Source organism: Bufo gargarizans, chromosome 2 (assembly GCF_014858855.1).
Source record: "Bufo gargarizans isolate SCDJY-AF-19 chromosome 2, ASM1485885v1, whole genome shotgun sequence".
NCBI classification, from domain to species: domain Eukaryota; kingdom Metazoa; phylum Chordata; class Amphibia; order Anura; family Bufonidae; genus Bufo; species Bufo gargarizans.
This window is the reverse complement of record NC_058081.1, coordinates 352,625,632-353,744,185: the sequence shown is the minus strand read 5'-3', so window position 1 is coordinate 353,744,185 and position 1,118,554 is coordinate 352,625,632. Positions and strand designations below refer to the sequence as shown.

The 1,118,554-nt window shown below is 42.6% G+C and overlaps 2 protein-coding genes across 2 annotated transcripts; one reads left to right on the top strand and one right to left on the bottom strand.

The window, feature by feature from the left end:
- The first annotated feature begins 278,315 nt into the window (after nucleotides 1-278,315).
- HTR4 (5-hydroxytryptamine receptor 4) lies at nucleotides 278,316-854,923 on the top strand. The gene is made up of 7 exons (XM_044277452.1): nucleotides 278,316-278,534; nucleotides 506,598-506,679; nucleotides 583,355-583,480; nucleotides 596,987-597,187; nucleotides 652,542-652,695; nucleotides 672,898-673,466; nucleotides 854,767-854,923. The coding sequence occupies exons 2-7, from the start codon at nucleotides 506,654-506,656 to the stop codon at nucleotides 854,852-854,854; spliced, it is 1,164 nt and encodes a 387-aa protein (XP_044133387.1). The 5' UTR covers nucleotides 278,316-278,534; nucleotides 506,598-506,653; the 3' UTR covers nucleotides 854,855-854,923.
- A 166,692-nt stretch (nucleotides 854,924-1,021,615) lies between these two features.
- On the bottom strand, nucleotides 1,021,616-1,117,908 carry FBXO38 (F-box protein 38). The gene is made up of 22 exons (XM_044280703.1): nucleotides 1,117,818-1,117,908; nucleotides 1,116,576-1,116,733; nucleotides 1,114,278-1,114,411; nucleotides 1,108,482-1,108,645; nucleotides 1,107,800-1,107,965; nucleotides 1,107,221-1,107,358; nucleotides 1,103,747-1,103,884; nucleotides 1,103,059-1,103,152; nucleotides 1,101,548-1,101,678; nucleotides 1,100,764-1,100,934; nucleotides 1,096,028-1,096,170; nucleotides 1,088,753-1,088,996; nucleotides 1,086,701-1,086,817; nucleotides 1,083,690-1,083,872; nucleotides 1,076,733-1,077,380; nucleotides 1,076,539-1,076,636; nucleotides 1,040,264-1,040,366; nucleotides 1,038,381-1,038,547; nucleotides 1,029,579-1,029,724; nucleotides 1,025,729-1,025,832; nucleotides 1,025,225-1,025,338; nucleotides 1,021,616-1,023,203 (listed from the first exon to the last, which is right to left on the bottom strand). Exons 2-22 carry the CDS (start codon nucleotides 1,116,701-1,116,703, stop codon nucleotides 1,023,025-1,023,027), a joined length of 3,510 nt encoding a protein of 1,169 aa, XP_044136638.1. The 5' UTR covers nucleotides 1,116,704-1,116,733; nucleotides 1,117,818-1,117,908; the 3' UTR covers nucleotides 1,021,616-1,023,024.
- Between the last annotated feature and the right edge of the window lie 646 nt (nucleotides 1,117,909-1,118,554).

Here is a 1,118,554-nt window from a genome sequence, read left to right as displayed (position 1 = left end):
GGACTAGCAAAATGGTGCAATACCAGAATGTCCTTGTGGAAAAATTGCTCCAAAAATTTCCAGCTGACAATGCTGGAAGCAGAGTACGTAGTTCCTTGGGCAACCGAGTAGGGGAGACGAGGGGAACACACAGCAGTTCCCACAGAGGCAGGGCAACAATCTCCAAGGCCTGGGACAGTTTTATGACACCCAGCCAGCACCCCCACCCTGATGCGCAGCCTAGTGTCACAAAGAGGGAAACGTTTTGGAAGATGGTGAAGGAGTAAGTAGCAGGCCGTGTCAGCGTCCTCAGTGATCCTTCTGTGCCTTACAACTATTGGATGTCCAAGCTGGACACGTGGCACGAAGTTGCGCTCTACGCCTTAGATGTGCTGGCCTGCCCTGCTGCGAGCATTTTGTAAGAGCGGGTATTTAATGCTGCTGGGGGCATCCGCCTGTCATCTCAAAATGCTGACAGTTTGACTGTTATCAAAATGAACAAGGCCTGTATTGCCCCTGACTTCTCTACTCCATCAGAGAAAAGCGGCTGAACATAAAGGCACTTTAAATGTGGCTTTTATGGTGTATTAAACACACTGTATTCCCATGCATCCCTTCCACCACAAAAAAGGGTAAATGGTTCAATCTTCCTTTTCCCGTCGTCCTCCTTCATATCAACATGCTTATTAGGCAGCCCTCACCTCTAATGTTTTAGAGGGTCACCAGCAGGCCCTCACCCATAATGTTTTAGATGGTCAGCTCAGCAGCATACCGTCACCCCTAATGTTTTAGATGGTCAGATCAGCAGCAGACCCACGCCACTAATGTTTTAGATGGTCAGATCAGCAGTAGGCACTCGCCCCTAATGTTTTAGAGGGTCAGCTCAGCAGCAAACCCTCACCCTTAATGTTTTAGATGGTCAGATCAGCAGCAGGCCCTCGCCTCTAATGTTTTAGAGGGTCAGATCAGCAGCAGGCTCTCACCCATAATGTTTTAGATGGTTAGCTCAGCAGCAGACCCTCACCCCTAATGTTTTAGATGGTAAGCTCAGTAACAGACCCTCACCCCTAATGTTTTAGATGGTCAGATCAGCAGCAGGCCCTCGTCCCTAATCCTTTAAATGGTCAGATCAGCAGCTGGCCCTCGCCCCTAATGTTTTAGATGGTCAGATCAGCAGCAGGCCCTCGCCCCTAATGTTTTAGAGGGTCAGCTCAGCAGCAGACCCTCACCCCAAATGTTTTAGATCAGGCATCCTCAAACTGCGGCCCTCCAGCTGTTGTAAAACTACAACTCCCACATTGCCCTGCTGCAGGCTGATACCTGTAGGCTGTTCGGCCATGCTGGGAGTGTAGTTTTGCAACAGCTGGAGGGCTGAAGTTTGAGGATGCCTGTTTTAGGCCTCTTTCACACTTGCGTTGTCCGGATCCGGCGTGTACTCCACTTGCCGAAATTGCACGCCGGATCCGGAAAAACGCAAGTGTACTGAAAGCATTTGAAGACGGATCCGTCTTCAAAATGCTTTTGGTGTTACTATGGCACCCAGGACGCTATTAAAGTCCTGGTTGCCATAGTAGGAGCGGGGAGCGGGGGAGCAGTATACTAACAGTCCGCGCGGCTCCCGGGGCGCTCCAGAGTGACATCAGAGCGCCCCATGCGCATGGATGACGTGCCATGCGATCACGTCATCCATGCGCCTGGGGCGCCCTGACGTCACTCTGGAGCGCCCCGGGAGCCGCAAGGATGGTAAGTACGCTGCTCCCCCTCTCCCCGCTACACTTTACCATGGCTGCCAGGACTTTAGCGTCCCGGCAGCCATGGTAACCACTCTAAAAAAGCTAAACGTCGGATCCGGCAATGCGCCGAAACAACGTTTAGCTTAAGGCCGGATCCGGATCAATGCCTTTCAATGGGCATTAATTCCGGATCCGGCCTTGCGGCAAGTCTTCAGTTTTTCTGGCCGGAGCAAAAAGCGCAGCATGCTGCAGTATTTTCTCCGGCCAAAAAACGTTCCGTTCCGGAACTGAAGACATCCTGATGCATCCTGAACGGATTTCACTCCATTCAGAATGTATTAGGATAATCCTGATCAGGATTCTTCCGGCATAGAGCCCCGACGACAGAACTCTATGCCGGAAGACAATAACGCAGGTGTGAAAGAGCCCTTAGATAGTCAGATCAACAGCAGGCCCTCGCCCCTAATGTTTTAGAGGGTCAGCTCAGCAGCAGACCCTCACCCCTAATGTTTAGAGGGTCAGATCAGCAACAGGCCCTCGCCCCTAATGTTTTAGAGGGTCAGCTCAGCAGCAGACCCTCACCCCTAATGTTTTAGAGGGTCAGCTCAGCAACAGACCCTCACCCCTAACGTTTTAGAGGGTCACCAGTAGGCCCTCGCCCATAATGTTTTAGATGGTCAGCTCAGCAGCAGACCCTGACCCCTAATGTTTTAGAGGGTCAGCTCAGCAGCAGACCCAAACCCCTAATGTTTTAGATGGTCAGATAAGCAGCAGGCCCTCACCCCTAATGTTTTAGAGCGTTACCAGCAGGCCCTTGCTCCTAATGTTTTTGAGGGTCACCAGCAGGCCATCAATCATAATTTTTCAAGGCTGTGTATGATGCCCTCCTTTATGTGTAATAAAGGGTGTATTGTAGTGACTGTTCCTTGTAATTTTTGGCAACCCTTTCACTTAGTGTATAGGCTTTATGAGTCTAGGAGTCCCACTACCTGAACAATTGTACCACAATGTGAATGAGGCCCTCCTTTATTTAATATACACGTTGTATTGGAGTGCCTCTTCCTTGCAATTTTTCGCAGAGCTTGCATTTTATATACAAGTAAATATACAGGAAAGAATGTTTCCTAACAATTTTTCCTCTAAAATCTATTTTATCTTTGGTTTTGTGCGTATTATTGTCAGTCATTCCCAGCAGTGACCTGGGAGTCCAATATTCATCCAGACATCCTCCCCATGTTGCTCCCGAACCATTTCAGTGGTGTTTCCATCAATTTCTGACCTTTTCCTGTGAACCGGACACCCTCCCTTCTTCAAAACAGGGGGTGCCTGGTTTAATGCTCGGGTTCTCCCATTGACTTCCATTGTGCTCGGGTGCTCTGTAGAGTGTTCTACTCGAGCACCCAGGCACCTGAGCAGCATAGGCAATATTTGTTTTTGCGATATTTTGAAAAAATTTGGCCTAATATTTGCCATAAATTCACAAATACTAGAATTCATGATTTCCAGTCATTATTTTCTTGATTGTGAAAATCGGTAATGTAATATGCGCGTATTGCGCATGCAATACAGGCGTGGCTCACTTTTGCTGCATTTTTCAAGCTGCTAGAAGTTTCCTGAGACTGAAGAAACTTTTGCGACTGTTAGGAAGAATTCCTGATCACTGTAATTCATTTAACATTACAGCACTGTTTTTGATTACATTTTGCATGCATGACAGAACAATAGCTTTATATGCAGATATATAATCCAATATATTCGCGATTGCGCAAATCGGCACTATTGATGCGCATATTTTTTTGACGCAATACATGATCAGCAAAAAAATATTTTTACAGCAAAAAAAACTATACAAACAAAATAAAGTGGTACTTTGGGATGACTTTATTGGGTTTGGTACAAAGGGGCAAAAGTCTAATAAAATATGGAAAATGACTTTTTTTTTTAAAGACAAAAGACAAAGACACTAATCCCTATCACAGCACAGGAATCCCTATCTCAGCACAGAAATATAGACAGCAAATTACTTTTTTTTTCAAAGACAAAAGACAAAAACACTAATCCCTATCACAGCACAGTAATTCCTATCACACTACCTAACACCCTGCACTGGAATCAGCTACACTATATCACTATCTAACCTATATTGACTATCTCTCACTAACTATCTGTATTATATAAATGAGCTAACGAACTGTCTAATGTAATTGAATAAGGATCCAGATGACTCAGCAAAGCATAGAGCACAGTAATGACACTGCTCTCTCTCAGAACTGCAAAAAAACAGCAGAAAATGGCTGCTGGGGATTTTACTACATAGTAGGGGGTAGGCAACTTTCCTATTGGTTGCTAGGGATGTTGCAGCCTTCTCATTGGCCCACAAACAAAAAGCAGTGGGGGTACTGATGAAAAAATATCTAACAATTACGAAGATATAGCACTATATTCTAGATCTTCGCGAATTCTCGAAGTGCCGATATTTGCAATAAAAATTTGCAATTAGAATATTCGTGATCCACACTAACTGTGACAACAACGTGAGGTACAAACCTCATCTGAAAAGAGACTGATATTAGGACACTAGAATAGCTGTATCTTTAATGGTCAAGAGCTTTTGCTTACCAAAAGAAATGTATTCTCAAAGTGTTTTAAGTATGGGCAGATACAATATCAGCTGATTTGACAGAAAATACATTCTGAATGGCAGCAATGACCCGGGGCTTTGTCCCAGGCCCTGAATGTACTGCCTGCCAGATAGATCCAACTGTATTGCCATCCTTAGGATGGCAATACACTTGAATCAAGAGCTTAAGGACCTGATGACATCACAGTCCATGTGATCAGTTCTAAAAGCAGTAGCTGAAAAGGATCTGCGATGATGTCACCATCATGTGACCAGTGCAGGAGAGGACGGCTCAGCAGCGAAGAGAAGTCCTGGGAAGAAGCTGTGGTGAGGTCTGCTACATGAGGAGAGGTAAGTGAAGGGGTAGATTACTCAGTGTGAAAGGCAGAGCAATGTTGGGAGTTGTAGTTATTTAACTGGGACTGTATGTTAGGGCTGAAGTTATTTACGTGGGACAGTGGGGTAGAGTGATGTTATTTACATGGGACTGAATATTGAGGGGTGATGTTATTTACATGGGACAGTATGTTGAAGGTGTCTGGGCCTGTATATTGGAGGAGGCTAGAGAGATGGTGTGATGGTATTTACATAGGACTCTATGGCGTAGGAGGGAAATAATATTATTTACATGGAACTGTATGGTGGAGGGGCTGAGGAATTTTAATTTCTGAGGACAGTAAACGGAGGAATATAACTACAGGGGGCACTGCATGGGGCATTATAAATACTTGGGGCGCTTCAAGGCGAGCATTATAACAGTAGGGGGCAATATAAATACTGGGGGCACTGTGTTGGCATTATAACAGTAGGGGGGCGATATAAATACTGGGGCACTTCAGGGTGAGCATTATAACAGTAGGGGATATTATAAATACTGGGGGCACTGTGGGGACATTTTAAATCCAGGGGACATTAAGCATTCCTATTACTACTGGGGGCTCTATAGGAGGGACTTATAGTTCCACATTATTTCTAATAAGAGCGATATGGGGGGCTTATTACTACTGAGGGGTCTGTAGAGAGCTTTATTACCACTGGGATAACAAAAGGGGGGCCTTATTTCTACTAGGGACTCTTTAAGGACATGATTAATACCGGAGGGCTCTTCTACTAATGGAGGCACTCTTGTGGAGCACTATAACTGTTGGGGCAATGTAGGGGGCAGTATTACTAATGAGGGTATTCTAGAAGGGAATTACTATTGGTGGGACTATGATGAGTACTATTACTATGGGGGGCACTCATTTTTATTCAGGATAGTATTTGGGGGTAGAGAAAAGTGAGGAAACTAAGATGTCTGTGTTTCACACTCTGCAGAGACAAAGCGCGGCTGAGAGAAGTTGTCCGGACCGAATGGAGAAGATGATGACAGAGAAGATCCACATCAGAGGAGATGTCACCTGGGAGGCACTGGATATGAAAGGTTTGTGCTGCTGTATAGCTGTATAGCAAGTACAGTAAAATGTCTTCAGTGCTAGTGTTTGCAGGGGGAGGGGTTGGGGAGGGGGCGATTGGTTGACTTCAGAGAATTGGGCAATATTCATTGGGGCTTGGGCCCCGGATCTTTTGAGATCCTAGCAACTCCCCTGCCAATGACTAATAAATGCCATTGATAACTGAGGAGGCATTTGTTCTTTCACTGAAAATGAATGTATTGCAATGGCAAGGTGAAATTGCTCATGAAAATACAGCCATCAACTTTTTAGCTATTTTTTAGGGACAGTACTATAGAAAAAATGAACATATATCCTTGGAAATATTTATTCAGATATAATACTGTATGAAACGCAGCATTTATAATTGCAAGTGTGGCAAACAAACTTAAAAAGGTTTTCCTCACAATAGGTCATCAATTTCTGATCAGTGGAGATCCAACACCCGGGATCCCCACCGATCAGCTGTCTGAGAAGGCATCGGAACTCCTGTGAGCGTCGCCTCCAACTCGCTGCTTACCAAGCACAGTGTCGTACATTGTATAGCAGCTGAGCTTGGTATCGTGCTCAGCCCCATTCACTTTAATGGGGATGAGCTGCTTCTAGGCTAGGTGAAACATGAACGTGTTGTTACTGGCCTAGGAAAAGCAGAGAGAAGGCCGGGGTGCTCAAAGGAGCGCAGGTACCTTCTCAAACAGCTGAACGGCGGTGGTCCCGGGTGTCAGACCTCCCACGATCAGATACTGATGACCTATCCTGAGGATAGGTCATCAGTATAAAAATCTCGGGGAAAAAACATTTAAGTCCATGTATATCATTATTTGGAGACTAAAGATATGACAAAAATAGCATATGTGAATGGAGCAGTATATTCAACATGCAATGGTCTTTACTGGGCTATTGTATTGGCAATATAAAATGCCACCTAACCAGTCAGTCAGCATGTCACTGGTAAAACTCCTGCATTACGGAATCGCCTACAATGATTGGCTTTCTAATAGCACTTCCTTGAGTTACAATATAGCCCTGCATCTTTTGTACAGCTTTCTACCTGGCCCAGAGTCAGCAACTCCTTTGGACACTAGGCGAAAGCAGCTCTACGTTACCTTCTGATACACTGGGGAAGATTTACTATCCTAACAGTATCCTAATACTATCTTATGTACTAATCCTAAAGATGGTGTAAGCTTAGACAGATTGTCTAGACCTATGTTAGATTTATCACACAGGCTCAGGATGGATTATAGTGCTAGACAGACACTTTTGCCTATCTTGACTAGTTTTCCCTAGAGTTGTGGTCTCAAGTTACAAGCAATGGTTGCAAAACATACCCCAAACAATATGTAGGTATACACAGGGGCTTAACATAATGGTTAAAGGGGTTGTCCAGGATTGGTGATATTTGCTTAAGTGCACTGTAGTCACCTTAATTGTACATACATGCCTGCATTATCTTTATTTTCCTTTTCTGATGCCCCGTATTCTAATCCAAATTTGGAGCCGGAAGTGCGGTTTCTCTACAAGTTAGTGACGTACCGGGCCCCTCAGTGGAGAGCAAAGCCTCTTCTTCCGCTTTGCAAGGAGCCCGGTGACGTCACCGGCACCCACGAACATTATTCAGAGCGCAGAGAGGGCGGGTAGTAGGTGGCAACAGGCTGCGCTAAGTAACGGTCCGGTGACGTCACCGGCACCCACAAACATTATTCAGAGCGCAGAGAGGGCGGGTAGTAGGTGGAAACAGGCTGCGCTAAGTAACGGCGCAGGGAGGGAGGTTTGTAGGAGGTAACTTCAGGGCTATGTAACGCCCCTCTGGTCCGGTGACATCACAGGGCATTGTGCAGCCTTAGCTATGAAGATAGAGAGGAGGTATATGCGGGCAGGAGGCGGAATACAAATGAGAGGGGAGGATGCGCGGAGGAGTGGAGACTGATCTGACTGACAGCCCGGATGCCGCTATGCTGCGCTGCCTTGTGGGACCCACAAGGCAGTGCGTCAGGAAGTTACCACAGATGTACACAAACATGTCAATATTCAGTGGGGGACCGTGGAAGCACTGGAGGAGTGCTAAAAATACAGGAACACAACAGGAGGACCTTAAATCAGCTAGACATGGTAAAATATCATGTTTTTAAAAATCTCCTTTAAGCCCCTGCTGCAGGTTAATACCAACACACTCCCTAACTACCTGTAACAAATGCCATTCTGCTGGTTTGCCTCAACTTATTTCCAGAACCGTTGGGTAGATTTAGAAACATTGCTTGTTAAACTTGGAAAATTATGGAGGAAAGATCTCTGCACAGGTTCTCAAAACCCATTAAATAATGGATGCATCCAAACTGAACCTGAAACTTTTTATACAGGGGCCCTTCAGTACTTACAAAGGCTCAGTAATTCTTATACATGCATTGTACATGGTTTAAAGGCTAAGATCTTGAACTACCATACATTTTCACAAAGTCCAGTGAATTATTAGATGTAAAATCCAGTTCAAGTACCTTTGTGTTATTCCTGAAACAACAGTTTTCTATGCAGCATAAAAACATTCCACTAGAGGGCATGCAAACTCTAAGAAAGATTAAGTACATTTAACATTATTATCAAAGCTGTGTGGTGAAGAAATATGATGAAGGCATATAAGGTTTATATCTACTGTGTTTTTAAGATTATATACTTGTCTTAAAAGGCTAATGATAATAATAGTAGGTAATGATCAGTAATGACAGTAATAGGTAATCACAGTAATGATAAAGATAGTATTAGGTAATGATCAGTTTAATTACTAGTTTTAGGGTATATTCAGGTATGGCAGGCTTGTTGCACGTGTTTGCAACTGAAAAATATGTACAATTCGTGTAAATAGTCAATTACAGCAAGTTTCTTTTTCTTATAATTCCCACTCAGATATACCAGAGCTTTTTTAAGTCACAGACTTTTCTGCAACAAATAACTATAAAAACACTTACAACCCTAATCAAAAAATGGGTCGAGAAGCAGGAGATTACTGTAGGGGCTAAATGAAAAAGGGGCTGACCTACGGTGTTGGGCATATATCATAAGGGCAAACCAAATGTACTTCTATAGGCATTGAGAGCAATAAGTACGAAGACACATATATCAAATAACTTATCAATATCTGATATACAGTATAGAGGTCTGACGCCTGGAACCCCCACTGATCATATTTTTGAAGAAGCAATGTGCTCTGGAGAGTGCCGCAACCTCTTCCTAGGACAGTGGCATCACGTTTATCAGTCACATGGCCTTTCCTGTGAATGGGCCTAGGTCATATCAAGCACAGACACTATACAATACTATGCTTGGTGAGCTGTGAGGAGGCAGCACAGCAGCCACTTCAAACAGCTGATCATCAGATATTGATGACCTATTGTGACGATCAAGTGCCTCTCTGCTCCCCCCATATGCCAGTATCATAGTGCCATCTCCCCCCCATGTGCCAGTATCAAGTGCCTCTCTCCTTCCCACCCCCATGTGCCAGTATCATAGTGCCAAGCCCCCATGTCCCAGTATCATAGTGCCACCCCCCCAAAATAAAGTGCCAGTATCAAGTGCCTCCCCCCATGTGCCAGTATCATAGTGCCATCTCCCCCCAAAAAGTGCCAGTATCAAGTGCCTCTCTCCTTCCCACCCTCCATGTGCCAGTATTAAGTGCCAAACCCCCCATGTGCCAGTATCATAGTGCCATTTCCCCCACAAAAGTGCCAGTATCAAGTGCCTCTCTCTTTCCCACCCCCCATGTGCCAGTATCATAGTGCCACCCCCCAAAAAAAAGTGCCAGTATCAAGTGCCTCTCTCCTTCCCACCCCCCATGTGCTAGTATCATAGTGCCAAACCCCCCCATGTACCAGTATCAAGTGCCTCTCTCTCCCCCCCATGTGCCAGTATCATAGTGCCATCTCCCCCCCAAAAAGTGCCAGTATCAAGTGCCTCTCTCCTTCCCACCCCCTGTGCCAGTATCATAGTGCCAAACCCCCCTTCATGTCCCAGTATCATAGTGCCATCTCCCCCCCCAAAATAAAGTGCCAGTATCAAGTGCCTCCCCCCAATGTGCCAGTATCATAGTACCATCTCCCCCAAAAAAGTGCCAGTATCAAGTGCCTCTCTCTTTCCCACCCCCATGTGCCAGTATTAAGTGCCAAACCCCCCCATGTGCCAGTATCACAGTGCCATCTCCCCCCCCACAAAGGGCCAGTATCAAGTGCCTCTCTCCTTCCTACCCTCCATGTGCCAGTATCATAGTGCCAACCCCCCCCCCATGAGCTAGTATCAGGTGCCTCTCTTCTTCCCCCCATGTGCCAGTATCATAGTGCCAACCCCCCATGTGCCAGTATCAGGTGCCTCTCTTCTTCCCCCCCATGTGCCAGTATCATAGTGCCAACCCCCCCCCCCCCCCATGCGCCAGTATCAGGTGCCTCTCTTTTTCCCCCCATGTGCCAGTATCATAGTGCCAACCCCCCATGTGCCAGTATCATAGTGCCAACCCCCCATGTGCCAGTATCAGGTGCCAGCCCCCCATGTGCCAGTATCAGGTGCCTCTCTCCTTCCTCCCCCATGTGCCAGTATCGGGTGCCAACCCCCTCCCCATGTGCCAGTATCAAGTGCCTCCTGCTCCCCCATGGCAGTAACAGTCGGGTATTTAAAAAAAAAAAAACACTTATACCTCCATGTCAGCGATGCAATGCCTCTTCCTGTATGTCCATGTATGTCGTCAGTGCTTGTGTATTCAAATTTAGCCTGTATTTCAGAAAAGTTTCTGCTGGGATTCGAACCCACGATCTCCTGTAACAGAGGCAAAGCACTTACCCACACAGCCATAAGAGGTGCATTGCCACAAATTGAAAAAATATGAGAATTCTACTGTTATAGCTGGCTAAGTCTACATCTATACACATGACAGCTGCCCTAACACACCCAGCACTGCTATATCTCTATATGACAGCTGTCCCAGCACACTCAGCTCTGCTATATCTCTATATATGAGGTACACTTAGCCAGCTATAACAGTAGAAGTCTCATATTTTTTCAATCAGTGGCAATGCAGCTCTTATGGCTGTGTGGGTAAGTGCTTTGGCTCTGATACAGAAGGTCGTGGGTTTGAATCCCAGCAGAAACTTTTCTGAAATACAAAGATACAAAAGGTCGTGGGTTCGAATCCCAGACACATCCTCTCCTGAGATGACTATGCCTGGGATTCGTAAATGAGAGGTGTGCAAGTTGCCGGCCCTGCTGGTGTCACCCAGTGCGACCCGCACCCCCCTTGCAACGCCACTGAACGGAGGCAAACTGATGCATTTTGAGCGGATCCTTTTTCATTCAGAATGCATTAGGGCAAAACGAATCCGTTTTGGACCTCTTGTGAGAGCCCTGAATGGAAAGCCAAAACGCGAGTGTGAAAGTGGACTTATCTGAAAACAGACAATTCCGTTAGTGTTGGGTCAGCTAGATGCAGTAATCTGCATGCTGACATTTTGCATGATCTTAACAACATATTTAATATAATCTGTTCTTTACAGAAACAAATTAAGACTCAACAGTCATCTTAATATCAACTGAGTTATTTTAAAGTCACCTACTTTTAAAGGATTGATTCCAGTAGGGAAAGCAGCATAAGCTACTAGTAGAGGTCAGGCAATAATCTATTGTTTGTTTAATGCAATGCATCCCACAATAAAAGGCTCTTGTGTTAATTGAATCAATCGCGTGAGTAGTGAAGACTGAAATTTAAAAGAAACCAGGGATCAGCATGTGGGATCTTTTTTGTTTAAACTGTAATTGTTTTCCAGTTTCCCACCAGTGCTTACCCTCATTGAATTAGTCTCATACAATTTGTCAAGTTGACCGCTGTTAACACCTAATTTGCAACCTTAAATTAAATTAGATAGCACTACACAGTCAGGGCAGAAGGAAAGAGAATGGATTTGAGAATGGATTTGAAGTACTCAATCAAAATACGTAAATGCCAGGGACTTGCAACAGACTTTATTATTTAAGACAAAAACACTGAAATATAGTGGAAAATCTGGGGGAGCTGCTCTGGGTGTGGCTTACAGTCTGGCTTTGTTCACATTGCACTAGTTGTCCTGCTAGGCGGTTGTGTGGAAGCTTGGCTGTGAGCTGGATTACATCACCTTCAGACCTTGTTCACACCATAGGTAGCGTAGTGGTAGGACCCCTTGCCATGCTGAGAGCCGTGACGTGGTGCATGTGGGCTCCGATATCTTCCTGACAGGAATATATTGGCAAAAGTCTCAGCTTTTAATATCTGCATTTATGACTAGCCAGTATAGTCAGTGGCATATCCGTTTGGTGCCTTTCTTCTGTGATATAAGACTTTATTATTTAGCCTAAAGTTCCCCTGGAAACATAGGTCGAATACAGTAACATGTAACATATCAGTCAGATCAATAATCTGAGCAATTACACAGGGCTCCAAATTCCTCAGGAGATCCTTAGGACAGTAGCAAGCTAAAAAAAAAAGCACTGTAAAATAGTAGTGATTAATGTAAAAAATTTAAATCAGACATCATATCTGTAGTACCTGTACATGACAATGACAATTTATTTTTAACAAAGCTGTAAGCAGCCTTCTACTTCACATGGATCCAAAATGTTCTCCATGTATTGCTCCCATTGCTCTGCTAATTTATTTCAAGCCGGCAGCTCAGGGGGTGCATCCTTTCTCAGGGGTCATATCCTTTCTGAGGGTGCATGTCCTTTTTTTCTGCAGTTCTCTCCTTGTAGCTGTCACAGCTTCTAAAGGAAGATCTGTCTGGTTTCAGTTGAAGGCTGGAACTGAGCATTTACGTCCACCTCAGAGATGCTGATGGGGTAGAGCAAGAAATAAGACAAAGAAGAAATAGCAAGTGTTTCTATACAGAAAGATGTTATAGAATAACTCAGTGGTTATGCTACATTTTTACTTACACGCATTTTCAAAAGTATTCCGATCCGGTTTCTGTTTTAAAACATGCAGAATATTTTTTGTGGGACAACCCTTTAAATTATAAGAGAAAAACTATCTAAAAATGGCAGGCATGGGAGACCTACTATGCTTGTTGTCTGTTTCTAGGGGTCTCTCTCTCTTACCATCTTCAAGGGGCGGACTGGCCATAGACCCTACTGGGAAATTTCTAGGTGTGCCGATGCCCAGGGGGCAATCAGAGCCCTCCTCATGGCTGCCTACTGGGTACATAATGATCTGATGCTCTAAGCATTAATTAATGCTAGGAGAATTAGGTACTTATGCACCTGGCCAACAGTCTCAGGAGCCCTCCTGAACTGCAAGGTTAACTGTGTTATTTGGTTCTGCTGGGAAGATATTTTGTGCTGCAATGTGCTATTTGGTTCTGCTGGGGAGGTATTTTGTGCTACACTACAATATTGCAGGTTCCAACTACTTCTGTTGTCCAAGCCTACTTGTGTTGCCCCGCCTTCTATCAATTAGGAACGCCTACAACATGGGGCCACTTTTAGTTTTTTTCCCAGGGCCACTTTAAGTTTCCACTCCACACTTGATGCCATCCTTCACTTGCTGCTCTCTCAACTACAGTGGCCGTGAAGGTCCAGGATGGACTAAAACGTTGGCCATAAATGACATATGTGTACTCTAAGGATGGAATAAAATATCATTATATTTGCAAAATAAATATCCTGTCATAGATTCATAGAAGCTATTTAAACATGGGCTTCGCCCCATCACTGAGCACCTGACTATGTATTCAAGTGGAGCACCAACCAGTTGTTATTTCTCCAAGTCCACACTTGACTGTCTTACTAAAGCTCATGCATATCTGTAAAGAATAAATCAAGGCAACTGGACGTACTGTAGATTTCTTGAAAACGTTTCACTCGTTCTTCCAACGAGCTTTCTCAATTCTGAGTGACTGTACAAGAATTCTCTGGGAATAAATATGTAACTGAATCAACATCTGCCAATTATACCCAGCATGGGGTCAGAGGTCATTATACCCAGCATGGGGTCAAAGGTGTTGATTCCATTATCCCAATTGGAGTCAGTAGGTGATAAAGACTTCCCAGAAAAAGGTGTCAAAGGTGTCAAGACAGCATTGTATGTGGCAGACAATAGATGTCTAACCCCCCCCCCCCCCCCCCCCCCCGCCTCTATTCAAGCTTGGCTTCTCCATTTTTACGTAGATGGCCTCCTTCACACTTTGTTTGTACCTCCTTATCCATAACACATACTTGACTGTCTTCAAAGGTGTGACCTGTTTCTTTTAGATGTAAGTACACAGCTGAATCTTGACCAGAGGTTTTGGCTCTTCTATGCTGAGCCATACGCTGATGTAGTTGTTGTTTTGTTTAGCCGATATTCAAGAAATCTACAGTAAGTCCAGTTGCCTTGATTTATTCTTTACAGATATACCATGACCTGGATAAATGAGAACATTCACAGACATAAAGTTCATGCAGCCTGAATATCAGGTAAGACAACTACACACACCAGTGTCAACCATGAGTGAAACCATGAGTTATGAGATTTCACAGAGATTTCATATGGACTTCCAACATCTATGTGATCCATTGCAGCCATATTAACCAAATCATCTTCTACACCCGTGATGCCCAAACTGTGGCCCTCCAGCTGCTGCAAAACTACTACAATGACCGAGTCAGGGGTGCAATGTGTGAGTGCTGTGGCCTGATGGGTGTAGTAGTTGGTGATCAAAGAACAGGGAAACAATTTTCACTTTCATGATCAGTCAACTGAATTGATGATGGATGTCCACGTGCATCCAGTAGCCAATTGCAATGGCTAAAGAGGGCCTGTCACCACTAAATGGAATGCAATCTGAAAGCTCCATTGTTGACCCAGCTTCCCGTACCTCCAATTCTGTCCCCACACACAGGTACACACTTCGGGCTTCCTCACTTCTCCCTGCTTCTGCACACTGTGCTGACAGGCGCAGGAGCTGTGGTCTGCACCCTGCCACCAGCATCTTCTTCCTGGCTCGGAGCAGAGCAGAGTTCCTTGTGTGCATTTAGGGTAAGTGCAGGCGTGTCTCTCCTCCTTATGTGAGACAGCATGTCCATGACTCCTATATTCACCATCCGATGAGTGGTCTGCAGGAGGTATTTAGAGGTGCCTCCTTCTACAGGAAGGCACAGGAGCAACTTTGATTCCTAGCCGTGTCTAGTTCCTGTAAGCGAAGGTGTTTCTGTGAGTTCTGTAATTTCTGTGTTTCAGACCCTGCATCTTGCCTTACTGCCACCTGCTCTAAACTTGTATCTTGTCTTACGGACTTGAGTATCTTGCTGCCTGCCCTGACCTCGGACCTCGTTTACATTATTTTCGTGATAACGAATATTTTCGTTATTGATTCCCCTCTGAGGAGGTTGGTCATTTGGGACAGTGGTACGCACCCGTTGACTATTACAATAATGTTATAGAGGAGGAGATAAGCAGATTGATACATATTTTTGTGGGAAAACATTTAGTAAAACATGTAATTTATACATTTAAAGGGGTTGTCTCACTTCAGCAAGTGGCATTTATCATGTAGAGAAAGTTCATACAAGCCACTTACTAATGTATTGTTATTATCCATATTGCTTCCTTTGCTGGCTTGATTCGTTTTTTTCCATCACATTATACTTTGCCCATTTCCATAGTTATGGCCACCCTGCAATCCATCAGTGGTGGTTGTCCTTGCACACTGTAGGGTAAAGCTCTGGCTTCTCTGGTGGCTGTGTGAAAGATAGTTTTTTTTAAATAACATTTTATTTATTTTCTGATAGAAGTATTTCAGAAGCAAAGTATGATTTTACACTGTGCTTAGGTACAAGAGAAGAGTCAAAATAATGACATAAAATTTCACTGGTATAACTGATATATGGTATACGTTCCACCTATCAAAATCAAAGTGTGGAGTGTGGTGTGGGGATAAATCAATGTTCATATGTATCTGCTTTGCGCTCACACTGCAGTTGAGGTCTGCGGTTCTCAGCCCTCTGCAGTTAGATGAGCAACAGCAATCCAGATCTGTCTGTTTCACCCAGCTTAGCTTAGATCCAGTGATTCGTGTCTGCAGGGCCGATTCTTAGACATCCGTTTCACATGAACGGATGGATTCAATTGAGATCGGCTTCTGCAGGCAGATGTTTATCACTGGATTAGTCTATCCATAACTTTAGTCGAGGGATCCATGAGCTGGTAGTGATTCAGAGCACACTGACCGCGCCTTAGTGCTTACTTCTGTGGAATCAATTAGCACGGCCCCATGGCCCTCTGCTTTCACTTGCAGTATAGCACTAGCCTGCGGCATTTCTAGTGACCCCATCCGCAGCTGCATTTACCGTGTATGCGGCTTATAGGTCCTCATATCGACCCTACACTGGATGGATGGTGTCCTAGAATTTTAATATAGGTTAGTCCCCCTTCCCTTTTGTTTTTCTGATTAATAAAGTAACAGTTTTAACAGAAATGTAGCGTTCCAAACGACAGTGATTTGAAAATAATGACATACTTTCAAATCAATCAATCCTGTACAGAAGAAGAGTAAGCACATCTTACTTCATATAACATTAATCTCCTCTTATAGCATAGACCTTAATCTCCCCAATCCCTCCCCTTTCTGGTTGTGTACCCATCCCAACTGAGAGTGTTCAGTTCCTAAAAACTGGAGAGATAGGTTTTATTTCTCTATATACATGTACCGCATTTTTGTCCACTAGATGGCCGCAAACCAGATGCGTGAGCCTTGTGTGCAGTTCTTTGTCTTAAGGATACTGGGGGAGGGGGAGGGGGAAGGGGGAATTAGGTTGCCATTTTCAAATCTACCTATGAACTCAGAGTTGAAGTTGCTGAAACCACTCCCATCAAGTTAAGGAGCCAATAATCTTTTCTTAACCCTGTATGGACCGGGCTCATTTTCACCTTAAGGACCAGGCCATTTTTTGCAAATCTGACCAGTGTCACTTTATGTGTGAATAACTTTAAAACGCTTTTACTTATCTAGGCCATTCTGTTTTTTTGTCACATATTGTACTTCATGACACTGGTAAAATGGAGTAAATAAAATTCATTTTTATTTATAAAAAAATACAAATTTACCAAAAATTTTGAAAGATTTGCACATTTCCAAGTTTCGATTTCTCTACTTCTATAATACATAGTAATACCTCCAAAAATAGTTATTACTTCACATTCCCCATATGTCTACTTCATGTTTGGATCATTTGGGGAATTAGAAGTTTAGAAGCAAATCTTGAAATGTTTCAGAAATTTTCAAAAACCCACTTTTTAAGGACCAGTTCAGGTCTGAAGTCACTTTGTGAGGCTTACATAATAGAAACCACCCAAAAATGACCCCATTCTAGAAACTATACCCCTCAACGTATTAAAAACTGATTTTGCAAATGTTGTTAACCTTTTAGGTGTTCCACAAGAGTTAATGGCAAATGGAGCTAAAATTTCAGAATTTCCATTTGCAAATTTTCCATTTTAATCCATTTTTTTCCAGTAACAAAGCAAGAGTTAACAGCCAAACAAAAATCAATATTTATTGCCCTGATTCTGTAGTTTGCAGAAACACACCATATGTGGTCGTAAACTACTGTACGGGCACACAGCAGGGCGTAAAAGGAAAGGAGCACCGTGTGGTTTTTGGAAGGCAGATTTTGCTGGACTGGTTTATTTACACCATGTCCCGCTTGAAGCCCCTCTGATACACCCCTAGAGTAGAAACGCCATAAAAGTGACCCCATTTTGGAAACTACGGGATAAGGTGGCAGTTTTGTTGGGACTATTTTTAGGGTACATATGATTTTTGGTTGCTCTATATTACATTTTTGTGAGGCAATGTTACCAAAAATAGAAATTCTGAAATTCCATCTCCATTTGCCATAAACTGTTGAGGAACACCTAAAGGGTTAATAAAGTTAGTAAAATTAGTTTTAAATACTTTGAGGGGTGTAGTTTCTTAGATGGGGTAACTTTTATGGAGTTTCTACTCTAGTGGTGCATCAGGGGTTCTTCAAATTGGACATGGTGCCATCAAAATCTGCCTTCCAGAAACCATATGGCATTCCTTTCCTTCTGCACCCTGCCGTTTGCTCATACAGCAGTTTACGACCACATATGGGGTGTTTTTGTAAACTGCAGAATCAGGGTAATAAATATTAAGCTTTGTTTGGCTGTTAACCCTTGCTTTAATTCTGGAAAAAATTGATAAAAATTCAAAATTTGCCCAAGAAATTGCTGTTTTGGCACCGTTTTTATTATTATTTTTTGACCGTGTTCATCTGAGGGGTTAGGTCATGAAGTATTTTTATAGAGCAGATTCTGACGGACGCGAAGATACCTAATATGTCTACTTTTTAAAAATGTATTTAGGTTTTACACTATATTATCCTTTTTTAAACAAAAAAAAAAAAACATTTTAGTATCTCCATAGTCTAAGGGTAATTGTCTTAGGTAAGGGCTAATTTTTTTCAGGATGAGAGGACGGTTTTATTGGCACTATTTTGGGGGGGCATATGACTTTTTGATCGCTTGCTATTACACCTTTTGTGATGTAAGGTGACAAAAAATACCTTCTTTTGCCCAGTTTTTATTTTATTTTTTTGACCGTGTTCATCTGAGGGGTTAGTTCATGGGGTATTTTTATAAAGTAGATTCTGACAGACACGGAGATACCTAATATGTCAACTTTTTATATTTATTTTAGTTTTACAAAATAATATTTTTGAAAGTAACATTTGTTTTGTATTAGTGTCCCAATTCTGAGAACCCCAGTTTTTTTTCGATTGTCAGTGGCTAAATGGAATTAAAATTGGGGAAGGGGATTATAAATTTAGTACTCCATGGAAGTGTGGTACTTGCTGAAGCCCGGGTGATCGGGGCACGTGTCACACTGAGTGGTGGTGTTCTTACGTATCCCCCTCCTGTGACTCACTCTGCACTTTTTTGGGGTCTGTCCCTTCTTTCCAGTATGGGGGACCACACCTGGAAAGTGTTGTCCAGGGACGATCCGGGCGCCTCCAGTTCCCGAGGTACTCCGGCCTGCTCTTTCCCGGTCAGAAAAGATCAGGGCCTTGAGGACTACCTCATAGAACTGGAGACATTTCCCTGTGTTGCCAGCGCCCAGGGACAGCACAAAAGAGTTGTACAAGGCAACCTGCACCAAGTAGACTGCAACTTTTTTGTACCATGCCAGAGGTTTTGCGCATGGCGTTATATGGCTTGAGGACTTGATCAGAGAAATCAACTCCTCCCATATACCGATTGTAGCCGACGATACAATCGGGCTTGAGGACCGTTGCCGCGGTACCTCACACCGGGACAGGGGTGATGCAGTTACCGTGAATTGTGGACAGTACAAGGACATCCCTCTTGTCCTTATATCTGACCAGCATCAGGTTTCCACTGATAAGGGCATGGGTCTCACCCCTGGGGACAGGTACCTGCAGGGGGTGGTTAGGGAGGCTGCATTGCTTTTTACGCACGGTCCAACAAGGACGTGGATCTGACGGTGAGGGACTGAGACAAGGGGATACTAGTATAAAAGTTATCCACGTACAGGTGGTAACCCTTATCTAGCAGTAGGTGCATAAGGTCCTAAACAAGTTTCCCGCTAACACCCAGAGTGGGGGGACATTCTGGGGCTTCAATACGGGAATCTCGCCTCTCGTACACACGAAACTTGTAAGTGTACCCTGATGTACTCTCACAAAGTTTGTACAGCTTCATGCCATACCTCGCCCGCTTAGAGGGAACATACTGGCAGAAAATGAGTCTTCCCTTGAAAGCAATGAGAGACTCATCAACCGCGACCTCCCTTCCAGGTACATTGGCCTCCAAAAATTTGTCCCCGAAGTGATCGATGACCGGCCTGATTTTGTACAGGCGGTCATAGGTAGGATCACCTAGGGGGGGAACATGCTGCATTATCTGCATAATGCAGGCATTTCCGAATGTCCTCAAACCGGGTACGTGTCATGGCCATACTTTATAGTGGGGTCTGGTAAAGAATATCCCCAATCCAGTAATGCCTGGCACTGGGTTTTTTGACTAGGCCCATTTGCAGCACAAGGCTCCCAAACATCCTCATCTCGGCTGCACTGACCGAAGTCGTCCAGCCACTGGCCCTAGCCAAAATGAGCCCGGGTGTTGGTTGTACAAGTTCGTTTGCTCCACCATCAGATTCACAAAGTGGTCACTGAAAGAAAGACTAAAAAAGTCATATTCAGTGAAGCCCACTGTAGGAATCTGGATTCCTGGTTGGCCAAAAAAGTCAGGAATCAGGGGCTCAAAATCCCCAGACAAGTTCACTGGTAGGGGGCTCAGGTGGACTTATCTGGTGGGCTGGAAAACTAGTACGAGCCCCAGAGCTGCTCGTACTAGTGTGGGCCACAGGGTCCCTGGCATGGCGGTCCCCTTGCTCTGCCCGGCGGCGTCTCCGCTGCCTTGGGGGCTCATCATCATCACTAGATGATGAGGACGCGGATGACAAGAGGAAAGTGGGGTCATCCTCATCCTCACTGGGGCTCTCGGAGTCGGAGGCAAGGCAGGCCATAGGGAAGTGTGTGTTTGTGTGCGTGCGTGGAAAGCTTTATTCAGTGTGTGTGTGTGTGTGATGGGTGTTCGCATACTTTGCCCTACACCTAACAGAAAACAAACTAACCAAAAAAATAAAAAGCCCCAAAAAAAAACGATTTAAACGCCCTGATCAGCTGTACAAAGCTGATCAGCGGTGGGGTGGGCGATGCGCTTAACAGTTGCCGGACGCTAAGAGTGCCAGCCACAGTCAGCGCATGCAAAAAAAAAAACAACACTTGCGCCCCAAAAAATGTGTGTGTGGGGGCGGAGAGGCAAGCTGCAGCACCCCTGGGGGTTCTAGGGTCACACAGCTGAGTGCTGTGGACCCTAGACACCTGATCTGGGGGCTAAACTGCAATAAAAAAAAACTTTTTTTTCCCCTAACTCTCCCTCATTATCCCTGTCTAATCTACCACTCCCTACCTTTCCCTCACTGTCGCTAATATGCTGTTTCGTGCCTGATGGCACAAAAAAACTACTTTGTGTGCTCTGCAGCCAGAGGTTCCTCTCTCTCCCCGCTCCACGGACATGCATGAGCAGGAGAGGAGCTTCAGCAATTTAAATCTGGCGCTTTGCCCGCCCACCTGCCAGCCAATCAGAAGCGATCCTGAGAGGTGGCATGACCGCCACCTCTCAGGATCACAGGATGGTGATTGGTGGTATTATTACACCACCAATCACCGTCCTATTCCGGGTTATCGGGTCACCAAAGACCCGAATAACCCGGAAACGCAGCAAACTGCAGGTCTGAATTGTCCTGCGGTTTTCTGCGATCGCCGACATGGGGGGGTCCTACTGAATGATTTGAGCATGCACCATGTTCCAATCACCGCCCACCGCACAGCGGTGATCGGAACTACACAGGACGTACAGGTATGTCCTGTGTCCTTAAGTACCAGGACATCAGGTCGTACCTGTACGCCCTGTGTCCTTAAAAGGTTAAGGAACACCCCTTTTGTGACGTTATGTCTGCTATTTAAGTGAATGTAACTTGAATAAAGCTCTTGTTCTGGCTCAGGGGGATGAGAAGATGCTTTCATGAAACCAACTTGTGTTTCTGGTCTTATTATAAAAGCAGTATGGAGCGCTCATACTTATACGGATGGAGTAGATTTAACACTCCTGTTTTCTGAGATTTCTGAGTTGTGTTATCTAATCTAAGCAAACACCTTCAATTGCTTTTCAATGGCTTTTGTCTCAAGATAACTCAATGAGTTAATAAATTTGAGTTAAGAGCTGGAGTGCTAACCCTACTACATCTGTACTTGTAATTGATTTGGCAACACACAAAGAAGATGAGAATCGCATGAATTGCGATAACGATTTGGCGTCCCTGGGTGGGCAGACAGCTTGCGTAACTATCAATTCAAACGCCACGAGAGCAACTTAAACGGAACCATTAGACGAGATCACACGCTAGTGAGGTGAGAAAGATTTATTTCTTATGAGTCTCCTCTGAAGTTTCTGATTTTGTGGGTTCTCAAGAGTTGAATTGGTGTTATCACGATAGAAGTGTTCAAATTATAGCAATCTGTCCTTTAGAACGAAAGAACACATTTCAATGTTGAATATTCCTTCTTTGTGTGGTAGGACATGCTGGAACAAACCGGGAATTGATAGATAGCTGAGTCGGATATCCGTGACATAGAATTGGACCCAAGCCAAGCTCTGATGAGAGTTTTGGAGATTCATGAGTAGTGACCAAGGGTCCTCATGATGAAATTGAGAAGGATTAACGCTGATTACGGGCCGTGATTAAGATTTTGTATCCCTACAGAGGTGAATAGGATCAAGGGTCTTCATCAAAGGAATTGTGGGTTCAGTAGTGATTAGATAATCGTTTGATCTGTGTGTAACCACAAAACGGGGCAATGCTAATGTTACAGGATATAATGAGCAGTGATGAGCGGCAAGGGCAATATTCGAATTTGCAATATTTCGGGAATATTAGGTATAATATTTGTAATATATTTGTGAATTTGAGATTATTTTCTTGATCGTGAAAAATCGGCAATGTAATATTCGCGAAATACAAGTGTGGGTCACTATAGCTAAATTTTTCAAGATGCTAGAAGTTTCCTGAGACTGGAGAAAATCGTTGGCACAGTGTAATGGGGGGCCGAAGGCGCACTCGGTCTCCCATCAGCCGCAGACCTGCTGCGTAGCATCGGGAGCGAGGATCTGTGTTTGACCTCGTTCTCAGGGCGGCTTTGCTAGCTGGTAGGCTCCCTGCTCCTAGGTCTGCCTTGAGCGCAGAGCTGATCACTCGGTGCTCAACTGGTCGGTCTGTCGGTCATGAGACGCTGGCCACGTCACATGACCCTCACTCCCCACTATAAATACAGGCAGCCTGCTGGCCACAGGTTGCCTGTTAATTTGGGGACGGGAGCGGCTCTCCGGCGCAGTACGGCAGTGCACGGCGAAAGGCCGCCGGACTAAAAGTCTTGCATGTCCGACTTGTTAGTCCGGCGGTCTCTGACCGCGAACTGCCTTACTGCGCCGGAGCGCCGCCCCCACCCCCATTATAGTCAATAGGGACGGAGCGGCGGTCCGGCGAAACAGCGGAAGGACGGATCCAAGAGGGAGACCAGCCTGCCGTATCCGTCCTGCCGCAAGTGTGAAAGTAGCCTTAAGGCAAGGTTCTTCCACTCCTCAGGCCTCCAGTCCGCATTTTGAGCCCCAGATTAAGCTCCCAGAACCCTTTTCTGGAGACTGGAAGAAGTTTCTCCCTTTTAAGGAGAGTTGCAGACTTTACTTCCGTTTGTGCCCCGGGTCCTCTGGCCTCGAGAGTCAACACGTGGGCATTATCATTTCCCGACTACAGGGTGATCCCCAGGACTGGGCGTTCTCTTTACCTGCTGGCGCCAGTTGTTTAACTTCTGTGGAGGGGTTCTTTCAGGCCCTGGGTACCCTCTTTGATGAACCAGACAGGGCTCTGGTAGCCGAAACGGCTCTAAAGGCATTGGTTCAGGGCAATCTACCTGTGGAGGATTATTGCACCCAATTCAGAAGGTGGTGTGTCCCCTCAGGATGGAATGAACCAGCCCTGAAGAGTCAGTTCAGGTCAGGTCTGTCTAATACTTTGTAATTTAAAGGATCTTCTGGTCAGTTATCAACTTCCAGAGACCTTAGAGGAGATGATGACCCTTGTTGTCCGACTTGACCGACGTGTTAGAGAGAGACGACAGGAACGACAGTTCTCTTCTCAGATGGTGGTCCAGTCGGAGGCCTATCCCAAAGACAACGCTGAGGTCTCCACCGAGGAACCCATGCTGGTTGGCATGACCCGAGGGAATCTTCGCCTCAGACGTGGAGAATGCAATGAAAATAAAGAAAACTCTTTGAATGAGAAGGTGTGTCCAAACTTTTGGTATGTTCTGTACATACATACAGCACTATGTATGTAGCATGTACTGTATGTATGGACAGCAGAATCAGCTACTCTATATCACTATCTAGCCTACACTGACTATCTCCCACTAACTATCTGTAATATATATATATATATATATATATATATATATATAAAAGCTAACTAACTATCTAATGTAATGACACAGGAAAGCAGAGAGCACAGCAATAACACTGCTGTCTCTCAGATCTGCAAAATACTGCATACAAGGGGAGGTTGTTATATAGTAAGGAGTAGGCAACTTTCCTATTGGTTGCTAGGGATGTTGCTAAGCTCATACAAAGACATTGCAGCCTTCTCATTGGCCCACAAGCAAGAAAGGAGGTTACTGATGAAAAAAAAATCTAGAATATTTGAAAAATATATATATTACTATATTCTAAATATTCGTAAATTCTCGAAGTGGTGATATTCATGATTAATATTCGCTATTCGAATATTCGCGCCCCAACACTAATGATAAGGAGATGTTAACAGCAGCTCAGCTAATGCAAGAAAGAAAGGAAAAGTTTCAGTTAGAAATTTGAAAGCATTTTTTTGTGATACTGTGTAGTAGAGATATCCGGTATTGTCAGGAAATGCGCAGTATTGTGTAAGAGTTCCTCCTAGAGGCTGCAAGTGCAGTAGGAGATAGATTAAATGAAAGTTTGTGGATAAGTGTATTAAAGGAAAAGGAATGTTGATTAAAGGGTAATAGGCTGGTGCAAGTTGAGGTATAGTGGAAATTGTCTATAGAAGTGACTGAAAGTTGAAGTAAGTTGGAGAAATGGAATGAGCAGCATTTCTATTGCTAAATAGATGATTTGAATCCCATAGAGAACAAAAAAAACATGTGATCTCTCCAGAGGGAACCCCTCCCATCGTGTATTCTGCTCCTTTCTTTCCATCCCCCTATTGTGCTCTAGTGAATCCCCCCCCCCCCCTCAGGAATTCAACCCCACTTATGGTGGGGGTGGTAATTGGTAATAGATCTGCAGACTGTGAAGATACTAACATGTGTGTTATCTATAGATCTTCCAGACAGGGCTCCATTCATGTTATGGGTCCCAGCATTGGATTAGATTCAATGATGTTTACAAATAACCTTTCCCAATTGTATGTTCCACTATTTTAAAATGTGCCTGCAGAGATTATTCCTATGAAGCCAACTGGAAGTATCCCTGACTAATCTAGTCAATCTAAGGTTGCACCCATTCTAAGTCCTTGTTCAGATATGGGTGGATTTCAGTCACAGGAGGCTGTGAGATTTCTGGCATCATTTTGTGATGTATGGGGTCTGCTGCACCCAGTATCCCCAATAGTAACATCAATTTTACCCCGATGAGTGCAATGCCTAATTCAGAGGACTTACCTATGCTTTTTTCTAGAGAATTTGTTAAAATATGGAGAGTTTTCTCATGTTGTTAGTGAGATTTAGAAGATTTAGTCCAATGTAGAGCTGGGGATTCTTTCTCTCAAGATTGTAGCTTCAACAGTGGGTGGGGGAGAAAGCATTTAGGTGATTATCCTGTCACATTGTCTGAATATGCGTCAGGACAGGGCAGAGAGTGTGGAGAAAGTTTTCACTAGACTCCAGGATAGTTGGGTGGGTTTGGGCTTTGAGCGCACCTTAGATATGCATGAGGTCTGCCTTTGTGGATGGTCTTAAGGATCATCTGGAAAGGTCTAGTGTGTGTGAAAGGTCTAAGTCTGAGTGAAGTTCACAATAGCCCTCCATTTTGTCACTCCATTTTGTTGAAGTTGAATTGAACAAAGCGAAATTTGGAATAATGGTCACCTTTAATAATTAACTTTTAATAATATTTATATTAAAATAGTTGCCCTAAGATAAAGTGCAGAAAAACGAAAGAGCAGAAATCCACCCTACTCGTGGTGAATGTACAATATCCCTAGGGAGGGAGGGAGGAAAGGGGGAAAGGGGGGTGCTGGGTCTCAGCCCCTATTATTACCCAATTCATCTAGGGAAATAAGATCTTGTTCTCTGGCTTCCCTTAGTATTAGATGAAGTTGTGTTTGATATTTTTGGGTTGGGTTATTCTTCACTTTTTCATAGGTTTCACGATCCGACAAAAGTGTCTAGGACCACGATATTGCCCCCCTTGTCAGAGGGCTTTATCGTCACACATTTATCTTTCTCGAGACTCCTAAGTGCAAGGTGTTCTTCCCTAGTGCAGTTGTACTTCCTGCAGGATATCGTCAGATGATCAAGGTCAGCAAGGACCTGATGCAGGAACACTTCCACGCAATTGGGGTCACCAATTGGTGGCATCTTGGTGCTTTTGTTTTTTAGCACAGTAAAGGGACCTTTTCCATCCACTGGAGTACTATCAGAGAGGCTAAAAAGGAGATGAACGTCCTGCAAGATGTCTAGCGGAACGCCTAATTCCCTACTTTCACATTTGTTAATTAGGGAAAAGTGTTTTGACCAACGTAATTTTCTAACAAAAAGATGAAGATCTTTAACCCAGTTAGGGGGGCTAGCGACTGTGACTTATACATTGTAAGCACACCCGTATACCATAATAACCCCCCTGTCAACTTCTCCCCATCTTACTATGGTCGCAGGACCTGCGACCACATGACGCCCCACGTGACCATGACGTTGCAGTCACGTGATGGGTCACCTGATGGGGATGATGGGCGGAGCACAGATGACGCAGACGGCTTAAATGGTGCAGCGGTGCCGGCGTCTCTTGCTGCACTGCCACATGTGGGATCCAGCATACAGACTGGGGAGGAACTGGAACCAGTCTGCATCGTAGGAACAGGTCCACTGACCCGTCACTCCTGACGAGCTAAGAAGTATTCCTTCCACCCCCACTTGGGATTGCGGCTTATGCTATACTGCCACACTATGGGAGATGTATGAAGGAGACATGATACATATCAGCTGTTAATAACCATTGCTGAGTACAGTTTAGTTGTAATCTGGTGACCTGTCCCAACCAGAGGGCAGGCCGCCACTACTGTTGCTGATATCCATTCCTTTGGGCCCCTGACAAACTGTAACATAACAGAGAAACGCGTCGGGCCATCCTATGGATACTGAGCATTTCAGCACAATATTGTATATGTGTGGGGTGATCAACCTGTGACACCCACACACACACCATTCTCTCAGGACACTGATCTTTACAGGTCTAGTGTACCAATTACAGTCGCTACCAGGGACCTGGGAGCGTATCTGTAGGTGGTGTACCTCATTTGCTTCTAGGGAATTCCTCCCCCCTCACCTGTCCCCTTTCAGGATGAAGCTGGGCAGTCAGAGCACTGCTTAGGGACAACTGAGGGCTTTTGTTAGGAGGTTGCGAAGTGTAGGAATAGGGCCCTTTATCAGGGTAATAATAGGGGCTGAGACCCAGCACCCCCCTTTCCCCCTTTCCTCCCTCCCTCCCTAGGGATATTGTACATTCACCACGAGTAGGGTGGATTTCTACCCTGCTCTTTCGTTTTTCTGCACTTTATCTTAGGGCAACTATTTTAATATAAATATTATTAAAAGTTAATTATTAAAGGTGACCATTATTCCAAATTTCGCTTTACATAATCACTAGGTACCTTATACCCCAACGGCTCATTAATTGTTTAGTCTAGTCCGTTGAATTGAACAAAGGCCTAGGGTGGGCGTGGCTGCCTATCAGTCCTCCCCACAAGAAGGAAGAAGGAAGACTTTGTATGTACTTGCCCACTTCTTCACCTGTTGGATGAGCTACAAATGTTCAGCCCTTCAAGTGCAACGCCCTTAGGGAATTAACAATCCAGAATCAAATGCTGGATCCCTATTACCTATACAATACTTAGGATCTAATTCCATTGCCTCATAGCAACTATGTTCCATAATCTCTCATAGATAAGGGTAGTATCACATGTGTATGAGTAGATAGTAATTCAGTTCCTACTCCTTTCACCAACTGTTCACCACCTTAAAAGGATTCTGTCACCAAGTTTTAGGCTATGGAGCTGCGGACATAGCCTAAATCGCCGCTAGCATGTCTGCAATATATCTGTCCTATAGGGCTGTGTGGCTTTAATTTCTTTAAAAAAAGGATTTTATAGATATGTAAATGAGTCTTGTATGTATCCAAGGGGCTGTACTAACCTTCCTGGAGCCCAGCCGTGCCTAACCACGCCCGCCTGTGAAGGAGCCCAGCACCGCCTATGTCCTCTGAATCTCCTCCTTTCATCAACTATAGATTGCCATAATCTCGCGCTGCGCGAACTCGCACATGCGCAGTGCTGGTAGAGTGTTCCTTCCCTGTGCTGGCATCAGCCTCAGGGAAAAAAACGTGCATGCGTGAGCTCGCGCATCTTAAGATTGCGGCAATCTATAGTTGATGAAAGGAGGAAATTCGGAGGACATAGGCGGTGCTGGGCTCCTTCACAGGCGGGCATGGCTGGGCACGGCTGGGCTCCAGGAAGGTTAGTACAGCCCCTTGGACACATACAAGACTCATTTACATATCTATAAAATCCTTTTTTAAAGAAATTAAAACCACACAGCCCTATAAGACAGATATATTGCAGACATTCTAGCGGCGATCTAGCCATGCATGTCCGCAGCTCTATAGCCCAAAACTTGGTGACAGAATCCCTTTAAAGGTTCACAAATTTAGATCCGACTACTCTGCTGCTTCTGGAGGGGGGAGGGAGTAGTAGTGCCTTCCCACATCTAAAAATAAAAATTCAAATTCTCATGACTGTCTCCAATTAATAACCACATTTTTGAGTTTCTGGTAGATAATTTCAGGTTCTTGGAAGATGGATCATCTCTGACAGTATATGCTGTTCCTTCTTAACCTGATGTTGTCAAGAAAGAACCACTCCCTTCATGTTAGTGCAGGAGACAGAACTGAAGACACTCGCTGAAGTTTGTAAGATGGCTGAGGGTAAGACTACTAACATCCAGGTATGCCTTCGGTATCACTCATTATTATGGTCTAATCTGGTGAAGCAGAGATTTTGTTTCATCCATGGGTATGCACAACAATAATAAATGCTGAGCGTATGAAAGATGTTTGATGCCCTGATGCTGCCTGAGAAGGTAAAGGCTAAACTATTACCTGAAGTTTACGGCAAGTGGAAGTCTGTGTGATATGGGATGGCTTAGGACCAGTAGACCTCCAAAAAGTTTGTCTTTTTCAGATACAGGCTACAGAGGCTGAAAATAAACATCAAAGGATAAAGGTAGAAGTGATGATTAAGAATAAACTATGGAGGGTTGGTAAGAAACTTTTCCTTCAGAGGGCACTCTACCTAAAGAGGATGGATTTAGAACATGGGCAAATCAAGAGAGAGAAGGTGTGATTGGGTTCTGAGGTGGATGGCTCCTGGGTTCAACAATGCTGCCACTAGGTTAGTTGAAGGTGAATGCTGTAATAATTACGGGAGAACTATGGGAATTCCAGGAGGGCATATGCCAAGGTCATCATACCCATTTCAGAGATTGCGGATTGACTACATTCAGAATAAAGGTGGAACAGTGTGAATATGTCTGTGTCTGTATTGATCTCTTTCCAGGATATTCAGAGATTCACCTGTAGCAAAGGCTACAGCTAATAGATACTGACAGAGGTAAGAGTACCTACCTTTTCTCCATCCGGTACATACCTAACCGGAAGATAGGCCTAAGTCCTTATAAAGTACTCTTTAGGAATGCCCCTAGATTAGGTCTCTATTTCTCCAACAGCTCCAGATGCAGCATAGTAGTTTTTCAAATTATGTTGTCTATTGCACAAATTAATTGTCTAATGTGTATCTCCAAGTTTTAGTTGTTTTCTAGAATCCAGACTGTATAGAAGCAATTCATTCTTTAGTATTAGGAGATTGGGTAGTTGTGAAACGAGAGATGTGCGGAAAGTCCTAGAGCTACGGTTTGAAGATCTACATCAAGTCCTGATAACCACCGCCACTGCTGTCGAATTGGAAGGGGAGCCTGATTGGTTCTTTGTGTCATATTGCAATCAAGTGCCAGGACTATAAGAGCGATAATGTTTTTGCATGTAATATTGTTTGTTTCATGTTGTACAAGGGGGAAATCACAGTCAAATCAAATTCCAACTGTGCTATATTATCAAGATGAGTCAGGAACAACTAAGTTGACTTTTTCAGTATAGTGGACTGTAAGAGTCCATTCACACGTCCTCGAATGTATCCGCATCTGTTCCGCAAATTGTGGAACGGGTGCTGACCCATTCATTCTCGATCTTCTGGTCCGCGGCTCCAGGAAAAAATATAACATGTCCTATTCTTGTCTGCAATTGTGGACAAGAATAGGCAGCTCTATAGGGGTGCGGGCCGGGTGTATTACGGATCCTCAATTCACTACAGACGTGTGAATGAACCCTAAGACAAATGACAGGTAGAACACTTGGTTTTGGTCTGATAAGTACATCTGTGTGACTGGAACTGACCTAGTCTATGATATTTGTGTTTAGATATGACCATACCAACTGTAGATATTGGAGATTAATAAAATGGAACACTAGTCTGAAGTGTTGGGAATGTAAACCAGTGGAAACTACTTCTAGAGTCAGTAAATGTGAAGGTTTGTAGCAAAGGATGACTGTCCTGAAGGGAACACCACCAAACAGTTGTAAACATAATGAGTGTAATCCTCTGTTCCTGTCCACTAGAACACCCTTTTTTGGGTCTGCATCAGAGCCGCAGTTTTTGCGGCTCGGGTGCGGACCCATTCACTTCAATGGGGCCGCAAAAGATGCGGACAGCACTCGGTGTGCTGTCCACATCCGTTGCACCACTCCGTGGCCCCGCAAAAAAAAAATATAGCATGTCCTATTCTTGTCCGTTATGCGGACAAGAATAGGCATTTCTACAATGGGCCGCCGGTTCCGTTCCGCAAATTGCGGAAAGACCACGGGTGGCTTCCGTTTTTTGCTGATCTGCGGTTTGCGGACCGCAAAATACGTAACGGTCGTGTGCATGAGGCTTTGGGAGCATGTGTAAGTGACAAAGATCCCCTAGGTGAATTTAGAATATTGGTAAGGGAAAAACCTCAAAGTTCAGTTACATCTGTGGCTCCTACATTCTTACCTATAATTGGCATTAAATATTTGGGCAATTTAAAAATATGAACACAAGCTGGCCTTAGAGACAGGATTTTATACAGGAAAGCCCTTTGGTATTTTCCCTCCAGGAAATTGTTCTTACATAATTCAGCTGAATAAGACAAGTCAGGGCTGTTTCTTGGACTGGGCGGGCCGGGTGGCCGTCCGGGGCGCTCTCAGAAGAGGGGCGCCGGAAGGGCACAGCAGGAGATGAGCGCTGAGCTTCCATTGTGGAAGCGCTCACTCATCTCTATCGCCGTCCTGAGGACGACGATACAAATGTCTGTGCTGCGGCAGGGTAGGGAGAGGTGTGTCCCCTCCCTGTTCCTCTGATAGGCTGCCAGCGTTGCATCCTGGAGGAGGTAAGTATAAGTACAAATTACAATACTGGCACATAAGGGGGGCAGCTGGCACATAAGGGGGCTACTGCCACATGATAGGGGGACTATTGGTACATAAGTGGGGCTACTGGTACATGATAGGAGGACTACTGGCACATAATAGGGGGCTACTGGCACATAAGGGGGGCTACTGGCACATAAGGGGGGTTTCTGGCACATAAGAGGCTTCTGGCACATAAGGGGGACTACTGGCACATAGGGGGCTACTGGCACATGATGGGGCTGCTGGCACATAAGGGGGGACTACTGGCACATAAGGGGGGCTATTGGCACATAAGGGGGACTACTGGCACATAAGGGGGGTTGCTGGCACATAAGGGGGGCTTCTGGCACATAAGGGGGACTAATGGCACATAAGGGGGACTAATGGCACATAAGGGGGCTGCTGGCACAAAAGGGGGGCTGCTAGCACATGATAGGGGGACAACTGGTACATAAGGGGGCTACTGGTACATAATAGGGGGACTACTGGCACATAATATGGGGTGGCTACTGGCACATAAGAGGGCTACTGGCACATAAGGGGGTTTCTGGCACATAAGGGGGCTTCTGGCACATAAGGGGGACTACTGGCACATAAGGGGGGCTGCTGGCACATAAGGGGGGCTGCTGGCACATAAGGGGGGCTGTTGGCACATGATAAGGGGACTACTGGTACATAAGGGGGACTACTGGCACATAAGGGGAGCTACTGGCACATAAGGGGGCTACTGGCATATAAGGGAGGCTACTGGCACATGATAGGAGGCTACTGGCTTACAGGGAGTGCAGAATTATTAGGCAAATGAGTATTTTGACCACATCATCCTCTTTATGCATGTTGTCTTACTCCAAGCTGTATAGGCTCAAAAGCCTACTACCAATTAAGCATATTAGGTGATGTGCATCTCTGTAATGAGAAGGGGTGTGGTCTAATGACATCAACACCCTATATCAGGTGTGCATAATTATTAGGCAACTTCCTTTCCTTTGGCAAAATGGGTCAAAAGAAGGACTTGACAGGCTCAGAAAAGGCAAAAATAGTGAGATATCTTGCAGAGGGATGCAGCACTATTAAAATTGCAAAGCTTCTGAAGCGTGATCATCGAACAATCAAGCGTTCCATTCAAAATAGTCAACAGGGTCGCAAGAAGCGTGTGGAAAGAGCAAGGCGCAAAATAACTGCCCATGAACTGAGAAAAGTCAAGCGTGCAGCTGCCAAGATGCCACTTGCCACCAGTTTGGCCATATTTCAGAGCTACAACATCACTGGAGTGCCCAAAAGCACAAGGTGTGCAATACTCAGAGACATGGCCAAGGTAAGAAAGGCTGAAAGACGACCACCACTGCACAAGACACACAAGCTGAAACGTCAAGACTGGGCCAAGAAATATCTCAAGACTGATTTTTCTAAGGTTTTATGGACTGATGAAATGAGAGTGAGTCTTGATGGGCCAGTGGCTGGATTGGTAAAGGGCAGAGAGCTCCAGTCCGACTCAGACGCCAGCAAGGTGGAGGTGGAGTACTGGTTTGGGCTGGTATCATCAAAGATGAGCTTGTGGGGCCTTTTCGGGTTGAGGATGGAGTCAAGCTCAACTCCCAGTCCTACTGCCAGTTTCTGGAAATCACCTTCTTCAAGCAGTGGTACAGGAAGAAGTCTGCATCCTTCAAGAAAAACATGATTTTCATGCAGGACAATGCTCCATCACACGCGTCCAAGTACTCCACAGCGTAGCTGGCAAGAAAGGGTATAAAAGAAGAAAATCTAATGACATGGCCTCCTTGTTCACCTGATCTGAACCCCATTGAGAACCTGTGGTCCATCATCAAATGTGAGATTTACAAGGAGGGAAAACAGTACACCTCTCTGAACAGTGTCTGGGAGGCTGTGGTTGCTGCTGCACGCAATGTTGATGGTGAACAGATCAAAACACTGACAGAATCCATGGATGGCAGGCTTTTGAGTGTCCTTGCAAAGAAAGGTGGCTATATTGGTCACTGATTTGTTTTTGTTTTGTTTTTGAATGTCAGAAATGTATATTTGTGAATGTTGAGATGTTATATTGGTTTCACTGGTAAAAATAAATAATTGAAATGGGTATATATTAGTTTTTTGTTAAGTTGCCTAATAATTATGCACAGAAATAGTCACCTGCACACACAGATATCCCCCTAAAATAGCTAAAACTAAAAACAAACTAAAAACTACTTCCAAAAATATTCAGCTTTGATATTAATGAGTTTTTTGGGTTCATTGAGAACATGGTTGTTGTTCAATAATAAAATTAATCCTCAAAAATACAACTTGCCTAATAATTCTGCACTCCCTGTATAAGGGGGGCCACTGGCACATAAGGGAGGCTACTGGCACATAAGGGGGGCTACTGGTGCATAAGGGATAAGGGGGACTACTGGCACTTGATAGGGGGGCTACTGGCACATGATAGGGGGGAGACTGGCACATAAGGGGGAGCTACTGGCACATAAGGGGGAGCTACTGGCACTTGATAGGGGGGCGACTGGCACATAAGGGGGCTACTGGCACATGATAGGGGGCACTCTTGCTACTGGCACATGATGGTGGGGGGGCTCTTATTACTGGTACATGATTGGGGGGCATCTATGGGGGCTCTTATTACTGGCACATGATTGGGGGCATCTATGGGGGCACATCTTACTGGCACATGATTAGGGGGCATGTATAGGGGCACATCTTACTGCCACATTATTGGGTGGCACTATAGGGGCATCTACTGAGGCTAAAAAGAAGGGGTATTTTATATGGGGGGCTCTGTATAGTGGCATTTTATACTGGGACAAATTATGGTGGGTACTATGGGGAAGGGGGGAGAGGAGCACTATGGGGTCATCTACGGGGGCACTAAAAAGGGGTATTTTATATTGGCACATTATGGGAACATTAGCTCAACTGGGGGCATTACAAGGGGGTATGTTTTGCACATTATAAGGAGAATTATGGTGGGCTTTATTACTCCCCCAATGTATGACCCCCTAGTAGCAGCACCAGCCTCTCCCTGCTCTGCTATCCCTATGCCCCTTCTCCAAATCCTTATTATGAAATATTTATCATTAGCATAAAGCACAACATCAGCTCCACCGAGCCCCCAGCCAAAGTGTTGAAGTGGTGTCCGAGATCCCCAAGGGCCAAGCCAAGTAATTGTAAGTTTTCATGTGGAGTATGTTTATGCTATACACAATTAGCCTACACTGTGCCACACAATATACAGTATACCTCTACACTGTGTAGGGTTATACTGTTTATTGTACAGCATGGCACAGAGGTTATATTGTCCGGCATGGTTTAACTTCCATACATTTTATGTACAGTATACAGTAATCCGCCTTGCCATCTATGCTTTGAATCTGGTTTTATATGTTACTTGGTTTTTGTACATTTACTTGCGTGTGCTAGTTGAGACCTGCTGTGATTAAGTTTTAGTTAGTTATTAAATGCTAACATGACAGTTTTTTGGTTTTGCACATTATTGATGATTGTATTTCATGACTACTCTTCTAAGAATATTGCCTTCCTTTATACTGCAGTTCTCCTGTACCACTCTGCCTGCGACTTTTAGCAGTTTAAGCAGTCATTTATGATTTTCTTTTGCTCGCAATAAATCTTGTGTTGAGCATTAAAAAAATATATATAAAAAAAATATGGTGAGACGGTTGCAAGTACTCTTCTGATATGATTTCATCGAGCAGTTTTGATGGGGGGGGTTTGACACTCGCCATGAGAGAAATTTTACCTAGAAACTGCACAAGATAAGTAGTGACTCTAATAGTTCCTGACAGTTTATCAAACAAAATGATCAAAACACTGATATCTGGTAATTGTGTGGAGATTTGAAATTCTGACCCAGGATGCAGGTGGAATGAAGTGGCCAATGTACCCTGATTACTGTTGCACTGATGCCATTTGTTCTATTCTCACTTCCTAAGTGAGATCAAATCAGTAAGCAAAACAATGTCACGACTAAGGAGGACACTCCCTACATCCTTTGACTCATATGTATACATGGATGCCATAGGAGTCTGTAGAAGAGTTTATGACATATTTAAAGCTAAAAGTCAGATAGCTGCAGGATTTGAGTCATTAATTCCCACAATTAGTAGTAATAAAAAAGAAAAATGTAGATTACATTAACATCTCTATTGTCATCAACAAAGATTTGTGAATTATACCTGTGATGCTGCAAAGGGAATGGCGGAAACAACTGAGCTCTTTTTCGATGATGATACTACAGAACCGACTGGTCCTTGACAGCAGAAAAAGGAGGGCTCTACAAGATCGTTGGAAGTTCCTGCTGCATCTATATTCCGGACAACACTGCCCCTAATGGAAGGATCCCCAAGGATCTAAAGAAACTGATGGACTTTATCAAATGAATTGACGGGAAAAATTCTGAAATGAATCACATCATCGCCTGAACAATATGTTAGGAACTGGTTCAGTGACTATAGTGTTTTTAGCATTTGTCTTTAACAGGCTGTTATATATTTCTCCTTTTTAGAAAAATTGTTTTTAAAAATGTTTAATACATCCATGCCCACTCTATGTATATGTGCTGTGCCCCTGTCAAAGACAAAGATTATTCCATCCTGAAGTAAATAAAACCTTGTTGATGGTTGCGGGGTAAATAGGACAAGGTGAAGGCAAACCCAAAAGGGAGTTGAGGGGACCTGGTGAAGCAATAAGGAAAGTCCAGCTCTTCATTGTTTAAGGCGTTGGGAGAGTACCTCACTTTGCCTGTTCACCTTTGATCTATTTCCCACAAAAGGAGAGATTTGTGAGAGATAGGTTTTATTTCTCTCTATATATGTACTGTAGTACACATTTTTGTCCACTGGCAGCAAACCAGATGTGTGAGCCTCGTGTGCATTTCTTTGTCATAAGGACACTGGGGGAGGGGGAGGGGGAAGGGGGAATTAGGTTGCCATTTTCAAATCTACCTATGAACTCCGAGTTTAAGTTGCTCCCATCAAGGTAAGGAGCCAATAGTCTTTTCTTAAGGAGCACCCCTTTTGTGATGTCATGTCTGCTATTTAAGTGAATGTAACTTGAATAAAGCTCTTGTTCTGGCTCAGGGGGATAAGAAGATGCTTTCATTAAACCAACTTGTGTGTCTAATCTCATTAGGAAAGCAGTATGGAGCGCCCATACTTATACCTCTAATTGATTTGGCACCACACAAAGAAGATGAGAATCGCATGTATTGCAATAACAGCTAGGACTGTGGGAGCGCACAAAGACTAATGCCTTCTCCTATAGTGTCGAAGCATGGCCACCACTGCTGGATTACAGGGTGGTTATAACTATGGAAATGATCAGTGTATAATGTCATAGAAAAAAAGAGTCAAGCAATATGGATAATAAAAATACATTAGTAAGTGGCTTGTATTAGCTTCCTGTACATGATAAATGTTATTTTCTGAAGTGAGACAACTCCTTTAAATCTGTACTTTCTACACTTTCTGTGAAGAACTATTGGTACAGTAGTTGTTATCAGTGACTGATAGCACTGTGTGTATAAGTGTGCCTACTGTGATAGCTGTCAGTCACTGATAACCTTTCCCTTTACTGGTTCACAGAAAGTGGAAAAAGCTAAGATGTAAATGTATACATTTGCAAGAAAAAGTATGTGAACCCTTTGGAATGATATGGATTTCTGCACAAATTGGTCATAAAATGTAATCTGATCTTCATCTAAGTCACAACAATAGACAATCACAGTCTGCTTAAACTAATAACACACAAAGAATTAAATGTTACCATGATTTTATTGAACACACCATGTAAACATTCACAGTGCAGGTGGAAAAAGTATGTGAACCCTTGGATTTAATAACTGTTGAACCTCCTTTGGCAGCAATAACTTCAACCAGACGTTTCCTGTAGTTGCAGATCAGACGTGCACAATGGTCAGTAGTAATTCTTGACCATTACTCTTTACAGAACTGTTTTAGTTCAGCAATATTCTTGGGATGTCTGGTGTGAATCGCTTTCTTGAGGTCATGCCACAGCATCTTAATCGGGTTGAGGTCAGGACTCTGACTGGGCCACTGCAGAAGGCATATTTTCTTCTGTTTTAAGCCATTCTGTTGTTGATTTACTTCTTCTTTGGGTCGTTGTCCTGTTGCAACATCCATCTTCCGTTGAGCTTTAGCTGGTGGACAGATGGCCTTAACCACTTCAGCCCCGCTAGCTGAAACCCCCTTCATGACCAGAGCACTTTTTACACTTTGGCACTACACTCGTTTCACCGTTTATCGCTCGGTCATGCAACTTACCACCCAAATGAATTTTACCTCCTTTTCTTCTCACTAATGGAGCTTTCATTTGGTGGTATTTTATTGCTGCTGACATTTTTACTTTTTTTGTTATTAATCAAAATGTAACGATTTTTTTGCAAAAAAATGACATTTTTCACTTTCAGCTGTAAAATTTTGCAAAAAAAACGACATCCATATATAAATTTTTCGCCAAATTTATTGTTCTACATGTCTTTGATAAAAAAAAATGTTTGGGCAAAAAAAAAAAATGGTTTGGGTAAAAGTTATAGCGTTTACAAACTATGGTACAAAAATGTGAATTTCCGCTTTTTGAAACAGCTCTGATTTTCTGAGCACCTGTCATGTTTCCTGAGGTTCTACAATGCCCAAACAGTAGAAAAACCCCACAAGTGACCCCATTTTGGAAAGAAGACACCCCAAGGTATTCCGTGAGGGGCACTGCGAGTTCCTAGAATTTATTTATTTTTGTCACAAGTTAGCGGAAAATGATGATTTTTTTTTTTTCTCTTTTTTCCTTACAAAGTCTCATATTTCACTAACTTGTGACAAAAAATAAAAAATTCTAGGAACTCGCCATGCCCCTCACGGAATACCTTAGGGTGTCTTCTTTCCAAAATGGGGTCACTTTTGGCGTAGTTATACTGCCCTGGCAATTTAGGGGCCCAAATGTGTGAGAAGTACCTTGCAATCAAAATGTGTAAAAAATGGCCTGCGAAATCCGAAAGGTGCACTTTGGAATATGTGCCCCTTTGCCCACCTAGGCTGCAAAAAAGTGTCACACATCTGGTATCGCCGTACTCAGGAGAAGTTGGGGAATGTGTTTTGGGGTGTCATTTTACATATACCCATGCTGGGTGAGAGAAATATCTTGGCAAAAGACAACTTTTCCCATTTTTTTTATACAAAGTTGGCATTTGACCAAGATATTTCTCTCACCCAGTATGGGTATATGTAAAATGACACCCCAAAACACATTCCCCAACTTCTCCTGAGTACGGCGATACCAGATGTGTGACACTTTTTTGCAGCCTAGATGCGCAAAGCAGCCCAAATTCCTTTTAGGAGGGCATTTTTAGACATTTGGATCCCAGACTTCTTCTCACGCTTTAGGGCCCCTAAAAAGCCAGGGCAGTATAAATACCCTACATGTGACCCCACTTTGGAAAGAAGACACCCCAAGGTATTCAATGAGGGGCCTGGCGAGTTCATAGAATTTTTTTTTTTTTGCATAAGTTAGCGGAAATTGATTTTTTTTTGTTTTTTTCTCACAAAGTCTCACTTTCCGCTAACTTAGGACAAAAATTTCAATCTTTCATGGACTCAATATGCCCCTCAGCGAATACCTTGGGGTGTCTTCTTTCCGAAATGGGGTCACATGTGGGGTATTTATACTGCCCTGGCTTTTTAGGGGCCCTAAAGCGTGAGAAGAAGTCTGGAATATAAATGTCTAAAAATGTTTACGCATTTGGATTCCGTGAGGGGTATGGTGAGTTCATGTGAGATTTTATTTTTTGACACAAGTTAGTGGAATATGAGACTTTGTAAGAAAAAACAAACAAAAAAAATATATATTTCCGCTAACTTGAGCCAAAAAAATGTCTGAATGGAGCCTTACAGGGGGGGGGGTGATCAATGACAGGGGGGTGATCAATGACAGGGGGGTGATCACCCATATAGACTCCCTGATCACCTCCATCATTGATCACCCCCCTGTAAGGCTCCATTCAGACGTCCGTATGATTTTTACGGATCCATGGATACATGGATCGGATCCGCAAAACACATGCGGACGTCTGAATGGAGCCTTACAGGGGGGTGATCAATGACAGGGGGTGATCAGGGAGTGTATATGGGTGATCACCCCCTGTCATTGATCACCCCCCTGGTAAGGCTCCATTCAGACGTCCGTATGATTTTTACGGATCCATGGATACATGGATCGGATCCACAAAACACATGCGGACGTCTGAATGGAGCCTTACAGGGGGGTGATCAATGACAGGGGGTGATCAGAGAATCTATATGGGTGATCACCCGCCTGTCATTGATCACCCCCCTGTAAGGCTCCATTCAGACGTCCGTATGTGTTTTGCGGATCCGATCCATGTATCTGTGGATCCGTAAAAATCATACGGACGTCTGAACGGAGCCTGACAGGGGGGTGATCAATGACAGGGGGGTGATCAATGACAGGGGGGGTGATCAGGGAGTTTATATGGGGTGATCAGGGGTTTATAAGGGGTTAATAAGTGACGGGGGGGGTGTAGTGTTTGGTGCGACTTTACTGACCTACCTGTGTCCTCTGGTGGTCGATCCTAACAAAAGGGACCACCAGAGGACCAGGTAGTAGGTATATTAGACGCTGTTATCAAAACAGCGTCTAATATACCTTTAGGGGTTAAAAAAAATCACATCTCCAGCCTGCCAGCGAACGAATCGCCGCTGGCAGGCTGGAGATCCACTCGCTTACCTTCTGTTCCTGTGAGCGCGCGCGCCTGCGTGCGATATGACGCGTCGATGCGTCCAGGAGGAACAAATCAACCACCTCCTGGACGCATCGGCGCGTTAGGCGGTCGGGAGGTGGATAAAGAAATGTTTATTCTTGTCCGCAAAATGGACAAGAATAGGACATGATCTATAATTTTTGCTGAGCCATGGAACAGAGCAACGGATGCGGACAGCACACAGAGTGCTATCCGCATCTTTTGCGGCACCATTGAAGTGAATGGGTCAACACCCGAGCCGCAAAAAATGCGGCTCGGATGGGGACCAAAACCACGGTCGTGTGAATGAGCCCTAAGGGAAATATCTGCGCCTGTTCTGTGTTTAGAGCCGCACCTGGCGGCACTAATGAAAATCACTGACCGAAAGCCGACTGTGTGAATAAGGCATTAGGCTGGGTTCAAGCGAAAAAAACCAAAAAAAACACCTTTTTGGTTGTGGAAAAGCCAGCAGATTTCATCCTCTTCATTGAGAAGGATGAATTCTGCAAGCGAAATCCACTGTATAAATTTAAATGCCGCAGATTTCAAATCTACAATACTGCAGCTTTTTTCTGCTTTTTTTATGCAGTGTGTGGATACTGTACAACACTGTGGACTTGCCACATGAAAATACATGGCAGCAAATCCACAGCATTTCAGTCACATACCCTAAAACTGTATTTTATGTATATATACATAGAAGAAAAAAAGGGATAGATAGATTGCCATTTATTGAAAAAAAAAGAATGAAAGAAAGAAATGTGTTACAGTAAGTGTTCTGTACATACCAGTCTCCCTCGCTAGCAGGCTGTGAGGAGAGGGAGATGATAGTAAGTTATTGTTTACTCACAAACTTCTGCATAATTACTGTGACTGGATGTCACAGTAATCACATGTCCTGGAGACCATGCTGATTCTGGAGGCAGCAGGAGTCACAGAGGTACTATGGGGCTATTGCAATCTCCCTCAGCCCTCCCTCCCAAACAGCTGAGTGCTGTAACTGGATACTACCGAGCTCACATGTCCTGGAGACCATGCTGATTGGTCTCCAGGTGAAATCAGCTGCTGGGGGGATCGCTGCTGCAGTGTAAGTGTACCGATCTCCCTCTCCTGCCAGCAATAATGAGAGGGAGACAGTACAAGCATGTCAGAGTGCTGTAACTGGCAATTACAGCGCTCACATGCCCAGGAGACCATACTGATCGGTCTCCAGGTGAAAGCAGCTGCTGGGGGGATCGCTGCTGCAGTGTAAATGTACCGATCTCCCTCTCCTGCCAGCACTAATGAGAGGGAGACGGTATAAGCATTTCAGAGCGCTGTAACTGAAATTTACAGCGCTCACATGCCCAGGAGACCATGCTGATCGGTCTCCAGGGCTTAAAGTTTAACATTAACATTGCAATAATTAGTTTAAATACCGATCTCCCTCTCTGACCGGCAGTACTGAGAGGGAGATGGTAGATGCATTTGTGATCGCTCTGACTGCTTGTCAGAGCGATCAAAAGAACAGAGACCAGGAACAAAGGTCTCAGGGTAAAGCTCCATGTTCTTGGCTGTCAGGAGGCAGCTGAGTCACGGAGTTTCTGTGTACAGGGGCGGAGCACAGGGGGGAAAGCTGCAGGACGTTTTAAAACGTGCTGTCAGAAATAGAGATCCACCTCCTGGACGTTTATAGTCAATGGGCAGACGGGAGGTGGTTAAGTTCTCCTGCAAAATGTCTTGATAAACTTGGGAATTCATTTTTCGTTTGATGATAGCAATCCGTCCAGGCCCTGACGCAGCAAAGCAGCCCCAAACCATGAAGCCCCCACCACCACACTTCACACTTGGGATGAGGTTTTGATGTTGGTGTGCTGTGCCTCTTTTTCTCCACACATAGTGTTGTGTGTTTCTTCCAAACAACTCAACTTTGGTTTCAACTGTCCACAGAATATTTTGCCAGTACTGCTGTGGAACATCTAGGTGCTCTTGTGCAAACTGTAAACGTGCAGTAATGTATTTTTTTGGACAGCAGTGGCTTCCTCTGTGGTATCCTCTCATGAAATCGATTCTTGTTTAGTGTTTTACGTATCGTAGATTTGCTAACAGGGATGTTAACAGGGGTCATGGCCTGACCGAGCTTGATGGCGGCTGCTTGAGAACGGAGCTCCCGCCGCTAGATCCCGATTCAGCTCATTTCTAAGCACTACCCGACTAAAGGGATGAAGATTCAACCTAAAGATTTGTCGAGAATCCCCACTGAGCAGAAGAGAGACTTACCGCAGCACTCAGACATGGAGAAGTTCCTCCAGAAACCGGCTCCTCAGATACCCGCGCGCACAACTAAGATGGCGCTGAAGCGGCATGGGGAAGACGAAGCTGCTGTGGACACTGGCTGTGAAGCGGCATATGACGAGTCGAGAGAGGTGAGCAGATCGCATATGGGGGACGAATCAGCAGCACTCACCCGCGACTTTTTGGAAAGTGCCCTTCACAAGGCTTTACCCCTGATTGCAGCAGATCTAGCCACTATAAAGGCGGAGGTCCACCATATTGGGGACAGAGTGGAATCCCTAGAGCAAGTACAAGATGCCATGCTCTCCTTCAATACGGCGGTCAAAAGCTCACTAGGCTCACACACCAGAGCCATGAATAGCTTATTACTATAAATGGAGGACCAGGAAAATAGGAATCGGCGGCGCAACATAAGAGTAAGGGGTCTCCCTGAAGCGGAAGACAGTGAGAATCGGTTTAATGTTATGGACACACTATTCACATCTTTACTAGGCCCAGATAGAGCCAAGGGATCACGATCGAGAGAGTGCACTGAGCATTACAACCCAAGCCTGGAGCCTCTAAAAAAAAAAAAAAAAACAAGGGACATTATCTGTGGCGTATTAAGTTACAGGGACACAGAGGAAGTACTACAAAAAGTGAGGGAGAGGGGAGAATTGTCCCTGCAAGGCAGAAGCATACAAATATTTCAAGTCCTGGCGGCCTCAACACTTCAAAAGAGGAGAATGCTGAAGCCACTGACAGATCTCCTACACACCTCAAAGATTCCATATAGGTGGTTATTCCCATTTGGTATACTGATTACTGCAGGGAACCGCCGGTTCACCATCCGTACTCCTTCAGACCTGACACCCGTCTGGGAAATGCTGGACTTAACACCTGTGGAGGTCCCCTCATGGCTGCCTATACACTCTGAAGAGAAGCTACCACCGCTACCAAAGATTTCGCCATGGATAAAACCGAAGCAGCAACGGACCGGGCGTAACAGAAAAGCAGCAAGTACAGAGCTGGACACTTGACTCCCTGATCGACAAGTTGATGAGTACAGTCATATATGCATTTAGGGACATTTAACCTCAGGGCAGAATAACCAGCTTAGCTAACTTTTGATACCACACTTCTAACTTACTGTTTAGCCTTTTGTTGCGTTATCACAGTTGGGCTTTAAGGTTCTGGAGTTACCAGTTATTATTTTCACATATCACATAATTGATTTGCATAGGGTATGAATATACAGGTCCTTCTAAAAAAATTAGCATATTGTGATAACGTTCATTATTTTCTGTAATGTACTGATAAACATTAGACTTTCATATATTTTAGATTCATTACACACCAACTGAAGTAGTTCAAGCCTTTTATTGTTTTAATATTGATGATTTTGGCATACAGCTCATGAAACCCCAAATTTCCTATCTCGAAAAATTTGCATATTTCATCCGACCAATAAAAGAAAAGTGTTTTTAATACAAAAAAAGTCAACCTTCAAATAATTATGTTCAGTTATGCACTCAATACTTGGTCGGGAATCCTTTTGCAGAAATGACTGCTTCAATGCGGCGTGGCATGGAGGCAATCAGCCTGTGGCACTGCTGAGGTGTTATGGAGGCCCAGGATGCTTCGATAGCGGCCTTAAGCTCATCCAGAGTGTTGGGTCTTGCGTCTCTCAACTTTCTCTTCCCAATATCCCACAGATTCTCTATGGGGTTCAGGTCAGGAGAGTTGGCAGGCCAATTGAGCACAGTAATACCATGGTCATTAAACCATTTACCAGTGGTTTTGGCACTGTGAGCAGGTGCCAGGTCGTGCTGAAAAAGGAAATCTTCATCTCCATAAAGCTTTTCAGCAGATGGAAGCATGAAGTGCTCCAAAATCTCCTGATAGCTAGCGGCATTGACCCTGCCCTTGATAAAACACAGTGGACCAACACCAGCAGCTGACATGGCACCCCAGACCATCACTGACTGTGGGTACTTGACACTGGACTTCAGGCATTTTGGCATTTCCCTCTCCCCAGTCTTCCTCCAGACTCTGGCACCTTGATTTCCGAATGACATGCAACAGTCCAGTGCTGCTTCTCTGTAGCCCAGGTCAGGCGCTGTTTCTGGTTCAAAAGTGGCTTGACCTGGGGAATGCGGCACCTGTAGCCCATTTCCTGCACACGCCTGTACACGGTGGCTCTGGATGTTTCTACTCCAGACTCAGTCCACTGCTTCCGCAGGTCCCCCAAGGTCTGGAATCGGTCCTTCTCCACAATCTTCCTCAGGGTCCGGTCACCTCTTCACGTTGTGCAGCGTTTTCTGACACACTTTTTCCTTCCCACAGACTTCCCACTGAGGTGCCTTGATACAGCACTCTGGGAACAGCCTATTCGTTCAGAAATGTCTTTCTGTGTCTTACCCTCTTGCTTGAGGGTGTCAATGATGGCCTTCTGGACAGCAGTCAGGTCGGCAGTCTTACCCATGATTGCGGTTTTGAGTAATGAACCAGGCTGGGAGTTTTTAAAAGCCTCAGGAATCTTTTGCAGGTGTTTAGAGTTAATTAGTTGATTCAGATGATTAGGTTAATAGCTCGTTTAGAGAACCTTTTCATGATATGCTAATTTTTTTAGATAGGAATTTTGGGTTTTCATGAGCTGTATGCCAAAATCATCAATATTAAAACAATAAAAGTCTTGAACTACTTCAGTTGGTGTGTAATGAATCTAAAATATATGAAAGTCTAATGTTTATCAGTACATTACAGAAAATAATGAACTTTATCACAATATGCTAATTTTTTTAGAAGGACCTGTAGATAGAAAATGGGTGGTTATTTGCCATTCGCAGTCTATCCAAATGGGCTGATGGAGGGATCTGGGCAGATCAGGATATACTGTTGACAACTGATCACCCCCCACTACTGAAAGGAATTGCATCTATGACCCAGATGTTCCTGCAATATCATGCAGTTCCTATTTGGGTTTATGTTGTTTTTTTTAAGTATCTAATGTTTTATACTCCATTTTCTGGTCATATATATTACGTTCATAGCAGCTTTCTTTATATGACACATGAATGGCGCCACTAGTACTTAATATAGCAACCTTTAATGTACATGGCTGCAAAGGCCCCGTTAAACGGAGCCGTATGTTCCGAACAATTAATAATGCAGCAGTAGATATAATCATGCTACAAACAAACACATTTTACATCTCGCTGTATACGTAACCTAGGCAACTCTTCATTCCACTGTTGGTTCCATTCATGCTTAGCTAAATCTGCTTCCAAGGGACTTAGTATTGGGCTGAAAAGGCATCTCCTTCACACTACACTCTCAGTTAATAGATCCAGAGGGCAGATACCTCCTGTTAAATTTTGAAATAGGCCATACGAATGTCACCTTGTGCAACCTATATGCCCCGAATGTTCAGCCGGTACAGTGGCTTTTGGAGACTCTGGACAAGATAGCTGCTTTCACTTTTGTTTGGATGATTATAGGAGGAGATATCAACCTGACCTTGAATCCATTACTAGATTGTTCATCCCAGAAGTTGGCTATTTCCTTCAGGGCACTAAAGTCCTTACAGACGTGTTTAAGGGACTTACATGTTATAGATGTCTGGCGATCAGTCCATGGTGAAAGAAGGGATTACACCTTTTATTCAAACCCACATACGTCTTATCAAAGATTAGATTACCTTCTGATTCCTGAACACAACTTAACCTTAGTCAAGTCTGCTACCATAGACAACTTAACAATTTCTGATCATGCCATGGTGTGTTGCGCCATTCAGATTCCTAATCTAATTGGGAGAGAGTGGTCGTGGAGACTAAACCATACATTGCTGGATACACAAACACATGTAGACACTATCTCGAAGAAATTAAAGGAATACTTTGACCTCAATGTAAATACTGCCACGGCACCCACTATTACATGGGAGGCGCATAAGGCTGTGATACGGGGGGAGTTTATAGCGCTTGGAACACATATTAAAAAAGAACGAACAAAGCGGATGACGGAATTATTAGCCAGAATCTCTCAGCTAGAAAGATCGCACAAGAAATCGTTAGCACTGAAGGATTTTGAGTCACTGGTTGCACTTAGACAAGATCTCAAGTCACTACTTAACATTAAAACTGCTAAAGCGTATTTTAGAGTTAAACAGAAGCACTATATTCATGGGAATAGAGGCAGCAAAATCTTATCGGCGATGATCAAAAAGCGAACAGAGCAATCTTACATCAAACAAATGATGACATCAGACGGTATGTTAACTACAGATGCCAGTGAGATATCTAAAGTGTTCACAACATACTATCAAGATCTATATAACATAAGAAAAGATGAACCCAGCGAAGCAGTACAGGATAGGAAAGAAAGGACGTTGTCCTATTTACAAAAGCTCACTTTACCAATGCTATCAGAAGCAGACAAGGAAGCACTAGTAGCCCTCATAACACTAGAAGAAGTAGGGAAAGTCCTAAAATCTACCCCCAAAGGCAAGAGCCCAGGACCTGATGGTTTAACAGTAGCTTATTACAAAAAATTTCTTTCCACATTAGGTCCCCAACTAGTATCCCTCTTTAATTCCCTATTGAGCGGTGTACCATTGCCCAAACAATCACTTGAAGCACATATTACGGTGTTACCCAAGCCAGGCAAGGACCCAACTCTACCAGGCAGTTACAGGCCGATATCGCTGCTTAATGCAGACGTTAAACTTTGGGCTAAAATCTTAGCCTTTAGAGTTGCATCCTTGCTTAAAGGATTAATCTCCAAAGAACAATCCGGGTTTGTGGGAGGCAGAGAGTGCAGAGACAGTACATTTCGGGTGATACAAGTTCAGCAGTATGCCTTGTCTTATAGTCGAAGACTTACTTTTCTGAGCACAGACGCCGAAAAGGCATTCGATAGGGTGGATTGGCAATACACGGAGGCCACTTTGTACAAATTTGGCTTTCCCCGCTGTGCTGTCTCTGTACTCACCCACAGGGAAAATACGCATAAATGGAAATCTCACACCTCATTTCGATATACGGAATGGGACCCGGCAAGGATGCCTGTTGTCGCCAACTCTATTCATCTTATGCCTGGAAACCTTTCTACAAGCCAGGGAGATACAAGGGCTTTGCATCGGCTCTCAGACACATACAGTAGCGGCATTTGCGGATGACATGCTTCTGTTGTTATCTGACCCAATAGTAGCATTCCCAGCGCTTCTGCAACAATTAGATAAATTCGGGAATTTGTCCAATTTCAAAATAAACTTAGCCAAATGTGTAACACTAGGAATTAATACTCATCAGACCACTATAGCCCACCTTAAGGCAAATTACCCCTTTCAATGGAGGACTGATAGTATAGGCTATCTGGGTGTCCACATAACCAGAGACCCAAACCAACTGTTTTCGCAAAATTATCCCAAATTACTAGACAACATTAAACTTCAACTAAGGGAACTAAAAATACAATTTTTGACTTGGTTAGAGAGGAAGAATGTGTTGAAAACATATATTCTCCCTAAATTGCTGTACTTGATGCAGACTTTACCAGTAATATTACCTACTCACTATTTAGCTCAAATACGGAAAACATTCTCCGCATTTGTTTGGAACCAAACTAAACCCAGATTAGCCTACAAGAGATAAATTTTACCTAAACATAAAGGAGGTTTTGGGTTACCAGATGTAAGCGGGTACTATGGAGCAATCCAAATAAGACTACATTCAGAGATAAACCCCAAGGTCAATAAGTTGGGATGTCAAATCGCAAGGAAAATATTAGGGCAGAGAACCTTAGCCATGCTATTGGATACCCGCAAAAAGCCTCCTCACAGAGAAACCTACCTAGATCTTTACAAGGTATGGTAGACTATTGGTTTAAACTGCCAAAACACCTACATCCCTCCAGTTGTCTTTTGCCTTTCACACCTATTAGGCACCTCTCTTACTTGTATAACGCAGATTTTAAAGATGACATGGGACTATGGGCAGCATAAGGAGAAGTAGCAGTAGGCGATATTTTAGAAAACCGACTGGTCCCCACTATACAAACTTTGAAGGCTCGGTTCAGGCACATTCCATGGACCTTAACCCATTACTCACAGTTCAACAAGATTTGTACACAGTATTTAACGAATACCTAGAGTAATTATACCCCCACTTGGTACGATGCAATATGGAACCAGCCCATACACAAAAAAGGTATAGTCTCACAACTTTACAATACAATTTTGGGGATGGAATCTGATACCAAACCATTATTTATTGAACAATGGGGGAAGGAGATTGGTCAATCTATAGATGGTGACACAATGGAGAGAATACTTGCCCATTCTCATGGATACTCAAGATGTATTAAGATACAGGAGAACTCCTTTAAAATAGTCACCAGATGGTATAAGACACCTGACAAATTGCACACTGTTACTCCTTCATACTCTGCAGAATGCTGGAGATGTGGTAAAGCTAGAGGCACCATGTATCACATATGGTGGTCATGTCCACAAATTACAAAATATTGGGATTCAATATCTGAAAAGGTCCAAAAGATATGCGCGATTGACTCCCCTATCACTCCACTAGTAGCACTCCTCAATCTACCCGATAGTCATTATAAACTTACTAAATAGTGATGAGCGGCAGGGGCAATATTCGAATTCGTAATATTAAGTGAATATTCGGGCGAATATTCGCCATATATTCGAGAATTCGCGAATTCTTAATCTCCAGGCATTATTTTCTTGATTGCGAAAATTCGCATAAAATTCGCATAAAATGTTCGCATAAAAATTTGCATGAACTGGTATTTTCAAAAAAATTGAATATTCGCAATTACAAATATATTTCGCGATTAAAATTTGCAATTCAAATATTCGTGATCAACACTATTACTGTCACGGCTGTAAATGAGCAACAAGAGTGTACATAGAGAATAACAACTGACGGACCCACTCTAGGGAGGAATAAGGGTGACCCCTGCCAGACCCAAAAAGCTCTCCCTAAGCTGCTATGCGCATGTCCGGATCCGAATGGTAGATCGAGACATGCCCGCGTACCTAAGGCTGAAGACCACTGAAACCCCTACAATAGTGGAAGGGGCACGGCCACCGGTGCCCTGCTCAGTATATGGACGGAACCGGGGTCGCCTAGGATCCAGTCAGCAAAGAACAGATAAATACAATGTCTGTACACTTAACTGAGGTGCTGCAGCCGCAGTGCAAACAGATCCGAAGTCAGCAGACGATATCTGAAGTACTCGCATCAGCAGGACACAGATCCAGTGAAGAGAAGTAACACAGGTGAAGACATTCAAGCGAGAGATACAGCTCAAAATGAAGAGTATAATCCGCACCTCTACAAAGGAGGAGGGGTGATTTAAAGGCAGCGAAATCAAACACAGGAGAAACAGCTTGGAGAAAAGGAAATCAAAAGTAAAGACCTCATCACAGAGGCGGAGAAACAGGGAAGAGAACTCCTCCTAGCTCTAGTAGTGACATCATCACAGGGGAGTGGAAACAGAGCTATGAGAACGTCTCAAAGCTCTGGTAGTGACAATTACTAAACACTCCTTACCCACACAACTGATTGCTGCTGCAAAGCTACTTATCCAAAAATACTGTCTGTCCAAAGAAATACCTAGTCTAAGAGAATGGATTTGCAAAGTTCAGGAGATATGCCAGTTGGAAGAATTGACTAGTTAAGAATCATTGTCACATGACAGATTTCTTTTAGTCTGGGGAAAATGGTCTGAATGGTATAGGAGCCATGTCAGATAAGTTACTTGTATAAATGTATATTTCTATAAGATCTTCTTATTGGGTTTGGGTACACTCCTCAAACTCGCATTCTACACATGATAAGCGAGAACATACATCTAACTACTAGTAATCGTAGGTATGGCCTAGACAGCTACTGAACACATTTCCAAGCCACATCCAAACCTACCCTAATTAGACTAGCACGCCATATATGTGTCGTTTCATCAAATTAACTCAATTTATGCATCATTACCTGTAGAAATGATAATTATGACTATGTGGTCATTTGTGATTTGGAGTATTTTGTTATTATTTGTTTTTACTGGTTTTTCACTTTCAATTGTCATGTCCTTTGATGAAACAATTGTCAAAATAAAATAAAGATTTGACAAAAAAATAAAACATGTTAGCATATGCCAGAGACCTTGTAAGTCTTTAGCTGACACTCTGGGAATCTTCTTCACCTCATTGGAGCAGTCTGCGCTGTGCTCTTGCAGTCATCTTTACAGAACGGCCACTCCTAGGGAGATTGGCAGCAATGGTGAACTTTCTCCATTTATAGACAATTTGTCTTACCGTAGACAGCAAGGCTTTTGGAGATACTTTTATAACCCTTTCCAGCTTTATGCAAGTCAACAATTCTTAATTGTAGGTCTTCTGAGAGCTCTTTTGTGCGAGGCATCATTCACATTAGGGAATGCTTCTTGTGAAAAGCAAACCCAGAACAGGTGTGTGTGTTTTTATAGGGCAGGGCAGCTGCAACCAACACATCCAATCTCATCTCATTGATTGGACTCCAGTTGGCTGACACCTCACTCCAATTAGCTCTTGGAGATGTCATTAGTCTAGGGGTTCACATACTTTTTCCATCTGCACTGTGAATGTTTACATGGTGTGTTCAATAAAAACATGGTAACATTTAATTCTTTGTGTGTTATTAGTTTAAGCAGATTGTGATTGTCTATTGTGACTTAGATGAAGATCAGATCACATTTTATGACCAATTTGAGCAAAAATCCATATCATTCTAAAGGGTTCGCATACTTTTTCTTGCAACTGTATATTACAGATTTCACTGAATCTTTTCCCACAAAACTATAAATCAATCTGCTTGGCTTCTCCTGCTTACATGATGTCTGCAGATTGCATTACATTTTCTGGTGACAGGTCCTCTTTAACTCTGACATATGGCTTTAGGTGAAGCTATTTCAGTATATGTTGACATGTTTTGCTGATGTTCGTCTGCTGGGATAATTTTCGTGTCAATTTCCTCAGACTTCTCATAATCTTCTCTTGGATGTCTGCAACAATAATGGGTGTCCGAACAAATGGATGTAAATGTAATTTTTTTTCTTGCCATGGTTCCCGTGTTACACCACTTCTTCACCAAACCATGTATACTGCTTTTTACTTTGACAGGAAAGTGACCAGGAAAACAGGTCTGTGTTTCTTTTAATGAGACTGTATACATAGGCCCCCATTCTGTGTAAGTTAGGTAGTGTTGTATCTGTGTGCACACACATACACTACAACTCTTCACAAGAGTACCACTCAACTCAAAGAAGATGATGATTGGAACAAGCTTCCAGCAGATTTGCTTGGAAAATCCATAGTAAATGTTCTGTCTTCCTACACGTTCACACAGTGTGCAGTCTGACATAAACCATTCCTGTCTGCCAAATAAGAGAACTGTTCTTTGTAGTCCAACTTGTTTATTGATCAACAGGTCATGCATATGTGATTGATTGATTATATACAATTGATTGATTGGTAAAACCGGACTGTTTGGTAAAACTACAAGAATACAAATAGCATGTATAAGTATAAAGTATAAATAGCATGTACTATAACATTTGCATTAACACTGAAGCATATGGTAAAATGGCTTTCTGTACATGCGATTACATGTCTAGCTAACAGTAGTAACAACTCCCTGAGTAACAATAACAACTAGCTGAACAGTTCTACATAACACAATATCTCTGAAAGAAAGATAGATCTCTCACCAGATATGTTTTTACAAGGATGGGGAAGTTTAAGAAGGAGATATGCAAAAGGACAGCTCTGCTGATGTGTCCTGGAGACTGGAGGCTTCTCTTTCCCAGGATGCTTTTCACTCCCACAATGCAGTATTCATTGTAACAGAAAACCAAATTGTAATACAACTTAACACCGCTAGATGGTGCTATAACCACACTAACCACTTGAGAAATACCACGACTCTGGCAGAATGAACTTGAATCATTTTCTAACCCTGATGGGCAGAACAGTAAATGAACATAAGATGTCTAGGATAAATATATATACAGTACAGATCAAAAGTTTGGACACACCTTCTCATTCAAAGAGTTTTCTTTATTTTCATGACTATGAAAATTGTAGATTCACACTGAAGGCATCAAAACTATGAATTAACACATGTGGAATTGTATACATAACAAAAAAGTGTGAAACAACTGAAAATTCATATTCTAGGTTCTTCAAAGTAGCCACCTTTTGCTTTGATTACTGCTTTGCACACTTTTGGCATTCTCTTGATGAGCTTCTAGAGGTAGTCACCTGAAATGGTCTTCCAACAGTCTTGAAGGAGTTCCCAGAGATGCTTAGCACTTGTTGGCCCTTTTGCCTTCACTCTGCGGTCCAGCTCACCCCAAACCATCTCGATTGGGTTCAGGTCCGGTGACTGTGGAGGCCAGGTCATCTGGCGCAACACCCCATCACTCTCCTTCATGGTCAAATAGCCCTTACACAGCCTGGAGGTGTGTTTGGGGTCATTATCCTGTTGAAAAATAAATGATGGTCCAACTAAACGCAAACCGGATGGAATAGCATGCCGCTGCAAGATGCTGTGGTAGCCATGCTGGTTCAGTATGCCTTCAATTTTGAATAAATCCCCAACAGTGTCACCAGCAAAGCACCCCCACACCATCACACCTCCTCCTTCATCCAGATTTCCACTGGTCTAATGTCCATTCCTTGTGTTCTTTAGCCCAAACAAGTCTCTTCTGCTTGTTGCCTGTCCTTAGCAGTGGTTTCCTACCAGATATTCTACCATGAAGGCCTGATTCACACAGTATCCTCTTAACAGTTGTTCTAGAGATGTGTCTGCTGCTAGAACTCTGTGTGGCATTGACCTGGTCTCTAATCTGAGCTGCTGTTAACCTGCGATTTCTGAGGCTGGTGACTCGGATGAACTTATCCTCCACAGCAGAGGTGACTCTTGGTCTTCCTTTCCTGGGGCGGTCCGCATGTGAGACAGTTTCTTTGTAGCGTTTGATGGCTTTTGTGACTGCACTTGGGGACACTTTCAAAGTTTTCCCAATTTTTCAGACTGACTAACCTTCATTTCTTAAAGTAATGATGGCCACTTGTTTTTCTTTACTTAGCTGCTTTTTTCTTGCCATAATACAAATTCTAACAGTCTATTCAGTAGGACTATCAGCTGTGTATCCACCTGACTTCTCCACAACGCAACTGATGGTCCCAACCCCATTTATAGGGCAAGAAATCCCACTTATTAAACTTGACAGGGCACACGTGTGAAGTGAAAACCATTTCAGGTGACTACCTCTTGAAGCTCATCAAGAGAATGCCAAGAGTGTGCAAAGCAGTAATCAAAGCAAAAGGTGGCTACTTTGAAGAACCTAGAATATGACATTTTCAGTTGTTTCACACTTTTTGTTATGTATATAATTCCACATGTGTTAATTCATAGTTTTGATGGCTTCAGTGTGAATCTACAATTTTCATAGTCATGAAAATAAAGAAAACTCTTTGAATGAGGTGTGTCCAAACTTTTAGTCTGCACTGTATAATAATATATATATATATATATATATATATATATATATATCCTAAGTGGGCAAAACGCAACTTTTTAAGGTTCGGATTCAGCATTCGGGTTCTTGTGGAATTCCGTTATCACGGAATATAACGGAATTCTATGATGGAATGCAAAACAGAAGCCTTTAAGAGGCATTCCGTCATAATAGGAGTCTATGGGAATCATAACGTTATGCAGGACGTCCTGCATAACGGAAACAAGACAGATCCGTTATGCTGCCCATAGACTTCTATTATGACGGAATGCCTCTTAAATGCTTCCATCTTCCTTTGTAACGGAATCCATAACACCATTTCACCAGAACCCGAACACGTCGGGTCTGCGATATAGATATAGATATATTTTTATATATATTATACACATACACACACACCCCAGACAAAGCAGTTGACAAAAAGGGCGTCAAGTATGGTGGATGAATGAGCCTTGCTATTGCACTTGCTATCTTGGAGTTTGGATTCATGCCCTGTTATATATTATCTTCGGCACTTATATGTGTTGCCATTCAATTCATTCTATCTCTGGGATTAAATGAACATTATTAGCAGGCTCTCTCTCTTTCTGTCTTTTTCTTTATCTGTATTTTATGTAGCGTTACTATATTTTAATATGTATTTTCAATAAAGTTGGTAGCTTCATTATGCAACTTTTGGTCTTGTTCTTTTTTGGTGTTAATAAATAATATAAAGGTGAACTAGATAGACCAAATGGCGTTTTTCTGCCATCATCTTCTATGTTTCTATGACTGATAGGGAAGGAATTAAAACAGTTTTACTGTAAGATTATTTTCACACTAGGCTGTTCTGGAGAGAGGAAGTGCCTGCCAGGGTTCGTTGACCCTGGCATAGCTGGAAACTGCTGGAGCACCACTGAGGCCCAGTGACTATAATCCAGCTTGTTTCCGGCATTAGTGCCAGTATTCGGACGAACAAAAACGATGCTTGTTTTAGTCTAAGAGAATCCGGACACTAATGTCGGAAACATACTCATACTTACTAACACTTTAGTTGGTAAAATTGGGGCATATGAGCACCGTCCCAGAAACACCCTACATCCGGGCAGAAACACTTTATCGTGGGTGTGGCTTGCATTATTGGCCCAGGACCGCACAAATTTGCCAGGACTGTTTCTGAAAATCAGGGACAGTCCTGGCAAAGTATTATGCCAACAGATTATCTGACGGATTTTCTGACCAATAATTGGTCAGATAGCCAATTACACACAGCTCTTTTGTTATACACAACAACTATTGGTCTGATTGGACAGATATTGGTCAGATAATCTGTTGGTGTAATACAGCCATAAGATAGTTTTGATGAATGAGGCCCGATGAACATTATCCTGTGCAAACCACACAAGGGAAGCAAGGTTCTGTTTTATATGTGCACCCTGTATACATACCATACTGTTTCTAAATATATAACTATAATCAATTGATTAAAGCAATACAATATTGCATTCCATATAAATAATGATGCATCTTATTTTATCATTTTAAAGCCTATAATAAAAGTGAATATTATCACTGTATTTTCACCAGTAGCTAAATAGAATATTAGGTCTGTGGTACTGCCTGACAAAGATAAGCAGCTTTTGGGCTGTCAGTAGCATAAGGGAAAATGGAAAGCTGACACAGATCTATATGAAGAGATATACAGTCAGATCCATAAATATTGGGACATCAACACAATTCTAACATTTTTGGCTCTATAAACCACCACAATGGATTTGAAATGAAACGAACGAGATGTGCTTTGACTGCAGACTGTCAGCTTTAATTTGAGGGTATTTATATCCAAATCAGGTGAACAGTGTAGGAATTAGAACAGTTTGCATATGTGCCTCCCACTTGTTAAGGAACCAAAAGTAATGGGACAATTGGCTTTTAAGCTGTTCCATGGCCAGGTGTGTGTTATTCCCTCATTATCCCAATTACAATGAACAGATTAAAGGTCCAGAGTTCATTTCAAGTGTGCAATTTGCATTTGGAATCTGTTGCTGTCAACTCTTAAGATGAGATCCAAAGAGCTGTCACTATCAGTGAAGCAAGCCATCATTAGGCTGAAAAAACAAAACAAACCCATCAGAGAGATAGCAAAAACATTAGGTGTGGCCAAAACAACAGTTTGGAACATTCTTAAAATGTAGGAACGCATCGGTGACCTCAGCAACACCAAAAGACCTGGAAGACCACGGAAAACCACTGTGGTGTATGACCGAATAATTATTTTCCTGGTGAAGAAAACACCTTTCACAACAGTTGGCCAGATCAAGAACACTCTCCAGGAGGTAGGTGCATGTGTGTCAAAGTCAACAATCAAGAGAAGACTTCAGAGTTAATACAGAGGGTTCGCCACAAGATGTAAACCATTGGTGAGCCTCAAAAACAGGAAGGCCATATTAGAGTTTGCCAAACGACATCTAAAAAAGCCTTCACAGTTCTGTAACAACATCCTATGGACAGATGAGACCAAGATCTACTTGTACCAGAGAGATGGGAAGAGAAGGGTATGGAGAAGGAAAGGAACTGCTCATGATCCTAAGCATACCACCTCATCAATGAAGCATGGTGGTGGTAGTGTCATGGCATGGGCATGTATGGCTGCCAATGGAACTGGTTCTCTTGTAGTTATTGATGTGACTGCTGACAAAAGCAGCAGGATGAATTCTGAAATGTTTCAGGCCATATTATCTGCTCATATTCACCCAAATGCTTCAGAACTCATTGGACGGCGCTTCACAGTGCAGATGGACAATGACTCAAAGCATACTGCAAAAGCAACCAAAGAGTTTTTTAAGGGAAAGAAGTGGAATGTTGTTGAATGGCCAAGTCAATCACCTGACCTGAATCCGACTGAGCATGCATTTCGACTTGCTGAAGACAAAAATGAAAGGAAAATACCCCAAGAACACGCAGGAACTGAAGACAGTTGCAGTAGAGGCCTGGCAGAGCATCACCAGGGATGAAACCCAGCGTCTGGTGATGTCTATGCATTCCAGACTTCATGCTGTAATTGACTGCAAAGGATTTGCAACCAAGTATTAAAAAGTGAAAGTTTGATTTATGATTATTATTATGTCCCATTACATTTGGTCCCTTAACAAGTGGGAGGCACATGTGCAAACTGTTGTAATTCCTACACCGTTAGATGTAAATACCCTCAAATTCAAGCTGACAGTCTGCAGTTAAAGCACATCTTGTTCGTTTAATTTCAAATCCATTGTGGTGGTGTATAGAGCCAAAAGTTTTACAATTATGTCGATGTCCCAATATTTATGGACCTGACTGTAGTTGTCGATAGCAAGGGAGGACTAGCAATATCACTGTCCGTTTTCAGCCCAAGAGTCGGGGGGTGATTTATGAAACTGGTGTAAAGGAAAATGGACTTAGTTTCCCCTAGAAACCAATCAGATTTCACCTTTAATTTTCCAAAGGAGCTCTGAAAAATGAAAGGTGAAATCTGATTCGTTGTTAGGGGCAACTAAACCAATGTTCCTTTACACCAGTTTTGATAAATCTCCCCCCATGTGCTCTGTTATATACACTCTCTCATGCTGTGAAGGGAGGTTGGTGAAAAGCTCCATGGAGAACTGTTTCCAAGTAGATAATATTGTCCACTGCTAAATAAATGAATATAAATTGACCAAACAAAAAATGTATTTTTGATACTGTGTGATACTGACAAATTTTGAGGTCAACATAGAGAGATTGAATGTGCTGCCTGCAGCCTCACAAGCCAAGCTGCAAGCATATGTATTTTTTATCTGTGTGCTATCTGTATTTTTTGGCAGATATCACATTGACTCATTAATTTCTATGGGGCCATGAACAAATCCATATTGTTTATGCAGATCTGTGTGGCCGTTCGGCAAATTATAGAGCATTTCCCATTGCTATACGTATTGAGGATGGGAATAGTCCTTTCTGTTGATGGGAGTAAGAAATATGCAGTATGCACATGGAAGATATCCATATTTTTCAGATACATTGTTTGTGAACTGAAATACGGGCACGGCTGTGTGCATAAAGCTTACTTATGAGATTGTCCGTGTTGGTAAAAGGAACAATAAGAAATCTTTTACGAAAAGGTGATCTTGGACTTAAAGGGGTTTTCTAATCTCAGACAATGGGGACATATCACTATGGTATGCCACCATTGTCTTATAGGTGTGGGTAACCACCACTGGGACCAAGCACCTATATCAGGAACGGGGCCCCGCAAAGTGGTCTGACCACCACAAGTACTCTCCCGATAGAAGTGAATAGGAGCGCACCACGCCACCGCTGCCATTCACTTCTATGGGACAGACAGAAATAGACAAGCCAGCGCACGGCTATTTTTCGGTGGCCCAATAGAAATGTATTGAAGGAGGGCGGCTGCGCATGCTCAGTGCATCCTCCACCACTTTCGGGGGTTTCTTTCTCGATAAAGTCCTAGCGCAGGGATCAGCAACCTTCGGCACCCCAGATGTTGTGAAACTACAATTCTCAGCATGCTCCATTTATTTCTGTAAGAATTCTGAGAAGAGAAGAGGAAGTATGCATGCTGGGAGTTGTAGTTTCAGAACAGCTGGAGTGCCGCAGGTTGCCTACCCCTGTCCTAGCGATATGCCCCATTGTCTGAGATGAGACAACCCCTTTAACGTTTGCTGTTACTGACAACGATATGAAGCAGTTTTGGACTGACACAAAACGTATTAACAGCTGCTGTTATTCACACACCGGGATGTGGCTAAATGCATATGTGCGTCTACAAGAACTCTGCTTACATCAGCACAGACGGCAGACAGCTGCTTTCTGTTGTGCCTACAGGGGGCACCAATCACATATTTAAAATGTTCAGCTGACGGCTGCTGTAACAACTTTTATAATGTCAAATTTGGAAACTACAAAACCCATTTATGGTACCTTTATAGTCTTACAATCATGTACTTCCATCAGAGAAAAGCCTAATTGTATCTGATACGGATATTGACGTCAAAGAAGCTCAAGCTAAAGGATTATTATCATGGGAGAGAATTTGTCTCTGCTGCTATGCTTTCTTGTATGACAGCATTCTATCTAATCGCCCATACGCAGTTCACCAGTGAATATAAAAATACATTATATTAGTGATGCCAATGTTTTGCAAGATTCATCAAAGGGCATCTGTCAGCAGATTTGTACCTATGACACTGGCTGACCTGGTACATGTGCACTTGGCAGCTAAAGGCATCTGTGTTGGTCCGATGTTTATATGTTCCCGCATTGCTGAAAAGAATGATGATTTATTATATGCGTATGAGCCTTTAGGAGCAACAGGGCTGCCATTGCACTTTGATTGAAAGGATCAGGTGTGATAGCGTTTGAACTGCCTGGCCCTGTCCATCAAAGTGCAGAGGGTGTGGTAGTTGCTGAGAGAACAGAGCCTCTAAGTGTAATGGTAATGCCCCCATTAGTCCTAGAGACTCATTTGCATAGGTTAAAGCATAATTTCCTCAGCAATGCCAGCACATATGAACATGGGACCAACACAAATGCCTTCAGCTGCCAAGTGCAGAATAATAATCATAAATCAAACTTTCACTTTTTAATACTTGGTCGCAAATCCTTTGCAGTCAATTACAGCCTGAAGTCTGGAACGCATAGACATCACCAGACGCTGGGTTTCATCCCTGGTGATGCTCTGCCAGGCCTCTACTGCAACTGTCTTCAGTTCCTGCTTGTTCTTTGGGGTATTTTCCCTTCAGTTTTGTCTTCAGCAAGTGAAATGCATGCTCAATCGGATTCAGGTGATTGACTTGGCCATTCCACAACATTCCACTTCATTCCCTTAAAAAACTCTTTGGTTGCTTTTGCAGTATGCTTTGAGTCATTGTCCATCTGCACTGTGAAGCGCCGTCCAATGAGTTCTGAAGCATTTGGCTGAATATGAGCAGATAATATTGCCCAAAACACTTCAGAATTCATCCTGCTGCTTTTGTCAGCAGTCACATCATCAATAAATACAAGAGAACCAGTTCCATTGGCAGTCATACATGCCCACACCATGACACTACCACCACCATGCTTCACTGATGAGGTGGTTTGCTTAGGATCATGAGTAGTTCCTTTCCTTCTCCACACTCTTCTCTTCCCATTACTCTGGTACAAGTTGATCATGGTCTCATCTGTCCATAGGATGTTGTTCCAGAACTGTGAAGGTTTTTTTAGATGTCGCTTGGCAAACTCTAATCTGGCCTTCCTGTTTTTGAGGCTCACCAATGGTTTACATCCTGTGGTGAAGTCTTCTCTTCTCTTGATTGTTGACTTTGACACACATACATCTACCTCCTGGAGAGTGTTCTTAATCTGGCCAACTGTTGTGAAGGGTGTTTTCTTCACCAGGGAAAGAGTTCTTTGGTCATCCACCACAGTTGTTTTCCGTGGTCTTCCGGGTCTTTTGGTGTTGCTGAGCTCACCGGTGCATTCCTTCTTTTTAAGAATGTTCCAAACAGTTATTTGCTACGCCTAATGTTTTTGCTATCTCTCTATGGGTCTGTTGTGTTTTTTCAGCCTAATGATGGCTTTCTTGACTGATAGTGACAGCTCTTTGGATCTCATCTTGAGAGTTGACAGCAACAGATTCCAAATGCAAATAGCTCTCTTGAAATTAACTCTGGACCTTTTATCTGCTCATTGCAATTGGGATAATGAGGGAATAACACACACCTGGCCATGGAACAGCTGAGAAGCCAATTGTCCCATTACTTTTGGTCCCTTAAAAAGTGGGAGGCACAAATGCAAACTGTTGTAATTTCAACATTGTTTACCGGATTTGGATGTAAATACCCTCAAATTAAAGCTAACAGTCTGCAGTTAAAGCACATCTTGTTTGTTTAATTTCAAATCCATTGTGGTGGTGTATAGAGCCAAAACTGTTAGAATTGTGTCGATGTCCCAATATTTATGGACTTGACTGTAACTCCAGCTGTTTGTTCTTTGAGAGGAACAGACTACAAGACTTTTTGTATCTGGCATAGCCAGATACCGCTGCACACCACTGGATCCTCATTTACTAAAATGGGATCTGATGAGATCCTGCAGCTTTTATGCATAAATGCCAGCTTTCGTCATGCAGTGATATTTGTCCGGCAGAAAGCCGGCATATATGTTGGAAAACCTCTGCATCCAGGTTGTCAGGGTTTGTCAGTCTAGGGTTTAGGTGCGAGGAATGGTTGGGGTCGCCATTCAAACAGCAAGTGCTCTGCTATTCCAGAGTTATGGCAACAATCAGCGTGCAGCATCATCACATAAGACTAGGAAAATGAGTAGATGCAAGACAAGTACTTGTCATACACAACCTGCTTTAAGCATTTTTATTCCGATGGAACAATTATTGTTTTAATGAAATCAAATAAAAATGATTGGGGTCATTTATCAAACTGGCGTAAAATAGAACTGGCTTAGTTTCCATAGCAACCAATTGGATTCCAAAGGAGCTGTCAAAAATGAAAGGTGGAATCTGATTGGTTGCTACGGGCAACTAAGCCAGTTCTACTTTACACCAGTTTGATAAATGACCTCATATGTTTTAATATTCCCCCAATAATTTTCCATGTATCTGAACCAAGGACTAGTTTCAATCCTGGACGGCTATTTTGTTTCAGGTCGTTTTTGTAGTATTTGTTTCGAACCTGTGGTGCCCAGAGGTGTGCGGTGGTATGCCAGATACAGTAACTCTAGTAGTGGTGTAGTTCTTTTTTAATAAATTTTTTTGTCCATTTTTTTATCTTATGATTTTTTCCCCCATAATGTAGCATTTAAGTATTTTCTTTATTTTATTGCTTCTTTTTTCTCCTGTACCTGGAACTGACATATTAGCTCCAGTTACAGGGGGAATACAGCCTCCTGGCATGCACTTCAGAGCTAATCTGGTTGTGTCTGTAGCTTTTTGCAGTTATCCAGGACCGAAGCATGAAGTACCACTGTTGCTTCCTGATCTGTATACACAGTACTCATTGAACGATGGAGAGGGTAGAGACATTAAAGAAAAACACATCTCTGCCTTCTCTATGCGGAGTCTAGCTGTCACTGACAACTGGCTCTCCACTCCTGTAGCTTGTGTTTCCCGACATAACTCAAATGGTGCCTCTGATGGATGGAAGAAAAAAAGTTATAGCAATTTATACAAGCCTAACAGAAGCCAATTGGATAGTCTTATGGCCTCTGACAGGTAAACGAGGCATATTGTATTGATGCGTTTGCCTGGAGCTTTCCTGGTCCTTACTGCAATCATACATTGCAAAAATGCACGGAGAAAGCAGTCTAACAAAGGGGCCATTGAACTAGGTAAATCTCACTTCTCTTAGTAGGGTCTGATAGGAAGCAATGCTATTTCAAAGTAGAAATAAAGGTTCCATCAAACATTGGTAAAGATCTAAACCAGGGATTAGCAACCTCCAGCACTCCAGCTTTTCTGAAACTACAACTCTCAGCATGCTCTATTCATGCTCCATTCAGTTAGAAGAACAGCCAAGCAAGTGTGCATGCAGGGATTTGCAGTTTCTAAGCAGCTGGGGTCCCGAAAGTTGCTGACCCCGATCTAAACAATTAAAAATAGTACTGGATTTACATCATAGGCACGAATGGGGAATTTCCTTTATGAAACTGCCTCCTCCATTAAAACATGGTGCACTCAACTCCCAACATCCAGAACCTTGGCATACTCACTGCATTTCAATGAAGGAGATATGATGACGTGCTTGGTCACATGTCCCTCCATGTGCAGCTATTGTATGGATGGGAGGACATTAGGTTGGCCTAGTGTGTGGCGGGGAACATAGCTTCAAAAATATTGGAAACTGCACAGAAGACTTAATAAATTAGTAGAAGTATTAGGAAGTATCGTATAGTCATATTCATAGGAATTGTCATGGTCTTACCTTCTTGCTGTTCTCCTTCGTTTGACATGTGCTGGCGGCCATCTTGGTTTCTGGGTTTCTTGTAGCCTCCCACCCTGCGGCTCCTCCTTCCCACTGGGAGGAGCTGGATGCCTAGCTCATATATATAGGAGGTCTGTAGCTTCAGTTCCTTGCTTGGTCCTCCTGTGTTCACATGCTTCTAAGACTGCTGCTGCTTCTGGTTCCTGATCCTGGCTTCGTCTGACTACCCTGCTGGTTCCTGATCCAGGCTTCGTCTGACTACCCTGCTGGTTCCTGATCCAGGCTTCGTCTGACTACCCTTCTGGTTCCTGACCTCTGGCTTCGCAAGACCCTGCTTCGGTTTAGCCATCCGTTTGGACTTTTGCCTTACGGCTTGATTTTCAATAAAGCCTTCTTATTTCCACTTATCTCTTGTTGTACGTCTGGTTCATGGTTCCATGACAGGAATATAGTTGAAATAAAAATAAAGTGGTCAACCCTATAGTTTTCCCAATTCTTCTACAAAAGACACGTGGGAAATGTTCTGCAAATTGGTGGCTCTTAGGCAATCAACAACTGCTTTAACCCTTCACGAGCTTCCTAAATACGTGCCTAAGGACCACAGCACTGTCTCATACTGTACGTTTGCTACTTTACAACGGTATTCCAGCATTTGGACTAGAAAGAAAAAAAAAAAGAAGGTTGCAGCATCATTACCCACATAAAAACAGTACAACAATAATACTACATCCTAAATGTTGATGACTGGGCTAAGCATTAGCAGCAGCCCTTGTAGGTATCAGACTACAGTTCCCATCATTCATTGCTGGCATCTATTTCAGGCTTTTCTCCTACCCCTATATACTCCTGACTGCTGAAGTCTCCTCTCTTTTGTGTATGTTATATTGTGCTCCCTCGCTGCTGAGCCTCTCACATTAGTGCAGTGTCCCACTACGTGATAGTGGGCACCGCAAACGTCTTTTAATTATGTATTAATGTAATGTAATATGCCTGCATTTTGTATTTTATCTCCTGTCAGGGAGCACTACACTTGTTTCTCCACAAGATGTAGCAGTGACAGTGTTTTTTCGCCCTATAAGACGCACCGGCCCATAAGACACACCTAGGTTTTTGAGGAGGAAAAAAAGAAAAAATATATTTTGAACCAATAGGTGTGCTTTTGGTGGGTTTTGAACTAATTGTGGTCTGTGGATGGCACACTGTTATGGGGGATCTGTGGATGGCGAACTGTTATGGGGGATCTGTGGGTGATGCACTGTTATGGGGGATCTGTGGGTGACGCACTGTTATGGGGGATCTGTGGGTGACACTTATGGGGGATCTGTGGGTGACACTTATGGGGGATCTGTGGGTGGCTCTTATTGGGGTCTCTGGAAGGCACTGTTATGGGGATCTGTGGATGACCCCTCCATAACAGTGTCCCTGTAGTGAATGACCCTCAATACAAGGGGTGGGGGTCGCATCTGCTTTTATAATGACAGCGGGGCCCGTGCAGTGACTGTATTCTACTACACCAGCCTGTATAATCGTATCTGTATTCTGTAATAGTTAATTGTGTATATACCGGTAATCGCATAATCAGCGCTACTTACAACTACAAGCGCTCGGTAGGTAGCAGAGAGGAGGGAGGAGGCAGGCCGGGAGGACGGGAGCTGGCAGCGTGAGTCACTACGTCATGCGCCCACGCCGCCCGCTTCATTCATAAAGTGGGCGGCGCAGGCGCATGACGTAGTGAGTGACGCGCCGCCCGCCCGTCCTTCCGGCCTGCCTCCTCCCTCCTCTCTGCTACCTACCGAGTGCTTGTAGTTGTAAGTAGCGCTGATTATGCGATTACCGGTATATACACAATTAACTATTACAGAATACAGATACTATTATACAGTGAACTGGGCCCGTGTAGTAGAATAGTCACTGCATGGGCCCCGCTGTCATTATAAATGCAGATGCTGGCCCCCAGCCCCTCCTCCCTCACAGCTGATACGGCGGGTGTATCATTGAAAATACGGCAAAATCAGCAGCATTCGCCCCATAAGACGCACTGCTATTTTCCCAACACTTTTGGGGGGGTGCGTCTTTTAGGGCGAAAAATACGGTATATATAGCTTAGCTCAGACCTAAGTTAGGCGGTTGTTCAGTTGAGCTCAGGTCAATCCAGTTTAGAGTTCAGTTCAAAGCAGTTCTCTCATGAGCTTAGTCAGAAAGCAACAGTAATGTAGCTGAATACCTGGAGCGAGGCCTATTCCTAGCCTCTCTGCTCTGTCCCTGTCGGCTCCACAGCCCAGGAGTAAAGCCTGCAACTATTCTACCTAGAGGTGAGCAATCCACTCCTATAGATCGCTCTTCCAGGGTGACCAATGTCCAAACTGCATGCAGCCGAGTACTTAAGGAATTATCACGTTTTTATGCAAGACAAAGGATTAGCAAGATAGTCATTACCTGAGGACTTAAGGCACCTTTGCAGTAGGTGTAGGAGACAGCATAATGCATCCACACCTCCAGTTCAAACTCTGAGGACAGGTAGGCCAACTGTCAGAACAACATTGGAATAAAAGTTCCAGGATTTAGAAAAGCACCTTCAACCAAGGTTAGGATAAGGCTGGAGTTTTGACCAGTGTAAGACTTTCATATTTTATAAGCCTAGTCTGAGCAGTAGCTTTCTTATCGATTACAAGAGCCTGTATTTCATTGAGGACTTGCATTTTCCCTTCCCCCATATGTATAGGAGACTGTGCTTAATGCCGGGCTGTTTCAAGAGACTGTTTAATACTTTGGATGTACTGGTATCAGGAGTTATCTTCAGTAAAGTTCCACCCTGGATTTCATCCAACTTGTCTTAGTCTCAAGTTCCTCCATTAACACTACAGTAAATGGTTGTACCTCTATACAAAAGGTACTGGCATCACGACTACAAGGGACCTTGCCACTGGCACATTAATGCAGACCACCAAGGGCACCTCGAATCTGCCCCAGAGAAACCTTGTGCCGTTCTCCTCTTCACTTATGCGAGCCTGCCCAGGGACGACACAACCGTGAGTAACCAGAACTGTATTTACCTCGGCCCACCTATTGCTCACACCGTGACCTCATGCATAATTCCCCTGCAAGGTATGGCATACTGCATTAGTTCCTACTTACACCCCGCTGGAGCTGGGCATGCTCGACAGGTCATAACCCTTGGCAGTGTGCAATAAATATCACATTTTGGGATAGTAAGTGGTGAGTGGTTATGGGCAAAATTACAAAATTATTGTATATTGAGGATTTCTACTTTGTATTGCATAGTTTTGAGAGTCACATTTTCTATACTGGGACTCATCTTTAATGCTTGATAATTATCAATAGCTATCTAGTAAAAGTTGTGAACTTCCTATTTACAATCGTTTTGCTGCCAAAACATTTTTTACAAGCCCCCAAATTTCTATAGAAAGCCCTGCACATCACCCAAGCATCACGGACAAGATACAACTAAAGGGAGTGCAGAATTATTAGGCAAATGAGTATTTTGACCACATCATCCTCTTTATGCATGTTGTCTTACTCCAAGCTGTATAAGCTCGAAAGCCTACTACCAATTAAGCATATTAGGTGATGTGCATCTCTGTAATGAGAAGGGGTGTGGTCTAATGACATCAACACCCTATATCAGGTGTGCATAATTATTAGGCAACTTCCTTTCCTTTGGCAAAATGGGTCAAAAGAAGGACTTGACAGGCTCAGAAAAGTCAAAAATAGTGAGATATCTTGCAGAGGGATGCAGCACTCTTAAAATTGCAAAGCTTCTGAAGTGTGATCATCGAACAATCAAGCGTTTCATTCAAAATAGTCAACAGGGTTGCAAGAAGCGTGTGGAAAAACCAAGGCGCAAAATAACTGCCCATGAACTGAGAAAAGTCAAGCGTGCAGCTGCCAAGATGCCACTTGCCACCAGTTTGGCCATATTTCAGAGCTGCAACATCACTGGAGTGCCCAAAAGCACAAGGTGTGCAATACTCAGAGACATGGCCAAGGTAAGAAAGGCTGAAAGACGACCACCACTGAACAAGACACACAAGCTGAAACGTCAAGACTGGGCCAAGAAATATCTCAAGACTGATTTTTCTAAGGTTTTATGGACTGATGAAATGAGAGTGAGTCTTGATGGGCCAGATGGATGGGCCCGTGGCTGGATTGGTAAAGGGCAGAGAGCTCCAGTCCGACTCAGATGCCAGCAAGGTGGAGGTGGAGTACTGGTTTGGGCTGGTATCATCAAAGATGAGCTTGTGGGGCCTTTTCGGGTTGAGGATGGAGTCAAGCTCAACTCCCAGTCCTACTGCCAGTTTCTGGAAGACACCTTCTTCAAGCAGTGGTACAGGAAGAAGTCTGCATCCTTCAAGAAAAACATGATTTTCATGCAGGACAATGCTCCATCACACGCGTCCAAGTACTCCACAGCGTGGCTGGCAAGAAAGGGTATAAAAGAAGAAAATCTAATGACATGGCCTCCTTGTTCACCTGATCTGAACCCCATTGAGAACCTGTGGTCCATCATCAAATGTGAGATTTACAAGGAGGGAAAACAGTACACCTCTCTGAACAGTGTCTGGGAGGCTGTGGTTGCTGCTGCACGCAATGTTGATGGTGAACAGATCAAAACACTGACAGAATCCATGGATGGCAGGCTTTTGAGTGTCCTTGCAAAGAAAGGTGGCTATATTGGTCACTGATTTGTTTTTGTTTTGTTTTTGAATGTCAGAAATGTATATTGAGATGTTATATTGGTAAAAATAAATAATTGAAATGGGTATATATTTGTTTTTTGTTAAGTTGCCTAATAATTATGCACAGTAATAGTCACCTGCACACACAGATATCCCCCTAAAATAGCTAAAACTAAAAACAAACTAAAAACTACTTCCAAAAATATTCAGCTTTGATATTAATGAGTTTTTTGGGTTCATTGAGAACATGGTTGTTGTTCAATAATAAAATTAATCCTCAAAAATACAACTTGCCTAATAATTCTGCACTCCCTGTAGTACAAAACCCTTTGAACGGTATCCACGGCAACAGCCCAGCATGAAATGAAGGATTTTCTAAAAGCTTCTCGAGTGATTACCATATTTTGATCTATTCATCCAAAAGGAAATAGCAGATCAAAGAAGCTGTCTTTCAGTGGCCTGGCTGGCCCCGGCACCATCCCTAAGATAGACCTTTCTCTCACAACAGGTGCCATGGAATTTCACCACCTACATAGGATGCTGACAGATTAGAAACAAATTTGGCTATTTTAGGATAATATATTGGGGGAGGGGGTAAACTCTGTCAGTGAGGGATCACATATGATAAATTCGTACATCGCTTTTAGGACAATTATTACCTAAGATTTAGGATGAAAGAACACGTGCAGCTTATACTCTTTCTATGAGGAAAACATGTACATTTGCATGTACAGTATAGTGAAATCTGCAGGGAAACCAAAATGTACACATTTTGCTGCAGATTTCCCTTTTGCAGGAAAAAAAAATGTATTGTCACCAATCAATACTCTGGTGCTCCCATGGTGAAACTCTCATGTAATATTTTCTGCTTCCATTAATGACGTTTCGACCCATGGTTGGTCAACATCACATGTAATGTCTGAAGGCTGGGAGGCCAGCAGAGGGACCATGAAAAAATCAACATTTCCAACATATGTAGATGTACCTAGACATAGAAAAATCTCTGTAAGGGAGAGTTCACATCTCTGTTTCATTTTCAGTTCATCTGATCCGTCAGAAGAACAGAAAAAAAAAAACATATCCTGTTGCATCAGGGCTCGTGCACACGAGTGTTTGTGCCCAATGCCTGTAAAGCATACTGTAAACAGCGGGTCCACAATATACGGACACCAGCCGTGTGCACTCCATATTAAGTGAAAGGGTCCGCAATCCTCAAGACGCAGAGTGGTGCGGAGTGGAGGCACGGATCAGAAGCCCACGGAAGAACTACGAAGCAATTCTGTAGGATTTCGGTTCCTGCCTCCACACCACAAAAATACAGAATGTGTCCTATTTTTTTGTGGTGCAGACCGTCTCTTGTCGATCGTGGACCTATTCAAGTCAATGGGTCTGCATCAGCAGTGTCCCACTCAGTGATGGTCATGGGGCCCTGTATAACTTTGGGCATATGCATTATACCATGTCAATGTATTGCTGTGTGAATTGTAATTCCTTATAACCGGCTGTTTTAGATGTGCATGTCATTACATCCAATCACCCCTAGGTAGTGCTGGCACCACAAAAATATAAATATATATATATATATCTTAGGGTGTGTCAAGGTAGAGAGAGAAGGGAGGAAGTCAGTGGAGGAGTGAGGAGCAGAGCAGGATAAGTCCAGTATGTAGCTGTAAGCCGTGTACCGGGGTGGGCTCCCCAGGATACAGCAAGTCACGAACGAGAAAAGCAACTCTGACACCAGCTTTTGTAAAACAGACTTTTTTCTGTAACGGATCATCAAACACAACCCCAAATGCAGTGAACATAAGTTTAGATTACATACACTCAGCCCGGAAGCTGAGACCCCTGTGTCGCACAGCATGGCACCCTCTGATGGTAGCTGGGAACACTTGAGCAATTTATCTACTACGAGCAGAGCTAACTCTGCCTCGCCATACCTGTTATTACCTTAAAGAAAATGCGAATAACTTCTTGGGTGCGTAGGACGGGTTAGCCTGCGGTGCAACAAGAGCTTACAATCTTGCAACATTACCCAGAATTCCCTTTGCCTTAACTGATAACTTAGCACGTGCCTAAGAATCACTCCTGGGCAAACACATTAAACTGGCTGGAGTGGGATGAATGATAACAACACTTTTGGCCTGACACAAGATAGAGGCCCTAACTAGCTAACTACAGGCTGTAACTCCGTCTCTAGGCAGCAAAACTTCTATGAGGTGCGTGCACATATTTACTGACCCGGTTCTGTACTGTATCCGCTGGTGGCTCCTGACCAAACAAGTCCCTGCCACAACACGCGATCCTGCAGTTTGTAACTTTGCTCCTCCATTCTCATCAGCTTCCTGAAATAGATGCTCTTTTCTTGGAACAAACAGTGAGGTCATTCAACTGCAGCTCCGATCGCTCCAGACCTGGATGCAGACAGATCATCTTTCTCCGGATGGACTCTGGGACTTGGACTGTGATCAGCCTCCTTCAGCTGCAACTCCGGCCACTCCAGGACTCCATGATGCCTGGGTGCGACCGGATTCTGTTCTCCAGCCCCTGCCTCTTTCCTAAGATGTCTGCTGCTCTGCTTCCTGCTTCTTCTGCAGACCGACAGAGTCTCCACCTCCAATTGAATATTCAAATACTTACACAATGTTAGCTGTGTTAAGAAACAGCGGCATCTAGTGGCCAAAACACAGTCCGATATTTTATTACACACAGACAGTGAACAGTGAGAGCTGTTTCACAATCTCACATAGCTGCCATCTTAGCCCGTTGGCCCTGGCCAAGCTGAGAGAGTGGGAGGCACCTACTTACAGCTACCTAGTACAGACCAGAGTAAACTCTGGCTATAGAAAAAGTCTAGTGGAGATAGGAGCAGCATTAGCTTATGGACGCCACAGCACCAGTGACCGGGAGAAGCCTAAAAGCACCTGGACACAGCCGGACGACTAGGCACAAGGTTGTCCATTACCACATACCTCTATGGACATTGTGGACCACTGCTTCTGAAAGCAACCAGTGCAAATAATGGCGCAGAGGATTCATACCTGATGTTAGGGAGACTGCCCTGTGGGTTACTAATTGCAAGTAAGAACTTATTATATACAGTATCTGGCAGCTAGAGTGTGGACACATCGTAGACAGATGTAAGAAGGAAACTCCGCAAGCTACATTTGCCAAGCCTGTTACAGGGATTACAGCTGAGTCAATATTTGGATTATTACTTTTGCTATACAGATGAACTGTGCTGACTACCCTGAAACAATTGATCAAATAAAAGTTCAGTTGTTTACAAGCATTGACTCCTCATCCTTTCTATCACCCTCCTTTGCACCTAATGGTGCTGGTGTCATGAACAACAGCGCCCCTGCCTCCAGGGACGGTGCAAGGATTTTTGCACACACACGCGAAGCTACATTTTGGCGCGCCCCCATAACTCGGTGGGGGTGATGTAAAAAGGAGGGCGTGATGTGACATGGAGGGGAATGAGAAATGTGACATGGAGGGGGTTGAAATGTGACATGGAGGGGGATGAGAAATGTGACATGGAGGGGGATGAGAAATGTGACATGGAGGGGGTTGAAATGTGACATGGAGGAGGTTGAAATATGACATGGAGGGGGTTGAAATGTGACATGGAGGGGGATGAGAAATGTTACAAGGAGGGGGATGAGAAATGTTACATGAAGGGGGATAAGAAATGTGACATGGAGGGGGTTGAAATGTGACATGAAGGGGGTTGAAATGTGACATGGAGGGGGGAGAAATGTGACAAGGAGGGGGTTGAAATGTGACATGAAGGGGGATGAGAAATGTGGCATGGAGGGGGTTGAAATGTGACATGGAGGGGGGAGAAATGTGACATAGGGGGGTGATGTGACATCGAGGGGTAGAAATGTGACATAGGGGGGTGATGTGACATGGAGAGAGAGAAATGTGACATTTCTCCCCCTCCATGTCACATTTCTCCCCCTCCATGTCACATCAACCCCTGCTTTTTACATCACCCCCTTTGTGTCACATTTCTCCCCCCCATGTCACATTTCAACCCCCTCCATGTCACATCACCCCCCCTCCATGTCACATCACCCTCCCTCCATGTCACATTTCTCCCCCTCCATGGCACATTTCTCCCCCTCCATGGCACATTTCTCCCCCCCCATGTCACATCACCCCCCCTCCATGGCACATTTCCCCCCTCTATTAATGTTGTGTTGTTGTGTAAAAAAAAATAAAAAATGATGCTCCTCACCTGGGCCTGTTCCCATCTGCAACAGCTCCCCTTCTACTCTGTGTGTCAGCGGGAAATCACTGCCCTGACACGTGACACAGCTGCGGCCACTGATTGGCAGAGTGGGAAAGGTCCTCAAACAACTTGTCAGCACTCGGGAGCCCAGAGAGAACATATGAGGACCACCACACAGAGGAGAACAGCCGCAGGAGGGCGGCGGCATGCAAGTGATTAATGAAAAAAAAAAATAATAATTACATTTTTCGCCCCCCCTCTTCTCAGCGCCCTAAAGCGGCCGCTTTGTCTGCCTTATTATAGCATCGGGCCTGCCTGCCTCCACAGCACCTAAAAAACCATACTACCAAGGGCAACTGAACCACCATCTGGTGGTAATCCTTGTACACCAGAGTGTGCCCCGAAGTAACTGCTGCTAACCTTCCCTACACTGCATGCTGGCCCAGGGAGCGCTACAGAACTGCGAGTAAAACTACTACTACCCCCATCGGCCCACCGTAGCTTACATCCTGCCCCTGCGGCCCGGTCGCTGCACATCCGGAAACGGCATGCAAGTGGGCATTGCCCGGGCACCTATCCAGAGGACAGCTTATCAGTATTAAAATCTCTGAACCCCTTTAACAACCAGTCCACTGGTTAGGATTTTCATTTGAAGACCTGGCTTTAAAGGATTTGTTCTGGCTTTTTCTATTGATGCCGTCCTCATGATAGGTCATCAATATCGGATGGGCGGGGGTCTGACAGTCGCACCCCCGATCAGCTGTATGAGTAGACGGTCCACGCAGTGCGCACGTGTCATCTCCCTTCTCTTTTCCTGGCCGCTGCTGCTGTCCCATAGACATACAGCGGAGAGCAGGAAGAGAGAGGAGAGAGGGAAGACGGCACGTGCGCACTACGCTCGCCGTCTCCTCATACAGCTGATTGGCGGGTTGCCGGGTGTCGGACCCCCGCCCATCTTAAATTGATCATCTATCTGGATGATAAGTCACCAATAGAAAAAGCCCAGATGCCTTTGAAGCCAGGTCTTCAGATGAAAATCCTAAACAGGGGATTGGTTGTTAAAGGAGTTTGGAGATTTTAATACTGATGACGTGTCCTCTGGGTAGGTCATCATTATCTGATCGGTGGGGGGCCAACACCTGGTTCAGCTGTTTGAGAAGGTACCATCGATGTGGCCTTGTTGCAACTTGACAAGGACTGTGCTGTACATAGTTTAGTGGATGTGCTTTGTATCGCACTCAGCCCTGGGGCAGAGCTGCGCCTAGGCCACGTAACCAAAGCTGGGAGAAGGCTGTGGTGCTTACAAGAGTGCCTTCTTAAACAGCTGATCAGCGGTGGTCCCAGGTGTCGAACTACCACCGATCAGATACTGATGTTCTATCCTTTTTGGGCTCATGCGCACAAACGTGTGTGCCCCGTGCCTCTGCTGCAGACCACAATGCACAGACACCAGCCGTGTGGCCGCCGTTTGTGGATGCGGACCCATTCACTTGAATGGGTCCTCGATCCTCAAGATTCAGTCCGCACCACAAAAAAATTGAATGTGTTCTATGTTTTTTGAAGTGCGAAGACACTGACCGAAATCCCACAGAAGTGCTTCATAGTGTGCGTAGTCTTCCGCTCTGTACCTCAGCTCTGTGCCACTCAGTATCTTGTAGATTGTGGACCCATTCAAGTGAGCGGATCTGCATCCGTGATAAATAGAACACATAGCTGGTGTCCGTATATTGCGGACCCGTTGTTTGGGGGCCACAATACAGACACGGTCACACACGTCCGTGTGCATGAGTCCTTAAGCGCATGCATCTATTTGAAGTGCAGAGTTTTATTTAAACACTAAAATTACAATTTAACATATGTAGGAATTAATAAAATCCATGGCCTTTCTCTTAATATTAGTAAAGGGGTTCCACTGAAGTGAACATAAATCTGCTCTTAGCCTATAGAATATACATCTGCCATTTACCATGATACAAAAAAAATAGACATACAGTCAGGTCCATAAATATTGGGACTTCGACACAATGCTAAATTTTTTGGCTCTATACACCACCACATTTCATTTGAAATGAAACGAACGAGATGTGCTTTAACTGCAGACTGTCAGCTTTAATTTGAGGGTATTTACATGCAAATCAGGTAAACGGTGTAGGAATTACAACAGTTTGCATATGTGCCCCCCACTTGTTAAGTGACCAAATGTAATGGGACCGAATAATAATCATAAATCAAACTTTCACTTTTTAATACTTGGTTGCAAATCCTTTGCAGTCAATTACAGCCTGAAGTCTGGAACACATAGACATCACCAGACGCTGGGTTTCATCCCTGGTGATGCTCTGCCAGGCCTCTACTGCAACTGTCTTCAGTTCCTGCTTGTTCTTGGGGTATTTTCCCTTCAGTTTTGTCTTCAGCAAGTGAAATTCATGCTCAATCAGATTCAGGTCAGGTGATTGACTTCGCCATTGCATAACATTCCACTTCTTTCCCTTAAAAAACTCTTTGGTTGCTTTTGCAGTATGCTTTTGGTCATTGTCCATCTGCACTGTGAAGCGCCGTCCAATGAGTGGTGGTAGTGTCATGGCTGCCAATGGAACTAGTTCTCTCGTATTTATTTATGTGACTGCTGACAAAAGCAGCAGCAGGATGAATTCTGAAGTGTTTCGGGCAATATTATCTGCTCATTATTATTCTGTCCCATTGGCTGAATATGAGCAGATAATATTGCCTGAAACCCTTCAGAATTCATCCTGCTGCTGTTGTCAGCAGTCACATAAATAAATACAAGAGAACTAGTTCCATTGGCAGCCATGACACTACCATCACCATGCTTCACTAATGAGGTAATATGCTTAGGATCAAGAGCAGTTCCTTTCCTTCTCCATACTCTTCTCTTCCCATCACTCTGGTACAAGTTGATCTTGGTCTCATCTGTCCATAGGATGTTGTTCCAGAACTGTGAAGGCTTCTTTAGATGTTGTTTGGCTAACTCTAATCTGGCCTTCCTGTTTTTTAGGCTCACCAATGGTTTACATCTTGTGGTGAACCCTCTGTATTCATTCACTGGTGAAGTCTTCTCTTGATTGTTGACTTTGACACACATACACCTACCTCCTGGAGAGTGTTCTTGATCTGACCAACTGTTGTAAAGGGTGTTTTCTTCACCAGGGAAATAATTCTTTGGTTATCCACCACAGTTGTTTTCCGTGGTCTTCCGGGTCTTTTGGTGTTGCTGAGCTCACCGGTGCGTTCCTTCTTTTTAAGAATGTTCAAAACAGTTGTTTGTCACTCCTAATGTTTTTGCTATCTCTCTGACGGGTTTGTTTTGTTTTTTTCAGCCTAATGATGGCTTGCTTGACTGATAGTAACAGCTCTTTGGATTTTATTTTGAGAGTTGACAGCAACAGATTCCAAATGCAAATAGCACATTTGTAATGAACTCTGGACCTTTTATCTGCTCGTTGTAATTGGGATAATGAGGGAATAACACACACCTGGCCATGAAACAGCTGAGAAACCAATTGTTCCATTACTTTTGGTCCCTTAACAAGTGGGAGGCACATATGCAAACTGTTGTAATTCCTACACCATTCACCTGATTTGGATGTAAATGTCCCAAATTAAAGCTGACAGTCTGCAGTTAAAGCACATCTTGTTTGTTTCATTTCAAATCAACTGTGGTGGTGTATAGAGCCCAAACTGTTAGAATTGTGTCGATGTCCCAATATTTATGGACCTGACTGTATCCTCCTGGCTTTGGCTCAAAATGTGTATCAAAAGTGCACCCAAAGCTGCATGTCTCTAACCATTCAGACGTATATGTTACAGTGAGGAACAGAAGTATTTGAACAACTGTAATTTTGCAAGTTCTCCCACTTAGAAATCATTGAGGGGTCTGAAATTCACATTGTAGGTGCATTACCACTCTGAGAGACAGAATAAAAAATAAATAAATTCAGGAAATCACATTGTATGATTTTTAGAGAATTTGTTTGTCTTGCACTGCTGAACATAAGTATTTGAGAAAATCAGTGTTAATATTTTGTACAGAAGCCTTTGTTTGCATTTACAGAGGACAAACGTTTCCTGTAGTTCTTGACCAGGTTTGCACACACTGCAACAGGGATTTTGGCCCACTCCTCCACACAGATCTCTAGATCTGTCAGGTTTCAGGGCTGTCGCAGAGCAACATGGAGTTTCAGCTCCCTCCAAAGATGTTCTATTGGATTTAGGTCTGGAGACTGGCTAGGCCACTTCCGAACCTTGATATGCTCCTTATGGAGCTACTCCTTGGTTATCCTGGCTGTGTGCTTTGGGTCGTTGTCATGTTGGAAGACCCAGCCACGACCCATCTTCAATGCTCTGACTGGGTGTTCAAATATTTCTGTTCCTCACTGTAGGTAAGAAAAATGAAAACGCAAAAACTAAAGAAAGAAAAAACCTCTGGTGGCCTAAGGGTTAAAAAGGTACTTCAGACTGATGTTGAGCGTTTGAGATTTGTGTATATGGACTTTTAAATTAGATCCCACCAATACTCCCTGTATAGAAGGGTCTGCTATTGTGACATTAGTCAAGGACTCCATGAATAGGATATGAGAGATATTTGGCACACATTATACAGTTTGTCAGATCCGTGCCAGGCTCATGGCTCAAAGAAATATGGGTTAGGAATGCTTGGGATGGAAAGTGAGACCTTTGAGAGATTGATTTAAAAGCTGCAAAGAAGGCAATGAAATATGGACCAGAAGCAACATGTTATGTTCAAATGAACCACAGAGATTTAGCTCTAGAAGCACTCACCAATCCTGCTATGTCTACTGCAGATAATGGAAATTCTTCCACAATGAAATAGAGTGGACTGAACTGTAATTAGGTTAGTCTATTTTCCTCTACATATCCATATAGGTCATGCCATAAAATAGCACTACATATAAAGTAATCAGTATTAATCCATATGCAGGGCCGGTTTTAGACAAAGTGTGGCCCTGGGCAAAATTTGAAGTGGGGCCCAAAAAGAAATATTGCACAAACAACACATTCACACATTTTCTAAAATAGAAAAAAAGGTTTTCCGTTACGTTGTTCTTGACTTAATACTTGGCGCTGCTGATCTCCGTGTAAAGTGGGTTCTATTCACATTAATCCTCAGTTTCTCTGCAAAGGTGATCGCGCTGCCGTACTCAACAAATGCATCAGAAAATCATCAGACTATTGCAGCTTCTTTGATGCAGCCAAACATCAGAGTATCCAACCGGGATAGTCTTTCTCAAAATGATCCCTCTGTGAAAGTTAGAGGTTTGCGCACATAGTGAAATACCACCTTATATATGGTCCTAAAAGGGTTTATTATACTCACAAAGGAAGTATGTCAACAAGCATTGAAATAAAATACATCCAGCCGTATAGATCTGCCCGACCTATGTTTTGCCTATTTGCTTCTTCATGTGCGAATGTTCAAAGGGTGTATATTTTATAGAGGTAGGACTTAACAGCTCCTCCCTTCATCGCCACCCACTGCAATCCCACATTTAAAGCATTACAGATATACCTAAAACTTATAAAACATAAATACATAAAAATACATAGGGAGCACTCTTTCTCTCCTTTTCTATGTATTCCTACAAATCCTGCTTGTCTTCGTAATCCGAATACTTAGAACTAATGACAATTCCCTCATTCATTCTTTTCCATTCATAAAACCAACACATGATACGAGTCAACCAATAAAGATCTACGCTGGAGAGGAATCCACCTTTACTCCCTTTCAATTGCTACTCCAATCATAAATTGGTTGTGTGATCTATCTCGCTCAATTCAAACTCACTTATCCAGAGGTTGCAGACTATATTACTCTCTTTCAATTCCTGCTTTAGATAGCTCATAGCAACTTCCATGTCTAATGGTTTGCAACCTCAATTTTGCTATCATCTCATCTATTAAGCAGGGTTTTAAATTAAAGTCGATGTTCAGCCCTTGTGGCTGCAGGGTCCCCAATTTATCAAATCCATTCCACCTCCCGACGGTTAATGTTTGCTATCGGATCCTCACCACGCCAGTTCCTATCTACTTTCTCGATACGGACAAACTTTAACCATGCACTTTTTTTAAATGTGCGGACACACTATGACTTTTAAGGCCCCTCACACATTTACACATAGCCTGTCTGCACTAATTGCGGATTGCACATGGTTTTTCCATGAAGATTCTCGTGCAGAGAAACTGCAGTGTAATACAGTACCAGCCAGGTGTGTAAGATTGTATTTGGGATAGGTCATCAATATCAGATAAACTGTTGGGAGGCTAGTGATGTCACTATATATCAGTCACATGGCCTAGTTGCAGTTCAGTCCCATTCAAGTGAAAGGAGATGACCTGCATTACCAAGCATCGCTGCTGTCTAATGTACGGCGCTGTGCATGGTGAACAATAAAGAGAACGCAGTGCTCACTTGAGCTCTGGTAAGCGCCATGGCCTCTTCAAACAGCTGATCGGCGGGGTGTCAGGAGTTGGATCACCACTGATCTGGTACTGATGACCTATCCTGAGGATAGACCATCCATATCAAATTCCCAGGTAAACCTTTTAACTGAAAAAAAACAAGAAGCAGGTTGGAAAGACAAATAAATACTGTATAGCCTTTAAAGTTTAACTCTCCTTTAAAAACACTATCTACATGTTATAGTGACCACAAACCTCTTACATCCAGGGACATGGATTATGTAGACCTTCTCTTTCCTCTTCTCCTCCGTTTCACCCAGACCGCCATGACAAATTCTTTCAGCCGAATCTCGTCTCTACATAGTTTGTAACACAGACACGTTAGGTCTCTCAATTTTGCCAGTGTAATCCTGTTGCCACTCCCAATACTGTGCCCGTGGAGCTCCCCAATGTCCCAGGTACTATCCTGCTGAAAAAATAGTGACCCTAATAGACATAATTGGGGTCATTTATCAAACTGGTGTAAAGTAGAACTGGATTTCCAAAAGAGCTGTGAAAAATAAAAGGTGCGATCTGATTGGTTGCTATGGGGAATTAAGCCAGTTCTACTTTACACCAGTTTGATAAATTACCCCAAATGTCCCAGCAGCTATAATGTCCCCTAGAGTGCCCCCCAGTAATAATAACACCTATATTGTGCTCCAGGTAATAATCCTGTATAGTGTCCCCATAAATAATAGAATTGTCCCTACAGTGCCTCCCCAATAGCAAGCCCCCCCACGCTACTCCATATAGTAATCCCCCATAGTAATTTGCCACCACACACAGTAATTTCCCCCACATGGTACTTTGAGTAATTTGCCCCACACTGTCCCACACAGTAATTTCCACTACACTACCCCATATAGTAGTTTGCACCCACACAGTAGTTTACCCCACATTGTGCCCACACAGTAGTTTACCCCACACTGCCCCCAGTTTACCCCATACTGCCCCTACACAGTAGTTTACCCCACACTGCCCCACACAGTAATTTACCCAACACTGCCCACACACAGTAGTTTACCTCACACTGCCCCCACATAGTAGTTTACCTCACAATGCCCCCACACAGTAGTTTACACCACACTGTCCCAACATAGTAGTTTACCCCACACTGCCCCACACAATAATTTACCCCACACAGCACCCACATAGTAGTTTCCTCCACACTGCCCCCACACATTAGTTTCCCTCACATTGCCCCATATAGTAATTTGCCCCCACATATTAACTCCTCCCAAAAAATTTGCCCCCACATATTAATCCCTTCCATAATAATTTCCCCACACACAGTAATCCCACCATAATATTTTTCCCCCACATAGTAATTTGTCCCCATACTGCAATTTCCCCCCAATGTACTGTCTCTTCACATGTCCTCCTGTGTGTCCCCCCCATGTCCCCCAAAGTTGGCACATAAAATAAAAAAAATTAATAAAAAAGCCCTAAAAGCTAAACACTCATCTATGTGGTAGGCGCGCAATGGCAGGTGCGCACACTTCACTGTACTGCATCCCAGCACAGGTGCGCGCGATGACTTCATCACGAACGCCTGCGCCGGAATTTCACTACCACATAGGCCTCAGGCCTACTAGGTCTGAAGTCTATGGCAGTGATTGGCGGCGGAGCAGGTAACTATGCGCTCCCGTGCCCCACCGCATTATGTGGGCGTTCGGGTCGGCGTTGGGCCTGGGGCTGCCAACCCGAACGTTATTCGCCACTGACTGGAAGGGGGCCCCTTTGGTGACGGGGGCCCAAGGCAATTGCTCAGTTTGCCCCCCCAATGCCGGCCCTGTTCATATGATAATCAATCACAATAATAAAGGAAAAGAAAAAAGCAACAAACCTAGTACACATAAGCTCAAGATGTCCAGGTTTTGATACAAATAACAGCACATGCATACAATATGTACACAGTCTAAAATATGAACTATAGTATTGAACATCAGGAGAGTAGGCCGATGACATGCACCAAGACCAAACCCTAATAAAAAAGATTTACTGTGTCGACTCTAATAGCATTCAGTGTTTTCACAGAGCATATTATTGATTCACTGCTGAAAAGTACAGATTTTCTATCTAGAAACAATATAAATTTTGTTGGCCAGCAAAATAAATTGAGCCAACTTAAAAGTGCAATTGGACATGCCTATGGGGTTGTCACTCAAAGGGCCTACAGCTGGCAGTTTGGGATATTGAAAACCCGTCACCTCCTCAATCAGATGAATAATACGAGACCAATAGGTGGCAATAAAATGGGTACATAGTATCTCTAAACTGGCAACCTCTAAAAAAAGAAGGTGGAGCTGATGGATAAATGGCATGTAGCCTAACAGGCACAGTATACCATTTGTGGAGAATATTTAAGATACATTTACACTGGGCCGATGAGCAGGCAATTATAGGAAAGGAAGCGTTTCTTTCCGATATTTGCCTGTTCATCAGTGGAGGTGAAGAGCTGCATTTACATGTAGCAATCACCTCCACTGTGTGGGGATGAGGGATCACTACTGCTATCACTCATCCTCATACAGCTGCATTGGTTCTGGGCAGCATTATGTCAGTATACAATACATTTCAGAACTCTAAGGCCCCTTTCACACGAGCGAGTATTCCGCGCGGGTGTGATGCGTGAGTTGAATGCATTGCACCCGCACTGAATCCTGACCCATTCATTTCTATGGGGCTGTTCACATGAGCGGTGATTTTCACGCATCACTTATGCGTTGCGTGAAAATCGCAGCATGCTCTATATTGTGCGCTGCAGTGCGATAATCCACGCAACGCAGACCCATAGAAGTGAATGGGGTTGCGTGAAAATCGCAAGCATCTGCAAGCAAGTGCGGATGCGGTGCGATTTTCACGCATGGGTTCTAGGTGACAGTCTATTCACTGTATTATTTTCCCTTATAACATGGTTATAAGGGAAAATAATAGCATTCTGACTACAGAATGCATAGTATAATAGTGCTGGAAGGGTTAAAAAAATAAAAAAGTTAACTCACCTTATCCTCTTGTTCGCGTAGTTCGTTCCCGGTCTGTTCTTTGCTAGCTGTGGGCTTGGGCTAAAGGACCTGTGGTGATGTCAGATCACATGCTCCATCACCATGGTGATGGACCATGTGATTGGAGCATGTGATCTGACGTCACCACAGGTCATTCAGCTCAAGCCCACAGCCTTCAAAGAACAGACCGGGAACGAACTACGCAAACAAGAGGATAAGGTGAGTTAACTTTTTTAATTTTTTAACCCTTCCAGCACTATTATACTATGCATTCTGTAGTCAGGTTTGGGTACCAAACATGTGCGATTTTTCTCACACGAGTGCAAAACGCATGACAATGTTTTGCACTCGCGCGGAAAAATCGCGCATTTTCCCGCAACGTACCCGGCTCTTATCCGGGCAAAAAAACTGACGCCCGTGTGAAAGAGGCCTAAGGCCCCTTTCACACGAGCGTGACGGATTAGGATGCGTTCAGGGTGCGTTCAGTGAAACTCGCACTATTTTGCAAGCAAGTTCAGTCAGTTTTGTCTGCGATTGCGTTCAGTTGTTCAGTTTTTTCCTTGCAGGTGCAATGCGTTTTGATGCGTTTTTCACGCGCATGATAAAAAACGGAAGGTTTACAAACAACGTCTCCTAGCAACCATCAGTAAAAAACGCATTGCACCCGCACTTGCTTGCGGATGCAATGCGTTTTTCACGCAGCCCCATTCTCTTCTATGGGGCCAGGTCTGCGTGAAAAACGCAGAATATAGAACATGCTGCGATTTTCACGCAACGCAGAACTCATGCGTGAAAAACAACGCTCATGTACACAGACCCATTGAAATGAATGGGTCAGGATTCAGTGCGGGTGCTATGCGTTCACGTCATGCAATGCACCCGCGCAGAAAACTGTGTGAAAGGGGCCTAAGGCCTTTTAAGGCCGCTTTCACACGGGCGTAATTTTTTTTGCCCGGATAAGAGCCGGGTGCGTTGCGGGAAAATGCGCGATTTTTCCGCGCGAGTGCAAAACATTGTCATGCGTTGCACTCGTGTGAGAAAAATCGCGCATGTTTGGTACCCAAACCCGAACTTCTTCACAGAAGTTCGGGCTTGGGATTGATGTTCTGAAGATTGTATTATTTTCCCTTATAACATGGTTATAAGGGAAAATAATAGCATTCTGAATACAGAATGCATAGTAAAACAGCGCTAGAGGGGTTAAAAAAAAATAATAAATAATTTAACTCACCTTAGTCCACTTGATCGCAAAGCCGGCATCTCCTTGTGTCTCCTCTGCGCTGAACAGGACCTGGGGTGAGCTGCTGCATTAAATACCGGTTAAGGACCTTTGATGACGTCACTCCGGTCATCACATGGTACGTCACATGATCTTTTACCATGGTGATTCACCATGGTAAAAGACCATGTAATGACCGGAGTGACGTCATCAAAGGTCCTTAACCAGTATTTAATGCAGCAGCTCACCCCAGGTCCTGTTCAGCAGAGGAGACACAAGGAGATGCCGGCTTCGCGATCAAGTGAACTAAGGTGAGTTAAATTATTTTTATTTTTTTTAACCCCTCTAGCGCTGTTTTACTATGCATTCTGTATTCAGAATGCTATTATTTTCCCTTATAACCATGTTATAAGGGAAAATAATAAAATCTACACAACCTTGAACCCAAACCTGAACTTCTGTGAAGAAGTTCGGGTCTGGGTACCACATTCAGTTTTTTATCATGCGCGTGCAAAACGCATTGCACCCGCGTGATAAAAACTGAACAACGGAACGCAATCGCAGTCAAAACTGACTGCAATTGTGTACCTACTCGCGCGGGTTTGCCGCAAGGCATCCGGACCTTATCCGGACACGCTAGTGTTAGGCCCCTTTCACATGGGCGAGTTTTCCGTGCGGGTGCGATGCGTGCGGTGAACGTATTGCACCCGCACTGAATCCTGACCCATTAATTTCTATGGGGCTGTGCACATGAGTGGTGATTTTCACGCATCACTTGTGCGTTGAGTGAAAATCGCAGCATGCTCTATATTGTCCGATTTTCACGCGACGCAGGCCCCATAGAAGTGAATGGGAAGTGTGAAAATCGCATAGCATCCGCAAGCAAGTACGGATGCGGTGCGATTTTCACGCACGGTTGCTAGGAGACGATCGGGATGGAGACCTGATCATTATTATTTTCCCTTATAACATGGTTATAAGGGAAAATAATAGCATTCTGAATACAGAATGCTAAGTAAAATAAGGCTGGAGGGGTTAAAAAAAATATTAAAAAATGTACTCACCTTAATCCACTTGTTTGCGCAGCCGTCATCTCTTCTGTCTTGTTCTGTGAGGAATAGGACCTTTGATGACGCCACTACGCTCATCACATGGTCCGTCACATGATCCATCACCATGGTAAAAGATCATGTGTTGAGCGTAGTGACATCATCAAAGGTCCTATTCCTCACAGAACAAGACAGAAGAGATTCCGGCTGCGCGAACAAGTGGATTAAGGTGAGTTAAACAATTTTTTATTTTTTTTTAACCCCTCTAGCCCTATTGTACTGTGCATTCTGTATTCAGAATGCAATTATTTTCCCTTATAACCATGTTATAAGGGAAAATAATAAAGATCGGGTCCCCATCTCGATCATCTCCTAGCAACTGTGCGTGAAAATTGCACCGCATCCGCACTTGCTTGCGAATGCTTGCGATTTTCACGCAGCCCCATTCACTTCTATGGGGCCTGCGTTACGTGAAAAACGCACAAAGAGGAGCATGCTGCGATTTTCACGCAACGCACAAGTGATGCGTGAAAATCACTGCTCATGTGCACAGCCCCATAGAAATGAATGGGTCCGGATTCAGTGCAGGTGCAATCCGTTCACCTCACGCATTGCACCCGCGCGGAAATCTCGCCCGTGTGAAAGGGGCCTAAGGCCTGTTTTACACAGGCGAGTCCATTGCGAGAATTACGCTCCGTGTGTGAGTGTGTTCCTCTGCTCTGGACTTGCAAGACCGCAGGGCATTATCATGATTTATAATGCTATGTGTCTCTGCATGGCCTTTTTTCCACATAATTATAGTGACATAAAGCTGTCAGTATTATTCAGCAGAGGCACATAGCATTATAAATCATGATAATGCCGTGCGCTCCTGCAAGTCCAGAGCAGAGGATCACACACACGGAGCGTGATTCCCACAATGGACTCGCTGGTGTGAAACAGCCCTAAGGCCCCTTTCACACGAGGCGAGTTTTCCGCGCGGGTGCAATGCGTGACGTGAACGTTTCCTGTTGGGTGGCAGGCAGGTCACCGAAAGTTGTGTCTTTCCATACCAGGTGTCATTGAATTGGGCAGCCCCTGAACACTGCTGAGGTTGCCAGTCCTGGCTTTGTTAAACAGCTGATACAACCTGCTCTTAGGAAAGAGGTACTTGAACAGTTTCACACAGTCTAGAAGATGTCATTAAATTCCATATAAAAAACTCAGTTCATAGTTGTAAACTCAGCCCATGTCAGAAAAAGCCTTATCTCAGCCAAATGAATCAAACAAAGCAAACAAGCAAAAGTCCTTATAGCTTTTGTCGGTCCAATACTGTGTTTGAATAAGGAGTTCACACGGGCGAGATTTCCACACGGGTGCAATGCGGGAGTTGAACGCATTGCACCCGCACTGAATCCGGACCCATTAATTTCTATGTGGCTGGGCACATGAGCTGTGATTTTCATGCATCAATTATGCGTTGCGTGAAAATCGCAGCATGCTCTATATTGTGCGTTTATCACGCAACGCAGGTTCCATAGAAGTGAATGGGGCTGAGTAAAAATTGCAAGCATCCACAATCAAGTGCGGAAGCGGTACGATTTTCACGCATGGTTGCTAAGATGACAGTCTATTCACTGTATTATTTTCCCTTATAACACGGGTGTCAAACACAAGGCCCGCGGGCCGAATCCGGCCCGCCAGACCTCGTCATGTGGCCCGTGTAGCCACCGCCGGCCGCCAGCCTTCACCTTTTATTATCACTTCCTGCAGGCGGCCCCCGCTCCTCCCGGCTCCTGTATCGGGTGTATCGCATAAGGAGCGCTGTGTATTACCGGTACTTACAACTACAAGCGCTCGCCGAGAGGAGGGAGGAGGCAGGCTGGGAGGATGGGCGCTGGCAGTGTGAGTCATACGTCACGCGCCTGCGCCGCCCACTTTATGAATGAAGCAGGCGGCGTGGGCGCATGACGTATGACTCACGTCCTGTCCTCCCGGCCTGCCTCCTGCCTCCTCCCTCCTCTCGGCGAGCGCTTGTAGTTGTAAGTACCGGTAATACACAGCGCTCCTTATGCGATTATATACATACGGTAACCATTAACTATTAGAGATACGATTATACAGTGAGCGGGGCCCGTGTAGTATAATAGTCACTGCACGGGCCCCGCTGTCATTATAAAAGCAGATGCCGGCCCCTAGCCCGTGTATTGAGGGTCATTAACTACAGGGACACTTATGAAGGGGATCTGTGGATGACACATGGCATAAGATGCTATATATGTGTCATCCACAGATCCCCCCCCATAACTGTCATACACAGATCCCCCATAAGAGCCACCCACAGATCCCCCATAAGTGTCACCCACAGATCCCCCATAAGTGTCACCCACAGATCCCCCATAAGTGTCACCCACAGATCCCCCATAAGTGTCACCCACAGATCCCCCATAACAGTGCGTCACCCACAGATCCCCCATAACAGTGCCATCCACAAATCCCCCATAACAGTGCCACCCACAGACCACAATAAGTTCAAAACCCACCAAAACAGTAATAATTGAATGCAGTGACAATAATTTATGATAATAAAGAGTGGACACATAGTCCTACAGATACAACCGGCCCTTTGAGGGTGACTAAACTGCTGATGCGGCCCCCGATGAATTTGAGTTTGACACCCCTGCCTTATAACATGGTTCTAAGGGAAAATAATAGCATTCCTTAATACAGAATGCTTAGTAGGTGGTCAATTGAGGGTTAAAAAATAAAAAATAATTAAGGCTAATTAAGGCTACTTTCACACCTGCGTTTAGGTGCGGATCCGTCTGGTATCTGCACTGACGAATCCGCACCTATAATGCAAACGCTTAGATCCGTTCAGAACGGATCCGTTTGCATTACCATGATAATGCAAACGGATCCGTTTTGACTTTACATTAAAAGTCAATGGGGGACGGATCCGTTTGAAAATTGAGCCATATTGTGTCAACTTCAAACGGATCCGTCCCCATTGACTTACAGTGTAAGTCTGGACGGATCCGTTTGCCTCCGCATGGCCAGGCGGACACCCGAACGCTGCAAGTGTCCGCCTGCTGAGCGGAGCGGAGGCCAAACGCTGCCAGACTGATGCATTCTGAGAGAATCCGCATCCACTCAGAATGCATTGGGGCTGTACGGATCCGTTCGGGGCCGCTTGTGAGAGCCTTCAAACGGAACTCACAAGCGGAACCCCGAACGCTAGTGTGAAAGTAGCCTAACTCACCTACTCCTCTTGATCGCGTAGCTGCCGGTCTCTTCTTACTTCTTTAATCATGAGCTGCCGGCTAAAGGACATGTGGTGACATCACATCACATGGTCCAATCACATGACCACCTACTAAGCATTCTGTATTAAAGAATGCTATTATTTTCCCTTATAACCATGTAATAAGGGAAAATAACAACATCTACACAACACTGAACCCAAACCGGAACTTCAGTGAAGAAGTTCGGGTCTGGGTACCACAGTCAGTTTTTTATCACCAGCGTGTAAAATGCATTGCAATTGGGTACTTACTCACGCGGGTTTGCCGCAACGCATCCGGACCTTATCCGGACACGCTCGTGTGAACTCAGCCTAACAGCTTTCCAATGGTACCATGGAGGTCCTCTGCTAAAGCAAAATAAACTTGGCTAAACCCTACACCTCATCTAAGTAATAGAGATCCTCTTATTCACTCTTCAACACATTAGATAAACAATAGCAATTATGGATTAGGCTACTTTCACACTAGCATTTTTGCTGGATCCGGCAGGGTTCAGCAAAAACGGTTCCATTACTGATAAAACAACCATCTGCATCCATTATGAACGGATCTGGTTGTATTATCTTTAACATACCCAAGACGGATCCATCATGAACTCCATTGAAAGTCAAAGGGGGACGGATCCGTTTTCTATTGTGGCAGATTGTGGCAGAGAAAACGGATCCGTCCCCATTGACTTGCATTGTGGGTCATTCTGGATCCGTCTTGCTCCGCATCTCAGGACGGAAAGCAAACTACAACATGTTGCGGTTTGCTCTCCGGTATGGGAACGCAACTTAACGGAACGGAATACATTTTGGAGCATTCTGTTCTGTTCTGTTCAGTTTTGTCCCTATTGTCAATGAATGGGGACAAAACTGAAGCGTTTTTTTTCCGGTATTGAGCCCCTATGACTGATCTCAATACCGGAAAACTAAAACGCTAGTGTGAAAGTAGCCTTAGATGTTCAAGTGTTTTCGATGGCAAGATAACACTTATCAAATCACATTGTGATGTAAAATGAAAAAACATACATTTGTTGTAATATGTCTTAACTTTCTCAATGTAACCTTATTTTACTACCAGCCATAAAACAGGACACAATTAATATAAGTTTTATTCAGGAACTTTCTAAAGTACTCAGTATTGCAATCTTATATTACACCTAATGTGGTTTTGTGGTTTAGGGCTCATGCACACGACCGTATGTATTTTGCGGTCCGCAAAAAAACGGATCCACAAAAAATGCGGATGACATCCGTGTGCATTCCGTATTTTGCAGAACGGAACAGCTGGCCCTTCATAGAACAGTACTATCCTTGTCCATAATGCGGACAATAATAGGACATGTTCTATTTTTTTGCAGAACGGAAATACGGACATACGGAAATGGAATGCACATGGCGTAACTTCCATTTTTTGGGGCGGACCCATTGAAGTGAATGGTTCCGCATATGGTCCGCAAAAAAAACGGAACGGACACGGAAAGAAAATACGTTTGTGTGCATAAGCCCTTACTCTGCACTTAACTTACTCTTTGGCATTTTGGTTTGCAGATGTACCCAGCTTTTCTTAAATTAAAAAAGAATAGACTTTAAATGAAGGCATACACCAGAACACAGGACTTTTTTTCATAGGGGGGGCTTGTAATTAGGGAATGAGCAAAAGGTCTACCCTATCCTCCTCCCTCATCTTTAGGTCATCCAAGTACACCCCTTCCTGTCGGACACCCCTTTCAGTCAGTTTGCTATCAACTGTTCATGAGGACAGATCTCTGGTGTTATCAGAACATTTGACAATATTTATCCCATACCTCATAGTGAATGCTGTAAAAAAAACTAAAACAAAAAAAAACACAAAACATAAAACTCCTTCTTCCAATTCTACCCCATTTGAATTTTTTTCCTGCTACCCACTACAATTGTATGCAACCATAAATAGTGCCATTAGAAAGCAACTTTTCCCTCAAAAAGTAAGTCTACATAAACGGCAAAATGAAAAAGTTATGACTCTAGGATGGTGGAGATTGAAAAATGCAAAAAAGGAAAATCGTCTGGTCCTCTAAGGGTAAAGAAGCACAGACCTCTTAATTTGTCAAACCTTTGCCATTCTTTATCATGAAAGTTCGGCCTTGGAAATATTGCATTATTGATATGTTAGAGTTAGCAAATGTGAGCAATCTATATCAATATTTAATTATTTCAGAAAGTTATATCATTCCTTAATATAATTAGTGATTAATAAAATAAGGGGAAAAAGAGAAAGTTCAAGGTGTCTTGTGTCTTGTTTCTATGAATTGTATGTGGGTTTAAATGTGATTGTATTTTACAGGATTGTTTTATACATGTCATTATCATTAAAATTGCTTAGAAACTTAGTAACATAGTACATAAGGCCGAAAAAAGACATTTGTCCATCCAGTTCGGCCTGTCATCCTGCAAGTTGATCCAGAAGCCAATTTTCCCCACTTCCCGACTCCAATCAGGCAATCAGAATAACTCCCTGGATCAACAATCCCTCTCTAGAAGCTATAGCCTGTAATATTATTACACTCCAGCAATACCTCCAGGCCCCTATTGAACTCTTTTAGTGAACTCACCATCACCACCTCCTCAGGCAGAGAGTTCTATAGTCTCACTGCTCTTACCGTAAAGAATCCTCTTCTATGTTTGTATACAAACCTTCTTTCCTCCAGACGCAAAGGATGTCCCCTCGTCAGAGTCCTGAGGATAATTAGATGCTGGGAGAGATATATTTATACATAGTTATTAGATCTCCCCTCAGATGTCTTTTTTCTAAAGTGAATACCCCTAATTTGTATAATCTTTCAGGGTACTGTAGTTCCCTCATTCCAGTTATTACTTTAGTTGCCCTCCTCTGAACCCTCTCCAGCTCTGCTATGTCTGCCTTGTTCACAGGAGCCCTGAAGTGTACACAGTACTCCATCTGTGGTATTACTATGATTTGTAAAGTGGTAAGACTATGTTCTCATCACGGGCATCTATGCCCCATTTGATGCAACCCATTATCTTATTGGCCTTGGCAGCAACTGCCTGACATTGGTTTCTACAGCTTAGTATGCTGTTCACTAAAAATCCTAGGACCTTTTCCATGTTAATGTTACCCAGTGTTTTACCATATAGTATGTACGGGTGACTTGCTTTATTCCTTCCCATGTGCATAACCTTACATTTGTCAGTGTTAAACCTTATCTGCCACTTCACTGCCCAAGCCTCCAATTGATCCAGATCAATCTATAGCAGTATACTGTCCTTTTCCGAGTTAATTACTTTACACAGTTTAGTGTCATCTGCAAAAATTTATATTTTACTGTGCAAGCCTTCTACAAGATCATTAATAAATATATTGTAAAGAATAGGGCCCAATACTGACCCCTGAGGTACTCCACTAGTGACCCAATCTGAGTGTGTATCATTAATAACCACCCTCTGTTTTCTATCACTGAGACAGTTACTTACCCACATATAGACATTTTCTCCCAGTCCGAGCATTCTCATTTTATATACTAACCTTTCATGCAGTATAGTGTCAAATGCTTTGGAGAAGTACAGATATATGACATCCATTGATTCGCTGCTGTCAAGTCTAGAACTTACCTCCTCATAGAAACTGATTAAATTAATTTTACATGATCAGTCACTCAAGAAGCCATGCTGATATGGCAGTATTTGCTTAATTTCATTGAGGTACTCCAAAATAGCATCTCTTAGAAAACCTTCAGTTTACCCACAACAGATGTTAAACTTAGATAGAAAAAGCTAATGCTGCCCTCTTGTGTTGATTTGAGAAACATCCATTACAAAAATACATTTTAATCTGTGCTTTTATTTTAAGACATTTTAACCCCTTAAATGGGGTTGTCCCACAAAACACACATCCTCTTTTCATAGAGAAGGAAATGTGTCTGATTTCCAAGGGGTCCAACCACTTGGTCCTCTTTTGGTCACGAGAACTCATGTCCACTGCCATTACATTAAATTCTTAGACCCTGAGTCGCACTGTAGATCCCTGCAATGAGGTTAGGAGCAGGAGACGATATATTCATCCCAGATGTGGATGAACAGGAGTCTTCACTGACCTAGCTACAAGGAAAGGGACAGCCAGTGAACAGCCACTGGATCAGCAGGTAAGAGCCCAGAAACAACATGCACTTACCTGCCGCGGCCACAACAACCACTGGACCCCCATGCAGACAGGCAGCATAGCGGCCCCATGCAGAGCTGCTCACCGATTTGTGGTTCCCCCTCCGGGGAACCCTGACACCCCCTTCCAGAGGTAATGCGACTCACAGGGGAACTGTCTAGCAAACATGCTGGAACACTGACACTCACATGCCAGACATGTAACGACAACTAGACATACAGTGGGATGCGAAAGTTTGGGCAACCTTGTTAATCTTCATGATTTTCCTGTATAAATCGTTGGTTGTTACGATAAAAAATGTCAGTTAAATATATCCTATAGGAGACACACACAGTGATATTTGAGAAGTGAAATGAAGTTTATCGTATTTACAGAAAGTGTGCTATAATTGTTTAAACAAAATTAGGCAGGTGCATAAATTTGGGCACCACAAAAAAGAAATGAAATCAATATTTAGTAGATCCTCCTTTTGTAGAAATTACAGCCTCTAAACGCTTCCTGTAGGTTCCAATGAGAGTCTGGATTCTGGTTGAAGGTATTTTGGACCATTCCTCTTTACAAAACATCTTTAGTTCATTCAGGTTTGATGGCTTCCGAGCATGGACATCTCTCTTTAAGTCACACCACAGATTTTCAATTATATTCAGGTCTGGGGACTGAGGTGGCCATTCCAGAACGTTGTACTTGTTCCTCTACATAAATGCCTTAGTGGATTTTGAGCAGTGTTTACGGTCGTTGTCTTGTTGAAAGTTCCAGCCCCGGCGCAGCTTCAGCTTTGTCACTGATTCCTGGACATTGGTCTCCAGAATCTGCTGATACTGAGTGGAATCCATGCGTCCCTCAACTTTGACAAGATTCCCAGTCCCTGCACTGGCCACACAGCCCCACAGCATGATGGAACAACCACCATATTTTACTGTAGGTAGCAGGTGTTTTTCTTGGAATGCTGTGTTCTTTTTCCTCCATGCATAACGCCCCTTGTTATGGCCAAATAACTCAATTTTAGTTTCATCAGTCCACAGCACCTTATTCCAAAATGAAGCTGGCTTGTCCAAATGTGCTTTAGCCCACCTCAAGCCGCACTTTTTGTGCTGTGGGCGGAGAAAAGGCTTCCTCTGCATCACTCTCGCATACAGCATCTCCTTGTGTAAAGTGCGCTGAATGGTTGAACGATGCACAGTGACTCCATCTGCAGTAAGATGATGTTGTAGGTCTTTGGTGCTGGTCTGTGGGTTGACTCTGACTGTTCTCACTTCTGTCTATCTGAGATTTTTCTTGGTCTGCCTTAACTTGAACTGAGCCTGTGGTCTTCTATTTCCTCAATATGTTCCTAACTGTGGAAACAGACAGCTGAAATCTCTGAGACAGCTTTCTGTATCCTTCCACTAAACCATGATGGTGAACAATCTTTGTCTTCAGGTCATTTGAGAGTTGTTTTGAGAGCCCCATGTTGCTACTCTTCAGAGAAACTTAAAAGAAGAGGGAAACTTAAATTGATCCCCTTAAATACTCTTTCTCATAATTGGATTCACCTGTGTATGTAGGTCAGGGGTCACTGAGCTTACCAAGCCAATTTGAGTTCCAAGAATTAGTTCTAAAGTTTGGAATCAATAAAATGACAACAGTGCCCAAATTTATGCCCCTGCCTAATTTTGTTTAAACAATTATAGCACACTTTCTGTAAATCCAATAAACTTCATTTCACTTCTCAAATATCACTGTGTGTGTCTCCTATATGATATATTTAACTGACATTTTTTATCATAACAACCAACAATTTATACAGGAAAATCATGACGATTAACAAGGTTGCCCAAACTTTCGCATCCCACTGTACAACAGACGCCGCACATAACCCATACCAAACATAGATGCAAGGGATGGTAAAGACATAGGGAACATAGGGGAGACATCAATGTGACTTTGATGTCTAGCTAGGAGGCGCTCCCACTGGACAGATGGTATATCCAGTATAGGAGCAGTACTCCAGCTCTCACAAAGGCTGAAGGGCCACTGACCTCAAACTCACAACACAACATATAAAGAGCCAAGAGGCTACACCCAAGACACAACTAAATCCACACCAGCCGGATAATTAACCCCTCCGGCACTAGCCAGGGAAGGACCCAGAGGAAAGGAGAAGCTGCAACGCGTTGATGCAGGCAACAGCATGCACCGCAACCGTCGCACACAACAGAGGCCATGACAGCAGCCTTCTTATTGCCAGCTAGACCTCTCTCTGCCTGTAGGTAACATAGCTCCTCCACAGGCTCTTAAAGGAAAAGCACACACACCCTATTCTTACCCAATGACTGGTTATCCTGGGGTACTTAAGGTACCTGAGCAATAGCTTCTAGCAACAGGTTCTAATAGGTTCTGTTTTTCCCATTTGACCCTTCACTGTCTGACCTCTGCCTGATCTCTGTTCTGTCCCTGAGCTGTCAACCCTGACCTCAGACTGTTTGTCGGATTGCATAAACGCTATGTGCCCTGACCTTGGCCTATCTCTGATTACAGTTTTACCTGCTCCCTCAGCGCTCTGCCATTAGAGAAATTATTGTGTACAATATCAGTGTACCCTGTAGTACGTTGGTAACCTGCTGGTTTTCCATACACAACATTTGTGGGTGTGAATCCTGGAATAACTCCAGAAGTCTACTTTAGGTAGTATTCACCAAAATATAATAGAGCAAGATAAATTACCATATACATATTGTTGTATATATGTATTATAAGGTGGCAGCAGGTAAAGTGTTAAATGGCTTATATATTGCACTTAGGTTTCTCACCTATACATGGTGAGAGGCTCTGTTTCTAGCCCTGGAACAACTTACTCTGCAGCCACCTGATTAATGCAGCTGGGCTGAGGACTACTTAAAAAGAGCCAGGCTGCATTATGTGAGAGAAAGCCAAACAGGGTAGTTGCTTCTGTGTGAGCAGAAGGTACAGGTTGCTGTTACTCTGTGTTATTTAGGACAGCCAGGTACGTTACTGTCTAGTTAGTGCTCGGATCAGCAGGAGTTTCTTTATGTTATGTTTTCTTTTTGAGGGTGCATCCTGTGCATGTGCTGCCTGTTTACGCTGACAATAAATGCCGGAAAGGACCGCGCTTTGAAACCTTAAAGTTTGTCTAGGTCTCTATAGCATTGAACTTGCTCAGACCAGTGAGATAACTAGAAAACTTCACATATGGTGGAGGATGCAGGCAAATCCTTAAAGAGACAGCACTCTTAAAGAGACAGCGCACCTGTTCCTGGTGTAAACCTGGAGGAACTTATAAAGCAGCTGGTTCAGGCTAATGTCAGCCTTCAGCAGAACCAGGCCACTCAGCAACAAGCCAATGCTCTTCATCGACAGATGCATGAGATGGCTATGAAGCCCAGAGTGAGACTAATTGTCTTTTGGCTCAAGCGCACCAAGCCTCAGTGAAAGAACAACAGCAGGTGAACCAATCTCTACAGAAGCAGATCCAAGCCTTGTTGGAGAGACCTAAGGTATCTCAAGGAACCCAGCCTGCACCTCGGCAGTTGGTGCAGAGTGCCCTGAGAAAGATGGTGAAGGAGGATGATATAGAAGCCTACCTGGGCATCTTTGAAAGGATTGCAGAGAGAGAAAGGCTTCCAGGCGACCAGTAGGCAGATGTGCTGGCCCCCTTCCTAACAGGCGAACCCCAAAAAGCTTACTTTGACCTGAGGATACAAGATGCTAAGGTGTATGCTAAACTGAAGGCTGAAATCCTAGCCCGTCTGGGGGTTACTCTAGAGGTCTAGGCACAGAGGGTCTATGCCTGGGTATATGATCATGAAAAGCCAGCTAGATCTCAAATGTATGATCTCTTCCACCTCACCAATAAATGGTTGCTGCCAGAGGAACTTACTTCAGTCCAAATTGTGGAGTAAATCATGTCACCGTTTTATATGGGCCCTCCCTCTGAAGATACAACGATGCATTGGATACACCGATCCAAAAAGTGTGGATGAGCTTGCGTCCATGGTGGAGCGATACACGGCTACAGAGGAATACCTCCAGGATCTACATCCTACCGGGGTGGCTCCTAGGAGCAAGAGAGGTCCATCTGTAGGTAAGACTCCTCCATTTTCTAAAGGGGTGAGACTGTATCCTAAGGAAGAGGGTGGTACACATGCAGAGGACCAAGGTGTAAGGGCCCCAAGTCCAAAAAGGGACACTGGACCAAGAGCCCGGGGCCCGATAGTTCTATTGGCGGTGCCAAGGGTTGGGACATGTTGCAGCTAACTGCCCACTAGCTTGTGAGCCTATGGAATGGGACTTGGGAAGGCATATGTCTTACTTTGCTAAACCATCCTGTACAGCTCATGCGGACAGTAGAACCGACAGGCAAGTGTGTAAAGTCAAAATCGAGAGACACCCTGTAATGGCATTTCTGGACTCTAGTACACGCCTGGTGACCCTAGTACACGCCAGTCTTGTCGTCTCTGAGAGGCTACAGTCCCATCGGTTAGGGGTGGTATGTGTCCATGGTGACACAAAAGACTATCCCACTGCGGTGCTAACCGTGGAAACCGCCTGTGCGTCAGTGGCACATGAAGTGGGTGTGGTTAAAAACCTGTTACACTGTGCTGTTATTGGTTGTGAATTTCCTTAGCTGTGGGATTTATGGAAAAATAAGCAATCTAAGGTGGGGGATAACTTGCATAATATATGTGATGTTTCTGTGGCACCTGATAATGCAGTAACTCTGGGGCTTGGGGAGCCTGATAAATTCCCAATAGAGGTTCTGGCAGGGGACCCAGAGGAATCTCCTCCAGAGACAGAGTTTTCAAACTTACAAGTCTTGGCTAGGGATGAGCGAACTCGAACTGTATAGTTCGGGTTCGTACCGAATTTTGGGGTGTCCGTGACACGGACCCGAACCCGGACATTTTCGTAAAAGTCCGGGTTCGGGTTCGGTGTTCGTCGCTTTCTTGGCGCTTTTGTGACGCTTTCTTGGCGCTTTTTGAAAGGCTGCAAAGCAGCCAATCAACAAGCGTCATACTACTTGCCCCAAGAGGCCATCACAGCCATGCCTACTATTGGCATGGCTGTGATTGGCCAGAGCACCATGTGACCCAGCCTCTATTTAAGCTGGAGTCACATAGCGCCGCCCGTCACTCTGCTCTGATTAGCGTAGGGAGAGGTTGCGGCTGCGACAGTAGGGCGAGATTAGGCAGATTAACTCCTCCAAAGGACTTGATTAACTGATCGATCTGCAGCTGTGGATCATTGAGCTGCTGATCCTCAATTGCTCACTGTTTTTAGGCTGCCCAGACCGTTTGTCAGTCACATTTTTCTGGGGTGATCGGCGGCCATTTTGTGTCTTGTGGTGCGCCAGCACAAGCTGCGACCAAGTGCATTTAACCCTCAATGGTGTGGTTGTTTTTTGGCTAAAGCCTACATCAGGGTGAAGCTGTCACACCAAGTGCATTTAACCAGCAATAGTCTGTTCATTTTTTGGCCATATACAAAATCAGGGGCAAGCTGCGCCTGTCACCAAGTGCATTTAACCCTCAATGGTGTGGTTGTTTTTTGGCTAAAGCCTACATCAGGGTGAAGCTGTCACACCAAGTGCATTTAACCAGCAATAGTCTGTTCATTTTTTGGCCATATACAAAATCAGGGGCAAGCTGCGCCTGTCACCAAGTGCATTTAACCCTCAATGGTGTGGTTGTTTTTTGGCTAAAGCCTACATCAGGGTGAAGCTGTCACACCAAGTGCATTTAACCAGCAATAGTCTGTTCATTTTTTGGCCATATACAAAATCAGGGGCAAGCTGCGCCTGTCACCAAGTGCATTTAACCCTCAATGGTGTGGTTGTTTTTTGGCTAAAGCCTACATCAGGGTGAAGCTGTCACACCAAGTGCATTTAACCAGCAATAGTCTGTTCATTTTTTGGCCATATACAAAATCAGGGGCAAGCTGCGCCTGTCACCAAGTGCATTTAACCCTCAATGGTGTGGTTGTTTTCTGGCTAAAGCCTACATCAGGGTGAAGCTGTCACACCAAGTGCATTTAACCAGCAATAGTCTGTTTATTTTTTGGCCATATACTACATCAGGGGCAAGCTGCGCCCGTCACCAAGTGCATTTAACCCTCAGTAGTGTGGTTGGTCAAGCTGTGACACCAAGTGCATTTAACCAGCAATAGTCTGTTCATTTTTTGGCCATATACTACATCAGGGGCAAGCTGCGCCCGTCACCAAGTGCATTTAACCAGCAATAGTGTGGTTATTTTTTGGCCATATCCCAGTCTAATTCTGTCACTAAATCCATACCGGTCACCCAGCGCCTAAATACTAGGCCTCAAATTTATATCCCGCTAAATCTCTCGTTACCGCTGTCCTGTTGTAGCTGGGAAAGTTATTTAGTGTCCGTCAAAGCACATTTTTTGTTCTGGGTTGAAGTACAATTCCCAATTTAGCAATTTCATAATTTAGTGGTTTCTGCTATATCAGAGCTATTTGAAATCTATCCCTAAAAGGGTATATAATATTCAAGGTGCACATTGGGTCATTCAGAATAACTTCACACACACCCGCTACTGTGTATTTTCAAGTCTAATTCTGTCACTAAACCCATACCTGTCACCCAGCGCCTAAATACTAGGCCTCAAATTTATATCCTGCTAAATCTCTCGTTACCGCTGTCCTGTTGTAGCTGGGAAAGTTATTTAGTGTCCGTCAAAGCACATTTTTTGTTCTGGGTTGAAGTACAATTCCCAATTTAGCAATTTCATAATTTAGTGGTTTCTGCTATATCAGAGCTATTTGAAATCTATCCCTAAAAGGGTATATAATATTCAAGGTGCACATTGGGTCATTCAGAATAACTTCACACACACCCGCTACTGTGTATTTTCAAGTCTAATTCTGTCACTAAACCCATACCTGTCACCCAGCGCCTAAATACTAGGCCTCAAATTTATATCCTGCTAAATCTCTCGTTACCGCTGTCCTGTTGTAGCTGGGAAAGTTATTTAGTGTCCGTCAAAGCACATTTTTTGTTCTGGGTTGAAGTACAATTCCCAATTTAGCAATTTCATAATTTAGTGGTTTCTGCTATATCAGAGCTATTTGAAATCTATCCCTAAAAGGGTATATAATATTCAAGGTGCACATTGGGTCATTCAGAATAACTTCACACACACCCGCTACTGTGTATTTTCAAGTCTAATTCTGTCACTAAACCCATACCTGTCACCCAGCGCCTAAATACTAGGCCTCAAATTTATATCCTGCTAAATCTCTCGTTACCGCTGTCCTGTTGTAGCTGGGAAAGTTATTTAGTGTCCGTCAAAGCACATTTTTTGTTCTGGGTTGAAATACAATTCCCAATTTAGCAATTTCATAATTTAGTGGTTTCTGCTATATCAGAGCTATTTGAAATCTATCCCTAAAAGGGTAGATCATATTGAAGGTGCACATAGGGTCATTCAGAATAACTTCACACACACCCGCTACTGTGTATTTCCAAGTCTAATTCTGTCACTAAACCCATACCTGTCACCCAGCGCCTAAATACTAGGCCTCAAATTTATATCCCGCTAAATCTCTCGTTACCGCTGTCCTGTTGTAGCTGGGAAAGTTATTTAGTGTCCGTCAAAGCACATTTTTTGTTCTGGGTTGAAGTACAATTCCCAATTTAGCAATTTCATAATTTAGTGGTTTCTGCTATATCAGAGCTATTTGAAATCTATCCCTAAAAGGGTATATAATATTCAAGGTGCACATTGGGTCATTCAGAATAACTTCACACACACCCGCTACTGTGTATTTCCAAGTCTAATTCTGTCACTAAACCCATACCTGTCACCCAGCGCCTAAATACTAGGCCTCAAATTTATATCCTGCTAAATCTCTCGTTACCGCTGTACTGTTGTTGCTTGGAAAGATATTTAGTGTCCGTCAAAGCACATTTTTTGTTCTGGGTTGAAGTACAATTCCCAATTTAGCAATTTCATAATTTAGTGGTTTCTGCTATATCAGAGCTATTTGAAATCTATCCCTAAAAGGGTATATAATATTCAAGGTGCACATTGGGTCATTCAGAATAACTTCACACACACCCGCTACTGTGTATTTTCAAGTCTAATTCTGTCACTAAACCCATACCTGTCACCCAGCGCCTAAATACTAGGCCTCAAATTTATATCCTGCTAAATCTCTCGTTACCGCTGTCCTGTTGTAGCTGGGAAAGTTATTTAGTGTCCGTCAAAGCACATTTTTTCTTCTGGGTTGAAATACAATTCCCAATTTAGCAATTTCATAATTTAGTGGTTTCTGCTATATCAGAGCTATTTGAAATCTATCCCTAAAAGGGTAGATCATATTGAAGGTGCACATAGGGTCATTCAGAATAACTTCACACACACCCGCTACTGTGTATTTCCAAGTCTAATTCTGTCACTAAACCCATACCTGTCACCCAGCGCCTAAATACTAGGCCTCAAATTTATATCCCGCTAAATCTCTCGTTACCGCTGTCCTGTTGTAGCTGGGAAAGTTATTTAGTGTCCGTCAAAGCACATTTTTTGTTCTGGGTTGAAGTACAATTCCCAATTTAGCAATTTCATAATTTAGTGGTTTCTGCTATATCAGAGCTATTTGAAATCTATCCCTAAAAGGGTATATAATATTCAAGGTGCACATTGGGTCATTCAGAATAACTTCACACACACCCGCTACTGTGTATTTCCAAGTCTAATTCTGTCACTAAACCCATACCTGTCACCCAGCGCCTAAATACTAGGCCTCAAATTTATATCCTGCTAAATCTCTCGTTACCGCTGTACTGTTGTTGCTTGGAAAGATATTTAGTGTCCGTCAAAGCACATTTTTTGTTCTGGGTTGAAGTACAATTCCCAATTTAGCAATTTCATAATTTAGTGGTTTCTGCTATATCAGAGCTATTTGAAATCTATCCCTAAAAGGGTATATAATATTCAAGGTGCACATTGGGTCATTCAGAATAACTTCACACACACCCGCTACTGTGTATTTTCAAGTCTAATTCTGTCACTAAACCCATACCTGTCACCCAGCGCCTAAATACTAGGCCTCAAATTTATATCCTGCTAAATCTCTCGTTACCGCTGTACTGTTGTTGCTGGGCAAGATATTTAGTGTCCGTCAAAGCACATTTTTTGTTCTGGGTTGAAATACAATTCCCAATTTAGCAATTTCATAATTTAGTGGTTTCTGCTATATCAGAGCTATTTGAAATCTATCCCTAAAAGGGTATATAATATTCAAGGTGCACATTGGGTCATTCAGAATAACTTCACACACACCCGCTACTGTGTATTTCCAAGTCTAATTCTGTCACTAAACCCATACCTGTCACCCAGCGCCTAAATACTAGGCCTCAAATTTATATCCTGCTAAATCTCTCGTTACCGCTGTACTGTTGTTGCTGGGCAAGATATTTAGTGTCCGTCAAAGCACATTTTTTGTTCTGGGTTGAAATACAATTCCCAATTTAGCAATTTCATAATTTAGTGGTTTCTGCTATATCAGAGCTATTTGAAATCTATCCCTAAAAGGGTATATAATATTCAAGGTGCACATTGGGTCATTCAGAATAACTTCACACACACCCGCTACTGTGTATTTCCAAGTCTAATTCTGTCACTAAACCCATACCTGTCACCCAGCGCCTAAATACTAGGCCTCAAATTTATATCCTGCTAAATCTCTCGTTACCGCTGTACTGTTGTTGCTGGGCAAGATATTTAGTGTCCGTCAAAGCACATTTTTTGTTCTGGGTTGAAATACAATTCCCAATTTAGCAATTTCATAATTTAGTGGTTTCTGCTATATCAGAGCTATTTGAAATCTATCCCTAAAAGGGTATATAATATTCAAGGTGCACATTGGGTCATTCAGAATAACTTCACACACACCCGCTACTGTGTATTTCCAAGTCTAATTCTGTCACTAAACCCATACCTGTCACCCAGCGCCTAAATACTAGGCCTCAAATTTATATCCTGCTAAATCTCTCGTTACCGCTGTACTGTTGTTGCTGGGCAAGATATTTAGTGTCCGTCAAAGCACATTTTTTGTTCTGGGTTGAAATACAATTCCCAATTTAGCAATTTCATAATTTAGTGGTTCCTGCTATATCAGAGCTATTTGAAATCTATCCCAAAAAGGGTATATAATATTCAAGGTGCACATAGGGTCATTCAGAATAACTTCACACACACGCTTCTGTGCATTTCCAAGTCTAATTCTGTCACTAAATCCATACCGGTCACCCAGCGCCTAAATACTAGGCCTCAAATTTATATCCCGCTGAATTTGAATACAATACATTGGGCCAAATAATATATTTGTTGTTGTGGTGAACCATAACAATGAGAAAAACATCTAGTAAGGGACGCGGACGTGGACATGGTCGTGGTGGTGTTAGTGGACCCTCTGGTGCTGGGAGAGGACGTGGCCGTTCTGCCACATCCACACGTCCTAGTGTACCAACTACCTCAGGTCCCAGTAGCCGCCAGAATTTACAGCGATATATGGTGGGGCCCAATGCCGTTCTAAGGATGGTAAGGCCTGAGCAGGTACAGGCATTAGTCAATTGGGTGGCCGACAGTGGATCCAGCACGTTCACATTATCTCCCACCCAGTCTTCTGCAGAAAGCGCACAGATGGCGCCTGAAAACCAACCCCATCAGTCTGTCACATCACCCCCATGCATACCAGGGAAACTGTCTCAGCCTCAAGTTATGCAGCAGTCTCTTATGCTGTTTGAAGACTCCGCTGGCAGGGTTTCCCAAGGGCATCCACCTAGCCCTTCCCCAGCGGTGAAAGACATAGAATGCACTGACGCACAACCACTTATGTTTCCTGATGATGAGGACATGGGAATACCACCTCAGCATGTCTCTGATGATGACGAAACACAGGTGCCAACTGCTGCGTCTTTCTGCAGTGTGCAGACTGAACAGGAGGTCAGGGATCAAGACTGGGTGGAAGACGATGCAGGGGACGATGAGGTCCTAGACCCCACATGGAATGAAGGTCGTGCCACTGACTTTCACAGTTCGGAGGAAGAGGCAGTGGTGAGACCGAGCCAACAGCGTAGCAAAAGAGGGAGCAGTGGGCAAAAGCAGAACACCCGCCGCCAAGAGACTCCGCCTGCTACTGACCGCCGCCATCTGGGACCGAGCACCCCAAAGGCAGCTTCAAGGAGTTCCCTGGCATGGCACTTCTTCAAACAATGTGCTGACGACAAGACCCGAGTGGTTTGCACGCTGTGCCATCAGAGCCTGAAGCGAGGCATTAACGTTCTGAACCTGAGCACAACCTGCATGACCAGGCACCTGCATGCAAAGCATGAACTGCAGTGGAGTAAACACCTTAAAACCAAGGAAGTCACTCAGGCTCCCCCTGCTACCTCTTCTGCTGCTGCCGCCTCGGCCTATTCTGCTGCTGCCGCCTCGGCCTCTTCCTCCGCCTCTGGAGGAACGTTGGCACCTGCCGCCCAGCAAACAGGGGATGTACCACCAACACCACCACCACCACCTCCGTCACCAAGCGTCTCAACCATGTCACACGCCAGCGTTCAGCTCTCCATCTCACAAACATTTGATAGAAAGCGTAAATTCCCACCTAGCCACCCTCGATCCCTGGCCCTGAATGCCAGCATTTCTAAACTACTGGCCTATGAAATGCTGTCATTTAGGCTGGTGGACACAGACAGCTTCAAACAGCTCATGTCGCTTGCTGTCCCACAGTATGTTGTTCCCAGCCGGCACTACTTCTCCAAGAGAGCCGTGCCTTCCCTGCACAACCAAGTATCCGATAAAATCAAGTGTGCACTGCGCAACGCCATCTGTAGCAAGGTCCACCTAACCACAGATACGTGGACCAGTAAGCACGGCCAGGGACGCTATATCTCCCTAACTGCACACTGGGTAAATGTAGTGGCAGCTGGGCCCCAGGCGGAGAGCTGTTTGGCGCACGTCCTTCCGCCGCCAAGGATCGCAGGGCAACATTCTTTGCCTCCTGTTGCCACCTCCTCCTTCTCGGCTTCCTCCTCCTCTTCTTCCACCTGCTCATCCAGTCAGCCACACACCTTCACCACCAACTTCAGCACAGCCCGGGGTAAACGTCAGCAGGCCATTCTGAAACTCATATGTTTGGGGGACAGGCCCCACACCGCACAGGAGTTGTGGCGGGGTATTGAACAACAGACCGACGAGTGGTTGCTGCCGGTGAGCCTCAAGCCCGGCCTGGTGGTGTGTGATAATGGGCGAAATCTCGTTGCAGCTCTGGGACTAGCCAATTTGACGCACATCCCTTGCTTGGCGCATGTGCTGAATTTGGTGGTGCAGAAGTTCATTCACAACTACCCCGACATGTCAGAGCTGCTGCATAAAGTGCGGGCCGTCTGTTCGCGCTTCCGGCGTTCACATCCTGCCGCTGCTCGCCTGTCTGCGCTACAGCGTAACTTCGGCCTTCCCGCTCACCGCCTCATATGCGACGTGCCCACCAGGTGGAACTCCACCTTGCACATGCTGGACAGACTGTGCGAGCAGCAGCAGGCCATAGTGGAGTTTCAGCTGCAGCACGCACGGGTCAGTCGCACTACAGAACAGCACCACTTCACCACCAATGACTGGGCCTCCATGCGAGACCTGTGTGCCCTGTTGCGCTGTTTCGAGTACTCCACCAACATGGCCAGTGGCGATGACACCGTTATCAGCGTTACAATACCACTTCTATGTCTCCTTGAGAAAACACTTAGGGCGATGATGGAAGAGGAGGTGGCCCAGGAGGAGGAGGAGGAGGAGGAAGAGGGGTCATTTTTAGCACTTTCAGGCCAGTCTCTTCGAAGTGACTCAGAGGGAGGTTTTTGGCAACAGCAGAGGCCAGGTACAAATGTGGCCAGCCAGGGCCCACTACTGGAGGACGAGGAGGACGAGGATGAGGAGGAGGTGGAGGAGGATGAGGATGAAGCATGGTCACAGCGGGGTGGCACCCAACGCAGCTCGGGTCCATCACTGGTGCGTGGCTGGGGGGAAAGGCAGGACGATGACGATACGCCTCCCACAGAGGACAGCTTGTCCTTACCCCTGGGCAGCCTGGCACACATGAGCGACTACATGCTGCAGTGCCTGCGCAACGACAGCAGAGTTGCCCACATTTTAACCTGTGCGGACTACTGGGTTGCCACCCTGCTGGATCCACGCTACAAAGACAATGTGCCCACCTTACTTCCTGCACTGGAGCGTGATAGGAAGATGCGCGAGTACAAGCGCACGTTGGTAGACGCGCTACTGAGAGCATTCCCAAATGTCACAGGGGAACAAGTGGAAGCCCAAGGCCAAGGCAGAGGAGGAGCAAGAGGTCGCCAAGGCAGCTGTGTCACGGCCAGCTCCTCTGAGGGCAGGGTTAGCATGGCAGAGATGTGGAAAACTTTTGTCAACACGCCACAGCTAACTGCACCACCACCTGATACGCAACGTGTTAGCAGGAGGCAACATTTCACTAACATGGTGGAACAGTACGTGTGCACACCCCTCCACGTACTGACTGATGGTTCGGCCCCATTCAACTTCTGGGTCTCTAAATTGTCCACGTGGCCAGAGCTAGCCTTTTATGCCTTGGAGGTGCTGGCCTGCCCGGCAGCCAGCGTTTTGTCTGAACGTGTATTCAGCACGGCAGGGGGCGTCATTACAGACAAACGCAGCCGCCTGTCTACAGCCAATGTGGACAAGCTGACGTTCATAAAAATGAACCAGGCATGGATCCCACAGGACCTGTCCGTCCCTTGTCCAGATTAGACATTAACTACCTCCCCATAACCATATATTATTGGACTCCAGGGCACTTCCTCATTCAATCCTATTTTTATTTTCATTTTACCATTATATTGCAAGGCTACCCAAAGTTGAATGAACCTCTCCTCTGCCTGTGTGCTAGGCCTAAATATATGCCAATGGATTGTTGCAGTGGTGGCTGACGTGAAGCCTCATTCTCTGCTATGACATGCAGACTGATTCTCTGGTGACATGAAGCCAGATTGTCTGTTACGGGACCTCTCTCCTCTGCCTGGGTGCTGGGCCTGAATTTATGACAATGGACTGTTGCAGTGGTGGCTGACGTGAAGCCTGATTCTCTGCTATGACATGCAGACTGATTCTCTGCTGACATGAAGCCAGATCCTCTGTTGCGGGACCTCTCTCCTCTGCCTGGGTGCTGGGCCTAAATTTATGAAAATGGACTGTTGCAGTGGTGGGTGACGTGAAGCCTCATTCTCTGCTATGACATGCAGACTGATTCTCTGCTGACATGAAGCCAGATCGTCTGTTACGGGACCTCTCTCCTCTGCCTGGGTGCTGGGCCTAAATTTATGAAAATGGACTCTTACAGTGGTGGGTGACGTGAAGCCTGATTCTCTGCTATGACATGAAGACTGATTCTCTGCTGACATGAAGCCAGATCCTCTGTTACGGGACCTCTCTCCTCTGCCTGGGTGCTGGGCCTAAATATCTGACAATGGACTGTTGCATTGGTGGCTGACGTGAAGCCTGATTCTCTGCTATGATATGAAGACTGATTCTCTGCTGACATGAAGCCAGATTGTCTGTTACGGGACCTCTCTCCTCTGCCTGTGTGCTAGGCCTAAATATATGCCAATGGATTGTTGCAGTGGTGGCTGACGTGAAGCCTGATTCTCTGCTATGACATGCAGACTGATTCTCTGGTGACATGAAGCCAGATCCTCTGTTACGGGACCTCTCTCCTCTGCCTGGGTGCTGGGCCTAAATTTATGAAAATGGACTGTTGCAGTGGTGGGTGACGTGAAGCCTGATTCTCTGCTATGACATGCAGACTGATTCTCTGGTGACATGAAGCCAGATCCTCTGTTACGGGACCTCTCTCCTCTGCCTGGGTGCTGGGCCTAAATTTATGAAAATGGACTGTTGCAGTGGTGGGTGACGTGAAGCCTCATTCTCTGCTATGACATGCAGACTGATTCTCTGCTGACATGAAGCCAGATTGTCTGTTACGGGACCTCTCTCCTCTGCCTGGGTGCTGGGCCTGAATTTATGACAATGGACTGTTGCAGTGGTGGCTGACGTGAAGCCTGATTCTCTGCTATGATATGAAGACTGATTCTCTGCTGACATGAAGCCAGATTGTCTGTTACGGGACCTCTCTCCTCTGCCTGGGTGCCGGGGCCTAAATATCTGAGAATGGACTGTTCCAGTGGTGGGTAACGGGAAGCCAGATTCTCTGCTATGATATGAAGACTGATTCTCTGCTGACATGAAGCCACATTGTCTGTTACGGGACCTCTCTCCTCTGCCTGGGTGCTGGGCCTAAATTTATGAAAATGGACTCTTACAGTGGTGGGTGACGTGAAGCCTGATTCTCTGCTATGACATGAAGACTGATTCTCTGCTGACATGAAGCCAGATTGTCTGTTACGGGACCTCTCTCCTCTGCCTGGGTGCCGGGGCCTAAATATCTGAGAATGGACTGTTCCAGTGGTGGGTGACGGGAAGCCAGATTCTCTGCTATGGAACCTCTCTCCAATTGATTTTGGTTAATTTTTATTTATTTAATTTTTATTTTAATTAATTTCCCTATCCACATTTGTTTGCAGGGGATTTACCTACATGTTGCTGCCTTTTGCAGCCCTCTAGCCCTTTCCTGGGCTGTTTTACAGCCGTTTTAGTGCCGAAAAGTTCGGGTCCCCATTGACTTCAATGGGGTTCGGGTTCGGGACGAAGTTCGGATCGGGTTCGGATCCCGAACCCGAACATTTCCGGGATGTTCGGCCGAACTTCTCGAACCCGAACATCCAGGTGTTCGCTCAACTCTAGTCTTGGCCGCTTTGGTACTGAACAAATGAGGGATTCCAGTCTAGCGAGTGCCTGGAAAAATGTGAAAGTAATTAATGGGGTACCCCAGGACCCAGGTATGAGTTTGGTGTACCCCCACTTCACTGTACATAATGATTTACTTTACAGGGTTAAGAAAACACAAACAGAGGTTGTAGAGCAACTGGTTGTACCCAAGTCCTATGTCCATATGGTATTGGAACTAGCTAATTCCCATATTCTGGGAGGGCATTTAGGGGCGGAAAAAACAAAAGAGCGCATTGAATGGAACTTTTTATGGCCCGATATTTATAAGGCTAGGTGGATTTCTACAATTCATCCCCTAAATGTCAAATTAACACCCCTAGGCCGCATTTTCGTAACCCCCTAATACCGCTGCCTATAATTGAGGTTCTTTTTGAGTGCCTTGCTATGGATTTATACGACCAACTTCCTAAGTCTGCCAGAGGTCACCAGAATATCTTGGTTGTACTAGACTATGCCACCCGTTATCCCAAAGCCATACCTCTCAGGAACACATCCGCTAAGGTCATAGCAAAAGAACTGTTCCAAATGTTCACCCGTACAGGTATCCCAACAGAAATTCTAACAGACCAGGGAACACCTTTTTGTCCAACGTTACTAAGGAAATATGTCGGCTGTTAAAAATTACGCATTTACGTACCTCAGTATATCACCCCCAGACTGATGGTCTGGTTAAAAGGTTCAATAGAACACTTAAAGGTATGCTTAAAAAGGTGGTTGATAAAGATGGAAAGGACTGGGATTGCCTGTTGCCCTATCTCATGTTTTCCATGTGGGAGGGGCCACAGGCGTCAACAGGGTTTTTTACCGTTTGAGCTCCTATATGATAGACATCCTCGAGGGCTTTTGGACATAGCCAACGAGACCTGGGAACAAGAACATACCCCCCACAAAAGGGTTATTGAATATATTGCTCAGATGCAGGACAGAATTGCGGCAGTTATGCCGATTGTTGGAGAGCATATGCAGGAGGCCCAGGAAGCACAAGCCCGGGTTTACAATAGGTCGGCCAAGGCCAGGATATTGTGTGTTAGTACTAATACCCACGGTAGAAAGTAAGTTTCTGGCCAAGTGGCAAAGTCCCTATGCGATCCGTAATAAGGTAAATTAAGTAAATTACAGGGTTTATCAACTGGGGAAACAAAAACCCCTTCAAATATATCACATAAATCTAATTAAACCCTGGAAGGATCGGGGGGTTCTTATAGCTAGAAATCAGCCAAGGAAGGGTTCTAGGAATGATATACCAGAGGTTCGTATTGCAGAAACCCTGTCAGCAGTTCAAACTCAAGAGGCTAGGGAGTTTTTGCAAAGAAATAGAAATACTTTTTTTTAGAATTACCAGGCCGAACCCTTGTCATAAAGCATGACATTGTGACTGAGCCTGGACAAAAGGTAAGACAGAAGCCATATCAGGTACCAGAGGCTCAGAGGCAGGCCATATCAGAGGAAGTAAACAAAAATGTTGTCTCTAGGGGTGATAGAGAAATCACAAAGTGGCTGCTCAAGCCCCATAGTTCTCATTTCCAAACCTGATGGTAGTCTAAGATTTTGTAATGACTTCCGAAAGTTAAATGAAATATGAAAATTCGATGCCTATCCTATGCCAAGGGTCGACGAGTTGATTGAGAGGTTATGGCCTGCCAGATATATAACAACTCTTGATCTCACTAAAGGTTATTGGCAGGTTCCCCTTACTGAAAAGGCCAAGGAAAAAACTGTGTTTTCCTCACCCAATGGCCATTTCCAGTATGTTGTCCTCCCATTTGGCTTACATGGTTCCCCAGCCACTTTCCAGAGGCTGATGGACCTTATTTTACAGCCTCACCAAGCGTATGCAGCTGCATATTTAGATGATGTTGTTGTTTTCAGCTCAGACTGGGAGTCCCATCTGTGGCGAAAGCAACCTCACCACTGGGTGCTGGAGAAGCCTGGTTGCCCGCCTCCTTCCTTTAGACTATGGCCCCATGTTGAAACACTTGATTTTCCCCTGCAAAGACTATGTGAAAGAATTTGGCTCCATGCAATTGAACTGTATTCGTGTAGTCTAAGTGCAATTCACCTAATAATTGAATGCACTCGGACCTAAGCTATCTGGGGATATACAGGTCCTTCTAAAAAAATTAGCGTATTGTGATAAAGTTGATTATTTTCTGTAATGTACTGATAAACATTAGACTTTCATATATTTTAGATTCATTACACGCAACTGAAGTAGTTCAAGCCTTTTATTGTTTTAATATTGATGATTTTGGCATACAGCTCATGAAAACCCAAAATTCCTATCTAAAAAAATTAGCATATTTCATCCGACCAATAAAAGAAAAGTGTTTTTAATACAAAAAAAGTCAACCTTCAAATAATTATGTTCAGTTATGCACTCAATACTTGGTTGGGAATCCTTTTGCAGAAATGACTGCTTCAATGCGGCATGGCATGGAGGCAATCAGCCTGTGGCACTGCTGAGATGTTATGGAGGCCCAGGATGCTTCGATAGCGGCCTTAAGCTCATCCAGAGTGTTGGGTCTTGCGTCTCTCAACTTTCTCTTCCCAATATCCCACAGATTCTCTATGGGGTTCAGGTCAGGAGAGTTGGCAGGCCAATTGAGCACAGTAATACCATGGTCAGTAAACCATTTACCAGTGGTTTTGGCACTGTGAGCAGGTGCCAGGTCGTGCTGAAAAATGAAATCTTCATCTCTATAAAGCTTTTCAGCAGATGGAAGCATGAAGTGCTCCAAAATCTTCTGATAGCTAGCTGCATTGACCCTGCCCTTGATAAAACACAGTGGACCAACACCAGCAGCTGACATGGCACCCCAGACCATCACTGACTGTGGGTACTTGACACTGGACTTCAGGCATTTTGGCATTTCCCTCTCCCCAGTCTTCCAAAGTACTTTCATCCGAAAAAAGTACTTTGGACCACTGAGCAACAGTCCAGTGCTGCTTCTCTGTAGCCCAGGTCAGGCGCTTCTGCCGCTGTTTCTGGTTCAAAAGTGGCTTGACCTGGGGAATGCGGCACCTGTAGCCCATTTCCTGCACACGCCTGCACACGGTGGCTCTGGATGTTTCTACTCCAGACTCAGTCCACTGCTTCCGCAGGTCCCCCAAGGTCTGTAATCGGTCCTTCTCCACAATCTTCCTCAGGGTCCGGTCACCTCTTCTCGTTGTGCAGTGTTTTCTGCCACACTTTTTCCTTCCCACAGACTTCCCACTGAGGTGCCTTGATACAGCACTCTGGGAACAGCCTATTCGTTCAGAAATTTCTTTCTGTGTCTTACCCTCTTGCTTGAGGGTGTCAATGATGGCCTTCTGGACAGCAGTCAGGTCACCAGTCTTACCCATGATTGCGGTTTTGAGTAATGAACCAGGCTGGGAGTTTTTAAAAGCCTCAGGAATCTTTTGCAGGTGTTTAGAGTTAATTAGTTGATTCAGATGATTAGGTTAATAGCTCGTTTAGAGAACCTTTTCATGATATGCTAATTTTTTTAGATAGGAATTTTGGGTTTTCATGAGCTGTATGCCAAAATCATCAATATTAAAACAATAAAAGGCTTGAACTACTTCAGTTGTGTTTAATGAATCTAAAATATATGAAAATCTAATATTTATCAGTACATTACAGAAAATAATGAACTTTATCACAATATGCTAATTTTTTAGAAGGACCTGTATTAAATGTCTATGTTTTATGCAATAGCTGCACAGTTAAATATTCTTATGTCTTTTATTGTCTTTTGCTACCATGTGGCTAATGGAGTTTTGCCTCTGCCCTTGGAGATACATTGGATTACTTCCCAATTGTCTCCAGGACAGAAGACATTCTATAAAACTGTGTATTCCCCTGCCTGTGATAATTACATTAACCCATTGTGTAAGGTAATTGTATCACAGGCAGAGGGGAGGATTTTGTGTGGGAGTGTCTGAGTGTATTGTACGGGGTTACTGGTTGTTTTTCAAAACCTTGTGGGTGATACTAATGTGTAAGAATGTGTATATAAGAACAATAAACACACAGCTCTTGCTGTCCACTGCTTTACCCTGAACACAGAGCTTGGTCTCATTCTTGGGAGGATTGTATCTTGTTCTAGTTCGACTGCTAGGAGTGTAAACCTTTCATATGGTTTTTCCTATTCGGCTGTATGCAGCATTCATATGGTTTCCAGTTCGGGAGATTGGCGTCTTTAGTAGCTGCCTTTGCATCTGGAAAGGGAATATCTCTTAAACGGCTTTTACCCCTTTTATGCTCGGGGTGCCGTAACACCATCTAGAAAAATTCCAAGCGGTTCTGGACTCAATTTCGGAAGCTGGTTTAACCGCGAATCCCAAAAAATGTACCTTAGGCCCAGAAGAAGCTCGTTACCAAGGCTACAACCTTGGGCGAGGCATCATCAAGCCTCAAATTGACAAAATTGAGGCTATTAAAAACTGTCCTCGGCCGGTGTCCAAAAAGCAGGTCAAAGCCTTCTTAGGGATAGCTGGATATTATAGAAGGTTTGTACCAAATATTGCCACATTTGCAGCTTCTTTCACTGATCTTACCAAGGGGTCCAAATCCACCATGGTAAAATGGAGTGAGACGGCAGAGCAAGTGTTTCAAAGGTTGAAAGAGGTCTTGTGTAAAAGGCCAGTGTTAATCGCTCCCAACTTCAGCAATTTTTTTTGGTTCAAGCAGATGCCTCAGATGTTTGGTTAGGAGCCGTCCTTTCTCAGGTGGTTAATGGTGAGGAACATTCCATCATGTACCTCCGCAGAAAATAATTATGCAATAATAGAAAGGGAATGCTTAACCCTTAAGTGGGCCATTGAGTCCCTTAGGTACTATCTTCTGGGGAGACAATTTAGGCTGATCACTGATTATTCTCGATTAAAATGGATGGCACAAAATAAAGGGAAGAATGCAAGAGTGACTTGGTGGTTTTTGGCTTTGCAAGACTTCAAATTTTTGGTTGAGCATCGCTCAGGCTCAGAGCAAGGCAATGCAGACTCGTTGTCACGCGCCCACTGTCTAGGGCACATGGTGCTCTTCCCCACAGGTCTGAGCAGAGGGGGAGGGTATGTAAGGTGGCAGCAGGTAAAGTGCTAAATGGTGTATATATTCCACCTAGGTTTCTCACCTATACATGGTGAGAGGCTCTGTCCCTAGCCCTGGAACAACTTACTCTGCAGCCACCTGATTAATGCAGCTGGGCCTATTTAAAAAGAGCCAGGCTGCATTATGTGAGAGAGAGCCAAACAGGGTAGTTGCTCTGTGTGAGTAGAAGGTACAGGTTGCTGTTACTCTGTGTTATTTGGGACAGTCAGGTACGTTACTGTCTAGTTAGTGCTCGGACGAGCAGGAATTTCTTTATGTTATGTTTTCTTTTGGAACCGTGCATCCTGTGCATGTGCTGCCTGTTTACGCTGACAATAAATGCCGGAAAGGACCGCGATTTGAAACCTCAAAGTTTGTCTGGGTCTCTATAGCATTGGACTTGCTCGGACCACTGAGCTAACTCAAAGTCCACAGTAAATAGATTTTTAAAGAAAGATAGCTAAAAAAATTAAATTATGTATTTATTTAGAATTTATTTTGCTCCATTACATTTTTGTGATTATTACATAAAATAGGCTTATATTGTTATCCCAATGCCCTTGTACACAGAGATGTATCTGTAGATACCGGTGAATTGTACATTCAATCTAAGGAAGGTTTTTAGCTAGGGAAATTCTTCCCATACACAACAGTGTGCTTTGTAGCACAAGTGGTAAGGCCTCTGTCTCTCAAGCAGGAGTTTGTGAGTTAGAACCTCTCAGTTTAGAAGTAGAAAAATGTTAAATATACAGTACAGGGGTACCCTCATACATTGTCAGAATGCTAACAGTGTTTGGGGCTACCCAAAGGGTGACTCTATATAAGCAGAGCAGGAGTGGATACAGTGTTCTCAGTAAAAGAAAACATATGCATATAAAAGACAGTCAGCCGACTGTCTGCCTGAACTATGTATTACTTTAAATTGTCACTTCAGCACTATGTAAGTGATATTGTAAGATCAAGAAAACAAATACGGTCCACAGCGCGAAATACCGTCAACCAGTCACCAGGATCAAGAAAGGATTAATTTATTGCAGCGATACAACGCGTTTCGGCTGCAGCTTTTTTGTACCTGATGAAGGGGAGCGATTCCCCGAAACGCGTTGTATCGCTGCAATAAAAAAATCCTTTCTTGATCCTGGTGACTGGTTGACGGTATTTTGCGCTGTGGACCGTATTTGTTTTTCTTGTGCCAATCATCTTCTTGGGGACTCCAGGCGTCTCCACTAAGAAGATCCTCTGTGATCCCGTGGCTGCAGACCGCCATATCCTGTCGTCCAGGCTTTCCTGACAAACTCTCATTAGTGTTGTGCCTACATTTGCACAACCACGTAAGGTGAGCCTTGCAAGTTATTTCCGCTTACAACATTGTACTCACAGAATTACCCTATGGTGCGCACATGTGTTTTTTTACAGTTTAATCAAGCCTGTCATATCGCATTGTAAGATCAAGGTCATTATAGAGTTAATATTGCAGTATGCACCCTGAAAGAAATAAAATTGTTTAATTACAAATTTGTAAGATTTACAAAGGATGACTCACATTCTTGGCTGAAGAAGTATTCAAGACATTACAGAAAACATCACAGAGTGCTCCAGAGATGTGACATGATATATCCAGGATCAGCATTTTCACAGAACATGCATTTTCAGTCTTCGGTCTAATATCATCATTTTATAGTTACACTACAGGATGCGATCCATACAGCTAGGGTCTGACATGTGTCGTGTTACATTGTTTGTCTTTGTCATGTTTGTTTGACTCATCTGTGCTGAACTTTGTTGGTCTGGTTTCTATATTTTTAAACAATATAAAAAAGGAATGCAACATTTGAGCCTCTTATAAAATCTGGCAAGAAATTATACATCCATATAAAATAAAATAGCTTAATTTGTGTTTATCTAGGGAAGCTCAGTTTAGCCGTGGCCACACATGTTCACACCAGTGGCATACATAGGGCACCAAAGCAAGGATCAAACCAGCCCCCCTGCCCCTCCCCCCTCCCACACACACACACACACACAGGACAGAAGGGTTACTGCCTAAACTCTAGGGTTGAGCGAACTTTGCGAGTTTGGGTACCCAGACCCGAACCTAGACTATTTCACTGACGTTCGGTGTTCGGGTTATTTAAATTTTTTCCGTTATAACATGGTTATAACGAAAAATAATGCCATTCTTAAGACAGAATGCTAGATAAAATGTCTATTGAGGGGAAAAAAAAACAAAAAAAAAAACTTACCTCATCCACTTGATCGCGCAGCCAGTATCTTCTTTTCTTCAGGACCTGCAAAAGGACCTGCGGTGATGTCATTGTGCTCACCATGTGGTGAGCATGGTGATGTCACCCGCAGGTCCTGCTAAATAAAGATTGAAGGACCGTCTATCTTCATTGAGCGCGGTGACGTCACCGCAGGTCCTTTTGCAGGTCCTGAAGAAAAGAAGATACCGGCTGAACGATCAAGTGGATGAGGTGAGTTTGTTTGTTTTTTATTTTTAACCCCTCAATAGACATTTTGTTTAGCATTCTGTTTTAAAAATGCTATTATTTTCCGTTATAACCATGTTATAACGAAAAATAATAAAGTGAAGTTCAGGTCCCCATTGACTTAAATGAGGTCCGGGTTCGGGGTGAAGTTCGGGTCCCAAACCCGAACTTTGGCCTGAATTTTGGCCGAACCCGCTGAACTGGAACTTCCTCTGGTTCGCTCAATCCTACTAAACTCTTTTCATTGACCCTTGGGCCATTGTTTCTACTGCCTCATTTGCTAAAAGTTGTTCCTTTAGATGGCAAAGTCCTGACCAAGTTTTCACCTCCAGTAGAAGAGGAGATGATCCCATCTGGGCCCCCTCTTGTCCTGGGACCCATAGCAGTCGCATGGTCTGCCACTATGGTATTTATGCCCCTGGTTCACATAATATAATTTTGAAACTGAGACATGCAAAGCTGATACAGAACTGATTTCAACAGAAATCAGCCTCTAAAATCCAGGTGCTTTTTTGGTATATTCCTTTTTCAGCGGCATTTTCAACTGCCCATTTTTTTTTTCACGTGTCCCTTATCAGCAAATAGAAACTCGTAAGCCTTATTCTCCAAGTACACATAGTTTTACACCAGGTTTCCATAACAACCCTGCAAAAGGACCTGCGGTGATGTCACCGTGCTCAATGAAGATAGAAGGTCCTTCTATCTTTATTTAGCAAGACCTGCGGTGACATCACCGTGCTCACCCCATGGTGAGCACAAGGTTTTACACCGGGTCTCATCTCTCTAGCACGTAATGTTCCTGAAATATTCCCCATAAATATAGCCAATAGAAGTCTGCCATACACATGGTCACATGTCCCTCATCAGCCAATAGAAACTCGTAAGCCTTAATCTTCACGTACACACAGTTTTACACCAGGTTTCCATAACAACCCAGCCATTTTTCTTCACTGCTGTAGTTAAGATTTAAAGGCACAGGGGGCTGTGGATGACACTGTTAAGGGAGCGGAGTGCTGTGGAGGTCACAGTTCAGGGGGCAGATAGGGTGACCATTTAGGCCACCCTCAATAGACGTACTTAAAAACCCCGGCCCCAGGCCCTACTAAGCCAAGCCTCCATCCCGGTTAGGCCACACCCACTTGCAGCCAACAGGGATTGAAAAAATGAAGGTAAAAATCAACTTCTGTCAGTTGCAGGGGTGGGAGTGAGGGTGACTTTCTCCCTGCCGCTCACGCCCAGACAGTACAGTTCTGCTGTCTGAGAGTGAGCTGTTCAAAAGGACATTCCTGAGTCCGTCCAGGCCCTGCACCGGACATAGGACAGGGAGTCTGAAAGCCGGACTATCTGGCCTAAAACTGGACCTCTGGCCACCCTAGTGGCAGGCTGCTGTGAAGGTTACAGTTAAGGGGACAGTCCGCTATGGAGGATAGTGCTAAGGGGCAGATTGCTGTAGAGGCCACTGTTAAGGGGGCGGGGTGTTGCGGAAATCACTGTTATGGAGACGGCGTACTGTGGAGGTCACTAATAAAAGGGTGGCCGCTGTGGAGGTCACTTTTTAAAGGGGTGGGATGCTGTGGAGGTTACTGTTAGGGGGCGGGATGCTGTGGAGGTCACTGTTAAAGGGGTGGGCTCTGTGGAGGTATCTGTTAAGGGGGCAGGGAATGGTGGAGGTCACAGTTAGGGGGACGGTCCACTATGAAAGTCAGTATTAAGGGGTGGAGTGCTGTAGAGGCCACTGTTAAGGGGGAGGGGTGTTGTGGAGGTCGCATTTTAAGGGAACGGAGCTCTGTGAAGGTCACTGTTAAGGGGGAGAGTTAATGTGGAAATCACTGCTAAGGAGATGGGGTACTCTGGAGGTCACTAATAAAGGGGCGGATGCTGTGGAGGTCAATGTTAAAGGGGAGGGCGCTGTGAATGTTACTGTTAAGGGAGTAGGTCACTGTGGAGGTCACTGTTAAAGGGGTGGGCACTGTGGAGGTCACTGTTAAGGGAGGAGGGGACTGTGGAGGCCACTATTAAAGGGGCAGCGGGGTAATGTGAGGTGACTGTTAACCACCTCAGCTCCACTAGCTTAAACCCCCTTAATGACCAGACCACTTTTTACAATTCTGCACTACACTACTTTCACGATTTATTGCTCGGTCATACAACTTACCACCCAAATGAATTTTACCTCCTTTTCTTCTCACTAATAGAGCTTTCATTTGGTGGTATTTCATTGCTGCTGACATTTTTACTTTTTTTGATCGAAATTTACTGAAATTTTTGCAAAAAAATTACATTTTTCACTTTTGGTTGTAAAAGTTTTCAAATAAAACTACACTTCTATATAAATTTTTCTCTAAATTTATTGTTCTACATGTCTTTAATTAAAAAAATGCAATAAGTGTATATTTATTGGTTTGGGTAAAAGTTATAGCATTTACAAACTATGGTACAAAAATGTGAATTTCCGCAATTTGTAGCAGCTCTGACTTTCTGAGCACCTGTCATGTTTCCTGAGGTTCTACAATGCCCAGACAGTAGAAACACCCCACAAATGACCCCATTTCGGAAAGTAGACACCTTAAGGTATTCGCTGATGGGCATAGTGAGTTCATGGAAGTTTTTATTTTTTGTCACAAGTTAGCGGAAATTTATTTATTTATTTTTTATTTATTTTTTCTTACGTCTCATATTCCACTAACTTGTGACAAAAAATTTAATTTTACATTAACTCACCATACCCCTCACGGAATACCTTGGGGTGTCTTCTTTCCAAAATGGGGTCACTTGTGGGGTAGTTATACTGCCCTGGCAATTTAGGGGACCTAAAGCATGAGAAGTAGTTTGGAATCCAAACGTGTAAAAAATGCCCTGTGAAATCGTAAAGATACTCTTTAGAATTTGGGCCCCTTTGTGCACATTGGCTGCAAAAAAGTGTCACACATGTGGTATTGCCGTACTCAGAAGAAGTAGGGCAATGTGGTTTGGGGTGTATTTTTACATATACCCATGCTGGGTGAGAGAAATATCTCTCTAAATGACAACTTTTCCCATTTTTTTATATTCAATATTTATGGCCCTGATTCTGTCGTTTACAGGAACACCCCATATGTGGTCGTAAACAGCCGTACGGGCACACGGCAGGGTGCAGAAGGAAAGGAATGCCATACGGTTTTTAGAAGGCAGGTTTTTTTGACACCATGTCCCATTTGAAGCCCCCCTGATGCACCCCTAGAGTAGAAGCTCCAAAAAAGTGGCCCCATTTTAGAAACTACTGGATTGGGTGGCAGTATTGTTGGTACTAGTTTAGGGTACATATGATTTTTGGTTGCTCTATATTACACTTTTTTTGAGGCAAGGTAACAAGAAATAGCTGTTTTGGCACCGTTTTTATTTTTTGTTATTTACAACATTCATCTGACAGGTTAGATCATGTAATATTTTTATAGACCAGGTTGTCACGGATGCGGCGATACCTAATATGTATACTTTTTTTTATTTATGTAAGTTTTACACAATGATTTCATTTTTGTTGCAAAAAAAAACAACATGTTTTAGTGTTTCCATAGTCTGAGAGCCATATGTTTTCAGTTTTTGGGCGATTACCTTGGGTAGGGTATGATTTTTGCGGGATGAGATGACGGTTTTATTGGCACTATTTTGGGGGTGCGTGTGACTTTTTGATCGCTACTATTACACTTTTTGTGATGTAAGATGCCAAAAAATGGTTTATTTAGCACAGTTTTTATTTTATATTTTTTATGGTGTTCATCTGAGAGGTTAGGTCATGTGATATTTTTATAGAGCTGGTCGATACGAACACGGCGATACCAAATATGTATACTTTTTTTTATTTATGTAAGTTTTACACAGTAACAGCTTTTTTCAAACAAAAAAAATGATGTTTTAGTGTCTCCATATTCTGAGCCATATTTTTTTTTATTTTTTGGGCGATTGTCTCAGGTAGGGGCTCATTTTTTGAGGGATGAGGTGACGGTTTTATTGGTACTATTTTGGTGGGCGAACGCCTTTTTGATCTCTTGCCGTGGTACTTTTTGTGATGTAAGGTGACAAAAAATGGTTTATTGAGCACGTTTTTTTTTTTTTTACGGTGTTCATATGAGGGGTTAGGTCATGTGATATGTTTATAGAGCCGGTCGATACGGACGCAGCGATACCTAATATGTATACTTTCCCCCCCCCCCCCTATTTTTTACCAATTTTTTTGTACTTTATTTGGGGAAAATTACGTGTGTTTATTTTTACTTGAAACTTTTAATTTTTTGGGGGGGGGGAACTTTATTTTTTCCACTTTTTTTTCCACTTAATTTTTTGGCCCACTTTGGGACTTGAACTTTTGGGGGTATATTCCTTTACAATGCAGTCCAATACTTCTGTATTGGAATGCATTGGCTGTATGAGTAATACTGTGTGTATTACTCATACAGCTTCCAGGGCCTGTGAGATCCAGGGTGCTGGATCTCACAGGCTCTTCACCGGAAGGCAGCGCAGATGCCTCAGGAAGGCATCGCGCTGCCTTCCATGCCATCGGGTCCCCCCCACAGCCCCATGAGGACCCAATGGCACCGCCACCACACCAGGTAAAAGCCGCAAACCGCAGGTCTGAATTGACCTGCAGTTTGCGGCGATCGCATTTAGCCGAGGTGCCTGCTCAATGATTTGAGCAGGCACCTTGTTCCGATCACCGCCCGCCAGGCGGCGGGGATCGGAACAACACATTAAATACCTGTACGTCATGTGTCCTTAAGGACTCGGGAAACATGCTGTACCGGTACATCATGTGTCCCTAAGGGGTTAAGTTCCCACTAAGGAGATATTCCATTATGACTCTTTTTACTTTAAAGGGGCTCTATAAGAGAAAAAACAGTACTCCTCTTGTACATTAACTGTGTCTATTATTGCAGCCAGGGGCAGTCTGGCCATAGACCCTACAGCGAATTTTCCTGGGCGTCGATGTCCAAGGGCTGTCTGAGCCTTCCTCACAGCTGTCAGCTGGGTATATAACAATCTGATGCTCTTAACATTTATCAATGCTAGGAGCATCAGGCACTTAGGCAGAGCAGGCGCAGGTGCCCTCCTGCATTCAACTATATCGCCATACTCAGGATGGCAATACAGTTGCATACTGTGGCAATGGCAGCAGTATTATACAATGCACTGTGATATTTGGTTCTACAGGAGTGGTATTTTGTGCTGCATTATGGTCCATTCACACGTCCGTGGTGTATTGCGGATCCGCGAATTGCGGATCCACAATACACCGGGCCGCACATGGCCGGCACTAAATAGAGAAGTCCTATTCTTGTCCGCAGCTGGAGACAAGAATAGGGCGTGCTCTATTTTGTTGCGGAGCTGCGGAACGGAAGATTGGGGCCACGCTCGGGAAATGCGTATGCGGAGAGCACATAGAGTGCTGTCCGCACCGGTTCTGCACAATTGCGGAACGGATGCGGGCCCCACTTGCGGACGTGTGAATGGAGCCTTGCGGTTTTCCTGCCCTGCCTACTTCTCTTTTTTCCACCTACTTGTGTTATCCCACCTTCTATCATTTTAAATTCACCTACAACATGGGGCCACCTTTATTTTTTTTTCCACAGCCACTTAAAGTTCCTAATCTACCCCTGATTGCAGCTTCGCCCCATAAATTTGGTGATGTCCCTAGATTATACATCCCTTGTAATTATTTGGTTTCTAAAACACAGGATTTAAATCAAGATAGTGTTAGATAACAACTAGAAAAAATATATCTATCCATCTAGTTCGGCCTGTTATCCTGCAAGTTGATCCAGAGGGCCGGATCCGACATTAATGCATTTCAATGTGGCAAGTGTCCCGGAATTTTGGACAGAGAAAATACCGAAGCATGCTGCAGTATTTTCTCCTTCCAAAAACCGTACACTGAACGTATGTCTCTCCATTCAGAATGCATTAGGATGAAACGGATCAGTTTTTTTCCGGTATTGAGCCCCTAGAACGGAACTCAATACCGGAAAAGAAAAACGCTAGTGTGAAAGTACCCTTAGTGTCATCTGCAAAAATTTATATTTTACTGTGCAAGCCTTCTACAAGATCATTAGTAAATATATTGAAAAGAATAAGGTCCAATACTGACCCCTGAGGTACCCCACTAGTGACAGTGACCCAATCTGAGTGTGTACCATTAATAACCACCCTCTGTTTTTCACTCAGCCAGTTACTTACCAATATACAGACATTTTCTCCCAGTCCGAGCATTCTCATTTTATAGACTAACCTTTTATGCAGTATAGTGTCAAATGCTTTGGAGAAGTCCAGATATACGACATCCATTGATTCACTGCTGTCAAGTCTAGAACTTACCTCCTCATAGAAACAGATTAAATTAGTTTGACATGACCGATCCCTCACAAAGCCATGCTGATATGGCGCTATTTGGTTATTTTCATTGAGGTACTCCAAGATAGCATCTCTTAGAAAACCATCAAACAGTTTTCCCAAGACAGATGTTAAACTTACCGGCCTTGCTTTTTTGAAGTTTGCTATTTTTTTTCCTCCCTGTAGAAACGCTCTTTTGAATGACAATTGGAGGGTTATTACTTTATGGTCACTATTTCCCAGCTGTCCCACGAGCTGCACATCTGTTGTTCTGTCACGTCTATTGGTTAATACTAAGTCCAGAATGGCCGTCCCTCTAGTCGGGTCCTGAACCAGTTGGGAAAGGTAATTGTCTTTGGGTTTTGACAAGAACCTGTTTCTTTTATGAGATATAAAAGTTTCAGTTTCCCAGTCTATATCTGGGTAGTTGAAGTCCCCCATAATAACCACCTCATAATAATTTGCTGCCTCGTCTATCTCGTTAAGTAGTAGATTTTCTGTGGACTCTGGTATATTAGGTGGTTTATAACAAACTCCTATTAATATTTTACTATTGTTTTTGCAATATCTTCCCATCCTATAACGTAATTACCCTCCCCCAGTCCCTAGTTTAAACACTCCTCCAACCTTCTAGCCATCTTTTCCCCCAATACAGCTTCCCCTTCCCCATTGAGGTGCATCCCATCCCTACGATAGAGCCTGTAGCCGACAGAGAAGTTGGCCTAGTTCTCCAGGAACCCAAACCCCTCCTTCCTACACCAGTTCTTGAGCCACTTGTTAACCTCCCTAATCTCCCACTGCCTTTCTTGTGTGCCTCGTGGTACAGGTAGTATTTTGGAAAACACTACCTTTAAGGTCCTTGACCTAAGCTTGTGACCTAAATCCGATATGGACCATGACTGCTGGATCTTCTCCCGCCCCTCCCAGTAATCTGTCAACCTGATTTGCGATGTGCCGAACTCGAGCACCAGGAAGACAACACAACGTTCGACGATCCTGGTCTTTGTGACAGATCGCCCTATCTGTACCCCTAATAATTGAGTCTCCCACTACCAGCACCTGTCTGGCCTGCCCTGCTCTCCTGGTCCCCTGCTTACTGGAGCTGACATTCCCCTGACTGGCAGAGGAAGTGTCTGGCTGCAGAAGTGCTCTCCCTGAACCGACATCCCCCTCATCTGCCAACCTTGCAAACTTGTTGGGGTGTGTCAGATCAGGGCTAGCCTCCCTGGCACTCTTCCCTCTACCCCACTTTCCATCTGTTACCCAGCTAGCTCACTCACTTTCCTCCGCCTCCTTGCTACTACCCTCCCCCACATCTACCACATAGAGTGCTTGCTCAGTGAGCAACAAACTCTTTTCCAAATTGTCAATGCCTCTCAGTGTTGAAATTTGCCCATTTAGATACTCAATGTGCGATTCCAAACTGGCAATTTGCTCACATTTTGAACAAAGATATGCACCCTTAAATGGCTGTTCCAGGACTGCATACATTAGACAAGATGTGTACTGGACTGCATTGTCAAAATTGAAACACATACTAAATGGGGATTATGCAAGAAAAGAGGAAAATATGATATGGTGCAGTGATAAGTATATAACTTACTGGCAGCAAAAGCAAGTCAGTGTTTAAACTACTGCAGATAACACTGCTCTTACTTGGTATATAGTACAATTAAGTCAGGCACACTCAATGCACAGCTCAGCAATGCACACAAATAATTTAGCTCTCACAGATACTCCCTCGTGTAATCTAAAGTCACACACTTGCTAACAAACACCCGTACGCTCACAAACCCGCATTGTTTGTCAGCTTGCATAAGTGCAGCTCTCAAACCAGATTCCTTTTTTTTTCTCTGGGTTCAAAGGGATCAACCAATTATGCTTGAACAAAATGATCAATACGTACATGTCCTAAAGAATGTAAAAGAAAAAGCATTACAAATGTTATATTAAGAATTGGGTGCTCTATTTCCTTACATTGCAAGATGTGAATATAGCTTTCTTGAAGTGTTGTTGGCATCACTTACTTTCAGCAGGTGTTATGAAAGATGTTTAGTCCTAGATGTGGGAGTAGATTTTACAACAAAATTCTATTACAAGTGACAGTTGTACTCCTCTGCAGTGTGCCAAAGAGTGTATGGGTGGATGATTGGATCAGAACAATAATAACAAATCTGGCTACATACATATAATTGTATGAAGTTATTCAAAATTATCATTTACTGTTCAACAATAAATATGGTTATGTGACACTTTTCTGACTTCTAAACGTTTTTCTCCCCTTTACGCAGCTACAGAGCCACTTCTGAGCCACTTATTCTCTCTCCTCTGCATCCAGCACTTATCATTCACCCTTGATTCACTTCTAAATACATAGTTACAGAGGGATGTCCATAGAAATCTATGGAGAGGGGTTGGGGAACGAGCAAGCAGCTGCAGAATGAGAGAGAGGTACAGAGACATAGAGATACTGCTGAATACTCATATAAGTACTCTATATCATAGTATATGATCAGTGGGGTACTGATGCCCTGAACAATATACTGGAAGCTCCTTTTGGTTTTCCCTATACAGTGCAAACAAACCAATAAGGTAGTTTGTGGGGAAAAAAATGCAAAATAGCTCTATTTAAGTGGAAAAATAAGTTTTGCAAATCTGATACTGCGCTAGGTTGGACCTCCTTCAATCAGGTTGGTACATAAGACATTGACAGTAATGTCATTCTACTTTTTACCTTTTAAAAAAGAGCTTGCTATATGCATTTGACCTGGTGTTGGTGGAGTGAATCTTCTGAAGAGTTGTTCTTTTATTACTGTGCATGCACTAGATGCCACTTGAAATGGCTTGTGATGATGTGCCTATCCTGTGGGACCTCAATCAATCTAGGAGGGGGGCTGGATAGTATCACTCCTACTAGCAGTGGTTCCACCTATCGTTTGCTCCTTACAAGTCATTTGAATATAGTATGTGCCATGTTCAAAGTCGCTCCACAATCAGTGTGTTCAGACAATGATAACCTTATCTAATGTGTATGGGGGCCATAATTCCTGCTGAAAGATTTCCTTCAGAATAATCCAGGTTCACCTGCTGTTTTATGTACAGTTCACATTGCCATTATAATACTGTCATGAGTCAGGATGCAGAGAATGTTACCTACTGTAGATTCAAATTGTAATGATTTTTTTCAGGCACCACTCCAATATCTCAGTGGCACACTTTAATCTCCTACAAGAACTGTTTATATTCAGCCATCTGTACTTTTTCTTATTATGTCAATCAGCTATATCAGCTATATATATTTGTAACTGACACTGGATCTCTGGTGGCTGTCTTTAATATGTAATTTATTCACATCAGAGTCCATTCAAAACACTCAACAGCCATCCATTCTTGAAAGCGCTGGAGATTCGATGGTTAAGAATTATAAGTATGTGTCTGCGTCGAGGCCGCTTAGCGTTTCATCCTGCTTTCCTTTACTGTTGAAAATATCCCTCATTGCATATTTTACGTAATTTTATTTTAGAGGGATTTAAATATGATATACTGTATATAGTGCATCTATTTTTTCTGATATATTGCATGTAGTTTATCTTTAAGAGTTTGTCTCATCTAAGTAATCAGCATTTAATCACTTCATTGTAGTCCTAGGATCCTTTCTTCCATGTACTTCATTTTTCAATTATACCTCTGTCGCCTTGTCTTCTTCTTCAAACAGCCCCAAATTTCATGCTCGTTTCTAAGGGTTACGGGACACCGCTGTAATGTTCTCAGCAGTGGCTGCACAGTAACACTATCAGCAGCTCGGCCGGCTGATCTCGTGGCCAGGTTTCACAGGAGCGAGTGCGCACATATTCTTGTACATGCACAGTCACTCCCCACCCGGCCACCTCATCAGTGCTCAGCTCTGCCCCAGCAAGCAGGGAATCGAGGCCCTGAGAGCCACGATGGAGTTAGAAAATAACATGGTGAGACAACCCCTTTAAAGGATTGTGATTTCTATATCTAAATCAACATCAAACTATCTTAACAATTTTACATTGCACAGTATCATGGACTCATTTACCCACATGTACTAAGCAGTTCATGACCATTTGTTACATTAGCTGTACCAAAAGAACTTTGCTAAGAGATTGTACTGCTGATTTGCCTTGTTATTTTTGGGTCTTGCATTTATGTTGGGGTCGAATATGGGGTTTGTATTTATTCTAGAGTATATATTGAATTAAACTAATCAGATTTGTTATGAACTTTGCAAACATTTGTCTGTCAAATACAAAGTTTTGGCAATATGCTTTGGACGAATCACGCAAAAATATTGGCCAACGCCATTTCACAGTGGAAATTGGTGGAAAAAGAGGAGAGAGGATGGGAGGAAAAAGAGGAGGAAGGATCACACGACACTGGGAGAAAGGGGGAGAGTGCTTGCCCTGATTGGCTCAGAGGCCGACTGCCAACAAAGGGGCAGGATTCTGGCAGATTTATGGTTTTATCAGAGAAAGCACAGAGACTTAGAGAGTGAGGGATTAGTCACACAGAGTTGTGTTTTTTTTTTTAAATACAGCCTTCTGCACTACAAAATCCTGCAACAAACTCATTTTTTTCTGCATAAAAACTGCCAGCCAGCTATAGAGACATGAGTTCTTTTTTTTTTTTTTTACCCAAAGTTTCTACAGTTCATAGGCTTATTGCCTACATCCCAATAACATATACACTGCAGCAAACACTGAGCAATTCCCCCCTTGTTTTCAATGTACCTGCTGTTTGTAAATGGTCATTTTAGCGCATTTCAGTCCATCAATATACCCATTTTAGTGAATGTGTTGTATTATTTCAAGATACCATGTAGTTACTGCAAAAGCATTTTACTGCAGAAACTGCATTATTATACTAATTTTAGGGAACGTGTTGTATTATATCAAGGTATCATGTAATTAAAGCAAAAACATTTTACTGCAAAGACTGCATTAAGATACTCATGTTGATAAATGCGTTTTAGTGCAAAACCTGAAAAACTATACCCCTTTTAGTGAACATGCTATATTATTTCCAGATATTGAGTAGTTAGAGCATAAACATTTTACTGCAAAAACTGTGTTGCTGTTAATATTACCACTGTAAAGGGTTTGGACATTTAATTGTGCCTCTGTCTTTAAATTACAAAAAAATTATTTGCAATTTTTCTAGTATCGTTTAAAGGGTATCTGTCTGCAAATTTGTATCTATTGAACTGGCTGACCTATTGCATGTGTGCATATGTGCTTGCATTGCTGAGAAAAAATGATATTTTAATATATGTAAATGAGCCTCTAGGAGCAACAGCCCAGTTCTCACTGCCACTGCTGTGCCCTCTCCACTCTGATTGACAGGTCCAGGCAGTGAAAACTAGTGTTGAGCGCGAATATTCTAATCACTAATTTTCATTGCGAATATCGGCACTTCGAGAATTTGCAAAGATCTAGAATATAATGCTGTATCTTCGTAACTGCAAATATTCTAGATTATTTTAAATCCTTATTATGCTATCTACAAATTCTTTTTTTTATAGTTATTATTTTACCTATCATTAATACATTTTTACAAACCGGATTCCCAAAAAGTTGGGACACTATACAAATCGCGAATAAAAACTGAATGCAATGATGTGGAGGTGCCAACTTCTAATATTTTATTCAGAATAGAACATAAATCACGGAACAAAAGTTTAAACTGAGAAAATGTACCATTTTAAGGGAAAAATATGTTGAATCAGAATTTCATGGTGTGAACAAATCCCCAAAAAGTTGGGACAAGGCCATTTTCACCACTGTGTGGCATCTCCCCTTCTTCTTACAACACTCAACAGACGTCTGGGGACCGAGGAGACCAGTTTCTCAAGTTTAGAAATAGGAATGCTCTCCCATTCTTGTCTACTACAGGCCTCTAACTGTTCTATCGTCTTGGGCCTTCTTTGTTGCACCTTCCTCTTTATGATGTGCCAAATGTTCTCTATAGGTGAAAGATCTGGACTGCAGACTGGCCATTTCAGTACCCGGATCCTTCTCCTACGCAGCCATGATGTTGTGATTGATGCAGAATGTGGTCTGGCATTATCTTGTTGAAAAATGCAGGGTCTTCCCTGAAAGAGAGACGCCTGGATGGGAGCATATGTTGTTCTAGAACCTGAATATATTTTTCTGCATTGATGGTGCCTTTCCAGACATGCAAGCTGCCCATGCCACAGGCACTCATGCAACCCCATACCATCAGAGATGCATGCTTCTGAACTGAGCGTTGATAACAACTTGGGTTGTCCTTGTCCTCTTTCGTCCGGATGACATGGTATCCCATATTTCCAAAAAGAACTTTGAATCGTGACTAGGGATGAGCGAACTCGAACTGTATAGTTCGGGTTCGTACCGAATTTTGGGGTGTCCGTGACACGGACCCGAACCCGGACATTTTCGTAAAAGTCCGGGTTCGGGTTCGGTGTTCGTCGCTTTCTTGGCGCTTTTGTGACGCTTTCTTGGCGCTTTTTGAAAGGCTGCAAAGCAGCCAATCAACAAGCGTCATACTACTTGCCCCAAGAGGCCATCACAGCCATGCCTACTATTGGCATGGCTGTGATTGGCCAGAGCACCATGTGACCCAGCCTCTATTTAAGCTGGAGTCACATAGCGCCGCCCGTCACTCTGCTCTGATTAGCGTAGGGAGAGGTTGCGGCTGCGACAGTAGGGCGAGATTAGGCAGATTAACTCCTCCAAAGGACTTGATTAACTGATCGATCTGCAGCTGTGGATCATTGAGCTGCTGATCCTCAATTGCTCACTGTTTTTAGGCTGCCCAGACCGTTTGTCAGTCACATTTTTCTGGGGTGATCGGCGGCCATTTTGTGTCTTGTGGTGCGCCAGCACAAGCTGCGACCAAGTGCATTTAACCCTCAATGGTGTGGTTGTTTTTTGGCTAAAGCCTACATCAGGGTGAAGCTGTCACACCAAGTGCATTTAACCAGCAATAGTCTGTTCATTTTTTGGCCATATACAAAATCAGGGGCAAGCTGCGCCTGTCACCAAGTGCATTTAACCCTCAATGGTGTGGTTGTTTTTTGGCTAAAGCCTACATCAGGGTGAAGCTGTCACACCAAGTGCATTTAACCAGCAATAGTCTGTTCATTTTTTGGGCATATACAAAATCAGGGGCAAGCTGCGCCTGTCACCAAGTGCATTTAACCCTCAATGGTGTGGTTGTTTTTTGGCTAAAGCCTACATCAGGGTGAAGCTGTCACACCAAGTGCATTTAACCAGCAATAGTCTGTTCATTTTTTGGCCATATACAAAATCAGGGGCAAGCTGCGCCTGTCACCAAGTGCATTTAACCCTCAATGGTGTGGTTGTTTTTTGGCTAAAGCCTACATCAGGGTGAAGCTGTCACACCAAGTGCATTTAACCAGCAATAGTCTGTTCATTTTTTGGCCATATACAAAATCAGGGGCAAGCTGCGCCTGTCACCAAGTGCATTTAACCCTCAATGGTGTGGTTGTTTTCTGGCTAAAGCCTACATCAGGGTGAAGCTGTCACACCAAGTGCATTTAACCAGCAATAGTCTGTTTATTTTTTGGCCATATACTACATCAGGGGCAAGCTGCGCCCGTCACCAAGTGCATTTAACCCTCAGTAGTGTGGTTGGTCAAGCTGTGACACCAAGTGCATTTAACCAGCAATAGTCTGTTCATTTTTTGGCCATATACTACATCAGGGGCAAGCTGCGCCCGTCACCAAGTGCATTTAACCAGCAATAGTGTGGTTATTTTTTGGCCATATCCCAGTCTAATTCTGTCACTAAATCCATACCGGTCACCCAGCGCCTAAATACTAGGCCTCAAATTTATATCCCGCTAAATCTCTCGTTACCGCTGTCCTGTTGTAGCTGGGAAAGTTATTTAGTGTCCGTCAAAGCACATTTTTTGTTCTGGGTTGAAGTACAATTCCCAATTTAGCAATTTCATAATTTAGTGGTTTCTGCTATATCAGAGCTATTTGAAATCTATCCCTAAAAGGGTATATAATATTCAAGGTGCACATTGGGTCATTCAGAATAACTTCACACACACCCGCTACTGTGTATTTTCAAGTCTAATTCTGTCACTAAACCCATACCTGTCACCCAGCGCCTAAATACTAGGCCTCAAATTTATATCCTGCTAAATCTCTCGTTACCGCTGTCCTGTTGTAGCTGGGAAAGTTATTTAGTGTCCGTCAAAGCACATTTTTTGTTCTGGGTTGAAGTACAATTCCCAATTTAGCAATTTCATAATTTAGTGGTTTCTGCTATATCAGAGCTATTTGAAATCTATCCCTAAAAGGGTATATAATATTCAAGGTGCACATTGGGTCATTCAGAATAACTTCACACACACCCGCTACTGTGTATTTTCAAGTCTAATTCTGTCACTAAACCCATACCTGTCACCCAGCGCCTAAATACTAGGCCTCAAATTTATATCCTGCTAAATCTCTCGTTACCGCTGTCCTGTTGTAGCTGGGAAAGTTATTTAGTGTCCGTCAAAGCACATTTTTTGTTCTGGGTTGAAATACAATTCCCAATTTAGCAATTTCATAATTTAGTGGTTTCTGCTATATCAGAGCTATTTGAAATCTATCCCTAAAAGGGTAGATCATATTGAAGGTGCACATAGGGTCATTCAGAATAACTTCACACACACCCGCTACTGTGTATTTCCAAGTCTAATTCTGTCACTAAACCCATACCTGTCACCCAGCGCCTAAATACTAGGCCTCAAATTTATATCCCGCTAAATCTCTCGTTACCGCTGTCCTGTTGTAGCTGGGAAAGTTATTTAGTGTCCGTCAAAGCACATTTTTTGTTCTGGGTTGAAGTACAATTCCCAATTTAGCAATTTCATAATTTAGTGGTTTCTGCTATATCAGAGCTATTTGAAATCTATCCCTAAAAGGGTATATAATATTCAAGGTGCACATTGGGTCATTCAGAATAACTTCACACACACCCGCTACTGTGTATTTCCAAGTCTAATTCTGTCACTAAACCCATACCTGTCACCCAGCGCCTAAATACTAGGCCTCAAATTTATATCCTGCTAAATCTCTCGTTACCGCTGTACTGTTGTTGCTTGGAAAGATATTTAGTGTCCGTCAAAGCACATTTTTTGTTCTGGGTTGAAGTACAATTCCCAATTTAGCAATTTCATAATTTAGTGGTTTCTGCTATATCAGAGCTATTTGAAATCTATCCCTAAAAGGGTATATAATATTCAAGGTGCACATTGGGTCATTCAGAATAACTTCACACACACCCGCTACTGTGTATTTTCAAGTCTAATTCTGTCACTAAACCCATACCTGTCACCCAGCGCCTAAATACTAGGCCTCAAATTTATATCCCGCTAAATCTCTCGTTACCGCTGTCCTGTTGTAGCTGGGAAAGTTATTTAGTGTCCGTCAAAGCACATTTTTTGTTCTGGGTTGAAGTACAATTCCCAATTTAGCAATTTCATAATTTAGTGGTTTCTGCTATATCAGAGCTATTTGAAATCTATCCCTAAAAGGGTATATAATATTCAAGGTGCACATTGGGTCATTCAGAATAACTTCACACACACCCGCTACTGTGTATTTCCAAGTCTAATTCTGTCACTAAACCCATACCTGTCACCCAGCGCCTAAATACTAGGCCTCAAATTTATATCCTGCTAAATCTCTCGTTACCGCTGTACTGTTGTTGCTTGGAAAGATATTTAGTGTCCGTCAAAGCACATTTTTTGTTCTGGGTTGAAGTACAATTCCCAATTTAGCAATTTCATAATTTAGTGGTTTCTGCTATATCAGAGCTATTTGAAATCTATCCCTAAAAGGGTATATAATATTCAAGGTGCACATTGGGTCATTCAGAATAACTTCACACACACCCGCTACTGTGTATTTTCAAGTCTAATTCTGTCACTAAACCCATACCTGTCACCCAGCGCCTAAATACTAGGCCTCAAATTTATATCCTGCTAAATCTCTCGTTACCGCTGTACTGTTGTTGCTGGGCAACATATTTAGTGTCCGTCAAAGCACATTTTTTGTTCTGGGTTGAAATACAATTCCCAATTTAGCAATTTCATAATTTAGTGGTTTCTGCTATATCAGAGCTATTTGAAATCTATCCCTAAAAGGGTATATAATATTCAAGGTGCACATTGGGTCATTCAGAATAACTTCACACACACCCGCTACTGTGTATTTCCAAGTCTAATTCTGTCACTAAACCCATACCTGTCACCCAGCGCCTAAATACTAGGCCTCAAATTTATATCCTGCTAAATCTCTCGTTACCGCTGTACTGTTGTTGCTTGGAAAGATATTTAGTGTCCGTCAAAGCACATTTTTGTTCTGGGTTGAAGTACAATTCCCAATTTAGCAATTTCATAATTTAGTGGTTTCTGCTATATCAGAGCTATTTGAAATCTATCCCTAAAAGGGTATATAATATTCAAGGTGCACATTGGGTCATTCAGAATAACTTCACACACACCCGCTACTGTGTATTTTCAAGTCTAATTCTGTCACTAAACCCATACCTGTCACCCAGCGCCTAAATACTAGGCCTCAAATTTATATCCTGCTAAATCTCTCGTTACCGCTGTCCTGTTGTAGCTGGGAAAGTTATTTAGTGTCCGTCAAAGCACATTTTTTGTTCTGGGTTGAAGTACAATTCCCAATTTAGCAATTTCATAATTTAGTGGTTTCTGCTATATCAGAGCTATTTGAAATCTATCCCTAAAAGGGTATATAATATTCAAGGTGCACATTGGGTCATTCAGAATAACTTCACACACACCCGCTACTGTGTATTTCCAAGTCTAATTCTGTCACTAAACCCATACCTGTCACCCAGCGCCTAAATACTAGGCCTCAAATTTATATCCTGCTAAATCTCTCGTTACCGCTGTCCTGTTGTAGCTGGGAAAGTTATTTAGTGTCCGTCAAAGCACATTTTTTGTTCTGGGTTGAAATACAATTCCCAATTTAGCAATTTCATAATTTAGTGGTTTCTGCTATATCAGAGCTATTTGAAATCTATCCCTAAAAGGGTAGATCATATTGAAGGTGCACATAGGGTCATTCAGAATAACTTCACACACACCCGCTACTGTGTATTTCCAAGTCTAATTCTGTCACTAAACCCATACCTGTCACCCAGCGCCTAAATACTAGGCCTCAAATTTATATCCCGCTAAATCTCTCGTTACCGCTGTCCTGTTGTAGCTGGGAAAGTTATTTAGTGTCCGTCAAAGCACATTTTTTGTTCTGGGTTGAAGTACAATTCCCAATTTAGCAATTTCATAATTTAGTGGTTTCTGCTATATCAGAGCTATTTGAAATCTATCCCTAAAAGGGTATATAATATTCAAGGTGCACATTGGGTCATTCAGAATAACTTCACACACACCCGCTACTGTGTATTTCCAAGTCTAATTCTGTCACTAAACCCATACCTGTCACCCAGCGCCTAAATACTAGGCCTCAAATTTATATCCTGCTAAATCTCTCGTTACCGCTGTACTGTTGTTGCTTGGAAAGATATTTAGTGTCCGTCAAAGCACATTTTTTGTTCTGGGTTGAAGTACAATTCCCAATTTAGCAATTTCATAATTTAGTGGTTTCTGCTATATCAGAGCTATTTGAAATCTATCCCTAAAAGGGTATATAATATTCAAGGTGCACATTGGGTCATTCAGAATAACTTCACACACACCCGCTACTGTGTATTTTCAAGTCTAATTCTGTCACTAAACCCATACCTGTCACCCAGCGCCTAAATACTAGGCCTCAAATTTATATCCCGCTAAATCTCTCGTTACCGCTGTCCTGTTGTAGCTGGGAAAGTTATTTAGTGTCCGTCAAAGCACATTTTTTGTTCTGGGTTGAAGTACAATTCCCAATTTAGCAATTTCATAATTTAGTGGTTTCTGCTATATCAGAGCTATTTGAAATCTATCCCTAAAAGGGTATATAATATTCAAGGTGCACATTGGGTCATTCAGAATAACTTCACACACACCCGCTACTGTGTATTTCCAAGTCTAATTCTGTCACTAAACCCATACCTGTCACCCAGCGCCTAAATACTAGGCCTCAAATTTATATCCTGCTAAATCTCTCGTTACCGCTGTACTGTTGTTGCTGGGAAAGATATTTAGTGTCCGTCAAAGCACATTTTTTGTTCTGGGTTGAAGTACAATTCCCAATTTAGCAATTTCATAATTTAGTGGTTTCTGCTATATCAGAGCTATTTGAAATCTATCCCTAAAAGGGTATATAATATTCAAGGTGCACATTGGGTCATTCAGAATAACTTCACACACACCCGCTACTGTGTATTTCAAGTCTAATTCTGTCACTAAACCCATACCTGTCACCCAGCGCCTAAATACTAGGCCTCAAATTTATATCCTGCTAAATCTCTCGTTACCGCTGTACTGTTGTTGCTGGGCAACATATTTAGTGTCCGTCAAAGCACATTTTTTGTTCTGGGTTGAAATACAATTCCCAATTTAGCAATTTCATAATTTAGTGGTTTCTGCTATATCAGAGCTATTTGAAATCTATCCCTAAAAGGGTATATAATATTCAAGGTGCACATTGGGTCATTCAGAATAACTTCACACACACCCGCTACTGTGTATTTCCAAGTCTAATTCTGTCACTAAACCCATACCTGTCACCCAGCGCCTAAATACTAGGCCTCAAATTTATATCCTGCTAAATCTCTCGTTACCGCTGTACTGTTGTTGCTTGGAAAGATATTTAGTGTCCGTCAAAGCACATTTTTTGTTCTGGGTTGAAGTACAATTCCCAATTTAGCAATTTCATAATTTAGTGGTTTCTGCTATATCAGAGCTATTTGAAATCTATCCCTAAAAGGGTATATAATATTCAAGGTGCACATTGGGTCATTCAGAATAACTTCACACACACCCGCTACTGTGTATTTCCAAGTCTAATTCTGTCACTAAACCCATACCTGTCACCCAGCGCCTAAATACTAGGCCTCAAATTTATATCCTGCTAAATCTCTCGTTACCGCTGTACTGTTGTTGCTTGGAAAGATATTTAGTGTCCGTCAAAGCACATTTTTTGTTCTGGGTTGAAGTACAATTCCCAATTTAGCAATTTCATAATTTAGTGGTTTCTGCTATATCAGAGCTATTTGAAATCTATCCCTAAAAGGGTATATAATATTCAAGGTGCACATTGGGTCATTCAGAATAACTTCACACACACCCGCTACTGTGTATTTCCAAGTCTAATTCTGTCACTAAACCCATACCTGTCACCCAGCGCCTAAATACTAGGCCTCAAATTTATATCCTGCTAAATCTCTCGTTACCGCTGTACTGTTGTTGCTGGGCAACATATTTAGTGTCCGTCAAAGCACATTTTTTGTTCTGGGTTGAAATACAATTCCCAATTTAGCAATTTCATAATTTAGTGGTTCCTGCTATATCAGAGCTATTTGAAATCTATCCCAAAAAGGGTATATAATATTCAAGGTGCACATAGGGTCATTCAGAATAACTTCACACACACGCTTCTGTGCATTTCCAAGTCTAATTCTGTCACTAAATCCATACCGGTCACCCAGCGCCTAAATACTAGGCCTCAAATTTATATCCCGCTGAATTTGAATACAATACATTGGGCCAAATAATATATTTGTTGTTGTGGTGAACCATAACAATGAGAAAAACATCTAGTAAGGGACGCGGACGTGGACATGGTCGTGGTGGTGTTAGTGGACCCTCTGGTGCTGGGAGAGGACGTGGCCGTTCTGCCACATCCACACGTCCTAGTGTACCAACTACCTCAGGTCCCAGTAGCCGCCAGAATTTACAGCGATATATGGTGGGGCCCAATGCCGTTCTAAGGATGGTAAGGCCTGAGCAGGTACAGGCATTAGTCAATTGGGTGGCCGACAGTGGATCCAGCACGTTCACATTATCTCCCACCCAGTCTTCTGCAGAAAGCGCACAGATGGCGCCTGAAAACCAACCCCATCAGTCTGTCACATCACCCCCATGCATACCAGGGAAACTGTCTCAGCCTCAAGTTATGCAGCAGTCTCTTATGCTGTTTGAAGACTCCGCTGGCAGGGTTTCCCAAGGGCATCCACCTAGCCCTTCCCCAGCGGTGAAAGACATAGAATGCACTGACGCACAACCACTTATGTTTCCTGATGATGAGGACATGGGAATACCACCTCAGCATGTCTCTGATGATGACGAAACACAGGTGCCAACTGCTGCGTCTTTCTGCAGTGTGCAGACTGAACAGGAGGTCAGGGATCAAGACTGGGTGGAAGACGATGCAGGGGACGATGAGGTCCTAGACCCCACATGGAATGAAGGTCGTGCCACTGACTTTCACAGTTCGGAGGAAGAGGCAGTGGTGAGACCGAGCCAACAGCGTAGCAAAAGAGGGAGCAGTGGGCAAAAGCAGAACACCCGCCGCCAAGAGACTCCGCCTGCTACTGACCGCCGCCATCTGGGACCGAGCACCCCAAAGGCAGCTTCAAGGAGTTCCCTGGCATGGCACTTCTTCAAACAATGTGCTGACGACAAGACCCGAGTGGTTTGCACGCTGTGCCATCAGAGCCTGAAGCGAGGCATTAACGTTCTGAACCTGAGCACAACCTGCATGACCAGGCACCTGCATGCAAAGCATGAACTGCAGTGGAGTAAACACCTTAAAACCAAGGAAGTCACTCAGGCTCCCCCTGCTACCTCTTCTGCTGCTGCCGCCTCGGCCTATTCTGCTGCTGCCGCCTCGGCCTCTTCCTCCGCCTCTGGAGGAACGTTGGCACCTGCCGCCCAGCAAACAGGGGATGTACCACCAACACCACCACCACCACCTCCGTCACCAAGCGTCTCAACCATGTCACACGCCAGCGTTCAGCTCTCCATCTCACAAACATTTGATAGAAAGCGTAAATTCCCACCTAGCCACCCTCGATCCCTGGCCCTGAATGCCAGCATTTCTAAACTACTGGCCTATGAAATGCTGTCATTTAGGCTGGTGGACACAGACAGCTTCAAACAGCTCATGTCGCTTGCTGTCCCACAGTATGTTGTTCCCAGCCGGCACTACTTCTCCAAGAGAGCCGTGCCTTCCCTGCACAACCAAGTATCCGATAAAATCAAGTGTGCACTGCGCAACGCCATCTGTAGCAAGGTCCACCTAACCACAGATACGTGGACCAGTAAGCACGGCCAGGGACGCTATATCTCCCTAACTGCACACTGGGTAAATGTAGTGGCAGCTGGGCCCCAGGCGGAGAGCTGTTTGGCGCACGTCCTTCCGCCGCCAAGGATCGCAGGGCAACATTCTTTGCCTCCTGTTGCCACCTCCTCCTTCTCGGCTTCCTCCTCCTCTTCTTCCACCTGCTCATCCAGTCAGCCACACACCTTCACCACCAACTTCAGCACAGCCCGGGGTAAACGTCAGCAGGCCATTCTGAAACTCATATGTTTGGGGGACAGGCCCCACACCGCACAGGAGTTGTGGCGGGGTATTGAACAACAGACCGACGAGTGGTTGCTGCCGGTGAGCCTCAAGCCCGGCCTGGTGGTGTGTGATAATGGGCGAAATCTCGTTGCAGCTCTGGGACTAGCCAATTTGACGCACATCCCTTGCTTGGCGCATGTGCTGAATTTGGTGGTGCAGAAGTTCATTCACAACTACCCCGACATGTCAGAGCTGCTGCATAAAGTGCGGGCCGTCTGTTCGCGCTTCCGGCGTTCACATCCTGCCGCTGCTCGCCTGTCTGCGCTACAGCGTAACTTCGGCCTTCCCGCTCACCGCCTCATATGCGACGTGCCCACCAGGTGGAACTCCACCTTGCACATGCTGGACAGACTGTGCGAGCAGCAGCAGGCCATAGTGGAGTTTCAGCTGCAGCACGCACGGGTCAGTCGCACTACAGAACAGCACCACTTCACCACCAATGACTGGGCCTCCATGCGAGACCTGTGTGCCCTGTTGCGCTGTTTCGAGTACTCCACCAACATGGCCAGTGGCGATGACACCGTTATCAGCGTTACAATACCACTTCTATGTCTCCTTGAGAAAACACTTAGGGCGATGATGGAAGAGGAGGTGGCCCAGGAGGAGGAGGAGGAGGAGGAGGAAGAGGGGTCATTTTTAGCACTTTCAGGCCAGTCTCTTCGAAGTGACTCAGAGGGAGGTTTTTGGCAACAGCAGAGGCCAGGTACAAATGTGGCCAGCCAGGGCCCACTACTGGAGGACGAGGAGGACGAGGATGAGGAGGAGGTGGAGGAGGATGAGGATGAAGCATGGTCACAGCGGGGTGGCACCCAACGCAGCTCGGGTCCATCACTGGTGCGTGGCTGGGGGGAAAGGCAGGACGATGACGATACGCCTCCCACAGAGGACAGCTTGTCCTTACCCCTGGGCAGCCTGGCACACATGAGCGACTACATGCTGCAGTGCCTGCGCAACGACAGCAGAGTTGCCCACATTTTAACCTGTGCGGACTACTGGGTTGCCACCCTGCTGGATCCACGCTACAAAGACAATGTGCCCACCTTACTTCCTGCACTGGAGCGTGATAGGAAGATGCGCGAGTACAAGCGCACGTTGGTAGACGCGCTACTGAGAGCATTCCCAAATGTCACAGGGGAACAAGTGGAAGCCCAAGGCCAAGGCAGAGGAGGAGCAAGAGGTCGCCAAGGCAGCTGTGTCACGGCCAGCTCCTCTGAGGGCAGGGTTAGCATGGCAGAGATGTGGAAAACTTTTGTCAACACGCCACAGCTAACTGCACCACCACCTGATACGCAACGTGTTAGCAGGAGGCAACATTTCACTAACATGGTGGAACAGTACGTGTGCACACCCCTCCACGTACTGACTGATGGTTCGGCCCCATTCAACTTCTGGGTCTCTAAATTGTCCACGTGGCCAGAGCTAGCCTTTTATGCCTTGGAGGTGCTGGCCTGCCCGGCAGCCAGCGTTTTGTCTGAACGTGTATTCAGCACGGCAGGGGGCGTCATTACAGACAAACGCAGCCGCCTGTCTACAGCCAATGTGGACAAGCTGACGTTCATAAAAATGAACCAGGCATGGATCCCACAGGACCTGTCCGTCCCTTGTCCAGATTAGACATTAACTACCTCCCCATAACCATATATTATTGGACTCCAGGGCACTTCCTCATTCAATCCTATTTTTATTTTCATTTTACCATTATATTGCAAGGCTACCCAAAGTTGAATGAACCTCTCCTCTGCCTGTGTGCTAGGCCTAAATATATGCCAATGGATTGTTGCAGTGGTGGCTGACGTGAAGCCTCATTCTCTGCTATGACATGCAGACTGATTCTCTGGTGACATGAAGCCAGATTGTCTGTTACGGGACCTCTCTCCTCTGCCTGGGTGCTGGGCCTGAATTTATGACAATGGACTGTTGCAGTGGTGGCTGACGTGAAGCCTGATTCTCTGCTATGACATGCAGACTGATTCTCTGCTGACATGAAGCCAGATCCTCTGTTGTGGGACCTCTCTCCTCTGCCTGGGTGCTGGGCCTAAATTTATGAAAATGGACTGTTGCAGTGGTGGGTGACGTGAAGCCTCATTCTCTGCTATGACATGCAGACTGATTCTCTGCTGACATGAAGCCAGATTGTCTGTTACGGGACCTCTCTCCTCTGCCTGGGTGCTGGGCCTAAATATCTGACAATGGACTGTTGCATTGGTGGCTGACGTGAAGCCTGATTCTCTGCTATGATATGAAGACTGATTCTCTGCTGACATGAAGCCAGATTGTCTGTTACGGGACCTCTCTCCTCTGCCTGGGTGCTGGGCCTAAATTTATGAAAATGGACTCTTACAGTGGTGGGTGACGTGAAGCCTGATTCTCTGCTATGACATGAAGACTGATTCTCTGCTGACATGAAGCCAGATTGTCTGTTACGGGACCTCTCTCCTCTGCCTGGGTGCCGGGGCCTAAATATCTGAGAATGGACTGTTCCAGTGGTGGGTGACGGGAAGCCAGATTCTCTGCTATGGAACCTCTCTCCAATTGATTTTGGTTAATTTTTATTTATTTAATTTTTATTTTAATTAATTTCCCTATCCACATTTGTTTGCAGGGGATTTACCTACATGTTGCTGCCTTTTGCAGCCCTCTAGCCCTTTCCTGGGCTGTTTTACAGCCGTTTTAGTGCCGAAAAGTTCGGGTCCCCATTGACTTCAATGGGGTTCGGGTTCGGGACGAAGTTCGGATCGGGTTCGGATCCCGAACCCGAACATTTCCGGGATGTTCGGCCGAACTTCTCGAACCCGAACATCCAGGTGTTCGCTCAACTCTAATCGTGACTCGTCTGACCACAGAACAGTCTTCCATTTTGACACACTCCATTTTAAATGATCCCTGGCCCAGTGAAAACGCCTGAGCTTGTGGATCTTGCTTAGAAATGGCTTCTTCTTTGCACTGTAGAGTTTCAGCTGGCAACGACGGATGGCACGGTGGATTGTGTTCACTGACAATGGTTTCTGGAAGTATTCCCGAGCCCATTCTGTGATTCCTTTACAGTAGCATTCCTGTTTGTGGTGCAGTGTCGTTTAAGGGCCCGGAGATCACGGGCATCCAGTATGGTTTTACGGCCTTGACCCTTACGCACAGAGATTGTTCCAGATTCTCTGAATCTTCGGATGATGTTATGCACAGTTGATGATGATAGATGCAAAGTCTTTGCAATTTTTCGCTGAGTAACACCTTTCTGATATTGCTCCACTATCTTTCTGCGCAACATTGTGGGAATTGGTGATCCTCTACCCATCTTAGCTTCTGAGCGACACTGCCACTCTGAGAAGCTCTTTTTATACCCAATCATGTTGCCAATTGACCTAATTAGTGTTAATTGGTCTTCCAGCTCTTCGTTATGCTCAAATTTCCTTTTTCCAGCCTCTTATTGCTACTTGTCCCAACTTTTGGGGGATTTGTTGACACCGTGAAAATTTGAATCAACATATTTTTCCTTTAAAATGATACATTTACTCGGATTAAATGTTTGATCTGTCATCTACGTTCTATTACAAATAAAATATTGACATTTGCCATCTCCACATCATGGCATTCAGTTTTTATTCACAATTTGTTTAGTGTCCCAACTTTTTTGGAATCCGGTTTGTATTAGAAGTGTTTTTTAATCTATTATTAATCATTAATTTTTATAGCTGTCATATTATTAAATCATTACATATAATATACAATACACAGCATATAACAGACAATGACACAAAAAAGAAAAGTCCAAAGCTGCGCTTACCTGATTCCACTTGAATTGGAAGCACGGACTGCGCTGGGATTGAAAGCACACTTGAGCATGTAGAAGAATAAACCATAGGGAGTCCAGCTTCCAAAAAGTGATGTACTTGATTCCAAAAATATATTAAAATCCAAAATGGCAACCCGGTCTACGCATTTCAGATCTGCTAATACCGATCCTTACTCATGGCAGGTTGTAAGCACAAAAGCTTATATAGCTTATATAGCCCAGCTTTGTTGTTTATTGTATTACCTGCTCTATTTGTTGCCTTCAATATGTGGGTTGCACCACAAGCAGTTTAAAAGTCAGAATCTGCAGACACCTATCGGACATTCCCCATCCTGAGACAAGGAATGTTTCAGCCGTCAGTCTTCACTATGCGGTTGTCCACCAAGGTAATACCGCAGGTTTGCATGTTCAGGGTTTGGAAAGAGTTAATCCACCTGTCAGGGGTGGAGACCACAAGAGCAAGCTTCTGAACAGGGAAACTTACTGGATCTTTTGCATAGGCTCCCATGTCCCGCAAGGTCTGAATTGCAAGCATGATTTAATTTAGCATTATTGATTCTTCTCATTATATTTGTATTCATATTTGTTTTGATGAGTTATGTATTTTTTTAAAGGTATGTTTCTATATCAATGTGGTATCTCCAACTTTTTAATGTGATGTCAATGGGGGTGTGCTCTGTTTAGCAATTTCAGCTATATAAGCCCTAGCTTTTGTGCTTGCAACCTGTCATGAGTAGGGATCGGTATTAGCAGATCTGAAACGCGTAGACCGGGTTGCCATGTTGGGTTTTAATACATTTTTGGAAGCTGGACTCCCTATGGTTTGTTCTTCTACAGAAAATCACACAAAAGCTGTATGCCAAAAGCCGGGTATGTGCAAGCCAACAACCAACAAGCCAACAGTATAGAAAGTTATTGAATATAATATCAGGACAATTGGAAAACTGAAATGTTTTATGCAGCCCTCCTAAGCAGTGAGAGAAGAGTTAGCAGGCATCCCCCAATTTTTTTTTTTTTTTACAATTTTTATCACCTTAATGGTAATGATTTAGGTGCGCAGGTTCCCCCAAGCAATCCAACTTAAATCAAGCAAATTTGAGGCTTACTGTCTCTCAGTCAGATGAGAGCTGGATTTGTATGTGCACAAGGCTGCCATTGTAAGGTATTCTGACTGTTCCTGTTTTATGGATAGGTTATTGGTTCACACATACGTGGCTTTTGGAATATAGCCTTTATGTGATTGGCCGTTTGTTATAGGTAATGAAATTGTGTGTGCATATTACATAACAGATTTTTGCAATCTTGGATTTGAATATTGCCTATGCAGCTTATCACTAGTCATAACACCTGGCCCTGTCAAAGTGCAAAGGGCATGGCAGCTGCAGAGTAAACTGAGCCTGTAGGTGTAATGGCAACACCCCTATTGCTTCTAGAGTCTCATTTGCATATATTAAAACATATGGGTAGATTTATCAAAACTGGTGTACAGAAAAACTGGCTTAGTTGCCCATAGCAACTAACCAGATTCCACCTTTCCTTTTTAGAGCTACTTTGGAAAATTAAAGATGGGTCTGACTGGTTGCTATGGGCAACTAAGCCAGTTTTCCTTTGCATCTGTTTGATAAATCTCCCCCATAATGTTTGTCAGCAGTATGAACATGAGACTAACACAGATGCCTTCAGATGCCCACTGCACATGAAACAGGTCAGCCAGCTTCATAGGTAGAAATGTGCTGACAGATGTCCTTTAACAATCTGTGAACCAAATCAGTGACTTTTCATTTATAGCCCTCATAATGAAATGTCTGCTAAACAGAACAGTGGAAAATGAAAGGCCCAGGTCTCATCATCTGAGACTCAGAATGTGGGTGGCTGTAGTAGTGCTAACTGCAGAAGCAGCTTCAGCCATCTGGCCAGTAGTATTAGTAGCAGCAAGCCACCGTTCCCCCTCGATTCCAATAGGTGAACCATTATTATTGAGGACAAAGAGGATGAGATTGTGGATTGAATGGCTTATGCCTCTTTTCAGTTACAGTAGAATGATGTTGAGGGTACCTCTGAGTCTGACACTGTGCATTAGAGCCAGGGCTCACAGCATTCCTCATGCTCCTCCTTGCTGCCCCAGAAAAGCCTTTCACTTGGATGGTCATCTTTGTCTTCACTGCCCCCTCCTAGTAGATCACCTTATTTTTTCCTAGGAAGAAGCAACAAAGTCCTACACACTATGAAATATACTCAAGAGAGTCTTCCTGTGGATGAGTTGTATAAGAACAGTTAGCTTTTGGACTGCCATGAGGGGGAGGATTCAGAAGGATCTAGGGACCCCTTGCTTAGCAGAACAAGCTGCTGTTTCTTCTGACAATTAACACTCGCTAAGAGCAGGCATTCTGCCCCATCAAGGCATAATTTTGGGATGTTTGTTTCCAACAAGCCACAGTTTTTTTGTGATGACACAATATAAACACCAATAAGGGAAAATCTTTAGAATGTTTCTAATATTAAAATGCATATCAAATGTTTTTTGACTGAGAGTAGTACACCAATTTTCAGGGCAATTAGAGCATGTTTTATTTTTCTAGAATCGATTAATTTTGATGAATCAGGCACGAGACAAATTTCAAGAAGTTTGCTCATCTCTAGTCTGTATTTATTTTGGGGACTGTACTGATTTGGGGGTCTATTTATTCTGGGGTTTGGTCAGGGGTCTTTATACATTCTGGTGTGTGATTAAGGATATATACACTACTTGTGCTTGGAATGCAGCACGTTTGCAGTTTTTAGGGGAATTGTCTATGTCAGTGGCGCCCAACCATTTTTCCTCTGAGGGCCGCACTAGACATGGTATAAATTTCACAGGCCAGAACCAGGTAGCTTTGCCAGAAAGAAATGCAAACACTGTGAGGGGGCACAGGTGAGCATTACTAAAATACATAATCAGTAGGCCTACACTTGTTGAAATCTGCATTAGAGGCTGTGTTTGGACCCTCTGTTGCAGATTCTGTTGAAAGACCAGACAAAAAAGCCTCATATGCAGCACTTTTGTGTCCCGTAAAAAGACAGATCCCGAACGGAAACTGAACGGATCCCATCATAGTCACAGGAGTCTGTTCAGCTTCCTCCCTGTTGGGTGACAGTAGCAAGGTGGAGCAGGGTCACACCTCTCCCTCATATACAGGATCCTGTCACACCTCCCTCTCATATACAAGGTCCTGTCACATCTCCCCTCATATACAGGGTACTTTCACGTCTCCCCCTCATATACAGGGTCCTGTCACATCCCCCCCTCATATAAAGGGTCCTGTCACGTCTCCCCCTCATATACAGGGTCCTGTCATGTCTCCCCCTCATATACAGGGTCCTGTCACATCTCCCCCTCATATACAGGGTCTTGTCACATCTCTCCCTCATATACAGGGTCCTGTTACATCTCCCCCTCATATACACGTCCTGTCACTTCTCCTCCTTATATACAGGGTCCTGTCACATCTCCCCCTCATGTACAGGGTCCTGTCACATCTCCCCCTCATATACAGGGTCCTGTCACATCTCCCCCTCATATACAGGGTCCTGTCACATCTCCCCCTCATATACAGGGTCCTGTCACATCTCCCTCTAATATACAGGGTCCTGTCACATCCCCCCCTCATATACAGGTGACAGGAGGAGCAGGGTCACAGGTGGGGTGATAGGAGGAGGTGGAAGCAGGGTCACCGGGGACCAGTCACATGAGTCCATGGCTCCTTACCTCTTCAGTGGCCCTGTCATGTTTCACAAGGTCCTTGGACAGTGTGCCCCGCTCTCCTTACAATAGCCACCCTGGGAGCCAACCTCTCTGCCTTCCAGCTCCCCCTAGCTTCAGGACCTGTATTGCTCCGGCATTCGCCTATACCAACCAATAACAAAGCTCCTTGCTGTAAGAATCTTTGCTATTGGTTATTTAAGGCACAGGCAGCATCGCTGAGCTGCCTGTGTCATTCACAGCGCTCACTGCACTGATGAATGTGGGGGAAAAATTCTAAGGTGTATTAGACTTTTTCAGGGTGTCGTATAGGCCGCATGACACAGCTTTGCGGGCCGGATTTGGCCCGCGGGCCGTAGGTTGGGCATCACTGGTCTATGTAAAAGGTGGGCATATGTTGAAGAACAAAACACTGAGTATAGATAGTCCTAAAGATATTTCCAGTGTCCTTCTGAAGAAAGCACAAAAACATCAAACAAAATAATTTTAGGACCCTTAAGACTTAACTTTTAATAGAGATAAGATAAAAAACGCCCTATATACCAAGGCGGATGAAATTAAATAAACAAAGGCAAAGATATGGCCTATCTACCACTGAGCATGTGACATCCACTAGATAGTTCCAGTAATGGAATGTGTGAGTAGCTTAGATAAGAGCAATACCTAGGGCGATACCAGTAACAGAAATTAGAGGCCTGGGGGCAATAATATTAGTGCAGGGGAGAAAAAGAGGAAAAACTCTCCCTGTACAAGCCCTAACTATGCCTCTGCCCAGGGACAATCCCTGATGGTGGGATTTCCCTGTCCTCGCACCTTCCCTAACTGACCCTAGGAGGCCCTAAACAAAGTGAGTTCCCCTCAAAAGAGGATAGATAGAAAAGATAGTGACAAAATATCCCTTGATATTAATTAGTTGATAATCACACCCCCTAAGTCTTGAAGGGTCCTAAAATAATTTTGTTTGATGTTTTCATATGTTGAATAACTTTTGGGCATGCTTATTACACCTATTCTCAGAATTGCCACTGAAAAGAAGCTGCCTGTATGGCACAATCTCTGCATTCTCAGATCCAGACAGCATTGTGGACCAGAGATCAGGGTACAGGCAACTCTGGAGCTTGAGGGGATGAGTAAAGCATTGGACAAAAGATACTTTTTTGTCAATCCGTTTTTATAAATGTTTTCTTTTTTTTTTTTATAGACGTCAGGTACTTAACAAACCAATGTTGTTCCCATTGGCTCTTCTCTACCAGTTACCAAATTACCAATAATTTGTAATGAATTCTATGGCCTTATCTGCCTAGGGCACCAAAATGCTTTGTCCTGGTTCTGCTTCTCCAGTTATATAAATCCATACTCCCATTTATCCTGTTTCCCCAGCTAAGCAAAGTTCAACCTATCACAATATTTTCTGTATGCCTATCTAGTTGTGCTGTAACATAGTTAAGTGTTCTTGCATGGCAAGACCACTAACTGTTATCTCACATATATATTCTTATTATTATAGCCAAATTTACCACCCTAACTCCTCCCAGAGTTTACACTACATAGACAGTAATATACTGAAACGTGCGGATTGTTCCCAATTGGTGTGCTATTACTTGTGGAACGTTTCACCGAATGGTTCACAAAATATCGGCGTTTTTGTAGCAAAATTGGTCCCATAGGAATGAATAACGGAATGTTCAAAACTAGAGTGGGAGCTGACAAAAGTTAGAGTGGGAGCTGAAAAATCAGGACATGATGTCTATACTGCCATCACTCCCTCATTTTCAAGCCCACCTACACAAATCTTATATCAAAACATTCAGCTATCCCTGCTGCCACTAAAAATCTCCACGGCTAAGCCATAGTCCTGATAGTTTTCACAATCACAATTTAAGTCCCCTTTATCAAACACACTCGGAGTAATTTCATAGGAAGACAATTTACAAGTAAAGCCAATGTATCAGTATATTTTTGGAGTACATGCTGAAAAAACAGGAATCAGAGGTTAAACGTACAAACTCTTTACTTATGCTACCTTTGATGTTGTAATGCAAGAGTGCTGCTAACCACTGAGCCACCACATGGCCGTGTGTGGTCATAGAGTGTTCAAAAACAGTTTTAGGCGTAATCACATGAGGATAATATGGACTAAGTGATAAAACGACTACATCAAGATTAATTATGTATCTCCAATGCCAACCTCAGTTTTAAAACAGGAGATGCTTATATACTACAGAAAATCTGCCATATATTGAATTTTCATGTTCCATTCCTAATGTTCTCTCATCTGCATGCTGTGTAAATCTTCACAGAACAACCTCTATCCAGTCATAGCTTCTATATCTACTATGATTCCTCCATGATATATGTAGCTTATTGACTTTAATGATGGGCTTGTTATAAATAACTAGAAAAGCTACAATTTCTGGGGAAATTGTGTGAAGTGTGCTTGCCTCCACCAGTAGTCTACAACTGGAGTGGCAGAGTAACTGGGTGGAGTGGCTTGAGTAACTGTTGTGTGGTTGGAGTGTCTGGAGTAACTGTGGAAAGGTTGGACTGGGCAGAATAACTTTATGGAGTCGGCAGAGTAACTTTGCGGAGTTTTTGGAGTGAGTAAAGATAGTAAACATTGCACTAACCAATTGATTGATCAAATTTAAAAAGTGCACATGGCAAGCTTGATAGAGTGAGAAATGCATTTCAACTTTTATTTATTTATATAGCACAATAAATTGCAATGTTGTTGCCCAAAGTGCTTCACAGTTACATTAAAACTTACATTTATAAAAACATTAGCAGCCGATTTGTGTAGGTGGGCTTAAAAATGAGGCAGTGGTGGCAGTTTAGAAATCATGTCCTGATTTTTTGGCTCACACTCTAGCTTTTGTCACTCTACTGGCTGCTCACACACCTGGGTTCTTATGGCAACTCAATCTACAGCCAGGGCAGACAAGAGCGGTTAAAAACTGCTCCAACTTGCTCACTTCACTGGCGGTTGGCATCTTCAAACAGTTGTAGTTTAAAAATTATAAATCCTACAGCGAATAGCTTTATATTGTGAGAATCAAAGGACCCCAGACCTACATTTTGATGCATAGTATGTCTCTGAAATATTAAAAATGAAGGCACAGTCGCAGTTTAGAAATTGAGAAATTTGAGGTGGCTAGAGTGGCGTTTCAATGAATGTCAATGGGTGGTGTGAGTTGCAAACAAATGGTCATATTGTTTAGCCAGTGAGTTAATATACCTATACCTGTTTAATGCTCATACAACCAAACACCATAGTAAACGATAAAAATTAAGCTTTGCAAATTATTAAAAGGGTTGTCTGGGTTCAGAGATAAAACCAGACATATCCCCTTCTTCACCCACTCAACTCCTCTGACATGAGCATCAAAGCACTCGATATAGCGCAGGACAAGGGCTTTTTTGTTTACATTTTTACACTGCTAGGCAGAGGCGTCCACCTAGCAGTGTTCCTGGTGATGTCCCTGGCACTAATGGCGTGCTTTAGCGGTGTCCTAGCCGTTATCACAGGCTACGGCAGTGCCAAAGCCCGCCCATTAGTGCCGGTGATGTCACAGGGCTCACTACTAGGGTGGAACCCTCCGCCTAGCAGAGACCCGGTACGTCACCAGATCTGCAGAAAAAGCCCTTGCCCTGCATTATTTAGCTCTGAACCCGGACAACCCCTTTATATATTACATGAAATTACATTACCAGAAAAAGTATTAAAAATATAATGTTTAATTTTAATAAGCAGGTTTCACTGCAATGTACTCCTACATGTATTCAGAACAGTAAGGCCCCTTTCAGATGAGTTTTCTGCACGGGTGCGATGTGTGATGCGAACGCATTGCGCCTGCACTGAATCCGGACCCATTCATTTCAATGGGTCTGTATACATGAGCGTTGTTTTTCATGCATCACTTGTGCGTTGCGAGAAAATCGCAGCATGTTCTATATTCAGCGTTTTTCACACAACCCTGGCCCCATAGAAGTGATTGGGGCTGTGTGTAAAAAGTGTTGCATGCGTAAGCAAGTGCGGATGCAATGCGTTTTTCACTGATGGTTGCTAAGAGATGTTTGTAAACCTTCAGTTTTGTATCACGTGCGTGAAAAAAGCATCAATGCGCATTTCAACCGGCGCGATTAAAACTGAATAACTGAACGCAATCTCAAACAAAACTGAATGAACTTGCTTGCGAAATGGTGCAAGTTTTCCTGAACGCACCATGAACGCATCCGTTCATGTGCAAGAGGTGTAAAATTGTAAAATCATTCTGAATGATAGTCTTATAAATCTAAAATATGTCTTGGGAAGAAGAAGCTAGCAAGAGGGTTAAAGAAGTGAATAGTTCAGCAAAAGAAGACGAAGAAGAATGAAAACAGTTTGTGTGATGTACCAGGATAAATGAAGGAGGAATGTATTGAAAAAGGTTTTCTATTAAAGGCTCTTGTCTGGTCTACAAAGTTTACTAATGGTGCGATAATTAAAATGAATTTCTACCTTGTAACACCATGGTGTTTTAGGTCATACAATTTGTGCTAATTAATTTCTTAAAGTAACCCATTACTATGCAATAAATAGGGCATTTCAAATTAAGTATTATTTATGTATATTACATTTTCCCCTCTGGTTGGACCCCCTGGTTTTTCACCTGTGACCAAAATTGTGGCCCATCTTTTCCCGCATTCTATGGTGGACCGACATGCTCAGTAGCTTCTCTGATCCCTTCCTACTCTCACTGCTAGCCTGATGATCTCATAGCGAAGAAGCCCAGATACCTCTCAATCATTTATCCATACTTTAAAAGATATATACATTTATATATATATATAATATATATATATATATATATATATATATATCTTTCTCTAGACAGCAGAGAAGGAAATTAGGAGACCATCACATACTATAGTGCAATTTATTTGGCATTGTTGGAGCTGTGTGTGAGTTTTTTATTTTTTTTATGTAGGTGAGAAACACAGGAGAACAGAGCTTCAGCAACTAGAGAGGTCAGGCTTAGTGAGGTCTGACTGAATTGCACTCCTGGGAGATGCAGTTGCTTGATGGTCACATGTAACAAGCTGCCCACAGAAAGTGAAGAGGCCAAAACTGCAGAACAGGGAGTAACGAAGCTGGAGAGCATAATTTTTATGTTGATATCATTAACATAAGGGTGTGCAATGTAGAGATTAACTAATCACTTTGTAACAAACTAGGTTCGCTATGAACTTGCCAAAAATTTGTCTGCAAGGTTCATTTCGGACAAATTCTATAAAAGGGCACGCAGTGTCCTTTTACTGCATATGTTGGCTAGAAATACCAGGATGGAGAAAGAAGAAGAATGCTCAAATGACCATGAGTAGAAGTAAGGGGGAGGGCTTGCCCTGATTGGCTTACAGGCTGACAGACAGCTTGGATGAACCAATCAGTGCTGCAGCAGGCAGAGAGGTGCCCTTGCGGATCAAGCAGAAAAGCAGAATGTCATTCTGTGTTGGGCTATGAATATACTTTATTTGTTGTTCAGTGGTGCAGTTATATGTTCTAAAGCCTGTTGTGGCATGTATAAACGGAAGAAAATAAGGGCCTATTTTCCCTTGTGCAGTTATATGTTCTGAAGCCCTTATTGGCGTGTATTAGTGGCAAAAAATATATATATAATTTGCCGTTCAGCGGTGCAGTTACATGTTCTAAAGCCCTTTTTGGCATGTAGTAGTGGCAAAAAATTATAAATTATTTGTCGTTCAGCGGTGCAGTTGTATGTTCTAAAGCCTTTTGTGGCGTGTATAAGTGCAAAAAAGTAAGGGCCTATTTGCCGTTCAGAGGAGCAGTTATATGTTCTAAAGCCCTTTTTGGCATGTATTAGTTGCAAAAAATATATTTATTTGCCGTTCAGCGGTGCAGATATATGCTCAAAAGCAGGCATCCTCAAACTGTGGCCCTCCAGCTGTTGAAAAACTACAACTCCCAGCATGCCCGAACAGCCTACAGGTATCAGCCTACAGCAGGGCATTTTGGGAGTTGTAGTTTTACAACAGCTGGAGGACCGCAGTTTGAGAATGCCTGCTCTAAAGCCTTTTGGGGCATGTATAAGTGGAAGAAAATAAATGCCTATTTGCTGTTCAGTGGTGCAGTTATATGTTCTAAAGCCCTTTTTGGCGTGTATCAGCGGCAAAAAAATATATATTATTTGCCATTCAGCGGTGCAGTTATATGTTCTAAAGCCCCTTTTGGTGTGTATTAGTGGCAAAAAATATATATAATTTGCCATTATGGGGTGCGGTTATATATTCTAAAGCCCTTTTTGGAGTGTATTAGTGGCAAAAAAAAAATATATTATTTGCCGTTCAGCGGTGCAGTTATATGCTCTAAAGCCTTTTGTGGCGTGTATAAGTGGAAAAAAAATAAGGGCCTATTTGCCATTCAGCGGTGCAGTTATATGTTCTAAAGCCATTTTTTGCATGTATTATTAGCAAAAAAACATAAATTATTTGTCATTCAGCGGTGCAGTTCTATGTTCTAAAGCCTTTTGTCGCGTGCATAAGTGGACAAAAATAAGGGTCTATTTGCCATTCAGCGGTGCAGTTATATGTTCTAAAGCCCTTTTTGGCATGTATTAGTGGCAAAAAAAACATATATTATTTGCCGTTGTGGGGTGAAGTGAGAAAATTACAGCCATTTTTGGCGTGTATTAGTGGCAAAAATATATATATTTTCCCTTGTGCGGTGCAGTTATACATTCTAAAATCCTTTTTGGCGTGTATTAGTGGCAAAAAAAGATATATTGTTTGCTGTTCAGCGGTGCGGTTATATGTTCTAAAGCCCTTTTTGGTGTGTATTAATGGCAAAAAAAAAAATATTTCCTGTTGTGTGGTGAAGTGAGAAAATTACAGCCCTTTTTGACATGTGTTAGCGGCAAAAAAAATATATGTTTGCCGTTCAGCAGTGCAGTTATATGTTCTAAAGTCCTTGTCGGCGTATATTAGTGGCACAAAAAAAAGTATTTGCCGTTATTTGGTGAAGTGAGAAAATTACAGCCCTTTTTGGCATGTATTAGTGGCAAAAAATATATATTTGCCATTCAGCGGTGCAGTTATATGTTCTAAAGCACTTTTTGGCATGTATTATTGGCACAAAAAAAGGATTTGCCATTGTGTGGTGAAGCGAGAAAATTACAGCCCATTTTGGCGTATATTAGTGGTAAAAAAAAATATATTTTTTGCTGTTCAGTGGTGCCGTAATATGTTCCAAAGCCCTTTTTGGCATGTGTTAGTGGCAAAAAAATATATATTATTTGCCATTCAGCAGTGCAGTAATATGTTCTAAGGCCTTTTGTGGAGTGTATAAGTAAGGGCCTATTTGCCGTTCAGCGGTGCAGTTATGTTCTAAAGCCCTTTTTGGCATGTATTACTGGCAAAAAAATATATATTATTTACTGTTCTGCGGTGCAGTTATATGTTCTAAAGCCTTTTGTGGCGTGTAGAAGTAGAAAAAAGTAAGGGCCGATTTGCTTAAAAGCGTTGCAGTCATATGTTCTAAAACAGTGATGCCCAACATACAGCCCGTGGGCCAAATGCACCCTGCAAAGCCGTGTCATGCAGCCCGTGCATGACCGGACTTTATCAGCGCAAAGCGCGCTCGAACGGCACAGGCAGCAAAGCGATGCTGCCTGTGCCTGCAATCTCCCCGCCCAGCCCCGCCTCCTAGCTAATTTATTCACTGCACTTGCCTCTGTGAAATTGAAGGGAAGCGCCGTAATCTTGCACAGGTGCACTGGCAGAGGCATCGAAGGGCGCATGCACCGTCTTCCTGGCCTTTGCCAGTGCACCTGTGCGAGATTACGGCGCTTCTCTTCAATTTCACAGAGGCAAGTGCAGTGAATAAATTAGCTAGGAAGCGGCTCTGGGTGGGGGTTATATCTGTGGAGGACACTGAAGGGGGGGATCTGTGGAGGACACTGAAATGGGGGATCTGTGGAGGACACTGAAAGGGGGGGGATCTGTGGAGGACACCGAAGGGGGGATCTGTGGAGGACACCGAAGGGGGGATCTGTGGAGGACACCGAAGGGGGGATCTGTGGAGGACACCGAAGGGGGGATCTGTGGAGGACACTGAAGGGGTGATCTGTGGAGGACACTGAAGGGGGGATCTGTGGAGGACACTGAAGGGGGTATCTGTGGAGGACACTGAAGGGGGGATCTGTGGAGGACACTGAAGGGGGTATCTGTGGACGACACTGAAGGGGGGGATCTGTGGAGGACACTGAAGGGGGATCTGTGGAGGACACTGAAGGGGGGATCTGTGGAGGACACTGAAGGGGGGATCTGTGGAGGACACTGAAGGGGGGATCTGTGGACGACACTGAAGGGGGATCTGTGGACGACACTAAAGGGGGGATCTGTGGAGGACACTGAAGGGGGGTGATCTGTGGAGGACACTGAAGGGGGGATCTGTGGAGGACACTGAAGGGGGGATCTGTGGAGGACACTGAAGGGGGGATCTGTGGAGGACACTGAAGGGGGGATCTGTGGAGGTCACTGTAGGGGGAAATCTGTGGAGGACACTGAAGGGGGGGATCTGTGGAGGACACTGAAGGGGGGATCTGTGGACGACACTGAAGGGGGGTGATCTGTGGAGGACATTGAAGGGGGGGATCTGTGGAGGACACTGTAGAGGGAAATCTGTGGAGGACACTGAAGGGGGGATCTGTGGACGACACTGAAGGGGGGATCTGTGGAGGACACTGAAGGGGGGGATCTGTGGACGACACTGAAGGGGGGGATCTGTGGAAGACACTAAAGGGGGGATCTGTGGAGGACACTGAAGGGGGATCTGTGGATGACACTGAACGGGGATCTGTGAAGGACACTAAAGGGGGGATCTGTGGAGGACACTGAAGGGGGGTGATCTGTGGAGGACACAGAAGGGGGGATCTGTGGAGGACACTAAAGGGGGGATCTGTGGAGGACACTGAAGGGGGGATCTGTGGAGGACACTGAAGGGGGTGGTCTGTGGAGGACACTGAAGGGGGTGGTCTGTGGAGGACACAGAAGGGGGGATCTGTGGAGGACACTGAAGGGGGGGTCTGTGGAGGACACTGTAGGGGGAAATCTGTGGAGGACACTGAAGGGGGGATCTGTGGACGACACTGAAGGGGGGTCTGTGGACGACACTGAAGGGGGGATCTGTGGAGGACACTGAAGGGGGGGATCTGTGGAGGACACTGAAGAGGGATCTGTGGAGGACACTGAAGGGGGGATCTGTGGACGACACTAAAGGGGGGGATCTGTGGAGGACACTGAAGGGGCTGATCTGTGGAGGACACTGAAGGGGGGATCTGTGTAGGACACTGAAGGGGGGATCTGTGGAGGACACTGAAGGGGGGTGATCTGTGGAGGACACAGAAGGGGGATCTGTGGAGGACACTGAAGGGGGGATCTGTGGACGACACTGAAGGGGGGATCTGTGGAGGACACTGAAGGGGGTGATCTGTGGACGACACAGAAGGGGGATCTGTGGAGGACACTGAAGGGGGGGTCTGTGGAGGACACTGTAGGGAGAAATCTGTGGAGGACACTGAAGGGGGGATCTGTGGACGACACTGAAGGGGGGTCTGTGGACAACACTGAATGGGGGGATCTGTGGAGGACACTAAAGGGGGGATCTGTGGAGGAAACTAAAGGGGGGATCTGTGGAGGAAACTGAAGGGGGGATCTGTGGAGGAAACTGAAGGGGGGATCTGTGGACGACACTGAAGGGGGATCTGTGGAGGACACAGAAGGGGGGATCTGTGGAGGAAACTGAAGGGGGGATCTGTGGACGACACTGAAGGGGGATCTGTGGAGGACACAGAAGGGGGGATCTGTGGAGGACACTGAAGGGGGATCTGTGGAGGACACTGTAGGGGGAAATCTGTGGAGGACACTGAAGGGGGGATCTGTGGAGGACACTGAAGGGGGTGATCTGTGGAGGACACTGAAGGGGGTGATCTGTGGACGACACAGAAGGGGGATCTGTGGAGGACTCTGAAGGGGGGGTCTGTGGAGGACACTGTAGGGAGAAATCTGTGGAGGACACTGAAGGGGGGATCTGTGGACGACACTGAAGGGGGGTCTGTGGACAACACTGAATGGGGGAATCTGTGGAGGACACTGAAGGGGGGATCTGTGAAGGACACTGAAATGGGGATCCGTGGAGGACACTGAAAGGGGGGATCTGTGGAGGACACTGAAGGGGGGATCTGTGGACGACACTGAAGGGGGATCTGTGGAGGACACTGAAGGGGGGATCTGTGGAGGACACTGAAGGGGGGGATCTGTGGAGGACACTGAAGGGGGATCTGTGGAGGACACTGAAGGGGGGTGATCTGTGGAGGACACAGAAGGGGGGATCTGTGGAGGACACTGAAGGGGGGGGTCTGTGGAGGACACTGAAGGGGGGATCTGTGGAGGACACTGAAGGGGGGGATCTGTGGAGGACACTGAAGGGGGGATCTGTGGAGGACACTATAGGGGGAAATCTGTGGAGGACACTAAAGGGGGGATCTGTGGAGGACACTGAAGGGGGGGATCTGTGGAGGACACGGAAGGGGGTGGTCTGTGGAGGACACAGAAGGGGGGATCTGTGGAGGACACTGAAGGGGGGGTCTGTGGAGGACACTGAAGGGGGGGTCTGTGGAGGACACTGAAGGGGGGATCTGTGGAGGACACTGAAGGGGGGATCTGTGGAGGACACTGAAGGGGGGATCTGTGTAGGACACTGAAAGGGGGGGATCTGTGGACGACACTGAAGGGGGGATCTGTGGAGGACACTGAAGGGGGGGATCTGTGGACGACACTGAAGGGGGGATCTGTGGAGGACACTGACGGGGGGATCTGTGGACGACACTGAAGGGGGATCTGTGGACGACACTGAAGGGGGGATCTGTGGAGGACACTTAGGGGGATGATGGGGTGGGAGGTCCTGGAGGGGTGTTTGGGTGGGAGCTCTGGAAGGGGTGGGAGGTCCGATAGGTATGTGGGGGTGGGAGATCTGGGAGAGGGGGGCCATAATTTTTTTTCTATGGGGCCCAGTCATTTCTAGCTACACCCCTGATTGTTAAGATTGGGCGGGCGCTAGAGCGATAGAGCGCCCTGCTGTAGGAGAAGTCGACGGGAGATGAAAGGAGGAGGGTCCAGCTCCTGGTGGTGTCGGGCCGGGCACACGGCACAAGCATGGCAGTGGAGGATCTGACTGAAGCCTAAAGACCAGACATCAAGGTAGACCTGCAGAAGAAGGTGACAGCGCAGTATGTGATGTATACATGTGTGTAATGTATGTAATGCAGTGTGTGATAATCACATACTGCACTACATACATAACACGCATGTATACATCACATGCCCTCTCACAGTAATAATGCCAAGATATGTGCCCTCTTCACAGACTTAATGCTCACACATGCCCCCTCATAGTAGTTATGCCCAGATATGTGCCCCCTCACAGTAGTTATGCCCAGATATGTGCCCCCTCACAGTAGTTATGCCCAGATATGTGCCCGCTTCACAGTAGTTATGCCCTGATATGTGCCCTCCTCACAGTAGTTATGCCCTGATATGTGCCTCCTCACAGTAGTTATGCCAGATATGTGCCCTCTTCACAGTAGTAATGCTCACTCGTGCCCCCTCACAGTAGTTATGCCCTGATATGTACCCTCCTCACAGCTCACAGTAGTTATACCCTGATATGTGCCCTCCTCACAGTAGTTATGCCCTGATATGTGCCCTCCTCACAGTAGTTATGCCCAGATATGTGCCCCCTCACAGTAGTTATGCCAGATATGTGCCCTCTTCACAGTAGTAATGCTCACACGTGCCCCCTCACAGCGTTTGCATTTCTTTCTGGCAAAGCTACCTGGTTCCGTCCCGCAAAATTTATGCCAAGTCTAGTGCAGCCTTCAGATGAAAAAATGGTTGGGCACCACTGTTCTAAATCCTTCTTTGGCATGTATAAGTGGAAACAAAGGGCTTATTATCCCTTGTGTGGTGAAGTGAGAAAATTACAGACTTTTTGGGTTGTTTTAATTTCCTTTTTATTTATTTATTTGATCTAACAGTATGTCAGACAGAGAAGTGCCAGGCCCTGTACAGGCAAATGGCAGAGGCCTAAATGTTTCTGGCGCAGGCACTGGTCGCAGCAGAGTAAGGGGGCGTGGCAGCAGGAGTCGCAGTGAGAGGCCTGAGCTCCCGGTGTCATCTAGCAGTCGTGTCTTGACCAGCAACCCAGCGGATCTTGAATGATGTGGTCATCCACTTCGTCCCAAGTGACATCAGACACCCCCAGCCAAAAGTCGGTGAGTTTGTCAGACACAACCCTTATTTGGCACGGCCCAGGAGCAGGCCCTGTGCCCTCACCTGTCCTCAACCTGCCTTTTCTGTTCCCTCAGCCAGAAAAGTATTATATGCTGTGGGCTCAGCTCCACTAGGCTGCGAGGACAAGCTACTAGAAAACAGTCAGCAGCTATCGGCCAGCCAAGATGCGGAGGAGACACCCGCCACTTCCTCCTGTAGGCAGGCAAGTAGTGATAAGAAGAGTGGCGTGGGAGCTGGTGTTGCAAGCATTCGGGCTCCTGACGCAGAGACCGTTGACGTGCAGACAGTACTCGATAATGATGATATAGCTTATCGCACTTGGGAGCCGGTTAATTTAGGGGCTTCATCATCATCGGAAGAAGAGGGTGGCAGCTTGCCCGTGAGGCAGCAGTGGACCCAGCAAGACACTAGCGTGGCCGGGAGTCAGCAGGGTGGCAGCAGTGGGAGTTTGGGAGCCAAACGTGCCCAGGGTTCACGGAAGCAATAGCGGTAGCAGTCAGTCAGTGCGGAGTGTTGGGGGTAAAATCACCTACTCGGCGGTGTGTCGGTTTTTTGTTAAGACGCCGGAGGAGGTCAACATGGCCATTTGTAGAATCTGGGGGCAGAAGGTATAGCGTGGACAGAGTGCCAACATATACAGCATCACCATAAAGTGGCCTTGGAGAACCGTGGCTCTGATGTGGTGGTTCAGTCTGCGGCAGCAACCACTGCATCACCCAGTGGCATGCACCCGATTTCAAGTAGTCAAGGCTCCACCATCTTAGCCGAAGGGAGCTGTTTGTGATTCCCATCATCTGCTCGTCCTGATGCTCCTGCTGCTCCTCCTACTCCTTACATCAGCAATGAATCACTGAAGCGATTTCCAAGAGACAACAGTATGCGTGCACTCATCCAACGGCACAGAAGCTGAATGTGCTCCTGGCAAGTTTCTGGTGCTGCAGTCCCTCACTTTCCAAGTGGTGGACTCTGCACCTTTCAGACAACTGATGGCTTGTGCGGAGCTGAGGTGGAGAATCCCAAGCCGTCATTTCTTTGTCAAAAAGGCAGTACCAACCCTGCACAAATATGTAGAACAGAAGGTGGGCCAGTCCTTGGGCCTGTTGGTGTCTGCCAAAGTGCACAGCAGTGCCGACGTGTGGAGCCGACGTGTGGAGTTCTAACTACCGTCAGGGACAATTCATATCCTTTATGGCCCACTGGGTGAATGTGGTTCCTGCACAGCCACGCCAGCAACTTGGCAAGGTGACACCTCTTCCGCCTCCATTCAATGTCCGCCTCTGCCTCCTCATCCTCCATCGTGTCCTCAGCCTCCACTGCAAGGACAATTCACAGCTCCCCTCCAGCATACCACATGTGCAGGGCACGGCGGTGTTACGCTGTTCTGCACCTCGTTTTCCTGGGCGAACAGAGTCCCTCAGGGGAGGAACTGCTCCGTGTCCTTTATCAAGTAATCGAACCTTGGCTTTTTCTGCGACAACTCAAAATCGGAACCATGGATACCGACAACGGGAAGAACATGGTGTCGGCGCTGCTAGAAAGAGGGCTGAGCCAAGCGCCCTACATGGCACACGTGTTAAATCTGGTTGAAAAGCGGTTCTTGAAGTCTTCCACCCATCTGCAAGACATCCTAAAAATGGCCAGGAAACTTTGCATGCACTTCAGCCACTTGTACACTGCAAAGCACACCCTCCTTGAGCTGCAGTAGTAGAATGGCATCCCCCAACATAGGCTGATATGCAACGTTTCCACCCATTGGAATTCCACCTTCCATATGTTGAACCAACTATACGAACAGAGAAAGGCCATGAACAATTTTTTCATGATCCAAGCGGATAGGAGTACTCCCCTGTGTTACTTCGATGTCAGCCAGTGGCAGCTCATACGTGATACCTGCTGTTTGCTCAGGCCCCTTGAGGAGGACACGATATTTGTCAGGTGCCAGGACTATGGGATGAACAACGTAATTCTACTGCTTCGTGTCCTGGAACAGATGCTGGCAAATCTGTCTCGTCAGGGGACTGGAGATGTGGCACCTAGATTTCACAGCCACATGAGCCCTGGGGGGGCTGAACTGGAGGAGAAGGACTTGGGAGAACAAGCAATTTGTAGTGAAATGGGTGGTTTTTATACACAGGTTACAGGAGAGATGGAGAAGGAGCAGCCAGAGGAGCTACAGGGCGATGAGGAAGACGAGACAGAGGACCCTGACATACCGTGACAGTATGCAGTCCAGATGGAGGCAGGAAGTCCCTCCGAGTCACTTGCACAAATGGCCTGATGCATGCTCACTTGCTTGCGTAGTGACAGCTGAATTGTCACCATTCGGCAGAGGGTTGACTTATGGCTCTCTACCTACCCATGGTACCGGTCCAAAATGGGTGCCTTTTTCACATCAGCTGAGAGGGAGGACAAACTGAACTACTATAGAGACATACTATGTAGTCAGTTAGCCACTGTCTATCTGCACCATCCTCCATCCTCTTGCAGGTCTGACTGGGGGGCCCTCTGCGCTCACATTTCTCTGCCATGGCTGCTGTGGCAGGGAAGGGGGGGGGGGGTAGGAGCAGTTTCAGCTCCATCAGCAGCAACATGAGTCTAGAGTCACTGATGAGCAGCTTTCTTCACCCACCTAGTGAAGAAACTACTCACCAGCAGCAGCTAGACCTGGAGCAGGGCCTGAAACAGCAGGTGGTGGCATATTTGGACAGCACCCAGCCAAACTGGATTTGTGGCCGGAACTGGCAGAGTTTGCCCTGGAAAAGCTGTCTTGCCTGGCCAGTAGTGTGGAATCAGAGTGGGTGTTTAGTGCGGCGGGGGCCATAGTTACCCCAAGAAGAACTCGCCTATACACCCAAAATGTGGAGAGACTGACCTTTGTCAAGATGAATCAGGTGTGGATCAGCCAGGATTTCCACCCACCAATGCCTGATGCATCAGACTAGATCATCCATGGTGCCACACCAACACTTTGACAAAAGAGACCGGTTTCTTTTGGCTACCTGCCTCAGCTACTATTCTGATGCTGCCCCTCACCTGATGGCACACATCTGATGCCAAGTTCTCATTCTTTCACCCACCATCTTCAGCTGGTACTGGTATTGCCACCCACCTCCCCACTCTGTCAAGGAGTTACTATGTGGTCTCCTGATGCTGCGGCCACCTCACCATTCAGGTTTCCTGATGCTGATGCTGCCTCCTCCACACTGTCATTGTGCCACCCTGTGGCCTCCTCCTGATGCTGCTGCTGCCACCTCCACACTGTATTTGTGCCTCTCTGTGGCCTCCTATTGATGCTGCTGCCAATTTCAGACTCATTGGGCCACTCTGTGGTCTCCTAATACTGTTCCCACCCTCCCCACTTCATGACTGGGCCACTATTTTGCCTTTCGGCCTGGCTGACATCATCATTTATTTTACCTTTCTTCAACAGATCCTGTCTATGTAACAGCTGTAAGGCCTGCGTGACATGGTCCCTATTTTGCATCAGAATTGGTTTATGATTTGGTAGCGAAAATCAGGATTGGGTACAAAACACTGAAGACATGCAAATATTCAATTTACGTGACATCTCTGTTTTGGATCCACTCCACTACAGTTTTTTTTGGGCTTTAGCAATACTGATGGATTACTGACCAATTGCTGACCAAGTGAAGGCGTATGCTCCACAGACAGGATCCTTTTTTGGGGGGTTATTGTACTGATGGATCAGAGGAAGGGCAAAATAATCAGTGACCTTAATCTCAAACTTACTGCTGACACTCTCTCCACTCTGTCGGGGGGCGGGGGAGTGCTCTACTTGTATAAGCGTTTAATAGAACAGGTTCTGTAGAAATCTATGTGGAATCAGTGAATTGGTGTAAAAGGAGTGCGCTTTTTCACGCTATAGTAGGATCTTGGGCCTCTGCACGGTTCTTTATACCTGGTGCTAACATTTACCTGTAAGGCTGAGTTCACACTTGAGTTATTTGGTCAGTTTTTACCCCATAACTGCCCAAATAAGTGAAGTGTGCAGTGATTCTAAGAGCGACAACTGTCATCTACATGTCATGTCATACTGACTCACAGTATTGTTTCACTACCACAGCAGACTCCCTATGTGTGTTACTGTAAGACACAATGTTCTACACCACTATAAAGGCTCTCTGCAGCCAGGAAATAGCCATTTTTTAACACGATTCGCTACAAATAAATTCGGATCAGCCGAATCAATGTTTGTAAAATTTGCTCATCTTTACTCATAATAGGTTGATAACTTCTGTTTTACACTAAAGAAAGCTTACTTCGGCACCTGATAATTTGAAAGCACATAAGACATTTGGTCTAAATCTGTTGGTAGCGTTGATAGTGGATTATTCCCAAAGTAAATTGTCAGTAGGTCCGTCTTTAGTATATTTGTAGAAAGGAAAATTGAAGGGTTCCAAACAAAAGACCAATGGCCAGAACTTCCTCTCCCAGAGCCAGAATGTGGATAGTAGCAGCACCAGGTATCCGGCCAGAAGTGGTAGTAGGAAGTCAGAGTTCTCCCTGGCTTCAGAAAAGCGTAACATTATCATTGAGGAGAAAGAGGATGGAATTGTTGATTCCTCGTGGGGGTGGCTTCTGAGTCTGACACTATGCCTTGAAGCAAGGGGTTATAGAAATCCTCCTGCTCTTTCTCCTTGCATCCTTAGAGAAGCCTTTCAGTGCCATCCCCTTTATCTTTACTTCAAACACTTAAAAAAGTAAACTGGCTTTCGCATGTCCAGAACACTCTCTTCGCATTTCAGCCATTCTTTTGTGGCAAGGATTGCTCTGCTGGACTTGCAGAGACTGAATGGTCTGCCGCTACACTGCTTAATCTGTGACATTCCAATTCTCTGGAATTCAACATTGCACATGCTAAAACATCTGTACAAACAGCAGAAAGCAGTGAAGGATTTTGTCATGCACCAGGCTGCCTCAGCAGGGAGCATGTGTTGCTTAGAGTTCAGGCAGTGACAGCTAATCTGAGAAGTCTGTTGGGTGCTGAAGCCCTTTGAAAAGGCCACAAAGTTTTTCAGTAGTGACAACTGTGGCAGGAATTATCTCATCCCTTTCATATTTATCTTAAAACATATGCTGATGCTCATGCAGCAGGGGATGATGGCAGACGAAGAACAGCTATAGAATCCTGCTGTCTATCCTGTGGCTTTTCAGGACCCACAAGGAGAAACTCACATGGAGGAGTTGAAGGAGGATGGAGAGCTGGCACTGGAGGAGGAGGAGTCGTAAGTAGAGGATGATGATAATGACAGTTACACTGGTCACAACAACCAATCGTCTCAGTGGAGGGTAGACCCGTTAAGAAGATGCTCCTCAGGCACACTGACCAGAATGGCAACCTGTATATTTGCTTGCTAGCTCACTGACAGGTGTAACATTCACATCAAGCAGTCTGTTGATTGCAACCAACACACAAATTGAATGCTCTTAAACTAGTTAAATATGGGAACAGTCACCTAGTGTCACGCCTGTTTGTGAGCAACAAGAGCATACACAGTAAAAAGAGCTACTGACCAGACCCAAACTAGGGAAGATAAAGGGTGACCCCTGTCAGACCCTCAAAGCTCTCCCTATGCTGCTAAAGCACATGCCCGGATCCAAATGGTGGAACGAGGCATGCCCGCGTACCTAAGACTGATGACCACTGTAACCCCTACAATAGTGGAAGGGGCACGGCCACCGGTGCCCTGCTCAGTATATGGAGGGAACCGTGGCCACCTAAGATCCAGTCAGAAAATAACCAGGTACACAACAATGTCTGCACACTTAGCTGAAGGAACTGCAGCCGCAGAGAAGACGGATCCAAGGACAGCTGGCAATATCCGGAGAGCTTGCTGCAGCAGAACACAGGTCCAGTAAACTGATAGCTTACAAGTGAAGATACTCAAGCAAGAGCTACAACTGAAATGAGAAATATAATCCACGCCCTACAATAGGAGGAGGGGTGATTTAAAGGCAGGGAAATCAAACGCAGGAGGAACAGCTGGGAGTAAAGACCTCATCACAGGGGCGGAGAAACAGAGCAGTGAGAACTCCTCCAAGCTCTAAGTGACATCATCACAGGGGTGGAGAAACAGAGCAGTGAGAACGTCTCAAAGCTCTGGTAGTGACACCTAGCCCCATTCTCCTGATGAACGTAGAACATTTAAAAATTATGTATTTACAAGTTTAATAAAACATTTAAAATAATATTTTATTGTACGCAATCAAATAAATGATTTCAGCTCACCCTCACATGCCATGGCTGTGCACGGAAACCCCAGACCAGGGAGCAATCCAGCCAAAGTGCAAAAATTTCAGCAATCAGGCCACTCTTAAAATCCCAGCGTTTATTGCAGTATCTTAAAATCCATTAGCCGACAGGAGAGCAAACTGGTCTACGCGTTTCGACATAAAGTCTTATGCTCTCCGGTCGGCTAATGGATTTTAAGATGATGCAATAAACTCTGGGATTTTAACAGTGGCCTGATTGCTGCAATTTTTGCATTTTTGCACCTTGGCTGAATATTTTATTGTAGGCTCATTGTGCACAGATCTTTTATCAGCATGCTGTACAGATTTCTTGGTAAGGGCAATCAAATTCCCATTCCATGTTTCATTGATAAAATATGGCATGTATGTAGTATATGTATGCGACTTTGTACTTCTTCAAACTTTTTTGACTCTGGGAGGGAAAATGTTACTGCTGGTTTTCCTTAAAAGAGTTGGCCAGTTTACTTTATTAGCGTTAATAAGCATTATTAAAGTATCTGTAACGATATCCGTTAGTTTAACTAGATTAATTCATGTTTTCACGCAGGCTCACTGAACGCCAGTGCTCATTTCTGTAAATATCCACTGATGGAGGGTCAAGTCCATCAGCAGCCTCCATTCAATTACACTGGGGAAATAGCGCATGTGCAGTCCATCCCCAGTATGAGTGGAGGCTGCTGATGGACTATGGGAGATAAAACCTGCCAAAATTTAAATGAAATTGAAAAACCTAAAATTATCATTAAAATAACATTTCAACATTTTAATTTCATCTAGTGTCAGCAAAATGCATGCCACAATTCTCCAGTGTGGGTCATAAGTTCCAAAAATAAATGTAAAAAAAAATTGTCTTTTGCATTTTAAATTTCCACCTTGTCAATTTATTCTCCTCTTCCTATAGTGGGTTTTTCATGTCAAAATCATAAATCAAATGAAAACACCATGTAGAAGCTGAAAATAATAGACTGAGATTTAAATTTCATCTCTTGCAGGCATTTTCTCTGCCAAAAGTCAAATGAAACAGAAAGCCCATTTGAATTTGAATTTTAACGTTGTACTAACATTCAGATTCATTTAAATGAGCAGTAGTGGGCGTGGTGCAGCATGAAAAATGCTGTTATTTAATTCCTGACTGAACAGACAGTGACTCTGTATGTCTATTAGAAGGCGCTGTGCTTCTCCACATTTCCAACAGCAAACACAGGATCAAGTTTACAATTTCAATAGATGGTGCTTTGACATTGAAATCTTAGAATTGTGCCAAATTCATAGGATAAGATTATGATTCTAATAGATGCCTGTCATGCCCCACTCTGACGATGTGCGAAGGTCGGCCAGGATAGCAGTACGAGTCTAGTGTTTGTTTTGGAGCCGTGCTGGATCCGCCTCTCATCAGGTGCACTGGGTGGGGTCATTAGTTTAAATAGCACACCAGCCCAGCACTCTGAGCGGATTATAAGAATCATTGTGGTCTTGGAAGCTAGGAAGGAAGGTTGTCTGTTCCAGCTCAGAAAGATAAGTGTATTTCAAGTTTGGTTGTTTTGTATCATCTCTCCCATGCAGTTTTGTGCAAGCAGACTGCTCCTATTTCCTCTCTTCACCATCTCAGGGAATTTAGGGTTTTCTCAGCCCAGGCACAGGGACACATCACACCTACCTTTAAGGTCTGCATGTGGGCTGAGCAGTGCAGGGGAATAGGTCAGGGATTAGCTAGGAGGTGACCCTTCCCCTGTCTCTCGCCGAGAGCCTGGTTGGTGGGTTATCTGTGAGTCTGAGTGCACGCCCGTCGTGACATTATAATCCGCCATACTGTGACTGCCATTACTCAGCGGGTTTTTGATTGCGTCAATTGAAGCACTGGTTGACTGCTTGCAGGGGCTATCCCTGGAGGTTGTGGAGCTACGTGGTTCGGTCGCACGGTGTCAGAATGCTCTGGCAGCTGGTGTAGGTGAAATTTGTGTGGAGCCTAAAGTGTCTCTCCCTGATCGATTTTCAGGAGGTACGGATGACGATATCCGTTTTAGAGAATCCTGCAAATTGTACTTTCGGCTGCGTCCATCGTCGTCAGGTGATGAGAGTCAGAGGATAGGTATAGTTATTTCTCTGCTTAAAGGGGACGCGCAATCCTGGGCCTTTTCTCTGCCACCTGGTTCTCGGGCCCTCCGGTCGGTGGAGGAATTTATTAAGGCTCTGGGATTAATCTACGATGATCCAGATCGGGTCTCGATGGCAAAGTCGAGATTACATAACTTGTTTCAGGGGGAACATACAGCAGAAGCTTACTGTGTTGAGTTTAGGAGGTGGGCTACTGAATCGGAGTGGAATGATCCTGCGTTACGTAGTCAGTTTTGTCAGGGGTTATCTGAAAGATTGAAGGATGCCCTTGCTTTTCACGAATACCCAGACTCTTTGGAGAACGCTATTTATTTGGCAGTACGGCTAGATAGACGTATCAGAGAGAGGTATAGGGCTCCCTCCGCGCAAGGTATCCCTTCTGTGAGTGGTTTCGTCTCTACTGCCATCCCGGCTGATGTTACAGGTAACTCTGGGGTAGCGGAGGAACCCATGCAGTTGGGTCAGGTTTCTTGCCATTCTGATAGTAGAGACTTTAGGAAAGTGCACAAACTATGTTACTATTGTAGAAAGAGGGGTCATTTTATTTTTACTTGTCCTTATGTTAAACCACAAGTGGAAGAGAAAAAGTAAAAAAAAAAAAAAAAAAAAAACTTCCCTCACACTTGGTAGTATGAATGGTGTGGTGGAGCAGACAGGTATGCAAGCTCCCTGCAGTTCCCGTTTTCTCCTTCCAGCTATGGTGGCGCTAGAGTCAAAAAATGTTTTTGCTGATGTATTCCTTGATTGTGGTGCTGGGGTAAACCTAATTGACTTTCTTTTCCTTCAAAACCTAGGACTAAGTACTTGCACTTTAGAGAACGAGATTCATGTTTTTGCAATTGATTCTTCCCCTCTTTCTCAAAGGAGCCTTACTCACATTGTAAATGGTATTCACTTAAGGGTGGGTGATTCACATGTTGAAATTATTTCTTGTTTTGTCATGAAGGATTTGCCAGCTCCTATAGTTTTGGGGTTGCCATGGTTGACTAGACATAACCCAATTATAGACTGGCAAGCGAGACAAATCATTGGTTGGAGTGAGTTTTGTTCGGATAATTGTCTTGGCACATCTATCTCTGGTATGTCCATTACAGCTTTACCTCAGTATCTCTCTGATTTTGCTGATGTCTTTTCGGAGGGTGGGGCTCAGGAATTGCCCCCTCATCGAGACTATGATTGTCCAGTTAATCTCATTCTGGGGGCTAAGTTGCCAAAGTCTCGGCTTTACAACCTCTCTCAACCCGAAAGAGAGGTCATGCAAAAGTATGTCGCCGAGAGTTTGGCAAAGGGTCATATTAGACCATCTAAGTCTCCAGTGGCAGTAGGTTTGTTCTCTGTGAAGAAAAAGGATGGATCACTGAGACCGTGTTTGGATTTCCGGGAATTGAACCGTATTACAGTCTGGGATCCATATCCCCTGCCTTCGATCAGATTGTTGCTGCCAAGGTGTTCTCCAAGTTGGATTTGAGAGGCGCCTACAATCTGATCAGAATCAAGGAGGGGGATGAGTGGAAAACGGCCTTCAATACGCACGAGGGTCATTTTGAGAACCTGGTTATGCCTTTTAGGTTGACGAATGCGCCAGCAGTATTTCAGCGATTCGTCAATGACATTTTTCATCACTTGGTGGGGAGGTTCGTAGTGGTTTACCTGGATGACATTTTGATTTATTCTCCTGATCTGAAGACCCATCAGGATCATGTGAGACAGGTTTTGACGATCCTTCGGGAGAATAAATTATATGCCAAATTGGAGAAATGTTTGTTTGCGGTGCAAGAGCTTCAGTTCTTGGGATACATGTTTTCTGATTCTGGTTTTCGTATGGACCCCGAAAAGGTCTGGGCGGTTCTGGAGTGGGACCGACCAGAGAATCAGAAAGCTTTGATGCGGTTCTTGGGGTTTACGAATTATTATAGAAAATTTATTTTGAAAAGTAAAACCTCTTACTGATATGACCAAGAAGGGCACCGATGTCTCTGTCTGGTCGGATGAGGCATTGCAGGCTTTTTCGGCTATTAAGGAGTGTTTTGCGTCTGCTCCCATTCTGGTGCAGCCGGATGTGTCTCAGCCATTCGTAGAGGAGGTTGATGCATCAGAGGTGGGGGTTGGAGCGGTGCTGTCACAGGGTTCATCTCCTGGCAAGTGGGTCCCGTGTGCCTTTTTCTCCAAGAAGCTCTCGGTCGCCGAGCCGAATTATGATGTTGGAGATAGAGAGTTGTTGGCTATCAAGTTGGCCTTTGAGGAATGGTGTCACTGGTTAAAGGGGGCATCTCACCCCGTTATGGTGTACACTGACCATAAGAATTTGGCTTACCTGCAATCTGCCAAGCGTCTGAACCCTAGGCAGGCCAAATGGTCACTGTTTTTTTTTACCAGGTTCAATTTTGTGGTTACCTTTCGCCCAGGGGTCAAGAACGTCAAGGCAGATGTCTTGCCTAGCAGCTTTCCTGGGGGAGGTGATTCAGAGGATCCTGCGCCGATTTTGGCGGAGGGGGTAGTGGTCTCCGCTCTGTACCCTGAATTGGAGATGGAGGTTCTTGTCCCTCAGGGAGGTTGTTTGTTCCTGAGGGCCTGCGATACAAGGTGTTCAAGGAACATCACGATACTGTCCTCGCTGGACACCAGGTTCTGGTGGCCAGGGTTACGTAAGAGCATTGAGAATTACGTGACAGCTTGTGAGACCTGTGCTCGGTCAAAGGTTGCTCATACTCGACCGCCTGGTTCACTTCTTCCATTGTCTATTCTGTCTCATCCTTGGATGCATTTGTCAATGGACTTTATTACGGATCTGCCGAGTTCCTCCGGGAGAACAGTTATTTTGGTGGTAGTTGACCGTTTCAGTAAAATGGCTCACTTTATACCACTAACTAGTCTGCCTAACGCTAAGACTCTTGCGCAGATTTTTGTGGATAATATTGTGAAATTGCATGGTATTCCTTCGGATGTGGTCTCTGATAGGGGCAGGCAGTTTGTCTCCAGGTTTTGGAGGGCGTTCTGCTCTCGGCTTGGCATTCAACTTTCATTCTCTTCGGCTTTTCATCCGCAGTCGAATGGTCAGACGGAGCATACTAATCAAAACCTGGAGACCTACTTCAGGTGCTTTGTGGCTGAGAATCAGGAGGACTAGTCCTCATTCTTGTCCTTAGCAGAATTTGCGTTGAATAACCGCAAGCAGGAGTCCACAGGTAAGTCGCCATTTTTTGGCGCATACGGTTTCCATCCTCAGTTTGGTACCTTTTCTGGGACTGGTTCCTCTGGGATGCCAGAGGAGGAGAGATTCTCTTCTGCCTTATCCTCCATCTAACGGAGGATTCAAAGGAATTTGGAGAAGATGGGTGAGAGGTATAAACAAATGGCTGACAAGAGACGTGTGACTGGTCCAGACCTGTGTGTGAGTGATCTGGTGTGGTTGTCCACTAAGAATATCAAATTGAGAGTGCCATCTTGGAAACTGGGTCCAAGATTTATTGGTCCGTATAAAATTTCTGCAGTGATCAATCCTGTGGTGTTTCGGCTGGATCTTCCGCAGACTTGGAGGATCCATGATGTGTTCCACAGGTCTTTACTAAAAAAATACGTGAGACCGGTGGAACCATCGCCATTGCCTCCTCCTCCTGTTCTAGTCGAGGGAAACTTGGAGTTTGAGATCTCCAGGATTCTCGACTCGAGAGTTCTTCGGGGTTCCCTTCAGTACCTGGTGCACTGGAGGGGATACGGCCCTGAGGAGAGGATGTAGGTTCCGGCGTTGGATGTCAACGCCAGCCGACTGGTGAGGGCTTTTCATAGGTCCCATTCGGATAAGGTTGGTCCGGGGTGTCCGAAGGTCACCCGTATAAGGGGGGGTACTGTCATGCCCCACTCTGACGATGTGCGAAGGTCGGCCAGGATAGCAGTACGAGTCTAGTGTTTGTTTTGGAGCTGTGCTGGATCCGCCTCTCATCAGGTGCACTGGGTGGGGTCATTAGTTTAAATAGCACACCAGCATAGTGCTCTGAGCGGATTATAAGAATCATTGTGGTCTTGGAAGCTAGGAAGGAAGGTTGTCTGTTCCAGCTCAGAAAGATAAGTGTATTTCAAGTTTGGTTGTTTTGTGTCATTTCTCCCATCCAGGTTCTGTGCAAGCAGGCTGCTTCTATTTCCCCTCTTCACCATCTCAAGGAATTTAGGGCTTTCTCAGCCCAGGCACGGGGACACATCACACCTACCTTTAAGGTCTGCATGTGGGCTGAGCAGTGCAGGGAAAGAGGTCAGGGATTAGCTAGGAGGTGACCCTTCCCCTGTCTCTCGCCCAAAGCCTGGTTGGTGGGTTATCTGTGAGTCTGAGTGCACGCCCGCCGTGACAATGCCACACTCTTTTTGAGGAGTGAATTATACTAGGATTATGATTATATCATCAACTCTGCTGCCCTGTTAATCCCATAGATGTTGTGGTGCCTAATCACCCACAGCATCAATGGTGTTAATCCTCTCTGCCATACTTAAGTGAGGACAAGGGGGACAATGCTCCAGAAAAGTGCCAATAAACTTAAAAAGTTGCAAATTATGCTACACATGTTATGCACCATGATGTAGCAGTCGCTACCGGGCCCAGGAGCCTGAGGGAGTCCAAAGACTCCTGTGCTGCAAAAGAAGACACCGGTATTATACAAAGTATATGCTGTTCAATTCACTCCTCTGGCTGAAGAGAAGGTGTTCTGTTTTCATACATGTTCACACAGTGTTCAGTCTGACATTACTGCATAAACCATTCTTGTCCTCCAAATAATAAGACTGCTCTTTGTAGTCTAACTTGTTTATTGGCAAAACAGGAGTATTTGAGATTGGTAAAACTATAAGAATACAAATAGCTTGTATAAGTAAAACATATTGAATGGCATGTACAGTAATATTACATTTACAGAGAAAGCATAGCATATACATAGGAATGCATGTCTAGCATCTAACAGTTACAACCTCTTTCCCTAAGTAAAACTTACACCTAGCTGAACAGCACTGCATAACACAATATCCCTGAGACCGAGGTAGAAGTCTTACCAGATATGCTTGTACAAGGATTGTGGGGTTGGAAAGGAGATATGCAGGAGACAGCACTGCTGATTTCCTGTAACATGAAGACTGGAGACTGGGCTTCTCTTTCCCAGAATGCATTACACTCCTACAATGTCATGCACCACCCACAAATACAATAATGTTTATTAACAGAAAAACAAGCTGTAGTATATTTTTAAGACCGCTAGATGGTGCTATTACCTAGCTAATAACTACAGCAAAAGTAAAACCTGACTGACGTGAAATAGAATTAAATTCAAACCCTGCTGGGCAGAACACTCTCCGTCTGGCGTCAACAGATGCCACTACTGGGTCCTTCTCTCTCAGCAGCCTATTTTGGTCAATGATAGGATAAAGCTTTTCCAAAGTGCTATCTTTAGAGACTGTTTGGCTTTTGCTGAGGCAATCTATTTCCTTTGCATGACATTCACGTTGTACAGTGCAAATTATTATGTTATTGGACCTTTCCAGATTAGGAGCGGTAAAGGAATGTTTACAGTGATGCCAACCTTTGCAGGGCTTCTGGCTAACAGGCAATGTCTGAGCTGTATGGACTACATAGGCACACATACTGCACCTGAGCTATTCAGCTCTGCTGTTCTAACAGCTCCAGCTCTGCTTAATTAGTAACTCAGCTCTGCTTCATCTGACTCTGCTGCTGCGCTTCTTCCATCCAGCGACAGCTTGCTCCACCTGCCTGTATCCCCAGTGCTTGCACCGGGGTGTTCTGGCCTGCTCGACCAGCTGCCACTTAACCGGGACCACTCTTGCAGTAGCTAACTGGTGTCTCTCCTGCAGCTAAGACCAGCTTCCACATCTTGGAGCGGGATAAAAGGTGAAGACCAGAGGAACACTTACATTCCGCTCCCAAAGCCAAACCGGGAAGTGGCACAGCGGGTCCACACCCGTTGGACCGTCACAGTTTGCTCAGGCCATGGACCCTGCTGGCAAGTCCAAGCCTGTGGTGCAAAATTTTTAACAAGAGCTACAGTGCCAGAGTGCCAAGATGTCCTGCTGCAGTGTCTGAACACGATATGCGCCCATCTGGATGTGCTATCTACACCTGGTCCTGCCGTACCACAAGTCCCAGCAACTCCTGCAAATCTGGTTGCATCGTATTCACACCATGGCATAACTGCTGTCCAGCTGCCTTTGCCTCCACGCTACAGTGGCGATCCGAAAGCCTGCAGAGGTTCCTGAATCAGTGCCTGGTCCACTTTGAGCTACATGGAGACAAGTTCCATTATGACCGAGCGAAAGTAGCTTTCATAGTCTCTCTGCTCTCTGGAGAAGCTCTAGCCTGGGCTAATCCTATATGGGAGCAAAGCGGACCTAAGACCTTCCTAACTGTTTTCCGTACAGTGTTTGAGGAACCAGGTCATGCCTCATCTGCAGCCTCTGCGTTCCTTCGTCTGTGTCAAGGCACAATGACAGTGGGACTATACGCAATTCAGTTCCATACTCTGTCCGCAGAACTGTCCTGGAATGATGAAGCTTAACAAGCCGTATTCTCGGAGGGTCTTAGTGACCATGTTAAAGATGAACTTGCAGGAAGGGACCTTCCTGTCTCTCTGGACGCTTTGGTCACATTGGCCACACGTATTGACGTGCGATTTTGAGAACGTTTCTCTCAAGCCGCAAGGGTGAGGTGGACATCTAGACTTGCACCTGTCTTCCAGAGGACTGTTCAGAATCCTGCTGCAGTTCCGCCTGAAGAGCCTATGCAGGTGGAACGCCTGAAACTCTCTGACCAGGAGCACCAGCGGCGACGAGCAGAAGACTTGTGCCTCTACTGTGGCGGAAAGGGTCACGTTGTTCATACCTGTCCCCAGAAGGCGGAAAAATTTCTGCGCCTAAGCCCTATGGGAGAAGTGACCCTAGGTGAAAGAGACAATTCTCCTAAACTTCTTGTTCCTGTTGTCTTGTCCTCAGGAAAAAACTGTATATCTGTACCTGCCTTCCTGGATTACGGTGCAGATAGCAATTGTGTTAGTCAAGCCCTGGTGACCCAGTGCCAATTATCCACTACTCATCTGGCAAAGCCTCTAGTGGCAACTTTTGTAAATGGACAACCCCTGCCCAGACCTATTCAGTTCATCGCTGCTCCTGTTAAACTCCAAGTCGGGGTGCTACATTCTGAAGAAATATCTTTCTATGTCCTGCCAGATTCCACAGACCCAGTGTTTCTGGGATTGCCCTGGCTACAGCAGCATTCTCCTGTCTTAGACTGGTGTACGGGGGATATTCTCCACTAGGGTCCTCAGTGCCATTCTTCCTGTCTGTCGGTGGTTCACCCAACATCTTCTCGTCCGGTCCCTATGAAACTGTCTGGTCTGCCTCCGCGATATGTGGCATATGAGGATGTTTTCTGTAAGAAGAGGGCTGAGACTTTACCACCTCATCAGTCTTATGACTGTTCGATCAATCTTCTACCTGGGACTTCTCCAACTCGCGGAAGGGTTTATACATTATCTCTGCCCGAAACTCAGGCTATGGCCGAGTATGTTAAGGAAAACCTCTAGAGGGGATTTATCTGAAAGTCTACCTCTCCAGTGGGAGTCTGTTTCTTCTTCGTGGCCAATAAAGACGGGTCACTCCATCCGTACATAGATTATCATGGGCTGAACAAGATCACGGACAAGAACGAGTACCCTTTGCCTCTGACTTCTGAACTGTTCGACCATATCCGAAGCGCCCAGATATTTTCTAAGTTGGTTCTGTGTCGTGCGTATAACCTGATCCGAATCCGTGAAGGCAATGAGTGGAAGACTGCGTTCAATACCCATGATGGCCACTATTAGTACCCGGTCATGCCGTTCGGCACCTGCAGTTTTTCAAGAATTTGTGAACAATATCTTCCGGGACCTGTTGTACAACTGTGCAGTGGTGTATCTTGATGATATTCTCATCTATTCCCCCCCGACTTGCACCGGAAGCAAGTGCGCCTGCTTTTGCAGCGATTAAGGGAGAATGGTCTGTATGCTCAGCCGTCCTGAACTGGCCTCGTCCTCAAGGTCTCCGTGCAATTGAAAGGTTCCTGGGGTTTGCCAACTTCTATAGACAGTTCATTCCAAACTTCTCTTCCCTCACAGCTCCTATTTCTGCTCTGACAAAGAAAGAAGAAGTGGAACCCTGAAGTTGAGTCTGCTTTCCTGCATCTCAAAGACTGCTTTGCCGCTTCTCCTGTTCTCCGTCATCCGGATCCGTCCAAACAGTTCTTCCTTAAAGTGGATGCTTCCTCTATTAGAGCAGGTGCCGTCCTGGTAAAGAAGGACTCCAAAGGGAGATTTGTCTTGTGTGATTTATTCTCCAAGCTCTTCTCTTCTGCGGAAAGAAACTATTCCATCGGCGATAGAGAGCTGCTGGCTATCAAGATGGCCTTGGAAAAATGGAGATACCTTCTGGAGGGGGCTCTGCATCTTGTGGTGATATACACTGACCAAAAGAATCAGACATATCTACAGTCTGCACAAAGTCTAAATCCACGTCAGGCTCGATGAGCACTTTTCTTTGCCAGATTCAATTTTCGTCTGCATTTCCGACCAGCTGATAAAAATGTAAAGGCTGATGCACTTTCCTGTTCTTTCGACCCTGCGGATCAGATTGAAGAACCTCAACATATCATAGAACAGTCTTGTCTGGTTTCTGTCGCGCCAGTCCATGTGAGAGATATTTCTCCGGGGAAGATCTTCGTTCCGCAGGCCAAAAGGAGGAACATTTTTTCTTGGGGACATTGCTCCAAGTATGCCGGTCACTCTGGGGTGCGTAAGACCCTTGATTTGCTGTCCTGTCACTATTGGTGGCCGACCCTACCCAAAGATGTCCAGGAGTTTATGTCTGCCTGTACTTCCTGTGCCCGCAAAAAAGGCTTCCCGAACGAAACCCACGGGCTTGCTACTACTGTTACCCATTCCTGAAGTCCCCTGGCAGCACATCGCTATGGACTTTATCACAGATCTCCCATCCTCTGCTGGCTGTTCCGTAATCTGGGTAGTGGTAGACAGATTTTGTCGACCATGCCTCTGTCTGCTGTTCAGCTTGTTACACTTGCTGCACCTGAGCTATTCAGCTCTTCTGCTGTTCTAACAGCTCCAGCTCTGCTTAATCAGTAACTCAACTCTGCTTCATCTGACTCTGCTGCTGCGCTTCTTCCATCCACCTGCCTGTATCCCCAATGCTTGCACCGGGGCGTTTTGGCCTGCTCGGCCAGCTGCCACTTAACCAGGACCACTCTTGCGGTAGCGACCTGGTGTCTCCCCTGCAGCTAAGACCAGCTTCTGCATCTTGGAGCGAGATAAAGGGTGGAGACCAGACGAACACTTAGATTCCGCTCCCAAGTTTGGCCCAAAGCCAAACCGGTAAGTGGCACAGTGGGTCCACACCCGTTGGAGCGTTACACTATCTGTATTTTATATGTGATCTAACTATCTATTGTAATTAAATAAGCATCCAGATGAGAATGCAAAGCACAGAGCACTGCTATCTCTCTCAGAACTGCAAAAACAACAGAAAATGGCTAATGGGAAGTTTCTTATATAGAAAAGGGATGTTGCTAAGCTCTGACAAAGATATTGCAGCCTTCTCATTGGCCCACAAGCAAGAAGCAGTAGTACTGCTAAAAAAAATAGAATATTCACAATTACGAATATATATCACTATATTCTAGATTTTCGCAAATTCTAGAAGTACCGATATTTGCAATAAAAATGTACGATTAGAATATTTGTGATCCACACTAATTTCAAGCAGTCATCCACGTAGAAATCTTCTTCCACAAAGGATCTGACATCTGACCCATACTTCACTTCACCCTCTTGGGCTGAATGCCTGAGACCATAGATAGCAACTGCAGAGGAAGGACTGTTTCCAAAGATGTGCACTCTCATTCGGTACTCTACAATGTCTTCAATGGGTCGTTGTTGCGGAACCAGAAGAACCTCAAGTAGTTTCTGTGTTGTTTCTTGACGAGGAAGCAGTGGAACATCTGTTGTATGTTGGCCATAAATGCTACGAAATCTCTGCGGAAGCGTAGAAGTACCTCTAGAAGTCTGTTGTTGAGATCTAGACCAGACAGTAAGACATCATTTAGCTAAAAGCCTTCGCACCTGGCGCTCGAGTCGAATACTACTCTTATATGCCCTGGCTTATTAGGATGATACACAAATATGGGTAAGTACCTTGAAAGTAAAGAAGTGTTCTTTCATCTCTGGTATACTCTGAAGTTTGTGTTTGGGGGAGATAAATTGACTGTAGACGAGTTCTCTGTTGTTAGGTAAGCATTGTCTCTGGGGTTTAAACGGTAAAGGTGCGACCCAACTTTTTGACTTGTCTTTTACTATTTCTTGATCCATGATCTCCAAGAACAGCCTGTTTTCTATGGACATTGCGACCCTGTTTTCTTCTTTTGTCCTGTGGAAGACTGTGAACCCTAAGTGATCTTGCTCACTATCAAAGGCGTGGTCTTTACAGGAGGTATGTGCGAAAGAACAAGGCACAGGAGCACTGTGTGGCAATTCTTTTATCAGGAAACTATGGTACTGTGACATGGCTGGAATAGGGAAGGACGTCCATTTTCAAGTGTGTTAGTGAGCATGCTATTGACTGAAGTTGGCTTGTGTGCTCCTCCTAGACAGACATCTCCTATGATGACTGTAAAGGGGGAATATTAATCACCAATATTATGCGGATATCAATAATTAATATTCCTAAATAGGAGGAGCCGTCTAATGATGACTCCGCCTATTTATGCCTTTATATAATAAATACACAATACTTTCGCTATGCTTTACACTAATCGCTACTCTAGCTGCATGCGCCTAACTAAATTAACTATCGTTAATAACGACACGTTACACGGATAGTTGTACATAAAACACAGTATTTATTACTTAAAATACACTACGCACGCAATACACTAACAATACAGCACTAAATATACAATCCTAAACTACACTACACGTTCCCAATTCCACCCATAAACTAACTATACAGTTCACACATACAAGTAATATTAACAACCCACCCATCTAGTTCTATACTATCCCTATGGGGTACAACGAGGGTTAACGGTGGTCTTACAGGGGTGTAAGCCGACCACAAACACAAAGGATTAACAATGGGGATAATATCAGAACTGTACAGCAATGCAGGGGGTTAAATACCCTGCAAGTGTACAGTGAGGGAGGGGTGAGTGGCAGGGTTTAAGCAGGGGTTACAACCAGGGGTTAATCAGGGTAGGGAAAGGGTAAACCAGGAAGGGGGATAATCATAATCTAATTATACGCTATATCTATATATATTTATAGATCAATGGTTATAAATATATATACATATAGACGTACACACCACAATACAAATCTAGCTACAACAGACAATTCCCAATTCCACCCCACACTCTAGCTGTACATACATTCCTTAGCAGCCCACCCCAAAACACACACTCAGCTGCTACTGGAGTAAGCAGGCAGCAGTGAAGGGATAGGCAGGGAAGGGGTGAATATGGTTGGCACTGCAAGGGCAGAGGTACAATGCCATGCCAGCGTATACTCAGCCATCTCCAGGGGCATATGGGCCTCTCTTCCTTCAGGTAGCAGTCCCCATGTGTTTCTGATTGTAGTCTGGTTGCAAGCGCGCCCTTCCTTTGTCTTGGACTGATATATAAGTCACTCTCACCCCCCCCCCCCCCTTCCCCCATCCAAGGTGTGGGGAAATGACATCATCGTGTGCGTGTGACGGAATGCATGCACTCAGATTGCAGCAGACAACTGGCTGGCCCCCTGAGGCTCACAATCTGTACAGCCAAAGACACCATGGCACCACAAACACACACACCCATGTCATAAACAGTCCCTAGACAGAAGGTGGGGGAGCCCTGCTGGGCATGTTTTAAAGAGCTCTATTGATCTTCTGAAGTGACCAGAAACTGGACAATCTAGCCATCTGGTGCCATCACCCGCAGGTATGCAGGAGGAGGCGGGGGGGGGGGCTCCATGGCTGGGGGACATAACTGGCCACATGCATATAAGACAATTGGGGCATATCTATATATACCCAACTCTAATGTAAGTATAAATGGACATGTGTGCAGATACAGGGGCATACAGACATATCCACATATACAGACATAACACTATGACCTTCCCCCCTCTGGCCATACAGGGCCAATATATATATATATATATATATATATATATATTTATGTATATACGCACATATGCACAATTATACACATATACATAGTACATATATATATATCCACAGATGCTTGGGGCACATCTATAAACACATACACATACAAAACCGGGGGTATGAATGGGCAGCAATAAGCCCACATACATACTGTCATGCAGGCACAAGTGTATATACATAAAGACATGTGTGCAGATACAGGGGCATACAGACATATCCACATATACAGACATAACACTATGACCTTCCCCCCTCTGGCCATACAGGGCCAATATATATATATATATATATATATATATATATTTATGTATATACGCACATATGCACAAGTATACACATATACATAGTACATATATATATCCACAGATGCTTGGGGCACATCTATAAACACATACACATACAAAACCGGGGGTATGAATGGGCAGCAATAAGCCCACATACATACTGTCATGCAGGCACAAGTGTATATACATAAAGACATGTGTGCAAATACATACACACATATCTATATATACACACACACTCTCATATACCTGGGGCATCACATACAGGGGGACATACATATGTCCCCACTGGCCATACAGGGCCAATATATACACGGCCATACACAAAATATATATCCCTATTGGCCATATAAAGGGGCCCATATATATCAAAGAAGGGGCAGATACATATATATGTCCTCCTGATAATATATATACACATATATAAGGGGCATAATGTATTCTAAGGGGGATTATATATATATATATATATATATATGTTATAAGGGGCCACAGCCATATATATATTATAAGGGGCACGGTCTAAAGGAGGCACATATTTCCCACAGGGGCCACCATGAGCCCCTGGGGATCACCATGGGCAGACGTGCGCAGATGCTGGGCACATCTGCGCACATCGTCCCATGATGCTGTGGTTAATGTATGCACATATATACCATACATGCCCACACGTGTTTGCAGGCATGCATGGATATATATGCATACGTCTCAACCCTTCCTCAACAATGACCCATCCTAGGTAGAGTCTCTGGGTGTATGGAGCATTCTGGGGACCGTTATTCTGTCCTCTAGCCTTATGAACTCATAGTATGTCTCTTACAAGGATTAAGACTATCGGGGCTTCTGGGTTCATTTCCGGTATCAGGTGAGCTATACGCTTCAGATTGAGGTGATATACTGCTAACTCTGATGTAGGTATCTCAGAACTGTTGTCAGGTGTGATTGCACTCCAATATGGTTGGCAGGGACAAGCAGGTCTGACCGTCTATGGACTCCACATTGTACCCAGTTTCTTTCCTCCCCGCTGTCTCAACGGTACCTGCTCATGTCCTTAAGGAGTAAAGAGATCCGGGACCTACGATGTTAAAGGTGTCAAAGAAGGTGGATTTAGCTACAGAGTAAAGACTGATTGCTTTGATCATCCAAGATTGTATATACCATGCTCGCCTCACTCCGGTGAGCGGCCAGGTAAACTCCGACAAGGCAGATTTTTTAGCAGGACTTCTATCTCGGGAGTCCTTTACAGATCTCTGTACAGTGAGAAGTGACTACTGCGGTGTCTCTGTCAGTGTCTATCTGCTTTCCGCCATGCTCCTCTGCTTGGGATGATACCTGAGAGGGTGGTCCAGGGGGTAAAGCCGTGTTGTGTTCTGGTCTACCACATTCTGTGCATGTCACACTGACCTTACAGCTCCTGGCAAAGTGCAATGTTGTAGCGCAGCACCTGAAGCCGATGTTGTTTTCTTTGAGGAATTCTTTGCGGTCCTCTAAAGACTTCTCCCTGAAGGCTCTGCATTTTAGTAGACGATGTGGTTCTTTAGTAAGCTCTTTGGGTATGTTCTCTTCTTGAGAACACTTAAACGACCTGTACAGAGAACCTGTGGAAGCAATGTTAGTTTTGTGGACTGTCACTGGTGTTTTATGAGATTTGACACCAGTGGTAGTGGGACCTGACAATGTAAAGTCAAAACTGGGATTGTTTCTGAACCTTGCCTGTTGAGTAACAAAGTCTACAAAACACCACAAAGGGGGGAAATGGTACATTATGAACCTGCTTATAATGAAAACCATGCGCGACCCACTTCTCCTGGAGGTTATAAGGAAGTTTTTGGACAATCGGGTTGACACCTCTGGTGGTGTCCAGGAATGCTAGCTCTGGCAGATCTCTTTCTGACTGAGCAACCTGTACCTCTATTAACAAGTCGCTGAGTTCCCTGAGCTTCTGGTGACCCACTATTCGGGGAAAATGATCAATTCTCCTAAATAAAGCATTTTCTATAGCTTCTATTGACCCATAACACTCATCAAGTCTTTCCCACACCATCTTTAGGCCTTTGCCAGGATAGTTTATGTTAATTTCTCTGATTCTTTTGGCGTGTTCAGCAGACTCACTTTCAAGCCACTTTACCAAAAGAGAGACTCCTCACTATAGGAAAGATCTAAGTCTCTTATGGTGTTCTGGAAGGAGGCTCGTCATGCCCTGTAGTTCTTGGGGAGATTGGTGAACTTTATAAGTCTTTTGGTAACCAGCTCCCATTTAGCAAAGAACTTAGCGAAGTCCATGGAAGCCTTGTTGACGCCAATACTACCCTGTGTGTGTTGTTGTTATGCTGCATGTGTGGTGTATCACCATACCTTTTAGAGGTTTCTCGCTTAGGGAAGTCTTTATAATACCGTTCTGATGCGAAGGGTGTCCCTTTAAGTCAAAGCAAAGGTTGTAGTTTTTGTTCTGTAGGGCGGTAGTTGTGGTCAGCATCGCCTTGTCGTATACCATCCTGCTTTAGGTACTGTGGTTCAAGGTAGGATCTTTGGCACTCTGTATAAGCTGGCTAATATACTGGATTACAGTTGTCATCTGTCTTGGAATGCTGATGAACATATTTTGAGACACGCTGTGTTGAATCTTGTTCATCTAGGTCTGGCCCAAGAACTTGACTGTGTTTATCAGATTTGGGCACTCCATGACTATCAGGTACAATGATTTGGCTATTGCAGCTGCTACTTCTTTCTCTGCGGCTAGTTTTTCCAGTAATGCTTGCAGGTATGATGTCTCTTCTATCTTTAACGCTTTCTCTTTTTTCTTTTACGCTCTTTCTTTCTTTAGTCGCATCTCATGTGCTGCAAAGGAAGACGTTACTTTTGCAGACTCAGCTTCTGCATGGGCGAGAGCAGCCATTTCTTTTATTGAGGACTTGCTAGAGCAGCTTGATTGTGACCTGGTCCTGTATGATGATGCCTGGCTAGCAGACATTATGTGGCTTTTTCTGGCTACATAATGTCTTTGTGCGGACTCAGACTATGTGGAAACTGACTTTAGCATGGTCTGGACCGTGCTGCACTTGCTGGGGGCTGCACTGTCACTTCTTGTGACTGTATGGCAGCCACTGCAATCTTATAAGCAGGACTGCGTGTGTGATGGCGGCTCCGTGTAGTCAGATCCACTATCACTGGTGACTAGCATTTTTTTTACTGTTCCTTCTTGATACATGTTTACACAGTGTGCAGTCTGACATTCAGCATAAACCGGTCCTGTCTTCCAAATAAGAGGACTTGTTTATTGGCAAAACAGGAGTATTTAAGATTGGTAAAACTATAAGAATACAAATAGCTTGTATAAGTAAAACATATAGAATGGCATGTACAGTAATATAACATTAACAGAGAGAGCATATGTCCAAAATGGCTGCCTATACAGTGGAATGCATGTCTAGCATCTAACAGTTACAACCTCTTTCCCTAAGTAACACATATACCTATCTGAGCAGCACTGCATAACACAATATCCCGGAGACAGAGGTAGAAGTCTTACCAGATATGCTTGTACAAGGATTGTGGGGTTGGAAAAGGAGATATGCAGGAGGCAGCACTGCTGATTTTCTGTAACATGACGACTGGAGACTGGGCTTCTCTTTCCCAGAATGCATTACACTCCAACAATGCCATGCACCACCCACAAATACAATAATCTTTATTAACAGAAAAACAATTTTTAAAACCGCTAGATGGTGCTATTACCAAACTAATAACTACAGCAATAGTAAAACCTGGCTGACGTGAAATAGAGTTAAATTCAAGCCCTACTGGGCATAATTTGGCATGGGGGGTAGGTGTTGCCATTTCAATATTTGCCTCAAGTACCACAACGGCTATGTGCTTCCCTGCCCCTGAGTTAAGGGGGCGAAAGATGAACTCTTCCACCGGGGCCCATGAGCCTTTAGCTATGCCACTGCCTTTGGCACTCCAGCTGCTGTGAAACTACAACTCCCAGCATGCACATTTACTCTGCTGTTTCTGTAACTCCCTAAAGATGTAAAAGGAGGATTCTGGGAGTTGTAGTTTCAGAACAGTTGGAGCTCCGGAGGTTGCTGATCCCCAGCCTACGATATTGATATATGGCAGTGCACAATACAGTTCTGTGTGGTGCAGTCTTCATGTGTGTGAAGTCCTGCCACCTGCTACCATAAACTTGTGTGCAGAAAATCTACAGCATTTATGTCCAGTGTGACATGATGTACCCTAATATTTCCATGTAGCTATAGGGTGGGCCCCAGAATCAGTTCTTCTGGTGGGCCCTAGGCACCCCAATCCAACAATGACCCCAGACACCAGGTGAATTCACCTGGTTTCTGGAGCTCCTGCACTCAATTGTATCTGCGTCCACCGGATGCAAATACAATTGAGCATCTGGCAGCTCCAGCGGAAGAAGGAAACGATTCACCGTCCCTCCATTCTGGGCGCTTTTCTGTGACATAGGTGTTAAAACCACCCTAAATTAGGGCATTTTAGATACACTCTGGTGTTCCAGATCAATGTACCCCCCCCCCCCCAGGGGTTAATATCCACGCGTGGCTGAGAGACTAGACACTGACACAAAAGTCGGTCAAAGCAATCTCTAACTTTATTACATGGGCTAAGCGTTTATGAATCTTCAGAAGAGGGCAGTCCTCTCTGAGGCTAAAACATTGTTTCATTGGTCAAAAAGGAAAAAGTGATAAGAGAAACAGAGATAACACTTCAACATCTGCGCAGTGAGTACCACTTTGGAATGTGAACTAATGTAAACATCTGGTTACCATCGCCATTTTGTAATGGAGTTTATTCTAACAAGAATACTGCCTACGTCATATGTGACACTTTAAAGAGGTGCTTCTCTATAGGCAGTGAATAATATATACATATCATCAAGCCATATGATTGGCTTACGCATTCCACCTGTTCATGCATAAGGCAATGCCTGACACTCTATGGAACACATGTAGAAAGATGAGAAACCAGACACTTCCCACAGCACAGCTCTTTGCCCCCCTCTCTCTCCTCTCCAGTCTTGAAACAAAGAGGGGGGTGGGTGGGCACTTGGAAGTAGAAAAAGTTAACTCATTACAATCCTAGATATACAAAATATAGAATAAAATTCACCCATCTTTAACATAGGTGATGTCATTGCACCGCCTGCGACATTGCACCAGAGCAGACCTGCCAAAAGAGGCCTGTCTGCATCGCTGCATGATCATCATGTGACCCCTCTGGGACAGGTTAGCTGAGACCGTCCTTCCCTTTTCTGTTCATGTGCCCGAAAACTGACCCCTGGCCCTAATACTGATCCAAACTGTAATATTGACCCCTTACTCTGATACTGACCCTAACTGTAATAATAACCCTAATCCTAATACAGAGCCTAACCATAATACTGACCCTAACCTCATTACTAATCCGGACTCCTAACTGTAATACCAACCCTAATAACGGTAACTGTAATACTGACCCTATTATTAATCGTAACCCTAAGGGCTCGTGCACACGACCGTATGTATTTTGCGGCCTGCAAAAAACAGATCCGCAAAAAATACGGATGTCGCCCGTGTGCATTCCGCATTTTGCAGAACGGAACAGCTGGCCCCTAATAGAACAGTCATGTCCTTGTCCGTAATACACACAATAATAGGACATGTTCTATTCGTTTGCTGAACGGACATATTGAAACAGAATGCACACGGAGTAACTTCAGTTTTTTTTTGCAGACCCATTGAAATGAATGGTCCCACATGCGGTCCGCAAAAAAACTGAACGGACACGGAAAGAAAATACGTTTGTGTGCATGAGCCCTAAAACTGACCAAAACCTTAATACCAACCAAACCCTGACACATTGGCATCATGCACACAAACATATTTTTTTTCCTTGTTTGTTCAGGTTTTTTTTTTCAATGGGTCCGCAAAAAAAAACAGAAGTTACTTTGTGTGTATTCCGGTTCCTGTTCTGCAAAAAAAAAATAGAACATGTCCTATTATTGTCTGTATTATGGACAAGGATAGGACTGTTCTATTAGAGGCCAGCTGTTTCATGCTGCAAAATACGGAATGCACACGGACGTCATCCGTGTTTTTTGCAGATCAGTTTTTTGCGGACCACAAAATACATACAGTCATGTGCAAAACACTGATACACAAAAAATGTGGATGACTCCTGTGTGACATCCATATTGCATCAATTTTTTGGGGGCGGATCCATTGTAACAATGCCTGTCCTTCTCTGCCATATGGACAAGAATAGGACATAGCTACACTAAAGCTGCGTTCCTGGCCAAAGGTTGCTGAGCGCTATTGTAGGCCATCAATACTGATCATGGGGTTCTGAACTCTCCCACCAATCAGCACAGTGATGCCAAGGATGCTCTGTGTTTCTACAAGTCATGCACCCTGATTTCTGGTCACACAGACACCATGGAGGACATTTACTAATCATTTTATGCCACTATACTGATGTAATAAAGTCACTGATTATGGCGCACGACATATGTGTACCATAATTTGAAGAGTAGCTTAGTAGCACCCTGCTTAATATGTTGTTTGGATTTCTAGGAGTTGGGTTCCCACCCCATCGAGTACTGGATAAAAACACTCCAAAAATATTTTATTGCTTAATGAATATTACGTGCTATATTGATACTGAGGCTGATATTAGTTAAGTTTCGGCCTATTTTGGCCTTTATCAAACTGGTGCCACTGTTAGGGAAGGTGGAAGAGGAAGATCAGCGCTCAAAAAGAGACAGGCGTGTGTCTGCACTGTAATGTATGTGAAGATCCTGAAACACTTGTTTTTGTTCAGTTTGCCAATGTTCACTGATTGCTGGATAAAAATAGGTTCTTTGATAATTGTAATAGGTTGTTTTATTTGGCTTAGCTAGAATTAGAAATAGACTGTGATTAGGAAAGATGCAGTGCTCCAACCATTGGTCCACTGGGAGTGGTAATTGGGGATGGGATTTCAAAATCTTGTAATAGTGATGTATTGAACAAATTACCACTTAGTTTAGAATTTTTAACATTTGTAGGATTAAGTTTTTGTTGTTGATGTTTGATGTTCAATCAAACTTGTATCCTTGATGGATGTACTATGTTGTTGGTGAGTAACAGTTTCATTTTTTTATTACAGTTCGTCAAATTTAACAAAGTAATAATCATTTCTTCTATACATTATCGATGTTAGCAATGCCTTCCATAGTTGCAGAAAACATGTCCATGACATAACCAGGTGACATAATGCTGTTTCCTCCTCTGATGATTCAGTAGGTAGTAATAATAAGAAACACATAATAGAGTAGAGAATAGAAAGTATGTATTTACACCTTTGACATAGTGAATAACCAGTATTCTGGGGGAAAAGCCTTGAATCCTCTCTACAAGTTTCCTGTGAAGTGTAGGAATGATTTTGTAGACTGTGTTGGATATCAACTCTATACTGTATGATACTGTGTTTATGTTAGGCTTACATTGTTTGGATGCCGAAAAATATTCCAGAAAGTAATCTGCCGCTGTTAGGAAAGGTGGAAGAGGAAGTATGGCGCTCAAAAAGAGACAGGTGTGCGTCTGCACTGCAATGTATGTGAAGATCCTAAAACACTTGTTTTTGTTCAGTTTGCCAATGTTCACTGATTGATAGATAAAAATAGGTTCTTTGATAATTGTAATAGGTTGTTTTTGCTATGAAGATCTGTTGCACTTTCAAAAAGATTGAGCCACTAAAAAGAATCGTGGAAGCAATTAAAATATTACCTAGAGGTTTTAAACCATGCTGTGGCTAACTTTCTCATAAGGGAACGGTTTGTCATATAAGGCAACAAACATCAAGTGACAGGTAACTGACCAATGAAGCACTACATTTTTCTTAACTGGACAAGATATTTTCTGGAGAAACGTGCACAGACATGACTCGAAGACACACATTTTTTCTTCATCTACTGCATTTATGCATTTATATTTGATCGCTCTAATTCTTAAAAAATCCTCTTTATCATCAAATCCTTCTTCTTTTCCCTATGAGTAACTTTCATCTGACCCTTTGTCACTAATATCCCTCATCTGGAAACTAGAGTCATTAGAGTCCGCAATGATTTTTTCCCTTTTGGAAGCTAGAATTAGCTGAGTTAGGGCATTGGCTCTCCTTAAAGAGATAAGCCTGTATGGAGACTTACTGGAAGTGCTCAATAATATGGAGACTTATTGGCTATGCTCCATGGGAAAACCATATGCAAAGAGGTATCTCCCAAGGAAAGAGAACCATCTCGCCAGCACCAGTGACCAGTGGCTCTCTATGAGTCAAAATCCTACTTTTTTAACAGGCCTTGGTACATAACAGGGGAAAATAGCCAAACTACATATTCATCCATATAAAGCTGTTCAGGGTATTTGGATATTTGGTTTAGCTAGAATCATTTTTTTATTACAGTTCGTCAAATTTAACAAAGGAACAGTAATTTATTCTATACATTTATCAATGCCTTATATAGTTGCAGAAAACATGTCCATGACATAACCAGTTTTTTTTTTCAGGTGATAGAATGCTGTTTCCTCCTCTGATGATTCAGTAGGTAGTAATAATAAGAAACGCATAATAGTTTTATATCTCATTATAGGCTTGGCCTGAATTTAACATTTTTTGGGGAAAACATTGGATCTGTGCCATCAGAATTAAGCTTTGCTTACAAAAAAAGTATGTATTTACAACTTTGACATAGTGAATAACCAGTATTTTCTATAATCACTTCTGTACAATCCATTCCATTTTTTAAACAGTACTAAAGAAGGGTTGTCCAATCCTGATGGCAAACATTCCAAATTAACATTTCCCTCAAATTGAGAAATACAAGCTTGTACTGGTATAACTCACAGCAGCTGAAATTAAGACTTTTGAAGAATCACTTAAATGGCGATTATTTAGTAAAAATAGTTGGAACTGTATCCTTGTTTTAACATAACTCTACAACCATCATATTTGTAACAATCACTAGCAAAGCTGGAAGCACATTTTCTAGGTATCGTACTTTTGCCATTAATGATTCTTTCAATCATACTTTCTATGATCAGTTTAGTCTAGACTGTCTTAAACAAGGCCTGATTTTAAACTCCTCTTTTGGAAACAACTGAAGTCGGGGGGGGGGGGGTGGTACTATCTCTCCTTGCACAGACAGCCTTAATCAGCAAGATGAGGCTTATAGGCCATACATATGCCTCTGGAATACTGGAAAGAATGGATGCAAATGAGCTCTTAGCAAGCTCTGCCACAAAATGAAAGGTAGTTTTCCTGTAAGTCAAGGTTCAGCCCTTAAAATAGGCCTTGAGGCATGACTTGTGTAACAAGTAAGCCAGCACCTCATCTGCAGACAGATGTTGCAGATGTCTCTGCAGAGAGTACTGGCTTTACTGGGTGAGAGGCCTAGGTCAGGATTTGAGGGGTACTATCTCTCCTTACGCGCTCTCTAGTGCCTTTAAATTGTCTTTATTATCAATGGGGGCTCTAAAAGAGTGCCTAGGTATACCATATTTATCACAATTTGTGACAAATAAATTAATTAGAAATCGAATTTCTTGAAGAACTTTGGCGAATCGCCCGAATCAAATTTTTGAAAACTTCGCTCATCTCTAGTATATACAAACAACACCTTGTGGTTATAGTTTCGGTACTAAGCTTCATTGATATAGGTGATGCAGAATATATCATCATTTCTGAACAATAGATCATCCTGTGTAGAGATCTGGTGCCCAAATACAATGATTGCATAAGTGGATAAGTGATCACCGGAGCATGATTGTTACATGCAAATGTTGTCAACAGCTCAAGCAAGCTCCATTTATGAGAAAAAAGCTTTCATGTGAACACTTGTTGACTATAATTTTCCTGTATAATAGTGTTGCTGATCAGCCACTGATCAGACTCTGTTTTTCCTCCTAATTTGCCTCTTTCATCTAGATGAAAGGTGTGCAATTAGCAGCAGCACATCTCCCTATGTGATTTATCTGTATGATTTGAACAGTCTGTGTCCTCACTTACCAGTGGAAAAATGTTTGTGCAGTAGGGCTAAGTAAACTGATCCCTTCGCAGTGGTTGTCTGCCCTATGGAAGTATGCACATCACCATGAAAACATATTGGGGCACATTTATGAAGACCGGTGTTTTAGTCGCCAGTCTTAAAGAGGACCTTTCACATGGATATCCTTAATCTAATTATTATCCTACCTTACAGTGCGGCCCCCACTGATGTCTTGGCACTTTTTTTTTTCTCTAAAGAACCCTCCGTTTGTCCGCTGTGGTCCCCGTAACTTTTGTTATCTACATATGCTAATGAGATGACTCGGTTGTACTAGGCGTGGTATTTCTCCTGGGCGCGGTTATCTTCCCCCTGGTTACGAGCGCATCCAATCAGAGACCAGCTCATAGCCAGGAAGAAGGAGCTCAAGTTCTCGCGGGAGAAAGAGCTGCGAAAATTGTTATTCAGTGACCGCCTTATGTACCTCCAGCCAGATATTCACTCTTTCTTTTCTGTCAGGTAAATGCCTAATTTTTGGGGCCTGTACTGACCTACAGTAAAATTGTTATCCACTGATCGTCTAATATGCCTCCAGCCACATAATCACTTGTTCTGTTCTGTCAGGTGAATGCCTAATTTTTGGGGCCTATACTTCACTAGCCTACAGTAAAATTGTTATCCACTGACAGCCTAATATACCTTCAGCCACATAATCACTTGTTCTTTTTTGTCCGGTGAATGCCTAATTTTTGGGGCCTATACTTCACTGGCCTACAGTAAAATTGTCATCCACTTACCGCCTAATATACTTCCAGACACATAATCACTTAAACTTTTCTGTCAGGTGAATGCCTAATGTTTGGGGCCTGTAACTCCACTGGCCTGCACTAAAATTGTTATCCACAGACAGCCTAATATACCTCCAGCCACATAATCACTTTTTCTTTTCTGTTCGGTGAATGCCTAATGTTTGGGGCATGTACTTGTCACCGCCAGTTCTGTGAGAAGGTCTGGCAGACGTCCTTCTCTACCTCTTGCATGACGTTCTTTGTTTTGGTTTCACTTTGTCATCTCCTTTCCTTCTCCCAGGTGTCACCTATTTAGACTAATTGTCCCCCTTTATATTCCCTCCCATACTGCCTCACTTTGCGGTTTATACTACTTCCTGGATAAAGTGTTCACTGCTGGAGGCTGCTGCTGCTGCTGTTTGCTCAGATAAGTCTTTGCATGTATTGTGTTTCCTTGCTGGCTTGATTCTAGGTGACCCTTACTCCGTCCGTATTAAATGCAGGGAGCCGGTTGTCGTGTCCCCTCACTATTATAGGGTTTTCAGGTGTCACACAGTCTTAGGTATGTGGGCATGCAATCGTCTACCATTGAGACCCTTGCATGGGCATAGCAGTCAGGGAGAACTCTTAGGGTTTTGTAGGGCTCACCTATATGCTCCTTAGTTTGGGTTCAAGCCAGTCGGACGTTTATTCATAAGTTCCAGCTATCTGCAACATCATTCGTGACATTATAAACCGCTGTAACCGTCTTAAGCATGGATCCGGTTTCAGCCTTGATTGACTGCATGCAATGTCTTTCGCTGGAGGTAGCAGATCTCCGTAAAACTGTGTCTCAGGGATAACGCTCAGTCTTGGGCCTTTCCGCTGCCAGTGGGGGCATGGCCCCTTAGATCGGTGGATTAATTTTTTGTAGCCCTGGGGCAGATATATGATGACCCGGATCGGATTGCTCTGGCTGAATCTAAACTGTGTCTTTTATGCCAGAGTAAACAGTCCACAGAGATATATTGTTCTGAATTTCAGAGATGGGCGGCTGATACTGGTTGGAATGATGCTGCACTCCGAAGTCAATATTGCCATGGTCTTTCGGAAAGATTGAAAGATGCATTTGCTTTTCATGAGAGACCAGCCTCGTTAGAATCTGCCATGTCTCTAGCTGTTTGTATTGACAGGCGTCTTAGAGAGAGAGAGGAGACTACTCCTTCCTGTAATAATCAGCCCAAGGACAGTGGGGCTGTCTCATTCAGTGTGCAGGGGTCTCAGTCAGTCTCAATCCCCTCTGAGGAGGAGGCCATGCAGCTGGGTTTGCTTGCCTCTGATAGTAGAGTATTCAGCTCTCAGAGGAGGGTTTGTTTCTGATGTGGGGGTATAAATCATTTGGCTAATGTTTGCCCCTCTAGGAGATTCATGGAGTTTTCTGAGGGTAATAACGCACGGTTTCCAGGTATGCACTTTGGAAAAGGATATACCTCTTTTTTCTATCGATTCCGCTCTACTTTTTAAAGATCGTTAAAGGGCATAGTTCACAATATCCGTTTGACTGTGGGTGACGCTCATGTTGAGGATATGTCATGTTTCGTCCTAAGCGGATTACCTACTCCTCTAGTGTTGGGGCTACCCTAACTCACTAAACATAACCCCACCATTGATTGGCAAGCAAGGCAAATAAATGGTTGGAGTGAGTTTTGCAGAGAGAATTGCCTCACGGCGTCTCTTTCAGAGGTTTCTACCAAGACTGTACTATCTTTTCTCTCTGAATTTTCGGATGTGTTTTCCGAGACTGGTGTCCAGGAGTTGCCCCCTAACCGGGAGTACGACTGCCCTATTAATCTCATCCCAGACGCCAAGCTGCCAAAATCACATTTATACAATCTCTCCCAACCTAAAAGAGTCGCTATGCGTACTTATATCTCTGAGAGAAAGGGACACATCCAACCCTCGAAGTCACCTGTTGCCGCTGGGTGTTTTTTGTCAAGAAAAAAGATGGTTCTTTGAGACCTTGTCTGGATTTCAGGGAGCTGAACCGTATCACAATTTGTGACCCATATCCGCTTCCTCTGATCCCAGACCTGTTTTACCAGATTGTTGGGGCTAAAGTTTTTTCTAAGTTGGATTTAAGAGGGGCATACAACCTAGTCAGGGTCAGGGAAGGGGACGAATGGAAGATGGCCTTCAATACCCCTGAGGGTCATTTCGAGAATTTGGTTATGCCCTTTGGTTTGATAAATGCTCCGGCCGTCTTCCAACATTTTGTGAACAGCATTGTTATCATTTAATTGGGAAATTTGTTATGGTGTATCTAGATGACATTTTGATTTTTTCTCCTGATTTCAAGACTCATCGGGAACACCTATGTCAGGTCATGCTGATTCTGCGGGAGAATAAATTGTACGCTAAACTGGAAAAATGTGTGTTTGCGGTTCCGGAGATTCAATTTCTTGGTTTTCTTCTCTCCACTTCTGGTTTTTGCATGGACCCTGAGAAGGTCCACGCTGTGCTTGATTAGGAGCTTCCTGAGAATCAGAAGGCGCTGATGTGGTTTTCGGGTTTTGCCAATTATTACAGACAGTTAATTTTGAATTATTCCTCTGTTGTTAAGCCACTCACTGATATGACTAAAAAGGGGGTAGATTTTTCCTTGTGGTCGGTAGATGCGCTTAAAGCATTTTCTAGTATCAAAGATAGTTTTGCTTCCGCTCCCATTTTGGTACAACCTGATGTCTCTCTACCTTTTGTTGTTGAGGTGGACGCTTATAAAGTGGGTGTGGGTGCGGTCTTATCTCAGGGTCCCTTATCTCCTGCCAAATGGCGACCGGGTGCCTTTTTCTTAAGGAAACTCTCCTCTGCAGAGAGAAATTATGATGTGGGAGATAGGGAGTTGTTGGCCATCAAATTAGCTTTTGAGGAATGGCGCCATTGGTTAGAGGGAGCCAGACACCCTATTACCGTGTTTACCGACCATAAGAATCTGGCCTACTTGGAATCGGCCAAGCGTCTAAACCCGAGACAGGCCAGATGGTCTTTGTTCTTTTCTAGGTCATGTTCCGCCTTGGGGTTAAAAATGTGAAGGCGGATGCCCTGTCACGTTGTTTTCCGGGAGGGGGGAACTTTGAAGAGCCGGGTCCTATTTTGGCTGAAGGGGTAGTCGTCTCTGCTCTTTATCCTGATTTGGAGGCAGAGGTTCAGGCAGCCCAGGCAGAGGCTCCTGATCTTTGTCCTCCTGGGAGGTTGTTTGTTCCTCTCGCTTTACGACACAAGGTTTTTAAGGAGTACCACAATACTGTCCTTGCTGGGCACCCAGGGAGTGGAGCCACAGTGGATCTCATTGCTCGGAGATTCTGGTGGCCGGCTATTTGTAAGACGGTTGAGGGTTTTGTGGCAGCCTGCGAGACCTGCGCTCGTGCCAAGGTTCCTCATTCACAGCCATCGGGTTCTCTCCTCCCGTTACCCATTTCATTTCCTTTCCTGGGTTACCCAATGCTAAGACGTTGGCCTAAGCGTTTGTTGATCACATTGTTAAATTGCATAGCATTCCTTCAGACATCGTTTCTGATAGGGGCACGCAATTTGGTTCCAGATTCTGGAAGGCCTTCTGTTCTCGCTTGGGGATACGGTTGTCGTTCTCTTCTGCTTTTCACCCGCAGTCAAATGGTCAGACCGAACGCGTCAATCAGAATCTGGAGACATATCTGCGCTGTTTTGTGGCGGAGAATCAGGAGGATTGGTAATCTTGAATTTTATGTCTCTAGGATTGTGGATTCTCGCATTATCCGTGGTTCTCTCCAGTACTTCGTTCATTGGGAGGGTTATGGTACTGAGGAGAGGATGCCGGTCCCAGTGGCGGACATTAAGGCCACTCGTCTCATCAGGGCTTTCCATAGGTCTCATCCTGAGAAGGTGGGCTCTAAGTGTCCACTCGTAGAGGGAGGGGTACTGTCACCGCCAGTTCTGTGAGAAGGTCTGGCAGACGTCCTTCTCTACCTCTTGCATGACGTTCTTTGTTTTGGTTTCACTTTGTCATCTCCTTTCCTTCTCCCAGGTGTCACCTATTTAGACTAATTATCCCCCTTTATTTTCCCTCCCCTACTGCCTCACTTTGCGGTTTATAATACTTCCTGGATGAAGTGTTCACTGCTTGAGGCTGCTGCTGCTGTTTGCTCAGATAAGTCTTTTCATGAATTGTGTTTCCTTGCTGGCTTGATTCTAGGTGACCCTGACTCCGTCTGTATTAAGTGCAGGGAGCTGGTGGTCATGTCCCCTCACTATTATAGGGTTTTCAGGTGTCACACAGTCTTAGGTACGTGGGCATGCAATCGTCTACCATTGAGACCCTTGCATGGGCATAGCAGTCAGGGAGAGCTCTTAGGGCTTTATAGGGCTCACCTATATGCTCTTTAGCTTGGGATCAAGCCAGTTGGACATTTATTCATAAGTTTCAGCTATTTGCAACATCATCCGTGACAGTAGTTCACTGGCCTGCAGTAAAATTGTTATCCACTGATTGTCTAATATACCTCAAGCCACATAATCACTTGTTCTTTTCTGTCTGGCGAATGCATAATTTTTGGGGCCTGTACTCCACTGGCCTGTAGTAAAATTGTTATCTACTGACCGCTTAATATACCTTCAGCCACATAATCACTTGTTATTTTGTGTCAGGTGAATGCCTAATTTTTGGGGCCTGTACTGACCTACAGTAAAATTGTTATCCACTGACCATCTACTATACCTCCAGCCACATTATCACTTGTTCTTTTCTGTCAGGTGAATGCCTAATTTTTGGCCTGTACTCCACTGGCCTACAGTAAAGTTGTTAGTCAGTGATCACCTAATGTACCTCCAGCCACATAATCACTTGTTTTTTCCTGTCAGGTGAATGCCTAATTGTTGGGGCCTGTACTCCACTGGCCTACAGTAAAATTGTTATCCACTGACCACCTAAAATACCTCCAGCCACATAATCACTTGTTCTTTTCTGTCAGGTTAATGCCTAATTTTTGGTGTTTGTACTGGCCTACAGTAAAATTGTTATCCACTGACCATCTAATATATCTCCAGCCAAATAATCACTTGTTTTTTTCTGTCAGGTGAATGCCTAATGTTTGGGGCCTGTACTTCATTGGCCTGCAGTAAAATTGTTATCCACTGACCGCCTAATATACCTCCAGCCACATAATTACTTGTTTTTTTCTGTCCAGTGAATACATAATTTTTGAGGCCTGTACTCCACTGGCCTGCAGTAAAATTGTTATCCACTGACTGCTTAATATACCTCCAGCCACATAATCACTTGTTCTTTCCTGTCAGATGAATGCCTAATTTTTGGGGCCTGTACTCCACTGGCCTACAGTAAAATTGTTATCCACTGACCACCTAACATACCTCCAGCCACATAATCACTTGTTCTTTTCTGTCAGGTTAATGCCTCATTTTTGGGGCTTGTACTGGCCTACAGTAAAATTGTTATCCATTGACCATCTAATATACCTCCAGCCACATAATCACTTGTTCTTTTCTGTCAGGTGAATGCCTAATTTTGGGGACCTATACTTCACTGGCCTACAGTAAAATTGTTATCCACTGACAGCCTAATATACCTTCAGCCCCATAATCACTTGTTCTTTTCTGTCAGGTGAATGCCTAATTTGCCTAAAAATGCCCTCCTAAAAGGTACTCATTGGAATTTGGGCCCCTTTGCCCACCTAGGCTGCAAAAAAGTGTCACACATGTGGTATCGCCGTACTCAGGAGAAGTAGGGCAATGTGTTTTGGGGTGTCTTTTTACATATACCCATGCTAGGTGAGATAAATATCTTTATTTTGCAGCCTAGGTGGGCAAAGGGGCCCAAATTCTAAAGATCACCTTTAGGATTTCACAGGGCATTTTTTACACATTTGGATTTCAAACTACTTCTCACGCATTAGGGCCCCTAAAATGCCAGGGCAGTATAAATACCCCACAAGTGACCCCATTTTGGAAATAAGACACCCCAAGGTATTTCGTGATGGGCATAGTGAGTTCATGGAAGTTTTAATTTTTTGTCACAAGTTAGTGGAATATGAGACTTTGCATAAAAACAAAACAAAAAAAAAAAACATTTTCCGCTAACACATGACAGGTGCTTAGAAAGTCAAAGTGCGTAAATTCACATTTTTGCACCATAGTTTGTAAACGCTATAACTTTTACCCAAACCAATAAATATACACTTATTGCATTTTTTTTATCAAAGACATGTAAAACAATAAATTTAGAGAAAAATGTATATAGAAATGTAGTTTTAATTGAAAAATTTTACAACCGAAAGTGAAAAATGTAGTTTTTTTGCAAAAATTTGGGTCAATTTCGATTAATATAAAAAAAGTAAAAATGTCAGCAGCAATGAAATACCACCAAATTAAAGCTCTATTACTGAGAAGAAAAGGAGGTAAAATTAATTTGGGTGGTAAGTTGTATGACCGAGCAATAAACCGTGAGAGTAGTGTAGTGCAGAATTGTAAAAAGTGGTCTGGTCATTAAGGGGGTTTAAGCTAGGGGAGCTGAGGTAGTTAAGACGCATAAAAATGGCTCCTGATTAAAATGCATATTTTTTGTGGGATGTCACTGTCCATGTTGTGGGACTATTTCTGCACTTCTAGTAAGTATTTGGTGGCTACAAATATGAAGTAAAGGTTTTTCAGTTTCACCTGCCATTAAAGTGAATGTGGTCCGCCGCGAACGTGCGGTTTGCGAACATTTGATCGTGAATGCGAGTTCGCGAATTGTCATGGCCGATGTTCCATCACTACCCCAGATAATGTTTCTTTGTCTGTTCTAGGTTGAATGTTGTGTTTGTTCCTTGTTATGTCTGTGTGGACCAGGGTTCTGACCTCAGTGCTGCTAAATAGACTTGGGGGTGCTATCTCACCTTGGGGAAATAGCACTGTCACAGTGCAGTTCACGGTGACCTTTTCCATGTAGCTGACTGCATGCGCCCTTGGGTACTGGCTTCAGGCTGAAATCCTGTGTTGCCCGGTTGCTAGGGGCTGCGTGCTGGCTGTGGGGTCTGTTGTGAACTGCCTGTGTATGGTTACTCTCTCCTTCTCTGCGTTGTCACAGGAGGGTTGTTTCCCTGTGATGCTTCTGTTTGTCAGTGGTGCCAGTTGCCAGGGACAACACCTGGTTCATTATCCTGCAGTTCTGTGTTACGGTTCTGATGGGGTTAACTCCCCTGTCTGCTGTGCCTGGGTGTGGCTTTCCAGGTGCATCATTACCCAGCTATATAGTCCTGTGAGCTGTGGTTCGGGGGGGGGGAGGGGGAGTCTTGGTCTGTCTGTATGCAGTGTGGTCAGATCTGTTAATTAACCACTTCAACCCCGCTAGCTGAAACCCCCTTCATGACCAGAGCACTTTTTACACTTCGGCACTACACTCCTTTCACCGTTTATCGCTCGGTCATGCAACTTACCACCCAAATGAATTTTACCTCCTTTTCTTCTCACTAATGGAGCTTTCATTTGGTGGTATTTTATTGCTGCTGACATTTTTACTTTTTTTGTTATTATTCAAAATGTAACGATTTTTTTGCAAAAAAATGTCATTTTTCACTTTCAGCTGTAAAATTTTACAAAAAAAACGACATCCATATATAAATTTTTCGCTAAATTTATAGTTCTACATGTATTTGATAAAAAAAAAATGTTTGGGCAAAAAAAAATGGTTTGGGTAAAAGTTATAGCGTTTACAAACTATGGTACAAAAATGTGAATTTCCGCTTTTTGAAGCAGCTCTGACTTTCTGAGCACCTGTCATGATTCCTGAGGTTCTACAATGCCCAAACAGTAGAAAACCCCCACAAATGACCCCATTTCGGAAAGTAGACACCCTAAGGTATTCGCTGATGGGCATAGTGAGTTCATAGAACTTTTTATTTTTTGTCACAAGTTAGCGGAAAATGATGATGATTTTTTATTTTTATTTTTTTCTTACAAAGTCTCATATTCCACTAACTTGCGACAAAAAAATAATAGTCTAGGAACTCGCCATGCCCCTCACGGAATACCTTGGGGTGTATTCTTTCCAAAATGGGGTCACTTGTGGGGTAGTTATACTGCCCTGGCAATTTAGGGGCCCAAATGTGTGAGAAGAACTTTGCAATCGAAATGTGTAAAAAATGACCGGTGAAATCCGAAAGGTGCACTTTGGAATATGTGCCCCTTTGCCCTCCTTGGCTGCAAAAAAGTGTCACACATCTGGTATCGCCGTACTCAGGAGAAGTTGGGGAATGTGTTTTGGGGTGTCATTTTACATATACCCATGGGTGAGAGAAATATCTTGGCAAAAGACAACTTTTCCAATTTTTTTATACAAAGTTGGCATTTGACCAAGATATTTTTCTCACCCAGCATGGGTATATGTAAAATGACACCCCAAAACACATTCCCCAACTTCTCCTGAGTACGGCGATACCAGATGTGTGACACTTTTTTGCAGCCAAGGAGGGCAAAGGGGCACATATTCCAAAGTGCACCTTTCGGATTTCACCGGTCATTTTTTACACATTTCGATTGCAAAGTTCTTCTCACACATTTGGGCCCCTAAATTGCCAGGGCAGTATAACTACCCCACAAGTGACCCCATTTTGGAAAGAAGACACCCCAAGGTATTCCGTGAGGGGCACGGCGAGTTCCTAGAATTTTTTATTTTTTTTCACAAGTTAGCGGAAAATGATGATTTTTCTTTTTTTTTCTTTTTTCCTTACAAAGTCTCATATTCCACTAACTTGCGACAAAAAATAAAAAAATCTAGGAACTCGCCGTGCCCCTCATGGAATACCTTGGGGTGTCTTCTTTCCAAAATGGGGTCACTTGTGGGGTAGTTATACTGCCCTGGCAATTTAGGGGCCCAAATGTGTAAGAAGTACCTTGCAATCAAAATCTGTAAAAAATGGCCTGTGAAATCCGAAAGGTGCACTTTGGAATGTGTGCCCCTTTGCCCACCTTGGCTGCAAAAAAGTGTCACACATGTGGTATCGTCGTACTCAGGAGAAGTTGGGGAATGTGTTTTGGGGTGTCATTTTACATATAACCATGCTGGGTGAGAGAAATATCTTGGCAAAAGATAACTTTTCCCATTTTTTTTTATACAAAGTTGGCATTTGACCAAGATATTTTTCTCACCCAGCATGGGTATATGTAAAATGACACCCCAAAACACATTGCCCAACTTCTCCTGAGTACGGCGATACCACATGTGTGACACTTTTTTGCAGCCTAGATGCGCAAAGGGGCCCAAATTCCTTTTAGGAGGGCATTTTTAGACATTTGGATCCCAGACTTCTTCTCACACTTTCGGGCCCCTAAAAAGCCAGGGCAGTATAAATACCCCACATGTGACCCCACTTTGGAAAGAAGACACCCCAAGGTATTCAATGAGGGGCCTGGAGAGTTCCTAGAATTATATTTTTTTTGCATAAGTTAGCGGATATTGATTTTTTTTTGTTTTTTTCTCACAAAGTCTCACTTTCCGCTAACTTAGGACAAAAATTTCAATCTTTCATGGACTCAATATGCTCCTCACAGAATACCTTGGGGTGTCTTCTTTCCGAAATGGGGTCACATGTGGGGTATTTATACTGCCCTGGCTTTTTAGGGGCCCTAAAGCGTGAGAAGAAGTCTGGAATATAAATGTCTAAAAATGTTTACGCATTTGGATTCCGTGAGGGGTATGGTGAGATCATGTGAGATTTTATTTTTTGACACAAGTTAGGGTCCATTCACACGTCCGTTTTTTCTTTCCTGATCTGTTCCGTTTTTTCAGGAACAGATCAGGACCAGATCTGGACCCATTCATTTTCAATGGGTCCTGGAAAAAATCGGACAGCACAATGTGTGCTGTCCGTTTCCGTTGTTCCGTTCCGCATGTCCGTTTAAATATAAAACATGTCCTATTCTTGTCCTGAAAAATCGGATCCTGGTACAATACAAAGTCAATGGATCCGCAAAAAACGGATGACATTCGGATGTCATTCCGTATGTCATCCGTTTTTTGCGGATTCCGTTCCTGGAAACACATAACAAATTTTTTTTTTTTTTTTTATTTTCAATTTTTTTTCAAAGAAATCCAAACAACTTTATTTGATTATTGAAATGTATACATGTTTCCGTTTTTTGCGGATCCGCAAAAAACGGATGACATACGGAAGCATTTTCAGGAACAACGGATCCGCAAAAAACGGACCGTTTTTCAGGATGAAAAAAAACAGGACGTGTGAATGGACCCTTAGTGGAATATGAGACTTAGTAAGAAAAAACAAACACAAAAACAAACAAAAAATTTCCGCTAACTTGTGCCAAAAAAAATGTCTGAATGGAGCCTTACAGGGGGGTGATCAATGACAGGGGGGTGATCAATGACAGGGGGGTGATCACCCATATAGATTCCCTGATCACCCCCCTGTCATTGATCACCCCCCTGGTAAGGCTCCATTCAGACGTCCGTATAATTTTTATGGATCCATGGATCAGATCCGCAAAACACATGCGGACGTCTGAATGGAGCCTTACAGGGGGGTGATCAATGACAGGGGGGTGATCAATGACAAGGGGGTGATCACCCATATAGACTCCCTGATCACCCCCCTGTCATTGATCACCCCCCTGTAAGGCTCCATTCAGACGTCCGTATGATTTTTACGGATACATGGATCGGATCCGCAAAACACATGCGGACGTCTGAATGGAGCCTTACAGGGGGGTGATCAATGACAGGGGGTGATCAGGGTGATCACCCCCCTGTCACTGATCACTCCCCCTGTAAGGCTCCATTCAGACGTCCGCATGATTTTTACGGATACATGGATACATGGATCGGATCCACAAAACACATGCGGACGTCTGAATGGAGCCTTACAGGGGGGTTATCAATGACAGGGGGTGATCAGGGTGATCACCCCCCTGTCACTGATCACCCCCCCTGTAAGGCTCCATTCAGACGTCCGCATGATTTTTACGGATCCATGGATACATGGATCGGATCCGCAAAACACATGCGGACGTCTGAATGGAGCCTTACAGGGGGGTTATCAATGACAGGGGGTGATCAGGTGATAACCCCCCTGTCACTGATCACCCCCCCTGTAAGGCTCCATTCAGACGTCCGCATGATTTTTACGGATCCATGGATACATGGATCGGATCCACAAAACACATGCGGACGTCTGAATGGAGCCTTACAGGGGGGTGATCAATGACAGGGGGTGATCAGGGTGATCACCCCCTGTCACTGATCACCCCCCCTGTAAGGCTCCATTCAGACGTCCGCATGATTTTTACGGATACATGGATACATGGATCGGATCCGCAAAACACATGCGGACATCTGAATGGAGCCTTACAGGGGGGGTTATCAATGACAGGGGGTGATCAGGGTGATCACCCCCCTGTCACTGATCACCCCCCCTGTAAGGCTCCATTCAGACGTCCGCATGATTTTTACGGATACATGGATCGGATCCACAAAACACATGCGGACGTCTGAATGGAGCCTTACAGGGGGGTGATCAATGACAGGGGGGTGATCAGGGAGTGTATATGGGTGATCACCCCCTGTAAGGCTCCATTCAGACGTCCGCATGTGTTTTGCGGATCCGATCCATGTATCCATGGATCCGTAAAAATCATGCGGACGTCTGAATGGAGCCTTACAGGGGGGTGATCAATGACAGGGGGTGATCAGGGAGAGTATATGGGTGATCACCCCCCTGTCATTGATCACCCCCCTGTAAGGCTCCATTCAGACGTCCGTATGATTTTTACGGATCCATGGATACATGGATCGGATCCGCAAAACACATGCGGACGTCTGAATGGAGCCTTACAGGGGGGTGATCAATGACAGGGGGGTGATCAATGACAGGGGGTGATCAGGGAGTGTATATGCGTGATCACCCGCCTGTCATTGATCACCCCTGTCAGTATGGGATCTGCATCTCCACGGCAGGGTGGCAGATCGCTGTCTACACATTGCAGCACTATGGGTCCCAGTACTGGCTTACCTTGTAGGAGACGCAGGTGCCCGCCAGCATACCGTCGCATCCGTCCTCTTTGCCAGGTGTCATCTGATGAGCTATAGCACGCGCGCGCGCACCTCTCCCTTTCTTATAGGAGTAGGCAGCTGGTTCCTGATTACCATCCCCACCCGAAGGCGGGACTAGTTGTATTTAAGGCAGCTTCACTCATCATGAAGTGCCCAAGCGTGGTTGTTGTACCTCTGGACTCCCGCTGAAGCACTCCACTGTGTCTGTTTGTTGGATTTCCTGGATTCTGACCTCCACTTCATTTGACTACGCATCTGCCTGCTGTCTGTTTATTGGACCTCCTGGATTATAGACCTCTGCACTGCCTGACAACGCATCAGTCCATCTCTTCCAGTAAGTCTGCCTGGATCCAGTCCCTGCGCTGCCTATGAGACTGCTTATATCTGCACTGCCTGATTATGCATCTGCCCATGTAAAGTCTGCCTGGATCCAGACCCTGCGCTGCCTCTGAGACTGCTTATATCTGCATGCTATATTGCTCTGAACTTTGTGTTGCCTGTATCTGTCAAGTGACTTTTTGAATACTGTCTGCCAGTAAAGACCATCTGTTACTTTATTCTGCCTTTGTTGGACTCTGTTCACACTACTGCAGGTAGCTGCATTCAAGGTAACCGGTGCAGACACCAGGGTCCTGTCTCTGAGAGTCAGCAGTCTGCGATATTGGACTAATTCCAGTCCTCTATCAGCTGACACAGAGGATCCACATCCTCTGGTCGTAACAGTACGCTTGGGCCATGGATCCCGCTGGCTCTAAACCAGGAATGTCTGAAGTACTACATGAACTTGAACAACAGCGTACCACCCAGAAACAGGTGATAAATTACTTGCAGCATGTAGCTGCTCGCCTGGACTCCCTTGCTACAGCACAGTCTGCACAGGCTCCTACTGCTCCTGCTGTCCCTGTTGCTGCTGCAGCACTGCCAAGCATTTCTGGACCACGTTTATCTGCTCCGCCCCGTTACAGCGGCAACCCGAAAGCCTGTCGTGGGTTTCTTAACCAGTGTACAATTCACTTTGAACTGCTTCCTCATCACTTTCAATCAGACCGCGCCAAAGTGGCGTTCATTATCTCTCATCTCGAGGGTGAGGCTCTGGCCTGGGCGAATCCAATATGGGAGAGATCTGGTCCTATCACCAATAATGTGGCACTATTCATGGGCTCTTTTAAGAAGGTGTTTGAGGAGCCAGGTCGAGCTTCTTCTGCGGCTTCCTCTCTGCTGCACGTCCGTCAAGGAAGCTGGTCGGTGGGCCAATACGCCATTCAGTTCCGCACCTTAGCGTCTGAAGTTTTGTGGAATGAGGAGGCTTTGGTGGCGGCCTTTTGGGAAGGGTTGTCTGGACGTATTAAGGATGAACTTGCAGGTCGTGATGTGCCTACCTCCCTTGAGGCTCTGATCTCTCTGGCTATTAAAATCGACATACGGTTTTCGGAGCGAGCTCGGGAGGCCCGTCAAGAGAAAAGACTTCCACAACAACTGTTTAAGTCTAATATGTCTCAACCTCCATTACGCACCTCCTTTTCGGATCCTGAACCCATGCAGGTGAATTCCACTCGGCTCTCGGATGAGGAACGTCGTCTTCGCTTGTCTACTGGACTCTGCCTCTACTGTGGTGGTTCGGGTCACCGTGTCCGCAACTGTCCCCAGAAGTCGGGAAACTCCAATGCTTAGGGTCTTTGGGAGAGGCGGCTCTAGGCGAAAACTGCTCCACTCTCCAAATTCCTGTGACTCTGGTTCTTGGGGGCATCAAGGTCTCCATATCTGCTTCCTTGGATTCCGGGTCTGCGGGGAACTTCATACACCAAGCTATGGTGAGTCAATACCACATTCCTGTACGCCTGCTTCAAAATCCCCTGCTGGTGACTGCCGTCAGTGGACAAGTACTGACGGATCCAGTCCGGTTCATCACTGAGCCGTTGGAACTGCAGGTAGGGTGGTTACACGTTGAAAAGATTTCTCTATATGTGCTCCCTGAACTGTCCCATTCTCTTTTGCTGGGGTTGCCCTGGCTTAGGATGCACAATCCAGTAATCGAGTGGAGCTCTGGAGAGGTTCTTCAATGGGGACAGCTGTGCCAAGGCAAGTGCTTATGTTCCATTCAACGAAGGGTCTCTATATCCCCCCCTAAAAACCTGGAGGCCTTGCCAGTGGTCTATCATTCCTTTGCGGATGTGTTTGATAAAAAAGAGGCTGAGACACTACCTCCCCATCGCCCCTATGACTGCCCAATTGATTTACTATCTGGGACTTCTCCTCCTCGGGGTCGTGTTTATCCTCTGTCCCCTGCCGAATCGCAGGCAACAGCAGATTACATTAAGGAGAACCTTGAGAGGGGTTTCATCAGGAAGTCTTCCTCACCTGCAGGGGCAGGATTCTTTTTTGTGAAAAAGAAAGATGGGTCTCTTCGCCCCTGTATAGACTACCGTGGTCTGAATAAGATCACCATCAAGAATAAATACCCTTTACCGTTAATTTCTGAATTATTTGATAGACTCCGTGGGGCTCGGATCTTCTCTAAGTTGGACTTGCGGGGGGCATATAATTTAATACGGATTCGTGAGGGTGACGAATGGAAGACAGCTTTTAATACCAGGGATGGCCACTATGAATACCTTGTGATGCCCTTCGGGCTCAGTAATGCCCCTGCTGTCTTCCAGGAGTTTGTCAATGACATTTTTCGAGATCTGCTCTATTCTTGTGTTGTTGTCTATTTGGATGATATTCTTATTTTTTCCAGAGACATCAGAACTCATCGCAGGCATGTGCAGATGGTCTTACAACGCTTACGAGAGAATCGTCTGTACGCTAAATTGGAAAAGTGTGTCTTTGAAAAGTCATCCCTGCCCTTCCTGGGGTACATCATCTCGGATCATGGTCTCAAAATGGATCCTGGAAAGGTGGCAGCAGTGCTCGACTGGCCCCGTCCCTCCGGCCTGAAGGCAATACAAAGGTTCCTGGGCTTTGCCAATTATTATCGTCAATTCATCCGTAATTTTTCTACCCTAACAGCTCCTATTTCTGGCCTGACCAAGAAGGGTGCCAATCCCAAACTATGGTCCCCTGAAGCAGAGACAGCATTTTTCTCCCTCAAGCAAGCCTTTTCTTCAGCTCCAGTCCTTAGACGCCCAGAACCCAACAAACAGTTCTTCTTGGAGGTGGACGCATCCTCTGTGGGAGCCGGGGCCGTCCTGTCACAGAAGAATGCCTCAGGTCGTATGTCTCCTTGTGGTTTTTTTTCTAAGTTATTTTCCGCTGCCGAAAAAAACTATTCTATTGGGGACAGGGAACTCCTAGCAATTAAGTTGGCTCTAGAGGAATGGAGATATCTTCTGGAGGGTTCTAGCCTACCAGTCATAATTTACACCGATCATAAGAACCTCACCTATTTGCAGACAGCTCAACGACTTAATCCTCGTCAGGCCCGTTGGTCTCTCTTCTTTGCCCGATTTAATTTTCAATTGCATTTTCGGTCCGCTGACAAAAATATCAAAGCGGACGCTCTCTCCAGGTCCTTTGAAACCACAGATTCAGAAGACGAACCCCAGTTTATCATTGAACCAAATAAAGTAGTCCCAGTGGCTCCAGTTAACCTGTCCAAGGTTCCCCCAGGTAAGATCTTTGTTCCGGAATCTAAACGAAGGAAGGTTTTACAGTGGGGGCATGCATCCAAGATTGCCGGCCATCCAGGTCAACGGGGGACCTTGAATCTCATCTCCAGACATTACTGGTGGCCATCCATAACAGCGGATATTGTAGACTTTGTGGCTTCCTGTACCTTGTGTGCCCAGAATAAGTCTCCCAGACTGAAACCTGCAGGTTTATTATTGCCTCTTCCGGTGCCTGAGGTCCCCTGGCAGCATATTGGTATGGACTTCATAACCGATTTACCTGTCTCTGAGGGCTGTACAGTCATTTGGGTTGTCGTTGACCGTTTTTCTAAGATGTCGCACTTTATTCCGCTTCCAGGTCTGCCATCTGCTCCTCGTCTTGCTGAGCTATTTATTTTACATATCTTCCGCCTTCATGGATTTCCCCTCCATATCGTCTCGGATAGAGGAGTACAATTCACCTCCCGGTTCTGGAGATCTTTATGTAAGTCTCTGAATGTCTCTTTGGACTTCTCTTCTGCCTATCATCCACAGACTAACGGCCAGGTGGAACGCATGAACCAAATATTGGTCAGCTTCCTGCGACATTTCACCAATGCCCATCAGGATGACTGGGTGAAGCATCTTCCCTGGGCAGAATTTGCTCATAACAATAGAGTCAACCAAGCCACAGGTAAATCTCCATTTTTTGTGGTCTATGGACGACATCCAAGTGTTCCTCTTCCTGTGCGGCCTTCTTCTGGAGTTCCTGCGGCAGATTCCTGTGTGGAGCAGCTGTCTCGGGTCTGGTCTGACACTAAAGTATCGCTTCGGAGAACAGCGGACCAGATGAAAAAATCTGCGGATAAGAGGCGCAGACCTCCTCCTCAGTTTGCCATTGGAGACAAGGTATGGCTTTCTTCTAAGAATATCCGTCTCAGACTTCCCTCTTACAAACTGGCTCCGCGATTCTTGGGACCTTTTTCTGTGATCAAGAAAATTAATCCTGTTGCCTACAAGCTCAAACTACCTGCTACCTTGCGGATTCCCAACTCATTTCATGTTTCATTACTTAAGCCAGCTGTCTTTAACAGGTTTTGCAAAGGCACTTCACAGAACCCTCCTCCTGTCACTATGGATGATGAGTTTGAAGTTAAGGACATTCTAGACAGGAGGATTATCAGAGGTAAGACCTTCTATTTGGTGGACTGGAAGGGCTACGGGCCTGAAGAAAGGTCATGGGAATCTGCAGAGAATATTCATGCCCCTCTGTTGCTGAAGAAATTTCTCTCCAGGTCAGCCGTGTGGAGGAGGGGGCGTAAGAGGGGGGGTACTGTCAGTATGGGATCTGCATCTCCACGGCAGGGTGGCAGATCGCTGTCTACACATTGCAGCACTATGGGTCCCAGTACTGGCTTACCTTGTAGGAGACGCAGGTGCCCGCCAGCATACCGTCGCATCCGTCCTCTTTGCCAGGTGTCATCTGATGAGCTATAGCACGCGCGCGCGCACCTCTCCCTTTCTTATAGGAGTAGGCAGCTGGTTCCTGATTACCATCCCCACCCGAAGGCGGGACTAGTTGTATTTAAGGCAGCTTCACTCATCATGAAGTGCCCAAGCGTGGTTGTTGTACCTCTGGACTCCCGCTGAAGCACTCCACTGTGTCTGTTTGTTGGATTTCCTGGATTCTGACCTCCGCTTCATTTGACTACGCATCTGCCTGCTGTCTGTTTATTGGACCTCCTGGATTATAGACCTCTGCACTGCCTGACAACGCATCAGTCCATCTCTTCCAGTAAGTCTGCCTGGATCCAGTCCCTGCGCTGCCTATGAGACTGCTTATATCTGCACTGCCTGATTATGCATCTGCCCATGTAAAGTCTGCCTGGATCCAGACCCTGCGCTGCCTCTGAGACTGCTTATATCTGCATGCTATATTGCTCTGAACTTTGTGTTGCCTGTATCTGTCAAGTGACTTTTTGAATACTGTCTGCCAGTAAAGACCATCTGTTACTTTATTCTGCCTTTGTTGGACTCTGTTCACACTACTGCAGGTAGCTGCATTCAAGGTAACCGGTGCAGACACCAGGGTCCTGTCTCTGAGAGTCAGCAGTCTGCGATATTGGACTAATTCCAGTCCTCTATCAGCTGACACAGAGGATCCACATCCTCTGGTCGTAACAACCCCCCTGTAAGGCTCCATTCAGACGTCCGCATGTGTTTTGCGGATCCGATCCATGTATCCGTGGATCCGTAAAAATCATACGGACGTCTGAACGGAGCCTGACAGGGGGGTGATCAATGTCAGGGGGGTGATCAATGACAGGGGGGTGATCAGGGAGTTTATATGGGGTGATCATGGGTGATCAGGGGTTCATAAAGGGTTAATAAGTGACGGTGTAGTGTAGTGTAGTGTTTGGTGCGACTTTACTGACCTACCTGTGTCCTCTGGTGGTCGATCCTAACAAAAGGGACCACCAGAGGACCAGGTAGGAGGTATATTAGACGCTGTTATCAAAACAGCGTCTAATATACCTGTTAGGGGTTAAAAAATTCGGATCTCTAGCCTGCCAGCGAGCGATCGCCGCTGGCATGCTGGAGATCCACTCGCTTACCTTCCGTTCCTGTGAGCGCGCACGCCTGTGTGCGCGCGTTCACAGGAAATCTCGGCTCTCGCGGGAGGACGCGTATATGCGTCCACCCAGAGGAGCAGGGCCGCCGGCAGGACGCAATCCTGCGTACGGTAGTCCTGGAGTGGTTAAGGCTGTTCTGTACTATGCCATGCCCTGGTCCAGTCCTGTACCATGCAATGCCTTGTCCATGCTTGGCTGCCAGGTTAGCACCTTGCTTCTGTTCCTGGCAGTTTTCCATCTACCCTTCTGCATGGTATCGCCTGATTTTGCATCAAGTGTCTGTGCTCCAGTTCCATGTCCTGTATAGTGTTTGTCATGTTTTGATCTATGCCTTGCCTTGTCCATGTCTTGTTCTATGCCTTGCCTTGTCCATGTCTTGTTCTTTGCCTTGCCTTGTTTCTGTCCTACCTTCGGAAAAGGGCTCCTGTGTTCCCCGGAAGGGGAATGCCCATTTTCTGTCTCTGTCTTGTCCATGTCTCATACCTCATCCATGTCCTGTATTTCGCTATGCCTTGTTCTTGTTTTGTTCCATGCCATTTCTCATCCATGTCCTGCACCTTGATATACCTTGACCATGCTTTTTACCTTGCCTTGTGTCATGTCTTGTATGTTATGCTTCCTCTCGGTACATATTCAAGGTACCTCCTGGTCTGTCTGGACCAGCTGCCACTGACTTAGTTTATGCTCTGGAGTAGCCCCTGGCAACTACCTTTGCCCCAAGCCTATCCTCAAAATCTGAGGCTCTAGTGAATGCCAGGTGTTGCTTAGTCACGCCCCTCCAGAGTATTGCCAGTCAGTGGCGCAGTGGGTCCACACCGACTGTTCCGTGTAGTGCACCTATGCATGTGTGTGTATCCTTGGTCTGTATTTTCCTGTAAACTGGTTCCCTGATGTACCGGAGGTTTTGCCTTGGACCCCCGGCAAGTGACAAGCGCCTTAATCGGCTTGAGGGGCAATCACCCATAAACATCTGTCTACAAATGAGGCGTTGGCTTATTTAATATCCAATTCATGTCTCAAGGCCTATATAAAGGGTTGAACATTGACTTATATTGCCTTACATCCGGTGGCGTCAAAGGCAGAGGTTGTTAAGAGCTCATTTTCATCCCTTTTTTTGCCAAATGGAAAACTTATTAGTAGAGAAAGGTAACAAAAGCCTAACCAAGAGGGATGGACTTAGATAACATAGAGGAAAGGGAGTAGCTAACCCCCCTCCCCGTGCGGATCCACTGCAGTATTGTCTCCTCTAGATCTTGTGCTTCTAGTCCATTGTTTGCATATCTCAAGTTGGACCAACATTGTTCCAGAGGCAATAGATGCCTTTTATACCATGAAATGTGCATTGATCACAGCCCCTTGCACTAGGCATCCAAGACTTTTGTATTATTTTTCCATGAACCAGTAGGACAAGCTAGATGAGTCCTTAACCAAGACCATGGAGGCAGACATAGACTGTTGGGGTATTATTCAGTGTTTCTGGAGCCTGTAATCTCTGAATCTCCATTTATGTATGAACAGTTGTGGCTGCAGCTGAACTCATTAAAAAGCTGCAAGAGCCCCATGCAACGTCTGAAATTTTACCAAATCAGACACCTGTCTACAGCTAGACCAGACACCTTTCCAAGGTTAGATTCACCAAATATGAGGTTTTACTTCTCTTACCCTCCAATCTATTTAAGTGTTGTAATGTTCTGAATACAACCACCTTGCTGCTGGTGGATTTAGAAAAGGGGGGAGAGCATGGCGAAGCAGAGAACAAGGTGGCAGAGAAAAAGGTGAACACCAGTCTAATTTTCAATTAGTCAGTGAGGAATGCCCATTTAACATGACACACAAATATGATAGTAAAGCATTGGAAGGTATGGAAACAAGTGGATTGGCAAATTTTACTGGTGTCCCACTCAATAACCCTTCTGCTGAGGGACAGGGGACAAGGACCAAGGAAGATTTGTCACCAGGTATGCCCTAGTCCAAAATGGTGAGGAAAAAAATATAGAAACCACTCACTTCTAGTTATTTGACACAAGATGTGGCGCTGAAGGCAATCACTGCAGTGTGTAATCTGGGTAAGGGAAAAGAGGTGAACATCCATATGGACTCGAGGTATGCGTTTTTTGTAGCACATGACTTTGGAGCCATTTGGCGGAGCCGCAGTTTCTTGAGCACTGTAGGTAAGCCTAGAAGGGTTCTGGTGAATACAGACTAAGGTCTGTGTGCCATGTTGTTTGTTTTCCATGATGACAACCATGTCTCAGTCAGTGATCCATAACCTTAAGGGCCATAGCTTTACAGAACTAGTTTGCCCCAGGGTTTCAGAATGCGGTTGAAAAAAGAAATTGTATAGGGATGCCTTACATGTGCAAGGCATAACCTTGATAAGCCTACCCAAGTACCCAGGAAGAGCACCACAAGAACAGATTACCCATTCCAGAGATTGGAAGTGAACTACATACAGCTACATAAGATGATCCTACACATGAGAGCGAGGCTGTGAAGCCAGGAAGTTGGGTGCTGATCAGAGTAATAAAGAGGAAACACTGGCATCATCCCCGTTGAGAGGGACCATATCAGGTTTTAGTCACCACACCTACTGCAGTAAAAATAGCTGAGCGTACCTCTTTAACACACTTGTCACACTGCAAGATAGCTAGGGAACTGCCAATATACTCCTAGGCTACAAAAGTCTGATTACAAAGGGTGGTCATTTGTTAGAAGTGACTGGCCTCAAATTTCAGTGAAAAAATCATCCAGAGCCTGGGAGACGATAAGGCAGGATGAAGCAAGTTATAGCAATAGTAGCACTGTATCTGGGGATCATAGAAAACACAAAAATAACCACAATTTGGGTAGATATAACTAGAAACCCGCTTGTCATAGAAATAGACTTTGGTAGGGTTGCCATTTGCCCTGATGATAGGCAGGAACAGCTACAGTGAGTTGATAAATATATCTCTGTCACTAAAGCAACAACAGGATTTGGATCAAATTGTGAGAAATGGGGATTTGTAGGATGGAACACAGGATCCCTAAGCTGGGAGCTATGCACCGTATATAGCCCAAAAGAAAATTAGGTATGGTCAGAACTTGTTACATAGAATGACCATGGTAAAAGGTTCAGTTCCACCCAGGGTGTAACAAAGATGAATGTAATCCTATAATAATAACTATAGCTGGTTTATTAGCCAGACAAACGCCAGGACTGATATTTGGTGGCTGTGTGGTGATAGGAAGCTGAGGCCTAGGGAAGCTGTACTTTGGCTCAGCTCCTTATTCACTTCCGTTTATTTTCAGCCACAGAGTTTGAGAAGGTGAGGAAAAGTCCTGAAAGCCATATATATCGATCACTTATAGCCATAGATAATCGATCACTTCCTAGAAGATCCTTTGACTATAAGGTATATATTGATGAAATAGGGGTACCTAGAGGGGTGCCAAATGAGTTTAAGGCCCGAAATCAGATTGCAACAGGATTTAAATCTGTATTCTTTTGGTGGGTAACTATCACGGATGATGTTGCAGATAGCTGGAAGTTATGAATAAACGTCCGACTGGCTTGATCCCAAACTAAGGAGAATATAGGTGACCCCTATAAAACCCTAAGAGCTCACCCTGACTGCTAAGCACATACAAGGGTCTCAAAGGTAGACGATTGTATGCCCCCGTACCTAAGACTGTTTGACACCTGAAAACCCTATAATAGTGAGGGGACACGACCACCGGCTCCCTGCACTTCATACGGAGGGAGTCAGGGTCACCTAGAATCAAGCCAGCAAGGAAACACAATACATGAAAGGACTTATCTGTACAAGCAGCAGAAGAAGTCTCCAGCAGTAAACACTTCAATCCAAGAAGTAGTATAAACCGCAAAGTGAGGCAGTATGGGAGGGAATATAAAGGAAAGAGGATTAGTCTAAATAGGTGACACCTGGGAGAAGGAAATGAGATGAGAAAGTGAAACCAAAACAAAGAACATCATGCAATAGGTAGAGAAGGATGTCTGTCAGACCTTCTCACAGAAGTGGTGGTGACAGTAACAGTAAATAAGAATGTCGACTGGATTAATTATATCTATTATAATCAACAAAGGTTTGTTAATTATACAATAGATGCGATAAAGGGCATAGCAGACCAACTGGGTCCTACTTCTCTGATGGCATGGCAGAACAGGATGGCCCTAGATAGGTTACTAGCTGAGAGAGGAGGTGTCTGTAAAATTTTGGGTACTTTCTGTTGTACTTTTATTCCCAATAATGCAGCATTACAAAGGCATTGGAAGGACTCAAATCCCTGGAATTGGTGGAGAACTCAAGGATAGATAATGTTTTTTCAAATTGGCTTGAAGGATGGTTCGGGAAGTGAAGCACCCTTATATCCAGTTTATTTATTTTTCTCTGACAACAGTGGCGGCCGTGTTGATGATTTTTAGACTTTGTTGTATTCTCTGTATAAGAGGACTGATTCAAAGACTTATTGACACTTTTATTACTAAAACTATGTTTCAAGAAATTAAAGTTGAAGATATATATGATGACTTGAAGATATCCCATGATGATGATCGAGATTCTGAAATATGAAAGGACAGGTGAAAACTCAAGGAGAGAACCTGTCCTCGAGGTCTTACAGAAAACTTGAATGATAAATTTATAAAAGGAGGAATGTTGGGGAAAATTTAAAATTTACTCTGTGTTTTCTAGAATATACTTTATTGTCGCCTTGAAACTAGAGATAAGCATAACAGTGGACAGCAGGAACAGGTCTTGTTCTCAGGCACTTTTCGATAAATTATCCATAATGTCTGTAACATTTTCCATATGTCTTTCTATGTTGTTAAAACTAGTTCAAACCAGCTTTCATTATGCCTTAATATTGTCTATATAAACTCAACTTTGACAATATACCACAGACATTCTGCTGCACCTCCATACAGTATGTTTGTCTCTTCGAATATAAGAACATAGAGAAAATACCTCCTTTAACCTTAAACTCAGATGACATTGTGATCCTTCCTTGGCAAAGAAAATTCTTTTAACAGGTGCCTATGGCCCACCAGTAAAATCTATTTTGAGGGCCCATCGTTTGGATACATTCAAATAGTACCTGTTCACACAGCGGCAAGATGCTACCAGATGATTGACTATGGGGTCCCTGCAGTAACTTTAAGGTAGGTCCTGGGGAAAAGAGGATACTTTTTAGCTTTCCTCTATACATAGAAGTCATCTCAGCTCTGATTGTGTCTATAATAATAAACTGGGGAGTTTCTTTAACCCCTTAAGGACACATGACGTATCGGTACGGCATGTTTCCCGAGTCCTTAAGGACACATGACATACCGGTACGTCATGTGTTGTTCCGATCACTGCCGTGCGGCCGGCTGTGATCGGAACAAGGTGCCTGCTCAAATCATTGAGCAGGCACCTCGGCTAAATGCGCGGGGGAGTCCCGTGACCCCCCCATGTCCGCGATCGCAACAAACCGCAGGTCAATTCAGACCTGCGGTTTGTTGCGCTTTCTGCAGTTTCTGATCGCTGCGGTCCCTGACCGCGGCGATCAGAAACTTTAGTGTGGCGAAAATATATATTTATCACCCCCCCTGCACCTCTGAATGATTTTAGCCCGGTGGGAGGTGCAGGGGGGGGTGTTGCGGGCGGTGGGGGCGGTGCGGGAGGCGGGCGGTGCGGCAGGCGGGATCGCGATCCCCCGCCCGCCTCCCAATGAATAATCGTTGGTGTAGAGTGGGTATACCAGGGTGCCAGCACATTGCTGGCACCCTGGTATAAACGGCTGACATCGGTGATGCGATGTCAGCCGTTTAACCCTTTCCATACAGCGGTCCGTACGGACCGCTGTATGGAAAAAGTTAACAGTAAGAGGGAGCTCCCTCCCTCTCCGATCAGGGGGCTGCAGTGCCTTTGCAGCCCCCCGATGGAGAGGGAGAGAGCCCCCAGACAGCCCCCCGCAGCCCCGTGCTCACCCTTCCCCGTCTGCGCAGTTCTGAGCAGACGGGGAAGGTTCCCATGGCAACAGGACGCCTGCTCAGGCGTCCTGCTGTCCATGGTGCTGAACAGATCTGTGCTGAAAGCATAGATCTGTTCAGTGTAAGTAAAATACAGTGCAGTACCCTATATAGAGTACAGTACTGTATTATACTGACATCAGACCCACTAAATCTTCAAGAACCAAGTGGGTCTGGGTCAAAAAAAAAGGGAAAAAAAAGTAAAAATCAAAAAACACATTTATCACTGATTAAAAATTAAAAATAAAAAATTCCCTACACATGTTTGGTATCGCCGCGTCCGTAACGACCTGATCTATAAAACGGTCATGTTACTTTACCCGATCGGTGAACGCCATAAAAATAAAAAACTATGATGAAATTGAAATTTTGTCCACCTTACTTCCCAAAAAAAGGTAATAAAAGTGATCAAAAAAGTCGCATGTACGCCAAAATTGTAACAATCAAACCGTCATCTCATCCCGCAAAAAATGAGACCCTACTTAAGATAATCGCCCAAAAACTGAAAAAACGATGGCTCTTAGACTATGGAGACACTAAAACATTTTTTTTGTTTTAAAAATGAAATCATTGTGTAAAACGTACATAAATTAAAAAAAATGGTATATATATTAGGTATCGCCGCGTCCGTGACAACCTGCTCTATAAAATTACCACATGATCTAACCTGTCAGATGAATGTTGTAAATAACAAAAAAAAAAAACGCTGCCAAAAAAGCTATTTCTTGTTACCTTGCCGCACAAAAAGTGTAATATAGAGCAACCAAAAATCATATGTACCCTAAACTAGTACCAACAAAACTGCCACCCTATCCCGTAGTTTCTAAAATGGGGTCACTTTTTTGGAGTTTCTACTCTAGGGGTGCATCAGGGGGGCTTCAAATGGGACATGGTGTCAAAAAACCAGTCCAACAAAATCTGCCTTCCAAAAACCGTATGGCATTCCTTTCCTTCTGTGCCCTGCCGTGTGCCCGTACAGCGGTTTACAACCACATATGGGGTGTTTCTGTAAACTACAGAATCAGGGCCATAAATAATGAGTTTTGTTTGGCTGTTAACCCTTGCTTTGTAACTGGAAAAAAAAAAATATGGAAAATCTGCCAAAAAAGTTAAATTTTGAAATTGTATCTCTATTTTCCATTAAATCTTGTGCAACACCTAAAGGGTTAACAAAGTTTGTAAAATCAGTTTTGAATACCTTGAGTGGTGTAGTTTCTTAGATGGGGTCACTTTTATGGAGTTTATAATCTGGGGGTGCATCAGGGGGGCTTCAAATGGGACTTGGTGTCAAAAAAACGGTCCATAAAAATCAGCCCTCCAAAAAACAAACAGCGCTCCTTTCACTCTACGCCCTGCTGTGTGGCCATACAGTAGTTTACGACCACATATGGGGTGTTTCTGTAAACAGCAGAGTCAGGGCAATAAAGATACAGTCTTGTTTGGCTGTTAACCTTTGCTTTGTTAGTGGAAAAAATGGGTTAAAATGGAAAATTAGGCAAAAAAATGAAATTCTCAAATTTCATCGCCTTTTGCCAATAACTCTTGTGCAACACCTAAAGGGTTAACGATGTATGTAAAATCAGTTTTGAATACCTTGAGGGGTGAAGTTTCTTAGATGGGGTCACTTTTAGGGAGTTTCTGCTCTAGGGGTGCATCAGGGGGCTTCAAATGGGACATGGTGTAAATAAACCAGTCCATAAAAATCAGCCTTCCAAAAACCAAACGGCGCACCTTTCACTCTAAGCCCCGCTGTGTGGCCGTACAGTAGTTTACGGCCACATATTGGGTGTTTCTGTAAACGGCAGAGTCAGGGCAATAAAGATACAGTCTTGTTTGGCTGTTAACCCTTGCTTTGTTAGTGGAAAAAATGGGTTAAAATGAAAAATTAGACAAAAAAATAAAATTCTCAAATTCCTCCCCATTTGCCAATAACTCTTGTGCAGCATCTAAAGGGTTAACAACGTATTCAAAATCAGTTTTGAATACCTTGAGGGGTGTAGTTTCTTAGATGGGGTCATTTTTGGGTGGTTTCTATTATGTAAGCCTCGCAAAGTGACTTGAGACCTCAACTGGTCCCTAAAAATTGAGTTTTTGTAAATTTCTGAAAAATTTCAAGATTTGCTTCTAAACTTCTAAGCCTTATAACATCCCCAAAAAATAAAATATCATTCCTAAAATAATTCAAATATGAAGTAGACATATGGGGAATGTAAAGTCATCACAATTTTTGGGGGTATTACTATGTATTACAGAAGTAGAGAAACTGAAACTTTGAAATTTGCAAATTTTTCCAAATTTTTGTTAAATTTGGTGTTTTTTGGTGCAAAAAAAATAATTTTTTTGACTTCATTTTACCAGTGTCATGAAGTACAATATGTGACAAAAAAAAATCTCAGAATGGCCTGGATAAGTCAAAGCGTTTTAAAGTTATCAGCACTTAAAGTGACTCTGGTTAGATTTGCAAAAAATGGCCTGGTCCTAAGGTGTAAAAAGGCTGTGTCCTTAATCTATTAGGTTTTTTATATGAACATAGGCTGGTTGAGGTGTTGTACACAGAATATATGTACTGTATGTAGTGCAGTAAGTCTGCATTATGTGCCAATTGTGCAGGGGGTGGGAGACTAGGGGCCCACCTTGCTCAGGGGCCCACCGGGTGATTCATCTGTACCCCTGGGGGCCATTCCGAACCTGGTCTGATGACTTTCTGAATTCACAGGAAAATTTTACCGGGTCACTGACTACTTATGTCAATGCAATATTTTAGCTTTTCCTTTTTAACAAATGAGCAACGTTTGTGAACATTCTGTTTTTCACTTTGTCATTATGGGATTTGGGGTACAGAATGATGAGGAAAAAGAGTCTTACAACTTTCTGCATATACTGTAGGACAGGGATCAGCAACCGTCGGAACTCCAGCTGTTGTGAAACTACAATTCCCAGCATGCTCCATTCATTTCTATGAGAGTTCTGAGAAGAGCAGAGCAAGTATGCATGCTGGGGGTTGTAGTTTCACAACACCTGGAGTGCCGGAGGTTGCCTACCCCTGCTGTAGGATGTCACAGAGTCATCAAGTCAGTTTGTGAAATTTCCTCCTTCCTAAATATTTTGCCAGGGGCGTACATACAGGGGTCGCAGGGGTCGCAGTTGCGACCGGGCCCAGCACTCCCGGGGGCCCGGCCGCCTGTGGACCCCTGGCCCCGCCCTGCAATAGTACTGTGTTTGCTGCACTGCTGCGCCAGTCTTGCCTGTATAATAACCAGGGTGGGCGGGCCGTGGGCGGGCCTTGGGCGGGCCCCCCGCCCAGTGTTGTGCTTCTGTGCGGCAGTGCCTGCTAGGCTAGGCCTACCCTCCCTTGAGTCTCCTCCTCCCCCTGACTCTCCTCTCGGTGCGGCGTGCCTCCTCATTTCCTGTTGGGCGGCCGCACCGGACATAACACACGTTCCCCTAGGCTGCGCCCCAAAAACTGACGCTGAGATGCAGCAGAAAGAAGCGAAGAAGCCGGTGCCAAGTGCCGACCGCCGACCGTCCGGATTGACTGAAGATAAGATTTGTTAAAAAAATAAAAAATAAATAAAAAGGTCTTCATAATTGCTCACCAGTCACCACATTTATGGTTTGGTGAGTTCAGACTCAGAGTGGGGTCTGATGGGGGCTGAGAGTTGGGCAATGTTACTGTGTCTATATGTATTGCCTTCATAATATGGTATAGTAAATACTTTATTGGCCTATCAATGGCTTTTAACACTGCTATATTTCTGTAGCCTGCAACCTCTGACTGCCCAGTTGGACTGAAACTACTACACCCAACATGTTCTGGCAGTAATAGTAAATGGATATTGGTGCAATTCTGAGCTACGAGTCTATATAGTACATAATGTAGGCAGCCTACATTATGTACTATATAGACTAGTAGCTCAGAATTGCACCAATATCCATTTACTATTACTGCCAGAACATGTTGGGTGTAGTAGTTTCAGTCCAACTGGGCAGTCAGAGGTTGCAGGCTACAGAAATATAGCAGAGTCAGGCTACTTTCACACCTGCGTTGGATCCGCACCTATAATGCAAACGCTTGTATCCGTTCAGAACGGATCCGTTTGCATTATTCTTTAAAAAATTTGAAAGTCAATGGGGGACGGATCTGTTTTCAATTGCACCATATTGTGTCAGTGAAAACGGATCCGTCCCCATTGACTTACATTGTAAGTCAGGACGGATCCGTTTGGCTCCGCATCGCCAGGAGCAAGCAGCGTTTTGGTATCCGCCTCCAGAGCGGAATGGAGGCTAACTGATGCATTCTGAATGGATTCTTATCCATTCAGAATGCATTGGGGCTGAACTGAATCATTTGAACCGTTTGTGAGAGCCCTGAAACGGATCTCACAAGCGGACCCAGAAACGCCAGTGTGAATGTAGCATAAGGCTACTTTCACACTGGCGTTTTGAATTCAGTTTGTGAGATCCGTTTAGGGCATCAGATAAGGATTCGTTCAGAATGCATCAGTTTGGCTCAGCCGTTACTTTCAATGTAAGTCTTCCACAGATGCCCTAATATACCATAGCTAAACCTGTGGGAGGGAGAGGGTGGAGGGGCCGGTGTCATGCAAATGCAGCGGGGCCGGTATGGTCACTGTACTCCGGCCCCGCCGCTCACTCACTGCTTTATTGCTTAAACCTTTTCTAATAATTTTAATTAACGTTCCTATTCCTAGCCCCATCTGTACTACCGTACTTACTAAATGTACTGTAGCAGGCAGAGCAAGGCGGGCGGCCGGCCGAGGGAGGTTGGGTGGGCGGCGACGGGGAGGGGGCCCCATGGATCAGTTTTGCACCGGGGCCCCATGGATTGTGTGTACGCCACTGTATTTTGCCATCAACTGTGAGTGGTATTACTGTAAAGTTGAAGCATTTAGCAACCACAGCAACTCAGCCACAAGACCATGTAAGTTTACAGAACAGTACCCTTTTTTATATGCAGTGGGCTGTCAGCCCAATGTGTTCCACGTGCTCTTTAACACACATCACTGGGCTCCATAGGAACAAACTAAATCTCCTATTGGCTACAATGGTAAATCAGTGCAGTGTATGGAAGAAGTAATCAGATGATCGCATATTAAGGTCCACTAGGTAGACTTAAATAAATAGAAAAAAGTGAAAAAATGTTAAAACTATAAAAAAAAATGTCAAAATATAAAAATTCAAATCAGTCCAATTTCCCAGCATTAAAAAGAAAAAAACAAGTAAAGATCATCAGGATCAGACTGGCCCAGAGGGGTACAGGTGAATCCCCCGATGGGCCCCTAGTCTCCTACCCCCTGCACAAGTGGCACATAACACAGTAGATTTAGGCTACTTTCACACTAGCGTTTTACGTTTTTCGGCATTGAGTCATAGGGGCTGAATACCAGGGAAAATAACGCTTCAGTTTTGTCCACATTCATTGTCAATGGGGACAAAACTGAACTGAACAGACCGGAATGCTCCAAAATGCATTATGTTCCATTTAGTTGTGTTCCCATACCGGAGAGCAAACCGCAATATGTTGTAGTTTTCTTTTCGTCCTGGGATGTGGAGCAAGACGGATCCAGCATGACCCCCAATGCAAGTCAATGGGGACGGATCCATTTTCTCTGCCACAATCTGCCACAAGGGAAAACTGATCCGTCCTGGCAATCCATGAAGGATCCGTCTCGGCAATGTTAAAGATAATACAACCGGATGTGTTTATAATGGATGCAGATGGTTGTATTATCAGTAACGAAAGTGTTTTTGCTGAACCCTGCCGGATCCAGGAAAAATGCTACTGTGAAAGTAGCCTTACTGCACTACATAAATATATTCAGTGTACAGCACCTAAACCTGCATATGATCATATAAAAAAAAACTTGATAGATTATTAATGAAACTCCCTAGTTTATTATTATAGACACGATCAGGTAACTGAGATGAGTTCTAGGTATAGAGGAAAGCTACCTACCAGTGTCCTCTTTTCCGCAGGACCTACCTTCTTAAAGTTGCTGCATGGACCCCCATATTCAATCATCTGGTAGCATCTTGCTGCTGTGTGAGCAGGTAATATTTGAATGTATCAGTATGATTTTTTTTACTGGTGGGCCCTAGGCAAACCAGTCCAACACTGTAGATCATTGTCATTGTTGTACACAAAATGCCCATACAGTGAACGCCATAATGGAAAAAATATCAATAGATTAGATAGAATGACTGGAGAGTGGAACTGAGCTAAGGTAAAGTCAATTACATATCAGCAAGATATACTTGTTAATATATATTTGTACTATAGTGGACAACCCCTTTAATACACTGCCCGTCCCCCCAAAAAGTTGCCACCATAAAAAAAAAGGTCACACACTCTAATATTATGTTGGACACCTTTAGCTTTGATTACGGCATGCATTCTCTGTGGCATTGTTTCGATAAGCTTCTGCAATGTCACAAGATTTATTTCCATCCAGTGTTGCATTCATTTTTCACCGATATCTTGCATTGATGATGGTAGAGTCTGACTGCTGCGCAAAGCCTTCTCCAGCACATCCCAAAGATTCTTAATGGGGTTAAGGTCTGGACTCTGTGGTGGCCAATCCATATGTGAAAATGATTAGAGTTGAGCGGACACCTGGATGTTCGGGTTCGACGGGTTGACCCGAACTTGACCCGAACTTAACCCGAACCCGATTGAAGTCAATGGGGACCCAAACTTTGGAGCACTAAAATTGCTCTAAAAAAGTCATAGAAAGGGCTAGAGGGCTGCAAATGGCATCAAAATGTGGTTAAAGGGGTTATCCGAGTTAATTTTTTTGTTCTTTTTAACTAAGCAAATGTAACAGCTTTCCAATTCACTCACTTTATCTCCAGTGGCTGGTTTCTCAGATTTCACTGAGGGTCACATGACCTGTGATGTCAGCTTCTCTCCCTGCTCTGATAAAGGTCGTTTACAAGCCTGTAAACGAGAAGTCACTGTGCTAGCCACGCCCCCCTTCACTGCCGTCTACTCTCTGCAAGCATGCTTAACCCCGTCAGCTGCAGGTAGTGAGGAGACAATGCTGGGCACTGGAGCTGACATACTAGAGAGAGCATTACACAAGAAGGTAGGGGGAAGATCCTGTGTGTATTAGCAGTGTCATTATACAGCTGGGACTTGTAGTCCTACACATGCAACATGCTGCAGAGTCTCCCAGCAGGCAGACATGTCACTCAGGACAGCTCTTGTATTCACTCCCTTAGCAGTGTCATTATACAGCTGGGACTTGTAGTCCTACACATGCAACATACTGCAGAGTCTCCCAGCAGGCAGACATGTCACTCAGGACAGCTCTTGTATCCACTCCCTTAGCAGTGTCATTATACAGCTGGGACTTGTAGTCCTACACATACAACATGCTGCAGAGTCTCCCAGCAGGCAGACATGTCACTCAGGGCAGCTCTTGTATCCACTCCCTTAGCAGTGTCATTATACAGCTGGGACTTGTAGTCCTACACATACAACATGCTACAGAGTCTCCCAGCAGGCAGAGATGTCACTCAGGGCAGCACTTGTATCCACTCCCTTAGCAGTGTCATTATACAGCTGGGACTTGTAGTCCTACACATGCTACAGAGTCTCCCAGCAGGCAGACATGTCACTCAGGGCAGCTCTTGTATCAACTCCCTTAGCAGTGTCATTATACAGCTGGGACTTGTAGTCCTACACATACAACATGCTGCAGAGTCCCCCAGCAGGCAGACATGTCACTCAGGACAGCTCTTGTATCCACTCCCTTAGCAGAGTGGGGAAGGGGCAGAGATTGTTTTTATTGCATGTAAACAAAGGCCCAGAAAAGAACCAGGGAAATGAGGAAAAATATATATATTTTTTTGCATAAAACTTGCTAAGCTCAGTTATATATCAGATTTTCAGTGCTATATTATTTTTTTTCATAACTCGGACAACCCCTTTAAGAGCATGGCAAGTGCTTTGCAAACAAATGTGGATAGGGAAATGACTTCAAATAACATAAAATATGTAAAAATAAAAAATTATAATCTTGATCTAGGAGTAGGAGGTCTATATGGAGTAGGAGGTTGCGGAGGCGGTCGATGTAGCGGTGTAGGTGGAAGCAGGGGTGGAGGAGGAGGAAGTAGCCAACACTGGTTTTTGTTTTTTTATTTTATTTTATTTTTTGTTTAAATTTGGGTAGACCCCAAAACATTGGAAAATATAAAAAATAAAACAAAGCGAAAGTGCGCTGGAGTACAACAATGGCTGGGTGAGGCCAGTATACATGTCTATTCAGCACAAGGTACGGACAAGTCCTGTGGGATCCCTGCCTGGTTCATTTTAATAAATGCAAGCTTGTCCATATTGGCTGTGGACAGGCGGCTGCACTTGTCTGTGATCACCCCTCCTGCTGTGCTAAACAAATGTTCAGACAATACACTGGCTGCAGTGCAGGCCAGCACCTCCAAGGCATAAAGGGCAAGCTCAGGCCATGTGCCCAATTTGGAGACCCAGAAGTTGAAGGGGGCGGACCCATCAGTCAGTACGTGTGCACATATACTGCTCCACCATGTCGCACGTCCCCCATGATGTCCACGATCCAATTCGATATCTTCTCTATCAACTTTCGATGTTCTTTTTGCGCCTACCATGGTGATCACGGGTAGCGGGGAATCAGGGTTGCAGGCAGGAGAGGGAGCCTAAGAAAGGGATACCACATCCAAGGGAGTTCAATGGATGAAAGTAAATGTGATCGAGCGGAAATGTAAATAACAATACAGGACTCTTAAGATGCCCTGTTATTGGAATGATTAATAAAAAGTACAGGGAATGTCACTGATGTATTTTGGATTTGGAAACGTTAGACAGGAGAGCTTTGTTGACTCTAACATCTTCTCTGTCAACTTTCGATGTTCTTTTCTGCGCCTACCATAGTGATCACGGGTAGCGGGAAATCAGGGTTCCACACCAGAGAGGTAGCTAGATAAAGGGACACTACATCCAAGGGAGATCAATGGCTGAAATGTGATTGAGCGGAAATGTGGGACAAGTTATTAAAGCGGAAGGATCGAATGAAAGGAGGGGGCGCGCGTCAATTAAAGATGAATTTTAGAAATTTAGTCCCTGTCACCTATGCAGAGCAGGCGTTTTTCATCTGCAAAAATGGGTTAATGTCACCCACCCATGGAACAGACGATTTAAAAAAATTTCGGTCCCTGTCAACTATGCAGAGCAGGGGTTTATTCACGGCAAAACTTTGTTTATGTGAACTACCAATTGAACAGATGATTTTACAAAAATTTGGTCACTGTCGCCTATGCAGAGCAGGGGTTTGTATACGACAAAATTGGTAAAATGTCACCTGACAAGCTAACAGACGATTTTTTTTTAATTTAGGTCCCTGTCACCTATGCAGAGCAGGGGTTTATTCATGGCAAAAATGGTAAAATGTCACCCAAGAATGTAACAGACGCTTTTGCGACCACCGCCTCTTCCTCCGAACTAGACAGGTCACTCGCATGATCTTGATTCCATGAGGGGTCTAGTACCTCATCATCCTCCACATCATCTTCCACCCACTCTTTACCCCTGCCCTCCTTGTCGGTCTGCACACTGCAGAAAGCCACAGCAGTTGGCGCCTGTGTTTTGTCATCATCTAAGATGTGTCCTGCGGTGGTCCTCCCATGTTCTCATCCTAAAACATAAGTGGTTGGGCATCGGCGCACTCAATCTCTTCTACTTCTGGGGCAGGGTTATGTGGATGGCCCAGGGTTATGTGGATGGCCCTGCCAGCAGAGTCATCAAAAAGCAGAAGAGACTGCTGCATGACTTGGGGGTCAGACTGCCTGGCTGATTTGCAAGGGGGTGAGGTGAAAGACTGATGGACATCGGCTGCAAGTGCCAACTCTGATCTTTCAGCAAGGGGCTGGGTGGGAGACAATGTGAAGGAACTGGAGGCACTGTCAGCCAACCAATCTACTATCGCCTGTACTTGTTCTGGCCTCACCATTCGTAGAGCTGCATTTGGCACTACCAAATAACGCTGAAGGTTCTGTCGCCTACTTCCACCTAAGGAAGGTGTTTCACTTGTGCTTGTACCTGGCACAGATTGACCACGTCCTCTCCCTGCAACAGGAGCTCCACCAGCAGCACCACGACCGGGTCCACGTCCCTTATTTGACGATCTCCTCATTCTTTGAGCTCACCAACCAAACTAACAGATGGTTTATGTCAGGCGATAATGTAACTGAAAATAGACAACAATTAAATTCACTGAGAGTAAGGCAGTGCCGGTGTCATAAAGAGGAAAAATGTATTGAGGTCACACAACAGTGTGACAGGCAACTTTTATAAAATTACTTCACGGTCACAATTTTTTTTAAATTTGTCAACCAACAATGTAATGCAGTATTAACTGGTTGCATTGGACTGTCAGAAATGCAGCAAAGGCCGCAAATGTATTATCTTGCCACAAAATGGGTGTTTTGTTAATACCAGAATATAACAGCAGCATCTAACGCTAGTATTTGACAGTCACAAATGCAGCAAAGGCCGTAAATGTATTATCTTGCCCAAAATGGGTGTTTTTTTTAATACCAGAATATAACAGCAGTATCTAACGCTTGTATTTTACAGTCACAAATGCAGCAAAAGCGGCAAATGTATTATCTTGCCCAAAATGTTTATTTTTTTATAATACCAGAATATAACAGCAGTATCTAACGCTGGTATTTGACTGTCACAAATCCAGTAAAGACTGCAAATGTATTATCTTGCCCAAAATGGGTGATTTTTAATACCAGAATATAACAGCAGTATCTAACTCTTAGAATAGTAGTAATGTGGCGCACTGGAGCAAGAAGAGACCATGCGAGGTGCTCTCAGTAGAGTAGGCACACCATGTCTACTCAAAAGGATTTACAATGAAAACGGAAGGAACTGGGCACTCTCAGATATTGAGACCAACACTGAATTTATTATACAACCAATAAATTAATAAAATCCATTCCTGCCCCATGTATGGGGTAAATTGATAAACCACAATCAATATAAAATCAGCAATATCGTACATAGCAGCACAATGAGAGGCGCAATTTGAAGTCCGGCGAATAGGAATAAAGTGCACCTAGTGCGTGATTGCCTGTATTGTCTTGGTCAAATCACCAATAGAAACAATGTCTCTTTTTCCAATAAATAAATGAATGGCTCTTGTTCCAATACATAGTCTTTCAAAGTGCAGTCATTCACTTCAACGTTCATTAACATAGGGCTAATTGGTAGATACATTCGCTCCAACAGAAATACGTTGGAATACTTGTGCTTATCGTTTCTCCACCGCTGAAGTATCAGCTGCGTCCCGCTGAAGCGCAGTTCACTGCGTACTGTGAAAATGTATTTATTCTTGCCGGCATATATTGAAACAGTCTTACCATATATTGTAGTCTGTGCCCAAATGTCGCTCTAGACGCTGGTCTTGTAATGGAACGGACCGGTGTCTTACGAGCTGTTCCCGTTTGAGCTCCCAAGCCAGCGGCTTGTATGCATGTGGACCTTAGGTCTTGCTTGTGGTCTTTATTGCAACTTTTGCGCGGCAGACGGTACTTAGATAGGCACTTCAATACAAACTTTTTGGCTCCATCACAATTTTAAAGTGGTCCTTTGGGGGGATTAAACGAGATGCGTTTCGGGGCAATAGGTGACCCCTTCCTCCCACTCTGTGAAAGTTGCAATAAAGGCCACAAGCAAGACCTAAGGTCCACGTGCATACAAGCTGCTAGCGTGGGAGCTCAGACGGGAACAGCTCGTAAGACACCGGTCCGTTCCATTACAAGACCAGCGTCTAGAGCGACATTTGGGCACAATATATGGTAAGACTGTTTCAATATATGCCGGCAAGAGAAAATACATTTTGACAGTACGCAGTGAACTGCGCTTCAGCGGGACGCCGCTGATACTTCACCATAGCGGGACGCCGCTACTATTGGTATCTATGGTGGAGAAACGATAAGCATAAGTATTCCAACGTATTTTTGTTGGAGCGAATGTATCTACTGTACCAATTAGCCCTATGTGAATGAACGTTGAGGTGAATGATTGCACTTTGAAAGACTATGTATTGGAACAAGAGCCATTCATTTATTTATTGGAAAAAGAGACATTGTTTCTATTGGTGATTTGACCAAGACAATACAGGCTATCACGCACTAGGTGCACTTTATTCCTATTTGCCGGACTTCAAATTGCGCCTCTCATAGTGCTGCTATATATGATATTGCTGATTTTATATGATTTTATATTGATTGTGGTTTATCAATTTACCCCATACATGGGGCAGTAATAGGTTTTATTAATTTATTGGTTGTATAATAAATTCAGTGTTGGTCTCAATATCTGAGAGTGCCCAGTTCCTTCAGTTTTTTCACAGTAAAAAAACTCTTGTATTTGACTGTCACAAATGCAGCAAAGGCCGCAAATGTATTATCTTGCCACAAAATGGATGTTTTTTTAATTCCAGAATATAACAGCAGTATCTAACGCTTATATTGGACCGTCAGAAATGCAGCAAAGGACCCAAAATGTATTATCTTAAAAAAATGGGTGTTTTTTTAAACCCTGAATATAACTGCAGTATTTACAGCTTGTATTTGACTGTCACAAATGCACATATGCTGTGCTGGCGCACTGAACTTGCACGAAATGGCTGCCGGTGCCCACCTAACAGACAGATAAAGGTTCTTTTTCTGTGTCACTTGGCTCAGGGCAGGGTAAAAAAATGGTGCACTGAACCCACAAAACAAAATCGCTATAGATCGCTGAGTTAACAAGCACTTCTGATAACAGATTATTTCCTATTCTCTCCCTCACAGCAGCAGCATCCTATCCCTACACTAGTAAGAGCAGAGTGACGTGCAGCGCTACGTGACTCCAGCTTATATAGAAGGTGGGTCACATGCCATCACAGCCATGCCATTAGTAGGCATGGTTGTGATGGATTCTATGGGCACAACAGTTAAACGCTTGTTGTTCGGCTGCTCTGCAGCCTTTCAAAAAGCGCCATTAAATCGCCGAACACTGAACTCGAACCCGAACTTTTACTGAAAAGTTTGAGTTCGCGTCCGGGGTTCAAAAATTCCTAAAGTTCGGTACAAACCCGAACTTTACAGTTCGGGTTCGCTCAAACCTAAAAATGATGTCTCATGCTTCCTGAACCATTCTTTCACAATTTGAGCCCGATGAATGCTGGCATTGTCATCTTGGAATATGCCCATGCCATCAGGGAAGATAAAATCAATTGATAGAATAACCTGGTCATTCAGTATGCTCAGGTAGTCAGCTGACCGCATTCTTGGAGCACATACTGTTGCTGAACCTAGACCTGACCAACTGCAGCAACCCCAGATCATAGCACTGCCCCCACAGACTTGTACAGTAGGCACTAGGCATGATGGGTGCATCACTTCATCTGCCTCTCTTCTTACCCTGATGCGCCCATCACTCTGCAACAGGGTAAATCTGTATCAGACCACATGACCTTCTTCCTATTGCTCCAGAGTCCAATCTTTATGCTCCCTAGCAAATTGAAGCCTTTTTTTTTCTGGTTTTCCTCATTGATTAGTGGTTTTATTATGGCTACACAGCTGTTCAGTCACAATCCCTTGAGTTCACTTCGCATTGTGCGTGTGGCAATGCTCTTACTTCCACTATTAAACATAGCCCTGAGTTCTACTATTGTTTTTCTTCAATTTGATTTCACCAAACGTTTAAGTGATCACCGATCACGATCATTCAGGATTTTTTTCCCACCACATTTCTTCCTCGAATATAATGGGACCCCAGTATCCTTCCAGTTTTTTATAATGCGTTGGACAGTTCTTAACCCAATTTTAGTAGTTTCTGCAATCTCCTTAGATGTTTTCTCTGCTTGATGCACGCCAATGATTTGACCCTTCTCAAACAGACTAACATCTTTCCCACGACACCGAGATGTGTCTTTCAACATGGTTGTTTAAGAAATGAGAAGCAACTCATTGCACTAGTTGGGGTTAAATTACTTATTGCCAACTGAAAGATAATCTCCCATGCAGTAATTATCCAAAGGGAGGCTCATTCCTATTTGCTTAGTTAAATCCAGATGACAACTTTTTTTTGGGACAGGCAGTGTATATCCTAACAGTGATCAGATTTTATTATTGTGCTGCAAAGCTGTAAATCTATTGCACAGACATGTTAAAAATATTACTATTCAATAACCTGGCATTTCAGCTCCAGTGCTTCTGTGGTCAGCAGCAATGATATTCAGTACCGCTGCAACCAATCACTGGCCTCAGAGGTCACTTGCCATCATCACTACTGGTATGTAAGTGGTTGAGGATGATCAGTGAGGGGATAAAACAGGTAATGGGTTAACTAAAGTAAACTTAGGAGCTTACTTCCCACTGTTTTATTATTGGGGTCATTGTATAAGCAGTATACATTAAGCTCTTAAGGATCCTTTGTTCCCAACAGCAGTGCCTGAAAGCAGCCAGAAATTTATCTTTTATTACTATGTCAGAAAAACGGAGCTCCTGCAGCTATCAAGATATACAGTATTAAAAAAATGAATCAGCACAGACTGCAACTTGTATTCATCACTGCAAGACTTCAGCAGAACCTTCAGGAGATACACTTTAGTTTTAATAGTTTCACATGTCCAGATTCTGCTGTCTGGAATCCAGATCTGTGAATCCATCATTAGGCTATGAGTTTAGCTCATTAATACATTACCTCTCTCTGTTAGTGCAGCATCCGACAGTGACCAGGGGTCCCTTTTATCAGAAATATTTGTGACGCCAGTTCCAGTGAAGCAACAACAGGACGGAGTCCCTTTAAGAAATGGTGTTGGTGGTGGTACCCAGGTGTAGGAATGGCTGAGTGGTATAGGGTGGCCTATAATGTCCCTTAATGTATTGTGCATGTGTCACGGTGCTCCTACCTGAATATGCTGGTGCTGTCTTCCACAGCAGAAAAAGGGGATGCGTTAACTTGGGGATGAAGAATAAATTGAATCCAGACCATATGATGAAGTTAAGAATCAGCTTTACTTTCAATAAACGCTTTTCCAAATGATTTACAGACTTTTTCTTGGTTCCTAAGCAGGCTTTAGCATGTAACTCTGGCAGGCAAACTCCTCTCTGCTACATCTGTCACTCTCTGGCTCTGCTGTGCTGACATGCTTAAATATCATCTCTGCTTCTGCAGGATGCTGCAACTTCTCTCTGTAGTCTGACTATAGATGAATCCAGTGAACTTTTCCTCCTGGCTCCTGAGGCTCCAAACTGTGGCCTCTATATCCAGCGGAGCTGAAGGTGCTCTAGCTGGCTTGCTTTAGTTGGCTGGGGCACGTCCAGCAGGGACGTGCACCTGCTGCACACCCTTCTCCTTGCTGGGGTTGTACTATACTGCTCCTAGAAACTAGTCCCCTCCTTAGAGGGAGAGTTAGAATGGAATTAAGGGTTTTATTCTCTCTAACTGTAGCACTGTCATTTACTTGCTGCCACCTTCTGGTGAACCAGGGCACATTACATATAAACATAAACAGTTGCAAAATAGGAAATGCACAGTGTTCTGACCTGAAATACATACACATGATGACATGAGGTTAACCAATAAAGACAGTAGCACGGAGCAAAGGTGGTTATGCCAATCTGGGGCATTACATTAGCCTTTTGAGCCTTACAGATGGTGCTGTTGCACAGGATTAATAAGATAGGTGTAGCTAAAGGCCAGTTAATTGGAAAGATGTAGTAAAGTTGTAGAAGGACTGGAGACTGAAATAGCAAGTACTTTGATACAATGTAAAGTTGTCTGTGTACAGATTGTATAACAGTGCAAATTTGGTGTGCTCTCAAATAACTAAACACACAACCATTAATGTCTAAGCTGCTGACAACAAAAGTGAGTACACCCCTAAGTGAAAATGGCAAAATTGTGCCCAAAGTGTCATTATTTTGTGCAGCCACCATTATTTTCCAGCATTTCCTAAGCTCTCTTGGGCATGGCATTAAGTAGAGCTTTACAAATTGCCACTGGAATACTCTTCCATGACGACATCTGGAGACATGCTTGTCCAGTCCAGCACCTTTACACTCAGTTTCTTTAACAAGGCAGTGGTCATATTGGAGGTGTGTTTGGGGTCGTTATCATGTTGGAATAATGCCCTGAGACCCAGTTTTTGAAGGGAGGGGAACATGCTCTGCTTCAGTATGTCACAGTATATGTTGACATTCATGGTTCCCTCAATGAACTGTAGCTCTCCACAGCTGGCAACGCTCATGCTGCCCCAAATTATGACACTCCCACCACCATGCTTGACAGTGGGCAAGACACACTTGTCTTTGCACTCCTTACCTGGTTGCCGCCACCCACACTTGAAACCATGTGAACCAAATAAGTTTATTTTAGGACACGGTTCCAGTCCTTACTCTGCTTGACTTTAGCAAACTGTGTGCGGACTTTCGTGTGCATCATTGTACGAGAGATTTCCTTCTGTTACGATAGCCATGCAGACCAATTTGATGCAGTGTGCGGAGTATGGTCTGAGCACTGACAGGCTGACCCCCCCACCCCTTAAACTTCTGCAGCAATGATGGCAGCACTCATACGTCTGTTTTGAAAAGACAACCTCTGGATATGACGCTGAGCATGTGCACTCAACTTCTTTGGTTGACAATAGAGAGGCCTGTTCTGAGTGGAACCTGTCTTGTTAATCCGCTATATGGTCTTGGCCATCGTGCTGCAGCTCAATTTTCAGGGTTTTGTCTTATAGCCTAGGCTATCTTTAGGTAGAGAAACAATTCTTTTTTTCAGATCCTCAGAGAGTCCTTTGCCATGAGGTGCCATGTTGAACTTCCAGTGACCAGTATGAGAGAATGTGAGAGCGATAACACCAAATTTAACACACTGCTTCCCATTCACACCTGAGACCTTTTGACACTAACGAGTCACATGACACAGGGGAGGGAAAATGGCTAATTGGGCACAATTTGGCCATTTTGACTTAGGGGTGTACTCACTGTCAGCAGTTAAGACATTTAGATAATGGTTATGTGTTGAGTTATTTTGAGGGCACACCAAATTTACACTGTTATACAAGATGTACACTGACTACTTTACATTGTATGAAAGTTTTGTCCCATGAAAAGGTATAGTAAAATATTTACAAACATGTAAGGGGTGCACCGACTTTTGTGAGATATTGTAGCTAGGTTCAAATGCAGAGTTTATGCAGCAGAGCTGATGTAGCACAGTTGATGCAGAGGATCTGATACAGCAGAGTTAAAACAGTAGAGCTTATGCAACTAAGCTGATGCAACAGTGCAGATGCAAAAGAGGTGATGCAGCAGCATTGAAACAGTGGAGCCGATACAGAAGATTTGATGCAATAGGGGTGATTCAGCAGATTTGATGCAATAGATTTGATGCAGTAGAGTTGATGCTGAGGAGCTGATGAAGCAGGGTTGAACTAGTAAAGCTGATGCAGCAGACCTAATTCTCACAGAAACAAAGCAGACCATGGTCCAAATCCATATAGGAAGTGGAATGGATCAAATATGTTCATGATTAGTATCATGAATCCACGGGGGTCATTTATTATAATTAAATATGCCTATATTAGGTGTATTTCAGGTGCAGATGGCGGCATAATGGATACTTTCATCGCCATCTGCGACTTTCCCCCGCTGACGCCAGGTCTAAAATTGCGGGCGTGGCATGGGCAGAGAAGGGGGCTGGCCGGCAGGTCTAAATGTAAGACGGCTAGGAAGCTGTCTTACATTTAGAACTGGTGGAGGATCTGACGAAGTTATTGTCACGTACCGGCAGGACAGGTAGTGGATCCTCTGGACCAGAGAGGCAATGGCGCGGGTTGTACTAAAGGACCGGTTCTAAGCAGTTACTGGTCTTCACCAGAGCCCGCCGCAAGGCGGGATGGATTTGCTGCGGCGGTAACTACCAGGTCCTGTCCCCTAGTAACAACTCGACCTCTCTGGCAGCTGATAAGGCGTGGTACACAGGGAGAAGGCAAGAGCGTAGTTGGACGTAGCAGATGTCAGGGCAGGCGGCAAGGTTCAAAGGCGAGTAGACGGTAGCAACGGGTTCGGCAACAGGCAAGGCAAACTAACACAGTGGAACGCTTTCTCTGAGGCACAAGGCACAAAGATCCGGCAGGAAGCTGTGGGAAGAGAAGGTATAAATGGGCAGTGCACAGGTGCAGCCTAATTAAGTCAGCACTGCCTCTCACAAACCTTAACCCTTAATAACCCCTTTGGACCAGGCACCAATCACTGGTGCACTGGCCCTTTGAATCCAAGAGTCCCGGCGCGCGCGCGCCCTAGAGAGCGAGGATGCACACGCCGAGACACTGGAGTGCTGCCTGGGGGTATACGCTGTGAGCGCTCCGAGGCCAGCAGGGGACCCGGAGCGCTCAGCGTAACAGTTATGAAGAGGCCTGTGCCTCCAAGCGGATCCACCACCAGCTTAGGAGTTTATTAAGACAGGTGTCTAAAATAAATGTGCCCCTTAGGTCTCACTTGTGGTTGCTACATGCAATTATAAATACAAAAATTAGTAAAAAAAAAAAAAAAAACTGAGCTCCCCATTAAAGGGCTTATCCAATCACTATAATGACCCCCAGAATGCCTGGGCCCCTCCTCTAGAGCATACTTACCCTGCTCCCCGACACCTGCGTCACTACGGATACCTGCACGGCCACCGATGTATCTCCCTGTCGTGCAGATCAAAACAGTCCGTGATGCTAGGGAGGCTGGTCACCGTTGCGGTCTACTATTGACTGCTCCCCCGTCTGTGGATGTTTTGATCTATGCAATGGGGAGATGCAGTTGCGGCCGTGCAGCAATATGGAGAGACGCGGGTGTTGGGGAATGGGGTAAGTATGCTCTAGAGAAGGGGCCTGAGCATTCTGGGGGTCATTTTAGGGATTGGATGACCACTTTAAGGATGTTATGATTTTTTTCACTATAAAATTGTGGACCTTAAAACAAGTTGGACAATCACTTAAAGACCTTGGAAATCAGCAGTGTCCAGATTAAGTTCTAAATTGAGGCAACATGACTCCTAGATATGCCCTGTATAACACTTACTAATGTACTGTTATTCTCCATATTGCTTCCATTGCTGGCTGCATTCATTTTTCCATCACATTATACACTGCTTGTTTCCACGGTTACGACCACCTTGCAATCTATCTGTGGTGCTCCTGTTTGCATATTATAGGACATCACCTGCCTCTCTGGTGACTGGGACCATGGGAGCTCACATAGGCTGGTGCTTTTTTTTATAGTATTCAAGAATGACCACCGATGTTGGATTGCAGGTTGGTCATAACCATGGAAACGACCAGTGTATAATGCGATAGAAAAATGAATCCAGACAGCAAAGTAGACAATGTGGACAATCACAATACAGTAGTAAGTTCCTTGTATTAACTTTCTCTACATGATAAATGCTGAATTGACAAAACCTCTTTAAAGAAAATTTTAATATATTTATTATTTCTTGATAAATATATTTCCAAATACCGTTCATTAGTTATAATGGCTTGTTTTGTCCGGGGAGCAATCATTAGGAAAAATAAAATGGCTGCCATCCTACTAGTCCACCCACACAAAACCTGTCCTAATTACACAGGGAGACAAGTTAAAGAGCTGCACCATCTTCCTCTGTTACTTGTCAGGGAGTATGATCCTGAATACAGCTCAATATGATCTTCAGATGAATCTCTGTAGGAATAGAGTTCATTAGGAGACATGAAGTACAGAGAGGAGGTTTGGGTGTAGATAATGAGCAGCAGCGCTTGTATGCAGTCTCCATTACCACAGCCCCACATTTCCTGTCCTGTCATTCCTCTCTGCACTCCTCATGAACGCCATTCCTACAGAGATTCCACTGCAGATCTTATCCGTTGTATTCAGGATCATACAACTGAGGCAGAGCTTTACCTCTTGTAACTTGTCCTGCTGTGTGATTAGGACAGGTTTTGTGTGTACGAATAGGATGGCGGCCATTTTATGTCTCCTAGTGGTTGCTCCCTAGACAAAATGAACCATTATAGCTAATAAAATGTATTTGGGAATATATTTATACTAAAGTAATATTTAAGTATTTTCATTTTCTTAATTATCAGAGAACCTCTTTAAGGTAAAAAGCCTATCTTATAACATGGCAATGCTGGAGAGTGTTACACATGGTGATCAGAGGTCCAAGAGCTGTACTTTACATACAATTGTTCCACAGACTTTTTTTGTCTGGCATCACTGTTTTTCATCTTCTCTATTACAGGACTGCAGTGACCATCCGTACCATAGGAAACCATATACTTAAAGCAGAACTGCATTCGTGGACGTTTTACACTGACCTCTCAATATCGCCAAGATCACTTGCACTGGTTCCATGAGAGAGCCCATTGGAGGCATGAATGGCAAACAATATTGTTGGGTGATGAAAGCAGGTTCTGCCTACTGGTACTCATTATGGCCACGTCAGAGGGTCACGTCATGCATAGTGAGGAGACACACAGAGCCAACACCAGGTATGATGGTGTGGGGCACAATTAGTTGCCATGCCCTTTCGATCTGATATTCATATAGAGGAACATTAACCAGTCCTATGTATCTCCAAGACATCATGGAACCAGTCCTACAACATTTCTTTATTCAGCTAGATGTATAGTGTTCCAACAAGATAACACCCTCCCACACTTTACCCATGCTATACAACATGATCATCAAGAATGTTAGGGACTGGATTGGGCAAAGAATCTTCCATGCACAGCGGCCAACAACCACTAGGCAGAACTACAAGTCCAAGTTAAGAGCTTGGAATGACATACCACAGGAGGATACCCAGCATCTGTATGACCATTACATTTCCAGAATGGCAGCCTGCATCACAGCAAGGAGAGATGGCATGCAGTATTAATGTGACTTTGCCTCAAATATACCCTGATGCAGAACCCAAAATAAAATGCGCACCACCATTGACCAATCAACACTAGCAGTATATACTTTGTCAATCTCAGTTCAATCGCATTCAATCGAGACTTTAATACTGATGACTAGGCTTGAGCGAATCAAGCTTCAGACCATAGATCCAAAGTCGATTCGTTCAAACACTTTGTTTTAATGCTGTACGGAGACCTGTTTCCGTACAGAATTAAAATGTATTGCTTCCATGTAGGCAAAATTCAATTCACAAGTAGCACGAAACTTCGGTGAATGAATTCATTCAGTAATGATTTAAAATTCAGAATCAGAAGTCAGGTTTGATACTGGCTGGTACCTCGGTATCAAACTTGATTTCAGACTGCTAGTTTTTGAAGATGTAGAAATGATTACCGAATTTATTCACCTAACTCTCATGTGACTTCCGGTGAAACTAATTTCGCCTCTACTGAGGTGATACATTTTAATGCTGTACAGAGACGGGTCTACGTACAGCATTAAAACAGTGTTTGAACGAATCGACTTCGGATCTATGATCTGAAGCTGGATTCGCTCAACATTACTGATGACCTATACTCTGGTTAGGTCATCAGTATCTTATCGGTGAGGGGGATCGACACCCGGAACCCCTACAATCAGCCGTTTGAGATGGCACCAGCGCTCCTTTGAGCTCTGCAGCCTTCTCCCTGCTCACCAAGCACAGCGCCATACATAGTACAGCAGCTGTGCTTAGTATTGCAGCTCAGCCCCATTCACTTGAATGAGGTTGAGCTGTTCCTAGACCATGTGACCGATGATCGTGTCCATGACTTGCTCTAGGAAAAGCTAGAGAAGGCCACAGCACTGATGCGAGCACCGCTGCCTTCTCAAACAACTGATTAGCTGGGGTCCCGGGTGTCGGACCCCACCGATCAGATACTGATGACCTAACCAGAGGATAGATCATCAGTATTAAAGTCTTGGAAAATCCCTTTAAGTTTTCCAGATCTTTTTCCCCCCCATTTTTCACTAATAAAGAGTAAAAACAGTAAATTTCTAGGACTGCTGTTATTTGCCATTACTTTTCAGGTCTGCTTGCTGAAATATACTACAGAGTACATTCATTTGCTTCAGTACCCCACTTGTTTTGTTCACAGCCATCCTGATCTACATACAAACAGCAGCAGCAGCATTAAAAATAACTGAACAGATGTACAGGTTTATAGCTATAGAGGGCAGCATGCTCATTTTAAAGTATAAATTCTTAGTATAATTATATATTACAGCATGTTCTTTATTAGGGCTCAGATAATCAGAGTGTAAAAGCACTGCCATTAACTGCTTGGCATTCAATGCAAAATTATATGTAGATATTTGTAAGCTGGCCATGAATACTTCTGCAATATCAGATACCATTCAACAAGAGAATAAAATGACTTCTTCAGCATCTTTAAACCATATCACAAAGCATCGTATAGATCACTTTAGCACAATGAGAGAGATAAAAATGAAACATGCTGCTGAACAGAGTGAAATGGCGTAATATGAATGTTCAATTAATAGAAAATCATTTGGAGCCTGCAGCAGCAATGTTAAATGGGATTCATATTTAGAGGATTCTATGGGTAATTTGAAAATGGACATTAAGTAAATCAGCATATAATTCTTATTTCTCACACCACATGCCTCATGGCCACACGCTGCGGAATATCTGCAGCAGATCTACCCGAAATCTGCCATTGCAGAAACCACCTCAAGTGGGCTGGTTTTTGCGGCAGCGTTGCTGGAGAAATTACAGTGTTCCGCTGTTTGTAGCCTTTTTATTGTATACGTTGAAAGCAGCAGGTAAAGCCCACAGCATAAATTGATATGCTGAAGATTAAGAGCCCTGCAGGTTTTTTCTTATAGATTTCAGAAATATCATCCATTTCACTGCTGTTGTAATTGATGTTAAGATAATCCACAGAAATGACACCATGTTTGGCTAAACCGTTAAGGATTTTTTCAGGCAGTACAATGACCACTGTATGGCCTAAACTGGTATGATAAAAAAAATTCTATAACAATTTTACCCATTGCAGAGGGGCTGGTCTGCTTGAATCCCTGCTGCTGCCTGTATACAGCTGTGAATGACGACATCATCATTGCAGAGGGTGTCAATCTATTATAATTCTCAACCCATAAAATAATGACAGGAGACTTGAAGGGATTAATTGGCCATGGTAGTTATTTTATTACACGTAGATAACACACATTTTACATAAAACACCCCTAAAGCCCATTCCATAAACAAATGTATAACATTCCATATATATTGCCTAGGATGTAAGAACAACAAATAAATCACACTCCTTCCTGAGATTATTACACCCTAAGGAGGATCTTGAACCAAAATCTGGCTTTAGTCTGCCCACATGACCATTTTCATGCTTATCAAATGATTACTGCTGACTTGAAGGCATCAACGACCTGTACTGAAGTCCACTCAACCCATGGTACCTAGCCATACAAGTGCCACTAAACACCTGCTTGGGGATTTCATGACCTTGTTGACTCCTCTGAACCTTGAAAACCAACTTCAAGGGCCCCTGCAAGTGACTTTTACCCATTGTACCTGCTCAATCAACCAAAAATATTTAACAACGAACCCAAATAAACACAAAGCTCAAATATTAGGGGTGGTGGATGAGATGTTGTGAACTTTACTCTTCCCTCCACAAAATGGCCTTGGACCCTCCCCTACCACCTTTTAACTCCTCTTATTCCATATTTTCCCTAACTAGCTACTTCTTGTCGTCCACTCCAGAGGTGGATATCACCAAAGAAATCCAAAATATTGCACATCCCCCTTGTTAGGAACTTCCATGTTGTCTCATGCTAACTTGTTTATTAGTTGGGCCCACTGCTATGCAACCACATTGCATCTGAATCTGGGTTAGGTTATCAAATAGCTTGGCCTGGTTAATCTTGGCAGGAGTTGTTGATTGCTTAGCGTTTATATGTTCAGGCTTTTTTCCTCTCTGGTTCTGGAGATAATGTGTGCTTTGTGCATTTTCTTCTATATTTAGTACAGTAGTTCTTATCTATTACCTTACCTGTCCGGGCTCCAGTGGCGAGATCTCAAGCTTCGACGAGACTGAGCCGGGAGAGATGTGCTACTAAATTACGCCTCCCTTGTGATGCGACAGCTTCATTAGCAACAGGATGCGATGCTCTTTCTCCCCACAACAGGCATGTGCTGTAGAGGACTAGCAGTGGGCTGATTGCTCAGTTGCTACATTACTGTGTGCTAGTGTTCTGACTAATGAAATGCCGATCAGGTTGTGTGTGACCTATCAGGTTGTGATCCTGAGACTCAGTGCTTTATTTAAAACCATTCCTGGCCATACACCAGTGACAGTGATAGCATCTGACTCACTTAGCTATGTTCCTGGTTCCTGTGCATATTGGATTGCTTGTTTCTCTGACCCAGCTCGTCTTTCTCTTGTTTGGTACTGCATAGCTTGTCTGGTTCTTACCTATTTACATACGATCCTCTTCTTCTGTTGTTTTGTCTCTTGATGTTTGTCTGTCTCTGCACGTATGTGTCATAGGGACTGTCGAACAGTTGTGGTCTTGCTCCCAAGGGCTTGCACTGCAAGTAGGTAGAGAAACCGGTCTGGATTCTAAGTTAGGGCTCACTGTCCATGACTGTCGCTACCTACAGGAGTTACAATTGTGTTTTATAAGTGTATCCTGGGATTTGTGGTCCCCTGACTTTCATGGTTGTCAACAAAGAATTTTGTCTGTTTGCTGAGCTGATTTCTGTTCTGGTTTGGCCGTCTTGCTGGGATGCATTACAGAGCAGCGTCAGTGCAGCATTCATCCAACTTGTATGCCATTACATCTGCTATTTACTCCATTGCCATACTCCCAACTTTTCCATCTGTGGCTATCATCATTCTGTTCCTGTTATCTACCGGTGGGGTTTATTTTAGTATCTTTTTGTTTGCTAGTGTTGAAACGTGCTTCATATGTTTCCTGCAATCATCCTGTTATGCATTTTAGCCCTATTTAAAATCCTGGCAGCATTTTAGTATCAAGAGATACTGTTAGAATTTGGGAAAACGTGACAAGTTCTGTGGTTTTGTGAAAAACTGAAGTTGTTACTTTCTTTAACAGTTTGAAACCACTTCAGCACAGTAGAGAAAACAAACTTCAATCCTTTATTACATAATAAAAAGTAGATTTTTTTTTCACCACTGTGCTGCTGTGGTTTCTTATTGCTAAAGGGGAAGCGCAATATTTCTTTGGTGATATCGACCTCTCGTATTTTCAATCTATTGACTCTATCCAAACAGTGCTGCCTAAGGGATCATACTCATTATCCTAAATCTGGCCTTATATTTTTTTAACATTGTAGTGCAATCAAGAACTGAGTGCAGCATTCTCACACAGCTGATAAATGGCCACATGAGAAAGACACATGACAGTCTCACAATGTCAACCTTCTCAACACAATGCATAATAAGGCATGGCACACAAGATTCTTTATATTTCTTTATACAAAAATGTTATATCTTCCAATGAAAAAGACAAACATATAGTGCCATATTCACCATAGTCCTTTGCTACTGATTTGCCAGAAAAGTGCATGATGCTTGAGGAAGGGGAATGGCCTTCAAAACGTTACAGGACTGTACACAAGTTTTTCCTGCAGCAGAAATTAACTTGCGGTGTGGATTTGAAATCAACAGCATGTGAATTTATTATTTGTAGCTTCATTGTGGATTTCACCCTTTCCAATGAAAAGCGTGAAATCTACATCAAATAAGCAGTATTTCTGCTATGAAATCTGCAACAAGAACTGCAACATTTGGTGAGTTTTTTTCTGCTGCAGATTTTCAGCAGTAGTGCTACAGATTTTCTGCTTCAGAAAATCTGCAGCATTTCAGTCACTTGTATACATACCCTAAATGCAGCATACTGTACTAATTACATATACAGGTAGGTTTAATTAAAACATTTTTAAAAACATTTTTTTATAAGGCAATTTGTTTTGTGTTTTTTTTGGCTTTCAAAAACATTTTTTTTTACTTTTTTTTTACTTTTAATTTTAGTCACACTAGGGGACCTGAACATCCAATCTCAGTATTGCTGTTGAAATACACTACAATACTTTTATAAAGCACAAGTCCAGCTCACCTGTGAATAATTCCTGGAAGCACAGATAACACCTGGATCGGGTGCAGGGTTGCCAACTTTTCTTGACAGTCCGTAAAAATAGGTGACTTTTTTCCTGTGTTCATGAAAAAAAATTGATTTGTCAGATTTTTTTGAGGCTGGTGGTTCTTGACTAGGTTCTGTTGGTGGCAATTATAATTGTACAGCTCACGGTTAATGCTGTTAATGAGTTCTGATCAGTATATTGAGCTATAGACATGTATTACTTATAATTTTTAGTATTCATTATGGCTTTCTAATTCATCCGTAAAAAATGTTGGCTGTCCATGATTTTTGAACAAGTTGTCCAGAAAAAAAGAAAAACTCTGGTTGGCAACCCTGATCGGGTGTACCAATCTAAACACAAAAATATGGGGAAATCCAGCTTCCATAAAAATTCATAGAATATTTATGCAAAAAGATAAAAAGCCACACACACAGACAACAGCATCTATGAATTTTGGGTCATTGCATACAGACCTTTAGGCCCCTTTCACACGAGCGAACATCATTTCTGCGTTGCGTGAAAAATGCAGCATGTTCTATATGCAGTCCTGGCCCCATAGAAGTGAATGGGGCTTAAGTGAAAAATGCATTGCATCCAGAAGCAAGTGCGAATGCAATGCATTTTTCACTGATGGTTGCTTGGAGATGTTTGTAAACCTTCAGTTTTTTATCACGCGCGTGAAAAACGCATCAAAATGCTGTGCACCAACGCGGAAAAAACTGAACAACTGAACGCAATTGCAGACAAAACTGACTGAACTTGCCTGAAAAATTGTGCCAGTTTCACTGAACGCACCTTGAATGCATCCGGACCTACCGTAATCCGTCACGCTCGTGTGAAAGAGGCCTTACTCATGACATAATGCTGTACAAGACACAACACATATATACAGCCTTAGGCTGGGTTCACACGGGCGTGTCCGGATTAGGTCCGGATGCGTCCCGGTGTATTGCGGCAAACCCGCGCGATTGGGTACGCAATTGCAGTCAGTTTTGACTGCGATTGCGTTCCGATGTTCAGTGTTTATCACGCGGGTGCAATGTGTTTTGCACTCGCGTGATAAAAAACCGACTGTGGTACCCAGACCCGAACTTCTTCACAGAAGTTCAGGTTTGGGTTAGTTGTAGTGTAGATTGTATTATTTTCCCTTATAACATGGTTATAAGGGAAAATAATAGCATTCTGAATACAGAATGCTTAGTACAAGGGCAATTGAGGGTTAAAAAAATAAAAAATAAATTAACTCACCTTGTCCTCTTCATCGCGCAGTTCCCGGTCTGGTAGATGAGCTGTCGGCTAAAGGACCTTTGGTGACGTCAGATCACATGCTCCAATCACATGGTACATCACCGTGGTGATGTACCATGTGATTGGAGCATGTGATCTGACGTCACCAAAGGTCCTTTAGCCGACAGCTCATCAGAAGAGACCGGGAACTGCGCGATGAAGAGGACAAGGTGAGTTAATTTATTTTTTATTTTTTTAACCCTCAATTGCCCTTGTACTAAGCATTCTGTATTCAGAATGCTATTATTTTCCCTTATAACCATGTTATAAGAGAAAATAATACAGTGAATAGACTGTCACCTAGCAACCATGAGTGAAAATCGCACCGCATCCGCACTTGCTTGCGGATGCTTGCGATTTTCACTCAGCCCCATTCATTTCTATGGGGCCTGTCCTGCGTTACAAACGCAGAATATAGAGCATGCTGCGATTTTAAAGCATTGCAGAAGTGATGCGTGAAAAAAATCGCTCATGTGCACAGCCCCATAGAAATGAATGGTGCCGGATTCAGTGCGGGTGCAATACGTTCACCTACCGCATTGCACCCGCGCGGAAATCTCGCCCGTGTGAACTCAGCCTAAAGGAGCCAATCACACTCCTGTTTCTCATACATAGGCGTGCGCACAGGGTGTGCCGGGTGTGCCTGGGCACACCCTAATAGTCACCTCCGTGCTCACTGCCCGCCTCTGATTCCCCTGTCTGTTATGCTGCCGCCGCCCGCCGCACTGTAAGTTAATTTACAATACCTGGCTGTGGGCGGGCGGTGGCTAGTATTCACATAGGGGGTGGAGTCCTGGACCCAGCGGAGGCAGAGAGGGAGCCGTACAGTGCGTGCTGTGCGGCGCAGGCTGAGTTGACGTGACGTGACTTAACGTCACGTCACGCTGCATCTGTGTGTACCTAGCGCGCCTGCAAGTGGGTAAGTGGGTGAGGGCTGAGGGCTGATAAAAAAAGAAGTATGTACCTTTGTAACCCCCTGTCCCACAGTGCTACGCCTCCTCTGTTGTCCCCTGTATTACCCTGATACCTCTCAGTTATAATGATACAATATATCTGAGAGGTATCAGGGTACATGAGGGGTAATATAACTGAGGAGGGCTAGGCTACTATCAGACATTATACAGGGGTAATATAACTTATCTTACCCCTCACCCCTGTATTATGTCCCTGATAGCCCTCCTCAGTTATATCACCTCTGTATAATGTACTCTGATACCCCTCAGTTATATAATATAACTGAGGGGTATCAGGTTAAATTATACAGGGCAGGGTAATATGACTAAGGGGTATCAGTGTACATTATTATACAGGGTAATATAACTAAGGGGTATCAGGGGACATTATTATACAAGGGTAACATAACTGAGGAGGGCTATCAGGGGACATTATACAGGGGTAATATAACATATTACCCCTGTATAATGTCCTTGATAGCCCTCCTCAGTTATATTACCCCATGAATAATTTACCCTGATACTCCTTGGTTATATTACCCCATGTATAATTTACCCTGATACCCCTCAGTTATATTACCCCCTGTATAATATCCACTGATAGCCCTCCTAAGTCATATGTAATCCACAGGTCCCCCATAATAGTGTGTCATCCACAGATGCCCCCATAAGTTTGTCATCCACAGATCCCCCATAACAGTGTGTCATCCACAGATCCCCCATAACAGTGTGTCATCCACAGATCCCCCATAACAGTGTGTCATCCACAGATCCCCCATAACAGTGTGTCAATCACAGATCCCCCATAACAGGAGAGGCTGAAAGCAGGGGAAGATCCGCGGAAGCAAGCAGAGGACGGGACAGCAGATGACTGAACAGCTTCTTTTGTAAGTAAATTATTTTATTATAGTGCTGAAACTGCTTTAAACTCTAAAGAAAAGTTTTGGAGAGTGTTTCTCTCTTTCTCAGGTCTGAAGCAATACTGAGGAAGAAAGGAAAACTCTTGAAAGCTTGTCTTTTAAGTATTAGGATAGTACAATAAAAAGATATCCCTGCATACCGCAATACTCTCGTATTTTGTAATCTTATTTATATATACTTATTTAGTTTTTTTTCAGTAGTATGATTAAGTGGTGAAAATTATTAGTGACCCCCCCCCCCATTTTTGACTGTGGTATCTTATGTGCCCCCCCATATATTGTTCCTAGGCACAGAGGCAGAGTCACGACAACGCTAGGGTGAGACCCGGCCTGTGTGTGTATGTATATAACATATATACAGACGTGGACAAAATTGTTGGTACCCTTTGGTCAATGAAAGAAAAAGTCACAATGGTCACAGAAATAACTTTAATCTGACAAAAGTAATAATAAATTAAAATTCTATAAATGTTAACCAATGAAAGTCAGACATTGTTTTTCAACCATGCTTCAACAGAATTATGTAAAAAAATAAACTCATGAAACAGGCATGGACAAAAATGATGGTACCCCTAGAAAACACAGAACATAATGTGACCAAAGGGACATGTTAATTCAAGGTGTGTCCACTAATTAGCATCACAGGTGTCTACAACCTTGTAATCAGCCATTGGGCCTATATATATGGCTCCAGGTAATCACTGTGTTGTTTGGTGATATGGTGTGTACCACACTCGACATGGACCAGAGGAAGCAAAGGAAAGAGCTGTCTCAAGAGATCAGAAAGAAAATTATAGACAAGCATGTTAAAGGTAAAGGCTATAAGACCATCTCCAAGCAACTAGATGTTCCTGTGAGTACAGTTGCACATATTATTCATAAGTTTAAGATCCATGGGACTGTAGCCAACCTCCCTGGACGTGGCCGCAGGAGGAAAATTGATGACAAATCTAAGAGACGGATAATCCGAATGGTAACAAAAGAGCCTAGAAAGACTTCTAAAGAGATTCAAGGTGAACTTCATGCTCAAGGAACATCAGTGTCAGATCGCACCATCCGTCGTTGTTTGAGCCAAAGTGGACTACATGGGAGACGACCAAGGAGGACACCATTGTTGAAAACGAATCATAAAAAAGCAAGACTGGAATATGCCAAACTACATGTTGACAAGCCACAAAGCTTCTGGGAGAATGTCCTGTGGACAGATGAGACAAAAATCGAAGTTTTTGCCAAGGCACATCAGCTGTATGTTCACAGACGAAAAAATGAAGCATATCAAGAAAAGAACACTGTCCCTACTGTGAAACATGGAGGAGGCTCTGTTATGTTCTGGGGCTGCTTTGCTGCGTCTGGCACAGGGTGTCTTGAATCTGTGCAGGGTACAATGAAATCTCAAGACTATCAAGGAATTCTAGAGAGAAATGTACTAGCCAGTGTCAGAAAGCTTGGTCTCAGTCGCAGGTCATGGGTCTTGCAACAGGACAATGACCCAAAACACACCGCTAAAAACACCCAAGAATGGCTAAGAGGAAAAAATTGGACTATTCTAAAGTGGCCTTCTATGAGCCCTGACCTCAATCCTATTGAGCATCTTTGGAAGGAGCTGAAACATGCAGTCTGGAAAAGGCACCCTTCAAACCGGACACAACTGGAGCAGTTTGCTCATGAGGAGTGGGCCAAAATACCTGCTGAGAGGTGCAGATGTCTCATTGACAGTTACAGGAAGCGTTTGATTGCAGTGATTGCCTCAAAAGGTTGCGCAACAAAATATTAAGTTAGGGGTACCATCATTTTTGTCCATGCCTGTTTCATGAGTTTATTTTTTTACATAATTCTGTTGAAGCATGGTTGAAAAACAATGTCTGACTTTCATTGGTTAACATTTATAGAATTTTAATTTATTATTACTTTTGTCAGATTAAAGTTATTTCTGTGACCATTGTGACTTTTTCTTTCATTGACCAAAGGGTACCAACAATTTTGTCCACGTCTGTATATATACACACGTGCGTGGGGCGTGTGTGTTTGTGCTTTAGGGTGCACACCCTAATGCAATAGGCTGCGCACGCCTATGTTCTCATATCTTTACAAATCCAAGGAAAACCTAGACTGGATTATATGAAGCAAGGCAGCAGATGTATACAATAAAAAGAACATTTCCCATTCCCGTAAACATATATACAGTACAGACCAAAAGTTTGGACACACCTTTTCATTCAAAGAGTTTTCTTTATTTTCATGACTATGAAAATTGTAGATTCACACTGAAGGCATCACAACTATGAATTAACACATGTGGAATTATATACATAACAAAAAAGTGTGAAACAACTGAAAATATGTCATATTCTAGGTTCTTCAAAGTAGCCACCTTTTGCTTTGATTACTGCTTTGCACACTCTTGGCATTCTCTTGATGAGCTTCAAGAGGTAGTCACCTGAAATGGTTTTCACTTCACAGGTGTGCCCTGTCAGGTTTAATAAGTGGGATTTCTTGCCTTATAAATGGGGTTGGGACCATCAGTTGCGTTGTGGAGAAGTCAGGTGGATACACAGCTGATAGTGCTACTGAATAGATTGTTAGAATTTATATTATGGCAAGAATAAAGCAGATAAGTAAAAAAAACGAGTGGCCATCATTACTTTAAGAAATGAAGGTCAGTCAGTCCGAAAAATTGGGAAAACTTTGAAAGTGTCCCCAAGTGCAGTCACAAAAACCATCAAGCGCTACAAAACTCTTTGAATGAGAAGGTGTGTCCAAACTTTTGGTCTGTACTGTATATAATAAATAAAAACTAGTACATTAATGATACAAATTCAAATCACACCGTTTGTTTAGGGAATGAAGAGTGCAAGTCCTGAGCTGGAACATCCAGAAGGTTTCTCTATTCAAGAGTTTCCTTCTGTGATCTCCCCCTCTGACTGGAGCATTAACCCTTTCAAGGTCCTGAACAGTGGGAAAAGTAGTATCGCCGTCATGCACTGCAGCAAAGCGCATGGAGACTGCTGAGACATTTCTGGTTTCGTAGTGCAGTTTATCAGAAATATGCTTCCTTACTCGTGCTTTAATTTCATTTGTAGTGCAACCTACATATTGTAAGCAGTATCAAGTAAATAGCATATGTGGTATTGCAGTGTATGATGCTCATCAGTATATGGGCTCGTTCACACAAATGTTTTTTGCATTCCATATACGGCCCGTTTTTTTAGTTCCGTATACGGTCCGTATACATAACCATTCATTTCAATTGTTCCGCAAAAAAAACGGAATGTACTCCGTTTCCGTATTTCCATTTTTCTATTCAAAGATAGAACATGTCCTATTATTGCCCGCAAATCACGTTCCCTGGCTCCATTCAAGTCAATGGGTCCGCAAAAAAAAAACGGAACACATCCGGAATGTATTCAGTATGTCTTCCATATCTGTTCCATTTTTGCGAAACCATCTATTGAAAATTCAATGGCCAGCCCAATTTTTTCTATGTAATTACTATATACTGTATATGCCATACGGAAAAACGGAATGGAAACTAAACACTACTGAAACAAAAAATGGATCGTTAAAAACAGCCCGCAAAACACTGAAAAAGACATACGGTCATGTGAACGAGCCCTAAAACAGACAAGCAACCTAATAAGCCTGTGTCTGGCCACATGCATAGCAGACCTGAAGGCCATTTTTAGGCTTCAAACTGCCATAACAGGTGTCACTGGGGGAGGGCGTTGATGAGGTGACATAAGGCACTATTTGCATTTCTGCCTGAAGACTGAGGTAGGTGCAGCATTCTTTGATGCATGTATTCTCATAAATAACGCACTGAGATAGGAACTTTATATATGTAAATTATAGATGAGCGAATTTCCTAAAATATCTAACAAAAAAAATTGGGCAGAGTTTGCTTTATGTTCTCTCTCTCTCCAGAAAAATGTTACCCAAATGAATCTGAAGAAGTTCAGAGATTCTAATCCATTCTACACTCCTGATCAAAAGTTTAAGACCACTAGAAAAATGGCAAAAAAATCATATTTAGCATGGCTGGCTCTTAACAAGGTTAAAAGTAGAGCTTCAACATGCAACAAGAAGAAATGGGAGTGAGACAAAATATTTTTTGAGCATTCAATTTAATGAAAACAACAAATAAACTTAAACTGGCTATTTTTCAGCTGATCAAACGTTTAGGACCACACCTCCAAAAAAAAAAACTAAACTCCCCCAAAACAGAAATCCAACTTCCAAACATGAACTCAGTAATGAGTAGCTCCGCCGTTATTGTTTATCATTTCCAAAATTCGTTTTGGCATGCTTGATGCAAGCGTTTCCATGAGGTGAGTGGGAACATTTCTCCAAGTGGTGAAGACGGCCACACGAAGGCCATCTACTGTCTGGAACTGTTGTCCATTTTTGTAAACTTCCCTTGCCATCCATCCCCAAAGGTTCTCAATTGGATTTAGATCAGGGGAAGACGCAGGATGGGCCAAAAGAGTGATGTTATTCTCCTGGAAGAAGTCACTTGTCCTGCGGGCATTGTGTACTGTAGCATTGTCATGTTGAAAAACCCAGTTGTTACCACACAGACGAGGGCCCTCAGTCCTGAGGAATGCTCTCTGCAACATCTGGACATAGCCAGCGGCCGTTTGACGCCCCTGCACTTCCTGAAGCTCTATTGTTCCACTGAAGGAAAAAGCACCCCAGACCATTATGGCGCCCCCTCCACTGTGGCGTGTAGAAAACATCTCAGGTAGGATCTGCTTGTCATGCCAGTAACGTTGGAAACCATCAGGACCATCAAGGTTAAATTTTTTCTCATCGGAGAATAAAATTTTCTTCCACCTTTGAATGCCCCATGTTTGGTGCTCTCTTGCAAAGTCCAAATAAGCAGTTCTGTGGCATTCAAGGAGACGAGGCGTTCAAGGAGACGAGGGCTTTGAAGATGTTTTTTGTTTTTGAAGCCCTTCAGTCTCAGATGCTGCCTGATGGTTATAGGCCTGCAGTCAGCACCAGTAAGGGCCTTAATTTGGGTCGAGGATCGTCCAGTGTCTTGACGGACAGCCAATTGGATCCTCCGGCTCAGTGCTGATGAAATTCTTTGGGGTCTTCCACTTGACTTTTTTGTTCCATAACCCTGAAGATCATTTAAGAAATTCCAAATTACTGCGTCCCACCTCAGAAGCGATGGCGCGCTGTGAGAGACCCTGCTTATGCAGTTCAACAACCCGACCACGTTCAAAAAGGGAGAGTTTTTTTGCCTTTGCCATCACAACGTGTGACTACCTGAAAATAACAATGAATCCAGATCTTTGCACAGATTTGGCCTTTTAAAGGCATGTGGTCTTAAACTTTTGATCAGCTGAAAAACAGCCTGTTTCAGTTTATTCGTTGTTTTCATTAAATTAAATGCTCAAAAATGTTTTGTCTCACTCCCATTTCTTCTTGTTGCATGTTGAAGCTCTACTTGGAACCTTGTTAAGATCCAACCAGGCTAAATATGATTTTTTGCCATTTTTTAAGTGGTCTTAAACTTTTGATCAGGACTGTATAATCCATTCTAATGAATTCTAATTGATTTGCTCACCTTTAGGGCTCATGCACACGAATGTATTTTCTTTCCATGTCCATTTTTTTTTTTTTTTTGTGGACTGTATGCGGAACCATTCATTTAAATGCAAAAAAAACTGAAGTTATTCTGCATGCATTTCGTTTCTGTATGTCCGTATTTCCCTTCCGCAAAAAAATAGAACATGTCCTATTATTGTCCGCATTACAGACAAGGATAGTACTGTTCTATTAAGGGCCAGCTGTTCCGTTCCGCAAAATACAGAATACACACAGATGTAATCCGTATTTTTTGCGGATCCTTTTTTTGCGGACAGCAAAATACATATGCTCATGTGCATAAGGCCTTAGTGCAAATATAAAGACGATACATGTGATTATAATTAGTGTTGAACGAATCGAAGTGTCCAAAGTGGACTTCGATACGAATTTCAGGAAAAATTTAATTCACCATGCAGCAGAATTTCCTTGTGCTTCGTGGTAACGAATCAATTTGACCTGAAGTGGGGTAAAAAAAAAAAAAATCATACCTCGTCCGTTTGAGCGCGAAGAGCCTGCCACCTCCATCTTGATAGAAGATCCGTGCATAAACTTATGCGCGGTAATGTATGACGTCACCAAGCCTGCTGAACTGATGACACCATCATGCTCCACACAAGATTTCTTGCCGGATCTTCAATCAAGATGGCGGCGGGCTCTTCACGATCAAAATCAAATGATGAGGTGAGTATGATTTTATTTCTTTCTTTTTTTTATTATAGACCTAAACATTAAAGTAAATGGGACAGCTTAGGTGTAAACCACTGAGGTTGCAATGGCGAGTAGGTAAACAATGAAGGTAGGGCAGTGATCGTACGAGCACGGCCATCTCTACAGCTGATCAGCGGGGGTGCCAGGAGTCAGACCGCTGCCAATCTGATATTGGCGACCTATCCTGAGGATAGGTCATCAATATAATTAAATAATAATATGTAAATTGCAGCACACAGGATATTTGCTTGCAATTTTGGTGATTTTATTCATACGACATTACACAAAATTTATGATCCAGTTACATTATAGGTTCAGTTGGATAACCACTCTCAATAATGATGATGACCGGACGTTTTGGCCCAAACTGACCTTCTTCAGTGGTCTTATTATCTGTGATATAATAACATAAATCCCATTAATGATGTAACCAGACGGACATGATTAAGAATCTCAAAAGAATATTCTAGGGAAATTGTGGAAAAATTACAGAAATACAGCATCTAAGTGAAACGGATATTGATGAGTATATGCAAACCATGAAGATAGGATGGGAGTGTATAATGCATAGCGAATAAGGGGACTGTGTAATGTAAGAGGAATGCAAAAGGGAATGGCCACTGGGATATTTACAGGGCATGGTAGATTACCTGGTTAAATGAGGGGGCTGAAAAAAGAAAATGTTAAAATAAAAGAAGAAAATCCTTGAATGATATGGTGGTCGTTGTTATAAAGCATCTTTATTATAAAGAATCTTTGCTAAAATTATTTTTACCTAAATAAAAGAAGATCATGCTAAAGTAATCCTTGAATGATATGGTGGTCATTGTTATAAAGCATCTTTACCTTGTTTGTGTGTTGGGGAGGCGGTGGGCTGGATCACAGGACGCTTAGCCCGTGATCGCAGTCATTTATACCGAGTATTGGTGGTGCCGGGGGCCGATCACGTGATCGGCGTGTCACGTGACGTTGGTGACGCAAGTGTGTGTTCCACAGCGGCGTCACGTGACATGGGAGGTAGCGTTATGTGTTCAACACATTGAGATGGCAAATGTACTAGAAGATTAAATAATAGTAAAAGAAAATTGATAAAACTGGATGTAAGGTGAATAAACTGTGGATGGGTGATGGTAGTGTGTGAAAATGGTAGGTATAGATGATGGGAAAAAATGTGTAATTGTATGAAGCTGATCACGTGGTAGTAGGATGTGCACCTGATATATCAATGTCAATTACTACAGCAGTAGATCAAAATCTAATATCATATTGAATTATTGAGAATTAATTATTCTAAATGAAAAAATCATGATAATAATAAAGATATATAAACAGGTGATGAATTTAAACACAAAAATGATAATAAGCCAAAATTGAATACAAATTGACACCTGGCTGTAGAGAGGGAACGGGAAGAGGTAAGTATAGGTATGGGGGAGGGAGGGAAAAGAGGAGAAGGGGGGACGGGAAATTTTCTCACCCTCACCAGATATTACTAGAGATTCAGCAGGTCTGTGAAAGAAATGGAAATTACATTAGATATTGAAAACGATAATCAATCATATATTTATAAAGAAATCACATTCAAGGATTAGTCCATTCGGTTACAATGTTCCCAATTTATGAATCCAATAGGCCTCTCTTTGCTTTAAAAGTAGTGTCTGATTTCCGCCTTGTTGAGGAAGGTTTGTTTGTTCTAATATTTGAAAACACAACTGCGACGCCTGGTGCTTTTGTGGGACTGGTAGCATGTTATGCGTCAGTCTGATGGTAAATTTGTGTTTACTTATGCGGCCTCGAGTATGCTGTGTGGTCTCTCCAACATATGCGAGGCCGCATGGGCACTTCAATAAATAGACCACAAAGCTTGAATCACACGTGAAAAAGCCTTTGATGAGGAACGATTGTCCTTTTCGCGGATGAGTGACATATTCACCTTTTATGAGGCTTGAGGATTGTGCGCAGCTCAAACTTAGAATACATTATGCCCCTTATATATGTGTATATATATTATCAGGAGGACATATATGTGTATCTGCCATGGCTCTCCCCCAGGTGTGTATATATATATATATATATATATGGGCCTATAACTGCCCATGTATGCCCCCAGGTTTATAATGAGTATATATATGTATATAGATGCGCCCCAAGTATCTATATACATATATATATACTTAAATTTCCCCGGTGTTCAGCCAGTTCCTGCAGGGGGGTGGATATGTCTCCAGGTGGCTGGTGACTTCAAAGGCTAAGGGATCAATTGATTTGAGGCACTTTGTTGAGTTTATCAGCCTATTTACTATGCGGCCCCACCTTGTGTTTGTGACATGGCTGGGCGTGTGGTGCTGCTAGCCTCAGGGGGCCAACTGGCATGCATACGTCACAGTCACACTATGATGTCACATCCCTGAGTAGGGGGGAGGTGAGCTGTTTCTGAGGCTGATATAGGAGCCTGAAACCAGGAACAGGGGTCTTGCAACCAGGCTACAACCAGAGAGACATGAGGACTGCTGCCTGAAGGAAGAGAGGCCCATTTGCCCCTGGAGATGGCTGAGTATACGCTGGGATGGCATTGTACCTCTGCCCTTGCCGTGCCAACCATATTCACCCCTTCCCTGTAATCTTATCCCTTCACTGCTGCCTGCTTACTCCAGTAGCAGCTGAGTGTGTGTTTTGGGGTGGGCTGCTAAGGAATGTATGTACAGCTAGAGTGTGGGGTGGAATTGGGAATTGTCTGTTGTAGCTAGATTTGTATTGTGGTGTGTACGTCTATATGTATATATATTTATAACCATTGATCTATAAATATATATAGATATAGCGTATAATTAGATTACGATTATCCCCCCCCCCCCCCCCCGGTTTACCCTTTTCCTACCCTGATTAACCCCTGGTTGTGACCCCTCCTTAAACCTGCCACCCCCCCCCCCCCTCACTATACACTTGCAGGGTATTTATCCCCTGCATTGCTGTACAGTTCTGATATTATCCCCATTGTTAATCCTTTGTGTTTGTGGTCGGCTTACACCCCTGTAAGACCACCGTTAACCCTCGGTGTACCCCGTAGGGACAGTGCAGACGGGTGGGTTATTGTTAATATTACTTGTATGTGTGTATTGTATAGTTAGTTTGTGGGTGGAATTTTGGAACGTGTAGTGTAGTTGAGTACTGTATATTTAGTGCTGTATTGTTAGTGTATTGTGTGCGTAGTGTATTGTAGTAATAAATACTGTGTTACTTGTACCTATCTGTGTAACGTGTAGTTATTGGCGATAGTTAGTACAGTAAGGCGCATGCAGCTAGTGTAGCGATCAGTGTAAAGCATAGCGAAGGTATTGTGTTATTATTATATAAAGGCATAAATAGGCGGAATTATCACTAGACGGCTCCTCCTATTTATGAATATTAATTATCAATATTTGCATAATATTGGTCATTAATATTCCCCCTTTACATTGGCGAGTCAGGCCCACTGCTTAGATTTTGAAATCTGTGTTTGGTTTTGAGGTTAGAGGTCGGGTATCCTGTGAATTATCAGGCAAGAGAGATGCGGTCAGCGGTCTGAGCGTCTAGGACCTGATAATTCGCACAGGTGACGTGACTCTTCCTTATGGTGTTTGAGGCTAGAGGTCGGTTGTCCTGTGAATTGTCAGGCAAGAGAGACGTGGTCAGCGGTCTGAGCGTCTAGGAGAGACGTGGTCAGCGGTCTGAGCGTCTAGGACCTGATAATTCGGACAGGTAACGCGACTCTTCCTCACAGCACCAAGCGCAGATCAAAATCTTTAGCAGAGATTCTATAATTGTTCTGTGAATTAATATTTTGCTATTTGCTTTACACGGTCACTGCATCGCTCAAGTGATTGCGAGGGAGAAGAGGACACGTCACTGAAGGAGATCCATCTTCATTGGAGCGGCGTACAAGTCCAGCGGGAAACGGGAAGAAGCGATCCGGGAAAATGGACTTCTTCCAAGCGGCTGCTAGGACGCCCCAAGGAGAAGATGGACGCTCATCAAACGGTGAGTATGGACTTCCCCACACTGCAACACTTGAGCAAACACAGTACATTCAATCCCATCCTCCCCACCACATACAAGTCAGCAGAAATGCTGTGGTCCGATTTGTTGGCACAGGCTTGTAGTTATGACAAGCTTTGTGTGAACAAACGGATGGTGTTAAACAAGGCCACCAAACGGCTTCAGATGCTGGCCAAACTCGTTCATACGTTTGAGGCTAGCATCTGTAAGCCAAAGGAAGTGGCGCTGGTATCTCAGTCAACGGAGACAATTCCTCCGGCCGTTCACTGCCTATGCTGTGCTAGTAATTCGGACCAGGTTTTGGCATTACGGGCAAAGCTGGCGGAGAATGTGCAGTCTACTGTTGACCGAGATGCGCAGGTGGCTAGGATACAGTCACAGTTAGTAGAGCTGCAGAAGCAGAAGGAGGAAATTGAGGATAAGTTGACTCAGTCTTAGGCCTCATTCACACGACCGTATGTGTTTAACGGATCCGCAAATATGCGGATCCGTTGTTCCGTGAAAAAACGGAACGGATGGTGTTCCGTTTTTTGCGGATCCGCTAAAAAACGGAAGGTGTCTTTGTAATTTTTATATAAAGTTCTTTGTGCTGAAAAAAAAAAAGGGATATAAATAATTCCTGTCAGATAGCTAGAGTGACATTTTGTCTGGCTTTGATTGCACCAAGAGCTTAGTGTGAGACTTGTGCTTGGTCGGCATCTGTTTCGTGCTATATTTCTGGTCTATCATGGCTAATCATCGAGAGGTTCTTCTTTACTGGCTAATTTCTCGCAGATTTGGACAGCAGCCAGCAATGCTGTCTGAAGAACCGAGGAGGAGGCGGTGGGTTCATCCCATTGTCTCGCAGCGTCTCCAGAAGGGCCACTTTCACAAATTATACTTTGACTTACGGCAGCACCCTGATAAATTCCAGGGTTACTGCCGTATGTCTGTACAGACATTTGATATGTTGCTCGCGTCTCTCTGTTCTGGGCTCACTTTCCAGGACACCAACATGAGGCGCAGCATCTCACCTGAAGAAAGACTTCTAGTCACGTTGAGGTAAGTTTATTAGTCTATCCTTTATTATTTATTAATTTTTTATTTATTTTTTTTAACCAGAAACTTAATAATGTCATTTTTCTCTTCACAGGTTCCTTGCGACTGGGAACTCTTTTGCATCTTTGCATTATGAGTATCTGCTGGGAATCTCAACGATATCTGGGATCGTCTGTCATACATGTCAACTTATCTGGCAGCGACTCAGAGATGCGGTGATGCCCCAACCCAAGGCAGAAGATTGGCTTAGAATTGCTGATGGGTTTTATCAATCTGTGCAGTTTCCAAACTGCATTGGGGCATTGGATGGAAAACACATACGTGTTAAGAAACCGCCTCACTCAGGGTCCCAGTATTTTAATTTTAAACAATATTTTTCTATAGTGCTGTTGGCATTAGTTGACAGTAATTATAGATTTATTTTTGTTGATATTGGGGCCTATGGAAGCACAGCAGACGCCCGCATCTTCTGTTCTTCCAGAATGGGTGAACGGCTTCGCTCCAACCAACTTGCCTTGCCAGAGCCCAAACGACTACCCGGATCTTCTGCTTCAGCCGCTCCATTTGTAATCGTGGCAGACGAAGGGTTTGCATTATCTCCACATGTAATGCGAGCTTTTTCTAGACGCGATTTGGATGACCGAAAGCGCATATTTAATTATTGTCTGTCTCGTGCACGTCGATATGTAGAATGTGCTTTTGGGATACTGTCCAATAAATGGAGAGTGTTCTTGTCATGCTTGCAAATGAGTCCGCAAAATGCCACCCTGGTGATACAGGCATGTGTGATTTTACACAATTTCACCAGGATTTATGATGTACCCTCCGAACCTGAAGTGGCCCCTTATCCACCATCCACATCTGTTGGATTAGACCATAATCCGCAAGGAAGGCCTGGATCTGCTGGACTAGCAGTTCGAGAACTCTTTGCCGATTACTTCATTAGTAGAGAGGGTGCATTATCATGGCAGCTGAACAGCATCCGTGGTACTCGTCGTTAATTTTTGGGTTATGGTTATCTAAATTAATTTAAAATAATTTTCTAGTTAGTTAGTTCCCATATTGTTAGATTAGATTAGGGACTCGCAATATAATGAGGAGCCTTGACGCTGGCTTGCGAGCTAAGGTATTTTGGAAAATCATTCAAACATTTTTAAAGGAATGATTTTGCAAAAAACTGACTAATACCTCATTGGGATATAGAATGAAAGTGTTAATTACGTAGTCAGAATTCCATGGGGAATAGAGTGTGGAAAATAGTTTTAAGGTTTTTTCAAGGGTCAGCCCACTCCTAGCCAGAGCTCCCTAATGCTCCACTAAATTTAAATTGGATTGCACAGCGCCTGCCCAGCAACATTAGTAATTCTTTACTATGAGGTGCACAGACATAGAGTATGCTATGACCCCTAGTAAAGATTTGAGAGCTGACCCCTGCTCTGCGGCCATTGGTGGTCCACAATACAGCCATGACCGCCCAATGGCCGTGTGTAATTATAGGCCTCAAATTACCAAATGGCTAGACCATGGATGGCTAAACTCGACCCTCCAGCTGTTTCAAAACTACAACTCCCAGACAGCCTACAGCTAACAGACTACTACATGACATGGTGGGAGTTGTAGTTTGCCAACAGATGAAGGACCGCTGTTTGATGAACACTTAAATTAATATTAAAAACCTGCTGAGATATATTTTATCAAATAATGTAGTGTAAGAGCTTACATTACCTTGCTCTAGCTCATTGGACACAGTCTAGATTTACCTGAATTCATAAAAGAATATGAAAAAGGCCTAAATGTTTTTGAAACAAAATCTTTTTATAAAGAAAAAAACAAATTATAACTCATATAGGTCTTGGGTAAATGAGTAACCCTCACATGTTGAGGAGGTAGAGGCGGGGGGATAAACACGTGTGACCCTTTGAGGCTGGCTCAATACTGGCTCAAACGTTGGCTGGTCAGCCGTTACATGCAACTTTTTTCTTGCATCATTTAAGTAATTATAAATGTTCATGGGCATTATTGGCCCAGCAAATAATTCGAGGACCGCAGTCAAGGACGACACACACATATGCTGCCTTGACCGTGGAACTCGTTGCAGAAAAGGTCCCAGTCCTAACATTATCGAGTCCTCCTGGCACTCCGGCCTGTTTCTGGATAAATACTCGAGAACGTGAGTATCCACCAGGTCTCGAGTATTTGATCCCGAAATAGGCTGGGGAGGGGGACTCTGTCGTCTCCTCTTCCTGGATGCTCTGCTGGTCTGGGGTTCATCTGGAAAGTCAGCTGGTGGAGTAGAAGGCTGCGGTGGTGTATGCGCAGGAGAGCAGGGGTCCGGAGGTGACATTACCGGATTACTTTCCACAGACCGCGTTTCTGATGGGCCTTCATCCAGACTGTCGACAGTTCTTAATAAGGAATAAAACAAGATTTTGTAATTGATATCTTCAATTTTTATTTATTTATTTATTTTTTTCCAAAAAAAAAAACGTGAATATACTTACGGCCGCAACTCAAAAATGGGCTTCAGGAACTGAAGCTGCTTGGTGTAGAGATATGGCTTTTTTTTTTCCCACCACTATCGCCACTGCGTCCTTTGTTTGTGGTCTCCTCCCGCCGAAATTGATCCCGGCAAGAGTGCCATCTGGTTTTCAAGTTTTGGACTGTATTTCAATAAAATAAATATAAAAATTAAAAAAAATTAGTGTCAATTCTTTAAGGTCACAATACAATTTCAAATTGTTAAAAAAAAAGCACTTGCAAGTACACTAAAAGCAAATGACATGATGCAGGTGCACTTAGATAACATGCTTTGGATGCTCAGGGAAGTTTGCAAAGTTCTCTGAGCATGCAGATCATGCTAGACAGTACCTGCAAGTACACTAAAAGCAAATGACATGATGCAGGTGCACTTAGATAACATGCTTTGGATGCTCAGGGAAGTTTGCAAAGTTCTCTGAGCATGCAGATCATGCTAGACAGTACCTGCAAGTACACTAAAAGCAAATGACATGATGCAGGTGCACTTAGATAACATGCTTTGGATGCTCAGGGAAGTTTGCAAAGTTCTCTGAGCATGCAGATCATGCTAGACAGTACCTGCAAGTACACTAAAAACAAATGACATGATGCAGGTGCACTTAGATAACATGCTTTGGATGCTCAGGGAAGTTTGCAAAGTTCTCTGAGCATGCAGATCATGCTAGACAGTATGGATGCATATAAATTTTTGGGTAACTTACCAAGTTTCTTGTGCACCTTGCCATCACCCTTCGCCCATTCCTCAGGCAGAAGCTCCTCCGCAATTTGGTACCATGACCTATCCTTACGGACACGGTCGTGGTACAAATCAGAGCGTGTATCCCACAGCTCTGGCCTTTCTTGAATCAAAACTATTAAACGCTCCACAGAGAAAGACATCTTTGCTTGCTGTCTGACAAATATGCCTCTTCTATCTGATGTTTATGAGGGGCACATAGACATGTCTGGAAAAAGTATCATTTTTTAATAGGGGCAGGGATATGTAAATAGCGGACATTCATCCGTTTTTTCACGGATAACATACGGAAACACTCCCGTATGATCCGCTTTTTCACGGACCCATAAACTTGAATGGGGCTACGGAACGTTTAATGCGGACAACTATAGGACATGTGAGTTTATTTTAGCGGATCCGCGGAACGGAACAACGGAATCGGACAGCACACGGTGTGCTGTCCGTATGTTTTCAGAGCCCATAGAAGTGAATGGAGCTCTATACCATACGCAAAAAAACGGAACGGATGCGGATCCGTTCATACGGTCGTGTGAATGAGGCCTTATACTGAGGTCAAGGCCTTCAAGGAGCAGACTGCCTCTACTAATGTGACGGTAGCCAAATTGAAGGCTCAGGTTGCTGTAAGCTCCCAGATAATGACTGGCATGCAACAGGTCATCACCAAGTTGGTGCTGGCCCTTTCTTTTCCCATAAAGTCAGGGTCGAAATCTCCCAAAACTTTGCCCTATGCAGGGCAAAAAGGGGGGAGAGTAGTCTGTGACAGGCCAAATCACCAGACCAAGCCTGTCCAGACTAACAGAGATTTTCCCCTGACTTTGGGGAAAAGGAAGATCATGAAAAGTGCCTCCCTGAAGATGGAACAATTCAGGGAGCGCGGTTGCAGTGTGGACGGACCTAAGCCACACCGGGCAAACATCAAATGCTTTGCGTGTGGTGGCTTGGGTCATATAGCGAAGCACTGCAAAACATACAGGACAGAAAGCCCAATCAGGTGCTTCAGGTGTAGGAACAAAGGACACATTGCAAGGAATTGCCCTTGTGCAAGTAATTGCAATGTGTCCAGTGATGGGATTCAGTTAACAAATCGTGCAGTGGGGGCTAGTCAGCTTGGCCATAAAGGGGTTACCTCTCGGCAGCATCATCAGCTGCTGAGGGGCCAGAGTGGCCAAGCTAGGCTAGGCAACATTTGACACCCCTGTACTATTTGTTACACAGTTTGTTCCCTGTGTATGTCCATGTTGTGTGTTTTTGTTGTCTGTTTGTACGTTCTTCTTGATGTTTATGGTGGTAGTCCTTGTCTATGAGTGTGTTCCACAATGCTGATTTATGTAGTGTTGTAAGTCCCGTCTGCTGTCTTGTTTCATTCTGTGTCCCCTTGGAGTGGAACAGTGTTATACCGTGGATCGAGAACGTATAGGTTCGCGAGCAGATAATATCACACGGGAAATCCTGCTGGTCGGGAGAAGGCATAAGGACCTTCTTCATGCAGCACACAAAGGATGATGTGATATTATTCTGGGCAACCAGGGTCTCAGATCGATACGGATAACACTGTTGTGCTCAAGGTTTTCGGTAGGGCTGTGTTGCGCTGGGGACTGGGGCGGACAGACAACATTGGTGTAATGTTGTGCTGCGCACTTAATTCTAGTCCGAGCAGGTAGCACAGCTCTGATGGGGATTGGACGCAGAGTGTTTGGCAGCAGAGTGTGGACTGTGTTCTTGTGTTGTGGGGTCCTGGGGAGCCGGGGCATGCCTATGCCATTGGTTCTGCGGGCCTCCACAAGATGGGATCACAGGGGGAAATCAGCCTGGGTGCACATGAGTGGACAGGGATGCGGTGCCATCAATAACAAGATGGTGCTTTGTCCACAGAACTCCAGTTATCCTAACCTAGTAGGGTGGCCATCCTTATCTGTTGGTGCAGAGGGATGTGTAGCAGAGGACACGCTCCTCTGAAGGTAGGGTGTTCAGACACCAGTGTTGGGATAATGAGGAGTCCTGTGAGATAAAGGGCAGCCCAATACCTTTCTCTACCCATGGGTCAAGGTATTGGTGCTGGGAATTTTGTACATTTAATTGCACTGTTAGGGGAGAAATTCCCCTGGGAGCGCCTGGTATTTTCTTCTGCCATAGGTTTTATATGGAGCGGAAGAAAAACCCAGGAGAGGCCACGGAAGAGGCCAACTATTCCCCCTGACACTCTTGGGAGGCTCCAGAGGATCCCACTGGATTTTGGCAACCAAGCGACCTCTGCCTAGAGGTGTTCTAGAGATGGAAGACTGTGCCACAATCCAGCGGGAGCATTATTTAAGGCTCTGGAGGAAGATTCGGAGACGTTCGGGTGGAAGAACTTATCACTTATTTCACCCAGTGAAACTTCTTCTGGTTCTGGTCATCTATATTCGGAGGGTCAAGGGACTTATTGACCAAATACACCAGAACCAGACAGAACTTTACAGAACTATCCAGAGGAGGAGGCTCAGGACATAACTCAAACATTGTTCATGTAGCCAAATATTGTATGGACACACTTTGCTTTCTATGAGGGTTCGGGACGTATAACTTGTACTACCCTGAAACCCCATAGCACATTGTATCTATTGATTTTGTTTGTCGGTTGATTGTGTACCCATAGACACTCTAGGTGCAAATGTGTGACAGCCTATATTTGACTGTACACATTTGCATCCTATAGTCGTTTCCCATTGACATGGGGGTCTACGACCTACCTGTGTCTTTGGAGGTAGAGAGGAATGCCAGGTTGCATGAGTCTCTATGGGTACACACATTTAATGGAATTCGGTGGTGTTGGGAGGGATGTGACCTGTATTTTGTGTGAATGGGAATAAGGTTAGGTCACGATAGGGACAGGCATCATTCATTTGCCACCTTGAACCCTGGAACGGTGAAGTTCTTAAGGGAAGGGCTGGATGTGTAGTGTGGCGGAGGTGTTCTCCGCAGTAGAATTTAGGTACTGTGACATCACCGCTTAAGAGTCTGACCTGCCTTGTAAAGACCTATTAATCTGTCCACGGGAGAACCGCACCCTTCAAGATGGAAACAGACTTTGGATAGAAGAAAGTTGGGACTGAGGTTGTGAGGGTGAGCCCGCTCCAGATGCCTTGGAGGCGGGCCATACCTGAAGATCGGCAGAACTACCGAGAGATTGTGGGGGTGTGGTCACTCCAAAGTGGAGGTGGCCGACACCAAGAGACTGTTAAAGAAAGGCCAGTTAAAGACTGCGAGAGTGAACCCGCTCCAGATTTGGGGGGGGGGGGGGGGACACCTGAAGATCGGCAACTCCCGAGAGACTGGGTGTGTGTTATCCTAAAGATGTCAAGAAAGTTCCAGCGAGAAGAAGACAGTGTATCCTGTGGACGGAGGAGTAGGCTACGGTGAAGGGCAGGTCGGAGGAAGCTGGATGAGGGATGTTTAAGTACCTAAAAATCTGTGGGCACTACAGTTCTTCCTGAACTTCCACCATGGATGGGGTTGAGGGGGGGGCAAATATATCTCAACCCGTTCCCCCAATATATTGTCGTATTATATAGTCCGACAACAGGGGGATTGTTGAGGAAGGGTTGAGACGTATTCATATATATCCATGCATGCCTGCAAACACGTGCGGGCATGTATGGTATATATGTGCATACATTAACCACAGCATCATGGGACGATGTGCGCAGATGTGCCCAGCATCTGCGCACGTCTGCCCATGGTGATCCCCAGGGGCTCATGGTGGCCCCTGTGGGAAATATGTGCCTCCTTTAGACCGTGTCCCTTATAACATATATATATATATATCTATAATCCCCCTTAGAATACATTATGCCCCTTATATATGTGTATATATATTATCAGGAAGACATATATGTGTATCTGCCATGGCTCTCCCCCAGGTGTGTATATATATATATATATATATATATATGGGCCTATAACTGCCCATGTATGCCCCCAGGTTTATAATGAGTATATATATGTATATAGATGCTCCCCAAGTATCTATATACATATATATATATACTTAAATTTCCCCGGCGTTCAGCCAGTTCCTGCAGGGTGGTGGATATGTCTCCAGGTGGCTGGTGACTTCAAAGGCTAAGGGATCAATTGATTTGAGGCACTTTGTTGAGTTTATCAGCCTATTTACTATGCGGCCCCACCTTGTGTTTGTGACATGGCTGGGCGTGTGGTGCTGCTAGCCTCAGGGGGCCAAATGGCATGCATACGTCACAGTCACACTATGATGTCACATCCCTGAGGAGGGGGGAGGTGAGCTGTTTCTGAGGCTGATATAGGAGCCTGAAACCAGGAACAGGGGTCTTGCAACCAGGCTACAACCAGAGAGACATGAGGACTGCTGCCTGAAGGAAGAGAGGCCCATTTGCCCCTGGAGATGGCTGAGTATACGCTGGGATGGCATTGTACCTCTGCCCTTGCAGTGCCAACCATATTCACCCCTTCCCTGTAATCTTATCCCTTCACTGCTGCCTGCTTACTCCAGTAGCAGCTGAGTGTGTGTTTTGGGGTGGGCTGCTAAGGAATGTATGTACAGCTAGAGTGTGGGGTGGAATTGGGAATTGTCTGTTGTAGCTAGATTTGTATTGTGGTGTGTACGTCTATATGTATATATATTTATAACCATTGATCTATAAATATATATAGATATAGCGTATAATTAGATTACGATTATCCCCCCCCCCCCCCCCCGGTTTACCCTTTTCCTACCCTGATTAACCCCTGGTTGTGACCCCTCCTTAAACCTGCCACCTCCCCCCCCCCCCCCTTACTATACACTTGCAGGGTATTTATCCCCTGCATTGCTGTACAGTTCTGATATTATCCCCATTGTTAATCCTTTGTGTTTGTGGTCGGCTTACACCCCTGTAAGACCACCGTTAACCCTCGGTGTACCCCGTAGGGACAGTGCAGACGGGTGGGTTATTGTTAATATTACTTGTATGTGTGTATTGTATAGTTAGTTTGTGGGTGGAATTTTGGAACGTGTAGTGTAGTTGAGTACTGTATATTTAGTGCTGTATTGTTAGTGTATTGTGTGCGTAGTGTATTGTAGTAATAAATACTGTGTTACTTGTACCTATCTGTGTAACGTGTAGTTATTGGCGATAGTTAGTACAGTAAGGCGCATGCAGCTAGTGTAGCGATCAGTGTAAAGCATAGCGAAGGTATTGTGTTATTATTATATAAAGGCATAAATAGGCGGAATTATCACTAGACGGCTCCTCCTATTTATGAATATTAATTATCAATATTTGCATAATATTGGTGATTAATATTCCCCCTTTACAACTATCATGACATACAATGTGTCACGAGAAAGCAATCTCAGAATGGCTTAGATAAATAAAAGTGTTCCAAAGTTATTACCACATAAAGTGACACATGTCAGATTTGCAAAAAATGGCCTGGTCAGGAGTGTGAAAACTGGCCAAGGGTGGAAAGGGTTAAAATACATTATTTAAAGTAGTTTGGTATATTTTTTGTAGTGTTGACCTAGCCTTTGTATAGATCAACAGCGTTTTATAGGCAGTTGTCCGACACGTGGACAACACCCTATAACAGTTGTTAGGGAAGGCAGCGGTGCTGGCATTACTGTTGCGGGCATTCTTTCTGTTTCCAGCAGGACAGTAATATAACAACTATTATCAGTGGCCAGGCCCAGGATACAGCTCAGCCCCTTTCACTGGGCTTCTGGAAACAGCGAGCAGGCAGTCAGAAACGTTGCCTTGTTAAACAGCTGTTCATTGGGTGTATCGCGTTTCAGACCATCAACCTATCAGATGTTGATGATTTATACCAAGGATAAGTCATCATCAGTGGTGGTACTAGAAATGACTGGGCCCTACAGCAATTTTTTTAAAAGGCCCCCACCGCACACCGCTGCATCTTTAGCCCCTCCTCCAAATCAACCACCACTCCTGTGGCTAGTGAAGATTACACTCTCACACAAGGCTAGACAGCCACTCTGTCCATTTTCTACAGTGTCACTGTATATAGTGTCATGTTATAATACTATGGAGGAGGCACTGACAATAAGTTCTTCTAGTCTTCCTCCTGGGAGTTTTTTTTTTAGTTGGGGCCCCAAAGCAGCCGCTTCACCTGCTTCCCCTATAGCTAGGGCCCTGGTTAGCATTAACAATATCTTACAATATGGAAAGCACAATTGTTGACATTCTCCACCGACTGTATGTTTCTGCATACAAGGTACATAAATATTTTATTATTGATAGACTACGTAGGAGAGATTTAGGCAATGTTGTATATGAAAGCTGGCCCCCTTGGCCATAGCAACAAATAAAAATCATCCTTTTTTGTTTCTGAGTTGCTGTAAAAAAAAATATTGTGCAATTACTTTTGTTGCTATGCGCAACTAAGCTAATTTTATTTTACACCAGTTATTTACAATCTCACACATTTTTTTTAAAAGTTTCACTATGAAAGAGAGCTTACACAACTCAATATGATTATGTGGTGATACACCTTTTTGAAAACTAAGTTTGTAATGTATTACAGTACAGTGGACAACCTAGAAGATGACGGTGGCAAAGATAGCAGCCCCAGCCCAGGACACAATGTAGGAACACATGAAAGTTCTCATATTAAAAGGTAACTTCAAATCCCAAAAAGCTAGAAGAATTTGGGAATACAAGTTTATAACATTGCTTGACACTTTGAATACTGGACTGAATTTGTCCCTGGGATTTATGACACACTACAAGATCTAAAGAGTCTTCTATAGACATAGTCGGGGCACCAGGTCTCTGAGATAACATCAATTTAGAGACCATAAAACTTTCACACCCCTTATCTGTAAGATAATTAAAGGTGTTCTGCACTTTCATTTAACTGATGATCTATCCTCTGGATAGATCATCAGCTTCTGATCGGCGGGGGTCCGACACCCGGGACCCCCGCCGATCAGCTGTTTGAGAAGGCAGCAGCGCTCCAGCAGCGCCGCGGCCTTCTCACTGTTTACCACCAGGCCGCCGTCCCACTGACGTCACGACTAGTATCAACTAGCGTGGGCGGGGCTAAGCTCTGTTCACTTGAATGGAGCTTAGCCGCGCCCACGCTAGTTGATACTAGTCGTGACGTCAGTGGGCCAGCGGCCCGGCGGTAAAGAGTGAGAAGGCCGCGGCGCTGCTGGAGCTCTGCTGCCTTCTCAAACAGCTGATCGGCGGGGGTCCCAGGTGTCAGACGCCCACCGATCAGAAGCTGATCTATCCAGAGGATAGATCATCAGTTAAATGAAAGTGCAGAACACCTTTAAGGACTCATTCTCAAGATCTTTAATATTTTGTTAAATATCTGTTCTTATTGTATATATATTGCTGTTTCTTCATATATTCTTGTAGTATGCCTGATGAATAGACTGGTGATGTCTCGAAAGCTCGCTATATAAAATCATTAATTCTATTTTTGTTAGCCATTAAAAGGTATCAAACCTGAATACTCTTATTTTGTTTCTCTTAATGAGAGGACTCAACTAATATTTGAACAGGAACAGAAAAGAAAGGACAGAAGAGCGAGGAGCGCTTGCTTAAAGGCTTTGCTCCTCACATCCGCTACTTCTCTACCGAGAAGGAAACTATATTCACTAATGTGCTGAGTTCAGTCATTAGTATTTTACAGAGCCTAATGGATCCACTGAAGTTACTGCGCACAGTGGACTAAATTAAATATCGGGCAGTAGATCAGCAAAATGTTGATAAGCCTGGTCCAAGCATGCCAACACAGGCTCCAAGGCAGAGTTCTTAGGCTGAGTTCACACGAGCGTGACAGATTTGGTCCGGATGCGTTCAGGGTGCGTTCAGTTAAACTCGCACCATTTTGCAAGCAAGTTCAGTCAGTTTTGGCTGCAATTGCGTTTAGTTGTTCAGTTTTTTCCGCGCGGGTGCAATGCGTTTTGATGCTTTTTTCACGCGCGTGATAAAAAACTGAAGGTTTACAAACAACATCTCCTAGCAACCATCAGTGAAAAACGCATTGCATCCGCACTTGCTTGCAGATGCAATGCGTTATTAACGCAGCCCCATTCACTTCTATGGGGCCAGGGCTGCGTGAAAAACGCAGAATATAGAACATGCTGCGATTTTAAAGCATTGCAGAAGTGATGCATGAAAAAAAATGCTCATGTGCACAGCCCCATTGAAATGAATGGGTCAGGATTCAGTGCAGGTGCAATGCGTTCACCTACTGCATTGCACCCGCGCGGAAATCTCGCCCGTGTGAACTCAGCCTTAGTCTCAGAATATGTTCTCACAGGACCAGCAATTCTATATTAGGCAGGGATACCCAGCTCCCCCATGAATTATCCCCAACATGGGGCTATGGGAGGCCAACAAAAAAAAAAACAGCTGGTCCTTTCAGTATTCATATTTTTATGTTAATGTATATTTCATGGCTGACTTTTAAGCCAGTTAACATTATTTATTGTTTTATTAAAAAAAAAACACAAACAGTACAATTGGTCTTTATTTGATGCTATTTTATATATTTGAAATATGATTTGTTAGGAAAAGCAGGTATTCCAGTGTATTATTTCAGCAATAAATACCAAGCTGGTATATGAAATGAGAAGGAAATTGTGACTGCCTATATAAGGAGTGTTCTCCTATGTTTGAGAGCAGGGGATTGGCAGGAAATATCACTTCATTCCTGACATTTGACAGCAGAATCACCAGGTGAAATAGGACCTGGAGATTCTGCTGTCAATCGACTTAAACTGTTAATACTTTGCCAGCTCATTATTTGCTGCAAGAAAGTTCCTGTTGGTATTTGCAGTGTCAGAAGTTCCTTTCCAGGTACCATGGAGAGCGCCATTTAGAGTTTTGTTTGCAAAGGCCATTCCACAAGATGGATAATTTCCTGTAATAATGGAAAAATGCCAAACATTACACATATGTTTTCTCATGTTGGCATTTGTAACTTAACTTAAAAACCTTTTTTTGAAAAACATAATGAGAAATAGAAGGTATTTGTATTCAAATATCAAAAAATGGATTAGCGTAAAAAAGTCACATATATTTAACATGCACATAAGCTAAAATAGATAAACATAACTTTGATTTTTGCCTACATTATATCCCAGCCCGCAAGCTCAAGTCAAGGGTCCTCATCTGCTTGCGAGTCCCTACACTATCAACATGAAAATTAAATACAGGTAATCTACCTTGAAAATGAAACAAACTAATCAACCCAGAGTCCAGAATACATTAATGTCTGCCACAAACGGCATCCATCTGCCATGGAAATGCTCCCTCAGGGCTAGTAAAATACTCTGTAAAGATCTCCCGAACAGCAAGTCCTGCAGTTCCAGGTCGTCCGTTGCGGGACTGGTCCAATCCTCCTGATGAAGAAGATGTTCCAGTTTGCTCAAGACCAGCATCTGTGGAAGCATCATGAATCCTGACAAAGTTATGCAGGACTACACATGCTTGAATAACCAGGGTGGCGTTGTCAGGTGCCATCTGTAAGGATGACAGGAATATTCGAGTCTCCACGTGTTGGTAAGTATTCCAAATGCACACTCAACATACCAACGGGCTCGTGACAGCCGATATTTGAATATACATCTGCTGTCATCCAGGTAGCATCTGGAGAAGGGGCGCATGACATGTGGTGCCAAAGCAAACCCTTGATCATCCGTAATTACAAATGGAGGCGGTTTTCCCACAGATCATGGCAGCCTTCTGGGCACTAGGAGGGCAAGTTGGTTGGCTAGAAGCCGTTATTACCTCAACGTCACCATGAGCCGTTCCTCCGGAGAAATGCAACACCTCATATTGGTATTCTGGTATGTGAGGGCAGGACGCAGAGACGCTAAAAAATGGCAAAAATGGCCATGGACATACGACAATACCAATGACATTTCTCAGGATGCTGTCGCAGATCCATGTACAGTGTGTGGAAGTGGCCCTTACTGCACCGCTAAGAAACAATTGGGTGAACCCAATGTCTCCTCCTCCTCGTTTCAACGTTCAGCATAGTTAACTGCTGTCCGTTTTGCCAAGAAACCATCCAGCACAAGAGAGCGTCCTCCACAGAGCCGTCAGCCATGATACAACAGATAGAAGTACCTAGAAACCAATGCCAGCCAAGCACAGGATTCTCAATGAGCTCCAATGCTGCAGCAAGCTGAAAAAATGGCACCTAGGCAATCACATAATCAGCTTATATTGGGGGGGGGGGGGTGAAAAAGCTGAAGTGTCTTTTAATTGTGTCTATTTCCGTTTTCACAATACGGAACACATACGGACATCATTGTACAAAAAACAGATGTGGAACAAAAATGGAAATAATATGGAATGGAATAGGTAACAACGGATCCGTAGAAAATGGACTGCAAAACACAAACGGTCATCTAAATAAGCCCTAAGGTAAATGCTGTAAAAAAATAAATGAATAAAAACTCTGCCAAAACAACCATATTTTGGTCACCTTGCGCAAAAATATATAATATTGACTGATCAAAAAATCATATGTACCCAAAAATGGTACCAATAAAAATGTCAACTTTTTCTGCAGAAAAATAAAGAAATATGGCTTTCAGAAAACGGAGACACAAAAACATGATTTTTTTTTCACATAAACATATTTGATATCACCGCAACAACTTGCTCTATAAAAATAGCACATGATCTAACCTGTCAACTGAATGCCATAAAAAAATAAAAACTGTGCCTGAACAGACATTTTTTTGTTACCTTGCCTTACAAAAAGTGTAATATAGAGCAAAAATCATCAAAAATTATATGTACCTCAAAATAGTACCAATAAAAGAGTTTCCCAAAACGGGGTAACTTTTTGGGAGTTTCTGCTCTAGGGGTGCATTAGGGGGTTTTGGAATGTCACATGACAACTTAACATTATCCCAGTGAAATCTGATGTAAGTGTCTGATTTGGGGGACTGATGCAAGTGTCTGATAGGGGGGTTTGATGTCAGGATCTGATAGTGGGGTCTAATGTGAGGATCTGATATGGGGGTTTGATCTAAGGATGTGATATGGGGACTGATCTGAGGATGTGATATGGAGGTGTGATCTGAGGATGTGATATGGGGGTCTGATTTGAGGATGTGATATAAGGATCTGATATGGGGTTCTGATGTGAAGATCTGATATGGGGGTCTGATCTGATGATCCGAAATGGGGGTCTGATTTGAGTTCTGATATAGGTCTCCGATATATGGTCTGATGAAAAATATTTGTTGTCTTAATTTCCTCCTCTAAAACCTGAGGTGAATATTATCATCAGGTGCATCTTATAAAGCTAAAGTCACTTCATGTATTCTACTTCCTGCCCTGGCTCTTTAATTTCTGTTTGGTTGGACTTTTGGAATGGAAAATAACCTCACTTAACCCTTAAAAACCCAGAAAATGTTGGGCTTTTTTTTCTTTTTCTTTTTTTTCCTCATCTTTCAAGAGCTGGAACTTATAAAATGTTTCATTCACATAGTCATTCACAAAGCCAGGCACTGTTTTTTAGGCAGCTTGCTATGGCAATCCTGGGAGCCCACAAGGCCCCATTGTGTCAAAACAACCAATCAGAGCATCATTATTTCGTGGGGGTTCAGATCTACGGAGAGAGGGAGCCGCTGCATATGGTGCTGGATCACCCCGTGAGTCCACTCCATACATGCCCTGCCCACCCAAGATGGATATAGTCCTCATGGGTGATTAAGTTGTATACTTTCAGTCAGACCATCACTGCAAACAGAGAGTGCCTCTCTTTAGTAACTCAATAAAAAGATCACACATTACACTAATCAGTCCAATGCTGTTCTGTGAACATCTTTATGTATGCCTATTAAGCGAACAATAGAGCTGTTATACTGTTATCTCACAGCTACAATTATCATGAGGATTACCTTTCAGATAACACCCTCCCCTCACAGCAGCAATAAATCGACAATTGATTACCTATCTATTTAGTTTTTATAATTTATGTTGACTGAAATGAAAAGATAGAAGTGTCCCTTTAAGATCAGCCTTCATTATAGTTAACCCCCTTCAACCACCGTGACGTACCTGTATATCACAGAGTTCGAGGTAATGTATGGAGCGGGCTGCTGCAGTGAGAACGCTCCATATGCATTGCGTGCCAGCTGTATCATCCCACAATGATGGGGAATAGCAATCCTTCCGAACCCCATCATTTAACCCCTCAAGTGCAGATCAACACTGAACGCGGCACCTGTGAGGCAAGGCAGATGGATGCAGCTTCCTCTGCCTTCCGATCTGAGCCCCTGTAGTGAAATTGTGGGGCTCCGATCGGTTACCATGGCAGCCTGAACGCTGCTGAAGCCATCCAGGCCTGCTATAGTATAGGTGAAACTCAGAAAATGAGAATATCGTGCACAGTTAATTTATTTCAGTAATGCAACTTATAAGGTGAAACTAATATATGAGATAGACTCATTACACGCAAAGCGAGATATTTCAAGCCTTTATTTGTTATCATTTGGATGATTATGGCTTACAGCTTATGAAAACCCAAAGTCACAATCTCAGGTACCCTTTGCTCAGGGGGTATGGATTATTAGCTGACTAGAGTGTGACACTTTGAGCCTAGAATATTGAACCTTTGACAAAATTCTAATTTTAAGCTGCATTAATGCAATTCCTTTTAATTTGCATTACTGAAATAAATGGACTTTTGCACGATATTCTAATTTTTCGAGTTTCACCTATAAGTATGGTAAAATCCTATTTACCCTAATAGATCTCTATTAGAGTGAATAAGACAAGGGATAAAAAAAATCCCAGCTTCTAGCCCCTAAGGGGGCTAATAGTTATCAAATAAAAGGCTAAAAAAAGTTTAAAAAGTTTAAGTTTGAATCAGCCCTCTTTCCCTATTTTACATATAAAAATATATTAATAATAAAAATAAAAAAAACAGGTATTGCCATGTCCAAGAATGTCTGAACTATTACAAATATATGTGAAAATTCCTGTCACCTTACCCCCCAAAAAATAAATAACAGTACAAAACAGTACAATAACAAAAATGGTACCAATATAAACTGCAGTTCGTCCAGCAATAAAAAAAAACTGGTATTGCCATGTCCAAGAGTGTCTGAACTATTACAAATATATGTGAAAATTCCTGTCACCTTACCCCCCAAAAAATTAATAACAGTACAATAACAAAAATGGTACCAATATAAACTGCAGTTCGTCCAGCAAAAAAATAAAAAACAAGCCCTAATACAGCTTTGTGCACAGAAAAAAAAAGTTATGGCTGTCAGAAAATGGCAATACAAAGAAAATTTAGATTTTTTTTCAAAGGTTGCTATAACCTATACAATTTTGCTATGGCTGGATGTGTATTGAACCTCAGAATAAGAACATCATGTCATTTGATGTCCTTATTCTGCGGCTCAATACAAATGTATACAGTGAACGCCGTGATGTTAAAACCCCCAAAACCTTGGTGGAACTGTGTTTTTTATTTCAATTTAATCTCACAAATAATTTTTTCCCGGTTTCCAATAACAGACATTGCAAATTAAATAGTGCCCTTGAAAAATGCAACTTATCACGCCAAAAATACACCCTCATATGGCTATATGAACGGAAAATTTAAAAAATTAGGGCTATTGGAACATGGGGAGTTAAAAACAAAAATGCAAAACCAAAAAAGGACCAAATACTTAAGGGGTTAAATAGGTTTACCCATAACTGGTTTATGCAATCACTTGTGCTTCACAGTAATTTAAATATTCCCTCCCCCCAATTAGCATAAACCATACATATTTTTCCCTTTCTTCAATTTTCCTAGGTATAAAAAGTTAAAACAAAAAAAAAATACATAAAAGCAAACCCCCATTTATCACTGAAAAGGTGAAAAAATTATTTGCATAAACAAATGAAAAGAAAAAGTTGTGGCTTTCAAAAATGCATGTACTAAACAAAAAATAAAAAATGTGCCTGGCCTAGTAATATATTTCCTGGTCTTAAACTGGTTAAAGGGCTTGTCCGAGTTAAATCTTAGGCAACAGCTGTAAATAGTCTAAAATAGCAATTGAAACGATAGTTATCACATATCTCTTATGTTGCTTCATGGCTGCAGCAGTGACATTCTCTGGACACAGATTAATCTGCTGCCAATCACTAGGCTCTCAAGTGTAGAGGACATCACTGCCGAGGCCAGTGACTGGCTGCAGTGGTGACCTGTATGCACAAAAAATGGCTGAAGCAGCCAAGAAAACAAATAGAATCAGGGGAGGGGGAGCAGGAAGGAAGTGGTGACGGTGAGTATAACTTCTTTTGTTATTTTGGACCATTTACTGCTGCTACCTGAGCCTTTATTCAACTCAGGTAACTACTCTAATGTAATCATTATGAACCCATTTAACATGGGAAAACTTTAATAATTACAAACGTCAAGAGAATGGTAGTTGTACTCACGGTGCCAGCTTTCACTCTGGTGCTGCCTGGGCTGTGCAGTAATAGAGGATAAACCCGTTCTTCCCACAGGGCACACTCAGACTTTGGGGCTCTCTGTCTGGTAGTAGTGGAGGTGTCCTAGGTGAAAGTGGTTTTGTGGGTGCAAGGTATGGGTCTCACAGATGGGCTGGTAATGCATTGTATTAGTGATGTGCAATGGCCAGGATACGGGTGCTTAAAGTTCTGTATTTGTTCGTGGCGCCAATTGCAGTGTGCACGGGGTAGTATCCCAAGGCCCTTCCAAAATGTTATAACGCACGTCCCAGACTAGGAATGCCAGAGTCGTGTAATGGCCTATAATGTCTCTGTAGGATAGTGATAAATGTGTCAACGGTGTCTTCTACCTAGGTATGGCTGGACTCCTGGCTCACTTGCAATAAATTTGAGTGTAGTGATAGTAGGAGTAATAGAGGAATTTTGCAGCAGAATAATTGATGTCCAGACCTTTAGATGAAGTTCAAACGTTTCTTTACTGAAGATAACTTGTGTCCAAGCAGTATACAGCTTTTGGTCTCTGGTCCCAGCAGGTTTTGGCAATGATAGGCAGGAATAAATACTTCTGCTTTAAATGTGGGGAGCTTGCAGGATAAGTCGTCTGCTTGGTAGCTCTGTAATTGTGGCAGGAATTAATCTTCTGCACTTTTCTATAACTTCTGCTTTATGGGGACAGACTAGCTGAGGAGGAATGGCTTCTCCTAGGTCTCTGGACTTAACTCACAGATAGATAATCAGGGGATGCTTTTTTCCTGGAACTCTGGAGGTTGTCTGCAGTTTTCTTCATCCAGCTGAGGCTGAAGGTGCTCAGACTGGGTATATGATCAAGTCTCAGCCGAGACAAGATCTTTGCTGTATTCCCTATGCAGGGGAACTTCTTATACACACACCCTACCCCTAGCTTCCTTCTCCACCCATGCTGCAGGATGTGGGAACAGCCCACTTCACTCACAGAGGGGAAGCTAAGCTAGAATAATCCATTCCAGCCTAGATACACTAAACTGGGACTAGTACCTTGCCAATGAAGTTGCTGCCACCTGCTGGAGAACCTGGAAAATTACAGAACAATGGCATTTAACATGGTTTTATATGCACATTTCTGAAGACATAATATAAATTACATCAGATGACAATATGAAGGCTCTTAAAAGATGTAGCGGGGTAGCGGGGTAGAGGCGTGTAGTAACACAACTCTGGGGTGTTACAGATGCAAGCATAGTAGTGGTACAATAAGAAGGCAGATTTTTACCCCAACAAGTGCACTATACTTTAATGAAGCAGTTTTGCAGGTGGTTCCCACAGGCAGTGAATATGTGAAGCACGGTCTTTAAAGTTACCATGTGCAGTTTCTTAAGACTATGTATAGGAGGTAGTGTGTTAGAAGGCATATCAGCAGTTTTGTACCTATGAAACTGCTGACCTGTTACATGTGCACTTGGCAGCTGAACGCATATGTCTTGGTCCAATGTTCATATGTGCCCGCATCGCACATCGCTGCGAAACATAATATTTTGGGTACGGATGCAGACCTATGCAACTTGAATGGGTCCGCAATCTGTCTGCAATGCAAAAATAATATCATGTTCTTTTTTTTGTGGTGCGGAGGCACGGACTAAAATGCCACGGAAGCACTCCGTAGTGCTTCTGTGGCCTACCACTCCATGCCTCTGCTCCGTATCTCTGTATCAAGTGAATGGATGTTTGCAGGCCACAATATGGGCACAGCACATGTGCATGAGCCTTTAATTGGTATCTCCACATTATAGCAGAGTCTCTAAATAGGTGCTCATGGTGTTCTTTTAGTATGGTGGGGAGCTTGTTACATCCCACCACATGCAGGGAAGTCTGTAGCTAAAGTGTAGACATTCACCTTCTCTGACAGAATCCTTTGCATTCCCACATGTAGAACTGTTACACTCTCTATAGAATACAGTAACTTTACTTGGAGGGTTGGCACTTATGTTGTCCCTTTAGCCCAACAATGCTCCTTCGTTGTTTACACATCCGCAGCTCATAGTATACTGACTGTAGAAGTATTAGGGTAGGGTTTAGTATGAGGGTTAGGGCACAAGGAGAGAAAAGGGAAGGACCTTCTTTCATCTGCTCCATTTACTGACTCCAGGGGGAGGACCCCCTTTTACCCACTCCATTTTAGACTCAACCATATACTGACTACATCAGACAGACCTTATTTCCTGCAGAGGAAGGGGTGGTGCCAGTCAACCTAGTAACAGTCGCTAGGGGCCCCACTGCTCTCTCAATATACAGTCTATGACAGAGTGCTTAAAATACAGGGTGGCCCATGAAAAAGTAGCCCCCCTCCAGTGATAGTATGACAAGATGAAAAAGCAAGTAAATACAGTGGGATGCAAAAGTTTGGGCAACCTTGTAAGTCGTCATGATTTTCCTGTATAAATCGTTGGTTGTTATGATAAAAAATGTCAGTTAAATATATCATATAGGAGACACACACAGTGATATTTGAGAAGTGAAATGAAGTTTATTGGATTTACAGAAAGTGTGCTATAATTGCTTAAACAAAATTAGGCAGGTGCATAAATTTGGGCACCACAAAAAAGAAATGAAATCAATATTTAATAGATCCTCCTTTTGCAGAAATTACAGCCTCTAAACGCTTCCTGTAGGTTCCAATGAGAGTCTGGATTCTGGTTGAAGGCATTTTGGACCATTCTTCTTTACAAAAAATCTTTAGTTCATTCAGGTTTTCAATTATACCACAGATTTTCAATTATATTCAGGCCTGAGGACTGAAATGGCCATTCCAGAACGTTGTACTTGTTCCTCTGCATAAATGCCATAGTGGATTTTGAGCAGTGTTTAGGGGCGTTGTCTTGTTGAAAGATCCAGCCCCGGCGCAGCTTCAGCTTTGTCACTGATTCCTGGACATTGGTCTCCAGAATCTGCTGATACTGAGTGGAATCCATGCGTCCCTCAACTTTGACAATATTCCCAGTCCCTGCACTGGCCACACAGTCCCACAGCATGATGGAACCACCACCATATTTTACTGTAGGTAGCAGGTGATTTTCTTGGAATGCTGTTTTCTTTTTCCTCCATGCATAACGCCCCTTGTTATGACCAAATAACTAAATTTTAGATTCATCAGTCCACAGCACCTTATTCCAAAATGAAGCTGGCTTGTCCAAATGTGCTTTAGCCCACCTCAAGCGGCACTTTTTGTGCTGTGGGCGGAGAATAGTCTTCATCTGCATCACTCTCGCATACAGCATCTCCTTGTGTAAAGTGCGCCAAATGGTTGAACGATGCACAGTGACTCCATCTGCAGCAAGATGATGTTGTAGGTCTTTGGTGCTGGTCTGTGGGTTGACTCTGACTGTTCTCCCCATTCGTCGCTTCTGTCTATTCAAGATTTTTCTTGGTCTGCCACTTCGAGCCTTAACTTGAACTGAGCCTGTGGTCTTCCATTTCCTCAATATGTTCCTAACTGTGGAAACAGACAGCTGAAATCTCTGAGACAGCTTTCTGTATCCATCCCCTAAACCATGATGGTGAACAAGCTTTGTCTTCAGGTCATTTGAGAGTTATTTTGAAACCCCCATGTTGCTACTCTTCAGAGAAAATTAAAAGAGGAGGGAAACTTACAAGTGACCCCCTTAAATACTCTTTCTCATAATTGGACTCACCTGTGTATGTAGGTCAGGGGTCACTGAGCTTACCAAGCCAATTTGAGTTCCAATAATTAGTTCTAAAGGTTTTGGAATCAATAAAATGACAACAGTGCCCAAATTTATGCACCTGCCTAATTTTGTTTAAACAATTATAGCACGCTTTCTGTAAATCCAATAAACTTCATTTCACTTCTCAAATATCACTGTGTGTGTCTCCTATATGATATATTTAACTGACATTTTTTATCGTAACAACCAACGATTTATACAGGAAAATCATGACGATTAGCAAGGTTGCCCAAACTTTCGCATCCCACTGTAGATTATTATAATACTATCCAGACTCTGAATACAATATTTAGTTTGTGGTTTTATTCTTGGGTACTTGTCGCCAATGCAGATTCTTAATCGATCTGCTTAGTAGATAACCTTCCCACTTTTATCAAACTAAAAAAATGAAAGCTGAGTTCTGATTTATTGCTATGCGGAAGCGGATGATGAATGCCATACAAATCCAGGCACATTTAAGGGAGGTGAGAGGTACCCAAGTGTCACGTCAGACCATTCAAAATTGTTTATATCTCCAATGCACGCTAGATGACCTCCAAGGGTAGCAGGCTTAATCTTGCATGGGCCAGGGAGCATCTATGCTGGATGAGGGATTAGTGGGCCTCAGTGCTGTTCACTGATGGAAGTCGATTCACACTGAGCAGAAATGATGGCCGCCAACAATGTTGGAGACGTCAAGGAGAGCTCTGTGCATCAACCACTGTTTGCCTTTGGTGGTGGTGGTGTTACAATGTGTGCAGGTGTGTCTAGTCAATGCAGAACTGCTACTTTAATAACATCATTATTCAGGGGCATAGCTAAAGGCTAATGGGCCCTGGTACAAGAGTTCAGACCTCCATACCCCCATATCAGGCCTCAGACCAGACCTCCAGACCCCCATTAGACCTCAGACCAGAGCCCCCATCAAACCTCCAGACCCCCACTAGACGTTCAAACCCCCATATCTGACCCCTATTAGGCCTCTAGACCCCCATTAGACCTCCAGACCCCCAAGCAGACCCCCATTAGACCTACAGACCCCAATCAGACCCCCATTAGACCTCCAGACCCCCAATCAGACCTCCAGATCCCAAATCAGACCCCTATTAGACCTCCAGACTCCCAATTAGATCCCCATTAGACCTCCAGACTCCCAATTAGATCCCCATTAGACCTCCAGACCCCAATCAGATCCCCATTAGACCTCCAGACCCCCGATCAGACCCACATTAGACCTCTCCAGACCCCCAGTCAGACCTTTAGGCCCCATTAGACCACCAGACCCCAATCAGATCCCCATTAGACCTCCATACGCCCAATCAGACCTCCAGATCCCAAATCAGACCCCTATTAGACCTCCAGACTCCCAATTAGATCCCCATTAGACCTCCAGACTCCCAATTAGATCCCCATTAGACCTCCAGACCCCAATCAGATCCCCATTATACCCCCCATTAGACCTCCAGACCCCCGATCAGACCCACATTAGACCTCTCCAGACCCCCAGTCAGACCTTTAGGCCCCATTAGACCACCAGACCCCAATCAGATCCCCATTAGACCTCCATACGCCCAATCATTCCCCCCCATTAGACCTTTAGACCCGCAATCATACCCACATTAGACCTCTCCAGACCCCCAGTCAGACCTTTAGGCCCATTAGACCTCTCAATCCCCCATATCAGACTGTAAAATATATAAATTAACTTACCTCTCCTGCCGCCATTCTCCCGGACCTGGCTCTCTTCTCTTCTTAGGGCCCGCGCTGCACTCACCTGACTTCCTGCAGCATCAGGTCAGAGTGCACTTTGTACATTCTTTCCCCCCCTACTGCATACTAGTGAGTGCTTTCATTATGGAAGCGCTCACTAGTAGTCTCTTTATAAGATGCACTGCATCAGACGTATGCTTTTGGCTTACATTGTAGTTGAATAGCATTACATTGTAAGCTTGGTTTGCTGTTATCCTATGGAGCCTCGCCACCTGCAGCCCTCCATAGGAACTACAGCTGTGATAGAGACCCAGCAAATCAAAATAATGGAATAGCTTCCATGATCGCTGCATGGGGGAGCCATTTCTGGCGAGGAAACACGCACTACCAGGTTTTAAGCATTTAGATGCCATGGTCACATTTGACCACAACATCTAAAAGGTTAAACGGCTGCGTTCTGCGTTATTGCCAATCATAGACATTAGCCCCGGGCCTCTGATGTTTGAAACAGCAAAGACCAGGTGGCAAAGGCACCCACTGTGCTTGCGAGCAGGTGCTAAATTTAAATCCCCTCCTTTTCCTGTATATCTACGGCTCTGGGACTCAAGGAATTAAAGCGGTTGTGACATAAACTGCTTTTTACTGTAAATGTTATTTTTATCAAGTACTCTAGCTCCCAATCCTCCTTGGATTTTCTATTTTTCCATTTTTTGTTCAAAGTTACCTCACTTTCAGTCTTCTCTTATCCCCCCCATGCTTGAATCCTACTTTCTGGTTTGTCATGTGACTGCTGTCCCATCATACCTTAGGGCCTGGTACGCGAATATTCAGAATAAAGCCTTATTCACAGTCAGTGATTTCCATCAGTGATTATGAGCCCAGACCAGGATTGGAGCCTCCACAGACATAAGGGCTCATGCACACGAGCATAATGGCTCAGTGCCCGTGCTGCGGACCACTTATTTGTGCAGATCGGATGTGAACAAAAAATACGCTTGTGTCCATGAGCCCTTACGGATAGGGGTGGATCATTTCTCAGCAAACCTATCCACATTTCCAGCAGGGGCAACAGCACACAGACTTCAGTTGTAATAAATCGTCTTATTCACCAGCACATAGTAGAAGGCAGCTACGTGGTAAGCTGATTATTTCAGAACTGAAGTCTGTGGGCGCTGTTGCCTCTGCTGGAAGCTTAACCAGGTCATCAATATAAGATCGGCGGGGTCCGACTCCTGGCACAGCCACCTGTCACCCCCATCCATTGGTACAGTAGTGGCGTATATAGAGAAGTAAGGGCCCGACAGCAAGGATAACACCAGGCCCCCCACACAGGACAGAAGGGTTTCCGCCTAAACCCTTTCAGTGGCCCTTGGGACATTTTTTCCACTGCCTCAGGCATCCTCAAACTGCGGCCCTCCAGCTGTTGCAAAACTACAACTCCCAGCAGGCCCAAACAGCCTACAGGTATCAGCCTACGGCAGGGCATTGTGGGAGTTGAAGTTTTACAACAGCTGGAGGGCCGCAGGTTGGGTATGCCTGCTTTAGAGGGTAGAGTCCTGACCCTCAGTAGAAGAGGAGATGATCCCAACTAAGACTGGGCCCCCTCTTGCTCTGGCCCCCATAGCAGTCGCCTGGTCTTCCGCTATGGTAGTTACGCCCCCTGGTGTACAGGCCAGGGCTGGTTACTGCAGCGCTGCTTCCGTCCTGTGGTGAGGTACAGCGGGTTCTGCAGCGCATGCAGAGCGTTTCTTTCTGCCCAAATTTCTGCCCCCTGACAAAGCCTTGCTCAGGATAGGTTTTCCAGTCCATGTTTCTAACAAATGAAATAAAAGCTCTGTCTGTACTCTGTCTATTTTCGGTAAGGGTACAGCCACAAAGTCAGGTTTCTGATGCAGTTTTGGAAGGCAAAATCAGAAGTGAATTAAAAAAAAAGTATTTTTTACTTTCTCTCCTTTTATGAGGCTCTATGAAAACTGCTTCAGGAAACCTGACCAAGTGACCTCACCCTAAGAAAGGCTTACAGCTATGACAGGTACTGTAAATACCGCATATGACTAGTGGTTCCTAGGGGCCACTGAGGTGTTACTACTGTGTGTAAACCCTCATTCATGAGAGTTAGGTTAGTAGGGGTTAGTAACTCGCGTCCAGTCAGGCGGAGGGCGCTGAGGAGAACGATGCTCCTGACCGGGGCTCAGCAGCCGCTCCTGCATTCCCGCGCTCTGATTGGCTGACGCTCTGACTGAATGTGTATACAAGGCGGCAGTGGAGGCAGTCAGCTGCCGGCGCTCCAGTCTGCACAGCTCCAGGTACTGTGCGCTGGAAACTTCCTGAGGGGGTTAATGTGGACGGAGAGCTCATGGAATGAGGGAAGACCAGGGAGGAAAGTGAGCGGACATTATGTACAGTCACACTGGTGTCTTCTCCTGGGTCCACGGAAGGATGAGGACTGCTGTGAGCCTGTGGTAACATGCATTTGGGACTCTTTTCTGCACCCGCACTGCAATGGTAAGACCTGCTGCGTCCATGTCCTGTGCTGGTCACTGCTGATGCGGGGTTCAGGGCTGTGCCAGGCACTCTTCTGTAAGTGCACTTCTCAGAGGGACATCAGCGCGCCAAGACATGACAGTGAGGAATGGCCACCTGTCTAGGGCGGTATGCTGGCGTCTGCTGTGTGGATAAGGAGTCTTCTCCGCTGTGTAAACTCCTGTGCTAAGGGTCTTCACACACTAAAAATGCCCTCCATTCGTCTGAGTGAGGTATGCAGCAATCCATGTGCTTGCTGCCGAAACAGCCCCATTCAGATGAAGGGAACAGATTTTCTGTCGCAGAAATTTCTGCAACAAAATCTGCAAGGTGTGAAGGCATTCCTAAGGGTTCTAGAACCGCACGTGTCACCCAGTCTGTAAGTGCACGGGATATCTTTTTTGGTGTTTGTAGTGTGATCTATCTATCTTCTATCTATCTATCTATCTATCTATCTATCTATCTATCTATCTATCTATCTATCTATCTATCTATCTATCTTCTATCATCTATTATCTATCTACCTATCTATCTTAGTATCTATCTATCTATCTATCTATCTATCTATCTATCTATCTCCTATCTATCTATATCCTATCTATCTATCTATCTATCTATCTATCTATCTATCTATCTATCTATCTATCTATCTATCTATCTCTAGCTCTATCTCTATCTCCAGCACTACTTGTTGCTAGCAGAGAGGTGCATCCTTAGACCACATGTAATATATCTATAAAGCTCCCCACACATAACTTTTTACTGGTATTTTATATTTTTTATTTTGTTTTGGTGATGTAATAACAGCATGCGTTTTTTAGGCTACTTTCACACTAGCGTTTTTGCTGGATCCGGCAGGATTCAGCAAAAATGCTTCCATTACTGATAATACAACCGTCTGCATCCGTTATGAAAGGATCCGGTTGTATGATCTTTAACATAGCCAAGACAAATCCATCATGAACTCCACTGAAAGTCAATGGAGAACAGATCCGTTTTCTATTGTCAGATTGTGTCAGATAAAACGGATCCGTCCCCATTGACTTGCATTGTGGGTCATGCCAGATCCGTCTTGCTCCACATCTCAGGACGGAAAGCAAACCGCACGCTGCGGTTTGTTCTCCTGTATGAGAACAGAATGCATTTTGGAGCATTCTGTTCTGTTCAGTTACATTTTGTCCCCATTGACAATGAATGGGGACAAAACGTAAGCGTTTTTTTTCCGATATTGAGCCCCTATGACGGATCTCAATACCGGAAAATATTAACGCTAGTGTGAAGGTAGCCTTAGGGCACATTGATGTTTTCTCAGCAGTTTAGTGGCAGTGTGTCTTACCACTAGCGTGTTCTTCCCTATAAAGAAGATGTCGTAACGCCTAGAAGTACAGGATACTGCGTTTTTTAAAAGAAGCAAAAAAGCCAAACCATGTCGCCTAATAAACAACCCCCATTCCTGTGCGCCCTGCGTTCTCTATTTCCCATAGACCTCAGCTAACATCTGGAGGGGTATTCCCGGCTGGTACATTGATGGTGTATTGCTAAGGTATGCCATCAGTGACAGATTGGTGCAGGTCCTATAGGACTCGCTCCTGTCTGCAGAATTGGACCCACGAAGAGAACAGAGAGCAGCTACACCTGCGCAGCCCCCCTCCGTTCACAGCTATGGTAGATCCAGTAATAACAGAGCGAGCGCTTGCTCGGCTATTTCCTATAGCGGCGAATGGAGAGGTGGCCTCGCTTGCTTGGTGCACTCTCCGTTTACCACTATGGGACCTCTGGAGGCTAATTTCAGATATCATGTAGCAATAAATGCAGAGCATGTTGTGAATGCTTGGCGCACTCTCCTTCACTTCGGGGGTCTCGTTCTTCTGATTAGTGCCTGTCCCACCTCTGACAATGATGGTATGTCCTAGCAATGTGCCATCAATGACCAGATGGGAAAACCCCTTTATAATGCAGAAAACCACAGCTAAAAATCTATGTGTGAAAGCGCCCTTAGGGCCCATGCCCACGACCATATGTGTTTTGCGGTCCTCAAAAAAGGGATCCGCTAAAAATTCGGGTGACATCCGTGTGCATTCCGTATTTTGCGGAACAGAACAGCTGGCCCCTAATAGAACAGTCCTAACCTTGTCCGTAATGTGGTCAATAATATGGCACGTTCTGTTTTTTTGTGGAATAGAAATACGGACATACGGAAACCGAATGCACACAAATGGAAACGGAAAGAAAATACGTTTGTGTGCATGAGCCCTAAAGTGATGACTGTTTGAGGAGTAGTATGACAGCAGCGAACGCTCACAGTGCTAATCCACGCTAGTCGCCTGCTCGTTCCCAGTGTACTTTACATCAAGCCCATATATCATTACATGAGTACTGGCTTATGGCATTTCTAATACTTCCTCCGTCTCTGAGCCCCAGGAGCACCACGTCTGAGGGGCCCTTTATCTCACATGCTAGTGTTTCATTTCATGTCAGGTTTAATTTATTACTTAGGAACCGAACCTGAAACTCATCATTTAGATAATTACTCAGTGGGATAACTGTTTATGGAGGTGCGTCATAATTGGAAAACGCACTGTCTTTGTATATTCACCTGTTATATTCCGATTTAAGTAGCATATAATGATTCCTGTGTAAAGATAATATAACTAGACATATTTTCGATTCCGGATCTCAGAAATGGTTACATTTGTTAGAAGTGAGTCATCTTAGAGATTCTGAACATAAAAGAAAGTTCTGCTTTTTTTTTATCACTGATTTATATTTGGCACTCAGTATGATATTATATTGTATTATCAAATATGCCGCTGACTGAGAGTCCTGGCGATAAAGAGGACCTGTTACTAGTAGGGATCGACCAATATTAATTTTTTTAGAGCTGATACCGATACCGATAACCTGTGAACTTTCAGCCTGATAGCCGATAATGATAGAAAAAAAAAATCCTACACAAATCTGCTGTTAAATGAAGAGATGACATTATATATATATATATATATATATATATATATATATGTGTATATATAGGATTAACTATTTATACTTAATATTTTGGTGTTCTTTTTACTTTTTGTTTATTTATTTTATTTAATAACTATTTCCCCCTTAGGGGAAGAACCGGGGATCTTTTGATCCCTTGTCCTATTCACCCTAATAGAGCTTACCATAGAGGGCTTCAGTAGCGTCCTGGCTGCCATGGTAACCGATCGCAGACCCAGGCTTACACTGCTCATTCTACCAATGAAGAGGAGGGGAGGGGACCCTGTGGCCACTGCCACTAATGTTTTTAATACTGGGCGGGTGGGGGTTTGGGTGGCGCACTGCGCCTCCAATGTTTTTAATACTAGGGGGTGGGGGGAAAGGGCGCACTGCGCCACCAATGTTTTTAATACTGGGGTTAGTTGGGGGGAAGGGAGCATTGCATCACCAATGAAGATAATTCGCCCATTAATTCAAATACAGCCGCACCCGACCTCTATTAGAGGTAGCTGCAATCCGCGGCAGTTAACCCCTCAGGTAGAGGGGGGTTAACTGCCGCGGATCGCAGCTACCTCTCATAGAGGTCGGGTGCGGATGTATGATTCACCTGTCTACTGTATTTGAATTAATAACTGAGTTAACTTCATTGGTGGCGCAGTTGTCACAGCCCCTCCCCTCCTCTCCTCCTCTCATTGGTGGCAGCGGCAGCAGCGACACAGGGGGGAGGGAGAGACTGCTTCCTTCTCCTCTTTGCTGCTGAGGGATCATGGATCGTGCTGACAGCAGCACGATCCATGTTCGCTATTCGTTATCGGCATATTGGCAAGGTTAGATGCTGATACCGATAACTTTAAAATGCTGACTATCGGCTGATAATATCCGTAAATCCGATAATCGGTCAATCCCTACCTGTTACCACTCCTGACATGTCCATTCTTCTTCTATTCTTGCTAGAAGTTTATGGATAAAGGTACAGATGGGTGTTACCAGATGAGGGTGTCTCCCTGCTCAGTCTGTCATTGTCCATTCATTGCTGCCAGTGGCAGACTGTGCAGGGACACACCCTCAACTGGTACCGTCCATCTGTACTTTTAGCCATAAAATTCTAGCAAGAGTCAGGGAAGAACGACAGTACATAGAGTCATTAGAAATGATTCTCCAGAATTGTAATTGCTTAGAGGAAGCTCCTAAAACAGACAAGAGATTTGTCAGCAAAAGCGGCTTCTTAAAGGGCTATTATGGTTTTAGCAAAAGACACTTTTGTAGAATCAATTTCTTAGTTTTCAGGATCTCTGTTTGCTGTAGTGCAATGGGAAGTTTTATTTTATACATCAAGGGGTTGTGAATCTGTCCTGGCCATGTGATGGGCACACAGTACAGTTTTCGGAGCTGTGTCGTGTAAAGAACCCCGCACCTGCGTGTCTATCACTTGACCAGGACTGCTTTCCATACTTTGGTATTAAAATGAAGTACATGAAGATTCCTATTAAAGCTAGGACTGTATGAAGACTTTTTAGCATGGCTTTTACATTTTAACTATTGACCCCTAATCTGGGAGCTCTAAAACCGGGAGATGCACACTTCCCAGCCCTGGCCGCATTCCCCTGGCTGAGATCCAGGAAGGATGGCTGTACTAGGCCTAACCTGTACAAGGCTTACAAGCCGATTACTAGTATATTCCATTGCAGGCCTGTAGGTGGCAGCACTGCATTGGAATATACCAAATTCAGTATTTTATAATGGATAGATATGCAATAATATGAGTAGAATACAAGATGCAATCTATTGATTGCATGTTATAGTCACATCGGGTGACTTAAAAAAAGTAAAACAAAAATGAAAAAGTTTTCCTTAGAATAAAAGAAAATAAATACATAACCAATAATAAAACTAAACATCATGGGCATCACTGCATTCCAAAATGCCCGTACTATTAAAATATAAAAATATTTATGCCATATGGTGAATGGCACAATGGAAAAAAAATGTAATGACCAATTCACCATTTTTTGTCACTTCACCTCCCAAACAAATTGAATAAAAAGTGATCAAAAAGTTGTACACGCTACAAAATTGTATTAATAAAAACTACAGATCATCCCACAAATAATGAGTTCTCACTGCTCCGTAAACATAACTATAAAAAGTTATGGGGGGGGTCCAATGTTTCTTTGTAATCGCACTGACCTAGAGAAGGAAGGTAACAGGTTATTTTTGCCGTATAGGGAATGCCGTAAAGAGAAAACCCACAAAACTGTTTTCCACTATATTGTATGCAATAGTAAATGGTACCATTAGTACAACTTCACCTGCAAAACATAAACCTTTATACAGCTATGTGAATGGAAAAGTAAAAAAGTTATGGCTCTGGGAAGTCAGGGAGTACAAAATGAAAACTGAAAATCGTAGGGTGCTGAAGGGGTTAAATAGCTGTGGATGATTAGAAAAATATGCCTTCTTTTTTCCACAAACAGAGCCGTACTTGACCACAGGTTGTATCTACAGTAGTATTGTAGCTCAGCTCTGTTCACTTTAAATGCTGGAGCTACAGACTGGGGCAGATTTATCAAAACTGGTGCAAAGGACAGGATTGGCACAGTTGTCCATAGCAATGAATCAGATTCCACCTTTCATTTTTCAGAGTTCCTTTGGAAAATGAAAAATGCTGTACGCACACGGCCTTTGTCCGTGATTTGAGGATCCACAATATGTGGACCGCATTCAGAGCATCTGTTTTTTGATCCATTGAAAGTAAGTCACCAGTGAACACCAGGTATGCAGTACTGCCCATGGTGGTGAAGTGTTTCCGGACAATGCTGACAGATTACCTCAAATAAAAAATCCTGCAGTAATTACCCAGTAGATCCAGTGCCTCTATGCATCTATGTCTATGTCACTTACCTGGCAAGGGAGATTCCATGATCACTAAGATGGTTCTCACTGAGGTGGTTATGGGACTAAGGTAGCTTCCTCTTCTTGTGGCTTAGATCATGTAGATTGATAGATTGCCACCCGTAGATGACCTCTGGGTCGGAGTCATGAGCCAGGATGTTTGGACACCTGAGGTGCAGAAGTGGCCCAGGCGTGGTGACCCTGGGGTTCCTGAACTCGCTAGGGGTGATGAGTGGTGGCACATTTGCTCGCACTTTACTTTCACACATTTGAGCGCACTCAACTCTATCTTTGCCGCCTTTATGGTCTGGCAGAAGAAGAGGAATTTGTATAATTCTGGTGGAATGTCCAGGCCATAACTGGCACACATTCACTTATTTATTTTTTATGTTCACTATGTGTTTACTTTCCATGTTTGGTTTGTCCCTAGGTCTGGGTGTGTGTGGCCATCTGGTTCCTCACCCTCCCTGAAAACACCTTGGCCTCTCCCTTTGGGGAGAGGTCAGACCTCAAACTTTGGCCAACTAGGTGGAAGCCAGAGCATTGGTTGGCGCTTCCTCGGCTTCTGCTGAGAGATGACCACTACTCCCAGAACCTTGCAGGTGTCTTCTGGCCAGGAGGGCCTGGGATTGGTTTATGGAGGCCCTTCTCTTATGGAGAGGGCCTAAGATAGACTGCGATCTAGTACACGTTTTTTTGCAAGGGTGTAGAAAGCACGTACCTTGGGCTTAAAAAAAAAAAATAATACATACATAGAGATCATTGTTAGTAACCTGGCAATAGAGGCTACTAGGTAGTATTGCAAGGAAAGATATGTCTACCGAGTTCAAGTGGGATCTCAGTCCATATTACCTGTGTGCACAGTTCCCTCTTGGCTCACATGTGTATACGTAGAAGAAAACATTACAGTGCTCCTTCAAAGAAATGTCAAACTTTTATTCCAAAATTTCAGGTAAAATCATATTACAGGATATTATGTATGTGGTCGACTCGTTACGACCTGTTAAGGTTGTTTTTGAAACGCATAGCATGGATGGACCACGTACATAATATCCTGTGAACCATGACAGGTTTTGTCATATAGTTGAGTGCTGGATGGTATACTACTGTGTATACACTATGCAGAGTAAATCTATGGACACATGCTCTGCCGCAATCACAGTTTCCAATAGACATGTTCAGTCACCATCATTTTATGTTTAGCTGCTTTACTGTTCAGAATGGAAACTAAAGGTAAAATATATAAAACATATCTTATATCCAGAGTGAAGTAGAAAGCCAGATCTTCTCTAGATGCGGAATGACGTTTGGCCTGTAATGTATACTACATCGATTTTCCTTCAAAGTCCTTCAAACTGCATGAAGAAAACCAGATTCACAGCTACATTTCCTATCAATAGAGTCTAAATGGTGCTTCCTGTTTAGTGGGTTGGTACTGCTGTAATGATGTCCAGCCATATTGTGTCATCACTGGAGAGGTGATCAGTTTTCCTGCTCGTTATTACATTCCCCATACTTCCTACGTCTCATTATGCTGTGCAGTTTGTATTGCGAAATGATTTTATTGTCTTCTATATGAAACCAGTGAGGATAAATATGAAATTAAACATTACAGTCCACCTCCAGTGTACCACAGGGTAACCGAATATTGATGGACGTGCACAGATATAACTACTACCAACTGGTAGCACTAAAAATCATATTAAGGGCTTGTTCAGATGAGTAATGGCATGTCTGAATGCTGTCCAAGTGTAGAACAGACAGCACCCAGCATGAACATTCCCTCTTTATAGTAAAGGTTAGGGTTGAGCGAATTGAAATATATAAAGTGGACTTTGAATCGGATTTGAGGAAAAATTTGATTCGCCGCTTTTCCCTGCAACGGCGGTAAAAAAAAACATACTCACCTCATCCATTTGAGCGCGAAGAGGCCACTGCAGCCATTTTCATCGAGATCCTGCACAAAACCTTGTGCACAGTGACGTATGATGTCAGTCGGCCAGTGTGATATCACGCACTACGCAATATTTAGCGCGGTGCCTTCAATCAAGATGGCCACGGCAGCCTCTTTGCACTCAACTGGATAAGGTGAGTATTATTGTATTATTTATTTATTTTTACCGGATTATTCCCTGAAAGCCCTTACTTTTAGGCTACATGCACACGAAGATTGTTTGTTTCCATGTCCGTTCTGTGTTTTTTTTTTGCGGATAGGATGCGGACCCATTCATTTCAATGGAACTAAAAAATACAGACAGCACACGTTTGCCGTCCGCATCAGTATGTCCGTTCCGTAGCCCCGCAAAAAAATAGAACATGTCCTATTCTTGTCCGTTTTAGGCATTGTTACAATGGATCTGCAAAAAAAAAAATGGCATCCGTTTCTTTTTGCGGATCTGCAATTTGCGGACCGCAAAATGCATACGGTCCTGTGCATGTAGCCTTATTATAATTACCAAGTAATTCATCATGAAGCGAATTGCTTTGTAAAATTCGGCAAAGCAGCCAAATCGAATTTTTCTAAACTAGTCAAGCGCCCATTCACGTGTGTGATTTTCCACCTGGACCATTGGTTTGGGCAGAGAAAGTCACAGCAGCAACATTTAGGTACAAATTTCCCCTGAGAATCTCCCATTCATGTGAATTGGAACATGAGAAAAATGGACACAATATGTAAGGCATCCGTGAGGTGTCCGTTCACTACACAGATGAGCTCCACATCACACGTCTGAAACAGGACTAAGTTTGCCTGCACACAATGTAGATTATGTGTGGGTTTTTTAGCGCATTTTTGTGCAGAAAAACCTCAGCATAATATAGTGCCACAGAAGTGTATGAGGGTAGACAAATCTCTTGTAAGCTTTCTTTTTTCTTAGCTGCGGATATCACCCTTTTCAATGGAAGAGTGAGATCTAATGGAAATTTGCATGCACAAAATTGCGGCTTTTGGTGCAGAAATGCATGGAAATTCCTACAGATTTTCTGCACGTGTAAAGGCACCTTAAGGTCCCTTATGTATTTTTTATGTGGCTTGTAAAAAAACACTGAATTTCATACAAGTGTTTAGTGTTGTTTTCATTCATTTTTAAATGCTTTTCTTATAATGTCTTTTTCCACACCTGTAGAGAAAACTATGAAAAAACATCCAGAGCCTGCTGTGTTTGCAAAAAAGGCTACCGATCAAAAGAAATGCACCAAAAGTGAGGAAAACAAGTCCAAAATCAAACACAATGGGGCACATTTCCAAAGAATGGCATGTTTACGTCATCTTTGTTTCCCCTTGTGCTGCCAGAGGATTATTCTAGGGCTACAGATGACACAGTGCCACACCATAGACTATCATTATAGAAATTATCGCGCAACATTGGTGCGACATCAATGTTGCGCGACACATGTTGCAGTGTAGTTGTCGCTCAACACATGTTGTCGTGTAGTCCTAGCCTTAGCCTAATTTATGATGAGACGTGCACCTAAATTTGACTAATCAAAGGCAACCATGTGCTGGGTGGAAAAACTACTACCAACTACAACGGAGTGCTGTCCGCATCTTTTGTGGCCCCATTGAAGTGAATGTGCAATGAGCCGGGGCGTGTGGTACGGTTACACGGGCGCCAAAATATGCAATGGGTCTGGATATGGGTATAATGTTTTTTGTTTGTGACACCAATTGCAGTGTGCGCAGGGTACTAACACAGGGCCCTTTAAGGTGTTGCAACGTACCAGGTGAGGAATGCCAAAGTGGTATAATGTCTCTGTATGGTAGTAGGTATAGTGTCAATGGTGTCTCCTACCTGGGCACGGCTGGACTCCTGGATCCTGGCTCACTTGCAATAAATGAGTGTGTTGCTAGTAGGAGTAATTAAGGGTTTTGGTAGCAATGAATGAGATCCAGACTTGGGATATAATTCAACTTGTCTTTACTGGAGGCAGCAGTAATCCACATGAGTTACAGCAATAGTCTTGGGTCCCAGGAGGTATTGGCAATGTATGGCAGGGATCACTATCTCTTCTGCTCCTATCATGTGCCTGGAGAATATGGCAGGTATCTATCTTCTGCTCTGTCTATCTTCTGCTGTGCATGGGACTGACTAGCTGAGGAGGAATTTGGCTTCTCCTGGTCTCTGGATGTTACTCACAGTTATGCACACATGGAATGGTTCATCCTGGAGTTCTGGAAGTGCTGCTTGCTGGTCACCAGTTGAGGCTGAAGGGCTCAGACTGGGAATGGTGATCTTTGGTCTCAACCGAGACGAGATCCTGGTTTGGGATCCATATTTCTGGGAGCTCCTACTTGCACAGCCTTCCCCTTGCAGGGTAGGGTGGCCAGATGTCCGGTTTTAGGCCGGACAGTCCGGTTTTCAGGCTCCCTGTCCTCCGGTGCAGTGCCTGGACGGACACAGGGATGTCCTCCTTTTCAGTAGCTCACGTCTCAGACAGCAGCATTGTGCTGTCTGAGCGTAAGCTGCAGCAAATAACCAAGGCTTCTCTCACCCCCAGTCAGTCACTAGAGCCGCAGATATGGCTTCCTGTGGATGACTGAGGGAAAGAGAAGCGCCCGGCTGCCCCTGCTCACCTTCCATTCACAAAGTTATTCCCTCTCATCCCCCGTGTTTTCCCCCAGCCGTTGGTGGGGGCGTGGCTTCACTGACATGGGGGCGTGGCTTTATGTGGTTTGGGGGCATGGTTTGGGTCATTGTGGGAGTGGTTTGGTGCGTTGTGGGTGTGGTTTGGGCTGGTCGGCTTTCTAGGGTGAAGCCAGTGGCCACCCTATTGCAGGGATAGCTGGAACACGCTGGATCTAACTGTTTTTTCCCTCCCTTGCCGCAGGGCGTGGGAAACTCCACTTCCCTTAAGCAGGGGGGACAGAACAGAACTGGAATGTTCCATTCTGAATGGCCATAACATAACTATGCTTACCAAAGATGCCGCCACCTGCTGGTAAACCTGAAACATTACAAAGGAAATATAACATTTAAAAAGGTTTCATCTGCACAGTTGTGAATGACATGAGGGAAATCACATCAAATGACCGTGTTGATGCCCTAAGCAGATGGTAGCAGGGTAAAAGCGTTAGTGCATGTAGCCTTACACTGTGGTTTTTCCTGCACGAGAATCCACACAGAAAAAACATGTGTAATCTGCAACGTGTGCAGGTAGCCTTAGTCCTTAATGTTTTTCATTCCCATCCAACCGGGGGCGGACTGGGAACTTAAAGTGGCCTTGGAAAAAAATACTAAAAATGGCCACATTTTGTAGTTGGGTCCAAAATGATGGAAGGCAGGGCCAGTAATACCATGTTGTGGCACATTATATCACCCCAGCAGAGCCATAAACCATAGTCCATCACAAAATACTGCCAGCAGCACAAATTGCATCCCCAAAAACTTCCACTGGCCGGCCGTGATGAGGGCTCAGGTGGCCCCCTGGGCATTGGCTCACCGGGAAATTTCCCTGTAAGGTCTATGGCCAATCCGCCCCTGCTACCAACCCACCCGCAGAAAAATGCAGCATCAACCACCCTTAAGTTGAAAACACTGGTATTTTGTGGAGTGGTTTTGCATTTTGCGGTTTTAGGTGCATTTTTCTTTTTGCGGTAAAAACGCTAGCCCTAGAAGTTAGCTGAAGGTATAGGTAAAACTCGAAAAATTAGAATATCGTGCAAAAGTCCATTTATTTCAATAATGCAAATTAAAAGGAATTGCATTAATGCAGCTTAAAATTAGAATTTTGTGAAAAGGTTCAGTAATCTAGGCTCAAAGTGTCACACTCTAGTCAGCTAATAATCCATACCCCCTGAGCAAAGGGTACCTCAAGATTGTGACTTTGGGGTAAGCCATAATCATCCAAATTATAACAAATAAAGTCTTGAAATATCTCACTTTGCCTGTAATGAGTCTATCTCATATATTAGTTTCACCTTTTAAGTTGCATTACTGAAATAAATTAACTTTGCACAATATTCTAATTTTTCGAGTTTCACCTGTATATGGGAAATATGAATTGCAGGACACATAAGTGTTTTTAGGGACGTTTTTCTAATTGGTGGTGTTATGTTGAAGCTTTTGGTGTTTTTCATCTCCTCTATAGGGTAAAAAAGCCAGAAGAAAATCACCATTCAAACATTGGTTTTGCAAAAAACGCCACTGATGAAAAAACGCCGTAAAAAAGGCATGTGGTATGGAAAAAACACAAGCAGTTTCTATGGCATTTTTTTTTTTTAAACACCAGACTAAATTTTTCTGTGTAGGGGCCCTATAGGGGCCACAAAAAATCAGTTGTAAGACCTGTTATATGTATGTGAACTTTTCTGGCTGAAAACCCAGCTGATGATGGATCTGAAACTCTCCGAAGCCCAAGTTCAGATGTCAGATGTTACATGTCATTGAAGGGTTTACTTGCAATCCTGTTTATACAGTGCCGTCCAGAGAATGAATGGAGAAAAACACATCTAAAATGTTCTAGGAGCATTTAAGAGAACTCACTTACAAAACCACAGTCACTGGCAAAGTGGAAAGAAAGGATAATATTTCTGTTCACTTACAGCAAGTAGAGATCTTGAGCACTGTGTGGAACAGAAATATGAAGCGTAATAAGGTGTTTTACATTTTATTTAAATCCCCTTGAAATATTGATGACATATTATATATTACTATATATGATAAGAAATCTGATTGCCAGGAGATACCGAGATGTCACCTTTAGTTCTTTGCAGGAGCACATGTAGGGTTGGGGTTCCCCTATATACAGCATAACGATAGGAAGGCTCTTGTGAGCGGCTCCTTTAATCTGCACTTTCTATTTGATTTTATTGCTGGTTGAGGGAGCGCTGTGACAGTCAGCACCTCCCCTCTCTGGCTGACTGGCACCAACATTAAATAAGGTGGCATCACTTGACTTCCTGGCATCTTGTAAATGCGGAGGATTTTCATTAACCTCTTCCTAGTCACGAATCAATCTTTTTCTGTATGTATGTATGTGAAGTAAACACACACCAGTCTGTAAGTTCCTAGCTTTCTAATTCTAGAAGTTATGGTGTCCGGCGACAGAGAAATGACCAGTGTGCATTTGTGATGTATGCCGTTCTCTTTGCTTATATTTAAAGAATCCCCATGCATCCCCCCCTCTTTTCATAGCGAGTCTCTCACGCAGTCTCTGATATGTGGCTATGCTGTAGCATAAATGATGTCAGCATCATTTCCCGTGGGAAGCTCTCTCCAGTATGTCCAGTATCAGTATTTAGCTTGTGTTACAGTACATGTCCTGTGCAGAGCAGAGGAGCAGGGTTACACCTGGCTGTAGGTAATAAAGGACATGCAGAGGCTGGGTAATGTTTGTCTATTGACTTTCCTGCTCATCCCCAACTAACCCCTGATCTTTGTACATATCCAAGTATTTGATTTGAAAAGTTCCGGCATATGGCGGTGTCCAGATGCTGTCTCTGCAACAAGTACAAACACTATCTCGCCAGTATAAGTACTGCTTCCCGGTGTGAGTTCCATACTTCAGCTGGGAGATGAGCTCAGCTTTAGGGCTCATACACACAAACGTATTTTCTTTCCGTGTCCATTCCGTTTTTTTTGCGGACCGTATGCGGAGTCATTCATTTCAACGGGTCTGCAAAAAAAAAACGTCAGTTACTCCATGTGCATCCCATTTCCATATGTCCATATTTCTGTTCCGCAAAAAAATAGAAAATGTCCTATTATTGTCCGTATGACGGACAAGGATAGTACTGTTCTATAAGGGACCAGCTGTTCCGTTCATCAAAATACGAAATGCACATGGAGGTCATCTGTATTTTTTGCGGATTCGTTTTTTGCAGACCGCTAAATATATACGGTCGTGTGCATGAGCCCTTATACAAACCGCATGCTATATGGCACTCTGTTTCACTAGCATTATAGCAGCAGTTCACACAATAAGCTGGAATAAAAAGGCCTTTAGGCGAACTGGTATTTATTGGAACAAGAAAACGAACACAGCAGCAATGCCTGATCCGTCACATGGCTCATACCAGTGGCGTCCACTGGACTATAATGGGGTCCATTGGTTATCCATCATGTTGTCCATCATTGTAGTGGAAAAACATAGCACAGCATTATTTTTTTTTTTTCATTTTTACAAATCCTGCAATGGAGGCTTCTGGTGCAGATGTGAACCAAGGCTGCTGACAAGAAAACCAATGGGGATTTCATCCCTTCAGCAATGTCACTGCCCACCTGCTGCTGAAGACAGGATGGTCTATTAGCGATTTCTATTAAATACATTTTATAATATATCTTTGGAGAGCTTAAAGGGGTTGTGTGACTTCAGCAAATGGCATTTATCGTGTAGAGAAAGTTAATACAAGACACTTACTAATGTATTGTGATTGTCCATATTGCCTCCTTTGCTGGCTGGATTCATTTTTCCATCACATTATACACTGCTCGTTTCCATGGTTATGACCACCCTGCAATCCATCAGCAGTGGTCGTGCTTACACACTATAGGAAAAAGCGTCAGTGTCTCTGGTGGCTGGGACCGTGGGAGCTCACATAGGCTGGTGCTTTTTCCTATAGTGTGCAAGCATGGCCACTGCTGATGGATTGTAGGGTGGTCCTAACCATGGAAACACACAATGTATAATGTGATGGAAAAATGAATCAAACCAGCAAAGGAAGTAATATGGACAATCACAATGCATTAGTAAGTGTCTTGTATTAAATTTCTGTACATAATAAATGCTATTTGCTGAAGTGAGGCAACCCCTTTAAAGTGGTTATCCAATCCTATAAAAAGCCCCCCATATGCCAGGCCCCCCCCCCCACACTAAATATACTTACCTGGGTCCCCGCTCCCTGCGCCTCTCCTGGTCCCTGCAATGCCACTGCTGCTTCTCTCTGTGCGCTGAGGAAAACGTCCGGTGTCGGGGGAGGGGGGTTGCAGCAAATGGCAGGCGGGGATGATCCAAGTAAGTATATTGTGTGTGAGGGTCCCGGCATATGAGGGGACATTTTATAGGATTGGATAACCCTTTTAAGCAGATATAAGGTACAACTATGAAAGGATGTCACAGACAGTTAAAATGTGAGCTTCCACAGCTGATTTTGCCAGGGGATGCCCAAGTCAGACAGATTTTCAGCAGAGACCCCAAACATGGGCGGCCAGAGTCCTCCAGCGAAAGAGCACATGCTTGTTTGTGACTGTAGGCTCTGGCTCGGAGAAAGGGGCCAAGTGTACACCCCCTGCATGATTTCCATATTCCCCAGGATGTCCTATAGACAGGACTTGTCTTGACAAAATGACTCCTTTAAAACAAATTTGAAAACTTAGAATCTTTTTAAATTGTTGGAACCCCCTCCTCAAACCATTACCACAGTGTTTGGCGGAAACAACACTTTGACCTTTCTTGTTTGGACCTCATTTGCCTTATTGTAAGGCCTCATTCACATGGCATAAGCATGTTCATGGATACACACAGAGTCCCTGTGCCTATGGTTGACATGTCACTGCAGCTGGCATTGGCTGGCATGTTCCTCATGACCTGTTATCCTTATAAATGACAGGCAAACAGGGAAGTAAGCAGAGATGTGGCAGGGGGTTCAAACTGTGACAGCAGAGGAACTGAGTAATTCAATGAATAAGTCTTTTAAGACATAACTTTAAAGAGGACCTGTCCACCCCCCTGACAAGTCATCATTTCTTAGAAGTGCATGTGGTGCTCTACTTCTGTTATAGCTCCTGGAGAGCTGGCATGTACCTATGAAACTGACTGACCTGTTACATGTGCACTTGGCAGCTGAAAACATCTGTGTTGGTCCAATGTACATATGTGCCTGCATTGCTGAGAAAAATGTTTTATTATATTCAAATGAGCTTCTAGGAGCAACGGGGGCGTTACCGTTACACCTAGAGGCTCTGCTCTCTCTGCAACCGCTGTGCCCTGTGCACTTTGACAGGACCAGGCAGTGTAAACATCATCACACCTGACCCTGACTTCTCGTACAGTCTCCGGCCCAGGCGCAGTACAGGAAAGAGGCTCGAAGTGCAGAGGAGAACTATTGGCAGTCATCTTTCCTGTACTGGGCCTGTGCCGGATAATGAAGCACATGGCACAGCGCTAGACTTTACGAGGCATGATCACATTTACACTGCCCCATCTGGTCAATCGAAGTGCAGAGGGTGTGCAGTTGCAGATAAAGCCCAGCCTCTAGGTCTAACGACAACACCCCCATTTGCATATATCATAAAATCATTTTTCTCAGCAATGCCAGCACATATGAACTTGGACAAACACAGATGCCTTCAGCTGCCAAGTGTACATGTAACAGGTCAGCCAGATTCAGAGTTGACAGATGCCCTTTATCATCTTGGACAGTTTTTTTGTTAAACCATTAAACAACCTTTTGTTAGTCTCTGGTCACATCTTCATTGAAGACTGTGTAAATGAAGCTTCCTAAGCGTCTGTTAATAGCACAGAATACAGCTCTGTCATCATGGTGGCTCCCGCTGGACCCATTATAACTCAGTGGAGTTCATCGGGATCCATTGCTGTCTGTCGTGTAAGGCTACTTTCACATCTGCATTTTTCCATTTCGGTATTGAGATCCATCATAAGATCTTAGTAGCAGAGAAAAACGCTTCCGTTTTGTCCCCTTTCATTGTCAATCGGGACAAAACTGAATGGAACAGAGTCCACCAGAATGTATTCTATTCCATTTGGTTGCATTCCCATGCCGGACAGAAAAACGCTGTAAGCAACTTTTTTTAGTGCGTCATGGGATGCAGAGAAAATGGATTCGGCACCATTGACTTACATTGTGTTTCATGCCGGATCCGTTTTCTCTGATACAAAAGAAAACTGGTTCGGCGCTCATTGACTGACAATGGTTTTCATGCCGGAACGGTCATGGCTATTTTACAGATAATACAACCGTATCCGTTCCGTATCCTTCTTCACCAAACTTTACAGTTGGCACATTCACCTGACGTTTGTATAACCCACACACATCCATCAGATTACCAGACAGAGAAGTGTGATTCATCCACTTCTCCAGGGTCCAGTGGTGGTGGGCTTTCCACCTCTCCATCAGATTTTTGCTATGGTGCTTTGTAATGTACAGCTTGCATGCAGCTGTTCGGCCATGAAGCTGATGTTAAGATATGGTTTGGAGGGTGGGCGGGATGACGTGAACACAGCACGTCTCGCTCTCCCACGCCGGCCTCTTCCCCTCAGGCTCCCGGCTTATCCATCAGCTGATTAGCCGATGTTGCACAGCTGACGCTGAAGCATTGATGCGCTGAGCGGCGTCTCTGTGCTGGATATGGCTCCTGGATCCTGGTTCACCTTACTTTGCTGCTCATCGGTGCTTGGGTGCTGGACGCGCTGTACGGGACCCTCCGCTGCTCTTCTTGTGCTGTCGGCTCTCCCTCCTGCTTGTGCTTGACTTCAGCTGCTTCGCTGCTCCGGGGACCTCCTTTCTCCTTTCCTCGCTGGCTGGCCCTTGTCTCTTGTCTTCTCCCTGCTTTGGATCCGGTGACCACGCTGCTCTGCCTGCGGCTTCTCCTTTCCTGTCTCCCGGCAACCTGGACTGCTGGCCATTCCTGGACACGTGAGAACACAGCCTTGGTTGACCTTGTTTTTGTATAGTGCTGGTTTCTGTGTTGCCGAGTTGCTGGGAGGACGCATATTCTGTGCCTTGCCTCTTTCCGCTTTCCCTTTGCGGTGCCAGGCGGGGGGGGGGGGGGGGAGGAAGCGGTTAAAAGGGGGAGAATAAGGCGAGAGAGAAGCTATAAGGAGGAAAAAGAAAGAAGCAGTGAGGTGTGAAATTAACAGGGACAAAAGGAAGGAAGAAAAAAGAGAGAAAAAAAGAAAAAAAAAAGGGGGGGATATAAAGAAACTGGAAAATTAATAAAAAAGGGAGAGAACCAGCCGGAAAAAAAAAAAAGGGAAGAGAATGGCCCCAAAGCGACGATCAGTGGACTCCTCGGCAACTAAATTGGGGTCTAAAACACCAGAAAACAAGATTGATAAGTTTTTGAAATCACCCTTCCCTATTGAAAAAAATCCATCTAAAATTAAACCCTCTGCTAATGTGAAGAAAAATGCTAAAACGCCCCAGTTTGAGGAACCCTCTGAGGACGGATCAATGGAGGCAGATCAGGAGACTGTAGAGGAGGTTTGCCCTATACAAACGCGAACAGAATATGATCCATTGGTATTAGATAAGATCCTCTCTGCCGTGGAAAACAACGGCTCCCTGGTGCAGGGGATGTCCACTCAATTGGGCTCAGTGCAGAGTGATATCACCCTAATCAGGGAAGATTTAGCAAAGATCCGTGACCGAGTTCTCAATGTGGAAAAAACTGTTGTTATACTGCAAACCGATATAGCCACATTAAAATCTCAAACTTTGCTTCTCGCCTCAGAAAACCAAGTGCTACAACACAGGCTGGAGGACCTTGAGAATAAGTCAAGGCGGAACAATGTTCGTATAATTGGTTTCCCAGAAGGGGCTGAGGGCCGGCAGTTAGAGGAGCAACTCAAAGATGTCATCACACACAATCTAGGCAGCGAGAATTTTTCTTCTATGTTTCAAATAGAAAGAGCTCATCGAATACCAGGAGGAAAACCTATTCCAGGGAGGCCGCCGCGCACAATTTTAATGAAACTTTTATTGTCCGTTGATAGGGATATGATATTAAGAAGAGCTAGAGAATGTACTCCCATTGAATATCAGGGCTCTAGGTTGCTCTTTTTTCCTGACTTTGCTCGTCAGACTCAGGAAAAGAGACGCAATTTTATAGAGATAAAGAAGCGCCTGGCGCTAAAGGATATTAAATATTCTTTACAGTACCCAGCGAAATTAAGAGTGATCTACAATGGGACTTCCTTGTTTTTTGAAACACCACAACAAGCGTCAGACTGGATCGATCAAATAGGCATTTGAAATTGCGTAATGTTATGTTTGAAGGGATGCTGGGGGGTGGGGCTTGGCTGAGGGAGAGTGGCCAGGGGTTAGAGGTTCGCTGAGCAGTTCGGGCGGATCAATGGAGAGGGGGTTGGGAGGGTGGGGGGGGCTGGGAACACACCTTGCAGGCTGTTTTTTTTTTTTTTTTTTTTTTTTTTCTTTTTCTTTTTTCTTCTTGTTTTTGATTGATGTCTATTAGAATTATATCTTGGAATGTTAGAGGGCTTGGGGAAAGGGTTAAAAGGCAAGCTATTATGGATGCAGTAAAAAGATACCTTCCAGCAATTATATGTATAGTAGAAACTCACCTTACTAAAGAAACCCTGCGCCGTCTGACAACGGGATGGCACTCCCAGTCTTACCACTCCACATTTAGTGGATCCTCTAGGGGCGTTTCAGTCCTGATTCATAATTCTGTAGACTTCATCCTTATAAAATCCTATATAGATGATCAGGGTAGATTCATTTTCCTACACGGCAAGCTGTATGGCCACAGTTACATTCTGGCTTTCTTTTATATACCACCTCCATTCTCAATGTACCCCCTGACTCAGCTATTGCTCTTTGCTGAAAATAGACCAGAATGCCGGTTAATCCTGATGGGAGACTTCAATGCGGTTATGGACCCCAACAAGGATAGATTTACTTTAGATGCAGATCGGGGGAGGAACCCCTGTAACTCCTTGTTGCCCCAGTTCTGTTTAGAGGTAGGAGTGGTAGATATATGGGAACATCTTGGCGGAGGAAAGAGAGTATACTCCTGCGTTAGCAGGGGGGGGAGAGCAATGTCTCGGATTGATCTAGCACTCACTAATGAGAGCAATTTGAGTAATATCAGCAAGATTCGATATGGAGTACGAACCGTTTCGGACCACTCACCCGTACTAATTGAGGTTTGCACTGGGGTGAATAAGGCCATAAGGGGGCTAGGATTCAAGTTGAACCCATATTGGCTTGCCGTTATGGAGAATCCTCAGCCTATTACATTATTGATATCCTCCTTTTGGGAGGTAAATTTTCCCTCTGCTAATATCAATGTAGTTTGGGATGCCTTGAAAGCGTATCTAAGAGGGGTCTTTATCAGTGAGATCGCTGCAGCAAGGAGAATATTTAGGTGTAAAGAGGAGGAACTGGTTAAGATCGCTGCCTCTACCAATGAGTGTTTTACCAGTCAACCCACGGAATATAACAGGGAAGAGATGCAGAAGGCTAGCTGTTGCTTGGAAAGGTATTTATTAGAGAAAGCAAATCATAGAGTATTCTTTAAGGGGCTTAAATATTTTTCGGAGTCTGGACGTCCTGGTAAGCTCCTAGCAAGAATAATTACTCAACAAGATAGGAAAAATCAATCCATCACTTTAATTCATAATTTAGAGGGGGAAACCATAACAAATTTAGAGGGGATTAGGGATACCTTCTTACAATATTTTGCTCAGATATATAGACCCTCTTCTGTTACGACACCCGAACTGGCGATGCGATTCCTGGAGAGGATTCCACTTTCTACCTTGAATGAAGCTCAGGTGGAATTTTTGGAGGAGGAGCTTTCCCTTTCTGAGTTAAAGGAGGCTCTGGGGTCTATCTCGGGGAGCTCATCGCCAGGATTGGATGGCCTCCCATATGAAGTTTACCGTAGGCATGGTGAGACGCTCCTCCCCCAGCTACTTGAGGTGTTTTCCCAGGCGATCCAGGGAGGGGGCTTACCATGCTCCATGATGGAGGCTCTTATTGTTCTAATTCCGAAAAAGGATAAAGACCCGGCAGAATTGAGCTCCTATAGACCAATTTCCTTATTAAATACCGATGTTAAGCTACTATCAAAAATTTTGGCTAGGAGGCTCTCGCGGGTTATATCCACTATTATCCATCCAGATCAAAATGGTTTTATGCCAAGAAGGGGCACCCATCATAACTTGCATAGGCTATTTATGAATATCCAGTCCCCGGGGAGTGGCGCCCGCTCCATCCTGTCGTTGGATGCTACTAAAGCCTTCGACAGGGTGGAGTGGACCTTTCTCTGGGAGGTGATGAAAAAAATGGGCTTTGGCCCAAGATTCTTGGCGATGGTACAGCTCCTATATAACTCTCCAGTTGCTAGGATAAGGATCAACGACATGATAACAGAGAGTTTTATATTAGGAAGAGGTACCCGTCAGGGCTGCCCTCTCTCCCCCCTGTTATTTAATATTTACATTGAACCCTTAGCGGCTAGTATTAGGCAGGATCCGAGGGTGGCTGGTTTTGGCACAATGGGGAATCACGATCGAGTATCACTTTATGCAGACGATATCTTGATTTTCATACATCAGACAGACACTACTCTTCCTTGCATAATGGACCTGGTTGGTCTCTTTTCCGGTCCTTCCGGTCTCGAGATCAACTGGGAGAAGACCGTTCTCCTCCCTATAGATGATCTGCGGGGCGAACGGTATAACCAGCTAACGATCTCAGATTCAATAAAGTACCTGGGGATAACAGTTTCTGCCAAACCACAGGAATATCTACAACTTAATTTGCTCCCTCTGTTGATAAAGCTGAGGGTTAAAATAAAGATATGGCAAAAAATTCTGTCGGCAAGAGCCGACAGAATTTCATTAATAAAAATGGTGGTGCTGCCCCAGGTTCTATATATCTTGCGCAACTCGCCTGTATGGATTGTAGATAAGTACTTTAGATTGATAGAGCGGATGCTCAATGATTTAATATGGGGGAGGAAGCGTGTGAGACTGAAGGTACTCTATTTTTCTATGCCCTATAGTCGGGGAGGTCTTAACCTCCCCTACTTTAGGGGGTACTTTGTGGCCTCTCAACTCTGCCTGTTTAATGAATGGGAAAATAGCCAGTTCTGCAGCAGGGTGGTGAAAGACTCAGGCTTCGCAGATTTTTTTACAGTACTTGAGTCTGACTATTTATTAAATGCATTAAATGGGTATACACTCTTCTGCAGAATGGCCATAAAGTCTTGGCGAAATATAAGGAATTGGTGTGGAGCTGGGGCATCACTTATTTGTACTCCACTATGGCATAACCCAAAGCTCTTGAATTTAAATGACTTGAGTTGCAGCCAGTATTGGAGGACCAAGAATATTCAGTACCTGCATCAAGTGGTCAGTGGTGGACACATTTTGCCCCTTGCGGATTTAAAGCAAGGGGCAAATCTAGGTGAGGTGGCTTGGTATGCATATTTTCAATTAAGGTCAGCACTTTCTAGCACTGCGAATCGCTATCTTCTTATTATAGAAACTCCTGAATTTTTACATGATTTAATTTCTAAGAAAATTGTCACGAGAATTAAAGTATCTCACTGTTATAGACACTTAATGAAAAAGTTTTTTTCTGATGTTCTCTCACCAGGACAGAGAGCCTGGTCATCTTCGCTTTTAGCGACGGGCTCCCCAAACTGGGAGAATATAGGGGAAAGTTTAAAATTGGTTTCGCATAATTTTAATCACATTGTGGTACAATTTAATATTTTGCACAAAATATATGTGACACCTACATGGTTATATAGGAGAGGACTTAGAACCTCCTCTAACTGCCCACGCTGTGATAAATCCGAGGCAGATCATTTACATCTGTTCTGGGACTGTCCAATGGTGAGCAGGTACTGGAGATCGGTTCAAACCAATCTGGCTCGCAGACTCAACATTGTTGTTCCCTTCACTCCCAGGATATGGGTCCTGGGAGATCTATCGGAGGTTAATCACCAACCTACAAATGGTCGATTGTTGATTAAGGTGATGTTTCTGGCTAGGCTTCTCATTTCTAGAGTATGGTTTTGCTCCTCCGCTCCAGATTGTAATAATTGGCTGGGTTTGGTTGAGAAGGTGAAAAGCTACGAGAAGATCTTGTATAAACAACGAGGAGCATACTTAAAGTGGGATAAATTGTGGAAAGACTGGGATACGACCAACTAATTTAACTTTTTTTTTTTTTTTTTTTCTCTTTTTTTTTTTTTTTTTTTTTTTTTTTTTTTGTCTGCAAGGTGGCGGGTGGGGGGGGGGGCAAGGTGGGGGATTTTTTGGGGAAGATCCAATTGTCCGGCTTCTTTGTGTATGCAATGTATTAATGCAGAATGTGAAGCCATAATAGAGCATTGGAGCATCTTTAGAAATGCCGGGGGCTGGCAGGACTCACCGGCATTAGATACTGGTTAATTCTTGATCAATTTAAAATATTGACTAACATTCTGGTGAGGGTTCGGGGCTCGGGATTTTGGGGGGTCCGGGCATCGGGTGCGACCCGGGATGCGGCTTTTTCTCTTGGACGTGAGTTTTTACTACGGGCAGTGATTTGACACGGGTGTGGTTTGGGTGCCTCATTTGTTCCTTCTTAATGAACTGGAGTTGATGCCGGGCTCTGCCCTCCTAATGAGACAGTGCTGGCTGGCTATTTTTCTTTTCTCTCCCCAAGTGCTGGGGATTGTTGAGTGACACTTTGATTTGTGTCCCCTCTCCATGAGATACCGTGGAGCACCCATGCGAGTTATGCTTAAACAAGCCATTAACATTTAATCTAACTATATGGGGATGAGGCAGGAAATCCTGGGAGTGGGTTTTATACCACTGGGATAGAAGACTGCTGGACCCCCCTCCCCTTCTCTTCGGTTTTACGGAAGGGTGCGATCAAAGATCGCTGTGAGCTTGCCCCACACGGGATAGGTGAGCACCAGAGATTCGCCCCACGGGTGTTGGTCCTGTCCGTGGTGCTTGCTTGCGTCTGAGGGAGGCCGTGGGGGGTGCGTGTTCGCTGCTCGGTGGGCCGCCCGGGTCTCGGGCCTACGCTCCCTCTCAGTGTGGAGATAATAATACTAAATAAGATCTCGTTTTTTATCTGTAATGCTAAACCCTTTGATGCCGGGCTGGTCCTGCTTTCCCCCTAGGCAGTGAGACCTTTATTTGATTTTAGTTAATATCTATATAATTATGGGTATTTGCATGAAATCATATTTAATTATGCTTTAAGGACTAGAACTGACGGACTTTTGGATTTTATAGCATTGTAAATGGTATATTGTTATGTATTTTTTTTGTATGAGAATTAAAAAAATAAAAGTTTATATAATAAAAAAAAAGATATGGTTTGGAACTCAGCAGAGCATTGGTGACTTTTATGCAGACCATTCTGTAATATTACGTGGTCTGCCACTTCTTGGCTGTGGTTCCTAAATGCTTCTACTTTGCAGTAATAACAATCACAGTTGATTGTGGAATGTCTAGGAGGGAAGACGTTTCATGAACTGAATTGTTCTAATAGAGGCATCCTATTATAGTACCATACTCGAATTCCGTGAACTCTTTAGGATGAGCCATTCTTTTACAAAGGCAGACTGCATGGCTAGATGCTGGATTTTATACACCTGTGGCAATTGGACTGAAAGAAACACCTGAATTTAATGATTAAGAGGTGTGTCCCAATATGTGTGTCCACATAATTTTTATCAAGTAACAGAATGCAAAGTGAATAAAAAAATTTTGACAGTCCAGAAGAGAAAGCAGCACAATATTCCAAACACTTGTAGCACTCCCAGTTGTGCATAGTGCTTAAAGGGTCACTGAGTTTTCATAAAGCTTTTGATACATCATAGAGATTTTGAATGGTAGGTGTTTGAGGGCTGAGACCCCCACCGATCACTAGAAGGAGAAAGAATTGCTGCTGTATCATGCCTTCTCCTCACTGCCTGTTTTCATTCCACCCCCAGAAAGTGTAATATGCACACGCTTTTTTTCTCTTTGGTCTAGCAATCGGAGTGTTTGTGTGTTGGGGGAGGAAGGTTGGGGGCCAGGGGTGTTGCCCTCAGCACTCAGACCCCCACCAATCAAAACCATTGATATGCCTCTAAGGGGTGTGGTTGTGTAGCTTAACACACGGTGTTATTTGACACCATCGGTTTGATCATATTGAGTTTTGCCAAACTTTTTTGAAATAAAACTAATTTTTCTCCTGTTTTTAAAGTCTTTTAATCTGTCACCCCGACTATTATCTACAGTAATACATGAGTGGTACTGTAGTTAAGGAGTCCAGATCACTAGTTTTTATTTTCATCCTACAGCCGGTTCCCCCGCAGTCAGGTCTCAAAGCTGCACTGAAATACATTGTCAGGACTGCTGTGCTGTTCTAACATAATGGCGAGGACTTGTGTGTTTACTACAGCTCTGAGAGCTGACAGCAGGAGAATGGGGAGCATAACAAATTGTGATCTGGACTCCATATCTGCAGGACAACGCATGCTGTATTTCTGTAGATAGTGATCCAAATTCGGAGTGACAGATTCCCTTTTAAGGGGTCAAGCAGTAGTTTAATATTGATGGAAACTAGTGTAAACCAGTGACTCAACCTATAGACAGAATAGATAAGGGTGCTCACTTCTCGGTCCACCCAGACCGCACAAATAGATCAGAAAAAATAGTAGGTAAATGAGGGGCACTCCGTATAAGGGAATACAAACAGCAAGTGAATAATGGCTAGATTTTATAAATCCTATAAACAAGACCATGCATCAAACAGTAACAATGTTAAAAACATCCATAAAATGTAATAAAATGCATAAAATAAAATGAATACCCAATGGAAAAGGGCCCTGAGAAAAATTCGTCAGACAAGCATGAAAGTCCACAAATTCGTATTCGGGAATAATCAGCAGTCCCCACAATAGAAATAATCGCACCGGGTCTTTATACACTTGGAAAATTCGTAACTCAAGCCTGTATCAGGCTCCAAATGGATCGCATCCACGATCTGACTATATCAGAAAAATCGTATTCTGTACTGTCCGATTTAAATCCTCCAGTATATTCGAATAGTCAGATCTATCAATAATCATGAAGGGAATCTCTTACCCTGTTCCGTCACTGGCTCGATATAATTGATCGCAAACACAGCCGATCTTACCTATCGCGGCGTCCCACGTGGTATGGAGTTTCGAACGTCACGTCTGACGTGACTCCTCGGCTGGAATATTAGTAAGACAATCGATCCTTCTTAAAGATGCAGCCTCTAGTTCGAGACAGGGTAGTGCTCCAGATGCGAAAGTCACCCCGATTATGGTTATTTCCTCCTCGTAAATCTTGATTTCTTGGGGAACGGCTCACTGTCCCAACTGGCCCAGTTTAATATTGATGGCCTATCCTCAGGATAGTTCATCAATATCAGATCAGCCAGGGTCCATCTCCCTGCACCCTCGCCGATCAGCTGTATTAAACAGAAGCGGCGCCTGTGCGAGTGCTCCTTCCTCTTCAAAATTCCCTGTGTCTCATCTCCTTTGCAGTGGCTGTCCAGTGTAACTACAATACAGTTGAACAGAAAGGAGCCGTCCCATAGAAGTGAATGTGGATGGCGTAGCTGTAGTTACACCTGCTCACTGCTGTAATTGCGACAGCGGGCAGGTTAACATTGAAGAAAAGGCAGCACTCGTACGAGCACTGTGGTCTTTTCAAACTGTTCGGTGGGGGAGCCGGGAGTCGGCCCACCGCCAACCTGAAATTGATGACCTATCCTGAGTATAGGTCTTCAATATGAAAAAAGTGGAAATACCCTTAAATAGCAAGAGCACCAGCAAAAAATGCAGGTCCCAAATGCTATGGTGTGCATGAGGCCTTAATGGGGTTTTGCAAAAGATATTTCCTATGCAAGAATAGGGGATAACTAACTGATCCCAGGGACCCCCACAATCCCAAGAACACAGTCATGTTCCCCCAGTCTGATGGAGTGACAGGTCTAACTAGCATGCTTCCTGCCGCTATTAATTCTCTATGGGACTACCAGAGATAGGCGTTTACAACACTGTCCTATTTCTGTCGAACAGAGCAGCAGGGCTAGCCACTCCATCAGAATGGGGAAATGGGACCCCCTTTCTCAGGATCAGTGGGGGTAGCATAGTACCCGCCTCCAAAACAGCCTCTGGCAGCACTCGAGGACAGCCTCTGGCAGTGCAAGTTTAAATCAATGTTAGATCTTTTCTACAGGCCACAAGACATAATTTAAACGGGTTTGAAGGTTTATCCAACCCCTGTAACGACACCCCTAATGTCTGGGCCTTTCGTATACATTATACTTACCTGCTCCCCGGCACCCGTGTCATTCCGGATCCCTGCATGGCTGCCGCCGTTTCACCCGTGATGCTAGGGAGGCTCGTCCCTGCTATTGGCTGTTTTGATCAACGTAACGTGGAGATGCAGCAGCGGCTGTGCAGGAACACATTTGTTAGGCAAGAAGCTATAATATAAGTTTAACTTATTTGCTGTTCAATCTGCAGTTCTGTGTACAAACCATTTACTACCATAGCCTATTTATACAAGAACCTGTATTGTGGGGTGAATCTTTAGGTACATTCATTAACTGGCTCTACATCGCAGAGCCTAACACAGTTTACCCAGAGTGTGCAGTGCAGTTTATGGATCACAATTGTCATCCTACTGTCATTGATCAAGTACCCAACTTCTTACTAATTTTATGGGAATAATATCAGGCACTGCATGGTTAGCTGATTCCAAGCAGTGAAAAAAATTTCAAAACCTTAGAAAAATGTAGCAATTGATAAAAACGATTATATACGATTATAAACGATTATATACAATAAGTGTGAAAATCTGCAAAGAAAGGTTTTGCCTGTAGCAATGTGGTATCCTGTTCTACTTTATTTCTAAAAATTCCGCATTCCTCATCAGGCCTCAGATCAGACATAAAAAAATAAAAAAAAGGACTTACTTCTCTTGCTCCGGATGGCGCCACCACTCACCACTCCCTGGTCTTCTTCTGGTGCCACGCTGCACTGTGACCTAACATTGCACAGCGTTAGGTCATAGTGCACATTACATGCTGATGCTGTATGCAATCAGTACACAGCACAGCGGACACTTGGCAGAGCAGGTACTAAACATGGTGCCAGCAACTTGAGCCTTAAAAGACATCTGTCAGCAGATTTGTACCTATGAACAGGGGTGCACCTAGCCATTCTGCCACCTGAGGCGAAAACTGAAATGGCGCCCCTCCCTCCCCAATGCCAATTTCGTAACCTAAACCATTCCATTCAGCCCATGGTCCTTGCTGCCCCCTCTCTTGCCCCTACCTGGTGCAACCTGAGGCCTCAACTGGCCTAATTGGTGGAGCACCCCTGCCTATAAAACTGGCTGCCCTGTTACATGTGCACTTGAGAGCTGTAGATATCTGTTTTGGCCCCGTGTTCATATGTGTCCATTGCTGAGAAAAATGATGTTTCATTATGTGCAAATGAGCTTCTAGAAGCTTGGCCCTGTCAATTAAAATGCAGAGGGTGTGGCAGAGCCTCTAGGTGTAAGGCCTAGTTCACACGACCGTATGGCTTTTATTGTTTTTTGCGATCCGTTTTTCACGGATCCGTTGTTCCGTTTTTAAGTTCCGCTGTGTTTCCGTTTCCTTTCCGTTTTTCCGTTCCGTTTTTCCGTATGGCATATACAGTATACAGTAATTACATAGAAAAAATTGGGCTGGGCATAACATTTTCAATAGATGATTCAGAAAAAACGGAACGGAAACGGAAGACATACGGATGCATTTCCGTATGTGTTCCGTTTTTTTTGCGGACCCATTGACTTGAATGGAGCCACGACCCGTGATTTACGGCCAAATATAGGACAAGCTCTATCTTTCAACGGAACGGAAAAACGGAAATACGGAAACGGAATGCATACGGAACACATTCCGTTTTTTTTGCGGAACCATTGAAATGAATGGTTCCGTATACGGAACACAAAAAAACGGCCCGTACACCCGCAAAAAAAACGTTCGTGTGAACTAGGCCTAACAGCAATGTCCACATTGCTCCTAGAAGCTCATTTGAATATACAGTTACAAGAAAAATTATGTGAACCCTTTGGAATGATATGGATTTCTGCACAAATTGGTCATAAAATATGATCTGATCTTCATCTAAGTCACAACAATAAACATTCATAGTCTGCTTAACCACTTCAACCCCACTAGCTTAAACCCCCTTAATGACCAGGCCACTTTTTACACTTCTGCACTACACTACTTTCACCTTTTATTGCTCGGTCATGCAACTTACCACCCAAATGAATTTTACCTCCTTTTCTTCTCCCTAATAGAGCTTTCATTTGGTGGTATTTCATTGCTGCTGACATTTTTACTTTTTTTGTTATTAATCGAAATTTTACAATTTTTTTGCAAAAAAAATGACATTTTTCAATTTAAGTAGTAAAATTTTGCAAAAAAAACGACATCCATATATAAATTTTTTGCTAAATTTATTGTTCTACATGTCTTTGATAAAAACTAAATGTTTGGGTAAAAAAAAATGGTTTGGGTAAAAGTTATAGCGTTTACAAACTATGGTACAAAAATGTGAATTTCCGCTTTTTGAAACAGCTCTGACTTTCTGAGCACCTGTCATGTTTCCTGAGGTTCTACAATGCCCAGACAGTACAAACACTCCACAAATGACCCCATTTCGGAAAGTAGACACCCTAAAGTATTCACTGATGGGCATAGTGAGTTCATAGAACTTTTTATTTTTTGTCACAAGTTAGCGGAAAATGATGATTTATTTTTTATTTTATTTTTTTCTTACAAAGTCTCATATTCCACTTACTTGTGACAAAAAATAAAAAATTCTAGGAACTGGCCATGCCCCTCACGGAATACCCTGAGGTGTCTTCTTTCCAAAATGGGGTCACTTGTGGGGTAGTTATACTGCCCTGGCATTTTAGGGGCCCATATGCGTGAGAAGTAGTTTGCAATCAAAATCTGTAAAAAATGACGGTGAAATCCTAAAGGTGCTCTTTGGAATGTGTGCTCCTTTGCCCACCTAGGCTGCAAAAAAGTGTCTCACATCTGGTATCGCCGTACTCATGAGAAGTTGGGGAATGTGTTTTGGGGTGTCATTTTACATATACCGATGCTGGGTGAGATAAATATCTTGTCAAATGCCAACTTTGTATAAAAAAATGGGAAATGTTGTCTTTTGCCAAGATATTTCTCTCACCCAGCATGGGTATATGTAAAATGACACCCCAAAACACATTCCCCAACTTCTCCTGAGTACGGCGATACCAGATGTGTGACACTTTTTTGCAGCCTAGGTGGGCAAAGGGGCACACATTCCAAAGAGCACCTTCAGGATTTCACCAGCCATTTTTTACAGATTTTGATTTCAAACTACTTCTCACGCATATGGGGCCCTAAATTGCCAGGGCAGCATAACTAACCCCACAAGTGACACCATTTTGGAAAGAAGACACCCCAAGGTATTACGTGAGGGGCATGGCGAGTTCCTAGAATTTTTTATTATTTGTCACAAGTTAGTGGAATATGAGACTTTGTAAGAAAAAAAATCATCATTTTCCGCTAACTTGTGACAAAAAATAAAAAATTCTAGGAACTCGCCATGCCCCTCATGGAATACCTTGGGGTGTCTTCTTTCCAAAATGGGGTCACTTGTGGGGTAGTTATACTGCCCTGGCATTTTAGGGGCCCTAATGTGTGCGAAGTAGTTTGAAATCAAAATCTGTAAAAAATGACCTGTGAAATCCTAAAGGTGCTCTTTGGAATGTGTGCCCCTTTGCCCACCTAGGCGGCAAAAAAGTGTCACATATCTGGTGTCGCCGTACTCAGGAGAAGTTGGGGAATGAGTTTTGGGGTGTCATTTTACATATACCCATGGTGGGTGAGAGAAATATCTTGGCAAAACACAACTTTTCCAATTTTCTTTATACAAAGTTGGCATTTGACCAAGATATTTATCCCACCTAGCATGGGTATATGTAAAATGACACCCCAAAACACATTGCCCAACTTCTCCTGAGTACGGCGATACCACATGTGTGACACTTTTTTGCAGCCAAGGTGGGCAAAGGGGCACATATTCCAAAGTGCACCTTTCGGATTTCGCATGCCATTTTTTACACATTTTGATTTCAAACTACTTCGCATATCCCCGTTATCTACATCCTATGGCATTAATGGTTGCGCATCACTCATTTCTTCCAGCTGATGTGTAAATAACTCCTCTGACAGATCAAGTGAAGCGGCTGAGGTGCTAGTGTTGGTGGTGGTGGCAGGTGGGCGAGTGGTAACTTGAGAGGTGCCCGAAGCTAAGCTGGAGGAGGATGGTGCGTCAAGGTTCCTAGCGGAAGCTGTAGAAGATTGGGTGTCCTGCGATACGGCGATACCAGATGTGTGACACTTTTTTGCAGCCTAGATGCGCAAAGCGGCCCAAATTCCTTTTAGGAGGGCATTTTTAGACATTTGGATCCCAGACTTCTTCTCACGCTTTCGGGCCCCTAAAAAGCCAGGGCAGTATAAATACCCCACATGTGACCCCACTTTGGAAAGAAGACACCCCAAGGTATTCAATGAGGGGCCTGGCGAGTTCATAGAATGATCAGGGGGGTGATCAATGACAGGGGGTGATCAGGGAGTCTATATGGGGTGATCAGGGGTTCATAAGGGGTTAATAAGTGACAGGGGGGGGGGGGTGTAGTGTAGTGTAGTGGTGTTTTGTGGTACTTTACACCGCTACCTGTGTCCTCTGGTGGTCGATCCAAACAAAAGGGACCACCAGAGGACCAGGTAGCAGGTATATTAGACGCTGTTATCAAAACAGCATCTAATATACCTGTTTGGGGTTAAAAAAAATCGCATCTCCAGCCTGCCAGCGAACGATCGCCGCTGCCAGGCTGGAGATCCTGTCTCTTACCTTCCGTTCATGTGAACGCGCGCGCCTGTGTGCGCGCGTTCACAGGAAGTCACGGCTCTCGCGAGATGACGCGTATATGCGTCACTCTGCACAGAGCTGCCGCCTCAAGACCGCAGATCTGCGTTAGGCGGTCCGGAGGCGGTTAAACTAATAACACACAAATAATTAAATGTTACCATGATTTTATTGAACACACCATGTAAACATTCACAGTGCAGGTGGAAAAAGGATGTGAACCCTTGGATTTAATAACTGGTTGAACCTCCTTTGGCAGCTATAACTTCAACCAAACGTTTCCTGTAGTTGCAGATCAGACGTGCACAACGGTCAGGAGTAATTCTTGACCATTCCTCTTTACAGAACTGTTTCAGTTCAGCAATATTCTTGGGATGTCTGATGTGAATCTCTTTCTTGAGGTCATGCCACAGCATCTCAATTGGGTTGAGGTCAGGACTCTGACTGGGCCACTCCAGAAGGCGTATTTTCTTCTGTTTAAACCATTCTGTTCATTTACTTCTAAGCTTTGGGTTGTTGTCCTGTTGCAACACCCATCTTCTGTTGAGCTTCAGCTGGTGGACAGATGGCCTTAAGTTCTCCTGCAAAATGTCTTGATAAACTTGGGAATTAATTTTTCCTTTGATGATAGAAATCCGTCCAGGCCCTGACACAGCAAAGCAGCCCCAAACCATGATGCAACCACCACCATACTTCACAGTTGGGATGAGGTTTTGATGTTGGTGTGCTGTAGCTCTTTATCTCCACACATACTGTTGTGTGTTTCTTCCAAACAACTCAACTTTGGTTTCATCTGTCCACAGAATATTTTGCCAGTACTGCCGTGGAACAGCCAGGTGCTCTTGTGCAAACTGTAAACGTGCAGTAATGTTATTTTTGGACAGCAGTGGCTTCCTCTGTGGTATCCTCCCATGAAATCCATTCTTGTTTAGTGTTTTTCGTATCGTAGATTCGCTAACAGGGATAATAGCATATGCCAGAGTCTTTTGTAAGTCTTTAGCTGACACTTTAGAATTCTTCTTCACCTCATTGAGCAGTCTGTGCTGTGCTCTTGCAGTCTCTTTACAGGACGGCCACTAGCAGCAGTGCTGAACTTTCTCCATTTATAGACAATTTGTCTTACCGTGGACTGATGAACAGCAAGGCTTTTGGAGACACTTTTATAACCCTTTCCAGCTTTATGCAAGTCAATAACTCTTAATCATAGGTCTTCTGAGAGCTCTTTTGTGCGAGGCATCATTCACATCAGGCATTGCTTCTTGTGAAAAGCAAACCCAGAACTGGTGTGTGTTTTTTATAGGGCAGGGCAGCTGTAACCAACACCTCCAATCTCATCTCATTGATTGGACTCCAATTGGCTGACACCTCACTCCAATTAGCTCTGGTTATTCTTCCATGCACAAAAAAACAGCAACGTTTCAGTCCTGTCACAGGATATTTTAAAGCCTGCTAGGGCTGAAGTGTCGCTGTTTTTTTGTACATGGAAGAATAAACAACCTTTTCTAAGTGGATCTTTTTGGAGTGCTGCAACATACTATATATGCTGTGTGTGTGTGTCTATATATATATATATATATATATATATACATACACAGTACAGACCAAAAGTTTGGACACACCTTCTCATTCAAAGAGTTTTCTTTATTTTCATGACTATAAAAATTGTAGATTCACACTGAAGGCATCAAAACTATGAATTAACACATGTGGAATTATATAGATAACAAAAAAGTGTGAAACAACTGAAAATATGTCATATTTTAGGTTCTTCAAAGTAGCCACCTTTTGCTTTGATTACTGCTTTGCACACTCTTGGCATTCTCTTGATGAGCTTCAAGAGGTAGTCACCTGAAATGGTCTTCCAACAGTTTTGAAGGCGTTCCCCGAGATGCTTAGCACTTGTTGGCCCTTTTGCCTTCACTCTGCGGTCCAGCTCACCCCAAACCATCTTGCTTGGGTTCAGGTCCGGTGACTGTGGAGGCCAGGTCATCTGGCGCAGCACCCCATCACTCTCCTTCATGGTCAAATAGCCCTTACACAGCCTGGAGGTGTGTTTGGGGTCATTGTCCTGTTGAAAAATAAATGATGGTCCAACTAAACGCAAACCGGATTGAATAGCATGCTGCTGCAAGATGCTGTGGTAGCCATGCTGGTTCAGTATGCCTTCAATTTTGAATAAATCCCCAACAGTGTCACCAGCAAAGCACCCCCACACCATCACACCTCCTCCTCCATGCTTCACGGTGGGAACCAGGCATGTAGAGTCCATCCGTTCACCTTTTCTGCGTCGCACAAAGACACAGTGGTTGGAACAAAAGATCTCAAATTTGGACTCATCAGACCAAAGCACAGATTTCCACTGGTCTAATGTCCATTCCATTCCTTGTGTTCTTTAGCCCAAACAAGTCTATTCTGCTTGTTGCCTGTCCTTAGCAGTGGTTTTCTAGCAGATATTCTACCATGAAGGCCTGATTCACACAGTCTCCTCTTAACAGTTGTTCTAGAGATGTGTCTGCTGCTAGAACTCTGTGTGGCATTGACTTGGTCTCTAATCTGAGCTGCTGTTAACCTGCGATTTCTGAGGCTGGTGACTCGGATGAACTTATCCTCTGCAGCAGAGGTGACTCTTGGTCCTCCTTTCCTGGGGCAGTCCGCATGTGAGCCAGTTTCTTTGTAGCGCTTGATGGTTTTTGTGACTGCACTTGGGGACACTTTCAAAGTTTTCCCAATTTTTCGGACTGACTGACCTTCATTTCTTAAAGTAATGATGACCACTCGTTTTTCTTTACTTAGCTGCTTTTCTATTGCCATAATACAAATTCTAACAGTCTATTCAGTAGGACTATCAGCTGTGTATCCACCTGACTTCTCCACAACGCAACTGATGGTCCCAACCCCATTTATAAGGCAAGAAATCCCACTTATTAAACCTGACAGGGCACACCTGTGAAGTGAAAACCATTTCAGGTGACTACCTCTTGAAGCTCATCAAGAGAATGCCAAGAGTGTGCAAAGCAGTAATCAAAGCAAAAGGTGGCTACTTTGAAGAAGCTAAAATATGACATATTTTCAGTTGTTTCGCACTTTTTTTGTTATGTATATAATTCCACATATGTTAATTCATAGTTTTGATGCCTTCAGTGTGAATCTACAATTTTTATAGTCATGAAAATAAAGAAAACTCTTTGAATGAGAAGGTGTGTCCAAACTTTTGGTCTGTACTGTGTATATATATATATATATATACACACACACACACACATATAGAAATGGGTTCAGAGGGATAGAACGTACACACGGTTCCTGGTATTTTGCAGAGGAGTGTGGAGCTGTAAGACTTCTGTCCTTATATTTATGTTGGTTGTCATGGTGACATGGATAATTTAAACACTGGAGGATGGGAGTAAAAAGGCTAATTGGTCACTTTCTCTTTATGTAGCTGGCAGTGACACGGTTATTTCTCACCAACATAACCGCCAGAAGTCTTTTCATGTTCTTTTTTTGTATAGCACAGACAGGATTTTGCACCTATGTATAATGAAACAAAGATTTGGAACAGACCAGCAAGTTACTTGTGGTAATGGCTGTAGGAACGTTAGCGTAGGATGCAGTGTGACACAGAATTTATTTCTGTGCACATATACATATACTATTATTATGTATCATTACCTGGATCACAAAGAGTGTGTAGATTGGGGGTATATATATATATATATGTGCATGCCTGGAAGTGGTGGGTCATGGGTAACTTCAGCTTATTCGTCATAGATTCTTGCTGTTTTACAGCCTTTATTATATCATAAATGCATTTACAGCTTGGTTAATGCTATGTTAATTATAAGAATAAAGGCTCAGCCGCAATACATTTGATAAAACATTTTCTTTCCTTTTAAAACATGTTTCATGCACTCTATAAAACATAGACATTTACAATGCATTCAGAAAGTCCTCAGACCGTTTCAAATTTTTTCATGTTGCAGCCTTGCGCTAAAATCAGAATTCAAGTTTTCCCCCCTCAATCTGCACTCAGTAAGAGAAAGTGATAACAAATTTTAGACATTTCTGCAAATGTATTAAAAAGAATTTTTTTTAATTTTTTTTGCATGGACATAGAATAAGTATTCCTTGAAATTTAGCTCTGGGGGTCTCACATTTCTCTTGATAATCTTTGAGATGTTTCTGTTCCTTGGTCTGAGTCCACTTGTAGATTCAGTTGATTGGACATGATTTGGAAAGACACACCGGTCTATATAAGGTCTCACAGCTGACAATGCATATTAGAACAAAACCAAGCCATTGGAAGAAAATGACTGCTTGCACAACTCAGAAACAGTATTGTGTGGAGGCACAGATCTGGAGAAGGATACAACAATTTCTGCTGCTCTGAAAGTTCCCAGGGGTAAAGTGGCCACCATAATTCTTAAATGGAAGAAACTTGGAACAACCTGGACTCTTCCTAGAGCTGCCCCCCCCCCCCCATTGTGGGGGAAGGGCCTTGGCAAAAGAGGTGACCAAGAATCCAATAGTCACTCTCGCTGAGCTTCAAAGATTGTGTGCTGATGGGAGAAGGTCAATAATCACAGCAGCCTTTTAACCAATCTGGTCTTTATGGCAGAGTGGTCAGAAAGAAGCCTTTCCTCAGTAAAATACGCATGGAAGACCATCTGGAGATTGACAATAAGCGCCAAAATGAGTCTCAGACTGTGAGAAACAAGATACTCTGGTTTGATGAAACCAAGATTGAACCTTTTGGCTTTACTTCTTAGCATCATATCTGGAGGAAACTGCTCATCACCTGGAGGTCAGAGTGAGTGATGCAGGGCATAGTGGGTTGCCTAACTTGTGTTTGGGATATCCATAAAACAAAAAGTGACAAGATATTGCCTGGAAAGTGCCATTGAGTTGACCTAGGGATTTATTGCTGCTTGGGAGTAGTGGGCTAGGATAGTCTAGCCTCAGGAAGGAACGGTTTAGAAAGATCAGAAGGGGTCAGTTCTGGGTAGTCTTCACGAGTTATGAGAGACCAACCCAGATGGAAGCTAAGAGCCGAGATTAGTTGAATGGTGGTAGATCCAAAACTGGGAAAGGTACAGATGAGTCTGGGAGGGGCAGTGTAGGAAGACAGCCAGGAAAGGACTGGTGATCAGCATGTAATGGGAGGTTGGCTGCCCTGAGGCCTAGTTGGTTTCATCCTGTGGTGTAGTGGCATAAATGGGACTGGTAGGAGGTTCAGTTGAAGAAGGGCTCTCAGGAATTGGTCCAGGAGTTGTGACCCTCTTACTGTAGATACTAAAAGTTGAGAAAATAAAAGGTTTGTGTGAAGGGAAAGCTAACAGGATTCTTCACAACAAGGGGATCTCCATTTTATACAAAGCTTCAGAAGGTTATACTGCAAATAATTTATAAGCATTTTGATTATTTGTTAGGCATGTGTAGATTTTTTGCTGATTCACAAATCACCATCTGATTCACCAGCTGTTCGGTTGTTTTGGTGAATTCATTTGATGTGTTTGAGATTTTCTTCTGGTCAGTTTTTTTCGCCCATTGTGATCTCTAGTGTGGTGGATTTGACTGCACATGTATCAGCTGTGTGCGCCAGTGAAATGCAAGTCTTCTACAAGGTTAGGCTGCTTTCACACTAGCGTTCGGGTTTCCGTTCGTGAGCTCCGTTTGAAGGAGCTCACGAGCGGACCCGAACGCAGCCGTCCAGCCCTGATGCAGTCTGAATGGAGGCGGATCCGCTCAGACTGCATCAGTCTGGCGGCGTTCAGCCTCCGCTCCGCTCGCCTCCGCACGGACAGCTGAACGCTGCTTGCAGCGTTCGGGTGTCCGCCTGGCCGTGCGGATCCGTCCAGACTTACAATGTAAGTCAATGGGGACGGATCCGTTTGAAGATGCCACAATGTGGCTCAATCTTCAAGCGGATCCGTCCCCCATTGACTTTACATTGAAAGTCTGGACGGATCCGTCCCAGGCTATTTTCACACTTAGCTTTTTTTAGCTAATATAATGCAGACGGATCCGTTCTGAACGGAGCCTCCGTCTGCATTATTATGGGCGGATCCGTTCAGAACGGATCCGCCCGAACGCTAGTGTGAAAGTAGCCTTAGTTTGACTTTTGCATTACAGTAGAGGAGTAATACTGGGACTTTGGCATTGGAGATCCCAGCATACATTGGACATTATGTGCATGGAAGTGAGATCTAATCTTTTTTGTCCTTTGTAGATTATGGGTAGGTTTCTTCTAAAAATCATCCATTGCGCAATAAATTTGATGCAAAAAGACTAATGTAAGGTGTACAGGTGAAACGTGAAAAATTAGAATATCGTGCAAAGTTCATTTATTTCAGTAATCCAACTTAAAAGGTGAAACTAATATATGAGATAGACTCATTACATGCAAAGCGAGATATTTCAAGACTTTATTTGTTATCATTTGGATGATTATGGCTTACAGCTTATGAAACCCCAAAGTCACAATCTCAGGTACCCTTTGCTCAGGGGGTATGGATTATTAGCTGACTAGAGTGTGACACTTTGAGCATAGAATATTGAACCTTTTCAGAAAATTCTAATTTTAAGTTGCATTAATGCAATTCCTTTTAATTTGCATTACTGAAATAAATGGACTTTTGCACGATATTCAAATTTTTCGAGTTTCACCTGTATGTTATCTGGTGTGGAAGAACATTTCTCTAAGAATACAAATGACAGTGAGGCCCTGGCTCAGTAACAGTTTATGATATTGTTTCAGTGCCAATAAATATTGGAAGCAAAATGAATCATGTCACATTGCCCTTTGAGTGCTGGAATGATTGATATGTAGAACCAGTGACTCAGGCAGATACCGGAACCAAAATGTTTCTTGTCTTTGTATAGAAGCCCCATTAAGTAAATCAAGTTTCACTTGTTAGTTACAATTTATTTAGGTGATAGCTTTAAAAGGATGTGTGTTCTAGACATATAGTAAACTATGTTACTTTATAATCCTAGAGTTTAGAGGGGGTGTTGGCCTCTTTAAGAGTTAATCATAGCTGGGTTCATGTTATTCCATCTGGGCAATGTAAACAGGCAAATTTATAACTGCAAAATGATAGATTAGTGCCTGTAGACAAAATTGGAGTTCTGATTAATGCAAAGCCATCCTGAATTCATCTATTTAAAGATATAGACACTAGCACCCCATCTGCTAATAAATACTTAATGAACCTTGCCTGTCACTATGAAAGATATATATTAATGAATACAACTGAGTTTGCTTAGTGGCCCCCAGAGTTTCAGCCTGGGGGGCCAAAAGAAAAGGGTTATTAGTGAGCATCACATGAACGCTCTATAGAATGACAAAGAAGTCTCAAAGAAATGGTAAGACTACCATTGCGTTTTCACTACTGAAAAGTTTCTTCTTAAACTCCTAACAGTCACATTAAAATTGGAAAAACCCTCCCAAAAATGTCACCTTTTTATTGCAGATTTTTAATGTTCCTGAAGTAAATCTTGTTGACGCACAACTCAGTGGATACTATTACATTTTTAACCTCTTCGTGACATTATAAATTTTAGCCTTAAGAACCATTAATATTTCCCCAACTTTTTCATTTTTTCTTCAATTTTTTTTTGTCATTTTGCGTGATTAGTTGTTTTTTTAGGAACCATTTTGGGGTATATATATAGTGTATTAAATAACGTTTATTATTTTATTTTTAGGGGAAACAAAAAAACTGCAATTTTTACATTGTTTTGTGGAATTTATTTACAGTGTTCAACTTGGTAGTGAAAATATGTGTCAGTATAATGATGATAGTGCCATCTTTCTATATATCTTTTTTACTATTTTTTCTGTTCTCTTGAAGGCTATCAGCTCTGCAAATGCTCCCCCTCTTCCTCCAGACTGACAGAGAGGGCGGTAGAGGGGGGGGGGGGGGGGGGCGGCTCATTTAGTTGCTCATATCTCTGCTTTGGTACTAGCTAGAGATATGGGCTGACAGATATAGATAGCATTATCTTCAGTACATGGGAAGATATCACTGTTAGAAATTGGGATGCAGCGAATGTAGTTGAAAGTAAAAGTAGGATTAACCCGCGATTATTCCCTTCTCGATTTCTAACAGTGATAACTTCTGTTTAGCTTGGACTTTAGCTGCCATTTTGGTCTTGTATGAAGTATGGAATGCCAGCTTTCAAACAGTTCCATGCTTCTAGCCGCTACCAATCAGGAGATATCAGCAGCTAAAGCAGAAGAGTTAAATACTGTTCCCACAATCTGAGCTGAGCTCGGGCAGAACAGTTAGGTGGTTAATCAAAGTTTAAACTACTTTCTGCAAAGTCAAAAGTTTACATACATTTCATTAATATTTGGTACCATAGCCCTTAAACTTTATGACTTGGGACAAACGCTTTGGATATCCTTCCACAAGCTTCTCACAATAGTTTGTCAGAATTTGGCCTATTCCTCCTGACAAAACTGGTGTAACTGAGCCATGTTTGTTGGCTGCCTTGCTCGCACCTGCCTTTTTAGCTTTGCCCATACATTTTCAATAGGATTGAGATCAGGGCTTTGTGATGGCCATTCCAAAACTTTTTTATCCTTAAGCCAGTATGCATTTGCAAACATTAATATGGCTTTTTTACGTTTCTTTTGGAGTAATGGCTTCTTCCTGGCAGAGTGGCCTTTCAGCCCATGTTGATACAGTTCTCGTTTCACTGTGGATATTGACACAATCTTACCAGCTTCCGCCATCATCTTCACAAGGTCTTTTGCTTTTGTTCTTGGGTTGATATGTACATGTCGGACCAAAGCACGTTCATCTCTGGGACACAGAACCAGTCTCCTTCCTCAGCAGTATGATGGCTGAACATTCCCATCTTGTTTGTACAGATGAACGAGGCGCTTTCAGGTCTCTTGAAATTGCACCAAAGGTCGAGCCAAACTTGTACAAGTCCACAATGCTCTTCCTGATATAGACTTTTAGACTTTTCCATGATGCTACAAAGAAGCAGTGTGTTTCAGGTGTGCATTTAAATACATCCACAGGTGTGTCTCTAATTAACTCAGATGTTGCCAAAAAACAGAAGCTTCCAAACACTTGACATCATCATATGGGCAGTCCAGAATTGTACTGTGTATACAGGTATAGTAATCTTAGTGTATGTAAACTTATGACATTGCAGAAAGTAATAAAAATGCCTTAGGCTACTTTCACACTAGCGTTCGTCGGTCCGCTCGTGAGCTCCGTTTGAAGGGGCTCACGAGCGGACCCGAACGCTTCCGTCCAGCCCTGATGCAGTCTGAATGGATGCGGATCCGCTCAGACTGCATCAGCGTTCGGGTGTCCGCCTGGCCGTGCGGAGGCATGCGGATCCGTCCAGACTTACAATGTAAGTCAATGGGGACGGATCCGTTTGAAGATGCCACAATATGGCTCAATCTTCAAGCGGATCCGTCCCCCATTGACTTTACATTGAAAGTCTGGACGGATCCGTACGAGGCTATTTTCACACTTAGCTTTTATATGCTAATATAATGCAGACGGATCCGTTCTGAACGGAGCCTCCGTCTGCATTATTATGATCGGATCCGTTCAGAACGGATCCGATCGAACGCTAGTGTGAAAGTAGCCTTAAAACATTCCCGCTGTCTTATTCTGGCATTTGGCAAATAATAATAATGATGGTAATCCTAATTGACCAAAAACAGGAAAGGTTTTTTCTGATTTCATGTCAGATATTGAGAAAAACATACATATGTGTCTTTTTATATAGTGTATGTAAACTTCTGATTTCAACTGTATATCAAGCTGAAAGCTCAAGGGGAGTGTCTTTTCTCCAAAACCAAGAAGGCATGTCCATTCTGCTGGAGCTGTCTCCTTATCACAGCTCAGGAGGCAGTTGAGGGATAGAACTGAGGTGCCGCTATCCAGATACATTTTATTGAATAACTCACTGGCTATGCAACATTTTTAATTACATGCAATTACAAAAGTATTCAGATCCAGGTGCTGGAAACTAGAATATTTTTCGTGGGACAACCCCTTTTAAGGAACACTAAATGTAGAAGTGAATGCTAAAATTAGACACTGTTAATCAGTTTGAATCACTTTCTACATGATTCTGACATAAACATGGAAATCCTGTAGAAAAAAAGGGGTGAATCTCCTGCTGGAGATCGACTGATGAATGGGGCTTAGCCTAGTGGTGGAGCTTAATAATCTTTTTTCATTCTGTAGACAGAACAGAGCAGGGAGGCTCCTGCTTCAGCCACTTGGTGTCACGGCTGAGGATGGGGAAAATCCTCAGCCGTGCGATTCCAGCTGATGTCCGGTTGCTGCTCGGCCAGAGCAACAGAATTAGGGAGCTGGTCACCTCCTATAGCGTCCCTAATCTGACCCTAACTCCTATCTACATGGGCCGACCTTAAAGGTAGGAGGACCCATGCGCCGGAACCTAAGAGCCCTGACTTACCCTCCGTCCGGTCCCTAGCTAGGAGTCAGGGTAAGACGGCCTGTTCCTACTGGACACGGAGGAACAGGGGTCTCACGGGCCGAGTAGCCAGGAAAGGGGGAACACCAACAGTCTTATGGATATGGCAGGTGAACTAACTAGTTCCACCTACCTGCCACAGCCTTGCTGACTGGATCCCTGCGGACACAGGGATCCAGATCCATAAGCTGCACAAAAACCAAAGAGATAAGACATCAGCCATACATCAGGGAAAGGAATCTTATGACCGGAAGGGTGGCCCTTACAAGAAGGATGGAATCCACAGGAGGCTGCTTCAGCCAAGCATGACTGAAAGCAACCTACTGAGCAGTGCTCCAGACACAGGCTTTATAGGGCTAAATGGCCACACCCACCGGACAGACACACCCAGTGACATCACACACACTGGGAAGAGGGTTAACCCTTCCAGCACCACAGGAAAGGAAAACACCAAACATACAGGGGAAGTGACCAAACTAAGATCACCCTGTGGCTGTTGCCGCTGACAACGACATGGGTGGCAGCCGTCCCGGGAGGCAGCCCGAAGGCCGAGACACTGCCACCACATGTACATAATACCAAACGTTGCCACGGGCAGCCACAGTGAAAGGACGATGTCCGTGCGCACCAAACATAAACTACAGTGCACACCAGACATACAACACAGAGTGCACACAGACATAACACAGTGCACACAACACACTGACACCTAACATAAAGATAGTTAGATGCAACCGCATGCAACTGCAGCGAGCTGCCTAGCCACGCTCAGGCTGCTGCTGACACATACACATGAGACTACCGGTTGCCCGCGGCAACCACAAGTTAGGCCACACGCCAGCGGCCCTCACCTGTTGTTTAAACCTACAAGAAACCGCAGGCAACCGCATGCGGTTAGAGAGTCACGGTCATAGCCATGGCCGTGACACTTGGCTTGTTATAATAGAGTGAGGAGGAGGTGGGGGACGTGTGGCTGCCTGATACACAGAAATTTCTTCATATATATCTCAGTTTTTACTGTAATATGAGACAAAATAAAACCAAGGTAAAGGAGGTGCTATAATATTTATTTTTGTACATTTTCTCTGCTTAGTGTTCCTTTACTCTTCTGCGAAAATAGTGAAGCTATTGCTATGACAGCCGGACTCCCCCCAAGGACTTTTATGTATTTTATACTAATTTGTTAATCCAATAAAACAATTTAGGGCTTTCTGCACTTGCTCTGACCAGTGGACTTACTTTTATAATATTGTTGTATTATGCAAATGTACCATTGTAGAATCAGAAGCTTGTTAAAGCTGTAATTTGAGCATATTGTGCTGATTACATAGTGCTAGCATCTGAAGATTATAAGAGCTTTCTCTTTTTGTGTACAGTACTAGGATTTCTTGCAGATTGACGTCCCCAGAAGTAGATCATGCAATGTTTTCAGAGCACCAGAGAGATGGAATTGAGAGTTCAAAGACCTTCACCTGCCTATGTGCCATATGATATTATTCCTTAATGAGGCAGACCTCATAGGGGATGGAACAGCGGGGACCAGGATAATGAGATGCACTTGCTCAGTTTTCACTACTCAAATGGGAAAGGTAGGATGTTTAGTAAACCCTGCTGATTCTGCTGACACCTAAGTAAACCGAGATTCCTTTAGTAAAATTTGAATTGTAAAATACAAATATAACGTAAAAAGGCATTATCTACTAAGCTATGATAATAAAAGTCATTATAGCTTGGGTCTGTTATTTCAATCCCGTAGGTCTTTCTCACTAAACTAATACAATGATAACAGAAAAACATAATGATTTCATGGCTTTTGGAAAAACCATATGAAAAACATTTGTTGAATATATACATAGCACTGTTGGCTGTAGTAAAACATAAAGAGATGGTTATGTACAATTGCTTTCAGACTACTTTTAGACAGCTTTGTTCTGACAAACTTGATGATAATAATTATATATAACTTTGTCATCGCCTTTAATCCCTTCTAGCAGAAACCATTTTGGACCAAAGGCCCGTTTTTCAAATCTGACATGTGTTGCTTTCCGAGGTACTAACTTTGAAAAGCTTGTATTTATACAAGCAATTCTGAATGTTTTTTTGTGACATACTTTATTTTAGTGGTTTTGGATGATATATGAATAAAATTTGAAACAATTAAGTTTTTAAAATGTCTCTGTTTTTAAGACGCATACCTCACAAAAAGTTAATAATTAGCACTTAGCATATGTCAACTTTATGTTGGCATCATTTTTCAAATGTACTTTTGCTTACAATTTATCAAGTTTTCAAGATAATTTCTAAAACCCATTTTTCAGGGACCAATTCAGTTTTCATGTGACTTTGAGGGGTCTGTAAAATAGAACCCTCCATAAATCATCCAGTTTTAAAATCTGCACCCATCCTCAGGATAGGTCATCAGTACATGATATGCCGCCTGCAGGCCTGAATTGTAATATACAAGTAATAAGCCTAGAAACCTAGTACAAGCTCTGGCTTATTACTTACATGGAACGCCTTCTTCGACCTCAGCCCGGGGAGGCGTTCCTGCCCAGCAAGTGCATGCTTCAGGGTTTTTAGCCTCTCAGATGCTGTGATCACATTCGCCCTGGGTTTCTGCTCTGTGAAACAGCATTCACCTGGTATCTATGGCTCTGAGTGGGTGCCATCTTTAAAGACCCAACAGGTTAGGAAGGGGTTAAACCTATGTCTCCATGGTTACAGTCTAGAAACACGGTCTGTAGTCAACCCTGCTGGCATGTGTTACACTTCAGTTGTACATATAAAGCATGAACACTTCTGTTATCACATAATTTAACATTAAAGATGGTTTCCGGTTTCAGCAGCTAATCAAACAGTGCATATTAGCATGGTATAAAGAATTGAGCACTACTTACTTAGCAGATAGAGCGCAGCTGCTCCGGTTCTCCTGGTGCTGATATCATGTTGACAACACGTGACCGCTGCAGCCACTCACTGGTCTCAGCGATATACAGAATAAGCCAGTCATAGGCTGCAGTGGTCATTTGTTGTCGATGTAAACAGAGCCCTGCTAGGAGAACCTGAGTAGCGGTGCCTGATCCAATCCCCAGTGTTGTCCAGCTTCTTGTTGCAAACAATCAGTCCTTTAATCCTGCATAGTGATTACTATATATCTGTCGTTGTGATCTTCTTTGTATTTCCCACTGTGCAAGATTGAGACGAGAGTGCACCAACTGTCAATATAAGCAATAACACTAATTCCTTGCTTTATAGCCTTCTATATGCCACAGTGACAGTGGCTGTCGTGTCACCTAAGGCTAGGAGGTTCCATCTTTTACTCCACGTGACAAGGGCAGAGCCTTATAGGTTGCCTGTCATAATATCATTGATGAGTATACTAAGTATTCCAAAGCTTTATAAATTGTAAAGTTTCAAGTGCAAATAATAAAACATTTAAACTAAAGTGGAATAAAAGAAAATATCTTTTTTCATGAAAGTGCTTTTACTGTGTAAACATAAAAAAATAAATAAATGTAGCAATAATAAATAGCGATGATTCTGGGATTGTGGCAAAAAAAATGAAAAGCTCCTGAGATACAGCCTGATCCGTTTTTGTAGTGATTTTTGCAGTTTTATTACTATCTATGGAAACAAAAAGAATATGGCAAAAACTTCTGTCGCATTGGTACCAAATCATTGACCCTAGAAATCTATTGGGCCATAGCAATATCACAAGGAGGCACTTGGTCATAATGTTCTACAATGCATATAGCATTAAAGTCTATGGGTCCATGAAAACCACAGTCTCAAATCAACATGGATGCCATCCATGTTTGGGTTCAAGTTTTTCACAATCATTGCTAGGATATGCTCTGAAAAGCAGTTTTCAGCCTAGCAGTGTCCATGGCAAAGAACAGATTCTTCACGGACATCTTCACAGATGAACCACTAACCATCTTGTCATGGATGTCATCAGAGATATGTGAAAGAGACCTTGCTCATACATAAGAGTACTATGTATGGTGTGATATTGTCCAGATGGATGTGCAGTAAAACTCTTGCTTCCTGGTGCTTGCTTTTTAAGTATGTGTATTTTCATAAATAGCTGTGCAAAGGTTTACAGCATCAGTTGTCCTAATGGTTTTGATACTATGCAACAGTCTCTTCTATTACCTGTCAAGTATTGTATTTCCTAACACTCTCAGTCTTTAAAGTACGTGTGTTACTGGAGCTACCATGACATTGCATTGACTCTATAGGAACAGTATGCTAGTACTATGAATGGTCAACAAATCAATATTTATTTTGGATGAGAAATTGAATAGAACTGTATTTTATGAATATCCAATAACATTTTATTGTCTGTTTGCAATACAGGTGAAACTCTAAAAATTAGAATATCGTGCAAAAGTCTATTGATTTCAGAAATACAACTTAAAAGGAATTGCATTAATGCAGCTTAAAATTAGAATATTGTGAAAAGGTTCAGTATTCTAGGCTCAAAGTGTCACACTCTAGTCAGTTAATTAATCTATACCGCCTGAGCAAAGGGTACCTGAAATTGTGACTTTGGGGTTTTATAAGGTATAAAAGTTTTGAAATATCTCATTTTCCATGTAATGAGTCTATCTCATATATTAGTTTCACATTTTTAGTTGCATTACTGAAATAAATGAACTTTGCGCGATATTCTAATTTTTCAAGTTTCACCTGTATATGGAAACATTTTTATAGAATGTCTGTGCGCTCTGACATGCCAACACAGTTTGATAATAATCTAGTGACAACTTACCCTGAGGAAACATGTAGAAGAGCCTATTGGCTGCACTTCTGCTGTTCTGTCCAGTACCTGGAAAAAGGTATTATAACTGAAACCAGCTGCTCTCAACATGTCGTGGATGTTTTAATACGTTACAAGCACTTTTTTTATTTACTAAGTGTGACTACGAAACCACTTTGTGTTTAAGGCTACGTTCACACTAGCGTTTTTCCTGGATTTGGCAGAGTTCAGCAAAAACGCTTCCGTTACTGATAATACAACCATCTGCATTTGTTATGAACGGATCCGGTTGTATTATCTTTAACATACCCAAGACAGATCTGTAATGAACTCCATTGAAAGTCAATGGGGGACGTATCCGTTTGCTGTTGTGTCAGATTGTGTCAGAGAAAACTGATCCGTCCCTATTGACTTGCATTGTGGGTCATGATGGATCCGTCTTGCTCCGCATTCCAGGATGGAGAGCAAACCGCTGCAGGTATGAGAAAAGAACGGAATGCATTTTGGAGCATTCCGTTCTGTTCAGTTAAGTTTTTTCAGTTACATTTATTCATCAGTGGTGGTCATGCTTGAATACGATAGGAAAAAACACTAGCCCATGTGCACTCTTATGGTCCCAGCCGCCAGACCAGCCAGAGCTTTTTCCTATAGTGTGCAAGCACAACCACCACTGATGAAGTGCAGGGTGTTCGTAACCATGAAAACAAGCTGTGTATAATGTGATGGAAAAATGAATCAAGCCAGCAAAGGAGACAATATGGATAATAACAATACATTAGTAAGTGCCTTATATTAACTTTCTCTATATGATAAATGCCACTTGCTGAAGTGAGATAACCCCTTTAAGATATGCCAATGTGCATCTGGCATGAGCCACTGTGATAAATGTGCCTTCGTTTACAGTAGGGCTGCAACGATTACTCAATGTAATTGAGTCAAGAAAATCCTCGATGCAATTTCACTGCATCGAGGATTCGTTTAAATCATGTGACCACGGAGCTTGAGTGAAGTAAAGCCTCTCACTCACTACTCCGTGGCCTCCCTGGAACCTCTGCTGGAGTGTCTGTTGCAGCTGTATCGGGGCTCGGTCGTGGTGCAGGAGGAAGCGCAGTGTGTGCTGCGGTGCCCGGGCTGTGGCAGCTTCCTGCTGGACCTGGTCACTGTGCTGTGCGTGCACACGTACTGCTGGCCCTGTCTGCGAGGAGAGCCCAGGAAGTGCTTCCGGCTGTGCCAAGGGGACATGGGGCACCTGCCGGACCTGTGTGCAGCTCAGGTAGCTGGCAGTGTGTGCGCGGGAAGAGCTGGCAGCACCGGGATATTGCCGAGCTGCTGAAGCCCAGAGAGCACCAGAAGGCATTGGCCAGGATCCGCTCCGCCATCGACACAGGTAGGAAGCCTGCTGCCCATAGAGATCTGTGCCTGGTAAAGCTGGGTGGCAGCCAGCACTAGGCTCTCCAAGGCTCCTGAATGATATTACTGCTGTGACTACAGGGGAGCAGTGAGGTGACCCCTGTGCAGTGACTACTGGGGAGCAGTGGGGTGACCCCTGTGCAGTGACTACTGGGGAGCAGTGGGGTGACCCCTGTGCAGTTACTACTTGGGAGCAGTGGGGTGACTCCGGTGCAGTGACTACTGGGGAGCGGTTGGGTAGTGACCCCTGCACGGTAACTACAGGGGGGACATGGCAATGGATGGCTTAGAGGGGCAGATGGCACTGTAGGAGTGGGGGACATGGCATCTGATCGCACTGGGGGAGTGGAGCTGATGGCACTGGGTGGGGAGAGCTTAGGGAACTGGGGTAGGGGAGAGCTGATGGCACTGGGGTCAGGGAGAGCTGATGGCACTGGGGTCAGGGAGAGCTGATAGCACTGGGTGGGGAGAGCTGATGGCACTAGGGGAGTGGAGCTGATGGCACTGGGGGGAACAAAGGGTGTTGGGGACTGATGGCAGTCTGATGAGTTTTTATAAGGGAAAACGGTCTATTAATTCATTTTTTCTTATTAGAGTCCTCGATTAAAAATTATTGGTAGAATACTTGATTACTAAAATAATCGTTTACTGCAGCCCTAGTTTACAGTGTCTACATTTATCATAGAACTAGTAAATCAGCCCCAATGTTATTTACATCTCAACTGCCTAGCCCCCCCTTTTTATATATACAGTGCATTAGGTGAACTAGTAAATGTATTTTAAATAAACCGTGTAGTTGCTTTTAGTTTCCTATTACTACTATTACTATTACTATGGAATAAATTCTGTGCAAACCTGCCACTGACAAAGTTGAGTTGCTAAGAGATACAATTTTTACTACTCCAAACTGATGCATTATTAATAAATCGCTACAACTTAAAACTAGCGGAAAACATAACTGTTATTGATGATAAGGTATAAAACATGCTGAAGGGAAGCAGACAGCATACAGTATTTTTGACATAGATGTCAAACGCTGTTTACATTCAAAGGACTGTTTCAAATGGTCCACAGAACATATAAATGTAGGAATATAGAGTTGTATATTTGTGCTTTTAAACGTCATTAAAAATATCTACACAGTGTGGTAATAACTTACACAGTGTAAGTTATTTTGGGGGTGTTACACAGAGGCCAAATGTCTTGGGTAAATATATGGTAAATGTGCTCCCTATTGAGATATATATGCCACACCAGTAACATATTAAAGTCGGAGATTTTGCGCGTCATTTGTACAGCAGAATCTGCAATTTTTCCCTGCTCACTTCACTTTTTGTAAGTGCTTAGAAAAGGGGACGGGTGGGAAAGCAGAAGGGCTGTAGGCCAGACTCTTTTTTTATTTTCCACATCGTTTTTTTTGCGTGCGTGGAAACTGGCTTAAATCTACACCAGCAAAGGGGCTGGCATAGATTTAGGTCTGTCATCTGTACTTCCGTAACCAGGGCCAAGTGGATTTTGGCCTCCAAATTCTTTGTTCCCTAACAACATTTGTTAGTGATGCGAAGGATAACAATATTAGAACAATGTCTGTGATTTCTTCGGCTCACCTCCAGGGATGCTAATAGATGCTAAAAAAGGCCTCTGATAAGGTTGGATGGGATTTCCTGGAGACGACCCTTGAGAAGAACATTTTGGCCCAGTTATGTTACGGTGGATTCTGACGATATACAAAGGCCCGGCGGCACAAGTAAGGGTTAATGGGAAATTATCGCACCGTTTCTCTTTAAACAATGGGACCCCAAAGGCTGCCCGTTGTCCGCTCTGTGCTATATATCCTGGTCATGGAGGTGCTTGCGACAGCATTACAGACAAATGCTTCTATTCTGTGTATGTTAATGGGTAGCTTAAGACACAAATTGGCTTTCTTCTCTGATGACTTGTTGATATATAGATGCGAATATGAGACGCACAGGAGTGGAAGAGACCACAGAAGGAGGTGCTCACAGTAAAGAGGATTCGCCCCTCCTCTGACGAATTAAACAATGAAATAAAAATACCGGGCACTCTCTCTGTAGGTAGAACCATGCGATTTAAAACATATGCAATATGCAATCAATATTGATTTAATGACATATAAGAATAACCATACGATTTATTAACATATACGAATAAAATATATCCTAAAAACTTGGCACATACATATAGCAATGGGACAACCTTAAAAATGGTACATTCAAAGTTAAGAATTTAAAATGCCTAAGATCGTGGATAAATAAATGTCAGTGCAACAATGTATTCACTCTGCGGCTCATAACAGTTGGATCCCAGTTACAGCTTTGATATTATAAGGGCCGTTTTGAATATTGTTTGGGATCTTAATGTATCCCCTGTATTCACTTCAATAGTGTATCCGGATCCACTAATAGAGACAAAGTTACTGAATCTCTAAACAAACTGTTCACAGTGAGTGTTTAAAGCGGCGTCCCGCTATTACTCACTGCTCGATGATTGCTGTTAAAATCTTCAACTGCTGAAGTTCCGGTCCACTATGTTTGTAGAAACTTTTACTCCCAGGTTGCTTCTGCCACCAATCTGGATCGCTCTGGGCACTGCTCCGTAACACTGAAGAGCCGGTGTCCTCCGAGCCTTTGGTTACCTGCTTCCACGCTGGATTCAGTCTGCAGTCACGATACGTAGTATCCTCGTGCTGCGATCTTGGTTAGTCAGCATGCCAGGTTCTCGTTACTTGCAGGATATTACGGTCTTTTTCAAGATCAACCTGGGATGATTTCAACATATATTCAGCACAGGTTCATATGGATAAAATGGGGATCTTGGGCCAAGCGCGTTTCGGGGCTTAATGTTGCCCCTTCCTCAGTGGACTGTCCACATACTTAAATCATTCAGATACAAAACTGTGGCTTCAGATGGAATCTAAACTTCCCCCTTGCTGCTTAAATTGATTTGTTGGCTCGGCTCCCTAGACAGAGGAGATTCGTCTTTATTTTCACCCTTTAGTCTTTTTCTTCTCTTATTTTTTTTGCACAAGAATAATTCACTTTATAAGCTCTCTGGACAGAATGGGCCTTTAACACCAGTCTTTGGGAAAATGAACTTTTGACCAGGTTTATAGGCTAAGGAGTTATTGGGATTTGATAGAGAGCATCGTCTTTAACTGATACAAATATGGAAAGAAGGCTGTGTACTACCTCACTTGTCCATATATCCTGATGTTCCACCACCCAGGGGTGCTTAGTTTGTTCATTGTCATTTGCATAGCTGGGTTGGATCTTCTTTTTCATGAGAAGGGTTGTCTCGCCCTCTACAGCTGTTTGAACATCTATGTATATCTAGGTCTACATCCTCACATTTGATCTCAGCAGTGTATGGGTTGTTCCTGAAGGAGACGGATTCTGAAGCACCTTCTGAAGCAGACTCCGTATTCTACTACAGACTGGGACAAATACCTTTATTTAGCCCGCAAAGTGTCTGTGTCCTGCAGTTTTCAACAAAACAGCTATAACATTCTGAGTAGGTGTTTTTTGACTCCATCTCACCTTCATCGGATGTACTCTAACTGTTCTGATATTTGTTGGAGGTGCCAGAGTGCAGTAGGGACCATGGAACATGTATGGTGGCACTGTCTTGAGATTAATCAATTATGGGTTGATATTACTGATCTGTATAGTGTTTTATTTCATGTCTCCACCTCTATTTCTTTGGAGGTGGTCCTGCTGTCCATGTTCCCTGGTCCTGTGCATCATACTCGGAAGGGAACTTTTCGCTGTTTTGTTGTAGCTATGATACTGATTATCCCTAGATTTTGGAAATCCACTATTTCTCTCTCTAGGGCAAATTGGGCTGAGGAACTTTATAGAATTATGCAAATGGAGGATATGATTGCCTCCGAAAAAGGGAATTATTCCTCTTTTCATTCTACTTGGCTTCCTTGGATTTTCCTTCGGGGTTTTCCTAGATATCACATTTGGCTTGAAGGTAGCCCAACTGTCTAGGTGACATTGTAACCATAGTCCATTAATATTCGATACTCTTTTTCATTAGTTGCTACAGCTGATAGAGGACCCCTCAGTAATGTGTGTTGTCTTGTCTTTGATTCCTAATCTTACTGATACTACTGATTATATGGAGTAATTCCTTGATCAAGCTAGTATGAGATTCTAGCTCCAGACACATGTTTCTAGTATTGAGATTGAACCATTTGTTGATGTCATAAAGTTTTAATATAATATGATTTAACCAAAAATGTAAGTTTCTTGTGGGAAGAGCCCTTCTAAGTCCTATTTTATGTAGGTTTTCTTTTAATATTATAATTTTTCCACATTAGCATCAATAAAATGACACTTGTAGCATTGTCAACCATGCTGCATTCATCACTTGTCACTACAATATAGAGGATAAATACTTCACTGAAGTGCGTGTCATACAGGTACAGCTGAATGAAGATTATATCACAAGGTAATTGGCATGTGAAAGACATAAACAGCATGAGTATGTTAGGGTCTCCTTATAATGTGTGCAGATGAATAATAAAACCTATTTAGTGCTCAGGGAATCAAGCCAAAACACTGTTTACCATTCAAATATTTTTTCAGTTTAACAAAGGGATAGTGAACGTTTAACCCATTACAGAGCGATTTTCTGTTTTCGTTTTTCACTCCCTGCCTTCTTGGAGCCATAGCCTTTTTATTTTTCCATTCACATAGCCATATGAGGACTTGGTTTTAGTGGGACAAGTTGTACTTTCTAATTGCACTATTTAATATTGCATAGGATGTAGTGGAAAGCTGGAAAGATTCCCAAATGTGATGGAATTGGAAAAAAATGCAATTCAGCAATTTCAGCGTTTTATGGGTTTTGTTACGATATTTACTGTGTGGTAAAACTGACTTGTGCTCTTAATTCTCGGGATCAGTATGATTAGGGGGCGATACCACATTTGTATACATTTTTTAATAGTACCCAATTTTTTTTAAATAGTGTTTTCTTATTATCAACATATTCTGCCCCTATAACTTCTTTGTAGTTATGTATACAGAGCTGTGTGAAGGCCTCTTTTTTTGTGGGGCAGTTTGTACTTTTGAGCGATACCATTTTGGGGTGTGTATGACTTTTTGATCACTTTTTATTAAATTTTTCTGTGGGAGAAACAGGGGCCATTTTGAGTTTTTTTTTTTTTTTTTTCCCCACTGTTTGCCAAATGAGAAGAATATTTAAATATCTCTTAATAGTGCAGGCATGTTTGCATGTGACAATACCTATGATGTTTCTTTTTATTGTTTATCTATTTTTATTTTGGGGAAAGGGAGGTGATTTGTATTTTAAAATTTCAATTTTATTTTAATTTTTTTTTTTTTTTTTTTTTTACACTTTTTAATAGTTCCCATAGGGAATTTGAGTAAGCAGTCATCAGATTGCTTTTCTTATGACCCCAATGCATTAGTGGAGGCATGAATAGAAACACCTCGGAAGTGCTTCCATGGGCTTCTGATCCGTGCTTCCGTTCCATTCAAGTGACGCAATACTGTCACGGACGGGCAACAGCCGTGTGCATGAGCCCTTATAGAGGAGAAAATACCCACAACACTTGTTATTATGTCATTTTTGGAGCTACAGTAATTTTTTATCTTTTATTTTATTTGTATTCATGTTGTTATTCCGAGTCATCTGTTTGAAAAAAATAAAATGCTGCACAAGATTAAAGTTTTTTTTTCCAAGATATTCTGTGGAACGAGCCGTCCTATAGAAGTGAATTGGATGCTTGTAATTACTCCTGCTCACCGCTGCAATGTTGACGGTGAACAGGTAAAAAATTAAGGGAAGGCAGCACTTGCACGGCGCACAGCCTTCTCTTCAACCAGCTGATCAGCAGGGGTGCAGGGTGTCGGACCCGTGTCAATCTAATATTGATGACTTATCCTGAGGGTAGGTCATCAATTAAAATATCTTGGAACACCCCTTTAAGTACAAGCAATACTTTGTGTCACAGCAAATGGAGATTGTCTGTTTCATACTATCGGAGCTAGGTGAAATTTCTATTTTTAGATCATTTTCAGAATAGTTTTCTTCTATTTATGGTCCTCAAACATTAGATATGTTTTTATTCTAAAAAAAAGTGCTTATTGTTGATAGTGGATACCATAAAATAAAAGGGGATGTGTCATAATAAAATGTGACGTTTCTCTGTAAGATTATGCAAGTCTTGACTCCTACAAACACTCCTACGAGTAGATATTGCTGTTACAAACTTGTTATGATGCCCCTGATAGGCATTCTGATAGGAGAACGAATAACTATCTATGGTGTCCAGTACTGACTAGAATCCACCTCTAGTCTGGTGATTCTTTATGACTGGCAATCACCCATATATAACAGTGTCTGGTGGGTTGGTCTGAGCCACTGAACACTGGTAACATTAGGTGGACTTTCTGAGAAGGAAATTAATCAAAAGAGCACCAGGGGTGCTATAACAGAGATGAGCACAATGCAAAAAATATGTTTCTAACAGAAAAGGAATTATCCAGTCACAAAAATGTGTTATTATTGGTCTGAAAATACAAAATTAGGACACTTACTAAGGTCACGAAAAGCCTGATTTCTGTAGCCATCACGTGGGACCAGAAGTGTTGTAGTCCTCATCAACGCTATGATGTTCCATCACAGCTGCATCTAGCAGTGAAGTTCCTCCCCCCTTGTGTGTCAGCACATGATTCTGAGGATGAGATAACTACTGTGCTAACTCTGAGAGACCCCCCCCCCCCCTTCCTAGATCATCACAGAATGAAATGCCAACACACAGGGAGGTGGAGGACACTTTTACAGTTTACTGAGTTCAGCTTTGGACCTGAAACATGCCTGTTTTAGCAACTGCTTGCATTCCCTATGTAGCACTTTTACTTATTACTATATATCGTTCCGCCATTCCTTTATCATTCCTGCTAAAAGTTATGTATTAAAAGAGTTGTGTCGCTTCAGCAAATGGTATTTATCATGTAGGTAAAGTTAATACAAGGCACTTATTAATGTACTGTTATTATCCATATCGCCTTTGCTGGCTGGATTCATTTTTCGATCACATTATACACTGCTCGTTTCCAGGGTTTGGACTACCCTGCAATCCATCAGTGGTGGCTGTGCTTGCACACTATAGGAAAAAGTGCCGCCTCTGGTTGTCAGGACCATGGGAGCATGCCTAGGCACGCATGCGCAGCAGCTCCTGTTCCAGCCACCTCATATTTATGCTGGAGCAGTATTGTAACCCCTAGAAACGAGCAGTGTATAATTGGATGAAAAAAATGAATCAAGTCATCACTGAAAACATGGTAATTACAACGTAACTTTTAATCTGATACCAATTTTTAAAAAAACATAATTTGATAAATCATACAATATTGGCCCACAACATTAAAGAAGGAAAAATAAAATATCCCGTCAGGTAACATAAATAACAGGGTGGTAAGTAAGGCTATAATCAGGGTTGGGCAAATCCTTTCCTTAATAGACCCTAGATGGTAGGTGAAACCTGCACCAGAACCTACCCTTTTATTTTCCTACCAAACCCAATATTGCCACACTGAAAGAATAAAGCCAGAGGCAACATGGACAATCACAAAATAGAAGTAAGTTCCTTGTATTAACTTTGTCTACATGATAAATGCCATTTGCTGACTTGAGATAATCCCTTTAATTGCCAGTAGTTTGAAATGAAGGTACCAGTTGGGGTGTTTGACAGTTTGACACTAGCAGCGTGGATTGGATAGTATCAGGGACACACTTGCAACTGGTAACACCCATTTGGAGCTTTATTGCAAACTGCTAGAAATTACCACATGTTTCAGACTAGGACTCACCCCAGGATTAGATAACAAAACATAGAAAAAACGAATTCTACTTATTAAACATTCCCTGATGGCTTAATGTGGAAGGTCAGTGTCACTAACTGAACATAGAGGGGGTTAATAGTTTGTCATCTCCTGTTAACCTTAGTGTGTCATGTGCTGACACACTTGTTACCATTGTAACAAACAGCAATGGCGCATATAGTCACCACAATAAATATATCCAAGTAAGGGTCCATTCACACATCCTTGTGTGTTTCGCGGATCCGTGGATCTGCAAAACACGGACATCGCCAGCACTTAATAGAAAATGCCTATTCTTGTCCACAATTGCGGACATCGTGCTGCCCCATAGAAATGAATGGGTCCGCAATTCTATTTTGTAAAATGCGGAACGAAATTGCGGACGTGGGAATGGACCCTAAATGTGTCTCCTGTCATTGCTCTGTAATATCCTGCCATGCTTCTTCTGCTAGATTATTATTATTATTATTATTTTATTTTTTTTACTCTACGTGATAATGGCATGATACAAATAGACGCACACAGCTCTACAGCACGCAAATTATACACACACAGCAGTGCAATGCGCATATTATACTCACATACATAAATGTGCAGTACACATACACTACGTGCAGAATTATTAGGCAAATGAGTATTTTGACCACATCATCCTCTTTATGCATGTTGTCTTACTCCAAGCTGTATAGGCTCGAAAGCCTACTACCAATTAAGCATATTAGGTGATGTGCATCTCTGTAATGAGAAGGGGTGTGGTCTAATGACATCAACACCCTATATCAGGTGTGCATAATTATTAGGAAACTTCCTTTCCTTTGGCAAAATGGGTCAAAAGAAGGACTTGACAGGCTCAGAAAAGTCAAAAATAGTGAGATATCTTGCAGAGGGATGCAGCACTCTTAAAATTGCAAAGCTTCTGAAGCGTGATCATCGAACAATCAAGCGTTTCATTCAAAATAGTCAACAGGGTCGCAAGAAGCGTGTGGAAAAACCAAGGCGCAAAATAACTGCCCATGAACTGAGAAAAGTCAAGCGTGCAGCTGCCAAGATGCCACTTGCCACCAGTTTGGCCATATTTCAGAGCTGCAACATCACTGGAGTGCCCAAAAGCACAAGGTGTGCAATACTCAGAGACATGGCCAAGGTAAGAAAGGCTGAAAGACGACCACCACTGAACAAGACACACAAGCTGAAACGTCAAGACTGGGCCAAGAAATATCTCAAGACTGATTTTTCTAAGGTTTTATGGACTGATGAAATGAGAGTGAGTCTTGATGGGCCAGATGGCTGGATTGGTAAAGGGCAGAGAGCTCCAGTCCGACTCAGATGCCAGCAAGGTGGAGGTGGAGTACTGGTTTGGGCTGGTATCATCAAAGATGAGCTTGTGGGGCCTTTTTGGGTTGAGGATGGAGTCAAGCTCAACTCCCAGTCCTACTGCCAGTTTCTGGAAGACACCTTCTTCAAGCAGTGGTACAGGAAGAAGTCTGCAAGGTAAGAAAAACATGATTTTCATGCAGGACAATGCTCCATCACACACGTCCAAGTACTCCACAACGTGGCTGGCAAGAAAGGGTATAAAAGAAGAAAATCTAATGACATGGCCTCCTTGTTCACCTGATCTGAACCCCATTGAGAACCTGTGGTCCATCATCAAATGTGAGATTTACAAGGAGGGAAAACAGTACACCTCTCTGAACAGTGTCTGGGAGGCTGTGGTTGCTGCTGCACGCAATGTTGATGGTGAACAGATCAAAACACTGACAAAATCCATGGATGGCAGGCTTTTGAGTGTCCTTGCAAAGAAAGGTGGCTATATTGGCCACTGATTTGTTTTTGTTTTGTTTTTGAATGTCAGAAATGTATATTTGTGAATGTTGAGATGTTATATTGGTTTCACTGGTAAAAATAAATAATTGAAATGGGTATATATTTGTTTTTTGTTAAGTTGCCTAATAATTATGTACAGTAATAGTCACCTGCACACACAGATATCCCCCTAAAATAGCTAAAACTAAAAACAAACTAAAAACTACTTCCAAAAATATTCAGCTTTGATATTAATGAGTTTTTTGGGTTCATTGAGAACATGGTTGTTGTTCAATAATAAAATTAATCCTCAAAAATACAACTTGCCTAATAATTCTGCACTCCCTGTACATACAAAAACATATACACACAAAGCACTGCTGCATGCATACCTGACACACACATACTCCTGCTGCATACACACACAGCTCTGCTGCACACACACAGCTTTACTACACACACACACAGCAGTGTTGCACACAGCTCTGCTGCACACACCTCTTGAGGCATACATACACAACTTTGCTGCATCCACACATACTGTATCAAAACAGCTACATATGCACGCACACACAGTTCTGCTGCATATGCATATTCACACACATGCTTCTTTAATAAAAACTCTAATTTCTGCTCTTCCTGGTCTGTCTCCCCCAATGGTGACATCAATAAAGGTCCTTAAGCTGCAGCTAGTCAGAGCTTTCTTCATCTTCCTTGTAGTTTGGAGACCTTTAGGATGGAGAGGGCTATGTTTCTCACAGTCCTCTCCATGGTCTCTCACCCTTCTCCTCTGGCTGCACTGATCACACAGATCGGGCAATGAGAAAGGGAAGTGTGCATGAGCACAGGTCTATCACTGTATAAATGCTCTGCCTGATCGCTAAGGTAGCAGTCAGAGAGGTCTGGCACTGCTGGACCACCCTGACTGCAGACTAAAAGACGCAGGCACTTTTTACCAAGATTATGTCTTTTTAATATTTAAGCATGGGAATAAACAAGGCCTTTCACGTTTCTGAAAATACATTAATGTAGTATGCAAGTTTCTGCCTTCATATGAAAAGCTAACGCATAATTGCATTGATAAAGCATCCCAATTACTGTATGTACAATCTGTTCCAACATTGTAAAATGCCCATTTCAACATTAACTGTCACCGCCAGAACTCTGAGAAGCTCTGACAGACATTCTTCAGTACCTTTTGCTTGAGGTTCTTTTGTTTTGGTTTCATTTTGTCATCTCGTTTCCCTCTCAGCTGTCATCTAGTTGCACTGATTACATCCCTTTATAGCCCCTCCCATACTGCATCACTTTGCGGTTTATACAACTTCCTGGATTGTGCTCACTGCTAGATGCTGCAACTGCTGGTTCCTTAGTTAAGTCTGTTCCTTTATTTGTGTTTTCCTGTTGGCTTGATCCTAGGTGACCCTGACTCCCTCCGTATTAAGTGTAGGGAGCCGGTGGTCGTGTCCCCTCACTATTATATGGTTTTCAGGTATCACACAGTCTAGGTACGAGGGCATGCAATTATCTATCATAAAGATCTTTGCATGGGCTGAGCAGTCAGGGAGACCTCTAGGGCTTTTATAGGGCTCATCCTTATGTTCCTTAGTTTGGGATCAAGTCAGTCGGATCTTTATTTGTATCTTCTAGTTTTCTGCAACACCATCCGTGACATTAACATTACCCGGGTTACGTGGGAATTTACTGACTGCACACTTGTAGTGTACTGTTTATATACTTACATTACTGAGCAGTCATCAAATATCACACACTGGCTCTGCAGCAGCAGTCTTGACAGCCTTTCCAGTTGATTTCCTCATAGAACTTTTTATTTTTTGTCACAAGTTAGGCTACTTTCACACTAGCGTTCGGGCGGATCCGTTCTGAACGGATCCGTCTGCATTATTTTTAGCATATAACAGCTAAGTGTGAAAATAGCCTCGGACGGATCCGTCCAGACTTTCAATGTAAAGTCAATGGGGGACGGATCCGCTTGAAGATTGAGCCACATTGTGGCATCTTCAAACGGATCCGTCCCCATTGACTTACATTGTAAGTCTGGACGGATCCGCACGGATCCGCACGCCTCCGCACGGCCAGGCGGACACCCGAACGCTGCAAGCAGCGTTCAGCTGTCCGCCTGTCCGTGCGGAGGCGAGCGGAGCGGAGGCTGAACGCCGCCAGACTGATGCAGTCTGAGCGGATCCGCTCCATTCAGACTGCATCAGGGCTGAACGGCTGCGTTCGGGTCCGCTCGTGAGCCCCTTCAAACAGAGCTCACGAGCGGACACCCGAACGCTAGTGTGAAAGTAGCCTTAGCTTCTTTCCAAAATGGGGTCACTTGTGGGGTAGTTGTACTGCCCTGGCAATTTAGGGGCCCATATGTGTGAGAAGTAGTTTGCAATCAAAATCTGTAAAAAATGACCGGTGAAATCCGAAAGGTGCACTTTGGAATGTGGGTCCCTTTGCCCACCTAGGCTGCAAAAAAATGTCACACATCTGGTATCACCGTACTCAGGAGAAGTTGGGGAATGTGTTTTGGGGTGTCATTTTACATATACCCATGCTGGGTGAGAGTAATATCTTGGCAAAATACAACCTTTTCCATTTTTTTATACAAAGTTGGCATTTGACCAAGATATTTATCTCACCCAGCATGGGTATATGTAAAATGACACCCCAAAACACATTGCCCAACTTCTCCTGAGTACGGCGATACCACATGTGTGACACTTTTTTGCAGCCAAGGTGGGCAAAGGGGCACATATTCCAAAGTGCACCTTTCGGATTTCGCAGGCCATTTTTTACACATTTTGATTTTAAACTACTTCGCATATCCCCGTTATCTACATCCTATGGCATTAATGGTTGCGCATCACTCATTTCTTCCAGCTGATGTGTAAATAACTCCTCTGACAGATCAAGTGAAGCGGCTGAGGTGCTAGTGTTGGTGGTGGTGGCAGGTGGGCGAGTGGTAACTTGAGAGGTGCCCGAAGCTAAGCTGGAGGAGGATGGTGCGTCAAGGTTCCTAGCGGAAGCTGTAGAAGATTGGGTGTCCTGTGCTAGCCAGTCAACTATGTCCTCAGAACTTTTCGAGTTCAGGGTACGTGGCCTCTGAACACTGGGCATTATTCTAGGGCCAAAGGGAATCATAGCACCAAGAGCACGATGGCCCCTGCGGGGTGGCCTGCCTCTGCCTGTCATTTTTTTTCCGATTTAGTGGTACTATGCGTGCAAGCTACTGTGACACCAGATATGAGTGGCACTGTGCACTGGCAGAAGTTGGCAGAGTAGACGCTGTAGGCCTGACACACACGCTTTCAGATAACTAATTCAATCTATTACAGTCAAATTTCTATTTTTTATTTATTTATTTTTAAATGTACACTACTGTTACACCAGATATGAGTGGCACTGTGCCCTGACAGGCCCTGAAACGCACACGTGTGAAGGGCAGGCAACTGACTGCTATTATTTCACAGTCAAATTTCATATTTTTTTTTTAAATGAACACTACTGTCACACCAGATATGAGTGGCACTGTGCACTGGCAGAAGTTGGCAGAGTAGACACTAGGCCTGACACACACGCTTGCAGACAACTAACTGCTATTCAATCTATTACAGTCAAATTTCTAGTTTTAAATGAACACTACTGTTACACCAGATATGAGTGGCACTGGTGTGACACTGTGCCCTCTCAGGCCCTGAAACGCACACGTGTGAAGGGCAGGCAACTGACTGCTATTATTTCACAGTCAAATTTCTATTTTTTTTAATGAACACTACTGTTACACCAGATATGAGTGGCACTGGTGTGACACTGTGCCCTGGCAGGCCCTGAAACGCACACATGTGAAGGGCAGGCAACTGACTGCTATTATTTCACAGTAAAATTTCTATTTTTTTTAAATGAACACTACTGTTACACCAGATATGAGTGGCACTGTGCACTGGCAGAAGTTGGCAGAGTTGACGCTGTAGGCCTGACACACACACACTTGCAAACAACTAACTGTTATTCAGTCTATTACAGTGAAATTTCTAGTTTTATTAAATGAACACTACTGTTACACCAGATATGAGTTGCACTGGTGTGACCCTGTGCCCTGGCAGGCCCTGAAACGCTCACGTGTTAAGGGCAGGCAACTGACTGCTATTATTTCACAGTCAAATTTCTATATTTTTTTAAATGAACACTACTGTTACACCAGATATGAGTGGCACTGGTATGACACTGTGCCCTGGCAGGCCCTGAAACGCACACGTGTGAAGGGCAGGTAACTGACTGCTATTATTTCACAGTCAAATTTCTATTTTTTTTAAATGTACACTACTGTTACACCAGATATGAGTTGCACTGGTGTGACACTGTGCCCTGGCAGGCCCTGAAACGCACACGTGTGAAGGGCAGGCAACTGACTACTATTATTTCACAGTCAAATTTCTAGTTTTATTAAATGTACACTACTGTTACATCAGATATGAGTTGCACTGGTGTGACACTGTGCCCTGGCAGGCCCTGAAACGCACACGTGTGAAGGGCAGGCAACTGACTGCTATTATTTCACAGTCAAATTTCTAGTTTTATTAAATGTACACTACTGTTACACCAGATATGAGTTGCACTGGTGTGACACTGTGCCTTGGCAGGCCCTGAAACGCACATGTGTGAAGGGCAGGCAATTGACTGCTATTATTTCACAGTCAAATTTCTATATTTTTTAAATGAACACTACTGTTACACCAGATATGAGTTGCATTGGTGTGACACTGTGCCCTGGCAGGCCCTGAAACGCACACGTGTGAAGGCAACTGACTATTATTTCACAGTCCCAAATTTTTTTTTTTTTTTTTAAATGCAAGCTATTGTGACACCATATATGAGTGGTGGCACTGGGTAAGTGGGCACAGTACATGCTGTGAGCCTGACACACACGCTGGCAGGCAGGCAGGCAGGCAACTGCAATTAGATTACACAGGAAAAAAAAAGCAGACTGATGTTCTAGCTTTTTGGGGTGCTGTCCTTACAGCAGAGATCTGATGAGTCCTTCAGGACTGTAGTGGACACTGAATACACTTGCCTAGCTATCGATTTCCATATTAAATCAGCAGCAGCTATACTGTCCCTCCTCTCACTAAGAATGCAGCTTCCGAATGAATCTAAAATGGATGCTGTCCAGGAGGTGGGAGGGTCTGGGAGGGAGGGTCTGCTGCTGATTGGCTGGAATGTGTCTGCTGACTGTGAGGTACAGGGTCAAAGTTTACTCAATGATGACGAATAGGGGGCGGACCGAACATCGCATATGTTTGCCCGCCGCGGCGAACGCGAACAAGCGATGTTCGCCGGGAACTATTCGCCGGCGAACTATTCGGGACATCTCTAATAGCAATGTGTTCGGGCCGAACACCCGAATATTTTGGTGCTCGCTCATCACTAATTGTGACATAAGTTTGTTGCAGCAATGTTCTGGTGGTTTAACTATTATGTAATTATGTATATAATGTATGTACAGTGGTGTTTGGAAGTTTGTGAACCCTTCAGAAGTTTTATTATTTCTGCATAAATTTGATCTAAAACATCAGATTGCCACACTTATTTTAAGTCAACCTTTGCTTTTAGTATCTGATGTGACTCCCTAGTGCAGCAATAACGACAACTAAAAGTTTCCAGTAATTGTTGATTAGTCCTGCACATTGGCTTGAAGGAAATTTAGCCCATGCCACCATACAAGCCAGCTTCAACTCTGTTATGTTGGTGGTTTTCCTTCCATTAACTGCTTGCTTCAGGTCCCTCCACAACATTTCAATTGAATTAAGGTCAGGAGTCAGGACGTTTACTTAGCCCTTCCCAAACTTTGCCTATTTTCTTGTTAATTTCTTAGTTGAACCACTTGTGTGCTTTGGGTTGTTATCTTGCTATATAACTCAATCAAATGTTCGCGAACCGCGCGTTCGCCGTGGGCTCCATTCACTTTAATTGCAGGCAAACCTGAAAAACCTTCAGGTCATATTTGCAGCCACCAAATACAAACTAGAAGTGCACAAATAGTCCCACCACATTAACAGTGACATACCAGAGGGGGATCAATGGCAAAAATTCCCACAAAAAATATGTATTTTAATCAGGGCCATTTTTATGCGTCTAATAGGGAAACTCTCAAAAATGTGCCCTGCTGGAGCCTTTAAATTTTTTATTTTAGGCCACGGAAGTACGGGCCCCAAAAATTTGGCATTTACCTGACAGAAAAGAACAAGTGATTATGTGGCTGGAGGTATGTTAGGCAGTCAGTGGATACCAATTTTACTGCAGGCCAGTGGAGTACAGGCCCCAAGCATTAGGCATTCACCGGACAGAAAAGAACAAGTGATTATGTGGCTGGAGGTACATTAGGCGTTCACTGAATAACAATTTTACTGTAGGCCAGTGGAGTACAGGCCCAAAAAATTATGCATTCACCTGACAGAAAAGAACAAGTGATTATGTGGCTGGAGGTATATTAGATGGTCAGTGGATAACAATTTTACTGTAGGCCAGTACAGGCCCCAAATATTAGGCATTCACCTGACAGAAAAGAACAAGTGATTATGTGTCTGGAGGTACATTAGGCGGTCACCGGATAAAAATGTTACTGTAGGCCACTGGAGTGGAGGCCCCAAAAATTAGGCATTTACCTGACTGAAAAGGCCTTTTATGCCACTGTATATACATAAGACAAGGACCCTTCTTTGTTCTGGGTGGTGGCGGATATGTGTGGACTGGCATGAGGAAATTCAATTACACGTGGTTGTCACAGGGGTTGAATTCCTCCGAGATCCATGTCTCATTCAGTTTTAGAAATGTAAGGTAGTCCACACTGTCATGAGCTAGGTGAGTGCGCTAATCGGTCACCATCCCCCCTGCTGCTCTGAACGTCCTTTCGGACAGGACACTCGGCGAGAGGCAAGCCAAGAGTTCCTTGGCAAATTGTGCCAGCTCTGGCCACAGGTCAAGCCTGCACACCCAGTAGTCCAGTGGTTCCTCACTTCTCAGAGTGTCCACATCGGACCTTTAACCCGATGTAGTCGGTCCAGGCGTTCCGTGAGGCTGGATCAGGAGGGCGGCTCTCGATGGGCTGGCTGCAAGAATGATCTCATATCTAAACTGACCAACACATCTTTAAACCGCCCTCTTCTTGCATGCGCTGTAGTATTGGTACTCGCAACTGTTTCTCTGTGGGTGGAAATTCCTCTGCCAGCGCCTGCAACAGCAGAATGCAGCATCTCTCGCAGCAAGGCCTTGAAATGCTGCATTCTGACAGCCCTCTGTGATGCTGGTAACATGTCCGCCATTTTGTTTTTGTACCGGGGGTCTAAGTACATTACCACCCAGTACTGGTCCTTGCCGTTTATGTTTTTTATACAGGGGTCCCTCTTCAAACACCGGGGAGCATAAAGGCCCCCATTTGCACTAAATTGGAAGCAGTAAAGCGCCCTGGCTCCTGCTCATCGCCCAGGAGAATGTCGTCCTTGGTCTCCTCCCCCCAGCCACGGACAACATCAGGGATCCCCGAAAGGTTTCAAGTCCCCCTCAAAGCCTGCTCTTCTTGCTCCTCCTCCTTCCCCCACCCACTTTCCTCCTCTGACTCATCTTCAAACTCATGCTAACTTGTCTCGGATGGAGTAGCCCCCCTGGGAATTCATTCAGCATTGCAACTTCCTCATCTTCCAGCTCCTGCTCCTCGATGGCTTGATCAATGACACAACGCAATGCACTTTCCATAAAGAAGGTATAAGGTACGATGTCACTGATAGTTGCCTGGCTGCGACTGACCAGTTTGGTGATCTCAACAAATGGCCGCAGAAGTCTGCATGCGTTGCGCACGAGCAGCCACTGGCGTGGTGAAAATAAACCAAGCTCCCCAGAACCTGTCCTGCAGATTTCTTACATGTAGTCATTAATGGCACGTTGCTGCTGGACGAGTCTATCAAGCATATAAGGTGGAGTTCCAGAGCGTCTACACGGGTGCCACGGGTTGCATGCTTGACTGCCGTCAGAAGGTTCACCCAGTGGGCAGTAAAAGTTATGTACCTTCCCTGCCCATATTTGCTAGACCACTTGTCTGTGGTCAGATGTATCTTGGCACCGACACTGTGTGCCAGAGATATATTCAATTGCTCCTGATCTTAGCCATATAGCTCTGGGATGCCCTTCTGGGAGAAATATTTCCATTACCAATGGCCACAAATTTTCTAAAGGCCTCCGAGTCCACCAATGTATATGGCAGTAGCTGGCGGGCTAGCATTTCCGACAAGTAAGCGGTCAGCTGATGGGCAAGAGCATTATCCAGCATCATCAACTTTTTACGCTCGAACATTTGTGCCACGGAAGCCTGCCTTCTGCCAGATGGCACGGTGGAAGGTGGAGGACAAATGGGAGGAGAGAGAAGAAGGAGAAGAGGCAGGACGTGGAGCGCTGGTAGTGTGGATTTGTGGGTTCTGGCGGCATTGCTCCCACTGGGCTCGGTGATGGGCGACCAGGTGCCTTCTTAATGCGGTTGTCCCTAAGTGAGTGTTCGGCTTACCGCGACTTATGCGTTGACAGCACAGGCTGCAGTTGGCAACACTATTGTCAGCAGCTGGCACGTTAAAAAAAGCCCACACTGCGGTGCCATGTGCCGGCATCCTAGGAGCGCAAGATGTGACTGTGCATGGTGGATGGCTCGCTCTAAATACATTTGCAGTGTGCTTTTTGCCTCCTGTGCACTGCGAGTTTTGCCTGCTTCTCCTCCCTATGTGCTGCTCCGTCTCTCCCTCTGAACTCCCCTCCTCTTCCTCTCTTGTGGGCACCCATGTGATGTCCATCGACGTGTCATCATCGCCACCTATACCACCTCTGACATAGAGATCTCGGAATAGGCAGCAACAGCTAGGACCACCCTCCTTCGGCTGATCTAGGTACTGTCATAAGACCGCTGGGTGGCGGACGTTGCTACCTCTTCTTCGTCGTCGGACGCCAAGAATGGCTGTGCATCGGTAAGGTCTGGGAATGGATGGGAAGATAATTCCTCTCACTCGAGTGGAGGGGCTATTGTGGTGGTGATGGTCTCTTTGAGGGTGCACACAGCAGAGAGTGAGGAGGATGCACATACAGAGGACGATGAGTGTGCAGAAGCGGAATGCACCCATCAATCATTATTTTGTGGAAGCAGGTATATCGAACCCTTTAATCAGTATTTTGTGAAAGCAGTTATATCGCACCCCTCAATCTGTATTTTGTTGAAACAGGTATATAGAACACCTGAATCAATATTTGGTGGAATCAGGTATATCGCACCCCTCAATCTGTTTTTTGTGGAAGCAGGTATATCAAACCTCTTAATCAGTATTTAGTGGAAGCAGGTATATCGCACCCCTCAATCAGTATTTTGTGGAAGCAGGTATATAGAACCCCTTAATCAGTATTTTGTGGAAGCAGGAATATCAAACCCCTTAATCAGTATTTAGTGGAAGCAGGTAGGGTTGTTTCAATACCCAAATTTTAACTTGCGATACTCAATACCATTCGATACCACGCAAAAAAAAAAAAAAAACACGCAAAAAAAAAGCCGTGTGCATTCCGCATAATCAAACAGTCCTATCCTATTTTTTGGGGGGACAAGGTGATTAAAAAAAATGGGGAATCTCGCAGTTTTTATAAAAAAAATATTATTTTACGGCTTTCATATTTTAATAGTTGGCGATATGTAATATTTTATTTATTTATTGTTTATAGATTTTATATGTAAAATTGAGAAAGGGGTGATTTATACTTAATATTTTGGTGTGTTTTTTTAACTTATTTTTTTATTTTTTTTATTTTATTTAATAACTATTTCCCCCCCTTAGGGGTTAGAACCTGGGATCTTTTAATCCCTTGTCTATTCACCCTAATAGAGCTCTATTAGTGTGAATAGGATCTTACACTCTCCCTGCTGCCTGTGCATAGTACACTCAGCAGCAAGGAGATTTCCATGGCAGCTAGAGCTTCAATAGCGCCCTTGCTGCCATGGTAACCGATCGGAGACCCGCATTTACACTGCTGGGGCTCCGATCAGCCACTGCCACCAATGAAAGGAGGTGAGGGGACTTTGTGGCCACTGCCATCAATGATTTTAGTACTGTGGAGGGAGCACTGCGCCACCATTGTTTAAAATACTGTGCTGGGGGGGGGGGGGCGCACTGCACCACCAATGTTTTTAATACTGGGGACGAGGGGAAGGGCGCACTGCGCCACCAATGATAATTAACGTTTAATATACAAATACAGATGGAGGCAGAAACACATTGCCGACACCCAACCTCCAAATCATCAGCAGTTAACCTCTCAAGTGCGGATCGCAGCGCCCTGTCAGAGGCAGGGTGCCCTCAATGTGTTTCTTCCGCCGCCTGCATTTGTAATGTATTAAAGTTAGTTATCATTGGTGGTGCAGTGGCCACAGCCCCTCCCCGCCTCTCTGTGCTCTCATTGGAGGCAGCGGCAGGGGGGGGGGAGAAACAGTTTTCTTCTTCCCTTTGCTGCTGAGAGAAAATGGGGCACGCTAAGAGCAGCGCGATCCATATTCTCTTATTCTGGTCTGTGTAATAGCACAGCCTAGTATTGATAAAAGACAAATCCTGGTATTGTATCGATACCGGGCTAAAAGTATCGATTGCGTATCGAAAGTTCAATACCCGAAACAACCCTAGAAGCAGGTATATTAAACCCCTCAATCAGTATTTTGTGGAAGCAGGTATATCGCAACCTTCAATCAGTATTTTGTGGCAGCAGGTATATAGTAGGGATCGACCGATATATATTTTTTAGTGCCGATACCGATAATCTGTGAACTTTCAGTCCGATAACCGATAATTTATACCAATATTCTGTGCATTTTCATTTTTGGAAAAAAAAAAATTCTACATAAATCTGATGTTTATTGTTAACGTTAAGCTTTTTTTGTGTAAATCTTTCTTTTTCATTTATACTTAATATTTTTTCCTTTTTTTTTTTTTTTTTTTTTTTTTTACTAACTTTTAGCCTCCTTAGGGTCTATTCACCCTGATAGATCTCTATTAGGGTGAATAGGACTTCACACTCTCCCTGCTGCTCTGTGCTTTGTGGACACAGCATGGAGCTGACTATGGCAGCCAGGGCTTCAGTAGCATCCTGGCTGCCATCATAACCGATCAGAGCCCCAGGCTTACAAGCTGCCACTGTCACCAATGAGGAGGAGGGGACCCTACGGCCACTGCCACCAATGATTAATATTGGGGAGCTTGGGTGGGGGGCACACTGCGCCGCCAATGTTTAAAAACTGGGGTTGGGTGGGGGGGCGCACTGCGCCATTGATGTTTTTAAAACGAGTTGGGGGGGGGGACGCACTGCACCACCAATGAAGATAACTCACCCACTAATTCAAATGCAGGAGGCGGATGCTGGCTGCAGAATCATATAACCGCACCTGACCTCTATAAGTGCTAGCCGCGATCCACGGCAGTTGACACCTCAGGTGCGGCAGCTACTTGTCATAGAGGTCGGGTTTGGCTATACGATTCTGCAGCCAGCTCCCTCCTCCTGTTGAATTTGAATGAATGAGTGAGTTAACATCATTGGTAGCGCAGTGACCACAGCCCCTCCTCTTCTCCTCTCTCCTTTCATTGGTGGCAGCAGCGGCACAGGAGGGAGGGAGACATTGCTTCCTTCTCCCCTGTGCTGCTGAGGGAACACGGATCGTGCTGATAGCAGCGCGATCTATGTTCCCGATTCGTTATCGGCATATCGGCAAAATAGATGCCAATACAGATAACTCTGAAAATCCTGAATATCGGACGATAATATTGGTAAAAACGATAATCGGACGATCCCTCGTATATAGAACCTCTGAATCAATATTTGTTGGAATCTTTGTTGAAGTATATCGCACCCCTTAATCACTATTTTGTGGAAGCCGTTATATCCAACCCATTAATCAGTATTTTGTGGAAGCAGGTATATCGCACCCCTCAATCCGTTTTTTGGGGGGAAACAGGTATATCACCGCAGTTGCAATTAGTTATTCCAATAGCGTTTGTCCCTCTATGTAGCTTTGGTATGGCAGCAGAACCACACACAACTGCTGCACAATACAAATTCACTAAAATATACTTTCTATGTTAGAAAGTATATTTTAAGTATATCACACCCCTCAGTATATCACACATATCGATAGAACACCTCTACCAGTCCTTAAAAGCACTTTTGTGGCCCTATTAGCTAGCGTTTGGTGTCCCTAACAGCCTGTCCCTGCTCCACAAAGCAACCTCTCCATACACTGGCAAACACAGAATGTAAAATGGCTGCCAGATTCTGTTATAGGGTGGGGTTGTGTCCATATGCTGAAACGTCTCAATTAGCTGTCCTGTCCCACCTGATGGATGTGTCATGCGAACATCGCCATATATTCTCATGTTCGGCGAATAGCAAACGAGAAAAGTTCACCGCGAAACGACCGCCGGGCGAACCGCAAGGCCATCTCTAACCACCACCATGTTTCACAGATGGTATGAGGTTTTTATGCTGGAATGCTGTTTTTTATTTTCTTCAAACAGAATGCTTCTCATGTAAACAGAAAAAGTTCTAATTTGGTTTCATCCATGCCCAAAGCATTGTTCCAATAACCTTCTGGCTTGTCCAGGTGATCTATAGCAAACTGCAAATGAGCAGAGGTGTTCTTTTTGGAGAGCAGTGGCTTTCTACTTGCAATCCTACAAGTCATACACTATTGTTGTTAAGTGTCCTCCTGGTGGTAGAAATTAATATTAGCTAGTGTGAGAAAGGCCTTTAGTTGCTTAAGATGTTTTTGGGGTTCTTTTGTGACCTTGTGGACTATTACACACTTCACCCTTGATATGATCTTTGTTGGCCGATTACTCCTGGGGAGTGTAATAATGGTCTTGAATTTCTTCCACTTGTATGAAACCTGTGGATTGTGAAAGTAAATTAGTGGAGTCTAAACACTTTAGAGATGGTTGTGTAATCTTTTACAGCCTGCTAAGCCTCAACAAATCTGCTGAGGTCCTCTCCTTTTTTGTGCCATGATACACTTCCAGAAACACGTGTTATGCAGATCAGACTTTGATAGTTCCCTGCCCACTCACACCTGATTGTCATCCAGTGGATTTAAAGCACCTGACTTTAATTTCACCTTCAAATTATCTGCTAATCCTAATGGTTCACATACTTTTGCCACTCACAGGCATCATATCGGATCACTTACCTCAAATAAATAACCAAGTACAATATTTGTATAATATTTATTTTTGATTTGGGTATCTTTATCTACTTTTAGGACTTATGTGAAAATCTGATATCGTTTTAGGTCATATTTATGCAGGAATATAGAATATTCTGAAGAGTTTACACATTTTTAAGCATTGCCTTATTATGGTTAAGGCAAGGATATCAAATCTGATTAAAGAAAAAGCTCATGTTTTCTTCCAGCTATTTTTTGCTAAAGGTAGACAAACTTATTAAGGGGGTTTAAACTAACGTATGACAATGGTGTTGAATAATTTTTTTTATAGGCAATGACAATTAAAAAACTGTTAAAAGTGAAGCTTCAGGTGAATGTTCATAGTAGAGGAGGCATTTCTTTTATTCTGCCCCTCTCTTCCAAAGCAAGTTTTCTAGGTTGTAGGTGCTGTGTATTAGTGTCCCGCAAGCAATTACAGCCGTTGATTTCCTAGGGAGTCACCCCAGCCACGCAACTATCCCTTCGCTATGAGTCCCCTGTGAAAATTACATTACAAATGTCTGTTATTTTCATTGTCATTGCCTGTTTCTGGGATGATCAGGTTCCAAACTGTGTTCACTTCTCTGACATCATTTGGTGACTAGACAGACAGCTGGACACTGACGTCATGTCTGTGTGGTGCAGCAGAACACTGGACAATATCAGGGAAGGGGCATCTGCCCCTGAACAGTGAAGGAACATGCAGCCATTTTGTTATGTGGAAATTTTGCTTTTAGAGGACCAGAATGAAGTAGTGATAGATAAATAGATAGATAGAGAGAGATAGAGAGAGTGAGTTATACAATAGTACTATAATCATGACATTTAAACAGCTGAAATTAACTATGACTTTTGGCTGGAATATACTAGGCAACAAGTGAACAGTCAGTTCTTGAAATGGATATGTTGAAAACAGGAATATAGGACAAGAGTAAAGATCTAAGAGTAAAGATCGGAGTGACTTTCACAAGGGCTAAATTGTTATGGCTAGGTATCTGGGTAATAGTATCTTCAGAACAGCAGGTCTTGGGGTTGTTCCAAGTATCCATTGGTTAATACTTGATAATTAGTTACCAAGTTAGGACAAACAGTGAAACGAATAACAAAACAACAAATGAATAACAGGGTCATGGGCTCATTTATGAAAATGGAGAGCAAAGGCTACCCCATCTGGTTTTATTTTACATCATCTGGATGCTTGGTGCATGTGCATCACTTACCTGGGGAAGATATGGCACCAGGATGCACTATGGGAAGAGGAAAAGCTGACAGATCTTTGTGACCTTGCTGTCATTACACAACTGAGGTCACCGTAAGGATCCTGAAGACATGGCAAAGTCGTCTCCCTGCGTGGCATTACCGTAACAAGGTATTACAGCGATCCATTGCACTGTAAAGTCATGAAGCAAGCAGGAGTGTGCTCTTCTTGATGTGAGAGCTCCCCTGTGGGATTTAAAGTTAATTGTGAGCCTGCAGTCTTGGAATTGACCTCTTCCTGACATTAAAAAAATAAAAAGTTCAAATAAATAAAAAATTAATAGTGCGAAGTATGGGTGCTGCTTGATTGTTGAGTGGTCATAACCACTGGAAATGAGCAGTATATAATGTGATAGAAAAATGAATCCAGCCAGCAAAGGAGGCAAAATACATTAGTAAGTGCTTGTATTAAAGGGGCTAACCTACGATTAATGTAAAAAATGAAAATCAGACATCATGTAATATATGACAGTCTCTCTATAAAAGAACTAAAACCAGTGTTGTACCTCAGATGGATCCAGAGATCTCCCCTTTATCTCCCTATTACATCTCAGTAGGCAGTTGAAGGCTGAAACTGAGCCTGTGTGGCTTTCTCAGTGAGCCGGACAAAGAAATAAGAAAAAGAGCAAACAGCAGGTGGCGCTATACAGATAAAAAAAAATTAATAACTCAGTGGTTATGCAAAATGTTTAATTGCATGCGATTACAAAAGTATTCAGATCCAAGTGCTGGTTGGTAAACGCTATACTATTTTTCTTGGGATAACCCCTTTAACTTTGTCTAAATTATATTTGCTGAACTGAGACATCCCCCTTAAGAATCTGAATGGATGTTTGCCCTTATCAGATTCCCACAGATCAGCAGAATTAAGAACCCGTAATGCTCCACCAAGCACCACTGCCACACCTTCATTGTTTACCAAGGCACAGCAACTTGCCTTAATGGTAGTTGTGGCTGGTACTGCATCTCAGTTCCATTCACATGAATAGGACTGAATTCAATTGTAAAATGTACATTATCATTTGAGGAGTAACTCAATTTGAACACTGCAAGTTTATCCTTGTGCTATAACAACAGCATCGGAAAGAGGAAGTAATACTGTGGGAATACAGACATAATTAGCCTTTCTGTTGTGTAGAAAGACATTACTTTGACTGAACACCTGGGAATATGGTAGGGAAGTCTGAAGTGAATACTTGTGAGGTAAGTAAAAAGGACTGTCCATGTAAAACCCTGTGTAAAAATGTAGATCATTCTGTCAAGACTCCACTTCTAAATTGCTGCCAAGAGAAAGGATTGTAAATGTTATATAATATTGTATTACAATAACATATTGTTATTGTAAATAGTATTGTAATGTAAATGCAATACAAATCTTAAGATCATAAAAATGCCTGCTAGATACTAAAGAAAATGGGCATGGTGACAGGAGGTGAGGAAGGTCATCCTTTTCAAACAATATTCTTTGTTCAGAAGTCCAAGAAATGTGGAATTAAATAAAAAAAAATTAAGAATCGGACAAAAAGTATGACCAGTTCTTGGAAAAAAAACGAAACTTACAGTGTACCTCCAGTTATAGACAGGTTTTCATAAATGCCGGTGAAAATAAGAACCTTTGTAATATATCTTACTAAAGAATTATGCTTTCTTATGGGCTTTTCATGCTGCTTTCCTCTTCTTTATTCCTCACTTGGCCTCTTATTGTTATTAGCACCCTCCAGCCTCACACTCAAAAAAGGAAGAGGGATGAGGATGCCGCTGCGAGCTAGTTAGTGGTTTATTACCTCACTTTTAACAGTGGTATAGTGATACTAGCTATAGTAGATTCAAAAGTGCTAAATGTAACAGAGCTAAGAAGCTGCAGTTTATCTCTCATCCAGCAGCCTTCTCCGCCCTTCTCAACTCTCCATAGACTTCATTGTTAAAAGAAGGAAAGGGAAAAGTATCCTGATAAAAGTAGATAGTAGCCTTTTTATTTAATAAGATATATTACAAAGTTTCTTATTCACCTGCACTATTTATTTATGGAAAGTTGTTTTAGAACAGGAGGTACGCTTAAATATTGAGTCAGATGGTTTCACAATTTTGACCAGCTGGTGTATCACCTTAGTTTGTAATGAGAACATTTGGGAAATTTGTCAAAAGTGGTGCAGAGGAAAACTGGCTTAGTTGGCTTAGATACCAATCATATTAAGGCTTTCATTTCATCTCAAAAATGAAAGGTGGAATCTGATTGGTTGCTGTGGGGAACTGAGCCAGTTTTTCTTTGCACCATCTCCCCCAGCTAGTTATATTCTGACATTTCAAGTGAATAGCTGCCGCTTTCTTTTATGAACACCTGGGTAATTTTTATCACTGTGTCGACTGCTATTGTTTATCCTTTTGATTCCCTCATGAATGATTTAACAGTGAAGAACAGGGCCTTTCTTGGCAAAGCCATCTGTGTAAGGGGTGTCAGGGTTATGGTTTTAGGGATAGGGCTATGTGTGTTTGTGTGAGTGACCGAGATGGTAAAATTTAATTACTCTTCAGTTACAATTTTAGATATCTCTACAATAAAAGGATACACAATGTTACAAGGGTGAAAAAGTCTCAGTAAACCTGGATGTTGTGTGTTGTACAGGAATAGTTCTTTAACAGATTTCTGTGATTAGTAGTAATAAAGGAGAATAATTTTCCCTATACCAACTACCTGATGCTCAGACAAATGAAAATGAAAATTCAAAAAACTGCTTTCTTTAAAGAGGACCTGTAATGCAATCTGCAGACAGCATGTTATGGATCAGGTGAAACTGGATAGATTGATGCATATTTTTGTACGAAAAGATTCAGTAAAACTTGTAATGAATAAATGTAAATCTCCTCTTCCTGATTTTTGCATACACGTGGGAGGTTTTATCAGTAATTGATAGCATTCTCTGTGTTAAGGCCCCATTATGCTGCCCGAACATTGGGCAGATTATTGCTATCAAATGTTCGTACAGACACTAATTAGCAATAATCTGTTTGTTTAAAGGTGCCACAGATTACTCTATGAAGAGCGAAACTCTCGTTCATCGGATAATAGGATCATTCATTCATTTACATCACCTACATTTGCCGGCAGCAGATCGTACTATGTTGCAAACAATAATTCTGTATAGAGATGAGCAATGGCATTAGCGATCATTTCTCCTCATACTGTGCAGGCGATCGCAGCATGTGATAGCAGCGCTCTCCTACACTGACTAGCAGGCGATTGTCAGGAAGGAATGTTTCCTTTCTGACAATTATCTGCTCGGCTGAGCAGTGTAAAGGATCTTAAAGGGGTTGTCTGGGTTCAGAGCTAAGTATCAGAAATAAGGGTCTGTCTATATCGTTTCTTGTATGAGATTCACCGGTTTCTGTTTCCCAGTCTATATCTGGGTAGTTGAAGTTCCCCATAATAACGACCTCATGATTTGCCGCCTCATGTGTCTCGTTTAGAAGTAGGTTATCTGTGGACTCTGGTAAATTAGGTGGCTTATAATAAACTCCTATTAGTATTTTATTGTTGTTTTTGGCTGCATGTATTTCTACCCACAGTGACTCCACATGTTCATGTCCCTCACTTATATCTTCCCACAGCGTGGGCTTTAGACAGGACTTTAGATAAAGGCAAACCTCTCTCTCTATCCAGTTTTGGTGATCCTTTCTAAACAGACTGTAACCTTGTACATTAACTGTCCAGTCATAGCGATCATCCAGCCATGTCTCAGTTATTCCCACTATGTCATAGTCCTCCTCACATATCACTAATTCCAGTTCCCTAGTTTTATTACTCAGGCTTCTGGCATTAGTATACATACAATTTAGAGGATTATATATATTTTTTACCCTACACCTTTCCTGACTAACTGTTCTAGTCCCTCCTTCCATTCCTCTCCCAGTTCCATTACCTGGCCCCAGGTCTCTACCTGCATGATATTCCCCTCATATAATGTAATTACCCTCCCTACAGTCCCTAGTTTAAACACTCCAACCTTCTAGCCATCTTCTCCCTCAAAACAGCTGCACCTATCCCGTTGAGGTGCAGCCCCTTTCTGCAATAGAGCCTGTAGCCGACAGAGAAGTCGGCCCAGTTCTCCAGGAACCCAAATCCCTCCTTCCTACACCAGTCCTTAAGCCACTTAACCTCCCTAATCTCCCACTGTCTTTCTTGTGTGGCTTGTGGTACAGGTAGTATTTCGGAAAACACTACCTTTGAGGTCCTTTCCCTAAGCTTGTTACCTAAATCCCTAAAATAATTTTTAAGGATGCGCCACCTACCTCTAACTTTGTCATTGGTTACAATATGTACCATGACTGCTGGATCTTCACCAGCCCCTTCCAGTAATTTAGTAAATAGATGGGTGGTTGGCTCTACACCTAGTGGCTATGACGGGTGCTGCTAACTCAAGAATCGGGTGCCCAACCCAATAAAATAAATAGTGAAAAGCAAGGGAGTGAGCACTCGCAACACCTGGACCATAGGGTGCAATACATCTGGAGCGATTTATCACACTATAATGCTGGAACTAGTCACTATTTAAACCAGCATTTGGAGTGATTTATGATATATATCGCTGCAACATTTCAAAACAAGTGTCTTATTCCTGTATAGGATGTATTAACAAGGCTTATACCTCAGTTTATTGGTACCATTTTATATTGTATGTGATTTGTGATTGTTAGATTTGTGATTGTTGTTTTTTAAAATACTTATTGGACTTGGCAGGTCCTATCTCAATAAATACTAATATTGCACCCTATGGTCCAGGTGTTGCGAGTGCTCACTCCCTTGCTTTTCACCCTTCCAGTAATTTGTCAACCCAATCCGCAATATGTCGAACTCGAGCACCAGGTCTTTTTCACTGATCGCCCTATCTGTACCCCTAATAATTGAGTTTCCCACTACCAGCACCTGTCTGCCCTGCTCTCCTGGTCCCCTGCTTACTGGAGCAGACTTTCCCCTGACTGGCAGAGGAAGTGTTTTGCTGCAGCAGTGCTATACTTGAACTGACATCCCCCTCATCTGACAACCTTGCAAACTTGTTGGGGTGTGTCAGATCAGGGCTAGCCTCCGGGGGAAACTCTTACCTCTACCCTGCTTTTTTATCCAGAGTAGCATAGCACAAAGACACAACGTGAAAAACTGTCAAAAAACAAATCAATGATGTTTTTCCTCCACTCACAATTTTTCCACCCAGGTACCACACATTGTTACGCAAGGCACAGCAAAAGAGTGGTTATAGGAACTGCACTACATTAATGTCAAAAGGCACCAGATGTCAATATAATATCTTTGGAATTAGGAATTTCATAGAGTCATTTATGGGTCAGACCACCTTAAAGGCATATAGCTAGTACATGTCTACTGTCACGGTCGTCTTCTTTGACCATAACGCGGTTGCCGTGCAGACTGGTTGCCGGGGGCAACGAGTAGTTTTCGGTTTGCACGTGCACTTCCCCTTAGGTGATTCTTCCTACTGGTGAGTGTGCATGGAGGTTAGTGGTGCTCTATCCTTGCTTTAGGCTGGAAGCTATCCTCCTTTCTGTGGCTATTCCATCTGCCCAGTCATTAAGAGCCACTTTGTTGGACATCAAGGTCTTTTAGCAATGTCACCACCTTGTTTCTATGTTCTATCCCCTCCCCTTACCTGTTGTGTTTAGTGTGGGTTTATGTTATGGGTGTGTGGTGATGTCTTGTTTGGTGTTATGCCTGGCATGTTTGGTGTTATGCCTGGCATGGTTGCTAGACATCCCCTTCTTTGCCTATGCCTCCGGAAGGGGGTTCCATTGGTTTCCCGGAGGGGTGAACCTAAATTTTAGGAGTAGCCTTGCCTGGAGCCAGCTTGCATCCGGTGTTCGCAGGAGGTTCCAGGTTGTTTGGTTGTCGTTGTTCCATCTTTGCTGCGGCAGGATGGCTCGTTTTGGAGAGGCTGGGAGGTTGGGGTCCGGAGATGGAGGATCAGAAAGGAGCAAGACCCTCCAAGGCTCCCCAGCTGCTCCAGTGGGGACCAAGGCAGCTTTCAAGCAATCCAAATCCCAAATCAAACCCACACCAAACATAGACACATAAGGATGGGTAGAGACATGGAGAAGACATAGGGATGACATTGCTAAAAGACCTTGGTGTCCAACAAGGTGGCCCTCAATGACTGGGCAGATGGAATAGCCACAGAAAGGAGCATAGCTTCCAGCCCAAAGCAACACCACTAACCTCCATGCAACAAGCCTAGGCTAAATAGCTCCAAGAGACCACACCCTGATCCATACCTAAGTCAGGAAATTAACCCCACACTCACCAAACAACAGGAAGAATCACCTATGGCCCCATGCACACGGCCGTTGTTCACGGCCGTGTGCGGGCCGTGGAACCGCGGCCTGGATCCCTCCTGAGAGCAGGAGCGCACGGCGTCACTGGTTGCTATGACGCCGTGCGCTCCCTGCTGCCGGCACAGTACAGTAATACACTGGTACGATCTATACCAGTGTATTACTGTACTGTGCCGGCAGCAGGGGGCGCACGGCGTCATAGCAACCAGTGACGCCGTGCGCTCCTGCTCTCAGGAGGGATCCAGGCCGAGGTTCCACGGCCCGCACACGGCCGTGAACAACGGCCGTGTGCATGGGGCCTAAGGGGAAGTGCACATGCAAACCGAAAACTACTCGTTGCCCCCGGCAACCAGTCTGCACGCAACCGTCATAGTCAAACAATACGACCGTGACAACTACATCATCTACCATATGCTTGCTGCTAAGATCAGTAGTGTAGTTCTTTATAATTACATTATCACTGCTTACTTTTTCCTTGGCTCCTCTTTTATCAGTAGTAAATAATCAATAAAAGTAACAATAAAACAAATGATTTCAGTGAAGAGTTTAACTCCATTTTTTTCTTATACTACTTAGTATTGCTTGTCACCTCCCTCTATATTTGGATGTGGCTTTTGAAGTGAAATGTTCTGGGAGCCATGAGTGTACTGTACATTGTAGCATGTTATAATTTACAATGATACTAATACAACGACTGACTTCAGAACAAATGTAGATTGAATGTAGTTCAAGCAGCAGTTAATTTTATTATGGCAAAGATGAAGTGAGTAGCGTGATATCCATGAGGTTGGTTTTTCCAATCCTGATATTTAATGCAGAATTAAGGCCTGTAATTGAAACAGTGATTGATCTTGAGGAAGTGCTATCACACACTATTAAATTAGTAAAAGGGGTGGTATCCTAAAGATGTGACCAGATTTGTCATGGTAAGTGTGGCAGGTATAGAGTCATGGAGTCTGTACAGTAACATGTCCTGTTCTTATAGTTAAGTATAATGATGGTTCTATCCTTATTATTAGTGTGCTTAAAGGGGTTGTCCCACGAAAAATATATCCAGAACCTAGATTTGAATTCTTTTGTAATTGCATGTACACTGAGGAGCAAAAGGATAACAATGTTACAATATATACCTAATAATATGCTAAATAGTTGCAAGTTCAATGTATGTATGAGATAGCCAAAATGATTTTCTATAAATGATGGTAGTTCGAAGTTGTAATGGATGGTGAGATATAGAAAAATTAATAAGCCTGGAGCAGTAAAATATTGTATAGGCATATAATAAATACCAAGACTTAAAATCTTTTGATATTTACATATGTTTTTCCTGGCGCTAATTTACAGCTAGAAATTACATTTTCATAAATAATGCAAACATCCTTTTTGTATATGATGCTTGGTGTTGGTAGTCAGTATATGAACAATTACGTTTTTTCACTGACCTGTACGTAACTGTATGTCTGAGGTGCGCAAGGACATTATGGAGTGGGATCACTCTGCTGACACCCAACTGCAGTGACCAGAAATTGAGATCATTCAGTGAAAGGGGGCTTCCTCTAACCTCCAATAAAACCCACAGGGCAACATTTCAGGGTGCAGATTAGTTGCTATGGTAATCTGGGGCCTTGTGAAAGCTTACAGGCCTGTCATTGTAAACATTCTTTTAAGCCATGCAGGGATTAAGACAAGCCCTCATATGGCTGTGTGAACAGAATAGTTAAAGTTATGGCTCTTGAAATGTGAGTAGAAAAAAACTAAAGTTTACAGCGAGAAGGAGTTAAGCTAATATAACATACCGTAGTTTTTAGGGGTGCACCGAAATTCCGGCAGCCGAAAATATCGGCCGAAAATGCACCTAATCCATTTCGGCCGATATTTGTACATATCGGCAGAAAATAGCGGGGAGGGACTGGGAGGAGGAGCTGGGGGCCGGTGCGTTCACTGAGCTCCGGCCCCCAGCTCCAGTAGTTATAAAAAGTGTGCAATTAATACGGATTCTATTCATGAGGCCCCCTCTACGCACATCCTACTCACAGGGCTGTGCTGGCCGGCCGGGCAGACGAGCGGCAGCGTCACGACTGACGTCATGTGCCCGGCCTACTTTATGAATGAAGGAGGCGGCGCAGGCATGTGACGTCAGTCGTGACGCTGCCGCTCGTCTGCCCGGCCGGCCAGCATTAAGATAACAGCCCTGTGAGTAGGATGTGCGTAGAGGGGGCCTCATGAATAGAATTCGTCTGTGGATGGCACTGTTATGAGGTGGGGGGGGGGGTCTGTGGATGGCACTGTTATGGGGTGGGTGGGGGTCTGTGGATGGCACTGTTATGAGGTGGGGGGGTCTGTGGATGGCACTGTTATGGGGTGGGTGGGGGTCTGTGGATGGCACTGTTATGAGGTGGGGGGGTCTGTGGATGGCACTGTTATGGGGTGGGTGGGGGTCTGTGGATGGCACTGTTATGAGGTGGGGGGGTCTGTGGATCGCACTGTTATGGGGTGGGTGGGGGTCTGTGGATGGCACTGTTATGAGGTGGGGGGTCTGTGGATGGCACTGTTATGGGGTGGGTGGGGGTCTGTGGATGGCACTGTTATGGGGTGGGTGGGGGTCTGTGGATGGCACTGTTATGGGGTGGGTGGGGGTCTGTGGATGGCACTGTTATGGGGTGGGGGGTCTTTTAAAAGTATTTGGGCAAAAAGGCAGTTTCGGTTTCGGTCAAGGGGTATCCTGAATTTTCGGTTTCGGTTTCGGACCAGAATTTTCATTTCGGTGCACCCCTAGTAGTTTTCATACTATATGACACACCGGACTATACGACACACCTAAAATTTGGAGGAGGGAAATAAGAAAAAAAATATTTTCCATCAAACCTCAGAGCAGACCCCCAAATCAGGCCTCCATTCTCCATCAGAGGTCATTAGCATTCATACTATAAGGACGCACAGCTACTTTTCACCCATTTTATGGGGAAAAGTGCAGCTTATAGTCCAAAACATACAGTAACTGTTTCTAGACCTAGATAACTAACATGAAATGTAAAGGGGAAGGATATAAGAGTAGGGAATAATGCACATACTGACATACTGATTGGGAGCTTAGATTTTAAGCTCCATTTGGGGCATCAAGCAATGATAATGTCTGTAAAGCGTAGCGGAATATATCAGCACTATATAAGGTATTAAAATAAATTAAATATGTTATATACTATATATGCACTATCGATATAACAGTAACATTTTAGTTTTCTTCTCAGTTCTTCATACTAGCTGCTTGCATCAACGAGTTTCCTTCTGAGCAGGCTGAGAGTGAATCTCAGACAGGGTTTACATCAACATGTCATTTTCCGTTCTTCTGATCCATCAGAAGAACAGAAAACAAAAAACTGATCCTTTATTATGAGCATCTGTTGTCCTCGGTTATTCTCATTTTGCATTTGTTTTAGCTATTTCCATCTGAGATCTGTTATTTTAGATGAAAAAAAGTCATCCACAAAGTACTTTTTTCTAATCTAAAATAATGTTTCTTAGATCAGTTAGATCGGGGCTTTCCAGTGTGGGACCATGCAAGGGATGTAAAACGCTATTCTGCTCCGGCTCCCCATAAAACAGATTGATGCCAAAAGAAAATGACTACTGAAATTAACAGAGCCATTGCACCTTAGTGACCAAGCAATTTTTTTCATATTTGGTCATCCTCACATTACTTTTCCGCCCATTTAGCCATATTAGGGCTTGTAGTTTGTGGGACAGGTTTTTAATAGCACCATTTTGTGACATATATAACTTGATAACTTTATTCCCTGGGTTTATACAATTACTGTACATCGATACCAAATACATACACTAGTCACAAAAAGTTATATTTGGCGTTCAGTCCCCAGTGACAGAAATTATTTTTTTCTGATCACTGCAAAAACACGGTAAAATCGCTGCGGCCCTATAAAGATCACTTTTGAGGGGCATGGCGAGTTCATAGATTTTTTTTGGGCACAAGTTAGCAGAATTTTTATTTTTTATTTTTTGTTTTTTCTTACAAAGTCTCATATTCCACTAACGTGACAAAAAATAAGATCTCACATGAACTCACCATACCCCTCACGGAATCCAAATGTGTAAAATTTTTTAGACATTTTTATTCCAGACTTCTTCTCACTCTTTAGGGCCCCTAAAATGCCAGGGCAGTATAAATACCCCACATGTGACCCCATTTTGGAAAGAAGACACCCCAAGGTATTCCCTGAGGGGCATGGCGAGTTCCTAGAATTTTTTTTTTTTTTGGCACAAGTTAGGAAAATGTTATTTTTTTTCTCTTACAAAATCATTTTCCGCTAACTTGTGCCCAAAAAAAAATATTCTAGGAACTCGCCATGCCCCTTGGGGTGTCTTTTTTCCAAAATGGGGTTACATGTGGGGTATTTATACTGCCCTGGTATTTTAGGGGCCCTAAAGGGTGAGAAGAAGTCTGGAATCCAAATGCCCTCCTAAAAGGTACTCATTGGAATTTGGGCCCCTTTGCGCACCTAGGCTGCAAAAAAGTGTCACACATGTGGTATCGCCGTACTCAGGAGAAGTAGGGCAATGTGTTTTGGGGTGTATTTTTACATATACCCATACTGTGTGTGAGAAATATCTCTGTAAATGACAACTTTTAATTTTTTTTATACAAAGTTGTCAATTTACAGACATATTTCTCTCACCCAGCATGGGTATATGTAAAAATACACCCCAAAACACATTGCCCTACTTCTCCCGAGTACGGCGATACCACATGTGTGACACTTTTTTAGCCTATGTGCGTAAAGGGGTCGAAAGTCCAACGAGTACCTTTAGGCTTTACAGGGTTGCTCACAATTTAGCCCCGCCTAAAATGCCAGAACAGTAAACACACCCCACAAATGACCCCATTTCGGAAAGTAGACATCCCAAAGTATTTGTTGAGGGGCATATTGAGTCCATGAAAGATTGAACTTTTTGTCCCAAGTTAGCGGAAAGGGAGACTTTATGAGAAAAAAATAAAAATAAAAAATTTCCGCTAACTTGTGCCCAAAAAAACCCAAAAACTTCTATGGACCCGCCATGCCCCTCACGGAATACCTTGGGGTGTCTTCTTTCCAAAATGGGGCCACATGTGGGGTATTTATACTGCCCTGGCATTTTAGGGGCCCGCGTAAGAATCCAAATGCCTAAAAATGCCCCTCTAAAATATACTCATTGGAATTTGGGCCCCTTTGTGCACCTAGGCTGCAAAAAAGTGTCACACATGTGGTATCGCCGTACTCAGGAGAAGTAGGGCAATGTGTTTTGGGGTGTATTTTTACATATACCCATGCTGGGTGAGAGAAATATCTTTCTAAAATGACAACTTTGTATAAAAAAAATTGGAAAAGTTGACTTTTACAGAGATATTTCTTCCAAACGTGAACTCAGTAATGAGTAGCTCCACCGTTATTGTTTATCACTTCCAAAAGCGTTTCCATAAAGTGAGTGGGAACATTTCTCCAAGTGGTGAAGACGGCCGCACGAAGGCCATCTATTGTCTGGAACTGTTGTCCATTTTTGTAAACTTTCCTTGCCATCCATCCCCAAAGGTTCTCAATTGGATTTAGATCAGGGGAACACGCAGGATGGGCCAGAAGAGTGATGTTATTCTCCTGGAAAAAGTCCCTTGTCGTGCGGGCATTGTGTACTGTAGCGTTGTCCTGTTGAAAAACCCAGTCGTTACCACACAGACGAGGGCCCTCAGTCATGAGGAATGCTCTCTGCAACATCTGGACATAGCCAGTGGCCGTTTGACGCCCCTGCACTTCCTGAAGCTCCATTGTTTCACTGAAGGAAAAAGCACCCCAGACCATTATGGCGCCCCCTCCACTGTGGCGCATAGAAAACATCTTAGGTGGGATCTGCTTGTCATGCCAGTAACGTTGGAAACCATCAGGACCATCAAGGTTACATTTATTCTCATCAGAGAATAAAACTTTCTTCCACCGCGCTGTGAGAGACCCTGCTTATGCAGTTCAACAACCTGACCACGTTCAAAAAGGGAGAGTTTTTTTGCCTTTGCCATCACAACGTGTGACTACCTGACAGAAAATGACAATGAGTCCACATCTTTGCACAGAGTTGGCCTTTTAAACTCATGTGGTCCTAAAATTTGGATCAGCTGAAAAACAGCCTGTTTCAGTTTAATCGTTGTTTTCAATTAATTGAATGCTCAAAAAATGTTTTGTCTCACTCTTATTTCTTCTTGTTGCACGTTGAAGCTCTACTTGGAACCTTGTTAAGATCCAACAATGTAAAATATTATGTTTTGCCATTTTTCAACTGGTCTTAAACTTTTGATCGGGACTGTAATATGTCCCGCAATAGTTTATTGAAAAACTTCTTTTTTTTTATTTTTCACTTTTTCACTGTAATTGATATTCCCAAAGCAGTCACATTTACAGGTGAAAACAACCTCCTGTGGGGGGGGGGGTATTGTATACAGGTAGTGCTGATCAGAGTCTGCTAAGACATGGCAGCTCTGCTCTGCCTGAGACACCATGACTGCAGTACAAGACTCGGCATAGCTGCTTCCTTTGTTTATTGCATAGCTCTCACTGAATGGTATGTACTGAAGAAAGGAGAAGGCAGAAATGGTAATTAACCCTCTACCTGCTAGATTGTAGGAGCAGAAGTTTTAAAGGGGTTCTCTGGACTTTTTTGTAGAAGAGAGATAGTTTAGTTACTACTTACACGTCTTTCAGGCCGCCATTGCCACCTCTACACTGCACTTACACTGTGGATAGGTAGTAAGTTGTAGTGTGAGAACCCCTTGAGATGGATTCTCCGTGACTGATCAATTTCATTTTTGTCCTGCTACCTCAATTGAGTGTTGTAGGTCCAAAAATCTTATTTCCACAGTAGTACAAATTGAATTCGGCTAGGTAAAAATAAAGCATGAAGTTTGTCTACTAAATTGAACTGAAAGATAGTGATTTACCTTTTTCCTCAGGCTTCAATTACACCAGTTACCATTTGAAATAATGGCTCTTTTATTAAAACTCTGATAAAAAGTGAATAGATTCAGCTAGTGAATATAATGTAGACTTCGACTCTCTGAAGGGGAAAAAAACGATTGACACATGCAGTAAATAGATACTCATTAAAGAGGTTGTCCAAATTTTGAAAAAAAATATATATAGCACTGTAAATCTGATGGGCAGCAATATATAACTGAGCTAAGCGATTTTTAGGCAAAAAAAAAAATATATTTCCTCATTTCCCTGGTTCTCTTCTGGCCCTTTGTTTACCTGCAATAACAATAATCTGTGCCCCTCCCCCTGCTCTGCAAAGGGAGTGAATGCAAGTGCTGTTCTGAGTGACAATGTCTGCCTACTTGGATACTCAGAAGCATGTTGTATTTTTGGGACTACAAGTCCCAAAAATACAACATGCTGATACACACAGGATCTTCCCCCTACCTGTTCTTGTGCAATGGTCTGCAGAACTCCTGTCAGCTCCTGTCACCAGCATTTGTCTCCTCACTGCCTGCAGCTATTCAGTAAAGCCTTCATCCCTGAGTCTGTGCAGCTGAAGGGGTTGACGTTTTTCCTCAAGAATCCAGAGAGAGAGAGAAAGCAATAAGCAGCAGCCTGCAGTGTAGGATGGTGTGGCAGGCACAGTGACATCTCGTGTACAGATCTCTCAGGCTTGTGCACCAAATATCATCAGAGCAGGGAGAGAAGCTGACATCACAGGTCATGTGACCCTCAGTGAAATCTCAGAAAGCAGCAACTGGAGATAAAGTAAGTGAATTTGCCTAGTTAGAAACATACAAAGAACAAAAAAATAACTCAGACAACCCCTTTAAGTAGGAAATTATATCTAACTTTGGAGCACCACCCCGAATGAAATCTATAAATGTCTAATACAGTACAATATAGTCTATTACTGGATTAATGGCTAATCTAAAATAGTACAAATCCCCTTTCACATTACTATATTGCTTTATTACCTTCATCCACATGCCTTGATATCTACAGATTAAGCACACATTAATTAGACATATGGCATTCTGCATCATCAGCCACATTTCCTGAACCAACTGTGGCACATCTGACCTAAACTCACTCCATCATAGTATTTTATGATGCAGTAACTTTCTATTTGATTGCCGGTCTTTTGTACTGTACTCCCATGATGAGGTAAGTAAAGTACAATAGACCCACGGTCAGATAGTAACTCACTGCATCATAGAACAGTGTGATGCAGTGAGTTTGGGTCAGATGACCTGGTGTCAACGCAGGAGATGCAGCTGACACATGGGCTGTGTTTCCAAGGCTGCACACATATCTTAGTGCACTTGGATGGCTTCTATGTATTTATGTTAATGGGGTTGTCTTACCTAAGAAATTGGGGGCATATTGCTAGGATATGCCCCCAATGTCTGATAGGTGTAAGTCCCACCTCTGGGACCTGTACCTATCTGTAAAACAAAGCCCAAAAAGTGAAGGAGGGAGGATCGCGCATGCACTTAGGAGATTTGCACCTGCCCGATTATTGTCAGAAAGTGCTAACTAAGGCTACGTTCCCATATCGGTTTACAAACTCTCGTAGTTTGCTCTCTGCCAAAGCACATGACCGTACCCTAAGGATCCTTTTACATAGTCCAATGTGGGGCCATAATGAGAGCTGATCCATGATATAAAAAGATGGTAGTCGGTATAACAATTTGTGTCCCCTCCCATCCCTTGGTGGTTATGTCTTTTTTTAACCATATTAACTATGTAACTATTTAAGTCAATCTGGGATTTTTGTTAAAGGGCCTTTTCACATTGATTATTCTTGTCAGCAGCACATCCCCAGTTTACAGAGGGAGATGTCCTGCCCTCCTTTGCTTGATTGTGCTTTCCTGTGTTTGCTTGTTTGTTGGCTGGTTCATGTTTAGACAGTCCAGTGATCGGCCATACAAATGTTCTTATGAAAGTTCATTCCCAATTATCAGCCTTTGTAAACAGACCTTAAAGGGACACTGACAGGCAAATTCAGCATATTGTGTTATATATCTGACATTACAGGTCTTATACAGTCTATTAAAAGCATGTAAGTATCCCCCCTGTCCACCTTCTAAATACCGAAATATAAAGTTTTATAACTTGCCTGTCTCCTCACCAATCTGCCCAAGGGGCGGCGTCTCATCTGAAAATGCGCCCAGCCAGCCGCTCCCAACTGCCGTTCTGTAGCCCCGCCCAGCTCATCAATATTCACTTCGCTGGGCGGGGCTACAACTCTCCCCAGTCACGATCCTGCGCATGGTTGATAGAATCCTCTTGGCAGCGTCCGTCTAATCCTCTGCGCCTGCGCCCCGCCGTGGTTAGATCACGCCTGCTGTACACACCCTGCCTGCGTTCCCAGAGGCAGCTGCAGCCTCTACCTCATGCGCATGCCCCAGGCACTGTTCAAAGCAGCGCTTCAGAGCGCTGCTCACTCACATCTCCAAAGGGGTTAATGATAGTGCGGAGAGTTGTAGCCCCGCCCAGCGAAGTGAATATTGATGAGCTGGGCGGGGCTACAGAACGGCAGTTGGGAGCAGCTGGCTGGGCGCATTTTCAGATGAAACGCCGCCCCTTGGGCAGATTGGTGAGGAGACAGGCAAGTTATAAAACTTTATATTTCGGTATTTAGAAGGTGGACAGGGGGGATACTTACATGCTTTTAATAGACTGTATAATACCTGTAATGTCAGATATATAACACAATATGCTGAATTTGCCTGTCAGTGTCCCTTTAATTTTTTTATTAAGACTGTAGGCAATTCTATTGCATTATCTTTAGTAGATTCAACATAGACACTTTAGAATCATAAAACCCCAAAGGGTTAAAAGACAAATTATTCACTTTAGTAGTACACTCTTGGCAAAAATGTATTTGGATCCTGCTGCCAGGCTGCATTGTGTACATGGCAAGTGCAGATGTAGACTAAAATTTAGCGGTAATCTGTAAGGGGATCCTGTGGCTGGGCCCTCTGCACTCCCCTTCAGCCCCTTATTTTGTAAAAAGACAGAGGAATATATTTCTTTAGTAAGTTAAGAGGCTTGAGGAAGGGAAGCAAGTTTTTTAAATTAATTATAATGTCCATACTAGAATTCTTATTAGAAAGTCAACTGATTCCAAACACTGAGTTAAAGCATCAAAGGTGCTTTTTGTACATTACAAGGATCACAAAAGTGGAATTTGAGAGTTGGACCAACCACAGAAATGGAAACATTATTAAATCATCTCCATCTTTTTGCTTTCTGGTTGTTTAACTTCCAGTCAACAAGTAAGGCTATTAACATTTACTGTCAAGCTTTGTGGATATTAGAGGCACTTTGCTGTTCTGTTGTGTTATAAATCTATGACCAATTGGTTAGCTCTCTGCAGCCCTAACAATTTATTCAATGAGTTAAGAAAAACGTACAGAGAATTTAACCTGCACTTGAATCATTTTGATTTATAGATACCCTAAATACTACTTTGGTGGTCTTCCTGCTATGTTATAATGTCAAAATCGAATTATTTACTATAAAATAATAAGTAAGTCAGGTTTAAATAATTTTAGGAATCCCGAGGTGCACGAACATCGTTAAATCTAAACACATTCTCTTGTGTGGTTATGTAACTATAATCTGCTATTCATGGATATATCTTCAGTTCTGACGTCTAGTAACATTAGATTTTTCATTTTTTCTTTACACTGTCAAATACATCATATACAGTGGGATGCGAAAGTTAGGGCTACCTTGTTAATCGTCATGATTTTCCTGTATAAATCGTTGGTTGTTACTATTGCGTTAGTCATTACTGCAGTAAAGGAGATTAATAAAGTATAGCACAGCAACCTGTTCAAGTAAAATTACAGTGGGATGCGAAAGTTTGGGCAACCTTGTTAATTGTCATGATTTTCCTGTATAAATCGTTGGTTGTTACGATAAAAAATGTCAGTTAAATATATCATATAGGAGACACACACAGTGATATTTGAGACGTGAAATGAAGTTTATTGGATTTACAGAAAGTGTGCTATAATTGTTTAAACAAAATTAGGCAGGTGCATAAATTTGGGCACCACAAAAAAGAAATGAAATCATTATTTTGTAGATCCTCCTTTTGCAGAAATTACAGCCTCTAAACGTTTCCTGTAGGCTCCAATGAGAGTCTAGATTCTGGTTGAAGGCATTTTGGACCATTCCTCTTTACAAAACATCTTTAGTTAATTCAGGTTTGATGGCTTCTGAGCATGGACTTAAGTCACACCACAGATTTTCAATTATATTCAGGTCTGGTGACTGAGATGGCCATTCCAGAACGTTGTACTTGTTCCTCTGCATAAATGCCTTAGTGGATTTTGAGCAGTGTTTAGGGTCGTTATCTTGTTGAAAGATCCAGCTCCGTCGCTGATTCCTGAACATTGGTCTCCAGAATCTGCTGACACTAAGTGGAATCCATGCGTCCCTCAACTTTGACAAGATTCCCAGTCCCTTCACTGGCCATACAGCCCCACAGCATGATGGAACAACCACCATATTTTACTGTAGGTAGCAGGTGTTTTTCTTGGAATGCTGTGTTCTTTTTCCTCCATGCATAATGCCCCTTGTTATGGCCAAATAACTCAATTTTAGTTTCATCAGTCCTCAGCACCTTATTCCAAAATTAAGCTGGCTTGTCCAAATGTGCTTTAGCCCACCTCAAGCGGCACTTTTTGTGCTGTGGGCGGAGAAAAGGCTTCCTCTGCATCACTCTCGCATACAGCATCTCCTTGTGTAAAGTGCGCTGAATGGTTGAACGATGCACAGTGACTCCATCTGCAGCAAGATGATGTTGTAGGTCTTTGGTGCTGGTCTGTGGGTTGACTCTAATTGTTCTCACCATTCGTCGCTTCTGTCTATCCGAGATTTTTCTTGGTCTGCCACTTTGAGCCTTACACTGAACTGAGCCTGTGGTCTTCCATTTCCTCAATATGTTCCTAACTGTGGAAACAGACAGCGGAAATCTCTGAGACAGCTTTCTGTATCCTTCCCCTAAACCATGATGGTGAACAAGCTTTGTCTTCAGGTCATTTGAGAGTTGTTTTGAAACCCCCATGTTGCTACTCTTCAAAGAAAATTAAAAGAGAAGGGGAACTTACAATTGACCCCCTTAAATACTCTTTCTCATAATTGGATTCACCAGTGTATGTAGGTCAGGGGTCACTAAGCTTACCAAGCCAATTTGAGTTCCAATAATTAGTTCTAAAGGTTTTGGAATCAATAAAATGACAACAGTGCCCAAATGTATGCACCTGCATAATTTTGTTTAAACAATTGTAGCACCCTTTCTGTAAATCCAATAAACTTAATTTCACTTCTCAAATATCACTGTGTGTGTCTCCTATATGATATATTTAACTGACATTTTTTATCGTAACAACCAACGATTTATACAGGAAAATCATGACAATTAACAAGGTTGCCCAAACTTTCGCATCCCACTGTAATTGTACTTGAACAGGTTGCTGTGCTATACTTTATTAATCTCCTTTACTGCAGTAATGACTAACGCAATAGTAATGTATTTGGGGGGGGGGGGGGGGGGGGAGAGATACCTTCTCCCTTCAGGGAGAGCGCCCTAATCGGTGTGAGGAGGCTTATAGTCAATTCACGGATCCTCTGGAATTCGTGGAAGATGGTATGCACATGAGTTCCTAGAAAGCTCTGCCTCTGATGCTACCAGATGTAAATCAATTATCTTATAAGTCAATGTTCGACCCTTTAGCGATATGAGGACTTTTTTGCACAACAGATTGTACCTTCTAATGGCACCATTTAATATTATATATAATGTAGTGAGAATCTGGAAAAAAAAATCCAAATGGGGTGGAATTGGAAAAAATGCTATTCCACCACAGTTTTATGGGTTTTGTTTTCACGGCGTTCACTGTGTATTGTTCTTGTGCTCTTCATTCTCCAGGTCAGTATGGTTACGGCGATACCACCCTTGTATAGTTTTGTTGTGTTTTAATGCTTGGAAAATATTTGAAAAAAAATATTTTTTTCTTTTCATTGCCATATTCTGACCCCCATAACTTTTTTATAGTTATGTCTACGGAGATGTGTTAGGGCTCATTTTTTGTGAGATGATCTGTAGTTTTTGTTAATACCATTTTGGGGTGTATATGACTTTTTGATTAAGTCTAAGTGGACCCAGCATCCAATGATTAGACTGCAATTTAAATAATTACATTTTCTCCATTACCCTATGCATAGCTCACTATATTACAATTCAGTGCAGCCACCTGCTGGCCTGAATTGTAACATAAAATTAATTAACCTAGAAGCCTAGTACAGGCTCTGGCTCATTACTTACAAGGAATGCCTTTCCCGATCTACATGTATGGCGGATGGGTTAAATAGGCCTTGAGACATGACTTAGATAATAAATAAGCAAGCAACTCATTAGCAGATAGCTGTTTCAGGGTGATTGATCAGTGCAGAGCAGATGACTTAACTGGGTGACAGGTCTAAGTCAGGATTTGGAGGGGGGGGGGGGGGCTATGTCCTACTTATGGGATAACTGCCTTACAACTGGTAGCATCAGAGGCAGAGCTTGCTAAGAGCTAATTTCTCATATCAGAGGCAGATATCATTTATCACCTTTGTTCTTCATATATGATACTTTAGTATGGCTGGAATACCTTGTCAACCATTAATTAATGATAACGTTATCCAGCTTAAAGAGCATTTCCTCAATAAAATACAGTCTGGGTTTTGTTCAGTTTTATGTACATAAAAGCAAAAATACAAACCCTCACCAAGCTTACAAACTCCCACCCCCAGCCATGTAAAGGAGCCTTCAGCAGTCCAAAGCAATCAACTTCACTGCTGATCCTCTAATGGGTAATTATAATAATATTCATGAGAATAATAAATGTACTCTATTGCAATAAAGGTATTCTCATTAAAAGCCATTTGTAGTCCACAAGACACATTTGTAGCGATATGATTCCTAATTAATTGTACAGAGGCTAGCCCAGGCCTTTCTCGCCCAAGAGCTCAAAGAGACAAAAAAATCTGACCCCTTTAAACACACACAGTGTTTTCCATTTGACTTTGTTCACAAATTGTTGACATGCAGCTGGATACTCATCAGTCCACTTTGAGCTATAATTTTCCTGACGATACTTTTTAACATAGCCATAAATGAACAGTTTATTAGCAGATCCCAAGACACATAACGGCTCAGATGGCAAAGACAACTGATACACTTAGTTTATCAAATCAAGAACCTCCTGCCAGTAATGTCTTAACCGGGGTCAGTTTCCTAACATATGAAATCATATCTTCCTGGGGCGATTTACTCACTCACATTTTGAACCGCCCATAAGGCCAATATTAAAAAAAAACAGAGGAGTCTTGTACATTCTGTTTATAAGATATATATAAGAAAATCTTTGTGCAGAGCTCAGAGACAGCAGTGGTATATAGCTTAGAATTTCTTCCCATCGGCAATGGGTCCCAAATCCAGCTCCCATTTAGATTTAACCATTTTGGAAAGGTCTTCAGTAAAAAGAAACAATACCAGATGTGGAGATAACATGTCCAATCACAGACAGTAAAGCATTTGTTTTAGGGGTCAAATCTACGTTTCTCTGCTGGGTCACAGCTGCAGACATTGATAAAAATAAGTTTTGGGGATGCCACAATCACAAAACTCTCAAGTGGACAGGAAGTCACATTCTCTATTCATTCCTATTATAAAGGTCTTACAGTGTGTACTGGAAGTCACTTTCTCCATTTATTCCTTTGATAAAAGTCTTACAGTTTGTACCAGAAGTCATGTTCTCTATTCATTCCTATGATAAAGGTCTTACAGTGTGTTCCAGAAGTCACTTTCTCTATTCATTCATATGATAAAAGTCTTATGGTGTGTACCGGAAGTCACTTTTTCTATTCATTCCTATGATAAAAGTCTTACAGTGTGGATCGGAAGTCACTTTCTCTAGAAGTCAGATGTAGTCTGCAGGTGCCTCTGTACTCAGGAGTGCCACAGGGTTGCCGCACATTAGTTCCTATAGAGACCCTGCCTATGGCAGTGCTCCATCGGAACTTAGTATAGTTCTCATAAACTCTAATGCTAATGCATTGGAGACTATGATAAAATACATTTAATGATTGCTTGTTATAGTTCCCTAGGGAAACTATTAAAAAGTGTAAAACAAAAAAAAAAGTTAATGTAAGAATACTTAAAAATATATACAGTATATATAAAATATAAAAAAATACAAATCACCCCTTTCCCCAAAATTAAAATATATAAAAATACAAATTAAAATAAAAATACATAAATAAATTAAAAAAATTTACATCATGGGTATCGCTGCGTGCAAAAATGCCCCGTACTATTAAAATATAAAAATATTTATCAAACGACAAAACGTTTTTTATTCGCTTCATCTCCCACAAAAAATGTAATGAAAAGTCATTAAAAAGTCATAAACATCCTAGAATGGTATCAATGAAAAGTGTGGACCTGCATAGCTCCGTACACATAAAAACAAAAAAAGTTATGGGTTATATGGAAATGTAACAAAAAAGTTTTTCCCAAAGTTTTCAATTTTTTCAGTTTTAAAACACAATAAAAACTATACGTATGTAGTATCGTTGTAATTGAACTGACACGGAGAATAAAATTAATGGGTCAGTTTTAACGCATAAAACTGTGGCGGAATAGTTTTTTTTAAATAATTTCACCCCATTTGGAATTTTTTTGCTGCTTCCCGCCATATGTTATGCAACTGTAAATGGTGCCATTAGAAAGTTCATCTTGGCTCGCAAACTACAAATGCTTCATATGGCTATATAAATTAAATGAAAAAAAAAGTTATGGCTTTGGGAGGGCTGGGAGTAGAAAAAAAAAACACCTTGAAAGGGTTGGGCATTTTATTTTTATTTTGCGTGGTATCGAATGGTATTGAGTATCGCAATACTTTTTATGGTATCGAAATCAAATCAAAATTTTGGTATCGCAACAACCTTAGTTCAATCCTTACCATATTCAAAATCACTGGATGGGGGAAATTTTGTGCAACAGACAAAAGGAGAAGAGCACTTTATGACGGTTAATTATTTTTTTCGTAGAAATCATTTTTAAGTAAAACATATATCTTTAAAGATGATCAAATATGAATCAATGAATTAAACAAAATTCACCCAAATCTTGTATTTATGGTGTAAACTAACAATGCCAAACAGAATGTTAACATAACAGAGAAAATAAAAGTGTATGGCAATGCATTACAGCTCATTCTGAAAGTATGCTGGAGAAATCAACCTGTCCAATACATTGCTTAATACTCAGTTCTTACTTGTAATAATTAGAAAAAGAAAGAGAGAGAGGGAAAGTGGAGTGGAGAGGAGATATGAGAGTTCTGACTCCTGTTATTGACTATTCATGCATCTTCAGATCTCCACAAACTATTAAGAAAAAACAGAGCCTCAGTAAAGGACTTGTGCCCCTTTGTTCTACAGATCGATGGGGTTCACGGACGCTGCCACCCCCTAAAGACAGCCTCACATGTCTGAGTTTTGTTTAGGTAAGCTTTTATTTACATGTGGAAAGTAGGTTGAAATGCAGTTGAATAAAAGGAACCAAGAGGCTATACTGATGCTTCAGGAATGGTTTCTTCACCTTCAGTATTGCATGTCTTGCAAAAACCCAGACTCATATAAATAATGGAAATTGATTAGTCCTTAACCATCACCTATACACGTTTCATTATGGAACTACATGCATTTTGTGGGAAGATAGTACCCTATAATATAAGACTTTGGGACTAGGATATATGACACACCATGACTTTTTTTTATCTTTATTATGTCAATAAAATTCCTTAAATTCATTAAAATGACATGTTTACTTCAGCAAGAAACAAAATATTGCATATTTAATAGGAAGTGTATCCCCAATCCTCAAACCACTCACAGACACCTCATTCATTATAGACTTATACATAAGTGGGAGTCCCTTTCTATCTACCACCTATTTCCCAATGTATTCTATCAGCTTACGCATGAAAATTTTAAAATACTCCTTATATGTTTTTAGAAAAGCGTGTTTAATTTTCCATAAAACCACCTATATTTCTCATGCAAATCATATTTGTTCTGTAATTCACTAAAACTCCGTAACACACCATCCTCAAAGAAGTGAGAAATATTACTTAGACCTTTCTCTGACCAAATTTTAAAGTCCCTAATCCTCATAAAGTTTTTTTTATCCCATATTAGTGTATAAATAGTGGCACCACTCACCGTACATATCTTTTGACATAAATATGACTCCAAACCCCTTTTTAAAATTGGGAAGCAAAAAAAACCTCCTTTACCCTCTGGAACGCACAGATTTTCATACTGGATTCTGACTCTTTTTCTTCCCCAGAATAAATTGTTCTGAATTTGTTCTATCCTCTTAAATATAATGTCATTAATCCAGACAGGATAAGCATTTAAATAGAAAAGTATCTGTGGCAGAATAGTCATTTTTGCCACTGAGATCCGATCCACCATTGATAGAGGTAGGTTTAGCCAAATATTGACCTTTTTTTTAATCCTCATAAGCAAGGCTGTTATATTATTCCTGACATTGGATGTAGTTTGGATGTAATCTTAATCTTGAGATATTCAAATTTGTAGGTCTTCCTGAGAATATTAATCTGGACAAGTCTAGCTCCATGTTTTCATCCAAAGGCAATAGGGATTATTTTGACCAATTTATCTCCAAGCCAGATACATCCCCATAATAAGATAATGCATCTACAATATGACCAAAATTCCTCTGAGGGTCCTTTACAAACAAAACAATGTCATCGGCATATAATATATGCTTCTCGCAATTACCTGCAATTTTGAAATCCTCAAAGAGGCACCGAACTTTTAAAAACACCGCTAAAGGTTCTATATATGTCAAAGAGAAGGGGGGGAGAGGGGGCAACCCTGCATGTACCCCAACTTAAATCAAACATGCCTGTTAGGTTCCCATTCAATATTATTCTCGCTCTTGGATTTTTATAAAGAAGTCGGACTCAATTGATAAACATTTTTCCCAGACCAAAAGACTCCAGACATTTCCATAGGAAACTCCACTTCACCCTGTCAAAGGCCTTGGCAGTGTCCAATTACAAGATGGAGCAGAGACCCCCCCCTTCTAACTGCATATTCATAAAGACCCTATCGCTATTATCAAAAAGGGTCCTCCCCAGCTATCTCTGCTAATGATAGCTGTTATGCAAGTTTTTACTCTGAAGGCTAATACCTTGGCTACCAGTTTAATATCCCTATTAACAGCCAAGATCGGACAGTATTACTCTATTTAATGGGTCCTTATCCTTCTTTAGAATTAAACAAATATTCACCACTAACATAGGACCGGTAATCTCCCCCAAAAACCTCCAGCATCCTTGGACGTAGTAGTTTACCGTATCTGCGATAGACTTCAAATGGAAGTCCATCTAAGCCTGGAAATGTATTTTTGGGGGGATTATTTTTAAGGCGTTTTCCAACGCTAGCACAGTATTTGGTCTATTCAGGACCATTGCCTGTTGGGTGGTTATTGATGGTAATCTGAGTGAATCCAGAAAGGCTGAAGTCTTAGTGTCACTTTTGCCAACTTCTGACTTGTATAACTTTGTGAAGAATTTAATTATTTCAGCCTCTACCTTCTACCAAACCAGCCTCCTAGGTACGGATTTTTATTCATTTCTACTCTGAGGTTTTAATTCTTCACTAATTCTGATAACAGTTTATTTGGGACCCCTCCCCTCTCAGAAAAAAACCTTTATCCCCTGAAAAACAGTCTATTCTGCGGTTTGACAGTTAGGTAGTCATCACCCTGACTTAAAAAAAAAATTCATCCAAAGTAGAAGGAGCTAAACATGCGAATTAGTCTTGAGCTGCACATTAGAATTGTTGTACGACCAGAGTCACACTTACATGCCAAACACAGACATGTATATAAAATGGAGGATAAGTATAACTCCTTCCTTCATGTTTTACTTATTTTTTGGATCCACTCCTGGCTTTAGCACAAGAAACTGCTACAAAACTGGCACAAAATCTTCATGTTTGATTCCAGTCATGAAGTCATGTGATCTTTACAGTCCTATGAATTAAAGAGGTTATCTGGTATTTACATATTGATGACCTATCCTCAGGATAGGTCATCAATATGAGATTGGCAGGGTCCAACTCATGGCACCCCCACCCATTCAGCTATTTGAGGAGGCTACAACATTTCAGAAAGTATTGCGGCCTCCTCACAGCTTACCAAACGCAGCTCCGTACACTGTATAGCGGCTATGCTTGGTACAGCAACCCGGTTCCTTTCACTTGAATAGGGATGAGCGGTGCCTAGGCAATGTGACCAGTTATTGAGACATCATATGACCTAGAATGAGACCTAAGTGCTCATGGAGCCTCTTCATAAAGCTGACTCCGAGGACCTCCGCCGATCTCATATTAGGTCCTCAGTATGTAAGGAAAAAGGGTTTTGTCTAAACAAATTCATTGATTTTCTCCTTATTACATATTGGTAATAGGAGAATCTATGTTAAAAAAAAAAATGACCTTAAACCAAAAGATAATAAAAGCATTCTTGGCATGAGAACTTTCTTACATTATGTGAGAGTTTGAAACCTGCTTCAGGTAAAGATACTTCAGAAGCTGTCTCTTAATATTGTCTGTTGGCATGAGCATGGCAGGATCTGCAGTGTCATTGACTAATCCTGACACGACTGGAGTTTGAGAAAAACAAATCCCAGTATTTGGATACTGGCAGTCACAGCAGTGCTGAGAGTGACCTGTTAGATGAGAGCCCCTCCGGCTGCGTTTCATGTTCATGAAAAATATGCATTTTTTTTTTGTCATAACTCCACTTGTGCTACCAGGAAAAAGTTGAGAAAAATATGACTCCTATAATAGAAGCACAAAAGAATATCATTACATCCTGTAGGAATGTAAGATGTATGCCATCTACAGCTAGGTTACTACTATCTTTCACTTATTTTAACCAGGAATCAGCTTGGTTTATAACCTATGTTTAATTAATATTGTTGATAGTTAAAGAGAACAGTGTCCCCCTATAAATGGAGCAACGGCTGAGCATGTGCACTACTGCTGCATTAAGGTTGTATAAGACTGCCAAAGAGAGCTAAGTGTTGTATGCTGCTATCTCCTATAGTCCCATAGAGATGAGCTGATCATTAGTACACATACTTGACTGCTGCTCCATTCATGTGGAGGGATATAGGACCTGCCAATGACCCAATGGATAGGGGATAGATGGGTGTTACTTGAATACCCATTTAATGTATAAATATATAAAGTGTAAAGGTTTTAAAAAATTAAAGTGAATAACATTCCACCCAAAAAAGGTGGCATCGAAATATATGAAGCAAATAAAATACAGTATATCATGACTGAGAAACAGAGTCACACAGGTGACCTCCAATTTAGTAGTCCCATAGCAACATTGAATAAAATAGAAAGCAAAACAGAGCATCTAAATCTGTAGTGCAAAGAACATGTGTATACCTTTACTAAACAATTAAGACATATATAAATAGGTATATATAGGTAAGAAAAGGGAGAAGAGGGAGGGAACCTCTTTAAATAAAGGCACTTCTTAGACACATTGTTCTAGCTCCTACCAGCTCTTGAAGGAGGAATAACTTCACCAATCACCAATATTTTCTTTTTTAATTAGCAGTGGATTTGATGGTGAAATTGTGTTGTTTGCATATAGTATAATACAGTACAGTACATTGCACCTAAAGGATTTTATAGTAAAGTGCTTGAATTTGTCATAGTCTTTCTATTGTATTAATTGTTCAAAATCATACAATATGCTAAAATTATAGAACTCACATATTATTTCATATACAATATATGCATGCATATAATATGTTATATTTACTTACCATATTCCTCACATCAATACTGTAGTGATAAGCAGCATAGGCAATATTAGTTTTCGCGATATTTCTCAAATTTTTGGCCTAATATTCACAATAAATTTGCGAAATTCTAGAATTTGTGATCGCCAGTCATTATTTTCTTGATTGCAAAAATCAGCAATGTAATATGCGCGTATTGTGTGCACAATACAGGTGTGGGTCACTTTTGCTACATTTTTCAAGCTGCTAGAAGTTTCCTGAGACTGGAGAAAATGTACAGTACAGTAATTCCTATCACACTACCTTACACCCTTCACTGGAACCTATCAGCTACACTATATCACTATCTAACCTACACCGACTATTTCCCACTAACTATCTAATGTTATTGGAAAAGCAATAGCATCTAGATGAAAGCACAGATCACAGCAATGACACTGCTCTCTCTCTCAGAACTGCAAAAAAATAGCAGAAAATGGCTGCTGGAGAGTTTCCTATGTAGTAAAGGGGTAGGCAACTTTCCTATTAGTTGCTAGGGATGTTGCTAAGCTCTGACAAAAGATATTGCAGCCTTTTTTATTGGCCCACTGATGAAAAAAAAATCTATAATATTCACGATTATGAATATATAGCACTATATTCTGCATCTTTGCAAATTCTCAAAGTGCCGATATTCGCGATAAAAATTAGCGATCAACACTCACTAGTATTCACTTTATAAGATGCACTGACATTTCCCCCCAAAAAGTACATCTTAGGCCTCATGCACACAAACGTATTTTCATTCCATGTCCTTTCCGTTTTTTTTGCGGACAGTATACGGAACCATTCATTTCAACGGTCTGCAAAAAAAGGGAACGTATTTACGTTCCGCAAAAAAATAGGACATATCCTATTATTGTCCGCATGATAAGACTGTTTTATTAGGGGCCAGCAAAGTACAGAATGCACACGGATGTCATCTGTATTTTTTACGCATCTGTTTTTTGTGGACTGCAAAATACATATGGTTGTGTGCATGAGGCCTTATGAAGTAAAAAGTATGGTATATTCCATGTCACTTAAGAGATACACAAAGATATCTACTAGGACAGTGATGGCGAACCTTTTACAGACCGAGTGCCCAAACTGCAACATAAACCCACTTATTTATCGCAAAGTGCCAACACAGCAATTTACCTTGAATACTACAGTCCAATATAGAATATCTTCCATGTACTTTATCATTTATCTACAATAGCCTGCCTACATTCCATGTGCTGCCTGTGCGCTCATAGTGCACCCTGCGCTGATGACTGACAGGAGAAGTCTAAGGCATATTGGTACACCATAGACTTTTTCCAGGGTGTGGGTGCCCACAGAGAGGGCTCTGAGTGCCACCTCTGGCACCCGTGCCATAGGTTCGCCATCACTGTACTAGGATGTCTTAGAGGATTTGAAAAGGATGGTACTGTATGCTTCCCTGGAAAAAACAAACAAAAAACTTTTCATCAAATCCTGGACAAACTTTCCCATTATGTTAGAAAAACTGTGCTAAAATAGAAACATTTATTGTGTGCTACTACTTTCAAAATCCTATCCTATCCTAAAATATAAAAATTGTATAATTAACCCATTCCCGACCAGCGCCATAATAGTATGGTGCAGCGGGACGTGACTTGCCGCCCAGTGCTGTACTATTACAGCCCGCTGATCAGGCGGGTGCTGGAGCTGCGCCCGCCCAATCAGCTGCAGGTGACCGGCTGTTCCCATTAGCCGGACCCCTGCTGTATGAGCCAGCATCGGTTAAAACACAGATGCCGGCGCATTAACCCCGACATAGAAGGGGTCTGCAGCAGGTGAGGGAGCCCATCGGGTCCCCGCGCTGCTGTGGTGGGGACCCGATTGGTGAGAAGGCATCCCAATGCCATGCAGAGGCTGCCTAATGCCTTGCAAGGCATCGGGACCTGCCTTTTATGGGTGCCCAGGAAATTCCCTAGGCAACCTGTTAGTGTATTGAAAAAAAAATGAAAAAACACACATGATCCACCCCGTCTGATAAACACCATAAATTAAATTTTTTTTTTAAACGGTGTAAAAAAAAATGCAATTTTTGTCACCTTGCATCACAAAAGTGCAACACCAAGTAATCAAAAAGGTGTATGTCCCACAAAATTATACCAATAAAACCATCACCTCATCCCACAAAAAATGAGCCGCTACATAAGAAAATCGCTAAAAAAACTATAGCTCTCAGAACATGAGACACTAAAACATAATTTGTTTTGTTTCAAATATGCTATTATTCTGTTAAAGTGAAATAAATAAAAAAAAGTATGCATGTTAGGTATCAACGCATCCGTAACAACCAGCTCTATAAAAATATCACATGACCTAACCCCTCAGGTGAACACCGTAAAAAATAAAGAATAAAAACTGTATAAAAAAGCCATTTTTGTCACCTTGCATCAGAAAAATTGCAACACCAAGCGATCAAAAAGCGTATGCCCCCCAAAAAGTACTAATCAAACCGTCACCTCATCCCGCAAAAAATAAGACTCTCCCTAAGAGATTCGGTCAAAAAATAAAAAAAACTATCACTCTCAAACAATACAGACACTAAAATATGATTTTTTTTTTGCTTTAAAACTGCTATTATTGTGCTAAAGTGAAATAAATAATAAAAAGTAGACATTAGGTATTGCCATGTCTGTAACAACCTGCTCTATAAAAATACCACATGATCTAACCCCTCAGATGAACACCGTAAAAAAAATAAACAGTGCCAAAAAAAAATCACTAAAATTGCAACACCAAGCGATCAAAAAGTGGTATGCCCCCAAAATAGTACCAATCAAACCATCACTTCATCCCGCAAAAAAGACAATTGGTCAAAAAATAAAAAAGCTATGGCCAGACTATCGAGACACTAAAACATTTTTTTTTCAAAAATGCTATTATTGTGTAAAACTTAAATAAATAAGAAAAAGTATACATATTAATTATTGCCACGTCCGTAACGATCTGCTCTATAAAAATATCACATGACCTTACTTACCCCTCAGATGAACGCTGTAAAAATAAATAAATGAAAACTGTGCTAAAATTACAAATCTTTTTGGTCACCTTGCCCCATAAAGTGTAATAATGAATTATCAAAAAATCATATGTACCCAAAAATGGTACCAATAAAACCGTCAACTCTTCCTGCAAAAAACGAGCCCCTGCACAAGACGATCAGCAGAAAAATGCAAGTTCAGAAAATGGAGACACAAACATTTTTTTTTCAAAAATGCTTTATTATGTAAAACTGAAAGAAACAAAGAAAGTAGACATATTTAATATCATTACGTCCGTAACAACCTGCTCTTTAAAAGTAGCACATGATATTCCCTGTCAGATGAATGTTGTAAAAAATAAAAACGATACCAAAACCCCTTTTTTGGTTACCCAGCCTCACAAAAAAGTAATATAGAGCAACCAAAATAGTATTAATAAAACTGGCACCTTATCCCCTAGTTTCCAAAATGGGGTCACTTTTTGGGAGTTTCTACTTTAAAGGTGCATCAGGGGGGCTTTAATTGGGACATGGCATCTCAAAACCAGTCCAGCAAAATCTGCCTTCCAAAAACCATATGGCGCTCCTTTCGTTCTGCGCACTGCTGTGTGCCCTTACATCAGTTTACAACCACATGTGGGGTGTTTCTGTAAACCGCCGAATCAGGGTAATAAATATTAAGTTTTGTTTGGCTGTTAACACTCGATGTGTTAAAGAAAAAATTGGATTAAAATGGAGAATCTGCCAAAAAAGTAAAATTTTGACATTTCGTCTCCATTTCCCTTTAATTCTTGTGGAACACCTAAAAGGTAAACAAAGTTTGTAAAATCAGTTTTGAGTAGCTTGAGGGGTGTAGTTTCTACAATGGGGTCATTTATCGGGGTTTCTACTATGTGGGCCCTACAAAGTGACTTCAGACCTGAACTGGTCCTTAAAATGTGGGTTTTGAAATTTTCTAAAAGATTTTAAGAAATGCTTCTAAAATTCTAACCCTTCTAACGTCCTAAAAAAATAAAATGACATTTACAAAATGATGCCAACATAAAGTAGACATATGGGGAATGTTAAATAATAAATATTTTATGAGGTATCGCTTTCTGTTTTAAAAGCAGAGAAATTGAAATTTAGAAAATTGCGAATTTCTAAATTATTGGTGAATTTGGGATTTTTTCATAAATAAAGCTGAAATATATTGACTCAAATTTATGACTATCATGAAGTACAATGTGTCACGAGAAAACAGTCTCAGAATTGCTTGGATAAATAAAAGCTATTACCACATAAAGTGACACATGTCGGATTTGCAAAAAATGGCCTGGGCAGGAAGGTGAAAACTGTCCTGGGGTAGAAAGGGTTAAAAACTGTATTAGTGAAAAAACTGAACTATGCAAAAGGTTAGGGAGTAGTACATCTTATTGAGTGTAATTAATAACTGAATATGGATGGATGTTGTTAGCATTACTCATAATTACTGTAATATAATTTGTCCTACAAATAATGTGCAAGTAAATCAAATGAACAATTTATGAATCGCTAATTAGATTCCATAATTAGACTTCTACAACATAAGATTTTCAGTAAGAATACAAATGCTTACATGTGTAATTCATATACCTAGGCTTTAAAAAGATTGTCCACTGCCTATATGCCCTATTAGGGTATAAATGTCCGAGGAGGTCTCGACTCAAGACTGGTCTCTTTTCCGGAGCAGAGCACCTATTCACTTTAATGAGTACAATGTAATATAGACTGCATCCACGGTGTAGTTTCCGGCATCAGCATATTGCAGCTCAGCTCCCGTTCGCTGAGCTGCAATATGTCATCACGCCCGCTACAAAAAATATTTGACACTTTTCAAACCGGCAGTTGGATCTGAATACTTTTGTAAATGCATGTAGTCAAATATTTACCATAGCTACTGAGTTATTCAATAAAGTGTATCTGTATAGTGCCACCTGCTGTTTGTTTTGTTTTATTTCTTTGTCTTGCTCACTGAGATGGCCGCACATACTCAGTTTCATCCTTCAACTGCTTTTTGAGCTGTGATACAGAGACAGCTGCGGCAGAAAAGACCCCCCCCCCCCCCCCCCCCCCTGAGCTCCAGCAGAAAAAACAAACCCTTGAGCTGTCAGCTTGATATCAATCTAGCAGAGCAATGAATGGGGAGATCTCTGGATCCATGTGAGGTATAGAGCTGGTTCTAGCTTTGTTAAAGAGATTGTCATGTACTATATGGTGTCTGATTCTCATTATCATTTTTACATTAGTCAAGGGATAACCCCTTTAATTAATTTCTGTTAATAATGAGGCAATCTAATAGAAAAATCAATAAGCCTGGAGCAGTAAAAAATTGCATAGGCATATAATAAATATCAAGACTGAAAATCTGTTGATATTTACATATGTTTTCCAGAAATTACATTTTCATAATTAATGCAAACATCCTTTTGGTATATGATGCTTGGTGTTGGTAGGTCGTATATTGAAAATTACGTTTTTTCACGCTCCTGGATGTAACTGTATGTCTGAGCTGTGCAAGGACATTATGGAGTGGGATCACTCTGCTGACACCAAACTGCATTGATCAGAAATTGAGATTAGTCAGTAAAAGGGGGTTTCCTCTGACCTCCAATAAATTGTTAGGAAGAGATTGTTATGTACCAAATGCTATCTGATTTTAATTTTTTACATTAATCATGAGATAACCTCTTTCAAGTGGTTCTCCAGGAACTATTTGAAATGGCCCCAAATAACTTATTCTGGTATGTAATGACTGGTTGCTCCCACTTGCAGAATTGCCCAGAGGAACAAAGGGATGGGGCCTCACTATACACTATAATTCGGCACTTCCAGATGCCACACATTGGCGAGTGTTACTACCAGTCTGCTGAATCATGATGGCATCATAGATAGGATTGTAGCATTACTATCTACTGTAGAGAAGAGTTCCTAGTAGCATGTAGAATGACACCCTGCCCCGTCATTCCCTTTTTCCCAGCTTTACAAGTAAAGGAAACCAGTCCTGCTCACATTCTAGGACAGGTTATAGCTTTTAAAATTTGCAGATGAGGGCTTTTTAGTCAAAATTAATTGGAGAATATTGGCAATATTAAATGGGTTAGCCCATGATTAATGTGAAAAATGAAAATTATTCATCATATAATACATAACAACCTCTTTCTAACAAAGCTAGAACCAGCCCTGTACCTCACATGGATCCATAGCTGCCCCATTCATTGCTCTGCTAGATTTATATCAAGCTACCAGCTCAAGGGGAGTATTTTTTCTGCTGCAGCTAAGGGGGCGTGTCCATGCTCTGCCTATCACAGCTCAGAAGGCAGTTGAGCGATGAAACTGAGCATGTGCGGCCATCTAAGTGAGCAGGTCAAAGATATAATAAAAAAACAAAGGTGGCGCTATACAGATACATTTTATTGAATAACTCAGTAGCTATACAAAATATTTAATAGCATGCAATAACAAATGAATTCAGATCCAGATGCTGGTTTGAAAAGTATAGAATATTTTTCATTGGACATCCCCTTCAATGCAATTCCTGAAAAAAGTCTGCTTGATCAAGGTTGCAGTCTCCTGCACCCATCATAGATTTTATAGCACATACACTTCCTGTATCATGCAATAAATATACTGAATGACTGGCTACATGTACAGACATAATGCCATACATCAACGGCATAGTGATGGCGCCAACTCAGAAGTTTAGTCGATGCCATCAGCTGTAGGTGTCAACAGTTACATACAGCTGACACCCTTTTACAACAGTCTTGATTAGAGATAACTACCAATGGTAGTGTTTTACCCCTAAGTGGCCACAGGCAGTAGTGACTGCCACATCTAAGTGCCTTATAGATGGAGGGGACTCCCTTTGTTCCACATAGATTGCAGGGACCTGATGGTGGCCATGGCAACCATAGGTCTAACAATGGGGGTTGTCATGTATGTAAGTCAGTTAGATCCTGTCAGAGGCAGGGACAAATAGGAGAACTGTCAGTGTAAAATTGACAGATAATGCATTACGGTATAGAGCCAATGTAATGTTTTTCGCCAGCAGTTTGAAGACTAAGTTCAAATCCCCTGATTGGACTTTAAAAAGTGAACCAATTAGTTGGTAAAAATAGTAATTTCACATCAAAATCATCCCATTTTTCCTTTTCCAGACCTTTATTTCTAGGAAAAAAGAAAATGTACTAATTATAATTGGTATCATCATGTGTGCAACTACATGTTCTATAAAATGATCACATTACTTATCTTGCACAGTGAACATTGCAACAAAAGTAAATTAAAAACTGTTTCAGAGTTGCTGTTATTAGTCACCTCACTTCCAATAAAAAGGTATCAAATATAATCAAAAAGCACCACAAAAAACAAGACTTCGCACCACAAAAAAACAAGACTTTTACACATCCGCCTTAATGGAAAAATGAAAATGTTATGGGTCTTAGAATTTGGTGATCCAAAAAACGAATGATATTTAAAGGATAACTGTCATATTTTTTTTTATTTGCTATTTTATTAGAGCTAGGCATGTACCTGAGTTAGTCTGTCAATGATTGCCAAAAGATTTGTAATTACCTTATAATAACAGCTTTCATTAATGTCCCCTGTCCCTTTCCACTGCTCCCTTAAAAGACTGTTGCTATGGCTTGTCTGTCTCCGGCTAGGAAGACAGAGGGGCGGTCCTTCACACTGCATGCCTGCATTAGGCTTCAGAGTGAGGCTTCAGTAATCCAAACTGATTGGCTGGCAGGAAGCTGCTGGCTACAGCAAGTTTGTATGTGACCTGAGGGAATGCAGTATTGGCCTCAGAGAACTGGCAGAGGAGCCATCTTGAGAAGACCCTTATAATAGGATTCAAAACAGCCGTAACTAAGGGGAAAATTTAAGGAAAACAGTGGTAAGTGAAGAAACTAAAGATTGCTTTATGCATAATGGCGCTGCAGCAGTAACATATGCTAACATTTGTTATCCTTTATTACAAATGTGATTTTATGATGTAAAGCAGTGCAACATAAAACAATATATATAAAAACTTGGTATAGTTGTAATTACACCAACCAACAGACTATAGTTATTGTTATCTACCCCGCAAGGCGAACCCCATAAAAAATGAAAAATACTGACAGTCTTGTTATTGTTAAGCCACCTTGCTTCCAGAAAAAAAAAAAAAAAAAACGGAATAAAAAGTGATCAAAATTACAGCTTGTCCCTCAAAAAACAAACCGTCATACAAACCCACATCATATTCATGTTATAGGACTCCCTCACAGTACATGCAGCATTTCCCACCATTATTAATCTGGGTATCTATGGTCTATGCACACAAGGTGTTTTACCCTCCTACCCTCCTTATACAATACCTTCCCTTGTGGTACCCCTGGTACACTTCATTTCAATCTTCTTACAGATTGACAAAATATCTGTTAGTGTTGTCTCTCTACATGAGCATAACTACCACTGTAGTGGCTGCTAGGAGGCCAGGACAGCAGCCAGGCAGCACGCCAGAGCTGGCTATTCATTATTTACATACATGGCCCGCCACATGCGGCAGCAGGGGGCCCAGGTCCAGAATACTACAGTCTGACTCTTCTGTCCAGTGGTGCACTAGACAGAGGAGTCTAGAAGCTTGATAATTATAGGAGCCAGGCAGTGGTCAGGCCCTGCTGGCCTAGGGGTGGGGGATATGGCCTAAAATCTATATTGCGATATAATTTTAAGCATGTGCGATATGCGATATATTGTTTTCTATATTGGGGGGGGGGTGTTTAAACTTTTTTTTTTTTTTTACTTTTTATTTATTAACTATTGGCCTCCTTAAGGGCTAGAACTCTTGTCATATTCACCCTAATAGAGCTCTATTAGGGTGAATAGGACTTTACACTCTCCCTGCTGCCCTGTGCTTTGGGCACACAACAGCAGGGAGCTGACCATGGCGCCAGCCTCTCCTGTGCCCTCCCAGCCTATGATCTGCCTCCCCCCCAGCCTCTGATCTGCGTCCCCCCCAGCCTCTGATCTGCCTCCCCCCCAGCCTCTGATCTGCCTCCCCCCAGCCTCTGATCTGCCTCCCCCCAGCCTCTGATCTGCCCCCTCTGGTAACGCAAACCCCCCCCCTCCCTCCCCAGTATTAATCATTGGTGGCAGTGGCCACAGGGTCCCCCTCCTCCCCCCCATCATTGGTGGCAGTTTGCAGTTCCGATCGGAGCCCCAGCAGTGTAATCCGCCGCACAGACAGAAGAAGGAGCGACCGGCGGCCACAGCGCACGTGAGTATAATGTGCTGCTCTCTGCTCACTAACCTACCATGGCAGCCAGGACTTCAGTAGCGTGACTCCTGGCTGCCATGGTAACCGATCGGAGCCCCAGCATTACACTGCTGGGGCTCCGATCGGAACTGAAAACTGCCACCAATGATGAGGGGGAGGAGGGGGACCCTGTGGGATATGCCCGGCACATTCATTGGTGGCGCAGTGGCCACAGTCCCTCCTCTCCTCCTCCTACTCTGTCCTCATTGGTGTTCAGCGGCAGCCGCGCACAGTAGGGAGGGAGAGACTCCCTCCTCCTCCCTCCGCTGTGCCGGCCGGCTCAGGAGAAAATGATCATATCGCGGTCCGGCGATATGGCGAAAATCCATATCGTGGCCCAAATTCATATCGCATATCACCTATATCGCCTATACCGCCCACCCCTATGCTGGCCCCCTCCCTCCTTCACTGAGGCCCTCATTTCTATAAGGTTGCCCCATCCCCACAGTGAGGAGTCTTCAGCCTGACAAGTTACATCTACTATCTGCACTCAGAGAGTTATCACTGTCTTTTCTGTGATCTTACATGTGACTGCAGGTGGCATCTACTACATATATTATCTGTACTCAGTTATCACAGTTTTATCTGTGCTGCTACATAGGACTGCAAGTAACACTACTATATCTGTACTCAGAGAGTTATCACTGTGTTATATTTGTTGTTACAAAGGACTGCAGGTGACATCTACTATCTGTACTCTGAAACTTATCACTGTATTGTTTGTAGTGTTACTTAGGACTGCAGGTGAGGTCCAGAGCTCCTGCCAATCATTACACTAAAGGGACCATGGCGCCCCTGTGAGATCCGCATATATGGCTATATCTGTGCCTTTTCACCTAAACAGGACAGAGTGCGTCCGTCACAGCCATCATATGAATGACCCATTGTGTCTGTGTCAGGCAGAGTTCACTTCATGTTTTTTACCATCCGTTTAACGTATCCAAAAAAGTATATGTTAAACGGATGCCTCAGACTGCTGCCATACTGTGGCATCTATTCACCACAGAGTTCCATTGTGTAAAAAAAATATATACCTTTTTTTTTTACCATTGTAAAAAAAAAAGCATACTTTTTTTTTACCATACTGTGTAGGATACAAGAACGTAATGTGCTGCGTTTTTGTATCCTTTTTTTGTAACATATACGTAAAAAATAAAATAAAAAGTGCATGACTGCAGGAACATGGAGCTCCTTTCATTGTGATAATTTATAGGAGGCCTGGAGTTTAGACCCCTAAGATCAGCATTGATGGCCTACAACAGGGATCAGCAACCTCCAGCACTCCAGCTGTTCCGAAACTACAATGCCCAGAATCCTCCTTTCACTTCCATGGGAGTTATATGAACAGCCAAGTATGGGTGCATACTAGGAGTTGTAGTTACACAGCCTCTGGAGTGCTGAAGGATGCCGATCCCTAGCCCTGCAATATTGATATATGGCAGTACAATGTTCAGGTGTGTTAGGCTGGGGCTGCACAACCATCCTGTGCGCAACAGCTGTCATGCAACCAAATATTGAAGAGTAGCAATGAATGGGTTCACAGTGCGACCCCAGAATTGCAAAAAAGTCCAAACCTGCTGGTTATTTCATTTTCATATTTGTTAAGTGCCAGAGTGGGTAGTGGTTGTATGTTAAGCGTAAGTGATCTTGACTAGAAGTAGCCGGCGGAGGGGGGACTGTTCAAAAATTTGCTATGCGACAATAGTCTTTTCTAGTTATGACCCTGTCTTTCTATACAAAAAGGGCCTATTCACAAGACCGTATGGCCGCTATGCCCGTGTTGCAGACCGCTAATAGCAGGTCCGCAAAACACGGGCACTGGCTGTGTGAACTCCGTACTGCGATGCTGACCCACTGACTTGAATGCGTCTATGATCTGCGACATGTCCTATCTTTTGCAGAGTGGAGGCACAGATCGGAAGACCAAGGAAACACTCGGAAGCTTTTTCTTGGGCTTTCAAGTCCGTGCTTCTGCACCACAAAAGGTAGCACATGCCCTATCTTTTGCCATATCTTGCGGATCGCGAACCCATTCAACTCAGTGCAGCGTTCACACGGTAAGTGCCTGTGTTTTGCGGACCGCTTTTTACGCTCCTCAGCACAGGCATGACGGCCATATGGTCATGTGAATGGGCCCAATGGGAGAGAGAAGCTCTGTTTTCTCATTGCCTATTATCCTTGAAGGGGCCGATATTGGGGAACTTGTTGAAAAACCAAAACTGATAACATGTTCAAATGCCAAGACAAAGCTAAATGTAAACTGTAAAAGTAAAATCATTGTATAGGATTTATAATGCTGGTTTTAAATATAGTGATTGTGTCTGGATAGCTGTTTCTGAGCTGAACGTAACAGATGACAAAGTCATGCAAATAGCGTCCTTACTGGGTGGCTTAGGAAGACATCCAGCCTCACAGCTGATGCACTGGGCACAAAACTGTTCACATCAGAAACTATGGGATCAATTTTCTTATCAGTTTACCTGCATTTTTATACTATGCTGGATGCAATCACAACAGAAAGGCTAGACTATGTGAACGGGGGCTAACTCAGGCATGATTATTTCCAGGTGTTTTACAGTTCAGACTTGTATTTTTCAGAAGTATGGTGAGCAGTGGCTGGTATGTATATGGATGTATATACAGTGCCATGCAAATGTTTTAGGCAGGTTTTGAAAAATGCTGCAAAGAAAGAATGCTTTCAAAAATAGAAGTGTTAATAGTTTATTTTCATCAATTAAAATGCAAAGTGAACGAACAAGAGAGAAATCAAAGTCAATATTTGGTGTGACCATCCTTTTTCCTCAAAAACAGTCAGTTCTTCTGGGAACACTTACACGCAGTTTTTGACGAAACTCATCAGGGAGGTTGTTTCAAAGATCTTGGAGAACTAACCAGAGATCTCTGGATGAAGGCTTGCTCAAATTCTTCTGCCTCTTCATGTAATCCCAGACAGACTTGATGATTCTGAGATCTGGGCTCTGTGGGGGGCCCATCTTCACTTCCAGGACTCCTTGTTCTTCTTTACATGGAAGGTAGTTCTTAATGACATTGGCTGTTTGTTTGGTTTCACTGTCTGGCTGCAAAATAGACTTGGAGCCAGTCAGATACCTCCCTGGTGGTATTGCATGATAGATAAGTGTTTTCCTGTATTTCAAAGCATTTTGTTAATTGATAAAAATAAATTATTAGCACTTCTATTTTTAAAAGCATTTTTAATTTGCAGCATTTTTTTTCTATACCTGCCTTAAACATTTGCACAGTACTGTAAAATTAAAGAAATCAAATACCTGCTAGTGTCTGAATGAATTTAGATCACTGGCATACAAGGATTCTAGCTTTACAAGCTTAATGTTGGAATGTCATTGTAAATTTCATCAAGTTTGTTTCTAGTCGCTTGACAACCCAATATATCTTTGTGAATATTGTTTCAAATATAGCTTTAACTGTGATTTTTATACTATTTTATACCTATATGTTTTATGTTTTTAAATTCCACAATGAACTCTCTATATAATATTTTTACATTCCAGTTTTCTAAATATGGCATTTCCCATAACCACCCCAGTACAAAAACAAGTAACCTGATATGTACTGTCTGTTGCTTGAGGATTAATAGCTCAGTCTACTTCCAGGAATCCCTGTTTTCTGACAGCTAATTTATGTCTTAAGACCTGTTCACAGACGCAAAAATGTTGTAGTTATTTTGTGACTATTAAATTTGTAACTAATATATTTTGTTATATTAATGACTCATATACAATTTGTACTATATTTCCTAATCACTGATTGTGTTGTCAGACATAGCCGCCCTTGCCCAATCTAGCAGTGGCTGCTGTGCAGCCAAGAGGATTACTAATGGGAGAATGTGATTAGTCCTTTTCTTGCCTAACGACTGAGAGACCATAAAACAAGTAGTAAACACTTATTTTATCAGCAAGCCACACGGATATGTGTCCTTCTGGCCACATTGTGGTAACACTTTAGCCGTGCGGCAGCAACTACGACAGCACTATTTAGTGACTTTCTGGTCATTATTGCAGGGATTGCACCTATTTCACTTTCAAAATGATGTGGCCCCTTAAAGATCAGTTTAAAAACTGCTGCAGTCTTCAGCCACATCACAGTCAATTCCAACCCGTGTGGTACTCATTTAAAAAAAAATTTTAAGCCTGAGGAGCGTGCTTTCTACACCCATACAACAAAATTGTGCAGTGTTCCACACAATAAATGTGCACAAGGTTACGTTCCATCGCAGGCCCTCTCCATAAAAAAAGGGCACCACATAAACTTTTCTGAGTTCCTCTGGGCCAGAAGGCTCCTGTAAGGGACCGAAAAAAAATAGGCAATCCTCAGCCGAAGCCCAGGGGACGCCAAATCTGTGCTCCGGCTTTCAGCTAGGCTGCCACCCGAGGTGTCGGCATGGAGCTTCAACTACTAGGTTTGGTCTTTTCCCAGAGGGAGAGCCCAAAGGGTTTTGCGGGGGGGGGGGGGGGGGGGGGGGTGCGGAACTGGGATGGCCACAGACAACCACACACCCCCTAGACCTCTAGGGGGGTATCCGTAAGGGCGCTGCAACCCAAGAAATCCTTCTGACAAATGTGGAAAGTGAACACACAGTGAACAAAAAAAGTTAAATAAATAGTGAATGAGTGCTGAAGCTTAGCCCAGAATTATAAAAAGTCCTCTTCCTTACGCCAGGCCTGATGGCAAAGATTAGAGGTGTGTGCGCTCAAAATGTGAGAAAGTGAAGTGCGTGCAAATGTGCTGTCACTCAGTGGGCTCCCACTCTTGGGGCACTTCTGCACTTCAGGCTTTCAAACATCTCAGCCCCTGGCTTTGATCCGGCGATCCCTTGGTCACCTAGCATAGGGCACTAACGGCTCAAGCCGTACACCCTAGGGATGCTGTGTGGTTCTCTGCTCTACATCCTGGCAGGGCTCTGGCCACCAGGAATCTAAGAACAGATACTACATTTAAGCTTAGCCAAATGGCCTTTACTCACCTTATAAATAATACTGATGGTATTTTGCATTTCTCATGATTGTTAACCCTTCTTGTACCAAACATGGTTATACTGGGTGCTATGCATAGCATGACATAATATTACATTATGTAACAAAAATACATTTGCAGATACCTCCTTTCTCTAGGGTACTGCATGTAATTCCCTATATTCAAAATCTAATTCAGAAGTGCCGAATACACAAAATTTAAGCAAAAACTGGATTAATGTTCATGTGTAAACAATATGCAAATTAGCACTATGCAAATTATTGCATATCTCATTCAGAATGTAGTGACCTTTACTATCATGCTGCTGGTATCCACAAAAACTAGATTTTAATAGGGGGAATTGGCAGCTTTTTTTCGTTTTTTTACTGACCTTTTGAGAGTTGAGATGACCAGACAGGAATGTGATGCAATCCAATGATCCCAGAGGAATATTTTCAAGCTGTATATATTAATAAAGACCAGAAATGCAATACACATGTAAAACATTGATTCATTCTCTCACCCACGTATAATGTATAGCATGTTCAAATATACTGTATGTAATGTTATTTACAACAGCTCCTTTTTCACAATTCACCTCTCGCTGTCGTTTTTAGTACAAGCAGGACTTTGTCATTTTTAAGACTATATGACAATAGATATTGGGGGAGATTTATTAAAAGTGGTGTAAAGAAAAATTGGCTTAGTTGCCCATAGCAACCAATCAGCTCCTACTTCTCATTTTCCAAAGGAGCGCTGTAAAATGAAAGGTGGCATCTGATTGGTTACTAAGGGCAACTAAGCCAGTTCTACTTTACACCAGTTTGATAAATCTCCCCCATTGTTCTAGAATATTCATAATTCTAGAACGATTGTAATCCTACTGTAAGCCTTTTGATATTATTCATCTACATGTTAATTCATGCATGTACACAAGTACAGGAATTTGTCATAGCTGGGGTTTTACTTCTATGGCTATACATTTATTATACATACTAAAAGGTACACATGCACCTGATTGACCCAGTGCATGTGACCTGATAATAACCTGAATAAATATCATAACGATAATGTGTATACAAATTACAATGCCATATTGCACAGATAGTTGGTAGACTAATAACATGCATCTATGCCATAATTGCACCATTAATAGCACATCAGAGTACCATCATTAACCATTTCTACCCTGAGGTCTTTTGTTTTTGTTTTTCGCTCCCTGCCTTCCCAGAGCCATAACTTTTTTTCTTTTCTGTTCACATAGCCATATGAGGGCTTGTTTTTGTAGGACAATGTGTACTTTCCAACCCCACCATTTAATATTGCATATGATGTAGTAGGAAGCAAGAAAATATATTCCAAAAGGGGTGGAATTGGAAAGAAAAAGCAATTCTGCCACAGTTTTACGTTTTTTATTTTAGTTACGACTTTCGATGTGCAATAAAGCTGACCAGTTGCTTTCATTCTACAGGTTGGTAAAAATCTTGCGATACTTCATATGTATAGTTTTTCTTGCATTTTGAAACTGATAAAATAAATGAATCAGTTTTATTTTTCATCGCCATATTCTGACCCCTATAACTTTTTTGTAGTTATGTGTGTGGAGCTGTATGAGGGCTTATTTTTTGCAGGACGATCTGTACTTTTCATTGATACAATTCTGGCACGTGTAAAACTTTTTGATCACTTTTTATTCCATTTTTTGCGGGAAATGAAGCAATCAAAAACCTCGAATTAGCCATTTTGACATTCTCGCTGTTTCGCTGTTTGTTGTATGGGGGAAATATTTTTATAGTATGGGCATGATTCCCATGATTTTTTTTATTTTATTTTGGGAAAAGGGGGGATTGCTTGAATTTTAATATTTTTTTATTTTTAAAAACTGCTGCATACAAGCTCTGGTTCCTCTGATTGCCACCAGAGAGAGCCGGAGCATACTCGGAAGCATGCGCTTCCAGATTTGCACTCGCTACCACTGTATCTAAAGTGTTAAATGATGCCGGTCGTGAACATGAGCTGCGGCTGTATGAAACAGCAGGAATCCCGCACAAAGGCGCCCGCCCTGCTCAGGAGCGGGCACCATCTTTAAAGACCCGACCAGCGCCATACTAGTATGCCGCTGGTTGGGAAAGGGTAAATAGAACCACCCTAGTAAGCAGAGTACCCCCTAAATTTTCATGCTTTAGAGGAATTTTGTCATGCTTTAGAAGAATTTTGAGTAGGACTTAGGCCTCTTGCACCCGGCCGTTGTTTTGGTCCACATCCGAGCCGCAGTTTTGGCGTCTCGGATGCAGACCCATTCACTTCAATGGGGCCGCAAAAGATGCAGACAGCACTCCGTGTGCTGTCCGGCATCCGTTGCTCCGTTCCGTGGTCCGCAAAAAAAAATATAACCTGTCTTATTCTTATAGACAGAATAGGCAGTTATATTAAAGGCTGTCTGTGCCGTTCCGCAAATTGCAAAACGCACATGGACGCCATCCGTGTTTTGCGGATCTGAGATTTCCGGACCGCAAAACACAACGGTCGCGTGCATGAGGCCTCAAGGCACTATTGGGGTCTAGGGTAGTGGGGCAAAAGTGGGACTATTATCATTTATATAGGTCCTATTATACTGTTACAGAGCTTCAGATTTTCCCTTTATACAGCCATAGTTACATGATAAAATTCCTAGCATTAAAGGGGTTATTCAGCAAGGAAAATATAAGTTTGCGGGCAGCTGCACATTTTTCTAAAGAGCCTAAAAAAAATGTTTTAATTGTTTTCCATTACTTGTAGACACCTTCTTTCTGTAGTTTTGTCTATTTGGGAGACCTTCAAGTGCTGTGCATGAGGTCTTACACCTTTGGTCAATGCAAAGAAATGGGAGACATGTAACATCATGCTGTGAGGACTTGGAAACAAAGAAGTAGAGAGGAAAGGAAGCAATTTGTTGCTTTGTTTGTCCTGCTGTCAGTTATTACACTGAACTATGGTCCCCGAACAGACATTTCATTTGTCTTAGTATATGGAAAAACATTAGCTCAGGGACTGCTGTCGATGTTTTTGTCACTGCCATCAGTGTCCAGTGAGCTAGTGCAGCTGGGGATGGGCTGTACAAGTATTCTGAAGTGGCTGGCCCAACGGGTTGCATCTTGGAACATTGTCCAAAAGACCCCTAGACCCCATGGCCCCAGTTGTGCTGACTTCTTGACACAGAAGGGAGGGGGAGAAGCTTCCCTTTTGTCAAGAAAAACTACACAACTTCATGTGCCGACAGAAGTGGCCAAGAAGTCATGTAAAACTTTCACATGTTTAATCGGGGTACTTTAAAAATAAATTGACATTTGCAAAACAGTTTTTCTTGCTGGACAACCTCTTTAAAATAGCTTTAACTGAATTAAAGCAATGTGCACCGAGAGGAGGGCTGTGCAGTGAGGTCTGTAGTATTTTTTGTTTTTCTGTAATTGAATAGTTGTCCTTGTATAGTAAAATACTTAGACTTTTTCTCCTACAACTTAAGACATTTCTGAAAATTATAGCTTCAGATTTGTTTTGTAATGCAAAACTTGTTTGAAACTACTTATCCAAGTATGACCTTAGGGCTCATTCACCTTACCGTTGCCCCTCCGTGCCCGTGCTGTGGACCGCAAATTGCAGTGCGCAATGCACGGGTACCTGCCTTGGGGCTGCCGCATGCGGATCACGACCCCATTCACTTTTTGCGGTGCGGAGACATGGAACGGAACCCACGGAAGCACTGCAGTGCTTCCGTAGGATTCTGTCCCGTGCTTCCGTTTCGTTCTGCAACGCATCTCATGATGCGGAATGCACAAGGTCAGTGCCCTGTGTATTGTGGACCCGCCGTATGCGGGCCGCAATACGGCAACGGAGGGGCAACGGTCTTGTGAACGAGCCCTTATTCAAAAAGATTTAAAGCCCTCTAGAATTTAACTTTGATACTACAATATTGGCTACAGATAGAATAAAATATCAAATATTCGATAGGGGCAAAGATCATTTGATAATCTGCCAGTTGCTAATAAAATTGTGCTTTGCTGTCTTATCTTGAACATATTAACAATATAAGTGATTAAATTAAATAAGTAAATCCATTCCTGTCAATATTGGTGTTTCATATGTATTTGTACCGCCTGTAACAGTCAAGTTTTTGTTGTTTTTATTGTATTTTAGTTTGATTAACCCCTTAGTGTTTTTCTTCCTTTTTTCGTCGGCACCTTGCAAAAGCTATAACTTTTACATTTTTCTGTCTATGTAGCTGTGTTAGGGCTTTTTTTTTTGCAGGACAAGTTGTAGTTTTTAATAGTGCCATTTTGGAGTACACATAATTTTCTAATTAACTTTTATTAACTCTTTCTGGGAGGGCGATGGGGAAAAAACAGCAATAAGGCCACTGAGTTTTTGTTACACATTTGTTGCCATAAATAACCTAATATCTGTATTCTCTGGGTCAGTTCGATTACTGCGATACTAAATACATATACAGTAGACCACCAACACATATGTGGGTCCCTGTATGTTCGGAAGACATGTAGAAAATTTAAGAAACGCATTCTGGAAAATATTGGGGACAACAAGAACAAGCTAGACAAGCCGTTAGCCAGACATGTAAAATTTCCCATCGCAGGAGATCCTAGGGTTTTAACCTTTTCGATGATTGAGGTAATAAAGACCTCTATGAGAAGGGGGGTATTGACAAAATACTTAAACAGAAGGAGTCGCGGTGGATTTACCGTTAAAACACTGTGACTCTTTCTGGTTTCAATGAGTGTATTGAATTTGCCTATTATCCATTCTCTTTTATTCCCCTCTTTATTTATTGTACTTATACTATAACATATAGTAATGTAGGACATGTTGGCTAATCTCTCAATTTTAAAATCAGTTTAAGGGTTTAGTAAGACCGCAGAGTGCACCTGTCTTTGCTATCATTTTGTTATACTGTTTTACTCATATCCTGAAATATATTACCTATTTAACCAATCTTCTCTATTGAATATTAGGGAATATATTTTATATTTGTATAAATGGGTCCATATGGTCATTCGTTGTTTAATTGCTGATGTATCATGACTGACTCACTCAGTGTGCAGTGGTGGCTTTCTATCTTTGTATCAGGGACATTCCAGAGTCACTAGGAGGTTTCTGACACGGGATCTCCCCTATTGGGGCAGCCATTCCATTTTAGACAGGGCCTACAGAATAGGGGTAATATCTTCCTGTATACCAGCGCCCATAAATCCTAATTTTAAGGCACTTAGTGGTATTTTTAACTAAACTATAATAACCTTTAAGGTTATGTTTAAGTCTTTCACAATCACGTTTTGGCTTGCTGTTTGTGAGATCTGGATCAGTTTGGCCCTAATGCATTCTGAATGGATAAAGAGCTAGTCAGAATGCATCAGTTTGCCTCCGTTCCGTCTCCATTCCTCTTTGGAGACGGACACCAAAACTGCTGCTTGCACCAGCTTTTTGGTGTCCGTCTGCTGAAACTGAGACAAACTGATCCTTTCTGACACACAATGTAAGTCAATGGGGATGGTTCTGTTTTCACTGACACAATCTGGCACAATAGAAAACTGATCCGTCCTCCATTGACTTTCAGTGGTGTTCAAGACGGATCCGCCTTGGCTATGTTACATATAATACAAACGGATCCATTCTGAACGGATGCAGACGGTTGTATTATCTGAACGGATCCGTCCATGACGGATCCACACAAAACGCGAGTGTGAAAGTAGACTTAGACATAATACAACCAGATCCGTTCATGACGAATGCATGCGGTTGTAATATTGTAACGGAAGCGTTTTTGCAGATCCATAACGGATCCGCAAATAACGCTAGTGTGAAAGTAGCCTTAATGGTGGCAGCCTATGACGCTTCTAAATAGAATTTTCCACTGCTTTATTCACCTCACCATCTGATGGTCTACTTGTCAGGGCTGAGATAACAGATACATTTTTTTTATTTTTATGTTTTACTACTTTAGTACAATAAAACCTCTTTTTTTTTTAAAAGGAAATCTTTTTGCATTACTGCAGTTCAAGACCCATAACTTTTATTTCTCTCTCTAGGAAGTTGTGTGGAGGCATGATTTTTGTAGGACAACTTGTAGTTTTCATTGATGTCATTTTGGGATAAATAATACTTTTTGATTGCCTGTTATAAAGTTTTTTTTTTGGTGGTGATTAAGCATAAATGAGCAATTCTGACTTTTTTTTTTTTTTTTACAGCGTTGACCGTAGGGGATAATTTACATGATATTTGTGTTGCGAGGGTTGTTATGGACGCAGCAAAACTAGATATGGAAAAAAGCTAATTTTATTTTTGGTATTTTTTTTTTACTTTTTTAACCACTTAATAGTGGGACTACAACAGGCAATCTTGATTGCTTCTAATGTAAAATGCACTATCCCTCCAGTGCATTGCATTTTAATTTTAGTGCTATACTGACATTGACCAGCAGGCTGCACCAGAGAGGCACGGCCTGCTGAAGAACACTCAAGGCAGGCTTGGGTCCTAACCAGATCCCAGCCTGCCTATACACACATTGGCACCCTGCAATCGCATTTGCGGGGTGTCGATGAGAGACAGAGGGAGTCCACTCCCTCTGTCGCCATTTAAATGCAGTGGGCACCATTGCCTGCGGTATGCAAAGGGGTTAAACAGCACGGATCGTCACTCCTGTTGGGGTCTCACGGGAGACCCCTGCAGTGCATAGATTGGGCTGCTGTGAAAAGGCGGCAGCCCTGCCTAAGGATCCTTAGTGACCACCGTAAAAAGGTGTGTTAGTGGTCAGTAAGGGTTTAATAACAATAGTAAACAATATGTGTGCCTGCCTATTGCATTTGGTTTGATGTTAAAGCGTTTGTCCTGTCTCACTATGTCAATGGCAAGATGGGTTTACAGAAACAACCGAGTTGGCCAGCCCCTTGCAGTGAATGTGAGCTATGAAAATAGCGTAACATAGAAAGTTACACTGCTTCCATAACTCCGGGTCATTTTGAATGCTGCGGAACTGCTCATATTTTAGCCCCATTGAATTAAACTAAACTATGAATGGACATATTTTTTCTTGGCAGGTTTGCAGCTCACATAGTCATTAATCTGCTACTTGTGCCTGCTCTGCTATGGCCTGGCATATCTATGCCAGGCTTTAGCAGAGTGGTGCTGGTACAAGCAGGAGAGCGATGTGCTATGGAGCTCCTGCCTATACAGCACTCAGTGTGTTCGCAGAGTAATCCGCACTACAGTACACAGCGATGTATGGGAATAGACTCTAAAGTGTAATAGGAACCTGCTTAATAATAATTAAAGGATATTAGAAAAATCTTTTCAGCATATTTAGAGCAGGTTTAAATAAAGATAGTTATGCATGTGTAGGTGCACTTTAAAAGCGTTGTCCTGTTTGAATTTACCGGGGAAGGAATAACCAATCAGGCATTCTCCCTGCAGTGGCTGCCATGGAATTCATGACTTATATGGACAACAATGAGTCCCTCAGAAGGGATCTAATTTCATAGAGCGTTTCTGTATTCTGTCTCAAAGATGAAAGTCCCCTTTTAGGGCATATGGACAGAGGTTGTCTTTATGAGGATTCTGCTATTGGTTTTGAAGACTGTGGGGGGAATTTATCATGCAGGGAAAATTTGCTTGAGTTTTGCTTACGTCAGTTTTGCATGAGTCTGCGTTGGAGTGCTTTATGCCACATTTATCAAATATCTCATGTTACTTGATAAATTTGTCTTATCCTTTGACCTAACACTTTTGTCTAGAAAAGCTGCTCCAGTTTTCCTACTCAATCCTCCTCTTGGAGTGAGATTGCAACTTTTTTGCAATAGTCTCACTAGTGTTGGGCGCTAATATTTTAATTGCGAATTTTAATCGCGAATATCGCCACGTCGAGAATTCACAAAGATTTATAATATCTCGAATATTCAAGATTTTTTTTTTCTTCAGTAACGTCCCTTCTTGCTTGTGGGCCAATGAGAAGACTTCAATATCTCTGTCAGAGCTTAGCAACATCCGTAGCAACCAATATAAATAATTACTATATAAGAACCTCCCCAGCAGCCATTTTCTATAGTTTTATGGAGTTCTGAGAGAGAGAGCAGTGACATTGCTGTGCTCTGTGCTTTACTGTTTAATTACATTAGATACCGTATTTTTCGCCCTATAAGACGCACCGGCCCATAAGACGCACCTCGGTTTTTGAGGAGGAAAATAAGAAAAAAATATTTTTAACCAAAAGGTGTGCTTTTGGTGGGTTTGAAATAATGGCGGTCTGTGCATGACACTATTATGGGGATCTGTGGATGATGCACTGTTATGGGGTGGGGGATTTGTGGATGGCTCTGTTATGTGGGGGATCCGTGGATGGCACTGTTATGTGGGGGATCCGTGGATGGCACTGTTATGTGGGGGGATCTGTGGATGGCACTGTTATGGGGGGAGCTGTGGATGGCATTATGATAGGGGGGTCTGTGGATGGCATTATGATGGTGGGGGATCTGTGGATGGAATTATGATGGTAGGGGATCTGTGGATGGCATTATGATAGGGGGGGATCTGTGGATGGCACTGTTATGGGGTGGTGGATCTGTGGATGACACTGCTATATGTGTCATCCACAGATCCCCCCATAACAGTCCCATCCACAGATCCCCTATCACAATGCCATCCACAGACACCCCCCCATCATTATCCCATCCACAGATACCTAGGGAGGGGCTGTAGTAGGCGGGGAGAGCGGCGGGCAGTGCAGGCACTGTACTCTGGCCCTGCCTCTCAGTATGTACTGTATTATATGTAGTGTTAATCATTATATCTAATCTGAATAATGATGCGCTCCCCATGTGTACCGTACTTACCGGTACACATGTCACGCTCCTGTAGTAAGCACTAGTAGCTAGCAGGCAGGCCGGGCGCCGTAACTCATGGAGGTCACGTGCCTGCTCCGCCTACTTTATGAATGAAGCAGGCGGAGCAGGCACGTGACCTCAGTGAGTTACGGCCGCCCGGCCTGCCAGCTGCTAGTGCTTACTACAGGAGCGTGACATGTACCGGTAAGCACATGGGGAACAGGGGGAGCGCAACATTATTCAGTTTAGATATAATGATTAACACTACGTATAATACAGTACATACTGAGCGGCGGGGCCAGAGTGCAGTGCCTGCACTGCCTGTCGCTCTCCCCGCCTACTACAGTCCCTCCTCCCCCCTCACTTATACATTGCAGTCTGCGATGTAAGTTGCCAGCATTTGCCCCATAAGACGCAGGGGCACTTTTTCCCCACTTTTTTGGGGGAAAAGTGACGTCTTATGGGGCGAAAAATACGTTAGTTAGTTAGTTAGCTCATATATATATAATACAAATAGTTAGTGGGAGATAGTCAGTGTAGGTTAGATAGTGATAGAGTGTAGCAGGGTGTTAGGTAGTGTGATAGGTTCTGCTGTCCATACATACATGCTACAGACATAGTGCTGTGATGTAATATGTAGTCAGACCTGCTAAAATGTGAAGTTATTGCGCCAAAATATTCGCATCATTAGTGCTAATTAGCGCAATCTCGATTATATTGGAGCACTCTATCTGCGTATAAAGCTATTGTAATGTTCTGCCGTGCCAACCATTTTTTCCAGTCTCAGGAAACTTCTAGCAGCTTGAAAAATGTAGCAACAGTGACCCACGCCTGTATTGCGCGCTCAATACGCGCATATTACATTGCCGATTTTCGCAATCAAAAAATAATAATTTGCACATTCTCGAATTTCGCAAATATATAACAAATATTTGCCCAAATATTCTCTAAATATCGCAAATTTTTATATTGCCCCTGCCGCTCATCACTAGTCTCAATGATAAATCTGGATTTAAACTCATTAACATAGCTAACAACCATCACTTTTCCACTCATGTTACAAAACTGGAGTGAGTGCTGTAAAAATGCAAAATGTCACAAAATTTTGCACAAGCAAGTGCAAAAAGTCGCAAAAGCTCTATTCATGCGACTTTTTGACACCAGAATTCTGGCATGAAGGTATGATAAATCAGGGCCTAAATCATATTTGTTGAAGTTGTACATACAAAATGAAAATCTGTTGAGGAATGCAGAAGAAATGTATATCATATTTTACCAATAGTAGACTTGTAGCTTTGAATGGCTTCGTAATCCCGTTTTGGTCATTTACATTATTCTGTGAGGTCTTAATGTTCTTCAGCTGCTCTTACACACTTGAGTTTTATTGACCCATCAAAGAATACTTTTGAAGATAATCTTCTGTAACTGAAATCTAGTAGACATTTTAGGGTGTGTAAGAACTTCTTTTGTGTCAAGTGTATATCCATGTAGATTGCAACATCTTTGCTGTATAACAGGCTTCACAGTTGTTTCAAAGCTTATAGCCCTTTTAACTAGTGTTGCTAGTCATCTGGCACTAAGCAATCCAAATATAGAAGGCAAACACTACTACAACGTAATTGTAAATCCATTTAATACATAGATCCATCTTATTTCCTTGCTGTGCACTCATAAATCATTGCAGCCATTATGGTATTTTTAGCATAATTGCTCTGTAGTGTATTATTTTCCTTGTTGTCTTTAATAACTAAATGAGTTATATTAATGCATTCTTTTGGAAGGTGTCCCAGCAAGTTAGTGGTGAATTACAATTGGAAGGGAAAGCAGCTATACACTGAATGACATGCATTATATTACAATGAGAATGAGATCCATTCTCAAGAAGCACACAGCATACAGTATGATATATGTAGATTATATGAGAAAGATTTATCAAGACTGTTGTTTCCTATGCTAATCTTGTGTGCTGGAGTGAGATGCACCTAATTTATTGGTACATGCCTCTTGTAGTATACACTTAAAGGAGTAACACCTTCAAGTGTGAATGCACTTCTGTTTTATTTTAGGAGTAGCACTTTTGTGCACTTTTGCCCCGCCTATCCCACAGGTGACCTTGATTAGGTGGTACATATTACATTGTGCAGGATGTTTTTTTTTTTTTTTTATCTTATTCTGTGATTTTTATTTCTTAATTCAGTGAGTACCCAAAAATCACTAGTCAAAATGTAAAGAATATACCGTATTTTTCGCCCTATAAGACGCACCGGCCCATAAGATGCACCTAGGTTTTTGGGGAGGAAAATAAGAAAAAAATTATTTTTAACCAAAAGGTGTGCTTTTGGTGGGTTTGGAACTAATGGTGGTCTGTGGGTGGCACTATTACTGGGGATCTGTGAAGGACACTGTTATGGGGGGATCTGTGGATGACAGACACTGTTATGGAGGGGATCTGTGGATGACGGACACTGTTATGGGGGGATCTGTGGATGACGGACACTGTTATGGGGGGGATCTGTGGATGACGGACACTGTTATGGGGGGATCTGCGGATGACGGACACTGTTATGGGGGGGGATCCGTGGATGACGGACACTGTTATGGGGGGATCTGTGGATGACGGACACTGTTATGGGGGGGATCTGTGGATGACGGACACTATTATGGGGGGATCTGTGGATGATGGACACTGTTATGGGGGGATCTGTGGATGACGGACACTGTTATGGGGGGATCTGTGGATGACGGACACTGTTATGGGGGGGGATCTGTGGATGACGGACACTGTTATGGGGGGGATCTGTGGATGACGGACACAATGGTATTGGGAGGATCTGTGGATGACTGACACACTGTTACAGGGGGGATCTGTGGATGGCACTGTTACAGGGGGGGATCTGTGGATGGCACTGTTACAGGGGGGATCTGTGGATGGCACTGTTACAGGGAGGATCTGTGGGTGGCACTGTTACAGGGGGATCTGTGGGTGGCACTGTTATATATGTGCCATCCACAGACCCCCCACCCCATAACAGTGCCATCCACAGCCCCCCAGCCCATAACAGTGGCATCCACAGCCCCCTAGCCCATAACAGTGGCATCCACAGACCCCCCCTTAACTGTGCAATCCACGGATTAGCTCGCCCGCCCCCCCCGCCTCTGCCGCCCCCAGTATACTAATATTAAATGTCTTATTCAATTAAAATGTATTAGATATGCCCCCTCACTCCTAAATTCCTAATAGTACCTTACATCCTATTCCTAGGTTCTGTAATGCAGGCCGGGCGGCCGGCGCGTCACTCACTGCCGTCACTTGCCTGCGGCGCCTGCTTCATTCATAAAGTAGGCGGCGCAGGCACGTGACATCAAGGAGTTACGCTGCCGCCCGCCCGGCCTGCATTACAGAACCTAGGAATAGGATGTAAGGTACGATTAGCAATTTAGGAGTGAGGGGGCATATCTAATACATTTTAATTGAATAAGACATTTAATATTAGTATACCGGCGGGGCGGGGCTATAGTACATTGATTGCACCGCCCTGCCGCTATTCCCGGCCCCCAGCTCCTCCTCCCAGTCCCTCCCCCGGCCCCCGCTCACTCTACATCGCATCCAGCGATGTTAAATTGTCAGCATTCGCCCCATAAGACGCAGGGGCATTTCCCCCCGATTTTTTTTGGGGGGGAAAGTGCGTCTTATGGGGCGAAAAATACGGTATCACATTTCTGCTTGTATAATGTTCATGCTTGGTTGGACGGACCAGTATTCCCTTGGAAGTACTGAAGAGTCGGAACATTCTTTAGGTTACATTGAACAGACCTCTTAATAAATTTGGTGCATTTTGGGAGGTCTGTGCACCAGAACATGTGTTGGGCGAGCATGCTCGGCCGAATACTTTTTTACTCGAGCATCGCTATGCTCTGCTCGAGCGCAATGCTCGAGTCTCCTCCCTGCACGTTTGTTGGCTGCTATGCAGCAAATACACATGTGTGGAGGTACTGGCACTCACTGTAATGCTGTAGCCATGTTGGCTGGCCGGAACGCGTCATCGGGTGCTATATAGCACCCGATGACACGTGGTTAGGCTCAGTCTTAGGAAGAGCTGCAGCAGAAGGGACAGATAGTGTAGGGACAGGAATTGGTTTGTTTGTTAGGCAGGTTTTTCTGGTGAAAGGTGTTATAGACCCTAAAGTCATTTTAAGGACTATTGTTTTATCTGGCTGCCATACATATGATTAGCGCAACCTGCGCTAAATTGCGTGCAATTGTTTGGCCGCTGCTGACAGTAACACAACCTCTGCTACATCTGTTGTGTTACAATCGCGCTGTGAAATTCAGTGCAATTGTTTGGCCGCTGGTAACAGTGGCAATACCTGCGCTACACCTCCAGTATCACGTTAGCACAACCGAAATATCAGTGACATTCAGTGTCATTTTTTCGCTGCTGGGGGCAGCGACACTACCTGTGCTACATCTCCTGTATAATGTTTGCCCAGCCTAAATATCAGTGACATTCAGTCACATTTTTTCGCTGCTGGTGGCAGCGACCTTACATGTGCTACATCTCCTGTATAACATTTGCCCATCCTAAATATCAGTGGCATTCAGTAAAAAAAAATTGCGCATACTCTTACAAAACCTGCGCTACTGTACTTGTGACATACTTGCAGGCATATATATCATTTAATATGCTGAAGGCGAGTAGTAAGGGATGGGGAAGTGGCCGTGCTGCTGATGGTGCACGCAGAGGCCGTGGCCCTGTGGGTGGTGAAACTGTGCCTGCTGCCAGAGCACAAGAAACACACTCATCTACGATACCTAGCTTCATGTCCCAGTTTGAAGGACGGCGCAGGACACCACTCTCAACGTCACACCAGTGTGACCAGGTGGTCAGTTGGATTGCAGCAGATGATGCTTCTAGTCGGTTAAGCACCACCCTGTCTTCCACGAAGTCCAGTCTCAGTAACCAAGAGTCTGGTCAACAGAATCCTCACCCTGATCCTCCTTTCTTCCACCATGGAGAGTCTTGGCAAACAAGTGATCCCACACTCGGATATTCCGAGGAGCTCTTTTCATCGCCATTCCTTGATTTGGCCATCTCGCCAAGCCTGCTTGAAAAGGGACATGAGGAGATCTTGTGCACTGATTCCCAAACTCTTGAGCATTCACAGTCAGAAAAAGATGACGGTGGAGAACGGCAATTAGTGTTTCACGAGGTGGATGATGATGATGAGACACAGTTGCCAATAAGTCAACCGCAATTAGTGTCTCAAGAGGTTGATGATGAGGATGAGACACAGTTGTCAATAAGTGAGGTGGCCAGTGACGCTTCATTTCCCTGATGGCACACTGGGTAAACGGTGTGGAGGCCGGGAGCGAGTCATACCCTGGGATGTCACAGTTGCTACCGACGCCAAGGATTGTGGGGCCTACTTCCATCAGGATTTCTGTCACCACATACATTAGTGGCTGCAACCTGCCTTCTCCTCCACCTCTTCCTCCACTTCCACCTCTGAATTCTCATCTTGCAGCTCCTGTCAGCCATTAGTCAGTAGCTGAAAGCAGTGTAACACTGCAGGGGGGAAGCGGCAACAAGCCGTACTGAAACTAATTTGTGTAGGTGACAAACAGCACACTGCCGCAGAGCTGTGGCAGGGTATAAGAGACCAGACTGAGCTGTGGCTCTCGCCACTCAACCTAGAACCAGGCATGGTTGTGTCTGATAATGGTCATAACTTGGTGATAATGGTCATAACTTGGTGGTGGCTTTGGAGCTCGGCAAGCTCACACACATACCATGCCTAGCCCACGTGTTCAACTTAGTGGTTCAGCGGTTTCTCAAAACCTACCCCAATTTGCCTGAGCTACTGGTGAAGGTGCACCGTGTGTGTGCCCATTTCTCATCTTTAGCTGCCGCTGGTCTGGCAATGCTGCAGCAGCGCTTGCAATTTCCAGCTCACCGACTGTGTGTGTGATGTGAGCACGCGTTGGAACTCCACGTTCCACATGTTGGCTAGGGTTTGTGAGCAGCAGGGAGCAGTAGTGGTCTTCATCTTTCCAGTTAGCTTCCGCTCTTCACAAGCGAGTGGGCATGGATGTCTGACCTCTGTGAGGTTTTGCGCAATTTTGAGGAATCAACACAGATGGTGAGCGGCAATGCCGCTATTATCAGCTTAACTGTCCCACTTCTGTGTCTACAGAAACGCTCGCTGCTCACAATGAAGGCGGACACTTCTCAGTGCGAATTGGATGATGGTGAGGAGGAGGGTAGTGCCCATAGCAGGTTTATTCCATCTGTTCAGCGTGGATGGGCCGAAGAGGAGGATTAGGATGAGGAGATTGAGAGTCATCCTCCTGTTGAGGACAGTAAAGTCTTGTCTGTTGGGACTCTGGCACACATGGCTGACTTTATGTTATGCTGCATATCCCGTGACCCTCGCGTTATACGCATTTTTGCCAACACCGATCACTGGTTGTTCACTCTTCTCGACCCCCGCTACTAAGATAACTTCTAATATTTCATTCCTGTGGTGGAGAGGACTAGCAAAATGGAGCAATACCAGAAGGTCCTTGTGGAAAAATGTCTCCAAAAATTTCCAGCTGACAATGCTGGCAGCAGAGTACATAGTTCCTTGGGCAACCGAGTAGGGGAGACGAGAACACACAGCAGTTCCAGCAGAGGCAAGGCAACACTCCCCAAGGCTTGTGACACCCTCACCCTGATGTGTGGCTTAATGTCACAAGGAGAGAAGAGTTTTGGAAGATGGTGAAGCAGTACGTAGCAAACCGTGTCAACATACTCAATGATCCTTCTGTGCCTTAGAATTATTGGGTGTCCAAGATGGACACATGGCACGAACTGGCGCTCTATGCCTTGGAGGTGCTGGCCTGCCCTGCTGCCAGCGGTTTGTCAGAGTGGATATTTAGTGCTGCTGGGGGCATAATAAATTATAAGCACATCCGACTGTCAACTGAAAATGCTGACATTTTGACTCTTATCAAAATGAACAAGTCCTGGATTGCCCCTGACTTCTCTACTAAACCAGAAGAAAGCGGCTGAACATAAAGACACTTTAAATGTGTTTTTTATGGTATATTGAAGACACTGTATTCCCATGCACCCATTCCACCACAAAAAAGGGTATATGGTTCAATCTCCTTTTCTCATCCTCCTCCTCTATCATATCAACATGCTTATTAGGCTGCCTTCACTCCTATTGTTTTTGAGGGTCAGCTCAGCAGCAGACCCTCACCCCTAATGTTTTAGAGGGTCACCAGCAGGCCCTCGCTCATAATGTTTCAGATGATCAGCTCAGCAGCAGGCCCTCGCTTCTAATGTTTTAGATGGTCAGCTCAACAACAGACCTTCACCCATAATGTTTTAGAAGCTCAGATCAGCAACAGACCCTCACCCCTAATGTTTTAGAAGGTCAGATCAGCAGCAGACCCTCACCCATATTTTTTTAGGTGGTCATCTCAGCAGCAGACCCTTACCCCTAATTCTTTAGATAGTTAAATCAGGAGCAGGCCCTCGCCCCTAATGTTTTAGATGGTCAGCTCAACAGCAGACCCTCAACCCTAATGTTTTAGAAGCTCAGATCAGCAGCAGAACCTCACCCCTAATTTTTTAGATTGTCAGCTGAGCAGCAGACTCTCTCCCATACATTTTTTAATGGTCAGATCAGCAGCAGGCCCTCGCCCCTAATGTTTTAGAGGGTCACCAGTGGACCCTTGCTACTAATGTTTTTGAGGGTCACCAGTAGGCCATCAATCATAATTTTTCAAGGGTGTGTATGATGTCCTCCTTTATGTGTAATAAAGGGTGTATTGGAGTGCCGGTTCCTTGTAATTTTTGGTAGCCCTTTCACTTAGTGCATAGGCTTTTTGAGTGTAGGAGTACCACTACCTGAACAATTGTACCACAATGTGAATCATGCCCTTCTTTATGTGATATATACAGGTTGTATCGAAGTGCTTCTTCCTTGTAATTTTTGGCAATATACAAGTAAATATACAGGAAAGAATGTTTCCTAACAACTTTTCCTCTAAAATCGATTTTATCTTCGGTTTGGTGTGTATTATTGTCTGTAAAAGAGTCCAAGATGCATCCAGACATCCTTCCTATGCTGTTCCTGAACCATTTCAGTGGTGTTTCCATCAATTTCTGATCTTCTGCTGAGCATCCGAGCATCCCAAACTGTTCTACTCAAGCACCCGAGAACTTTAGTGCTCAATCAACACTAGTTGTGTTGCATGAATATTGGTAAATATATTGGACTGCTTAGGTTCTGCCCTCTCACCCACACTCCACCCACTTTTTTTTAACAAAAACTGTGATTGTTTCAGAATAAGGAGAAAAGTAAAAAAATTTTGCACAAAACAGGACAAGTTCGGCGTTTGAGTTATCTAAGAATTCCATAATGGAGAGTGATAAGGATAAAGAGAAGCTATTAAATATTTTTTTCTCCACTGTATTCACTGAAGAATATAAACTGTCAGATGAAATGCAGAATGTAAAAGTAAATTCCCTATTAAAAGTGCCCTTTCTGACCCAGGAAGAAGTACAGCGGCATCTTAAAAAGATTAAAATAGACAATTCACCGGGACCAGGTGGCATACACCCTGTATCCTAAGAGAAGTAAGTAATGTGATAGCTAGACCCTTATTTCTGATATTTAAGGACTCTACAAAGACAGGGAGTGTTCCACAGGATTGGCACATAGCTAATGAGGTGCCAATATTCAAAAATGGTCCAAAAACAGAGCCCAGAAACTATAGGCCGGTAAGTTTAACATCTGTCATGGGTAAACTGTTTGAAGGTTTTCTAAGAGATGTTATCTTGGAGTACCTCAATGAAAATAAGCAAATAATGCCATATCAGCATGACTTCATGAGGGATCGATCATGTCAAACTAATTTAATCAGTTTCAATAATGAGGTAAGGCTAACTTTCACACTAGAGTTTTTTCTTTCCATTTGTGAGATCTGTTCAGGGCTCTCAAAAGTGGTCCAAGACAGATCAGTTTGCCGTAATGCATTCTGAATTGAAAAGGATCTGCTCAGAATGAATCAGTTTGCCTCTGTTCAGTCACCATTCCGCTCTGCAGGCGGACACCAAAACGCTGCCTGCATCGTTTTGCTGTCCGCCTGATGAAGCGGAGCCAAACTAATCCGTCCTGGCAGACAATGTAAGTCAGTGGGGACGGATCCGTTTTCTCTGACACTATCTGGCACAATAGAAAATGGATCCTTCCCCCATTGACTTTCAGTGGTGTTCAAGACAGATTCGTCATGGCTATAGAAGACATAATACAACCGGATCCATTCATGACGGATGCATGCGGTTGTATTATTGTAACGGAAGCGTTTTTTCAGATCCACGATGGATCCGCAAAAAAATCTAGTGTGAAAGTAGCCTAAGTTCTAAACTTGACCGCGGCGAAACAATGTATGTCGTATACAGTATCTAGACTTCTCCAAAGCATTTGACACTGTGCCACATAAAAGGTTAGTATATAAAATGAGAATGGTTGGAATGGGGAGAAAATGTCTGTATGTGGATAAAACTGGCTTAGTGATTGAAAACAGAGGGTGGTTATTAACAGTACAGACTCAGATTGGGTCACTGTCACTAGTGGAGTACCACAGGGGTCAGTATTGGGCCCTATTATCTTCAATAGATTTATTAATGATCTTGTAGAAGGCTTGCACAGTAAAATAGAAATTTTTGCAGATGACACTAAACTGTGTAAAGTAATTAACATGGAAGAGGACAGTATATGGCTGCAGATGGATCTGGATAGATTGGAGGCTTGGGCAGAGAAGTGGCAGATAAGATTTAACACTGACAAATGTAAGGTTAGCCCAGCGGTCCATGCCAGCGCCACTGCCCCTAACCGTGGGCATGGGCGTCGGGCTCCCTCTTTTTCTTCCTGCCGCCATGCCAAGCTTCCTTCCTGCTGGAGACTTGCACTGGTGTTTGAGCTTGCGTGGGTATGTCTCTCTTCACCTATGAGGCAACACATACATGCCCTCTGTCTCACCAGCCTATGGCTGGATTGCAGCAGGTATTTAAAGGCTCTTCCTACTACAGGAAGATGCCTGAGCACCCTCACGGTTTTAGCTTTTCTATCTTCAAATGCTTAGGTGTCACTTTTGTCTGTTTCGCTGTGTACCGGATCTTGCTTATTGAACTCCTTCACTTTGCCTGTTTGCCGCCTGCCTCTGACCTCAGATCTTGTTTATGGACTTTGTTTGCCGCCTGCCTCTGACCTCAGACTTCGCTTACTGACCTATCTTGATTGCTGCCTGTCCAGACCGGATCCTCCTGGCCATTCATGTCCCCTCAGTGCTTGCACTGGGTGCTCTGACCCCCTGGTCAGCTGCCACTGACTCAGGACTGCTCTGGAGTGGCACCTGGCAATTTGCCAAATATCTCAAGCCTATCCTCACCATCAGAGGCTCTCATGAAGACCAGGTAGTTGCTTAGTTGCGCCCCTCCAGAGTACAGCCAGTCAGTGGCGCAGTGGGTCCAGACCTGCTTTCATTACAGTTTGCTTAGGCTATGGATCCCGCTGATCAGAACCCAGTAAGTCACCGAACTGTGCCAGGAGTTGGCTCAGAAGAGAGAATTTCAGGTTCAGCTTCTGTTCTATCTGCGCAATGTGAACATGTGCCTTAATGACCTGCCACCCACCAGCCCTGCAGCTCCCGATGCAGCGGCTAACCTGGCACCAGCTCCGTCGACACCCTATGTGCCATGTTCTAGTCCTCATCTGTCAGTTTCGCCACGTTTTGATGGAGAGCCTAAGGGCTGTTTCACACGAGCAGATGCTGTGCGTGACATCCGCTGCGTGAATGACAGCCAAGACCCGATGCGGACAGCAGAAGCACAGACCATTAACATAATGGAAATGCTCCATGCCTCTCTGTGATCTCTTTACTACGAAATCACGGTGACAACTTTATCTCACCGTGATTTCGTAGTAAAGAGATCACAGAGAGGCACGGAGCATTATCAATCATGTTAATGCTCCGTGCTTCTGCTGTCCGCATCGGGTCTTGGCTGTCATTCACGCAGCGGATGTCACGCACGGCATCCGCTCGTGTGAAACAGCCCTAATCAGTGCAGGGGATTCATTAATCAGTGCACTTTGAGCTGATGCTGCATCAGTTTATTTCTGACCGAGCCACCTTACAGGAGAAGCCCTGGCCTGGATTAACTCACTCTGTGAGAGGAGTGACCCAGTTGTTATGAATCTACAGGCCTTCCTTGAGGCTTTCCGTAGGGTGTTTGACGAGCTAGGACGCACCACCTCAGCTGCTTCTTCTATATTGCGGTTGCCCCAAGGAAGTCAGTCCGTGGGCCAGTATGCAGTCCATTTCCAGACCTTTGCCTCTGAATTGAGCTGGAATAATGAGTCTTTAGTGGCTGCCTTTTGGGAGGGTCTCTCTGGGAAAATTAAGGATGAACTGGCCGGTCGGGATGTTCCCTCTACCCTGGATGACCTTATTTCCCTGGCCACCCGGATTGATTTGCACGTCCATGAGCGTGCTAAGAAGATAGCACGAGAGAGTAGACCATATCATCCAGCGTCTTCTTTCCAGCGGTCTTCAGTCCCTCAGCCTTCTACGTCTGCGGCTGCGCCACAACCCTTGCAGGGTGACTGAGTCAGGCTGACTGAGCAAGAACGTCATTACCATCGTACAAGGGGGCTTTTCTTCTATTGTGGCGGTACTGGTAATCTTCACTGTTCCTGTCCTTTGAAGCTGGGAAAACTCCTGAGACTAGGGTCTGTTGGGGAGGCGATCTTAGGTGAAGACAATTCCATTCCTCCTCTGACTCTGCCAGTAGCCTTGTCTTTAGGTAGTGTTTGATTTATGGAAATGGCGCTTTTGGATTCCGGAGCAGCAGGGAACTTCCAACAATTCCTAGTGGATCGTCATCAGATACCTGTTTGACGCGTGCAGAGTACTCTGACTGTATCGTCCGTTGATGGAAAGGCTCTATCTGAGTCCATACAGTTTATCACGGAACCTGTAACATTACAGGTGGGAGCACTTCATTCTGAAGAGATTTTGTTCCTGGTCTTCTCAAGTCTGTCTCATCCTCCCCTTCTGGGACTTCCGTGGCTTCATGTTCATAATCCTGTCCTTGACTGGAGGTCCGGAGAGTTGCTTCATTGGGGGCAGTCCTGTCTTGGGAGTTGTCTTTCTTCTGTTCATCCAGCTCAGTCGCCTTGGGTACCACCCAATCTCCAGGGTCTGCCAGCAGCCTATCATGCTTATGCGTATGTCTTTGACAAGAAGGAGGCTAAGACGCTACCTCCTCACAGGCTGTATGACTGCCCTATTGACTTGGTTCTGGGCTTCTCGTCTCCTTGTGGACGCATCTATCCCCTGTCACCAGCAGAGACTCAATCCATATCTGAGTATATCAAGGAAAATATCGACAGAGGATTTATCCGCAAATCTTCCTCTTCGGCTGGTGCAGGTTTCTTCTTTGTGAAGTAGAAAGATGGCTCACTGCGTCCATGCATCGACTACAGGGGTCTTAACAAAATAACCGTAAAAAATAAGTACCCTCTTCCCCTAATTCCTGAATTGTTTGATCACCTCAGGGGAGCTAAAGTTTTCTCCAAATTAGACCTACGTGGGGCCTACAACCTGATAAGGATTCGCCAGGGGGATGAGTGGAAGACCGCCTTCAGCACCCGCGATGGTTACTATGAACACCTGGTGATGCCCTTTGGACTAAGTAATGCCCCTACAGTGTTCCAAGAATTCATTAACAATATCTTCAGAGAGTTTCTATATTCTTGAGTTGTGGTGTACCTAGATGATATCCTTGTTTTTTCTCCAGATTTGGCTATGCACTGCAGGCAGGTTTGTCTGGTCCTTCACAGGCTAAGAGAAAATTGTCTGTACGCCAAGTTCGAGAAATGTTCCTTTCAGCAGTCCTGTTATTCCTAGGATACATAATTTCCAATACTGGCCTGCAGATTGGTCCTGAGAAGCTTTCATCAATTTTAAAGAGGCCTCGTCCTTCAGGTTTAAAAGCAATCCAGTTCCTGGGATTCGCCAACTACTATCGCCAGTTCGTGCCACACTTCTCATCCTTGACTACTTCCATGTCTGCCTTGACCTGTAAGGGAGCAAATCTTAAGAATTAGACAGCTGAGGCTGAATCGGCCTTCCAGGCCTTGGAGCAGACCTTTTCTGCGGCTCCGGTTCTCCATCTCCTTGATGCTAACAAGCAATTCTACCTGGAGGTGGATGCATCGTCTATTGGGGATGGGGCGGTGCTTTTACAAAAAGCTTCCTCCGGTAAGATGGTAACCTGTGGTTTCTTCTCCAGTGCCTTCTGTGCTCTTGAGAGCAACTATTCGATTGGGGACAGGGAATTATTGGCCACCAAGATGGCACTGGAGGAATGGCGTTACCTTTTAGAGGGAGCATCTCATCCTGTGGTGATCTACACCGACCACAAAAATCTAACCTATTTGCAGTCTGCACAAAGACTGGATCCCCGTCAAGCCTGTTTTGATTTCGTTCTTAATTTCCGTGCCGCAGAGAAGAATATCAAAGCAGATACTCTCTCGAGATCCTTTGATGCTACTGATCGGGAGGAGGAGCCTCAACACATCATTGATCCCGCAAAAAAAGACTTTGGTTGCGCATAACCTCAGGAAGCAAGTTCTAGTCTGGTGTCATTGCTCAAAAATTGCAGGCATGCAGGACAACAAAAGACTTTCAAGTTATTTGCGCAACGGTATAGGTGGCCATCCATGCTACAAAACATTCAGGAATTTGTAGCTGGCAGCTGCTTGTCCATCCTGTGCGAAAAATAAGACTCCCAAGCAACATCCAGACGGCCTTCTGCTTCCTCTTCATGTTCCTGAGGTTCCCTGGCAACAAATAGCCATGGACTTTATCACAGATCTACCCATTTCCTATGGTTGTTCTATAATTTGGGTAGTGGTTGACCGCTTCTCTAAAATGGCACATTTCGTTCCTCTGCCTGGACTTCCTTCTGCTCCCCAACTGGCAAAGAAATTTATTGAGCAAATGTTTCATCTCCATGGCTTTCCACTCCGTATTGTGTCAAATAGAGGCGTACAGTTCACGTCAAAATTCTGGAGAGCTCTCTGCAAGCTATTAAATGTATCTCTGGACTTCTCGTCAGCATATCATCCTCAGTCCAACGGTCAGGTGGAGTATGTTAACCAAATTCTGACTAACTTTATGCGCCACTTCACTAACAGTCATCACGACAACTGGGACGAACTATTGCCTTAGGCTGAGTTCTCATACAACAATCATGTCAGCGAACCTTCAAACCATTTTTTGTTGTTTATGGCCAACAACCAAATATTCCACTCCCGGTGTCTCCTTCGTCCGGTATCCCTGCTGCAGATGCCACCTCAAGAGAGTTCTCAAAAATATGGGAGGAGACTAGGGGAGCTCTGAAAGAGGCTTCTGTGCACATGAAGGAGTACGCGGATAAAAAACGTAGAGCTTCTCCTAAAGTCCGTCCTGGTGATAAAGTCTGTCTCGCTTCTAAATACATCCGCCTCAAAATACCCTCCTACAAATTGGTTCCACGCTTCATCGTTCCATTTGAAATTATTGAACAAATCAATAATGTTTCCTACAAACTTCAGCTGCCGACCTCCCAGGTATCGAATTCCTTCCATGTCTTCCTGCTGAAGCCCGTCATCCTGAATTCTTTTTTCAAGAAACCTATCTCAGCTCCTGTTGCGGTCAGTGATGAAAACGTCTATGAACTAAAGGCCATTCTGGCAGTCTGGGGATGAAGAAGAGTAGAGGGAAACCCTGTTTCTGGTAGATTGGAAGGAGTTTGGCCCTGAGGAGAGATCCTTGGAACCCAGAGAGAACATCAATGCCCCTCTTCTGAAAAAAATATTGTCCAGTACCAGGCCTGAGGAGAGGGGGTGTAAGGAGGGGGTACTGTTTGTCCAGCAGTCCGTGCCGGCGCCACTGCCCCTATCCATGGGCACGGGCGCCGGGCTCCCTCTTTTTCCTCCTGCCGCCATGCTGACAAACGCGGGCAGCTGGTAGCTTAACTATGCTAGCTGTGTTCCATGCCAGAGTTTCCTTTCTGCTGGAGACTTGAACTGGTGTTTGAGCTTGCATGGGTGTGTCTCTCTTCACCTATGAGGAAACACATACACGCCCTCTGTCTCACCAGCCTATGGCTGGATTTCAGCAGGTATTTAACCACTTCAGCCCCGCTAGGTGAAACCCCCTTCATGACCAGAGCACTTTTTACACTTCGGCACTACACTACTTTCACCGTTTATCGCTCGGTCATGCAACTTACCACCCAAATGAATTTTACCTCCTTTTCTTCTCACTAATTGAGCTTTCATTTGGTGGTATTTCATTGCTGCTGGCATTTTTACTTTTTTTGTTATTAATCAAAATGTAACGATTTTTTTGCAAAAAAATGACATTTTTTCACTTTCAGCTGTAAAATTTTGCAAAAAAAACGACATCCATATATAAATTTTTCGCCAAATTTATTGTTCTACATGTCTTTGATAAAAAAAAAATGTTTGGGCAAAAAAAAAAAATGGTTTGGGTAAAAGTTATAACATTTACAAACTATGGTACAAAAATGTGAATTTCCGCTTTTTGAAACAGCTCTGACTTCCTGAGCACCTGTCATGTTTCCTGAGGTTCTACAATGCCCAAACAGTAGAAAAACCCCACAAATGACCCCATTTCGGAAAGTAGACACCCTAAGGTATTCGCTGATGGGCATAGTGAGTTCATAGAACTTTTTATTTTTTGTCACAAGTTAGCGGAAAATGATGATGATTTTATTTTTTTTATTTTTTCTTACAAAGTCTCATATTCCACTAACTTGCAACAAAAAATAAAAAAATCTAGGAACTCACCATGCCCCTCACAGAATACCTTGGGGTGTCTTCTTTCCAAAATGGGGTCACTTGTGGGGTAGTTATACTGCCCTGGCAATTTAGGGGCCCAAATGTGTGAGAAGAACTTTGCAATCAAAATGTGTAAAAAATGACCGGTGAAATCCAAAAGGTGCACTTTGGAATATGCGCCCCTTTGCCCACCTTGGCAGCAAAAAAGTGTGACACATCTGGTATCGCCGTACTCAGGAGAAGTTGGGGAATGTGTTTTGGGGGGTCATTTTACATATACCCATGCTGGGTGAGAAAAATATCTTGGTCAAATGCCAACTTTGTATAAAAAAATGGGAAAAGTTGTCTTTTGCCAAGATATTTCTCTCATCCAGCATGGGTATATGTAAAATGACACCCCAAAACACATTCCCCAACTTCTCCTGAGTACGGCGATACCAGATGTGTCACACTTTTTTGCAGCCAAGGTGGGCAAAGGGGCACACATTCCAAAGTGCACCTTTCGGATTTTGCAGGCCATTTTTTACACATTTTGATTGCAAGGTACTTCTCACACATTTGGGCCCCTAAATTGCCTGGGCAGTATAACTACGCCACAAGTGACCCCATTTTGGAAAGAAGACACCCCAAGGTATTCCGTGAGGGGCATGGCGAGTTCCTAGAATTTTTTATTTTTTGTCACAAGTTAGCGGAAAATGATGATTTTTTTTTTTTTCCTCTTTTTTCCTTACAAAGTCTCATATTCCACTAACTTGCGACAAAAAATAAAAAATTCTAGGAACTCGCCATGCCCCTCACGGAATACCTTGGGGTGTCTTCTTTCCAAAATGGGGTCACTTGTGGCGTAGTTATACTGCCCTGGCAATTTAGGGGCCCATATGTGTGAGAAGTACTTTGCAATCAAAATCTGTAAAAAATGACCGGTGAAATCCGAAAGGTGCACTTTGGAATATGTGCCCCTTTTCCCACCTTGGCATCAAAAAAGTGTCACACATCTGGTATCGCCGTACTCAGGAGAAGTTGGGGAATGTGATTTGGGGTGTCATTTTACATATACCCATGCTGGGTGAGAGAAATATCTTGGCAAAAGACAACTTTTCCCATTTTTTAATACAAAGTTGGCATTTGACCAAGATATTTTTCTCACCCAGCATGGGTATATGTAAAATGACACCCCAAAACACATTCCCCAACTTCTCCTGAGTACGGCGATACCAGATGTGTCACACTTTTTTGCTGCCAAGGTGGGCAAAGGGGCACATATTCCAAAGTGCACCTTTCGGATTTTGCAGGGCATTTTTTACACATTTTGATTGCAAAGTTCTTCTCACACATTTGGGCCCCTAAATTGCCAGGGCAGTATAACTACCCCACAAGTGACCCCATTTTGGAAAGAAGACACCCCAAGGTATTCCGTGAGGGGCATGGCGAGTTCCTAGAATTTTTTATTTTTTGTCGCAAGTTAGTGGAATATGAGACTTTGTAAGGAAAAAAGAAAAAAAAAGAAAAATCATCATTTTCCGCTAAATTGTGACAAAAAATAAAAAATTCTAGGAACTCGCCGTGCCCCCCACGGAATACCTTGGGGTGTCTTCTTTCCAAAATGGGGTCACTTGTGGCGTAGTTATACTGCCCTGGCAATTTAGGGGCCCAAATGTGTAAGAAGTACCTTGCAATCAAAATGTGTAAAAAATGGCCTGCGAAATCCGAAAGGTGCCCCTTTGCCCACCTTGGCTGCAAAAAAGTGTCACACATGTGGTATCGCCGTACTCAGGAGAAGTTGGGCAATGTGTTTTGGGGGGTCATTTTACATATACCCATGCTGGGTGAGAGAAATATCTTGGCAAAAGACAACTTTTCCCATTTTTTTATACAAAGTTGGCATTTGACCAAGATATTTCTCTCACCCAGCATGGGTATATGTAAAATGACACCCCAAAACACATTCCCCAACTTCTCCTGAGTACGGCGATACCACATGTGTGACACTTTTTTGCAGCCTAGATGCGCAAAGGGGCCCAAATTCCTTTTAGGAGGGCATTTTTAGACATTTGGATCCCAGACTTCTTCTCACACTTTCGGGCCCCTAAAAAGCCAGGGCAGTATAAATACCCCACATGTGACCCCACTTTGGAAAGAAGACACCCCAAGGTATTCAATGAGGGGCCTGGCGAGTTCCTAGAAATTTTTTTTTTTTTGCATAAGTTAGCGGATATTGATTTTTTTTTTGTTTTTTTCTCACAAAGTCTCACTTTCCGCTAACTTAGGACAAAAATTTCAATCTTTCATGGACTCAATATGCCCCTCACGGAATACCTTGGGGTGTCTTCTTTCCGAAATGGGGTCACATGTGGGGTATTTATACTGCCCTGGCTTTTTAGGGGCCCTAAAGCGTGAGAAGAAGTCTGGAATATAAATGTCTAAAAATGTTTACGCATTTGGATTCCGTGAGGGGTATGGTGCGTCCATGTGAGATTTTATTTTTTGACACAAGTTAGTGGAATATGAGACTTTGTAAGAAAAAACAAAAACAAACAAAAAATTTCCGCTAACTTGTGCCAAAAAAAATGTCTGAATGGAGCCTTACCAGGGGGGGGTGATCAATGACAGGGGGGTGATCACCCATATAGACTCCCTGATCACCCCCCTGTCATTGATCACCCCCCCTGTAAGGCTCCATTCAGACATCCGCATGATTTTTTACGGATCCATGGATACATGGATCGGATCCACAGAACGCATGCGGACGTCTGAATGGAGCCTTACAGGGGGGTTATCAATGACAGGGGGTGATCAGGGTAATCAGGGTGATCACCCCCCTGTCACTGATCACCCCCCCTGTAAGGCTCCATTCAGACATCCGCATGATTTTTTACGGATCCATGGATACATGGATCGGATCCACAGAACGCATGCGGACGTCTGAATGGAGCCTTACAGGGGGGTTATCAATGACAGGGGGTGATCAGGGTGATCAGGGTGATCACCCCCCTGTCACTGATCACCCCCCCTGTAAGGCTCCATTCAGACATCCGCATGATTTTTTACGGATCCATGGATACATGGATCGGATCCACAAAACGCATGCGGACGTCTGAATGGAGCCTTACAGGGGGGTTATCAATGACAGGGGGTGATCAGGGTAATCAGGGTGATCACCCCCCTGTCACTGATCACCCCCCCTGTAAGGCTCCATTCAGACATCCGCATGATTTTTTACGGATCCATGGATACATGGATCGGATCCACAGAACGCATGCGGACGTCTGAATGGAGCCTTACAGGGGGGTTATCAATGACAGGGGGTGATCAGGGTAATCAGGGTGATCACCCCCCTGTCACTGATCACCCCCCCTGTAAGGCTCCATTCAGACGTCCGCATGATTTTTACGGATCCATGGATACATGGATCGGATCCGTAAAAATCATGCGGACGTCTAAATGGAGCCTTACAGGGGGGTGATCAATGACAGGGGGGTGATCAATGACAGGGGGTGATCAGGGAGTGTATATGGGTGATCACCCGCCTGTCATTGATCACCCCCCTGTAAGGCTCCATTCAGACGTCCGTATGCTTTTTGCGGATCCGATCCATGTATCCGTGGATCCGTAAAAATCATACGGACGTCTGAATGGAGCATGACAGGGGGGTGATCAATGACAGGGCGGTGATCAATGACAGGGGGGTGATCAGGGAGTTTATATGGGGTGATCATGGGTGATCAGGGGTTTATAAGGGGTTAATAAGTGACGGGGGGGGGGTGTAGTGTAGTGTAGTGTGGTGTTTGGTGGGACTGTACTGACCTACCTGAGTCCTCTGGTGGTCGATCCTAACAAAAGGGACCACCAGAGGACCAGGTAGGAGGTATATTAGACGCTGTTATGAAAACAGCGTCTAATATACCTGTTAGGGGTTAAAAAATTCGGATCTCCAGCCTGCCAGCGAGCGATCGCCGCTGGCAGGCTGGAGATCCACTCGCTTACCTTCCGTTCCTGTGAGCGCGCGCGCCTGTGCGCGCGCCTTCACTGGAAATCTCGCGTCTCGCGAGAAGACGCGTATATGCGTCCAGGAGGAGTAAAGCAACCACCTCCCGGACGCATATACGCGTACAGCGGTCGGGAGGTGGTTAAAGGCGCTTCCTACTACAGGAAGATGCCTGGGCAACCTCATGGTTTTAGCTTGTCTATCTTCAAGTGCTAAGGTGTCTCTCTTGTCTGTTTCCCGGATCTAGATCCGGATCCTCCTGGCCACGCACATCCTCTCGGTGCTTGCGCTGAGTACTCTGACCCCCTGGTCAGCTGCCACTGCCTCGGGACTGCTCTGGAGTGGCACCTGGCAACTGCCCAAACGGCTCAAGCCTATCCTCACCATCAGAGGCTCTAGTGAAGACCAGGTAGTTGCTTAGTTATGCCCCCCCCAGAGTACAGCCAGTCAGTGGCACAGTGGGTCTACACCCGCTTGCATTGCAAAGGTTATGCACATGGGAAGGAATAATGCAAGTCTCCAATACATACTAAATGGTGAAACACTGGGTAACACTGACATGGAAAAGGACCTCGGAATTTTGGTGAACCGCAAACTAAGCTGTAGAATCCAGTGTCAGGCAGCTGCTGCCAAGGCCAATAAGAAAATGGGTTGCATCAAAAGGGACATAGATGCCCGTCATGAGAACATAGACCTGCCACTTTACAAATCACTACTCAGCCCACACATGGGGTACTGTGTACAGTTCTGGGCTCCTGTGAACAATGCAGACATAGCAGAGCTGGAGAGAGTTCAGAGGAGGGCAACTAAAGTAATAACTGGAATGGGTGGACTACAGTACCCTGAAATATTATCGAAATTAGGGTTATTCACTTTAGAACAAAGACAACTCAGGGGAGATCTAATAACTATGCATAAATATATCAAGTGTCAATACAGAGATCTCTCCCATCATCTAGTTATCCCCAGGATTGTGACTGTGACAAGGTGACATCCTCTGCGTCTGTAGGAAAGAAATTTTGTACACAAACATAGAAGAGGATTCTTCATGATAAGAGCAGTGAGACTATGGAACTCTCTGCCGAGGAGGAGGTAATGGTGAGTTCACTAAGAATTCAAGAGGGGCCCGGATGTATTTTTGGAGTGTAATAATAATATTACCGGTTATAGCTACTAGAGATGGGTCGTTGATCCAGGGAGTTATTCTCATTGGAGTAGGGAAGGACTTTTTTACCCTAAAGTGAGGGAAATTGGCTTCTACCTCACAGTTTTTTTTTGCCTTCCTCTGGATCAACTTGCAGGATAACAGGCTGAACTGGATGGACGGATGTCTTTTTTCAGCCTTATAAACCATGTTACTATGTTACTATAATTCAGTTACCATGGACCATAACAGAAATCTACTACGGCATGCACCATGGAAACCTATAGAAGGCATTCATATTGCATTGCGTCATAATAGAAGTCTATTCTGGCCATATACTTCTATTATAATGGAATGGAATATGGAATGCCTCTTATCAGCTTCTGTGGTGCATGCCGTCATAGAATTCTGTTATGTTCCATAGTAACGGAATCCTTAGATAACCCGAACCTTGCAAATCCGCTCAACTCTATTTACGACTCTTCTTCTCCAGTTTGGCATCGAAGTTTAGTAAATTTCCCCATTATTGTAACATGATTTTCTCCAGAATACCACCACTGTAACACATGCAACACTTCCACTTTCTTGCTGCAGTTGAGAGTAATTGATACCTTTTAATGGCTATCTGAAAAGATGATAGGAAATAACAAGGTAATCACTGAAGGTATATTGGCAAATGATCCTTGCTAATGTATATAATGTATCACTGAGGGCAAGGACCTGAAACTTAACTTTTATTTATAATCACAATAAAATAAAATTACAACTTGGATAAGGCATCCTAATTGGTGCGTAGAAAGCTATCAACGGTAAACAGAGGGCGGTAAAAGGCTGAGAAACTGGGATACAGGGAACAACTATCCCTAAACTTTCCGTCCACAACTGCTCAGCCCAGAGATACACCTTAATGATAGTTGTACTCTGCCCGCGTACCTAGGACTGAACTGTCCTTGAAAAGACCCTATTACAAGATGTATCCCAATTTCACAGGAAATAACAAGCTTTCAAGACTACTTAGGTCTGTTCATCAGGTGTAAAAGTTGTTATTTGTTATCTTTTCAGGTATCAAGCAAAAGGTATCAACTACTGAGGAATTTCATTTTTTATCTTCTATATCTACTGGCTAACACATTAGACAGATTTTCTTTCCTTAGAGGTTCCCAGATTACTAGCTGTTGTTATCATTTATATGCGTAATGTGTAGGCTATTGAAAACTTTTGTTTACTGCTTTTATTACAACCCTTTCCGACTGAGCCACTTTTCACCTTAAATCCAAGGGCGATTTTTGAAAATCTTACATGTGTCACTTTATCTGCTAATAGCTTTGGAATACTTTTACTTATCAAAGTCATTCTGAGAATATTTTCTCGTGGCACATTGTATATTTCACCTTTATTTATAAAATAATCCAAAATTCACAATTTTTTAAAAAAAATTCACAATTTTCTAAATTAGAATTTCTCTACTCTTGATAGTAGTACCTCATAAAATAGTGTAAGGGATCGCTCTCTCACAGGGGGTCGACAATTACAGATTCCTCCTCAGACAGTAGGTGTTAAAGTCCAAATGGTGCTTTATTTTAGCAGTTCAGCACTAACACAAACATAAACATAGCAAAATAAACACCTGCCCGTCTAGGCTCTACCTAATACATAGGTCTCCCTAACTCACCTCTAAGAAACAGTTCACACAAGGGGTGAGATCCAGCTTTACTCAGCCATATGGTCCAGCAGCCTCCTGGCTGTGACCACACCAGTACCTTGGGGAATATGGTCCAAGAGTCCTCTCGACTCTAACCATGCAGCACCTCTTTCCTCAGGTGACGCTAGACCCCCCAAAACTCAGGCTTTCATACAGCCTCTTGGCCCCCCAGCCCTCCTGACTAGGACCACAAAGAGCCTCTGCAGGCTTCTTTTTCCATGTCCTCTCTCTGTCATCCACAGAGGGTTGGTTTATTCTCCATTGATGACACCGCAAGCCTCATCTGCCATCACCTCAGGGATCACCTTAAGGGAAATAACTGTAGTGGACTAGGGGTGTGGACTGAGAGACTCCCACTACCAACCTGTCTCCCAGTTTAAGGAAATCCAGCCCATACAACTTTAATGCTGCAGGAGGGTATTGTGTGGGGGCGGTGGAGGGATCTGTATGAGTGGATGATCTGCTCTAGGCGGGAGCACTGCCCGGCTTTATTCTTCACCCCTAGGACAGTGGGTACTCAGAGACTGAGGAATTAAGGGCGGTAAGAAAGAGGAGAGATCGTTACAGCAAAACAAAGGAGATATAATACCTAATGTCTTCCTGTTTTCAAACAGTATATGATACAATGGCTGATTTTTCCGGTCGGAGACAGACTGGTGTGTAATAGGGTAACCTCTTTGAGTCCCCTCTTTCTCTCCCTGTGTACCTGGTTAGGGCTCCCGTGCTTCGGAGATTCGCTGAGGCCCCTATTGAAAGCGAATAACTCAAAGGTTACCCGTGTGCCCCCTGAGGGGTTGAATGGGAAAAACTCTTGCTGTGGGTGAATAGCCATCATGAAGCACGGTAATATTGTTGGTACGCTATTACATATACAAGTTGCCAAGATAAGCCGAACTTAGGAACTTACAGCCACAGCATGATCTAATTTAACTAACTTTCGCTTGCTAACTAATTGTCGCTTGCTAAATATGCCCCACTACAGGTCCTTCTCAAAAAATTAGCATATTGTGATAAAGTTCATTATTTTCTGTAATGTACTGATAAACATTAGACTTTCATATATTTTAGATTCATTACACACCAACTGAAGTAGTTCAAGCCTTTTATTGTTTTAATATTGATGATTTTGGCATACAGCTCATGAAAACCCAAATTTCCTATCTCAAAAAATTAGCATATTTCATTCGACCAATAAAATAAAAGTGTTTTTAATACAAAAAAAGTCAACCTTCAAATAATTATGTTCAGTTATGCACTCAATACTTGGTCGGGAATCCTTTTGCAGAAATGACTGCTTCAATGCGGCGTGGCATGGAGGCAATCAGCCTGTGGCACTGCTGAGGTGTTATGGAGGCCCAGGATGCTTCAATAGCGGCCTTAAGCTCATCCAGAGTGTTGGGTCTTGCGTCTCTCAACTTTCTCTTCCCAATATCCCACAGATTCTCTATGGGGTTCAGGTCAGGAGAGTTGGCAGGCCAATTGAGCACAGTAATACCATGGTCAGTAAACCATTTACCAGTGGTTTTGGCACTGTGAGCAGGTGCCAGGTCGTGCTGAAAAATGAAATCTTCATCTCCATAAAGCTTTTCAGCAGATGGAAGCATGAAGTGCTCCAAAATCTCCTGATAGCTAGCTGCATGGACCCTGCCCTTGATAAAACACAGTGGACCAACACCAGCAGCTGACATGGCACCCCAGACCATCACTGACTGTGGGTACTTGACACTGGACTTTTGGCATTTCCCTCTCCCCAGTCTTCCTCCAGACTCTGGCACCTTGATTTCCGAATGACATGCAACAGTCCAGTGCTGCTTCTCTGTAGCCCAGGTCAGGCGCTTCTGCCGCTGTTTCTGGTTCAAAAGTGTCTTGACCTGGGGAATGCGGCACCTGTAGCCCATTTCCTGCACACGCCTGTACACGGTGGCTCTGGATGTTTCTACTCCAGACTCAGTCCACTGCTTCCGCAGGTCCCCCAAGGTCTGGAATCGGTCCTTCTCCACAATCTTCCTCAGGGTCCGGTCACCTCTTCTCGTTGTGCAGCGTTTTCTGCCACACTTTTTCCTTCCCACAGACTTCCCACTGAGGTGCCTTGATACAGCACTCTGGGAACAGCCTATTCGTTCAGAAATTTCTTTCTGTGTCTTACCCTCTTGCTTGAGGGTGTCAATGATGGCCTTCTGGACAGCAGTCAGGTCGGCAGTCTTACCCATGATTGTGGTTTTGTGTAATGAACCAGGCTGGGAGTTTTTAAAAGCCTCAGGAATATTTTGCAGGTGTTTAGAGTTTATTAGTTGATTCAAATGATTAGGTTAATAGCTCGTTTAGAGAACCTTTTCGTGATATGCTAATTTTTTGAGATAGGAATTTAGGGTTTTCATGAGCTGTATGCCAAAATCATCAATATTAAAACAATAAAAGGCTTGAACTACTTCAGTTGGTGTGTAATGAATCTAAAATATATGAAAGTCTAATGTTTATCAGTACATTACAGAAAATAATTAATTTTATCACAATATGCTAATTTTTTTAGAAGGACCTGTATAGTAGAGATGTGTAGGTTTCATTAATTAGCTGTGTGCTAATATATTAACTGGTCTGTGACATTAATTGCTAACCATACTATCTGGACTGCTAACATAGAGGTGTTAACTATACTAGCCGTGTGTCACCAAGGACTGCTTCAACGGAGTTAATCATACTTACTGGAGTCTACATTAATCGGAAGGCATTCCTAATTGTGTTATTGTATTAAATGGACTATGTGTGTGGTTGCTGTGGGAAGTCACATATATGACCCTAAACTGCCTGCTGTGGGTTGCAATCTAGCTCGTTCCCTTTCATGACCAGCTGTACATATATCGAAATAGCCCTGCTTGTTAGTAATTTAATGCGGTTTGTGGGCAGCCGCTCATGTATAGGGTTAATAAGAGGAATATTGTTTGGAGCTAAAGGGTTGTGGGTTTGAATAATTTGTTTCAAGGCATTTAGCTAACTGCCCCTAGGGTTTGTCAGGTTATTATTTTTGCTATAATTTTCGGAGTCGAGTGAAAAAATTACTAGACAAGGGGCAGGAAAAAAGGTGACGGGGCAATCTGAACTAAGCACTTCAATCTCCCCAATGTTTAAAAAGGCCTTAAGGTCTAAACAACAGCTACTGATTAATACGCGAGGACAGATTAGACCCCCAAGAAAAAAAAGGGTGATACATCTCAAGACCAGGAGGGTGGATCCCTTGGTTCAATTGAGAATATTACTTTGAAAATGGCCGAGGAGGACCCCCAGACTGGGGAGAGAGGTACTAAACAACAAAAAGAGGCAGAAGAAAATAACTGTCATGAGGGTATCGAGAACCACGCCTGACTCCGTTATACCCGGGGTCAGGAAGTCGCAGCGGTTGGCTGCACGCTCTATTTAAGATAGGGCTGTTTTCCTTATGGTAGCTTTCTGGGTTTGCTTTGCAAACCCTTTTGGCTCACTCAGGGACCCGTAGCTCCTTCTCAGCTGTTCCTTGTCCAGCACTCCCAAACCTCCTTATATTCCTCTCTCACACTTCTCTGGTTGCCAGAGATAGAGCTTCCTGCCTGGACATCTATTCTGACCCACTGGAGCTGTGTTGCTGCGTTCTCGGATGGTTGTTTCAGAACGCTACCCTCCGGATCCCTGTTGGACCTTTGTGGACTGCTGTGGTCGCCCACCTGGGTGTTTGTGTTTGTTTGTATTTGTCTGTCCTCTCCCTGGTGTTTCCCTCTTAGTGCAGTGGTGCGGACTAGCGATCCCACCGGCCCGTTCACTATCTAGGGCTCATTTCAGGGAAAGCCAGGGTTTAGGCACGTGATCGCCGCACGGGTGAGGAACCCGTCTAGGGACGTCAGGGCAGTCAGGTGCCAGCCGCAAGGTGAGTTAGGGGTCACCACCTTTCCCTCTCCCTTGGGCAGGGCTTTCCTTGTTTTCCTCCCTGTGTGTGACGCCGGTCATTACATTATCTCTGGCCCTTATTTTGTGTAGGTAAAAAAAAATTAATAAATTTTTACCTTCTTAGAATTCAGTATGGATCAAATTGCTGCTCTGTCCAAACAATTTCGTGGCCTGTCTTTGGAGGTGGTAGGATTGAAGGCGTCGGTCCTCCAGCAACAGCAGCAATTACAACCGACCGCAAGCCCAGCGGTTGCTACTGGTAACCAGGTTGTTGCGGAACCCAAGGTCCCTCTCCCTGACAGATTTTCTGGGGGAAGGGACAAGTTTTTGACGTTCCGTGAGGCCTGTAAGTTATACTTTAAACTGCGCCCTTACTCCTCTGGTAATGAAGATCAGCGGGTGGGGGTTGTTATTTCCCTGCTGCAGGGGGACCCGCAGTCCTGGGCGTTCTCTTTACCTACTGATTCCCAGGCTCTTCGGTCAGTGGATGAGTTTTTCGGGGCCTTGGGTCTCATATATGACGACCCTGACCGAGTAGCACTGGCTGAATCAAGATTACGGAGACTCTTACAAGGAGAGCGGCCGGTAGAGGATTATTGCTCTGAATTCCGTAGGTGGGCTACGGATACCCAATGGAACGACCCGGCTCTCAGGAGTCAGTTCTGCTCTGGGTTATCCGAAAGGGTTAAGGATGCGCTTGCATTATATGAGACCCCCGTTTCCCTTGATGCGGTTATGTCCCTTTCTATCCGTATAGAGAGACGCCTTAGGGACAGGTTGAAAGAACCAGAGAAATTGGTAACCCCTCCCAAGCAGCAGTTAGTCTGTACGGACTTAGACGAGCCTATGCAGCTAGGAGGAACTACTCGTCAGGTCCGTCCTCCTGAGGCTCGCCGTAGGCGTGGGGTTTGTTTTTTTTGTGGGGAGAGGGGTCATTTCATTAATGTCTGTCCTTCTTTCCTCAGAAACAAAAGACCGTCGGAAAAACTACTAACCCCAGGCTGTGTGGAGGATGTCAGCCGGGGGGTATACGTCTCCTCCATACGTACATCGCAATTTGTGTTGCCAGCGGTTATTATTTTTGGTGATAAGACGGAGACTATTTCTTTCTTTCTTTCTAGACAGTGGAGCAGGGGTAAATTTGATAGATGCCAATTTTGCCCGCTCTTTGAGTTTGTCTCTCTGTACGTTACAGAGACCCATTCCCATATTCGCTATTGATTCTGCTCCCCTGTCTCAGAGAAACCTCACCCACATCGTTCATAATTTACACCTTCGGGTAGGGGACCACCATAACGAGATGCTTTCAGGTTATGTTCTGGAGGGGCTTCCCACTCCGGTGGTGCTGGGCCTTCCCTGGTTGGTAGCGCACAATCCAGTGGTGGATTGGCAGGCCAGGGAGATATTGGAGTGGAGTGAGCAGTGCAGAGAAAATTGCTTAAATAGCAATTGCTTAGTCGCCTCCATAACTACCCTACCTACATTTATTTCGGATTTTGAGGATGTTTTTTCTGAAAAAGGTTGTCAGAAGTTACCACCTCATCGTCCTTATGATTGCCCGGTTAACCTTATTCCTGGCGCAAAATTACCCAAGACCAGGTTATATAATCTTTCGGGTCCAGAGAGACAAGCCATGAAAGATTATATCTCCGAGAGCTTGGCTAAGGGACACATCAGACCCTCTTCTTCACCCGTGGCTGCAGGGTTTTTCTTCGTTAAAAAGAAAGATGGGGGCCTGCGTCCTTGCTTAGATTTTCGCGAATTAAATCGGATAACCATCCGAGACCCATACCCTCTTCCTCTCATTCCTGACCTGTTTAATCAGATTGCGGGTGCTAGGTGGTTCTCCAAACTTGATCTTAGGGGGGCCTACAATCTGATTCGTATTAAGGAGGGGGATGAGTGGAAGACAGCGTTTAACACCCCTGAGGGGCATTATGAAAATCTAGTTATGCCTTTCGGTCTGACCAATGCTCCTGCCGTCTTTCAACATTTCGTTAATGACATTTTTAGTCATCTAATTGGCAGGTTTGTGGTAATATACCAAGATGATATTTTAATTTATTCATCTGATCTGAAAACACATGAGGTGCATGTCAGACAAGTACTGCTGGTCCTACGGACGAATGAATTATATGCTAAGATTGAAAAATGTGTCTTCGCCGTTCAGGAGATACAATTCCTGGGTTATTTTTTATCTGCGTCAGGTTTCCGTATGGATCCTAGGAAGGTCCAGGCAATTTTAGATTGGGATCTTCCTGAGAACCTCAAAGCACTACAACGGTTCTTGGGCTTCGCGAATTTCTATAGGAAATTCATTAAAGATTATTCACTTATTGTAAAACCGCTTACTGATATGACTAGGAAGGGGACTGATTTTTCTAAATGGTCTGACGCCGCTAAAGTTGCTTTTTCCTCTCTAAAAGAGAGGTTTACCTCAGCACCTGTACTAGTCCAACCTGATGTCTCTCAGCCTTTTATTGTTGAAGTCGATGCGTCAGAGGTGGGAGTGGGGGCGGTGCTGTCTCAGGGTCCGTCTCCTGGCAAATGGCGCCCTTGTGCTTTCTTTTCTAAAAAACTATCTGCAGCAGAAAAGAACTACGATATTGGCAATAGGGAACTATTAGCTATTAAACTTGCGTTTGAGGAGTGGCGTCACTTCTTAGAGGGGGCAGTCCACCCCGTCACTGTGATTATGGACCACAAAAATCTCCTGTACCTCGAATCAGCTAAGCGTCTCACCCCTAGACAGGCTAGGTGGTCGCTATTTTTTACCAGGTTTAACTTTGTGATTACCTATCGTCCTGGGGCAAAGAACACCAAGGCTGATGCACTATCTCGTTGTTTCCCTGGAGGGGGTACTGTGAGTGATCCGGTGCCCATTCTACAGAGAGGAGTGGTTGTCTCTGCGGTACACTCTGTTTTGGAGGGGAAGGTGCTAGAGGCCCAGGGGGACGCCCCGGTCTCTTGCCCCTCAGAGAAATTGTTTGTACCCTTGAACCTACGTTTCGAATTATTAAAGGAACATCATAATTCGGCACTTGCTGGGCACCCGGGTAGTAAAGCAACCTTGGAGCTATTGTCTCGTAGTTTTTGGTGGCCAAGGTTGCGTCAGGATGTATTAGATTTTGTGTCTTCTTGTTCTACCTGTGCGCGCGCAAAAGTTTCACATACACGTCCTGCAGGGTCTCTATTACCACTCGTCATTCCCAATAGACCGTGGACACATCTGTCAATGGATTTTATCACTGACTTACCTTTGTCTGCGGGTAAAACAGTTATTTTGGTAGTAGTGGACAGGTTTAGCAAAATGGTACACTTCATTGCGTTACCCGCACTGCCTAATGCTAAAACTCTTGCTCAGGTATTCGTCAGTAAAATCGTGAAGCTTCACGGGGTCCCCTCCGATGTTGTTTCGGATCGGGGTACCCAGTTTATTTCTAAATTTTGGAAAGCTTTTTGTTCCCGTTTGGGGGTACACTTATCCTTTTCCTCAGCTTTCCATCCTCAGTCGAATGGACAGACTGAGCGTACCAACCAAAACCTTGAGACATATCTAAGATGTTTTGTGTCTGAAAACCAAGAGTTGTGGTCATCATATTTACCGTTAGCTGAGTTTGCCATAAATAATCGTCGTCAGGAATCCACTGGCAAGTCACCATTTTTTGGTGCATATGGTTTTCATCCCCAATTCTGTACTTTCAAAGAGGGGGGGTCTTCTGGGGTTCCCGAAGAGGAACGTTTTTCGTCATCTCTTTCATCGGTATGGCAGAAGGTGCAAGCTAACTTGAAAAATATGGGAGGTAAATACAAATGCATGGCTGATAAGAGACGGTCGCCAGGTCCGGACCTAGGAGTGAATGACTATGTGTGGTTGTCTACTAGGAATATTAAATTGAAGGTTCCCTCTTGGAAACTGGGTCCTAGGTTTATTGGCCCTTACAAAATTGTAGCCATCATCAACCCCGTGGCTTTTCGCCTGGAGTTACCTCAGACTTTTAAAATTCATAATGTTTTTCATAAGTCGTTACTCAAAAAATATGTTCCACCTCTAGAACCATCACCGCTGCCACCCCCTCCTGTTGTCGTGGATGGTAATCTAGAATTTCAGATATCCAAAATTGTTAATTCTCGTCGGGTCCGCCGCTCTCTTCAATATCTGGTGCATTGGAGAGGTTACGGTCCCGAGGAAAGAATGTGGGTTCCTGCGTCTGAGGTAAACACCGACAGGTTAGTTCGGGTTTTTCATGCCTCTCATCCTGAGAGACCTGGTCCTGAGTGTCCGGAGGCCCCTCGTAGAGAGGGGGGTACTGTCACGAGGGTATCGAGAACCACGCCTGACTCCGTTATACCCGGGGTCAGGAAGTCGCAGCGGTTGGCTGCACGCTCTATTTAAGATAGGGCTGTTTTCCTTATGGTAGCTTTCTGGGTTTGCTTTGCAAACCCTTTTGGCTCACTCAGGGACCCGTAGCTCCTTCTCCTCAGCTGTTCCTTGTCCAGCACTCCCAAACCTCCTTATATTCCTCTTTCACATTTCTCTGGTTGCCAGAGATAGAGCTTCCTGCCTGGACATCTATTCTGACCCACTGGAGCTGTGTTGCTGCGTTCTCGGATGGTTGTTTCAGAACGCTACCCTCCAGATCCCTGTTGGACCTTTGTGGACTGCTGTGGTCGCCCACCTGGGTGTTTGTGTTTGTTTGTATTTGTCTGTCCTCTCCCTGGTGTTTCCCTCTTAGTGCAGTGGTGAGGACTAGCGATCCCACCGGCCCGTTCACTATCTAGGGCTCATTTCAGGGAAAGCCAGGGTTTAGGCACGTGATCGCCGCACGGGTGAGGAACCCGTCTAGGGACGTCAGGGCAGTCAGGTGCCAGCCGCAAGGTGAGTTAGGGGTCACCACCTTTCCCTCTCCCTTGGGCAGGGCTTTCCCTGTTTTCCTCCCTGTGTGTGACGCCGGTCATTACAATAACCCCAATAAAGAGGAACATGCGCGAGTCTGGGGGATATATTTCAAGAAATAAAAAACTGCAGTACGGCAATAAAAGACCTCTCTCTCCAGACTGTAAATATTAAGGAGGTAGTGGGTGTAACAATACAGCCTGGACCGCAGCGGCTCCCTGTGACGATGCGCTGGCTTGCGCTCCAGCGTGGAACGCACCGGCCGTCTGCGATGATACGCTGGCTTGCGTTCCAGCGTGGAACGCAGCGACCGCCTGTGTTGTTACGCTGGCTTGCGCTCCAGCGTGGAACGCAGTGGCCGCCGGGCCTTCTGTGACTCCGCCCACTTACCATTCAGCCCTTAAATTGAAGACAGGTGCTAAGCAGGGTGTTCCACTAATGGAGTGCGCACCCTGCTAGCTCCATGGTATCTGAAGACTCTGTCCACATATCCAAACCTGGATGCCTAACTACATTGTGAAGGACTGTCTACCTTCTTGCCACTGGCTTCCTAGCCAGGACCAACTAACCGCAAGTATATGCCTGTTACCTGCTCTGATTAATGTCCTGGAACTCAGAGTGAACCTACTGCATAGTGTATACTAAACTGTGGACATGCTATCCTAACTCAGAACCTACTGCATAGTATATATCAAACTATGGACATGCTATACTAACTCTGAACCTACTGCATAGTATATATCAAACTGTGGACATGCTATACTAACTCTGAACCTACTGCATAGTATATATCAAACTGTGGACATGCTATACTAACTCTGAACCTACTGCATAGTATATATCAAACTGTGGACATGCTATACTAACTCTGAACCTACTGCATAGTATATATCAAACTGTGGACATGCTATACTAACTCTGAACCTACTGCATAGTATATATCAAACTGTGGACGTGCTATACTAAGTCTGAACCTACTGCATAGTGTATACTAAACTATGGACATGCTATATTAACTCTGAACCTATGGCATACTATATACTAAACTGAGGACATGCTATATACTAACCTTGAACCTATGGCATACTATATACTAAACTGTGCACAAGCTTATACTAACTCGTGACTCCTGTAATTCTGAGAGTCCCTCCTTACCATCAGTAAAACTAATTAGATGGATAGCGGTAAATGATTTTGTTACCCCAAACTCTCCGCCTAAGACTGAGAGTGACGCCTGGGGTACATACTGAGTAACCGCGAATCCCACAGCCAAACACAAGGGTGGTGGGATAATAGTGGATGTCCATTGCTTCCGCAGTTGAGATCCTAACTGATCAACTAGGTGCGTTACAGTGGGGCTCCTTAGAGCAGATTTACAAAAGTATAAAGATAGACTGTCATAAGTAGAGAAAAGAATATCAGACGCAGAAGATCTTCTCCAGATAACGGTTAAGGAAAAAAATATACTAAAGGACGACAATAGAGAACTAAAAAATAAATTATTAGAACTGGAAAATAAGTCCAGGAGAACCAATTTGAGATGTTTGGGGGTTCCAGAGGGGGTGGAAGGAAGAGACCTCCGTGGGTTTATACAAAACTGGCTGGTGGAACAACTAGGCCAGGATATCTGAGAGCATAAGAATTTTGTCGAACGGGCCTACAGGGTATCGGTAACCCCCCCCCCCCCCTTCCCCGCCCCGGGAACAATACCGAGGCAGATAATGATTAAGTTACTATCAGTTAGGGATAAGGAGGAGATAGCGAGTAGGTCGAGGAAAAGGGGTAGGCTGGAATATTTGGGTGCAGAGGTAATGCTGTTCCCTGACTATGCAAGGGAGACGGTAAAAGAGAGAAGACAATTTATCGATGTAAAAAAAAAAACTGTGTATGAATAAGGTTAAGCATTCAATGATGTTTCCAGCTAAATTACGGATAGAATGGGAGAATAAAACTTGGTTTTTTGATTCTGCAGAGGTGGTGAGCGAATGGATTAAAGAAAAGATAAAGAGCTGATGTTTAACGGGCTGGGGTCGGGAGGGGGTAATGCTAAGTAAGAGAGCCAGGGCTAGATGCTATCCTGGGTCATACGAAGGGTGGGTAGTTGGCAATGCCTGTGTTTGAGGTTTATTTATTTTCTTCTTTTGGGCCTCCTCCGTCCCCCCGTGCTCCCCCTCCCCATCTCTTCTTTCCCCTTGGACTCTCATAAATGAGGCAAAAGATGGATAGTATTAGAGGCTTCTATGAAAATAATCTCATGGAATATTAGGGGTTTCAGTAGGGGTATAAAAAGAGTTGCTGTGTTTGATGCAATACAAAGGTTTCTCCCTGCTATAGTCTGTCTGCAGGAAACGCATTTGACAAATGAGACGGTGGGGGGGATAATTAGACCATGGATGCAGCACTCCTTTCACTCGTTTTTTTCATCCTATGCAAGGGGAGTGAGTATATTAATACACCATGATACTGACATCAAAATAGTAAAAATGGTGGTAGATAAAGAAGGTCGCTACATTCTTATCGATTGTTTGCTAGAAGGTAGAGCATGGATAATAGCAAATGTCGCCCCCTTTTAAAATAGATACTTTGTTAAAAATTCATGACTTTACGCTTAATGCAGGGGACAAATCACTGTTGGTGTTAGGGGATTTCAATAACATAATGTAAGAGAAAATAGATAGATATAGAATAGGTAATACTCAAGGAAAATGCACGGGTTCTAAATTAAAAAGCACCACACAAGAACTGGGTTGGATCGATATTTGCAGGGCAATGCACCCAAAATCAAGGAAATATTCGTGTTTTTCTAAAACGCAAATAAGTTTATCACGGATTGATTTAGTATTCACCAACAATAAAGGCTCACTAGACATTAAACGAGTCAATTATGGACAACGGGGGATTTCGGATCATAACCCTATTATTATAAACACGAAAACGGGTGGTGGGAAAAAAATAAGAGGTATGAATATAAATATAGGTTGGATAAATATAATGGGTGTACATGACAAAATTTGGAAAGGAATTAAGGAATACTTTCTTATAAATGAGGGTTAAGCTGGAACTAACACGGTCTTCATTAGAGGGATTATTATAAAATACACGTCAATGCACAAAAAAAAATTAAGGGGGAAAATATTACAATTAGAACATGAAGTGGAAAGATATGAAAAAAAATACTTTAAGAACATATATAGTAGCAAAATAAAGAAGAATATAGTGCAAATACAACAATTTCTGGAGAAAATCACTACCACCATATTAACCATATATCAAAGGGAATGGCTGGAACAGAAGTGGATAATATATTATCAAAGATAACTAAAAATAAGGCTCCAGATACTGATGGTATTCAGTTTGAAGTTTATACCCAGTTTAGGGAAATATTGACCCCGAACTTGGTCAAAATGTGGGCTTCCTCGAGAGAGTCAGGGATATTGCCCGACTCCTTGGGGGAAGCCCTAATTACTCTTATTTTAAAAACCGGGAAACATCCAACTTTTCCAGATTCATATCGCCCCATTTCACTGATCAATACTGATAAGATATTAGCAAAAATATTGGTGGCTAAGCTTAGGGAGGTGTTGCCGGTGCTTATACATGAGGATCAGACGGGATTCATTTCGGGTAAAACAACAACTTAAAACATTCGATATTTTGTAAATACCCAAGTGAAACCCACAAACAGTGGTGAGAGGAGGATTCTAACCTTAGATGCCTCAAAAGCTTTTGATACCATAGAATGGCCCTTCTTAATGGCAACATTTAAAAAAATGGAAGTCAGCAATATACCGTATATACTCGAGTATAAGACGAGTTTTTTGGCACATATTTTTGTGCTCAAAAAGCCCCCTCGTCTTATACTCGAGTCTCGATTTGGCCGACCCAAAAATGCCACTGCAGCGAGCGGCCCGGTCGGCGCGTGACTAACGGTCCTGCTTCCTGAAGTGGGAGGAGCGTTACTAAGTGATGTCAGTCACGCGCCGGCCAGCCAGCTCCCGCTCGCTGTAGTGCATTCATCGTGACAGTGAGTACAGAGGCCGGACCTGTTATCAATAGGAGAGAGATTGTTTCACACTCTAGTAAAATACTTTACACACAAAGACAGTTACCGTATGTGCGCAGTTTAGGACACATGAGGGGACACATAGGGCCATGAGGGGGACCAGCATAAGATGCTATACGTCTTATGCTGGCCCCCCCCATGGCCCTATGTGTCATAGCACACATCCCCTATAACAGCGTACTCCACAGATCCACCCCATAACAGTGCCATCCACAGGTCCCCCATGAGTGTCCTCCACAGATCCCCCATAACACTGTCATCCACAGATCCCCATAACACTGTTCTCCACAGATCCCCCATAACAGCGTCCTCCACAGATCCCCCACATATGCTGCATTTCCCACCCTAGTCTTATACTCAAGTCAATAATTTTTCCCATTTTTTGGGGGTAAAATTAGGGGTCTCGGCTTATATTTGGGTCTGCTTATACTCGAGTATATACAGTATTTGTTTCCTGGGTTAAACTACTATATACTAAAATATCTGCAAGAGTGATACTGAATGGAGAACATTCTGATAACATACCCATTGGCAGAGGTGTCAGGCAGGGTTGCCCCCTTTCCCCTTTATTATTTGCCATAGCTATGGAACCCTTAGCGGACATGATCAAGCAAGATAGGGAGATTGTGGGTTTCAGGTATGGATCCCACGAATAAAAAATTGCCCTATACGCTGATGACATTATGCTGTTTGTGGATTCACATGGTTCACTTCCTAGGATTTTCCAGATATTTGATGATTATAGCAAGTATGCTGGACTTAAAATAAATTGGGCTAAATCAGCCTGTATCCCAATTGATCCTCTAAATAATGTAATACCGGGCCAACTGGATATTAAGAAAATAGATGAACCTGTAAAATATCTAGGCATTCAGATTACCCCTAACCCCAAGGATTACTTACACCTAAATGTGCTTCATAAAATACACAAAATAAAGAAAAATGTAGAAGTATGGAAAAAATTACATGTATTAATGGCATGCCGCATTTCATTGGTGAAAATCTCTATCTTACCTTCCTTGAACTATATTATGTAGAACGCTCTGGTAATAATCCCCAAGAGAATTATTAAAAGGATAGTTTCCCTATTGACGGACTTGATATGGCGCGGTAAAAAAAATCGAATTAGAACGCAAATACTGTATATCCGAGAGAAAGAAGGCGGACTATCGGCTCCGGATTTGGAACTCTATTTTTTTTCTGGCCATATTAGAAACATGATAAACTGGAGCAATTCACAAAGATATAAAGCTATGTTAGAAGGGATTAATAAAAACTTAAATAAATGCAGTATTTTCCAATTGGTGGAAGCTAACACTCTGTCACAACAGCAAACCAATAAAATGCCACTCTTCGTGTTATGGACCAAAATTTGGAAGGAGATAAGGGATATGTGGCCCCACACTGGAGTGCATGTGGACACTCTACTGTGGGATAACACTGGGGATGTGGTGGAAAAATGGTAATTACAGATTGGGACAGGTATGGAAGGAGGGTTAAAGAGGACGGCTATTTTTTTTTTTTCTGGGGGAGCAACAGGCATTGGGGTAATTGGGTGGGTAACTTCCAAACTGTATTTATACTGTTTTATAATGTAAAAATTATTAATATCGTTGATGATTGTAATGAAATTTTGAAACATTAATAAAGATCTATTTAAATTAGAATATTAGAAATTGTCAGTCTATTATTACACTTATTGGCTAGATTTTTTTAAATGTAGATAGTGCCATGGAAAAGTTTAAAATAAAATCTTGAAAAAAGGATTTATTTGACATAAACAATAGGTCAATTTCTAATGACACATTCCTTTTAATTAGTTTCCAGTATAAAATAATTAACAAAAAAATATAGCAAAGGCATGGCTGTGATGTTAACTAGGACCAATAGATACCACACATACAGTGGGATGCGAAAAGTTTGGGCAACCTTGTTACTCGTCATGATTTTCCTGTATAAATCGTTGGTTGTTACGATAAAAAATGTCAGTTAAATATATCAGATAGGAGACACACACAGTGATATTTGAGAAGTGAAATTAAGTTTATTGGATTTACAGAAAGTGTGCTATAATTGTTTAAACAAAATTAGGCAGGTGCATAAATTTGGGCATTTTATTGATTCCAAAACTTTTAGAACTAATTATTGGAATTCAAATTGGCTTGGTAAGCTTAGTGACCCCTGACCTACATACACTGGTGAATCCAATTATGAGAAAGAGCATTAAAGGTGATCAATTGTAAGTTTCCCTCCTCTTTTAATTTTCTCTGAAGAGTAGCAACATGGGGGTCTCAAAACAACTCTCAAATGACCTGAAGACAAAGATTGTTCACCATCATGGTTTAGGGGAAGGATACAGAAAGCTGTCTCAGAGATTTCAGCTGTCTGTTTCCACAGTTAGGAACATATTGAGGAAGTGGAAGACCACAGGCTCAGTTCAAGTTAAGGCTTGAAGTGGCAGACCAAGAAAATCTCGGATAGACAGAAGCGACAAATGGTGAGAACAGTCAGAGTCAACCCACAGACCAGCACCAAAGACCTACAACATCATCTTGCTGCAGATGGAGTCACTGTGCATCGTTCAACCATTCGGCGCACTTTACACAAGGAGATGCTGTATGCGAGAGTGATGCAGAGGAAGCCTTTTCTCCGCCCACAGCACAAAAAGTGCCGCTAAAGCACATTTGAACAAGCCAGCTTCATTTTGGAATAAGGTGCTGTGGACTGATGAAACTAAAATTGAGTTATTTGGCCATAAAAAGCGGCATTTTACATGGAGGAAAAAGAACACAGCATTCCAAGAAAAACACCTGCTACCTACAGTAAAATATGGTGGTTGTTCCATCATGCTGTGGGGCTGTGTGGCCAGTGCAGGGACTGGGAATCTTGTCAAAGTTGAGGGACGCATGGATTCCACTCAGTATCAGCAGATTCTGGAAACCAATGTCCAGGAATCAGTGACAAAGCTGAAGCTGCGCTGGGGCTGGATCTTTCAACAAGACAACGACCCTAAACACTGCTCAAAATCCACTATGGCATTTATGCAGAGGAACAAGTACAATGTTCTGGAATGGCCATCTCAGTCCTCAGACCTGATTATAATTGAAAATCTGTGGTGTGACTTAAAGAGAGCTGTCCATGCTCGGAAGCCATCAAACCTGAATGAACTAAAGATGTTTTGTAAAGAGGAATGGTCCAAAATACCTTCAACCAGAATCCAGACTCTCATTGGAACCTACAGGAAGCGTTTAGAGGCTGTAATTTCTACAAAAGGAGGATCTACTAAATATTGATTTCATTTCTTTTTTGTGGTGCCCAAATTTATACACCTGCCTAATTTTGTTTAAACAATTATAGCACACTTTCTGTAAATCCAATAAACTTCATTTCACTTCTCAAATATCACTGTGTGTGTCTCCTATATGATATATTTAACTGACATTTATTATCTTAACAACCAATGGTTTATACAGGAAAATCATGACGATTAACAAGGTTGCCCAAACTTTCGCATCCCACTGTATCTCATACACTACATGTTGCTTTTGATAGCATAGTATAGCAAATAATAAATAAGAATGAAAGGTAAAAGAGTGGCAACCGGTTAATACATTGATGTGCAAGATTATGGCAGTGTCAGTTACAGTAGCTTCATATGAACAATACACTAAGACTGTGTCAGGTCTGGTGAGAGCTCTGCTTAATGTAATAGAATGGTCTTTGTAGGTCACCAAGGGATAGGTCCATATAGCGGAGAGTGAGAAGGAACTCCCTAAGGCTACATTCACATGACTGTATGTGTTTTGCGGTCCGTGTGAATGTAGCCGACCCTATGATAGAAATGCCTATTCTTGTCCGCGGACAAGGATAGGACATGCTCTATCTTTTTTGCGGGACTCGGAACGGATCTACAGATGCGGACAGCACATTGTGTGCTCTCCGCATCTTTTGCGGCCCCATTGAAATGAATGGGTATGCACCCGTTCCGCAAAATTGCGGAACGGATGCGGAGCCAAAAATACGGTCGTGTGAATGTAGCCTAAGTATTACTGTGAGTAATCCAGTTGCCTCATGTTGTAAGAAATCTTTGCTGGGTATTTGACTCTGACTTTCAAGTTTATCAAAATGACACAACTCTGCAGCTATTTCTATGCAGGTATATGCGAACCACTAATTTTTCTTACCAGGGACCAGATGTTATGGATTTTCCAGTATCCATCAGTCAAGGTAGTGGCTGGTTGCAACACAGGGGTTTCAGAACCACTCCAGTCTCCTGTAAACCACAGTCCATGTGAATACATTTTTTCATTGCCAGTATAGCTGTGAATGAATAGGATAAGGGATAAATGTCCTCAATGTTGAATCATTGATGTTGCATAGACAAACCATGTTACACTGACTACCTGCTTGAGACACTGGAAATATCAGCGTATTTGGCTAGACCTTTAATATAAATATCCCACTTTCTGTAGGACATGCAGTGTCAGTTTTATTGCTGTTTTTCGCATTTGGTACATTATGTATTTACTATGGTTTTAGTAGCGTTTTGAGTGTTTATGAATTTATATCCATCTCCTCCTTCTTACTTCATGCTGATATACCTTATTACCACTACTTTGCACATCCTCATGCACCTATTATTCTGTAACTGTACCCCCTAAGGGTAAGGTGGCCAGATAGCAAATCCTATGCCTTGCAGCAACTCATAAGAGACTCATAAGAGACTCTTCTGACATCTCTTATATAGGTTTATGTAAGTTTACTCCTGATAACTCACACAGTACTGTGTTCTGGGACAGTGGTATTCATTTGTTATTTGTATATTTTTGCTTCACTAATGCTAAGTTGACATGCTGTTCAATAGGGATCGACCGATATAGATTTTTTAGGGCCGATACCGATAATTTGTGAACTTTCAGGCCGATAGCCGATAATTTATACCGATATTCTGGGAATTTTTATTTTTGAAAAAAAAAAAAAAAAAATTCCTACGCAACTCTGCAGAAAATTCATGTTTATTGTTAATGTGTAGTTTTTTTTTGTAAATCTTTCTTTTTCATTTATACTTAATATTTTGGGTTTTAGTTTTATTTTGTAACTTTTTTTGTTTGTTTTTTTTACTTACTTTTAGCCCCCTTAGGGACTAGAACCCTTGTCCTATTCACCCTGATAGATCTCTATCAGGGTGAATGGGAGCTCACACTGTCCCTGCTGCTCTGTGCTTTGTGCACACAGCAGCATGGAGATTACCCTGGCAGCCAGGGCTTCAATAGCGTCCTGGCTGCCATGGTAATCGATCAGAGCCCCAGCATTACAAATCTGGGGCTCCGATCGGAGGAGCAGGGCAGAAGGGATCCTGTGGCCACTGCCACCAATGATTAATACTGGGGGGGCGCACTGCGCCACCAATGTTTTTAATACTGGGGTGGGGGGCGCACTGCGCCACCAATGATTAATACTGGGGGGTGCACTGCGCCACCAATGAAGGTAAATCTCTCATTTATTCATATACAGGAGGCGGGAGCTGGCTGCAGAATCACATAGCCGGCTCCCGACCTCTATGAGCGGTAGCTGCGATCCGTGGCACCTGAGGGGTTAGCTACCACTGATCGCAGCTATTGCACATAGAGGTCGGGAGCCGGCTATGTGATTCTGCAGCTCCCGCCTCCTGTTCAATTTGAATAAATGAGAGATTTATCTTCATTGGTGGTGCAGTGGCCACAGCCCCTCCCCTTCTCTTGTACTCCCTCCTCTCATTGGCGGCAGCGGCAGTAGCACAGGGGGAGGGAGACACTGCTTCCTTCTCCCCTGTGCTGCTGAGGGAACACGGAGAGCGCCGAGAGCAGCGCGATCTGTGTTCCCCATAAGCTATCGGAATATCGGCAGAATAGATGCCGATACCGATAGCGGTCAAAATCCTGAATATCGGCTGATAATATCTGTAAAACCGATAATCGGTCGATCCCTACTGTTCAATACAAGTTACATGCAGAAAAAGTTAAAATGTATTTGGTGCATTTAACACATGGATTTGCTTTGATTTTTGTAACAAAATTAAAAAAAAAAATTGCTTTAAGCCTCATTCACACAGTCAGTGTTTGGTCAGTGATTTCCATCTGTGGAGCCTCCACAGACATAAGGTATAAGGGAAAGATCTGCACCTGGTCTGTGTTTAAAGCCACACCTGGTTTTGGATGAAAATCACTGATAGAAATCACTGACCAAACACTGACGTGTGATTGAGGCATTACATAAATGTTTTTTGCCTGCTTTCCTCAGCAGCTTTGCACCTTTTTTTTTTAGAAACACTGAATTTAATAAATGCTAGACACTTTCATCTTTACATTGATATAATATACTTTAAAGGGGTTTGTCCAGAATATCTATATTGATGGCCTATACTGAGGATAGGTCATCAATATCAGATCGGTCTGACTCCCAGCGCCCCTGCTGATCAGCAGTTTGAAGCCTCTTCCCAGGCCAGTGATGTCACATTCATCATTCACATGACCTAGGCATAGCGCAGTCACATTCAAGTGAATGGGCCTGAGCTGCAATACCAAGCATGGCCACTATACAATGTACGGTGCTGTACTTTTTCAGCTGTGAGAAGGCTCTTTAACCGCCTCCGGACCGCCTAACGCAGGATCGCGGTCCGGAGGCGGCTCTCCCAGGCACAGTGACGCATATACGCGTCATCTCGCGAGACGCGAGATTTCCTGTGAACGCACGCACACAGACGCGCGCGTTTACAGGAACTGCAGGTAAGCGAGCTGATCTATAGCCTGCCAGCGGCGATCGTTCGCTGGCAGGCTGTAGATGCAATTTTTTTTAACCCCTAACAGGTATATTAGACGCTGTTTTGATAACAGCGTCTAATATACCTGCTACCTGGTCCTCTGGTGGTCCCTTTTGCTTGGATCGACCACCAGAGGTCACAGGCAGCTCAGTAAAGTAGCACCAAGCACCACACTACACTACACCCCCCCTGTCACTTATTAACCCCTTATAACCCCTGATCACCCCATATAGACTCCCTGATCACCCCCTGTCATTGATCACCCCCCCCCCCCCCTGTTAGGCTCCATTCAGATGTCCGTATGTGTTTTACGGATCCATGGATCGGATCCGCAAAACACATATGGACGTCTGAATGGAGCCTCACAGGGAGATGATCAATGACAGAGGGGTGATCACCCCATATACACTCCCTGATCACCCCCCTGTCATTGATCAGCCCCCTGTAAGGCTCCATTCAGACGTCTGTATGTGTTTTACGGATCCACGCATCCATGGATCGGATCCGCAAAACACATACGGACGTCTGAATGGAGCCTCACAGGGAGATGATCAATGACAGAGGGGTGATCACCCCATATACACTCCCTGATCACCCCCCTGTCATTGATCAACCCCCTGTAAGGCTCCATTCAGACGTCTGTATGTGTTTTACGGATCCACGCATCCATGGATCGGATCCGCAAAACACATACGGACGTCTGAATGGAGCCTTACAGGGGGGTGATCAATGACAAGGGGGTGATCACCCCATATACACTCCCTGATCACCCCCCTATCATTGATCACCCCCTGTCATTGATCATCCCCCTGTAAGGCTCCATTCAGACGTCCGTATGTGTTTTACGGATCCACGCATCCATGGATCGGATCCGCAAAACACATACGGACGTCTGAATGGAGCCTTACAGGGGGGTGATTAGGGCGTCTATATGGGATGATCACCGCCCTGTAAGGCTCCATTCAGACGTCCGTATGTCTTTAACGGATCCACGCATCTATGGATTGGATCCGCAAAACACATACGGACGTCTAAATGGAGCCCATGGTGATCACCCCATATACACTCCCTGATCACCCCCCTGTCATTGATCACCCCCCTGTCATTGATCACCCCCCTGTAGCGCTCCATTCAGACGGCCGTATGTGTTTTACGGATCCATGCATCCATGGATCGGATCCGCGAAACACATACAGACGTCTGAATGGAGCCTTACAGGGGGGTGATCAATGACAGGGGGGTGATCACCCCATATACACTCCCTGATCACCCCCCTGTCATTGATCTCCCCCCTGTAGGGCTCCATTCAGTCGTCCGTATGTGTTTTACGGATCCACGCATCCATGGATCGGATCCGCAAAACACATACGGACGTCTGAATGGAGCCTTGCAGGAGGGTGATCAATGACAGGGGGGTGATCACCCAATATACACTCCCTGATCACCCCCCTGTCATTGATCACCCCCCTGTAGGGCTCCATTCAGACGTCCGTATGTGTTTTACGGATCCACGCATCCATGGATCGGATCCGCAAAACACGTACGGACGACAGAATGGAGCCTTACAGGGGGTGATCAATGACAGGGGGGTGATCACCCCATATATACTCCCTATCGGAAATTGTTTTTTTTTTTTTTTTTCTTACAAAATCTCATATTCTACTAACTTGTGTCAAAAAATAAAATCTCACATGAACTCACCATACCCCTCACGGAATCCAAATGCGTAAACATTTTTAGACATTTATATTCCAGACTTCTTCTCACGCTTTAGGGCCCCTAAAATGCCAGGGCAGTATAAATACCCCACATGTGACCCCATTTCGGAAAGAAGACACCCCAAGGTATTTTCCGTGAGGGGCATATTGAGTCCATGAAAGATTGAAATTTTTGTCCCAAGTTAACGGAAAGGAAGACTTTGTGAGAAAAAAAAACAAAAAAAAAACAATTTCCGCTAACTTGTGCCAAAAAATAAAAAGTTCAATGAACTCACTATGCCCCTCATTGAATACCTAGGGTGTCTAGTTTCCGAAATGGGGTTATTTGTGGGGTTTTTCTACTGTCTGGGCATTGTAGAACCTCAGGAAACATGACAGGTGCTCAGAAAGTCAGAGCTGCTTCAAAAAGCGGAAATTCACATTTTTGTACCATAGTTTGTAAACGCTATAGCTTTTACCCAAACCATTTTTTTTTTGCCCAAACATTTTTTTTTATCAAAGACATGTAGAACAATAAATTTAGAGAAAAAATTATATGTAGATGTCGTTTAAAAAAAAAAAAAATTACAACTGAAAGTGAAAAATGTCATTTTTTTGCAAAAATTTCGTTAAATTTCGATTAATAACAAAAAAAGCTAAAATGTCAGCAGCAATGAAATACCACCAATTGAAAGCTCTATTAGTGAGAAGAAAAGGAGGTAAAATTCATTTGGGTGGTAAGTTGCATGACCGAGCAATAAACGGTGAAAGTAGTGTAGTGCAGAATTGTAAAAAGTGGTCTGGTCATTAAGGGTGTTTAAGCTAGGGGGCTGAGGTGGTTAAACAGCTGATCAGTAAGGGTTCCATGTGGATAAGGTCAGCATTGCCCTTCAGAATATCTGTCCCTTACATTATGTCATAATTTCTTTGTTTGTTGGTCTACAAGGACCCTAATTATTTTTCGTTGTGATTTTCCTTGAACTTATGTTTACCCAGTTGAAGCAAATCTATCAGTGACTTGTTGGTTTTTACCATAAAATCTTGTCTGGAATGTTTTGCACTTCAGTAAACATCCATTGTATGGCTAATAACAAATGCCAGCTGTTCTTTCCTGGTCATTAAACTGTGGATTTATTTAAATTGTGACAGGTGCATACAAAAGCTTCCTTTTACATGTTTATATTTGATAGCCATATCTTTTAAGGAACTGAAAAAATATATAATAAGCAAACTACATGACAAACAGCATACTTGACTGTTCACATGATTAGTACTATACAACTAGAGCTTAGGCATCTAAATCAGCTTAAAAAGTATGAATCATCCCCTTCCTGGTACCCTTTACCATAATTGCCCCACCAAAGAATTTAGAGAGCAACTATAAATAATAGAAGGGAGAATAGTAAAGCAGGCAAGTCTGCTCAGAAAATTATCTAAAACTGACCTAGAGAACAGTGAAAGAACATATACATGTACAGAAATATGCAGCTTCACAATAATTACCATCCCTGCTTTCCTGATCACTGAATGAATGGCACTTAACAAGCCTTATGGCCACTTCCTGCTCCTGACCCATGATTGCTGAGTGCTTGGTAACTCCATGAGTTGGCGGGGCTTAGCTGACCCATATCAGCTTTTCAGTGATTCCAAAGATTCCCCTATATTTTCCCTGTAACTGGGGCTAATATGTCAGCCTCAGTTACAAGAGCAATAGACAAAATAATAATAATAGAATATGTTAAAACGCACCCAAAACTTCTAACTTTATAGAGAGCACAATCTGTAGTGAAAAAAAAGCTTTTAAACACAGAAAAGAAACACCACCATTAGCCCACACTGCAGATCCTAGCCTCATCAGTCTATAAAAACAACTATAATGGAAAGGAGGCAAAATTTGAGTTTAATGAGATTGTGGGATGCCAATGTAATGAAGGCCTGGGCCAAGGTCCAAGGCCTCTCTGTAGTGTATCCCTGTCAGGCTGCATCTCTTTGACTGACGCCTGTCAAAATCTCCTTGTGGGACAGGTAAATGGTTAAAATAAAGTAAAACATTTTTTTTAAAACAACTTTTCAATGAAAAAAAATACTAAAATAAAATTCCCTTTGCATATATAGTATCACGGTGTTCGTAACAACCCACGCTGTACAATTATGTAAGTTATGCTGTATGGTAAACACTGTAAAACAAATCCAGATTTACTGTCTTTTGATTATTCGCTAGTTTAAGTTTTATTATGCAAAGTAGTAGAATATATATATATGTATGTATATATATATATATATATATATATATATACAGTACAGACCAAAAGTTTGGACACACCTTCTCATTCAAAGAGTTTTCTTTATTTTCATGACTATGAAAATTGTAGATTCACACTGAAGGCATCAAAACTATGAATTAACACATGTGGAATTATATACATAACAAAAAAGTGTGAAACAACTGAAAATATGTCATATTCTAGGTTCTTCAAAGTAGCCACCTTTTGCTTTGATTACTGCTTTGTACACTCTTGGCATTCTCTTGATGAGCTTCAAGAGGTAGTCACCTGAAATGGTTTTCACTTCGCAGGTGTGCCCTGTCAGGTTTAATAAGTGGGATTTCTTGCCTTATAAATGGGGTTGGGACCATCAGTTGCATTGTGGAGAAGTCAGGTGGATACACAGCTGATAGTCCTACTGAAAAGACTGTTAGAATTTGTATTATTGCAAGAAAAAAGCAGCTAAGTAAAGAAAAACGAGTGGCCATCATTACTTTAAGAAATGAACGTCAGTCTGAAAAATTGGGAAAACTTTGAAAGTGTCCCCAAGTGCAGTCACAAAAACCATCAAGCGCTACAAAGAAACTGGCTCGCATGCGGACTGCCCCAGGATAGGAAGACCAAGAGTCACCTCTGCTGCGGAGGATAAGTTCATCCGAGTCACCGGCCTCAGAAATCGCAGGTTAATAGCAGCAGACACATCTCTAGAACAACTGTTAAGAGGAGACTGTGTGAATCAGGCCTTCATGGTAGAATATCTGCTAGGAAACCACTGCTAAGGATCAGTATTAGAGCATCCGAAACATGTAGACCTGCTTGCCGTGTTGGATTGTCTTTTATCCTGTGTTATTTTGGAATAAAGAACAACGTCTTTTTTGGAAAGCTGGACATCCCGTCTTATTTTCATACAGTTTGCAACTGGTGCCTCTTCCAAGCACCGTCCGTGCTTCCACTGCAAGACTGACCAGGTGAGCGCTGCCTATGGAACTTTTATACTTTGTGCTTCCCTATATAGTTTGGTTTCACACTTCATACCATGCAGCTGATATTCTCTGCTTGGATTTGGAGGAGTTGATGTGTGGACTGTGCTTGTGTTTCTGCTCATCCATTTTCTATAAGATAATTTTTGCTGGTCTTGTATTTGGAACCAGTCGTTTCATTCCCTTTCACTACCTTCAGGGCCTCTCAAGGCTCCTAGGGCTTAGGTTCTGGCGTATGTATTTTCCCACATTCAGGGTCTATAAATACTGACAGGAGTTAGGGCCAGATCTAGGGGTTTTCTAAGAGGTGACCTTTCCCTTCTCCCTAGCCTTGAGACCTAGTTCTTTGTCCTCTCCCTTCTATTGTCTTTCTGATTTCCCATGCCCTCCCCACTATTTGTTACATTTATACACAAAAGATATGGAGTATAATGTAAAAGTACAGTAGTTGTATCATTCAGTTGCCTCTAACTGTTCAGATTTTTTTCTTAAATCAAAGCTGAAATGTGATTGGTGGTTTGTACCAATACAATACATTTCTAGCAGTTTTAATATATCTCTCCAAACAGGGGACAAATAAATAAAAGGGAAGGAAAGAGACATTAACTAAAATGAACAAAAGCAGAAATACTGCATTATTGTAAAGCTTTGTGGCACTGTTTGGGGGTGGGAATGGCTAGTGGTCCAAGTCCCAATGTACCTCTTTCTTATGCTCTATAGCCTTGATGGCTAACCTCCGGCACTCCAGCTGTGGTGAAACTATGACTCCCAGCATGCTCCATTTATTTATATGGAGTTCTGAGAACAGCCAAGCAAGGGGGCATCTTGGGAGTCGTAGTTTTACCACAGCTGGAGTGCCGGAGGTTAGCCATCATGGCTCTATAGCAATGGACCACAACCTTTCGCAGTTAGCAAGTCATTCAAATATGACAGGTGGTGTGGAGCCACATTAAAAAGTGAAAAGGAAGGATACTTCTAAGTATATGGCTTATTGATGTGGTTTTGATCCCTTTGCCAGGTTCTGGTAATGCTTAAAAGGGTTTTCCTAGACTTTATTACTTATGACGTATCCTTGGAGGTCGGACCCCACTGTTCAGCTGTTTGAGAAGGCAGCAATGATCACAGTAGCGCTGAAGCCTTCTCTCAGCTTTCCTAGACTAGTGAGGACACTTTCATCGGTCATGTAGCCTAGGCACAGCTCAGCCCCATAGAAGTGAATTAGGCTGAGTACGATACCAAGCACAGCCACTATACAATGTACGGCACTGTACTTGGTAAGCTGCGAGAAGACTGTGGCACTCACAGGAGTGCTGGTGCCTTCTCAAACAGCTAAATGGCAGAGGTCCCGGGTCTCGGACCCCCACTGATCCGATACTGATAATCTATCCAGAGGATAGGACATCAGTATTAGGCCCCTTTCACATGAGCGAGTTTTTTTTCATGCATCAGTTCTAACTTGCGTGAAAAACGTAGAATGTTCTATATTCTGTGTTTTTCATGCAGCCCTGGCCCCATAGAAGTGAATAAATCTTCAGTGAAAAACGCATTGCATCCACAAGCAGGTGCGTATGCAATACGTTTTTCACTCATAGATGTTGTTTGTAAACCTTGAGTTTTTTATCACGTGCGTGAAAAACTTATCAAAATTCATTGCACTCGCGCGGAAAAAACTAAACAACGGAACGCAATTGCAGACAAAACTGACTGAACTTGCTTGCAAAATAGGAGGGAAAGGGGATACCGGAATAAGGCCTGGAAACTAGGGAAGGAAGATGTACACCTCCTCGACACTCCTGACAGACTACCAGTATGAACAGGCCCCAAAGGTAGGCAAGTTCATACACCGATACCTAGAATCCTATCTCACCCTATAGGACCCTGGAACTAATGTCAGGACTGAGTCTACCTGTTCCTCCAAAGGGAAGGACGAACAGGAGTCTCCCTCAGGCCTAATGACAAACAACAGGGAAAGGCAACACACACAAATACATAAACAAAATACAAAAGGGAAACGAAACACTTATCTTCAATGAAGCTTTGGTATCACCAGGAACTCAGCCGAGAACCAAACACAAACTAACCACAAGTCCAACAGAATCTATAAACCGCATAGCATAGTGGGAGAAACAACAATAAATAGAGAAGGTTAATTGATCACAATAGCCACACCTGGGGAAAGAAGGTGTGGCAAGCACCAGAAACAACACAGATGTCATTTGATCCAAAAGGAAAACATGTCAGATCAAACCACGTGTTGCCAGTCTCACAGATCTCCTACCACCTGTCGTGGGAACGTCTGTAGGTTTCAGTACATCCGTAACAACAGTCACCACAAAAATGCTGTGTAACCTGCCAGCAACATGTCATAGAGTAGAAGGAGCTGAGCAGATTGATATATAGTTATATGGAAAATAATTCCGTATAACTTGTATTTCAGTCATTTTAATTAAAGTCTAGGAGACGGTCCTATCAGTGATTGACAGCTATGTATGTATACACAGTCATAGAGGGAAGGCTGTCAATCACTGATTGGACCAACTCTTGACTCAAAATCCAGAATGAGCAGAAATTTAAATGAATAAATTACAATAATAAAGATTACAAAGAATAATTTACTGAATATTGTCCCACAAAACTATGCATCAATCTGCCCAGCTCCTCCTGTTCTATAACATGCTGCCTGTAGCTCAAATATACTGCCATATTTCATGTGACAGGTTCCCTTTAAACACTTGAGCTACAGGATTATAACTTTGAATGTTGAGTAAATGAACAAAATAAACACAAGTCAAGGACATAATATTTATTCTAGACAAAAGACCATCAGAAATGTAATGTCTGTTTTGTAATAATTTCATTATGCCCAAACAAACCCTTCGGTCATTGTTATTTTTAGTAATTTAGAAAACAAGTGGATGATTAAGATAAAGATTTTGTCTCCTTTTGTTTACCCTGTCCTCACAAGCACTGATCCCTCTAAGTATCTCTAGCTACTGAAAGATAGGGTACTGGACACTGTTCTTCTAAATTGGGTGAATAAATATTGCTGTATAATGCCAAACACTAGTTAGCTAGGGTAGTAGATGGACTTCTTGTGACATCTCTGCAATCTAAGGCAGAGAAGGAATTTATGTTTGCAGTTGTGGTTATCTTGGGTAGTGACTTGGTTAACATCTGTATTCCTGGTGGTCTAGGTGGGTGAAGGGGTGAATGTCAGTGCCCCGGATGACTAGAATAAAGAAAGTTAATATGGCATACAGTGCATTCGGAAAGTCTTCAGACTCTTTACCTTTTTTCACATTGTGTTATGTTGTGGCTAACATTTAAAAAAAAATCACGTTTTCCGCTTTCAATGCACTTAAAGGCTATGTACACCTTTGGGTCCAATTTTTTTTTATTATTGCTTGTACTCATTATGAGATACAAATGATTTTGTTTTCGATTGGACTTTATTAAAAAAAAATATGGAGCCCTTTTCCCTGTACAGAGCTGAGATGCTCTATTAGCAGGATCTGAATTTTCTCTCTCTTCCATAAGGGAGGGAGCTGATGGGCATTTTATCTTTGCTCTCTGACCTTATAAACACTCCTTAAAGCTCAATCCTTACCTTACTGATATATAGGCATAACAAAGTGTTTATGACTTCTTAATAATTTAGAGATAAAGTGTATTAAAAGCACAAAGTGAAAATAGGATTCATACAGCTAGAAAAACTGTTAACCCTTTGTGACAGAATGGCTTAACATTGCATAATAAAGACCAATTAAAACATTCTTTTTGCCCCAATCATAAAAAAAATTGCCTCAGAAGGTATACATAGCCTTTAATACCCCATAATGAGAAAGTGAAAATGAAATTTTAGAAATATTTTTTATTTTTATAGGTCAATTCTCAAGTCTCCATTTTTTTTTATAAACCATCTTGAATTTTGCGAAAATAAATTTCATTGGTTAGGCCCATTGGAATACATTCCAGTTTGGTTTGCATAATTCAGATCGTAAATAATTTGGAAGATCTGTATATTTTTATTTATTTACACCCCAATTAGATAATATTGATTCATTGATCTATATGAAATTCATTTTATTGTTATTTAATATTAATATATTTTTCATATACATAATTTTGTTACTTCGCATTTCTTTTTTTTTTCATTTGACAGTTTTTTACACTATATCTTTTCTCATTTTTGAATTTTTCACTTTTTCAGTGTTTTTTGTAGTCACTTTTTATGCACTATATATATTCACATACTCTATTTTACATTTATCATATTATGCACCAATTATAGAAACATAGAAACATAGAATGTGTCGGCAGATAAGAACCATTTGGCCCATCTAGTCTGCCCAATATATCTGAATCCTATGAATAGCCCCGGCCCTATCTTATATGAAGGATGGCCTTATGCCTATCCCATGCATGCTTAAACTCCTCCACTGTATTTGCAGCTACCACTTCTGCAGGAAGGCTATTCCATGCATCCACTACCCTCTCAGTAAAGTAATACTTCCTTATATTACTTTTAAACCTTTGCCCCTCTAATTTAAAACTGTGTCCTCTTGTGGTAGTTTTTCTTCTTTTAAATATGCTCTCCTCCTTTACCGAGTTGATTCCCTTTATGTATTTAAAAGTTTCTATTTTTTTTTTTTTTTTTTTTTTATTTTTTTTTTTTACCATGAAACACCTGAAGGGGCATTTATTTACAAAAAGGACATAAAGAGGGACAACGGTTAATAAAAAAAAGAAAATCAGTAATTTCAGAAGGATGCTCATTAAAAACTGGAAAATAATTTAAAGTTAGCTTGTCACCCAAACAGAAAAGAGGGGGGTGGCTGCACCATGAGTGCCTGAAGTCACCGTGAGGTCATCACATCTCAGATATGGAAACGAAGTCGGCCAGAAATGTCGGCGAAAGAGTGGCGTACGAACACAAACAATGTCAAAAGGGGGAGTCAATTGGCCAAACTAGTATCATCCGACTCCCATGGGAACAGGTTGAGAAAATATCTGGATGTGTCCATAGATATAAGAGGAAGAGGTCTGCAATTTAGAATTATTATGTACTTTTAATTTAATATATAGTTGGTTAATATTAATTATATATTGCATTGATATTTTATTATAAATTCATAGGTCAGTAGTTGAGTACTAACAGTATCACATTATGTAATTTATATATGTATTTCTTTCATCGTGTACTTGTCCCTAATAAATTGTTTATTGATCTATATTTGTCTAATTGGGTAGTAGTATATTTTTCAGAAATTAATATTGGTATATAACAATTTGGTAAATATTTATATAAGGACTATAGGGGCAAGCTTTTTTTGACATATACAAATGATTCCTTCAGTGCAATTGTACAGAAGCCCTGCTCCATTCCCTTCCCAACTCCTCCTTTGGACCATTGATTGAGAAGACACAGCAAGATTACATAACTGCTGCCTGGCATTGTCAATCAATGGTCTGAGGGTGGGGCTGGACAGTAAATAAAGTGGAGGGTCTGTGCAATGAGAGCAACAGTGCCGCCCCCATTTCACTAAAGGCATCATTTGCATATTTAAAAAAAAAACTAAGCAAGCTATTCATCAGTATAAGAATAGCACACTTGGAATCAGGTAAGCTAAGCCCATCTAGCACGAGGCATAGTTCCATATCTATGTAGCTGATGACAGACTCACTTTAAAGGGATTCTGTCACGAGATTTGAGGCCTATAACCTAAACATATGGCCAGGTCCCTACTAATACGCTGAATCCGAAACTGACCTTATTAAATGTGCCTGTGGCTCTATTAGCATATAAAACAGGTTTTTATAACCTGTCATTCACCTAACTAAGGTGCCCAAGGGGACGTCTCTTCATGCAGGGTGTCCGGCTGCAGCCATCTCCGTCTGGTGCCCAGCGCCGCCTTCCCACTAGAAATCGCCGCCCTCCCTTTCAAAAGATCTGTACCTCACCTCAGCGCCGCCTCCGAAATCGTCCGCTCTCCTCAGCCAGATCCCGCGCGTGCGCACTAGGTATAACCTGATGTGCCCGTACGGACTCCTGGCAGCGGCCCCGTTGAGCTAAGTGCGCATGCGCTGGCCGGCGCACTTCGCTCAAACCTGCCTTGACCGCCCTATTGCAGCAATCCTCTCACAGCCGCACGGGATCTGGCTGAGGAGAGTGGACGATTTCGGAGGCGGCGCTGAGGTGAGGGAGGCGGCGCTGAGGTGAGGTAGGCGGCTCTATTGAAAGGGAGGGCGGCGCTGGGCACCAGACGGAGATGGCTGCAGCCGGGCACCCTGCATGAAGAGACGTCCCCTTGGGCACATTAGGTACGTGAATGACAGGTTATAAAAACCTGTTTTATATGCTAATAGAGCCACAGGCACATTTAATAAGGTCAGTTTCGGATTCAGCGTATTAGTAGGGACCTGGCCATATGTTTAGGTTATAGGCCTCAAATCTCGTGACAGAATCCCTTTAAAGGGAACCTGTCACCGGCCTTTTGTGTACAGAGCTGAGGACATGGGTTGTTAGATGGCCGCTAGCACTTCCGCAATACCCAGTCCCCATAGCTCTGTGTGCTTTTATTGTGTAAAAAAAAAAGATTTGATACATATGCAAATTAACCCGAGATGAGTCCTGTCCCTGACTCATCTCACATACAGGACTCATCTCAGGTTAATTTGCATATGTATCAAATCGTTTTTTTTACACAATAAAAGCACACAGAGCTATGAGGACTGGGTATTGCGGATGTGCTAGCAACCATCTAGCAGCCCATGTCCTCAGCTCTATACACAAAATCCCGGTGACAGGTTCCCTTTAATCCCTTAAGGACCGGGCTCATTTTCACCTTCAGGACCAGGCCATTTTTTGCAAATCTGACCAGTGTCATTTTATGTGGTGATAACTTTTAAACGCTTTGACTTATCCAGGCCATTCTGAGATTGTTTTTTTGTCACATATTCTACTTCATGACACTGGTAAAATGGAGTAAAAAAATGATAATTTTTATTTATAAAAAATACTAAAGTTGCAAAAAAGTCGCAAATTTAGAAGTTTCAATTTCTCTACTTCTATGATACATATTAATACCTATAAAAATAGTTATTACTTTACATTTCCTATATGTCTTCTTCATGTTAGGATCATTTTGGGAATGACATTTTATTTTTGGGGGACGTTACAAGGCTTAGAAGTTTAGAAGTAAATCTTGAAACTTTTTAAGGACCAGTTCAGGTCTGAAATGACCCCATTCTAGAAACTACACCCCTCAAGGTATTCAAAACTGATTTTTACAAATGTCGTTAACCCTTTAGGTGTTCCACAAGAATTAATGGAAAATAGAGATACAATTTAAAAATTTCAATTTTTTGTCAAATTCTCCATTTTAATCCATTTTTTCCCAGTAACAAAGCAAGGGTTAACAGCCAAACAAAACTCAATATTTATGGCCCTGATTCTGTAGTTTACAGAAAGACCCTATATGTGGTCATAAACTGCTGTACGGGCACACGGCAGGGCGCAAAAGGAAAGGAATGCCATAAGGTTTTTGGAAGGCAGATTTTGCTAGGCTGTTTTTTGACACCATGTCCCATTTGAAGCCCCCCTGATGCACCCCTAGAGTAGAAACTCCAAAAAAGTGACCCTATCTAAGAAACTACACCCCTCAAGGTATTCAAAACTGATTTTACAAATGTCGTTAACCCTTTAGGTGTTCCACAAGAGCTATTGGCAAATAGAGATGAAAAAATGACCCCATTTTAGAAACTACGGGATAGGGTGGAAGTTTTTTTTGGTAATAGTTTAGGGTACATATGATTTTTGGTTGCTCTATATTACACTTTTTGTGAGGCAAAGTAACAAGAAATGGCTTTTTTGGCACCGTTTCTTTTTTGTTATTTACAACATTCATCTGACAGGTTAGATCATGTGGTATTTTTATAGAACAGGTTGTCACGGATGCGGCGATACCTAATATGTATACATTTTTTTTATTTATGTAAGTTTTACACACAATGATTTAATTTTTGAAATAAAAAAAATCATGTTTTAGTGTCTCCATAGTCTGAGAGCCATAGTTTTTTCAGTTTTTGGGCGATTATCTGAGTTAGGGTCTCATTTTTTGTGGGATGAGATGTCGGTTTGATTCGCACAATTTTGGGGTGCAGATTACTTTTTGATCTCTTGCTAATACACTTTTTGTGATGTAAGATAACAAAAATGCCTTTTTTTTACACCGTTTTTATTTTTTGTTTTTTTACGGTGTTCACCTGAGGGGTTAGGTCATGTGATATTTTTATAGAGCCGGTCGATACGGACGCGGCGATAACTAATATGTTAACTTTTTTATTTATGTAAGTTTTACACAATCATTACATTTTTTAAACAAAAAAAATCATGTTTTAGTGTTTCCATAGTCTTAAGAGCCATAGTTTTTTCAGTTTTTTGGCGATTATCTTGGGTAGTGTAGGATTTTTGCGGGATGAGATGACGGTTTGATTGGCACTATTTTCGGCTACATATGACTTTTTGATCGCTTGCTATTACACTTTTTGTGATGTAATGTGACAAAAAATTGTTTATTTAGCACAGTTTTTATTTTGTATTTTTTACGGTGTTCATCTGAGGGGTTAGGTCATGTGATATTTTTATAGAGCTCATCGATACGGACGATACCTAATATGTATAATTTTTTTCTATCTATGTAAGTTTTGCACAATAACAGCTTTTTTAAAACAAAAAAAATGATGTTTTAGTGTCTCCATATTCTGAGCCGTAGTTTTTTTATTTATTTTTTTGACCGATTGTCTCAGGTAGGGGCAAATTTTTTAAGGGGTGAGGTGACGGTTAGATTGGTACTATTTTGTTGGGCGTACGCCTTTTTGATCACTTGCTGTTGTACTTTTTTTGATGTAAGGTGACAGTTTATTTATCCAATTTTATTACAGTGTTCATCTGAGGGGTTAGGTCATGTGCAGGCCCGTCGCTAACACACAGGCAAAACAAGCAATTGCTTGGGGCCCCGAGCTGGCCCGGGGCCCCAAGCAGAGCCGGTGCTTGTTTTGCCTGAGCGGCTGAGGCTGAGCGCTTGCCGCTCTAAAGAATCCTGCTTGCTGTGTCTGCTCTGCCTCTATGCTGTTGTTAATGTAGCGTGGCCGAGCTCTGTTCGGTCCGTGGTACAGGAGCATTTGTTTCCTGTACCCGGCCGGACTGACAGGAAGTGCTCACTTAGTGAGCACTTACTTTCAGTCCGGCCGGGTACAGAAAACAAATGCTCCTGTACCGCGGACCGAACAGAGCTCAGCCACGCTACACTAGAGGTAACAAGGGAGGGGGGGAGGAAATGAGAGAGAGTGACAAAGGAGGGAGGGGGGAGACAGTGACAAAGGAGGGAGGGGGGAGATAGTGACAAAGGAGGGAGGGGGGAGAAGAGAGTGACAAGGGAGGGGGAGAAGAGAGTGACAAGGGAGGGAGGGGGAGAAAAGAGTGACAAGGGAGAGGGGGGGGAATAATGAAAGTGACAAGGGAGGGGGGTAATGAGAGTGACAAGGGAGGGGGGGGGGAATAATGAGAGTGACAAAGGAGGGGGGAATAATGAGAGTGACAAGGGAGGGGGGGATAATGAGAGTGACAAGGGGGGGGAATAAAGAGAGTGACAAGGGGGGGATAATGAGAATGACAAGGGAGGGGGGGAATAATGAGAGTGACAAGGGAGGGGGGGAATAATGAGAGTGACAAGGGAGGGGGGGATAATGAGAGTGACAAGGGAGGGGGAATAATGAGAGTGACAAGGGAGGGGGGAATAATGAGAGTGACAAGGGAGGGGGGGGAATAATGAGAGTGACAAGGGAGGGGGGGTAATGAGAGTGACAAGGGAGGGGGGAATAATGAGAGTGACAAGGGAGGGGGGAATAATGAGAGTGACAAGGGGGGAAATAATGAGAATGACAAGGGGGGAATAATGAGAGTGACAAGGGAGGGGGGATAATGAGTGACAAGGGAGGGGGGGATAATGAGAGTGACAAGGGAGGGGGGGAATGAGAGTGACAAGGGAGTCCGCAGAGCCAGACCAAGAGCCAGACTGCAGCCAGAGACCAGATCATCTTATTGTCCTGGTGGTAAGTAGACAATGCAATATGTTTATTATGTAATTGTTTAGTTGTTAATACTACATTGGAAACTAATTTACCTCACATTTAGGGTCCATTCACACATCCGTGTGTGTTTTGCGGATCCACAAAACACGGACAGCGGCAATGTGCGTTCCGCATTTTGCGGACCGCACATTGCCAGCACTCAGAATATGCCTATTCTTGTCTGCTATTGCGGACAAGAATAGGACATGTTCAATTTTTTTCAGGATCGGAATTGTGGATCCGGGCCCGCAATTCCGGATCGGGGCCGCACGTTGTGCGGCCCCATAGAAATGTATGGGTCCGCAATTCCGTTCCACAAAAAGAGACAGCTACAAGAAGCTGGATTAACCGTAAGGGAAACATAGCAGTTCTTTTAATTTAAAAGCTGAGAAAGGGGTGGGGTGGGCGTCAATTTTTATCTTGCCTAGGGCGGCAAAAAGTGTGGGTGAACTTAAACTGTATGGCTATACTGTGGGGGCCTCCATGTCTATTTTGCTTGGGGCCCCCAAATTCCTTCAAACGGCCCTGGTCATGTGATATGTTTATAGAGCTGGTCGATACGGACGGGACCTAATATGTCTATATGTCTTTTCCCTTTTTTTTTGCTATTTTTTTTTTACTTTATTTTTGGAAAAGGACACTTTTTTTTTTTACTTGAAACTTTTTTTTCACTTTTTTTTTGTCTCACTATGGGACAGGGTCTGATCCTTGTTTAAATACAGCACAATACATCTGTATTGTGCTGTATTGAACTGTTAGTGTCTTACACTGTAATACGCTAACAGTTGCCTAGGAGACCCAGCCTGGGGGCTGGGCCTCTTAGGCTTCCGTACATGACAGGCCCCAAGCCTCAGAATGGCTTGGGGCTGCCATGGCAACCATCAAGTCCCAGCCACAGCAGCACGGGGACCCGATGTATGAGGTGAGGGAGCGCAAACTTCCCATATGCCGCGGTCAGCACTGACCGGGGCATATGAGGGGTTAATCCACCGTCATCGGCGTTATCGCCGATGCTGGTGGATGCAGCAGGGATCTGGCTGTCAGTAACCGCCGGATCTCTGCTGCTGATCGGGGGGACAGCACATGGGGGGAGGAACGACTGCAAGACAAGAACGCTCGTCCTCAAACGCTAAGTGAGGCCGATTGAGGACAAGCATTCTTGTCCTGGGTCGTTAAGGGGTTAAGTACATTGTGAGTATAGAACCAAGTGATGCTACTACAAAGAAACCTAATCAGATTTCATATTACATCATCTAAAAAAGCATAATTAAAACCATGATAAAAAGCATGAAAGCAGGTATATTATATTTCAAATCAACGATCTGCAACTATAGGAAACGTTTGGTTGAAGTTATTGCTGCCAAAGGAGGTTCAACCAGTTATTAAATCCAAGGGTTCACATACTTTTACCATCTGTGCTTTGAATGTTTACATGGTGTGTTCAATAAAAACATGGTAACATTTAATTCTTTGTGTGTTATTAGTTTAAGCAGACTGTGATTGTCTATGGTTGTGACTTAGATGAAGATCAGATCACATTTTATGACCAATTTGTGCAGAAATCCATATAATTCCAAAGGGTTCACATATTTTTTCTTGCAGCTGTATATGATAAAAAAAAAGGTTTAATTTTCAGACTTGCTTGGGGCAGAGACCAATATGATATTGTTTTTACAATACTGCGGATCGCTAGTGGATTATAAGTAATGGTTAGGCCTGGCTGAAACCTTTTGATAATGCAGTCAATCACTGGCTGCAACGGTGACCTTAGACAGAATAATTTTATAAAACAAACTAATCAAACTAGCCTGGGCAAAAATGATGGTACCCCTAGAAAAGTTTGAAAAATAATTTTACCATAGGAATATGTTAAACTATTGTATGTCCTGTAATAAGCATCACATGTGTCTTTAAACTCGTAATCATGGAGTCTGTCTATTTAGAAAAGTAGTCTGTGCTGTTTGGTAGCATGGTATGAACCACACTAAACATGGCCAAAGAAAGCTAAGGAGAGATTAGAAAGAAAATGTAAAGGTAAAACAGCTTGATGTTCCTTTTATTTCAGTTAGACATATAATTCAGAGGTTCAAGGTCTACGGGACTATAGCCAACCTCCCTGGACGTGGCCACAAGAGGAAGATTGCTGAAAAATTGAAGAGACGGGCAGTATGAATGGTAACCAAACAGGCAAGAACAACTTCCAAAGAGATTAGAGGTGAATGCCAAGGTCAGGGTACATCAGTGTCAGCACAATCCTTGGCTGTCTTAAGCTACTTTCATACCTTTGGTGGGAAACTCCTGGATGGCTGTTCCGGCAGGTTAGTGGAGAATTGATCGGACACAAACCACAGCATACAGCGGTGTGTCTGTCCGGTTCTATGCTTGTCTGCTGGAATGCATACAGATCACTGCCGGACCCTATTATGCTTAATGGGACCGGCAGACATTTTTTTATGATTGCATTTTACTAAATTTGGACAAAAAATATTTTTTTCAATTGGTCTTTATTAAAAATATTGAGTCGTACTATCATGAAGGGTTAACCATTTGTCTAGCTAAGTGAATTGTAATTTTTACTTTAACTTTGTATCTAATAAACCTTATCTCTAATTTACTAAAGGGTCATAAACACTTATTTAAGCCACATTCTTATCAGTAAAATTTGAGCTATAATGAGTGTTTATAATGTCAGAGAGCAGCAATAAGTAGCCCATCAGTTTAGCTGGCTTATGGAGCAGAGAGAAAATTCAGATCCCTCTATTAGAGCATCTCAGCCCTGTACAGAAAAAGGGTTCCATATTTGTAATAAAGACTAATTTAAAAATATATATTTTTAGTTCAAAATTAGTATAATGCAAAAGTAAAAAATAGGCCCCAATGGTGTACATAGCCTTTAATGTAAGATGACAGAGGAGGAAACCACTGTTGAAAGCAAACCATAAAAAAGCGAGACTGAAATTTGCCAGAATACATTTCCTTTGCAGATAAGTCAAAGCGGGATTTTTTTGGCATGTCCCATCAGTTCTATGTTCTCAGACACAAAAATGATTCATACAAAGAAAAGATCACTGTACTTACTGTGAAACATGGAGGTGGCTTGGTTATGTTTTGGGTCTGCTTTGCTGCATATGGCACAGGGTATCCCCCTGTGATGTCACAGCCCTATAAAACCCACATCCCGCCATTTTCCTGTGAGCTGAGCATAGGGAGAGATGTGGCAAGCACTGTGCAATTGGAACAGTGTTGCTGGAAACAATTAATAGAAGAATATTGGAGAGGGAGACTGCAGGGAGAGCGAAGGGAGACTTTTGCTGCATCAGTTTTATTTATTCCTAGATTTACTTATTCCTACTATCAGTCGTAAGCTAAGATATGCAATTCAATACCAATAAGATGAAAGCCTTTATTATTCCAGTGCCAGTGTGCCAACCAACACCATCCAGTCTGAGAATGGTCTTAATGATGACCATCCTCATATTTTGCTGGCTTTGCTTCAGATGCAGAGAGAGGAGGTGCTGGATGTTCCTAATGACATATTCTCATCGATATTAGATTATGTGGAAAAGGAGGAAAAGCAGATGGCAGAAGAAGGAATCCCACCTGTAGGGCAGGAGAGCGCTGGGTTTGGAGAAGTGGGTACAGTCCATGTTTAAAGGTGCATTAGCAATAAAGACCAACTATACAGTGCGATCTTCATTATTAAATTAAATTAAATTAAATTGGTCACGCAGTTCTTCACTGCAGCATGGCCGCAAACTGCCCACAGCACGGCCAATCCGTGTGGCCGTACCTTAAGGCAGAGTGGCCTGGGTATACCTGATGTATATTGATTTGTGACAAGTTAATTTGTAACAAATCACATTTCTTGTGGAACTTCAGCAAAGGGCCTGAATTTTATTTTTCAAAACTCCTCTCATTTCTAGCTAAGAAAAAAGCATTGGACTATTTTAAAGTGGCCTTCTATGAGCCATGATTTAAATCCTATTGAACATCTGTGTAAGAAGTTGAAACATGCAGTCTGGAGAAGGCACAATTTAAACCTAAGACAGCTTGAGCAGTTTGCACACGGGGAGTGGGCCAAAATACCTGCGGACAGGTGCATACGTTTCATTGAGAGTTGCAGAAATTACTTGATTGCAGTGATTGCCTCCAAAGGTTGTGCAACAAAATATTTAGTTAAGGGTACCATCATTTTTGTTAAAATGTTAGGTTCAAGTTATTTTCTTTCTTTAACAGAAGAGTATCAACAATTTTGTCCACGTGTGCATATCAACATTTTTTATTTATGGAGTGATTGAATCCCCACCAATCACTAGAATGAGGAGAGAGAAACAAATATCACAGTGGGGGGTCTTAGTATTCAGACCTCCACTAATCAAAACCTTGAATATCTATTTATCAAATGTATTTGGTATTGTTGCATCCGTGACAACCTGCTCTATAAAAATACCACATGATCTAACCTGTCAGATGAATGTTGTAAATAACAAAAAATAAAAATGGTGCTAAAACAGCTATTTCTTGTTACCTTGCCTCACAAAAAGTGTAATATAGAGCAACCAAAACCATATGTACCCTAAAATAGTACCAACAGAACTGCCATCCTATCCCGTAGTTTCTAAAAAGGGGTCACTTTTTTGGAGCTTCTACTCTAGGGGTGCATCAGGGGGGCTTCAAATGGGACATGGTGTCAAAAAACCAGTCCAGCAAAATCTGCCTTCCAAAAACCATATGGCATTCCTTTCCTTCTGCGCCCTGCCGTGTGCCCGTACAGCAGTTTATGACCACATATGGGGTGTTTCTGTAAATTACAGAATCAGGGCCATAAATATTGAGTTTTGTTTGGCTGTTAACCCTCGCTTTGTAACTGGAAAAAAATTATTAAAATGGAAAATCTGCCAAAAAAGTGAAATTTTGAAATGCTATCTCTATTTTCCATTAATTCTTGTGGAACACCTACGGGGTTAACAACAAAGTTTGTAAAATCAGTTTTGAATACCTTGATGGGTGTAGTTTCTAGAATGGGGTCATTTTTGGGTGGTTTCTTTTATGTAAGACTCACAAAGTGACTTTAGACCTAAACTGATCCTTAAAAAGTGGGTTTTTGAAAATGTCTCAAATATTTCAAGATTTGCTTCTAAACTTCTAAGCCTTGTAGCATCCCCAAAAAAAATGTAATGTAATTCCCAAAATGATCCAAACATGACGTAGACATATGGGGAATGTAAAGTAATAACTATTTTTTTTTAGGTATTACTATGTATTATAGAAGTAGAGAAATTGAAAGTGACACTGGTCAGATTTGCAAATATTTGCCTGGTCCTTAAGGTGAACATTAGCCCGGTCCCCTAAGGGGTTAAGAACTGTAAGCATTTAAAATCTGAAAGATCAATATTGTTTGATGCATTGTGTGGCATATTTTGTTATTGATTAAAGTGAAGATGGATGAAACATCAATTTCAAAATAAGAAACAATAAAGTTAAACTTTACAGGAGTTGTTAAAAGACTTAAACATTATGTTGACTTAATTTGGAACTTGCAGGTCTGAGCAAAAGTCTCAAATAAAGAGAAACACACTTGAAAACCATAATGATTTGCAAAGGCTGTCACACTGCATTATCCCTCTTGTTACAAAGCTGTTAAAGATCGTAACCATAACCTCTTTAAGGTTAAATAATGACTACTTCCACAATGTCTTATGCAGAGACTTGGATATCTCATAAGTGATCATTTTAAAGCAATCTTTCGCCATAGAATGGACTTTCACCTCTACAGAGTATAGTAATGCAACTTAAGACAGGTGAATCCTCCTCAAATTGTATTCACTCCATTGTTAACAAATGTGTCTTCCCTGAACACAACTGGCAGGGTGCGAGACATGTAGAATCTAGTGATGTGTGCTTTACAGCTACATATTGAAGCACTGTGCACTTTAGAAAGGCCTCTGTAATATTCATTTCAAGATTTAAGTGTGTAAATATCAGTAGCTGGTATAGAAGAAGCAAATGTGGACCTTTCTTGTGGATATTTACCCAGCATTGGGATGAAGTACACATTTCCGTAGTCACTGAATAAGACGTCTTTGTGTGAACTTTGGCGCATGCAAGTAGAATCTACCGTGATAGTTGTAGCTATTTGTTCATGAATGTAACCTGAGTTGCTCCAAGGGACTTCAGCTTTTTATAAAATGATATAAAGGAAAAGCCTTGGATACAAGATGACAGCAGTAAACCACTCAATGTAATAATGGTTCATCAAAGTGTATTATTTTTCATTACGCCAGATCTCTGTTACATAAGAATACAAAGATAAGTTAAAATGCACCCTGGGGAGAACTCTTTGTACAACACTGGCAGTAATGTGTATCTGTTGTTCTTGTGTCTGCCAGACAATAGGACTATTTAGAGAGGCTGACACAGCCCCAATATATTTATATTGATGCCATAGGGTAATTAAACTGATGTATCACTAAGATATGCAGCGGCTAGTATGTAATCTTTTAACTTTTTTTATTATGTCAGTTTTAAAGGGAATATGTCATCAGAAAATGATCTATTGTTTAAATCACATTTTTATGTTAAACTTTTTTGGCTATTTTACATTTTCTGTGTCACTGTATATAAACAGTTTTCACACTGGCCACTAATCCGCATAATAGGCTGGGAATTCCTGTTCTGTAGAAATTACTTTTCAGCAGACAGCTCATTATCATCACAGGCAGAATTACAATAACATTTTCATTTTTTGCAGTTTTGTTTTTCATAACTTTTTTATTTTTCTGTTCGCCTAGCTGTATGAGACCTTGTTTTTTGCGAGTTGTACTTTATAATGGCACCATTTAATATTACATACAATGTAGTGGGAAGCAAGAAAAAAAATTCCAAATGCGGTGGAATTTGAAAAAAAAAAAAAAACACATTTTGGCCACAATTTTACAGATTTTTTACAGTGTTTGACTATGCCTTAAAACTGACTTGTGCTCCTCATTCTCCAGGTCAGAAGGATTATGGAGATACCATATATGTATAGTTTTTATTGTTTTTTAATATTGAAAAAAAAAATAATCGATCAAAATGTTTTTTTCTTGTCATCGCTGAATTCTGACCCTCATAACTTTTTTATAGTTATGTGTACAGAGATTATTTTTTGTGGGACAATCTGTCGTTTTTGATAATTTCATATTTTTTTTTTTTTAGAAATAAAGTGATGTAAAAATGGCAAATCAGCCATTTTTATTTCTTTTTTCCGTTACGCCATTCACCATATGGGATACATTTTTAAAGATTTTAATAGTATGGGCGTTTTCACACAAGGCAATGCCCATGATGTTATTTTTATAAAATGTTTATTTTTATTTTGGGGAAAGGGGGGTGATTTGAATTTGTTAGGTCCCCCATTGGACTCCAAGTTGCAATCATCAGTTTGTCATTTGTGTCAAATAATGGAATTTGTTCCATTATTCTATACAGAAATCACTATATTACAGTTCACTGCTGGCCTGAACTGTAATATACAAGTAATGAGCCTGGAAGCCTAGTACATGCTCTTGCTCATTACTGTGTATTAACACCTTCGCCGATCCAATTGTGGACATTAGCCATGGGTGTCTGCTGTAAGAAACAATAAGCACCTGGTGGCTATGATGCTCGCTCCACTCCAGAGCAGGCTCCATCTTTAAAGACCCGACATCCGCCATACATATATGGTGGATGTCGAGAAGGTGTTAAAAAAAGCTGTGCAATTCTTTTGCAGGTTTAGTTTTTACAATTTAATTTTTTTTACATTGCACCCCATAACTTTTTATATCTTTCCAGTACATCATATGGAATATTAAATAGTTCCATTGGAATGGAAAGTATTACATGTCCTGCAAAAAACAGGGTCAGCTATAAACCCAAATAGACAAAACTGTGTCATAGATGAGTACATGTTAAAATCATTTCCAAAGACATTGGACACTGAAGACTCCAGGATCAGTTGCCTAAAAACAGGACAGAATAGCTAATAAAAGTTTATGACAATTTGTTTTCTTTTTTAGTTTTAAGTATGTTAAAAATTACATAAAATCAATCTCAAATCACAATCCAGAGGGGGAAAATAAGCTTGGTTGTATTTGCCGGAATCCATTCATTTTGTCTCTTGCTTTGCAGTCCTACAATACTTGAAAGTGAATGCAACAAATGAAATGTGCAACTGTGTGATTGCATATGGCTGTACATATATGTTTATTCCTGTTATTTAACCGCCTCCGTACCGCCTAACGCAGAATCGCGGTCCAGAGGCGGCATACTCGCGAGAGCCGAGACTTCCTGTGAATGCAGGCTGGAGATGCAATTTTTTTAACCCTTAACAGGTATATTAGACGCTGTTTTGATAACAGTGTCTAATATACCTGCTACCTGGTCCTCTGGTGGTCCCTTTTGTTTGGATCGACCACCAGAGGACACAGGTAGCTGTGTAAAGTAGCACCAAACACCACTACACTACACTACACCCCCCCTGTCACTTATTAACCCCTTACAAACCCCTGATCACCCCATATAGACTCCCTGATCACCCCCCTGTCATTGATCACCCACCTGTCATTGATCACTCCCCTGTAAGGCTCCATTCAGACGTCCGTATGATTTTTGCGGATCCACGGATACATGGATCGGATCCGCAAAACACATACAGACGTCTGAATGGAGCCTTACAGGGGGGTGATTAATTATATAGATTCACCCCCCTGTAAGGCTCCATTTAGACATTTTTTTTGGCACAAGTAAGCGTAAATAGATATTTTATTTTTCTTACAAAGTCTCATATTCCACTAACTTGTGTCAAAAAATAAAATCTCACATGAACTCACCATACCCCTCACGGAATCCAAATGCGTAACATTTTTTAGACATTTATATTCCAGACTTCTTCTCACGCTTTAGGGCCCCTAAAATGCCAGGGCAGTATAAATACCCCACATGTGACCCCATTTCGGAAAGAAGACACCCCAAGGTATTCCGTGAGGGGCATATTGAGTCCATGAAAGATTGAAATTTTTGTCCCAAGTTAGCGGAAAGGGAGACTTTGTGAGAAAATACAAAAATAAATTCTATTTCCACTAACTTGTGCCCCAAAAAAATCATTTCTATGAACTCGCCATGCCCCTCATTGAATACCTTGGGGTGTCTTCTTTCCAAAATGGGGTCACATGTGGGGTATTTATACTGCCCTGGCATTTTAGGGGCCCAAAAGCATGAGAAGTCTGGGATCCAAATGTCTAAAAATGCCCTCCTAAAAGGAATTTAGGCTGCAAAAAAGTGTCACACATGTGGTATCGCAGTACTCAGGAGAAGTTGGGGAATGTGTTTTGGGGTGTCATTTTACATATACCCATGTTGGGTGAGATAAATATCTTGGTCAAATGCCAACTTTGTATAAAAAAATGGGAAAAGTTGTCTTTTGCCAAGATATTTCTCTCACCCAGCATGGGTATATGTAAAATGACACCCCAAAACACATTCCCCAACTTCTCCTGAGTACGGCGATACCACATGTGTGACAATTTTTTGCCGCCTAGGTGGACAAAGGGGCACACATTCCAAAGAGCACCTTTCGAATTTCACCGGTCATTTTTTACAGATTTTGATTGCAAACTACTTCTCACGCATATGGGCCCCTAAAATGCCAGGGCAGTATAACTGCCCCACAAGTGACCCCATTTTGGAAAGAAGACACCCCAAGGTATTCCGTGAGGGGCATGGCGAGTTACTAGAATTTTAAATTTTTTGTCACAAGTTAGCGGAAAATGATGATTTTTTTTATTTTCTTACAAAGTCTCATATTCCACTAACTTGTGACAAAAAATAAAAAATTCTAGGAACTCGCCATGCCCCTCACGGAATACCTTGGGGTGTCTTCTTTCCAAAATGGGGTCACTTGTGGGGTAGTTATACTGTCCTGGCAATTTAGGGGCCCTAATGTGTGCGAAGTAGTTTGAAATCAAAATCTGTAAAAAATGGCCGGTGAAATCCTAAAGGTGCTCTTTGGAATGTGGGCCCCTTTGCCCACCTAGGCTGCAAAAAAGTGTCACACATGTGGTATCGCCGTACTCAGGAGAAGTTGGGGAATGTGTTTTGGGGTGTCATTTTACATATACCCATTCTGGGTGAGATAAATATCTTGGTCAAATGCCAACTTTGTATAAAAAAAAATGGGAAAAGTTGTCTTTTGCCAAGATATTTCTCTCACCCAGCATGGGTATATGTAAAATGACACCCCAAAACACATTCCCCAACTTCTCCTGAGTACGGCGATACCAGATGTGTGACACTTTTTTGCAGCCTAAGTGGGCAAAGGGGCACACATTCCAAAGAGCACCTTTCGGATTTCACCGGTCATTTTTTACAGATTTTGATTTCAAACTACTTCTCACGCATCTGGGCCCCTAAAATGCCAGGGCAGTATAACTACCCCACAAGTGACCCCATTTTGGAAAGAAGACACCCCAAGGTATTTTGTGATGGGCATAGTGAGTTCATGGAATTTTTTATTTTTTGTCACAAGTTAGTGGAATATGAGACTTTGTAAGAAAAAAAAATCTTTTCCGCTAACTTGTGACAAAAAATAAAAAGTTCTATGAACTCACTATTCCCATCAGTGAATACCTTAGGGTGTCTACTTTCCGAAATGGGGTCATTTGGGCATTGTAGAATCTCAGGAAACATGACAGGTGCTCAGAAAGTCAAAAAGCGGAAATTCACATTTTTGTACCATAGTTTGTAAACGCTATAACTTTTACCCAAACCATTTTTTTTTTTACCCAAACATTTTTATTTTTATCAAAGACATGTAGAACAATAAATTTAGCAAAAAATGTATATATGGATGTCGTTTTTTTTGCTAATTTTGACAACTGAAAGTGAAAAATTGCATTTTTTTGCAAAAAAATCGTTAAATTTCGATTAATAACCAAAAAAGTAAAAATGTCAGCAGCAATGAAATACCACCAAATGAAAGCTCTATTAGTGAGAAGAAAAGGAGGTAAAATTAATTTGGGTGGTAAGTTGCATGACCGAGCAAAATACGGTGAAAGTAGTGTAGTGCAGAAGTGTAAAAAGTGGCCTGGTCATTAAAGGTGTTTCAGCTAGGGGAGTTGAAGTGGTTAAATAGATGTATTCACGGACTTGTGCTGATGGGAAGACTGGGAGCTAAAAAAAACAGAACTGTCTGACCACCCTCACATAACGTCTCGTTGTCAGTGATGGAGTAACGTCATATGCTCTGTCGGAGCATTGGTTGGCAGCAGACAGTTAGACAGCCGTCAGGACTAGCAATTAATGGCTGTATGTCCTCAACCATATATGTGTCCTGAGGACGCAGATACAGTTGAAAGTTGTGGCACTGTCTGATCCGCCTATAAAGGGGGAAAGACCACCGCTGAGTGCAGGGAATGATTTGTGTACTGTAATGCTTTGGAGAAGAAGATTAGAGGGGCCCACTGAGGACATTTTCCAGAAATGTCATAAGGTCAGTCCAGCCATGTTTTAGTTAGGGTACGGTCATGCGGTTAGGTTTCTGCATGCAGTTTTGGAAGCCAATATCAGGAGTGGATCATAAAAGGAAAAAAAGTACAGATACGACCTCTCTTTTTTGAATTCACTCCTGTTCTGGCTTCCAAAACTGCAGGTATTGATTGTGCCAGTGTAACCAACAACCCAGGAGATTTACAGTTTAACCTGTGATTTTACTTATTGTTGTTAGAATCATGCCAAATGGATGGTAGTTCCACTTGCTCGCTTTCAACAGTCAGGGGTAGTGGCACTTTATCCTTCATCTATTTATAACAGGATTGCCGGGTTTGTCTTCATGGCATCTTCATGAGATCTTGACACTCTAAAGCTAAGCTTTTCGCAGTTGTGCTCTTTTTGTTTTCTTCATTTTTTATGAACGTAGGTATAAAGAATTCTGGCCTTATTGAATCCTGTGCTAGATTGTAGTTTTTTAATCTTTGTAGACCTGCTTCTTGCCTTAAATGTGACATACATTACCTGCACATGTCTGAAAAGCACGTAAGGCAGCTTGATAACACAGTACCTATCCAATTTTAGTGGCGCACAGACAACCCCTGGAGTTCAGAAATTTCTCTGCTAAAAATGTTAATGTTCCACTTCATTTTGCTTAGCAATGGAAATTAATAACAATGAATTCAAAAACTTCATATAATTCTGAAACACTTAGCATGCCTTTCTTGTTTATAAAATGACAGCTCATTGTTCAGACCAGAGAAGCAAATATATTTTGTAACCTCAATGAATTGTGTTATCTTTTGACTACCAGGAAAATCCCCTGAATGCTTTAAAAGCTTATTCCAAAAGGACAGTGTAAAATATATATTTATTTACTTACTGTAGTACTTCAGCCTAGATTAGCGGGAATGATAGAGCTGCGGGGCTCCTGTTCTCCTCAGATGACATTGTGCCTGTGCAGAATTATTTAACATAGGCTATGCTTGGTGATTTACAATCCCTATAGTTTTGCTACAAGTGTTTTCTATAACAATCCTCATCATTCAGAATAAATGGGCAATGTTAATTTTAACAAAAAAAAATCTAATTCCTTTGAAATATATTCTCAAATGTATCTCTGTAATACAAATTTCTGCTTGTTTCCATTCATTTCCCACATATTAGTTACCTTAGGGCTACTTAAACCCAAAGATAAAATTTACAAGTAACTTCAACAAAAATAAGTAACTTCCGTTTTTTTTTGTGGACCCATTGAATGAATGGTTCTGCATACTGTCCGCAAAAAAATAAATGGAACGGACGCGGAAAGAAAATACGTTCATGTGCATGAGCCATTATCATGTATATTTTAGTAAATTGCAAATAAAATAAAATTGGGGGTTAATTAGCACATCCCAGTGCACAGGTGCATGTCGCCATGGCTAGAAGGAGAAAAGCAAAAACAAGCAATGCACTCTGTAAACACAAATAATAAAGTAACTATAACAGTGCCATACTCTGTATAGTGTGAACGCTGCGTTATAAATAAAGCGAGATTCTTGGCAAATTCATTTTGTACAAAACTATTTGTGCCTGTGAGCCAGCATCAAGGCGATCTCTTTAAGGCTACATTCACACGTCAGTATTTTTCTATAATCCGAATTTCGGTCCGTTTTTTGCGGATCCGTTGTTCCTGAAAATGTTTCCCTATGTCATCCGTTTTTTGCGGATCCGCAAAAAACGGAAACATGTATAAAGTTCAATAATCAAATAAAGTTGTTTGGATTTCTTTGAAAAAAAATTGAAAAAAAATAAATAAAAATTGTTATGTGTTTCCAGGAACGGATTCCGCATAAAACGGATGACATACGAAATGACATCCGAATGTCTTCCGTTTTTGCGGATCCATTGACTTTGTATTGTACCAGGATCCGAATTTTGCGGACAAGAATAGGACATGTTTTATATTTAAACGGACATGCGGAACGGAACAACGGAAACGGACAGCACACATTGTGCTGTCCGATTTTTTCCAGGACCCATTGAAAATGCATGGGTCCAGATCTGGTCCTGATCTGTTCCGCAAAAAACGGAACAGATCAGGAAAGAAAAAACGAACGTGTGAATGGACCCTTAGGCTACATTCACACGAGCGTTTGCATTTTGCGGTCCGCAAAATGCGGATCCACAAAAAATACGGATGACGTCCGTGTGACATCCGTGTTGCATCCGTTTTGCCGATTCATTGTAACAATGCCTATACTTGTCCGAAAAACGGACAAGAATAGGACATGCTCTATATTTTTGCAGGGCTACGGAACGGACATACGCTGTCCGCATTTTTTGCGGACCGATTGAAATGAATGGGTCCTCATCCAATCTGCAAATAAAAAACGGAACGGACACGGAAACAAAATACGTTTGTGTGAATGTAGTCTAAGGGTTCTTTCACACTCGGGTTTTGGCGGATCCATCATGGATCTGCAAAAACTGATCCGTTGCAATAATACAACCGCATGCATCTGTCATGAACGGATCCGTTTGTATTATCTGTAACATAGTCAAGACGGATCCGTCATGAACTCCATTGAAAGTCAATGAGAGACGGATCCGTTTTCTATTGTGCCAGATAGTGTGAGAAAAAAACGTTTGGCTCAGTTTTGTCAAGAGGACAGCAAAACGCTGCAGGCAGCGTTTTGGTGTCCGCCTCCAGAGCAGAATGGAGACTGATCGCAGGCAAACTGATGCATTCTGAGCAGATCCTTTTCCATTCAGAATGCATTACGGCAAAACGGATCCGTTTTGGACCGCTTGTGAGATACCATGACGAATCTCAGAAATGGAAAGCCAAAATGCGAGGGTGAAAGTAGCCTAAGATGGGAACCCAACACTAAATACCACATTCACTGGTGCCATACCAGCCTCCATTAAATACAGGGAATTTACCTATATTTCCCAAAAACTAATAAAGCTGTAACATCTTTTCTTTAAGCTCTGTAGTGTGCAATTCCTCCTTTACTTTCCTGGAAATCTATGAATAAGTTGACAATTGGGTTTTACAATTCAACTTATCATAAAGTGTGTTTCTAAACAGTGTGACAAAGTCAGCAACAAACGGAGTGGTAACATCTAGTGATCAATAATATTTTATATTGCCAAGAGGAATACCAGACATCTAAGAAAAATTGCTCTTGTATCTGAACTGGGCTTCGGTTCCGACTGGTACCCCGGAACTGAAGCCGAGTTCGAATCCAAGTTTAAAAATGTTTTTTTCGTTTTAAAAATCTAATACCGGAGTTATTCACCGAAATCTCGCGAGACTTCGGGAATAACTGACTTTGCCTCGTCGGAGGCCATACATTTTAATGCTGTATGTGTGTTTTGAGCAAAGCGACTTCGGATCTAGGATCCGAGGCTCGCTTCACTCATCACAAAAATCATATATATTCTATGGATCCAGAGATCTCCCCATTCATTCAAGCAAGCAGCTTAGGGGGTTGTGTCTTTACTCAGAGGGCATGTCCTGTCTGCTGCTGCTATTTGCAGTTAAAGGATGGAAGTGAGCATGTGCTTTCATTTCAGTGAGCAGGAAGAGAAATTAGAAAAAGAGCAAACAGTAAGTTGCGCTATACAGATATATTTCATTGAATAACTCAACAAAACATGGATACCGGCCTTGTGTGTTCCTCCTTTTGTGGAACAGAACTTCCTGCCCTTTTTAAAACAGTCCTAGCCTTGTCCATAAAACGGTCAAGAATAGGACATGTTCAATTTTTTGGGCAGGTGCAACAGAATGGACAGATGGATGTGGACAGAACACGGTCTGCTGTCCACATGTTTTTCAGCCCCAATGAAGTGAATGGGTCTGCATCCGACCCGCTCAAAATGCAGGTTGGATGCGGAACAAATACGTTTGTGTGCCCTTAGGCTGGGGCTGCACTTAGATGCTTAGAAAGACCTTTTTTACCTAATAAAAATCTTAATCAGGTTTCAAAAGATTTTCATTAATACTCTGTAGACAAAATAGTTACTGCTTTTTGAAGTATCCTAGAAATCCTAGTATATAGTGATTAACTAGAAGATAAATGGCTAGTGATTTATTTATTTTTGCAGTTAAGAGATAAAAAGTCTAGATTTATTTCTAGCTTTACAGTTATGGGACTCTGGCCCTGACTCAGCTCCAACAGGGCAAAGATAACGGACTACCGGGATGGTTATAAACTAGTAACTTTATAATTTACTATGTCAGCTGTAGCATTATTTCTATGGGGTGAAATATTGATATTTTTTATTTCTTAATGTAAAGGATAGAAGATATGGATATTTCTAATTCAGTGTTTCCCTCCAAGTCCAAGGTTTCAACCCCTTCTGGACCTCCACTATTCATTATAGGTGGAATTTGGATTTTAAACATGGCGTCCATTCAGAAGCTGAGTGCTGGAGCTAATTTCTGTGATCGGGGATGTCTCATTCAGCTAATCTCATAGACTGCAATGGGAATGCATTGCAGTCTATGGGAGAAACAATCTAACAAAAAGTTGCTAATTCGCATCTCAGGGGTCTTAAAAAGTTTAAAAAAATAGAAAAAAAATTCTTATTTCCCGATAATAAAAATAAACAAAATAAAAATATAGATCACTTAAATTCCAAAATGCCCATATAAATGTATTAATCCCATATGGTGAACTCTGTAATGGAAAAAAAATATCAAAATTATTTTTTCCTTCTTTCACGTCCCAAACAATTTAACAAAAAGTGATTTTAAATGTTAGCACTCCATAATGTTATCAATGAAAAGTACATTACACCCCCACTACGAGCCTTCACAGAACTCCATAGATGTAAATATAAAAAAGCTATGGGGGTCAGAATATGGCGATGCCAAGTTTCTTATTTTAAAATATTAAAACTCAATTAAATCTATATAAATGTGGTATTGTAGTAATCGTACTTACCCAGAGAATGAAGGGAAAAGGTCAGTTTTACCAGATAGAGAACACCGTAAAAATGAAATTCATAAAACAATGGCAGAATTGCATTTTTTTTTCCATTTCCAACCCATTTGGATTTTTTCCAGGATCCTATTACATCACATGCAATATTAAATGTACAAAAAACAAACAAATAAAAAAGTTATGGCTCTGGGTGGGCAGGGAGTGAACAATGAAAACACAATGGAAAATCGCGAGGTATTGAAGCGGTTAAAGGGAATATGTAATGTATTTAATTTTTGTTTAATTAAAATTGCAAGTCTGTAACAGAAAAATAGTGAGAAAGATTTACTATTGCAAGGGTGCCAGAATTCTGTCTCGGAAGAAGCCACCTGGCACCTTAGAGCACATTTATCAAGGGATTTAGACACTTTTTCTGGCATGTATGACAAGGGGGAGGGGCTTAATTGGAAAGAGCAAAGGAATTTTAGTGCCAAGTAAGCCAACTAATAGATGGTATAAAGTTAGACTAGACAGTGTACAGATGCACTGCATTTATCATCCAGCCCCTGAGATAAATCTGGCACTTCGTTAGACTGTCTAGTCTAAGTTTACATTGTCAAAATTTTAGACAGGATTAGTAAATGTGCTGCTATGTGTTGAGGTCTTTTTAAATGCAACTGCAGCCCACTAAGCAGCCAGGATTCCACATGATAAATTTAGATAAACAGCTCAGCAGACAGTATCAGACAGTAGAGGATTTTTAGATATATCGAACAGCAGATAGTTCAACACATTATAGGATTAATATGTGCTACAGAACACAGCATCACACATGCTATTAGATACCCCCTCAGCAGATATTATCACACATGACAGGATTAGACACATAGCTGACAATATGCCACAGGATAGAGTTAGGTACAGCATATTAGCAGACAGTATCATATAATAGGATTAGATACATGACATGGTAGACAGTATCACACATGATTGTATTAGATACAGCAGCTTAGTAGTCAGTATCAGACATGATAGGGTTCGATACAGCATCTTAGCAGAGAGTATCACATATAATAGGATTAGATACATGAAACAGCAAACGGTATCACATGATAGGATTAAATAAGTGTTGCGTGGTAGTATTAGATACACAGCTCAGCAGACTGCATCCTGCATGATAGTATTGGTAGATGGTTCAGCAGAGAGTATTACACTTGGCAGAATTAGGTGCAACACTCAGCAGACAGTATCACACATGATAGGATTAGATACATGAGACAGCAAGCAGAATGGCACATGATAGTATTAGATGCAGCATTTTAGCAGATAGTATCACACATAATAGGATTAGATACATGAAACAGCAAACGGTGTCACATGATAGTATTAAATAAGTGTTACGTGGTAGGATTAGACAGCTCAGTAGACTGCTTCATACATTACAGCATTAGATAGATGGTACAGCAGACAGTATCACACTTAATGGGATTAGATACACAACATATCACACAGTATGCACATGTGATAGGATTAGATACACAACTCAGCAGACAGTATCACACATGATAGGATTGGATATAAGAGACAACATACAGTATAACGCATGATATTATTAGATACAACAGATTAGCAGATCGTACAGTACCATGAAAAAGTATTTATACCCCATTAACTTTTCCAAATTTTTTCACGTTATACCCACAAACTTAAATGTATTTTATAGGGATTTTATGTGATAGACCAACAAAGTAGCAAGTATGTGCGAAGTGAAAAGAAACTGATACATGGTTTTCAACATTTTTCATAAATTAAAATCTGGAGTGTGGTGTGCATATGTTTTCAGCCCCTGGGTCAATACTTTGTAGGACCACCTTTCACTGCAATTACAACTGCCAGTCTTTTGGGGTATGTTTCTACCAGCTTTGCACATCTAGAGACTGAAATTTCTGCCCATTTTTCTTTGCAAAATAGCTCATGCTCAGTCAGTTTGGATGGAGAGTGTCTGTGAAAAGCAATTTTCAAGTCTTGCTACAGATTCTTAATGGGATTTAGGTCTGGACTTTGTCTGGGCCATCTTAACACATGATTTGATCTAAATCATTACATTGTAGCTCTGACTGTATGTTTAGGGTCGTTGTCCTGCTGGAAGGTGAACCTCCACCCCAGTCTGAAGTCTTTTGCAGCCTCTGCCAGGTTTACCTCCAGGATTCCCCTGTATTTAGCTCCATCCATTTTCCAATCAATTCTGACCATCTTCCCTGTCCCTGTTGAAGAAATGCATTCCCACAGCATGATGCTTCCACCAGCATGTTTCACAGTAGGGATGGTATGTTCAGGGTGACGTGCAGTGTTTGTTTTCCGATGCTTTGCTTTTGGGCCAAAAAGTTCACCCATCGTCTCATCTGACCAGAGCACCTTCTTCCACATGGTTGCTGTGTCCCCTACATGGCTTGTGGCAAATAGTGATGGATGAACATAGGCCGGGACGGTTCGCGAATGCGATAGCGTGAACGCGATTCACTTTAATGACATGCAAACCTGAAAAACCTTCAGCTCATATTTGCAGCCACCAAATACTTACAAAAAGTGCACAAATAGTTCCACAACATGGACAGTGAAATACCAGAGGGGGATTAATGGCAAAAATTCCCACCAAAAATATGTATTTTTATCAGGGGCCATTTTTATGTGTCTTAAAGAGAAACTCTCAAAAACGTGCGCTGCTGGAGCCTCGAAATTTTTTATTTTAGGCCACGAGAGTACAGGCCCCAATTATTAGACATTCACCGGACAGAAAAGATCAAGTGATTATGTGGCTGGAGGTATATTAGACGGTCATTAGATATCAATTATGCTCGAACATTTGGGCCACAGAAGCCTGCCTTGTGCCAGATCAACGCGCATGGTGGAAGGTGGAGTGGAAGACAAATGGGAGGAGAGAGGAGAAGGAGAAGAAGCAGGACGTGGAGCACCAGGAGTGTGGCTTTGTTGGTTCTAACGGCGTTGCTCCCACTGGGCTCGGTGATGGGAGGCCAGGTGCCTTCTTAAGGCGGTCGTTCCTATGTGAGTGTTGGGCTTACCACAACTTATGTGTTGACAGCACAGGCTGCAGATGGCAACCCCTTGATGAGTATTTGCTGGAAGCAGGTATATCAAACCAGTTGCAATTAGTTGTTCCAATAGCATTTGTCCCTCTGCATAGCTGTGGTATCTCAGCAGAACCGCACACGAATGCTGCACATGAACTATATATAAATTATATTATAAGTATATCACACCCCTGTCTCAATCAGCTTTTTTAGGGGGAAACTGGTATCTCACCATTTGCAATTAGTTGTTCCAATAGCGTTTGTCCCTCTGTATACCTGCGGTATCTCAGCAGAACTGCACACAAATGCTGCACAATACGAATGCACTGTATAGAAATGATATTCTAGCTATATCACACCTCTGCCTCAATCTGTAGCTGAGCGACCGCAGCTGAACCGCAAACAAATTCTGCACTACCCAAATGCACTGTATAAAAAATATGTAATTGGTATATAACACTCCTGCTTCAATCAGTTTTTTTGGGGGGTCAACTGGTATATCACACCAGTAGAAATGATTTGTTCCAATGGTGTTTGTCACTATCTGTAGCTAAGGGAAAATTGTAAAACCGCAAATAAATGCTGCACTAGCCAAATGCACTATATAGAAAGTATATAATTGGTATATAACACCCCTGCTTCAATAAAAAAAAATTGGGGGGGCAACTGGTATATCACACCAATAGAAATTATTTGTTCCAATGGCATTTGTCACTATCTGTAGCTGCGGTAACACAGCTAAACCGCAAACAAATGCTGCACTACACAAATGCACTATATAGAAAGTATATTATTGGTATATCACACCCCTGCTTCAATCATCAGGTCACGTGACCTCATTGCTTATTCATTGTTGCTGGGTAGCGGATGCTCTGGCTTCCGGACCTGGGCACACTCAGTACAGGCTTTGTCACGTGATCGCTAGCATCGCGATCATGTGACCGGAGAATATGGTCACATGACAAATTGTCATGGTGATGACTAAACACAGTGCCGAAATGGATTTCGTGATCGCTACTGTCGCGACCACGTGACCTGCAGGACGTATTGGCCTAGCAGGTTATGAAAGAGTAATTAGTAAAACTGTACCTGGGGCACGGTGAAAAACTAATATTATGATGAACATGTTATAACGGAAAATAATAAAGTGAAGTTCGGGTCCTTATTGACTTTAATGGGGTCTGGGTTCAAGGTCAAGTTCGGGTCCTGAACCTGAACTTTGACCTGAACTTCCACGGGTTCGCTCATCCCTAAATATAAATATAAAAATATATAAATACATATATATAAAAATATAAATATATAGATACAGTTCATGAAGCAGTTTGTAATGTGGTCGTGGTTAGAAGGGATTATAGGTAAATATTACAGAAAAAAACAGCAATAGGTGATCCTTGAAAAAAATGAAGGAGAATAATTTATATTTGATAAATAAGGAATAAATATATATGATGACAATAGTATAATATAATGGGTATAAAACATGATGTAGTAGGATATAGAGGGGGGGTAATTTGCATAATAACTATCTCAGAATGATCTGTTAGGTGTTAGGCTGGGTTTAGAGGTTGCTCTCAAAGGTCTCATTTAGACCATATGGGTTGAGGCATTTTAGTTTATAGATCCAGTACATCTCACAACGTCTAATACATTGTAAATTCTTCCGTTGGTGTACTGGTATTTGCTCTTTAGAAGTGATTTTGAATCCTAAGAAGATGAGTAGAACCCCTGAACATATAACAAATGTACAGAAAACAGACAAACAGATCCAGAGTAGGCCAAAAAGAATGCTTTATTAAACAAATGACCAGACACAAACATAATCAGACAAACATGCCAGGAAGGAAGCGCAGCTAAGACGGATAGTGGGTTACATAGCTGAGCAAGCTGTTACGGATCAGGTCGATCAGTGCTAGAAATGACCACTGGGCCAAGTGACTGGTTTGACTTAGGGCCAAACCCTAAGGGTGTTATTCTGGTGCCCCCCCAAGGGATGATCCTGGCACACTTGGCAGAAACCTGCAAGGAAAAAAACGCTGTTGGATAATCTCAGCAGTCCAGGCAAGACATGAAATCAGGAATACAGGCAAACAAGCAGAACGGGAACCCCAAAAAACATGCAACTTTGGACACTATTCAGACATAGACCAAGTAACAGGAACACAGATGAGCCACATCATCAGGAACCTATGCAGAACTGGATACAGGGTGCATTTTGCTCACTGAGAGACAGGACAAACTCAGAGACATGCAGACATAGCCAGGACCCATGTGAGCATGGATAAAGGGAGCATGGCGTACACAGGCAGACTAGTATGTGCAGACAACATAGAAATATGCCTGGAACCAAAAGCGGAAACTAGGCGCATGGCGGTCACAGACAAACATACAAAACAAGAAGACATAGTAACATGCTTGGACCCCATGCCGAAGTGGGTGCATGGCGATTACAGATGGACATACCAGACAGAGTAGGACCTGGTGACACTGGTGAAATATCAGGCTGACCACACAAGTTAGTGTAGATGTCATGAATAGGGTTGAGCAAACTGAAGTATCTGAAGTGGACCTTCATCTGAATTTCAGGGAAAATTCGATTCACAGTGGAGCCAAATTTTCTTGTGCTTAAGTGGTAGTGAATCAGTTTCCTCTGAAATGGCATAAAAACAAAACTCACCTCATCCATTTGAGCGCGAAGAGGCTGCCGTGGTGGCCTCTTCGCGCTCAAATGGATAAGGTGAGTATTATTATATTTTTTTTTTAAGAATTCTATTTTTACATCAGATGCCGTGATCAGCGATGAAAGCGGCATCTGAAGCATTCAATGATGTGGGTGGCGCAATCGCTGTTCCCCGTCATAGCGCCTGCTACTTACAAAGAAATGCGCTTTGTGATGAAGTAGTTCCTCACAAAGAGAATTTCTTTGTGAAATACAGTGAAGCAGCCGAATCAAAGTTTTCATAACTTTGTTCAGCACTAGTCATGAACACACTGGTCAATAGAATGTACCCTGCACACAGGATTCCTGGAGAAAGACTGAACTCCAGGCACGCAGCCACACAGGTCTAAATAGCCAGGTCAAATAAAGCACCTGACCACTTGATAATCAGACACATACACAGGGAAACATTAACCCTACTCAGAAACAGGGAGCACTCAATATAAAGGGTACAGTTCACACTATAGAAGACCACAGCCAGCACACAACACACAAGCAACCAGCATACACGGGAAGGTAAACCTCAGCCAGTACGCAAGTGCAAAGGCAGCCAGCCTACATGGCAACACAGTGTCTCACAAAACTGCACTGCAATACAAATAAGACACAGGGAGTACACAAATTCACAGGACACAGTTCACACACTAGAAGGTCACAGCCAGCACGCAGCACTCAAGCAACCAGCATACACAGGTAACAGCCCACAGCCAGTGCGCAAGATCGCATGCAGCCAGCAACAAGTGTCACAGTGAACCGCACTGTGACGCGCAAACATACATATATATGTATATATACACATACACACACTTACACCCATATTTCCTCTTACCTTTTCTGCTGGCAGATGACGTCTGTGAGGAAGGTAGCCCTCACAGAACAGCCCCTCCTTTCTGTCCCGACACTAAGTATGTTACACTCTGCAAGAAGCTTCTGCAGACAGGTGAGGGGAAGGTAGAATGGCCATGGCTGGTGGGAGGGACCTCTGACCCAGCTTCTGCTCTGCTAGAGCAGACAGGGAAGCTGTGTTTCATTTAGAAGGAGGGCCCAGTGAATTCTCTTCTGAAAAAGAGGAAGAGGGACTCAGCGCTCTTGAGCTCAGTGGGCTGTGCACTATACTCCAGGGGCTTGTACAGGCAGGACAGGCTGTCGCGGATCAGAGTGCATTAATTATACAATATAACATCAGGGAGCAGGACTAAAGAAGGGTGGAGCCAGTGGCCCATTTTCTAACCTACTAAACCGCCACGCCAGGAATCTGTTCAGTCTGTCAAATTGCCAATCTGGGCCTTGTTCTATACCCTCCTGTCAATTGGTTGCTCTGAGGATGCATCACTTGGCATGTAGAGTTAGACCCGACAGGTGCTCAACTCTATACTGAGCCATACAAATGCTGTTTTAATTCTTTAAATATAATACCGACATACCACAGGGTTTAAAAGGCTTGCACTATTCCCTTGGTTCATATGTATGTGCGTTGACTATTCTGCCGCTTTACTTCTGACAACTTTATAACAGGTGTGTGCAGGATTTTTTCTGTTTCATAATTAATTTGTCAGTTATGTCTAAAAGCTTCTTTGCTGGTGCTGATGTAATCCAGCTCTCTGAACTAAATTTACAGAAGAGATGAAAATTGCCATAAATTCAGCTCTCGCTCAATATTCAAAAAGCTAAATACTTATTTCCCCGTAATTAATATATGCATGAAAACCAGATGCCGTAATTAGCACTAGGGCTGTTGTACGGTTCATGCTCAGCCAATAGATGTTTTTTAGGATATTTAAACTATGGCATTTTCTAGCCTGGCATTACTCTTGCTTTGGAATTGGGCCATTCAACAGAAATGATTTCAGTAACATATTTGTATATGGCCTAGAATGAAGGAAGCTAAATATAATGGCTGATATCAAAGTAAAGACTACGATGTTAAGAATGCTAAAAGCTATGTGCTTTTCAAGTATTTATCAAATGCTATAAATTGATTCACAATTATGGAAATTAATTCATAAACCAAGATACTCATAAAAGCACATCTAAAGATAGGGGCCATACACACTGGATGAATGTTGGCTGAACCAGCCAATTTCAGTGGAGCCGACCAACCATCTCACGTTTATGCATGCTGGTTGTCTCCTAACAGCAGCTGTTGGGGAAGGAAGTCTTTTGGGCATGGTGGATTTCAACATTCCCAATCCTTAGTTTCCAAGGGAGGTGCAGTAAACAAGCTCCAGCAGTGTCCAACAGTGGGGTATTCTTTTTCTAGGGATCAGCAAGTGTTCAAGTGTATATTGATATGGTAGAAATAGGTATCAGCCAAACAAGTGTTTTATATTGTTGTTTTTTTGTTTTTTTTGGGTTTTTTTAATACAAAGCCTCCATGTCTAGAATTGGGGTTTCTACAACACAATAACACAAGGGTAGTTTCACACACATCGGTTATTTCGATGTCAGATGTTACATAAAATTCTATGGCGAAATTTACAGGAGCATGTGTGAAGTAGGCCTAAAGGTGGCAGTCCAACAAAAAAAATATATATAATAATTAGAGAAACTTTTACTAAATAGATAAATTATTAAATCCAAAGAGAGCATTTTCCTAATTTTTTAATTTTCCAAAAAGGGTACTGTTTTCTGCATATCTCCACTAAATATAAGCATATAAAGGTCTGGATTTGTGTTAACAAATTATTTAAAGGCAGATTGTCAGCAAAAGGGAATGTTTGCACCTGATCATTGGCCTGTGTAAAAGGCCCGCTGATCATCTGCTCATTTGGCGGCTGCTTGGATCTTTTATCTCAGCATAAAAATTGTCTTTGGTTTTGAGCACATCTCCCAATGTAAACAGAGGATGTGCTGCCAACAGTAATGTAAATGAACAGCTGCACGAACGATCCAGTCCATTCATTTGGGCAATTATCTGCCTGTGTGAAGGTCCTTAAAGTGGACTTGCCACCACAAAATGCAGTGCAATCTGCGGACAGCATGTTGTAGAGTCAAAACACCTGTGCAGATTGATATATAGTTTTGTTGGAAAAGAATCATTAAAACTTGTAATTTATACATTTAAATATCTGCTGTTTCTGATTTCAGTTGTACACAGGGAGGTATTATCAGTAATTGATAGGATTCTCTGTGTAAGTGTATATACATAGATAGCTGTCAGTCACTGATAGTTGTACACGGATGAGGTGTTATGAGTGATTGATAGCATTCTTTGTGTAAGTGTATATACATAGATAGCTGTCAGTCACTGATAGTTGTACACAGGGGAGGTGTTATCAGTAGATGATGGGATTCTCTGTGTAAGTGTGTATACATAGATGGCTGTCAGTCACTGATAGGTGTACATGGGGGAGGTGTTTTCAGTGATTGATAGCATTCTCTGTGTAAGTTTTTATACATATATAGTTGTCAGTCACTGATAGTTGTACACAGAGGAGGTGTTATCAGTGACTTTAGCATTCTCTGTGTAAGGCCTCTTGCACACAAACAAATTTTCTTTCCGTGTCCCTTCCGGGGGTTTTTACGGACCGTATATGGAACTAGTCATATCAATGGGTCCGTAAAAAAAACTAAAGGTACTCCGTGTGCATTCCGTACTCCGTGTCCTATTCCTGTCTGCATTACGGACAAGGATAGTACTGTTTTATTAGGGGCCAGCTGTTCCGTTCCGCAAAATACAGAATGCACATGGATCTCATCCATATTTTTTGCGGATCCGTTTTTTGCGTACCGCAAAAATACATATGGTCGTGTGCAAGAGGCCTAAGTGTGTATATGAAGGAGGTGTTATCAGAGATTGATGGCATTCTCTGTGTAAGTGTGTATACAGAGATAGCTGTCAGTCACTGTTAAATGTACATGGAGGAGGTGTTATCAGAGATTGATAGCATTCCTTGTGTAAGTGTGTATACATATATAACTGTCAGTCACTGATGGTTGTACATGGGGGATGGTGTTATCAGTGATTGCTAGCATTCTCTTTGTAAGTGTGTGTATATATAGGTAGCTGTCAGTCACTGATAGCTGTACACGGGGGAGGTGTTATCAGTGATTGATATAATTTTCTGTGTATGTGTTGTGGGGACTCGATCTGGTAGTCAGGACAAGCGGACACATTATAGAGGCAAAGACCAGTTTATAACTGAAAAACTTCAGTGTTTATTCACATTTGTTGCAAGTACACAGTACGACAGTTTATTTACAGTATTGGTGTTAATTTACACCCAGATAGCTCAAAAAACAAAACAGTTACCTTTTGTCCTGGGTGTTAATCCACACCCGGCCGGCATAGCTCAAAACAGAGCAGTCCTCCCGGATTCAGGCCTCCAGCCTGGCACAAGGCTCAGATCCCTGTACAGAGATTACCAGAGCTCTTATGTCAGAGAGAGATCGCTTTTTATAGGCCTGACAAAACCCGGCCTGGAACATGGGGAGTAGTCACCCACCCAGTATTTTGACTGCTCCCAGTAAGAGCTGTCCCGGATCAGCTATTTACAGCCATACTAAATAGCAAAGTGTCAAACAGCAACTGCTGCTGACACATGAAAACTGGCTCTTACTCCACCGAGGTCAGGAACCTCAGTAACACATAGCTATTATCCACGATGATTCCTTTTACCTTCTTACAGTGTGTATACATAGATAGCTGTCAGTTACTGATAGTTGTACATGGGGGAGGTGTTATCAGTGATTGATAGCATTCTCTGTGTTAGTGTATATACATAGATAGCTGTCAGTCACTGATAGGTGTACACAGGGGAAGTGTTATAAGTGATTGATATAATTATCTGTGTAAGTGTTTATACAGAGATAGCTGTCAGTCACTGATAGCAGTCCACAGGGGTGGTCTCCGGTTCAGAAAAATCTGAGATATAATTGTATAAATTACAAGTTTTACAGATTATTTTCTTATAAAACTATATATATCAATCTGCTTGGTTGCTCCTGCTCTATAACATGCTGCCTGCAGATTGTAGTGCATTTTGTAGCTACCAGTCCTCTTTAAACAAGCACCAATTGACTTGCTATATTGTTGAGCAGCGCTTGTTGCCATTTCACCATTATGGTATAACAGACCCTTTAACATACATTTTTATAGATGCAGAACCTGTGGTTTCAATTTTGGGATAATTTAAATTCTGTTGCATTTTTGTAACTTTCTATTAAAAAAATGTCATTCCTATGAATACAAAAGTTAAAAACAACAGAGCTCTCAAATAGATGTTCTACAGTTCTTAGCAGAATGCCACTCATTTCAGCTAAAAAACAGGTTCAACAGTGGCTTAGGTTGATCAAAATTAGACACTGGATTATTTGAAACATCACCTGGTCTGTCGAATATATGGTGATGAGACAGGCAACCTGCTAGGTTTACATCTGCGGTGGAGGTTTCAGCTGGAGCCTTCATCGCAGATTGTGCCTTCATTGCAGTGGTATTTTGTCTGGCAAAATGTCTTAATTCATGCCTGACAGTTCTCATTATATTGAATGGAATCTGTTGGTCACTGGCGTTGTCCAGCCTATGCCGGATCTGGTGATTCCGGTATTCTGTACCTATGCAAGAACAGAATACTGGAGTCTGGCTGCAGATGTGAACCTAGCCTAAATACATCTTTCCTGGAGAAAAGACCATTCATGTGTATCATAGGTATTTAGTAATACTGTTTAAGAGAGATTCATAGCTCGTATGTTGTATTTGTAATTGGAAGCCTCTAATAGCAAACATACTAATATGATCTAGAAACAATACATATGGGGCTGTAAAGCAAAGTACATAGTTACAATAAAAGATCTGGATCTTGTAGACACATTCCCTACTGTGTGAGGGTATTAAAAGCTTACCAAGCCTATCATTTTAGTATTTCTTTAGTTGACAGTTTTGTGCTGCCGCATAGTTAGTAAACATACATAGTTGATATGATTATGTGCTGACATGTTCTTTAGTAAATGAAATGCATACCGTAGATATTATCTGTACAAAATATATGGCATCTTTGTTGCCTGCTTGATGATTACAGCTAAAAAGACATAACTAATGCCAAGCACTAACTGTGAGCAAAAAAAGAGAACAAAAGGCTGCTCTCTGCTAATAGTGCTACATTATTATTCATTGTCAATTTCATATCAGAAATCACTGAAAGGAAAAAAAAAACATAATTGTTTGTAAGATTGTATTCTAACGAAGTGTCTTTCCAGTGCTTACTGAATTTCTTAAGTATTTCCCTTTCTGCCAAGAAGCAGTCACAAGTAAAAGCAAGGAGAATTGAGGGGTTTCTGTGAGGGCCTTTTTTGGATCATCATCTAGATGCCTCTTATGAGCTGGAAGGGAATGTTTCAGTCAAGCAGTGAGCACTTTCCAATAAAAAGCTGTCACTTTTAGAATGTCAATGCTTTCATTTGAAATCTAGTTTAATGAGGCACACATAGGTTTGTATAAGGCATCATAAACCACTGGTAGGTATGCATCCTACACTAAAATAGTAACTTTTCTGTATCTTATTTATCTCAGTTCCTTAATCCAGTAATTAATTTGGGAACATTTCAAAATACTCATACACATTTATTTATACAAATTTGACTCGTTCCCTCACTATGATGTCCAATTTTGAAGATGCTGTTGCTACGAGCACAACTGCAAGATCAACAACAGGGTCATGGCTATAGTACTCTGTTCCTGCTGCTACTGCACCTATCTCAGCAGTTCATCTCCTTAGATGCCAAGCCCACTAATTCAATTTATTGACCACAGCATCTAATTGGGAAGGGAATGACACTATCATTCCATTGGCCCCCTATGACATGATTTCGGGGTGGCGATAGTTGTTATGGAAGCCAAATATCTAATAATGTTCATATGTCTGAAATATAAATATGCCGATTGGACCCTTCCATAGGAAGGATATAATAGGCTGCCTGTCAGTATGTATATTGCATAGATGTAGTAAAACATAAAATAATATAAATTTGGTATTGCCTTAATTGTACGGATCCATAGAATAAAGTTTATATCATATGGCGAACACTGTAAAATGAAACCCAATAAACTAAGCTAAAAAAAAATTGCTGAATTGATAATAGAATTATTGTCACAAGGGTGTCAAGAGCCATGTCTGACTCCGTTATACCCGGGGTCAGGAAGTCGCAGCGGGTGGCTGCGCGCTCTATGTCTAAAAATAGTGCTGTTTCTTAATGGTAGCTTTTTGGGTTTGCCTTGTAATCCTTTTTGTCTCACTCAGGGATCCGTAGCTTCTTCTCCTCAGCTGTTTCTTGTCCAGCACTCCCAACCTCCTCTTATTCCCCTCTCCCACTTCTCTGGTTGCCAGATATAGAGCTTCCTGCCTGGACTTCTATACTGACCCACTGGAGCTGAGTTGCTGTTATCCCTGGTTGTCGTACCAGAGCGTTACCCTCCGGATCCCTGTTGGTTGTTTGTTGTCGCCCACCTGGGATTAGGTGTTTTGTCAGTATTGTCTGTCTTCTCCATAGTGTTTCCCTTTAGTGTTAGTGGTGCGGACTAGTGTTCCCACCACCCTATTCACTACGTAGGGCTCATTTTAGGGAAAGCCAGGGTTTTAGGAACGTACGGGTGAGAAACCCGTCTAGGGACGTCAGGGCAGTCAGGTGCCAGCCTCTAGGTGAGTTAGGGGTCACCATCTTTCCCTCTCCCTTGGACAGGTCCTTCCTTTCCCCTCCCTTTGCATCACGTATGTGATCGGCACGCCGGTCGTGATAATTATAATAAAAAAAAAAAAGAAATTACATGTAGCCAAAATGGTGCCTTTGAAAAAAATACAACTTGTCCCATAAAAAAGCCTTCATACAGCTATATTGACAGGAAAATGAGTTAATTGATTTGTATGAATCAAATTTGATCAAAATTCAGCCTCCTTGAGCAGCGAGGGGCTGGCCCCACTGCTTAACGGACTTGCCCTTGATTGACTGACCCAGACATCCCACTTCGCCTAGTAAATCTAATAGCAGCACGAGTGCATAGACCCTGCTGTTACTCCCTTAGCAGTGAAGATGTTGACTGTGCATTTGCCGCTACACTTTTAGATGTAACCAGGGGTGAGCAGAGCATGCACATTTGGCATCTGTGCTGCTTAGGTAGAGGCAGCAGAGCCTCTGCACTTATACCACTACTCGAAGCAACTGCACAGCGGAGAGGTTGACAGGACCAGGCGAGATGTTGGGTCCTTTCACTTAAGCGGGGAGTCTCTTAAGCATTGGGCCAGCCCCTCCCTGATCAAGAAACTGATCAGTATCACATTGGTGGTGGTTCAACAACCTATAATCCTTCCCCCATTCATCTGTTCAGGAGTAGACCTGGTGTCAGACACAGGTGTCTGTACTATATATTTCCCCCCATTACAGTGTGGAAAGGGTAATGTAATAGCAGCATGTGCCCAGAACAGTAGTGGCAGCAGTAGCAGCATAGCATGGAACATAGAAGGGAGTTGTCACAGTCCCTTAGGTGACTGGTGTCAGGAGATCAGAGAGACTGGCTGAGCGTTGAGGAATGTAACTGCCTCCTTGATTTTTCTTTATTCAGTGTTGATAGGGTTAATGACCACTTCCCTTTTCTCAGCTGTTGCTTAGTGGTCATCACTTCTACCTTTTTAGTCTGACCCCACCCTTCTGACTATGCGGTAGATAGCTTCATTTGGGTTTTGCTGAGCTGGTGTGAGATTGTCTCTGGTTTTCCTGTTCTTCCACCTTTACAGAAGTTAAGTGTCACGTTTGTTTGTATTTGTTATATTCCCTGTTGTTGCATCTGGGCCTGAGACAGAGACTTCTATTCATCCATCTGGAGAGGAATGGGTTGTCTTTGGTCCTATACCTATTCCAGGGCTTTATAGGGAAATCAGGGCCTAGTTATCCTGCATATGAATATTCCTACTTTCGATGTCTATTCATATTGCTAGGTAGACAGGGCACTGATTACGGTTGTTTAGGAGGTGACCTGTTTCTTCCTTAGTTTCCAGGCCCAGTTACTGTTCCCCTTCCCTCCTGTGTTCAGTGTGGAGTCCCCCCCACACACACAAACACTGATCATGACAGAAGTAGATCAGCTGTTTATGGGTAGTAGTAGTAGTATTGGTGGAGCTGAATCGTTAATAGAGCTGGTAACTGCAACGCTGTTCCCATTGAAGTGGATGGCAGCAGCTCTGTAGTTCCAAGCTCTGTCCACTACACAATGGCCAGAGCTGTATAGTTCCAGGCTCTACTTCTAATGCCAGAGTAACAAGGAAAAAGCTGATTGGCAAGGGACAGTGTGTCAGACCCCTGCTGATCTGAAATAGATGGACTATCCTGAGGATAGGCCATCAGTATCAAAATCCTGGACAACCATTTTAAGGTCTAAAATAGGATCGTTTAGGGGTTAAACATATTTATAGCACGCCCATACTGAAGTAAAAAAAAAAAAAAAAACTGTTACAAACATAGTAATGTACATTACATAAACCATTATACCTTTTTTTTTTTTTTTTTTACTTTTGATGTCATTATTAGATTTTTCAGTGTTTGAAAAGTACTGTCTTTTTTGGTTGCTGTACCTTCTGTACTATTATGGGAGGACTGAGTTGGCATATACAAAGGGAAATTGAAATAGCAATGAGTGACTATTTAATTTAATTTAATGGCTGCTTAACTAGATAGGGTTTGTAGCAATTTGTTATTTCTGTAAAACTACCTATCTCAATTCATTCTGAGATATTTTTAGTTTAAAACTATAGGATGTAAAGCATAGCTCTCTTCTCTTGCATTTATTAGTCACACAGCTATACACTTAGTAATTTCTCCATACCAGTTGGTTCTTAAAATATAATTTCTCCATAATGACAAAGAGAATATTTGTGATAGTAATTTACAAAAAATAAAGCTTTGAAACTATGGAACTGTCTCTTCAGTTTACGTGTCCCCCCTTGGTATAGGGGCACAGTTAAATCTGTAGGTTCCTAAAGTGGTAAACCCCATAGTAAGTGTACTTTCACACTTGCGGCAGGACGGATCTGACAGGCTGTTCACCCTGTCGGACCCGTCCTTCCGCTGTGTCGCCGTGCCGCTGGACCGCTGCTCCGTCCCCATTGGCTATAATGGGGACGGGGGCGGCGCTCCGGCGCAGTACGGCAGTGCACGGCGAAAGGCCGCCGGACTAAAAGTCCTGCATGTCCGACTTTTTAGTCCGGCGGCCTCTGACCGCCAACTGCCGTACAGCACCAGTGTGCCGCCCTGTCCCCATTATAGTCAATGGGGACGGAGCGGCGGTCCGGCGGAGCGGCAGTGCAGCGGTCCGGCGGCATGGCGAAACAGCGGAAGAACGGATCCGACAGGGTGAACAGCCTGTCGGATCCGTCCTGCCGCAAGTGTGAAAGTACCCTAAACAACAAAGAAGAGGTGTCTGGAGAAATTAATTCTTATTAATTATCACTAAAATTATATATAGTTAAGCTATTACTATATACTGTATGTATTCCGGCCTAGGTAGGGTACTGGCTTTGCTTAAATCGATTGTCTCATCACGAGATGAGGCGAGATGAGGCACAGCCCCAACTACCTCCTGTCTGGGGAACATCAGAGATCTCGTTAGTAACGGAGAGATGAGACAACCTCTTTGAAAAGCTCGGCCCTGTATGGAGCACTATATGTGTTCCAAAATTTGTTAGTTAAATGTGCAGTTAGCCCAAGCAGCATTTGAGGAGCAGCCTGTGAGGTATGCTATTAAGGCCTCATTCACATGACTACCATGTCTATATAAAATGCAGATTGGATGTGGACCCATTCATTTCAATGGTGCAGAAAAAATGTGGACAGCACATCCTTATGTCCGTTCCACAGTTCCGCACAAAACCTAGAACATGTCCTATTCTTGTCCGTTTTGCAGACAAGGATAGGCATTGTTACAATGGAGCAACAAAAAAAAAAAAGATGTAACTTGGAAGATGCCATTTTTATTTTATTTTTTGCGGATCCATGTTTTGCGGACCACAACATACATACAGACAGGTGATTGCACCCTAACAGAGAGTTTATATCACCAGACTATGCTATGGTGTTATTGTCAAAAACCGAACGCCTCCGGATTACTATACAATGACTGTTTCTTAATAAGATGGAATAAAATGATGTTTTTAACTTGACGAATACTGGATAAAAGCATTTTTACTACAAAACATTAAATGTTCCATCAGACTTGTTTTTGCCATTTTTTCTTTAAATAATTTTGGTAAATGGGTAAGAAATATGAAAACTGATGCACTCTCAGTTTCAGTTTGTCACCAGGTTTTTAATTCGTTTACATCTGCAGCAGAGCAAAAAAATTAATATAAACGCTTCAAAATGTGAATCCGGCTTCATGTAACTTGCAAAAAGCCATGCAGCCAAATATCAGTGACTTGGGATTTCAACCGTCTGACCCTTTTGTTCTCAGTGGATGAGCCACGGCCAGAGATGTCTCCCCTCTCCCATTCACTACATATGCATGCTCAGCCAATCAAGCATGCATATGTATGGGGCGATTGGGAGAGACAGCTGTTGGCCAAGAGAACGTCTGGCCACCAGCCTTCATGTGTGTGGCCAGGTTTATGGTTGAAACAAAACTACAGTGTAGCTATTAAATGGACGTGACTCTTTCCATTTACCAAGCCAAGGTTACAAATGAATAGATTTGTGTAGTCAACTAAACTGATCATTGTTTTCATAAGTGGAATTGCTCACAGTAATTAAAACTTGCCTATTTCCCACATTAAAGTAAAACAGAAATGACAGCTGTCAGCATCACTGTGTACAATATATAATGATTCCCCATTGATTTAAAGGGGTTATCATATGATTAATGTAAAACATAAAAAAATCAGACATGGGAATCCTGAGCTCTCCCCATTTGTTGCTCCAGTTGCTCTCCTAGATTTATTTCAAGCTGACAGCTCAAGGGGCGTGTCCTTTCTCAGGGGTGTGTTCTTTTGCTGCAGCTGGTGGCAGTTGATTGCATGTAATTACAAGGGTATTCAGATCCAGGCACTGTTTTGAAAAATGTAGAACATTGTTCATGGGATAGCCCCTTTAAAAGAGCTGGAACAAATTAAATCAGTTGGAAGGGATAGCCATGAGTTATGTAAGATTTTTTGCCAGCATTTATAATGTCTATATTAATTAGTATTTCTAAGCTGGTTAGTTCATTAATATTGCAAATGTCAATAGTAATTACTGTGTCTTCCGCTGGTTAGTTCATTAATGTTATATTTTTTTCTTATTATTAGAAGTAGAGTTGGCTGAAACAAAATTTTTTGGTATGGTTTATTTAATTTGTACATAACGTTTTCAAGACCCTCATTAAAAACTATTCTAAATGCCATAACATTTTTGTTATATACTTTATTTTTTTCACAGTTTACTTACAAAATAGAAGAAACGAGACGGTGAACTTTACGTCCAACGTATGGACCTTAAACGGCGCACTCACACAACCGATCGTAGACAGTATTAAGGTATCGGCTATTTTTTTGCTTTATTCATAGACAACGCGTTTCGGGGTACTAGGGACCCCTTTATGAAGTCTGGATCGGATCAGCAGAGCGGTCAGCGTCCTCCTCGTGCTTCCCGGATTCAGCAGCAGCACCGCTCTGCTGATCCGATCCAGACTTGATAAAGGGGTCCCTAGTACCCCGAAACGCGTTGTCTATGAATAAAGCAAAAAAATAGCTGATACCTTAATACTGTCTACGATCGGTTGTGTGAGTGCGCCGTCTAAGGTCCATACGTTGGACGTAAAGTTCACCGTCTCGTTTCTTCTACCGTTACCCGAGTGGCAGGGTGGCTCCTGCCCAAGGCGACCGGACGAATCTAGGCTGCACCAATCGTTGAAATTCCCTGTTATTCAGTCTTCCTTGCGGTTGCACCCAAACTGGTGCAACCCCAATAGGTGAGCATAATACATCCTATAGTAGATTTTTTCTGTTTTGAACATACTCACCCTATGAGCGCCTTTCTCTATTTTAATCGCCATCACTTACTTACAAAATAGGCACCTGAGGTTCAGGTGTTTATAGTACACTCGAACACCATTGACACTGCCGGCGCCTGCTCCGCTCCACAAAACCATAAATCCTGGCATAGCACATCAGATTTGTGATGCCATAATTTAGCAGGACAGAGCTGGCACAGGCAGGAGCACGCATTGTTGTACATCACTTACTGTGGCCCCACAGTGGAATTTCTACACCTGTGTATGAGTGGACAGATTCCAAAGTGATATAAATACCAGAGCTTCAGGTGCCTATTTTGTAAGTATAACATGAAAAAAAATATTACAAAAATGTATTTCATGGCATTTAGAAATGGAATAGTCTCATCACACCACCTGTCTCATCATCGGTTATGCTCTCAACCTCCCGAGGCCTCTCATATTGGATAGTGTTGATCGTGAATATTCTAATCGTGAATTTTTATCACGAATATTGGCACTTCGAGAATTCATGAATATCTAGAATTTTGTGCTATGTATTCGTAATCGTGAATATTCTAGATTTTTTTTCATCAGTACCCATGATCCCTCACTGCTTCTTGCTTGTGGACCAATGAGAAGGCTGCAATATCTTTGACTTTAGGAGTAGTGTTGATTGCAAATTTTCGTATAGCGAATTTTTATTGCGAATTTTCCGATTTTCACAATCAAGAAAATAATGACTGGAGATCACAAATTTGCAAATATATGATGAACATTTGCCCAAATATTCACAAAATATCGCAAATTCGAATATTGCCCCTGCCGCTCATCACTGATATTGGATGCTGTGTATAATCCAAGGCTGTCACATGCTCAATAGGAAGTCAGTGGATAGAGATGTGATTTCTAATACAGCAAGGGCGCAAAACCACTGGTTAGCTATGATTTTCAGTTAATTGTTGCACATATGAGGTCTAACAAAAAGTTTGTGACTCCCCAGTGCAAGCTTGTTGGGGCAGCACAATAAAGAAACAAGTGTGGTTTCACATTCATAATCTTATTATATCAGCGTTTTACAGCTTGGTTTTTGTAGACCCACAACAATCTCATTCTAATTGGCAGCTAGAATTGTTTGTGCATGTTTCTGTATTCTATCACAAGAAGGTGGAGCTTGAATTAATGTAACAGGGACCAGTAGAGTTGTAAGGGTTGTGCAGCCTACTTTTATTGATATCTGTCCGACACCCAGGACCCTCACCGATCAGCTGTTTGAAGAGGGGGCAGTGCTCCATGCAATCTCTACTTCTTCTTCATTATACTTCATCATCTCGGAAGTGCAGAATAATTACAAGTACTCACTCCATTCACTTAAATAGAGAGAGTACTTAAATTTACAGTACACCACCGCTACAGTGGAGACAATGTGTAGTGTAATGAAAAGGAAGCAGCACACGCATGGAGCGCCGCCTCCTCTTCAAGCAGCTGATCAGAAGGGGTGCTGGGTGTCGGACCCCCGCTGATCAGATATTTATCACCTATCCTGAGGATAGGTCATCACTACATTTAGGCTGCACAACTCCTCTAATGTAAGTGCCAATATATACAACTGCCTTATTCATGAGGATATCTAACAGGGAGATATATAAAGAGTATTTTTAAAATGCAGTATTCTTAGATTTTAATTTGTATTTTATTTATATATATATTTATATTTATATATATATTTCAGCAGTATTATGCCAATGAAAATTAAATACAAAATGTCTTCTTTTACAAACAGCACAGAGAGATAAAACTGCTATGTAGATGGTATCCAACTTTCAATATGCTGCTGCTGTGGGTAGAAGGTCATGATCAATATAATTGTAGGCATAGAATTGGGATAACAGTATGACAGCTCTATTGTTCTCTCAATAGGCCTGTATAAAGATATCCACAGAAGAGCATTGGATTTATTAGTATAATGTGTGATGCTCTAATTGAGTCACTACAGGGTGCGTTCTCTGGTCGGTAATGGTCTGTGATCATCAATTAAGTAGGTAAAACATCAATGGAAACAGACCATCATTAGGCTGAAATAAAGAAGAAATCCATTAGACAGATAGGGGAAATGTTAGGAGTGGCCAAATCAACAGTTTGGTACATTCTAGTAAAAAAAAAGTGCAAAAGAGTGCGAATAAAAATAGTGCATTGGTGAGTCTGTGATGGTTCTCATTTATCCAGGTCATGGTATATATCTGTAAAGAATAAATCAAGGCAACTGGACGTACTGTAGATTTCTTGAAAACGTTTCACTCGTTCTTCCAACGAGCTTTCTCAATTCTGAGTGATTGTACAAAAATTCTGGGAATAAATATGTAACTGAATCCACATCTGGTAATTATACCCAGCATTGGGTCAAAGGTGTTGATTCCATTATCCTAATTGGAGTCAGTAGGTGATAAAAACTTCCCAGAAAAAGGTGTCAAGACAGCATTATACGTGGCAGACAATAGATAAGGAGGCCGATTGGTACAAACGAGGCGTGAAAGAGGCCATCTTGAATGGAGAAGCCAAGCTTGAATAGAGGTGGGGGGGGGTTAGACATCTATTGTCTGCCACGTATAATGCTGTCTTGACACCTTTTTTTGGGAAGTCTTTATAACCTACTGACTCCAATTAGGATAATGGATGCTGGGTATAATTACCAGATGTGGATTCAGTTACATATTTATTCTCAGAATTCTTGTACAGTCACTCAGAATTGAGAAAGCTCGTTGGAAGAACAAGTGAAACGTTTTCAAGAAATCTACAGTACGTCCAGTTGCCTTGATTTATTCTTTACAGATATAGTGCATTGGTGAGCTCGGTAACTCAAAAAGGCATGTACACAGAAGACAACAGTGGTGGAGGAATGCAGATTCATTTCCATGGTGAAGAAAACTCCCTTCACAGCATCCACCCAAGTGAAGAACACTTTCCAGGAAGTGGGTGTATTAGTATCTAGTCTATCATAAAGAGAAGACTTAAATACAGAGGGTTCACCACAAGGTACAAACCATTAATTACCCTCAAAAATAGAAAGCCCAGATTAGCCAAAAACATCTAAAGAAACCAGCCCAGTTCTTGAACAGCATTCTTTGGATGGATGAAACTAAGATCATTCTGTACCAGAATGATGGGAAGAAGAAAGTATGGAGAAGGCTTGTAACGGCTCATGATCCACAGCATACCACATCATCTGTAAAACATGGCAGAGGCAGTGTGATGGCTTTGGCATGCAGGGCTTCCAACGGCACTGGGTCACTAGTGTTTATTGATGATATGACTGAAGACAGAAGCAGCGGATGAATTCTGAAGTGTTCACCAAAATACTTTCTGCTCAGATTCAACCATATGCAGCAAGGTTGATTGGGTGGCACTTTACAGTACAGATGGACAATGACGCAAAACATACTGTGAGTTTTTTAAGGCAAAGAAGTGGAATATTCTGCAATGTTAGGGTCAGTCACTAGATCTCAACCTGATTGAGCATGCATTTAACTTGCTTGAGATAAAACTTATGGCAGAAAGACCCACAAAAAAGCTCAAACTGAAGAAAGCTGCAGTAAAGGTCCAGCAAAGTATCACAAAGGAGGAAACCCAGTGTTTGGTAATGTCCATGGGTTTCAGATTATAGGCAGTCAATGCCTGCAAATAATTCTCTACAAAGTATTAAAAATGAACATTTTATTTAGGGCTTATACAGATGGCCGTATGTTTTGTTCCGCACCCGTTCCTCATTTTTGTGGAACGGGTGCGGAACTATTTATTTAAATGGAGCCGTAAAAGATGAGAACAGCACACCGTGTGCTGTCCGCATCTGTTATTCCGTTCTGCATCATCGCAAAAAATATAGAGCATGTCCTATTGTTGTTGCATTTTCTATGGACGGCCATGTGCAGTCCGCAAATTGCGGAACGCACACGGGCCGGTATCCGTATTTTGCGGATCCACAATTTGCGGACCGCAAAACACATACGGCCGTCTGAATGAGCCCTTATAGTAATGTTAATTTGTCCAATTACTTTTAAGACCCTGAAATGAGGAGGCTTTTTAGCAAAAGGGCTTCAATTCCTAGACATTTCACAGGATATTTTTGTTCGACTCCTTGAAATAAACCTGAAAGTCTACACTTCAATTGCACCTTAGTTGTTTAATTTCAAATCCAGTGTGGTGGCATGTATAGCTGAAATCATGAAAATGTTATCACTGTCCAAATATTTCTGGACCTAAATGCAGAACACATGGAGTAACTTCAAAAAATGATACCAAGATAACCATCCACCCATTTTTTATAATAATACATAGAATAGTCTCACGCAATATCTTTACTTGGAGATTTTCAATCCTTGCGTTAAACCAGTTAGATTCATATAGTAGCCCACCATTTTAACATCCATGTTGCAACCACAACATCAGACCTTGATTGAAGAGAACTAAATTAGATCATCATAATCTTCTTCAGAACGTGACATTTAAACATATAAGAGCACTCAAGTGGTGACAGGAGTCACCTTTGTTATTTTGCCATAGTAGAAGACTTTCCTTCTCAGTGATATTTTGCAGTATTTTTGTCTCTGTAGGGACACTATATATTATTGCAAGTCACTTAAAAGGGGTTGTCTCACTTCAGCAAATGGCATTTATCTTGTAGAAAAAGTTATTACAAGGCACTTACTAATAATTGTCCATATTGCCTCCTTTGCTAGCTTTATTTATTTCTCCTTCACATTATACATTGCTCTTACCCAGGAGTTACAACCACCCTCCAATCCAGCACAGGTGGCCATGCTTGCTTACTATAGGAAAAAGAGGTGCTGACGCCTTTTTGTATAGTGTATAAGCACGGCCACCGCTGCTGGATTGCAGGTCGTAACCTCTGGATGCAAACAGTGTATAATGTGATGGAAAAATGAATCCAGCCAGCAAAGGATATACGGTTGATTGGTGCCCATTATGGGCAGTAGATCTGACCATGTAAAACGACCCTTAAAAGTGTTTTCCAGCCTTAGAGCCAACAACCCATGGAGGGGTTCTAACTTGAGCCCCTTAAGATAAAAACCCCACTCACCTGTCCGTGCTCCTGCCACTCTTCCATTCCTGGATACCTCCTATCCCTTCTAAACCAGGAAGCAGTTTCCATTGACTGTTGAGGCCAAACACAGGCCACAGTGGTCAAATTGGCTTAAACGAGACACCACAGCTGTCTTAAATCTTTTAACCCAATGTGGCCGATAATGCCGGTGATTGGCCTCAGGATCCAGAGGACCAAACCATTTCCTGGTCTTGTGGTGATCGGAAGAGGCAGAGAATGGCACAGCGGCAGGGCCATTGGCAGGTCAGTGGCGCTTTTATGTTATGGACCATAGGACCCCAGGTATTGTCGGCTCCAAGGCCAGGTAACCCCTTTAATGTACAATTTTTTTATGCTTAACTTAGAAGTTCAAGCAGATGCTTTAGAGCTGAAGCATTTAAAATTGTACTTATGAATGTTGTAAATCCCAACAGTGAAATATTGCATATTCACAAATTGCACCCAGCCTCATCTTCCCTACATATACTTTTTTTTTTTTTTTTTTTTTACTGAGAGGGACATTTTTTCTTCTTGTTAAAGATTCATTCTCTTGAGCATCTGTACTACCAAAATATTGTAGGCATTGGATATTAGTGACAGGAAAGATGTGTTTAAATGTATAAGAGAAGCAAGAACCGGTTAAGTATTTAGGCATCCAGATTACATCTAACCCAAGGGAATATGTACAGTTGAATGTCCTTCCTAAAATACGCAAGATGCGGCAAAAAATAGATGTTTGGAAAAATATCTCAATGGCAGGCCGCATTTCATTAGTTAAAATGCGTGTATTACCTTCTCTGAATTATATCATCTGGAATGCACCAATAATGATCCCTAAAAGGATAGCTACCCTAATAAAAGACTTAATATGGAGAGGTAAAAAACCGAGAATAAGAGCACAGATACTTTATATTCATGAGAAAGAGGGTGAACTATCAGTTCCAGACCTAGAACTGTATTTTATTTCTGGACAGATTAAAAATATGATAATGTGGAGTAAGTTAAACAGATATAAGATCATGATAACAGGGATTAATAAAAGTTTCAAAAATTGTAGTATTTTCCAATTAGTAGAAACGGATATTTTGTCACAACAAGTAAATAAAATACCCTTATTTGAGTTGTGGACTAAATCCTGGAAAAAGGTAAAAGAACTTTGGTCTTTGAAAGGAATACATTTGGATACCCTGCTATGGGATAATACTCAAGTAAGAGAATTAAAATCAATTGAACAAAAAAATCTGGTTGAAATACGGAATCCTCAAACTGGGACAGATATGGAAAAAGGGAGATATAATAACCTATCAAGATCTAAAAAATGTATATGCAATGAGGAATAGAGATCTGAGTTTCTTTTATTTACAAGTAAAACAAGCCCTATGAGCAGAGATAATTAAGGGAACTCAAATTGCTCCCCTTCCACAACCTATAGTTAGTATCTATAACATGGTGCCCGGGAGGAAACTGATCTCCAAAATATATGGAAGTTTGTTGAATCAGAAGACAAATAATAGAGCAGTTAATACTTTAAATTATAGATGGCAAGAAACTCTTAATTTGCAACGGGAAGAATTTTGGGAAAAGGCCATACAGTCTAAAAACAGGGTATCAAAAAATTTCTCCCATAGAATTACTCAATTTAATATACTATATTGTCTATATTACTCCCCTAAGATCTTAATGAAATATTACAAAACCAAACAATTTAGTTGTAAAAAATGTGGGGAGGAAGGGGCAGACGATAGCCATATATTGTGGTCATGTACAAACCCAGAGGGTTCTGGGGGAAGGGAAATGAAAAAAATTGAGAAATATCATCTATTTAAAATCTCTCCCTACCTTGAGGTATGCATTTTGGGGGTAATGGAGAAAATAGATACTAATAAAGATCGAGAAATAGCATCTAAACTATTAATTTTTGCAAGGAAATGTATTGTGGCACATTGGGGAGATGGTGGTACCAACTATTAGGGAGTGGGAGAATGTCATTAGACTATCGCTTGTTAGAGAGGAATTCCATTTGATGTCAATCAAGAAAAAAGATAGATTTGTTAAAAAAATGGCAGAAGTGGTTGGAGTAATGGGCTTGGCTGGGGAGGGGGGGGGGGGCTCCGGGGAATTGGGGGAAGTGGAGGTAGGCGAGCGGGGGGCGCAACAATTTTTATTATTTTCTTTTGCTGCCAATGTCTCCCCCAGGGGTGGACTAAGCATTAGAGTGGGTTGGGGGTAATGGGGATATGACAAGGAAAATTCATGTAAAGGTCAATAAGGAGAAAAATGACTGATTAATAATGATAAAATTTTATAAAAGACTATTTAAAAAAATAAATAATAAAGATTCATTCTCTTGAGCATCTGTACTACCAAAATATTGTAGGCATTGGATATTAGTGACAGGAAAGATGTGTTTAAATGTATAATTATATGTATTTGTGCAAAAGATTTAGAACCTATGGTCCACTTCAGAAAGACGCAATTACAGTTAATTATGGAATTGAAAGTCATTGTGAAAACCAATAATTGTGCCTTAAATAAGAAATAGAATGCTGACTGTATTACAAGTAATTTTCATTTCAAGCTTTTAATATTCCTACAGCACTTAATTATACACTTTTATTATTTATATGTAATAAACCTCAATCTTTTGACAGGCAACTGCATCATTTAAATGCTTTGGGAGAATGCATCACAGATAAGTGGGGATGTGATGGGAAATCGATATACGTCAATTTATAGCTTCGCTCCTGGGTTTACTAAGATTACCCAGTTATCCTATCTTCACATCTAAATTAATCTGTCATTGGGAGAAAGAGTCTCAATTCGAAATCCAGAGCAGTTTCTGACTGCTACAAAGTTAGGGTCCTACCACTGGACCCCAACTGATCTAATCGATCATGAGAATTTTGGGAAAAGGCCATACAGTCTAAAAACAGGGTATCAAAAAATTTCTCCCATAGAATTACTCAATTTAATATACTATATTGTCTATATTACTCCCCTAAGATCTTAATGAAATATTACAAAACCAAACAATTTAGTTGTAAAAAATGTGGGGAGGAAGGGGCAGACGATAGCCATATATTGTGGTCATGTACAAACCCAGAGGGTTCTGGGGGAAGGGAAATGAAAAAAATTGAGAAATATCATCTATTTAAAATCTCTCCCTACCTTGAGGTATGCATTTTGGGGGTAATGGAGAAAATAGATACTAATAAAGATCGAGAAATAGCATCTAAACTATTAATTTTTGCAAGGAAATGTATTGTGGCACATTGGGGAGATGGTGGTACCAACTATTAGGGAGTGGGAGAATGTCATTAGACTATCGCTTGTTAGAGAGGAATTCCATTTGATGTCAATCAAGAAAAAAGATAGATTTGTTAAAAAAATGGCAGAAGTGGTTGGAGTAATGGGCTTGGCTGGGGAGGGGGGGGGGGGGCTCCGGGGAATTGGGGGAAGTGGAGGTAGGCGAGCGGGGGGCGCAACAATTTTTATTATTTTCTTTTGCTGCCAATGTCTCCCCCAGGGGTGGACTAAGCATTAGAGTGGGTTGGGGGTAATGGGGATATGACAAGGAAAATTCATGTAAAGGTCAATAAGGAGAAAAATGACTGATTAATAATGATAAAATTTTATAAAAGACTATTTAAAAAAATAAATAATAAAGATTCATTCTCTTGAGCATCTGTACTACCAAAATATTGTAGGCATTGGATATTAGTGACAGGAAAGATGTGTTTAAATGTATAATTATATGTATTTGTGCAAAAGATTTAGAACCTATGGTCCACTTCAGAAAGACGCAATTACAGTTAATTATGGAATTGAAAGTCATTGTGAAAACCAATAATTGTGCCTTAAATAAGAAATAGAATGCTGACTGTATTACAAGTAATTTTCATTTCAAGCTTTTAATATTCCTACAGCACTTAATTATACACTTTTATTATTTATATGTAATAAACCTCAATCTTTTGACAGGCAACTGCATCATTTAAATGCTTTGGGAGAATGCATCACAGATAAGTGGGGATGTGATGGGAAATCGATATACGTCAATTTATAGCTTCGCTCCTGGGTTTACTAAGATTACCCAGTTATCCTATCTTCACATCTAAATTAATCTGTCATTGGGAGAAAGAGTCTCAATTCGAAATCCAGAGCAGTTTCTGACTGCTACAAAGTTAACATGATGAAATAAACCAAACTGCTACCTTCTAAATCTACACCAGCTCACTTTCTATTTGCCTGCGAGAAAGTAATGTTAGAGTGAGCAGCAGAGAGAGATTATGAATCAACTCCAAATGTATGGAAAGTTCATTTTCAATAAGACTGTTCTTTTTGTTTAAACCATTTAGAGGCCTGCAGCCATTCAAGTTATTGATGTTGAAACACAACATACCCATCAATAATGGCAAACTATAGGTGAAACAGAAAATAAAGAACTGCTTCAAAGTCTACACAAGAAATACTGGAAATTTGTATTAAAGTACTAGCAGTATATGAATGCATAACTTGGCCAAACTGAGGTTAAACCATAGGGTAAATGATGAACCCTCACGGGCCATACAACAAAAGCAACATTGTACACCTGTGTTTGCATCCTCTGGACTGACCCAGCAACCCCTCCCCTGCCTCCCATTGAACTTACTAGTAAAACAAAAGGTCAGCATGGCAGAAGAAAGGTCAGCATGGCAGAAGAAAGGCAAAAGCCTTCAGTTCAAGTCCTTAAGCCACTGAATGGCACTGCAAAACTCCACAGAAATGGAGAGAGTGAGCCACTGAGGTCTGACCTTGGGTCTGTATTTGTTTTTGATAGGGTCTCTATTTAGGGAGTTTGGTCTGGAGATATGTATACAGGGTGTGTGTATTTGTTTACAGGGTCTGGGTTTATATTTAGGTGGTCTTGTTCTATATTTCTTTAGAGGGGCTGATCTGGGGTCTGCATTTATTGAAGGGTCTGTTTTTAAGGGTATAGTATGCAATCCTTTAATTCCAACATTGTTTTTAGGTTTCATTTTTTGTTGTTCATTTTGAGGTGAAAATAACATGGTGATATTTTCTGTGGGCCAGTACAATTATGGAAACACCAAAATGTCTCACCATATTCTGAGACCTAGAATATTTTTTAATCCATGTTACTGTATCAGGACTTGTATCAGGACTTGTAATTTTTTTTGCCTGGGTGGGGGTTGTGCTGTCGTTTTTGTCACATTTATTCAATTTTTTGGGGGAGTGAGATCAAAATCAGCGATGTGATAAATTGGAAACGTTATGGTGATTCATTATGGCAACACCAAAATGTGTCCCCATATTCTGACTCATAAGACTCATAGACTCATGTTTTTTTATCCATGTTATTGTGCTGGGACTTGTCTTGTTTTTGTTTTGAACAGGTTGGGTGGTGGAGGTGTTGTTTTTATCACATTTATTAAATGTTTGGGGTTTTTGAGATGACCAAAAACAAATTTGTATATAATAAATGGGAAAGTTTGTTTTGTAATAATTTGAGGCCTGGTTTGAATTTATATTTATTTAGGGATGCTAAATTCCATTTTATGAAAAAGCATAATGAATATTTTTATGGTTGTGAGAAGTTATTCCCTTTTTCACAGAAAAGGGAATAACTAATAGATCAGTTAGGGTCCTACCACTGGACCCCAACTGATCTAATCGATCATGAGAAACTGTACCCCTCAGACCCCCCCAAAATGAATGGAGCAGCAGGTCAGGCATGGGAGTTATGGAAGTAGCTGAATGCTGTAACTCCATTCATTTTTTTTTTTTTTTTTTTTTTTGGGGGGAGGGGCGCCTTAAGGATTATGCAGTCCCCATTGATCAGTTGGAGTTACAGTGCTAGGACCCCCACCAATTGAATAGTTATCTCCTATCCTATGGATAGGGGATAACGTCTTACAACCAGTATACTTTTTAAAAAAGGCTTTCCCTCATTCAGTTTATAAAACATGACAACCTGAAATGTTATAAGAGTCACAGAGGTGGAGGTTTGGTAGTAGGGATTCTAGTAGCCCCATGTGTATTTACCTTTCTATTGAAATAATTAGTTAACTGACTGAAATAAAATGATCATGAGCAAGATCTCCAGGCCTGTAGTGTGAGATTGTCTAGTATTTGGGCTGTGTAACAGATTTCTATGTAAATTTAGAAGGGTGAGTTTTGCATGCCTAAGTTGTTGTATATGCAGACATGAGATGGGAAAAAGGATGATCCTTCCAGAGCATATTCCTCTTAGTATCAACCCTTGCAGAATTCACATATTAATGTCTAGGGAATTTTTGAAGAGAGATACCTAGTTTTTGCTTAAAGATGCACTCCCATAAAAATATTTGTTCTCTAGCTCGTTAGAAAGTTACATGATGTAAACTGTAGTGAAAGTAATCTTTATACTGTGACTCTATTTGGAAGTTATCTGCTTTCTTCTGATCCTTAGCTGTGTCTTGTGACCAACACCCTGACTCTTCAACTGACTCAGTGTATTGTGTGTGGATAGGAAGTCATTTTTTCTATTCATCCCTGTGAGCCTGATATTGAGGTTGTCATACAAATGATTAGAGGAACTGACTTCCTGTCCACCCATATGACACTATGTCAGTTGAAGAGTCTGAGTGCCAGTCATACAACACAGCTGAGGACCAGAAAGGAGTGTATAACTCACAAATACAGTCGCCAGTAAAAAGATCCACTACACTTAAAGGTGTTAGCCCATGACTAATGTAAAATATTAAAATCAAACATCATACAGTGCATGGCAACCTCTTTCTAACAAAGGTAGAACCAGCCCTGTACCTCACATGAATCCAGAGATCTTCACATTCATTGCTCTGCTAGATTTATATCAAGCTGACAGTTCAGGGGGTGTGTCTTTTCTGCTGCAGCTAAGGGGCGTGTCCATGCTCTCCCTATCACAGCTCAGGAGGCAGTTGAAGGATGAAACTGAGCATGTGCGGCCATCTCAGTGAGCAGGTCAAAGAAATAAGAAACAAATACTGCAGATGGCGTGGTACAGATACATTTTATTGAATAACTCAGTGGCTACGCTAAATGTTTAATTACATCCAATTGCAAAAGTATTCAGATGCAGGTGCTGGTTTAAAAACTGTAGAATATTTTTCATAGGACAATGCCTTTAATGATATGGAGAGTTTACAACTACAATATACATTATGTACCTGTCCAATACATAACAACATTTTGTGGGGATGCCTTTATAAGCACAAGCATTGCATTATAAAGCATTTATGGGTGTTCAGTACAGTAGGGACCCTGTTACTCATGTAGTCTGTAGCCCTCATCTTTTATACTTGCTAGTTTTTAGAAATTATTGCAGCATTATATGACTGTAACAGTCAACTAAATCTTATTACTTTACATGTGTCTTCACAGGGCAAGCTTCATCAAAAGGGCGCTAACCTCCCAGCCCTCCATGCCTACTGACTGTGATGGAAGAACTTGATAGTAATGTGAGGTAAACATGTAGGAATATTATCAGTTCATCTGATGAGTATCTTATACCACAATTTAAGTATTAAGTGGTGCTATAATTAGTGTTGAGACAATCAAAGCCAAATGAATCGAATGAATTTCCGTGTGCTTCATGGTAACAAATACATTTTTCCTGAAATGGCAGCAAAAAACTGTCACCTAAAATACTTTGCTCAGAGAGAGGCGGTTGTGGTCATCTTGATTGAAGATACCACACAAAATCCTCGGGCAGGGTTACCTGTGATGTCGGGCAGGTGTGGTGACATCAGGGATTTTGCGTGGTGTCTTCAATAAAGATGACGTCGACGGCCTCTTCGTGAGCAAATGGATTAGGTGAGTATGTTTTTTTTCTTTTTTTTTTACCAGATTAACCCCTGAAATGCCTTAATTTTAATCTCAGTTGCCACGATCAGCCATGAACATGGTGGCATCTGAGGGGTTCAATGACGGGGGGAAGTGCAATCAATATTCCCCATCATTGTGCCCATTACATACAAAGGAATGCGATTCATGACTAAGTAATTTGGCACAAATCTAATATTCTTTTTTTTAATTCGGCAAAGCAGCCGAATCAAATTTTTCAGAACTTTGCTCATCACTACCTATAATATCTGAAGGACTAGTGAGCTATAGCATTGCCTGGCTTAAGTAAGCCTACATCCACATGTAGCAGAAATGCTGCAGGTTTTCCATCTAGACTTGCGAATGGAAAATCAGTAGTGTATTACCTTAGCAGCAAAGGCGATGAAATTTGAATGAATTTGTCCACACAGCACTGGAAAATATCGGTGCATAAATTGACTTCCAGGGGGTCACATATTAAGTCAGACATTTTCAATTCCAGACTTGATATCTCCCTGCACTGCAGGAGAATGGACTTAGTTTATGATTCAGCACAAGCAAACGTTTATTCTGGCAGTCTGTACACCTAGAATGCAAATGATGGTAAATCTCCATATCGCAACCCAGTTTTGGAAAGTGGAGAGGTGTCTTAAAAGCACCATATGACCAAAAATATGTGCTGTTTAAAAAGTCAGTTTTCCGGTATAGGGCTTTAACTGACCCCCACAGTGCAGATTTTAAATCTGAAGCATGTGAGCTGTTTCTGTGGACTTTCACAACAGATGGTTTCATGCCCGTGTAGACATGCCTTAATTTCCATGAGCTATTCCTGAAACCTTACAGAGTGAATCTACAGATGTACCATGGTTTACATCACATATTCTATGTCCTCCAAGTTCATACATTGTAGAAACTTGTTGAAATACTGGGAAGGAGAAGACAGAGGTAATGCACCACTGCCTAAGTCAAATGGGTTATCCCATGATTAATTTTGAAAATGAAAATATGACATCATATAGTACATGACAATACATTTCTAACAAAGCTAGAACCAGCCCTGCACCTCACATGGATCCAGAGATCTCCACATTCATTGCTCGGCTAGATTTATTTCAAGCAAGAGCTCAAGGGGAGTGTCATTTCTGCTGCAGCTCAGGGGGCGTGTCCATGCTCTCCCTATCACAGCTCAGGGGGGCGTGTCCATGCTCTCCCTATCACAGCTCAGGGGGTGTGTCCATGCTCTCCCTATCACAGCTCAGGAGGCAGTTGAAGGATGAAACTGAGCATGTGCGGCCTTCTCAGTGAGCAGGACAAAGAAATAAGAAATTAGGTGGCGCTATACAGATACATTTTATTGAATAACCCAGTGGCTATACAACATTTTTAATTACATGCAATTACAAAAGTATTCAGATCCAGGTGCTGGTTTGAAAACTATAGAATATTTTTTTGTGGCACAACTCCTTTAAGATAACTGAGAAATAGCTAAATAGAATATTGAAAGATATTGCACAAGTCGTAAACTCCAGTAATTATAAGTATTCTTCTTTCTTTGAGTTATGAGGTAAATGCTATTAATAATAATTATGCATAACTTGCAGAATTCTGTAATTTGCTTCTTACTTAGCTAAATTTCAAACTAGCGTTTATAAAACTATAATGAGGCCTGGCAGGGATCCAGCCGCAATTCGGCAAATATGCCAAGAATCAGCCAGACAAATACCACTGTGCGCAGCCTTTTTTGTCCAGCTGATTCCCGGCATTCTATGCCGTAATAGCCACCCGGAAGGCTGGCTAAAACAGGCCTTACTCCTCAGCATCTACAAACTGTCACTTTTTTGTATAAAAGTCAATGTTGTCAAAGTTGTTTTTGATCTGTTACCAAGGAGCATGTTAGGAGAAACTGGCGGAACTTGAAATGATACGCAAGTCTCAGGGAGAATGAGTCTAGGCTCTTATTATATAAAGTGTGCAAAATACTGTTTATAGAGTGGACTATGTCATGATTTTATATTGTGGACCATTTATGGAAAAACAAATGGGTTTCTTTTATAGAAAATTAAAGTTATTGAAATATTTATTGCAACCAGATTTGGGATTTTTAATGCACATTTTAGCAAATATGATTGAACCCTTGTCTACCAAATATAGTGAACTGTTCTTGTACTATGTTTGTTGCTTTCTCTTATTTAATATTTTATGATCTTTAGTTTTACCCTTCTTAGGCTATCTTGCCACATTTCGATACGAGAGAAAAGAAAAGCATAAATATATTACTCTACTGCATATATACCAGCTGCACAATTACAGTAAATCTCCTAAAAAAAACCCCATATTTTTGCCAGATATTGAAGCATTATATTTAGATGTATGCCCCTGTCGTGTATGTTGAATAAATTGTCTTTTCTTAATTTTATTACCAGTATACACTCACCTAAAGAATTATTAGGAACACCATACTAATACGGTGTTGGACCCCCTTTTTCCTTCAGAACTGCCTTAATTCTACGTGGCATTGATTCAACAAGGTGCTGCTAGCATTCTTTAGAAATGTTCGCCCCTATTGATAGGATAGCATCTTGCAGTTGATGGAGATTTGATGGATGCACATCCAGGGCACGAAACTCCCGTTCCACCACATCCCAAAGATGCTCTATTGGGTTGAGATCTGGTGACTGTGGGGGCCATTTTAGTACAGTGAACTCATTGTCATGTTCAAGAAACCAATTTGAAATTATTCGAGCTTTGTGACATGGTGCATTATCCTGCTGGAAGTAGCCATCAGAGGTCATGAGGGATGGCCAAATTTGGACTCTACCATTTTGAATGTCTCAACAGAAATCGAGACCAGGCAACATTTTTCCAGTCTTCAACAGTCCAATTTTGGTGAGCTTGTGCAAATTGTAGCCTCTTTTTCCTATATGCAGTGGAGATGAGTGGTACCCGGTGGGGTCTTCTGCTGTTGTAGCCCATCCGCCTCAAGGTTGTGCGTGTTGTGGCTTCACAAATGCTTTGCTGCATACCTCGGTTGTAATGAGTGGTTATTTCAGTCAACGTTGCTCTTCTATCAGCTTGAATCAGTCGGCCCATTCTCCTCTGACCTCTAGCATCAACAAGGCATTTTCGCCCACAGGACTGCCGCATACTGGATGTTTTTCCCTTTTCACACTATTCTTTGTAAACCCTAGAAATGGTTGTGCGTGAAAATCCCAGTAACTGAGCAGATTGTGAAATACTCAGACTGGCCCGTCTGGCACTAACAACCATGCCACGCTCAAAATTGCTTAAATGACCTTTCTTTCCCATTCTAAAATTCAGTTTGAAGTACAGGAGATTGTCTTGACCAGGACCACAACCCTACATGCATTGAAGCAACTGCCATGTGATTGGTTGACTAGACAATCGCATTAATGAGAAATAGAACAGGTGTTCCTAATAATTCTTTAGGTGAGTGTATATGGCAGCGACAGAACTGTGTCCTTTTACCAAGTACTCATATGACAAATTCTACCTAGAACGCAATAAAGATGTGTTTTATATACAAGGGTAACAACTGTGTGTGCCTATAAATTGAACATAACCCACTAAAAGTATTACAGAACTGTACTTTACAGGGTGTGATACATTTCGTGACGGGGAAGGACCTATGCCTAATAATACCTAATAACCTCCACTTATTTATTACAATCAAATAATATAGCTTCAAATTGGTGCAAAACCCAAGGCTTAGGCTACTTTCACACTAGAGGTTTAGTTTTCCGGTATTGAGATCCGTCATCAGGGCTCAATACCGGAAAAAAATGCTTCAGTTTTGTCCCCATTCATTGTCAATAGGGACAAAACTGAACTGAAGAGAACTCCAAAATGCGTTCCGTTTAGTTGCGTTTCCATACCGGAGAGAAAACCGCAACATGTTTGCTATCCGTCCTGGGATGCTGAGCAAGACGGATCTAGTGTGACCACCAATGTAAGTCAATGGGAACGGATCAGTTTTCTCTGCCACAATAGAAAACGGATTCGTCCTTCACTGACTTTCAATTGAGTTCATGACGGATCAGTTTTGGCAATGTTAAAGATAATACAACCGGATCCGTTCATAACTGATACAGACAGTTGTATTATAAGGAACAGAAGCATTTTTGCTGAACCCTACCAGATAAGGTAAAAACTTGAACATGTGAAAGTAGCCTTATTCTGCTAGAGAATATATTCAGTATATAACATAATAATGGCAAATTATTTATAAAATAGTGTTTTGGTCAGGGTTGGATTTATAAATTGGACAGTAACCAAGCATCTGGCATGAGCCCTGGTACCTGAGGGAGGCGAAGCACTCTTCTGCCACATAAGCATTGGCACATGGTAGATGAGATTTTTTTTTATACATTTAGCATCCCGCCCAGGAGTTTTTGTCACCTATGGTTGTTTGCTTAAGAAATATTATTATTTTCGCAGAGGTTAACCCCTTGGTTAAACGTTGTCGTAATTCAAAGAGCTATAACCTTCTTAGGATACACGTCAGATGGGCCTGGGCCTTGATTAAGCCCTAGGCTGCCATGTCAAGACATTGGAACCCTCTGGCGCTTCTGTCAGGACTGTTAAAGCACAAACGCGGCTGTAATGTTACAGCGGAGCCCTCTGTCCTCTGAGTGTGAGACCCGTGCTGTGCTTACACTGAGCTGATGTAAAAAGGTGGGGGCCCAGCTTACAATCCCTCAGTGACTGTAAAAAAGGCATATTGGTGGTCACTAAGGGGTTAAAGGGGTTTTGCAGTGCTTAGATATTGGTGCACTCATGATAGGCCATCAATATCTAAGCACTGCTCAACCCCTTTAAACACATGTAGAATATAGAAACGTCAGAGAAAGCTTAGCTTTTTATTTGTAAAAGGGATTTTCATTTTAAATTATTTTTTCTTCAACATTCAATTCAACATTTTTCTGATTTCTCATTGCATATTTACTTGGTGATTATGGATTTTTATTTTTTTAACATAACTATTTAACTCTTATACAGATAGCCAGAAGGAGATATTTATCTCTAGTGACAGAAACATACTAGATTTGAAAACTACATTAGAAATTATTATGATGATCTGTCATCTGAGGGTGAACAAAGTCCAGTGTTCACTAGAACCTCTGGAAGATTTGCCTATATGCTTGTGACCTCTTAGCCTAATACCTAACCAAGAGACTAAATAATGTAATAAATAAATGCTAGTGGGAATTATCCTAGCCTTTTAAGGGACCTTTACGTGGACCGAGAATCCTAAAGATGATCGCTAACGAGCTATCATAGGAAAAACTGTTTAGTGACTGTCTGGTGGTGTAAATGTACTGCCGATTACCCAATGAATGAACAAAATGCTTGTTCATTGGGTAATCTGATTGTGTGCACACATAAATCATCGATGCTGGCAGCAGATTGTGCTATGTAAACAGGATCTGCTGTGAGTGAACGAGTCAGTATGGGGACAAGCGATGGCATTAGCAATCGCTCCTCCCCATACTCTGGAGAAGATCGCAGGCATATAAATGGGGAGTCTTCTCCACCAACGAGCAGCGGATTGTGGGGAAGAAACACTTTCTTCCCAACAATCTACTGCCCTGTCGTCCCATGTAAAGGGTCTTTTACAGTCTGAACACAAGCAAGACACAGCAGGGAGGCTCTTGCTCAAACTGGACACAGACAGGACAATAAAAAGGCTGAGTTTGTTCCTTTAACTCAGAATAAGTAAAAAGTTACTAAACTTTGTCTAGATTCTATATACAATGCATTTGGAAAGTCTTCAGACCCTTTCAATTTTCACATTTTATGTTGTGGCCTTGCTAAAATAAAAAATAAAAAATTCCAGTATTCCCATTCATTCTGTGCTCAATAGTCCATAATGACAAAGTGAAAACAGAATGTTCAAAATCTTTGCTAATTTATTGAAAAGGAAAAACTAAAATATTGCATTGACATAAGTATTCAGACTCTTTAGGCCCCATGCACCCGACCAAATACATTTTACAGTCTGTAAATTTCAGATCTGCAAAATACAGATGTGACCCATTGGCTACATGCAGACAAGTATAAGGCCTCTTTCAGACGAATGATCCGATTGTGTCGGATTCAGGATGCGCTCAGTGAAACTCACACATACGGACGTCTGAATGGAGCCTTACAGGGGGGTGATCGATGACAGGGGGGTGATCAGGGAGTCTATATGGGGTGATCAGGGGTTAATAAGGGGTTAATAAGTGACAGAGGGGGGTGCAGTGTAGTGTGGTGATTGGTGCTACTTACAGAACTGCCTGTGTCCTCTGGTGGTCGATCCAAGCAAAAAGGACCACCAGAGGACCAGTTAGCAGGTATATTAGACACTGTTAACAAAACAGCGTATAATATCTTTTTTGGGGTTTAAAAAATCGCATCTACAGCCTGCCAGCGAATGATCGCTGCTGGCAGGCTGTAGATCAACTTCTTAGCTGCGCGTCGCGTTCACACAAAATCTCGCCTCTCGCGAGATGACACACCGATGCGCCAAGGAGGAATAACCCGGTCGCCCTCAGGATGCATCCCTGCGTTAGGCGGTCAGGAGATGGTTAAGCCACTCCTGTGATGTCTTGGCTGTGTGCTTAGGGACATTGGCCCAGTATGTGGTCCAGAGCACTCTAGATCCAGTCTTCATTAAGAATTCCTTTGTACTTTGCTCCATTCAGCTTTCCCTCAACCATAAACAGTCTTCTTTTCCCAGCCTCTGAAAAACACCGCCACAGCATGATTCTGCCTCTACCATGCTTCACTGGAGGGATAGCTGTCGATGAGCAGTGCCTAGTTTACTCACATGATACTTAGAATTGAGGTCAAAAAGTTAAAACTTGGTTTTATCAGACCAGAGAATCATGTTTCTCACAGTCTGAGATGACCTTTAGGTGTTTTTTTTTTTTAAACTTCAGGTAGACTTCCATGTGTCTTTTACTTAGGAGAGGTTTATTTCTGTCCAACTTGTCATAAAGCCTAGATTGGTTGAGTGTTGCAGTGATGGTTGACCTTCTGGAAGTTTCTCCCGTCTGCACACACAATCTTTGGAGATCAGCCAGAGTGACCATTAGGTTCTTGATCACCTCTCTTACCATCTCTTCCCCAATTACATAGTTTGATGGGGTGACCAGCTCTAGGAAGAGTCCTGGTTGTTCCAAGCGTCTTCTATTTAAGAATTATGGAGGCCACTGTCCTCTTGGTAAGTTTCTGTTTAGCAAACATTTTTGTTGCCTTCTCCAGATCTGTGCCTTCACACAATTCTTTCCTCCTTATGGCTTGGTTTTTGCTCTGATGTGCATTGTCAGCTGTTAAGTAGATATCGGTGTGTCTTTCCAAATCATGTCTAATCAACTGAATGTGATACAGATGGACTCCAATAAATGTATAGAAACATCTCAAAGATGATCAAGAGAAATCGGAGTCCCCCAGAGCTAAATTTTTAAGTGTCACACCAAAGGATTTGATCGTCTGAATAGTTATGTCCATGTGAAATTTTAGTCTTTCATTATAAAATAAATTTGCAACAATTTCTAAAATTCTGTTTTCACTTTCTCATTATATTGAGTTCAGATTGATGGGGAAAACATTTTTTTTTTTTTATTATTATTATTATTTCAGCATAAGGTGGCAGCATAACAAAATGGAAAAAAAGTGAATGGGTCTGAAGACTTTCCAAATGCATTGTATTCCACAACTAAACATATTTATAAAAGTGAATCTTTTCATATATTTTTGTGCCTAGATTTTTAGTGCTGTAGTACATTCTTCAAAGCACTGATAAAAATAAACGTAAGAATTAGTATTTACAATGATTTTTTATTTTATTTTTGTCTGATGAACTAAACCATGGTACATGAGAATTAAAAGAGGAAAACAGCAGTACAACATGTTTCATAGCATAAGCAAGGAACCCCGTATCTAAGGCTACTTTCACATTTGCGTTCAGAGTGGATCCGTCTGAGACGGATCCGCTCATATAATGCAGACGATGGATCAGTTCAGAACGCACCCGTCTGCATTATATTGTAAAAAATCCTAAGTGTGAAAGTAGCTGCAGACGGATCCATCCAGACTTTACATTGAAAGTCAATGGGGGACGGATCAGTTTGAAAATTGAGCCATATTGTGTCAAATTCATCCGCCACCATTGACTTACATTGTAAGCCTGGACGGATCCGTTTGCCTCCGCCCGGCCAAGAGGACACCCGAACGCTGCAAGCAGCGTTCAGGTGTCCGCCTGCTGAGCCGAGCGGAGGCTGAACGCTGCCAGACTGATGCATTCTGAGCGGATCCGCATCTACTCAGAATGCATTAGGGCTGGACGGATGCGTTCGGAGCCGCTTGTGAGAGCCTTCAAACGGAACTCACAAGCGGAGCCCCGAGCTCTAGTGTGAAAGTAGCCTAATGTGATAAATGGAAATTCTGTTATTTTATGGATTCAGTCAACAACTAAGTAAAATATGGTCTGGGGTTTTTGTGTAAAAATAAATATAAAAAGTGGAATTATGTATATAGGAAAGGGAAATAAAACTACAGACTGATTACACGGATGAGAAATACATTGTAAGTAATCACAAATGAGCATTTCCATTCTGTGAGACTGAAGTCGGTATGCCTGAATAACAAACAGTAATTCCTTTGACAAAGTTTGATGAAAAAGAGGAAAGTGACTGACAGATGGGTGTTTGTCAGATTTCATTAAAGGAAGTAAAAACATTCTTGCGTACCAGATATATGTTCATCCTGCATTTCTAAATTGCAAACTCAGCACAAGGAAGGTATGAAAAGGACTTTTATAGGAAGTTATATGCAGATAGGGTGTATAACATGATCAGAATATGTGCTCAGCAGAACAGAGAAATGATATTAGGGACAGTTTGCAAAAGGATAATAATACAATTTTTTTTTTTTTTTTAATTAAAAATTAACCTATGTCAAAGTATTGTAACATAATGTAAAAGGCCAGGTTTACACTAATGCTAAAACCACTGCTTTGGTATCCTTCACTTTTAAAATAATTACATTGCCCTTTAATACAGTATTTTAAAGTGCTTTTCTGGGAAAATATATATATTAAAAGCCTCTCAATAGTATAGGCCACCAATATGTGATAAGTGGAATTGAATGAGAATGAAAAGGCTTGAAAAAATCTGAAATGCAGTACCAGGCACAGAGTCAGGCATACAGCCATTTTGTTCGTTTGTGTGGAGGGGGTACTTGAGGTGAAACAATCACAAATAATACATTGATTGCCCATTTTAAAGAGGACCTTTCACCACTCCGAACATGCATTCCCTGTGTAATAACAATTCTGGAGCCTCTATCCTTATGTCTCTATGTTGTCCCATTCCTGTATTACTCCTACTAGAAGTTCTGCATGGATTGCTAGAAGTTTGCAGTAAGGCTACAGAAGGGTGTTACCCGCACAGTCTAAAAATGGCAGCACTGATAGAGTGAGTCTGTGCGGTTACACACACACACACACACACACAACTTGTTACCACCCCTCTGTATCCTTACTGCAGACTGCTAGCAATGCATTCATAACTGCTAGTGCAAATAATAAAGGAATGGCACAACATAGAGTCATAATAATTGCTGCTCCAGAATTGTTATTACATGGGGAATGCATGAAGCTATTAAAACAGGCACGTCAGGAGCGGTGACAGGTCCTCTTTAAGAATAGGCCATGAATGGTTTTCCTAAAGGAAACTTATAATCTTAATTTTGGCCAAATAACTTTATAGAAGGTTCATGTGGTCCCTGGTAGTGTTTTATATGTCTTTTTAGCAGAATGCAGTAAAAAAAGTGTTCATTCTTTGCTTCCATCATATGCATACTTAGCAACACTGCAGTTGGTGAATTAGGGATAAATAGACCCCTGCTCCCAGGAATGCCACTAAATCATATTAGAAGGTCCATTCATGGGTGCGGGTTACATATGCCCTGCTTATTTTTGGCTCAGGACAACCTCAATTTACAGGGACTGTTTCTGAAAATTAGGGACTGTTGGCAACTATGCGTGTGCTAATGAGATGTTTTACTTCAAGAGTCCAACAACTTCTCTCTGGAAATCAAGCTAACCCTGACCCTTGTTCTGTGATTGACAATGCCAGAATTAAAAATGTTATCCTCTGGGCTCCTTGGGTCTAGTGATGGAAATGTAAGTCACAGAAGAAGGGGCAGGATGTGGGCAGAGTTAGCTTGACTTCCAAGTTATTGGCCTCCTTTAATTGAGACAGCTCATTAACATATAACAGGAGCGCAGAATAATCAACTTTATATTGCATTGTAATTTAATTCTAAGAAAGCATAAAAGGACACCATTGTGCACCACATGAACCTACTATAAAGGTCATCTGCTGGGTGCAGAGGGCAAAATCAAGCTTATAGGTTCCCTATAAAATTCAGCATCTTGGAGAACATAACTCATGTTTACACGCATTATGCTACATGAATTTATTGTAGCACTTGTATGATATATTGCTACATTGTTTAGCTAGTAGAAGGTACACTATACATGTTATACAGCTGGCAAAATATTTTCTCTATAATAATCCACAAAATGTAGGTGCAGTAGGCATCCCTCCACAAATATTACCATTATATGCCTTCATTAAGGGGGTATTCCGGTAGGTAAAAGTTATCCCATATCCACAGAATATGGGATAACTATCAGATTGGTGGGGGTCCTACCATTGCGACCCCCACAGACCATGTGTCCCCTGCTGCTCCCCAATCACGCGTGTGCGCAGCCACTCCATTAATTTCTATGGTATTTCCGGACATAACCGAGCGCTCTACTTGGCGGTCTCCGGAACTCCCATAGAAATTAATGAAGCAGCTACTCACATGTGCGACTGGACATTTCAAAGGAGCAGCAGGGGGCCTGCTGGGGTTACGGGCCCCCATTTTCATGATCAGTGGTGGTCCCAGCTGGAGGTCCCCCACTGATCTGATAGTTATTCCCTATCCTGTGGATGGGGGATAGCCTTTACTTAGGGTGGCCAGATGTCCGGTTTTAGGCTGGACATTCCGGTTTCCTGGCTCTCTGTCCTTCGTCCAGCGCAGGGCCTGGGCAGACACAGAGATGTCCACCCTTTCAGAAGCTCACGCTCAGACAGCAGCACTGCGCTGTCTGAGCGTGAGCTACAGCAACTGACTGAGGCTTCTCTCACTCCCAGTCAGTCACTAGAGCCGCAAACATGGCTCCCTGTGGCTCTCCGAAGGGGAGAGAAGCACCCCTGCTGCCCCCAGCTCACCTTCCATTTAGAAAGTTCTTCCCACTCCCCCCCGCCCATTTCCCCCCTCCCTGAGCCGGTGACGGGGGGCGTGGCTTCACTGAGACGAGGCGTGGATTCAAGGAGACGGGCGTGGCCGGTGAGATCCAGCTTTCTGGGGTGAAGCCAATGGCCAGCCTACTTTTTACTAATGGAATACCCTTTTAACCTCTTCCCGACCAGTGCCTTACTAGTATGACACTGGCCAGATTTTTTAAGCTGGTGCCTCCTGAGTGGAGGGGGGCCATAGCAACGGGGTGCCTGCTGTTTCAGTAGACACTGGCAGCTCATGTCCGCAACTGGTAATAATCTTGGTCGAGGACATTTAGCACTTAAGAAGCGCGTACTTCCAGGTATGCTCCGGTTCCCTCTGGGAACGACTGGAGGAGCTGGAGCTTGTTTGCAGCGGCTCCTGTCATAGAGAATTTAAAAAAAAAAATAAAATAAATAAAAATAAAACACATCATGGGTATCACCACTCCCATATTATAAAAATATCTTCCCCATACTGCAACCGGTGAAATTGAGAAAAACTTCAAAATATCCGATTCACCAATTTTTGTGTGCTTTGTTTCCCTAAAAAAATTCTATAAAAAGTGATCAAAAAGTTGGACACATCACAGAATGGTATCAATAAAAAGTACAGATCGCTCTGCAAAAAAGGAATGCTCACACAGCTCCATACACATAACTACAAAAAAGTTTTAGGGGTCAGAATATGGCGATGAAAAAATAAAATGTTTTTATTATTTTATCAATATCAAAACACAAAAATGACTATACATATCAGGTATCGCCGGATTCATACTGACCCGTAGAATGACAGTAACTGAAAAATAGTCAGTTTTTTCCAATTCCCATTACATCATATGCATTATTAAATGGTGGTGTTGGAAATTACAAGCCCCAGAATGGAAAAAAAAACTCTGGGATAGAAAGGGTTAAGCCATATATACATGAGAGACAATTCATGGCAGGATTGGAATGATGTAAGACTGTGACTTAGGCCTCATGCACACAACAGTATTTTTTCACTGTCCGCAAAACGGGGTTCCGTTGTTCCGTGATCCGTTTCCGTTTTTGTTTCCATGTGTCTTCCTTGATTTTTGGAGGATCACCAGATATGAAAAGTGAAAAAAAAATGTTTTGCCTTGCAAATGATAGGAAAAAAATGGACACGGATCACGGACGCGGATGACAATCTTGTGTAACTCCGTGTTTTTTCACGCACCCATTGACTTGAATGGGTCAGCGAACCGTTGTCCGTGAAACACGGATCACGGACGCGGATGACAAACGGTGCATTTTCCGAGTTTTCAACAGACCCATTGAAAGTCAATGGGTCCGCAGAAAATCACGGAAAATGGAACAACGGACACGGAACACAACAACAGTCGTGTGCATGAGGCCTTATTTTAAGAGAGCTAATATAAAATATTTGCCACAGTGTATCTAAAGCCAGAAATATCTATGTAAAATGCTGTAAGGATGCTGTACTATGGCAGTATGGGATGCCTCAGAGAAGGTGAAATATTTTCATGATAATACTCTTAATCTTGGGTTTTTTCTCCTATTTTCTTTTTGAGTACAATTAGTGTTTTGCAAGACAGTCCCTCAGTTTCCAGGGAGACAATTTATAGCACTATTTGTCAATGTGGTCTTCCTAACAGCTCAGCCAACACTTAACTAATGGAGCGTTTTAAATCTGGTTCCAGCAAATGTCACTTAATATAGCACTCAAGCTAACCAATGGAATTTAATTCAAAGATGATCCCGTGGCAGCGAATTGTACTTTGGCATTTTAGCTCTGCACCCTGTCAGGAAATGCATCCTGCTTATACAGAGAAAGGTTAAGCTGCATCTATATTACATTTCCATGATGAATATTGACACTCCAGCTGATAATCTTTTTGTTGTACTTTCCCATCTGTTTAGACACAGTGAGCTGATCGATACCAGACTATGCATATGTTCCTCACAGTCATGGTATGATTTATTCGAGCTAGAAATGTTAGGCTGGGCACTCTCTCTTAGGCTACTTTCACACTGGCGTTTTGGCTTTCCATTTCTGAGATCCGTTCAGGGCTCTCACAAGCGGTCCAAAACGGATCAGTTTTGCCCTAATGGATTCTGAATGGAAAAGGATCCGCTCAGAATGCATCAGTTTGTATCTGTTCAGTCTCCATTCCGCTTTGGAAACGGACAAGCAGCGTTTGGTGTCCGTCAGATGAAACTGAGCCAAACTGATCCATCCTGGCACACATTGTAAGTCGGATATGTTTTCACTGACACAGTCTGGCACAATAGAAAATGGATCCATCCTCCATTAACTTTCAATGGTGTTCAAGACGGATCCGTCTTGGCTATGTTAAAGATAATACAAGAGGATCCGTTCTGAATGGATGCAGACAGTTGTATTATCTGAACGGATCCGTTTGTGCAGATCCATGACGGATCCGCACCATACGCAATTGCGAAAGTAGCCTTAGCTGCTGAAGACAGAACTGAAGGCAACCACCCAGACTTTCCATTGAGACCATCTTTAGGCTATCTTGAGCAGTGAGGAGAGGCAATGCTCAGCTGAACTCTTACAACTCCTTATATTAAAGAAAATCGATCGGCACTCACTACCTGTTCCAAACTGCTAGCATTTTATTCAACAATAAAACAATAAAATTCTATCTATTCAATAGCAATTTTTCACTAAAAAACAGTTTTCGCATTAAAAACAGTTGTGCACGCTAAAATAAATTCACACAATTCGAAATATGCGTATGGATGGCCTGATATGTGCTTGTATAAACACCAAAGTCCTGGATAGAACAAATTTACTGTAAGATGATCAATCCAAAAATCGTTATAAAATGATCAGTCAAAAAAATTGCATCGGGACAGTAGTGTGGTCCGTCCGATTTTGTTGCGATTATTTGGTAACGGTTTGCTGCAGTTGATGTTTGCGATTTTTTCTATCGATGCACCTTATTTCTGTGTTGCGAATGGACTTAAGTCCTATGATGAAGTTATACAATGTTCAGAATGTCTTTACCACTTTAAACTTTCGTATATATATATATTACACTGGTCAGCACTGAAGAATACCTCATTATCTACAAGAAGATCAACTATAATATGCCGGCATAGATGTTTTTTTCATCGAACTTTGAAGCGATATTCTACTTTAAATGAACAAGAATCTGCCACTCCATAACAGTGGAGCAAATAGAGGAGATTCGATGATGCTGTGATTGCGAAATGTCCAATTAAGCCACACACCTGCGGTAAAATCGAGAGATATATTGGGACCTCAGAGGTAAGCGCACACTGGCTCTTTTATACGTGGGACGCCACACAGCACGGAGAAATACATGAAGAGACCCATCTATCAGTGAGTACAATTGTGATGAAAAATACACTTAGAACAAAAAATATCTATGAGCATCAATATACAATGAATTACAATTTATTTGTAATAGAAAACATTCAAAAAAGAATATATCCTGCGTTTTTTATACTGGATTTAAGTGCACCTATGCAGCGTATGGTGCACTTACTACCCCGTGGGTGAATTTTGTTGCAGTGTCTTGCGTTCTTATTCTATATAACTAAACTGTGGCACTCTTGTTGACAGATGGAGAATGAATACAAAGAATGTCCTGCACACCTTTCACTTTGAAGTAATGTCTAGTATAGCTGTGTATAGAAAATGGCTGAATGAGGCAAGATATATACAACTCTCCGGAGAGTAAGTTAGCTATAATGGTTTCTATGTTGATTATAATAGACTGGTATACACGCAGTGCCTGCATATGAGTTCACTCACATGTGTGCCAGTTCACTCCCCTTGCATATGCTGCCGTGTGCTTGATCCCTTTTGTGTCATTCTCACACAGTATTGAGCGCAACTGCGCTTCTTACCAGTTTCCTGTGGCTCCGTCTGTGGAGTGGTACTTGCTGGAATCTGTGTTGCGAGTGGCTCGTACGCTGGCAGTCTCATAAGTCGTTTCTTGTGTAACTTTTTATTTACTTTTGTATCAATCTGTAATGTAGCAGGATATCTTCAAAAGACTGCAGCTGTTGTTCAAATAATAGACGCATTTCAAAACAACAATGATCTCTTCCTCAGTGGCTTTAAAATATGTGTTGAAAAAAGAGGGACATACCGCTCCTTATTTAGAGCCAGTGACTAAATTAAAACCTGGACTGGACCTTGACTTATAGTATCATATCTTATATAATTCAGTATTTTATTCACATTATGCGTCTTTACTAGGGATGAGCGTAAAAGTCCGGGTTTGGTGTTCGGCGCTTTCTTGGCGCTTTTTGAACAAGCGTCATACTACTTGCCCCAAGAGGCCGTCACAGCCATGCCTACTATTGGCATGGCTGTGATTGGCCAGTGCAGCATGTGACCCAGCCTCTATTTAAGCTGGAGTCACGTAGCGCCGCACGTCACTCTGCTCTGATCAGTGTAGGGATAGGATGCAGCTGCTGCTGTTAGGGCGAGATTAGGCAGGGATTTACTCTTCCAAAACACTTAATGAAGTGATCGATCTACAGCTGTAAATCATTCAACCTCTGCTATTTAAATGCTCACTGTTTTGAGGCTGCCGAGAGCGTTTTTCTGTCACTTTTTTCTGGGGTGATCGGCGGCCATTTTGTGTCTTGTGGTGCGCCAGCACAAGCTGCCACCAATTACATTTAACCAATAGTGTTTTTTTTTTAATGCTATATCCTATATTAGGGGCTTGGCTGTGCTTACTATTTTATTGAGGGGTGAAATACAATTGCCAAAATAGCAGTACCCTAAATCTGGTGTTTCAGCTGTGGCTAGCCAATTGTAATACTGTCTGCTGTCTGGCAAAGGATATATTTTTTTCTGGGTTGAAATACAATTCCCAAATTAGCAATTCCCTAAATCAGTGGTTTCCCGCTGTAGCAGGCCAAGTTTAAAACTATCCATAAAAGGGTATATTACATTGAAGGTGCTGATAGGGTCATCCTCAATAACTTCACACGCTACCGTGCATCTCCAAGTCTAATTCTGTCCGTAAATGTATACGTGTCATCCAGGGCCTAAATACTAGGCCTACAATTTATATTCAGCTAATTCTGTGGTTATTGCTTTGGCTGGTCAAGTTATTTAGTGTCCGTCAAAGCACAGTTTTTGTTCTGGGTTGAAATACAATTCCCAACTTAGCAATTCCCTGAATCAGTGGTTTCTGCTGTATCAGGCCAAGTTTAAATCTATCCATAAAAGGGTATATTACATTGAAGGTGCTGATAGGGTCATCCTCAATAACTTAACACGCTACCGTGCATCTCCAAGTCTAATTCTGTCCGTAAACGTATACCTGTCATCCAGGGCCTAAATACTAGGCCTACAATTTATATTCAGCTAAATCTATGGTTATTGCTGTGCCTGTATTAGTGTAATACGGTACCTAAATAGATAGCTAGATAGTGTTAGGTGCCTGTAAAAAAAGGCCTGAATTTGAATTCAATACATTGGGCCAAATAATTTTTTTCTTATTGTTGTGAACGGTAACAATGAGGAAAACATCTAGTAAGGGACGCAGACATGGTCGTGGTGGTGTTAGTGGACCCTCTGGTTCTGGGAGAGGACATGGCCGTTCTGCCACAGCCACACGTCCTAGTGTACCAACTACCTCAGGTCCCAGTAGATGCCAGAATTTACAGCGATATTTGGTGGGGCCCAATGCCGTTCTAAGGATGGTGAGGCCTGAGCAGGTACAGGCATTAGTCATTTGGGTGGCCGACAGTGGATGCAGCACGTTCACATTATCTCCCACCCAGTCTTCTGCAGAAAGCTCACAGATGGCGCCTGAAAACCAAGCCCATCAGTCTGTCACATCACCCCCATGCATATCAGGGAAACTGTCTGAGCCTCAAGTTATGCAGCAGTCTCTTATGCTGTTTGAAGACTCTGCTCGCAGGGTTTCCCAAGGGCATCCACCTAGCCCTTCCCCAGCGGTGAAAGACATAGAATGCACTGACGCACAACCACTTATGTTTCCTGATGATGAGGACATGGGAATACCACCTCAGCACGTCTCTGATGATGAAACACAGGTGCCAACTGCTGCGTCTTTCTGCAGTGTGCAGACTGAACAGGAGGTCAGGGAGTAAGACTGGGTGGAAGACGATGCAGGGGACGATGCAGGGGACGATGAGGTCCTAGACCCCACATGGAATGAAGGTCGTGCCACTGACTTTCAGAGTTCGGAGGAAGAGGCAGTGGTAAGACCAAGCCAACAGCGTAGCAAAAGAGGGAGCAGTGGGCAAAAGCAGAACACCTGCCGCCAAGAGACTCCGCCTGCTACTGACCGCCGCCATCTGGGACCGAGCACCCCAAAGGCAGCTTCAAGGAGTTCCCTGGCGTGGCAGTTCTTTAAACAATGTGCTGATGACAAGACCCGAGTGGTTTGCACGCTGTGCCATCAGAGCCTGAAGCGAGGCATTAACGTTCTGAACCTTAGCACAACCTGCATGACCAGGCACCTGCATGCAAAGCATGAACGGCAGTGGAGTAAACACCTTAAAAACAAGGAACTCATTCAGACTCCCCCTGCCACCTCTTCTGCTGCTGCCGCCTCGGCCTCTTTCTCCGCCTCTGGAGGAACGTTGGCACCTGCCGCCCAGCAAACAGAGGATGTACCACCAACACCACCACCTCTGTCACCAAGCATCTCAACCATGTCACACGGCAGCGTTCAGCTCTCCATCTCACAAACATTTGAGAGAAAGCGTAAATTCCCACCTAGCCACCCTCGATCCTTGGCCCTGAATGCCAGCATTTCTAAACTACTGGCCTATGAAATGCTGTCATTCAGGCTGCTGGACACTACTTCTCCAAGAGAGCCGTGCCTTCCCTGCACAACCAAGTATCCAATAAAATCAAGTGTGCACTGCACAACGCCATCTGTGGCAAGGTCCACCTAACCACAGATACGTGGACCAGTAAGCACGGCCAGGGACGCTATATCCCCCTAACTGCACACTGGGTAAATGTAGTGGCGGCTGGGCCCCAGGCGGAGAGCTGTTTGGCGCACGTCCTTCCGCTGCCAAGGATCGCAGGGCAACATTCTTTGCCTCCTGTAGCCTCCTCCTCCTACTCGGCTTCCTCCTCCTCCTTTTCTTCCACCTGCTCATCCAGTCAGCCACACACCTTCACCACCAACTTCAGCACTGCCCGGGGTAAACGTCAGCAGGCCATTCTGAAACTCATATGTTTGGGGGACAGGTGCCACACCGCACAGGAGTTGTGGCGGTTTGACGCACATCCCTTGCCTGACGCATGTGCTGAATTTGGTGGTGCAGAAGTTCATTCACAACTACCCCGACATGTCAGAGCGTGCGGGCCGTCTGTGCGCGCTTCCGGCATTCACATCCTGCCGCTGCTCGCCTGTTTGCGCTACAGCGTAACTTCAGCCTTCCCGCTCACCGCCTCATATGCGATGTGCCCACCAGGTGGAACTCCACCTTGCACATGCTGGACAGACTGTGCGAGCAGCAGCAGGCCATAGTGGAGTTTCAGCTGCAGCACGCACGGGTCAGTCTCACTGCGGAACAGCACCACTTCACCACCAATCACTGGGCCTCCATGCGAGACCTGTGTGCCCTGTTGCACTGTTTCGAGTACTCCACCAACATGGCCAGTGGCGATGACGCCGTTATCAGCGTTACAATACCACTTCTATGTCTCTTTGAGAAAACACTTAAGGCGATGATGGAAGAGGAGGTGGCCCAGGAGGAGGAGGAGGAAGAGGGGTCAATTTTAGCACTCTCAGGCCAGTCTCTTAGAAGTGACTCAGAGGGAGGTTTTTTGCAACAGCAGAGGCCAGGTACAAATGTGGCTAGCCAGGGCCCACTACTGGAGGACGAGGAGGATGAGGATGAGGATGAAGCATGTTCACAGCGGGGTGGCACCCAATGCAGCTCGGGCCCATCACTGGTGCGTGGCTGGGGGGAAACGCAGGACGATGACGATACGCCTCCCACAGAGGACAGCTTGTCCTTACCTCTGGACAGCCTGGCACACATGAATGACTACATGCTGCAGTGCCTGCACAACGACAGCAGAGTTGCCCACATTTTAATGTGTGCGGACTACTGAGTTGCCACCCTGCTGGATCCCCGGTACATAGACAATGTGCCCACCTTACTTCCTACACTGGAGCGTGATAGGAAGATGCGCGAGTACAAGCGCACGTTGGTAGACACGCTACTGAGAGCATTCCCAAATGTCACAGGGGAACAAGTGGAAGCCCAAGGTGAAGGCAGAGGAGGAGCAAGAGGTCGCCAACGCAGCTGTGTCACGGCCAGCTCCTCTGAGGGCAGGGTTAGCATGGCAGAGATGTGGAAATTTTTTGTCACCACGCCACAGCTAACTGCACAACCACCTGATACGGAACGTGTTAGCAGGAGGCAACATTTCACTAACATGGTGGAACAGTACGTGTGCACACCCCTCCACGTACTGACTGATGGTTCGGCCCCATTCAACTTCTGGGTCTCCAAATTGTCCACGTGGCCAGAGCTAGCCTTTTATGCCTTGGAGGTGCTGGCCTGCCCGGCGGCCAGCGTTTTGTCTGAACGTGTATTCAGCGCGGCAGGGGGCGTCATTACAGACAAACGCAGCCGCCTGTCTACAGCCAATGTGGACAAGCTGACGTTCATAAAAATGAACCAAGCATGGATCCCACAGGACCTCTCCATCCCTTGTGCAGATTAGACATTTATAACTACCTCCCCTTAACCATATATTATTGTACTCCAGGGCACTTCCTCATTCAATCCTTTTTTTATTTTCGTTTTACCATTATATTGCGGGGCAACCCAAAGTTGAATGAACCTCTCCTCTGTCTGGGTGCTGGGGCCTAAAAATATCTGACAGTGGCCTGTTATAGTGTTGGGTGACATGAGGCCTGATTCTCTGCTATGACATGAAGCCTGATTCTCTGCTATGACTTGAAGCCTGATTGTCTGCTATGACATGAAGCCTGATTCTCTGCTATGGGACCTCTCTCCTCTGTCTGGGTGCCGGGGCCTAAATATCTGACAATGGCCTGTTCCAGTGGTGGGTGACGTGAAGCCTGATTCTCTGCTATGACATGAAGCCTGATTCTCTGCTATGACATGAAGCCTGAATCTCTGCTATGGGACCTCTCTCCTCTGTCTGTGTGCCGGGGCCTAAAAATATCTGACAGTGGCCTGTTCCAGTGGTGGGTGACGTGAAGCCTTATTCTCTGCTATGACATGAAGCCTGATTCTCTGCAATGGGACCTCTCTCCTCTGTCTGGGTGCCGGGGCCTAAATATCTGACAATGGGCTGTTCCAGTGGTGGGTGACGTGAAGCCTGATTCTCTGCTATGACATGAAGCCTGATTCTCTGCTATGGGACCTCTCTCCTCTCTCTGGGTGCCAGGGCCTAAATATCTGACAATGGCCTGTTCCAGTGGTTGGTGACGTGAAGCCTGATTCTCTGCTATGACATGAAGCCTGATTCTCTGCTATGACATGAAGCCTGATTCTCTGCTATGGGACCTCTCTCCTCTGTCTGGGTGCCGGGGCCTAAATATCTGACAATGGCCTGTTCCAGTGTTGGGTGACGTGAAGCCTGATTCTCTGCTATGACATGAAGCCTGATACTCTGCAATGGGACCTCTCTCCTCTGTCTGGGTGCCGGGGCCTAAATATCTGACAATGGCCTGTTCCAGTGTTGGGTGACGTGAAGCCTGATTCTCTGCTATGCCATGAAGCCTGATTCTCTGCAATGGGACCTCTCTCCTCTGTTTGGGTGCCGGGGCCTAAATATCTGACAATGGCCTGTTCCAGTGGTGGGTGACGTGAAGCCTGATTCTCTGCCATGACATGAAGCCTGATTCTCTGCTATGGAACCTCTCTCCTCTGTCTGGGTGCCGGGCCTAAATATCTGACAATGGCCTGTTCCAGTGGTCGGTGACATGAAGCCTGATTCTCTGCTATGACATGAAGCCTGATTCTCTGCTATGACATGAAGCCTGAATCTCTGCTATGGAACCTCTCTCCTCTGTCTGTGTGCCAGCGCCTAAAAATATCTGACAGTGGCCTGTTCCAGTGGTGTGTGACGTGAAGCCTGATTCTCTGCTATGACATGAAGCCTGATTCTCTGCAATGGGACCTCTCTCCTCGGTCTGGGTGCCGGGGCCTAAATATCTGACAGTGGCCTGTTCCAGTGTTGGGTGACGTGAAGCCTGATTCTCTGCTATGACATGAAGCCTGATTCTCTGCAATGGGACCTCTCTCCTCTGTCTGGGTGCCGGGGCCTAAATATCTGACAGTGGCCTGTTCCAGTGTTGGGTGACGTGAAGCCTGATTCTCTGCTATGACATGAAGCCTGAATCTCTGCTATGGGACCTCTCTCCTCTGTCTGGGTGCCGGGGCTTAAATATCTGACAATGGCCTGTTCCAGTGGTGGGTGACGTGAAGCCTGATTCTCTGCTATGACATGAAGCCTGATTCTCTGCCATGACATGAAGCCTGATTCTCTGCCATGACATGAAGCCTGATTCTCTGCTATGGGACCTCTCTCCTCTGTCTGGGTGCCAGGCCTAAATATTTGACAGGCCTGTTCCAGTGGTGGGTGACATGAAGCCTGATTCTCTGCTATGACATGAAGCCTGATTCTCTGCTATGACATGAAGCCTGAATCATTGCTATGGAACCTCTCTCCTCTGTATGTGTACCGGGGCACAAAAATATCTGACAGTGGCCTGTTCCAGTGGTGGGTGATGTGAAGCCTGATTCTCTGCTATGACATGAAGCCTGATTCTCTGCAATGGGACCTCTCTCCTCGGTCTGGGTGCCGGGGCCTAAATATCTGACAGTGGCCTGTTCCAGTGTTGGGTGACGTGAAGCCTGATTCTCTGCTATGACATGAATCCTGAATCTCTGCTATGGGACCTCTCTCCTATGTCTGGGTGCCGGGGCCTAAATATCTGACAGTGGCCTGTTCCAGTGGTGGGTGACATGAAGCCTGATTCTCTGCCATGAGACCTCTCTCCAATTGATATCGGTTAATTTTAATTTATTTTATTTATATTTTTATTAATTTCCCTTATCCACATTTGTTTGCAGGGGATTTGCTTACATTTTGCTGCCTTTTGCAGCCCTCTAGCCCTTTCCTGGGCTATTTTACAGCCTTTTTAGTGCCGAAAAGTTCGGGTCCCCATTGACTTCAATGGGGTTCGGGGCAAAGTTCGGGTCGAGTTCGGATCCCGAACCCGAACATTTCCGGGAAGTTCGGCCGAACTTCTCGAACCCGTACATCCAGGTGTTCGCTCAACTCTAGTCTTTACATTTGCGGTTGCTGTAATAGCTTTCGCTATAGCTTATATAAATTCTAATAGTGGCAAATGTCATATGAATCATGTCTACAAATATAGATATGAAGGCTAGCAATCAAGAAATTAGAGGATGTAGAACGGGAGATCATCCAAAAAAAAGACAAAAAAGTTTATTATTACATCAAATAAACAACACACATCAAAAGTATTGAAAATTCAAAGTAATAAGATTCAACAAATCAATACACCAAACCAAAATAGATTTCAAGCCCTAGCTAATCCTTTTTTAGGCACGCACCAACAGAGCAATCAACAAAACACAACAAAAACAAACAACAAATATTTGAAAAAACACTCGCACTCACATGCACAACAAACAAAAAACTAAGTAACTCATTCATCACAGGCACAACAATCACTTTTCAAGATACCAAGCACATTCACTTTTTCAAAACAGATCCCTACAACATTCATGGCACCATTTGCACAACAAATAGTAAAGAACAATGTAGTAACTACAGCACAAATTCACATACAAAGAGAACAAACACCGAGCAAAAAAAGAGGACACGAAGGGGTGGACATAAACGAAGGTACAAAAACTAAAATATGGAAAGTAGGAGAGACAACATCATAAACCTAATCTCCACTAATTTAAAGCAGAGTGAACTAAAACTTTTGAATAAAGGATTGAAATTTGCACCATGTGCACTTTTGAGGAACTTTGACGTATACGGGAGTATAGAAAAATATATGAAAATATGCTGCAAGAAATATTTTATGATATGAGGACTCTCTGATTCAAAAACATATCAAACGCTAGAGAAGGATCCAGTAAAATCATATGAGGTGGAATTAAGAAATATGTGTGAGGCAGTGAAAGATAAATGTTTTCGGAACAAATCCGAATGTTATTTTATATTATGCACTCCCAAAAAATTAAATAGCAGAAAAGTTATGATTGGATAGGCACTCGGACATCTGGAGTGATGCAGCAAAAGATAGGGTTTTATTCACAATAATAATTAAAATAAATCACAGCAATAAAAACAATTAAAATACAAAAGATATAAAAATAGATAAATATTGCAATAATTACACTCAATGGTATATATTGAGATGGAATTCAATACAATTGTGCAGGTAGTCCATACAATAGTTAAAGTCTGATTGAAGGTATCTTAATCCATCATTGCACTTTGATCCAATGGATGTTCAATGTAATGGAGTAAAGTAAACAGTTCATATAGCACTTTAGTCCACTAAGTACTCCATAAACTATCGGGATTGATAATTCATATGAAAAATTCTCCTTATTGTGTTTTTTTCCCAAATCGATAAAACACTAGCTTTCTTTCTCGAATTTCCAATATGCAGACTTTAGATAATCGAGTGAGTGTAGCAGTATGCGTATATTCGATTTGTGTATATTCGTTATCACATGATTTAATTTCAGAGATATGCAATGTTCAGTTCGTTCTCTGCGAGGTATTTATGTATAAAGCGTGACCACACTAAACATCAGTGTGGATCTTTTCGCTTGTCCCCGTTTCCAGCCTTTCTTATTGAGTATCACCTGAGTTCCGTGTGAACAATTTTTCGATCCACATTCGGCGTCTCTCGTGTTCTTGGCTCCTCCTTTGATTAATCACGTGGTGAGAGCAACTGAGAGTCCTTTTTTTCCCCTGCTTGCCGGCTAATCGGGAATTTCTAATTATAGTTGTTGAATCAGCTGATTAAATGTTGTTTTCATATGATTAAATGTTGTTTTCGTATATTTTTTCTCCAGCGCATACTAAGTGTAGATATCCCGAAGCCAAAGTTCCTGCCAGACGCGTTTCGAAGTCTTGTGAATTATCTGACTTCTTCCTCAGTTTTTTACTGTATCCCGAAGATACTCAAGGATCCTATCAATCCACCAGGGAGACCTATAGTCTCCGGAATAGGCTCGCTGACATCAAATCTATTACAGTATCTTGACTATATGTTACAACCGTATGTAAAAGATACTCCATTGTATCTAAAAGATACTGCAACGGTTGTAAATCTATTTGAAAATCTGACATATAAACCTGGATGGATCATGGCAACATTAGATGTGAGCTCACTTGATACCTGCATTAATCACAAACAAGGTACAAGCAATAGAGAGAATGTTATCTAAAAAAAAAAAAAAAAGATCTGAAATTAGAGCAGCTCCAATTCATTTTAGATAGCATTAGATACGTTCTGACACACAATTATTTTTATTTCGACTTAGGATTATTATTTACAGTTGATGGGCAACGCCATGGGCACCAAATTCGCCCCCACCTATGCAAATCTTTTTATGGCGGCATGGGAACAGGACACCTGTGCTGGGGTCGGGTCTGGTGCTCTGGCGGCGCTACATTGATGATATTATTTTGATATGGGATAAGTCACATGACGATCTATTGCGATTTTTGGATGAGTTAAATAATAACGAACTCAACCTAACATTCACACCCAAGATCAGTACCCAACTGGTAAAATTTTTGGACCTAAATATAGAAATACAAGATTCAAAATTCTTATGCAGTACATATCAGAAATCTGTGGCAAAGAACAGCTTTATTTTGAATACTAGCTGTAATTTGCCCCAATGGCTGTTAAATGTACCATTCAGCCAGTTTTACAGATTAAAGCGTCACTTTACAAGAGATGAAGCAGAATCTATGAAAAATCAATTCATAGAAAAACAGTATCCACTTGCACTGTTGGATGATTCATTAAACAGAGTAAGGAGTCTAGATAGATATACATTTTTTAAAGAAAAAAGAGATAATGAAAGAGAGGAAACATCTAAGTTAATATTGCATTTTAACACAGAATACAGGATATTTTCAACAGTTGTTAAAAAAGAACAGGCATATGCTACAAGAAGACACAATATTGGCCAGTATTTTGCCAAACAAACCACCTATTGTTTATGCAAGAGCTTAAAATTTAGGGTTACAGATAGCCCCTACTATCATAAAACAGAAATAAATATTTATAACTACACCATGGACAGCTTTAAAAGGGTTCTACAGGTGCGGCGCATGTAGTAACTGTAGAATAACAAAGTTTCCCCCAAAAAAACTACAAAAATAGTCTCTCAAATCAACTCATATGAATGGGAGATAAATGAGATATTATCATGTAATAGCGAGGCGGTAATATACATGTTGGAATGCCCATGTTCAAAACAGTAAGTGGGTCGCACTGGTAGGACCCTCAAAGTTAGGATTTCTGAACACATAAACTATATTAGAAAGGGAAAAACACGTTGTCTCATCATTTTAAATTACATCATGCTAGTGATCCAACAGTCTTAAAATTTGCAGCTCTCCAGTCTGTTAAAGAGGACCTTTCATTGCAATAAAAATTCTAAACTAAGTATACAGACATGGAGATCGGCGCCCAGGGATCTCCCTGCACTTACTATTATCCCTGGTATAGGCTCCGGTATCTTCAGCTTTTCGGCTCAACTAGGCGGAGCCTGCCGGAGAGAAAAAAAACCTCTTAGTCTATGAGCTGAGCGCTGCGTATGGCCAGCGATACAGCCTGGGAGAAGGAGACGCCGGCAGGCTCCTCCCAGTTGAGCCGAAAATCTGAAGATACCGGAGCCTATAGTGGGAGAACAGAGCGGCGATAATAGTAAGTGCAGGGAGATCCCTGGGTGCCGCTCTCCATGTCTGTATGCTTAGTTTAGATTTTTTATTGTAATGAAAGGTCCTCTTTAAGAAGGATTGGAGGGGAGGTGATTTTAGATGTCAAGATACAGGTCAAAAATGATTTATAAATTTGGAACTATGGTACCCAAGGGACTCAATTCAGAGCTGAAGATTTTCAGATTTTTGTAGATGGTCCAGTGGCAGGTTTACACGACATGTTGATGCCAGGCTGTTTTACCATCGACATGACTTGCATCCTCCCACTGGTACCAGCTTCTCTATCAATCAAAAGAGCAAACCCCCACTCTTTTCTATTTTTATTTTTACCATTTTTATTTGCATTTTATTTTTATATTTATTTCTCAGGCCATTGCTAGCCTTTATATCTATATTTATTAATCAGCTTCACGATTCATATGACATTTGCTACTATTAGAATGTATATAAGGTATAGAAAAAGCTATTACAGCAACCGCAAATATAAATACGCATAATGTGAATAAAATACTGAATTATATAAGATATGATACTATAAGTCAAGGTCCAGTCCAGGTTTTAATTTAGTCACTGGCTCTATATAAGGAGCGGTATATCCCTTTTTTTTCAACACATATTTTTCTGTCACTGAGGAAGAAACACTTGCGGTTTTGAAACGCGTCTGGTGATATTATTTGAACAACAGCTGCAGTCTTTTGAAGATATCCTGCTACATTACAGATTGATACAAAAGTAAACGAAATGTTACACCTTGGCGTCTAGAAATCTGCACCACGCATGTGACGGCACTAAAGATAAACGACTTATAAGACTGCCAGCGTACGAGCCACACGCAACACAGATTCCAGCAAGTACCACTCCACAGACGGCGCTACAGGAAACCGGTAAGAAGCGCAGTTGCGCTCAATACTGTGTGAGAATGACACAAAAGGGATCAAGCACACGGCAGCATATGCAAGGGGAGTGAACTGGCACACATGTGAGTGAACTCATATGCAGGCACTGCGTGTACACCAGTCTATTATAATCAACATAGAAACCATTATAGCTAACTTACTCTCCGGAGAGTTGTATATATCTTGCCTCATTCAGCCATTTTCTATACACAGCTATACTAGACATTACTTCAAAGTGAAAGGTGTGCAGGACATTCTTTGTATTCATTCTCCATCTGTCAACAAGAGTGCCACAGTTTAGTTATATAGAATAAGAACGCAAGACACTGCAACAAAATTCACCCACGGGGTAGTAAGTGCACCATACGCTGCATAGGTGCACTTAATACCAGTATAAGAAACGCAGGATATATTCTTTTTTGATTGTTTTCTAATACAAATAAATCTGAATGAAATATTTGATATTTCTTCAGTTTACAAAATATTGCAGCTGTACCATAAAACTGTGGGTTGCGTGATCTCCTCAACTTACTGCATAGGAGGGACCGTGACCAATTTTAACTCATTGTATATTGATGTTCAGAGATATTTTTATTCTAAGTGTATGTATATTGATGTTCATAGATATTTTTTATTCTAAGTGTATTTTTCAGCACAATTGTACTGACTATTTTTAGTCGTGTTTTATTTAGAGGTAACAATAAATAAGTATTTGGACTTCTTGTGAGAGAACGATTAGTGTATTTATATGGTTGTAACAGCTATTGGATGGTAGTCGGTTGTGCTCTATTCTAGTGAGCTTCCCACTATTTTGTCATTTTTGAAGTTGTAACAAAAGACTATGTAGAAAAATGTCTCAAATGACATGCCTTCATAGTATAAATCACACCCCAACACAGTCCACGGACCCCAAATACACGCTGCCTCAGTAGTTATTATTGCTGTTGAGATGCCGATCTGTTAACACATAATTACACATAGACATGAACTGCTTTCAGGCATCACTCTTTGAAAAGCTACACAAGGACTGAATAATAAAGTGTCACTGTATATACTTTTGATATATGTGATAGTGACATATCATATGTTTTATCAGTGGGGGTCCAAGTGCTGAGACCCCCACTGATCACTAAAACAAGGAGAAAGAAGCGCTCACAAAGAGCACTTTATTCTCTGCTAAAGACAGACTCATTAGAAAGAAAATCTATGTCCCCCATCTCAAATCTGTCTGCAGCGAAGAAGAACAGTGCTCTGTGTGAGAGGTTATTTCTCCTCATTCTAGCAATCAATCCCCACTGATCAAATCCTTTAAATGCTGCTATGATATAACAAAAGTTTTTTTTTTTATTACGTGTGCAGTACCCCAAAACAGAGTACTTGCAAATAGTTCTTGACTTTATGTTATTTAGGGGTGCACCGAAATGAAAATTCTGGTCCGAAACCGAAAATTCAGGATGCCCTTGACCGAAAACCGAAACCGAAACTGCCTTTTTGCCCAAATACTTTTAAAATACTTTTTTTTTAAATGATTTTATTAGTAATTCTTTCACATGCACCCCACACACAGCTGCTCTGGGTAGGCAGACACACACAGCTCTGCTACATACACCACACACACTACTGTTCTGGATTCACACTATACACCTATCTTTGCTGCATTATACACATGAAGCACCCTCAGCTTTGCTACATGCACCTCACACACAGCTGCTCTGGGTAGGCAGACACACACAGCTATGCTACAAGCTCGCTGTACATCTTGTTTGCAGATTTGACTAAATCTGCAATGTGTGAATGAGGCCATACACATCATCCTTGCATTAACCCCTAAGTACCCGGAATTGTAAGTGCTAGGGTGCTAACCTCATATGTTCAAGCCAAAGTCAGGAGCAGATGAGGATCATAAAGGCGCTACCAGTCCACAGCCTGGCTCCTCCTATGTCTGGTATACTGGGAAATGGGGGTGCAGAGCTGAGGGATCCCCATATGTTTAGCTCTGCAGGGATAGACAGGGCACGCTGCCGACCATATTTTCTGCCGATATGTACCAATATCGGCCAAAATGGACTAGTCCCATTTTCGGCCGATATTTTCGGCCGCCGGAATTTCGGTGCACCCCTTATTAATCTGTCATGCTTTGTATGTGTTCCCAGAAGCTATCTGTTGGTGGTATTGTTTAGTTAATTATGTTTTGACTCAGCAGAAGGAATACCTTTTCCCTTCTGAAGGAGGAGCTTTCTAGTCAGTATTACATCAGCCACTTCAAGTTGTAGCTCTGCCTACTGTAAAGACTAGATACCAGTTCAGCTCCAGGAGAAATATCACTCCTGTAGAGAGAATAATCCCTGAGGAAAAGCTGGAGGAGACATTCATAGACTGTCTAGGATCACAAGTTTTGCGTGCTAGGAAGGTATTCGCTGTTTATGGCTGATATAGAGACTTTGCTACTTGTGGAAAGATTAACAGTACAAGATTTGCAGAGCTGATTGTGAGACTTTTTGCTTGGTTATGATTTGTACCCCTGGTGCCTACCACAATTTATTGCTTTCTTGTGGGTGCGTGGTTTGTAGTCTGGGACACATACCACATTTTTGAGAGCTTGTAATCATCTTGTAAAGGTTGCAAAGTGTTTAGAAAGAACTCAGACACTACTACTCATGTTATCATCATTGTTGCTGCAAGCTTTTGGAAAGAGACTGCACTAATTGTCAATTTACTGACAAATCCCTGTTGTCTAGCTCATTTATATTAGATAAAAATAAACGCATCCTGTTTTAATACTTACCTATCACTTGTTCCCACGATGAGTTGATTTTTCTTTTCATAAATGCAACTTTTTGACAAACAGTTGCATGTTTCTGCCATAAATGCGACTTTTTACAGAAAAAAAACCACCACATAAGATGGCTTAATTGCCCGCAACAATTTGAGCCATTACTGCCAATGAGGATGATGAATGAGGCGTAATATGCGCTAATTTGATAGCCCTGCTCACTTTGACATTTAAATCTTATTTCTGCCGTTTAAAAAAAAGTTTATATATTTGGCGGAAATTAAAACACCATTCTTTTTGGTGCATTTTACACCATAATTCTGGTGCAACGTGCTTAGTAAACGTCTCCCATTGTGTACAAGACACATGCTGATGCTAGCACTTATTTTGTAAGCAGTAATGATAGACAGGTACTGGAGTAGCTGAATTGATGCTCCACCCACCTACCTCACCCAAAGTTTGTATGGAGCACTATCAGCTGTAATAACGATAGCTCACAGTGAGGGGGGACAGATAGTGGAGCTGCAGGTCTAATAAGCCATACACTTACCTCACATAGGGTCTGTGCGGAGCAGTGTAGAGCCAGCATTGGGATGAGGGTAGTATTGGAGGCTGGAAAAATACACGCTTAAACTGCGATCTTCTCTCTTAGTTATAAAAAATGTAATAGGGCAGCGATCTAGTTCTAGCTGATTTCATAACAATACACAGTGGGGGAGATGTATCAAACTGGTGTAAAATAGAACTGGCCTAGTTGCCCATAGCAACTGTTAAAGGAAATATTAATGATGCATATTTTGTGTTAATATCAATAATTAATATCACAGTCCCATGTACATGATGATGACCAGAACTAGAAAAACTTTCACCGGATGTATCAAGAAATTGTAGCTGAATAAGCTCTTCCACCCAAACATCTCTGAGTCTTTCTCCAGAGCATGAGATACAGTAATGCTCCTGCTGGATTGTAGCTCAGTTCTCCGTCTCTTGAAGACCTTTGAGTGGAACGCTAACAAGGGTCGCTTTAGCTGACTGCCAAAACACAGTAGAATCCTTTGGAGCCTCACAAGAGTGTTAGGGCAGATAGCAAGTCTCTTCTGTAGCGTCATCTGGGTTTTTCCCTCTGCTTCAAAGTACATATACCTATGACAGAAGAAAATACCAGGCGCTCCTGGGGGAATTCTCCCCTCACAGTGAAATTAGTTGCTGATTCCCAGCACCAATACCTTTGACCCTAGTGAAAAGAAAGGTATTGGCCTGACCTTCATCTCACAGGACCGCTCATTATCCTAACACTGGTGTATGAACACCCTACAGATGTAGCAGTGTTAACACACAAATTCTTAACTCAAATTTCCTAACTCATCGCGTTATCTTGAAACAAAAGCAATTGAAGGTGTTTGCTTAACCCATTTAGTTTAGATAACCCATCTCATAAAGCATGTGTGTTAACTCTACTACATCTGTACCTTCAGAGAATCGCGTTTCAATGTCACCCGTTCCGCAATCCAACAACTTTTTCAATCCACAGTATAACACCATTTTACTCAAAGTGGACACAAGAATGAATCAAAACAGCAGCGACTGAACTCACAGCAGGGAATGTAAACTACAAAAATCAGCAGGGTGAAACACATACGTACACAAGGACTACCGCCATCAACATCAAGAAAAACATACAAACAGATCTTATAATAACACATAACATTGACATACACAGGGGACAAATGGTGTAACAAATTGTACAGGGGTGTCAAATATTTCCTAGCCTAGCTTGGCCATCCTGACCCCTCAGCACCTGGTGAGGCGTATGCCACTGAGAGGTAACCCGTTTATGGCCAAGCTGACAACCCCACTGCACGATTTGTTACTTGGATCCCATTACTGGACACATTGCAATTACTTGCACAAGGGCAATTCCTTGCAATGTGTCCTTTGTTCCCACACCTGAAGCACCTGACTTGGTTTCCTGTCCTGTGTGTTTTGTTTCTTCCTGATTCGCAGTGTTTCGCTATATGACCTAAGCCACCACATGTTTGCCCTGCATGGCTTAGGTCCGTCTACACTGCAGTCGTGCTCCCTTCTCCTGAACTGTTTCAACCTCACGGATGCACTCTTCACGCTATTTCTTTTTCCCAAAGTCAGGGAAAAATCTCTATTAGTCTGGACAGACTCGGATTTTGGGAGATTTGGCCTGTCACAGACTAATCTCCCCCCTTTTTGCCCTGCACAGGCAAAATTTTGGGAGATTCTGGCCTTGACTTTAAGGAAAAAGAAAGGGCCTGCACCATTTTGGCAAAATTGGTGATGACATATTGCATGCCAGTCATCAATTTGAACCTTACAACAATCTCCTCATTCAATTTTTCTACCGTCACATCGGTAGAGGCAGCCCGTTACTTGAAGGCCTTGATCTTAACATAGGACTGAGTCAACTGAGCCTCAATCTCCTCCTTCTGCCTCTGCAGCTCTACTAACTGTGACTCTATTTTAGCCACCTGTGTGTCTCGGTCAATGGTAGACTGTGCATTCTCTGCCAGCTGTGCCCGCAATGCCGAAACCTCGTCCGAATTACTGGCACAGCACTGGCAATGAATGGTTGGAGGAATCTCCCCCGTTGACCGAGACACCAACGCAACTCGCTTTGGCTTGCAGATGCTTACCTCAAATGTATGCACAAGTTTGGCTAGCATCTGAAGCCATTTGGTTGCCTTATTCAATACCGTCTGTTTGTTAACACAAAGCGTGTCATAACTACAAGCCTGTGCTAACAAATCGGACCACAGCATTTCTGCTGACTTGTAAGTGGTGGGGAGGATGGGGTTTAATGTACTATATTTTGCTAGGTGTTGCAGTGTTGAGAAGTCCATATTTACGTTTTGCTGAGAGTCTATCTTTTCTAGAGCTGACTTTTCCTGTCCTTGTTGCTGCGTGGAGGAGGTCCTTTAGTACCAGGAACGCCTTCTCCCATCCAGCCAGACTTTTTCTGTTCAGCTCCAACAGCGATGGTTCTCTCACAGTGACAGTATGCAACGACTTCTCCCGCAGACGCTTGCACGTGTTCGTGTTTCGTGTAAGGCAATCAGAAAATCATTAAAATCCAAAAATCAAAAGATTTTAGGTTCTCTGCTGTAGATATTGCCTTGTGTTTGGTTCTGATAAAAAAAAAAAAAAAAACGCTTTGCCTGTCCGAACTATCAGGCACTGGATGCTCAGAATCCACTGACCGCGTCCCTCCCGCCTGACTAGTTCACAGCGTAAGCGATTTTCCTCACCAACACCAAACACAGAAAACAAATTCTTATCAGTGGGCCTGGCTCGCCAGTGTTAAAGGGAATATTAATTATGAATATTTTGGTTAATGTCAATAATTAATATTCATAAATAGGAGTTCAATCATCTACTGTGACCCCGACTATCTATTCTGTCTCCTTTCTGGATCGCCAATGTTAAAGGAAATATTAATATTTTGTGTTAATCTCAATAATTTATATTCATAAATAGGAGTGAGTCGTCTATTCATGACTCCGCCGATTTATCCTATAAATAATAAAAACCTGTATTACCTCACTCTACACTGAAGTAAGTGTGAATTACTACTGCTACTACGGCGGCGACTATAAAAGACTATATAATGTATGTTGGAAATATAAATTATTGATATTTTGGGTAATCTCAATAGTTAATATTCATAAATAGGCGTGAGTCGTCTATTCATGACTCCGCCTATTTATACCTTAAAAGAAACTAACTTTGTTGCCTTACTCTACACTGAACTAACTGCTACTATTGCTATGGCAGTCACCACAAAAGACTATACACTGTGTATTATGAATAATAAAGAAATATTTTTTACACAATGCAAATATACAAGTCTAATTATTGCTATAACTATATATATTTATATCAAAGGACATATACATATATATATACTTATAGTAGCACACAGTAATATATCAACAACACTACAACACAGTATTATAATAACACTATAATAAATACAGTCCTAACTACACTACACACAATACAATTCCATCCCACAAATCTACCTAAATAACACAATCACACACACACGCGTTACTTAGCAGCGCCCACCCACCTGGCTCTACACTGTCCCTACAGTGGCACTGCAAAGGTAAAGGGACTACTGCAGAGGTACAGGGAGGCAGGGCAGCAGTCAAGGGGTTAATTCAGGTATATTACGTGGTATGGGGTAATGCAGGGGTTTAGTAGTTAATGATACTCAGCCAGTTCTCCTCTCTAGGGAGTTACTGCCTGTCCCAGGAGAGATCCTTGCTTGCGCATTTTCCTGGGGATGGTTCTCCCTCATCCATGGGTCTGCAGGCACTCCACTGAAGTCCACTCTACCATGTTTGCCTCTCTTTGTGCTCAAATCCCAAGAGCCCTCCCCCTAGTCCCAAATGCTGGACTATATCATAAGTAGGGGGAATGGAATTTGGCCATAGGGCTGAGGTGTGGAAACAGGTTTATGATGTCTCTGGTTTGAAAGCCCCCTGGCAAACGATGCCAGAGAGTCTGCAATCTCTTTTTCCTGAGGTGACCAGCAAACGGGCCCATCCTACTGTTTGGGGCCTGAACAAAAGAGGACTAGATACTGATCAGCTGTTATCCTACAGGCTATCAACACATGTTTTCTCTAAACATGGGGGATGAACTGTTGATAAGAATTGATAGGGAAATGAATCTAGGGAATAGTTAATACACTTCCCTCTACATATATATACATATCCCACTTGGCCATTCAGCGCCTATATATATATATATATATATATATATACATATATATATATATATATATATGTACAGTATGTATATATTAGACATATATATAAAAACATATATGCACGATTATACCACTTCCCTCTACAGCAACCAATCAGATTCCACCTTTCATTTTCCAAAGGAGCTGTGAAAAATGAAAGGTGGAATCTGATTGGTTGCTATGGGCGACTAAGCCAGTTCTACTTTGCACCAGTTTGATACATCTCCCCCAGTGTCTAATGCTGGCAAGGCACACTTGAAAACTGCGATCTCCTCTCTATTAGAAGCAATTCCAATAGGGAGACGATCTTGTGCTGGCAGAGTATCAGGACCACTTATTTGGTACTGTGTGATCCCTTATACTCACATATTCCCCTGTCCAGCCTGATTAGTGTATGGATATGTGGTGAAGCCACAAAGGTTTAAATGATTTGCAAATAAAAGTGGTTTTAGCATCTCTTTCTTTTCTCAGGCAATTTATTCCTTATGATGCCAACATTTTAAATATTTAAAGAGGCTCTGTCACCACAAAATACAATGCAATCTAAGCGCAATATGTTATAGAGATGGAGAAGCTCATTAGATTGATATATAGTCTTATGGAAAAAGATTGAGTAAAACGTGTAATTTATACATTTCTATCTTTGCTTTTATTACTTCCTGTGAACAACTATTGGTACAGGGAGGAGGAGTTATCAGTGATTGAGGGCATTGTGTACATAAGTGTACATAGAGAGATAGCTGTCAGTCACTGATGAGTCCTCCTCCCTGTACCGATAGTTGTTAGAAAAAGTAGAGATATAAATGTATAAATGACAAGTTATACTGAACCTTTTCCCATAAAACTATATATCAATCTGCTCAGCTACTTCTCTGTAACATGATGCCTGCAGCTTACACTGCATTTTGTGGCGACAGCGTACCTTTAAGATTTGTTTCTCAATGTTTAACTGGGTTTTTGACCTTTTTAGATTTGTTGGTATAACTTGAAAGAAGTGTACTCTCAAAAACTAATTAAATAAAGTGACTAATGCATAAAAAACTACTGCTGGGAACAGGCATTCTTGACGTTAGTACAATCATAAAAAATAATAGGCCATTATTGCCAAAGAGAGATTACATCAAAACTATCAGGAATTATAATTAATAAAGTCATACATTTGAGTATGTTCGGGTATTTATTCACGTGCACGTAGTGACGTAGCACAGAGCTGCACCACTACCACATGGAAAAAATAATACATTGGCTTTCTGCTGCATTAATAGCTTTTCTTTTCACAAACTGTTCTAGGAAATTGTTCTATGGCCTCTATGGGAAACCAGCATTGCAATTAAAGCAGGAAAAAATTGCTGCATTTTCTGAAACTGCATGCTTTTGTGGCTGTGTAATGTGAAAGACTTGTTCAAATATTTTGTGTAGTTTATATTAATATTCCTGTAAATGCTGTGTTTTCAATTTTGCTTCAATCAGACCAATGTTTCCATTAGATTATCTGCTACGATAGAACCAATTTCACAGGAGAAATCCTACCTCTCTTGCCCCAAAACCCTACTGTTCATGATAATGAGGTTTTCTTATCCAGTCACCCTTTACACTCTAAACCTAAATATTGTAGCAAAAATACTAATAAATATGTTTTATTTAAGCAGATCAGATAATCTGAGGTTCAGTGGCTTTCATTTTCTTATTTACACATACCATATATTTGGATAGTAGTGAAATTTGTTGTCTATAAAATCAGCAGGGGTAGAATGGCTATAGACTCTATTGGGAAGATTCCTGGTGGGCCAATGGCCGGAGGGCCACCCAAGCCCTCCTCACTGCCAATGCATAATGATCTGGATCTGCCAGTGCTAATTAACACTTATATACCAGTTAGCCACAGATGCCCTCCTATATTCAACTGTATCACCATCTTCAGGACGTTGGTGCAGTTGACTAATGTGGTGAGGCACCTTGAGATAAGTCCAGAAAATGAATAAAGTCATATCAAGTAGCCTGGACCTCTGCATCATGCTGAGCTTGGTGTGCGCCCAGTGTGATCTCCTGCTAGGCTGCATGTCTCAGGTTTCCCTGCTCTCTTGCTGGATTTTGTCTGTTCCGGCAGGATTTGATGCTTGAACTGTACCCTGAGCCTCAGATTGCAGGTTAGTGTCATGTAAACCCTGGCCTTCACCACTCAGTGTTGGTTGTGAGGCAGAGGAGAACTGTGTGAAGGAGGAATCATGCAGGTCAGGGTCTGAGCTCCTTGCTGACTACCTGTACTTATTGTCTGCACCAGGCTCGGACTGGCCCACAGGGGTACAGGGGAATCCCCCGGTGGGCCCCTGAGCAAGGCGGGCCCCTAGTCTACCACCCCTTGCACAAGTGGCACATAACACAGTAGACTTACTGCACTATATACATATATTCAATGTACAGCACCTCAACCAGCCTATGTTCATATTAAAAAAAACTTGTTAAATTATTTATTATATTCGAATGTATCCGTACGGTGGGCTCCCAAAATTAATTTTACTGGTGGGCCCTAGGTACCCCAGTCCGACACTGGTCTGCACTGTATACTGAGTGTCTAACTTCCAGCCCTGACCTCCAGTAACAATGGAAGAAGCTTCTCAAAGGTACAGTACCTTGTGCTGAATTAAGTGGGGTGGCAATGATGCACTTACTATTCTTTCAGTGAGGTTTGGTTTCTATTTTACCCTATTAATGAGTAAGGACTATGCATTGACACTCAGTGTGAGACTGGGGTGCCTAGGGCCCAGCAGTAACTTTATTTTTGGGGCCCACCATACAGATACATTCTACCTTCAAATGTTACCTGCTCACACAGCAGTAAGATGCTACGAGATGAATGAATATAGGGGTCCCTGCAGCAGCTTTGAGAAGGTAGGTCCAGGGGAGAGAGGATATTGGCCAGCTTTCCTCTATATCTAGAACTCATCTCAGCTATCTGATCGTGTCTATAATAATAAACTGGGGAGTTCCTTTAATAATCTATCATGTTTTTATATGGACATAGCCTGGTGGAGGTGCTGTACACTGAATATAGGTAGTGCAGTAAATCTACTGTGTTATGTTCCACTTGTACAGGGGGTGGGAGACTAGGGGCGCACCTTGCTTAGGGGCCCGCCCGGGGATTCACCTGTACCCCTGTGGGCCAGTCTGAGCCTGTTGACACTAAAGCCTTGGCTCCTCTGCTGTTGAAGTAAAAGTTTCAGAGATTGCATCTCCTTAAGGGCCTGTTGCCTGCTGTCAACAGCCAGGTAGGAAGACTCTGTTCACACCAGTATATGTACTTTTGCATACTGAAGAAAAGTACACAGATTTTCAATAAGGTCCAGCCACACATATGTTGCCTAAATGCTGCCAAAAAGTACCAGTGAATTGGATGATGTTTTTAAATTTGCAGTATGTCAACTTATGTTGTGTATTTCTACTGTAGAATTCATGCTTTGCACCGCAGAGTCCCACCTACAACATGGGACCAGTTTTACTTTTTGTTTCCACTTTAAATTCCCAGTCCACCCCTAAAAACTATCTTTCACTAATATGGGGCCACTTTAAAAAAAAATTCCCACTTTAAATTTCCAGTCCGCCCCTGAAAACTATCTTTCACTAATATATTTATTTAGCATTTGGGCAATAATAAATGTGGGTCACATTTCTGGGGATGCCTGCTGTGGAGTTGCAACTGGGAGAAGCCTGGTCTACTCTGAAATCCTAACCAAATCTTCACTCCACATGTATAGGTTCAGTGCTCAAAAAGTGGCAATTTGATTGTGCAGGTGACCCCAAAAAGTTGCGAAGCCCCTATTTGCAGCTTTTTGAAGCCAGAATTCTGAAGTGCAGAGCTTGATAAATTCTCCCCATAGTGTCCATCTGCTTGGATCCCTAACATTCAGCTGTTAGTGGGAAAACCTGGCAGCTACTGTTCACGTTTCCCTGTCACACTGAACACTTGAAAGTGAAGCATTACACGGTGCATATTCAAATCAGTGGGATGTAATGCAGGGGGAGATTAACAAAACTGGTGTAAAGGAAAACTGGATTAGTTGCCTATAGCAACCAATCAAATTCCAGCTTTCATTTTCCAAAGGAGCTCTGAAAAATGAAAGGTGGAATCTGATTGGTTGCTATGGGCAACTAAGCCAGTTCTACTTTGCACCTTTTTGATAAATCTCCCTCACTGTCACAATCCAAACTGATCACACGGTTATTCCACACTGCCTTGTCTTTCCATTCCTGTGAGATTTGCACATGTCCATTGGTGAATGTATTCTGACTTTCCTAACTGAACCTCTCCCATTTTGGGGCACATTTACTAAGGGAGCTGCGACTATATTTAAGATGTAAAATAGACGCAAGTCCACTTTTTTTAACTGGCCGTGTGACAATATTTAGTGCAATCTGTATCTGCAAAAAAAACTTAAATGTGTATGGCCCCATAGAAATGTTTTGGTCAGTGTGGTATCTGAAAAAAGGCGGATAGAACACGGATGAAAAATACGGTTGTAAGTATAAAGCTTAAAGGGGTTCTCTGAATTTGGTATATTAATGACCTTTCCTCAGCATAGTTTATCAATATCACACTGGTGAGTGTCCGGCACGACCACTGATCAGCTGTATGAGGAGAACGCCGTGCTCATACGAGAACAGTGTTCTCTTCACTATTTTGCCACTCACAGTCAATATTGCAGCGGTGAGCAGGTGTACAGTAATTGCAGTTCCTCCATCCCATTCACTTCAATGAGATGGCTATTCACTTGAATAGGAAGGAGCCAACCCATTGAAGTCAATAGGAAGGGGAAGCTGCATTTAGCCCTGCTCACTGCTGCAATATCGACAACAAGCAGGTAAATAGTGAAAAGAAAAATGTGCTCGTATGAGCGCTGCATTCTCTTAATACAAGTGATCAGCGGAGGTGCTGGCAGTCCGGGCCTCACTAATCTGATACTGATGACCTATTCTGAGGATAGGTCAACAATAAGTGTAGAACCCGTTTACAGTCAGTGGCAGATGGTCGTATGCGAGCTGGAAAAATTGCTCCATATGACGGCTCCATCTCCTACATCGACCATCTGACACAAACTAACAGCATTATAGTGCTTTATGAAACAGCGAGTATCATCATGTGGGTGTCCGGATAGAACAGTGACCCATTCATTTTTATGGGGCTATGCACACATAAGTGTTTTTTACGGATCCGTTTTTCCATTCTGCATATTTACAGCATGTCACACAGAACATTTCTCCTGGATTGCACATAGTCGTCTGAAACCAGCCTTAGGCTGGGTTCACACATGAGCGAATAGCCATGGATTCGCTATTGCAGCACTATTGCTCCCACCAAGTTACCACCACTACCGTTCTCAGAAAGTTGACAGCATAAAAGCTACTTCATTTATTAAGTTTAGCTATGGCTACTTTCACACTCGCGTTTGGTGCAGATCCGTCATGGATCTGTACAGACGGATCCGTTCAGATAATACAACTGCATGCATCCGTTCAGAATGGATCCGTTTGTATTATCTTTAACATAGCCAAGACGGATCCGTCTTGAACACCATTGAAAGACAAAGGAGGACGGATCCGATTTCTATTGTGTCATAGAAAATGGGTCCGTAACCATTGACTTACATTGTGTGTCAGAACGGATTGGCTCAGTTTGGCTCAGTTTCGTCAGACGGACACCAAAACACTGCAAGCAGCGTTTTGGTGTCCGCCTCGAAAGCAGAATGGAAACAGAACAGAGGCAAACTGATTCATTCTGAGCAGATCCTCTTCCATTCAGAATGCATTAGGGCAAAACTGATCCGTTTTGGACCGCTTGTGCAAACCCTGAACGGATCTCACAAACGGAAAGCCAAAACGCCAGTGTGAAAGTTGCCTTTCCTGTGTTGCAAGTTTAACTTGGTTATTTATACCCTGTATTATGCTGTTCTATGTGCCCACTTGGCTTTCCTACTGTATGTTGCTGCCATTCCATGTGCAAAGTTGGCTAACTATTGCCAGAGAAACTCTACTATTCCTTGTGCTAGTTTTACTGCAGTGTCATCTCAACTATACAGACACTACTCATTTCAGCCTTATTGCTTTCCCTGGACTCTGTGGTTAACTTACTGATCCACATTTTTGTTTGACCATTAGGGCATGTTCACACTTGATTGAAATGCCACACATTTCAACAACAGATAACCTGCAGCATATCTGCTACGTGTGAACATACCCTTACTGTCTGCTGAATATGAACTATTGCTTATCATTCATGCCATCTGTTTGCAAATAATTTAAAAAGTAATGTTAAACTGTATTAGGCCATGGATCCATGATGCAATGCAAGCAACTCTGCCTCTGAATTTTCAAGATCTTTTTGAACGTGTCTAACCACAGATGTCAGCATGAACATTTCCAGTCCTTACAGCATCATTCCTCTAGTTTGGACATACAACAGAGTTCATCTGTTCTGTCTCCTACGGTAGTACTGATATTGGATTCAAGCTGCTCCCTCCTACTCGTCGGCCATATAATGGAAATTCTAATTCCTGCCATAGATTCTTGAACCTATGTTTTGTTCCCTTTGAACATTATCCTCACAGTTACTGACTAGGTAAAGATTGCCTATAATATTTTTAAGCTCTCTCTGTGAGGACCTAGCATTAATATCACCTCTCTGAGAACATTGGGATACTGCAATCTCATCTTTGAAAAGTGGATGATCTTTGATTTTCCAGATCGCAGATGCCACTGCAGATGCCATACAGTGCCTGAGACAGAGAGACTCCACTGTCAGGTAATATTATTAAATGTTGCACTTTGGCTTCAGACTTTTCTTAGAACAGTGACGCCTTGCAGGCTACTTTCTGGGCAGGACTGGCAGCCCACTTCAAAGGCGAGCTTGCCAGGCAGGAGATTCCATGTTCCTGGATGACATAATTTTTTTTGCCACTTAGGTGGACCTTTGTTTCCGGGAAAGTCCAAAGGGTCAAGGGACATTTTCCATGATTTTTCTCATCAGACTCCAGGCCAAGATAGCCCAGAATTATTGATGAGCCTAATCTTCTTGAAGAGCATATGCAATTTGGTCATTTATTTCTGTCCTCTGTACAGATCTAGGAGACTGTCCCCTGGTCAATACTTTTACTGCATTCAAAGTAGTCATCTACACCTAAACTGTCCTACTCAATTTTCTAGACTGGGAGAGCCTTCTGGGCAAAGCAAGTGTGGTGAACTATATTTACTACAGCTAAACCTCTGTCCTGTGAGAAAAATATTGTCTGAACTTGTGCCTATACCCTTTCTTGTTTTACAGTCTGACATTCCAAGTGCCAAATTGACTACCCTTGTTGCACCATTGACAATACTATTCTGTGTGCCAATCTATCTAGTCATATTGCAAAGTCATTTCACCTATGCAGACACTACTTAAGCGAACATTCTTATTTGTTTACCCAGATTCTCTGGTTAAAAGGTTTTCCATGCTCTTGATATTGATGACTTATTCTCAGGATAGATCGTTAATATCTGATTGGTGAGGGTCCGACACCTAGTTTGCCAATTGTCCAGAAATGTCTGGACAGTCTGTAAAAGTAGGTGGCTTTTTTCCTGCATCCGTAAAAAAAAAAATAGAAGTGTCCGTGATTTTTTTGGAAGCTGGTGATCTTTGACTAGATTATTTTGGTGGTTATTATCATCATTTTACAGCTCATAGTAAATACAGGTAATGAGTTCTTACCAGTATATTGAGTTATAGACATGTATTGCAATCTACATTTATTCTGGATTTCCAGTTTCTGTAAAAAATGTTGGCTGTCCATGATTTTGGCATAAGTTGTCCAGAAAAAAAAAATATTCTGGTTGGAACAATGTCCGACACCCCATATCCTCTTTATAATCTGTGCCCTCCAGCCTCCAGCGCTGGAACTAGCTCTTAAATGGAATACAAAGCACAGCTCCAAAGTGTAGTGGTCATGCTGACGGAGACCTGCCTACGTACAACATTAAATGTATGGGCTCCATGGAGGCAAAATTCGCTAAGTCGTAAGTCATGAGAGACTTAGGTAAATAATTTTGACCTACAAGTCTATAATTTTAAAAACCTTGGTAGCAAAGCTGATTTTGGATTCCTGTTTTAAAATGATTTAAAAGTTATAGACTCAAAGGCCGACGTTCTTCACTGAAGTCTTGTGCGACTTCAGACTTAACGAATTTTGCCTCTGCGAAGCCCATACATTTTAATGCAGCACTGAGACAGGTCTCCATACAGCATTAAAATGAAGTTGGGGAGCTAATCGATTTCGAATCTTGGATCCAAAGCACGATTCGCTCACCACTATTTGTAACCTCAGACTCACAAAACTTCTCGGTCACAGCAAGTTGTCAGTCCCGCTATCACTGCATTAGTCATGTGATGAGTGTCGTGGCCAAGATCATTGTGTAGCTCCAGCCTTATTTAAAAAAATAAAATAAAATAAATTGTCCCTTCGTACAACACAAAATGTTTTAATCTGTAAATTGTTATACCTGTAATCCATGGGTTTTAATAGTTGGATCTAGATTATTCTGTTTTCCTTAAGCTTTTGATTTTATAATACACTCCAAAGATACAGTCTTACAAACTATGTTTACGTTTCATTATCATACGGTAATTCAGCTTTGTTTTGTTTCACTAGGAGAAAATAGACCTCCACATTTTCCATTTTACTATCTTAGGGGAGCAGAGAGCTTCTCGCCATTAACATACTTGCTTACTGCGTCATGTCAGGAAAGGGGCTTCTTTTGAACATCATCATATCTCACCATGGAGCCAAGTATTCCATTAATACTTGCCACAGGAAGAAAAAGTTTGGATACTTGCACTTATAGAGTTGGGCTGCAGCCCAGTTACTGTGGGGGAATAAATAATATTTCTAGTGCATGTTTCACACTTTATCATTTAGGGTATAAAAGCAGTTTTCGGGACCTTCCTACTGTTCAATATAATCTACTTAATATAAGGGAGGTATTAGGATAAACACAGAAATCACCAAACTATCAATTTCATTAAAACAACCAAATTAAAACAGTGGAACATTATACATTTAAAAGAACCTTAAATAGAATGAACAAAATGTACGCCACAAGTCGTCAGCAGATTTTTACGCATGAAACTGTCTGACCTGTTGCATGTGCACTTGGCAGCTGTAGACATCTGTGTTGGTCCCATGTTCATATGTCCCTGCAGTGCTGAGAAAAATTATGTTTTCATATATGCAAATGAGCCGCTAGGAGCAATGGAGGTGTTGCTGTTGCTTCTACAGGCTCAGCTCTCTCTGCAACTGTCAAGTCCTCTGCACTTTGAGTGACACAGCTAGGCAGTATAAATATGATCACACCTAGCCCTGTCAATCAAAGTACAGGGGGGGTTGCCAGTTGCAGAGAAATCAGAGCCTCTAGGAGTTACCCTGGTTTCACACCTAAGCGTTTCTCAAACGCGCATTTCTATGCACGTTTTTGTCGCGCGTTTTTATGCGCGTTTTTTGTAATAGTAAACGCGCGTTTGACGCGCGTTTGGGTGATTGACAGCAGTGTTGTCCAAAGAGTCTATGGCCCAAACGCGCGTCAAATGCCCCAAAAAAAGCTCCTGTACTTGTTTGAGCGTCGGGCGTTTTACAGCGCGTTCAAACGCGCTGTAAAACGCGAAAATGTGAACCAGCCCCATAGGGAAGCATTGGTTTTCATGTGTTGCGTGTTTTACAGCGCGTAGGAACGCGCTGTAAAACGCTCAAGTGTGAACTTAGGGTAAAGGAAACACCCTTGTTGCTCCTAGAGGCTCATTTGCATATAATAAATCATCATTTTTCTCAGCAATGCGAGCACATATAAACATCGGACCAACACAGATGCCTTCAGCTGCAAAGTGCCCATGTAACAGATCAGCCAGTTTCATAGGTACAAATCTGCTGACAGATGCCTTCAAGTAATCTAACCTTACCATAAAGATTCATAAAACATTACAATAACGGTGAATGCATGCTTAGAAAATGTATTCTGACAACATACACTTGGATTTCTACAAGCCCAAGTCATAGAAATTTCTGCCACAAAAATCTGTGACATGTGAATTCATCCTAAACCCAATAGTACACATTGAAAACCTTTTATATGTAACATTAAATGGATGTTTGAATGCATTTAATGGGTGTTAACCCTTTTAATACATGGCCTAGTTTGGAAGGTAGCGTGGTAATTATTTTTTACTTGTGCATGTTGAAAGCCATAGCTTTTTATTTTTCCACACGGTGGCTCATTTTTTTTCGGGATGAGATGTATTTCTTAATGGCACCATTTTGGGTCTGGACTGTATTGTGGATGGTTAAGCTCCATGAAGCAGCATTCCCTGATAGCAGCTTGTGATGTGTCAGACTGAGCTGGTGCATTGTCGTGACGCAGCATCACATCTTCTGACAACTTCCAACAGTTTCTCTTTGATTGCCTCACATAGTGACTTCATTGTTGAAGCATAGGTGTCTCCAGTAATTGTTGTCTTGTATAGAATTAATTTTAGTAATAAAATGCCTTCTGTATGCCATGATCTTTCCTGCTGACTGTTGCTCCTGAAATATCTTTGGAGTTGGTTATCCCATTTGTGTCTATTGTTTGGTCTCAGGATCATGATGGTGGGCCAATGTTTAATCACCCATTATAGGTCGAGAATAGAAATGTTCTGGATTTCTCAGGCATCTACATTCGTGGCACCCACCAGGAGCTGACCTTTGACATTATCAAAACATGAATGATGCCGGAAACTGTGCCAACTGAAGTGCCTAATTCATAGGCTATAACACTGACTTTGGTCTGATGATCTTCCAAAATCATGGCCTCCACTTTATAGCACATTTCCTCTGACGATGCTTCAACAGGTCACCCTGGATAGGGATCATCTTCGATTGATTCCATACTCCATTTAACCTGCTTGGCCCAAAACTTTACTTGGTAGGAAGGCATATCATCACCATATACCATCCTTTCATGGATTTCTTTAGCCTTCTTTTCTTCCTTTGTATGGAATTTAATATTGGAACAAAGCTACAAATCCCTCACTTTCTTTGGAGACCCGCACTGTAGTGGAATTGCCATTCTGTCATTTTCAGTGCTTTCATTAGACTAAACTGGTACTGTTTGTTGCATGTGCAGACATGTCTCAACCTGCACAGACAAGCTCAGCTCTCTAATGCTGACAGAACATGCTGGGGTATTAAACACCCCCTCGTATTCTTAATCAAGACTATTTTATAAATTTCATCAGATTTGATTTAGGTCCATTTGCACAATTTAAACATCTGCAAAAGTGCATATATTCTAGAATTCTGTTTGAAGGTCATACATTTGATAAATTGCACGTAACGAATAAAAGACAAAACTGATAAGTTGATGTCATGTCACTAAAAGGAAATTATTAAACCATACAGATTTGTGTTGGAGGCATGATATTAGATCACATATACAGGATCTTTCTCCTATAGCTGGATAATTATACAGTAACTGAATGGTGCGGATGTTAACAACTGTACCTGGTAATTAGGCATTAACTCAAGCTGCGCTATTAATGTCATATCAAACTGCATGACAGATAGATTTTAACAGTGCAGAAAGTGCAATGTGAAGCTGCAAGTTAAATTTGTTATTTTGCTTAGAAGCTCTCCTGCAGGGACAAGGACACTCAAGTTGTGTTAATGCTTGGCAGGTTCTATAAGATTAGCGTGGTGTTAACTATGAGCTGTTAGGTATATGAAGAAGAAACACAGTCACTACTGTGCACAGAAACTCTTTTCAAGCCTTACACACCTGCTGTTCAGTGGGCAGCAAAGCGACAGATTTTCAGAAGCTAGAAAGCAATGGAAATGCAACCCTGGAGGATGTTCTGTACCGTATCTCTTTAAAATGCTTATCTTTGCATTGAATGGTCTGCATCTGACCCTTTTATTTAAAACCCATAAAACGTACATCCTAGATAACCCTGGGTCTACCTGCAGCTCAGTAATTATATGCCGCTAGCTGTCCTCTATATTAACCACCTTTCATTTGGAACTATATATGGACAGCGGTGGGTTACCAAACACGGAGCTATAAGACATCCCTCAGTACTATAAGACTACATTGAATGTATATTTCATCATATTGCTGTTATATCATGGAAACAGTTTGTATGATCTGCTTATTTTGTTATATCTAAAAAAAATGTAACAAATCTTACATGATCCTCACAGCCATTTCTTTATGGCTTTCATATAAATTTTTTTATAATAATCTACATTTCTCAATAATATTGTATCCTAGTAAGAAACTTGTGCAGCTCCGAAATGCTGAATTACAAAACAGCAGTGCCTAAAGAGGATTATTTTATTTAACGTAAGAAATTAGTGAGAGTCAACCTGGAATTCAACTTTTTCCATATTACAACTTAAAAGGGTTGCCCAGCTTTTTATTTTACTTTTTTGAATTTCAAAAAACATACTCCGCTGCTCCCTGCTGATTTGTTCCCGCTCCCTGGCTTGGGACAGGGTCATGTGTGCTGCTGCAGCCAATGACTGGTCTCAGCAGTGACATGTCCCCAATTGCTTGTGACCCAACAGAGACATAAGAGACAAACTACCTAGGGACACATCACCGCTGAGGCCAGTTATTGGCTGGAGCAGAGCACCAATGCCAAATAATATTTCTTTATAATTGCTGATTATTTTCTTCATTTATACTGGGAATTATTTATCAAGTTAAGCCTGACTAAAGGCAGAGCCTAGGAGAAACCCTGAGGACAGGGTTTGAAGTGAGTGAAATGGGATAGGTCAGCAACAGTGGGATAAGTAAGGATTAGATGATGTGAAAATCTGTAACATAAAGAGATTCCCTATGTTAGCCTATGGAGATGAAAGCTATCATACAGAATATAAAAGGAAGATCAATAGTGAAATTTGAAGTTATTTTCTGGTGATAGACCATAAGGAGCAATCTTCTGCCTAAATTGAGGTGTCAAGATTGAGATGAGGTATGATCAGCAGGAGGTGGTTAATATGGCAAGGAATGGTTTGGGATTTGTATAATGGATAGTTTACTGATATAGCAGCTTGAGTGGCAGTGGGGATCCCAGATGTTATGCTGGAAACAATGATGCTGTAGGTTGGGGAACAAACCAATCAGGCTCTGGTTCCCTCATATAGTTAGGGATAGTTTTGGTCTGGGGGTAGAGAGTGCCAGTGCTTACAAGGAGGATAACACCCTGGTGGGTGTGGTAAACCAGGAGCACACACTTGTTTATAGCTAGTGAGTCTAAAGCATTAGTTAATGTTAACACAGAGTATACTAGCCATACATAAACGTCACATAGCACCTTTCATGTGACATGTGTAGCATCGTCTGTGCTTATCTGATGCCCATTTGTTCAACCATGTTTTTTCCCTATAGAGCACTTCAAAAATTAATAGAGTTCATCTTAACGAAGAGGAGTTATCTCTAGAACAGGTTTTATGATTCCTAAAGAGCACACCATCCCTTTGGCATCAAAGTGATGTTATTAGGAATAATTTGGTTTTCAGTGGAACAACATTTTGAACACCCTAGAGATTGATATGGAGAGCTGAACAATCGCTAATGCATTGGTATCAAAGCAAGTCTATTCATTTGGGGACACTTCTCATGTTCACTCAAGTATATGTCTGTACTTACCATTTGCATAAAAGGTCCCGAATGTATGCAAATTATGTAAGATTATGCAGGATGTCACTCATTCAAAGCTTTTCCAAAAGTGCATAGTTGACATCCAAAGCATCTGACAGAGTCAAGATACAATCCTTTGTGTCCTGCAAAACCTTTTTACTCATAAGAAATGTTTTCATTTTTTTCTCAGCAAATCCTACTCCTGTTTGTTGACTCTCTTCCATAACATTTCTTAATGAGTACATTTATTGCACACCTTTATATACCTATTTACTCTATGAACATGAAGAATGTCTAAAGAGAAAATCTGTAGAAAATATATAAAATCTGTTGAAATATAAATTACATACTAGCTGTGATGTGTATCACATGTATGCAGTATTGTACATGCTCAGATGCAGGACCCTATGTGCTGTCTGTGATTGGCACACATAGAGCCGCTCATTCTGCATTCTCTTTCCAAGGAACTCATCTGCAACATCTTCTGTGCAACTGCTGTAGGTTGGAAGAGGCTGCTCTGTGTGTGGCAGGGGTTTGGCAGGTAAAGGTGTAGCTTATTAATGGTGTTATAAGAAGGTTATTACAGCGCCAGCACAGTGTAAATTGACCTACTGTGGATTTCCACTGCAGATTTCAACATCTGCAGTGCAAATACAGCATGCAGCAAAATACATAAAAAATCGGAAATCTGCTGTGAAAATTAACAGTATAAATTGAGATTCTGTGGATGTATGCCTCAAATTACATCATGTTTGAACGTGCCCTTAAGGATACCAGAATTAACCCATATAAAACATTTACAACCATACACACATAAAACCTATGCACACCTGAAAAACTGAGTGGTGAAGTGTAATAACATTACTGGGCATGACATTTATATTAGGGAATCAATACAGAGTAAATATTATGTGACATTTCCTTCTTTATAGGAAAACAAACGCCAGAAAAAAATGTGGTTCACACAGTTGTTTAGGGGGAAAGGCTGTCAAAATAAATGCTATAAAAACACATATGGTATGAGAAAAAATCAAGCAGACTTTATAGCATTATGTTTAACAAATTTGTGTGCAGGAGCCCTTAAGGCGCAATTTAGTGGTATTTTTTGCCATTTTTGCCCATACAAAGCGGTTTACTACCACTCAGCAATCCACGGAAGAGGCCAGTGATCAACCGTAGCAGTCACGTGTTCGTCGACATGGTGCCACTGCTGCAGCCGGATAAATAGATCCCTGCGGAGAACCGGAGTGGCTGGCACAGAAAACCAGACAACCCTTTTAAGCTGTTCAGTCCAGGCAATGCTGTTAGAATAGCTCAATGTTCTTAGAACATTCCGGGTATAGGATATATATGGTGTTTATATTTTTTAATGTACCATAAAACTACACCAAGAATCTCTACCTCTTCATATTTCACACTTTAGTTTTAAAATATTTAGTTGATTCCTAATATCAAGTTATAGATTTCTATGTGTGTCTGTGTCTTATTTTTCTATATAAAATGTATGATATACACACACAGTAATATTTGGGCTTTCCAGTCAATAAAAAGATTAGCAATAAGCCAATCTAGAGGCTCATTTTATGGCTTCATTTTACAACTTTGACCTTGCTATTGCAGGACACTGTCACTTCTACAGTTCTTTAGAAGTACAGGTGCAAGGCAACAATTTGAGCACACTACCATAAAAGAGTGACTTTTTTATAATCTTTTCTCTTGATTGCCTGCCAAAAAGTAATAATAATGCTCTGTACCAAAACCACTGTAGTTCTGTTCCTCTTTCCGAATAATGTACTTTTATGATGATGGCAGCAATGTTGATATAGTGTAGTTGTACTTGTAGCCTCATTTATTCTGAACAGATGTCAATTTGATAAGTACTATTTATTACTGTCATTTTGAAACATGACCATTTGCTTACCATGCCAGTATATCTCTGGCATCCTAAAATATTTGCAAAATAATTTAACAGGAGATGTACTGAGAGTATCTACATTTTTGTATCCTAGTATTATTAGGCTTATCTGATATGACTTTGTTTGAGTCTGTGAGCTCTGCTGATTTCTAAAGACCTTGTAAAAGGAATGGTCTAATTCCAGCCCTGCTAGATTCTTCCTCCTAAATGACATTACCATAGAACATTTATCTTATACACAGTCAAGTTACATTATCATAACCAACAGCTAATTTCCAGAGTAACCACAGTGTGCAGCACAGACAGCAGTGCATCCCACTGCTGCTAGAGGGTGTGTGTTGGGCGATCCATAGAGCAAATGGAGCAAACATGACAATCTAGGTGGTCCCATAGACGCTCAATTGGGTTCAAGTCTGGGGAATTTGGGGGCAAGGCTAGTACTTGGAAGTCTTGGTCATGCTCTTCCAACAAATATCAGACATTTCTAGCTGTGTGACATGCCACATTTTCTTGCTGGAAGATCCCACCCGCCCTAGGGAAGACAATCAGCATGTAGGGATAAACATGATCTGCAAGGATGTATTCATACCCAAATTGGTTGACGGTGCCTTCCACATGGATAAGTAGGCCTTGAGAATGCCACAAAAACATTCTGCAGACCATAATGCTGCCACCACCAGCTTGTGTTCTTCCAGCAATGGTTGCAGGGTGTTTGTTCCCTGATGTTTCTCACCTGACTCACCATCCATCCTTTTGATGGAGCAGAATATGTGACTCATCAGAAACTTTTGCCAATCAGCCAAGGTACAATTCTGATGCTGCCGAGAAAATTGAAACCTTTTCTGATGCAACTTTGTTAGCAGAGGTGCAGTGACCATCCATCTGATTCCTGAGCCCCATACACAGTAGGGTTCACTGAACTGTTGTTTTCAATTCACATCTAGTAGCACCCTGGTTCATTTTGGCGGTAAGCCATTCCAGTGTGTCGGTGTGCCCTCACACACTTTCATAGCCAGAGTTCACCTCTCACATTAGTGGCACATGGCGCTCCGCAGTTTTCACGTCTCTTATTCGCAATGGTGCCATTTTGCCACTCACAATACACTTTCACCACAGCAGCATGCAAACAATTCACAAACTTTCAGAAATACTACTACATCTAGCCTGAAAGCCAATAATAATCCCTTTTTGCAACTCTAATAAATCACCCTTTTTACCCATGACAGCAATGAGGGACATGTGTGCAGATAGCCTATCAAGCTATTTAACTACTGTGAGATCATGAAAGTATTTTTTTTTCCAGACTATATTAATTGCATGAAAAATCATAATTCTTGGTTTCTTGTTTGCATTGTGTTTCCACTGGAGAGTGCAGTATTATTAAGAAAAAGGTTGAGCTTTGTTTCCTTAGTTTATCTTTGAATCAATTTCTGTGCAATCTACAGACATTCAGAGCGTCATGTATGGGGCATAATGACAAATTTATAGTCTATATTTTTTTTTTTATATGCATAGAGCATCTGGAGTTACAAGAATAATATGTAATTGGAAATTCACAATTCAGTTCTGTGATAGCGTATGATTGGATTTGGTATACATGCCCGGTTCTCTTATTCTGCCACCAGCAGTGCTATACAATCTTGCCTAGCACTATCAAATTGTATGCAAATCAAAATATATTTGGGGACATTATTAGATGTCATTGTTAATCTATCCCCCATTGGCGTCAGAAGTGTGACAATTATTAAGAGGGGCACACCTCTTAATAAATCTCTGTAGGGCTTGGTGCCAAAATTTATGGCTTATCCTTAGGATAGACCATCGTTATCAGGTCAGTGGGGCTCAGACTACTGATACCTCTGCAAATCAACTGTTTAACCCCTTAACGCAAAACACGGCGGGGGATGCTGTGCCAGAACACATTTTGCCATACATGCACGGTGGGCTGCACCCGCCGGATAACTGCAGGGGTCCAGCAGTCCCTGATAGCCGGGCCACTGGTGTATCCGCCGACATTGCTGTTTACAGCGATGCTGCCGGATTAACCCCTTCTATGCTGCAGTCAGCGCTGACCAAGACATTGAAGTGGTTTGCGGTAGGTGAAGGAGCGCATCAGGTTCCCACGCTGCTGTGACAGGGGCCCGATGTGTGACATGGCAGCCCGATGCGTGACATGGCAGCCCGATGCCATGCAGATGCTGCCCAATGCCTTGCACGGCATGGGGACCTGCTTCTTTGGGTGCCAGGAGATCCAGCCTCAGGCTGGGGCTCCTAGGCAACCTGTTATTGTATTACTCAATGTAATCCACTAACAGGCAATTCATTACAATACAGATGTTTGTTTCAAAATGATTGTTTCAAAAATGCATATTAGGTATTGCCACGTCCGTAACGACCTGCTCTATAAAAATATCACATCACCTAGCCCCTCAGGTGAAAACTGTAAAAACAAAAATGGTCCAAAAAAATAATAATTGGTCACCGTACATCACAAAAAGTGTAATAGCAAGCAATCAAAGTCATACGCACCCCAAAATTGTACCAATCAAACCATCATCTCATCCTGCAAAAATTATACCCTACCTAAGACAATCACCCAAAGAAATAAAAAAAAACTGCCTCAGACTATTGAGACACTAAAACATGATTTTTTTCATTGTTTCAAAAAGATATTATTGTGTAAAACTTAAATAAATAAAAAAGTATACATATTAGGTATTGCCACGTCCGTAATGACCTGCTCTATAAAAATATAACATTACCTAACCCCTCAGGTAAACACCATAAAAAAAGTGTCAAAAAGCTATTTTTTGGTCACCTTACATCACAAAAAGTGTAATACCAAGCGATCAAAAAGTTATAAGCACCCCAAAATCATACCAATCAAACAGTCACCTCATCCCGCAAAAAAATGGGCCTCTTTCTAAGACAATTGCCCAAAAAATAAAAAAATAAACTATGGCTCTCAGAATATGGAGACACTAAAACACAATTTTTTTTGTTCAAAAAATGCTGATATTGTGTAAAACTTAAAGAAATAAAAAAGTATGCATATTAGATATTGCCATATCCGTAACAACCTGCTCTATACAAATATCACATAATCTAACCCCTCAGATGAACACCGTAAATTTTTTTAATAAAACGGTGTAAAAAAAAAACAATTTTTTTGTCACCTTACATCACAAAAAGCACCCTAAAATAGTATCTCATACCGAAAAACAAGACCACCTACATAATGTAAGACAGTCATCCAAAAAATGTAATGAGACACTAAAAAATCATTTTATTTTGTATTGTCACATCCGTAACAACCTGCTCTATAAAAGTAGCTCATGATCTAACCTGTCAGATGAACGTTGTAAATAACAAAATATAAAAACGATACAAAACAGCATTTTTTTTTACCTTGCTTCACAAAAAGTGTAATATAGAGCAACCAAAAATCATCAGCACCCTAAAATAGTACCAACAAAACTGCCACCTTATCCCATTTTTTTTACTCTAGGGGTGCATAAGGGGGTCTTCAAATGTGACATGACAAGTTACAGTAAAATTATCCCAGTGAAATCTGCCCTCCAAATACCATATGGCGTTCCTTTCCTTCTGCGGCCTTTCGTGTGCCCGTACAGTAGTTTACAACCACATATGGGGTGTTTCTGTAAACTATAGAATCAGGGCAATAAATATTGAGTTTAGTTTGGCTGGTAATCCTTGCTTTGTTAGCGGGAAAAAAAGGATAAAAGTTCGGAAATATTATATCCATTTTCAATTAATTCTTGTGGAACACCTAAAGGGTTAACAAAGTTTTTAAAATAAGTTTTGCATACCTTGAGGGGTGTAGTTTCTAAAATGGGGTAACTTTTTTGGAGTTTCTACTTTAGGGGTGCATGGGGGGGCTTCAAATCTGTCTGGTCCTTAACCACCTCCGGACCGCCTAACGCAGATGTGCGGTCCGGAGGTAGCAGCCCTGCGGACGACGACGCATATACGCGTCATCTCGCGAGGGCCGGGATTTCCTGTGAACGCGCGCACACAGGCGCGCGCGCTCACAGGAACGGAAGGTAAGCGAGTGGATCTCCAGCCTGCCAGCGGCGATCGCTCGCTGGCAGGCTGGAGATCAGAATTTTTTAACCCCTAACAGGTATATTAGACGCTGTTTTCATAACAGCGTCTAATATACCTCCTACCTGGTCCTCTGGTGGTCCCTTTTGTTAGGATCGACCACCAGAGGACTCAGGTAGGTCAGTACAGTCGCACCAAACACCACACTACACTACACCCCCCCCCGTCACTTATTAACCCCTTATAAACCCCTGATCACCCATGATCACCCCATATACACTCCCTGATCACCCCCTGTCATTGATCACCCCCCTGTCATTGATCACTCCCCTGTAAGGCTCCATTCAGACGTCCGCATGATTTTTACGGATCCATGGATACATTGATCGGATCCGCAAAACACATGCGGACGTCTGAATGGAGCCTTACAGGGGGTGATCAATGACAGGCGGGTGATCACCCATATACACTCCCTGATCACCCCCCTGTCATTGATCACCCCCCTGTAAGGCTCCATTCAGACGCCCGCATGTGTTTTGTGGATCCTATCCATGGATCCGTAAAAATCATGCGGATGTCTGAATGGAGCCTTACAGGGGGGGTGATCAGTGACAGGGGGGTGATCACCCTGATCACCCCCTGTCATTGATAACCCCCCTGTAAGGCTCCATTCAGACGTCCGCATGTGTTTTGTGGATCCGATCCATGTATCCATGGATCCGTAAAAAATCATGCGGATGTCTGAATGGAGCCTTACAGGGGGGGTGATCAGTGACAGGGGGGTGATCACCCTGATCACCCCCTGTCATTGATAACCCCCCTGTAAGGCTCCATTCAGACGTCCGCATGTGTTTTGTGGATCCGATCCATGTATCCATGGATCCGTAAAAATCATGCGGATGTCTGAATGGAGCCTTACAGGGGGGGTGATCAGTGACAGGGGGGTGATCACCCTGATCACCCCCTGTCATTGATAACCCCCCTGTAAGGCTCCATTCAGACGTCCGCATGTGTTTTGTGGATCCGATCCATGTATCCATGGATCCGTAAAAATCATGCGGATGTCTGAATGGAGCCTTACAGGGGGGTGATCACCCTGATCACCCCCTGTCATTGATAACCCCCCTGTAAGGCTCCATTCAGACGTCCGCATGTGTTTTGCGGATCCGATCCATGGATCCGTAAAAATTATACGGACGTCTGAATGGAGCATTACAGGGGGGTGATCAATGACAGGGGGGTGATCAGGGAGTCTATATGGGTGATCACCCCCCTGTCATTGATCACCCCCCTGTCATTGATCACCCCCCTGTCATTGATCACCCCCCCCTGGTAAGGCTCCATTCAGACATTTTTTTTGGCACAAGTTAGCGGAAATTTTTTGTTTGTTTTTGTTTTTGTTTTTTCTTACAAAGTCTCATATTCTACTAACTTGTGTCAAAAAATAAAATCTCACATGGACGCACCATACCCCTCACGGAATCCAAATGCGTAAACATTTTTAGACATTTATATTCCAGACTTCTTCTCACGCTTTAGGGCCCCTAAAAAGCCAGGGCAGTATAAATACCCCACATGTGACCCCATTTCGGAAAGAAGACACCCCAAGGTATTCCGTGAGGGGCATATTGAGTCCTTGAAAGATTGAAATTTTTGTCCTAAGTTAGCGGAAAGTGAGACTTTGTGAGAAAAAAACAAAAAAAAAATCAATATCCGCTAACTTATGCAAAAAAAAAAAAATTCTAGGAACTCGTCATGCCCCTCATTGAATACCTTGGGGTGTCTTCTTTCCAAAGTGGGGTCACATGTGGGGTATTTATACTGCCCTGGCTTTTTAGGGGCCCGAAAGTGTGAGAAGAAGTCTGGGATCCAAATGTCTAAAAATGCCCTCCTAAAAGGAATTTGGGCACCTTTGCGCATCTAGGCTGCAAAAAAGTGTCACACATGTGGTATCGCCGTACTCAGGAGAAGTTGTGGAATGTGTTTTGGGGTGTCATTTTACATATACCCATGCTGGGTGAGAGAAATATCTTGGTCAAATGCCAACTTTGTATAAAAAAAATGGGAAAAGTTGTCTTTTGCCAAGATATTTCTCTCACCCAGCATGGGTATATGTAAAATGACACCCCAAAACACATTCCCCAACTTCTCCTGAGTACGGCGATACCAGATGTGTGACACTTTTTTGATGCCAAGGTGGGCAAAGGGGCACATATTCCAAAGTGCACCTTTCGGATTTCACCGGTCATTTTTTACAGATTTTGATTGCAAAGTACTTCTCACACATATGGGCCCCTAAATTGCCAGGGCAGTATAACTACGCCACAAGTGACCCCATTTTGGAAAGAAGACACCCCAAGGTATTCCGTGAGGGGCATGGCGAGTTCCTAGAATTTTTTATTTTTTGTCGCAAGTTAGTGGAATATGAGACTTTGTAAGGAAAAAAGAGAAAAAAAAAACAAAAAACATTTACCGCTAACTTGTGACAAAAAATAAAAAATTCTAGGAACTCGCAGTGCCCCTCATGGAATACCTTGGGGTGTCTTCTTTCCAAAATGGGGTCACTTGTGGCGTAGTTATACTGCCCTGGCAATTTAGGGGCCCAAATGTGTGAGAAGTACCTTGCAATCAAAATGTGTAAAAAATGGCCTGCAAAATCTGAAAGGTGCACTTTAGAATATGTGCCCCTTTGCCCACCTTGGCAGCAAAAAAGTGTGACACATCTGGTATCGCCGTACTCAGGAGAAGTTGGGGAATGTGTTTTGGGGTGTCATTTTACATATACCCATGCTGGATGAGAGAAATATCTTGGCAAAAGACAACTTTTCCCATTTTTTTATACAAAGTTGGCATTTGACCAAGATATTTTTCTCACCCAGCATGGGTATATGTAAAATGACACCCCAAAACACATTCCCCAACTTCTCCTGAGTACGGCGATACCAGATGTGTCACACTTTTTTGCAGCCAAGGTGGGCAAAGGGGCACATATTCCAAAGTGCACCTTTCGGATTTCGCAGACCATTTTTTACACATTTTGATTGCAAGGTACTTCTTACACATTTGGGCCCCTAAATTGCCAGGGCAGTATAACTATGCCACAAGTGACCCCATTTTGGAAAGAAGACACCCCAAGGTATTCCGTGAGGGGCACGGCGAGTTCCTAGATTTTTTTATTTTTTGTCACAAGTTAGCGGAAAATGATGATTTTTCTTTTTTTTTCTTTTTTCCTTACAAAGTCTCATATTCCACTAACTTGCGACAAAAAATAAAAAATTTTAGGAACTCGCCATGCCCCTCACGGAATACCTTGGGGTGTCTTCTTTCCAAAATGGGGTCACTTGTGGCGTAGTTATACTGCCCTGGCAATTTAGGGGCCCAAATATGTGAGAAGAACTTTGCAATCAAAATGTGTAAAAAATGCCCTGCAAAATCCGAAAGGTGCACTTTGGAATATGTGCCCCTTTGCCCACCTTGGCAGCAAAAAAGTGTGACACATCTGGTATCGCCGTACTCAGGAGAAGTTGGGCAATGTGTTTTGGGGTGTCATTTTACATATACCCATGCTGGGTGAGAAAAATATCTTGGTCAAATGCCAACTTTGTATAAAAAAATGGGAAAAGTTGTCTTTTGCCAAGATATTTCTCTCACCCAGCATGGGTATATGTAAAATGACACCCCAAAACACATTCCCCAACTTCTCCTGAGTACGGCGATACCAGATGTGTCACACTTTTTTGCAGCCAAGGTGGGCAAAGGGGCACATATTCCAAAGTGCACCTTTTGGATTTCACCGGTCATTTTTTACACATTTTGATTGCAAAGTTCTTCTCACACATTTGGGCCCCTAAATTGCCAGGGCAGTATAACTACCCCACAAGTGACCCCATTTTGGAAAGAAGACACCCCAAGGTATTCTGTGAGGGGCATGGTGAGTTCCTAGAATTTTTTATTTTTTGTCGCAAGTTAGTGGAATATGAGACTTTGTAAGAAAAAATAAAAAAAATAAAATCATCATCATTTTCCGCTAACTTGTGACAAAAAATAAAAAGTTCTATGAACTCACTATGCCCATCAGCGAATACCTTAGGGTGTCTACTTTCCGAAATGGGGTCATTTGTGGGGGTTTTCTTCTGTCTGGGCATTGTAGAACCTCAGGAATCATGACAGGTGCTCAGAAAGTCAGAGCTGTTTCAAAAGACGGAAATTCACATTTTTGTACCATAGTTTGTAAATGCTATAACTTTTACCCAAACCATCTTTTTTTTTGCCCAAACATTTGTTTTTTTATCAAAGACATGTAGAACAATAAATTTGGCGAAAAATTTATATATGGATGTCGGTTTTTTTGCAAAATTTTACAGCTGAAAGTAAAAAATGACATTTTTTTGCAAAAAAATCGTTACATTTTGATTAATAACAAAAAAAGTAAAAATGTCAGCAGCAATAAAATACCACCAAATGAAAGCTCTATTAGTGAGAAGAAAAGGAGGTAAAATTCATTTGGGTGGTAAGTTGCATGACCGAGCGATAAACGGTGAAAGGAGTGTAGTGCCGAAGTGTAAAAAGTGCTCTGGTCATGAAGGGGGTTTCACCTAGCGGGGCTGAAGTGGTTAAGGTAAAAAAATGTCCCGGTCCTTAAAGGGTTAAAGGAGTCACTGTGCTCAGGGGAGGGCTGCAACCTCTTCATTATTTACGCTTCAGATTTTACTCATTTACATTTATAGGAAAATGTTGCAAGGGTGAAGTCACACTCAGTTTTTGTGGCAGTTTTTGATGCATTTTGAGCCAAAGCCAGCCCTGGCACAGTGGTAATTCAGTACCCAAGGATGTACTTTGTATATCCTTCCTACTGTGTAACAGTCAGAAATTCAAACCATGTCTTTTTTTTTAAGCTGAAAAGTGAGTTAGAGTGTGAGTTAGAAACGGTTTTAAGTGAAAGCTGCATATACCTGCAGCTTTAATTGCCAACCCCATTTCTGAGTGCTCTTATTATTGATGTATAATGGTCTTGTTTTAGATCTTGGTATTGTTTTAAAGCTGAGGTTGTCAGCTTTAAAAGAAGACATATGGCTGTTACACAGCCCGAGATATGCCAATAGGAATCAGTCCTCGATCCTTCAGCTGGATAAGATGTAAGCCAGTATGGAGAAGGGCAGGCTAGTGGGGGAGTGCTGACAAGCTACACAGGGAGAGAGAAAGAGACACACACACACACAAAGCCTTCTCTTTCCCTGTGTAATTGTACATGATCCCAGTGAGAGCATAACATGTATGTTATCAACCTACTTTCCACATGCACCTGATTAGGCCATCTGTTGATGACCCAAGCCAGAATTTTACCAGCGTCTGGATCATGGCACCAAATTAGGCTGCACCAAATATAACACAAACATCAATAACGTGTCATGGAACCATGAACCAGACGTACAACAAGAGATAAGTGGAAATAAGAAGGCTTTATTGAAAATCAAGCTGTAAGCAAAAGTCCAAACGGATGGCTAAACCGAAGCAGGGTCTTGCGTAGACAGAGGTCAGGAACCAGAAGGGTAGTCAGACGAAGCCTGGATCAGGAACCAGCAGGGTAGTCAGACGAAGCCAGGATCAGGAACCAACGGGGTAGTCAGATGAGGCCAGGATCAGGAACCAGAAGCAGCAGCAGTCTTAGAAGCATGTGAACACAGGAGGACCAAGCAAGGAACTGAAGCCACAGACCTCCTATATATATGAGCTAGGCATCCAGCTCCTCCCAGTGGGAAGGAGAAGCCGCAGGGTGGGAGGCTACAAGAAACCCAGAAACCAAGATGGCCGCCAGCACATGTCAAACGAAGGAGAACAGTGAGAAGGTAAGACCATGACAGTACCTCCCCCTCAAGGGCCCCTCCTCCGCGGAGTAAGGAACGGTTTCTGAGGGAAGCGTGCGTGGAAGGCTCGGAGCAAAGCAGGAGCATGGACATCTGCGGAGGGAACCCAGGAACGCTCCTCTGGACCATAACCACGCCAATGGACCAAAAACTGCAACCAACCGCGGACCAGGCGTGAGTCCAGGATATTGCTCACCTCATATTCCTCACGATTGGACCGGACGGGGCCGAGGAACCGAGGAAGTGAAACGATTACACACCAATGGCTTCAACAGGGAGACATGAAACACGTTGGAGATCCGCATGCCAGGAGGAAGCGCAAGGGCATAGGCTACCGGGTTTACCCTGCGAAGCACTCGGAAGGGACCAACAAAGCGAGGCGCCAGCTTGGGAGTGGGCACTCGAAGGTTGAGGTTGCGGGTGGACAACCATACACGGTCTCCGACCTGGTAGGAAGGAGCGGGCGCTCGTCTGCGATCAGCCTGGAGTCTCTGGCGCTGCGCAGAGACCTCAAGGGACCTCTGGATCTGTACCCAAGAAGCACGTAGGACGGAAAGGTGATCCTCCACAGCCGGAATATCCTGGGGAGAGAATACCTCCGGTAACACGGCAGGTTGGAACCCATAATTGGCCATGAAGGGAGACGTCCCAGAGGAAGAGTTCACCGCCGTGTTCCTGGCAAACTCAGCCCAAGGCAGGAGGTCAACCCAATTGTCTTGGTGATCGGAGACATAGCAACGAAGGAATTGCTCCAAGGCCTGATTGGATCGTTCTGCGGCCCCATTGGACTGAGGGTGGTAGGCCGAGGAGAAAGAGAGATGAATCCCCAACTGGGAGCAAAAGGCGCGCCAGAACCTGGACACAAACTGACTCCCCCGATCCGACACAATCTCCTTGGGCAAACCGTGCAACCGGAAGACCTCCCTGGCGAAAATCGTGGCCAACTCTTGTGCAGAGGGTAACTTCTTGAGAGGAACACAGTGGCACATTTTGGAAAACCGATCAACAATCATGAGAATGACCGTATGGCCTCGGGATGCAGGGAGGTCCACAATGAAATCCATCCCCAGGTGTGACCATGGGCGCTCCCCGGTGGCTATGGGTTGCAAAAGGCCCAACGGAAGGTGCCGAGGGGACTTACTCTGGGCACAAACGGAGCATGCCGCTACATATGCGGCGATGTCGGAACGTAGAGAAGGCCACCAGAACAGACGTGAAACAGCCCAGGACAGCTGATTCTTTCCAGGATGCCCCGCGGCCTTGGAGTTATGGTAGGTTCGCAACAACCGAGTGCGCAACTCCTCAGGCACAAAACACCTGCCGTTGGGTCTCCCAGAGGGAGCACCAGATTGAGCCGCCAAAATCTGCTCACCCAGGGGAGAGGTCAGGCTGGTGCGAATGGCGGCCAGGATCTGATTCGGAGGTATGACCGAAGTCGGAATCGACTCCTCCCCGGACAGCTCGGAGTACTGCCGTGATAAGGCATCCGCTCTGATGTTCTTGGAACCGGGTAGGTAGGAGACCACGTAATTAAAACGTGACAAGAACAGAGCCCATCTGGCCTGACGTGGTGTCAATCTCTTGGCCTCAGAAAGGTAGGTCAGATTCTTGTGGTCCGTCAGGATGAGGACCGGAACCACCGAACCCTCGAGCAAGTGCCTCCATTCTTTAAGGGCCTGCACGATGGCCAATAACTCCCTGTCACCAATCTGATAGTTGCACTCCGCGGAAGACAGTTTCCGGGAGTAAAACCCACAAGGAAGCAGAGGACCCTCTGGTGTTCTACGCTGAGACAGAAGGGCGCCTACTCCCGTCTCAGACGCGTCCACCTCGAGGACAAAGGGCAACCCAGGGTTGGGATGCGACAGAATCGGAGCCGACACAAAGGCGGACTTTAGAGCCTCAAAAGCTCGGATGGCCTCGAGCGGCCAGACCTGGAAATTACTGCCCTTCCTGGTCAGATCCGTGAGAGGCTTGGCTAGCATAGAAAAGTCCCTGATGAACTTCCGATAATAATTGGCGAAGCCCAAAAAGCGCTGCAGGGCACGGAGACCACTGGGCTGGGGCCACTGTAAGACAGCCGAAACCTTCTCAGGATCCATGGAGAACCCCTCAGCGGAAATGATGTAACCTAAGAAGGTTACCTGGGATCGGTGAAATTCGCATTTCTCAAGCTTACCGAACAGCCTGTTCTCTCGTAACCGTTGCAACACTCGTCTGACATCCATAATGTGGGCCTCCATGGATTCAGAATATACCAAGATGTCATCCAAATAGACCACCACACACTGCTGCAACAGGTCACGGAAAACATCGTTGATGAATTCCTGGAAGACTGCGGGCGCATTGCACAACCCAAAGGGCATAACCAAGGATTCATAATGACCGGTCCTGGTGTTAAACGCGGTCTTCCACTCATCGCCCGCCTTGATCCTTACCAGGTTATATGCCGCCCTCAGGTCGAGTTTGGTAAAGACCGTGGCCCCTTTGAGGCGATCGAACAGCTCGGAAATCAAGGGTATCGGGTAAGCGTTCTTGATCGTGATGCGATTGAGACCCCTGTAATCGATGCAAGGCCTCAACTCACCGCCCTTCTTTTTCACAAAGAAAAATCCAGCCCCTGCCGGGGACGAGGATTTGCGAATGTGTCCGCGTGAAAGCGCCTCCCTCACGTACTCCTCCATGGCCTCATTCTCCGCTACCGACAGTGGATAGACTTTGCCACGAGGAGGAACGGCACCAGATTGTAACTCTATGGCACAATCGTATGGGCGGTGCGGAGGTAGGGCAACCGCGCGCACCTTATCGAATACATCCCGGTACTCTTCGTATTCAGGAGGCAACAGAGAGTCCGAGGAAGTACACAGCAACTTGACAGGCCCATGGATGCAACTAGCCCCACACTGCGGTGACCACGAGAGGATCTCGGCCGATCTCCAATCGAAAGTCGGATTATGCTTCTGGAGCCAGGGGTACCCCAAGACCACCGAGTAGTGTGGAGACGAAATCACCTGGAGACAGACCGACTCTCTGTGAACGGCACCAATGGCTATCCCCACTGGAAGGGTCTCATGAGTCACGTGTGGCGGCAGAAGGGGTCTGCCGTCTATCGCCTCAAGAGCCAGTGGGGAACCTCGAGGCTGCAGAGGAATGGAATTGGCGGCAGCGAACACACTATCAATGAACAAACCACCAGCACCAGAGTCCACCAACGCCTGGGTCGTCACCGAGCCCCCGACCCAGGAGAGGACAACAGTGATCAGTGGTTTGTCAACACGGGAAACCGGGGACGAGGAGAGTCCACCCAAGATCTGCCCCCGACAGGATCTCAGGTGCGAGCGTTTCCCGGACGGTTCAGACATGCCAACCGAAAATGCCCACCGAGACCACAGTACATGCATCGGCCCTCGCGTCTCCGGAGTACCCTCTCCCCCTCGGACAGGCGAGCAAACCCCAGCTGCATGGGTTCACCCCCAGACGAGTCATCCCCAGGAGGCGTGGGAGGAGAGGGAGGCACGGGTGGGACAGCAAACGTAGGCGCCAATCTGTTGGAAAACCTCCGCAGGCTCTCCTTAAAGGAAGGTCTCTCCCTGAGTCTGGTGTCAATCAAAATCAGGAAAGAAATAAGAGACTCGAGCTCCACTGGTAGGTCCTTAGCTGCAACCTCATCCTTCAAGGCATCCGAGAGACCATGAGAGAAAGCAGCGACCAGAGCCTCATTATTCCAGCCCACCTCTGCTGCCAGGGTACGAAACTCAATGGCGTATTCAGCTACGGATCGTGAACCCTGTCTGATGGACATAAGGAGCTTCGCAGCAGAGGCAGCACGAGCCGGCACATCGAATACCTTCCGAAGAGAAGCAACAAAACCGGAAAACTCGGCAACCACCGGATTGTTGTTCTCCCATAAAGGGCTGGCCCAGGCCAAGGCCTTGTCCGAGAGCAGCGAGATCAAGAAGCCCACCTTTGATCTCTCAGTAGGAAAGGCATGTGGCAGCAACTCGAAATAAATGCCCACCTGGTTAAGGAAACCTCGGCACTGAGTTGGCTCTCCCCCAAAGCGCTGTGGAAGGGGGGCAGAACCGGTCATACCCCGAGACACCGCAGGCGCAGCAACAGGTGTCGGGGTAGACTCTGGCGCAACAACCGGAGCGGCAGTAGGAGCGGGCCCAGGAGCGACAACCGACCCATCGGCAACGGAAGCGAAATGAGCCGTGCGTTCAAGCAGGGTTTGCAACGCCACAGCGAACCGACCCAACAGGTGATCCTGCTGATCAAGTCTGGCAACCAGCGTAGGTAGCGAGGATGGCCCTGTACCGTCAAAATTCATGGATTGGTCCTAATGTCATGGAACCATGAACCAGACGTACAACAAGAGATAAGTGGAAATAAGAAGGCTTTATTGAAAATCAAGCTGTAAGCAAAAGTCCAAACGGATGGCTAAACCGAAGCAGGGTCTTGCGTAGACAGAGGTCAGGAACCAGAAGGGTAGTCAGACGAAGCCTGGATCAGGAACCAGCAGGGTAGTCAGACGAAGCCAGGATCAGGAACCAACGGGGTAGTCAGACGAGGCCAGGATCAGGAACCAGAAGCAGCAGCAGTCTTAGAAGCATGTGAACACAGGAGGACCAAGCAAGGAACTGAAGCCACAGACCTCCTATATATATATGAGCTAGGCATCCAGCTCCTCCCAGTGGGAAGGAGAAGCCGCAGGGTGGGAGGCTACAAGAAACCCAGAAACCAAGATGGCCGCCAGCACATGTCAAACGAAGGAGAACAGTGAGAAGGTAAGACCATGACATAACGTTTCCATTTTACACTGTCCCTTTATTTATAGAGTCAAATATGCAGGCCGCTTCTCTATCGATACCCACTATACTTTGCAGTAATGGCGATAACTATTATCACTATAGATATTTTTCTGACAGATGGAAAGAATAGTCATCGGTCATAAAATGCATTTTTTACTCATTGACTGTTGTTTTCAATAACTGATTTTTTTTTAAACAACAATATTCAGCCACTTTTCAGACAGGTTTAATACAAGAGCTTTGTTTGTGACCATATTATGTATGCAACACCAAGACTTCCAACGGTTCATCAGAACCAGTGGTATGGGACTCATTTTTTCATGAACCACATGAGGTTCAGGTATTGGTTCCATAATACAGGAGTAATAAAGCCCCCAAATTATACCCATCTAAAAGCATTAAAAGAGGTTCAGGAATTTATCATTGTTAAATAGAATGTTTGTATCGAGGGATAAAAAAAATATATACCTATATAATTCCCAATATTTGCATTCTAAAGCTGGTGCATTCCTTCAGTTTTTGCATTTCTTTTTCACATGCAGCATTGACTATAGACATGTGTGGCATGTATGAACTCCTCACATCCTACATTTTTTGGAAAATTATATTTACATAAGTTCTCTGCTAGAATACACATTGTATTCCCAATTTTGTCCACTAATTACTGTTTGCTAAGTTGCATGAAGATAGTTGTATGTATTAATTATTAGGTTCTATTTTTCTACACAGAGGTTTTGTACTCTCAGAAAATGTAGATTTGGTAACCTAGAAGTGTTTTTTTGTGTACAGTATACATTTATAACACATAAGTAGATGATGGCAATATACTGCATAATACATTGCCTCTGTTCAAGTGTTTTTAAAGAGCTTTTTCATTTATTGATGATAGTTTAGGTCAGTGATGGTGAACCTTTTAGAGACCGAGTGCCCAAACTGCAACCAAATACCCACTTATTTATCGCAAAGTGCCAACACGGCAATTTAACCTGAATACCAATATAGTATATCTTCCATGTACTTTATCATTTAGCTATAATAGCTTAATAGCCTACATACAATGCGCTGCCTGTGCTGTTCATAGTGCGTCTTGTGCTGATGAATGGCAGGAAAAGTCTAAAGCATATTGGTACGCCATAGACTTTTTCCAAGGAGCGGGTGCCCACAGAGAGGGCTCTGAGTGCCGCCTCTGGCACCCGTGCCATAGGTTCGCCATCACTGGTTTAGGTCATTAATATTCGATCCATTATGATCTGACAACTTGAACCCCTGCTGATCTGTTGTTCCCTGTAGCCTCCGGGAAACTCAACACCATTAAAGGTTTATATGGTGTTTTGTGTTACTGCAGCTCAGCTCTTACTTCAGTGGGAGATGAGCTAAAGCAAACCAGCACAGCCACTACACTTGGAACAGAGTTATGCTGCATGCTCCATTCAAGAGCTAGTTCTGTTGCAAGAGACTGTAGGGAGCAGATAATTGATAGGGGTGTCAGACTTTCATGCATAAGATTTTAAAGGGGTTGTATGAGAATTAAGAAAATGAAAATACTTAAATATTACTTTAGTATAAATATATTCCCAAATACATTTCATTAGCTATAATGGTTCATTTTGTCTAGGGAGCAATCATTAGGAGAAATAAAATGGTCAACAGTCCATCAAGGCAATTGCAATCATCAGGTTGTCTGTGAGCAGAGACAGTTGGTAACAGGCATGAGAAAGTATTCTGCTAGATGCCTCTAGCTTTGCAAACATCTGGCAAATTATTTATTTTTCTTTATTTCGTTATTAGATCAAACTTGTACAAAAAGTTGGGTATGCTGATGCCATCTATATAAGGCCAAATGTACTTCGTCTTACTACTCAGTAGTCATAAAATAAATGTGATATTGTTATGGACAATTTTTTTTTTCTATACTTAGTAGTGCATTTTTGTAAATCAAAATACCAATTAAAAGCCCTACATGCGGAGAGGAAAATAGTGTGTAACGGTGTAAGTATCCACGTCACCCCAATATTAGGGGAAAGAACCCTTACTGCGTTCCTTCAGTTGGTTTCGGTTATCTATTATTTTTAAGGCAAATCTTGATACATGGTTGAGACAATCCTAACAGAAGTCATATTGTACAGAAATAGTAACAGCCTTTAAATTCTGATGGAATGAGCTCATATACATTTTCTTATTCATGACTTTCAGTTATGTAGAAGAATGTCACACATTTATGTTACACTTAGAAACCTGATTTTTTTTAGCCTTCAGTTCTGAAACACAGCCTGTGTAACAAACTCATGTGATAGCCCAGCATTTGCTTGTTGTGTCTAGGCAGGCTATGCTTAGAAAACCTTGCTGTTCTTTCTCAAATGTATCAGTTTGCAAAAGGATTGAGCTTATTGTATGCATGTTTCTTTTTAAACCTAATGCTACATGATTTTACCTTTTATTAACTCATGGAACACAAACATTTTCAAGTATATTGGTCACATGTCAAACCATTCAAAATAATCATCTGTTTTTGCTCCTTCAAGGTTCAAATTGATTGATTGACCTCATATGATGTGAGGAAACCCTTTGCCTGTCCTAGCCTTTTCAAGGTTCAAATTGATCAATTGACCTCATATGATGTGAGGAAACCCTTTGCCTATCCTAGCCTTTTTGCTCCTGAGGTCTATGTTCAGGCAGAGCTCTGTCCTAGTTATAACATTGCCAATTGGCTCTCTGTTTCTTACAAAAATAAAAATAAATTATAATTAGTTTGCAACCAGTACTCTATTGGGTTTCCTAAAATAAAAGGTTCTGCAGTCTGTCATGCAGAATTCAGTTACTGCAAGATGTGGCTATTGAGAAAATATATTATATCAAATTATACAAGTATTGACATAAGGAGATGATTTATAATGACTTGCATTGTTTGACATGAAATTTCCAAGCTACAATTGGCCGGGACTGTGAGCAGTATCTCCTGAATCTAAGCATAGTTAATGGACTCGGAGGAATGTATCATGATGGAATTTTTTAAGTCACTTTCTTCTAGAATAGCTACTCCACTTTTCCAATGCCAGCCTGTCATTTTGAAAGCTTTTTTAAAAGGTTGCAGTGATAAATCTACAGTGAAACTAACATGCCTAACCACTCCCTCTTTCCCACTCACTTTACTAAAGTGGTAACGGTGGTGTAAAATGTGACAAAATTCACAAATTTTGGTGTAAAATGGCACTTCCACCAACATATGTTACTTTTATACACCAATTTTATGACCACAATCTTGATACAATCCCTCCTCGGTGTGCTATGTACAGTACCTAAAATTCCTGAGACAGGGATCAGGGTTATTGCACTGACTACGTTCTCCTATATTCTTCTGCATGTCAGGCTTGGCATGAAAGTGATTTCTTATTTCAGAGCAAACCACAGACTGCAATCTTTATCATCTATGGTTCTGTGGTGGTGTTTTTGGTTTAGATGAACTTTGGAAGATCTGGCTGTCACTATTATGTAGCTGAATTATGACCATGTGAAAGTGTCCTCAGATAATTTCAAAATAGTCCCACTGAAATCCATTGCACTGCCAAACTTTTGTGTTAAAGAGTCCATTTCTAGAAATACGCCAAAAGGAGCAGAAATAATGAGGATAGATCCTGCTGGTGATACAAGCTTCAAAGCCAGTAGATACAAGTGCATGTGCTTTATTCATACAACGCATTTCAGGAGCATACCTCTCTGTTCAACCAGTCCATTCGGGACCTTGTCTGAATTAAGGGAGTAGTACACTCCAGAAACATGTTGCCCAAATAAAGCAACTGCACTTAACTATTTGTTTTCAAAGTGAATCTAGATACATGATTGAGATAATCCTCACCGAAGTCATACAGTACAGAAATAGTGCACTGCATATTTAGTGAAAATAGTGTTGTATAAGCAGAATACATGGCGTGCAGTAGAGGATGTCTGGCCCCTATACAGTCAGCTAAATGAACATTAAACATCACAGTAGTGTGGTATACTGTTTGCTGCCGAGGTTAATACATTTGCAATGGAAAATAATGTTTAAATTGCCCCTAGTAGATATCATTGGTAATAAAACTAATAGCAATTTATAGTCGTTACAAAGGCTGACTGCTAGGAAACCATATTTAAATGATTTTGTACTGTGTGATTTTTATAATCCTTTTTCATTGACAAAATTAAGTGCGCTATAGCCTGCTGTTTAAATACTATTAAACGCTTTGCCCTATGTCTACAACAGAAACACTAAATCTCTCAACTGTTGCATTCGGCAGAGACCACAGCTGAGATCTGATGTTCTAGATAAAAGGCAGCCACCTGGAAAGAAAATAAGATAAATTTTACAGTATTTTAGGTATTCCAGGATTCCCTAGACACACGTGACCTCATGTACCGGAGAAGGGATTTTTCTAAATTCCATCATTTATATACTGTGAACATAGATACCAGAGCAAAAGCATGTCTAATGGGATTATGGGGCTATAGGATTTATTTCTTATTACAGAGGTGGCAGCAGCTTTTTTCAGTAAATTCTGTTAATGCCTTATGCTAGCATACTTGCAGATTATCTATAGCACGGTGTAGAGCGATATATCATTAATTATGCACACAATTCAATAAAATTTGACATTAAGTAATCTACTCTTTTATACTAAATATATCTTTTATTTTAAATTCAAAATGAAAGGTTAAATTTGACACTAGCTCAATGATAGTATTTATTAGTAATAGTATCATATTGCAATAATTATTAGTCATGGCTTTTTATATTGTGACAATCATACATTATCGATTGTAGGACTGATCAGTTTTAGTATGGTAGACTGTTATTCTTTAAGTGTATACTCATGGAAATACTTCAGAAAAATGTATTGTTTTTTTTTAAATCACTAATATTGAAAGTATATTCAAGAAACACATGCACCATAAAAATGTTACTTTATTGAAAAGTATCACATAGATATCAAGTTCTTACATATATACAGATTTAGCCGTGACTATCTAGATCCTAGTCGCCACCCATATAGCACAGAATATGTCACATGCTGCTGGGGCAAAAAAAAAAAAATATATAATAATAATAGATTCATTGATATTTCAGATAAACTCTTGAATTTTAGAAACAAATTAACTGAACTAATCTCTACCCGGTTTATATAAAATTCAGTTTTTCTATATAGCCAGCTACATAGAAATTTACAGTTTACATTTTAATTTGTTAAAGCAGATTGTGGGAAAGTTACATTTTAAATGGATTACAGACAAACGGGGGAAACTTATTAAAGCTCTAGACCAGTTTTCTGTAGAAATGTTACAAATTTGGTTGCAATTGTGTGTCGAAATTGCAACTTTTTAGCCATTTCTGATGATCCGGCCAATTTTCTGACAAGAAGGAGGCCGGACTTCTTTAAAATGGTTGTCCGGGCTTTTATTATTGATGACCTATCCTCAAGTTAGGTCATCAATATCAGATCGTCGGGGTCCGACACCTGGCACCCCCACCAATCATCTGTATGAGGAGATGAGGTATGTGCAGTGTGCACTTGCTGTCTGCCTTCTCTCATCCTGTTTAGCACTGCTGTCTATGGCAAAGACAGAAAACTGGGGAACATTATGATAGAATAAGCTGGAGCAGAATTAATTTCTAGCCCACAGACAGCTGAAGATGAGACAAATTTATTAAAAGGGATGCAACGGCGGGCTTAATGAATCTCCTGCCATGGTGCTCAACACAAATTTACCTACACAGAGCCCTAAAGTCATCCTTACAGTCACTTTAACAGTGAAGTCTGCTTCCCGCATTACTTGTCCCTTAAACTGTACTGCTAACATTCTGTAGACGCTCACTGAAGCACAATTAACACAAATGCATATGTTACAAAAAATATATGATTGCAAATGCATATGTTACAAAAATGTATTAATTCAGTATTAGAAATGTCCCATTGTGTTGTGTCTACAGTTCATATGCAGACCTGTGTGTCCCCATGGTAACAGATTACAAACAAACTCTTGGTAGTATGATCTTGCAGTCATATTTCCATTTCTGTCCTTTTTTTTTGCAGATATAAATTTAAGGCAGGGGTGCACCTAGCCTTTCTGCTGCCTGAGGCGAAAACTAACTTCCCAATGCCAAATTCTCAACCTAACCAGCCCTACTGATAAAAGACATACTTGGAAAACATTACATACAGTGCTACAAAGCATACAGAGTAATACGGTGCCACATACCTCTTACATCCAGTGATGATTCCTCTGATGTAGATATTCTCTTTCTTTATCTCCTCCACTCAGACCAGACTGCCATGATGATTTCTTTCAGCCATCTCTTGTCTCTGCAGAGTTTGACAGACATCTTAGTTTCCTACTTTTCCTTCTTCCTCCCCACCTTTTGAACACCCCATCCTGCCTCCTCTAATACCATGCCCACTGTGCTCCCCAATACTATACTACAGAAACACCAGGAGTCCACTTGAAAATACTAGTACCATATAGATAGTGCGCCTTTCAATAATTATTGGCATACGGTGCCCTAAAAAATAACTGTCTGCAGCAAATAGTGTCCCTAACACTTATTTCTGTAAATATAGTGTCCTCCAAAAATAATTGTGCTAAGCTGATACTGTACCAGTAGTAATAATTCCCTGCCAGAGTGCATTATATGGTAACAGTGCCCCCAATAGTAATAATGTCCCTCATTTTGTCACCAGAAGTAATAATGCACCCATAGTACTCATACTAGTAATCATGTTCCCCGTAGTCCCTCAGTAGTAATAAAGGCCACCATAAGGCCCTCAGTAGTAATAATTCCTCCTATAATGTGTGCCAGTACAAAAAAATGTTTGCCACAAAATAATTCCCCCTTACATTGTGTGCCAGTACAAAAATGCTCTCTTATAATGTGTGCCAGTACAAAAATGCCCCTTTATGTGTGTCAATACAAAAAATGCTCCCTTATAACCTCTGCAAGTACAAAAATACCCTCTTTTAGTGCCCCCAGTAGAGCGAATGCCCCCATAGTGGACCCCTTAGAATGTGTGCTGGTACAAAAAATACCCCCTTATAATCTGTGCCAGTACAAAAATGCTCCCTTATAATGTGTGTCAGTACAAAAATTACCCCATTTTAGTGCCGCCAGTAGAATAAATGTCCCCATAGTGGCCCCCTTATAGTGTGTGTGCCACTACAAAAATCCTCCTTTTTAGAGCACCAAATGTCCCCACAGTGCTACCCCCATTGTGGCCCAACAGCATGCTGCCAATTACAACTATTAACCCCTTAAGGACTTAGGGCGTACCGGTACGCCCTATTTCCCGAGTCCTAAGTTTAAATCGCGATTGCGGCGCCCTGGGGGTTAATCCGAACAGGATGCCCGCTGAAATCATTCAGCCGGCATCTTGTCACATCGCTGTAAACCGCAGGTCAATTCAGACCTGCGGTTTTCAGTGCTTTCTGCAGTTTCTGATCCCCGCGGTCCCTGACCGTGGGGATCAGAAACTTTAGTGTGCCTAAGATATCGATTTTGCCCCCCCCCCCCTGCACCCCTGCATGATTTTATGCCGGCGGGTGGTGCAATGGAAGGGTTGTGGGCGGTGCGGCAGGCGGGATTGCCTCCTCTTGAAAATTCATTGGTGTTCAGTGTTTATACCAGAGTGTCAGCACATTGCTGACACTCTGGTATAAACGGCTGACATCTGTGCAGATGTCAGCCATTTAACCCGTTCCATACCGCGGTCCGTACGGACCGATATATGGAAAAGGTTAACTGTCAGGAAGCTCCCTACCTCTCCCATCGGGGGGCTGCTGTGCCTTTGCAGCCCCCAGACAGGATGGGGTCACAGAGGGAGGGAGCCCCCCTCCTTACCCTTCCCCATCTGCGAAGTTGTGGCCACAACTGAGCAGACAGGGAAGGTTCCCATGGCAACAGGACGCCTTCTCAGGCATCCTGCTGTCCATGGTGCTGAACAGATCTGTGCTAAAGGCATAGATCTGTTCAGACAAAGTGTAAGTAAAATACAGTACAATACACTATATAGTGTACTGTACTGTATTATACAGACATCAGACCCACTGGATCTTCAAGAACCAAGTGGGCCTGGGTCAAAAAAAATGTAAAAAAAAATAAAAAAAGTTCAGATAAAAAAAAAACATTTATCACTGAATAAAAAAAATAATACACTACACATATTAGGTATCGCCGCGTCCGTAACGACCTGATCTAAAAAACGGTCATGTTACTTTCCCCGCACGGTTAACGCTATATAAAAAAAAAAAATTTAAACTATGAGAAAATTGAAATTTTGCCCACCTTACTTCCCAAAAAAGGTAATAATTGTGATCAAAAAAGTTGCATGTACGCCAAAATAGTACCAATCAAACCGTCATCTAATCCTGCAAAAATCATTCCCTACCCAAGATAATCGCCCAAAAACTGAAAAAACTATGGCTCTTAGACTATGGAAACACTAAAACGTGATTATTATTTTTTGTTTCAAAAATGAAATCATTGTGTAAAACTTACATAAATAAAAATAAAGTATATATATTAGGTATCGTCGCGTCCGTATCGACCGGCTCTATAAAAATATCACATGACCTAACTCCTTAGGTGACCACCGTAAAAAAATAAAAACGGTGTAAAAAAAGCCATTTTTTGTCATCTTACATCACAAAAAGTGTAATAGCAAGCGATCAAAAAGTCATATGCACCCAAAAATAGTGCCAATCAAACCGTCATCTCATCCCGCAAAAATGATACCCTACTTAAGATTATCGCCCAAAAACTGAAAAAACTATGGCTCTTAGACTATGGAGACACTAAAGCATTTTTTTTTTTTTTAAAATGAAGTCATTGTATAAAACGTACATAAATAAAAAAAAAAATATACATTTTAGGTATTGCCGCGTCCGTGACAACCTGCTCTATAAAATTACGACATGATCTAACCTGTCAGATGAATGTTGTAAATAACAAAAAAAACGTGCCAAAAAAGCTATTTCTTGTTACCTTGCCGCACAAAAAGTGTAATATAGAGAAACCAAAAATTATATGTACCCTAAACTAGTACCAACAAAACTGCCATCCTATCCCGTAGTTTCTAAAATGGGGTCACTTTTTTGGAGTTTCTACTCTAGGGGTGCATCAGGGGGGCTTCAAATGGGACATGGTGTAAAAAAAAACAGTCCAGCAAAATCTGCCTTCCAAAACCGTATGGCATTCCTTTCGTTCTGCGCCCTGCCGTGTGCCCGTACAGCAGTTTACGACTACATATGGGGTGTTTCTGTAAACGACAGAATCAGGGCCATAAATAATGAGTTTTGTTTGGCTGTTAACCCTTGCTTTGTAACTGGAAAAAAAATATTAAAATGGAAAATCTACAAAAAAAGTGAAATTTTGAAATTGTATCTCTATTTTCCATTAAATCTTGTGCAACACCTAAAGGGTTAAAAAAGTTTGTAAAATCAGTTTTGAATACCTTGAGGGGTGTAGTTTCTTAGATGGGGTCACTTTTATGGAGTTTCTACTCTAGGAGTGCATCAGGGAGGTTTTAAATGGGACATGGTGTCATAAAACCAGTGCAGCTAAATCTGGCTTCCAAAAACCATACGGTGCACCTTTCCCTCTACGCCCTACTGTGTGCCCATACAGTAGTTTACGGCCACATATGGGGTGTTTCTGTACACAGGGCAATAAAGATACAGTCTTGTTTGGCTGTTAACCCTTGCTTTGTTAGTGGGAAAAATGGGTTAAAATGGAAAATTAGGCAAAATAAATGAAATTCTCAAATTTCATCCCCATTTGCCAATAGCTCTTGTGCAACACCTAAAGGGTTAACGAAGTTTGTAAAATCAGTTTTGAATACCTTGAGGGGTGTATTTTATAGAATGAGGTCATTTTTGGGCGGTTTCTATTATGTAAGCCTCGCAAAGTTACTTCAGACCTGTAGTGGTCCCTAAAAATTGGGTTTTTGTAAATTTCTTAAAAATTTCAAGATTTGCTTCTAAACTTCTAAGCCTTGTAACATTCCCAAAAAATAAAATATCATTCCCAAAGTAATTCAAACATGAAGTAGACTTATTGGGGAATGTAAAGTCATCACAATTTTTGGGGGTATTACTATGTATTACAGAAGTAGAGAAATCTTTGGAAAATTAGGTATTTGTGCTCTGAGCTGTATGCAACCTGTCTAGGCAGTGCGCTCATGGCTGTTCTGGTGCCTCACCTCGCCTCATTGTCGGTGCATCCCTGATTTAAGAGAATAAAAGACATTATGACCAACTAAAGAATACTGTTAAACCTTCAAGTTAACTTCATGGTCGAAATGGGAATAACCTGAGTACGTTCCGGCCAGTGAGGTAAGTGGAGTTACAGAAATGGCCAAGCCGGCTGCATTCTGATGTTTCTGTAACTCCCATAACCGTGAATGAGTGTCTGAAACAGCATAGCTTGCTGTGCTACTTTGTTTGTGTAGCTCCCATTTATATAGTATCCGACCACCCCCTGCCAGCTTGTTCTCGGGTTTAATTCTTCTTCTTCCATGAAATGCAGAAATGGGAATAACCATTTAAGCTGAATAAATGAAAGCTATAAATGACAAGTCTGTGTAGATATGCAGGGTACTCTTACTGAGAATTTACAGTATCACTACATGACAAGGCAGATTTCCCTTTCAGAAGTCTGGGAGAGCAATGGAACATCCCTGTGCAACCTGTTTGGCCGCAAAATATTGGTTGTTAATGTATTGGAAATGAAGGACTTCTCCATGATAATCATAATATTAAGCACTTTAAATATAGTTAAGGCCTCATGCACACGACCATTTTTTTTTTTTGCGGTCCGCAAATTGCCGAACGGCACGGACAGCCACTGACATAACTGCCTATTCTTGTCCACAAAATGGACAAGAATAAGACAGGTTATATTTTTTTTGCGGACCACGGAATGGAGAAACGGATGCGGACAGCAGACAGAGTGCTCTCCGCATCTTTTGTGGCCCCATTGAAGTGAATGGGTCCTCATCCTAGCTACAAAAACTGCGGCTCGGATGCGGACCAAAACAATGGTCGTGTGCATGAGGCCTAAAGGTGTTATTTGACTAAATATACATACTGTATATCATACAATAGTTAATAAACCTTTTCAACAACCTGTGCTGCAGTTAATCTTGCCACATTGTTTTTTTTTTTAATAGAGCACAAGAGGGATTCAGTGTTGGGGAGAAGATAGTTCTCATCACCTTCATCACAACAGTCATCCTGATGGCCATTCTGGGTAACCTTCTAGTGATGGTGGCAGTATGCAGAGATAGACAGCTAAGGTGAGTCACAACTTATATATTGGTATTACGTTTGGATGGCATTGCAGTTCTTAATACCACAGCACAGGAAGCACCAGATATGTGTAATAGGATTGCATTTCAGCAAGCCTTGCTTCCAGTGTCGGACTGGGGTACCTAGGGCCCACCCTACAGCTACCAAGAAGAAATATTACTTGTTCATTATTCGGGCTTATGCACTTGAATATTTGCAGTTTAGCACACAATACTGGACAGTATTGTGCACTGCTCTATATCAGATATATCTCATTAAGCAGCTCATTGTAGTTGATAACCTAATCTGTTAAGGTCCTTTTACACAGGGTGACAGAGCAAGAGATTGTTGGGAAGGAAGCGTTCCTTCCTAACAATTGCCTGCTCTTTAATGGAGGAGAACGCTGTATTTACATGCAGTGATCTCCATTGTATGGGAGCAGTGATTACTACTATCAATGTTCTTCCCCATACTGACTAGTTGTTTTCCGGCAGCAGATCGTGATTAGATAGCACAATCTACTTCCAGTAAATGACCATTTTTATGTGCGTACAAACGATCGAATTACGGTTACCGATAATTTTCTATGGGGCCGCCACAAATAGCCATGCGCTGGCTCGGCTATTTCCGTCTGGCCCATAGAAGTGAATGGAAGTGGTGGCTGGTCATGAGCAGTGCGCTCCCATTCACTTCTATGGGGAGACCACTTGGTGGTGGCTAGATCAGAGTCCCTCCGTTACTGATATAGATGGGACCCTCTATAAAACAAGCCATATGCCCCCATTGGCTGAGATAAGACAATCCCTTTAAAGGGTTTCTACCGCCAGAAATACTGTTATGTAGATGATTGACATTAGCGATTCGCTAATGTCAACACTACATAACAGCATGTTTCTAACGGTAGTTCCTGCAGCCGTTTTTGTTAAAAACGTACTTTTATAGATATGCTAATGAGCCTCTAGGTGCTATGTGGGCGTCATTAGCACCTAGAGGGCTCCGTTCACTAACCATTTCAGCCGCCCATCACGTCCCTCCAGCCCGCCCCGCTCCTGTTGATTGACGTGAAACTTCTCAGTATCGAGTACCAATTCCCGCGCCTGCGCCGTGCGCTTCTGTATTCGGCGCAGGCGCAGTGAGTGAATGCCGCGCTCCTGGTGCCGGCTTCCTCATTGTAACGTAGTTGGCCAGGCGCAGTGAGAAAGTCGGCGCCGGGAGAATACAGAAGCGCACGGCGCAGGCGCGGGAGTTGGTACTCGATACTGAGAAGTTTCACGTCAATCAACAGGAGCGGGGCGGGCTGGAGGGACGCGATGGGCGGCTGAAATGGTTAGTAAACGGAACCCTCTAGGTGCTATCGACGCCCACATAGCAACTAGAGGCTCATTAGCATATCTATAAAAGTACGTTTTTAACAAAAACGGCTGACTAATGTCAGTCAGCTACATAACAGTATTTCTGGTGGTAGAAACCCTTTAAGTTTTACACAGTGAAAAATATCTTTTTGTGTTACAATTTTCTAAGCGCCATATTTTTTTTTATTTTTTGGGGCGATTGTCTTATGTAGAAGCTTGTTTTTTGCACGATGAAGTGACAGTTTGGTTGGTACCATTTCGGAGTACATACGATTTTTAGATTGCTTGGCATTAGACTTTGGTTAGGCAATGTTTTTATTTAGTTTTTTTATGGCATTCACCTGATGGGATAGATCATAGTAACATAGTATAAATAAGGCCGAAAAAAGACATTTGTCCATCCAATTCGGCCTGTTATCCTGCAAGTTGATCCAGAGAGAGGCAAAAAAAAACTCTGAGGTACAAGCCAAAAATTCCTTCCCGACTCCAATCAGGCAATCAGAATAACTCCCTGGATCAACGATCCATCTCTAGAAGCTATAGTCTGTAATATTATTACCCTCCAGAAATACATCCAGGCCCCTCTTGAATTCTTTTATTGTACTCACCATCACCACCTCCTCAGGCAGAGAGTTCCATAGTCTCACTGCTCTTACCGTAAAGAATCCTTTTCTATGTTTGCGTACAAACCTTCTTTCCTCCAGACGCAGAGGATGTCCCCTTGTCACAGTCACAGTCCTGGGAATGAACAGATAATGGGATAGATCTCTGTACTGGCTCCTGATATATTTATACATAGTAATGAGATCTCCCCTCAGTTGTCTTTTTTCTAAAGTGAATAAACCTACTTTTGATAATCTTTCAGGGTACTATAGTTGACCCATTCCAGTTATTACTTTAGTTGCCCTCCTCTGAACCCTCTCCAGCTCTGCTATGTCTGTCTTGTTTACAGGAGCCCAGAACTGTACACAGTACTCCATGTGTGGTCTGACTAGCGATTTGTAAAGTGGTAAGACTATATTCTCATCATGGGCATCTATGCCCCTTTTGATGTAACCCATTATCTTATTGGCCTTGGCAGCAGCTATCTGACACTGGTTGTTAATGCTTAATTTGCTGTTTATTAAAATTCCTAGGTCCTTTTCCATGTCAGTGTTACCGAGTGTTTTACCATTTAGTATGTACGGGTGACTTGCATTATTCCTTCCCATGTGCATAACCTTACATTTGTCAGTGTTAAACCTCATCTGCCACTTCTCTGCCCAAGCTCTAATCTATCCAGTTTGCTCTGTAGTAGTATACTGTCCTCTTCAGTGTTAATTACTTTACACAGTTTAGTGTCAAGTGCAAACATTGATATTTTACTGTGCAAGCCTTCTACACGATCATTAATAAATATATTGAAGAGAATAGGGCCCAATACTGACCCCTGAGGTACCCCACTAGTGACAGTGACCCAATCTGAGTGTGTACACTTAATAACCACCCTCTGTTTTCTATCACTGAGCCAGTTACTTACCCACATACAGACGTTTTCTCCCAGTCTGAGCATTCTCATTTTATATACTAACCTTTTATGTGGTACAGCGTCAAGTGCTTTGGAGAAGTCCAGATACACGACATCCATTGATTCACCACTGTCAATTCTAGAACTTACCTCCTCATAGAAACTGATTAAATTAGTTTGACATGACCGTTCCCTCATGAAGCCATGCTGATATGGCGTTATTTGCTTGTTTTCATTGAGATCCTCCAAGATAGCATCTCTTAGAAATCCTTCAGTTTACCCACAACAGATATTAAACTTACCGGCCTACAGTTTCCAGGCTCTGTTTTTGGACCCTTTTTGAATATTGGCACCACATTTGCTATGTGCCAATCCTGTGGAACACGCCCTGTCAGTATAGAGTCTGTAAATATCAGAAATAAGGGTCTGGCTATGACATTACTTCATTCTCTTAGGATACGGGAGTGTATGCCATCCGGTCCTGGCGATTTGTCTATGTTAATCTATTTAAGTAGCTGTTGTACTTCTTCCTGGGTCAGACAGGACACTTTTAATGGGGAATTTACTTTTACATTCTGCATTTCATCTGACAGTTTATTTTCCTCAGTGAATACATTGGAGAAAAAAATATTTAATAGCTTTGCTTTCTCCTCGTCACTCTCTGCAACTTCCCCCTCATTGCTCTGTAGATGGCAGACACCTTCAGATTTATACTTTTTACTATTTATATAATTGAAGAACATTTAGGGTTAGTTTTGCTCTCTTAATCTCTTGGTCTCTAGTTTGGCGGCTTTTTTTTGTTTTTTTACATATTCAACTTTTTTCCTTATAGTTTTTCAGTGCTTCCTCGCTACCTTCCTGTTTTAGTGATTTAAATGCTTTATTTTTGTTATTTATTGCTTTCATTACAGTTCTATTTATCCACATTGGTTTCTTCTTGTTCCTTAACCCTTTTTTTCCTATAATGTATGTACCTCTCACAATTAGATTGTAGGATGCTTTTAAAAATATCCCATTTTGTGGCGGTATTTTTATGCTTGAGTACTTTGTCCCAGTTAGTTACGCCTATGGCTTCTCTTAGTTGGCTAAATTTTTCTTTTTTGAAGTTTGGTATTTTTGTTCCTCCCTGTAGAAACACTTGTTTGAAAGATAATTGGAAGGTTATTACTTTATGGTCACTATTTCCTAGGTGTCCCCCTAACCTGCACATCTGTTGTTCTGTGAGGTCTTTTGGTTAATACTAAGTCCAGTATGGCCGTCCCTCTAGTCAGGTTCTGAACCAGTTGGGAAAGGTATTTGTCTTTGGTTTTTGCCAAGAGCCTGTTTCCTTTATGAGATGTATAGCTTTCAGTTTCCAAGTCTATATCTGGGTAGTTGAAGTCCCCCATAATAACTACCTCATAATGATTTGTCGCCTTGTCTATCTCGTTAAGTGGTAGATTTACTGTGGACTCTGGTATATTAGGTGGTTTATAATAAACTCCTATTAGTAATTTATTATTATTTTTGCCTCCATGTATTTCTACCCACAGTGACTCCACATGTTCATGTTCCTCACTTATATCTTCTCAAACTGTAGGCTTTAGACAGGACTTTACATAAAGGCAGACCCCTCCCCCTCTCCGGTTTTGATGATCCTTTCTAAACAGACTGCAGCCTTGTATATTAAGTGCCCAGTCATAGTTATCATCCAGCCATGTCTCAGTTATTCCCACTATGTCATAGTCCTCCTCACGCATGACTAATTCCAGTTCCTCAGTTTTATTAGTCAGGCTTCTGGCATTAGTATACATACAATTAAGATCTTCCCATCCTAAAACGTAATTACCCTCTCCCCCAGTCCCTAGTTTAAACACTCCTCCAGCCTTCTAGCCATCTCTACCCCCAACACAGCTGCCCCTTCCCCATTGAGGTGCAGCCCATCCCTACGATAGAGCCTGTAGCTGACAGAGAAGTTGGCCCAGTTCTCCAGGAACCCGAACCCCTCCTTCCTACACCAGTTCTTGAGCCACTTGTTAACCTCCCTAATCTCCCGCTGCCTTTTTTGTGTGGCTCGTGGTACAGGCAGTATTTTGGAGAACACTACCTTTGAGGTCCTTGCCCTAAGCTTTTGACCTAAATCCCTAAAATCATTTTTAAGGACTCTCCAGCTTCCTCTAACTTTGTCATTGGTTCCAATATGGACCATGACTGATGGATCTTCTCCAGCCTCTCCCAGTAATCTGTCAACTCGATCAGCGATGTGTCAAACTCTAGCGCCAGGAAGACAACACACTTTTCGGCGATCACGGTCTTTGTGACAGATTGCCATTTCTAATAATAGATTCTCCCACTACCAGCACCTGTCTGCCCTGCCCTGCTCTCCTGATTACTGGAGCTGACATTCCCTTGACTGGCAGAAGAAGTGTCCGGCTGCAGCAGTGCTGTCCCTGAACCGACATCCCCCTCATCTGCCAACCGTGCAAACTTGGGATTTTTAAGTCAACGGAACCAGGGATTCCCAAGCTGGTACTTGCCCAGCCTTAAGCTGCTTATCTCCTGCGATTTGACGAGTGCAGGTACATTCAGCTTAGAATAACCATGTGATATATTTTTATAGAGCTGGTCGTTACAGATGCAGCAATACCTAATATATGGCTGTTTTTCATTTTTTCTGTTATTTATAATTTTACATGACTTTTATTATGGGAAAGCTGCATTTTTTTTTTTTTACTTGCAACCTAGGTATCCTACAGGTTAAAAAAACAACTAAAGCACAAAATGAAACAAAAATACAATATTTTTTTACATTTACAGAGCTGTGTGAGGACTCATTTTTTGAGGGTCCAATCTGTACTATATTGACTATATGTTGGAGTGTGTATGACTTTTTCAGCAATGTTTATTAAAATTTTTGTAGCATGCCATCATAATTGTGATATAAAACTGCAGCATGTTGCAGGAAAACTATAACTCCCAGCAGATCCAGAAGGTTTGCATCTCACAGGGCATGCTAGGAGTCATAATTTCCTGAGGGGAATGCAGTAAAATGTGAAATTATACTATATATATTTATTAAACAATAGATTTACTTATATTTCATACTGTCTTGGGGGACTAGCGGCAGCCTGTTATGTCCCCCACTGAGTCACAGGCAGCTTCAGTTTCATGGGGGACACAGCAGCACCACCAGCACGTCTGCACAATCAGGAGCACAGTAAAAGCTATAATATGGGCGGGCGGCAGGGCTCTGTGAGGGCTCAGCGTGAGTGCAGAGCAGGGAGTGAGAAGGAAGTGCAGGCACTGCACCACATGTATCAAGAGGCAGGTCCTGCCGCCCACTGAAAGATGGCAGCGCCAGACGCCAGCATCACTGCAGGGCAAATTAAGTGGCGAGATGATCAAGATAAAAGGTGGGCGCTGTGTATGGCAGCATCAAGTGGGCGCTGTGTATGGCAGCTTCAGGTTGGCACTGTGTATGGCAGCTTCAGGTTGGCAGGTTGGCGCTGTGTATGGCAGCGTCAGGTGGGGCAAGTGTATGGCATACAGAAGGTGGGGACCTTCTGTATGCCATACACTTGCCCCACCTGACGCTGCCATACACAGCGCCAACCTGCCAACCTGAAGCTGCCATACACAGTGCCAACCTGAAGCTGCCATACACAGCGCCCACTTGATGCTGCCATACACAGCGCCCACCTTTTATTTTTAGCCAAGGAGGAGTACAAATTTTGCAGTAATTCACATATATAATGCATACTGCGCCCGCCTGAAGCTGCCATACACAGGGCCCGCCTGACGCTGCCATACACTGCGCCCCCCTGATGCTGCCATACACAGCACCAACCTGACGCTGCCATAAATAGGGCCCACCTGATGCTGCCATACACAGCACCCACCTGACGCTGCCATACACAGCGCCCACCTGACGCTGCCATACACAGCGCCCACCTGACGCTGCCATGCACAGCTCCAACCTGAAGCTGCCATGCACAGCTCCAACCTGAAGCTGCCATACACAGCGCCCACCTGATGCTGATATACACAGTGCCTGTCTGACATTGCCATACACAGTGCCCTCCTGAAGCTGCCATACACAGCGCCGACCTGATGCTGCCATACAGAGCGCCCACCTGACGCTGCCATACACAGCGCCCACCTGATGCTGCCATACACAGGGCCCGCCTGACGCTGCCATTCACTGCGCCCCCCTGACGCTGCCATACACATGGCCCGTCTGACGCTGCCATACCCAGGCCCCCTGATGCTGCCATACACAGCACCCACCTGACGCTGCTATACACACCGCCCACCTGACGCTGCCATACACAGCTCCAACCTGAAGCTGCCATACACAGCGCCTGCCTGACGCTGCCATACACAGCGCCCTCCTGAAGCTGCCATGCACAGGGCCTGCCTGACGCTGCCAAACACTGCCCCCCCCCGACGCTGCCATACACAGCACCCACCTGACGCTGCCATACACAGCGCCGACCTGAAGCTGCCAAACACAGCGCCCACCTGACGCTGCCATACACAGCGCCCGCCTGACGCTGCCATGCACAGGGCCCGCCTGACACTGCCATGCACAGCGCCCCCCTGACGCTGCCATACACAGCGCCCGCCTGACGCTGCCATACACAGCGCTGCCTGACGCTGCCATACACAGCACCTGCCTGACGCTGCCATACACAGCGCCCTCCTGACGCTGCCATACACAGTGCCTGCCTGAAGCTGCCATACACAGGGTGGGCCAGTCTGAGCCTGCTTGCTTCAGATCATCCTCATAGCATGCAATTTGCAAAACTGATAGCCTATATTTCCTGAACCACAAAGCCCCTTTTCCTCTAGAGGAATTCAACCACTAATTAGAGCTAAGAAATTCTCTGTCATATTCTTAGAGGCTTATTATATAAAGACTCGACCCTGTCTTAAATTTTTAGCTAAATATGTCATAGATATAAGCTTTTGCCTGCTTTTTTTCTCTGCTGACTTCTCAGTTTGACACCTGTCAGGGTTATTGGATGCAGCATTATTAAATTGTATTCTCTATACAGTTAGTGAGATGAACAAAAACGAAGAAATGAAGAAATCATTAAAAGAGAAGCTCTCATAGTTTAATGCAGATTAGTATACTAACACTCTAGACGTGGCTGCGCTCTGTAGTAAACTTTTGAATTCCCCCACCCATGCTCGGATTGGCCCACAGGGGTACAGGTGAATCCCCCGGTGGGCCCCTGAGCAATGTGGGGCCCGAGTCTCCCACCTCCTGTAAAAGTGGCACATAACACAGTAGATTTACTGCACTACCTATATTCAGTGTACAGCACCTCCACCAGCCTATGTCCATATAAAAAAACTTGATAGATTATAAAAGAAACTCCCCAGTTTATTATTATAGACATGATCAGGAATCTGAGATGACTTATAGGTGTAGAGCAAAGCTTGCCAGTATCCTCTTTTCACCTTCTCAAAGGTGCTGCAGGGACCCCAATTTTCAATTATCTGGGAGCATCTTGCTGCTGTATGAGCAGGTAATATTTGAACGTATCCATACGGTTGGCCCCCAAAATAAATTCTACTGGTGGGCCCTAGGCACCCCAGTCTGGCACTGCCCCCACCCCCCTCCCTGCTGTGTTACAACCTGGATGCCGCAAAAAATATATATTTAAATGTGTTTTTACACAGCACAAGAAATCATCTACCCAGAGGAGCAGGCACACCCATTCTCCTCTGGCAGCTTCCATCTTGCCTAGTGCTGCTTATTTCAAACATGCACAATCCCCCACAGACTGAAACCTGCCAGAATTAGCTAGATATTATGAGATCTCCCAGCTATGATTAAATTACTGCTATTACATTTGAATTGTTTAGCTATAATTGAAATTTAATAGCAGTCTTTTCTTCTTGATAACTAGATATCCTTGTAATAGTGCCCCTCTTTTGCCCCACGCTGAAAGTGTGTCCCACACACAGTAATAGTGAAGATAGAGTTGACAGTGATGACCACCAGGTCCCCCTTATACAGCGGGTCCCATAGCAGCTGCTATGGTGGTAGTTATGCCAATGCCCTAATAAGACTGGTGGTAGTTATACTAATGACCTAAGAATAATGTATAATTTAAACCCATTACTGTCTTGGGTTTCTTCTTCTTAACTGAGACCATTAAGTGTAGTCTTGTATAATGTTAGAAGTTCTAAAAGCTTAGAACCTGTGTCAGGAAGACAATCATTTGTATGTCCTGTTTTTTGGAAGTTCTTATCAGCACCCTGGTCAGGCTGTAACAGTTGTATACTAATACTGCAAATGTGTTTCTGTCTGTACTGTATGTCAGGTGAGTACCTATACACTTTAGATAACTGACAGCTATCACTCCAATAAATATGTTGCCCCCCCCCCCCCCCCCGCACTTTGCTGTACTTGCTATACAGCAGCACTTAGCTGTCACATCCAGGGCCTCCAGGTGGCATCTCCTCAGATGTACAAACCGATTCGTTTGTATTAGATTTGAATTTCTAAGTCTCAATACAGATCCGTCCTGACTTACATTGAAAGTCAATGGGGGACGGATCCGTTTACAATTGCACCATTTTGTGTCAATGCAAAGGGATCCGTCCCCATTGACAAACATTGTAAGTCAGGACGGATACGTTTAGCTCCGCAAGGCCATGCGGACACAAACGCTGCTTGCGGCATTTTGGGGTCCGCCTGCAAAATGGAACGGGGGGCCGTACGGAGCCGAATAAATGCATTCTGAATGGTTCTGCACCCATTCAGAATGCATTGGGGTTAAACTGATGCATTTGGGGCTGCTTGTGAGAGCCTTGAAACGGATCTCACAAGCGGATCACCAAAAGCAAGTGTGAACGTAGCTTAAACATTAAGTCCCATGTACATAAACCTCATTCCCCTCACCATCCACTTTCAACATACAGTCCCATGTAAATAACATCACTTCCTCCCCCAGCCACCTCAAGCACACAGTTCCATGTCAATAACATCCCTCCCTTCAACCCGAACATACATCCCAGTTAAATAACTACAACTCCCAGCATCTGCCTCTCCCTTAACTTACCTCTCCTCATGTACAGACATCACTATTAGGCTCCTTCTCCTCTTCACTCCGGTCCAATCCTGCACTGGTCACATGATGGTGACATCATCCAGGTCATCCTATCACAGCGTGTTTTGCTGATCACATGACCTGTGATGTCACCACAGGTCCTTCACCTCTTCCCAGTGTATTAGATTCAATTGTATTGCCGTTTTGTGTTCGGCAATACAGTTATATCTAGCAGGCAGGCAGGACATTCGGGGCATGGGACAAAACATCTGGAGCCCAGGCCCAGAATGTTTTAACCTAGCGACGCCCCTGCCAGAGGGTGTGGTTTGTTTGACTTTCTTAGGTTTTGGGGTTGTCCTGTTGCTAGCTATGACAAAAATATTGGCCATGTTGAAATTCAACAGCTGATCCTTCTTTCCCAAAAAATCTGCCATTAGGGAAAGTTTGGACACATGGATTGTCAGCTTCTCCTATCAAAGTTAGCCGTTTTAGGAACAAGTTCAGAAATAATTACCTGTTGGTATTAAGTCGGTGTAATTTCTAATCTTCACAGCTTGAGATACAAGAGAGACATGGATTATATCTTCCCTGCTACCCTGTGCTAGGGGGAAACAGAAATATATTTATCAAAATAATATACTCACTTTCCCCCAAAAAATAAAACTGCTACAAAAATCTAATTTGCACAAATCACTGCTCTTCTACATTTCTCTCAAGAACCATATATAGCACAAATGTATTTTTCATGGCTGTCACAGAGTAAAGTGTGTGATGCTAAGGGTACTTTCACACTAGCGTTTTTGCTGGATCCGGCAGGGTTCAGCAAAAACGCTTCCGTTACTGATAATACAACCGTCTGCATCCGTTATGAAAAGATCCAGTTGTATTATCTTTAACATAGCCAAGACGGATCCGTCATGAATTCCATTGAAAGTCAATGGGGGACGAATCCGTTTTTGATTGTGTCAGATTGTGTCTGAGAAAACGGATCCGTCGACATTGACTTGCATTGTGGGTCATGACGGATCCGTCTTGCTCTGCATCCCTTGACGGAAAGCAAACTGCAGCATGCAGCGGTTTGCTCTCCGGTATGAGAACGCAACCAAACAGAACGGAATGCATTTTGGAGCACTCCGTTCTGTCCAGTTATGTTTTGTCCCCATTGACAATAAATGAGGACAAAATTGAAGTGTTTTTTCCTGTATTGAGACCCTATGACGGATCTCAATACCGGAAAATATTAAAGCTAGTGTGAAGGTAGCCTTATGCAGGATATGCAGGATATTCAGGATATACGGTACCTAAAACCCACAAAGGGTAATCAGTGTCATTTTCTGTGAAAAGTGGTATGTCAGTCACGGAGAAAGAGACATTTTCAGTACCTTTCTTCTCCAGTAAAACAACTAGAGAATAAGAAGATTAACTATTTAAAGTACCATATTTACCTATAAGCCAGCCCACCAGTTACTGGAAGATGCACGGACAGGAAACCGTGTAGGCAAAGAAAATGCAGAAGGGCTCCAGCATCCAAATTTCCAAGTCTTTACTAGCAAATCACTTAAAATCCAGTTCAGGAAACATGTACAGTTGACGTGTTTTGGCAAACACAGGTAGCCTTAGTTATAACAACATAGAAACATAGAAACATAGAATGTGTCGGCAGATAAGAACCATTTGGCCCATCTAGTCTGCCCAATATATCTGAATCCTATGAATAGCCCCGGCCCTATCTTATATGAAGGATGGCCTTATGCCTATCCCATGCATGCTTAAACTCCTTCACTGTATTTGCAGCTACCACTTCTGCAGGAAGGCTATTCCATGCATCCACTACCCTCTCAGTAAAGTAATACTTCCTGATATTACTTTTAAACCTTTGCCCCTCTAATTTAAAACTGTGTCCTCTTGTGGTAGTTTTTCTTCTTTTAAATATGCTCTCCTCCTTTACCGAGTTGATTCCCTTTATGTATTTAAAAGTTTCTATCATATCCCCTCGGTCTCTTCTTTCTTCCAAGCTATACATATTAAGGTCTTTTAACCTTTCCTGGTAAGTTTTATCCTGCAATCCATGGACCAGTTTAGTAGCTCTTCTCTGAACTCTCTCTAGAGTATCTATATCCTTCTGGAGATATGGCCTCCAGTACTGCGCACAATACTCCAAGTGAGGTCTCACCAGTGTTCTGTACAGCGGCATAAGCACTTCACTCTTTCTACTGCTTATACCTCTCCCTATACATCCAAGCATTCTGCTGGCATTTCGTGCTGCTTTATTACATTGTCTTCCCACCTTTAAGTCTTCTGAAATAATTACTCCTAAATCCCTTTCCTCAGATACTGTTATGGACTTTAAGTGATTTGCTAATAAAGTCTCGGATATTTGGATGCTGACGCCCTTCTGCATTTTCTTTACCTTAGGTTCCTCCCACACTCCAAAAAGACGCTCTGATAGGGAATTTAGATTTCGCAGAATTACACTGTATCCAGATGGAGAGTATAAAAAAATAAAAATGAAAGCAGTATTTGTCCTTAATACTTTCTCTCCTTTTTTTTTATCTACTCCTGATTTTGGCTTCAAAAACTACATAAAAAACCTGAACTTTTGGCAGCACCCTAAGTGCTTTATTTTTTTAAACATTTTGCTGTTTAACTATTCCAGTGATGTTCTTTGAACGTGCAACAATTAAAATGTAATTCCAAAGTAAATTGTTTGATGTAATTGCTCATTATTTGTTAATTATTTGTTAATGAATTGTGCGAACAGAATTCTGTCTCCTACCTAATTACCAATGTCATAATGAATCATTTTTCCTCCAAAACTAACTTTACTGAACATGCTTGTGGGGGCTGCCATCTTACCTGCGCTGTTCTTAACAACAGCTTTACATCAGCCCTATGAGCCATAGGCATAATTGACTGAAGGGGTCCTCACTGATTTCTATGGGAGAGTTTTCTGGGCCTGCTCTGTGACCTCTGCTAATGTCATTGTACAAGGAAAGAATAGATAAGCTTAGAGAATCACCTATTGTGAATGGTGGATCCTGTCTTATCTATACTGATATTACTACTTCCTATAGATAAGGAAATAACTGCAGTAAAGGGACTGTACAGACCAAGAAGTGGCTCCTATTATTTGGCTTAGTGGCCAATGCAAAAACTGCAGGAGCTTATAGTTTTTATTTAAATATAGGTATTGACATGGAAAATGAAAAATAGCATCACCAAAATTATTTTAAAATATGTTAAACGCATAAACATGATTTAAACAATAGGTCATTTTTTTATGACAAATTTCCTTTAATGGGGTTTCCCACAAATGTATGATTGCGGGGGTCTGACCACTGGGACCCACACAGATCATGAGTACAGGGGGGGTCCACGAGCCCCTTGTGTGAAAAAAACATTGGTGTACATGCACATGACTACAGGACTGATGCAGAAAGCTGAGCACTGTGGATAGGTGTAAATGTTGCTTATGGGAAAACCCCATTAATTTTAATTCCTAATGTATCGACTCTTAGTGGTAACTTTAAAAATAAATTTTACTTAATTATGCACTATAGCAATGCTACTGGATTATGGTGATGGTTCTTATATATATATTTTTTTTTACAGAAAAATCAAGACCAATTACTTCATTGTGTCACTTGCATTTGCTGATTTGCTGGTATCAGTACTAGTGATGCCATTTGGAGCCATAGAGTTAGTACAAGACAAATGGATTTATGGGGAAATGTTTTGTCTGGTACGTACATCGCTTGATGTTCTTCTGACAACAGCATCCATCCTTCATCTCTGCTGTATTTCACTGGACAGGTATGCAAACGTATAATGATTACATATGTGTGCTATGCTGTACAATTGAATTGTGTGTTTTTATGTCCCAGAAGTTTGTTCTTCATATTTGTAGCAGACAAAAGTTAACCTTCAAGCTCCATGAAATTCTTTAAGATGCTAATTTAAAAAAATCTGTTCCGTTACTATGGTAACGTTGGTCTCTTCCCTATATGTGCTTATCTGTACAGAAAAAGTGTGATACATTTTTGGATCTCATTGAATATAATAGTGTATTTTGACTAGCTCTGGTTTAGAAATATTTGTATAAAAACAAAAAAAAACTGCAAATCGATGTAAAGGTTGGCAAAAGATCATGCTGACCACTTCTTTGTATCAAATGTATGGGATTACAATTACATTTTGGATTACAATAGTTCTTGGAATTATTATCTTGGTGCTTGAGTCACATAGAAATGGTTCTTTGTGTCTTTGCTTCTATCTGTTAATTTTCTTTTGGTGCTTGAGTCACATAGAAATCATACATATCTTGTCACCTCAAGCCCCATGGTTCTTTGTGTCATTGTTTCTGTTAATTTTCTTTTGATTGACTTGTTCTAATTCCATGCTGCACTATTTTATGACTTTCATTCGTTCAATCAATCTGTTCCATGACTCAGGTTTGACCTACACGTCCTTTGTCCATTGAACTTCCAAGTGTGCCGCTAGATCACATCTGTCAGAAGCTAGATCACTCAAGAAAAGGTATAGGAAAGAATGAACAGTTAAGGTGCCCAATGGATATAAGGTCCTGCCAAAGTCATTGGGTTCAGCCAACTAATGGGTGTAGGATTGTCCTTACACCCTTACCAGAATGGCAGAGCTTAGGGCAAAAATTATTAAGAATTGGCAAACCCTTGCTCCTGTGGGAGCCAAGCCATTGCCAGAGGTATCAGATAGTGACCTGTTCTTCTCTCTCTCTATTGAAAAAGCATACATGCTCTATCATGTATGTTTATGGTTTACTTTGGATTAATATCTGTCAGACAAGTGAGTGTTCTGCCGAATGCTTCTAAGGTGTATGGGCAGAGAACATAATTGTCAGATGAATCACATCTCATAATACATTTACTACTATAATACAGAGCTTCTTTAATTGAGACTATTTGGATTTGAAGGAAGAGGTATACCTGCAGAGAAGTGGCGGCTCTTTGTGGAGATAAGGAGTGCTTATGTTCACTATTTACAGTGCTTAACCCCTTAAGGACCGAGGACGTACCGGTACGCCCTATTTCCCGAGTCCTTAAGGACCGAGGACGTACCGGTACGTCCTGACTTAAAATCTGCATTCCGGCGCCGCAGGGGTTAATCGGAACGGGACGCCGGCTGAAATCATTCAGCCGGCATCCCGTAACAACGCAGGGGGGGGTCATTGGACCCCCCCGTATCGGCGATCGCAGAAAACCGCAGGTCAATTCAGACCTGCGGTTTTCTGCGTTTCCGGTCCATTCGGGTGTCCTGTGACCCGATGAACCGGAAAAAGACTGCGATCGGTGGCGTAATTTTACACCACCAATCGCAGTCCGAGGATTTGCAGAGGCGGAGCTGGCCCTGGTGCTGAACGCCGCTGTCCAGGGTGCTGATTGGTGCAGGGGAGAGAGGCGCGAGATTCAAACTTCCTGCGCTCCTCTCTCCCCTCCTCTTCCTGTCCAGCACCCTGACCGTGCAGCATCGTCCAGCACCAGCTCCTGTGTCCCCCTAAATCGGCATCCATCACCCTCCTGCACCCATCGCCACCCAGGTAGGTTAGGGTCAGTGAGGGAGAGGCACCGTTAGGCAGGGAAAGAAGGGAAAAGTTAGAGAAAAAAAAAAAAAAAAAACACATTTATTCCAAACTTTTTTTTTTTACAACTTTCAGACCCCAGACCCCACGCCACTTGCCCCCCCCGCATCCCCCCCACCACCAGCCCCCCCCCCCACCACCAGCCCCCCCCCCCCCACCCACCAACCCCCTCCCCCCACCACCAGACCCTTCCCCCACCACCACATTTTTTTTTTTCTGCGTGCGCTGACTGGCCGGCACTTTTTAGCGTCCGTCCACTGTTAGCGCATCGCCCGCCCCACCACCCCACCGACCGCTGATCAGCGTTGAACCGCAGATCAGCAAGTTTGAACTTTTTTTTTTTTTTTTTTTTCTAACACTTGCCCATTTTTTTTGCCTGGACTTTTTAGTACGTGAACACCCGTGCCCCCACACACACGCACATAGAATAAAGGTTTACACGCACGCACATACACACGCACACACACACACCCATGGCCCGCCGGGTGTTCTCAGCCGAGGAGGCATATGCCCAGATTGCCTCCGACTCTGAGAGCCCCAGTGAGGATGAGGATGACCCCACGTTCCTTTTGTCATCCGCATCCTCCTCATCATCATCGGATGACGATGAGCCACCAAGGCAGCGGAGACGCCGCCAGGCGGAGCCAGGGGCCACACATGCTAGGGATCCTGTGGCCCACCCTAGTACGAGCCGCCCTGGGGTTCGTACTGGTTTCCCGGCCCACCAAATAAGTTCACCGGAGCCCCCTGCCGATGAACTTAGCTGGTGTCCCCCAGTGGACTTTGAGCCTGAGATTCCGGATTTCGCTGGCAATCCTGGAATCCAGATTCCCACAGTGGGGTTTACTGAAATAGACTTTTTTAGTTTTTTTTTCAGTAACCCACTGGTGAATTTGATGGTGGAGCAGACGAATCTGTACGCCCAACAGTTCGTCGCTCAAAACCCAGGCTCAGTTTTGGCTAGACCCGGTGGCTGGACGCCGGTCAGTGCAGCCGAGATGAGGACATTTTGGGGCCTCGTGCTGCATATGGGTCTAGTCCAAAAACCCAGTGTCAGGCAATACTGGAGTGGGGACGTCCTATACCAGACCCCACTGTACAGTATGGTCATGACACGTCACCGGTTTGAGGCCATCCGGAAATGTCTGCATTATTCCGATAATGCAGCATGTCCCCCCCGAGGTGATCCTGCCTATGACCGGCTGTACAAGATACGGCCGGTCATCGATCACTTTGGGGCCACATTTCAGCAGGCCTACGTACCTGGAAGGGAGGTCGCGGTTGATGAGTCTCTCGTTGCGTTCAAGGGGAGACTCAGTTTCCGCCAATACATTCCCACAAAGCGGGCGAGGTATGGCGTGAAGCTATACAAAATTTGTGAGAGTACCTCAGGGTACACTTACAAATTTCGTGTGTACGAGGGGCGAGATTCCCGGATTCAACCACCAGAATGTCCCCCCACTCTGGGTGTTACCGGGAAACTCGTGTGGGACCTTATGTACCCACTGCTGGATAAGGGTTACCACTTGTACGTGGACAACTTTTATACCAGCATTCCCTTGTTCAGGTCCCTTGCCGCCAGATCCACGTTCGCTTGTGGGACCGTGCGGAAAAATCAACGCGGCCTCCCTGCCTACCCCCTCCAGGTACCTATCCCCAGGGGTGAGACCCGTGCACTTACCAGTGGAAACCTGTTGCTGGTCAGGTATAAGGACAAGAGGGATGTCCTTATGCTGTCCACAATCCACGGTAACAGCACCACCCCAGTCCCTGTGCGAGGTACCGCGGCAACGGTCCTCAAGCCCGATTGTATCGTCGACTACAATCGGTATATGGGAGGAGTTGATCTCTCTGATCAAGTCCTCACGCCATATAACGCCATGCGCAAAACCCGGGCATGGTACAAAAAAGTTGCGGTCTACATGGTGCAGGTTGCCATGTACAACTCTTTTGTACTATCCCGAAGCGCTGGCAGCACAGGGACATTCCTCCAATTCTATGAGGCAGTCCTCAAAGACCTGATCTTTTCGGACCGGGAAAGAGCAGGCCGGAGTACCTCGGGAACTGGAGGCGCCCGGATCGTCCCTGGCCAACACTTTCCAGGTGTGGTCCCCCATACTGGAAAGAAGGGACGAACCCAAAAAAAGTGCAGAGTGTGTCACAAGAGGGGGATACGGAAGGACACCACAACTCAATGTGACACGTGCCCCGATCATCCGGGCCTCTGCATTATCGATTGCTTCAGGGAGTATCACACTTCCATGGAGTACTAAATTTTTATAATCCCCAACAGTTCACTAGAGAACATAAAACACTATGGCTCTCAGACTTTGGAGACACGAAAACAATTTTTCTTTCCCCAAAAAATATTAGTTTTAGTGCAGGCATCCTCAAACTGCGGCCCTCCAGATGTTGTAAAACTATAACTCCCAGCATGCCCAGACAACCTACAGCCATCATCAGGGCATGGTGGGAATTGTAGTTTTACAACATCTGGAGGGCCGCAGTTTTAGGATGCCTGCTTAGTGTCTCCAAAGTCTGAGAGCCATACATATTGGGCATCGTCGCGTGCGTAAAAGTCGTCGCTATAAAAATAACTTTTTACCAAACGCCTCGGATGAACGGTGTTAAAAATATAAAATAAAAACGGTGCCAAAACACCTATTTTTGGGCAAAATTTAAATTTAAATCCATTTTGCCGGTAATAAAGCAAGGGTTAACAGCCAAACAAAACTAAACATTTATTGCCCCAATTCTGTAGTTTGCAGAAACACCCCATATGTGGTCGTAAATGGCTATATAGCCGCACGGCAGGGCATAGAACGAAGGGAACTCCATACGGTTTCTGGAAGGCAGATTTTGATGGACAGTTTTTTTTTTTTACACCATGTCCCATTAGAAGCCCCCCCTGATGTAGCCTAGACTAGAAACTCCAAAAAAGTGACCCCATCTAAGAAACTACACCCCTCAAGGTATTCAAAAATTACTTTACAAACTATGTTAACCCTTTAGGTGTTCCACAAAACTAAATAGCGAATGTAGAAACAATTTTAGTATTAAATTTTTTTGTTACATTGCCTCAAAAAAGAGTAATATAGAGCAACCAAAAATCTAATTTACCCCAAAAATTGTCCCAAAACAACAACCACCTTATCCCGTAGTTTCCTAGATGGGGTCACTTTTATGGAGTTTCTACTCTAGGGGTGCATCAGGGGGCTTGAAAGGGTACATGGTGTAAATAAACCAGTCCAGCAAAATCTGCCTTCCAAAAACCGTATGGCGTTCCCCTTCTTCTATGTCCTGCCGTTTAGCCAAACAGTAGTTTACGACCACATATGGGGTGTTTTTGCAAACTACAGAATCAGGGCAACCCATTTTGAGTGTTGTTTGGCAGTTAACCCTTGTTTTACTCCTGGAAAAAATTGATTATATTGGAAAATTTTCCAAAAAATAGAAATTTCTAAATTGTTTCTCCATCTGCCATTAACTCTTGTGGAACACCTAAAGGGTTAACAAAGTTTGTAAACCCAGTTTTGAATACCTTGAGGGGTGTACTTTCTTAGATGGAGTCACTTTTTTGAAATTTCTATTCTAGGGGTGCAACAGGGGGCTTCAAATGGGACATGGTATAAACAAAACCAGTCCTGCAAAATCTGCCTTCCAAAACCCATATGGTGTTCCCCTCCTTCTATGTGCTACCGTTCGGCCAAACAGTAGTTTACGACCACATATGGGGTGTTTTTGCAAACTACAGAATCAGGGCAACCCATTTTGAGTGTTGTTTGGCAGTTAACCCTTGTTTTACTCCTGGAAAAAATTGATTATATTGGAAAATTTTCCAAAAAATAGAAATTTCAAAATTGTTTCTCCATCTGCCATTAACTCTTGTGGAACACCTAAAGGGTTAACAAAGTTTGTAAACCCAGTTTTGAATACCTTGAGGGGTGTACTTTCTTAGATGGAGTCACTTTTTTGAAATTTCTATTCTAGGGGTGCAACAGGGGGCTTCAAATGGGACATGGTATAAACAAAACCAGTCCTGCAAAATCTGCCTTCCAAAACCCATATGGTGTTCCCCTCCTTCTATGTGCTACCGTTCGGCCAAACAGTAGTTTACGACCACATATGGGGTGTTTTTGCAAACTACAGAATCAGGGCAACCCATTTTGAGTGTTGTTTGGCAGTTAACCCTTGTTTTACTCCTGGAAAAAATTGATTATATTGGAAAATTTTCCAAAAAATAGAAATTTCAAAATTGTTTCTCCATCTGCCATTAACTCTTGTGGAACACCTAAAGGGTTAACAAAGTTTGTAAACCCAGTTTTGAATACCTTGAGGGGTGTACTTTCTTAGATGGAGTCACTTTTTTGAAATTTCTATTCTAGGGGTGCAACAGGGGGCTTCAAATGGGACATGGTATAAACAAAACCAGTCCTGCAAAATCTGCCTTCCAAAACCCATATGGTGTTCCCCTCCTTCTATGTGCTACCGTTCGGCCAAACAGTAGTTTACGACCACATATGGGGTGTTTCTGCAAACTACAGAATCAGGGCAACCCATTTTGAGTGTTGTTTGGCAGTTAACCCTTGTTTTACTCCTGGAAAAAATTGATTATATTGGAAAATTTTCCAAAAAATAGAAATTTCAAAATTGTTTCTCCATCTGCCATCAACTCTTGTGGAAGACCTAAAGGGTTAATAAAGTTTGAAAAAACAGTTTTGAATACCTTGAGGGGTTTAGTTTCTAGAATGGGGTCATTTTTGGGAGGTTTCTATTATCTAAGCCTCACAATATGACTGCAAACCTGAACTGGTCCATAAAAAGTGGGATTTTGAAGATTTCTCAAAAATTTCAAATTTTGCTTCTAAACTTCTAAGCATTGTAACATCCCCAAAAAATAAAATATCATTCCCAAAACAATTCAAACATGAAGTAGACATATGGGGAATGTAAAGTCATCACAATTTTTGGGGGTATTACTATGCATTACAGAAGTAGAGAAACTGAAACTTTGAAATTTGCTAATTTTTCAAAATTTTTGGTAAAAAATGTATTTTTTTATGCAAAAAAATTAACTTTTTTGACCCAATTTTAGCAGTGTCATGAAGTACAATATGTGACGAAAAAACAATCTCAGAACGGCCTGGGTAAGTCGAAGCGTTTTAAAGTTATGAGCACTTAAAGTGACACTGGTCAGATTTGCAAAAAATGGCCTGGTCCTTAAGGTGAAAATGAGCCTGGTCCTTAAGGGGTTAAGGAACTTTAATTACTTAGAGCTTAAAGTGACATTCATTATTTTGCTGTGTTGTAAGACCACCTGGTCTGCATTAGAGCTTGAGGACAGCTTGGCCTACTAAGCAGACAGATTCAATTTGAATATATGCATATTTGATGATGTTACAGTAAAAATGTGACATGGCACTTAGTAGGAAAATAATTTCTCTGGCACCTTGCCAACCAAATGCAAAGTACTTTTAGTAATAAATATATCCTAAACCTCCCCCAATTTTTTTTTATTTTTTTTTAATCTCTATTATTTCCATTATACTGACTGCGGAGAGATACATATGTTTTTGGTTTCCCAGGAAACTAAAAATAGAAGAAAGGGGCTTGTTAGCTGCACAGCATGCTGGTAAAGGCAGAGATTTATTTTCCTCCCTGGGGCGAGAAATGTTTTGATCAAACCATGAATTACTTTTCTTCATACTACTGCACCTAGAGGTACAAATGGTATACTGATGGAGAACATGATGGAATTACCACAAAATAACCACCACTGAATGCTGTTACAGCTCTTGTGCCGAGAATGGCTGAGCCCAGCTTTGTAACAATGACTTATGAATTGTTATAATTGAAATCTGCTCTATTGTGCAGGGTATGGCACAGATTGTAGTTATCTTGCACAATGCATCAGCCCTTTAGAAACAGCTGTCAGCCTAGAAAGCCCCTGTAATACGGACCACTCTCTATTTTCTCCCTGTGATATGCCTCGTTCTGTTCTCTAGTCGTACAGTATGAGAGCATAAAAGATGCTCTTACTATGTAACATAGAGTACACATAAACAGCAGTGTGTAAGAAAAAGATCTAACACATTTTGTAGATTTTCAAATTCAATGAACAAGATCAAGTGCATATTTCTGTTTCTGCACTGGAAGACCTATTACCTTGGCAGCTCATCCTTGGTTTATCTGTGCAACCACTTTCATCCCTTCTGTTTATTGTGGTGTCAACCACACACATGTTCATGAAAATAAAGTACTGTCAAACCATAATAGTACAAGAAAAAAGTAGTCCTGCTGTGAATCTACTCTTTGCCATGTCATAATGTTGGTGGTTGAACTGACAGGTATACAGTTGCAAGAAAAAGTATGTGAACCCTTTGGAATGATATGGATTTCTGCAACAATTGGTCATAAAATGTGATCTGATCTTCATCTAAGTCACAACAATAGACAATCACAGTCTGCTTAATCTAATAACACACAAAGTATTAAATGTTACCATGTTTTTATTGAACACACCATGTAAACATTCACAGTGCAGGTGGAAAAAGTATGTGAACCCTTGGATTTAATAACTGGTTAAACCTCCTTTGGCAGCAATAACTTCAACCAAATGTTTCCTGTAGTTGCAGATCAGACGTGCACAACTGTCAGGAGTAATTCTTGACCATTCCTCTTTACAGAACTGTTTCAGTTCAGCAATATTCTTGGGATGTCTGGTGTGAATCGCTTTCTTGAGGTCATGCCACAGCATCTCAATCGGGTTGAGGTCATGACTCTGACTGGACCATTCCAGAAGGGGTATTTTCTTCTGTTTAAGCCATTCTGTTGTTGATTTACTTCTATGCTTTGGGTCGTTGTTTTGTTGCAACACCCATCTTCTGTTGAGCTTCATCTGGTGGACAGATGGCCTTAAGTTCTCCGGCAAAATGTCTTGATAAACTTGGGAATTGATTATTCCTTTAATGATAGCAATCCGTCCAGGCCCTGACACAGCAAAGCAGTCCCAAACCATGATGCCCCCACCACCATACTTCATAGTTAGGATGAGGTTTTGATGTTGGTGTGCTGTGCCTCTTTTTCTCCACACATAGTGTTGTGTGTTTCTTCTAAACAACTCAACTTTGGTTTCATCTGTCCACAGAATATTTTGCCAGTACTGCTGTGGAACATCCAGGTGCTCTTGTGCAAACTGTAAACGTGCAGCAATGCTTTTTTTGGACAGCAGTGGCTTCCACTGTGGTATCCTCCCATGCAATCCATTCTTGTCTTGTCGTAGATTCGCTAACAGGGATGTTAGAATATGCCAGAGACTTTCGTAAGTCTTTAGCTGACACTCTAGGATTCTTCTTCACCTCATTGAGCAGTCTGCGCTGTGCTCTTGCAGTCATCTTTACAGGACGGCCACTCCTAGGTAGAGTAGCAGCAGTGCTGAACTTTCTCCATTTATAGACAATTTGTCTTACCGTGAACTGATGAACAGCAAGGCTTTTGGAGATACTTTTATAACCCTTTCCAGCTTTATGCAAGTCAACAATTCATAATTGTAGGTCTTCTGAGAGCTCTTTTGTGCGAGGCATCATTTACATCAGGCAATGCTTCTTGTGAAAAGCAAACCCAGAACTGCTGTGTGTTTTTTATAGGGCAGGGCAGCTGTAACCAACACCTCCAATCTCATCTCATTAATTGGACTCCAGTTGGCTGACACCTCACTCCAATTAGCTCTTGAAGATGTCATTAGTCTAGGGGTTCACATACTTTTTCCACCTGCACTGTGAATGTTTACATGATGTGTTCAATAAAAACATGGTAACATTTAATTATTTGTGTGTTATTAGTTCAAGCAGACTGTGATTGTCTATTGTTGTGACTTAGATAAAGATCAGATCACATTTTATGACCAATTTGTGCAGAAATCCATATCATTCCAAAGGGTTCACATACTTTTTCTTGCAACTGTATTTGGTAAGGTAAATTTTTTTGAAATTTATGTAGTAACTTAGTGTCAGTTGTAGTAAAGTCGTATGGACCCAACAATGAGATTAAGACAGTCCATTAATAACTGGGGATTATATAGATGTCCAAAAATTTTAAAAGTACAGCATATGATTCAATACAGTCCTCCATCCTCTTCTATTACAAACTCTCTCATGTCTTGGCATCACGTATTGGCTCTCTCTTGGATCTTGTCATATCTCACCAATGGAGCATAAGCTGGGATACTTATCAACACTGGTGGAAAGGAAAACTGGCATCGTTGCCTATAGCAAACAATCAGATTGATACTTTCATTTTTAAAACGAGCTCTGAAAAGTTAAAAGGTGGAATTGAATCTGATTGGTTTTTATGGGAAACTAAGCCAGTTTTCCTTTTCACCAGTTCTTATAAATCTTCTCCTTAGTATCTTCCATTCCTACACCACCTCGAATTATGCACTATTGTTGGTGTTTCTCTCTTCTCCATCTGTACCTTCAACCTCTGACACTTCATAGAATCCAATCGCCATCCACAAGCTGTTCACTCCACACATCTCTGACCTAACTGTTCTGATACCTCTCCACACTTAAGCCAATCCTAACAAGACTTCCTTCTTTGCTGTTCTATTATATGCTCCTCACTCAATCATCTCCAAGATTTCTCTTGCGCACCCCCATACTCTAGAACCTGTTACCAAAGCACATCAGACTCTCCCCTGCCTTCAGAACCTTTAAAAGCAACCTAAGAACCCACCTTTTCAGAATAAACTACAATAACCGTGCTGCCCCCTTGCTACCATATGAAAAGCTTCTACTCTGCTCTTTTGTCTCTTATCTTGTGGGCTGCATCCTCTCTTTCTCTGAACTTTTAGCGCCCTGGAATTAATGGTGCTTTAATATTAGTACTAATAATGGTACTAAGAAAAATACTAATTATATGGTTCTAAAATTGCCAGTTTATCTTAGGCCCTGGAGGAAACATTTACCAGTGTTTTATTTTGTGAGATTTGGCTCCCTATTAAAATGTTTAGAAAAAGTAACAAAAAGAATGGCATTACCAAAACACATGAATAATGTACACTCACCTAAAGAATTATTAGAAAACCTGTTCTATTTCTCATTAATGCGATTATCTAGTCAACCAATCACATGGCAGTTTCTTCAATGCATGTAGGGTTGTGGTCCTGGTCAAGACAATCTCCTGAACTCCAAACTGAATGTCAGAATGGGAAAGAAAGGTGATTTAAGCAATTTTGAGCGTGGCATGGTTGTTGGTGCCAGACGGGCCGGTCTGAGTATTTCACAATCTGCTCAGTTACTGGGATTTTCACTCACAACCATTTCTAGGGTTTACAAAGAATGGTGTGAAAAGGGTAAAAACATCCAGTATGTGGCAGTCCTGTGGGCGAAAATGCCTTGTTGATGCTAGAGGTCAGAGGATAATGGGCCGACTGATTCAAGCTGATAGAAGAGCAACGTTGACTGAAATAACCACTCATTACAACTGAGATATGCAGCAAAGCATTTGTGAAGCCACAACACGAACAACCTTGAGGCGGATGGGCTACAACAGCAGAAGACCCCACCGGGTACCACTCATCTCCACTACAAATAGGAAAAAGAGCCTACAATTTGCACGAGCTCACCAAAATTGGACTGTTGAAGACTGTAAAAATGTTGCCTGGTCTGATGAGTCTCGATTTCTGTTGAAACATTCAAATGGTAGAGTCCGAATTAGGTGTAAACAGAATGAGAACATGTATCCATCATGCCTTGTTACCACTGTGCAGGCTGGTGGTGGTGGTGTACTGGTGTGGGGGATGTTTTCTGGGCACACTTTAGGCCCCTTAGTGCCAATTGGCCATCGTTTAAATGCCACGGGCTACCTGAGCATTGTTTCTGACCATGTCCATCCCTTCATGACCACCATGTACCCATCCTCTGATGGCTACTTCCAGCAGGATAATGCACCATGTTACAAAGCTCAAATCATTTCAAATTGGTTTCTTGAACATGACAATGAGTTCACTGTACTAAAATGGCCCCCACAGTCACCAGATCTCAACCCAATAGAGCATGTTTGGTATGTGGTGGAACGGGAGCTTCGTGCCCTGGATGTGCATCCCTCAAATCTCCATCAACTGCAAGATGCTATCCTATCAATATGGGCCAACATTTCTAAAGAATGCTATCAGCACCTTGTTGAATCAATGCCATGTAGAATTAAGGCAGTTCTGAAGGCAAAAGGGGGTCCATTTTTAACACTTTAGACAAAGGACCTTAGTGTGAATACTTTTGCATAACCTTAAAACTCCAACTATAGCACAACTGAACTCCAAATATAGCACAGTTTTCTATCAGTGCATTTTATAATTACTGTAACCATATTTTTCTGGAGAAAGGACATTTCCAACAAGTCACATATTGTGCTTCTTACTTATAAAACTTTTCAACAATTCTCCTTATTGAAAACTAGCAGTGAATTAAACTGGGGGCAGCCTTACATGCCTCAGTATTAGTATCATTTATGGTGCACACTACTTTATAAATCTCCCCAAACACCAGTGGTAGTCAATATGTTCCAGTGAGTTCTGATATCATAATGTAGTATGTTTGGTTTGCCATAGAGTAGGCGAACCTACTGCAATATCTCAAAGGGGTTTTCCAGGACATAACAATGATTGCCAGTCCTGAGCATAGGTCATCAATGTATGATCAGTAGGGATCACATTCTAAGCTCCCATGATTAGCAGAATTAAGTGGCAGGGCACTCAATGGACATCTGCAAATATGTGTAGCTGTGCCTGGTACTAGGACTTCCAAAGATTATATATAGGGGCTGGAAATGAACTTAGTAAGTTATCAGGGTTCACAGAAGAAACATCTCAATAAAGAATTCTGCTCTGGTTTTCAATAGCAAAACAGCAACGTTTTCCCTACTGAAAGGTCAAATTATATTGAAGCATTGCTGTGAGACATCATTTAAAAAAAATATATATCTGACATAAGGCATTAGTTGAGGTTGATATGTGGTTACTTAATTAGTGTGGATGATTGCAGTTCTTTGTTTTCAGATATTTAGTAGTTCACAGAACGTTGTACTTCCGAAAATGTGTTTAGCAAAGTTTGATAAATAATCTAGTACTTGAATAAAGTGCTAAATTGGCATACAATACCAGCTGGTGGTGGAAAATGCTGAGGAAAACAGTATACAGCATGTGAATCATTTTTGTATGACTAGTGTACAAGGCATATTGCTAGCATGAAGACACATTTGGGGGAGATTTTTCAAACTGGTGTAAACTGGCTTAGTTGCCCATAGCAACCTATCAGATTCCACCTTTAATTTCCAAAGGAGCTGTGAAAGGTGGATTCTGAGGTTGCTGTGGGCAACTAAGCCACTTCTACTTTACACCAGTTTAATGAATCTCCCTCATTATCTTCTCTGATGTTTCATACTTTAGCAAAGTTGGCTCCAGAACAAATAGCCAGATTATATCTCTTGTTCTGATGCTCATGTACCCGCTGTGTTAGGCTACTTTCACACCTGTGCTTTCCCTTTCCACTGTTGAGATCTGTCATAGGATCATAGGATCTCAATAGGGGGGGGACCGCTTCCGTATTGTCCCTATTCATTATCAATGGGGACAAAACTGAACTGAAGGGAACGAAGTGCACCAGAATGCAGTCTGTTTTGTTACATTGCATTCCTAGAACGCACATAAAAGCGCTGCAAGTAGCGCTTTTGAGTGCGTTCTGAAATGCAGAGCAAGACGGATCTGACATGTAAGTCAATGGTGACGGATCCGTTACCTCTAACACAAAATAAAACAGATCTGTCCCCGATTAACTTACAATGGTTTTAGAGAAGATCCATCATGACTATTTTAGAGATAATACAACATGATTCTTTCATAACAGATGTAGACGGCTGTCTTATCATGACGGAAGCGTTTTTGCTGATCAATGACAGATCCAGCAAAAACGCAGATGTGAAAGTAGCCTTAGCTTTCGGTAGTGGAGAGGGGTCAGCATACATTCTCTCACTGGTTCATGGCTACACAGCTGTGATGCACCATATATTCTGACACTGTGAGGTTCATGGTAAATTGGTGAGGGTCCACTCGGAACTTATCATCAGATTGACCCCCTCAACCAACAATTAAGAAAAAGAAAGAAAAATGTCATCAAGCACATATTCTCCTAGACATATCCCAACAGCTGGTATGTATATTTAATGACACCTGTTGTATATGTCTGTGCTATCTGTGACTAAGAGGAGGCTAGGGGTACAGGAGGATAGTGATAATCTAATCAGAGCTGGACTTAGGAGACAACACAGGGCCTTTATAACAAAAATGAGGGCACTGGGTGCCGCAACCAAGGTCCCAGGCCTCCATAGTGTGTGTTGATCATGGAGGCTACTCTTTAGGAAGAGCAACAACAGAATATTGTCCAGCTCTGAGTAGATTATCACTATCCTCCTGTACCCCTAGCCTCCTCTTGGTCACATATAGTACAGTCATATACAACAGGTGTCACTGGACACATGTGACCCATATGATGATAGTCCTCTTTGTGTTCAGGCACAACTGACCCCTCCATATAATATATGTAGACAAAATATGAGGGCAAGTTGCTCACCCCTGTTTGGTTTTTAACCCTTTCATGACCAAGGGACATTGATGCCCCAGTGTCCAGGTCAAAATTTACAAATCTGACATGCGTCACTTTATGTGGTAATAGCTTTGCAACACTTTTACTTATCCACGCCATTCTGAGATTGTTTTCTCGTGACACATTGTACTTCATGATAGTCATATATTTGAGTCAATATATTTCACCTTTATTTATGAAAAAATCCCAAATTTTCCCAAAATTTTGAAAAATTCACAATTTTCCAAATTTCAATTTCTCTGCTTCTAAAACAGAAAGTCATACCTAATAAAATATTTATTACTTAACATTCCCCATATGTCTACTTTATGTTGGCATCATTTTGGAAATGTCATTTTATGTTTTTTAGGACGTTAGAAGGCTTAGAAGTTTAGAAGCAATTCTTACAATTTTTAAGAAAATTTCCAAAACCCACTTTTTAAGGACCAGTTCAGGTCTGAAGTCACTTTGTGGGGCTTACATAGTGGAAACCCCCCCATAAATTACCCCATTGTAGAAACTACACCCCTCAAGTTACTCAAAACTGATTTTACAAACTTTGTTAACCCTTTAGGCGTTCCACAAGAATTAAAGGAAAATGGAGATGAAATTTCTAAATTTCACTTTTTTGGCAGATTTTCCATTTTATATATATTTTTATCTTTAACACATTGAGAGTTAACAGCCAAACAAAACTCAATATTTATTACCCTGATTCCGTGGTTTACATAAACACCCCACATGTGGTCGTCAACTGCTGTACGAGCACACGGCCGGGCGCAGAAGGAAAGGAATGCCATATGGTTTTTGGAAGGCAGATTGTGCTGGATTGGTTTTCTGAACGCCATATGTTTTTTATTTTTCTGCCGATCGTCTTGTGCCAGTGCTCGTTTTTTTCAGAAAGTGTTGAGGTTTTTATTGGTACCATTTTTGGGTACATAGGATTTTTTGATCATTCATTATTACACTTTATGGGGCAAGGTGACCCCAAAATTGGCTGTTTTGGAACAGTTTTCATTCATTTATTTTTACAGCGTTCATCTGAGGAGTTAGGCCATGTGATAGTTTTATAGAGAAGATCGTTACGGATGTGGCAATACCTAATATGTATACTTTTTCTTATTTATTTAAGTTTTACACAATAATAGCATTTCTGAAACCCAAAAAATGATGTTTTAGTGTCTCTATAGTCTGAGAGCCATAGCTTTTTTATTTTTTGGGCGATTAAATCTTAAATAGGGTATCATTTTTTGCGGGACGAGGTGACAGTTTGATTGGTACTATTTTGGGGGTCATATGCCTTTTTGATCGCGTGCTGTTGCACTTTTTGTGATGTAAGGTGACAAAAATAGCTTTTTTGGCACTGTTTTTTATTTTATTTTTATGGTGGTTATCGGACGGGGTCTATCATGTGATATATTTATAGAGCATAGAGCTGACACTCTCTGCTGATGGCGGCGGCTCAGTAATGGAGCCGCCGCCATCACACACAGCAGGGGGATCCGGTGCAGCGCTGGAAGGGGGGGGGGGATCGGGGGGTACTGCCGACAATATTGAGGGAGGCTGGGGCAGGAGGGGCGGCTAAAAAATGAATGCATGGGGAGGGGAGGGGGCAGACCGCATCAGGGCAGCTGCCTCTCGATGAGCTGCAGGCGGACACAAGAGGGGGGCTTGGAGGGGCACGGACGGGGGGCACAGCCACAGATCGGGGGGGGGGGTATTACAAGGACCCTACCTGATTTCATGCTCTGATCTGCAGAGCGCAGATCAGAGCATGAAAACGGCATCTTTTTCACTGCCGCGATCCGATTGGTTAGTCTGCACAGACTAACCAATCGGATCGATTGTCGGCAAGGGGCCACTCTGATTGGTCCCTTGCCGGCATTACTGCACTGTATGCTGTCCGTGACAGCAGCAGGGCAGGGGCAGAAGCTTTAATCCAAGCGCTTTGCAGCGCTTGGATTAAAGAGCTGCCAGAACGTTTATATACGTGGTAGCTGCACGGGGTATGTGCAGCTATCACGTATATATATACAGATTGTGGTCGGGAAGGGGTTAATCTTGTGTATCAATAAAGTTATTATTTTAGCGCCTCTTTCCCACAGTGACACCACCATTTAATATGGCATACGATGTAGTGGGAAGGGGGAACAAATTCTGAATGGGGTGGAATTAGAAAAAAATATAAAAATTCTGCAACAGTTTTATAGGTTTGGTCTCTACAGTGTTCCCTATGTGTTATTAACCCCTTAAGGACATGACTTAAGGACCAGCGCCGTATATGTACGGCGCACTGACCGGGCAGGTGCATTAGCTGAAAGCCGGACCCCTACTGTATGCGCTGATATAGGTGAAAACACCAATGCCAGCGCACTGCCGCGGTCAGCACTGACCGCGGCACGTGCAGGATCCTGCTAGGTTCGGGGTGGACATCGGGTCCCCACGCTGCTGTGACGGGGACCCGATGGCAGGGAAGGCAGCCTTCCTTAGGCATCGTGGCTGTCTTTCATGACAGCCTGTAAGATCTCACAGGAAGGAAGCTGTAAGTGTATTACACAGTGTAATACACTTGCAGCCAATGCATTACAATACAGAAGTGGGACAAAAAAAAGTGGAAAAAAGTTAAAGAAATATATAAAAAAAAAATGTAAAAATTTCCAGTTATTAGGTTTCTCCGCGTCCGTATCGACTGGCTCTTTAAAAATATCACATGAACTAACCCCTCAGATGAACACCGTCAACAAAAAAATTATATAATAACGGCGCTAAACAAAACATTTTTTGGTCACCTTAGATGACTAAAAGTGTAACACCAAGTGATCAAAAAGGTGTTGCCCCCCAAAATAGTACCTAACTCACCGTCACCTCATCCCGCCAAAAATTAGCCCATACCTAGACATATTAGGTATCGCTGCGTCCATAACAATCTTCTATATAAAAATAAAAACATGACCTAACCCCTCAGGTGAACAATGTAAAAAGAATATAAAAATGGTGTAAAAAAATCTATTTTTGTCACCTTACATCACAAAAAGTGTAATAGCAAGCGATCAAAAAGTCATATGCACCCCAAAAATAGTGCCAATCAAGTCATCTCATCCCACAAAAATGATGCCAAAAAAATAAGAAAACTATTGCTCTCAGACTATGGAGACACTAAAACATAATTTTTCTTTTTGTTTCAAAAATTATATTATTGTGTGAAACGTAAATGAAAAAAGTATACATATTAGGTATCGACATGTCCATAAGAACCTGATGTGAAAAAATATCACATGAACTAACCCCTCAAAAAATAAAATAAAAACGGTGTAAAAAAAAAACTGTTTTGTCACTTTACATCACATAAAGTGTAATACCAATTGATCAAAAAGTCATATGCATCCTAAAATAGTACCAATCAAACCATCATCTCATACAAAAAAAAAATGAGCCCCTACATAAGACAGTCACCCAGAAAAAAAAAAAAAAGGGCTTTCAGAATATGGAGACACTAAGAAATATTTTTTTTCAAAAATGCTTTATTATGTAAAACTGAAACAAACAACGATATTTGGTATTGTCGCGTCAGTAACAACCTGCTCTGTAAAAATACCACATGAATTAAAACAGCGCAAAAGCAGCTATTTTTTGTTACCCTGCCTCACAAAAAGTGTAATATAGAGCAACCAAAAATCATATGTACCCTAAAATAGTACCGACAAAGCTGCCACCTTATCCCGTAGTTTCCAAAATGGGGGATTAAAATGGAAAATCTGCCAGAATAGTGACATTTTATCTACATTTTCCGTTAATTCTTGAGGAAAACCTAAAAGGTAAACAAAAAGTTTGTAAAATCAGGTTTAAATACCTTAAGGGGTGTAGTTTCCAAAATGGGGTCACTTTTTTGGAGTTTCTACTCTAGGGGTGCATCAGGGGGTATTCAAATGTGACATGGCAACTTAAAATTATGCCTGTGAAACCTGCCCTCCAAAAACCATATGGCGTTCCTTTTCTTCTGCGCCCTGCTGTGTACTCGTACAGCAGTTTACAACCACGTATGGGGTGTTTCTGTAAACTATAGAATCAGGGCAATAAATATTGAGCTTTGATTGGCTGTTAACCCTTGCTTTGTTAGCGGAAAATAATTTATTTAAATGGAAAATCTGCCAAAAAAGTGAAATTCTGAAATCTCATCTACATTTTCCTATAATTATTGTGGAACACCTAAAGGGTTAAAAAAAGTTTGTAAAATCAGTTTTGAATACCTTGAGGGTGTAGTTTCCAAAATGGGGTCACTTTTTTGGAGTTTCTAGTCTAGGGGTGCATCAAGGGGGCTTCAAATGTGACATGGCAACTTAAAATTATGCCAGTGAAATCTGCCCTCCAAAAATCATATGGCAGTCCTTTCCTTCTGGACCCTGCTGTGTGCTCGGACAGCAGTTTACGACCACATATGGGGTGTTTCTGTAATAAATATTGAGTTTTCTTTGGCTGTTAACCCTTCGTTTTTTACTGGAAAAAAAATAGATTAAAATGGAAAATTTGTCAAAAAAGTTAAATTCTGAAATTTCATCTCCATTTTTCCATTAATTCTTGTGGAACACCTAAAGGGTTAAGAAAGTTTGTAAAATCAGTTTAAAATACAGTGAGGGGTGTAGTTTCTAAAATGAGGCGATTTATGGGTGGTTTATATTATATAATCCTCACAAAGTGACTTCAGACACCTTAAAAAAGTGGGTTTGGGAAATTTTCTGAAAAATTTCAAGGTTTGCTTCTAAACTTCTAAGCCTTCTAACGTCCCCAAAAAAGAAACTGTAATTTTCAAAATGATCCAAACATGAAGTAGACATATGGGAAATCTAAAGTAATAACTATTTTAGGAGGTATCACTATCTGTTTTAAAAGCAGAGAAATTAAAATTTAGAAAATTGTGAATTTTTTTATTTTTGGGGGAAATTTGGTATTTTTATAAATAGAAATGAAATATTTTGACTCAAATTTACCACTGTCATGAAGAACAATATGTGATGAGACAGCGATCTCAGAATGGCTTGGATAAGTGAAAGCATTTTAACCACTTAAGCCCCGCTAGCTGAAACCCCCTTCATGACCAGAGCACTTTTTACACTTCGGCACTACACTACTTTTACCGTTTATCGCTCGGTCATGCAACTTACCACCCAAATGAATTTTACCTCCTTTTCTTCTCACTAATAGAGCTTTCATTTGGTGGTATTTTATTGCTGCTGACATTTTTACTTTTTTTGTTATTAATCGAAATGTAACTATTTTTTTGCAAAAAAATGAAATTTTTCACTTTCAGCTGAAAAATGTTGCAAAAAAAACGACATCCATATATAAATTTTTCGCTAAATTTATAGTTCTACATGTCTTTGATAAAAAAAAAATGTTTGGGCAAAAAAAAAAAATGGTTTGGGTAAAAGTTATAGCGTTTACAAACTATGGTACAAAAATGTGAATTTCAGCTTTTTGAAGCAGCTCTGACTTTCTGAGCACCTGTCATGTTTCCTGAGGTTCTACAATGCCCAGACAGTACAAACACCCCACAAATGACCCCATTTCTGAAAGTAGACACCCTAAGGTATTCGCTGATGGGCATAGTGAGTTCATAGAACTTTTTATTTTTTGTCACAAGTTAGCGGAAAATGATGATGATTTTTTATTTTTATTTTTTTCTTACAAAGTCTCATATTCCACTAACTTGCGACAAAAAATAAAAAATTCTAGGAACTTGCCATGCCCCTCACGGAATACCTTGGGGTGTCTTCTTTCCAAAATGGGGTAACTTGTGGGGTAGTTATACTGCCCTGGCAATTTAGGGGCCCAAATGTGTGAGAAGAACTTTGCAATCAAAATGTGTAAAAAATGACCGGTGAAATCCGAAAGGTGCACTTTGGAATATGTGCCCCTTTGCCCACCTTGGCTGCAAAAAAGTGTCACACATCTGGTATCGCCGTACTCAGGAGAAGTTGGGGAATGTGTTTTGGGGTGTCATTTTACATATACCCATGCTGGGTGAGAGAAATATCTTGGCAAAAGACAACTTTTCCAATTTTTTTTATACAAAGTTGGCATTTGACCAAGATATTTTTCTCATCCAGCATGGGTATATGTAAAATGACACCCCAAAACACATTCCCCAACTTCTCCTGAGTACGGCGATACCACATGTGTGACACTTTTTTGCAGCCAAGGTGGGCAAAGGGGCACATATTCCAAAGTGCACCTTTCAGATTTCGCCGGCCATTTTTTAAACATTTTGATTGCAAGGTACTTCTTACACATTTGGGCCCCTAAATTGCCAGGGCAGTATAACTACGCCACAAGTGACCCCATTTTGGAAAGAAGACACCCCAAGGTATTCCGTGAGGGGCACGGCGAGTTCCTAGAATTTTTTATTTTTTGTCGCAAGTTAGTGGAATATGAGACTTTGTAAGGAAAAAAGAAAAAAAAAGAAAAATCATCATTTTCCGCTAACTTGTGACAAAAAATAAAAAATTCTAGGAACTCGCCGTGCCCCTCACGGAATACCTTGGGGTGTCTTCTTTCCAAAATGGGGTCACTTGTGGTGTAGTTATACTGCCCTGGCAATTTAGGGGCCCAAATGTGTAAGAAGTACCTTGCAATCAAAATGTGTAAAAAATGGCCTGTGAAATCCGAAACGTGCACTTTAGAATATGTGCCCCTTTGCCCACCTTGGCTGCAAAAAAGTGTCACACATCTGGTATCGCCGTACTCAGGAGAAGTTGGGGAATGTGTTTTGGGGTGTCATTTTACATATAACCATGCTGGGTGAGAGAAATATCTTGGCAAAAGATAACTTTTCCCATTTTTTTATACAAAGTTGGCATTTGACCAAGATATTTTTCTCACCCAGCATTGGTATATGTAAAATGACACCCCAAAACACTTTGCCCAACTTCTCCTGAGTACGGCGATACCAGATGTGTGACACTTTTGTGCAGCCTAGATGCGCAAAGGTGCCCAAATTCCTTTTAGGAGGGCATTTTTAGACATTTGGATCCCAGACTTCTTCTCACACTTTCGGGCCCCTAAAAAGCCAGGGCAGTATAAATACCCCACATGTGACCCCACTTTGGAAAGTAGACACCCCGAGGTATTCAATGAGGGGCCTGGCGAGTTCATAGAAATTTTTTTTTTTTTGCATAAGTTAGGGGATATTGATTTTTTTTGTTTTTTTCTCACAAAGTCTCACTTTCCGCTAACTTAGGACAAAAATTTCAATCTTTCATGGACTCAATATGCCCCTCACGGAATACCTTGGGGTGTCTTCTTTCCGAAATGGGGTCACATGTGGGGTATTTATACTGCCCTGGCTTTTTAGGGGCCCTAAAGCATGAGAAGAAGTCTGGAATATAAATGTCTAAAAATGTTTACGCATTTGGATTCCGTGAGGGGTATGCTGAGTTCATGTGAGATTTTATTTTTTGACACAAGTTAGTGGAATATGAGACTTAGTAAGAAAAAACAAAAACAAAAACAAACAAAAAATTTCCGCTAACTTGGGCCAAAAAAAATTCTGAATGGAGCCTTACAGCGGGTGGGGTGATCAATGACAGGGGGGTGATCAATGACAGGGGGGTGATCACCCATATAGACTCCCGGATCACCCCCCTGTCATTGATCACCCCCCTGGTAAGGCTCCATTTAGACGTCCGTATGATTTTTACGGATCCATGGATCGGATCCGCAAAACACATGCGGACGTCTGAATGGAGCCTTACAGGGGGGTGATCAATGACAGGGGGGTGATCAATGACAGGGGGGTGAGCACCCATATAGACTCCCTGATCACCCCCCTGTCATTGATCACCCCCCTGTAAGGCTCCATTTAGACGTCCGTATGATTTTTACGGATACATGGATACATGGATCGGATCCGCAAAACACATGCGGACGTCTGAATGGAGCCTTACAGGGGTGTTATCAATGACAGGGGGTGATCAGGGTGATCACCCCCCTGTCACTGATCACCCCCCCCCTGTAAGGCTCCATTCAGACGTCCGTATGATTTTTACGGATCCATGGATACATGGATCGGATCCGCAAAACACATGCGGACGTCTGAATGGAGCCTTACAGGGGGGTTATCAATGACAGGGGGTGATCAGGGTGATCACCCCCTGTCACTGATCACCCCCCCTGTAAGGCTCCATTCAGACGTCCGTATGATTTTTATGGATCCATGGATCGGATCCGCAAAACACATGCGGACGTCTGAATGGAGCCTTACAGGGGGGTGATCAATGACAGGCGGGTGATCAATGACAGGGGGTGATCAGGGAGTGTATATGGGTGATCACCCGCCTGTCATTGATCACCCCCCTGTAAGGCTCCATTCAGACGTCCGCATGTGTTTTGCGGATCCGATCCATGTATCCATGGATCCGTAAAAATCATGCGGACGTCTGAATGGAGCCTTACAGGGGGGTGATCAATGACAGGGGGTGATCAGGGAGTGTATATGGGTGATCACCCGCCTGTCATTGATCACCCCCCTGTAAGGCTCCATTCAGACGTCCGCATGTGTTTTGCGGATCCGATCCATGTATCCATGGATCCGTAAAAATCATACGGACGTCTGAATGGAGCCTTACAGGGGGGTGATCAATGACAGGGGGGTGATCAATGACAGGGGGTGATCAGGGAGTGTATATGGGTGATCACCCGCCTGTCATTGATCAACCCCCTGTAAGGCTCCATTCAGACGTCCGCATGTGTTTTGCGGATCCGATCCATGTATCCGTGGATCCGTAAAAATCATACGGACGTCTGAACGGAGCCTGACAGGGGGGTGATCAATGACAGGGGGGTGATCAATGACAGGGGGGTGATCAGGGAGTTTATATGGGGTGATCAGGGGTTCATAAAGGGTTAATAAGTGACGGGGGGGTGTAGTGTAGTGTAGTGTTTGGGTGCGACTTTACTGACCTACCTGTGTCCTCTGGTGGTCGATCCTAACAAAAGGGACCACCAGAGGACCAGGTAGCAGGTATATTAGACGCTGTTATCAAAACAGCGTCTAATATACCTGTTAGGGGTTAAAAAAATCAGATCTCCAGCCTGCCAGCGAGCAATCACCGCTGGCAGGCTGGAGATCCACTCGCTTACCTTCCGTTCCTGTGAGCGCGCGCACCTGTGTGCGCGCGTTCACAGGAAATCCCGGCCCTCGCGAGATGACGCGTATATGCGTCGTCGTGCGCAGGGCTGCCGCCTCCGGACCGCACATCTGCGTTAGGCGGTCCGGAGGCGGTTAAAGTTATCACCACATATAGTGACACATGTCAGATTTGCAGAAAATGGCCTGGTCCTTAAGGTGAAAAATGGCAGGGTCCTTAAGGGGTTAAACTGACATGTGCTCTGCATTCTCTGGGTCACTATGATTACAACAATACCACATATATCGTTTTTCTTGTGTTTTAATACTGGGAAAAAATTACTTGCAAAAAATGTGTTTTTTCTTCTCATCACCATAACTTTTGGTGACTCCCTCATTGCACTAAAGGCATAATTTGCATTTTAAGAAAAAGTATCATAACTCTGCTCCCCCTGCTCTGTAACATGCTGCTTTAAAGAGGACCTTTCACCAATCCTGACATGTCTGTTTTAATAGCTTCATGCATTCCCCATGTAATAACAATTCTGAAACATCTAGTCTTATGGCACTATGTTGTGCCATTCCTTTATTATTTCTAATAGAAGTTATAACTGAATTGCTTTTAGCCTTGAGTAAGGGTACAGAGGGGAAGTAACCAGTTGGGGGGGGGGGGGTGTACCTACACAGACTGACTCTATCCAATCAGTGTTGCCATTTTCAGACTATGCAGGTACACCCCCAACTGGTTACCTCCCCTCTGTACCTTTACTGCAGACTGCTAGCTATTCATTCATAACTTCTAGTGCAAATGATAAGGAATGGTACAACATAGAGACATAAGAATAGATGCGCCAGAATTGTTAGTACATGGGGAATACATTAAGCTAATAAAATAGACAGGTCAGAAGTGGTAAAAGGTCCTCTTTAAACCATGGACAGCTCATGTATGTGATTCACTGATGTATAAAAGAGGACTTAGTCTTCACTCCCCACATACATCAGTTAGCCTTGGGCGCTCATGATCCTGTTTTCTTCCTTGGGCCACTTTTGGTAGGTACTAATCACATCTTTGAACTGCTCTTACCAATTCATTACCAACACTAGCTGGGACCAGCAAATGATACCGCGCGGTGAACAACCGTGAACTCCTATACAAAGCAATACAAACCCGCGGATAGTAACTACAACGCGCTTTTTCAAAGGGCACACCATTATCAAAAAGCGCGTTAGCGAAACGGACGTCGGACAGCCAGGTTTGGTATTTATCACATGTTCATGCTTGTCAATGTTGTCTGTTTTTACCAGTATTACAGTGGTTATCCACTTGCACGCTGGTTGTCCCTACTTTCCATTTAATGTTTAATCTTGCATATGCCATTTCATTGGCACAATTATATACATGTATGTAGGACCACATTTAGCACGTCCTCTTTTTCCGAGTGTATCACGCATACAACAGTGATTTTTTGCAATATCATTACAGCATTATTCTTGGTTCTGGAGGTTCTATCTTACCAATTCATCTAGCCATCACAATTGAAAGCCCTGTCAAAATTGTTTGTATGCTTACTCTTGCTTGTTTTGTCTGTTTCTAACAATTCAATTTCAAGAATTATAAGCACTAATCACGGATCTTCTGTAGATGTTGGCTTGCTCAAATCCTTTTGTTTCTTCATGAAATCCCAGACTCCATGATGTTGAGATCAGGGCTTTGTGGGGGCCAGATCATCACTTCCAAAACTCTTTGTTCTTATTTACACTGATGATAGTTCTTAATGACATTGGCTGTATTTTGGTGCTAGTTGTCCTGTTGTAGAATAAGTTTGGAGCCAATCATCTGCTTCACTGATGGTATTGTGTGATGGACATGTAAATACCTGCATCTCTGAATTTGAATACACCAAGGAAAATATATAAATGTGGTATCCCTGTAATTATACTGACATGGAGATTGAAGGTAACAGGTCGGTTTTACCGTATAGGGAACGCCGTACATACAAAACCCATTTTTTTCCATTTCACCCAATTTAGAATTTTAGAAAGTACAACTTGCCCTGCAAAAATGAGCCCTCATATGCTGATTGGAACGGAAAAATAAAGTTATGGCTCCGGTAAGGCACAGAGTAAAAAAACAAAGGACAAAAACAGAAAATCGCAAGGTCCTCAAACTGAAGGAGTTTATTCCTGTGATGAATGTTAAAGTAATTTACACTCATCTACATTTGAAACCTTACACAACTAGCACAGTATTCTTAGGGTGTCAGTGATCCTCATGTTCTGAGGGACGTTCCTCATCTCTGTGTGCCCACTAAATTATATATGTTAATAGCAATAATTTTTCTCTGGAATTAAGTTACATTGAATAATATTATCTCAAATTGTATTATGCTGCTGTTTTTGGATTACAGTCATTATGGACAATGTGTTCATGGTAAATTATATTATTAAGTTACCTTTCAAATTATAATCAGTGTAAGTAGATGTAAAATAGAATTTCATTTGACAAAATGTACCATGGGGCATGCAATCTGTCTTATTTTGGGGATCAAGTTTGCTTAACTCTAATTATGTAACAATTAATGTGGTCTGTGATCAGAGTAAGTAGATCTTGCTAAAATAAACTCCCATGATAACTCGTCCATTGAGGGACACTGAGGTCTCATTCAGACTCTTGTAATATGCGTTTTAGCTTACATATTAAAGGGAATCTATCAGCTCCAAAATACCCCTGCTACGGATAAGGCAGACCAGTAGCAGGTGTGGGTCCCCTGTGCCAAGTGACCGGTTTGACTTTGGGTTAAACTCTAAGGGCATTATTCTGGTGTTTACCCTTACCTATACAGGGATCTGGTCTTTGCTGCAGGGGGCAACTGGACTTCTACCTCCTGGAATGGTCCCGGTACACTTGGCAACTGACCTGCAATCTACTGCTGTGATCTGAGTTAGATTTGGACCACTGAAGTGCAAACAAACGTATTTTATTTCGTGTCACTACACGCTCATTCACCATGTCTGCTACATGTTTTTCGAGTTCTGGCCAAAGTGGGGTGCCTCTTCTTAATGCACTGTTTTCCAGTCCTGAACCATCTTTTCTGTTACTCCATATTGTCTTGCAGTAGCGCAGTTATTATGTTCCATGGCAAAGTTTACAACTTTAAGTTTGAAACTGGCTTCATATTTCTTTCTTCTTACTGGTTGAGCCATGATGGGGTCTTGACTGTTAGCCATTTGCATTCTGTACTGTATGTACTAGTGCTGTACTGTATGAACCGGTACAGATACAGGTGCTATACTGTATTCACCACCACATGTATCTGCTCCCCAGATAGACTCAGTTTTTTCACCACAGATAAGATGCACACCAAACTTCATTAGAGATCCGCCAACATTAGAATTGGCTGAAGTGCAGATGCTCCTGCTCCCCCCCTGCCTTCCCTCAGAATCGCCAATCCAACCCAGTATACAACAACCAGCCAATCACAGCAAGCGATGTACCGACATTTTCTGTGCACACTGCATACAAAGCCTGCTTGGATTGGGTGGGTCACCTCTCCCTGCCTGCCCAGCCCCCCCTGTCTTCAAGACGATTTGAGCGGTAGTACGCAATGTGATACTGCCGACATGAGAACCACTGAGAGCAGGGAGAGGGGGCTGCTTCACGAGTGGCTGGCGGGGATGCAGCGCACGGTGGCTCAGCTGGAGGGTGCCTGTCCATAAAGCTGGAGAAGGACAGCTTCTCCATTCTGGATAGGAAGTACGTTTCAGCACACCATATACCGGCATATGAGACGACACCCACTGTATAAGACGACCCCCAACTTTTGAGGAGATTTTTATGTGTTAAAAAGTAGTCTTATATGCAGGAAAATACAGTAAATCATTTTATTTATTTTTTCCCTGCGCAGTGAACTCCGTAATGGGGAAAAAACTGTAAAAACATGCTATTCACAATTTTTTTAACCCCCCAAAAAGTTGGTGATCACAAGTTGTATGTACTCTAGAATGGTACAAATAAAAAGACTACAGTTCGTCCTGCTAAAAAACAAGCCCTCATACAGCTCTGTAAACTTAAAATAAAAAAGTTATGGCTGTCACACAATGGTGATAGAAAATGTTGATTTTTTATCAAAGGTATTTATTAAAACAAAATAAAAACGATACAAGTTTGGTATTACCATAATCTTATCTTATTAAGCCGGCAACTTGAGTTTAATGTGTTGGTATTTTTACGTGGTAACGAGTATCCCATAAATTTGGTATCATGACAACTCTACTCTCAATGCATTTTACTGCTGGTTTGGCAGAGCACAGCATTGGAATGCAAGTGAGTATGAACATAAAAATTACATTATCAGAATCTGCTAAATATGTGGCTGCATTACAATCACCTGAATGAGGACTTGTAGTTCAATAAAAGATGAATTTTACATACAGGCTTGACTAGTTTTTCGCTTACATGCTAGCACAAAAGTGCAATATAATGCACCTGGGGTGTAAAAACCCAAGAGCAGAATATAAAATCAGTGATACAGTCCTAACCTCAGTATCAGAGGAAAGGGATTTAGGGGTCATTATTTCAGAAGACTTAAAGGTAGGCAGACAATGTCACAGAGCAGCAGGAAATGTTAGCAGAATGCTTGGGTGTATAGGGAGAGGCATTACCAGTAGAAAGAGGGAGGTGCTCATGCTGCTCTACAGAGCACTAGTGAGGCCTCATTTGGAGTATTGTGCTCAGTACTGGAGACCATATCTCCAGAAGGATATTGATACTTTGGAGAGAGTTCAGAGAAGAGCTACTAAACTGGTACATGGATTACAGGATAAAACTTACCAGGAAAGATTAAAGGACCTTAACATGTATAGCTCGGAAGAAAGACGAGACAGAGGGGATATGATAGAAACTTTTAAATACATAAAGGGAATCAACAAGGTAAAAGAGGAGAAAATATTTAAAAGAAGAAAAACTGCTACAAGAGGACATAGTTTTAAATTAGAGGAGCAAAGGTTTAAAAGTAATATCAGGAAGTATTACTTTACTGAGAGAGTAGTGGATGCATGGAATAGCCTTCCTGAAGAAGTGGTAGCTGCAAATACAGTGAAAGAGTTTAAGCATGCATGGGATAGGCATAAGGCCATCCTTCATATAAGATAGGGCCAAGGGCTATTCATAGTATTCAGTATAATGGGCAGACTAGATGGGCCAAAAATGATAAATGTTGCGACCATACATATGTTCCTGAATCAACATAGTAATTTTATCACTGCAAATCTGTTTATCAGGTCAAAATGAGGGATATTATAATGGTTTGCTTAACAAAGACCATTTATCACTAGCGATGAGCAAAGTTTAAAAAAATTTGATTTGGTTGATTCGCCAAACTTCGACAAGAAATTTGATTTGTTACGAATTAATTTGTGACAAATCGCTGTAAGGCTACTTCACACTCGTGTTTTGTGCGGATCCATCATAGACAGTTCCCTTCAGATAATACAACCATCTGCGTCTGCTTGAGAACGGATCCGTTTGAATTATCTTTAACATAGCCAAGACAGATTTGTCTTGAACACCATTGAAAGTCAATGGAGAGCAGATCAGTTTTCTAATGTGCCAGATTGTGTCAATGAAAACGGATCCGTCCCCATTGATGTACATTGATTTACTAAGGGGAAAACTCAAGGAAAACAGTGGTAAGTGAAGAAACTAAAGATTGCTGCTGCAGCAGTAACATGTGCTAAAATTGATTTTTTTTAATGAAAATATCACAGTTATTCTTGAAATATAAAAAAGTTATGGCTGTCAGAAAATGGTGATGGAAAAAATGTAGATTTACAAAATTAAGGTTTTTATTTTATGAACACTTTAAGCAGTAGATTAAAAAAATATTCAAGTTTGGTATCGCTGTATTCCTATTGAGCCGCAGAATAAGGACGTTATGACATTTTCAGTGCACAGTAAACACACCCTGATGTCAAAACCTTGGCGGAATTGTAGATTCTTTTCAATTTAACCCTGAAAATAATTTTTTTTCCCCCATTTTCCAATAACAGACATGGTAAATTAAATGGTACCCTTAAGCAGGACAAGTTATGGCTATTGGAATGTTGGGAGGAAAAAACAATGCTATGAAAACAATGCAAACAATGAAGAACTTTTAAAAATAGACTGAGAATAAATATAAAAATGAACACATTAAAATAGTAAATGGCTCTGGTTAAACAGGGGCTGTTGCTGGTATGGGGTTTAGTTGGTTAGGTGCGTGGCACAATATGCTAATTATTGCTGATGTAGCCTGCTATCTCCTGAAAATTTCTCTTTTGTATGGGAATTACATAAATGGGCCACATGGGTCCAATTGTTGACCATTATATACATGGTAACCTAATAATTAAAGTTATACTTACCTTTGGGGCTCATGCACAAGGCAATTGTTCGACTGCGCCAGTATTGCAGCCTGCAAACAGTGGGTCCTTAATATGAGTGCACTGGCCATGTGCACCCCACATCACGGATGCGGACTCCTGGGGGTCCGCAATCCGTAAGGACGGTGCAGAACGGAGGCATGGGGTTTCTGTCCGTGATTGCACACCGAAAAAAAATACAACATGGTCTATTTTTGCGTTGTGGACGGATCATGGACCCATTTAAGTTGAATTGCGGCCCCCAATGCACTGAACGGCTGAACCATGGCCGTATGAATGAGCCCTTAACCCTTGTATCCTGAAAATGAAGGTAGCCGGCAGTTGGATCAAACAAACTGATTAAAGAGGAGAGACAAACCGTCATGGGGCGTTTTCTGAGTGCCAGCAGTTCAACAAGTGCAGAAGTGCAGACGGCGATATGTTAGACAGCACTTCAATACTGAGGCACAGTAATTCTATATATAACACAAGAGATTAACTGTGAGTGTGTCAGCAGTTCAACAACATGGATATGGCGATATATTAGACTGCCTTTTAATACTGAGGCACAGTAATTCTATGTCTAAAATAAGAGATTAACTACAAATCTGTCAGCAGTTCAACAGGATGCAGACGGCAATATATTAGGCCGCCCCTTAATACTGAGGCACAGTAATTCTGTGCTCAATTAGGATCCTCCTAATCCCTTCTTCATATGTATACAAAATGTGGCACTCACAGGTCAATTTCTTACGAGTTATATTTTATAGCAATTTTGCTATAAAATAACAAACAAATGAAGTGTCAATTTGTCTTTACATTTGAATCTAACAGTGAACGCGCATTCTCCATTCTGCTCTCAGTTGTTTCTATTGGCCCCATTAAAATTGAATGGAGTGGCAGGAAAAATGTACAGTATGACCAACGCTATACCGTGGAACCTGTGGCAAATTTACCACAGAATGAATAATTCCATTGTATGGAGATGGGATTTCTTTAGTCTATTATACAGGGTGGCCCAAGAAAAAGTAACCCGACCCATATAGTAGCCCGTCCAATATTTCCAAATCAAAATGTCTAATAGTAAATCTGTCTTAGTTTGCCATATAAACTATGTTCTGGCTTCATACACATTCACACAGTGTGCAGTCTAACATTCAGCATAAACCATTCCTGTCTTCCAAATAAGAAGACTGTTCTTTGTATTCTAACTTATTTATTGGCAAAACAGGAATATTTGATCGATTGGTAAAACTATAAGAATACAAATAACATGAATAAGTATATAGCATAGCATGTACTGTAACATTTGCATAACACTGAAGCACATAATAAAATGGCTGCCTAACATAGGACTACATATCCAGATAAGGGTAATTTCACACTTGCAGCAGAGGATTCTGGTATTTGAGTTGGTGGTCCGAAGTCACTGTACGTAGAACAGATACTTAGGGTCATATCTCTTCATCGGCATCTGGGTCTACCAATTCAAACGTGCCGACTCTGGGACTGCAAGACGTTGAACGATACAGGAATGCAGGGCCCATAAACCATGTTGTGTCCTTAAGGTGGCTCACTGCGCCAGATCTAGTCACATGGTCCACATAGTGCCACTGATTGCTGACATAGACGTAAAAGCATCTGGTTTTGTTGCGGATATATCCTAGGTCGACTTCCTTGATTTCTAGGTTCATTCCTGTTATAAGCTCAGCCAACTCCAGTCTGGGAATCATGTGTTAGCGGAGCAGTCACAGTTTGGTCCGGCTCATGACAAATCCTATATGGCATTGTTCTTTGATGTCAATGGTCTTTAGGTATGCTACGGCTGCAATCACCTTGACAGAAGCATCACAGAAGATATACAGTCTTTGCATCTTGACTTCAGTTGATGGCACGGGAGCATAGGATCGTGCCACATGAAGGCTGGTCAAAGCTTCGAGACTTCTTCCAACCTGTCCACAGGTCCTTTTTCTCTGCGGGAAGCGGGTCATCCCAGTCAGACGTCTCTGTGGTGAAGTCTCTTAACATAATTTTTCCTTGGATAGTAAAAGTTGCTAGGAATGCCAGAGGATCATATAAGCTGTTTATGGTGGACAGAACTCCTCTGTGTGTGAAGGGCTTTTCCTCCTTGCTGATTTGGAAGGTTAATATGTCTGCCTTTAAATCCCAGAGCAAACCAAGGCTCCACTGCATGGAAAGGGAGTCAGTGCTAAGATCCAAGTTCTTTAGATCACTTGAATGATCTTGGGGTTAGAAGGCCTCCATTAGCTCATGGCTGTTGGAGGCAATTTTGTGCAACCTCAAATTAGATAGAGGGAGCATTTCCTTTTCAGGAGACTGATTGCTGTCTCGTTCGTGTGGATTTCAAGCAGTCGTCCACGTACAAATCTTTCCACAAAGGATCTGACATCTGACCCATACTTTGCTTCACCCTCTCGGGGTGAATGTCTGAGACTGTAGATAGCGACTGCAGGGGAAGGACTGTTTCCAAAGATGTGCACTCTCATACGGTACTCTACAATGTCTTCATTGGGGTCGTTGTTGCGGTACCAGAAGAACCTCAAGTAGTTTCTGTGTTCTTTCTTGACGATGAAGCAGTGGAACATCTGTTGAATGTCGGCCATAAATGCTAGGGAATCTCTGCAGAAGAAGATAAGTACCTCTAGAAGTCTGTTATTGAGGTCTGGACCAGACAGTAAGACATCATTTAGCGAGACGTCTTCACACCTGGCGCTTGAGTCGAATATTATTTGTATCTGCCCTGTTTTTTTAGGATGATACACACCGAATATGGGTAAGTACCAACACTCCTCTGAGTCTTGGAGCATGGGTGCCATTTCTGCATGGTTGTTCTGGAATATTCTTTCCATGAAGGTAAAGAAATGTTCTCTCGTCTCTGGTGTCCTCTGGGGTTTGTGCTTGAGAGAGATGAATCGACTGTAGACAAGTTATTTGTTTATAGGTAAATGTTGTCTCCGGGGTTTAAACGGTAAAGGTGCAACCCAGCTTTTTGACTTGTCTTTTACTGTTCCTTGATCCATGATATCCAAGAACAGCCTGTCTTCTATGGATATTGTGACCCTGTTGTCTTCTCTTGTCCTGTGGAAGACTGTGCACCCTAAGTGATCTTGCTCACCATCGCAGGCGTGGTCTTCAGAGGAGGTATCTGCGAAATGACAAGGCACAGGTGCGCTGTGTGGCAATTCTTTGGTCAGGAAACTGTTGTGACATGGCTGGAACAAGGAAGGACGTCCATTTTCAAGTATGCTGGTAAGCATACTGTTGACTGAGGTCGGCTTTTGTACTCCTCCTAGATGGAGATCTCCTATGATGACCCATCCTGTCAAGTCTTTGAGCGTATGGAGCATTTTTGGGAATGTTAATCTGTTCTCTAGCCTTATGAACTCATAGTATGTGTCTTCCAAGGAGTAAGACTATCGGGGCTTTTGGGTCCAGTTCCAGTATCAGGTGAGCTATATGCCTCAGGTGGGGGTGGTATGCTTCTACCTCTGGTGTAGGTTTCTCAGACTGGTTGTCAGGGTTGTGGTTGCACTCCAGTATGTTTGGCAGGGACAAGCAGGTCTGACCATCCACAGACTCTACCTTGTACCCAGTTGCTTTCTTCCCCGCCGTCTCAACGGTATCTGCACATGTCCTTAAGGAGTAGGGAAAACTGGGCCCCACGATGTTAAAGGTGTCGAGGAAGGTGGATTTGGCTCAATACCTGTTGCTTTGATCATCCTTTTGGTTTTGCTCCCATTTTGCATGAGCTGAACTCAAAGATCTGAAACATTTTCTACATACACAAAAGACCCAATAATCTGTCTAAATCTGTGTTAGTGAGCACTTTTCCTTTGCCTAGATAATCCATCCCACCTCACAGGTGTGGCATACCAAGGTGCGGATTAGACAGCATGAATATTGCACAGGTGGGCCTTAGCCTGCCCACAATAAAAGGCCACTGTAAAATGTGCAGTTTGATCACACAGCACAATGCCACAGATGTCACGTTTGAGGGAGTGTGCAATTGGCATGTTGACTGCAGGAATGTCTACCAGAGCTGTTGCCCATGCAATGAATGTTCATTCCTCTACCATAATCAGTCTCCAAAGGCGTTTCAGAGAATTTGGCAGTAGATCCAACCGGCCTCACAACCGCAGACCACGTGTATTTACACCAGCCCAGGACCTCCACATCCAGCATATTCACCTCCATGATCATCTGAGACCAGGCACCAGGACAGCTGCAGCAACAATCGGTTTACATAACCAAAGAATTTCTGCACAAACTTTCAGAAACCGTCTCAGGGAAGCTCATCTGCATGCTCACCATCCTCATCGTGGTCTGGACCTGACTGCAGTTCATCATAACCGACTTGAGTGTGCATATGCTCACATTAGATGGCGTCTGGCACGTTGGAGAGACGTTCTGTTCACGGATGAGTCACGGTTTTTACTGCTCAGAGCAGATGGCAGACAGCTTGTGTGGCGTTGTGTGGGTGAGCGGTTTGCTGACGTCAACGTTGTGGATCGAGTGGCCCATGGTGGCGGTGGGGTTATAGTATGGGCAGGCGTATGTTATGGACAACAAACACAGGTAAATTTTATGGATGGCATTTTGAATGCACAGAGATACCGTGACGAGATCCTGAGGCCAATTGTTGTGCCATTCACGACCATGACCTCATGTTGCAGCATGATAATGTGTGGCCCGTATTGCAAGGATCTGTACACAATTTCTGGAATCTGAAAACATCCCAGTACTTGCATGGCCAGCATACTCACCGGACATGTCACCCATAGAGCATGTTTGCGATGCTCTGGATCAGTGTATACAACAGCGTGTTCCAGTTCCTGCCAATATTCTGCAATTTCGCACAGCTATTTAAGAGGAGTGGACCAACATTCCATGCAACGGAGATGTGTTGCACTGTGTGAGGCAAATAGTGGCCACACCATATACTGACTGGTTTTCTGCTCCCCCCCCCCCCCAGTAAGGCAAACCTGTGCACATTTCAGAGTGGCCTTTTATTGTGGACAGTCTAAGGCACACCTGTGCAATGTTCGTGCTGTCTAATCAGCCCCATGATATGCCACACCTGTCAGGTGGGATGGGTTATCTTGACAAATGAGAATTGCACACTAACACAGATTTAGACAGATTTGTGAACAATATTTGAGAGTAATGGGTCTTTTGTGTATGTAGAAAATGTTTCAGATCTTTGAGTTCAGCTCATGCAAAATGGGAGCAAAAGCAAAAGTTTTGCATTTATACTTTTGCTCAGTGTGCCTTGATTGCCTTATTTCGGTGGCCGACCGGATAAACTCTGACGAGGCAGATTTTTGAGCAGGACTTCCCCCCTGCAAGTCCTTTACAGATCTCTGTACAATGAGAATTGACTACTTGGGTATCTATGTCGGTATCTATCTGCTTTCTGCCATGCTCCTCTGCTTGTGGTGCTACCGCATTCTGTGCATGTCACACTGACCTTACAGTTCCTGGCGAAGTGTGATGTTGTAGCACAGCACCTGAAGCAGATGTTGTTTTCTTTGAGCAATTCTTTGCGGTCCTCTAAAGACTTCTCCCTCAAGGCTCTGCATTTTAGTAGAGGATGTAGTTTCTTGTGCAGGGGGCATTCTTTGGTAAGATCTTTGAGTCTGTTCTCTTCTTGAGAAGACTTAAATGGCCTGTAAGGAGAACCTGTGGAGGCAACATTAGTTTTGTGGACTGCCACTGGTGTTTTATGAGGTTTGACACCAGGTGTAGTGGAACATGACAATGTAAAACTGGGATTGTTTCTGATCCTTGCCTGTTGAGCAACAAAGTCTACAAACACCACGAAGGGGGGGGGGGGGGGGATGGTACATTATGAAACTGTTTATAATGCGTTATCCACTTCTCCTGTAGGTTATAAGGGAGTTTTTAGACAATCGGATTGACACCTCTGGCAGTGTCCAGGAATGCTAGCCCCAGCAGATCTCCTTATGCCTGAGCAACCTGTACCTCTATCAACAAGTCACTGAGTTCCCTGAGCTTCTGGTAAACCCTAACCACTATTCTAGGAAAATTCTCCATTTTCTTATATAAAGCATTTTCTATAGCTTCTGTTGACCCATAACACTCATCGAGTATTTCCCACACCATATTTAGGCATTTGCCAGGATAGTTTATGTTAATGTCTCTGATTCTTTTGGCGTGTTCAGCAGTCTCGCTTCCCAACCACTTCACCAAGAGATCTAACTCCTCAATATAGGAAAGATCTAAGTCCCTTAACGCGTTCTGAAAGGAGGCTCGCCATGCCCTCTAGTTCGGTGAAGTCCTTTAGTAACCAGCTCCCATTTAGAAGAGAACTTAGTGAAATCCATGGCGGCCCTGTTGGCACCAATACTACCCGGTGTATTGTTGTTATACTGCATGTGCGGTGTATCACCATACCTTTTAGGGGTTTCTGGCTTAGGGCAGTCTGTATTATACCGTTCTGATGCAAAGGGTGTCCCATTAAGTAGAAGCGAAAGTTGTAGCTTTCGTTCTGTAAGGCGGTAGTTATGGTCAGCATCGTGTTGTCATTTACCGTCCTGCTGGAAGTACTGTGGTTCAAAGTAGGATCTTTGACACTCTGTAAAAGCTGGCTGATATACTGGATCACAGTTGTCATCTGTCTTGGGATGCTGATGGACATATTCTGAGACGCGCTGTGCTGGATCTCGTTGATCTAGGTCTGGCCCAAGTACTTTGCTGTGTTTCTCGGATCCGCAGAACTCCATGGCTTCTAGGAACTCTGCTTTGGCTATTGCGGCTGACGCTTCTTTCTCTGCTGTGAGTTTTTCTAGTAACGCTTGCAGGCATGCTGTCTATTTCTTTAGTTGCATCTCTTGTGCAGCAAAGGAAGACCTTACTTTTGCAGCCTCAGCTTTTGCACCTGCAAGAGCGGCCATTTGTTTTATTGAGGACTTACTAGAGCATCTTGCTCCTAACCTGGTCCTGTATGATGATGCCTGGCTAGAGGACATTGTGTGCCTTTTGCTGGCTGCTTAATGTCTCTGCGAGGACTCAGTTTCAGTCGTGCTGCATTTGCTGGGGGCTGCATTCTCACTTCTTGTGACTGTATGGCAACCACTGCTATCTTGTACGCAGGACCGCGTGTGTGATGGCGGCTCTGTATAGTCAGATAAGCTATCGCTAATGACTAGCATCTGTTTTACTGTTCTGTCTTCATACACATTCACACAGTGTGTAGTATGACATTCAGCATAAACCATTCCTGTCTTCCAAATAAGAGGATTGTTCTTTATAGTCTAACTTGTTTATTGGCAAAACAGGAGTATTTGATCGATTGGTAAAACTATAAGAATGCAAATAACATTAATAAGTATATACCATAGCATGTACTGTAACATTTGCACATGGTAAAATGGCTGCCTAACATAGGACTACATATCCATATAACAGTTATAACAACTTCCCTGAGTAACAATGATAACTAGCTGAACAGCTCTGCATAACATAATGTCCCTGAAACAAAGATAGATCTCTTCCAGATATGATTTTACCAGGATGGTGGAGTTTAAGAAGGAGATATGCAGGAGGACAACTCTGTACTGTGTCCTGGAGACTTCTCTTTCCCAGGATGCTTTGCACCACCCACAATGCAGCAGTCTTTGTAACAAGAAAAACAAAGTCCAATACAATTTAACACCTCTAGATGGTGCTATAACCATATTAATCACTACAGAAATACTAAAACTAAGGCAGATGTGATCTTTAATGATTTTCTCTAACCCTGCTGGGCAGAACAAACTATGTACTATATTAAAGGGAACTAAACCATGAATATGCTAAATAATCTGCAGGCAACAATTTATAGGGAAGGGAGTTGAGCAGAGTCATATAGTTTTGTGGGAAAATACTCAGTATAAGTCAATGACTGATAGTTACCTCTATGCACAGTGATAGAGGGAAGGCTGTCAATAACTGATAGGACCAACTCCAGGACTTTGAAGCTCAGAATGAGCAGGAATTTAAATAACCAAGTTATACTGAATCTTTACCCATGAAACTATATATCTATCTGCTCAGCTCATCCTGCTCTATAGCCTGGTGCCTTCAGCTCAGACATCATGTTTAATGTGACAGGTTCCCTTTAAGCACTCTATTGATCTGTCTGTGCTTATGTACAGTATTTGGAAATTATCTCTCTGAAGTTTACTAATGTCCATCTTTCCCAGATGTGACTTTATTGGGACTGAAACGTCATCTGTTTATTATATACATATATTCTTGATATACTTGCTTATTATATACAAATTGGATGACTGTTATTGACCACAATACATTTCTGTAACTACTTGCATCAGATAAAGGAGTGCAGCGGTTCTTCATAGTTATCATAAAGCATAGTAATGGTTGACAAAATAGCATGGCCTTTTTAAAATTGCTTCACATTTATTTCTCTGCTAATGGTGCAAGAACTATAATTACCGTATTTCCTTCAAGAACCTGCCATTTTCCTGACCTTGGCTATTTTTTGCAAATCTGAAATGTCAATTTGTGTAGTAATAAATCTGGAATGCTTTTACCTATCCAAGCAATTCTGAAATTGTTTTTTCAAGACACATTGTACTTGATGACAGTGGCAAATTTAAGTCAATGTATTTTATCTTTATTTATAAAAAAATGTACTGAAAAAATGTACTGAAAAAAATGTACTGAACAATTTGAAAAATTAGAAGTTTTCAATATTTGAATTTATCTGCATTTAAGGCTACTTTCACACTTGCGTTCGGGGTTCCGCTTGTGAGTTCCGTTTGAAGGCTCTCACAAGCGGCCCGAACGCAACCGTACGGCCCCAATGCATTCTGAGCTGCAAGCAGCGTTCGGGTGTCCGCCTGGCCGTGCGGAGCCAAACTGATCCGTCCAGACTTACAATGTAAGTCAATGGGGACGGATCCGTTTGAAGTTGACACAATATGGCTCAATTTCAAACGGAGCCGACCCCATTGACTTTCAATGTAAAGTCTGGACGGATCCATCTGACTAACTTTCACACTTAGAATTTTTTCTGAAATATAATGCAGACGGATCCGTTCTGAACGGATCCAATCGTCTGCATTATAGGAGCGGATCCGTCTGTGCAGACACCAGACGGATCCGCTCTGAACGCAAGTGTGAAAGTAGCCTAAGACGGGTAGTTTTCAGGTGCTATGTCACATTTGTAGTGACTGAGATACCCCTACAGTCGAAACCCCCCAAAATACTGTGAGCACCTTGGCCCAACAGACATTTCATAGAATTTATTCACTTGGCTGTGAAAAAAAAATGAAAATAAAAAAACAACACATTTTTCTTAACAAGAAAATGTTTTAGGCCCACAATTTTAACTTTTGGAAGAGTGACAGGAAAAAATCACCACATAATTTGTTACACATTCTTTCCTGAATATAGCAACACCACATATATGGTTGTAAAATGCTGTATGGGAACACAGCAAGGCTCAAAAGGGAAGTAGCTCCATGTGTATTTGTCTATCTTGGTGATTTATACAGCACTGGCTGAAAACTGCTGAGGCTCTAAGGTAATAAAAAAAAAATCCCCAAGAAGTGACCCCATTTTAGAAACTACACCGCTCACAGTATTTACCTTTTGGTGTACTGAGCCTTTTGACCTAACATATGTTTTGCAAAAAACAATTCACAGTGGTGCAAAGTGAAAATTGGAATTTTGACACAGATATGCCAATTCAGTGGCCAATATGTTGTGCCCAGCGTGTGCCAGTGTGAAAGTTCAGCCCTCATTATTATTATGCTGTGCTACCTGGCTTTAGAAACACCCTACTCTTTTGCCTGGAAGTTCTATAGGGCTCAGGAGTAAAAGAGCACCATGCAAATTTGAAACACATTGTGGTGATTTACGCAGCTTGTGCTGACAACTGTAGAGGCTCTGGGGAGAAATAATAAATAGAACCCACAACAAGTGACCCCATATCATAAACTACACCCCTGAAGGTATTTTTAAGGGGTGAAGTGAGCATTTTGATCCCACAGGTGTTTTGCAGATATTAATGAGCCAGGGGACTGTGCAAAATGTAAAATTGCAAGCATTTCACAGATACAGCATTTCCATTTGGGTCCTAATCATAATTTATTTATTTTTATCTGGCGAACCTGAACTGAACCGAATTTGGTTCGCTCATCTCTAGGTCACACCAGAAACTGAAAGCAAATACTTTTGCCACTCATAGACATGTGATATTGGATCGTTGTCCTCAATAAATAAATGACCAAGTCTAATATTTTGACTCATTTGTTTAATTTGGTTTCCTTTTTCTATTTTTAGGACTGATTTTATTTTAGGCCACATTTATGTAGAAATATAGAAAATTTAGGAGGGTTCATAAAGTGGGAAGAGTAAGCTTGGCTCTAGTTCATTTTTTTTATAGACGTAAGTTATGGACGTTCCTGTGACAGGTTCTAGGAGATCAGTGGGATTGGCAACATGTGGTTTGATCTGACAGGTCCCTTGTGGATCAATTTGTGTCTGTGTTGTTTCTGGTAATGGCCACACCCCTTACCTCAGGTTTTACTTATGTGGTCATTTAACCTGCCCTATTTATTGTGGCTACTCCCACCATGATGTGCGGTTTATAGCTTCAGCTTCAGTCTTGTTGTGGATTGCTGGTGTTTGGATCTCGGCGGAGTTCCTGGTGCTTCCATAGCCTTTTGAAGTTAAGTGTCTCCTTTCCATGTTGTTTATTGTTGGGTTCTCTTGTGTTGCCCTTTTCCCTGACATCTTTGTTTAGGCCTGAGGGAGACTTTGTTCGTCCTACCGTTTAGAATAACAGGTTGTTTCTTGTCCTGACATTAGTACCAGGGTCCTACAGGGTGAGTTAGGGCTTTAGATTCCTGTGTATGAACTCACCTGCCTCTGGGGTTAGTTCATACTTGCAGTCAGTCACGACTTTGATTAGGGTTTCTCTAGGAGGTGACCTGCTCCTTTCCCTAGTTTTCAGGCCTTTTCCCCTCCCCTTTTTCCCTCCTATGCTCGGTGTGGGTTTTCCTCCCACGCCGAAGCATGACAACTACATCCTTGAATGGTTGTAACCTTGAATAATGAAAGTTCTTCTGCCTGCAGCACAACAAAGCTTTCAGGTGCTTACAGCAACCAATGGACTTGTTATAGCCAATCTGTATGCGGTAAATTCCTATTTGCACCTTTGTGGTTGCTGGGAACAGCCAGAAATGTAATTTAAAGTAAATCTGTTGATTACAATATGTTAATAGTGCATGCAATTTAGTTTCATTCAAGTGACAGCAGATGGGCCGAAGCAACCTTGTCCTAGAAAAATCAGCAAAAGAGCTATAATACTTAACTAGCACCCTGACCCCTTCATGGAAATCCTGGCAGATGGATACCTAGGATAGTGTGATAGTATCCTAGCAATATGACATCACTTAAAGGGAACTTGTCATCAACTTTATGCTGCCCATACTAATGGCAGTATAAAATATAGACAGGTGAGTTGATTTCAGTGGTCTGTCATTTATAAGTTAAAAGTAAATGGTTGCCGAGAACCAACATCACAATCATTGCAGACTGGGCCTGGAAAAGAGTCCACTTGAGAAGAGTCATGGTTATTCATGAATTCCTGCTCTCCCTGCCCACCTGCTGATGATTGACAGTCTTCTATCTAGTTTTCTCCCTTTCTATCTAGGAGAGAACTGCCAATCATCAGAAGATTGGAAGGGAGAGCAAGAGATTATGAATAACCATGGCTCTTTTCAGGTAGATTTGACTCTTTTTAAGGCCACTTACTTTTAGCTCATGAGTGACACACCGCTGAAATCAGCATTTCTGTCACTAATTTATGATGCCCTAAGTGAGGTCAGCATAAAGTTGATGACAGGTTCCCTTTAATGAGGTAGAATGTTGCCAGTCTCCTAAAATTAGCATTGATCTGGACCACCAGAATGCCACATGATCTTACGGTGTGCCCAGGCTCTGATACTATAGTGGGTTAGGAGAAAAAAAACATTTGGAGCTGCCTTTAGAGCCATTAACTTGCTACTAAGGTCTTTTTCTTTAAATCAAAATCTATTAGACTTTCCTCTAGTAGGCCCAAGAAACCCCAGTCTGGCATTGCCTATAATTTCCCAAAGCAGCTTGAGGTAGGGTGCAGTGAACACCTTCATCAGCTTCCTGAAGGAAGGACCACATGTTCAGGCAGTGATATGACTGCTATAGCACAAACAAATGATACTGCCAAAACAAGAAAGTATCTGTCCACATGAAACACATCATATTCCAGCAGCGTTCACATATATATTTTGTTATATTAAGGAAATTCAGCGCAGACAGAAATACTACTCCAGTGTGTGCACAGACTGGGTGCCCAGCTCAGCCAGAGCCAGAGCCTGGATAACAGAGTAGCCAGAGTGGAGAACTGGACAAACAAGAGGAGAAGTTTCAGTCTTGTGGTACTAATGCAGAGTATCAGTTACTGAGTGTCAGAACCATCTAGAAACAGGAGCAGCTGGAGGCAAGTAGAGCTTAATGGAACACAGGAGAGTACAAGCCATAGCATTGTTGGACAACACAGGCAAGTTGTGTCATCAGGACAGGCTTTCCCAGAAAAGGGCAAATGTTGTGTACAGAGGCTAAGCACTATATTGTTCATAATTTGTCCTCAGATTAATATAGAGCAGTGGTGGAGAACCTATGGCATGGGTGCCAAAGGCAGCACTCAGAGCCTTCTCTGTGGGCACCCGCACCCTGGAAAAAGTCTATGGTGTACCAATTTGCCTTAGACTTTTCCTGCCTTCCATCAGTGCAGGGCGCACTATGTACGGCACAGGCAGCGCTTTGAATGCAGGCAGGCTGTTATAGCTAAATGACATGGAAGATATACTATATTGGACTGTAGTAATCAGAATAAATTGCCCTCTTGGCACTTTGCGATAAATAAGTGGGTTTTGGGTTGCAATTTGGGCACTCTGTAAAAGGTTAACCATCACTGATCTATAATGATTGTTGAGTTGTGGATACTGTTCAAGCATTTTATTATCCTGAGTTCTGCTGTGAACTATATAAAGACTGCTCTGTATATATTGACTAGTTACATCTAGTATCAATTAAGTAACATCTAAAAACTTAAAGGCAACCACTGAGGAAGGGAGAGTGATAACTCCCGAAACGCGTCTGGGTTTCACGCCATATACCTGTCGACATCTCTTTAATTGCATGGCCATGCAGACAGGACTTCGATATCTGCAAAACTAAAACATCAAAAAATTGCAGTTTGAAATCATTGGACGAACTACAAGGAATACGTCACTACCTGACTATACAGGAAGTGACGCAAGCGTTACTCTGCAAGTATCCAACGCGGACACCAAGCAGAACAGCGTGAGATGCTGGCTCCCTACACCATCCGGGGTGCCAGGCGCATACATACAGGGGTCGCAGCGGTCGCAGTTGCGACCGGGCCCGGCACGCAAGGGGGCCCGGCCGCCTGTGGACCCCTGGCCCCTGTAGTAGTGCTGTACCCAGGGCCCCACCGCAAATGATTTTAAAGGTTTTAAGAGTATATGGCCGGTCGGGCCCCGGCCTCTGTGTCTGGCCGGCAGTGCAGCACTGCGCACTCGCAGTAACTACCTTAGTACGCGGCGGCCCCTCCTCCACCCTTGCTCCAGACCCGTGACCCTCGCGCCAAGTCTCGCGGGATCACGCCGCGAGACTTGGCGCGGCCGACGCACGCCAGAAGAAGGGATTATGAACAAGACGGCGGGAGCAGAGCAGGTTCAGAGTAGGTACGTTTTTTTTTTTTTGTTTTTTTTGTTTTTTTTGTTTTGTATGTGCCGGCTCACAGGGAACACAGGGAGCATCTGGCATTGCGGCAAATCCTTCATAGGGGCCTGACCCGAAATACTTGGCAAAATAGTAATACAATTTTATATATACAGAAGGGTCAAAAATGGAATACATACACAGGGGACAAATGGAATATATACAAAGGGGGCAACATGGATATATATACACACACACAGGGCCCCTGTATATATATCCATGTTGCCCCCTTTGTATATATTCCATTTGTCCCCTGTGTATGTATTCCATTTTTTGCCTCCGCTGTATATATATTCCATTTTGCCCGCTGTCCTAGGGGGACACATATCTGGGCATAACTACAGTGAGGGGGACACATCTGGGCATAACTACAGTGAGGGGGACACATCTGGCCATAACTACTGTAAGGGGGGCACATATCTGGACATAACTACTACTGTGAGGGGGACACATATCTGGACATAACTACTACTGTGAGGGGGACACATATCTGGGCATTACTACTGTGAGGGGGACACATCTGGGCATAACTACTGTAAGGGGGGCATATTTCTGGCCATAACTACTGTGAGGGGACACATATCTGGGCATTACTACTGTGAGGGGGATACACCTGGCCATAACTACTGTAAGGGGGGCATATATCTGGCCATAACTACTGTGAGGGGCCACAAGGAGGACATAACTATTTTAAAGGGACCACAAGGTGGGCATTAGTACTGTGTAGTAGCACTTAGGGGAAATGTATGCTATACATTGGCATGGCTCAGTGTCACAGGCCAGCACAGCGCCCCCTGCTGGTGATTTCACAGGGGCAGTCACCGTCCCTTCCTTATGTGATTATCCTTTTTTTTCTCTATCACCACAGGGACCTTGTTCTGGATCCAGTGGACATCACGCCGACGCCAGCGACACCCTGGATGAGGTAGGACCAGATTTTATTAGTTAGGACTGGGTGAGTGTAGCCATGCATTGGGCTCAGGGCTCTTTCACATGAGCGGATCCTGTGCGGGTAATCCGCTGCGTGAAAGAGAGCCAAGCCCCGTACTGGACAGCGTAGAAACAGAGCACTAACATGATTGATAATGCTCTTTGTCTCTCTGTGATCTATTTGCTACAAAATCACACTGACAACTTTATCTCACTCTGATTTTGTAGTAAAGAGATCACAGAGAGGCACGGAGCCTTATTAATCCCAATCCAGGGGGCCCAAGTAAATTCTTGCGACGGGTTGGGGGGGAAGGGAGGGTGGGCGACAGGGAGGGGGCCCCATGGATCAGTTTCGCACCGGGGCCCCATGGATTTTGTGTACGCCACTGCGGGGTGCTCCACGTACTCTAGCCGCACTGCAGGACTAAAGTGTATTATCCATATGAAGAGGTAAGCAACACAATAGTCGGCAAGTCCGGTCACCGAACACAGCAACTTGAGACGCCGTACCCGATGTGCTCCATCTGTTTAGTCTGAGCAAACCGCAGGACTAAAGCTACATATGAAGGACAGGTAAGCGGCTGAATAGCCGGCAAGTTCATCTTTACCTCACTTCATTGTATGTTACGGGACTATTACCTGATATATGAAATACTGCTAGAACCTGTGGAGTTATATTAACATCATCCCTATGGACATATAGGCCACAATCAGAAGGCCTTACACACAACCTTGTCTTAGGATTGTTTGGATATTGATCATTACCAATCATAACCAATTACCCCATTGTGGTTATATTGATATACCCATATTTTATTGTGTTGTTTTATAAGGTTTATATTGCTAGCTATTATTTTATTATCTATAATAAATGTGTGCCAATTGGTAGAGTGCTCGTCCATACACTTTTGTTCAAACATCTAAAAACTTGTTCATAGCATCTTCTACAGAGATCTGCATAGATGTGACCACTGACTTCAATGGATGTGGTTGATGTTACCCTTAGAAATGGAATTCCTAACAAATGTGGTAAATGAGTCACTGCTAAAATAATACATTTCGATAGAGGCACATCATAATATAATTAAATTTGAGTATTGTGTATCAAGACCTGATTAATGGTATATTAGTGGGGAAAGCCCATAATATAACAAATACATTAAAATATGCAAATATATATTTGTATTTATACTCACCTGCTTCCCAGTGGTGGATAAACTCTCAGGCAGATTACTAATATAATAGATGGTAGAAAAGTAGTCTGTCTAGACCTGCACCAGATTTATCACAGTGGCTCAGGCTGGATGATGAATCCGGTGCAGGGATAGACATCTTTGTCTAACCTTATACCAGCAATTGGTTGTCTACTTTGCATCAGCATTTTAAAGCAGAATAATGGCACAATTTTGGTGCAAAATATTGCATCTTATACCACATCTCTTTCTCACTAGGCACACCTCCTTAGCATATTTTATAAAACTAGATCTGCAAGATTGTAATAAAATGTGCCAAATTGCACAGTTTTGTTTTGTTTTGCAGGAGCTGCAGTAACCCAGCCAATACACAGTGTATGAAACTGTCCACTTCCAGCTCCATATAGTGTGTTACTTCCAGTCGCCAAAGTTAAAAGGAACCTGTCACGTTGAACATGGTGTCTGAGCTGCAGGCAGAATGTTATAGAGCAGAAGGAGCTGGGCGGAATGATATATGGTTTATGGAAAATGATTCAGTATAACTTGTACTTCATTAATTTAAATTCCTGCTCATTCTGGGCTTGGAGGTTAAGAAGGTGGTCCTATCAGTGATTGACAATAGTCTTCCCTATAAAGGATAAGAATATACTGTGGACACCACTCCCAGTGATTATAGTAAACGGGTGCTCGCCTCACAGGGTTTTGTCCAACTCACCCCCAAACAGGTAGCCCAGAACAAGAGGAGGTAGCACCCTAACTTGATGGAAGTCAACAATATTCTTTAATTCAGATACAACGTCTTAAAAAGGCTGTCAGCCGAAATGTTGTATCTGGATTAAAGAATATTGTTTTCTTGCATCAAAGTGGAGTGCTGTCTCCACTTTTTGTTTTCTATCCTTCTCTCCATGATTGCACATACGTACTGTAGAGAGCTGTTAGTCACTGATAGAACCGACTCCTTGACTTCAAAGTCCAGAAAGAGCAGAGATATAAATGTATAAAATGCAAGTTTTACTGAATCTTTTCCCTTAAAACTATACATCAATCTGCTCAGCTCCTCCTGCTCTATAACATGCTGCCTGCAGCTCAGACACCATGTTTAACAAGACAGGTTCCCTCTACTTGGCTTCTGTTACTTCTGTAAACTTTTTTGGGGTGGTTTGCATTAATGTGGAAGAAAAACTAGTTTGCAGCTTCTCCAGGTTACAGAGAATGCTCATGAACAGGTTTTCCGCACAGCAATGCATAATACACAGGCTGTGCATGAAAAGATGATAATTCCAGCCATTCTGGACTCTAGTAGAGATCTGAAAGTCACTTCTCCAGCTTTGCATTATGACTCATTATTGAATTACCAGCCGTCTGACTCCTCTATCAACCACAGCAAATCTTCTGTTAATTATGGAAATTGTATCTTGAGCTGAGGTTTCACCTTATTTCCGTGTACTTTTCAGCAAAGGCGTACAAATTAAATCTGCTTGGGTTATAACAATTTACTACAATGTTACTTTCCTGACGTAAAGGAGCTAGACTCCATACTGTAAAGTTGGTATGGCTGAGCCTGTTAAAGGGAACCTGTCACCTGGATTTTGGGTATAGAGGTGAGGACATGGGTTGCTAGATGGCCTCTACCACATCCGCAATACCCAGTCCCCATAGCTCTGTGTGCTTTTATTGTGTAAAAAAACCTATTTGATACATATGCAAATTAACCTGAGATGAGTCCTGTCCCTGACTCATCTCAAGGACAGGACTCATCTCAGGTTAATTTGCATATGTATCAAAGCACACAAAGCTATGGGGACTGAGTATTGCGGATGTGGTAGAGGCCATCTAGCAACCCATGTCCTCAGCTCTATACCCAAAATCCAGGTGACAGGTTCCCTTTAAGCCTTGCCCACAGTTCCTGTTATTATTCATATTATACAACATAAATATGAGTCCCGGCTCCTGATGTTGATTTATAGAATTGCAGGACAAACCTGATTTACATATGGTTATGTGTAGGAGATTTCAGTTATAAAATATATTTAATTTCTAATATTTATCAAGGAAGATTACTTACCTGTAGTAGATAACCAGGTAAAACTGGGAGGCTGACATTTTCTTAAAGAGCACCTGACCCTTCTTCTGACTTGTGTGTTTTAGTAACTACTTGCATTCCCCGATAACTCTGTTGTACTATTCCTCTGTTATTTTTTATTACTGCTCAAAGTTTATAAAGGAATTGCCAGCGGTACATTTTGATGTTAGTTGCGGCTTGTCCCTGCACTGGCAGCACTGAACAGATAGGAATAATAGAGGAATGGCAAAACACAACATTAAATAAAAATATGCCCCAGAATTGTTATTGCATGGGGAATGTGAGTAGTAACTAAAACAGACCTGTCAGGAGAGGTTACAGGTCCTCTTTAATAATCCCTCCTTCCTTACACACACACCAATGGACTGTAACTGATGCATTAAATAGGTACAGTGTACCATAGCCTGGCTTAAGGCAATATCATGACAGAACAAATCACGTTAGTTGGGAATGAGAGCTGAGGACTTCACATTTTTGCAAGCAGTCACCTCCGGGGGATCCTTAAATCAAAGCCATGGATGTACTTAGAGATCTGGGGGCCCAAGACCAAATATTAAAATGGAACCCCTGCTCTACATGATCTGTAAACACTACTACCCCCCTTCTAACTACGTCATAGGCAGTCTTAGTGCCATATCCTCTCTAATTTCCCAACATATCTTTCTAGAGCTATAAAGAGGGGATCTCAGGACAGGTTCTCACAACTTATTTAAATAGACAATGCAGTCAAACTGGTCTGGATTTCCAGGGGCCCTATAACAGCCATATCATCTGCCTCTTTCATGCATGTGCCCTGGATCGAAGGGCAGTTGGCAGAATTCCTGAAACCTGTTTGTTTTACATCCTAGAACATGGGAACAAGTGCCAGTCAGTTCTCCGTTTGTATGTTTGCTTACAGCAGTATAACAGAGCTCAGCTTCCTCCTCCTGGAAATTTGAACTATAAACACAGGCTCATTTATAACCACACAGTAGAACACATTGCTTTTAGTTACACTTTGTTTTTTAATTGTAATTTACATTAAACATTTTAGAAGTTTTAAATCTCTAACAAAGCATCATTGAATTTCAACACCAAAAATGGAGCATCCACAAAACCAATTATTCTGTTTACAAATGAAGTAAGAAACCAGTAGCAAAGAATACCCCTGCCAGCCCAAACTATAATGCCAGCCCAGTTCCAATAACCAGAAACTATATTTATAGAAGTTAAAGGGGTTTTCCAAGACTTTTCTACTGATGACTAGTGTTGAGCGAATTAGCGATTTATAAGTTCAGCGTTTGGGTCATCTAAGAATTCTGTAATGGATTCGGTTACCACAGACCATAACGTAATTCTATGACGGCATGCACCACAGAAGCCTATAAGAGGCATTCCGTATTGCATTCCATCATAATAGAAGTATATGGCCAGGCCAGCATAGACTTGCAAGTTCGCTCAACACTACTGATCCGGATAGCTTATCAGTATCTGATCAGTGGGGGTCAGACATCCGGGACATCTGACGATCAGCTGTTTGAGAAAGCACCAATGCTTACAGTAGCGCTGCGGCCCTCTTGCAGCTTAGCCTAAGTTATTTAACATCATGTTCATTGGTCACAAGGCCCATTGAATTGAATAGGGCTGAGTTGTGGTATCAAGCACAGTTGTTATACAATGTATGGCGATGTGTTTGGTGAGCTGAGAGAAGGCCGTGCGCCACTGCAAGCATTAGTGCCTTCTCAGACAGCTGATCGGCAAGGGTCCCAGGTGTTGGCCAATTAATATAAAATAAAACCCCTTTAAAATCACATGTACTAGAAATTGGTTGGCCGTTTCTAGTCTTGGAAATGGAAAATATCCTGATACTGCAGTGGTTAATTGCAGGGTATTACTAAATACATTCCCGTGAAGTTCTTGGCTACTGCAAGTCAGACAGCGGTGTTTTCTATAGCAGCTCCCATTTTACCATAAAAGGTTGAAAATGAATGTCGTAACCTGATGGTAATGCTTTTGTTTTGCCGTCTGAATATTTTTGTGACAGCTTGTAGCCTGCAGTAAAAAAAACTGGCGAAAATGTCATAGATCCGTCCAGTAGCTCATTGGAGCAATTCTAATAAGGAAATGTTGTTTAAGGAGCGATCACAGTTTTGGTGCAAGGCATAAATAATTTTCCTGTGCAAAAGTCTCTAAAATATATAATTTATCTTTAATTGCACGCCTGCTCCATATGTAACATATTAGAGAATAATTACATTCTGACATATTATAATGAAGGAAATGACATCATACATTACAGATCTTTAATGGAAGCGGTATTACACACGTGCGGCATATGTAAGTGCCGTCACCCATCACAAAGTGTAAATATACTGAATTGAGTTATAGTCTAATCATGGATTCCCATATGGCAGTTATGTGTTCACAGACCTAGGTTTATGGAAGTGCCATGATGATCAGGAACCATTTTACATTACAGCTGTCAGTTATAATATTAAGGTTTAGTCTGCCTCATATTCCAGCATAATAGTAGCAATTACAGCCCAGACTGAACAATCTGACAGTGATTTCTTCTGTATAAAGCGTCTGGCATTATTCTATGCGTTAGGACAGGTGATAATACAACATAAAAATGTGTTATTTACATGAAACTGGAAACAGAAATTCTGAATATTGCAGTTTTTTTTTTGTAGTTTGAGAAAGCTCAAGTGCAAAAGATCCCAAGACGTATATTATAGACTGGAGAGGGAGCTTCAAGTTGAAGGAAATGAATCTGAGATACATTAGATAGCTAGTGACAAGATGGAATTGGAGATATGGGAACCTGACTGACAGACAGGAGATGGCTTGTTATGTAAAGAATGTGGACCTGGTTTTCTAACATTTGGGAGAAAAAAACGTTTGTCAAGGTCAAAATAGGTGGTTTTAGAAATGTTAATGTTCTCATTGGCTAACTAGTGTTCATAATCATCCAGGCTTCAAGACTTGTTACATTCATCTGTTAGGTATGATTTTTCTAAGAAAATACTGTGTATAGTGCAGCTATAACCTTCAAGAGACAAAGAAGTGGTTTATTCGTAGAGGTGATGGTCATTCCATGGATATTGCACTAAACTGTAACTCTTTCTGATTTTGATTTTAATCAGTTTAGCCATTTTCCACAGGCATTAGTCGAGCAGCTATAACTTTTTTATTTGTTGGGCTTGCAATGTGATTTATTTCAGCGTTTTTTTTTTTTGTCCAGAATAATTCTGGTTTATTTTCCTACGCACATATTTATTTTGTAATTATTTTATTTTAAACATAAATAAAATAAAAAAAGTAAAAAAAAGCTTTTTAACATTTTAGACTTTTTATTTCGTTCATCATTGCCTACTGTTATTCTTGTGTAATATAAATATATGATTATATTGGATAATCGGGTCTTGGCCAGTAATGTGACAGATATTTGTACAGGAAACTTTTTGGGGGATGTTTTTTTTAAAATATATTTTCTTATTTTAAAAAAATCTTTATAGTCTGCTGCTCAAAGTTCAGAACAGGGTACTTCTGCCCAGTACAGGGCTGTGCTGGGTATAGTTAGGCCCTGTAGCAGCCTCCAAGAACCAGCATACTGGCCACCATGTGACACATGATCACTGTGATAAACAGAGGCAGCACTGTAAACAGGAGAAGACAAAAGCAATGGAAACACTCCTGTCTTTTAGCTCAGGTCCCCTGCAGTCTTGGACAGTACCCAGTGTTTGGCTCAGGCAGCAGGCTAAAGCCCACACCATAAATATAGATTGCTCGATTTCTGTAGAAGGGTTACTGATTCATGGTGTTATTCTGATTGCCAGAATCAAAGTGGGTTATTTTTCCCCTAAGATCTCATGTGTGTTTTTTGTTGCCTTCCACTGGATCAACTTTGCAGGATAATAGACTAAATTGCATGGACATATGTCTTTCTTTGGCCTACAAAGAAAAAGGCATTATTAAACCATCAGTGCTGATGACTAATGGTTGGTATAATATGCTTAAAGGGGTTATCCAATCCCCCCAAAAAAGCCCCCTGCCCATATGCCGGGTCCCCCACGCTGAATATACTTACCCGGGTCCCCTCTCCCTGTGCCACTCCTGGTCCCCGCACCGCCGCTGCTGCTTATCCCCGTGCATGGATGAAAACATACGGTGTCGGGGGGCACCCAATGGCAGACGTGGACAAGCCTCACTAGCATCGCGGGTGACGCTAGGGACATAATTATTGCGCTGAGTGTACCTATATTGTAGTTACTTTAAAACATAACTTTTATTTTGTCGATATTTAGAATATAATGACACTTGTAGTGAAACAATATTTGTGTTACACTGCTTTTTGGGGGGATGTCAGGCGTGACAGGAAGATGCCGATTTTCTCTTTCCTTTAGCAACTTTTTTTTTCGTATACAGGGTCGCTCTTGGAACAAATTTTCAAATGGGCTATTGTCCCTGCGCATTATCCCTACAAATACTAGTCGTGATGAGTGGGGAATACCCTATTTGGCTGTATTCCTTAGAAGGGCGACCCACAACCGCTGGAACCTCGGATCTATCACTATTTCACCCTGGCAGCTAAATTCCCTCTAGACCGTCCGACACGTTTCACCACTAGGAGCAGTGGTTCTTCAGGGACATGGAGACAAAAGCGCCGGGGCGCCTAGTGCAGTGGCAGCACTCCCGCACGCAAATCAAGGCAGTGGCAAATGGTAGATGTAAGTGTATCTCTTTTTATGGCGTCCTAGCTCCCCCCATTTAATGAATTAACCTATGGGCTCTTTGCTGGGCGTCATGATTGTGTCCGCCCCTCCGATCACATCATATCTCCTGGACTCCAGCGCAGGCTGATTGGGCTTCTCAGTATTTACTTACCCTGTCAGCAATAATAAGAACGGCGCCTATGTCCTATGGATTACCCAAGACCTGTAGAAATGATTGCCCAACTTTCAAACTGGTGCCCACAGACACATGAAAGGTAATTCCTTTACATGTTAGCTGCCAGGACCTGCCGGGGACGCGGCTCTAGATCCCCATAGTAACCAAGCCGCCACCCACCAACGTCACTTTCGGTTTCGGGCGGAGCGCTGCTGATATTCTTTTACATTGTGAAGAACTTTGACCCATGACACATCCATCAGGTGGTACAGGACAGCCAATTGAAAAGTTTCAGCACATGGACATAGCCCTACCTTATAAATAGACCCGATCTGGCCGCCATTTTATATTCAGTGTACTATTGATAGGTGTGCAGTATATAGGGGTATAATACACTTATAATGTATTTCTAACATAGAAAGCATATTATAGTGGATTTTTATTGTGCAGCAGAGTGACAAACGCAATTAGAAAAAAAAATTATAACTGGTGTGATATACCAGTCACCCCCCAAAAAAACTGATAGAAGCAGGGGTGTTATATACCAATAATATACTTTCTATATAGTGCATTTGGACACTGCAGCATTTGTTAGCTTTTTTGCTGCATTCCCTCTGCTACACACAGTGACAAACGGTATTGGAAAAAATAATTTAAACTGGTGTGATACACCAGTCGCCCCCTAAAATTTTTTATTAAAGCAGGGGTGTTATATACCTTCTTCCACAAATACTTCTCTTGTATAGAGACTTTTGTTACAGGGTCATTTAAAAAATGACAGGCAGAGGAAAAAGCAGGCCCTTCCACGGGGGTGATAGGGGTCGGGCAGGTGCACCAGGCCAGAGCCTAAGTGGGAAGGTGCGTGCGATTACATCAAAGGACGCTCACTCTCCCTTCTGCACCCTCCTCATCCTCTCTATCTGCACCCTCTTGACTCTTTGCCGTGTGAACCCCCAAAGACACTACCACCACCATATCCCCTCTGCTCGAGTCAGAGGAAATATTTTCCCATCCATTCCAAGACCTTTCTGATGCGCAGCCATTCTTGGCATAGGATCAGGAAGAGGAGGTATCAACGCTCGCCACCCAGCAGTCTGACGACAGTACCCAAAACAGCCCAAGGAGGTTGGTCCCTGCTGTTGCTGCCTACTCCGATGCTGCCTACTCTCTAATGTTAGTGGTGGGGAAGGTGACGATGATGATGTGTCGATGGATGTGACGTGGGTGCCCACAAAAGAGGAAGAGGAAGGGAGTTCAGAAGGAGAGACGGAGCAGCAGTAGGGAGGAGAAGCAGGCAGAACTTACAGTGCACAGGAGGCAAAAAGCAGACTGCAAATGTATCTGGAGCAAGCCATCTACCATGCACGGTCACATCTGGCGCTCCCAGGATGCTGGCACATGGCTCCGCAGTGTGGGCTTTTTTTAACGTGTCCGCTGCTGACAATAGTGTTGCCATCTGCAGCCTTTGATGTCAACGCATAAGTCGCGGTAATTCGAATATAATCCTGCCGCTCATCTGTTCCTCGACGTCGCGAAAATTGTTGGCAACCATCTTTTGTAATCACATCCAACTTCAGTCTGGTGAAAACAGTTGCTGTAGTAGGTTGCGCCTATTTTGCACATGCGTGTATGCTGAAATTATATTGCCGATATTTTGCATTGAAAAAAATAATGAATGGAGATCGCAAATTCGAATAATACATCTGTTATGTCACTGTCCATGTTGTGGGACTATTTGTGCACTTCTAGTAATTATTTATTGGCTGCAAATATGAGCTGAAGGTTTTTCAGGTTTGCCTGCCATTAAAATGAATGGGACCCACCGCGAACTTGCGGTTTGTGAACATTTGATCGCATTTGCGAACCATCCTGGCAGATATTCGTCCATCACTAGTGGTCACGTGGTTTTCATTTAATTGCTGACGTCATGTAAATAATAATTTTGTGTGCGCATGTATATATGTGAGTGGCATGTAGTATCAGTGGTGTGTCTGCAGCATTTGCAGCATGTCTTATATGTTACTGATTTGTGTGTAGCACATGTTCTGTATGTGAGTGTTGTACGTGTGTGGCACCAGTCATATGTGTGGTAGGCATGTGTCCTATGTGAAACTGGCATGGCCAATGTCTCCGATGTATGTGTCATGTACGTAATGTATGTGAGAGGCTTTTGTACAGGATGTTGTGGATGAGTTATGTTTAGGCTGTGTGTGTGTGTGTGTATGCACTTTTTGTCTAGCTTTGTTGCCGTCAAACACATAGGGCCCTAGGAGCACTACTTGCACAAGGAGTCCTTTACTGTCAGTGTCCGCCCCTGGTAGACAGTAGACACAATCCTGTTCCTTCTTGTGGAAAGCAAGTGACATAGGATTTCTTAATTTATATTACTAGTATACTGTCAGACCAAGCCTATAGATAATCCTGTGTGTACCATGTTCATACCGTACATTTATCTATTCCTCCTTTTTGTTTTTTCTTTCTAAGATACTACGCTATCTGCTGCCAGCCTTTGGTTTACAGGAACAAAATGACCCCACTGAGGATAGCGCTAATGCTTGGGGGATGTTGGATTATCCCAACTTTTATATCATTCCTGCCAATTATGCAAGGATGGAACAGCATTGGCATCCTAGACTTGGTGAGTTGAAAAAAAGGCTCAGAGTCTGTAAATGGTAACTTGTAAAAGCATAATAATTTTATATATCAAATGGGGTTATTGACATGCAGCTGACTTAGTGTAACTATAGCTCAAATGTTAGCTTACAGTCTTAGGACAGCTAGTAGCACTCCCAGCAGTGCACTCAGCATTTGTCAATATTATGTGAATATGATGAATGCTACTTTTTAAATCTTTTTAAAGCATTATTGTAATAGACATGCAATAAAGATATTGTTACATGAGTATGCACATTAAATTTTTCTCTATTTGGTAGCGCCCCCGGCTGTTTATCCTTCTCCTGCATTTAGTGGTGGACTCACATGTTCAGTGACTTTCCTGCTCCCCCCTCTCATAGTGTTCTCATAGTGAAGCAGCCCAAACATCTTTAATTCACTTCTAAATATATAGAAATAAATAGCTCTCTCTCTAGACAGTGGAGAAAGAAATTGTGGGGGCATAACTTATCATATGTATCTCTGAAGCTATATTTTAGGGAGTATTTTCTACATAGGGGAGAAAGGGGGTTAACAAGAGTTAAGTGTAGTACATCCTGGCAGATGCCAGTGCTTGATGAGCCAACCCATCAAAAGGGAAGAAAGTCCTTCAAATATGTAAGTACAAAAGAGTTTAAATTTGTGGTATAACCCCTTTATAATACTTAAAGGGGTTGTCTGAGAGAAACAAAATCTATTTTTTTCCTAGATACAGCACTACTCTTATCCATGGAATGTGTCTGATATTGCAGTTCAATCTCATTCCCAGTTTCGGTACCAGGCACAATATGTATGTATGATTGTTTCATTCTCAAGTATGCACCACCAATTCAGTAGTCTTCTACATATGTTCTTTCTAATGGCGACACCATGTGGCCAGCATCCATTGGGGGGAATTTACACCAGTTTTTTGGGGGAAAGTGGTGAAGGAACAGTGGATAGGGTTTGTGGGAGAGGATGTAATCTTCCATGGATTGACAGATTTGCCATAATCTACATCAAAAACTGGATTTTGTGATGAAGCGCCAGTCTTAGTTACTTCCCCCATTATGTTTTGTGTTCATTGGGTGTACAGTCAAATTTTACATTTTGGAAAATTTGCTACATTTCTTATGACATTCTCTGTTCACACTAACCACATGGCTTCTGTTTCTTTATTGCTTTGGATCCAATTTTGAAAGGGACCAACATACACTGACCAACCCTACTGACTTTAATGTGGTCATTTGAGGTTCTGTCTCTGTATTTTTGCAGACTTTTTTATTGGTCCAAAATAAGGCTAGAAAAGTATAATAATATTACATCTAGATGTATCAGTTTTTTTCTTTAATCTCCTATTGGATTCCCCTTTGTAGAATAGTAAATTCAAACTTTTCAGTGCTATTGGCATTCTTCAATTTATGCTTTAAACTACTTCCAGTTATTTCCATGGACATCTTAAAGAAAGTCATTTTTTTATTTAGTAACATGTAGAATATTGGAAATTATAAATCCACCCTGAGAAATCTGAGTCATTCCACCACAAGCACTTTAGTAGCAATATTGAAGAATGTTCCTTAACTCGTCTATAAATGCTTCACATTTATACTCTTAGATAAGCATTAAATTAATTCTAACAATACAGTGAGATACCAAAATTTGTAAGAATGAGTCATAGAAATTACCCAGAATCAGAATGTTAAAGGCAAAATGAAAGCTTCCTATATTATCATAGCCCCTGCAATAGGAAGCTCTATTTGAATGATGATGGAAACAAAGGCAGAGAATCTGACAGATTATTATTAACAAGGCTAAAAAGAGTGCTGCAATCCTACCAGAACACTATCTGTAATAGTCTGTTTCCCTCTTAATCTTAATCCCTGCAAAAAGAAATAGATGGAAAAATTAAATGGCATATATTACCGGCTTATTTCAGTGTGATGGTTTAACAAATCTTTTGGTGTACAGATTTAAGCGATTGAAATTGGTTTTTATTAATAGCAGTTAATGCTGCAAAGTAAAAATGCTTTCAAAAATAGAAGTGTTAATAGTTTATTTTTATCAGTTAGCGAAAAACAAAGTGAATGAACAAAAGAGAAATCTAAATCAAATCAATATTTGATGCGACCACCCTTTACCTTCAAAACAGCATAATTTCTTTTGGGTACACTTACACACAGTTTACTAAGGAACTCATCAGGGAGGTTGTTCTAAAGATCTTGCAGAACTAGCCACCTATCTTCTGTGGATGTAGGCTTGCTCAAATCCTTCTGTCTCTTCATGTAATCTCAAGCAGACTTGATTATGTTGAGATCAGGGCTCCATGGGGGCCAAATCATCACTGTTTGTTCTTTTTTATGCTAAATATAGTTCTTAATGACATTGGCTGTATATTTGGAGTTGTTGTCCTTCTGCAGAGTATATTTGAAGTTAATCAAACACTTCCCTGATGGTATTACATGATGGATAACCACTGAGTTCCTTCAAAAACTGTGCACGATTCCATTAAAAATTGCAACTTGTCCTGCAAAAACAAGCCCCCATATGGCTATGTGAATGGAAAAGTAAAAAAAAGTTATGGTTCTGGGAAGGCAGAGAGTAAAAAACAAAAACTCAAAAATGGAAAATCGCAAGGTCCTGAAAGCCGAAACCAGGAGTGGATAAAAAAAAAAAAATATCTGTCCTAGTACTTTATCTCCTTTTATGATCCACTCCTGATAAAATGAGCACAGGTGAGTTCTGAAATGTGCAAATAATAGGGGTACCTATGACAGTGTACCCGATAATGAAGGGGAGTAAACATCAGATATACTTCATAGCAGATATCAGTGAGGTGGTATGGTAAATCAGTATGGCTTTTAAAGGGCATCTGTCAGCAGATTTGTACTTATGAGACTGGCTGACCTGTTACATGTGCTTTTGGCAGCTTAAGGCATCTGTGTTGGTCTCATGTTCATATGTGCCCGCATTGCTGAGAAAAATTATGTTTTAATATATGCAAATGAGTCTCTAGGAGCGACGGGAGTGTTACCAGTGTCATTCGATGCTATTCGCAAGGGATAAGTTGTCCTGGAAGCTGGTGAAGAGAACGCAGGGCATATGGGATAGAATAGCTGGTTAGGATTTTAGGGAAAGAATGAGATTCAAGGGGGGGTCTGATAGAGAAATGAATATCATTCAGTTCCCCTTACTCAGCTTCTGCTTACAAAGAACAGAACAAGATGGCTTCCACAGACAAAATGGCTCCCATATCTAGCTACAGCTTCTGTTCATCTCAAGCAAGCAGCTTCAAGCAAACAAAGAAACAAAGACTAACGGCTTCATGCATCTGGAAGGGGGGGGGGGGACTTCCTCTTGCACACAGATGTGGCATAAAATAGATACATGTATCTAAGCAGAGTTTTTTGCCAATAGCGAAGATATACGCCACCTTTCATCCCCCACTTCTTCCTCTTCTATATTTGCTGCCCTGTATAATGGCAGCTGTTTCGCAATAAAGTAGAGAAGTGTCAGTATGGGATCTGCGTCTCCACTGCAGGGTGGCAGATCGCTGTCTACACATTGCAGCACTATGGGTCCCAGTACTGGCTTACCTTGTAGGAGACGCAGGTGCCCGCCAGCATACCGCCGCATCCGTCCTCTTTGCCAGGTGGCATCTGATGCGCTATAGCACGTGCACGTGCACCTCTCCCTTTCTTATAGGAGTAGGCAGCTGGTTCCTGATTGCCATCCCCACCCGGAGGCAGGACTATTTTGTATTTAAGGCAGCTTCACTCATCATGAAGTGCCCAAGCGTGGTTGTTGTACCTCTTGACTCCCGCTGAAGCTTTCCACTGTGTCTGTTTATTGGATTTCCTAGATTCTGACCTCCGCTTCATTTGACTACGCATCTGCCTGCTGTCTGTTTATTGGATCACCTGGATTATAGACCTCTGCACTGCCTGACTACGCGTCTGCCCATCTCCTCCTGTGAGTCTGCCTGGATCCAGACCCTGTGCTGCCTATGAGACTGCTTATATCTGCATGCTATATTGCTCTGAACTTTGTGTTGCCTGTATCTGTCAAGTGACTTTTGAATGCTGTCTGCCAGTAAAGACCATCTGTTCCTTTATTCTGCCTTTGTTGGACTCTGTTCACACTACTGCAGGTAGCTGCATTCAAGGTAACAGGTGCAGACACCAGGGTCCTGTCTCTGAGAGTCAGCAGTCAGCAATATTGGACTAATTCCCAGTCCTCTATCAGCTGACACAGAGGATCCACATCCTCTGGTCGTAACAAGAAGTTACTTTGACCCTACTTGAGTCAGTGTGATTTCTTCTGTGCATGCACATATGCCGGAAATACCATTCTAATTTGGAACAACAGAGCAAACCCTAATTACCCTGTTTAGGGGTGACTTTATCAAATGGTGCACAACGTGGGGCCAGAAAGAGTTTAATATCAGTCTCCCATAACACTAGTAGCCGACCTAAAGCAACCCCAGGAATTTGACGAACGCACTGGAGGAGGGGAACGGCAGTCCCAAAGAGAAGGTAAGAAAACTTGTTTATCTTGCCTGCCTCTAGGTTGCATTGTTTTCGTCACGTGGCTGGGGTTGAGCCTGCTGGACGATGTTACATCTTGGTTGACTCGGCTGGTGTTGAAATTTCTGGCTCCTAGAACCTCTGTATGAGAAGGTGAGGAGAGGATTGTCCAGCTGTGAAATTATATGTAACGTTGTGTAGTCTGTGTAATGTACTCCTTCTGACTTGAGAACACGGTAACATAACTTCCTGATGAGAATGGGGAGTGCTCACCTGGCTGACCAGACGTGGAGAACCGTTAGGCACTGAGAGATAGGATCACTGAGACCGGCTGATCTGATATCAGCAAGAGGTGCGGAAGAACCCATTTTTTGCACAGGTAGAGAATATCTGCCTGATTTGGTATTGGAGAGAGGTACGGAGTATAGTGGATCCGGGAATTGGCAGACCTGTCAAGGAGAGGCAGTCTTGAGCACGGTCTCATCAGAGAAAGGTAGACTAGTTTCTCAGTCAGAGGGAGGGGGACATCACGTGAGTCTGTTTGTTTTGTTCGGATTGTCTGAATCATGGTGAGATGGAACAGTCTCAGTCTTTGCAAGGCAGTGAATATACCGCCCCCCAATTAGTAGCCCATGAAGAAGGAAACAAGTATGTGAAGAATTACAAGAAGTTAATAAAAATTGCAGGATGTGATGTAAGTGGAGAACTAGATGTTGAACTGCGGAAACGAGTGTAAAGAAAAGCTGATTGATGAAAGATTATTGAGTGCTGCACAGGCTTGGCAGAGGATTAAGGGCTACATGGGGGCAGAAAGATGGGATGAAGATCAGAAAGTGTATTTGTGGGGAGGACGAGCCTCCACCCTACAATGTCACAGATAAATCTGTCCAGGCTGTCCAACGCCCTCATAGGTCACCGCCCACCACGGAAGTGGAGGGGGAGGGGGCCAGAGGATGGACCTGTAGGGACCTGTAAGGTCTGTGGACAGCAAAACCCCTACCCCTGTGATATTTGTCTTGCTTGTGGTGCCCCCGACCCCACCCCCTCTGAAGTGGGGGGACCTCTGTGACAATGCAGCCTGTAGATACCCACACCACAGCACAAACAGTCCTCTGCCCTGCCCAGCCCCCATCACAAAGTGGCGAACAGACCACTCCAAGTTGCCCCTACCCTCCTCTGATAATATTTGAGGAGACAACACATCCCTGTGAAAACTCGGTCAGTCAGATTGCGGGGCAAATGTTAAAGCCCATAACCTCACTGTACCCTGTGTTAAATCCGGACGGCACCTATTACCGGCCAGTGGAGCTGGTCACCCACCCTGCTGCACCCCTTCCTGTGCCCATTATGATGGCCGGGAACCAAAAGAATAATCAGGGGGAGGAGGAATCGAAACCCCCCTCCTGACACACAGCATATAAGGGGCAGCAGGAGGGGAGGGCAAATAAACTAAGAGAGCACGAAATGCAGAGTGGGAGAGAGAGAGGGACAGAGATAGAATGATGAACAGGTTAGCCAGACAAGTAGATCTCCTGGCTAGACAAGTCCAGACTGCCAGGTCTCCCCCTGAAATAAACCAGCGAGGGAGATATGTGACTTTTAACTATACGCAAGCCACTAATTTGGTGAACTCACTACCTGACCCTGAACAACATCCCATGCCCTTCTATAGGGCCTTAGAACAAATCTGAAAAACGCACTCTGCCACATGGAGGGCCCTATCTGGACTTACTCAAATTAAGGCAGGGGATTCCTTTTGGCCAATCATGACTAAAGACCTATCAGACCCAGACCCGGACCATAGGGATGACGAATACCAGAAAACATACCAATCTCGAGAACACTTCTGTGAAATATTACAGAATTGGGCTAGGACTAGACTAGCCGATCAGGCAATTCAAATTCAAGACATGAAACAAGACAAGGGAGAGTCAGTAGAGAAATTTGCAAACAGAATGGAACAAATGTTCAGAGACCTGGAGTTCAGTAAAACAGACGCAGTACAGAAAAAAATGTTGTCAAGTGCTTTTGCTGATGGTCTAAAACCGCATATTCAGAAAGCTCTAAAAATTTCCAGACCAGAATTTAGAGCAGTGGATTTGGAAACTCTCATGCTAGTAGCAAAGGGAATCGAAGCAGCCCCCAGATCCCACATAATGTACACAGGCAGAGAAGAACCATCAACTGGGAAGGGACCCCGGGACCCTAGATCCCCACTTGTTTGTTATGGGTGCGGTCAAAATGGACACTTCAAAAGAGATTGCCCGCTCCGCCCTCAGGAGGAAAGGGGGCGTTGAAGACCTCACCGTTCCTCTCTATGGTCTCCACCCCCCACCACTGCACAGGGGGGAGGGGTGCAGTTAGCATAGGACATGGGCAAGCCAGATCCACACGTCGGTAGTGTAATGACCGGCGTCACGCACAGGGAGGGAAAAGGGAAAGCCCTGCCCAAGGGAGAGGGAAAGGTGGTGACCCCTGACTCACCTTGCGGCTGGCACCTGACTGCCCTGATGTCCCTAGACGGGTTCCTCACCCGTGCGGCGATCACGTGCCTAAACCCTGGCTTTCCCTAAAATGAGCCCTAGATAGTGAACGGGCTGGTGGGATCGCTAGTCCGCACCACTGACTCTAAGAAGGAAACACCAGGGAGAGGACAGACAATACAGATAAACACATAAACCCAGGTGGGCGACCACAGCAGACCCCAAAGGTCCAACAGGGATCCGGAGGGAAACGTTCTGGACCAACAACCAGAGAACGCAGCAACACAGCTCCAGTGGGTCAGTATAGAAGTCCAGGCAGGAAGCTCTATATCTGGCAGCCAGAGAAGTGTGAGAGGGGAATATAAGCAGGTTGGGAGTGCTGAACAAGGAACAGCTGAGGAGAAGGAGCTATGGATCCCTGAGTGAGCCAAAAAGGGTTGCAAAGCAAACCCAGAAAGCTACCATAAGGAAACAGCCCTATCTTACATAGAGCGCGCAGCCAACCGGTGCGACTTCCTGACCCCAGGTATAACGGAGTCAGGCGTGGGTCTTGACACCCTCGTGACAGGTAGGTCAGATAACACCATGGCCCTATTGCCACCTCAATGTGAACCTGCACCTATTGTGCAGCTCCAAGTAGAAGGCAACACCCATATGTTTCTTGTGGATACTGGTGGCGCCAGAAGTGTGCTCCGACGTGATGAGATTACTGATCCTTCGTTCCTTGATCTTATAACGGTACAACGTGTCGGTATTGATGGCAAACCCAGGTCCTCTGTCCTAACAAAGCCATTGGGTGTTTCTTTCTGCTATGGCGATCATGCAGGGGTTTTGTCCCAGTTTGTGGTGTCCAACACGTGTCCACTCAACTTACTTGGGGCAGATCTATTGCAGAAAATACAAGCTAACATTCAGTTCCAACCTGATGGCACAGTAGTCCTAACCTCTCCCCTTCAGCCTGAAGAGGCTATAATGCTAGCAGCTCTGAAGATGGTACATAATACAGATACCACTGACACCATCAGGCATCCCATCTCTCCTGAAATAATGAAGGCAATCCTGGATACCCTTTGGTTCTCTGGTCCACAAGATATAGGGAGACTAAGGGTCTAGTCTGGGATGGTAGTCCTTAAGCCTGTGGCAGTTCTCCCACGAGAACCACAATACCCTCTGTCCGTGGCTCAAATGGATGCAGTAACTAAACAGATCCAAGTCTTCCTAAAGGTGGGGGCCATAGTTCCTACCACCAGCCCCTTGCAACACACCCCTTTTCCCAGTAAAGAAGAAGGACAAGAAAGGTCAGCCCGACACCTACATGATGGTACATAATTTACGGACTGTTAATGAGGCCATTGTTTTGGAAACCCCAATAGTCCCAAACACCCACACTCTTCTGTCAGGCTACTAGTTTCACAGGCATAGATCCTGCAAATGCTTTCTTCTCTGTCCCACTACATCCTGAATGTCAGTATCTATTTTCCTTTACACATGCAGGGTCTCAGTACACTTGGACTTTGATGCCCCAGTGAGCCCAAAACAGCCCCTCCCAGTTAAGCAAAGCCATGTCTTCCATCCTGGACGAGTGGCGGCAAGGCCACAAATCTGTAGTCCGCCTACAATATGTGGATGACCTCTTAATTTGTGCTGACACCCCTCACCTTTGAACGAAAAAGCAAGTGGAGATAATATACCAAAATATCACTTTATTCTCAAATATAAAGTTGGGAAAAAGACAGGATGGTAGACAGTACAGGGCTCCAGATGGCGACCAAAATGGTCGCCAATGCGACTAAGAATTTACAAATGGCGACAAGACTTTTTAGTCTTGTCGCCATTTGCGACCAGACCCGCCGCGGCAGCTCTGCAGTAGAACAGCGGCGGGCACAGGAGATGATAGTTCTCTGCCCCGCCGCCGATGTTCTCCTCAGTCTCAGTCAGCTCGGTCACAGCACACAATAGCAGAGACGCTGGCAGCAGGGAGGGGAGGGGCTGGGAGGAGTGTAATCTGATCCTAGAGTGGAAGCTGCTTCTGCCAGCCCCTCCCCTCCCCGCCCACCAACCAATCAGAGCTGAGGCAAAGCAAGGCGAGCACTAGCAGCTCTGAGTCACTGACAAGTACAGGGAGAAAGAATCGAATGAGTCACAGGTGAAAAGAACTAAAGAACTTAGTTAGTGACTCATTCGATTCTCTCCCTGTACAGTGTGCCCCCCCTCCAACACCTCAGTATCAGAAACATTGGTGGCACAGTGTGCCCCCCCCAACACCCCAGTATAAGAAACATTGGTGGCACAGTGTGCCCCCCCCCCAACACCCCAGTATAAGAAACATTGGTGGCACAGTGTGCCCCCCCCCCCACACACAGTATAAGAAACATTGGTGGCACAGTGGGAAGTGCCAATGAGGGTTAAAGAATAATTTAAAAAAATTAACTCACCTCCTCCAGTTGATCGAGTAGCTGCCGGTCTCCTGTTCTTGCTTCAGGACCTGTGGTGATGTCACTGAGCTCATCACATGGTCCATTACCATGGTGATGAATCATGTGATGTATCATGTGATGAGCACAGTGATGTCACCACAGGTCCTTTGACAGGTCATGAAGAAAGAACAGGAGACGATCAATTGGAGGAGGTGAGTTAATTTTTATTTTATTTTTTTAACCCTCATTGGCACTGCCCACTGCACCATCAATGTTTATTATATTGAGGGGGGGGGGTGCGCACTGCGCCACCAATGTTCATTATATTGAGGGGGGGCACACTGCACGACCAATGTTTATTATACTGGGGTGTTGGGGGGGGTGCACACTGCGCCACCAGTGTTTATTATATTGAGGGGGGCACACTGCGCCCCCCAATGTTTATTATACTGGGGTGTTGGGGGGGTGCGCACTGCGCCACCAATGTTTCTTATATTGGGGGGGGGGTCACTGCGCCACCAATGTTTATCAAACTGGGGTGTGGGGGGGGGGCGCACTACGCCACCAATGTTTATTATATTGGGGGCGCACACTGCGCCACCAATGTTTATTATACTGGGGTGTTGGGGGAGCGGCACTGCGCCACCAATGTTTATCATACTGGGGTGATGGGGGGGCGCACTGCACCACCAATGTTTATTATATTGAGGGGGGGCACACTGCGCCACTAATGTTTATTATATTGACCTTCTACTAAGCATTCTGTATTAAGGAATGCTATTATTTTCCCTTAGAACCATGTTATAAGGGAAAATAATACAGTGAATAGACTTTCATCCTAGCAACCATGAGTGAAAATCGCACCGCATCCGCACTTGCTTGCGATTTTCACGCAGCCCCATTCACTTCTATGGGGCCTGCGTTGCGTGAAAAACGCACAATATAGAGCATGCTGCGATTTTCACGCAATGCACAAGTGATGTGTGAAAATCACCGCTCATGTGCACAGCCCCATAAAAGTGAATGGGTCCGGATTTAGTGCGGGTGCATTCCGGTATTTTGAATGCCAGATCCGGCACTGATACATTCCTATGGGAAAAAATGCTGGATCCGGCATTCAGGCAAATCTTCAGGTTTTTTTCGCTGGAGATATAACCGTAGCATGCTGCAGTTTTCTCTTTTGCCTGATCAGTCAAAATGACTGAACTGAAGACGTCCTGATGCAAACTGAACGGATTACTCTCCATTCAGAATGCATGGGGATATGCCTGATCAGGTCTTTTCCGGTATAGAGCCCCTAGGACGGAACTCTATGCCGAAAAAGAAAACTGCTAGTGTGAAAGTACCCTAAAATATTAAGTTTAAATCCCCCCTTTCCCAATTTTACATATAAAATATATAAAGAATAAATAAACATATTACATAGCGCTGTCCAAACTATTAAATTATTAAAAAATATCTCCTATGCGGTGAGCATTCGCCATTTTTTAGTCACCTTGTCACCCCCAAAAAATAGGATAGGACTGCTCTATTATGGGCCGAACATTTCATAATATGCAAAATGCACGCGGCTTTTTTTGGTGTTTTTTTTGGTGTTTTATTTTTTTGCGCGGTATTGAGTATCGCAATACTTTATGGTGACGAAAGCGAATCAAAATTTTGGTATCAAAACAACCCTATGCCGATCTGATCGGAGTAGCGTTGTCACGATACCAAAATTTTGATTCGGTTTCGATTTGGCGACTAAAAATTAGATTTGGCTCCTAAATTTTTCAGTTCAGGAGCCAATGGCTACCAGGTATTTTTTTTAGTCTGGAGCACTGCAGTATACAGAGAAACATAGGGCAATATACACAATTGCGTAACCGTGTATGTCCACACGAGGATAAGCATGAATGGCCTACTGGTAAAAATATTTATGGTGCATGGACAACCAATTCTGCGTAGCAAATGGTGGAATAAACCACCAAAAAGGGGGAATATGTTATAAAGCAGAATAAATGAATCACTGATTGTCCATGAACCTCACATCAAGAAAACATAGACATCCAAGACATACAGACGTGGACAAAATTGTTGGTACCCTTTGGTCAATGAAAGAAAAAGTCACAATGGTCACAGAAATAACTTTAATCTGACAAAAGTAATAATAAATTAAAATTCTATAAATGTTAACCAATGAAAGTCAGACATTGTTTTTCAACCATGCTTCAACAGAATTATGTAAAAAAATAAACTCATGAAACAGGCATGGACAAAAATGATGGTACCCCTAGAAAACACAGAACATAATGTGACCAAAGGGACATGTTAATTCAAGGTGTGTCCACTAATTAGCATCACAGGTGTCTACAACCTTGTAATCAGCCATTGGGCCTATATATATGGCTCCAGGTAATCACTGTGTTGTTTGGTGATATGGTGTGTACCACACTCGACATGGACCAGAGGAAGCAAAGGAAAGAGCTGTCTCAAGAGATCAGAAAGAAAATTATAGACAAGCATGTTAAAGGTAAAGGCTATAAGACCATCTCCAAGCAACTAGATGTTCCTGTGAGTACAGTTGCACATATTATTCATAAGTTTAAGATCCATGGGACTGTAGCCAACCTCCCTGGACGTGGCCGCAGGAGGAAAATTGATGACAAATCTAAGAGACGGATAATCCGAATGGTAACAAAAGAGCCTAGAAAGACTTCTAAAGAGATTCAAGGTGAACTTCATGCTCAAGGAACATCAGTGTCAGATCGCACCATCCGTCGTTGTTTGAGCCAAAGTGGACTACATGGGAGACGACCAAGGAGGACACCATTGTTGAAAACGAATCATAAAAAAGCAAGACTGGAATATGCCAAACTACATGTTGACAAGCCACAAAGCTTCTGGGAGAATGTCCTGTGGACAGATGAGACAAAAATCGAAGTTTTTGCCAAGGCACATCAGCTGTATGTTCACAGACGAAAAAATGAAGCATATCAAGAAAAGAACACTGTCCCTACTGTGAAACATGGAGGAGGCTCTGTTATGTTCTGGGGCTGCTTTGCTGCGTCTGGCACAGGGTGTCTTGAATCTGTGCAGGGTACAATGAAATCTCAAGACTATCAAGGAATTCTAGAGAGAAATGTACTAGCCAGTGTCAGAAAGCTTGGTCTCAGTCGCAGGTCATGGGTCTTGCAACAGGACAATGACCCAAAACACACCGCTAAAAACACCCAAGAATGGCTAAGAGGAAAAAATTGGACTATTCTAAAGAGGCCTTCTATGAGCCCTGACCTCAATCCTATTGAGCATCTTTGGAAGGAGCTGAAACATGCAGTCTGGAAAAGGCACCCTTCAAACCGGACACAACTGGAGCAGTTTGCTCATGAGGAGTGGGCCAAAATACCTGCTGAGAGGTGCAGATGTCTCATTGACAGTTACAGGAAGCGTTTGATTGCAGTGATTGCCTCAAAAGGTTGCGCAACAAAATATTAAGTTAGGGGTACCATCATTTTTGTCCATGCCTGTTTCATGAGTTTATTTTTTTACATAATTCTGTTGAAGCATGGTTGAAAAACAATGTCTGACTTTCATTGGTTAACATTTATAGAATTTTAATTTATTATTACTTTTGTCAGATTAAAGTTATTTCTGTGACCATTGTGACTTTTTCTTTCATTGACCAAAGGGTACCAACAATTTTGTCCACGTCTGTATATAATAAGATGTCACAAGTAAAATCGGTCATTGGATATCAAGATATAATGATGCCCCACCAGATGGTATCCTGGCTTCGTCAGCCGCTGATGTGAAACGCACGTCGAGGTCTTGTGCTTTGGGCTTACCCATTTGTGTTTATTATGTCTTCAGGTACGTTCCACATATAGTACTATGGTATTTCTATACATGGTCTTATATCACATCCTTGTTAGGCCCAGGATACCATCTGGTGGGGCATCATTATATCTTGATATCCAATGACCGATTTTACTTGTGACATCTTATTATATATGTCTTGGTCTTGGATGTCTATGTTTTCTTGAGGTGAGGTTCATTGGCAATCAGTGATTCATTAATTCTGCTTTATAACATATTCCCCCTTTTTTGGGGTTTATTCCACCATTTGCTACGCAGAATTGGTTGTCCATGCACCATAATTATTTTTACCTGTAGGCCATCCATGCTTATCCTCGTGTGGACATACACGGTTACGCAATTGTGTATATTGCCCTATGTTTCTCTGTATACTGTCTACCATCCTGTCTTTTCCCAACTTTATATTTGAGAATAAAGTGATATTTTGGTATATTATGTCCACTTGCTTTTTCGTTTATAGATTAGATACTATACAGGTGGTATGTGTTGCTGTCTAGTTTGGACAGAGAGGTGTTTGTAGGTTTAATTGTACCCCTCACCTTTGCTCTGAAGCTTCATTGTCTATATTTCTCTTCCTTGCACAAGGGTGCAAAGTTAGCCTGGACAAAGTCCAGTGGTGCAAAAACAAAGTTGTTTTTCTCGGACATTGCCTCAGCCCAGGGCCGTTTCTATGGGCGGGCAGCCGCCATGGGCTCTGTCAGAAGGGGGGCGCCGGCAGGGGCGCCCTCTTGTCGTTTCTCTGCCTGTTATTACTCTCGTGCTGTGTGCCCCCCTGGCTCCCTCCCTCTGAGATCTCGCCTGCCCTGCGACCTGCACCCGAGTCCTCTGTCCGTACGTACCGAGTCCAGTCACTCAGCTCCGGTACGTGCGGTGCGGGCGGCACTTACTGACGCCACGAACCTGCTCCTCCCACTAGGCGGTGCAGACGCGTGACGTACAGTGAGTGAGTGAGAGCCGCACTGCCTGCCTGTTACCGCCCGCCCTGAGCCCCTGAGCAGTGCTGATTGCTGAAAAGAAGCCTGCTGTGAAGATCCGGGACAGTGGGTCGACTCGGGTGCAATGTGGTTGGGGGGGGGGGGGTGGGAATTAACTACATTGGGGGGCGGGGGCCACTGTAGGAGACATACAAATGGGGGCCACTGTCACTGTGGGGGACATTAAGTTTAATAAGGATCACTATGGACATTATTTAGAATGGAGGCTGCTGTGGGTGTCATTATAACTATAATGTCTGATAGGCCTATTCCTGAGCTGAGTTATATTACCCTGCCCATGCCCTGTATAATAATGTTTTTTTGACACTCGCCCTGAGAGAAATTTTACCTAGAAACTGCACTGCCTCAGCCAGGGGGCAAAAGACCTGACTTAAGAAAAGAAAAGGGCTATTTTGGACATCCCTCAGCCTACAACCCCTAAACAACTTCAGGCTTTTCTGGGACTTATCTCCTACTGTAGACCATGGATACTGGATGCCTCAATATTAATGAAACCTCTGTATGACTGCATCTCACACTCACCGTTCTACCTCTCAGAAGAGGCACAGGGATGTTTCAAACAGCTTCAACTTGCAGCAGCCTCCTCTCCTGCATTGGGCCTACCCAATTATGACATCCCCTTTCGATTATACGTCATGGAAAGACAAGTCCACGTGACAGGAGTACTCACACAACAACATAGAGGCCAAAATCACCCATTAGGGTATTACTCCCCCCGGTTGGATGCGGTAGCAAGAGCCACTACTTCCTGTATGCGGGCCATCCATGCTTGTCATCTCCTGCTGGAGACAACCTCTGATTTGGTGCTAGGACACCCCCTACAAATCCTGGCCCCGTATTATATTTCAGCCATTCTACAACAAACACAGCCAAAACACCTCTCTGCCTGACACCTTTAGAATGCAGTGTTCACTACTTCTACCTGATTCTGTAACAATCTCTAGATGTCATATGTTGAACCCCGCCTCCCTCCTTCCTTTCCCTCATGGGGGGATAGACACACAGGGGTTCACCGATGAAGTCTACTCTGACGATGAATTTTACTCTGGGGACACACACGACTGTTTGGAACTCATTAAGCAGGAAACTGAGCCCCTACCAAACATTGAGGAAATGCCACTAGCCTCCCCAGATGTTACTCTCTTTGTTGATAGGTCTAGGTATGCTGATGAACAAGGCAGATACCACACTGGCTATGCTGTAACCTCTCCTAGTGCTGTGCTACAGGCCCAAACACTCCCACCTGACAAAGCACACGATGCTGAACTCATTGCACTAACTGAGGCATGTAAGATTGCAGAGGGGAAGATGGCCAACATCTACACAGATTCCCGGTATGCTTTTGGAGTTGCCCATGATTTTGGACCCATATGGAAAAGTAGAAACTTCATTACAGCAAATGGAACTCCAATAAAAAATGCCGAAGCCATACAAAGACTAATAGGTAATAGAAGCTCTTGCCCTTCCAACTGCAATACTAAAAGTTAAGGCGCATCCCAAAATGGACACTCCAGAGACCCAAGGGAATGCTAAAGCGGATAAGGCAGCCAAAAGGAAGCAACAATGAGAGAAAGAAAGGAGACGGCGATCATGACATCAGCACCCCCAAGAGTGGAAGAAGACACAACAGGTATACCACATGGATCCCACCCTACCGAAGAAACGGTCAATGCCCCAGGAAAGGTGGAAAAAACTTCTGAAGGAATTCCAAAAGAACTCTACGGGGACAAATCGTTCCTGATAGACAGAATTAAGCATCTGATGAAGAAGTGGCTGAAGGGAGCGGTCGAAGACTCAGATGATGATTACATGTGGAAGCTTGGGCATCTAATATGCCTACCTCGAAGTCTTTACCCTATGACTTGGGCACATGGCCCCACTCATCTCTGGAAAAAAGCCATGAATAACTTCATATCCTCCATCTTCTTGGCCCCAGCCATCTCCACGTTCACCACCCGATATGTTAACAGCTGCATGGTGTGCGCCAAGTGTAACCCAGGAAAACTAGAAAAGGTCCCCATGAAGAACCCTTGTATCCTTTCCAAAGGATTCAGATTGACCACATACAAATGCCCCCTGCACAGGGATTTCAATATGCATTAGTGGTCATAGACATGTTCTCTGGATAGCCTGAAGCCTACCCTGTGAATCAGACAGCAAAAAAAACTGTAAAAGTTATTGAACAAAGTGGTCTGCAAATTTGGGGTACCTGAGGTGATAGAAAGTGATCAAGGAGCTGCGTTCACAGCTGATATAGCACAAGAAATATGGAAGGCACTAGGGACCCACTTGGCTTTTCACAACCCCTACAGACCACAAAGCAGCGGAAAAGTTGAAAGAATGAATGGCACTCTCAAGCTGAAGATGTTGAAGATGGCACAGGAAACTAGAAGACCCTGGCCTGAAACTCTTCCCATTGCCCTTTCTAGGGGAAAAGAGAAACTGTCTCCCTTTGAGATATTGTTTGGCAGTGCACCCAAGTTAGGACAATATTTTCCCCAGGAACATGCACTGCAACATGACTGCATGATAGATTATGTGACTGCTTTATGTAAACACTTGAATGATCTACATTTTCGAGTGTTTTCTTCCCTTCCAGATCCCAACCAGATTCCTGAAAGTCACTCACTCCAGCCAGGAGATTGGGTCCTTGTGAAAAAACACTTTAGAAAAATGCTGGAACCAAGATTTGAGGGGCCTTACCAAGTCCTACTTACCACAGCCACGTCTATCAAGTTGGAAGGGAAGAAGACATGGATCCACACTTCGCATTGCAAGAAAATACGAGATCCTGATTCCCTCCAAGAGAAGTGATATTCTTTTTAATTCTCTTGCATTTTTTGAGTTTGGGGAAGTGCACTTATGATCATTATATCACTGACAAGCAGGAGGATTACTGTTATTCCTGGTCCAAAGTGTCAACCAATTCTGGTAATGATTGGGTATACAGACCAGACAAAAGGCTTAACAGTAAAGACAGTCAGGGACTGTTGAAAAGAATGCATCTGAGTAATAGAAATATTGACAAGATATTCCTTACCAACACATGCATTGGATATCCAAACGTCAACACGTGCAAGGGCCCGAAGGGATATTATCCTCTCACACTTATAATACAGAATCTATGTATGGCAATCTATGAATGGGAGTCTATGTCCTGAGAGGACACCCAGCAAATTTGTATGCACCATGGGGGCAATTTAATTTAACGGACATATTTGACAGACCAATCGAGTCAGCCATGACTCCTGCACACAATCTATTTCTGCCCGCTCCAAGAAATAGTGAAGCCCAAGCCCCATACACTGTTGAGGAAACTTTAGCCACAGAAACTGGGTTCACTGACCGCAATGTGTGGCTAGATTGGGTGAGATATACAACAGCCCAGGCAAATAGAAGTGGATGCATTACCTGTGCATCGGCTCAACCACACCCGGGGACAGTGCCCCTTTAACCTCCCTGCCTTAACTATAACTGTTTCCTCAGTCTTTATGCAAACTCCACTTCAGATTAGACGCAGTGTGAGATGTGAAATGCAAGTACCCTCTTTTGCCTAATAGCCTCAGAACTGGTGTGACCATATACAAGGGAAATTTTACTTGCTTCGAGAAAAAGCATGAAGAAGGGATGAAGCAGATAGGGATTTTCCCTGACGGTTATTGTTCGACCACTGTGAATACCACAGGTCAGGAATATTAGGGGTACTTAATTAACCAGGCCCAAGCTCTGAGAGACATTGTCTGGCTATGTGCTAATATGAAACTGAGGCCAAAACTAGAGGTAGACTGGTCTGGCCAATGTTCCCTGGCAATAATCCTCATGCATTTCCACATTTATTATATACCTGATTGGGGAAAGGCCATAGAGAATATTAGGAAACCTTCAACCATTTTAGCGGTCCCTGGGAGCATGAGAAGGGTCAAGAGAGAAGAGGCCCCACAAGGAAGTATAAACGCTCCTGTGTACATAGATGCCATAGGAGTCCCAAGGGGGTCCCTCATGAATATAAGGCCAGAGATTCGATTGCTGCTGGCTTTGAGAGCATAATTCCCATAGTGTCCGTAAATAAGAACACCGACTGGATAAATTACCTCTACTATAATCAATAACTGTTTGTTAACTATACAAGAGATGCACTTAAAGGAATAATAGAACAATTGGGCCCCACCAGTACCAGGGCGTTTCAAATTAGAATGGCTCTCGATATGCTCCTAGCTGAGAAAGGAGGGGTTTGTAGAATGATAGGGGAATCCTGCTGTACAGTCATTCCTGACAACTTAGGACCAAATGGTCAGGTGATGAATGCACTAAAAGGTCTCACCTCACTATCTGAAGAACTCAAAAGGAACTCCAGAGTGGGAAACACTTGGACAGAATAGTTAGAGAGCTGATTAAAAAATTGGAAATAAATGTTGTTACAAATAGCTATTGTGATAATCATAATGTTGATCTTGCTTGCTATAATTGTCTGTTGTGTCATCCCGTGCATTAGGAAGCTTTTAATTAAAGACTTGGACGTAACTGTTCCTGAAATGATAATAGGAAACTTGTACGATGATATTGATCAAGAGAAACAAAATACTTTACTGTCTACGGCCCCCTTCATACCAATACACACAAGGCCAGGGATAGATCATCTAACTTCCCTATGCCAAATCCAGTGTCATGGGATGCTATTCGCGAGGGATAGGTTGTCATGGAAGCTGGTGAAGAGAACGCAGGGCATATGGGATAGAATAGATGGATAGGATTTTAGGGAAAGAATGAGATTCAAGGGGGGTCTGATAGAGAAATGAATATCATTCAGTTTCCCTTACTCAGCTTATGCGTACAAAGAACAGAACAAGATGGCTTCCACGGACAAAATGGCTCCCATATCCGGCTACAGCTGCTGTTCATCTCAAGCAAGCAGCTTCAAGCAAACAAAGAAACAAAGACTAACGGCTTCACCCATCTGGAAAGAAGGGGGGGGGGGGACGACTTCCTCTTGCAACCAGATGTGGCAGAAAATACATACATGTATCTAGGCAGAGTTTTTGGCCAATAGCAAAGTTATATGCCACCCTACATCCCCCGCTTCTTCCTCTTCTACATTTACTGCCCTATATAATGTCAGCTGTTCCGCAATAAAGTAAAGATGTTACTTTGACCCTACTTGAGTCAGTGTGACTTCTTCTGTGCAGGCACATATACCGGAAATACCATTCTAATTTGGAGCAACAGAGCAAACCCTAATTACCCTGTTTAGGGGTGACTTTATCAACTCGTCCTCTGCCCCTTGATTGACCGGGCCAGGCGTTTACCCTGCCTAGCTCTGAAAATCAAAGTGGAGTGAATGCGGCAGTTGCAGAGAGAACAGAGCCTCAAGGTGTAAAGCCAACCCCTCTGTTGCTCCTAGAGGCTCATTTGGATTTAATGAAATATAATTTTTCTCAGCAATGCCAGCACATTTGAACATTGGACCAACACAGATGCCTTTAGCTGCCAAGCGCACATGTAACAGGTCGGCCAGTTTCATACGTACAGAACTGCTAAACATGAATGGTAAAGGCAAACTGTCGATATATTTGGCCTTAGTATTTTCTGCACATTAAGTCAGTTTTCTACAAATGTTAGGAAGAACACAAGTCAGTCTCCTCTTAATCTCTTACATTTTTGTTTGTCAGACAGCTGAGTGAGAATAAGACTAAGCCAGTAGTGGGGATTTTCAATTCTGGCCTAATATTGTTCTGCAGCCAGTTGCCTTACAGTCTAAGGATTGTGTAAAGAAGGGAACATATGTAGTATGTATTTCTTACTTCCTGTGACTTTCTACATTACTGCTGGAATTCTTTTTTTTTATTTTTATTATAAAGCATTTAACAAATTCATTTAGTAAAGTTTACTACTCATTATACCAATAAACATTTACATTGTTTTTTCTTTTTTTTTTTCAGATAGAAAAGAGAAAATTCAGTAACGACTCCAATTCTACATACTGCATCTTTATGGTCAACAAGCCGTATGCTATAACATGTTCAGTGGTAGCTTTCTACATTCCGTTTTTCTTGATGGTGCTTGCTTACTATCGTATTTACGTCACAGCCCGAGAACATGCCAGACAAATAGGAGTTTTACAGAGGGCTGGTGCCCCAGCAGATCATCGACATCAGCATCCTGATCAACATACTACTCACAGGATGAAGACAGAAACCAAAGCTGCTAAGACACTGTGCATTATCATGGGTTGTTTCTGCCTTTGTTGGGCCCCATTTTTTATCACCAATGTGGTTGACCCTTTCATAAACTACACAGTACCAGGGCAACTGTGGACCGCTTTTCTCTGGTTAGGCTACATAAATTCAGGGTTGAACCCTTTCTTGTATGCCTTTTTGAACAAGTCTTTCAGGCGTGCCTTCCTTATCATTTTGTGTTGCGGGGATGAGAAGTATCGAAGACCTTCCATTTTGGGGCAAACTGTCCCATGTTCTACCACAACTATAAACGGATCTACACATGTACTTAGGTAAGTGCGTATACAGTTCATGCATTTTTGAGAATCATGCTTAGTACCTTTTTGGTTAGTTCTAGTCTGATGTGTTCTGCTTATACATGAACAGATTGCATTAGCTCAGATATGCATACATTATTATAATAAGAATGTGAAATCACCCACAAGTTTTGTAATGTATTTCACACAATTGTCTTTCTTCACTTTTACATTTTAGTAGTTTCCAAAATTATAAATCTTTGAAACTTAGATTTTTCTCTTGAAATGAGAGGCAGTCATTGGAAATGTCATAAGTATTTTGAAAAAGGGTATAGTGTGCAGATCAATTAAACTTGAGGTATTGATAATAAATGGTCTCACAAAGTCTCTTAAAAAAGTGCTTCATAGCTTAGAGAACAAGCCCTAGGACCCCCACTAATCAATGGAAACAAAGGCATCCTGGGTAGCTACTTTTAAAGGGTTGTTCACGTGGGGTGTTATTCCCTATGAACAGGTTAGGGTATAACTATTAGATCTGTGTGGTCCTACTGATCTCGAGAACAGGGACCCGTAACTCTAAGGGCCCTCTAAATGAATGGAGAGGCATGTACCTGCCTCTCTGTCCATCAATATGGAAGTTCCAGAGTTAGCTGAGTACAGCCATTTCTGGAACTTCCCTAGAGGAATGGAGCAGTAGTGTGCAAGCCTGACCTGTGCTCCATTCAGAGGACCCCTGGGGTACAATGTTTTTGTGATGATCAGCAGTAGGACCCCGAGTGATCTAATAGTTATCTTCTATCCTGTGAATAGGGGATAAGTTGTCAAAACTGGAATACCCCTTCAAGTTTGGTAGTTATATAATTGCCTGCAATGTTTGTATTTCTAGAATGGGTATTATTTTAAGGTTTTTGCAGTTTGCTATATATTTCTACTCAGCTGGTATACCATGTATGAAGGGCATTCAATCAGGAATTGATGAGCTACACTTTAATTATTACAACAAGACAACTTTATTGAATGCAATGTTACAAGGTTATTTTTCTATGTAGTCTTCTGCCACTGCAGTACACATGTTCCAGAGCCCAGGTAGCTTTTTTTTAAATTTTTTATCCCCTTATCCTAGAAGAGTAGAAGTCATTTGACCGCATGTTGACCCATTCCTGCACAGCGTCAATATCTAGAAATTTGTTTAAATTAAGATGATCTTTAAGTATTGTTTCTATACTTACAACATTTATTTCAAGTGTTTCAGCAATTTCTCTAACAGTAAGTTGCCCGTATCTCCCAGGCCGACCACGGCTCCCCTGACCCGAACTGACTATATCATATTAATTTATGATACAGTGAGTTCATATCTGATCAGGGGGGCTATTGCAGTGTACTCACATAATGATATGAATAGACCCTCAATCAGATATGAACTAACTGTATCATACACTAGCAGAAGGACCCAGCTTCGCACATATTTCATCTATTTGATTTAATGTTTGTTTATGTCATTAAAAGTTATTGACAGTATCCACTATAACATCTACAGTGCCCTGCCCCTTTAAAGCTGACCTACAGCAGTAAAGAAAAATGGGTTGTTATCCTGGTGTAAAACTGTGTTTATGTGGAGACTAAGGGCCTGCGAGCTTCTATTGGCTGATAAGGGTCTTGTGACAGGCTTCTTTTGGCTAATGCATTTTTTGGGAATATCTCAGGCAGGGATGTCCTTTTGAACAGCTCACTCTCAGACAGCAGCACTATGCTGTCTGAGTGTGAGCTGCAGGGAGAAAGTCACCGTCCCTCCCACCCCTGCAGCTGACAGAAGTTAATTTTTACCTTCATTTTTTTAATCCCCGTTGGCTTCGGAGTTGGAGGTGGTGTGATCTAACCGGATTATGGCGTGGCTTAGTGGGTCCTGGGGGCAGAGTTTTCAAGTCCGTCATTTGAGGGTACCTGCCCACGTAACTGTCACCTCCACAGCACTCCACTCTCTTAACAGTGTCACCCACAGTGCCCTGACCCTTTAAAGCTGACCTGCAGCTGTGAAGAAAAATGGCTGGGTTGTTATGAAAACCTGGTGTAAAACTGTGTGTATGTGGAGACTAAGGACCTGCGAGCTTCTATTGGCTGATAAGGGACATGTGACCATGTGTATGGCAGTTGGGATATGAAGAGAAAGTCCTGCAGGCTTCTATTGGGTAATGTAGGTCATGTGATGTGCTATATTTGCAAATTTTGGGAATATCTCAAAAACGGTACGTGCTAGAGAGCTGTGACCCCCACAAGATTTCTTTCCAGGTAGCAAGGGATGGTTGTGTTTTTGAGTGATCACGGAACATACATACATTCATACATACATAAAAAGGTCCTTCATATATATATATATATATATATATATATATATCTATCCATAGATATAATGCCTCCCCCGTGCCCACCACCACCACCCCAGGTAGTGCCCACACCACCACCACCCCAGGTAGTGCCGACAAAAATAAAAATGCTGCTTCAAAGGCACAAACTGGAACACTTACTTCACAATGGAGACAGCAGGATCTGATGCTCCCAACGTGATCATCTCATATCATGACACTGGTATTGTCAGGTCCTGCTGCCTCCAGTGCAGGGCAAGAGCAAGCATTTTCTTTTTTATAGTACCTGTTTTTAACTGCCATTATAAAGGGACCTATTGATTTCAATGGGGTCCATCTGGCTGTCAAAACAGACAAAAATAGGGCTTGTTGTATTTTTGGACATCCTTTATTTACTGGCCGTTTAAAAAAATGGCCATTAGGAGTGGCCAACACAACTGTTTGGAACATTCTTAAAAATAAGGAATGCACCGGTGAGCTCAGCAATACCAAAAGACCCGGAAGACCACGGAAAACAACTTGCACCGTTCCGTGGCCCCGCAAAAATAAATAAAAATAGCATGTCCTTTTCTTGTCTGTTTTGCAGACAAGAATAGGCATTTCTACAATGGGCCGCCAATTCTGTTCCGCAAATTGCGGAAGGCACACAGACGGCTTCAGTTTTTTTGCGGATCTGCGGTTTTCGGGCCGCAAAAAATGTAACGGTCGTGTGCATGAGGCTTTAAAAGCAGAGAAATAAAATTTTTGAAAATTGCTAATTTTTCTAAATTTTCAGCAAATTTGGGATTATTTTATAAATAACGTGAAAAATGTATTATATCGACCACAATTTTTCACTATCATGAAGTACAATGTGTCGCGAGAAAACAATCTCAGAATGGCTTGGATAATTAAAAGCATTCCAAAGTTATCACTAGTGATGAGCAGCAGGGGTCATATTCGAATTCATGATATTTTGCAAATATTTTGTAGAATATTCGTCGAATATTTGCGAATTCGAATATTCCCTAAATTCAACTTTTTTTACTCGAAAAATCGGCAATGACTTCAGATGGGAAAAAAAAAACTAATATTCTAAAAAACAAATATATAGCACTATATCGAATATAGTGCTATATATTAGTTTTTAGAATATTTGTAATTTTTTTAAACTCGGAAAATCGGCAATGTAATGATTGCGTAATATGCGAATTTTACGCGATCAATGCAGGCGTGGGTCACAAAGGAATATATAGCACTATGGAATATAGTGCTATATATTTGTTTTTTAGAATATTTGTCATTTTTTTCCATCTGAATTATGTTTCCTCCCTGCTTAAGTTGCTTGTCAAGCAATTTAATCAGGGAGGAATAATTACTTCAGATAGAAAAAAAATGCAAATATTCTAAAAAAAAACAAATATATAGCACTATATTCGAAATATTCGTCAATTCTCAAAGTTGCTATATTCGCGCTAAATATTCGTAAATTGAATATTCACGCTCAACACTAGTTATCACCACATAAAGTGACACATGTCAAGTTCCAAAAAACTGGCCTGGTCCTTAAGGTGAAAATTGGCAGGGTCCTTAAGGTGATAAGAGACAGTGTTGGAATGTTTCTTTAACCAATTCAAAACCGCGCCATTCGGATATCTAAATAATTTTTCGGTGATACATCGGGCTTTATCTTTATATAACCTTTATTTTAGAAGTTTTGTTTTTTTGTACATCGGAAATAAATAAACTAAAATACTTTTTTAAATTTATATTCCCTTCTCACAACATTTATTTTAATATAGGGGATATATACTTTACAATCACTGGGGGCTAGAAGCTGAGTTTTTTTTTTCTTATTGCTGGTTTTTCCTGTAACTGGGGTTGACATAAGTCCCAGGATCAGGGGTACTACAACCTCCAGAAGCATTGCACTGCAGAGCTAATGTAGGTCTGCTAAACCCAATTGCTCATGCATATACCCGGCCCCCAGGGATCACATGATCATACTGGAGAAGGAAGTGGCATTGTCTCCAAGAACCTCTTACACTTCTTTTAGAAGGAAATTATATATTTGTAAGAAGTCTATGGTTGCTCCTATAGGTATTAGATTTTTGAGAGATTTTTGAAAAATCTGTGGAGTTTGCCAGCAAAAATTTTATTACGATGGTCAACTGCAGAGATCTGCTTTAACTTGTTACCAGTTAGGCCTCTCGCACACAAACGTATTTTCATTCTGTGTCCGTTCCGCTTTTTCTATACAGAACCATTCATTTCAAGTCCGCAAAAAAAATCTGAAGGTACTCCGTGTGCATACTCCGTATTTCCGTTCCGCAAAAAATTAGAACATGTCCTATTATTGTCCGCATTACGGATAAGGATGGTACTGTTCTATTAGGGGCCAGCTGTTCCGTTCCGCAAAATACGGAGTGCACACGGATGTCATCCGTATTTTTTGCGGACCGCAAAATACATACGGTTGTGTGCAAGAGGCCTTAGCCTTTATTTCTGTACTCTGAATGTATCCTCTTGCTTTTTCATTTTTGTGTGGAAATAGTACTGTTTTAGCACATAGTTTCAAATTAGATGGGCAAAGGTTTAAAAGTAATATAAGGAAGTATTACTTTACTGAGAGAGTAGTGGATGCATGGAATAGCCTTCTTGCAGAAGTGGTGGCTGCAAATACAGTGAAGGAGTTTAAGCATGCACAGGATAGGCATAAAGCCATCCTTCATGTAAGATAGGGCCAGGGGCTATTCATAGTATTCAGTATATATTGGGCAGACTAGATGGGCCAAATGGTTCTTATCTGCCGACACATTCTATGTTTCTATGCATGGAGCTTGTAAATTCTCCCCGTGTTTGTGTGGGTTTCCTTCGGGTGCTCCGGTTTCCTCCCACACTCCATAGACATACTGATAGGGAGCTTAGATTGTGAGCCCGATTGGAGACAGCAAGCAATGATAATGTCTGTAAAGTGCTGCAGAATGTCAGCACTATATAAGTAAATAAATGGCATGGGCTCAGCTCCTGTAAGCAGATTGCAAAAGAAAGGTCTATAGATGGCAAATGTTGGGAAGACGTTAAAACGAGAATTTTAATGATGCCCCTGTAGGGTTATTCTACTATAGTAAGTCTATATTATTATTTATTATTAAAGCGCCATTCATTCCATAGTGCTGTACATATGATAAGGGGTGCACATACATAATACAGACAATTGCACTAATCATAAACAAGATGAGTTACAAACTGGTACAGAAGGAGAGACGGCCCTGCCCGTAAGGGCTTACAATCTACATGGTATGGGAGAAGGACACAGTAGGTGCGGGTTAAGTTGGTCATGGTGGTATAGAGGCAGCAGGGTCACTGGTTGTAGGCTTGTCTGAAGAGATGGGTTTTCAGGTTTCTTTTGAAGGATTCCACTCTAGGTGAGAGTCTGATATGTTGGGATAGCGAGTTCCAGAGTATGGAGGATGCACGGGAGAAATCTTGGAGTCGATTGTGGGAAGAGGAGAGAAGGAGGTCTTGTGAGGATCGGAGAGTGCGTGTGGGGGTGTATAAGGAAAGTAGATCGGAGATGTAGGGAGGGGACAGGTTATGGACGGCCTTGTATGTATTTGTTAGTACTTTGAAGTGAATTCGTTGGGCAATGGGGAGCCAGTGAAGGGATTGGCAGAGGGGAGAGGCAGAGGAGTAATAGGGTGAGAGGTGGATTAGTCGGGAAGCAGAGTTGAGGATAGATTGGAGGGGTGCGAGAGTGCTAGATGGAAGGCCACAGAGGAGAATGTTGCAGTAGTCTAGGCGGGAGATAATGAGGGCATGTACAAGCATTTTCGCAGATTCAAAGTTAAGGAAAGCACAGATGCAGGAGATGTTTTTGAGTTGGAGGCGGCAGGTGGTGGAAAGGACTTGGATGTGTGGTCGGAATGGAAAGGGCAGAATCACGGGTCACTCCAAGGCAGCGGGCTTTGTTGACTGGGGAGAGTGTGCATCCATTGATCATGATAGATAGGTCTGTTGGGGGGGTTCAACAAGATGGGGGAAAGATTATGAATTCTGTCTTATCCATGTTAAGAAGGATGATATAGAAGATAGACATTGTGGGATTCTTGATAGTAAGGTGGTGATGTCTGGACCAGAGAGGTAGATTTGTGTGTCGTCAGCGTAGGAGTGATACTGAAAGCCATGGGACTCTATGAGCTGTCCCAGGCCAAAAGTGTAGATAGAGAAGAGCAGGGGTCCTAGGACAGAGCCTTGCGGGACACCAACAGAGAGGGAATGAGACGAGGAGGTGGTGCGGGAGTGGGAGACACTAAACATCCGGTCTGTGAGGTATGATGTGATCCAGGAGAGGGCCAGGTCAGTGATGCCAAGAGATGAGAGAGTTTGCAACAGAAGGGAGTGGTCAACAGTGTCGAAGGCAGAGGACAGGTCAAGGAGAAGGAGGACAGAGTATTGTTTCTTCGTTTTGGCTGTCAGTAGGTCATTGGTGACTTTGGTAAGGGCAGTCTTGGTCGAGTGGTGGGGTCGGAAGCCAGATTGTAGGCGGTCAAAGAGGGAGTAGGAGGAAAGGTGGGAGGACAGTTCTGAATGGACATGTTGTTCAAGTAGCTTTGAGGCATACGGAAGAAGTGATATGGGGCGATAACTGGACAAGGAAGATGGGTCAAGTGAAGGCTTTTTGAGGATGGGTGTAATGGTAGCATGTTTAAAAGCAGAGGGGAAGACACCAAAGTTTAGTGATAGGTTGAAGAGATGAGTTAGGGATGGGATAAACACTGTGGTGAGGTTAGGGATGAGGTGGGATGGGATTGGGTCAAGTGCACAGGTGGTCAGATGAGATTTGGAGAGTAGAGTGGAGAGTTTTTTTTTTCTGTAATGGTGGAGAAGCAGGTTTTGGGAGAAGAGGACTGAGCAGTTGTGTAGAGGGTCTGTGGGGACTATGTAGTAAAGCTTTCTCTGATGTGGACTATCTTTTGTTTGAAATATTTGGCAAAGTCCTCAGCTGAGAAGAGAGGAGAGGGTAGGGTGGGGTGGGGGTGCTGGGGGACGGAGAAGGGAGTTAAAAGTGCTAAAAAGTTGTTTAGGGCTGTGTGACAGGGAAGATATGAGAGATGAGAAGTAGGCCTGTTTTGCATCAGCGAGTGAGGATTTGATTATGAGAAGGGATTGCTTGTATGCGGTGAAATAATCTTTAGAATGGGATTTCTTCCATCGCCGCTCAGCAGCCCTGGAAGCTTGTCTGAGTTTTTTGGTCAGGTTGGTGTGCCAGGGTTGTCTGTTGATTTTCCGGATTTTGTTGTGTGTGAGGGGGGCAACAGTGTCCAGAGCTGTACTTATTGTGGTGTTGTATATAACTGTGTGTTATATATATTGTGGTGGTCTATATAACCACTATACATGCCCCAACCCCAAGGTATATTTTCTGATTCTGTGGAGTCATATTATACTGCCCCAATTGTCAGCAGCCCTAAAAAAGATCTGTAGGGGGTGCAGAGTGTCATATATCTTCTATATGAAAGAATCTTCATATAAAAGAGAGGATAAAAAAAATATATAAAAATTATATTATCCTCCAGGCGGACATAAAAAACGCCTCTAAGTTCTTTTATCAAGTATCTTAATTTGATTTGTGCAAGCAGTGAAACAAAGGGTCAGTTGTATGTGCAAAAATATATAATCGTTTATTATAAAAACCAAGAATATAAAAACAATACAACTGCAAAATAAATTATGAAGTTACAAAGTAACACCCAAAATGTACCACACGGTGGTGTTGACACACCCCTATCTGATCAGCACAGTATAACTTGGTGATTTATGTCAACCAGTGTCATACTTTTAACAAACGGACTCATATACCAAGAGAAACTTAGGATCTTCTGTTATCAAACAGGCTATAACAATAAAACACGGATTTACAGGAAAATAACTGTTATCCCTTGACTCTGTTTTCCTATGACCAATCAAAAATATATGATATTAATATGATAAAATATTCAGCTCGGCAATCAGACTAAGGAAAATAACTTTCCAAGGGTTTAGTCCTCTTTTCAAATAATGTCAGATCTTCCATTAACAATATGCATCTTTGCTAAGAGAATAATCAGCATTATGGAGGCACCTAAGACTATATATTCCCACAGTATGGGAGCTCTTGGCTATATACCGAAAGAAATATCTTATTAATATCATGAGTAGTAAACAAAATATACATTACCGGGTCAAAGGTAGACACAGTTCAGATGGGACCAGTTCTGAAGAACTTTCCTAGTAATCCAAAAAGAATAATCCAAGTTTCTTCTGATAAAGTTTTTCTTTTTGAATGAATCAATGGATATATGGATCTTTTTTCCCTCTCTCTCTAGTTCTTCTCTTGCTACCCCGCACACAAGTAATTATTCCCCCCCCCCCTTATCTAAGAATCATCCCCTTTAGATTAGGGATTCCCAATCAGGTAAGGTGGGTGTACTTGCATGCTAATAATACCATGATGTCATATCACCTCCTAATATGGTAAAGAACAAACAATGAAATAATATAATATTGTCCATCTACCTCCAGATGGCACTGCGGTATTGTAAATTAACATCACAACTTTTAAGCATAAAAATTAAATATCGAATAATATGTTTTCAGGACCTTGTTGACCTTTCTATATAAATCATTGAGGAAGGTCTTTCCCTGACACTTTTAATTACCTATATCCTGGACTTGTTGGAGTTGACTTGATGAAAATGTTATATAGCGGCTTTGATGCTTGGCATCGGAACTTGTACATTTCACTTATCTACATCCATGAATAACTATTGTTTTGAAATAACATTTTCTCTTCTCAGAAAATCCAATTAACGTAAACTTACTTGTTTCTATACCTTCTACAATACCTTCTAAATGATAAATACATGGTATAACATATATATATATATATATATATATATATATATACATTGTTACACATAGATAATACATTATATGAATTATTTATTAACATATGTTGTAAACCTTATCAAGTAACCTTATCAAGTTTTAGGGAGTTGACTTACTCCTTACAGATGGTCCCATATCTTTAGCAATAACTTTTAAACACAATGTCCGTTTATATTCACAATTATTTTTTTTTATAAACTGAACTTGCCATGAACTCATGCCATGAACTCATCTTGGCTTCCTCAACCACATAATAGAACTTTGGTTCAGGCTGATTTTATTCTTAAAGGCAATGAGATGAGCATACATCTTGATCATAATGTCATTAGATAATATTGTATACGTATGAAAATGCACAAGAGGTAGCAGTCGCTACCGATCCCAGGAGCCTGAGGGGGCCCAAAGACCCTTTTGCCATATAAGAAGACACCAGTATTATAGAAAGGGCATGCTGGGGGGACTCATAGATTTTGCACTGGGGACCAGAATTTTCAAGTTACATTTCTGGCTTGAGGGAAGGGGTTAGGTAAATTTTTGCAGCAGAATGGCTAGGTGCACCTCTGCCCCTTGCCACAAACCACTGAGGGAAGGGGAGAGGGCAAGCTGAACTCTTGCATCAGGGACCATAAGCCTTTAGATACGCCCCTGCTGTGATTCCTGTATTATGGAGGGCATATCACGTCTTTTCATCATGTGATCGACTTTTGGTGGGTGTTTAGTGGATACAATTAAAATAACTAATATTTGGTTATTCACCTTGCACATTAAAGACATTTATATTTAAAATGTGCTGTCATTAAATAAACCTTAGTGTAAAATGCCTCAGTGTACCTATGGTATACATTTGTGTTACTGTTACATTCTAGTTGTTTACAATCGACAGTTTACAGGGAGAGAAATCCTGAGCTGTCATTATTATATATCTGCCTATGAAGCATTTGTATAATTATCAGTTCTCTATTTCAGTATCTTAGTATGTCACCAATATGAAAAATATTTATGTTGCACTTTTTCTACAAAGAAAGGAAAACTATGGCAAATGAGTTAGAATATCATTTTTCGTGAATTCATTTTAAATTCCTTTTTTGTGATGCCTCCCACGCTGTATATAAAAAGTGACATTTTCTTGCTCCAGCTGCTGTTATAATAAAGCATTACATGCTTTCTACCCCTTTTATTCCTTTCCTGCAGTTCTTTGTCAGATGCTGTCTGGAAAATGCTGGTATTTCATAGATACAAAATCACTGACTGTCCCATCAATTCCTGATCTGTCATATTTGAAGGAGACATTTTAGTTCCATTCCATTGGGTTGTCCACAAAATTAAGATACTTTATTATGATGGACAATTAAAACACGAATATAAGGTATTGACACTAGCGTGGCCAGACGCCCAGTTTAGACCGGACAGTCCGGAGCAGGGCCTGGACAGAAGCAAGGATGTCCACCTGTCCAGCTTGTAGAGGAAGGGAGACAGGGCTGGCGGCATGACGTAGGAAGTGTGCGTGCAGCGGTCCTCCCCGCCCCCCATCGCCGGCCCCGGCACTAGCCCTGGACGCGGCACGGGTAATGCCGCTTTGGGCTCCCTGAGACGCCGCTCCGATACTGCCATACTCACTGTTTGAAGGTACGCCGGCCTCTTGGGAACAGGATCAGCCCTCTGTTACTCTGGTCTCCTCCCGAGACGCTGACCTAGATGCTGATGCCTCTGCTGCTGGGCTCTGTGGATCAGCCCTCCGTCATCAAGTGCCGCTCTGCCTGAAGTTTGAAGCTGGCTGTCCGGGGCCCATCTATGCCTGCTCCAGGCTGTTCATGCTGGAGCTCCATCCGCCCCTCATTTTAACTCTGGAACCGCATGGTGAGTGGACTCTGTGCTCCCCCTCAGTTCACCTTTTTCGCCTGGCTGACGGGGTCATGCTGAAGCTGTTGCTCTGAAGTAGGGAGGGGGGTCGTTGGATCAGGGAAGTGGCATCTGGCCTCTATCACCGTTTCCACCTTATGTTTTCACCTATGTCTCACCCTATGCCTCCCCATCCGCCTGCGGCTCTATTTGATTAATACGTGGAGTTGTCTGGATAGCTGTGGGCTTTGTGCAGCTGCGGGCATAGCCTTGGATACTGCTTCAGCAGTGTTAGCCAGAATTGGCACTGCCTCTGTTTGGACATTGTGATTTTGCTTAAATGCTAAACTTTGTTTCTGTGTCCTTTTGGATCGTGCTGAGAACATCAAGAGACCCCTACTACGAGCCTCCTCCAAATTCAGGAAATTCAGGACTTAAGAAGGAAGAAGAAGAGCGAGGATACGTAAGACTCTTTGGCTGTTATTCTGTGTTACAGGAAATTTATGATATTTAATTTAGAAACACACAGATTTCAATAATAGTATTACCTTCCAAATCAGTTCCATACGAGGAAGAAAAAGAGGAGAGACAAAGTAAGAAAGGGACAGGAGGGGGGGGGGGGGGGGAAGAGAGAGAAAAAAAAGAGGAAAAGGAAAAGGGGGGAGAAAATAAAAAATAAAATAAAAAAATGGCCCCTAAATTACCTAACAGAAAGTCCATTGGTACATCCTCACCTAAAGGGGGCACTGCAAGGACACAGTTAGATAAATATCTTAAATCTCCACCTCCATCGGCTAAAACAAGGAGTAATCAGAAACCAATATCACAAATGGAGGATTGTGAAGAAAATGAAAACCTTGTAAATAGGGCAAGAGAGAACCCGTCATCGGAAGCAGATAATCAGATGAGCAATATCGATCGTAAATTAGCGGGTATACTGGAGGCAGTCGGAACAACCAATCAATCACTAAGTACACTGACAACCACAGTAGCAGCAGTGCAGACTGATATATCATTAATTCGAGACGAACTAAACAAAATGAGGCAACGTGTCAAAGAGTATGAAACGCTAATCACAGAACTGCAAAAAGAATCTAGGCAGATGAAAAAAAGGTTAGAAACAGTAGAAAGTGATAATAAAGCACTAAATGAAAAAATGGCAGACCTGGAAGACAGATCCCGGAGAGATAATCTCAAATTAGTGGGCTTCCCGGAAGGAGCAGAAAAAGACGACCCCATAGGCTTTATCCAAAAATGGCTGACAAACAACGTTAAAATTGCAGAGGCAGTTACAACACCTATAGTGGAGAGAGCGCACCGTATTCCAACAAGAAAACCTCCACCGGGGTCAGCACCAAGGCCAATGTTAATTAAAATGACTTCCTCAAGAGATCGGGACTATATTCTTAGATGGAAAAGAGAGATACAAACTGTGAAATACAATGACGTTAATATTGAGATATACCGGACTTTTCTAAAGTTACGCAAGATAAAAGGAGAGAATATAAGGACGTAAAAAAGAGACTGATACAAGCACAACTAAAATACTCCATGATGTACCCTGCGAAATTACGGGTTATATATAAAGAAACTGTCCAATTTTTCTCTAATCCAAAGGATGCGGCTGATTGGTTGGACTCTAGGGGCATTTAGTAATTTGCCCGTGGCGCTGCCAGGCGGAGCCAGGGGGGTCGACGATGGAGGGGAAGGGGGAGGATAGTCTACAGTTAGAGACCTATGAGTCACAATCTGCGACTCGCAGGTCATGAGGGGAATGGGAGCTTTGGGAGGGTGGGAGGGAGGGTTTTTTTTTTTTTTCCTTTTTCTCTCTCCACGGGGAACTGTCGAGGTATGGAGGGTGCATTACTGGGGGTGCCCCTGCCCTTCCGCCCAGTGCTGCCTTAAAGGTATTGAGGACCAATCACACCAAAAAAAAATAATAATAATAATAATAATAATAATGGATGTCTAGAATATTGACCTGGAATATCCGCGGTTTTGCGGATAAAATAAAGAGGTGTGTAGTGTTTTTTGATCTGGTCTCTAGACATCTTCCAGCAATAGTGGCCCTGTTAGAAACACATCTTACAGATGAGAAAGTGGCGGCGTTCGGCGGAAGGAGATGGGCCTCCCATGAATATCATTCTTGCTATTCCACATATTCTCGTGGAATTAGCGTCTATGTGCACAGACAGGTAGATTATGATCCCATAGAACAGCTAATTGATCAAGAGGGCCGGTACATTTTTCTTCATTGCTATTGGCAGGGGCAAAGGAGAATAATTGCCTTTATATATATACCACCCCCCTTTACGACAACGGTACTATGTAAATTGATGAACTACATCTCGGTACGAGAGGAGTGCCCGGTGCTGGTGATGGGCGACTTCAACTCGGTCATGGATACTAGAAAGGACCGGACCTCTACCATAATTAATTATGAGTTGAGTTCCGGCTCAAGTACTTTACTCTCTAGAATGTGTAAAGAAATGGCATTGGTCGATATATGGCGGTCTCTCTATGGAGACAAGCAAGTATTTTCATGTTTTAGCAATACATATAGGTCCATGTCACGAGTTGATCTGGCCCTCGCCAGCCCCGGGCTCATTAATAAGGTTAAAAAAATGAACTACGAACGCCATGGCGTATCTGATCATAGCCCCGTCATGGTAATACTGCAGAACCAGAGTAAAATAAATCAAAATAAAATGTTTAAACTTAATCCGCACTGGATGACATTAATAAAGGACCTGGACCAGATTGATGAAGAAATAAAGCTCTTTTGGAGCGATAACGTTAACTCAACCCACATCCATATGGTCTGGGACTCGCTTAAGGCATTCCTTCGAGGTACATATTCATATCAAATTAGAAAACAGAAAAAGATCTTTGCAGAAACGCAAAAAGAAATAGAAGACCTGCTTGGTCAGGCAATGAAAGAGATTATCCATGTTAATACCCTAGAAAAACAACATCAATTAAAAAAATTACAAGATGAATATAAACAATTTTTATATAAAAAAGCGCAGAACAAAATGTTCTTCTCGGGGCTGAGAACTTTTAGTGAGTCCGGGAAAACAAGTAGACTGGTATCTATGATAGTAGAAAATCAAAGGGGGAGTAATAATATAACGGGAATTAAAACGGAGGTGGGGACCATTCTACGAGACCCCGACGATATTTTAAAGGAGTTTACCCGATATTTCTCGAAGCTATATGAAGCTGGGTCCCAAAATCAGAGAGGGAAAATAGATCAATATTTAGATAATATCAAGATCCCTGAATTTGAACAACAAGATATCGATTGGCTGAATAGACCCATTCAACTGACCGAGTTACAAACAACATTGCAATCCATTAAGGGCAATACCTCCCCGGGGGTGGACGGCTTCCCATTCGAAATATATCGAAAACATGGGGGAACTATCCTGCCCCAAATGTTGGAGGTACTTAATCAATCTTGGATAATGGGTTCTCTTCCCCCCTCATGGATGGAAGCAACCATTACATTAATTCTCAAAAAAGGGAAAGATCCGTTGTCAGTCACATCTTATCTCCCCATCTCTCTGCTGAACACAGATTATAAAATCTTGGCCAAACTGCTAGCGAACAGATTAAAAACAGTTATCCACAAAGTTGTCCATGTGGACCAAACCGGGTTCATCCCGAAAAGGAATATACAGGACAATATAAGGAGGGCCTTCCTCAATGTTCAGATTGGGGATGGGGAGGACTGCTCCATCCTGTCTCTAGATGCCGCTAAGGCCTTTGACAGGGTGGAGTGGCCCTTCCTTTGGGGAGTGATGTCTCGGGTCAAAATTGGTGAATACTTCTCTAGATGGGTGCGCATTCTGTATCAAAATCCAGTATCTAGGGTTCGAATTAATGGTGTACACTCTGCCCCTTTCCCCTTGACACGCGGAACACGCCAGGGCTGCCCCCTTTCACCTTTGCTCTTCTCGCTGTTCCTGGAGCCAATGGCGTGTAAGATCCGAGCAGATGGGGAAATATCGGGATTTGGGTGTGAGGGAGAGGACGATAAAATCAGTCTCTATGCGGACGATATGTTACTATTCCTGGGGAGAGGATATATGAACCTGCCTAGGGTTATGGATAGTCTGGATGAATTTGGGTGCCTTTCTGGATATGAGATCAACTGGGAGAAATCTAAATTCCTTCCATTAAAACGTCCGGTTCCGCCCGGTCATAATCTCCGAGTCAGTATACTGACCCCAGCCGACTCCCTAACATATCTGGGTATCCAGATAGGGACTAAATTGGAATACTATACGAAACTGAACATACTCCCAATAATAGATAGAGTTAAGGAAAAAATTTGAACATGGCTTAAACTTCCCCTCTCACAAATTAACCGCATAGCCCTTATTAAAATGACGTTGCTTCCAATGTTACTATATGTACTTAATGCTAGCCCAATAACGATAGAAGACAAATTCTTCAATAAGCTAGAGTCCCTCTTCAATGAATTAATATGGGGGCGCAAACGAGTCAGAATTAAGTTACAATATTTGTACAAAGATGAGGGTGGACTCTCTATCCCTTTTTTAAAAGGATACTATATAGCCGCCCAACTAAGATGGTGCGTGAGGAACCGAAAGAATAAATGCATTCGGCTTATTTACGGGGAGCACTGCAGACCCTGGGAGGATCTTTTTCACATCCTCGAAACGACGGAGAAGAAAATAATAATGAACCCTTTCGGTAGGATGCTCGGGTATATTTGGCAGCAAATTAGATATATAGCTGGAGTAACCCAGGCAGTTCAGTACACCCCACTGTGGGGAAATGCACATTTACCACAAGTTAGGCTACTGGGTGATGTGGGATATTGGGAAAAATATGGGATACGTTTTATTGCACAAGTTTTTCATAAAGGACAGCCTAAGTCATTAAATAAAATCCTTCCAGACACGACATTAGGATTTATTGATAAATTTAGATATGAACAATTACGACACGCTATTCACTACACGGAGAATAAGAATTACTTAAAAATTGTAAGGAACACTTTTTTAGATTTTTGTTATGACACGACTGTTAACACCTCTATATCACACATTTATGCCAAACTAAAATATGAATATACTAAAACAATCATATTTAGAAGTGAGGCTAAATGGGAAAGGGACCTGCGGACTGGGGAATCTATCCCGTGGAACTCCGTTTACAGAAATATTAAAAGATCGACGATCTCCCCTGCCCATGCATGGATCCTTTTGAAAATTACACATCATCTCTATTATACACCAGCTCTTTTACATAATATTTACAATAATAGGAAACAGAACTGCTACAAATGTAGTAAAGATAGAGGAGACTATATACATCTACTGTGGGAATGCCCAGGGATTAAAGAGTACTGGACTAAAATATTCCGGAAATTGCGGGACAGCTCACCCATGAAATATGAGGCCTGCATTAATTATGCTGTCCTTGGTGCATTCCCAGAGATAGACCAAAATAAAACTGAGCAGATACTCTGGCTTCGGGGAATTGCACTGGCCAAAATATTAATTATTAAATACTGGGGTACTCCAGAATACCCTAATTTTCAGGAGTGGATGGAACGGATGAAAAGGGTTAAGCAATACGAACACATTCTCGCCCAGACAGCTGGAAAAAAGGCAACCTGGATGCGGATATGGGGCAACCTGAAATGATAATATTAGGTGTAAAGACGGTAGCTCCACGGAGAGAGGAAAAGGGAGGGAAGGAGGAAGGAAAAAAAGGGGGTTGTAGGGAGGGAAGGGGGGGTTAGAAGATAAAAAGGGAAATTTAGTATATGATGATATTATGTATCACTGTATTATTGTCTTGTGACACTAAAATCTATCACTGTAGATTCTCTCTTTGTAAAATAAAATTATTATAAAAGAAAAAAAAAAAAAGAAAAAAAAAAAGGATGTCCACCTTATTAGTAGCTCACACTCAGACAGCAGCATTGTGCTGTCTGAGTGTGAGCTGCAGCAACTGACTGAGGCTTCTCTAACCCCCAGTCAGGCAGTAGAGCCTGCGGACATGGCTCTCTGTGGCTGACTGAGGGAGAGATAAGCACCCCGGGCTGCCCACAGCTCACCTTTCTGTCAGAAAGTTCTTCCCTCTCCACCCCCCATTTTTTCTGGTCGGTAATGGGGGCATAGCTTCACGGAGCCGGGGGCGTGCTTTAGCCATTTTGGGGCTTGTCCGGTGAGGTTCAGCTTTCTGGGCTGAAGCCAGTGGCCACCCTTATTGACCCGCACCACAGATGAGGCACCAAATATGTGGTCATAAATTACACAATAATGGCAGCTAGATATAATTAACTAAAGCAGGACATACATCCAAACTGATATACAAAACTGCGCACACAAGTAATACAGACCCAGTATGGTGCCTTAAAGTAACCCCTTACAAGGGCAGCATAAGGTAATGTTCGACATAGTGGTGTACTGTGAAAAAAGGCAGGCCAGGCGGTTGCTATGGGGCTTGTGAGGTAGTTGGGGAGCCTGGGCGACCTGCCTGGCTGCCTCTGAGGGGGGCAGCAGTTTAAGGCGGGGCATGGGAGCCTGTGTTTACCATCCCCGCCATCACTGCAACCTCTTACTTTGGGCCCCATGGAATGATGTCACGATGTTTGTGACATCATCATGTCATCGCATGAGACCCAGCGCAGGAAGTCATGGTGATATCTTCGCGACCACCTGCGTTGGGACATGGGAGATCTGGCAGCAGAGAGCAGAACACAGGTGAATTTTTATTTTATTTTTTACGTATTGTGAGACAGTGACAGGTCTCACTCAGGTTAGAGGCAAGGAAGGGGTGGATAGTTCGGTCCACACCCCTGTTCCACCACAGGTGAGAGAAGCTGGAGGTAATCAGCCTAGCACAAAGCCCCTCCCAGAGTGTCAGAAAGGGGGGAGTGTGGTACCTGTGGACAGAGGCCTGGAGGCTCTGTCAGTGTGGTCCAAGCCAGGAGGGCTGAGGGACCACGATTCCCCAAGAGACACTGGACTGGAGACAGTGGGCGTACTGTGCTCTGTACAGCCAGGAGGCTGTGGGACTTTGGCTCAGAAAGCCGCACGTGTTCACAGGGTGTGAACAGGGACTTAGGTGAGTCAGGCATCTATTTGTTTAGTTAGAGCCTAGCCGGGCAAGTGTTTGTTATTTTGTATTATTGTTTATGTTTATGCGGATGTGCCGCAATAAAGCACAGTGTTTGGATCTTAAACTTGGTGTCCTGAAGATATCTGTGCGAATGACCCCCAAATAAGAGGCGATCCCTTACAGTATGTATACTGACTGTATTTGAACATTATACTGAGGGGTACCATTCTGCTGAGGGAGACATTCTACAGAGGAGGCCATTCTATATTACAGAGGGGACCATTCTGCACAGGGGAGCATTCTACAGAGTGGACCATTCTATATAATATGGAGGGGGCATTCTACAGAGGGGGTCATTGTATATACTACAGAGGGGGGACATTCTTTATGCAGTTGTGTTAAAAATAATAGCAGTCAGACTTAACTAACCTGATCAATCACTGTTTTTGGTAGAAATTATATTTCTACATGGCAAATAATTTACTAGCAGGTGCAGTAGAGTAATAGAAACCCAACAGTCATGACATGCATGCTGATGATTCTCTGTAATTCAATCAGTTATTGAAAGGGGCATGTTCAAAATAACAGCAGTGTGGATGGAGTTCAATGAGTGAGGTGATTCATTATTTGAAAAACAGGTGGCATCTATTGCCCTTATTTAAGGAAGGAAGGCAGCAAATGTTGTACATGCTGATTACAGTGCATTTCTCTCTGAAATTCTGAGGAAAATGGGGCGTTCCAGACATTGTTCAGAAGAACAGCGTACCTTGATTAAAAAGTTGATTGGAGAGAGGAAAACATATAAAGAACCACTGTTAACAAAAAACATGTGCTGAAGAGGTTACAATTTTCCAAAGAGCACATTTGGAACCCTGTTCACAAGTGCCAGAAGGTGGTTGACTCCATGCAACACAGATGTATAGCAGTTCTCAGAAACAACTATACACTAAATACTAGTTGTGATTAGTGATTCAAAGGAAAGAAAAATCTTCAAACAGTTTTCGGTTTATATAGTGAATGTTTGAGTTTGTAAAGAAGAATACAAACACTGCTATTTTTTTGAACAGTCTAGGATTCACTTTTATTTAAAGGAACAACTACAAATTTGATATATTTTTCTTCATGTTTTGATTTGGAATAGAATGTGTAGTGTTCCCAATGCATTTGTGTGTATGGAAATAAAAGCTATTAGAAGGATTTTGAGCTTTATTCACTTTTTTAAACACACTGCTATTATTTTGAACACAACTGTACCACTGAGGAGACCATTATATATAATACAGAGGGTCCATTGTATATACTATAGGGAGACATTATATATACTACAGAGAGGACCATTATATATACTATCAATACAGAAGGGGCATTATATTATAGGGGCGAGGGAGGGCATTTTATATCCTAGCACTATAGGGGGCATTAAACATATGGGCAGTACAGGGAGTGCATTATATGTAGTGGCACTATGGGGGTCATTAATAATACAAGAGGCATTGCAGAAGGGCTTTATACTGGAGCTTCTACAGGGGACATTATAACTACTGGGGACACTACAGGGGTGCCTTATAGATTGACCTTATTACTACTGTGGGCTTTAAAGGGGTGCCTTTTAGAGAGGCCATGTTATTTAATATTGGGGGCTTTATTATTTGGCATAATATGGAGGACATTACTACGAAATGGGGTTGCTATTCTGTATACTATAGTGGGCACTATTAGGAACACTATTACTATTAGTGTTGGGTGTGAATATTCAAATTGCGAATATTAATCATGAATATCGGCACTTTGAGAATTCTCGAATATTTTTAATATAGTGATATATACAAACCGGATTATAAAAAAGTTGGGACACTATACAAATCGTGAATAAAAACTGAATGCAATGATGTGGAGGTGCCAACTTCTAATATTTTATTCAGAATAGAACATAAATCACGGAACAAAAGTTTAAACTGAGAAAATTTACCATTTTAAGGGAAAAATATGTTGAATCAGAATTTCATGGTGTCAACAAATCCCCCAAAAGTTTGGACAAGGCCATTTTCACCACTGTGTGGCATCTCCCCTTCTTCTTACAACACTCAACAGACGTCTGGGGACCGAGGAGACCAGTTTCTCAAGTTTAGGAATGCTCTCCCATTCTTGTCTAATACAGGCCTCTAACTGTTCAATCGTCTTGGGCCTTTGTTGCACCTTCCTCTTTATGATGCGCCAAATGTTCTCTATAGGTGAAAGATCTGGACTGCAGACTGGCCATTTCAGTACCCAGATCCTTCTCCTACGCAGCCATGATGTTGTGATTGATGCAGAATGTGGTCTGGCATTATCTTGTTGAAAAATGCAGGGTCTTCCCTGAAAGAGATGACGTCTGGATGGGAGCATATGTTGTTCTAGAACCTGAATATATTTTTCTGCATTGATGGTGCCTTTCCAGACATGCAAGCTGCCCATGCCACACGCACTCATGCAACCCCATACCATCAGAGATGCAGGCTTCTGAACTGAGCGTTGATAACAACTTGGGTTGTCCTTGTCCTCTTTGGTCCGGATGACATGGCATCCCAGATTTCCAAAAAGAACTTCGAATCGTGACTCGTCTGACCACAGAACAGTCTTCCATTTTGCTAGACTCCGTTTTAAATGATCCCTGGCCCAGTGAAAACGCCTGAGCTTGTGGATCTTGCTTAGAAATGGCTTCTTCTTTGCACTGTAGAGTTTCAGCTGGCAACAGCGGATGGCACGGTGGATTGTGTTCACTGACAATGGTTTCTGGAAGTATTCCTGAGCCCATTCTTTGATTTCCTTTACAGTAGCATTCCTGTTTGTGGTGCAGTGTCGTTTAAGGGCCCGGAGATCATGGGCATCCAGTATGGTTTTACGGCCTTGTCCCTTACACACAGAGATTGTTCCAGATTCTCTGAATCTTCGAATGATGTTATGCACAGTTATGCAAAGTCTTTGCAATTTTTCGCTGCATAACACCTTTCTGATATTGCTCCACTATCTTTCTGCGCAACATGTGAATTAGGGAATTAGTGATCCTCTACCCATCTTGGCTTCTGAGAGACACTGCCACTCTGAGAAGCTCTTTTTATACCCAATCATGTTGTCAATTGACCTAATTAGTGTTAATTGGTCTTCCAGCTCTTCGTTATGCTCAAATTTACTTTTTCCAGCCTCTTATTGCTACTTGTCCCAACTTTTTGGGGATTTGTTGACACCGTGAAAATTTGAATCAACGTATTTTTCCTTTAAAATGATACATTTACTCGGATTAAACGTTTGACCTGTCATCTACGTTCTATTACAAATAAAATATTGACATTTGCCATCTCCACATCATTGCATTCAGTTTTTATTCACAATTTGTTTAGTGTCCCAACTTTTTTGGAATCTGGTTTGTATTCATAATTTCCAATATTCTAGATATTTTTTTACTTGAACACATGATCCCTCCCTGTTTCTAGCTTGAGGGCCAATGAGAAGGCTGCAATATCTCTGTCATAGCTTAGCAACATCCCTAGCAACCAACAGGAAAGTTGCCTACCTCTTACTATATAAGAACCTCCCCAGAAGCTATTTTCTAAAGTTTATTGCAGGTATTAAAAAGACAGCAGTGTCATTGGTGTGCTCCGTACTTTGTTATATTACATTTACCGAAAATTTGCAAGCGCGAATATATTGGACCACTCTATCTGGATATAAAGCTATTTTAATGTTCTGCCGTGCCAACCATTTTCTCCAGTCTCAGGAAACTTATACCAGCTTTAAAAATGTAGCATAAGTGACCCACGCCTGTATTTCGTGCGCATTACGTGAATATTACATTGCCGATTTTCGCAATCAAGAATATAATCTCAAATTCGCAAATACATGACGAATATTCTACAAAATATTTGTGAACTATTGCGAATTCGAATATTGCCCCTGCCGCTCATCACTAATTACTATCTGGGACTATCTGTATGGTAGTGTAATACAGTATAGTATTAGGGGGCATTGGGGAGCACAAAATTGGGGGTAACAGCAGGATTGCAATGTTTGAGCACCAGGAGGGGTGGATGATAGAAAACTGAGGAATTTAAGATTTGGTGTGTCAAACTCTATAGAGACAAGACACAGCTGAAATAATTTGTCATGGCAGACTGGTCCAAACAGAGAACATGAGGAAAGATGACATCTACATCAAAGGGTGTAATGGGTATGTGGTGTTCTCCTGTAGGTGTTACAGCGCTGTATGTAATGTCCATCTGCTTATGTCTTTAACAAAAGGGCTGGGGGGGGGGGGTGGGATTGAGAATGTGACATGGGAGACATTTGTATTTTATATTTGTGGGGAGTGGGTGGGGGGCCAATACTGAGTTTTGCTACTGGGCCCCATGATTTCTATGTATGCCCCTGGACAGACATGCTGATGTGTTAAAGTGGAACAGATTTTGATAGCCTTCATGTATTAGATTAAATGATCCTGCAGGCGATTGTTGGGAGGGAAGCATTCCTTCCTGGCAATCGCCTGCTCACTAGCAGAGGAGACTGTTGATATTACATGCAGCGATCTCCTCCACTGTATGGGTTCAAGCGATGGCTAATGCAAATTTGTGACAGCAGTCTGTGTCAGTGACCATCCGTGGCAATGATGGCCATTTTCACACGAAGCAAGGCTAAGGAGATGGTTGAGGCTATGAATGATGGCGGGGAGGACGCAGTCAAGATAGGGGGCCGAGAGGAGGTGGAAGGCAACTTTATTCAAGGCGAGGGGGAGCGCAGCCAAAGCTCCCCAATGAGCCAGTTGCCGGAGGTGAGGTCTGCGGTGGGCCTCACTTCACCTGCCCAATTTCCCAGCATGGCAGGCTCGGCTGCTCTCCTACAAGGTGCCCTGGACCATCTCCAGGCTGGAGACCAGGCAGACTCTGAGTTCCTCATGGCTGTCAGGCGGTAATAATTCAATTAAGAATTATTAATTATGGTCCTAAAAAATAAACCATAAAAATAAAATAAAATAATAAAATTTTAATAAAAATGACATGGGGAATTGTAGACAACCTAATCGATACAATTCACATCTGAGTCCGACTATTTCCTCAGATAAATATGTTTTTTCGACGTGAGATGATGTTAATGATAAAAATTTAGTTCTGCATTATACAGTAATACACAGGTATTATAAAAATATGCAAATTTATTGGTTACAAGGTTATAAACATATATAAGTAAATAAACACAATGATACATGCAATTTAATATATATAGCATTATTATAAAGCATTACAAGCTTAACAATACATGTGAGTGGAAATAACTTGTCACAGTATAACAAAGCTATTATTAGGTTAGGATATCAAAATAGGAATATAAGTTATATACATTACTTCTGTTCAGAGAAAACCTCATGATATCAAGAAATGGGCATATCCAATACTAGACATCAATATAGAATGCTAAATGCATTTCGGCCCCTTCCAACCAACTACAACATCACATGACCTCAAGATGGACAAATCCAACCATGGATATGACTTAGAAGAGATAACTGTATCCTTCCGCCCCATCCTGGACTATTTTCACATATGACTATGGTAAGAATGTTAAGACAAATAACAGGGATCTAGGATCTTTGCTAGACCATATTTTAAATGGGAAGGACTTGAAACAAGTCTTTCCTGTGGGAATCCATCACTTAGCTTGGCGAAGAATGTTCTATCTATCTATATATATAAGCAATCATTTAATGCTTTGCTAGATTATGAGTATATATATATATATATATATATATATACTAGATGCATTTTGTCTTCATAACATACAATAATATAAAGTATTATATATATATCCTACTGTTTGTCTTATGCTAAGGACTAACTAAAGGCTCATTAAATGAATTCATACATATTATATATTTTGCTTCATTATTAAATACCTAATTGTATAGGTAATTATCACCAGCTGCTTCTTATCTTATCTCCCGTTATAAATTTATAAGTAGACAAGGAGTATTCTTCTTAGACTGGTACATTCATGCGAAGAATAACACTAAAGAGCAGAAACCTTTATGCACAGAAACCTTTGTGCAACCTTACTTTGGCCTAATCAAGACATACAAAATTGTAAATATAGTTGAGCATGGCTCTTAAAGGCACATCCATCTTAACTAGAATAATTGGATATCAATGTATATACCTATGAAAAGGCACAACATGGCGGCTGCAGAGCATCTCGAGCAAGCAGTTGCTTTAGAACGTCAGGAGCAAGCTGCAGAACGACTTGAGCAGGCCGAGCGTGAGCATCAGCTGCTAGTGCTCTAGCTCCAACTCCAGCAGTCCTCTCCAGCCCGATGTGAGTCTCCAGAGATCCGGATTGCCAAACTGTGGGCAAAGGACTTTCCCCACTGGACAAAGATGGGGACCTGGACACCTTTTTGTTGGCATTTGAGATGGCCTGCCATCAGTACCAGCTCCCGGAGGACCAGTGGGTCAGATTCCTCACGCCACATCTCAGGGGAAAATCCATTGAAATCTTCAAGTACCTGCCCAGCGAGATCATCCTGAGCGATGAGGACATCAAGCAGGCTCTGGTAAGGCAGTACAACCTGACCCCTGAGACATACCGGAAAAAAAAGTTGTTTGCAGAGGGGTTCTACCCAGAGCTGGGCCGATCACATGCGGGCCCTGCTGAGAGCGGTCGACCAATTGACCACAGGATTGGAGCTCACCACCGTCCAGCAGCTGAAGGAGCTCATCACCACAGAACAGTTCTTTTGGAATTGCCCTGAGGACCTACAGCAGTACCTCAGTGACCGGAAGCCAAAGGGGGCCTCCGCAACAGCAGCCCTGGCCGATGAATACACCAACAACAGGACTTCAGAGGCCCGGAAACCTGTTGGCTGGAGAGGGGGTAAGACGCACGCTGCACCTGCTACCCCTGCCCCTTGGCCCTGCTACACTTTCCACGTCAATGGGGGAACCCTGACTTTGCCATCTGTGTAAGCAGCCAGGACACTTCAAAGCTATGTGTCCCTAGCGCCCGAGGGACCAGTCCCATGGGACTTAGAGACACCGGCGCTGAGAAGACTCTGGTATGGCCTGAACTGGTGGCACCCCATGATTTATTGCCTGGGAGATTCCTTACTGTCTCCAGGATTGAAGGAGTAGAACCGGCGCTGCCCGTCGCCAAGGTCTATTTGGACTAGGGTGCCGGTCAAGGAGTAAGGGAGGTGGGGGTATCCTCAAATATCTCTGCCAGTGTTTTGCTTGGGACGGACCTGGGACGGCTTGTGTCTAAGTACATGGCCGCTGACACCCCGAGGTCCGATCCCCCAGAATGTGATGTCATGTCCAACCCTGTTGATACTGTTATTGTTCATAACATGCCTGTTGAAGGGGATGTGGGGGGGTGGGATGTAATGTGTGCCTATCCCCTCAAGGGGGAGGGCTCATTCACGCCAGCTGTGCTGAGGCCCCAGGGTGTGGCCAGCAAGCATGCTGGGACCTGTTGTCCTTAGGTGTGGCTACTGAGGCGACAAGCAAGGGGCAGACAGCTGCGGAGGAGGAGGATGCAAATTAGGTCAGGGCTGTCCCAGGAGAAATAGGGCTCCCAGGTAAAGCCTCAGTTCAGGATTCCTCCACAATTGGGATGTCAGATGGCCAGGTTAGTCCGCCTGGACTGGCGACTTGGTCGGAAGCCAAGGGGATGCAGGCACTACCATAGCTGCTGTCACGTGCAGTGGGAGTGTTGGGGCCCCTCAGGGGTCTCATGGCTTTCCCCTTCCAACCCAGCGGCTGACAAGTCAGATGAAGGCCAAGAGACAGGTCCCAGGGACTTGACAGAGATGTGGCAGTCTCGTATATTCTAGCCACGTCCGGTCAGGGGTTTCTCGTGCCGTTATTGGCTGACGCCAGCCTGAACACTCTCAAAGAGCAAGCGGCACTGCCGACCTTGGACTCAGACCTCGAGCGGGTGGTCTTGGACCAAGGATGGCTGAAAATCACAGGGGATGTGGCAGTCTCATCTATTCTGACCACGTCCCACCAGGGGTTTTAGGTGGCATTCGGGGCTAGCGCCAGCTTGTAAGCTCTTGCGGAGAAGGTGGCATGGCCTCCCTTGGACTCAGAGGTCCAGAGGGCGGTCTGGGACCAAGGACGGTTGTGCCAGGAAACAGTCCAACAGGGCTCACTGAAGGCGTTGCCTAGGGACCGACAATTAGTGGTACATTATCCGTTCAGGGCGTAGTTTTTGTGGATTGCGCACAAGATTCCGATGGCCAAATACCCAGGGTCCGCTAAGTCAGAGGCCTGGATGGGAGACGTAGCCATCACTGGGCTGTCAGTGATCGAGTGTATCGTGTGCTTCCAGCAAAGGGCACAGGCCTTGTTGCGGTTGGTGCACGACAGTATGGGGCAGGCCCAGACTGTCCACAAGCAGGGGGTACGAACAGATGGCTTGGAAGAGGACCCACCAGGTAGGTCAGCAAGTGTGGCTGCTGGTTCCCGTACCTCAGGCAAGCTTCCGACAGTCTGGGAGGGCCCTACCTCGTGCACCAGCGGCTCAATGCCAGGATGTACCTGGTCAACCTGGACCACGCCCGGGGAAGGCAGGTGCAGGTGCATCATGAGCGAGAGGCAGGTGCCCTCCCAGAATGCCGTCCCTTTTGGGAACTGTTCACCAACACGCCCAGAAGGAAGGCGTCCACCGAGATGCCATTGGGCATGGAGTATGCCCCTGCCACTTCTAAGCAGATGGTCAAGCTGCATAAGGGACTTGAAGGGTATGTGGCCGCATACCTGGAGGTCTTTGCCGTCTTTGGTCCTACATGGGAGGATCCCTGAGAGCATTTGGTGCAGATGCTCTGGCATATTTGCAAGGCAGGCTTGACCCTTACGCCAGGAAAGTGCCAGCTGGGCATAAGCGAAGGGCCCCGGACAGGCGGGAAAGCTTTGGAACCGGAGCCCGGGAGAGTGGATGCCAGCGCATCGTGGCTCACCCTCCGGGACAAGCACCAGGTTCGCACCCAACTATAGTAGCCTGGCGAGGCTCCTAACGTACCGCACGAGTAAAAATCTGCCCTCCACAGTCGATTGGATGACTGCGAGACAGCCTTCCAGGCGCTGAAGGATGCCCTTTCCAGCTTCCCGGTACTACAAGCAGCCGACTTCACGTGGCCGTTTATAGTACTGACTGATGCCAGTAATTGTGGCCTCAGTGTCAGGCTCAGTCTGGGTGACTCCATGGGTCAGGAATGAATGGGAGGTGGGTACACGGGAGTCTGGCACTCCAGCCATACCACTTTGCCATTCACCACCAGAGGGAGTGGATGGGGGCAAGGGGAAACACAGGAATGTGCTTCCCCTATTGCCCTCTAAAAGGGGAGGTACCAGGAATATGGAATCATATTTACTGTCATCCATGTCCTCACACCCACCATTTGCTGAAAGATAGCAGAGGTAGTGAACTCCACAAGAGTGCCCTGCTTCAAAGCCACAGCCAGATAGCAGAAAACGCCTAGCAGGCAACATTTGGTTACATTTCACACCTCCATTCAGACAGCAGAGATCCTGCAGGAAAACCTCCGTGCAGGGGGTCTAAGCCATTCCCCTTTTCAATCAAATCTAAAAGACAGCATGGAAACGGCGATGTATAAGGAATTATGAGTCACCCAGCCATTGAATGCGTAAACCGGATACATATTTGTGTCCTGGTGGCCACAATGAACATGACCATGGCCTTAGTTTGATGGTAGGATGCCAGGGAAGGGAGATGTACATATCTCCCCACAGAAACCAACTAACTGTAACATGTTTGGACGCTACTTGTAGCCGGAACCCAGGCGGATATGTTGGTCCCAGAACCATCCCCCTGTGACGTTCTGGTCTGGAGCGATAAACCCTAAAGGGTTTTGTGGGTCATTGAGCTGCCAGGATCAGCATGGAGGGGGGGACCACTCCCAGAGGCCAGGAGGGGAGGGTCTGGCTACAGGTTAAAAGGCTTGTTCCAGCAAGCGAGTGTGTCTTTTTCTTCAAAGGGGGCACATTGTGCCATGTGTTTGGAGAGACCTGGAAACAGCGGACATCACTGTCCAACACGTGACCACAGCCAAGGACTATTACACCATCCTGACCCAAAGGAACATTCATCTACCCGGTAACTGACGTGTACTCTGTGTAATCCTGTGTGTACCATATTTCCTGTATTTGTAATCTCAAACCACTGTACATATTCTGTGTGTAAAGTGTTATATCTAGTGTGCCCTTAAGGCGATTAAATATATAATTTAATTTTGTGCTGTCTTGTATCACGATAACGAATCCCCACATCCGTGTTTCGGCCTAGTTATAAGCTACCGCGGGTTGGTTTCTCTCCCTATATAATCCCATTAGCGGACCGGGCTTATATCAAACAAGAAACTGGTGGCAGATTACCCGGGCTGAGACAGCGCAGTTTTCACTGCAGCAGTGGAAAGGCTCTCTCGGCTTGTTGCCTCTCTGTGCTCGCGTGGACAGAAGATGTCTGTGTAAACTGTACCAAGCTGACCTAACATGCTTCTCCAGAAGGGCTTTACATTACGTCTTTGTAACCAGGGACCATACCGATGCTCGTGAGCGCGACGTAGTTGACGTCAAGCGGGCACGAGGCGTGGTATTCGTCACAGCATATATCACCTTATTTTAAGGTCTGGTCCAACAATTAACTTCCACATTAATTGAATAAGGTCCCCCTGTGTGCAAACCAATTGTCACATGGTCTTTCACATAATGTGAGTATAAATACACTTTTTCTGAAAGGCCCCTGAATGTGCAACACTACTAAGCAAGCAATGTGAAGAACGAATTGCTCTCTAAACATGTCAAAGACAAAGTTGCAGATTGGGTTACAACAATCCATTATACCAAAATGGAAAAAGTATGGCACAACTACAAACCTGACAAGAGAAGACTGCCCACCAAAACTAATTGAGCGTGCAAGGAGCATAATAATTAGAGATTCAACAAAGACCCTAGCAATAACACTGAAGGAGCTCTAGAGATCCACAGCAGAGATGGAAGTATCTGTCTATAGCACTACTATAAGTTATAGACTCCACAGAGTGGCCAAAAAGCCATTGCTTAAAGAGAAAGATAAGAAAACACATTGGGAGTTCACTAAACAGCATATGGTAGATTCCCCCCCAGATATAGAAGAGTCTATGGGCAGATGAGACTAAAACTTAACTTCTAGCCATCATGGGAAATGACATATTTGGTACTAACTGAACACTTCCTATTAACCTAAGAGCACCATTTTCACAGTAAATTATTGGGGTGGCAGCAGCCTCATGCTGTGGTGAGGCTTTTCATTGTTAGGGACTGGGAAATTGGTTTGGATTGCAGAAAAGATTGATGGCAGTAAATACGGGGCAATTATTGAGGAAAACCCATTTCAGTTTGACAGAGATTTCAGACTAGGTTAGGGACAATGACCCTAAACCTACTGCTAAACTACGCTGGAGTGGCCCATACTCCAATCCAATTCAGAATCTGTGGCATGACTTGAAAACTATTGGACACCAAATCAGTCTATCTAACCTGAAGGAGTTGGGGCAGTTTTACCTCGAAAAATGTACAAAAATCTCAGTATTTTGAGGTATTAAGCTAATAAAGACATACTCCAAGAGACTTGTATCTGTAATTGCAGCAAAATATGGCTCCACAAATTATTGTCAAATTATTTATTTTCACATGGTGAATATTATGAACATTAAATGTGTCTCTATTTTTGGCTTATTTATTGTTTGTGTCACAGTAAACAAAAATGTTGCACCTTTAAATCAATAAGCATATTGTGTAAATCAAATAGTCACCCTCCCCCCCAAAAAATAAAAAATCCACCCAGGGTGATACTTTCACAAGGTTATTTTAAAATAATTAAATATTCATCACAACAGATAAATCTGTGAACAAATTATCTGTTTCCACATGATGACTGTTCATTTTTATGACACTAGTAAACTTTCTTTGAGTTTCAGATTTTATAGCCATAACATGCGCCATGTTTTAATTTTGTCTAAGCTCAGCAGGGTGCTGAATCTACTTAAAGAGACCAGTCTTTTATGAAGACCTACTGGAAGTACTCCATGGTTAGGAGACTTATTGGCAATGCTCCATGGGAAACAAATATGCAAAGAATTAGCTCGCAAGAATGTTAACCATCTCGTCAGCGCCCCCTATTGGAAGTGACTCCCTATGCGTCATTGCCAATAAGCCTCCATACTTCCAGTAAGTTTCCATACAGGACTGGTCTCTTTATAGAGATTCAGCACCCTGCCTAAGCTGCTTCCAAGGCATCGCACTGAGACAGTAAGAATACACTGTGCTAATGAGTAGCAAGCACTCTGAAATAGCTGTTTATGGATGACTATCTGGCTTGGCTTTATTCCTATGTCAAATCCAAAGGCTTGTTGAAAAGTCACATTTTGACTCTTTGGAAGCTATTTCCAAATAGGTGGCGATGGTGAGATGGTTCTCTTGCCTGGGAGATACCTCTTAGCAGATTTGTCTAAGCTTACTGAAATTTCTGAAAGTCCCCAGCATGTAAATACAATGCCATTTGTGTCCATGCAGCAGTATCTGGTATTCAACTTTGTTTGGCATCCTTCACATGGTTGGGAATCAGCTGCAGTACCAGACACTGGCACATGGGCAACAGTGTGTCAAGTACTGCTGTAAAGTTTGCTGTGCCACTCCAGCAACAAGCAAAGCTCTTTCATTCTATTAATTGTCAGATCAGACCCCCACAGATCAAACAAAGGATAAGTCATCAGTCTTATATCCCTGGAAAACCCTTTGAAGTACATAAATTGTTGTCTAAAATTTTTACTTTTTAACTCCAGTTTGTGTAGGTTCTGCCAAAAGTCTACTGACTAAGAAGGCTGCCAGACTGTCCCCAAACTAATGCTGTTGGGGGAAACTTGGATCAGAAATAAACAATGTCTGATTCATCTGGCAGCCATTCATGTCTTTTTATCTTTTTTTTATTTATTTTTTATGCATATCTGAGCAAGGGAAATGTGCATGTTAGCAGGGAATTTAGTAGCTTATGGCTGTGTGCCTAAATACTAAGTGGTCATATTACATCTTATCAGCAGAGGTGAAATGGGTAAAATTGGTAGAGGTTGGCATCCTTCAAAATGTCAACTTTACAGCACTTCTGATATAACTTAACATGTACCTCAATACATAGATGGTTTGCAAAGGTTTAATATTTTGATGCTGGCAAGCACATTTGTCTTATTAAGACATTGAATATGGTGGTCAGTTTAAGAAAATAAGTTGAAATAGAAAAATGATGTAGATGTTTTTTTTTTTGTTTTTTTCCCCTTTTCTTTCATTTTAGACTTAATTTGAAAAGCTTGCTGGTTTTGGACACCTAGCAATATTATTATGTGAATTTCCAAATTACATCTAATTCATGGTCACGTCCACAATTTAGCTCTGGATCAGTTTTATTTTTAATTTATGTTGAAATTGTGTGATGTCTTAGTTTAGAAGGATTGTTATATTTAGTGTAATAGTGTAATAAAACCATAGCCACCTTTAGGAGCTTTAAAGACATTCTTTTCACTCAAATCTCATTCCAGGATGTTGGACCCACTACTGTACGTCACTAGATTTTCAGTCTTCACCTTAAAACTGTCCTCAAGGGTGTATTGATTTTGTGCCCCCTTTCTTTCCAGCTGCAGAAAGCTTGCACTTTCCAAAGCAGTCGATAAACAGATTCTTGGTCAAATAAGTTCAGAGCTGGTAATACAACTGTTTCATACAGAAATATACCTATAAGACAGGTACGGGCAGCAATGCAACGTCAGATTCAGACAACAGTCCTTGTCAAATCTATAATGGCAAAATGAATAGAATGAAAAACATTGTTGCTTAGGCTTTGAGCAGGTTTAAATTATTAAACTGGACACTAATCATTTAACTTGGATGTGCCCCTTTAGCATCGTTATGGCAAAGTTATGGAGAGATCAGTGTTGAAGCCATAAGACAATGCTTGTCTCCTGTCTATTAGGGGGCTGTACCAGAGACTAAATGATTTCTCCACAATGTCTGATAGGTGCGGGTCCCAGAAGTGGGCCATCTTTAGAACAGAGCCTGCAAAATGAAGAAGGCTGCCGAAACATGCGTTTCCCATTCATTTCAGTGGGACTGGCGAAAATAGCCGAGAGTGCCACTCTGCTATTTTTGGCACTCCCAAAGGAATAAATGGAGGGCAGCTACACATGCACAGTGCATCATCCTTCACTTTGCAGACTCTGTTCTAAAAATCACCGATATGCCCCCAATAGCTGAGGTGAGAAAACCCCTTTAAATGTACAAACCGGATTCCCAAAAAGTTGGGACACTATACTAGGGCTGAAACGATTATTCGAATAACTCGATAGTTTCCCTGCATCGAGTAATCGTTACATCACATGATCACGGAGCGGGAGCGGGAGTGAAATTAAGCGTCTCACTCACCGCTTCCGTGTCGGCCGGCACAGCGGAGGGAGGAGGATGGAGTCTCTCCCTCCCCACTGTGCGCGGCTGCCGCTTAACACTAATGAGGACAGAGTAGGAGGAGGAGGGGAGGGACTGTGGCCACTGCGCCACCAATGAATGTGCCGGCCATATCCCACAGGATCCCCCTCCTCCCCCCCATCATTGGTGGCAGTTTGCAGTTCCGATCGGAGCCCCAGCAGTGTAATGCTGGGGCTCCGATCGGTTACCATGGCAGCCAGGAGTCACGCTACTGAAGTCCTGGCTGCCATGGTATGTTAGTGAGCAGAGAACAGCGCATTATACTCACGTGCGCTGTGGCCGCAGGTCGCTCCTTTTTCTGTCTGTGCGGCGGATTGCTAATGCTTACAGCATTAGCAATACGCCTCACAGACCTATGAAAACAATATAGAAAACAATATATCGCAATATATATCGCATATCGCACATGCTTAAAATTATATCGCAATATAGATTTTAGGCCATATCGCCCACCCCTAGTCCCAGTGCGTGCTGGGATGAAGATGGTCTCGGACTCCATGTGTCTGCGGCTGCGCCCTCCTCACTAGTGCCAGTGCCATTAGGTAATTTAAGTTAACAGCACTTAAGGCACACCAGGGGGGAATCGGGGGCACTAAGTCACTGTAAATTGATATTGAAATGAAAGGCATATGGAGAGAGAGTGGTTAATGGAGGCTGCAGGCACCACCTTGGCATGTATAAAGTTATTGGTTTAGAGAGGGGTTAATGAAGGCATCTCCAAGGTGCTTTCATTAACCTCTTCAAACCAATAACTTTATACATGCCCATTGGGTTTGGAGGGGTTAATGGAAGCACCTTGGCATTAGGCATGTATAAAGTTATTAACCCCTCCAAACCAATAACTTTATACATGCCAAGGTGCTTCCATTAACCCCTCCAAACCAATAACTTTATACATACCTAATGCCAAGGTGTTTCCATTAACCCCTTCAAACCAATAACTTTATACATGCCTAATTACGTACGTTATTTTAAGTAGCTTTTTCTTATTAGATTACTCGATGAATCGAGAAATATAATCGATAGAATACTCGATTACAAAAATATTTGTTTACTGCAGCCCTACTATACAAATCGTGAATAAAAACTGAATGCAATGATGTGGAAGTGCCAACTTCTAGTATTTTATTCAGAATAGAACATAAATCACGGAACAAAAGTTTAAACTGAGAACATTTACCATTTTAAGGGAAAAATATGGTGAATCAGAATTTCATGGTGTCAACAAATCCCCAAAAAGTTGGGACAAGGCCATTTTCACCACTGTGTGGCATCTCCCCTTCTTCTTACAACACTCAACAGATGTCTGGGGACTGAGGAGACCGGTTTCTCAAGTTTAGAAATAGGAATGCTCTCCCATTCTTGTCTAATACAGGCCTCTAACTGTTCAATCGTCTTGGGCCTTCTTTGTTGCAACTTTCTCTTTATGATGCGCCAAATGTTCTCTATAGGTGAAAGATCTGGACTGCAGACTGGCCATTTCAGTACCGGATCCTTCTCCTACGCAGCCATGATGTTGTGATTGATGCAGAATGTGGTCTGGCATTATCTTGTTGAAAAATGCAGGGTCTTCCCTGAAAGACATGAAGTCTGGATGGGAGCGTATGTTGTTCTAGAACCTGAATATATTTTTCTGCATTGATGGTGCCTTTCCAGACATGCAAGCTGCCCATGCCACACGCACTCATGCAACCCCATACCATCAGAGATGCAGGCTTCTGAACTGAGCGTTGATAACAACTTGGGTTGTCCTTGTCCTCTTTGGTCCGGATGACATGGCGTCCCAGATTTCCAAAAAGAACTTCGAATCGTGACTCGTCTGACCACAGAACAGTCTTCCATTTTGCCACACTCCATTTTAAATGATCCCTGGCCCAGTGAAAACGCCTGAGCTTGTGGATCTTGCTTAAAAATGGCTTCTTCTTTGCACTGTAGAGTTTCAGCTGGCAACGGCGGATGGCACGGTGGATTGTGTTCACTGACAATGGTTTCTGGAAGTATTCCTGAGCCCATTCTGTGATTTCCTTTACTGTAGCATTCCTGTTTGTGGTGCAGTGTTTAAGGGCCCGGAGATCACAGGCATCAAGTATGGTTTTACGGCCTTGACCCTTACGCACAGAGATTGTTCCAGATTCTATGAATCTTCGGATGATGTTATGCACAGTTGATGATGATAGATGCAAAGTCTTTGCAATTTTTCCCTGGGTAACACCTTTCTGATATTGCTCCACTATCTTTCTGCGCAACATTGTGGGAATTGGTGATCCTCTACCCATCTTGGCTTCTGAGAGACACTGCCACTCTGAGAAGCTCTTTCTATACCCAATCATGTTGCCAATTGACCTAATTTAGTGTTTATTGGTCTTCCAGCTCTTCGTTATGCTCAAGTTAACTTTTTCCAGCCTCTTATTGCTACTTGTCCCAACTTTTTCACGGTGTCAACAAATCCCAAAAATTTGAATCAACTTATTTTTCCTTTCAAATGATACATTTACTCAGATTAAACGTTTGATCTGTCATCTACGTTCCATTACAAATAAAATATTGACATTTGCCATCTCCACATCATTGCATTCAGTTTTTATTCACAATTTGTTTAGTGTCTCAACTTTTTTGGAATCCGGTTTGTAGTAAATTAACAAAAACTTAAGTACATGACACATACCCTTTAAAAAAGGAATCTTAATGTATGGGGGATAGGCTATTTAATGCATATACAAAGCAATAGCATTTGAATAAAAATCTGTTGTTTTCTCCCCATGCTTTCTTTTAGCTGTTCATTGAAAACATTTTAATAGTGCAGTATTTCCAATGCAGATTTGGGTGTGCAAAGTAGCAAACAAATTTACTCTGGAAATCACTTAATTATTGAATCATATCTTGAAGAAGTGGCAAAGAGCTTCTCAAGCAATGAGATGATGAAATTAAATTAACATATCTGAGAAAAACAAGGTATAATGTAATATAAGCTTTTTAAATAACATTATCATTTCCAAACTAGAATACAATTATGATTTATGGATACATACAAAATAGACTATATATATATATATATATATATATATATATACAGTTTTAAGGAGACTAACTGACCCCTTAATGACCCCTGAAATGCCATTTTAGGGTGGTTATTGTCTTTATTGTAGTCTACCACCTTTTTACAGCTGCCTAGAATAGGCACTGCGTGGGTCTCCTGTGCAGTAGAGAGCAGGGGGCTCGGGTGTCACATGAGAGCTGAAACTCTTTTCTAATGGCCCAGACCAGCAGGAGTGCCAATCCAGACTGTTTAACCCCTTAGAGGACATAGCCAATAGTGACAGCAGCTTAAAGTGGTTTAGAGGAAGGAAGCTCTCTCTGTCTCCCGTCAGCCCCCACAAAGTAAATCATGGGGTGCCAATGTCTGTGCATGGCAGGCCTGGAGCTAATGAAGGTCCAAGCTTGCCAGCAGTATATTGCCATCATTGACACCCTCCATAAGGAGGGAAAGCCTCAAAAGGTCATTGCAAAATAAGTTGGATGTTCCCAAAGTGCTGTATCAAAGCACATTATTAGAAAGTTATGTGGAAGGGACAAGTGTGGAAGAAAAAGGGGCACAAGCGGCAGGGATGACCACAGCCTGGAGAAGATTGTCAGGAAAAAGCCATTCAAAAGTGTTGGAGACTTTCACAAGGAGTGGACTGAGGCTGGAGTTAGTGCATCAAGAGCCACCACACACAGACAGATCCTGGAGACGTGCTTCAAATGTCGTATTACTCTTGTCAAGCTTCTCCTGAACAACAAACGTCAGAAGGTTCTTATCAGGGCTAAAGAAAAAAGAACTGGTCTGTTGCTCAGTGGTCCAAAGTCGTCTTTTCTGATGAGAGCAACTTTTGCATCTCATTTAGAAACCAAGGACCCAGAGTCTGGAGGAAGAATGGAGAGACATACAATGCAAGATGCTTGAAGTCCAGTGTGAAGTTTCCACAGTCTGTGTTGATTTGGTGAGCCATGTCATCTGCTGGTGTTGGTCCACTGTGCCTTATTAGTCCAGAGTCAACGCACCCATCTACCAGGAGATTTTGGAGCACTTTATGCTTGCTTCCGCAGACAAGCTTTATGGAGATGGTGACTTCATTTTCCAGCACACTGCCAAAAGTACCAAAACCTGGTTTAATGACAATGGGATTACTGTGCTTAATTGGCCAGCAAATCCGCCTGACCTGAACCCCATAGAGAATTTATGGGGCATTGCAAAGAGAAAGATGAGACATAACACCGAACAATGTAGAACAGCTGAAGGCTGCTATTGAAGCATTCTGGTGTTCCATAACACCTCAGCAGTGCCATAGGCTGATAGCATCCATGCCACACCGCCTTGAGGCAATAATTTATGCAAAAGGGGCCCAAACCAAGTACTTAGTACATATGCATGATTATACTATTATAGGTCCTACGTTTTTCTTTTTAACATCCTTTTTTTATTGATTTCATGTAACCTAATTTTCTGAGATTGTGAATTTGGGGTTTTCATAAGCTGTAAGCCATAATCATCCAAATAATAGAAGGCTTGAAAAGGCTTGAAATATCTCGCTTTGCATATAATGAGTCTATCTCATATATTAGTTTCATCTTTTAAGTTGCATTACTGAAATAAATTAACTTTTGAACAATATTAAAAATTTTCGAGTTTCACCTGTATATTGGTACAGTACTGTAATTTTTCTAATATAGAATTGTCTTTTCTATTCTTTGTCTTTGCTAATATTAAGAGAAAATTATTGAAAACCCCTTAACCTCTCAATGACCAATAGATTTTGACTGCAGGTAGCACAGCTCACTAGTCTGCAGCGGTCTGGCCCCGCTTGTACTCTGAATCCAGGTGCAGCAGTCCTGGCCACCAGCATCCAGTGCATCTCAGCAGGCCAGGGACAAGCCCTCCAGGCTGTGTCAATAGATTAAATGTATACTTGCTCTGCCTTAAAGGGCCAGCCTATGCATGTCCAAATGTTTCATCTGCATATGGCTGGCTTTCCATTGGTATTTAATGCACCTTCCCCTTAGGGTGGTTGCCTGATCTTTAGGTTTCCTAGTTTGCTAGTTACTGGAGAAGGTGTGCTATTCTGACTGACTGCCCTGTCCTCGGACTAGTCTCTTGGTTATGCTCGAACTCCATCTGTTCTGACCTTGGCCTGTTACCTGACTACGTATATCGCTTGACTCTTCTGTCAGGTGCCAACTACACCAGGACTATCACAAGAGATAGTGGCCTGGTAATTCACTTGCAGTAAAGACCAGATCCCTGTATAAGGGTTAAAGGGTGAAAATCATGGGACTGCTAAGATAACGCACTTAAGGATAGCCTAAAGTCAAAGAGGTTAGTTGGAACAGTGGGTCCACTACCATGGTCCGTAACAAAGGGACTCCTTTTCCCCTGTAACTGGGACTCCTGTGTATGGGAAAGTACCAAAAATATATATGTACACAAGTGAAATGTTTTTAAAATATAACACAAAGAAAGGAAATTGTCATGGTGTGGTGTGGGTGAATAAATCCACACCAACCACAAGAGGGAAGGGAAAAGGTACTAGGCCTGGAAACTAGGGAAAAGGTCACCACCTAGTGAATCCCTAAACCGAGCCCTGACTACTATAAGTATGAACAGACCTTGATGGTAGGAATGTTCATACGCTGGAAACTAGGGCCTTATCTGACGCTATAGGGCCCTGTAAATAGTTTCAGGACAAGAGATGACCTGTTCCTTCCTACCTGAAGTAACAGGAGACTCCCTCAGGCCTAATACCAAAAGGTAGGGAAAGCCACAAACAAGAAATAAAGAAAAAGACACTTAACTCCAAAGTATACACATGAGCAGGAACTCAGAGGAGAACCAGACACCAACTCTTCACAACCAGAATGGAGCTATCAACCGCATAGCATGATGGGTGAGGCCAGACAAAATAGAGAAGTTAGAATGACCCCTTAAGCTACACCTGAGACCAGAGGTATGGTCATACCCAGCAACAACACAGAAAATTAAAACCAGAGAGGCTGTCAGATCACATCACGTGCAGCCAGTCTCTTAGTTCTTCTGACCCCTGTCACAGGAGAGACCATGACAGAAATAATGAAAACAAACAAACAAAAATAATTTAAAACATAAACCACCCATGCCAGCCCAAACACCACAGTCACTACATTCATTCAAATTAGAAATCAAAATGAATTTATTGTATATTGGTGCTTGTGTCAATTTGCAAATTTGAAGAATATAGTCCTATAATTTGAAAATAGGATTTTTTACATTTCTTATACAATTTACTCCTAAATGTCATAAAAAATTAAATATGATATATAGCTACATTGTGGTTCATATAAAGGCTAAGCTTTTAGTGACATGTTGACATGGTTTTAACCCCTTAGTGATTAGCTTTTTTCGGGTCTTACTCACTAAGCGTTTTTTTATTCCTTTTTTCATCGGCGCCTTGCGTTTTTTTTTTCTGTCTATGTAGCTGTATGAGGACTTGTTTTTTGTGGAACAAGTTTTAGCTTTTAATGGTGCCATTTTGGGGTGCACATACATTTCTGATTAACTTTTATAAACTCTTTCTGGGAGATTAAAAAAAGGTTATTTTTTTATGTTTTACTACTTTTGTGCAATAAAACCCCTTTTTTTATAAAAAGAAGAAAATCTTTTTGCATCGCTACATTCCAAGGACCATATTTTTATATTTTTATTTCTATTGGAGTTGTGTGAGGGCTTGATTTTTTTCAGGGCGACTTGTAGTTTTCATTGGTATCATTTTGGCATAAATAACAGTTTTTGATCGCTTGTTAATAAGTTTTTTCGGTGTTGACTAAGAATAAATTAGTAATCTGGTTGTTTTTTTTATTTTTTTATGGGGTTCATTGTAGGGGATAATTTACATGAGATTTGTATAGTGGAGTTCATTGTTACAGATGCGGTGATACCAAATATGTGGGGGAGATTTTATTTTTGCAATTTTTTTCATTGAAAGGAGTATTTTCAATGGGAAAAAAGCATATTTTCAGTTGGAATTATTTATTTAATAATTTTTTTTTTTTTTTTTTAGCCAGTTAGTCCCACAAGGGGACTATAACAGGCAATCATTTGATCTCATCTAACATACAATGCAATGTCCCTGTAGTGCATTGCAGTTAATGTAATTTCCATACTGACATTGACTAGCAGGCTGCACCAGAGAGGCACAGTCTGCTGAAGAACTGTCAAGGCAGGTTTGGGGACTGGTGTAGGCCCCCCGAGATCGCATTTGTGGAGTGCTGAAGGGAGACATAGGGAGTCGACTCCCTCGGTCACCGCTTAAGTACGGTGGACACCATTGCCGGCATGTAAGGGGTTAAACAGCCTGGATCGGCACTCCTTCTAGTCCAGGCTGTTAGAGTAGGAACACGGCTCTCATCTGAGAGCCAAGCCCATTCTCTGCGCAGTGCTTCCATTGGACCACCATGAAAAGGCGGCGGCCCAGCCTAAGGTGTCTTAGAGACTGTCGTAAAAAGGTGTATTGGTGGTCACTAAAGGGTTATTTATCATTGTAGGTTTATTTGATGTTCGTCTTTAGATTGGAGTTGCTGTGCTCAAATGTGCCAAATTTAGGAAAACTATGCATTTGATTAATAAATGTGGCGCAAATGTAATGTGGTTGTGCCTATTCAATGAAAAGTCTGTGTGGGGGATGCCTGACTTGGAGTTTCAATTTTTTTGTGACTTTTTAGAAAGTCACACTTCATAAATGTGTCAAAAAAAGTGAATTTCTACTGAAATTCGAACCAAATTTTTACCCCAAATCTGTAGGTGGTGCTAAAAGGTGTAGTGCTCAAAAAGTTGCAATATGTTTGAGCAAGAGACCCAAAAAAGTCACATAGCCCCTAATTGCAACTTTTTGAAGCCAGAATTCTGGTATGTGGGGTTTGATAAATGTTTCATGTATAAGATTAAAATGGTTCATATACTATAAAAAAGCAAAACGTTGACACTACCTTAATGGTCAATTCCAGCATGCATGGGAGGACTCCTGAGACTGCGGTATTTATGCAGATGCGGTGGTGGTCAGCTAATAGAACCAGCAAATATCTAGTGAAGACAAATCATAGGGGGCAGCACTCACCACTCAGCACTTCACACTATAATAAAAAAAATAACTTTTTAATAAGAGTTAGCGGTTTCCCCCCCCAATTAAACCTAAAAAAAGGGGAAAAATCTAAATTTAAAAGACCATGCTAATAAAATGTCCTAAGTGTCAAGTAAAAACATCACAAAAATTATTTTGGTAGTCAAACAAATAAAAAAGTTAGGATCACTAAACCACCACTTGCACAAAATCACAAAAAGTTGCCTGGGATGCAGCTTGCATATTTTGACAAGGCGACAGCAGTTTTTTGTGAATTCACCACTTCAGGCCTAAAGTGGACCTGTTGCCGCTCCTGACATGTCTGTTTTTGAAAGTAGTTGTTTTCCACGTGGAATAATTCTGGTTATTCCTATTAGAAGCTTATGAATAAATTGACAACTGGGTGTTACCAACTGCACACCCAGCACAGTCTGCTAACATCTAATAAGTGCTGGCAGCAAGAGACTGTGCAGTGACACACCCCATTGACAACGGGAATAGCAACACCCAGCTGTCAATTTATACACAAATGTATAGTAGGAATAATAGAGGTGTTATTTTATGCAGAATGCAACTAGTTCCTAAAACAGGCATGTCAGGAGAGAAGACAGAAAGGTGAGAGATACTTTTCACCTTGCCCAGCTCTTTAAAAAAAAAAATTCTCTGAAACGCTAGTTAGGACCAGCACGAATCAACTGACATTTTCCCTTTTAACATCTGCTTCCAGATCATCTAATTAGGTGGATCCTCAAGCAAGACTGCAATTTAAAAATTTCTAGCTTTCTAAAATAGTGGAAGTTTTTTGTTGACATTAAAAAAAAAAAATTTCTTCTCTTATGTAGGTTTTAATTTTTTTTGCTGATTTTCATCTTTATTACTGAATGGGCCTCTAACTGCATGGAAATGATGATCACGCAGTATAAATATTCACGCTTAGTTTCTAATTACCATCTCATATTTATAAATTGTCTCATTATTCAGATTTTTTTTAGCTCTTGTAGGAAAAAATATATTTTGTCTTTCTTAAGTCTTTGACTTGCATATTTTCCTAAGTCATTTAATGATATCTATTTGCAGAATCATTTCTGTTTAAAGGTCTGTAGATAATGAGATTTTTAGTTATCTTAGGGGGGAGATTTTGCCATTACATTTAAAAGAGGATCACACTGACGGCGCTGTCTTTTTGGAACGTTGTATCCATACCTCATGTCTCTGTGCACCCGGTATGAAAGCTGTAACCTGTGTGGGAGTGAAGGGCTGCCTTTGCTGTTCCATAATCAGAAGCTTTATGCTGACTTTCTCTCATCTTGGTTTTCACAGCAGGATGCCCAGATGCCACAGCATCTTACACAGTTCAACTGTTTCTATCTCTGTAGAAAACTGCAGTTCTGAAATGGCAGTGTTGCTCAGAATTGATAAAATATGTAGCAAATAGAGAAAACCAGTCTGCAACTTAGATTTGTTAAATGCAATGATATAACCGAAAGTGATTAATCCTTCATGAAAGGCATCCAAATTTTTAATTTCATTAAAAATGTAAATTTGACTCATTCAGTTGTATAGACAGCGCATACAGCAGCTGTTAGTGAAAAACAAATTCAAACATATAGAAAAACTCTGCTTCAGAAGGAATTTGACTAGATTTCCCTAATTTGCAAGCATAAAACCTATCTTACAAAAGATTTCAGAAATAGAGGAAGCATGCACTAAATTTAATTATGCTTTAAAAAGAGCTTGATGGTCTGGAGACATACTGTTCTCACTGAGCAATAGGACCGGAATGGAACTGGCTCCAAGATAGAACGTCAGAGTTTTACTTATATGTTTTCTGGCTGACAGGCTTCAGACTCACAACCCAAAAGTTCATGGACGAATCTACAAAACACTCTAATACGATACATTCAAGTTTGACTGTTTGTCTTTGGGAACATGCAAACATATGGCGATGTCCGCCGGCGCCATATTCTTTTGCATTGCGCTGAACTTTGACCCATGACACATCCATCAGGTGGGACAGGACAGCCAATTGAGACGTTTGAGCACATGGACACACCCCCACCCTATAACAGAACCCGATCTGGCAGCCATTTTACATTTTGTGTTTTGCCAGTGTACGGAGAAGTTGCTTTGTGGAGCAGGGACAGACTCTTAGGGACACTAAACACTAGCTAATAGGGCCACAGAAGTCCTTTTAAGGACTGGTATAGGTGTGCTATTGATAGGTGTGATATACTGAGGGGTGTGATATACCTATAATATACTTTCTAATATAGAAAGTATATTATAGTGCATTTATATTGTGCAGAAGTTGTGTGCGGTTCTGCTGCGATACCACAGCTATATAGAGGGACAAACGCTATTGGAATAACTAATTGCAATTGGTGTGATATACCTGTTGCCCCAAACAACACTGATTGAGGGGTGTGATATATCTATAATATACTTTCTAACATATAAAGTATATAGTGCATTTATATTGTGCTACAGTTGTGTGCGGTTCTGCTGCGATACCCCAGGTATATAGAGGGACAAGCTCTATTGGAACAATTATTTGCAACGGGTGTCATATACCTCTTGCTCAAAAAAACAAAAACTAATTGAGGGGTTCAATAAACCTGCTTCCACAAAATACTGGTTAAGGGGTTTGATATACCTGCTTTGACAAAATACTGATTAGGGGTGCGTTATAACTGCTTCCACCGAATATTGATTGAGGCCTGCGATATACCTGCTTCCACAAAATACAGATTGAGGGGTGCAATATACCTGCTTCCACAAAATACTGAATAAGGGGTTTGATATACCTGCTTGCACAAAATACAGATTGAGTTTTGCGATATACCTGCTTCCATAAAATATTGATTAAGGGGTTTTATGTACCTGCTTCAGCAAAATACTAATTAAGGGGATTGATATACCTGCTTGCAACAAATATTGATTGAGGCCTGCCATATACCTGCTTCTGCAAAATACTGATTAAGGGGTTTGATATACCTGCTTCCACAAAATACAGATTGAGGGGTGCGATATAACTGCTTCCACCAAATATTGATTAAGGGGTTCTATATACCTGCTTCAACAAAATACTGATTGAGGGGTGCGATATTCCTGCTTCCACAAAATACTGATTAAGGGGTTTGATATACCTGCTTCCACAAAATATTGATTGAGGGGTGCGATATACATGCTTCCACAAAATATTGATTAAGGGGTTCTATATACCTTCTTCCACCAAATACAGATTAAGGGGTTTGATATACCTGCTTCCACCAAATACTGATGGAGTCCTGCGATACACCTGCTTCCACAAAATACTGAATAAGGAGATTGATATACCTGCTTCCACCATATTTTGATGGAGGCCTGCGATACACCAGCTTCCACAAAATACTGATTAAGGGGATTAATATACTTGCTTCCACCAAATATTGATTGAGGCCTGCGATACACCTGCTTCCACAAAATACTGATTAAGGGGTTTGATATACCAGCTTCCACCAAATACTGATTGAGGCCTGCAATATACCTGCTTCCACAAATATTGCTGGAGGTATCTGTCGTGACCGGCGTCACGTACAGGGAGGGAAAAGGGAAAGCCCTGCCCAAGGGAGAGGGAAAGGTGGTGACCCCTGACTCACCTTGCGGCTGGCACCTGACTGCCCTGACGTCCCTAGACGGGTTCCTCACCCGCGCGGCGATCACGTGCCTAAATCGTGGCTTTCCCTAAAATGAGCCCTAGTGAACTGGCCGGTGGGATCGCTAGTCCGCACCACTGACACTAAGAGGGAAACACCAGGGAGAGGACAGACAAACATATAAAATATATAAATACAGACAAACATATAAACCCAGGTGGGCGACCACAGCAGACCACAAAGGTCCAACAGAGATCCGGAGGGAAACGTTCTGGACCAACAACCAGAGAACGCAGCAACACAGCTCAAGTGGGTCAGTATAGAAGTCCAGGCAGGAAGCTCTATATCTGGCAACCAGAGAAGTGTGAGAGGGGAATAAAAGGAGGTTAGGAGTGCTGGACAAGGAACAGCTGAGGAGAAGGAGCTACGGATCCCTGAGTGAGCCAAAAAGGGTTGCAAAGCAAACCCAGAAAGCTACCATAAGGAAACAGCCCTATCTTACATAGAGCGCGCAGCCAACCACTGCGACTTCCTGATCCCGGGTATAACGGAGTCAAGCGTGGGTCTTGACACCCTCGTGACAGTACCCCCCTCTCTACGAGGGGCCTCCGGACACTCAGGACCAGGTCTCTCAGGATGAGAGGCATGAAAAGCCCGAACTAGCCTGTCGGCGTTTACCTCAGACGCAGGAACCCACATTCTTTCCTCGGGACCGTAACCTCTCCAATGCACCAGATATTGAAGAGAGCGGCGGACCCGACGAGAATTAACAATTTTGGATATCTGAAACTCTAGATTACCATCCACAACAACAGGAGGGGGTAGCAGCGGTGAAGGTTCTAGAGGTGGAACATATTTTTTGAGTAACGACTTATGAAAGACGTTATGGATTTTAAAAGTCTGAGGTAGCTCCAGGCGAAAAGCCACGGGGTTGATGATGGCTACAATTTTGTGAGGGCCAATGAACCTAGGACCCAGTTTCCAAGAGGGAACCTTTAATTTAATATTCCTAGTAGACAACCACATATAGTCATTAACTCCTAGGTCCGGACCTGGCGACCGTCTCTTATCAGCCATGCATTTGTATTTACCTCCCATATTTTTTAAGTTAGCTTGCACCTTCTGCCATACCGATGAAAGAGATGACGAAAACCGTTCCTCTTCGGGAACCCCAGAAGACCCCCCCTCTTTGAAAGTACAGAATTGGGGATGAAAACCATATGCACCAAAAAATGGTGCCAGTGGATTCCTGACGACGATTATTTATGGAAAACTCAGCTAACGGTAAATATGATGACCACAACTCTTGGTTTTCAGACACAAAACATCTTAGATATGTCTCAAGGTTTTGGTTGGTACACTCAGTCTGTCCATTCGACTGAGGATGGAAAGCTGAGGAAAACGACAAGTGTACCCCCAAACGGGAACAAAAAGGTTTCCAAAATTTTGAAATAAACTGGGTACCCCGATCCGAAACAACATCGGAAGGGACCCCGTGAAGCTTCACGATTTCACTGATGAATACCTGAGCAAGAGTCTTAGCATTAGGTAGTGCGGTAACGCAATGAAGTGTACCATTTTGCTAAACCTGTCCACTACTACCAAAATAACTGTTTTACCCGCAGACAAAGGTAAGTCAGTGATAAAATCCATTGACAGATGTGTCTATGGTCTATTGGGAATGACGAGTGGTAATAGAGACCCTGCCGGACGTGTATGCGAAATTTTTGCGCGAGCACAGGTAGAACAAGAAGACACAAAATCCAATACATCCTGATGCAACCTTGGCCACCAAAAACGACGAGACAATAGCTCCAAGGTTGCTTTACTACCCGGGTGCCCAGCAAGTGCCGAATTATGATGTTCCTTTAATAATTCGAAACGCAGGTTCAACGGTACAAACAATTTCTCTGAGGGGCAAGAGACCGGGGCGTCCCCCTGGGCCTCTAACACCTTCCCCTCCAGAGCAGAGTGTACCGCAGAAACAGCCACTCCTCTTTGAAGAATGGGTACCGGATCACTCATATTACCCCCTCCAGGGAAACAACGAGATCGTGCATCAGCCTTGGTATTTTTTGCCCCAGGACGATAGGTAATAACAAAGTTAAACCTGGTAAAAAATAGCGACCACCTAGCTTGTCTAGGAGTGAGATGTTTAGCTGATTTGAGGTACAGAAGATTTTTGTGGTCCGTAATCACAGTGACGGGGTGGACTGCCCCTCTAAAAAGTGACGCCATTCAGTCATGTCAGTAAGGGGTTTTACAATAACTGAATAATGTTTAATGAATTTCCTATAGAAATTTGCGAAGCCCACAAGAACCGTTGCAGTGCTTTGAGGTTCTCAGGAAGATCCCAATCTAAAATTGCCTGGACCTTCCTAGGATCCATACGGAAACCTGAAGCAGATAAAAAATAACCTAGGAATTGTATCTCCTGAACGGCGAAGACACATTTTTCAATTTTAGCATATAATTTATTCGTCCGTAGGACCTGCAGTACTTGTCTGACATGCGCCTCATGTGTTCTCAGATCAGATGAATAAATTAAAATATCATCTAGGTATATTACCACAAACCTGCCGATTAGATGACTAAAAATGTCATTAACGAAATGTTGAAAGACGGCAGGAGCATTGGTCAGACCGAAAGGCATAACTAGATTTTCATAATGCCCCTCAGGGGTGTTAAAAGCTGTCTTCCACTCATCCCCCTCCTTGATACGAATCAGATTGTAGGCCCCCCTAAGATCAATTTTGGAGAACCACCTAGCACCCGCAATCTGGTTAAACAGGTCAGGAATGAGAGGAAGAGGGTATGGGTCTCGGATGGTTATCCGATTTAATTCGCGAAAATCTAGGCAAGGACGCAGACCCCCATCTTTCTTTTTAACGAAGAAAAACCCTGCAGCCACGGGTGAAGAAGAGGGTCTGATGTGTCCCTTAGCCAAGCTCTCGGAGATATAATCTTTCATGGCTTGTCTCTCTGGACACGAAAGATTATATAACCTGGTCTTGGGGAATTTTGCGCCGGGAATAAGGTTAACCGGGCAATCATAAGGACGGTGAGGTGGTAACTTCTGACAACCCTTTTCAGAAAAAACGTCCTCAAAACCCGAAATAAATGTAGGTAGGGTCGTTATGGAGGCGACTAAGCAATTGCTATTTAAGCAATTTTCTCTGCAATGCTCACTCCACTCCGATATCTCCCTGGCCTGCCAATCCACCACTGGATTGTGCGCTACCAACCAGGGAAGGCCCAGCACTACCAGAGTGGGAAGCCCCTCCAGAACATAACATAAAAGCATCTCGTTATGAACAATGTGGGTGAGGTTTCTCTGAGACAGAGGAGCAGAATCAATAGCGAATATGGGAATAGGTCTCTGTAGCGTACAGAGAGACAAACCCATAGTGCGGGCAAAATGGACATCTATCAAATTTACCCCTGCTCCACTGTCTAGAAAGAAAGAAATAGTCTCCGTCTTAACACCAAAAACAATAACCGCTGGCAACACCAATTGCGATGTACGTATGGAGGAAACATATACCCCCCGGCTGACATCCTCCACACAGCCTGGGGTTAGTAGTTTTCCGACGGTCTTTTTGTTTCTGAGGAAAGAAGGACAGACATTAATGAAATTACCCCTCTTCCCACAAAAAAAACAAACCCCACGCCTACGGCGAACCTCAGGAGGACGGACCTGACGAGTGGTTCCTTCTAGCTGCATAGGCTACTTGCTGCTTGGAGGGGTTACCAATTGCTCCAGTTTTTTCAACCTGTCCCTAAGGCATCTATCTATTCGGATAGAAAGGGACATAACAGCATCAAGGGAAAAGGGGGTCTCATATAATGCAAGTGCGTCCTTAACCCTTTCGGATAACCCAGAGCAGAACTGACTCCTGAGAGCCGGGTCGTTCCATTGGGTATCCGTAGCCCACCTACGGAAGTCAGAGCAATACTCCTCTACTGGCCGCTCTCCTTGTAGGAGTCTCCGTAATCTTGATTCAGCCAGTGCGACTCGGTCAGGATCGTCATATATGAGACCCAAGGCCCTGAAAAACTCATCCACTGACCGAAGAGCCTGGGAATCAGTGGGTAAAGAGAGCGCCCAGGACTGCGGGTCCCCCTGCAGCAGGGAAATAACAACCCCCACCCGCTGTTCTTCATTACCAGAGGAGTAAGGGCACAGTTTAAAATATTATTTACAGGCCTTACGGAATGTCAAAAACTTGTCCCTTCCCCCAGAAAATCTGTCAGGGAGAGGGACCTTGGGTTCCGCAACAACCTGGTTACCAGTAGCAACCGCTGTGCTTGCGGTCAGTTGTAATAGCTGCTGTTGCTGGAGGACCGACGCCTTCAATCCTGCCACCTCCAAAGACAGGCCATGAAATTGTTTGGACAGAGCAGCAATTGGATCCATATATAATGATATATAATGATATAATGTAATGACCGGTGTCACGCACAGGGAGGGAAAAGGGAAAGCCCTGCCCAAGGGAGAGGGAAAGGTGGTGACCCCTGACTCACCTTGCGGCTGGCACCTGACTGCCCTGACGTCCCTAGACGGGTTCCTCACCCGTGCGGCGATCACGTGCCTAAACCCTGGCTTTCCCTAAAATGAGCCCTAGATAGTGAACGGGCCGGTGGGATCGCTAGTCCGCACCACTGACACTAAGAGGGAAACACCAGGGAGAGGACAGACAATACAGACAAACATATAAACCCAGATGGGCGACCACAGCAGACCACAAAGGTCCAACAGGGATCCGGAGGGAAACGTTCTGGACCAACAACCAGAGAACGCAGCAACACAGCTCAAGTGGATCAGTATAGAAGTCCAGGCAGGAAGCTCTATATCTGGTAACCAGAGAAGTGTGAGAGGGGAATAAAAGGAGATTGGGAGTGCTGGACAAGGAACAGCTGAGGAGAAGGAGCTACGGATCCCTGAGTGAGCCAAAAAGGGTTGCAAAGCAAACCCAGAAAGCTATCATAAGGAAACAGCCCTATCTTACATAGAGCGCGCAGCCAACCGCTGCGACTTCCTGGACCCCAGGTATAACGGAGTCAGGCGTGGGTCTTGACACCCTCGTGACAGTGTCCCTGAGGCTCACCAGTCGTTCAATATGGATAGAGGTGCTCAATCACCGGTACACCTAAGACCGTGAGGGTATATTGTATTGGAAAAAAGAATTGCGATGGCACACTCACATTTGGTTCAAATCAAAAGTATTTTAATGTTTTTAGTTAAAATATTTAATTTGCAATATTCCGAGATAAAAAATATATATAAAAGTATATATATAAATAATGTATATGTAAAAAAGATGTAAAATGAAGTGATAACTGAGGGGTTCTTGAGTGTAAAATCTTATTGGGAAAAATATATTCCAATAGATGATGTCGGACAAATTTTAAGTGTCCCTGGTGTCCAAAATGTTCAAAGAGTCTATTCAATGGATCCTGGAATATAAAGTCATTTAGGTCGAACAAAATATGTTGATTCACTTTTGTGAGGTAGTGCTGTTCTTCTAAAGGTGTACAATATAGTTGCAAAAACAAGTCCAGTATATTATGAATGAAAAAGCCGTGCAAAAATTAATGATATGATAACGTGCTCAGTTGAATAAAATATGTTGTGCACAACAAAAAGTTAGTTAGCATACAGGTGTTATTAAAAACCGTGAACCATATATCATATAGGTGGTCTTCCTGTATTAAAACACTTAAAAATAGTTGCTAGTGTGAATGCAGCAGTAATTATTCTTGTGTTCACCGGGTTTCCCAGCGTAGTGTTGGAACACCCGACTTTTAAAGAGAGAGGGACTCTCCTAGCAGGTTTTCAATGCACTTGAAGTCTGTTGTAAACTTTCCCAATATTGTTCTTTCGTATAGCCGTTATTGTTGGTAAAGCATATATATTATAATGCGGAGAAACAGTAAAGAATATGTTTTACTTTACCCCTCTTCATCTGTTACGGTGTCTTCCGTTGTGCAAGAACCTGCGCGGCACCCCACGTGATCACTCGCCTTACCATGTGATGCTGCACGTGATGGTGATGCGGCTTGACGTCACACGGTGCCTAGTTCCTGATTGGCCAATCCTTTTAGCTGCGGAAAATGTAAAAGATTATCGCAGTGGCGAATATTTTACATCCAATGATTTTCAATTCCAAGTAGTTATTTTCCTTATAGTCCTCTCTAGTTCCTCAAATATTGCTCTTGTCTAGGGACTTTGGCACAGGGTCATTTTGAAAATGACAGGCGGAGGAGTAGGCAGGCCATTCCGCAGGGGTAGTACAGGTCGGGCAGGTGCACCAGGCTGGAGCCTAAGTGGGAGGTTGGAGAAGGTGCGTGCGATTACGTCAAAGGACGCACCAGAGTTGATTGAGTGGCTTACTCAGCCTTCCGCTTCTGCACCCTCCTCATCCTCTGTATCTGCACCCTCCTCACTTTCTGCTGTGTGCACCCCCAACGACACCACCACCACCACCATAGCCCCTCCACTCGAGGAATTATTTTCCCATACATTCCCAGATCTTACCAATTCGCAACCATTCTTGGCATCGGATGAGGAAGAGGAGGTAGCAACGGCTGCCACCCAGCAGTTGATGACAGTACCCAGATCAGCCCAAGGAGGGTGGTCCCCGATGTTGCTGCCTACTTCACGATCTCTAATGTCAGTGGTAGTGAAGGTGACGATGATGACATGTCGATAGTCGTCACATGGGTGCCTATGAGAGAGGAAGAGAAGGGGAGTTCAGAGGGAGAGACAGAGCAGTAGATAGGGCGGAAAAGGAGGAGACGCAGGCATAACTCGCAGTGCACAGGAGGCAAAAATCAGACTGCAAATGTATCTGGAGCGAGCCATCCACCATGCATGGTCACATCTTGCGCTCCCAGGACGCCGACACATGGTTCCACAATGTGGGCTTTTTTTAACGTGTCAGCTGCTGAAAATAGTGTTACTATCTGCAGTCTGTGATGTCAACGCATAATTCGCAGTAAGCCCAACACTCAGCTAAAGATGACCGCCTTAAGAAGGCACCTGGCCTTCCATCACCGAGCCCAGTGGAAGCAACACCATCAGAACCCACAAAGCCACACTCCCGGCACTCCACGTCCTGCCTCTTCTCCTTCTCCTCTTTCCTCCCATTTGTCCTCCACTCCACTTTCCACCGTGCCGTTGGTGCATTCATCTGGCAGAAGGCATGCTTCCGTGGCCCAAATGTTCAAGCGTAAAAAGTTAATGGCGCCGGATAACCCTCTTGCCCAATGGCTGACCGCTGGCTTGTTGGAACTGCTAGCCTGCCAACTACTGCCATATAAACTGGTGGACTCGGAGTCATTTAGAAAATTTGTGGCCATTGGCACACCGCAATGGAAAGTCCCTGAAGGACATATTTTTCCCAGAAGGGCATCCTATAGCTACATAACCTTGTTCGGCGGCAAGTTAATATATATCTCTGGCACACAGTGTCAGCGCCAAGATACGCCTGGTGTTGTTCGTGGCTGGGGCGAGGAGATCGAGGATGACATTCTTCTGGGCGATGAGCAGGAGCCAGGGCGCTCCACCACTTTCAATTTAGTGCAAATGGGGACCTTCATGCTCCATTTTTTGAAGAGGGACCCCCGTATAAAAAGCATAAAGGGCAAAGAACCAGTACTGGGTGGCAACGTACTTAGACCCTGGTACAAACACAAAATGGTGGACAAGTTACCAGCATCACAGAGGACGGTCAGAATGCAGCATTTCCAGGCCTTGCTGTGAGAGATGCTGCATCCTGCTGTCGCGGGGCTGGCAGAGGAATTTCCACCCACAGCCAAACAGGTGCGGGTACTAATCTTTCCGCAAGAAGAGGGCGGTTTGAAGATGTGTTAGCCACTTTGGATGTGGATGCTCTGAGAAGCGAGGAACCCCTGGATTGTGGGCTTGCCCTTTGGCCAGAGCTGGCACAATTTTTCATGGAACTCTTGGTTTGCCCCTCGTCGAGTGTCCTGTCCGAAAGGACATTCAGAGCATCAGGGGGGATCGTGACCAATAAGCGCACTCGCCTATTTCTAAAAATAAATGAGGCATGAATCTTGGAGTAATTCAACATCTGTGATTTTCCTCATGCCAGCCGACACATATCGGCCACCATACAAAACAAAGATTGGTTCTTGTCTTCTGTATATACAGCAGCATAACAGGCTTTTTCTGTCAGGGGAATGCATTATTTTTGGGGCCTGTACTCCACTGGCCTACAGTAAAATTGTTATTCAGTGACCGCCTAATGTACCTCCAGCCACATAATCACTTACATAATCACTTGTTCTTTTCTGTCGGGTGAATGTCTAATTTTTGGGGCCTGCACTCCACTGGCCTAAAATAACAATTTTCTAGGCTCCAGCAGGGCACATTTTTGAGTTTCCCTTTAAGAAGCATTAAAAATGGCCCCTGATTAAAATACATATTTTTTGTGGGAATTTTTGCCATTGATGCCCCCTCTGTTATGTCACTATCCATGTTGTGGGACTATATAGTAAGTATTTGGTGGCTGCAAATATGACCTAAAGGTTTTTCAGATTCGCCTGCCATTAAAGTCAATAGGGTCTGCCGTGAATGTGCGGTTCGCGAATATACATTTACATTATTTTTAGCCCTATAAGATGCACCTAGGTTTTAGCGGAGAAAAATAAGGAAAAATATATTTTTAATCTGATCTGTTTTTTTTTTCTTATTTTTTATTAGCAGAAAAGAAAAGATTTTTTTTTTTTCATCAGACCCCCAATGCTCATCTGACCTCCAAATCAGACCCCCAAAATAAGACCCCCAATGCTCAGATCAGACAACACAAATCAGACTCCCAGTGTCAGACACACCATGCTCAGATCAGGCCTCCCCGTGTTTAGATCAGACCCCCTATGCTCAGATCAGACCCCCCCCCCCCCGTTCTCAGATCAGACCCCCCCCATGCTCAGATCAGACCCCTACATGCTAAGAACAGACACCCACTGCTCAGATAAGATCCCCCCTTGCTCAGATAAGACCCCTCCATGCTCAGGTCAGACCCTCCATGCTGAGATCAGGACCCCCCCATGCTCAGAGCCACCATGCTCACATCAGAACCTCCCATGCTTAGATCAGACCCCCATACTCAGTACTATAATTTAAAGAAATCGCCTACCTCTCCTGATCTGGCACCGGACTCCTGATCAGGCACCTGCTACTCTGCAGGTCTGACATGGTCTCCACTGTGACCTGATGCGCACAGCGTCAGGTCATAGTGCATGTCTCCACCTACTACGTTCTGAAACTTTGCACATCAGGACGTAGTGGCAAGGGAGCTGCAGAGTAGCAACGATGCCCGATCAGGAAAGAGGATCTGAGCATGGGGTCCACTGGTCTGACTGCTTTACCAGCTCAACCACTAGAGACGCACTTGAAGAAGCAAAGAGCCGCATGCAGCTCGAGAGCCGTGGGTTGGCCACCCCTGTTGTAGATTAATCCAAATTGACAGAAGGCAGGACAACAGTAGACAGGAACAGAAGTACACGAGGGCCAGCAATACCATAGTGCAGCTTAAAATAACACCCCACAGAACAAAATATCACAGTGTAACACAAAATACCACCCCAACAGAACCAAACATCAGTGCAACACAAAATACTACTCCAGCAGAACCAAAATTACAGTGCAGCACAAAATACAGCTTCAGCAGAACCAAATAGCACAGCACAAAATACTGCAACCCCCTTGTGTATGGCGATACAGTTGAATTCAGGGGGGCACTTGCAGCCTCCAGCCAGGTACATAAGTAGCTTGCGAGCTTTAATTGATCCTGAGAGCATCAAATCATTATGTACCCAACCAGTGGCCATGAGAAAGGCTCTGGCAGTTGTCTGGGCATCGGCCCACCTGGAAATTTCCCTGTGGGGTCTATGCACAGTTCCCTCAAGTTAAGTGTAGTTGTCCAGATGTTTTTTACATTCTACAATGGTGCTTGAAAATTTGTGAACCTTTTAGAATTTTCTAAATTTCTGCATACATTTAACCTAAAACTATATCAGATGTTCACACAAGTCCTAAACTAGATAAAGATAGCCAAATCAAACAAAAATGCATCAAAAATATTAGACTTTGTCATTTATCGAGGAAAATACTACAATATCACACGTCTGTGGGTGGCAAATGTATGTGAACCTTTGTTTCAGTATTTGGTGTGACCCCCTTGTGCAGCAATAGCTGCAGCTAAACATTTCTGGTAATTATTGATTAGTCCTGGTCATCGGCTCAGAGGAATTTAAGACCATTTCTCCATACAAAACAGCTTTACCTCTGATCTGTTGGTGAGGTTTTTTTCCCAAGAGATTTGTACCTATAAAACTGGCTGATCAGTTGCATGTGTGTTTGGCAGCTGAAGGCATCAGTATTGGTCCCATGTTCATATGTGTCATGTATTGCTGAGAAAAATTATGTTTTAATATATGTAAATGAGCTTAGAGGAGTAAGAGGAGAATTGCTGTCATATCTAAAGGCTCTGCTCTCTCTGCAACAGCTGCACCCTCTCCACTTTGATTAACATGGCCAGGCATGATAATGTGTTCACTGCCTTGGCAATCAAAGTGGTGAGGACTCCTCTATGCTCCTAGTGGCTCATTTGCATATATTATCATCATCATTTTTCTCAGCAATGGGGGCACATATGAACATGGGACCAACACAGATGCCTTCAGCTGCCAAGCGCACATGTAACAGGGCAGCCAATTTCATAGATACAAATTTGCTGACAGATGCCCGTTAACCGGGTTCGTTGTCTTGCTACATGACCCACGTTCTCTTGAAATTCAGCTGACTGATAGATGTCCTGAAATTTTCCTTTAGTATTTACTGGTATAGTTCAGAATTAATTGTTCCGTCAACAACCATTGTTATTCAGTGTCTGTTCTTTTGTGACCTTATGGACTATTATGTGCCTTGCTTTTAGTATGATCTTTGTTGATTACCACTCCTGGGGAGGGTAATAATGGTCTTGAATTTCCACCATTTTTACACAATCCAACTGTGCATTAGTGGAGTCCAAACTGTTTAGAGATGGTATTGTAACCTTTTCCAGCCTGTTGAGCATTAAAGGAAACCTGTCACCTCTACTATGCTACCCTCACTGAACGTTTCTAAATGTTCATTGTGTTACCCTAAACATATAAATTACACTTTTAATTTCATTTGCAGACTAATTAAATAAGTATTATGCATTTTTGTACTTCCCGACTTTTATGCAAATTAACATAACAGAGTCATATCTTACTTGTGTGACCAGAGAAGAGTCAATATTTTCAAGCTCTGACTCATCTCAGGTTAATTTGCATATGTATAAAATCGTTTTTTTTTTACACAATAAAAGCACACAAAGCTATAGGGACTGGGTATTGCGGATGTGCTAGCGGCCATCTAGCAACCCATGTCCTCAGCTCTATACCCAAAATCCAGGTGACAGGTTCCCTTTAACAACTCTTTTTCTGACGTCCTCAGAAATCTCCATTGTTCATGTCATGATATTCTTCTACAAACATGTGTTGTGAAGATTAAACTTTGATAGATACCTGTTCTTTAAATGCGTCAGGTCATCCACTCACACCTGACTCTAATTTCAACTTCAAGTTATCTGGTAATCCTGATTCACATACTTTTGCCACTCACAGACATTCACTATTAGATAATTTTCCTCATCAAATAAATGTCTGTGAAGGTTCTCATTTATCCAGGTCATGGTATATCTGTAAAGAATAAATCAAGGCAACTGGACGTACTGTAGATTTCTTGAAAACGTTTCACTCGTTCTTCCAACATCTTTCTCAATTCTGAGTGACTGTACAAGAATTCTCTGGGAATAAATATGTAACTGAATCAACATCTGGTAATTATACCCAGCATGGGGTCAGAGGTCATTATACCCAGCATGGGGTCAAAGGTGTTGATTCCATTATCCTAATTGGAGTCAGTAGGTGATAATGACCTCCCAGAAAAAGGTGTCAAGACAGCATTGTATGTGGCAGACAATAGATGTCTACCCCCCTCCCCCGCCTCTTTTCAAGCTTGGCTTCTCCATTTCTTGTACAGTCACTCAGAATTGAGAAAACTCGTTGGAAGAACGAGTTAAACGTTTTCAAGAATAGAGATGTACCGAACTATTCGCCGGTGAACAGTTCCCGGCGACCATAGCTTGTTCGCGTTCGCCGCGGTGGGCGAACATATGCAATGTTCGGTCCGCCCCCTATTCATCATCATTGAATAAACTTTAACCCTGTACCTCACATTCAGCAGACACATTCCAGCCAATCAGCAGCAGACCCTCCCTCCCAGACCCTCCCAACTCCTGGACAGCATCCATTTTAGATTCATTCTGAAACTGCATTCTTAGTGAGAGGAGGGACAGTGTAGCTGCTGCTGATTTAATAGGGAAATCGATAGCTAGGCCAGTGCATTCAGTGTCCACTCCAGTCCTGAAAGACTCATCTGATCTCTGCTGTAAGGACAGCACCCCAAAAAGCCCTTTTTAGGGCTAGAACATCAGTCTTTTTTTTTTTTTTTCCCTGTGCAATCAAATTGCAGTTACCTGCCTGCCAGCGTGTGTCAGGCTTACAGCCCTGCAAGTGCATAGTGTCACCAGCGTAACTCATATCTTATATATTATTACATTTAAAGAAAAACAACAATTTTGACTGTGAATAACTAGCAGTCAGTTGCACACACGTGTTTGTGTGTTTAAGGCCCAGCTGCAAGTCCATACTGTTACTTGAGCGCCATTCATATCTGGTGTCACATTCGATTATATTTAAAGAAAAACAACAATTATGACAGAATAACTAGCAGTCAGTTGCACACACGTGTTTGTGTGTTTAAGGCCCAGTGCAGTGCATAGTGTCACTTCAGCGCCATTCATATCTGGTGTCACATTCGATTATATTTAAAGAAAAACAACAATTTGGACTGTGAATAACTAGCAGTCAGTTGCACACATGTTCACGTTAAGTGACCATGACGAAGCATGCTTTTCATATGCTTCACTATATGGCACGCAACGCACAGTTAAGGAGCAGCAATACTTATACTTTCCATTGTGTTGTGTTTCGCTGTTACAGGGAACGCAACACACATGGTTAACCTAGCCTCTTACTGATAACTGATTAAGTAAATATGTTTTTTGCAGGACTAGACACTTGTATAAGTGAAGGGAATGGATAGACTGAAGCTGTAAACCATTAGAAAAACTGCTGTCATTCAGCTAAGGGTATAAAAACATGTAAACTCGATTGTTAGCTTGTTAAACTTTAAACATGACTATGGGAATCTACCAGGGAAATCATGTTTTACAATAAATGCCCCTTCCCCTGCTCCTTCTTGGATCCTCCCACTGCCCTATCTTCAGCAGAAGATCAGCACACAAAGGAGAAGGCAGCAGCTTCCTAGCCAGTAGTTCTGTGGTAATGACATGGTAATGACATTCGCATATTAAATACAAAGGAATCAGAGTCGGAAGTACCAAAAACTGTGGAGTCGGAGTTGGAGTCGGACCATTTATCTACCGACTCCACAGCCCTGGCTTGCACGCATAGTACAACTTAACTAATCTAAAAAAAATGACAGGCAGAGGCAGGCCACCCCGCAGGGGCCATCGTGGTCGTGGTGCTGTGATTCCCTTTGGCCCTAGAATAATGCCCAGTGTTCAGAGGCCACGTACCCTGAACTGTTCTGAGGACATAGTTGACTGGCTAACACAGGACACCCAATCTTCTACAGCTTCCACTCGGAACCTTGACGCACCATCCTCCTCCAGCTCAACTTCGGGCACCTCTCAAGTTACCACTCGCCCGCCTACCGCCACCACCAACACTAGCACCACAGTTATTTACACATCAGTTGGAAGAAATGAGTGATGCGCAACCATTATTGCAAGAGGATGTACATAACAGGGATATGTCTCAGTCAGGCAGCATCACACAGATGGACATACGGTGTGATGATGATGATGTTGTACCCGCTGCTGCTTCCTTTGCTGAGTTGTCAGATACAAGTGAAGCGGTTGAGGATGTGTCCGTGGATGTCACGTGGGTGCCCGCTCGAAGAGAAGAACAGGGGGAAAGTTCAGATGGGGAGACAGAGAGGAGGAGGAGACGAGTTGGAAGCAGGGGGAGGTCGTCACAAGGAGCTAGTGGCACAGTCAGACAGCATGTATCGGCACCCGGGTCAGCCAGACAGCACGCCAATCAATGCATGCTATTGCCACCACCAGAATGCCGTTATTGCAAAGCTCAGGTCACGGACAAATCTAATTTCCCCTCGAGAGCAGGGAAACAGAAGAGAGAGAGCGCACAATAGTGTAGTATGTTTAACCGGATAAGGATATCAGAGTGAGAAATATTCAGACTCACCTTACAAAGTTGTGCTCCAGCAGGCACAACTCTACTTGGAGCTTAGTCAAAATAAGACCTCTAAACCAGGACTGCAGCCGCAGATTTTGTAGTCTCTCGGATGAGATGTCCAGTCCCCCAAAAGAAATTTGTAGTAGAGAAAAGAGGTTCTGCGTCGGCGCGAAATCACTGGTGGAAGCGGTCTTAAAGATGAATTCTTCTTTTATTCAGAAACAACGCGTTTCGGGGATCAAAGACTCCCCTTCATCAGGTTTCACAAACATATAACAGGTATTGTCACAGGATCATATTTATAGGTAAATTCATTTAAAAAAAACGCCAAAGGATGCACCTGGGTGACGCCCCTTATGGGAGGAGCTATCTCCAGGTGTCATTTCAGAACATGCAGGTCTTCCCAACATATTTAACATAAAGTTATAGTGATTAACTGTATATACTGTGGGGACTAAAACCGCTTCTTTATTTACATAAAATTCACCGCCGATTGTAAAAACCGAAGTAACAGGGTAAGGTATGGTTCCCGGTCATGTGATCGCAAGTATAAGCGTCACATGACTCGGGAGTCCGGAAGTGTTCTGCTGCTCCAGCACCGCTCTCATCGGGCAGAAGCAGCAATGTCAGCGCATGCTCTCATAGGCGATGTGAGCCGGCAGCTGAAGTCCGTAACAGGGGTATCACGTGATCGCATAGTGCGGTCATGTGACCTGTAATCTTGTGGTACAGCGCCGTAGGTCTTGTATACTTTAGTTTCCATAATCACAGGGTTGGTTTCTAGACTTCATAAGAGCGATCCTTGTTTTCTATACATAATGAGCTCATATACAGTGGCGGAAATAATTATTTGACCCCTCACTGATTTTGTAAGTTTGTCCAATGACAAAGAAATGAAAAGTCTCAGAACAGTATCATTTCAATGGTAGGTTTATTGTAACAGTGGCAGATAGCACATCAAAAGGAAAATCGAAAAAATAACTTTAAATAAAAGATAGCAACTGATTTGCATTTCATTGAGTGAAATAAGTATTTGAACCCCTACCAACCATTAAGAGTTCTGGCTCCCACAGAGTGGTTAGACACTTCTACTCAATTAGTCACCCTCATTAAGGACACCTGTCTTAACTAGTCACCTGTATAAAAGACACCTGTCCACAGAATCAATCAATCAAGCAGACTCCAAACTCTCCAACATGGGAAAGACCAAAGAGCTGTCCAAGGATGTCAGAGACAAAATTGTAGACCTGCACAAGGCTGGAATGGGCTACAAAACCATTAGCAAGAAGCTGGGAGAGAAGGTGACAACTGTTGGTGCGATTGTTCGAAAATGGAAGGAGCACAAAATGACCATCAATCGACCTCGCTCTGGGGCTCCACGCAAGATCTCACCTCGTGGGGTGTCAATGGTTCTGAGAAAGGTGAAAAAGCATTCTAGAACTACACGGGAGGAGTTAGTTAATGACCTCAAATTAGCAGGGACCACAGTCACCAAGAAAACCATTGGAAACACATTACACCGCAATGGATTAAAATCCTGCAGGGCTCGCAAGGTCCCCCTGCTCAGGAAGGCACATGTGCAGGCCCGTCTGAAGTTTGCCAATGAACACCTGAATGATTCAGAGAGTGACTGGGAGAAGGTGCTGTGGTCTGATGAGACCAAAATAGAGCTCTTTGGCATTAACTCAACTCGCTGTGTTTGGAGGAAGAAAAATGCTGCCTATGACCCCCAAAACACCGTCCCCACCGTCAAGCATGGGGGTGGAAACATTTTGCTTTGGGGGTGTTTTTCTGCTAAGGGCACAGGACAACTTATTCGCATAAACGGGAAAATGGACGGAGCCATGTATCGTGAAATCCTGAGCGACAACCTCCTTCCCTCTGCCAGGAAACTGAAAATGGGTCGTGGATGGGTGTTCCAGCACGACAATGACCCAAAACATACAGCAAAGGCAACAAAGGAGTGGCTCAAGAAGAAGCACATTAAGGTCATGGAGTGGCCTAGTCAGTCTCCGGACCTTAATCCAATCGAAAACCTATGGAGGGAGCTCAAGCTCAGAGTTGCACAGAGACAGCCTCGAAACCTTAGGGATTTAGAGATGATCTGCAAAGAGGAGTGGACCAACATTCCTCTTAAAATGTGCGCAAACTTGGTCATCAATTACAAGAAACGTTTGACCTCTGTGCTTGCAAACAAGGGTTTTTCCACCAAGTATTAAGTCTTTTTTTGTTAGAGGGTTCAAATACTTATTTCACTCAATGAAATGCAAATCAGTTGCTATCTTTTATTTAAAGTTATTTTTTCGATTTTCCTTTTGATGTGCTATCTGCCACTGTTACAATAAACCTACCATTGAAATGATACTGTTCTGAGACTTTTCATTTCTTTGTCATTGGACAAACTTACAAAATCAGTGAGGGGTCAAATAATTATTTCCTCCACTGTATAGAGGGTAACTTATTTCATAGGTTATACCATAGTTTTCATAGTTATAAGATTATTTTGGGTGCTATGTAATATAATATATAAAAGCACAAGGCAAAATAAATAATATAAATAGAAACCAATAGCTCATAAAATGTCATAAAATCAAGTGACTCATATAAGATTATAATATTAAAAAAAAAAAAAAAAAAAAAACCTATTCGGTGGATGTCTGATAAAAGTGGGGGAGGGGAGGGTTTACATCCCTATATGTCTGTAGTGTAGACAGTTGGAGAGTAGTGATGAATCTACGTGTACATATATAAGGTGTATAAATTGTAGATGCGTGGATAAAAAATAATAATAATAAATAGTAATAAATAATAATAAATAAAAATAAAAAATAAAATAAATAAAAATAATAAAAAAAATTACAAATTTTTTCTATAAAAAAAAAAAATATATATATATATATATAATAAAAAATAAATAAATAAAAAATAAAATTATTGTTTGTATCCTTTCCTTTAAAGGTTAATTTCAAAAGCCTCATTAAGCCCATATGGATTGAGGCTATTGAGTTTAAAAATCCAATACATCTCCCGACGTCTGATATATTGGACATCTGTTTGGAGATGTATTGGGATAAGTTCAATTGGTGTTATCGTGAACCCTACAACATTACCATCATGGTGTTCTGCCGCATGTCTAGAGACACTATGTTTCATATATCTTTTCCGAATTTTTGAACGGTGTGTATTAAAGCGTTTGCGTAGGGTTTGTATTGTACGGCCTACATATTGTAGGTGACAGGGGCACTCTAATAGATAGATAACAAAGTTTGAGCTGCAGGTCAAGTGATGTTGGATTTGGAACAGTTCCCTAGTACTCTTACTATGAAAGGATGATCGTTGTTTGATGCTATTACAGCAGAGGCATCTTGAGTTCCCACATTTGAAACTTCCTTTGGGGGCCTCAATATCCAGATCATTGTTAGCGGAATGTGTTGTTGATCTCATTTTACTTGGAGCTAAGATGTTTTTCAGGGTTTTAGCTCTTCTGTATGTAAATTTAGGGTTCTCCGGAATAATTTGGCTAAGTATGGGATCCCTTTTGAGGATATGCCAGTGTTTCCCCAATGTCGTCTTAATGCCGTTGTGGTTTTGATTGTAAGTCGTTATAAAATTATAACAATACGAGTTGATATCATTTTTATCATCTCTTTTTTGGGGTGGCGCTAGGCTTTCTAATTGAGTTAGCTTGTTCGCTTTTTCTCTGGCACCAACAATAATATCCCTAGGGTACCCTTTTTGGCTGAATCGGGATGTCAAAATATTGCATTGTGAGTCAAAATCTGAATCCGATGTACAATTTCTACGGATCCGTTTAAATTGGCTAAAAGGGACGTTTGACTTCCACTTTCTGTAATGTGTGCTGCTAAAGTCAAGATAGCTTTTGCTATCAACCTTTTTAAAGAAGGTGCGTGTTTTAATTTCATTCGGTTTTTGTTTTGTCATATGTACCTGTTATTGCAAAGCTCAGCAGTGTGGCATTTTTTTTGGTATGTCTGCCTCTGATAACAGCGATGCCATTTGCAACCTGTGCCAAAAGAAACTGAGTCGTGGGAAGTCCAAACCCCACCTAGGTACAACTGCTTTGCAAAGGCACATGATCTCACATCACAAACGCCTATGGGATCAACACATGAGTAAAAGCAGCACACAAACTCAAAGCCACCATCCTCCTCCTGGTCCAGCATCTTCAGCCACGTCAACCACTGCTGTCCTCCTTGCCCCCTCTCAACCACCCGCCACTCCGCCTCTCGCCTTGACCAGTTCCTGCTCATCTGCCCACAGTCAGGTGTCTGTCAAGGACATGTTTGAGCGTAAGAAGCCAATGTCGCAAAGTCACCCCCTTGCCCCGCGTCTGACAGCTAGCTTGTCTGAACTCTTAGCCCGCCAACTTTTACCATACAAGCTGGTGGAGTCTGAGGCCTTCAAAAAATTTGTAGCTATTGGTACACCGCAGTAGAAGGTACCCGGCTGAAATTTCTTTGCACAAAATGCAATCCCCAACCTGTACTCGATTGTGCAAAAGGAAGTCATGGCATGTCTGGCACACAGTGTTGGGGCAAGGGTCCATCTGACCACTGATACCTGGTCTGCAAAGCACGGTTAGGGCAGGTATATCACCTACACTGCGCATTGGGTAAACCTGCTCACAGCTGCCAAGCATGGAATGCGTGGCTCTGCAGAGGAGTTGGTGACACCGCCACGACTTGCAGGCAGGCCTGCTGCCACCTCCTCTACTCCTCCTACTCCATCCTCTTCCATAACCTCCTCGGCTGAGTCCTCTTCTGCTGCTGCGTCTTGCTCCACATCAACGGAATCCCCCCAGCTCCCCAGGGGCTATTCCACATCCCGGATACAACAGTGTCACGCCGTCTTGGGGTTGACTTGCCTGAAAGCAGAGAGTCACACCGGACCAGCACTCCTGTCCGCCCTGAACGCACAGGTGGATCAGTGGCTGACTCCGCACCAACTGGAGATCGGTAAAGTGGTGTGTGACAACGGAAGCAATTTGTTGGCGGCACTGAATTTGGGCAAGTTGACACATGTGTCGTGCATGGCACATGTGTGTAATCTGATCGTACAACGCTTTGTGAATAAGTATCCAGGCTTACAGGACGTCCTCAAGAAGGCCAGGAAGGTGTTTGGGCATTTCAGGTGTTCCTACACGGCCATGGGGCACTTTTCAGACATTCAGCGCCGAAACAACATGCCAGTGAGGAGCTTGATTTGCGACAGCCTGACACGTTGGAATTCAACACTCCTAATGTTCGACTTCCTGCTCCAACAAGAAAAAGCCATCAACGAGTATTTGTATGACCGGGGTGCTAGGACAGCCTCTGCGGAGCTGGGAATTTTTGTTGCCACATTACTGGACGCTCATGCGCAATGTCTGTAGGCTCATGCGTCCTTTTGACGAGGTGACAAACCTAGTCAGTCGCACCGAAGGCACCATCAGCGACATCATCCTATTTGTTTTCTTCCTGGAGCGTGCCCTGCGAAGAGTGCTGGATCAGGCCGTAGATGAGCGTGAAGAGAAAGAGTTGTGGTCACCATCACCACCAGAAACAGCCTTGTCAGCATCACTTGCTGGACCTGCGGCAACGCTGGAAGAGGAGTGTGAGGAAGAGGAGTCAGAGGAGGAATGTGGCTTTGAAGATGAGGAGGAAGACCAACCACAACAGGCATCCCAGGGTGCTCGTTGTCACCTATCTAGTACCCGTGGTGTTGTACGTGGCTGGGGGGAAGAACACACCTTCAGTGAGATCACTGAGGACGAGGAACGGGACATGAGTAGCTCGGCATCCAACCTTGTGCAAATGGGGTCTTTCATGCTGTCATGCCTGTTGAGGGACCCTCGTATAAAAAGGCTGAAGGAGAACGACCTGTACTGGGTGTCCACGCTACTAGACCCCCCGGTATAAGCAGAAAGTGCCTGAAATGTTACCGAATTACAGGAAGTTGGAAAGGATGCAGCAGTTCCAAAATAAATTAAAGAGTATGCTTTACACAGCATATAAGGGTGATGTCACAGCACAACGGGAATCTAACAGGGGAAGAGGTGAAAGTAATCCTCCTCCTCCCACGACCATGCTGGCAAGGACAGGACGCTTTACAGACGTGTTGGTGATGGAGGACATGCAAAGCTTTTTAAGTCCTACGCATCGCCACAGCCCTTCGGGGTCCACCCTCAGAGAACGACTCGACCGACAGGTAGCAGACTACCTCGCCTTAACTGCAGATATCGACACTCTGAGGAGCAATGAACCCCTTGACTACTGGGTGTGCAGGCTTGACCTGTGGCCTGAGCTATAAGTCGCCTAGGTAAAAAAAAGTCTAGATTACCTCACCTTTATTAAGATGAATGAGGGATGGATCCCGAAGGGACTGACAGTGGGCGATACATTCGACTAAAAAAGGCGCTGCTGTATCTTATCTCTCAATGCCAGATGACTTTGTGTGTTGAGGGCCCAGTGCCAGTGCATGGTGTCACTTCAGCGCCATTCATATCTGGTGTGACATTCGATTATATTTAAAGAAAAACAACAATTTTGACTGAATAACTAGCAGTCAGTTGCACACACGTGTTTGTGTGTTTAAGGCCCAGTGCCAGTGCACAGTGTCACTTCAGCGCCATTCATATCTGGTGTCACATTCGATTATATTTAAAGAAAAATAACAATTTTGTCTGAATAACTAGCAGTCAGTTGCACACACGTGTTTGTGTGTCTAAGGCCCAGTACCAGTGCATACTGTCACTTCAGCGCCATTCATATTTGGTGTCACATTCGATTTCATTTAAAGAAAAACAACAATTTTGACTGAATAACTAGCAGTCAGTTGCACGTGTTTGTGTGTTTAAGGCCCAGTGCCAGTACAAAGTGTCACTTCACCGACTCCGACTCCTACTAGATTTAAATTGGAATAAAAATTTAAAAAGCAAGTTTAAATGTCCCAATTCACAAAAGGTTATAATTAATTACCGTATTTTTCACCCTATAAGACGCCCTATAAGGTTTTTGAGGAGGAAAATAAGAAAAAAATATTTTGAACCAAAAGGTGTGCTTTTGGTGGGTTTTGAACTAATAGTGGCCTGTGGGTGGCACTGTTATGGGGGCATCTGTAGGTGGCAATTTGCGATAGAACTTCTGGCCTGCCCCGCTTCAAGTGTCCTGTCAGAAAGGACCTTCAGTGCAGCAGGAGGTATTGTCACTGAGAAGAGAAGTCGCCTAGGTAAAAAAAAGTCTAGATTATCTCACCTTTATTAAGATGAATGAGGGATGGATCCCGAAGGGACTGACAGTGGGCGATACATTCGACTAAAAAAGGCCTGATGACTGAGATGAGCTGCCTTGGGCTAAAAATGGTCCACACGCTGCTGTATCATATCTCTCAATGCCGGATGACTTGCGTGACTTATCCGCCACCAACTAGGGTTCAAGCAGCAATGTTTTAGGGCACTTTCTGCCTGGGAAACATCAATTTTTCTGGCTGCTGCTACAGCAGTCGCTGCAACAATGCCTAATTTTTCAGGCATGTGTACATGCCTAATTTTTCTGGCCTCTGGTGCTGCACTGTGGCTTCAAAAACCAAACAAAAAAAAAAAGGCACATACATATGTCAATTCCCCTTCGTGATCGTTACCTTGTTGTGGTGAAGGGGCTTGCGTATCACAATGAAGCGACCACCTCTATGAGTGTGTTGGCAATGGCAATGTTGGCACACCCCAGATGATAAGGTCGTTGCTTCATTGTGAACGGACCAAAAGCGATCGGCTGGATAATTTTGCATTAATTTTCTTTGTGATCATCTAAGGCGATCATTAAAGCCTACTAGGCCAACAATGGGCCCGCACTGCAGAATCATTGTTTTTTGGGTCACTTAACTGTCACTGAACTACCTCAGCATGACCATAGGCTTTGAAAAAACCCCATCGCCTGCAATCTCCCAAACGTGCACACGAGCACAGTCATCACTACACCAAGATTGACGCATAGAGGAATAACATTTTTGTCATGAGTGTGTCAACTATTGACAAATCTTTGTGGTTGTCTAAAATCTAGTCCTGATAGGGGACGTAACAGGGATTAAACTGATAGGAATAGTACTACTTAACACACCTTATAATAATAATACTAGTGAACGTAACAGGGATTAAACTGATAGGAATAGTACTACTTAACACACCACACATATTGGGATTGCACAGTACATTACACAGCGCATGCGCAGTGCCCCAAATTGGAAGTAGGAGGACCGACCAAGCATCTTTTTCCATCTCCTGTTCCTAAAATCAATTCCATATACACATCCCCTGATAGGGGACGTAACAGGGATTAAACTGATAGGAATAGTACTACTTAACACACTACTCATATCTGGTGGCACATTAGATTGCACGCGCAGTGCCCCAAATTTGAAGAAGGGGGACCGACAAAGCCTCTTTTTCCATCTTCCAGTTCCCAAAATCGATTCCATATACACGTTCCTTGATAGGGGACATAACAGGGATTAAACTGATAGGAATAGTACTACTTAACACACCACTCATATCTGGTGGCACATTAGATTGCATCTAAATGAGCCTCTAGGAGCAATGGGAGGATTGCCATTAAAATCTAGAGGCTCTGCTCTCTCCAACTGTTGCGCCTTCTGCACTTTCATTTACAGGGCCAGGCAGTGAAAATGTAATCACACCTGGTCCTGTCAATCAAGATGCAGAGGACATGGCAGTTGCAGAGAGAGCAGAGCCTCTGAGTGTAACGGCAACGCCCCGTTGCTACTTGAGGCTAATTTGTATATATTAAAACTTAATTTTTCTCTTCAATGCAGGCACATATAAACATGGAACCAACACAGATGCCTTCAGCTGTCAAGTGCACATGTAACAGGTTAGCCAGTTTCATAGGTACAAATCTGCTGACAGACGCTCTTTGAAGATGGCGCAAGTAATCTAGACACTGTTGATCACTAATGACAGTTTAAGCCACTACATTATAGGTGTATTAATGAATTATGTTCCGCAAGATGTGCATCCCCCTAAACTGTATCTAAGCATCATAGCCTTATAATGCTGATCAGGTAGCGCTGCAGTGAAAGTTGTGATGTAAAATCTGGTGTTAACAGTAATCGGTTGTTGAGAAAATCAATACACACTTTGTTCATTTACTAGTCAAGATAAAATGTGTATGATCAGTTCTGCAGCAGGCAGCTTATCATCATTTGTAGAGTAATGAATATTGAACATCCATGAAACAGATGTCCATGAAACATAAGTCATTATTGGCTTAACCAATAATTGAAAATTGAAATCCAATCAATATCTAATCATAGGCATTTTCTGGAAAAACTCTTTTAGCCATTAATATAAAATATTTGCATTTAAGCACTATAGTTGTGATTCTTTTTTTTGTTTTGCCTTCACGTAATTCATATATTTGTACTTTTTATTTTTGGAATCATTGTCAATATTTTAAGGGTTCCCGAATGCTGTGAGCCTGTGCTTTTACTGGTCCATCACCAAGCAGTAACCCAAATGCCTAAAGCACCATACAGGTCTATAATATTTGGCTAAAGCTAAGCCAAGCCAAGCATACAGTGAGTGTGTTCATGAAGTCAACTCACAAAACCTGAAAATGTAGTTCCAGTTGGTGCACAGCAGAGGGCCCAATTTACATAGATGAAAAAAATACTTACTATGCACAATTACTCTATAGAGTATTCATTTTTAAACTTTGCAGCTTTATTTTGGACCAACAATATCCAGTTTTTCACTATCAAGACATCACTTGCTCATTTTTATCTAATTGATTTCACAGCATGTATTATTCCAGAGAACCTTACTTTTATACCACCCCATCAATTATGTGGCAGCACACCCCAAATACAGAAATAACAAATAGGTGTGACAAGTACCAATGCTATTTTAACAATTATTTAACATTTAGTTATTTAACATTTGGAAAAGCCATTCGTAATGCTGACTATTTAGGCTGGCAGGATACCTGGTATTTTTTGTATACATCAATATAACATAGGTTAATATAAGACTCTTTGTAATATATCTTATCGGAGAAAATGCCTTGTTCTCCAGTTGTCATTTGTTTCTTCTTCCTACCCTTTTCCTAACCTAAAACTCTCTCTGAATTATGTGATAATTCTGTCTTGTAAAACCAAGACAGGCTACCTGCTCACTGAAGAACGATTACAACATCCCATAGAAGTCTGTGGTGAGTGATAGGGGATGGGGCAATGATCAGTACAGTGAGCAGAGAGATACAGGCATGATTCAGCAGCTAATAGTAAAGTAAGGTTCCGGCTGGAGGCTCCGTCACAGACTATAGAGAAATACTGGGCAAAATAAAAAAATACATTCAGTGGTAATTTGTCCTGAAAAATGCCAAAATACATAATGGAAACCTATTGGCTCCCTTTATAGTCAGTGGCCGCAGGAATGCAGAACAGTCCCGCAGATATGAACCTAGCCTAAGTGTTGTATCTCACCCAGAGTGATTCATTCACATCTATACTGGTCAGTTATTTATTCAAATGTCCTATACTGTCTCAAATGTCCTATACTGTGCTTCTGAGTTATTCTCACTCTATGAGAGAAACATAATCTGCTGTCTCTATGTGGAGTCTATAGGCATCTTTGCAGCTACTCTCCACCCACCAGCTCAGGGATAACTGAGAATTATATATATAAAGCTGCTAGGAGAAAGCTGCTAAAATGCAAGATACAAGTCATATAATGGTCAGATATAGTGTTATTACTCATGTATACAGGCAGAGCAGCTTATTGTGAAAAGTCATTTAGAATGACAAGTACTCTTTAATGCAAAAATGCCAGACAAAAAAACACATCTAAATTGTAAACAAGAGTGTATTTATAGCAGTCTGTTAGCATTGAATCTGTTTAATACTATCTTTATGGGTGGATATAAGATTTATTCTAAGCACATTTAAGCCCTTCCAACTCTGTCCAAGCTTTCAAAATGGTTCCATAGAGAAACTGAAATGCCTGTGCACAGGGTGAGTGAATTTACTCTATGTTTTGCATTTATGGAAATGCTGCTTCTTCCATCTGAGTTTTTATTATAGTGACAAGGTTTGCAGTCAGGGCCGGTGTTAGGGGGGGCAAACAGGGCAATTGCCCAGGGCCCCCATCCCTAAATGGGGCCCCCTGCTGAGCTGCCCAGACAGATGTGGAAAAGAGCTGGTGGCCGCCCCTGAGAAGAGTACAGACAGCACAGCAAGGAGCCCTGCTCCCTGGTCTCCCAACTTACTGTAGCCCGCAGGGTCCTTATGCTGTAGTGAGGAGCTGGGTGCTGCATCCATAGCACCGACTCCATAGCAGTCAGGCAGACCTTGGCCCCGCCTTCTCTCTCTCTCTCTCACCAAGGCCCTGCACTGTGAATGTGATGGCCTCCTCTAGCCTGCATCTGTGGATAACTGGTGAGTTCAGAATGTCCCCCTCTAATGACCTGACATATGTGCTGCCAGCCCCTCTCTCCTCTCTGTACTGCAATAAATGACAAGGGCTCTGTTGGCAGACATAACCTGATAGGTGCAGCTGGACAGTCTAGCCTCTGGGCTAACAACAGGGGGGAGATCGGCTGCAGAGAATATACAGGACCCCCCAACTCCCCCCGTAGCAGTTTTTTTTTTTTTTTTTTTTTTTTTTTTTTTTTTTTTTTTTTTTTTTACTATTTCCTGCCTCTATATACAGAGCACTGGTAACAGTGACTATTTTCAGGTGTTCTGATTATTTAAGAGAGCTAAGCAGGTCTCCTGGGCAAACTTGCTAATGGAAGCACACTTATGCCTCATGCACACAAACGTGTGCCAGCCGTTCCATGCGTTAGAGGCCGCAATTTGCAGTCCCCAATGCATGGGCACCAGCCATGCTGTTGCCGCAGATGGATTCAGACCCATTCTACTTGAATTGGTCCGTGATCCGTCCGCACCGGACACGTTTAATTATTTTGCGGTGCGGAGAAACGGACAGAAACACCACGGAATTACTCCATAGTGCTTCCATGGGGTTCCATGGCTCCGTTCCGCACTGCTCCTTCTGGATTGCAGACCCAGTGAATGGGTCCACATCCGTGATATGGTTAGCACACAGCCGATGCCTGTATATTGCTGACGAGCAACGGCCATCTGCATGATCCCTTAGGCTGAGTTCACACTTCAGTTATTTCCATCAGTTATTGTGAGCCAAAACCAGATGCAGGTCAAAAACACAGAACAGGAGGAAATCTTTCCATTATACCTTATCTCTGAGTAGCCTTCACTTAACTGATGGAAATAACTGACCAAATAACTGAAGTGTGAACTGGGCCTTACCTGCTTTCTGACAATGGTTATCGACTCCAGTGCTCTCCGACCTCTGCTCAGGTCCCTGGATATCATCATTCATTTTGACGCTGCCTGAAACCATTCATGGGCCACGGCAATGACTTCTCCCCTTGCGTCAAGTGAATAAATGTGACTGTTGATACAGTACTTCAGAATCTGGGGCCCCACTTTTAATTTCGCCCAGGGTCACATTTTGTCTAAAACCGGCCCTGTTTGCAGATAGTGGTGTGCGAATCGATTTGTACGCATTGAATCTTTAAAAAAAATTCAGCCTCCTTGAGAAGTGAGGGGTTGGCCTCGCTTTTCAAGAGAATCCCCTCTCTCCTTTGATTGACAGGGCAAGACATCTCATGCCTGCGCCTTTACTCCAAGTAGAGATGCAAGTGCAGAGGCTCTGATGCAAGTGCAGATGCTAACTGTACATGCGCCGGTCTTATCTGGGTACCACTCGGAGCAATGGTGGTACAAGATTGGCAGGGCCAGGTGTCAATCAAGGAGGAGAGTGGAGCCTCTTAAGCAGAGGGACCAGCCCCTTGCCTCTTGAGGAGTCTGATTTTGATTTTTACGAATCAATTTGCTCATCACTATTTGGAGTCCAACCTTTTTTGAGACTTGCATAATTTACCCCTTTGAGGATTTCTGTTTTATGTAGCTGATAATGAACTGTATCTAGCAGATGATTCGCTGGAACTCATGTAATGTGATGTCATTCAATTATCCCAGTGCAGCAACACAGAGCTTCTGACTCTACAATCTGTGAAGATAGGAATGTGATTCTACAGCCACATCACTGACACTTGTAGAAAGTGAGAGATGTTCTCCAACTCCCCTGCAGAATACCACTGCATCTCGCTCCTTTATTTAAAGGTCCATAGATAGTGTTCATTAAGGATAACATTTTGGTGGAGGCCCTAGGCCTGTTGCTTGGATACTGTCCCTATAATCCAGCCTTAAAGGGAATCATGAGGAAGCACGGAATTAAACTAACCCTTAGAGGACCCTGAGATTTTCAATTTTTGCTTTTCGTTTTTCACTCCTCGCTTGCCATAGTCCTAACTTTTTTATTTTATTTTCACATAGCCTTATGAGAGCTTATTTTTTGCGGGACAAGTTGTACTTTCTAATGGCGGTTACATACCTCATTTACGGTTGCATACCATGTAGTGGGAAGAGGCAAATAAATTCCAAAAGGAGTACAATTGGGAAAAAACACAATTCTGACAAAGGTTTTTAGGTCAGTACAGTTACAATGATACCACACTTGTCTAATATTTCTTGTGCTTTAATACTGAAAAGAAAAATTAGAACCTTTGAGAAAAAATGTTTATATTTCATCACCATATTCTGACCCCTAAAATGTTTTTGGAGTTATGTGTACAAGGCTGTGTGAGGGCTCATTTTTGTGGGGCGTTCTGTACTTTTTAGTGATACCAGTTTGAAGTGTGTACACATTTTTGATCACTTTGTATAAAAAGAATTATAGTTGAAGTGACAAAAAATTTGCAAATTGGCAGTTTTTTTCTCATTGCCATTAATATTATTATATTTTAATTGTATAAATTATGTATGTTCGCACGTGGCAATGACCATGATGTTTATTTTTTATTGATTAAGTATTTTTAATTTAAGGAAAGGAGGGTGTCTAATCAGCCCCTTGAAATGCCACACCTGTGAGGTGGGATGGATTATCTCGGCAAAGGAGAAGTGCTCACTAACACAGATTTGAGAGTAATGGGTCTTTTGTGTATGTAGAAAATGTTTCAGATTGTAGAGTTCAGCTCATGCAAAATGGGAGCAAACCCGAAAGTGTTGCATTTATATTTTTGTTCAGTGTATATATATATTTTTTTAATACAAACTTTTTTTTTTTACTTTTTTTTGTCACCCTGAGTGACTATAACTGTCAATCATTAGATTGCCCATTGTGTTCATTAATAGCTAGATAGCCATCATTGAACACTTAATTTTGAATATAACAATACAGTGCTGCCACCTAGTGGCCTGTATTTGTATATTCATCTAATAGACTCTGAAGCCTGCTTGAGTCTTCCGTCTATCAGATCTATGTAACAGGTTCCCCGATCTCAGCCAGGGAACACTGTTACCGGAGCGCAATCGCTCAGCTTCCGTTTATGGACTGATCAGATCAGATGCCTTATGGCTGATCGCATACATGTGCCGTGGGTCTTTGCTATTTAAAATAGCAGAAACCCAGCGGTTATAGTGCCCGCTGCACGTATGAGCGGGCACCATGTTTAGAGACTGGACTTCTGCCATACATGTACAGCAGAGGTCTTCAAGGGCTTAAAAAAATGCAAATAAAGAGTATCTTTTTCTTTGGACTGTGCCAATAGTTTGTGCTTCTGATCAGATGATAATGTCACTGAGTAAAGAGATGATGATCAGGTAGAGAATGTTTTAACTGTGGACTTCTATTTTGAGTTCTGAATCTGTATACCAGTACCTGCAATGATAGATATTGCTGACCTCAGCAAGGTGTCCTAAACAGACTCTGACATGTGCAAGTCTCTTTTCTTCCTCAATGCGCACGTAGAGAGCATACACGTTAGTAAAGATTTAACTGTACAGACACTGTAAATCAGTGAGTACCTACTGTGCATGCCCAGCTAAGCTGTGGACATGAGATCATAATATCTCTTCAGCAGTAAACCGTTGTTAAAAGTAATGTCACCAGCAACGTCCCTATTCAACTGTTTGCATAGACACATAGCTGTGGTTCACCCGATTAAAATGCTGTTTTTCTTGTTAATCCGAGGCTCAGTTCCTGAGTTATGATACTTCATAATATCAAAATTTGGGCTTTGGTGCAATGAGAACATCTTGTTACATCCAAGCTTCACTCATTTCTGTGGCCAGGCCTCTCTGTCTCTTTTACCACTGCCTTATCCTGTCAATCAAAGCAGCCACATCCTGTCAATCAAAGCACCACAGAAATGAGTGAAGTTTGGGTGGGTCAAAAACAATGGTGACACCCTCATTGCACTAAAGCCTAATTTTCATGCTAAGAAAATGTATCATTACTTTGAAATGGAGCCTCAGCTAAAATAAAAAACATAGAAATAAAGAAGCAATAAAATAAAAAACAAAACACTTTAATGCGGTGAATACAGCTATGTGTCTCTGTAAACAGTTTGATAGGGAGTTCGCTGGAGACTGATTCATTTTAAATAATGGAAGTTGCAAAAAAAATGTGTGTGGTCGGTCACTATTAATGGAGACTATCTTGACTCCTATGACTAACCACTACACATAATAATTAGTCCCTTTGTTTTTCCTTGATTTGTGAGCTGTACCTTCTATTTTAAGAAGGTCTTACTGGTTTAATGTATATTGCTTTTCTTTTTCTTTTTTCTTTTTTGTCTTCCGGCCAAAAGTTTATTTAAAAGTTCTCATTTCTGGCAAAAAAATACATGGACAATGATTAAAAAATGTTTTATTCACACCTCACACAATTTTTTTGCCTTTTTATTAGCTGCTGCTATTCTTTAGAAAATTGTTTGCTGTCTGGAGGATCCTAAATCAATAGATAAGGAGGACTAGTCTTATTGTTGCCATGGCAACTCGCCAATCCATTGCTAATATGCTGTAAAAATGCTCATAACCGACATGAATCAGTGTTATACTAAGCTGAAAAATACATTGCTTACTGCTAGTGAACACCACAGTAATGCTATCAGGACTGACAAACAATATAAAATATTGCCTCTAAAAATAAAGATATTCCTTCTGAATGTGGCATTTGGTTACAATGTTCTTTCAACTAAAAGTATGAGATCTGCTCTCTATTCTTCTTGTTTTATTTCTGTTATAGAGTATGTGTCAATCAAATCCATGTGTTCAGTACAATATCACTTCTGGTTGAAGTACAGACATCATCTGTTTGTGTTCTTTGTTCTTTGCCCACAAATATGATTTACAATGAAGAAACATTTTTCCTGATAGTGATTAGAATACACATCATTAAACATCATTTTTAGTTAACACACAGCACTAATCTTCTAAAAACATTGCGGTAGTTTGCAAATGTACTGCTTTGTGGGAGTTGAAATGTATGGAGAAGAGGAGATGAGTTAAGTGTCTATTTGCTGTCATGGATGGGGCACAGAGGCATACGCAACGTGCAAAGTAAGAATCTAGATTTTGCATCTGTTGTGTAGTTTCCACTAAAAATAATAGTAAGAAATGTTTGCAACAAAACTAAAACTGGTGGTTTCTATCCATGGTCAAGGCCATCTAAGGTCATCTATGAGGTTTGTGACACTGAATCACCCCTATTGGGGCCACTATTCTGTTTTAGGTGGTGGTTTCTATCCCTGGTCAGGGCCATATAAGCTCATCTAGTAGGTTCCTGACACAGGATCGCCCTTATCCGATTTCCATTTTTAGGTAGGGCTTTATAGGACAGGGACAATCAATAGAGTGAGTGTCCCTTTCATAACTGACCTACGTCTGTAGCCCAATATTACACAGTTTTTGGTTTTATCTTATTGAATAAGAAATAAAGGCTACAATTTATGTCATTGCACACCCACTTTCCCAAACTGGAGTGAGTGGTATTCAAATGCAAAAAGTCGAAGAATTTAAAGTGCAGGGCAAGGTACCCTCCTTCCCCATTGTGACTATTGGTGTAGCTGAGATCCAAACAGTATTTCCATTTTCCTGAAACCCACGTTTGTGCCTCAGCTACCTGCTGTGTTCCTAAGTCTCAGTCTCATCCTGGATGGTAACGACTAGGGATAAGCAAACCCGTGGAAGTTCAGGTTCGCCAGATTCAGCTGAACTTCAGGTCAAAGTTCAGGACCTGAACTTGACCCTAAACTGAACCACATTAAAGTCAATAAGGACCCTAACTTCACTTTATTATTTTCCGTTGTTATCATGGTTAACATGGTTATATTGGAAAATAATGGCATTCTTAAGACGGAAAGCAAAAGGGAAACCTTTTAGAGGCATTCCGTTTTGCATTCCATCATAATAGAAGTCTATGGGCAGTATAACAGATCCTTCCTGGTTTCCATTATGCAGAAGTCCTTTTGCAGTTCGTCTTGAGAATGCCATTATTTTCTGATATAACAATGTTATGATGGAAAATAATACAGTAATTTAAAAAACACCCGAACACTCAACCCGAACCCATACTTCAGTGAAAAAGTCCAGAACTCGCAAAGTTCGGGTTCGCGCATCCCTAGTAATGAATATTGACACTGGCTGCACCTTCTGATCTACATTATATTCCTGTAATTGTGTTGAGCCTACTCAATAGCCTATGAGTTTTGACACATTGCATACATCCTGATGTTATTACTGTTTTACTTTTAGATTTCCATTCTGCTTTTTAAACATTGTGACTAGGGCTCTTTTTGTAACTGTAAATCCATGTTTGGTCTACACTACATGTTGTGTACAGTGGCTTCAAATGCAATCTGTGTCTCCATCAATGGGCTGTACCTTGCATTCAGCCAGAAGTGAGTTATGTGGAAGACACACACATATGACTACTGTATTATAGTCTGTATTTTCTCTTTATAGTTTATTTTAGTAAAAACATGTTTATAGAACAGATCATATATATATATTTTTTTTTTGTAAAACACAAATGTAGGGAAAACACATCACCAACACACAAATATAAGGAAAAGTCCAGAAGAGAAGTACAAAAAATAGCTCTTACATAGCTGTGTAAAAGAGCACTCATGTCTGGATATTTTCCTGGGGAAGGCCGCACCATATAAATTAACCATTCATGAGTACCATATACAGCAATTGTGCCTCAAGTTGGTGACCAATACCATAAAGTATTAAGTCCTGCAAAGTTACTAGTGCCTTATAGTTTGGTTTTAATGTGCATATGAAAGCTTTTGTTTTAGGCCTTAGTGTAATGGCTTTGATTCATAATGGAGCCATGGCAGGTAAGGCAAATCAGTTATTAAACACATCACAACTAGAGATGAGTGAATTTCTAAAAAATTAGTTTCTGTCGGTTGGCTGAATTTTACAAAAATATTCGATTCGATCTGAATTTATGTGTGGCGAGTCTCGTTAAAAACAGCTATTTACTGGCTGCAGAGAGCCTGTATAGTGGTGTAGAACACTGTGACTTGCAGAAACACGCATAGGGAGTCTGATGTGGTAGTGAAACAATACTGTGAGTCAGTATGACAATGACATGCAGATGACAGGAATCACTCTTTGAATCACTGCACACTTTACTTATTTGGTCAGTTATGGTGCCAAAACTGACCAAGTACCTCAAGTGTGAACTCAGCCTTACAAGTCAATGTTAGCGCCAGGTATGAAAAACCGTGCAGAGGCCCAAGATCCTACTATAGCGCACTCCTTTTACACCGTCATCAGCTGGTTCCACATAGATTTTTACAGAACCTGTTCTATTAAACGTTGATACAAGTAAAGCCCAGTGGAGAAGGTGTCAGCAGTAACTTTGCGTTGACGTCACAGATTATTTTGCCCTTCCTCTAATCCGTCAGAACAATAACCCCCCAAAAATGGATCCTGTCAGTTGAACATCTGCCTTCACTCGGTCAACGTTTGGTCAGTAATCCATCAGTAAAACTAAAGCCCCCCCTCCAAAAAAACAGGAGTGGATCCAAAGAAGAGATGACACGTGAATGGAATAGTTGCATGTCTTGTGTGTTTTGTATCTACTCCTGCTTTTGGCTACCAAATCATAAGCCAATTCTGATGTAAAATAGGGACCATGTCATACAGGCCTTACAGCTGCTACATAGACAGAATCAGTTGTGTGTCTCATTTTTCCTTCCTTCTGACAGATCAAAAGAAGGGTCAAATAAATGATGATGTCAACCAGGCCAAAAAGGCAAAATAGTGGCCCAGTCATGGAGTGGGGAGGGTGGGAACACCATGAGAAGTCCACAAAGTCTCCAAGCTGGTACTGCTCCTTCCCCCCAGCAGCCATGGTAGTGTAACGTGAGTGCAGAGGGCCCCCCCCCCCCCCGTTCAGACCTGCGTGAGAATATGCAATATTGCACATAGGCAGCGGCCAACTGACTACCTCTCAGTGGGTGTAAAAAAGGCCCCCATTTTGGACTGGTAGTGAGGGTCTAACATGGTGGAGAGCCAGTAGTCATCCCTCTGCCAAATGATGATAATTTGTCTTTCACTACGCAAGCAACTGAGCATGCATCAGGCCATTTGCACAAGTGACTCGGAGGGAGTCCCTGCCTCTATCTCCACTGCATACTGCCACTGTGTGTCTGGGTCAGCTGCCTCCTCTTCCTCATGGCTCTGTAGCTGCTCCTGCTCTCCTGTAACCTGTGTAGAAAAAAACCCCCACACATTTCTCTACGCATTGCTTGTGCTCGAATGTCCTTCTCCTCCTCCTCTAGTTCAGCCCCCACATGGCTCATGTGGCCATGAGCTTTAATTGACACGTCTCTTGTCCCCTGGCCAGCCAGATTTAGCAGCATCTGTTCTAGGACATGAATCAATGGAATGACGTTGTTCATCCTCTATTCCTGGTGACTGACAAATAAAGTGGCCTCCTCGAAGGGGACGAACCAACAGCAGTCGTCACGCATAAGATATTTTTCTGTTTATATAAACGGTCCAACATATGGAGGGTGGAATTCCAACCGGTGGAAACGTTGCGTATCAGCCTATGTTGCAGTATGCCGTTCTGCCTTTGCAGCTCAAGAACAGTGTGCTTTCTGGTGTATGAAGTGCATGCAAAGTTTCCTGGTCATTTTCAGGATGTCTTGCAAATGGGGTGAAGACTTCAGAAACCGCTTTACAACCAGATTGAACACATGTACTGTGCAAGGCGCATAGCTCAACCCTCCTTGACCCAGCGCCGACACCATGTTCTGCCCGTTGCCTGCACCATGGTTCCGATTTTAAGTTTTAAAGGAGAAAGCCAAGATTTGATTTCTTGATGAATGACACAGAGAAGTTCCTGCCGCTTGTGACTTAGTTTGCCCAGATAAACTAGGTGCAGAACAGCGTGACACCGCTGTGCCCTGCGCATGTGGTATGCTGAAGGAGCACTGTAAATTGTTTCTGCAGTGGAGGCTGAGGACACGATGAAGGATGATGAGGCAGAGGACAAAATTGTTGCAGGACCAACGGCGTGAGAACATGGAGGTGGCGTCACCTGTCCAAGTTGATGGTGTGGCTGGGCAGGAACCACATTTACCCAGTGGGCTGTAAAGGACATATATTGTCCTTGACAGTAGTTACAGCTTCACACATCAGCGCTGCCGTGCACTTTGGCAGCCACTGACAGGCTCAAGGATTGGCCCATTTTCTGTTTTACACATGTATGCAGGGCTAGTACTGCCTTTTTGAAATAGAAATGACAGCTTGGGAGTCTCCACCATTAGTTCTCTGAAAGGTGCGGAGTCCACCACTTGGAAAGGGACAGACTGCAGCACCAGCAACTTGGACAGGAGCATATTCAGCTTCTGCACAGTTGGATGAGTGCACACATACTGTTGTCTCTTGGCAATCACTTCAGTGATCGATTGCTGATGAAATAACTGACGCGGAGTAGGAGCATCAGTACCAGTAGATGATGGGAAGGACAGACAGCTCCCTTCGGCTGAGGTGCTCGACTACATAAAATCAGGTGCCTGCTACTGGGTGACGCAGTGTTTGCTGCCGCAGGCTGGACCACCACATCGGAGACATGGTTCTCCCAGGCCACTTTATGGTGACGCTGCATGTGTTGACACAGGGCTGTGGTGCCAACATTGGTACCCTGGCCACGCTTCGCTTTCTTCCCATAAATTCGGCAAATGGCCATGTTCACCTCCAACGGCGGCTTAACAAAAAAAAAATGCCACACCGCCAAGTTTGCCATTTTCCCCCGAACACTCCGCACTGACTGCCTGCATAAATGGCTGTAGTACAATGTAATTTCACCGCAGAATGGCAATTAAGACGTATATTTTTACTATTAATCCACCCCCTAAAAAAATGTCTAACAATGTAAATTTACCGCAGAATGGCTGATAGGATGTTTATATATTTCCTATTAATACACCACGTAAATGGCTGTAGTACAATGTAACTTTACCGCAGAACGGCAATTAAAACGTATTTTTTTCCTATTAAATACACCCCCAAAAAATGTATAAAAATGTAAATTAACCGCAGAACGGCTAATAGGACGCTCTATATTTCCTATTAATACATCCCCTAAATGGCTATAGTACAATGTAACTTTGCCTCAGAACGGCAATTAGGACGTATCTTTTTTCCTATTAATACACCCCCCAAAAAATGTATAACAATGTAAATTCACCACAGAACGGCTAATAGGACTATGTATATTTCCTATTAATACACCCCATAAATGGATGTTGTACAATGTAACTTCAACGCAGTACGGCAATTAAAAAGTATTTGTTTTTTCTTATTACTACACCCCCCAAAAAAAGTCTAACAATGTAAATTCACCGCAGAACGGCAATAGGATGTACGTATATTTCCTATAAATACACTCCATAAATGGCTATAGTTCAATGTAAATTCACCGCAGAATGGCTAATAAGACGAACGTATACAGTGGGATGCAAAAGTTTGGGCAACCTTGTTAATCGTCATGATTTTCCTGTATAAATCATTGGTTGTTAAGATAAAAAATGTCAGTTAAATATATCATATAGGAGACACACACAGTGATATTTGAGAAGTGAAATGAAGTTTATTGGATTTACAGAAAGGGTGCTATAATTATTTAAACAAAATTAGGCAGGTGTATACATTTGGGCACCACAAAAAAAGAAATTAAATCAATATTTAGTAGAAATTACAGCCTCTAAATGCTTCCTGTAGGTTCCAATGAGAGTCTGGATTCTGGTTGAAGGTATTTTGGACCATTCCTCTTTACAAAACATATTTAGTTCATTCAGGTCTGATGGCTTCTGAGCATGGACAGCTCTCTTTAAGTCACACCACAGATTTTCAATTATATTCAGGTCTGGGGACTGAGATGGCCATTCCAGAATGTTGTACTTGTTCCTCTGCATAAATGCCATAGTGGATTTTGAGCAGTGTTTAGGGGCGTTGTCTTGTTGAAAGATCCAGCCCCAGCGCAGCTTCAGCTTTGTCACTGATTCCTGGACATTGGTCTCCAGAATCTGCTGATACTGAGTGGATTCCATGCGTCCCTCAACTTTGACAAGATTCCCAGTCCCTGCACTGGCCACACAGCCCCACAGCATGATGGAACAACCACCATATTTTACTGTAGGTAGCAGGTGTTTTTCTTGGAATGCTGTGTTCTTTTTCCTCCATGCATAACGCCGCTTGTTATGGCCAAATAACTCAATTTTAGTTTCATCAGTCCACAGCACCTTATTCCAAAATGAAGCTGACTTGTTCAAATGTGCTTTAGCCCACCTCAAGCAGCACTTTTTGTGCTGTGGGCGGAGAAAAGGCTTCCTCTGCATCACTCTCGCATACAGCATCTCCTTGTGTAAAGTGCGACGAATGGTTGAACAATGCACAGTGAATCCATCTGCAGCAAGATGATGTTGTAGATCTTTGGTGCTGGTTTGTGGGTTGACTCTGACTGTTCTCACCATTCGTCGCTTCTGTCTATCCGAGATTTTTCTTGGTCTGCCACTTCGAGCCTTAACTTGAACTGAGCCTGTGGTCTTCCATTTCCTCAATATGTTCCTAACTGTGGAAACAGACAGCTGAAATCTCTTAGTCAGCTTTCTGTATCCTTCCCCTAAACCATGATGGTGAACAATCTTTGTCTTCAGGTCATTTGAGAGTTGTTTTGAGACCCCCATGTTGCTACTCTTCAGAGAAAATTAAGAGGAGGGAAACTTACAATTGATCACCTTAAATGCTCTTTCTCATAATTGGATTCACCTGTGTATGTAGGTCAGGGGTCACTGAGCTTACCAAGCCAATTTGAATTTTCCAATAATTAGTTCTAAAGGTTTTGGAATCAATAAAATAACAACAGTGCCCAAATTTATGCACCTGCCTAATTTTGTTTAAACAATTATAGCACCCTTTCTGTAAATCCAATAAACTTCATTTCACTTCTCAAATATCACTGTGTGTGTCTCCTATATGATATATTTAACTGACATTTTTTATCATAACAACCAACAATTTATACAGGAAAATCATGACGATTAACAAGGTTGCCCAAACTTTCGCATCCCACTGTATTTCCTATTAATACACCCCATAAATGGCTGTAGTACAATGTAATTTCACAGCAGAACGGCAATAAAGACATATTTTTTTCCTAGTAATTTATCCCCCTAAAAAAAGTCTAACAATGTCAATTCACTGCAGAATGGCTAATAGGACGTACATATATTTTCTATTAATACACCTCCTAAATGGCTATAGTACAATGTAACTTCACTGCAGAACCGCAATTAATACGTAATTTTTTTCCTATTAATACAACCCCCCCAAAAAAAGTATAACAATGTAAATTCACCGCAGAACGGTTCATAGGACGTACGTATATTTCCTATTAATACACACCATAAATGGCGGTAGTACAATGTAACTTCACCACAAAATGGCAATTAAGACGTATTTTTTTTCCTATTATTAAACCCCCCAAAAATGTATAACAATGTAAATTCACTGCAGAACGGCTAATATGACATACGTATATTTCCTATTAATACACCCCCTAAATGGCTATCGTACAATGTAACTTTGCCGCAGAACGGCAATTAACCTCATAAGGACACAGGGTACTGGTAAGTCCTGTGTATTTCCGATCACCACCGCATAAATAAAAAGTGTAAAAAAAGCCATTTTTTGTCACCTTACATCACAAAAAATGTAATAGCAAGCGATCAAAAAGTCATATGCACCCTAATATAGTGCCAATCAAACCATCATCTCATCCCACAAAAAATTAGACCCTACCTAAGATAATCGCCCAAAAACCGAAAAAACTATGGCTCTCAGACTATGGAGACACTAAAACATGATTTTTTTTTGTTTGTTTCAAAAATGAAATAATTGTGTAAAACGGTGCCAAAAAAGCTATTTCTTGTTACCTTGCCTCACAAAAAGTGTAATATAGAGCAACCAAAAATCATATGTACCCTAAACTAGTACCAACAAAACTGCCACCCTATCCCATAGTTTCAAAAACAGGGTCACTTTTTTGGTGTTTCTACTCTAGGGGTGCATCAGGGGGGCTTCAAATGGGACATGGTGTAAAAAAAACAGTCCAGCAAAATCTGCCTTCCAAAAACCGTATAGCATTCCTTTTCTTCTACGCTCTGCCGTGTGCCCGTACAGCAGTTTATGATCACATATGGGGTGTTTCTGTAAACTACAGAATCATAGCCATAAATATAGAGTTTTGTTTGGATGTTAACCCTTGCTTTGTAACTGGAAAAAAAATATTAAAATGGAAAATCTGCCAAAAAAGTAATATTTTGAAATTGTATCTCTATTTTCCATTAATTCTTGTGGAACACCTAAAGAGTTAATAAAGTTTGTATAATCAGTTTTGAATTCCTTGAGGGGTGTAGTTACTAGAATGGGGTCATTTTTGGGTGGTTTCTATTATGTAAGCCTCACAAAGTGACTTCAGATCTGAACTGGTCTTTAAAAAGTTGGTTTTTGAAAATATCTGAGAAATTTCAAGATTTGCTTCTAAGCTTCGTAAAGTAATAACTATTTTTGTAGGTATTACTATGTATTATGGAAGTAGATAAATTGAAATGAGCTAATTTTTCCAAATTTTGGGCAAATTTGGTATTTTTTATAAATAAAAATGAATTTTTTTTTACTCCATTTTACCAGTGTCATGAAGTACAATGTGTGACGAAAAAAGCATCTCAGAATGGCCTGGATAAGCTGAAGCGTTATGGTGAGAGTTTAGATTGTAGTGAGAACTTAAATCTTACAGGGAAATGTGTGATAAAATAGAATTAGTGATGATGACATCTGGCAGGTGGAGAGTAGACCAAGTTAGGGCCCTCCAGGTGTAAGGAGCAATCATAGATTATTCCAGTGGAATCCATAATGGATGTGTTTTGGGATCTAGATGGGTTAGGAACAATTGAGCCAATCTGGCTGCTTTGTAATATTTTATAAGGTCTGGAACTGATAGGCTTCCTTGGGTTTTATGTCGGCACATCGTTATCCTGGATACATGGGGGTGTTTGTTTGCCCAGATGAATTTCATTATAACAGCCTGGAGAGCCCGTAGATCTTTGGTAACGATCGGTACGGGGAGGGTTCTAAATAAGTAAAGAAGTCTGGGGAGAACTACCATACTTATTATGTGGATCCTTCCTACCCAGGATACTGGAAGAGCATTCCAAGACACAAGGTCTTCTTTAATCTTGCGATATAGAGGCAGGTAGTTGGTTTTGTAAACCTAGTCAATTGTTGTGGGCAGTTGCGTTCCCAAATATGGGATATGGTGAGGTTTGTATTGAAATGGGAAGTTTCGTAATATGAGGGATTTAGTAAGGGGTGTAACATTGCACAGGAGAAGCTCAGATTTAGTATGGTTAATCTTAAGGCCTGAGGCCATAGAGAAGGAAACCAACATCTTCATTAAAGAGGGAAAGGATATAATGGGGTTGGTAATGGACAATAGGATATCATCTGCAAAAAGGTTTATATTCCTTCCCTCCAACTGAGATACCGGTAATATCCAGGTGAGCTCTTATGTGGGTAGCTAGGGGTTACATTGCCAAAGCAAATAGGGCCGGGGATAAAGGGAACCCCTTTAGTGTACCTCTATAAATCTGGATAGGTGAGCTATGAGTGGCTGGTAATTTAAGGCTTTCTTCGGGTGTGGAATAAAGGGATTGGATTGCCGTCAGGAAAGGCCCCTCAAAGCCCATTGAGGAGAGGACCTTATATAGATAGTGCCAAGTCACAGTATCAAAGGCCTTTTCTATATTCAGTGCTAGCACCGCCAGAGGGATATTGGTTTTGTTGGCTCTTTGTATTATATTCAAGATTTTTCGGATGTTATCTGGGGCTTCTCTACCGGGAATGAATCCTGCTTGGTCTTTATGTATGAGGTCTGGGAGCAACCTGTTAAGGTGGCATGATAGAATATAAGTAAATAATTTGTTATCCAAATTGAGGAGGGAAATGGGTCTGTAATTGGAGGGCGATAAGGGGTCCTTGTTTGGCTTGGGTGTTACAGTGATTTTGGCAGATAGGAATTCTGACGGGGGCTTGGATCCTTGCAATTGTTACATTAATGGGTGTTGTGCGGGATTAGTGAAGGGGCAAATTTCTTATAGTATACTGCAGAAAACCCATCAGGGCTAGGTGCTTTACCAAGTTTTAGGTTTTTGATTATAAATTCTACTTCCTCCCCTGTAATATCCTCGCCTAAACATGCTGACGCTTCAGGGGTGAGTTTCGGAAGTGGGATAGAAGATAGAAAATCTACCCTATTCAATCCAGGATGCGCCCCAGGATTAGAATAGAGTCATTTGTAGAAAGCATGAACCATATTGTATATAAGGTCAGGATTTGATGTGGTCTGTCCTGAGCTTGTGCGTATTTGGAATACCTGATTGATTTTCTCTCTAGCTTTAAGTTGGCGGGCCAGCATCTTGTCTGGTTTGTTGGCATATCTATAGTAGTAGGAAGCTGTCCAGCTGAGGGCTTTTTCTGTGTTGTTGGAAAGTAGCATATTTAGCTGTAGTTTAACATCTTTGATCACTTTTAGAAGGTAAAGTGAAGGGGTTTGTTGGTGAGCTCGGTGCCTACTAATAATACATATCTCCCATTTGGATCAATGATAGACTGAGTCAAGGAAAACGGGAAGGAGTTTTTTAAGAGGGTGACAACCCCTCTGCTTTTAGTGGGATACGTGGATGAGAAATATGTTATGTATTGCTGGTGGAAATATTTTGGATGAGATGTAGGAGGGAAATGTGACTCCTGCAGACAGATAACATCAGGTAGATGTTTTAGGTATGTAGAGAAAGCTGATTTGCGTTTTCTGTGGGAATTAAAGACACGTACATCATGGGTTAATATTTTACACATAAAGAAGTGATGTAGGACCCTTCTAAGTTGGACTGATACTGCGGGAATCTATAATGGCAATAGGAATAACCCCCTTGAATAACCGTTAAACCAAATAACATTAACAATGTGCTTGCAAGCACTACATAACATGCAATATGGCTGAGCCTACCAAGGCCATCAAATAGTAGTGGGTTAGTAGAAGGGAGACGGTGCCCAACAAGGGCAGCCGGATCCATTCCGGATAACTCTAAAGGAGTGAGCAACATGAAAGTCCGTCACGCCAAATCTCTGTATGCAAAAAAAATAGCGGGACATAAAAACAACGACAGGGGCAAAAGGGCCCCCAAAGGTTTATAGAAAAGGTATCACTTGCGTCCGGATCAGTAGATGAGTGCCGTCCTTCGATCCTGGAGAAGGGTAGAGACCATCCTGTAGTTGAATAGTCTCAATTATCTGCCAATCTAGTCATGCAAGGTGATGAGGAGGGGACCTTGGTCCAGACCCTACTTGGTCGTTGTGGTCTCGGTGGGCAGCTGGAATTTCTAAGCATTCAAATGGGATTCCTGCCCGTTGCAGAACTTCTAGGCCTTCCGCCGGGGTATGGACCGTGTGAATACGGGCATTTAGCTGGAAGGATAAGTTGAACGGGAACCCCCATCTATAGCTTACCTGTGCATTCTGAAGGACTGATGTCACCGGCCTCATCTATCTGTGTTTGCGGAGTGTGGAAGATGCTAAATCCGCATATAGGTGCACAGAGGAGGGGAACCCTGGCAGGTCAGACCGCTAACTTGCGTCCGCCAATACTTGGTCTCTCACCTCTAAATAGTGGAACTTGAGGACAACGTCCCTTGGTAGGTCTGCTGAGTGGGGTTTACCCAGAGCTGTATGAACTCTGTCCATTCGTAGCTGTGTTGGCTCAGCTTGGGGTAAAAGGGCCCCGAACAGAGTGTTCATGGTAATTTGTAGATCCTGGTACTTTTCAGGGAGGCCTCTGACCCGCAGATTCCCTCTTCTGGATCTATTCTCCAGGTCTTCTATTTTTAGCTCCAGAGCGGCTAACTGTGCAGTATGGGATCTGATATGTCGTCAGTCCGCATCTCTAGTTCAGAGACTCGGTTCCCCAAGTCGTGGATTTGGCGGGAAAACTCCTCCACCGCCTGAGAGAGCTCCACTTTAAACAGGGAAGCCATCAAGTCAAAGCGTTTAAAATTATCACCGTATAAATTGACACATTTTTTCAGATTTGCAAAAAATGGTCTGGTCCTTAAGGTGAAAATGAGCCCGGTCCTTAAGGAGTTAAGACGTATTCTTTTTTTCCTATAAATTTTTGCTTCCCAAAAAGTCTAACAATGTAAATTCACCGCAGAACGGCTAATAGGACTACATATATTTCCTATTAATGCACCCCGTAAATGGCTGTAGTACAATGTAACTTCACCGCAGAATGGCAAATAAGACGTATTTTTTTTTCCTATTAATACACCCCCAAAATAAATTTATAACAATGTAAAGTCACCGCAGAATGGCTATGTGTAATAGGATGTACGTATATTTCCTATTTAATACACTCAGTAAATGGCTGTAGTACAATGTAAATTCACTGCAGAACGGCAAATAAGACGTATTTTTTTTTCCTATTAATCCACCCCCCAAAAAATGTCTAGCAATGTAAATTCACCGCAGAACAGCTAATAGGACGTACGGATATTTCCTATTAATATACTCCGTAAATGGCTGTATTACAATATAACTTTGCCGAAGAACGGCAAATAAGACGTATTTTTTTTCCTATTAATACACCCCTTAAAAAAATGTCTAACAATGTAAATTCACCACAGAACGGCTAATAGGACGTACATATAATTCTTATTAATACACCCAATAAATGGATGTAGTACAATGTAACTTCACCGCAGTACGGCAATTAAAACGTATTTTTTTTCCTATTAATACACTCCCCAAAAAAATTCATAGCTCTGGGATGCCCTTCTTGGAGAAATATTTCCTTTCGGGGACTTTCCATTGCGTTGTTCCAATGGCCACAAATTTTCTAAAGGCCTTTGAGTCCACCAATTTATATAGCAGTAGTTGGCGGGCTAGCAGTTCCAACAAGCCAGCAGTCGTGGAGCGCCGGGAGTGTGGCTTTGTAGGTTCTGATGTCATTGCTCCCACTGGGCTCGGTGATGGGAGGCCAGGTGCCTTCTTAAGGTGGTCGTCAGTAGGTGAGTGTTGGGCTTACCATGACTTATGCGTTGACAGCACAGGATGCACACGGCAACACTATTGTCAGCAGCTGACATGTTAAAAATAGCCCACACTGCGGAGCCATGTGATGGTGTCTTCGGAGTGCAAGATGTGACCGTGCATGGTGGATGGCTCCCTCCAGATATATTTGTCTGCTTTTTGCCTCCTGTGCACTGTGAGATCTTCCTGCTTCTCCTCCCTATCTGCTGCTCCATCTTTTCCTCTGAACTCCCCTCCTCTTCCTCTTTTGTGGGCACCCACGAGACGTCATCATCGTCACCTTCACCACCACTGACATTAGAGATCTCGGAGTAAGCAGCAACTGCGGAGAAAACCTTCCTTGGGCTGATCTGGGTACTGTCGTCAGACCGCTGGGTGGCGGACGTTGCTACCTCCTCTTCCTTAACCGATGCCAAGAATGTCTGCGCATCGGAAAATTCTGGGAATGGATGGGAAAATAATTCCTCTGACTCGAGTGGAGGGGCTGTAGTGGTGTCTTTGGGGGTGCACACAGCCAGAGTGAGGAGGGTACAGATACAGAGGATGAGGAGGGTGCAGAAGCGGAAGGCTGAGTTAACCACTCAACCAACTCTGGTGTGTCCTTTGACGTAATCGCACGCACCTTCTCCAACTTCCCACTTAGGCTCCAGCCTGGTGCACCTGCCCGACCCCTACCACCCCTGCGGAACGGCCTGCCTCCTCCTCTGCCTGTCATTTCCAAAATGGCCCTGTGCCAATGTCCCTAGAGAAGAGGAGTATTTGTGGAAGCAGGTATCTCGCAGGCCTCAATCAGTATTTGGTGGAAGCCGGTATATCAATCCGCTTAATCAGTATTTGGTGGAAGCAGGTGTATCGCAGGACTCAATCAATATTTGGTGGAGGCAGGTATATTGCACCCCTTAATCAGTATTTTATGGAAGCTGGTGTATCACAGGCCTCAATCAGTATTTGGTGGAAGCTGGTATATCAAACCCCTTAATAAGTATTTTGTGGAAGCAGGCATATCGCAGGCCTCAAATCATATTTTGTGGAAGCAGGCATACCAAGACCCTTAACCTGTTACGGACACAGGGTGTACAGGTAAGTCCTGATGTCCTGGTACTTAATTATTGAGCCTTGGTACATTGCCTATGGGGTTCCTGTGACGTTCACACCACCTCTCAGAATCGCTTCTGATTGGCCGGCTGGGCAGGTGGGCGGGCGCAGCAGCAATTTTGAATTGCCGGAGCTCCTCTTCCCGCTCATAAAGGTCCGTGGAGTGTGAGAGAGAGGAGTTTGACTGTATTGTAAGTTTTTTTGTGCCATCAGGCACAAATCTGTGTATTTCATAGAGGTAGGGAGAGGTAGATTAGGCAGGGATAGTGAGGGAGAGTTAGGGGAAAAAAATGTTTTTTTTATTGTGTTGTAGCACCAGATCGGGTGTCTGGGGTCCACAGCACTCAGCACATTTTTGGGAGCGCAATTGTTATTTTTATTTTATTTTTTGCATGCGCATACTGTGGCCGGCATTCTTAGCGTCCGGCCACTGTTAACGCATCGCCCACCCCACCGCTGATCAGCTTCGTACCGCTGATCAGCGCGTTTGAATGTTTTTAAATTTTTTTTTACACTTTCAATTTATTTTTATTTTTTTCCCTGTTAGGTGTAGGGCAAAGTACACGAACACAGGTCCCCCACACAAGCACACGGAATAAAGTTTTCCACGCACACACACACACTCCCCTATGGCCTGCCAGATGTTCTCGGCCTAGGAGGCATACGCCCTGCTTGCCTCCGAATCCCAGAGTCCCAGTGAGGATGAGGATGACCCCACTTTCCTCTTGTCATCCACGTCCTCCTCATCATCTAGCGATGATGATGAGCCCCCAAGGCGATGGAGCAAGGGGACCAACATGCCAGGGACCCTGTGGCCCACACTAATAAGTGCAGCTCTGGGGCTCGTACTAGTTTTCCGGCCCACCAGATAAGTCCACCTGAGCCCCTTACCGGTGAACTTGTCTGGTGTACCCCAGAGCATTTTGAGCCTCTGATTCCTGATTTTGTTGGCCAAGCAGGAATCCAGATTCCCATAGTGGGTTTCACTGAATATGACAATTTTAGTCTTTTTTTCAGTGACCACTTTGTGAATCTGATGGTGGAGCAAACAAACCTGTACGCCCAACAGTTCATTGCTCAACACCCGGGCACCTTTTTTGGCTAGGGCCGGTGGCCTGACTCCAGTCAGTACAACAGAGATGAGGACGTTTTGGGGCCTCGTGCTGCTCATGGGCCTAGTCAAAAAAAAACAGTGTCAGGCCATGACACGTACCCGGTTTGAGGCCATCCGGAAATGCCTGCATTATGCAGATAATGCAGTATGTCCCCCCCAAGGTGATCCGGTCTATGACCGCCTGTACAAAATCAGGCCGGTCATCGATCGCTTTGGGGCCAAATTTTTAGAGGCCTATGTACCTGGAAGGGAGGTCGCAGTTGATGTGTCTCTCATTGCTTTCAATGGGAGACTTGTTTTCCACCAGTATGTTCCCTTTAAGCGGGCGAGGTATGGCGTGAAGCTGTACAAACTTTGTGAGAGTACCTCAGGGTACACTTACAAGTTTCATGTGTACGAGGGGCGAGATTCCCATATTCAACCCCCAGAATGTCCCCCCACTCTGGGTGTTAGCGGAAAACTTGTGTGGGACCTTATGCACCCACTGCTAAAATAAAGGTTACCACCTGTACGTGGATAACTTTTATACTAGTATCCCCTTGTTCCAGTCCCTCGCTGCCAGATCCACGTCCACTTGTGGGACTGTGCGGAAAAATCAATGTGGCCTCCCTACCCACCCCCTCCAGGTACCCATCCCCAGGGGTGAGACCCATGCCCTTACCAGTGGAAACCTGTAGCTGGTCAGATATAAGGACAAGAGGGATGTCCTTGTACTGTCCACAATTCACGGTAAAGCTGTCACCCCTGTCCTTGTGCGAGGTACCGTTGCAACGGTACTCAAGCCCTATTGTATCGTTGACTACAATCGGTATATGGGAGGAGTTGATCTCTCTGATCAAGTCCTCAAGCCATATAACGCCATGCGAAAAAACCCGGGCATGGTACAAAAAAGTTGCAGTCTACTTGGTACAGGTTGCCTTGTACAACTCTTTTGTGCTGGCAACACAGGGAAATTCCTGCAGTTCTATGAGGCAGTCCTCAAGGCCCTGATTTTTTCTGTCCGGGAAAGGGCAGGCCGGAGTACCTCGGGAACTGGAGGCGCCTGGATCGTCCCTGGACAACACTTTCCACGTGTGGTCCCTCATACTGGAAAGAAGGGATGGTCCCAAAAAAAGTGCAGAGTGGATACGGAAGGACACCACCACTCAGTGTAACACGTGCCTCGATCATTCGGGCCTCTGCATTGACGGTTGCTTCAGGGAGTACCACACATCCATAGAGTACTAAATTTATAATCACATTCCCCAATTTTTATTCCATTTAGCCACTGACAATCGGAAAAAAAACTTGAGACACTAAAAGACTTGAGACACTAAAACAAAACATATTTATTTTCAAAATTATTATTTAAAAAAAAAAAAAAAAAAGGAGACATATTAGGTATTGCCGCGTCTCTAAGAATCTGCTCTATGAAAATACCCCATGACCTAACCCCTCAGATGAACACAGTAAAAAAAAAAAAAAAAAAATTGTAAAAAAGTTTTTGGGTCACCTTACATCACCAAAAGTGTAATAGCAAGCAATCAAAAAGTCATATGTCCCCCTAAATAGAGCCAATAAACCATCCTCTCATCCCACAAAAAATTAGCCCCTACCTAGGATAATCAGCTTAAAAATAAAAAAAATAAAACTGACTCAGACTATGGAGATACGAAAATGTTTTTTTTTGTTTATAAAAGGATAATATAGTGTAAAACCTAAATAAATAAATAAAAAGTAGACATATTAGGTATTGCTGCGTCCATAAGAATCTGCTCTATAAAAATGCCACATGACCTAACCCCTCAGATGAACACGGTCAAAAATTGAAAATAAAAACGGTGCAAAAAAAGGTATTTTTTTGTCACCTTACATCACAAAAAGTGTAATAGCAAGCGATCAAATAGTCATATGCCCCCCTACATAGTGCCAATAAAATCGTCCTCTCATCCCGCAAAAAATGAGCCCCTACCTAAGATAATCGGCTAAAAACAAAAAAAAACTGACTGACTATGGAGATACTAAAATTGTATTTTTTTTGTTTATAAAAGGATAATTTAGTGTAAAACCTAAATAAATGTAAAAAAGCAATATTTGGTGGAAGCAGGTATATCGCACCCCTCAATCAGTATTTTGTGGAATCAGGTGTATCGCAGGCCTCAATCTGTATTTGGTGGAAGCCGGTATATCAATCCCCTTAGGCCTCTTTCACACGACCGTATGGATTTTTCAGTATTTAGCGGTGCGCAAAAACGGATCCCCAAAATATACGGAATGGAACAGCTGGCCACTGATTGAACATACTATCCTTGTCCATTTTGCGGACAATAATAGGACATGTTCTATCTTTAAAGTAATGGAAATATGAAAACGGAATGCATACGGAGTACCTTCTGTTTTTTTGTGGATCCATTGAAATGAATGGTTTCGTATATATGGTCTGTATACGTAACGCAAAAAGCAGAATGTAAACGGGGAAAAAGAAGTTTGTGTCCAAGAGGCCTTAATAGGCCCCTTTCACACGGGCGTTGCGGGAAAATGTGCGGGTGCGTTACAGGAACACCCGCGATTTTTCTGCGCAAGTGAAAAACATTGTAATGCGTTTTGCACTCGCGTGAAAAAAATCGTGCATGTTTGGTACCCAAACCCGAACTTCTTCACAGAATTTCAGGCTTGGGATCGGTGTTCTGTAGATTGTATTATTTTCCCTTATAACATGGTAATAAGGGAAAATAATATAATTCTGAATACAGAATGCATAGTCAAATAGCGTTGGAGGGGTTAAAGAAAAAAAAAATAATTAACTCACCTTAGTCCACTTGTTCGTGTAGCCAGCATCTCCTTCTGTCTCCTTTGCTGAACAGGACCTGGAGTGAGCATTAATTACATGAACAGGACCTGTGATGACGTCACTCCGGTCATCACATGTTCCATCACATGATCCATCACCATGGTAAAAGATCATGTGATGACCGGAGTGACATCACCACAGGTCCTGTTCAACAAAGGAGACAGAAGGAGATGCCGGCCTGCGCGATCAAGTGGACTAAGGTGAGTTAAATTTTTTTTTTATTTTTTTTTTAACCCCTCCAGCGCTATTTTACTATGCATTCTGTATTTAGAATGCTATTATTTTCCCTTATAACCATGTTATAAGGGAAAATAATAATGATCAGGTCTCCATCCTGATCGTCTCCTAGCAACCGTGTGTGAAAATAGCACTTCATCCGCACTTGTTTGCAGATGCTTGCGATTTTCACGCAACCCCATTCACTTCTATGGGGCCTGCGTTGCGTGGATTATCGCTACGCACAAAGAGGAGCATGCTGCGATTTTCACGCAACGCATAAGTGATGCGTGAAAATCACCGCTCATGTGAACAGCCCCATAGAAATGAATGGGTCGGTATTGCATTCGCGCGGAATACTCGCCCGTGTGAAAGGGGCCTTAATCAGTATTTCGTGGAAGCAGGTATATAGAATCCCTTAATCAATATGTGGTGGAAGCAGGTACAGTACAGACCAAAAGTTTGGACATACCTTCTCATTCAAAGAGTTTTCTTTATTTTCATGACTATGAAAATTGTAGATTCACACTGATGGCATCAAAACTATGACCCCAAACACACCTCCAGGCTATTTGACCATGAAGGAGAGTGATGGGGTGCTGCGCCAGATGACCTGGCCTCCACAGTCACCGGACCTGAACCCAATCGAGATGGTGCTAAGCATCTCTGGGAACTACTTCAAGACTGTTGGAATACCATTTCAGGTGACTACCTCTTGAAGCTCATCAAGAGAATCCCAAGAGTGTGCAAAGCAGTAATCAAATCAAAAGGTGGCTACTTTGAAGAACCTAGAATATGACATATTTTCAGTTGTTTCATACTTGTTTGTTATGTATATAATTCCACATGTGTTAATTCATAGTTTTGATGCCTTCAGTGTGAATCTACAATTTTCAAAGTCATGAAAATAAAGAAAACTCTTTGAATGAGAAAATGTGTCCAAACCTTTGGTCTGTACTGTATATCAATACCCTTAATCAATATTTTGTGGAAGCAGATATCTCACAGTCCTCAATCAGTATTTGGTGAAAGTAGGCATATCAAATCCCTTAATCAGTATTTTGCAGAAGCAAGTGTATCGCAGGCCTCAATCAATATTTTGTGGAAGCAGGTATATCAAACCCCTTGATCAGTATTTTGTGGAAGCAGGTGTATCGCAGGCCTCAATCAATATTTGGTGGAAGCTTATATATCAATTCCTTTAATCAGTATTCTGTGGAAGCAGGTATATCAATCCCTTTAATCAGTATTTTCTGGAAGCAGGAGTATCGCAGGCCTTAATCAGTATTTGGTGGAAGCAGTTATATAGAACCTTTCAATCAATATTTGGTGGAAGCAGGTATATCGCACCCCTCAATTAGTATTTTGTTGAAGCAGGTATATCAAATCCCTTAATCAGTATTTTGTGGAAGCAGGTATATAGAACCCCTTAATCAATATTTGATGGAAACAGGTATATCGCACCCCTCAATCTGTATTTTGTGGAAGCAGGTATATCAAATCCCTTAATCAGTATTTTACGGAAGCAGGTATATCACAGGCCTCAATCAATATTTGGTGGAAGCAGGTATATCAATCCCCTTAATCAGTATTTGGTGGAAGCAGGTATATTGCACTCCATAATCAGTATTTTGTGGAAGCAGGTATATAGAATCCCTTAATCAATATTTGGTGGAAGCAGGTACAGTATATCGCACCCATCAATCAGTATATTGTGGAAGCAGGTATATCAAACCCCTTAATCAGTATTTTGTGGAAGCAGGTATATAGAACCCCTTAATAAATATTTTGTGGAAGCAGGTATATCGTACCCCTCAATCTGTATTTTGTGGAAGCAGGTATATCAAACCCCTCAATCTGTATTTTGTGGAAGCAGGTATATAAAACCCCATAATCAATATTTTGTGTAAACAGGTATATCGCACCCCTCAATCAGTATTTTGTGGAAGCGGATATATATAAAAAAAACTAATTCGTATTTTGTGGAAGCAGGTATATCGCATGCCTCAATCTGTATTTTTTGGAAGCAAGTATATAGAACCCCTTAATCAGTAATTGGTGGAAGCAGGTATATTGCACCCCTCAATCAGTATTTTGTTGAAGCAGGTATTTTGCAGGCCTAAATCAATAGTTGGTGGAAGCAGGTATATCGCACCCCCCAATCAGTATTTTGTGGAAGCATGTGTATCAAACCCCTTAATCTGTTTTTTTGGGGGAAACAGGTATATCACACCAGTTGCAATTAGTTATTCCAATAGCCTTTGTCCCAGTTTATAGCTGCAGTATCGCAACAGAACCGCACACAAGTGCTGCCCAATACAAATGCACTATAATATACTTTCTATGTTAGAAAGTATAAGTATATCACACCACTCAGTATATCACACCTATTGATAGCACACCTATACCAGTCCTTAAATGGACTTTTGTGGCCCTATTAGTCAGCATTTTGTGTCCCTAAGAGTCTGTCCCTGCTCCCCAAAGCAACCTCTCCCTACACTGGCAAAACACAGAATGTAAAATGGCTGCCAGATTGGGTTCTGCTATAGGGTGGGGGTGTGTCCACGTGCTGAAACATCTTGATTGGCTGTCCTGTCCCACCTGATAGATGTGTCATGGGTCATTTGGTGCAATGCAAAAGAATATGGCGCATGCGAACATCGCCATAGGTTTGCATGTTCGGCGAATGGCGAACATGCAAAGTTTTCTGCAGGACGACCGCTGGGCGAACCGCAAGGCCATCTCTACAAATGGCTGAATCCAAGATAACTGAGGCTATTTATAGGGCTGTGACATCAGAGGGCTGGCTGGTACTGAATGGCTGCATGCGTGGCATTGTGGTTTGTGCTTTGCTCCATGTCCTAACATGTTTAGCAGCCATTTTAGGAAAAAATGTGATTCGTTACCACGAAGCGTGAGGAATTTTGACTTCGGTCCAATTGAATTCCACTTTGTCGACTTCAATTCGCTCATCTCTAATCACAACAAATTCTGTAGGATCTGATTGATTTATATTGGGTTCAGTCAGGTTTTCTATTGGATTCCAATATTTTTTATGGCAAGATAAAGTTGCAGACTTTGCTATTCTTACCCAAAAAATTATGCTAAATATGAAGACATGAACAGAACCTAAGTTTAGTGTCTGTATTTTATACAGAAGAAAGCATGTTTTATGCTTTTATATTGTTTTAATTAAGCTAGTTGTGACCTTAATTGGATCTTTATGCTTTGTGTAGATGTGTCATTTGCACAGAGCTTACAAGCCACAGTGTGGTGGTATTTGTTTATGACTTTCTCATAAAGTATTTAGAAATATAATGTTATTTAATATGTTTTGGACAAAATAATGATAACAAGTCTTCATGATAACGCAGCACATCACATATTAATCATAAGTACATAACTTTTTTTTTTACAGCTCCAATATGTTACAAAGGTCTAATTTAAAACACTTTTGTTCTTGCATTAGAAACTGATAAAAGTGGATGAAAATAGCAATTGGAGTCTGCAAGTACTGGATACTAGATACCACTGTGGCGTCACATTTCTATCAAGATATAATTGTATGGAGCCTGTCATAATTATTTAGCATTAAAAAAAATCTTTTTTTCTGTGCAGACAGGAAACAACCTGCTTATTAATGATATAAAAACTCTCTCTCTCTCTCTCTCTCTATATATATATATATATATATATATATATACATATATATATATATAAACACAAAATGTTTGTATTGATTTCAGATGAATCGAAAACAAGGGAGTAAGAAGATGGAGGATCACATGACACTGGGATGAAGTGGGGGGGGGGGGGGGGCTTGCCCTGATTGACTTAGAGGCCGACAAGAAACACCTATCAAAATATAATACAATAGGTGCAATCCAAAGCCAGCAAACACTGACAATCCAAAAATTGGCACACTGCTTCCAAAATCCATTAAAAAGAAACATCTTTATTATTTATCATATAATAATAAACAATAGATACAAGGTATTGACAACCAAAATTATGGAAATGCAAAGCCATGGTCATGTAAACATAAATAAATAAAGCAGGATGTAAAAAGTGCAAATAAAAAAGAAAAGCCACAATGTGGTACACCCACGCTAATCAATGATATATAAAAATTAGAGATGAGTGAATTTCAGATTCTGAAATTCGTTCTCGCTTTGTTTACTGGTAAAAGGTGAATTGCATTATGGATTCCGTTTCCACGGACCATAACGCAATTGTATGACAAAATGCATAACTGAATGCCTTTAGAGGCATTCCGTTATTCATTCCGTCATTATAGAAGTCTATGGGCTGCAAAACTGATCCGTCCTGTTTCCATTTTAGAAGGGAGTCCTATCCTGCATACTGGAAACTGGACGGATCCGTTTTTGCAGCCCATAGACTTCTATTATAACGGAATGCCTCTAAAGGCATTCCGTTATACATTCCATCATAGAATTGCGTTATGGTCCACGTTAACAGAATTCACCTTATACCAGTAAACAAAGCGTGAACCAATTTTTAAAATATGAAATCCGCTCATCTCTAATAACAATGTACAGGCCCAGACATACAGCACCTACACAGGACACCCCAACACCTGTTTTGTGTTGGCTTCTTCAGGGCTTTGTGTTTTTATGGTCAATACCTTATATCAATTTTTTCTATTATATGGTAAATAATAATGATGTATCTTTTTAATGAATTTTAGAAGCAGTGTGCCAATGTTTGGATTGTTAGTGTTTAGAGGCTGACAGGGGGGTGGTGGGCAGTAATTTCCTTATTCTGAGACAGAAGAATCATTCTGTCTTCAGTTTGTGACCTGGAAGGGTGTTATGTGGCAGTGTCTGACACAAAAAGCTATTACAGACTCAAGCCACTAATTTTGTGTGATAGGGACACTATAAGCAGAGTATAAGGAGAGAAAAAGAAGATATAATTTGGTAGATTCTAGGGCATTTGATCAGGGAAAGCTTTGAGAGAGTGAAGGGCTGGTTAAACTGTATTTAATACAGCTGTTGTTGGCAGCTACTTCTGCATTACAAACCATCCTGCAAGAAAAAGAAACTCATTTTTTATTCCTCAGACCGTGTAATTCAAAGGCATTTTACTACAAAGTTTGTATTTTTATACCCGTGTTATTGAAGACATAGTTCAAATACATTTTACCTCAAACTCTGCATTGTTAGATCTGTGTTAGCGAACATATTACTGCTTCAGACCGTGTAGTTCAAAGGCATTATAATACAAAAATTGCATTATTACCAAAGTAAACTGTCAATACCAGTGAGCGGTGTGTTTTTAGAAAGGGAGGGACATTTAATTTTGTCTGTGTCTTTAACTTACAGAAAACCAACTAGTACTGTTTAATGATCTATGTACCAAATCTGTGACGTTTCAGTTATAGGAAACCAGTGATGTTTCATTTATAGGCCTTGTAATAAAATGTTTAGAAAATGGAGCATGTAAAATGAAAGGTTTAGGTCTCATTATCCGAGAATCAGAATGTTGGTAGTAGCAGCAGTAGCACCACCAGCCATCTGGCCAGTAGTAGTAGGCCACAGTTCTCCATGGTTTCTGATAGGCACCACATTATTATTGAGGACAAACAGGATGAGATTGTTGGACTGGATGGCACACTCCTCTTCTCAGTCAGAGAAGGATGATGTGGGTGTCACTTCTGAGTCAGAATATCTGTGTTGGTGCTAGTGGTGGCACTTGTAGCCATGGTGATGGCTGCAAAGGCAGTATTAGCAACAGTGGCACCAGGGGCAAATACAGAGCAGAAAATTAGGAGGAGGGCAAAGGAGCCCACTATAACATATCACAGTCTGATCACAGTGGCTTGGAGGGTGAGGATGACAATGTTTATGTGTTGGACAGGACCTAGAAGCTAGATTGGGGTGCAGTAGCAGCAGCAATAAAGAGCAGAGATATTGTACAGCCAGAACCTCCCAAAAAACTGTCAGGGCGAGATCTTCTTTGATTATGGTAAGCTCGAGAACTGGTCATGCTGCTGATACTGTGGGTCCAGGCTAAAAATGTGCCAAACCTAGGCCAAGCTTGGCTGCCACTAGCTCTGTGTGGAGTGTGTAAATATCTTCTGTCTGGCAATTTTTCTCCACAAATGCCAGAAGACAAGTTGTGGGCATTGAAACACAAACATTGGCATCATGGTTCTATTGTAGTACATAAAGTGGCATCACGTGATCCAGTTGGAAAACAGATATGACCTCCACAACAATAGTGTCCACCTTCTCCCATTCAGTGTAATTTTCATCGTTATCAGTTATTGCTTCTCCTACTCAGATACTTCCTCCTCTTCCTACTCTGCTGCGTCATCAGTCTTCAATATCAGAATGTGTGGCCAGGAAACAACTTTACATGCCTAGCAATCTGCTAGTGAGCAAACTTAACCCCCACCTGGCCCACCTGGCATTTCAGTGGCTGCCCTACCACGCAGTGGATTCTGCTGCCTTTAGGGAGCTGATGACATGTGCTCAGCTTATCTGTTACCTACATAGATACCTTGCTAAAGTGCATCAAGCAGCAAACATTCTGCTGACTGTCTCCATGCCAGCTCTAATTAGGCAATGTGGTCTGCAACAATGGCAGGAACATTGTGGCCACACTGCATTTGGGGAAAATAACACATGCTCCCTTGGCGCACGTGATGAATTTAGTCATGTCAATGCTTTTTGAAAAAGTACAGTGGCTTGCAGATGGTGCTGACCATGTCTAGAAGACTGTCTAGCCCTTATTATGTGGTAAGGAACACCCTCCTGAACTTGCAGAGACAGAATGGTCTGCCATTGTACCTCTCGATCCGTAACTTTCCAACTCTCTGGAATTCAACCTTGCATATGCTAGAGCATCTATATGAGCAGCGTAAAGCGATGAATGATTTCTTCATGCACCAGACAACCTCAGCAAGGAGAATGTGTTGTTTCATAGTCAGACAGTGGCAGCTCATAAGAGACACCTGTCACCTACTCAGGCCTTTTGGAGATCACCAACAGATTTGTCTGTAGGGACAACTGCGTCATCAACGATGTCACCCCCCTTATATTTATCTGACGGCAAGCACTCACATGAATGCAACAAGGTACAGTGGAAGAAGAACAGCTAATGCATCTTGCTGGCCTGTTGGGGACCCGCATGGAGAAAGTGCCTTTGTGGCACACATGCCAGATGAGGACCTACCACTGTAGGACGACCAAGAGGAGGAGGAGTCATTTGTGCAGGAGGACGAGGCTGATGATGATGATGACAACAACATTGGCCATGATGACCATTCATCTCAGTGGGTGGGTGGCCAAGCCGAAAATAACTCAGTCCATGGGCATGCTCGCAGGAATGTTACGCTGTATTTTTGCTTGCTTACGTAATGACAGGTGTATTCTTACCATCAAGAAATCTGGTGGTTACTGGATTGCCATGGTTTTAGACCCTTTCTATGAAAGCAGAATCTGTGAATGTTTTCCTGTTGCTGAAAAAGAACGCCAAATTAGTTTGTTTTCAGAATATACTGGGTGATGCAGCTTGCTGCAGCTTTCCATAAGCAGATGCCTGCCGCCAGTGTGTTTAACCGAGAGGCTACTCTCCTCTCCCATGCAGAGTCGCCCACCACCTGCCATCTCCTCTATCACAAGCAACAAAGAATTTGCAGCAAGCAGTTCGGTATCATCAACATGATGGAGAAATGTTTCCATGTGCTACCATCATGGCACTGCCGCTATCTGCCTGCCTACCATCATGTTCCATACTGTATGACTGCTTCCGCCACTACTGCAAATGGTACTCCTTGCCTCTAATCTCCCTACTGCTACTTTCATTACCCCTATTGCCACTACCATTACCGACACATAGCCATCACTACTACTATACCTAAACAGCCTCACGCACATCTTGTTTTGTCTGTTCCATGCTGTGCTGCTACTGCTGCTGGTAATATTGAGGCCACATGCTATTATTACCCTACCTTTTTCACATCCACACTGTACCTTTGTTGCTCCCAATAAAATGGGAGAATGTTTCCAGGCTTGTTCAGAATAAACCACTCTTTTTTTCTGACAATTAACACTTGTGGGCATATAAATATGGCAGACATTCTGCCCCCATTAATGTTTCATTTTTGCCCACTTGTCCCGAACAAGCCACTATTTCTTATTAAATTAACATTTGCGTGTATATAAAAAGGGGCAGTGATCTGCCCCCGGTGAAGCATAATTTTTTGTTGCTTGATCACAACAAACAATTTTTTCCCCCATAACACTGCGTTTAAATACCATTTGCCCCCAATAAGAAACAATTTTCGGAAGCTTTCTGATGTGAAAAAGCATACCTCATGTGTTTACCGATAGCTATATATTTCAGTGTCACTTGGACATTATTTGCTATTGCTGTCAATGCATTCAGGAGCTTAAAAAGGGGAGGGGAAAGAGAGCAAAACTTTGCATTACAAAATTATGAAAAAAAAAAAAAAAAAAAATCTCAGTCCTGGGAGACTTTAGAGTGTCATTTACCAGTATTCAGGCCAATTGGAGCATATTTGATTTGTGGAGAATCAATTTGGACACTAATCGAATTTTTTGAAAAATTAGAAGAATTGGACAAGAAAGCAATTTCAAAAATCATCTGCCGCTTAACTCATGTTTGCCACTCAAATCATCTACCGCTCAGCTCATCTTTGTTAGATACATATATATATATATATATATATATATATATACTACTCACAAAAAGTTAGGGATAATGGGTGAAATTTCAGGATGAACCTAAAATGCACTCTAACCTTTACAGGTGAACTTAATGAGACCTTTTCTAAACTTTTGAATGCAAATGTCCAACTGTTGTTTCGGTACTTTTTGCACAACTTGCTGTTCTCTAATAAGGAGCTTAATGGCAAAGTTCACAACAGGTGTTTGATCTGTGAATTGCCCAATAAATTTCCTGTTTCAATTAGAATTGGTATTTAAACAGTCTTCCTCATCATGCAGTTTACATTTTCACATCATGAGACCAAGATGACGCCTAACAATTGATCAACAGTAACGCACCATTGCGAGGCTTTAAGCAGGATGTTCTCAAACGGCCACTGAGCTTAGTGCCATAGTGTCATCATCAGGTTGCAACAGAGATACAGAGAGACTGGAAGAGTCACAGAAAGGCATTGAAGTCGAGTCCTTTCGCCACATCCCACACTTGGATGGTCACTTCATTGTGAACAATGTGGAACGGGATGATGAATGCCTCACAACTCACAACTCACAACTCAAGGCAAATTTAAGGGAGTTGAGAGGCACCCAAGTGTCACTCCAGACCATTCAAAACCATTTACATCAGCCTTATTGCTAGTGACCTGTAAGGGTACCTGACTACAGACGTCATTGTATTGCAGGACCAGGGAGCATCATTAGGTAACGGCTGCTGGAGACTGGGGTGCCACAAATGGAGTGACCTGTGCTTTCTCCAGACCTGAATCCCATTGAAAACCTATGGGATCAGCTGAGTTGCCAACTAGAGGCTCGTAACTATGTACCCCAGAACCTCCACGACCTGAGGTACACCCTCAAGCAGTAATTGATGCTCTTGGCCATGAGGAAATCAAGATTGCATACTTAAATGCCACACTTGCATGATGTGAACTTTTTTTAGTTTTCCATAACTTTCACCCAAAAGCCAAATATCCCTAACTTTTTGTGAGTGGTGTGAGTGTGTGTATACAGTGGATATAAAAAATCTACACACCCCTGTTAAGGGTACTTTCACACTAGCGTTTTTCTTTTCCGGCATAAAGTTCCGTCACAGGGGCCCTATACCAGAAAAGAGCTGATCAGGTATATCCACATGCATTCTGAATGGAGAGTAATCCGTTCAGAATGCATAAGGCATTTTTTTGTATCGTATTGTGCGGGATCCAGCATTCAAAATACCGGATGACACCGGAAAGACGGATCTGGCATTTCAATGCATTTTTTTGACTGGATCCTGATCAGTCTTACTAATGTCATCATTTGACATACGTTTTGCCGGATGGAACTGCTTGCCGAATCACTTTGCCGCAAGTGTGAAAGTAGCCTAAAATTTCAGGTTTCTGTGCTGTAAAAAAATTAGACAAAGATAAATCATTTGAGAACTTTTGCCACCTTTAGGCCTCTTTCACACGGGCGAGATTTCCACACGGGTGCAATGCGTGAGGTGAGGATCTCAGCCCTTTTGCACGGCACACATCTTCAGATCCCAAATCACAGAGACTCCACAGCATCACTGTGAGATAGAAGATAATCCACCCCACCTTATTAATGGTGACTGGAACGTAGGGAGTAGCCACCCACCCAGCACTTTGGCTACTCCCAATAAGAGCCGTCCTGGATTGGCATTTGCAGCCATACTAAACAGCTGAAGTGTCAGACTGCAAAGCAATAATGACACTTCAGGAAAAAAAAAACGTCTCTTACCTCACTGAGGCCAGGAACCTTGGCGACACGTACCGACCATCAATGATTGTTCCTTTCTACTATATATATATATATATATATATATATATATATACAGTACAGACCAAAAGTTTGGACACACCTCATTCAAAGAGTTTTCTTTATTTTCATGACTATGAAAATTGTAGATTCACACTGAAGGCATCAAAACTATGAATTAACACATGTGGAATTATATACAGACGTGGACAAAATTGTTGGTACCCTTTGGTCAATGAAAGAAAAAGTCACAATGGTCACAGAAATAACTTTAATCTGACAAAAGTAATAATAAATTAAAATTCTATAAATGTTAACCAATGAAAGTCAGACATTGTTTTTCAACCATGCTTCAACAGAATTATGTAAAAAAATAAACTCATGAAACAGGCATGGACAAAAATGATGGTACCCCTAGAAAACACAGAACATAATGTGACCAAAGGGACATGTTAATTCAAGGTGTGTCCACTAATTAGCATCACAGGTGTCTACAACCTTGTAATCAGCCATTGGGCCTATATATATGGCTCCAGGTAATCACTGTGTTGTTTGGTGATATGGTGTGTACCACACTCGACATGGACCAGAGGAAGCAAAGGAAAGAGCTGTCTCAAGAGATCAGAAAGAAAATTATAGACAAGCATGTTAAAGGTAAAGGCTATAAGACCATCTCCAAGCAACTAGATGTTCCTGTGAGTACAGTTGCACATATTATTCATAAGTTTAAGATCCATGGGACTGTAGCCAACCTCCCTGGACGTGGCCGCAGGAGGAAAATTGATGACAAATCTAAGAGACGGATAATCCGAATGGTAACAAAAGAGCCTAGAAAGACTTCTAAAGAGATTCAAGGTGAACTTCATGCTCAAGGAACATCAGTGTCAGATCGCACCATCCGTCGTTGTTTGAGCCAAAGTGGACTACATGGGAGACGACCAAGGAGGACACCATTGTTGAAAACGAATCATAAAAAAGCAAGACTGGAATATGCCAAACTACATGTTGACAAGCCACAAAGCTTCTGGGAGAATGTCCTGTGGACAGATGAGACAAAAATCGAAGTTTTTGCCAAGGCACATCAGCTGTATGTTCACAGACGAAAAAATGAAGCATATCAAGAAAAGAACACTGTCCCTACTGTGAAACATGGAGGAGGCTCTGTTATGTTCTGGGGCTGCTTTGCTGCGTCTGGCACAGGGTGTCTTGAATCTGTGCAGGGTACAATGAAATCTCAAGACTATCAAGGAATTCTAGAGAGAAATGTACTAGCCAGTGTCAGAAAGCTTGGTCTCAGTCGCAGGTCATGGGTCTTGCAACAGGACAATGACCCAAAACACACCGCTAAAAACACCCAAGAATGGCTAAGAGGAAAAAATTGGACTATTCTAAAGTGGCCTTCTATGAGCCCTGACCTCAATCCTATTGAGCATCTTTGGAAGGAGCTGAAACATGCAGTCTGGAAAAGGCACCCTTCAAACCGGACACAACTGGAGCAGTTTGCTCATGAGGAGTGGGCCAAAATACCTGCTGAGAGGTGCAGATGTCTCATTGACAGTTACAGGAAGCGTTTGATTGCAGTGATTGCCTCAAAAGGTTGCGCAACAAAATATTAAGTTAGGGGTACCATCATTTTTGTCCATGCCTGTTTCATGAGTTTATTTTTTTACATAATTCTGTTGAAGCATGGTTGAAAAACAATGTCTGACTTTCATTGGTTAACATTTATAGAATTTTAATTTATTATTACTTTTGTCAGATTAAAGTTATTTCTGTGACCATTGTGACTTTTTCTTTCATTGACCAAAGGGTACCAACAATTTTGTCCACGTCTGTACATAACAAAAAAGTGTGAAACAACTGAAAAGATGTCATATTCTAGGTTCTTCAAAGTAGCCACCTTTTGCTTTGATTACTGCTTTGCACACTCTTGGCATTCTCTTGATGAGCTTCAAAAGGTAGTCACCTGAAATGGTATTCCAACAGTCTTGAAGGAGTTCCCAGAGATGCTTAGCACATGTTGGCCCTTTTGCCTTCACTCTGCGGTCCAGCTCACCCCAAACCATCTCAATTGGGTTCAGGTCCGGTGACTGTGGAGGCCAGGTCATCTGGTTCAGCACCCCATCACTCTAATAAATGATGGTCCAACTAAACGCAAACCGGATGGAATAGCATGCTGCTGCAAGATGCTGTGGTAGCCATGCTGGTTCAGTATGCCTTCAATTTTGAATAAATCCCCAACAGTGTCACCAGCAAAGCACCCCCACACCATCACACCTCCTCCTCCATGCTTCACGGTGGGAACCAGGCATGTAGAGTCCATCCGTTCACCTTTTCTGCGTCGCACAAAGACGCGGTGGTTGGAACCAAAGATCTCAAATTTGGACTAATCAGACCAAAGCACAGATTTCCACTGGTCTAATGTCCATTCCTTGTGTTCTTTAGCCCAAACAAGTCTCTTCTGCTTGTTGCCTGTCCTTAGCAGAGGTTTCCTAGAAGATATTCTACCATGAAGGCCTGATTCTCCTCTTAACAGTTGTTCTAGAGATGTGTCTGCTGTTAGAACTCTGTGTGGCATTGACCTGGTCTCTAATCTGAGCTGCTGTTAACCTGCGATTTCTGAGGCTGGTGACTGGGATGAACTTATCCTCCGCAGCAGAGGTGACTCTTGGTCTTCCTTTCCTGGGGCGGTCCGCATGTGAGCCAGTTTCTTTGTAGCGCTTGATGGTTTTTGTGACTGCACTTGGGGACACTTTCAAAGTTTTCCCAATTTTTCGGACTGACTGACCTTCATTTCTTAAAGTAATGATGGCCACTCGTTTTGTCTTTACTTAGCTGCTTTTTTCTTGCCATAATACAAATTCTAACAGTCTATTCAGTAGGACTATCAGCTGTGTATCCACCTGACTTCTCCGCAACGCAACTGATAGTCCCAACCCCATTTATAAGGCATGAAATCCCACTTATTAAACCTGACAGGGCACACCTGTGAAGTAAAAACCATTTCAGGTGACTACCTCTTGAAGCTCATCAAGAGAATGCCAAGAGTGTGCAAAGCAGTAATCAAAGCAAAAGGTGGCTACTTTGAAGAACATAGAATATGACATCTTTTCAGTTGTTTCACACTTTTTTGTTATGTATATAATTCCACATGTGTTAATTCATAGGTTTGATGCCTTCAGTGTGAATCTACAATTTTCATAGTCATGAAAATAAAGAAAACTCTTTGAATGAGAAGGTGTGTCCAAACTTTTGGTCTGTACTGTATATATACATACATATATACACACGCACAAAGGCAGACAATGATTTTCTATGAAATAAAATCTATTTTGGTGTGAATAGCTTTTGCCTTCAAAAGAGCGTCAGTTCTTCTTGGCACACTTGAAAACAGTTTGCAAAGGAACTCGTCAGGGAGGTTATTCCAAACATCTTGGAGAAATAACCACATATCTTCTCTGGATGTAAGCTTGTTTAAATTCTTCTGTCTCTTCATGTAATCCCAGACAGACTTGATGACGTTGACATCAGTGCACTTGCGAGGGGGAACATATCATCACTTCCAGGACTCCTTGTTCTTCTTTACACTGAAGATAGTTCTTAATAACATTGGCAGTATGTTTAGGGTGGTTGTCCTGCTGCAAATCAGATGCCACCCTAAATAGTATTGCATGATAGGGCTGTTAAAGTTTTTTTTGAAAAGCACAAAGAAATGGGCAGTGTTGAGGACCATAGACCCAATGGTCTGCTAAGGAAACCTAGTGCAGCAGAGGAAGACATCATGTTTAATTCCCTTCCCTTTTATTAGTACAGGTAAAAATCTTTTTAGATGCAAAATACAACATAAAATAGTCCCACATGATTGGGTCATACCAATCCTGTCATAATGGTGTTTCTCATACTTAGTAAGATGTGCATGCCAATATCTAGTTTGAGTCTTCACAGTAGGTCCTTGACAGGGATAGAAATCAGCTGATACTGTAAGGCGAATGCCAAGTGGAATTACTCACCCTATTATATACTATGTTACTATGTATTATACCCCACCTTGCCTATCAAATGCAGAGCACCTGCTCTGATAGGGGTGACCCCATCAGGAACGTGACCCTCAAATATCCATATCCCTAAAACTGTCCCTTATACCTTTCCCAACATGGTGAGGTGAGGTATGCTGAACACCATCTGTATACCACTTAGCTTTGGCCAACTGGCATCACAAAGGCACCCCTATTTACCCAGTGAGGGGCTGTGGTTTGTTTTTTGGCCATAGAGCACTTTCAGTGTAACTGCCTACCCTACACTCTATAGACTTATCCCCTGAAGATTCCCAACTAGCGGGATAAAACATACCAAGTTGGGAAAGGTGTAAGGGACATGGGTGTTTGAGGGTCGGGTTCCTGATACGGTTTCCCCTATTGGGGCGGGTGCTCCGTATGTGATAGGCAGGGTGGTATAGGGCCCCTTCCATTGCATTATAGGGTATAATATGGTGAGTAATACCACTTGTCATTCGCTTTACAGCATCACCTGAATTCTATCCTCGTCCAAGAACTAGTGTGAAGAATCCAACCAGATATTGACACCCACATCTTACTGAGCTAGAGAAACACCGTTACCACTGATTGGTAAGACCCATTCATGTTGGACTATTTTATGTTGCATTTAACATCTAAAAAAAGAGAGATATGATATGGGTATTGAATTAATTACATTCTGTTTCCTGTTGGCTAGAAGGCCTTTGCCCACATATTTTTACCTGTAGCTTTTTTTTTCTTATATCGTTAGGCCTTTTTCACACGGGCATTGTGTATGAGGGCCGGATAGGATGTGGGTGCGTCGCAGGAAAAATGAGTGATTTTTCAGCGAGAGTGCACAGCGTTTTAATGCATTTGCATCAGCGTGAGAAAAATCGACATGTTTGGTACCCAGACCCGAACCCGGATTTTCTTCACAGAAGTTCGGGTTTGGGTTAGGGAAAATAATAACGATCTTAATACCGAATGCTTAGTAAAATAGGGATGGAGGGGTTAAAAAAAATGTAACTCACCTCATCCGCTTGTTCGCGCTGCCCGGCTAGTCTTCTGTCTTCTTCTGTGATGACCTGGGAGGAAAAGGACCTTTGGTGATGTCACTGCGCTCATCACATGGTCCATCACATGATGAATCACCATGGTGATACAGAAGAGAAGCCAGGCTGCGCAAACAAGTGGATGAGGTGCGTTTAATATTTTTTCATTTATTTTTAACCCCTCCATCCCTATTTTACTAACCATGTTATAAGGGAATATAATAATGATGGGGTCCCCATCCCGATCATCTCCTAGCAACCATGCATGAAAATTGCAGCACATCCGCGCTTGCTTGTGGATGGTTGCGATTTTGACGCAGCCCCATTCACTTCTATGGGGCCTGCGCTGCGTGAAAAATGCATAATATAGAGCATGCAGCGATTTTCACTTCACGCATTTCACCTGTTCGGAAAACTCGCCTGTATGAATATTTTTTCAAGTTTGGTACTATTTTTCTTTCCATACCTTTACATCTGTAGTCCTGTTTCATTAGAGAATATACATACAGTACCACACATGTCTACACTCAATACTGAAATGCAAAAACTGTGGAAATGCACCAACCAACTTTTGCATGCAAGTACTCAGAATTATGTAATATACAATTTTCCATCTCCCTGTACAAATTGTAATCCAAATTAAACTTGATAAATTCCTAACCCTAATATAATGGATAACTAAGGCTGTTTTTAAACAGGTATGATATGGGTGCTTTATTACTGCTATATTATGAACACAATAATGGAACCTCCTGTAGTTCATCTGATGAACTGTGGGATTTCTGTGCGTTGCATTCATAATATGGGCACAAAAAAGTCAGTGAGTGAATTTTTTTTTTTTACTCTCCAAAATATTTTAGACAATCCTCTCTAGTGATATTCATTATCTGTCACTTTCGGGTATGGGAGGGAAACACCACACCAAACAGGAGGGAAAGGGGTGAGGGAATAAGGCCTGGATTCTAGGGAAAGGAGATAGGCACCTCCTAGTAAAACCCTAATCAAAGGCCTGACTAACTACTATTATGAACAGACCCCAGAGGTAGGTGAGTTCATACCTAGTGTCCTAACTCACCCTATAGGCCTTAATACGAATGACAGGGAAATGCAACACACAAAATAACCCAAACAAAATACAAAAGGGAAAGAAAACACTTAACTTCAAGTGGCTATGGCAGCACCAGAAGCTATAAACCGCATAGCATAGTGGGAGAAACAACAATAAATAGAGAAGGTTAAATGACCATAATAACCACACCTGGGGAAAGAACCAGAAACAACAAAGACATCATTTGATCCAAATGGAAAACATGTCAGATCAAACCACGTGTTGCCAGTCTCACCAATATCCTGCCACCTGTCATGCTGTGAAAGGCTTTCACCAAATGACTGGCATTCACGTCAGATGCCGGTACCCACATCCACTCCTCTGGTCCATAACCCTTCCAGTGAACAAGATACTGAAGATATCTACAGAGAACTATAGAGTCAATAATATTGGTGATCTGGAATTCCAGAATTCGGTCCACCATGACAGGAGTGGGTGTCAAGGGGGATGACTCCAAAGGTTCAACATATCTCTTCAACAAAGAAACACATGTGAAACACATTATAAATTTTCAGAGCCGGAAGAAGTTCAAGACAAAAAGCTACAGGATTAATAATGGCAGTGATCTAATATGGACCAATAAACCTTAGACCCAACTTCCAAGAAGGAACCTTCAACTTAGTTGTTTTGTTGTGGACAGCCACACAAAATCACCCACACTTAGTTCCAGACCATTCATACATTTCCTGTCAGCCACTTGTTTATACTGAATCTGGTGAAAAACAAAGACCATCTGGCCTGCCTCGGGTTCAGTCATTTAGCTGACTCCAGGTAAGCCAGATTTTTGTGATCTGTGAACACTGTGATCGGATGAATCTCCCCTTCCAACCATGACACCACTCCTCACAAAACAACTTAATGGCCAGAAACTCCCTGTTACCCACATTATAATTTCTCTCTGCAGCAGACAGTTTTTTATAGAAAAATTCACATGGGTGCCATTTACCAGGTGATGGTCCCTGTGATAAAACTGCTCCTACCCCCACCTCGGATATGTCCACTTCCACAATGAATGGTTGTGATACATCCGGCTGCACCAATGTTGGGGTAGAAGAGAAGCACTCTTTAACCGCATAAAAGGCTCGCAATGCTGAATCAGACCACACTGGAACATCCGTCCCTTTCTTAGTTGTCTGTTAAGGGTTTTACTATTGTCGAATAATTCTTAATACATTTTCGGTAATAGTTGGTGAACCCCAAAAACTGCATAAGAGCCTTCAGATTTTCGGGTCAATCCCAGTCCAATACAGCACAGACTTTCTCTGGATCCATTTGAAAACCTGAAGATGACAGCAGGTAGCCCAAGAATTGCACCTCATGTGCAGCAAAAACACACTTCTCTAATTTTGCATACAATTTATTATCTTGTAGAATCTTTAACACCTGTCTAATGTGATCCTGATGTGTCTCCATGTCTGGAGAATAAATTTGTATTTCATCCAAATACAGGACAACAAACCTTCCCACCAGGGGTGAAAAATGTAATTCGCAAAATGCTGGAAAACCGCAGGAGCATTGGTCAATCCAAAAGGCATGACCAGGTTCTCAAAGTGACCCTCTGGGGTATTAAAAGCTGTCTTCCATTCATCCCTTTCCTTGATCCTGACCAGATTATATGCCCATCATGGCATCAACAATCTGGTTAAATAATTCAGGAATCAAAGGAAGGGGGTAAGGATCACGGACAGTAATCCGATTGAGCTCACGGAAATCCAGACATGGCCTAAGAGTTCCGTCCTTTTTTTAACAAAGAAAAACCCTGCTGTCACTCGAGATTTGGAAGGTCTTATGTGTCCTTTAGCCAAACTCTTGGTAATATACTCTCATCCTAGATTTGGGCAACTTAGCTCCGCGAATAAGGTTGATAGGACAATCATATTCCCAATGCGGAGGTAAATCCTGGCATCCACTTTTAGAAAATACATCTACAAAATCAGATATAAAAAATGTTAATGTTTTAGTGGTGTAAGCAGAAAAAGATGTATTCAGACAATTGTCAATGCAATAATCACCCCAATCCAGAATCTGTCTAGCTTGCCAATCGATGGTTGGATTGTGCTTGCTTAACCATGGTAAACCCAGAACCAATGGAGCAGGGAGACCTTCCAACACAAAACACGAAATGAATTCCTGATGAAAGTCACCCACTCTTAATCTGATATCATGCATCATCTGAGATAAACACTTCTGAGTTAGAGGTGCCAAATCAATAGCAAAAATGGAAATGTTTTTCTCTAATGCATGTGACAACCCGTGCATACAGGCGAACTGAGCATCAATCAGGTTCACCCCTGCCCTGCTGTCAATAAACAAAGCCTCTTTCAGCCTCTCTGATAATCTCTGACAAAACTGACTACGGATAGCCGGATTGTTCCACTCAGTATCCGTAGACCACCTCCTAAACTCAGAGCAATAGATCTCAGCAGAATGCTCTCCCTGACCAAGGCCACAAAGCAGATGACGCATAAAAGAGGCGCAGATACACTGCCCCTCTGTCAGTAGCCAGAAGAAGCGCAGCAGCGCGAGACGGCTGGCGCTACATCAGCGCTCTGTGATCTGGTGTCCACCTCAGCCCTTTCTTTGTGTCCATGTGTGTTGGATGAATAAAGAAGCATTTTAACTGCAGTGGTGAGTGCCGCCTGTCATTTCTTGTTTAATCTTGTGTTTCCCTGAGCTGAGCACCACACACGCTGCATATATAAGGTTCGCTGGATGTTTGGCAGTAACAGTACTGAGCAGTACCGCCCAGGACTTTTCTTTCTCTCCCCCTGCAGACATCATAATGGCTCAATTGGGCTGTCAGCAAGGGGACTATGATTTATTTTATTGTTTTACATTATTCGGACCCCTGAAAGAAAACATTTAATCGTCTGGATAATCTCTTTAACATGTAACAACTTTCCAAGAATGTTGAAGAATGTTCCCAGGAAAAAGGGAGATCTCCACATACCTTCACCACCAGTGATGTTTTTTCTCTTCATCATCCTATACCACCAGGGAGATTAAAATTATTCCCTTCACTACCCTAGACCTTCAGGGTTATTACTATTAATGTCTTCACTATCCTACACAAACGTCATTTTGATCAGTATCAATGCCCTCATCAAATAGCAGACATCAGCTGAAAAGAATATCTCTTGCCCAGGAGAACTGATTTCAGTGAGCACTGCATACAAAGGAAATGTCTAACTGTTGGCAGTTTGCCCTGGGTGGACCACCTGATCACCATCGGCTGTGACAACGAGTGGTCCACAAATGAAATGATATGCTTATTGCTGTGGAAGCTGCAGTGGGTTGTTCTGATGAGACAACCCACTGAAGCCACCTATGCCCACTGAGACTACAAGGTATTACCCATAGATTATGTTTAGATATATTATCAGAGTATCCTGGTTACATGGTAAACCTGAAAATATTTGATGCCTTACCACATTAAAATCCTTCATCTGTGACTGGAGGAAATGAAGCAAGATTTTTTCTTGTGAAAGAACCCACAGTTTCTGTTGGTGTCTCTAAATCTTGGAGTGCCTTCTCCTTTTACCCATGGCCTTCTACTTACTACACTGTAATGTAACTTATGTAACCTTCAAAGAGAAAAATTTTGAATTTCAATTGTTGGTCTGCGTTTAAGCTGGATATCATAGAGCGTACCTATAGTTTTCTGTGATTTTTAAGGATAAGCTGTCATATGTCATATGTCTGAATGAAGAATAATACTATTTCTGTGTTTTATATTAATTGTATCCTACACTTTTCAACAGTTTTCCCCTCTGCAGTTTCTATCTGCAGTTCTCAGTTTACCCTGAGCTAGTGGGTAGAGACTGGCTATTGTAATTTCTCTCATACACTACACTTAGAGAAACAGGAGATTCTTCTCCCTCTCAATTACTCACTCAGAAGCAGCGACAATTATATATAGGAGATTATAGAGAAATACTTGACAGCATTGATGTGGATAAAGTACTTGGTGTGATATAACAACCCTGCTGTTAATTGCTGCTTCTCTGTCATTCAGCTCTCCCCCTCCATAGACTTCTATGGGCAATATGTATGTCTTTTTTTGCAGCTGCTCCTTTTTCCAACCCCAATCTCCCTTCTCCATAGACTTCAATGGGCAGATGCACTTTGGTGATTAAAGGGGTCATCTGAGTTAAATAAAAACTCCGTCCCTGTAAACGGTCATAATAACAAAAGAATGAATACCCATCCTTTTCTCCCCGCACTGCTGCCGGTCACTCACCTCATTAGTGATGTCTCTTATATTGCTGAGGCCAGTAATTAGCTGCATAGTGACTTGTGTGCACTAAACGTCACCACTGCAGCCAGATAGATCACCAGCAGTGGAAGGACCAAAGCGTAACACTGGAAGAAGAAGGGAAAGGGGGGGGTTATTTTATTATTTTACATAATTTGCGAGTGCTGTCTGGGTTTTATGAGTGAGTTCAAAGTCCATCTTAAAATAAAAAGATGGATTTAGCTGAGAATTCAAAGTGCGTGGACATTTTAGGAGATGAGGATGAAAGGAGCCTTGTAAATGGAGACAGAGGTTCTTTCCTAAGATATATTACAAAGTTTCTTGTACTCACTATTTATTTATGCAAACTGTGTTTACAGTTTAGAGCCTGCTTATGTTAATCTTAATGGCAGGCATGCAAGGTAACAGTGGCATACCTGCCATAGAATTAGAGATGGAGCCTATGATGGAACTCCTTCCATTGCTTGCCAAAACACTGTTATAGTGGCTGTCTGCAGCAGTCACAAATTTCTACTGAATTGTGGTCCTATAAAGGTATAGTGGACATTTAGCAGAGCTTTCAGCTTACTGAATTATGTTATCGAGTCCTATGATTCCTGTGTATGAAGTTGCAAAGTAAGGTGGGAATGAATTCATTGGGACGTCTGAGGAAGTGCTGTGTTGAAGATTGTGAGTTATGGAAATATCAGACTAGCTCTAGTATGTTTCAGGTGCATAATGACTCAGAAATAATAGCAGATTCCTAACTGATGGGCCCTGATACTATATTCTGACATCTGGCAGGGGATTCACTGCAGGAAAGGATGTGTGACTATTGACTGATAAATGGAGTTTTATTCCTCTCCATGTAACTCAAACTGCAGTGATTATGGTGCAGTGCATCTGTCACTCATTACAAGTGCAGAGGTTTTCAGCTGTCACACAGACCTGACACTTCTTTTTGTCTCACTTATGGAATTAGGTAAAAGAAAACAAAGCACTTACATGCTGCTTACTCGGTGACATACCTGCTGGTGGAGATTAGATTATACAAGATATCTAGTAGTCATGAAATTCGTCATCAAAGGGAATGTGTCATCAGAAGATGGCCAACTGTTTAAATCAAATTATAATTTTTTAGAGATTTTGTTGGTTTTTTAAAAATGTCCTTATTTATGTCACTATCTGTGTTTTTTTTTTCCATCTTAAAATGCAATTTTTTTGCATTGGTTACTAAGCCTTATAATATGTCTAGACTTTCTGTTCTGTACAGATCACTTTTCCGCATTCATCTCATTCCAAACACTGGCCGGATTACAATGACTGAGAGTAACTGTATATAGATAGCACAGTATCCAACTTTAACTATAGGTTATGGTCACAGCTTATCTGCTCCCTCTCCCTGCACAATGACCTCTGCATAGGTCACAGGGAATGGCTATAAAAATCTGATAGAAGTCAACAAATCCCGCCCAGTCTACTGTGTCTATGGCTCATAGTGGCTACTGTAAAGCATATCTCTAAATGCTGTTAACAATATCTCAGGTAAGAGTGCAGCTCACATAATCCCCCAGAAACTAGCAAAATAAAATTAGATTACAAAATAAATAACAATTTGAAAAAAGAATATGTACTGTATCAGTATCTGGTTTTAATTGGCAGTAGAAATTGTAGGAAACACATTCCTTTTAGCACTGACAACTTCTTCCTCTTATTTGTTATGTTCAGCTTTCAAGTATATGATGCACCCCTTAGGAGTTCAATAGATAAAGATATCTGAAATAAGAACGTTTGATATTTTTTTATTATTATTATATCAGGGATGGATAAATCAAAGCCTGCTCTTTGAGCCACCTTCAAAAGGTTTGTGACAAAGTAATTAATTTTGAAGCAAATTTCTTTGTGAAATTCGCCAAAGCAGCTGAATCGAAGTTTTGAAAACTTCGCTTATCTCTACTGGCTACTGTCATAAAAGTATCTTAACCCTTAAAATAAATCTGTGACCTTCCCGAAGCCTTAATAAGTGCAGTACTAAAAGAGTAATAATACTGCTGCTGCTGACTACAGATCTGCTGGGTGACAGTGGTGTATAGGATAAGTATCTCCATACAAATTAGCAATCCGTAGTTAGCAGCAGCAGTGCTATTCATGTAGAACTGTACTTTATAGGGCTTGGGGAATTGACACTATCCTAAAGTGTATACATTTGTGTACTGGCTGCTAATTTACTTCTAAAGTGTAGATGACTCTTTATAACATATGAACTGATACTGTGGTAGAGAGCTGAAATGACCAGCCCTCTGTGAAAAAAGTACTGAACACAGCATTGAAAGTGAGCTCACATCAGTTGGGTCAATGCTGTGGAACATCCCGGGTTATCATAGGGTCCCGGGGTCATAGGGTCAGGGTGCTGGCAGGATGCAGTCTCTTCTCCTGCCAGCATCCCTTTGTTTGTTGATCACTGGTAAAACTGATGTAATGATTAGCAGCAATTAAATCACTAATATATGTAATCAGTTAAAAAATAAATAACTGAGCAAATCAACAAAAACAATAAAAAATACATTTAAAATAAGCCCTAAAATAATAATAGGCTCCTGCAATCCATTGTCCTGAAAGGACCTTGTTTGTGTAGAGAACCTCTAGTAAGTCATGTCAGACATAATATACAGCATGTGACTGTTACATTGGTTTTAATCAGATGAGTCTTCTCTTTGGTCATCTCTACCTGTTTCTGCTTCTGGACGGATTATCTTGCCATTCTATGTTTAAATTATGGACTCATGAGACAAATTTGATTCAAATGTTAATGCAGTTTTAAACAGACATGTTGCCTACAGTATGTGTATCCAGTGGTCTTTTTAAGGAAAATTGAGCTAAAAATCCAAAAAGTTACAGCCTTGTGCTATAGCTCTCCTACATTTGCAACACTTTTAATGATGAAAGCATTAATTTGCACTATTTTATTAATATACTTTATTGACTTTTGGCTCTCACATAAAGAAAACTTCCTTCATAATATACAATTTCAATAACTCCTAGTTTAGGGAATTGTTTTAATGCACATACCTTAAATATGACATTGAAAATGTGCTGTTTATAATAGCTGTTTATGAGTCCCAATAAAAAAGCTGTTTTATTGCAACACTACTTACTGGTTGACAGGCTTCAATGTACATGCTTATAGAGATAGGACCACCCTCTGGACTCCTAAGCATAGAAATAGCAGAGATTTATAGCAGAGAAAAATGCTTCTGTTTTGTCCCCATTCATTGTCAAAAATGCTCCAAAATGCATTCTGTTCCATTTGGTTGCGTTCACATACCAGAGCGCAAATCGCAGTATGCTTCGGTTTTCTTTTAGTCATGAGATGGCGGAGCAAGATGGATCCGTCATGACCCACAGTGCAAGTCAATGGGGATGGATCTGTTTAACTGAAAGAAAACGGATCAGTCCCCCATTTACTTTCAATGGAGTTCATGATGGATCCGTCTTGGAAATGTTAAAAATAATACAACCGAATCCATTCGTAACGGATGCAGATGGATGTATTATCAGTAACGGAAGCGTTTTTGCTGAGCCCTGCCGGATTCTGCAAAAACGTTAGTGTCAAATTAACGGAAGTTTATTGGCACAGGCCAGGGTATTAAGCTACTAAAACCACTGGAGAGTTGAAGTTTAAACATACTTAACCACTTCCAGACTGGGCCATTTGCCCCCTTTCTGACTAGGCCAAATTTAGCAAATCTGACATGTGTTACTGTATGTGGTAATACCTTTGGAACACTTATACATATCCAAGCCATTCTGAGATTGTTTTCTCGTGACACATTGTACATCCTTTAAATGGTAAATTTGAGTCAATATGTTTTACCTTTATTTATAAAAAATCCCAAAGTTACCAAAAATTTTAAAAAATTCACTGTTTTCTAAATTTGAATCTCTCTGCTTTTAAGACAGATAGCGATACCTCATAAAATACTCATTAATTAACATTCAACATATGTCTACTTTATGTTTGCATCGTTTTGGTAATGCCATTTTCTTTTTTTAGGACATTAGAAGGTTTAGAATTTGAGAAGAAATTTTTGAAATTTTAAAGAAAACTTCCAAAATCAACTTTTTTAACCTCTTAAGGACACAGGGCGTGCAGGTACGCCCTGATGTCCTGGTATTCAAGGACACAGGGCGTACCTGTACGCCCTATGTATTTCCGATCACCGCCACGAGACCGGTCGTCATCGGAACAAGGTGCCTGCTCAGATCATTGAGCAGGCACCTTGAGTCAATGTCATTCCCAAAATGATCCAAACATGAAGTAGACATATGGGGAATGTAGAATAATAACTATTTTTGGAGGTAATACTATCTATTATAAAAGTATAGAAATTTAAATTTTTCAGCATTTTTGGTAAATTTTTCTATTTTTACTCCATTTTACCACCTACAATATGTGACGAAAAAACTGTCTCAGAATGGCCTGGATAAGTAAAAGCGTTTTAAAGCTATTCACACATAAAGTGACACTGGTCAGATTTGCAAAAAATGGCCTGGTCCTTAAGGTGAAATATGGCCATATCCTTAAGGGGTTAAGGACCAGTTTGGTTATGAATTCCTTTTTTGGGGCTTATATAGTAGAAACCACTGATAAGTGACCCCATTTCAGAAACTACACACCTCAAACTATTCAAAACTAGTTGTAGAAATGTTGTTAACCCTTTAAGTATTCCACAGGAATTAAAGCAAAATTTCACTTTTTTTTGCAGATTTTCCTTTTTTTTTTTTTCTGTAACACATCCAGGGTTAATAACAAAACAAACCTCAATATTACCCTAATTCTGCAGTTTACAGAAACATCCCCTATGTGGTCGTATACCGCTATATGGGCACACGGCAGGGCACAGAATGCAAGGAGCGCCATATGATTTTTGTCGGGCAAGTTTTGCTGGAATGTTCTTAGGGTGCCATTTTTCATTTGAAGAGACCCTGAGGTAACCCCAATAGTGAAAACCCCCCCAAAAGTGATTACATTTTTTATAATACACCACCCAAGGAATTTTGAAGTGGTGTAGTGAGCACTTGACCTAACAGGCATTTCATAGATTTTATAATACTATGCTGTGAAAATGAAAAATGACATATTTTTTTACAAGAAAATTGTGCATTAGACCCAATTTTGTATTTATTTTTTCCGCTAAATATAACAGGAGAATATGCCCCCAGAATTCGCTAGCCATTTTCTCCTGAATATAGTAACACCCCAATTGTGGTCTTAGGCTACTTTCACACTGGCGGCAGAACAGATCCGACAGGCTGTTTACCCTGTCAGATCCGTCCTGCCGTTATTTCGCCGTGCCGCCGGACTGCTGCTCCGTCCCCATTGACTATAATGGGGACGTGGCGGAGATCTGGCGCAGCACGGCAGTGCACGGTCTGGTGGCACAATGAAATAGCGGCAGGACGGATCCGACAGGGTGAACAGCCTGTCAGATCCGTCCTGCCACTAGTGTGAAAGTACCCTTAAACTGTAATTTGGGGATACGCCAGGGCTCAGAAGGTAAGGAGCGGCAACTGGATTTTCTAAAAATGGAATTTTCTGTCATGTTTTTTAAGAGCAATAACTTTTAAATGTTTTTGTTGACTGAGCTGCATGCAAATTTATTTTGTGCGGGACAAGCTGTAGTTCTTATTGGCACCATTTTGGAATACATTTAGCTTTCTGGTCGCTTTTTATCTAATTTTTTGGGAGGTGAAGTCATAAAAAAAAGCAGTTTGGAGTCATTTTTCAAATTTATTTATTTTTTTGCACCATTCACTTGATGGCGTAGATCATGTGATATTTTTATAAATCCAGTGATTACGGATGCAACAATAGAAATATGTCTATTTATTTTACGTTTTACACAATAAGATAACATTTTTAGGAACAAAATCATGTTTTTGTGTTGCCATTTCCTTACAGCCATTTTTATTTTATTTTTTTCAGGCTATGGTCTTGTGTGAGGGCTTATTTTTTGCGGGATGAGATGACGTTTTTATTGCTACCATTTTGGGGTACATACAACTTTTTGATTGATTGATATGTTTTTTGGGAGGTGAGGTGACAAAAAAAATCTGTTTTGGAGTAATTTTTATTAGTTTTGTTACGCCATTCACTTGATGGGGTATTGATAATGTGATATTTTTGTAGAGACAGTTTTTACAGACGTGGCAATACCAAATATATTTTTTTTATTTTAAAAAATTAAGTTTTACACAATAAAATTATTATTTGTGTTACAATTTTGTTAGAGCCATTTATGTTTTATTTTTCTGGCTATGGTCTTGAGTGGGGGCTCATTTTTTGTGGGATAAGGTGACGTTTTTATTGCTACCATTTTGGGGTACATACAACTTTTTGATCGCTTAACATTATGTTTTTTGGGAGGTGAGGTAATGAACAAAAATCAGTTTTGACGTATGATTTTATTTATCATGTTATAATTTTATAGAGCCAGTCATAGCCTGACAAAGTAGCCCCAGTTGCAGGGGGAATTCACCACCCAGAAAGGTGGTACAGCAGTATACTATGCTGTACAGCCTCAGTGCAGGGCTGATCAAGGTCTGTGGAAAACCAGGCAGCTCCTGCACTCTCCCAGTCCCAGCGGTCACATGACCACCGGGCCAGGACAGGAAGCGGCATAACGCTTCCTTGCTGTATACACAGCGCTCATTCGGCGCTGTGTATACAGCAATCTGGAAGGCAGGGACACCCAGGAACGGTCCCTGCCTTTTCTCTGAGGTGCCCTGCTGTCACTGCAGCTGCTATCTCTGAAAAGACATTTAGAAATGTCCAATCAGAGATAAACCTGACCATCCAGGATATTATAGTCAATGGGCGGTTGGGAAGTGATTAAAGGGGCTGTGTAACTTCATTTATCATGTAGAAACAGTTTATACAAGGCACTTACTAATGTACTGTGATTGTCCATAGTGCTTCCTTTGCTGGCTCTATTTATTTTCCATAATACTTTCACTGCTCATTTCCATGGTTACGACCACCCTGCAATCCATCAGCGGTTGCCGTCCTTGCACACTATAGGGAAAAGCGCCAGCCTATGTGAGATACCATGATCCTGGCCACCAAAGAGGCCAGCACTTTTTCCTATAGTGTGCAAGCATGACCACCTCTGATAGACTGCAGGGTGGCCGTAACCATGGACACAAGCAGTTTATAATATGGTGGAAAAATGAATGTAGCCAGCCAAAGAAGCAATATGGATAATCACAATACATTAGTAAGTGTCTTGTATTAACTTTCTCTACATGATAAATGCCACTTGCTGAAGTTACAAAATCCCTTTAAGTGTTTTTTTTATAGTATGATAGCTTAAAAATGTAACTTTAATTCTCCTCCTCTTTCAACAGGGAGGAGGCAGAGAGTGGCGCCGTCTTAGAACTAAATGGCAGAGGCTCAGGATTTTAGTGGCACTCACCAGTTGATTTGAGGCTTTCTTTTATTTTTAATCCATTAAAGCTTGACAATGAATGGATGGTGTATATACATCAGACAACAGCTATCGCACTTCACATAGGACCAGGAAGATACAAAGGAAGCGTGAAACAGTTGTTTTCCAATGTATATACACCATTAATTGATTGTCCAATTGTAATGGATTAAGAATAAAAGCAAGGTTTTTAATCAACCAGTTAGAGCAGTTGATCTTCTACATTGTTGTATGAAATGTGCTTTGATCATTTACCGTATGGTACCTCATGTGGTTGTCCTGTTTGGGCATAAGTTGGAGCAGCTGTGAGTGCCAGAGGTTTTTCTTAGAAAGTGGACTCAGTGGCACTAAGGGTGGGGTCACATCACTTCTTAGCCATCCGTTTAGCACTGGCGTAACTATAGGGGTCGCAGTGGTCGCAGTTGCTACCGGGCCCCTAAGCCAGGGGTGCCCAGAGGGCCCCTCTTGCCAGTGGTGCTGTATATTTCCCTGCATCTTATAAAAGGAATACTAGTGAGTGCTTCCATAACGAAAGCTCTCACTAGTCTGTAGGAGGAGGGGGAGAGAAGCACTGTGAGCGCTGTACAGTACTTACCCCTCCTCCTGCTCGCTCTTCCCGGGGCCCGCACTGCTGTGTCCTGGCTGCCTGTGGTATCAGGACATACATTGCGCACTCTTACCTGATGCTGCAGGAGGTCAGGTGACTCCAGTGCGGCACCTGAGAAAAGATGAGAGCCCAGGAGACAGCCTGACTGAAAGAGGAGCAGCACAGCAGGAGAGGTAAGTTTATTTATTTATTTTATAGTCTGATCTGAGGTCTGATATGGGGGTCTGAAGGGTCTGATTGGAGTTCTGAAGAGTCTGGGGGTCTGATTAGGGGCCTGACGGATCTGATTGGGGGTCTAAAGGGTCTGATTAGGGGTCTGAAGAGTCTGATTAGGAGCCTGAAGAGTCTGATTAGGGGTCTGAAGGGTCTGATTAGGGGTCTGAAGGGTCTGATTAGGAGCCTAAAGGGTCTGATTGGGGATATGAAAGGTCTGATTAGGGGTCTAAAGGGTCTGACTGGGGGCCTGAAGGGTCTGACTGGAGGTCTAGAGAAGTCTAATGGTGGTCTGGAGGTCTAATGGGGGTCTGATTGCGGGTCTGGGGGTCTAATGGGGGTCCGATTGGGGCTCTGGAGGTCTAATGGGGGGTCGATTGGGGGTCTGGAGGTCTAAAAGGGGTTAAATGGGTGTCTGGAAGTCTAATGGGGGTCTAGAGGTCTAATAGGGGTCAGATATGGGAGTTTGGAGGTCAAATGGGGGTCTGGAGGTCTGGTCTGAGGTCTAATGGGGGTCTTATATGGGGGACTGAAGGTCTAATGGGGGTCTTATCTGAGGTCTGATATTGGGGTGGGGTCTGACATTGAGGTCTGATATGGGGTCTGACAGTGGTCTAAAAGGGGTTTTGTTTTGAGATAGGGGGGTTTCATCTGGGGTTTGATATGGGGTCTGATCTGAAAGGTAAGAGGGTATTTTTTTGTACTGGCACTATCTGTGTGCTACCAGCATTTTCAGGGGGACTGTTTCTACAGTATAGGATTGGGGAATGGGGGGGGGGGGGCAGAATGGGGTGTTGAAATGGTGAGGAGGAGGATGGAAAAGTAGGAAAGTAAGATGTCTGTTTGTTAAACTCTGCAGAGACGAGATACAGCTGACGAGAAGAAGTCACCATGGCAGTCTGGTCTGAAGGAGAAGATGTGGAAAGAGAATATCAGAGGAGACATCACTGGATGGAATAGGTACATATGTTGGGCTCTATTACCCTGTATGTTCTGTAGTGAGAATTTGGCATGGGGGGGGGATGTTTTAATTTTTTAGCTGCACCCCTGCCCCTTGCCATAAAGCACTGAGGAAAGGTGGTGGGGGGGCCCCAAGCTGAACTCCTGCACCAGGGCCCATGAGCCTTTAGCTACACCACTGGACACAAGGTACACCATTAGAGATAGTGGGGGGTCAGACAAAGGGGGCAATACCACTCTGGGGTATTACTATATTATGCATGAGAGTGGGGATTTGGACCGGCCCCATTGGATACTAGTACAACTGTGTTTTCCTATTAGGTTATTACTTTGATTCGGGGTGATAATATTTGATATGCGAGGCAGTGGTAATTGCATGTAGCAGAGTCCAAGTTAAAACAATAACAAATGAGTCCTGTGTATGGGATAGAGCCATGTAATGGCTTGGCTCACATGAAATGTTTGCTTATAAAGTCCATAAAACACAAGGGAGGAGGGTGCTTTGCATTTGGATCTCTGACTAATCTTTTCTTCTCAGCAGATTTCTCTACTGTTTGTTTTCTGTTTGAGCAACAGGATTTGGGCAGTGAAATATCCCACATTTCATGCCAGAGCTGGCAGGTTCAATTGGAACTAAAGCAGCAAAAGCTCTTACAGTGAGGCAAACGAAGAATGAATTTGCCTTGCTTTTATTTAGACGTGAAGAGGTTAATTGTAGCTCTCTTTTTTTGTGTCACTGAAACAAGTTTGCAGGAAGGATACAAATAGATTATCAACTGGGAACTGCTGATAGCAGAGATTTCATATTTTTTTTGTTCTCATGGATTTCATATACGTCACCTAAACCTTTCCGTTTATCTGTTGTATCGAGTCCATTGTTCATAAAAATCTATCCTTGTCCCCTGCCCCCATCTATGTATCATACCGTCTTTAAACAATCGCAAAAACCCTTTCCTAGATGACAATATCCTGTACCCGCTCAATGGTCCATTTAGCCATTGGCTGTATCAGAATAAACCTTTAACCAACTTGTTTCTGCACAATGGTAAATATTGATTACAATCTGAAAGTTTCCTTTCATTAGAATGTCTGAAAAAAGGCACTTTGTATTGTTGCCTGGAGGAAATGTTCAAATTGGGATACAATTGCTTGTAATTATTTTGACACAGCTGCTCCATTTTAAGTTAGCAGCCTTGAAACGCTTCATAGTCTCAATTTATTGTACTTTTTATTACACCTATTGTGAATATTAAGTGAGCCGTATTGTGGAAAATCACTCTTTTTAAAGCATAAGTAGAACATCTTATTAACACTTTTTAGTAATTAACCTGTCCTTTTAGCAGCGTCAGTTATTATCACCGTTACTGGTTTTTACTTCTAGAAATACAAAATATGGATCTTTTAACAACTGCTATACCAGTGACTGATTCCTGTTTGGTGTCATGAAATTGATGCAGTATACAATTGCAGGCATACAATATGTATGCAATGCAGAAAAGGTGTCAATTAATAGTATAATATTAATCAGACTAATACATCACGCTAAGCTCTTATGGTTGGACAGATGTCACGAATGTGCGGGGTACATTTGCTTTGGGTTCCTATTGACCAAATGTATGTTAAAAGCCATCCTTTTTTTGTTAAACAAAGTATGAAACATATAGTATGCTGGGCCTCTAGACCATGTATGTAACCTTAATGCAAGTATATTCAGAGACTTTGTTGCCCACTTAAGGCTACACAGGCCATTTACACCCCAAAAAGAATGAATCTTACTAATCATTGGTCTGTGTGTGTAATGATCAGTTCATATAAAACCACAGTGTCAACCAACCAGTTTGACTTTGGGCTAATCCTAAGGGTGTTATCCTGGCAGTCCACTGGTATTCACCGTTTAACCCCTATGCAGGGATATGGACTTTACTGCAAAGGTACTACCAGACTGCTACCTCCTGGAAAAGTCCCAGTGTGGTTGATAGCTGACCCGCTGTGGTCAGACATCAGTGCATGGCACCAAGGGAAAAGGCAAACTCGTAGTCAGTAACAGGTTGAGTTCAAGACACGCAGAGTTTATAGCAATCCAAGAAACAGTCCAGAGGTCATGGCAGGCAACAGAAGTTCAGTACAGTGGTTAGGCATGGGTCCGATCAGACGGCAGAGGATCAGAATCTGGGAATCAGGCAGAAGTCAGTACACAGGCAAACAAATATATATATAGCGCACCTTCACAGGAACTAGAAAGCTAGACAAACTGTTGCTCAGGCAGTCTCCCATAGAAGAAGTTGCCTTAAGTACCCCATGTTTTCCAACCATTGGCTGCAATGTTTTTCAGTTTCAGAAATGTGTGTAATGAATGTGCTGAGTAAAGAGTACCTTTGCTCACATACTAATACGATTTTGTTAATAATGATGGTTGCTATTTGATACTATTTAAAAAAAACATCTGTCGTCTCTGTGTTGTTGCTAGGGCATCGATTAGTATGTGTGGAGATCGGACTCAACAGGTATAATGCATAGGTATAGCTATAACACACATATACACATCATCTTGTAAGAGTAGAATTGTGTTATTAATATCCCCTTTATTGGTTCCTTTTATATTAATGTCTGTCTTTCTTTTTTTTCCCAACCCTTTTGTTTTCACCTGTCTACTCTCCTGCTCACCCTTCTCTCTTCCCCTCTACATATAAAGTGGCTGTTCATCTGTCTCCAAGTTTCTCCTGCTCTTCTGCAATAGACCAGTTCCTGTGTGAGTTCTAAACATGCGCTGTAAGTCTCTTTTGCACCCTGCTTTTGTACTTATGTTCTTTATTTTTGGCTGTTAATGTATGTGTTGTCTTTTTTTACCCCTTTACTATGGCCATTCGTGTGTCAAAAATACTTCCCTAAGCTTGTGGTTTGATTTTTGAAGCACCATTTATTGTAAACAAAATGAAGCCAAAACAATTGCACACAAGATCATGATATCTGAAGGCAAATATACACTATTTAAAAAAAGGTTTGGGATATTTGGCTTGTGGGTGAAATTTCAGGATGAATCTAAAATGCACTCCCTTAAGGTGAACTTAAAGTGATCTTCTCTAAACTTTTAAATGCACATGTCCAACTGTTAAGTGTTTCGGTACTTTTTGCACAGCTTGCTATTCTCTAACAAGGAGCTTAACATCAAAATTCACAAATCGCCCAATAAATTTCCTGGTTCAATTAGAATTGGTATTTAAATAGCCCTCCTCATTATGCTATTCACATCATGAGAACAAGACGATCAATTAATCAACAGTACCTCACCATTCCAAGGCTTCATGCAGGATGTTCTCAGACGGAAGTGACCAAAAAGGTTAGAGTGTCACAGAATTTCATCAGCAGGTTGCTACAAAGATAGAAACTGGAAGAGTCACAGAAAGGCATAGAAGTGGAGTTCTTTGCCCGTATCCCACACTGATGACTGCCTCATTGTGAATAATGCCTCGTGGAACCAGATGATGAATGCTACACAACTCCAGGCACATTTAAGGGAGATGAGAGGCACCTAAGTGTCACGACAGACCATTCTAAACCATTTGCATCAGCATTGTCTGGGTGCTAGACGACCTGCAAGAGGACCTGATCACAGGTGCCATAGTTTTGCATGGGCCAGGGAACCTCTATTCTGGACGAGGACCAGTGGACCTCAGTGCTGTTCACTGATGAAAGTCAATTCACGCTGAGCAGAAATGATGGCCGCGAATGACGTTGGAGACATCAAGGAGAGAGCTATTCATGAGTCACTGTTGTCACGAGATGAGCCTTTGGTGGTGTTATAGTGTGGGCAGATGTGTCTAGTCAATACAGAACTGCCCTACACTTTGTGAATGGTACAGTGACAAGCCCATACTACTCAAATAATATCATTAATCTAGTCGTTGTGCCTCTGCATGAACAACACAGACCTAATTTTATCTTCATGGACAACAATGCACCAGCTCATCGAGGTCGCATCAATAGGGAATGGCTGCTAGAGACTGGGGTACCTCAAATGGACTGACCTACACATTCTCCAGACCTGAATCCTATTGAAAACCTATGGGATCAGCTGAGAATCCATGTATAGGCTCATAACTCAGTACCCCAGAACCTCAATGACCACAGTTCAAGAAGAGTCGGATGCCATGCCTCTGTCAGACAATAACTCGACTTGTGAACATAATGAGTCATCGTTGTCAAGCTGACAAGTTATTGAGACATTGACATTTTTGTGGGGGTATACTCACCACCGTTGTTCGCTTTTGTTTCAATAAATTGTTTGAGAAGTGGAAATCAGCATTGCATGCTTATTTATCACTGAAGCGTGAACATTTTACTTTTTCCATAATTTTCACACGAAAGCCAAATATCCCTAACATTTTGTGAGTAGTGTATATATGGGGTATCAGCACTTTTCATTGATTTAAGGAGTTGTTCTGCGCAGAAAGAGCTGTGTTTTTTTTGGGGGGAGGGTAAAACTGCAGCTACTTTGTGGATCTTAAGATGGCCACGTGGCAGAGCTGTGCTAGTTGCGCTGCAGTTGCAATTTAAATTGTAAAATAATTGAACCTGTATGTACCTTATATTCCAACTGCATAAATCCTATTTTATCGCCTGCCTCCCCCAGAGATTCTGTGCTGCTGTTGACCTGTGATGTTCTGACACAGGCAGAGAGCTTCACCCTCCTCTCTGTAGGCAAAATGAGTGAAAGAGATGGCTGTCTAGCTCAGTTTATTAGCTAAGCCACCACCCTTCTGTGCCATGGCTGATGCATAGACAGAGAATGGAACTGGCTTAGTTAATGAACATGATTAAATAACAATTAAAACATGTTAAAAATATAAGCTATGAAAGTGTGTTTTAATATTTTCAATGCTGAGATTTGATTGATTCACTTCTTAATGAACAGAGTGTTTTGATCTAAAGGCCATATGGAGCAGCTGACTTCCGGTCAAATACTGTGTTTCCTTGTGAGCCGCAGTGGGTGCATTATGACTGCAGTCTTTATTGTTAATGGTTGCATATTTTTGCAGGTACAGTACCACACAGCTATTAGCAATGAATGCCAAATAAACAATGTGTGCCTAATTAATTCATTTGAGCCCACTGTGCTAGGCATTGCCAAGTAAAGTGGCCACGTGTGGGATCATGATCAGTTGCTTGTTAGCAATTTTGAGCATGTGGTAGTTTTACAGCACAAACTTTTTTTATTTGTTTGGTTATGAAAATAATGTTTGCACATGTTTTTTTTGTGACAAAAGGCTGTTTGAATACCTGTTTATAGAAATAACAAAGTCCAAAATGTGTGAACAGCACAGCAGAAAATGCAGAAATCGTGTGCCAGCGGCTAATGAAGCGATCCTTTCTCCAAAAATATAAATACCAAAATGTCCACGGAACTTGCTTAGGTAAAGAAGTGTAATTTATTCACCAGTTGCAATGTTTCGGTCCACACACTGGAACCTTTCTCAAGCAGTGCTTGAGAGGTTCCAGTGTGTGGACCGAGACGTTGCAACTGGTGAATAAATGACACTTCTTTACCTAAGGAAGTGCCGTGGACATTTTGGTATTTATGTTTATAGAAATATATGTTTTCTTTTTTTAGTTTTATTAGCAGTCAGGCAAAGTCTACACTTCCAAATGTTTTATCACACTACAAAATATCGCTGTTGTAATAGAAATATTTGTTGTAGAAATTTGCTTGCATCAGACTTTGTGTAAGGAAAGGTACATCTCTTTAAGACCCAAAGGTGTTATCATGTTGAGTTCTCCTGAGCACTGCCCCCTCCTGCCCAGTCTGTTCACTTTTATTTAGTCACAAAAGGGTCTAGCAATAGAAAAGGGGCCAGCCCGTCACCCGACCACTTTCTTCATGTAACAAGGATACAGGAAGATGAGAAACCACCATCATTTAAAATAACATAGCCAGCTAATAAACACATGTATACAATAATCTCCTATTACCACTGCAGTGAACTTTTTCCATCCTTGCTCAGTGATCAATGCCAAATAAAGTTACTATGATCTTTATTCATGTTTATTTACAGAACAACGTCATTATTTCCAGCAGCTGATCAGGCGCACTAGAGACAACAAACGCACATTCCTTTCATATATTGTTCTCCTAACAAATTCCACATAGATGTCTACAGAATCTGTTCTATTAAACACGTGTACATAAAATCCACGTCTTGCGCGGGGGCCCTAGCCGGCGTCCATACATTCACCAAGAAAACACTGCTCTGCTGAACACATCAGTCTCCCCCGGCCCACAGCCCAGTGCATAGCATATTGGACCATTCGCCGACAGAGACCTCTGCGCCCGGCAGCTGTGTCTCCACATAATACAGGAAGATATCCACTCCAATGGTTTACCCTGACACTGAGAGACATGATGACAATACACAATATATTAAATACACATCCTAATAAAATTTCCAGAACACTGTGAAATCACTGTCTGTAGGGAATGCATGGATTAGCTTGAAAATAACTTTCAAATCACTGCAGCCAATTAGTAGCTGCAGACATTTATTGACGATTTCTTAGTGATTTTATTGGCAACAGATTTCCATGTTAATGTATGGAGGAAAAATCATCTTGAAAATCACACTGAAATCCCAGCCTGTAGTGATTTAAAATGCAAGCTGCTCACTTCTCCACAGCAGTTTGACAGCTATTTTCAAGCTTTCCCTATAGACAGCAATTTTACAGCTATTTCAGTCATTTGATATGTAATATGTATAGTGTGTGAACGTGGCTGCATTGGTGGTGGTTTGGGTTGGTGTGGGTGGTATGTGATTTCTTTTTCTTTTTTGTTTTTGGAATATTTTTGCTGTATTTTCAAATATATTTTTAACATACTATGCATCACAAGATGGTATATATATGACCTTTTATTTCCATCATGATATGTCATCAATAGAGATGAGCTAATTTTTAAAAAATTCGATTCGCCAGTTCTCCAAATTTTTAGGGAAAATTTGGTTCGATCCAAATATGTTTGCGAATTTCCTGGCTGCTCAGAGCCTTTATAGTAGTGTAGAACACTGTGCCTTGCAGTAACACGCATAGGCAGTCTGCTTTGGTAGTGAAATAATACTGAGTCCATATGACATGCAGGCGTCGCTTTTATACTCACTGCACACTTCACTTATTTGGGCAGTCATGGGGCCAAAACTGACCAAATAACTCTAGTATGAACAGCCTTACAGGTCGAAGTTAGCGCTAAGAAGAAGCTTTACACCGTCGCCAGCTGATTCCACATAGATGTCTACAGAATCTGTTCTATTAAACACGTGTACAAGTAGAGCCCCCCCGGACAGAGTGGAGAGGATGTCAGCAGTAAGTTTGTGTTGACATCACTAATTATTTTGCCCTTCCTCTGATCCATCAGAACAATAACCCACAAAAAACGGATCCTCTCTGTGGAGCATACGCCTTCACTCGGTCAGCAATTGCTCAATAATCCATCAGTATTGCTAATGCTACAAAAACAGTAGTGGATCTAAAACAGAGATGACACGTGAATGGAATATTTGGATATCTTCTGTGTTTTGTACCCACTCCTGCTTTTGGCTACCAAATCATAAGCCAATTCTGATGGGACCATACAGGCCTTACAGCTGCCACACAGACAGGATCCGTTGTGAGTCTAATTTTCTCCTTCCTTCTGACAGATCAGAAGAAAGGTCAAATAAATCATGATGTCACCCAGGCCGAAAGGCAAAATAGTGGCCCAGTCATGAAGTGGGGAGGGTGGGAACAGCATGAGAAGTCCACAGAGTGGACCTATGACATAGTGGTGAGGTGGAAGCAGCATGAGGAGACCACAGAGTGGCCCAATGACAGGGTCTGGAGGTGGCAGCAGTATGAGGAGGTCACCGAGTGGCACAATGACAGAGTCTGAAGGTGGCGGCAGCAGCAGAAGCAACATCAGGAGAAGGCCACGAGTGGTACAATGACAGAGTCTGGAGTTGGCAGCAGTATTAGAAGGCCACTGAGTGGCACAATGACCGAGTCTGGAGGTGGCAGCAGCATAAGGAGACCACAGAGTGACCTAATGACAGAGCGTGGAAGTGGCGGCAGCAGCATCAGGAGGAGGCCACAGAGTGGCACAATGACAGAGTCTGGAGGTATATATAATGAAAAGAGAGTGGAGGGTTAATCAGATCTTGTGGAAAGGTTATCAAGAAGACCAGAAAAAACTAGGCACCAGTGGATTAGGAGAAAATATTAGGAGGGAACGAAAAGGCAGGAAGAATGTATTAGATCTAGTGAAGAGTGAAGATGCTGCTTTAGTGAAGAGGCTGCTTATGGGTTAACCATGTAAGCTGCTCCTGAGGAAGGGACCTCCTAGTCCCGAAACACGTTAAGACGGATTTTGACTCGAAATTGAAGAATTTTGAACAGAAGCCCCTAGGTGTTGGCTACCTACATCTTCTTAAACATCCTACAGGTGATCCAGGCTGGGGGGGGGGGGGGGTTTGAGTTAATATTCCATAATATTTTATCTGTTTAATCTACAATCCCTACATGTTATTTATTACTGCTTGATATTTCTCTATGGATTCTTTGGGCACGTCAATGTCTCCACCCTACTCATGAGGTGATCCCATAATTCGGGTTCTAAATTATTGGTCCTATGATCTGAACCAACTTAAAATAGTGAATTGGCGCTTTACTTTGGGTTGTTTGGAGCAGATTGTATTTAGTAGGTTGTCACCACGAGCCTGCTGTACCCAACCTATCTGAGCCTGGAGTTGGTACAAGTATGAGGAGGCCACCGAGTGGCACAATGACCGAGTCTGGAGTTGGCAGCAGTATGTGGAGGCCACCGAGTGGCACAATGACCAAGTCTGGAGTTGGCAGTAGTATGAGGAGGTCACCGAGTAGCCCAATGACAGAGTTTGGAGTTGGCAGCAGAATGCGGAGAAAATAGAGTGTCCCAATGACAGAGTGTGGAGGTGGTGACAGCATCAGGAGGAGGCCACAGAGTGGCACAATGACAGAGTGTGGAGGCGGTGACAGCATCAGGAAGATACCACAGAGTGGCAAGGTGACATAGTGTGGAGATGGAGGCAGCAGCAGCATTAGGATACCACAGAGTGGAAAGGTGACATAGTGTGTAGGTGGCAGTGGCAGCAGCATTAGGATACCACAGAGTGGAAAGGTGACATAGTGTGTAGGTGGCAGTGGCAGCAGCATTAGGATACCACAGAGTGGAAAGGTGACATAGTGTGGAGATAGCATCAGGAGGAGGCCACAGAGTGGCACAATGACAGAGTGTGGAGGTGGTGGCGGCAGCAGCATCAGGAGGATACCACAGAGTGGCAAGGTGACATAGTGTGGAGATGGAAGCAGCAGCAGCATTAGGATACCACAGAGTGGAAAGGTGACATAGTGTAGAGATAGCAGTAGCAGCAGCAGCCTCAGGATACCACACAGTGGCACAGGTGACATAGTGTGTAGATGGCAGTTGCAGCATCACGATTCCACAGAGTGGCAAGGTGACATAGTGTGGAGATGGCAGCAGCAGCATCAGGATACCACACAGTGTCAAGGTGACATAGTGTGGACATGGCAGCAGCATCAGGATACCACAGAGTAGCAAGGTGACATAGTATGGAGATGGCAGCAGCATCAGGATACCACAGAGTGGGAAGGTGACATAGTAAGGAGATGGCAGCAGCAGCTGCATTAGGAGACCACAAAGTGACCCAGCAACAGAGTGGGGCGGTGGTTGGCAATACCAGTACTCGCTGATGAAGGTGAGTGAAAGAAGGAGCACTTGGCATCAGATGTGTGGAATCAGCCAGGTGGCAGCATCAGAGTAGTAGCTGAGGCAGGTAGCCAGAAGAAACCAGTCTCTTTTGTCAAAGTGTTAGTGTGGCACCATGGAGCGATCTAGTCTGATCCATCAGGCATTGGTGGCTGGAAATCCTGGCTAATCCAACCCTGATTCATCTTGACAAAGGTCAGTCTCTCCACATTTTGGGTGGAAAGTTCTCTTTGGGGCAACTATGGCCCCCGCCACACTAAACACCCGCTCTGATGCCACACTACTGGCCAGGCAGGATAGCTTTTCCAGGGCAAACTCTGCTAGTTGCGGCCACAAATCCAGTTTGACTGCCCAATAGTCCAGCAGATCTTAAATGTGAGTTGGCAGAATGCTGATCAAGTATGCCACCACCTGCTGGTTCAGGTCCTTCTCCAGGTCTACCTGCTGCTGCTGGTGAGTAGTTTCTTCACTATGCTGGCGAAGAAAGTTACTCATCAGCGACTGTAGAGTCAGGCTGCTGATGATGGAGCTGGTACTGCTCCTTCCACCACACCCCTCTCAAGCAGCCATGGCAGTGGAACGTGAACGCAGAGGGCACCCCCGGTCAGATCTGCGAGAGGATGTACTATGGTGCAGATAGGCAGCGGCCAACTGACTACATAGGATGTCTCTGTAGTAGTTCAGTTTGTCCTCCCTCTCAGTGGGTGTAAAAAAGGACCCCATTCTGGACCGGTATGAGGGTCCAACAAGGTGGAGAGCAGGAAGTCATCCCTCTGCCGAATGGTAATGATTTGGCTTTCACTACGCAAGCAAGTGAGCATGCATCGGGCCATTTGTGCAAGTGACTCGGAGAGACTCCCTGCCTCCATCTCCACTGCATACTGCCTCAGTGTGTCTGGGTCCTCTGTCTCGTTTTCCTCATTGCCCTGTTCCTCCTCTCCTGTCACCTGAGTAGAAAGCAAATAATGGTGATTAGAATAGAGAAAGGCGCTCATAGGGTGAGAATATTCAATAAAAGATAAAATCTAGTATAAGAGGTAGTTTGCTCACCTATTGGGGTTGCACCAATTTGGGCGCAACCACAATGAAGGCCAAAAACTGAGAATTGCAACGGTTGGTGCAGCCTAGATTCGTCCGGTCGCCTTGGGCAGGAGCCACCCTGCCACTCGGGTAACGGTAGAAGAAACGAGACGGTGAACTTCACATCCAACGTATGGACCTTAGAGGGCGCACTGACACAACCGGTCATAGACAGTATTTGGGTTTCAGCAATTTTTTGCTTTATTCATAGACAACGCGTTTTGGGGTACTAGGGACCTCTTTATCAAGTCTAGAGGGTGGGTTAAAAAAAGGGACACATATATGGAAAGACACAATACAGGTGTATCCATCTATATAAAGAAACAATAATATGATAATAAATATAGAATGATATATAAAAAATATATACGTATATATAGATAGAAATGAATACATGTAAAGATAGAAATTGATCAATACTGACGTATAAAATAAATAAAAATAAGATCAAATTATGAACTACATATATATGAAAAAAACATTTTTTACATCTAAAATTCATAATGGATATTACATATACAGGGAGTGCAGAATTATTAGGCAAATTAGTATTTTGACCACATCATCCTCTTTATGCATGTTGTCTTACTCCAAGCTGTATAGGCTCGAAAGCCTACTACCAATTAAGCATATTAGGTGATGTGCATCTCTGTAATGAGAAGGGGTGTGGTCTAATGACATCAACACCCTATATCAGGTGTGCATAATTATTAGGCAACTTCCTTTCCTTTGGCAAAATGGGTCAAAAGAAGGACTTGACAGGCTCAGAAAAGTCAAAAATAGTGAGATATCTTGCAGAGGGATGCAGCACTCTTAAAATTGCAAAGCTTCTGAAGCGTGATCATCGAACAATCAAGCGTTTCATTCAAAATAGTCAACAGGGTCGCAAGAAGTGTGTGGAAAAGCCAAGGCACAAAATAACTGCCCATGAACTGAGAAAAGTCAAGCGTGCAGCTGCCAAGATGCCACTTGCCACCAGTTTGGCCATATTTCAGAGCTGCAAAATCACTGGAGTGCCCAAAAGCACAAGGTGTGCAATACTCAGAGACATGGCCAAGGTAAGAAAGGCTGAAAGACGACCACCACTGAACAAGACACACAAGCTGAAACGTCAAGACTGGGCCAAGAAATATCTCAAGACTGATTTTTCTAAGGTTTTATGGACTGATGAAATGAGAGTGAGTCTTGATGGGCCAGATGGATGGGCCCGTGGCTGGATTGGTAAAGGGCAGAGAGCTCCAGTCCGACTCAGACGCCAGCAAGGTGGAGGTGGAGTACTGGTTTGGGCTGGTATCATCAAAGATGAGTTGTGTGGCCTTTTCGGGTTGAGGATGGAGTCAAGCTCAACTCCCAGTCCTACTGCCAGTTTCTGGAAGACACCTTCTTCAAGCAGTGGTACAGAAAGAAGTCTGCATCCTTCAAGAAAAACATGATTTTCATGCAGGACAATGCTCCATCACACGCGTCCAAGTACTCCACAGCGTGGCTGGCAAGAAAGGGTATAAAAGAAGAAAAACTAATGACATGGCCTCCTTGTTCACCTGATCTGAACCCCATTGAGAACCTGTGGTCCATCATCAAATGTGAGATTTACAAGGAGGGAAAACAGTACACCTCTCTGAACAGTGTCTGGGAGGCTGTGGTTGCTGCTGCACGCAATGTTGATGGTGAACAGATCAAAACACTGACAGAATCCATGGATGGCAGGCTTTTGAGTGTCCTTGCAAAGAAAGGTGGCTATATTGGTCATTGATTTGTTTTTGTTTTGAATGTCAGAAATGTATATTTGTGAATGTTGAGATGTTATATTGGTTTCACTGGTAAAAATAAATAATTGAAATGGGTATATATTAGTTTTTTGTTAAGTTGCCTAATAATTATGCACAGTAATAGTCACCTGCACACACAGATATCCCCCTAAAATAGCTAAAACTAAAAACAAACTAGAAACTACTTCCAAAAATATTCAGCTTTGATATTAATGAGTTTTTTGGGTTCATTGAGAACATGGTTGTTGTTCAATAATAAAATGAATCCTCAAAAATACAACTTGCTTAATAATTCTGCAATCCCTGTACATGGAGGCTTGTAGTTTAAAATACTAGAAAAATTACATATATATATAGAATTAATCTAATAACCATTGTCGCATATATTTAGAGGATAGTAGTTTTGGAGACCAGTGGTAAATAATTGTCCGCTGCTGAAGTGAAAAACTACTATATTGTGCCAGGGCTAGACATATCACCTAGACGGTCTATACTAGTTTTGTATCATGTTCTAAAAGCTGATGGAAACCCCAAGGAAAAAATGAAGAAATATATATATATATTTTCTCATTAAGACCAGAGTATAGGTGAAAATTAACACATATCTGAGTATTGTTGCCAAGAGAACAAGGAGCTAGAAGGATATAAATAAGAAAAAAAAAAAATTGACATGTATGTATATATAATTCAGGTGGGCATGTGGGCTAGCAATCAGGGGCTGAAGATATACTCATATGTTCTATAAACCACAGTGAGATTTGAGGATGTGGCTGCTAGAATAATGAAAATGGACTCTGATGCCGGGGTGTAAACATACCTGGGTCGGATCAGGAGAGCGGGTGCCACTGCTGAATCCGAAAGACACGAGGAGGACTCTGACCTGTTGTAGCGCGCACACTGCTGGAGGTTAAAGAGGGCTTGTGTGGGAGGGCCTGACTCTCTTCATTGGAGGAGCATCCGTGGAGGGGCGGAGTCACCAGCGGCGCATAGAGATATGAATGGGGGAGAGCTGGACAGGGGCAGAGAGGGGGATCGGAGTTCGGTTGCGTTAATAGGAACTGAAGCTGGGATAAGCGCGTCCGTGATATTGTCAGAAGATCGCAAAGCTGATATTAAACCGATAATTGTGCCTGTTGGTTCAAGGGGTGGTGATGGGGAGATCAATTTATTAAGCAGGCTAAAAAGATGACAGCAGGTGGGAGAAAGGGATGGAAAAGAAAGCATACACAACCTACAAGGGAAAGTGGATACTGATGTGGGTATGTATGGGAGGGGATGATAGGTGGACTGGGAATGGCATTTGAATAAGCCCACTGAGTGTTGGATGAGGGGGGGGGGTGGAGGAAGGGAAAGGGACAGGGTGTGAGATATGGATAGGGACGAGGGGGATGGGTCAGAAGGGTATGTCAGGAGTGTATATGTGGAAGGTGGTTGGGCTGGATGGGGGGGGGGGAGGGATATGTATAATGAGGGGCACTGGGATGTTCGGGATGATATAATGTGAATTGGGCCAATTGGAAGCATTTGCTCTCCAAGGACTCGTTGAGTCCGTACGGTTCCAAGGTTTGGAGTTTGAATACCTGAGTAGAAAAACCACCCATTTTGCTACATATTGCCTGTGCTCCAATGTCCTCCTCCCCCTCCTCTTCTACTTCATCCCCCACAGGGCTCATGTGGCCGTGAGATCTAGGCACCATGTCTCCAGTCCCCTGACCAGCCATTGTTACCACCATCTATTCCAGGACATGAAGCAGTGGAATGACGTTGTTCATCCCGTAGTCCTGGCAACTGACAAATAACGTGGCGTACTCAAAGGGCCTGAACAAATGGCAGGTGTCACGCATGAGCTGCCACTGGCTGACATCAAAGTTACACAGGGGAGTGCTCCTATCCGCTTGCATCATCAAGAAATCGTTGATGGCCTTTCTTTGTTCGTATAGTCGGTCCAACATATGGAGGGAATTCCAATGGGTGTAAACGTTGCATATCAGCCTATGTTGGGGGATGCCGTTCTGCCGCTGCAGCTCAAGGAGGGTGTGCTTTGCGGTGTACGAGTGGCTGAAGTGCATGCAAAGCTTTCTGGCCATTTTTAGGATGTCTTGCAGATGGGTGGAAGACTTCAGGAACTGCTTGACAACCAGATTGAGCACATGTGCCATGCAGGGCGCATGTCTCAGCCCTCCTTGACACAGCGCCGACACAATGTTCTTCCCGTTGTCGGTCACCATGGTTCCGGTTTTGAATTGTCTGTGAGAAAGCCAGGATTCTATTTCTTGTCAAAGGACACTGAGCCGTTCCTCCCCTGTGTGACTCCGTTCGCCCAGGGAAGTGAGGTGCAGAACAGTGTGACACTGCAGTTCCCTGCACATTTGGTATGCTGGAGGGGCACTGTGAATAGTCCCTGCAGTCAAGGCTGAGGACACGGTGGATGATGAGGAGGCAGAGGCGGACATTGTCACAGGACCAACGGCGTGACAACGTGGAGACGGAAGTGGCGTCACCTGGCCAAGTTGCTGGTGTAGCTCTGCAGGAACCACATTCGCCCAGTGGGCTGTACTGTCCCTGACCGTAGTTATAGCTCCACAAGTCGTCTCTGCCGTGGACTTCAGCAGACAACGACAGGCTCAAGCACTGGCCCACCTTCTGTTCTACATATTTGTGCAGGGCTGGTACTGCCTTTTTGGCAAAGAAATGACGGCTTGGGACTCTCCACCTCGGCTCGGCACAAGCTATCAGTTTTCAGAAAGGTGGAGAGTCCACCACTTGTAAAGGGAGGGACTGCAGCACCAGCAACTTGGACAGGAGCATGTTCAACTTCTGCACTGTTGGATGCGTGCACGCATACTGCTGTCTCTTGGCAATCGCTTTGGCGATCGATTGCTGATGAAATGAGTGATGAGGAGGAGGAGAAGAAGCATCTGGACCAGCGGAAGATGGGAATGACAGACAGCTCCCTTCGGCTGAGGTGGAGGAGCCTTGCCTGGCTGAACTGGGTGCTTGCCACTGGGTGATGCAGCGGTTGCTGTGGCAGGCTGGATCACCACATTGGAGCCACAGTTCTCCCAGGCCACTGTATGGTGATGCTGCATATGTTGATGCAGGGTCGTAGTGCCAATATTGGCACCCTGGCCACAATTCACCTTCTGCCCACAGATTCTACATATGGCCACGCTCACCTCCTCTGGCAGCTTAACAAAAAACTGCCACACCGCCGGGTAGGTGGTTTTACCCCTAACAGTCTGCACTGACTGACTGCTACCGCCACTGCCTCCGTAAACCCCTTCACTAATATTTTCTGAGCAGGTAAGTTTCTGCGAAGCAGGTGGTCAACCCGAGCATGTTTTGCTCCCGACCTCCCACTGCTGCCACTGCTGCCACTCCCGGCCATCGTATCGACTTGCTGGCTCACGGACAAGCTGCCACCCTCTTCCCCTAGTGATGAAGCCCCTTCTGCACCAGGCTCCCAAGTGCAATTGGCATCATCATCATCATCAAGTTGTGTCTGCAGGTCACAGATGTCCTCCTCAACGGTCTCTGGGTCAGGGCGGATGTCTTCTCCAGATCTTGGCTGGGCAGTAGCTTTTTACTGTCCTCTAGTAGCTCATCCTCACTGAAAAGTGGAGCCGAGTCCACAACATATAATACTTCTCTGGCTGAGGGAACAGAAAAGGACAGAGGCAGGTTGAGGACAGGTGAGGGAACAGGGCCTGATCCCGGGCCATGCCAACTAAGGGTTGCTTCTGACGAACCCACCAATTGTTGGATGGGGGTTTCTGATGTCACTTGGGAAAAAGTGGATGAAGCAATGGATGAATTGAGTTAACCAATCAAGAACCGCTGGGTTGCTGGTCAAGACACGACCGCTAGATGACAACAGGAGCTCAGGCCTCTCGCTGCGACTCCTTACTCTTACCCTTATTCTGCTGCGACCTCTGCCTGCACCAGAAACATTTACAGTGAGGAACAGAAGTATTTGAACACCCTGCGATTTTAAATTCACATTGTAGATGCATTCCCACTCTGAGAGACAGAATAACATTTTTTTATCGGGAAATCACATTGTATTGTAGAATGTATTTGTCCTGCACTGCTGAACACCTGAAAAATCTGTGTTAATATTTGGTACAGAAACCTTTGTTTGCAATTACAGAGGTCAACCGTTTCCTCTAGTTCTTGACCAGGTTTACACACACTGCAACAGGGATTTTGGCCCACTTCTCCACACAGATTTCCTCTAGATCTGTCATGTTTCAGGGCTGTCGCTGAGCAACACAGAGTTTCAGCTCCCTCCAAAGATTTTCTATTGGATTCAGGTCTAGAGACTGGGTAGGCCACTCTAGAACCTTGATATGCTTCCTACGGAGCCACTCCTTGGTTATCCTGGCTGTGTGCTTCGGTCGTTGTCATGTTGGAAGACTCAGCCATGACCCATCTTCAATGCTCTGACAGAGGGAAGGAGGTTGTTGCTCAAAATCTCACAATAAGTGGCCCCATTCATCCTCTCCTTAATACAGTGCAGTCGTCCTGCCCCCTTTGCATAAAAGCACCCCCAAAGCATGATGTTACCACCCTCATACTTCACAGTAGGGATGGTGTTCTTGGGATGCAACTCATCCTTCTTTTTCCTCCAAACACGACGAATGAAGTTTAGACCAAAAAGTTTTAATTTGGTCTCATCTGACCATATGACTTTCTCCCATGCCTCCTCTAGATCATCCAGATGGTCATTGGCAAACTTCAGATGGGCCTGGACATGTGATGACTTGAGCATGGGAACCTTCCGTGCAATGCATGATTTGAAACCATGACAGCGTAGTGTTCTACCGACAGTGACCTTTGAAACTGTGGTCCCAGCTCCTCCCTTGCAGTTCTGGGCTGATTCCTCACCTTTTTTATCATCAGTGATACCCCACGAGGTGAGATCTTGCATGGAGCCCCAGTCTGAGGTAGCCTCTTCCATTCTCTAACAATTGCTCCAACAGTTGATCTATTTTTACCAAGCTGCTTGGCAATTTCCCCATAGCCCTTTCCAGCCTTGTGGTGTCTTTTGACAGCTCTTTGGTCTTGCCCATGGTAGTTGTTGGCATCTGACTGACTGCGGGGTGGACAGGGGTCTTTAAAGAGCTCAGACAGGTGCTACTAAGTTAGATTAATGAGTGGAGTAGAGGTGGACTTTTTAAAGGTACAGTAACAGGTCTTTGAGAGCCAGAATTCTTGCTGTTTCTCAGGTGTTCAAATACTTACAGTACAGACCAAACGTTTAGACACACCTTCTCATTCAAAGAGTTTTCTAATTGTAGATTTACACTGAAGGCATCAAAACTATGAATTGAATTGAAACACATGTGGAATTATATACATAACAAAAAAGTGTGAAACAACTGAAAATATGTCATATTCTAGGTTCTTCAAAGTAGCCACCTTTTGCTTTGATTACTGCTTTGCACACTCTTGGCATTCTCTTGATGAGCTTCAAGAGGTAGTCACCTGAAATGGTTTTCCAACAGTCTTGAAGCAGTTCCCAGAGATGCTTAGCACTTGTTGGCCCTTTTGCCTTCACTCTGCAGTCCAGCTCACCCCAAACCATCTCGATTGGGTTCAGCTCCGGTGACTGCGGAGGCCAGGCCATCTGTCGCAGCACCCCATCACTCTCCTCCATGGTCAAATAGCCCTTACACAGCCTGGAGGTGTGTTTGGGGTCATTGTCCTGTTGAAAAATAAATGATGGTCCAACTAAACACAAACCGGATGGAATAGCATGCCACTGCAAGATGCTGCGGTAGCCATGCTGGTTCAGTATCCCTCCAATTTTGAATAAATCCCCAACAGTGTCACCAGTAAAACACCCCCACACCATCACACCTCCTCCTCCATGCTTCACGGTGGGAACCAGGCATGTAGAGTCCATCTGTTCACCTTTTCTGCGTCGCACAAAGACACGGTGGTTGGAACCAAAGATCTCAAATTTGGACTCATCAGACCAAAGCACAGATTTCCACTGGTCTAATGTCCATTCCTTGTGTTCTTTAGCCCAAACAAGTCTCTTCTGCTTGTTGCCTGTCCTTAGCAGTGGTTTCCTAGCAGATATTCTACCATGAAGGCCTGATTCACACAGTCTTCTCTTAACAGTTGTTCCAGAGATGTGTCTGCTGTTAGAACTCTGTGTGGCATTGACCTGGTCTCTAATCTGAGCTGCTGTTAACCTGCGATTTCTGAGGCTGGTGACTGGGATGAACTTATCCTCCGCAGCAGAGGTGACTCTTGGTCTTCCTTTCCTGGGGCGGTCCGCATGTGAGCCAGTTTCTTTGTAGCGCTTGATGGTTTTTGTGACTGCACTTGGGGACACTTTCAAGGTTTTCCCCATTTTTCGAACTGACTGACCTTCATTTCTTAACCGCTTTAAGTCCGCCCATAGGATATAAACGTCCTATGGGTGGACCTCTATTTCTGAAAGCACGTTTTAAAACGTCCTTTCAGAAATAGCAGCTGCACGCTAATCGTGCAGCTGCTGATCGGGTTGCCCGCTGTCAGTGACAGCAGGGCAACCCGGAGATAAGGCAGGGACAGTGCCCAAGTGTCCCTGCCTTCTAGATCGCTGCAGACACAGCGCTCACCGAGCGCTGTGTCTGCAGAGCAGGAAGCGCTGTGCGCTTCCTGTTCCGGCCCAGCGGTCATGTGACCGCCGGGACCGGAGCGTGTAGGAGCTGTGTGAGGTCTCTCAGAGACCTCGATCAGCCCTGCTATGAGGCTGTACAGCGCAGAATCACGCTGTACAGCCTCTCTGGGGGGTGCATTTCTTCTGTAACTGGGGCTACTATGTCAGCCCCAGTTACAGGAGAAATCAACAGTGAAAAAAAGAAGAAAAAGTGAAGCAAATGTCTCCCAGAGGTCTTGTATGACCTTATGGGGGACGAAAAGTGTAAAAAAAAAAGGGTTGAAAAAAATAAAATAAAAAAAAGTTTCACATGTGAAAAAAAAAGGTCCCCAAGTAAGGAATAAAAAAAAAAATTAAAAATAGAAAAAATAAAATAGACATATTTGGTATTGCCACGTCCGTAAAAACCAGCTCTATAAAAATATCACATGAGCTAACCCCTCGGGTGAACACCGTAAAAAAAAAAAAAAAAAAAAAAAAAAAAAAACTGTGTCAAAACAAGCAATTTTTGTCACCTTGCATCACAAAAGGTGCAACACCAAGTGATCAAAAATGCGTATGTCCCACAAAATGGTACCAATAAAACCGTCACCTCATCCCGCAAAAAATGAGCCCCTACATAAGAAAATCTCTCAAAAAATAAAAAACTATAGCTCTTAGAACATGGAGACACTAAAACATCATTTTTTGGTTTCAAAAATGCTATTATTGTGTTAAAGTGAAACAAATAAAAAAAAGTATACATATTAGGTATTGCCGCGTCCGTAAAAACCAGCTCTATAAAAATATCACATGAGTTAACCCCTCAGATGAACACCGTAAAAAATAAAAACTGTGTCAAAACAAGCAATTTTTGTCACCTTGCATCACAAAAGGTGCAACACCAAGTGATCAAAAACGCGTATGTCCCATAAAATGGTACCAATAAAACCGTCACCTCATCCCGCAAAAAATGAGCCCCTACATAAGAAAATCTCTCAAAAAATAAAAAAACTATAGCTATCAGAACATGGACACATTAAAACATATTTTTTTTGTTTCAAAAATGCGATTATTGTGTAAAACTTTAATAAATGAGAAAAAGTATACATATTAGGTATCGCCACGTCCGTAACAATCTGCTCTATAAAAATGTCACTTGACTGAACCCCTCAGGTAAACGCTGTAAAAATAAATAAATAGAAACTGTGCTAAAACAACCAATTTTTTGGTCACCTTGCCCCATAAAGTGTTATAATGAATGATCAAAAATCATATGTACCCAAAAATAGTACTAATAAAACTGGCACCTTATCCCCTAATTTCCAAAATGGGGTCACTTCTTGGGAGTTTCTACTGTAAGGGTGCATCAGGGGGCTTCAAATGGGACATGGCATCTAAAAACCATGTGGAGTTCCTTTTCTTCTGCGCCCTGCCGTGTGCCCATACAGCAGTTTACGACCACATGTGGGGTGTTTCTGTAAACCGCAGAATCTGGGTAATAAATATTGAGTTTTGTTTGGCTGTTAACCATCGATGTGTTAAAGAAAAAATTGGATTAAAATGGAAAATCTGCCCAAAAAGTATCCACTATGTAGGCCCCACAAAGTGACTTCAGACCTGAACTGGTCCTTATAAAGTGTATTTTGGCAATTTTCTTAAAAATTTGAAGAATTTCTTCTAAACTTCTAAGCCTTCTAACGTCCTAAAAAAATAAAATGACATTTCCAAAATGATGCCAACATAAAGTAGACATATGGGGAATGTTAAATAATAAATATTTTATGAGGTATCACTTTCTGTTTTAAAAGCAGAGAAATTGAAATTTAGAAAATTGCAAATTTTTCACATTTTTGGGTAAATTTGGGATGTTTTCATAAATAAAGGTGAAATATTTTGACTCAAATTTATGACGATCATGAAGTACAATGTGTCACGAGAAAACAATCTCTGAATGACTTGGATAAATAAAGGCGTTCCAAAGTTATTACCACATAAAGTGAGATATGTCAGTTTTGCAAAATTAGGCCTGGTCAGGAAGGGGGCAAATGGCCCAGATGGGAAGTGGTTAAAGTAATGATGGCCACTTGTTTTTCTTTACTTAGCTGCTTTTTTCTTGCCATAATACAAATTCTAACAGTCTATTCAGTAGGACTATCAGCTGTGTATCCACCTGACTTCTCCACAACGCAACTGATGGTCCCAACCCCATGTATAAGGCAAGAAATCCCACTTATTAAACCTGACAGGGCACACCTGTGAAGTGAAAACCATTTCAGGTGACTACCTCTTGAAGCTCATCAAGAGAATGCCAAGAGTGGGCAAAGCAGTAACCAAAGCAAAAAGTGGCTACTTTTAAGAACCTACAATATGACATATTTTCAGTTGTTTCACACTTTTTTGTTATGTATATAATTCCACATGTGTTAATTCATAGTTTTGATGCATTGAGTGTGAATCTACAATTTTCATAGTCATGAAATTAAAGAAAACTCTTTGAATGAGAAGGTGTGTCCAAACTTTTGGTCTGTACTGTATGTTCAGCAGTGCAAGACAAATAAATTCTTTAAAAATCATACAATGTGATTCCCTATTTTATTTTTTTAATTCGGTCTCTCAGAGTGGGAATCCACCTACAGTGTGAATTTTAGACCCCTCCATGTTTTCTAAGTGAGAGAACTTGCAAAATCGCAGGGTGTTCAAATACTTCTGTTCCTCATTGTATGCCTCTGCCACTCTGAGCATGACCTTCTCTGTCTGGCATACTTTTAGCTGAACTAAATAAATTAAAATTAAATTAAAACACCCCTAAAAGCGACAAAAATATTTTTCTTTGTACTGAAATAGGCCACTAAAACACAAATAACTGCAGAAGTGAACAGAGAATATATTTTTCTTTTTATACTGAAATAGGCCACTAAACATTTTTACCACAAATAACTGCACCAGTGAAGTGCATATATATTTTTCTTTCTGTACTGAAAAAGGCCACTAAATGCTTTCAACACTTATAATTGCAGAAGTGAACTGAGAATATATTTTTCTTTTTGTACTGAAATAGGCCACTGAATGCTTTTACCCAAAATAACTGCACCAGTGAAGTGTGTATATATTTTTCTTTCTGTACTGAAATTGGCCACTAAACGCTTTTACTACAAATAACTGCACCAGTGAAGTGCGTATATATTTTTCTTTCTGTACTAAAAAAGGACACTAAACACTTTCAAACACATATAAATGCAGAAGTGAACTGAGAATACATTTTTCTTTCTGTACTGAAATAGGCCACTAAATGCTTTTACCAGAAAAAACTGCACCAGTGAAGTGCGTATATATTTTTCTTCCTGTACTGAAAAAGGCCACTAAACGCTTTCAACACATATCATTGCAGAAGTGAACTGAGAATATATTTATTTTTCTTTTTGTACTGAAATAGGCCACTCAACACTTTTACCATAAATAACTGCACCAGTGAAATGCGTATATATTTTTCTTTTTCAACTGAAATATTCCAGTGAAGTGTGTATATATTTATATTTTTGTACTGAAATACGCCACTAGATGCTTTCACTACATATAACTGCAGAAGTGAACTGTGTATATATATTTTTTTCCACAGACATAAGCCACTAAAGGCTTTTCCATGTAGTACTTGCACCCCAAGAACAAATTGCTAGACTCACAGAGCTGTATAATGGCTATTTGTATCCCCAAATAATCTTTCTCTGCATTTCTAAATCGCTTTTCTAGCACTGACCCTAGCTCTTTTGACAGCTCTCCCTCCACTAAGATGCTGTGAAATTATTTCTCCCTATCCTTTCCCTGCACTTATAAATCATTTTTTCAGTTTCTTTGCTCACAGTGAGGTTTTTCCTATTGCTGTCTCTAGCACCTTCTCACATCTGTCCCTGTACTCAGAATGCTGGAAAATGGCAGAATCTAAAATGGCTGCCGTATTTATAGGGCTGTCACATCACAGGGCTGGCTAACTGCTAATTGGCTGCCTTCCCAGGATTCCTTGCCTCATGTCCTCAGTCCTCACACATGTAGCCGCAATTTTAGTAAAAAATTGCGATTCGTTACCACGTTCATTGCAAATCTATTTTTTTCTGAAATTCGGATCAAATTCCACTTTGTCTGATTTGCTCATCTCTAGTCATCATTATCTAATCAGCAGGGGTCCAACTCCCAGCACTGTTAATCAATCACTTGTCCTTTGTGCAGCTTAATCAATTTAACAAGGATGTAATACCATGCACAGTCACTACACAAAGTACAGTGCTGTGTTTGGTATATTGAGAAGTAGCCCCTTCAAACAGCCAGTTAGCTGGGGTGCCAGAATTTAGGCCCCCACTGATCAGATATTGATGACATACACTGAGAATAGGTAATTAATATGTAAATCCTGGAAAACCCCTTTAATAAGGCCATGACAGGTGACAGCATCTCTAAAACCCCAGCGACTCATAAGAGACATTTGGTCCTTCCATTTGTTTTCCATCTAGCACAGTATGCCCTAACCACTACAACGTTTTGCCAAGGTATATTTGGCCTCACACTACTGCAATACTTTCCATCCTGTATAGCAGCACAGATACACTCAGACCCCAGACCAGACCTCAAAATAAATTGAGACCCAAGAATAAATACAGATTTCCCCTCAACAAATACAGGCCAAGCCACCTAAACTATTAAAGTGATTCAACACACAGTAGATATTCTACAAATGTTTTGCCTGGATTTTCTAGGTAGAAAAAAATTTGGGTGGAAAAAATCTCATCCGCACAAATGCAGAAATAAATCCACATGAATGCATGGATACATTTAGCAGCAGTAAGGTAAGGTTGGAAAGAGGCACACTTCCATCAGATACAACCTGTAATCCTACAGTGTTGATCCAGAGAAAGGTAAAACCCCTATGAGGCAGATATCAATTGCTCCATATAAAAAAGGTAGAAAAATTATTTCCCAACCCAAATATGGCAAAGCCTTGGACCAACGTCCCTTCTCTAGAACCCAGATAATCGGCCTTCTCAACCTCCCATAGCAGACAGTTCCATAATCTCATTGCTCATATAGAAAAGTATCCTTGTCTGTGTTGACGAGGAAACCTTCTAATCATATTTTCTGTAGACATTGAAGATGCCCTGTTGTCATGGTTACAGGCCCAGGTATAAAAAGATAATTAAGAGACATTCACGCAGCAGTCTAAAGTTAACCCCTCAGGAACAGTCGCCATCTTTAAAGTCCCAACCACCGACGTATATAGCCTTATGGCAGTCAGGATTTTAACGATGGCTCCCGCTCCTGAGCAAAGTGGGCACCATAGCCACGGGGTGTCTGCTATTCCATATAGCAGGCACCTGCACCTAATGTCTGTGACCGGTGGTAATGCGGATTGCAGACATTTAACCCCTCAGATGCTGTGGTCAATCCTGACCACAGCATCTGTATGCTAAAAACCTGGAAGAGCGGGCTGGGTGAGTTGGCAGCAGCCCCTGTCCTGTGTGACAGGGCTCCATAGAAATATAGTAAAATCCTCATAGACTCCAATGCTAATGCATTGAAGTCTATGAGAAAAGCAACCCAATGACTGCTTGTTATAGAACTATAAAAAGAAGTGTAAATTTATTTAAATATAAAAAATTAATTTAAGAAAAAGCTACAAATTCAAATCACTCCCATTAAAAAGTACACATCAGTTATTCTGGCATGCAAAAATGCCAGCACTATTAAAATATAAAACATTTTATCCCGTAAGGAAAACGGCAAAACGGAAAAAGTCAAAAAGGCCAATTCATAATTTTTGGTTGCTTCTCTCCCCACAAAAATTTTTTATAAAAAGTAATCAAAAAGTCGTACACGTCACAAAATTGTATCCACAGACATTACCATCATCCAGTCAGGAATGTGCCTCCTCATAGAAGCTGATCAGATTAGTTACTGGCCTCTAGTTGATACCTATAGCTGTATTTGGGAGTTATCCACCTAATTCTGGTCCACTGTGTTATGTGACCAACATTCTGACTCTTCAACTGACACCCCATCTTATGGGAAAAAAGTGAGTATAGGCATGCTCCAACCCCGTCACACCAAGCATGGACCACATCGTTAATTAAATGGAAAAAGAGAAAAAGAGCTTGATTAAAAAATTACCTTTATGTTTCAGTGTAGAAAAAAGCCAGTTACAATCCAGTCTACGCGTTTCGGATCAAAGACAGTAGCGATACTTACTCATGACACTGCATCTTATGTGTGGACAGGAAGTCAGTTTCTCTATTCATTCCTAAGACACTGACATCAAGGAATAAGAACTACAATTTACATTATGGGCCAGAGAATAAAAGATTTTGTAGGAGTGCATCTTTAACCCCTTTCTGACACATCATAGCAGCAGGTGACGTGCCTCATTTTGATGTACTATTACATCATGGTGATCGGGGGGACACAGAAGTGGTGTCTGCCCGATCACTGTAGGGCCCCTACTGTATCTGCCAGCATCGCTGTAAAAGCCGATGCCGATGGATTAACCCCTTCTATGCCGTGGTCAGCGCTGACCACGGCATAGAAAGTATTTGCAATGGGTGAGGGAGCCCATCAGGTCCCTGTGCTGCTATGGCAGGGACCCCATGGGTGAAAAGGCAGCAAAATGGCTTACAGAGGCTTCCCCATGCTTTGCAAGGCATCAGACCTGCCTTCTACCGAGGTCAAGGAGATCCATCCTTAGGCTGTGTCTCCTAGGCAACTTGTTAGTGTATTACTCAGTGTAATACACTAACAGGGAATGCATTGAAATATGTATTGTAAAGCATTGCAGAGGGGATCAGACCCCCAAAATTTGAAGTCCCAGAGTGGGACAGAAGTAAAGTAAAACAAAAAAGCAAAAACACACATATTAGGTATCGCTGCATCTGTAATGACCGGCTGCATGTGTAAAAAATAAAAAAGGCGTATGTCCCTCAAAATGGTACCTCATCCCGCAAAAAATTATACCCTACATAAGACAATCGCCCCAAAAATTTAAACTATAGCTCTCAGAATATGGAGACACTAAAACAAAATGTTTTGTTCAAAAAATGCTATTATTGTGTTAAAGTGAAATAAAAATAAAAAAAGTTGACATATTAGGTATCAACACTTCCATGACCACCATAAAAATATCACATGACCTAACCACTCAGGTGAACGCTGTAAAAATAAATAAATTAAAACTGTGCCAAAACAACCAATTTTTTGGTCACTTTGCCCCATAAAGGGCTGTTTCACACAAGCGCGTCTATTGCGGGAATCACGCTCCGTGTGTGTTCCTCTGCTCTGGACTTGCAGGAGCGCACAGCATTATCATGATTTATAATGCTATGTGCCTCTGCTTGACCTTACACAATACCGTGCGCTCCTGCAAGTCCAGAGCGGAGGATCACACTCACACATGGAGCGTGATTCCCGCAATGGAGTCGCTCGTGTCAAACAGCCCAAAGTGTAATAATGAATGATCAAAAAATCATATGTACCCAAAAATGGTACCAATAAAAACTTCAACTCTTCATGCAAAAAACAAGCCCTTGCACAGGATGATTGGCAGAAAAATAAAATAAATATGGCATTTAGAAAATGGAGACACAAAAATATATTTTATTTTTAAAAAAAGCTTTATTATGTAAAACTGAAACAAAGAAAGTAGACATATTTGATATCCTCGCGTCCGTAACAACCTGCAAAAAACAAAAAAATAAAAACAGTGCCATTTTTGGGTTACCTTGCCTCACAAAAAAAACTTGATATAGAGTGATTAAAAATCATATGTACCCCAAAATAGTACAAATGGAACTGTCACCTCATCCTTTAGTTTCCAAAATGGGTCACTTTTTTGGAGTTTGTACTGTAGGGCGCCTCAGGGGGTCTTTAAATGGGACATGTTGTCTAAAAACCAGTCAAGCAAAATCTGCCTTCCAAAAACCATACTGCGCTCCTTTTCTTCTGCACCCTGCCATATGCTCTTATATAATTTTTATGACCACATATGGGGTGTTTCTGTAAACCACAGAATCAGGGAAATAAATATTGAGTTTTATTTGGCTGTTAACCCTAGATGTCTTAAAGAAAAAAAAATTATTAAAATGGAAAATCTGCCAAAAAAGGTAAATTTAAAAATGTATTCTACATTTTACTTTAATTCTTGAGGAATACCTAAAGGGTTAACAAAGTTTGTACAATCAGTTTTGAGTAACTTGAGGGGTGTAGTTTCTACAATAGGGTCATTTATGGGGAGTTTCTTCTATGTAAGCCCCACAAAGTGACTTCAGAACTGAACTGTTCCTTAACATTTTTAGGAACATTTCCAAAATCTACTTTATAAAAATTGCTTCTAAAATTCTAAGCCTTCTAATGTCGTAAAAAATAAAATTACATTTACAAAATGATACCAATATAAAGTAGACATATGGGGAATGTTAAGTAATAAATATTTTATGAGGTATCACTTTCTGATTTAAAAGCAGAGTAATTAAAATTTTGAACATTTTGAATTTTTCCAAGTTATTGTCACATAAAGTGACACATGTCAGATTTTCAAAAAATGTCCTGGGCAGGAGGGTGAAAACTGGCCATGGGTAGAAGGGATTAACTGTTGTATGTTTATTTTTATGCGCAAGCAAAACACACAGGAGAACATTTGCCAAACCAGATATTTGTAAAAATGCTATTTTTTGTGCAACATTTATGCAAAATTTAGGAGACACACCACTTTTCAAAGGGGTCTATGCTTAAGGCAGAAAATTGAGACTAGATTAGACCTGGATTATAACACACTTACTACCTGCGACACTTGAAATGTTGCAGAAAAGTAGCATCCTACACCAGATAGCCCTTTGGTGTATTTTTTAAAACTAATTTATACAACACAATGCAGTTGCACGCACCAAATACATGAAAACTGTATCCCATTTAATAAATTGCAAAAGTAGATTTAAAAAGTAACATGAAAACGATCCCAAATGATAAATGTGCCCCACAGTTTTTAAAATAAAATATAGTTTATTGGTTAGATACCATGTGAAATTTTGTATTGTAAAGTGCAAAAATAACATTTCAAGGATATATGTTTCCATCCTAAATATAAAACCGTATCTTATATGTGAGTTTTTTCATTATGCCACTCATTCACGAGCGTAAGGGCTCCGTGCCCGTGCTGCGGACTGCAAATTGCACCAACCGTGGGGCAGCCGCATGCAGATTGCGTTCCCATTTACATGAATGGGGTCTGCAATCCGCATCCGACGGTGCATCCTCTATTTTTTTGCTGTGCGGAGCCACGGCCAGAAACACCACGGAAACACTCCGTAGTGCTTCCTTGGGGTTCCGATCCATGCTTCCGCACCATATCTCCGGATTTGCGGACCCATTTAAGTGAATGGCTGGTGACCTGTGTATTTCGGAACCGCCGTATGCGTTCCGCAGCACGGGCACAGAGACCTTACGTTCGTGGGCAGGAGCTTTTAGTTGTACATTAGTCTACTGCGGAGATACATTGATTAAACATTGATCTGTTGTGCAAACCCATGGTACTACTGGTAAGACGTGATGACATCATTTTCTCTATATCATACCTCAACTGCAGCCTTCATGTCTTGAATGCTATTTAGTTTATTCAATTAAAATTGTAGCATAAACATCCCAGATCTGCTAAACGAATTGCACTATTAGATTTATAGTCAAACAAGTAAGTAAAATTGTACATTTTCAGATCTAAATATCATTAATGTATGATTTGTAACTCTAGAAATATGCCCATGCCTATAGCTACATCTACAAAAAATAAAAAACAGGTAATATAATCTCATGTGTGTAACTGTCCATGCATTCTAATAGCGCAACATACAGTAATTATTGTGGTTTAATGTAGCGCTATACGGTGGACTTAATACATAATTACTGAGCTTTTCTCTGCATAAACAGTGTTAACGCTGTGGCTTCTTTTCTAAACTCCCACTCACTGCGTGGGATCATATCTCATTATGGCAGATTTCACTGTCAAACATTCTTCTTTCCTCTTTCTAGTCTCGGTGGGACCACCGTTCATAAAAATAATTTACCTCTGTGGCCTTTCACTGAATCCCTATCATAAGCATTATTCCAGGAGGAGCCCAAGCTGTGCCTAGTGTGACTACCATTGTATACAAATGTATGGTACTAAATAGGAATGATACCCAGGTGATCCGATTTTTGTATGTATGGTGTCGTACAGCAAGAAAATTGATTGAGTCAGTGTGCTGGATGTGTCTTACAATTAATTCGGCATTGTAACCAAAAATCCCCTATAGAATCTAATTTGTTACATTGATTAGGTTGCAGCATTGACAATACCCTACTGTCACGTATGCACTTTTCTGGACTGTAATCTTTCAGGCTTCCTTCATGCACACGCTGCACTGTTATTTTTGTTCAACATATAGTGCAATGTAATTGTTCTGATAAAAGATGAATGTTGTGCAATATAACAGTGTGAATAAAACCTTGATAATTTAGACTAATGCTGCTCAAGAATACCGTTCTACAGTCTATAACAGCACAGCTACACAGAAATCCATGATACGGTACTCGTATAAAACTTTTACATATTAGGCTCTGTCCACACTAGTGTTATAGCTTCTGTTTAGAATGGAAGCCATAGCACGATGTTGAGTTTGCCTTATGATGGATCCATGAAGCTGGGTTATAATGGGCTCCTTCAGGGCTCTGTCAAAGTTTCTGCTATTTTAATGGCAAGAATAGCAATGCATGCCACACTATTCTTGACATGAAACTGATGGCGCCCTGAATCTTTTTACAACAATCAACAGAGCTTTACAAGGATAGTAGTGACAATGTAGTACCGTAAGCATCGATAAACTGCATTTACTGGGGGTTGGCCATTTCTGGTTATTGTTGACCAATGTCTTTATGAGATGATTATATGGCACTTACTAATATAGTCTTTGTTGAAACTCTGAACCATTTTCTATATTTTATAAGATATACTTGCCATCTGCACTTGTTCTGTTGGGCGTTTAGTGTAGGTGCAGTGTGTTTGAATGGAGGAGGAATTACATGGAGGTGATTTGCCTGGTCACATGACCCTCCGTCAGCGGCCATCTTATGGACAGGACCTCTGTGTGGACAGCACAAAATATTTTGTGTGCAAGGAGGCATACCATATAAAATAGTGCAGAATTTTAACAAAGACTATATTAGTAAGTGCCATATAGTCCTGTCAAAAATACAGGTGAAACTCGAAGAATTAAAATATTGGGCAAAAGTCCATTTATTTCAGTAATGCAACTTAAAAGGAGTTACAATAATGCAACTTAAAATTAGAATATTGTGAAAAGGTTCAATATTCTAGGCTCAAAGTGTCACCCTCTACTCAGCTAATAATCCATACCTCCTGAGCAAAGGGTACCTGAGATTGTGACTTTGGGGTTTCATAAACTATAAGCCATAATCATCCAAATTATAACAAATAAAGGCTTGAAATATCTCGCTTTGCATGTAATGAGTCTATCTCATATATTAGTTTCACCTTTTAAGTTGCATTACTGAAATAAATGAACTTTGCACAATATTCTAATCTTTTGAGTTTCATCTGTACATTGATTAACAGTAACCAGAATGTGGCTATTCCCTTTAATGTGTATTCTGGTTTCAGCTAATACATGTTATTATCTGTGTAATGAAAATGTATACAATTTCAAAAATTTCCTTCTGTATCAATTCCTCATAGTTTTCAAGATCTCTGCTTGCTCTCTTTCCTATGGATAAAAATCTGCCCTGGTCATGAGATGGACACAGTCCATTAAGAAGACCAGAATAAACATTTTGGCTAGGACTACACAGTAACTTTGGCTGCCACAAGAAGTGTAATACTGCCTGCACCACATCTAATGAAAGTAAATGGGGCCAGGGCTTTGAATTTTTTTCTAATATAATGCTGCAGGTGCCACAACCGGCAGATCTTGCAGGCAGGGCTACACTGTGATCTTTTTTGTGTTGTGGCATAGTCACTCTGTAGCCCAAGTCTTATCCCATGGGAGAATGTTGAGTTCTTCCAGAAACTCAAACTCCTTTATCAATAAAATGAAGTAGAGGTTGTCCAAGATTAGAAAACATGTCTGCTTTCTTCCAAAAACAGGTTGTGTGCGGTATTACAGTTCAGCCCCTTTGACTCCAATGAAGCTGAGCTTTAGTACCAGACACAGTCCATGGACAAGTGTGGTGCAGTTTTTGGAAGAAAGCAGCCAAATTTTTCCAATCCTGTACAACCTCTTTAAGAATAGAGTTGTGCCTAATTTATCATGTGGCATGCATCATACTTACCAACTCATAAATGTATACATAATGTCGCAGCCTTCCCAACGAGATTGTTGAAACATTCATGGTAGTTTTTTAATTCATAAAATACATCAAAGTTTCCAGTGGCATTATTTTTGGTATTTTTGTGGCATTATTTCTTGCGTTTCTAACATCCTGCTTTCTTCATTTTCATTGTGTTGATTACTTAGAAAAGATGGCAAAAAAATGTCGGCCATTAGCAGGTGTAATGTACGAAAGATTATCCCTGGAGAGTCTTTATATTTCAGATAATGTGGTAAGATTGACAGTCTGTACCACTTTCAGTGTTTGGTGTGGTTTATGCAGTTTTCACATTTCTTTCTCAATATTCAAACTGACAGTTTTGAAGCTGTCAGTGATGCCTTTGACCAGACTATGCTAGAGTTGACATAATTAAATAAAACTGTCACTATAAAATTATTATCAAACTCCCATCTACAGCATACGCTTACCTGCAGTCACATACAATCACATACATATATAAAATGCTTCTCTACATTTATTGTGTTCTCCTCAGATCATGGCATGAATCAGGTCAGACATTTCCAATCTAGTTTTCTATACAATATGATATAATATTGAGCCATACCCTTTGCAAAGAGGAGCATAAAATCAAGCACACGGTCATGCAATGTCCATAGAGTAACATGGTTGTAGTGACTTTATCTGTGGCACTGCCAAATTATGCCAGTTTTGCCAGTTCATTAAATGTTTGATCTTTTAACCGTCAAATGTAAGAACAATATTGTGGTGTGGAAGCATCTAGGATTTACTACAGCTCAACCATGATGCAGTAGACCACGCAAATATCCTGAACAGGACCACTGAGTACTGGCACATACAAATTCCTTATTATTTGTTATATCACTCACAACAGAGTTCCATACTGCCTCTGGAAGAAACATCATCACACTGTGTGTTGGTGAACATCATGAAATGGGTTCCCATGGTCGAGTAGCTGCACACAAGCCTAAAATCACTGTGCAGAATGCCAAGTGTTGCTTGGAGTGGCGTAAAACACAGCTGGACAACTGGAACAGTGCAAATGTGTTCTCAGGTGTCAAATCATCCTAAGCTAAGGATAGATAAAGGCATCAGTTATTTATGCCTTTGTGCTCGGTGTTCTCTTCAGACAGTACAGGGATCCATTGATTTCAATGTGTTCATTCACACACCCTTGTTTTTCCATTAACCATGGATCAGTGGAAAAACAATGGAAGCCTGCAGTTCTTTGGTCCGTGTTGGACAGTGATAGTGAGAGCTGATATATTTTATGGTACAGCACCATGGAGAGCTTTGTAGACTAGTAGCAGAATTTAATTCTGTTGTTAAAGAAACAGGTAACCAGTGTAATGGTGTAAGGGAATACATGGATGGCGCTAGCCTTACAGGATCCTCTAGTGCTAAACATCCAGGGCAACTTTGCCCCCCTTTTACTTGCTGTCTCCATTACCTCTGGTGAGGCTTATCCAGTACTCTGATGAAGACCTATGACCGAAAATGTATAGTTATTGACTGGATACCCACCAAATAAATGAATACAACACTTAAAGGGTTTCTGTCACTCGAATTTGCAGTATTAAACTGGCTGACATTACCGATGTGCTAATGTTTGCTGCACCTAACTCTGCTATTCTAATGATTATCCGTGCCCCCGTTACTGTAGAATTCTTACTTGTATAATATGAAAATGAGCCTCTAGGAGCATGGGGCATTGCTCCTGCATCTAGAGGCTCAGGTCTCCCAGCTCAAGTCACGCCTTCCAAGTGTTGATTGACAGGACCAGGCATCGTTCGCATCCTTCTGCCTGCCCTGTGCCCTGGGGAAATCTCGCGCAGTTCAGTATTCTGCACAGGCACGGTGAGGAAGCTGGCAACCTGCGAGCGTCCTTCCCTCACCACACCTGTGCAGAATACCAAACGGCGCAAGATTTCCCCAGGACACAGGGCAGACAGAAGGATGCGAACATACGGCACTACAAAATATACAAGGTAATACAGAACCACATATCTCTTACATTCTTACATCCAGTAATGCCTTCTCTGATGTAGGACTTCACTAGGCCTGAAGCCTGGCAGAGGGAACGGCTGGGGAGGGAGACATTGCTCCTGTTCCCCACCTGTCATGTTCGTTAGTCATGTCCCCACCTGTCATGTCCTACCGACCGCTAGAACGTCTCAAGAAAACAAACATGAGGCAAGCAATCAGACAGACAAGGCAATGACCAAATACATTAATAACAAGATACAGACATGGCAGAAAACTGGATCAGCTGGTAAGGAAATACCACTATAAATGGTGGGGAAGAACTTAGCCGAGGGCACACTGGTCGCATCTCCAGGATGGTCCCCGTGCACTTGGCCACTTACCTGTAGGCCACACAAACAAGGACTGGAACTCATGCACACATACTGGAACCTGAACAAACAGCACAGGACACAGTACAGACAAGACAAATGGGAACCAGCACACAAGCAGTTTCCTGGACCCCATACGGAACAGATGCATACATCTCAGGAGAGGTGCCCAAAGAGGCATACAAGCAGATGCCTGGACCCCATGCAGAACACCACATGGAAGTCTCATACAAAACTGCCTAAACAGGCAGCAAGCAGATGCCTGGACCCCATTCAGAACAACACATGGAAGTCTCATACAGAACTGCCTAAACAGGCAGACAAGCAGATGCCTGGACCCCATGCAGAACTACACTCAAAGGCAGAGCTTCACACAGACTAGATGTCCTCCCTCTGGAGAACCCAGGAACCCTCTCACCAAAAGCATAGACAGGACAAGTAGATGCCTGTTCCTCATGCGGAGTTAGTCCATGGACGAACAGACAGAGCTGCTCACAAGGCACAGACAGGAAGAAGTCTGGACCCCATGTGGGACGACACATGGTGGTCACAGGCAAGACACGGAACAGACAAGGTGACCTTGATGTCTAACTAGGTGGCCACACAGACATGGCAGATAGAATAACCCAGGTAAGGTGCATAGCTCCTGCACCCAGCAAGGCTGGAGACAGACTGACCCCCAGGCCACAGCAAACAGGAATATAAAGCACTTAGTGACCACACCCAGACCATTAACCCCACAAGAACCAGGAGACAGGGAGGGGAAAGAATGGAAGAGACAGAAAACACACAGGTAGCCGTTACTACACATCGTCCTTGGCAACCAGACTACACAGAATACACCGTAGCCAACATACCAGAGCACAAACATGAGCAAGAAGGCAACACGTGTCACAGTGAACCACACTGTGACACCACCACAGCATTTAACTCTATCACCATCCTGAGGACAGCAATGCAGTTGAATATTGAGAGATGAGCACTTCCACAATGGAAGCATTCATTGCCCACAGCCCTGCCGTCGACTCCCACTTGTCCCTAGGTGTCACCACCTGAGACAATCACTTCACCTCGCCTATTTGGCACTGCATTCCTGGGTTTATGCCACTGTTTCAATAAGTCATGAGTAAAAACTAGTGTAATATCTCTAGAAATATTTAACGGTGTGCAAAAATGATCAAATCATGTATGAGTTTGGATACATTTAGCACAAATGATGACAAAGAAGCAAAACTGATAAATTATGATAAATCTCAGTGGGTTGCTTATATTTAGATTCAAATGGACATCATCTCAGACAGCAAGGTCTTGTTGGACTACTACTGTCCTGTTTTTATAAGTAAGACCGCATTTGAAATTGTGTTGTTGGCAATCGTGGTATCGCTCAGCTTCGATAGCAAGCACAGCCACTATCAAATGGACTGCGCTCTGTTTGGTGAGCAGAGAAAAGGCAAGAAAATAAAAATCCCCACCCCGTGCCAAAGTTTCAATCCAACACCTCCCCCCAGCCCTAATGTTAGAGATATTTGGGTGGACATTATATACATTGCTACGAAACATACAGGGTAATACAGTGCACATTCCTCTTACATCCAGTGATGTCTTCTCTGATTTAGATGTTCTTGTCCCTCAGTTTCTCCATTCCGAGATCAGACTGCCTTCATAAACTCTATCAGCCTCGTCTTGTTTCTGCAGAGTTTACAACACAAACATCTTAGATTTCTGACTTTTCTATCACCCTTCTCATCTTGGTGCCCCAACACTCATCCTGCTGCCACCCCCACCCCCCCCCCCCAATACTATGCCTGCTGTGCTCCCCAATGCCCCCAAATACTCCCAGACTGTCCTCAATAATAATAGTGCCTCTAAAGTATCCCTATTAGCAAACCCCATTAGTAATGCCCTCCGTATTGTGCTCAATAACAATGCACCTACAGCACCCCTAATATTTATAATGCCCCCACAGGGCCCCTAGTAGTGCCCCCAGTAGTAACAATGCTACTCTGTAAGGCCCACAGTATTAATAAGGCTCCCTATAGTGTCTCCAGTAGCTATAAAGTCCCTGTAGTAGCCATAGTATTTATAAAGCCCCCCTGCAGTGTCCCCTGTAGTTATAATGACCCCCTGTATTATAATACCCCCTGTAGTGCCTATATGTATAATGCCCAACTGTATTAATAGCATATATAATTCCCCCTCTGTACTGGTAGTATATATAATGTTCCCCCTTCCCCCTTATTATTAGAATATTTAAAAATATTTGTTATTGTAGGACCATTCAGTATTTTAGATAATTAATAAAGTTGTAGTTAATAAGTATTTTTGTGACCAACTTTTTCTGTTTATTTTATGGCAAGCATGGGATACGCCAAATATTAAATGTGACATATGAGATATGCTGAAATCTATGTATTAAATTTTATTGCTCTTAATAATAAGTAATAATTTTCCATTGTTGCAGTTATTGTGACTTTGCTGTATGCATGGTAAAGAGTTGTGCAATAATTAAATACATTCACTTGTAACCATCATCTAGGGCATCTTGCCTCCTCTCAAAGTGGTGCAGATGGCAGCGCCATTTTCTGAGCTATAACACTATCAATGTCATAGCTCTTTGAATGGTACTACCATATGTGCTGACAAATCAGCGTGTGGTGCATAGTAGCGTCTTTCACTCCAGGAGATGTCGCCTTCATCGGAGACTGGTAATAATAACTGCTTTCACTACATATTGCCACTTACTGCATCATGTTGAAATCACATTTTTCATCTTTTATTCAGATCACATTTTCCTTTTTTATTGTTGTACATGGCCTATCAACATTCACCAGGTAGGTTAGCTAAATGTGACAATAAAAGAAGAGGCTTAGGAGACCCTGCTCTCTGGTGAGAAAGCTTTTGAAGCTCTGGATTTCTTGATCAGATTCCAACTGAACTGAAGAATCTTAAAGCTCTTAAAGCTTTATTTGAAAGAAAAATGATATATCCTGGCTCACGGAAAAGCTGTGAACTCTACAAAACACATTTCACTAACATCACTGATAGATTTGTCTGTAAGAGAGCAGCAGCATTAAGTCTTCTTGGTTCAGAATACATTTGCATGACCTTCTTGAGTATAACAATTTTACATGATACAACTTGGCTTTGAAACCTCTTGCTTTCTATCACAGATTTTTTTTTTAAGGACTATATATATATATATATATATATATATGACCTTCTTGGATACCACATGCATATAAGCCATGACAATTTTTTGGGCATTGGTAGATTAAGATTTTGTTTTTTAACTTTTGTTAGTTTTTAGTAAATTGTATCCAGATCAGTTCCAGAATGTGCCTAACTCTGGAAAGTGTTAAGGTTGTAGACTAAATTGTAGAGCTCTACTAACATATATTTTCCACCATAAACAGTGATATAATAGGAAAAACATTAACTGATTTACAGTTATGCCGTTCAGAGTATAGCTGAAATGCCCCAGTGCAAAATGAGTAACAGGACCCGTCTTCCACTTGCCATTTATATTACAAAGTATTTCCCTTTGGAGGAAACAAAATTCCCTCCAGTAACTGTTTCTTATAACTTTGTACCGGTCAGGACAGTGACTGGGAGAAATTATTCCTACTAGCCCATGGAAAAGCTGTGCTAAACCTACAGGACAATATAGAACTGTATTCTATGGTACAGAGCTGCCTAGGTGTTCATGGTCAAACTTTAGTCTTGCCCTGATGTTCAGTTCTTTCTATGCAGCAAATGTTTTTTCATGACAGAACCTCCATATGCAGTAGTTCTAATATGTACAGCCTTTTCCTAATGGTAGACTGAATGCACTTCAGTAGTGGTGTCAGCTACTTCTCTGTCCTGTGATGGAATTCTAGGGTTTTTGGCTACATCTTTTATGATTTTTGTACTGTGGGGGGTAAATTTTCTGAGATGGTCTGTCTAGTACATAAAATCACCACCACTTATAGAAGTTGATTTAGGCAGTGGAATAATTGGTGTCTAGTTCTTCTTGATCTCCCTTCAGACCCGTAGGCATTAATGACCTGCTTTCTGAGAGCCTTAGAGATCTGTCATGTTGACAGCACACATTACAACTTTTGTTGAGCAAAGCGAAGCATTCAAAGCAGAATTCGGTCCGAAGTTTAGGAAAATTTTCGATTTGCAATGAAGCTGAATTTCCTCGTGCTTTGTGGTAACAAATCAGGTTTTCCTAAAATGGCGGCTGCACATTTTACAAAGTGAACCTAAGAAGCTTGGGAATGCAAGATCACCCATAATGCCATATGGCCAGCCAATCCGCAGATAGCCATCCCCTGTGATGTCACAGCTCTATAAAAAGCCTCAGCCCATCTCCACCATTGTCCTGTAAGCTAAGCATAGGGAGAGACGTGGCAAGTGCACATGCACTAGGGCAGTGATGGTGAACCTTTTAGAGACCGAGTGCCCAAACTGCAACCAAATACTCACTTATTTATTGCAAGGTGCCAACACAGCAATTTAACCTGAATACCAATATAGTATATCTTCCATGTACTTTATCATTTAGCTATAATAGCTTAATAGCCTACATTCAGTGAGCCGCCTGTGCTGTTCATAGTGCGTCCCGTGCTGATGAATGGCAGGAAAAGTCTAAAGCATATTGGTACGCCATAGACTTTTTCCAAGGCGCGGGTGCCCACAGAGAGGGCTCTGAGTGCCGCCTCTGCCACCCGTGCCATAGGTTCGCCATCACTGCACTAGGGACAGCATTGCTGCAATAATCCAGCGGCCTTGCATGATCCATACACCATGTTCGGCATCTCGTTTTAACCCTATTAATTTTAAACACAAAATACCATTAGGTTCATAGTAGGGAGAGATCCCAGGCCTTATCAAGAGATCCAAATGGGATTATGGTCATCCCTGTTGTGAATCCCTAAATTTTATTGCTTTGAGGATGGTTTTCCCACCTCTATTCTGTGTATCATCTCTGGTACCATCACACAGGAGGACAGGTGCTGCTGCATACACACTCTGGCTCCCCTAATCCCCCCCCCCCCCCCCCCCCGGGGGAGCCGGAGCACACTCGTATGACCACGGCTTCTGAAGGGTTAAAAGCCTGCAACTGGTAGACACTAGTGCTGCTGCTCCCACCAGCGGGGGCCTTTTTCAAGTGCCTGACCGCTGACATAAATTTACTGTCAGTGAGTGGGAAAGGGTAAACTTCCAAACATTCACACTGCGAATGGGCCACCAGGTGGGAAGAATATATTTAGGCAGAGTGGCCTGGGTATACCTAATTTATAGCGATTTGTGAGAAATTTGGAGCAAGTCGAATTTCTTGGTGAACTTCTGCAAATCTGCTGAATCGAATTTATCAAAACTTCGCTAATCTCTAATTAGAACCAAAAAGAGCTAACCAAAGAAAATTAGCTTTAAATAACAATAGGAGGATAATTTGCATTTATATAGTAACAAAATTTTTCACAGCACTTTAGAATCATACGGTAGGTGTACAAAATCTTACGTTAACTGTAACAAACTAATCAACAATTAAAACAAGAGGAGTGAGAGCCAGGCTTGCAAGAACTTACAATCATATGGGTTGTCCATCAGGCAAATATCGAAAATGAAGTTGCATCCAGCACTAAGATAAAATGTAATACTTTATTATTATCGTTAACACGGCATAGACTAGCTAAAATACACTAAACCACTTGCGTGTTCTTGAAACACATAAGCGGTTTTTAAGATTTTAACATTTTTATGGTGTGTCTATGATAACAGACATACCACCATCTACCATTACTATTTACCCATAGTCATAAACTTCTCTGTGCCTTGAGTTCCCGGTGCCCTAGTAGGTTAGCTGCCAACTATACTGGGACTATTCCAAGAGGTAGAGGTCTGGTTGCTCATCTGTAGTAAAGTCCAGGTCCCTGTAAAGGAGGTTAATAGGTGAATACCAGGAGAGTGCTGGAATAATGCCATTAGAGTTTAACCCAAAGCCAAACCAGTTAATTGGCACAGTGGATCCACACTCACTGATCCATAACATGGGGCACTTTTGTTTGGACCCAAATTGAATCTGATGACCAATTTGTGTGAATCGGACCTACATTATTTTTCAAAAAGTTAGCTCATTTTGTATCCTAAACATACATGGTTGTTTTTATGCTCATATTAAAAAAAGAAGGGGCAACTATAGTACTTTAGGCTTGAAGAAACAAAAATTGACACCCACTTTATGCAAATACTGATGACATCTCCAGTGGCAATCAAATACTGACACACTGCAATATATAACATTAGGCCAAGAATAAATAAGCTAATTCTTTACTAATAAGTACAAATCAGTAAGCAATTATTACAACCTAACATAATACCTTGACTGCAGTAGGGCTATTTTCACAGTAACAATGTTATGTAGGTGTAAGTTTATGTTTTTCATAATTATATAGAACTCCAAGATCCAAACTGCCACAGTGCTTTTCTGCTTTTCCCATTCATTTTCTTAATTGAATCACCTTATATTTTTGTAATTAATGCCTTTTCTCTGGAATACATCTGCCAGCAATACAGAATGTGTGGGCAGCAGTAACATGTTGCTACTGTAGTTTGTTAATGGTGTGTTTTGTGATTATTGTTCGTAGCCTGGTGGAAAGACAGCTAATTACTCTATATAGGTAATTGCAGCATGGAATCCTGGATCCTTTTTAGTTGTTTGCTGCCCAGAAATACCTTACACAGCAATCAGATTCTGCATATGAAGTCAGGTTTTGAAGAGCTGCGTCTTTATTAATTTCCTACAGTTGCCAGTTGCACTTTCCCAATGCAGAGCTATTAGGAATGCAAATTCTATGATAGATAAATATCAAACAAATATTGTTAGTGGATACTAATAAGGTTCTCTCAGTGCAATAATATAATAAATTATTTCTCAGCATACAAAAAAAACAAAAAAATGGAGAGGTATGGGGTCCCCGTTCGTGGTTGGTGGGGACCTATTAGTAGGAACCCCATCAAATCTAATAGTTATCCCCTATTATGTGGATAGGGAATATCTTGTAGAAACCAGAATTCACCATTAAAGCGTTTGTGTCACTTCAGCAAGCGGCATTTATCATGTAGAGAAAGTTAATACACGGCACTTACTAATGTATTGTGATTGTCCATGGAGGGAAAAATGAATCCAGCCAGCAAAGGAAGCATTATGGACAATCACAATACATTAGTAAGTGCCTTGTATTAACTTTCTCTACATGATAAATGCCACTTGCTGAAGTGAGACAACCTCTTTAAGTATTTTAAGAATTTTAGTACTTAAGCATCTTGAGCTATTTGATTTTTGTCCCTGTAAAACCCCATAAAGCTAAGATTTTTTGTACATATACTTCTTTTACCTTTTATTAAAGGTTCGGGTGGCATTTTGTTTATTTTCAATGAATGCAGTAATATTAAATAGTTTAAGCTTCAGTCAAAATCTTTAGGGATCTGTTTGTTTGCTTTTTTTTATTACACATGGCAGCATACCAAATGATGTCATTGCCTTACAATTGCTGTGTATTTTTAGCAGTCCATTCTAACTTTAATTACAACTAGTATGTTTAGATGAATTCATGAGTGAACAGCAGTGAGTCATACTGGAAGGGGATTTAGAGAAGCTTAGGTGCTCTTTACACTGCCATTCTTCTTACTTATTCTATGATGATAAGCCCTTTAAGAACAATAAATCAATCGCTCGTCTTTTCTAATATGTAGAAGCATATGTGGTTCTATTCTGGTACTCTGGTTTCCTCCCACACTCCAAAGACATACTGATATGGACCTTAGATTGTGAGCCCCACTGGGGACAGTTGGATGATAATGTCTATAAAGCGATGCAGAATATAGTAGTGCTATATCAGTGCATAAAATAAATAAATATTGACATGTGACATTCTACTTGCAGTGATTGTACACTTCTAAATTTCTAATTTTTAAATTTAAGATTACCCATTTTGATATATATCTGGAATCAGACATTCTTGTAAGAGTATTCTAAATGGCAAAATGTTGTAATAATTTATTGGAGAATAACACAGTAGTGTACATATTAACATGAAAACTTGGTTTCATAATCCGCATTTTGCTCTTTTTCTTACTGTTCACTAAAGATAAAGTGAGACCAATTTCATTATATTCACCAAAGTGGACTTGATCTCAATTCATCAGTTACCTTTTAACTCTGGGAAAACTGCCAGCTCCCCTACTCACAAAAATATGTATTTATGTGTGTCATTCGAATAAGGAAACTGATGATTAATGTAACTTAAAAAAATATGAAAAACTCCGAAGACATGGAAACTCCTTCGGACTAGCCTTAGATTTCCATCTTTAGTGTTCATAATCATTCATTTTTTCTGCAATGAGAAAGTACAAACATATTAGAAAAAGGGATATGTGTCACTATGAGGTTTTAACTGGCAGAAAAATTATAGTTAACACATTCCCTTTCATGTTTTGCGAGAGAGGTTTTGATTGAAAAATAACTCATTTTTTTTCTCCAGATATTACCAGGTGTTGCATACATATTAGAAAAAATAGTGGAAATTTTTTTGAATTAGTTTAATCAGAAATGTCATTTTTTTTAATGCACTAAAACGTAAAAGAGGTATCTGACATAAAACTAGAGGAAATGAATGGGTTAGTTGTAAAACAATGGAAATATGGAGTTGAGGCACGATGGTATGTGATTATGAAAAAATTGTAGAATTGTATAAAAAAAAATCAAATCACTGTATGGTTCAGTGTAATATTGACAATTCATATATCACACTTTTTATGTAACATAGAGGGGATGTGAATATCTGTCACATTATTTGGAATTGTTTTGAAATCCACATGTTTTGAAATCAATTCTTACAATAATACAGGATAAATATGGTTTGGATGATTTGCCGTGTACCTCTGAGGTGTGTGCTTTTAGGTGATACTTGCATGTTTAAAGGGATTCAATCAGTTGGAATAAGGACTATTATCTACAGTGCTATATGAGTAGTCGGTATGATTATGGGGATAACAAATATGTCCATGTTTTTGTTTTGTTTTAATACTTTTACAAAATAATTCTACATTTTAAAGCATAAAAAGCCAGAAAATATTATGCAAAAAGTTGGTGTTTTTCCTAAAAACGCTATGTGGGGATCCACCTTAACGATATTCTGACATGTTATGGAATTTTTGCTGTGGATTTGTTGCAGATTTGCTGTGGATGTACCAATGATTTTGCCCACTACATAGTGAAAGGTAATATCTGCAGTGGAAACCCACAACATAAATTGACAGACTGTGGATTTTAAATCCACACTGCAGCTCAATTTACACTGCCGTTTTTTTTGTTTTTTCTTAAAGCCTGTAGATGAGATTTCATAAAATCGCATCCACTGTGCTGGTACTGTAAAATGCTGTGGATCTGGTGCAAACAAATCTGCGGTTGCTAATCCACGAATGTATCTGCTATGTATGAACATACCCTAATGCTTTGGTATGCTCAGTATAGCAAGGCATTTTTTCCTGTCAGCAAAAAACTGACAAGAAAAATGATGCATTGATTTATCTTTTCAGACTAAAATTGTAACAAATAAGTTTCGCAAACTTGCAGCTCTAGTGTGTAGAATTGCTATATAGGTCATATGTTGATTGTAGGTTGGTTACCATTGTATTTAACTAGAGGTTTGGACATTTCTTGATATTCTCTTTATAGTTTCTTCATAAAGAAATGTATTAAGCAGTAAAAATATGTTTAATTGAAGGATTCACTATAATCCAGAACCTTCTTTGGGAAGAGACAATTAAATGATGTTTACAGGAAGAGAAGTGGGAGCAATTGCCTCCAGCTTTGTATACAAACTGTATTTTAGCGTGTTCTTACTTAGTGTAAACCTTTGTGAAACATATGCTAAAGAATCTCACTAAAATGTTAAGTGTTTATTTCCCAGGATATTTAATCTATTTGACATAAGAAATTGTCTAGAACCTTACTCTTTACTAAATACCGCTGTATTCCTGTGCAATAATGCTGGATGTGAGGATTCTACCAAACAATCAATTAGTGAACATTACTGTGGATAAAGAGCACCACAATATTGTAATATATTGTCATAAGTTTCCAACATTTCTAGGTTACAATATAGCTCTAGTTAAAAAAGAAAAACAATGGATAACTGATAATGTCAGATTTGTCAGATAGATCATGACAGGTGACAATGAATCCATCATAGAGCCTGTAATAAAACAATCCATGACACCAGTGAGAAACAGAAACTTACACTTATCAGCCATAGCATAAAACATACTGACTTCTGAAGTTAACAACATTGATTTTCTAATTACAATGAAGAGTTAGTTAGATTGGGCAGCAAGTGAATGTCGTAAGCAGGGAAAATGGGCAAGTGTAGGGATCTAAGCAATTCTAACAAAATGACAGGTCTTATTGGGTGTTCCTACAAATGGGTTCACTGAAAGCACAACTGGTGAACCCATCATAGGGTCATAGTCGCCCAAGGTTTGTTGAGATGCATAGGGGTCAAAGACTACCTTTTTGGTTTTATCAAAAAAAAAGAGCTATTATAGCATAAATTGCTGAAAAAGTGAATTCTAGCTAAAAAAGAACACACAGCACATTGAAGTTTGCTGTATATAGGGCCGCATAGCTGTAGACCAGTCAGAGTGCCCATGCTGTCAGATTCCTCTTTAACCTGTCTGCTTCACCAGTCACTAGTTATTCTGCAATTACAACCAGCTAAGACCAGATCCCTGTATAAGAATTATAGGTTAAAGAGAAGACCTAGGAGTTTTAAGGATTCTGCTAAGCCAGAGGCACGTGCAAAGCCTGTCTGAGGAGGTGAATGTGCTAAAGAGGTAATTCTTCACAATACCATATCAAAACACAGTCATAATGCAGCAGGAAAAGGCCTTCTCCAAACTTGCAATAAAGTTGTCTTTGTTTGATGGTGCATTAATGGTATGCTTCATAATATGATACCTAGCTATTAGCCTGAAAACAGCCCTCACGCCAAGTACAGTCGTGGCCAAAAGTTTTGAGAATGACACAAATATTGGAAATTGGAAAAGTTGCTGCTTAAGTTTTTATAATAGCAATTTGCATATACTCCAGAATGGTATGAAGAGTGATCAGATGAATTGCACAGTCCTTCTTTGCCATGAAAATTAACTAAATCCCCAAAAAACTTTCCACTGCATTTCATTGCTGTCATTAAAGGACGTGCTGAGATCATTTCAGTAATCGTCTTCTTAACTCAGGTGAGAATGTTGACAAGCACAAGGCTGGAGATCATTATGTCAGGCTGATTGGGTTAAAATGGCAGACTTGACCTGTTAAAAGGAGGGTGATGCTTGAAATCATTGTTCTTCCATTGTTAACCATGGTGACCTGCAAAGAAACGTGTGCAGCCATCATTGTGTTGCATAAAAATGGCTTCACAGGCAAGGATATTGTGGCTACTAAGATTGCACCTCAATCAACAATTTATAGGATCATCAAGAACTTCAAGGAAAGTGTTCAATTCTTGTTAAGAAGGCTTCAGGGCGTCCAAGAAAGTCCAGCAAGCGCACGGATCGTCTCCTAAAGAGGATTCAGCTGCGGGATCGGAGTGCCACCAGTGCAGAGCTTGCTCAGGAATGGCAGCAGGCAGGTGTGAGTGCATCTGCACGCACAGTGAGGCGAAGACTTTTGAAAGATGGCCTGGTGTCAAGAAGGGCAGCAAAGAAGCCACTTCTCTCCAAAAAAAACATCAGGGACAGATTGATCTTCTGCAGGAAATATGGAGAATGGACTGCTGAAGACTGGGGCAAATTCATATTCTCTGATGAAGCCTCTTTCCGATTGTTTGGGGCATCAGGAAAAAGGCTTGTCCGGAGAAGAGAAGGTGAGCGCTACCATCAGTCCTGTGTCATGCCAACAGTAAAGCATCCTGAGACCATTCATGTGTGGGGTTGCTTCTTATCCAAGGGAGTGGGCTCACTCACAATTTTGCCCAAAAACACAGCCATGAATAAAGAATGGTACCAAAACACCCTCCAACAGCAACTTCTTCCAACAATCCAACAACAGTTTGGTGAAGAACAATGCATTTTCCAGCACAATGGAGCACCGTGCCATAAGGCAAAAGTGATAAATAAGTGACTCGGGGACCAAAACGTTGACATTTTGGGTCCATGGCCTGGAAACTCCCCAGATCTTAATCCCATTGAGAACTTGTGGTCAATCCTCAAGAGGCGGGTGGACAAACAAAAACCCACTAATTCTGGCAAACTCCAAGAAGTGATTATGAAAGAATGGGTTGCCATCAGTCAGGAATTGGCCCAGAAGTTGATTGAGAGCATGCCCAGTCGAATTGCAGAGGTCCTGAAAAAGAAGGGCCAACACTGCAAATACTGACTCTTTGCATAAATGTCCTGTAATTGGCGATAAAAGCCTTTGAAACATATGAAGTGCATGTAATTATATTTCACTACATCACAGAAACAACTGAAACAAAGATCTAAAAGCAGTTTAGCAGCAAACTTTGTGAAAACTAATATTTGTGTCATTCTCAAAACTTTTGGCCATGACTGTATGTGTGTATTTGATGGTACACTTAAATTCAACACTTGTGATTTACTAATATTAACCTTGTAATAGGAGACCCCTGAAAACTCCTCCAGTATATCCTGAGCCTCGAAAATAGATACCTGCATACAATCCGATCTTATGGTCCTGCCAGGGCCGGCTCTAGGTTCATGTGGGCCCTTGGGTGATAACTCTCAGTGGGCCCCCTTGTGGCATTTGTCAAATGTCACCACGGCATCTAAGAGTATTAAAAAACTGAAGTGCGGGCTTCCTGCTCAGATGTGCCTTCCCCTAGCGGAGACCAGGGAAAGCACCCTGTTCTAAAAAAAGGCTGCAGCCTGTACTAGGCTTCGAGGCTCATTGTTAGTATATGCCAGTTCAGGCCACTAGGTGGCAGCACTAAACTGTGATATAGTGATTTCTATAGAGAATAATGGAGCAATTTCCATTATTCTGTATAAGTTGCAATCTGATGAAAAGTAATGAAAAAAAGTTTTTAAAATATTAAAGAACTTTAAACGTAAAATCAGCCCAATTTCCCCCCCAAATGAACAAAAAATAATAACATTATGGGCATCATCGCATGCGAAAGCACCCATACTATTAAAATATTTTTAAAAAGTTAGAGATTATGGTAAAGCATGTAACAAAAAAAAAAAGGCTGATTTTCCATTTTTTCATCACTTTAACTCCCAAGAAAATTAAATAAAAGTGATCAAGTCATACAAACCCCAAAATGGTATTGTCAAAAAAGACAGATTTCCCTCAAATGATCCCCCACACATCTCTGTAGACAGAACTATAAAAAAGTTATGGGGGTCACCGGGGAGCAGGGGTCTGTTAGGGTTGCCACCTTTCCCAACAAAAAATAATAGTTACACAAATTAAAAAGGTTGGTGTGTCTATTTAGCCTCTATTTTTGAAATGATTATGCTGGAATTCAAACTCGCAGCCTTCTATATTAAAGTCAAGAATCTTAACCACTGGGCTATAGAGCTTCATGTTTATCTGTTGTACATATATTATGGCTGAAAACCTCAGCAGTAGTTTCCCACATATTATGCATTCATATACAGGTCCTTCTCAGAAAATTAGCATATTGTGATAAAGTTTATTATTTTCTGTAATGTACTGATAAACATTAGACTTTCATATATTTTAAATTCATTACACACCAACTGAAGTAGTTCAAGCCTTTTATTGTTTTAATATTAATGATTTTGGCATACAGCTCATGAAAACCCAAATTTCCTATCTCAAAAAATTTGCATATTTCATCCGACCAATAAAAGAAAAGTGTTTTTAATACAAAAAAAGTCAACGTTCAAATAATTATGTTCAGTTATGCACTCAATACTTGGTCGGGAATCCTTTTGCAGAAATGACTGCTTCAATGCGGCGTGGCATGGAGGCAATCAGCCTGTGGCACTGCTGAGGTGTTATGGAGGCCCAGGATGCTTCGATAGCGGCCTTAAGCTCATCCAGAGTGTTGGGTCTTGCGTCTCAACTTTCTCTTCCCAATATCCCACAGATTCTCTATGGGGTTCAGGTCAGGAGAGTTGGCAGGCCAATTGAGCACAGTAATACCATGGTCAGTAAACCATTTACCAGTGGTTTTGGCACTGTGAGAAGGTGCCAGGTCTTGCTGAAAAATGAAATCTTCATCTCCATAAAGCTTTTCAGCAGATGGAAGCATAAAGTGCTCCAAAATCTCCTGATAGCTAGCTGCATTGACCCTGCCCTTGATAAAACACAGTGGACCAACACCAGCAGCTGACATGGCACCCCAGACCATCACTGACTGTGGGTACTTGACACTGGACTTCAGGCATTTTGGCATTTCCCTCTCCCCAGTCTTCCAAAGTACTTTCATCCGAAAAAAGTACTTTGGACCACTGAGCAACAGTCCAGTGCTGCTTCTCTGTAGCCCAGGTCAGGCGCTTCTGCCGCTGTTTCTGGTTCAAAAGTGGCTTGACCTGGGGAATGCGGCACCTGTAGCCCATTTCCTGCACACGCCTGTACACGGTGGCTCTGGATGTTTCTACTCCAGACTCAGTCCACTGCTTCCGCAGGTCCCCCAAGGTCTGGAACCGGTCCTTCTCCACAATCTTCCTCAGGGTCCGGTCACCTCTTCTCGTTGTGCAGCGTTTTCTGCCACACTTTTTCCTTCCCACAGACTTCCCACTGAGGTGCCTTGATACAGCACTCTGGGAACAGCCTATTCGTTCAGAAATTTGTTTCTGTGTCTTACCCTCTTGCTTGAGGGTGTCAATGATGGCCTTCTGGACAGCAGTCAGGTCGGCAGTCTTACCCATGATTGCGGTTTTGAGTAATGAACCAGGCTGGGAGTTTTTAAAAGCCTCAGGAATCTTTTGCAGGTGTTTAGAGTTAATTAGTTGATTCAGATGATTAGGTTAATAGCTCGTTTAGAGAACCTTTTCATGATATGCTAATTTTTTTAGATAGGAATTTGGGGTTTTCATGAGCTGTATGCCAAAATCATCAATATTAAAACAATATAAGGCTTGAACTACTTCAGTTGGTGTGTAATGAATCTAAAATATATGAAAGTCTAATGTTTATCAGTACATTACAGAAAATAATGAACTTTATCACAATATGCTAATTTTTTGAGAAGGACCTGTATATCAGAAGTATGATTTTATATATACATTTATTTTGTGCCATACATTATTTTACAATAACTAAAAAAAAATATATAAAATTATACTTCTGCTGTATAGGAATACCTAATACATGAGAAACTACTATGAGGTTTATCTAGCACAGTTTAGCATTGAGCTCTATAGCTCAGTGGTTAAAGCTCTTGCCTGTAATGTAGAAGGTTGTAACCCTGTCTGAAACATTTCATAAATAGAGGCTAAATTAGATTTAAATACATTGGGTGTCCCAAAGCATACTGATAATGCTTGTGGATACCCCCTTCATTTTCATAGCACTGACTCCATATATGGACATAGCCATGTATGGAGTCAGAGCAGGGACCCCTAAGACGGGAACTAGAGTCCTGACTGTCCAGTAACACTGGGGGATTCCCCATACAGTGATCTTCAGCATAGACCTGAGTGGGCCACCTAGTAGCAGTGGGCCCGACACTTGCCTGGGTTTGCCAGGTGCAGATGCCGCCCCTGGGTCCTGCCTTCCAACCCGGATACCATGAACCGATCTCTCCTGCCTGATCCTCTCTGCCAATTGCTCCATTGCTAAAGCAAAAATGATAGGGGACAATGGGCATCCCTGGCTTGTTCCATTTTTAATATAAAAATGAGTAGACAGATAACCTAATATCAACACTGCAGCTGAAGGGAATGAGTATAAAGCAAAAATAGCTGTTTTTAATAACCCATATATTCAAAGTTTCTCCAGTACTTTCTCCAAATACTTCCAGTAGATCCTGTTGAACGCCTTCTCTGCATCCAAAGTGAGAAGCAGAAAAGACGTTCGAGTGTCTTCCACTAGTTGTATTAGATCCAAAAACCTACATGTGCCATCTGATGTCTGCCGGCCAGGAACAAACCCCACCTGATCTGAATTAATAATTAATGGTAATATTTTTATAAGACTGGATGCCAATATTTTAGCATATATTTTAATATCGTTATTTAATAAAGAAATAGGACGATAACTTTCTGGCATTGCTAGATCTTTCCCTTTCTTGGGCAGTGTATTTATTGTTGCTTGTAGCATTGCTTCTGGAAAGCTGCCCTTTATTGCGGCTAAACTAAATACATTTGCCATATATGGGGCTAATATTTGTACATAAGTTTTATAATAGGCACTAGAGAACCCGTCTGTGCCTGGCGCTTTTTGACGATTTAAGGTCTTAACCGCTTGTATTATATCAGCATTTGTAAAGGATACTGATAAATTAGCTAATTCCTTCGAGGACATTTTCGGTAATTAAATTGTATCTAAAAAACGCGCTATTACTTCTGTATTTGGTTGTTGTATGTCTGATGATTTATCTACGTTAAGTTATATAAGCTGGCATAATAATTACGTAATATTTCCGCAATATATTGTGGGTTTACAATTCTTTTATTATTCTCGTCTCTGAGAAGTTTAATTGGTGATTTACTTCAATATCATTTTAACTTACGTGCTAGGGTTGCTCCTACCTTATTATCATTCAAGTAATAGCTAAAATTTGCTCTCCGTAGTGTAAGGTCATGTTTATATGTTAATATATTTTGTAACCTCTCTATTTCCCCTAATCTGTTGTGTAATTAATATTGACGGATATATTTTATTTTGAATTTCCAATGTCCTAATCTGCTTTAATATTTCATCTATTTTAGTCTTCCTACATCTTTGTTCTATTGCCCACACGCCTTTTGTGCATTCCATATCATGCCAAAGTCACTAACTGATGAAACATAACAGAAAAAAAAAAATCTTGCAGTTCCTTTTACAGGTACTATATTTAGGATGATGTAATAGGACCTCATTCAAACACCACTGGTAACCTTTCGGCAATATATTTTTATTTTTTATGACAAGAGAGATTGGCGCATGGTCTGACCAGGTGATCGAACAGATCTGGGCATCTACCACAGTCGTCAGGTGTCTCTTATCAACAAAAAAAAACATAAATCCTTGAATATGAAAGACAAGAATGAGAGAAGATTGTGCAATCTTGTTCCATACCATGGCTACATCTCCATCTATCAAACAAACCCTGTAGATGTAAATAATCTGTCAAGGGTGTCGGTCTCTCAGCTGTGCTGGTGGTATCCAGTCCATTATCCATAATACTGTTAAAATCTCGTCCTAATATAAAATTTCCGTATTTATCAGCTTAGTAGATTCTCACCTTTTTTAAAAGTGCAAGTTGTTTCTTATGAGGAAAATATACATTAAGGACGGAATAAGCTATATCTCCTATCATACATCTCACCAGCAAATATCTCCCCTCTGGGTTGGATACCACTGAGTGCAGCTGAAAAGACACCAAATAGCATACCACAATCAATACCCCCTTCTTTTTTTTAGTGCAATTTGCAAAAAAAGATGTGAAGAAACTTGTAGATTCACACTGAAGGCATCAAAACTATGAATTAACACATGTGGAATTATATACATAACAAAAAAGTGTGAAACAACTGAAAATGTCATATTCTAGGTTCTTTAAAGTAGCCACCTTTTGCTTTGATTACTGCTTTGCACACTCTTGGCATTCTCTTGATGAGCTTCAAGAGCTAGTCACCTGAAATGGTCTTTACTTCACAGGTGTGCCCTGTCAGGTTTAATAAGTGGGATTTCTTGCCTTATAAATGGGGTTGGGACCATCAGTTGCGTTATGGAGAAGTCAGGTGGATACACAGCTGATAGTCCTACTGAATAGACTGTTAGAATTTGTATTATGGCAAGAAAAAAAGCAGCTAAGTAAAGAAAAACGAGTGGTCATCATTACTTTAAGAAATGAAGGTCAGTCAGTCCGAAAAATTGGGAAAACTTTGAAAGTGTCCCCAAGTGCAGTCACAAAAACCATCAAGCGCTACAAAGAAACTGGCTCACATGCGGACCGCCCCAGGAAAGGAAGACCAAGAGACACCTCTGCTGCGGAGGATAAGTTCATCCGAGTCACCAGCCTCAGAAATCGCAGGTTAACAGCAGCTCAGATTAGAGACCAGGTCAATGCCACACAGAGTTCTAGCAGCAGACATCTCTAGAACAACTGTTAAGAGAAGACTGTGTGAATCAGGCCTTCATGGTAGAATATCTGCTAGGAAACCACTGCTAAGGACAGGCAACAAGCAGAAGAGACTTGTTTGGGCTAAAGAACACAAGGAATGGACATTAGACCAGTGGAAATCTGTGCTTTGGTCTGATGAGTCCAAATTTGAGATCTTTGGTTCCAACCACCGTGTCTTTGTGCGACGCAGAAAAGGTGAACGGATGGACTCTACATGCCTGGTTCCCACCGTGAAGCATGGAGGAGGAGGTGTGATGGTGTAGGGATGCTTTACTGGTGACACTGTTGGGGATTTATTCAAAATTGAAGGCATACTGAACCAGCATGGCTACCATAGCATCTTGCAGCGGCATGCTATTCCATTCGGTTTGCATTTAGTTGGACCATAATTTATTTTTCAACAGGACAATGACCCCAAACACACCTCCAGGCTGTGTAAGGGCTATTTGACCATGAAGGAGAGTGATGGGGTGCTGCGCCAGATGACCTGGCCTCCACAGTCACCGGACCTGAACCCAATCGAGATGGTTTGGGGTGAGCTGGACTGCAGAGTGAAGGCAAAAGGGCCAACAAGTGCTAAGCATCTCTGGGAACTCCTTCAAGACTGTTGGAAGACCATTTCAGGTGACTACCTCTTGAAGCTCATCAAGAGAATGCCAAGAGTGTGCAAAGCAGTAATCAAAGCAAAAGGTGGCTACTTTGAAGAACCTAGAATATTACATATTTTCAGTTGTTTCACACTTTTTTGTTATGTATATAATTCCACATGTTTTAATTCATAGTTTTGATGCCTTCAGTGTGAATCTACAATTTTCATAGTCATGAAAATAAAGAAAACTCTTTGAATGAGAAGGTGTCCAAACTTTTGGTCTGTACTGTACATAGAGAAGATTGTACAGTTTTTAATTCCCCTTCCCCTCATTACCCCAGTACGGCTAGACATCAAAGTAAGCAATCTAAATTCACATAATGATGTACTTGTTTGCAATAGGTGTGGCTGAAACAGCTAAACTCAATAATTAAGTAGGTGTCCACAATATTTTGGTTATACTGGTACTGTGGTTATAGGTGTACATTTCCAAGATTAAATACTTGTCATTTGTGCTCATAAATGCTCCATTCAGGGACAATATTGAAGCTAGTAATCTTCAAGTGTTTTCACTTTGTGTATTCTTTTACAAGTTTTAATGCTTCCAGTCACATCTTTTGTCTTTTGAAATAAGTTGCCTCTTGCTCTTTTTTACTGAAAGGTTTGCAATATGTGCAACTTCACTAATTCCCAGGCGTTTAGATAATTCTGAAGTTATGTGCAGGGAGTTCAATCAGTGAACACAGCCAAATAATGCAATTATTACAAAAAGCTAATCATCCTGAGAGCCAACTAACTGCTTTCAGCAGTACTTGGTGCATTCTGAACTCACATACTGTATCCTGTTTCACAATGTTCTTTCAAAGATTGCGCATCTTCCCACAAAATCACATTGTAATTACCCAAAATATTGTTTGCAGGTAGGAGAAGTATGCGTAACTTAGGTGAACTGGAATTATGATATCAAACTTAATGATCTTTATATAAAATATTTCTAATATTCGTATTAATTATAGTACATTATGCATTTTGTACACTAAATTGGTCACAGTTCAAAAATCAAAGTGATAGATGTTAAAATTCTATGTGAAGTACTAAAATCTGAAACATCAACTGCAAAACTCTTGGGGCATTCCATTGATTCTTCACACACCTTTCTGGAAACTGACTAAATCATGGACATGACATGGGGATCATTCTCATGCTGCATTATCTGTGAATTAAATAGATGTGATAATGATAGTGACCCATAGTGATTTACCATTTCAGAGTATACAAATGAATGTAAAATTAAAACAATGGAACATTTTTAATATATATATATATATATATATATATAGATAGATAGAGAGAGAGAGATAGACATACACACACACACATTATATATATTACATACACAAACATACAGTTGCAAGAAAAAGTATGTGAACCCTTTGGAATTATATGGATTTCTGCACAAATTGGTCATAAAATGTGATCTGATCTTCATCTAAGTCACAACAATAGATAATCACAGTCCGCTTAAACTAATAACACACAAATTAAATGTTACCATGTTTTTATTGAAAACACCATGCAAACATTCACAGTGTAGGTTGAAAAAGTATGTGAACCCCTAGACTAATGACATCTCTAAGAGCTAATTGGAGTGAGGTGTCAGTCAACTGGAGTCCAATCAATGAGATGAGATTGGAGGTGTAGGTTACAGCTTCTCTGCCCTATAAAAAACACACACAAGTTCTGGGTTTGCTTTTCACAAGAAGCATTGCCTGATGTGAATGATGCCTTGCACAAAAGAGCTCTCAGAAGACCTACGATTAAGAATTGTTGACTTGCATAAAGCTGGAAAGGGTTATAAAAGTATCTCCAAAAGCCTTGCTGTTCATCAGTCCACGGTAAGACAAATTGTCTATAAATGGAGAAAGTTCAGCACTGCTGCTACTCTCCATAGGAGTGGCCATCCTGTAAGGATGACTGCAAGAGCACAGCGCAGACTGCTCAATGAGGTGAAGAAGAATCCTAGAGTGTTAGCTAAAGACTTACAAAAGTCTCTGGCATATGCTTACATCCCTGTTAGCGAATCTACAATCCGTAAAACACTAAACAAGAATGTATTTCATAGGAGGATACCACAGAGGAAGCCACTGCTGTCCAAAAAAAACATGCTGCACGTTTACAGTTTGCACAAGAGCACCTTGTGCACTATGTGTGGCGAAAGAGGCACACCAACATCAAAACCTCATCCCAACCGTGAAGTGTGGTGGTGGGGGCATCATAGTTTGGGGCTGCTTTGCAGTGTCAGGGCCTGGCCTGGATGGATTGCTATCATCAAAGGAAAAATGAATTCCCAAGTTTATCAAGACATTTTGAAGGAGAAGATAAGGCCATCTGTCCACCAGCTGAAGCTCAACAGAAGATGGGTGTTGCAGCAGGCCAACGACCCAAAGCATAGAAGTAAATCAACAACAGAATGGCTTAAACAGAAGAAAATACACCTTCTGGAGTGGCCCAGTCAGAGTCCTGACCTCAACCTAATTGAGATGCTGTGGCATCACCTCAAGAAAGCGATTTACACCACACATTCCAAGAATATTGCTGAAACAGTTCTGTAAAGAGGAATGGTTAAGAATTACTTCTGACCGTTGTGCACGTATGATCTGCAACTACAGGAAACGTTTTGTTGAAGTTATTGCTGCCAAAGGAGGTTCAACCAGTTATTAAATCCAAGGGTTCACATACTTTTTCCACCTGCACTGTGAATGTTTACATGGTATTTTCAAAAACATGGTAACATTTAATTCTTTGTGTGTTACTAGTTTAAGCAGACTGATTGTCTATTGTTGTGACTTAGATGAAGATCGGATCACATTTTATGACCAATTTGTGCAGAAATCCATATTATTCCAAAGGGTTCACATACTTTTTCTTGCAACTGTAATATATATATATATATATATATATATATACATATATATATATATATATATATACACATACATATATATAGTGGGGTTTCCCTCTGGTAGACAAGATTAGCGGACGCAGTATAGAGGCAGCAACAAGTTCTTTGGATCAAACAGTTCAGTGTTTTATTCATACTTTAGGCAAGTGACAAAACAAGCAGTCATAAACAAGCAAAAAGTCAACTTGCGGTGTTGGTGGTAATTCACACCATGCGGCAATTCTGCCTCAAAGAATCCTCGAGCATAGCAGCACCAACCTGTTTTCACGCCAAACAGGTAGCAAGCCTTCATCCAGACACAAGGCTCCAAGATACCAACACAGAGACCTCGCTTCTGAGCCCATCTTTAGGACAGCCAGGCGCTGCCAAAACCCAGATCGGCACTTAAAATCCGGTCCAGTATTTGACCTCATCTGGCTGTAAATCAGCCCAGCAGCACATAGGAGGAAAATACCTGTTTTCTCATACCAAACATCTCGCTGTGTCACTAATTATATATTAATGATCTTTAGATTATTCAGGAATAGCTTTATCTAAAGGGCAAAATTCATAGTCCAAGAATTATGGAGAAATACCCTTGTTAGTAAAAGTCTGAGAAGGAAAGCTGTAATCTGGATATTGCTATAATTGTTCATGTTGGTCATTAAGAGCAGGAAGTTCATAAAGTCATATCTGGTGTATGAAGGACTTTATGGCATACGGTAATATATCACATATAGAGTTGTGCGAATTGAGCTTCAGATCATATATCTGAAATCAATTTGTTAAAAAAAAAAAAACTTTGTTTGTAATGTTGTTTTTGTCTACAGCATTAAAATGTATGTGCTCCAAATAGTAAAACTTTATCTCTGCAGAAGTTGCGCGAGACTTTGGTAAATTACTTCAGAATTCTTATCTGCGTATTTTAAAACATTTTAAAATAGAAATCCGAACTCAGCTCTGGTACTGAGGTACCTCGGTACCAAAACTGACTTTGGATTTCTATTTTAAAATGTTTACAAAGCTGTTTTTGAACCTACAACCAAGCAGATAAAAAAAAAGGAGTCTGTCCTTTACATCCTTAACACTGCATAAAAAAAGCCTGAACAAATCCCTAATGCGTACAGGCACCCTAACTGGGATTTTGCTAATGAATGACAGTGTCTAGGTGATTTTCAATTATACAAATATGGCACACCAAATCCACAGCCGTTAGTACATTTAGTGCATCATTTGCACCATGTTAACCATAACTTTCTTCTCTAAAGGTGTTTGTGGTATCGTACATTTGATAAATGCTGTGTGCTTAGAGCTTATACTGAGGCACATAAAGTCCTGGCACACTGGTATGCCATTATATGGGGTGAATAGCTCTGTAATATGGCAGATAAAGACACATTAAAGGCATATTGAGATACAAGATGGCTCCATGTTGTCACTCAGTACAACTACGGTAGGATGTTGGAGCAATAGAACGTGTGCATGACAGAACAGTTTAGCATGTTACTTGCACCACTTTTATAAATGGATGTTACTCCGATATTAATGGTTTTATTTTATTTTCAGGTATACAGTTTTATATAATGGACATCATCAGGAGAATGAGCAACTTCCAATCCACAATGACCCAGAGTCACAAGAATCCTGTTTATAGCCAACTCCTAAGATCCAATGCGTGGATATAAAATCAAAAGCCACACATGGCACAAAAGAGCTGCTTGCAATAGGCAACAGAGAAATCACTGCACACTACTGGAGTCCTCCTGGCCCATTGGACGGAGACCTCCTGGTACATTGGAAGGAGACCAGTCATAGTCACTATATGGATTTCTATTTCAGTGGCCTGAAATCCTAAAGAAAAATCAACCAAAGACTGGATTAGCATGGCAAGCTTTGTGTGTATACAGTATGAGTGTATGTAAACATGTCCTAGTACACATGCATACATATATACTGCCCCCCGTGCCTAACTGATGAATTGAACATGCAGTATTTGCGTGAAGATCATTGATGAACCTAGACTAAGGACATTTGTAACAGTACATCATATGACGTATCTGCATGTATGGTTATGTTCAAAGGAACATGATCTATGTCCATGTAGTTGAGGCACATCCCTCTAATGTAATCTTGTATTGCTTCGCTGCCCAGCAGCCTTGTAAAATCCAAAGGATCTTCCAGGAGCTTTGGTGTTTTGTTGTTGTTTTGCCATCAACTAATAGATGTCTTATGAAGGTCAGCTTAACATGCACAATATAATGTTGCTGCTAATTGTGAAATGTGTGGGAGACTTGGACTCTGTACCGGTATCTGGTCAGGTATAAATGTTTTGCCCATGTTATAGTAATTCTGTCCAATACAGGGACATGACAAAAAAAAAGTGTACCTGTGTGGTCAATGTTAAAACATTTCCAGCACTATTTCAGCCTTATCATTAAATTATATCACATAATCAATATGGAGTCAACACCTTTTTTAAGAAAACCCAATGAAAAACAAAGCTAATATTGTATTTATGAAGCAACAGACAATGCAGATCAACTTCTCTTGCTTATTTCAGCATAGTATCTTCTGTGACCATTTTCATTTGCTTTGTATCATACTTACAGAAGTTCTACTTACCTTAAAAAGCTGCATACTGGTAAAACAAAGTGTAACCTTACTCATCTTTCAAATCTTCCATCAGACAGTTCCATTGTCCACGCCAGTCTGTCTTGATTGGAGCACATTGCAATACCTGATATGATTGTATCAGAAAACTCAGGCCAAAACAGTAATGTGCCATCCATAGGGACATCAAACCTAGCCATTAATTGGCTGCCTCAGTATAATCACGTGTTGAGTACAAAAACTCATTGATGTAAGCAGATAAACCAAGTCCAGTGGAGGACCATGATACCTTTGGCGTGTAGATACTTGACACTTTATTATTATTACTGATATGCAGCTGATACTATGGGTTGCAAAAACATTTTAACATTCCTTTAAACCTTTGGAAATAAAAGTGATAAAAGATCAAGCTAGTTCCTGAATTACTGCATTCATAATCTGGTGCTGAAATTATTAGGAATCAGCCACATAAAGCCATGCATACAACCTTCATTTGAAGTAACACAAAGGCAGTTTTCCACAAATATTACTGCGTGTGTCTCTGTTCATATTATTTTAATAACAATAAAAAAAAAAACAAAGGTGAGAAAGGTCTGAGCATAACCCAGCCCCCATCCTCACCATTTCTATGTTGTCTGGAGGTTTCTTGTCAGTTTTTTCCCCATCTCTGGTAAATGTCCACTGGTTTAGCATCCCAGATAATCCCTGCTGTATTGTAGTTTGTTGACTCTAGTCTCTAGATTGTGATTTAGAGTACCTACTCCTTACTGTCTATGCTTCAATGCTTCAGATAGGCCCTAATGCCCAGCAGTTGTTGTACATCTTATGTCCATGGGCTGGAACACTATTCCTGGTGTACTGAATACTTTTCTCCCTATTCGCTTTTCCTTCCTAATCAGAAAGGAAGCTTTATGTGCTCAGTGATGCATTAATCTCTGTCAGCTAGAAGGATCATTCACCAATTGACAATATGGAAGTAATGTAGACAGGAGCATTGGGATGTGCACCTAAAGGGAGAAGCTATCAGGGCCAAGGCTGATGCATCTTCTTACTGTGTATCTAAGCTAGTGGATCTCAGTCTTTGACACATCAGTACAATCCTTTTAATTGTCATGTTGCTAAAGTTACAGAATGCTATAAGAAAGCTGTGTTCCATTTAAATGAAAACAGACAGAAATGCAATCAGCCATAAGATTTTTTTTTATGACAATGGTTCCAGCAGATCAGGGGTGGGGAACCTCTGGCCTGCGGGCCGTACACATTGTGAAAATGATAATGACCGCACTATGACCTGACGCTGTGCTCTGTCAGGTCACACTACAGCACGGCAGGAAGAAGCTGGAGAGGTAAGTTTATTTTTTTGTTTATATTAAATGTCTGATCTGAGGTCTGAATGGGGCTGATCTGAGAGTGGGAATGGTTTGATGGGAGTCTGATCTGAGTCTGATGGGGGCTGATCTGAGGCTGGGTGGCCTATTGGGGATCTGATCTGAGGCTGGGGGGGGTCTGATATGAGGCTGGGGGGTCTGATGGGGGTGTGATCTGAGGCTGGGGGTCTGATCTAAAGCTGATGTAGGCTGGGGGTCTGATAGGAGGCTAATGTGATGCTGATGGAGGTGGGGGCAGATCTGAGGGCTGAGAAAAGGACAAAAGGCAGGGACCGTTGCAAAAAAAGAGGCAGGGACAGTGGCAAGGAGAGTGAAAGCTGGGTGAACCCCTTTCTGGACCCCCTGGTTTTATAAATAAACTAAATATATAACATTCCCAACTTAAAAATTAGACTGCTCTATGTGGTCAAAATGGCGCCTGTACTATTTGTATAGTGCAGGTGCCATTTTGTGGTGCAAAAATTCAGTGCTCTAGATTTTTTTTATTGAAGCGCAATTTCTGTAACTTACTCCTAAGTTACTTATATGTTTGACCATATATAGCCGTCAAATTTTTAAGTTGAGAATTTTGTATGGCCCCCGAACAATGTTACAAATATCCAAATGGCCCTCGGCAGCAAAAAGGTTCCCCACACCTGCAGTAGATAATAAAGTATCACCATACCATGTCATTACAACCGTCAGCAGATAAAATGGAGGCTGAACACTTCCTAATTTGACTTTACCCATTCTATAAAACTCAAGAATAAATAAAATAATAAAACAAAATAGTATGTTACATCATTATACACTTAAGTCCTCAACATTGAAATTGTGAAAGCAAGAAGGACAAGTCGTAAGGTTATGAAAATCTAGGAATGATCAGATTATCACATTTTCAAGCACCTACCTCCAATCTGTGGCATGTAGGAGGAGCATAAAATTCAGAATGAATTCAATTTTTTTTAGCCACATGAAACCTCAAAAATCATCAAATCACCACAATAAGTCATGGGCTGATTGTGTTATGCCTCCAGGTCATCAATGTGTAGTATTTTGCCACTTGTGACAATCTGAGAGGGACAGAATACTTGAACTGAGGGACCTTAGTTCATCGTCTCCTCAGATCATTACATGCGCCAAGACAAGATGTCAGCACTGTTCAATATTGTGTGTCCCGGTCGTTGGGAGAACAATGATGAACTGGAATAACAGCAAGAGGGGCACAGAGGCAAACCTTTGCATAAATAAATCATTTGATAAGAAAAATGGTTCATAGTAATACATTTTGTACTGCAAGTGAAATTGGACATCACATCCCAAGCCTAGGGCAGCAAACTGTGTGTACACAAACCATCAAAATGTGTTTGCACGATATTAGACTACAAACCAGCCATTCGGCTACAGGTGTTCCAATGGTCTCACATCACCGCTCTCAAAGGCTATCACGGTGCACAGCAAGGCAGCAGTCGCTGGAATGGGGATCTATCCTCTTCAGTCACGCTTTTGTCAAAGATGCAATGATCACCAGAGATAGGACTGGCGACCACTTAGGCAATGCCATGAAGAGAGCTTTACAAGGGAACGTCACATCGTTCCTACCTCCAGGATTATGGTATGGGGTGGCAAAATGTATGGCAGCCAGACCCCTCTAGTCTTCAGGTACACTAAAAGCTCGGCATTGCATTGATTTTGTTGTGGAGCCGTTTCAACAGAAAAAGGCCTGGCTGCCTGCTGCTCATACTAATGTGAGCAGACTGCATGGGCTTAAAGTGCTACCATTGCCTGCAGCGTCCCTGGACTTGTCTCCCGTCAAGCAGATCTGGGACTTCATTTGTTGGCAATTGCAAAGGGACCAACCAGCAGCAGATCATGATGATTTTCATGCCCAAGTGGCAGAACATCTCAGACAACCACCAGAAAGTGGTGTAAATGATGACTTAAATCCATGCCAGCTATGAGCTGTAGTTTCACTAACACAATTAATGGTATATTAAAGGGAATGTGTTAAAGTAAAATTACCTATTGTTTACATCATATTTTTATAAACATATCTTATATAAAAACATATCTTATATAAATACATTGGGGCACAATTATTAAGACTGGCGTTTAAGATGCCGGTCTTAATAAAGCCCTAAGCTGGCAGTGGTCCCGCCGAACTTATGAAGAGGCGCAGGCAACATCAGTTCTAAATGTAAGAGAGCTTCCTTGCTGTCATACATTAACACCTTTTTCAATGCCTTAAACAGGCCTAGAAAACTGCTGGCCAGTCTCCTTCCCCACCCATGTCACCCCCACTTATTTAGACCTGGTCGGCACGAAGCCGCAGATTGTAGCGCAATTAGCTGTTGCTTCGCAATCTGCGCTTGAAATATGCCTAATTTAGGCGTATTTTGGAATGACAAATGACCCACATTGTTTATAATATTTTGTGAGTTCTTTTAGTATTTCAATGTTACTATCTACAGGTGAAACTCGAAAAATTAGAAAATCGTGCAAAAGTTCATTTATTTCCGTAATGAAACTTAAAAGGTCAAACTAATACATGAGATAGACTCATTGCATTCAAAGCGAGATATTTCAAGCCTTTATTTGTTATAATTTGGATGATTATGGCTTACAAACTATGAAAACCCCAAATGTGTACAAGCAGCAGGGATGACCGCAGACTGGAGAGGATTGTCAGGAAAAGGCCATTCAAAACTGTTGGGGACTTTGACAAGGAGTCAACTGAGGCTGGAGTTAGTGCATCAAGAGCCACCACACACAGACGGATCCTGGACATGGGCTTTAAATGTCGTATTACTCTTGTCAAGCTTCTCCTGAACAACAAACAACGTCAGCAGTGTCTTACCTGGGTTAAAGAAAAAAAAAAGAACTGGTCTGTTGCTCATTGGTACAAAGTCCTCTTTTCTGATGAGAGCAACTTTTGCATCTCATTTGGAAACCAAGGACCCAGAGTCTGGAGGAAGAATGGAGAGACACACAATGCAAGATGCTTGAAGTCCAGTGTGAAGTTTCCACAGTCTGTGTTGATTTAGTGAGCCAGTCATCTGCTGGAGTTGGTCCACTGTGCTTCATTAAGTCCAGAGTCAACGCAGCTGTCTACCAGGAGATTTTGGAGCACTTCATGCTTCCTTCCGCAGACAAGCTTTATGGAGATGGTGATTTCATTTTCCAGCAGAACTTGGCACCTGCCCACACTGCCAAAAGTACCAAAACCTGCTTCAATGACCATGGGATTACTGTGCTTGATTGGCCAGCAAACTCGCCTGGCCTAAACCCCATAGAAAATCTATGGGGCATTGCCAAGAGAAAGATGTGAGACATGAGACTGAACAAAGAGCTGATGGCTGCTATTGAAGCATCCTGGTCTTTCTTCATAACACCTCAGCAGCGGCATAGGCTGATGCTGCATTGAGGCAGTAATTGATGCAAAAGGGGCCCAAACCAAGTACATATGCATGATTATACTTTTCAGAGGACCTACATTTTTCTATTTAACATCCTTTTTTTTTATTGACTTTGTGTATTATTCTAATTTTCTGAGATTGTGATTGTTTTTTTTTTATAGGCTGTAAGCCATAATCATCCAAATTATATAAACTTTTGCATGATATTTAAATTTTTCGAGTTTCACCTGTCTATTACAAATTGTATAATCCTGCAATTTTCACACCAGCCACTAGGCCTGAAATATTTTAAGACTTCCTGTCTTTTGAGATAAGCGACATGGGCCATAGACAAAAAGGACAGGAGTTGACCCCATTGACATCTATGGGAGAATTTTCTAGGCATGCTCTTTGACCTGTATAGAGGTCAGGAAGGAGCTGATAAGCTGTGATATCTCCTATTGTGAATGGTGGATCCTGTCCTATCTATATATAGGTGTTACTTGTCATTGTAATTGTGCCTGTGGTAAAATAGAAAATCATGACCTATTAGGCGTAGTGGCCAGTGTCAAAATTGCAGGAATATATACATATTTTTATATATATAGCTAGTGACAAAAAAACTAAAATTTTAAAAATATATGTTCATCATAAAAATTAGATTTAAACAATAGGTCATTTTCTGATGACACATTCCCTTTAATTGTACATGGATAAAAGCACAACATTATCTTAGCTTTCAATGCACAGCAAAAAGATTTTATTGCAATTTATACATTTAAATCTATACCTTTTTGAGTTCAGTTGTACACAGGGCGATCTTATCAGTGACATATAGCTACACTATGGAAAAATGTATTGGGACACCTACATGTCATCCCTACATTCTATTGCCACTAATTTTGAATGTTTAGTACAAATCTTATCAATTCTACTTTACTCATAGGTCAATATTGTAAGTTAGCTTTGTGTACGTATATCATGGATATATTTCTCTGTATGCACTTCTGGGAGTGTTTTTCATGAGCTGAAGCTAGGATACAGATGTTCCCATTTAATACCTACAGGAAATGCATCTGGCAGATCATCAATTGATATGCCATAGCCTTATGAATGAACGTTAAAATGTGGATCCTTAAAGGGGTTGTCTCAGTTCAGCAAATAGCATTTATCATGTAGACAAAGTTAATACAAGGCACTCAGTATTGTATTGTGATTGTCCATATTGCTTCCTTTACTGGCTAGATTTATTTTTCCATTGCAGAATACACTGCTTGTGTCCAGAGGTTACATTCTCCGCAGCAGCACAGATACGAGGTGAACAGGATCGTGTCACAGTGTAGGGGGAGGGGAGGAGCACAAGAACAACAGAAGGAAAATGACCATGAACTAGGCCTCAATGCTAGGTAAAGGGAAATGACCACTTAAGGAAACCCTAAACCTAGCCCTGACTCCTCTCAGTATGAATAGACCCTGAATGTGGGAATATTCATACACCGTAAACCTAGGCCCTAGTAACCCTGAAAAGCCCTAGGATTAGTGACAGGGTCTGAGACTACTGGTTCCTTCCCAGATGAACAAACCAGTGTCTCCCTGAAGCCTAGGAAACAACAAGCAAATGGGAGCAGCAAAATATCAAGAGAAGTACACTTTTCTTTCAATAGAAAATGGATGAGCAGGAACTCATGGTATGAGGTTTGAGTCCAGACTAAATAGAGGAGCAGTAATGACTACAAGCTGCACCTGAAACAAGAGGTGTTGTCATTACCAAGAACACTGCAGCAAGTGAAAACATATAGGCTGTCAGATGACCTAATGTACAGCCAGTCTCTCAGCTCTTCTAACCTCTGTCACAGGAGGGACCGTGACAGATCTGCTGTGTATGCATGCCTGTGAGCGCTCCCAAGTACCCGGTCACCAGAGAGGCAGCACTTTTTCCTATAGTATGCAGGCACTTCCACCACTGCTGGATTGCACAATGGTCATAACCATAAAAAAGAGCAGTGTATAATGCGATGGAAAAATGTATGAAGCCAGGGTGCAGGGTGGCCGTAACCATGGAAACAAGCAGTTTATAATGTGGTGGAAAAATGAATGTAGCCAGCCAAAGAAGCAATATGGATAGTTACAATACATTAGTAAGTGTCTTGTAGTGACTTTCTCTACATGATAAATTGCATTTGCTGAAGGGAGACATTTCATTTCCATCTTTTTTTGTTTCCTATGGATATATCTTTATTTATAAATGTAAGTTCTGTATTCTTTCTAATCATTATTTATAGCTACACAAAACACAAACATGAAATGTTATGATTTGAACAAATCATTATCATTTTGTATGTCATAACACCACATAATTAATTCAGTTTTGTGAATAGGAATAACTAAAGATAACTATTAAACAGGGATGTTTATCATTGTGAGGAATGTTAAAAATGAAAATAAAGCAGACTGACGATCAAATCATTAATATACTTATTTTCTTAGATTTTAATCAGGCTACTTTCACACTCGCGTTTTTTGCGGATCAGTCATGGATCTGCAAAATCGGATCCGTTACAATAATACAACGACATGCATCTGTCATGAACGGATCAGTTTGTATTATCTGTAACATAGCCAAGACGGATCAGTCATGAACTCCATTGAAAGTCAATGGGAGACGGATCTGTTTTCTATTGTGTCAGATAGTGTCAGAGAAAAGGGATCCGTCCCCATTGACTTACATTATGTGCCAGGGTGGATCCATTAGGCTCAGTTTCTTCAAGCGGACAGCAAAACTCCGCAGGCAGCGTTTTGGTGTCCGCCTTCAGAGCGGAATGGAGACTGAATGAAGGCAAACTGATGCATTCTGAGCGGATCCTTTTCCATTCAGAATGCATTAGGGCAAAACTGATGTGTTTTGGACCGCTTGTGAGAGCCCTGAACGGATCTCACAAACGGAAAGCCAAAACGCGAATATATAAGTAGCCTTAGAGTGACAAATCACACTACAGTACAAAATACTGCAGTACTTACCATTGATAAGCCATGTTATAAATATTTTTTTTGTTCGCCAAACAGAAGACAGTTTACCGTTTATTTTAATAATTTGCAAGAAGTATAGCTAGGCTTTCCTTCACTTGGGGCAGCAATTCAGTTTACTGTCTTTATCCCTGTATCTAAATAACCTGACCATGTCACAGTGGCTTTTTGGGATGCCTCATCCCCTGTGTAAAATGACTTATTACTTAGCCAGGCAGACACATTTGTTTTTCCTGAATATTAAGTATTCTTTTTACAGAATTACTGTATATCGTGCCGCATAAATTCACATTCAGATCAGTTTCATCTATCACATTCAGAAGGCATCAGCATGTGGATTTACTAACTGTTAGCCAACTGTGATTTCAAAGGAAATTTCAAAAGGATTTTCAGAAAGATAAAAATATTTCCATTGTGTGTCATCTGTAAAATGAGTTGGCTTACCAATATTGTTCATTGCTATAAGGCTTGTTTCAATAGCTAAGCCAGTTGCGTTCTTGGTCTTTATATTGGCCATGATGATAAGAGGGGATGGCTTAGCTATTGAAATGAGATATGGTAGTTGAGCACAATCGGCAAATGGAGCTGTCAGGGCCTGGAACTGGAACTGATAGTGGGAAATCGGTGATGCCACTCATATATTCTCTTTTTTTTTTATTTACTTTAAAATAATTTCTTTATTTTATCTTTCCTAAGGGGTTAGAGTTATATGGTATATGCTTGTTTTCTTCTTCAGAAACAGCACCTTTATTACCCAGGTTAAGTTTAGTATTGCAGCTTAGTTCTATTCAATTCCAGACACAGACAATGGACAAAGGTAGCAGTGGAGAAAAAAAAAAGATTTGATTTCTAATCTAATTCAACTCTGTATTTATCATCATGTGTAACAGGATTTATCTTGCAATCTCTATTCTTCCATTTTTGTAGCATAATTAAAAAGTACTACTTGTAAAGTGTAGAAAGTCCATTGTATTTGACCTATTGGCCATTTAGCGTTACTGAACCAGGCTCTATGTATACACATTTCTAAGGCCATATTTACACACTGAGAACTGTGTCAGGATTTAGCTGTGGATTTCCCACCTTAAGCCTAACGCTAACATGATTTAAAAAAAAAAAAAGTGCAGTTACCAGTCTGTCTCACGTAACCCATTTGTGCAGCTCAAAGCTGGATTGGCAATGTTCTCACTGAAGCTTCCATTTAAAAACTACCATTCAGATTACAACTTTCATATTTCTAATGTTTATTAAAAGCAATAAAAGCTGAAACATGCGTGCTTTCTGGAAGTAGCTGCGACAGTGACCTTTGCTGGTATATTGTCTACTGCCCACCACATTGTGGTCCACCTCATGACATTAAAGGAAACCTGTCAAGTTAAACATGGTGTCTCGGCTGCAGTCAGCAGAAGATGAGCAGAATGATATATAGTTTTGTGGGAAAAGATTCAGCATAATCTGTTTCATTTAAATTCCTGTTATTCTGTGCTTTGAAGTCAAAGGGAAGGTTATTTAGTATTCAGTGACTGACAGCTATCTTTGTATACACAGTCATAGAGGGCAGGTTAGGACCGTCTCCTGAACTTCAAAGCTCAGAATGAGCAGGAATTCAAATGAATGAAATACAATGTATAACAAATATTTTCCCATAAAACTACAGTATATATCAATCTGCTCAGCTCCTCCTGCTGGAAGGTTATACTGCACTTTCATTGTGACAGCTTCTCTTTGATAAAATGCAGCTGATAAATAGCAGGTGACACTTCGTTTCACTATATGTAAAGTTGCAAGAAAAAGATAGCAAACCACTTCAAATTAACTGGACTTCTGTATTTGTAACTAATACAATTTATTTTGATTATTATGTATATTACAATTATAGACAATCATAATGCAACTGAACTAACACATACAAATAGTTGTACCATTCAGTTATTTTATTTAGAACATTGCGTAAAATATGTGGACATTGCACACAAAAAGGCTAAAACTCTAAGGGCTGTTTCACACGAGCGGATGCCGTGTGTGACATCCGCTCCGTGAATGTCAGCCAAGACCCGATGCGGACTGCAGAGGCACGGAGCATTAACATGACTAATAATGCTCCATGCCTCTCTGTGACCTCTTTACTACGACAAAATCACAGTGACAACTTTATCTCACTGTGATTTCGTAGTAAAGAGATCACAGAGAGGCACGGAGCATTATCAATCATGTTAATGCTCGGTGCCTCTGCAGTCTGCATCGGGTCTTGGCACTCTTTCATGGAGCGGATGTCACGCACGGCATCCGCTCGTGTGAAACAGCCCTAACTATGAAACATGGTGGAGGGGGCACCATGGTTTGGTGCAGTTTTGCTGCCTCCAGATCTACCTGTGATCATTGATAGGCCAATAAATTTAAGGTGTATGAAAATTTTACAGGAGAACGTAACAACCTCAGGCCATGACCACAGGCTGAGGAGACACTAGTTGATGCAATGAGACATTGACCTGAGGCACACAAGTAAAACAACTAAAGAATGGTTAAAAAGGAGAATAAGCAAGTCAGAATCATGACCTTAAACCTATCGTGACCTAAAGAGGACTGGGCACATATGGCATCACAAAATATTAATGAATTGAAATACAATTGCAAGGAGGAATGGTCCAAAATTTCTCCTCGGTGTTGTAAATTAATAAAGTATATGAAACAAAAAAAGTTCCTTATTTGCAGCTAAATGGGGTGACTGCTCCTAAAGTAGGATATACAGCTTATTAATATAAAGGGTTCACATATTTTTTTCCCTTACACTGAATAATATGGATAATACAACTGCTTGTGTGCTATTAGTTTAGTTTAACAATCAGACCATATTGTATTAGTAACCAATTCAGAAATCCAGATCATTCTAAAGGTTTCACATACTTTTCTTGCAATCATACATGTGTACATGTATATGCTATACAGCATGTAAATTGCTGTTATTATGGGACCATGATATTAAAAAGCTAATCTGAAGAACTGAAACTTTCCAGCTTCAATGGAATGTGTACTGAAACCTATAGTAAGAATATGGTATAGTAAGCTGGAATCTGTACTTCCATTAGACCCACAGAGCTACAATGTACTTATTTCTGTAGTCACTGTACATGTGCTGTCATAACATTCCTAGGTATTTCATATATAAATTCCACCTGTGCCTTTCTTGTTGTTATTCTACTTTTGCAGATCTTGTTGTTTTATGTTTTATTATTGGGCTGTTACCTAAAGGAACAAACGGAAACTTAATAAGAATTATTTATTATTTTGAGCATTTGTTTCCTCATTATAAAACATCATGATTTGTTGTATAATGGACTCTGCAAATGAAGGGATCTATTGTTTGTGATCAGTCTGATTAATGTATGCTAGTGTCTGTAGACACAAATGTATAGTATATGGTAAAACTATAAAATGGCTCAATTTCAATTTTGTGCAATTTGTCCATATCTTCTACATTGAGATATCTATCTATATGTATATAAATAAAGTGTTGCATATTTTGTTGAGAACATTTGTTCATATCATTCAATGTGTGTGACTCATATTTCTAAATTAACAAGCTTAATTATAGTAATGAATGGGGAAGCTTTGGATACATTTGAGGTGCAAGGCTGGTTCTAGCTTTCATGTACTATATGATACCTGAATTTCATTGTTTACATCAATCTTGGTATAACAATTTTAAGCTTAGATTATAAGGACTTGTAATATGATGTTGTGTATGAGACCTTAGGCTCACCAATGGAAATTATTTTGAAGATCCATCCTTCATCCATACAGAATATATGCATGTCCACTATATATTTTACCATAAACTTTGATGTTATGATTGTACAACCAGACACCTCAGAACATCAATGGGTTGGCTTGTCTTCTGACGGACCTTTCACATTAATCAACCCATTAATTAATTGATTAATTAACCCCATTGGATACCTGAGGTTTTTTCATTTTTGTGTTTTAATTTTTCTTCCCTATTTTCCTTGAGCCATAACTTTTTTATATTTCTGGTCAATTAGCTGTATGAGGGCTTATTTTATACTGTACATGTTGTATTTTCTAATGCCATCCTTAATTATGGCATAAAATGTAGTGGGAAGCGGTAAAAAAAATAATCCAAATGGGGTAGAATTGAAGAAAAAAAAAAAACACACAATTCCTCCACCGTTTTACGGGTTTGTTCCCATGGTGTACGGAAAAACTGACCCATACCCTTCATTCTCTGGGTCAGCACGAAGATATCTCATATGTGTAGGTTCTTTATGTCTAAATAGTGTAAAAATAAATTTTAACTTTGATATATATATTTTTACATCTCCAAATTCTGACCCCCATAACTTTTTTATACTCATGTCTATTGAGCTGTTTTTTGCAGAACAATCTGTTGTTTTTATTGATACCATTTTGGAGTGTGCATTAATTTTTTATCACATTTTATTACTTTTTTTTCTGGGTAAGAGAAGCAATGAAAAAATGGCAAATCGGCCATTACACCATTCGTTTGTTTTAGTTTTTTTTTCAATTTAATAGTATGGGCGTTTTCGGTCGCGGTGATGTTTATAATTATTGTTATTTAGGTATTTATTTTTTATTATAAAGAAAGGGGGCAATTTAAACTTTTATTTTTTATATACCGTATATATTTTTTAAATTGTGATGATTTTGTGGATCATATGTGAGCCTATAAATTCTGTTTTTTAATTTAATTTTGGTCTATCAGGGATTTTTAAAATTCTGTTTATACTGGATTTTGCTCATTTCTTATCCTGTTTATACCCCAAAACAACAAAACATCAGGACAGCAACAGTATAGCACAAAGTAATAAAACATTAGTTGAAATCGCATATATATTAGCAGCATTAAATCACACAGGAATAATATCCACAGATGTGTCACTAGTAATACATATGAATTGCAATAACTATGAATTGGGGCTTGGTCGATATACTTTACTGCATTTCTCTCCTATATGTACTTCTTTATCCTGAGGCACTATGCACTTTATTCATTTATCTAGGGCTTATTGACACCCACAGCTTAGGGGAGTTATTGCAATTCATATTTATTACTAATGACAGATCTGTGGATATTTTTCCTGTGTGGTTTAATGCTGCTAATATATATGCGATTTCAACAAATGTTTTAAAAACTATATGTTTAATAAAATGTATTACATTGTGATATACTATTGCTGTCCTGATGTTCAGTTGTTTTTGGGTATACATTTGATACTTTAACGGACAGCACCATACCAGGCGGTGGGTATCATTTCTTATCCTGGCCTGCCATCTGGTCGCCAAAATAAGAATTGCAGCATGAACACTTTCAGCCTCATATGAAAGTGTTCAGCACCAGTACCAATTCCCCAATTGGCCACACGGGACATGGGTAGGAAGCCCAAAAGCGCGAGCTTCCGGATTTTGGCGCAATTAGATGCCGTGATCTCACTTGGTCACGGCATCTCAAGCATTTAATTACCGCAATCGGCATTATTGCCGGTCATGGTAATTAGTCACAGATCTCTGCTGTTTGAAACAACAGAGATCTGCTGGCCATGACGCACGCTGCAAGTGCGAGCAGGTGCCATGTTTACACATCGATCCAGCTCTGGTATTGAAAGGGTTAATTAACCAAACCCATTAATTAACCCACTAATGTTTCAGATCCTATATCCACTGGAGGCTGCTTTAGTCAATTTGCCCCTGCTTGGGATTTATTAACATAGGTATATATTTAGTGCCATAAAAGAATCAGCATGGGAAAACAGACCATTTTCCTGCACTCCCCTGATGTGATCTAATCTTGTTTTAAAGTGTGGGAGTTTTGATTTGTAGATGTGATAGAACTTGATTGTAATTAGTAGCACATTGATTTATTTACTGTTGAAAATTATGAGAAGAGGAAAAGCACTGTAAATTCCACTTCCCTATATTGATAGTCTGGCTCATGTAGATTATTTCTTAATGCTACCTTCATAGATAACAAAGGCAACTTTTAAAGCAGCTCAACCCTATTAAACCAGGCATACGTGGCTGGGAGGGTCCATCATGGTGATTAAAACAATACCTTTCTTTTGTCTTTATGCTAAATGGCTTCTGAGAAATATGTGCTTTATTCATATGCAAATAAGAAGTTCAAGCACCAGGAGGCGGGGCTGAATGCTTTGAGCACTGCTTTGTAACACCCTCTTGTGCTCTGCACACTGTCCCTCCCCTTGATTGACAGAGCTAGACATGCTAGCCTCTACCTATCATATACTCTATGTATTATAGCTTCACCACACTGAGATCTGCCCATAAAACTAGATAACATTACTGGTTTATTCACAGGCATAATATATGATTAGAAAGACACCAGTAATATGTGTTAACTTCTAAGCATAGAAAAAAAAACATACTTGTCTATGTGGTAATGCTATAGCTTGGTGCTAAGTGTATGGTTTTGCATGTAGAGATCCTAGGTTTGAATCCTGGGAGAGACTTCCAGTTTTATTTCTTCAAATATTTTTTTCTTCCACATTCAACCCATAAAAAAAAAATCTATATCCTTATCATATTGAGAATTATGGGGGTTATTTACCAACAGAAATAAGTCTATTAGGGATGAGCAAAAACTTTGTTGTAATACTGTACACAGTGGTACCTTGGAACCGTACCCGAGTCCAGTATACAGATTTTTTACAGTAATAATTAATTCACAAAGTCTCATGAGACTTTGCAAAGTAATAACTTCGGCTCATCGGAGCCAATACATTCTAATCGGAGCCAATACATTTTAATACTGTACGGAGCTCCCGCTCCATGCAGTATTACAACAAAGTTTTATGCGAATCGACTTTGGACGAAGCATCCAAAGTTGATTTGTTCATCCCTAATGTCTATGACGTGTATATGTGGCTGCGCAAAGGCAATCTGAGACTTTTCCCCTCTCACACTAGGTCTAAAAAAGCAGGCATGATGTGGGCATGGAAAGGGGATGGGACTGCAGGTCCGTCTCATACATCATTTTCTACGCCTGTTTTAGGCGTAAGTTATGTAGAGGTTGTCATCTCTACGTAAGTTCTGCAGATCCACCGCCAGCCCAGGCGCTTATTAAGACATTTAAAACACTGGTCCTAATAAATAACCCATATGCTTTTAGACTTAAAAAGCTAATAAATTTTGCTGGTTTATTTGTAATCATATGTTGCGCCTGTGAATAAACCAGTAATAGTTTTTAGGTTTCCAAGCAAAAAAAAACAACACAATTATTCTCAATATAATAAGACCTTTTATTGTTATTATCTGATTACATATTATATATTGTAGTATATTGCAGTTTATTGTAGTATAGCCCTTTATTATGGGTTAACCCCTTCAGGACCCTGCCTTTTTCACCTTAAGGACCAAGCCATTTTTTGGAAATTTGACATTTGTCACTTTATGTGGTAATAACTTTGGAACGCTTGTACTTATCCAAGCCATTCTAACATTGTTTTCTCATGACACATTGTACTTCAGTGATAAATTGCAGTCAATATTTTTCATTTTTATTAAAAAAAAATAAAAATCTACAAAATAAATTTGAAAAATGTGCAACTTTCTAATTCTAAATGTATATTCCAAATGTTTTTAAAACAGATAGTGATACCTCATATAATAGTTATTACTTTACATTTCCCATATGTCTACTTTATGTTTGTATCATTTTGTGAATGCCATTTTATTTTTTGGGGACGTTAGAAGGCGTAGAAGTAAATCTTTAAATTTTTAAGAAATTTCCAAAACCCACTTTTTAAGGACCAGTTCAGGCCTGAAGTCACTTTGTGGGGCTTACATAATAGAAACCACCCATAAATAGCCCTATTTTAGAAACTACGCCCCTCAAGGTATTCAAAACTGATTTTTACACTTTTTTTTAACCCTTTTAGAATTAAATATAGACGAAATTTTTGAATTTCACTTTTTTGGCATAATTTCCATCTTAATCCATTTTTTTCTGGTAACAAAACAAGGATTAACAGCCAAACAAAACTCAATATTTATTACCCTGATTCTGTACTTTACAGAAACACACCATTGGTGATCGTAAACTGCTGTACCGGCACACGGCAAGTCGCAGAAGGAAAGGAGAGTCATGTGGTTTTTGGAGGGCAGATTTCACTGGGATAATTTGAATGTCACATTTGAAGACCCCTGATGCACCCATAGAGTAGAAACTCCATAAAAGTGACCCCATTTTGGAAACGATGAGATAAGGTGGCAGTTTTGTTGGTACTATTTTAGGGTACATATGGATTTTTGGCTGCTCTACATTACACTTTAAGAGAAGACTATTAAAAAATAGTTGTTTTGGCATGGTTTTATTTACCATGTTCATCTCACAGGTTAGATCATGTGCTATTTTCATAGAGCAGTTTGTTACAGACGCAACAATACCAATTATGACTTTTGGTTGTTTGTTTCAGTTTTACATAATAAAGTATTTTTGAAAAAAAAAGTTTTTTTTTAGTGTCTCCATATTCTGAAAGCCATAGTTTAAATTTTTGGGGGGCGACTGTCTTATATAGGGGCTCATTTTTTGTGGGATGAGATGAAGGTTTGATTGGTACTATTTTTAGGTGCATATGACTTTTTGATCGCTTGGTATTACACTTTTTGTGAAGTAAGGTGACGAAAAATGGCTTTTGTAACAGTTTTTATTAATTTTTTTTATAGTGTCCACCTGAGGGGTTAGTTCATGTATTTTTGTACAGGAGGTTTTTACATATGCGGCAATACCTAATATGTATACTTTATTTATTTAAGTTTTTACAACAAATGCTGAATGTTGAAATAAATTCCCCATTAAAAGTGTCCTGTCTGACCCAAGAAGAAGTACAACAGTGACTTAAAAAGATTAAAATGGACAAATCGCCAGGACCGGATGGCATACACCCCCGTATCCTAAGGGAATTAAGTAATGTCATAGCCAGACCCTTATTTCTGATATTTGCAGACTCTATACTGACAGGGAATGTCCCACAGGATTGGCGCATGGCAAATGTGGTGCCAATATTCAAAAAGGGTCCATAAACAGAGCCTGGAAACTATAGGCCGGTAAGTTTAACATCTGTTGTGGGTAAACTGTTTGAAGGTTTTCTGAGAGATGCTATGTTAGAGCATCTCAACGGAAATAAGCAAATAACGCCATATCAGCATGGCTTTGTGAGGAATTGGTCATGTCAAACTAATTGAATCAGTTTCTATGAGGAAGTAAGTTCTAGACTTGACAGCGGCGAATCAATGGATGTCGTGTATCTGGAGTTCTCCAAAGCATTTGACACTGTACCACATAAAAGGTTAGTATATAAAATGAGAATGCACGGACTGGGAGAAAACGTCTGTAAGTGGGTAAGTAACTGGCTCAATGATAGAAAACAGAGGGTTGTTATTAATGGTACATACTCAGATTGGGTCACTGTCACTAGTGGAGTACCTCAGGGGTCAGTATTGGGCCCTATTCTCTTCGATATATTTATTAATGATCTTGTAGAAGGCTTGCATAGTAAAATATCAATTTTTGCAGATGACACTAAACTGTGTAAAGTAATTAACACTGAAGAGGACAGTATACTACTACAGAGGGATCTGGATAGATTGCAGGCTTGGGCAGATGAGGTTTAACACTGACAAATGTAAAGTTATGCACATGGGAAGGAATAATGCAAGTCACCCGTACATACTAAATGGTAAAACACTCGGTAACACTGACATGGAAAAGGATCTAGAAATTTTAACAAACAGCATACTAAGCTGCAAAAAACAGTGTCAGGCAACTGCTGCCAAGGCCAATAAAATAATGGGTTGCATCAAATGGGGCATAGATGCCCGTGATGAGAACATAGTCCTACCACTTTACAAATCATTAGTCAGACCACACATGGAGTACTGTGTACAGTTCTGGGCTCCAGTGAACAAGGCAGACATAGCAGAGCTGGAGAGGGTCCAGAGGAGGGCAACTAAAGTAATAACTGGAATGGGGCAACTACAGTACCCTGAAAGATTATCAAAATTAGGGTTATTCACTTTAGAAAAAAGACGACTGAGAGGAGATCTAATTACTATGTATAAATATATCAGGGGTCAGTACAGAGATCTATCCCATCATCTGTTTATCCCCGTGACTGTGACGAGGGGACATCCTCTGCGTCTAGAGGAAAGAAGGTTTGTACACAAACATAGAAGAGGATTCTTTACGGTAAGAGCAGTGAGACTATGGAACTCTCTGCCTGAGGAGGTGGTGATGGCGAGTACAATAAAGGAATTCAAGAGGGGCCTGGATATATTTCTGGAGTGTAATAATATTACATGATATAGCTACTAGAGAGGAATCGTTGATCCAGGGAGTTCTTCTGATTGCCTGATTGGAGTCGGGAAGGAATTCTTTATTCTCCTAAAGTGAGGAAAATTGGCTTCTACCTCAGTGTTTTTTTTTTGCCTTCTTCTGGATCAACTTGCAGGATGACAGGCCGAACTGGATGGACAAATGTCTTTTTTCGGCCTTATGTACTATGTTAAAAGCATTTTTTAAATAAAAAAAAAAAATCATGTTTTAGTTTCTCCATATTCTGAGAGCCATAGTTTTTTTTATTTTAGGGACAATTGACTTAGGTAGGATCTCATTTTTTGAGAGACGAGATGACGGTTTGATTGGTACTATTTTTTTTTTTTATGGTGTTCACCTGAGGGGTTAAATCATGTGATATTGTTATACAGCAGGTCGTTAAGGATGTGGCGATACCCAATATGTCAACTTTTTAAAATTTATTTAAGTTTTACACAATAACAGCATTTTTGAAACAAAAAAAAAAACACATGTTTTAGTGTCTCCATATCCTGAGAGCCATATATTTTTTTTGGGGGGGGGGGGGGGGGGGGGCGATTGTCTTAGGTAGGATCTAATTTTGAGATGACGGCTTGATTGTTACTATTTTGAGGTGCGTATAAATTTTTCATTGCATGGTATTACATTTTTTGTGATGTAAGGTGACAAAACATGGCTTTTTTTACAAAGATTTTTTTTTATATACTTCTTTTGATGGTGTTCACTTGAGAGGTTAGGTCATGTGATACTTTAATATACCTGGTTGTTATGGACACTGCGATACCTAATACGCCTTTTTGATCGTTTGGTGTTGTACTTTTTGCGATGTAAAGTGACCAAAAAAATTATTGTTTCAGCACAGTTCTTATAAAAAAAAATTCTGTGGCGTTCAGGTGATGGGGTAGATCATTTGATATTTTTATAGAGTTGGTCGTTACAGATGCGGCAATACCCAATGTCTGGTTTTCTTTTTTCTTTTTTATAATTTTATTAGTTTTATTTTGGAAAGGAGCTTTTTTTTTACTTGAAACGTAATTTTTTTTATTATGGAAAAAAAAATTACATTATTTTTTTACTTTTTATTTTTTTCCCACTCTGGGACTTCAACTTCTGGTGTCTGATCCCCTCTGCAATACATTACAATACATCCTGTATTGCCTGTCAGCCTTTACACTGACAGCCTGCATGTGAGACCCAGCCTAAGGGGCTGGATGTCACAGGCTTCCGTAGAAGGCAAGACTCAATGCCTATGGAACGCATCGGGCTGCCTTCTCTACCATCGGGTCCCCGTCACTACAGCGTGGGGACCTAAGGGAGATGCTGAGGGCAACCGTACCCTCCGCAAAGCCTCTTCATGATGCGGTCAGCTTTGACCTCGGCATACAAGGGGTTAATATGCCTGTATCAGTGTTTTCATGGATTCCGGCATATGCAGTAGGCGCTCAGCTGTCAGTCACTGTGGGGTCCGTGCTGCTGATCGGCGGGCGCAGCTCCAGCACCCGCCCGATCAGCCTGCCGTACATCTACGGTGCTGGTCCTTAAGTCACGTCCACCAGCGCCGTACATGTACGGCGCGGGTCCTTAAGGGGTTAAATGAGAGGAAAATTTTTTTAGAAAAAAGTTTATGTAAATCTTTTCCATATTTCAAACCTGCACTTAGCACCAAGAAATAGCATGACCACATATAGATGCATGTTTTTTTTTTCTATGCTTATTAGCTAACACATATTACTGTTTTTTTTATTATCATATATTGTGCTTGTGAATAAACCAGTAGTATGTATATTAGGTTTTACAAAGCAGTGCTCAAATGATTCCCCGCCTCATGGTGCTCAAACGTCTAATTTGCATATGAATAATACACTGATTTATCTGCAGCTGTTTAGCATGCAAACAAAAGAAAGGTATCGTTTTAATCAGCATGATGAGCCCTACCAGGCAAAATGTCATCGCCAATTTGCTTTGAAGGTTGCGTGGTGACAGTACATGATCATAGAAAAGGCAAGTTTACCTTTCCTACTGCATTAAAGCTACTTAAAGTATGTCAGATCCTTGACACGAGGCGAACCTGTGATGTTGTACATGCTGTACTAAATGTACTCTGCAAGGTATAGATCAGGAGGAACTGAGCAGATTGACATATAGTTTTGTTGGAAAAGATTCAATGAAACTTGTATTTCATTCCTTGAAATGTCTCCTTTTATTCTTAGGAGTCCAGTAGGTGGTTCATTAATCAATGGTCTTTCATGTATTAGTTTGCACATAGAAGTGGCTATCAATCACTGAGTAGGACCGGACTCCTGGACAGGTTTAAATGAATAAATTACACGTTTTTCTAGATCTTTACCCCAAAAAAACAACGTATCAATCTGTTCAGCTCATCCTGCTCTATAATATGCTGCTTGGAGATCAGTCACTATGTTCAATGTGACAGGTCTCCTTTAAGCTATGAGATGAATTTAGTTGGTTGAAACTAACTGGTGTAAAATATGAACCAAGACATGAGTCAGTGCTAAATGACAGCAAGTTTAGCCAGATTTTTTTTTTTTTTTTACAATATTGTACTTGTACTTCTAAACACTGATATAGCACATTCTTCCTTCAGCATAACACACTGTCAGAAAAATTGTCTATTCTGTGTATATTTGAGAAGTGCTGGTTCATTTATCAGAAAATAAAATGTGCTAAGAGAAAGAACGTTTCATGGGAAGAAAATATAATTGACAGCAAGATGTATGGTTGGTTCTAATTTCATTGTATCATCAACATTAAATTTAGAATATGCTTATGTAACGGTCGCATACACACACACACACAGGGGGAAGGGAAGTGACCACTGCGCTCCACTCTTACCCCTGGGGACAACTGGACTAGTGCAGGGATGACAGACAGACAAACAACAGAACGTGAACGGACCGAGTCAATACCAAGAAAGTTACAAAGTACAAATGGAGCAAGCAGAGAATAGTCAGGAGAAGCCGGGGTCATAAATACCAGGAGAGTCGTGAAGTACACAAGGAGCAGGCAGAAGATCGTCAGGAATTCAGCAGGAGGTAAGTACGCCAGGAAATACAAAATCACAGGTGGAACCTAAATTAACAGGCAACCTGTGGCCAGGTTGCCTGTATTTATATTGGGGAGTGAGGGTCATGTGACGTGGCCAGCGTCACATGACCGACAGACCAACCAGTCGAGCACTGAGTGATCAGCTCGGTGCTCAAGGCAGACTTGGGAGAAGGGAACCTCCCAGCTAGAACAGCCGCCTTGGGAACGAGGTCAAACACAGATCCTCGCTCCTGAAGCTAAGCAGCACATCTGCGGCTAATGCGAGACCGAGTGCACCTTCGGAACCCCGTTACAGCTTATTTTTGGTTACATATTATTTAACCTTTAGAAATTACAAGACAGAACCTTCTGACCGGACAAATCGAGTAAGGTAACTAGAGTTTAGTAGGAGTTTCAGTGGTTGCACACAAATTCTAGCTCTGTTCTTACCCCTCCAAGCCCTTCACCAACCTCCCATGAACACTACCTTTACTAGATGTCACCACTGTCACTGCATTCACAAGCATTATGAATGGTTACTATCCTCATTCACAAGTCTATAGTCAGGTAACTATAGATTTGTGAAGTATATACAGTTTAGTATACATTATATTGATGTCTTTGTCAGAAATTGTGCTTTGGAATTGCAGTACGATTGGATGAGAAATCATTAGGCTGGGTTCACATCACGTCTTTCCCATCCGTATAACGTATACAAAAAATGTACCATTTTGCAGTTTTTTATGCTTGTTTTAGGGTGTAGAAGAGGCCGGCGCCTCTTCATAACTTCAGTTTATCCACCGCCCGTCTAAGGCTTAACTAAGACTGGCGCCAAAAATGCCGGTCTTAATAAATGTGCCCCATAGAGACAATGGTTGTGTTTTGCTGTCCATCACAAAGCTTGTATCTGTGGTGACAAATTCAGCTCTGTTTATTCTTCATATACGTCACCTTTTGATGAACATTCTGCTTCCTACTTGCAATTAATTTATCCCAAGTATTTATCCCAAGAATTTGTCACCATAGTTAATGCATTGTGACATAAATTAGATATGAGTTATGGTTACTTTAAAAGAAGAAAAATAATTATATATTTCATAAATTATATATTTTAATAGTTCAATCATTTTAATAGTTCAATCCTTGACGGCTTGATCAATGACACGACGCAATGCATGCTCCAGAAACAAGGCGTAAGGTACGATGTCACTGATGGCGCCCTGGCTGCGTCTGAGCAATTTGGTGATCTCATCAAATGGCCGCAGAAGTCTTTATGCGTCGCGGATGAGCAGCCACTGGCACAGTGAAAAAAAACAAGCTCCCAGAACCTGTCCTGTCGCAGAGTTTGAACAGGTAGTCGTTAACGGCACGTTTCTACTGGAGAAGCCTATCAAGCATATATGGTACAAGGTGGAGTTCCAGAGCGTCGGGCAATCACAAATCAGACGTCTGATGGGCAGGTGGTGTCGCCGCTGAACATCAGCAAGGCGAGCAATGGCAGTATAAGATCTTCTAAAATGGCTGCAGGGGTATTTAGCAACAAATCACTACACGACTAAGTTCAGGACATGTGCCATGCACGGCACAGGTGGCATTTTGCCATGTTTCAGCACGTTCAGCAGATTGGCACCGTTGTCGCACACCACTTTACCAACTGTCAAATTGAGCGGAGTTGGCCAATGATCGGCCTGAGACCGCAGAGCCGAAAGCAGTGCAGGACTGGAGTGGCTTTTGGCTTCCAGGCAATGTTTCACCTGGCACGTCTAATAGATTCTGGGGAGCTGGGGGGAGGGGGGCGCAGCGAAGAGGCGGCGGCAGTAGAAAAGGAGGAGTCAGCCAAGGAGGAGACAGACGATGGAGTAGGAGGAGAAGAAGAAGAGGCAGACCTGCATGCAATCCGTGGCGGTAAAACCAAATCCACACGGGTGCCACGGGTTACATGCTTGACGGCCGTCAGAAGGGTTACCCAGTGGGCAGTAAAAGTTATGTACCTTCGCTGCCCGTGTTTGCCAGACACTGTGTGCCAGAGATACATTCACTTGCCGCTGAATGCGGCCATATAGCTCTGGGATGCCCTTCTGGGAGAAACATTTCCTTCCGGGGACCTTCCATTGCAGTCCACCAATTTATATGACAGTAGTTGGCGGGCTAGCAGTTCCGACAAGCCAGAGGTTAGCCATTGGGCAAATGGATTATCCGGCGTCAACATTTTTTTACGCTCGAACATTTGGGCCACGGAAGCCTGCCTTGTGCCAGATGAACGCGACGATGGCACGGTGGAAGGTGGAGTGGAGGACAAATGGGAGGAGAGAGGAGAAGATAAAGGAGAAGAAGCAGGATGTGGAGCACCAGGAGTGTGGCTTTGTGGGTTCTGATGGCGTTTCTCCCACTGGGCTCAGTAATAGGAGGGCAGGTGCCTTCTTAAGGCGGTCGTCCCTAGGTGAGTGTTGGGCATACCGCGACTTATGCGTTGACAGCACAGGCTGCAGATGGAAACACTATTTTCAACAGCTGACAAGTTGAAAAAAGCCCATACTGCGGAGACATGTGCCGGCATCCTGGGAGCGCAAGATGTGACTGTGCATGGTGGATGGCTCGCTTCAGATACATTTGCAGTCTGCTTTTTGCCTCTTGTGCACTGCGAGTTCTGCCTGCTTCTCCTTCTCCTGCCCATCTGCTGCTCCGTCTCTCCCTCTGAACTCCCCTCCTTTTCCTATCTTGTGGGCACCCATGTGAAATCCATCGACACGTCATCATCGTCGGCTTCACCAACACTGACATTAGAGATCTCGGAGTAGGCAGGAACAGCGGTGACCACCCTCCTTGGGCTGATCTGGGTACTGTCGTCAGACCGCTGGGTGGCAGCCGTTGGTACCTCCTCTTACTCATCCCATGCTAAGAATGTCTGGGAATGGATGGCAAATTAATTCCTCTGACTCGAGTGGAGGGGCTATGGTGGTGGTGGTGTCTTTTGGGGTGCACAAAGCAAATAGCGAGGAGGGTGCAGATACAGAGGATGAAGAGGGCGCAGAAGCGGAAGGCTGAGTGAGCCACTCAATAAACTCTGGTGCATCCTTTGACGCAATCGCATGCACCTTCTCCAACTTCCCACTTAGGCTCCGGTCTGGCAGGTATATAGAACCCCTAAATCAGATTTTTGGGGGGCAACTGGTGTATCACACTAATTGCAATTAGTTGTTCCAATGATGTTTGTCCCTCTGTATAGCTGCGGTATCTCAGCAGAACCACATACAAATGCAGCACAATAGAAATTATATTATAGGTATATCACACCCCTGCCTCAATCAGATTTTTGTGGGGGCAACTGGTATATCACACCAACTGCAATTAGTTGTTCCAATAGTTTGTCCCTCTGTATAGCTGCAGTATCGCAGCAAAACCGCACACAACTGCTGCACAATGCCAATGCCCTATAATATACTTTCTATGTTAGGAAGTATATTATAAGCATATTACACCCCTCAGTATGTCACCCCTATCGATAGGACACCTATACCAGTCCTTAAAAGCACTTTTGTCACCCTGTTAGCTAGTGTTTGGTGTCTCTAACAGTCTGTCCCTGCTCCACATAGCAACCTCTCTCTACACTGGCAAAAGACTGAATGTAAAATGGCGGCCAGATCGGGTTTATTTATAGGGTAGGGAGTGTGTCCATGTGCTGAAATGTCTCAATTGGTTGTCCTGTCCCACCTGATGGAGGTGTCATGGTTCAAAGTTCTGCACAATGCAAAGACTATGGCTCCGGCAGACATCGCCACATGTACGCCTTTTCGGCGAACGAGCAAAGTTCGCCATGAAACAACCGCCGGGCTATCTCTAGTTTGGAGGAAAGAAGGTTTGTACACAAACATAGAAGAGGATTATTTATGGTAAGAGCAGTGAGACTATGGAACTCTCTGCCTGAGGAGCTGGTGATGGTGAGTACAATAAAGGAATTCAAGAGGGGCCTGGATGTATTTCTGGAGTGTAATAATATTACAGGTTATAGCTACTAGAGAGGGGTCGTTGATCCAGGGAGTTATTCTGATTGCCTGATTGGAGTCAGGAAGGATTTTTTTATTCCCCTAAAGTGAGGAAAATTGGCTTCTACCTCACAGGTTGTTGTTTTTTTGCCTCCCTCTGGATCAACTTGCAGGATGACAGGCCGAACTCAATGGACAAATGTCTTTTTTCAGCCTTATAAACTATGTTACTATATTAAGATTTTTGTGAGGTAAGGTAACAAACAATTGGCTGTTCTGGCACCGTTTTAATATTTCGTTTTTTACAATGTTCATCTGACAGGTTAGATTATGTGCTATTTTTATAGACCAGATTGTTATGAAAGCAACAATATCAAATATCAAACATTTTTGAAAATAAATAAATAATTTTAGTGTCTCCATATTTTGAGAGCCATAGTTTTTCTTTTTTGGGCGATTGTCTTATGTAGGGTCTCATTCTTTGTGGGATGAGTTGATGGTTGGATTGGTACTATTTTGGGGTGCATATGACTTTTTGATTGTCTGGTATTATACTTTTAGTGATTTAAGGTGACAAAAAAAAGTCATGTCATATTTTAATGGAGCTTGTTGTAATGGAGCTTGTTGTTATGGACGCGGCGATACCTAATATATATTTTTTTTTTTCACTTTATCACAATCAAAGCATTTTTGAAACAAAAAACATAATGTTTTACTTTCTCCATATTCTGAGAGACTGTTTTATTTTTAATTTTTTTGGGCAAAAGATGACGGTTTGATTGGTACTATTTGGGGAGGCATACGCCTTCTTGATCGCTTGGTGTTGCACTTTTTGTGATGTAAGGAGACAAAAAAATATTATTTTAGCACAGTTTCATTTTTTTTTTTTTTTATGGAGTTCAGGTGAAGGTGTCAATCATGTGATATTTTATAGAGCTGGTTATTATGGATGCGGCAATACCCAATATGTCGGTTTTTCATTTTTAAAAATATATTTTTATACTTTTTTTTTTGCTTTTTCTTTTTGTCCTATTCTGGGAGTTCAACTTCTGGGGTATGATCCCCTCTGCAATGCATTACAATACATCCTGCAGTGTAATGCATTGCATGTCAGCTTTTACACTGACAGCCTGCCTGTGAGACCCAGTCTAAGGGTCTGGATCTCACAGCCTTCCGTAGATGGCAAGCCCCGATGCCTATGGAAGGCATCGGGCTGCCTTCTCTGCCATCGGGTCCCCATCACTGCAGCGTGGGGATCTGATGAGGACACAGAGGGAACCCGTACCCTCCGCAAACCCCCTGCATTGACTGCCAGATTCATGCCACTGATTGGGAGGGCGCAGCTCCTACACCTGCACGATTAGCCTGTAGTACATGTAGGGCGCGGGTCCTCTACGGGTTAATAAATGATATATTAATACATCATATTTTTAAATTTAACTCTGGACTTGAAGTTAAAACATTTCCAGTAACTCTAACTCTGCAGACCTGAAATTAAAATATAGTGTAACAGCGGTTGATGACCGCTGATATTCTCCTACTTACCGTGGCAGTCCAAGGCCCCGTGATCAGCGGTGATCAGCTGCTGATGTTTCCCCATTTATTGCCGCAGCACTGGACTCTGACCTTAAATGCATTGTCCTTCCTGGAGTCCGATCCACGGTCTCTTTACAGCCCAGAGCACAGCATGCTTTATAGCTTGCTCTCTGTAGCACTTCCTTAAGGGCTGGCGCACGTCACTTCCTATGATTTATGGGGTTACCACATGTGACCTGTTCTGACCTTCTGACTAATCCCAGCCTTCCTGCAACTATATAAGTGGTCTGGCCCTCTTCCCAGGTGCCTGAGCGCCAAAGGTCCTTGTGTCCTGCAAAGGTTGCTGTTGTCTGTGCTAGTGTTCCTGTTTACCTGACCCATGCTTGTGTTTCTGGACTCCACTATCTGTTTGATCCTTACCTGCTCTGCTGCTGACCCGGATTGCCTGACCTATACCTGTGCCGCCTGCCCTGACCCATTGCTTGTTTGACTTAGCCTGTGCCTCATCCTTTGGTCCTGCACCGTCGCTCCTGGTTATGACTCGGTCTGCTGACTACAGCTATACCTCTGGTACCTTGCAATGGTCGACCTGGACCAACTGCCTCGTGTGTCAATCCTGCTCAAGAGGTAGTGACCTGGTGTTCCCCTCAGAAAAGTCTATCCCCACCATCAGGTGCACTGTGAAGAACTAGGGTTCACCCACTCACACTTCTAATTATCTGCTAATCCTAAAGGTTCACATACTTTTGCCACTCACGGACGTGATATAGAATCATTTTCGCCAATACATAAATTACCAAGTCTAATATTTGTTACTTATTTGTTTGATTTGGTTATAGCTACTTTTATGAATAGAAAAATCTAAAAATCTGTTGCAGAGTACCTGAATGTGGTGTGGTCATGATGCAGTTAGGAATAGCAGCATCTCATTTCCCAATAAAAGTCAATAGCAAATTACTATAAGTTCCTGAGATAGACCTGGCACTGTCAAAGTTGTAATGACTCCACCTGATTTACTTGATGTTGACTATATGTACAACATGTTCCTCTGCTTGAGTTAAGTAGCCGCTTGCTATATGTTTAACATGTTTTACCACTTGTGTCAGAATGCTAAAGAACCATGAACATTAATGAAAGTTCAAACAGTCCATAAATGATCACAGAATCACAGAAAAAAAATGCATGCTGTAACCGCCATATCACATTACTCACACCACTCAGTAGTACAGCCACCATCAACTCCTTAAACCTTTTAAAAAAAAAAAAAAAATGAAAAGAAATAAAAACTGGAAAAAAAAAGATTTGTCCACCTGAAGGGCAGATCCACCTGAGCACACATTATACGGATAAGCTGTAGGTTTTTGAAATCGCCTCCAACAGAACCATGTATCATTAAAATTTATATAGGTACCTGTCACGGCTGTAAGTGAGCAACAAGAGCCTACACAGTGAAAAGCAACTGACCGGACCCAAACTAGGGAGGATAAAGGGTGACCCCTGTCAGACCCTAAAAGCTCTCCCTAAGCGGCTCAATGGTGGATGATCGCATATCCTCGTACCTCGTCTATATAACACCTGAACACCCTACAATAGTGAGGGGACACGACCACTGGCTCCCTACACTAGACACGGAGGGAGTCAGGGTCACCTGGGATCCAGCAAACAGAAAATCACAAATGAATGTACACTTAACTGAAGGATCTGCGGCTGCAGTGAAAACAGATCCAAAGTCAGCAGACAATCCCCGAAGTACTTGCTTCAGAAGAACACAGATCCAGTGAAAATATATCACACAGGTGAAGATACTCAAGCGAGAGATACAGCTCAAATGAAAAGTATAATCCGCACCTCTACAAAGGAGGAGGGGTGATTTAAAGGCAACAAAATCAAACACAGGGGGGGCAGCTGGGAGGAAGGAAACAGAAAGTAAAGACCTCATCACAGGGGCGGAGAAACAGGGCAGAGGGAACTCCTCCAAGCTCTAGTAGTGACATCATCACAGGGGTGGAGAAACAGAGCTGTGAGAACGTCTCAAAGTTCTGGTAGTGACAGTACCCCCCCTCTACGGGTGGACTCCGGACACCCAGGACCCACCTTCTCAGGATGAGCCCTATGAAATGCCCTGATGAGGCGAGTGGCTTTAATGTCCGACACCGGAACCCACATCCTCTCCTCAGGACCATAACCCTTCCAATGAACGAGGTACTGAAGAGAACCGCGGACAATGCAAGAGTCCACAATTCTGGAAACCTCAAACTCCAGATTGCCATCAACCAAAATCGGAGGTGGAGGCAAAGAGGAGGGCACCGTGGGCTGGACATATGGTTTTAAAAGAGCCCTGTGAAATACATTATGTATCTTCCAAACCCGTGGAAGATCAAGACGGAAGGCAACAGGATTGACAACTGACAAGATTTTATAAGGCCCAATAAACTTGGGACCCAATTTCCAGGAGGGAACCTTCAGTTTAATATTTCTTGTAGACAACCACACCAGATCACCCACATTCAGGTCCGGACCAGGCATACGTCTCTTATCAGCCACACGCTTATATTTCTCACTCATCTTTCTAAGATTACTCTGAATCTTTTGCCAAATCTCTCCTCCTCAGGCAAACCAGAGGGAGCCCCTCCCGAGAATGTCCCAAACTGCGGATGAAACCCATATGCACCAAAGAATGGTGACTTATCAGAAGATTCCTGACGACGGTTGTTCAGAGCAAACTCAGCAAGAGGGAGAAATGAACACCAATCCTCCTGGTTCTCTGCCACAAAACAGCGCAAATATGTCTCCAGATTCTGGTTGACGCGTTCAGTCTGACCATTCGACTGCGGGTGAAAAGCAGAAGAGAAGGACAGCCGAACCCCCAGGCGAGAACAGAAAGCCTTCCAGAATCTGGACACAAACTGTGTGCCTCTATCGGAAACAATATCCGAGGGAATGCCATGCAATTTAACAATATGGTCGACAAAAGCTTGCGCCAACGTTTTAGCACTGGGTAAACCAGGCAAGGGTACGAAATGAGCCATCTTGCTAAAACGGTCCACCACCACCAGGATCACCGACTTCCCTGAGGAACGAGGAAGATCCGTGATAAAGTCCATGGAGAGGTGTGTCCAAGGACGGGAAGGTATGGGTAACGGGAGAAAAGGACCTGAAGGCCGTGAACGAGGGACCTTAGCGCGAGCGCACGTCTCACAAGCAGCCACAAAACCCTCCACCGAATTACGAAGCCGGCCACCAAAATCTCCGAGCAATGAGATCTACCGTGGCTCTACTCCTGGGGTGACAAGCAAGAACAGTATCATGATGCTCCTTGAAGAGTTTGTGACGTAACTCAGGAGGCACAAACAACTTCCCAGGAGGACAACGGGCAGGTACCTCAGTCTGGGCAGCCTGGACCTCGGCCTCCAAATCAGAATACAGAGCAGAAACAACCACCCCCTCGCCAAAATGGGACCCGGGTCCCCGGAGTTTCCTCCTCCCGGAAAACAGTGAGAGAGAGCATCAGCCTTCACATTTTTGATCCCAGGGCGGAATGTAACGACAAAATTGAATCTGGAGAAGAACAGAGACCATCTGGCCTCTCTTGGATTCATACGCCTGGCCGACTCCAAGTACGCCAGATTCTTATGGTCGGTAAAAACGGTGATAGGGTGCCTGGCCCCCTCCAACCAATGGCGCCATTCCTCGAAAGCCAACTTGATGGCTAACAACTCCCTATCTCCCACATCATAGTTTCTCTCTGCCAGGGAGAGTTTTTTAGAGAAAAAGGCACAGGGTCGCCACTTGGCAGGAGAAGGCCCTGGGACAAAACCGCACCCACACCCACCTCGGAAGCATCCACCTCAACAATAAAAGGTAAGGAAACATCGGGATGCACCAAGACGGGAGCAGACGCAAAACTCTCTTTAATCTTAGAAAAAGCTGCAAGCGCCTCCTCCGACCAAGAGGAAAAATCCGCCCCCTTTTTTGTCATGTCAGTGAGGGGTTTGACAACAGAGGAATAATTCAAAATGAACTTTCTGTAATAGTTCGCAAAACCCAGAAAGCGCATCAATGCCTTCTGATTCTTAGGAAGCTCCCACTCCAGCACAGCACGGACCTTCTCCGGATCCATGTGAAAACCAGAAGCAGAGAGTAGAAAACCCAGAAATTGAATCTCTGATACCATAAAAACACATTTCTCCAGCTTGGCGTACAATTTATTCTCCCGCAGAACCTGAAAAAGATGATCCTGATGGGCCTGAACATCAGGGGAAAAAATCAAAATATCATCAAGATACACCAATACAAATTTCCCCATTAAATGGTGGAAAATACTGTTAACAAAATGCTGAAAGACGGCCGGAGCATTCATCAGGCCAAAAGGAATAACGAGATTCTCAAAATGTACGTTAGGGGTATTAAAGGCCGTTTTCCATTCATCCCCCTCTCTGACCCTGACCAGGTTGTACGCGCCTCTCAAATCCAATTTGGAAAAAACCTTAGCCCCAACAATTTGGTTGAAGAGGTCCGGGATCAGAGGAAGGGGATAGGGATCGCGAATCGTGATACGGTTCAGCGCCCTAAAATCTAGGCAAGGTCTCAGAGAGCCATCTTTCTTTTTAACAAAAAAAAAAAAACAGCGGCAACAGGAGATTTTGAGGGACGAATATGCCCCTTATCGAGACTCTCAGAGATATAAATTCGCATTGCGATTCTTTCTGGTTGTGAGAGATTGTAGAGGCGTGCTTTTGGCAGCTTGGCGCCGGGAATGAGGTTAATGGGACAGTCAAACTCCCGGTGAGGAGGTAGCTCCTGAACACCGCTCTCGGAAAACACGTCCGAGAAATCAGAGAGAAATTATGGCATCGTTTTAGTAGACACCTCTGCAAAAATCGCTGTGAGACAATTCTCTTTACAAAACTCACTCCACTCATTTATTTGCCTTCCTTGCCAATCAATAGTGGGGTTATGTCTAGTGAGCCAGGGTAACCCCAAAACTAGAGGAGAAGGCAATCCGTTAAGGACAAAACAAGATATATCCTCCACATGAGTGTCACCTACCGCTAACCGGATATTGTGAACAATGCCCTTCAGGGATCTCTGTGAGAGTGCAGCAGAGTCAATAGCAAAAACAGGTATATCCTTTTCTAATGTGCAAACCTGAAAACCATGCATGGCTACAAATTGAGTATCAATAAGATTGACGGCCGCTCCACAATCGACAAAAATTTCACAAGAAATGACTTTGCTCCCTAGCGCTACCCTGGCAGAAAGGAGAAAACGGGAACTGCAGGTCAGAGGAAAAGCATCAATTCCTACATCAACTTTGCCCAAAGTAGCAGATGAAGCAGAGTTTGATGATTTACCTTTTGAGGTTTTTCTCTTATTATAACTCTTTGTACAGTTCAAGAATTTCCTAGACGGACAAACATTTGCCAAATGACCTATGCCCCCACAACAAAAACACACCATTCTCTGAGGACTAAATCCTCCTTTATCAGGGGCAAGTCGACCTAGCTGCATGGGGCTCCTCCACAGAGGGAACCGAGAGAGGATGAGGCCCCTGCACACTGAATGAGTCCGCACCACTGCCCCAAGACTGAAAATGACTGGACAGAGAGGTCTCGTTTCTTTCTCTTAGACGCCTGTCAAGGCGTACCGCCAATGACATGGCAGACTCTAAGGACGTTGGTCTCTCATGGAAAGCAAACGCATTTTTCAATCTCTCTGAGAGACCATGAGAGAACTGACTCCGGAGTGCAGCATCATTCCAACCTGAATCAGCTGCCCATCTCCAAAATTCAGAACAATAAAGCTCCGCAGACAGTTTTTTCTGGCATAAAAAACGTTAGATTCGGCCAGAGCAACACGATCCGGGTCATCATATATCTGCCCCAGGGCCACAAAAAATCTTTCCACGGATCGAAGGGAGGGATCCCCCGATGGCAACGAAAAAGCCCAAGTCTGAGCACTACCCCTGAGCAGGGAGATGACAATCCTCACCCTCTGTTCCTCATTACCAGAGGAATGGGGACACAAGCAAAAATGGAGTTTGCATGCCTCTCTGAAACTAACAAAATTCTCACTGCCCCCGGAGAACGTTTCCGGAAGTGAGACCTTTGGCTCGCAACAGACTCCATGGGCCGGAGCAGAGCCCAATGCTTGAAGCTGAGTCATAGATTGACGGAGATCCGCTACCTCCAAAGAAAGACCCTGTATGCGGTCAACCAGGTCAGAAAGCGGATCCATGTCAAAAAAGGACGGTTTGGCGGATTATAATATCACGGCTGTAAGTGAGCAACAAGAGCCTACACAGTGAAAAGCAACTGACCGGACCCAAACTAGGGCGGATAAAGGGTGACCCCTGTCAGACCCTTAAAGCTCTCCCTAAGCGGCTCAGCCTATGCGAACACCCCAATGCTGGATGATTGCATATCCTCGTACCTCGACTATATAACACCTGAACACCCCACATTAGTGAGGGGACACGACCACTGGCTCCCTACACTAGACACGGAGGGAGTCAGGGTCACCTGGGATTCAGCAAACAGAAAATCACAAAAGAATGTACACTTAACTGAAGGAGCTGCGGCTGCAGTGAAAACAGATCCAAAGTCAGCAGACAATCCCCGAAGTACTTGCTTCAGCAGAACACAGATCCAGTGAAAAGATATCACACAGGTGAAGATACTCAAGCGAGAGATACAGCTCAAATGAAAAGTATAATCCGCACCTCTACAAAGGAGGAGGGGTGATTTAAAGGCAACGAAATCAAACACAGGAGGGGCAGCTGGGAGGAAGGAAACAGAAAGTAAAGACCTCATCACAGGGGCGGAGAAACAGGGCAGAGTGAACTCCTCAAAGCTCTGTTAGTGACAGTACCTGTAACGGGGTCCTATTCTGGTATCCCAAAATCAACAGAGCGAGGAATGAGTGAACAGCCCAAGGACCTTTACCATATGCAAACTGAAAGGTCCATAAAAACACTCCACCACACAAAGGGTAAAATAGTTCAGGAACACAGCTACAGCCCAATAGCAGGATAAAAACCTCATGAGATGAGGGTCAAACTCCTCCAGCTTGGAAATCGATATGGCAGTGCAGTTCCAGATGCTTCTTCTCTGTAGAGGCAGTATATTCCAGGGAAATCAAGATTCGTCTTTGGGGTGCTGTCTTTAGCATCAATATCCTACAAAGGATCTATCTTGCTGGCCTCTTGTCTTCCTCAGGTGCTGTCCTTATATCCCCGGGGTAGGCAGACAGGGTAGATGGTTTTCAGACCCCCAGACCTGGAAATGGTGCCTCAGTGATTAAGGAACCACAGGGGGTGATCTCCAGCATTTGGAGAGCAGAGGGTCATGATTGGACAGGCCTTCCTGTAATGTAATTAAGACTGGACGATTCTGGGAATACACAGAATGGTAGAGCAACAAGACAACACTCCTAAAATCAGCAAAATTATGAACAGTGACAAAATGATAAACAACACACCATATCCCACTATCACAACCTCTCCACCATTTTCATAAGTGAGCACACCATGAGGTCTACACAGACCTCTGGCCACCTCTTTTAGTCCACCTTGCTCAACCGTTGACAGTTCCTTTTAGCTGTAGGTCAGCCTGAGGGAGTCTATGGTTCTTCTTGTCGGGACAGTCCATCAGCGTTCTGGTGTTGCCTTCCCCGTCTGTATTGTATGGAGAAGTTGTAGGGTTGTAAGGACAAGCTCCACCTCAGCAATCCTCCATTGTCCCCTGATACGCGATTCAGCCATGTGAGGGGGTTGTGGTCTGTCACAATTTTAAAGTCTCTGCCATACAGGTGAGGCTGCCATTTTTTGAGTGCCCATACAATAGCAAGTTACTCCTTTTCAATGGTGGCATAGGCAACTTCCTGATCCAGTAGTTTCCGGCTGGCAAAAGCAACTGGATGTTCCTCCCCAGCGGCGTTTACCTGGCTCAGAACTGCCCCAATTCCCTGCATCTGTCTACACGAGGAACCTGTGCTTATAGTCTGGGGCAGCCAAGACAGGAGCAGTGGCGCGGGCGGTCTTTAATGCTACAAAGGCATCCTACCAGGCAGTTGTCTACGTCCCATTCCTAGGCATGTTCTTGCGGGTAAGGTCGGTGAGGGGCTTGGCCCAGGTACTGAAATGCGAAACACATTTTCAATAGTAACCAGCAGTTCCCAAAAAAGCAAGTACCTGCTTCTTAGGAGGGTCTTGGGCCAGTTTGGGCCTTAGGATCCCACCCCCTACTCGGTGCCCGAGGTACTGGACCTCAGCCATCCCCAAATGGCATTTATCAGGGCGTTATATATATCAATGGTCAGTCCTGCAGTCTGGATATGGTCTAGTACTTTGCCCAAGTGCTTAAGATGTTCCTCCCAGGTTTTGCTAGCAATGTCATCCAAGTAAGCACAGGCAAAGTCCTGACATTGTTCTAACAGTCAATCTATCAGTCTCTGGAAAGTGGCGGGGGCGTTCTTCATCCCAACGGGAATTCCCAGGAACTCAAAAAGCCCAAATGGAGTAATGAAGGCCGAGCGCTCCCGAGCATCCTCCGTTAGGGTATTTGCCAGTACCCCTTGCTCAAGTCTAACGTGGTTACAAATTGGGCACTGGCCAAACGATACAATAGATCATCAATCCTGGGCATGGGGTAAGCATCACTCTTGGTGGCATTGTTTACTCTCCTGTAATCGATGCAGAACTGCGCTGTACCATCCTTCTTGGGGACCAGGACTACAGGAGAGGCCCAGGAGCTGTAATATGGCAGAATAACCCCCTGTTGTTTCATCTCCTCCAGTTCATCCTTTATTATGCTGTGCACAGCCTCTAGAACCTGGTAGGCAGCCTGCTGGATGGGGCGTTGTCCGGGGGTTTCCACATGGTGGCTGGTGAGAGTAGTCCACCCAGGCTTTGAAGAGAAAGCAGAATCCCTGGGTCTTAGCACGGAGAGAATATCGTCCTTTTGTCTTTTCGATAAATGGGAGCTCATGGGCACTTGTTCCAAGGATCCTCCCGCTTTATCGACCTGTAGAAGATCAGGGAGATATTCGTCCTCTGAGTTATCACTAGTGATGTGGACGGTCTTCTATCGCCAACCACTAGGGTCCAGGGCAATGAGATAGTTAGTGTCATAAATTTTCCTGACAACCTTATAAGGGCCTTCCCATGTTGCCTGAAGCTTGTTGGCAGGGGAAGCAATAATCATGAGCACCTGTTGTCCTTCCATAGATTCCCGGGTCCTGGCTTTACGGTCATGCCAGGTCTTTTGTCGGGACTGGGCCATTCGCTGGTGTTCTTTAGCCAAGGTAGCTAGCTGGGAAAGATGGTCTCGAAACTCTAGAACATAGGGAATGACAGGCACTCCGGTGTCTGAGATATCTCCCTCCAAGTGTTCCTTCAGAAATACGAGAGGCCCACGGACATTCCGGCCAAACAGTTGTTCAAAAGGGGAGAACCCTGTGAACTCTTGGGGAACTTCCTGATAGGCGAAGAGGAGATGTGGCAGGTATTTTTACCAGTCCTTTTCAAAGTCAGCAAAAACCTGCAGCATATTTTTTAGGGTTCCATTAAAGCGTTCTCATAGTCGGTTGGTCTGTGGGTGGTATGGGGTGGTGCGAATGTCTCGAACACCACAGGTATGCCAGAGGGACTGGACCAGATCCGACACAAACTGAGTCCCTCGATCCGATATTTCACTGTGAAACCCTACCCAGGTAAAGATGGTAAACAGAGCCTCGGCTACCTTTACTGCAGTGATACTGGACAGGGCCACGGCTTCAGGATACCGAGTGGCATAGTCCACCACTGTCAGGATATATTTTTCCCCCGACCGGCTGGAGTGGGCCAGAGGTCCGATGATGTCCACAGCTACATGTTAAAATGGTTATTCAATCATGGGCAGTGGTTGCAGGGGCATCTTATGTCGAGGTCCTGGATGGCGCATTCGCTGGCACAATGAGTTGCCTGCTCGCCACGTCAGGGATGCCCTTGCCACCGTCCTTCCTTATGTGATAATACAATCCCTTTTCTCAGGTAAAGCTACCTCCATTGTCTCCCACATGACCAGTTTCTGCCCTTAGCCTAAGGGCTGCCAAGGTAGGGTCACCCTCTGTTTCTCTTCTAAACTCCTCTCTGTCCCAAGACCCTCCCAAGGTAGGAGCAGGGGATGGATTTCTTACCGATTCTGATGGGGTTCGTGGTAGTTGTTCCCCAGTGCAGTCCTGATGTTGTGGTGCTTGAATGGTCTGTAGTCTGTTGACAAAATTGCGCTGTAACTCCCCAATGTCATTTCCCAGGAGGATATCTGCAGGAAGTCCTCCCATAATTCCAATCCAGCACAGTTTTTGTCCATAACCATAATCCAACCGCACAGAAGCTTGCTGTATATATTTGCGAGTACCCCCTGCCAGGACAATGGGAATTCCCGGGGCCCGGTAAATGGCCTTGGGTCGAACCACACAGGGGTCAGCGATAGTCAGGAATGCCCCCATGTCTCGGAATCCTGACACTTTGTATCCATCAATTAATACATCTTGCAGGTGGCGTTGCCGTTGCTCTGGGTAGCTTGGGAACAAAAGCTGGAGGCCGAACAATCCAGAAGGGGTATCTATCGTGCAGGATTCGAAGGTCCACTCCAATGGGGGTGGTGGTAACTCTTCCTCAGGCGGGATGGAGTGCACGAGATGCACCGGATGAGGTAGGAGTGCGTGGGGCTCCTCCCGAGTCCTTGAGGAACAACTGGATTGCAGGTGCCCAGGTTGCCCGCACCCATAACATCTCCTCTCTATGATTCTCCCAGGTAGTTGTCGGAGCGGTTGGGGCGCAGGATTGCGAGGTGGGGTTGTCATCGGCCTGCTGCTGGGTGGAGGGGCAGATATAACCGGAGACTGTGGTTTATGGTCCAAAAGCCTCCTTCATTGCGGTTGGATAGTAAGAGCCTCATCGGCCAAAGCTGCAGCTCTATCCAAAGGTTGCGGCATGCACTACAGGACCCATTATCGTATTTCGGAGGGGCACTTGGCAAGAAATTGTTCGGTAAGGAACGCCTGTACAACATCTTCTGCAGTGAAGGCTTCCTCCGCTTCCAGCCATCTCCAACATGCCTGGGACATCTTATGGGCATACATTCTAAACGATCCCCCCGTGGTGCATGGGAGGTCTCGGAACTTGGCCCGATATGAGTCTGGGGTGATAACATGGTAATCCAGGATAGTCCGTTTTGCAATTTTATAATCCCGGTTTCGGGGTGGGTCCAGGGTTTGGTAAACCTCCTCCACGCTTCAGGTCAGGAGTACAACTAACAAACGCATCCAGCCAGAGTGGGACAGCTCCATCATGGCACACTGCTGCTCAAAGTCCTTAAAGAATCCCTCCACATCTCTGGAAGACTCATCAAATGGCTTGAAGTCCATCCGGGTGATCCGTACAGGTTCCTGGGTCGTTGGGCTAACGCTCCAAGTCACATTCTTGTCTCTGCTTGGCTCGGCGAGCAGCCTCCTCTTTATACTCCTGGGAGACGCCTGGGCTTAGAGCCGCCATCTCTTCTTCGTACCACACCAACCACTAGCTCTTAGGGGTGGGAGTCCCCGTCTCCATTGCTTGTCCGTTGGACATCTGAGAGGAGGTGGTCTGGCTAGCACCCACCAGTAGATCAATTAAGGCCTCTTTAGTCAGTCCCTGGAAGTTCAAGCCCAGATCTCTGTCTCTCTCCTGTAGACTGGATATGGTCTAGTTTCTGTATTCACTCTGTGGGTTGTTCTCCATTGGGCTGTGCTCTGTTGATCCCACCTCTTGCCACCAGTTGTCACGGGGTCCTATTCCGGTATCCCAAAATCAACAGAGCGAGGAATGAGTAAACAGCCCAAGGATCTTTAATGTATGCAAACCGAAAGGTCCATAAAAACACTCCACCACAAAAAGGCTACAGTCCAATAGCAGGATAAATACCCCAGGAGATGAGGGTCACACTCCTCCAGCTTGAAGATCGGTATGGCAGTGCGGCTCCAGATGCTTCTTCTCTGTAGAGGCAGTACAGGTGAAACTCAAAAAATTTGAATATCGTGCAAAGTTCATTTATTTCATTAATGCAACTTAACCCCCTCAGCTCCCCTAGCTTAAACCCCCTTAATGACCAGACCACTTTTTACAATTCTGCACTACACTACTTTCACGGTTTATTGCTCGGTCATACAACTTACCACCCAAATGAATTTTACCTCCTTTTCTTCTCACTAATAGAGCTTTCATTTGGTGGTATTTCATTGCTTTTGACATTTTAATTTTTTTTTATATTAATCAAAATTGACCTAAATTTGTGCAAAAAAATGACATTTTTCACTTTCTGTTATAAAATGTTTCTATTAAAACTACATTTCTATATACATTTTTCTCTAAATTTATTGTTCTACATGTCTTTGATAAAAAAAATGCAATAAGTGTATATTTATTAGTTTGGGTAAAAGTTATAGCGTTTAAAAACTATGGTGCAAAAATGTGAATTTACGCACTTTGACTTTCTGAACACCTGTCATGTTTTCTGAGGTTCTACAATGCCCAGACAGTAGAAACACCCCACAAATGACACCATTTCGGAAAGTAGACACCCTAAGGTATTCGCTGATGGGCATAGTGAGTTCATGGAAGTTTTTATTTTTTGTCACAAGTTAGCGGAAAATGATTATTATTTTTTTTTCTTCTTACAAAGTCTCATATTCCACTAACTTGTGACAAAAAATAAAATTTTATATGAACTCACCATACCCCTCACGGAATACCTTGGGGTGTCTTCTTTCCAAAATGGGGTCACTTGTGGGGTATTTATACTGCCCAGGCATTTTAGGTGACCTAAAGCGTGAGAAGTAGTTTGGAATCCAAAAGCGTAAAAAATGCCCTGTGAAATCCTAAAGGTTCTCTTTAGAATTTGGGCCCCTTTGCGCACCTAGCCTGCAAGAAAAGTGTCACACATGTGGTATCGCCATACTCAGAAGAAGCAGGGTAATGTGTTTTGGGGTGTATTTTTACATATACCCATGCTGGGTGAAATAAATATCTCAGTAAAAGACAACTTTTCCCATTTTTTTATACAAAGTTGTCATTTTACAGAGATATTTCTCTCACCCAGTATGGGTATATGAAAAAATACACCCCAAAACACATTTCCCTACTTCTCCTGAGTACGGCGATACCACATGCGTGACACTTTTTTGCAGCCTAGGTGCGCAAAGGGGCCCAAATTCCAATGAGTATCTTTTAGGAGGGCATTTTTAGGCATTTGGATTCCAGACTTCTTCTCACGCTTTAGGGCCCCTAAAATACCAGGGCAGTATAAATACCCCACATGTGACCCCATTTTGGAAAGAAGACACCCCAAGGTATTCTGTGAGGGGCATGGCGAGTTCCTAGAATATTTTTTTGAGGGCACAAGTTAGCGGAAATTGTTTTTGTAAGAGAAAAAAAAAACATTTTCCGCTAACTTGTGCCAAATAAAATATATTCTAGGAACTCACCATGCCCCTCACGGAATACCGTGGGGTGTCTTCTTTCCAAAATGAGGTCACTTATGGGGTATTTATACTGCCTGGAATTTTAGGGGCCCTAAAGCGTGAGAAGAAGTCTGGAATATATATGTCTAAAAAAATGTACGCATTTGGATTCTGTGAGGGGTATGGTGAGTTCATGTGAGATTTTATTTTTTGTCATCAGTTAGTGTAAGAAAAAAATTATTTCCGCTAACTTGTGCCAAAAAGAAAATCTTCTATGAACTCGCCATGCCCCTCAAAAGTGATCTTTATAGCGCCGCAGCGATTTTACGGTGTTTTTGCTGTGACCATAAAAAAAAAATTCTGTCACTGCGGTGGGGCGGACTGAACGCAAGTGTGCGCACAAGATCAGGCCTGATTGGGCGAACACTGTGTTTTTTGTAGCACTTGTAGCACTTAATAAATTACTTACAGTTATCTTTGCGAGCATGGCATTGTTATGTAACGCACAGGCCAACCTGCACTATACATCACAATGGATATAAAGGATATAAAGTGTGGTGAGGCTGCACAAAAGTGTCAGACCATAGAGCCATGGTGCTCACAGCTGATATAGACTCACCCGCTATACTAAAGAAATAATAATGGTATACAGGAAGCTGGGCACTCACTTGTACTTAGAACGAAACAATTAATTTAATATAGAATAAACAATACAAATAAAAATCCATACAATAAAAAGTGCCAATCAATAAAATCGATACCATACGATAAACTCAATACCATACCATACAATAAAAAAAAATTAAATATCGTTAGAAAAACCATCCTGGCCTGAAACAATACTCTAAATAGTCTCTCTTCCTATGATATGAGGACCAAACTCATGGCACGTGAGCGGCGTCCCGCTACACAGGCCCAAAAAACGTATCCAAAGTCAATGGTAACCGCAGCGATCTTACAGGGATATAGATATGCCATATATAGCCGTTAGTCCTGAGACACTAGTGCTGTAATGGTAATAAATACACTTACATGTCCGCGATTTCACCCTTTGATTATACCGCACTAATTCGCATCACACGCTGACCTGCAGACATGTATCGATGTCTGATAGACCTTAAGACTGATGAAGTCCTCACATGGGCTGGCGGGGGGTTGTTCACTCTTTCACAGCTTGTAGTTGGTGATAACCCTGTATTAATTTCTTAGTAGAAATTCGCGTAGCGATGCTGTGGTGCAAAGAATGATATAAAATCCAATACTGTAGTTCGAAGTCCTCCTTGCTCAAGATTGGGGGGGAGGTGGTACCAAACGCGTTTCGGGACTGTGTATCGTCCCTTCCTCAGTGGTTATTCGTCCCCCATAGTTCCTTTTCTCCACAGATGAAGTGTTATAATCAGAAGGGAGGGCTAAACATAGGTGGGCGCCTATTGTCAAGGGAGGATCGGTCAGAATATAATATATGACACGGTCCACCATCGACAAATGGCGCCCACCTACTTTCTACAGGAAACCGAATAGTTAAAACTCTGCATTGAGACCCATTGGGTCACCTACTGTAGAAAGTAGGTGGGCGCCATTTGTCGACGGTGACCATGTCATATATTATATTCTGACTGATCCTCCCTTGAAAATAGTCCCCCACCTATGTTTAGCCTCCCCTTCCGATTATAACACTTTATCTGTGGAGAGAAGGAACCAAATTTATATATATATGTAGATGTACAGTCTATATCTATTCAAATTTCTTTGCTTATTATGGTGTTTTATCCCATTTTGTCTTGCCTGTCATTTAACTCTTATTTTGAATTTGTATTTTGAATTTTCATTTTGAATTTTTATTTGTTTTTATTAGATTTGGTGTTTATTCAAGAAAATATGTAATGAATTGTAGCTCTAATCAAGTAGATGCCATGTCTGACTAAAGAACTATAAGAAAAGTAAATGTGACCCGAAATCGCCTACAAAAACGCACGGAAACCGCACCATGGTCCCCTGTACTCCTGCGGAATCATTTCATTCGACAATATAGCTTAAGCTTCTTTGAATGACCGCGTTGATGACCAATAGTGAGAACAATACCACTTGGTGTTCCCCGCCCACCTTAGCGTTAACACCAAATAGCGCACAGCGTATTAGTATTTATACTCTGACCGCCATTATGGCAGACATGCCGGTGCCATATACACACGCTTTTCAGACATAGGTAAGAAAGACTGCTTGTTCTTTTTATTTTATTTATTTTTACAGCTTTTTTACTGCTTCCATATACTGTTGTTGTGAATCTCCACTGCTACTGTATGTTGGTTAAAATATCCAGCCCATCCTGTTTTACACTCAATTGACTATTGAAGTGCCCCATGTGAGCCCACTATGCTAGATTATAAGTTTTATATATTACGTATGTTTCCCTTATGTTATGGCCTTGATTGTCATAGATAGTTCTTTCTTATAGACTTTTCGTCTATTATGTACGTCTCCATTTAGACCATGTTTACTAGATTTATGCTCACTAGCGCCTCTATTGGATGACATGTTATATGTCTAATGGATGTATTTTCCTTTTTTATTTTTATGTAACAGCCTGATGAAGGGCATAATATGTAAGCCCGAAACTTTGCTTTTCAAAACGATGTAAAGTCCGGCTGAATAAAACACTAATTGCATTGAAAATCTCTTGTGGTGTGCTGTCTGAAACTCTGATTAAATATTTGAAGAATTCCTGAGGTAAAGACAGGGATCAAAAGTGACGAACACCCATCTCTTTGCCAGTTATCTGCCGAGTGCTGTGATCTACTGTGAATTAACGTCTATACTATACTCCACATTTACATCACGTGCACCTCCAGCGGCTTCTCAAAATCATTACCAAATGTCTCTTCTCAACACTTATCCTCATTAGAGTAATAGTGGAGTATTCTCATTTTCAGAGGAAGACGCAAGACGAATAACTTTGAATGTTACTGCTTTTAGTGAATTTACCTCCGCATCTAATCCTAGAGTTTCAGTAAATTCACTAGAGAAAATATATAGAAAAGCTACTGCTTTGGAGCTACACGTAGTGACATTTGCTGAATATCGAAAACATAAAATTATCCCAAGGGGCTTAAGATCTAACTTACGACCAACATTATTTGCAGAAGATTCAGATTTTTGCATCCAATTTGAAAGGATGCTTAACAAGGCCTCATTTGACATCATACTCTTAATCCTCGAAAGAGCTAGTAGCGAAATCAGAAAAACAAGAGGAAATTAATTATCTTGAACAAAGTCTTTTTAGGGAGACATCCCCTGAAGAAACTACTTCAATTAAAAATAATATTACACAGAAGATAAATTTCTTCAGACGAAATTTGGAAGACAGAAAAAGATCTAAGTTCCAGAGGGACGAAAAAGATTATAAAAAATAACCAAGTATACAGTACAGTTACACGGAATTATCCTACATCAATATCAACAACTGCTGTGACATCTGACTCCTCTAATGCAAGTAGTGACGCAAGTTTTTCAGAACAAGGACCACCTCAATACGAAAGACAAGGCCGCCAAGGAGGGCGGGGAAGAAACATAAGAAGAGGACCAAACTACTCTCCGGACCAGAGGGATCCAATCAGGACCAGGTCATGGAACAGGAACTAGTAATAACCAACCAGGAATCTGAAAGCGATAATCTTGTGATAAACTTATCTGATAGACATCTCTCCAATGAGGAAGAAAGAGCCTTAAATCTTGGCCTTGGCTTTATACCCACCCACCATACAAATTTGTTTCAATTGGATATGGCAAGCTTCTTTAGAGCAATCACACTCCAAATGTATATTGAAATTAAACAACCAAGCTGGATCAACAACCAGGATAACAACCCAGCACCTTTTAAAACCTGCACAAGAAATTGCAAGCCTCCTAGTTCCTATAATCCTCCCAAGAAATATGAGGTGGTCGAGTCCTAGACGACTTGAAAAGCCTTGAAAAGAAAATGTCAAAGAAGAAGGTAAGACATAATACACCCAAAAGTGTCTCACAAGCTCTGGTTGATCTTAGAAAATACAATAATATTGTGATTAAACCAGCAGACAAGGGGTCAGGTGTTGTAGTCATGAATACAAAAGATTATAAAGATGAAATCCTGCGCCAATTAAACAATACGACTACTTATCAACCCCTTGATTCCGACCCGACCCCGAAATAGCACAAGGAACTTTCCAACATTATTGAAATGGCCCTCAGGGATGGCCTGATCAAAAAAAGACTGCAGAATATCTGGTGCCCGGTTTCCATCGGATCCCAGTAATTTATACCCTACCCAAGGTACACAAAAATAGAGAACACCCACCTGGGAGACCCATTGTCTCGAGATGTGACTCTCTTTTCCAACCCGCAGCCAAGATGCTTGATGCTTTGTTAAGATCATATGCCCAGATGGGCAAATCATACTATGGATTTCTTAAATAAAATCCATGATACTTATTTGGACTGGAGAGAATGCTTTCTGGTCACGATGGACGTGAGCAGTCTTTATACTAACATTGCAACAAAAGAAGGGATTGATTGCATAATAGAGGTATTGAATGTAACACAAGAATTTACATCAGACGAACAAAATTTTATTGTGTAACTCATAATTATTTTTTGTTCGAGGACCAATTCTACCTTCAAATCTATGGGACAGCAATGGGGTGTAATGTGGCACCTACTTTTGCGGTCATGTATATGAACGATTTTGAGGAGAAATTTGTCTATACTAACCCTCTTTTTCAAAAATATGTCTGGTGTTGGTTACGTTTCATAGATGACATTTTCTGTATTTGGCAGGGTCCAGAAAATGAATTGACGTCATTTCATGAAATTATCACATCCAGCATAGCATCCATCTCCGTCTCCCTGAGTTACAGCCAAACTGAACTTTCCTTCCTCAACGTCCTTCTCAAGGTGAGTGATAATACACTGTCCACAGACCTGTACAAAAAACCAACGGACAAAAATAGTCTCCTCGAATTTAACAGTCACCACCCTCCAGGCCTAGTTCGGTCATTACCCCGCTCACAATTAATGAGGATAAAGAGAATTGTGTCCGACGAATCTCTAATAAATACCAGATTGAAAGAAATGACAGACAAATTTCTCAGGAGAGGGTTCCCAAAACATGTACTAGATAGACATGAACAGCAGGTCCAAGGACCTACACAAACTAACTTGTTAACTCCAAGAAAAGCAACTAACAAGTGTGATAATGAAAGCATACCTTGTGTTACAACATTCTCCCACCTTAGCCAGGACATCAAGGACATTAACACCAAACACTGGCACATACTAGCCAGGAACTTTCCGAACATTTTTTTTACAAACCTTTAATGTCATACAGAAGAGGAAGGAATATATGGGACCTTTTGGTCAAATCCGACATTGGTTCTAATAGGGTCCACAGTGTACAATCCACTATTATGGGAACTCCAATTAAAGGGACATACCCCTGTCTCACATGCGCTCAGTGTGGAAATGTCATGAAGGGCCCATCGTTCACTCACCCCTCAACAGGGAAAAAAAATTCAATACAGGGCCATTTCTCTTGCCTAACCACCTTTGCCATATATTTAATTAAATGCCCATGCGGCTTGGGTTACGTGGGGGAGACGACGCAAAAGGTGAAAGAACATATTGGACAACGCAAATCTAACATACGTATACATAAAATTGACTTTGGTTGAACACTTTATTGCCCAGAAACGTGCAGTAAGCCAACTCAGTTTCCAGGATCCAGGGCCTGCGGGGAACCCGTTCCCAAGGATACACTGGACCTGGATGGCTCTGTGATCGGAGAAGAAGCAAGGGATCATAGAGTGCCTACACCACCTGACTGCCCGAGAGGTAAACACAAAGTCTATCCAAGAACGGAGTGAGCCATCAGGTCGACTCCACGTATAATTAATGGAGCCTTTCCTTATGGAGCCCACAATGTCCTGCAAGGATGCTTCAGTCACCATCTCAATAAGCAGTTTTGAAGTGACATCTAACTTGCTCAAAGTGCCGGAGCTGCGTCCATCCTCCTCGATCAGGCAGTTGAAGTCCCTGGCTATCACTATGGCCCTAGTGGTAGCGATCTGCAGTTGTAGGGCCTGGAAAAGCTCCAGTCGCTCACCCATGTCAGGGAAAGCATACACTTGGATGAGCCTAACCGGCTCTCCCGCTCAGGAACCAACTACAACAAGTAGCCTGCCACAGACGAGCTCCTGGACGGCATCAAGTGTAAAAGCTCTTCCCCTGAGGAGGATGGCAACCCCAGCCGACTTACAGTCACCACCACCGGACCAGTAAGAGGGGCCATGGGACCACCGCCTGGCCCGATGGTTGTAGGACCTAGAGGGGGGCAAGGCACACTCCTGCAACATATACACGTCAGCAACCTGAGAAGCAAGAAAGGTTAGTATCGTCTGACACCTGGTCCCATCCCTAATGCTCCTAACTTTAATGGAAAAAAGGTTAAAATCTGCCATCATGTAAGAGAGAGAAATAGGTTAGCGGAAACGATAAAACTTAGTTACCACTCCGGTCGTCCAGTGGCTTCTCTTCTTCTTGCCCGCTGTCTGTGGGTGGCCTCTGCAACAGCTGGAACTGGGCTTTGATCTCTGCTATGGTCATCTGGAGTTTTTGCGGATCGGTGGTTGCCCCGCTGGCCACTATTTCCTCCACGTCGATCTCATTGAGGTTTTCAGTGGTCTGGAGGTTTTTCTGGTCGGGTGCCTCGTTGGCAGCCACCGGTTCTTCCACATGCTGCTCCATTTCTTCTTCTTTGTCGGGTAGTGACTGTTCCGCTACCTCTACCATCTTCTTTTTGGGGTGGTCAGCGATGGGGCTGTCCGTCTCCTTTCTCTTCCCTTTTCTTTGTCTGACACTTGGGGAAGCAAGAGGGGGAAATTCCTCCATAGAGAGGGCTGCAGCAGCTAGAGGAGGAGTTAATGCTGCTGCAGTGTGGCAATGGGGTGAGTTGGGCTGGGGGCGGTGTAAGGTGCCACTGAGGTAATGGGCAGATAGATATGGATATACTCAGTGGTGGTGATGACAGTACGGGAGGAGGATGGGTGGAGAGGGCACGGGAGCTTGGCCTGGGGCAGGTGTCTGCTTTACCCTCTTTCTTCTTGGACTGCTTTACTTTAGGTCTTGTTGTTGCCTGAGTTGCGGCTGGGGTGGGGTTCCCGTTGGCCCGTGCTCTGGCTGCGACTGCTGCCCAGGTGCATTCTCTATTTGGGAGGTCCTTGTAGATATGTGAAGCCAGTCCTTACAGGTTGCATGCCATATTCTTAGGGCAGTCCTGGGTTTCGTGCCCTGCCACACGACAGTTACAGCAGGCCACCCCCTTGCAGTCGCTCAGCCTGTGATCCTTCTTGCAACGTTTTTTGCAGGTCTGCGGCATGTCGTAGAAGTAGATGAGCGCTTGAGAGTAACCCAGAGAAAAAGTCGGGGGCAGGTGTGAATGCCATCCAGGTCTGTTGCATCCCTGTTCAGGAAGACGATGACTGACCACTTGCCTGTCCAGAAGCCGTTTCCGTTCAAGATGTGGGTGGGATGCCTCACCATGGTGCATAATCATTTCAGGAAGGTGACGATATGCTTGCCTGGGATGTGTTGGTTCCACTCTCCTCTCTTCCTTCTGGACTGGGCAGCTGCCCATGAAGCGCTTTAAAGGTGAGTCCAGGCTCGCCGCTTTGACCATTTCCCAGTAACGTTTACATATGGCCACAGAGTCGAAGGTGATGTAGAACATCCCGGTGATTAATAAATAGATGCTCACCACCTCAGGCTTGGATAATCTGGCTCATGTACGGCACTTTCCCGTCCACCTGTTTTAGCTTCAGCACGACTGTCTGCCTTATGCACAGCTCCAGGAGTGGGGAGCCGGTGCTGTGGTTCCTGCCGCTCTGTTGCTTCGGAGGAGTGGTTGCCGCCGGGTCAGAAGCCTGTGATGTGGAGGCTGAAGCATCCTGGTGGGTCTCTTCTGTGGCCTTTTTCTGTTCTGAAGCTTTCTTCTTGGTCTTGGTAGGCTTGGAGGTCAAGGCCATGGCTTCTTCCTTCTGGTCTTCATCTCCCTGAAGGTGCTTCACCAAGAGTCCCTTTGCCACAGGGGCGGGGCTATGCAGATTACTTCTTGCTGGGCGTAGCTTCTTCCGGAGAAGGTCTTCACCAAGCTTCTTTTCTTCGTCGGGGTCCCCCGAGGCCGAAGTCTTCAGTCCTCATCATCGGGGTTCCTCGCCAAGTTTTCGCAAACTCTTTTCCTTGATCACAGTCAGAGAAAATCTTCCAATAGTCGTCTTCGGCTGTCGAGATCCAAGTAAGCACTGTCTAACGTCATACACCAAGACTATTAAACCACAGGCCAAGAGGAGGTCGAAGACCAGAACACTCTTGTTCCCTGGGGAATAGCCCTACACCCAATAGCAGCAGTGAGCTGAAGCTTAATTTAATCAACGATGCTCAAAGGCAGAGTGTAGGGGGTACCCACAAGGACCTGGGCCAGCAAGTCAAGGCAGACAAGACATGATAAGAACAGATACTACACATGATCTTAGCCAACAGGGGTGCTGTCCTAAGCATCAACGTCCCACAAAGGGGCCTCTTGTCCTCCTCAGGTGCTGTCCTTATATACCCAGGGAAGGCAGACAGGGTGGATGGTTTTCAGGCCCCCAGACCTGGAAATGGTGCCTCAGTGATCAAGGAAGCACAGGGGATGATCTCCAGCATTTGGAGAGTGTAAAAGATCTCCTGACACCCCGACTGGGTACCTCCGTTGATGGATGCTCCCAGTCCCTCCCTAGGCTCCAAGCACTCCGTTCGACACCGATACCACCACAGGAACAAGGAACAGGAACAGCTCTTACAAGAGCTAGGGGTTATAGCCAGAGGAGTATAGCAAATCTTCAGCGTATAGCAATCCCCACACACATGAGACGAGGCTCTATGTTGAATGTAAAACAGGAACTCTTTAATGGGTTATTTTTCAGCCTTTTATGCAGGTCTCCTAGCTAGGGACACTCCCCCTGGGGCCCTTGTAGAAGACTCTGACAGTTTATATTTTAGCCAATCACATGCATTTACAGTATTGAAACCTTCCCAGCAATTGTACACAAAATCCCCTTCCCTCTCTCTGTAACGCAATCAACAAAATACAATGAGCATTGTCTTTGACGCAATCAACAAAATACAATGGGCATTGTCTTTGACGCAATCAACAAAATACAATTACCAAAACATATTGGGCTCTGCCTGTGATACAATTACCAAACATAATGGGCTAACGTAATCACTCACAGACAGAAAACACACATTTTTCCCAAAACACTGAAAACACCTCAAAACCCCACATATCCCCATAATCTCTACATGGATAGCTCTGATCTGGGCGAACACCATATCCAAAAATCACCCAGATCCGAGCAGGGGTTCCCGAATTCCATGGAAGTCACATTTGGCCGACCGCAAGCATGGCTTTCCTGCCCAAAACAGTTCCATAGATTTAAGCTGTGCGGCTGGTCTGTCTTCTCATTCAAAGTTAAGATATGGGCCATAATCCTGAGGCAAGAGGCTGGCAAACAGGCCCCTCCAAAACCCAGTGGCGAGGTTATTTTCGCCACAGAGAGCAAAGGGTCATGAATGGACAGTCAGGAAATGTCAGCAGGGGTTCATCAAGAGGCATGAGGACAGCCAGGCTGCCGATGGTCATTGAGCTGATTAATTTATCAGATCTTCCTGTAATGTTATTAAGACTGGACAATTCTGGGAATACACAGAATGGTAGAGCAACAAGACAACACTCCTAAAATGAACAGTGACAAAATGATAAACAACACACCATATCCCACCATCACAGTACCTTTAAATAAAGAGCTCAAATCTCATAAACCTCAAATTTCTATAAACCTCTGGAGAGATCCCTCAGTGATAGAGAATAGTGATGAGCGGCAGGGGTCATATTCGAATTCACGATATTTCGCAAATATTTTGTAGAATATTCGTCAAATATTTGCAAATTCGAATATTCATTATATTCTACGATTTTTTACTCGAAAAATCGGCAAGGTAATGACTGTGTAATATGCAAATTTTCGGAATTCAAATTTTTTTATTGCAAATTTTTCAACTTACAACTATTAGACAAAGAAGATTATAGTACTATATTAGCTAAATTGCTCTATATTCGATTTTTAAAAAAAATATTCGCCATATTGCTATAACTCCGTTTTTTTGAATATTCGTAATATTCTAAAACAAGAATATATAGCAATATAGCAAATATACGAAAAAAACCAATATAGAGCAATTTTGCTAATATAGTGCTATAATCTTCTTTGTCTAATAGTTGTAATAGTTATAGCACTATATGAGCTAAATTTCTCTATATTCGTTTTTTTCGAATATTCACTATATCGCTATAACTTAGTTTTTTCGAATATACGTAATATTCTAAAACAAGAATATATAGCAATATAGCAAATATTCTAAAAAAACACTACTCCTAAAGTCAAGTATATTGCAGCCCTCTTATTGGCCCACAAGCTAGAAGCAGGGAGGGATCATGTGTACTGATAAAAAATAAAAAAAATCGAATAAAAAAAAAAAGAAGGAAAACAAAAATCGAATATTCGAAATTACGAATATATATATATATATAACTATATTCAAAATATTAGCGAATTTTCAAAGTACCTATATTTGCTAAATTAGAATATTCGTGATCAACACTAATAGAGAATAAATAAAGCTACATCCAAGGGGATATTTTGTTTTGTCACCCTGAAGCCGCCAATTCAAAGGGGTTCTCTTATTTAAAATGGCCAGCAGCAACCTGTCCTAGAATGTGAGGCAGAATGGTTGCCACCACTTGCAGAGCTGCCTAGAGCGGTGAGGGGACATGACCTCACTACGCTGCTCTACAGTAGATGTTAATGATGTGATCCTAAAAAAGTGGCCTACACAAACTACCGCTATGTCTATAACTTAAATCAAAGAAGGGCAGTAGTGTTAATAAAACTTAACTTTTACTATAAATCCATTAAAATTGGGAGAACCCATAATACATTCCCCCCTTGATACAGGCCCCAGAGTAAATAGTTTAGTGCTCTCATTAAGAGAAACAAAATAGGAGTATTGCAGGTTTGATACCTTTTAATGGCTAACAAAAATAGCGAGCTTTCGAGACATCACCAGTCTCTTCATCAAGCGTACTACAAGAATATATGAAGAAACAGCAATATATATATATATATATATATATATATATATATATATATAAAATAAGAATAGAGGCATGGGGAAAAAGTACCAAACTGAGGGTGAAAATCATATACGCCAAAAAATGGTGACTTATCAGTTGACTCCTGCCTACGGTTATTCAAGGCAAACTCAGCTAAAGACAAGAACGAGGACCACTCATCCTGATTCTCAGCGACAAAACACCTCAAATAGGTCTCCAGGTTTTGGTTAGTGCGCTCAGTTTGACCATTTAACTGAGGATGAAAAGCCGAAGAGAAAGACAACTGAATACCCAGATGAGAACAAAATGCCTTCCAAAACCTAGAAACAAATTGCGTCCCCCTATCAGAAGAAATGCCATGTAATTTCCCAATGTTATCAATAAAAACCCGAGCAAGAGTTTTTGCATTGGGCAAACCTGATAATGGTACAAAGTGAGCCATCTTGCTGAAGCTGTCCACTACCACCAAATTCATAGTTTTCCCAGAGGAACTCGGCAAATCAGTAATGAAGTCCGTGGACAAATGCGTCCAAGGACGAGATGGGATGACAAAGGCAGAAGAGATCCTGATAGCCGAGTGTGAGCCACCTTCGCGCGTGCACAGGTCTCACAAGATGCTACATAACCCTCAACACCTTTACGTAACCCTGGCCACCAGAATCTCCGGGAAATAAGATCTATAGTGTATCTACTTCCAGGATGTCCCGCAAGGACAGTATCATGATGTTCCTTGAACACCTTGTATCGCAGCTCAGAAGGAACAAACAACTTGCCTGGAGGACAAGAATCAGGTGCATCCTCTTGAGCCCCCACCACTTTCGTCTCCAGCTCGGTGTCACAGGGCGCCGGCAGCATGCTTCTCCCCTCCTGCGCCGCCGGCGTCCTGGGATGATACGGTGGCAGACACGCTCGCTGTGTTCTTCTGTAGCACCGAGCGGGGAGCCGCTCGGCGTCCTGGTTGCCGGGGTAACAGGCTGCGTAGCGAGCCCGACCACACGCTTTCTCTCTGTGCGGCCAGCGTCCCCTGTTCCCATAGTTACACTCAAGGGGGCTGAGCGCCGAGCTGGCCACTCGGCTACACACAGGGGTGAGGTCATGTGGCGCTGGCCACTTCACACGACTTCTGCTCTTCACCATATAAACAGGCAACCTGCTAGCCACAGGTTGCCTGTCATTTATTGTCCAAGGCTAGTTGTTACTGTGTACCCTGTGCTATTTGGATTTTGACCTGTGCCCGTTTTTGACCCGCTACTGTTTGTTCCAGATGTGACCTCTTGGCTTGACCTTCGGCTTGTGACCTGACCTGTTTTTGTTCATTTCTCTGGTACTTATTTACTCTCCTGGTATTTGACCTTGGCTTCTCCTGACTATTCGCTGCTTTCTCCATTTGTACTTCGTCGCTCTCTTGGTATTAACTTGGTCCGTTCACTATCCATTGTTTGTCTTGTCTGTCCTCTCAGCACGTATTATAAGGACTTGTGAGGCAAGAAGGCAGGGCATGAATGTGACGGTGACACTTGGAGTAAAGAGCGAAAAACCACCACCCCATTAGCCAAAATCGGAGCGGGATGCTCTGAATCCCCTCTCCCAGGAAAGCTAAGCGACAACGCACCCGCTTTGACATTTTTAATCCCAGGTCGATAGGTGACCACAAAATTGAACCTGGTAAAAAACAATGACCATCTAGCCTGCCTAGGATTTAAATGCTTTGCAGATAGCAGGTAAGCCAGATTCTTATGGTCAGTAAATACCGTATTCGAATGGTTAGCCCCTTCTAGCCAATGATGCCACTCTTCAAAAGGCCAATTTGATGGCCAACCATCATAATTTCTTTCGGCGGCCGAGAGTTTCTTGGAGAAAAAAGCACATGGGCGCCATTTGCTAGGAGAGGAACCCTGCGACAAGACTGCTCCAACTCCCACTTCTGATGCGTCAACCTTCACAATTAATGTTTGAGACACATCAAGTTGCATCAGAATGGGAGTAGAAGCAAAACATTTCTTAATAGCAGAAAAAGCCTTTAATGCCTCATCTGACCAGACAGAGAAGACAGCGCCCTTCCTAGTCATATCTGTCAAAGGTTTGACAATGGTAGAATAATTCAGGATGAATTTTCTGTAGTAATTAGTAAATCCTAAAAACCGCATCAGGGCTTTCTGATTCTCCGGCCGGTCCCATTTCAGTACCGTGCAGACTTTTTTGGGATCCATACGAAAACCGGAGGTAGAAAGCAAGTACCCCAAAAACAGCAAACACATATTTTTCCAACTTAGCATACAATTTATTCTCCCAAAGGATCAATAACACTTGTCTCAAATGATCCTGATGAGTCTTTATATCGGGTGAGTAAATTAGTATGTCATCAAGGTTAAATAACAACAAACCTCCTGTCACGCCTTGCCCTGTGAATGTGCGGAGAACTGTCATACTGGCTGCACATGTCTGACTTTTTAGTTTGTTTTGATTTGGATTTGAGCTGGATCCACCTTCCCTCAGGTGTACTGGATTTCATTGTTAGTGAGGCTATTTATTCCTCCTTCCCCCAGTGGCCTGTTCGGGTTATAGTTCTTTCCTGGGAGCTCTTGATTTATGGTGGATCATCTGCTCCGCTCCGGCTCTGCTCAAGATAAGTCCTCGCCTTCATTTCCCTCTGTGTGTTTTGTCTAGGCCTCTAGGGAGACGTTTGCTTCTTCCTGGTTTGAAGAAGCAAGTTGCCTCTTCCCTTTTCCCTGCTGCTTAGGGTTTGCCTAGGGTGTTCAGATTTAGGCATGAGGGCATGTGCATATCCACCCTAAGGGTATGCACATGGGCAAAGAAAGCTTTTAGGGATCGCTAGGAGGTGACCCTTTTCTCCCTAGCTTTTGGGCCTAGTTGTTTGTTCTGTTTGTTTTCCCGTGTTTGGTTATTTCCCTGCTTACCTACCTACCGTGACACCTCCTCACCAAATGATGAAAAATGTTATTGATAAAGAGCTGAAAGACTGCTGGAGCATTAGTTAAACCAAAGGGCATGACTAGGTTCCTTCCCTTATTCTGATCAGATCCCTTATTCTGATCCAACTTAGAAAACACCTTGGCACCAACAATCTGATCAAATCAAGGGAAGGGGATAAGGATCACGGACAGTAATGAAATTTCCAGAGTCTAGCGCCACCATGGCAGGCAGGAGGAATCGGGTACTGCAGGTAGGATACGAATATGCCTGCTCTGACTTCACACTACCAAGAGTAAGGGAGTTTTTTTTCATTACCACTTTGAGGTTTAATAAAAGGGCACACACTAATTCAAGTGTCATAGGGACAGGAGGGACTGATTCTCCACCAGACAGCACCCCCTGCACAAGGGGAACCTTGCACCTCTCCCTAGAACGTCTAGAATGTCTATCAATCCGTACGGCCAAAGACATGGCCGCCTCCAAAGAATCTGGTTTTTCATGAAATGCAAGGGCATCTTTTAATCTCTCAGACAGGCCCTGACAGAACTGACTACAGAGTGCAGGATCATTCCACTCCGAGTCAGTCGCCCATCTTCTAATTTCAGCACAATACAACTCAGCAGTATGTTCTCCCTGGCACAAGAGGCGCAACTTAGATTCAGCCATAGTCAGTCATCTATGAAGCGGGACCAAAGGATCACATTATTAAGTCCTTCAAGGGGGACCTAACCAAAAACAACAGTCTCCTCCCACCAGCCGATCAAAGAGAAAGAAGTTTCTGGTGAGGATAAATCTTAAAAGTTCCAATACAAAAGCATTATAGGGCACAAATTGTTGTCCTCTGGCCCTCAAGAAATGTGCAGAAGCCCTAATGCCCTCTTCATGTGGAATCATGGAATAAAGGGCCTCCACATCAATCGAGGCCAGAAACCACTCTGGTTCAATGAAGATGCCTTCAAGTTTTGTGAGGAAATCCCCTATATCCCTGATATAAGAAGGAAGGCTTTGCACAAACGAACAGAGGATTTTATCGAAGTAGATACCATAGTTCTGCGACAAACTGCCTACCCCGATACAATCGGGCGATCCCTTAGTGGAGTGGTGCCCTTATGGACCTTGGGGAGGCAGTAAATCGTTGCAGTAACCGGGCAGAAAGGATACAAAAAGTCTAACTCGTCCTCACTGATTAAGAGGTTCTTTTTTGCTTTTAAGAGAATATATTTGATCTCCTTCTGATATTGTTGAGTGGGATCAGTAGGCAGTATCTCATACCCCCTGTTGTCTTATAATATATCCAGACACATCTCTTTATACTTAGACGAATCCATCACAACGATGTTGCCCCCCCTTATCAGAGGGCTTAATTGTGATGGATTTGTCTTTTCTCAATTGTTTTAATTGCTCTGTGTTCTTCTATGCTGCAATTAAACCTCCTAGGGGTGGGATTCAATTATGCCAAATCTGATGTCACCTGTTTAACAAAAACATCCACACATGAAACATCACCCTGGGGGGGCATTTTTTTTTATTTTTGTTTTTTAGGTCCGTAAACGGTCCCTCTCCATCAATGTTGGTAGATGTTTTGTCCAAACTACAGTATATAGTAGTTTTACGTTCTAAAGGCTCTCCACCGGTATCCCCAATTCGCGGCTCTCTTTCTTTTCAGTAGCTTTGAAATACTTATGCCAGTGTAACTTACGGGCAAACAGGTGGAGATCCTTTGTCCACTCAAAAATATCAAAACTACACATCGGGACAAATGATAAACCCAGTCTCAGTACCTTGTCCTCTATTGCTGTCAAATTGCGTGTAGATAAATTAATCACCAATTTTTCTTTAGTAGTAGCTATTATGTCAGTGGTGGCTGTGAGTTCCGATTGCGTAAAGGATAATTTATCCCTCGATCTAAAAAAATGGGGAAGGGTAGACTGGTTCTGTGTATAATGACCACCCCTTCTTCTAGGTCTAGAAAAACCTCTTCCCCTCCCCCTTGATTTGGATTGTTTATCCGTATAGCAATCTGAGACTTCCGTTTCAGTTCAGGAGGGGTCAGATTTTTTTATGTTGTATTTGGTCGGGATTACTGATGAATAAGTAAGGTCTATTTTCTTTAAAGTCCTGGAGTTCTTTCACAAATAATCCATGTTTCCGCTCTTTTAAGTGATACTGGAACCGTTCAATGGTATTCTCCAAGTGCTTTTCTTTACTACTAAACTCCGGTTCCTGAATAAAAATCTTTGTGACCTCTATTTGTTCTAATAACCATTTCTCTACTTGTTCAAGTGTCGCCCTCTCCTCCTCCAATAGGAGTTGCATAAATCGAAACAAGCTACTTACTGCCTCCTTTTCCCACTTCTTCATAAGATCAGGATTTCTGCAATGATTCACTGGGGTTAGAGTTATGCATAAACCCCGGGGAGCGATACCGTGCTGTCACGGTCCCTCAGGTGACTGATGTCAGGAAATTAAGGAAATTGGCTGAGCGTGGAGGAATCTAACAGCCTCCTTGATTTCGCTTGATTCAGTGTTGATAGGGTTAATTACCACTTCCCTTTTCTCAGCTGTTGCTCAGTGGTCATCACTTCTACCCTTTATAGTGTGACCCCACCCTTCTGACTATGCGGTAGATAGCTTCATTTGGGTTTGGCTGAGCTGGTGTGAGTTTGTCTCTGGTGTTCCTGCTCGTCCGTCTCTACAGAAGTTAAGTGTTGCGTTTGTTTGTGTATGTTATATACCCTGTTGTTTGTATTTGGGCCTGAGACAGAGACTTCCATTCATCCATCTGTAGAGGAATGGGTTGTCTCTGGTCCTAACCTTTTCCAGGACCTTATAGGGATATAAAGGCCTAGGTATCCTGCATATGAATATTCCTACCTTCAAGTTCTATTCATATTGATAGATACAGGCTTGGACTGGCCCACAGGGGTACAGGGAAACCCCCTGGTGGGCCCCTGAGCAAGGTGGGCCCCTAGTCTTCCACCCCTGCACAAGTGGCACATAACACATTAGATTTAGTACACTACATACATATATTCAATGTGCAGCACCTCAACTAGCTTATGTTCATATAAAAAACTTGTTAGATTATTTATTATATTTGAATGTATCCGTATGGTGGGCCCCCAAAGTAAATTTTAATGGTGATCCCTAGATAGCCCAGTCAGAGACACTGGATAGGTAGTTAGGGCCCGGATTAGGGTTATTTAGGAGGTGACCTGTTTCTTCCCTAGTTTCCAGGCCCAGTTACTGTTCCCCTTCCCTCCTGTGTTCAGTGTAGAGTTTCCCCCCACATTGATTGTGTCACGTGCTTGATATAATTCTCCAATCCTTGCACCTCACACCAGGAAACAGTATGCTCTTTATATAAGCTGGTTAATTCAGAGAAATCACCATTCAATGTTGGAGTATATTTTTTCTGAAAAAAGTTCTTGTCACCACCAGACATCTGAGAAGCTCTGACAGATGCCTTTCAGAACCTCCTCCATGAGCTTCCTTTGTTTTGCTTTCAGTTCCTCATCTCGTTAGCCTCTCTCAGCTGTCATGTAGTTGGACTGATTGCATCCCTTTAAATTCCTCCCCATAGTGCATCAGTTTGCAGTTTATATTACTTCCTGGAGTGTGTGTGCATGCTGATCCTACTTCCCAGTCTTCTACAAGTTAAGTGTTGTGCATTCATTTGTGTTTTTCTGTTTGCTGGATCCCAGGTGACCCTGACTCCCTCGGTATCTAGTGTAGGGAGCCGGTGGTCGTGTCCCCTTACTATTATAGGGTGTTCAGGTGTTATACAGTCGAGGTACGAGGATATGCGATCATCTACCATTGGGATTTTCACATAGGCTGAGCAGTCAGGGAGAGTGTCAGGTCTGATGCAGGGGTCTCCCTTTTTGTTCCTTAGTTTTGGATCCAGTGAGTCGTATATTCATTTTGTGTTGTCTTGTTTCCTGTACACCTTCCGTGACAGTTCTCCGCTCAAAACACAGTTTTCGCCTTGCATAGCCATGTGCTGTTGTTTAGATCAGTAGAGAGTAAACAAGCCATGTCCACAACTCAAAGTAAAAAAAAAAAATGGTCTCATCTGTGAGACCATGTGTGGTCTACACAAACTACCACTATGTCTATAACTTAAATCAAAGAAGGGCAGTAGTGTTAATAAAACGTAACTTTTAATATAAATCCATTAAAAGTGGCGGAACCCATAATACAGGCCCCAGAGTAAATAGACGCCTATGATTCTCAAACCATGCAACAAACACGTGTAGTGCTAAATGAAAATAGCGTGGCATCAGCAAATACACATAATCCTTACCTGAAGGGGTATACGTGACTCCTAGTGAAATGAAGCACTCAATCGGGCCTTACTCCGATCTTGCTCCCGGTAGGTTTTCCCTCACTAGCCCCGTGTCCCCTGATGAATCTGGGGCTAAATATAAATAGATAAAGCACATTGGGACACATATATTTGTTCATTTGAGCACATCTTTATAGGTTTCTAAGCACCCTTTACTTTATTTAGTGGTTGGGCTTTTGTGCCCTTGGTTTTCTTGTTTTGTACCTCTGCAACATAACACACACTGACTCCAAGATATCGGCAACCTGCATCACTGCGACCGGGAGGGGGGGTGAGAGAAAACTTTCCGGGAGCAAGATCGAGATCGTAGTAAGGCCCGATTGACTGCTTCATTATACTAGGAGTCACATATACCCCTTCTGGTAAGGATTATGTGTATTTGCTGGTGCCACGCTATTTTTATTTAGTACTACACATGTTTGTTGCAGGGTTTGAGAATCATAGACGTCTATTATGTATTATGGGTTCTCCCACTTTAATGGATTTATAGTAAAAGTTTTATTAACACTACTGCCCTTCTTTGATTTAAGTAATGATGTGATCCTGCCTACAATATGCGATCATGTCTGAGGAGCCTGACAGGAAAACTCACCTTTATAAAGCATATGCAAGTGCCAGAGTGTTCCTTACCCTTTGCCACTGGAGAGGAGCCATATTCCTTCTTTCCCTCGCAATCCTTAATACATACACCCTTAAATAAATAAATACCCCTTATATTCACCTGGTAATGTCTAAAACATCAAGCTTTTCTTTGTCCTCGTCATTTAGAACAACCCGTCTTTAGATAATGAGAATTTAAAGTAGAGTTATGAGTTCTGAAGAGGTTTTTATTTGGATCACTGGAGGTACACTTCAAATCCATCTGTGTAGGCTTGAAAGTCCTCTGCCAAGATACTGGTCATAAACAGATTCCATTTATTTTATTTGTCTGTACATAATATTATCCTTTTTTTGTGAAGACATGAATGATGTCAACCCTAATCTCACTAGGCTATAAAGTAAACCAATGTAGGTGTTTATTGACTAGCTTGATATACGGTATGTGTATTTGGAAAGCTTGTAATGCGTTTATGAAAGATCCAATAAGTATTGAAGGAGAACTGGCTTCATAGTTTAATCTGTTCCTGTTCAATATAAATATTAACATACTGCAGGACAGAAGAATTCTTCAAAGCGGAACAAGTCTTGGCTCAGATTGTGCACAGAATGACCTAATTAGATTGCTGTAAAATCATTCTAACCATTTCTGTTATATGAGTGTAAATTGATTATTGTATGGTAAATTAGTTTAGGACAGCTTATTACATATTACATGACTACCTGTGTATAAAAATATCAATAATTAAGAATAAATAGCACTGTGCAATGATCTGCTCATACCTAACTCTGTAAAAACAAGGGGTATCCACTACATTTAGAGAAAAGGTTTCACTATCATCATAGACAATGGGGGATATTAATCAATAATGGCGTAATTTGTGCCCAAAAAATACTAACATTGCAAATCAAAATTGGTGGTTTATTTTACCTCATATAAAAAAAGGCGCATGCCACTTGATTATCTGCCTATTTCTCTTGATTTGCGACATTTCAACGGCAATAGCATTAAAATGCGACTTTTTTAAACTGAAATGTGCCCTTTCAGCCAACCCTGCCAGACCACGCTTGCAACTTTGGAAATATATTTGAGACTTTTGAAGCATATTTGCGACATTTCCACTGATAAATTGCAACTTTTGTATAAATAAATGCGTCCTGTTTTAATACTTACCTATCACTTGTTCCTACGACAAGTTGGTTTTTCTGTTCATAAATGTGACTTTTTGACAAAAGTCACATCTTTATGCCATAAATACGACTTCTGACACAAAATACCACGAAGTAGGCTGGCTTAATTGTATGCAACAATTTCAGCCATTTTGGTTGATAAGAGTATAATAAAGAGGTATAATATGCGCCAAATTGATAGCCCCGCCCAGGCCATTTTAGTTTCAGAATTGATGGGGAAAACAGTAGGGAGGACTGAGTATCTCCATCTGGCAGTTTTCCACAGGGCCAGAAGAAAAAAGCATTGCTTAAGGACCCGTGCCGTACATGTACGGTGCAGTTGGATGTGACTTAAAGGGGTTGTCCTGGTTCAGAGCTGAACCTGAACATACCCTTATTTTCACCCAGGCAGCACCCCCGATGTTGGCATCGGAGCATCTCATGCTCCGATGCACTCCCTTGCCCTGCGCTATATCGCACAGGGCGCAGACTCTTTTGCTTACAATAACACACTGCTGGGCGGAAGCTTCTGCCTGGCAGTGTGTCCAGTAACGTCACCGGCTCAGATGGGCATGCTTTAGCACTGCCCTAGCCATTTTACTGGCTAGAGCAGTGCTAAAGCCCGCCCATCATGAAACAGCACTTCCAATAGAAAAATCGTGATTTATTCAGCCACAGTGGCACAGTGAGGCAATGTTTCGGCTCGAACACAGAGCCTTTCTCAAGCATAAACCATAAGTGTAATACAAGGTATAAATAGGCAAACATGATTAAGGGGTGGAACAATCAATCAACATAATCATTACAGTAAAGATATATAAAAAGTGAATACAATGTGATGTGACATGATAAAGTGTACAGCAGTAGTAATACAATACATGATTATATGTAAATGACAAAAATGGATAATAATAAAGTGCAAGCAATGAATAAAATCCATAAATAACACCAATATAAGTCAGCTGCTATGTATCATCATAATTAAATTAAAATAAAAACAGGAGGAGCAAAGGATAAGATCAGTAACATACCACATAGAACCATCTTGCAGCCACATGCGGTCAATGGCCAAACTTGGCGTCTGTCAACTAGCAATGCGCAGGCGCCAGGTTGCGTCTCAACAGTATGATGTCATGCCGTGTCCGAGGTGGACGTCTCACACATCACCTCCCAATTCGGACGCGGCCAGAACGGAAGCTGCTGCTAGTGTTCCAACGCGCATGCCCACATCAAACCATATCTGGAAGCGCCATACTGGATATTGGCAAATTAACCCCAAGTTGTACTACTCTTATAATAAAAGCTCACAGGAAGCAAAAATAGGAGGTGGAAACTCCTGTTCAAAGGGGTACACCATCCTAATAATAGGCATGCAATATTAGCCTGCCGCCAATGCTGTGCCAATCGCGCATTCATGCGCCGCCCCATACACGCCTCCTGACACAGCCCAAGACAGGGTTCTCCTGACAACTATGGGATACATTCTACAACATATAAAAATATCTATCAAGGCTCAATCTGGCCCATAGCACAAAAATAAGAAATAACCATAACGTCATTATACTAGACAGGCATGGGATAACGATGTTCATCCATATAGTATGCTATTGTCTTCTCCATATTGCTCCACATCTTGCATCAAAAATTCTACAAGAGAAAGAAAATAGGATCATGAGTAAGATCTTATATAATCACTTATGTTTAACATCAATCACCACTACAGGACAAAGAAAACAAAAATGCAAAAGGACATTATCGGGCAAACCAATCCCTTAAGAATATACCCCTAAGTTATAATCTATATTCAGACCATTAGGTCTCAAGGTATTTAATGTATGTATCCAAAACCATTCCTTCTTTTTTAATAGCAAGATTCTGTTACTTCCACGTCTGGGTAGAGGAATATGGTCAATTATTCAGCATTTTAATTGTTTTTCCGAATTATTCATCTCTACAAAATGTTTGGGAATGGGCAAATCCTGGCGTTTCTTCCTAATGGTGGATTGATGGTTGTTTAAACGGGTTTTGATATCAGTGGATGTCTCACCTACGTATAACAATTTGCAAGGGCAGCTTAAGATATAAATCAAAAAGTTAGAATTGCATGTGAGGTAAAAAGAAATAGGATACCTCACATCCGTAGTCAGATATATAAAAGTCTTGACCTTGCAAATATGTTTGCAGTTGACACAGCTGAGACATGGGAAACATCCCATGCTCCGCTGTGTCAATGTGCCCTGTACTAATCCAGGACCAGGACCAATATCAGCTGTCACCAACTGGTCGCACAAATTCCTGGATCTCCGATAGGAGAATAAAGGGGAGATCTAAATTTAGGAATTTGATTACAATAGACAACCTCCCAAAATGCCCCAATGTTTCCTGCTGACACGATTAACCTCACTACTGTGCTCAGTATATCGAGAAATAAATGGAATCCTATTGTGGGGTCGCTTAACCTCTTTTCTCTTCAATGTATCCCGTCTATCAATAGCATGGACCTTATCAATTTGAGACTGCAATAACATAGGAGGATAACCCCTTTGTTTGAACTTGTCAACCATGACCTCAAGCGTATCATCAAGAACATTGGGGTTAGAAACAATCCTTTTGGCCCTCAAAAATTGAGAGAAAGGAAGGTGCTTCACCATATTACCTGGGTGACCACTATCAAAATGCAGGAGGGTATTCTTATCGGTAGGTTTAGTAAATAGATATGTATGTAGTTGTCCCTCATGGTATCTGACAGTGGTGTCCAAAAATTGGATCTCAGTGTCTGAATGTACAAGGGTGAGTTGCAACTCCTTGTTAACACTGTTTAGATAGCACTGAAAAACCAACAATTCGGAGCAATCACCAGTCCAAATGAGGAAGATGTCGTTGATGTATCTTCACCACCTCAGTATCTTACTGCGGTGGTGGGACACATGGACGACATCCTCCTCAAAACATCTCATGAATCTATTGGCATAAATGGGGGGCACATTGGACCCCATAGCCACACCCCTTATTTATTTGTAAAATACATCCTGAAAAAGAAAATAATTCTGCCTCAGAATGATATTGAGGAGATCAATAAAAAAATCACATGTTTGTGCAGTCAGGGATGACAAATCCAACATACGTCTAACCGCCTTGACACCAAGGTCATGGTTGATCGAGGTATATAATGATGTCTCATCAAAAGATGCTAGAAGTATAGAATGTGTGTCAGTAAGGTCAATATTCTCCAGTTTACATAAAAAATCTGTGGTGTCCTGAATATATGATTCTGCCCCACAAGTATAATTCCGTAAGATTTTATCCCCAAAAAATGGAGATGTTACTGAAGATAGACTCAGAGACCAAAACAATGGGGCGACCTGGAGGGTCGATCAAAGATTGATGTACTTTTGGAAGCACATATAATACCGGTGTCACCGGATGATTAACAGTGCAAAATGCAATGAGATCACTGTCAATGATGCCAGCCAGGGCTGCATTGGTTAAACATTTATTGATTAATCTAGCGATGTCAAATTTAGGATCGATCTGGAGTGCTAACTAAACATCAGTGTCATCAAGTTGTCGTCTGATCTCCGCAAAATATTTGGAGGTATCCAAGGCGACAACTGCACCGCCTTTATCTGCAGGTTTCACAGTCAGGAGGGGATCATTTCTCAGTTGTTCAATAGCCTCAATCTCCAACCGTGTGAGATTAGGATTCTTAAATTCACTCCTACCACACAATGTTTTATAGTGTGATAGGTCAGACCTGACCGCAGTCATATAGGCATCAATGGCAGGTTCGTTGATCACAGGAGAAAAATTACTCTTGAGAGACAGACTGAGACCGCCCAATGTGAGCTCACTCAATTGGGCTGTACCAGACCGTGTCTTGTCATGGAACCAGGCTTTGAGTTTAATCCTGGGACAGAAAGCTGACAAATCAATATCTAGATCAAACCAACTGAGCAGAGTAGATGGACAAAATGTCAATTCCCCTATTCAAGACACTTACTTGTCACAAACATGTGATTTTATTATTGATCTCCTCAATATCATTCTGAGGCAGAATTATTTTCTTTTTCAGGATGTATTTTACAAACAAATAAGGGGTGTGGCTATGGGGTCCAATGTATTTATGCCAATATATTCATGAGATGTTTTTAGGAGGATGTCGTCCATGTGTCCCACCACCGCAGTAAGATACTGAGGTGGTAGAGATACATCAACGACATCTTCCTCATTTGGACTGGTGATTGCTGCGAATTGTTGGTGTTTCAGTGCTTTCTAAACAGCATTAACAAGGAGTTGCAATTCACCCTTGTACATTTAGACACTGAGATCCAGTTTTTGGACACCACTGTCAGATACCATGAGGGACAACTACATACATATCTATTTACTAAATCTACCGATAAGAATACCCTCCTGCATTTTGACAGTGGTCATCCACGTAATATGGTGAAGCACCTTCCTTTCTCTAAATTTTTGAGGGCCAAAAGGATTGTTTCTAACCCCAATTTTCTTGATGATACGCTTGAGGTCATGGTTGACAAGTTCAAACAAAGGGTTTATCCTCCTATGTTATTGCAGTCTCAAATTGATAAGGTCAATGCTATTGATAGACGGGATACATTGAAGAGAAAAGAGGATAAGGGACCCCACAATAGGATTCCATTTTTTTCTCAATATACTAAGCACAGTAGTGAGGTTAATCGTGTCATCAGGAAAGATTGGGGCATTTTGGGAGGTTGTCTGAATCAAATTCCTGAATTTAGATCTCCCCCCTTATTCTCCTATCGGAGATCCAGGAATTTGCGCGACCAGTTGGTGAGAGCTGATATTGGTCCTGGTCCTGGATTAGTACAGGGCACATTGACACAGCGGAGCATGGGATGTTTCCCATGTCTCAGCTGTGTCAACTGCAAACATATTTGCAAGGGAAAGACTTTTATATATCCGACTATGGATCTGAGGTATCCTATTTCTTTTTACCTCACATGCAATTCTAACTATGTGATTTATATCTTAAGCTGCCCTTGCAAATTGTTATACGTAGGTGAGACATCCACTGATATCAAAACCCGTTTAAACCATCGATCCACCATTAGGAAGAAACGCCAGGATTTGCCCATCCCCAAACATTTTGTAGAAATGAATAATTCGGAAAAACTATAAAAATGCTGAATAATTGACCATATTCCTCTATCCAGATGTGGAAGTAACAGAATCTTGCTATTCAAAAAGGAATTGTTTTGGATACATACATTAAATACCTTGAGACCTAATGGTCTGGATATAGATTATAAGTTAGGGGTATATTTTTAAGGGATTGGTTTGCCCCATAATCTCCTTTTGCATTTTTGTTTCGTCTTTGTCCTGTAGTGGTGATTGATGTTAAACATAAGTGATTATATAAGATCTTACTCATGATCCTATTTTCTTTCTCTTGTAGAATTTTTGATGCAAGATGTGGAGCAATATGGAGAAGACAATAGCATACTATATGGATGAACATCGTTATCCCAGTATAATGACGTTATGGTTATTTCTTATTTTTGTGCTATGTCCCAGGTTGAGCCTTGATAGATATTTGTATATGTTGAAGAATGTATCCCATAGTTGTCAGGAGAACCCTGTCTTGGGCTGTGTCAGGAGGCGTGTATGGGGCAGCGCTTGAATGCGCGATTGGCACGGCAGTGCCCATTATTAGGATGGTGTACCCCCTTGAACAGGAGTGCCCACCTCCTATTTTTGCTTCCTGCAAGCTATTATAAGAGTAGTAACAACTTGGGATTACTTTGCCAATATCTAATATGGCGCTTCCAGATATGGTTGGATGTGGGCATGCACGTTGGAACACTGGCAGCAGTTTCCGGTCTTGCGCGTCAGAATGGGGAGGTGATGTGCGAGACGTCCACCCCAGGCACGGCATGACATCATACTATTGAGACGCAACCTGGCGCCTGTGCATTGCTAGTTGACAGACACCAAGTTTGGCCATTGACCGCATGTGGCTGCACTGTGGTTCTATGTGGTATGTTACTGATCTTATCCTATGCTCCCCCTGTTTTTATTTTAATTGAATTATGATGATACATAGCAGCTGACTTATATTGGTGTTATTTATGGATTTTATTCATTGCTTGCACTTTATTATTATCCATTTTTGTAATTAACATATAATCATGTGTTGTATTACTACTGCTATACACTGTATAATGTCACATCACATTGTATTCACTTTCTATATATCTTTACTGTAATGATTAGGTTGATTGATTGTTCCACCCCTTAATCATGTTTGCCTATTTATACCTTGTATTACACATATATATATATATATATACAGTACAGACCAAAAGTTTGGACACACCTTCTCATTCAAAGAGTTTTCTTTATTTTCATGACTATGAAAATTGTAGATTCACACTGAAGGCATCAAAACTATGAATTAACACATGTGGAATTATATACATAACAAAAAAGTGTGAAACAACTGAAAATATGTCATATTCTAGGTTCTTCAAAGTAGTCACCTTTTGCTTTGATTACTGCTTTGCACACTCTTGGCATTCTCTTGATGAGCTTCAAGAGGTAGTCACCTGTAATGGTTTTCACTTCACAGGTGTGCCCTGTCAGGTTTAATAAGTGGAATTTCTTGCCTTATAAATGGGGTTGGGACCATCAATTGCGTTGTGGAGAAGTCAGGTGGATACACAGCTGATAGTCCTACTGAATAGACTGTTAGAATTTGTATTATGGCAAGAAAAAAGCAGCTAAGTAAAGAAAAACGAGTGGCCATCATTACTTTAAGAAATGAAGGTCAGTCAGTCCGAAAAATTGGGAAAACTTTGAAAGTGTCCCCAAGTGCAGTCACAAAAACCATCAAGCGCTACAAAGAAAGTGGCTCACATGCGGACCACCCCAGGAATGGAAGACCAAGAGTCACCTCTGCTGCAGAGGATAAGTTCATCCGAGTCACCAGCCTCAGAAATCGCAGGTTAACAGCAGCTCAGATTAGAGACCAGGTCAATGCCACACAGAGTTCTAGCAGCAGACACATCTCTAGAACAACTGTTAAGAGGAGACTGTGTGAATCAGGCCTTCATGGTAGAATATCTGCTAGGAAACCACTGCTAAGGACAGGCAACAAGTAGAAGAGACTTGTTTGGGCTAAAGAACAAAAGGAATAGACATTAGACCAGTGGAAATCTGTGCTTTGGTCTGTCCAAATTTGAGATCTTTGGTTCCAACTACCGTGTCTTTGTGCGATGCAGAAAAGGTGAACGGATGGATTCTACATGCCTGGTTCCCACCATGAAGCATGGAGGAGGAGGTGTGATGGTGTGGGGGTGCTTTGCTGGTGACACTGTTGGGGATTTATTCAAAATTGAAGGCATACTGAACCAGCATGGCTACCACAGCATCTTGCAGCGGCATGCTATTCCATCCGGTTTGCGTTTAGTTGGACCATCATTTATTTTTCAACAGGACAATGACCCCAAACACACCTCTAGGCTGTGTAAGGGCTATTTGACCATGAAGGAGAGTGATGGGGTGCTGCGCCAGATGACCTGGCCTTCACAGTCACCGGACCTGAACCAAATCGAGATGGTTTGGGGTGAGCTGGACAGCAGAGTGAAGGCAAAAGGGCCAACAAGTGCTAAGCATCTCTGGGAACTCCTTCAAGACTGTTGGAAGACCATTTCAGGTGACTACCTCTTGAAGCTCATCAAGAGAATGCCAAGAGTCTGCAAAGCAGTAATCAAAGCAAAAGGTGGCTACTTTGAAGAACCTAGAATATGACATATTTTCAGTTGTTTCACACTTTTTTGTTATGTATATAATACCACATGTGTTAATTCATAGTTTTGATGCCTTCAGTGTGAATCTACAATTTTCATAGTCATGAAAATAAAGAAAACTCTTTGAATGAGAAGGTGTGTCCAAACTTTTGGTCTGTACTGTATATGTTGATTTTTAGATAGTGTTGCTTTTTTTGTATCTGCAGTAAATTTTTATACTGCAGTGTCTGCATGGACGCACCAACGTCAGCTTGTGTACATTCTGCAGCCCTGAGCACCAATAAGTAAACAAATTTTTACTGGTCGCTTTTGTGCCCAGTTTTCTTTCTTTTTGTTTTTGGGTGTTAAGAAATACATTTAGTGTTAAATAGAAATCTATTTTAGGTAGTGCACCTGCACCTGCTGAGTGCTGATGAGAAACATCCTTTTTTACTCAGTTTACTGAGCAGATTTAATTATACACACTCCTTACACTAAATAGGGCCCCTTTTACACGAGCGGGTTTTCCGGTACAATACGTGACGTGAACGCATAGCACCTACACTGAATCCTGACCCATTCATTTTAATGGGTCTGTTACATTTTTTTTTTTCACGCATCAGTTCTGCGTTGCGTGAAAAAACGCAGCATGTTCTATATTCTGCGTATTTCACGCAGCCCTGGCCCCATAGAAGTGAATGGGCTTCAGTGAAAAATGCATTGCATCCACAAGCAAGTGCGGATTGAATGCGTTTTTCACTATGGTTGCTAAGAGATGTTATTTGTAAACCTTCAGTTTTATATCACGCTCGTGAAAAATGCATCAAAATGCATTGCTCCGCGCGGAAAAAAGCTAACAACTGAACGCAATCGCAGACAAAAGTGTCTGAACTTGCTTGCAAAATGGTGCGAGTTCACTAAACGCACCATGAACATAGCCGGAGCCAATCCGTTAGGCCCCTTTCACACGAGCAAGTTTCCCGCGCGGGTGCAATGCGTGACATAAACGCATAGCACCCACACTGAATTCTGACCTATTCATTTCAATGGGGTTGTGTGCATAAGCAATTTTTTTCATGCATCAGTTCGGCATTGCGTGAAAAATGCAGCATGTTCTATATTCTGCGTTTTTCACGCAGCCCTGGCCCCTGCGTTTTTCACGCAGCCCCAATTTATAATCCCAACAATTCATTAATCAGAAGCCAACATCGGCATACGCTAGACCCCTAGGTTGGACCCCAGTAAGTGCAGCAGAGATGATGAAGTTTTGGGGACTCCTGGTGCATATGGACGTTGTAAAGAAGCCAAACCTCAGACAATATTGGAGTTCAGACATTCTCTATCAGAAGGCCATGACCTGGAAACGATTTGAGTCAATTCGGAAATTCCTACACCACAACGACAATGCACAGTGCACACCCCAAAACGACCCGACATTTGACCGTCGGTTCAAGATTAGGCCTGTCATTGACCACTTTAACACCAGGTTTGCTGAGGTGTACAACCCAGATAAAAATGGCTGTGTAGATGAGTCCCTATTACTGTTTAAAGGGAGGATTAGATTCCGCTAGTACCTGCCTAGCAAATGGGCAAGGTATGGCATAAAGATATACAAACTTTATGAGAGTAGTCCGGGTACACCCACAAGTTTCACATTTATTAAGGGAAAGATTCCCAGAAAGAATCCCCAGAATGCCCCCCCATCCTAGGAGTTAGTGGGAAGATCGTGTGGGACTCAGTGCACCCACTGTTGGATAATAGTGATGGACGAACATCGGCCGGGAAGGTTTGCGATCAAATGCTTGCGAACCGCATGTTTGCGGTGGACCCCATTGACTTTAATGGCAGGCGAACCTGAAAAACCTTCAGGTCATATTTGCAGCCACCAAATACTTACTAGACGTGCACAAAGAGTCCCACAACATGGACAGTGATATACTAGAGGGGCATCATTGGCAAAAATTCCCACAAAAAATATGTATTTTAATCATGGGCCATTTGTATGCGTCTTAAAGGGAAACTCTCAAAAATGTGCACTGCTGGAGCCTAGAAAATTCGTATTTTAGGCCACGGGAGTACAGGTCCAAAAATTAGGCATTCACCTCACAGAAAAGAACTTGTGATTATGTGGCTGGAGGTACATTAGGCGGTCACTGAATAAAAATTTTACTGTAGGCCAGTACAGGCCCCAAAAATTAGGCATTAACCTGACAGAAAAGAACTTGTTATTATGTGGCTGAAGGTACATTAGGTGGTCACTGGATAAAATTTTTACTAAAGGCCAGTACAGGCCCCAAAAATTAGCATTCACCTGAAAAAAAGAGCTTGTGATTAGGGTTGAGCAAACCCGAACTTTAGGATTTTTGGACCCTGGACCAGAACCTGAACTTTTCAGTAAAAGTTCGGGTTCGAGTTCAGTGTTCGGCGAGTTAATGGCGCTTTTTGAAAGGCAACAAGCGTTTAACTCGTGTATTCTTAGAAGCCATCACAGCCATGCCTACTAATGGCATTGCTGTGATTGGCCAGTGCAGCATGTGACCTAGCCTCTATATAAGCTGGAATCACATAGCGCTGCACGTCACTCTGCTCTTTCTAGTGTAGGGATAGGATGCTGCTACTGTGATGGAGAGAATAGGAAATAATCTGTTATCAGAAGTGCTTGTTAACTCTGCGATGTACAGCGATTTTTTTACTATGCCCTGACCCCGGTGACACAGAAAAATAACTTTTATCCATTATCCCATAGTTAGGTGGGCGTCGGCGGCCATTTTGCGCACGTTCAGTGCACCAGCACAGCATATGTGCATTTGTGACAGTCAAATACAAGGTTTAACTACTGCAGATATATTAAGGGTTTAAAAAAACACCCAATTTTTGCAAGATAATAAATTTTGGGTCCTTTGCTGCATTTTTCACAGTGAAATACAAGCTTTAAATAATACAATTATATTCTGGTATTAAAAAAACACACATTTTTTGCAAGACCATAAATCTGGGGCCTTTGCTTCATTGGTCACAGTGAAATACAAGCTTTAAATACTGCAATTATATTCTGGGTTTAAAAAAACACACATTTTTTGCAAGACCCTACATCTGGGGCCTTTGCTGCATTTGTCACTGTCAAATACAAGCTTTAAATGCTGCAATTATATTCTGGGTTTAAAAAAACACCCATTTTTTGCAAGACCCTACATCTGGGGTCTTTGCTGCATTTGTCATAGTAAAATACAAGCTTTAAATACTGCAATTATATTCTGGGTTTAAAAAAAACACACATTTTTTGCAAGACCCTACATCTGTGGCATTTACTGCATTTGTCACATTAAAATACAAGCGTTAGATACTGCTGTTATATTCTGGTATTAAAAAAAACACCTATTTTGGCAAGATAATACATTTGCGGCCTTTGCTGCATTCCTGACAGTCGAATACAAGCGTTGAATTCTGCTGTTAAATTCTGGTGTTAAAAAAACACCCATTTTTTTGCAAGACCCTACATCTCGGGCCTTTGCTGCATTTGTCACAGTCAAATACGAGCGTTAGATACTGCAATTATATTCTGGGTTTAAAAAAAACACAAATTTTTTGCAAGACCGTACATCTGGGGCCTTTGCTGCATTTGTCACAGTGAAATACAAGCTTTAAATACTGCAATTATATTCTGGGTTTAAAAAACACCCATATTTTGCAAGACCCTACATCTGGGGCCTCTGCTGCTGCATTTGTGACAGTGAAATAAAAGCTTTAAATACTACAATTATATTCTGGGTTTAAAAAAACACCCATTTAGGGTAAGACCCTACATCTGGGGCCTTTTCTGCATTTGTCACAGCAACCTCAACATATACCCTGATGCAGAACCCAAAATAAAGGGTGCACGACCTTGGTTGTGTGATCATTGACCAATCACCACTGGTGGAATTACAAGCGTTAGATACTGCTGTTATATTCTGGTATTAAAAAAAACATATGCGGTATTTGCTGCCTTTCTGACAGTCCAAGACAAGCATTAGATTCTGGGCAAAATTATACATTTGCAACCTTTGTTGCATTTGTGACTGTCCAATAAAAACAATATTCCGGTTATATTCTGGATTTTAAAAAAACACCCATTTTGGGCAAGATAATAAATATGTGGCCTTTGTTGCATTTGTGACAGTCAATTACAAACTTTAAATGCTGCAGTTAAATTCTGGGTTTAAAATAACACCCATTTTTTGCAAGACCTTGCATCTTGGGCCTTTGCTGCATTTGTCAGAGTGAAATACAAGCTTTAAATACTGCAATTATATTCCGGGTTTAACCGCCTCCGGACCGCCTAACGCAGATGTGCGGTCCAGAGGCGGCATCGCTGCGCAGACTGACGCATATACGCGTCATCTCGCGAGACGCGAGATGACGCGCTATGCCGGCCCGCGCATGCGCAGTTCGGGCCGGCATTTCGTCAAGGAGTAAATCGTCATCAGCTTGCCAGCCAATGATTGCGGCTGGCAAGCTGATGATTTTAAAAAATCCAATCAGAGCGCCAGATAGCAGATCATATTAGTAAATATGATCTGTTATATGGCTGCCTGCTCCTCTGCTGGTTCTTTTCGTCGGTTGGATCCAGCAGAGGAGCAGGCTACACAGTGAGTACACCAACACTACACACTTAGCCCCAGATCACCCCCCTGAACCCCAATTAACCCTTTGATCACCCCTTTGATCGCCCCTGTCAATCAGTGCAAACTGTCACTTTTTTTTTTCACTGGTATTGACCGTTAGGTTTTAGGTATAGTTTAGGCCCCTTGGTTAGGTAGTTTAGGGACCGGTTAGCGCCCAGCCCACCGCACCGCAGTCCGTTATTCGCTGATTAGCGTATCGCTAATCAGCATTTGTACTTTTATAGTATCTGGAAGTGATCAAAACTGATCACGGTCAGATCTATAATTGTATTAGTGTCACTTTAGTTCGCCCTCCACCCAAAACGCAGTGTTTGCCCGATCAGGCCTGATCGGTCGCCCACACGTGCGTTCGCCCACACCCGCCCCACCGCAGTGACAAAAAAATTTTTTTTTTGATCGCTGCACATTCACTTTACACGCACTGCGGCGATAAAAAAATCAGTTTTGATATTTTTTATCAACCGCAGCGGCCTCCGGTACTTCGCTCGCCTCCCCTTTGTAAGACAGGCTTGCTTTTTTTTCTTGGGTAGTCTCAGGGAATACCCCTAAATTTAGTTGCCCAAAATGTCAAACAGGGGGTATTCTTCTGAAGAGGCCTACAGGCTTCTGACCCAGTCGGATGAGGAATGGGAACCCTCATCTGATAAATCCAGCGGGTCAGAATACGAACCTGTAGAAAGCAGTGGCTCTCTGACCCAAAGTTCGGACGAGGAGGCTGAGGTCCCTGATAGCACCAGGCGTACCCGGCCCCGTGTCGCTAGACCGCAGGTTGCGCAGGATCCGCTTCAAGAGCAGCAGAGTGGGGCTGGTGCTGTCGGATTACGTGGTGAGGCATACACCAGCAGCCCAGCCCTCCCTGGACCTAGTACCAGCACTGCCGTACAACCTGGTGAAGTAGCGAGCACCATAAGGGCAGTTGAAGCTGGTACGGTGGCACGTGCAGTAGTGACCCCGTCGCAGCCACCGCAAAGATGTGCCCGTAGAGCCCCTAGAATCCCAGAGGTGCTGGCAAACCCTGATTGGCAGTCCCCAACTTCAGCCGCACCTGTAGTTTTCCCTTTCACTGCCCAGTCTGGAGTTCGGGTTGAGACAGCTCAGATCGGTTCGGCCCTGGGATTTTTTGAGCTGTTCTTGACTGCGGAGCTCTTAGACATAGTTGTGGCTGAAACAAACAGATATGCCACACAATTTATAACCGCTAACCCGGGAAGCTATTATGCCCAGCCTTTCCGGTGGAAACCAGTCCAAGTTTCCGAAATTAAAACTTTTCTGGGCCTCCTCCTCAACAGTCCACGACTATAACCTTCACATGGGAGGGGTGGACTTCAATGACCAGATGTTGTCTCCGTATTTAGTTTCCCGCAGAACCAGACGCTGGTATAAGAAGGTGTCTGTATATTTAATTCAATTGGCTCTGTATAATAGTTTTGTTCTCTACAGTAAGGCTGGGAGAACTGGATCCTTCCTCAAATTTCAGGAAGAGATCATCGAGAACCTCCTGTATCCAGGAGGTTTCGTGGCCCCATCCACCAGTGTAGTTAGCCGTCTACACGAGCGACATTTCCCCAATGTCGTTCCTGGTACCTCAACCCAACCGTCACCCCGAAAAAGATGTCGTGTCTGTAGCAGGAGTGGAATAAGGCGTGACACCCGCTATTTCTGTCCTGACTGTCCTGACCCTATTAGGGCCCATTCACTCACACAGCTGCTGCAAACCTCTCCTTTCACCTGGGACAAAGTGCATAACGCACTTCGCCACATCTTTGGGCGATTTGCACTTTGCACATTGACCCATGGGGAAGGAGAGGTTTGTTCTATAAAGGTAAAAAACAAAAAACAAAAAACACCAGTAAGCAAAAAGGTTAATGTTCAGTTAAAAAAGTTAAAGTTTATATGTTCTGTTGCAAGGTTAATAAAATTATTGCGTTGCGGCCTGGTTTTTTCTTTTTTTTTTTACCTTCCAGGTGGACCAACCGATCGACCAGCTGCAGCACTGATGTGCATTCTGACAGAAGCATTGCGCTGCTGTCAGATTACACGCAAGTCGGTGTATGCGGCGCTGCAAGACGAGATTTCTACTCTGCAGTAACAGATACGTTTGCCAAGGCATACGAGCTGAGGAGGAGGCAGCGTTCCTATGCTTTGGCAAACACTTTGTATGTAAAAAATAAAAAAAATCCCGGCAATGATTTATTCATCCACATCGATTGTGACAAAAAAAATAAAAATTCTAGGAACTCACCGTTCCCCTCACGGAATACCTTGGGGTATCTTCTTTCCAAAATGGGGTCACTTGTGGCGTAGTTATACTGCCCTGGCAATTTAGGGGCCCATATGTGTGAGAAGTACTTTGCAATCAAAATCTGTTAAAAATGAAGGTGCACTTTGGAATATGTGCCCCTTTGCCCACCTTGGCTGCAAAAAAGTGTCACACATCTGGTATCGCCGTACTCAGGAGAAGTTGGGGAATGTGTTTTGGGGTGTAATTTTACATATACCCATGCTGGGTGAGAGAAATATCTTGGCAAAAGACAACTTTTCCCATTTTTTTATACAAAGTTGGCATTTGACCAAGATATTTTTCTCACCCAGCATGGTTATATGTAAAATGACACCCCAAAACACATTCCCCAACTTCTCCTGAGTACAACGATACCAGATGTGTCATACTTTTTTGCTGCCAAGGTGGGCAAAGGGGCACATATTCCAAAGTGCACCTTTCGGATTTCGCAGGCCATTTTTTACACATTTTGATTGCAAAGTACTTCTCACACATATGGGCCCCTAAATTGCCAGGGCAGTATAACTACGCCACAAGTGACCCCATTTTGGAAAGAAGACACCCCAAGGTATTCTGTGAGGGGCATGGCGAGTTCCTAGAATTTTTTATTTTTTGTCGCAAGTTAGTGGAATATTAGACTTGGTAAGAAAAAATAAAATAAAAATCATCATCATTTTCCGCTAACTTGTGACAAAAAATAAAAAGTTCTATGAACTCACTATGCCCATCAGCGAATACCTTAGGGTGTCTACTTTCCGAAATGGGGTCATTTGTGGGGTTTTTATACTGTTTGGGCATTGTAGAACCTCAGGAATCATGACAGGTGCTCAGAAAGTCAGAGCTGCTTCAAAAAGCGGAAATTCGCATTTTTGTACCATAGTTTGTAAACGCTATAACTTTTACCCAAACCATTTTTTTTTTGCCCAAACATTTTTTTTTATCAAAGACATGTAGAACTATAAATTTAGCAAAAAATTTATATATGGATGTCGTTTTTTTTTGCAAAATTTTACAGCTGAAAGTGAAAAATGTCATTTTTTTGCAAAAAAATCGTTAAATTTTGATTAATAACAAAAAAAGTAAAAATGCCAGCAGCAATGAAATACCACCAAATGAAAGCTCTATTAGTGAGAAGAAAAGGAGGTAAAATTCATTTGGGTGGTAAGTTGCATGACCGAGCGATAAACGGTGAAAGTAGTGTAGTGCCGAAGTGTAAAAAGTGCTCTGGTCATGAAGGGGGTTTCAGCTAGCGGGGTTGAAGTGGTTAAAAAACACCCATTTAGGGCAAGATAATACATTTGAGGCCTTTGTTGCATTTGTGACAGTCAAATACAAACTTTAAATACTGCAGTTATATTCTGGGTTTAAAATAACACCTATTTTTTGCAAGACCCTACATCTGGGGCCTTTACTGCATTTAAATCACAGAAAAAATGCACCAAACGGATATGCCACTGACTATACTGGCTAGTCATAAATGCAGATATTAAAAGCTGAGACTTTTGCCAATATATTCCTGTCAGGAAAATATCGTAGCCCATCATGCACCATGTCACGGTCACTCAGCATGGCAAGGGGTCCTACCACTAAGCTACCTATGGTGTGAACAAGGTCTGAAGGTGATGTAATCCAGCTCACAGCCAGGCTTCCACACAACCGCATAGCAGGACAACTAATGCAATGTGAACAAAGCAAGACTGTAAGCCACACCGATATCAGACCATGTGATGGAGGTTACCAGGTGCAAAAGAGAGTGTTTGAATGCCAGGTAAAGGCACATACACTACATATAAAACAAGATAAAAACACAGAAATATAGTGGCAAATCTGGGGGAGCTGCTCAACCCCTAACACTGTAGTGTGTTTTTCATTGGGGGAGCAGCCCCACCGCATGTGGACCGCAGCAAACTACTATCCCCAGCAAAAAAATGCATACGGTGGAGGATGTCGGCACGGTCCACATGCACCACAAAGGCATCCTACACAAAACGGAGCATTGTGCGGATGAAAATATAATCACATAAATCACAGAAAAAATGCACCAAACGGATATGCCACTGACTATACTGGCTAGTCATAAATGCAGATATTAAAAGCTGATATTAAAAGCTGTGCCTTTACTGCATTTGTCACAGTGAAATACAAGCTTTAAATACTGCAATTATATTCTGGGTTTAAAAAAACACCCATTACTTTTTTTTGCAAGACCCTACATCTGTGGCCTTTGCTGAATTTGTCACAGTGAAATACAAGCTTTAAATACTGCAATTATATTCTGGGTTTAAAAAAAAGCACCCATTTTGGGCAAGATAATACAATTGCGGCCTTTGCTGCATTCCTGACAGTCCAATACAAGCGTTGAATACTGCTGTTATATTCTGGTATTAAAAAAACACCCATTTTTGCAAAACCTTACATCTGGGGCCTTTGCTGCATTTGTCAAAGGGAAATACAAGCTTTAAATACTTCAATTATATTCTGGGTTTAAAAAAAACACCCATTGTTTTCAAGACCCTACATCTGGCGCCTTTGCTGCATTTTCCACAGTGAAATAGAAGATTTAAATACTGCTGTTATATTCTGGGTTTTAAAAAACACCCATTGTTTTTTTTTTTGCAAGACCCTACATCTGTGACCTTTACTGCATTTGTCACATTAAAATACAAGCGTTAGATACCGCTGTTATATTCTGGTATAAAAAAAAAACACCCATTTTGGGCAAGATAATACATTTGCGGCCTTTGCTGCATTCCTGACAGTCCAATACAAACGTTGAATACTGCTGTTATATTCTGGTGTTAAAAAAACACCAATTTTTTGCAAGACCGTACATCTGGGGCCTTTGCTGCATTTGTCACAGTGAAATACAAGCTTTAAATACTGCAATTATATTCTTGGTCTAAAAAAAACACCCATTTTGTGCAAGACCCTACATCTGGGGCCTTTTCTGCATTTGTCAAAATGAATTACAAGCGTTAGATACTGCTGTTATATTCTGGTATTAATAAAACACCCATTCTGGGCAAAATTATACATTTGCGACCTTTGTTGCATTTGTGACTGTCCAATACAAACGTTAGATATTCCTGTTATATTCTGGTTAAAAAAAAAAACACCAATTTTGGGCAAGATAATAAATATGTGGCCTTTGCTGCATTTGTCACAGTGAAATGCAAGCTTTAAATACTGCAATTTATATTCCGGGTTTAAAAAACACCCATTTAGGGCAAGATAATACATTTGAGGCCTTTGTTGCATTTGTGACAGTCAATTACAAACTTTAAATACTGCAGTTATATTCTGGGTTTAAAATAACACCTATTTTTTGCAAGACCCTACATCTGGGGCCTTTACTGCATTTGTCACAATCAAATACAACCAGTCAATACTGCGGTTACATTGTTAGTTGACAATTTTTTTTTTTGTTATTGTGAAGTTGTATAAAATCTGCCTGCCACACTGTTGTGTGACCTTAAGAAATGTTTCCTCTTTATGACACCAGCACTGCCTTACTCTCAGTAAACTTAATTGTTGACTATTGGCGGTTACATTGTTGCATGACATATATCATCTGTTAGTTTGGTGGGTGAATGCAAAGAATGAGGAGAGCGTCAAATAAGGGATGTGGCCCCGATCCTGGTGCTGCTGGTGGAGCTTCTGTTGCAGGGAGAGGATGTGGTCGATCTGCGCCAGCTACACGTACAAGTGAAACACCTTCCTCAGGTGTGAGTAGGCGACAGAGCCTTCAGCGTTATTTAGTAGGGCTGAATGCGGCTCTACGAATGGTGAGGCCAGAACAAGTACAGGCGGGCGATAGTAGATTGGGTAGCTGACAGTGCCTCCAGTTACTTCACATTGTCTCCCACCCAGTCTCCTGCTGAAAGATCAGAGTTGGCACCTGCAGTCCATGGCCATCAGTCTTTCACCTCACCCCCTTGCAAATCTGCCAAGTCATGGAGCAGTCTCTTCTGCTTTCTGATGACTCTGCTAGCAGGGTTTCCCAGGGCCATCCACATAGCCCTGACCCAGAAGTGGAAGAGATTGAGTGCACCGATGCCCAACCACTTATCTTTCAGGATGAGTACAAGGGAGGACCACCGCAGCACGTCTCGGATGTTGACGAAACACAGGTGTCAAGTGTCAACTGCTGGTGCTTTCGAAAGTGTGCAGACTGACAAGGAGGGCAAGGGTGATAACTGGGTAGAAGATGATGTGGATTCCACATGGAATCAAGGTCATGGAAGTGGGCTCTGTGCGACCACCGCCTATTCCTCCAAACTACACAGGTCACTTCCATGACCTTGATTCCACTGCAGAAGAGGGAGCAGGGTGCAAAAGCGGAGTGGCCGTCCCCTCGACAGTACGCCTGCTACTGCCCACCGCACCAAGGGACCAAGCACACCAAAGCCAGCTCCAAGGAGTTCCCTGGCATGGCAGTTCTTCAGACAATGTGCTGACGACAAGACACAAGTGGTTTGCACGCTGTGCAATCAGAGCCTGAAGCGAGGCATAAAAGTTCTCAACCTGAGCACAACCTGCATGACCAGGAATCTAAGTGCAAAGCACGAGCTGCAGTGGAGTAGACACCTCAAAAACAAAGAAAGGTCTCTGGCTCCTCCTGCTTCCTCTTCTTCTGCAATCTCGGCCTTTTCATCCCCCTCTGGAGTGACAGTGGCACCCGCCACCCTGCAAACAGAGGATCTGCCAGCAACGCCACCACCTGGGTCACCAAGCATTTCTACAATGTCCCATGGAAGTGTTCAGCTGTCTATCTCCCAAACACTGGAGCGAAAGAGTAAGTAGCCCCCTACCCACCTGCGATCCCTGGCCCTGAATGCCAGCATTTGAAATTACTGGCCTTTGAAATGCTGTCATTCTGTCCGCCACTTCTTTTCCAGGCGAGCCATCCCTTTCCTGCACAACCAAGTGGGGGAAAAAATCAGGTGTGCACTGCGCAACGCCATCTGTGGCAAGGTCCACTTAAATACGGATACGTTGACCAGTAAGCATGTTCAGGGACGTTATATCTCCCTAACAGCACACTGGATAAAAGCATTGGCAGCTGGGCCTGGGGCAAATAGCAGTTTGGCGCATGTCCTTCCACCACCGAGGATTGCAGGGCGCTTCTCTTTGCCTTCTGTTGCTTCCTCCTCCTACTCCGCTTCCTCATCCTCTACCGCCTCCTCATCCAGTCAGCGTAACACCTTCACCTCCAACCTCAGCACAGCCAGGGGTAAACGACAGCAGGCAGTTTTAAAACGTATCTGTTTGGGGGACAAACCCCACAACGCGCAGGATGGGCATGGAACAACAGACCGATGAGTGGTTGGTGCCAGTGAGCCTCAAGCCCGGCCTGGTGGTGTGCGATAATGGGCAAAATCTTGTAGCAGCTCTGGGCCTAGCTGCTTTGACACACATCCCTTGCTTGGCGCATGTGCTGAATGTGGTGGTGCAGAGGTTCCTTAAAAATTACCCCAATATGTAAGAGCTTCTGCAGAAAGTGCGGGACGGCTGTTGTCACCCTGCTGCTGCTTGCCTGTCAGCACTGCAGGGTAACTTCGGCCTTCCAACTCACCGCCTCATATGCAATGTGCCAACGAGGTGGAACTCCACCTTGCACATGCTGGCCAGACTGTGCGAGCAACAGCAGGCAATAGTGGAGTTTGAGCTGCAGCGCGTACGGGTGAGTCGCTCTGCAGAACAGACCACTTCACCACCAATGAGTGGGCCTCCATTAGAGACCTGTGTGCCTTGTTGCGCTGTTTCGAGTACTCCACCAACATAGCCAGTGCCGATGATGCAGTTCTCAGCGTTACCATCCCACTTCTATGCCTCCTTGAAAAAATGCTTCGGGAGATGATGGAAGAGGATGTGGCACATTAGGAGGAGGAGGAAGAGGGATCATTTCCAAGGGTCTCAGGCCAGTCATTCACAAGTGGCTCCGAGGGTGGTTTCCTGCACCCATAAACGCCAGGTACACAATTGTCCAGCAAGGGCACAGTTCTAGAGGATGACTAGGTGGAGGATGAGGAGAAGGAGATAGAGGAGGAGGAACCATGTTCACAGCAGGGTGGCACCCAAACCAGCTCATGACCATCACTGGTGCATGGCTGGGGGGGTACAGAGGACACATACGATACACCTCCCACAGAGGACGGAGTGTCGTTGTATCTGGGCAGCCTTGTACACATGAGCGATTACATGCTGCAGTGTCTCTGCAATGGCCGCCGAGTTGGCCACATTCTAACTTGTGCTGATTACTGGGTAGCCACGCTGCTGGATACTGGGTTGGCTGCAAGAATTATCTCATATCAGAAGTGACCAACACATCTTCAAACCTCCCTCTTCTTGTAGGCGCGGTAGGATTGGTACCCGCACCTGTTTCGCTGTGGGTGAAAATTCCTCTGCTAGCGCCTGCAACAGCAAAATGCAGCATCTCTCGCAGCAAGACCTGGAAATGCTGCATTCTGCCAGCCCTCTGTGATGCTGGTAACATGTCTATTATTTTGTGTTTGTACCGGGGTCTAAGTACATTGACACCCAGTACTGGTCCTTGCCTTTTATATAGGGGTTCCTCTTCAAACACTGGAGCATGAAGGCCCCCATTTGCACTAAATTGGAAGCGGTGGAGTGCCCTGGCTCCTGCTCATCGCCCACGAGAATGTCGTCCTTAGTCTCCTTCCCCCATCCACGGACAACACCAGGGATCCCCGAAAAGTTTAAAGTCCCCCTCAAAGCCTGCTCTTCTTGCTCCTCCAACTCCTCCTCCCCCCAGCCACCATCCTCCTTTGACTCCTCTTCAGACTCCTGCTGACTTGTCTCAGATGGAGTAGCCCCCCTGAGAATTTAGTCAGCATTACGACTTCCTCATCTTTCAGCTCCTGCTCCTCAACGGCTTGATCAATGACACGACACAATGCACTCTCCAGAAAGGAGGCGTAAGGTACGATGTCACTGATGGCGCCCTGGCTGCGACTGACCAGTTTACTGATCTCATCAAATGGCCGCAGTAGTCTGCATGCATCGCGCATGAGCAGCCACTGACGCGGTGAAAAGAAACCAATCTTCCCAGAACCTGTCCTGCTGCAGAGTTCGTACAGGTAGTCATTAACGGCACGTTGCTGCTGGAGCAGCCTATCAAGCATATACAAGATGGAGTTCCAGCGCGTCATGCTGTCACAAATCAAATGTCTGACAGGCAGGTGGTGTCGCTGCTGAACATCAGCAAGGCAAGCCATGGCCATGTAAGATCTTCTAAAATCACTGCATGACTAAGTCCAGGACATGTGCCATGCACGGCACATGTGTCAATTTGCCCTGTTTCAGCATGTGCAGCAGATTGGCACTGGCAGAGGCAGGCCTGCATGCAATCCGTGGCGGTAACACAAAATCCACACGGGTGCCACGGATTACATTCTTGATGGCCGTCAGAAGGTTCACCCAGTGGGCAGTAAAAGTTATGTACCTTCTGAAAAGAAAAGTGACTCCATCTTGTCTTCTATAAATATGTAAAGAATTGTTATAACATCTCACCCACGCACTGTTTCACCTTCCCCCGCTGTTAGTTTAGTTTAGCTTATCTGTTCCAGGACAGATTCTGGGAATCACCCAGTACGTTCTTGCCTTATTCAGGGTCATTCAGCACAAATGCGTACATTCTTATATGTGACTAATTAAACCCTATTTCCTTTGGCTTACTGCACCTACACATACCATATAAGAATGTTCCAGTAGTATCTGTATGAGCACCAATGTTTATCTTTATGATTGGTTTAAACGCTGTTGTTATGCAAACTTTTCTACTCCCTATATAAGGCCACGCTATGGCACAATAAAGAGTGTTTCTCAGTGATACCTGTGTGTGTCTGTTATTGCCAACTGAGAAACATCTCTCCTGACGTCAGTGTCTCAAACCAAGGTTGTCATAGAGGTCCAGAAAGGTCCAAATCCTTTCAGTTTGGGGCGCTCCGTCTGGGATAGAGAAGGACATCCTCGTGTCCGGTAAGAGAGACATCCCTTTTGTCCACTGCCCGGTCCCGAGGGCACTGGCCATATCTCTACTTGTGAGTTTTCTTTATGTATCCGGGATACATTGTTAAGCCTTAAAAATAGACTCAGGGAGTTTATAATAAGTACTTGGAGTACTTTTATAATTAAGGCCGGCGCTTGGAGTGCCACGCACGGCATAGAGTCTCAGGGAGATCTATCCGTAAGTTGTTTTGTGTCAGGGACACACCATAGGATCTCAGAGAGATCTATTTACTTTATCTAACTGTCGACAGAGATTTTTTTTGTACCAGGGGTACATGTAAAAGAGACCTGACTTACCTTGGTTTGACGCAAACCTATATTTAGAGTATAAGATACATAGAGTGTTAAGATTCATCTGTTTGTGTGAGAGCTATTGTTCTGGTGGTAAGTATAAGAACATATCTGCATGGAACTTGAAAAAGGAATGGTCTCGGATTCAAATAGAGATCCTCTTAAAAACTTCTTCTTTATTGGTACATTCATATACAGCAGACACAGCCACTTGGTACACAAGACAAGTTGATGCATTTCGGGTACTTGACCCTTAGTCGTAAGAATATCACATAGTGAGACGCTGAAATTTAAATGCGTTCAGTACTCGCCCCTCCAAAGTTTGGGGAAGGAGAGCACATTCCTCATTGGTTGTCTCACTATGTGTCACACCCATCATCTAAGCTGCTAATCACAGGATAGATGTATTTCACATTGTGCAGAAGCTCTAGATCCAATTAACCCCTAGGGAACTATAGTCCCGTCATATTGACTAGAAAAAGGGGAAAGAGAAACCGCACAGTGTGAATGGTATACTACACATAAAAACATAATATCATAACTAATATGACCCATCACATACCAATCTGCAGAAGCAGAATAATTAATTGCTCTCACGAGAGCATGCATTCTACATGAAGGCAAGCCAGTCACCATTTACACTGACAGCAGGTACGCACATGAAGTGGTCTGGGAACACGGGGTCATTTGGCAAAGGAGAGGATTCATTGCAGCTAATGGTAAGTACATCTCACATTCACAACTTGTAATACAACTTTTAGAAGCCATAAGATTTCCTTCACAGATTGCAATTGTCCACTGCAGGGCGCATACTGGTGGTAAAGATCATGTGTCCCAAGGCAATGCCCTGGCAGACGTGGAGGCCAAGAAGGCTGCACTGATGGCCCTGGCCACATTGCAAATGGTGAATTTAGTATCTCCTTCACTTGCGTTAACTTAGATGCTTGTGGATCTCCAGTCCTCAGCTACTGATGATGAAATGGCAGATTGGTGTTATCCAATCTTGCAGAAGAATCCTAGGACAGGATTAATCTGCAAAGAGGGGAAACCATGCATACCACAGCACAGCGCTTCTCTGTTCATTGCACATTTTCATGGAGTAGGACACAACAGCATTCAAACAACACACATGCTGCCAGCACAGAATTTCTATATTACAGGCATTAAACAGTTAGTGTCAGATTAGGTGGTATCACATGTTTGAGGAACAACCCAAACACCAATGTCAAAGTCCCACATCAACACCTTGATTACCCCACCACTCTTTTTACACATCTGCAGGTAGACTTCACACACATACCTAGACAGCAAGGTAAATAAGAATACGCCTTGGTCATAGTTGACATGTTCTCAAGATGGCCAGAGGTCTACACTACAAGATCAGAAGATGCCAAAACAGTAGCAAGGATACTGACACATGACATCATTCCAAGGTGGGGTTGTCCATTGGTAATTGAATCTGACAAAGGGCCAGCTTTCACCTCAAAGGTAAACAAGGAGCTGACAAGACTCCTTAAGGTTGAATGGAAATGTCATATCCCATACCACCCATAAAGCTTCGGCATTGTGGAACGCATGAACAGAACCCTAAAAGATAAATTGAGAAAGGCAACAGGGGGCACATTTAAGAAATGGAAAGATATACTGACAATAGTCTTAGCTGAAATCAGGAAGACCCTAATAAAAAGCTAGGGATATCGCCATTTGAGATACTTTTGGGGAGACTTTTTCCCACCCCATGGGCAAAGAACCCTCTGGTAGTACAGGAAGGGGACCATGACCTCATTAGAGAAGAATATGTAACCAGATTGATTAAAACCCTAAGTTAAATTGAGGAAAAAGTTGCTTGTAAGTCTCCTTGTCTTCCACAGGAACCAACTCACCCATTCCAAGTAAGAGATATCGTGCTGATAAAGAAATTAAAGAAAGGAAAATTTGCAGGAGACTTCACCTACGGACCACCGACTACAGTGGTAGCCACGACAGTACTCACGGAAGAAGCACCTACTTGGATCCACGCCACCAGAGTAAAACTGGTAAAGGAGGCACCCCAAAAGAAGGTAATAACGGGGACAGACAGTCCTGACCTTGAAAAAGGACAAAGTGAGGTACTAACGGGAGCAGACAGTTCTGACCTCCACCGGAATGCACTCCCTCAAATCTGGAAGATGGCACAGACGGTCCACTTGGAATGTGGAATTACTGATGATCCTAATGACTCTGCTGGGGGATAACAAAGCTGAAGTTGCTATAACTCAGAAAGGTGGACTCACTACATTCTGGTACAATTCCTCCAGTACTCAAGTTGCAACTGACTCCTTCTGTTTATGCAGCATAATGAAGTGCAGTCCTTCCACGAGATGCGGCAACCCCTATAAGAATGGACATACCCTCAGAAACAAACAAACCTCCTCAAAACTCGGTATCTTTACTTTTAACAATATGAGAGCAATATCTGACCCAACATATGAAGAGGCTCTTACAGCAGAAACTGGGTTTTCTGATGCTAATTTGTGGCTTGAATGGATGAAGTATAGCGTTGCTTCAGTAATAAAAGTAATTGTTATATATGTGGGACTGTTAAGCCTCACCTAGGTACTGTGCCCTTAATATTGCCCTCTAGTGAGGAATGTTTTTAGCAATTATTCTCAAATTCATCTAGTAACCAGTATGCATGTAAAGAATGGAAGCAAAAATACTCCTCATAAAAACTCCCCGCCCTGGTGCAGGTATACATATCTAGCCTGGTAACTATACCTGCCACAGAGGGGGAGATCAAGGAAGATCCCTGGGTAATTTCACTGAAGGATACTGTTCAACTTACAGTGAAAGTATATTGGATCTGTGGGGATGGAAAGATAAGATCTAGACTAGAGGGTTCCTGGAAAGGTGAATGTGCTCTTGCTAAAGCCATAATATACACATATCTAGTGAACAAGAGACCCCTAGTGTAGGAAGAGTGAAAAGGACTAAAAGATCACTCCCCATGGGTAGTTTTGATCCTCATGTGTATATAGACACAATAGGCGTCCCAAGAGGGGTCCCTGATGAATTCAAGGCCAGAGGTCAGGTAGCAGCAGGATTTGAATCCATAATTCTCCACATAACAATCAACAAAAATGTAGACTGGATCAACTATATTTACTATAATCAACAAAGGTTTGTAAACTACACCAGGGAGGCGTTACAGGGTGTAGCAGAACAGTTACAGGCAGATTCCATTATAACATTTCAAAACCGCATGGTACTCGATATGATACTTGCAGAAAGAGGTGGTGTCTGTAAGGTATTGACGGACCCCTCATCCTGCTGCACGTTCATACCCAACAACACTGGCCCTAATGGTAAGGTCACACTGGCAATAAAGAAACTCAAGGATTTATCAATCAAGCTCAAAAGAAGCTCAGGTATTGATAACCCTTGGGATCAGTATTTTGGCTGGTTAACTAACTGGAAACAGGCACTTGTACAGTTGGGAATAATTATCCTGATAATTATTATAGTAATAGCAATAGTTGCAACATGTATCATACCATGTGTACGGAAACTGATAATGAAAGGAGTATCAAATATGTCATTTTATGAGACTCTGCTGCCTAAACCTGAAGACAACTCACATGAAGTATATAGAAAATATCTGGTGGTATACAGGGAAAAGGGCAGTGGTAAGCACCATATTATCTAAGAAATTTGGTTCTAAGAGGGGATTGAAGAAAAATGTGACTCCATCTTGTCTTCTCTAAATATGTAAAGAATTGTTATAATATTTCACCCATGCACTGTTTCACCTTCCCCCGCTGTGAGTTTAGTTTCGCTTATCTGTCCCAGGACAGATTCTGGGAATCACCCAGTACGTTCTTGCCTTAATCAGGGTCATTCGGCACAAATGCGTACATTCTTATAAGTGACTAATCAAAACCAATTTCCTTTGGCTTACTGCACGTACACATACCATATAAGGATGTTTCGGTAGTATGTGTATGAGACACTGTGTGCCAGAGATATATTAACTTGCTGCTGAATGTGGCCGTATATCTCTGGGATGCCCTTCTGGGAGAAATATTTCATTCCGGGGACCTTACATTGCGGTGTGCCAATGGCCACAAATTTTCTAAACGCCTCCGGGTCCACCAGTGTTTATAGCAGTAGTTGACGGGCTAGCAGTTCCGACAAGCCAACGGTCAGCCGTTGGGTAAGAGGGTTATCTGGCGTCATCAACTTTTTACGCTCGAACATTTGGGCCACAGACGCCTGCCTTCTGCCAGATGAACACGATGACGGCATGGTGGAAGGTGGAGTGGAGGACAAATGGGAGGAGAGAGGAGAAGGAGAAGAGGCAGGACGTGGAGTGCCGGGAGTGTGGCTTTGTGGGTTCTGACGGCGTTTCTCCCACTGGGCTCGGTGATGGAAGGCCAGGTGCCTTCTTAAGGCGGTCGTACCTAGGTGAGTGTTGGGCTTACCGCGAATTATGCGTTTACAGCACAGGCTGCGGATGGGAACACTATTGTCTCGAGTGGAGGGGATATGGTGGTTGTGGTGGTGTCGTTGGGGGTGCACACAGCAGAGAGTGAGGAGGGTGCAGATACAGAGGATGAGGCTAGTGCAGAAGCGGAAGGCTGAGTGAGCCACTCAACCAACTCTGGTGCATCCTTTGACGTAATCGCACCTTCTCCAACTTCCCACTTAGGCTCTGGCCTGGTGCACCTGCCTGACCCCTACCAGCACGGCCTGGCTATTCCTCTGCCTGTCATTTTCAAAATGACCCTGTGCTTAAGTCACTAGAGAAGAGCAGTATTTGTGGAAGCAGGTATATCGCAAGGCTCAATCAATATTTGGTGGAAACAGGCATATCAAAGCCCTTAATCAGTATTTTGTGGAAGCAGGTATATCGCAGGCCTAAATCATAATTTGGTGGAAGCAGATATAGCAAACCCCTTACTCAGTATTTTGTGGAAGCAGGTATCTCGCAAACCTCAATCAATATTTGGTGGAACCAGGTATATCAAATCCCTTAATCAGTATTTTGTGGAAGCAGGTATATCACAGGCCTCAATCAATATTTGGTGGAAGCAGGTATATCAATCCCCTTAATCAGTATTTTGTGGAAGCAGTTATATCGCAGGCCTCAATCAATATTTGGTGGAAACAGGTATATCAAACCCCTTGATCAGTATTTTGTGGAAGCAGGTATATTGTAGCCTTTAATCGGTATTTTGGGGAAGCAGGTATATCAAACCCTTAATCAGTATTTTGTGGAAGCAGGTATATCGTAGGCCTCAATCAATATTTGGTGAAGGCAGGTATATCAAACCCCTTAATCAGTATTTTGTGGAAGCAGGAATATTGTAGGCCTCTATCAATATTTAGTGGAAGTAAGTATATCAAACCCCTTAATCAGTATTTTGTGGAAGCAGGTATATCGCAGTCCTCAATCGGTATTTGGTGGAAGCAGATATATCAAACCCCTTAATCAGTATTTTGTGGAAGCAGGTTTATCACACCCCTCAATCAATATTTGGTGGAAGCAGGTATATTGAACCCCTTAATCAGTATTTTGTGGAAGCAGATATATCACACCCCTCAATTATTTTATTTTTGCCACAACAGTTACATCACACCACCCTGTTTATTTGGGGCAACAGGTATATCATAGCCGTCAATCAGTATTTTGTGGAAGCAGGTATATCACACCCATCAATAATTTGTTGGGGGGGGGGGGGGCAACAGGTATATCACACCCATTGCAAATAATTGTTCCATTAGCTCTTGTCTCTCTATATAGCTGTGGTATCTCAGCAGAACCGCACACAACTGCTGCACAATACAAATGCACTATAATATACTTTCTATGTTAGAAAATATATTATAAGTATATCACACCCCTCAGTATATCACACCTATCGATAGCACAGCTATACCAGTCCTTAGAAGGACTTTTGTTGCCCTATTAGCCAGCGTTTTGTGTCCCTAACAGCCTGTCCCTGCTCCATAAAGCAGCCTCTCCCTACACTGGCAAAACACAGAATGTAAAATGGCTGCCAGATCGGGTTCTGTTATAGGGTGGGGATGTGTCCATGTGCTGAAACATCTCAATTGGTCTGTCCTGTCCCACTTGAAGGATGTGTCATGGGTCAAAGTTCAGCACAATGCAAAAGAATATGGGACTGGCGGACATCGCCATATGGTCTCTGGTAGGGCAACCACTGAGAATGGGTGAAAGTAGGGCTTTCCTCCATGAGAACATGCTGGTGGTTAAGTACAAGGACAAGAGGGACGTCCTTGTACTAAACACCTTTCACACTAACGCCAGCTCCCCTGTTCTTGCATGAGGTACCACAACCACTACCCCAAAACCAATTTGTATCCTGGAAAGAAACAGGCCCTACAGTGCCACACGAAAAATAAAAGTGTGGTACAAAAAGCTGCACATACACATTGTACAGATGGCTATGTGCAATGCGTACGTGCTATTTCAATCTGCAGGCCACAAGGGAACTTTACTTCAGTTCCAAGAGGTGGTTATCAAGGCCGTCATTTTTTAAAGCCAGGCCGGGGAGGGTCCCAGTGTTGTACCAGGGCAACATTTTCCAGGTCAAGTCCCCCAGACAGCAAGGAAGGGAAGGACCCAAAAGATGCAGGGTGTATTCCAAAAGGGGGATAAGGAAAGACACCATTTACCACTGGAAAACCTGCCCCAAAAAAACACTCATCCTTGGAGTATTAATTAAATTTCATCCATGATCTACTCTGTAGTTTTACCACCTTATATCTCTGATTTAGTCTGCATTGCTTACAGATCCACTTTTCACCAACCACAACATATTCATTTCTGTGAAACACCTGTTAGGTCAAAAGTGCCCTTTCCACCGCTTAAAATATTCATATGGGGGTGCGCTTTCCAAAATAGGGTCACTTCTTGGGGATTTTAATTTCTGGGGAACTCAGGAATTTTTTACCTGCGACATGGCACCTAAAATCCATGTCTGTTTATTCAAGCCTGCAAAAACAATATTTTGCACTTTTCCTCTAGAGGCCTGCAGTGCTCCCATACAGCAGGCTACAAGCACACATGGGGTGTTTCCTGAATGGGGAGAAAATGGGAAACAAATACTGGGGCGCATTTACTTCTTTAACCCCTTGTGAAAGTGAAAAATTTGGGGTCTGCTAGTAATTTTTCATTTTCACAAATGTGTGCTTTGAAACCCTTTAACAAGTGTTTCTGCCTTCTGTGAGACACCTTTTGGCTGAAAAGTACCCTTTCCACCACTTAAAATGTTTGTACAGGGGTGCTCTTTCCAAAATGGGGTCACTTATTGGGGTTTTTAATATCTGAGGACCTCAGGAATTTTTTAAATGTGACATGACAACTAAAATCAAAGTCTGCCAATTCAGGCCAGCAACATCCATATTTAGCTGTTTGACTCTAGACCCCTGCTGTGCGCCCAAAATTGTGGGTGTAAAGCAACTTTTTTGTGAAAAAAAATTCAATTTTCCATTTTCACTGCCAAGTGTTTCCTAATTCTAGGAAACACCTTTGAGGTCAAAGTGCTCACTACATACATTGAAAGATTCCTTGAGGGGTGTAGTTTCCAAAATAGTATCACTTTTTGGGGGTGTCCACTGTAGGGCCACCTCAGGGTGTCTTCATATGCGACATAGCTCCCAATTACCATTCCAGCTAAATCCGCTCTCCAGATTCAAGGTAATAGATTTTGAGTTTTGTTTGGCTGCTAACCCTTGATGTATTGCAGAAAAATTAGTTTAAAATCTGAAAAAAAAAGTGAAATTTTGAAAATTCATTCCCATTTTGCTTTAATTCTCGTGGGACACCTAAAAGGTTAACAAAGATTGTAAAATCAGTTTTAAATAGCTTGAGCGGTGTCGTTTCTAAAATAGGGTGATTTATGGGTGGTTTCTAATATGTAATCCCCACAAAGTGACTTCATAACTGAACTGGTCTTTAAAAAATTGGCTTTCGGAAATTTTCTTAAAAATTTTAAGATTTGCTTCTAAAATTCTAAGCCTTCTAACATCCCCAGAAAATAAAATGTCATTTTCAAAAAGATCCAAACATGAAGTAGACATGTGGGGAATGTAAAGTAATGACTATTTTTGGAGGTTTTACAATCTATTTTAAAAGTAGAGAAATTTAAATTTGCTATTTTTTTTTTTTTTTGTAGATTTGGAATTTTTTTCTACATAAAATGAAATATTTTGACTCAAATCTACCACTGTCATGAAGTACAATATGTGACGAGAAAAGAATCTCAGAATGGCCTGGATAAGTAAATGCGTTTTAAAGTTATCACCACATAAAGTGACACATGTCAGATTTGCTAAAAATGGCCTGGTCCTTAAGGTGAAAAATGGCAGGGTCCTGAAGGGGTTTGCACAAATGTAGTACCATGAAGCGGCATCATAAAATGCAGTGGGAAAATAAAATTGTCTGCCAGCTAGTGGAACAAGACTATTCTCCATCCTAGTCTCCTTTGCGGCGGCCAGGCAGCATCCACATGCAGTGCAGTTCTAAACTGGGGTCTTCTTTCCTTATCATATCCTGCCTGTAAGAAGCTCAAGAGATGGGGTACATGGTCCGAGAGTGACCTGGCTTCATATCTTATCTGCATATATTATGGCAATAGCTGCCCCCTCCCAGACCACAGGGGAAACACCCATGAGCTCCTCTGAAGGGCCAGAATATCCACATGAGGGATCTAAAATGGCGCCCTTCAAGGCTGAGAAAGAGAAGGCCTCAGATGAGCCAGCCTCCTCCTATGCAACATAGGATATCTCCATAAGGCTTGGGCACCCCTCTATTGCTTGGACTGAACATACTTATAAAGATATTTTTGCTATTTATGTAAACTGCTGTACGGGAAGACGGCAGGGCGCAGTAGGAAAGGAACGCCATATGGTTTTTGCAAGGCAGATTTAGCTGAACAGTTTTTTAGATGCCATGTCCCATTTGAAGCCCCCATGATGCACCCCTACAGTAGAAACTCAAAAAAGTGACCACATTTTGGAAACTACGGGATAAGGCGCCAGTTTTATTGGTACTATTTTGGGGTACATATGATTTTTAATTGCTCTATATTACAAGGTAATCAAAAAATTGATGTTTAGATCATGCGCCATTTTTATAGAGAAGGTTGTTACGGATGCAATTATATCAAATATGTCTACATGATGTTTGTTTCAGTTTTACATAATAAAGCATTTTTGAAAACAAAAATTAGGTTTTTTGTATCTCCATTTTCTGAACGCCCTATTTTTAATTTTTATACCGATCGTCTTGTGCAGGGGCTTATATTTTTGCAGAAAGAGTTGACGTATTTATTGGTACCCTTTTTGGGTAGATATGATTTTTTGATCATTCACTATTACACTTTATGTGACCAAAAAATTGGTTGTTTTGGCGCAGTTTTTATTTATTTATTTTTATAGCGTTTACCTGAAGGATTAGGTCATGTGACTTTTTTATAGAGCAGATCGTTATGGACATGGCAATACCTTATATATGTCTACTTTTTCTTATTTATTTAAGTTTAACACAATAATAATAGCATTTTTGAAACGGAAATAATGATATTTTAGTGTATCCATAGTCTGAGAGCCATAGCTTTTATATTTTTTGACCAATTGTCTTAGGTAAGGACTCATTTTTTGCGGGATGAGGAGACGGTTTGGTACTATTTTCTGCCTTGGTGTTGCAATTTCTGTGATGTAAGGGGACAAAAATTGCGTTTTTCTTTTATACCATTTTTTTTTTTTTTAGAGTGTTCATCTGAAGGGTTAGGTCATGTGATATTTTTATAGAGCTGGTTGTTATGGACGTGGCGATACCTAAGGTGTATACTTTTATTTATTTCACTTTAGCACAATAATAGTAGTTTTGGAGCAAAAAATAATCATAATTTAGTGTCTCCATTGTCTGAGAGTAATAGCTTTTTTATTTTTTGACTGATTCTCTAGGTAGAGTCTATTTTTTTGCGGGATGAGGTGACGGTTTGATTGGTACTATTTGGGGGGGCATACGCCTTTTTGATCACTTGCTGTTGCAATTTTTGTGATATAATGTGACAAAAATGGCATTTTTTAGACAGTTTTTTTTATTTTTTAGGTGTAGGGGGAGAAAAATTGTGTTTTTATTTTATACAGTTTTTATGTTTATTTTTTTAGAGTGTTCACCTGAGGGGTTAGGTCATGTGATATTTTTATAGAGCTGGTTGTTACGGATCTGGCGATACCTAATATGTATATATTTTTTTATATATTTCACTTTAGCACAATAATAGAAGTTTTGAAACAAAAATAAAATAATGTTTTAGTGTCTCCATGTTCTGAGAGCTATAGCTTTTTTTTATTTTTTGGGCAATTGTCTTAGGTAGGGGCTTATTTTTTGCAGGATGAGGTGACTGTTTTATTGATACCATTTTGTGGGACATACGCCTTTTTGATCGATTGGTGTTGTACTTTTTGTGATGTAAGGTGACAAAAATAGCTTTTTTTAAAATGGTGTTTATCAGACAGGGTGGATCATGTGATATATTTATAGAGCCGGTCATTACGAAAACGGCGATACCTAATATGTGTGTGTGTGGGGGGGGGGTGCTTTTTATTATAAAATAAGGGGAAAGCGGCGTTTTCTTTTTCTTTCTTATTAATTTTATTACTTTACTTATTTGATTAAAAAACCAAATTACGTACCGCTAATTCCCTTTTCATGAATCCTCCATGACGGCATACCATGAGAGATGACCCGCCTCCAACCAGGTAGGGACAGGAAGTATAAATTTGACGCTCCTCCTCAGTGTCTTTCTGGATCGACAGCCTATATTCTTATGAACGTATATATATATAGATTATATATATATATTTTTTGGGGGTGGGAAATCCCTATGCTGTCGTGCAGGATTCATGAAAAGGGAATTACCAGTACGTAATTTGGTTTTTCCCTTTCATCCTCCATGACGGCATACCATGAGATATAACATATTAAACAACTAGGGGGGATTATAGCTTGAAGAATTTTCCTCCCAAAGGCTAGATCTTGACCTACCTTAACATGGATTCTTTAATGTTTGATAAATGTATTAGGGCGAAACCAAGTGGCCGCCCTACAGATCTGTTCTAGTGAAGCGTTAGCCTTTTCTGCCCAGGAGGCAGAAACTGATCTTGTAGAATGCGCTGTAAAGGCTTCAGGAGGTGATTACCCTAGCGCTTTATATGACTCTGAAATCGCCGTTTTAATCCATCTGGAAACAGTATTTTTTGTCGCTCTCTGCCCTTTATTTGTACCAACAAACTGAACAAATAAAGAGTCCGTATTTCTGAAGGTTTTCGTGGCTTCTAAATATATTAGAACTGCTCTGCGTACATCCAATTTATGAAATCTTTCCTCTCCATCTGTTTTCGGGTCGTCACTGTCACGGAAGGTGTACAGGAAACAAGACAATGCAAAATGAATATATGACTTACTGGATCCAAAACTAGGGAACAAAAGGGAGACCCCTGCATAAGACCTGGCACTCTCCCTGACTGCTCAGCCTATGCGAACACCCCAATGGTGGATGATCGCATATCCTCGTACCTATATAATATGACTATATAACACCTGAACACCCTACAAGGGGACACGACCGCCGGCTCCCTACACTAGACACGGAGGGAGTCAGGGTCACCTGGGATCCAGCAAACATAAAATCACAAATGAATGTACAACACTTATCTTGTAGAAGACTGGGAAATAGGATCAGCATGCACACACACTCCAGGAAGTTGTATAAACCGCACACTAATGCATTATGGGGAGGAATTTAAAGGGATGCAATCAGTCCAACTACAAGACAGCTGAGAGAGGCTAACGAGATGAGGAACTGAAAACCAAAACAAAGAAAGCTCAAGGAGGAGGTTCTGAAAGGCATCTGTCAGAGCTTCTCAGATGTCTGGTTGTGAGTCACAAAACGAGGGAACCAATATTTCTTCTTGCCTGTGGAAATTAGACACAACTTTTGGAAGGAAGGAGTTATCCAATTTAAACGTAATTCTATCCGAAGAAATGACACAGAAGGGCTCATTAATCTTTAGGGCCTGGATTTCACTAACCCTGCGGGCTGACGTAATTGCTACTAAGAACAGGGTTTTTATGTTATATATTTTACTGAGACAGTTGACAAGGGTTCGAAAGGACCTCCATTCTCTTTTAACTAGATCATGCATATTTTTATGTACCGGAAAACCTCGGTTAGACCTCTGTTCAAAGCCACTAAACATTTCATTGTGAACTGATCTGCTGACTTTTTCCTCAGAAAGATCCATAGTGGCCCTAACAGCTTTAATTAATTCTCTGGTATCCTCTGATACATCTGTATTGTAATCCATTACCTGTTCGTGTACTACAGTGAGTAGTACAGGAACAGGTTGCCTAGGAGACCCAGCCTGAGGCTGGATCTCCTCGGCACCTGTAGAAGGCAGGTCCCGATGCCGTGCAAGGCATAGGGCAGCCTTTGCACAGCATCAGGCTGCCTTCTGACACATTGAGTCCCTGCCACAGCAGCGCGGGGACTCGATGCACTCCCTCACCCGACACAAACCCCTTCTATGTCACGGTCAGTGACTGTCGGGCCCCTACAGTAATCGCATGCGCACCGCTCTGGTGCCCGCCCAATCACCATGATGTACTATTACATTGATTTGCGGAAATGCAGTGGCTTCCATGACGTAGTAGTACGCCATGCGTCGGGAAGGGGTTAAAGAGATGGAGGATAGATTGAGTAATGTGGAGGATCAACTATCGCCTGTGTTCCTGAAAAGGCAATAGGGTCTGACCCGGTTGTGTTTTTTGAAGATTGACTGAACCATAAATTTGGCACAGGCTCTCTATCTTATGTATTTGTCATTGAAAGGGCACACAGGGTGCCGTTCTGAGCTCCACAAACGGGGGTTTCTCCTCGCCCAATCCTGATGAGGCTTCTACACTTTAAGGACAGAGATACTATCCTTAAGAAAGCCAGGGATCACCCTACTCATTAATTGGAATAAAATATCTATCGTCCATGATTTTTCCGCCGATGTCCAACGCTGAAGAGCGAAGTTCCAGGATGTGGAAAGATGCGTGCGGGACCTACAGCTGCCTTAGGCCTCATGCACACGACCGTGCCATTTTTGCGATCCGCAAACCGCGGATGCGCAAATAACAGAAGCCGCCCGTGTTGCCTTCCGTAATTTGCGGAACGGCACGGGCGCTGGCAATATAAATGCCTATTCTTGTCTGCAAAGCGCGGACAAGAATAGGACATGTTATATTTTTTTAGCGGGGCCGCAGAACGAAGCCACGGAGGCTGTCCGCATCTTTTGCGGCCCCATTGAAGTGGATGGGTCCGCATCCGAGCCGCAAAAACAGCGGTCGTGTGCATGAGGCCTTACTCTATGCTTTACCCTGCCAAATTAAGAGTGGTTGTCCATGGTGAAGTATTCTTCTTTGAAACACCGCTGGATGCTGCGCAATGGTTGGAGACCAACGAACGTTCTCTCAATCCATCATCAGACGCAGGATGAAGACAACGCCTCCCTGAATTGCCATGGGACTCTTGCGACTGCTGTTCTACTCAAAGGCCGTGTCCGATAAGTGCTATATATTTTTTCTACCTTAATAATGTGTTATATTTCACTTTAGCAGTCTCTTCACTTTAAGTATATTTTTGGTGGGGCTGTCATAATATTTTCTGCGTACTTTTGTGTGGAACACCAATTCGTGAGCATACATATTCAAAATATCATATTTTATTATATACTATAATTACATTATAAAAACAATAAAACCCATAAGGGACAGATTATGGAGGAGAGAATATGGAAACAATGTTTTTTTCTCTTTTTTTCTCACTTTATTTTTTTTCACCATTTATGTCACTTATTCCTCAATTTTTTGCACATTGGGTTTGGCACTCATCACTTTTGCACACAAACTCAGCACTTTAGATCAGTAAACTGACATAAATGAACATGAATTGGTATATTATTGGTTTTTATGAATATTTTTATATATATATATATATATATATATTTGAATATTTATTGAGTACTTTGTGTATTTCATGTATTTTCACAGATGTTTATTTGGATAGGATTCATGGCTGTAGGCAGATTTTAGTATTGACACAGTTTAATGTATCGATCCTTTCAGTGTAATCATGGTGTTATTGTGTGCACATCTATTTATTTATAAATTTATATAGGATATAACCATATATAGATATATCTATTTATCATCTCTGTTAGTATACACTGTGGTGGATGCAGGACCTGCGGTCATGTGATAGGAGATCATATTATCGCATCACATGACACAATATGTGGGGGGAGTTCTCAGAGCAATACAGGGAACAGGAGGCATCATGGGTATGTTGTCCCATTATGAGTAGGAGGGGACTACAACAGCAAGAGAGGCTGATAGGCTTTTTGAATTGTCAATCATGGTTTCTGACCTATCATGGGTACTATATTAAGAGGAGGTGGTAGATCTTGAGACACGCCCCCAAGAGGAAGTGACGGCAAAACGTATCAAAGGTGCTTCAACAAAGTATTAGTTTAAAGGGCTTCTGTCACCCCACTAAACTCATATATTTTTTTGGGGTACTTATAATCCCTATCCTGCGATATAGCTATACATTATGTTAATAATCATTTTCGTTCTGTGAATATGTAAAAAAAACATACTTTTATAATATGCTAATTACCTGTCTACCAGCAAGTAGGGCGTCTACTTGCTGGTAGCAGCCACAAAAAAAAGCCCCCTCCTCCTGTTGATTGACAGGACCAGCCGCGATCTCCTCCTCCGGCTGGCCCTGTCAGCATTTCAAAAATTGCGCACCTGTGTTGATTCGGCGCAGGCGCTCCGAGATAAGGAGGCTCGCCTCCTCAGCACTCCCTCAGTGCGCCTGCGCCGATGACGTCACCGAAAGAGAAGTCGTCATCCACACACTCTCGAGGAGTGAGGGTTCTAACACACAAATAATTCCAATTGTCTGTCACTCCTTCTGATTAGACCCAATGGGTAGATATGTATGCTTACAATGCTCATGTTACCACTTCTCATTTATCCTTGTTGCAATCTATATTCCCTCCCCCTCCTCCACTTCCACCTCAGAATTATCCTCTTGCAGCACCAGTCAGCCATCAGTTGGTAGCTGAAAGCAGTGTACCACTGCAGTGGGAAAGCGTAAACAGGCCGTGCTGACGCTTATCTGCTTAGGTGACAAACAGCATACCGCCTCAGAGCTGTGGCAGGGGATTAGAGACCTCGCCACTCAACCTAAAACCAGGCATGGTTGTGTCTGATAATGTCCATATCTTGGTGGTGGTTTTGGAGCTCAGCAAGCTCACACACAACCCATGCCTAGCCCATGTCTTAAACTTGGTGGTTCAATGGTTTCTCAAAACCTACCCCAATTTGCCTGAGCTACTGGTGAATGTGCGCTGTGTGTGTGCACATTTCCGCAAGTCATCGACAGCTTCAGCGGGTCTGTCCTATGCTGCAGCAGCGCTGGAAAGTGCCAGCTCACTGGCTGTTGTGCGATGTGAGCAAGTGGCGGAACTCCATGTTCCACATGTTGGCCAGGCTTTGTGAGCAGCAGAGGGCAGTAGTGGAATACCAGCTGCAACATGGTCGTCGCCTTTCCAGTCAGCTTCTGCTATTCACAAGCGAGGAGTGGGCATAGATGTCTGACCTCTGTGAGGTTTTATTAAACTTTGAGGAATCAACACAGATGGTGAGCAGCGATAACGTGTAACCATCCCATTTCTGTGTCTACTCAAACACTCGCTGCTCACAATTAAGGACGATGCTTTGCATATGGAAGAGGTGGAAATGGGGGAAGACATTACACAGGGTGATAGCCAGACCACCCTCAGTTCGTCTTCTTAGCGCGAATTGGACGATGAAAAGGAGGAAGAGCAGGAGACGGTTGTCTCCACTACAGAGGGTAGTACCCATGGAAGTTTAATTCCATCTGTTCTGTGTGGGTGGACAGAAGAGGAGGAAGAGGATGAGGAGATTGAGAGTCATCCTCCTGATGATGACAGAGAAATCTTGCCTGTTGGTACTCTGGCACACATGGCTGACTTCATATTAGGCTGCCTTTCCAGCGACCCGCGCGTTATGCACATTTTTGACATGGATTACTGGTTGTTCACCATTCTCGACCCCCGCTACAAAGAGAACTCTCATCTCTCGTTTCTCCGGTGGAGAGGACGAGCAAAACAGTGCAATACCAGAAGGTCCTTGTTGAAAGATTGCTCCAAAATTTCCATCTGACAACGCTGGCGGCAGAGTCAGTAGTTCCTTGGGCAACCAGGGAGGGGAGACAAGGGGAACACAGAGCAGTTCCAACAGAGGCAGGGCAACACTTTCCAAAGCCTGGTACAGTTTTATAACACGCCGCCAGCACCCTCTTTGTAAGAAAAGGCTTTCGTCTTGCCACTCTACCCCATAGCCCAGACATATGAAGAATACGGGAGATTGTTGTCACATGTACCACACAGCCAGTACTTGCCAGATATTCCTACAGCTCCTTTAATGTTGATGTAGGCCTCTTGGTAGCCTCCTAGACCAGTTTTCTTCTCGTCTTTTGATTAATTTTGGAGGGATGTCCAGTTCTTGGTAATGTCACTGTTGTGCTATATTTTCTCTACTTGATGATGACTGTCTTCACAGTGTTCCATGGTATATCTAATACCTTGGAAATTATTGTGTACCCTTCTCCTGACTGATACCTTTTAACAATGAGATCCCACTGATGCTTTGGAAGCTCTCTGTGGACCATGGCTTTTGCTGTGGGATGCGACTAAGAAAATTTCAGGAAAGACCAACTAGAGCAGCTGCACTTTATTTGGGGTTAATCAGAGGCACTTTAAATGATGGCAGGTGTATGCTGACTCCGATTTAACATGATTTTGAATGTGATTGCTTAATTCTATTATACATTCACATTTGAGAACTGCCTATACAGACAGCAGAACGGAACCGCTATGGGGACGCGTTTTGCGCCGAGTTATGCAAACTTATACATGGGACGCTTCGAGGATCTCTTTATATACAATGATCATCATTGCAACGGTATGATCATGTTCTATAAACGATACATTGACGACCTCATAATTATCTGGAAAGGTAGCAACGAAGAGGCCGAAGCATTCATTTCATATCTCAACACCAACACCTGGAATCTGACCTTCACAGCCAACATTTCTATCACTTCAATTGACTATTTAGATCTACTCCTTTTTTTCCGCAATGAAACCATCCAAACAAAAACCTTTTTTTTTTAAAGTAGACGGAAATAATTATCTTGATTACGGAAGTGCACACTATAGAAAATGGAAAAATAATATACCATACAGCCAGTTCAAACGCATAAGGAGAAATTGCTCAACCAAAGAGGACTTCACCACACAAAGCCAAGCTTTACGCAGCAGATTCCTGAAAAAAGGATATCCAAGCAAAATCATTGAGAATGCCTACTCCAAGGCGAATGCCCTAAGCCAAGAAGAATGCCTATTGACCAAAACCAAACCAAAAGAAACTGAAAACACCAACCATTATAGAACATCAGTAATCACCACCTCCAACTCCAACCATGACACCCTAAGGGGAATCCTATCAAAACACTGGCACCAATGATCCGTACCTCAAACCAAAAATAACACAGAGACCAAAAATCACTTTAGAAAAGCGAAATCTCTAAAAAACATTCTGGCCCCAAGCAAACTACATAAAAAGAAACCAACCCTCACCAGCAAGATCAGCTGGTGCTCTGATCCCGTGGGCAGCTTCAAGTGCGGCCACACTCTATGCAAATACCGCAGCAACATTTCCAACAAAACCCGAACCTTCAGGAGCAATCACACCGGCGAGGAATTCCATATCAAAAGTTTCATAAATTGTTCCACTTCGTACGTGATATACCTCTTGGAATGCGAATGTGGCCTGCAGTATGTCGGCCGGACCATCCAGGCCTTAAGAGAACGCATTAATAAACACCGGTCAAACATTACCAAAGGATATCTTAAACACAGCGTCTCTAGACACTACCTAGCTACCCACAACCAGGACCCCTCAAAATTGTCTATCACTCCATTAGAACATATTGAGGCCCATCGCCCGGATAGATACAGAACTCTCCAAAGACGTGAGATGTTCTGGATCTTCAAGCTCCATACGCTTGAACCTAACGGACTCAATGAAAGAATAGAAAACCAGTGCTTCTAATATCACTATCCCGTGCCTATACGGCCCTTATAGTCTGACCCACCCTAACTAATATTCTTTATTTTTATTTGTATTTTTAATTTTATTTTTATTTCCATTTTTATTTATATTTTCTATTATTTTATTTTTTTATTTACATTATATACATATATATTTTTTATTTTACTAATATTATTATTATTATTTTCCCATTTCTTCTTCCTCCTCTCATCAGATATGCTACTTGGTACCACCTCTAGACAAGCAGCACTCCTTTTCCATACGGACATACTACCTTCCCTGACTCCTTCCTTCATATAACCCACCAAATTTGATCACATCCTACACCCCTTGTATACCCACATCATGCCACAAGCCCCTGGCACCCGCACAATTCCGGTCACCACCATTATACAGCCCCAACATTATTATACTATCCCAGCCGTTTTGAGCCATGATTATACCCTTTCTATCACAGCACCAGCAACCCCTGTGACAATGCCTCCCCTGCTATACTAAGCCCCTACAACAGCGAAACACATATTGTTCACATCAGTTGGGCTCCCCAGCCTCCGGCACCAGCGGCCGGCCCCTTCACAGACACACCCCTGCCACGCCCCCTCCCAGCTCCGCCTTAAAACCTTGACTAACGCGCGCTCCCTCACACTGCACGCCACACGTGCAGCAAGCACAGCAGTGCCGCAACAGCAGGACACTCTCCAGCAACAACTACCAGGTAAGCATCGATCCTCCTGCGATGCCAGCAGCCATAACAACGCAAGGTCACTGGCCACAAATATCACCCAGACGCCCCATTACCACTTTACCTATATTATTTATCACTATAATCAAACCCCAATACCACTGCTGACCACAATATATACCAGCAAATAAGAACATTACATGGCAACAGGTCAGTAAAAACGCCAAAACATTACAATATGCTCAGACCATTATATGCTACTATGGGTGTATATATGTATATAATATTTACTTTCAACTGATTGCTCAACAACTTGAGACATACACTTTTTAACACACCAGCCAATAAACAGACAACAAAAACTCAACACAGAATAAAACACATGACCAAAAATGTTTCTCTCATTCTATCAATCAAACCTCACCCAAAAATTATTTTTATTGACCACACTAGCGTTGACTAGTATTCCTTCTGAAAGGGACCCTCCAGGAGAGTGCATCAGAGGGCTCACGGTGCCAAGGATACAGGTACTGCAGGTTTACGCTCTAATTACAAAACACATGTATGGTACAATTTCCAGTTTTTAAACAAGAGAGTAGCAAGGTCTAGCACTCCTGTCCAGATGATAGCATTCTACTTTGGGTTTAAATTCTCAAACAACTTAAATTCTCAAACAATTCTCAAATATTATTATTATTCTCCTCCATGTAAGGGACTCCCTTTTTTTGCACCCTAAACCATGTACTTTTACCCATGTACATTTACACCTGTACACGATCACAAAACCATTCAATGTAATTATATATACCCCCAACAGGGTTTTTTAGTCATCTTTCTTAGTTTTTTTCCTTTTTAGATTTATAATTAATTTTATCTATATCCTTTAGCCATTTTTTTCTACCTTTTTTACTTCCATCCTCTATTTAAACATTTGTCTAATCAATCATCCAGCTAAAATACTGAACCAACCAACTACTTATGGATATATATTATGTTCATGTTTTTGTCTCCATTCATTGACCTATCCATGCATCCAAACAATGTTTTATATAAATGCGTGTATGTGTGTACGTGTGCATGTATGCACATATGTACATACACTATTTTAACTATTGTCTTCCAGCTACTATGAACTTTTGATTATTAACACTGCCCAGACTACTGTAACAACTATATGTTTTTTCAGACTTGATAAAGGGGTCCTGAGTACCCCGAAACGCGTTGTCTTTTCAAAATAAAAAAATCTTGTATCCAAGCTCGGTTGTGATTTGCGCCTTGTGTCCATCTGCTCGCCGCACAAATCCAGTGCAGACGAGACCTTTTTATATATCCAAATACCCACCCAAGTGGAGGTTTGGCCCCCGCCCAGGGTCGTCTCGGACACCATCCGGCAGCACCAACCCAGACAACCTGCACCATTCGAACCTCCCTCCACTAAGGCTGCACCAATATCAGTGCAAACCAAACCAGGTGAGTAACCTCACTCATCCTGGTTAGGGGGAAGGGACATCAATTTGTTTACCCTCACCTATGAGCGCCTTCTCTCCTCTCTTGGCCATCTGATTCCTATAGGGGAGGAACAGGCAGCAGGGAAGAGTGGGTGGGCACTATGTAAAACTGTATATATGCTGTTTTATAATGCAAAACAATCTAAAATGACTGTTGAAGACTGTATGAAATTTTGTAAAAAAAAATAATAATAAAGATTAATACAAAATAAATTTTAAAAAAAGATATAGGAGATGGTATTTAATAGCTGCCACTGGCAATCTGCATCAAAAATGTTAATTTTTTTCTGGACAAATAAAAGCCATAATTGCACAAAATACATAATTATAAATAAACAAATACAATACATAAATAAATAATCAAAACTGTTCATTTTTTCCTGGACAAATAAAACTCATGATTGCACAAAATACATATGACAATTTCTTATGCGGATTGCCAGTGGCAGCTATTAAATACCATCTCCTGTTTATTCTCACCTGCGATGCGGGCGTGCGATGTGCGGGGCCGCGCCCAGCATCTCTTGCCTGCGTGTCCACGCGCCGAAACCGCCACATCACATGACTTTGTAATGTGTCTGTGGGCGTGGCGGCGGGACGCCGGCCAGGAGCAGAGCGGGGCGCGGTTTGACTGGAACTCTGCGTGGCCATATACACGCAGGTGATGAAAATTATTATCATGTGTAAACTTGCATCTGATTGGTGGTATCAGTATTTAAATATTTGGTTCACCGTGATGGCATTACCCCCGGAAGAAGGCATGCCAAAACGCGCATCGGGGTAGCGCCATTCTGGTTGTCTCTGCACACTACCTGCCTTAGATGAGTCTCTTCTGGCTTTGCTGGTTCTGGGTCACTTTTTTTTACCCGGTTCTTATTTATTTAATACTTACCCTTATTCATCTGCCAGCATTCTCAATATTGAGGCATTGTGGTTATTATCGCAGAGGCTCATTTCTCATATGAATAACATATTTATTACGGTTTATACATGCTGTAATAATACTTTATCGAGATACATCTATTACTCTTTTTGGTATGCGTGCAGCGCCAGGATGGCGTTCATTCTCTCACTTTCCTTCCCCTTTTTAATGGCATATATATTTTTTTATCATGTTATAATAAAAAACTATATATTTTTGGCTCTCTCAGCTTGATGCCATCTTGAGGGAGGAGGGCACAGTGGGTGGTCTTGGTGGTTGTGGAGTGATTAGAGAGACCCAGAGTTACAGCAACTGTTACACAAAAGAACACAAGGGTGGTGGAACAAGGCTTTCCTGGAAAAATACCTCCAGAGAGGTCTTATTCCCCATGGCCTTAGGATAAAAGTTTTTCCCTCTTTTCCTATTGAGGATGAGAATTTCATATCCAAATGGGAGGATATATGTAATCAAAGCTCCTTTAAATTTATGGAGCTAGTGATTAGTTTAAATAAAAGCAGTCTAGAACAGATGGACGTAGAACTTGAATAATTACAGGCACGTCTATCTAATGACTGTAGTGCAGAGTCGCTGAAAAGCTTTCAGGAACAACTGGACACAAAGTATCCAATATGGGAAAAGGAAATTCAGGAAGTAAAGATAAAGAAATTCACTAGAGACGGCAATGATGCCCAACAAAAGCAGGTTTATAGATGGAGAAGTAAAGAAGTTAATTGGAATAGATCTCTCAGTAGATCCTCTTCAGTGTCCTCTCTGTCATCTTCGGGGGATCACCAGTCACATACGGCTTATCACACCCGGTTTACCCGTAATAAGAGAAAGATGGACAGGGATCGGGGAAAAAACGACAACAAGAAACATTTGGATAAAGAGCCTAAGGTAATTAATTTATCAGATCATGTATTCTCTGATACGGACATCTCACTGTTGGAAAAGGGTTTATTATTAGAGATGGTCTTGCGGTTCACCCGGCAGTCGTTTTGCGGCAAACTTTGCGTGTTCGTGATTCGCCGAACATGCAAACCTATGGTGATATTCGCGCTCGCCATATTCTTTTACATTGTGAAGAACTTTGACCCATGACACATCCATCAGGTGGGACAGGACAACCAATTGAGATGTTTCAGCACATGGACATACCCCCTACCTTATAAATAAACCTGATCTGGCCGCCATTTTACATTCAGTCTTTTGCCAGTGTAGGGAGAGATTGCTGTGTGGAGCAGGGACAGGCTGTTAGGGACACCAAACGCTAGCTAATAGGGCCAGAAAAGTCCTTTTATGGACTGGTATAGGTGTGCTATCGATAGGTGTGATACACAGAGGGGTGCGATATACTTATAATATACTTTTATAATGAGTCAAAAACACATAGATAGATCTATGTAGTGATCACCTGGAAGTCAGGGGCCTAGGGGCTAGGGGCTTACTAGGGCCATTTTTATATAGGTTAAGGTTCCGGACGGGGTCGCTCTTATCAGGGCGGGTGGTCTGTAGTTAGGCTATCAGGGTGAGAAAAGCACCCCCCTGTAGGGCAATATCAGGGACAGTTCTTTGTCCACCCTGTCCTTCAATACCACATCATCATCTATCCCAGGGATAGATGTTTTCCATTTCGTCCACCATGACGGCTTAACCTGGAGAGATTGACCCCTTGACCTCTGTAGGGGCGGGAACACAGAGTTTAAAAGGCCACCACCCACTTTCACCCTCAGTGTTTCCTGTCCCTACGGGGGGCACCTCACAGAGAGACCTCCTGCGTTTGTTATTTTTTGTCCCTCTGCCCTCCAGTCCTAAGCTGGGAAGAGGAGGATTATGGAGTGGATCTCATTCCTGCTCTTGCAGGGGCCTGAATCCCTCCCCAAAGCGCAGGGTCCCCCTTCCCTCCTGAAGGAAGCTGACCGCGCACCATCGAACGCGCTGCTCACGGACCCATTGTGTGAAGCCGCAGCGTCATTCCTTGTTCCGGCAGGTGGTTGAGGGGGCGGAGCTATGAGCCGGCACTCGCCTACAAAGATGACATCATACGCTGCATCCATTGCTGCAAGGCGGGAGATTTGAAAGGACTTGTGTCCCAGTAAAGGCTCCTGCTCCAGTTGTCGGCCCCCGATACCCCTGCAGACCAGATGGGCTCTACAGACACCCCCTCGGCTGCTCAGATCGTGAGTTCCCCTGTGGGGAAAGAAAAATATGTATGATGTTGTTATGTACCTCTTGCAATAGCTTACTGATACTGGGTTTCTCCTCTTTTAGGGAATTAAAGAGCCCCGAACTAAGGCCAAAATCCCTAGATGTGCTACTTGTGGCAAAAGATTGCCGGAAAATCACAAAAAGAAGCTCTGCCAAGTCTGCATTAATGAGCTTGTTAAAGAGGAGGTCAAATCAATCATTCAGAGCAAGATAAAAATCCTCGCTAGCATCTCTCAGATCTGCCCCTCCGACTCCGCCCTTGAAAAAAATGTGAGTGTCCGTTCCATCCTCCTCAGAATCAGAGGACATGGACGAAGACGCTTCCACCTCTAGACAGAACGTAGACACAGTCCACTATCAGGGAGAGATAGTGGAGGACAGGAAAAAGTTTTTTTTTTCTTCTGAACAGATCGAAGAATTATTGGGCGCCGTAAGGGCAACCATGAGCATAGAGGAAGTACAAAAAAAAGCTCGATTGGTCCAAGATGAAATGTTTGGGGGGCTCAGAGCCAAGAAATCCAAAATATTTCCAGTAAACAAAAATATAAAGGATATGATCATGGATGAGTGGGCGGACCCTGAGAGGAGACTGGGAATCCCCAGAGAATTTAAAAAATAAATTACTCTTTGACCCAGACGACATAAAAATATTCAACGAAATTCCGAAAATCGACGTCCAGGTAGCAAAGGTGGTAAAGAAGACCTTCCCTTTGAGGAATCCTCCCAATTACAGTTGGAGAGAAAGGCAGATGCTCTCCTGAAAAAGTCCTGGGAAGCATCCATGTTTGGTATAAAACCAAACATAGCTGCAACCTCAGTAGCTAGATCTATGTACTTCTGGCTTAATGAGCTTGAAAACCCCGAGAGAGGAAATTCTAAATTTCTTTCCTCTCCTCAAATCAGCTACAGCCGAGTCCGTGAGGTTTGCCGCCAAGGATGCTGCTCTTTCAAATTCCGCAAGGAGGGGCCTGTGGATGAAATCTTGGGGAGGCGATAGAGCGTCAAAGCCTAAATTATGCTCTATCGCTTTTTCAGGGGAATATGTTTTTGGTCCCTTACTGGATTCTATACTCGAGAAAGTAGCAGATAAAAAGAAGGGATTCCCTGAGGAAAACAAAAAGAAGCCCTTTCGTCCCTTTAACACCCAATCCAGGTCCTATAGGAGGGAAGGGAAAACGGGTAGGTGGAGATACCAAAAAGGAGGAAAGGGCAGAGGTTTCCTCCTTAATCCCCAAAACAAAAGTTTCGGATAACCTCTCACAGCTTAAAAGTTCTGGGAAGGATTTGGCAAGGCGTTCTGCTGTTGATAGAGTCAGGCGTGGTAGTAAAAGTCCCTTATTCAGAAGAAGGAAGGGGCTATTATTCCAACCTGTTTTTGGTACAGAAGCCAGACGGCTCTTTTTGTACCATCATAAACCTGAAGGGGTTAAATACATCCATTGTTTACAGGAAGTTCAAAATGGAATCTATAACGTCCATCACTCCTCTAGCAGGAGATTACATGATGTCCATAGATTTAAAGGACACTTACTATCTTGTCCCCATACACGAAAACTCGCAAAAATATCTCAGGTTAGACAGCACCAGAGTGGTAAACCACTTCCAGTTCACGGCACTACCCTTCGGAATTTCCTCAGCCCCAAGAGTTTTATTAAAGCTAGTAGTGGAAATGATCTCTCCTCTCAGATCAGAGGGAATAAAAATCTTCCCGTATCTAGACGATTTCCTCATTCTGGGAAAATCAAAGTCAGAGGCGTCCAGTCTCACCAACTACCTAATTTATCGGTTTTGAGTGTTGGGCTGGATAATAAATCAGAAAAAATCTTGCCTGGTCCCATCAACCAAGATGAAATTCCTAGGAGTTCTTTTAGATTCAAGAGCTCAGATGACATCTCTTCCTCAGGAAAAATGAATATCCTTCATAGGAAAAACAAAAAAAATTAAAGGCCGGACCAAGTGCTCCATACGCAATGCGAGTCTATTGGGAACAATGACCTCCTGCATCACATCGGTATTGTGGTCCCAGGCTCATACCAGGATAATCCAGTCCTGGATCCTGAAGAATTGGGACAAGAAACAGTCCTCTTTAGAGAAAAAGATATCCATCCCCATTCACATAAGATCCGATTGGTGGGTATAGAAAAAACAAACCTGTCAAAAGGTGTAAGTTGGATAAAAGATCCAGAGATTCAGGTGTTCACGGACGCTAGCGGCACTGGATCTCCAAGTCTAGAAGAACTGGCGAGAAGAATATTCTTTTGGGCGGAAAAAAATGTATTCTCCATCACGGCTATTCACCTAAAAGGTACGGAAAATATACAAGCAGACTTCCTCAGCAGAAGGACCATAGATCCTGGGGAATGGTCCCTAAATCCAGAAGTGTTCAGACAGATCTTCAAAAGGTGCAGAACCCCTCAGATAGATCTCTTCGCAGCAAAAGAAAATGCGAAGGTCGGGTACTTTTGCTCCCTAAGCTCTGGGGAAAATCCTTGGGCGGTGGACGCATTCTAGATCAGATGGACCTGGGATCTCGCCTATGCCTTCCCTCCGTGGGCATTAATCCCCAGGGTACTACAAAAGATATGGTCCGACCCGGTAACAGTGATCCTAGTGGTCCCATACTGGACAAAGAGAAACTGGTTCCCGATATTAAAGGAATTAGCGCTGGAGGAGCCATGGAGAATTCCCCTCCGAGAGGACATTTTATCGCAGGGTCCGATCCTCCATCAGAATCCAGGACTATTAAAATTGTCAGCCTGGATCCTGAGCGCGAGGTATTAAAAACCAGGGGTCTTTCCGAAAAGGTCATCAATACCCTTAAATTCAGCAGCAAAAAAGTCACCTCCGCGATATATCTTAAGATCTGGAGGAAATACTGCAACTGGCTGGGTCAGAACCCTTCGGTAGATTCTCCCTCAAACATGATAAATATTCTTGATTTTCTCCAAAGGGGGCTGGATTTGGGTTTGAGACCTAGTACACTTAAAGAACAGATCTCGGCCTTAGGAGCATGCTATGACACAGACCTGGCCAGCCATAGATGGGTGAGAAGAATCGTAAGGGCTGCCACAAGATTAAGACCATCCATAACACCTAAGGCCCCTCAGTGGGACTTAGACCGGGTCCTGAAAGGACTAATGAAACCACCATTTACCCCAGTACAGGACATTTCTGTAAAACATCTGACGCTCAAAGCTGCCTTCTTAATAGCCATAACATCAGCTAGACGTTTAGGAGAGATCCTAGGGCTCTCCTGTCGGGAACCCTTTTTTTCTGTGTTTCCCGATAAAATAGTATTAAGGTTGGATCCGGGTTTCCTTCCAAAGGTCGTTTCTGACTTTCATAGAGACCAGGAAATTGTCCTCCCATCATTCCCTAAAGAGGTGTTGAGTACATCTGAGGATCAATATCAACTCCTGGATGTTTGAGATATTGTCTTACAGTAACAGAATTCACGAAGGAAGATAATCTTCTCCTTCAGTTTGCTGGTCCAAACAAAGGGAAGAAAGCATCCAAAGCCTCCATTGGGCGCTGGATCAGGTCCACCATATCTTGCTGCTACCAGATGGCGGGTCTTGATAATCCTACAGAGATAAGGGCTCATTTCACAAGAGAGGTGGCCTCCTCATGGGCAGAAAGAGGAGGTGTTTCTTTAGATAAAATCTGCAGAGCAGCGACCTGGTCCAGTATTAATACTTTTATTAAGCACTAGCGAATTAACGTTTTGGCTTCTGCTGACTTGACCTTCGGTCAGAAGGTCTTGCAGGCAGTTACCCACCCTAATAAATAATCTGGTAGTTCTCCAGGTTAAGCCGTCATGGTGGACGAAATGGAAAGACCGTAGTAACGGCACCCCAGGCATAAAAAGGGGTAAAAGCCGTTTAAAATATATTCCCTTTCCAGAGGCACAGGCAGCTACTAAAGACGCCAATCTCCAGAACTGGAAACCATATGAATGCTGCATACAGCCGAATAGTAAAAACCATATGGAAGGTTTACACTCCTAGCAGTCAAACTGGAACAACATACAATCCCCCCAAGAACGAGACCAAGCTCTGTGTTGAGGGTAAAGCAGTGGACAGCCAGAGCTGTGTGTTTATTGTTCTTATATACACATTCTTACACATTAGTACCACCCACAGGGTTTTGTAAAACAACCAGTAACCCCATTCAATACACTCAGACACTCCCACACAAAATCCTTCCCTCTGCTTGTGATACAATTACCTTACACAATGGGTTAATGTAATTATTACAGGCAGGAGAATATACAGTTTTACACAATGTCTTCTGTCCTGGAGACAATTGGGAAGTAATCCAATTTATCTCCAAGGGCAAAGGCAAAACTCCATTTGCCACATGGTAGCAAAAGACAATAAAAAGAAAAATATTTAACTGTACAGCTATTGCATAAAACATAGACATTTAACATATCCCCAGATAGCTCAGGTCTGAGTGCATATTATTTGGTGAATGGCACTCAGACTACACAAATACAGTTCAATTGCCATGGAGCCAAATTCTTTCACGTAGTCTTTGCAGGGAAAAATCAAGCGTTTCAACATGGGGCCATAGTCTAAAGGAAGCAGGTGGGCAACCAGGCTTCGCCAATGCAATGTGGCAAGATTGGTCTTGTCACAACCGTAATTAGACTTACCGGTAATTCTGTTTCCTTGAGTCCACCATAATATATTCCCCACCTGAAGATTTAAAGAGGGGTTTGAGTATGAAGTTCGAGTTAATAAAAAAATTATTATTTATCCGATAATTTTTTGCTGCTATCTATCAATTCGATCTTATTATCCTACTATTTAGATAATCGACTGTTGCTACTTACTAATATTTCAGATTTTATATATGATTCTTCTATATGTTTTTAGAGTGAGGTCCATTGTTTCACATTATTTAGTATAACAATAAAATAAAAAATATATATATTTCTTGCATCTCCTAATAGTCCAAAATTTCTGAGTGTGCCCTGTTCCACATTCTTTCTTAGCTTACAATACATTTGTCGAGTGAGTGTTCTCGATAGGTAAGGAGCACCTCTTTTTGGGGTTTCAGATATCCTTGTGCGACATCCTACTCCAAGTATAGGACATGTTTAATTTGTTTTGCGGAACCGTGGAATAGAAAAGGGCCCTATAGAAGTGAATGGGTCAGCATCTAATCCACAAAAAAACAAATCCGCATTTTTGCGGATAGCATACGGCCATCTAAATGAGCCCTTAAAGGGTCCATTCACACGTCCGCAAAATCGGTCTGCATCCGTTCCGCAATTTTGCGGAACGGGTGCTGACACATTCATTTTCAATGGAGCTGGAATGTGCTGTCCGCATCCGCATTTGCGAATCCGCACTTCCGCATCTGTGCTTCTGTTTCCGCCCAAAAATAGAACATGTCCTATTCTTAGCCGCAATTGCGGACAAGATTAGGCATTTTCTATTATAGTGCCGGCGATGTGCGGTCCGCAAATTGCGGAATGCACATTGCCGGTGTCCGTGTTTGATCGCGTTTGCGAACCGTCCCGGCCAATATTCGGCCATCACTATTTATAAATAAATGATCTGCCCTTGTTAAAGCATAATTTTTCCTGAGCATGACAATATCCCTATGTGGTCATAAACTTCATCACACTGCAGGGTTCAGAAGAGAACACACAGCAAATGCATTTGAGGTTTAGTTTAGCGATTTATACAGCACTGGCTGACAAAAACAGGGGCCCAGAGGATGGGTTAAATAAAAAAAAAATTCAATAGAAGTGGTCCCATCTTAGAAACCACACCCCTCAAAGAATTTACCAAAGGATGTAGTGAGCTTTTTGACCCCACAAGTGTTTTGCAAAAAATTAACTCACAGCAGAAGGTGCAAAGTGAAAACTGCAATTGTTACACGGATATGTCATTTAAAGGGAATCTGTAATTTTGATAAAAAAGCGATTTTTCAGATATGCTGCTAATTAACCTTCAAGGTAATTAATTCACCCCACGATCCTTGCGTCCTCCTTTCTTAACTCTGAAATCTTGCGCAGCCGCAGTATCGCTGACTGCCTGCGCCTGTCTGATCCTACGGCTCCTGAGGGCAACAGCCTCAATAGTGTCACTGGGCATGTGCCGAGCCCTGTTACGTAATCAAAGCGCTGTTGCCTCAGGAGCCGTAGGATCGGACAGGCGCAGGCAGTCGGCAATACTGCGGCTGCGCGAGATTTCAGGGGCAAGAAAGGAGGACGCAAGGATCGTGGGGTGAATAAATCACATGACGTCGCGGAGGGGGCGGCGCCATTCGGCTGGGATGTGGGAGTAAATTTATTTATGAGGAGGCGTGCTGGGCACTGCAGGGGGGCGTTACTGGGCACTAGAGGAGAGGAATAACGCCCCTCTGGGCACCTTAAAGGTTAATTAGCATATCAAAATGAAAACTTGAATGAAAGAAAGAGTCCCATGCTGGAATGAAGGTACTTTATTGAACATTGCTATGTTAACAGTTAAATATGCTCAAACTAGGTGACAGATTCCCTTTAAGGGCCCAATATCTTCTGCTTTTCAAGTGCCAGTGTGAAAAGGAAGCCCTCTTTTGATTATGTTGTGATTCCTGGTTTTAGAAACACCCTACATGTGGGAGAACATGACATGGCATATACCTGCAATCCATAAATGTAAAATATATGATCTACATATAAACTAATACCACATTTAGAATACATATAAAACTGAGGTGCTTAGCAATATATTTTGATCAAAAATATTTGTGCCCTTCCACCATGACAAGGTGACCTCAGTTTGGATGGGAGCCTAACTATTTAAAAGGAGTCTTTCACGCTGATTCACCGTATTAACCTAATAACAGACTTATGTCCATGGCATCCCCCTATTAAAACTGTGCTTACCGTATGTTGCTTGCTATCATCGTTCTGCCGAAAAGCACTTTTAATCCATATGCAAATTAGGCTGTGAAGGTGCAAGAACGTAAGTTAGGCCGGGGCCGGCGCATGCGCAGGATTACGGATGAGAGGAGGGAGGTTAGAGCAGAGACCAAGGGCGGGCAGAGGCGGCGGAGGGGGAGTGGATCCGTATGAAAATGACCAAGGGGCCTGGGCACCGGCCGTTGTAACGCCGCCCCTGGGCACCTTCACAGCCTAATTTGCATATGGATTAAAAGTGTTTTTCGGCAGAACGCTGATAGCAAGCAACATACGGTAAGCAAAGTTTTAATAGGGGGGATGCCGTGGACATACGTCTATTATTAGGTTAATATGGTGAATCGGTGTGAAAGACTCCCTTTAATACGTATCATTGTGCCGTTCATGGGCACCTAAATTCAAGTAGAGTACCCACAAATAAATGCTGTTTCTGCTACAGTTGTTAACTCTCAGGTCAGTGGGCCATGATATGTTGCATCGCACCATGCCAGCAGACGTCTAATAAGCAGGGAGAAGAAACTCAGCTAAGTATAGCTGGAGCAATGCAAAATATCATAGAAGAAATGAATGAGCAGGGGACGGTGCTAAATGACAATTGCAAGTTTTCCACAGATATGGCATTTCAGTCCCTAATATGCTGTGCCCAACTTGTGCCATCTAAAACATATCACCAGATTTTAATGGATGGGTTTACAGGTTCCACGTTGCTTTTGGATAGCCACTGGAGTACCAGTAGAGCCAATTTTTGAGAACCATACTTTTTTTTAAAAGTTTTCTTTAAATGGAGCTGTGTGAATTAGTTTTTTGTGGGAAGTGTTGCCATTATCATTAGCACTATTTTGCGGTACATGCAAGTTTTTGATTCCCTTTTTGGGAAGCAGGATGAAGAAAAGGCAGGAATTCTTCCAATGCTTTTTAGATTTTGTACAATTTTGGACTCCTGTGCACAAGAAAGACATAGCAGAGCTAGAGAAGTTTCAGAGGAGGGTAACGAAAGTAAATGGAATGGGTGGACTACAGTATCCAGAAAGATTATCAAAATGAGGGTTATTCAGTTTAGAAAAAAGACGACTGAGGGGAGATCTAATTACTATGTATAAATATATCAGGGGTCAGTACAGAGATCTATCCCATCATCTGTTTATCCCCAGGACTGTGACTGTGATGAGGGGACATCCTCTGCGTCTGGAGGAAAGAAGGTTTGTACACAAACATAGAAGAGGATTCTTTACGGTAAGAGCAGTGAGACTATGGAACTCTCTGCCTGAGGAGGTGGTGATGGTGAGGACAATAAAGGAATTCAAGAGGGGCCTGGATGTATTTCTGGAGTGTAATAATATTACAGGTTAGCATACTTACATCCCTTGCAGGGAATGACACTAGAGATTTAATATGACAAGACATAGAGGGTAGGACAGCTCAATGAGTAATGTTCTCAGCACAAATTATTGCAGGCTCGGCAGCAAGGGGAGAGGGGAGGGATGGGATTTTTATGTTGTTTACCTGAATGATATGTAATACATGACTGTCTTGATCACATGCATGTATGTAATCTTATGCAAGATATGTATGTCTGATAATTATATGGAAACTCAATAAAAAATATGTTACAAAAAATATTACAGGTTATAGTTACTAGATTTCTGGAAGGGTCGCTGATCCAGAGTTATTCTGATTGTCTGATTGAGGTCGAGAAGGAATTTTTTTTCTCTAAAATGAGGAAAATTTGCTTGAATTACAGCATTTTCAGCACTACAAACTATGTTACGTTTCTTTTTTTTTTCAGTTTTACACAATAAAATCATTAAAAAAAATAATCATGTTTTTGTATCACCATTTCCAACAGCCATGTTTTTTTATTTTTCTGGCAATGGTTTTGTTTGAGGGCTTGTTTTCGTGGGATTGAGCTGATGTTTTCATTGGTACCATTTTGGGGTAAATGCTTTCTGGAAGCAAAGTAACCAAAAAATGGCTGTTCTGGCACCATTTTTATTTATGTTTTTACATCGTTCACCTGACGGACTAGATAATGTGTTATCTTTATAAAGCCAGCCATTATGGGTGTGGCAATACTTAATATAGTATGTATATATTTTTTCAATAGCAAATGACTTTAGGAGGGGAAAGGGGCACTTTTTTACTTGAAACTTGAATACTTTTTTGTCTCAATAGGGGACTTCCACTTTAGTATGGTCTGATTGCTGGTTTATTGCAGTACAATACATGCTGTATTGTACTGAACTGCCACATGCTATATTGTACTGAACTGAAACTGTCAGTTTCCAAACTGACAGTTGCCTAGGAGACACAGCGTGGGTCTAAGCCTCCTAGACTTCTGTACATGGCAGACCTGGAAGCCTTTGTAAGGTTTTTCAGCTGTGATGGTAACCACCGGATCCTTGCGATGCGACTACTGGTACTGATGGAGTCAGTGAGAGGGCCTCCTCCTTCTGTAAACTCCTTAGATGCAGCGGTCAGCAATGAGCATGGCACCTAAGGGGCTAACCCACCAATTGGAGAATATTTTATTCTTATACAATCGATTCGCACACAAATAATTTTTTTTTTTTAATTCAACAAATCGGATACAAATTAATTTGAAGACAGTCGCTCATCTCTAGTTGGTTGATTTGTGGATTGAGTTAAAAAAAAAAATGCCTTATGACAGTAATAATATTAAAAGTTAAATGTAAGGAATAGTTTATTGACCTAGTAAATTATTCTAAAATAAATTTGATTATAATACATGTTTGGAGTCAGGAAGGGATTTTTCCTTTTAGGAAAGTCAGCTTCTTCCTCTGGATCTACATTGTAGGAAAATAGGTTTACCTGAGTGGACTTTAGATGTTTTTTCAACCTTCTTACATTAGACATCAAGTCACTTCAGTGCTCTTTAGTTCCTAAATATTGGAGGTTTATTATAAAGCTGGAGGCAGATAACACAGGCTCAACCACTCACAATAGGTCACAGCTCACCTCCTCCCCCTCCCTGCACAGTACTCTCGTCAAACTTCACAGTATGAACACTCTGTCATAGAAGTCAACGGATCATTTTCTGAGTATTTATAAGCCAAGTGAGGCATTAGGTGTGATTAGACACGGATTGGCAGATTCTACCTATTTAGTAAAACGTGCTATTAAAATGATTGGATCTGTCATTAAATATTCTCTGTAGCCACTGAAGACATTGTCTCATAAGAATATTCATAGTCACACCTTGCAACATTTTTCCAAATATAGAACTTTCTCTTATAAAAAAAAAGGAAAAAAAAAGCTCTATCTATGAGCTTTTCTTTTCTTAGTCTCACAGATCATGAGCCCTGTGAAAAGATATCCCTCAAATGAATGAGTTTAGCATGGAGCCAAAACTTGTTCCTGCAGCATTATTGATAAATGTGCCTCTGTATCTTCAGAACCCGTAGACACAAACTGATTACTGCCCTAGACTGTGTAGAGGTAGTGAAGGAAATTTAAATGTATCTACTAAAATGTGATGTCATGAACTTGATTTATGTAGTAATTTTGAGGACAGCCATGCATTTGTGTATAAATGGATGGTTATTATTCTACTGTAAGGATATAATTATTTAACCGAGAAAAATGCATTTTTGTGATAAGTTCCAAGCAACTCATAAGAACAAATGAAAAAGTTTAATAAAGTACATATTCAAATATGGTACAGTACATTACAGCAATCTAATAGAGTAGCTAAAGCAAAGCAATATTTTTCATAGTGAAAATACAGAAATGTAGTATTCAGAATCTGCCGCCCACAAGGAATAGCGATTACAGACAACATATTTTACTTCTATAGCTATGCCTATGAGCTCAGGTTACCATTTAAGGAATATATCACTTAAGGTACAACAATCTCACAACCCTATTATCCAGACATATCTAAAAACCAATGCATTTAAACTGTCGCTAATCTGCATTATTTTTAACATTTGGATGAGACTCCAGTGGAAACAGTAGCTGACACTACCACTCTTTAAGAGGTATCTCCCAAAGAACAGAAGCATCTCGTTAGTGCCACCTCGCTGGCTCCCTAGGAGTCAAAATCTGACTTTGCAACAAGCTTTGTGATTTGATAAGGTCAATATAGCCAAGCCACATATCCACCCGTAGACAGCTGTTTGGGAGTGCTTGCCCCTCATATGTATGGAGTAGGATTCTGGCTTGCCGGTTGTGATGCCTTGAATGCAGCTTAGGCATAGGTGCTGAATCTCCTTAAAGAGAGACTTAAAGGGGTTGCCCACTTTCTGGTTATTGTTGACCAATGCATTTGTGAGATGTTTATAATATATAATACAGTCTTTGTTGAAAATCCACACCAAGTTCTATGTTTCATAGAGCGTTTTAGACTCCGGTCTTAATAACCCCTATACAGTATCTGGCGGTGGATCTGCAGAAGTTATGAAGAGGTGCCGATTCTAAATGTAAGCCAGCTGCCTTGCTGACTTACATGTAGACCATTTTATACGCCTAAAACAGACCTAAAAAATGATGAATGACACAGGCCTGCCAGCCCTTCCCACGCTCACTTTTTAGACCTGGCATTAGCGGGGAAAAGTTGCAGATTGCAGCGCGAATAACCTTTGCATAGCAATCTGCACCAGAAATATGCCTAATATTAGGTGTATTTCTTGATAATAAATTACTCCCGTAGTGCATACAAAGTGATACCATACCTAATACAAACCTTATCTTGGCATGACAGACCACGAAGAATGTTTTATACTTGTCGGTTTTGTCTTTATAATGGTAACATGATTTGAAGCACTATGCATTCTTAGGTCCTTGGCTTAAAGGGAACCGGTCACCAGTGTTATGGTGTAACTAAGGGCAACATAAATAAGTGACTGAATCTATTAGCAAAATGCTGAGTCACTTTCTTTAATTGACCCAGTCAATCTGCCAACATCTTGTATTGAAAAGCTCCAGCTGATAATGATGAGTCCTGAATATTCATGAGCTCCTGGCTCTCCCCGCCCACCTGCTGCTGATTGACAGTTTTTTTCCCATATGAATCAGCAGCAGGTGGGCAGGGGAGTGGCTATATATCTGAATTAAATAAACGCTGGACTCACTGACATCACGCTAGACTCAAATTAGCTCATTAGCATGTGGCATCTTTGTGTGTATATTATGAGGTAATGATCTGTCACACCAGTAAGTGAATACATCTAAGATACTTTTTAGTAGTTAATGATTGTATATAATTAGTTAGATTATAATCAAATATCCACATGACAGGTTCCCTTTAAGTATTTTTAAGTATTTTTTTCCTCTGCCAACAAAAAAACGATATATACCATAAGCGCATAGGTTTTATTTAGACATTTTTGAGGGGTTTTGCATCTTTTTGAGTTGTATTTTTTGCATTGTTTTTAGTGAAAAAAAAACAACTCTAGATGCTGCATAGAAATCTATGGAAAATTGTGTGGTACTGTATCAAATGTTTTTGCAAAATCCAGATATCTCACATCTGCAACATGAACATACACATTTGCACTTACATAGAAACATTGCATGTTGGTAAGGCAAGACCTGTTTTCCATGCTGGCTGCTAGTCATTCATTTCTTCACTGCTATAAACTTTTGCAGCTCATCTATTATAATACCTTCAAATATTTTTTGTATGACACAAGCTTATCAGTCGGTAATTACAGGGTTCCACCTGTTTACCTTTCTTAAATATTCGTACAACAAACATCTGCTGTCCTCCAGTCCTGTGGCACTGACCCTGTTACAATAGAGTCTAAGAAGTTGAGATACAAGGGTGACAGGGTCTATCAATTACTCTGAGCCCAATTCCCTCAGGACCCATGGGTGAATGCCATCTGGGCCAAGGGCTTTATGAATATTTAAATTGCTCAGACGCAGCTGTATTTCTTTTTGCGCTAAGAAAGTGATATTTGACAGAGAACTGATTGCTGCCTCCTGAATGATAATTGGCAAAGGCAGCTCACAGATGAACACAGATGAAATGTAAGAGGCCTTCTTAGATGGAGCGATTATTGATTCAATTTTCATGTAATCACTAGTGTTTATCGAGCACCAAAGTGCTCAGGTGCTCTACCGAGCACTCGAGTATAATGGAAGTCAATGGGAGAACTTGAGCATTAAACTAGGCACCCCCTGCTCTGAAGAGGAGAGGGTGTCTAGTTTACAGAAAAAGGTTAGAAATTGATGGAAACAGCACCAAAATGGTTCGGAAACCGCATGGGGAGGACATTTGGATGCATCTCGGACTCCTATTACCTATGACATACAATAGACAACCACACAAAGGCTATATGCCAAAAGCTGGGTATGTGGAAGCCAACAATCTATCCATGAGACAGATACAGTCAGCACACCTTACAATGGCAGCCTTGTGCACTATGAGACATTCAAAACCAGCTTTCTTTAATTTTTTCCCTCAGATAGGAATATTTACGATCGATCACTCAAACGTTCCATCCCATCATCATCGGACTTTATTGCATGCTCAAGTTCTATAACTCCTAAACGTTCCATCCCATCTGAGGCATTCAAAACCAGCTCTCATCTGACTGAGAGCCAGTAAGCCTCAAGGTTGCTTCATATCTGTTGGATGTCTTGGGTGGACCTGCACACCTAGATCATTATTATTAGGGTGACAAAAAGTTTTCTGATTGTCCTAACATAATATTCAATAACTTTTCTATACAGTTTTGTCATGTAAGTTTTGCATAAACATGGGCATATGGGAAAGACATGCAAATAAGCAGAATCTGCCTTGTTTTTCAGCAGAAAAACCATTTGCATGGAAAATTTGCGATTACGATATTCGTGATCTACACTATTCATTAACAGCGCCATCTATTGGATTCATAGTCTTGTCATAAGACTATGAAACCAATAACATAAAGCATCATCAATCCTTACATAAAGACGCACTACCATGAGACTACACGACAATAAATCCACATAAACTCCGAAATGAGACACTGTACATCTCCAGGAATACCTATAATAAAAAGAAAACTTTAAACCACATCACCTATATAGAAGAGAATATGACCTGTAATTTGATCCAATATGTACCTTTGAATGTAAATGTTCAAATTATATCAAAACCTAATAAAATGTATTTAAAAAAAAAAGACTATGAAACCAATAGATGGCGCTGTTCATGAGTTATGACCACGCCATCTATTGGATTCATAGTCTTTTCATAAGACTATGAATCCAATAAATGGCACTGTTCATGAGTAGTGTTAATCGCAAATATTTTAATCGTGAATTTTTACTGCAAATTTTCCATACAAATAGTGTTTCAGCTAAAAAACAAGCAGATTCAGCTCATTTCCATATGCCCATGATTATGCAAATGAGTTTACATGAGAAAACTGTATAGAAAGGTTATTGAATATTATGTTAGGACAATCAGAAAACTGTCACTCTAATGATAATAATCTAGGTGCACAGGTCCACCCAAGCCATCCAACAGTGATGAAGCAACTTTGAGGCTTACTGGAATGTTTAGGAGTTATAGAACTTGATAAGAAAGTATGCAATAAAGTCTGATGATGATGGGATGGAACATTTATGAGTGATAGATAGTAAATATTCCTACCTGGGAGGAAAAAAAAAGATGTTTTGGAACGTTTATGAGTGATCGAAAAATATTCTTATCTGAGGAAAGAAAAAAAAAAAAAAGCTGGGTTTGAATGTCTCATAGTGCACAAGGCTGCCATTATAAGGTATGCTGACTGTATTTGTCTCATCTATAGATTGTTGGCTTGCCCGGCTTTTGGCATATAGCCTTTGTGTGGTTGTCTATTGTTAATCACAGGTAATGGGAGTCCAAAATGCATCTAGACATCCTTCCCATGCTGTTTCCAAGCCATTTTGGTGGCGTTTCCATCACTTTCTAACCTTTTTCTATGAACCAGACATCCTCTCTTCTTCAGAGCAGGGGGTGCCTGGTTTAATGCTCGGGTCTCCCATTGATTTTCATTGTGCTCAAGCATACACAGTATTTGGCCGAACACTGTGATGTGCCGAGCATAGCGATGCTCGAGCCAAACTGCTGTTCGGCCAAGCATGCTCGCTCAACACTAGTAATCACTAGATTTTGAGTTCTCATTGTCACATGTAATAGTGTGTAGCAATAGAATGACAAGCCATAATTTGTTTTCTGTGGATCAGACAAGTCTGCCTGACTAAAAGGTTATTGTCAGTCGTCGCCACGTTCTCTCATCTTATCATAAATCTGCCAGCCATTAGCAGAATAAATGTTGTTGGGATGAACAAGCAATGAATGCAATAAACAGGAAACAGTGGAAAAAAAACCGATTATTGTTTTGTATAGTTGAACGTCTTTTGAAAGCAATCGATTTGCTAAATTTGCTTGTTGCATGTTAATGAAAAAATACTTGCCTGCAATATTAGGCCCACAAATCACAGTGATACGCCCCTGAATAACCTGCAAGGAGGGCAGATAAGTACAATTATGTCAATATCCTGAATGTCTAAAGTATTGACAGTAATATACTGCCAACATTTTTATATAGTGTGTATATATATATATATATATATATATATATGTATATATATGAATTAAGAACATTATTATTATTATTATTATAATTATATATACCAAGACAAAAATGACCCAGGGTGTCCCAAGGGAAAGGGAAGGACAGTGCCCACCCAATATAACCACTAAGGGCACCCAAAGTGGGTAACTCGGTACAAGCTCCCGAGTACAATAGCAGAAAAACAAGAAAATAGAGCTCATAGTACCAAAGAATAAAAATATATATTTTATTGAGACATGATTAAAAAATACATAAATGAAGAAGCCAATAAATGTGATGCCATTAACAAAGTAAGTAAGAGCAGAGGACAGGAGAGAAAGAGCGCCACCCTGGGAATACACACAGGTCAATGATAGAACATTACATGTGGATCATGGAAAAATACTCGGTACAGTGACCAGACTATGAACCAAGTATAGACTAAAGTACATTGGTGAGTCAATGGTCAGCAAAAGACCCCACACGGAAGTAGGACATGGTTTGTTAAACAAATACAGAAATGAAAAATAAACAACAAACCAAAAAATAGAGACCAGGTGTGGGGAACACAGAGGTCAAATTACCGTGGAGGTAATAGCAAAGGCCAAGGATCACCTAAAGAAGACCGTGTGTTGAACAACCCAGGGTGGCGCTACCCCAACGCGCGTTTCGGCGTGCCTTCATCAGGGGGTATATACCAATAGCAGAAGGCGTGCCTTCGTCAGGGGGTATATACCAATAGCAGAAGGACCTGGCTTCACGCGGGTATATTTCATTTAATGTTTGTGTGTGTCGTTAAAAGATATCGACAGTATCAGCCATAACAGTGACCTCTACAGCAGTGAACGCCATAGTCCCCCACCCCTTAATACTGACCCCCCCCATAGTGCCCCACCACTTTAAAATGGGACCTCCAGAGCAGCCCATTCCCTTAACTTTGACCTTCACAGCAGCCCGCCCATTTAACAGTGAATTTCACAGCACCCCACTCCCTTGACAGTGACCTCCTCAGGTGCCCGCCCCCTTAACAATGACCTCCACAGTACCCCGCTGCCTTAACAGTGACCTCACAGTACCCTGCTGCCTTAACAGTGACCTCCTTGCCCCTTCAATAGTGGCCCCTGCCCCTTAACAGTGACTTTCACAGTGTCTGCTCCTTTAACAGTGACCTCCACAGCGCCCTGCCCCCTTAACAGTAACACCCACAGTGAATGCCTCTTTAACAGTGACCTCCATAGTGTCCGCCCTTTCACAGTGACCTCCACAGTGCCCTGCCCCTTTAATGCTAGGACTACACGACGACATGTGTAGCGTGACATTTTGTCCTAACAATTTTTATAATGATAGGCTATGGTGTCACACTGAAACATGTGACATGCTGCGACCGCGACAAGACAGTTGCAAAAAATCCACCCAAGATGGATTTTTCTGCGACAGTCGCAGTATGTCACATGTCGCGGTGCAATACCATAGACTATCATTATAAAAATTGTCGAGGGAGATTGGTGCGACATCAATGTTGCGCGAGGCATGTAGCAGTGTAGTTGTGCCCTATGCTATGTGTCGTGCAACTTATTGTCGTTGTGTAGCCCTAACCTAAAGCTGACCTACAGCAGTGAAGAAAAATGGGTTGTTATGAATACATGGAGTAAAACTGTGTGTATGATAATGGACATGTGACCGTGTGTATGGCAGTTGGGAAATTAAAAGAAAAACTTGCAGGCTTGTATTGGCTAATGCAGGTCATTTTTTGGGAATATCTCAGGAACGGTACGTCCTAGAGAGCTGTGACCCCACAAGATTTATTTCCAGGTAGCAAGGGATGTGTATACCAAGTTTAGTTGAAATCGATGGTTGCGTTTTTGAGTGATCGTAACATACATACACACATATATACAGTCAGGTCCATAAATATTGGGACATCGACACAATTCTAACATTTGTGGCTCTATACACCACCACAATGGATTTGAAATGAAACTAACAAGAAGTGCTTTAACTGCAGACTGTCAGCTTTAATTTGAGGGTATTTACATCCAAATCAGGTGAACGGTGCAGGAATTACAACAGTTTGCATATGTGCCTCCCACTTGTTAAGGGACCAAAAGTATGGGACCATTGGCTTCTCAGCTGTTCCATGGCCAGGTGTGTGTTATTCCCGCATTATCCCAATTACAATGATCAGATAAAAGGTCCAGAATTAATTTCAAGTGTGCTATGTGAATATGGAATCTGTTGCTGTCAACTCTCAAGATGAGATCCAAAGAGCTGTCACTATCAGTGAAGCAAGCCATCATTAGGCTGGAAAAAAAAAACATCAGAGAGATGGCAAAAACATTAGGCGTGGCCAAAACAACTACAACTACAAATCCGGCGAAGCTGAGGCGAAATGCGCGTCAAGGTTTTCAGCCTGTCCTGTGCCTGCTGTTTCTGCCCTCCATCATGTCTTATGGTATGTTGTAAGTTTTTTGCTGACTTTCTCAAACTTTTTTTGTTATCTTTTATATCTGAATAATCATGATTTGTTTATTATGAAATAAAGTATATATTTTTTGAATACATTGGGCATTCTTTGGTTGTTTTTTTCAACAACATTTTAGGTTTATACGGTTGCTTTCCCGTTTGCCCTATCTCATGGCATTATAGTGAGGCTTTTTTGGTTCTGTGGCCAAAACAACTGTTTGGAACATTTTTTTTTTTTTTTTTTAACGGATGCACCGGTGAGCTCAGCAACACCAAAAGACCCAGAAGACCACAGAAAACAACTGTGGTGGATGACCAAAGAATTCTTTCCCTGGTGAAGAAAACACTCTTCACAACAGTTGGCCAGATCAAGAACACTCTCCAGGAGGTAGATGTAATGTGTGTGAAAGTCAACAATCAAGAGAAGACTTCACCAGAGTGAATACAATGTAAACCATTGGTGAGCCTCAAAAACAGGAAGGCCAGACTAGAGTTTGCCAAACGACATCTAAAAAAGCCTTCACAGTTCTGGAACAACATCCTATGGACAGATGAGACCAAGATCAACTTGTACCAGAGTGTTGGGAAGAGAAGAGTATGGAGAAGGAAAGGAACTGCTCATGATCCTAAGCATACCACCTCATCAGTGAAGCATGGTGGTGGTAGTGTCATGGCGTGGGCATGTATGGCTGCCAATGGAACTGGTTCATTTGTATTTATTGATGATGTGACTGCTGACAAAAGCAGCAGGATGAATTCTGAAGTGTTTCGGGCAATATTATCTGCTCATATTCAGCCAAATGCTTCAGAACTCATTGGACGGCGCTTCATAGTGCAGATGGACAAGGACCCAAAGCATACTGCAAAAGCAACCAAAGATTCCTACACCGTTCACCTAATCTGGATGCAAATACCCTCAAATTAAAGCTGACAGTCTGCAGTTAAACCACATCTTGTTTGTTTCCTTTCAAATCCATTGTGGTGGTGTATGGAGCCATAAATGTTAGAATTGTGTCGATGTCCAAATATTTATGGACCTGACTGTATATATATATTCAGAATACAAAGAATCTTTTGAGTAAACTCACTTTACTAATCCTAATAATAAGAATAAATATTACGGACAAATAATCTGGATCATGTTCTTGCGATTTTTACATTTCAAGGAAATTTGGATTTTTTTTACCTTTTTATATATATATATATTTGTTTGGGGGTTTATTTATTATGGTATTTTATTTAATCATGTATATTAGAATATTTTATTTCCCGATTGAAGAGTGTCTGTTTGAGATTCGTCTACTGATCTAGGGGAACACACATATGGTTAGTTCCCATATATCACTGACAGATCCAAAGAACATACTTTAGTGGGAAGTTATCAAATGCGTTGTTGATAGAGAATTATAGGTGATTAGAAATTGTATGAATTTATGTACATTTGAATTTGAATTAATGATTTTTAATAAATGAATTATTGAATCAAGATATTTTTAGTGCACACTGGATGTAAGTGTGCCCACCAAATATTACTAGTATTACTAGTATCAATATATCTGCCTTCCCTTTGTCTTGTACAATTATATTCCCATAGTTATCAATTAGAGCGTCAATATTATTACGTTTTTTTCTTTCTATATTTATAAATGTTTTTGGGATTATTTTAATTTGTTTTTCTGTGCATAATTTAACCAACTTTTTTTGCTTTTCACATTTCCTACTGAGCTTTTTGTCAGCCTGGAATGTTTTTTCAGAATCCTTGGCCTTCAATGTTTTAAATGTCTTTTCTTTTTGTGCTATTATGCTCAATTCAATACAATACCCTTTTTATCTACATTGGTTTCCTTTTATGCTTGGACATTTTGTTACATGTAGACAGGGCCATCTTTAATATTGATTGGACCATGGGCAAGAATTTACTTGGGCCCCCTGGATCCCACCTTCCCACACCCAAGCATGCAATCACGCCCTCCACCACAACACACACACAAAAAGAAAAAAATCCACACTCCACATAGAGTAGTAAACTTTAATAATGATGAGTGGCCACTAGAGGTGTTCCTTGGCAGTAATGTAAATACTGCCTTTTTCTGAAAAGGCAGTGTTTACATTAAAAAGCCTGCAGAGACATGCTATAGACACCAGAACTACTACGTTTAGCTGTTGTGGTTCTGGTGACTATAGTGTCCCTTAATATAGAGGGAAAAAAAGAATCAGCACAAAAGTATCAAATAAAATGTCTGTATCATTATTCTAAAAATAAAAAAAGCACAACTTCTGACACAAATACAGTGCTGCCCATAATTATTTCTACCCCATTTATACCAAATTTTGACTTAAAGTTACTTTTATTCAACCAGCAAGTAATTTTTTGACGGGAAATTACATAGGTGTCTCCCAAAAGATAATAAGACGATGTACAAGAGGCATTATTGCTGGTTGAATAAAAGTAACTTTAAGTCAAAATGGGGTATGAATAATTATGGGCAGCACTGTATATAGTATTTAGCAGATTACTTTTTTATTTTTTTACAATGTGCAGATAGTACTGTACTACTAACCCCTCCATCCACCCCTACATACAGGGTTATAAGCTCCATATACCGCTTACATTCAGTGACGTCTCTTTGATGTAGATGTTCTCTTTCCTCATCTTCTCCTTTCGGACCTTCAGACCAGACCACCATTTTTCAGCCATTTCTTGTCTCTGCAGTTTGACAAATAAAATCTTAGTTTACTACTTTTCCATCATCCTCCCATCTTCTGGACAAATCCTCCTACCACCACCAATATTGTGCCGCTGTGCTCGCCAATACTATACTGCAGAAACAAATAAACCCCCTGATAACAGTAGTACCTTGCCCATCAATAATTATTGGCAGACAGTGCCCTAAAATAACTGCACCTAGCAAATAGTGCCCCTGACATTAATAGTGTAAACATAAAGTCCCCCAAAAATAATTGTGGTAAGCTAATACTGTGCCAAGGTGCCCCAACAGTAATAGTGCTCCCAAAAGTCCCACCAATAGGAATAATTCTCTGCTAGAGCACACATGGTCCCCATAGACCCGCAGTAGTAATAAAGCCCATCATAATGCCCGCCAGTAGTAATAATTCTTCTTAAATTGTGCCAGTGCAAAAATTAATGCCCCCAGTTGAGTTAATGTTCCCATAGTGCCCCCATAATGTGCCAGTGTAAAATACCCTTATATAGTGCCCCTAGTAAATGCCCCCATAGTGCTCTCATGCCCGCCATAATGTGCCAGTATAAAATGCCCCATATATATTGCCCAAGTAGATGCCCTCAGTGTCCTTCATAATTTGCAAGTATAAAATACCACTTCTTAGTGCCCACCATAAATGAGCCCATAGTACTCTTCTCTCCCCTTCCCCATAGTACCCACCATAATGTGCCCCAGTATAAAATGCCCCTATACAGAGCCCCCTATAAAAAAAATACCTTCCTTCAGGCCTCAGTAGAAGCCCCCATAGTGTTCCTCTCACCCCCTTCCCCCGTGCAAAATACCCCTTATTTGTGGCCTCAGTAGATGCCCCCAATAATGTGCCAGAAAGAATTGCCCCCATAGTGCCACCCAATAATGTGCCAGTAAAAAGTGCCACCCAATAATGTGCCAGTAAAAAGTGCCACCCAATAATGTGCCAGTAAAAAGTGCCACCAATAATGTGCCGGTAATAAGTGCCCACATAGATGCCCCCCCAATAATGTGCCAGTAAGATGTGCCCCTGTAGATACCCCCCAATAAAGTGCAAGTAACAAGTGCCCCCATAGATGCCCCCAATCATGTGCCAGTAACAACTGCCCTTATAGATGCCCCCAAGCATGTGCCAATAACAAGTACCCCCATAGATGCTGCCCAATCATGTGCCAGTAACAAGTACCCCCATAGATGCCCCCAATCGTGTGCCAATAACAGGTGACCCCATAGATGCCCCCCAATCATGTGCCAGTAAGTAGTACCATATGAAAAAATAAACTTATACTTACCTCCATCAGGCGGGCAGCGATGCGATGTAGGACTCTTCTGGCCTGTGTCCCACGCTGTACGGCTCAGGCGGTGCGATGACGTCATCTAGCCGCCTGCACTGGCCTTTGATAGGCTGCAGGCCTAGTGCCTGCAGCCTATCAGAGGAACACGGAGGGCAGACGCCTCTCCCTCCCCTGCCCCGCCGCAGCACATCTATCTGTATCGCTGTCCTGAGGACGGCGATACAGATGACTATGGAGATGAGCGCTTCCACAATAGAAGCACTCATCTCCCTGTGCCCTGCTGCCGCCCCCCCACTTGTCACCAGGGTAGCGTTGCCTGGGGCCATCACCTCACTTTGCCTAATTGGCGCTGCAGCCCTGCTAGCGCCCCCTGGAATTTTGCCCCACTCTATGCCACTGGCCAGCAGGCCTCAAGAGGCAGCTGCCTTGGGCCCCCCAGGATCAACTTGGCCCGGGGCCGCTGCCCCTTTTGCCCCGCGTTAAATATTTCCCTGCATGTAGACATAAACGTACTACAGGATTCTAGTAATATCTCTTTTAAAACTCCCCATTTAGCTTCAGTGTCACTATTTTCCAGAACCTGATCCCAGTCTATAAGACTGAGCTCTTCCCAGTTGATTAATTTTAGCTTTTCTAAAGTTCCAGATTTTTGTAGCTCCCTTTTGTAGAACTAGGCCTGCACATCAGATATGGCATCCGGTCTGTTTGACAAGACCAGATCCAGCAAATTATATCCTCTAGTCAGTTAATCAATCAAGGAATTCAAGTAGTTCAAGTAATTGTCTTGAACTATGGATTAAAACTTACAGCTTTCAGCACAACCAACAGACTTAACCACTTCCCATCTGGGCCATTTGCCCCCTTCCTGACCAGGCCTAATTTTGCAAAACTGACATATCTCACTTTATGTGGTAATAACTTTGGAACGCCTTTATTTATCCAAGTCATTCAGAGATTGTTTTCTCGTGACACATTGTACTTCATGATAGTCATAAATTTGAGTCAAAATATTTCACCTTTATTTATGAAAAAATCCCAAATTTACCCAAAAATGTGAAAAATTCAAAATTTTCAAAATTTCTATTTCTCTGCTTTTAAAACAGAAAGTGATACCTCATAAAATATTTATTACTTAACATTCCCCATATGTCTACTTTATGTTGGCATCATTTTGGAAATGTCATTTTATTTTTTTAGGATGTTAGAAGGCTTAGAAGTTTAGAAGCAATTCTTCAAATTTTTAAGAAAATTGCCAAAACCCACTTTTTAAGGTCCAGTTCAGGTCTGAAGTCACTTTGTGGCGCTTACATAGTGGATACCCCCATAAATGACCCCATTGTAGAAACTACACCCCTCAAGGTATTCAAAACCGATTTTACAAACTTTGTTAACCCTTTAGGCGTTCCACAAGAATTAAAGGAAAACGGAGATCAAATTTTTAAATTTCACTTTTTTGGCAGATTTTCAATTTTAATCAAATTTTTTCTTTAACACATCGATGGTTAACAGCCAAACAAAACTCAATATTTATTACCCAGATTCTGCGGTTTACAGAAACACCCCACATGTGGTCCTAAACTGCTGGATGGGCACACGGCAGGGCGCAGAAGAAAAGGAACTCCACGTGGTTTTTAGATGCCATGTCCCATTTGAAGCCCCCTGATGCACCCTTACAGTAGAAACTCCCAAGAAGTGACCCCATTTTGGAAACTAGGGGATAAGGTGCCAGTTTTATTAGTACTATTTTTGGGTACATATGATTTTTTGATCATTCATTATAACACTTTATGGGGCAAGGTGACCAAAAAATTGGTTGTTTTAGCACAGTTTCTATTTATTTATTTTTATAGCGTTCACCTGAGGGGTTCAGTCAAGTGACATTTTTATAGAGCAGATTGTTACGGACGTGGCGATACCTAATATGTATACTTTTTCTCATTTATTAAAGTTTTACGCAATAATAGCATTTTTGAAACAAAAAAATTATGTTTTAATGTGTCCATGTTCTGAGAGCTATAGTTTTTTTTATTTTTTGAGAGATTTTCTTATGTAGGGGCTCATATTTTGCGGGATGAGGTGACGGTTTTATTGGTACCATTTTGTGGGACATACGCGTTTTTGATCACTTGGTGTTGCATCTTTTGTGATGTAAGGTGACAAAAATTGCTTGTTTTGACACAGTTTTTTTTTTTACGGTGTTCACCTGAGGGGTTAGCTCATGTGATATTTTTATAGAGCTGTTTTTTACGGACGTGGCAATACCTAATATGTATACTTTTTTTTATTTGCTTCCCTTTAACACAATAATAGCATTTTTGAAACCAAAAAAAATAATGTTTTAGTGTCTCCATGTTCTAAGAGCTATAGTTTGTTTTGTTTTTTTAGAGATTTTCTTATGTAGGGATGAGGTGACTGTTTTATTGGTACCATTTTGTGGGACATACGCGTTTTTGATCACTTGGTGTTGCCACTTTTGTGACGTAAGGTGACAAAAATTGCTTGTTTTGACACAGTTTTTTTTTTTACGCTGTTCACCCGAGGGGTTAGGTCATGTGATATTTATTTTTTCTATTTTTTCTATTTTTTTTATTTACATGTGAAACTTTTTTTATTTTATTTTTTCAACCCTTTATTTTTTTATTTTACACTTTTCGTCCCCCATAAGGTCATACAAGACCTCTGGGGGACATTTACTTCACTTTTTCTGTACAGCCTCAGTGCAGGGCTGATCGAGGTCTGTGAAAGACCTCACACAGCTCCTGCACTCTCCGGTCCCGGCGGTCACATGACCGCCGGGCCGGAACAGGAAGCGCATAGCTCGGTGAGCGCTGTGTATGCAGCGATCCAGAAGGCAGGGACACCTGGGCACTGTCCCTGCCTTCTCTAAGGGTTGCCCTGCTGTCACTGACAGCGCGGGCAACCCGATCAGCAGCTGCACGATTAGTGTGCAGCTGCAGTTTCTGAACGGACGTTCAGAAACGTCCATTCAGAAATAGAGATCCACCCATAGGACGTTTATATCCTATGGGCGGACGGAAAGTGGTTACTGTCCCAATTAGGCCTCATGCACACAAACATTGTTTGGGTCCGCATCCGAGCCACGTTTTTTGCGGCTCCAATGAGGACCCATTCACTACAATGGGGCTGCAAAAGATGTGTATCACGGACAAGGATAGGACTGGTCTATTAAGGGCTGGAAGTTCCGTTCTGCAACATGCGGAATGCACATGGTTGGTATCTGAGTTTTGTGGATCGGCGATTTGCGGACCACAGAGCATGGTGCGGCCACGTGCCTGAGGCATTAATGTAAGGATACTTACAATATCCCCATAAAAAAGGACTCCATTATTGCTTGCTACTTTTCCCATTTGTTGCAGCCTGTCCTCCTCACACAGATTTTATTAGGTGATTTATAACAAACTGCAAGATCCTACACAAAATAAACATGAGCGTGTACAAAGGATATACTTATTAACCCCTTAAGGACCCTGATATTTTTCACCTTAAGTACCAGGCCATTTTTTGCTAATCTGACATGTGTTACGACCAGAGGATATGGATCCTCTGTCAGCTGATAGAGGACTGGGAATTAGTCCAATATTGCTGACTGCTGACTCTCAGAGACAGGACCTGTGTCTGCACCTGTTACCTTGAATGCAGCTACCTGCAGTAGTGTGAACAGAGTCCAACAAAGGCAGAATAAAAGGCAGAATAAAGTAACAGATGGTCTTTACTGGCAGACAGCATTCAAAAGTCACTTGACAGATACAGGCAACACAAAGTTCAGAGCAATATAGCGTGCAGATATAAGCAGTCTCATAGGCAGCACAGGGTCTGGATCCAGGCAGACTCACAGGAGGAGATGGGCAGACACGTAGTCAGGCAGTGCAGAGGTCTATACTCCAGGTGATCCAAAAAACAGACACAGTGGAATGCTTCAGCAGGAGTCAAGAGGTACAAAAACCACGCTTAGGCACTTCATGATGAGTGAAGCTGCCTTAAATACAAAATAGTCCTGCCTCCGGATGGGGATGGTAATCAGGAACCAGCTGCCTACTCCTATAAGAAAGGGAGAGGTGCGCGCGCGTGCTATAGTGCATCAGATGACACCTGGCAAAGAGGACGGATGCGGCGGTATGCTGGCGGGCACCTCCTACAAGGTAAGCCAGTACTGGGACCCATAGTGCTGCAATGTGTAGACAGCGATCTGCCTCCCTGCATTGGAGACGCAGATCCCATACTGACACATGTGTCACTTTATGTGGTGTGGGGATTCGCTCTGGTAGACAGTGTGTGCGTATGCAGTATAGAGGCAAATTACCAGTTCTTAAATCAAACTTCCGTGTTTATTCACACATAGAGCAAAAACAAAATGTCACTTTGCAGTCTTGGTGTTAGTTCACACACAATGGAAAGTCCACATAGCAAAAATCACCTTGTTGGCAGTTCTGCCTTCAGCAGTCGATAGCAGGCTTTTAGGGAGCACGTTTCCTTTACAGACAGGTCTCAGCCCTCCAGCCCTCATGGCAAAACCCGGCCTGGAACATGGGGATTAGTCACCCACCCAGCACTATGACTACTCCCAGTAAGAGCCGTCCCAGATCAGCTATACAACCATACTAAGTATTAAGGTGTCAAACAGCTACTGCTGCTGACACATAAAAAACGGCACTTACTCCACTGAGGCCACAATGATTCCTTGTACCTTCTTACAGTGGTGATAACTTTAAAATGCTTTTACTTATCCAAGCCATTCTGAATTTTTTTTTCGGCACATATTGTACTTCACAACAGTGGTAAATTTGAGTCAAAATTTCATTTTTATTTATAAAAAAAATGTACTAAACATTTTCCAAAATTCACAATTTTCCAAAATTTCAATTTCTCTGCTTTTAAAACAGATAATGATATCTCCTAAAATATTTATTACTTTACATTTCCCATATGTTTACTTCATGTTTAGATCATTTTGTAAATTACATTTTATTTTTTTTGGACGATAGAAGGCTTAGAAGTTTAAAAGCAAATCTTAAAATTTTTAAGAAAATTTCTAAAACCCAATTTAAAAAGACCAGTTCAGGTCTGAAGTCACTTTGTGGGGCTTACATAATAGAAACCACCCATATATTGCTCCATTTTAGAAACTACACCCCTCAAGGTATTCAAAACTGAGTTTACAAACTTTTTTAACCCTTTAGGTGTATTCCTCAAGAATTAAAGGAAAATGTAGATGAAATTTCAGAATTTCACTTTTTTGGCAGATTTTCCATTTTAATCCATTTTTTTTACGCTAACAAAGCAAGGGTTAACAGCCAAACAAAATGCAATATTTATTACCCTGATTCTGTAGTTTACAGAAACACCCCACATGTGGTTGTAAACTGCTGTATGGGCACACGGCAGGGCGCAGAAGGAAAGGAACGCCATATGGTTTTTGGAAGGCAGATTTCACTGGGATACTTTTAAGTTGCCATGTCACATTTGAAGACCTTCTATCTTCATTCAGCAGGACCTGCGCTGACGTCACCACGCTCACCACGTGGTGAGCGCAATGACTTCAGCGCAGGTCCTTTTGCAGGTCCTGCAGGAAGAAGAAAGAAGACGATATCGGCTGCGCTGCCAAGTGGATGAGGTGAGTTTATTTTTTATTTTTTTAACCCCTCAATGGACATTATGGACTGTATTAAGAATGCTATTATTTTCCCTTATAACCATGTTAGGAGGGAAAATAATACATTAAATTGTCTTTAATGGGGTTCGGGGTCACTCATCCCTATTTACTAACATCATCTCCTAGCAACCATGCGTGAAAATCGCACCGCATCCGCACTTGTTTGCGGATGCTATGCAATTTTCACACAGCCCTATGGGAAAAACGCAGAATATAGAACCTGCTGCAATTTTCACGCAAGACACAAGTGCTGCGTGAAAAACAACGCTCATGTACACAGCCCATTTCACCCGCACAGAATACTCGTGAAAGAGGCCTTAAGGATGTGACAGGGGAGACCTAAGCCAGTTATCCATCCACAGACAGCTGTTTAAGGGTGTTGTCCCTCATCAGTGTGGAGTAGGATTCTGGCTAACCGGGAGCAATGCCTTCGAGACTACTCAAACTAAACAATAGCTGATCCTAGGGAGACTAGCTTCCTCTGTAGTTGTAACTGTATGGGGATAAAAGGAATTGGTAAAAAAAAAAAAAAAATTGCTCCTGTGTTTTTTAGAGTTGCAAAAGAAACAATGGAGGTCTATAGGAGAAAAATACCAGGTAATGAGGGAAAAAAACACCAGATCCAAAGCATGCTGTCATTTCAGAAAATGCCATTAACTAAAGAAACTCACCTCAAGGTTGAAAAACTCCACTACAAAAATACTTGTTTGTCCTGCTTGTGATACACGTATTTCCTGTAGACTTCCATGCAACATTTTTGTCAAAAAACTGTAAAAATGCACCACAAACTGCAAGAAACCAATGTGTGACACCAGTTTAAGTCTGAAAACACAAAGGCAGGTTTTTTTTTTTGCCAAATTTTGAAGTTTGTTTAACAGAAAGGAGACAGAGGTATAATTAGAAATGAATGGGCCCCATAGCAAAGTTTTGAACAGGCCAAAACCCCACCCTAGTAACCCCCTCTTCCTGTGTAGCACGTGACCCATCACTGCTGCAACCAGTCATTGGCTGCAGTGGTCACATGCCCTTCCTTAAAAAGGATGTTGATGTGGGAGGCCAGGGAACAAGAGAGCCAGCAGTGGAGATCAGGTAAGTATGATCACCACCACGGGATTGTGCGCGATAGAGGGCATCTGAAAAAATGGTGGACAACCCCTTTATTGATAGAATCCCTTAGTAGGTCCCACACAGCAATGTAAATACCCCCAAACGTTGTCAGCAGTATTACGGTGTTGTCAGAAGCACTTTCAGGCCAGTAGACACTATTCATGAGCCCATACACGCCAGTGCCACTGTAGGATATATGTTCTGGCACAGACCCCCTGCTGTGGCATATGAGGGGACCTCAAAGTAGTCCTAGAATTTAGTCCTAGGGTGACTACTTTCATAACCCCAACAAAACCCAGGACTGTGCAGCATGATACTATAACAGAAATAATAATCTATATAACAGAAGCAGCCAAATTAAACTAGAAATCTACTACATATACTTATTTTTCTTACCACACATGGCACATACTTGCAATATTTAACTCCTCACTGCCTCCAAGAGTTTGCCATTAGACATTACAGTGGAGGTATAAGAGGAGAGAACTATAACTCTCAGCATGTCCAGGCCATTATCGTGTAATATCAGGACATTAGAGGCAGGAGGTAAAACAGGAGAGAGCTAAAACTTCCAGTATGTTTATTATGTGATATCAGAGGACATTACAAGGAAAAGGTGTAAGATGAGAGAAATACAACTCCCAGCATGTCCAGGCCATTATGTTGTGATATCAGAAGACATTATAGAAATGAGGTATAAGAGGAGAGGACTATAGCTCCCAGAATGTCCAGGCCATTATATGATATCAGAGGACATTACAGGGAGAAGGTGTAAGAGGGGAGAACTATAACTCTAAGCATTTCACTGGCTCACATTGAATCCATTGCTTCTCCACATAAAGCTCCCCTCCCGTCATATGACATCATCACAGATCACACAAGCCACCACTTCTCCATACTGCTGAGCTCAGCTCCCTCCTGCAAGGTCACATGGTGGTGACATCATCATGGGCCATTCACCACCACTTCTCCTCTTCATTGCTGATCTCTGCCCCCTTCTGTGCTGATCATATGACATCACAGGTCTTTCAACTTTCACAGTGTAGCAGGTACAGAGCAGCTCCTGGTTGGTAGTTACTGTTGTGTGTGGAGCTCTCTTGTTCTCTCTGTTATCAGCCATAAGCAGAGCCTGGTGGCTGAGTCCTTTGCTGGTGTAAGCCCCTTAGCAGCCGCTATGGTGGTAGTTACGCCACTGGAAGGATTAGTGTATGAGCTTTCATTATATTTCCCATTCCTTCTGAATCCATTTCTGGCAATAGCTAAAATAAAATACTGCTACAAAAGCTCCATTAATGATTCCAGCCTCAGGGTTCACTCACATGAAATTTCTCTGACCATCCCAATAATCTAAATGAGTCATGAAGAAAAGTATGTACATGCTTCGGAAAGAACCTCATTTAGTTATATGGGGCAGACTTTTAAACACAGAAATAAATCTTCCACCTGTGTACAAACCCTAAAACATGTGCTTTGTTTCCATTTGCAGCCTCTACAGTGTATGACCGATGATGTTCTCCTGTTGCACTGCTGTAGCGTCTACTGTGTATGAGCAAGATCTAATGTTCTCCTATAACACAGCTGTGGCCTCTGCTATGCATGTGGGGGTTAGTTTTAGTAATGTATAATATGACTGCAGTCTCTACTGTGTATGTGGAAGTTAGTTTTCATAATATAATCCTGACTCAGGATCACTTAACCATAAAGTTACAACTACACAAGATTCCAATGGTACCATTGTTTTATTCTTCTGACTTTCACCAGCTGAAAAAAAGCAGTTTTATCTCTATCAAATGAGGGCTCACAAGTGCCCAGGGGCAGGGTTCTTAATGTAGGTGCCCAGGCTGCTCTTCCTTCTTTTTCATATTACCCCTCCCCAGCCTCTTGCTGGTCCGGCCCTGTAAGGCCGTTTCACCATCCCAAGTACCAGCCAAGGTTCTGCGCGTGCGCAGTTCACTACTGGCTTTGACATGTGCAACGCGATGAGGATATACTTACCTCTCGCTCGGCTTGCCTCTAGTCCGCCCCCTCATCGCTGGTTTTGTGCCATTCGCCAGCGCACAACATGAAGCCATGCCGCTGCCCACAATAGGCATTGCAGTGCACATGCCCAGGCCGGTGGTGAACTGCGCATGCACGGATTCTCAGCTGGTACTTGGGATGATGAAACTGCCTTACAGGGCAGGACCAGCAAGAGGCTGGGAGGGGTAATATGAAAAGAAGGCAGAGTAGCCTGAGTACCTACAAGAACCCCGCCCCTGGGCACTTATAAGCACTCATTTGATATAGATAAAACTGCTTTTTTTTCAGCTGGTGAAAGTCAGAAGAATAAAACAATGGTACCATTGGAATCTTGTGTAGTTGTGCTAGAGCACCATATAAGCAGTTTATATTGTCAAATTTTTGTGACAGACTCCCTTTAAGGTGCATTTCCAAAAGAAGAGGTGCCTGAGCTTTAGGTTCCTAGCTTGCTAGTTTACCAGTGAAGGTGTACAATTCTGATTTAGCCTGTTTGCCCGTGTACCATACCACTGCCTGTTTATCAACTCTGATTCGCCACTGCTTATCTTGACCTTAGCTTGTCTACCATATTGACCCTTTCCTGTCTGTCATGACCTTGGATTAGTTTCACATATTTGCATAGACTACAAGTATTGCCTGACCCCTTGGTGCTTTGAAATGGTGTCTCTGCCCACCGTGGGTCACCAGCTGATAACTGCACTGGGACTATTCCAAGAGGTATCGGTTGTATGTACAGTATTACTGTACTGTGGCGGCAGCAGGGCGCGCACGGCGTCATAGCAACCAATGACGCCGTGCGCTCCTGCTCTCAGCAGGAATCCAGGCCGCTGTTCCACGGACCGCTCACGACCGTGAAAAACGGCCGTGTGCATTCGGCCTAAACCTCAGGTCTTCAATAATGTGACTGGAGGTAAAAAAAATCAGCCCATCATCTCAAGATTTTTTTTATTTTATTTTTTGTGTTCAGAAACTTTAGGCAAGACATTTGACCTTCTCTTTCTTCTTGTCTCTGGGACTTGCCCTCAGTAGTACCAAAGGTCTCTCTTTTATAGAAGACATTAACAGGAAACATGAAATAATCTTTCTTGAGATGACAGGAGGCCAACCAGGTTCTATTATCAGAAAGGAGGGGACCTATCCTCTTTTGCCAGCAAGAGCCTAATTCGCAAATTCAGCTTTAACCTCTTAAGCAGAAAGGGCACAAATCTATGCCTAAGTATCTACAGTACAGCTGCCTGGTCCGTACGATCTACTCATGTGTTCAGTCTTTGGCTCAGATGTTCTTAGTGCTGTTCTGCAACATCAAACTTTTTTATTTTGCTATTTACATCTGGCTCTGTGCAGCTTGATGATGAAGAGAAAATTTGTCTTAGCTGTAATTTAGCTTTTCTTGAGTCCGAAGGCAGCACATGCATACCCTCCCAATAATATTTGCAGCTTTTTGTCTGTATTACAAATGTGTGAGCTACTAGAGTGGGTTCAGTAAGCACCAGCAATTAATTATGCTAATTCTTAATTTATCATTCTAGTGAGCTTGTCATAAAGTGGAGTCTAGGGGATAAAATATCCCCCTCTGCGCTGCGTTCTGACTTGAGGAAAGCAAAATTCCAAGTAAGGCTACTTTCACACTTGCGGTTTGTGCGTTCAGATAATACAACCGCATGCATCCGTTCATAACGGATCCATTTGTATTATCTTTAACATAATGATTTACTGCACAAAAGGGGAAACTATTTGTGTTCAATACCAAGATAGGGTTAACTGCCTGAAAGACGCTTGAAAATACTTTTATTTAATTACATTTAAAATGTGTGGCTATCCGCCAGAATTGCACTTGTCAGGCTGACTTATGGAGGAGTGGTTCACACTTCGTTATATATATGGTGCAGCCAAACTCATCCACAGTAATAGAAATGGTGTATCCAGCTGGAGGAGCTTGACTTAATACTCCAGTGTCGCTGGAACACTAAACGCAGCGCTGCCAAACACAAAGTACAAACTGCTGTCACTCATTTTAAATAGCAGCTAAAGAGACGCACTGTTTCCTTGCACCAGCCTATGTTGGCAGCACTCTATAGATGGCAGGGGGTGTGTGTGGAACGTATTCTTAATAGGCAAAGTGCTTTCTATGTGCTGCACTTAACATCTAGTAGCCCATAACGTCCCCCACACTGCAAATACCTGTCAACTATAGACCATAGGTTCCCTGCCTAATATCGCTTTCATCTTATGGTCTGCTATTTAACCCCTTAAGGACCAGGCTCATTTTCACCTTAACCACTTCAGCCCCGCTAGGTGAAACCCCCTTCATGACCAGAGCACTTTTTACACTTCTGCACTACACTCCTTTCACCGTTTATCGCTCGGTCATGCAACTTACCACCCAAATGAATTTTACCTCCTTTTCTTCTCACTAATGGAGCTTTCATTTGGTGGTATTTTATTGCTGCTGACATTTTTACTTTTTTTGTTATTAATCAAAATGTAACGATTTTTTTGCAAAAAAATGACATTTTTCACTTTCAGCTGTAAAATTTTGCAAAAAAAACGACATCCATATATAAATTTTTCGCCAAATTTATTGTTCTACATGTCTTTGATAAAAAAAAAATGTTTGGGCAAAAAAAAAATGGTTTGGGTAAAAGTTATAGCATTTACAAACTATGGTACAAAAATGTGAATTTCCGCTTTTTGAAACAGCTCTGACTTTCTGAGCACCTGTCATGATTCCTGAGGTTCTACAATGCCCAGACAGTAGAAAACCCCCACAAATGACCCCATTTCGGAAAGTAGACACCCTAAGGTATTCGCTGATGGGCATAGTGAGTTCATAGAACTTTTTATTTTTTGTCACAAGTTAGCGGAAAATGATGATGATTTTTATTTTTTTTATTTTTCTTACAAAGTCTCATATTCCACTAACTTGCGACAAAAAATAAAAAATTCTAGGAACTCGCCATGCCCCTCACGTAATACCTTGGGGTGTCTTCTTTCCAAAATGGGGTCACTTGTGGCGTAGTTATACTGCCCTGGCAATTTAGGGGCCCAAATGTGTGAGAAGTACCTTGCAATCAAAATGTGTAAAAAATGGCCTGCAAAATCTGAAAGGTGCACTTTGGAATATGTGCCCCTTTGCCCACCTTGGCAGCAAAAAAGTGTGACACATCTGGTATCGCCGTACTCAGGAGAAGTTGGAGAATGTGTTTTGGGGTGTCATTTTACATATACCCATGCTGGGTGAGAAAAATATCTTGGTCAAATGCCAACTTTGTATAAAAAAATGGGAAAAGTTGTCTTTTGCCAAGATATTTCTCTCATCCAGCATGGGTATATGTAAAATGACACCCCAAAACACATTCCCCAACTTCTCCTGAGTACGGCGATACCAGATGTGTCACACTTTTTTGCTGCCAAGGTGGGCAAAGGGGCACATATTCCAAAGTGCACCTTTTGGATTTCACCGGTCATTTTTTACACATTTTGATTGCAAAGTTCTTCTCACACATTTGGGCCCCTAAATTGCCAGGGCAGTATAACTACGCCACAAGTGACCCCATTTTGGAAAGAAGACACCCCAAGGTATTCCGTGAGGGGCATGGCGAGTTCCTAGAATTTTTTATTTTTTGTCACAAGTTATTGGAAAATGATGATTTTTTTTTTTTTCTCTTTTTTCCTTACAAAGTCTCATATTCCACTAACTTGCGACAAAAAATAAAAAATTCTAGGAACTCGCCATGCCCCTCACGGAATACCTTGGGGTGTCTTCTTTCCAAAATGGGGTCACTTGTGGCGTAGTTATACTGCCCTGGCAATTTAGGGGCCCAAATGTGTGAGAAGAACTTTGCAATCAAAATCTGTGTAAAATGGCCTGCAAAATCTGAAAGGTGCACTTTGGAATATGTGCCCCTTTGCCCACCTTGGCAGCAAAAAAGTGTGACACATCTGGTATCGCCGTACTCAGGAGAAGTTGGGGAATGTGTTTTGGGGTGTCATTTTACATATACCCATGCTGGGTGAGAGAAATATCTTGGCAAAAGACAACTTTTCCCATTTTTTTATACAAAGATGGCATTTGACCAAGATATTTTTCTCACCCAGCATGGGTATATGTAAAATGACACCCCAAAACACATTCCCCAACTTCTCCTGAGTACGGCGATACCAGATGTGTCACACTTTTTTGCTGCCAAGGTGGGCAAAGGGGCACATATTCCAAAGTGCACCTTTCAGATTTTGCAGGCCATTTTTTACACATTTTGATTGCAAGGTACTTCTCACACATTTGGGCCCCTAAATTGCCAGGGCAGTATAACTACGCCACAAGTGACCCCATTTTGGAAAGAAGACACCCCAAGGTATTCTGTGAGGGGCATGGCGAGTTCCTAGAATTTTTTTTTTTTTTGTCGCAAGTTAGTGGAATATGAGACTTTGTAAGGAAAAAAGAAAAAAAAAGAAAAATCATCATTTTCCGCTAACTTGTGACAAAAAATAAAAAATTCGAGGAACTCGCCGTGCCCCTCACGGAATACCTTGGGGTGTCTTCTTTCCAAAATGGGGTCACTTGTGGCGTAGTTATACTGCCCTGGCAATTTAGGGGCCCAAATGTGTGAGAAGAACTTTGCAATCAAAATCTGTGTAAAATGGCCTGCAAAATCTGAAAGGTGCACTTTGGAATATGTGCCCCTTTGCCCACCTTGGCAGCAAAAAAGTGTGACACATCTGGTATCGCCGTACTCAGGAGAAGTTGGGGAATGTGTTTTGGGGTGTCATTTTACATATACCCATGCTGGGTGAGAGAAATATCTTGGCAAAAGACAACTTTTCCCATTTTTTTATACAAAGATGGCATTTGACCAAGATATTTTTCTCACCCAGCATGGGTATATGTAAAATGACACCCCAAAACACATTCCCCAACTTCTCCTGAGTACGGCGATACCAGATGTGTGACACTTTTTTGCTGCCAAGGTGGGCAAAGGGGCACATATTCCAAAGTGCACCTTTCAGATTTTGCAGGCCATTTTACACAGATTTTGATTGCAAAGTTCTTCTCACACATTTGGGCCCCTAAATTGCCAGGGCAGTATAACTACGCCACAAGTGACCCCATTTTGGAAAGAAGACACCCCAAGGTATTCCGTGAGGGGCACGGCGAGTTCCTCGAATTTTTTATTTTTTGTCACAAGTTAGCGGAAAATGATGATTTTTCTTTTTTTTTCTTTTTTCCTTACAAAGTCTCATATTCCACTAACTTGCGACAAAAAAAAAAAAAATTCTAGGAACTCGCCATGCCCCTCACAGAATACCTTGGGGTGTCTTCTTTCCAAAATGGGGTCACTTGTGGCGTAGTTATACTGCCCTGGCAATTTAGGGGCCCAAATGTGTGAGAAGAACTTTGCAATCAAAATGTGTAAAAAATGACCGGTGAAATCCGAAAGGTGCACTTTGGAATATGTGCCCCTTTGCCCACCTTGGCAGCAAAAAAGTGTCACACATCTGGTATCGCCGTACTCAGGAGAAGTTGGGGAATGTGTTTTGGGGTGTCATTTTACATATACCCATGCTGGGTGAGAAAAATATCTTGGTCAAATGCCATCTTTGTATAAAAAAATGGGAAAAGTTGTCTTTTGCCAAGATATTTCTCTCACCCAGCATGGGTATATGTAAAATGACACCCCAAAACACATTCCCCAACTTCTCCTGAGTACGGCGATACCAGATGTGTCACACTTTTTTGCAGCCTAGATGCGCAAAGGGGCCCAAATTCCTTTTAGGAGGGCATTTTTAGACATTTGGATCCCAGACTTCTTCTCACACTTTCGGGCCCCTAAAAAGCCAGGGCAGTATAAATACCCCACATGTGACCCCACTTTGGAAAGAAGACACCCCAAGGTATTCAATGAGGGGCCTGGCGAGTTCCTAGAAATTTTTTATTTTTTGCATAAGTTAGCGGAAATTGATTTTTTTTGTTTTTTTCTCACAAAGTCTCACTTTCCGCTAACTTAGGACAAAAATTTCAATCTTTCATGGACTCAATATGCCCCTCAGCAAATACCTTGGGGTGTCTTCTTTCCGAAATGGGGTCACATGTGGGGTATTTATACTGCCCTGGCTTTTTAGGGGCCCTAAAGCGTGAGAAGAAGTCTGGAATATAAATGTCTAAAAATGTTTACGCATTTGGATTCCGTGAGGGGTATGGTGCGTCCATGGGAGATTTTATTTTTTGACACAAGTTAGTGGAATATGAGACTTAGTAAGAAAAAACAAAAACAAAAAAAAATTTCCGCTAACTTGTGCCAAAAAAAATGTCTGAATTTAGCCTTACAGGGGGGGGGTGATCAATGACAGGGGGGTGATCACCCATATAGACTCCCGGATCACCCCCCTGTCATTGATCACCCCCCTGGTAAGGCTCCATTCAGACGTCCGTATAATTTTTACGGATCCATGGATCGGATCCGCAAAACACATGCGGACGTCTGAATGGAGCCTTACAGGGGGGTTATCAATGACAGGGGGTGATCAGGGTGATCACCCCCCTGTCACTGATCACCCCCCCTGTAAGGCTCCATTCAGACATCCGCATGATTTTTTACGGATCCATGGATACATGGATCGGATCCACAAAAAACATGCGGACGTCTGAATGGAGCCTTACAGGGGGGTTATCAATGACAGGGGGTGATCAGGGTGATCACCCCCCTGTCACTGATCACACCCCCTGTAAGGCTCCATTCAGACATCCGCATGATTTTTTACGGATCCATGGATACATGGATCGGATCCACAAAAAACATGCGGACGTCTGAATGGAGCCTTACAGGGGGGTTATCAATGACAGGGGGTGATCAGGGTGATCACCCCCCTGTCACTGATCACACCCCCTGTAAGGCTCCATTCAGACATCCGCATGATTTTTTACGGATCCATGGATACATGGATCGGATCCACAAAAAACATGCGGACGTCTGAATGGAGCCTTACAGGGGGGTTATCAATGACAGGGGGTGATCAGGGTGATCACCCCCCTGTCACTGATCACACCCCCTGTAAGGCTCCATTCAGACATCCGCATGATTTTTTACGGATCCATGGATACATGGATCGGATCCACAAAAAACATGCGGACGTCTGAATGGAGCCTTACAGGGGGGTTATCAATGACAGGGGGTGATCAGGGTGATCACCCCCCTGTCACTGATCACACCCCCTGTAAGGCTCCATTCAGACATCCGCATGATTTTTTACGGATCCATGGATACATGGATCGGATCCACAAAAAACATGCGGACGTCTGAATGGAGCCTTACAGGGGGGTTATCAATGACAGGGGGTGATCAGGGTGATCACCCCCCTGTCACTGATCACACCCCCTGTAAGGCTCCATTCAGACATCCGCATGATTTTTTACGGATCCATGGATACATGGATCGGATCCACAAAAAACATGCGGACGTCTGAATGGAGCCTTACAGGGGGGTTATCAATGACAGGGGGTGATCACCCCCCTGTCACTGATCACCCCCCCTGTAAGGTTCCATTCAGACATCCGCATGATTTTTTACGGATCCATGGATACATGGATCGGATCCACAAAAAACATGCGGACGTCTGAATGGAGCCTTACAGGGGGGTTATCAATGACAGGGGGTGATCACCCCCCTGTCACTGATCACCCCCCCTGTAAGGCTCCATTCAGACATCCGCATGATTTTTTAGGGATCCATGGATACATGGATCGGATCCACAAAAAACATGCGGACGTCTGAATGGAGCCTTACAGGGGGGTGATCAATGACAGGGGGGTGATCAGGGAGTGTATATGGGTGATCACCCCCCTGTAAGGCTCCATTCAGACGTCCGCATGTGTTTTTGCGGATCCGATCCATGTATCCATGGATCCGTAAAAATCATGCGGACGTCTGAATGGAGCCTTACAGGGGGGTGATCAATGACAGGGGGGGTGATCAATGACAGGGGGTGATCAGGGAGTGTATATGGGTGATCACCCGCCTGTCATTGATCACCCCCCTGTAAGGCTCCATTTAGACGTCCGTATGCGTTTTGCGGATCCGATCCATGTATCCGTGGATCCGTAAAAATCATACGGACGTCTGAACGGAGCCTGACAGGGGGGTGATCAATGACAGGGGGGTGATCAATGACAGGGCGGTGATCAATGACAGGGGGGTGATCAGGGAGTTTATATGGGGTGATCATGGGTGATCAGGGGTTTATAAGGGGTTAATAAGTGACGGGGGGGGGGGGGTGTAGTGTAGTGTAGTGTTTGGTGCGACTGTACTGACCTACCTGAGTCCTCTGGTGGTCGATCCTAACAAAAGGGACCACCAGAGGACCAGGTAGGAGGTATATTAGACGCTGTTATGAAAACAGCGTCTAATATACCTGTTAGGGGTTAAAAAATTCGGATCTCCAGCCTGCCAGCGAACGATCGCCGCTGGCATGCTGGAGATCCACTCGCTTACCTTCCGTTCCTGTGAGCGCGCGCGCGTTCACAGGAAATCTCGCGTCTCGCGAGATGACGCGTATATGCGTCCAGGAGGAGAAAAGCAACCACCTTCCGGACGCATCGGCGCGTTAGGCGGTCCGGAGGTGGTTAAGGACCAGGCCATTTTTTGCAAATCTGACCAGTTTCACTTTAAGTGCTCATAACTTTAAAACGCTTCGACTTACCCAGGCCGTTCTGAGACTGTTTTTTCGTCACATATTGTACTTCATGACACTGCTAAAATTGGGTCAAAAAAGTAAAATTTTTTGCATAAAAAAAATAAATTTTTTACCAAAAATTTAGAAAAATTTGCAAATTTCAAAGTTTCAGTTTCTCTACTTCTGTAATACATAGTAATACCCCCAAAAATTGTGATGACTTTACATTCCCCATATGTCTACTTCATGTTTGTAGCATTTTGGGAATGATATTTTATTTTTTGGGGATGTTACAAGGCTTAGAAGTTTAGAAGCAAATTTTGAAATTTTTGAGAAATCTTCAAAATCCCACTTTTTATGGACCAGTTCAGGTTTGAAGTCATATTGTGAGGCTTAGATAATAGAAACCTCCCAAAAATGACCCCATTCTAGAAACTACACCCCTCAAGGTATTCAAAACTGTTTTTTCAAACTTTATTAACCCTTTAGGTGTTCCACAAGAGTTAATGGCAGATGGAGAAACAATTTTGAAATTTCTATATTTTGGAAAATTTTCCTATATAATAAATTTTTTCCAGGAGTAAAACAAGGGTTAACTGCCAAACAACACTCAAAATGGGTTGCCCTGATTCTGTAGTTTGCAGAAACACCCCATATGTGGTCGTAAACTACTGTTTGGCCGAACGGTAGCACATAGAAGGAGGGGAACACCATATGGGTTTTGGAAGGCAGATTTTGCAGGACTGGTTTTGTTTATACCATGTCCCATTTGAAGCCCCCTGTTGCACCCCTAGAATAGAAATTTCAAAAAAGTGACTCCATCTAAGAAAGTACACCCCTCAAGGTATTCAAAACTGGGTTTACAAACTTTGTTAACCCTTTAGGTGTTCCACAAGAGTTAATGGCAGATGGAGAAACAATTTTGAAATTTCTATTTTTTGGAAAATTTTCCAATATAATCAGTTTTTTCCAGGAGTAAAACAAGGGTTAACTGCCAGACAACACTCAAAATGGGTTGCCCTGATTCTGTAGTTTGCAGAAACACCCCATATGTGGTGGTAAACTACTATTTGGCTAAACGGCAGGACATAGAAGAAGGGGAACGTCATATGGTTTTTGGAAGGCAGATTTTGCTGGACTGGTTTATTTACACCATGTACCCTTTCAAGCCCCCTGATGCCCCCCTAGAGTAGAAACTCCATAAAAGTGACCCCATCTAGGAAACTACGGGATAAGGTGGTTGTTGTTTTGGGACTATTTTTGGGGTAAATTTGATTTTTGGTTGCTCTATATTACTATTTTTTGAGGCAATGTAACAAAAAAAATTAAATTCTAAAATTGTTTCTACATTCGCTATTTAGTTTTGTGGAACACCTAAAGGGTTAACATAGTTTGTAAAGTAACTTTTGAATACCTTGAGGGGTGTAGTTTCTTAGATGGGGTCACTTTTTTGGAGTTTCTAGTCTAGGCTACATCAGGGGGGGCTTCTAATGGACATGGTGTAAAAAAAAAACAACTGTCCATCAAAATCTGCCTTCCAGAAACCGTATGGAGTTCCCTTCGTTCTATGCCCTGCCGTGCGGCTATATAGCCATTTACGACCACATATGGGGTGTTTCTGCAAACTACAGAATTGGGGCAATAAATGTTTAGTTTTGTTTGGCTGTTAACCCTTGCTTTATTACCGGCAAAATGGATTTAAATTTTGCCCAAAAATAGGTGTTTTGGCACCGTTTTTATTTTATATTTTTAACACCGTTCATCCGAGGCGTTTGGTAAAAAGTTATTTTTATAGCGACGACTTTTACGCACGCGACGATGCCCAATATGTATGGCTCTCAGACTTTGGAGACGCTAAGCAGGCATCCTAAAACTGCGGCCCTCCAGATGTTGTAAAACTACAATTCCCACCATGCCCTGATGATGGCTGTAGGTTGTCTGGGCATGCTGGGAGTTATGGTTTTACAACATCTGGAGGGCCGCAGTTTGAGGATGCCTGCACTAAAACTAATATTTTTTGGGGAAAGAAAAATTGTTTTCGTGTCTCCAAAGTCTGAGAGCCATAGTGTTTTATGTTCTCTAGTGAACTGTTGGGGATTATAAAAATTTTGTACTCCATGGAAGTGTGATACTCCCTGAAGCAATCGATAATGCAGAGGCCCGGATGATCGGGGCACGTGTCACATTGAGTGGTGGTGTCCTTCCGTATCCCCCTCTTGTGACACACACTCCACTTTTTTGGGGTTCGTCCCTTCTTTCCAGTATGGGGGACCACACCGGGAAAGTGTTGGCCAGGGACGATCCGGGCGCCTCCAGTTCCCGAGGTACTCCGGCCTGCTCTTTCCCGGTCCGAAAAGATCAGGTCCTTGAGGACTGCCTCATAGAATTGGAGGAATGTCCCTGTGCTGCCAGCGCTTCGGGATAGTACAAAAGAGTTGTACATGGCAACCTGCACCAAGTAGACCGCAACTTTTTTGTACCATGCCCGGGTTTTGCGCATGGCGTTATATGGCGTGAGGACTTGATCAGAGAGATCAACTCCTCCCATATACCGATTGTAGTCGACGATACAATCGGGCTTGAGGACCGTTGCCACGGTACCTCGCACAGGGACTGGGGTGGTGCTGTTACCGTGGATTGTGGACAGCATAAGGACATCCCTCTTGTCCTTATACCTGACCAGCAACAGGTTTCCACTGGTAAGTGCACGGGTCTCACCCCTGGGGATAGGTACCTGGAGGGGGTAGGCAGGGAGGCCGCGTTGATTTTTCCGCACGGTCCCACAAGCGAACGTGGATCTGGCGGCAAGGGAACTGAACAAGGGAATGCTGGTATAAAAGTTATCCACGTACAAGTGGTAACCACTATCCAGCAGTGGGTACATAAGGTCCCACACGAGTTTCCCGCTAACACCCAGAGTGGGGGTACATTCTGGGGGTTGAATACGGGAATCTCGCCCCTCGTACACACGAAATTTGTAAGTGTACCCTGAGGTACTCTCACAAATTTTGTATAGCTTCACGCCATACCTCGCCCGCTTTGTGGGAATGTATTGGCGGAAACTGAGTCTCCCCTTGAACGCAACGAGAGACTCATCAACCGCGACCTCCCTTCCAGGTACGTAGGCCTGCTGAAATGTGGCCCCAAAGTGATCGATGACCGGCCGTATCTTATACAGCCGGTCATAGGCAGGATCACCTCGGGGTGGACATGCTGCATTATCGGAATAATGCAGACATTTCCGGATGGCCTCAAACCGGTGACGTGTCATGACCATACTGTACAGTGGGGTCTGGTACAGGACGTCCCCACTCCAGTATTGCCTGACACTGGGTTTTTGGACTAGACCCATATGCAGCACGAGGCCCCAAAATGTCCTCATTTCGGCTGCACTGACCGGCGTCCAGCCACCGGGTCTAGCCAAAACTGAGCCTGGGTTTTGAGCGACGAACTGTTGGGCGTACAGATTCGTCTGCTCCACCATCAAATTCACCAGTGGGTTACTGAAAAAAAAACTAAAAAAGTCTATTTCAGTAAACCCCACTGTGGGAATCTGGATTCCAGGATTGCCAGCGAAATCCGGAATCTCAGGCTCAAAGTCCACTGGGGGACACCAGCTAAGTTCATCGGCAGGGGGCTCCGGTGGACTTATTTGGTGGGCCGGGAAACCAGTACGAACCCCAGGGCGGCTCGCACTAGGGTGGGCCACAGGATCCCTAGCAAGGGGGCAAGTGGCAGGGGGGGGGTCAGGGTTAGGGTTAGATGGAAGTTTGGAATAAAAGTACCTTTTTTTTTTTTTTTCCTAACTTACTTTTCCCTTCTTTCCCTGCCTAACGGTGCCTCTCCCTCACTGACCCTAACCTACCTGGGTGGCGATGGGTGCAGGAGGGTGATGGATGGCGATTAGGGGGACACAGGAGCTGGTGCTGGACGATGCTGCCGGGTGCTCGTGCAGAACAGGAAGAGGAGGGGAGAGAGGAGTGCAGGAAGTTTGAATCTCGCGCCTCTCTCCCCTGCACCAATCAGCACCCTGGACAGCAGTGTTCAGCACCAGGGCCAGCACCGCCTCCTCAAATCCTCAGACTGCGATTGGTGGTGTAAAATTACGCCACCGATCGCAGTCTTTTTCCGGTTCATCGGGTCACAGGACACCCGAATGGACCGGAAACGCAGAAAACCGCAGGTATGAATTGACCTGCGGTTTTCTGCGATCGCCGATACGGGGGGGGTCCAATGACCCCCCCCCCCCCGCGTTGTTACGGGATGCCGGCTGAATGATTTCAGCCGAAATCCCGTTCCGATTAACCCCCGCGGCGCCGGAATTACATTTTTAAGTCAGGACGTACCGGTACGTCCTCGGACCTTAAGGACTCGGGAAATAGGGCGTACCGGTACGTCCTATGTCCTTAAGGGGTTAAAATAAGTGACAGCATTTTAAATGTAATTAAATAAAAGTATTTTTAAGCGTCTCATTCAGGCAGTTAACCTTATCTTTAACAAATCCAAGATGGATCCATCTTGAACACCTTTGAAGGTCAATGGAGGACGGATGCGTTTTCTATCGTGCCAGATTGTGTCAGTGAAAACGGACGCGTCCCCATTGACTTACATTGTGTGCCAGGACGGATCCGTTTGGCTCAGTTTCATCAAGCAGCGTTTTGGTGTATGTCTCTAAAGCGGAATGGAGACTGAACTGATGCATTCTGAGCAGATTGTTTTCCATTCAGAATGCATTAGAATGCAAACTGATCCGTTTTGGACCGCCTGTGAGAGCCCTGAAAGGATCTCACAAACGGAAAGCCAAAACGCGAGTGTGAAAGTAGAGTAAGAAATTTTCTTTATCTTCTACACAAGCAATAGAAATTGAGATTACAAGATCCAAGTGACCGCTCCTGAGATGCAGGTTTAGAATGTGTTTTGGATTAGAAACTCTATCCTATATGATCAGAAAATAAAGTAGTACAAGACTTTACTTTTTTTTTTAAGTAGAAAACTTAGCACAATGTAAGGCAATGGATTTATTCACTTTTAAAAATCTTCCACTAATGAGTCTTGCCGTACTTTAAGAGTAGGCTGAAGACCTCTAGAAAAAGACAGTGGTGCAAAGAAGTGGTCCAACACATTCTGTTAACAGCTAAAGAAGACAAGTGACAAAAATTGCCTTTTAAATGTCATGACTGTCCTCGGTAGATGTCTGCTGTTTATCACTAGACCTATCACCCATATTTCATTAGTCCACTTTACACATAGATAAAAACACATATGTAAAAAGAAGGGATAGAATCTCCTGCAGACATACGTCTCGTAGGCCAGGTTCACACAACACAGTTTTCTTTAGGCGTTGGAAGAGGATCCCTAAAGATGATCTAATATCAGATAAATGTGTTATTAGTATTACTAAAGTGGCATTAATCCCAGGGCGATATACATATGAAAAGGTAAAATACAAGTACAATAAACATCAACTAAATGAGTGACAGACCAGGACAGAGGGGGAGAGGACCCTGCCTGTGAGGGCTTACAAATCAACAAGACAGCAGATGAATATTCAGCATTCCCAGTAATAAAGTATTAAAAAGCTGGCGTAGCAAGGAGATCAAGGAACCCCACCCCAAACCAAAGCTGGTTAGAGCACACTTTCATTGCGCTGCGATATCTCTCATATACAACTTGGATATGGTCACACATGGAATATCTGTTACACAGATCTGTGACTATTCCACTCAGTTGAACAGAGTTCTTAAAAATCCATAAAATTACTGCAGAAATAATCCCACTCATATGTTTTTATTTATTTTTTGTTTGTTTTAGAAAGCTCAGCAACAAATACATAATGTGCACACATACTCATAGATGTCCCTGCCATATTGCACATGGATTTACTTTAAAGAGGACCTGTAGCCTCTCCTGACACGTCTGTTTTAATAACTAACTACTTCCATTACCAAGGTAACAGCAATTCTGGAACATCTATTCTTATGACTATGTTGTGCCATTCCTTAATCATTCCTGCTGGAAGTTAATGAATGCAATACTAGCAGTTTGCAATGAAGGTCTAGACAGGTCTCACCAGTTGGGGTTGTGTCCCTGCATAGTCTGACCCTGGTAAGCACTGGTTGGATAGAGCAATAATTATACTATGCATGGACACATTCCAAACTGATAAAACCCAGATGGATCATCATTACAAGCTGCTAGCAATTCATCTATACATTCTAAATAATGGGACAACATGGAGTTAAAAGTAGAGATGCTCCAGAATTGTGAATACCAGGGGCATAAAAGTAACATGTTGGAGTGGTGACAGGTGCTCTTTAACTCTGTTGGTTTTGGTGGTAATTGTTGAATGTTTATTGACATAACTATTGAGCTCAGCATTTTTTCCCCATTTTACCCAATGACCAAGTGTAATAGAAAGGAGGCAAACAAAACATATCAAAGTAACACAATCTGAATGGTTGAAAGAAAAAAAAAAAAAAAAAAAATCTATCCACTTAAGCCTTTTATCTTGCAATGTTGATCCAGAGGTGAGAATCTGCAATCTTATGGAAAAAAACTTGTTCCTGGTCCCAAATGTGTCATTTTTACACTGAAGGAATGCACTCAGGTCCTTCAAATATTTCCAATCAACTCAATAAGGGCTTTTTTATTTTCATGTGTTTTTCCTCATGTTCCAAGAGCCATAACTTTTTAAATATTCTATTCAAATAGCCATATGAAGGCTTATGTTTGCGGGACAAGTATTTTTTTAATAGCAACATTTAATTAATCTAGGGAGAGAGAGTTTTTTTCTCTCCATCGCTTAACCCATAATAAAATGCCATAACCTTATCAGATTGAGACTAGTGACTTTTTATGCTTAGAAAGCTCATAGATACTCCTGGTTTCTTCATTATCATATATTGTGCCTGTGAATAAACCAGTAATATGTTTTAGCTTTCTAAGCATAACATACACTACCCCCAATAGACTATGTCCTTTTATTATGGGTTAAAAGAGAGAGGGGAAAAATATATCTAGAAATCTCTCCTGGTACTTGAACCTAGGGTCTCTACATGCATGGCTGACAACTGACCACCAGGTTACCCTTACCATATTGAAAACTGTGTTTTTTTTCTATGCTTAGAAAGCTAATACATATTACTGGTTTCTTTATAATCAAATATTGTACCTGTGAATAAATCAGTAATATGCATTAGCTTTCTAAGCACAGAAAACCTTTATTCTCAACATGATAAGGCTATAATAAGTAGTGTATATGTTATGCACATGCCAGGACACAGCTCTGCCTAGCATGCTGATGTTTAGACCCATCATTTAAGGGGAGGGGGGAGTGTGCAGAGCACAGGGGCATTACAAAAGCAGTGCTCCAAGGATTCTGTTCTGCCCCCTAGTGCTCCAACATAATCATTTGCATATTAATGAAATTCAAATATTCCTTCTGCTGTTTAACAAAAGAAAGGCATCGTTTTAATTAGCATGATCAACCCTACCAGGCAGTATACTTGGCTTAATAGCTTTGACTATGCCGACAGAAGCTCTTTAAGTACTTTACACAGTTTAGTATCATCAGCAAAAATATATATACTGTTGTGTAATCCCCCTACAAGGTCATTAAAAACATTTATGCATTTACAGTGTTTTTATAGCTACCTGTTAATTTACTTTAAAACCCTTCAAGACCAAGCGTTTTTCCATTTTTTACTCTCAGCCTTCCCAAAGTCATAACTTCTTTATTTTTCCGCTCACCTAGCCGTATAAGGGCTTATTTTTTGTGGAACAAGTTGTACTTACTAATAGCATCATTTACGGCTGCAGTTTTGTTTTTACAGCGTTTTCTATGCTGTACAATTGACCTGGTACTTTCATTCTCCGGGTCAGTACCATTCCAATGATACCACATATGTATAGTTTTTCTTGCATTTTAAGACTGAAAAAAATATAAAAACTCTGGAAATGCATCTGCATTCTGCATATTCTGACACCCATAACTTTTCATTTTTATGTGTATGGAGGTATGTGAGGGCTAACTTTTTGGGCGGGCCGATCTGTACTTTTCATTTTGACGTGTGTATGATTTTTTGTGCAAAATATAAGAGTGAAACTGGATCGCACATCCGCAATACTATGCTTTTATCTAATAAATGCTTCTCAGCACAACCAACATCGCTTCTCAGCGCAATTTATTGTATACCTACCCCTATGTTGCATGCTGTACATGAGGCATCAATATACAATTTGATCAAAAAGCATAGGCCCACTCACCACGACAAGGCTGCTTCTCTGAATGGGCCCCCACTCTAAATTTGGTGTAGAGCTGTGACCACCGGCGCCGCAGCACAGCACAAGCAGGCAGCGTGACCCAGCAAACTGTTTCCGTTTTTTCTTCCGTGGCTCTTCCTTGATTTTTGGAGGATCCACGGACATGAAAAATGAAAAAACAAAATCTAAGTCAAGTTTGCCTTTGAAATGATAGGAAAAAACTGACACGGATCACGGACGGGGATGACAATCGCGTGTGCAGCTGTGATTTTTCACAGACCTATTGCCATTGACTTGAACGGGTCCGTGAACTGTTGTCCGTTAAAAAAAATAGGACAGGTCATATTTTTTTCACGGACTGGAAACACGGATGCGGATGCCAAACGGAGCATTTTCCGATTTTCCACAGACTCATTGAAAGTCAATGGGTCCGCGGGAAAAAACGGACAACGGAACAACAGCCGCGGATGGACACAACGGTTGTGTGCATGAGGCTTTATACAGACTCCTGTAAATTAAAAGCACCTAGGCCGAATGGGGAGGAGTGCTGATACCAGAGGGGGAAAAAGCATAGATTCTACAAAACGTGTAAAATAAAAATGCAGGAGGTAAAGCAACCAAAAATGGGCGAATAGGCCGTATGGGATATTTTAATAATACGGGCATTTTTGCATGCAGTGGTTTATTTTTTTAATTACATTTTTTTTTTTTTTGGGGGGAAAGGGGGGGTGATTTGGAATGGTATACATTAATCCCAGGTGCCTGCTGTTTAAAACGGCAGGCACCTGGCAGCTATGGCGTCCGCAAACGGGCACCATTTTTAAATAATCAACTGTGGAGGTAAATTTACCTTGGGTGTACAAGAGGAGTATATGTGGCCATTATATGACTTGCACTCTGCATTTATCACTATTTTTCCCCTCTACAGGCTCCATCATACAGTTTTCCCTGAGTAGTGGCTGCTGATAAGGTGCTATGATATCACCCATGGATAGCACAGAGGAGATCCTGCTCCCCTCTCTCTCTTTAGCGCAGATGCAACATGGAGAACATAATACAGAATAGTATAGAAGTTCTAAACAGTGTAGCTATGAATCCAGCACTGAGGAGAGATGTTGCTAGAACATGCTAGAGCCAGCAGCATGGACTATGTGTCTTCTTCTGTCCAAACAGCTCCATCCTCCTACGGGCAGCATGTGACCCGATCTTTCAGTGAGCTAATTTTAGAAGTGAACTGAAAATGAGTGACGAGCAGGAGAGGAGGGTGATAAGTGGAGAAGGAATTATTTTTCCGTAATAAGATATATTGCAAAGTTTATTACATTTACTTGTACTAATAATCTGAATTAGGAGCTACGTTAAAGGGCTTATCCACTGAATAAAAAGTAAAATAAAAATCTGCATCTTCTTTTATGTCCCTGTGCAGTTTTCTATTTTCTCTGTTTTATATGTTGTTATCTGAGGCCTCCATTATCGTCGGCACAGATGTATCATTTCCTATTTGGAAGTGGCTTCTTGACGCCTTTAAATCAGTCCCAGAATCCTTTGCAGTGCTGATTCCCTATTTGTAACAGTCAGTGTGAATCCCTTCCACTCTGCCTGTGTCCTTGCCTTGTGTTCATGTACCTTTCCTATACCTCCCGCACTCTCTACCAAACATCATCAGTTATGTTACACGTAGACTCATTAAAAAACTCTTCCCGTGTATCACTCTGAGCACCAAAAACATACCTGAACATAAAAAAAAAACTCCCTCTCCAAAACCTTCTCACACAATGGCTGTGTGTCTTATAAAGTGAATACTAGTGAGCACTTAAATTATGGAAGGGCTCACTAGTATGCATTAGGTGTCGGGAAAAGGGGAGTACAGCACTGGGAGAACTTCCTGTACTCACCCTCCCTAGGGCCGCAGGCGTACTGTCCTGACTGCGTACAGAATCAGGACGTAGTGAGCGCACTATGACCCAATGCTGCACACAGTCAGGTGACTGTGCAGCACCAGACAAAGAAGGGAGCGCGACTTCTAAAGAGACCGCTGGATGTGATGTGGAGCCACTGTGCAGAAGAGATAAGAGAAGTTTTGTTATTTTAAGGTCTGATCTGAGGTCTGAAATGAAGAGCTGATATGAGGTTGAAGAAGGTCTCATGGGGTTCTGGTGAGGGTCTGCTATAAAGTCCTGATATGGGGGTCTGATGTAATGTCCTGATATGGGGTTAGATCTGAGAATTTGATATGGGGATCTGATCTGATCTGATATGAGGTCTGATGAAAAATATTTATTTATTTTTTCCTCCTTTAAAACCTGGGGTGAGTCTTATGAACAAGTGCGTCTTATATAGCGAAAAGTACAGTATTTTGGAAAGTGATTGAATCTTTTTACCCCCAATAAAGGGATATTTGATGTCATAAACATCAAGGCCTAGTGATACAGTGATACATTACCAACACAATGGAAACAAGCAGTGGTTTTGCAACCTGCCATTGGTTGAGAAAAAACGAAGATATGACCCTGGGAGCACATGGTGAACCACATGTAGCTATCCTGCACAGCTAGCTGGAAAAGTGAACAGTATATGTGAACATTGTCTCGGGATACAAATTCTATGTGTCAGTGTAATTTCATAGCTATACCTCATAACAAGCCTGTCTTAGCTACTTAACTAAACCAGATAGTAGAACATTCTATCCAATCGTGTGCTGTTCTAAAAAACTTGGCTACATCTGTGTTTTTTAATGTTGAGGGGATACATCAATTGCAATTACCTAAATTATTTTACACTGTATTATAAAAGGTCACGACTTCATGCCAGGAAAATATGAATTGAAACTAAGCAAACAGCCTACTGGACAGCAGCGCCATCTAGTGTTAAGATGGTTTCATGCAATAGTTATTGTATATTTTTTAAAGCTAAAAAAATAAGGTGTGCATAACTTCTTCTAGTTTTGCATATAGGATTAAGTATTTATTAACAAAAAACTAAAAAAAACAAAAACAAAAAACTTAAAACCATGTATATACACTCCCCAAAATAACTCCTCAGTTGCAGTGCACGATTCTGAAATTAATACATGATTGTATGAATAGACCAAAATATATAGATGCCTATATTGATAAGTACTTAATTCATACAAAGATGTGGATCATCATATGCATACATAATTCACTCAATAGCAATACACGATCAAATGAACAAGGCGGTAAATAAGTGCCAATTTCAGTACATGATTGTATGGATGAATTGATTGTAAAGAGAAATATCTATATAGATATATAATTGAGTACCTATGTGGTAAGCACTCAAAATCACACAAGGACATAGAGCAGGCATCCTCAAAATGCGGCCCTCCAGCTGTTGCAAAACTACAACTCCCAGCATGCCTGAACAGCCTACAGGTATCAGCAGGTCATTGTGGGAGTTGTAGTTTTACAACAGCTGGAGGGCCGCAGTTTGAGGATGCCTGATATAGAGCATTGGCATATAAGTTACTTGGTAGTTCACAATATTGCATATATCCACAACAATGGTTATATATAATATAAATGACCAGAATGATTATGGTGAGTCTTTATACTAAAGAATGCCCCCCCAAAAAAAGACTGTATGATGATGCCTAATGCATATATTCAAAATAAGTCACTCCACATTTATTCAACAGAAGCGCTGGCCAGTTAAAGCGCTGATCTATTGATGTGAGCCAGGTACACGTGTTTTGTCTGGCTTACAGAGCTCCGCAACACTCAATAGGAGGCAGGAAGCAAGTTAAGCAATATTGACATGCTCGATATCAATGTCCTGCTTCAGTCATTCAACATCAAAGGCTCATATCGCCAGCACTATGCATAGTGTCAATCTCTTTGTGCACTTACCCCTGCTTTCTTTTATGTCAGTGCTGGTTAATCCTTATAGAGATTCTCTATGGCTGTAGGTTTGTGTATTGAATTGTAGCACGTTACCTCTTTCAAACACAGTCAGTTCGCTCCACAGTGAGCAATACCGTATATATCTTAGGAGGTATACCAAAATATATATAGGTATATTCCAAGTAATTCCAGATGCGTTTCGGGGCACTAGCTCCTTCAGTGGCTTGCATTTTTAAGTGTGGCAATACCATCTTTTTTTATAGTGATCTGGAGCATTTGCAAAGCTGAACTGGATTAGTTCACAATTCAGGTTATTAATAAAACCCGTAAATGGAATAGTTTTCTACTCTATCACTGCAGTTGTTATTGTTGCAATATTTCCATATATTTCTATTGTAGACATATAGCTTCACCATTTATGTTAATTTCAGCAAATTATTGTACATAAAGCTTCATATAACCATTATTCTAAGCCAGGCAAGCTCAATCTGCAGCCCTCCAGCTGTTGTAATACTACAACTCCCACCATGCCCTGCTATAGGCTGATAGCTGTTCGTGCATGCTGGGAGTTGTAGTTTTGCAACAGCTGGAGGGCCGCAGGTTGAGCATGCCTGATCTAAGCCAATGTTTTCATGCAGTTTGTGTTTTTTTGTGCAATTAAATGTGTTTTCTATGAAAAACCTTTCTTTATCAATTACTTGATATATTAATCCACATCCCATCAATTAAAAAACAAAAACTCAAAAAACAAGAATAAAAAATTATAAATAAAAAAAAAAATATATTCTCCCTAGGGGGACTTAATATCTTCTTTTCAATCCAAGGAGGACATATATAACAGTCTAAAGCTAAGGCTAAATACTGCAAAGAAAAAGTATATATGAAAAAATTAATATCGATAAGTCTATCTAACAGATCTAAATGAGGGTTGCACTTCTATGGCAGATGGTTTGAATTGCTCGAATTATCTTGAGGAGATATAGAGAAAGGGCCTAAAGCCAAGGGGGAGATCGAGGTGCTGGTATAGAACAGCCTGACCTCGATGTCCCATCAGCTCCAGCCCCAAAAACTTTCCTCAGAGAAACCCGAATAGCTCCATATCAGAGTTTAAACCCAATGAAAGTAATGTATTAGGCTACATGCACACAATATACATGGGCACTGGCCGTGTGCATGCCGCATCACGGTCCGCAATCACGGAGATGCAGAACGGAGGCACGGATCGGAAGCCACAGAAGCACTACGGAGTGCTTCCGTGGTGTTTCTGGCCATGTAGTCGCACCTCAAAAAAGTTGCGCATGCACTACTTTTTTTGCGGTGTGGATCGTCGGATGTGGAACGCGGACCCCATTCAAGTGAATGGGTCCGGGATCCCCATGCGGCTGCCCCAGTCTGTGCCCGTGCATTGCGGACCGCACGGGCACAGAGCCCTTACGATCGTGTGCATGTAGCCTTAAACTCAAAAATTCTTCTTGCTTCAGTACGGGACATTCGGGACATGATTTCCATCTCTCCAATGTGGTTTAATTCTTTCTATTGCTACAAATGTTAATACGGTACACTAGGGTCCTTATTGTGACACTCCTTGAAGTGTTTTGATACGGTGTGCTTTTCAAAACCATTTTGAATAATGTTGATATGTTCTAAAATCCTATTTTTTTAAAGGTACGTTGTGTTCTCCCTATGTATTGTTTTCTGCATGGACACTATCACGTTAACAGTTGTGTTTAGAATGATAGCAGTCAGACATCACTAACCTGATCAATCACTGTTTTTGGTAGAAATGATATTTCTACATGGCAAATAGTTTACTAGCAGGTGTAGTAGAGTAATAGAAACCCAACAGACCCAACAGTCATGACACGCATGCTGCTGATTCTATGTAATTCAATCACTTATTGAAAGGGGCATGTTCAAAATAATAGCAGTGTGGAGTTCAATGAGTGAGGTCTTTCATTCTTTGAAAAACAGGTGGCAATTATTGCCCTTATTTAAGGAAGGAAGGAGCAAATGTTGTACATGCTGGTTACAGTGCATTTCCCCAGGAAAATGGGGCGGTTCAGAAGAAGAGCGTACCTTGATTAAAAAGTTGATTGGAGAAGAAAAAACATATAATGAAGTGCAGAAAATGATAGGCTGCTCAGCTAAAATGATCGCAAATGCTTTAAAATGGCAACCAAAACCTGAAAGACGTGGAAGAAAGCGAAAAACTACCATTCAAATGGATAGAAGAATAGCCAAAATGGCAAGGACTCAGACAACAATCAGCACCAGGAAGATCAAAAAAGGTCTAACGTTACCTGTGAGTACTGTTACAATTAGAAGACGCCTATGTAAAGCCAAGCTATCTGCAAGAAGTCCCCGCGAAGTCCCACTGTTGAAGAAAAGACATGTGCTGAAGAGGTTACAATTTGCCAAAGAGCACATTGACTGGCCTATAGAGACATTTTGTGGACTGATGAAAGTAAGATTGTTCTTTTTGGGTCTAGTGGCCAGAGAGTTTGTTAGATGACTCCCAAACACTAAATTCAAACCACAGTACACTGTGAAGACAGTGGAGAATGGTGGCGCAAGCATCAGGATATTTCTCATACTATGGTGTTGGGCCTATTTATCGCATACCAGGGATCATGGATCAGTTTGAATACATCAGAATACTTAAAGAGGTCATGTTGCCTTATGCTGAAGAGGAAATGCCCTTGAAATAGGTGTTCCAACAAGACGACACCAAACACACCAGTAAACGTGCAACATCTTGGTTCCAGACCAACAAGATTGACGCTATGGAGTGGCCAGCCCAATCCCGGGTCTAATTCCAATAGAAAACTTGTGGGGTGACATCAAAAATACAGTTTCTGAGGCAAAACCAAGAAATAGAGAAGAACTGTGAAATGTAGTCCAATCAAATTCAGTTTATATAGTGAATGTTTGAGTTTGTAAAGAAGAATACAAACACTTTTTCGAACAGTCTAAAATTCACACAAATTTGTTATATTTTTCTTCATGTTTTGATTTGGAACAGAATGTGTAGTGTTCCCAATGCATTTGTGTGTATGGAAATAAAAGCTATTAGAAGGATTTTGAGCTTTATTCACTTTTTTAAACACACTGCTATTATTTTGAACACAACTGTATAACATCAGTAGTATTACAGGTAAGAAATTCTTTAATCTCTCATTTATATGTATTCTGTGTAAAATATATCCATAGTGATTTTACAATTTCCACATTTATTACATCTAAAGAAACCTTTCAGATTTACCCATTTGGTTAGTGTATTTGTTCTTTCTTAACATCTAGTCGTTGGAGCTACCTTTAATCCTATCGATGTTACTCTAGTATATGTAATTTTAGGATACCTGGGGTAGGAGAGGACCTACAATTTTATCCTCAAGTAGGTGATGCCAATGTGTTTTTATTATTCTATCCATCTTTTTATATTGCGAATTAAAAGAAAGACTCATCCTCATCGTCTCTTCTGTTTGTTTATCCATCTCTCCTTTCTGTTTAAAAAAAACCTCTACTTTATCCATTATTCTAACTCTATTTAAAAAGGATTGTTAATAAATTCTGCAGGTAATTCTTAATAGTGAATTCTTTCAACATTTGTTCAGCCTCCTTTTCAAAAATGCATTTCTATAGTGCAGTTCCTTTTTAACCAACGAAATTGGCTTATATGAACGTTCAGTAACCATCTCGGTGAATGACAACTAGAATAGAGGGTATAACTGTTCTAGAGGATATAACTGTTCTAGTTGCCATTTACCAACTGGCAATTACTTGGAATATACCTATATATATTTTTTGTATACGGTCCAGACCTAAGATATATACGGTATTGCTCAATGTGGAGCGAACTGGCTGTGGTTGAAAGAGGTAACGTGTTAAAATTCAATACATAAACCTACAGCCTTAAAGAATCTCTATAAGGATTAGCCAGCGCTAATAAAAAAGAAGCAGGGGTAAGTGCACAAACCCCACAGATTCTGCGAGATTGACGGCCTGCGCTCCAGGTGAGAAAATGACACTATGCATAGTGCTGGCGATATGAGCCTTTGATGTTGAATGACTGAAGCAGGACATTGATATCGAGCATGTCAATATTGCTGAACTTGCTTCCTGCCTCCTATTGAGTGTTGCGGAGCTCTGTAAGACAGACAAAACACGTGTACCTGGCTCACATCAATAGATCAGCGCTTCTGTTGAATAAATGTGGAGTGACTTATTTTGAATATATGCATTAGGCATCAAACAGTCTTTTTTTTGGGCATTTTTTAGTATAAAGACTCACCATAATCATTCTGGTCATTTATATTATATATAACCATTGTTGTGGATATATGCTATATTGTGAACTACCAAGTAAATTATATGCCAATGCTCTATATCCTTGTGTGATTTTGAGTGCTTACCACATAGGTACTCAATTATATATCTATATAGATATTTCTCTGTACAATCAATTCATCCATACAATAGTGTACTGAAATTGGCACTTATTTACCATCATTTGATCGTGTATTGCTATTGAGTGAATTATGTATGCATATGATGATCCACATCTTTGTATGAAGTACTTATCAATATAGGCATCTATATATTTTTCACTTTTTTCTATGATTGGTCTATTCATACAATAATGTATTAAGATCAGAATCATGCACTGCAATTGGGAATGAGCTGTGTATATAATTTTTTTTATTTATCGTTAATTTGATATTTTGGGAGTGTATATACATGTTGTTTTAGTTTTCTATTAACAAATACTTAATCCTATATGCAAAACTAGAAGAAGGTGTGCACACCTTATTTTTAAGCTTCATCTATTATTCTTTACCAGGACTGGGTGAACCAGTAAGGTGGTGAACCCTCAATATCCATTACGTCCGGGTGTGAGCCCCTTTATATTTCTTTATATATTTCTTGTATATTTTTACTGCTATTCAGGATATGGGAGGGTTAATATATTTTTTTTTTAGTTTAATTATAAATCGATTTAAGACTCTGTTCACATCTGCATTGATGTTTATAATGGAAGCCATAATGTCACGCCAGAGTCATCTCCTGATAATGGGCCCCACTGACTAATATAATGGAGTCTGTCAGGTTCTACTAAGGTGTCAGTAATTTTCACAGTAAAGGCAGCTCTGCATGCAGCACTATTTTTTCCTTCAAAAATGACAATCATCCATGGAGGCTCTGAACGCATGTGAGCATTGCCTTAGCGGCCCATGCACTTTATTGAGTCCCTCATTGCATTATGGGGGCTGTCAAATAGTTAAGGGCACCACCCTCATGGCCTAGCAATATGCCAAAGTCTAAGAGGGGCCAACACATTTTGGTGTGAAGTAGAACTGGCTTAGTTGCCCATACTAACCAACCAGATTCCACTTTTCATTTTGGACAGCTCCTTTGGAAAATGAAAGGTGGAATCTGATTGATTGCTATGGGCAACTAAGCCAATTCTACTTTACACCAGTTTGATAAATGACCCCATTAGTCTGTTTTTTTAAATTTTAGATACCTTTATTCCATCTTCTGTGCAAGATTATGAGGCAGCCATGTTAAAAAAAATATCCAGAGAGGAATATGTTTTACAGCAGCTACATCAACCGTAGGATCCTGTTAACAAGAGAGGCTCATTGACTTCTACAAGAGTGTGGAAAGCATGCTCTGTAACCTATGCAGAGGTCATTGTGCAGGATGGTGGAGGAGATAAGCTGTGACCATCACCGATTGTTAATGGAGGATCCTGCATGATTTATATTTTTACCATTGTAATCCCGTCTGTGATGATAATTTGATGACAACTGAAAATTGATCTCTACAGAACAGGGAGTGCCAGCCTTAGTGGTCACAGTGACAACTGCAAGATTTCTGAATTTCTTATCTTTTTTTTTTTTTAATTGGTCATTTTGTTTCTGCTTATGCCATAGTTTAATGCTACAGCTTGTGAGGTCATGTTAACACATAACATCTTCATGTTCGCCTTCTTATGCTTCCTAATGATCTGATGTCAGTATATCGAAAGATTGCTTTGCACAGAATGTTCTACTGGAGGCCAAGTGATCATTGTGTTCTTTTTTGGGATTCCAAAATGATTTAGGATTTAGTAAATGTTTTGGACACAAACCGATGCCTAATGATGGCACCACATAGGGTGTAGATTATGTAGTACATATTGATGCAATCTGTTCGGGACATCAAACACAGTTGTCCACACTGAAATTCTGAAGATGGGAATCCAACAAGATCCACTGTCATGTCCGCTGTCCAAAGTAGTGGTGGTATCACAGAAAAGATATGGATTCTCATATCCAGCAGCAAAACAATGCTTCTGGGTCATTTTACGTTAAACAGATAAATCTGTTCATTTATTTTAATCCATTTGCGCTGAAATTGTGTTATTATTTGATTTGACAAGGCAAAGTTTCTAAATTCAGTAAAAAAAAAAAAAAAAAAACCATACCATTTTCCTTTTGTAGAGTTTGTGCAAGTTCTTCAACCAGCTGTTGGTGCTGATGAATCTAACAAATGCAGTCAGCTCACCTCTCCAGTTTCTACTGATTGACATAAGTTTTAAAAGAGATATCCTGCTTCTCTGCTTCTTCCACTGTGAATTGACCTCCTGCAGTATAGATATTGGGGGTGTTAACATCCCTGGAGGGCTAGGGTCAAGCAGGGGGTATCGTTAACCCAGCATTGACCGAAATCACTAGAAATACACCCATCAGCCAGAGTGGAGAGAACCTACAGAGGGATTTACCTACCTTGAATGGGCAGCAACACTTCAGGGAAAATTACAAATATCCAACTGTTTGAGATGATAGCAATAGTTTTTTTTACAGCCACTATTCATTTAAATGCGGGAAGTTAGTTGCAGACATGCAGGTCATAGAGAGCCCACATACTGTTCTTGTACAGGGACCATCAGTTGTCCATGTCCACCCCTGTTATTTGTGTCCATTACATGCTGTGGAAACCAATTTACTTTTAACAATTTGGTCTACAGCACAGTAAACACATGGCTTGCGTTTGTACACCCTATCATTCTGCCAAATAAGCGGGACTGACAGTCACAACACTTTTAGCGAGCCATCAAATAATCTGCTCTCTTTTGCTGTAGAATTCACAGATCAGAACGTGCAATGAAACGTGCGACAGTTCATTTACTTTTTACTTGACACTGTTTTACCATATCTGGAAGGGTGAAGATAGAATTAAAAATCCAGACAAACCATTGTCATACATTTTACAATCTGCTCTGTGCAATTAGAAAAAAAAAAAATTATACAAAAAATACAAATTTGTACATTAACTAGAAACTGCTCATTTGAAACGTGATTTACCTTCTAGAATATGGCAGCTTCAACTCAGTGCAACTAATCAGAACAAATTAGAATCTTACAAAAAAAAAATGCTTAAGGAGGTTGTGCTAGGTTTCTAAGTCCGCAGGATAGGGGATAACTAAGCTGACCTGCACCGATCATGAGAAGAGGGGTCCTGTTCCCAATTTCCGCAGGTTGGGCATGCGCACTAACTCTCTATGGGAGTGCTGTATATAGCAGAGTACAGTGCTCAGCTATGTCAGAAACTCCCTTAGAGAATTAATGGAGCAGTGGGTCTCATTCAAGATCTGCAAGTCCATCAGAATGGGGGAACAGGACACCCGTTATCATATGCAAAGGTCCCAGCTGTCGGACCCCCAGCGATCAGCTAATTATCTCCTATCCTATCTAAAGACTTAGCACAAGCACTAAGTACTTTGCAATTAACCCTTCGCACCTCACAGGACTGTCAGTGCTGCATATCGGTCTGGTAAGGATAACATACAGACTAGTTGCATCCTTTTCTGTTAAGATCACAGCAAGATACTGGGAAATGACCTGTTCATTTGTATATATCTTTCTTCAGACTGTTTCCATACTGGACAATAACTTAAGGCCTTTATGCATCTACTAAAGGACTCCCCATTCAGCTACGCCACCATGATATACATACTTCTCCAAAGCTTTCCTGGCTCGAACGTTAACCTGTAGGCTTAAGTGTGTCAATACCTGAAGAAGGGTATCCATCCCCTGGGAATATCTAGTATTCTAACTAGCACTAAACAGTTTTACTAAATGTTTAGCCGTCTTAGTTGAGAGTGGAGGGCTACCACCATAAAGACATCATACATTATATTTTAATTTTGCAGAATTATGAAAATGAAGAAGCCAGATTCTTAAGGGGACCTATGACACTAAATAGATGAACTTAATGGAAGCTATCTTTCATAATCAAATTTTGAGATGAGTACACACAGTCCTATGCAAAAGCACTACCTTTGAATCCAAGCTCTTAGGAAGACTTAATGCCAATGGAGAAAGTTGGGGATTAATAATGCCGAGCTGCTGTACGGTTTTCTTTGCTGGTCTTCGGGGAATGTACTTGCCCCACTCTGTAGCTTGCTGCAAAAGGATCCAATGGGGAATGTTGACAATTGCCATTAGATCAACCTTTTACTTGCCACATCTCTAGCCTATGCAGCTAGATAAAATAAAACTGATGCAATGATGGCAATAAGTTCTGTCTAAATATAGTCATCTTCTACAGGTTCTCCATTAACATCACAATAATGGATAAATATGGCAACAACTCGTTGGAAAACCCCTTTCTTCATCTGCCGCAGCTCTGAAATCTCTTCACCGATTGTTTCCATACAAATGTCTGCAGAAAGCTGCCCTTTCCTCCTTGGTGCATATATTGTAGCTGGCAATAGAAAAGAACCAACAAAAAAAAACAATGTGTAAATTAAATTCAAGGCCACATGTTAACGGGAACCTGTCACCATGAAAACACAGTTCAGTCTGCAGGCACCATATTATTACAGAGCAGGAGGAGCTGGGAGGATTAATATATAGTTTTACGTGAAAAGATTACATAAAACTGGTAATTTGTTCATTTAAATATATACTTTTTTTTTAATGCTAACTGTATGACAATGCATACTTAAAGTATAACTGTCATATATTTTTTTTTGGAGTATTGGATTGTGGTGATTAATATCACCTTGGTGGTCCTATTTCAACTTTTCACTGTGTATTCAATTACCCCTTAAGTCCACAGTTTTGTTCCCTGTACTGCCTATTTTTACCTGTGCTTCAAATAGTGTTGCTAGGCATGGTCCGTCTATGTGTTGAAGGACGGAGGACGCAGAAGCACGCAGCGTGCAAGGTCAGATTACAGACAGCCAGGGACTGTAAGTAAAAGATTAAAGCCAGGTCCTCCCCAGCAGCTGATAACAGTGCCTGGGCTGTGTGCACTGTCCCTGCGCTTGGCAGACGCTCCCTCACTCAGCAGAGCTGGAGGATGCAGGGTTGAAGCAGCGCAGAGCAGGGAAGGGAGATCTGCCATCTGCTCAGTCTATAAATGAAAGAAACGTGGTAAGAGGACCCCTTTGTGCTGCAGGAGATTAACCTTTTAGGGGGTAGGGCTCTGGTTACTGACACTTTTGGGGGGCTATTGTTACTGGCTAGTGAGGGCAGGCGGGATTAGCCTCAGGGTGAGGGCAGTGGCGGCCATCTTAACTGAATAGTGAAATTGCAGTTTTATGCAGACTGGTTGCTAAGGGCTGAATCTTATTAAATATGGGGTAAGTCAGTCTAATAGTAACTGATTCTGGAATATCATGTTATTAGTAACTACATATATGAAAATTGAAATTAGGGTCTAAGTGTGACAGTTATCCTTTAAAGGCTATGTACACCTTTGGGGGCAATTTTTAAATATTGCATTTTACTCATTTTGAGCTAAAAATAATTTTTTTAATTGGTCTTTATTAAAATATGGCGTCCTTTTTCTGTGCACAGCTGACATGCTCTCGTAACACCCTTTGGATTTTCTGTCTTTTCCGTCAGACCAGGAGCAGGCGGGCTCCTTATCTCTGACATTATAAACACTCGTTATAGCTCAGCTCTTATTTTACTGATAAGAATGTGGCTTAAATAAGTGTTTATGACCTTTTAGTAGTTCAGAAATAAGGTTTAATAGATGACGGCACAAAGTGAAAGTGAAAATACCAGTCACACAGAATGGCTCAATATTTGTATTAAAAGCCAATTGAAAAAATGATTTTCAGCCAAAAAAGTTTTGCTAAATCTTTTTCCATAAAACTATATCAATCTGCTCAGCTCCTCCTGCTCTAGAACATGATGCCTGGAGATTGCATTGCATTTAATGGTGACAAGTTTGCTTTAAGAAACATATGCAACATACTATTCAAATAGGATTCATTTGAGGGGATACACAATTCCCGGTGAGTCTATCATTATCCTATTTGGGTAGCGCTTTTGAACACTATAGTACACTTCACATATATCAACATAAAAGGCTGTGTATCTTTGAAAATAAATTTTATTACATACTGCATCTTTCATTGGTCCACAGAGACAGCCTGTAATATAGCCCAGTGTTATATTCACAGGTCTGCTGTTTATCACTTGAAACACCGCGCACGCCACGGAGCTTCATTTCTTTTGTACACCAGATTGCTGTACTGTCCCTAGTGTAAATGCTGCACTACTCAGAAGACAAATCACCTGAGCAAGGTTTGTACAGACACTGAACAAGGGATGCGGAGAGATTTGAAGTGTGATGCAGCTCTGGATTATAAAACAGGGTGTAACTTGGGATCTGTACATTTACAAGCAATCTCTACATTGGGACATTATGTCGAAAAATATATGTAAATGGATTGTTGTTCGAAAGAGGACCTTTTTAATTCAACTTACTTTTTTCATCATCCTCAAAGTCATATCTTGCATAGCTGTTTGGTTCAGCAGTTCTCAGTGAGCGTAACCAAGGAAAGTCTGTGATCATTGAGTACGGAGCACCATCCACAACACCTGGATAATAAATTGATAGAAACAGTTCAAATCAAAACTCAGTATGCCACAAGGGACATATAGAGATCATATAGAGGGCTTGTGACCCTTTTTTTTTTTTGGGGGGGGGGGGGGGGGGGGGGTGATTATGATTTATGATTGACTTTTGCCACTGTATAAAAACAATACATACCTACAAAATACACTGCAATTGCAATGTGGAAAGACCCTTACCGGTCAAGGACATATCTGTTTCTCACATAATGGGTGTCCACTTTTCACCAATAAACATCCCTTTTGACCAAAGTAAAGTTAAAAAAAAATAGTCCTGACCACAAATCAGTTATTAGCTAGTTTCATCGGGTAATAACATCTTTCTAAATCTTTAAAAAGGAAAAAAAATTGAATTACCTTCCAGGGTGTAAATGTCTCGACCCCAGGGATATTTTGTATATTTTTTTACATCTTCCTCCGTGCGAGTGGCCTCGGGAAAGAATTCGTATTTAATGAGCTCTCTAAAGAGAAAATATCAAAAAGAGATAAGTCAATTCAAAGCTTTGTAGCTTAATAGTTTCAAGGGTAAAAGAAAAGGGAAAATGGAGAGATGATTATTCTAGGAATAAATCTTAGCCAGAGAATAACCTGTCTAGTGCTACCTAGAGAGGGGGGGAGGGGGTGAGAGACAAAGAGAGGCAGTCAGTTTTTGCCCTTCTTTAAAAGTACTACTTTGCATATCTGTTCCTGGGAAGCATTGCCCCACGAGCAATTTTACATGAGAAACATGCTTGTGTGATGACTATTTCCCGGACTGAACACTGCCCCTCTGACGTGAACTCTCAGCATCATAATGATTTATGATGCTGTGTGTTCCTGACAGACAACGGGTCTGCTGAACTGTACTCATAGCTCAGTAGACCCATGTTAAGGTTACTTTCACATATACGCTTTGTATTCCTGGTTTGAGATCTGGCAGAGGATCTCAAAACCGGAGCAAAACGCTTCAATTCTTTTCCCATGCATTGTCAATGGAGACTAAACAGATCAGAATCCATCAGGGTGCTTTCCGTTCCGGTTTGTGATCTGACACAAAACCGCTGCAATCTGCGGTTTTGTGTCCGGTCTGCGAAATGGAGCAAACCGGATTCGGCACTAAAAACAATGTAGGTCAATGGTGTCGGATCAGTTTTTCTCGGATCCTAAAAAAAGCAAGACTTGCTTTTGGACTTGCATCGTTTTTAGAGACTGGTGTTCAGTTTCAATTTAATACAACTACATCAAACGGATGCATTCTGATGTATTAAGTGTTTTTCTTCGTTTTTTAGAGAATAATTAACACTTTCAGTGAAAAAAATTACCAATCTTCCCATGGATACTCCAAATAATTGTATTTGCAATAAAATGGGCATTATAACGTCTAATAAATATTTATTTTTGCTAATTGTGACTCACGTTTTCTTTAAAACTGGTAGTGGGTATTTCTTCTTATATAGAGGCTGAATCCAGTAATTTAAAAGGTCACTGAGTTTTCAGAATCATAGAAACATATCAAAAGTTTTGATTGGTGGAGTTTGAGTGCTGAGACCCTCACAGATTGCAAGAACGGGGGGGGGGGGGGTGCCTGCATATCGCGCTGTCACCCCCCCCAGAAGCTGGAACTGAGATGGGCTCATAGACTTTATATGGAGTCTGTCTCGCTTCCTCTCCTGCAGAAAAGAGAGTGAGCACGAAATGTGAGCTTTTCTCTCTCCCCATTACAGTAATCGGTAGGGGTCTCAGCACTTAGACCTCCACCAATCAAAACTATTGATAGGCCTCTATAACATAGCAAACGTTTTCTGAAAACTCAGTGACCCTTTTATAGACAAATGCCAAAGTTTGTGAGTTAGATAGTTGAACAATATATGTAACAGTTGGGTATACCTAGATTCAGCCTGGTTTCTTCAGCCCAGTTTTGCACTTGATGGCTGGAGCCTGGCAAACTGTCATTTAAAGGGAATCTGTTACCAGTTTTATTTTGCCATCCTAACAGTTCCGAGGCATGCTGACGAGTCCAGCTATTCATGAGCTCCTGGCTCTCCCCATACCCCTAACTAACATTTTTTTCTCTACTGAAATCAGCCATAGGTGGATGGGGAGAGCCAGGAGCTCATGAATATCAGGATTCATAGTCATGGGCTGGGCTGTTCAATACAGGGTTTTAGCAAAACAGCTAGGTCAATTAATAAACATGATCCACCATATTGATAAAGGGATCTCTCAGTAGTTTATGCTGCCCTAAGTTAGGACACCATACGACTGGTGAGATTGCCATTAACAGGCTGGAACTGTTGTTTATTTAGGGATGCCTAAATTTACACAGCAGGCAGTTAGGAGTACTTCACAATTCTGTTGTTCCTTGCTAACAGCATTTTAGACTTAAAGGGAACCCGTCACCATGAAATGCAGTACGATCTGCAGGCATGTTATAGAGCAGGAGGAGCTGAGCAGACAGATTATATATATATATATATATATATATATATATTTTTTTTTATTAGAAAAGATTCAGTTAGGCTACTTTCACACCAGCATTAATATTTTCCGGTATTGAGATCCATCATAGGGGCTCAATACTGGAAAAAAAACGCTTCCGTTTTGTCCCCATTCACTGTCAATAAGGACAAATTGTAACTGAACAGAACGGAATGCTCCAAAATGCATTCCATTCCGTTCTCATACCGGAGAGCAAACCGCTGCATGCTGCAGTTTGCTTTCCGTCCTGAGATGCGGAGCAAGACGGATCTGTCATGACCCACAATGCAAGTCTAAAACATGTAATTTTTACATTAAAATCTCTTTTTGAGCTTAGAAGTCCAGTGGGCCATCTTATCAGTGACTGACAGCCTCCTGGCATAACCATATATACACAGAAAGGGCCAGTCATTGATAAGACGCCCCACTTGGCAACTGAACTTGGGGAAAGCAGAGATATAAATGAATAATTACAGGTATTACTAAATATTTTCTCATAAAACTATATATCAAACTCCTCCTGCTCTATAAGAAACTGCCTGCAGACCGTTCTGCATTTCATGGAGACATGTTCCCTTTAAAGATCGCCATATACTACCATATACATTAAAAGTTGATAAATACTAAAAAAGTTTATCAAAACAGACAAATTCAGCCAAAACAATCGTTTGTAGGTGAAATTGTATATAAAATGACTCTTTTGGCCAACAATAACAAACAGTCATTGTCTAGTAAAAAGACAGATACACAAGAAAAGGAAAGATTACTCTAGAAGTCTGGGGTAATGCAAGCAATTTGTGCATTTCTCATATATCTACTGTATACCAGTTGATTAAATAAAAAAATACAAAATAAAGATTCAGGAAGCATCCAAGCGCACCTTCCCCAGCAGTAAGTTCTGACGAATCGGGATTCAAGCTCTTCGGGCTTCTAAGTGTAGTGGTTGATGCCCAGGGTACTATATACCGGGTAAATGTGTACTAGCATTGTTCTGCTTCGTTTTTGAAGGGTTCATGCAGCGAATGTGACGAGCAGTTGTAATTACATGGCACTGCCACAGGCATGCAGGTAAACGCTCAAGAGGGCGCAACACTCGCCTGAGTGCCGTGACCCCTTTGAACAGCTGATTGCTGGGGGTGCCTATCACGAGGATAGGTCATCAATATCTGGACACTGCACAACCCCTTTTAAATTATTGTTCCTCTTTGGTTAAAAAAAAAAGTCATCCATGTTTGATTTTTTTTTTTGCCCAACAGCTGTTTTTAATTTTTCGTTGTATGTCCAGCCTGAAATACTGTATTGGTCAATTTGGTTTAAAATGTGTATAGTTTTGTCTACAAAACGATCGTTCACACACCAAAAAACCTAATTCTATCTAAATGTGTATGTCCACATTTATGGGAGACTAGCTGTAATGTTTTAATAGGATTAATAAGAAGAAAAAAATCTGTCACTATAATTACTTCTTTGCCTTGCATATCTATAGCTCCGAGATGGTCCAGAAATATTTACATGTGTATGAATGATACAGTTTATATAGTTTAGATTTAGTGCTCCTTTTATAATTTTTACAATAGAACCAGCACAAATTACTGAATAGCAAGTATAAGAACAGAGATCTGTCTATCAGTAGCAAACAGCATTTCTAAAAGCCTGTGGGCTTAATTAATTAGGGGGCTCTTGTAAGTTTCAACATAAAATAAATGACACCCCAGAGCACTAGGAGGACATAAACACAACATATACTCACTGATTGACGTTTGCTATAGTGTCCATCCAGCTGCGGACGCGCACTTTATTTCTAACATTAGGAGGATTGCTAAATTCATGTATCATACAGATGTGATAAGGGTATGGACCACTGAATATTTTTCTTTCTAATGTCAATGTGTCTACCTGTATAGACAGAAAATGAAGAAAGTGAAAACAAAGAAATACAATAATTTAACGAACAAACAAGAGATTGATCCAGCACAGTAATAAAATATCTAAAACTTGGCTTTTATTATTCCACTAGCTGAAGGACCCAGCTTTGCTTGGGTATATTTAATCTATTTAATTTAATATCTGTTTGTGTCGTTAAAGATATCAACACTATCCACTATAACAGTGATCTCCACAGCCCCCCCACCCCTTAACACTGACCCACCCACAGTGCCCCGTCCCTTAAAGGGAGTCTGTCAGCAGATTTACCCCTTTTTAACAGTTGCCATACCGCTGTAGCCGCAAAACAGATGATTAACACAGTACCTTTATATGCTTTGGTGGACTTTTAAATATGCCAAAAACGAACTTTGATGAGGGCTCGCAAGTGCCCAGGGCGGAGTCCACCGGGTTGGAGCCCAGGCAGCTCTGCCTCTTCGGCTCTTATCCCCGCCCAGCCTCTTCCTCTGCCCGCCTATCTGTTGTCTCTCCCCCTCAGCGAGATCCCGCGCCGATGCGATAACTTCCTTGGCCGGGGCATGCGCACTGCCATGCCCATTGCTGACACGGCATCGCAGTAGCTTATGCACATGCCCCGACAAAGGAAGTCATCGCGTCGGCGCGGGATCTCGCTGAGGGGGAGATACAACAGATAGGCGGGCAGAGGAAGAGGCTGGGCTGGAATAAGAGCCGAAGAGGCAGAGCTGCCTGGGCTCCAACCCGGTGGACTCCGCCCTGGGCACTTGCGAGCCCTCATCAAAGTTCATTTTTGGCATATTTAAAAGTCCACCAAAGCATATAAAGGTACTGTGTTAATCATCTGTTTTGCGGCTACAGCGGTATGGCAACTGTTAAAAAGTAAATCTGCTGACAGACTCCCTTTAAAATTGGACCTCCACAGCAGCCCACTTTGACATTTACAGCAGCCTTCCCCTTTAACAGTGAATTTCACAGCATACCACCCCCTTGACAGTGACCTCCACAGGGGCCCTCCCCCTTAACAGTGGACTTTACTGGATCGGGGGCGTGTCCTTTTGAACAGCTTACTCTAAGACAGCAGCACTGTACTGTCTGAGCGTGAGCTGCAGGGAGAAAGTTACCGTCCATCCCAACCCTGCAGCTTACAGAAGTTGATTTTTACCTTCATTTTTTAAATCCCTGTCGGCTAAAAAGGGGGAGGGGGGGGCGTGACCTAACCAGATATGGGTGTGGCTTGTTGGGACCTAGAAGTTGATTTTTAACTTCATTTTTTTTAAATATCACTCGGCTGTCCTTTTGAACAGCTCACTCTAAGGTTCCATTCATACGTCCGTAGAATGGGTCCGCATCCATTCCGCAATTATGCGATTATGCGTAACAGGTGCGGACCTATTCATTCTCTATGGGGCCGGAAGACATGCGGATAGCGCGGCCCCGATCTTCCGGTCTGCAGCTCCGGAAAAAAATTGGCATTTCTATGGGGGTGCCGGCTGGGTGTATTGCGGATCCGCAATGCACTACGGACATCTGAAGGGAGCCTAAGTGTAGTGGAGCCTAAGTGAGTGTGAGCTGCAGGGACAAAGTCACCCTCCCTCCCACCCCTGCAGCTGATAGAAGTTGATTTTTACCTTCATTTTTTCAATCTCCGCTGACTTAGGAGTGGGAGGGGCGTGTCCTAACCAGATTGGGGTGTGTGGCTTAACTGGACATGAGGGGGGGGGTTTAGGTGGACACATTGTGGCAGGGGGCGTGCTTGGGCTCCTTCCTGCAAGTGCGATGCCCCTCTGAGCACTTTACTGGATAATTTGCATATCAAATAAACTGGATTTTCAGAGGATAAAAACATCTATTGCTGGAACAAAGGCACATCTGGAAATAAGGTAAATGAGGTACTAAGTGCCATTAGGCCATGACTTTACTTCAGTAGCGATTATCCTTGTGACAGATTTCCTTTAAAGCTCTCCTACAGCAGTGAAGATAAATGGCTGGGTTGTTATGGAAACCTGAAGTAAAACTGTATGTGGAGGCTGGAGGCCCTGTAAGCTTCTATTGGCTGATGTGACCAAGCTTCTATTGGCTAATGCATTTTTTGGAAATATCTCAGGAACGGTACATCCTAGAGAGCCGAGACTGGTCTAAAACCTTCCTGGACACCTGATCTACCTGATTGTAAATGCGACGATTACCGCCATAGCCGATATATATATATATATATATATATATATATATGTACACACACACACACAGCTCCGTGTCTCTGCTGTCCGGAGCGCGGCTTGGCTCTTATTCGCGCTGCGGATGACATGCACGGGATCCTCTGGTGTGAAACAGCCCTTAATGTGACCTATAAACTGTACCACTCAATTGAAAAACAAACTGAAATCTTTTAGGTGGAGGGAAGAAAACAAATTGTGGTTGCATAAGTGTGCACACCCTCTTATAACTGATGATGTAGCTGTGTTGAGAATTAAGCAATCACATTCAAAATCATGTTAATAGGAGTCAGCATACACCTGCCATCATTTAAAGTGCCTCTGATTAACCCTAAATAAAGTGCAGCTGCTCTAGTTGGTCTTTCCTGAAAATTTCTTAGTCGCATCCCACAGCAAAAGCCATGGTCCACAGAGAGCTTCCAAAGCATCAGAGGGATCTCATTGTTAAAAGGTATCAGTCAGGAGAAGGGTACAAAAGAATTTCCAAGGCATTAGATATACCATGGAACACAGTGAAGACAGTCATCATTAAGTGGAGAAAATATGGCACAACAGTGACATTACCAAGAACTAGACGTCCCTCCAAAATTGATGAAAAGACAAGAAGAAAACTGGTCTGGGAGGCGACTAAGAGGCCTACAGCAACATTAAAGGAGTGGCAGGAATATCTGGCAAGTACTGGCTTGGTGTGTTTTGCGGTCCACAAATTGTGGCTCCGCAAAACACGGATGGCGTTCGTGCACGTTCCGCAATTTGCGGAACGGCACGGACACTCAGCCTTTAATATAACTGCCTATTCTTGTCAGCAAAGCGCAGACAATAGGACAGGTTATATATTTTTTCGCGGGGCCATGGAACGTAGCAACGGATGCGGACAGCACACGGAGTGCTGTCTGCATCTTTTGCGGCCCCATTGAAGTTAATGGGTATGCATCTGAGCTGCCAAATATGCGGCTTGGATGCGGACCAAAACAGCTGTGTGTGCATGCCATGAAGCCTAAGAAGTGTATGATGTAGTATGAGGTTTAACACACTATACCTCATTATATATCTGTAAAGAATCAATCAAGGCAACTGGACGTACTGTAGATTTCTTGCAAACGTTTCACTCGTTCTTCCAAGGCATTAGATATACCATGGAACACAGTGAAGACAGACATCAACAAGTGGAGAAAATATGGCACAACAGTGACATTACCAAGAACTAGACGTCCCTCCAAAATTTATGAAAAGACAAGAAGAAAACTGGTCTGGGAGGCTACCAAGAGGCCTAAACATTTTCAAGAAATCTACAGTACGTCCAGTTGCCTTGATTGATTCTTTACAGATATACCATGACCTGGATAAATGAGAACCTTCACAGATATACCTCATTATATTATACATATACAGTTACAGTGTGATATATATATGTATATATACACACACACACCTCAGCTCATACTACATCATACACTCCACCTCACAAGCTTTTATTGTTTTATTTATATTATATATATTACTCCCCCCTCAATTCCACATATTTCTTGCGCAGTTGCGCACTGTTCCTTAATCTGTACTGTTCCTAAAAGGCTAATAGCACTAGTAGTCATGTTACCCTCTTCTTTCAATGCAGGTGGATGCACAAAGAAAAAATAAAAGTATAGTCTGGGACTATTTTAGTCAACCCACCCCAGGACGGGCAATGTGCAACACATGCAAAATCAATGTGAGCATGGGATCTGCAACTGCAAAAACAAAGAATACATCAAATCTTTGGACCCATCTAAGAATTAATCATGTTGAATTATTTAATGACGCAGAAAAAGAAAGACAATCATCTCAAACACCAACCTTACTCCAGCCAAAAATAAAAGACCTATTTCAGAAACACACAAAGTGGCAAAATTCAGATGAAAGATCCCAACTTCTGGACAGAGCAATCACAGAGATGATGGTTACGGATAACCAGCCATTTACAATGGTGTCTGACTCTGGCTTTAAGCGCTTGATGTCCATAGTTGAGCCATGGTACACAATGAAAAATGAAAAGTTTTACAGAACGGAAATGCTGCCAAAGATTCATCACAAGGTGGTTCAGAAAATGAAAACAATGTTACAACCAGAGGATGCTGGCAATTCACACTCATTCACTACTGACTGCTGGTCTGGATCAACAGAATCACTAATGAGTCTTACGTGTCACTTCATTGATAATGGGTGGACAAAAAGGCAGTTGGTGTTGAACACAAAGGTGATGCAAGGATCCCACACTGGCGAGTACATTAAAGAAATGTTTCTAGGCATGCTTGATGACTGGGGGATAACCAAAGATCGAGTGCTGCTTGAGCTTCGAGACAGTGCAGCAAACATGATAAAAGGAATGAAGCTTGCTGAAGTGTCAGATCTCAGCTGCATGGCACACACCCTGCAACTTGTAGTAAATGATGGTCTGTCAAGCCAGAGAGCTGTGATCGACATAATTGCCATGCTAAAGAAGTGCGCAAGTCATTTCCACCATTCATTCATTGCCAAGCACCGACTGAGGTGCATTCAGTCAGATCTTGGCCTGCCGCAAAACAGCCTGATTCAGGCTGTTCCAACACGGTGGAACGCCACACTCCATATGCTACAAAGAATGCTGGAACAAAAGCGAGCTCTTAGCATCTACGCTGGTGAACATGGAGGATATTCTTGCCCTAATGCTGATCAGTGGGAGATTGTAGCAAATCTGATTCAGACCCTCCTCCCAATAGAGGAAGTGACCCTAGAGGCTAGCCATAACGACTCAAGTGTGTCATCCGTCATTCCATGTGTGAGAGTGCTGAAGATGCTTCTTCAAGAGAATGAAGGGCCCACTACACGAGGCATTAAAAAGCTTAGGGATGTCATGAAGGAAAGCCTCAACAAACGTTTTTTGAAGTATGAAGAGAATATAAACGTAGTGTTGGCATGTCTTTTAGATACTCGATTAAAACCAACATGCTTTCTCTTCTGATAATGTATTGAGCAAGGCAAAAGAATAGCTGACAGAAGATATGCAAAAGGAGTTGCAGGTTCTAGATAGGTCACATCTGGAAGAGCCTGATGTTACTAGTCTGGAAGAGCCTACTACTAGTACTAGTTCTACTAGTCTGGAAGAGCAGGATGATGATGCCACAGAAACATACAAATTCCCAAAAAGGTAACACATGGAAAAAAGGCTTAAACATGGCCAAATTAATGCCATGTTCAGCGTTTTATTGGGGCCTCATGTAGAGGATTCTCTAACTATACCAAAAGTCTGCCTTGATGATTAGCTTCATCTTTATTTGAAAGAACCAGTGATCAATAGAAAGGACAATCCACTTGAGTGGTGGAAAGAAAATGAGGCACGCTTTAAAACCCTTGCTCTCCACCCTCCTCTGTAGCTAGTGAGCATGTTTTTAGTGAAGTGTCAGCAATCTACGAAAGGAACAGAAGCCGTTTAACAGGAGAACATGCAGAAATGTTGTGCTTTCTGCACTACAATGTACTCCTTCTCAACTGGAAGTATTGAAGAAATTCTAAATATTCTCTCATTGTGTACCAAGGCGGGCTCGAAAGGATAAATTCCAGCACTGGATAAATTTACCGTTGCACTTGCATTGTATTTATTTTTAATTTCATATCACAGGTTTCATCTTGTGGACATCACCTCCCACCATAACAGGATAACATGTTTCGAATGTCCAGGAGGTTACAACTAAGGGTACATTCACACTTTAATTTTTCTTTTCCGGCATAGAGTTCCATCACAGGGCCTCTATATACCAGAAAAGAACTGATCAGTTTTATCCTAATGCATTCTGAATTGAGAGCAATCCGTTCCGGATGCATCAGGATGTCTTGACTCTTCAGTTAAGTCTTTTTGACTGATCAGGACAGAGATAAAACCACAGCATGCTACGGTTTTATCTCTGGCCAAAAAAACTGGCGACGGAACTGCCTACCGGATTTCTCTGCCGCAAGTGTGAAAGTAGCCTAAGAACGCTACAGTTTGAAACATGTCAACCTGTGGTGGTGGGAGTTGAATCAGGTGATGTCCACATTTAAACATTGTTGTTCTTTCTTGTTAGTCGTTACCTTTTGACTGATATAAAAAAAAAATAAAAAAAAAGAAGTGGTACAATTTGTTGTATTTGACTCATATCACCAATGAAAAAGAAAGATTTACAAAAAAATCTAAATGTTAACAAAAAAAATGTTAATTTTACAGCAGATTTGTGTAGGATTTTTTTTTTACAAAAAAAAAAAAAAAAAAAAACAGAATATCGGTATAAATTATCGGCTATCAGCCTGAAAGTTCACAGATTATCGGTCGATCCCTAATATATATATATATATATATATATATATATATATATATATATATTCCCCCCCTATCTACAGTTGAAACCAGAAGTTTACATACACTATTCAAAAAGACACATACGCATGTTTTTCTCAATATCTGACATTAAATCAGAATAAACCTTTTCAGTTTTTGGTCAATTAGGATCACCATAATTATTATTTGCTAAATGCCAAAATAATGAGAGAGAGAATGTTTTAAGGAATGTTTACTTTCTGAAAAGTCAAAAGTTTATATACATTTCATTAATATTTGGTACCATTGGCGTTAAACTGTATGAGTTGGGTCAAACGTTTTGAATATCCTTTCACAAGCTTCTCACAATAGTTGGTCGGAATTTGGGCCCATTCCTCCTGATAAAACTGGTGTAACTGAGCCATGTTTGTTGGCCGCCTTGCTCGCATCTGCTTTTTCGCATCTGCTTTTTTGCTTTGCCCATAAATTTTCAATAGGATTGAGATCAGGGATTTGTGATGGCCACTCAAACATTGACTTTGTTATCCTTAAGCCACTTTGTAACCGGTTTGGCATATGCTTTGGGTCATTGCCCATTTGGAAGACCCATTTCCGCCCAAACTTTAACTTCCTGGCTGATGTCTTGATATATTGCTTCAGTATTTCCACATGATGCCATCTATTTTGTGAAGTGCACCAGTCCCTCCTGCAGCAAAACAACCCCACAACTTGATGCGTGTTTCACTGTTGGGATGGTGTTCTTAGGCTTCCAAGCTTCTCCCTTTTTCCTCCAAACGTAACAATGGTCATTATGGCCAAAAGGTTCAATTTTAGTTTCATCAGACCACATGACATGTCTCCAAAAATGTAGGTCTCCTGTGTGCATTTGCAAACATTAATCTGGCTTTTTTACGTTACTTTTGGAGTAATGGCTTCTTCCTGGCAGAGTGGCCTTTCAGCCCATGTTGATACAGTTCTCGTTTCACTGTGGATATTGACACAATCTTAACAGCTTTCACCATAATCTTCAGAATGTCTTTTGCTTTTGTTCTTGGGTTTATATGTACATGTCGGACCAAAGCACGTTCATCTCTGGGACACAGAACCAGTCTCCTTCCTGAGCAATATGATGGCTGGACATTCCCATCTTGTTTGTACTTGTGTATAATTGTTTGTACAGATGAACGAGGCACTTTCAGGTATCTTGAAATTGCACCCAAGGTCGAGCCAAACTTGTGCAAGTCCACAATTCTCTTCCTGATAGCTTGGCTGATTTCTTTAGACTTTCCCATGATGCTACAAAGAAGCAGTGTGTTTCAGGTGTGCATTTAAATACATCCACAGGTGTGTCTCTAACTCAGATGTTGCCAAAAAACCTAACAGAAGCTTCCAAACACTTGACATCATCATATGGGCAGTCAAGAATTGTTTAAAGGCATAGTAATCTTAGTGTATGTAAACATGATATTGCAGAAAGTAATAAAAATGTCTTAAAACATTCTCTCTCAAATTATTCTGGCATTTGGCAAATAAAATTAATTATGGTAATACTAATTGACCGGAAAGGTTTATTCTGATTTAATGTCAGATATTGAGAAAATAAATGCATATGTGTCTTTTTATATAGTGTATGTAAACTTCTGGTTTCAACTCCATCTCCTATCTCTCTCATTAAAATTAAGAAAAACTGTAATTTTTTTAAAATTAATATAAGGAATTGAAAGCAATCTAATTAACCATCCAACCATCGATTTAAATGTTAACTTTCTTATGTAACATAGGCAGCCTGACACCAAAGCTGTTGCAAGGCTGCCCTAACATCCCATGTCAGGGATGGAAATTTCCTTAGTGTCTGCCGTACCATTAAACTGAAGCTAAGTGTTATTTTTTCAGTTTTATTTAAAGGACTGAAAATAAAGCTCAGTTACAAATAAATACGCTAAAGAGGATTTAAAAAAAAATATATTAGACATCCAATTGCATGACACACTTACTTAACAGACTATTCCAGGAATGGAAGCTAAAACTGAACATTTTCCAAGAATTCTAGTATCAAACCTGTTCGCTAATCATAGATATTTAATAAGAAATCCTACAGTTTTTAACAAGTGTTTCGATAATAAAAGCTTACTTGCTGCATGGGACGTAGGTAGATGATTCGATTTCGTTCAGGGGGCATTCTAAGGATCTGGTCAAGAACTTGTTCCATGTTAAGCTTCTTACATTGAGCATAATCGAAGCGATTGACTATTGGAGCATTTTCCACCTTTAAGTGCTTCAGTACACGGCATCGTGTTGCTGTAAAATGAAAAATAATACAGATCAATCGTTAAAACTTTAAATTATACACATACTAAAAACCATAGACCAAGTCAATAAGCAACTGGTATGTCTGAAACCGATTCCCATTATGATTCTATCTACACATTAGTACATTCAATAAAAGACCAATACTAATAGCTGCATGTTTCTCTTTAATGGGGGTTGTCTTACTAAAGATATTGGAGGCATATCACTAGAAGATGTCACCCGTGTCTGATGAAGGGGAGGATGGGTGGACTGATATGACCTCCCTTGATAGGACAAAGTTGTAGAGACTGCAATTTAAAGGGGTTGTCCAACTAAAAATATTCAGCAATTTTTAAATCACCACTTTGATTTGAATACTTTTGTAATTGCATTATAAATTTAGCATAGCCACTGAGTTATTCAATAAAATGCATCTGTATAGCACCACCTGCTGTTTATTCTTTTACTTATCGTTGCAGACATGGATGCACATGCTTAGTTCCATACTTCAACTACCTCCTGAGTGGTGACAGGGAGAGAGCTGCAGCAGAAAGGACATGCCCCATGAGCTGCAGCACAAAGGACATGCCCCAAGAGCTGCCAGCTTGATATAAAGCTAGCAGAGCAATTGAAGAAATTAATGGATAGATCTCTGGATCCATGTGAGGTACCGGGCTGGTTCCAGCTTTGTCATGTACTATATGATGTCTGATTTTCAGTTTTTACATTAATCATGGGATAACCTCTAAGTTTACAATGTTCTCCTAGCGCAGCTGCCACTAGACTCTGCAGGACACTGATGGCATAGCCAAGCCCTACGGCAAACCCTTTAATTCATATGGACATATCCCAGGAAGTAACACAAAAGCAAAATACGAACCTTGCAAAAGTGGAGAGAATTAAGGTAGATTTAAAATGACCAAGCATTATGCACATTTACATTAAAGGGCTTCTGTCACCCCACTAAACCTTTTTTTTTTTTGCTTACTTATAATCCCTACACTGCGATTTATGCCTACATAATCTAATCATTTTGGTCCAGTAGATTTTGTTTAAAACATGCTTTTAAAATATGCAAATTACCTTGCTACCAGCAAGTAGGGCGGCTACTTGCTGGTAGCAGCCGCATCCTCCGATCCTAAAGACGCCCCCTCCGCATTGTGATTGACAGGGCCAGGGAACGGAATCGTTCTCTGCTGGCCCTGCCTGTTTGCATTCATGCAATCTGGCGCCTGCGCCGCGGCCGTACCTGTCTTCAATCGGCGCAGAGGCTCGGCCGCTCCATCCTCAATGCGCCGATGACATCACATCTACACCCGGCGCAGGCGCATTGAGGATGGAGCGGCCGCCTCTCAGTGCGCCTGTTTTAAATGCAAAGAGGCAGGGCCAGCAGAGAACGATTCCGTTCCCTGGCCCTGTCAATCACAATTTTAGGATCGGAGGATGCGGCTGCTACCAGCAAGTAGCCGCCCTACTTGCTGGTAGCAAGGTAATTTGCATATTTTGAAGCATGTTTTAAACAAAGTCTACTGGACCAAAATGATTAATTAGATTATGTAGGCATAAATCGCAGTGTAGGGATTATAAGTAAACAAAAAAATAAAAATAAAATAAAAGGTTTAGTGGGGTGACAGAAGCCCTTTAATACTTTGATTATCAAAGTATTTGCAGAGCAATTATTATTATTTTTTTTTCATACGGACCAGCAATCTGAAATAAACTTACCATGGATGAACATCATTTTGGGGCAATCCTTTAGGACCAAATCCGTGATGCCACAGTTAGTTAAGGTAATACCCACAAGGTTCTTCGATTTAAGATTCAAAACCTAGAAAAACATATTTAATCCGTGTATAGAATGTAATACAGACTAGACAGTCTATTTCCAATAACATCACGTGCTTATCTACGGACATGCTTCTTACATGTTAGTGTTATCCTAAATAAATTTCAGACTGCAATCTTCATTCATTCATTTTCAGAACCTCTGATATGCATATTATAGACTATTGTCATGTGCCTCTCAGTAATACAATCTTAACTGCTTTACTACCAGAGTGTTTACCCCCTTTCTTTACCAGGCCAAGTTTTCAGTTTTAGCCATGTGCCTATAGCTAACTGCAAATAACTAAATTCTGAGCCAACATACATTTATTTGAAATTTCCCATATGACACATTAGACCTTTCTTTTTTCAATTAGAGGGTAGATACAATAATAAAAAAATAAAAATAAAATTATGGAAAATGTTTCCTTTCCTATTGATTTTTTTTCTCTAGCTGTTACAAAAGATTTCAAAGCAAAAAAACTATTACTGTCTGTTTGTACTCTGAAAAGGGAGCAGTGAAAAAGGACATGAGACATCAAGGTATCATAAATGTATACAGTCCTGAAGAAGAGGGCAATCCAGCCCTCGAAACGCATTGAGTACCCTGCAAATAAAAGTCAACCCCTTATCTGTCCGATGACTTGGGTCAGAATCCTTCCAACTAAGCGCCGGAAAAAGCAGTCAAAATACGTTTACCAGTTTTCCTTTTGATACTTCCACTGTGTACACCTCATCTACTGGGGCACCACAGAGTGACTACGGCTGCAGCCTGAAACAAACCGGTGTGCTGGTCGGCGAACTATAATTACCAGCAAGACTCTACAGTGGTTGTGACTCCTCACAACCACAGATGGTAAGCGTACCCTAACCTTTATCAAACCACTCTCTACAAAGTGACACCGCACATGTGTTTTACCAATATGGATTGAGGATAAATACTTCAAATTAATTGAGGGAATTATTAATGATCTAATTTGGGGAATAAAGCGCTTAAGATTAAAAGTGGAACATCTCTATAGGCCGATAGGTGCAATCCTCCTTTTTCTTTCTTACTTCAAGGGTTATTTTATATTGGCTCAGTTATGGCTATATTCCCAATGGAAGTAAAGTCCACTCTGTAGGACTTTGGTTAGTAGATCTGGTTATGATAACGTTTACTCTATTGGAATCTGGGCAAATATCTAATAAGCGGCAGGATTATGGGGATATAATAAGGAAACTGTTTAGAGCATGGCTGGGAAAAAAGCGATCCCTATATTGTACACCCCTTTGGCACAATTATCACATTACAGGTTTTAGATGAATTAGTAGGAGAGCAATATTGGCAAAAAATATATATTTTCTATGTTGCACGGGCAGTGAAGAAAGGAGATATACTTTTGCTATTGGAGTTAGCACAAACAGAGAATATAACTAATTTATCATGGTTTAGGTATTTTCAGCTTCGTTTGGCACTTTCTAGTCTTGAAGATAAATCTTTGTTAGATATAGACACTTCTACACCTTTCAATGAATTAATGGAGTATCTAGGTCACAAGGTTAGGATTGCTCAGTTTTATAGATTATTAGTTAAAGCACGATTTAACAATATAAGTTCTCCCGGTCAAAAAGCTTGGGGAACTGAATGTCCAAAGATACAAGTAGATGACTGGGAAAGTATATTGTCTAATTTAAGATTAGTGTCTCACAATTTTAACCACGTCTTGGTGCAATCTAACATTCTACATAGAATATACATCTAATTGCCCACAGTGTGATTCACCTGGGGCAGATTTTTTGCACATGAAGCAATTGACACGGCTATTACTGAAAAACTGAAAGTAGTGAGCCCTAAAAAGATTCTCTTGTTAAAAGTAATGTTCTTGGCAAGACTTCTGATCACATGGGTCTGGTTTTCACGGAATATAACAAATCTGACTACATGGTTAAACTTGGTGAATAAGATCAAGAGATATGAGGTTCTTTATAAACAGAGAAATATAGAGGATAAAAGGACTAGGATATGGGGTGTTTGGAAATGTTAGTCCTCCTCGTTTTGACTCCTCTTCAGAGAGACGCATCACAAAGGGGAGGGTGGGTTGGGAGGGTATTATGGGTAGGGGTAAAAAGGAAGAAAAGTAATAATGATCTTGGAGATGTATGGAGAATAATTTTTATTTTATTTTTTTATTGAAAACAAAGAAAAATTCACAATGTGGAGGACCTGGAATAAATGCATAAGATGACATGAGGTTAGACCAATAAAGACAGTAGCAAGGTGCAGAAGTGGTAACACCACTCTGGGGTGTTACAAATGCAGATCATCTAGGTAGCTGTAATTCTTTTACCTTTCCTGCTCCTAGTAATCCCAGAAAACCACTTTAATGTTACAGCTAATTGATGATGTTGCATTGTAATGCTATCTATGTATGTTGATTATTTGTGTATTGCTTTCTGATGACTGATTCTTAAAGTATTTTCAATTAACCCCTTCCCGACTTTTGACATACTGTTACGTCATGGGAACCACTGAGTTCCCGCAATTTGACGTAATAGTACGTCATAGTGATCGCGCGGGCACAGGAGTGGTGCGCGCGATCACTGCAGGGGCCCGACAGTCTGTGGTAGCCGGGCCCCTGCTGTATCCGCCGGCATCGCTGTAAAAGCCGATGCCGGCGCACCAACCTCTTCTATGCCGCGGTCCACACTGACTGCGACATAGAAGAGGTTTGTGTCAGGTGAATGATCGCATCGAGTCCCCGCGCTGCTGTGGCAGGGACCCGATGCAACACAAGGCAGCCCGATGCCATGCAGAGGCTGCTCAATGCCTTACATAGCATCGGGAACTGCCTTCTACGGGAGCAGAGGAGATCCAGCCTCAGGCAACCTGTTAGTTTATGACTTGCTGTCACACACTAACAGGCAATGCATTACAATACAGATGTATTGTAATGCATTGCAGAGGGGATCAGACGCCCAAAAGTGAATGTCATAAATAAAGTAGAAAAAGTAAAAAAAAAAAATAATAAATAAAATTAATAAAGTAAAAAAGAAAAAAAAAGCCCCTTTCCCCTTATTTTATAATAAAAAACAGAAAAAAAACCCCACACATATTAGGTATCGCCGCGTCCGTAATACCCGGCTCTATAAATATATCACATGATCCACCCTGACCGATAAACATCATAAAAAATTTAAATTAAAACAGTGTAAAATTTAAAAGCCATTTTTGTCACTTAACATAACAAAAAGTGCAACACCAAGCGATCAATAAAACAGCCACCTAATCCCACAAACAATTAGCCCCTATCTAAGACAATGCAATTTTTGTCACATTACATCACAAAAATTGCAACAGCAAGTTAAAAAAGCTATGGCTTTATTTCGGTTTCAAAAATGTTATTATTGTGTAAAACTTAAATAAATAAGAAAAAGTAGACATATTCGGTATTGCCACGTGCGTAACGATCTGCTCTATAAAAAAGTCACATGACCTAATCCCTCAGGTAAACGCTGTAAAAATAAAAACGGCGCCAAAACATCTATTTTTTTGTTACCTTGCCTCACAAAAAATGTAATATAGAGCAATAAAAAATCATATGTACACCAAATTAGTACCAATAAAACTGGCACCTTATCCCGTAGTTTCCAAAATGTGGTAACTTTTTTGAGTTTCTACTGTAGGGGTGCATCAGGGGGGCTTCAAATGGGACATGGCATCTAAAAACCAGTTCAGCAGTTTATGATCACATGTGGGGTGTTTCTGTAAACCGCAGAATCAGGGTAATAAATATTGAGTTTTATTTGGCTGTTAACCCTTGCTTTGCTACTGGGAAAAAAATTATTAAAATGTAAAATCTGAAATGTCATCTCCATTTTCCATCAATTCTTGTGGAACACCTAAAGGGTTAATAAAGTTTGTAAAAATCAGTTTTGTATACCTTGAGGGGCGTGGTTTCTAAAACGGGGTCATTTTTGGGTGGTTTCTATTATGTAAGCCTCACAAAGTTACTTCAGACCTGAACTGGTCCTTAAAAAGTGGGTTTTGGAAATTTTCCGAAAAATTTCAAGATTTGCTTCTATACTTTTAAGCCTTCTAACGTCCCCAAAAAATAAAATGTCATTTTCACAATGATCCAAACATGAAGTAGACATATGGGGAATGTAAATGAATTACTATTTTTGAAGGTATTACTATCTACTATAAAAGTAGATACATTTACAAATTAGCAAATGTAAAAAAAATTGGGATAAATTTGGTATTTTTATTTTTTTACCACTGTCACGAGAAAACAATCTCAGAATGGCCTGTATAAGTAAACGTTTTAAAGTTATCGACACAAAGTGACATGTCAGATTTGCAAAAAATGGCCTGGGCAGGAAGGTCAAAACAGGTCTGGGTTTGAAGGGGTTAAAATTAAATGTTTTGTGGTAAAAAAAATATAAATACGGTATATTGCTAGACTTGACTCCATTTTTTATGAAAGAAAAGGGAAAAAAATGCATTTGTATATTTTACACAAAGTCTGCTTTAGGCTACTTTCACACTAGCGTTGTTTGAATCCGGCGTTCAATTCAGTCACCGGAACTGCCCGCCGGATCCGGAAAAACGGATTACATTTGAATCCTGATCAGGATTTTGATCACAATGAAAAAAGGCATTGAAAAAAACGGATCCGCCATTTATGGACTAACTTTTTTTTCACATTTTTCGGGTTTAACATGCAAAAGCCTGATCCGGTTTGACGGAACACATGGCGCCGGAGCTGGCGTTAATGCAAGTCAATGGGAAAAAGGCCGGATCCGGCATTCAGTCAAAGTGTTCCGGATTTTTGGCCGGAGGTAAAAATACAACATGCTACGGTTTTCTGAAAAGCCTGATCAGTCAAAAAGACTGAACTGAAGACATCCTGAACGGATTGCTGTCCATTCAGAATGCATGGAGATAAAACTGATCAGTTATTTTCCGGATTTGAGCCCCTAGGACGGAACTCAGCGCCGGAAAAGAAAAACGCTAGTGTGAAAGTACCCTTACTATTACAAAAAATAACTATTATTTTTCTGTGTTTACAAAGTGTGCTATACTATTCCTAAAACAAATAACTATAGCTATAATTTTTTGCCTTTTTACTTTTTATCTATTATTTTTTTTTAGAAAAGACACACAGTCAAGACATGAAGGGGTTAATTCACAGTTCACTTTACAGCCAGCAGGGTTCACGCTCTCATAACTAAAAGTGCCCTTGCTAGCTTTATTTACTTTTACTTCACACAGGACCATTGTGACACTTGTCACAATGATCACATGCTCGGAGACCACTTTGGCTGGTCTTGGGGATCTTCACTGCGACTGCAGCTGTCTAATGACAGTGCAGCGATCAGCAGCGCCACAGAGTGCCAGCAGATCGTTATGTAACCCATCATCTATACACGGTGGATTACAGTTGACAGCCTACCGTCCCAATGTATAAAGTTGTGCAGCTGTAGGCAAGTGGTTAAAGGGTTTGTGTCATGAGAAATAACGTTATGTAGCTGACGGACATAAGCGATGGGCTAATATCAGCAGTACATAACAGTGTGCTTTATAACTCCCTGCCTGCTGCCCTTCTCTTACAATAAACTTTTAAAATATGCTAATGAGCCTCTAGGTGCTACTGGGGCGTTGCTTCAGCACCTAGAGGCTCGGTCTACTCACCCTTTGGCATGCCCAGGTCCCGTTGATTGACTGTCGAGTTCTCCTCATCATCACGTAAATCCTGCACCTGCGCAATTCCATTTAGTATTTGGCGCAGGCGCAGTGAGGAAGCCGGCAGCAGGAGCGCGTCCGTCACTCACTGCGCCGAATACTAAACGAGACGGCGCAGGTGCAGGATTTATGGGACACTGAGGAGAACTCGAGAGTCAATCAACTGGACCTGGGCGTGCCAAAGGTTGTGTAGACCGAGCCTCTAGGTGCTGAAGCAACGCCCTAATAGCACCTAGAGACTCATTAGCATATTTTACAAGTTTATTTAGCGCGAACGGTGGCAGACAGGGAGTTATAAAGCACACTGTTATGTACTGCTGACATTAGCCCATCGCTAATGTCAGTCAGCTACTTAACATTATTTCTGATCACAGAAACACTTTAAAGAGGACCTTTCATCAGTTTTGACATAGGCTAATTATGGTATTACCTTGCATGGGGGCCCCCGATGATTTGGCGCGCTGTATTATAATGAGCAGTAAACTCGCAATGGGAGGAGACACAGTCTTCCGCTGTGGGCGTCTCCTTCTCCCTGCCTGTGAGCGCGATCCAATCAAAGCGGACCGCTCACAGCCAGGGAAAAGGAACGAGATTCAAAACGGATATATGAAAACTTTGTTAACCCTTTATATTCCTTTCATTCTTGTGGACCTAGAGGTGAAATTTCAAATTTTCACTTTTTTGTTATTGCAGATTTTCCATTTTAATCTATTATTTCCCTGTAAGGGTACATTCACATTTCTGTATGTGTTTTGCGTTCCACATTTTGTGGACCGCACATCGCTGGCACATTCATAGGAAATGCCTTTTCCTGTACGCAACTGCGGAAGAATAGGACATGTTCAATTTTTTTGCGGAACTGAAGTGCAGATCCAGAAGTGCGGATCCGCAAATGCGGATGCGGACAGCACATTCCGGCCCCATTGAAAATGAATGGGTCCGCACCTGTTTCGCAAAATTGCGGAACGGATGTGGACCCATTTTGCGGACGTGTGAATGGACCCCAACACAGCAAGGTTTAACAGCCAAAGAAAACTCAATATTTATTACCCTGATTCTGCAGTTTACAGAAACACCCCATATGTGGTTGTAAACTGTTGTATGGGTACATGATAGGGTGCAGAGGGAAAGGAGCGCCATATGGGTTTTGGAGGGCAGATTTCACTGGGATAATTTTAAGCTGCTATGTCACATTTGACCCCTATATGACTTTGATATGCAGACCTCTTTATCCATTTTGTGTTATTTTAAACCGGACACTGTGGTCCCCATTCATCGTGTGTATATTATTGTTGCACCATCAACTACGATCATCTGTGCATTGTGGGAGCTATTTTTACATGTTTTACCCAGGGACACTTTACATCATAATCATAATCAGCTGAGTACCTGTGCGATTCCCTCTATCAGGGGTATCAGGAGTGAGGAGATCAATATGTCCTTCCCCTTTTCTTTTGTTTTCACCTTTTCCTAACATTTATTTGGTATAATAAAAGATTCAGGATATATTATATGGGTATTTTCTGGCATTATTCATGAGGGCTATTGGGTTGGTTCGTGTAGGCGTTGCATTATGTATGTCTAGGCCCCTCTGTCATTTATATTTATCTGAGGTATATGTTGGTTCTCAATTAAGTACAATACATTCTGTATTGTACTGAATTGAACTGTCAGCGTCTTACACAGTAAGACGCTGACAGTTGCCTAGGAGACCCAGGCCTCAGGATGAAAGATGCAAAACTATTGCCACCTATTGCTGCCGATATTGAATAGAACAGAAAATTCACTTTGCATTTGACTGTGTAACAGGCTGATGCAAATGAGCGTTGTGAACGTGTTTACTGTCTAGCCATGCACGTCCTGTCTGAATATAGAGCAGTGTAATAAGACACTAATCTGGACAGTAGGGAAGTGGAGAACAGAAAGAGCCCACAAAGCCGGGAACAGTGTACTATCAAAACTATTACAAATGGACATCCACCTACAGTATGTGATGTAGTTACACATACTGACTATACAGACATAAGACTACATAGAACGTTGCTTTAATTTTTTATTTCGGACACGTTTTTATTTAGGAAACAATATTAAAGTCACTTCAGAGATGCCCATAGCCTTTAAAGTGTAACTGTTGTTTTAGATTATTTTTAATATAGTGTAGGGACAGAGATGTTAAACATTTTTGTAGTATGCTTTACTAGCGAAAGATGTTTCTTTATACCATAAAATAGGGAGTCAAGAGTCTTCTTAGCACAGCTCTAAGTGAGTGTTACTAAGAAGAGTCTGTCTTCAGCGTTCTACTACGTGCTGAAGATGCCTGGGTGTAACAAGTCAGATAGGCAGCGTGATGTATAGCGATAGTTAGGTCACACGTACATACCAAGGGGCTTGGTTAGTTACAAATGGCAGGCTGTATGTCTCTGTACGTTACACTTATGCATCTTGAGCATTCGGAAGAAATGAAGACAGACTCTTCTTGGCAACATTCACTTACAGCTTTGCTAAGTCTCTTTAAGCCCTGTTTTCTAGTACAAAGAAACTTCTTTCCCTAATAAAAATGTTTAAAGGGGTTGGCCTGTTTATATTACTATTTGTACATGTGCTGATAACAGCTCATGCATGCAGCTAGCAATAGGCAGAACATGGCCACTCATGGATGATGCTGTCCATCAGCGGCCTCCATTCACTTACACTTGGCACAGATAAGGAAACTACTGCATGTGCATCCTGTCTCCAGTGTACTCGAATGGAGGACGCTGACTGACGAAACCCTCCATCAGCAGCAATTTTCCGAGTGCAGCACCAGCATACTGGTTAGCAGACCTGTGTGTATACATGATTTATTCATATTAAACTATCCAACATCATTGCCGACCCATTTAGTATCTCTGTCCCTACACAATATTAGAAATAAAATGAAATGACAGTTACACTTTAGGGCCTGTTCACATTGTTTTTTTTTTCCCCCCCGTGGAATTTCGGAAGACAACACCAACCCTGAAATTGCACCGGCAGCCGCATCATTTCTGCCTCCCATTCTTTTTAACCACTTCAACCCCCTTAATGACCAGGCCACTTTTTACACTTCTGCACTACACTACTTTCACCGTTTATCGCTCGGTCATGCAACTTACCACCCAAATGAATTTTACCTCCTTTTCTTCTCACTAATAGAGCTTTCATTTGGTGGTATTTTATTGCTGCTGACATTTTTACTTTTTTTTGTTATAAATCAAAATGTAACGATTTTTTTGCAAAAAAATGACATTTTTCACTTTCAGCTGCTAATTTTTTGCAAAAAAAACCGACATCCATATATACATTTTTCGCTAAATTTATTGTTCTACATGTCTTTGATAACAAAAAAAATGTTTGGGTAAAAGTTATAGCGTTTACAAACTATGGTACAAAAATGTGAATTTCCGCTTTTTGAAGCAGTTCTGACTTTCTGAGCACCTGTCATGTTTCCTGAGGTTCTACAATGCCCAGACAGTAGAAAACCCCCACAAATGACCCCATTTCGGAAAGTAGACACCCTAAGGTATTCGCTGATGGGCATAGTGAGTTCATAGAACTTTTTATTTTTTGTCACAAGTTAGCGGAAAATGATGATTTTTTTTTCTTATAAAGTCTCATATTCCACTAACTTGTGACAAAAAATAAAAACTTCCATAAACTCACTATGCCCATCACAAAATACCTTGGGGTGTCTTCTTTCCAAAATGGGGTCACTTGTGGCGTAGTTATACTGCCCTGGCAATTTAGGGGCCCATATGTGTGAGAAGAAGTTTGCAATCAAAATCTGTAAAAATTGGCCGGTGAAATCCGAAAGGTGCACTTTGGAATGTGGGTCCCTTTGCCCACCTAGGCTGCAAAAAAGTGTCACACATCTGGTATCGCTGTACTCAGGAGAAGTTGGGGAATGTGTTTTGGGGTGTCATTTTACATATACCCATGCTGGGTGAGAGAAATATCTTGGCAAAAGACAACTTTTCCAATTTTTTTATACAAAGTTGGCATTTGACCAAGATATTTATCTCACCCAGCATGGGTATATGTAAAATGACATCCCAAAACACATTCCCCAACTTCTCCTGAGTACGGCGATACCACATGTGTGACACTTTTTTGCAGCCAAGGTGGGCAAAGGGGCAAATATTCCAAAGAGCACCTTTCGGATTTCGCAGGCCATTTTTTTTTTTACACATTTTGATTGCCAAGTACTTCTCACACATTTGGGCCCCTAAATTGCCAGGGCAGTATAACTACGCCACAAGTGACCCCATTTTGGAAAGAAGACACCCCAAGGTATTCCGTGAGGGGCATGACGAGTTCCTAGAATTTTTTATTTTTTGTCACAAGTTAGCGGAAATTGATGATTTTTTTTTTTTCCTTACAAAGTCTCATATTCCACTAACTTGCGACAAAAAATAAAAAATTCTAGGAACTCGCCATGCCCCTCACGGAATACCTTGGGGTGTCTTCTTTCCAAAATGGGGTCACTTGTGGCGTAGTTATACTGCCCTGGCAATTTAGGGGCCCAAATGTGTGAGAAGAACTTTGCAATCAAAATGTGTAAAAAATGGCCTGCGAAATCTGAAAGGTGCTCTTTGGAATGTGTGCCCCTTTGCCCACCTAGGCTGCAATAAAGTGTCACACATCTGGTATCGCCGTACTGAGGAGAAGTTGGGGAATGTGTTTTGGGGTGACATTTTACATATACCCATGCTGGGTGAGAGAAATATCTTGGTCAAATGCCAACTTTGTATAAAAAAATTGGAAAAGTTGTCTTTTGCCAAGATATTTCTCTCACCCAGCATGGGTATATGTAAAATGACACCCCAAAACACATTCCTCAACTTCTCCTGAGTACGGCGATACCACATGTGTGACACTTTTTTGCAGCCTAGATGCGCAAAGGTGCCCAAATTCCTTTTAGGAGGGCATTTTTAGACATTTGGATCCCAGACTTCTTCTCACGCTTTAGGGCCCCTAAAAAGCCAGGGCAGTATAAATACCCCACATGTGACCCCACTTTGGAAAGAAGACACCCCAAGGTATTCCGTGAGGGGCATGGAGAGTTCATAGAAATTTTTTTTTTTTTTGGCATAAGTTAGCGGAAATTGATTTATTTTTGTTTTTTCTCACAAAGTCTCACTTTCCGCTAACTTGGGACAAAAATTAAAATCTTTCATGGACTCAATATGCCCCTCAGCGAATACCTTGGGGTGTCTTCTTTCCAAAATGGGGTCAGTTGTGGGGTGTTTGTACTGCCCTGGCATTTGAGGGTCTCCGCAATCATTACATGTATGGCCAGCATTAGGAGTTTCTGCTATTCTCCTTATATTGAGCATACAGGTAATGAGATTTTTTTTTCCGTTCAGCCTCTGGGCTGAAAAAAAAAAAAATGAACGGCACAGATTTCTTCATTCGCATCAATCAATGTGGATGAAAAAATCTCTGCCAAAAAAAAAAAAAAAGGAGGGGAAAGTCGTCTGCCAGGACATAGGAGCTCCACCCAACATCCATACCCACTTAGCTCGTATGCCCTGGCAAACCAGATTTCTCCATTCACATCAATCGATGTGGATGAATAAATCATTGCCGGGATTTTTATTTTATTTTTATATACAAAGTGTTTGCCAAAGCATAGGTACGCCGCCTCCTCCTCAGCTCGTATGCCTTGGCAAACGTATCTTTTACTGAAGAGGAGAAATCTCGTCTTGCAGCGCTGCATACACCGACTTGCGTGTAATCTGACAGCAGCGCAATGCTTCTGTCAGAATGCACATCAGTGCTGCAGCTAGTCGATCGGTTGGTCCACCTGGAAGGTTAAAAAAAAAAAAAAAAAAGGCAGCAACGCAATAATTTTATTAACTTTGGAACAGAACATATAAACTTTAACTTTTTGAACAGAACATTAATTTTTTTGCTTACTGGTGTTTTTTTTTTTTTTAACTTTATAGAACAAACCTCTCCTTCCCCATGGGTCAATGTGCAAAGCGCAAATCGCCCAAAGATGTGGCGAAGTGCGTTATGCACTTTGTCCCAGGTGAAAGGAGACGTTTGCAGCAGCAGTGAGTGAATGGGCCCTAATAGCCCTGTGTGCCTGTCCTGGTGAGATGTGATCCCTATGCTAGGCGTACCTGTGTGTGGTACTTCCGGAAACACTCCCCTAAGCATAGGGCAGGGTGGTCAGGACAGTCAGGACAGAAATAGCGGGTGTCACGCCTTATTCCACTCCTGCTACAGACACGACATCTTTTTCGGGGTGACGGTTGGGTTGAGGTACCGGCAACGACATTGGGGAAATGTCGCTCGTGTAGACGGCTAACTACACTGGTGGATGGGGCCACGGAACCTCCTGGGTACAGGAGGTTCTCGATGATCTCTTCCTGAAATTTGAGGAAGGATCGTGTACTCCCAGCCTTACTGTAGAGAACAAAACTATTATACAGAGCCAATTGAATTAAATATACAGACACCTTCTTATACCAGCGTCTGGTTCTGCGGGAAACTAAATACGGAGACAACATCTGGTCATTGAAGTCCACCCCTCCCATGTGAAGGTTATAGTCGTGGACTGAGAGGGGCTTTTCAATGACACGGGTTGCTCGCTCAATTTGTATTGTCGTGTCTGCGTGAATGGAGGAGAGCATGTAAACGTCACGCTTGTCTCTCCATTTCACCGCAAGCAGTTCTTCGTTACACAATGAAGCCCTCTCCCCCCTTGCAAGACGGGTGGTAACGAGCCGTTGGGGGAAGCCCGCGCGACTAGTTCGCGCGGTGCCACAGGTGCCAACCTGTTCTAGAAACAAATGCCTAAAGAGGGCCACACTTGTGTAGAAATTGTCAACATAAAGATGGTACCCCTTGCCGAATAAGGGTGACACCAAGTCCCAGACTGTCTTCCCACTGCTCCCCAGGTAGTCAGGGCAACTGACCGGCTCCAGGGTCTGATCTTTTCCCTCATAGATCCGAAATTTGTGGGTATAGCCTGTGGCCCTTTCACAGAGCTTAATTTGACCCCATACCGGGCGCGCTTGCTTGGGATGTATTGTTTGAAGCCAAGGCACCCGGTAAAATGTATTAGGGACTCGTCTACACAGATGTTTTGCTCTGGGGTATACAAATCTGCAAATTTCTGGTTGAAATGGTCTATGAGGGGCCGAATTTTGTGGAGCCGGTCAAAAGCCGGGTGGCCTCTGGGACGGGAGGTGCTATTGTCGCTAAAGTGCAGGAAACGCAGGATGGCCTCAAAACGTGCCCTGGACATAGCAGCAGAGAACATGGGCATGTGATGAATTGGGTTCGTGGACCAATATGACCGCAATTCATGCTTTTTAGTTAGACCCATGTTGAGGAGAAGGCCCAGGAAAGTTTTAATTTCGGAAACTTGGACTGGTTTCCACCGGAAAGGCTGGCATAAAAGCTTCCCGGATTGGTGGTTATAAATTGTGTGGCATACCGGTTTGTTTCGGCCACGACTAAGTCCAAGAGCTCCGCAGTCAAGAAAAGCTCAAGAAATCCCAGGGCCGAACCGATCTGAGCCGTCTCAACCCGAACTCCAGACTGGGCGGTGAAAGGGGGAACTACAGGTGCGGCTGAAGTTGGGGACTGCCAATCAGGGTTTGCCAGCACCTCAGGGATTCTAGGGGGTCTACGGGCCCGTCTTTGCGGTGGCTGCGATGGGGTCACTACTGCTCGTGCCACCGTACCAGCTTCAACTGCCCTTCTGGTGCTCGCCACTTTACCATGTTCTACGGCAGTGCTGGTACTAGGTCCAGGGAGGGCTGCGCTGCTGGTGTATGCCTCACCACGTAATCCGACAGCGCCAGCCCCACTCTGCTGCCCTTGAAGCGGATCCTGCGCAACCTGTGGTCCAGCGACACAGGGCCGGGTACGCCTGGTGCTATCAGGGACCTCAGCCTCCTCGTCCGAACTTTGGGTCAGATGCCACTGCTTTCTACAGGTTCATATTCTGACCCGCTAGATTCGTCAGATGAGGGTTCCCATTCCTCATCCGACTGGGTCAGAAGCCTGTAGGCCTCTTCAGAAGAACACCCCCTGTTTGACATTTGGGCAACTAAATTTAGGGGTATTCCCTGAGACTACCCAAGAAAAAAAGCAAGCCTGTCTTACAAATGGGAGGCTAGCGAAGTACCGGAGGCCGCTGCAGTTGATAAAAAATATCAAAACTGATTTCTTTTTTATCGCCGCAGCGCGTGTAAAGTGAATGTGCAGTGATCAAAAAATATATATTTTTTGTCACTGCGGTGGGGCGGGTGTGGGCGAACGCACGTGTGGGCAACCGATCAGGCCTGATCGGGCAAACACTGCGTTTTGGGTGGAGGGCGAACTAAAGTGACACTAATACTATTATAGATCTGACCGTGATCAGTTTTGATCACTTCCAGATACTATAAAAGTACAAATGCTGATTAGCGATACACTAATCAGCGAATCAGTGACTGCGGTGCGGTGGGCTGGGCGCTAACTGATCCCTAAACTACCTAACCAAGGGGCCTAAACTATCCCTAAAACCTAACAGTCAATACCAGTGAAAAAAAAAAGTGACAGTTTCACTGATCACTTTTTTCCTTTCACTAGTGATTGACAGGGGCGATCAAAGGGGCGATCAAAGGGTTAATTGGGGTGCAGGGGGTGATCTGGGGCTAGTGTGTGCTGTTTGGTGCTACTCACTGTGAAGCCTGCTCCTCTGCTGGATCCAACTGACGAAAAGGACCAGCAGAGGAGCAGGGCAGCCATATAACAGATCATATTTACTAATATGATCTGCTATGTGGCTTCTGATTGGATTTTTTAAAAATCATCAGCTTGCCAGCCACGATCATTGGCTGGCAAGCTGATGACGCGACCCCCCTTGACAAAATGCCGGCCCGCACTGCGCATGCGCGGGCCGGCTAAGCGCGTCATCTCGCGTCTCGCGAGATGACACGCCAATGCGTGATTGTGCGCAGCGCTGCCGCCTCCGGACCGCAGATCTGCGTTAGGCGGTCCGGAGGCGGTTAAAGGAAAGCAGCGCTGAACATAGCCAAACTCAGTGATCTTCAGAGCTGCCTCCCACTGAAACGGATGCAGAAACTATGCAGGTGTAATATCCACTGGAAAAAACTGAACTGGGCCTTAAAGTTGTAAAGCTCATTTGTCATTCACCAATATGTATGAATAAAATAAAAACATCCATATATATTGCTGAATTAACAAAATATATGATGCTCAGTTATAGATTCTACACAGTCTAAATGGAGGCTAAACTGTTAATTAAAAACCACCTATAGTCAATGAAATTATCAGTGTGGATAGCGTGATTATGTGGTGAAGACAAGACTTTATTTGCTGGCACAAATACAGATAGACAAAAGAAACTTAATTTAGTAATTATCGTCATGCAGAAATAGTGATGAGAAGCTCCCGCTGCACGACTACTGGGGACAAATGCAAGTCTAAATGACTCAAATTAGTGTGCTCTGTAAATAACACCATTATTTTCTGTAAGGTGCTAGCCTGATCCGGTGATGATACTAATGTGCTACTTGTTCATTCTTGTGTAAAGAACGGTTAAAACTGCTAAATGACTAATTGTTATCCAGTTTTCCATATGAATGGAGGTAAATTTCCTGAGTAGTTTTTAACCCTTTCACCACCAGCGCCGGACATGCACGCCGCCCGCTCGCGAGTGCAGCAGGCATCATGGCCAGCAAGTGTCTGCTGTTTCAAACAGTTGAGACCTGCGGCTAATTACCGCAACCGGCAATAATGCCGATCGCGGTAATTAAACACTTTAGATGCTGTGATCAAGTGAGATCACGGCACCTGAATACGCAAAAACCCGGAAGCGCTTAGTACTGAAGCCCCGTGTGGCCAATCGGGACTTCAGTACATGCGCTGAGTCTCTATGAAGAAATTCAGAGCATTAATGCTACAATTCTTATTTTGGACACCAGATGGCAGGCCAACATAAGAAATGAGCAAAATGCTAAGAAATTGTCATTTTTTAAATCCCTTATAGGTCAAAATTAAAAAAACATCATTTATAAGAATTGAGAAAGCTCGTTGGAAGAACGAGTGAAACGTTTTCAAGAAATCTACAGTACGTCCAGTTGCCTTGATTTATTCTTTACAGATATCATTTATAAGGTCATTTATGAGCCTTAAAATGATTTTAAAAAGTTACAAAATATATAAAAAATAAAATATAAAAAGTTTAAATTACCCCCCTTTCCGTATAATAATAATAATAATTATAAAAAAAAACAAAAAACTAAATAACAATAAATATATATCACCACGACCGAAAACTCCCACAATATTAAAATAAAAAGGGTCAAAATGGCGGCCAATTTGCCATTTTTTTCATTGGTTCTCTTACCCAAAAAAAATGAAATAAAATGTGATCCAAAAGTCACGCACACTCCAAAATGATATAAAAAAAAAACTATGAATTGTCCAGCAAAAATGAGCCCCTAAACAGCTCAGTAGACATAAGTATAAAAAGTTATGGGGGTCAGAATATATTGATGCAAAAAAATAAAATAAAAATTTCTCAAAGTTTACATTTCTTTTTACACATAAAAAAACCTATACATATGGGGGTATTGTTGCAATCGTAATGACCCGTATGAGCTGTAAACAAAACCCTTAAAATGGTGGAGTGATTGCATTTTTTTTTTCCAATTCCACCCCATTTGGAATTTTTTTGCCCGCTTCCCACTACATTTTATGCCATAATTAATGGTGGCATTAGAAAGTACAACTTGTCTCGCAAAAAATAATAAATAAAAAAGTTATGGCTTACAAAACATAGGGAAGAAAAATGAAAACGCAAAACCGAAAAAACTTCAGGTAGCCATACGGTTAAGGGGCTGACTGATTTCAGGAGGGTGTAGGGTTGGGCAATATTCCGGTGTTAACGATATACCGCGGTATTAAAAAACTGTGATATGGCGATATCACCGTTTCCTAATTACCGCGGTATATTAGTGACATCATAGGAGTGATCGCACTTGCACTGACCGCTTCTAAAATGTCTGCGTCTGGCCGCCTGTGCACATTGCCTGCCAGTTCTCACTGCAATCGCCCCTTCCTCGTTCTTACTTTACCTGGACTTTACCTACCGGGGAACTGGCACTCATAGGCCACCCTGAAGGCCCAAACTTTAGCAGCCAATGAGAGAGGAGAAAAGACAACGGCATCCTCACAGGCCAGCTGCGAGCCAGGCCTGTACCATTGTCCACAGCGGGGGAAAACACATGCGGACTAGGGTAATAAATAAACATGTCTCCTAGGTAATACCATCTCCTATCCTACCTTACCATCTATTGGCAAGCTTATCGGTTTTTGCAGCAGCCCCTTCATATGGCAGTGTCAGCTCTAGCATTGAGAAATAGCACTCAAAACAAAAATATACCACTTTACCATTTACTGCCCCCATATACACATGAACGCCCGACCCCTCCTCATATACAGTGTACTGCACCCGGCCACCCCTGAATACAGTGTACTTTGTACAGTGCACATAGATGGGGATGTACTAGACCCAAGGGGAATATACAGTATAGCGTCTCCTTGTGGCGGCCCCCATACAGTATAGCGTCTCCTTGTGGCGACCCCCATACAGTATAGCGTCTCCTTGTGGCAGCCCCCATACAGTATAGCGTCTCCTTGTGGCAGCCCCCATACAGTATAGCGTCTCCTTGTGGCAGCCCCCATACAGTATAGCGTCTCCTTGTGGCAGCCCCCATACAGTACAGTGAGTGCAGAATTATTAGGCAAATGAGTATTTTGACCACATCATCCTCTTTATGCATGTTGTCTTACTCCAAGCTGTATAGGCTCGAAAGCCTACTACCAATTAAGCATATTAGGTGATGTGCATCTCTGTAATGAGAAGGAGTGTGGTCTAATGACATCAACACCCTATATCAGGTGTGCATAATTATTAGGCAACTTCCTTTCCTTTGGCAAAATGGGTCAAAAGAAGGACTTGACAGGCTCAGAAAAGGCAAAAATAGTGAGATATATTGCAGAGGGATGCAGCACTCTTAAAATTGCAAAGCTTCTGAAGCGTGATCATCGAACAATCAAGCGTTTCATTCAAAATAGTCAACAGGGTCGCAAGAAGCGTGTGGAAAAACCAAGGCGCAAAATAACTGCCCATGAACTGAGAAAAGTCAAGCGTGCAGCTGCCAAGATGCCACTTGCCACCAGTTTGGCCATATTTCAGAGCTGCAACATCACTGGAGTGTCCAAAAGCACAAGGTGTGCAATACTCAGAGACATGGCCAAGGTAAGAAAGGCTGAAAGACGACCACCACTGAACAAGACACACAAGCTGAAACGTCAAGACTGGGCCAAGAAATATCTCAAGACTGATTTTTCTAAGGTTTTATGGACTGATGAAATGAGAGTGAGTCTTGATGGGCCAGATGGATGGGCCCGTGGCTGGATTAGTAAAGGGCAGAGAGCTCCAGTCCGACTCAGACGCCAGCAAGGTGGAGGTGGAGTACTGGTTTGGGCTGGTATCATCAAAGATGAGCTTGTGGGGCCTTTTTGGGTTGAGGATGGAGTCAAGCTCAACTCCCAATCCTACTGCCAGTTTCTGGAAGACACCTTCTTCAAGCAGTGGTACAGGAAGTCTGCATCCTTCAAGAAAAACATGATTTTCATGCAGAACAATGCTCCATCACATGCGTCCAAGTACTCCACAGCGTGGCTGGCAAGAAAGGGTATAAAAGAAGAAAATCTAATGACATGGCCTCCTTGTTCACCTGATCTGAACCCCATTGAGAACCTGTGGTCCATCATCAAATGTGAGATTTACAAGGAGGGAAAACAGTACACCTCTCTGAACAGTGTCTGGGAGGCTGTGGTTGCTGCTGCACGCAATGTTGATGGTCAACAGATCAAAACACTGACAGAATCCATGGATGGCAGGCTTTTGAGTGTCCTTGCAAAGAAAGGTGGCTATATTGGTCACTGATTTGTTTTTGTTTTTGAATGTCATGTGTATATTTGTGAATGTTGAGATGTTATATTGGTTTCACTGGTAAAAATAAATAATTGAAATGGGTATATATTTGTTTTTTGTTAAGTTGCCTAATAATTATGCACAGTAATAGTCACCTGCACACACAGATATCCCTCTAAAATAGCTAAAACTAAAAACTACTTCCAAAAATATTCAGCTTTGATATTAATGAGTTTTTTGGGTTCATTGAGAACATGGTTGTTGTACAATAATAAAATTAATCCTCAAAAATACAACTTGCCTAATAATTCTGCACTCCCTGTATAGCGTCTCCTTGTGGCGGCCCGCATACAGTATAGCGTCTCCTTGTGGCGGCCCGCATACAGTATAGCGTCTCCTTGTGGCGGACCGCATACAGTATAGCGTCTCCTTGTGGCGGACCGCATACAGTATAGCGTCTCCTTGTGGCGGCCCCCATACAGTATAGCGTCTCCTTGTGGCGGCCCCCATACAGTATAACGTCTCCTTGTGGCGGCCCCCATACAGTATAGCGTCTCCTTGTGGCGGCCCGCATACAGTATAGCGTCTCCTTGTGGCGGCCCGCATACAGTATAGCGCCTCCTTGTGGCGGCCCCCATACAGTATAGCGTCTCCTTGTGGCGGCCCCCATACAGTATAACGTCTCCTTGTGGCTGCCCCCATACAGTATAACGTCTCCTTGTGGCTGCCCCCATACAGTATAACGTCTCCTTGTGGCTGCCCCCATACAGTATAACGTCTCCTTGTGGCTGCCCCCATACAGTATAACGTCTCCTTGTGGCGGCCCCCATACAGTATAACGTCTCCTTGTGGCGGCCCCCATACAGTATAATGTCTCCTTGTGGCAGCCCCCCATACAGTATAACGTCTCCTTGTGGCAGCCCCCCATACAGTATAATGTCTCCTTGTGGCGGCCCCCATATGGCTGCCTCCATACAGTATACAAAAAATCTCCAACTTGATTGCCATACAGCAGGAATTTTTCCTCACGGTTCTTGAGATAATACTCAAGAAATTTTTTTTCCTATTTGGTGACACCTACTATGGCTAGAAAAGGGGTACCGCTATGGGGTCCAATGTGGCCCCGCCTTATGCAAATGCTTTCATGAAAGCATTCGAGGAGGATTTCATCTACACGAATCCCTTGTTCTGTCAATACGCTGATGTATGGTACTTGTGGCGAAACCAACCTCGCCACTGGGTTTTGGAGGGGGCTGTTTAAAAGCCTCTTGCCTCAGGATTATGGCCCATAGTAACTTTAAAGGAGAAAACAGACCGGCCGCACAGCTTAAATCTGTCTGTAGAATTGTATTTTATGTTATTATGCGTTCGGTTAAATTGTATGTTATGTGAGGGCACCCAGATAGCTAATATTATTGTATTCGTGTATTCTGAGTGCCATTCACCTAATGATATGCACTCAGACTTGAGCTATCTGGGGATATGTTAAATGTCTGTGTTTGCTGTGGGGGTGTGCCACTGTGTGTTTAAATGGTGATGTCTGTCCTGTTGTCTCCACATGTGTATTGGTGATCTCCCTTTGTCCTGAGAGATAATTGGATTGCCTTCGGTTGTCTCTGGGACAGAGAGGAGGAAACCATGATGCATTGTGGGGATGTGTTGTATCTGTTCTGTATTTGCAAAACTGTAATAAAAACCAGACTGGGGGTGCCAGCACATCAGACCACTGCTGACCCTCAAGACGGAGCCTTGTCTCGTTATTGGGGGGATTCCTTGTATGCTGTTGGAGACTGATTGCCAGGAGTGTAAGCTGACTGTACGCTTTTCCTGTTCGTCTGCCGGCAGCTATTCGCGAGGTTCCAGTTTGGAGTGCTATTTTGTATCCAGTTCGGGAGGTTGGTGTTCTGCAGTAGCTGTGCCTGTCTCTCAGAAAGGGGCATATCGCCTAAACAGATTTTAACCCCTTGTCTGCTGAAACGGTCCGTTACAGTACTGTTTTATAGACGATGTCTTTTGCATCTGGAGGGAACCGACATCTACTATACACAGATTTGTAGAGGACCTTAATCAGGTCTATAACGAGCTAGGTTTCACCTCACATACTAGCAAAGACGAGATCAGTTTTCTAGATACACTCATAAAAATTGACCAAAACAGGAGCACTATCAATAGACCTTTACAATAAACCCACGGACCGCAACAGTCTCCTACATTACAGGAGTTGCCACCCCCGAGCCACGAAGGACTCCCTACCACGATCACAGTTCACGCGAGTTGATCGGATCGTCACTGACGACATGACCAAAATCGGGCGCCTTGACATGATGACCCAAACATTCTCACACAGGGGCTATCCTGAGACTATTCTAAAAAGGGCCTTACATAGTCTCAAAGAGACCCGCAGGCCGCAACCTACCAGTCAAAAGAGAATAGCATGCATAATCACATAGCACCCTTTAATACCAAAGATACAACAGGCTATTAAACAACATTGGCCATTATTGGCTAAAGCTTATCCTGGGATACAAGAGTTTAAACAACCCCTATTAACTTGCTACAAAAGACCCCCCAATATTAGGGACAAATTGGTCAAGGCTGATATAGGGAGCCTCACTAAACCATTGATACAGACCCATCTACGGAGCAGACGACAAGGCACATATCCCTGCTTACACTGTGCTCAAAACTCAAGTGTGATAAAAGGGGAATACGCAACTCATCCACGTACCGGACAGATTTTCCCAATCCGAGGATTCTATACCTGTGATTCTAGTTATGTGGTTTACTTGATAAAATGCCTGTGCGGCCTTGCATATGTCAGAGAGACTATTCAACATGTGCGAGACCGAATAATTAAACATAAATCAACCATTAGACTTGGTCATAATTTTCTGCCAATACCACATCATTTCTTGGACAAGAAACACCTAATTTCGCAACTTTGTTTCCAGATCTTGGAACAAGTGGATTGACCCAGGAGAGGTGGTAACCAAACACTCCTCCTGAAACAAAGGGAGGCCTTCTGGATCCACACATTAGGGACACTTTCACCTAATGTTCTGAATCGCGAATGTGACTTTTTTTTATCAATACATGATTGTACTGTTGTAAATGTTATGTATGGTCTAAATATTATTCCATTTTCTCCACAGACTCGCTGAGAATAATTTTTGTCTGCATCGGGTGAGATCATCTCCCCCCCCCCCCCCCCCCCTCTTCTCCGCTTGTGCCCGATTTTCCATCTCCCTTTTTCTTTTCACCCTGCTTTACCTGCTCTTCATCTCCCCTTTTATAGTGAACTAACCTTTATTATATTATATATTTCCACATAGTACTTATTTATTACCTTATCATGCATTTATTTACTACCTGATTATGCCGAGTTACATTTCCCATTAATTCCCTTTATATTGGATATAAAATTTCCCTCTCCCAAGATTAGATCTAGCGCAGTCCTCATAGTGCAGAATGTGGAACGCAGCTCTCATGTGACGTTGCTATGGATATTCCCTCTCCCAACATTAGAACTAGCGCCGTGCCCATAGTGCAGAATGGTGGAACGCACACGTTCGTCCCAGGCGTCACGTGACTTCGGATCACATGACCGGAACTACCATTAGCCCATACGATTTTAAACCGCGGCAGGGCGATCCAGACGCCATGCATCCAGCGCCCCACAAGCCTTCATACCCGTCAGAACAGGTATCGCTGACACTACCCAGCCTTCACTAGACTTTTATATCCCACAGGTTATCGATATTCAGCGCTCGACCAGTATAGGATCACAGAGCAGGCCGCTAGGGGTGAAGTTATTATGTATTTTATGACATGGGTGGATCACAACAGGCTGCAAGGGGTGAAAATGTAAAACGTAAATTTTGGAGAAATCTGTATGTTATATTTGGAGAACCTGCTTAGATATTGCAATAAGGTATACATAGCTGCAGTAATCCAAATATAAAATCACATGTACCTCATTAGATTATATGTATTTCATTTAATGTAACCACAGATACGTTGTTAACCGCCTCCGGACCGCCTAACGCAGATGTGCGGTCCGGAGGCGGCAGCCCTGCGCATGACGACGCATATACGCGTCATCTCGCGAGGGCCGGGATTTCCTGTGAACGCGTGCACACAGGCGCGCGCGCTCACAGGAACAGAAGGTAAGCGAGTGGATCTCCAGCCTGCCAGCGGCGATCGCTCGCTGGCAGGCTGGAGATCTGATTTTTTTAACCCCTAACAGGTATATTAGACGCTGTTTTGATAACAGCGTCTAATATACCTGCTACCTGGTCCTCTGGTGGTCCCTTTTGTTAGGATCGACCACCAGAGGACACAGGTAGGTCAGTAAAGTCGCACCAAACACCACACTACACCCCCCCCCCCGTCACTTATTAACCCCTTATTAACCCCTGATCACCCCATATAAACTCCCTGATCACCCCCCTGTCATTGATCACCCCCCTGTCAGGCTCCGTTCAGACGTCCGTATGATTTTTACGGATCCACGGATACATGGATCGGATCCGCAAAACACATGCGGACGTCTGAATGGAGCCTTACAGGGGGGTGATCAATGACAGGCGGGTGATCACCCATATACACTCCCTGATCACCCCCTGTCATTGATCACCCCCCTGTCATTGATCACCCCCCTGTAAGGCTCTATTCAGACGTCCGCATGTGTTTTGCGGATCCGATCCATGTATCCATGGATCCGTAAAAATCATACGGACGTCTGAATGGAGCCTTACAGGGGGGGTGATCAATGACAGGGGGGGTGATCACCCTGATCACCCCCCTGTAAGGCTCCATTCAGACGTCCGCATGTGTTTTGCGGATCCGATCCATGTATCCATGGATCCGTAAAAATCATACGGACGTCTGAATGGAGCCTTACAGGGGGGGTGATCAATGACAGGGGGGTGATCACCCTGATCACCCCCTGTCATTGATCACCCCCCTGTAAGGCTCCATTCAGACGTCCGCATGTGTTTTGCGGATGCGATCCATGGATCCGTAAAAATCATACGGACGTCTGAATGGAGCCTTACCAGGGGGGTGATCAATGACAGGGGGGTGATCAGGGAGTCTATATGGGTGATCACCCCCCTGTCATTGATCACCCCCCCCCCCCCCCCCTGTAAGGCTCCATTCAGACATTTTTTTGGCCCAAGTTAGCGGAAATATATATATTTTTTTTTTGTTTGTTTTTTCTTACAGAGTCTCATATTCCACTAACTTGTGTCAAAAAATAAAATCTCACATGAACTCACCATACCCCTCACGGAATCCAAATGCGTAAACATTTTTAGACATTTATATTCCAGACTTCTTCTCACGCTTTAGGGCCCCTAAAAAGCCAGGCCACATGTGACCCCATTTCGGAAAGAAGACACCCCAAGGTATTCCGTGAGGGGCATATTGAGTCCATGAAAGATTGAAATTTTTGTCCTAAGTTAGCAGAAAGTGAGACTTTGTGAGAAAAAAACAAAAAAAAAACAATTTCCGCTAACTTATGCAAAAAAATAAAAAATTCTATGAACTCGCCATGCCCCTCATTGAATACCTTGGGGTGTCTTCTTTCCAAAGTGGGGTCACATGTGGGGTATTTATATATTTGGGCACCTTTGCGCATCTAGGCTGCAAAAAAGTGTCACACATCTGGTATCGCCGTACTCAGGAGAAGTTGGGCAATGTGTTTTGGGGTGTCATTTTACATATACCCATGCTGGGTGAGAAAAATATCTTGGTCAAATGCCAACTTTGTATAAAAAAATTGGAAAAGTTGTCTTTTGCCAAGATATTTCTCTCACCCAGCATGGTTATATGTAAAATGACACCCCAAAACACATTGCCCAACTTCTCCTGAGTACGGCGATACCACATGTGTGACACTTTTTTGCAGCCAAGGTGGGCAAAGGGGCACATATTCCAAAGAGCACCTTTCGGATTTCACAGGCCATTTTTTACAGATTTTGATTGCAAGGTACTTCTCACACATTTGGGCCCCTAAATTGCCAGGGCAGTATAACTACGCCACAAGTGACCCCATTTTGGAAAGAAGACACCCCAAGGTATTCCGTGAGGGGCACGGCGAGTTCCTAGAATTTTTTATTTTTTGTCACAAGTTAGCGGAAAATGATGATTTTTCTTTTTTTTTCTTTTTTCCTTACAAAGTCTCATATTCCACTAACTTGCGACAAAAAATAAAAAATTCTAGGAACTCGCCATGCCCCTCACGGAATACCTTGGGGTGTCTTATTTCCAAAATGGGGTCACTTGTGGCGTAGTTATACTGCCCTGGCAATTTAGGGGCCCAAATGTGTGAGAAGAACTTTGCAATCAAAATGTGTAAAAAATGGCCTGCGAAATCCGAAAGGTGCACTTTGGAATATGTGCCCCTTTGCCCACCTTGGCTGCAAAAAGTGTCACACATCTGGTATCGCCGTACTCAGGAGAAGTTGGGGAATGTGTTTTGGGGTGTCATTTTACATATACCCATGCTGGGTGAGAAAAATATCTTGGTCAAATGCCAACTTTGAATAAAAAAAATTGGAAAAGTTGTCTTTTGCCAAGATATTTCTCTCACCCAGCATGGGTATATGTAAAATGACACCCCAAAACACATTCCCCAACTTCTTCTGAGTACGGCGATACCAGATGTGTGACACTTTTTTGCAGCCAAGGTGGGCAAAGGGGCACATATTCCAAAGTGCACCTTTCGGATTTCGCAGGCCATTTTTTACACATTTTGATTGCAAAGTACTTCTCACACATTTGGGCCCCTAAATTGCCAGGGCAGTATAACTACCCCACAAGTGACCCCATTTCGGAAAGTAGACACCCTAAGGTATTCCGTGAGGGGCATGGCGAGTTCCTAGAATTTTTAATTTTTTGTTGCAAGTTAGTGGAATATGAGACTTTGTAAGAAAAATTTTTTTTTAAAATAAAATCATCATTTTCCGCTAACTTGTGACAAAAAATAAAAAGTTCTATGAACTCACTATGCCCATCAGCGAATACCTTAGGGTGTCTACTTTCCGAAATGGGGTCATTTGTGGGGTTTTTATACTGTCTGGGAATTGTAGAACCTCAGGAAACATGACAGGTGCTCAGAAAGTCAGAGCTGTTTCAAAAAGCGGAAATTCACATTTTTGTACCATAGTTTGTAAACGCTATAACTTTTACCCAAACCATTTTTTTTTTTGCCCAAACATTTTTTTTTTTCATCAAAGACATGTAGAACAATAAATTTAGCGAAAAATTTATATATGGATGTCGTTTTTTTTTGCTAAATTTTACAGCTGAAAGTGAAAAATGTCTTTTTTTGCAAAAAAATCGTTAAATTTCGATTAACAACAAAAAAAAGTAAAAATGTCAGCAGCAATGAAATACCACCAAATGAAAGCTCTATTAGTGAGAAGAAAAGGAGGTAAAATTCATTTGGGTGGTAAGTTGCATGACCGAGCGATAAACGGTGAAAGTAGTGTAGTGCAGAAGTGTAAAAAGTGGCCTGGTCATGAAGGGGGTTTTAGCTAGCGGGGCTGAAGTGGTTAAACTAGTTTCAGATGCTCCAAACCCTATCGCTTATTAGGTGATAATTAACACTTTATTGTACATAGATTTAGCATCTATTGGTTAGGAGATTGGGGGGCACTATATAGACAAATGTTCCATTACTAATGAACCAGCATTGCGCATATTATCATCGTTTTTGATAAATATAGACGTGTATTATATGGTTGATACGAAATAAGTACCTAGCACTAATAGAATTCCCCATTGTGGACTTCTCACTTCATATAGATACTTGCTATTTAGCACCGACCTTTTAGGACTTACTCACTGTAATATGTTTGACTATATGTATCTAGCTTGATTGTTTCAGTAGTTCTAATCCAGCTCATGTTATTTTGTTATAGATAAAAATTTGACCGCAGATGAAGGTCCTATGTGACCGAAACGTCCGGTCTAAGAATACTATTCATACTCACTAATATAAGTATTGGGCAAATGGATGAACCTACTATATGATTTGAATGAATAAATCCTTTTAAAAATTGCAACACTGAAAACTGTGTGCCTCATCTTTACCACGTCCATAGTCTGAGAGTCAGTTTTTTTTTCAGTTTTTGGCAGCTTGTTCTAAGTAGGGGCTCATTTTTTGCAGGATGAGGCAAAGGTTTGATTGGTACTATTTTGGCATACATACAACTTTTTTGACCACTTTTACTACCTTTTTGGGAAGTAAGGTGGGCAAAATTTCATGATAGTTTTTTATTTTTCTGGCGTTTACCGTGCAGGGAAATTAACATGACCGTTTTATAGATCAGGTCGTTACGGACGCGGTGATATCAAACAAGTGTAGGAAATTTTATTTTTTTAATTTTTAAATCCGTGACAAGTGTTTTTTTTTTTTTTTTACCGAGTCCCACTTGGTTCTTGAAGATCCAGTGGAACTGATATCTGTATAATACAGTATAGTACAGTACACTATACACTCACCTAAAGAATTATTAGGAACACCTGTTCTATTTCTCATTAATGCGATTATCTAGTCAACCAATCACATGGCAGTTGCTTCAATGTATGTAGGGTTGTGGTCCTCCTGAACTCCAAACTGAATGTCAGAATGGGAAAGAAAGGTGATTCAAGCAATTTTGAGCGTGGCATGGTTGCTGGTGCCAGACGGGACGGTCTGAGTATTTCACAATCTGCTCAGTTACTGGGATTTTCACGCATAACCATTTCTAGGGTTTACAAAGAATGGTGTGAAAAGGGAAAAACATCCAGTATGCGCATTCCTGTGGGCGAAAATGCCTTGTTGATGCTAGAGGTCAGAGGAGAATGGGCCGACTGAGTCAAGCTGATAGAAGAGCAACGTTGACTGAAATAACCACTCGTTACAACCGAGGTATGCAGCAAAGCATTTGTGAAGCCACAACACGCACAACCTTGAGGCGGATGGGCTACAACAGCAGAAGACCCCACCGGGTACCGATCATCTCCACTAAAATAGGAAAAAGAGGCTACAATTTGCACGAGCTCACCAAAATTGGACTGTTGAAGACTGGAAAAATGTTGCCTGGTCTGATGAGTCTCGATTTCTGTTGAGACATTCAAATGGTAGAGTCCAAATTTGGCGTAAACAGAATGAGAACATGTATCCATTATGCCTTGTTACCACTGTGCAGGCTAGTGGTGGTGGTGTAATGGTGTGGGGGATGTTTTCTGGGCACACTTTAGGCCCCTTAGTGCCAATTGGCCATCGTTTAAATGCCACGGGCTACCTGAGCATTGTTTCTGACTATGTCCATCCATTCATGACCACCATGTACCCATCCTCTGATGGCTACTTCCAGCAGGATAATGCACCGTGTCACAAAGCTCAAATCATTTCAAATTGGTTTCTTGAACATGACAATGAGTTCACTGTACTAAAATGGCCCCCACAGTCACCAGATCTCAACCCAATAGAGCATCTTTGGGATGTGGTGGAACGGCAGCTTCGTGCCCTGGATCTGGATCCCTCAAATCTCCATCAACTGCAAGATGCTATCCTATCAATATGGGCCAACATTTCTAAAGAATGCTATCAGCACCTTGTTGAATCAATGCCATTTAGAATTAAGGCAGTTCTGAAGGCAAAAGGGGGTCCAACACCGTATTAGTATGGTGTTCCTAATAATTCTTTCGGTGAGTGTATAGTGTACTGTACTGTATTTTCACTTTACACTTTAGCATAAGTCTGATCAGCACCATGGACAGCCAGAAGCTTGTGAAGGTGCCCGGTTGGCATGGTAACCATCAATCGCTGCCACAACAGAGCAGCGGGTGATGGGGAGGGAGGGGGGCCCCCTCCCTCTGTGATCCCGTCAAGAATCGGGGGCTGGAGAGGCACAGCAGGCCCTGATGATAGAGGGAGGGAACTTCCTCCCTGTTAACCCCTTCTATACAGCGGTCCCTACAGACCGCTGCATGGAAGGGGTTTAACGGCTGACATCTGTGTGATGATGTCAGCCGTTTCAAGCAGAGTGTCAGCAAAAAAATTGCATTTTGAAGTTTCTGATCCCCACTGTCACGGACCGCGGGTATCAGAAACTTCCAAAAGCACTGCAAACCGCAGGTCTGAATTGGCCTGCGGTTTGCAGCGATCGCCAATACGGGGGGCGGGTGGGGGGGGGGGCATTGACCCAGGGTGCCTGCTAATTGATTTCAGCAGGCACCCAGTTCCGATCACCGCCCGCCACCCTGTGTCCGTAAGAGGTTAAAGGAGTGCAGACCACTGCACATGCCATTCTGCCTTTAAAGGGTAACTCATTTTTTTTTTTTGCTAGTTTATTAGAGCTAGGCATGTATACCTGAGTTAGTCTGTCAATGATTGTCAAAAGATCTGTAATTACCTTTTAATAACAGCTTTCATGAATGTCCCCTGTCCCTTTCCACTGCTCACTTAGAACAGTGTTTCCCAACCAGTGTGCCTCCAGCTGTATCAAAACTACAACTCCCAGCATGCCTAGACAGCCTTTGGCTGTGAGGGCATGCTGGGAGTTGTAGATTTGCAACAGCTGGAGGCACACTGGTTGGGAAACACTGCCTTAAAAGACCGTTACTAGGGCTTTTCTGTCTCCCAACTTAATGTAAAACGGAAGATAGAGGGGCGGTCCTTCACAGGCTTCAGAGTGAGGAGGCATGTCTCTCAGTAAGCCAATCCGATTGGCTGGGAGGGAGCTGCTGGCTACAGCGAGTGTGTATAGAAAGTGAGGGAAAGCAGTTTTGGCCTCAGAGAACTGACAGAGGAGCCATCTTGAGAAGGTCCTCATATTGTAAATGTTTAAACAGCTGTAACTAAGGGGGAAAAAAAAATCAAGGAAAACAGTGGTATGTGAAGAAACTAAAGATTGCTTTATGCATAATGTTGCAGCAGTCGTAACATATGCTAAAATAGATTTTTTGATGAAAACAGGACAGTTACCCTTTAAATGGGTTGCTCAGGATTCCCTTCTATTTTAAATCATCCAGCCCTGCCGGACCTGTGAAGGGAACCATACTTATTGTATTACCCGTCACTGCTGAGGCCAGTCATTGGCTGCAGCATGCACATGATCCCATCCATTCCAGAGGTTTACCTGTGGGGAGCAAAGTGCAGTGAAATATGTGGAAGACTCCACTATGTTATAGAGCAGGAGGAGCAGAGCAGATCGATATATATATTTATGGGAACATATTCAGTAAAACCTGCAATTTATATATCTATATCTCTGATTTTTCCACTTTCTGTCAGTCACTGATAACACCTCCTCCCTGTGCAGATAGCTTTTCTTAAGTAATGGAAAAGCCGGAATTAGACTTACCGGTAATTCAGTTTCCACGAAATCACCACGACTGCCACTAGGAGAGAGATTGACCCCTGACCTCTGTAGGGGCAGGAACAGAGAGAGGGTTTAAATCCCCCCCTCCCACCACCAACACAAGTGTGTCCAAAATTACAGAGACAGAAGAAAGGTGGTGAGAAAAATAAATAAATGAATGAATCAAGAGGGTATTACTTCATAACCTCCCATCTAAGAACTAGATTAAGGGTAGGGAATATGTGCCGTCGTGGTGATTTCGTGGAAACTGAATTACCGGTAAATCTAATTCCGGCTTTCCACCTCATCCCCACGACAGCCACTAGGAGATATAAAAAATTACAACTTAGGGGACGACGACCGCCTGAAGGACGTTGCGTCCAAAAGACAAGTCTGAACTAGATAGGTCTAGTCTATAGTGTTTCGTAAAGGTGTGAATGTTGGACCAAGTAGCGGCTTTACAGATGTCCTCTAGGGAAGCTCCGGCCCACTTGGCCTGGGAGGAGGACATAGCTTGGGTAGAGTGAGCTCTTAGATTTGAGGGGCAAGGAAGGCCTTGGATCTCATAACAGATTGAAATGGAATCCTTAATCCAACGTGCCAGAGAAGATCTAGAAACTTTTAGACCCCGATTCTTACCTGAAAATAGGACAAATAGATTGTTGGTTTTACGGAATCCTTTTGTAACTTCAAGATACCATAAGACCGAGCGTCTTACATCTAGTGAGTGGAAACTAGATTCTCTATCGTTAGAGGGATTATCACAAAAAGAAGGCAAAACTATCTCCTGGTTTTGGTGGAAATCGGATACCACTTTAGGGAGAAACCCCGGATCTAGCTTAAGGATAACTCTGTCGTCGGTCATGCGGACATAGGGTTCTTGTATTTATAAGCCTTGAATTTCACCTAGCCTTCTTGCGGACGTGATGGCGACCAGGAACGTGGTCTTTAGAGATAGAGGTTTGGTGGAACAACTTGACAGGGGCTCAAAGGGGGCGAGTGTCAGGCCTGTGAGCACTGTATTGAGGTCCCAGTTGTGGATCCGGGATTTAAGAGAAGGGCGTAGCCGAGAGGCTGCTTTCATAAATCTTCTGATTCAGTGGTGATTGGCTAGATCCTGATCAAAGAAACAAGCTAGGGCCGAGACTTGTACCTTCAAGACCTAATTCAAGACCCTGCTGGAGGAAGTCCAGGATCTTCTGAAAATTAGGCGGCTCTAAGTTTGGGGCAGGGTTACCAATCCAGGAACAGAACCTCTTCCAAATCTTCAGATAGATCGAGAAGGTAACCTTCTTTCTACTTGCTTTCAGGGTAGATATTACTTGATCGGAAAGACCTTGTGATTTTAACCTCTGGGCCTCAGGATCCAAGCAGATAACGTGAGGAAACCAGGGTTTGGGTGTAAGATTGGCCCTTGATGAAGTAGGTCCCTCCTGGAAGGAAGAGGCCATGGGTCCTCCACTGACAGGTTTTTTTAAGGAAGGGAACCAGCTCCTCTTCGGCCAATAAGGGGCTATTAGTATTAGAGTTGTATCCTCTCGGTTGAGTTTCTGAATTATCCTGGGAAGTAGAGGCAGGGGTGGGAAGGCGTAACAGAGATCCCAGTCCCAATGTATCGTGAGCGCGTCCAGCGCCCAAGGCTTGTCCCATGGGTTCAAGGAACAGAACGTTGCTACCTTTGTGTTCTTTTTGGAGGTGAAGAGGTCCACTCATGGGGTGCCCCATTTTTCTACGAGAATCTGAAACACGTCCTGGTTTAGAGACCATTCGGTGTGGTCTTAACTGGCGACTGAGATAGTCCGCTTCCACATTCAGGACTCCTTTCAAGTGAATTGCGGAGATGGATCCTACATGGGATTCCGCCCAATTGAAGATCTTCCTCGCCATCAGCTTCTCCGATCTCGTCCCTCCTTGGTGAGAGAGGTATGCTACCGTCGTAGTATTGTCGGAAAGCACTTTTACATGCCGGCCCTCGAGTAGGTACTCTGCGGCTTTCAGAGCCTTCCAAACCGCTTTCAGTTCTCTGAAATTGGAAGATTGGGAGCGGGTCATTGGCATCCAGGAGCCCTGAAAGAAGTGATCTCCCACTTTCGCTGCCCATCCTTTTTCACGTGCATCTGTAAGCACTTGTATATAGGGAGTCTTTACCCAGGGAACTCCTATGGACAGGTTCTCTGTGCTCTTCCACCAGTCTAGGGAGTCCTTCACTGCTGGAGGGATTAGCACCTTGTGATCCAGAGAAGACTGCTGCCTGTTCCAGGAGAGAGAAGACCCAGAAGACTCATGGCCTCCCTTATGGGACAAGACCTCCTGTTCGGAAACAGTCGGACTTTCAACTGGAGGTTTCTTACCTTGTCTGGTGGAAGAAAGGTATGTTGAACCCAGGAATCCAGGACGACACCTAAAAACTGGATTGTGCTGGAGGGTAGAAGATTCGATTTCTTCTGGTTCACCAACCACCCTAGGTCTTGGATGAGAGACAGGAAGGTTAGTAAGTCTGCTCTGAGTTGGCTCTCTGAATTCCCAATCAGGAGGAAATCGTCCAGGTATGGTATAATCACCAGTCCCTTGTGCCTCAGGAAGGCCACCATTTCGACCACCAGTTTCGTGAAGACTCTGGGCGCAGATGATATCCCAAAGGGAAAGGCCGTAAACTGGAAGTGAAAGGTTACTCCCCTGTGGTCTTGGATAGCAAATCTTAAAAAAAATTGAGAATCTGGATGGATTGGGACGTGGTAGTAAGCATCCTGTAGATCTACTGAACACATCAGAGCATCCTTCCCTATTAAAGGGATTAGGGATTTTAGGGATTCCATCCTGAATTTTCGGTATATTATGAACCTGTTCAGGGCCTTTAGATTTATGATAGTCTGAAATGAGCCTTCTTTCTTTTCTACAAGGAAGAGGTTCGAGTAGAACCCCTGTCCTAGCTGTGTTGATGGAACTTGTACTATCACCTCCATTTCCAGAAGGCTCTGAATTCCCTGCAGAATCTTCTTGCGTACGTTGGAGGAGCTCAGGTTGGTAACAATGAAGCGGGGGAGATGAAAAAATTTGATTTGGTATCCGAATTTTATGATGTCCCGGACCCAAGGGTTCGGGGTAATGGACTCTCAAGGAGCCAGAAAATTCTTTAATCTCCCCCCGACTCTGGCATCATTGTTTATCTCAGGATTTGTTTTGAGAGGAGGAAGGGGCGCTTCTACCCTTGCCGCCATTCGGATAGCTCCATCGTCCTGACTTTCCTTTATCCCTATAAGATTTGTTCTGGCTGGCGGGGGCACGAAAAGGATACTTTCTTTTATAGGGTCTTTCCTACGGGAAGCCCTTTTTCTTGTCCGCAGCCTTCTCTAAGATACGGTCCAGGACAGGGCCGAAGACATATTCTCCTGAGAACGGAATGGAGCATAACTTCATTTTTGAAGTGTTGTCTCCTGATCAGCTCCTCATCCACAGAGCCCGGCGGGCCGTGTTGGAGAGGCCGGCATCTTTAGCAGCAAATCTGACAGATTCTGCCGAAGCATCTGCCATGAATGCCGTGGCGGACTTCAGTAAAGGAAGGGACCTTAGGATTTCTTCCCTAGGGGTGTTGTCTCTAATATGAGACTCCAATTCATTAAGCCACAGCCCCATGGACCTTGCCACCAAGGTGGCAGCGATATTCGCTTTCAAGTTAAACATGGCGGCTTCCTAAGATCTTTTTTAAGAGACTATCCACCTTCCTATCCATGGGGTCGCGTAACTGGGGGGCGTCCTTGAAGGGCAAAGCAGTCTTTTTATTGACTTTTGCCACCGAACACCAATTTTTGGTGTTTCATTGAATATTTTGCCTTCATTAGGGTCGAACAATAGACGATTCCTGAAGGACTTGGACACTCCCAAGCGCTTTTCTGGATTGGACCATTCGTCAAGCACCACATCTCGAATGTTTTCGTTGATCGGGAAAACTTTTTTTTTTTTACCCGGAGTCTCCCGAACATCTCATCCTGTACGGAATGGGCTTTTGGAGCTTCTTTTACCCCCATAGTGGCCCGGACTGCGCTCAGTAGATCTGGCATTTCGTCCAGGGTAAAAACAAAATCTCCTGTCTGATTCTGGAGTCTCAATATCAGAGGACGCCTCCTCATCCTCCCAGGCTCTGGAGGATGAAGCACTTCCTGCTATTTCCTCCGAGTCTGATAAAGAAAAAGTTGTCTCCCTCCGTTTTTTAGGTGGAGGCGGGTCCCTGGGTAAGGAGGAAATTTGAGATAAAGAGGATTTTACTTCCTCATGTATCTCAACTCTTCAAAAAAGGAAGGCTGTTCTTCACAAAACGCTAGAGATACAGTCTTTGCACAATCTCTTGCGGTAGTCATCCGGAAAACATTTAAGACAGGACACACACTTAGCTGACTTCCTGACTTTTTTATGAGCCTCCTTAGGGACTTGGAAGAATAACCACAATCAGCGATGCTGAACCATACACGGGGATACAGAGCAGAGAAGCCAGAGAAGTGGAGGAGGCGGAAACGAGCAACCTGGTACCGTGCTTAAAAAAGGAGTAACAGGGCAATAAGCGCTTCCCCACAGGGGAACTTACGGCAGGCGGCATGGAAGGGTCTCCAGAAAAGCGAGGCTCAGTCGACATGACGGCACACACAGTGCACACACTGCTGAATCAATCGGCACTTCCATGTTGCTGTGCCGATGTTTTAACAGGGAGACGCATCCTGAAAGACACCGGAAGTGACGTCTGCCGCTTAACTGAAGCGCTTAGGCGCGCACCCGGCTACAGCCACGGAGGCCCGGCGGGAGATCCCGGCCCAGGAGCAGGCTCACATATCGTAATGGAGCGAGGCCTCCCTCCTTCACCCCTGCCCACCATTAGTACTAGGACCGCAGGGGGAACACCAGGTAAGGTGTAACGGTGCTCCATCATATTCATCTCCCACAGGGGAGACTCTCTCTGCCCCTGTAGGGACAGGAAACACTGGTGTTGGTGGTGGGAGGGGGGTTAAACCCTCTCTCTGTTCCTGCCCCTACAGAGGTCAGGGGTCAATCTCTCTCCTAGTGGCCGTTGTGGTGATGAGGTGGAAAAACAGATATAAATGTATAAATTACAGGTTTTACTGAATCTTTCCCCATAAAACTATATATCAATGTGATCAGTTCCTCCTGCTCTACAATTTGCTGCTTCCAGATTGCACTGCATTTTGTGGCGACAGGTTCTCTTTAAAATAACAACCCTTCCAACAGATCCTCTAAATACTGCTACTAGGAGTGCTGCCTCTGTACAAGATGAATATGGTAGATATCAGAAGGAACCATTCTGGATAGGTCATTAGTATCTAATTGTTGGGGGTCCAACAGCCTGGACCCCAGCTGATCAGCTGTTTGAGAAGGCAGTGGTGCTCCTGTGAGCTTACCAAGCACAGCGCCGTACATTGTATAGCAGCTTTGCTTGGTATTACGCTCAGTTCCATTCACTTGAATGGGGCAGAGCTGTGCCTAAGCCATGCGACATATGAACGTTTCGTCACTCAGCCTAAGAAAAGCAGAGAGAAGGCAGTGGCGCTCACAGTAGCACCGCTGCCTTCTCAAGTAGCTGATTGTCCATGGTCCTTGGAGTCGGATCCCTACCCATCAGATTTATGAGGATAGGTCATCAGCATAAAAATCTCAGAAAACCGCCCAGTAGGCGGTTCTATCAGTGACAGCTGCCTCTGTATGTTGTCATGTAGGGGCGGCTGCCAAACATTGAACAGGACTACAAATTTATCAATTTGCTCAGCATCTTCTGCTCTATAACATGCTGCCTGCAGATTACTGCATTTCTATGGTGCCTAGGTTGTATCAATATCTAGGATTAGTGTGCAGTTAATTGTGAATTCCTTAATAATAGCCTCCTATACACCACAAACATTTCTGTTGTATGTAACCCCTGCTACTTATTATTATGTAGCTCAAGTGTGTTTATCTTGAAGAAACTATGAAACAATTCATTGACTAATGTGTGTGTAATATTGATGGCACTGTGAGATCTCCTACATTTGGTATACAATATTTTATACACTGTGTAAATGTTGATATATATAGATATAGATATATATTGTGAATCTACCTGGACATGGTCATCTTCAATAACTGGATCACTGGTGCTTGTAGATTTATCAGCCGTGCGTTTCCTCTTTACAGCTTTTCGGCTTTTTGGTGTGGATTCTTAAAACAAAATATTACATTAGAATGATGAAACTGACTACTTATGACAAGATGGAAACTGACAGAAACAGAAAATAAAATACAAATGGAACTCACCCCCATCAGAAATAAGAGACACCTGAGACAGCCTTGTTCTTGCTCTTGTGAGAGGCCTGTTTGGATTAGCACCCCCTTGCTGTACCCTGTTTACAGAAGATGCATTTGAATCCACCCCTATACCTGAATTAGTCCTGTTTGCTCCATTGCATGGAGTCCTGAGAGTGCATTCAGAGCCATCCCCTGGAGAGGAGTGACTGGTTGAAGGCTGTGGTAGGTCACAACTTCCGCTATTTCTCCTTTGTGAATTTTGTTCCTGCTTCACATTTTTGGAGCAATGAGGACATAATGTACCTGTCTCTTGTCCCTGAGCAGCATTGAGCTCCAAATCTTCTGATCTATTACAAGTACATAAATCTACTTCCACGGCAGAATCAGGGCTCTCATTCAAAGACTGATCTGTCTCCATATTTTGGTCATTTGCATCTATAATGTCACCTGCTGCATTCACTTCATTGGAACAATCTTTTCCTTTGCTTCTGTCAGAGGGGTCACTGGCTGCCTTCATATCCGCTTTTATCTGTTCACTTGTCACTTGGCACCCCTTTTCACAGCTACTTTCTTCACTTGGTGCAGTTTGCTGAGCTGGACTCTTCAAGGCAACATTGCACTTTTTCCTCAAAGGTGTTTTACCTTTACCACTTACAGCTAGAAGGAAGGTAAAAAAAAAAAAAAAAAAAGGGTAAAAATGGACAAATATGTGGTTTGTGATCACTGTTAACAGGGGAACTCAGGCTTTTTAAAGACTGCTCTCAGAACAGTACAGTAGACACTCGTGATCATACAGGAACTTATAATGCTAAGATCAGAATGCTGTTCTCTGGAGTCCTCACACAGGATGCTGCTCTGCACAAAACCACTCATTATATATTAGACATAGGGGAAAATGAAATATTAGCTTTTGCTTAACCCGTTCGCTTCCCGCGATGTACTTGTACGGCACTGAAACGATGGGCAAACATGGCCAGCGGGTCCCCGTTGTTTCAAAGAGCAGAGACACGCCGCTAATGACCGCGATCGGCAATAATGCCGATCGTGGTCATTAAAGCCTTTAGATGCCGTGATCAAGTGTGATAACGGCATCAAAAAGCACAAAAACCTTCTTACCGGCATCCTCTGCAGCCAATGAGGATGCCGGTAATTGAATTCAATACAGTTGGTCTCTCTGAAAAGACTCAGGGTATGGAAGCTGCAATTCTTATTTTGGCCAGTAGGTGGCAGGCGCCAACATAAGAAATTAGCAATTCTCCTCATTATGGATCTGTAAAAACCAAGATGGTTCATAATATATATATAAAAAAAATATATAATAATGCGTTTTGTAGACTCAAACATTAACATAACCCCTTAAGGACACAGGGCGTACCTGTAGGCCCTGTGTATTTCTGATCACCGCCCCCCCCCACCCCCCCTCCCCGGATGCCTGCTTCAGACCTATGATTTGCGGCTGCAATGCCATCGGGTTCCAATGCGGCTGTAGGGGGGACCCGATGGCATGGGAGGCCTTTGGTGACGAGCCTGTGAGATCCAGCCCCCTGGATATCACAGGCCGGAAGCTGTATGAGTAATACACACAGTACAATACAGAAGTATTGGAATGCATTGTAAAAACTTTTAGGGGTCTAATTCCTAAGTCAAAAAAATAAAGTTAAAAAAAGTTGAAAAATAAAGTTCCCCCCCCCCCCCCCAAAAAAAAATTAAAAGTTTCAGTAAAAAAAGAAACAAAAACTTCATTTTCCCCAAATAAAGTAAAAAAAATAATTGGTAGACATATTAGGTATCGCCACCACCGTATCGACCGGCTCTATAAACATATCACATGACCTAACCCCTCAGATGAGCACCGTAAAAAATAAAAACTGTGCTAAATAAACAATGTCATCTTACATTACAAAAGATGTAATAGCAAGCGATCAAAAAGTCATATGCACCCCAAAATAGTGCCAAACAGTCATCTCATCCCGCAAAAAAAAAAAAAACTAGATTTTTGTATAACTTACCAGTAAAATCTCTTTCTCGCTCTTCCTTGGGGGGACACAGGAAACCTTGGGTATAGCTCAACTCCCTTGGAGGCGTGATACTAAGTGAAAACTGTTAAGCCCCTCCTCCAGCAGCTATACCCTCAGCCTGGAGAGAGAGAGACTACCAGTTGCGTGTCCAAGTAGTGAAAAAAAGGCAATGACCAACCATGTGAAACCAAACAAGTCAACTACCCGACAGGGGCTACTAAACTGTAACGGTAAACCAGAGCAATGGGTGGGTGCTGTGTCCCCCAAGGAAGAGCGAGAAAGATATTTTAGTGGCAAGTTATACAAAAATCTAGTTTTTTCGCCCATTTTCTTTGGGAGATACAGGAAACCTTGGGACGTTCGAGAGCAGTCCAAGAGTGGAGGGACTACAGCCCAAGACGAAACCACCGGAGGTATCAAGAAACCGCCGCCTGCAAGACCAGGCGGCCCAAAGCAGCATCCGCCGATGCATAGGTGTTCACCCTGTAGAACTTGGTGAAGGTGTGCAAGGAAGACCAGGTAGCCGCCTTGCACAGTTGTTCAGCCGAAGCCCGATGCCTCTGATCCCAAGAGGCACCTACCGCTCTGGTAGAATGAACGGTAACATCAAAAGGCGTCTCCTTGCCCTTGGCGCGGTAAGCCTCGGCAATAGCAATCTTGATGAAGCGGGCAATAGACACCCTGGACGCCGCCAACCCTGGACCTTCCGGAACCACAAAAAGAGTCTGTTTGCCGAAAGGGTGCAGTGAACTCCAGGTAAATATTCAGACCCCTAACGACAACCAGGCAGTGAAGCTCCCGTTCTCGAGGGTGAGAAGGAGACGGACAAAAGGAAGGGAGGACGATGTCCTCATTGAGGTGAAAGGCGGAGACCACCTTCGGGAGGAAGGAAGGAATCAGAAGGAGGAGAACAGCCTTATCCTGGTGGAAGACCAAAAAGGGCTCAGTACAGGAAAGCGCCGCCAATTCAGACACCCGTCGTAGAGAGATGATTTCCACAAGGAACATGACCTTGCAGGACAAAAGGCGAAGAGAGATCCTCCTTAACAGCTCGAAGTGGGAGGACTGGAGCACCGAGAGCACAACATTAAGGTACCAGGGTGGAATGGGAGAGCGATACAGAGGAACAGAGTGAGCGACTCCTTGGATGAAGGTTTTGACAGGTCCGAGAGGGGCCAAAGGATGCTGGAAGAGGATGGAAAGCCCCGAGACCTGACCTTTTAACGAGCTGAGACCAAGACCCAGGTCCAGGCCAGACTGTAAATAAAAAGGACAGGATCGTGGGGACGGAAAAACAAAGAGGATGAACATCCCGATTTTCGCAAAAACCCAAGTAAGACCGCCTAGTCCGGTAATAAATCCTGGACGAGGCCAGCTTCTGTGCGCGGACCATGGTACGAACCACATCTGCCAAAAAACACAGTCGCGTTAAAACTTTGGTCTCAACAGCCATGCCTCTAAACGTAGCGACCCTAAATGCTGGTGGAAGATCGGCCCTTGAGAGAGAAGGTCTTCTCTTAGAGGCAGCGGCCAAGGCGAGTCTCCCAGGAGCAGCATCAGGTCGGCGTACCAAGGCCGGCGAGGCCAATCTGGGGCTAACAAGGTCGTAGGCATGCCCTCTGTTGCGATTTTCCGGAGAACCCGCAGCAGAAGGGGGAGGGGCGGAAACACGTACCGGAGGGAAAATTCCGTCCACGTAAGAACGAGAGCGTCGGCGCCGTACGCCCTTGGGTCCTTGGACCTGGACAGGAAGGTGGGGAGCTTGTGGTTGAAGCTGGAGGCCATGAGAACCACATCCGGGAAATGGACAGAGGGAAATGGACTCGAACACGTCAAGATGCAGAGACCACTTGCCCAGGTCGATCGTGGTCCGGCTGAGGAAGTCCGCCGCCCAGTTCTCCACCCCCGGAATGTAAATTGCCGACAGGGCCGGAACATGAGTTTCTGCCCAGCGGAGGATGTGAGACACTTCTCGCATAGCAGCTGCACTGCGAGCGAAGCCCTGTCCCCGCCGATGCTCCGTTCACGCGCGTGATTCAAATATAGAGAAGGGAAGAAGAAGAGGGGGGGGCGGTCTGTAAATGAGAGACCACGACTCCATATGGCCCGAGTTTCCCTCCATTAGTTACACGGTGCGCGGTAAGAGAGAGCCTGTCCACCCCCACAGATAAAGTGATCGCCGCGAGTCCTGTGTGCGGCAGTGAGAGTGTGCCGGCTGCTTGCTGAAGAAGAAACTTAGCCTGTAGTAGCAGGGGCTGCTCTTGCGGTGAATTGGAGCCCAAGTGACAGCCACTCTCACCATCCTAAAGTCTTCACCCTCTGTCCATTCCAGCAGGGTCGCCCCTTCAGCTGCTGGCACTTCAGTGGCAGGAAGCTGGAGAGGGGCTTGATGTGTGGGCGACCCTTACGCTGGAGGGATGCAGGGGAGCTGGGCTGCCCTGGTCCTCGTCTTCTTGTTGGGGAGCCAGCCATGCGGATGACCGGCACTGGCGCAGCTCGACCCCGGGAGAAACAAACAGAGAGGTCTAGGGCGTCTCTGTTGTCCTTGTGAAAAGTAAAATAATTTTTAAAAAATAAAATCTAAAATAAAAAATGAAGAATGAAAAACAGCCCTGCAAAGCAGGGAGTGTCTTGCCTCCTTGGACACTAAGCAAAAACTGGTAGTCTCTCCAGGTTGAGGGTATAGCTGCTGGAGGAGGGGCTTAACAGTTTTCACTTAGTGTCACGCCTCCTAGGGAGATGAGCTATACCCAAAGTTTCCCGTGTCCCCCAAGGAAATGGGCGAGAAATGAGACCCTACCCAAGATAATCACCCAAAAACTGAAAAAACTATGGCTCTCAGACTATGGAGAGTAAAATGAAATCATTGTGTAAAACTTACATAAATAAAAAAAATGTTTTACATATTAGGTATAGCCACGTCCGTGACAACCTGCTCTATAAAAATACCACATGATCTAACCTGTCAAATGAGTGTTGTAAATAAAAAAAATTCTAAAATAAATAAAAAAAACTGTGCCAAAACAGCTATTTCTTGTTACCTTGCCTCACAAAAAGTACAATATAGAGCAACCAAAAATCATATGTATCCTAAACTAGTACCAACAAAACTTCCACCCGATCCCGTAGTTTCTAAAATGGGGTCACTTTTTGGAGTTTCCACTCTAGGTGTGCATCAGGAGGGCTTCAAATGGGACATGGTGTAAAAAAAAAAAACAGTCCAGCAAAATCTGCCTTCCAAAAACCGTATGGCATTCCTTTTCCTTCTGCGCCCTGCCGTGTGCCTGTACAGCCGTTTACGACCACATATGGTGTGTTTCCGTAAACTACAGAATCAGGGCCATAAATATTGAGTTTTGTTTGGCTGTTGTTTTGTAACTGGAAAAAAAAATATTAAAATGAAAAATCTGCCAAAAAAGTGACATTTTTAAATTGTATCTCTATTTTCCATTCATTCTTGTGGAACACCTAAAGGGTTAACAACATTTGTGAAATCATTTTTGAATTCCTTGAGGGGTGTAGCTTCTAGAATGGGGTCATTTTTGGGTGGTTTCTATTATGTAAGCCTCACAAAGTGACTTCAGACCTGAACTGGTCCTTAAAAAGTTGGTTTTTTAAACTTTCTGAGAAATTTCAATATTTACTTCTAAACTTCTAAGCCTTGTAACATTCCCCAAAAATAAAATGTCATTCCCAAAATGATCCTAACATGAAGTAGACATATGGGGAATGTAAAGTAATAACTATTTTTGCAGGTATTACTATGTATTATAGAAGTAGAGAAATTGAAATTTGGAAATTAGCAAATTTTTTAAAATTTTGGGTAAATTTGGTATTTTTTTATAAATAAAGGAGAAATTATTTTTACTCCATTTTACCAGTGTCATGAAGTACAATATGTAACGAAAATCTCAGAATGGCCTGGATAAGTAAAAGCGTTTTAAAGTTATCAGCACCAAGTGACACTGGTCAGATTTGCAAAAAATTGCCTGGTCCTTAAAGGTGAAATATGTCTGTCTTTAAGGGGTTAAACATCATTGGCATTACCACATCCGAAAACGCTTGTACAATTAAAATATAAAAATATTTTTTCAATGTGGCGAATGGGGTAACGAAAAAAAATAATAATATTTATCGCTTCTCTTACCCAAAAATATGCTAAAAAAAAAGTCACACACACTCCAAAAATCAATAAAAACTACAGATCCTGCAGCAAAAATTGAGCCCCCACACAGCTCCGTTATGGGGGTCAGACTATGGCAATGTAAAAAAAAAAAAAAAAAAAAAAGTTTAAATTTTTACACTATTTAGACAAAAAAAACAACTATACATATGTGGTATCGTTGTAATTGTACTGACCCAGAGAATGGAGGGCACAGGTCAGTTTTACTGCAAAAGGAACGCTGCAGAAACAAAACCTGTAAAATAGTGAAGGAATAGAATTCCACCCCATTTGGAATTTTTTTTACAGCTTCCCACTACATTGTATGCCATAGTAAATGGTAGCATTAGAAAGTACAACTTGTCCCGAAAAAATAAGCCCTCATATGGATATGTGAACAGGAAAATAAAGTTATGCCTCAAGGAAGATGGGGAAGAAAAATGAAACCGCTAAAAAAGAAAAAAAACTCTGGCATCCTAAGGGTTAAAATTGTAGCCAGTCAAGGGAAAACATGATCTTCACATGCAATTCTGCAGGTATAAGGACATATAAAGACTTTCCTACCTTATGACTCCACTGAAAAGCACTGCAATCTAAGCTTTATGGACTATATTAGATATGGAGTTTCTAGGAATGTTTTTAGGTCATAAACAGAATAAAATACATTAGTATTAATATTATTATTATTAACTGCATGTTGTAGGAGCTGCCTGTTGAGACACAACTACTGGCCGAACAAGGCCGGATTCAGAAACAGTTGACTGCACTAGAACACAATATACTCACCACAATCATTCGTGGTGTCCTGAGGTCCAGACAACTGAAAACCTTTATCTTCCTCTTGAGGATAGTTGTTGACAGATGCGTTACCAGCATTGGAGCCACTTCCAAGGTCATCTTCATCCTCGCTGTCAGAATCATGGACAGTGATTGGTGCAGTTTTTACAGCAGGCTGCAAACCACTGGGACCTGCAGTACATGTACAGATGTGTCAGGACAGCCATTCATTTTAATACCTCAACCCTTTTGCTACCAGCTCCGTATATGAACGGCGCTGGAGCGATGTGCAATCATGGCGGCCGCTCGCACGTGCAGCGTGCGCCACGGCTGGCGGGTCTCTGCTGTTTCATACAGCAGAGACCTGCGGCTAATTACCGTGACTAGCAATAATGCTGATTGCGGTAATTAAAGGCTGGCGCTTCCGGGCTTCTTACTGATGCCCCCTGCGGCCAATGCCCAAAGCCCAAAGCCCAAAAGTCTCGCTGATGAGGCTTATAGTGTTCATGCTGCAATTCTTATTTTGGCCACCAGATGACAGGCCAGAATAAGAAATGAACAATCTGCAGTCCAAAACTCATTTTAAAAATCACTGATAGCACAAAATGAAAAAATTAAAGACCCGAATTTATAGGCTCATATATGAGCTTCAAAATCACCACAAAAAATTTAATAAATAAACATAAAAGTTAAAATCACCCCCCTTTCCGTATAAAAAGAAATACCCAATTAAAAACAAATATAAACATCATGGGTATCACTGCGACCAAAAACGCCCGTACTATTAAAGCATAAAAAGACATTCCAATACTGCAAATAGCATAACGGAAAAAATGGTCAAAATGGCCGATTTGCTATTTTTTTATTGCTTATATAGCTCAGTAGACCTAAGTATAAAAAGTTATTGGGGTCAGAATACAGTGATGCAAAATAAAAAAAATTATCAAAGTTTACATTTATTTTTACACTATTTAGACATAAAAAAACTACACATATGGGGTATCGTTGAAATCGTACTGGGTGTACTGGCATGGGTCAGTTTTGCCGCAAACAAAGCACCTTGGGAACAAAACCCGTAAAACAAGGAATTGCGCTTTTTTTTCTCCAATTCCACCCCATTTGGAATTATTTTACCGCTTCCCACTACATTTTATGCCATAATTAATGGTGGCATTAGAAAGTACAACTTGCCCCACAAAAAATATGCCCTCATACAGCTATGTGAATGGAAATATAAAAAAGTTATGGCTCAAGGAAGATAGGGAAGAAAAATAATAATGAAAAATATAAAAAATTTCGGTAGCGAAAGGGTTAATATTAGTAAAGTGGAACTCAACCATTGGAAAATATAAATTCATTATCATTATTTAAATGTGATTAAATTAAAACTAAAGCAGTCAAATACACATGCAGGGCTGTAGGCAATTCCAAATTCTTCTCTAAGATAGATATAGATAGATATATATATATATATATATATATATATATAAAATATGGAAATATGTGGCAGCACCAATTCACAATGAAAAATAGCGGGTGCTATGTCCAGGGTTGTCACTGCTTACCCATAATGTAGATGAAAACGGACAGCACATCCAGTAGAAAATGTATTCAACCACAGTGGCACAGTGAAGCCGAAACGTCGCCTCACTGTGCCGCTGTGGTTGAATAAATTTTCTACTGAATGTGCGGTCCGTTTTCATCTCTCTCTCTCTCTCTCTATATATATAAAACTTATTTTTTTATAAAAAGAGAGCTTACACTCAGAGCCTCCAGTAATCACTCTGCAAGTAGACTTACAGTACTACGAAGAGCACTCCTGCCCTCTAGAGGACACTGTTCATCCATGCATTTATTTCGGACCACATTTCCGGTAGTAACATTTTATTGCCGTTGCTATTTAAAAGGATAAAGCTTGTTTGGTTAACATCTGCCACACCCAACTAAAATTCTGCCCTATGCTACATACCAAAAGACTGCAACTGTACTAGTTACCAGTAAGGCTAGGGCTACACGGCGACACATGTGCAGGGTTCCCATAGAAATGAATGGGATCGCCTTGGCAGTTGCAAGAAATACAGCCTTGTTGGATTTTGTGCAACTGTCACGGCGATCCCATGCATTTGTATGGCGTCACTGCTACCCAGCGATCCTGGTCGCGATTGGGGTCGCCGTAGCCTAAATGCTTAAAGTGGTAATCTGTTGGCAAGAAGCATCGGAAGGGGAGGGGGGGGGGGGGAGATTTATCAAAACTGGTGTAAAGGAAAACTGGCAGCCCATAGCAACCAAACAGATTCCACCTTTTACTTTTCAGAGATCTTTTGGAAAATGAAGCCAGCTTTCCTTTACACCAGTTTTGATAAATCTCCCCCAATGTGTTAGAAAAAGATTTTTACTTTAAATTTACAATTCTCTAATATAAGATGCAAAGGGAGTCTGTTTTTGCTGCACTAACTAAGGGCAGACTACTGACAGATCCAGTTAGCAAAACACTGTGTCACTTTTTACTAAACTCTTGTATACTGAACAGATCCAGCGTACAGCATGAGACTATGAGTCCTGTTAATTTATGAGGACCTTTCCACTTTCCAACCCCTAGTCACTGATTTACATTTTTTTTTCTTTAGGGTTCAGTGGCGGGAGAGCTGGGTCCTTTTAAATATCAGGACTCATCGGCTCATACTGTGTATTGTACAGCTCCAGCGCTGGACCTGTTCAATATAGGATTTTAGCAAAACAGCTCTAGCAGTTAAAAGAAGGCATCACAGGGTTTTACAAAGGGGATCTGTCACTAGTTTATGCTTCAGTTGTATTCTGTCACCAGCTTTTTGCTGTCGTACCTAGATTATGAGGCACATATATGGACTTTGCATACTCACTACCCACACGTGCAAACCCCTGCTCCAATACTTAGATACGTTTTGATGAAACCACTTCATTTGTATGTAACATAAAATGTATGTAGACAGTAGGTAAATGCAGCTCCAAATGGAAAATACATGAAACTTTATAAGCCCAACCTGCTCGTTCTTCATCCACATCCATTGGTATAATGGCCAAATTCGGAACTCCAGCTTCATTGTCTTGCGCAGCTGGTCTAACATCCTCTTGTGGAACGTCTTCCATGTCATTTAGAGCTGCCCATTTGAAGCAAGCACAAAGTGAATAGATGGGGACAATCACTGCTACATATAAATGAAAATATTTTATGTATTGCAGGATAAAGCAAGCTTGTTGTTCATATATCATATCTAACCCAAGACTAAAATTGTAGGGCTCAAGCCATCTTTCCACCGTATGAGGTAGAGGGATAACATCTGCAAGCTAAGTGAGGCATTCCATCTTTAAAGGGATCCTGTCACCAGTTTTATGGTGTCCTAACTAAGGCCTCATGCACACGACCGTTTTTTTTTAAGGTCCGCAAAAACGGCGTCCGTAGGTCCGTGATCCGTGACCGTTTTTTCGTCCGTGGGTCTTCCTTGTTTTTTGGAGGATCCACGGACATGAAAAATGAAAAAAAAATCTAAGTCAAGTTTGCCATTGAAATGATAGGAAAAAACGGACACGGATCACGGACACGGATGACAATCGTGTGTGCATCCGTGATTTTTCACGGACCCATTGACTTGAATGGGTCCGTGAACCGTTGGCCGTGAAAAAAATAGGACAGGTCATATTTTTTTCACAGCCAGGAAACACGGATCACGGATGCGGCTGCCAAACGGTGCATTTTCCGATTTTTCCACGGACCCATTGAAAGTCAATGGGTCCGTGAAAAAAAACGGAAAACGGCACAACGGCCACGGATGCACACAACGGTCGTGTGCATGAGGCCTAAGGGTAACATAAATGACTGACTCTCTTAGCAAAATGCTGGGTCACTTTCTTTAATTGACCCAGTCAATCTGCCAACATCTTGTATTGAAAAGCTCTAGCTCATAATGATGAATCCTGAATATTCATGAGCTCCTGACTCTTCCCACCTACCTGCTGCTGATTGACAGTTATTTTCCATATGAATCAGCAGCAGGTGGGCAGGGGAGTGGCCATAGCTCTGAATAAATAAAAAAAACTGGACTAAATGACATCACGCTGGACTCAAATCAGCTCATTAGCATGCGGCATCTTTGTGTGTATATTATGAGGTAACCATCTGTCACACCAGTAAGTGAATACATCTAAGGCACTTTTTAGTAGTTAATGATTGTATATAATTAGTTAGATTAGAATATCCACATGACAGGTTCCCTTTAAACTCTTCTGCAGAATTCCAATTCTACTAAAGGGGTTTTACGAGATTTTAATACTGATGACCTATCCTTAGGATAAGTCATCTGTATCTGATTGGTAGGGGTCCAACAACTGGGACCCCCGCCAATGAGCTGTTTGAGACGGCAGCGGTACTTGCAGTAGCACATCGGCCTTCTTCAGCTTTTCCTAGGCCAGTGACAACACATTCATCGGTCACATGGTCTAGGCCAGGGGTGCACAACCTGTGGCCCAGGGACCACATGCGGCCCTTGATACCATTCTGTGCGGCCCCCAACCATCTGGTAACAGACATGTATGCCTATGTCTTGTGGCTGCTCACATGTATTTTTTATGTATTTCTCCCATTAGATGGGAGTCCTGGAAGTGTAACTAGACATTAATGGTATATAATGTGTGTTCAAAATGCCATAAGTACAATATTTCAGTTGTTAATACACCTTTAAATTTTAATTTCGGCCCTCGTCATTGGTTCAGTCTGGCATCGTGGCCCCCAACCAGGAAATGTTGTGCACCCCAGGTCTAGGCCCAGCCCCTTTGAAGTGAATAGGGCTGATCCTGATACCAAGCACAGCCACTATATAATGTACGGCACTATGGTAAGCACGGAGAAGTCTGCAGCACTCACAGGAGCACAAGTGTCTTCTCAAACAGTTGATTGGCAGGAATCCCAGGTGTCAGACCCCCACAATCAGATACTGATGAACTATCCAGAGGATAGGTCATCAGTATTAATGTCTTGGAAAACCCTTTTAAGTCAATCATTGATAAATTGTTGTGTATTTTAGCACAAAGTGTTGCACCTTCAGCGGCTATATGTGGTTCCTCTACATGGTTCTCCGCTCTGACTTCAGGATCCTCATTTCCCTCCTCATGTTGAGGTGGAGGGATATTTTGTGGCTGTTGATTATTGTTATTGTGTTGCAGGTTGTTGTTGTTCTGGTGATTGTTGTTGTTTTCATTCTCATTGTTAGAGTTCTGATTGCTCACAAGGGCGGAGGACACTCCAATACCTGTTCCTGCGCTAAGGCCTACACGAGCACAACCCTGGAAGGGGACAGAAAAAGACCTCAGGATATGTATTTTTTAATAACAGCACAAAAGATCTTAAATTTAGAAATGGGAAATGAATCAAACCAGCAAAAAAGCAATATGGACAATCCCTATACATTAGTAAGTGACTTGTATTCATTTTTTCTACATGGTAAGTGCAATTTGCTGATTTGTGTACCTAACTTTCAAGAGATAGGGGAGATTTATCAAAACTGGCTTAGTTGTTCATCGCAAACAATCAGTTTTCACCTTTCATTTTCCAAAGGTGAAATCTGATTGGCTGTCTTAGGCAACTAAACCAGTTTTGATAGATATCCCCCATTGTGTATTTCTAATAGTTTAAAAACTAATAAGTTTTGCAAGATAAGCTACTTACTGATTTTATTGTTTCAAAGGCAAAGGTGGCCCCCAAAGTTGGGGCCTTCCTGCAGCACATACAGATCTGATGTACAAGATCTGATTTCTACAGTATGCTCTACAGCGAGTAGTACTGTGCTGGTTGGAGCTCACATTTCTGCTCAAGCCTATGCCCTCCGATGAAGGTTCAGTCACAGAACATGTGTGCAGGATACCATGCACTGATCTGCTGTGCTAGGCTTTAGAGTAGCCAAGCAGGGAATTCTAAGCCCCCCATGTAATCTGATCCTTTAGTGAGTTGACAGTCCATCTCTCCATCTCACAAAAACGAGATTTTTGTATAACTTACCAGTAAAATCTCTTTCTCGCTCTTTCCTTGGGGGACACAGAAGACCTTGGGTATAGCTCATCTCCCTAGGAGGCGTGACACTAAGTGAAAACTGTTAAGCCCCTCCTCCACAGCTATACCCTCAGCCTGGAGAGAGAGGCTGCCAGTTGCGTGTCCAAGTAGTGAAAAAAAGGCAAAGTCCAAAAGTGGAACCAACAAGCCAACTACCCAACGGGTAAAACAACTCGGAAACCGTGTAGAGAAAAAACAAAGAATGGGTGGGAGCTGTGTCCCCCAAGGAAAGAGCGAGAAAGAGATTTTACTGGTAAGTTATACAAAAATCTCGTTTTCTCGCCCAGTTTCCTTGGGGGACACAGAAGACCTTGGGACGTTCAAAAGCAGTCCAAAAGGGGGAGGGACCACAGCACCAAGGCGAATCACCCGAAGGCATCAAGAAACCGCCGCCCGCAGACCAGGCGGCCCAAGGCAGCATCTGCCGAAGCCAGAGTATGCACCCTGTAGAACGCTGTAAGGCAGACCAGTGACCGCCGCGCACAGACGCATGGCCGAAACCAAATGCCACCGGCCCAGAAGGCACCGACCGCTCCGGTGAAACGAACGGTGACACCAAAAGCAGAACCCTGCCCCTGGCGCGGTAACCACAGCAACAACCACTGTGAGAAAGCGGAGGAAAGCCACCCCGGAGGCCACCAACCCGTTGCGCGGACCTCCTGGAAAACCAAGAGACCGAACGTCAACAAGAGTCGGAGATCTCCAAGTAAAAACCGCAAGGCCCAAACAACTCCCAAATCGGTGAAGTGTCCGTTCCCGGGGGTGGGAAGGGGAGGACGAAAGCCCCGTTAAAATGAAAGACAAACACCACCTTCAGAAGGAAGGAAGAGACGGGATGGAGAACAGCCCCGTCCCGAGGAAAGAGAAGGCTCGGAACAAGAAGGGCCGCCACCCAGGCACCCGCCAGAGACACGACGGCTACGGAAACATAACCGTACAGGACAGAAGTAGTAGAGAGAACTCCTGTAACGGCTCCAAGGGAACGATTGGAGCGCCAAGAGCCCAGTATGCAATGCCCAGGGCGGTACCCAGGGGCAGTACGAGGGAACCCCAAAGCCGCTCCACGGAAAAGGGTCCTGACAGGCCCAGAGGGCCGGGGAACGCCGAAAGGCAGAGTGGGGGAACGCCCAGCTTCCCACAGAACCCCCGGTAAAACCCCTAAGTCCTACAACAGATCCTGGACAAAACACGGCCAGGAGCGAACACTAGCGAGCCCGCTAGAGTCGCCTGGGCAAGCGGGTGAAACCCAATGCGAACAGGCGCAGACCAGTAACACGGGCAGAACGGTCGGCAAAACTGGTCCCGTCGGCCCCCGAGCAACGTAGTCCTGTAACCACCCGGAGTGGGGGAGCAGAAGGACAGACGGAAAGGAACCGAAGGGTCCGCCCAGCAACCGCCAGGACAAGACAGGCTAAAATCCATGCCGATGTAGCCACCACAGGAAGACGTCCTACAGTCCCGGTGTGGGAGATCTAATGACAATCTCGACCGAATGGGGGTCCTCCCAAGTTACAGCCAGAGTGACCAAGGGAGACAGTACGAGGCCAAGAGGAACATCAGAACCATCCACATGAACAACCAAGCTCTCCCCAGAGGGAAGGGCAGCGAAGGAACAGCCACTGAAGCGCGGCCGGGGCAAAAGCCACATCGGAGGGAGCCGAGCCAAACCGAGTGGGAGCCAAGCAGAGCCGGCGAAAAAAGGCAGTCGAGACAGAGGCCGGCATAACACCCTACAACTGAAAGGAGGAGTGGGCAACAGGGAAGCCATAGGACAGCTCAAAGGCAGAACCCCGCTCACCGAGACGCCCGGTTCACTGCCACGCAGAAGGCGAGTACCCTGAAGAACCCAAGGTGGAGGTCCTACGGACCTGGGTAAGTGAGCACCCAAGAGCAGCTGGGTGACCATCCCGAGAAAAGCGGCCCGAACCCGGTAGCGGACCAGCCTAAAGCGCAGAGGGGGCGCCAAAAGAAAAAACTCATACTGCACGACACCCGAAGAGGAGGAAAACAGTAGCAGGCGAGGGAACAGCAGTCCCGCCAGAGCTAACGCAGAAATCGAGTGGCACTGCAAACGGCACTCTCGACCCAGTGACCACTTGCGCCGGAAAGCGAGTGCACGGGAGAACGAAAGGGTACGTATCAAAGAACCACGAACACTCCCCAAGTGGAAAGGCCAACGGACATGGTGGATGCCGAAACAACGGGACCACAATATACAGGCCAAACCAGAAAATGAGCACCACCCAGCTCGGCGAAGTAGAGAGCAAGTAGAGCCCATCTACTCATATCTAAAGAATACACCTTTGAATACAACGGCATACTTGTAATGCTTGTATGACAGCACCAAGGGTCATACAGGTGGACAGAATGATCTCTTTAGAGAAGAGTGCAAGGCCCGTGACAGCACCACATCCCAAGAGAAAAAAGGGTATGTCGCAGGAGGAAGTGAGGCATACGTACGAACAGCCCCGCAAGCAGTGAGAAGGCCAACCCACCTATGGGAGGAGAAGGCATACACGGCCCAAACAACGGACAGAGCGCACCAGAAAATTCCGCTCACTGCAAAAAAATAGTCACCCAGTGAAGGGGATCAGCCACAGAGCCCAACAGTATCAACGGAAGTGCAAAGTGCAACCTGAAAGGGAGTGATGCACAAGACATCAGTATGGCATGCGATGGGAACGCAGGCAGGCCCCCCAGAAAAGGGGGAAATGTACCTGGCAACACTGCAGCTGGTAAGAATGCAAAGGCCCGTCCCAAAGGGGGGTTGCCCAAGGCCAGTAACAACTTCAGAGAAGTAGAACATACCATAGTTCGCCCAGAAGGTGACTAATCACATGGCCGCACAGTACCCAGCGGGAACGCAGGAGGTCCGCCCAGAGAAAGGGGGACATGCACGGGTTATCTTACCATAAAGCGAGTGCGCAATAACCCACCTAACACCGAATACTGTGAGAGTGCAACTACTCCACAACGAAGGAGAACAAGCAAGAATCCCGCACAGCATTTCAAGGACAGCCATGGGTCACGTGAGGGTGCAAATTCTTGCCCATGGATGAGGTGGGCCGTGTATGGCCCGCAACATATCCGGCGAAAGAGCAGTATTCCACCCAGAAAGGGGCGGGTAATGCACACGGCCGTCATCGCATCCAGCAAAAATGCAAGCACCCCGCCAAGGATGCGGGACATGCACATGGCCAGCAACGCACTGGCGAGAAAACAACCACAGTCAGTGGCGTTGTGCATATGCCGCCTGAGGAAAGGATACATGCTCATTGCTGGCAGCGATTCCAGTGAGTGCAGCACACCACCCAAGGAAGGTGTCGTGCACATGGCCGGCAGCGAATCCAGTGATAGTGCAGCAAACCACCTATGGAAGGAGTTCATGCACATGGCCGGCAGCAAATCCAGAGAGAGTGCAGCATTCCGCCTACGGACGGAGGTCATGCGTATGGCCGGCAGCGAATCCAAAACGTGCAGCATTCCGCCTACGGAAGGAGGCAATGCACATGGCCGGCTCATGCATATGGCCGGCAGCGAATCCAGCGAGAGTGCAGCGTTCTGCCCATGAACGGAGGTCATGCATATGGCCGGCAGCGAATCCAGAGAGAGGGAGCGCAGCAGCCCTCCTCTGGACGGAGGTCATGCGTATGACCAGCAGCGAAGCCAGAGAGAGTGCAACATTCCACCTATGGAAGGAGGTCATGCATAAGGCCGTAGCGAACCCAGCGAGAGTACAGCATTCCGCCTATGGAAGGAGGTCATGCATATGGCCGTAGCGAACCCAGCGAGAGTGCAGCGTTCCGCCTATGGAAGGAGGTCATGCATATGGCCGTAGCGAATCCAGCGAGGGTGCAGCGTCCCGTCTATGGAAGGGGGTCACGCATATGGCCGTAGCAAACCCAGCGAGAGTGCAGCGTTCCGCCTATGGAAGGGGGTCGTGCACATGGTCAGCATCGTATGCGGTAAAAGAGCAGTATTCCGCCTACAGAAGGGGGTCATGCACAAGGCCAGCCCGCAGCCAGAGAGAGTGCAGTATGCCGCCTATAATGGGGGGGTCATGCACATGGCCAGTACCGTGACTGGAGAAGGCGACTAATTCTGCCTATAGAAAAGGGCGGCCTGCACCTGGCCAGCGCCGTATCCCAGGAGAGGGCAAGGGTCCGCCTAGAAGGGGAACATGTATACCTGGCCAGTGCCACGGAGCGCAACATGCCGCCTATGGAATAGGGGCAGGCATACGGCCAGCGCTCTAAGGTCAGGCTGCAGCATCCTGCGCAGCCAACAAAAAAATACAGATACCTCTTATATATATATATATATATATATATATATAACAAACACACACATACTGTTAATTCTTATATTATTTCTGTATTTATGTTTTTTATTTAATTTTATTAAAAATATATATATATTTATTTTATTTTATTTTATATATTTTTTTTTATTTTTTATTCTAAAACACAGCCTCTTTGAGGCAGGAAGGGGCCACCATATAAGGGCACAGCCTCTTTGAGAGGCTAGCCATCCTAGGGTCTCCTCCAGATGGGAGCCGTCGGCATCCAAGAGGTTAACAGGGATCCGACCTGAGAGCGGTGCAGCGATGCCCTGGGGGCGGGGGGACCTCCGGCGGGAAGAATTCGCGCCTGGAGAGTGCCCGCCCCCTCCAATCGAGGCCGGAAATTTGCGGCCTACTAGGCCGCGAAGCCGGGGCCTAAATTTCCGCGGCCGCCTAAATTTTCGCGGTGCCCGGAGGTACCGGCCGGGACCTGGAGGGAGCGGGGCGGCGCGTGCATAATACCGGCCGCGGGAGCCCACCCCGCGGGCCGGAACAGTCAGGGGGCCCGGGAAGGAGCCGGAATCCTGTGGAAAGAATCTTTCTGCGGCGCCCGGCCGACCGGAAAGACAGCCTCTGAGAGCAGCAGTGGTCGGCCAGGGTCTGCTGGGACACCGCACCAGTCATTCCGGCCGCGGGTGCCCACCCCGCGGACCGGAAACAAGGGCCCTACGCTGCAGCCGTCAGGAGAGGGCCTCTGGCCCTGAGCAGCGCACCGGTAAGGCGATAAGGGGGGGGGGGGGGGGGGGGGGGAACCCTGTGACCGGGTGCCCGCATAGAGGCAGCTCCCTGGGCGGCATGATAGGGACGCCAGCATAACCCCTCAGTGGGCACCTATTGTGGAGGGGAGGAGAGGGAGCTAATAAAACAAGCTAGGATGGGGCCAGCCTAGGACCAGCAGGGACCAATATGGGGGTCAGTCACGCAGGAGACCTGGGTGGGGGAAGGGGTCGCCCCTTCAGCTACTGGCACCGTAGTGGCAGGACGCTGGAAGAGGGACTTGGCGTGCGGGCGACCCTTGCGCTGGCGGGATGCAGGGGAGCTGGGCTGCCCTGGTCCACCTTGCCTTCTGTGGGGGAGGCAGCAGTGCGGATGACCGGCACTGGCGCAGCTCAACCCCGGGAGAAACAGAGAAGTCTAGTGCGACTCTGTTGTCCCGTAATGTCTGGAACAAAAAGAAAAGAAAAAGTAAAAATCAAAATTAAAAACAAGGAGAAAACAGCCCTGCAGTAGCAGGGAGTGTCTTGCCTCCTTGGACACTAAGCAAAAAACTGGCAGCCTCTCTCTCCAGGCTGAGGGTATAGCTGTGGAGGAGGGGCTTAACAGTTTTCACTTAGTGTCACGCCTCCTAGGGAGATGAGCTATACCCAAGGTCTTCTGTGTCCCCCAAGGAAACTGGGCGAGAAATTTTAGTTATTAAATATAATCTTTTTGGGGGTGATATCATATCACTAAGTAGAGAGGGGGTACATAATATTATAAAAATAACCCCCTATTTCACTTTGATCTCCCTCATAAGCCTGAGTTATTTATCAGGGGTAGAGGCCCCAATTTTAGCAAGCAAATAAACAAATAAAATAAAGTCATTTCCAATTTGGGAACATATATATATATATATATATATATATTTTTGTGTGTATGTATGTAAGTGGAAAAAGAGCCATTTTTCACTGATCGCATATATTACAAGGTTTCTTATATTCACCTGTACAACTTATGCACAGTTGTGTGAAAAGTTAGTGACCATTTAAAAGAATTGCAGCAGCAGATGCAGTTCCTCTTTATACCAGCCTGAATCAACTAAGATATGTTGATTATTCACACAGTAGCCACTAAAGTAAAAGACAAGCCACAGGGATTTTATCATAATTTACTTGCTGTACTTGGATAGTAACACAAAATACCTTCGGATGACTCTGAAGAACTAACCTTAGGGGGCTCCCGAAACATCTGGTCCAGAGAGATAAATTCTAAACTGGGGAGTAGCTCAACAAACTGACTGAAGGATTCCAGCTTAATGGCATGGCATCGCACCAAGCTAAGATCAACCAAGCGGTTCCACCGGGAGTGATCTGTAAGGGAATCAAGAAAGCACTGTTTATACTTGGCAGACAATGGAACTAGAAGATTATAGTAAAGCTTTTATGTTGCGGTGTTGTATAAGATTATAAGAAGGCAGCATCTGTAAGCTGCTGAAATTCGGTTTGTAATGAACTAACTCCGTGGATGTGTGAGGCTGAGTTCACACTTGAGTTATTTGGTCAGTTTTGGCCCCGTAGCTGCCCAAATAAGTGAAGTGTGCAGTGATTCTAAGAGTGACACCCGTCATCTGCATGTCATATGGATTCACAGTATTATTATATTATTTCACTACCAAAGCAGACTCCCTATGAGTGTTACTGCAAGGCATAGTGTTCTACACTACTATAAAGGCTCTCTGCAGTCAGGAAAAAGCCGTTTAACAAAATTTGCCATGAATAAATTTGGATCAAACCCTATTTTTTCCCAAAAATTCAATGAACCGGCGAATCGAAATTAAAAGAAATTCGATCATCTCTAATTACTACCTAGATGTCACAGTTTAACCCTTTCAATCCCGGGCGAGTTTTCACCTTCATGCCCAGGTCATTTTTTGCAAATCCGACATGTGTCACTTTATGTGGTAATAACTTTGGAACGCTTAAATTTATCCAAGCCATTCTGAGATTGTTTTCTTGTGACACATTGCACTTCATGACAGTGGTAAATTTGAGTCAATATATTTCAACTTTATTTATAAAATAATCCATAATTTACCAACAATTTAGAAAAATTTGTAATTTTCAAAATTCCGATTTCTCTGCCTTTGAAACAGAAAGTGATACCTCATAAAATATTTATTAACATTTTGTAAATGTCATTTTATTTTTTTAGGGCGTTAGAAAGCTTAGAATTTTAAAAGCATCCTTAAAATTTTTAAGAAAATTTTCAAAACCCACTTTTTGTGGGTTTACATAAAAAAAACCACTTTCTGGGGCTTACATAGTGAAAACCTCCCATAAATTACCCTATTGTAGAAACTACACCCCTCAAGTTACTCAAAACTGATTTTACAAACTTTGTTAACCGTTTATGTGTCCCACAAGAATTAAAGGAAAATGGAGATGACATTTCTAAATTTCACTTTTTTGGCAGGTTTTCCATTTTAAACCATTTTTCTTTAACACATCGAGGGTTAACAGCCAAAAAAAACTCTATTACCCCGATTCTGCGGTTTACAGAAACACCCCACACGTGGTCGTAAAGTGATGTAAGGGCACACGGCAGGGCGCAGAAGAAAAGGAGCACCATATGGTTTTTGGAAGGCAGATTTACCTGAACTGGTTTTTAGATGCCATGCCCCATTTGAAACCCCCCTGATGCACCCTTACAGTGGAAACTCCCAAAAAGTGACCCCATTTTGGAAACTAGGGGATAAGGTGCCAGTTTTATTGGTACTATTCCAGGGTACATCTCAATTTTAATTGCTCTATATTGCATTTTTTGGGAGGCACTGTAACCCAAAAAATTGCTTTTTTTTTTTTACAACATTCATCTGACAGGGTAGATCATATGCTATTTTTATAGACCAAGTAGTTACGGACCAATGATATCAAATATGTCTACTTACTTTGTTTGTTTCAGTTTTACATACTAAAGCATTTAAAAAAATAATAATGTTTTTGTGTCTCCATTTTCTGAAGGACTTATTTTTCATGCCGATCGTCTGGTGCAGGGGCTTGTTTTTTACAGGAAGAGTTGACGTTTTTATTGGTACCATTTTTGGGAACATATGATTTTTTGATCATACATTATTTCACTTTATGGGGCAAGGTGACCAAAAATTGGTTGTTTTAGCACAGTTTTTATTTTTTTATTTTTAGAACGTTCATCTGGTTAGGATAGGTCATGTGACATTTTTATAGAGCAGATCGTTACGGATGTGGCAATACCAAATATATATACTTTCTCTTATTTATTTAAGTTTTTACACAATAAAAGCATTTTTCGAAACAAAAAAAAATATGTTTTAGTGTCTCCATTGTCAGAGTCATAGCTTTTTTTATTTTTTGACCTTTTTGATTGTCTTAGTTAGGGTCTCATTTTTTCCAGGATAAGGTGACAGTTTGATTGGTACTATTTTGGGGGGGTTACATTGTGATGTAAGGTGACAAAAATATCTTTTTTTTAATACAGTTTTCATTTTTTACGGTGTTCACCTGAGGGGTTAGGTCATGTGATATTTTTATAGAGCCAGTTGTTACAGATGCGGCAATACCTAATATGTATGTTTTTTCATTTTTTTTATTATAAGATCAAGGGAAAGGGGCTTTTTTTTTTCTTTTTTTTACTTGAAACTTATTTTTATTGAAAACACTTTTTTTTTTACTTTATTTCTGTCCCACTCTGAGACTTCAACTTTTGGGGGTCTTATCCCCTCTGCAATGCATTACAATACATCTGCATTGTAATGCATTGCCTGTTAGCATATTACACTAACAGGTTGCCTGGGAGACCCAGCCTGAGGCTGGATCTCCTGGGCACCAGTAGAAGGCAGGTCCACATGCCATGCAAGGCATTGGGCAGCCTCTGCACGGCATCGGGCTGCCTTCTCACCCATCGGGTCCCCGCTACAGCAGCGCGGGGACCTGATGGGCTCTCTCACCCACAGCAAGCCCCTTCTGTGTCACGGTCAGTGCTCACCGCGGCATAGAATGGATTAATCTGCCGGCATCTGTGTTTTCACCGATGCCGGCGCATACAGCAGGGGTCCGGATAACGGGGACAGTCGGTTCCTTGCAGTAATAGTACGGCGATGGGCGGCAAGTCACGTCCCGCTATGCCATACTATTACGGTGCTGATCGGGAAGGGGTTAAATACTTGGGCCTATGTTTTTACTTTGGCTTGTTCGATGGGGGCTCTCCAAGCCTGCTAATAAACACAGAAGGACACCAGCAGTAACTGGTGGGAGCACCAAGACATTTAAGGCAGTATTAGACAGCCAGATAAGGCAGGCGATTGTCAGTAGGGAAGCATTCCTTCCCGGCAATCGCCTGCTCACTAGTGGAGGAGACTGTTGCTATTATATCCAGCAATCTCCTCCTCAGTATAGGGAGGAGGGATCGTTATGCCATCACTCGTCCCCATGCTGTCTAGTTGTTTGCTAGTAGCAGATCGTGATTACACAGCATAAATCGGCTACTGGCAAACAATATTAAACAAGCTTAAAGCTCTGGATTGTCCCATCAACAAGAAAATCAGGCATTCCACTGCAGTATTAGAACGCTCGTTAACAGTGAACTGTCCGACAATTGGCCAGTCTAATACAGGCATTACATTTATTGGCAAAACAGGTTTGGTTTCACGCCAAGAAAATCTCTTGTGCTGAGGGTGTCCTAACTCAGTGGCTGATATAGAATAACCCTAAACCCCTTTGTGGGCAAAGCTCAACTGAGAAAACCATGTGGCTCACCTTTGAACAAATTCAGCACACCTATTGAATTTGCTACGGTGTCTTAACACTTTATGCAACTCAAACACACCTTCAAGGATTACCCTAAAGCCTTACAACTGTCACAAGACCTGTCATTAATTACACACCTACCAAGGAGCCTCAGCACCTAACAATTACACGACCTTATAAACAAGGTATATATAAACCATCCCTCAGTGGTCCAGTCTAAGTGGAAAGTCCAGTTACATCATATGACTAATGATTATTGGGTGACTGGGAGACACGCTGTTGTCTGCTACTGTGGTTTAATCTGCTGCTAAAAACCATGTCAGTCAGCTGTACATCACCCATCAGGCATACTTAATGCCAGCTGGCTGCACAAGATGGACTCAGGGTCTAGTGAAGACTGTGCCAGATGTCTTTATATGCCAATTCTGAAAGATGTCCTCCAGTGCCTCAATACCATTATGGAAACCACACTTCCACCTGATCTGCCAATTTGCTTATGTAGGGTGGTGGATGAAATTCAAAGGTTCCATGATCAAAGAATATTTCTTCAGAAAGAATGTTCCATGAAGGCAACTGCTCTTGGCTGGATTGCTGATACTCTTCCTAACATTGCTTATTTGCAAATTTACTTATGGTTGGGAAAGTGTTAAACAAAAAAACACAAGGTTCTTTGCCACTCCTTCCGATGCCCTGTGGACTGGAAGCATGGCGTCCAGTCTGTGGTCATGAACACAGGTCATTCAGAGTAGTTTCACACTAGTGCTTGTCAGATCTGGCAGGCTGCGGGATCTCTCTGTATCCAGCAATAATGGGCCAGACGGCTTCGCTGTAGCTTCCCGCAATGACAGGTACAGTGAGATCCGGCAGGCTGTTGCCAGTAACTGACGAGCTCCAGTGTGAAACTAGTTTTAGTCTTAGTGGGGACATGTCACCAAGCGGCACGTTACCACAGAGGCTCAGTGGTGTGTTCGAAACACAGCTGACATTAGGAATTATACGGTAATTTTCTGGGAATATAATCCATTTTTTGCGATTTGTGAGTGTACCTGTGAATTATGGTTCTATTAACTGTATTTCAACTCTGTGTCCAATGCCATCATAGGTATGTTGATAGTTCCATATACGTTTGATTTAAAAAGGAAATGCTAAAAATATGTAATGTTCACTTTTATTATTCTGTACCTGTGATCCAATTTTTTGGATTATGAAGGTGGGGACAGTTGTAAATTACTAAGTATTTGATGCAGGAGAAGACTTCATTTACAGCTTTCATCCCAATATCGGTGATAATGCCAGGATTCTCAGCCACATCAGCCAAGCCGTACTTCATTAGATCTGCATTGGTCATCTTACCTGTACAAACCCAATATAACACAGGAAAAAAGAAAAAAAGAAAAAAAATTAGTTACGAAACTAATGCAAAATAAAAATTCGTGGTTTAACCCCTTAAAGACAAGCCTGTTTAGGCCCAAACATTTTTTTTTTCACTTTTTTACTGTATTAAACAGACAGAACTTTATATGTTTCCATCAATGTAAGTGTGAATATCCTGATGCTTTTATAGTTCGGGTTGTTATGGATACCAATTATGGGTATTTTTCACATGGTACAGTTTTATGGGGCAAAAATGTGTTTTGCATTGTTTTCTTTTACATATTTGGGGACTTGGACTATAATGAAGATGGCACAGTCACTATTGACAATTGCAGCTGTGATCCTGCTAATCCTGTGCTGATGCAATCATAGCGCCTCTATAGTATGGAGCTGGACATCTGAGGACCCTGTCAGCTCCATATTATTACATCATTGGTCGTGAAAGACTTAAAATAAGGTATCTAAGCCAGGACCGTGGAACTGCCACAGCCCGACTTGGCATAATCATGGTCATACTGCAGACACCATGGACAGTTTGGATATTTTTCTACAGTAATATGTAAACCAGATGTCTGGTCAAGTTTTCACTTACATTGTAACAAAAATTCATCCACATAGCCCAAATGTAAAGTTTCAAACTGTGGAAACTCTAGCACAGCCATCTTAAGCGCAGAGAAAACTCCATCTTTGGTCAATGAAGGTTGGATGCGTACTTCATGTAACCTTGATAGAAAAACAGATAAGGTAACAACATCCTTGTTAGCTCAGAGAAGAAAAAAAAAGTCATTATAAAAAGCCAACCGAAGTGTACCGCTACAAAACATGAAAATCTAGCAGCACACACAATCCAGGTAGACTGCACATTTCAAGTGCTCCGCTTCTTAAACCACATGGGGACTGAATACTTTAGCCTATTTTTTAAACAGACTTACACCATAAAAATCTATTGGCGTTGCGGAAATATCCAAGCAAGGCTGGCAGCCCCTATTCCAACTTGTATTGCAGAGGCACGAGAACGCTGTTCCACTCATTTGTAGCCCACAAGTGGGAACCTTATCTATCAATTATAGAATATTCAGTGAACAGATAAGAATACATCTTATGGATTGGGAAGAAGTCACTTTACTGCAGCTCTCTTGGAGCCTATGCATGTGGAGGATACCCTGTTATTATGCTTACTCAGCCAATAACTGGGCAACGGAGGGCCTTCTCTATGACAGCTGGAGGACAGTACAAAGTCATGTATGCTTGTAAGGAGCCAACCCATTTAATCTATGTCCACCTTTACAACCATCTTTTTTGTAAATTGCTGGAATGCATTTAAAATAAAAAATGAAACAACCAAGGAGGTCATTTATTAAGACCGGCGTATAAATCCCCATTCTCTGGCGGTGGACTTTGGCCTTGCGACAAGGTTTAAACTACGTAGCTCCCTTTGCTGGTGTAGTTTGAGACCATTTTCCACACCATAAATTGGCATAGAAAATGGTAAATTAGAGAGGCCGGCCCCTTTCCCCACCATCACCATGCCCCTTTTCCCGCCGCCTTGTAAAAGTGGCGCAAATGGAGACAAGTCGCAGATATTGCTGAAAAACCCCTTTTGTGACAAAATCAGCGCCTTAAATATGCCAAAAAGTGGTGTATAATTTTAAAATGACCCCCTAAGTCTTTATTAAAAATGTCCTGCCAATCATGCAGTCACTCACTTTCATCAGTCTTCTACTTTTTTTGCTAACATGAATTTAGTAGGTTGGAAAAATTCAGGGACAGTGAAGGAAGTGACTGAAAGATGAGACTACACAGGGTTAATTTTGAGTCTGCAACCATGGAGACACATAGATCTGTATAGCTGTTGAACAGAAACAGAATATTTTGAAATCAATATTATTTGTAAAGTTCGTCCAGCTTTATTTTAGAGCACTGGACACATCGAAAAGAGAACATATACCCTAGGGCTCAAAACTGGAAAAAAAGCTAACTCTGCAATACCTTTACCTTACCGATTCCATATGTCCCCACCACTCCTGGTGTCCATATTCCAATCTACTGATATTCACCTGTATGTTTAAACCCTAGTCAATCCCTTTAACTCCAGTAACATACCGTCTAGCAGCTGTAATTATGAGGTAGCCAAGATCAACTTCCAAAGCATTCTTACATGCTCCTAAAACGATTGTGTGCAAATTCCGGAAGCCTCCTGAAAACAAATACAAGCGTGTAAAAAATACTTTATGTTCAAATAAAAGGAAAAAATAAATAATTTTTTTCTTCAACTCATGAATTCTAGGTGGAAGAATCACTAAAGAGCGGTATGAAATGGGATGAGTGAGATTTTATAAATCATCATCTAGTCCACAATGTTGAATATCGGGTCTGGAAAGAATGTTCACAATCATTAAAAAAGTGTAGCACCCAATTCTTTTGATGTGCGGACATACAAGACTAACGTATCTGTTTGCGGTCAGTAATCTGAGGAAGGATATCATGCCTTCAACACATTGAAATAACTGTATGAAAGCTAGGCCATGCCACCAAACTGGTGAGGGTCCAATCTCTGGGACCCCCACTAATACTGAGAAGGAAGAGGCTGTGTTAAAGCTCTGCATCCCCTTATAAGTTTTCCATGCATTGCTCCTGGCCATCTGTCAGGGCACCACTGTACAGGGAAAACCCACAAAATCTGCAGTCCCTTCATTCTCTGGCTTGGTGGGGGTGCCAGAAGTTGGATCCCCGCTGATATGCCATCACTTCCTAAGATAGGAATTTCAATACCCTGGGATTTCCCACTTACCAGATCTCCAGCTGTCTTCCACCACATGTTGTATAAGGCCGCCTAGGAAAGGAACTCTGACCAGCTCTAAATGTTCCAAGTTGCGAGCAGATGCCAAACCAGTGACCAGTGGCACATACTTTAAGGAGTTTGTGGGCCCTTCAAAAATAAAGTGAAATGAAAATATCAAGCTTAAAGTTTTCAAAAGGTTTATATGTAGAGAAAAATTAAATAAAAAGGGACTGGAAATTTATGTTGTTGTGCATCCAAAAAAAAAACAGAACCCTTTGTCAATTGAAGCTGGCCCAAAAGATCACCTGTTACCTCTCAATGTCAATGTTACCACTGGGACGACCCATTTCATATGGCCTAGACCTCTCATGAAGACATAGTATTGGTATTAAAGTTTAGCTTTACTTTTTAAACTACATGGGAAACATTAAATGTCAAAAGATTTCTCTCAAGGACTTGAAGGTCTATTGGTAGACCATCAACCTCTTAAGGGCCAAGTAGGGGTGGGCGATATGGCCTAAAATCTATATTGCGATATAATTTTAAGCATGTGCGATATGCGATATATATTGCGATATATTGTTTTCTATATTGGGGGGGGGGGGGTGTTTAAATTTTATTTATTTTTTACTTTTTATTTATTAACTATTGGCCTCCTTAAGGGCTAGAACCCTTGTCATATTCACCCTAATAGAGCTCTATTAGGGTGAATAGGACTTTACACTCTCCCTGCTGCCCTGTGCATAGTGCACACAACAGCAGGGAGCTGACCATGGCGGCAGCCTCTGATCTGCCCCCCTTCCCCAGCCTCTGATCTGCCCCCCTTCCCCAGCCTCTGATCTGCCCCCCTTCCCCAGCCTCTGATCTTCTCCCCAGCCTCTGATCTGCCCCCCTTCCCCAGCCTCTGATCTGCCCCCCTTCCCCAGCCTCTGATCTGCCCCCCTTCCCCAGCCTCTGATCTGCCCCCCTTCCCCAGCCTCTGATCTGCCCCCCTTCCCCAGCCTCTGATCTGCCCCCCTTCCCCAGCCTCTGATCTGCCCCCCTTCCCCAGCCTCTGATCTTTTCCCCAGCCTCTGATCTTCTCCCCAGCCTCTGATCTGCCCCCCTTCCCCAGCCTCTGATCTGCCCCCCTTCCCCAGCCTCTGATCTGCCCCCCTTCCCCAGCCTCTGATCTGCCCCCCTTCCCCAGCCTCTGATCTGCCCCCTCTGGTAACGCAAACCCCCCCCTCCCCAGTATTAATCATTGTTGGCAGTGGCCACAGGGTCCCCCTCCCCCCCCCCCATCATTGGTGGCAGTTTGCAGTTCCGATCGGAGCCCCAGCAGTGTAATGCTGGGGCTCCGATCGGTTACCATGGCAGCCAGGAGTCACGCTGCTGAAGTCCTGGCTGCCATGGTATGTTAGTGAGCAGAGAGCAGCGCATTATACTCACGTGCGCTGTGGCCGGCGGTCGCTCCTTCTTCTCATAGGTCTGTGCGGCGCATTGCTAATGCTGTAAGCATTAGCTATCCGCCGCACAGACAGAAGAAGGAGCGACCGCCGGCCACAGCGCACGTGAGTATAATGCGCTGCTCTCTGCTCACTAACATACCATGGCAGCCAGGACTTCAGCAGCGTGACTCCTGGCTGCCATGGTAACCGATCGGAGCCCCAGCATTACACTGCTGGGGCTCCGATCGGAACTGCAAACTGCCACCAATGATGGGGGGGAGGAGGGGGACCCTGAGGGATATGGCCGGCACATTCATTGGTAGTGCAGTGGCCACAGTCCCTCCCCTCCTCCTCCTACTCTGTCCTCATTGGTGTTCAGCGGCAGCCGCGCACAGTGGGGAGGGAGAGACTCCCTCCTCCTCCCTCCTCTGTGCCGGCCGGCTCAGAACATGGTGCGCGCGATCATATCGCGGTCCGGCGATATAGGTGATATGGCGAAAATCCATATCGTGGCCCAAATTCATATCGCATATCGCCTATACCGCCCACCCCTAGGGCCAAGAACATTGTATTTTTTTTTATTTTTAAGGCTATAAAGCAGTTTTCTTTTAAATAGGCATTTATCATTAAAATGAGAAGCATCATTTCCTTCTATGGATTAACGATGAGTGTATATTTAAAATATACAACTTTAGGGTCCGTTCACACGTCCGCAAAATGCGTCCGGATGCGTTCTGCAACGTTGCTGAATGGATACGGACCCATTCATTTTCAATGGGGCCGCACTTTCGTTCCGGAATTTTTTTTCCTATTCTTGTCTGCAGACACGGACAAGAAAAGGCATTTCTATTTAAAGCACCGACCATGTGCGGTCAGCAAAATGTGGAATGCACATGGTCGGTGTGCGTGTTTTGCGGATCCGCAATTTGCAGACCACAAAACACTTGTGGACATGTGAATAGACCCTTATTTTTGCAAACCCATCACTCCCTTTATTTTTATTACCATGCTAAACTTTTTAATATTTCCAGGACAATACATTACTGCCTCTCCATGAAACATGCACAGGCTATAGGAATGCTCAAATAGTAACCAATACCTGACATCCCCAGGGTCCTTTATGCGGCTCAGGGCTGTCAGAATTTCCCAATCAACACTAGCACCACAAGCTGGTTAGGAATTTCCATTTTAGAGCACGCCACCTCTTAATTAATGATGATGTTCATATTTAAGAATGCTATAATGACAAGGTCTGTTCCATAACAAAAGGACCGCTGCATAACAAATATGCTGATAAGATTATAAAAGGGGGAAATGAGCCCAAAAATAACTATAAGCCGGTAAGATCAACCCCCACTTTTGATAAATAGAAGGTTTTCTAAGAAATGCTATCCTTGGGTATCTCAATGAAGGTAAATGCATGGGACTACGTCATGTCAAAAGGGTAAATCATTGTCTGTCTTATAAATATATAATAAAAACCTTTGAAAATAATTACAATTCTTTGCATCACCATTTATTGACACCCATAACTTTAATATATTTCCATCTACAGAGCTGTGTGAGGGCTTGTCTTTTGAGGGGTGAACTGTAGATTATTTTGGTACCATCTGGGGGTACATACGATTTTTTGATCACTTTTTATTCCTTTTTTATGGGGGGGAGGAGGGGGGCGGAACAAGATGACCATAAAAATGGCAAATTGTAATAATATACTACCATGGGATACAGTACTGGCGTCTACATTTTGACAGTATGGCTGTACATTGATATCTATGCTTTATATAAACTGGTTACATGTCTTGTCTCAATAAGTAACAAAGTATAGCCTATAATGGGATATTAACTCTGTGGGTTATGTAATTATGTATCTGAGCTTCCCTTATTACGCTATGAGCATTACTGGTGGGACCTTTATCTTCCTTTTTGTGTGGTATAAACTAATCCCATCATAAAATCTTTAATTTGTCACTAACAACTAACAGCAAATATAAAATGGCTAAAATAATATATATAGTGAAAAGTGACCTCCATCCTGCTCCAGTGTTCTTACCAGCACAATTTCGCATCACAAAGGTCCGTAGGCTAATGCACAAGAAGTCTTTAAAAGGCTGAGGTTTGGTTAGACGCACCCACTTTAAATAAAGATGACGCAGCATGGGAATGCAGGGAATTTCAGGAACATTCACTCCTGTATATAGATTAAAAGAAGATGATAAATGATTAAAGGGAACCGGTCACCACTCCTGATATGTTTGTTCAATTTATTTAATTTCCCATGCAAAAAAGATTCTGGGGTAAAGTTTCATATAACCCTATGTTGTACCTCAGCTATTGCAGCTAGAAGTTCATTACCAGTTGAGGGGGTGTCCCTGCACAGTCCGCACTGACTGCTCATTGTCAGACTGTGCAGCGACCCTCCGCCAAGTGGTAACACCCATTTGTAGATTCGCTAATCAACTTTTTCAGCAGCAATAACAGAGGAACGGAATGAGAGTTACATGAAAAGACAATCCTGAATCATTATTGCATGTAGAATGCAAGCAGTTTCTAATACAGACATGTCAAAAGGGGTGTAAGGCTCTCTTTAAAAAGCAATGAATAAGCATGTTTGTGACCATGAGATACTTACCCACTAAATGTAAGGTCTGGATTTTTGCAGCAATGGGTATCTTGAGCTTATTTTCTGGGGGTATAGGAAAAGCTCCATTGCGATTCCGAAACTTGCCTAAAATGTGAACTTGTGGCATATACGTCCATATAGCTTCTACAAGTTCAAGATGTGATGTCTCTACACCCTGGAGTATCATAATAAAAAGAAACTGGTGGCATTAATAAGTCAGGTACACAACGACACAAGTGCCATCCAAGAACTAATTACAGTGATCAACACACACAACAAAGACAGGCTGCTACACGATAACCATTATCCTCTAAAGGCATTCCGTTATGCATTCCGTCATAGAATTGCGTTATGGTCCGTGGTAATGGAATCCATAACGCAATTCACATTTTACCAGTAAACGAAGTGTGAACAGATTTCAAAATATGAAATTCGCCCATCTCTAACAGCCAGCACACTTTCAAAGTACTAGTTCTGGCACCTGCAGGGAACAACTGATCATGGGGGTCTCGGTGTCAGACCACTAATGATCAGATATTGAAAACTTATCCTGAAGATAAGTTGTCTATATTAGCAGCTTCCAAACCCCATTTAATAGACATCTAAACAGGAATGACAGATGACAGCACAGCAGGAACAGGTGACACAGAGTCTGTCACTGTGTTTTTGGATATGCTTAAGAGGAGCTCACCAGAAGATTTGGGCACGACTGTAAAGCTTCTAGCACGCCGGGGATGCTGAAGGCCTCATGGCCCCGAACTCTGCGTCTCTCCAAATATCTTGGGTGAAGGCCATAAAGCTGTTCAATATCCGGCATTTTCTTAAGCAGTTTCAGAAAACTAGAATCCGTGAAGCCTTCAGAAATGGAAAGTAAAAAACATTATATCAGTTACACTATTGGTATGGAAAACATAATTAAATACGTTAAAAAGATCAGCTATTCGGCAGAACTCTGTAGTGTCCACATTTGATTCCATTTAGGTTGCAGGAATTAATAGGTGTAGGGGTGGATGTAAGTTTTTTTGGGGTCATTTATCAAACTGATGTAAAGAAGAACTGGGTTAGTTGCTATGAGCAATTAAGCCAGTTCTACTTTACACCAGTTTGATAAATGACCCCATTTATGCCTTACATATTATGTAACATGTCCTGTTAGGTATTCAACAGTTGAAAGGCAATAAATCAGGATTTATACTTGACCCTCCTCTCCATTTACTCCTTGCCTCAGGTTACAGAGTTACAATACCAAGAAGGTAAAAACAGAAAAGGAAAGATCTCCCAATATATAACCAGCACTCTTCATTGTGTTCATAATTTTTAGGCATGTAGTAGTTTGACCATATCAGTTGTATGCATATTCACATAGTTACATAGTTAATACGGTTGATAAAAAGATATAAGTCTATCAAGTTCAACCAAGGAATAGGTGGGGACGCCAATCCCAGAAGGAAGTGAGTCCCAGGATTTCTACACGTTTTCATAAGCATTAATGTTGTTTACTTTTAAGAAATCATCTAAACCCTTTTTAAAACTGTCCACTGTTCCTGCTGTGACCACGTCCTGAGGAAGTCTATTCCACAGATTCACAGTTTTTACAGTAAAGATGCTTTAACGCTTCTGGAGACTGAACTTTTCCTTCTCCAGGCGGAAGCAGTGCCCCCTTGTCTTTTGAGAGCATTTTACATGGAACTGTTTTTCACCCTATTTTTTTGTATGGTCCATTTATATATTTGTATAGGTTAATCATGTCCCCCCTTAGACGTCTCATCTCAAGACTAATTCAATTTAATTATTTTAATCTTTCTTCATAGCTAAGACCCCCCATGCCTCTTAAGAGTTTAGTCGCTTTCCTCTGTACTTTTTCCAGCTGCAGTGCATCCTTTCTATGTACTGGTGCCCAGAACTGAACTGCATATTCCAGATGAGGCCGCACCAACGCTTTGTAAAGTGGTAATATTACATCCCTGCCCCGCGAGTCCATGCCTCGTTTAAAGCATGACAATATCCTGGTGGCCTTAGAAGCAGCTGATTGACATTGTATGCTGTTATTTGATCTACTATCTACAAGGACACCTAAATCCTTCTCTATAAGTGACTCTCCCAGAGCTACATCACCTAGGACATATGAAGCACAGAGCTTATTACTACCAAAATGCATAACTTTACATTTATCCACCTTGAACCTCATTTGCCAAGTTGATGCCCAATCACTCAGAGTGTTCAAGTCAGCTTGTAGTATATGGACATCTTCCATAGACTGTACAGTACTACATAAGTTAGTGTCATCTGCAAAAATAGAAATGGTGCTATTAATCCCATCCTCGATATCGTTAATAAATAAATTAAATAACAGAGGGCCCAGCACTGAACCTTGGGGTACACCACTTATAACCCGTGACCATTCTGAATAGGAATCATTGACCACAACTCTCTGGACACGGTCCTTCAACCAGTTTTCAATCCAATTACAAACTATACTTTCCTAGCCTATAGACCTTACTTTACCTATTAAGCGTCTATGAGGGACATAATCAAAAGCCTTTGCAAAATCCATAAACACTACATCCACAGCTGCCCCTCTGTCCAGGCTACTACTCACCTCCTTATAAAAACAAATCAGGTTAGTCTGACAACTTCTGTCCTTAGTAAACCCATGTTGGTTATCACTTATAATATTATTTATAGTCACATACTCCTGTATATGGTCCCTCAAGAGTCCTTTAAACATTGACAACATGGCCAGGGAGAAAGAAACCTCCCAGGCTGTAAGCTCTGCGCTGTGATAGGCCAGCGCTACAGCCTGGGAAAAGAAGATGCCCAGGAGAACAAGGGCAGTCTCCTCCTACTATAACCAAGTCCCCCAAGTCTCCGCCTACTATAACCAAGTGACCGAAGATACCGGCGCGCATAGCAGGAGAATGGAGCTGCGCCCAGGGATAATAGTAAGTGCAGTGAGATGCATGGGTGCCGCTGTATATATCATGATACTTAGTTCACAATGTTTTGCCAGATGAAAGGTCCTCTTTAAAGGGATTCTGTCACCAAGTTTTAGGCTATAGAGCTGCGGACATGCACGGCTAGATCACCGCTAGCATGTCCGCAATATACCTATAGGGCTGTGTGCTTTTATTTTCTTTAAAAAAAGATTTTAGAGATATGTAAATTAGTCTTGTAAGGTGCCCAAGGGGCTGTACGAACCTTCCTGGTGCCCAGCCACACCCGCCTGTGAAGGAGCTCAGCACTGCCTATGTCCTCCGAATCTCCTCCTTTCGTCACCGATAGATTGCCGTAATCTCGCGATGTGCGAGCTCGCACATGCGCAGTGCCGGTATAGTGTTCCTTCCCTCTGCTGGCATCAGCCTTAGGGAAGGAACTGCGCATGCGCGAGCTCAGCAATCTATCGGTGACGAAAGGAGGAGATTCAGAGGACATAGGCGGTGCTGGGCTCCTTCACAGGTGGGCGTGGCTGGGCACCAGGAAGGTTCGTATAGCTCCTTGGGGACATGCTAGCGGGGATCTAGCCGTGCATGTCCGTATCTCTATAGCCTAAAACCTGATGACAGAATCCCTTTAACTAACTCTGAAAAGTCAAAAATTGTTAAGTCTTTTTGAGGGATGCAGCACTCATGAAATTGATAAGATAATAAGGCGTGATCTCAGAATCAAACGTTTTGTTGCAAATAGTCAACAGGGTCGCAAGAAACATGTTGAAAAAAAAAGATGCAAATTAACTGCCAAAGACTTGAGAAGAATCAAACATAAAGCAACCAGGAACCCATTATCCTCCTGTGCTGTCATATTCAAGAACTGCAACCTCCCTGGAGGGCCGGGCCCAGAAGTACATACAAGGTGTTCAGTGCTCAGACACATGGCCAAAGTGAGGAAGGCTGAAACTCAACCACCCCTGAACAAGACATATAAGTTGAAAGGTCAAGATTGGGCGAAGAAATATCTGAAGACAGATTATTCAAACGTTTTATAGACTGATGAGATAAGAGTGACTTAACGGACCAGGTGGATGGGCATATCGCTAGATCAGTAAGGGGGACAGAGCTCCACTTTGACTCAGACACCAGCAAGGTGGAGGTGGGGTACTGCTATGGGCCTGGTATTATTAAAAATGAGCTAGTTTGACCTTTTTTTTTGTTTAAGATGGACTCAAAATCAACTCCTGTGAAGTGAACACATGGCACCCACACTGAATACTGACCCATTCATTTTAATCGGTCTGTGCACACACTATTTCTGCGTTGCATTTTTCACGTAGCCTAGGCCCCATATAAGTGAATGGGGCTTCAGTGAAAAACGCATTGCCTCCGGATGCAATGCATTCTTCACTGAAGGTTGCTAGGAGATTTTGTTTATAAATCTTCAGTTTTTTTTTTTTTTTATGTGTGTGAAAAATGCATCAAAACTATTTGTAGTCACGCAGAAAAAAAAATTAATGCAATTGCAAAGAAAACAGAGTTTCGCTGAACGCATCGTGTCACAATCCATATCGTACGTGTGAAAGAGGCCTTACGTTGGACAATGCTCCATCCCATGCATCAACGTACTCCACTGCATGACTAGACAGTAACAGCCCTACAGACGTAAGAATAATGACATGGCCCCCTCCCTTATCTGATCTAAACCCTACTTGTGGGCCCTTCTAAAAAGGGAGATTTACTATGAAGGAAAACGGTACACTAAACAGTGTGTGGGGAGGCTGTGGCTGCGGCTGCACAAAATGTTGATCAGTATGAAAATGACAGACTCCATGGATGGAAGGCTCATCACTGTTACTGAAAAGAAGGGGGCTATAATGTTCACCAATTTTTTTGGGGAAATGTCAGAAATGTTTATTTGTAAATTTTGAGTGGTTTATTATTCTCACTTTACCAGATGAAAATGGGATGGGAAATTTCCCTTTTTCATTTAGTTATAAAATAATTCTGCACACTAATAGTTGCCCAATAATTCTGCACACTAATAGTTGCCCAATAATTCTGCACACATATATACTCTTCTAAATAAGCCAAAACCTTATTTTACTTTCTTTTATATTCAGGTTTGAGGTTTATTAACATTTTGTATTCACTGACAGCACTGTGGTTGTTCAATAATAAAATTAACCTTCAAAAACACAACTTGCCTAATAACCGTGCACACAGTCTATGGACCATTCTCTGATGAGTGATGGATTTGGAAAAATAAATGTTGACAGCTGTTATTTTTTTATCGGAACGGCAGCGGTAGTACATTGGCTAGATGAATTCTCACAACTAGGGGTAATGACTTGCCCAAAACACTGGAGCTGAACCCTTACCACTAGAGATAATGTTCAGCCCAAACACTGGAGCGGAACCCTTAATACTAGAGGTGATGGCATGCCCAAACACCAGAAGTAATGATCTACCCAAACTCTGAAGCTTAACCCTTACTACCAGAGGTAATAACATGACCAAACACTGGAGCTGAACCCTTAAAACTAGAGGCAATGTCCTGCCCAAACACTTAACCTGAACCGTTACCACTAGAGGTAATGCCCTGCCCAAACACTGAAGCTGAACCGCTACCACTAGAGGTAATGTCCTGCCCAAACACAGGAGTTTAAGCCTTACAACTAGAGGTAATGCTATACCGAAACACTGAAGCTGATCCCTCACCACCAGAGGTAATGATCTAACCAAAGACTGGAGCTGAACCCTTACTACTAGAGGTAATGTCCTGCCCAAACACAGGAGCTGAAGCCTTACACCTAGAGGTTATGTCCTGCCCAAACATAGGAGCTGAAGCCTTACACCTAGAGGTTATGTCCTGCCCAAACATAGGAGCTGAAGCCTTACACCTAGAGGTTATGTCCTGCCCAAACATAGGAGCTGAAGCCTTACACCTAGAGGTAATGTCCTGCCCATACATAGGAGTTGAACCCTTATCACTAGAGGCAATGCCCTGCCCAAAAACCTTTTTATTAACATCACCTTCTATAAAAGGCTACGTGCACCATCGGGGGCAATTTGTTTTCTGATTGCATTTTACACATGTTGGGTTAAAAATTATTTTTTCAATTGGTCTTCATTAAAAAAAAATTGCCATTCTGTCAAAAAGGGTTAACAGTTTGTCTAGCTGTGCCATCTAATAACCTTTATCAGTAATTTACTAAAAAGTCACTTATTTAAGCCACATTCTTATAGGAAAAATAGGAATTGAGCTATAATGAGTGTTTATAAGGTCGGGGATCAGAGATGAAGAGAATGGAAACAGACAGCAGCTTACTAGAGAATCTCAAGGCTGTACAGAGAAATGTGTTAAACATTTTCAATAAAGACCAATTGAAAAGATGTTTTTAGCTCAAAATGAGTATAATGCAATAACTAAAAAAACGTAAGAGACCTGAAACTTTATTATACACAATTTATAAAATGTACTAACTAATGGCTTTGTTTTATATGTATTAGTGTTTTTGGCCATAAGAACAATAAATATGAATGTATTTGCAGCTCACCTGTTGGCATATACTCCCACCAGCGTCCAGCACAGAGGTCAACCATTTTGACAACACGCAGATACAGAGTCACTGCTTCCTTCAGCTTCTTTGACAAGCATTCCATGCACATAATGTCTTGCAGTGGAAGATATCTACCACAAAAAAACAGAAATTGCATTAAATACTTTACGTAACAGTATATTATATAATGCTTAGTTTTGGGGCAACACATTTAACACCACTTCAGTATGTTATCTCTTTCTATCAATCACAAAGCTGAAGGCAAATTGAGGGAGTAATCCCTATCCAAAATATTTGGAGCAGTATAAGGAGAGCGAGGATCTAGATGTTATAAAACCCTCATCATTTCAATTACATTTAGAAATGAATGATATTGCATTCATGTATAAATATTTTTGGAACAACATTTTTAAAGATGTTAGGAAATGGCTGGAGATATTTAAGAGCACTAGAACACCAAGTTAAAAAAAACAGATATTCTTCAGAATGGGTCATTGAAATCTCATGGACCATGGCTATAGGAAGATTTCAAGTCTGACTAAGCATGTGTGTAGAGAAACAAAGCACATCTGTATGACCTTTAGTCATTTATCAAACTGGTGTAAAGTAGAACTGGCTTAGTTGCCCATAGCAACCATTAAGATTCCACTTTTCATTTTTGACTGTTCCTTTGGAAAATGAAAGGTGGAATCTGATTGGTGAATGGGTGCAAAAAGCACAACGGATCATCCAAAACATGGGCCACGGACCCAAGGAGTAAAACAGTTTTGTTCTAGGACTATCTTAACCGATGGGAAAGATGAAAATGGATTCTTACCTAACAAAATATCTATGTGTTTAAAAAGCCAAGTCATACCAACTTTACCAACCATATGATTGGTCAGAAATCTTGCCAGTTCTTTAGTTAAAGGGGTTGTCCAGGTTCAGAGCTGAACCCGGACATACCATAATTTCACCCAGGCAGCCCCCCTGATGTTAGCATCGGAGCATCTCTCCCTTGCCCTGAGAGCATCGGAGCATGAAATGGGCTGCCCGGGTAAAAATAGGGATATGTCCGGGTTCAGCTCTAAACCCGGACAACTCCTTTAAAGGAAATGTGTCACCCAAAATTGTATCTGCCATTTAAAACCAGATAGTAACATGTGTCTTTTTCTAAAACATTTTATTTTCCGATTACATATTTCTCCTATTTTCTGAACATGATTATGGGGGTGGCCATCTTGCCTGACTTGTTTATAACATTTGCACAGCATTTAAAAAAAATTGCTTTACAGCAGCCCCATGGGCCAAAGTCTACTTTCACACTGACGTTTTGGCTTTCCGTTTGTGAGATCTGTTCAGGGCTCTCATAAGCGGTCCAAAACGGATCAGTTTTGCCCTAATGCATTCTGAATGGAAAAGGATCAGCTCAGAATGCATCAGTTTGGCTCCGTTCCGTCTCCATTACGCTCTGGATGCGGACACCAAAATGCTGCCTGCAGGGTTTTGCTGTCCGCTTGACAAGACTGAGCCAAACGGATCCGTCCTGGCACACAATGTAAGTCAATAGGGACGGATCCGTTTTCACTGACACAATAGAAAACGGATCTATCATCCATTGACTTTCAATGGAGTTCAAGACGGATCCGTCTTGGCTATGTTAAAGATAATACAAACGGATCCGTTCATGACCGATGCATGCGGTTGTATTATTATAACGGATCAATTTTTGCAGATCTATGATAGATCTGCCCAAAACGCGAGTGTGAAAGTAGCCAGACACAATGGTCAGAAAGGGACCTCATTGACTTCTATGGGAATGTTTTCTAGGCATGCTGTGTGACTTGTGCAGAGGTTCTTGTACAAGGAAAGAACAGATAAGCTCTGACAATCACCTATTGTGAACGAAGGATCATGTCTTATCTATACACAGGTGATATCATTCCAGACAGGATTAGAATGACAGATAAGCAGGTAACTGCAGTATAGTGATCTGTATAGACCATGAACCGGCACCTATTATTTATCAGGCTTAGTGGCCAGTGCGAAAAACTGCAGGATTATGTTTTTTGTTTAAATATAGAAATTTACATGGAATATTAAAAATAACCACCAAAAATGATTTAAAAATACGTTAAACATTAAAAACGTGATAAAAAGAGAAGGTCAATTTCTGATTACACATTCCTTTTAAAGGACCACGACAGGTATGATGGACACATCCCAGCACACTGGGTCACACACAAAGACAAGCTAATTAATCACATTGAACAGAAAACATGAAATCCAGTAGGAGTTGACTTTAGAGGCACTCACTTAAATATATGACATAGCACTTCATGTGACAACTGATTCATGTAATCCTTAGGATCAATGGATTTGCCGTTTTCCATACCACTGCCATTCATTCGACATGGTTTTACAGATTTCCGTCGAGGCCCCATCTTCAAAACTTAAATCTCTAAGCAACTTTCCTAGAAAAGAAAGAGCCAAAAGAAATAAATGTCAAAACCTTGTACAAAGATGTAGAACATACTAAGGCTACTTTCACACTCGCGTTTTGGCTTTCAGTTCGCGAGATCCGTTCAGGGCTCTCACAAGCGGTCCAAAACGGATCAGTTTTGCCTTGTATTCTGAATGGAAAAGGATCCGCTCAGAATGCATCCGTTTTTCCATCCATTCAGTCTCCATTCCGCTCTAGAGCCGGACATTTTGGTGTCCGTCTGACGAAACTGAGCCAAACGCATCCATCCTGACACACAATGTAAGTCAATGGGGACGGATCCGTTTTCACTGACACAACAGAAAACGGATCCGTCCTCCATTGATTTTCAATGGTGTTCAAGAAGAATCCGTCTTGGCTATGTTACCGATAATACAAACGGACCCGTTCTGAACGGATGCAGACGGTTGTATTATCTGAACAGATGCGTCTGTGCATATCCATGACGGATCCTCACCAAACGCGAGTGTTAGTTTCACATCTGCGGCACAGCCTGCCGGACTTCTCCAGTGCCCCCTGCCCACCAGACCCCATTGACTATAATCCAGCCACTCCCTGGTACAAATGCCAGGATTCAGCTGGACAAGAACAGCTGACATTTTCACTGCCTATCAAAGTGCAGGGAGTCGGCAGGTGTAATATCAACGCCTCTGTTGGTCCTAGAGGCTCATTTGCATACACTTTTCTCAGCAATGCAGGCACATATGAACATGGACCAACACAGATGCCTTCAGCTGCCAAGTGCACATGTAACAGGTCAGCCTGTTTCATAAGTACAGAACTGCTGACAGATGCCTTTAAGGGACCTATAAATGTAATAAAATACATGGCAGGGGGTGGCATACTTCTAGAACACTGATTAGAACCAGTGCAACTTCAACTGTGAATTATCATGCAGGCACTTGTGGTGGCACACATAGCTAGAGAGACGCAAACATGCCGTGTGTATGAGGGGCATATACGGAGGGCAGTGTAAACAGGCGGGGAGACGTGATGTAAAGCAGCAGGGCGAGGATGGACGGGTGTGATAACAGGAAAACAGCCGCTCGCATTACCTCCCCGCCAGGTAAACGGTAAGAGCCGGCCCCTGCCGTCCAGCTGCTGAGCCTCTCTGGCTACCGGAAACAGAGTGCAGGCAGCCCTGGCAAACACTTCCTGACTAAACCCCGCCCCTTGCTTCCTGTCCAGCCAGTCAGCGACCGCCATCCGCATAGCCAATAAGAGACAAGCCGTTACAGTACCCAGGCTCAGCACGCGCACCAAAAAGCGCTTGGACTGGTAGACTGTAGACGTGTGACGGCAAAGCGCGTTACGTCACGTTGTTAGTATAAAAAAAATAAAAATAAAGTAGGGTATGGTCGAAGCTCCATGAGCCGCAGGGACCTTGTGATGTCACAGAGTCACATGAGATGCTAAAGTCACGTGGGTTTGAAGCAGTCGCCGGGGTGTGTAGCAGAAAGGCGAAGTCTACAGCTCATGTGCTGTGTTCGTAAAGATTATTACTATAATATAAAATGTGAGTCGCATCGAGGCTTTCCATGTCACGTGACTCTGAAATCACAAGGACCCTACTGCTCATGGACTTATCAGTAGTGAGACTGCTGGACTCTGCTATGTCAATAGATAGACCAATAGGAATTAAATGCGAGTTTGTGTTTGCAGGACTTGGGAAGGAAGTGTATGGGACTCCCCATCGAAGGCAGATCCACTGGTCTGTAATGTTTAAACCTTAGGATGCCATAGTTTTATTTTTATTATATTTTTTCATTTTTATGTTTTCATATTTCTTTCC

Bases quoted from the DNA above. Each gene is read 5' to 3' on its own strand.
- HTR4 (XM_044277452.1), top strand. From the start codon at position 506,654: ATGGAAGAACTTGATAGTAATGTGAG. The intron at 597,188-652,541 runs GTATGCAAACGT...TTTCTTTCTAAG, and splicing joins TGCTGTATTTCACTGGACAG to ATACTACGCTATCTGCTGCC. The intron at 652,696-672,897 runs GTGAGTTGAAAA...TTTTTTTTTCAG, and splicing joins GCATTGGCATCCTAGACTTG to ATAGAAAAGAGAAAATTCAG.
- FBXO38 (XM_044280703.1), bottom strand. From the start codon at position 1,116,703: ATGGGGCCTCGACGGAAATCTGTAAAACCATGTCGAATGAATGGCAGT. The intron at 1,101,679-1,103,058 runs GTATGTTACTGG...TTTTCTATCAAG, and splicing joins ATAATTACAGCTGCTAGACG to GTTACATGAAGTACGCATCC. The intron at 1,025,339-1,025,728 runs GTAATTCAATTT...TTTATTATCCAG, and splicing joins AGACATTTACACCCTGGAAG to GTGTTGTGGATGGTGCTCCG.